We start from the raw sequence: 1,153,433 nt of genomic DNA, 5'->3' as shown, positions 1-1,153,433 counted from the left end.
GGTGTGGCTTTAATTTTTAAGGGAGGAACGAGGGACGTGACCAAAATAAATCAAATTTTCCCCCTCTAGATCTTGGAATTGCCACTGTTTCTGATTCCGGGTAAGTGTAGTAAAATAGCTCTAATTCTGAGACAGACCATTTGTGCTAAGAGAATATACGGTAACATTCAGTAAACACTGTAAACAAAACCTCATGGTTACACATGTGAGCAGTCTATTTTTAGCTATTTTGAGCTGCCGCCTAGGGTGTTTCTAAACTTTGCAAGTCATTTTTCATAATTCTCTAAAACTGCCCAAAAATCCAGAATATATTCTAATCTACTAATTTCAGTTCCCACACCCAAACTAAATATAAAAAATTCAAAAGTTTAAACAGTTGCATAATAAATACTGAAGAGTAAATTGTATAAATCTATGAAAATGTATATACTGAATTGTAGGTTCAGCAGTTTTAAGCGTACCTGTTATTTTGGCCAAATATTAAATAAATGCATATTGTGCTTGGGCACATGCTGCTGTTACGATTCCAGGAGTTTGTTTTTGCTCATGGCTGTTTCTACCCCAAATGTAATAGATTAAATCAAGTCTCAAAAATATACACAGGGGGTATTGCATTAAATTTTATATTCAAACACGAGGACTTTACTCACACAATCCAAAGGATGCACTCCCACTGACCGTACAATTATTCCTATATTTAACAGGAGAATTGATTATCAATCTTTCTTGAGAATGGCTATTCTCCCCTGATGACGCCACGGTATGTGGTGAAACATGTAGGGAGGCTGATTTGGGGACTTTTTTTTTGTTATTTTAATATACACCGCATTCCAAATTATTATGCAAATGTTATTTTTCGCTGATTTTCCTAAATAGTCTATGCAAATGACAGTCAGTATAATCTTCAAGCCATCAACCGTTGGAGTATAATGCTAATTTTATTGAACAAATCTCCTAATGATAACAGATTTTTTTTAGAAGTAAAAAACTCAAAATGCACTGTTTCAAATTATTATGCACATTGGATTTAAGTGTCATAAACATTTAATTATTAGTTTTTCAATTAAACTCATATGTGGTATTGTGTCTTAGGGCTCTTTGGATCATTGTAATCAATCTCAGACACCTGTGATAATTAGTTTGCCAGGTGTGCCCAATCAAAGGAAATCTACTTAAGAAGGACGTTCCACATTATTAAGCAGGCCACAGGTTTTAAGCAATATGGGAAAGAAAAAGGATCTCTCTGCTGCCGAAAAGCGTGAAATAGTGCATTACCTTGGACAAGGTATGAAAACATTGGATATTTCAAGAAAACTTAAGCGTGATCATCGTACTGTGAAAAGATTTGTGGCTGATTCAGAGCACAGACGGGTTCGTTCAGATAAAGGCATAATGAGGAAGGTTTCTGCCAGACAAATTAATAGGATTAGGAGAGCAGCTGCTAAAATGCCATTGCAAAGCAGCAAACAGGTATTTGAAGCCGCTGGTGCCTCTGGAGTCCCGCGAACCCCAAGATGTAGGATCCTCCAGAGGTTTGCAAATGTGCATAAAGCTATTATTCGGCCACCCCTAAACAATGCTCACAAGCAGAAACGGTTGTAGTGGGCTCAGAAATACATGAAGACTAATTTTCAAACCGTGTTGTTTACTGATGAGTGCCGAGCAACCCTGGATGGTCCAGATGGATGGAGTAGTGGATGGTTGGTGAATGGCCACCATGTCCCAACAAGGCTGCGACGTCAGCAAGGAGGTGGCGGAGTCATGTTTTGGGCTAGAATCATGTGGAGAGAGCTGATAGGCCCTTTTAGGGCTCCTGACGGTGTGAAAATGACCTCTGCAAAGTACGTAGAGTTTATGACTGACCACTTTCTTACGTGGTACAAAAAGAAGAACCGTGCCTTCCGTAGCAAAATTATCTTCATGCATGACAATGCACCATCTCATGCTGCAAAGAATACCTCTGTGTCATTGGCTGCTATGGGCATAAAAGGAGAGAAACTCATGGTGTGGCCCCCATGTTCCCCTGACCTCAACCCTATTGAGAACCTTTGGAGCATCCTCAAGCAAAATATCTATGAGGGTGGTAGGCAGTTCACATCAAAACAGAAGCTCTGGGAGGCTATTCTGACATCCTGCAAAGATATTGAAGCAGAAACTGTCCAAATACTCACAAATTCAATGGTTGCAAGAATTGTGAAGGTGATATCAAAGAAGGGGTCTTATGTTAACATGTAACTTGGCCTGTTAAGTTTTTTTTTTATTGAAAGAGCTTTTGATTTCTTTAAATATGACCTCCTGATGCTGCAAATTCAACAAATTACCATTTTAGTTCTCTTTACAACCTTTAACATTTTTTCATCTCTGTTGTGCATAATAATTTGAAACAGTGCATTTTGAGTTTTTTACTTCTAAAAAAAAAATCTGTTATCATTAGGAGATTTGTTCAATAAAATTTGCATTATACTCCAACGGTTGATGGCTTGAAGATTATACTGACTGTAATTTGCATAGACTATTTAGGAAAATCAGCAAAAAATAACATTTGCATAATAATTTGGAATGCAGTGTATTGTCAGGTCATGTATTACTGCATAGTGGCGGTTCAAAACTACCTGACAGGTTCCCATTAAATATACAATGTATTGAAAACAACTCCATCTGCCCTGCAATTTTGTTATTATACATATATCCTATATAATTACAGCATCAAAATCAAGCTCTGACATATATGGCTCCAGAACCAAGCTTAATACATATATACATCCCCAGAACCAAGCTCAATACATAAATACAGCTCCAGAACCAAGCTCAGTACATACAGTGAAGGAAATAAGTATTTGATCCCTTGCTGATTTTGTAAGTTTGCCCACTGTCAAAGACATGAACAGTCTAGAATTTTTAGGCTAGGTTAATTTTACTAGTGAGAGATAGATTATATTAAAAAAAATAAAAGAAAATCACTTAGTCAAAATTATATATATTTATTTGCAATGTGCACAGAGAAATAAGTATTTGATCCCCTACCAACCATTAAGAGTTCAGCCTCCTCCAGACCAGTTACACGCTCCAAATCAACTTGGTGCCTGCATTAAAGACAGCTGTCTTATATGGTCACCTGTATAAAAGACTCCTGTCCACAGACTCCATTAATCAACCTGACTCTAACCTCTACAACATGGGCAAGACCAAAGAGCTTTCTAAGGATGTCAGGGACAAGATCATAGACCTGCACAAGGCTGGAATGGGCTACAAAACCATAAGTAAGATGCTGGGTGACAAGGAGACAACTGTTGGTGCAATAGTAAGAAAATGGAATACATACAAAATGACTGTCAATCGACATCGATCTGGGGCTCCATGCAAAATCTCACCTCGTGGGGTATCCTTGATCCCGAGGAAGGTGAGAGCTCAGCCAAAAACTACACAGGGGGAACTTGTTAATGATCTCAAGGCAGCTGGGACCACAGTCACCAAGAAAACCATTGGTAACACATTACGCCGTAATGGATTAAAATCCTGCAGTGCCCGCAAGGTCTCCCTGCTCAAGAAGGCACATGTACAGGTCCGTCTGAAGTTTGCAAATGAACATCTGGATGATTCTGAGAGTGATTGGGAGAAGGTGCTGTGGTCAGATGAGACTAAAATTGAGCTCTTTGGCATTAACTCTACTCGCCGTGTTTGGAGGAAGAGAAATGCTGCCTATGACCCAAAGAACACCGTCCCCACTGTCAAGCATGGAGGTGGAAACATTATGTTTTGGGGGTGTTTCTCTGCTAAGGGCACAGGACTACTTCACCGCATCAATGGGAGAATGGATGGAGCCATGTACCGTCAAATCCTGAGTGACAACCTCCCCTCCACCAGGACATTAAAAATGGCTCATGGCTGGGACTTCCAGCACGACAATGACCCGAAACATACAGCCAAGGCAACAAAGGAGTGGCTCAAAAAGAAGCACATTAAGGTCATGGAGTGGCCTAGCCAGTCTCCAGACCTTAATCCCATCGAAAACGTATGGAGGGAGCTGAAGATCTGAGTTGCCAAGCGACAGCCTCGAAATCTTAATGATTTACAGATGATTTGCAAAGAGGAGTGGGCCAAAATTCCATCTAACATGTGTGCAAACCTCATCATCAACTACACAAAACGTCTGACTGCTGTGCTTGCCAACAAGGGTTTTGCCACCAAGTATTAAGTCTTGTTTGCCAAAGGGATCAAATACTTATTTCTCTGTGCACAATGCAAATAAATATATATAATTTTGACAATGTGATTTTCTTTTTTTTTTTTTATATAATCTATCTCTCACTGGTAAAATTAACCTAGCCTAAAAATTCTAGACTGTTCATATCTTTGACAGTGGGCAAACTTACAAAATCAGCAAGGGATCAAATACTTATTTCCTTCACTGTATATACAGCACCAGAAGCAAGCTCAGTATAAATGCAACACCAGAACCAAGCTCACTATATATATGCAGTACCAGAACAAACATCAGGGGAATAAAATTAGCCATTTTAGAAATACCGATCCACCACCACCACACAGATCACACTGCATCCCACAGAGAGAGGCAGATCTGTGACAAAGTCCGTAGCAACATGCTGCCAGGGGGCATCGGGCACAGGCAGTGGTTGGAGCAGACCGGCTGGTCTGGAGTTGGCAACTTTGTTAGCTGCGCACACCATACAGGAGGAGACAAAGTCCCTAACATCTTTGGGCAGCGTGGGCCACCAGAACTGATGGGAAATTAGGTCTCGGGTCTTACAGGCACCCACTTGACCTACCAGCTTGGAACTGTGACCCCAGCGAAGGATTCTTCCTCTGTCTGCTAGACGTACAAAAGTTCTTCCCGGAGGAATGTCTCTAACTTGTAGAGGGTTAACAGAATAGATGCAGGAAGGGTCGATAATATTCTGTGGGGACTCCACAGTGTCCTCTGTTTCAAACGACCTAGACAAGGCATCGGCCCTCACATTCTTGTCGGCAGGTCAGTAGTGGAGTTCGAACCGGAACCGAGCAAAGAAGATTGACTACCTGGCTTGACGAGGATTCAGCCGTTGAGCCGTCTGTAAATAGGTCAGGTTCTTGTGGTCCGTGAAGACCAGGATAGGATAAGCTGCGCCTTCCAGTAGGTGTCTCCACTCCTGCAGGGCTAGCTTGATGGCCAGTAACTCCCGATCCCCAATCGAGTAGTTGCGCTCTGCAGGAGAAAACAGCTTAGAATAGTAGCCACATACCACAGTCTTGCCTTTCAAACTTCTTTGGAACAAAAGTGCACCGTCACCAACAGAGGAAGCGTCCACCTCTAATGAAAACTGTAGGGATACATCAGGGTGATGAAGAATAGAGGCTGACGTGAAGGCCTTTTTTAAGGTTTTAAATTCGACTTCTGCTTCTGGAGTCCACACCTTGGCATTCATGCCCTTTTTAGTGAGGGTGGAGATGGGAGCTGCTAATGAAGAGAAGTTGGGAATGAACAGCCGGTAGAAGTTGGCGAATCCCAGGAAGCGTTGTATGGGCCTTAAGCCTTGGGGGGGGGGGCGTGACGATTCAAGAACAGCCTTTACCTTCTCAGGGTCCATTTTGAGCACCTGATCGGAGATGATATAGCCCAGGAAGGGTAGAGACTTCTTTTCAAACATGCACTTCTCCAGTTTGGCATAAATATGATTCTCCCATAATTGAAGCAACACCTGGCGGACATGATCCTGATGAGTCACAAGATCTTGGGAAAAAAATCAAAATGTCATTGAGATACACCACATCACAGACATAGAGGAGATCAGTAGTCGGTAGTCAATGCAGAGTTAGAGGGATCCATCTTTCTTCTTGACAAAGAAAAACCCGGCTCTGGCCGGGGATGAGGATTTTCGTATGAAGCCCCTGTCCAGATTCTCCTTAATGTAGGCTGACATAGACTGGGTCTCAGGCAAGGAGAGAGGGTATACTCTACCGCGAGGAGGAGATGAATCAGGAACCAAGTCGATAGGGCAATCATACGCTTGATGTGGTGGCAATGTCTCTGCTTCCTTCTTGTTGAAGACATCTGAAAACAGAGAGTAACAAGGAGGCAACCCTGCCAGTTACTGATACGGGGGAGACTGAGGCGGGTGGACATGCACCAGACAACGGTCGAGACACTTGGGGCCCCACTGGAGAACCTCTCCAGAGTTCCTATCCAGGACTTGGGTGTGTAGACGGAGCCAAGGCAAACCCAGCAACACTGGGTTGACGGCCTTGGGCAGGACAAACAGGGATATGAGTTCAGAGTGAAGAACTCCCACTTGGAGTCTTAACGGCTAGGTCACAGACAAAACTGGGTCAGGCAAAGGCAGTCCATCTACCGAGGCAACGATCAACGGCTTTTCCTGTAGAACAGTGGGTAACTGAAGAAGATCCACAAGGTCTTGGCAGATGAAATTGGCTGCAGAGCCAGAGTCCAGGTAGGCAGAGACTGGATGGGGCATCTCGCCAGCGACGATGGTCACAGGAATGAACAGTTTAGAGGAGAGTTCTCTATTAAGTTCAGTATCGACCCAGGGTTGTCTCTTCAACCAATCCTAGGCGTTGGGTTTTTTGGCTTCTGGGGACACAGACGCACGGTAGCAAGCGCTAGAGGGTAGAGGCAGCAGGAACGGGTAACACTGGGAGTTGGAAAATACTGGGAGACCATTTGCATTACAAACTTTAGGTATACAACAATGCTCAGGTCAGGATCAAGTGGGCTGAGCCCTTTTTATAGTCCAGCGGATTTCTGGGCTAATTACAGATTAATAACAACTGGACACGTACGGGCCCTTTAAGGCCGTGCACACGCGGGCACACGCGCCCTTCGGGAAACAGTCCAGAACCCGGAAGTGAGTGCCGGCGTCTCCCTGGAGGGAGATGCCGCGAGAACACAGACATCCATAGCTGGGCAGAGGGTAAGTCTGAACGACGGCCCCCGGCCATAGACGTTACAGTGTACATCAGGGCACTATAAGAAGCTTAAAATACTAAAAGAGGTACCTCTATAAGTGTCCCACATATAGCCTCCCCTGTAGATAATGGCACTCCCACCTTTTAAGTGGAAAAAAAATAAACTTTACATACTAACCTTAATCCCATTCCCGCGCTGTTCGGTGGCAAGGCAGACCTGATCTTTTCTGAGCATGTCTCGTAGTGCTGAACAACGCAACCGTTGTAATGACGTTATCGACTTGCCCCACCAATCAGCGCCTTTCAACATCGGAAGCGGCGCGCTGATCACATCGTTGAAAAGCGCTGATTGGCGGGGTAAGTCATTCTGCCCAGCCAACCAGCATCATTGTAAGGTAGTGAATGCCCAGTCATTCAGTGCTTATGCATGTAACTGTAACAGAGTCCTAAAGACTAAGGTACAATTAGTGCAGGAATGGGGGGGGGGGGTGGCGGCGGCAGGTTTCAGTGGTGCCGACGCCCCCTCAGAGAGGCAGCAGGGCACCGCCTGAGGTGAGACACTCATCTCGCCTCATGGACAGTGCGACCCTGCCTCCATGTGTTTGTTGATTTGTAAAGGAATATATCTAAGACTGAGTGTGTGATATCTTGTAAGAGAAATGTCTCCATGTGTTTGCTGATTCTGAGAGGAATGCCTCTAAGGGCTTGTTCACATGTTGCGGAATTGCTGCGTTAATTCACTCCATTACAGGGAGCGTGTACTGTGCGTGTGTGACCCTTGCTAGCACTATACATTGCTGCACTTCCCTTCTCTGACTTCCTACCATCCAATGGCCAATGGAAAGTCAGCCGTCCGAATCCCCACTGCGTAATTAGAACATGTAAATATATAAAAAAATATGCAAAAACGCATCGACATGTCCCGAAAAGCTGAGATATTTGGCCAAAATACTGTATAATGGCACATATGGTCAGAAACAGAAGCAATAGCGTTCTGAGGGAGTAGACTCATGCTGGAGCAGGCAGTGGATAGTGAAGCGGCTATATGTATATTCTTGGAGCATGCTTGATGCCTGCAAGGACCCACCCCTACTTCCTGTAAACCATCTTGGCATCTCTGCTGCTAGAGACAATTATCCTGAAAAAAGGCAGTGGAATGCAAGATAGAAAGAAGGGCGACACCTGGTGAAACGACAGTGACCATTAAAAGTAAACCTGGTAGCTCTCCTAACATGCCTGTTTTAGTAATACTTGGATTTCCCATAAAATAATGATTGTGGAGCATTTTTTCTTAGTACTGCGCAATGTATTATTCTTGTTATTACTTCTACAAATGTATGAATAAATTGACAACTGGGTGTTATTTGTTGGGGGTGTGTCCATACACAGACTGCCACTGTCCAATCAGTGCTCACAGTCTGCATACACAGTCAGGCCCTATGCGGGCACAGCCGGCCACCGACGCCAGGCCAAAGTATGGGAGCACGGACCGTAAAATAGGAAAAGTAGGACATGCTCCATAATTCCCCGGCTTGGTTCTACGGCACGGAAAGCGATACGGAAAGGTGTCCACGGCCAATAGAACTGGGTGGGTCCGTAATTGCGGACCGTATTACTGTCCGCAATTACGTAGATTTTTTTACGGTTGTGTGCATGGCGCCTCAGACTGTGTAGGGACAGGCCACTTTGTCAAGAGGAATGGTAATAGTTATCAATTTTTTCATATATTTCTAGGAGGAATAACAGGAACAGCACAACACAGAGTTGCTGCAGAATACTGATTTTATGGGGAATACAAGTATTTGCTAAAACAGAATTGTCAGGAGAGGTGACAGGTCCTCTTGAAAGATTATTATTCTAGAAATATTAGCTAAATGCACAAAATGTTGCAGAGTTTGTTTTTTTTACAACCTAAAAGAATAATGGGAATATTGCACACACATTAGAGGGACTTAAATGTACTGATTTAATTATATATACAATGTTAAATATTTAAAGCAACCCCATGCAGTCTGTTATTTAATCATTAACTAGAAAACAGTCTCAAAATGCTTGCAGGCAGTCCTGAGTCCTGCTGGGAGCAATCAGAAGGAATACTCGATTCCAAACAAACATGATAGTGCTCCTTATACTGCAACCAGTGGAAATAATGTGCAAAATGTAAATAGAATCCAGCAATCTCACCACCAATCTCCTATGTCGAATTTTACAATATAAAACAAACTCAATAAAGGTTTTTAACCCCTTGACGCACCATGACACACCAGTACTCCATGGTACGGGGTGTGATGTTTGGAGCGCGCTCACGCACTAAGCGTGCTTCATATGCTGCAAAAGTCAACTGTGTTTTACAGCCGACACCCGGGACTAACAGCCGGGAGCAGCGATCGCGCTGTTCCTGGCTGTTTAACCCCTCAAATGCTGCGGTTAATTGCGACTGCAGAATATGAGGAGTTGAAAAGAGGGGGGCAGCCCCCTCCGACAGCTCATTGCCCCCCCGCAATGAGATCGGAGGGTGACAATGGTTGTTATGGCAGCCCAGGGGCCTAGTGAAGGCCCCCAGGGCTGTGTTCACTCAGAGCTTAACAGATGCCTGTAAAAATGACGATATACTGCAATACATTAGTATTACAGTATATTGTACCAGCGATCTAATGATCAGTGGTTCAAGTCCCCTAGGGGGCTAATAAAATGTGTAAAAAGAAGCAAAATAAAGTTTTTAGCAGTGCAAAAAAAATAAAATGAATGAAAAGTTAAAAAAAAAAACTTTTTCCATTTTTCCCTAAAGTAATGTAAAAAATAAAAAAAGTAAACAAAATTGATATTGCTGCGTCCATAATGGTCTGAACTATTACAATATAGCATTATTTAATGTGCACGTTGAACGCCGTAAAAAATAAAAATTGTAAACCGCCAAAATCACAGTTTTTTGGTCACCTTAGCTCCCCAAAAAAATTAAATAAAAAGTGATCAAAAAGTCATATGTACCAACAAATGGTGCCAATAAAAACTACTTTTCTCGCAAAAAATAGGCCCTCACACCACTCAGTGCATAGAAAAATAAAAAGTTATGGCTCTCAGAATGTGGTGAAATAAAACTATTTTTTTTTTAACAAAAAGTTTTTATTTTTTTTAAAGTATTAAAATATAAAAAAATCTATATAGATTTGATATTACCGTAATTGTATTGAGCCACAGAATAAAGTTAAGTTGTTTTTACCACACGGTGAAAGACATAAAAACGGAACCCAAAAAATTATGGAGGAATCACAGTTTTTTCCATGTTCAGCCCGCAAATAATTTTTTTTCAGCTTCCGAGTACATTATATGGTACTTTAATTGCTACCAATAGAAACTACAATTCCGCCCGCAAAATATAATCCATCACACCACTCTATTGACGGAAAAATAAAGACGTTATGGCTCTTGGAAGGCAGGAAGTAAAAAACTAAAATGAAAAATAAAAAAATGGCTCGGACCTTAAAGGGTTAAATAATGACATAAATATTTACAATGTTAACACATAAACGTCATGCCACGTAAATGTGTGTGGCATGGCAGCCGTTAAGTGAAATTATGGAGCGGGCTCACGGGCTGAGCACGCTCCATACTCAGCGGGTGACGGCTGTGTAATACAGCCGACACCTCACTGCAATGGGCGAAATCAAAGATCACTTTGATTCTGCCCGTTTAACCGCTTAGATGCCGTGGTCAATCGCGACCGTAGCATCTAAAGTATGAGGGGGGCAGCCTCCTCCAACGTCTAATCGGCCGCCCCGCGACGCGATCGCAGGGTGCCGATGCTCGTCTTTGCAGCCTAGGGGCCTAAAGAAGTCCTCAGGTCTGCCCTGTTTGTACTCTGGGCATCATAGGACACTGTAAGAAACACGATATACTGCAATATATTAGTACAGCTAGTACAGTTAAAGGGGTTGTCCAGTTTTTATTTATTTTTTTACTTATTTGTAGAAACTATACAGTTTTCTAATATACAAAATTTACAAATTCTGCCCACATACATTGATTATAGTGCATGAGGCCCCTGTCGCAGTGGAATGGTATAGCCCACAGATCAGTCCTGTGTAATGCATCCATAGGCTAACTGAATACAACTGGACATGGCTTTAGTCATGTGACCACACACACACACACACACACAAACTCACACAATCTCCCACACACACTCACACACACACACACACAAACACACACACACACACACACACACATACACACACACACTCACACAAATGGGTTGGGCAACATGGGCTATGTGAATAGGATTAATGGTGGAATAATGATAAAAAATTGATTCACGGCCTGTATTCACTGCTTCTAGATGATTTATAAAATGACTGCCTGTCTCTAGATTACGTCATACCTCGGATTTCGGGTGGTGTCCAACAGTCCCGGGCGGTTGGTGGCATGTCCCGGACTCCCAGTGTCAACTGTATCTGCGTCCTCAGGATGGATGCTGTAAAAACTAAACCCCTCAAAAAAGCTGCAATTGCTGTTTTTTGCCCATTTCACCCCACAAATATTTTTTTTTCCGTTTCCCATTACATTATGTTGTATATTAAGTGGTGCCATGAAAAACTACAACTTGTCCGGCAAAAAAAAGCTCCCATATGGCTATGTTGAATAAAAAATAAAAAAAGTTATGGTTTTTGAATGACGGGGAGGAAAATAAACTAAAATGAAAATACGAAAATTGGTTGTGTCCTTAAGGGGTTAAACTCAAAAATATCCTAGCATTTCTGTTAATAAAACACACATCTGGAGCATTTCACATCACATCAAAGAAAACACAAATTGCGCATGACAATAAGAAATCTTTCCAAATTAAAATAATGTACAACACATAAAACATGTGTGTTGTAAAGGATCTGCCAGACACAACTTCTGTGTCGACGCCCATAGGTTATCAGTCTGCACCTGCTTCTATGTCTGTGAGACTGACTCCATCTTTCACCACCCAGGATGGCAGGCTTAGGAGTGGGAGAGCCTATCACAGCCTGGCCAGACGGAGCTAGCTCCCGCCCTCTGTCTATTTATACCTGCCTTTCCTGTTCCTCCTTTGCTTGTGATTCTTCTCTGTTGGTTTCCTGGCCCTGCTGCAGCTTCTTGAACTACTGATCCTCTGCTTGTGATTGACCTTGGCTTTTCTGACCACTTTTCTGCTCTGCGTTTTTGTACCTCGCTCATCTCCTGGTTTGACTCGGCTCGTTCACCTCGCTTGTTGCTCACGGTGTTCCCGTGGGCAACTTCCCCATTTCCCTGGCTTCTTTTTACCGTTGTCTGTTTGTCTGTCGTGCACCTATTGAGTGTAGGGACCGTCGCCCAGTTGCACCTCATGGCCTAGAGCGGGTCGTTGCAAGTAGGCAGGGACTGAGTGGCGGGTAGATTAGGGCTCACTTGTCTGTTTCCCTACCCCGACGTTACATAATCACAAGCCCATATATCTAGTCTACCCTGGTCCCTGACACTACTATGGACCCCCTTGAGACCCTAGCTCAGCAAATGCAGGGCCTCTCCCTACAGGTCCAGGCCCTGGCTCAGAAGGACAACAAGCCTGATGCTGCCCTGGTAGTGCCCCTCACATCACCTCTTGAACCCCACCTCAAGATGCCTGACCGGTTCTCAGGGGACCGGAAGACTTTTTTCTCCTTTCGGGAGAGTTGTAGGCTCTATTTTCGCTTAAAGCCCCACTCCTCTGGTTCTGAGAGCCAGCGGGTGGGTATAATTATGTCCCGGCTCCAGGACGGGCCCCAAGAATGGGCCTTCTCCTTGGCTCCTGACGCCCCTGAACATTCCTCCGTTGATCTTTTCTTTTCCGCTCATTTCCTGGTTTAACTCGGCTCGTTCACCTCGCTTGTTGCTCACGGTGTTCCCGTGGGCAACTTCCCCATTTCCCTGGCTTCTTTGTACCCTTGTCTGTTTGTCTGTCGTGCACCTATTGAGCATAGGGACCGTCGCCCAGTAGTACCCCGTCGCCTAGGGCGGGTCGTTGCAAGTAGGCAGGGACTGAGTGGCGGGTAGATTAGGGCTCACTTGTCTGTTTCCCTACCCCGACATTACATGTGTGTTCAATGATTTATACAGTTGCCTGCATTAGCTTATTAGTTATGCTTTTGTTTGTAATGCAGTTTTGCAACCCATGCATACGTTTTTTGGGTTCTTTGTTTTATTTTAGACGACCTGGGCCATGCTTGGCATTTGGAGAAGACTCTGATCTTTGTCTTTGGCCTTGAGAGAAGCTGATGGGCTGGTGAAGACAAATGCTCGTCCACCTTTTGGACCAGGAGCTTAATAGGAAACCCCATTTTTAGGAGATGGCATTGTCTCTCATGAGCTTGGTAGCAGTAGACAATTCCTAAAGACAATCCAGAGTTGCAGCCGACAGGTCAGTCTACAGCGATATGCCTTTAAACTAATTAGACAGATCATTAGGACTTTTGTAAGATTTCGGAAACCGGCCCTTTATGTGCTAGAAATGGAACCGTGTTATGACATTCCTGGTTTTGTCAAGAGGCAAATGTTTTGTTTTATGGACCCTGTGGGTAGCCGAGTAAGTATTAGCAAGTGAGTGGTATTCCTGTGTGGCGCTGTAAGTCACATGAACATCCAGACTACATGACTAAGCATCTGCCATTATGTAGATTGAACTTATGTACCTTATAAGGGGAAATATGCATTATGAAGCAAAATGTTGGGGGTGACCTGGTATGAGAGGAGTGCTGGGGTAGATCTCTGCAGGTGGACCCCAACTCAGGTACAAAATGAGTCCCAGGAAGCCAGTTACAGCACAGCTGTCCCCTCCAAGCTAGTCCATTTGCTTTAGTATATATAAAGGGGGTGTAGAGCTATGTAGAGCTATATCCCGGCATGCACTGCTTTTGACAGCCTCTTAGAGAACTTTTTATGGGGTCAAATGTGGATTAGGCCCACAAAATATCAGCTTACCAGCTAAGAAAATGTGTTTTCCTTTTTTTAGGACAGGTACCAGCATGAGGAGGACCCAGGGAGGAATTGGAGGTATTTCACTAGTTTCTTCGTTCGGCCACAGAACCGCTCCAGAGAGGGCTTGAAATCGAGGCTGCGACTCTTGTTGTACCGTTAGGCTGCAATATTAAATATAGACTGATTCCGGTCTAAATTATTTCAAAGTGTTCAGCAAGTACCACTAAGGAATGTAATAATGATGACTGCTGTCCTGGGGCCATAAACCGCGAGGATGGCAGCAGATTATATGGTCGATGGCTCAGCTCTAAGAATCAGAATCTACCTCGGTTGAGTATAGCCACACCCCCTAAACTTTGCTTTACTTTAAACGGAAGATATGTCTCCTATTTATATTGCTTTTACTCATACACATGCATTATGTACACATGATTTACAGCTATACCAATCTAAAAAACAAAATAGTAAAAACAGATTAAGCAGACAGCAAAGAACCTAGTTTTGTTTTTGTAACTAACTATAATAAAAAAACAATGAAAATAATTAAACTTTTATAGTTAAGACTATATTCACATCTGTGTTGGAGGTTCCCTCTCAGATTCTGTCAAATTTCATAAGAGAGATAAAGCTGCATGCAGTGTTTTTTTCACATCAAAAAACGATGGATATCTTTACGGAACCACATATTACAGAGAACATTTTTTGGCACTATTTACAAGGGGCATAGTCTGGCACATTATACTGGAGGCACAGCTTGTTACAATTTCTACACGTGGCACTGTGTGGCGCTATCTAATTGGGGCACTGTGGGGCTCTTTCTGTAGGGGGAACAGCGTGTGTGTGGTACCTAATTTTCAGGAGGCACAATGTTTAGCAGTCTTTTCAGTAGGCACTGTATGTGGTGCTTTTTTTTCATTTCGCAAAGCCTATGACACTATTTTCAGGGACAAAAATCCCTGTACTGAGCTGTACTTGGCTCTTGTGCTGTATTTATGTGCTAAGCTTGGTTCTGGATCTGTATATATTTATTTGCTGAGGTTGCTTCTGGTGCTGGTTATATGTACTGAGCTTTGTTCTGGTGCTGTATTTATGTACTGAGCTTTGTTCTGGTCCTGTATTTCTGTACTGAGCTTGGTTATTGTACTGTATTTATGTACTGAGATTGGTTATATTACTTTATTTATGCACTGAGTTTGGTTTTGGTGCTGTTTATATGTACTGTGCATGGTTCTGGTATTGTAATTCTGTGCTGAGCTTTGTTCTGGTACTGTATTTATGTACTGAGTTTTGCTCTGGTGCTGTATATATGTACTGATATGGGTACTTGCACCATATCTCTGTATTAAGCTTTGTTCTGGTACTGCATTTATGTACTGAAATATTTCTGATGCTGTATTTATGTACTGAACTTTGTTCTGGATATGTATTTATATATTGAGCTTGGTTCTGGCACCGTATTTATGCATTAAACTTAAATCTGATACTGTATTTGTACACTAAAACTTTGTATGCTCTGGTTGTGTCAAATATCCACTGTTCCCCGCCCTTCTTACAGCGCAAACCCTTAAGGGGTTAATAATAGCCTATGCTGCATTATATAGGAAAAAATTCTGGAGTTCTTTTTTTAAATGGGCTGTGCACACTTAGGGTACTGAATGTGCACATATAGGTCTATACATTATGGGTACATTTAATATAGTGAGTGTGGGTATATACAGTATGTATACTCATGTAATAATATACATATGCATAATAGCAATTTAGTTAAACATTCTGGATAAGATGCCACACAAGTTTGGAAAGTATATAGGACATTACTGATACTTACAAAAATATTTATTTAGAGTCAACATGAATATATATATTGTATTTGGAATATAGTAATAGTTTAATTTGATGAGGGACCCAAGTTTTTAGAACACCCAGGGCCTATGGTCTAATTAATCCGCCATTGGTAGGGAAATGTCAAGGAAAGCGACAGTGCAGTGGTAATTTATCGTTTGAAGTACTGAGGGCATTAGTGATAGATAAGACGCTTCGAGTAGTGGTAAATAGGATACGAAACCAGTATTGTATGTAGTGCAAAATATTATGTTAGTTGTATTCTTGTACAGAGAGGGCATTTTTATAGTAGTTATATTCTTGTACATAGGGGGCAGTATTATAGTAGTTATATTCTTCCACATAGGGGGCCAAATACATAGGGGGTTCAATTAGGAACAAACACACTAATAAAACAGGACTGGTTAATTACAGAGAGAAAACAGGGTAAGAGGAGTGCCCTGTTTGCAAACTTAGGCTGGGTTCACACGACCACATTAACGTCCGTAATGGACGGACGTATTTCGGCCAGAAGTCCCGGACCGAACTCAGTGCAGGGAGCCGGGCTCCTAGCATCATAGTTATGTACGATGCTAGGAGTCCCTGCCTCTCCGTGGAACTACTGTCCCGTACTGAAAACATGATTACAGTACGGGACAGTTGTCCTGCAGAGAGGCAGGGACTCCTAGCATCGTACATAACTATGATGCTAGGAGCCCGGCTCCCTGCAGTGTGTTCGGTCCGGGACTTGCGGCCGAAATACGTCCGTCCATTACGGACGTTAATGTGGTCGTGTGAACCCAGCCCTACAATGTATAGCTATACCTCCATGATGCTGACCTTCCCCCCTTCCTGATGGCATGGTGCTGCTCACATTAAGCCCTTCATAGTTTTAAACTCCAGGCCCGTGTGGCCCTTAATCTTACACTGCCCTCACGGTAAGTTGAGATAGCAACCATGCTTCTAATTGTCCTTTGTGTGTCTGAATCCACTCCGTTGTTGTCCACAGAATTTATCACCGGATTAGCTAGGGATAGTCCTGGGGGCCGCTGAGTAACTCGACCCCATCTGAATTTTTAGGAAGGAGGGCTATGGGTGAAATTGTGTGGTCCGGTTAGTTCTTTGTCTGGACATTGCAGGAATCGGATAATTAGAATATGCTAGAATATCTAGGATATTGATGGATATTCATTCACTAGCCAGTTCTCTATGGGTTTACTCTGTAAATATATAAATATAAAGTTGGACATTTTCATTTTATTTTCTATCTTTTTTTATTTTCTATTTTATTTTCAGTAATATTATTTTTAATTACATTTATTTGATTAGTTTAATTATAAAATAAGTTTGACTGCTGAGTGAAGACTTTTTCAAATAGATGATGATTTAAAACAAATTCCTACTAAATAAATGTAATTGATTTTCATTTATAATATGAACCATACATATGGCTTCTAAACTGCCAGTAATCCTCTCATAAATGTATTTCCCCATGACAGGTTTTTAATGTGGATTTACATGCAAATAGTCTTCACTAACTTTTACTTTTTGCAATCTAACAAAAATATTGAACAGAATCTAAAATTACAATATACTATGTAAGTACTAGAATTCCTCCTTGCATACTAATCAAATGTCCTATTAGATAAGTTACTACTTACCTCTTTTCTACCTCAGTATTAGAGTAAACATTTTATAGAACATTTACCTGCACAATGTAAATAATTATCCAACTATAGCATTATCGTTATTAGCTGTTATTTATACAGTACCAGCACATTCTGCTTTGTTTTTCATAGAATACACTCATACCTATGTAGTCATTTTCTTCATAAATCCGTCAAACTAATTCACTATCTCACCTGCAGACTAAGGGCTAATGCACAAGTTATGAGATGTACAATATGGAGCTGTAGCATGGCCTCAGTTCCACCTCCGTGTGCTGCTCTTTGGCTCTGTGCACTTGGCTCTGCCATATGCATATGACCTTGGACACACTTTTAGGTTGCCAAATTACTTGTACATGTAATATAACATATTTGACCTTTCTGGTGTAGCATTTTAAAAGTACATTTACACAGTGCGTTAAATCACGGTTTATTACTGCGATTACCACAAAATGACATGGGTATATATACACAATGCAGTTAAATAGTGTTTTCTTACTGCGATTACGGCAAATTTCGGTGGTTTTGTTGCAATTGCAAAAAATTAGCTGTGATTAACCGCACTGTGTAATTATATACCCTAAGGATGAGAATGAACAGCGATTTTAACAAACAATTTGACAACGGCTCTGAGCATGGTGCTGTCAGTTGCATCGCAGCCTTGTCAATGCCACACCATGGGGAGTAACCATAAATCACCTTTACTCTTCTAACTAAAAAAACTTCTGATGTCAAATCAGCCTATAGTTGGAAGCTTATTAAGTGATCATAGACTGCCACAAAATGCAATTTGTAAGACTGAAAGGTTGCAGCAGACAGGTCAGTCATTTACTACAGTTCAAATTCAGAAATGCTTAAGGCCTAGTTCACATAACGTTTTTACCCGATGTTTAGCATATACAGCAGGAAAGCTTCCGACGTGCATGCTCAATGTGTTCCTAGGGTCCATATGGCATGCCGTATAAGTTTTCTAACATGGGAGCCTATGTGTGACCTATGCATCCATCACACGTATATGTTTAACATATATGTCGAGGAGCTTTCCCAGGGCCAGAGTCCCTGAGAAAAGAGGATTCCAGCCCAGAGGAAACCCCTGATGTCACTGTCCATAAATGGACAATGACTTCAGGCGTTTCTCAGCACTGGAGTCCTAGGGAACAGTGCGTTCCGATGATTCAGATTGCTGCTATATAATGGCCCCAGTGAGGTGGATCACAGCAACCCCTATAACTAAGCCACTGTGAGCCAAGACACAGTTCAGGCTCCGTGTCTCTATGCTTATCATTTTAAAGCTCATGCATGAGAATATTAAAAGAAGGATAATCACGCTGTCCTTTTGAGGCAGAGAAGTACTGGGTTCATCTGCTCATGTAATGCTGTGCTAAGATATCATGGGATTGGTATCATATCACATGGGATTGGTATCATATCACACAGGAAGTAAAAACAAGATGAAATATAAAACACAAGATGGCATCTGGTTAGAAGCTGACAGGAGGCTGGACTGCAGGGAAGTGAATACAATTTAAATAAAAGAAGTCCAAAGCTGAATATCCAATCAGATGGGGGGTGCTAGGATGGAAAATTTAGTTTCAGCTCAAGGTCTTCTTTAATCGGTTAGTGATCGCCCAGTGGTGTTGTTATGGCAGGAAGGAGGTGAAGGGGACAAGTGAGCCCTAATCTACCCACCGCCCTGTCCCTGCCTACTTGCAACGACCCGCCCTAGGCGACGGGGTACAACTTGGCGGCGGTCCCTACGCTGACTAAGTGCAAGGGGATACAAACAGGGAACAAGCAAGGGAAGGGGCAGTAGCCCACGGAACACCGTGAGGAAACGGAGTGGTGAACGAGCCAGTCAGGATCAGGATGTAGTGGAGTATACAAACGCAGAGCACGGAGCAGGAAGCAAGCCAGGGGCAGAGCGAAGCAGGATAAGCGGGAACTGAAGCAAGGCAGAAGCACGGCAGAAGCAGGCTGGAGCAAGGCAGCAGTGGGGCCAGGAATCCAAGAAGAATAACAAGCAATGAGGAAGAGAAAACGGCAGGTATAAATGGACAGGGGGCGGAGCTAACTCCGACTGACCAGGCCGCGATAGGCTCTCCCACTCCTGAGCCTGCCACCCTGATTGGTGGGAGCCGGTGTCAGTCTAAGAGGTCTGGCCTCAGGTGTCGACTGATTAATCCTGGGAGTATCCACAGACGTAGTGCCTGGCAGATCCTTTACAGTAGTTTTTACGACGGTCACTAACAAGTTTTCTTCTAATGCATATGCCTTTCACAATAAAGCAGTGCTGCCTGGAGCGGCAAAAGATCCCTGCCCTCACCTACTGGAGAGTTTGCAGCACACCTGCTCGAGCAGACGGGATCAAAATCTGTATTGATCCTGCCCGTTTAACCCCTCAGATGCAGCGATCAATAGCGACTGCCGTATATCAGTGGTTTTAAAGGGAGGGGGCTCCCTCTCTCACCCCACAAGCACACCCGCGATGCGATGCCGATGGTTTTTATGGCCCCCAGGCCAGAGGCATGGCCTAATAGATGCCTGTCAGTTTTACACTGACAGGCAATAATACTCTGCCATAATACACTGCAATAATACACTGCAGAAGTATTGCAGTGTATTATAAAAGCAATCAAATGATTGCATAGTAAAGTCAATCTGGTGGGACAAAAAAATAAAAAAAATAAACATATTTGGTATTGCCGCGTCCATAACGACCCCAACTATAAAACTTTTACATTATTTAAACCACACTGTGAACGCCTGAAAAAAAACCAAAAAAACAAACACAATGCCTGAATTGCTGTTTTCTGTTCATCCTGCCTTCCAAAAAATTTGTCAAAAGTTATCAAAAAGTTATATGTACCCTAAAATGACACTAATAAAAACGACAAGTTGCCCTGCAAGAAAAAAGCCCTCATGCAGATATGTTAGCAAAAAAACAAAAACATTATGGCACTTAAAATATGGCGACACAAAAACAAATAATTTGGAAAAAAAGTGTTTTTACTGTGTAAGTAGTAATGCATGAAAAAAACTATATAAACTTGGTATCACTGCAATCGTAGAGACCTAAATAAAGTTATTATGTTATTTATACCACGGGTAAATTTCAGACACAAAAAAGAATGGCAAAATTTCTTTGATTTTCTATTCCCCCACAAAAAAAGTTAATAAAAGTTAATCAATAAATTATACGTACCCAAAAATGGTGTTACATAAAATACAACTTGTCCCGCAAGAAAGTCCTTATACGGCTATATCGATGGAAAAAAAATAAATGTATAACTCTTTGAAAGCAATGGAAAAACGTAAAAAATTGCTTGGTCATTAAGGCCTAAAATAAGTTGGTCACTAAGGGGTTAACATGACATAAAATGCTTAGGGAAAAAAGATTATACTACTAAAAGAGCTATAAAAGAGAATGGAATAATAATGATGAGATTGCTATGTGCAATTCTCAACCTACTGCATTTGACAATCTGTTATAAAGACAGCAGATATTGTTGACCTTTAAAATATTGATATATCATTCTAGTTATACTTCCCTTTGAACAAACAAGTTGCATAAATTATTTGTTTTAGCAATATGCAGTCTAAATGTATTTTTAACCAAATGGCATTCTAAAATGTAACCTTGAGACAGTTTTCCCCACTTAATGAATTTCAAGCATATACGTAGGTAAGTTATGTATATACAACAGAAAAAAGATCAGCTGATGCAGCCGGTGCCAGTGCTGTTAATACATCAATTAATATACTGAATTAGCTGAATGTAGATATGGTCCTAAGTTAAATAAAAAATATGTACACAAAGCCCCGAGACCAGATGGGTTACACCCTAGAGTTCTTAAAGAGCTTAGTTCAGTTATTTCTGTCCCCCTCTTAATAATGTTTAGAGATTATCTAGTGACTGGTATAGTGCCAAAGGACCGGTGCAGGGCAAATGTGGTGCCCATTTTCAAAAAGGTATTTCCAGGGTAATTATAGACCCGTAAGGTTAACATCTATCGTGGGGAAAATGTTTAAGGGGCTATTGAGGGACTATACACAGGATTATCTGACAAAAAATAGTATTACAAGTGACTGCCAGCACGGTTTTACTAAGGATAGAAGTTGTCAAACCTACCTGATTTATTTTTATGAAGAGGTGAGTAGAAGCCTAGGCAGAGGGGGCCAATGTGGATGTAGGGTTTTTGGACTTTGCAAAGGCATTTGATAATGTACCTCATAGACGTCTAATGGGTAAATTAAGGACTATAGGTTTAGAAAGTATAGTTTGTAATTGGATTGAGAATTGTCTCAAGGACCGTATCCAGAGAGTTGTGGTCAATGATTCCTACTCTGAAGGGTCACCGGTTATAAGTGGTGTACCCTAGGTTTCCGTGCCGGGGCCACTATTATTCAACTTATTTATTAATGATATAGAGGATGGGATTACTAGCACTATTTCTTTTTTTGCAGATGACACCAAGCTATTGTATTGCTTGATTTGAACACACTAAGTGTTTGGGCGTCCACTTGGCAAATGAAGTTTAATGTAGATAAATGTAAAGTTATGTATCTGGGTAACAACAATCTGCATGCATCATATGTCCTAGGGGGAGCTATACCTGGGGAGTCACTTGTTGAGAAGGATCTGGGTGTACTTGTAAATCATAAACTAAATAATAGCATGCAATGTCAATCAGCTGCTTCAAAGACCAGCAAGATATTGTTGTGTATTAAAATATGTATGGACTCGCAGGACAGGGATATAATATTACCACTTTACAAAGCATTAGTGCGGCCTCATCTAGAATATGCAGTTCAGGTCTGGGCTCCAGTTCATAGAAAGGATGCCCTGGAGTTGGAAATAATACAAAGAAGAGCAACAAAGCTAATAAGGGGCATGGAGAATCTAACATATGAGAAAGATTAAAATAATTAAACCTATTTAGCCTTGAAAAGAGGCGACTAAGGCCCCATGCACACAAACGTGCTTTTGCGGCCGCAATTCCACCGAAAATCCACAGAATTGCGGCCCCATTCATTCCTAAGCAGCCATGCACATGACCGTGGTTTTCATGGTCCGTGCATGGCCCAGGAAGCCGGACCGCAGAAAGAACGGACATGCCATCCAGGCTCATTGAAAATAATGGCCGGGGCCATGTGTATGGCCCTCGATTTGGGGGCGGCTTGCGGCTGACAGTCCGCTGCCGGCCGACCTGAAAATCACGGCCGTGCACATGGCTACGGTCGTGTGCATGAGGCCTAAGGGGAGACATAATTAACTTATATAAATATATGAATGGCACATACAAAAAATATGGTGATATCCTGTTCCATGTAAAACCCCCTCAAAAAACAAGGTGGCACTCCCCCTGTCTGGAGAAAAAAAGGTTCAACCTGTAGTGGCGACAAGTCTTCTTTACTGTGAGAACTGTGAATCTATGGAATAGTCTACCATAGGAACTGGTCACAGCAGGGACAGGAGATGGCTTTAAAAAAGGCTTAGATAATTTCCTAGAACAAAAAAATATTAGCGCCTACGTGTAGAAATGTTTTACTTCCCTTTCCCATCCCTTGGTTGAACTTTATGGACATGCATCTTTTTTCAACTGTACTAACTATGTAACTATGTAACTACGTAATATATGTAAGATTGTATCAAATTTGTTTTACTAGTAATGTGCAAACTTGCACATTGTAGTCTTTAAAAATAGTTTTTTCAAGCATATAATTTAGTATGTGAGTGACATTAAAGAAATACTTTCTAAGGCAGTTCATTAGCATGGCTATAAACCTTTGTAATTATTTTATATTGGAACAAAATGTCATCCTCTTATGTGCTAGTAAGAAGTAATAAGAAACTTGAAACTAAGACATGAAAGAAGGGAGTTATAAAAACACATTTCTACCTCAAATATTAGATGATCAGACTAAACTTTTCAAATAAAATTATTTTACAATCCCTATGTTGTTAGAGCAAACTAATTAAAAGCTTCCTTTGTTTCTCAATTGTTCCCAATATATATTCTTTATTTTGCTAATTTATCTATTATATGCTCATTTACAGTGTTACTAAATTAATGTGTGAAAGATATTGTTTGGTACAATTTACATTTAATTGTGGAGGTCGTGGCTTAATTAGGGATGTGAGAAGACGTGTGCGGCAGAGCTCTGGCAGTAGTATCCTGCTTAATCTGGCTTAAAAACATACTATTGTGGCCTAAAATATAGGGAGATACCTGGTTCTACAATCCACCTCGTCTGGAGCTTACTCTGGAAGCATATTCAATGGTGCCATTAACTGTTGGGATAGTGAAGTGCAGAGGTGAAAGCAGCGGCCTAGTGACACGTGGATCCCAAAATGCCTCCAGCAGCTCCCAGGTAGGTGCTATGCGGAGATCTGTAAATAAGGCAAAAGATGCCGAGATCGGCCTAGAGCGATTTCTATGTACCTCTGCACAGTCTCCTTTGTCTTCTTTCTCTCCACCTAGTGGTGTTTTCCTGTTGGCTGAGCATCTATCGGACCACATGGAGGGATTGAGTAAGGTGAGCCTTGAAGTTGAAATTGAGCATACCAATTCCTCTCCCTCTTGTCTACAACCCACTACAGTGTATATAGGGACTGACCCTCCTCCTGAACCAACTGACATATTCAAAGCAATTTCTCAACCCAACCAGGTGCTTTCTACCTTAACATCTAGTGTTGGCATTCTTAAAGGAAGGGTGTCGCGAAAAAAAAAAAAATGTATATTAATTTGCTTTTATTGTTTTATTAAAATAAATTTTATTTATTTGTGTGTTTGTGTTTTACTTTTTTTTTTTCTAACTTTTTCTTCACTATGGGGGCTGCCATTTTTTTTTTCATCTCTGTATGTGTCGATTAACGACACATACTGAGATGGAATACGGCACATACATCCACATAGAGAATGCGAACGGGAGCCGTTCCATTCACTATGGTGTACGCCGTCTGTGTGGGAACGGCGCATGCGCCGCTCCCACATAGTCCAAGTGGAAGGTCTTCGGCTGAGCGACATCCGGCGCAATTTTCATGTGGACCGGAAGCCGCCGCCGGACAGTAAGATGACTACTTCCGGTCGCGGCTTCCGGACATGTGATTAGCAGCAAGCACTAGGAGCGGACGGAGCGGACGGAGCGAAGGGAGCGGCGGCAGCGGTGGCAGCGGCGGCAGCTGGAGCAGGCAAGTTATGTTTGTGTATGTTCGTGTTTTAGTGTGTGATTACCACTGTATGTAAGCCTACTACACTGTGTTTTCGCTCAAAAAATGGCGGCACACAGTGTAGGAGGTTTGAACATTCAATCCCCTCCTTTCTCCTGGTACTAGCCAGGATAAAGGAGGGGGGATTGATTGAGTACACTAGAGCGAGTGTGTCTTCTCAAATTTTGCAGCATAAAGCAATGTGGTAGCTTTACCACGTGCCAATGCTGCAATTTTGGGAATTGCTCCTTCTAGTGACCAGCACAGGGAAATGTTTTAAATTAGAATCTAATTTATAATATTTCCTGACTTGTGAAAAAATTTAAAAAATTACTACAATGTCTAATCATGTATTTACTAACTGTTTAACAAAAAAATATATATATTTTCTAGCGACACAGTACCTTTAACCCCTTAACGCTCAGTGACGTACTATTCCGTCATGGAAACTGCCCTGTTCGCGCTCCATGACGGAATAGTACGTCACGGGAGTAACGGCCATTTCAGCCATTCTCACGACACATACAGGAGCTGTGACAGCTGCTGTCTCGTACAGCAGATGCCGCAGCTCCTGCAGCAGGGACCGATCTCTGTGTCCCCGCTCATTAACCCCTGAAAAGCCGTGTTCAATAGCGATCACGGCTTTTTAGGGGTTAAGCTGCCATCGCCGGCCTGCTACACGATAGCGGGCGGCGATGGTGACTATGGCAACCGGACAACAAACAATGGCGTCCGGCTATGCCATCGATGGAAGCATAGTGGGTCCTGACAAAGTCAGGACCCACTATGCTTACTGTCAGTGAGTAGCTCACAGCTCTAATATACTGCACTACGCATGTAGTGCAGTGTAGAGATGAGCGAACTTATCAAAAGTTCGGTTCGGCTAGTTCGCCGAATTTCACAAAAAAGTTCGGTTCGGACCGAACTAGTTCTGACCGAACCTGTCACTTACGTGCGCCGAGCATGCTACTGTCCGGGGTGCTGATAGAGTTAATGGGCTGCACTAACTCTTTCAGCAACCTTCACAGTACATGCTCGGCGCGCAGAAAATACTATTTTAAATGTAATAAAAAAATAAAAATTATACGTTCGTACTTACTTTCCTCCTGTCCGGCCTCCAGCGATGACGTTTCATCCCTTTCGCCGCTGCAGCCAATCACAGGCTGTAGTGGCGGTCACGCACGTCAGGATGACGCTTCATCCCACGTGACCGCCTCTGCAGCCAATCACAGGCTGCAGCGGCGACATGGATGAAACGTCATCGCTGGAGGCCGGACAGGAGGAAAGTAAGTATCAACGTATTATTATTATTTTTTGGCATGTATGTATGTATGTATGTATGTATGTATGTATGTATGTATGTTGGCATGTATGTATGTATGTATGTATGTATGTATATCTGTGCATGTATGTTGGCATGTATGTATATATGTGCATGTTTGTATGTATATTTGCATGTATATATTTGCATGTATGTATGTATGTTTGCATGTGTGTATGTTTGCATGTATGTTGTCATGTATGTATGTATGTATGTTGTCATGTATGTATATATGTGCATGTGTGTATGTATATTTGTATGTATGTATGTTTGCATGTATGTGTGTTTGCATGAATGTATGTTTGCATGTATGTATGCATGTTTGTATGTATATTTGCATGTGTGTATATATATATATATATATATGTATGCATGTTGTCATGTATGTATGTATGTTGTCATGTATGTATATATGTGCATGTATGTTGGCATGTATGTATATATGTGCATGTGTGTATGTATGTATATTTGCATGTATGTATGTTGTCATGTATGTATGTATATATGTGCATGTATGTTGGCATGTATGTATACATGTGCATGTTTGTATGTATATTTGCATGTATATATGTTTGCATGTGTGTATGTATGTTTGCATGTATGTATGTTTGCATGTATGTATGTTGTCATGTATGTTTGTATGTATGTTGTCATGTATGTATGTATATATGTGCATGTATGTATGTTTGTATGTTTTTATTTTTGCATGTATGTTTGCATGTATGTTTATATATATGTGCATGTATGTAATTATGTTTGCATGTATTTATGTTTGCATGTATATTTGTGCATGCTTGTATATATGTATGTATGTATCTTTGCATGTTTGTTTGTATGTATGTATGTTTTCATGTGTGTGTATGCATGTATGTATGATAGTTTGCATGTATATATGTGTGTATGTTTGCATGTATGTATATTTGCATGTATATATGTGTATGCTTGTATATATGTATGTATGTTTGTATATATGTATGTATGTATATTTGTATATATGTATGTATGGCCATGTATGATACTGTCTGCTGGCGCCCTGTATCTAAGTCAACTTCGCGGCAGGCTTCTATACATGGTATAACAGTCCGTATCACACATTAAACTGAATCTAAGCCTACGACATGTTTTATTTCATTTTTTTTTTTTTTTACAGGTTTGGTGTTTGGACTACGTCGGTTTCGAGGACTACTTAGATGACGTTTTTTTTTTTCTACAATAAAATGGTTAATAAGGGTTGTGTTGGGGGTGCTTTATTTCAATAAAATATTTTATCTATATCTTTGTCTTTTTCTTTTCAAATTTTATTACTACCACTTTAGTAATGGCCGCTGTCTGAGTGACAACATCCATTACTAATGCGAGGCTTAGTGTTAGCCGGTGCAGAGGCTAACACTAACCACCATTATTACCCCGGTACCCACCACCACCAGGGGTGCCGGGAAGAGCCAGGTACGATCCAGTACCCGACCATCTGTTGTGATGGTCGGGCTCTGGGGCGGCCGCAGGCTGGTATTATGAGGCTGGGAAGGGCCAAAAACAGTGGACCTTCCCACCCTTGTAATGCTAGGCTGCTGCTGCTGTGTTGTATCTGGCTGGTTATAAAAGTGGGGGGGACCCCACGTCATTTTTTTTAATTTATTTATTTACATTTTTTTTTTTAAAAAAGACATGGGGTTCCACCCAATTTATCATAACCAGCCACATACAACACAGTGTTATTAGCCTGGGAATGGACAAAACCAGTGGCCCTTCCCACCCATGTAATGCCAGACTGCTGCGGCCTTGTATATGGCTGGTTATTAAAAATGTGGGGGACCCGTCTATTGCTAAATTTGTTAAATTCAAAAAAAAAAACGACGTGGGGGTCCCCCCCATTTTTATAACCAGCCCGATACAACACAACAGCAGCAGCCTAGCATTACAAGGGTGGGAAGGTCCACTGATTTTGGCCCTTCCCAGCCTCATAATACCAGCCTACGGCCGCCCCAGTACCCGACCATCACAACAGATGGTCGGGTACTGGATCGTACCAAGCTCTTCCCGGCACCCCTGGTGGTGGTGGGTACCGGGGTAATAATGGGTGGTTAGTGCTAGCCTCTGCACCGGCTAACACTAAGTACCGCCTTAATAATGTATGCTGTCAATCAGCCAACTGCCATTATCTAGGCACTAATAAAGTTTGAAAAAAAAACACAAAGACAATTCTTTTTTATTGAAATAAGAATCCCCAACAAAACCCTCGTTAACCATTTTATTAAAATTTGAAAAAACGCAGATCTACGCAGTAGTCCAAACGGTACATCAAAATCTGCAACAACATAAAAAAACTGTTATCAATGTGAACAATAACAATACTTCTCACCTACACACATATATACACGCACACACAAACAAACAACCATACACAGACACACACATATATACACAAACACAACAAGATATACACACACACACACACACACACACACACACACACACACACACACACACACACATATTAATGAACTCACACATATACAAACAAAAACACACATACCCAAACACACATATACACAAACACACCCATATATACACACAAACACACACCCATATACACACATATACACATATACAAAAACACACACAAACATCTACACACAAACATATACACAAATACACCCATATATACACAAACATATACACAAAACACATCCATATATACACACACATATACACAAACACACATATAAAAACAAAAACAGACAAAGTCACATACCCAAACACACATATATACACAAACACACACATACACAAACACGGTTTCTTTTAAATGCTGCTGGGGAACCCGCTCGATCCACTATATAAGGCTGCGCTACAGTGCAGCATTTAAAAGAAACAGGATCCTGACCTGTCCATAGAGTTTAAGGCAGCACAGAGTATTTCAGGAGATGAGCGTGCAGATTCAGTGCTGCTGCGAACTCTGCTCTTACCATTACGTAGCTCTCAGTCTGTTACCTCTCCTCCACTCCTGTCCTCAAGAACACCTTCTCATGATTGGCAAGTCACCACGTAATGGTAAGAGCAGAGTTCACAGCAGCACAGAGTATTTCAGGAGATGAGCGTGCGGATCTTGTGCGTGGTGGTGACTTGCCAATCATGTGAACGTGTTATAGAGGACAGGAGTGGAGGAGATGTAACAGACTGAGCTACGTAATGGTAAGAGCAGAGTTCACAGCAGCACTGAATCTGCACGCTCCTCTCCTGAAATACTCTGTGCTGCTGTGAACTCTGTTCTTACCATTACGTAGCTCAGTCTGTTACATCTCCTCCACTCCTGTCCTCTATAACACGTTCACATGATTGGCAAGTCACCACCACGCACAAGATCCGCACGCTCATCTCCTGAAATACTCTGTGCTGCTGTGAACTCTGCTCTTACCATTACGTGGTGACTTGCCAATCATGAGAAGGTGTTCTTGAGGACAGGAGTGGAGGAGAGGTAACAGACTGAGAGCTACGTAATGGTAAGAGCAGAGTTCACAGCAGCACTGAATCTGCACGCTCATCTCCTGAAATACTCTGTGCTGCCTTAAACTCTGTGGACAGGTCAGGATCCTGTTTCTTTTAAATGCTGCACTGTAGCGTAGCCTTATATAGTGGATCGAGCGGGTTCCCTAGCAGCATTTAAAAGAAACAGGATCCTGACCTGTCCACAGAGTTTAAGGCAGCACAGATTATTTCAGGAGATGAGCACGGGCAGCCGTTCGTTTTTCCGAGCCGTGCTCCCATTATGCACACAACCGTAAAAACACCCGTTATTGCGGGTCGTAATTACGACCCGCAATAACGGGCTCATAGACTTCTGTTACCCACGGGTACCTTTCCGTATTCTCACGGGAAGGTGCCCGTGCCGTTAAAAAAATAGAACATGTTCTATTTTTCTATTTTACGGGCCGTGCTGCTATAATTATAATGACAGCACGGTTCGCAAAAGCGGCCGGCTGCCCGTGGCCGGCCGGCCGTGCTCGTAGTTACGAGCACGGCCCGTAAAATAAAAAAATAGAACATGTTCTATCTTTTTAACGGCACGGGCACCTTCCCGTGAGAAAACGGGAAGGTACCCGTGGCTAACAGAAGTCTATGGGCCCGCTATTTCGGGTCGTAATTACGACCCGTGATAACGGGTGTTTTTATGGTCGTGTGCATGAGGCCCCGTAATGACGGGTGGCTACATGTGTGCACCCGTCATTACGGCAGCGTTGCTAGGCGACGTCAGTAAGGGTATGTGCACACACACTAATTACGTCCGTAACTGACGGACGTATTTCGGCCGCAAGTACCGGACCGAACACCCTGCAGGGAGCCGGGCTCCTAGCATCATAGTTATGTACGATGCTAGGAGTCCCTGCCTCTCCGTGGAACTACTGTCCCGTACTGAAAACATGATTACAGTACGGGACAGTTGTCCTGCAGAGAGGCAGGGACTCCTAGCATCGTACATAACTATGATGCTAGGAGCCCGGCTCCCTGCACTGTGTTCGGTCCGGTACTTGCGGCCGAAATACGTCCGTCATTTACGGACGTAATTAGTGTGTGTGCACATACCCTAAATAGTCACTGTCCAGGGTGTTGAAAGAGTTAACTGATCGGCAGTAACTGTTTCAGTACCCTGGACAGTGACTACCGATCACAGCACCTGTAAAAAAAAAGACGTTCATACTTACCGAGAACTTTCTGCTTCCTCCAGTCCGGTCTCCTGGCCGTTGCCTTGGTGACGCGTCCCTCTCGACATCCGGCATGACATTCCTTGATGACGATGCAGCCCATGTGAGCGCTGCAGCCAATCACAGGCTGCCGCGGCCTCTGCAGCCAATCACAGGCTGCAGAGGCCTCTGCAGCGAATCACAGGCTGCCGCGTCAGAAAAGGTCGGACTGGAGGAAGAAGAGGGACTCGTCACCAAGACAACGACCGGGTACGTATGAAATGCTTTTTATTTTTAATCAGCAGCCTCTTTTCTCTATCAGTGATTGATAGAGATAAGGGGCTGCCGATTTGTATAATGTTTTTGACCGGGTTCGGTCAAAACGGGTTCGGCCGAACCCGGTGAAGTTCGGATTCGCTGCGAACCGAACTTTACCGGAAGTTCGGACCGAAACCGGGTTCGGTTGTCCCGGTTCGCTCATCTCTAGTGCAGTGTATAAGAATAGTGATCAGGGCCTCCTGCCCTCAAGTCCCCTAGTGGGACAAAGTAAAAAAGTAAAAAAAAAGTTAAAAAAAGATGTGTAAAAATAAGAAAATAAAAGATTTAAAAGTAATAAAAGTAAAAATCCCCCCTTTTCCCTTATCAGTCCTTTATTATGAATAAAAATATATAAACAAACAAATAAACTATACATAACTGGTATCGACGCGTCCGTAACGGCCTGAACTACAAAATTATTTTGTTATTTATCCCGCGCGGTGAACGCCGTAAAAGAAAATAATAATAAACCGTACCAGAATCACAATTCCTTGGTCACTTCACCTCGCAAAAAATGGAATAAAAAGAGATCAAAATGTCGCATGTACCTAAAAATGGTATTGATGGAATCTACAGTTCGTTACGCAAAAAATAAGTCCTCGCACGGCTTTCTTGATGGAAAAATATAAAAGTTCTGGCTCTTAGAATAAGGTAACACAAAAAGTAAATGATTTTTTACAAAACATATTTTATTGTGCAAACGCCATAAGACATAAAAGAAAACTATAAACATCTGGTATAGCTTTAATCGTATCACCCCGCAGAATAAAGTGAATATGTCATTTATAGCGCACGGTGAACGCTGTAAAAAAAATAGAATAAAAAAACAATAGTAGAATTGCTGTTTTTTAGTCACCGCGGCACTTAAAAATAGAATAAAAACTGATCAAAAAGTCGCATGCACCCCAAGAAAACTGCAATCAATTCCTCAAGGGGTCTAGTTTCCAAAATGGGGTCACTTTTGGGGGGTTTCCACTGTTTTGGTACCACAAGACCTCTTCAAACCGGACATGGTGCATAATAAAATGAGGGCTCAAAATCCGCTAGGGTCTCCTTTGATTCTGAGGCCGCTGCTTCAGTCCATTACCGCACTAGGGCCACATGTGGGATATTTCTCAAGACTTCAGAATCTGGGCAATAAATATTGAGTTGCGTTTCTCTGATAGAACCTTTTGTGTTATAAAAAAAAATGGTATAAAAAGGATTTTCTGACAAAAAAAAATGTAAATTTCACCTCTACTTTGCTCTAAATTCCCGTGAAACACCTAAAGGGTTCATAAATTTTCTAAATGCTGTTGTGAATACTTTGAGGGGTCTAGTTTCTAAAATGGGGTGTTTCATATGAATTTCTAATATATAGGCCCCTCAAAGCAACTTCAGAACTGAACTGGAACCTAAAAAAATAAATAAATGAGGCAATACTTCGCTTCTTACATTATACTGATAATGAGCCGTGCCCACCCCAAGATGACCCCAGTTTTGACCGTTTGTATAAATGGAGACCCCTTTTAGACCGTTTCAGTGCCCGGTTTTCCCAAGCATACACCCCCGAGAAGTGTATGTCTATTGATGAGTCCTTAGTAGATTTTAAAGGGAGGGTTCAATTCCGCGAGTACCAGCCGGGTAAGAAGGCAAGGTATGGCGTGAAGATGTATAAGCTGTGTGAGAGTGCAAATTTAGGATATATGAAGGGAAGGACACCAGTGCTCAGCCCCCAGAATACCCCCCCCCCTTACTGGGAGTTAATGCAAAAATTGTGTGGTATTTGGTGCACCCACTGCTGGAAGAGGGTTACCACCTCTACCTGGATAATTTTTATACCAGCGTCCCACTCTTCAACTGCCTCGCTTCCAGAAGTCCTGCGGCATGCGGCACTGCTAGAAGAAATCTGAGAGGCCTCCCTAAGACTCTGCTGGGGCAAACACTCAGAAGGGGTGAGAACAGGGCACAATCTAGCAGCAACATATTGTGTGTCACGTACAAGGACAAGAGAGATGTCACACCAGTACCCATGTACCAGTACGAGGTACCAGTACAGAGACCACCAAACCAGACTGCATCCTGGACTACAATAGGTACATGGGAGGGGTGGACTTGTCAGATCAAGCCCTGAAGCCCTACAGCGCCATGCGGTGTGGTATAAGAAGCTCGCCGTGCACATCATACAGATGGCATTGTACAATGCGTACGTGCTACATCCATGTGCAGGCCAGACGGGAACTTTCCTGGAATTTCAAGAGGTGGTTATTAAGAAACAAATTTTTAGGGACCAAGAAGGGGGGGCACCCAGTACTTCTGGAGGCGAGGCCACACGCATCGTACCAGGGCAACACTTTCCAGGAGAAAATCCCCAAACTGGTAAGAAAGGAAAAAGTCAAAAGAGGTACAAAGTCTGCTATAAGAGGGGGATAAGGGAGGACACAATATATCAATGTGACACGTGTCCCGAAAAACTAAGGCTCCGTATGAAAGAGTGCTTCAAAATGTATCATACATCCCTTGATTTTTAATCTACCCTAGTTTTACTTACCCTGATGCACTCCGCACAGCTTATCCACCCTCGTCTTTCCCCTCTGAGCCCTGCTGCGTGCCTAGGCAGCTGATTACAGCCACATGTAGGGTATTGACGTACCCATGAGAACCCACATTACAGTTTATGGGGTGTATGTCTCTGGTCAAAATGCTCACTACACCTCTAGATGAATGCCTCAAGGGTGTAGTTTTTAAAACGGGGTCACTTCTTGGGGGTTTCAACTGTACTGGTACCTCAGGGGCTTCTGCATACATGACTTTGCACCAAAAAATCCCCAGTAGGCCAAATGGTGGTCCTTTCCTTCTGAGCCCTCCCATGGGCCCAAACGGCAGTTTATCACCACAAATGGGGTACTGCCACACTCAGGACAAATTGGGCAACAGAATGGGGTATTTTATTTCTTGTGAAAATTTGAAATTTTCAACCAAAACTACATATTATTTGAAAAAATTATTTTGTTTTAATTCCCAGCCCAATTCAAATAAGTTCTGTTAAAAAACTGTGGGGTCAAAATGGTCACAACACCCATAAATTAATTCCTTGAGGGGTGTAGTTTCCAAAATGGGGTCACTTCTGGTGGGTTTCCATTGCTTTGATACGTCTGGGGCTCTGCAAATGCGACATGGCATCCGAAAGCCAATCCAGCAAGAACTGGACTCCAAAAAACAAATAGCGCTCCTTTCTTTCTGAGCCCTCCCATGGGCCCAAACGGCAGTTTATCACCACAAATGGGGTATGTATTGCGCAACTCAGGACAAATTGGGCAACAAAATGGAGTATTTTATTTCTTGTGAAAATAAGAAATTTTGAGCTAAAACGACATATAATTGGAAAAAAATAATTTTTTTTAAAATTCCCAGCCCAATTCAAATAAGTTCTGTGAAGAAACTATGGGGTCTAAATAGTCACATTACCCATAAATGAATTGTTTGAAGGGTGTAGTTTCCAAAATGGGGTCACTTCTGGTGGGTTTCCATTGCTTTGATACCTCTGGGGCTCTGCAAATGCGACATGGCACCCAAAAACCAATCTAGCAAAATCTGGACTCCAACAAACACATAGCGCTCCTTTCCTTCTGAGCCCTCCCATGGGCCCAAACGGCAGTTTATCACCACAAATGGGGTATTGCCGCACTCAGGACAAATTGGGCAACAAAATTGGGTATTTTGTTCCCTGTGAAAATAGGAAATTTTGATCATAAATTACATCTTATTGGAAAAAATATCATTTTTTTAATTTCACAGCCCAATTAAAATAGGCGCTGTGAAAAAACTGTGGGGTCAAAATGATAACAACAACCATAAATGAATTCCTTGAGGGGTGTAGTTTCCAAAATGGGGTCACTATTGGGGGATTCCTACTGTTTTGGCACCTCAACACCTCTTCAAACCTGGCATGCTGCCTAAAATATATTCTAATAAAAAAAGAGGCCTCAAAATGCACTAGGTGCTTCTTTGCTTCTAGGGCTTGTGTTTTAGTCCACGAGCGTACTAGAGCCACATGTGGGACATTTCTAAAAACTACAGAATCTGGACAATACATATTTAGTAGTGTTTCTCTGGTAAAACCTTCCGTGTTACACAAAAAAAATTGTATAAAATTGAAATTCAGCAAGAAAAATTAAATTTGCAAATTTCACCTCCACTTTGCTTTAATTCATGTGAAATGCCTGAAGGGTTAAAAAACTTTCTAAATGCTGTTTTGAATACTTTGAGGGGTCTAGTTTTTAAAATGGGGTGTTTTATTGGGGTTTCTAATACATAGGCCCCTCAAAGCCACTTCAGAACTGAACAGGTACCTTAAAAAAAAGGCTTTTGAAATTTTCTTAAAAAAAAGAGAAATTGCTGTTTATGTTCTAAGCCTTGTAGCTTCCAAGAAAAATAAAATAATGTTCAAAAAACGATGCCAATCTAAAGTAGACACATGGGAAATGTGAACTAGTAACTATTTTGGGTGGTATAACCGTCTGTTTTACAAGCGGATGCATTTAAATTCTGAAAAATGCTATTTTTTATAAATTTTCCCTAAATTTTGCCATTTTTCACCAATAAACACTGAATATATCATCCAAATTTTACCACTAACATAAAGCCCAATGTGCCACGAGAAAACAATCTCAGAATTGCTTGGATAGGTTTAAGCATTCCGATGTTTTTACCACATAAAGTGAAATATGTCAGATTTGAAAAATGGGCTCTGAGCCTTAAGGCCAAAACAAGGCTGCGTCCTTAAAGGGTTAAAGAGGAAGAATATCTAAAGGAGAAAAAAAAGAGATGCATGGTGCAGATCACCAAAATAAGGTAATCGTATAATTCAAGGTAGTGGCAGATTTTCTCACCTATACTGCTTTTGCAAGCTCAGGCACAACTCTGATGTAGGGAGAGAGGGATGTAAAGATCAGCTGCAGCTTGGTCACAACCGGTAGTAAAGGAAGATACCGCAATAAGATAGCCAAAGTTTTGAGGCCTGATAAAGATGCTGGTAGCCACAATAAAGTGCTTATTATACTACCATTGTCTGGATTCTATTTGATGTCAGCCGCACTACTTTTGGGGTCATCTGTTGAACCTCAGAACTTTGGCTATCTTAAAAAGGAAGAAGCACTAATGCGCCATGTTTTCCAGAAAATGCGAGATCGTACTTGGTGGATAGACTCCCTCCACTAGAACGATTCATTAGAGAATATAATCAAATTATTTCTCCAAATTTGGCTAAAGCAGATGATATTGAAAATAGATTAAGATGCAACAATGTGCGGCATGCAGGTTTTCCAGAGTAAGCTGAGGAGGCAAATGCTGCTGACTTTGCATAGCAATGGCTGCTGTCTATTTTTGGTCAAGATATTTTGACATCTGCATTCTCAATGAAATGTGCTCACAAAGTCTCCATGAGGCCCTTATCCCCTGTACAGCCTTTAAGTCCTATATTAACAAGTCTTCTTAATTTTAGAGATTGCGGCAGTATCCAGTATTACTCCAGGAAAAAGAAGAGATCACTTTCAAAGCAGCAAATATCTTGATGTTCCTGGATTTTTCCACAGCTGTCCTGAAACTGCGTATGTGATTCATTGATGTGTAATGCCACCTAAGACACTTGGATTTGCCATATGCTATGTTCTACCTGGCACGACTCAAGATTACTGCAGGTGACACTGTTAATTTTTTTTATACACCCTCGACTTCGGTGGAGTGGCTAGATAGCAGCGAAATATCCCTACAAAAAACTCCAGATTAAAGTTCTTCTCAAATCTACAGGTTCTGGGCGTTCAGGTTCTGAAGACATCGTTTCCAGAATATGACATAGTCACGTCCTTGTTAACTCCAACTGGGAGAGCATGATCTTAGGCGATTGTAACCTCATGTTCTTTATACACTCCTCAACATTGAAACTGCAATACCAAAAAGGAAACGTTTTGGAATTGTGGAAATCACAGGATCGATAGACATGTTAATGATATGCAAATGATAAAAAAAATGGCAACAAAATATTCCAAACATCTTGATTTATTCAGTATCGAGTATGATCACCACGTTGAGAAATACACACACTTACATGCTTTGGCATGCTATCAATGAGGTTACTAATGGTTGTCTGAGGAATGTTATGCCACACTGAATGCACTTTGGCACGCAAATCATCGAGATTGTTAGTGTACCTGAAATGTAGACTAGAAGGGTCCGGCTACCGTACATTATGCCATTCCACACCATAATCCTGTGAATAGGACCGGTGTCACATTCCCTTGTAAAGGCCTCTTTATGGAATTGACCACGTGGTCTCCAGACCTATCTCAAGCTATCATTGCGTCTGAGACAATGCAGGACTCATTGCTGAAGAGGGTAGACCTCTATTCCAGCCTCCATTGCCATCTTGCAGTGCACCATGATAGCCTTTGAGATTGGTGGCGTGTGGTCAATAGAACACCTGTAGCTGGACGTCTGGCTCATAACCCAATGTCGTGCAAACACCTTCTGATTGTTTGTATTGAAACTGGTTGCCGCCCTAGGCTTTGATTGTGACATCCAATTTCACTTGCAGTACAGAATGGATCTCTGCCTGCCATTCTTCCAATCAGACGATCTGCTGGGCTGATAAACCAAGGTCTCTCAGTTCAAGGATTTTGTCCCTCTCAGTTTGCAACAAGTGGCGATAACTGGCACTTTGATGAAGAGGAGGCATCACACACCCACACCAATTTTTGAGGTTTTATGTGGCTAAAAAACTTTTCTTTCACTTTGCCATTTATTCCCCTCCGACATGCCACAGATTGGATCTAGGTGCTTGAAAATTTGATAATTTGCAGATCTTAGCGACACCTGCTACTTCCTCATAACCTTACGGCTTGCCCTTCTTGGTGTTGCAATTTCAATGTTGAGGAATGTAGAAATAGGTTATCTGATTTCTTTAATAAGTTACCAAAACCTGTTCTCTTGCATTACTTTCATGCCTCTTTCCTCTCCTATAGGTACCCCTACATGTGGGACATTACTTGTTTTTCTTTTTTTCTTTTTATGTGTCTACTGTTTTACAAATTATAGCCTGACAATATTGTTCTTTAACCCCTTCCCGACATTTGTCGTAAGTATACGTCATGGAAAGCCAGTGCTTCCCGCAAAATGTCGTATACTTACGACAAATGTTTGGCACCGGCTCAGAAGGCGAGTCGGTGCCATAATCGCCGGATCTCAGCTGTATCTGACAGCTGACATCCGGCTGTAATGGCGGGGATCGAAATTAGCTTCGATCCCCGCCATTAACCCCTTAAGTGCAGCGCTCAAACGCGATCGCTGCACTTAAGGTGTTTGCAGCTCATCGGAACCCCAGCAATGAAATTGCCGGGGTTCCAGGAGGCTGCAATGGCAACCGGAGGCCTAATACTGGCCTCCCGGTCTGCCTAGCACCGAAGCCGGTCAAGATCCGCCCGGAGCTCCAGGAGCTCCCGGAGCTCCAGGAGCTGATCCGGCGTCATCAGCGGTGGAAGTCAGCTGTATGTTACAGCTGACATCCACCAGTAACGGCAGGAACCGGAGCTAGCTCCGATCCCTGCCATTAACCCCTTCGATGCAGCAATCGAAAGCGATTGCTGCATCGTAGCGGTTACTAGCAGATCGCCAGCCCTGACAGGCAATCAGGACTGGCGACTGCTGCTATGGCAACAGGAGACACAATGGTCTCCTGCTCTGCCATTACGGAAGCCGATTAGGCCCCGCCGGGACGCGAAGCCTAATCGGCTTGCTGTCAGTGAATGACTGACAAATCTAATACATTGCACTACGTAGGTAGTGCAATGTATTAGAAAAAAATATATCTGACCGTTGGACCTTCAAGTCCCCTAGTGGGACTTGAGAAAAAGTCTAACAAAAAGTATAAAAAAGTGTAAAAAAAAAGTGCAAAAAATAAAAGTTTGAAAACAATAAAAGTTTCAAGTAATAAAATAAAACACAATCCCCCTTTTACTCTTATCGAGTCCTTTATTATTGAAAAATAATAATAAACCATACGTATTTGGTATCGCCGCGACCGTAACGACCTAAGGTATCAAAATATTATATTATTTATTGCACGCGGTGAACAGCGTAAAAAAAAAGACGTAAAAAACTTTACCAGAGTTTCTGTTTTTTGGTCACTTTGCCCTACAAATATTAGAATAAAAAGTGATCAAAAAGTCGCACATATCCAAAAATGGTACCTATAAAAATTATAGCTCGTCCCGCAAAAAACAAGCCCTCATACAGCTCCGTCGACAAAAAAATTAAAAAGTTATGGTTCTCACAACTTGGCGACAGAAAAAAGACATTCTTTTTACAAAAGTAATTTTATTGTGCAAAAAGTTGTAAAACATAAAAAGGTGCTATAAATGAGGTATCGCCGGAATCGTACTGACCCGCAGAATAAAGTTAACGTAATTTATAACGCATGGTGAACGCTGTATAAAAAAAACTAAAAAAGCAGTGCCAGAATTGCATTTTTTTGTTTACCTGGCCTCCCAAAAAATAGGATAAAAGGTGATCATAAAGTCGCATGTACCCCAAAATGGTACCAATAATAACTACAGCTCGTCCCACAACAACCCAGCTCTCATACCACTACGTCTATGAAAAATAAAATTAGCTATGGCTCCAATAAGTCAGGAAATAAAAAAATATGCAGTTGTGCAGGTCCGAGGGGAACATTTCTTCTGTCTCAAGAGGCGATTTATCAAGGACCTAAAATTAGGGAACCAGGAAGGGGAGAGCCCAGACATATCCGCTGGAAGCGACGGTGCCCGTATTATACCAGGACAACACTTCCTAGCAAAATTCCCCAAACTGCAAAGTTGCGGAGTGTGGACCAAAATGGGCATAAGAAAGGACGCCATATATCAGTGCGACACCGGCCTGTGCAGAAAGGATTGCTTCACAGCGTAACACACATCTATGGATAATTTTATTGTTTTTTTACCCCATTATTATACCACCTGACTAAGCCCCTTATATACTCCGCCCGGCTTACATGTACCCCCACATTATAAATGGAAACATCAGCAATACTCAAATAAATCTAATACCAAGCAAAATTCGCTCTCCAAAAGCAAATGGTGCTCCCTCCGCTCTGAACCCTATAGTGTGCCCTAACAGCAGTTTCCTTCCACATATATGGCATCGTCATACCCGGGAGAACCCTTTTAACAATTTTTGGGGTGTGTGTCTCCAGTGTCATAAGCTGGGCATGACATATTTGCCACTGAATGGCATATCTAGGGAAAAATATACATTTTTAATTTGCACTATCCGCAGTGCAATCATTTATGGAAAAGACCTATGGGGTGAAAATGCTCACTACACCCCTTAATAAATGCCTTGAGGGGTGCAGTTTCCATAATGGGGTCACTTCTCAGGGGTTTCTTTTTATTATTTCACATCTGAGCCTCTGCATTTGTGAACCAATACTTTGTAAATCGCCAAATTAGGCCTCAATTTGAAATGGTACGCTTTCACTCCTGAGCCTGGTCGAATGTCCAGGCAAAAGATTAGTGCCCCATGTAGGGTGTTTCTAAAACCAGGAAACCCAGCATAATGATTAGAGAGCTGTCTTGTTAAGGTGGCACAAGCTGGGCACCACATATTGGCATATCTACAGAAAAAAAATCCCATTTTCACTCTGCAACATCGAGTGCACACCAATTTCTGCCAATCACCTGCAGGTTTAAAATGCTTACTACACCCCTAGGTATATGCATTGATGGGTGTAGTTTCCAAAATTGGGTCACTTCTGGGGGGTTTCCACTGTTTTGGGCCCACAGGTGCCCAGAAACCAATCCAGCAACATCTGCACTCCAAATGGCGGTCCTTCCCTTCTGAGCCCTGCCGTTTGCCCAAACAGCAGTTTATGACCGCATATGGGGTATTGCCGTACTCGGGAGAAATTGCTTTACAAATGTTGGGTTCTTTTTTTCCTTTATTTGTTGAGAAAATGTAAAAATTTGCGCTAAAGCTACGTCTTATTGAAGAAAAAGGATTGTTTTTATTTTCACTGCCCAATTCTAATAAATTCCATGAAACATCTGTGGGGTCAAAACGCTCACTACACCCCTAGATGAATTCCTCAAGAGGTGTTGTTTCCTAAATGGAGTCACTTTTTGGGTGTTTTCATTGTTTTGTCCCCTCGGGGGCTTTGCAAATGTGACCTGGCCTCCGCAAACCATTCCTGCTAAATGTGATCTCCAAAAGCCAAATAGTGCTCTTTCCCTTCTAAGCCCCGCCGTGTGTTCAAACAGTCGGTTATTACCACATGTGGGGTAGTGTTTTACTCGGGAGAAATTGTTTTACAAATTTTACGGTGCTTTTTCTCCTTCAGTCCTTGTGGAAATGAGAAAAAATTAGCTAAACCTACATTTTCTTTGAAAAAATTTAGATCTTCATTTTCAGGGCCTACTTGTAATGACGGGGGGTAGGGAAACGGACAAGTGAGCCCTAGTCTACCCGCCACTCTGTCCCTGCCTACTTGCAACGACCCGCCCTAGGCGACGGGGTACAACTGGGCGGCGGTCCCTGCGCTCAGTAAGTGCACGACAAACACGACAAACATACAAGGGAATACAAGCAAGGGAAAGGGGCAGTTGCCCACGGCAACACCGTGAGCAACCAGAGTGGTGAACGAGCCGAGTCAAGCCAGGAGTGTGCGAGGTACCAAACGAAGAGCAGAAGAGTAGTCAGTAAGCCAGGGTCTGTATGGAGCAGGATCAAAATAGAAGGAGCTGTAGCTGGGCCAGGAAACCACACGAAAAGAATCACAAGCACCGAGGGACAGAAAGGGCAGGCTTAAATAGACCGAGGGCGGGAGCTAGCTGAGTCTGGCCAGGTTGCGATAGGCTCTCCCACTCCTAAGCCTGCCAGCCTGAGTGGTGGAAGCTGGAGTCAGTCTCAGGGATGTAGATTCAGGTGCTGACTGATTAATTATGGGAGTTAACCCCGAAGCTGTGCCTGGCAGATCATTTACAGTACCCCCCCTTTTATGAGGGGCCACCGGACCCTTTCTAAGTGGACCTGGCTTACTGGGGAAACGCAGGTGGAACCTCCTGACCAATACCCCAGCGTGAACATCCCGGGCGGGTACCCAAGTCCTCTCCTCGGGCCCGTATCCTCTCCAATGGACCAGGTACTGGAGGGAGCCTTGGACCATCTTGCTGTCCACAATCTTGGCCACCTCGAATTCCACCCCCTCAGGGGTGAGGACGGTAACAGGAGGTCTCCTCGAGGGAGCCAAGGACGGGGAGCAGCGTTTAAGGAGGGAGGCATGAAACACTTCGTGTATACGAAAAGACGGGGGTAACTCCAGCCGGAAGGAGACAGGATTGAGGACCTCAATGACCTTATACAGCCCAATAAACCGGGGAGCAAACTTCTTGGACGGAACCTTAAGACGCAAGTTCCTAGACGACAACCACACCAGATCCCCGACCATAAACAGGGGGTTAGCAGAACGATTTCTATCAGCCCGAGTTTTTTGTACGCTCTGGGACGCCTCTAGGTTCTTCTGAACCTGGGCCCAGACTGTGCACAGTTCCTGATGAACGACCTCTACCTCGGGATTGTTGGAACTACCAGGTGAAACGGAGGAGAACCGTGGATTAAACCCAAAATTACAGAAAAAGGGGGAGACCCCTGACGAGTTACTGACCCGGTTATTAAGGGAAAATTTGGCGAGGGGAATGAATGAGACCCAATCATATTGACAGTCAGAGACAAAACACCTTAAATATTGTTCTAGAGATTGATTAGTCCTCTCAGTTTGGCCATTGGTTTCAGGATGGAAGGCAGAGGAGAAGGACAGATCAATCTCCAACTTCATACAGAAGGCTCTCCAAAACAATGAAACAAATTGTACCCCTCTGTCCGAAACAATATTGACAGGGACCCCATGGAGACGCAGGATGTGTTTGACAAACAAGGTAGCCAACATCTTGGCGTTGGGTAGTTTCTTGAGGGGCACAAAGTGGCACATCTTACTGAAGTGGTCTACTACCACCCACACCACCGACTTGCCTTGGGATGGAGGCAAATCGGTGATAAAATCCATGGAGATATGTGTCCAAGGTCTCTGGGGAATGGGCAACGAATGCAGTAAGCCCGCTGGTCAGGACCTGGGAGTCTTGGACCTAGCACAAACCTCACAAGCGGCGACGTAGGCCTTAACGTCTTTAGGCAACCCAGGCCACCAATAGTTTCTAGTAATGAGGTGTTTGGTACCCAGGATGCCTTGATGACCACATAGTGCGGAGTCATGATTTTCCCTAAGTACCCTTAGCCGGAATTGCAGGGGAACAAACAGCTTGTCCTCAGGAAGGTTCCCGGGAGCTGAACCTTGATCAGCAGCAATTTCAGAGACTAAATCAGAATCGATCGAGGAACTGATTATACCTGGAGGCAAAATACAAGCACAATCTTCCTCTGAAGGAGGGCTGGCCATGAAGCTACGCGACAGTGCATCAGCCTTAATATTTTTAGACCCAGCCCTATAGGTAACCAAAAAATTGAATCTGGTAAAAAATAACGCCCATCGAGCTTGTCTCGGGTTTAGCCTCCGGGCAGATTCTAGGAAAACCAGATTTTTGTGGTCGGTAAGGACCGTTACCTGGTGCCTAGCCCCCTCCAGGAAGTGGCGCCACTCTTCAAATGCCCATTTAATGGCTAAGAGTTTGCGGTTGCCAATATCATAGTTACTCTCAGTTGGCGAAAACTTCCTGGAGAAGTAGGCACAGGGGCGGAGATGGGTGAGGGACCTGGTACCCTGGGACAAGACAGCCCCCACTCCCACCTCAGATGCGTCAACTTCCACGATAAATGGCTCCATTTGGTTGGGCTGAACCAGCACCGGGGCCGAGATAAAGCACCTCTTAAGGACCTCAAAAGCCTGGACAGCCTCAGGAGGCCAGTGGATGAGATCAGCTCCTTTGCGAGTGAGGTCCGTAAGAGGCTTAGCGATGACCGAGAAGTTAGCAATAAATCTCCTGTAATAATTAGCGAACCCCAAAAAACACTGTAACTCCTTCAGGGAGGCAGGTTGGACCCATTCCACCACAGCCTGAACATTGGCGGGGTCCATGCGGAATTCATGAGGAGTGAGGATTTGACACAAAAATGGTATTTCCTGTACCCCAAACACACATTTTTCGGTTTTGGCAAACAGTTTGTTTTCCCGAAGGACCTGGAGCACCTTCCTGACATGTTCAATGTGGGAGGACCAGTCCTTGGAAAACACCAGTATGTCATCAAGGTACACTACAAGAAATATCCCCAGGCAATTTCTCAAAATCTCATTTATGAAATTCTGGAAGACCGCAGGGGCATTACACAACCCAAAGAGCATGACGAGGTATTCAAAATGGCCTTCGGGCGTGTTAAACGCAGTCTTCCACTCATCCCCCTCTTTGATGCGGATAAGGTTATACACCCCCCGTAGATCCAACTTAGAGAACCATTGGGCCCCCTGAACCTGATTGAAGAGATCAGGAATCAAAGGAAGGGGATACTGGTTCCTTACCGTGACCTTATTCAGGCTACGGTAGTCAATGCATGGCCTAAGACCACCATCCTTCTTCCCTACGAAGAAGAAGCCAGCACCTACCGGAGAAGTAGAGGGACGAATTTAACCCTTGGCCAGGCATTCCTGGATATACTCTCTCATGGCTTCACCTTCGGGACAAGAAAGATTAAATATCCTACCCTTAGGAAGCTTAGCTCCTGGTACCAATTCGATAGCGCAATCGTATTCTCTATGAGGAGGTAACACTTCGGAGGCCTCCATAGAGAAAACATCAGCGAAGTCCTGAACAAACTCGGGTAGCGTGTTCGCCTCCTCAGGGGGAGAAATAGAATTAACAGAAAAACATGACGTAAAACATTCATTACCTCATTTGGTTAGCTCCCCAGTATTCCAGTCAAACGTGGGATTATGCAACTGCAACCAGGGAAGGCCTAGAACCAAATCGTACGATAATCCCTGCATCAACAGTACAGAGCACTGCTCCAAATGCATGGAGCCAACAAGGAGTTCAAAAAAAGGGGTATGCTGTGTAAAATAACCATTAGCAAGAGGAGTGGAGTCGATACCCACTACCGGGACAGGTTTAGGCAAATCAATCAGAGGCATAGCAAGAGACATAGCAAATTCCACAGACATGATATTAGTAGAGGACCCTGAATCCACGAAGGCGCTGCCGGTAGCAGACCTACCACCAAAAGAGACCTGAAAGGGAAGCAAGATCTTAGTATGTTTCCTATTTACGGGAAATACCTGTGCGCCCAAGTGACCTCCCCGATGATCACTTAGGCGCGGAAGTTCTCTGGCTGCATTCTTACGCTTAGCACAGTTGTTCACTTGATGCTTGTCATCCCCACAGTAGAAGCAGAGACCATTCTTCCTGCGGAATTCTCTACGTTGTTGGGGGGACACGGAGGCCCCGAGTTGCATAGGTATCTCTGAGTCTTTTGGGGAGGAACGAAGCAACGGAACTTCGGGAGGCATCATGGGGGAGTCGGAGGAGAAAACACATAAACGTTCACGTTGTCGTTCCCTGAGACGTCGGTCAAGTCGTACCGCTACAGCCATAACCTGGTCTAGGGAGTCAGAAGAGGGATAGCTAACTAGCAGGTCTTTCAGGGCATTCAACAGACCCAATCTAAACTGGCACCTTAAGGCAGGGTTATTCCACCGAGAAGCTACGCACCACTTCCTAAAGTCAGAACAATACTCCTCAACAGGTCTCTTACCCTGACGTAAGGTCACCAGCTGACTCTCGGCAAAGGCAGTCCTGTCAGTCTCGTCATAAATAAGTCCGAGAGCAGAAAAGAAACAATCAACGGAGGAAAGTTCAGGGGCGTCGGGAGCCAAGGAGAAGGCCCACTCTTGGGGCCCTTCCTGGAGCCGGGACATAATTATACCCACCCGCTGGCTCTCAGAACCTGAGGAATGGGGCTTTAAACGAAAGTAAAGCCTACAACTCTCCCGAAAGGAGAGAAAAGCCCTCCGGTCCCCTGAGAACCGGTCAGGCAACTTGAGGTGGGGTTCAAGAGGTGAGGTGAGGGGAACTACCAAGGTAGCATCAGGCTGGTTGACCCTCTGAGCCAGGGCCTGGACCTGTAGGGAGAGACCCTGCATTTGCTGAGCCAGGGTCTCACGGGGGTCCATAGTGGTGTCAGGGACCAGGGTAGACTAGGTATGGGCTTGTGATTATGTAATGACGGGGGGTAGGGAAACGGACAAGTGAGCCCTAGTCTACCCGCCACTCTGTCCCTGCCTACTTGCATCGACCCGCCCTAGGTGACGGGGTACAACTGGGCGGCGGTCCCTGCGCTCAGTAAGTGCACGACAAACACGACAAACATACAAGGGAATACAAGCAAGGGAAAGGGGCAGTTGCCCACGGCAACACCGTGAGCAACCAGAGTGGTGAACGAGCCGAGTCAAGCCAGGAGTGTGCGAGGTACCAAACGAAGAGCAGAAGAGTAGTCAGTAAGCCAGGGTCTGTATGGAGCAGGATCAAAATAGAAGGAGCTGTAGCTGGGCCAGGAAACCACACAAAAAGAATCACAAGCACCGAGGGACAGGAAGGGCAGGCTTAAATAGACCGAGGGCGGGAGCTAGCTGAGTCTGGCCAGGTTGCGATAGGCTCTCCCACTCCTAAGCCTGCCAGCCTGAGTGGTGGAAGCTGGAGTCAGTCTCAGGGATGTAGATTCAGGTGCTGACTGATTAATTATGGGAGTTAACCCCGAAGCTGTGCCTGGCAGATCCTTTACACTACTTCCAATAATTTATGCAAAAAACCTGTTTGGTCAAAACACTCACTATACCCCTAGATTATTTCCTCAATGGGTGTAGTTTCCAAAATGGGGTCACGTGTGGGAGGTTTCCTCTGTTTTGTCCCGTCAGGGGCTTTGTAAATGTGACATGGCCTCCGAAAACCATTCCTGCTAGATTTGAGCTCCAAAAGCCAAATAGCGCTCTTTCCCTTCTAAGCCCTGCCATGTGTCCAAACAGCCGTGTATGACCACACGTGGGATATTGTTTTTTTGAATAAATTTAAAAATTTAATTTTCACGGCCTACTTCCAATAATTTCTGTAAAAAACCTGTGCGGTCAAAATGCTCACTATACCCCTAGATAATGTCCTTGAGGTGTGTAGTTTCCCAGATGGGGTCACTTTTGGGGGATTTTCACTGTTTTGGCACCGCAAAAATAAGGCCCCACAATCCTCTAGGTGCTCCTTTGCTCCTGAGGCCGGTGCTTCAGTCCAGTAGCACGCTACGGCCACATGTGGGATATTTCCTAAAACTGAAGAAACTGGGCAACAAATATTGGGTTGCATTTCTCTGGTAAAACCTTCTATGTTCTAAAAAAAATTGTATTAAAAATTTATTTCTGCACACATGATTCTTCAGGGGAGAGGGGCCATACGCGTTGGGAAACGCATTGGGAGATTTTAACTATACTAAGAGAGTTCACAGAGAAGATCCTTTATATATACAAGGAGAGCTTTTTCCTGATCCATCGGACAGCAAGCTTTAAAGGTTGTCAGAGAAAACGGATGACATCCATACGGGTAGGGGGGCACTGAGCCCCATACTCTTGTACCTGTTGGTCACTCATTATTACCTGTTGGTTACTACTTGAAAGGATCTCTAGACATGAAAATTGATGAACACTCTTTATTCATTATATACACGCATGAACTGCTGTTAATCACCTCACGATACTGGATACAGGCTTTGAATGAGCATCAAAACTTCAGTACACCTTTTATATATTGTCTGTACAATTGTGTTTTTTCTAAAGTAATTTTTTAAGAGAAACAAGTCAAAGCTATATTTTATATACAAAAAAACTCCATTCTGTACATTGGCTGATGTGGATAGGGATTTCTTGGATGCCCTATTAAACACAGGATGAACACTGGCGTTAGCACTGAAAGATATGTCTAATTGTAAAACCAGCTGAACTATATAAGAATTATAGTGAGATTTTACTACCCAAGATTTTGGACGTATTTAATGCTTCTTTTGATGGAAGAGCTTCTGCTTGGTCTAGTATAATGCTGTAGTTGTTGTTTTATATAAACCAGGCAAAGATATTTTGTTACCAGAATTTTACAGACTGATCTCTCTTTTAAAGATAGATGTTAGACTCATGGCTAAAGTACTGGCTAGTAGACTGGCTAGAGGTATAAAATCAATTATACATGTAGATCAGTTGGGATTTGTCCCTTCTAGCTCAACTTCCCATAACATTAGACATTTATACTTAAATTTACTGACCCCTGCGGAACAGGTGGGTAATAGGGCAATTCTCTCACAGAACGCAGACAAAGCATTTGACAGCATCGAGTGGGGATATTTATAAGGTACTGAGATGTTTTGGAGTGGGGTGATCCTTTCTCTGTTGTGTATAGATACTATATAGTAGCCAATGGGCACAGAATAGGGAGCTTTTCTATATTTAGCTTTGAATTCCTGGTGACAGAAGTCCCACTGATGACACAGACAGGATTCTCAGTAGAAACGTTCATTGGGAAAAAACATTGTACTTATGATAGGGTGACATTAGGATTAGAGATGAGCGAACTTATGAAAAGTTCGGTTTGGCTAGTTCGCCGAATTTCACGAAAAAGTTCGATTCTGACCAAACCTGTAATTTCCGTGCGCAGAGCATGGTACTGTCCAGGGTGCTGATAGAGTTAATGGGCAGCACTAATTATTTCAGCAACCTTGACAGTACCATGCTCGGCGAGCGGAAAATACAATTTTAATGTAATAAAAAAAAATAAAAAATACGTTCATACTTACATTCCTCCTGTCCGGCCTCCAGCGATGACGTTTCATCCATGTCGCCGCTCGCTGCAGCCAATCACAGGCTGTAGTGGCGGTCACGCACGTCACGTGACCGCCTCTGCAGCCAATCACAGGCTGCTGCGGCCTCTACAGCCAATCACAGGCTGCCGCGGCCTCTGCAGCCAATCACAGGCTGCAGCGGCCTCTGCAGCCAATCACACGCTCCTCTCCTGAAATACTCTGTGCTGCCTTAAACTCTGTGGACAGGTTTCTTTTAAATGCTGCTGGGGAACCCGCTCGATCCACTATATAAGGCTGCGCTACAGTGCTTGGGAATAAGTGACTGGGGCAGAAGAGGATGGAGGCGCAGCCTTATATAGTGGATCGAGTGGGTTCCCCAGCAGCATTTAAAAGAAACAGGATCCTGACCTGTCCACAGAGTTTAAGGCAGCACAGAGTATTTCAGGAGATGAGCGTGCGGATCTTGTGCGGGGTGGTGACAGGAATACAGGACATGCTGACAATTTCACATTGCATAATTTTGTTAATAATGTTAATGAATTATTGGTCATAATATATACAGTACATACCCGTTAGTGAGTTCCCATGTAACCTACGTATTGATGTGACTTATTTTCTTGTTGTGGTACAGTTCACTTTTTTTGCTGTATTGCAATCTAGGTAATATTTAGAGTTATTGTGAAAATGATTGCTATTATATACTCTTTAACTAATTTATTAACCCGTTAGTGACCGCCAATACGCCTTTTCACGGCGGCCACTAATGGGCTTTATTCTGATGCATAAGCCTTTTTACGGCGCTGCATCAGAATAAATAAACAGAGCAGGGAGCTGTCAAATGTCCCTGCTCTCAGCTGCCAGATGTAGCTGAGGGCTGGGGGCGTCCCTGCTCGAACAGGTGAGATCGATATAAGTATCGATCTCACCCATTGAACCCTTCAGATGTGGTGCTCAATAGCGTGCACCGCATCGGAGTTGTTTTGGAGAGAGGGAGGGAGCTCCCTCTCTCTCCCACCGACACCCGGCGATAAGATCGCCGAGTATCTGTGTCTCCGATGGCAGCCAAGGGCCTAATAAAGGCTCCAGGTCTGCCTGTAGTGAATGCCTGCTAGGTCGTGCCAGAGGCATGTCCTAGCATATGCCTGTCCGTTTTAAACGGACAGGCAGTAATACACTACAATACAAAAGTATTGCAGTGTATTATAATAGCGATCGGATGATCACATATTAAAGTCCCCTAGTGGGACTAGTAAAAAAGTGAAAAAAAAGTTTAATAAAAAGTAAAAAAAAAAAAAATGAAAAACACACTTTTTCCCCTCACAAACTGCTTTACTATTAAAAAAATAAAATAAAGTAAAAAAGTTACGCATATTTTGTATCACCGCGTCCGTAACGACCCATTACATTATTTAACCTGCACGGTGAATGCCGTAAAAAAAAACAAAAAAAAAACAATGGAAAAATTGCTGTTTTCTGTGAATCCTGACTTATCAAAAAGTCACATCTACTCCAAAATGGTACCAATAAAAACGACAAGTCTTCCCACAAAAAAAAAAATCATACAACTGCATCGGCGGAACAATAAAAAAGTTATGGCTCTTCAAATTATGGAGACACAAAAACAAATAAAAAAATTTTAAAAAGCGTTTTTACTGTGCAAACGTAGTAAAAACATACAAAATCTATACAAATTTGGTATCGTTGTAGTTTTAACAACCCGCTGAATAAAGTTATTGTTTTATTTATACGACACGGTAAACGGCGTAGATTTAGGACGCGAAAAAGAGTGGCGAAATTTCTGTTTTTTTTCTATTCCCCCCCTAAAAAAGTTAATAAAAAAGTTAAATAAATAATATGTACCTCAAAATGGTGCTATTAAAAAATACAACTTGTCCCGCAAAAAACAAGACCTTATACAGCTATGCCGACGCTAAAATAAAAAAAGTTATAGCTCTTGGAATGCGACGATGGAAAAATTTAAAAAATACCTTGGTCATTAAGGTTTAAAATAGGCTGGTCACTAAGGGGTTAAAAGTAATGTTTTATGGTAAACATTCTTTTTAGTGACTATTTCTACATATGTCCTAAATGATCTAATACATTGCAATTTTTCTATTCATGTAAAATTGGATACATATGAAGTTACAGTGTGACCCTATAGAGTGCTATGGACACCGTATTATGGCTCCATACAACAGTTTGTACAGTGCCAGAATACAACCATGTGCGCATGAGCCCTAATTTTGAGAGTGTTGAGCATGTTCAATTTAATTTAAAATGTACCTCTAAAGGTGAAGCAACACTTCAAATATAATCTAAATTTACACTGTAGAGGTAAAGTCATAAAGTGTGTAGTGTAAAGCTTCATGACTATATTTACATCACAGTTCGCAGATCCATAAAATGCTGCTTAAAAACTGTAAACATGTTATGTGATCTATCATTTTATAATTTATAAAAAATAATGTTCAATTAATTTGGATAATATATCTGTGATAGTTATTAATAATAATGCAAATTTTTTTTATAATTTACTAGTTCAGTTTTTACTTTTATGTGTTCTACTCTCTTGAACAGAATAGTGCGGGTTTTTGCAAGAAACCAATTAACACCATCGCTCTGCAGCTCTCCTATTGCAGATTTGCTTGATTCATATTCAGAATACCTTTCGTTTGAAAACATTGACAGGTGATAATGTAGAAACCTAGAAACTCAATCTACCTCTCTGTCCAAACATTGAACCATGTTGATGAAAAAAAAATCACTTGTCAGTTCATTCTAAGAAAATGCTGAATTTCTATGTAAAATGTCTGTGTATCACTTTATTTTCACCAAATCAATGCTAATAGAGTGATCCTCAGTCTTCTATTCAGATAGCTTTTTAGTTTTGCTATTTTTCTTTGATGTATCCTGTGTCAGTTTTGTTTCTTCAACCCAAGGTTTAACAAATGATGGAGCATATATTTTACTGAGGTTATTCATAGTTACATTTTTTAATGTCTTTTACTTTTTTGTTCAAAATATTTTGGCTGATATAATATGAATGATTGTACAAAGGTTACACTAAATTGGCAAGTTGTAAACCCCACAGATAACCTGAAGTCCCCAGATGTTAAACTACTGTAGAAAGGTGTAAACATGTATCCAAGATCATTTTGATGTTCAAAACAAGCTTAACTCTTCTCTCTCTGCATTTCAAGCTGTAATGTATTTTTAGCGTATGAGGGCTGTTATTTGAAGGACGAGTTGTGGTTTTTAATGACACCATTTATTGTACCATGTTATGTACTGAAAAACGGAAAAAAAATATTGAGTAGTGGAATGGAAATAAAAACAGCAATTCATCCATAACATATAGCCAACATATACTGGATATGGAGCAGGCTCAACCTGTGAGCCTGCAACATAATTCCCCCTTCCTGCCTTTGACATACAGTTGCATCAAATGTTGGGAAAGGGTTGAAGGGAACATGTCACTAGGTTTGGAGTCACTAAACCGTTATCATGCCATTATGCAGCTGGAGTTTACTGTTCCAAACTTTTAAAAAAATGTTGACTCCGTTTCAGACTGAAATCCTCGTTCTTTTATTAATATTATAACTTGAAGACTACGAACACCTTTTAGGCCATTTAAGCTCAATTATGATAAAAATCTACTTTGATTTGATCATAATTGAGCTTAAATGATCGTTTAAAAACACGCAAGAGCCACTGAAGATTGAGCTGTCAGACAAGCTCTGACGGATTTGACTGTGAACGGCATTCTTCTGCCTGTTATGTATTAGATGTTTAATAATAAGTATTTTTTATAATTTTAAATAACAATTTAACAATTAATTGCAAAAGTGTTTTTTTATCCCATAAAACAGCCAATGCAGTAGAAAAAAAATTGCGCCTAAAGAGTTCATAGCCTTGAACCGTTAATTGTTACATTAATATTGCCATTGTGAGTATATGTCATCAAAAACATGCTGTCATCTATCTTCTTCCATTTATAATGGAGATTAAATATCTTATTTGTGGTAAATTGTTTGTAAATCGTTCACTGTGTAGATGTAATTTATTGATCTGGTGGGCTGTAGTCCTTCCAGACACTATTTAATATTGTACATGGAAATAACACATGTGATCAACACTATTTTAAAAATATCAAAATAACCTTCACAGGTTTCACCATGACCGTTATCATCGGGGGGAAATGAGGCTAAAAGGAAATTGGCTTTGTCATTTAAGACACCCCAACCAATAAATTCAAAGACTTACTGTTACTGTACTTACCAATGGGATCCATTAAGGGATTAACAGATATGGGGAGTGAACATTCAGAAAGATTGTAATGTAATCCAATCACAGGGAATGTTTCTTCACACATGTAAAAGTACTTAGAATTTTAGGACTACACTTTCTCCATTCCATACATGCTCTTACACTTAGTAAAGAGCATCTGATAGTGTAGAAACTGCATATTGTCAAACACTTAGACTCAAAGAGCCCGCTATGTTTTGTGCTCACATGATGGAGAGTGGGGTATATTGACAGAACTAATATGTTTTGAGATCCTACATCTAAATTCTCAATTCCTTCACGTATCATTTGGGGGCATGGACAGATGGCTGCGTAGATCACACCATTGCTTTTGCAGTTAATGAAATGCTCAATCCTATATTTTGTTTACCATCCACAGAGTTTATAAAGACTTTCTTGGTTGGTAGGTATTTTTTTTTAAATTAGTTTTATTCAACATATTACAAATACAGTACAGAAAGCAATTGGAGAATACATCATGAAAGCAGTAATGACATTCTCAACAGAAGAGCGATATTCAGTAGTGGGTATATACATATATAGCAAATATGAACAATTCATCCAATTGCAAAACTACAGAAATTGAATATATATAGTGAAAGGAGTGAAGCAGTCCATAAAACTGAAAATAAACATTTTAACAGAACATAATGCCTATGTTATATTCTTTGCCATGTATAACAGGTATGTCCAGATAACTACACGTTAGGGAGCAGAGTTATATCGTAGTGAGGAAGTCTTCATCACAGCTATCAAAGGTAGCCAACCACTGACCCCACACTTTGTTAAATTTAGCAGGGCATCCCCGATGATGGTATACCAATTGCTCATAGGAGATGACAGAAGTAACAAGTGTTTTCCATGCCGGCAATGATGGTGGAGTGTCTGCCATCCAGTGCATACGGATGTAGCCATCTTTATCTGGACTGTGATAACTTGCTGCAGCGTGATATCACACAACAACAGCCATTAAAAAGTCACTGAAAAAGTCAAGATAAGGGATCTTGCCACTGTGTATGTAAAGGATCTGCCAGGCACAGCTTCCTTATCAACGCCCATAGGTAATCAGTCTGCACCTGCTTCTAGGTCTGTGAGACTGACTCCATCTTCCACCACTCAGGATGGCAGGCTTAGGAGTGGGAGAGCCTATTGCAGCCTGGCCAGACGGAGCTAGCTCCCGCCCTCTGTCTATTAATACCTGCCTTTCCTGTTCCTCCTTGCTTGTGAATCTTCTCTGTTGGTTTCCTGGCCCTGCTGCAGCTTCTTGTACTATTTGTCCCTGCTTCGTATTGACCCTGGCTTGCTGACTACTCTCCTGCTCTGCGTTTGGTACCTCGTGCTCTCCTGGTTTGACTCGGCTTGTTCACTACTCTCCTGCTCTGCGTTTGGCACCTCGTACTTTCCTGGTTTGACTCGGCTCGTTTACTACTCTTGTTGCTCACGGTGTTGCCGTGGGCAACTGCCCCATTTCCCTTAGGTTCTGTGTTCCCTTGTCTGTTTGTCTGTCGTGCACTTATTGAGTGTAGGGACCGTCGCCCAGTTGTACCCCGTTGCCTAGGGCGGGTCGTTGCAAGTAGGCAGGGACTGAGTGGCGGGTAGATTAGGGCTCACTTGTCTGTTTCCCTACCCCCATCATTACATATTCACAAGCCTATATACATAGTCTACCCTGGTCCCTGACACTACTATGGACCCCCTTGAGACCCTGGCTCAGCAAATGCAGGGTCTCTCCCTACAAGTCCAGGCCCTGGCTCAGAGGGTCAACCAGCCTTATGCTACCATGGTAGTGCCCCTCACCTCACCACTTGAACCCCACCTCAAGTTGCCTGACCGGTTCTCAGGGGACCGGAAGACTTTACTCTCCATTCGGGAGAGTTGTAGGCTCTATTTTCGCTTAAAGCCCCACTCCTCAGGTTCTGAGAGCCAGCGGGTGGGTATAATTATGTCCCGGCTCCTGGAGGGGCCCCAAGAATGGGCCTTCTCCTTTGCTCCTGACGCCCCTGAACTTTCCTCCGTTGATCTTTTCTTTTCTGCTCTCGGACTCATTTATGACGAGACTGACAAGACTGCCTTTGCCGAGAGTCAGCTGGTGACCTTACGTCAGGGTAAGAGACCTGTTGAGGAGTATTGTTCTGACTTTAGGAAGTGGTGCTACTCGGTGGAATGACCCTGCCTTAAGGTGCCAGTTTAGGTTGGGCCTGTCAAACTTCCCCCCACATGAGACCATGTCTATGACCAAGAAAATTCTGGAATTTGTACTCAGCCCAGATTCCCCTCCTGACATACAAATTGAGAGAGCTCATAGGGCTCTACACCCGAAACCCAAGGAAGGGGAACCGCCGAGGGATATTGTCTGCAAGCTGTTGTCCTTTCCTATTAAAGAAGCGGTGCTCCGCAAGACACGTGACATGCCTGACCTTCGATTCGAGGGACATAAATTGTCTTTCTATCAAGATATTTCCCCGACTACCCTATCCAAACGTAGGTCTCTGGGGGTGGTCACGGACCGTCTTCGTTCCCTAAAAATACCATATAAATGGCTCTTCCCGTTTGGACTATCCTATCACTACCAGGGCCGGTTGTTTATTGTTCGTTCGGTGGAGGATCTAGAAAATGCCTGCTCTCAATTGGACCTGGACCATACCACCATCCCCTTCTGGCAGCCTTATACAGATGTTGCCTCTCTCCCATCTTTGCCTAGGCCGGATGTCTGGCAGAATCCCAGACCTCGTCCGTCTAAGAAGAGACCAGCAAATAATCCTCCGTAATAACATGGCGGTCCTGCTTAGGAGTATTTTTTTTTCATGTGCATATTTTTTACATCTGTCTAATGATAAGCTTGAGTACGGTTTAGATGTCTTAACTTTATCTCCTTAGGTGGTTTAATAGCCGCGCTTTAAATCTGTCTAGTTAATGCTTGAATAATTGTTAATTATTTGGGGCCGGGTTGACAGGGGTTCACGGGTGTACACTCTTACTCACTCGTTCACTCGATTAACCCAAGAAAATATGATCGACTGAGGCACATAAGGTTTTAGAGAAATATACAAATTTTATTAAATAAAAACATGAAACAATTAAAAAATGGAATAGGGAATGAGTCACTCAATAAAAAAGACATCAAAGCAATCAAAGACCGGATGTGGATGTTACGTAAATATGTAAACAGTATATATGTTTTAAAGCAGCAAAAGAGAATGTGTTTGTTCTCATACAGAGCTGTGTCCGATAGAGCCGAGGCAAATTGTGACAAAAATGTATCTAATAAGATCCAACAAAGGTATGTAATCCGACACACATGTGTTAAGTATGTGGAGATGTTAAATACAAGCGTGGTAGTTTCTGGATAGGCGTAAAGTAACCGGAAAGGACAAATACGGCTCAATAGCAGCTGGTAAACCAAGAAGGAATATGGAACATACCGGTAGACATAATGGAGGCGTGGAAGAGAAGTCTATACCCGACGCGCGTTTCGGCACCTGCCTTCGTCAGCCACTGTATGACCTACGCCCTGGAGAGACGCCCAGGGAACTTGCGGACAGAAGTAAGCTAATTGACTCTTTCCTAGATTCCCTCTCTCTTCGATCCTTAACTACGACGCAAAAAACCCGATTAGAATCTCCCTTTACACTTCAAGAACTCCAGGAGGCACTCTCCAGCATGCCATCTAGTAAGTCCCCTGGCCCTGATGGTCTCCCGGCCTCATACTATAAACAATTTGGAGGGGTCTTGCTGCCATTCTTTCTCAGGGTATGTAATTCACTCAACGCCTCTCAACATCTCTCTCCCTCAGCACTTGAAGCGCATATTTCGGTGATACCAAAAGAGGGTAAAGACCCCTCATTATGCGGTAGTTATTGCCCTATATCACTCCTAAATGTGGACGTTAAACTATATGCCAAACTCATAGCCAATAGGATGTAATCTTTACTCCCATTCCTAATTGACCCAGAGCAGACAGGGTTTGTTAAGGGACGAGAGGGTAAACATAACACTACGCGAGTTCTCCATCTGATCCAGTACACCAGGGCAAGAAATATCCCTTTGGTCCTGATATCAACGGATGCAGAGAAAGCCTTTGACCGGGTGGTCTGGATATTTATGGTGAAGGCACTCTCCCATTTTGGATTCCACAAACTTTTATCCACAAAATCTTAGCTCTATATACTTCCCCACAGGCTAAAGTTAGAATAAATGGTCACCTCTCCAACCCTATCCAGATCAAGAATGGTACGAGACAGGGGTGTCCTCTCTCTCCCCTCCTTTTCGTCCTCACTATTGAGACTTTGATCCAGAGCCTGCGTCAGGAACCACTTCTGTCGGGGGTCTCGATTGGGGACAGAGTGCACTGCACAGCCGCGTTTGCTGACGATTTGCTGGTTTTTATCACAAATCCCTCCACAGCCCTACCCAGACTTCAGGAGCTGTTTACCCGTTTTGGGGACCTATCCAATTTTAAAACTAATGCTAGCAAATCTGAGGGGTTATGTGTTTCCTGTTCTCCGGCTCTATTAAAGTCTCTAAAGCTTAGCTCCCCCTTCACATTGCGAACGGATAGTATAAAATATCTGGGTATTAATCTAACTCCCTCACCAGACCACTGGTATCACTGCAATTAAACACCTTTACTCTCTGAGATTAAGGCCACTATCCTGTCATGGCGTATCCCGTACATATCCTGGATTGGTAGAACCAACTTGCTAAAAATGTGTAATGATGGGGGAAGGGAAACAGACAAGTGAGCCCTAATCTACCCGCCACTCAGTCCCTGCCTACTTGCAACGACCCGCCCTAGGCGACGGGGTACAACTGGGTGACGGTCCCTACGCTCAATAAGTGCACGACAGACAAACAGAACAGGGTACACAGAAGCAAAGCGAAATGGGGCAGTTGCCCACGGCAACACCGTGAACAACAAGAGCGGTGAACGAGCCGAGTCAAACCAGGAGTGTACGAGGTACAAAACGCAGAGCAGGAGAGTAGTGAACAAGCCGAGTCAAACCAGGAGTGTACGAGGTACCAAACGCAGAGCAGGAGAGTAGTCAGTAAGCCAGGGTCATATGAAGCAGGGTCAAATAGTACAGAAGCTGCAGCAGGGCTAGGAAACCAAACAGAAGAATCACAAGCAAGGAGGAACAGGAAAGGCAGGTCTAAATAGACAGAGGGCGGGAGCTAGCTCCGTCTGGCCAGGCTGTGATAGGCTCTGCCACTGCTAAGCCTGCCATCCTGAGTGGTGGAAGATGGAGTCAGTCTCACAGACATAGAAGCAGGTGCAGACTGATTACCTATGGGCGTATACACAGAAGCTGTGCCTGGCAGATCCTTAACAAAATGATTATTCTCCCTAAACTTCTCTATCTTTTCCAGACTCTCCCGATCCCCCTCCCTAGAGCCTTTTTTGTTTCCATTAGGCGGCTGTTCTCTAAATACATTTGGAATAACACTAAACCTAGAATAGCTTTTCACACTCTTATTCGCCCCAAACGTTTGGGGGGGATAAGACTCCCAGATATTGAATCCTACTACCACGCCGTGCAATTAGCCAGGATAACTGAATGGTTTGACAATACATCTATTAGACTCGGGGTTCCTGTGGAGGAGGCCTCCATAGGTTTGTCCCTCACCTCCCTTGTGTGGTTTGACAAACACAACGCAGCTTTGTTTCTGTCCCGCAACTCCCTTACCTCTGCAGCGTATCAGACATGGATGAAAAGTGAGAAGATGAAATCTCTGCACCAAATACCGTCACCTTTGATGATGGTTCGTGACATTGTGCAATCGCAGACCGAGAGATTTCGGGATTGTTCTTCGTTGCCTGGGAGGGCTTCCAGCAGCACATATGACTCCATATTGATTGACGGGGCGGTTTCTACTCTTAGCGAATTGCGGTCTCTACCGGGTTTCTCGTCTGTTAATTTTCTCACATATATGCACCTCAAAAGGAGTTACCTGAGAGCGCTTAGACAGGGTCCGATTGAACGCCCTCTATCCTGTTTGGAAACAACCCTCCTCCTTCGGCGAACTCCTAAAAAATAGATTACACTATATTATAATAACCTCCTTAAGATGAACTCATCTGTACAACCTTCTTTTCTTAAAGCTTGGGAGTTGGAACTTAATACTACCTTTTCTGATGAGGATACCAGAGCAGTTTTTCGGAACTCCCTCGGGACCTCGAGATGTATTAAACTGCAAGAGTCCTCATACAAACTGACCTCTAGGTGGTACAAGACTCCCGGGGTACTGCATAAAATGTGTAACAAGATTTCCCCAGATTGTTGGAGGTGTCATAAAGCCCCAGGTACATATCTACATTTGTGGTGGGAATGCGAGAAAATCTCTCCCTTCTGGTTAGAGATAGAGAATGTCCTCAACACCATAATTCAGTCCTCTATTGCCATTTCCCCTCGAGTAGTGTTTCTTAATTTGTGGCCAACTTTCCCCAGGGGGGCCCATAGGGAACTATGGCTACATCTCTTCGCAGCGGCCAAAGCCCTAATCCCGTTACACTGGAAGACTGAGACTATGCCACCTATAAACCACTGGCTTAGGAAAGGCGCCCAATTGGCGAGAATGGAGGAGTTATCGCATCTTGAGTTCCACTCTCATATCAAGTTCCAGAGGACATGGGCTCCCTGGTTTGAATTCTGTAGAAATAGCTCCTTTCAACACCTATGGGGTACAGATTAAAAAGATGGTTACTAGGACAGAAAACTAGTTCATACCCTTTCAATTTGGAGCTGAAAGTTGCGGGGCCAGCCATGTACGCTTCCTTTTCCCTTCCTCCTCTCTACCCCCTTTCTATCCTTTCTACCCTCTCCTCCTTGAGGTTAGTGCAAGTAGCGTGAACTTACGCCAGTATGCCCATACCTATTTCTGGTACAGTACGACTGATATGTTTTGTTTCTTTTTGTTATATTGAAAAGTACATCTGAGCCTCATTATTGTGTATTCTAACATTTACTCAAGTTACTTGATGCAATGTGGCGCCTATGCGCAATGTCTTTTGCATTTTTCCTTTCTGTAAAATGTCAATAAAATTTTATTCTGTAAAGTCACCCGTACATAAAATAAAGGAAGTAGGAAATTGGTGAGCGAATGTAATCGCTGCTTGAATATCATATAACTTATCTTGCGGCGGATTATAGAGACATCAAATTACATAAGGTCTAGTGTCAATTTCAGCATAAATGAAGACAAACCTCCCATCTCAGTCTCTGCGGGTTTGAACAGGATTCCAATGCACAGATCGGTGTATGAGAAGGGAGACCCCCCTGGAATATTAAGTATGGTAGGAGTGGCAAGACCATTGTACCCAGGGTTTGCGTAGATAATCCACTCTGTCAGCTGTGGAATGAGTTTAATGTAGGCCGATAACATGAAGACTGAATCGCCTCAAGTGAGAAAAAACTGATGCCTGTTTATGAGGAGTGTCCAAACCACGTACATTCCACGAGACACACTTCAGAGTAGAAGCCATAAATACATGTATGTAAGGTAATTATAAATCTGAGCATGAGCAAAGGTTAAAAAGAAAATGGGTCCATAAAGAAAATGACAGTGCTTATCATAAGAATTTGTATCAGTCATTACATAGGCCAAGATCCAAACATTAAAGAACCATTTAAAAACAGTAACAGTGAATAGTAACCTTGTAACCCTGTAAAAAATATAGTTGCAGGGTGAAATATAGTGTAAAATGGGGAATGTTCAACTAAGATATTGCCAGACATGTGACAAAGCATACACAGTATTACAAACTAATCAGATATTAAGAGGAAACCCGCCCACCCAACATAAGAATGAGTTGTATTCCGGGACCTACATTAATGCTATATGATACATGGGAGTATGATGATATGAGGCAGGCATAAGAGTATAAATGACACGCAATCACATAAGTACACAATAACATGTTATACATATTCTCACCACTAGTACCAAGCAAGTGTCCAGGAGATGCAACCAATAAAGTCGGTGTGACGATATTTCAGCAAGTTGGAAGTGTAAGGAAAATAATATCTTGCGTGCATATCCAGGTTAAGCATTTAGAGCCTTTCAGTTGCCTCTCATGGACTGTGTAAGAAGACCACCTTGCCCTCAGCGACTATACGGAGGTGAGCTGGATATGTCATCAAGTAGGGAATTCCGCTATCTCTAAACCTCCTTTTTACATCTATAAAGGTAGCACGTTGTTTCTGTAAGTTCGCTGAGAAATCAGGAAAAATGGAAATGGTAGAATTATTATATTTCAGTGGCCCTTTTAAGCAGGCAAGATGTAGGACGGAGTCACAGTCTCTATAGTTCAGCAATTTGGCCCGAAAAGGTCGTGGGTTGGCCCCTGGAGGAGGAGGCTTAGCCGGTACTCTATGAGCACGTTCCACTACTAAGCAGGCGGAAAAGGAGGCGTCTCTTATTGTGGTTTTAAGACAGTTTTCTAAGAATTATTCCGGAGTCTGGCCTTCAGCCTCCTCAGGAAGACCAATGATTTGCAGGTTATTGCGGTGCAGTCTATTTTCCAAGTCATCCAGTTTGGATTGAGAAGTTTCCATTTTACGAGAGGTGGAGGATATTGTAACTGTAAGAGGCTTGATCCTATCTTCTGCACGGGTTACCCTATCCTCTATTTCTCCAATGCGACCGCACAAATTCTGCATATCTTGGCGTAGTAAATTGACATCAATTTTTATTTCTTTCATTTTACCTGTCAAGGAAGTAGTACAGGTAGTAATGGCCGATAACTATTTAGTGGAGACCTGGCGTAAAGTAGGTTTAGTGTTTGTATCAGGGTCAACATTTCTGGAATGAGAATTGCCTTCCTTTAATTTTCCCTGGGCAGAACGTGTTGAGCGAGGAGTAGACACATGTCCTTCTTGGTCTGTGTGAACAAACTCCTTTAGCTTATCCGTAGTATGTTGGAGTCAGTATTTGTGCATATCTTTCAAATAAAAGCAAGCAATTCACAGGCAGTTGTAGTGGGTATAGACAAATAATTAGTGCAAAATATAAATGTCCATCCAAATAAAGAGTCTGTGCGACGTAACAAGTATTCAATAAGCAGGAATGTTGTAGTTAGAGTAAAGGTGCATGAAAGAGCAACTCAAGTGAGACAATGGAGGTTTTCCCACCGTGCGGTACCTCCAAGCAACAGGGAGTGCCAAGTGATGATAGCAGGCCACAATGTAAGAGAAGTGTTGTCTCAGGACATTATAAGAGCCAAGGCCAGGCTCTGTAGATCATTTCAGAAGTACAGGTCACTAACATGCAGGAGCTCCAGTGTCTGTTTTCCACACACCTCAGAATTCCCGATGCGGCCTAGGAGTCACAGTTCCACTGCAAGGTGTCACGCAGCTCAGATGAGAGAAAATGTGTCATCCTGCAGGGCAAGATGATCCATATCTCCTGCAAGTAGGTAAATAATGGGAGCCCAGCATCGACAGGTTTATGGGACCTCTGCACGGGCCTGCAGCACGAGGCGAGACTGCGATGCAGTTCAGGAAATGTAGATCAAGCCGCCGGATACCACGTGTTCTGTGCGGCAATCGCAGAGATTGTTGATTACGATCAGGAGGGGGATTTCGGAATGGGTCTGGAGTATCGTCTGGTATACGGTGGTCCGGTGTCAATCTATGGACATCGCAGGTATGCTGTCAGCACAGGATAATATCAGAATGTATAACGGTCCCCTGGAGCGCAGCTTAACCACTTCCCTCTTTGGCCACTTTTGACCTTTCTGACAGAGCCTCATTTTCAAATCTGACATGTTTCACTTTGTGTGGTAATCACTTCGGAATGCTTTTACCTATCCAAGCAACTCTGAGATTGTTTTTTCGTAACACATTGGACTTTAAGTAAGTGGTAAAATTTGGTTGATACATTCAGTATTTAATTGTGAAAAACACCAAAATGTTGCGAAAAATTGCAAAAATTAGCATTTTTCGAAATTGAAATGTATCTGCTTCTAAGACAGATAGTTATACCACACAAAATAGTCACTAAGAAACATCCCCCATATGTCTACTTTAGATTGGCATCATTTTTTGAATATTCTTTTGTTTTTCTAGGACGTTACAAGGCTTAGAACATTATCAGCAATTAGTAAATTTTCAAGAAAATTTCAAAAGGCTATATTTACAAGGGCCAGTTCAGTTGTGAAGTGGCTTTTAGGGCCTTATATATTAGAAACCCCCAATAAGTCCCCCCATTTTAAAAACTGCACACCTCAAAGTATTCAAAACAGCATTAAGAAAGTTTCTTAACTCTTTAGACATTTCACAGGAATTAAGGCAAAGTAGAGGTGAAATTTACAAAGTTCATTTTTTTGCAGAAATTCATTTTAAATTAATTTTTTTTGTAATACAGAAGGTTTTACTAGAGAAACACAACTCAATATTTATTGCCCAGGTTCTGCAGTTTTAGAAAATATCCCACATTTGGCTCTAGTGCGCTACTGAACTGAAGCACAGGCCTCCGAAGCAAAGGAGCACTTACTGGATTTTGGAGCCTCCTTTCTGTTAGAATATATTTTAGGCACCATGCCAGCTTTGAAGAGGTCTTGTGGTACCAAAACAGTGGAAACCCCCCCAAAGTTACCCCATTTGGGAAACTTCACCCCTCGAGGAATTTATTTAGGGGTATAGTAAGCTTTTTGACCCGACAGTTTTTTTGCAGAAATTTTTGGAAGCAGGCCATGAAAATGAAAATCTAAATTTTTTCAAATAAAATGTAGGTTTAGCTAATTTAAGGACTAAAGAAGAAAAAGCACCACAACATTTGTAGAGCAATTTCTCCAGAGTAAAACAATACCCCACATGTGGTCATAAACGGCTGTTTGGATACACGACGGGGCTGAGAAGGGAAAGAGTGCCATATGGCTCTTGGAGCTCAAATTTTGCAGGAATGGTTTGCGGTGGCCATGTCACATTTGCAAAGCTCCTGAGGGGACAATACAGTGGAAACCCCCACAAGTGACCCCGTTTTGGAAACTACACCCCTTGAGGAAATTATCTAGGGGTATAGTGAGCATTTTCACCCTTAAGGTTTTTTGCAGAAATTTTTGGAATTAGGCGATTCACCGTGCGGGATAAATTACATAATAGTTTGGGTCGTTACCAATTATGTATAGTTTTTTTTTATCTTTTATGGTTTTTCCCATAATAAAAGACTTATTATGGGAAAAAGGGCAGTTTAACTTTTTTTTACTTGAAACGTCTGTTTTTATTGTTTTACAACATTTTTATAATTTTTTTTTACTATTTTGACTTGTCCCACTAGGGCACTTGAGGGCCTGATGCCCCGATCGCTACTCTAGTACACTGCACTACATACGTAGTGCAGTCTATTACCGCTGTCAGTTATTCACTGACAGCAAGCCTAGGGGGTTACAAACAAAAGTCTCAGTTAAAAGTGGGTCCAGGCCCCAGAAAGTTTGGGAACCACAGTCTCGCTAAAATACAGGAGGTGTCTTTCTCTAGCAGTGTCTTTAGTATTCCTTAAAAAGGAGGGCAACACATTCATGAATGGTGTCAAGATCTCATCAGTATATTGACTGGCCCCCTTTGTAAATTTATCCCTTCCTGATACTATAGCTCTTCCTGAAATTAGTGCAACTTTTTATGTACCTTGGGTAAGACATAAAATGTGGAGATTGCTGGGTCAAACAACATTTTAAGTTTCTCATCGTTTGTGAGTTTTTTTTTAATTTTGCCTCTAATAATAATTATTTCAGCTCAAATAGATATTCCTCAGTTGGATATCTAGGTAATACTTTGTAGGTGTTTTTGTCACTCAATAGCCTTTTTGCCATATTGATATACAGTAGTCTAACATGTCCATAAGGACGATATTCCCTTCTTTGTCAACAAATCTTCATTCATGCTCAAAGATTCCAATGCTTCTTGTTCTCCTTTTGACAGGTTGGAGTATATTGGGTCTTAAGTAGGAAAAAAGTGTCTTGGTCGCCCAGATCATAATTTCTTCCTCCTCTTTTTGTTTCTGGGTGTCTCCATCCATTATTTTGATACTATGGTATTTGTACAGTGGTAACTTTCAAGCAATTAGATTTATATCATCAATTCATGTAAAATGATTGAATGGTGCAGGGTGTAAAAGATAAAAAAATTTGACAAAGGAATAATTAATATGAACTAAATTGCTCTGATGAAATATTAAAAATGTGCATATTTTTAACATCTGACCAAATATTGCCAATTTCAGTGAAAATTACACTTACCCCTACATCTGGAGTTTGTGCCGTAAAAAAAAGATTTGAAACTCCCATTTAGAGGTGGGGCAATCGAAAATATTGATGTTATTATTTGGGTAGGCATTTAAGTGTGAATATGTGAATTTGCTACAGCCATACAAGTTATAGAAGGAGGTTGCTGCAATTGGGAACTCTGCAGTATTGCAGATGCTTGGGGATTTGCAAGTATAGCCCCATTAATGAGAAGGGAAATGATGAACCAGACTGTGATTATGTATTTTGCCAGTTTTGTTTTGCCCGCATTGTGTATTACCCTCTCTATCCGATTTAAATGTGGGGGTTTTATTTTAGAGCCTCTCTTTGCCTTTTCTTGCAAGCCTAGACGTCGATGCTTTGTACTGTAACATAAGGTTTAAATTAGGTATCACAGCGGTGACACATTTATTGACCAAAAAAGGGACATATTTTCATTTACATAATAAGTTTGCTATCACACATTTAAAATTTGTTTTGATACACAATTAATTTTTGTTTGATGATAAATATTATCATCAAATTATGGGCACATCAATGGAAACCACTTGTGCACCTATTAATGACATTTTTTGTTTGGGTGGTGGGAAGATCAACATGTATTCGCAGAAGATCTTTTGTTTTACACCAGTCCCATTTTTTCGAAGACGATTTATTGATTACATTTGAATTTTTTGGGAAGACGATAGAGACCTATTTTTGAATTTTGTTTCAATTTGAAATAATAATTAATTAGGAATGGGGTTCACTGTTGAAAAAAGAGAGAATAAAATAATTTTCCTTGAGCTATCAATTTCCATCAATGAGAATTGAAAGTTCTAGACAGATTTCTTCCGAAAGGAGACATCAGCCAACAGTTTTCTCCACTTGAAAAGTTCCTGATCTATGCCACTAAATAGTGGTATTCCAGTAGGACAAAACCTTCGGGCAAGACGTTACTGCTTGGAGGGGAAGCATTTTGAGAGAGAATTCAATGTTCTACAGCTACATTTTAAGGCTTGTGGCTATCTGAAAAAGGTCATAAGTAACGTCTGCGGTAAGGCAAAGAAAGTACAGAATCACATTATTGGGACTGTCAAAACCAAGAACAACATCAATTTATAAACACAAGAGCTACAAATTGTACACAACACAAACAGGTCTGCTACTACATGCGACAGATTATCGCTGCATAGTGTCCTATAAGGCACTCTGCGTTTTTTTTTTTAATATCCAGTATTAAATGCTCAGAGAACAAGGTTTCACATGCCAGACCTATAAGGATTGATCCAGTGTCTCCAATTTCCTTCTAAACCTTGGAGCTTAATTTTGATGTACTTAAACATCTACCTACCAGCGGTCCAAGAGTACTCAGTTATTTTTGTAGTTGTTGATCGATTCAAAATGGTTCGGGATAACATCAGTTGTCTCCTAGAGTTCCTCAAACAAGCTCAGGAGCATAACAGGATTCACACAGACCATAGAATACAAGTTTGAGTTGGCAGCAAAGTATGACTATGCACAATCAACATCAATTTCTCTATTCTGCTAACAATTAGCACCAAGTTATATTCGACAATGCATCATCAAACACAATCAAAGACAAACTGGTCACCTTCAAGCTTCAGTTACCTTTGTAATTTTCTATTCACCCTGTATTCCACATTTTACTGGGGAAACTTTTCATCTCAAGTTCTGACCCGGCAAGTTAATTTCCTACTGCTAGACCAAAAGTAATTGATAACTTGGAAAAGTAAGAAGTAGAACAGATGTTAAACTGCAGAAGTTAACAAGACGGCTTACAACATTTAATTGCATGAAAAGGGTATGGACTTGGGAATTTATAATATTCACATCCCTAGATTGATCAAGTAGTTTCATGCTTCTTGTTAAGTTACTGCATATTCAGTTTTCATTGTCCAGAGTCCGACCTTAAAAAGGGGGCAATGTCTGAGATCTCACCTGATTTACTGTAGCGCTCTGTCTGGTCGTTGACTTCTCTGGAGCTGTAGCATCTCATAGCTAATATGACACCACAGTTCCCTGCTCCTTATGATGCACGTCTCGACCGCAAAATTGCAGAGGATGACGTCAGAGGCTGAAGACATGAACGTGGAACTTTTCCTGATGTTCCCCGCTTGATTCTCAACCATGGTGGCGAGTTTTACTGGCGTTTTCCTGTTGACTTCTTGTAATTTATGTTTGACTTGGCTTTGTCTTGACTCCGCTTAATCTGATAATCCATGTATTGATCTCTGGCCTGACACCAACCTTGCTTCTGATACTCGTTTCTGATTACTAAGGTTGGTGCAGGGGTTGGTTGTGGTCTCAGGCAGGATAGTGTACTGTAATTTGACTTTGTTTATTAAATAGGTCCACAATTCTTATAATGGTTGGGGCTCAATTTGTTCTTTTTTTGAAACTATTTTATTAAATTTGTCAAAAAGAACACATCCCACATCTTGGAATAGGATATGCCACAAAGAACCAATATTGTCATGTAGAAAAGAAATCATATAAAGGGAGATGGAGTCTGAAGAGGCTCTTTTTTTAAATATTGAGCTTCAAATTCCCTGGCTCCCTTCAGACATTCACACATACACATACGTAGTATATTATACAATTCTTGTCTTCATGCATCTGTCAAGAGAGGAAGCTCATGGCATAGGTACCCAATAATAAATTAATATGCATTGGGCTCCCCTATTGGTAGCAAAAATAATTTAATCCCCTAATTCGTTTTTTTTTCCCTGAGGTGCTCAGGAACTAAGCTAAGTGTGCCCCTGAACCTCTACCCTGCTGGTATCTCTAACAGTAAGAGAAAGGAGAGGGAGAGCAGAAAGAGCCTACACAACCAGTAGCAGTGTGCTGTGGGATCTTTGTCAGAATCGGCAGCACAACCGGTTATGTACAGGAGTTACTCAGACTCTACAGCAGCAAAAGGATAGGGAATATTAAATAAAGACTATTTAGATAGTTGCTTAAATACGAATTTAGGAAGCAAATTAACAGTAGAAAAAAAAGTGCAAAAATGTTGCTACCAAATAGAATGTTGCCTGGTTTGACAAGCTTCTGTCTAGTCTAATTTTGGAAAAACAACTAGAATTCATATACCTAAAACATTTTTTTTCAGCCAAACTTAAAAAATTAACATTGCTCCAGAATCCATACATGTAGTAAGTGTGTGAACTATTTCTCTCCAAATTGAGTGTTTTTTACTCCAGACCTGTTAATAAATTATGGACTGCCAGGCATGTAGGAAATAAAATAACTGACATAGAACCACCTATTCAGCAATGCTCTGGAGAATATGTCAACATTCACATCAATTCAAGTCCACAATGGGTTATAATCTAATTTCCCAAACACACATACACGTTAGGGACAATTTCATTCAAGTCAGTTAACCTATCAGTACATTTTTTGGAGTGTAGGAAGAAAACAGAGTACACCATGCATACATGAGGATATTATACAAGTTCCATGCGGAATATTGACTTTCATCAAATTTGAACCCAAGATCTCAGTGCTATGTCTATGCACCCAGAAGTGTGTTTCAGACTTCATATCTCAAGGGAGTGAAATCTCCGATTCTCATTTCTCAAATTACAAGCTTCTGTGATTATATTAGAATAGTAACAGGATTAACATCATTATTCTTATGACTATTATTCTTATTATATGTTGCAGAGACAATATATGAGAACCCAACATATAAATGCAGATATCCAATCCCGGCTGTGGTCCTGGTCTACTAGTGGAGTCAATTAAGTTTTGCTCCACTGATGCTTTGTCAAGTAATATGATGCACTTGGCGGTGCCATAATTTCTCATGACCCAAGGGATCATTGTGGTTCTAACCTGCCAAGATATGTTGTCAAATTAATGCAAGTTGATAATTGATTGATAGAAATGACTTAAAATACATCTATTCCAAAGACAGGTTTGAAATAAATGTCATAAAAATGTTCCTTATATACTCAGTAGCAATGTCAGAGTCGTGTGCTGCAATTGTCATTTAATATTGTAAGCTTTGCTTACTTTCAATCATTTTATTGGGGATATAGTGCACCATGTGGCAAGATTACTTTACACAAACACAATACATATTAATAAATCTCTAGATTATGCGGCACGGTTGAGGAAAAAAAAAAAGTGACCTAGATCCTTAATTTTAGAAATAATGTTACTTGCTCAATAAACGTGCCTACAAAGTGAATTATGGTAGGTCTGTTCACGCCAAGTGTTTCTCAGCCATATTATTATTATTTTATTTATTTCAGTTACTTATATAGCGCCAACATATTACGCAGCGCTGTACAGAGGTCCACTTTTTTACTGTCCCCATTGGGGCTCACAATCTAAATTCCCTATGGGTATGTTTTTGGGGTGTGGGAGGAAACCGGAGTACCCGGAGGAAACCCACGCAAACACGGGGAGAACATACAAACTCCATGCAGATGTTGTCCTTGGTTGGATTTGAACCCAGGACCCTTGCGCTGCAAGGCAATAGTGCTAACCACTGGACCAAAATTGCTGCATGCCTCAATGACCCCTGTTTTATGTTTCATGTCAGTTCCAATGCAGTGCATCAGATTTGACAAGGAGAAAACATACTTATGTGAACAAGCCATAAGAGTAATAGAAATCATTTCAGTCTTATCCCAGGTGACAAAGTAGCTTCTATAGAGTCAATGGACAGCAGCCTTTACAATTAAATGGTTGGTAAATAGAATACTATTGATATAACACAGGGCAAACATTGTGCTCATTTATTTTGTAATAGCCTTTACTTCTACGTTGTACAGTTACACAATTGAATTTATTAAAGATCACGGTTTTATTGGACTACAACATTTGGTAGCTGTTGTGCAACAACAAAGCTTTAGAATACTGAACCTAGATATTGTATTTGTAACAATAGTGCAATTGTCTGCTATGAAATATTCCTTCTGTAACATTTTTTTAATTATTCATTACATAGGGAAGGCCAAAATTATCTAACTTTTTTCATAACAAAGAAAATATTTTAATCAGTTTTACCCAACCTGTGGCTCCAGTTATTACATACTCCCAGCATTCCATGGCAAATTAAGTTGTAAAGCTCTAAAAGGCAAATTTTATATATCACAGCTTTGCTAATATATATATATATATATATATATATATATATATATATATATATATATATATATTAGTGTATATATATATATATATATATATATATATATACACACTACCGTTCAAAAGTTTAGGGTCACTTAGAAATTTCCTTATTTTTGAAAGAAAAGCACAGTTTTTTTCAATGAAGATAACATTAAATTAATCAGAAATACACTCTATACATTGTTAATGTGCTAAATGACTATTCTAGCTGCAAACGTCTGGTTTTTAATGCAATATCTACATAGGTGTATAGAGGCCCATTTCCAGCAACCAACACACCAGTGTTCTAATGGTACATTGTGTTTGCTAACTGTGTTAGAAGGCTAATGGATGATTAGAAAACACTTGAAAACCCTTGTGCAATTTTGTTAGCACTGCTGTAAACAGTTTTGCTTTTTAGAGGAGCTATAAAACTGACCTTCCTTTGAGCTAGTTGAGAATCTGGAGCATTACATTTGTGGGTTCGATTAAACTCTCAAAATGGCTAGAAAAAGAGAGCTTTCATGTGAAACTCGACAGTCTATTCTTGTTCTTAGAAATGAAGGCTATTCCATGCGAGAAAGTGCCAAGAAACTGAAGATTTCCTACAACGGTGTGTACTACTCCCTTCAGAGGACAGCACACACAGGCTCTAACCAGAGTAGAAAGAGAAGTGGGAGGCCCCGCTGCACAACTGAGAAACAAGACAAGTACATTAGAGTCTCTAGTTTGAGAAATAGAGGCATCACAGGTCCTCAACTGGCAGCTTCATTAAATAGTACCCGCAAAACGCCAGTGTCAACGTCTACAGTGAAGAGGCGACTCCGGGCAGAATGGCAAAGAAAAAGACATATCTGAGACTGGCTAATAAAAGGAAAAGATTAATATGGGCAAATGCACACAGACATTGGACAGAGGAAGATTGGAAAAAAGTGTTATGGACAGACGAATCGAACTTTGAGTTGTTTGGATCACACAGAAGAACATTTGTGAGACGCAGAACAACTGAAAAGATGCTGGAATAGTGTCTGACGCCATCTGTCAAGCATGGTGGAGGTAATGTGATGGTCTGGGGTTGCTTTGGTGCTGGTAAAGTGGGAGATTTGTACAAGGTAAAAGGGATTTTGAGTAAGGAAGGCTATCACTCCATTTTGCAACGCCATGCCATACCCTGTGGACAGCGCTTGATTGGAGCCAATTTCATCCTACAACAGGACAATGACCCAAAGCACACCTCCAAATTATGCAAGAACTATTTAGGGAAGAAGCAGGCAGCTGGTATTCTATCTGTAATGGAGTGGCGAGCGCAGTCACCAGATCTCAACCCCATAGAGCTGTTGTGGGAGCAGCTTGACCGTATGGTACGCAAGAAGTGCCCATCAAGCCAATCCAACTTGTGGGAGGGCCTTCTGGAAGCATGGGGTGAAATTTCTCCCGATTACCTCAGCAAATTAACAGCTAGAATGGCAAAGGTCTGCAATGCTATAATTGCTGCAAATGGAGCATTCTTTGACGAAAGCAAAGTTTGAAGGAGAAAATTATTATTTCAAATAAAAATCATTATTTCTAACCTTGTCAATGTCTTGACTATATTTTCTAGTCATTTTGCAACTCATTTGATAAATATAAGTGTGAGTTTTCATGGAAAACACAAAATTGTCTGGGTGACCCCAAACTTTTGAACGGTAGTGTATATGTATATATAGCTTTATGTATTTTTCCATATATTTTTATATATAATGTCTGTAAAGGAGGCAATATAACAGATTATTAGTCAGATTAATTGTTTGCAGACACTAAAAGCAATAAATTAATACTCTCCCCCGTTTAGCATGTGCCAGATCATCATGCCCTGTTCATTAATCTGGAATAGACTAAAAACAATGTCCTCTGGTGTTACTCCCTACCACCTTTTAAAGTAGATAACTAGTGAAAGATGTTCATAAGCACAACTTTGAAGCCCAACATCTTTTTTCAAAGTCCAAAAGTGTCATAGGGGAGTGAATCTTTAAGCATTCTGTACTCCATTGATTTTACAAATGTGAATCACTCTGATTAGCTGTCAGTCTTAAACTGGGAGAATCCATTCTACTATATTTATTTGGAAGTCTTAAACAGCAGAAATAATCATTTCACTGTAAGTAGACCGTTATGTATATTGCAAAGCTAAAGACCAGTAATAGTGAGCACAGTGCCCATATGTTTCAAGCTCTGTTTGCCACTTTTTTGTTGCATTTTTTCTGTCACCATGGAGCTCAATGGCGAGGGAAACGGAAGTTGAGGTTTGCCTTTCCGTTGAGGGGTTAACCGACAGAAACCTCCAACGGAACCCCTCAACTGAAGGGCAACGCTGATGTGAACACAGCCTAACACATATGGTAGGCTTAGATACAGGGCCCAAGTGCATGTGTGATACTGTTTGTTGGACCCTGTATCTAAGCCTAAGGTAGGCTTAGATACAGGGTTCAGCAGACAGTAATCTTATACAGTATACGATTACTGTCTGCTGGGGCCCAGTATCTAAGCCTGCCACATGGTAGGCTTAAAAGGGTTTGTCCAGATACTAACTGCTGATGGCCTATCCTCAGGATAGGCCATCAATAGCTGGTGGGTCAGGGTCCGACTCCCGGGACCCCCGCCAATTAGCTGTTTTGAAGGGGGTGCATTGCTTGTACAAGCACTGCTTCCCCTTCATTTTCCTTACTTGCTCACACTGTGAATCGCTGACGTGTCCATGTCGGCGATTCAGTGTGAGAAAGTGACCGGAATGAAGGGGGAAGTAGTGCTCGTACGAGCACTGCACCCCCTCCAAAACAGCTGATTGGCGGGGGTCCCGGGAGTCGGACCCCGACCCATCAGCTATTGATGGCCTATCCTGAAGACCCCGACCTATCAGCTCCAGCAGAGTGGCATTGAACTTACCCTCCCCTTCGGCTGCAACGGAGCTCCTTACTCCATCCAGGGTCTGGATGTTGTGCGAAGCGCATAGCGTTGTGACGTCATGGGCTGCACACAGCGCTGTGTTGTCAGGACCTCCGCTGCGCTCCGGAAAAATGAAGGTAAGTACTGTCAGTTACTATAGTAACGGTGGTCCGTGTAGTTTATTACATAGGCCCCAGTTACTATAGTAACTATTCATTGATGTTGTGCAGGGGGCCGTGGGCCCCCCTGGGTTTGGGGCCCAGTCGCAATTAAACCCCTATAGTTCCACCAGTGGTTTTATGAGCCATGATAGAGTGATGAGGGAGCCGAACTGGAGAAGAGGAGCAAAGAGGTGAGTATAATTTTCTTTTTTATTTATTTATTTAAATCAGGGGTCTCAAATTCGGCCGGGTATATGGGCCGCACATAGAAAAAAACGTTGACGAGCCGCATTACTTTCAAATTTGATACATTACAAATTATTGTTAATCAATATGTTATTTGAACTACTATAACAATACTACATTACTATCATAATACTACTGTGAAGGATGGAGTGGACAGAAGTTAATGTTTATAATAATTTTCTTTCTTTAATAAAATATAGACTATAGAGTTGTGTACATAATTGTGATGAAGCAATAGTAATAGGATTAGATAAGTATACGTGGCAAGATGGCCCCTGAACAGGGACTACGCACTAATAAAATAACAAGTCACTTCCTGGTATGAACAAACTATGAACTATGAAGACATATCTAAAGGACCAGATAAGGGTGAACCTATCCAAGGATGACACAAAGTAACAAGAGGCTTACAGTGATACGTGCTTTTATAAAAGTGTGATAACATGTACCCACCCCCAGGAGAAAGGAGATATAGAACAAATGTGTGTAATAAATAAATCAGTGACGCCTGATGCTGAGTGAGGAGCTTTGTACCAGACTCTGTGTGGTGTGATTCCTTTCGTACGAACTCAGCGTATTATCCCTGCCGGTTGAGACTGATTAGTACCCGAACATTTTGGCGCTCGACGTGGGGCCACACTCGAGGGATAAGCCGTGTCCGTGATCGACGACCCCCAGACGCCTCAACATTGAATCGCCAGCCACGCTCCCAGGAAGTCTGATCAGCTTCAAATAAAACACGGTAAGGTTAAGTTCATGTTTATGAATATTGGCTCTTATCCGTGTGGGAGAGTGAGCAGGTGATAAGATACCGAGGTATTTGGAGTCGATCCCGGCCACACTCTCAGCGACAGAGAGTTAACCCGCTGTGTGGTTCCAAGAATCATAGTATAGATAGTCGCGTCTCGCCGGCATAGGTGATAAGTATAAGTGTGATAATTTAATTGGTCGCAGGGTATAGGTTGATACCATTAAGACGACAGGTGTAATAATTTAATTTAATTGGTCGCAGGGTATAGGTTGATACCATTAAGACGACAGGTGTAATAATTTAATTTAATTGGTCGCAGGGTATAGGTTGATACCATTAAGACGACAGGTGTAATAATTTAATTTAATTGGTCGCAGGGTATAGGTTGATACCATTAAGACGACAGGTGTAATAATTTAATTTAATTGGTCGCAGGGTATAGGTTGATACCATTAAGACGACAGAGACAGACAGTCAGTTATAATTGTGTTAAAAAAAATAAATAAATAAATAAATAAAAATTGTGTTTTGTGTTCAGAAACATCGAGAATAAGGTTTCATTCTCAGGACGGTGTTAAATATAGAACAGTATGGTTAATGTGTTTAAAACAAGGAGACAGGCAAAGGAATGTGGTTCATTAACCGCAAAAGAGATAGTAGAAAAAAGAGAAGGCAAGAAGAATGTAGAAAATAGTAAGAAAGTTATGCACATATGTGGCATATTTATAGATGGAAGATTACAACCAGGAGAATGGGCTGCAGCTCTTAGGGAAAACAAGGGAAGATTAAGTGACGAAGGAAAGTTAGATGAAGCATTAGCTTGGCAAAGAACAGCCATAGCCATAACTAAAGACAAGTTTACTGAGCAAGAAATACGAGACAGAAAGGGTAAAATCATCAAATATGTGTATTACAAAGAACGTGTCCAGCCACCGCCCTATAATGGCGACGGTGGAATTCTAACTTCGTGGGAGTGTCCCAGTTGTGGTTAACAGAACCCGCCCCAAGTTGAATATTGTGTATCATGTCACTTTCCACGCCCCGATCCTCCCATATATGCCACGCCTTCGGCACCACTCCCCGCCCCAGGAGGCCATCTTGGTACACCTAAACCTGTTGTTCCGTTATATCCGGTACTCACACAAGAAGGTGGATTTTATAAGCCCCCTCCGTAGGATGTGGCCACGCCCGGCCCAACCAAATCAGTATGAAATAATCACCTTGTTAATTTTGTCATTTGTAGTGTTTTTTCTATTTACAGAAGTTCCAGTTTTAGTTCACTGATGAAACAACACGTCATCATAATATAGAGATGGTGGCCGTCAGATTGTACGGTTAAACATTAACGTAGATAATTCCTGTACAATGGTGTGATAAATGATTGCAGATACGTATGTTGTTTTGCCGGCATTGAAAGTGTTAAGATTGTGAGAAGCTGCGAGTTTGTGACCTCCCTCCCCCCTAAAGTGTGCTGTGTTTGGGAGGAGGAGGAGGGGGGCTGACTGGGTGCAGTCTGCAGGGCTGATGAGACAGAGGGATCTCAATATGCACTGCTGAGATATATATATATCAGTAATGTCTACAAACCTAAATACATTTCTTCTCTTTTGCGCAAGCGCTGTTGGTTATAAAAGTTACGATATTTATGTGTTATAATGTGATCAGAGATAATATTTTCTGTTTTATTGAATAACTAACTACAATTGTTTTGTTTTTGATTTCACACATGAGTTATGTCATTGTAAAGATCAAATGTTTGTCAGGAAAAAGTCATTTTTGTTTCAGGCTGTTGTACATTACAAGGGGTTAAATTAGTGTTATGTTGAGATGTAGTTGTGAACTCTGCTACATCACTCTCGCAGAGTCCACAAAGGGGGGAAGGGTGAAGGAACTGATCAGGTACAATTTTGGTTTATGTGTAAGAGACCATCCCCCTCCAGCAAAGTTACACAGGAGGCGAGGTGACATCACTCACACGAGTCTTTATGGATTTAGATGAGGGAGAAGGCAAAACAAAACTTGTCTGGACATTGTTAATTTGATGTAAAGTTTTTGGGAATGTTTTATTTTTATTTGTTTTTGTATTAATCAAGTATTTGCAGAACCTGATAAAAGTGAGATTCTCAAAGTATTCTGGATTATCAGCTGAATGAGGAGGAGTTGTGTTTGGTAGCGGCTTGTGACACCAATCCATGGAGTACCTCTACGCAAGCATATACTTTGTACTGTACTGAACAAAATGGACATGACACTGCGGTTCTCACACAAAGTCATGGACCACAGCAGAGCCCGATAGTATATTATTCAGCTAGACTAGACCCTGTGGCCCGAGGTTCCCCATCATGTGTGAGAGCTATCATTGCTGTAAATTCAATGTTAAACAAGGCCTCAGATTTGGTCCTGGCATTTCCACCACATGATATATATATTACTGCTATTCTAACTCAAGTACAACCTAAGCATTTGTCCACTGCAAGACATTTGAGATTAACCTGTGCGCTTCTTCTCCCTGAGCAGGTTACTTTACACCGCTGTACTACATTGAACCCAGCTACCTTACTGCCTTTGGAGCAAGGGGGGAGAAGACGTAGGTAAAGTATGGTCACAATTTTTGTCTGAAACTGATGAACATGATTGTATGGCCCTTATGGCCCAGGAAACAGTGGGCTTCGCACATGTAAAAGATACCCCACTCCAAAACCCAGACCTAAATACTCTTTGTGGATGGTTCAAGGTATTTTGTAGAAGGATCTTTTCTTACAGGATATGCAGTAACCACCGAAGATGTAGTCCTAGAAGCAGCCTCCTTACCAGCGTCCCGCTCAGCACAAGAAGCGGAGCTTAAGGCCCTGGCAGCAGCATGCCAACATGCAGAAGGAAAGACAGCAAATATATACACTGACTCTCGATATGCATTTGGGATTGCACACGATGATGGCCCCATATGGAGGGCAAGACAATTTTTGACCTCTGCAGGTACACCTGTAAAGAATGCAGACTTTGTAAAATATTTGATGGCGACCCTGATGTTACCCACAGAAGTAGCAGTAGTAAAAATTAAAAGCTCACACTAAGGTGAGTTCACCAGAGACAAAAGGGGAAATGCCCCGGCAGACGAAGCGGCAAAGCAAGCAGCACAGAAGCTACCCGTGTTAGCAGCCGTATGTCAGATAAAAGATCCAGAGGAAACAAGACCAGCTGTAAGCCCGGAACTACGGCAAAAAACTTCAAGGACAAGCAACAAAAGAAGAAAAAGACAAGTGGACGGCCCAAGGAGCAACGCTACGAAAAGATGGCCTCTGGCAATGCCAGAATAAACTGTGCCTGCCTAAGACAATGTTCCCAATGATGGCCCAGATAACACATGGAGAGACACACCAATAAAAAACGGCAATGATGGACTTGGTAAACAAGGTGTGGTATGCCCCAGGGTTTAGTGTGATGGCCAGCAGTTTTACACAAGGATGCATGATCTGTGCAACACATAATATTGGAAGAACTGTAAAAGTACCACAGAAGCACACACCCAGACCTATATATCCGTTCCAGAGACTGCAGATAGACTATATTCAACTACCCAAAGTTGGTACCTAGGAGTATGTGCTTGTTTGTATTGATCTCTTTTCAGGATGACCAGAAGCTTTTCCAGTAACCAAAGCTACAGCCGTAGCCACAGCAAAGAAACTGATCAACGAGGTGGTGTGCAGATATGGAGTTCCAGAGGTGATCGAGAGCGACAGAGGAACTCATTTTACGGGTGAAATCATGAACCATGTGTTGTCAGCTCTAGGCATAAGTCAAGCCCTACATACACCATACCATCCACAAAGCAGTGGGAAGGTTGAGAGACTAAATGGGACTCTCAAATTGAAAATCCAAAAAGCAATGGTAGAAAACGGGAAACCATGGACCGAGTGTCTACCATTAGCCTTGTTCTCAGTAAGATACACGCCCACAAAAAGAACAGGTCTCAGCCCATATGAGATCTTATTTGGGTCGGCTCCCAGATTAGGATGTTATTTTCCACAGGTGCTCCAAATGCAGTATGGTAGACTAACAGATTATGTATCAACGCTTGACAAACAATTGACCAAGGTGCATGCACAAGTCTTTGCTTCCATTCCAGGTCCTGATTCAGTTGACGTATAAGCTAGAACCAGCAGATTGGGTCGTTGTTAAAAGACACGTGAGGAAAAGTCTAGACCCAAGATTTGATGGTCCTTTTCAAGTCCTACTCGTTACAAGCACCTCAGTGAAGCTCGAAGGAAAGGCAAGCTGGATTCACGCCAGTCATTGTAAAAAGGTTCTTCAGCCAGAAGAATGAAGATCTTTGCGGTTGTTGCGGCGGTTGTTGCGTGTGCTCTTATACAAAAAGGCAGAACTGCTACTCCTGTACACGTAATCAGTACAGAATCACTGGAACAGTTCAGGACAGGGTGGGCGAATGCCACAGTGGATAGAAAGGAGGGTAACTACACATGTAAGGCCAATGCCCCGTGTTATACTACAAATGTGACTACAACCGAAGGGACTTGGAAAAAAGGACCACATGGAGGGACTGTGTACCTTCACATAGACAAAACAGCCAACATTAGCATACAAGAAGAGACGCCGGGGCTGTGGTTTTGTTGTTATGAACCAGATTTACAGTATCGACAGAAATATACAACCAGTAAAAATAGAAACGAAATGATAAATAAGACTTATGAAAGATGCAACAAGGAGAGGCTCAACTCTACGATTGTAATAAAAGAAACTGATGGGATGATATTATGTATGAATAATAGCCAAATAAGAAATAGGAGATATTTTGTATTCTTGATAACAATTTTAAGAGATATTTAGGAGTATTGAATGGTATACAGTTAGAAACCCAAGAGACCATCTCTCAAAATAGTCACATATTTACAAGGGGAAAAAAGAGATCTGAAAGGAAGTTTTGACCCCCATGTGTATATAGATGCTATAGGAGTCCCAAGGGGGGTCCCAGATGAATTCAAGGCCCGGGATCAGGTAGCAGCTTGATTTGAATCATTAATCCCTATGATCACAGCTAACAAAAATGTAGATTGGATAAATTATATCTATTACAACCAGCAACGGTTTGTTAACTATACTAGGGACGCTTTACAAGGTCTAGCTGACCAGTTAGGACCCACATCTACTATGACTTTCCAGAACCGTATGGCCCTTGATATGATACTAGCAGAAAAAGGAGGCGTTTGTGCCATGATAGGTACTACCTGTCGTACTTTTATTCCAGATAACACAGGACCAAACGGCAAAGTAACCATGGCAATCAAACAGATTGTTTCTTTATCCGAGGAATTAAAACGAAATTGAGGTTTCACAGACCCATGGGATCAGTATTTCTCATGGTTAACCGGATGGCAGAAAATTCTGGCCCAAATTGGGATTGTAATCTTAATCTTTCTAGTGCTTTTCGCAGTTATTGCTTGTTGTGTATTACCATGTATGAAGAAATTAATGACTAAAACTATAACTGAAGTAACTCCCACTTTTATGTTTTCTTCAGAAATTGAAGGACTTTTACCAACTCCATCCATGAAAACAACCACCCTTTATCGAGACTATTGTTCTGAAGATGAATAGATAGTGTAGGGTGTGCACCGACTCTTTAAGTCCAGCTACAAAGGGGGGTCTCCTAATAGGGGAGGCTCGTCTCAAACTGGTGAAAAAATCCTTTTACTCCCCTTTCCCAGAGCACGGACACACTTAGGTTAAGAAATGAAGAAAATAATGATAAAAGGGGGGACTGTGAAGGATGGAGTGGACAGAAGTTAATGTTTATAATAATTTTCTTTCTTTAATAAAATATAGACTATAGAGTTGTGTACATAATTGTGATGAAGCAATAGTAATAGGATTAGATAAGTATACGTGGCAAGATGGCCCCTGAACAGGGACTACGCACTAATAAAATAACAAGTCACTTCCTGGTATGAACAAACTATGAACTATGAAGACATATCTAAAGGACCAGATAAGGGTGAACCTATCCAAGGATGACACAAAGTAACAAGAGGCTTACAGTGATACGTGCTTTTATAAAAGTGTGATAACATGTACCCACCCCCAGGAGAAAGGAGATATAGAACAAATGTGTGTAATAAATAAATCAGTGACGCCTGATGCTGAGTGAGGAGCTTTGTACCAGACTCTGTGTGGTGTGATTCCTTTCGTACGAACTCAGCGTATTATCCCTGCCGGTTGAGACTGATTAGTACCCGAACACTACATTACTATAACAATACTACATTACTATAATAACAATACTACATTACTATAACAATACTACATTACTATAATAATACTGTTAGTTTTAAACTTACCGGAAATTTGTGAGTACTCCATGTGCTTATTTTAACAATCCAGTTTTCCAGTTTAAGCGTTGTCAAATGCAGTCTGGCTGCTCAGTTGGCAGTCACAAGAATGTCAAGATTGGGCAGTCCCTTTTTAGATAGTGCCACAGTGCCCTCTGTAGATAATGCGACACAACCCCCTCATAGGTAGTGCAACAAAGCCCCCCTCGTAGAGAGTGCAACAAAGCCCCCTCATAGGTACCACTACACAGCCCCTCTCCCAGGTAGTGTCACACAGTCCCCCTCCAAGGGAGTGCCACACAGCCCCCCTCCCTGGCAGTGCCACACAGCCCCCTTCACAGGTAGCGCCACACAGCCCCCTCCCTGGTAGTTACACACAGCCCCCCCACTGGTAGTGCCACACAGCACCCCTCTCTGGTAGTGCCCCACAGCCCCACTCCCTGTAGGTAGCACCTTTGGCGCCCTCTCTAGTAGTGGAATCCCCGGCCAAAGCGTTGGCAACACTCTTTCCGGGGATTTCACTTCTAAAGCAGCCATGACGGCTGCGTCAGCACCCGGCAGCCGATTGGCCCACCCAACGGTAGTGGGCCAGCGGCTCTTGCCCGGGTACACTGGGTGCTGACGTCGCGTCTGCGTAATGTGCAGGAGGTGGGTTACACTATCTACAGGGCTGTGTGAGCGGCATTTGCTATGGGGGAGGTGTGCGGCACTCGTTATGCCGACTCTCCCAAGAATGTCTCGGGAGCTTAGGTGCACCACGGGCCGCAGATGACAGGGTCCTCATGTGGCCCGCAGGCCGCGTGTTTGAGACCCCTGATTTAAAAGGTGGGCGGAGGTTAGTGTCATACTTTGCTATGCCCCATAGAGTAAAATGTATGCGAGCTAGAGGCAGAAAAATGTTGCAAAAAAGCCACAAATGTAAGCCACAAAACTCAACTAAAAGACCATCTTTTTCAATTTAAATATATCAAACTGATGCAGAATTAATATATGTGGACTAATATGTTTAGTTCTCAAACATGTGGTCTCTATTTTACAGTAGAATATCTCTTGCATCTTCTGCTAATCTTTTCGTTTCCCTCAAACTGATGACTTTTCTAAATACATGCTGTAGATGTTGGTCGACTGATACTTCACCCGACTCTAGCATAAACCTGCAAGCTTGCACGTTTATTTTTTGGGGAGAGGTAAATATGTTTCTGCCAGACCACTTTGGCAACGGCTTATCTCACGGAGGAACAAATTATTTTTCTTGTTCAAATCCAACATGCCCAATCCTTCTTTGCCCCAAAATCTGCCTAAAAGAGATGTCCAAACACATTGATAAGTTAGCTGAGTCCTTGCGGGTTTCAACAGACTTTTATCTAAAGAGGATGGCCTGCTTAAGGCTGGTCTACTCACTCTGAGACTATTTGCAGTGCAGTTTTTAAATTTTAACTGTTCAGTGACAGTTGAAGACTAGAGAAATGCACTGAGTTGCATTAAACTCTGTACAATCCATTAGACTGAAACGGTGGCGCAAAGACTCGACAGTTAAAATTGGAGTGTCACACTACAAAATGTTTCCATGTAGCTCCATCCTAATATTTTCAGTTCATTCCCTTACAACATGTGAAAAACTGTATGTGATTGCATGAACCAAATATATTTTTTTTCAAAATGGCTGTACATGGCTTATATCTGACTATATGCATAGACAGCATAAGGCTATAATATAAAATATGTGTGTGTTTACTTTTATTCTAATCTGTACTGAGTAGGATTCTTGCTAACAGTAACTTCATTTTAATCTGATTGAATGATACACATTGTGAGTGCAATTTAGCATCCACTACGCCTTGAGTTCCATCCAGCTCCAAATTAGCTTTTAAAAATCAATGTGTGAATACGAGAAGCTCGGAGGAGTAAAAACACACAGACACGTTACTGTATGAAAATCCTTCTGCTTTATTCTTATCAGTACGAATATTTATACTCAGACCATAACAAAATTGCATCAACAAATGAGTCAGAAAGTTTAGATAAAGGTCCAAAACTCAATTGGCTCTTAGGGGGGCCGTTCCCTTATCTTCCCTATTATTGCTGCGTAGTGCTTTGCACACGGCACTATAATTCTCCATTTTAATTATTATTATTGCTGCGTAGTGCTTTGCACTCGGCACTATAATTCTCTATTTTAATTATTATGATTGCTGCGTAGTGCTTTGCACACGGCACTACTGCCTTAAAGTCCCAGAGCATCTACCTTCTAATATAACTAACTTGTACAAGCATATAAGGATATGGGTATATAAGATATACAGTAAGTCTAAAACACTTTGGAAAATATTTTTGCTTTCACATTTCCCCCCTTTTTGTGATTTTATAGGTCTGGTAATCATTACCTGCCTCTAATTTCACAACAACCTGTCACTTCTTTCCAGAGGCCTCGCTGTGAAAGCTCTCCGTATCTTATAAAACGCATAACAGTTAAAACAAGTCATAATGACAAAGACAATCATAATACATATTAGTGGTTGGAATAAGTAGCTTAATACTGAACTGGCAGTCGGTGAAAAACCCGTAAATATGTCATACCAGTGATGAGCCGTGTCATCCTTAAACTGGGATCCTAAATATCGCAGAGTTTTCCCACTTATAACAGCGTTCATTTTGGCTGTTTGTAGTGTAACATTATGTCTCCTAACCATCTCTTTTACCTCTTCTGCGTCTCTTAGAACTTTATTCAACTCATCTAAAGGAAGACTAATATTAGGTGTTGGCAATGGGTCCGGTACCCATACTGTGCTTACAATCTCATCCAAATCCGGGAGAAATACAATAGTCTGGTTTTTCCATTCTATATGGCTAACATTAAATATACATCCGGAAAAGGGTACCTGTAGTGAAAAAGGTTTTAGTGTTTTGGGTTCATCCGTAACCATACATACACTCTGTGGTTTTATCTCTATATACATTGAAAAATGTTCTGCTGGTATTACTGAGAAAGGGCATAAGTTGTTCTCATATTCCATCAGGGAAGGTTCGTAACTCTCTGATTGTTTGTTACATACATATCCTTTTTTGGTCAAAATACACAAACCTATATCAATGGTTTTGTTTCTGTCAGTTATGTGTGGATGTCTAAATTCGGGCCACCAGTATTGGCTATTCTGAGTAAATTCATCTGTCATGACAATAGGTAACACTACATATTTACATACCATCCCAATATTAGTAACCTTATATATCATCAATTTTCCTGAACACCATTCGTCTGTACATTCTACTGAGTCTGGGTCAGACCAGCCCCATGTATCATTAGAATTAGCCTGTACTTGTGCCCTCCCCCAGACATGAGGGTGTGTACTCATCAAATCTTGTTGGAATTTATCTTTTTGTCTCATTTCCCATTAAGTCTTAGTGGTGCATATCGTTCAATCTATAAAAGCAGACATATTTTTGTAAGCTCGATATTGGGTGAGTACAGATTCATTAACCCCTTAGTGACCAGCCCCTTTTAGGCCTTAATGACCAAGCTATTTTATTCGTTTTTCTATAGTCGCATTCAAAGAGCTATAACGTTTTTATTTTTTCGTCTACATAGCTGTATGAGGACTTGTTTTTTGCGGGATTAGTTGTGCTTTTTAATAGCACCATTTTTGGGTGCATATAATTTTTATATTAACTTTTATTAACCTTTTTGGGGGGGATTATAAAAAAAAACTGAAATTCCGCCATTGTTCTATGCGTTTTTAAATTGACGCCGTTCACTATGCAACGTAAATAAAATGTGACCTTTATTCTATGGGTCGGTACGATTACGGCGATACCACATATGTGGAGGTTTTTTTATGTTTTACGACTTTTGCACAATAAAAACACTTTTGAACTAAAATTATTTGTTTTTGCATAGTCGCTTTCCAAGAGCCGTAATTTTTTTATTTTTCCATCAATGTAGTGATTTTTTGGGCTTGTTTTCTGCGGGACAAGACGTAGTCTTGAATGGTACTGTTTTGGGGTACATGGGACTTATTGATTCATTTTTATTATGACTTTTTTGGGGGGCAATGGAAAAAAATTGCAATTTCGCCATGGTTTTTTGCATTTTTTTTTTACGGTGTTCACTTTGCGGTTTAAATTACCTATTAACTTTATTAATGGAGTCATTACGGTCGCGGCGATACCACATATGTGTACTTTTTTTTTTTTTTTTACACTTTTACTAAATAAAACCACTTTTTATGGAAAAAAATGGATTTATTTTTTTACTGTACTTTTTATTAATAATCTTTATTTCACTTTGATGACTGATTTTATTAGTCCCACTAGGGGACTTTACTGTGCGATGTTCCGATCGCTGCTATAATGCTCTGGTATACTTCATATACCAGAGCATTATTGCCTGTCAGTGTAAATCTGACAGGCAATCTGTTAGGACGTGCCTCCGGCGCGTCCTAACAGGCATATGTCCAGGGCAGACCTGGGGGCTTTTATCAGTCCCCCGGCTGCCATGACACCCCATCGGAGACCCGCGATTGCATTCGCGGGCCGCCGATGGGTGACAGAGGGAGCGCACTCCCTCTGTAAACAAAGTTAAATGCCGCGGTCGCTATTGACGGCGGCATTTAACGGGTTAAACGGCCGCGATCGAAGTAAACTTCGATCGTGGGCGTTGGAGCAGGAGCTCAGCTGTCATCAGACAGCAGAGCCCTGGCACCAGCCTGCACGGGAGACCCGTGCAGGACTTAGACTATGCTGACGTGAAAAGGCGTCAGCCTAGCCTAAAGCCCATTAGTGAATCACGTAAAAAGGCGTATTAGTGGTCACTAAGGGGTTAAAAACATTAAGGAAATTTTGCTCCACTTTTAACTATAATTGTTGTGTCTGAAAACTTGTGGGTAACCACTGGGCACCCAAAGCTATAGCCTCTTCTATGTTGCTTCCGACTGAGGCCAATTTTTTGGCCATTACTTCTTTCTAGCTGTACACCGTTTAGGATTCCCATCCCTGTTCCTGCTCCTCCTAAAAGGGTATCATACCATTCCCTTTTTACTCTACATGCCTTATCCTTAGGCAATGTGATGTTCCAATGCACTATCTTTCTTTGCTCCCTATAAGCCATAGGCACACAAGTCTGGGGAATCCTATTTATCGAGGTGTTTACATGTTCCGGACGCCTACCTCCTACTAGAGTTTGTATAATTGTTACGAACCAGGTTCTTCCGGTGATTCGGGTAGAGTTCACACAAATCACCAATTTTACAGTACTATTCATTAGTATAGGGCTATCTATTTTGAACAATGAACAATTAGCCAGCATTCCTGACAGATTACTATGATCTCTCAAATCTTGCAGACGCATTAATCTGCTCATGTCGCAGCAGGACATTTTCACCCGGGCTTCATAAGTCACATTTGTTACAGTATCCTCATCAGGGAATTTCATATATATTACTCCCCGTTGGGATCCACCTCCTGTATACCAGTCTACAAGTTCGTTGGTCTTGGTAAGGTTAAATAATCCATTACAAGTTTGTCTAGAAGGACAATTAAATCCATCTTGAGTCCGAATGTTGTTGGAAACTACCCATCCCCACTGCAATGTACCTTGCATTCTGGTTATCGCATGTGCGGGAGCTCTGGATTCGGACCTGTGAAGAATAAGTCCCACCACCCCCAAAATCAGCAAAATCTTCATCTTGATTCTTTAGATGACCTTTCTCTTTCGTCTTCTGGCGTGTAGAGGACCTTCTTACAATGGCTGGCGTGGATCCAACTGGCTTTTCCTTCAAGTTTCACTGAAGTACTTGTGGTCAGGAGCACCTGAAACGAACCGTCAAATCTGAGATCAAGACTTTTCCGAACGTGTCTCTTGACCACTACCCAATCTCCTGGTACGAGGGAATGTGCACCACCTAGAGAATTTGGGTCTGGAATAGAAGAAAACACTTGACCATGCACTTTAGCCAGTTGTTTATGCAAGGCACATACATAATCTGTGAGTCTACCGTACTGCATCTGGAGCACCTGTGGAAAGTACAATCCTAACCTAGGACCTCCCCCAAATAGGATCTCATAGGGACTCAGACCTGTCTTTTTATTGGGCGTATATCTTACTGAAAATAAAGCCAGGGGAAGGCACTCTGTCCATGGTTTACCTGTTTCCACCATAGCCTTCTGTATTTTCAGTTTTAGAGTCCCATTCATCCTTTCAACCTTGCCGCTACTTTGTGGATGGTATGGAGTGTGGAATGCCTGTTCTATCCCTAAAGTTGACATAATATGCTGCATAATTTCTCCTGTAAAGTGAGTACCTCTATCACTTTCAATAGTCTCTGGTACACCGTACCTGCAAATCACTTCTGCCATCAACTTCTTGGCGGTGGAGGTGGCATTGGCCTTTGACACTGGAAACGCTTCGGGCCATCCTGAAAACATATCAACACATACCAAAACATACTCATAGGTTCCCACCTTTGGCAATTGGATATATTCAATCTGTAGTCTCTGAAAAGGATACAAGGGTCTTGGCATATGTCTCATAGGGACCTTTACCACCTTACCAATATTGTTCTGGGCACAGATCATACACCCCTGCGTATACTGGGCTGCTAATGTCCCAAACCCTGGAGCAGACCAGTACCGACTAACCAGGTTACACATAGCTGTTTTTGACTGGTGGGTAGTCCCATGAGCTACTTGAGCCATCATGGGGTATAGTGTCCTGGTCAGGCATAACCGTCCATCTAAATACCACAAACCATCAGTCCTTGCTTCAGCCCCTTTACCTGTCCATTTGATATTTTCTTCATCTGTGGGTTGTCTCTGCAGTGTCAGCAAAATATCCGAGCTGACTGAAGTGTGTATATCCTCTGGGTTGGTGATCACGAAAGTGTTGGCCAGAATAGGCCTTGTCTTTGCTACCTCTTTAGCGGTTTTGTCTGCTAAGTAATTTCCTTTAGCCTCTTCACTGCTGTTTCTCATATGAGCCCTGATCTTCACCACTGCCACCTCTTTTGGCAACAATAAACTTTCCATCAAATATTTGACTAGGTTTGCATTTTTAATAGGTGTACCCGCTGATGTGAGGAACGCCCTTACTCTCCAAATAGGACCATAGTCATGTGCTATGCCAAAGGCATATCTGGAATCTGTGTATATGTTAGCTGTCTTTCCCTCAGCTTGTCTACATGCTTCGGCTAAAGCTTTCAGCTCCGATTCTTGTGCTGACATGTGCGGTGGGAGTGCTTCTGCTTTACACACTTCATATGGGGTGACCACCGCATACCCTGTATAAAATGTACCATCTATACCATACCTGGAACCATCCACAAAGAGAACTAACTCTGGATTCTGTAATGGTGAATCCTTAATATGTTCAAATCCCATTGTCTCTTGTTGCATGAGCTGCAAGCAGTCATGATCATCCTGTGAAGGAAGAAAATCTGACCAAATACCTGATTCTTCTCCCCCTTGCTCCAAAGGCAGTAAGGTAGCTGGGTTCAGAGTAGTACAACGTTGAATAGTGACATTATCAGGTAACTGTAAGGCACATTGAATTTTCGTATGACGAGCAACAGAGAGATGTTTTGGCTGTACTTGAGATAAAAGAGCAGACATATCATGAGGAGCATAAACAGTAACAGGAAAATCAAGGACAATCTGTTGAGCTTTTGGCTAATACTTCTGTAGCAGCAATTAACACTCTAACACAAGATGGGGACCCTCTAGCAGCTGGGTCCAGCCATACAGAATAGTATGCAACAGGCCTTTGTTTTTGGCCATGGTCCTATGTGAGAACCGCTGTAGCGTGTCCATTTAATTCCGTGGTATACAGTCGGAAAAATTTGTTGTAATCAGGAATACCTAGTGCTGGGGCTGTCTGAATACTCAATCTAAGACTATAACAATTTTACTCTGCTTCTGGTGACACCTGAAAGGGAGTTACAGCAAGACAGTCGTAAAAAGGTTGCATAAGAGCAGAAGCATTGCGAACCCAGGGGCGACAGTTAGAAATAAGTCCTAAAACTGCGCGCATAGCAGACTGAGTTTTTGGCAGAGGGATACTAGTAACAGCTTGCATCCTTTTAGGTGTAAGGTGTCGGATACCAGGAGAAATACAGTGTCCTAAAAATACAACAGTTTGCTGACAAAGTTGAAGCTTCGCTTTGCTGGCTTTGCAGCCTGACTGTGCTAGGAAACAAAGCAAAGAAACACTGGAGCTCTCGCATGGAGGGGCAGCAAAGAAGGAGACCATCCACATATTGTAGCAGAACTACTCCCGGGCCGGGGTCCCAGTCGCTGAAAATCTGAGTTATAGCAGAGGTATACATACTGGGGGAGTTGTGAGCCCCCTGGGGTAACACCTTCCAAGCAAGTTGTGCATGATTGTGCGTAAAGGCAAAAAGATACCAACAGTCAGGATGAAGGGGAACAGAGAAAAAAGCATTAGCCAGATCTACTACCGTAAACCAGCACGACGTAGCAGGGATCTGTGCCAATAAAATATGGGGGTTAGGTACAATATGTGTATTGAATACTGTAGCGTCATTGACAGCTCTGAGGTCATGGACCATGCGGTACTTGTCCGGTTGTCCCGGCTCTGCCTTTTTCTTTACTGGTAAAAGGGGTGTGTTACATGGGGAGACTATGGGAGTTAAGACCCCCGCAGCAAGGTACGCCTTCACCTGCTGTGATATAGCATCTGATTGTGCTTTTGTAAGGGGGTACTGTTTCCTGTAAGGGAGGGGCACCCCCGGTTTAAGATCTACCTTTACGGGAGGAACTTTGAGGATCCCTACATCAGTGGGTCCTGTTGACCATAGCCTATCTGGCACTTGTGCCAGTAGGCTATCTATCTGTTGTTGGCCTAATAAAACAAAGGACGGGGACTTAGTATCCCATGGATTCAAGTTTGTGGCTGTTAATATACATAAGTCCTCCTCATCAATAGTTCCTCTCAACATAATGGTGCCATTCACACAATATTCAATTCTAGCTCTTAGTTTTTCTAAAACATCAGCACCTAGTAAATTTATTGGGGTTGTTTCACAGGTGACAAGTTTTGTGACTATAGATTGGTGTGGACCAAACCGTAGAACAACCGGTTTCATAACTTGATTTGGGTGGGACTTCCCATCTACTCCCACGCAAATCTGGGTGTCATCTGATAACAAATTTGCTGGCAGTTCTCTAGGGTTAACAACAGTCACGGCAGCTCCAGTGTCTATGAAGAAAGGGATCGGGGTACCATCATTGACGGACAAGGAAAGGAAAGGGGCCTAATTTTGCTGCCATGGTGTGGGCGGATTCGCCCATATCTGGACTGCCGACCCTTCATGCTTGGTGGGGCTGGTACTGGGGCTGGTACTGGGCCTGCTGTGTGTCTCCCTGCTGTCTTTGATTTCCTTGGGGAAGGTCCGGCTGTGAAGCCCATCCCTCTTGGATCCCACCTGGTCCTATCTGTGGGTTCTGATTTCTAGATGCTTTGCAGTACCTTCGGGTATGTGCCTGCCCCCCACAATTGTAGCAGGTGAACACTCTCCTAACCCCTGTCTGAACATACTGCGGCTGGATCATTGGTCCCTCTTGGAAAGGATACTGCATATACTGTGCTGGGGGTGGCTGGTAGGGCATCTGTTGTTGGATCGGCAGCCCTGGTTGCCTAAAGGGGCCAGGTTGCATATAAGCTACCCCAGCAGGTTTCTTTCTGGTTTTCTTTAGATCTAACTCTACACCTTGGGCTACCTTCACTAGGTCACTGGTCGCCATGCCTCTTCACTCGTGTCTAGAGGTCTGCACTGCCTCCCGCATGCTTTTCTTAAGCCCCTCTATAAACACAGCTGTCAACATCCTGGTATCTAGGGGTCTTTCCTTGTAACCCATATCCTTCCATTGGGACCTTAGTCTAGCATAGTATTTGTCAATACTCTCATTGTTATCCTGAGTTGTGTCAGTCAAACTCTATCCCTTCTGTCCTTGTTGAGTTACTGCCCACTGTTTTATCTGGGCTACAAACTGTTCTCCTGAAAAGTTAGTACAGTCATTAGGTTCCTCGGTCACATAGTCACGGGGGACCCTTAGATTGTCCTCTATGGCGGAGTATATATCGGGACATTGTATTTTTTACACACCATGTCCAGATCTTTCCACGTAGCGTTATACAATCTCTACATCTTTGCTATTTGTTCTGCCCACTTAACTGGTTTCTCTTCTGGGTCGGGCATTCCCTCAATTATACTCTTTATATCCCCTGGACTCCAAGGTTTATACAAGTGTACATTTCCCTGGTCTACCTGAGTTTTTGAGCTCTGAGCTATTGCCCTCAAGCTTTCTCCTATTCCTTCCACTATCCCTGCCATTTCTTCATCTGTCAACTTTTCCCTTTTGGGCTCTTTTATGGGAGTGGTTAGAGAATCATCCTGATTCATGTGTCCCGACAAGTCGGGCATGCCATTTGCCTCAACCTCTGATTCTTCCCCTCCCATCACTCCCATTACATTAGCACCTTTCCCTTTCAACATGCCTAAAAAGGGATTATTTGCTGAGCCACAAGTATAGGTAATCACAGGATACAAGCCAGGGGCGGGGGCGCCTGCTCGGGGACAGTGAGCCCCACAGTTAGAGCACACCTCTCTCCAGTCAGGATTTTGGACACCGCAGTTAAGACAGGTCCAAAATCCTCCTGGATCTTTCCCTGGGTTGAGTCCCGTGTACCCAGGTGACTCCTTGAGTTTTTCCCCAGCATCCTCTGTCTCTTTCTTATCATGACTTACTTTTCCCTTTTTTCCTGTAACCATCCCTACTCCTGTCTTTGGCATTTCATCATAACATTCATAATATCTCTTCCTACCCACAGTGGTTTCCTTGCATCCTCCTCTCCTCACTTCTTCAGACACATCCCTCCAATCATCCGCTGCCTTTCTCATTTTATTGTCTTTCAACCATCCTTCATTCTTACTGATAGTGGCATCCCATTCATCCACATCAAGCATGCCTCCCCTGGGGAGTCCCAAACCACTCATCAATTCCTTACATCTCTTTACTGCATGTTTGCCCTTTCTTCTTTCCACTATCTCTCGGGCTGGCAATCCTGGCTTCTCTGCTCTAATAAATAGGTTACCCATCTCTAGATTGTACTGGGTATCTTTTCAACCCTAAAAATAACTGGGTATCCTTTCAACCCTAAAAATAACTGGGTATCCTTTCAACCCTAAAAATAACTGGGTATCCTTTCAACCCTAAAAATAACTGGGCATCCTTTCAACCCTAAAAATAACTGGGTATCCTTTCAACCCTAAAAATAACTGGGTATCCTTTCAACCCTAAAAATCAAACAACTAAACTACTACTCTGGCCAGAGATTTACATGTTTTATTGTTGTATGGGTATCCTAACAAAGCAATCCCCCTATAGCGTGCTCAATGCCGCTACCCATTCCTCTTCCACACAAACTGAGATGGAAGTCAGGCACTTAGTTTCTAAGGGAGTACAGGGTTCTGGAACTGCGGCTTCATACTTTACTCCCTAAGGTGGAGCCTTAGTCATCCGAAAATAGAGGGGGCCAGATGGGGAAATGCAGAGCAAAAATGTAAGAATCAAATCTTCTTACCTTATGCTGCAGCTCTTGGTCTACACGTTCCCGTCCGGTCTCCTCTGTCTGGTTCGGGTGGTCTCAGGGTCCTAGTGCCGCAGTCCCTGTTCGGGCGCCAAAAACTGTGAGTGCAATTTAGCATCCACTACGCCTTGAGTTCCATCCAGCTCCAAATTAGCTTTTAAAAATTAATTTGTGAATACGAACATCTCGGAGGAGTAAAAACACACAGACACGTTACTGTATGAAAATCCTTCTGCTTTATTCTTATCAGTACGAATATTTATACTCAGACAATAACAAAATTGCATCAACAAATGAGTCAGAAAATATGACCGAAAAGCACAGCATGGATCTAAAATGGTTCACAATTAAGTAAAAAATGCGGCTGTCAGCAAACATATATTCAAATGAGAACCAGATCCGGGGGTGTATACCCCTAAGGCATCCAAAGCATTAAATATGACCGAAAGGAGAAGAAATGCCAACAAACAAGAACATATAGGAAAATAGAAAAATTACTTTAATGAAAATGACACATGAATACATAATGATAAAAAGAATCCATAAACCAACAGGTTAAAAAAGACTAACACGCCATGCAATATACAAGAAAGATAACGTCTGAAATAGACGAGCAATGGTAACAACCAAAATGGTATAATCTAGTGATCAGGGTACGTAAATACATAAATACAAGTAAATATAACTGACTGAAAATGTGTGTCAGGTGAAGTAGTTAGAGAGTAGGTATATACTCCAAGGTACAGAGCATAATACCAGAAATAAGTACCATTAGTAAATAGATACAAAACATTGTATAGGAATGAAACACATACCCATTGATCAGCCAGATAAATGCACGGCGATATGTCTGCCCCAACGCGCGTTTCGGCGCAACTGCCTTCGTCTGGGGGTGGATGTTTGGGCCCATGGGAGGGCTCAGAGGGAAAGGACCACCATTTGGCCTACTGGGGATTTTCTGGTGCGAAGTCATGTTTGCAGAAGCCCCTGAGGTACCAGTACAGTTGAAACCACCAAGAAGTGACCCCGTTTTAAAAGCTACACCACTTAAGGCATTAATCTACAGGTGTAGTGAGCATTTTGACCGGAGACATACACCCCATAAACTGTAATGTGGGTTCTCCAGGGTACGGCAATACCCTACATGTGACTGTTATCAGCTGCCTGGGCACACAGACGAAGGCAGTTGCGCCGAAACGCGCGTTGGGGCAGACATATCGCCGTGCATTTATCTGGCTGATCAATGGGTATGTGTTTCATTCCTATACAATGTTTTGTATCTATTTACTAATGGTACTTATTTCTGGTATTATGCTCTGTACCTTGGAGTATATACCTACTCTCTAACTACTTCACCTGACACACATTTTCAGTCAGTTATATTTACTTGTATTTATGTATTTACGTACCCTGACCACTAGATTATACCATTTTGGTTGTTACCATTGCTCGTCTATTTCAGACGTTATCTTTCTTGTATATTGCATGGCGTGTTAGTCTTTTTTAACCTGTTGGTTTATGGATTCTTTTTATTATTATGTATTCATGTGTCATTTTCATTAAAGTAATTTTTCTATTTTCCTATATGTTCTTGTTTGTTGGCATTTCTTCTCCTTTCGGTCATATTAAATGAGTCAGAAAGTTTAGATAAAGTTCCAAAACTCAATTGGCTCTTAGGGGGGCCGTTCCCTTATCTTCCCTATTATTGCTGCGTAGTGCTTTGCACACGGCACTATAATTCTCCATTTTAATTATTATTATTGCTGCGTAATGCTTTGCACACGGCACTATAATTCTCCATTTTAATTATTATTATTGCTGCGTAGTGCTTTGCACACGGCACTACGCCTTAAAGTCCCAGAGCATCTACCTTCTAATATAACTAACTTGTACAAGCATATAAGGATATGGGTATATAAGATATACAGTAAGTCTAAAACACTTTGGAAAATATTTTTGCTTTCACACACATCACCAAATTCCTAACAGTACAAACTTCGCATGAGTGTGTGAATGGGCATCTTAGGCCAGGGCTGCATGGTGACTTGACACTGCATTGACATTGCATCAAAAACCTTGAATTGCATCACACTAGGTAAATACCCAATGTTGTGGTTGGGGCCACCAAAAGTTAGGTTCATGGCTACAATGCATGCCGAGTCGTATTGCTCTGCACTTTTTAGCCAAAGGTAACACATAAGAACACAGTAGGAGTAATTTAATACACAACTTAGGTTTTGCATTTGTTCTTGCAAATGGGTTTCTCAATTAAATATTACAACTATTCACTGTGTCACACATAAAAAAAGGAAAAACTTTATAGTTAGTCAATTAAAAACATACAACATTAAAGAATAATGTGATAGTGTTGGATATAATTGTCAGCTAGTATAATCTTACAAAAGAGTTGATCATCTTTTGGAAGAAAAAACTTGGAAGTCTTTGATGTGCTAGGCACTTTCTGTAAAATAATGGCAAAGCATTTTATAAGCTTAAATCTCAAAATAATTGTATTATTGTGACTTTTCTTTGTGACTATTTAATGTCCTGTTCTCGTCAACAGTGTCTAAGAATGATAAATGATAAATATATGATCCACGAGCAGTTGCTGTAATCTGCGACCAAGCAGACAGGATTAACCAGTCACGGCTAGTAGGAGATTTTAAAATAATAAATGCTATAGAAGGAATTATAAAGGTTTACTTTAATCCTACTGTGCAGAGTTTGTCAGTTTACTTTACTATCACTGATTGCTTTGGTAGAATGATCCGAGAATTTGTGGCTATTACCAACAAATTGTAGAGCAATTTGATAATTATTTCTAAATCTATTAATTTGCTCTAAATGTAAGTTTTATGAGCAAGTGATACTAAAACATGTATCCTATGATAGTTGAAAACCAATACCCATATGAGCTTCAGTACATGTCAAAGAATGGCATATATAGTACAAGAATTTTTACCTATACACTATACACAGACCTGTATTTGCTACTAGGCACTGGGGGTGCAGTGTTTAGGGTGTCCGGTAAGGAGGCTGCAGGATCTTTTTTTTCTTAAAAACAAATAACAAGTAACTCACGGGGGGGGGGGGGTGGGTAGACACTATAGTACTTAATAGTATCTGCATCCTTAGGAAGCAGATACAGTTGTGTAAAAGGGCTCATATATATATATATATATATATATATATATATATATATACAGTATAATATATATATATATATATATATATATATATACACACGTGTCTAAAAGGGCTGGTGCAATGGTGGACTTCACCTGCTTGTGTGAACCACTATTACTGCCTCCTCTACATTCAGGGTCACTAGGGTTATGCCTAGTTCCCCTACCTTTTCCTTATACTAACGTTAATCTACTTGCTTTGCTGCTACGTAAGTGTGTACAACTCAGTAATTACAATTGTATAGTAAATAAAGGATACAATTTACTATTTACAGTACACAGTAACTGATCACAGTATAGTATCAGTACACCCCAATACATATAACAAGTTAATATATACTGAGTATACTCACACCATACGTAGTACAATATGAATACGGTATCACAATCCTAATTATACTGCCACCCATTTACCTAAACATACATATGTTACGTTACAATACAATACACATGCACATGCTCACTGTTTCTATCCCACTCCCACCCAGCAACAACTATCCCTGTACACTAAGGGTTAATACCAAGGGTTACCAGGGACAGCAGGAGGATAAAGGGTTAACAAAGGGAATGGGTTGCTGTGTAGCAGGTAAATGGTGGGAAAGGGTTAAACAGGTATCAGGGGATATGCAGGTAAAGCAGGGCTAGCAAGTTACTGCAGGGGTTACTTAGGGATAACTGTGGTTACTGCAGGGGTACTCAGGGCCGCAAGGGGTAGTAGGGGAACTCAGGACTGCAAGGGTTACTTATGGACTCAGGGCCGCAAGGGGTAGTAGGGGAACTCAGGACTACAAGGGTTACTTAGGGAACTCAGGACTACAAGGGTTAACAGGGTATGGGAATGTGCAGGTGAGGACCTGGAAAGAAAGGATTACTTAGGGTGTATAGGGGAGAAGATACTTAGCGGTTCATGTGGTCCAAGTTGGTGAGTTGGTGTGTCTTCAGGTAGGCAGGAAAAGAGAGAGAGAAGTTTGGGACCGTTTGTCCTTTTAACCCCTTAATGACCAGCCTATTTTAGACCTTAATGACCAAGCCATTTTTTAAATTTTTCCATCGTCTCATTCAAAGAGCTGTAGCCTTTTCATTTTTGCGTCGACATAGCTGTATAAGGTCTTGTTTTTTGCGGGACAAGTTGTAATTTTTAATAGCACCATTTTGGGGTACATAGAATTTATTGATTAACTTTTATTAACTTTTTTTTCGAGGGAAATAGAAAAAAAACATCAATTTCGCCACACTTTTTTGCGTCCTAAATTTATGCAGTTTACCGTGTGGTATAAATAACACAATAACTTTATTCAGCGGGTTGTTGCGATTGCAACGAAACCACATTTATATAATTTTTGTATGTTTTCCTACTTTTACACAGTGAAAACCCTTTTTTTCAAAATTATTTGTTTTTGTGTCTCCAATTTTGAAGAGCCGTAACGTTTTTATATTTTTGCCGAAGCAATTGTATGAGGGATTTTTTGTTGCGGGACGACTTATAGTTTTTATCGGTACCATTTTGGAGTAGATGCAACTTGTTGATCACTTTTTATCACATTTTTTTTAAGGCTGGATTCAAAGAAAACAGCATTTTTTGCATGTTTTTTTTATTTAATTTTTGACGACGTTCACCGTGCGGGTTAAATGATATAATAACTTTATAGTTGGGGTTGTTACGGACGTGGCGATACCAAATATGTGCAATTTTTTTACTTTATTTTGTTTGTTAATAATAAAGCAGTTTGTAAGGGGGAAAAGTTTGGTTTTTTAATTTTATTTTTTACTTATTTTTTTTTTCTCTTTTTATGAAACTTTTTTTTTTTACTTTTTTACTAGTCCCACTAGGGGACTTCCCTATGCGATTATCCGATCGCATTCATAATACACTGCAATACTTCTGTATTGCAGTGTATTATGCCTGTCCGTGTAAAACGGACAGGCATCTGCTAGGTCATGCCAGAGGCATGATCTAGCAGGCATTCATGACAGGCAGACCTGGGGGCCTTTATTAGGCCCCCGGCTGCCATCGGAGACACAGGCACTCAGCGATCTTATCGCCGGGTGTCAGTGGGATGAGAGGGAGCTCCCTCCCTCTCTCCAAACCACTCAGATGTGGTGCAGGCTATTGAGCACAGCATCTGAAGGGTTAAACGGGTGAGATCGATACTAATATCAATCTCACCCGGTCGAGCAGGGACTTCCCCAGCTCTCAGCTACCTCTGGCAGCTTAGAGCAGGGAGATTTGACTGCTCCCTGCTCTGTTTACTTATTCCGATGCAGCGACGAAAAAAGTCTATTGCATCGGAATAAGGCCCGTTAGTGACCGACGTAGAAACACTATGGGCCGCTCACTAACGGGTTAAACCCTCCCGTGCACATCTGTGTGACATCACATGCTCATGCACGTGCAAGGGAGGGAGGGCATGGGCTTATGACTACCTCATGGAATACCATTACCTGGTGAGGGCGATGGCTTCTCCCCCCTCCCCCAGAGGGCAGAGATACACACCTAACTAATACCTGACGTAGAAAACACTTCCCTTTACAATCCCCCTGTTGTCGGGAACACGACAATGAGATTTGTGGAAGTGTTTGTTCTGTATTAATTTTGGATATAGGTACTCCGGACATCACTTATCGCCTCAAGGACACCTTCCTGCCAGTCCTCAAACTCAAAAGTCCATATAAACGCAAAGCCCATTGAACTAACCTCAATGTCCATAGACAGAACCTCAAAAAGTCCATAGCAAAGTCTATAACCAAACTCAAAGTCCATAGAACGAAGCTGAAAGTCCATAGAAACTCAAAGTCTATAACCAAACTCAAAGTCCTTGATCTTCTTCTTTCTTGGATCTTGATCTTTCTTATGAATCTTTTCCTCTTTAGCGGCGCCAGCAGGTCTTTTTAGCGGCCAATCCCATTTTAGCATGCTGACCCGTGTAAGGCTACATGTGCCCTCACACGGTCAGCCTTGGAATGGCTTAGCCTGCTTTTCGACAACCTTTGTACGCAATCCGTTATCTATCCAAATCTTTTCAGTATCTTTATTGAACACAAAACAATCTTTGTGGGCTGATATCCATCTCTATCATGGCAGGTTAACATCCCTGAGGAGGAGGTGATATCTAATATCTAATTCCATTTCCCCTCTACCTAACATTCAATCCATCATCTTATGAAACATACCAGTTCTAAGGTTGAGGTGGCAATTACCTACAAGGGTGTGTGTGTGTGTGTGTGTGTGTGTGTGTGTGTGTGTGTGTGTGTGTGTGTACCTTACCTGTTCCTAAGGGTTCCTACACACTACCCAATCATACACACAAAATGTAAAATAATGTAAAATAATCAAACATACAAAAATATTCCCCCCAAACCATAGGTATATGTACATATAGAGATTCATGCACAAACAGCATCTCTCACTACTCCTCCATAAACACGTGAAAGGTACACACGCAAATGGGGTGACTACAGGCTGTAAATATATGCCCGCCTCCACGTAATACTCACTCGCTGTGGGACGGTCACCTCCTCACTGACTATGCCTATGTTGCGGACACATATCTACACCTAGAATGTCTATGTAGCGTCCATGGCCGCGGGCTGTCGGGTTCACTCACCTCCCGACGCCCGCAGCCATGGATCTGTGAGCGCTGGTCCCCGTCTCCCTCCTAGGAGACGCCAGCACTCACTTCCGCTCCGTTCGGCTGTGTCCCGTAGGGTGCGCGAGCTTGCGCCCGGCCTTAAAGGGCCAGAGCGCGCAATAAGGAAATCGTCATCACCATCAACTGCCACGATTTCCTGGTCTATAAGAAGGCCCCTGGCCTTCTAATCCTTACCTGAGCGTTGTTAGTTTTCCCAGTCTGTCTTGCAAATGGTCCCTTAGTGTTTCCCGTTCCTGTTGTTACCCGTGCCTTGTTCCCCGTTCCTGTTTCCGTGCTTTGCCTTAGTATCAAGTCGTGCCACGTCCTGTGTCATCTGCCATGTCCAGAGGAATCTGCCACGTCCTGTGTCATCTGCCACGTCCAGAGGAATCTGCCACGTCCTGTGTCATCTGCCACGTCCAGAGGAATCTGCCACGTCCTGTGTCATCTGCCACGTCCTGTGTCATCTGCCACGTCCGGAGGAATCCGCCACGTCTGGCGCAACTTGCGGCTCCTGTGTCATCCGCCACGTTTGGCGCCATCCGCTGCACCCATCTCATCTGTGCCAGAGCTGCGGCCACCATCTGGACTATTCAGGTACCCTTGTGCGGGACATTGTATTTCTGGGGTTTCCTGCGGTTTGTCCAGCTGCCTTCCCGCTACGGCGGTACGGCCTAGTGGGTCCACTAACCCGCTGCGTGACTGTACGCTCAGGCCATGGACCCCGTTGGCCAACCTGAGACTTTGACGACACAAGCCATGCTGGCTGAGATGGAGGATCTGCAGTCACGACAAGACCAGCTCCTCCTGTTGGTGAACGCCATAGCCCATCGGTTGCTCGCTCCAACCACAGTCGTCACCGCACCCGTTCCTGCGGTTCCGCCTGCTACCCTTCCTGTCTGTACCAGTACCAACCCCCCGTGTTTTTTGCCGCTACCTCCACGCTATGACGGAGATCCGAGGTCCTGCAGGGGATTTTTGAATCAGTGCCTGATCCATTTCAGACTTCATGCCAGGTCCTTCTGTTCGGATGACGTCAGGATCGCGTTCATCATCTCTCTCCTTACTGGCAAAGCCCTGGCATGGGCCAATCCTCTGTGGGAACATCAGGGACCAGAGACCCGGGACTTGCAGTGCTTCTTACGGACCTTCCGCTCGATCTTTGAGGAACCTGGAAGAGTTTCTTTGGCTGCTGCATCTCTGCTAACCCTACACCAGGGAGACCTCTCCGTGGACGAGTATGCCATCCAGTTCCGTATCCTGGCTGCTGAATTGTTCTAGAACAACGAGGCTTTGGTGGCTACATTCTGGCAGGGACTGTCTTCAGGAATCAAGGACGAGCTGGCTGCTCGTGATCTGCCATCCACCCTCGACGATCTCATCCTACTCGCCTCCCGTGTCGACATGAGGATCCAGGAACGTTCCCAAGAGGTTCTCCGGGGGAGAGAACTCCCCAGGCTGGATTCTGCTGTCCCGCAATCCCCCTCAGTCATCCCACCAGTGGATCCGATGCAGGGCAATTATGTCAAATTGTGCACCCAGGAGAAACAACGCAGACGCACTTCTGGACTTTGTCTGTATTGCGGCCATGGAGGCCATATTGTGCGTCTGTGTCCCCAGAAGCCAGAGAGACCCCCTTGCCTAGGATTGGTTGGAGAGACGACCCTAGGTGGAACGGAGCCTAACAGAGCATTCACTTCCAAATTGACTATTCCTGTGACCCTGGTATCCGGCGAGAGGACGCATCAAGTTTCTGCCTACCTTGACTCTGGCTCTGCTGCTAACTTCATCCAGAAAGAGCTGGTGGATCATCTTCAGTTGCCCACAGTTCCCCTGGAGACATCTCTGGCTGTTGCCTCAGTTAATGGACTGCCTCTGCCTGATCCCATTATTTCTAAAACCAAGCCGTTGAAGCTCCAGGTTGGAGTCCTGCATTCTGAATATATTTCTTTCCTTGTTTTGCCCAAGGCCATCAATCCTGTTCTGCTGGGCCTGCCTTGGCTTCAACTACATGCCCCAGTCCTGGACTGGAATTCTGGAGAGGTTCTCCAATGGGGCCCCAAGTGCCATGGTCGTTGTCTGTTGCAAATCCATCCTGTCAAGCCCCCTCTGCCTCAGTCGTTGGCGGGATTGCCTTCCCAATTTGCTCAGTATGCAGATGTTTTCAGCAAAAGGGAGGCTGAGACGCTGCCTCCACATCTGACCTATGACTGCCCCATTGAACTGGTTCCTAATGCCTCTCTCCCCCGTGGACGGGTATATCCTCTCTCCTTGCCTGCGTCTCTATCCATGTCGGCCTATATCAAGGAGAATCTGGAGAGGGGTTTTATATGAAAATCTTCCTCCCCGGCCGGGGCTGGATTCTTCTTCGTTAAAAAGAAGGATGGATCCCTTCGTCCCTGCATTGACTACAGGGGCCTCAACCTGATCACAGTCAAAAACAAATACCCGCTGCCTCTCATCTCTGAGCAGTTTGATCGCATACGAGGGGCCAAATATTTTTCTAAGCTAGACCTGCGTGGGGCTTACAATCTAGTCCGGATTCGCGGAGGTGATGAATGGAAGACGGCATTTAACACCCAGGACGGGCACTACGAATACCTGGTGATGCCCTTCGGACTGTGTAACGCTCCCGCAGTGTTTCTGGAGTTCGTTAACGATATCTTCCGGGATCTACTCTATGTCTGTGTTGTTGTTTATCTCGATGATATTTTGATTTTCTCCCCAGATCGGACGACTCGTCGGAGGCATGTCCGTCAGGTTCTACTACGATTGAGGGAGAATCATTTATACGCCAAGCTGGAGAAGTGCGTCTTTGAGAAGAGTTCTCTGCCCTTCCTGGGCTACATCATCTCGGATCAAGGCCTCAAAATGGATCCTGAGAAAGTGAAGGCTGTCCTGGAGTGGCCACATCCCCAAGGCTTAAGGGCCATACAGCGGTTCCTGGGATTCGCCAATTTCTACCGGCAGTTTATTCCTAACTTCTCTTCTCTGACGGCTCCCATCTCGACCCTTACCAAGAAGGGTGTGGACGCCAAGGTGTGGACTCCAGAGGCAGAGTCCGCATTTATTAGCCTCAAGAAATCCTTCACTTCAGCCTCGATCCTCCATCATCATGACGTATCTCGGCAGTTCTCACTGGAAGTGGACGATTCCTCTGTTGGTGCAGGTGCACTTCTGTTCCAGAGGAGCTCCAAAGGAAAGGCAATAGTATGTGGCTACTACTCAAGACTGTTTTCCTCTGCTGAGCGCAATTACTCCATTGGAGATCGGGAGCTGCTGGCCGTCAAGTTGGCTCTGGAGGAGTGGAGACATCTTCTGGAAGGCGCTGCTCACCCCATCCTGATCTTCACCGACCACAAGAATCTTACTTACCTTCAGTCCGCTCAAAGACTGAATCCTCGTCAAGCCAGGTGGTCGCTGTTCTTCACCCGTTTTCAGTTTCTGCTCCACTACCGTCCCGCGGACAAGTATGTGAGGGCCGATGCCCTGTCCAGATCGTTTGAGATGGAAGACTCGGTGGAGTCCCTTCAGACCATCATAGACCCGTCCTGCATTGTCACTGCTAATCCTCTGCAGGTTAGAGACATCCCTCCTGGGAGGACATTTGTTCGGTTGGCAGACAGAAAAAGAATTCTCCGCTGGGGACACAGTTCTTAACTGGCTGGGCACGCCGGTGTCCGTAAAACCCAAGACCTGATTGCTCGTCACTTCTGGTGGCCCACGCTACCTAAGGATGTTCTGGACTTTGTCTCTGCTTGCACGGTGTGTGCCTCTAAAAAAGTGACTCACAGCAAGCCTGCCGGCCTGCTTCAACCTCTGCCTGTACCCAGTGCCCCCTGGCAGCACATTGCGATGGACTTCGTCACAGACCTTCCCCCCTCAGCAGGATGTAACACTGTCTGGGTGGTGGTGGGCCGGTCCTCTAAGATGGCTCATTTTATCCCGCTGACCGGCCTACCTTCTGCTCCTCGTCTGGCGAGTCTCTTCATTCAGCACATCTTCCGCTTGCATGGCTTACCTCTTCACATCGTGTCTGATCGGGGTGTTCAGTTTACCTCTAAGTTCTGGAGAGCCCTCTGTAAACTCCTGGATGTGAGTTTGGACTTTTCCTCTGCCTATCACCCCCAGTTCAATGGGCAAGTGGAGAGGATCAACCAGATCATGGAAAATTATCTCCACCACTTCATCTCTTCACAGCACGATAACTGGATACAGCTTCTTCTATGGGCCGAGTTTTCTTACAACAACCACACAAGCGAGTCCACCACTTCCACTCCGTTTCACATCATGTACAGTCAACATCCCAGAGTCCCTCTCCCTGTATCAACTTCATCTCAGGTACCCGCTGCTGACTCTGCATATGGGGACTTCCTGCAAATCTGGCAACAGACCCGGTCCTCTATTTTGCTGGCGGTAGATCGCATGAAGCGTAAGGCGGATACTAGGAGAAGAGTGCCGCCTCAGTATCTTCCTGGGACTAAAGTCTGGCTGTCTTCTCGGAACATTCGCTTAAGGGTGCCTTCATACAAGTTCGCTCCCAGGTTCCTTGGTCCTTTCGAGATCCTGCAACAAATCAACCCTGTCTTCTATAAGCTGCGGCTGCCTCCTACCATCAGAATCCCTAACTCATTCCATGTGTCCCTCCTGAAACCAGTGGTCCTGAACCGCTACAGCAAGACTCCTAGTTCCACAGTTGCTTCCTGCGGTCCCTCTGATATATTCGAGGTAAAGGAGATCCTGGACTGCAAAAGGGTAGGAGGAAGGACTTTCTATTTGGTGGACTGGAGAGGGTTTGGTCCTGAGGAGAGGTCCTGGGAGCCAGAAGAGAACCTCAGCGCCCCTGCTCTTATTAAAAAGTTCCTCTCTCACTCTGGCCCCAAGAAGAGGGGGCGTAAGAGGGGGGATACTGTAGCGTCCATGGCCGCGGGCTGTCGGGTTCACTCACCTCCCGACGCCCGCACTCATGGATCTGTGAGCGCTGGTCCCCGTCTCCCTCCTAGGAGACGCCAGCGCTCACTTCCGCTCCGTTCGGATGTGTCCCGTAGGGTGCGCTCGCACGCTCGGCTCGCGCCCGGCCTTAAAGGGCCAGTGCGCGCAATAAGGAAATCGTCATCACCATCAACTGCCACGATTTCCTGGTCTATAAGAAGGCCCCTGGCCTTCTAATCCTTGCCTGAGCGTTGTTAGTTTTCGCAGTCTGTCTTGCAAATGGTCCCTTAGTGTTTCCCGTTCCTGTTGTTACCCGTGCCTTGTTCACCGTTCCTGTTTCCGTGCTTTGCCTTAGTATCAAGTCGTGCCACGTCCTGTGTCATCTGCCACGTCCAGAGGAATCTGCCACGTCCTGTGTCATCTGCCACGTCCAGAGAAATCTGCCATGTCCTGTGTCATCTGCCACATCCAGAGGAATCTGCCACGTCCTGTGTCATCTGCCACGTCCTGTGTCATCTGCCACGTCCAGAGGAATCTGCCACGTCTGGCACAACTTGCGGATCCTGTGTCACCCGCCACGTTTGGCGCCATCCGCTGCACCCATCTCATCTGTGCCAGAGCTGCGGCCACCATCTGGACTATTCAGGTACCCTTGTGCGGGACATTGTATTTCTGGGGTTTCCTGCGGTTTGTCCAGCTGCCTTCCCGCTACGGCGGTACGGCCTAGTGGGTCCACTAACCCGCTTTGTGACAGTCTATATGTACACCTTGAAAGTTTTTTTACGACACATTGATTCATATTACATTACACAAATATATATATATATATATATACATAAACTTGACGATTACGGGTCACAGGACAGTATTGGTGTTATGTCCTTAGTCCAAGTCCATGCTTTTACCCTTGACCCATGTATCTTAAGCTTGAAGAGGGTATTGGGTTGACCTTCATCTCACAGGTCCCCTCGGTATCAAAACACTGGTGTCTAAGCACCCAGTCCTAACTACCTTGGCAGAGGATCGCATCCTCCTCCTTTCAACATCCATCTGTGCAGACAAATATGGATGGCTGCCCTTATAGGTTAGGATATCTGAGGGGAGCTGTAGATGAAGTACCATTTTGTGGTTCTTCACATTTCTCATGTTTGTGGAACTATATCCCCATCTTACCAACCCATTATCTTAAAATCAAGATAACGGGTGTAATGTCAGGGTTCCCTCCCCCTGTCAACCTTTCCTAAAGGACCACTCCAGTTAAACACAAAAGAATCAGCCATACTTTTATTTGCTGTTTTTAATTGCACTCGCTGAAGGCCACCGTTATTATCCCAAATAGAGAGCAATTAAAACATTTTTCGATTATAGATGTAAATGCATTACCATTCCGAAGTTCACAGAACAAGCAAATACATCACTATTCATTGGCTGATTCTCCAGTTGTTTTCCTGGAGTGGCTTTCTTATGTATTATGAATATGGGCAACACCCATATAGTATAACTACATAACTACTGACAACCAGGAATACACCACAATAGAATCTGTGAAGGAACCACAAAAGAAAACACAATGACAACAAAAGAACTGGGAACAAACAACAGACCATAAACACACAGTACAGACATCAAAGAGATAACACCTAACTGTGACCATGTAAATTATGCCCTACTTCAAATTCACAGCTGAATTCCAAACCAGTTGTGGTTCGTTATTCAGATCTTTAAACACATGGTTTAGCAAATATGTGCAGGAGAAGATTCTCATGTAGCCATTTTGTCCTTTCCGAAATCCACCATTTGATGTAAAGTGGCCATTTTCTATTGTTTCATTACTAGACTTTCCAGAGTTGCTTATACCATGGCAGTTTCTAGCAATATGTCCCATCTGACCACATTTAAAACATTTAACAGGACCACATTGCTTAGTACCCAAAGACTTGCAGTACTACGCAATATGGCCTGAGCCGGCACATGCAAAAAATGTAACAGTACATGCTCTGCTGGAATTAGGGCAGTCACCAGTGTATGATCTCTTAAAGTTCTGCATGGCTAGGGACGCACTTCTGATTATCGTACGCTTATATTTGCATAACACTTTCGTAACAATGTTACCTTCAGGTTTCTGGATGGGATCACGATTTGGGACATCTGATCCATAACTCTTTCTACTCTTTCCTTTTTGCCCTGTAGAGGGCAAATTTACAGCAGAATCAGGCCTTGAAAAAGACATGGCCGGTAACATTTTTGAGAAATCTTTTATGATGTTTTGCATACTGGCAACCAATTGTGACCTATCAGCAAGCTCATCATTCAACTTGGCAATGATCGTATCAGTAGACGCCACCTTATCCTTAAACGCATTGATCACAGCATAAGACCCAGCCAGCTGTGCATCAATATCATCACCATGATTTTTCAAATCTATCACCTGCGATTCCAGCATGCAAATTTGCTTATCTCTATCAATTTTACATTGGGCATTCTCTGCCAGTTGTGTCTGCAAAGCACAAAACTGCTTCAAATTGTTGACACAACACTGGCAGTGAAGATTTGGGGAATCACTCTTCATTTCTGCGTTCTCCTCATACACACATATCAGTTTAGCCAGCATGTGAAGCCTTTTGGAGGTTTTGTTAAAAACACTCCTCTTGCTGATGCACATCTTATCATGCGCATAAGCCTCGACCAGCAGAGTGGACCACAGCATTCCTGCTGAATTGTGTATAGTGGGTGATACTGGGTTGAATGAACTATGTTCAGCAAGGTGTTTGAGTGTGAAGAAGTCCATACTCACTCTATTAGAAATCATCCTGTCAGTGTTGTCCTCCTTGTTCCTTGCTGCATGAAAAAGGTCCTTTTACGCCGGAACGCTTTTTCCCGACCAGCTGGATTTTCACACGAAGGACACCGACATCGATACTGCTGAAGACTCTAATGTGTTGCTTGATTGCCCGACGATTTGTCGCCGTAGAGCAGCACGCCGCAAAGCAAAATAAAACGTTAATAAGTAGAAAATTAACTAGGTTCGCTGTTATTAATTGTATCCTGTATTAAGCCTTAAATAAAACTGTGTTACTCGTCTAAACTTGAAGGTCTGGGCGCACAGTATAACACAGCACTTCACCGTGTACGTATGTTATCAGTCCACGCCTCTCCGCCTATCTTAGTTCACGTTGTAACACAATTTTATTGTACAAAACAAAGAAATAAATTGAAAACAGTTTGGGCCTCGGCTCGCCATATGTAAGAGGGTTGGTGTAATGGGGGATTTCACCTACTTGTGTCATCCACCATTACTACCTCCTTTATATTCAGGGTCACTAGGGTTATGCCTAGTTCCCCTACCTTTTCCTTATACTAACGTTAATCTACAGGGTGGGCCATTTATATGGATACACCTAAATAAAATGGGAATGGTTGGTGGTATTAACTTCCTGTTTGTGGCACATTAGTATATGGGAAGGGGGAAACTTTTCAAGCTGGGTGTTGACCATGGCGGCCATTTTGAAGTCAGCCATTTTGTATCCAACTTTCGTTTTTTCAATGGGAAGAGGGTCATGTGACACATCAAAATTATCGAGAATTTCACAAGAAAAACAATGGTGTGCTTGGTTTTAACGTTACTTTATTCTTTCATGAGTTATTTACAAGTTTCTGACCACTTATAAAATGTGTTCAAAGTGCTGCCCATTGTGTTGGATTGTCAATGCAACCCTCTTCTCCCACTCTTCACACACTGATAGCAACACCGCAGAAGAAATGGTAGCACAGGCTTCCAGTATCCGTAGTTTCAGTTGCTGCACATCTCGTATCAAGGGACTGGTAGAAGAAAATAAGATTACATTTGTTAACTTCAGTACCAAAAAATCATAGCACCCCTCGCAAACTTTCAAGGTGAATTCTTTGGATCATAGGTCGAACAAAAAATCAGTCCCGACTCTATATAGAGTTATACCATCAAGTGTTAGATTTCATTTCACACTCGTGTTTGGATTTTGCATTTGCTAAGATCTCAGTATAGAATTAAATATTGCACAGAACCAAAGGACCTTTTGGACCAAGCACAGGTATATGGTGCAGTGAGATTATGGAAAGTAACCAGGTGTACTCATCTGATCTTGGAGTTGCGAGGTACATTTCCTCTGTTACGCACGAACAGTGCTTTTCTTTTTCAACTGATATCAGGACCGTAGATATTCCGGAGGTAGACGATTTAACTCCTCCAATCTCTCTGGACCGGGCCCGGTCTAAGATATCTCACCAAGAGATTTTTGAATAAGAGTGTTCCAACGGAGAAGCCTCCAACTTGAAGGTAAGCAGGGACCTGGATAAGAGTAAACTCGGGTTCTTTCCAAGTATCGTGTCTACCACATCGTGGTTGGAAATTATTGTAGAACCTGGCCAGGTAACTTGAATTGCTTCTTATTGTAAACTATTGGTAAAAGTTTTACGAGGGTTTTTCATGATAAAAATCCCCTTTTTTATACACATATAATTAAATTTATTCAGAGAAAATGAAAACAAATAAAATACAAATAAAAAAATATTTTTCTATACCTAAAGAATGTCTTGAATATTTCCGGACCTTGTCTTTTTCTTTTTTGTTTTGTTATTAATACCAAGTGTTACCAGGGACGGCAGGAGGATAAAGGGTTAACAAGGGGAATGGGTTGCTGTGTAGCAGGTAAATGATGGGAAAGGGTTAAACAGGTACTAGGGGATATGCAGGTAAAGGGCTAGCAAGTTACTGGAGGAGTTACTTAGGGATAACTATGGTTACTGCAGGGGTACTCAGGGCTGCAAGGGGTAGTAGGGGAACTCAGGACTGCAAGGGTTACTTATGGACTCAGGGCCGCAAGGGGTAGTAGGGGAACTCAGGACTGCAAGGGTTATTTAGGGAACTCAGGGCTACAAGGGTTAATAGGGTATGGGAATGTGCAGGTGGGGAGCTGGAGAGAAAGGGTTACTTAGGGTGTATAGGGGAGAAGATACTTAGCGGTTCATGTGGTCCAAGTTGGTGAGTCGGTGTGTCTTCAGGTAGGCAGGAAAATAGAGAGAGAAGTTTGGGACAGTTTGTTCTTTTAAAGCCTCCCATGCACATCTGTGTGACATCACATGCTCATGCACGTGCAAGGAGGGGATGGCATGGGCTTATGACTACCTCATGGAATACCATTACCTGGTGAGGGCGATTGCTTCTCCCCCCTCCCCCAGAGGGCAGAGATACACACCTAACTAATACCTGACATAGAAAACACTGCCCTTAACAAGTTGAAAGCACTGTTAAGGGCCCTCGTTGACCACAATTTAAAAAAAAAAAGTTTGTCCTCGAATCTGAAGTGGTTCAACAACCGAATCTGTAAAAAACACAAACCAACACAAAAAAGAAACATTAGTAACACATAAAAAAAGCAAAGCAATTAATTAGAGCAAAGAAATTATTAAACTTAGGGTATGTTCACACGTAGTCAACAAAAACGTCTGAAAATCCAGACCCTGCTTTTCAGACGTTTTTTTACCAACTCGCATTTTTCGCGGCGTTTTTCGCGCCGTTTTCGCAGCGTTTTTTACGTCCGTTTTTGGAGCTGTTTTCATTGGAGTCTATGAGAAAACAGCTCCAAAAACTTCCAAAGAAGTGTCCTGCACTTCTTTTGACGAGACTGTATTTTTACGTGTCGTCGTTTGACAGCTGTCAAACGACGACGCGTAAATAACAAATCGTCTGCACAGTACGTCGGCAAACCCATTCAAATGAATGGGCAGATGTTTGCCGACGTATTGGAGCCGTATTTTCAGACGTAAAACGAGGCATAATACGCCTCGTATACGTCTGAAATTTGGCCGTGTGAACATACCCTTACCTTTCCTGGGTCCAGAACTGGAGCAGCAATGTCGGCGAGCAGTAAAAGTGCCTAGTGCAGAATTAACTCTAAATACAGCCCTGAATTTACATGTTTCATTCTAAGAATAAAAACATCATGCAGTCCTGTCTGACCATTAGGCAGAAAATAGTTATGAAAAGTTCTTCAGATCCTCTGGTCCATTTAACAGGTTGACTTTATACTGCTAGTAACATGACTCCCTAGAGTAGTTACTGGAGATGCAGAAGTGTGTAAGCATTTGGGTCCTGGTCTGTAAGGACAGCTTTAGTATACTATGCACATTTTGGGAAGAGGGGCGACACTTCATGTTTCTTGTCTGATTTTCTGCTGTTTTTCTTTTTCCTGATTCATTTTTAGACTTAGTGTTATTTAACTTATATAAATCAGTCTACTTGTAAACTTTTAACCTGCAAAATGTTTTACATTTCTGTTTGAAACTGCTTGTTCAGCTTTTTCCATAACTCCAATAAACTTTAATGGAGAGAGTTACATGCATGGCGACCATTTTATTTTGTCTCCTTCTCCATGCAGCCGTCACTGTTCACCTTGCAGAATGAATGGTATGGGACCCATTTTCCTGATATGTGAGGATCCCAGAGATGGAACTCCCACCTATCAGACATTTATGGCATATGGTGTGGATATGCCATACATTTCTAAAGTAGGAAAACTTCTTCAGCTTTAGGCTATGATCACAGAGGGCAGATACGCTGCATAAGAGCACACAGCGTATTCACCATTGGCGCCGTAGGGAACTCCGGTTAAATAAATTGTGGTGCAGCTTTTCAGCTAGAATGTTCCACTAAGGAAAACCACACGTTAAAAAAAAACAAAACCCATACTTACCCTATGATGCCCTGCAGCATGGCCTCGTGGGATGACGTTTTATCTCAAGTGACCCAAGTGACCGCAGCAGCCTATGATTGGCTGCAGCAGTCACATGAGATGAAACGTCATCCCAGGAGGCCGTCCTGGACGAGGAAGCACATAATTTTCTGGATTGTGATTTTTGCGGCAGAATCGTAGCTTTTAAAGAAAGCAAAATCTGCTATTTGTTGTGGGGTTTACCTCCCATTGAATTCAATAGGAAAAACCTGAAACACAAAAGCAGCATTTACGCAAATCCAATTGACATGCTGCGGATTAAAAAAACGCACTGCAGGTAAATTTCTGAGCGTTTTATCTGCTCATCATTTACGCAGCGTGAAATCCTTTGCAGAAAATCTGCAGTATTTACGCTACGTGTGAACTTATCCAAAGACTTAAATTGCGACACCTAACAGTAGTGCATGTCAGAACAGAATGATCAAAATTCTATTTAATGATAGTTATAAATGTACAGTAGAATACAACCAGTGATGAATTCTAATAACAATTCTGAATATGACCATAAAACAGAATCTGGACAATTGTATATCTTTTGGATTGTTAGAAATATTTAACAGGCCTGTGAAATAAACAGTTAGGTGTATATTTGCTCTGCCAGAGGTTTACTTCTTTACATAAACTGAAGTAGAGAGGAGATCTAAGATCAAAAATCATTCCTGCTGTCAATGTGAATTATGTTTTAAATAGTCCATGGTAAAGGAAATACCAGTACTTGTCGAGCAATGCAAGACTAGCAGAGCCCTGTATTGGAGATGAGCAATTTCCCAAAACTTGTTTCGGGTCCGATCCGATTAGAATAAATTTGACGCAAATCGCAAGCGCTCCGGTTGCCCTGAAAACTTGTATATGACTTTTTGATGTCTTCTAGAACTAGCCACTTTACTTTTACTAATTTGTGGGAAACAACATTACTAATACGTTGTTATTAGAAGATCAGCGCAACTGTCTCCCTCTGTTAAACACCTTTTATTAGTACAGCCTTCTTCACGAACTGTATGGTGTTCTTGTTCTGTACATAGCCACTGATGGAGGAGCATGTGACTAGGAATTTCCATCAGTGGTCTCCATTAAATAGCACTGCGCATGGCAAGGGAAACTAGCACTTGTGCAGTGATATGCCACAGTGTAGTACGCAGTTTTACTCAATAGAGGCTGCTTATAGACGTGCCTGGTTTCATACCCCTTGATCAGCGGCCATGTTTAGAATAGGAGCACCGTACAGTCTGTGGAGAAGACTGTACTAACAAGTGGGTGACGCTTCACAGAGGAAGATATCGGTACTGATATTCTAATAACTATATATTAGTGGCACATAATGCTGTTTCCCACACATTAGTGAAAATAAACATAAAGTAGTCAACCCTTTAAAGGCAAAGCCAGCATAATGGCGTTCACCAGTGCCTGCCATTTTGGCACAATTTGTGTGCAGCGAACCTCAAAAGTTTCTGATTTTATTGAATCTGAAACTTTTGGAAAATTTGGACAAAATTTAATTTGTGTAAAATCGATTTGCTTATCTTTATTCTGGATCGGAAAGAAATACTATTATTTATTTTACAACTACACCCAGACCATTATCGATTGGTGACTCTCCTAGTTTTCCAGGAAGACCATTCAGAGTGGGAATGATTGACCACAAGACTCTGCATAGGGTCCATGAGACAATTTTTAAAAAGTACAAGAATACTATTTTGATGACATAACCCTCTGTCCAGGCTTCTACGGACCTCCTACATGTTATCATACATAGATGTTTCTAAGTAGGAGAATACTACATGAACTCCAACTGCATAATCTATAATCCTTGAGTGAACCTAAAGAGCAGGGGCCCGATCCCATCAGGCCTCCCGGAGGCACAGACCTCTGGTGCCCAATGGGAATTCTAGCAATGCTTAAAGGTATCAATTTAAAGGTTAGTATAGGAAAAATTGTATCCGTTTTATGGAAGTCTCAGGGGTTTTTCAGGTCTTGGAGCAGAGGTAACACAGAATGCCACACACTTTCAATGCATTTTGAAAATTTGTTTATTTTAAGAGTTTCAATAGCATTACTATTATTTATAAATAAACCAATATGTAACATGCATAAAGTTGAGTGCTTTAGAAGTAATTTTTGTTTCTTATAATTGTTTTTCATACACAATGTCTTATAATAAGAAGCTATGGAAAATCTTATGATTAATAATGGAACAAACTATTTTATTTTGCTTGTCATTTTAATGAGTAAATTTTACTTTCAGATAAAGTAATTTAAAGAATCAAAGAGTAGGTCCGAATTTTCAGTGTTTAGGAGAAATAATAAATAAGTAATGTATAGAATATTTGTTGAAGTAAATAATAAATAGGGATGGGGATTGTGCAACTAATATTAAATTGCATGCAAACCGCTGTAAGGTTTTAACAGTTTGACACACAAGTTAAGCTAGCCATAAACATAATATCTTCTGCATCCTTCCTATAAACATGCATATAAATATCAGCCAAGCATGCATGTTTTTTCTTTAAAGGAAGGGGTAACAAGTTGGTGTCAGACACTTCTGCCTCCAGCATATTTTTGAGTAATTAGTCATTTTATTTTAATGAAAAAAAAAACAGGTTTATTTCAATCAGAGTTTAATACAACTGTCTGACAATGTAACTGTCAAAAATTTAATATTTATAGCACTTTTGCTGGAATATCTTTTGAAATTTTCACTATTTTATTTGTAAATATCAGGTATTATATGAGATTTTGTGATTTAGAAATTATTCTAGTTTATTTAGATGGCAGACATACTGTACACAGGGGGTGCATCAGATATACCTTTGGTGTTTTACTAGTATGCAATGTATCAGATTAGCCCAGTGCACTCCAAGAAGAATGCCTGCTGTTAATTGTTAGAAATACACATTTTTACCTGAATACCTTTAAGCCTTTCAGATTGTAAAATGTACACGGAACAAATATGATCACATTAAAGTATTATCAGTTTTCTATCCTATAATATTGCACCATATGTTGTCTTAGTTGGCTGAGATTAATCATAAGAATTTGAAATGTGGAATATTACCTTTGAAGTTTTTTCTTTTTGTTTTCTAAAAAAAATTGGAAATAATGCTTCATTGCTTACAAAATTACATATGGCCAATGTAAAGTGGACAAGCATTGACCTTGTGATCAATTTAGGGCCAATTTACTGTCAGTTGCATTGCAATATGTTTAGGAAATACTAAGCATATATAAATTAAGCAGCAATGAGTTTGGCACAGATCATAGTGATATCACAATGGTTTTCCATAGGATTGTAAACTCAATAACTTATAATAGTGCACAAATAAAACAAATAAAAAACTAAAAATGCAGACCTGTCATAACTGTGAAGTAAATGTGGGAGGAATCCTCGAGTTCGCCGATCCTATGTCCGAGGCCGGATAGCACACGGATACTCGTGGCGGCACACGATGAAGGTTAAAGCAGAAAAAGAGAAACTTGATCCAGTGCTGGGTTTAAAAGGAAGGAATATTCCAACTTTATTCCAAATATATTAAAAACTCCATATACAAAGGGGTGAATGCATCAGATAGCGGGCCTACGCGTTTCAGACAAATCGCTTGTCCTTACTCATTGCGTGTTGCCAATGAGTAAGGACGAGTGATTTGTCTGAAATGCATGGGATCAAGTTTCTCTTTTTCTGCTCTGTCATAACTGTAAATGAATAGTAAAAGAATGTAGATGCCGTTCCACTTAAATTGTCATGTCAATACATAAAAGGTTGTCTGATAAAATTGAACTTGTTCCTCAGTGGTTGCTATGGGCAACTACTCCACTTTCTTTTGCACCAGGTTTGATAAATCTCCCCCACAGTGAATATACCCCTTAGCGTGAACTGCTATAAGACATATATAGTAGAACACCTTGGTTTGTAATGAAAACGCATGCTTCCATGTGACATAGATTGTATTCTTCTCAAATTGCTACCCCAAAGTCACAATTTAAATAAAATATACAAGGTAAAATGCAATGCACCAGAATTTATTGCCAGCCAAGTCTGAGATAAAATGATTTAGGCAACAATTTGCTGTTAAGGACGATGGGGGAAACAGTAGTCTGAGACATGGAGATGTAATTTGGTTTCTACTGCTATAAATATTCTTACCATAGAAGAATTTCCTAATTTTTAACCTACCTATTCAAACTCTACATTATATCGATTTTTAATGTTACCTGGAGATTCAGCTTAAATGCCTGATGGCTCCTGCAGGGTAATGGCACCTGAATGAAAATGAGCACAAACTTTCTATTTTATAAAAAGTCAACAAAAATCAAAGTATATTTAACCCCTTCCCGACATTTGACGTACATGTACGTCATGGAAAGCATTGACTTCCCGCAAAATGCCGTACATGTACGTCAAACGTTTGGCACCGGCTCAGAAGCTGAGTCGGTGCCATCATCGTCGGATCTCAGCTGTATCTTACAGCTGACATCCGACTGTAACGGCGGGGACCGAAATTAGCTTCGATCCCCGCCATTAACCCCTTAAGTGCAGCGCTCAAACGCGATCGCTGCACTTAAGGTGTTTGCAGCTCATCGGAGCCCCAGCAATGAAATTGCCGGGGTTCCGGTGGCTGCAATGGCAACCGGAGGCCTAATACTGGCCTCCCGGTCTGCCTAGCACCGAAGCCGGTCAAGATCCGCCCGGCGGCGGAGCCCGATCGGCTTCCGTAGCTGCCGGCAAGATGGCGCCGGGTCAGGAGCTGATCCGGCGTCATCAGCGGTGGATGTCAGCTGTACTGTACAGCTGACATCCACCTGTAACGGCAGGAACCGGAGCTAGCTCCGATCCCTGCCATTAACCCCTTCGATGCAGCAATCGAAAGCGATTGCTGCATCGTAGCGGTTACAAGCAGATCGCCAGCCCTGACAGGCAATCGGGACTGGCGACTGCTGTTATGGCAACAGGAGACACAATGGTCTCCTGCTCTGCCATTACGGAAGCCGATTTAGGCCCCGCCGGGAGGCGAAGCCTAAACGGCTTGCTGTCAGTGAATGACTGACAGATCTAATACATTGCACTACATAGGTAGTGCAATGTATTAGAAAAAAAAAAATCTGACCATTGGACCTTCAAGTCCCCTAGTGGGACTTGAAGAAAAGTGTAAAAAAAGTATAAAAAAGTGTAAAAAAAAGTGCAAAAAATAAAAGTTTGAAAACAATAAAAGTTTCAAGTAATCAAATAACACACAATCCCCCTTTTACTCTTATCAAGTCCTTTATTATTGAAAAATAATAATAAACCATATGTATTTGGTATCGCCACGACCGTAACAACCTGAGGTATCAAAATATTGTATTATTTATTGCACGCGGTGAACAGCGTAAAAAAAACCCGTAAAAAACGTTACCAGAGTTTCTGTTTTTTGGTCACTTTGCCCTACAAATATTACAATAAAAAGTGATCAAAAAGTCGCACGTATCCAAAAATGGTACCTATAAAAACTATAGCTCGTCCCGCAAAAAACAAGCCCTCATACACGTCCGTCGACAAAAAAATTAAAAAGTTATGGTTCTCACAACTTGGCGACAGAAAAAATACATTCTTTTTACAAAAGTAATTTTATTGTGCAAAAAGTTGTAAAACATAAAAAAGTGCTATAAATTAGGTATCGCCGGAATCGTACTGACCCGCAGAATAAAGTTAACATGTAGTTTATAATGCGTGGTGAACGCTGTATAAAAAAAACCAAAAAAAGCTGTGCCAGAATTGCGTTTTTTTGTTTACCTGGCATCCCAAAAAATAGGATAAAAGGTGATCAAAAAGTTGTATGTACCCCAAAATGGTACCAATAATAACTACAGCTCGTCCCGCAACAAACCAGCCCTCATACCGCTACATCTATGAAAAATAAAATCAGTTATGGCTCCAATAAGTCAGGAAATAAAAAAATATGCAGTTGTGCCCGAGGGGAACATTTCTTCTGTTTCAAGAGGCGATTTATCAAGGACCTAAAATTAGGGAACCAGGAAGGGGAGGGCCCAAACATATCCTCTGGAAGCGACGGTGCCCGTATTATACCAGGATAATACTTTCCCAGCAAAATTCCCCAAACTACAAAGGCGCGGAGTGTGGACCAAAAGGGGGATAAGAAATGTCACTATTTATCAGTGCGACACCGGCCTGTGCAGAAAGGATTGCTTCACAGCGTAACACACATCTATGGATTATTTTTATTTTTTTATACCACCTGACTATGCCCCTTATATACTCCGCCCCGCTTACATGTACCCCCACATTATAAAACACCAGCAATTCTCAAACAAATATAGTACCAAGCAAATAGTACCATATTTGCTTGGTTCAGGTGCCCAGAAACCAATCCAGCAACATCTGCACTCCAAATGGCGGTCCTTCCCATCTGAGCCCTGCGGTTTGCCCAAACAGCAGTTTATGACCACATATGGGGTATTGCCGTACTCGGGAGAAATAGCTTTACAAATGTTGGGTTCTTTTTTTCCTTTATTTGTTGAGAAAATGAAAAAATTTGCGCTAAAGCTACGTCTTATTGAAGAAAAAGGACTGTTTTTATTTTCACTGCCTAATTCTAACAAATTCTATGAAACATCTGTGGGGTCAAAATGCTCACTACACCCCTAGATGCATTCCTCAAGAGGTGTAGTTTCCTAAATGGAGTCCCTTTTTGTGCGTTTTCATTGTTTTGTCCCCTCAGGGGCTTTGCAAATGTGACCTGGCCTCCGCAAATCATTCCTGCTAAATGTGATCTCAAAAAGTCAAATAGTGCTCTTTCCCTTCTAAGCCCTGCCGTGTGTCCAAACAGCCGTTTATTACCACATGTGGGGTATTGTTTTACTCGGGAGAAATTGCTTTACAAATTTTGTGGTGCTTTTTCTCCTTCAGTCCTTCTGGAAATGAGAAAAAATTAGCTAAACCTACATTTTCTTTGAAAAAATGTAGATTATTATTTTCAGGGCCTACTTCCAATAATTTCTGCAAAAAAACTGTGGTGTCAAATCGCTCACTATACCCCTAGATAATTTCCTCAATGGGTGTAGTTTCCAAAATGGGGTCACTTGTGGGGGGTTTCCACTGTTTTATCCCCTTAGGGGCTTTGTAAATGTGACATGGCCTCCGCAAACCATTCCTGCTAAATTTGAGTTCCAAAAGCCAAATGGCGCTCTTTCCCTTCTCAGCCTCGCCGTGTGTCCAAACAGCCGTTTATTACCACATGTGGGGTATTGTTTTACTCGGGAGAAATTTCTTTACAAATTTTATGGTGCTTTTTCTCCTTTAGTCCTTGTGGAAATGAAAAAAAATTAGCTAAACCTACATTTTATTTGAAAAAATGTAGATTTTCATTTTCACAGCCTACTTGCAAAAATTTCTGCAAAAAACCTGTGGGGTCAAAATGCTCACTACACCCCTAGATAATTTCCTCAAGGGGTATAGTTTCCAAAATGGGGTCACTTGTTTGGGGTTTCCACTGTTTTGTCACCTCAGGGGCTTTGTAAATGCGACATGGCCTCCGCAAACCATTCCTGCTAAATGTGAACTCCAAAAGCCAAATAGCGCTCTTTCCCTTCTCAGCCACGCCGTGTCTCCAAACAACCGTTTATTACCACATGTGAGGTATTGTTTTACTCGGGAGAAATTGCTTTACAAATTTTGCGGTGCTTTTTCTCCTTTAGTCCTTGTGGAAATGAGAAAAAAAATCGCTGAACCTACATTTTCTTTGAAGAAATGTTGATTTTAATTTTCACGGCCTACTTCCAATAATTTCTGTAAAAAACCTGTGCGGTCAAAATGCTCACTACACCCCTAGATAATTTCCTTGAGGTGTGTAGTTTCCCAGATGGGGTCACTTTTGGGGGATTTTGACTGTTTTGGCACCGCAAGAGCCCTTCAAACCTGACATGGTGCCTAAAATATATTCTAACAAAAATAAGGCCCCAAAATCCACTAGGTGCTCCTTTGCTTCTGAGGCCGGTGCTTCAGTCCAGTAGCACGCTACGGCCACATGTAGGATATTTCCTAAAACTGCAGAAACTGGGCAACAAATATTGAGTTGCATTTTTCTGGTAAAACCTTCTGTGTTATAAAAAAAATTGTATTAAAAATGTATTTCTGCAGAAAAATATGAAATTTGTAAATTTCACCTCTACTTTGCTTTAATTCCTGTGAAATGTGTAAAGGGTTAAGACATTTTCTAAATGCTGTTTTGAATACTTTGAGGGGTGAAGTTTTTAAAATGGGGTGACTTTTTTGGGGTTTCTAATATATAAGGCCCTCAAAACCACTTCACAACTGAACTGGCCCCTGTAAAAATAGCCTTTTGAAATTTTCTTGAAAATGTGAGAAATTGCTGCTAAAGTTCTAAGCCTTGTGAGGTCATAGAAAAATAAAAGGATGTTCAAAAAACGATGCCAATCTAAAGTAGACATATGGGTGATGTTAATTAGCAACAATTTTGTGTGGTATAACTGCCTGTCTTACAAGCAGATACATTTAAATTGAGAAAAATGCAAATTTTTGCAATTTTTCGCTAATTTTTGGTGTTTTTCACAATTAAATACTGAACATATCGAGCAAATTTTGCCAGTAACATAAAGTCCAATGTGTCACGAGAAAACAATCTCAGAATCGCTTGGATAGGTGAAAGCATTCCGGAGTTATTACCACATAAAGTGACACATGTCAGATTTGAAAAATGAGGCTCTGTCAGGAAGGTCAAAAGTGGCTAAAGAGGGAAGGGGTTAAATCTAACATGCTTTTAACGGATTTGGATTATAATATTAAAAAAAAAGATTATAGCAGAAATGAATACTCTGTTCTTTTAAAGACAAGTTATAATGCATGTGTGCTTGGCTTACTGTTGTTTTGGATCCACAATGATCACATGTTGCCATAAAGGAGCATTAGTTATGGAAGCATAATAGCATGTGCCACAGCAAATATTTCAGATTTATGCCTTACCCGTTATTATTATGAATATCTCGCCAATACCAATTATATTTATAACCTCAAGATCAAAGTTGACAGCGCTGGTGAAATAAATGGCGCTCATATTTTTTTCCAAACATTAGGGTTCACAGCAGACTGTACCAAAACGAAAGCCTCATAGTAGATACAGATGTAGCAATACTTAGCTTCACTCCGATAAGTTGCTGCAGCATGATAATGTATCATTTAAGCCATTAAAAGCCATTGAAAAAGACAAGATAACATTTCTTGTGACTGTGTATTTAACGCGTTAAAAGTCAAGTTAAAGATTCTACATGTGTACATACGAGTGCCACCTTAAAACTATTCCACCACTGTTGTGGCCATGAAGAGAAGTAGTTCAAATAACATGGTCCACACAGTAATAACACTAATACAGAATTGCTTATTCCACTTTGCCTGAGTCATAACGGCTTGTACACACATAACGGTATTGCTGCAGAAAATTTCTGCAGCAATTCCGCAGAAACTAGAAGGATTTCCGCTGCGGGAAAACCACATCATTTCCTGTGTTTTTTACTGCAGAAATGGTGCGTATTTTGCTGCATTATTCTCAATGCTGGGAGATGGTGACATCTCCTCAGAAAAAAGCAACAATTCAGTCCACTTTTCCCAGCAGGAATTGTCATGCTACGGTACAAATAATACGCACCGCAGGTCAATTTCTGGTCAGATATTTTACGCAGCGTTTGGATAAGATTTGTTAAATCTCACCCACTTTGCTGCTACTGTATTCTGTTGAGTATTTTACGTCCGCAATTCCGGATGGAAAATATGCAGCAATTCCGCTACATATGGACAAGCCCTATCAGGGTTCTAAAATAGTCCCAATCATAAAGCAATGCTCATAAAAAAGATACAGATACAACAATGCCCGTACGAATATTCCAGCTAGAGAATTGCCATATAAATATGCAAGCCAGAGCAGTGTGAAAATAAATCTGCCCTTTACATTGCCCCTGTAATTCAACACACATGGTTTGGCACATGGTCTTTACCCCTCTAACAGTAACTTAGGTGGAACGGCAGTACTGGAGAGGCAGACAAGATCACAGACATTTGTTTGCCATTGTAGCCATGAGATGCTAAAGTGAGCCCCGCAAGCTGTGTGTGGCTTCTAAGTCACATTATGGTCACCGTAGATATAGTAGATGTCATTTTCCATGCATTCTTCAGTGTATTGCTTTTAATTCTGGAACAAAATTTATATTTTTTATGCTAGAGCAAGGGAACTCACCAAGGAATTGGAAAATCTTGTGGCGCAACTGGTTTCGCATCGACTATCTAGGGTGAAGAGTCTAAAAGATCCTGGAATTCCCCACATATTCCCATCTTCCGGACGTCTCCCGTGGAGTAGAAACTAACAGCAGATGCACTGCTGATGATGTGAGGTGAGGCATAGATGTGATGATAAATACAGATGTATAGGTCAGGATAACTAAGGATTAATACTGGGAGCACAGTCAGAGATGAGCAGCGGTAACAGGGATTATTCGAGACGTAGTCAGGAGGCAAAAAAATAGTTTTCTAGCCAGATTTAAATAATACAAATCAATAGAAATATATAAAGTAGTCAGCAATCACTAACCTGAGGTGTGAAGGGGCAATTCCACCATTAATAACCTTATTGAACTGTGTTGTTTGCCATGGAAACTGGCCATGGCTAAGTAAGGAGAACAAGAAGTACAGGCAGGAAACAAGGGAGTGGCACTTGGTAATGTAATTAATATAATCTATGGTTTTTAGACTCGATTCACTTGTAATATTGTACTAACAAATAAGTTGTCGTTCTTTGGCTTCTTTTTATTTTGTTGCTGATTTTGAAATACATTTAGTAACTAGTATTCCTAGAGGAGCTGTTGTGTTCATGTCTTCATTTACTTTTAGATGATACCTTACTTGATTTGCCGTCACATTCAACCTTCCTGACAAGGATTAATCGGAAAGACTAAGGTGTAAATTTGTTGCTTTCAAAAGTGCCTCCGACAGTGAATAATGTCAACTTAATTGAAAATGATAATTCAGCCCTGATTACAGAGTGACTGACAAAGATCACCTTTTAATTAAAGTTTTACATCTGCTGACAGATTTGAAGGGAATTAGCATTGTAGCAGAATAAGTTGCCTTAAATCTTCACTGCAATTTACAGTGATTACCTTTAGTTTATAGCTTTTTCCTTACTACGTGTTGTATTGAAAATAAACACCATCACACCAGTGTTGAAAACAGTATTTTAACAATTCATGTATTAAGTGAAATGGCTGAGTACAGGTTTTAAGAATCCATTTGTCTGACTGAAAATGGGTCATCTATTATTAGCCTTCTAAATTCAGAATAAAATAAATAAGCATTCATAGTCAAAATCATGCAATACTAAAACTATAAAATTTTACTGATTTCTTTACTGAATTCTTTATTCTCTTAAAACGTATAATAATAAAATGTATTATCCATTTTTCTTATAGACCCAACATAAACAGTAGCTCTGTATTCAGAGGGGCAGATTGATTTATATTGCTCGGTGACATGTTCTGACACTACTTATAGCTTGATTTATGTCTCATGATTAAAGGGGAATTCCTATCTCATGTAATTATGGCATATCCATAGAACATGCCATAAATGATTGATAGAAGTGGGTCCTAACACCGGTGACTTTTTGCTGATTCTCAGCTGCCACATTTTCCTTACAGCTTCATGGAGATGTAGCCATGGTTTGAACTGAATGAAGAGTGTAACGACTGGGAAATGGTGAACAGGGGGTCACCAGACACTTTCTCCAGATAGGCGAGCATCCCAGGATAAGTCATCATTATAAGTGTCCTATCTCCTACATAAGAAGATGGGCGCTGTAATGTAGGTGACAGCAGTGCTTTTTATTTAGAAAAACGATCTATTTTCACCACGTTATTAGCGATTTTGGCTTTATGCTAATTAGTTTCTTAATGGACAACTGGGTGTGTTTTACTATTGACCAAGTGGGCCTTGTACAGAGGAGTGTATGACACGGTCCAATCAGCATCATACTGTAATGGCAGGGGGGTAGGGAAACAGACAGTGAGCCCTAATCTACCCACCACTCAGTCCCTGCCTACTTGCAACGACCCGCCCTAGGCGACGGGGTACAACTGGGCGACGGTCCCTACGCTCAGTAGGTGCACGACAGACAAACAGACAAGGGGACACAAGCAAAGGGAAATGGGGCAGTTGCCCACGGCAACACCGTGAGCAACAAGAGAGGTGAACGAGCCGAGTCAAACCAGGAATGTAAGAGGTACCAAACGCAGAGCAGCAGAGTAGTCAGTAAGCCGGGGTCAGTATGAAGCAAGGTCAAATAGCTAGGAGCTGCAGCAAGGCCAGGAAACCACACGAGAAGAATCACAAGCAAAGGAGGAACAGGAAAGGCAGGTATAAATAGACTGAGGGCGGGAGCTAGCTCCGTCTGGCCAGGCTGCGATAGGCTCTCCCAATCCTAAGCCTGCCATCCTGAGTGGTGGAAGATGGAGTCAGTCTCAGAGACATGGAACCAGGTGCAGACTAATTACCCATGGGCGTATACACAGAAGTTGTGCCTGGCAGATCCTTTACAGTACCCCCCTTTTATGAGGGGCCACCGGACCCTTTCTAAGTGGACCTGGTTTATTGGGGAAACGAAAGTGGAACTTCCTGACCAATACCCCAGCGTGAACATCCCGGGCGGGTACCCAAGTCCTCTCCTCAGGCCCGTATCCTCTCCAATGGACCAGGTACTGGAGGGAGCCTTGGACCATCTTGCTGTCCACAATCTTGGCCACCTCGAATTCCACCCCCTCAGGGGTGAGAACGGGAACAGGAGGTTTCCTCGAGGGAGCCCAGGATGGAGAGCAGCGTTTAAGGAGGGAGGCATGAAACACGTCGTGTATACAAAAAGATGGGGGCAACTCCAGTCGGAAGGAGACAGGATTGAGGACTTCAATGACCTTATACGGCCCTATAAACTGCGGAGCAAACTTCTTGGACGGGACCTTAAGGCGCAAGTTCTTAGACGATAACCACACCAGATCCCCGACCATAAACAAGGGGTTAGCAGAACGTCTTCTATCAGCCTGAGTTTTTTGTATACTCTGGGATGCCTCTAGGTTCTTCTGAACCTGGGCCCAGACTGTGCACAGTTCCCGATGAACGACCTCTACCTCAGGATTGTTGGAACTACCAGGTGAAACGGAGGAGAACCGTGGATTAAACTCAAAATTACAGAAAAAGGGGGAGACCCCTGACGAGTTACTGACCCGGTTATTAAGGGAAAATTCGGCGAGGGGAAGAATGAGACCCAATCATATTGACAGTCAGAGATAAAACACCTTAAATATTGATCTAGAGACTGATTAGTCCTCTCAGTTTGACCATTAGTTTCAGGATGGAAGGCAGAGGAGAAGGACAGATCAATCTCCAAATTTTTACAGAAGGCTCTCCAAAACAATGAAACAAATTGTACCCCTCTGTCCGAAACAATATTGACAGGGACCCCATGGAGACGCAGGATGTGTTTGACAAACAAGGTAGCTAACGTCTTAGCATTGGGTCGTTTCTTGAGGGGCACAAAGTGGCACATCTTACTGAAGCGGTCTACTACCACCCACACCACCGACTTGCCTTGAGATGGAGGCAAATCGGTGATAAAATCCATGGAGATATGGGTCCAAGGTCTCTGGGGAATGGGCAATGAACGTAGTAAGCCCGCTGGTCGGGACCTGGGAGTCTTGGACCTGGCACAAACCTCACAAGCGGCGACGTAGGCCTTAACGTCTTTAGGCAACCCAGGCCACCAATAGTTTCTGGCAATGAGGTGTTTGGTACCCAGGTTGCCGGGATGACCAGATAGTGCGGAGTCATGATTTTCCCTAAATACCCTTAGCCGGAGTTGCAGGGGAACAAACAGCTTGTTCTCAGGAAGTTTCCCGGGAGCTGAACCTTGATCAGCCGCAATTTCAGAGACTAAATCAGAATCAATAGAAGAAACGACTATACCAGGAGGCAAAATACAAGCAGGATCTTCCTCCGAAGGAGGGCTGGCCATGAAGCAACGCGACAGTGCATCGGCCTTAATATTTTTAGACCCAGCCCTATAAGTAACCACAAAGTTGAATCTGGTAAAAAATAGCGCCCATCGAGCTTGTCTCGGGTTTAGCCTCCGGGCAGATTCTAGGAAAACCAGATTCTTGTGGTTGGTAAGGACCGTTACCTGGTGCCTAGCCCCCTCCAGGAAGTGGCGCCACTCTTCAAATGCCCATTTAATGGCTAAGAGTTTGCGGTTGCCAATATCATAGTTAGTCTCAGTGGGCGAAAACTTCCTGGAGAAGTATGCACAGGGACGGAGATGGGTAAGGGACCTGGTACCCTGGGACAAGACAGCCCCCACTCCCACCTCGGATGCGTCAACCTCCACGATAAATGGCTCCATTTGGTTGGGCTGGACCAGCACCGGAGCCGAGATAAAGCACTTCTTAAGGACCTCAAAAGCCTGGACAGCCTCAGGAGGCCAGTGGAGGAGATCAGCACCCTTGCGAGTGAGGTCCGTAAGAGGCTTAGCGATGACCGAGAAGTTAGCAATAAATCTCCTGTAATAATTAGCGAACCCCAAGAAACACTGTAACGCCTTCAGGGAGGCAGGTTGGACCCATTCCGCCACAGCCTGGACCTTGGCGGGGTCCATGCGGAATTCATGAGGAGTGAGGATTTGACCCAAAAATTGTATCTCCTGCACCCCAAACACACATTTTTCGGTCTTCGCAAACAGTTTGTTTTCCCGAAGGACCTGGAGCACCTTCCTGACATGCTCAATGTGGGAGGACCAGTCCTTGGAAAACACAAGTATGTCATCAAGGTACACTACAAGAAATACCCCCAGGTAATCTCTTAAAATCTAATTTATGAAATTCTGGAAGACCGCGGGAGCATTACACAACCCAAGGGGCATGACGAGGTATTCGAAATGACCTTCGGGCGTGTTAAACGCAGTCTTCCACTCATCCCCCTCTTTGATGTGGATAAGGTTATACTATAAGGTTATATTATACTATAAGGTTATATTATAAGGTTATACTATAAGGTAGATCAAACTTAGTGAACCATTGGGCCCCCTGGACTTGATTAAAGAGATCAGGAATCAAAGGAAGGGGATACTGGTTCCTTACAGTGACCTTATTCAAGTTACGGTAGTCAATGCATGGCCTAAGACCACCATCCTTCTTCCCTACGAAGAAGAAGCCAGCAAATACCGGAGAAGTAGAGGGGCGAATGTAACCCTTTGCCAGGCATTCCTGGATATACTCTCTCATGGCTTCACGTTCGGGACAAGAAAGGTTAAATATCCTACCCTTAGGGAGCTTAGCTCCTGGTACCAAATCGATAGCGCAATCGTATTCTCTATGAGGAGGTAACACTTCAGAGGCCTCCTTAGAGAAAACATCGGCGAAGTCCTGAACAAACTCAGGTAGCGTGTTCACCTCCTCAGGGGGAGAAATAGAATTAACAGAAAAACATGACGTCAAGCATTCCATTACCCCATTTGGTAAGCTCCCCAGTATTCCAGTCAAACGTGGGATTATGCAACTGCAACCAGGGAAGGCCTAAAACCAAATCGGACGATAATCCCTGCATCAACAGTACAGAGCACTGCTCCAAATGCATGGAGCCAACAAGGAGTTAAAAAACAGGGGTATGCTGAGTAAAATAACCATTAGCAAGAGGAGTGGAGTCGATACCCACTACCGGGACAGGTTTAGGCAAATCAATCAAAGGCATAGCTAGAGACATAGCAAATTCCACAGACATGATATTAGCAGAAGACCCTGAATCCACGAAGGCACTGCCGGTAGCAGACCTACCACCAAAAGAGACCTGAAAGGGAAGCAAGATTTTATTACGTTTCATATTTACGGGAAATACCTGTGCGCCCAAGTGACCTCCCCGATGATCACTTAGGCGCGGAAGTTTTCCGGCTGCTTATTCTTACGCCTAGAACAGGTGTTCACTTGATGTTTGTCATCCCCACAATAGAAGCAGAGACCATTCTTCCTGCGGAACTCTCTACGTTGTCGGGGGGACACGGAGACCCGAGTTCCATAGGTACCTCCGAGTCTTCCGTGGAAGAGCGAAGCAACGGGACCTCGGGAGGCATCATGGGGGACTCAGAGGGGAAAACCGTTCAAGTTGTCGTTCCCTGAGACGTCGGTCAAGTCGTACCGCTAAAGCCATAACCTGGTCTAAGGAGTCAGAACAGGGATAGCTAACTAGCAGGTCTTTCAGGGTGTTCGACAGACCCAACCTAAACTGGCACCTTAAGGCAGGGTCATTCCACCGAGAATCTACGCACCACTTCCTAAAGTCAGAGCAATACTCCTCCACAGGTCTCTTACCCTGACGCAAGGTCACCAGCTGACTCTCGGCAAAGGCAGTCCTGTCAGTCTCGTCATAAATGAGTCAGAGAGCAGAAAAGAAACGGTCAACGGAGGAAAGTTCAGGGGCGTCAGGAGCCAGGGAGAAGGCCCATTCTTGGGGCCCTTCCTGGAGCCGGGACATAATTATACCCACCCGCTGGCTCTCAGAACCTGAGGAGTGGGGCTTTAAGCGAAAGTAGAGCTTACAACTCTCCCGAAAGGAGAGAAAAGTCCTCCGGTCCCCTGAGAACCGGTCAGGCAACTTGAGGTGGGGTTCAAGAGGTGAGGTGAGGGGTACTACCATGGCAGCGTCAGGCTGGTTGACCCTCTGAGCCAGGGCCTGGACCTGTAGGGAGAGACCCTGCATTTGCTGAGCCAGGGTCTCAAGGGGGTCCATAATAGAGTGAGGGACCAGGGTAGCCTAGGTATATGGGCTTGTGATTATGTAATGGCAGGGGGGTAGGGAAACAGAAAGTGAGCACTAATCTACCCACCACTCAGTCCCTGCCTACTTGCAACGACCCGCCCTAGGCGACGGGGTACAACTGGGCGACGGTCCCTACGCTCAGTAGGTGCACGACAGACAAACAGACAAGGGGACACAAGCAAAGGGAAATGGGGCAGTTGCCCACGGCAACACTGTGAGCAACAAGAGATCTGAACGAGCCGAGTCAAACCAGGAATGTAAGAGGTACCAAACGCAGAGCAGGAGAGTAGTCAGTAAGCCGGGGTCAGTATGAAGCAAGGTCAAATAGCTAGGAGCTGCAGCAAGGCCAGGAAACCACACGAGAAGAATCACAAGCAAAGGAGGAACAGGAAAGGCAGGTATAAATAGACAGAGGGCGGGAGCTAGCTCCGTCTGGCCAGGCTGCGATAGGCTCTCCCACTCCTAAGCCTGCCATCCTGAGTGGTGGAAGATGGAGTCAGTCTCAGAGACATGGAACCAGGTGCAGACTGATTAGCCATGGGCGTATACACAGAAGTTGTGCCTGGCAGATCCTTTTCACATACACTTCTCTCCATTCATTTCCTCAGCACATAGGGATCCTGCTAGATCCTTATGTGCTGTCTTATACAAACACATTAACAATACTGAAGTGTTTAGACAGTGAGTAGACATTCCTTCCAGCCAGGACGGGATGTCTATTCACAATCATGATACTTCAGTAACGTTTCTGTGGTACTTACAGCACAGCAAGCGTAATCTCGCTGTAACCTGTCATTTACAGCGTGATCTCGCAAGATTACGCTTTGCTCTGCTTTAAGTACCACAGAAACGTTAACAAAGTGTTGGGATTGTGAATAGACATCCCGTCCTGGCTGGAAGGAATGTCTATTCACTGTCTAAACACTTCAGTAAAGTTAATGTGTTAGTATAAGACAGCACGTACTGATCTAGCAGGATCCCTCTGCACCGAGGAAATGAATGGAGAGAAGTATACGACACTGATTGGTCCATGTCATACACTGCTCTGTACAACGCCCACTTGGTTAATAGTAAAACACGCCCAGTTGTCCATTAAGAATGTAATTATTATAACGCTAAAATCGCTAATAACGTGGTAAAAATAGATTGTTTTTCTAAATAAAAAGCACTGCTGTCACGTACATTATAGCGCCCATCTCCTTATGTAGGAGATAGGGCACTTATAATGTGGTGACAGAGTCTCTTTAAGATAAGAATACTCCTTCATAATACCAATTTCTAGATTTTTTTTTTAATAATGCCTTCATTGTTTTATTACCTTTTCTTCCTTGGTTTCTTCACCCTTTTAATTTGACTTTTGTTATTCCTGTATTTGTCTACATTCACAAGAACAGCAAAAAAGTTTTTCTGCATTTTCACCCCTTTAACCCTGTGTAACGGCAAGGGTTAAATCTGCTGTGAAAATTAACAGCAGGATCCGTAATTCACATGAATTTATTTTACAATGTTTGAAGGAGGTTTTTCACTGTAATTTGCTGCAGATTTTTTATACAAAATCTGTATGGAAAATTGGCAGCAAATTTGTCCTTTGTAATTATTCTGTTATACATACTTGCCCTTTTTCTATGGTTTTATGTATAGTTTTCATAGATACCGAGTTCCAGAAACAGAGTAGCTCACCGTGCTATTTTGTTTTCGTAACTCCTATTCACTTCTGTGGGAGTTCCGGAAACTGCGTAGCTCAGCGAGCTCGGCTGTTTCCGTAACTCCCGACCACCTAATTAGAAAGTTGTCCGGAGGCAGCGAGAGCCAAGCAAGGTAGAATGAGGATTAGGGGGCACCGTTCTAGAGATAGGTGCAGGACCAGAGGTAGGACCCGCATCTATCAGACAGTTATGGCATATCCAATGAATATGCCATAAATGTCAAAGATGGGAAAACCCCTTTAACTGTACAAACACCTTCATGATATATTTTATTTAGGACATTTATGGCATATCTAATGTTTCAGATGGGAATAACTCTTTAAATTAAATTTAATTAAACTAAAATTAAATACAAGATACATTCTCTTTAACAAAAATTCCAACCCTGAATTCTCTGTTTCCAATTCCCCTTCTAAAATAAACTATTCTAACTGTGAGTTTAGTTCTTTATTTGTAAGAGACAGAATCATCATGAGCTTCAGAGCTAGACCACCAGGGTGTTGTGTTTGTAGATATAATTAGATAACTAATTAATTCATGTTTACAACCTTCCTAACACAATATTTGTTATATATTTTACACAACAATGTGTTGTATCTGCTTTTCCATACAATTCTAGGTAAACCTACTGAGTATCCTAAAGCACGTTTCATGGCTTACTTTTTTATGTACATTTTGATGCACTACATTGACTTCTTCAAAAGGAGAAGTCTAAATCATGTGCATGCAGTAACTTCTTCCCTCAATGATTTTATTACTGAACTACATTGCCCAGCATGCAAGCTGTCAAGTTCACTGGGGAGCCATTGAAGACTATCTCCACATTATTTGTTGTATGTTTTCAGTTCTTACATGCATTATTTATGTGCTTAGTATGTAAGTGTTTATGAGTTGATATTATACACTTAAATTTTGGGGCTGAAACTTTCATAGCGTGCTGGGACTATCTGGAGATTCAGAGATTGCAGACCACTAATGTAAATTTATATTTATAATGCTTTATATTAGGATACACTTTGGAATTGTTGACACTACTGAGACAATGAAAATGTTCTAGATTATACCTCTGTATTAAATAACTATGTAAGAACTTCTCCACATGTAACGGAATTGTTGCTGCAACAATTCCGCAGAAACTAGCAGGATTTCCGCTGCGGAAAAACCGCACCATTTCCTGAGTTTTTGTAAGCAGAAAATGGTGCAGATTTTGCTGCATGTCTTTCAATGCTGGGGGATGGTGACAACTCCTCTGAAAAACGAAGCAATTCAGCCCACTTTCCGAAGAAGGAATTGACATGCTGGGGTTCTAAAAATACACACCACAGGTCAATCTCTGGTTGGAAATTTTACGCAGCTTGTGGATGAGATTTGTTAAATCTCACCCACATTGCTGCTCCTGGATTTTGCTGCGTATATTCCATCCGCAATTCTGAACGGAAAATACGCAGCTATTCCGTTACAAGTGGACAAGCCGTAAGACTACAAACTTTAAAGAGGCTCTTCACCACATTATAAGTGCCCTATCTCCTATATAAGGAGATGGGTGCTGTAATGTAGGTCACAGTAATGCTTTTTATTTTAAAAAATCGATCTATTTTCACAACGTTAGGAGCGATTTTGGTTTATGCTAATGAGCTTTCTTAATGCCCAAGTGGGCGTATTTTTACTTTCGACCAAGTGGGCGTGGTACAGAGGAGTGTATGACGCTGACCAATCGGCATCATGCACTCCTCTCCATTCATTTACACTGCACTAGCGATATAGATATATCACTATGTGCAGCCTCATACACAAGCCCTAACATTACTACAGTGTCCTGATAATGAATACACATGACCATCCAGCCTGGACGTCATGTGTATTCAGAATCCTGACACTTCTGAATCTTTTCTTTAAGATTTCCAGCACGGGAAACAAAATCTCGTTTAGCTCCGTAATCTCGCGAGATTTCGTTTCCGTTGCTGGAATCTCAAAGAAAAGATTCTGAAGTGTCAGGATTCTGAGTACACATGATGTCCAGGCTAGATGGTCATGTGTATTCATTATCAGGACACTGTAGTAATGTTAGGGTTTGTGTATGAGGCTGCACATAGTGATATAACTATATCGCTAGTGCAGTGTAAATGAATGGAGAGGAGTGCATGATGCTGATTGGTCAGCGTCATGCACACCTCTGTACAACGCCCACTTGGTCGAAAGTAAAAATACACCCACTTGGGCATTAAGAAAGCTCATTAGCATAAACCGAAATCGCTCCTAACGTTGGGAAAATAGATCGTTTTTTTAAATAAAAAGCATTACTGTCACCTACATTACAGCGCCCATCTCCTTATGTAGGAGATAGGGCACTTATAATGTGGTGACAGAGCCTCTTTAAACAGCATTCAGGCCTAAGCTTTGCAGAAAAGAACAGTTCTAGTCATAGATTTAGTCAGGGATACAGTTATGGGAGAGAGGATGTGTTTGGGTATATGGAGAGAAATGAGAGAGTGACAGATTAGGTTGTAGGCTCTAAGCTTGGCCTCCTGCAAACTAGGGAGCAAATATGGCTGACAAGTAGTGGCTTCTTTGAGCATAAAAGAGAAAAAATGCTGGAGGTGGATGATATAAGGAGATAGGAACACTGAAAAAATACATTTGTACAAACAATAAGGGAAAAATATAGTTTCCACAGTATACTGTGTTGGATTTTTTTTTTTTTTAAACTGGCGTTTCATAGGCAAGTCTTTATCTAAAAAATGCTAAAGTAAGATGCGCTTCTTAATAAATTCACAGCTGAAGGTGCAGGCACATAGCGGAGAGTTTCTGCACCTTTGTTTCAGCGATGATGGGGGTCTCAGCACCTAGACCCCCACTAATCAAAATGTCTGAAATGTCTCTATGATATATCAAAAGTCTTTTGAAAGTACAGATACTATTTAATTTAATAAAATTCACCTAATTATTAAGATCTGCATGCCTATTAATAAATTAGGCACATCTCTGGCCATCTGCGTGACAGAAAATCAAGTTGTTTAGTAAATTATAGTCAATTTAACAGGCCACGGTGGATCCGTCCCCTTCAGGTAAGCCCCTCACACTTTTTTTTTTTTTAAAGTGGCAAAGATAGTGTCTATACAAAACTGGGCTTATTTTCTTAGGAATTGCAGAGGACTATTGCTTATCATAATGATCTCTCTCTCTCCTCTGCAATTCATATGCATAATAAGTAAGTATATGCATGTGTTTAACATATGTCTTTAAATAAATATATATATATATATATGTACATACATATATATATATATATACATATATATATATATATATATACATATATATATATGTACATATATATATATATATATATATACACACTACCGTTCAAAAGTTTGGGGTCACCCAGACAATTTTGTGTTCTCCATGAAAACTCACACTTATATTTATTAAACGAGTTGCAAAATGACTAGAAAATATAGTCGAGACATTGTCAAGGTTAGAAATAATGATTTTTATTTCAAATAATAATTTTCTCTTTCAAACTTTGCTTTCGTCAAAGAATGCTCCATTTGCAGCAATTACAGCATTGCAGACCTTTGACATTCTAGCTGTTAATTTGCTGAGGTAATCGGGAGAAATTTCACCCCATGCTTCCAGAAGGCCCTCCCACAAGTTGGATTGGCTTGATGGGCACTTATTGCGTACCATACAGTCAAGCTGCTCCCACAACAGCTCTATGGGGTTGAGATCTGGTGACTGCGCTGGCCACTCCAGTACAGATACAATACCAGCTGCCTGCTTCTTCCCTAAATAGTTCTTGCATAATTTGGAGGTGTGCTTTGGGTCATTGTCCTGTTGTAGGATGAAATTGGCTCCAATCAAGCGCTGTCCACAGGGTATGGCATGGCGTTGCAAAATGGAGTGATAGCCTTCCTTATTCAAAATCCCTTTTACCTTGTACAAATCTCCCACTTTACCAGCACCAAAGCAACCCCATGCTATCACATTACCTCCACCATGCTTGACAGACGGCGTCAGGCACTCTTCCAGCATCTTTTCAGTTGTTCTGCGTCTCACAAATGTTCTTCTGTGTGATCCAAACACCTCAAACTTCGATTCGTCTGTTCTTAACACTTTTTTCCAATCTTCCTCTGTCCAATGTCTGTGTGCTTTTGCCCATATTAATCTTTTCCTTTTATTAGCCAGTCTCAGATATGGCTTTTTCTTTGCCACTCTGCCCTGAAGGCCAGCATCCCAGAGTCGTCTCTTCACTGTAGACGTTGACACTGGCGTTTTGCGGGTACTATTTAATGAAGCTGCCAGTTGAGGACCTGTGAGGCGTCTATTTCTCAAACTAGAGACTCTAATGTACTTGTCTTGTTGCTCAGTTGTGAAGCGGGGCCTCCCACTTCTCTTTCTACTCTGGTTAGAGCCTGTTGTGCTGTACTCTGAAGGGAGTAGTACACACCGTTGTAGGAAATCTTCAGTTTCTTGGCAATTTCTCGCATGGAATAGCCTTCATTTCTAAGAACAATAATAGGTTGTCAAGTTTCACATGAAAGCTCTCTTTTTCTAGCCATTTTGAGAGTTTAATCGAACCCACAAATGTAATGCTCCAGATTCTCAACTAGCTCAAAGGAAGGTCAGTTTTATAGCTCCTCCAAACAGCAAAACTGTTTACAGCAGTGCTAACATAATTGCACAAGGGTTTTCTAATCATCCATTAGCCTTCTAACACAGTTAGCAAACACAATGTACCATTAGAACACTGGAGTGATGGTTGCTGAAAATGGGCCTCTATACACCTATGTAGATATTGCATTAAAAATGTTTTACAGCTAGAATAGTCATTTAGCACATTAACAATGTATAGAGTTACATAGTTACATAGTGTCACAATGCGGGGTGTGGACCCACTGGGCCGTACCGCGTAGCGGGGATGGCAGCTGGCCAAACCGGAAAGTACACAGTTCAATAGTTCAGCGAGAGTACCTGAGGCAATCGTAGGCAGTGGCGAGGCGGACACGTCCAGAACCAGGCGGTGGGAAGTCGTAGACTGTAGCACAGCACGGTAGGTAGCGCAGCACGGCAATAGCACTAGGTAGCACGGAAACAGGATACGGGATACGGAATACAGGAGCAAGGTATACTGGGAGGCTGGAAGACACTGGGAGACCATAAGCAAGACGAACAACGGGAAAACTAACAACGCTCTGGCAAAGGGCAAGAGGGCAGAGCCCTTTTTATAGCCCAGGGCATCCTGGGCCAGATTGCAGTTTTTGCAAAACGCGCGCACTGGCCCTTTAAGGCCGTGCACGCGCGGGCGCGCGCACCGGCCGGAGACACTCGAAACCCGGAAGAGAGTGCCGGCGCCTGACTGGGGGACGACGCTGCAGGCAGGTGAGCTGTCCATGGCCACGGCTGTCGGGGTTAACGACCGATCGACGGGCCGTGGCCATAGACGTTACACATAGTTACATAGTTACATAGTTAGTACGGCTGAAAAAAGACACATGTCCATCAAGTTCAACCAAGGGACAGGAAAAGGTAACTAAAAAATTTCTACACATAGGAGCTAATACTTTTTTGATCTAGGAAATTATCTAACCCTTTTTTAAAGCCATCTACTGTCCCTGCTGAGACCAGCTCCTGCGGTAGGCTATTCCATAGATTCACAGTTCTCACAGTAAAGAAGGCTTGTCGCCTCTGCAGCTTGAACCTTTTTTTCTCCAGACGGAGGGAGTGCCCCCTTGTTTTTTGAGGGGGTTTTATATGGAACAGGATTTCACCATATTTTTTGTATGTGCCATTAATATATTTATATAAATTAATCATGTTCCCCCTTAGTCGTCTTTTTTCAAGGCTAAATAGGTTTAATTCTTTTAATCTTTCCTCATAACTTAGATTCTCCATGCCCATTAGCTTTGTTGCTCTTCTTTGTATTGTTTCCAACTCCAGGGCATCCTTTCTATGAACTGGAGCCCAGAACTGAACTGCATATTCTAGATGAGGCCTCACTAATGCTTTGTAAAGTGGTAATATTACATCCCTGTCCCGCGAGTCCATGCCTCTTTTAATACATGACAATATCTTGCTGGCCTTTGAAGCAGCTGATTGACACTGCATGCTGTTATTTAGTTTATGATTAAGGGTATGTTCACACGGCCTATTTACGGACGTAATTTGTGCGTTTTTGCCCCGAATTACGTCCGAAAATAGCGCCTCAATAGCGCTGACAAACATCTGCCCATTGAAAGCAATGGGCAGACGTTTGTCTGTTCACACGAGGCGTAATTTACGCGCCGCTGTCAAATGACGGCGTGTAAATAGACGCCCGCGTCAAAGAAGTGACCTGTCACTTCTTTGGCCGTAATTGGAGCCGTTATTCATTGACTCCAATGAATAGCAGCGGCAATTACGTCCGTAATTGACGCGGCGTTCAAGCGCCTGCACATGCTGTTACGGCTGAAATTACGGGGATGTTTTCAGGCTGAAACATCCCCGTAATTTCAGCCGTTACGGACGCCCTCGTGTGAACATACCCTTACAAGTACACCCAGCTCCTTCTCAACAAGTGACTCCCCCAGTGTAGCTCCCCCTAGGACATATGATGCATGCAGGTTGTTCGTACCCAGATGCATAACTTTAAATTTGTATTTCTGATTAATTTAATGTTATCATCATTGAAAAAAACTGTGCTTTTCTTGCAAAAATAAGGAAATTTCTAAGTGACCCTAAACTTTTGAATGGTAGTGTATATATATATATATATATATATATATATATATATATATATATATATACATACACAGACGAAAAATGCAGCAGCACTTAAACGCATAGAAAAAGTCCAATGCACAGCAAATAATTCTGATCCAGCCAACATTGTGCAGTGTGAGGTTTCAATCCCACACTGGAATTTTTGTTTGTTTGTATAATATACGTATATTGTAAAAATAGAATTAATGCTTGTTTTCTACTTGTACCCTAGATAAAACGGAATGCACAGTAAGTTAACACATATTTGAGTAACCTAGAACCAAAGGAATATTAATAAAAATTACCCATGGCAAATTAAATCTATCAACGTTATTGCCTACATATACACACTACCGTTCAAAAGTTTGGGGTCACCCAGACAATTTTGTGTTCTCCATGAAAACTCACACTTATGTATATATAATCTATTTATCACGAATCAAAACAATACTTTTGAATGTATGCATAAATCATACAATTGCACATAGATGCCCAGATGAAAATAAAAAGATAAATATTGACATAAAACACTTAATAAAACCACATGAATTATGATAATAAATAGTTGCTTTATAAGAATTATATATATAGGGGTTGAATGTATAATTTATGGTGGTCTGATACAGTGTAGATATTTCTGGTGGTCTCGGATTAACTATTATTTAATTTTATTCCTAATGTTTAATGATCAATAAGTTAAAGGGGTATTATGAAAATCACATTAATAGCTTAATGGATTGTATATGTAAAATCATTTTAAGTGCCCAAAATGGCAAGTGATTGTTGATCCACCTTTTGGTGGTTAAGCATGCGCAGTAAGTTCTTGCTTGTCTTCTATGCTATGTGTGGTTTCCAGTCCTCACTGTACAGGGCAAGCATGCAAAGTTAAGACAGATGTGTTTAGATCCTCACTGCCTGCAAGCTGGCGCCCAGGAATTCACTGAGGGCTGCTCAACTGTCTAAAAGATATAGCAGGGCATGCGCAGAGGAATAACCACCTGAACCACCAATCTCGGCAGCACAGATGAGAGTACAGGAGGGTGCCTGCCACCAAACGTAGATGAAGTGTGCTTTTGGGAGCTGTAGGTTCCAATAAGTAATCGGAGGTCACGTAGTATTGTCAACAGGACCACACAATTCTCTATCTAAAGAGCGCTGCACACTCTAGAAAAAAGGCAGCAAAATTAATCAAAATGTCTCCTTTTATCTCTGTTTTACCGGGATGGGAAGGTTGGGGGGGGGGAATGTCTGATTCGATGTATTTTTATGATGTAGGAAAAGAAAACCATTAAAGAAATCATAAATAAAAATATTCATACAAAGTAAGATCAGAGTACTGTAAGATTATTTTTTCCTTGGGAAATGCTATTAACACTGGTTATGATGGCACTAAGCCACTTGTGCAGAAATGACTGATTGTGGGATAAATCATTTAATGGAAATGGGTAGTGAAGATTGTTTCATACCTGGTAGCCAATGGACTACTCAACTCAAAGCACTGTCCTGTTATGATAGGAATATGACAGTGGTCAGCCTCCCATTTCTGTCCTGTGCTGATTATAGTAATGAAGAAGAGTCTACCTCATCAATGAGGTAGTGTTCTGGGGGGTAAAGTGCTCATGACTCCTGTTATTCGCTGATTTCTCCTACATTTTTGGAAGGTTCTTGATATAATATACTACTTTCTGTACCCAACTGCAAGTGTTAGGGATCTGCCAGGTACTACATCTAGGTATACTCCTGGGATTAATCAATCCACACCTGAGGCCAGACCTGTTAGACTGACACCGTCTCCCACCAACCAGGGTGGCAGGCTCAGGAGTGGGAGAGCCTATCGCGGCCTGGTCAGTCGGAGTTAGCTCCGCCCCCTGTCCTTTATTACCTGCCGTGTTCTCTTCCTCAGTTCTTGTAATTCTTCTGGATTCCTGGCCCCACTGCTGCTTGCTCCAGCCTGCTTCTGCCATGCTTCTGCCTTGCTGCAGTTCCGCTTAACCTGCTTCGCTTTGCCCCTGGCTTGCTTCCTTCTCCGTGCTCACGTTGGTATACTCCACTTCATCCTGGTCCTGACTATTCATTCACCTCTCCGTTTCCTCGCGGCGTTCCGTGGGCTACTGCCCCTTCCCTTGCGTGTTCCCTGTTTGTTCTCCCGTGCACTTAGACAGAGTAGGGACCGCCGCCCAGTTGTACCCCGTCGCCTAGGGCGGGTCGTTGCAAGTAGGCAGGGACAGGGCGGTGGGTAGATTAGGGCTCACTTTCCCTTCACCTCCTTCCTGCCATTACATAATTACAAGCCCATACCTAGTCTACCATTCTCCTACGCTGACGCTATCATGGACCCCCTTGAGACCCTGACCCAGCAGATGCAGGGCCTCTCCCTACAGGTCCAGGCCCTGGCCCAGAGGGTCAACCAGGGTGACGCTGCCTTAGTAGTACCCCTCACCTCACCTCTAGAACCCGACCTCAAGTTACCTGACCGGTTCTCAGGGGACCGTAAGACGTTTCTCTCCTTCCGGGAGAGTTGCAGACTGTATTTCCGCCTAAAACCCCACTCCTCAGGTTCCGAGAACCAGCGGGTGGGTATCATCATATCCCGACTCCAGGAAGGGCCCCAAGAGTGGGCCTTCTCCTTGGCTCCTGACGCCCCTGAACTTTCCTCTGTTGATCGTTTTTTCTCTGCCCTCGGACTCATTTACGACGAGACTGACAGGACTGCTTTAGCCGAGAGTCAGCTGGTGACCTTACGTCAGGGTAGGAGACCGGTTGAGGAATACTGTTCTGATTTTAGAAAGTGGTGCGTAGCTTCTCGGTGGAACGATCCGGCCCTAAGGTGCCAGTTTAGGTTAGGATTATCTGACGCCCTGAAGGATCTGCTGGTTAGCTACCCCTCTTCTGACTCCCTTGACCAGGTTATGGCCCTAGCAGTACGACTTGACCGACATCTCAGGGAACGTCAGCTTGAACGTTTCAATGTGCTCCCCTCTGACTTTTCTGCGATCCCCCCCGAGGTCCCGTCCCCTCGCCCCTCCACAGAGGACTCGGAGGTACCTATGCAACTCGGGGCCTCCATGTCCCCTCGACAACGTAGGGAGTTTCGCAGAATGAATGGTCTCTGCTTCTACTGTGGGGACGACAAGCATCTACTGAACACCTGTCCCAGGCGCAAGAATAAAAAGCCGGAAAACTTCCGCGCCTAAGTGATCATCGGGGAGGTCACTTGGGCGCACAGGTATTTCCCGTTAATGTGAAACGCAATAAAATTTTGCTTCCCTTTCAGGTCTCGTTTGCTGGCCGGTCTGCCACGGGCAGTGCTTTCGTGGATTCTGGCTCATCTGCTAATATCATGTCTGTGGAATTTGCTATGTCTCTAAAGATGCCTTTTATTAATTTACCTTATCCTATCCCTGTAGTAGGTATCGACTCAACCCCCCTTGCTAATGGTTATTTTACTCAGCATACTCCTGTTTTTGAACTCCTGGTTGGCTCCATGCATTTGGAGCAGTGCTCTGTACTGGTGATGCAGGGATTATCGTCTGATCTGGTATTAGGTCTTCCCTGGTTGCAGTTGCATAATCCCACGTTTGATTGGAATACTGGGGAGCTTACCAAATGGGGTAATGAATGTCTTATGTCATGTCTTTCTGTTAACTCTATTTCTCCCCGGGAGGAGGTAAACACGCTTCCTGAGTTTGTTCAGGACTTCGCCGATGTGTTTTCTAAGGAGGCCTCCGAGGTGTTGCCCCCCCATAGAGATTACGATTGCGCCATCGATTTGGTGCCTGGTGCCAAGCTTCCTAAGGGTAGGATATTTAATCTTTCATGTCCTGAACGTGAAGCTATGAGGGTGTATATCCAAGAATGCCTGGCCAAGGGTTTCATTCGCCCCTCGACTTCTCCTGTAGGTGCTGGCTTCTTCTTCGTGGGGAAGAAGGATGGTGGTCTTAGGCCGTGCATTGATTATCGTTACCTGAATAAGGTCACCGTAAGGAACCAGTACCCACTTCCTTTGATTCCGGATCTTTTTAATCAGGTTCAGGGAGCACAATGGTTTTCTAAGTTCGATCTACGGGGGGCATATAACCTTATCCGCATCAAAGAGGGGGATGAGTGGAAAACTGCGTTCAACACACCCGAGGGTCATTTCGAATACCTGGTCATGCCCTTTGGGTTGTGTAATGCCCCTGCTGTCTTCCAGAATTTTATTAATGAAATCCTGAGAGATTACCTGGGTAATTTTCTTGTTGTGTACCTTGATGACATATTGGTGTTTTCCAAGGACTGGTCCTCCCACGTGGAGCATGTCAGGAAGGTGCTCCAGGTCCTTCGGGAGAATAATCTGTTTGCTAAGACTGAAAAATGTGTCTTTGGGGTACAGGAGATACCATTTTTAGGGCAAATCCTCACTCCTCATGAATTCTGCATGGACCCTGCCAAGGTTCAGGCTGTGGCGGAATGGGTCCAACCTGCCTCCCTTAAGGCGTTACAGTGTTTTTTAGGGTTCGCCAACTATTACAGGAGATTTATTGCCAACTTCTCGGTCGTCGCTAAGCCTCTTACGGACCTTACTCGCAAGGGTGCTGATGTCCTCCATTGGCCCCCTGAGGCCGTCCAGGCCTTTGAGACCCTCAAGAAGTGCTTTATCTCGGCCCCCGTGCTGATTCAGCCCAACCAAGAGGAGCCATTTATTGTGGAGGTTGACGCATCCGAGGTGGGAGTGGGGGCCGTCTTGTCCCAGGGTACCAGCTCCCTCACCCATCTCCGCCCCTGTGCTTACTTCTCTAGGAAGTTTTCGCCCACGGAGAGTAACTATGATATTGGCAACCGCAAACTTCTAGCCATTAAATGGGCTTTTGAAGAGTGGCGGCACTTCCTGGAGGGGGCCAGACACCAGGTAACGGTCCTTACGGATCACAAGAATCTGGTTTTCCTAGAATCGGCCCGGAGGCTTAATCCTAGACAAGCTCGGTGGGCACTATTCTTTACCAGATTTAATTTCTTGGTTACCTATAGGGCTGGGTCCAAGAATATTAAGGCTGATGCTCTGTCACGTAGTTTCATGGCCAATCCTCCTTCCGAGAAGGATCCTGCTTGTATTTTACCCCCTGGTATAATCGTTTCTGCCACGGATTCTGATTTAGCTTCTGATATTGCGGCTGATCAGGGTTCAGCTCCCGGGAACGTCCCTGGGGACAAACTGTTTGTTCCCCTGCAATACCGGCTAAGGGTACTCAGGGAAAACCATGACTCCGCTCTATCTGGTCATCCTGGCATCTTGGGTACCAAACACCTCATTACCAGAAACTATTGGTGGCCTGGGTTGCCTAAAGACGTTAGGGCTTACGTCGCCGCTTGTGAGGTTTGCGCTAGGTCCAAAACCCCTAGGTCCCGACCTGCGGGCCTACTACGTTCCTTGCCCATTCCCCAGAGACCTTGGACACATATCTCCATGGATTTTATCACCGATTTGCCTCCATCTCAGGGCAAGTCGGTGGTGTGGGTGGTAGTAGACCGCTTCAGCAAGATGTGCCACTTTGTGCCCCTTAAGAAGCTACCTAACGCCAAGACGTTAGCTTCTTTGTTTGTGAAACACATCCTGCGTCTCCATGGGGCCCCAGTCAATATCGTTTCTGACAGAGGGGTACAATTTGTTTCCTTATTTTGGAGAGCTTTTTGTAAAAAGTTGGAGATTGATCTGTCCTTCTCCTCCGCCTTCCATCCCGAAACTAATGGCCAAACGGAAAGGACTAACCAATCCCTGGAACAATATTTAAGGTGTTTCATCTCTGACTGTCAATTTGATTGGGTCTCATTCCTTCCCCTTGCTGAATTTTCCCTGAATAACCGGGTCAGTAACTCGTCAGGGGTCTCCCCTTTTTTCTGTAATTTCGGGTTTAACCCAAGGTTCTCCTCCGTTTCCCCTGGTTGTTCCAATAATCCTGAGGTAGAGGATGTTCATCGGGAACTGTGCACAGTCTGGGCCCAGGTTCAGAAGAACCTAGAGGCGTCCTAGAGCGCACAAAAGATTCAAGCTCATAGTAGACGTTCTGCTAACCCCCGGTTTGTCGTCGGGGATTTGGTCTGGTTGTCATCCAGGAACTTGCACCTTAAGGTCCCGTCCAGGAAGTTTGCTCCCCGATTTATTGGACCTTATAAGATCATTGAAGTCCTCAACCCTGTATCCTTCCGTCTGGAGCTGCCCCCATCCTTTCGCATACATGACGTCTTCCATGCCTCCCTCCTCAAACGCTGCTCCCCGTCCTGGTCCCCCTCGAGGAAACCTCCTGTTCCCGTTCTCACCCCTGAGGGGGTGGAATTCGAGGTGGCCAAGATTATGGACAGTAGGATGGTCATGGGCTCCCTCCAGTACCTGGTCCATTGGAGAGGATACGGGCCGGAGGAGAGGACTTGGGTACCTGCCCGTGATGTTCACGCTGGGGTATTGATCAGGAGGTTCCACCTTCTCTTCCCTACTAAACCGGGTCCTCTTAGTAAGGGTCCGGTGGCCCCTCATAAAAGGGGGAGTACTGTTAGGGATCTGCCAGGTACTACGTCTAGGTATACTCCTGGGATTAATCAATCCACACCTGAGGCCAGACCTGTTAGACTGACACCGTCTCCCACCAACCAGGGTGGCAGGCTCAGGAGTGGGAGAGCCTATCGCGGCCTGGTCAGTCGGAGTTAGCTCCGCCCCCTGTCCTTTATTACCTGCCGTGTTCTCTTCCCCAGTGCTTGTAATTCTTCTGTATTCCTGGCCCCACTGCTGCTTGCTCCAGCCTGCTTCTGCCGTGCTTCTGCCTTGCTGCAGTTCCGCTTAACCTGCTTCGCTTTGCCCCTGGCTTGCTTCCTTCTCCGTGCTCACGTTGGTATACTCCACTTCATCCTGGTCCTGACTATTCATTCACCTCTCCGTTTCCTCGCGGCGTTCCGTGGGCTACTGCCCCTTCCCTTGCGTGTTCCCTGTTTGTTCTCCCGTGCACTTAGACAGCGTAGGGACCGCCGCCCAGTTGTACCCCGTCGCCTAGGGCGGGTCGTTGCAAGTAGGCAGGGACAGGGCGGTGGGTAGATTAGGGCTCACTTTCCCTTCACCTCCTTCCTGCCATTACAGCAAGAGAATAGATCAAGAGGTTACATAGAAATAATACATAGCATACAAATTTATCATAGCAAAAAGAGTCTTCAAGAAAACTCAACAAGTTCCACGCTTGTCATTGAAAACAAGAAGTTGCAAATTTGCAATTCAAATTATTCATGGACATTGAATATTAAACAGAAACTGCTATTTCTTAATCCCAAGAAAATTACTTATTTAGAGGAGACATACTGTATGAGTGAAAATGCATAATGGCTGTTAAATGTACATTAAGGCTGTATTCACATTACTGTCTGTGTTCCGTTGAGGTGTTCCGTCTGAGGTTTCCATGTGGTTAACCCTTCAGCGGAAAGCAAACGGAAACCTCAGCTTCCGTTTCCCTCACCATTGAACTCAATGGTGACGGAAACCTAGCTAATGGTTTCTGTCTGTCCCCGTTGTGGCAGGGTTCTGTCGTTTTGACGGAATCAATAGCACAGTCGACTGCGCTATTGGTTCCGCCTAGAACAATGGAACCCTGTCACAATGGTGACAGATGGAAACCATTAGCTAGGTTTCCATCACCATTGATATCAATGGTGAGGGAAACGGAAGCTTAGGTTACCATTTGCCTTTCCGTTGAGGCGTTAACCCGACAGAAATCTCAGACGGAACCCCTCAACGGAAGGGCAACGGTGATGTGAACAGGCCCTAAAGGGATTTTCCTGTAAGGTTGTTGATGAGAATTTTTTACCCTTGCAGGGCACTTTATGGTTTATTTGGTCAGTAATGGGATTGCTTAGGTATGTTTGTATATGTGCTACAGTATATGTATATTTTATTGGTGTACTGTGCCTATAAGTACTGCATGTGTTATTGTGCTTTTTTTGTTTCCCCCTAGGTGGAGGTGGATTTCTAGAGGAAGAGAGGCCTGTTCAGCCTAATGCACTTATGTGGCCAGTTCAACCTGTATACTAAGTTGTGTTGCTGTTTACAATTGTTTTACTGTAACATTATGTTTGATTTGTACAGGTATAATGATGGTTTGCTTTGCCAAAACGGAAATTGCAAGATTTATGTCGCTCAAGCTACTTCTTTTGTATTGTCATGTCATAATGGCGCCAGGATAATGCAGTGTGGCTTGTTCTATAAAGTGGCGGTGTTACCGCCAGTCAGTGTACAGTTTTTGGATGAAAGATTGGAAAGATCCTGAGATGCATTACTAGAGAGAGAGTTTCTGTGGAGAGCTGCTACAGAGCTGTGTGTCAGAAATGTGTGGAACTGCTGGAGAAACTATGGCACTTTGTTGGGCCTGTATCTGTGTTCCTGGAGCGTACTGCAAGTTACAGGCGGGAGCCTCTCTGTGACTGTGGACAAAAGTCATGTGAGCAGTGTTGGGTACGGACAGGAAACTTCCCATGAGTACAACACGCAAGCAGTAAACCAGTTGCGGCCTTTATTCAGCCTTACATTTCTGGCCAAACCCCTATATCATAGAGGGGCATACGGGGCCCTGTCTATGACAGCAAGTAAAGCTAGCCAGACATCGACTGCCTGCCTGAATCGTGTCTAAGACTGTGCCTCTCATATTATGATGAAGTGAATTTTATATTTTTCCTGCTGAAGTCGGTTGGGCTGTGAAGTTCGGGCATAGTAAAGTTTGAGTTTGCAATCAATCTCCTGCTACATACCATCTTTGCTGTGACACACCTGCAAGGGCCGTACATCACCTAGGCCCCCACCTTTCATTCACATAAGAACTACCCTTGTTTATATGCAATAATAGGGTAATTGGACATCATAGAGAGGTGTCCCCATTCAGCACCCTCTTTATAAGCTATAAGGAGAGTCGCTCTAGAGGAACTGCCCCTCTATGTATTGCATTACACTACCATGCAATACTACTGTTACTCACCTCACCCTTTTCAAGCAGGGGAATCCCCGCTGTGTCATGTTGCTGGGCAACATGACTTACCATTCTTCACTTCAGTGATGCCTCCTGCTGTCAGCTACAGCCCTTCTAATTCTGCCAGAGGCTCTCCACAGCTAAGGCATTGGGTTGTTATGACAACTGCCGCTTCCTGATGACACCGATCCTGGCTACCTATTTAAAGAAGAATTTGGCCTCACCACCTCATCTGCTGATTGAGCTACATCCTTGTGACTCATTGTTCCTGAGCCTGATCTTGACTCTGACCTTGGCTTTATTATTGAATTCTGCTTCTGTCTTGTTCCTTGGGTTTGTCGCTTTGTATCTGTCTTCCTACTTCTGGTACTCCCCCTGGCATATTCTTTAACTATGTCTTCATCTCATCCTTTGGCATGTCCCGTCCTGAACCCTTCCCTGGTGACAACTATTGGCTCTGTTACCGACTATTACCGACCTTCATTGCACGGGCCGCTAATTAGTGACTCTTCTGGGGAAAACAACCTGAGAAATCATTACCTCCTTGCAGGGTTTAGTGTGAAGAATGAGAAAATTCCTTTGACTTTGCACCCCAGTTTAGACAGTGCCAAACTCATTGCATCTTATAGGATCCACATCTTCGGTGAGAAATGTAACAACTAGATTTCCCTTGCAGCAGAAATAAATGGCAAGAAGCTGCTACTCCCAGTGATAACAGCTGATCACTGGAGTTAAAGAAGCTGGGCCTTTTAAAAAACAGTTGTATTGAGAGACAGTCTATGAGACAATCCCCTTAAAATATGAAGTAACTTTCTATTATCCTTCAGGGTGCAGTGTTGTCATAGATATCTTGTGTGGATTTAATTCACTAAATACCATTAAGATATAATTTTAAAGCTACTTAAAGATGAAGTGAATAACATTGATTATTTAATTATAATAGCACAAATTAAAGGGTGGGATGTATACAACAGTAGGTGAACAGTCAGTTGTTGAATTTATTGTGTTAGAAGCCAGAAAAATCTGAGCATAAGGATCTGAGCAACTTTGACAAGGGATAAATTTTGATGGCTAGAATACTGGGTCAGAGCGACTCCACTACAGCAGGTTTTGTAGGTTTTTCTTGGTATGCAGTGGTTAGTACCTGTCAAAAGTGGTCCAAAGAAGGAAAAACAGTGAACCTGCGACAGCGTCATGGGCGCCCCTGGCTATTATATGCACATGGGATCGAAAGCTAGCCGTCTGGTCAGATACCACAGAAGAGCTACTGTAGCCCAAATTGCTGAAAAGTTAATGCTGGCTATGATAGAAAGGTGTCAGAACACACAATGCTTCGTAGCTTGCTGCGTTTGTGGCTGCGGTAGCCACCGACCGGTCAAAGTGCCCATGCTTAGGGAGTCCACCGCCAGAAGTGTCTACCATAGGCATATGCACATCAGAAATGGACCATGTAGATATGGAAGAAGGTGGTCTGGTTTGATGAATCATGTTTTTTTTTTTATATATTGTGGATGTTCGGGTGTGTGTGTGTCACTTGGGAAAGAAATGGCACCAAGATACACTATGGGAAAAAGGCAGGATGGCGGAGGCTGTACACTACAATGGGCAATTTTCTTCTGGGAAACCTTGGTTCCTGGCATTCATGTAGTTGTTACTTTGATGTACCACCTACCTAAAGATTGTGGCAAATTAAGTACACCCCTGCATGGCAATGGTATTTCCTAATAACAGGGGCAGCAGGATAATGCACCCTGTTACACTACAAAAAATACTCGGGAATGGTTTGACAAACAGGACAAAGAGTTTGAAGTGTTGACTTGGCCTCCCCAGATCTTAATCCGATCGAGCACCTGTGGGATGTATCCTAGAAAATATGTTTGATCCATGTAGGTGCCGACTTGCAACTTTTAGGACTTAAAGGATCTGCTGCCAGATAACACAGGACACCTTCAGAGGATTGTGGAATACATAGGGGCGGCAAAAGGGGAACCTACACAATATTAGGCTGCTGGCTTTAATATTATGTCTGAGCGTTGTATCAAACATATGGACATATAACCGCCACTAATCAAGCTGGTTCTACAGATAAACACTAAGTCTGACTGAAATCAGAACAAGAAAGTTATCATTAGACTATCTCAGTAGTGCAGATTCAGACTTTGGGTTTGTAACTTCAAGCAATAAACATCATTTTCACATTTTTATGTACACTAAAGTACAAGTATATATATATATATATATATATATATATATATATATATATATATATATATATATATATATATACATATACATATATAAAAATTAAAAAACTAATGTGTGCTTGCCATTTGTGGACCATTATAATTTAGCCTTAAACCTATGTGCTTGAATAAGTCAAATCCCACTTTGTGTAAAACATAGCACAGCATTGATTACTTAAGACAGAAAATATTTATATATTCCATATGCCAACTTCCATATCAAATCCCCAAATCATGTTGTTAATCCTCATTTATGCATTCGTTAGCCCTTAATAGCACAAGATATGAAACAAACTGCGTTAACTAACTTCTCTGTACTATAAAATTCTCAGCTAGATTTACCGAAATTGTGCTACGACTTGATGTGAAAATTAAATTACAAATCATAAGAAAGATAATATTTTATTATGTAATATGATATTTTATTTAGATATGTTCTAAGAAGTATTAACACACCTACACAATGGTTTAATATGTCTTTTGTTATTTATCACTACATTCTGCAACTCATAATGTATCCATAAAAGATGTGCTGTGCAGTTTAACCATACAATCAGATTTGTTAAATGTTAAAATGTGTGTTGCACAAAAAGCTTTTATTACACAAGCATTTTTGAGTATTTTGAAGTATGATAAGAAAGAATTCCTCAGTTCAGTTCATGCACAATGGAAAAAGTTATTACAATATGATTCATGTGTCAGGTACAAAACTATATGATTTGTTTAGTAAAAAAAATTCCAGAACAACACCATGCTTTACTAAAATATTCCAATGAGGAACATATATAGAATAGATAGATAGATAGATAGATAGATAGATAGATAGATAGATAGATAGATAGATAGATAGATAGATAGATAGATAGATAGATAGATAGATAGATAGATAGATAGATAGATAGATAGATAGATATGAGATGATAGATGGATGGATGGATAGATAGATAAATAGATAGATAGATAGATAGATAGATAGATAGATAGATAGATAGATAGATAGATAGATAGATAGATAGATAGATAGATAGATAGATAGATAAACAGCAACAGTGTTCATTAAGAAAAAAGTCCTACAATTCATAATTTCATCAGCATTGAATAACTGCCCTTTATACCCCAAAATGTTTTGTCAAAATTGTTAAGGTTTCTGGTTTGACAATATACAGTACAGTGGCAATAAACAAAAGATGCCAGGGGACCAGGGAAACTCTGGTGAGGGAGAAGTAGAGGAACTTAAAAGGTGAGTTCAAGGTTTATGTTATTTTTAACCCATATTCAGTTTAAAAAAATAATAATTTGGTAAACCAATATAAATTATACAATTATTGTTCATTTAACAATGGTTAGATAAGGTTTGTTTTACATCTTTTATCTGTTGTTTGAATATCATTGTGAATGTGAACATTCATTTATGTTTATGTCTTGTTTGGATAATATTCATGTTTAACCACTTCATGCCCAGATGCTTTACTCCCTTCCTGACCAGGCTCATTTTCAAGTTTTAGCCATGTACCAATTTAAAAGCAAATTGTTCTTCTATTACTCTTACAACCTACATGTATTTGGTCTTTTTTTTTTCAGAACATGTTGGGCTTTTAAATTGTGTAAAAAAATCTTAGATATATTTCACTTTTTAAAAAATGTAAAAGGAAAAACGGGAAATAAATGTAAAAAAAAATGTGAATATGTGAATTTAGATGTTCTTTTTTAATCTAGTGCATGCTACTGGGTAAACAAACTTGAATACATATTTGACAACTTCTGCCGATTTCAGCATTACCAAATGATTGTTAATGATCTCAAGGCAGCTGGGACCACAGTCAACAAGAAAACCATTGGTAACACATTACGCCGTAATGGATTAAAATCCTGCAGTGCCCGCAAGGTCCCCCTGCTCAAGAAGGCACATGTACAGGCCCGTCTGAAGTTTGCAAATGAACATCTGGATAATTCTGAGAGTGATTGGGAGAAGGTGCTGTGGTCAGATGAGACTAAAATTGAGCTCTTTGGCATTAACTCAACTCGCCGTGTTTGGAGGAAGAGAAATGCTGCCTATGACCCAAAGAACACCATCCCCACTGTGAAGCATGGAGGTGGAAACATTATGTTTTGGGGGTGTTCCTCTGCTAAGGGCACAGGACTACTTCACCTCATCAATGGGAGAATGGATGGAGCCATGTACCATCAAATCCTGAGTGACAACCTCCTTCCCTCAACCAGGACATTAAAAATGGCTCGTGGCTGGGTCTTCCAGCATGACAATGACCCGACACATACAGCCAAGGCAACGAAGGAGTGGCTCAAAAAGAAGCACATTAAGGTCATGGAGTGACCTAGCCAGTCTCCAGACCTTAATCCCATCGAAAACTTATGGAGGGAGCTGAAGATCCGAGTTGCCAAGCGACAGCCTCAAAATCTTAATGATTTACAGATGATCTGCAAAGAGGAGTGGGCCAAAATTCCATCTAACATGTGTGCAAACCTCATCATTCAACTACAAAAAATGTCTGACTGCTGTGCTTCCCAACAAGGGTTTTGCCACCAAGTATTAAGTCTTGTTTGCCAAAGGGATCAAATACTTATTTCTCTGTGCACAATGCAAATAAATATATATAATTTTGACTATGTGATTTTCTTTTTTTTTTTTTATATATATATAATCTATCTCTCACTGGTAAAATTAACCTAGCCTAAAAATTCTAGACTGTTCATGTCTTTGACAGTGGGCAAACTTACAAAATCAGCAAGGGATCAAATACTTATTTAGAATACTGTAAATTGATTTGAAAGGAGGGTCAGCTTTATTCACTGAGCATTGAATACAAAACTATGATGGTAAAACATAACTATTAACTTGGGGGGATTCCATCCTAAAATGATGCAATATAAACATGCACTGTGTGTTTGGGTCATCATCAAGGTTAATAGTTTCAGTGAACTGTTTCCATTGTATTATACTGTATCTACTAATATAATTAGCATCATAATGTTCCTAAGTGAAATAAATGAACAGTTGATAGATTAGATAGATAGATAGATAGATAGATAGATAGATAGATAGATAGATAGATAGATAGATAGATAGATAGATAGATAGATAGATAGATAGATAGATAGATAGATAGATAGATAGATAGATAGATAGATAGATAGATAGATTTCTATCTATTTATTAGAGATTAAAAATAAAGGGTGTGTGTTTTATTACTACTATTACTATTCTCCCTCCCAGGTTGTCACAATCATTGCATGCCTAGAGATAACGCTGATTGGTCTCTGGGCAGAGCTCCGTGATGTCAGCTGTCTAGAGACAGCTGTATCATGAAGCTAAGTGCCGCCATGGAGCGGAAAAAACTAACTCTGTAGGACGTTCTGGAACAGCCCTGCAGAGTTGATTGCGGACCGCCCGGACATTTATAGTCTATGGGCCGTCTGTAAGTGGTTAAAATACTGATGCCAAACAATGTATGATAATCATTATTATCCTTGTTCTAATAATCATTGTCATATCAATGCATCTAAGCTTCAACTAATCTGGTAAATATTTAAAATGATTTTATAAAGACACTGTAATTACAGTAGAATGATCAAACAAGAGATGCAATTTTGTTCTTAATATATTCTTTTTGTGAACTTTATAATAATACGTTTTGTTGAGGATTTGATCGATGTAGCAACTCCTGCTGTTTTATATATTGGAGAACTAGGTGAGACAAAATATCTCTAATGCTTTTTCCAAGAAGTCAATCCTACCAAAGAATTCATGTACTGTATCTACTGTGGGTACTGCTGTTATACTGTATATTAACTAAGACATTTTCATTTTAGAGAAATGCTACTTTAAGTTATTAAAAGGGCAATGAACTTCCAAATTTTAAATGTAAGAAAAAACATTAAAAGAAATAAAAAATTTATATATACACTACCGTTCAAAAGTTTGGGGTCACCCAGACAATTTTGTGTTTTCCATGAAAACTCACACTTATATTTATCAAATGAGTTGCAAAATGACTAGAAAATATAGTCAAGACATTGACAAGGTTAGAAATAATGATTTTTATTTGAAATAATAATTTTCTCCTTCAAACTTTGCTTTCGTCAAAGAATGCTCCATTTGCAGCAATTACAGCATTGCAGACCTTTGGCATTCTAGCTGTTAATTTGCTGAGGTAATCGGGAGAAATTTTACCCCATGCTTCCAGAAGCCCCTCCCACAAGTTGGATTGGCTTGATGGGCACTTCTTGCGTACCATACGGTCAAGCTGCTCCCACAACAGCTCTATGGGGTTGAGATCTGGTGACTGCGCTGGCCACTCCATTACAGATAGAATACCAGCTGCCTGCTTCTTCCCTAAATAGTTCTTGCATAATTTGGAGGTGTGCTTTGGGTCATTGTCCTGTTGTAGGATGAAATTGGCTCCAATCAAGTGCTGTCCACAGGGTATGGCATGGCGTTGCAAAATGGAGTGATAGCCTTCCTTATTCAAAATCCCTTTTACCTTGTACAAATCTCCTACTTTACCAGCACCAAAGCAACCCCAGACCATCACATTACCTCCACCATGCTTGACAGATGGCGTCAGGCACTCTTCCAGCATCTTTTCAGTTGTTCTGCGTCTCACAAATGTTCTTCTGTGTGATCCAAACACCTCAAACTTCGATTTGTCTGTCCATAACACTTATTTTCAATCTTCCTCTGTACAATGTCTGTGTGCTTTTGCCCATATTAATCTTTTCCTTTTATTAATCAGTCTTAGATATGGCTTTTTCTTTGCCACTCTGCCCTGAAGGCCAGCATCCCGAAGTCGCCTCTTCACTGTAGACGTTGACACTGGCGTTTTGCGGGTACTATTTAATGAAGCTGCCAGTTGAGGACCTGTGAGGCGTCTATTTCTCAAGCTAGAGACTCTAATGTACTTGTCTTGTTGCTCAGTTGTGCAGTGGGGCCTCCCACTTCTCTTTCTACTCTGGTTAGAGGCTGTGTGTGCTGTCCTCTGAAGGGAGTAGTACACACCGTTGTAGGAAATCTTCAGTTTCTTGGCAATTTCTCACATGGAATAGCCTTCATTTCTAAGAACAAGAATAGACTGTCGAGTTTCACATAAAAGCTCTCTTTTTCTAGCCATTTGGAGAGTTTAATTGAACCCACAAATGTAATGCGCCAGATTCTCAACTAGCTCAAAGGAAGGTCAGTTTTATAGCTCCTCTAAACAGCAAAACTGTTTACAGCGGTGCTAAAATAATTGCACAAGGGTTTTCAAGTGTTTTCTAATCATCCATTAGCCTTCTAACACAGTTAGCAAACACAATGTGCCATTAGAACACTGGAGTGATGGTTGCTGGAAATGGGCCTCTATACACCTATGTAGATATTGCATTAAAAACCAGATGTTTGCAGCTAGAATAGTCATTTACCACATTAACAATGCATAGAGTGTATTTCTGATTAATTTTATGTCATCTTCATTGAAAAAAACTCTGCTATTCTTTCAAAAATAAGGAAATTTCTAAGTGACCCTAAACTTTTGAACGGTAGTGTATATACATATAAACTTTTTCTAATGGCTTTTCACTGGCTTTTGTCGTGTGATATTACGTTGCAGCAAGTTATTAGAGTCAAGTGAAAAGAATATAAATATATATGTCATTATAACTCAATGTAATGTGTATACCAGTATTGTAAAAAAGCATCCATAGAGTGCACATAATTCTTCCACTGTAGAGCATATGAAAACAATATAATATGTGTAAAGAGTGCGGTAATAATCACAAGAAACACTGTAAATATGGGCAATTAAGATAATTGGAAGCGGGCAGAAGCTAATTCTACTTAAACAGCGATGTACTTACTGTAAATCGTTAGGTCTGTGATGAGATAAGAAAATGCGCCTGACAAACTCGTGTGTGCCTACTGCGCATACTCCAATATGGCGCCCACACCGGATATTAAGTCCGATGGAACGCATCAGGCATCAAATCACCACTGCGCATGCGCAACGACGGAACTTGCGTTCCACCCCTACTACGCACGCGCCAGCCGTGAATTAAACTTATATAGAACGAAGAATTCTAACAACAGCATCATATCCAAAATTGGACATAATCCATATGCTATAATAGACTATGCAGTCCATCCCCCAAAAATTAGATGGGTTTTGGACCATAATGTCCACACATAGGAAAGCGAAATCAAAAGGATACAGAGACAATGCTGTCAGTGTAATGTAATGCCCCCTAGTGATAAGAATATAAATATATATGTCATTATAACTCAATGTAATGTGACTATAGTCACCAATGGGGCAAGTAAAAATATTATACTAGAGGGAACATTAGCATTCCAACAAGGATATCAAATATTCCCAATAAACACCATAGCAGTTCTCTGATCGGGGTTATCCGGGTTATGTTTTGGATTTTAATAGACGGAAGGTTGAACTGCTGGATAGACATGACCTCCTCAGTGGACAGTTAGTTGGGAACAAGAATGTCCGGTTACCATTTATCTCCACTTTCTCCTCATTAAGCCCACAGATTGGTGGGATTCTGAGGAGAGATTGGAAGATGTTGGAGAGAGCCTTTCCGAAGGTTGCTGAATTTCAAGAGAGGCCTATGATGGCGTACAGGAGAGGTAAAACAATGAAAAACAGTGTGGTCAAGGCCGATATTGGGTCGCATCGGAAAAATCAGATGTTTTTGGCCCCTCCGAAACAAGGGTGTTTTCCATGTCTTGAGTGTAACATCTGTGACAATATGATCAAGGGCGGCGTTTTTAACCACCCACAAACTGGCCAGTCAATAAATATCAAAGGCTTTTTTACGTGTCAATCTTCTTATGTCATTTATTTGTTGAGTTGCCCATGTGGTCTTCACTATGTTGGTGAGACCACTACAGATGTACGTCTCAGGATGAGAAATCATAAATCAAACATCAATACTAAGAGGCAAGACCTACCAATGTCGAGACACTTTGTTGAGAAAAAACATAGCTTGTCGCAGTTGAGATTCAGAATCATTGATTCTGTGCCTCAACTGAGACGTGGCGGTGATAGAGGTCTGGCACTCAAAAGAAAAGAGCTTGAGTGGATTTTTAAATTAGAAACCATGTCTCCTAAGGGGCTGAGTATAAAATATCCTTGTGGCCCGCATATTTGAGATACTGGTGGTTCACTTGTTCTCTCCCCCACAGATTTATAGGGATATGATCGGTTGACGTTCTTGAAGGTATATTTTGTGTCTTTGATGTATAGTTTAACTGAGGTCTTATTTTGACCTTCCTTTGAATATACATATTTTATGTTTGTTTTTATATTCACATATATTGTATATTAATATGTTTCTTCATGTTTTTTCTTTCACACTTTTTAGATACACAACTGCATGTTAAGCAATTTTGAGAGATATTGGAAAGCGGCAGAAGCCTTCTCTTTAAAACTATAACGTCACGTTTGGATTATATACCAACAGAGCTCAAATGAGATAGTCAATTGAAAAAAATTTCTATGTAGACTATATAGTTCTAATGCTGTTGATGTTTGTATTTCCTCCTCTGTGTTTTTAATAAAAGTTCATTATTGTCTCTATCTAATTGTGGGCTGAGCATGGATATTTTACGCATGTTACCTGATTTTGGAATATGCGTTTTTCTTTGCTATGGTGTTTATTGGGAATATTTGATATCCTTGTTGGAATGCTAATGTTCCCTCCAGTATAATATTTTTACTTGCCCCATTGGTGACTATAGTCACATTACATTGAGTTATAATGACATATATATATTTATATTCTTATCACTAGGGGGCTTTACATTATACTGACAGCATTGTCTCTGTATCCTTTTGATTTAGCTTTCCTATGTGTGGACATTACGGTCCAAAACCCATCTAATTTTTGGGGGATGGACTGCATAGTCTATTATAGCATATGGATTATGTCCAATTTTAGATATGATGCTGTTGTTAGAATTCTTCTTTCTATATAAGTTTAATTCACGGCTGGCGCGTGCGCAGTAAGGGTGGAACGCAAGTTCCGTCGTTGCGCATGCGCAGTGGTGATTTGCTGCCTGATGCGTTCCATCGGACTTAATATCCGGTGTGGGCGCCATCTTGGAGTATGCGCAGTATGCACACACGAGTTTGTCAGGCGCATTTTCTTATCTCATCACATACCTAACGATTTACAGTAAGTACATCGCTGTTTAAGTAGAATTAGCTTCTGCCCGCTTCCAATTATCTTAATTGCCCTTATTTACAGTGTTTCTTGTGATTATTACCGCACTCTTTACGCATATTATATTGTTTTCATATGCTCTACAGTGGAAGAATAATGTGCACACTATGGATGCTTTTTTACAATACTGGTATACACTTATCTACATGTTTTAATGGAATTATACATATAATTGTTTTATTGTCGATTATTGTATGCTCCTCCTATAAATATTTGACACTTTGTTTAGTTTGCTATGGCTTGAGAAAGGTTCCTGTTGAACCGAAACATTGCTGTATTGAGGTGAATAAATCCACTTTTGCTTTCATCTACTCTGAAGTCCTGGTGCCGTTACTGTGTTCTATGCTTCTCTCTATTGGATTTTGGGGAATTGATTCACCCCCAGGTAACGAGCACATGGCCTGATTTTCTGGAACCATTGGAGTGCTGTGTTCATCTATCTCTGGACTGTATATATATATATATATATATATATATATATATATATATATATACAGTCAGGTCCAGAATTATTTGTACAGTGACAAAAGTTTTGGCATTTTTGCTGCTTAGCAAAACATATTGAATATACAGTTATATAATCAATATGGGCTTAAAGTGCAGACTCTCATCTTTAATTTGAGGTATTCACATCCTAATTTGAGGAAGGGTATAGGAATTACAGCTCTTTAATATGTAGCTGCCTCTTTTTCAAGGGAGAAAAGGTAATTGGACAATTATCTCAAAAGCTATTTAATGGGCTACACTGGCTATTCCCTCGTTAATCCATCATCAATTAAGCAGGTAATAGGTCTGGAGTTGATTCCAGGTGTGGTATTTGCATTTGAAAGCTATTGCTGTGAACCCACAACATGAGGTCAAAGGAGCTATCAATGCAAGTGAAACAGAACATCGTTAGGCTGAAAAAAAATGAAGAAATCCATCAGAGAAATAGCACAAATGTTAGGAGTGGCCAAATCAACAGTTTGGTACATTCTTGAAAAGAATGAAGAGCGCACTGGTGATCTCGTGAACTCCAAAAGGTCTGGACGTCCACGGAAGACAACAGTGGTGGATAATCACAGAAATCCTTTCCATGGTGAAGAAAAACCCCTTCACAAAATCTACCCAAGTGAAGAACACTCTCCTGGAATTAGATGTATCAGTATCTAAGTCTACCATAAAGAGAAGACTTCATGAAAGCAAATACAGAGGGTTCACCACAAGGTGCAAACCAGTAATCAGCCTCAAAAATAGAAAGGCCAGATTAGACTTTGCCAAACAACATGTAAAGAAGCCGCCCAGTTCTGGAACAGCATTCTTTGGAGAGATGAAACTAAGATCAACCTGTACCAGAATGATGGAAGGAAGAAAGTATGGAGAAGGCTTGGAACGGGTCATGATCCAAAAAACACCACATCTTCTGTAAAACATGGTGGAGGTAGTGTGATGGCATGGGCATGCATGGCTGCCAAAGGCACTGGGTCACTAGTGTTTATTGATAATGTGACTGAAGACAGAAGTAGCTGAATCAATTCTGAAGTGTTCAGGGAAATTCAACCAAATGCAGCAACGTTGATTGGACGTCACTTTACAGTACAGATGGACAATGACCCAAACATTACTTTTGAGCCCCTGAAATGACGAGGCTGTGTATAAAAATGGTTGCAATTCCTAAACGTTTCACAGGATATTTTTGTTCAACCCCTTGAATTAAACCTTAAAGTCTATACTTCAATTGCATCTCGGTTGTTTAATTTCATACCCAATGTGGTGGCATGCAGAGCACAAATCATGAAGATTGTGTCACTGTCCAAATAATTCTGGACCTAACGGTAAATATATATATATATATATATATATATATATATATATATATATATATATATATATATATACAGTGAAGGAAATAAGTATTTGATCCCTTGCTGATTTTGTAAGTTTGCCCACTGTCAAAGACATGAACAGTCTAGAATTTTTAGGCTAGGTTAATTTTACCAGTGAGAGATAGATTATATTTAAAAAAAAAAAACTGAAAATCACATTGTCAAAATTATATATATTTATTTGCATTGTGCACAGAGAAATAAGTATTTGATTCCTTTGGCAAACAAGACGTAATACTTGTTGGCAAGCACAGCAGTCAGACGTTTTTTGCAGTTGATGATGAGGTTTGCACACATGTTAGATGGAATTTTGGCCAACTCCTCTATGCAGATCATCTGTAAATCATTAAGATTTTGAGGCTGTCGCTTGGCAACTCGGATCTTCAGCTCCTTCCATAAGTTTTCGACGGGATTAAGGTCTGGAGACTGGCTAGGTCACTCCATGACCTTAATGTGCTTCTTTTTGAGCCACTCCTTTGTTGCCTTGGCTGTATGTGTCGGGTCATTGTCATGCTGGAAGACCCAGCCACGAGCCATTTTTAATGTCCTGGTGGAGGGAAAGAGGTTGTCACTCAGGATTTGACGGTACATGGCTCCATCCATTCCCCCATTGATGCGGTGAAGTAGTCCTGTGCCCAGAGCAGAGAAACACCCCCAAAACATAATGTTTCCACCTCCATGCTTCACAGTGGTGACGGTGTTCTTTGGGTCATAGGCAGCATTTCTCTTCCTCCAAACACGGCGAGTTGAGTTAATGCCAAAGAGCTCAATTTTAGTCTCATCTGACCACGGCACCTTCTCCCAATCACTTTCAGAATCATCCAGATGTTCATTTGCAAACTTCAGACGAGCCTGTACATGTGCCTTCTTGAGCAGGGGGACCTTGCGGGCACTGCAGGATTTTAATCCATTACGGCGTAATGTGTTACCAATGGTTTTCTTGGTGACTGTGGTCCCAACTGCCTTGAGATCATTAACAAGTTCCCCCCGTGTAGTTTTCGGCTGAGCTCTCACCTTCCTCAGGATCAAGGATACCCCACGAGGTGAGATTTTGCATGGAGCCCCAGATCGATGTCGATTGACAGTCATTTTGTATGTCTTCCATTTTCTTACTATTGCACCAACTGTTGTCTCCTTCTCACCCAGCGTCTTACTTATGGTTTTGTAGCCCATTCCAGCCTTGTGCAGGTCTATGATCTTGTCCCTGACATCCTTAGAAAGCTCTTTGGTCTTGCCCATGTTGTAGAGGTTAGAGTCAGACTGATTAATTGAGTCTGTGGACAGGAGTCTTTTATACAGGTGACCATTTAAGACAGCTGTCTTTAATGCAGGCACCAAGTTGATTTGGAATGTGTAACTGGTCTGGAGGAGGCTGAACTCTTAATGGTTGGTAGGGGATCAAATACTTATTTGTCTGTGCACAATGCAAATAAATATATATAATTTTGACAATGTGATTTTCTTTTTTTTTTTTTTTTTAAACCAATGCAAATAAATATATATAATTTTGACTATGTGATTTTATTTATTTTTTATTTTTAATATATATAATCTATCTCTCACTGGTAAAATTAACCTAGCCTAAAAATTCTAGACTGTTCATGACTTTGACAGTGGGCAAACTTACAAAATCAGCAAGGGATCAAATACTTATTTCCTTCACTGTATATATATATATATATATATATATATATATATATATATATATATATATATATGTATATATATAGTCACGCCAGTGGTGTATGTGGAGCCACAAGGCCGCTCACCGTAGTGGAGTAGCAGCTAGCCAAACTACAGTCAATAACTGTCTCTGGATTAAGAGTACCTGGGATGAAGTTCAGGCAGATGCTTGGAGCAGCAGACACATCGCTCAGGTGATGCTTGGCATAGCACATGATACCAGATGTGGAAGATGACACCAGATGTGGTGGATGACACCAGACATGGCAGTTGACACCAGTCGTGGCAGATGATATCAGACATGGCAAATTACATGGAACGTGGCAGATGACAACACGACACCAACACCAGATACAGCTCAGGAATAAGCACAGTTACGGGAAACAGGATAAAGGTAGTAGGATACGGGAAAGTAAAATGAAAATATTTTTCTAGCGTCTCCAGTGATCAGTGCACGGACCTCGCCCTGGCCCAGGCATCTTCCACAGTAGCAAAAAAAAGTATGATCCAGCACTTTGTAAGGAAATTGCAGGACTTTATTTTCTAAACATTAAAAATCCATTTAAAATAATGTCCTGAAATTTATTCACAAAGTGCTGGATCATACCTTTTTTTTTTGCTACAGTAGGATACGGGAACACTGGGAGCAGGATAACAACTGAGGGACGATTTGCAAGACTAACATGGGAATACAACAACAATGCTCAGGCAAGGAGTGGAAGGGCAGAGACCTTTATTTAGTCCAGGAAGTAAGAAGATAGGTTAGGGAACATGTAGTTGTTGCGCACGCTGGCCCTTTAAGGCCGGGGATGAGCACACACTTTGGGGAGCCAAACATCTGCTGGTGTTGATCCACTGTGTTATATCAACTCCAGAGTCAACGCAGCTGTCTACCAGGAAATTTTACAGCACTTCATGCTTCCCTCTGCTGACAAGCTTTATGCTGACTTCATTTTCCAGCAGGACTTGGTACCTGCCTACACTGCCAAAAGTACTAATATCTGGTTTAATAACCACAGTATCACTGTGCTTAATTGCCCAGCAAACTCGCCTGAACTAGACCCCATAGGGAACCTATGGGGTATTGTCAAGAGGAAGAAGATGGACACCAGATCCAACAATGCAGACAAGCTGAATTCCGCTATCAAAGCAACCTGGACTTCCATAACACCTCAGCAGTGCCACAGGCTGATCGACCTCAATGACACGCCGCATTGATCCAGTAATGCAAAAGAAGTGCCACCAAGTATTGAGGGCATATACGGTACATACTTTTCAGTAGGCCAACATTTTGGTATTAAAAATCATTTTTGAAATTGGGCTTATATAATATTCAAATTTTCTGAGGCACCAAATTTTAACAACATTAAAAGAAAAAAAAATTATGGAAATGGATCACTTTATGTGTAATGAATTAATATAATATATGAGTTTCACTTTTTGAATTGAATTACTGAAATAAATTAACTGTTTCATGATATTCTAATTCATTGAGAAGGACTCCTGTATATATATATATATATATATATATATACATACACACACACACACACACAGGGGGTGCATAAGTAAGTATACAGGGGGAGATATTTCAAACGCTTTAATTAAAATTTTGTGAGGCTATTTTGAATAGCGGCCAAAAAGCGGTGACGTGAAAACAAGGCCAAGCCATTCAACTATGTGTGAAAAGGGTGCAGAAATTTGGCAGCAGGTGCTTTGGACTGATGAGTCAATATTTTAAATATTTGGCTGTAATAGAAGTGAGTTTGTTCGCCGAAGTGCTGGAAAGCGGTACAATAATAAGTGTGTGCAGACAACGGTGGAGGTTCCTTGCAAGTTTTGGGCTGCATTTCAGCAAATGGATTTGGAGATTTGGTCACGATTAATGGTGTCCTCAATGCTGAGAAATACAGGCAGATACTTATCCATCATGAAATACCATCAGGGAGAGGCATCCATTTGGCTCCAAATTTATTCAGCAGGACAATTATCCAAAACATGCAGCCAAAGTCATTAAGAACTATCTTCAGTGTAAAGAAGAACAAGGAACCCTGGAAGGGATCATATGGCCTTCACAGAGCCCTGATATCAACATCATCGAGTCTGTCTGGGATTGCATGAAGGGAACAAAGCGTTTCAGGAAGCCTACATCCACAGAAGATCTGTGGTTAGTTCTCCAAGATGTTTGGAACAACTTCCCTGTCGAGTTCCTTCAAAAACTGTGTCCAAGTGTACCTAGAAGAACTGATGTTGTTTTGAAGGCAAAGGGTGGTCACACCAAATATTTATTTGATATTGATTTCTCTTCTGTTTATTCGCTTTACATTTTGTCAATTGATTAAAAAAAATATGAATACTTCTATGTTTGAAAGCATTCTTACTTTGCAGCATTTTTACACAGTAGCCTAAAACTTTTGCACAGGACTGCATATAACTCCCCAAAAGAAAAAGTCCATCAGGGCATAGTCTGGTGATAGTGGTGGCCATTTAACCGTGCTTCATCTTGCTGAAAATAGAAGTCTTTATTTTCATGCTCCAACTGCAATTGTGGTATTACATTTTCTTGGAGTATGGTAAGGTACAAGTCTGAGGTAAGCGTTGTATTTTAGATTATAGGTTCAATTACGCCTTTACATGAAATCCCCACCCAAACTGTAACCCCAGGTTGATTAAACTGTTCTTCAGTTGTTGCAAGGGGGTTTTCTGTTGAGTAATAAACACAGTTGTGCCTATTAACAGCACCCGAAATGTTGAAGTTGACTTCAACCAACCAAGTTATTTTTCTAATAATGCCATCTCCTTGTGTTTTTTCATCCAAAAATTCCCTCACAAAATTGTAATTAGACAGTTTGAAAAGTCTCCCCGGCATACCTACTTTTGCATCCCCCTGTATGTATATATATATATATATATATATATATATATATATATATATATATATATATATATATATATATATATATATATATATATATATATTATACTGTAAATAAATAAATAAACATGAAAAAACATGTAACTAATTAAACGTGTCTAATACATCAATCCTACTTGAATGCATCAAGATCAATAGAAAGAGTAATTTATCTGTGATGATAGCAAAGTAATTTACGGGAGATTGCATTAATAACTAACTATAGACAAAATAATTTTAGACATTAAAGGCCATACAGCCTCTTTATTTAGCAATAATGAAGTGTAATATGAAGGAGTTATGCAAATAGGGTAAGCTCATGAGAAGAAAAAAACTACCAAAAATAAATAAAATTAGACATAATATGTCAAATTATTTGCTCACAAGCATATTACATAAAGATGTATTATTATGCTAAACCTTGTAAAAACCTGAAAAAAATGTGTTTAATGAACTTTTCATCTTTTAGGCCTGGAGAGTTACATATTTGTAAACCCAATAAGGAAAAATTCAACATCCATATAACCTACTGTGAGTGAAGAGTAAGGCTGGGTTCACACTGAGTTTTTTGCAGGCAGAAAATCTACCTCAAAATTCTGTTTGGAATTTTGAGACAGATTTTGTTCTGCCTGCATGCCGATTTTCACTGCGATTTTCAGTGCATTTTTGCCCGTGGCCATTGAGCGCTGCGGGCAAAAATTGCCGCGAAATACGCTTTATCTGCCTCCCATTGATGTCAATGGGAGGTCAGAGACGTAAATGCCCCGGGAAAAAAACGCCTCCGCCTTCCATTGAAATCAATGGGAGGCATTTTCGCCCATTTTTTGGCACGTTTTGCGAAGCGGTTTCTGCGTCAAAAAACTCTGTGTGAACTGACCCTAACATTCCATTTAAATTAATAACTAGTTTCACCTTCTTTAGCAGAAATAACTACAGCCAGGCCCCATAATTTGATATCAGTATTTTAAATAGGCCAAATAAGGCAAGATTAACCATACGTCTTTCAATATTTAATCACATTTGATCCCTTCTTCTGTTTGTGTTCTTAGATTAAAAGGAGGGTCAAACCATGGCACAAGTGAGAGAGAGAAAGATTTCATAAAATTAATATTAGGGAATGTTTGCCACTCCCTTGTACCATAATGCAGTCCTCTTTTTAATGTAAATAGATGAACAGAAGGACGGATCTCCCATGGGTGGTGTAAACATATTGTTTATACCACTGCGGTTCAGTGACTTAATTTTGAGTTAATTCGCTAGTTTATAAACATACAAAAGTAAGTTTCCTACTTATATGTTAAAAAAATATCTTATACAGAAATGTGAGGGTGCACTATTGGACACTATTAGAACACTATATTCTTTCTTTTATAAAAAAATTAATGTCTTATCCAAACCCCATAAACTGAAAAGAAAAATGACAATCTAAAATTAAGAATTTTAAATTCTGACATGCCCGTACCTGCATGTGGACTGTCAGGTGTGCTTCCCTATATCAGCGTAGGATTATTTTCCTGGCCTGTCATTTGAGATAAATACACAGGGCAAGCAGCTTTGACTATGAATGTAAGATAGTCAGAAAGAATGGCAGACATCGAGACATGAGGGAGAAGAAAGAGGAAGAGGTTTTGTACACTTGAAACTAGACTGAGTAACTTCGTGATTAAATGATTTCCCCGTTTCAGTAGGGAAGGCAGCTCTGGCTACGTATCAAGTAAAATACAATGTCAGAATATGAACAACCATGAGTCCATTTACCAAAGGTTCAGAGAGTTGTCTAGAAGCAGCACAAAGGACGTCATATTACTACTTTATAGGTCACTTGCAAAACCTTGAGTAGTCTGTACAGTTCTGGAGACACTATCTCAGAAAATACATCAATAAAAATAAAACCTCACCTTGAGTAGTCTGTGCAGTTCTGGAGACACTATCTCAGGAAACACAGCAATAAAAATAAAAAAATCAGAGAAGGACAACTAAAATGGTTCATAGGCTGCATAATAAAGCATATTAGAAAAGACTGAAAGAATGAAACATGTACAACTCAGAGGAGAGGGGAGAGAGGTTACATAATATAATTTTAAGAATAAGAGGGTTTCTAGAACAAGGGAGAACACATTGAAATTGGAGGAAGGAAGACAGAAATGTAACACAACTAAAAACGTATTTTCAGAAAGGGTTAGGGCGGGTTCACACATAGCGGAATTTCACTTAAATTCCGCTGCGGACACTCCGCAGCGTTAATCCGCAGCGGAGCCGTTTCTCCATTGACTTTCACTTTAATTTAGCAGTGTTCGTTTACACGATGCGTACAATTCCGCTGCGGAGCATAGGCTGCGGAGCGGAATTTGGTGTCCGCAGCATGCTCTGTCTGTTGCGGAGCAGTGGCGGACTGGTTGCGGACTCATGGCGGAATTTCTCCATTGACTTCAATGGAGAGTCAAAATTCCGCAATGAAGTCCGCAGATCTTATGTGTGCTGCGGAGCGTATTGTTTTTACTACCATGACATTTCTTCATTCTGGCTGGACCTATGTATTTCTAGGTCTACAGCCAGACTGAGGAAGTCAATGGGGCTCCCGTAATGACGGGAGCGTTGCTAGGAGACGTCTGTAAATAGTCACTGTCCAGGGTGCTGAAAGAGTTACGCGATCGGCAGTAACTGTTTCTGCACCCGGGACAGTGACTACCGATCTCAATATACATGTATCTGTAAAAAAAAATATAAGTTCATACTTACCGAGAACTCCCTACGTCTGTCTACAGTCCGGCCTCCCAGGATGACGTTTCAGTGTAAGTGACGGCTGCAGCCAATCACAGGCCAAGCACAGGCTGCAGCGGTCACATGGACTGGAGCGTCATCCAGGGAGGTCGGGCCGGATGCCGAAAGAGGGACGCGTCACCAAGACAACGGGCGGTAAGTATGAATTTCTTTGACTTTCACTAGGGAAAGTGCTGTCCCTTCTCTCTATCCTGCACTGAATAGGGAGAAGAGAAGCACTTTTCCTGCAGTCCGCAGCGGCCAGTCCGCATCAATTTTCTGCACATTTTGTGCAGATCCGCTGCAGAATCTGCAACGCAGATTCTGTGCGGCATTGATGCGGACAGTTGCGGAGGAATTCCGCCATGTGTGGTCATGCCCTTATAGATCCAGGGAACAGTCTTCCAGCAGCTGTTGTGGGGACATACCGTTAAAGCATTAAACGATGCTTGGGACAAACAGGAGGATATTCATATATATGTATATATATATATATATATATATATATATATATATATATATATATATATATATATATGAATATATATAATTGTTATACAAAATAATAAACAACCCCCCAAATTTTTTTTTTTTTGCATATGTGTATAATATACACAAAAAAAGGGAGACTGGATGGTCCTGTAGGTTATTTTCTGTCATTAAATTATGTTTCTATGTTTAACAGCAGTGATAGTCCATTAAATATAGTTGTACTGTAATATAAATATAACCTACACTACTTGTATAAAGATGTCAGTGGATTACAGTTTAACTAGTGTATTATGAAGTTCACAATATGGGTTTGTATTGATAACATCTATTTATATAATATACTATAATTGTCAATATTGTCAACAGCTTTCGAAAAGAAGAGCACTTAAGTAACAATCATATGGGATTTCATGTTTTAGATTCCCACATCTCTGGTAATTTGCCCTATTGACATTAAAAACAGTTAATTTAAAGTATTTAACACCTCAGGACTTTGAAATTAACACAACGATTGCTGTAAATTCCTGCAATTCTGAGTAGACAGCTACCACTGAGCCCAATCAGCTTAATGAAAACAATGCCCTCAGGCAATTCATTTAAACTTCTCCAGAGCATGCAGCCGTCAAGGATCGGCCATTACTCATGTCTAATTGGTAAACGCTACAGTTTACAACACTAAAGTAGCATGTTTAGAAATATGCCCCATTTTGTGTAGTAAATGGACTAGAAACAAACATAGAGTAAAGGCCCTCTTGGCACATTAATAAAGCAAACAAACAAGGCTGTTTTTAATAAAAATAAGAAAAAAAATGGAATGGATCATTCAAAAAGGCGAAAACTTGTACTTGGGTTTAACCCCTTAGTGTCTAAGCCTGTTTTGGCCTTGTGGACACAGCCGATTTTTGCAAATCTGACATGTGTCACTTTATGTGACAAAAAAAATGTTGTCGTTAAATTCAATATTTATTTGTCAAAAACACCAACATTTTGAGAAAATTTGCAAAAATCTGCATTTTTCTAAATTGTAATGTATCTGCTTGTAAAACAAATAGTAATACCACACAAAATATTTACTAATTAACATTTCCTATATGTCTACTTTATGTTTGCATTGTTTTTTGAACGTGCTTTTATTTTTCTAGGACGTTACAAGGCTTAGAACTTTAGCTGCAATTTCTCGCATTTTCAAAAAAATTTCAAAAGGCTATTTTTTCAGGGACCAGTTCAGTTCTGAAATGGCTTTGAGGGCCCAATATATTAGAAAGTCCCCAGAAGTCATCACATTTTGAAAACTGCACCCATCAAAGTATTCAAAACAGCATTCAGAAAGTGTTTTAACCCTTTAGGCGTTTCACAGGAATTAAAGCAAAGTAGAGGTGAAATTTACAAATGTCATTTTTTTTCTTCGAAAATTCATTTGTAATAATTTTTTTCTGTACCACTGAAGGTTTTACCCAAGAAATGCAACTCAATATTTATTGCCCAGATTCTGCAGTTTTTAGGCTGGGTTCACACGTGGCGGAATTTCACTTGAATTCCGCTGCGGACACTCCGCAGCGTTAATCCGCAGCGGAGCCGTTTCTGCATTGACTTCCACTTCTATTTAGAAGTGTTCGTTTAGACGATGCGTAAAATTCCGCTGCGGAGCATAGGCTGCGGAGCGGAATTTGGTGTCCGCAGCATGCTCTGTCTGTTGCGGAGCAGTGGCGGACTGGTTGCGGACTCATGGCGGAATTTCTCCATTGACTTCAATGGAGATTCTAAGTTCCGCAATGAAGTCCGCAGCTGTCATGCACATGTTATGTGTGCTGCGGATGCGTCTTGCTTTTTTGCCATGACATTTCTTCATTCTGGCTGGACCTATGTATTTCTAGGTCTACAGCCAGACTGAGGAAGTCAATGGGGCTCCCGGAATTACGGGAGCGTTGCTAGGTGACGTCAGTAAATAGTCACTGTCCAGGGTGCTGAAAGAGTTAAGCGATCGGCAGTGACTGTTTCTGGCCCCTGGACAGTGACTACCGATCCCAATATACAGCTACCTGTAAAAAAATAGAAGTTCATACTTACCGAGAACTCCCTGCTTCTGTCTCCAGTCCGGCTTCCCAGGATGACGTTTCAGTCTAAGTGACGGCTGCAGCCAATCACAGGCTGCAGCGGTCACATGGACTGCCGCGTCATCTAGGGAGGTCGGCCTGGATGCCGAAAGAGGGATGGGTCACCAAGACAACGGCCGGTAAGTATGAAATTCGTTTATTTTCACTAGGGAAAGTGCTGTCCCTTCTGTCTATCCTGCACTGATAGAGAGAAGGGAAGCACTTTTCCCGGAGTCCGCATCAATTTACTGCACATTTTGGGCAGATCCGCAGCCGTAATCCGCAACCCGGATTAGGTGCGGCATTGATGCGGACAGTTGCGGAGGAAATCCGCCACGTGTTGTCATGCCCTTAGAAATAACCCACATGTGGTCCTAGTGCGATAATGAACTGAAACACAGGCCTCCGAAGCAAAGGAGCACCTAGTGGATTTTGGGGCCTCCTTTTTTTAGAATAGATTTTAGGCACCATGTCAGGTTTGAATAGGTCTTGTGGTACCAAAACAGTAAAGACCCCCCAAAAGTGTCCCCATTTTGGAAACTATACCCCTCAAGGAATTTATCTATGGCTATAGTTAGCATTTTGAACCCACAGTTTTTTTGCTAAATTTATTTGAATTAGTATATGAAGATGAAAATCTACTTTTTTTGTGAAAAAACGTAGAAATGTTTTACAAGGAATAAAGTAGAAAAAACACCCCAACATATGTAAAGCAATTTCTTCCGATTATAGCAATACACCATATGTGGTAAGAAACTGCTGTTTGGACCCACAGCAGGCCTCAGAAAAGAAGGAGCACCATTTGGATTTTGGATTTCTGATTTTGCTGGAATAGTTTTCAGTGCCGTGTCGCGTTTGCAATGCACTGGAGGGATGAAAACCGTGGAAACCCCCCAATAGTGACCCCATTTTGGAAACTACACCCCTCAAGGAATTTTTCTAGGGGTAAAGTTAGCATTTTGACCCCACAGTTGTTTGTGCAATAAAGGAGAAAAAGCACCCCAACATTTGTAAAACAAGTTCTCCTGATTCCGTAAATATCCCACATGTGGTAATAAACTGCTGTTTGGACCCACACCGGGGCTTAGAAGGGAGGGAGCGCTATTTGGCTTTTGGAGCACAAATTTAGCTGGAATAGTTTTTGGGTGTCATGTCGAATTTGCAAAGCCACTGAGAGACCGAAACAGTGGAAGCCCCCCAAAAGTAACCCCGTTTGGGAAACTACACCACTTAAGGAATCTATCTAGCGGTATAGTGAGCATTTAGGCACACGTCTTTTGCAGAATTTATTAGAATTAGGCTATGAAAATTAATATCAACATTATTTCCACTAAAATGTTGAATTTTTTCAATTTTACAAAGGATAAAGGAGAAAATGCCGCCCAACATTTGTAAAGCAATTTCTCCCGAGTACGGCAATACGCCACATGTGGTCATAAATGTTTTTTCATTAGAAAGTAATTAACCCTTTCCGAACTGATCCATGTTTTGCTTTTTCTTTTTCGTTTTTCCTCCCCGCTTTCCGAGAGCCACAACTCTTTCATTTTTCCGTCAATAGAGTGGTGTGTGAGGGCTTATTTTTTGCGGGACGAGCTTTAGTTTTTATTGGTACCATTTTTTGGTACATAAGACTTTTTGAGCACTTTTTATTACATTTTTTGGTAGAGCCAAGGTGACCAAAAAACTGAGATTTTGCCGTTTAAAATTCTTTATTTTTCACAGCCTTCACCGTGTGAGTTAAATAATGGTATATTGTAATAGCTTGGACTTTTATGGATGCAGCGATACCAATTTTGTGTATTTTTTTTTATTTTTTTACATTACTTTAGAGAAAAAATGTGAAAAGGGTTTATTTTTGGACTTTAAATATTTATAAATTTTTTTCCACTAATAATAACTATTTACTTTTGTTTTTACATATTTTATTGATCCCCATAGGAGACTTGAACCAGCAATCATTAGATCACTGGTAGAATACACTGCAATACTAATGTATTGCAGTATATTGTGATTTTTACAGGCTCCTGTAACAGCGTGATCGCTGTTTCTGTTCGTTAGTCCCGGGTATCAGCTGTAATACACAGCTGACACCCGCAGAGTATGGCGCGGGCTCAGCGGGTGAGACGCTCCATATATCCCACACCACGACATGCTATTAAGTCATGGTGCGCGAAGGGTTTAATGTGCAGCGGATGGTGCAGAGTGAAAATTTAAATTTTCCACAGATGTGCCATTTTAGTGCACTATATGTTGTGCCCAGTTGTGCCACAAATACCACATAAAATATTAACCGGGTTCTCCCGGGTATGGCGATGCCATATCGGTGGACGTAAACGTCTGTTTGGGCACGCTGTAGGGCTCAGAAGGGAGGGACGCCATTTAGCTTTTGGAGCGCATATTTTGCTCGGTAGTAGCTCTGGCGTTTTGCTTGTTTTTCAGTTTATAATGTGGGGGCACATGTAGGCTGGGCAGAGTACATCAGGGCATAATAAGAGGGTATAATAATGGGGTAAATAAATAATAATCCACAGATATGTGGCTAGTGTCGCACTTATAAATGGCACCCGATCCTATCCGCTTTTGGAACGCTCTGCACATTTTGCATCGCCATAATCTGGGAGCCGGAACTTTTTTTATTTTTTCACCACCGGAGCTGCGTGAGGGCTTATTTGTTGCGGGACAATCTTTAATTTTCATTGGTACCATTTTGGTGTACATGCGATTTTGTTCATCACTTTTTATGCCATTTTTCGGCAAGCCAGGTGACCAAAAACCATAAATTCTGACAATGATTTTCATTTATTTTTGACGGCGTTTACCCTGGGCTATAAATTACCATAATATTTTATTCTGCGGGTCGGTACGATTACGGCGATACCATATGTATATAGTTTTTTTTAATGTTTTGCAGCGTTTGCGCAATAAAATGACTTATTTAGAAAATAAATTATTTTTTGTGTCACCATATTCTGAGAGCCATAACTTTTTATTTTTCAGTCAAAAAAGCTGTGTAAGGGCTTGTTTTTTGCGGGACGGGTTGTAGTTTGTATCGGTACTATTTTGGCGTACATGCGACTTTTTGATCACTTTTTATTGCATATTTTGGGAGGGGTGGTGACCAAAAAATAGTGATTCTGGCATTGTTTTCCGTAAAAAAAAATTGCGGTGTTCACCGTGCGGGAAAAATAATAATATAGTTTTATAGTTGGGGTCGTTACGAATGCAGTGATACCAAATATGTGTACTTTATTTTAAATGTTCATTTTTTTCCTATAATAAAAGACTTATTATAGGAAAAAAAAGCAGTTCTTGTTTATATCACTTTTAACTTTGAGTTTTAAACTTTTTTTAAAGCATTTTTATTCTTTTTTTTACTTTTTTCACTTGTCCCACTAGGGGACACTTAGACTTGCAGCTCTGATTGCTGCTGGAATACATTACACTACACACGTAGTATAATGCATTCCAACTGTCAGTGTGACGTCACACTGACAGGAAGCCTACGACGACCACCCTCCGGCTGGTCCTCATAGGCTTCTGTACATGGCAGCCCGGAAGTCATTGTCCGGCGTCCGATTGCCATGGGTACCATCGCCAGCCCATGTGATTTTACGTGGGGTCTGCCGATCGGCGCTAAACACCTTAATTGTGGCGTTCAAAATCGAACGCCGCAATTAAGGGGTTAACTGCCAAAATCAGCGGCGATGGGCCGCTGATCAGAAACGGGGAATGCAGGGCAGACACCCTACACAGTTAACCGCCACTGCGGTGTAGCGCTGCGCGGCAGTTAACTGTCAAAGCACAGACGTAACTGCACGTCAAGGTGCGCAAACTTACTGCTCACCTCGACGTACAGTTACGTCAAGGTGCGTTAAGGGGTTAAAAGAACAAATATAATTAACATGTTTCCAAAGATGATAGTCTGAATGTATCAAAACTTTCCAAAGGTGATTGACACTGTGCCACATAAAAGATTGGTATGTACATAAAATAAGAATGGGGCATCCACCATGTCTAGAGGAAAGAAGGTTTCACCATCATCATATATGGTTCTTCTTTACTATAAGAGAAGTGTGACTATGGAATCCCAGCCACAGCATGTTGTAATGGTTGATTCGTTGAAGTAGTTAAAGCAGCGTCTGCATGACTCTCGTAAAGATATAATGTCACAAGTTACAGTATATCTACTTGATTAGGGCTTGTTCACATCAGTGTTGAACTTCCGTTTGGATTTCAGTTCATCTGTTCAACATTTCTGTTTGCAATACCATTTTTTCAATGGTATTTTTTTGTTTCAGCTTGTTTCAGTTTGCCTCCGAGTCCGCTAGGTTTCTGTTTTTTTTTTTCAGGAAACAATAGTATAATGTGCTGCTCTATTGTCTCAATGAAAAAAAAAGGAAACGTAGCGGAACCTAGTGGAAATTAGGCAAACTGAATGAAGCTGAGACACAAAAAACAACAGTGAAATCAATGGTGATACAAATGGAAACAATACTTTCTGTTTATCTTTCCGTTCATCTGTTCCTCTGACAGAAACAGATGAATGGAAATCCAAAAGGAAGTTCAATGCTGATGTGAACAAGCACTAACTGAAGATGGGTCACTGATACAGGGATTTATTCTGATTGCCATACTTGAAGTTAGAAATAATTTCCCCCTTATTATGAGGCAGTTGGCAACTGCCTTATAGGGTTTTTTGCCTTTTTCTGGATCATCATGGTAGGATTATAGGTTAAAATTCATGGGCCCGTGTCTTCTATCAACCTTATTAACTACAAACTATGAACCTATGATTATCTAAAGGTTATCAATATCCTTGGGCCACATTACAAGAGGTAGACCTTTTGAATTTTCTTATTTCAGTTGAGGTACAGTAATATGGTACACAAAAGAAATGTGACCAAATTATTTCTTGTGCTGCGATGTGCTTTGCACAGACCACGCAAACATACAAGTGCCAATCATTTGTCAGCAAGCATAACAAGACGTATAAAAAATTGTATGGTATAATGTCATAAAATAAAAATATATATCTTTTGTAAAAGTAATACAGGATACATAGAAGCTGTATCTTTAACTTTTTTTGTACTTTTTAAGTCAAGTTAAAAGGTGTTTAAAATCACATAAAACATTGATTTAATGAAAAAAATATATCTTCAAAAGTGTAAATAGACTTTAATGTTTACAATGTGAGTAGCTAAGTGTGGGTTGGATTCCAGTGTGCTTGACACTTCTTCTCACTGTAATGGTGCACTGGCAGTCTATCTATCTATCTATCTATCTATCTATCTATCTATCTATCTATCTATCTATCTATCTATCTATCTATCTATCTATCTATCATCTATCTATCATTCATTATGTATCAAAATGTTCTTTTGCAATGTTCCCCCTTTATTTCAGACAACCTGTGAGGATTTTCGAAAGTGGTTCAATCTGGTGATGTTCTGTTTGGGTAAAATAGTTTCCATTGAAATTATTGTTTTACCCTGTTGCTTTATGTGTTTCACACCCTTCCTATTCATATACCCCATGCAGCCTTGAAGCACATACAGATGGATTTACTTAAATTTATCTGGGGCTCCAAGGGAAGACAGGTTGGCCATGCAACATTTTATGCTTCTTGCCTTCAGGGCAGTTTAGCAATGCCACATATTACCAGATGTCATTAGGCAGCTTGACTGGCCCAGCTATCACAGATCCATCAGAGGGCTCAGATACCATTATGGGTGGATATTGAGACATTGGCTTGTGCCAACTTCTTGATTGACCTCCAACCTTGGGTACCTGCTAGACAGAAATAGGCGATACTGTGCCCGGCACTCTCCCATTCCCTGTCATTTTAGGACAGACTATGCCCCAAATCTATTATATATTTTCAAAAGTTTGTTTGAAGCCCGATTTTTCATTTGTTTAAAATGGATCATCTCCTCTGTAAGCCATAACAACCAATTAGATCGCTGCTTGGATTTTTAATACCTGCTTTGGAAATTATAAAAGCTTACCTGATTGGCTGCAGGTAGGGATGTAACAACCAAAGTGAGGTCACACTGCTGCTGCTGACATCATAATCTGCCTCCCATTATTCAGAAACCAGACACACATCTAATACACCGCCTGCTGCCACCAGACTCCACATCCAGGAGAGGACGCACAATATTCCTCACAAGACCGTACTCCATCTCCTGCTACAAAGATAAGCCATCTCTGCTGTGTTTTCCTGGGACGTGATCAGAACAACTTCCTACATGTAACATGGGAGACATCACAGTCCTTCTACTATACTGGATAAAGGTTAGTATATATAGGCAGGTTGTGTATTTTGGTATATTTGCCAACAAACCCGTTTTGTGGGAGACAGTCCAGCAAGCCGGGTTAGGAAAGGTGGTGTTTATGCAAATTTGTGTTTTCAGGCAGAAAGGGGGCGAGTCATCAATGCTTTGCTACTATGGATTTGGGTTGATTGGTAATGATAAATAGTACGGGGGAGGGGTATGAGTGAGATTATAACCTATTTGTTCATCCACACACTAATTTGGCTTTTGGAGCACAGATTTTGCTGGATTGGTTTCTTGACACCATGTCACATTTGCAAAGCTCCTAAGGTACCAGTACAGTGGAAACTCCCCAAACGTGACTCCATTCACAAAACTACACCCCTTGAGGAATTCATCTAGGGGTGTAGTGAGCATTTTGACCCCACAGATGTTTCATAGATTTTATTAGAATTGGGCAGTGAAAATAAAAAAAATCCTTTTTCTTCAGTAAGACATAGTTTTAGCTGAAAATGTTTCATTTTCTCAACAAATAAATGAAAAAAACCACCCCAACACTTGTAAAGCAACTTCTCCTGTGTACGGCAATACCACATATGTGGTCATAAACTGCTGTTTGGGCACAGAGTAGGGCTCAGAAGGGAAGGAGCACCATTTGGCTTTTGGAGTACAGATTTTGCTGGATTGATTTCTGGGCGCTATGTCGCATTTGCAAAGTCCCTGTGGGACCAAAACAGTGGATCCCCCCAGAAGTGACCCCATTTTGGAAACTACACCCCTCAAGGTATTCACCTAGAGGTATACTGTGCATATTAACGCCACAGGTGATTGGCAGAAATTGGTGTGCACTCGATGTTGCAGAGTGAAAATGGGATTTTTTCCATAGATATGCCAATATGTGGCGCCCAGCTTGTGCCACTGGAGACACACACCCCAAAAATTGTTAAAAGGTTTCTCCCAGGTATGCCGATGCCATATATGTGGAAGTAAACTGCTGTTTGGGTACACTGTAGGGTTCAGAAGGGAGGTAGCGCCACTTGGCTTTTGGAGCGTGGATTTTGCTTGTAGTAGTTTTGTTTTGAGTCTTACTGGTGTTTCCGTTTATAATGTGGGGGTACATGTAAGCCGGGCGGAGTATATAAGGGGCATAGTCAGGTGGTATAATAATGGGGTAAAACAAAAACAATAAATTAATCCATAGATGTGTGCTACGCTGTGACACAATCCTTTCTGCACAGGCCGGTGTCGCACTAATAAATGGTCTTTACTTATTCCCCTTTTGGTCCACACTCGGGATCTTTGCAGTTTCAGGAATTTTTCTCGGAAGTGTTGTCCTGGTATAATACGGGCACCCTTCCAGCAGATAGGTTTGAGCCCTCCCCTTCCTGGTTCCCTAATTTTAGGGGCCTTGATAATTCACCACTTGAAACAGAAGAAACGTTCCCCTCGGGCCGGCACAACTGCATATTTTTATTTCCTGGTGTAAAGGATCTGCCAGGCACAGCTTCGGGGTTAACTCCCATAATTAATAAGTCAGCACCTGAATCTACATCCCTGAGACTGACTCCAGCTTCCACCACTCAGGCTGGCAGGCTTAGGAGTGGGAGAGCCTATCGCAACCTGGCCAGACTCATCCCGCCCTCGGTCTATTTAAGCCTGCCCTTCCTGTCCCTCGGTGCTTGTGATTCTTTTCGTGTGGTTTCCTGGCCCAGCTACAGCTCCTTCTATTTTGATCCTGCTCCATACAGACCCTGGCTTACTGACTACTCTTCTGCTCTTCATTTGGTACCTCGCACACTCCTGGCTTGACACGGCTCATTCACCACTCTGGTTGCTCACGGTGTTGCCGTGGGCAACTGCCCCTTTCCCTTGCTTGTATTCCCTTGTATGTTTGTCGTGTTTGTCGTGCACTTACTGAGCGCAGGGACCGCTGCCCAGTTGTACCCCGTCGCCTAGGGCGGGTCGTTGCAAGTAGGCAGGGACAGAGTGGCGGGTAGACTAGGGCTCAATTGTCCGTTTCCCTACCCCCCGTCACTACACCTGGCTTATTGGAGCCTTAACTAATTTTATTTTTTCATAGACGTAGTGGTATGATGGCTGTTTTTTTTGTGGGACAAGCTGGAGTTTTTATTGTTACAATTTTGGGGTACATGTGACTTTTTGATCACTTGTTATCCTTTTTTTTTGGGAGGCAACGTGACCAAAAAACAGCAATTCTGGCATATTTTTTTAATTCTGTTTATACATCATTCACCATGCGTTATAAATTACATGTTACCTTTATTCTGCGGGTCAGTCCGATTCTGGCGATACCTAATTTATAGCCCTTTTTATGTTTTACAACTTTTTGCACAATAAAATAACTTTTGTAAAGAGAATGGATTTTTTCTGTCGCAATGTATTGGAACTGTCAGTTGTTCACTGACAGCAAGCCGATCAGGCTCCGCCTCTGGGTGGGGCCTAATCAGCTTACGTAATGGCAGACAGGAGTCAATTGTTAGGGCTCCTGTTGCCATAGTAACAGTCGCCAGCCTAGCCATCGCATGGCAAGGCTGCCGATTTGCTACAAACCTCTAGGATGCAGCGATCACAATGGATCGCTGCATCGAAGGGGTTAATGCCAGGAATCGGAGCTAGCTCCGGTTCCTGGCGATAGATCGGGGTGTCCGCTGTAACATACAGCGGACACCCACTGCTGATGACGCCGGCTCAGCTTCTGAGCCGGAAGCTGAGCCGGCGCCATCTTGACGATGGTACCGGAAGCCTCCTGGGCCCCGCCGACGACAGGACATAGGAGGATTCCCTTACTGGCAGACCGGGAGGTAATCATTAGCCCTCCGATCGCCTTTGCAGCCACCGGCAACCCAGCGATCATGTTGCTGGGGTGCCGGTGGCTATAGACTCCTCACATGCTGCGATCTCTATTAAACGCAGCATGTGAGGGGTTAATATGTGGGATCGGAGGCTAGCTCCGGTCCTGGCCAATACCCCAGGGTGCCAGCTGTAACATACAGCTGTCACCCGGCGGTGATTTCGCTGGCTCAGCTCCTGAGCCAGCTCCATCTGTTTTACGTACAGTTACGTGGAGTTGCGGGAAAAGACCATCTCCCATGACGTAACTGTACGTAACATGGCGGGAAGGGGTTAAGGACTTGGCACAAACTTAACAGGGAAAAATTGATGGTCCCGAATATCTGCGAACTTACGCCTTTCTCATTTCTCATACTAAACAAATTCAGATCCTTGAAACAGACCATTTCTGATAAACCAATATTAGCTACCTTAGCGGTAAAACATTTAACTAAAAACAACAAAATTGTAAACCAACTAACGGATCTGCCCGAGTTCAAAGACTCAAACTTAAGTGATCAAGACTCCAAAACGATCCTGGAAGCAGTCAGATTGTTTTCACCAGAGATTACTGACTCAACAGCATACAATTTATTGTCAAAATTCAGTCCCCATCCAAAACCGATTAAGAGTATGATTTCGAAATTATATAAGTCCTTATTACTAACCTTCGATCCACCTTCCTATATCTCAAAATGGAAGAAAGACTTAGATACTAAATTCTCAGCAGAACAAACCAAAATAATCTTAAACCACTCTCAATCCTTCTCAACCTCAACAAGAATCCAGGAACTTAACTATAAGATCATAGCGAGGTGGTATAAAACTCCGGAGGTTCTGAATAAAATTGATCCGTCTTACTCTCCCACTTGTTGGAGATGTGGAACAGAAAAAGGCACGCTTTTGCATATATGGTATAAATGTCCCCTAATACTCCCATTTTGGCAAAAGGTCCAAGTCATTTTAAGAAAATTTCTAGCCAAAGACATTACCCTTACTCCAGAATTAATCCTACTCAATTTAGACGTGGCATATCAATATATAAATCGCAACTCTACTTTGCCACATCTTATAAGTGCAGCAAAGACCTTAATAGCTAGACACTGGAAAGAGGTTGATTCCCCTACAATCACTGAGTGGTTAAGAGAAATAAATATAATACAATCGAAACGAAAAAACTAAATGGCTTTTAAACCACGAACTAGACAAATTCCAACATATATGGGACAATTGGATACAATTTTATAAATCTGTAGATATGTCCTAATTATTACCTAAGACTACAGCTTGATCCACCATCTACATCTTCATCAGCTCTTGTTCCTGAGGCAAGCCATCTACTCACCAGATCTTCCATATATAGATTCAAGGGATTTAATGCCATATTCTTTAAGATCAACACATTATTGTTTTCTCAAAACACATTATTACACCTGATTATATTGTTTGAGATGCATTATTATAGTAATAGATGTTTCGCATTGTGAAGATGATCTGACACCCCTTCCCTTTCCTTTTTTATGTCTGTATCCTTCCTTTTTCTTTGTTGGAAAACCCTTAAATAAATAAAGAATTTACAAAAAAAAAAAGTCACTTTTACTGAAACTTACTTTTCACTAACCATGGCTCCCAAAAGACAAACTCCTGAACAAATAGAAGGTCGACGCTTGGCTCAAAGAATACGTCGAGCAGCAGAAACGCCAGAAATGACCAATGCTCGGCTTGAAGATCAAAGATTGCGACAAGCGACCAAAATTGCTGAAGAAACACCTCAAGTGACTGATCGTCGGGTTCGAGCACAAGGCACAAGAAATATTGTTTCTCAATGAACATCTTTGGATTGCATGAACAAAGCTGCTATGCAATAGGACCCAAGAATTGAATATGATCTGCACGACTTGGTCAGTATTGGAAACATGGACACGACCTGTGAACATTGTGAAGCCTAGAAGTGGAAGTCAGAGCCACCTGACATGTGCTGCTCTGCTGGCAAGGTTTAACTACCCCCACTTAGTGCACCACCAGTACCACTCAAGTCACTGATGACTGTGAACACTCCCCAAACCAAGTACTTTCTGGGAAATTTGAGGAGCTACAACTCTTGCTTTCAGATGACTTTGTTTGGTGTGAATGAAATTTGAGAGAGAGGCTTCATGCCCGCCTTCAAAATTCAGGGACAAGTTTGCCATCGACTTGGATCGCTCCTGCCATTGCCCAATGAACCACCAAAGTTTCTGCAGATTTATTTAATGGGCGATGAAAAGCTTCAAGTTCAGCAACGACAGAGCAACGTCCCTGGAACTTGGACCAACATTTAGCTGGAACTGCAGCAGATGCTTCACGAACATCACTGTTGTCGATGATATACACAATGTTGAGATATTCAAGAGCTCTTTGGAAATGATGACTTCGGATAACTACAAAGTGGTCATCAAGGCTGACCAAAGGCCAACAAGAGAGCATGAGCAGTGATACAATGAGCCAACTGTCAATGAAGTTGCTGTCGTCATCGTTGGGGAATTAGAAAATCTGGATATTGTGCTGCAGAAGCGTGATAATCAACTGCAGAGAGTTTATGAAACCTATTGATTATATGACGCACTTCAGTACCTACTGATCTTTTGGCAAGGCGAAGACGGATGCGATATTCAAATCTTACAAACAAATCCAAGTACCGGAAATGTTACCGCCGGGAAAAAAGTTTTGTGCATGGCCTTCTACGCCTATCGAATTATGATGCGTAAGCCATTCAAATCACCTCTTGATGTGCCGAAATATTTTCCATCAGTTTTTGGTTGATATGTATGCCAAAATCGAAACGGAGCGACTTTGCTTCATCCGTATCAATCAGAAGGCACTTTGCGCTGAAAGCTATATCCACCTTCGAGATGCTGTCGACAACGCTGGAAACACGAGCAATGTTGGTCAGATAGTTATCTTGCCTTCCAGCTTCACAGGGAGCCCTCGACATATGCATGAATACACTCAAGACTCCATGACATATGTGCGAAAATACATGGCATGACTTGTTTATTACTTTTACGTGCAACCCAACATGGAAAGAAATTTGCTAAGAGCTCTTGCCAGAACAATCGGCGACTGATAGACATGATCTGGTAGCCCGAGTCTTTCGACAAAAGGTTATCAAGTTCAAGAATGTCCTCACGAAGGGCAAGGTAATTGGAGAAACTCAATGTTTCATGTGCACAATCAAATGGCAAAAACGAGGTTTGCCTCACACACATATACTGATCTGGCTGAAGGAGAAGATCTGACCAAATCAGATTGATTCTGTCATTAGTGCAGTGATCCCAAATGCACAAGAAGATCAAAAGCTATTCAACATCATCATGAAGAACATGGTCCAAAGACTGAATCCAACCTCCCCATGCATGAAAGATGGCTTCCGTACAAACAGATTCCCAAGACAGCTGATCCATGAAACTCAGTCTGGAGATGATGGTTATCCACTTTATCGCAGAAGAAAAGTGGAAGAAGGCGGGTTCACTGCATTGATGAAGATGAAGATTGGCAATAGTTACCAGGACATCGAGGTCGGCAACAAATGGATTGTACCCTACTTGCCATTTCTTTCAAAGACCTTTCAATCTTACATCAATGTTGAATATAGCAACTCAGTTAAGGCGATCAAGTACATCTGCAATTATGTCAACAAGGGATCGGATAAAGCAGCATTTGGCTTGGAAAGACCAGGAAGAACAACTGATGAAATCAATCGCCAAGAAAGACAATAAAGAACAATTGATGAAATTGATCGCTTCCAAACTGGACGTTACATCAGTAGCAACAAGGCTGTATGGCAAATTTTGGACTTTCCAATTCACGACTACTATCCGACAGAAGTTCATCTCAATGTCCACTTGGAAAATGGACAGAGAGTCTACTTCACCGAGGAAACTGCTGCACAACTACTTTTGCAGCCCAAAGACACCACACTGACAGCATTCTTCAAGCTTTGCCAACAAGATGACTTTGCAATGACACTCCTATACTGCGATGTTCCAAAGTATTATACGTGGAATAAATCTACAAGAGTTTTCAAGCGAAGAGTCCAAGGAACACCAGTTGAAAGTCATGTTGGAATCAAGTCAAGTCATGCTCTTGGCAGAGTCTACACAGTGCACCAAACAACCACGAGTGCTTCTTCCTCCGGTTGCTTCTTTACACAGTAGCAGGCCCGACATCATTTGTTAGCCTCAAGACTGTTGGCGACCATGTTTGTACAACCTATCGGCAAGCATATCAAGAAAGTGGACTACTTGAGAGTGATTCTCATTGGGACAAGACTTTAGAGGAAGCAGCAACCTGCCAATTACCAGCACGCTTACGACACCTATTTGCTTCCATACTCACGGCGTGTGGACCATCCAAGCCACTTGAACTGTGGGAAAAGTACAAAGAGCACCTCTCGGGGGATGTTTTTCTGCAAGCATGACGACAAAACCCGGGACTCCAATTGGACAGCTGTACTCCGCAAATGTTCAACATGTCATTGATCCTATTTGAAGGAAAGACCCTCATGATGGTTGGAAAGAGACTTGAGCAACTGGGACTTCCCGCGATGGAAAGGAACAATGACGAAAGACTTAGACGGGAATTGCTTCGAGAAACAAGCTATGACATGAGCGCTTTGGAGACTTATCTTGCAACGAATGAACCTCTTTTGGTTGCTGACCAAACGACGGCGTACAATCAGATGTTGGACATGGTTGTGAAAAATACTGGTGGTATTGTCCTCTTTGATGCTCCTGGCGGAACAGGAAATTACGTTTGTCATAAACCTGTTGTTGGCAAAGATTCGAGTACAATCCAGTATTGCTTTGGCTGTTGCTTCCTCAGGCATTGCAGCAACATTGCTTGATGGTGGCAGAACTGCCCATTCAGCGTTCAAATTACCGCTCAACTTGACTCGAGATGTGTCTCCTTTTTGTAACATTAGCAAAGGTACTGGTGGGGGAAATGTCCTGCAAGAATGTTTGATGATCGTCTGGGATGAATGCACGATGGCACACAATTTGGTGCTTGAAGCTCTGGATCGAACTCTGCAGGACTTGCGTGGAAACAATACAGTCATGGGAGGTGTAGTCTTGGTGTTGGCTGGTGATTTCCGTCAGACGTTGCCTATTTTTCCAAAGGGAACACCAGCAAACAAATTGAAAGCTTGCTTGAAGCAGTCGGTGTTGTGGAGGCATGTGAAGGAGATGAGTCTGACTACCAATATGCGAGTTCATCTGCAGGGAGATGCAACAGCTGCTGAGTTTGCCAGCAGATTACTCAATCTGGGGAATGGAGATGTTCAAGTTGACAATGGGAGGTAGCAATTATATTCATACTGAGAGGTATTTAAATAGTGAGCTTTTACTCTATCTATACCATAAGTCAACCTCCCGAGCAATGCCGGGTATAAAGGCTAGTATCCACTAATGTCCCCGAATAAACTGGTTGCCCCTATTTTTCTTAATCTGGACCTCGTATCAAGAATGACCTTCATAGTCAGATTTAAGGTGAGGTCATTGACATTTTTTTTGCTCAATTCACAACTTGCCTGATTCTGAACATTTTCATTATCAACAAAACCAGGAAGTAAAAGTTATTATTCTGCTTCCTGACTTCAAACAAGTGCTGTGGCCCCAAATAATGCATATGTCCTTGGCAGTGTAACATGACTAAACAATCAATCTCAAAATGTATTGACATTTGAAATATATCAGCACATCACATTTATCTAGACAGGAGTTTATACATTATAAGCTCGACAGAGAATCTCCACCTTAGGCCCACTTTAATTAAAAACAATTCCCCTATCTATTGGTTTTATCAATATCACTTAGCTATGTAAACCTTCTGTAGGATGTTCTACAGGGCTGGGCATACTGTATATGTTAGCATATGCAGAATGCTTGTGAAGAACAGAAGAATTAAGCTTGTAAAGAAGTTAACAAGGCTACTATTGGAAATTTGAAAATATTCTATGAGATATTACCTGTTTATGAAGTTCCTTATTTTTCATATTGTTTAACTTATAAATTAGTTATAAATGGTTTATAGAATATAAGTGATGATTAACGATCAGCTAGCAATGGGGAACATGCAACAGCTTTAATTGTCCAGGTCATTTCTTTTTTTTATTATTTTAATTAGCTTCACACGAATAGTATCATAGTTTTCCACTATAAAATGATTAGCACTTGCCGTATTTCTCCTGAATAGAAGAATGACAGAGTGAAAGAATGACTGCAGGATAGCACTGTGTAGTAAAAAATACTGATATTTCAGCTTTAATCTTGGACCCTATGATCTTAGGCCATTTCACAGGATCCGTGACATTCTACAGGTAAGACATGCTGCTTTTATGAGAGACAAGAAATTTCCATTCTCACTGCTTTGATCTAGGTTTGAAAACTAAAGAGCTAATGGGTAAAACATGCAGGGCTTGAATTGCACTCTATAATTTGAATTCCAGGTGATATTACTATTACATATATTAGAAATTATGGAAGGAAATAAATTGTATTATCAGTACAAAAAATACAATAAACATTCCATCAATTATAACTTAATTTATTATTTCTAAGTTAAATAAGTGACATTTTAAAATAAGTTATCTTTTATTCATTATGTTTGACTGGCATAATGCAAAAGCTATGATCATATAAAATGTTAAACTTTTAGGGAAAAAAAGTCATTTTCTCATTCTTAAAACGATCAACTTTTTTGGACTTTGTTCCGTACCACAGCTGCTACTTCTGTGAAAGAAAAAAAACTTTCCCTGTAGGGAAATAAAACACATTCAGTGGGTCAAAACAAGAGCGGAAAGAGGTCAAAGCAGGAACAACTGATATGGAATATACCAATGCATGTCATCGACACGGGATGAGAAAAATATATCTGAAAAGACAAGTTTTCCGTAGGGCTGAAATAAACACAAATGAATAGTAAATTTAAAAATACATTCAGTTCCTCGGATATTCAAAATATTCAAAGAAAAATCTATCTATCTCTCTATCTATCTATCTATCTATCTATCTATCTATCTATCTATCTATCTATCTATCTATCTATCTATCTATCTATCTATCTATCTATCTATCTATCTATCTATCTATCTATCTATCTAATCTTCTATCCATCTAACCACATAAACCATATAAATATTATGTTCCTTATTGGGATATTTTAGTAAAGGAGTGTTTTGAAACATTTTTACTGAATAAGTAATGGAATTTGCACCTGACACCTGAAGCATATTGTGTGATAACTTTTGCCATTCTACATGAACGGAGTTTGATTAATGCATACTCTCTGCTCAATGCTATGCATTTTAAGTGACAGCTCTAGAAACTCCACTTTTTATTGTATGTTCAGTCTGCTAACTCATATAAAATATGGATAACACTTGAAAAATATGCAGGTGCACTGCAAATTTTCAGTTCATGTTGTTGGAAACACTAAACATAACAATAATTTACAGGATTTCGTTTTGAAAACAAAAAGGAAAACATTTTAAAACTCACATGAACACCTAAAAAAAAGGAAAGTGGATTAAAGACCCAAAGCTTATCAAGCCATTTTTTGAACTCATCATAAATGGTCAAAAAACTCTATATTGTATATTTAAGGCAACAAAGGACTAAAAAGAGGGATATTCTTATTAATAAATGTTTGAACATAAAAACCAAGATCATTTATGTGTTTGACAAGCTATCCACTAGTGGTCTGAATACATTAGATATTATTAGTTATTTTAAACTTTGCCCTCTAACCTTTTATCAGAGGAGAGTAGTTTTACTAAGTGTAAAATTTGCATTTGCATCTTTTGCCCTTACAGAAAAAAATGGGACATAGATAACATCAAAACCACAAAAAAGGCCATACTTACTAGGTAGGTGGGTGGGTGAAAGCCCGTTGCCAGCAGGACGCAGACAGATCAAAAAATGCTACAGAAGGAGTGTGCATTAAATAGTGATAGCCACTCCCACTAGTCTTGAGGGGAGTGGCGAACTAAGTGCTCAAAAGTGTGCGATAAATGTGTGTCAGTGTTAGTGTAGTGCTAGGGTGTGAAATGTATGGTAAAAAAGAAATGTGTATGTATGAAAGAGTCAGAACTGTGTGATAATGTAATACAAATAAATAATAAATAAATGTGATGAATAGGGGTCAGTGCTGTGAATAGTACATGGGGTGTCAGTACTATGTGTAATACGTGGAGGGATAATGTGCTGGTCATCAGGCATAGCATATCTTGCCGAATAACAGCCTATTTATAACGCCGCTACTGTTAGCTAAAGCGGGCTGCTCTGCATGCCAAACCAAACGCCAGCACATCATGCCCTCCCAGCATATAAGACCTGGCTGCGTCCTGAAAAAAAGTAGTATACATAGTAAAAAATATATCCATGAAACATGGGGTATTAGTTGTTATTTTGGCCAAAATACGCAAAGCTCGCAACCCAACGTCAAGAGTCCCCAGAGCCTTGCGAGTCCCTAACTAGAACTTTTCGTTCCTAATTTAAAAACACAAGCAGAAAAAAATGGGACATAGATAACATCAAAACCACAAAAAAGGCCATACTTACTAGGTAGGTGGGTGGGTGAAAACCCGTTCCCAGCAGGACGCAGACAGATCCCAAATTTTTTTTTTTGATATGTCTGCGTCCTGCTGGGAACGGGTTTTCACCCACCCACCTACCTAGTAAGTATGGCCTTTTTTGTGGTTTTGATCTTTTTCCCTTAACAAAGTCAAAAAGTAAATCCAGTTGAGCTTGGCAAAGATCTTCTTATGTTTAATGATATGCCAAAGTAATTTTGAATACTGTGTTAATGCAATAAACAGAACGTGTATAACTTACGCAAATGTTGTGCAAGATTGTCTTCCCTAACTTGCACTTATAGTGCTAGCGTGTTCGGTGCACATCGGAAGACTCACGTTGAGTAGAAATACCTTGTCAGTGTAGTCTTTGTGACCCAGAAAAACATCTGTAGTACCTGCAGTTAATAGGAATTGTGAAAGCTTAAAGAGGCTCTGTCACCACATTATAAGTGCCCTATCTCCTACATAATCTGATTGGCGCTGTTATGTAGGTAACAACAGTGGTTTTTATTTTGAAAAACGATCATTTTTGAGCAAGTTATGAGCAATTTTAGATTTATTCTAATTAGTTTCTTAGACAACTGGGCGTTTTCTACCTTTTGACCAAGTGGGCGTTGTAAAGAGAAGTATATGACGCTGACCAATCAGTGACCAATCAGCGTCATACACTTCTCTCCATTCATGTCCATTTGTACTCAGCACAGCGTGATCTCGCAAGATCACGCTGTACTGTCACATACACACACATTAACATTACTGAAGTGTCTTAACAGTGAATATACATTGCTTTCAGCCTGGACGTGATGTCTATTCACTCTGCCAACACTTCGGTAAAGTTTGTGTGGGACTTACTCACACAACACTGTGTGCTATCATTCACAGCTTGTCCTCGCGAGATCATGCTGTGCTGTGATTAAGTCCCACACAAACTTTACTGAAGTCTTAGGAGTGTGAACAGACATCACGTCCTGGCTGGAGGCAATGTCTATTCACTCTCAGACACTTCAGTAAAGTTAATGTGGGTGTATGCGACAGTACAGCGTGATCTCGCGAGATCACTCTGTGCTGCGTACAAATAAACATGAATGGAGAGAAGTGTATGACGCTGATTGATCAGCGTCATACCCTTGTCTTTACAACACCCACTTGGTCAAAAGATAAAAAAACGTCCAGTTGTCTATTATGAAACAAATTAGCATAAATCTAAAATTGCTCATAACTTGCTAAAAAATTATTGTTTTTCAAAATAAAAACTACTGTTGTTACCTACATTGCAGCGCCGATCAGATTATGTAGGAGATAGAGCACTTATAATATGGTAACAGATCCTATTTAAAGTGTCACTGTCAAGGTCACTATTTTAAAGTGTCACTGTCCTTTCAGTTGAATTTTCAGAATAAGCCGTCCTGTGTGTGTAAATGAGTAATAACACTATTTCTAAATATTATATGACTTGTATCTACATTTTTTAGCAGTTTTCCCCTCTATAGGCTACATCTCTAATTGTCAGTTGTCTTTAAACTCAGTTCCCGGAGAGGCAGCAATTAACAGCTATGATGACTCCCATACACAGCACACAGAGAGAAGAGGAGATCCTGCTTTCTTATCTATCACATGCACAGGCAGTAGCAGCACATTATAGAGCCATGAGGAGCAGGGTAGTTGAGATTCCATAACTGGTGTGAGGAATTATAACTCCTACTAGAAGGAAGCATCTGCCTCATGGAAGACTAATTTTACCAGTGTATTGAGAGTGAGTGATCAGTGCATGAGTCTGGGGAGGAAGAAGAGGAGTCTGATAAGTGAAGAAAGAGGCATTTTTCTGTAATAAGGTATATTATGATGTTTCTTATCTAGGCTTGAACTATTGATTTATAAAAACATGATTGAAACAACAGCTACGCCTGTAACGTCCATGGTAGCTGACCACAAACTCTTTCCATCCAGTCGACGACCTTCTCTCAAGAGATGTCTGCACATATGGCCATCCTGCTCCACAGTGACCACCAGGGTGCACTCATGAGCTCAGTCCAGACTTGAGAAGCCAGAGCGCACGCATGTTGGTAGTTGAGCTGATTGCTTCAGAGCACCCTGGGCTATAAGAAGGTCCCAGCCCCATCCTCCGTCGCCTGAGCTTTGTTGTGTATTCCTAGTCTGTCTATGTAATGGCCTCCTAGTGTGTTACCTGTACCTGTTCCTGTACCTGTTCCTGTTCCTAGCATTCCATACCTTCCTGGTCGAGCACTGTGCTGTGCCAAAGTCGTGTCGTGCTGTATCCACGTCTGACCTGCTTCCCCTCGTCTGATGTCTGCCTGCTGCCTAGTCCCAGCCGAGCCTGCCCTGCTGCTATCTGAGCTACCACAGGTATCCTATATGAAAACCAAGAAGGGTGGATCCAGCGTTGCTGTGGATAAAAAGGAACTTGTTCCAAGTTTAATGGTATGGTTTAAAATAGGATCAACCGAGATGATGTCCTGAAGTGCGAGGAGAGGTATGAAGAAATAGGGGAAGCCTACACGTTTCAGACGCTTCCTGCGTCCTTAATCATGGCTAGGAATATCTGACTGACTTGTGTGTCTGGTGTATTTATGTGTGATTTCACATGTGTTAGTATTAATTGCGTTCCAGGTAGCTACGATCTTCTGGAACGCAAACCGACAGAATTAGAAGCCAAAATATCTGACACCAAGTCTAAACTAGATGGTTTTCCCAGCTCACCAGATTTTGCACTTCTTGAGACCCGCACCTCTCAATACATCGATAAATTAGATCGAGCAATAGCTGAAACCAAAAAAACAAAATTTCAACGAGACACAAGAGACTATAATTCCAACGAAGTCTACAACTGGAACAATAGAGACAGAAGCAGAACAAGACCCAAACCTATTCTCAAACAGCGGAGTCAATATAAAAAATATAGAGATACACTTCATAGAGTCAGTTTTAGCTCAACAGAGCCAGACTCAATTGACGGATTCTCAGAAGATGATTCCACCAGGACTCGTGCGAAATCAAACTTCAGGCACGACCACAACCAATATATGTCAAAAAACGAAGAAGGAGGGGCGACAGGAAACACAAACCGACCGGATCAGGTCCAAAGCCGTCACCTCCGATCCCGCAAATTTCAATCTCAGATCTGAACGTCATAAATCTATCATCTTTCACGCTTACATCAGCACAAACTGAAGCACTTTCGCTGGGACTGAACTTTGCTCCAAATAACAACTTCAACCCCTTCAACACCCTCCTTGATATCAACAAATTTATTCGGAATCTAACCATTAGAAGACATTTTCTTACATCCGAACCTGGGACCTCAAAACAAGAGAATACAACCTCACTATCCTCAACAACAAATAGACCAACAGAATTTATTGAAAAATCATGTGAAGAATCTCAACAATCATTAAAGAACTTCTCCTTCCAAGAGTTTTAAACTATCGTCTGTCTAGATAGCTTACGTACAGAGGATCCGGATATGTTTGTCAATAATTCTATTGATTTCCATACAACCAATCCAAAATTTTACCCCAAACAATCAAGGACAGAGTCCATGGACTGTTTTCAGATCACGGTTGAAAAAGAACTCCAAGAATTATCCAATAGACTTAAGTAAACCAAACTTGAATTCAACCTTCCCCTCCGCTTAAAAAATGCTGTCAAATCACTTAGAAACAACAAAGAAATAACTATTAAAATGTCTGATAAGGGAGGAGGAATAACTGTAATGAATAAAATTGATTACAAAAATTCTATCCTGGATCTCCTATCAGACGAAAACACTTATAAACGTCTAGACAATAATCCCACAGTAAGAATTCAAAATACAATGAAACAACTTTTGAACGAAGGTGTGAGAGAAGGCTTCATTAATCAAAAACAAGCAGATTACATCTTTGTTCAACAACCTATCATACCTATTTTCCACGCCCTCCCGAAGACCCATAAAAATACGTTTCCTCCACCCATGCGACCTATTGTTTCGGGCATTGGCTCTCTGTTGGAAAAATTATCGGAGTGGTTGGACACGTTACTTCAACCGTTAGCTCAATGAACACCGGGGTTCATCAAAGATACTAGAGACGTTCTTGTCTTTTTTCAGAACAGAATTTGGAATAAAAAAGATGTATGGCTCACTTGTGAAGTTGTTGCACTATACACAAGTATCCCTCATCAAATTGCCTATGCTGCACTGACACATCATTTGGCCACATACAGTACTTACACTAAAAATTTCCAAACATATATACTAGACATACTCATGTTCTTGATGACACACAATTACTTTCAATTCGACGGAAAATTCTACCTACAGCTAAGGGGGGTGTCAATGGGAGCAAAATTCTCCCCCTCAATAGCCAATCTAGTTATGGCATGGTGGGAGTAACAGTTCATCTTCTCGACTGTCAACCCGTTTGGAGACATTATTGAATGGTATCGTAGATATATCGATGACCTCCTATTCATTTGGAGGGGTGACATCTCAAGTATCCCCAAATTTGTAGAATTTCTGAATTGCAACCTATATAATCTGCATTTCACCTACAATTATGACAAAGCCAATATTACATTCCTGGACCTAGTTTTAAAGGGGAAAGAAGGGTCAACCATAGAAACCAAAACCTACCACTGCCAACACGATATTACACGACAGCAGCAAGCACTCAAAGAAGACCATCATGGCTATCCCCATTGGCGAAATGTATAGAGCAAAAAGAAACTGCAGCTCAAAAGAACAATACATTGTGGAGCAGAAACAGATACATTCAAGACTACAGAATAGGGGATACCCCAACTGGTCACTCAATCGAGCAAATCATATCACTACAAAAATTCCTAGAGTCAACCTACTCAAACAATCCAACAAAAACAAGAAACTAGACTCAAATGTACCGGTTTTGGTTTTACAACAGAGCAACCAGTTTGCAGAAATCAAACAAATTGTAAATAAATATCTACCTATTCTGATGGAAGATGATGGGCTTCGTTCTATTCTACAGGGAGGCTGCAAAGTAGTAGCTCGAAAAGCACCCACATTGGGCAACATTCTTTCCCCATCCCTTTTCATTTCGGAGGAAGCTAAGACCACCTGGCTAGAAAGCAAAGGTTTCTACAGATGTGGACAACATCCGTGCAAAACATGTACCGTTGCTCACCCCACCAAATCCTTCTCTAATTCGAATAACTCTGAAACCTTCAAAATACAAAATTATATTAACTGCAATACTATTTCAGTTGTTTATATAATTGAATGCACTGCATGCAGCTTAAAATATGTTGGATGCACCAGCAGAAAATTCAAAACTCGAATCTTAGAACATTTAAGCTATATAAGAAACCCCAACATTAGCAACACGTCTAACGCGGCCAGACACTTCATATCATGTCATAACAGAGCAATAAAATCATTAATATGTTACACGATAGAAAAAGTACACTTTCCCAAAAGAGGTGGTGATTTACAACATAAAATCCATCAGAGAGAAGCTTTTTGGATCTATAGACTCAACACCCGAGTCCCCAATGGTCTTAACTTAAAAAAGGAACTTATGTTCCACTACTAATCAGTAAACATCTAGCCAATAATGGTCATCTAACCTTTTACCCACCCGACAGGTCACTATATTCGAATATCTTCCATGAAGTATATATATACTCTTTCTACTCATAGATAGTGGACACCTACTCAATCTATTGCATTTTAAGACTGCCTGATATATTCTAATACAGTTTCCAGCTCAAAGGCAACTAATATTCGTGAAATATACCCAATCAAGTCTCCTTTCGGTTCGTATTTGACTCATATCCAGAGCCATAGGTAACACTACACACATGTTGCCTATAGGGTCACTAAGGAATATTGTTAATATACTGATCTCCAAATGTCTTATTTCACTGTTTTATGTAAACACACACACAATAAAATGTTCTTGTTTTTTCCAATTTTAACCATACAACCCTAATATATACCTTTTACAGGTTTAAGCTTTTAGCCCACCTTTTCCCCCCTTTCTATATTCATTACCAATTTTTTGCTTTTCATTTATCTTTTACTTCTATTTGGCCTAACCTATTAAATCTGCTGACGATCAAAACAATATATTCATTGCTCATGTTAGTAAAAAACATAAAATAAATTATAAAAAAATAATAGAAAAATAGAAAATAAAATTATAATTTTATTACTTATTGTTTTTTCTGGTACTGTAACACACATGCACTTGTGCTCCTACATATATATATATAAAATATATGTATACTTTACAGTTATTCTAGTAAAAGACATCCATTTCACATGTTTATTAATACAAACAGAATTTACTCACCAAGTAACTCCGGACAGGACAGGATCCCATTCTCTGGTGCACACAGGCGGCTCTGCTTCCTGTTCTGCGTTCCACAAGATCCAGGTGACTCTGAAATGCAAACAACAACATATACGTAAGACCGGAAGTGACCTCAGCTCCAAACAGACCCAGTACTGGCCGACAGTTTTGTGCAGCCTTCTCCCCCAACATACGTATAAGTCACTCGGGACTCTAACAAGCCACATTGGCAATCCCTTTCATCCTCCAAATAAAAGTATTTTCAACTTATTAACTAGTTTATTCTCTAACATGATACGCCGGGAAGGTCAGAGCCAAGAACTACCTCATTTCCGGTTTGCGTTCCAGAAGATCGTAGCTACCTGGAACGCAATTAATACTAACACATGTGAAATCACACATAAATACACCAGACACACAAGTCAGTCAGATATTCCTAGCCATGATTAAGGACGCAGGAAGCGTCTGAAACGCGTAGGCTTCCCCTATTTCTTCATACCTCTCCTCGCACTTCAGGACATCATCTCGGTTGATCCTATTTTAAACCATACCATTAAACTTGGAACAAGTTCCTTTTTATCCACAGCAACGCTGGATCCACCCTTCTTGGTTCTCTATTGTCTATAGATCGCGTGCCGACGCGAGGATCCGTGCGGTACCAAACGTGCAAATCTACGTTTAAAAGGTGAGCTGGAGATTTCGTCTCCCCCTCTTTATCCTATATGAAATATAGACTTTCACCTGCACCCTGTTGGCCAGCTTCCTTACCGCCAAGGTGGTACGGCCCAGTGGGTCCACAGACCCTTCATGACAACGCCTATTTAACTTCATACAGCTAACTACCACATGAATTGAGAAGAGTTCTACAAACTAAAACACCCCTTGAAATCATGCTTGATTGGTGAAACTTAATTTATTTATTTGAGCTCCAAGATATAATTTGCTCACATATTATTGTGTCTGTTAGTCACACCTCTCAACTACTCCTGGTTATGTACCATATACATTTTATGTTGTTTATAATTTTATTATCTCTCACCCTTCCACCAGAAAAATAAAAGCTGCCAGGTCTCAAAATCATATTCACCTCATAACAAGTTTCCACATATGACCAGAGCCAACAAATACTGTAGATTTTTAATCAGGATCCATGAAAACACACTAAAAATGAAAACATATTGGTATCAGACCCCTCACAGAGTATAAATATTGCACAATATCAAAAAAATTTGTTTGAGATAAGAAGCCACATTAGATAATATGTTCCACAAACGGTGGCCTTGTCCTTATATGAAGGTATTCGATAAGATAAGATAAAGTAGTAGATAAGATCATAAAATCATTAGAAATTTCAAACTCTTTATTAACTCAGTTTTTTCTCTTCGTCTCTTAACTTAAATTATCTGCAGCACACGTCTGCCATATTCTGGTAGATGGGAGCCAATCGTCATTGTAGCATATTGATCTGTGCTTGTTTATATATTTTTACATGGATCAATAATTTATCTGTATGGGGACAAACTAGATTGTTGGTCCCCATACAGTTTGCATCATTGTCGGCAGAGCATCACCTGTTTAAAAAGGGGAATGTGCAACCGACGATGATAATTTTTAGGACCACATGTAAGATGCGATCTGCCATTAAACAAGTGTTGGCTTGATTTATCGCTGGGCCCTTTTACACGGGCCGATGATCGGGAAGAAGCATTCTTTTACCCCGATCATCGGCTCCTGCAAAAGGGCCCTAATGCTTTACAGTTTTAACATACTGTATTTCTTCTTACTTTATATTGGTTATTAATTTATGAAGGGACCTTATACTGCATTGCCTGAACTGTTCTGTTTTTTCTTTAATATATTTCCTTTCCTTTCTTTAGTCCTTCTTGTCCTAGTTTGGATGTACTTTACTGTTATTGCATTACTATCATTACAATGTTTATTTTTTATTTCTTAAAATATATATATATACAGTGAAGGAAATAAGTATTTGATCCCTTGCTGATTTTGTAAGTTTGCCCACTGTCAAAGTCATGAACAGTCTAGAATTTTTAGGCGAGGTTAATTTTACCAGTGAGAGATAGATTATATATAAAAAAAACAGAAAATCACATTGTCAAAATTATATATATTTATTTGCATTGTGCACAGAGAAATAAGTACTTGATCCCCTACCAACCATTAAGAGTTCAGCCTCCTCCAGACCAGTTACACGCTTCAAATCAACTTGGTGCCTGCATTAAAGACAGCTGTCTTAAATGGTCACCTGTATAAAAGACTCCTGTCCACAGACTCAATTAATCAGTCTGACTCTAACCTCTACACCATGGGCAAGACCAAAGAGCTTTCTAAGGATGTCAGGGACAAGATCATAGACCTGCACAAGGCTGGAATGGGCTACAAAACCATAAGTAAGACGCTGGGTTAGAAGGAGACAACTGTTGGTGCAATAGTAAGAAAATGGAAGACATACAAAATGACTGTCAATCGACATCGATCTGGGGCTCCATGCAAAATCTCACCTCGTGGGGTATCCTTGATCCTGAGGAAGGTGAGAGCTCAGCCGAAAACTACACGGGGGGAACTTGTTAATGATCTCAAGGCAGTTGGGACCACAGTCACCAAGAAAACCTGCAGTGCCCGCAAGGTCCCCCTGCTCAAGAAGGCACATGTACAGGCCTGTCTGAAGTTTGCAAATGAACATCTGGATGATTCTGAGAGTGATTGGGAGAAGGTGCTGTGGTCAGATGAGACTAAAATTGAGCTCTTTGGCATTAACTCAACTCGCCGTGTTTGGAGGAAGAGAAATGCTGCCTATGACCCAAAGAACACTGTCCCCACTGTCAAGCATGGAGGTGGAAACATTATGTTTTGGGGGTGTTTCTCTGCTAAGGGCACAGGACTACTTCACAGCATCAAAGGGAGAATGGATGGAGCCATGTACCGTCAAATCCTGAGTGTCAACCTCCTTCCCTCCACCAGGACATTAAAAATGTCTTCCAGCACGACAATGACCCGAAACATACAGCCAAGGCAACAAAGGAGTGGCTCAAAAAGAAGAAAGAAGTGGCTCAAAAAGAAGCACATTAAGGTCATAGAGTGGCCTAGCCAGTCTCCAGACCTTAATCCCATCGAAAACTTATGGAGGGAGCTGAAGATCCGAGTTGCCAAGCGTCAGCCTCGAAATCTTAATGATTTACAGATGATCTGCAAAGAGGAGTGGGCCAAAAGCCCATCTAACATGTGTGCAAACCTCATCATCAACTACAAAAAACGTCTGACTGCTGTGCTTGCCAACAAGGGTTTTGCCACCAAGTATTAAGTCTTGTTTGCCAAAGGGATCAAATACTTATTTCTCTGTGCACAATGCAATTAAATATATATAATTTTGACAATGTGATTTTCTGTGTTTCTTTTTAATATAGTCTATCTCTCACTGGTAAAATTAACCTAGCCTAAAAATTCTAGACTGTTCATGTCTTTGACAGTGGGCAAACTTACAAAATCCGCAAGGGATCAAATACTTATTTCCTTCACTGTATATATATACTGTATATACTAGTCCTTCTCAATGAATTAGAATGGCATCAAAAAGTTGATTTATTTCAGTAATTCAATTCAAAAAGTGAAATTCCTATATTATATAGATTCATTACACACAGAGTGATCTATTTCCATAATTTTTTTCTTTTAAATGTTGATTATTATGGCTAACAGTTAATGTAAACCCAAAATTTAGTCTCTCAGAAAATTAGAATATTGAACAAGCCCAATTTGAAAAATGATTTTTAATACCGGAATGTTGGCCTACTGAAAAGTATGTACAGTATATGCACTCAATACTTGGTTGGGGGTTCTTTTGCATGAATTACTGCATAAATGCGGTGTGGCATGGAGGCGATCAGCCTGTGGCACTGCTGAAGTGTTTTGGAAGCCCAGGTTGCTTTGATAGCGGCCTTCAGCTCATCAGCATTGTTGGGTCTGGTGTCTCTCATCTTCCACTTGACAATACCCCATAGATTCTCCATGGGTTTTAGGTCAGGCGAGTTTGATGGCCAATCAAGCACAGTGATACTGTGGTTATTAAACCAGGTATTGGTACTTTTGGCAGTGTGGGCAGGTGCCAAGTCCTGCTGGAAAATGAAATCAGCATCTCCATAAAACTTGTCAACAGAGGGAAGCATGGAGTGCTCTAAAATTTCCTGGTAGATGGCTGCATTGACTCTGGACTTGATATTACACATTGGACCAACACCAGCAGATGACATAGCTCCCCAAACCATCACTGACTGTGGAAACTTCACACTGGACCGCATGCAACTTTGATTGAGTGCCTTCCACGCTTACTCCAGACTCCAGGACCTTGATTTCCAAATTAAATGCAAAATTTAATTTAATTGAAAACAGGACTTTGGACCACTGAGCAACAGGCCAGTCCTATTTCTCCTTGGCCCAGATAAGATGCTTCTGATGTTGTCTCAAGGAATGTGACAGTTGTAGTCCATGTCCTGGATACTTCTAAGTGTGGTGGCTTTTGAAGCACTGACTCCAGCTGCAGTCCATTCCTTGTGAATTTCCCCCAGATTATTGAATGGCCTCTTCTTTACAATCCTTTCAAGGCTGCAGTTATCCCTGTTGCTTGTGCACCTTTTTCTACCACACTTTTCCCTTTCTCTCAACTTTCCATTAATATGCTTGGATACAGTACTCTGTGGACAGCCAGCATCTTTAGCAATGTCCTTTTGTGGCTAACCCTCCTTGTGGAAGGTGTCAATGACTGTCTTCTAGACAACTGTCAAGTCAGCAGTCATGATTGTGTAGCCTACTGAACCAGACTGTTGGACCATTTAAACTCTTAGGAAACCTTTGCAGGTGTTTTGTTTGATTAGCTGATTAGAGTGTGACACCATGAGTCTACAATCTTCAACCTTTACCCAATACATTTTGAGTTTTCATTAACTGTTAGCCATAATCAACAACATTAAAATACAAAAAATACTGGAAATAGATCACACTGTGTGTAATGAATCTATATAATATGTTTCACTTTTTGAATTGAATTACTGAAATAAATAAATGAAATTTTTGATGATATTCTAATTCATTTAGAACGACTAGTATATATACGGTTAAGCCCAGAATTATTTGGACAGTGTCACAATCTTCATGATTTTGGCACTGCATTCCACCACATTGGATTTGAAATTAAACAACTGAGATGCATTTGAAGTGTAGAATTTCAGGTTTAATTCAAGGGGTTAAACAAAATTATTCTGTGAAACGTTTAGGAATTGCAACCGTTTTTCGACACATCCTCCTCATTTCAGGGGCTCAAAAGTAATTGGACAAATTAACATTACAGTAAATCAAATGTGTTTTTTTAATACTTTGTAGAGAATCCTTTGCAGGCAATGACTGCCTGAAGTCTGGAACCCATGGACATCACCAAACGCTTGGTTTCCTCCTATATGATGGTTTGCCAGGCCTTTACTGCAGCTGTCTTCAGTTGTTGCTTGTTTGTGGGTCTTTCTGCCTTAAGTTTTGTAGAAAGCAAGTGAAATGCAGCTCGATCGGGTTGACAACTGGTGATTGACTTGGCCATTGAAGAATATTCCACTTCTTTGCCTTAAACTCCTGTGTTGCTTTCGCAGTATATTTTGTGTCAGTGTCCATTTATAGCGACGTCCACTCAACCTTGCTGCATTTGGTTGAATCTCAGCAGAAAGTATATCCCTGAACACGTCAGAATTCATCCGGCTGCTTCTGTCTTCAGTCACATCATCAATACACACTAGTGACCCAGTGCCTTTCTCAGCCATGCATGCCCATGCCATCACACTGCCTCCACCATGTTTTACAGAGGATGTGGTGTGCTTTGGATCATGAGCCGTTCCAAGCCTTCTCCATACTTTCTTCCTCCCATCATTCTGGTATAGGTTGATATTAGTTTCATGCTGTTCCAGAACTGGGCGGCTTCTTTACACATTGTTTGGCAAAGTCTAATCTGGTCTTTCTATTTTTGAGGGTGATTAATGGTTTACACCTTGTGGTAAACCCTCTTTATTTGCTGTCGTGAAGTCATCTCTTTATGGTAGACTTAGATACTGATACACCTACTTCCGTAAGAGTGTTTTTCACTTGGGTAGATGTTGTGAAGGGGTTTTTCTTCACCATGGAAAGGATTCTGTGATCATCCACCACTATTCTCTTCTGTGGATGTCCAGGCCTTTTAGAGTTCACGAGATCACCAGTGCACTCTTTTTTTTCAAGAATGTACCAAACTGTTGATTTGGCCACCCCTAACATTTGTGCTCTCTCTCTGATAGATGTCTTTATTTTTTTCAGCCTAATATTGGTCTGTTTCACTTGCATTGAGAGCTCCTTTGACCTCATGATGTGGATTCACAGCAACAGCTTCCAAATGCAAATGCCACACCTGCAATCAACTCCAGACCTTTTACCTGATTAATTGATGATGGAATAACGAGGGAATAGCCTGTGCAGCCCGTTAAATAGCTTTTGAGATAATTGTCCAATTACCTTTGGTTCCTTAAAAAAGAAGCAGCTACATATTAAAGAGCTGTAATTCCTAAACCCTTCTTCAAATTAGGATGTTAATACCCTCAAATTAAAGCTAAGAGTCTGCACTTTATGCCCATATTCATTATATAACTGTATATTCAATATGTTTTGGTAAACAGCTAAAATGCCAAAACTTGTGTCCCTGTCCAAATAACTCTGCACCTAACTATATATATATATATATATATATATATATATATATATATATATATATATATATATATATATATATATATATATATATATATATATATATATATACATACAGATACAGGTTGCTGCTATATTGTATGTAAGACAGAGAAGGAACTTATACTGTTTAGTTAGTGCTTGGACAAAGCAGGATTTTGTTTGTTTTGTTTTACTTTGTGCAACCTGTATATTTCTACACTGTAAATAAAAGCCGGAAATGACCCGAGCTTTAGACACTTGAAAACTGTCTGTCTTTGTAAGGCCTGACTTCGCTCTGGTCAGTGAGCTAAATCCCCACTATATATATATATATTTTTTGTGGGGCAAGCTTTTTCCTGTTCCCAATTTGGGGTACATGCAAATTGATGATCACATTTTTTAAAATTTTTGGTGGACTAAAAATAGGATTTATTTTTTTTTGTGTTCACCGAGAGGGTTAAATAACATTATATTGTAGTAGTTCGGACTTTTATGGACACAGCAATGCCAGTAATGGCAATGCCAGTAATGTTAACTCTTTTTTTTTAACATTGCTTTAGGGATAAAATGGGAAAAGGGGAGTTTTTGAACTTTTAATAATTTTTTTTTTGTTCATTTTTTATTTTAGAATTCCCCCTAGGTTGCTATTAATTGTGGAATCTAAGGGGTTAAACGGGTGGAATGAAGGGAAAGGGAGGAGAAAATTTGGATCTTTCTGAGGGCGCTGCTGCGTGGTGGAATTGATAAGAACAAAGTCCAGGGTATGATATACGAGAAGTTTTATTTCAATGAGTGGCTACGCGTTTCAACGCCGAACAAGCGTCTTCCTCAGGCCATGTGCATACTATGTTAACAGCATTTATATAACATGTGGGTTCAAATTAGCTTGAGTGAAAAAATGAGCACTGCGCAACTCTCAACATCCCCCAACTACACATCTTCCCCCAATAATACATTCCTTTTATAAAGGAATGTAGTTATCAGTCCTACACTGTATCCAAGCACATTCCCCCATTGGCTAATACACTCCAATTGTAACAGATGCAGCAATGGTGTATAATCTTGTATCTTCTTACCTTCGGTGTGCTTCGCTCGTCCTGTGTGTTCCGTGGCTCCGATCCCCTTTGGTTGCCCCGGCAACGGATCAGCGTCATAGCACCCTCTAGTGACACTTAGTAACACAATTGTTCGCCCAGTGTATCTAAGCCTGTGCTAAAATCATCATTTCCATTACCAAATAGCACTAACCCCTTTCCAAACCAGTAATCCGCTATCATTCGATCCCCTCTTAACAAAACTATTCACCAGTGTTTTGGATCGTAAATTTGGATATGTTCATTTTTATTTTTTATTTTTAATATTTCCCTATTGTACTTCCTCTCTCCTTGCTGTCCGCAAGAATGTATTTTATGTATTTTACGTGCTGTGCTCGTTCAGTGTGTTCCGTGGCTCCGATCCCCTTTGGTTGCCCTGGCAACGGATTAGCGTCCTAGCACCCTTCAGTGTTACTTAGCATTCAAGTCCGTGCTAAAACCATCATTTCCATCACCAACCAGCATAAACCCCCCCTTTAAACCATTAATCCCTTAGTATTCGATCCCCCCTTAACAAAACTATATACCAGAGCTTTGGATCGTAAATTTGGATATCTTTATTTTAATTTTAATATCCCCGTACTGTACTTCCTTTCTCCCTGCTGTCCGCAAGAATGTATTTTATGTATTTTATTAACAAAGGAATGTATGTATCTTTGTAATACTGCAATTATGTTTCTATTACCACGCGCGAGGAGTGAAAGAAAAAAAGCCGGGTGTGACGTCACGATCGCACCTTGACCCCGTCAGATTTGGCGGTTTTTTCACTCAAGCTAATTTGAACCCACATGTTATATAAATGCTGTTAACATAGTATGCACATGGCCTGAGGAAGACGCTTGTTCGGCGTTGAAACGCGTAGCCACTCATTGAAATAAAACTTTTCGGATATCATACCCTGGACTTTGTTCTTATCAATTCCACCACGCAGCAGCGCCCTCAGAAAGATCCAAATTTTCTCCTCCCTTTCCCTTCAACAAAGCGGTCCCCTCGGGATACCGACTCGGATCTGGCAGCAGCACTGTGGTTTTACATTCCTTTTAACATCCTACCTAGGTGAGCATGATACATGCCCTCTCGTCTCATCCTTTACCCACTGATTTGCACAAGGTGGCGCCGTGTGTTTTTTCTCTCTCTTCCCAAACGGGTGGAATGAAAGTGATCTTAGATTTTGCCTGTTGCCGTGAGGTGTCGGCTGTATTACATAGCCGACACACGTTGAGTCAGCCAGTAAGCCTGCTCAATTGTCGCCCCTTAACGACTGCCAAGTAAATGTAAGTGGCATGCTGTTAAGTGGTTAAATAGTAAATCTATTCCTATCTTGGTCTTTTGCAAATGTCTTAAATCTAAAAAAGGCTTTTTTTCATTAAATGTGTTATTCATTATCACATAAATGGATTACATAGTAATCAGATTACGTTATTAACCATTACCCGCACCAGAACGCAACTGTACGTCCTTGCGAGAGGTCACTTCCCACACCAGGACGTACAGTTACTGAACCGTTTCCGGTGCACACTGTGCTAATGGATAGTATCCGGGAACCGGGAGATCAGGTGTCCCCGACAGCTGGCACTCCTCTGTCACTGGTCAGTTGTCCAACGCTGGCGATTTCTGAAAATTTGTAGCAAATATGTAGCAGAATGACATTTCTCATGACGCGATCGCGGGGGGTGCCGGTGGTTGGCATGACAACCGGAGGCCTGACAATGGCACCTGGGTCGGCCATATATGGAGGCCTACGAATTCCTGCCTACAGCAGGTCCTGGTGGGCTTGCTGTGAGTATCACACTGACAGCTCTAATACATTAAACTACGTAGGTAGTGTACCATATTATAGCAGAGATCTGTACTACAGGTCTTCAAGTTCCCCAGTGGGACAAACACATTTTTAAAAAAAGTTAATAAAAATGTTGTGGAAAAGTGGAAAAATAAAAGTTAAAAATTAAAAAAACAAAACTGAAAAAAAATTAAAACGTTAAAGTGCACATATTTAGTATTACCACGTTTGTAACAACTATAGAACTATTATGTTATTTTTCCCGCAGAGGAAAAAAACAAGCAATGCGAGAATCACTAATGTTTGGTCACCACCCGTACCAAAACATAAAATAAAAAGTGATCAAAAAGTTGCATGTACCCTTAAATAGTACCAATAAAAGCTACAATCGGTTCTGCAAAAAAAAAAAAAACAAGACATTCCCCAGCTATTTTGACTGAAAAATAAAAATTATGGCTCTCAGAATATGGTGACAAAATATAAATTTTAATTAAAAAAAAGTGATTTTATCGTGCAAACGCTGCAAAACGTAAAAAAAAAAACTATATAAATATGATATCACCATAATCATATCGACCTGCAGAATAAATTAAAATTGTCAGTTTTGGCCCACGGTCAACACTTAAGGAAAAAAAAAGAATTAAAAACATTGTCAGAAATGTTGGTTCTTTGTCTCCTTGCTTGACAAAAAATGGAATAAAAAGTGAACAAAAAATTACCCCCAAAATGGCACCAATGAAAACTACGGAGTGTCCCACAACAAATAAGCCTTCACACAGCACCGGTGGAGAAAAAATTAAAAAGTTCTGCAGAGTGTTACAAAAGCGGATAAGATTGGGCACCATTTATCAGTGCGATACCAGCCACACATCTGCGGATTATTATATATTTACCACATTATTATACCCTCTTATTATGCCCCTATTTATATACTCTGCACAGCTTACATATGCCCCCACATTATAAATTGAAATACTAGTAAAACCCTTAACAGAAATACTACCAAGCTAAATCTGCGCTCCAAAAGCCAAATAGTGCCCGCTCCCTTCTGAACCCTACAGCGTGCCCAAACAGCAGTTTATGTCCACATATATGGAATCGCCATACCCGGGAGAACCTGCTTAACATTTTATGAGGTTTGTTTCTTCAGTGGGACAAACTTGGCACAACATATTGTGCACTAAAATGGCATATCAGTGGAATATTGCAATTTTCACTTTGCACTATCCACTGCGCAACCCCTTTGCCCACCACAACCTAATAATACCTCATACTGTGGAAGGTGATGTATGGAGCAGTCTCAAGTGCTGAATTACAGCTGACACCCGGGACTAATGGATAGGAACAGCGGGAGCGCTGTTACAGAAGCCTGTATAGATAACAATATACTGTATTGTACCAGTGATCTAATGATCGCTGGTTCAAGTCTCCTAGGGGGACTAATAAAATGTGTAAATAAAGTAAAATAAAGTTATTAGTAGTGAAAAAAGATATATATTAAAAGTTTAAAAAAAAACTTTTACCATTTTTCCTCTAAAGCAATGTAAAAAATAAAACAAATAAACAAAATTGGTGTTTCTGCATGAAAGTCCGAACTATTACAATATACCATTATTTAACTCACACCGTGAACGCTGTAAAAATAAAAAATTTGAAAGCGCCAAAATCGCTGTTTTTTGGTCATCTTATCTGTCAAAACAATGTAATAAAAAGTGATCAAAAAGATGTATGTACCAAAAGATACTACCAATAAAAACCACAGTTTGTCCCAGAAAAATAAGCCTTCCCACTGCCCAATCTACCAAAAAATAAAAAAAGTTATGGCTCTCAGAATGTGGTGAAACAAAACTATTTCTTTCAACAGTTTATTTCTTTGTAAAAGCAGTAAAATATAAACAAAAAACATGCAAATTTGGTATCACTGTAATCATATTGAGCGGCATAATAAAGTTAAGTTGTCCTTTTTACCACACGGTGAAACCCGTAATAACAAAAACCAAAAAAAATGGAGAAATCAGTTTTTTCCTATTTCAATCCGCAATTATATTTTTTTCCGTTTCCCAGTACATTATATGGTACTTTAAATGGAGCCAAAAGAAATTACAGCTCTTTCTGCAAAAAAAAAAAAAAGAAAGCCCTCATACCATTCTATTGACGCAAAAATAAAAAAGTTATGGTTCTTGGAAGGTGGATAGTGAAAAACTAAAATGAAAAAGCAGAAAATGGCTCAGTCCTGAAAGGGTTAATTGATTTATAATAATAAAACACCGCTGGGGTCAAAATGCTCACTGCACCCCTTAAAATGCCTTAAGGGGTGCAGCTTCCAAAATAGGGGTCACTACTTGGGGTTCGTTTTACTATTTGACCTCAGAGCCCTGCAATTGTGGGCCATTTCTGTGAAAATCACCAAAATAGGACTTAAATGCGCATGTTTCTCTTCACTTATTTGCCCTGTCAAATGTCCAGGCAAATGATAAATGGCTTGAGGGGTGTAGTTTCCAAAATGGGGTCACTACTTGGGGGCTTTCACTGTACTCTGGTACCTCAGGGGTTTTGCAAATGCAACATGGTGCCCAAAAAACAGTCAAACTTCATGCCAAATAGCGCTCCTGCCGTTCTGAGCCCTGCCATGTGTCCAAACAGCAGTTTATGACCACATGAGGGGGTATTGCCGTGTTCAGTCGAAATTTATTTACAAAGGTTTGGGGGCTTTTTCTCCTTTAGCTCTTGTTAAAATAAAAAAATAAAAAATTTTAGTGGAAAAAATGTTGATATTCATTTTCACGGTTTAATTCTAATCAATTCTGCAAAAAACCTGTGCAATCAAAATGCTCACAATACCCCTTGATACATTCCTTGATATGCGTAGTATTTTGGTGTCTTTTTGGGGGTTTCCATTGTTTTGGTCCCACAAAATAGTTTTCAAACCCAACATGGTGCCTAAAATATATGCTAATAAAAAGAATGCCCCAAAATCCACTAGGTGCTACTTTGCTTATGAGTAGAGATGAGCGAACCGGGACAACCGAACCCGGTTTCGGTCCGAACTTCCGGTAAAGTTCGGTTCGCAGCGAATCCGAACTTCACCGGGTTCGGCCGAACCCGTTTTGACCGAACCCGGTCAAAAACATTATACAAATCGGCAGCCACTTATCTCTATCAATCACTGATAGAGAAAAGAGGCTGCTGATTAAAAATAAAATAAAAAGCATTTCATACGTACCCGGTCGTTGTCTTGTTGACGAGTCCCTCTTCTTCCTCCAGTCCGACCTTTTCTGACGCGGCAGCCTGTGATTGGCTGCAGAGGCCTCTGCAGCCTGTGATTGGCTGCAGAGGCCGCGGCAGCCTGTGATTGGCTGCTGCGCTCACATGGGCTGCATCGTCATCAAGGAATGTCGGGCCGGATGTCGAGAGGGACGCGTCACCAAGGCAACGGCCAGGAGACCGGACTGGAGGAAGCAGAAAGTTCTCGGTAAGTATGAACGTCTTTTTTTTTACAGGTACTGTGATCGGTAGTCACTGTCCAGGGTACTGAAACAGTTACTGCCGATCAGTTAACTCTTTCAACACCCTGGACAGTGACTATTTAGGGTATGTGCACACACACTAATTACGTCCGTAAATGACGGACGTATTTCGGCCGCAAGTACCGGACCGAACACAGTGCAGGGAGCCGGGCTCCTAGCATCATAGTTATGTACGATGCTAGGAGTCCCTGCCTCTCTGCAGGACAACTGTCCCGTACTGTAATCATGTTTTCAGTACGGGACAGTAGTTCCACGGAGAGGCAGGGACTCCTAGCGTCGTACATAAGTATGATGCTAGGAGCCCGGCTCCCTGCACTGTGTTCGGTCCGGTACTTGCGGCCGAAATACGTCCGTCAATTACGGACGTAATTAGTGTGTGTGCACATACCCTTACTGACGTCGCCTAGCAACGCTGCCGTAATGACGGGTGCACACATGTAGCCACCCGTCATTACGGGGCCTCATGCACACGACCATAAAAACACCCGTTATCACGGGTCGTAATTACGACCCGAAATAGCGGGCCCATAGACTTCTGTTAGCCACGGGTACCTTCCCGTTTTCTCACGGGAAGGCGCCCGTGCCGTTAAAAAGATAGAACATGTTCTATTTTTTTATTTTACGGGCCGTGCTCGTAATTACGACTCGTAACTACGGGCAGCCGGCCGCTTTTGCGAACCGTGCTGTCATTATAATTATAGCAGCACGGCCCGTAAAATAGAAAAATAGAACATGTTCTATTTTTTTAACGGCACGGGCACCTTCCCGTGAGAATACGGAAAGGTACCCGTGGGTAACAGAAGTCTATGAGCCCGTTATTGCGGGTCGTAATTACGACCCGCAATAACGGGTGTTTTTACGGTCGTGTGCATGATGGGAGCACGGCTCGGAAAAACGAACGGCTGCCCGTGCTCATCTCCTGAAATAATCTGTGCTGCCTTAAACTCTGTGGACAGGTCAGGATCCTGTTTCTTTTAAATGCTGCTGGGGAACCCGCTCGATCCACTATATAAGGCTACGCTACAGTGCAGCATTTAAAAGAAACAGGATCCTGACCTGTCCACAGAGTTTAAGGCAGCACAGAGTATTTCAGGAGATGAGCGTGCAGATTCAGTGCTGTTGTGAACTCTGCTCTTACCATTACGTAGCTCTCAGTCTGTTATCTCTCCTCCACTCCTGTCCTCCAGAACACCTTCACATGATTGGCAAGTCACCACGTAATGGTAAGAGCAGAGTTCACAGCAGCACAGAGTATTTCAGGAGATGAGCGTGCGGATCTTGTGCGTGGTGGTGACTTGCCAATCATGTGAACGTGTTATAGAGGACAGGAGTGGAGGAGATGTAACAGACTGAGCTACGTAATGGTAAGAACAGAGTTCACAGCAGCACAGAGTATTTCAGGAGAGGAGCGTGCAGATTCAGTGCTGCTGTGAACTCTGCTCTTACCATTACGTAGCTCAGTCTGTTACCTCTCCTCCACTCCTGTCCTCAATAACACCTTCACATGATTGGCAAGTCACCACCCCGCACAAGATCCGCACGCTCATCTCCTGAAATACTCTGTGCTGCTGTGAACTCTGCTCTTACCATTACGTGGTGACTTGCCAATCATGTGAAGGTGTTCTGGAGGACAGGAGTGGAGGAGAGGTAACAGACTGAGAGCTACGTAATGGTAAGAGCAGAGTTCGCAGCAGCACTGAATCTGCACGCTCATCTCCTGAAATACTCTGTGCTGCCTTAAACTCTATGGACAGGTCAGGATCCTGTTTCTTTTAAATGCTGCACTGTAGCGCAGCCTTATATAGTGGATCGAGCGGGTTCCCCAGCAGCATTTAAAAGAAACCGTGTTTGTGTATGTGTGTGTTTGTGTATATATGTGTGTTTGGGTATGTGACTTTGTCTGTTTTTGTTTTTATATGTGTGTGTGTATTTATGGGTGTGTTTGTGTATATGTGTTTTGTGTATATGTTTGTGTATATATGGGTGTATTTGTGTATATGTTTGTGTGTAGATGTTTGTGTGTGTTTTTGTATATGTGTATATGTGTGTATATGAGTGTGTGTTTGTGTGTATATATGGGTGTGTTTGTGTATATGTGTTTGTGTATATGTGTGTTTGGGTATGTGTGTTTTTGTTTGTATATGTGTTTGTGTATATGTGTTCGTGTATGTGTGTATAACTGTGTGTGTGTGTTTGGATATGTGTGTTTTTGTTTGAATATGTGTGAGTTCGTGTATATGTGTGTGTTTGTCTGTTTATGTGTGTGTATATCTTGTTGTGTTTGTGTATATATGTGTGTGTCTGTGTATGGTTGTTTGTTTGTGTGTGCGTGTATATATGTGTGTAGGTGAGTAGAAGTATTGGTATTGTTCACATTGATAACTGTTTTTTTATGTTGTTGCAGATTTTGATGTACCGATTGGACTACATCTTCGATTCGTTGGACTACTGCGTAGATCTACGTTTTTTCAAATTTTAATAAAATGGTTAACGAGGGTTTTGTTGGGGATTTCTTATTTCAATAAAAAAGAATTGTCTTTGTGTTTTTTTTAAAACTTTATTAGTGCCTAGATAATGGCAGTTGGCTGATTGACAGCGTCCATTATTAAGGCGGTACTTAGTGTTAGCCGGTGCAGAGGCTAGCACTAACCACCCATTATTACCCCGGTACCCACCACCACCAGGGGTGCCGGGAAGAGCTTGGTACGATCCAGTACCCGACCATCTGTTGTGATGGTCGGGTACTGGGGCGGCCGTAGGCTGGTATTATGAGGCTGGGAAGGGCCAAAATCAGTGGACCTTCCCACCCTTGTAATGCTAGGCTGCTGCTGCTGTGTTGTATCGGGCTGGTTATAAAAATGGGGGGGACCCCCACGTCGGTTTTTTTTTGGAATTTAACAAATTTAGCAATAGACGGGTCCCCCACATTTTTAATAACCAGCCATATACAAGGCCGCAGCAGTCTGGCATTACATTGGTGGGAAGGGCCACTGGTTTTGTCCATTCCCAGGCTAATAACACTGTGTTGTATGTGGCTGGTTATGATAAATTGGGTGGAACCCCATGTCTTTTTAAAAAAAAAAATGTAAATAAATAAATAATTTAAAAAAATGACGTGGGGTCCCCCCCCACTTTTATAACCAGCCAGATACAACACAGCAGCAGCAGCCTAGCATTACAAGGGTGGGAAGGTCCACTGTTTTTGGCCCTTCCCAGCCTCATAATACCAGCCTGCGGCCGCCCCAGAGCCCGACCATCACAACAGATGGTCGGGTACTGGATCGTACCTGGCTCTTCCCGGCACCCCTGGTGGTTTTGGGTACCGGGGTAATAATGGTGGTTAGTGTTAGCCTCTGCACCGGCTAACACTAAGCCTCGCCTTAGTAATGGATGTTGTCACTCAGACAGCGGCCATTACTAAAGTGGTAATAATAAAATTTGAAAAGAAAAAGACAAAGATATAGATAAAATATTTTATTGAAATAAAGCACCCCCAACACAACCCTCATTAACCATTTTATTGTAGAAAAAAAAAACGTCATCTAACTAGTCCTCGAAACCGACGTAGTCCAAACACCAAACCTGTAAAAATGAAATAAAACATGTCGTAGGCTTAGATTCAGTTTAATGTGTGATACTGACTGTTATACCATGTATAGAAGCCTCCCGTGAAGTTGACTTAGATACAGGGCGCCAGCAGACAGTATCATACATGGCCATACATACATATATACAAATATACATACATACATATATACAAACATACATACATATATACAAGAATGCACATATATACATACATGCAAACATACACACATATATACATGCAAACTATCATACATACATGCATACACACACACATGAAAACATACATACATACAAACAAACATGCAAAGATACATACATACATATATACAAGCATGCACAAATATACATGCAAACATAAATACATGCAAACATAATTACATACATGCACATATATATAAACATACATGCAAACATACATGCAAAAATAAAAACATGCAAACATACATACATGCACATATAGACATACATACATGACAACATACATACAAACATACATGACAACATACATACATGCAAACATACATACATGCAAACATACATACACACATGCAAACATATATACATGCAAATATACATACAAACATGCACATGTATACATACATGCCAACATACATGCAAACATACATGCACATATATACATACATGACAACATACATACATGCAAATATACATACATGCACATATATACATACATGACAACATACATACATACATACATGACAACATACATACATATATATATATATATATACACACATGCAAATATACATACAAACATGCATACATACATTCATGCAAACACACATACATGCAAACATACATACATACAAATATACATACACACATGCACATATATACATACATGACAACATACATACATACATGACAACATACATGCAAAAATACATACATGCAAACATACATACATACATGCAAATATATACATGCAAATATACATACAAACATGCACATATATACATACATGCCAACATACATGCACAGATATACATACATACATACATGACAACATACATACATGCCAACATACATACATACATACATACATGCAAACATACATTCATGCAAACACACATACATGCAAACATACATACATACAAATATACATACACACATGCACATATATACATACATGACAACATACATACATACATGACAACATACATGCAAAAATACATACATGCAAACATACATACATACATGCAAATATATACATGCAAATATACATACAAACATGCACATATATACATACATGCCAACATACATGCCAACATACATGCACAGATATACATACATACATACATGCCAACATACATACATACATACATACATACATACATACATACATGCCAACATACATACATGCCAAAAAATAATAATAATACGTTCATACTTACTTTCCTCCTGTCCGGCCTCCAGCGATGACGTTTCATTCATGTCGCCGCTGCAGCCTGTGATTGGCTGCAGAGGCGGTCACGTGGGATGAAGCGTCATCCTGACGTGCGTGACCGCCACTACAGCCTGTGATTGGCTGCAGCGGCGAAAGGGATGAAACGTCATCGCTGGAGGCCGGACAGGAGGAAAGTAAGTACGAACGTATAATTTTTATTTTTTTATTACATTTAAAATAGTATTTTCCGCGCGCCGAGCATGTACTGTGAAGGTTGCTGAAAGAGTTAGTGCAGCCCATTAACTCTATCAGCACCCTGGACAGTAGCATGCTCGGCGCACGTAAGTGACAGGTTCGGTCAGAACTAGTTCGGTCCGAACCGAACTTTTTTGTGAAATTCGGCGAACTAGCCGAACCGAACTTTTGATAAGTTCGCTCATCTCTACTTATGAGGCTTGTGTTTCAGTCCATTACCACATTAAGGTCACATCTGGGATATTTCTAAACTACAAAATCTGGGCAATAAATATTGAGTTGCGTTTCTCTGATAAAACCTTCTGTGTTACAGATTTTATTTTAGTAATATGGATTTTCACCTCCACTTTGCTTTAGATCCTGTGAAACACCTATTGGGTTAAGAAACTTTCTAAATACTGTTTGGAATACTTTATGGTGTGCAGTTTTTAAAATTGGGTGACTTAAGGGGGGGTTTCTAACATATAAGGCTCTTAAAGTCACTTCAGAACTGAACTGGTCCATAAAAAATAGGTTTTGAAAATAATTTTGAAAATATGAGAAATTTAGACCCGTTATCCACATCACCTGATGCTTGTTTTTAGGAATACTTACTCCTTTCAAACAGTGTCAAAGTAGGAGATGAGATGTTACTATGTTATGTCATACTAGTGATGGTCTTGCCATAAACCTATATTTTACAAGGGCTCTTTACATTTATCTTGGCTTTCCTGTTCTGTCTCTATGTCATTTTATTGGAGTTTCTCCTAATTGATATATTCCTTTAAATGTTTGTCATTTTGCATATTTGAATAAAGTTTTGTATTGATACTTTTTGATAATACTGGCTACAGACTCTGTTCTTCTTTTGTCTATATGTATATTATAGAGTTGCCTCATTAACATATGTGGGAGGATGTTCTTTGGAACACAACCTAGCCCAATAACATTGTTTGCTTTTGGAGACCATTAGTTATATATATATATAGGTAATAAATATACGCTATATATATTGTACGCAGACGTCCGAAAAAGAGTGTTAACCCTTCCTGCGCTGACGTTTTAGGCGCGATTTTTTGTTTTAGCATAAAATAAAAAGTTACAATTCTAAATAATCTAAAAAATGTTAGTAGTAGTTTAGGTAGGTTTACATATATACACACGCATACACCAGGTTTCTGACGACATTTCAGACGTCGTTTTTTTATTTGTCATAAAAAATTTAAAAAAATATAAAGTTATGGCTATACAGAATTACACTGTGGAGGAGGCCTACGCATGCTGTGTTCAGACACAGACACGGAAACCGCCAGTGAGGATGAGGAACACTTCCTTATTTTGTCATCCTCTAGTGATAGTGAGGAACCCCCACAAAGGCGGAGTAGGCAGAGTGACAGTCACTCAAGTAACTCCAATTGGGTGCCCCCAAATATTTTTTCACCCCAAATTCCTGAATTCACTTCTGCCCCAGGAATAAAAATTGATACCACTGGGTACACGGAATTAAAAAAATGTCAAATTTTCTTCACGGAGGAATTGGTGAACCTAATGGTCACCCAAACAAATATTTATGCCGAACAGTATCTGGCCAGTCACCCCGCGTCATATTACGCTAGAGGCCAGAAGTGGCATCCAACATGTGCTGCAGAAATTAAAAAGTTCTGGGGGCTCCTTCTTAATATGGGGCTTATTAAGAAACCCACCATACGGTCCTACTGGTCGACCGACGTTCTGTATGCTACCCCAATGTACAGGGCTGTAATGGTGAGAACTCGGTTTGAGGCAATATTGAGATTCCTCCATTACACTGACAACAGCCAGTGCCCTCCGCCTGGTGACCCCAACCAGGACAGATTATTTAAAATTAGGCCGCTCATTTCACTTCTGAGTGAAAAATTACATGAGTCACTCGTGCTCTTCAAAGGAAGGCTACGATTTAGGCAATACTTGCCAAGTAAAAGGGCAAAATACGGGATCAAAATTTATAAGCTCTGTGAGAGTGAAAGTGGGTACACTCACAGATTTCGAATTTACGAGGGAAAAGACTTCCAAATCTGCCCAACAGAGTGTCCACCTGTCCTCAATACAAGCGGCAAAATTGTGTGGGACCTTTTGTACCTTGCTAGATAAAGGTTATAACCTTTATAAAGATAATTTCTATACTAGCGTCCCACTGTTCCACTGCCTATTTGATAAAAATACAGTCGCCTGTGGCACAATACGGAGGAATCAAAAGGGCCTCCCAAAAAATTTGGTCGACCAGAAACTGAGACCTGGTGATAGCAGGTCATTGTCTAATGGGACTGTGATGGTGACCAAATTTAGGGATAAAAAATATGTTTTTATCATCACGTCCATTTATGGGGACAGCAGCACCCCTGTTTCAGTAAGAGGGCGTAATGCCACCGCCCTCAAGCCTGTGTGTATACAGGAATATAACCAGCACATGGGTGGCGTAGACCTTGCAGATCAAATTCTACAGCCATACAGCGCAATGAGGAAGTCCCGCGTATGGTACAAGAAGACTGCAGTGCACCTCATACAAACAGCGCTGTACAATTCTTTTATTATTTATCGGAAGTCAGGGAATCAAGCACAGTATCTTGAATACCAGGAAAAAGTAATAAAGCAACTACTTTTCAAAGACCGAGCAGAAGCGGCTGCAAGTACATCCCATAGCAGCGAGGCCAGCAGAATTGTATCAGGGCAGCACTTCCCAAGTGAAGTGCCCCCCACTGAGAAAAAGAGAAGACCATACAAAAAATGTTGCGTCTGTTATAAAAACGGAATGCGAAAAGACACGGGCTATCAGTGTGACACTTGTCCTGATAAGCCAGGATTGTGTATAAAGGACTGTTTTCGCGCCTACCATTCCTCCCTAAATTATTAATTTTATGACTTACTCTCTACTTTTTTTTTTACCCATTTTTGGCCTTTCATCCCTATTTCCGGTACATTATTGCCCATTTATGAATTGGAATTTAACCTAAAAAAACAACTAAATACTTCATTATACCCCTAGATGAATACTAGTACATAATTGCGCATTTATGAATTGGAATTAAACCTAAAAAAATAACTAAATACTTCATTATACCCCTAGATGAATACTGAAAAACAAAATACTTCATTATACCCCTAGATGAATACTGAAAAACTAAATACTTCATTATACCCCTAGATGAATACTGAAGGACAGTGTTTTCTGCTCAGTAACTTCAGAAAGTCTGCAAATAAATTGTGCCTGGAATTCATCTAACTAGGCCCAAAAAGCCACAAGTTTTATCCTCTCCCGTAATTCTAGCTAAAAAAAACGACATGGTCAACATAATCACTATACCTCTAAATGAATACTTTCAGGGTGTAGTTTCCAAAATGGTGTAACTTTTTTGGAGTTTCCACTGTACTGGCACCTCAGTGGCACTGTAAACGTGACATGACACCGAAAACCATTCCAGCAAAATCTGTTCTCAAAAAGCCAAATGGCACTACTTCCCTTCTGAGTTTATTACCACATATGAGGTATTCCCGTAATCAGGAGAAGTTTCTTTACAAATTTTGTGGTTCTTTTTCTCCTTTATTCCTAGTAAAAGTTAAAAATGTCTACGTTTTTTCAGAAAAAAAGTCGATTTTCATATTCATGGCCGAATTCCACTAAATTATGCAAATAACCTGTGTGGTCAAAATGCTCACTATACCCCTAGGAAAATTTCTTGAGGGGTGTACTTTCTAAAATGGGGTCGCTTTTGGGGGGTTTCCACTGTTTTGGTACCTCCAGGACGTTGCAAACGCGACATGGCACAGAAAATCATTCCAGCAAAATCTGTGCTCCAAAATCCAAATGGCGCTGTTTCCCTTCTGAGCCCTGCCGTGGGTCCAAACAGCGGTTTATTGCCACATATGCGGTATTCCCGTAATCGGGAGAAGTTGCTTTACAAATTTTGTGGTTCTTTTTCTCCTTTATTCCTAGTAAAAATTTAAAATGTCTACGTTTTTTCAGAAAAAAGGTGGACTTTCAATTTGACAGACTATTTCCAATAATTTTAGCAAAAAACCTGTGGGGTTAAAATGCTAACTATACCTCTCGATAAATTCCCTGAGGGGTGTAGTTTCCAAAATGGGGTAACTTTTGGGGGCTCTTCACTGTTTGGGCACCACAAGACCTCTTCAAACCTGACATGGTGTCTAAAATATAATCTAAAAAAAGGAGGCCCCAAAATCCTCTAGGTTTTGAGTTGCAATTCTTGGCTAAAACCTTCTGTGGTACAAATTTTTTTTATCACAAATTAATTTTGGCAAAAAAAAATGAAATTAGTAAATTTCACATCTATTTTGCTTTAATTCCTGTGAAACGCCTAAAGGGTTAAGAAACTTTTTGAATGCTGTTTTGAATACTTTGAGGGGTGCAGTTTTTAAAATGGGGTGATTTATGGGGTCTATCTAGTACATAAGGCCTTCAAAGCCACTTCAGAACTGAACTGGTCCCTGTAAAAATAGCCTTTTGAAATTTTCTTGAAAATGTGAGAAATTGCTGCTAAAGTTCTAAGCCTTGTAACATCCTATAAAAATAAAAGGACGTTCAAAAAACAAAGCAAACATAAAGTAGACATATGGGGGATGTTAACTAGTAACTATTTTGTGTGGTATTACTATCTGTCTTACAAGCAGATACATTTAAATTAAGAAAAATGCTATTTTTCACAAATTTTCTCTAAATTTTGGTGTTTTTCACAAATAAATACAGAATTTATCAACCATTTTTTTCACTAACATCAAGTACAATATGTCACGAGAAAACAATCTCAGAATCACTTGGATAGGTAAAAGCGTTCTGGAGTTATTACCACATAAAGTAACACATGTCAGATTTGAAAAAATCGGCTTTGTCCTGAAGGCCAAAACAGGCTGTGTCCTTAAGGGGTTAAAGCTTTTGCTAGGTTTAAACCAAATCAGCACATTCCATTCCATGGGACCCTATATAAGGTTGTGACAGACATATGCCCTAGATGTTTGCAACTATATGCATATAGAGTTTTATTCATTTGCCATTGACTCTCATAGGAAAAAAAATGTATACTGCACTTAAGTCGACTATATTTTTCGATACATTAGAGGCAACGGTATACCAATGTATGCCGGCAAAACATATAAAAAAGACACTCTTTTGGCACAGTTTGGCTAATGATATCCTATGGGCACAATACATGTACAGTATATATATTAAGAGGCAAAATGTGATTTCAACCTAGCCTTACATTATGTAAACTGTATGTGTCACCAGTTTGCTTTTTTAAATCACCATTAGAGATGAGCGACTTTTCTGAAATTAATTTGGGGTCTCATTTGCTGCAAATTGCAGGTGCCCCAATTGCCCTGAAAACTTATATCTGACTCTCTTTCCAACCTCCATCAAGCTCTTAAAATGGGTTGAAAACTTTATTTTTACTAATGTGTGGGAAATAGCGTTTTGTGCCTCTAATTAATAGGTATTAGAAGATCAGCCACAATGTCTTCCTCTGTGAAGCGCAGGCTCCTTCTTAGTACAGCCATTCTCTACCGACTTGTATGGCACTTCCATTCTAAACATGGCCGCTGATGGAGGGTCATGTGACCAGGCACGTCCATCAGCTGCCTCCTTTAAATAACACTTTGCACAGCAAGGGAAACTAGTGCATGCATTAAAGTAGTGATGGAACAGTAGTTGTTAGATTGTATGCTTGCTGGAATAGATACGTTTTCAGCATGCATTTATAGATTTGCAGGGTTGGAAAGGGGAAGGTCGTATTTGGAAATGAGAGAATTAATTGAACATGTTTTAGATTCACGTCTGAGTGATTTGCATTTGTGAGTAACGACGGAGAATAGAATTAAAGTTGTAATATTATGTTATGCATTATGTTATAATATGCACCTACTTTTGGTTGATTTTTAGTTGGAGATAATAGATTAGACAGAGCAATGATGTTGAGATCAATGCAGGCTTTCTACTACTGTTTGGTCACAGCATTATTTCACGTGTCTATCAAGAAAGACTGATATTTATTTTGACAAGTCTTATAAGAGCATTAATGCTTTTTCAATGTAAAAACTAACAGGTGTCTCATAGTTTAGCATTCACATAACGTTATGCAACTGGTTCTAAATGAGCATAAGAATATTGTAGGTATATCATGGCTATTGCTAAATACAGAAACACTGCTGGCATCTATCTATCTATCTATCTATCTATCTATCTATCTATCTATCTATCTATCTATCTATCTATCTATCTGCTATCTATCTATCTATCTGCTATCTATCTATCTATCTATCTATCTATCTATCTATCTATCTATCTATCTATCTATCTATCTATCATCTATCTATCTATCTATCTATCTATCTATCTATCTATCTATCTATCATCTATCTATCTATCTATCTATCTATCTATCTATCTATCTATCTATCTATCTATCTATCTATCTATCTATCTATCTATCTATCTATCTGCTATCTATCTATCATCTATCTATCTATCTATCTATCTATCTATCTATCTATCTATCTATCTATCTATCTATCTATCTATCATCTATCTATCTATCTATCTATCTATCTATCTATCTATCTATCTATCTATCTATCTATCTATCTATCTATCTATCTATCTATCTATCTATCTATCTATCTATCTATCTATCATCTATCTATCTATCTTTAAACTAAGCTATAATACAAACCGATTTCTTACAGAATTAAATGCATAATAATATTAAAATGAATGTGCTGGATTTAAAAATCACTGGCAATTCCCCATGAAAAAAAAAAAATATGTGGAACTTTTATTAAGCTTGTTTCATGTGTATTTATTTAACTTACCTTTGTACTCAGAGAAATGATGTATCAGCTTTTCAACTTGACAGCTTATTATAATACCCATTTATCAACAAGCCAAAATGCATATTTATAAGTTTTACAAAAATCCCTGAGTGTACGGAAAAAAAAACACATTGCTTTTCACTAGCATTTCAAAGTTTTTATCTTCATTTTTTTTAAGGAAATGCATAGGAACTGGAAAATATTCTTTTGAACAGTATAAAATATAACTCATTATTGAACTATGTGCAGGACAACATAACAGTGTATCTATATTTGCTAATAGACAACACAATGTAAGCAGGATAAACATCATTTTGCATTTTGTTTCAAAATAATAAAATAGCACTAAACACACAATACTTAACGTATGCAGAATCATGCCCTGTCCCAAAGAGGTCCTATCAAAAGTGTATGCAAAGAGGATGGGTTGGTTTGCGGGACAATTACTACTTATTTATGCCTCTATCCTGTTAAATTGTAAAGGTCTAAACATCTGGGAGAACAGCCAGGACTCCTTCACCTCATTTATAGAGTAAAACTAGTAATGTAATTAAAAACTTCCCGTTACCAGCAGAGGAGGGAATAACTCTCCTGCACAGTGCAGGACAGTTCAATAACCACTGGAAGAAGAAGGATTTAAGTAGTGTAAGTGAAGGGAACAGTCAAATTCTAAGAACTATTGGGCAGATTTATTAAAACTGTAGCAGTAAAACTGTCCTTCTTGCTCATAGCAACTAGTCACAGTACAGCAAGTAAAAATTATAAAGCTGAGCTCTGAATAGTTGCAATTGGCGACTAGGACTATTTTTGTTAGATAGTTTTGGTAAATCCTATGTGTGCACTGTAAACACTACATGGGCACTATATTGCAGTATTTATCGAGTCCATGTATGGCCCTATCTGGGCCCTGTTTTACTAAACGTTTGTACAGTATGGTAATATGTTCGTACTATAATTATTTTTAGCCACATTATTGCACTCTTTTTCTGTATGTGGTTCTATCTGGGTACTCTTTGGCTTTAAGTGGGCATCGTACGACTCTGCTATCTGGACATAGTATAGAACTCTAAGCAATAAAGCATGCACTATGTGTCTTGGCAATTTATGACACTAACTGGCCACAGTATGCATGTATGTGTGCATTCAATGCAATAAAAATGGCTGTTTTATTGTGCTGTCTGGACTACATGGCTCTCTCGGTCAATCTGAGCAATAAATATCCAGGGACTGTATGACACCATGGAAATGTATCCATACATATAAGAATTGGGAATTAGGGCATAGCCAACTTTGTAAGAAACATGGGATGTTTGTTCCTAAAGATTTATTATGAGGACACTACATACATAATAACCATAAATTGTTGTCTGTGTGATACCCTTCCATCCTGAAGAAAATCCTGCACTTGCCCAATGTCAATTTAGGCATACAAGAGCTATTATTTGTTTCTGAACTTAATAACTTAACAATAGTCTTAACAATCTGTTATATTTAGCACTCGTCCAAAACATTCTACTGAATTTAATTTCTGACTTGTATTTTTTTTGTGATAATAGAATAGTATAGAGAGAGTAATCTGTTTGAAGTTTATATATATTTTTTATATTATTATCAAAATCACTGTATTTAATCAATTAAGAATACAGTCCTCATTGTTTAAAGATAAGTCTTATAAACTGTTTGAGCGATGCTGTTTATAAAGAGAAATAGATTCTGTCCACCACAGAGACAAGATGTGCTCGACGTCCTGAAAGAGAGACGACTATGGAGGGACATGATAAACTTATATAAATATATAAATGGCCCATACAAGAAATATAGTGACAACTTTTTCCATGTGAAACCCCCTCAAAGGACAAAGGGGAACTCCCTCCGTCTGGAGAAAAAAAGGTTCAACTTGCAGAGGCGACAAGCCTTCTATACTGTGAGAACTGTGAATCTGTGGAATAGCCTACCGCAGGAGCCGTCACAGCAGGGACACTAGATGGCTTTAAAAAAGGGTTAGATAATTTCCTAGAACAAAAAATATCAGCTCCTATGTGAATGTGTAGAATTTGTTTCATCCCTTCCCTTTTTCCCATTCCTTGGTTGAACTTGATGGACATGTCTTTTTCCAACTGTACTAACTATGCATCTATGTAATACAGTGCAGAACAGCAAAAGGATTATTAAAATAATTATGATTTTCATGTTAAATGGTATGTAAGTTGTAGAGAGAAAGTATACTGTACGTATCATACACCAGAAATAGCTGATCCTGAAGCTTATAGATCCATACAACGTAATGACAACTTACCTGATTTATGTATCTCAATTTTCTTACCTAAACGGAAATAGTTTTTGCATACATGAGATAAAATGTAATGAAATATAGAAGCTTTGATCAGATAAACATAAGTAGCTGTATTCTTTCATTTCAGGAAATTTTTAGCAGATTAGCTAATGGTTCCTTCTGTATTCACATCTTGTTGTAGCAGAGCTACGCTGAATAAAGTCCTAATTGGTTCCTTATCTGTTTCCATTTGCCATGCTATTCATTCAATCTGTTAACAAGTGGTAAAATAAAAAAATGTTGATAGCTAAGCTTTTAAGAATTGCACATATAAATCTATGCATATGTATCAAATGGAACTATTCTTTCTAAGGTATTGTAAAAATCAGTTAACGGACGTTAATACTTTCTTTAATTTTTAAGGAGGTCAATATTTATTTGACATCTTTACAATAGCAGATACTGCTTTAGTCTTTATAAAGGGATTGTCCATTACAAAAAAATGGATGACCTATCCTTATCTGTTTTGAAGGGGCGGTGGTGCTCGTACTAGCGTTGTTTCCCCTTTATTCCTTATCTGCTTGTACTGTGAATAACCAACACATTTGTAGCAGGGGTTTATAGTATTACAGCCTTCTCCCCTTCACCTGAAGGTGAGAAGGCTGTAATACTATAAAACATCACTACAAGTGTGTCAATGATTGACGGTATGGTCAATGACAGTAATGAAGGGGAAGCAGTACTCGTACGAGCGCCGCTGCCCCTATTAACCCCTTAATGACCAGCCTATTTTAAACCTTAATGACTAAGCTATTTTTTACGTTTTTCCATCGTCGCATTCCAAGAGCTATAATTTTATTTTATTTTTGCATCGACATAGGAGTATAAAGTCTTGTTTTTTGCGGGACAAGTTGTATTACTTAATAGCACCATTTTGAGATACGTATAATTTATTGATTAACTTTTTTTTGGGGGAGATTAGAAAAAAACCTGAAATTTTGCAACACTTTTTTGTGTACTAAATCTACGCTATTTACCGTGTGGTATAAATAACACAATAAATTTATTCAGCGGGTTGTTATGATTGCCACGATAGCAAATTTGTATTGATTTTGTATGTTTTACTACTTTTACACACTAAAAACACTTTTTTTTCAAAATTATTTGTTTTTGTGTCTCCATATTTGAAGAGCAATAACTTTTTTTTTTTTTTCCGACGATGCAGTTGTATGAGGGCTTTTTTTTTCAGGAAGACTTGTAGTTTTTATTCGTACCATTTTGGAGTAGATGCGGCTTTTTGATCACTTTTTATCACATTTTTTTTTAAGGCAGGATTCACAGAAACAGCAATTTTTCCATAATTTTTTATATTTTTTACGGCGTTCGGGTGGGTTAAATAATGCGGGTTAAATAATGTAACAGATTTATAGTTGGGTCGTTACTCAAGCGGCGATACCAAATATGTATAACTTTTTTACTTTATTTTGTTTTTTTAATAGTAAAGCATTTTGTAAGTGGAAAAAGTGGGTTTTACATTTATTTTTCACATTTTTTTTTTCTTAACTTTATTAAACTTTTTTTTTTACTAGTCCTACTAGGGGACTTTAATATGCTATCATCCGATCACTTTTATAATACACTGCAATACTTTTATATTGCAGTGTATTACTGCCAGTCCGTTTAAAATGGACAGGCAGCTGCTAGGCCATGCCTCCGGCATGACCTAGCAGGCATTCACTACAGGCACACCTGGGGGCCTTTATTAGGCCCCCAGCTGCCATAAAAGACACAGACACTCAGCAATCTTATCACCGGGTGTCGGTGGGAGAGAGAGGGAGCTCCCTCTCTCCATTACAACTCAGATGCAGCGCTCGCTATTGAGCGCCATATCTGAGGGATTAAACGGGTGAGATCAATACTGATATCGATCTCACCCATTCGAGCAGGGATGCCCTCAGCTACCTCTGGTAGATGAGAGCAGGGAGATTTAACAGCTCCTTGCTCTGTTTATTTATTCTGATGCAGCGCCGTGAAAAGGCGTATGAATCAGAATAAAGCCCGTTAGTGACCGACGTGAAAAGGCGTATTGGCGGTCACTAATGGGTTAAACAGCTGATGGTGTTTAATGGTGTCTGATGGAGTCGGACCCCAACCGATCAAATATTGATTGTCTATCGTGAGGATACACCATAATTTTTTTATGACGGAAAACCCCTTTAAGAAAGTATAGTGTTAAAAATTGTTTATTATAAATAAGCCTTGCTTGATCAATGAACCTCTCTTTCCACAGGTAATATTGTTAAATCATAGGGTTTTTCAGAGTATGAAAGTTTGAGTGTTTAACACAGTAAGAGTGTTTAATTTGCATCTAAAGCCGTACACATTGGGAGGAATTTATTGCTACTTCTACGATAGTTTTCTGGTGTAGAAATATAAAAAATGGTACAAAGTTGCATATTGTGCAAAAAATGTTTACTTTTGTGTTGTTTGCAATGCTAATGGTACCATTCAAAAAAGTGGGCAGAGCTTAGATGAAGGAGCAGCCATCCGCGGCCCGACAAATTTTATATAATTTACACCAGACAACCAGAGATGCACCTAATTTATTAAGAGACGTGCACATCTTAATAAATTAGGTGCATTTTACTCCAACGCTCTATATATTAACGAGTATCTGCACTTTCAAAAAACATTTGCTATTTTATAAAGGCATATCTGAAGTTTTGATCGGTAGGGTAAGTTTTTAAGACTAACTGCACTTTCAAATAAATTTTGATGTCATAGAGACATACACCAGAAATTTTGATCGGTGTGGGTCCCGGTGATGAGACCCCCACTGTTGCGGAAAAGAACGTGCAGAGCCACTCAGCTGAGCACTCTGCACTTTCAGCTGTGATTGGTTGACGCTCCTCGTTAGGATGAAGACAGTCTCATAAATGTTTTATGTGAGCCGTCTTCAGCCCGAAAAGGAGCCCCAATCACAGCCAAAGGTGCAGAGTGCTCAGCTGCGTGGCTCTGCTCGTTCTTGTCAGCGACAGTGGGGGTCTCATCACGCAGACCCCCACCAGTCAAAACTTCTGATATGTCTTTATGACATATCAAAATGTTTTTGAAAGTGCAGTTACTCTTTAAGACTGACATATTAAATGCCAGTCTTGATAAATTCCCACCGATGTCTATGCTTGTTTGCTATGAGCATGCATGCCACTGATAGCATTAGTTTAGCTTTCTGTCAAGGAGGGAAGTAGCTGTCAGAAATGACCCCTACCAATCATGGGGCCATAGACAGGACAGGGACAGAAGCTTCATCTCCCTAAAGTTGGCCATTTAAGTTAGATGCATTTAGATGGATCTGGACAATTTTGAGGGAATCCTCCAACATTCTAATATGCAAAGTACAGTGAAGTTTACCGCTCAGACGGCACTGGTAACAGTCCAATATCATTCTGTATGGGCTCTCTCCCAGAAAAATGCAGTGGACAGTCCGCAATCCAATGAGGGTGTGGATGGTAATTCTTATCCTTGTAGTTCCACCAAGCTCCTTATCGTCTCTCTCCACATTCAAAGAACTCCTGGTAGGAAAAGGATCTTATGTCTCTAATAGATGGAAAAAGGAAGACACATAGTGCAACACCCTCTGCAAAAAGATTGCTCCACGCCAAGTTTAATCCATACTCACAGGGGCGAGAGTGTTTGGCGTGCCGCCTAGAAATTTTAAAGATTTTTACTTACCTTGATGCTTTTATTTCTTGTTACTTCTGTGAGTATGGATTAAACTTGGCGTGGAGAAATCTTTTTGCAGAGGGTGTTGCACTATGTGTCTTCCTTTTTCCATCTATTAGAAACATAAGATCCTTTTCCTACCAGGAGTTCTTTGAATGTGGAGAGAGACGATAAGGAGCTTGGTGGAACTACAAGGATAAGAATTACCATCCACACCCTCATTGGATTGCGGACTGTCCACTGCATTTTTCTGGGAGAGAGCCCATACTGAATGATATTGGACTGTTACCAGTGCCGTCTGAGCGGTAAACTTCACTGTACTTTATATATGTTATTTAGGGTATTTGTTGGATCATACCCAATTTAGTTTTGCTTGCTCCGGTCTGAGAGAGATTTTGTGGGTATTTGAGCCAAGAGAAACCACCATTATATTCTAATATGCAAAGGGCTAACCTTACAATCCACAATATCTGCTGTCAGGAAAGTCAAGTATGATGCATATTGGATATCCCTTTATTATGTCCATTTCATGACTATAGCCAAGCCTACTTGTACGCAAGCAACGCGACCTTTAATGTTTTACATTGCTTTTTTAGCTGCTAAAAAGGTTATTTCATGTTATGTTCCATTGATTTTGCAACCATAATTCTCACACAAGTTGTCTTGTGAATTATAGGACAGGAGATTGTACCATATAAAAGTAAAAATGAAGTTGAAGTCAGAGCTCTCATATGATAACATTTGATCACAAAACCTTCCTCTTGCTTTTTGGGAAGGTTTTTTTTTTTTTTTTTTTTTTTTTACTATTGGTTTTATTTATGCCTTTTCCCATATTGGACAATATTTTACAAAAATTATTATTGTTGTGTAAAATTAAAGGGGTTTTCCTAAAGCCATTAGGCAACAGTCATTTCTACTAGGCAATGTAGTCACATGACAATGTCACGTGTTAAAGAGGCATGAAATCACCATGGATAACATGTCATTGTAGATTATGTTTTTTGTTTGTACAGAGAGTTCTTGGTAAGTTTATATACTACTTCATTGATTCTATGAAATGGTACATAGCCTTCACAGCTGTCTTTCAGATTAACAGTCTAAATAAAGGATCACTTTACTTTAATTGAGTTTTAATACATATATAAACATTCTGTTTCTTTTTTTTATCATTACATAAATCATTTTATAATATAAACAAGATAGCAATGGTGACAAGGAAAATAAAAATGTGATTTAGGATTTATAATTTAGCAAAATTAGAGAAGTAGTTAAGAATTTGAAATTCAAACAGTCAAAACATTACTAATATTTCAAAAAATAAAATATAAACGAAAAAAAAATCATCCTGTCATCCTCTTGTGTAAAGATTTAATAAAAATAAACTAAACAACATACTGTGGCAAATGTTCTCTACATTAATATGCATTAGCATTCTGAGCAGAAAAAAACAGCTGGTGTTTCATCTGCAAGGTATTAACTAAGTCACTCAGAACAATAATATAGGAATCTAGGAGACATGATGATGAATTAATTTAAGTGAAGTTCTAACACTGCATAGTTCATGGTTTACTTGCTAGAGACCCTATATAATAAATATTTTACTGCAAGAAGTTACATTTTTATCTAAGCATTACAATATATATATATATATATATATATATATATATATATATATATATATATATATACATATATATATATATATATACATATTTATAAAAGGTGTGTGGATCCTTGATTCTCCCATATGCAACGCTTAAGACCAGCTTGATCTGGCTTTTCTGAAGCTTGAGAGGAGCGGCATAACTACCACTGAAGCAGCCATAGCGGCTGCTTCGGGGCCCGTGGCGTGAAGGGCCCTGTGCCACCCGGCCCAGCACATAACATTATGCACTGGTTGAAGAGGAGAAACAATGACTGCACATACACAATATTAATCAATAAACATGAACAGGAGGTTCTTAGGTAGTATTTTGATTAGATTGTATAAGCCTACTTGCCACTTAATGGCGACATCTGATAAGTAGGTCCCTACTTTATTGGTTGCAGCACTGCATGGCCCACCAGCACAATACCGCACCCGCAGAGGGAGCAACCCAGAATCACCCCTGCTGCCAGGCCAGTATATTCAACCAGTATATTTATAGATTCTCTCCCTTTATTGCAATTTCTGCTACCAGCACCCCACGCTTTAAACCCAGCTGATTTTAAATAACAATGACCTCATAAGCTTTTATGCTCTTGTGCTCTCAGTTGGCCACTGGGGTATTTGGCATTAGCTACATGGCAGGGTATGTGGCACTATCTACAAGGGTGATATGTGGCATTATCTACAAGGTGGGTATGTGGCACTACCAACAAGGGGTACTATGTTGCGCTATCTACAAGGGGGTCTATGTGGCGCTATATACAAGAGGAAACTATGTGGCCCTGTCTACAAGGGGGGCTATATGGCACTATCTACAAGGGGGCATATGTGGCACTATTTACAAGGGGGGTATGTGGCACTATCTACAAGGAGATAAACCTAAAAATCTAGGGAGAAAATCTTCCCTAATAATACAAAATGTTAATGGAGATGCCCCCTCTAGAATATATATACCAAAAGGGGGGTATCAACAAATTGCCGAAGCAGTATTTTAATCAAAATACAAAAAACTTTATTATAAATAGATGCGGCTGTAATGCCCACAATAAAAAGACAGATACTCAAGACATGGATAAAATATAACCCAAAGAGGTGGGTAGGACATAGTATATAACAATTGTAAATCACTTGATAGAAGTCATAAAAAGTACTGGACTGTATATCCTGTACACACAGACGTGGCTGTTTAAAATAGTTATATTCCCACCAACATACAAGAGCAGAAGGAGTTAATACTCAAAAATACAATATTAAATTACAAGATGTAGTAAAACCAATTACTGACGGTATGTATAGTTGGCGTAAAGTTGTTATGTGTAGCTTCTTCCGGGAGTTCTGAGATTAGGTACAAGGAGGTATGTGGGACTATCTACAAGGGGGTTTGTGTGTGGCACTATCTACAAGGGGGGTTGTGTGTGGCACTATCTACAAGGTGGGTTGTGTGGGGCACTATATACAAGGGGGATTGTGTGTAGCACTATTTACAAAGGGGGCTGAGTAGCACTATCTGCAAGAGAGGGTATCTCGCACTATACAAGGGGTGTATGTGGCACTATCTACAAGGGGGTATGTGGCATTATCTACAAGGGTTTGTCCAGGTGCTTTAAGTTTCGGGTCAGTTTTTTTAATAACAGTTATGACTATGAAATAACATAATTAAGTCATAAAAAATGTTATGATATCAGTTCTTAACTGTTTGTTACAATTTTCGTAACCCTGTAGCTAAAGGTTAATAAGAGTATACTTGGCGGCCTAGCTGTATTTTTACATTGCACACAGAACTGATAAATGTTCATTGTCAGGAGGGTGGGGGATGTGGGGAAGTGTTGGTTTTGGGGGAAGGGAACCCAGTCAAATGTTTGCTGTGGGCCCCAAACTTTCCTAGTTATGTCCTTGCTTGAGAGAGGTCCCATTGAGCTTGGCTGAAAAGTTGCATATGGATAAAGAATACACACACTGTTTTCATCATATCTTGGGGTGCTGCCTAATATTTGGATGTTATTGCTATTGTAGAACATGGATGTCTACAGAAATTACATATGTAAAGTGTGTTCCATCTATAGCAACAGCCAAATGATCAATTTCTAAAGATGCTATGTATTCTCTTGCAAATTATTGAAATAGTGAACAGCCCATGCACTAATAGACATGAGCATGGTGCACCAGAATCTCCCCATACTTCTTTATACTGTGTGGAACATTTTACAGTGGGCTAATATGTGCATGGTTTTAACCGAGGCTCTATACTTCACCAAGAATTTAGCTCAGAAATGTTGATAAATTCCGCCCTAAATTTTCAGTTTTGCTCAGTCATTCTTTAAACTTATCTGGAACTATTCTATACAAGTGTTTAAAGTCCATAATGAAATCAAAGATGTTAAAATATTCTTATAAAATATTCCATAGAAATTTTCAAACACAATTCAGGAGCTTGAGAAAGGTTCTGTGGTGAACGAAACGTCGCTCACTTGATGTGAATAAAGCAACCGTGTTTCATCTTCATTGAAGTCCTGGTGCCGTTCCTTTGTCTTATGATTTCTTGATAGATAGATGGATAGATAGATAGATAGATATAAAAGTATATTCTGAAGATGACCTTTATAGCAGAAAAGATCAATATATATATAGAACTTTCAGACATTATTTTATAAAAGTAGCTACTGTATGCATAATTTATATACCTGATAAGAAAATATCTCACTAACCCAGTTGCCTAATTAAAGTAGTTCTACTCTTGTATCGATATAGCACAGTCTATTTAGCTGTTTGAGTTTGGGTTTATAAACAGACACACAAATCTAACAAGTTGTATGAGGTAAAAAGAAGGGGTCTGCCTTTTTTTCAAGATCAGTGAAACTCTTATCCACATGCTGTCTGTTATTTTAGCTCAGCCTCATTCACTTTAATGACAGAGGGCGGGAGCTAGCTCCGTCTGGCCAGGCTGTGAAAGGCTCTCCCACTCCTAAGCCTGCCATCCTGAGTGGTGGAAGATGGAGTCAGTCTCACAGACATAGAAGCAGGTGCAGACTGATTACCTATGGGCGTATACACAGAAGCTGTGCCTGGCAGATCCTTTACAGTACCCCCCCTTTTATGAGGGGCCACCGGACCCTTTCTAGGTGGACCTGGTTTATTGGGGAAACGAAGGTGGAACTTCCTGACCAATACCCCAGCGTGAACATCCCGGGCGGGTACCCAAGTCCACTCCTCAGGCCCATATCCTCTCCAATGGACCAGGTACTGGAGGGAGCCTTGGACCATCTTGCTGTCCACAATCTTGGCCACCTCGAATTCCACCCCCTAAGGGGTGAGAACGGGGACAGGAGGTTTCCTCGAGGGAGCCAAGGACGGGGAGCAGCGTTTAAGGAGGGAGGCATGAAACACGTCGTGTTTTCGAAAAGATGGGGGCAACTCCAGTCGGAAGGAGACAGGATTGAGGACATCAATGACCTTATACGGCCCTATAAACCGGGGAGCAAACTTCTTGGACGGGACCTTAAGGCGCAAGTTCTTAGACGATAACCACACCAGATCCCCGACCATAAACAAGGAATTCCAGAATGTCTTCTATCTGCCTGAGTTTTTTGTATGCTCTGGGACGCCTCTAGGTTCTTCTGAACCTGGGCCCAGACTGTGCACAGTTCCCGATGAACGACCTCTACCTCGGGATTGTTGGAACTACCAGGTGAAATGGAGGAGAACCGTGGATTAAACCCAAAATTACAGAAAAAGGGGGAGACCCCTGACGAGTTACTGACCCGGTAATTAAGGGAAAATTCGGCAAGGGGAATGAATGAGACCCAATCATATTGACAGTCAGAGATAAAACACCTTAAATATTGTTCTAGAGACTGATTAGTCCTCTCGGTTTGGCCATTAGTTTCAGGATGGAAGGCAGAGGAGAAGGACAGATCAATCTCCAACTTTTTACAGAAGGCTCTCCAAAACAATGAAACAAATTGTACCCCTCTGTCCGAAACAATATTGACAGGGACCCCATGGAGACGCAGGATGTGTTTGACAAACAAGGTAGCTAACGTCTTAGCGTTGGGTAGTTTCTTGAGGGGCACAAAGTGGCACATCTTACTGAAGCGGTCTACTACAACCCACACCACCGACTTGCCTTGAGATGGAGGCAAATCGGTGATAAAATCCATGGAGATATGGGTCCAAGGTCTCTGGGGAATGGGCAAAGAACATAGTAAGCCCGCTGGTCGGGACCTGGGAGTCTTGGACCTAGCACAAACCTCACAAGCGGCGACGTAGGCCTTAACGTCTTTAGGCAACCCAGGCCACCAATAGTTTCTGGCAATGAGGTGCTTGGTACCCAGGATGCCTGGATGACCAGATGATGCGGAGTCATGATTTTCCCTAAGTACCCTTAGCCGGAATTGCAGGGGAACAAACAGCTTGTTCTCAGCAAGGTTCCGGGGAACTGAACCTTGATCAGCCGCAATTTCAGAGACAAAATCAGAATCAATAGAAGAAATGATTATACCTGGAGGCAAAATACAAGCAGGATCTTCCTCCGAAGGAGGGCTGGCCATGAAGCTACGCGACAGTGCATCAGCCTTAATATTTTTAGACCCAGCCCTATAGGTAACCAAAAAGTTGAATCTGGTAAAAAATAACGCCCATCGAGCTTGTCTCGGGTTAAGCCTCCGTGCAGATTCTAGGAAAACCAGATTTTTGTGGTCGGTAAGGACCGTTACCTGGTGCCTAGCCCCCTCCAGGAAGTGGCACCACTCTTCAAATGCCCATTTAATGGCTAAGAGTTCGCGGTTGCCAATATCATAGTTACTCTCAGTGGGCGAAAACTTCCTGGAGAAGTAGGCACAGGGACGGAGATGGGTGAGGGACCTGGTACCCTGGGACAAGACAGCCCCCACTCCCACCTCGGATGCGTCAACCTCCACGATAAATGGATCCATTTGGTTGGGCTGAACCAGCACCGGAGCCGAGATAAAGAATTTCTTAAGGGCCTCAAATAAACAAAGAAGCAAAAAGCACGGCGCCACATGGTGCAGGTCAATAGGATTAAAAAAGAGTAATAAACGTGGTCTATTATGCTCACCACGTTAGTGTTTGATAAAAGCAATAGGTAAATCCACTGGTGCTGCTGCCAGGATCCAAACCGGTAAACCGGGTGGTTACCGCTAGTTAGAACATAGGGAAATAGTGGAAAAAAGGGAGGATTCTATGGGGCGCTGCTGCGTGGCTGTTATGGATAATCAATGATGATAGATAAGGAGATATATAAATAGATATTTATTGAAACATTCGGAGGCCTCCTTAGAGAAAACATCAGCGAAGTCCTGAACAAACTCAGGTAGCGTGTTCACCTCCTCAGGGGGAGAAATAGAATTAACAGAAAAACATGACGTCAAGCATTCATTACCCCATTTGGTAAGCTCCCTAGTATTCCAGTCAAACGTGGGATTATGCAACTGCAACCAGGGAAGGCCTAAAACCAAATCGGACGATAATCCCTGCATCAACAGTACAGAACACTGCTCCAAATGCATGGAGCCAACAAGGAGTTCAAAAATAGGGGTATGCTGTGTAAAATAACCATTAGCAAGAGGAGTGGAGTCGATACCCACTACCGGGACAGGTTTATGCAAATCAATCAAAGGCATAGCTAGAGACATAGCAAATTCCACAGACATGATATTAGCAGAAGACCCTGAATCCACGAAGGCACTGCCGGTAGCAGACCTACCACCAAAAGAGACCTGAAAGGGAAGCAATATTTTATTACGTTTCATATTTAAGGGAAATACCTGTGCACCCAAGTGACCTCCCCGATGATCACTTAGGCGCGGAATTTTATTCTTACGCCTAGGACAGGTGTTCACTTGATGCTTGTCATCCCCACAATAGAAGCAGAGACCATTCTTCCTGCGGAACTCTCTACGTTGTCGGGGGGACACGGAGGCCCCGAGTTGCATAGGTACCTCCGAGTCTTCCGTGGAAGAGCGAAGCAACGGGACCTCGGGAGGCATCATGGGGGAGTCAGAGGGGAAAACACAAAAACTTTCAAGTTGTCGTTCCCTGAGACGTCGGTCAAGTCGTACCGCTAAAGCCATAACCTGGTCTAGGGAGTCAGAAGAGGGAAAGCTAACTAGCAGGTCTTTCAGGGCGTTCAACAGACCCAACCTAAACTGGCACCTTAAGGCAGGGTCATTCCACCGAGAAGCTACGCACCACTTCCTATAGTCAGAACAATACTCCTCAACAGGTCTCTTACCCTGACGTAAGGTCACCAGCTGACTCTCGGCAAAGGCAGTCCTGTCAGTCTCGTCATAAATGAGTCCGAGAGCAGAAAAGAAAAGATCAACGGAGGAAAGTTCAGGGGCGTCAGGAGCCAAGGAGAAGGCCCATTCTTGGGTGCCTTCCTGGAGCCGGGACATAATTATACCCACCCGCTGGCTCTCCGAACCTGAGGAGTGAGGCTTTAAGCGAAAGTAGAGCCTACAACTCTCCCGAAAGGAGAGAAAAGTCCTCCGGCCCCCTGAGAACCGGTCAGGCAACTTGAGGTGGGGTTCAAGAGGTGAAATGAGGGGCACTACCATGGTAGCGTCAGGCTGGTTGACCCTCTGAGCCAGGGCCTGGACCTGTAGGGAGAGACCCTGCATTTGCTGAGCCAGGGTCTCAAGGGGGTCCATAGTAGTGTGAGGGACCAGGGTAGCCTAGGTATATGGGCTTGTGATTATGTAATGATGGGGGTAGGGAAACAGACAAGTGAGCCCTAATCTACCCGCCACTCAGTCCCTGCCTACTTGCAACGACCCGCCCTAGGCGACGGGGTACAACTGGGCGACGGTCCCTACGCTCAGTAAGTGCACGCAGTGAGCTTTCTCCATACGATGCTGGTGTCGGCTGTATGTTACAGCCGACACTTCAGAGTAACTAGCGGCATCGCGCTTGAGCGCGATCCCGCTAGTTTAACTAGTTAAATGCCACGGTCAATACCGACCACAGCATTTAAATCGTGAGAAAGAGGGGGGGCGACCCACTCTACCAGCTCATCGCGCCCCCCCGCAACACAATCGCAGGGGTGCGATGGTTGCTATGGCTGCCTGGGGGCCTAATGAAGACCCCCAGGTCCGCCATCTTTGTACACCTATTAAGTCCTGCCTCTGGCAGGGCTTAATAGATGCCTGTCAAAATCACGATATACTGCAATTTATTAGTATTGCAGTATATCGTGCAAGCAATCTAACGATCGCTGGTTGAAGTCCCCTAGGGGGACTAATAAAAAAAGTTAAAATTAGGTAAATAAAGTTTTTTTTTTGAGTAAAAAAAAAAATTATTATTAAAAGTTAAAAAAAAAACCTTTTCCCATTTTCCCCCTAGAGCATAGTAAAAAATTAAATAAATATTACAATATTACAATAACTATTACAATATATCATTATTTAACCCGCACGGTCAACGCTGTAGAAAAAAAAAATTGTAAGCGCCAGAATGTCTATTTTTTAGTCGCCTAATCGCCCACAAAAAATGAAATAAAAAGTAATTAAACCATTGCATGTACACCAAAATGGTATTATTAAAAACTACAGCTTATCCCGCAAAAAATAAGCCCTCATACCACTTGATCGACGGAAAAATAAAATAGTTATGCCTCTCGGAATTCGGTGACGCAAAATACATTTTCTTTTTTACACTTAGGTTCTTACTTGTAAAAGTAGTAAAATATAGAAAAAAATATACATATTTGGTATCGCCGTAATCGTATTGACCCGCAGAATAAAGTTAACATGTTGTTTTAATTGCACAGTGAATTCCGTAAAAACAGCCTGCAAAAAACCATGGAGGAATCGCTGTTTTTTTTCATTTCCTACCCAACAAATAATTTTTTTACCGTTTCCTAGTACATTATATGGCAAAATAAATGATGATACGAAAAACTACAACTCGTCTCGCAAAAATCAAGCCCCATAGTACTATATCGACGGAAAAATAAAGACGCTATGGCTTCTGGAATGTGGAGAGGAAAAGACGAAAATAAAAATCTGAAAGTTGTTTACATTGGGAAGGGGTTAAATATTTTTTTTGTAACTTGTTAGAAATTTTATTTTAACTGTTTTTTTTTTTCCTTTAGTCCCCCAAGAGGACTTGAACAAGTGATCGCTTGATTCCAGTACAATACCCTTCTTTTTACCAGCTTCTATCAAGCTAGGAGCAGAAATATGTCAGACCTGGGGGCATACATTAGGCCCCCAGACTGCCATAATAACCATAGGCAAACCATAAATGCGTCGCTATTGATTGCGGCATTATCTAAGTTTTAAAAAGCCAGGATCAGAGTTATCTTCAATCCCTGCTATTGCAGTGAGGTGTCAGCTTTAACATACAGCCAACACCGGCTTAGCGTGTTCCTTACTCCCCTATGGCAGCTGTGATGGTGCCAAGGGGCTAAGGTATTCCTCAAACAGATACCACTGCTTATAAAAACTTGCATATGAGTATAGGTGTATGTTCCCACATAAGGTACTCTTAGTAGTATACAAATAATGCATATCCTGTTGCATAACATATTGGCAGATTTTGTAATGCGTATACATTAAATATTTTATCTGGTTAGCACATAAACAGTTTAATGAATATCTGTTTCTGTTCCATGAATAATAATCAATGTTATATTGCAATACACTTACATATATTATACTCTTTCTTTTTAGTAAACTTTTGAGCTGTTTTTAAGGACATTTAGCAAAGAAGAAAATATTCTAAAGGGGTAGTTTGCTGATAAATTTTACTAATCACATTGACTGTTTTACAGAAGTGAATAAGTAGTCACATAACAAACCAATCAGCTGTTATCTTGTAGAATGAGCTGCTAAAGCATGTATTATAAAATAACCCTGATGAATATTCATGAGCAGCCATTTTGATTAAATTACGCAGATAAAATTCAAAGGATCAAAGGAGTTATATAAAGGCAATAAATTTCTCATAGTGCAGAATATATTTATTACATCAATCTAACATGTTTTGTACAAAAAACATGAATAACAGAATTTTGATATTAAAAAATATTTAAGAAACAAACTATTGAAAAAAAATCTTCAAAGAATGACAATGACACCATTAAAAATCTGCAAATACCTTACATTTCTTTTCTATTATAACCTAACTGTAATAAGTGATAAAAAAAAAAAGCATCACAATAATCCAGTGGTGATGCCAATCAACAATTTTTGGGGTGTGTACATTTGTATTTAAATGATTGATATCATGCATGTAATGGAAATCTACATTTTAATAAACAAATCTCCCAAGCTTGCTGACATTCTGTGCATACTATATTTGCATATAGAACACTTCTGTAGAAGAGTGAAGTACAGGAACCATGCATAAAGTTCAAAAAAAGAGCATCTGTCAAAATCTAAATGTCAAAATTCCACAAACATGTTTCGCTTGAAATAATCTTTTTCTGTTCTCGGCTGTTACTAGATGTGTGCATGTGTCCAATTGTGATTTAAAGGGATAGCACAAAACAAATTCTAATTCACTGGCTTTCTCTCAGTTTAACCTTATTTAAACTACATATTTTATATTATGGAACCATATTTTGGCCCATTTAAGACAATGGTGTCTTAAAGAAAGATCAATATTTCAGCCTCATTATTTAGAAAAAAGTGAAATTCAACAACCTGCAGTTTGGTAAACCTATAAAAAATTCACTTAAAGGGGTTGTTTTAAAAAAAAAAAAAAAAGTATAAACACCCCATAAGGGCTTCTAAGTTAATAGAGGGGGATTCCCATTCTGGAACCTCATCTATTAGCCAGACGATGGAATGGCTACAATAAGTTTCTGTCTCTCTCTGGAGGACATGGCACATCTGTACATGGACAACCCAATTAATTTCATGGCAACAGCGTAATGCTCAATTTCTCCTGTGGTGGTGCTGCAGGGGAATTGAACATGTGCTGGTGGGTCACCAAGGGATTTGACATAGGGCTATTGAGGAAGTGGCGTCTAAGGGATGACTAGGTGTTCACGTATGGAGATGTGGTCTTGACCGCTACTATTCCCATCGTTTTTACTCCCAGAGTAGTCTCCCTTGGCAATGGCCGATATGGACATGCGTTGTACAGAAACAGCAGACAGTATGCAGGGTCAGGTATACTGAGGTCAGGACAGGTAACAGACATACACTCACGATTAGCAGAGCCAAAGGTCAGGTCAGGCGGCAGAGGTTCATCACAGTTAGCAGGCAAGTGGTCAGGGCAGGCAGCAGGCTGGGATGATTAGGCTGGGTTCACACACACTATTTACGGACGTAATTCGGGCGTTTTAGCCCCGAATTACGTCCGAAAATGCGGCTCAATAGCGTCTGCAAACATCTGCCCATTCGTTTGAATGTGTCTTACGATGTTCTGTTCCGACGGTCATTTTTTTTACGCCCCGCTGTCAAAAGTACCTGTCACTTCTTCAGACGTAAATTGAGCCATTTTCCATTGACTCCATGGAAAAACAGCTCCATTTACGTCCGTAATGGACGCAGCGAAAAGCGCCTCAACATGCCATTACGGCTGAAATTACGGTGCTGTTTTCTCCTGAAAAGAGCACCGTAATTTCAGCCGTAAAGGACGCAGCCATGTGAACATACCTTTAAAGTACAGGCAGAGGTAGAGAGAAGAATATCCACACAAACTATAAGCAGGGTACTACTAGCAAGCTAGAGAATACAACCTTATTGCTCAGGCATCGAGTGGAGTGGTCGGAGCCCTTATATAGCTTGAGAAAGCTGGGTGGAATTTTTGGTGTGCGCTGGCCCCTTCAGTAGAGAAGGGTCAGCGCGCATCCTAACAGCAGTAGTTAACAAGGCATGTGGTGAGTGTCAGCAGTGTTGGAGGCACTAGCAGCAGAGACCGGAGAAGAGGAGCGGTACTGGCTAGTAGGAAGAAGATGTTGGGAAGAGGTAAGTGTACAGCGCCGCTACACAATGAGACAACATTCATATAAAGATTCACAGTGTGTATCTGACGAGTATTTTGGCACATTTTTCGCGCCAAAATACACGCTAAAAAATATGCTTGCTTTAACCCCTTTCCGCACGACTTTGTAACTGTGCGTCGTCGCAGGAAGTTACTTCCTGCACGAGGACGTATAGTTACTGAGTTACTGAGTCGTTCCCGATGCACACTGTCAGTAACAGTGTGCACCGGGAAGCGGGAAGTCAGCTGTCTTCAACAGCTGACACTTCACTTTTGCCAGCCAGCAGTCCATCACTTCTCATTTTGGCAATTAACCCCTTAAATCCGGCAATGTATTGTGATTGCCGCATTTAAGGTGTTTGTAGCACATCGGCGCCCCCCGGGATCGCATGCCGATGGTTGGCATGGCAACCAGAGGCCAGGGAATGGCCCCCCGGTCTGCCATGTACAAAAGTCTATGGGGACCAGCCTCAGGCTGGTCTTGATAGGCAGGGGCGTAGCTAGGGGGGGCAGGCGGGGCATGTGCGCCGGGGCGCGACCCGGAGGATAGGGAAGGGGGGCGCCGAAGAGCAGCTGATCGCTGCTGACAGGCGCCCCGTATGTCGGACACCTGCAGCAGCTTTAGGAACAGCCAGGACATTACGGCGTTCCTACTGGGGTCTGTGACAGCCAGGGAGTGGACCAGTCCAGTCACCTGACCTCACATCAGTGACATGAGGTCAGATGACTCAGGTCAGGGGACAGGTCTACTCCCGTGCTGCAGCCTCCCTGCATCTGCCTCCACTCTGTGCTCTGTGCTCTGCCGAGAAGCAGAGAGGAAGCTCCGCCCACACACAGCCCGTCCTGACCTGTCAGCAAGAAGACATGGTGAGTGTCTGTGTGTGTGTGTGTGTGTATATGTTACAGTGTGTGTGTGTGTGTGTGTGTGTGTGTGCCTCTGTGTCTCTGCATGTGTTTGTCTCTTACATCTACTACATTATCTGTACTCAGAGAGTTATCACTGTGTTATCTGTGGTGTTACATAGGACCGCAGGTAACACTACTATCTGTATTTAGAGAGTTATCTCTGTGTTATCTGTGGTGTTACATAGGACTGCAGTTAACACTACTATCTGTATTTAGAGAGCTATCTCTGTGTTATCTGTGGTGTTACATAGGACTGCAGGTAACATCTACTACATTATCTGTACTCAGAGAGTTATCACTGTGTTATCTGTGGTATTACATAGGACTGCAGGTAACACTACTATCTGTATTTAGAGAGCTATCTCTGTGTTATCTGTGGTGTTACATAGGACTGCAGGTAACATCTACTACATTATCTGTACTCAGAGAGTTATCACTGTGTTATCTGTGGTGTTACATAGGACTGCAGGTAACATCTACTACATTATCTGTGCTGTGTACATATGTGCCTGTGTGCGTATATATGGGTCTGTTTGTGAATGTGTCTTTGTGCTTCTATATATGTGCCTTTTACGTATTTGTATATGTCCCTGTCTGTGTATTTATCTGCCGGTGTGTGTGTGTGTGTGTGTGTGTGTGTATATATATATATATATTTATATATATATATATATATATATATATATATATATATATATATATATATATATATATATATATATATAATGTGTCTGTATGTCTATATATTTACCTGTATGTGTGTATGTATATTTGCCTGTATGTCTAAACATCTGTCTTTTTGTATGTACAGTATATATTATGTTCCAGCGTGTCCATATATGTGGTTAATTCTTGGTTTGTGTAGGGGGCGGCAATAGAGAGTCCCGCACAGGGCGCCATCCAAGCTAAGGCCGGCCCTGGCTGTCACCGACCATAGTCAGAAGAAACTCCGCCGCTGCCTGCGCCGCATGACCTCCTTGGCTCCTCCGGTAAGTCACACCAGGCAGAGCGGAGAGTGGTAGAGGTAGGCTACCGCTCACTGGTCTGTTCACAGTGTGGCGCTAAGTACAAGGGGGGGAGTGTGGCGCTATTTAAAAGGGGGGGAATGTGGCACTATTTACAAGGGGGGAGTGTGGCGCTATTTACAAAGGGGCAGCGGGCTGTGTGTGGTGCTATCTACAAGGGGGGGAGTGTGCTGCTATCTACAAGAGTGGAAGCGGGCTGTGTGTGGCACTATCTACAAGGGGGGGAGTGTGCTGCTATCTACAAGGGGGGAAGCGGGCTGTGTGTGGCACTATCTACAAGGGGGGGGAGTGAGCTGCTATCTACAAGGGGGGAAGCCGGCTGTGTGTGGCACTATCTACAAGGGGGGCTGTGTGTGGCGCTATCTACAGGGGGCTGTGTGTGGCCTCTTTCATTTATTTTCTTTTAATTTATTTTTATGTTAAATACATCATAGAACTACATCGCTTGTAAAATGTAGAAATGCTTTTATAATCGAGTTACATTAAAAAAATTGTGAAAAAAATTACATCTCATTGATTGGTAGGGAAAGAAAACATGGCGAGGGGGAAGGATATGTCGGGAAATAAGTTGGGGGGGGGAGGCGCCAATCTGAATCTTTGCCCCGGGTGCAGGAGAACCTAGCTATGCCTCTGTGATAGGCTTCCTGTCAGAGTGACTGTCACGTCACAATGACAGTTAGAATACATTACACTGCGTAGGTAGTGCAATGTATTATAGCAGCGATCAGTGCTGCAGGTCTTCAAGTCCCCAAGTGGGACAAAAAAAAAAGTCAAGAAAAGTTAATAAAAATGTTTTTTTTTAAAAAGTGTAAATATAAAAGATATACGTTGAAAAAACAAACTTCTTTTGTTCCTATAATAAGTCCTGTGTTATAGGAAAAATGAAAACGTTAAAAAAAAAAGTACACATATTTCACATCACCGCATTTGTAAAAACCCAAACTATAAAACAATAATGTTATTTTTCCCGCAGGGTAAACACCACAAAAAAAAAAATGAAAAACAATGCCAGAATCATCACCACCCCTCCCAAAATATAGAATAAAAAGTGATCAAAAAGTTGCGTGTACCCGTTCCGCAAAAAACAAGCCCTTACACAGCTTTTTTTTACTGGAAAAATAAAAAAGTTATGGCTCTCAGAATATGGGGGCACAAAAAATTAATTATTGATAATAGTGATTTTATTGTGCAAATGCTGCAAAACATAAAAAAACTATATACATATGGTATCGTCGTAATTGTATTGACCCGTAGAACAAAGTAAAATGTAATTTATAGCGCACGGTGAACGCTGTAAAAGATAAAGAATTTTTAACACCAAAATCGCAGTTTTTTTGGTCACCTTAGCTCTCCAAAACTTTTTAATGAAAAGTGATTCAAAAAGTCGCATGTACTAATAAAAACTGCAGCTTGTGCCGCCTAAAATAAGCCCTTACACAACTCAATCGACCAAAAATGAAAAAGTTGTGGCTCTCAGAATGTGGTGAATTTTTTCTTTGTAAAAGTAGTAAAATATATAAATGTGGTATCACCGTAATCATATTGAGCCGCAGAATAAAGTTAAGTTGTCATTTTTACCACATGGTGAAAGCTTTAAAAATGAAACCCAAAAAACAATGTATGCATCAGTTTTTTTTTTCAATTTTAGCCCAAAATAATTTAATTTTCAGTTTCCCAGTACATTATATGGTATTTTAAATGGTTTTAATAGAAACTACAACTCCTCCCACAAAAAATGAAGCCCTCCCACCACTCTTTTGATGGAAAAATAAAAAAGTTATGGATTTTGGTCTACGCCAAACTTCCAATATGCAATGTAGATGATATTTATGGGTACATTTTATTACAATGCACATTTTAGGAAATCAAAGCCTCACACTTTCTTGAGTGAATAATAACTTCTTAGAGATCAGTTTAATAATAAATATAACCGGCATTACTCAAATTGAACATCATGTTGATTATAACAATAAGTTGAACCTCCAAACACATTCAACCATTCAAGGTCATGGATAATGCTAATTTGGTCTAACTGGTGTAATACTGTTCCCTTTCTCTCTAGGTTTACAAAAATTTTGGGGATTTCCTTCATCCCAACAATTCTTTTTTTTAGGAACAATAAAGAAAAATTTTAAAATAAAATATATATTGAAAAACAAAATAGACAAGAAATAAAAACTAATTTGTTAAATAATTCCAGGTATAACAAACATGCTTTAATAACTGAGGATTGCGTTATGTTGGGTTTTAATACAGAATAATATAATTTTATTAACTGTAAAAAAGGCAACTTCCATTTCTTATGTTTTAATGATCCTAGAAGTTATCAAAATTAAATGGCATTTATGCATTTAATAAACGACATGTTCGGTTACATAAAGTAAATGAACACAATATGTAAAAGTTCAGTTATTATGCAATACTTATATGCAATTTGATCTTTAATATTCTCTTAGCAGTAACCTTGTTTTATTTCAAGATCCTTAAGTTTCCTTGCTAAATTATGTTGCTTTATTACCTTTTTCATAAAAGTTTGCTTAGTTAAAGAAATATATTTTTCATATGTGCTGTATCTGCTTGTAAAGATTTAATTTTGTCTCTAAATGTGTGTAATAGTTTTTTCAGCTATGCTATAGAATTAAACATTCATTTTAGTGCTCTTCCTACTGTAATGTGAGGACTCTAATTACACTTCACTAAAATTTAGTCTGAAAAATATTCACAGTACTTAAGAATTCATAAGAAGTATATATAGTAGTGATTCAGGACAAAGACTTCTTAACCATAAAGAGTATTTTGTCTATAATCAGAGAAGTCTTTCTTAAAATCCTGGTAAAACAATATTCCTGATAATTACCATCTTTCTCTAAAAATATAGAATCACTATTATATTTTAAAGGGATAAAGTTAGATATTATTTAATGTATTGCACATTTATTGCCCATGGATTTAATGGTATTGTTATATTTGGTCGCTAGCAGGAGGCAAGTTATTATATTTGTCTATATATTGCAATATACGTTATATATTATGGAATAGTTTGGTGCAAAGACGTTAAGACCTAGAGTTCGTAACTGCTTAGGTAGATTAGGTGAAATAATATTACCAGATGGATGAGTTTTAAAGAGAGTCTTTCAGCAGATTTGTTCCCCATAAGTTGTTAACAACGCTCAATAGGTCTTGGGAAAAGCAGGTTAAACATCCCCATGTTTACTCTGATAAATGTAATCATACTGCAGAAATTGATGTTTTAATCATGCACGCGCCATATGCAGATGAAGCCTAAAGAGACCAGCAGAGATTAATTTTTCAGTGCTGTGTCCTTGAAGTGTAGCCTCCGATAAGCCGGACACTGCACTGAAGAATGAACCACTGCTGGACTTTTTAGCCTTCATTAGTAAAAAAAAGTAGATGAATTCAGTCAGAATATAAATAGAAGTTTGAGATTCAGCGAATTGCGATATTTTATTGGTGTTTGTCACACAAATCATGTCGAAATGGCAGCCGTTGGCGGGTGCCGGTCGTCATTGTGTGGGCTTCCCAATAATGCCTTGCAGTCATTCTTCCCTAAATGCACTGCCGTTATCCCTTCCTCTACCCATATATGTTGCTGTCACTTGTCTATTGTGACAAATAAGTTAAACAGATGCCTACTAGTGACATCCGTCACCCATAGATTATGATATTCGTTTAACGGATACGTCATGAACTGGGGTCATAAAAGTTCATGACATATCCATTAAACAGAAACTTATTACAGTGTTAGGACATTTGTCAAACCTTGAATTGAGTTGAATTTAACTTAGGTACAGTCCTAGAAGACACCAGACAGCCAGACAAAAGTTTTCAGGCAATTGTAGCACTTTGGATTCGCGCAGAATTTATTTGGACCAAATTGAATCAAATGTCCAATACAACAGATCGGAACTGAAAATAATTTTGATATTTTGCTCATCTCTGTTCATTAGCATACGGAGTGTGCATGAAAAAACCCATAATTTTCTGACATATGCTTACTAGAGATAAGCAAATCGATTCTAAACAAAATAAATTTGGTCAGAATTTCCCAAAAGCTTCAAATTCTGCAAAATCCCAAACTTTTAACCGCTAGCCACCATTTGACAGATTAGAAAAAGGAAGAGGGGAGAAGAGTAGCTAAAAAAAAAAACATACTCACCTAGTCTTCTGTAGCAACGCGTCCGACGGCCTACTCAGAGTACAAAGTTTTGTTTCATTTGACCGCTGCTGTGATGCATTCCTGTGACCTCCTGAGTTTACGTTGTTTTGCCATATGTGACCGCTGCAGCCTATGATTGATGTCATCTCAGGAGGCCGGCAAGGATGAGGCACTAGAGAAGACTAGGGGAGGTGTGTAGTGGTGGAATCGCAATTGCCCCAACGACCTTATTTGACTCTCTGATTTCTTCCGGTTGGATACAGTTCTAGAAGACAACAGAAATTCAGACAGGGCAATCAGGACACTTACGATATGCGGCAAATTTCTTTGCGCATCTTTAGCCACCAACATTGTTTATCTGACTTTTGTCCATCTAAGCCTTGGCCTGGGTACCAAGTTGGTATAAGGTTGGAATGAAACTTACGCCAGCTTGACAGACATCTTCCTTAAATGCCAAGTTGAGACTCTTTCTCCCCAAAGACAATTGTGTGAAAAAATTGCTACCCAATTCCACAACAACTCGAGGTAGAGTCTATCCATTGTCTCTTCCTGAGACTGAAGCAATGTCGTAATATATCAAGGAAAATTTGGAACTCAAAGGGAAAACAAAAAGGTAGCTTACAGCCCTGTATATATTATCAAGGTCTTAATGGGATTACTATAAAGTACAAATAACCTTTGCCACTAATTTCTGAGCTTTTTGACCAGTTACAGGGAGCAAAGATTTTCACTATGCTGGATTTACAAGGCGCTTACAAGTTTTCCTTTACAGCTGTGTGATGGTGTATTCGGATGATATCCTCATATTCTCCCCTATCTGTACACTCATTGTAAACAAGTAAGACTTGTTCTGCAGCGTCTCAGACAAAGCCATCTTTACACAAATTTAGAAAACTGTCTTTTTATTTTTTTTTAAATCTATTTTTATAAAAAAAAAATTGGAATAAAATACAATACATTGAAAGTGTAATTATACTTAAAATGTATATCTATTTATTTGACACATTTAAGTAGCATGTAATATAACAAATAGAAAAACAAAAACTGAATACAAATTTCCATGGTAAATCACATATACTAAATAGTGAATATGAAAACAGTTTGACAAGTCAAAGTGGTATATACAAGCCCTATAGTATGTCAATTGTTAGGGGAAATTGTTGAGTTATTGTATTTACTATCATGCCAGATATTCCAACACTTTAGAAAAATATTTTTGGGATAAAAAGTGCAGACATTCAAACCAACGATTATTGTTTATATTTCTTATTATGTCCCCTATAGCTGGAGAAGATATTTTTTTTCCATGCAGAAGCAATAGATTTCCTAGTATTTATTAGAACACATTGGAGAACCGTTTGGAAGGATGTTGGGAATGTATTTAATCTTATTGGGAGGAGTTCTAAACCAGGATTAAGAGAAATGCTAGAGCCATAAAATTCAGACAATAATTGAAATACTTTAACCCACAATGAGTTATATGTTGAGAATAGTTTGTGAGAATGAGGTAAAAGTACCATTCTCCCATAATTGATGGAATTTTGGCAATTTGTTATCTTTCCAATTAGATCATAAGAGATTGGGAATAGCAATTTCCAATGGGTCTAAGGAGTCACCATAGATATTCAATTGTATTAATTGTTGTTTTTATTGGATATAATAGGCCAAATGGACGTAATAGCTTGAATGGTGGATAGTATTTGATGTTGAGAGGGATTCAAGTGTAAAACAGCTAAGTTAAAATGCTTTATGTGAGTAATTTTTAGTAAGTGCATTTTGATTTGAACCTATATTTTGGATTGGTCATTACTGGGCGTATTTGATCTAGAATAGAAGTCCTATAATATTGCAGACTAGAAGGGCAACTGAGACCACCTACTTTGGGGTGCAGATCTAAAATGTCTGCTTTAAGCCTTGATCTTTTTTTGTTCGATAGAAACTGTAAAATTTATCTCTGGAGCTTCTTTTATGAAATAGGAATGAACACTGGTAAATTACGGAATAAATAAAGAATTTTTGGAAGAATTATCATTTTTACCGCAGCTTTTTTGCCTAACCACGAGATACCTTGAGTTTGAAGGTTAGCTGGGTGTGTTTTAATCATTGCCAGCATAGGAAAGAAGATGAAGTTAAACAGATTTGTAGGGGGGGGGGGAATGTAAGTTTCATCCCTAAATAGGATAGTTCCTCCTAAACCCAATGGAAATTGTAAGAAAAGTGTATTTTTGAAAGATCCAGTTTAGTGTTTCAAGGTTATGTTGTGGACATCAATTTAGGCAGGTCATCAACTGGACCTCGTTGTAGTCTCTATCTGGTTTCAAATGGTGGATGTGAATGCAATAGGTACGATGCATTGGGGAGTTAGCACACTTGACACAATATGTAAATGCAATCTGATTCTCTGATTTATTAGGAAACAATACATAGATTATATTTCATTAAATCGGGTGTTGGCTATGTCTCCCTCTCCAATGTCCTAAAATGGGGTCGTGGCCTTTGGTCCAGCCAATCCCAATGAGCACACCTAAATATTATCACATGATTTTTATAAATGTAGTCATCAAATTCTTAGCCATGTGCTCAGCATTTGTAATGTGTTATTTCTAGAATTTAATAGCTTGCGGTGAGACGTTTTAGGGAGAGAGGAAGTCCTTTTCAGTTCACGGTGAGAGAAAGAGGAACAAAAGTAGAGACGGTTAATTTCAAAACCTAATTTGCAGAATAGATTTTTAGAGGAGAATAATATTGAACCTTGTTCATAAGAATTAGATTATAAAATAAATTATAAAGCACAGGCTTCCATCTCAGACTCTCCTTTTTCTCATTCTTAAAACATATTTACTGATCCCCAAGCTACTATCCTCATGTGCTGAACCGGATGAGCGGGACTTCATTACTGCTTCTGCCCATCCACTTAGGGATCAGTGACAAGCTGCTTTCTCATAGGATATTGTTCATGGAAGGGTCTGAGTTTCGGCCTATGATGTATCACCTTATTTGTTCTCTTGCATAAATATGTTGTTAGCCATATTAACAAACAAAAGCCTATATAGCTAAGTATGCAAAATAAAATAATTTGGAATACAGTTTGAAGTATACCCATCAGCCATCCTGCTATTCCCTTAAACCAATTGGCTGGGTTTATGAAAGAAATGGCATTATCCCACTAGGAGTCTTTGTTAACATCATGTGCTTTTAACCACTTTTCTCTGAAATCCGCTATTTTTGTTGGACTAGCTTTGACACGGAGGTTGCCCACAGGATCAATATAATGACAACAGGCAGGCCCACAATCTGGAACATTCCTCCTTGAGATGCAGTTAAGTAATCAAGTACTATGGTGTATTGGATAGCTACTATACTCAGCTGCTTTTGTATAATATTGGAGGCATTGAGTAAGCTAAGTATCTCAAATATTTGTTGATTCAAATAGTTTGTAGCCTCTACAAGTTTATCCCACATCTGCATTATCATAGGATACACGAATAGTGTACTTATGACTGTGTTAGCACTTCCCATATGTACAATATGGAGTCACCCGTCTGCCCTTCTTTTATGCAATGTGTGTCTGGGCACGGCGTTAACATATACATTCTCATATGGTATAATAAAAGTTGCAGGTGTTAGATAGGCTAATGTACACGTCCCCGTGAAGTTACTTGGGAGCCATTTATTTGCCTGATCTTCACATACAATATACATATCTTTCCGGTACCTTTATGACTGACACTTTAAACCATCTGGTCACCCATTTAGCCATCATATTACCTTCTAATACAGAGGAGAAAGCTGTGATATCAGTGTTATTTCTGACATATAATTGCAAGTAATTGTACAGTGGTATTTACACAGGGGGGGCATCTGACCTAAAGTAGCATCAATTCCTACACACTGAGAATCGATGGAACTGGTTCCGTTGCACTCTGTATAATTCATTAATGAGGAGGGTACTCCTTTAGATTTAATCTGAATGCATCTGCAGGATGAAGAGCTAGGATAACAGGCAAGGTCCACTCGAGCAGAAGCCCAAGGCGTCTGTGCAAATTTGAGGGGTGGGCAGCTCCTGTTAAATAACATCCAAGGCTCTTCCATATATGCAGCTATGGGCAAAGGTACATTTTTCCCTGTTAGAGTTTTAATTACAGTATTATTATACAGTTCTCTTATTTCACCTAAAGTAACAAGGATGGTGAGGTAGGGCATGCTTTTGGCATTGACAGGGCTGTGTGTGCAAATCCAACAGTCAAGTTGATTTGCTTCCTCAGAGCATGAAAGAAAATCTGGTAATGTTTTATGAACTTATTGTCCCAATCGTCCTTGAGTACATCATTCAGGGTGCCCGACAGTGGCAACATCATCAAGGGCAGGAGAAGTAGCAACATCTTTGACTCCAGGTTTACAATGTTTTTGCAGTGGCTGGTGTGGATCCAGGTGTCTTTGCCTTCAAGCTTGATTAAAATTGCAGTGACCAGTTGCACTTGGTACGGTTCGGTATATCTGGGCTCCAATGCCTTCCTTGTGTGTCTTTTCAGGACTACCCAATCACCAGGCAGCAGTTGATGGGTACCTTCTAAGGAGGTAAAAGTTATAGATGGGTTCAGGAAAATCCTTTAGCCAACATTACCAAAAAGTTAAATCGGAAATTGCAGTTTGCCTTTGAAGAGGGCTTAATTACCAATAATGAGTAGAAGTACCTTAGACTAAAAGAACATAATATGCCAACTATATACATCCTCCCTAAAGTTCACAAGGATAGACCGCTACCACCCGGACACCCAATCATCTCGGGGGTATATGGACCCACAGATAGACTTGGTTAATTTGTGGACCACAAACTTAAAACCTTTGTAAAATCGCTACCATCATTTGTTTTAGATACAGGTGTACAGTCTAACTAAGTTGTACAGTCTACGCATTCCCCTTAAACTGTTTATTGGTGGGGTTGGATGTTGAATCCCTCTACACTTCGATTCCTCATTGGGCCGGTTTAAAAGCTGTAGAATACTATCTTGATACGTATCGGCCACAATTCTCTCACAAGAATGAGTTTATTGTGGACATGCTGGAATTTGTATTGACCCACAACTGCTTTTGCTTTGATAATAAATATTATCTGCAGGTGGATGGTACTGCCAAGGGGTCGTCATGTGCTCCCTCCTATGCATGTTTCCACTTTGGATATTGGGAATCGGTGGCTATCTATCCTTGTGAACAATTAAAAGACACGTTTTTTTGTTGGTATAGATATATCGACGATGTCTCTATTCTCTCACCAGAATGAGTTTCTTGTGGACATGCTGGAATTTGTATTGACCCACAACTGCTTTTGCTTTGATAATAAATATTATCTGCAGGTGCAGGGTACTGCCATGGGGTCGTCATGTGCTCCCTCCTATGCATGTCTCCACTTTGGATATTGGGAATCGGTGGCTATCTATCCTTGTGAACAATTTAAAAGACACTTTTTTTGCTGGTATAGATATATCGACGATCTCTTCATGGTTTGGAATGGTACAGGTGAGCAGTTAAAGAATTTTGTGGAAGTGCTTAACTCCAATGACTGTAATATCCATCTGACATATACGGCTAGCAATAAGGAGATTAGCTTTCTTTATGTTATGATCCGGAAAAATAATAATAAATTGGAAACTAGCACTTTCAGAAAAACCACTGCAGGTAATACTCTATTGCTGGCACAAAGCCACCACCCTTATACGGGGCATCCCAGTAGGTCAGTTTCTGTGTCTTCGCAGAAACTGCTCAGATCTTCATCCTTTTAAGAAGGAAGCTTAAGATCTGGCATTATGGTACAACTGCTTGACGACACAGGACGAGAATGCTCGTCCTGAGCGGCAAGTACTTGGCGCATTAGGATGTGCATTCTCAGTCTGCTCTGAGGAAGTCACGTAGTGACAAAACACGTCAGCGTACCGCCTTCGTTCTGACATCACACGTCGGGAATGTGTGCACTTATCTGTTATTCTTGCCTGGCACATGTGCGATGCATGTCGTGTCGCATATATCTAACCGAGACTTGTACGTCTGATGCTGTTGGTTGACACACATGCGGTCTGTGTCGACTGAATTCAACTATCATCCTGGCTCCAACCGTATATTTATTGTAGCCACAAAGGAAGATCATCACTGGGACGGACAATCCTTATTTTCAGCTACTACTGCTACTGGGCTTACTCTAGGCTGCTGGTCATTATATTGATAAAACGACACGCTTACAACCAACAGATTGAAATTGTCAGTGGAATTTACTGACTACACACTGACCTACACCCCAGAAACCACGATATATGGCGATAAGTATATGATTTGGAAATGTGCCATTGATTGATTGCAGCTGGTTCTGTGTTGTTTTGCCTGTCATGCTAATGTAACTGCTATCATATTGCGGACTTAACCCCTTAACGACCACCAATACGCCTTTTCACGGTGGCCACTAAGGGTACTTATGCCAGAGCGATGCCTTTTCACGGCGCTCTGACATAAGCCCGGCACGGGTGTCCTGTCCCGGCTACAGCGGGTGTCGGGTGGTGTGAAGGCAGCCGGACACCTGCTCTAATGGGTGGGATCGATTTCAACATCGATCTCACCCATTTAACACCTTAGATGCGGCGCTCAATAGCGAGCAATAGCTAGTGGTTTTGGAGGGAGAGTGATCCCTCTCTCACCCCATTGGCACCCTGCAATCACAATCGCAGGGTGCCAATGGCTTCTATGGCAGCCGGGGGCCTAACAAAGGCCCCCATGTCTGCCTGTGGTGGATGCCTGCTAAGCCATGCCTGAGGCATGACCAAGTAGGTGCCTGTCAGTTTTACACTGACAGGCAATAATACGCTGCAATACAGAAGAATTGAAGTGTATTACAAAAGTGATCAGAAGATCACATAGTGAAGTCCCCTAGTGGGACTAAAAATAAAGTTATCATAAAGTTTAATAAAGTTAATAATATATAAATAAAAATTCCCCACAAAAAAATGAAAAACCCACTTTTTCCCTTACATAATACATTAATATGAAAAAACAATTATTTATTTTAAAACATTACACATATTTGATATCGCTGCATCCGTAACGACCCCACCTATAAAGTGATTATGCTATTTAACCCACACGGTGAACGCTGTAAAAAATAATGCCAGAATTGCTGTTTTCTGTTCATCCTGCTTTCATAAATATGTGCTAAAAAGTGATCAAAAAGTTGTATGTACTCCAAAATGGCACCAATAAAAACTAGAAGTCATCCCACAAAAAACAAGCCCTTATACAGCTGCATCGGCATAAAAATAAAACAATTATGGCTCTTAAAACATTGCAACACAAAAACAAATAATTAAAAAAAAAAAAGTGTTTTTACTGTGTAAAAGTAGTAAAACACAAAAAAACAAAATAAATTTGGTATCGCCACAATCCTAATGACCCACTGAATTTATTCAGTAATGTCATTATGTTATGTATACCACACAGTAAACGGCGTAAATCTAAGACGCAAAAAAAGAGTGGCAAAATGTATGTTTTTTTTTCCATTACACCCCAAAAAAGTTAATAAAAGTTAATCAATAAATTATATGTAACCCAAAACAGTGCTATTAAAAACTACAACTTGTCCTGCAAATAACAAGACCTTATACCGCTATGTCTACGCAAAAATAAACAAGTTATAGCTCTTGGAATGCGACGATGGAAAAACGCAAAAAATAGCTTGGTCATTAAGGTTTAAAATAGGCTGGTTATTAAGGGGTTAACAAGGCTGATCATCGTTGTCGACAAATGTTGGTACAACCATTACAATTGTGTTCCAATAGGTAACAATATTTACCTTACATCCACAGCCGATACATCTCCTATGCCCACGTGGTATATATTAGTTGGACTGTCCGTCTTTAGTTCATTACCCGTATGATTCTTAGACGACTAACTTATTTACTAGTTACTAGTGTAACACCGTTTGTGCCTAATGTATGTCCTCATAAACTAATAGGGTAATCGTATTATGTGAGCTAATTCTCATTTACCCGGCCAGCTTGTGACCTCTATGTTTGTCATCATTTGTGTTATTGTGTTGTGTTTATTTTTGTTACTTAGATACAGGATTACAATTGGTGCTACTTTTGTTATTTTATCCAATCTCGCCCAAAAATGTTTTGATATTTTTATAGTCTCTCTATTTTACCACTACTTTGGGGCTGATATAATGTACGGAATGCCTGTGTGATGCCTAGGCTAGTAAGTATATGCACTAGTACTTCTCCTGTGAAATGGGTTTCTCTGTCAATCTCAATTACTTCAGGGACCCCATATCAGCATACTACTTAACTGAGTATTTTCTTAGCAGTGTTTTTAGCTGTGGCTTTAGTTACTGGCCATGCCTCAGGCCAGTTTGAAAATCTGTCAGTACCTACAAGGACATATTCATATACACCTACCTTGGGTAGCTGTATGTAGTCCACCTTCAATTGCTGGAAGGGGTAATCAGTGCAAGGCGTGTGCTTAAAGAGACTCTGCCACCACATTAGTGGCCTATCTTGTACATAATGAGATCGGCGCTGTAATGTAGATTACAGCAGTGTTTTTTATTTGGAAAAACTATTTATTTTCACCAAGTTATGACCTATTTTATCTTTATGCTAATGCCTTTCTTAATAGACAACTGGGTGTGTTTTTACTTTTGACCAAGTGGGCGTTGTGGAGAGAAGTGTATGGCACTGACCAATCAGCGTCATACACTTCTACCCATTCATTTACTCTGCACATATTGATCCTGCGTTGTTCACTATGTGCAGCCACATGCACACACATTCAGGGGCGTAACAAGGAAAGACTGGGCCCCATAGCAAACTTTTGACTGGGCCCCCCCCCCATCCCTGGGTGTCACACAACCCTCCCCCCTTGTATATAGTGCCTTTTTTACAGCCCCCCCCTGTAGATAACGCCATACAGTCCCCCCTGTAGATAACGCCATACAGCGCCCCCCCCCCTGTAGATAACGCCATACAGCCTCCCCTGTAGACTGTACGGCGTTATCTACATGGGGGACTGTATGGCGTTATCTACAGAGGGGGACTGTATGGCATTATCTACAGGGGAGACTGTATGGCGTTATCTACAGAGGGGGACTGTATGGCGTTATCTTCAGAGGGGGACTGTATGGTGTTATCTACAGGGGGGACTGTGTGGCGTTATCTACAGGGGGACTGTGTGGCGTTATCTACAGGGGGGACTGTATGGCATTATCTACAGAGGGGGACTGTATGGCGTTATCTACAGGGGGGACTGTATGGCATTATCTACAGGGGGACTGTGTGGCGTTATCTACAGGGGGGACTGTGTGGCGTTATCTACAGGGGGGACTGTGCGGCGTAATCTACAGGGGGGACCGTGTGGCGTTATCTACAGAGGGGGACTGTATGGCGTTATCTACAGGGGAGACTGTATGGCGTTATCTACAGAGGGGGACTGTATGGCGTTATCTTCAGAGGGGGACTGTATGGCGTTATCTAAAGGGGGGACTGTGTGGCGTTATCTACAGGGGGACTGTGTGGCGTTATCTACAGGGGGGACTGTGTGGCGTTATCTACAGGGGGGACTGTATGGCGTTATCTACAGGGGGGACTGTATGGCGTTATCTACAGGGGGACTGTGTGGCGTTATCTACAGGGGGGACTGTGTGGCGTTATCTATAGGGGGGACCGTGTGGCGTTATCTACAGAGGGGGACTGTATGGCGTTATCTACAGGGGAGACTGTATGGCGTTATCTACAGAGGGGGACTGTATGGCGTTATCTTCAGAGGGGGACTGTATGGCGTTATCTAAAGGGGGGACTGTGTGGCGTTATCTACATGGGGGACTGTGTGGCGTTATCTACAGGGGGGACTGTGTGGCGTTATCTACAGGGGGGACTGTGTGGCGTTATCTACAGGGGGGACTGTGTGGCATTATCTACAGGGGGGATTGTGTGGCGTTATCTACAGGGGGACTGTGTGGCGTTATCTACAGGGGGGCTGTGTGGCATTATCTACAAGGGAAACTGTATGGCGTTATCTACAGAGGGGGACTGTATGGCGTTATCTACAGGGGGGACTGTGTGGCGTTATCTACAGGGGGGACTATGTGGCGTTATCTACAGGGGGGACTGTGTAGCGTTATCTACAGGGGGGACTGTGTGGCGTTATCTACAGGGGGGACTGTGTGGCGTTATCTACAGGGGGGACTGTGTGGCGTTATCTACAGGGTGGACTGTGTGGTGTTATCTACAGGGGGGACTGTGTGGCGTTATCTACAGGGGGGGCTGAGTGGCGTTATCTACAGGGGGGACTGTATGGCATTATCTACAGGGGGACTGTATGGCGTTATCTACAGAGGGGGCTGTATAGCGCTAACGACATACAGCCCCCACTGTAGAGAACTCCATACAGCCCCCCTGTAGAGAACGCCATACAGCCCCCCCTGTAAGGAACGCCATACAGCCCCCCCCTGCAGGGAACGCCATACAGCCCCCCCTGTAATGTCGGGGTAGGGAGACAGACAGGTGAGCCCTATTCTACCCGCCACTCAGTTCCTGCCTACTTGCAACGACCCGCCCTGGGCGACGGGGTACAACTGGGCGACGGTCCCTACACTCAATAGGTGCACGACAGACAAACAGACAAGGGTACAAAGAAGCCAGGGAAATGGGGAAGCTGCCCATGGGGACACCGTGAGCAACAAGCGAAGTGAACGAGCCGAGTCAAACCAGGAGATGAGCGAGGTACAAAAACGCAGAGCAGAAGAGTGGTCAGTAAAGCCAAGGTCAATCACAAGCAGAGGATCAGTAGTTCAAGAAGCTGCAGAAGGGCCAGGAAACCAGCAGAGAAGAATCACAAGCAAAGGAGGAACAGGAAAGGCAGATATAAATAGACAGAGGGCGGGAGCTACACAGACATAGAAGCAGGTGCAGACTGATTAACTATGGGCGTCGACACAGAAGTTGTGTCTGGCAGATCCTTTACACCCCCCTGCAGGGAACGCCATACAGCCACCCCCCTGCAGGGAAAGCCATACAGCGCCCCCCTCCCCCTGCAGGGAACGCCATACAGCTCCCCCCCCTGCATGGAACGCCATACAGCGCCCCCCTGCAGGGAATGCCATACAGTGCCCCCCCTGCAGGGAACGCCATACAGCGCCCCCCTGCAGGGAACGCCATACAGCCCCCCCTGCAGGGAACGCCATACAGCCCCCCCTGCAGGGAACGCCATACAGTGCACCCCCCTGTAGGGAATGCCATACAGTTTCCCCCCCCAAAAAAAAATGCGACCTATAGTGTGTCCTACAAATAACATGCATCCCCTATCCACAGGATAGGGGATACATGTGTGATCGCTGGCAGCGATAGGGAGAACGGGGGACTGAAAATCCCCTTAAGTTCTCCATGACTAACCTCTGACTTCCGGCGTCTGTGTCGGCAGCTCAATAAAATGAAAGGAGCGCTGATCACGCATGCACACAAGCGTGACCGGCGCTCCATTCATTTCTACGGAGCTGCCGACACAGACCCCGGAAGTCTGAGGTTTGTGATGGAGAACTTCACGGGACTTACAGTCCCCCGTTCTCCCTATCGCTGCCAGCAATCACACATGTATCCCCTGTCCTGTGGATAGGGGATACATGTCTTTAGTTTAATGGCAGAGCGGGGAGATACCTCCCTGCTCTGCCGTAGTGTTCAGTGGCGTCCCGCTGTAGCAGCCATAGCGGCTGCTAGCGGAGCCTGCGGCCATTGTGGGGGCCCATGCCGGCGGGCGACACGGGCCCCCTCATGCCGCGGGCCCCGTAGCAGTCGCTACGGCGGTAGTTACGCCACTGCACACATTAACGTTACTGAAGTGTCTTGACAGTAAATAGACATCGCGTCCAACCAGGACGGGATGTCTATTCACAATCTCGACACTTCGCTAACGTTTGTGTGTGACTTACAGCACAGCAAGCATAATCTCGCGAGATCTCGCTGTAAATGACAGCAGAGCGAGATCTCGATGTCCTGTGTGAGTAAGTCACGCTATACTAGGTGTGCGGTGGGTTATCCTTTATGTTGATCCTTTACTATCTTAACCATTAATCATATAATGAAGATTACATACAGTAAAATACAGACAACAATAGTTGGTATTTCAATATCTGTTACTGTCATTTCAATTTATATCTGTCTATAGAGTCTGAGTTCTACTGTAGACCTTTTATTCAAACATTCATACAAACACACATAGAGACATTTGTTCGGGATAGAAATATAAGACACTGACTGATCTGAGGCAGAATCAGGAGTGGAGTGACAATTTTTAAGTAACTAACAGTGTCACTCACCACGGTTTTATGTCAGCGGCTCCTACCGAATCCGTCCACTGTGTTCAGTCCGTCACTTGTTGTCTTCCATCCCGGATTTCACCACCAATATTGTTGTGGACATCAATTTAGGCAGGTCATCAAGTGGACCTCGTTGTAGTCTCTATCTGGTTTCAAATGGTGGGAGAGCATGCAATAGGTACGAATCATCAGAGCAGAATTAGCACACATGACACTATATGTAAGTGCAATCTGATTCTCTAGTTTAATAGGAAACAATACATAGATTATATATCATTAAAAGGGGTGTTGGCCATGTCTTCCTTTCCAATCACATAAGAGGGGGCCATGACCTTTGGTCCATTCAATCATAATGAGAACACGTATACTTTATCACATGATTTATTATAAATGTAGTTAGCATTTCTTAGTTAAATGCTCAAAGCTTGTAATGTGTTATTTCTAGAATTTCGCAGCTTGCGGTGAGACATTTCAGGGAAAGAAGTCCTTTTCAATTTGTGGTGAGAGAAAGAGGAATAAAAGTGGAGACGGTTAATTTCAAAACCTAGTTTGCAGAATAGATTTTTAGAGGAGAATAAAATTGAACCTTGTTCATAAGAATTAGATTATAAATAAATTATAAAGCACAGGCTTCCATCTCAGTTACATAGTTACATAATGATCAGGGCCTTCCAATAAATTCTGCCAAGTTATTTACAGCGCTTAACTGGCCTCATCCCCTCAAGGTCTCACATCCATACAGCGTTTTTAGTACTCACCAAATATTATTGGCAATTCATTTCTCATTTTTCTTTACTGGTGACGCCAATTTCTGCTCTTACTAAAAAAAGGTGTTAAAGCTTAGAATGGAACTCCAGTAGCTAACTCAACTCTTCTTTAATTCAAACAGGCCTTTTTCTAATCCTCAGTTCTCCTTAGACTAGACCCCAGCAAACCTTTTCTACTGGAAGTGGTTGCTTCATAGGTGGGAGATGGTGCAGAAAAAAAAGGTAAGACCCTTTCATACGGTATTATGTATTCAAAGTTTTTCCTCCAATGAGAAAAAATATGGCATCAATAAATGTGAACTCCTGGCCATCATGTGGACCCTCAAAGAATGAAGACATCTGTTTGAAGAAGCTTTCCATCCTATTACCATCTATACTCCCCTTAAAAATTAACTTTATCTTCAGTCTGGACATCTTCTGAATCCTCATTAGGCTCGTTGGGCTTTGTTTTCCTCTCGATTCAATTTCTTCCTCCATTACAGGCCCCTCAGACAAAAACGTTAAAGTTGATGCATTATTACGTTCTTTTGACTCTGAAGATCGGGTCTCGGAACCATAATATATTTTCGGTCCCAGATGGATTTTGCCTGTAGCTCCTACTGAAGTTATTAATATTCCTCTCAAATAGTTTTTTCTTTCTAGCCTAAAAGAACAAATTTTCCATTTATGTTCACTGGACACCCTGGAATATGGAAAACTCTAGCTTTAGTCCCTCGTAGTGGTGGCCTTCATTGTCTAGGGAAACTATGGATTACGTTGTAGCTTGTTAGATTTGTGTACAAAGCAAAGCTTCACATTAAAGGCCAACTCTCCTTGGATTAACATCTTTATTGATTTTATTACTGACATCCAAGTTCTGACTGTACTCTAATCTGATTCGTTGTTGACTATTTCTTGAAGATGGTAAATTTTTTACCACTACCTAGCCTCCCTCCTGCTACCCTTTTCATTTTACATATTTTTTGCCTGCATGGACTCCCAAAGCATATTGTGTCTAACAGAGGTGCGCAATTCCCTTCTTGGTTCTAGAGAACACCTTGTAGGTTCCTGAAAGTTTAATTAGACTTCTTCTCAGTCTACTACCCTCAAACCATGGGTCAAGTGAAAAACATCAACCAAGTTCTATGGAGCTTCCTCAGTAACTTTGTATCTCCCCTTAAAAATAACCAAACTAATCTTCTTCCCTGGGCAGAGTTTGTTTATAATAACAATACACGTGAATCCCCTCAGTCTTCTGATTTATTTTTGGTATATGGACAACGTCAATGAGTTCCTCTTCCAGCATTCAACATTTCTCTTTCTGATTTCTTGCACAACTGGCAAACAGCCAAAGAGTTCTTGTTTAACCTCCTTAGTGTCTAACAAAAACCTAAAGTTCGGAGTCTGACACACCAAAATAATTTAAAACAAAGATTTCTTTATTAAATACATCTTAAAAACAACATAAATAAAACAGAGATGATTTCCACAGTGTAGAAAGACAACCAGATAAATTGTATATAGTATATCCAAATATATGGGTAATGGGTGACACTGTTCAAATATAGGATTATATCAACGGTATATTACAATTTATATAATGTACATATACTGATACATATATCAGTAGCACAAACTAGTCAGCAACAAGACAAATTATTTATATATTTATTCACATTTAAAGTATGATTAGAGTAAATATAAGTTAATGAGTGTACACCAGTGTACATACTCCTGATTAAAGCCAATTAGAAAAATCAGTATTAGTACTATACATGAACCAAATACATGGCTCAGTTTGACCTCGTAAAAATCCACAAAGCAGTCAGGGCAGTGGCTGTGTTGTCAGCCATAGGTGCAGACACTCAATGAAAAATAAGTTTAATCTAATGAAAATCATTTGCTGAACAAAGTGCATAGCTGAAAACCAAGTTCATACCCATTAGAACAGGTCACCGTCTCTGGCGTCAACCCCGACGCGCGTTTCGGCCCGCAAACTGAGCCATGTATTTGGTTCATGTATAGTACTAATACTGATTTTTCTAATTGGCTTTAATCAAGGGTATGTACACTGGTGTACACTCATTAACTTATATTTACTCTAATCATACTTTAAATGTGAATAAATATATAAATAATTTGTCTTGTTGCTGACTAGTTTGTGCTACTGATATATGTATCAGTATATGTACATTATATAAATTGTAATATACCGTTGATATAATCCTATATTTGAACAGTGTCACCCATTACCCATATATTTGGATATACTATATACAATTTATCTGGTTGTCTTTCTACACTGTGGAAATCATCTCTGTTTTATTTATGTTTTATGTTTTATTTATGTTGTTTTTAAGATGTATTTAATAAAGAAATCTTTGTTTTAAATTATTTTGGTGTGTCAGACTCCGAACTTTAAGTTTTTGCTATTAATCAGCGGGTTCACCGTTATTACCATGCTTCATTCCCCATAAGCTATTACGCAATAAGTCAGATTGTTGACTGCAATAAATGTATCTAGGGAATATTTTTGTGGTGTTCTTCATGTAGGTATACTCCTTAGTGTCTAAGCCTGTTTTGGCCTTGTGGACACAGCCGATTTTTGCAAATCTGACATGTGTCACTTTATGTGGTAATAACTCCAGAATGCTTTTGCCTATCTAAGCGATTCTGAGATTGTTTTCTCGTGAGATGTTGTACTTTATGATACTGAAAAAATTTTGTCGTTAAATTCAATATTTATTTGTAAAAAAACACCAAAATTTAGAGAAAATTTTCAAAAATCTGCATTTTTCTAAATTGTAATGTATCTGCTTGTAAAACAGATCGTAATACCACACAAAATATTTACTAATTAACATTTCCTATATGTCTACTTTATGTTTGCATAATATTTTTGAACGTGCTTTCATTTTTCTAGGACGTTACAAGGCTTAGAACTTTAGCAGCAATTTCTCGCATTTTCAAGAAAATTTCAAAAGGCTAGTTTTTCAAGGACCAGTTCAGTTCTGAAGTGGCTTTGAGGGTCTTATATATTAGAAACCCCCTATAAAACAGGAAATAAAGCAAAGTAGAGGTGAAATTTACAAATTTCTATTTTTTTTTTTACGAAATACAATTTTTCTGTAACACAGAAGGTTTTACCAGAGAAACACAACTCAATATTTAGTGCGCAATTTTTAGAAATATCCCACATGTGGCCCTAGTGGGGTAATGGACTGAAACACCGGCCTCAGTAGCAAGGGAGCACCTGGTGGATTTTGGGGCCTCTATTTTATTAGAATATATTTTAGGCCCCATGTCAGGTTTGAAGAGGTCTTGTGGTGCCAAAACAGTGAAAACCCCCCAAAACTGACCCCATTTTGGAAACTACACCCCTCAACGAATTTTTCAAGAGGTATAGTTAGCAATTTTAGCCCACAGGTTTTTGGCTAAATTTATTGGAACTGATCTGTGAAAATGAAAATCTACTTTTTTTCTGAAAAAACATACGATGTTTTAGTTTTTACAAGGAATAAAGGAGAAAAAGCACCCCAACATTTGTAAAGCAATGTCTCCCGATTATGGCAATACCCCATATGTGGTAATAAACTGCTGTTTGGACCCACGGCAGGGCTCAGAAGGGTACGAGGGTCATTTGGATTTTGGAGCGCAGATTTTGCTGGAATGGTTTTCGGTGCCATGTCGTGTTTGCAAAGCCCTGGAGGGACCATAACAGTGGAAAATCCCCAAAAGTGACCCCATTTTCTAGGGGTTTAGTTAGCATTTTGTCCGTACATGGTTTAGGCTGAATTTATGGGAATTATGGCGTAAAATTGAAAATCTAAATTTTTTCTAATAAAATGTAGCTTTAGCTCAGATTTTTTCATTTTTACAACAGATAAAGGAGAAAAAACACCCCAATATTTGTAAAGCAAACTCTTCTGGGCACAGCAATACCCCATAAGTGATAATAAACTGCTGTTTGGACACATGACGGAAGTTAGAAAGGACGGAGCGCCATTTGACTTTGAGCTCAAGTTTTGCTGGAATGGTTTGCGGCGCCATGTCACATTTGCAAAGTCACTGAGGGGCCAAAATAGTGCAAACCCGGCAAAAGTGACCCCATTTGGGAAACTATACCTCTTGTGGAATTTATCTAGCGGTATAGTGAGCATTTTGACCCCACAGTTTTTTTGCTAAATTATTGGGATTATGCAGTGAAAATGAAAATCTACATTCTTTCCACTAAAATGTTGAATTGTTTATATTTTCACAAGGAATAAAGGAGAAAAAGCGTCCCAACAATTGTAAAGCAATTTCTCCCGAGTACGGCAATACCCCATATGTGGTCATAAACTGCTGCTTGGATACACCGCAGGGCTCAGAATGGCAGGAGTGCTACTTGGCATGTAGATATTGGTTGATTGTTTTTTGGGCGCCATGTCGCATTTGCAGAGCCCCTGAAGTACCCGTACAGTAGAAACCCCTGAGAAGTGACTCGATTTTGGAAACTTTACCCCTCAGGGTAATCATCTAGGGGTGTACTGAGCATTTTGATACCACAAGTGTTTCCTAGATTGTATTAGAATGAGGCAGTGAAAATGAAAAAAAATGTTTTCCCCAAAAATATGTATTTTTCCACCCAATTTTTTTTCCCACAAGGGGTAATAGGAGAAAAAACAACACATAATTTTTTACCCAATTTCTCCCGAGTACGGAAATATCCCATGTGTGGCCCTAAACTGCTGTTTGGGCACATGGCAGAGCTCAAAATGGAAGGAGTGCCATGTGGCTTTTAGAGCACAGATTTTGCTGGAGTGGTGTATGGGCGCCATGTCGCATTTGCAGAGCTCCCTTAGGTACCAGAGTAGAGCGTAAAACCCTAAGAAGTGACCCCATTTTGTAAACTACACCCTTCAAGGCATTTATCATTTGCCTGGACATATGACAGGGCTCAGGAGTGAAAGGCACATGTGAGACCTATTTTGGTGATTTTCGCAGCATTAGCCTACAATGGCAGAGCTCTGGGGTCAAATAGTAAAACAAACCCCCAAGTAGTGACCCCCATTTTGGAAACTGCACCCCTGAAGGCATTTTGACCACACAGGTTTTTTTTTTCTATTAAAAATGAATGCTCAGTGGATGGTGCAAAGTGAAAATTGCAAATTTCCACAGGAATGTGCCATTTTAGTGCACAATATTTTGTGCCCAGTTCGTGCCACTGAAGACAAATACCTGAAACTGTTAAGCGGGTTCTCCCAGGTATGGCGATGCCATATATGTGGGCGTACACTGCTGCTTGGGCATTCTGCAGGGCTCAGAAGGGAGGGAGCACCATTTGGCTTTTGGAGCGTGGATTTTGCTCGCTAGTTGTTTTGTTTGGGGTTTTGCTGGTATTTCAGTTTATGATGTGGGGGCATATGTAAGATGGACAGAGTACATCAGGGTATAATAAGAGGGTATAATTATGGGGTAAATAAATAATTATCCACAGATGTGTGGCCAGTGTCGCACTGATAAATGGTGCCCAATCTTATCTGCTTTTGGACACTCTGCACATTTTGCATTGCCATATTCTGAGAGCCAAAACGTCTTTATTTTTTCTCCACCGGAGCTGGATGAGGGCTTATTTGTTGCGGTACAATCTGTAGATTTCATTGGTACCATTTTGGGGTACATGCGATTTTTTGATCACTTTGTATTTCATTTTATTGGCAAGCAAGGTGACCAAAAACATGCAATTCTGATATTTTTATTATTTTTTTTTTACGGCGTTCGCCATGCGCTATGAATGAATATTTTACTTTTTTCTGCGGGTCGGTACGATTATGGCGATACCATATGTATATAGTTTTACTTATGTTTTGCAGCGTCTGCACGATAAAATCACTTTTGTTTCAAATAATTTATTTTTGGTGTCACCATATTCTTAGAGCCATAACTTTTTTTATTTTTCCATCAAAAAAGCGGTGGGAGGGCTTGTTTTTTGCGGGACGGGCTGCAGTTTTTAATGGTATAATTTTGGGGTACATGCAACTTTTAGATCCGTTTTTTTATTCTGTTTTGCGAGTGGTAGTGACTAAAAAACAGCGATTCTGGAATAGTTTTTTATTTAATTTTTTTACGGTGTTCACCGTTCGGGTAAAATAGCGTGATATTTTTATAGTTTGGGTCGTTACGGACTCGGGGATACCACATATGTGTACTTTTTATGCTTTTTGGTTTTTCCTATAATAAAAGACTTATTATAGGAAAAAAGGCTGTTATAGTGTTTTTTTAACATGAAACGTATTTTTTTTACAACATTTTTATTAACTTGTTTTAACTTTTTTTGTGTCCCACTAGGGAACTTGAAGGCATGAAGCCCTTATCGCTATTCTAATACACTGCACTACCTACATAGGGCAGTGTATTAGAGCTGTCCGTTATTCACTGACAGCAAGCATATTAGGCTTCGCCTCCCGGCGGGGCCTAATAGGCTTCCGTACTAGGAAGCGATTGTTAGGCTATGGTTGCCATAGCAACCATCGGAACACCCACGGGTGCCGATGGTTGTCATTAGCAACCATAGGGTACGATCTAATCACTTAGATGCAGCCAAAGCTGCATCTAAGGGGTTAATCGGCCAGATCGGAGCCATTTCTCCGGTCCTGGCCGCTAGGTCACGATGTCAGCTGTGACAAACAGCTGACACCCGCGCCTGTGGCAACCATCGTGGTTGCCGACAGGCTACAAGACACTTTGATGCATCGATCGCGTTGATCGATGCATCGAAGGAGTTAATCGGCCGGAACGGAGCCTAGCTCCGGTCCTGGTCGTTACAGTGGGGTGTTGCACAGCCGATACCCGGCGGTGATAGCGCTGGCTCAGCTTCTGAGCCAGCGCCATCACATACACACGTCATGGAGCTGTGATTGGTCAGTCTGCTTTGACTGACCAATCACAGCGATCACCGGCAGGAGACCGCTGTGAATGGTCCCCTGCCGTCTTACTGTGCCGATCAACTGTCATAAACAGTTGACGGCACAGTTCTGTAACCTTGTCCTTTGACAGGGTGACAGTTTTTAGCCAGGACGCACCGGTACGTCCCTGTGCCTTAAAGCACATCAATACAGGACGTACCAGTGCGTCCTGGTGCGGTAAGAGGTTAAAGTTTGCTACTTGATTTTTGTGTCCCTGTGTTGTCTTGAAACAAATCAATCCAGTACTCTACAAACTTTGTCTTTGTATTTATGGATCCCCAATTCCTATTATGTCTCACACCTCAAATCCCTCATTCCTTAATCGATTCCTCCAGAAGACTCCTCGTCCACAAATCTCCTCCTCTGGTCCTGATGCTAATGTAATGATTATTTAAAAGTTGCATTTTGTGTTTACTTATGTTTTCCTTATCATATATTAATATGAGTTGGATGATCTGAAACATTTAAATTTGCCAAATTATTAAAAATTGAATAAATCGGGAGAGAGGGGCAAATACTTTTTCCCAGCACTGTATAATGCTCTACTCAGTGACATACATAGAAGAGAGGATGTACAGCCATAGCTCTTAGGCTAATTTTTCTTGAATCCTAGCAATGCGGTTCCTCTTAACAGGGGAGTCCTGCATAGGTTCTCCCCACCAAATAGCAAACGTATGGAACAACCTGGGCTTGGCTCCCACTCTCAAATGGCCCCATAGTAGCCGCATAGTCTGCCTCTATGGTACTTAAACCCTTGACACTATTTAACCTTATGTTTCTTCTGTGGAGACATAATATTTATGGTGTTATTTTTATTTAATATATCTCCTCACCCACTCCGGGGAGAAGGAATTTGAAAAGAGTTGTAGTCGTGCATGTAAACTGCTACTCCATTCAAAGTCTATAGGACACCTGAGCACATATTTAACCAGTGTTCCATTCCAACTATTCCTCACTGTTTTTGTCTTGGTGCGGAAGAACGTGGCACTTGGGGCCTCTGCTCTAGTTAAAGGTGATATTTCCAGTAGTGGGGCTCCCTCTTATAGCAAAAGTTTAACCCATTAGATACCACGATCTTATAGCAAGCTCGCCGTCTAAGTGGTTTAACCCCCTCCCACTCAGCTCATTACTATTACGTCGCGCTGAGCACATCATTCCCGCTCAGCTCAGTAATATTACTGACCTGAGTTAACACGGCGCCATCTTTCCCCAGAGCGTGTTTAAGCTGTGATACCTGCTGTTTCCGACAGCAGGCTATTACAGCTCAGTGTGCAGGGACCGATCGCGGTGGTCCCCGCCGATTAACCAATTAGAAGCCGCGTTCAATAGCGATCACGGCTTCTTAGGGGTTAAGCCACAATCAACGGCCAGCTACACGATACTATTGCTACTATGGCAACCAGAGTACTAACAATGGGCTCTGGCTACGCCATCGAAGGAAGCCTAGCGGGTCCTGACAATGTCAGGACCCACTATGCTTGCTGTCAGCGAACGGCAGACAGCTCTAATTCACTGCACTACGCATGTAGTGCAGTGTAATAGAATAGCGATCAGGGCCTCCTGCCCTCAAGTTCCCTAGTGGGACAAAGTAAAAAAGCGTAAAGAAAGTAAAAAAATGTTGTGTACAAATAAGAAAATAAAAGTTTTAAAAGTGATAAAAGTAAAAATCCCCCTTTTCCCCTCATCAGTCCTTTATTATTAATAAAAACATATAAATAAACAAATAAACTATACATAATTGGTATCGCCGCGTCCGTTACGGCCTGAACTACAAAATTATGTTGTTATTCATCCCGCTCGGTGAAAGCCATAAAAGAAAATAATAAGAAATCATACCAGAATCACAATTGTTTGGTCACTTCATCTCCCAAAAAATGGAATATAAAAAGAGATCAAAAAGTTGCATGTACCTAAAAATGGTACTGATCGAAAATAAAGTTTGTTAAGCAAAAAACAAGTCCTCGCACGGCGTTCCTGATGGAAAAATAAAAAAAGTTATGGCTCCTAGAATAAGGCAACACAAAAAGAAAATGATTTTTTACAAACTGTATTTTATTGTGCAAATACCATAAGACATAAAAAAACTATAAACATATGGTATCGCCATAATAATTTCACCCCGCAGAATAAAGTGAATATGTCATTTATAGCGCACGGTGAACGCTGTAAAAAAAATGGAATAAAAAACTATAGTAAAATTGCTGTTTTTATGTCACCACGCCTCTTAAAAATAGAATAAAAACTGATCAAAAAGTTGCATGCACCCCCATGAAAGCTACAATGAATTCCTCAAGCTGTCTAGTTTCCAAAATAGGGTCACTTTTGGGGGGATTCCACTGTTTTGGCACCACAAGACCTCTTCAAACCGGACATGATGCCTAATAAATGAAATTAATTAAATTTCACCTCTACTTTGCTCTAAATTCCTGTGAAACACCTAAAGGGTTAATAAACTTTCTAAATGCCGTTATGAATACTTTGAGGGGGTCTAGTTTCTAAAATGGGGTGTTTGATAGGGGTTTCTAATATATAGGCCCCTCAAAGCAACTTCAGAACTGAACTGGAACCTAAAAAATAAATAAAAATCAGGCAATACTTTGCTTCTTACATTATACTGATAATGAGCCGTGCCCACCCCGAGATGACCCCAGTTTTGACCGTTTGTATAAACGGAGACCCCTATTAGACCGTTTCAGTGCCCGGTTTTCCCAAGCATACACCCCCGAGAAGTGTATTTCTATTGATGAGTCCTTGGTACATTTTAAAGGGAGGCTGCAATTCCGCCAGTATCTGCTGAGTAAGGGGGCAAGGTATGGAGTGAAGATGTATAAGCTGTGCGAAAGTGCATCAGGGTATACCTTCAATTTAGGATATATGAAGGGAAGGACACCAGTATTCAGCCCCCAGAATGCCCCCCCCCCCTAACTGGGAGTTAAGGAAAAATGGTGTGGGATTTGGTGCACCCACTGCTGGACCAGGGTTACCACCTCTACCTGGATAATTTTTATACCAGCGTTGCACTCTTCAAGTGCATCACTTCTAGAAGTCCTGCGGCATGCGGCACTGCTAGAAGAAATCTGAGAAGCCTCCCTAAGACACTGCTTGGGCAAAAAAGAAGGGGTGAGAGCAGGGCACAATCCAGCAGCAATATATTGTGTGTCAAGTACAAGGACAAGAGAGATGTCCTTGTATTGGCAACAATACATGGCCACACCAGTACCCATGTACCTGTACGAGATACCAGTATAGAGACCCCCAAACTAGACTGCATCCTGGACTACAACAGGTACATGGGAGGGGTGAGCTTGTCAGATCAAGTCCTGAAGCCCTTCAGCGCCATGTGGTGTGGTATAAGAAGCTGGCCGTGCACATCATACAGATGGCATTGTACAATGTGTACATGCTACATCAATGTGCAGGCCAGACGGGAACTTTCCTGGAATTTTAAGAGGTTATTATCAAGAACCTAATCTTTAGGGACCAAGAAGGGGGGGCACCCAGTACTTCTATAAGCGAGGCCACACGCATCGTACCAGGGCAACACTTTCCAGGAAAAGTTCCCCAAACTGGCAAGAAGGGAAAAAGTCAAAAGAGGTGCAAAGTCTGCTATAAGAGGGGGATAAGGAAGGACACGATATATCAATGTGACACGTGTCCCGAAAAACCAGGGCTCTGTATGAAAGTGTTTTAAAATTTATCATACATCCCTTTATTTTTAATTTACCCCAGTTTTACTTACCCTGATGCACTCCGCACAGCCTATCCCCCTCATCTTTCCCCTCTGGGCCCTGCTGTGTGCCCAGGCAGCTGTTAACAGCCACATGTAGGGTATTGCCGTACCCGGGAGAACCCACATGGGGTGTATGTCTCTGTCTGCGCATTGTGGGCAAAATATATCGGACACTGAATTGGCATATATGTATAGAAAATTGCAAATCTCACTCTGCACCATCTGCTGTGCATTATCTTTTACACAATACCTGTGGGGTCAAAATGCTCACTACACCTCTAGATGAATGCCTTAAGGGGTGTAGATTTTAAAACAGGGTCACTTCTCGGGGGTTTCAACTGTACTGGTACCTCAGGGGCTTCTGCATACATGACTTAGCACTAGAAAATCCCCAGTAGGCCAAATTGTGGTCCTTTCCTTCTGAGCCCTCCCATGGGCCCAAACGGCAGTTTATCACCACAAATGGGGTATTGCCGCACTCAGGACAAATTGGGCAACAAAATGCTGTATTTTATTCCTTGTGAAAATAAGACATTTTGAGCCAAAACTACATCTTATTGGAAAAAATTACATTTTTTTAAATTCACAGCCCAATTCAAATAAATTTTGTGATAAAACTGTGGGGTCTAAATGGTCACAACACCCATAAATGAATTCCTTGAGGGGTGGAGTTTCCAAAATTGGGTAACTTCTGGTGGGTTTCCATTGCTTTGATACCTCTGGGGCTCTGCAAATGCTACATGGCACCCGAAAACCAATCCAGCAAAATCTGGGCTCCAAAGAACACATAAAGCTCCTTTCCTTCTGATCCCTCCCATGGGCCCAAACGGCTGTTTATCACCACAAATGGGGTATTGCCGCACTCAGGACAAATTGGGCAACAAAATGGGGTATTTTATTCCTTGTGAAAATAAGACATTTTGAGCCAAAACGACATCTTATTGGAAAAAATTAAATTTTTTTTAATTCACAGACCAATTAAAATAAATTCTGTGAAAAAATGTGGGGCCTAAATGGCCACAACATCCATAAATAAATTCCTTGAGGGGTGTAGTTTCCAAAATGGGGTCACTTCTGGTGCGTTTCCATTGCTTTGATACTTCTGGGGCTCTGCAAATGCGACATGGCACCCGAAAAACAATCCAGTAAAATCTGGACTCCTAAGAACACATAGCGCTCCTTTCCTTCTGAGCCCTTCCATGGGCCCAAACAGCAGTTTATCACCACTGCCGCACTCAGGACAAATTGGCAACAAAATGGGGCATTTTGTTCCCTGTGAAAATAAGAAATTTTGATAAAAAATGACATCTTATTGGAAGAAATGTCATTTTTTAAATTTCACAGCCCAATTCAAATACGCACTGTGAAAAAACTATGGGGTCAAAATGGTAACAATAACTATAAATGAATTCCTTGAGGGGTGCAGTTTCCAAAATGTTTTGGCACCTCAACACCTCTTCAAACCTGGCTTGCTGCCTAAAATATATTCTAATAAAAGAAGAAGCCCCAAAATGCACTAGTTGCTTCTTTGCTTCTGGGGATTATGTTTTAGTCCACGGGCGCACTAGAGCCACATGTGGGACATTTCTAAAAACTGCAGAATCTGGACAATACATATTTAGTAGTGTTTCTCTGGTAAAACCTTTTGTGTTACAGAAAAAAAATAGAATACAATTGAAATTCAGCAAGAAACATTTAATTTGCAAATTTCACCTCCACTTTGCTTTAATTCCTGTGAAATGCTTAAAGGGTTAAAAAAAACTTTCTAAATGCTGTTTTGAATACTTTGAGGGGTCTAGTTTTTAAAATGTGGTGTTTTATAGGGGTTTCAAATACATAGGCCCCTCAAAGCCCCTTTATAACTGAACAGGTACGTTAAAAAAAAGGCTTTTGAAATTTTCCAAAAAATATGAGAAATTGCAGTTTATGTTCTAAGCCTTGCAACGTCCAAGAAAAATAAAATAATGTTTTAAAAAACAATGCCAATCTAAAGTAGACGTATGGGAAATGTGAACTAGTAACTATTTTGGGTGGTATAACCATCTGTTTTACAAGCAGATGCATTTAAATTCAGAAAATGCAATTTTTTCAAAAAAAATTCTCTAAATTTTGAATTTTTTCACAAATAAAAACTGAATATATCGTCCAAATTTCACCACTAACATAAATCCCAATGTCTCACAAGAAAACAATCTCAGAATCGCTTGGATAGATTTAAGCATTCCGAAGTTATTACCACATAAAGTGAAATGTCAGATTTAAAAAATGGGCTCTGAGCCTTAAGGCCCAAACTAGGCTGCATCCTTAAGGGGTTAAAGAGGGAGGGGACTCGTGGGCTGCTGATGGATTTCCATGGCATTTGGATGGGTCTAATACCTGCGATGGCTGTATGCCTAATAGAATTCCTGTCAGTTTTACACTGACGGGCAATAATAAGTATATTAAGCATACAAAAGCATTATATAAGCAAACTGAAGACTGCATACCGATACACCCCAGAAAAAAAAGAATGAATTATTGTGAAAGTAAAATTATTAACAGAGGTAAACAGTAAAAAGGGATTTTATTTTGTAAAAGTGTTAAAGAAAAAAACCCAAAACATATATATGGTAACCCTGCAATTTTAATGACCCAAGCAATAAAGTTAGCATGTTACCTAAAAGACAAACTGAACAGCATAAAAAAATGCAGATAACTACAGCAAAATTGTTATTTAATTTCAACCAAAAAAAAATAATAATAAAAGTTAAGCAAAAAGTTCTATGTACCTCAGAATGGTACAAATGAAAACAACATATTTTCCCGAAAAAAAAACAAGTCCTTATGTGGCTACATTGACAGTAAAATGAAAATTTTATGGGCCATGGAATGCGGAGATGCAAACACAAAATATTTTTGTAAAATAGTATTATTATTGTGCAGAAGAAGTAAAACATAAAAAAAGATACATCTTTAGCATCACCCATGAAACAAAGGTGACATGCTTTTTACGCTGCACAGTGAACGGCGTAAATGTAAAACGCGAATCACAATACCATAATTGTTGTTTGTTTTCATTGCCCTCCCAAATAAGGTAATAAAAGTCAATAAAACAAACTAAATGTACCCCAAAATGGTGGCATTAAAAAAATACAACTCATCCACAAAAAAAAGTCCACATGAAGCTATGTCGATGGTTTGTTATAGGTCTTTGAAAGCGACAATAAAAAAAATCATTAAGGCCAGTGGCATGACTAACACAGTAGCAGCCGTAGCAGCTGCTACGGGGCCCGCGGCATGGGGGGGCCCGTTTCGCCCTGACATGCACATTACATTATGTGCCAGGCCTGGAGGCACGGGCCCCCTCATGCCTAGCAGTAGCATTACGACACTAACGTTACACTAGGCATCCGGGGGGGGCCGGGGGCCCGGTGATATCCGCTGCACTGCACACTGTGTACTGATAGTCGAATAGGACAGCGATAGGTGGTAGGAGGAGCGCTCATGCAGGGGAGAGGACAAGGGGCGGCGCTAAAGGGAACGAACGACGCGAGACTTCGGGCGGAGGACAGTACAGTTAGGAGCCAGGACTGCCGGAGTACTAGTATCCCATAGGACGGGCGGAGGACAGTCAAAGGACGGGAGGACATGCAGACTGCAGAGGACAGGTACATCAAGTTAAAAAGTTCATGGGAGAAGGGAAAAGTTTTTAGGTAGAAAAATCTGCCTCATAATTCCTTCCGGAATTTTGAGGCATATTTTGAACACTTCCCGCGTTTTTCGTTGCGTTTTTTGTGAAGTTTTTCGGCCATCGAGCCGTGGGCAGAAAAATGCAGCAAAAAATGCATTTTCTGCCTGCCATTGTTGTCAATGGGAAGTCAGAGACAGAAACGCCCAAAGAAAGGGCATTAGGCTATGTTCACACAGAGTATTTTGACTAGTTTTTTGACGTGGAAACCGCGTCGCAAAACTCATCAAAAACGGCCCGAAAATGCCTCCCATTGATTTCAATGGGAGGCGTCGGCGTCTTTTTCACACGAGCAGTAAAAATGCCTCGCGGGAGATAGAAGGGACATGCCCTATCATCGGGCGTTTACGCCTCTGACTTCCCATTGACTTCAATGGGAGGCAGAGAAAGCATATTTTGCCGTGTTTTATGCCCGCGGCGCTCAATGGCCGCGGGCGAAAAATGCTGCGAAAATCGGCGTGCAGGGAGAGGAAAATCTGCCTCAAACTTCCGAACGGAATTTTGAGGCAGATATTCCTCCTGCAGAAAAACTCAGTGTGAACATAGCCATACGCTTCTTTTTCCCGCAGGCGTTTTTTACTGCTCGCAGGAAAAATTTCATGGATTTCAATGGGAGACACTTTCCCCCTAACACCTATACTGAAGCCTGAGGGCGGATTCAGACAAACGTGTTTGACGTCCGTGCCGGCCGCGTGGTTTTCACGCGGCTCGCGCGGACCTAGAGAAGTCTATGGTGCAGGGCAGACAGTCCGTGAGTTTTGCGCAGCGTGAGTCCGCTGCGTAAAACTGGCGACATGTTCTATGTGTCTGCGTTCTCCGCGCCTCACGCACCCAGTGAAGTCAATGGGTGCGTGAAAATCACGCATGCCCCACGGAAGCACTGCCTTGGGGCAAGCGTTATTCGCGCAATAACAGTAAAAGAATGAATGTAAACAGAAAAGCACCACGTGCTTTTCTGTTTACAAACATTCAAACGGAGTGCCATAAAGATGGCGGCTGCGCGAAAAGCACGCAGCCGCGCATCCATATGAACAGGGCACACGGAGCTGTCAAGTGCATTTTGCGCAAGCAAAACGTCGCTATTTTTGGGTGCGCAAAAACTTCACGTTTGTCTGAATCAGCCCTTAAGGTCCTGTTCACACAGAGTTTTTTGCAGGCAGAAAAATCTGCCTCAAAATTCCTTCTGTAATTTTGAGTCAGATTTTCACATGCCTGCACGCCGTTTGCCGTGTTTTTACGGCGTTTTTTGGCTGCTGACATTGAGCGCCGCGGGCAAATTTCTCTGCCTCTTATTGTCAATGGGAGGTCAGAGACGTAAACGCACAAAGATAGGGGTAAGTCGCTTGTTCCCGTGAGCGTTTTTAGCGCTCGCTGGAAAAAACGCATCCGTTTCCGTCTGTTTTTTTACACGTTTTTCCGCGTCAAAAAGCATGCTGAAAAACTCAGTGTGAATTCCCCCTAACACATATACTGATGCCTGCCTGGCCCTGCCCTCTGCCACGTTATATAACTTCAAACTTCACACACATTACATTAAAGAAAGGGGTCCTCTGGGCATTTTATATTGATGGCCCATCCTTAGGATAGACCATCAATATCAGATCAGTGGGGGTCCGTGATTGATGGGACCATAGCGTTCGTCTGACTTTTCCCAGTTAACAAGCACAAAACCGTACACACACGGGGCGACTGTGCCTGGGATTGCATTCAAGTGAACGGGACTGAGCTGCAATCCCAGGCGCCGCTGCTACCGATGTGTACGGTGTTGTGCCTGGTAAACACTGAAGAGGCCAAGGCAACTAGTACTACGGCCCCTCCAAAAAAGCTGATCGGCGGGTGTTCCAGGAGTTGGACCCCCGCCGATCTAATATTGATAACCTATCATAGAGATAGACCATCAATAAGAAATGTCCAGAGGACCCCTTTAACACCCTAATGACATGCCACATACATGTACGTATAGCAGCCATCATGGGGAAGTATGGAACGGGCTGAGCGCCCCCCATACTCAGCAGGTGTCGGCTGTATAATACAGCCCAGTGTCGCAGTGTTACTATAGGGGTCGTAGTAGTCACAATTGCGACCTGGCCCCGAAGGCAGTGGGCCCGTTGCCCAACGCGCCATGACTATTATAAATTACTATAGTAACCGGGCCCTATGTAATAAACTACAAGGACCCCTGTTAGTATAGTAACAATATACTTACCCTCCTCGTTCCCGAGCGCAGCTTTGGTCCTGACGTCTTTTTCACATCTTGACGTCGCGGCGCTGGATGGCGTCAGGACCTTTGGTGCGCCCAGAGCCGAAGAGAAGGGTAAGTGAAACATTACTATCTGCTGGGGCCCTTTATCTAAGCCTACCACATGTGTTACTAATGTTTTATTTTTTGTGTTTGTGATTTTTTTACAGATTCGGTTGTTGGACTACTTCGGATTTGAGGACTACTTCGATAATGACTTTTTTATTCTAAATAAAATGGTTAACGAGGGTTGTGTGTTTTTGTTTTATTTCAATAAAATATTTTTTCTATGTCTTTTTATTTTTTAAACATTTTATTTCTACCTCTTTAGTAATGGCCACTGGCTGAATGACAGTGTTCATTACTAAGGAGGGACTTAGTGTTAGCTGATGCAGAGGCTAACACTAACCCCCATTATTACCCCGGTACCCACCACCACCAGGGGGGCTGGGAAGAGCCAGGTATGATCCAGTACCCGACCATCTGTAGCGATGGTCGGGCACTGGGGCGGCCGCAGGCTGGTATTATTAGGCTGGGAAAGGCCAAATACAGTGGCCCTTCCCACCCTGGTAATGCCAGGCTGCTGCTATGTTGTTTCTGGCTGGTTATGAAAATGGGGGGGGGACCCCACGTCATTATTTTTTTAAATGGTAAAAAATCCCCCGCACCCCCCCCCCCATTTTTCATAACCAGCCAGATAGAACACAGCAGCAGCAGGCTGGCATTACCAGGGTGGGAAGTGGCAATATTGTTGGCCTTTCCCAGCCTAATAATATCAGCCTGCTGCCGGCCCAGTGCCCGACTGGTCGGGTAATGGATCGTACCCGGCTCTTCCCGGCACACCTGGTGGCAGATGGTACCTGAGTAATAATGGTGGTTAGTGTTAGCCTCTGCATGACTAACATTAAGCCCCGCCCTTAGTAATGGACATTGTCAATCAGCCAGCGGGCATCAGAAAGGTGGTAGTAATAAAGTTTAAAAAAATGCAAGGACATAGAAAAAATATTTTATTGAAATAAAAAAAAAAAAAACACACAACCCTTCTTAACCATTTTATTGAGAATAAAAAGAACTCTGTCATTGACGTACTGCGACAATCGAACCTGTAAAAAAAAAAGGCAAAACATTTTTAGTAAAACATAAAAAAGCAAAGCAATTATTATCTTACATTTCCTGGTCCAGCGCTGGAGCCACAGTCAGTGAGCTGAGTCCTATACTGACTGCTGAGCTGTGTATCTAATCCTATCATGGTTTTTTTAAATTAACTATGAAATAACATAATTAAGTGATAAAAAAATGTTTTATAATATCAGTGCTTAACTGTTTGTTACATTATTTGTAACCCAGTAACTAAAAGGTTAATAAGAGTACACTTGGCACACAGAACTGATAAAAGTTAATTGTCGGGAAGGCGGGATTTGTGTCGCCGTTTGTTCGTGGGGGGGCCCAGTCAAAAGTTTGCTATGGGGCCCAGTCTTTCCTAGTTACGCCCCTGATTAAGGCCCAACATCGGCTGGTCACTATATGGTTAAAAGAGGTGTATTATCTAATAACGACCCATGTAGCAGGCACCATGCTTTCACATGACACATGCTGAGCAAATTCTTTTCTATAAATTGCATTTTTCAAAGAAAAGGAACACAATGAAATGCATTGTATTTCACATTTAAGACATTGCCTTAGATATTTCTGACATAAGATTGCATGCCATGCTCTGAGACTTCAGAAAGAGTGCATTAAAGCATATAAGAAGACGTCATATTGTCACTTGTTATACATACTATATATAATGCATCTGTATAGTTATCCCTAACTGTGAAATGTACATTACTTATATGCTCCCTTGGACACATTAGTGTCATCATTCAAAGATAGTGAATTTTCAATTCTAGTTTTAGACTTAAAGGAAAACATTATTACATCACAAGAAATACAAATTTAGCAAAGTACATGTGGAAAAAAATATTCCGGAATATGCAATTTTTTTAAGGCCAGATCATAAATTTTTGGCTATTGCTATAGTTTACAGACACTGGACATTATCTATTAAGTCAACAAGCACTTAAAATTGACATGTAGGACAGGACTGCAACAGTGGGTCAACAGGGTCTGGATACTTGTCAAGTGGATCAAAGGTAAGTAGTTGCTGCTACTAAACCCTTTGGTATTCAGTGCTTGTCCATTGGGCTATTAGGTAGTGAAAGTTATCTTATCTATGAGAACATATGTATAAGCATGTGACTAACACAGTCCATACGACTGAAACATCTAATTTGGCCTACAACAATCTTTCGGACTACCTAATAAACTTGCTTGGCCAGGCCGTGGCCTGACCGGAGATGTAAGCTGTTGCACCTCGTGAGAGTTCCTGCACTACATTCTACATTATCTGGATTATGGGCCTTAATATCCATTGTACAGCCTTGAGGCTTGGTGGCTGTACTGCATAGCCTTACCTGGCACCCTGTGCATGAGAAAAAAATAAAAATTACCCTCCGTGATAAAAATAATCAGCACTCGGAGGAGAAGGGCTCTCAAGATGACAACAATATCCCGCTGATGAAGGCACGCTCTGGCAGGGCTGTTGACTGAAATGCATCTTAGAAGCTGGCACAATATGCTAGTTCCTATCTGGTCGGCTCCCAGTTTGGCCCTAAAACCACTGGATACTGGTTGCTATATGCTGCCAGTGTAGAGGAGGACATGGAATGTGAGAGAGGTAGCTCCTGAGAGAAAGAGTAGTGAACTGGAGAACCAGTTTGTTCCGATGCAGCAGGATACTTGTAAGAATGACCAAAATAATAACCTAAAAAGGAGTCAATATACCTCTAGTTGCTATAAAACATCTAAATTTTATTGTGTACAAATACATAAAAACTATTACATAAAAAAGTTAAAGAGATGATAGCGACCACAGTGTGTGAAGATGGAAACCAGACAGCATAAGTCTGAAATGATAACATGCATTTAATACATATATGTCAAGAAACGAGGATATGGATGTATATATACAGGGTGGGCCATTTATATGGATACACCTAAATAAGATGGGAATGGTTGGTGATATTAACTTCCTGTTTGTGGCACATTAGTATATGGGAGGAGGGAAACTTTTCAAGCTGGGTGTTGACCATGGCGGCCATTTTGAAGTCGGACATTTTGTATCCAACTTTAGTTTTTTCAATGGGAAGAGGGTCATGTGACACATCAAACTTATCGAGAATTTCACAAGAAAAACAATGGTGTGCTTGGTTTTAACATTACTTTATTCTTTCATGAGTTATTTACAAGTTTCTGACCACTTATAAAATGTGTTCAAAGTGCTGCCCATTGTGTTGGATTGTCAATGCAACCCTCTTCTCCCACTCTTCACACACTGATAGCAACACCGCAGCAGAAATGCTAGCACAGTCTTCCAGTATCCGTAGTTTCAGTTGCTGCACATCTCGTATCTTCACAGCATAGACAATTGCCTTCAGATGACCCCAAAGATAAAAGTCTAAGGGGGTCAGATCGGGAGACCTAGGGGGCCATTCAACTGGCCCACGATGACCAATCCACTTTCCAGGAAACTGTTAATCTAGGAATGCTCGGACCTGACACCCATAATGTCACCCATAACTTGTAAATAACTCATGAAAGAATAAAGTAACGTTAAAACCAAGCACACCATTGTTTTTCTTGTGAATTCTCGATAAGTTTGATGTGTCACATGACCTTCTTCCCATTGAAAAAACTAAAGTTGGATAAAAAATGGCCGACTTCAAAATGTCCGCCATGGTCAACACCCAGCTTGAAAAGTTTCCCCCCTCCCATATACTAATGTGCCATAAACAGGAAGTTAATATCACCAACCATTTCCATTTTATTTAGGTGTATCCATATAAATGGCCCACCCTGTACAAAATGTATATAAGAGTTTTACTGTTACGTTTGTTCTCCTTGTAGGTTTGGCGTATTTAATATCAGTTGTTCTTTCAGATTCTGGGAGGTCCGCCGATATGGATATTGCAGCCAGGCAGAGGAACTGACTGACTAAACTCGATTTATTTTTCAGTGATGAGACCGCAGGGGGAGATCTTGTCATTAGGGGGAATGTTACTGCCCTCAGAAATACTCTCAAATCTTCGTTTCATAAGCGTATTAAGACGGGGTGGAATAAAGCCTTCCTGGAGAAGTATTTACATCGAGGCCTTAGACCCAGGGGACTCCGTATCCAGGTTTTCCCTTCCTTTTAGGTGGAGGACGATATCTTCATGACACAATGGGAGGAGACGTGTAATTCGGCATCTAAAACCTTTATGGAGTTACTGATTGGTTTGGATAGGAAATCACTTGAAACCCTTGATGCTGAGATTCAGTTGACCCAAACTCAGCTCAAAGAGAAAGTGAGCAAGATCGAATATTGAAGTTTCTCTCAGTCGCTTGAAATTGAAATGGATAAATGGGTGAAAAATATCCAGGAGATTAAGACGCATACATTTCAGAGAGATCATTGTGATCTAGCCTCTAATTGAATGTATAGATGGCGTAACCCAAGACCGAGTAATGGTGAGATGTCCAGGTCATCATCTGTGTCCTCGGGTGGCTCTTTATCCGACTCCAGTGAGGCGTCTCAGAGGATAAGAACACGGAGTGGCACGGAATCAAGAAGATTCAATGAACATAATTTTAGGGGCCGCCAGAGATGGAGACAAACTGGGTGAAATATGCAATCATTTGGATACGACACTTCAAACAGGCAGAGAATGGTGGATTCTAGCAATGCCCCAATCGATAATTCAAGGATGAAGGTAATTAACCTTTCTAATCATATTTTTACATCTACTGATTTGAGGGTTTTAGCAAGAGGTTTAACTTTTGTACCTACCTTCCACTTTGATGCTTTTACAGCGATAATAGACCTCCATCTATTCGCTCGCACCTTAATGTTCAAGAGGTGGTTCCACAGAAGGGAGGATAACATTTTTGATACACCAGAAGAATTGGAAGCTCTACAAGTGTTGGAACAACTTTTGAATGAACAAGAAAATCCAACTACAGGTAGGATTCCAGTGTGTATATACGGAAGCGTTCAACTAAATTTCCGCAATTTTCATTATGTCCACCTATTGACCTATTTGTCAAATTGGTATCACAAGAATTAGAACATATACCTACTTCAATTCGATATGATAATTTATCTTCTATTCAACGTGACAGTTTAAGGAAATTGAAATTTCTAAAAAAATACTGTATATAAACAGGCAGACAAAGGCGGTAATATAGTGATCTGGCCAAGAGATATGTATGAAAAAGAAGCATACAGGCATGTGAGGAATCCTACCTGTTATAAGAAACTGACCTTCAATCCCCTGTCTTCTTTTAGATTACTACTCCTGACTATCTTAAAGGATGCGTTGGATGGAGGTATCATCTCCTCTGATTTATGTAAATGCCTTACCATACAAGAACCAACAATAGCGACACTATATTTACCGCAAAAAATCCACAAGAATTTGAAGTCACCACCTGGACGTCCTATCATCTCTGGGAGAGGGAATTTATGTGTTAACATCTGTAAGCACATAGATTCAGTTCTGAAGTCTTTAGTGGAAACACTTCCCTCATATTTAACCCCTTAAGGACCCAGCCACTTTTGGACCTTATGACACAGCCTCATTTTTTAAATCTGACATGTGTCACTTTATGTGGTAATAACTCCAGAATTCTTTTACCTATCCGAGCGATTCTGAGATTGTTTTCTCGTGACATATTGTACTTTATGTTAGTGAAAAAATGTGGTCGATAAATTCAATATTTATTTGTGAAAAACACCAAAATTTAGAGAAAATTTGCAAAAATGTGCATTTTTCTAAATTCAAATGTATCTGCTTGTAAGACAGATAGTAATACCACACAAAATAGTCACTAGTTAACATTTCCCATATGTCTACTTTATGTTTGCATCATTTTTTGATCATCCTTTTATTTTTCTAGGACGTTACAAGGCTTATAAGTTTAGCAGCAATTTCTCATATTTTCAAGAAAATTTCAAAAGGCTATTTTGTCAAGGACCAGTTCAGTTCTGAAGTGGCTTTGAGGGCCTTATGTATTAGGAACCCCCACAAATCACCCCATTTTTAAAACTGCAGCCCTTAAAGTATTCAAAACAGCATTTAAAACGTTTCTTAACCCTTTATGCGTGTCACAGGAATTAAAGCAAAGTGGAAGGGAAATTTGCAAATTTCATTTTTTTTGCAGAAATTCCATTTTAATCAATTTTTTCCTGTAATACTGAAGGTTTTTACAAGAGAAACACAACTGAATATTTATTGCCCTGATTCTGAAGTTTTTAGAAATATCCCACATGTGGCCCTAGTGCGCTACGGGCCTGGAACAAAAGCCCCAGAAGCAAAGGAGCAGCTAGAGGATATTTTTTATGTATTTGTACATAATAAAATATATACGTTTTATAGCAACTAGTGGTATATTGACTCCTTTTTAGGTTATTATTATTATCAATGATGAGTCATTATCAATGACCATATATCGGGCCTATATGTGCCTTTCCTCCTTGCTTCCTTCTGATCATCACTGTGATTTATATTAAGAACAAGTGGAAGAGGGGGTTTGTTTGTCCTCCTTGTAGGTTTGCTATAAGAATGACCAAGCCAGATCGAATCTGATGGCCAAAGCAGATGGGCTGAAAAACATGTTGAAAAGGAATAATATATGTATTGTGGGGATTCTGGAGAAAGTGGAGGGTGCTAGCCCATCAGAATACTTTGAGTCTTGGCTTATCAACATATTTGGGAAAGAGATGCTGACACCGCTTTTTGCTGTTTAATGGGCCCATTGGGTCCCTACCAGACTGTTACCACCTGGTGCTCCACCTAGATCAGTGTTGGTCAAATTATTATACTTTAAGGAACAAGACATCATCTTGCAAAAAGCCAGCGATTTGACGGAGATTATTGTGAAAGGTAGCATAGTAGCCATTTATTATGATTTCTCAGCTGAGATTCAAAACAAAAGTAATATTCCAACATGTACAACTGTGCCTGAGGTGCCTGCATATCTCCTATGCCATGTTGCACCCGGTAAGACTGCATGTTGCAGCAATAGGTGAAACACATTTTTTTGAATCCTCCCATGATGCAATGAGGTGGATGGATCATAGTGAGCGAAGGCTGGAGAGGCCGGATGACTGAAAATGGAAAAATTCATCTTTTACCCATATGGAAAATGGCTATTGGAATTTTGTTCCTGGGATGCCCTTGAACCCGATATCCTCTAGCACTACCTTGAAGTGTGCAGGACTTCGGCTGATGTCTACAGTAGAAAAGTTAAGAGGACTGTCCATCACAATGGATGTCCGTTCTCATGTTTTCGCTTTCATGGAGGACTTGTGTCTCGACCTAATCGCTACCGTTCAGGTTTTGACGTTTTGTGGGGTGTTGCTTGTTGTTGTAAGTGTTTATTATGGGACCATGTTATCTGATTGGAACCACCACAGGATCCTTCGTATTTGCACAATATGGGTGGTGTATCTACCTGCTCGTATGACTTATGCAAGACAGCATACAGTGTCTACGTAGATCCAGAGTGGGAGCTAGTTATAATGTGTTTTGTGCAGTCTATTCGGGCGGTGTAAATGTATTGGTGCACAGGGCGATCTTATTTCTCTGTTTAGGTATGTCCATTGATTCGGTAGGGGGATATATTTGCTTACACTGAAAAATTTATAACGTCTGCTTTGTTCTGGTGGCTCTATAAAACTCTCCCCGTTTAACAGTGTAGTATTTCGGAAAGTACTGGAGTTTGGTGCAAGATATTCCATAGATAATGTGCCTACCATGTTTTTAGGGGATTTTAATACAGATGGTCAGTCCACTGAAACCTCTCTGTCACCTGGCTATTTGTTGCAAGAAACCCTGCCAAGAGATATCTGGCGTTCTAAACACAACAGAGATCATCATTACTCTTGCCACTCCAGTACTTTCCAATCTCTGTCTCGCATTTACCTAGCAATATATAATGATTTAATGTATAATTTGGCATTCAAGGCAGAATAGCTTGACTCTTATTGTAAAGGGTTTGCCAGACACAGGTTCTGTGTCGACGCCCGGGGTTAATCAGCCTTCATCAGCTCCAAGGTGACGCGATATGTTACCACTCAGGCTTGCAGGCTGAGGAGAGGGAGAACCTATCACAGCCTGGCCTGACGGTTCTAGCTCCCGCCCTTGGTCTATTTATACCCTCACTTGCAACATGTTCCTTGCCTGTGATTGTCTGGTTTCCCGGCTCTGCTATTCCTGCTATTTACCTGATTGACCGCTGTAACTTATTGACCCTGGCTTGCCTGATTATTCTCGTGCTCTGATTTTGCTACTACGTACTCTCCTGGTTTGATTCGGCTTGTTCACCTCTGCCTGCTGCTCACGGTGTTGCCGTAGGCAACTGCCCCTACTTCCCCCTTTGCTTCTGTGTGCCCTTGTATTGTGTTGTCTGTTGTTCTGCACAAACTCTGGTGGAAGTTATGGAGATATTTGGATTAACTGGCTGCACTCAATATACATCTATTTGGCACATGTTGTGGCTCCCAGAGCTCTACTTTCTGGCAGAGTTTATATGTTGGGAAACTGGAGAACTTAGACATCTGAAGCAAGTGCTTTCGGGCAGAGTTTTTAAGCGGTTTGATCAATTACACACAGAGATTGCCATAGCTCACACTCACAATTGTGCCATGCTGATAATGCAGAAACCAGTAAGTCCACAATAAACATAGTGATATTTCCTTCGGAAAATCTCATTGGGATGGCTCTATCTACAAAGGGTCTTATTTCCTGTCTTTATAAACAATTGCTTTCTTAATTTATGGAAAAATGCCCACTCCAGGGTAGAGTTAAATGGGAAGGGGATATGGGTCCCACAGAATCGGGGTAGTGGGAGGAAATTTTAAAGTTAGAGCCAAAGTTTTCCCTTATTGAACCACACAGATTATCCCAACTGTTTCTCTTACACAGAGTATATAGGACACCACTATTCCTTCACAAAATTGGAGTTAAAGACTCCTCTATGTGCAACCACTGTAAGATACATCAGGGAGACCTGATACATATGTTATGGCACTGTCCAAAGTAAGAGAGGTGCTGGACAGATGTTATTGAGCTTGTTAACACTATCTAGAGAATAAGTATTAATCCGGTAGCACTGGTTTGCATTTTGACTTACCCTGATGACTTGCCCCTTGTGATTGACCAGTGTATATTTGACAAATGAGTCTGTTTGCGGAACTAAGGGTTACTCACAACTAAATTAAACGCCTATTAGTCTCTTAGTACAATTAAACAGCAGATATATTCTCAGAACTGCATGTTTCACAGTGTTAGAACTGTGTTGCAGCAGGGATTGATGTGTGTAAATATACACAAACAATAACTTACTGAGGCTGAAATGCAGGACACACATTCAGAATCAGTGTACCTATCAGTGCTCTCATACAGCCAGACATTCTCACGTCTATAGACTCAGATACTGACTGGTTTTCTGGATTTTCTCTAGAATTCTCTAAATATTCCGATTTAAATACTTTGCTTAGTTCTTAATAAGAATATCAATATATATATTTACATATTGTAACTTGTATCCTTAAATGTTGTGCTCTTTTCTAAGTCATTTAATTGTAAACTTGTCTGAAGAACGGGCCTGTATGCTCTGAAAGCTTGCAAACAAAAAAATTTCTGGTTAGCCAATAAATACTTTTGTCTTTTTTGACACAAAAGTATTTAACATTGCAAAATATTATTACCATAAAGACAAATTGCCTTTTTTACAACTGGAAGCATACGTGATACACTTGACCATCAAGATTCCAATATATTATGTGATTTTAACCTGAATGCTCAATAGAAGTAATTTATGACTATATACTGTTTAGAATTCTAAGCTTAGACTGGGATCAATGTTTTATTCTAACTTGCTAACTTTATTTCTGGTTAGTTACAGTTTTATTAAGAAATCCAGAAAAGAAAAAAAAACTTAGAATTACAGTACATGAACAAAAGTCTTTGCCATTTGCTGTTTAATGCCTCTGAGTATTTCCTATGTCAATTTCTCAAATGTTAATATTCAATCAAGCATAACTCCTTTTTAATTACTATATTTTAATCATATCAGATAACGTAGATTCTAAGGTTTTTTACTTCTTAATCAGGATTTGATTTGGAGTTGAAAAAAATGTAAATAGAAAAAATGACTGTGCCCAACCAACTATTGAGCTATAAGTATTGACCAGCTCATATGCTTAACTGTTAGAGATCATATATTTACTAGTAATTAAATAAACTAAAACCTTTAATTGTAGATCATATTTGGTTAAGTAACGAAAACCTCGGCTTTTTACAGAGGCTGCATGCTTGGTCAAATACAGTTAATGGCCAACCATGTCGCTGCCCGAAAATGTAAATGGAGCTGACCATAGACAAAACTGCGCTGCATATTCATAGCACCACTGCTATTTTGATCTAATGATCCATTATGGTCGCACGTCCACTGATTGGACATTGATGTCATATTTTAGCAATATGTCCTAAATGTTTGTGCTACAACTTCTTCATATTTTAGTAAATACTTAAGAATAAAAACCTTTTAATCAGATAGTCAAGAGAAATGCACATAAATTTAAAAATAAAGAAAAAAATAAAATATATCAATCCAGAACCTTCCAACCGATGCAGCCAACCAGGAAAAATAAAAAACACTGATACATCAGTGATAACTTATTACATGTTTAAAGCTGACTTCTAGTTTCAATACTTTTATCTTGATCAATAAACTCATAAAAGTGTAAAGAAGATGAAACAATAAAACAATTTATCACCAACATAAAACATAAATATGTGTAATTAAAGGTTTAAATAAGGATATATAGGATTGTTCCTATCACTAAGTTAAATCCTGCCTGACAGATGGGTTTATATCCTCTTCTTTCTATCTTTGCAGTGCTAGTGCATGATAAGCTATAAGAACTCTAGGGCATAACTATTCTTTCTGCTACCAATTCTGACTAGTTTTAACAGAGAGAGAACTGTCAGATGATGATATAACAAAACCAAAGGAGTCTTGACTCTCCCTGAGTGGTTTTCTGAGACAATGAATAGAAAAATGATATAGACATTATAAAAAAACACACCTGTACAAGGGTGTACATAGAGACAGACCATGCAGCTGCCATGAGACCCTAGGAGAGAGGAGGTCCTGCCCTGATTGTTTCTATTCCCTTTGCTACTGGTTACAAGAACCTGTGTACGACTCCTCTCTTTAGATGAACTATATCATTAGCAAGCAAGGGGATTAACTGAGAAAAAAATCTTACTTATTAAAATGTAACCTTTCTTCTCACAACAAAGAAAAATAATAATAATGATACCAATAACCCCCCCCCCCCCTACAATGAAAATAAACGTGCAACCAAAAAATATATCAGGTGCTTGAAAAGATAATAGCAAAAAAACTGAAATAGAGGACCTAAACTGGCCCATGTGTCTCTAGTACGCCCTGCACAATACAGAGACATCACCCTGAAAAGGGGCAATCCTTCTCTCCAACATGTTCTTGAGTATCTGTGTGTGCCTACTCTAAGCACTAGGGCTATTTGACTGTAACAATTGCTATTAGAGGTTGTGGTCTTCTGGTTCTGCCAACCTGAGATGGATCACTGTCAGAGATGAGTGATTTTCCTGAAATTAATTTTGTGTCTGATTCTATCAAACCGGGATTCGATTCGGTCCAAATAAATTTGTTGCAAATTGAAGTGCCCCGATTGACCTGAAAAGTCATGTATGACACTCTGAAGTCATCTAGGTCTGTATCCAGTCCCTTTCAAACTATTTAACTCTAAGACCAAGCACTAGTAATGTCAAAGTGATAGCAACATACAGTGGATATAAAATGGCTTTCAGGTCTGGGCTCTGGCTGGGCCATTCCAAAACTTTGATCTTCTTCTGGTGAAGCCATTCTTTTGTTGATTTGGGGGTATGCTTTGGGTCATTGCTGCGCTGAAAGGTGAAATTCCTCTTCATCTTCAGCTTTTTAGGAGAGGCCTGCAGGTTTTTTGCCAATATTTACTGATATTGGGAACTGTTCATAATTCCCTCCACCTTGACTAAAGCCCCAGTTCCAGCTGCAGAAAAACAGCTCCAAAGCTCAATGCTGCCTTCACCATGCTTCACTTTGGGTATGGTGTTTGTTTGGAGATGTGCAGTGTTGGCTTTGCGCCAAACATAGCTTTTGGAACTTTGGCCAAATAGTTCAACCTTTGTCTCATCAGACCATAACATGTTTTCCCACATGCTTTGGCAGACATGATATAGGTCTTTGCAAAACATAGCCGGGCTGGGATGTTTTTCTTTGTTAAAAAAGGCTACCATCTTGACACCCTACCCCTCACCCCAGACATTTGAAGAATACGGGAGATTGTTGTCACATGTACTACACAACCAGTACCTTCCAGTCCAGAAAGTCCTGCAGCTCCTTTAATGTTGCTGTAGGCCTCATGGTAGCCTCCCGGACCAAGTTTAGTCTTGTATTTTCATTAAGTTTTGAAGGACGTCCAGTTCTTGGTAATGTCACTGTTGTGCCAAATGTAATCCATTTTTTAATGACCTTCTTCATTGTGTTCCATGGTATATCTAATGCCTTGGAAATTCTTTGGTACCCTTCTCCTGAATGATGCCTTCAACAATCAAATCCCTTAGATGTGTTGTAAGCTCTTTATGGACCATGGCTTTTGCATTCACATGCAACAAAGAAAATGGCAGGAAGATTCTAATAGAATAGATGAACTCAGGTATGGGGTTACTCAGATTCACGTTAGATAATGGAATCTGTGTACTGACTACTATTTAACATGAGTTTAAATGTGATTGGCTATTTCTGAACACAACCAAATCCCCAATTATAAGAGGGTGTTCACACTTATGCAACCAACTTACTGTAGTTTTGTTATTTTTACTTTCCCCCTCTAAATGATATTGGTTTGTTTTTCAATGGAATTGTACAGATTACGGGTCACATTAAAGGTGGAAAAAGATCTGAAATGATTAATCTTGTACTGATTTTTTTGACATGACAAAAAGCTGGAATTTTAACCCCTTCCCGCCGCAGCCCTTTTTCAGATTTTCATTTTTGTTTTTTCCTCCCCACATTCCAGAAGCCATAACGTCTTTATTTTTCCGTCGATATAGTACTACGAGGGCTTGATTTTTGCGGGACGAGTTGTAGTTTTTCGTAGCACCATTTATTTTGCCGTATAATGTACTAGGAAACGGGAAAAAAAATATTTGTGGGGTAGAAAATGAAAAATACAGCGATTCCTCCATGTTTTTTTGCGCGCTGTTTTTACGGAATTCACTGTGCAATTAAAACAACATGTTAACTTTATTCTGTGGGTCAATACAATTACGGCGATACCAAATATATATAGTTTTTTCTATGTTTTACTACTTTTACATGTAAAAACCTAAGTGTAAAAAAGAAAATTTATTTTGCGTCGCCAAATTCCGAGAGCCACAACTTTTTTATTTTTCCGTCGATTAAGCGGTATGAGGGCTTATTTTTTGCGCCATAAGCTGTAGTTTTTAATAATACCATTTTGGTGTAAATGTGACGCTTTGATCACTTTTTATTTCATTTTATGTGAGAGATGAGGTGACCAAAAAATAGACATTCTGGCGTTTACAATTTTTTTTTTACGGCGTTCACCGTGCGGGTTAAATAACGATACATTATAATAGTTCCGACTTTTATGGACGCGGCAATACCAATTATGTTTATTTATTTTTTACTGTGCTCTAGGGGGGAAATGGGAAAAGGTTTTTTTTTTTAACTTTTAATTAAAAAAAAATTTTTACACCCAAAAAAACTTTATTTTACTTATTTGTACTTTTTTTATTAGTCCCCCTAGGGGAATCAACCAGCGATCGTTAGATTGCTTGCACGATATACTGCAATACTAATGTATTGCAGTATATCGTGATTCTGACAGGCACCTATTAAGCCCTGCCGGAGGCAAGGCTTAATAGGTGTACAAAGATGGCGGACCTGGGGGCGTTCATCAAGCCCCCAGGCAGCCATAGCAACCATCACCCCCCCCCCCCGCAATTGCGTTGCGGGGGGTGCGATGAGCTGTTAGAGGGGGTCGCCCCCCTCTTTCTGACAATTTAAATGCTGCGGTCAGTATTGACCGCGGCATTTAACGAGTTAAACTAGCAGGATCGCGCTCGAGCGCGATGCCGCTAGTTACTCTGAAGTGTCGGTTGTAACATACAGCCGACACTGTCATCGTATGGAGCGAGCTCACTGCGTGAGCCCGCTCCATACTTCCCCTACACGAATTTGGCGTATGGATACGTCAAATGTTGGGAAGGGGTTAATAGGAGTATGTAGACTTTTTAGATCCACCATATATGGCTATAGGTAAATGGATAGTAGCCAGTGGTAAAAATAAAACAGCAAAACCACCAGCAGAAAGCAGCATGCAATAAGCAACAGGATTTATATTTAACTTAAAATCTATTTATTTTTTTAAAAAAAACCTGTTTAAATTCTTGATGCAGAACAATACATCAATACACACATCTCCTGATTGGCTGTGCTAGAGGCTCCCTGCTTGCAAGGCATTAACTTAAGGGGAAGCCAGTCGGGTAGTTGCCTGAGGTCATTTTATTCTTCTTCTCTGTCTTCAATTGTTCTTCTGATCTGTAAATGGCGGCCATCATTTTGAATGATTCTTGAGGTACAAATCACAAAAGTTTTAGATTTTCTAACATCTGAAACTTTTGGCAAAACTATAATGAATTTGATTAGTGTACAATGAATTTGCTCATCTATGGTCACTGTGTATACGTATTTTGAGATCAACAGTCAAGATTCATCATTAGAGATGTATCCTCTCGCGCTTACACTCAGTAGTACGGTTGGTACCCTTATAGTACGGTTGGTAGTTTACTGTTCATGTCAACAATAAACAAAGCACAAGATCTCCTAATAATAAACTTTCTTTACAAACACATCAATGCATTTTGTTTTATTATCCTTCTTAATATTGGCGCTCACATTTTATGTTCCTATGGTAAGTATCTGTAAATTTATTTTATGTGTCCTTTTATAGATCTGTGTCATACTTGTTTTTCTTTCCTGTTGCAATGCAAATTAAAAATTTTCAATAATACAAATAAGCAATAAATACCTTAATAAAAGTATTGTTTCTCAGTAAACATAATAAATAATATTACTCCTTCTACTATTACTATAGTCCTACACTAAGATTAATAATCAAAATATTTTATTATAGTAGTAGTAAAGGAGGTAGAAACAGCAACAGCAGTTTGTTTAGAACAGGTATATTAAGTCAAAGGAAAAATGAAAACATGAACACAATTCCTATCTGTAATGCATGGTCAACACTTGATATATTGTCAGGAGGAAATTTCATGGTTGCTGCTGCTTAATAGAATGAAATATTCTATTCTGTACATGAATTATAAACACATGCTTGACTGCTCAGCACAGTTGTGAAGATGTCCCCAGTTACTCATACATACGGGTGTAATCACTCATAGTTCACTCTGCAGTTTGACACATCAAGTAAAGAGTAAAAATGCTCTATAGTTGCAGATAGATTTCTACTCACATTTCAGACAATTACTACCCTTTAGAATAAAAAGTTATATATATATTATAGATATAATTGAATGTCTTACAAATATAAACAAAATTGCTTTACAATACATGAGTTTTGCCAAAACGACATTAACATGTCAATAATATAGCAGTTTGTACAAAAAAAAAATAATTTTTTTAACGGATTGAATATATTACAATTTATTACATTTTGTTAGTTATTTAACACATTGTTTCAGTAATGAGAAAATAACACAATTTAAGAGTGTACGTCTATCATTGCCCTTGAGACCCCTCAGCAGACAGAGTTTAATTGCAACAACCAGTAGACTGAAATTCATTAAAGGGCATATTAGGGCTTACTTTTTCCAAATAGGGCACATGGATGATATAGAAAGGGGTGTCCTGCTCTATAAGCCAGTGTGGAGACCCTCTAACAATCCACATCTTTCACATATCAGACTGAGCTGTCCTTGTAGTACATGTGAATAGCCTCCATGTTCTACTACATTAGCCCTGCAGGGAAAATGATCAGCAGCTTCTCAAAGCAAAACCAGCTCTTTGCTAAGGGTCTTTCTTTGCCTCTGTTTTCCTCCTGTAAACCTCAAAATCGAATGTGACTTTATTCTAAGGATTGTCAATATGAATACAGAGCAAAATCCAACAGTCACAATGTTCCTAAACATTCTAGTTTTCAGTTAGCTCATAAAGATTTATTCACAGAATTGGCATACATCAGATTAAAGAGATATTTACCATATCAAAGTAAATGTTAGTTGGCCTTCATTATTCTAGTTCCTTTTATCTTGTAGTGATTATTCTAAATGTACTTACATTAGGCATAACTTGAAGCTACATGGTCCCAATGCAAAATCTGTAACAAGGCCCCCCACCTACAATGTGCTATTTATGATTCAGCAAATTACAGTGTAGAAAATGTTTTTTTTGTTGAACGTTGACTATAAACTGTTGACTGTATTGAAAATTGCTAGCAGTGTATAGATTATAGGTATAGGCTAATACATTATACACATATATGACGTCAAATAAAATTACACAAAGCTATTTTCCTCACAGTTTCTCAAAGGAAATCTATCACAAATATTGTTTTTTGCTAATAGTGTGATACTGTGTTAAGTGCCTCTAACTTTGTAATAGAGGTGCTACCTTTCATTGTAATCTCACCCTGTTGAAGTCTGTGTGTGTAATAATTATATTGCCATGTTTTGTCATAGACAACTCCTGTTCATATGCACTATAAGGGCAAATGGACATCATAGAGCGAGGTCTTTCACACAGGAACTGCCTCTATTAGGCTGGATTCACACGAACGTTGCGTTTTTGCGCGCGTGAAAAACACGCCGTTTCGGTTGCGTTGGAGTTGCGTGTGGCATCCGTTTGGGCAGCGTTATAGCGTATTTAACGCGCGTATGGCATGCGTTTTTTACGCGCGTCAAAACAACGGAGGGTAGAGTAGTGGAGAGGGCAGCCTACAAAAAGACACCTTCTCCAACACCTACTTGCTGTGAGCACATGTTCGCATCAAGATTTCACATTACCTCACACTTTGGCCCGTGTTTGTTGTTTTTGGGTGGTTTTACAGGTTAAAAAACTACTATTGCTGCAGATGTCAGTTTAAACTGTGCGCATGTGCTCAGAAAGTGAAAAGCCACTTCCTGGTTTGTAGTTGTTTTGTCTAGTCTGCTCAACTCATTTACATAGACTTAACAAGTGTTGCGTGAAAAACGCTGTGCGGACGGAGGTGCATCCGTGTGCCCTGCGTTGTTTTCACGCACCCATTGACTTCAATGGGTGCGTGATGCGTTGAAAACGCTGAATGAACGGACATGTCGTGCCTTTTTGGCAACGGAGCAACGCTGCGCAAAAAACACGCACATGTCTGCACGGCCCCATAGACTAATATAGGTCCGGGCAACGCGCGTGAAAATCACGCGCGTTGCACGCGCGTATTTTACGTTCGTCTGAATAAAGCCTTAGCCAAAACTGAGAGACGCTCTGTAAGAGCAACTCGCATTCTTCCAGACTTGAGCCGTCCATGTATTACATAGTTGGCTAATAACCTGAATGGCCACCATATAATACTACATTTTCACTGCAGCGACTGATGCGGGGGAAATGCCTGGCTGACCGCAGCTTCCCCGGCAAAACCAGTGGCTTCCCCCGGCTTCCATTTGCAAGGTGTTGTCTCTAATAGACAACCCCTTTAAAGCTATAGGAATTTGGGGCTTATCACTCTCGTGCTGGTTTTGATGGGAATGATTGCAAATATTTTGACGTTTACAGTGCAGTATGTGTATTAAGAAAATAACTTTTCAAGAAAAGTAAATGTCTCTTCTTTTTCAACTCAGCAACTGGAATAAAGTAAATGTTGTAAATGTAACTTTTCAGGATGGGGTCCTCATTTCTCAGGGAACTTTTCTTAGAAAATAATTTTTATTAAAAATTGAATTTAAAAAAATAATTTTTTAACCCCTTCCCGACATGAGCCGTATATATACGGCACAGTCGGGAAGTAGTTCCCGCAAACCACAGTACAGTTACATTTGCAGTTATAATGCAGGCTCGGAAGCTGAGCCTGCACCATCACCTTGGGGTGTCACCGGTATATTACTGCTGACAACCTGCTGTAACGGCCAGGACAGGAGCTAGCGGCCAATTAACCCCTTAGATGCTGCAGTAAATAGCGAGATCGGCATATAAGGGGTTTCTAGCCAGTCGGCCCACCTCGGGATGCGATCGCAGGGGTGCCAATGTTTGGCATGGCACACAGAGGCCTAACAATGGCCTCCTGGTCTGCCAAGTACAGGAGCCTGTTAGGACCCAATTCCAGCAGATCCTAATTGGATAGCTCTGAAACATTGAACTACGTAGGTAGTGTAATGTATTAGTATAGCGATCAGTGTTACAGGCCTTCAAGTCCCATAGTAGGACAGAAAAGAAAAGTTAAAAAAAAGTAAAAAGCAGAGGAAAAAACAGCCCGATGTCCAGGCCAGAGGGAAACATTCCCTCCTGTAGTAAAACATAAAAAAATATATCAATTTGCTTTATCTGTAAACCTACTGACCGACTACATAAAGTTAACAAATCATTTACACTGCTTGGGAAACACTGTAAAGAAAAATAAATAAAAAAATTCAGAATCTCTGTTAATTGATCCCTAGCCTCCCAAAAAATATAAAAAAAGTGATTAAAAAAGTTGCATGCCCCCGAAAATGGTACTAATAAAAACTACAGCTCCTCCCGCAAAAAAAACCCCTCATGCATGGATGGTAAAACAACAAAAAGCTATGGCACTAGTAAGGCGCTGAAAAACATCCTGATGTGTAGGCCAGAGTGGAACATTCACTTTCAAGAAGTGGTTATCAAGGTCCTAGTATTTGGAAACCAGGAAAAGGAAGGCCATAGCACATCTGCTGGAAGCGAGGGTGCCCGTATTATAACAGGGCAACACTTTCCTAGCAAAATTTCCCAAACTACAAAGGAAGAAAAGTCCCAAAAAGGTGCTACAAAAGGGGGATAAGAAAGAATACCGTTTATCAATGTGACGCTGGCCTGTCCATAACGGATTGCTTCACAGTGTACCACACATCTAGGGATAATTTTATTATTTACCACATTAATATACCCTCTTATTATGCCCTGATGTACTCTGCACAGATTACATATGCCCCCACATTACAAACTAAAATACCAGTAAAACTCCAAAAAAAACTACTACCAAGCAAAATCCACGCTTCAAATGGCAATTCTTCCCTTTTAAGCCCTACAGTGTGCTCAAAGAGCAGTTTACATCAACATGTATGGCATTGCCATACCTGGGAGAACTCGCCTAACAATTTATGGGGTAAGATTCTCCAGTGACACAATCTGGGCAAAACATATTGTGCAATGAAATGGTATATCAGTGGAAAAATTCTTACTATACCAGTAGATGATTACTCAAATGGTGTAGTTTCTCAAATGGAGTTACTTTGGGGTGGTTTTTCATTGTACTAGTACTACAGGGATTCTGAAAATGCGACATGGCGCTCAGAAACCAATCCAGCAAAATCTACATGTCAAATGGCGCTCCTTCCCTTCTGAGCCCTGTCGTGTGTCCAAACAGCAGTTTATGACCACATATGGGGTATTTTCGCACTCTGAAGAAATTTCTTTACAAATGTTGGGGTACATTTTCTCCTTTTTTCCATGTGGAGATGAAAAAAATATGAGCAAAATCTTCATCTTATTGTAAAAAATAAAAATTTTCATTTTCATATCCCAATTCTAATTAAATCTATGAAACTACTGTAGGATCAATATGCTCACTGCACCCCTATATTAACTCCTTGTGGAGTTCAGTTTCCAAAATGGTGTCTTTATTAGATTTTTCCTATGTTTTGGCACAACAAGACCTCTTCAAACATGACATGGTGCCTAAAACATTTTCTATTAAAAAGAAGGCTCCAAAATATCACCAGGTACTCCTTCATTTCAGTCAAGTAGCACACGGGCCACATACAAGATATTTCTAAAAACTTCAGAATCAGGCTAATAAATAGAGTTATGTTTCTCTGTTAGCACTTGCTGTGTTACATGAAAAAAAGGATTAAAATGTAGTATCTCCCGAAATTTTTTTTATTTCACCTTCAATGTGCTTTCAACACATTCAGGGGGCCCAATGGTTCTCTAAGTTTGATCTACGGGGGGAGTATAACCTTATCCGCATAAAAGAGGGGGATGAGTGTTTAACACGCCCGAAGGTCATTTTGAATACCTCGTCATGCCCTTTGGGTTGTGTAATGATCCTGCAATGCTCCTGCGGTCTTCCAGAATTTCATAAATGAGATTTTGAGAGATTACCTGGGGATATTTATTGTAGTGTACCTTGATGACATACTGGTGTTTTCCAAGGACTGGCCCTCCCACATTGAGCATGTCAGGAAGGTGCTCCAGGTCCTTCGGGAAAACAAACTGTTTGCAAAAACCGAAAAATGTGTGTTTGGGGTACAGGAGATACCATTTTTGGGTCAAATCCTCACTCCTCATGAATTCCGCATGGACCCCGCCAAGGTTCAGGCTGTGGCAGAATGGGTCCAACCTGCCTCCCTGAAGGCGTTACAGTGTTTTTTGGGGTTCGCTAATTATTACAGGAGATTCATTGCTAACTTATCGGTCATCGCTAAGCCTCTTACGGACCTCACTCGCAAAGGTGCTGATCTCCTCCACTGGTCTCCAGAGGCTGTCCAGGCTTTTGAGGTCCTTAAGAAGTGCTTTATCTCGGCCCCGGTGCTGGTTCAGCCCAACCAAATGGAGCCATTTATCGTGGAAGTTGATGCATCCGAGGTGGGAGTGGGGGCTGTCTTGTCCCAGGGTACCAGGTCCCTCACCCATCTCCGCCCCTGTGCCTACTTCTCCAGGAAGTTTTCGCCCACTGAGAGTAACTATGATATTGGCAACCGCGAACTCTTAGCCATTAAATGGGCATTTGAAGAGTGGCGCCACTTCCTGGAGGGGGCTAGGCACCAGGTAACGGTCCTTACCGACCACAAGAATCTGGTTTTCCTAGAATCTGCCCAGAGGCTAAACCCGAGACAAGCTCGATGGGCGCTATTTTTTTACCAGATTCAACTTTTTGGTTACCTATAGGGCTGGGTCTAAAAATATTAAGGCTGATGCACTGTCGCGTAGCTTCATGGCCAGCCCTCCTTCGGAGGAAGATCCTGCTTGTATTTTGCCTCCCGGTATAATCATTTCTTCTATTGATTCTGATTTAGTCTCTGAAATTGCAGCTGATCAAGGTTCAGCCCCCGGGAACCTTCCTGAGGACAAGCTGTTTGTTCCCCTGCAATACCGGCTAAGGTTACTTAGGGAAAGTCAAGACTCCGCACTATCTGGTCATCCAGGCATCCTGGGTACCAAACACCTCATTGCCAGAAACTATTGGTGGCCTGGCTTGCCTAAAGACGTTAAGGCCTACGTCGCTGCTTCTGAGGTTTGTGCTAGGTCCAAGACTCCCAGGTCCCGACCAGCGGGCTTACTACGTTCGTTGCCCATTCCCCAGAGACCTTGGACACATATCTCCATGGATTTTATCACCGATTTGCCTCCATCCCAAGGCAAGTCGGTGGTGTGGGTGGTAGTAGACCGCTTCAGTAAGATGTGCCACTTTGTGCCCCTCAAGAAACTACCCAACACCAAGACGTTGGCTACCTTGTTTGTCAAACACATCCTGCGTCTCCATGGGGTCCCTGTCCATATTGTTTCGGACAGAGGGGTACAATTTGTTTCTTTGTTTTGGAGAGCCTTCTGTAAGAAGTTGGAGATTGATCTGTCCTTCTCCTCTGCTTTCCATCCTGAAACCAATGGCCAAACTGAGAGGACTAATCAATCTCTAGAAAAATATTTAAGGTGTTTTATCTCTGACTGTCAATATGATTGGGTCTCATTCATTCCCCTCGCTGAATTTTCCCTTAATAACCGGGTCAGTGACTCGTCAGGGGTCTCCCCCTTTTTCTGTAATTTTGGTTTTAATCCACGGTTCTCCTCCGTTTCACCTGGTAGTTCCAACAATCCAGAGGTAGAGGTCGTTCATCGGGAACTGTGCACAGTCTGGGCCCAGGTTCAGAAGAACCTAGAGGCGTCCCAGAGCGTACAAAAAACTCAGGCTGATAGAAAACGTTCTGCTAACCACTTGTTTATGGTGGGGATCTGGTGTGGTTATCATCTAGGAACTTGCGTCTTAAGGTCCCGTCCAAGAAGTTTGCTCCCCGGTTTATTGGGCCGTATAAGGTCATTGAAGTCCTCAATCCTGTCTCCTTCCGGCTGGAGTTACCCCCATCTTTTCGTATACACGACGTGTTTCATGCCTCCCTCCTTAAACGCTGCTCCCAGTCCTTGGCTCCCTCGAGGAAACCTCCTGTTCCCGTTCTCACCCCTGAGGGGGTGGAATTCGAGGTGGCCAAGATTGTGGACAGCAAGATGGTCCAAGGCTCCCTCCAGTACCTGGTCCATTGGAGAGGATACGGGCCTGAGGAGAGGACTTGGGTACCCGCCCGGGATGTTCACGCTGGGGTATTGGTCAGGAAGTTCCACCTTCGTTTCCCCAGTAAACCATGTCCGCTTAGAAAGGGTCCGGTGGCCCCTCATAAAAGGGGGGGTACAGTAAAGGATCTGACAGGCACAGTTTCAGGGTTGACTTCCTTAGGTAATCAGTCTTCACCTGAGTCTGTGGGCAACTGCCCCTTTCCCTTTGCTTTATATTCCCTTGTAAGTTTTGTCTCGTGCACTTACTGAGCGTAGGGACCGCCGCCCAGTTGTACCCCGTCGCCTACCCCTATCATTACAGTCACTTAGAAATGTCCTTATTTTTGAAAGAAAAGCACATTTTTTTTCAATAAAGATAACATTAAATTAATCAGAAATACACTCTATACATTGTTAATGTGCTAAATGACTATCCTAGCTGCAAACGTCTGGTTTTTAATGCAATACCTACATAGGTGTATAGAGGCCCATTTCCAGCAACAATCACTCCAGTGTTCTAATGGTACATTGTGTTTGCTAACTGTGTTAGAAGGCTAATAGAAAACACTTGAAAACCCTTGTGCAATTATGTTATCACCGCTGTAAACAGTTTTGCTGTTTAGAGGAGCTATAAAACTGACCTTCCTTTGAGCTAGTTAAGAATCTGGAGCATTCCATTTGTGGGTTCGATTAAACTCTCGAAATAGGACAATGACCCAAAGCACACCTCCAAATTATGCAAGAACTATTTAGGGAAGAAGCAGGCAGCTGGTATTCTATCTGTAATGGAGTGGCCAGTGCAGTCACCAGATCTCAACCCCATAGAGCTGTTGTGGGAGCAGCTTGACCGTATGGTACGCAAGAAGTGCCCATCATGCCAATCCAACTTGTGGGATAGGCTTCTGGAAGCATGGGGTGAAATTTTTCACGATTACCTCAGCAAATTAACAGCTAGAATGCCAAAGGTCTGCAATGCTGTAATTGCTGCAAATGGAGCATTCTTTGACGAAAGCAAAGTTTGAAGGAGAAAATTATTATTTCAAATAAAAATCATTATTTCTAACCTTGTCAATGTCTTGACTATATTTTCTAGTCATTTTGCAACTCATTTGATGAATATAAGTGTGAGTTTTCATGGAAAACACTAAATTGTCTGGGTGACCCCAAACTTTTGAACGGTTGTGTACTTAATGTATTGACCGAATTTTACCACTAACATAAAGTGCAATGTGTCACAAGGAAACATCTCAGAATCTCTTGGATAGGTAAAAGCACTACAAAGTTATAACCACATAAAGTATGAATAATTTGACTCTGTCAGGAAGGTCAAAACAGCCTAAAACGGGAAGGGGTTAAGCAGCTTATTGTTATTAGTTGTAAATACCAAATATCAATTTAGATAGTTTTGTTTTCACTGAACAACCTAAACATACACTTAATTGTTTTTGCATAGTATTTATTTATCATTCTTTTATGTTTTTTTTAACTAAAAAATTGCTTATTTTCCTGTAATTATTATTATTATTATTATTATTATTATTATTATTTTAAAAAAAATCGATAACTGATGGCCAAGTATACAGCTTTTTTTTTTAGCATTATAGTCTACGGGCGACGGATGGCCTACAGATGGCATCCAAACAGAAGCATCTGTCACAGCTATCCAGTTCAAACATGGATACCTTAAACAAACTTTTTTTCAACATGGGAGTCTATGGGCAAGAGATGGCTGATAGATGGCATTTGGTATTTTTTTTTTACGTTTGTTTAACGTCTTGAACCATATATCTTAGTAAATGGAGACAAGTTAAGGAAGGACACATCTGTGTATAAATATATATATATATATATATATATATATATATATATATATATATATATATAGAAATCCAAAAAAATGAAGTCCAAAAAAATGAAAACCAAAAAAATGAAGACCAAAAAAATTAAGAGGCAGCACTCCAAGGAAATTTGTGAAAAAAAGTGGTGTGTTTATTCACCCCAGGCAGGCAACGTTTCGATCCGTCTCTATGGGATCTTTGTCAAGCAATGACCAACAATCTTAACAGGGTATATATAACCCAGTGTGGTAATACAATCAGTGATTCAACCTGAGTTAACAAGTAGGAACAGGTGATCCATTAGTGGTTACTGTGGTTACTACATAACAACCTAAGTAAGTGTGAGGCATCTGCGCAGAGAGCCCTCTGTTATAACAGTGTGTATAGCGGTACAGTGTATACAGTGTTAAGTAAACATTGGTGAAGTGGCGGATTTACAATAAAATGTACAGTACAGGAAAGACGATACTCACCGTTGGACAACAATCAATGAACAGAAACTCACTACATCAGCGTCCCCGGCTCACGTATGCGCATGCGCGCATGTGATGCATAAGGGGAGGAAACGGGCGATGACAGTACGAACGTACTGACATGCGCACCGCTTATATGATGTTTTCAGTGCGGCAGGTTAAAAGAGGAAACAATAGAAGAAAAAGTACCAAGAACGGCAGATAACAGGACCAGGTAAGTAATCGTAACTAGTGTGTAACCAATTTTCAAGACAATGTTACTAACCACTGCGGTATTACTGCATACTTAGGCAGATTTGCCATTCAGGAGTCTGGGAAAGCTGGATACTTAGGCAGATATGCCATTCAGGGGTCTGGGAAAGCTGGGTGAATGCAATTCAAGAATGCAAAAACACAGAGACATCAAGTGTAATAAGTATGCTTTAATTATTGAGTTACCGTAAACAGAATAATAATGATAATGCAAACTATTTGGTCCTGGTACGGCATATCTGGTGACAAAAAAATGAATACAGTTGCCAGTTTGAAAAAAGGGGGAAACATAATTTGTATGTGTGTCCAACAGGGGTGAGGGTCAAACTCCCTGAAGCAAGAAGGGAAAACGAATCCCTAGAAAATAATAGAGAAATATTATTGAATAACAAAATACAATTTGATAAAAGCAATGTAAAGAATGTCAGTACATGTCTAAACCATTAGCGAGCGAAGGTAAGAGAGCACATAAGTGGGATCCAAAGGAGTCCTCAACCTAAACCAGCAGCGCCCACCTTGAAATCAACATTAAGGCCATAGGGTCTAAGGGTATTCAGCCTGAATATCCATTCGAGTTCCCGTTTATTTTAAAAAAGCCACTCTATCACCACCTCGACGTAGGGGTGGGATGTGGTCGATTATCCTGAATTTTAACTGTTTCTCCGTATGGTTCATTTCAGCGAAGTGCTTAGAAACAGGCAAGTCTAACCTTTTATTTCTAATGGTGAAACGATGGTTGTTGAGTTGCACCTTTAGTTCTAGGGTGGTCTCCCCAATGTACCACACTCCGCAGGGACATTCCAGTAAGTAAATCACAAATGAGGAGTTACAGGTGAGATAATGCTTGATTTGGGTTGTCTTGTCCGTAATGGGATGTGTAAAGGAGCGTCCTTTAATCATATAGTGGCAATTCACACAGGATAAACAGGGATAGCACCCTGTGTTACTTGCTGTCAGAAAACGTTGTCCTGTTTTTTTTACCTTGGGCTCAAAGGATGCCCTAACCAGTCTGTCTTTGAAATTCTTTGAACGTCTGTAAGAGAATAGTGGTGGAATCTCAAATTCAGGTACATATCTAAGGCTGCTGTGAAGAATAGGCCAATGTCTCCTTATGATGTTAGCAATCTTGTTGCTTTGTTCAGTGTAAGTGGATATAAATGGGACTCTAGTCAATCGTTTAGTCACTGCAGTAGTTGTGTTGTGTTGTCAGGAAGGAGTGTGTCTCTAGAGATGGTAGTGGTTCTATCCATGTTGGTTTCTATAATGGATTTCGGGTAACCCCTCTGCCTAAACTTATTGCCCATCTCCCTGAGTCTGAGCGTGGCAGTTGAATCATCAGTGACTATCCTTTTCACTCTGAGTAATTGGCTGTAGGGGAGTGAGCGCACCATGCCTCGTGGGTGACTACTATCGTACCTCAAAAGGTTGTTCACATCTGTGGGTTTAACAAATAAGTCAGTAGATAAATGATTGTCAGATATGGAAACCAAGGTGTCAAGGAAGGAAATTGAAGAGGATGAGTGTACTAGTGTGAATTTTACACTTGGGTCTATGGTGTTAAGGAACATGTGAAAGGTAGATAACTCGTCAATGGAGCCTGTCCAAATCAGGAAAATATCATCAATATAGCGCCACCATTGCAATACTTGAGAGAAGTGTGGAGAGGGGTAAATGAATGATTTTTCTAGCATAGCCATGTAAATGTTAGCGTATGTAGGTGCGATATTAGAGCCCATGGCTGTTCCCTGTTGCTGTATATAGAATACATCTTGAAATGTGAAGTAATTGTATCGCAAAATGATGGCCAGGAGAGAGAGAAAAAAAACTCTACATTTTTCTGAGAAGCTACTATTATGCAGACATTGGTCAATAGCATTGAGGCCCCTCTGGTGTTCAATAGATGTATATAGACTGACTACGTCGAATGAAGCTAAAATGGCTTCTGGGGGGACAGTCACCTGCTTAATTTTGAGTAAGAAGTCACTAGTGTCTCTGATATAGGTCCGTTGCAAAGGTTCTGAGATTCCTATCCAGAAAGATGGCCATATTAGAGAAAATAGACCCTATACCCGACACTATTGGACGTCCTGGTGGATGTACAAGTGTTTTGTGTATTCTGGGTAAAGTATAAAGAGTGGGAGTCACTGGATGGTCTATAGTTAGAAATTTTTTAGTTGGTTCATCAATTATGCCTTCAGAGATAGCATTATCAATAACTGTCTCAAGTTTCTTGGTGATCTTGAATTTAGGATCTTGATCAACCTTCTGGTAGATCATATTATCCTGTAACTGCCTCCTGATTTCCATCACATGATCGTTAGTGTCCTGGACAACTATGGCTCCCCCTTTGTCAGCTGGCTTAATAATAATATCCTTGTTTTGGGTCAGTTCGGATAATGCTGCTAGCTCACTACTAGTCATATTCGGATGTTGTAACCGGAGCCTCTTGCTCTCATCTCTCAAACTCCCTATATCTAGCTTAACTGCTGTGATAAATGTATCTATCGCTGGTGGGCAGGGAAAGGGGACAAAATCACTTTTCAAGAACAGGTCACATTTTTTCAGAGTTATTTCAGTGGGTTTACTCACAATATTACAATCATCTCTATATTGTCCCTCTGCAAAAAAGGTTTTAAGATTAATAGACCGAAAGAATTGATGTAGATCAACCTCAAGGTCAAACCAATTGGCCTTGGTACTTGGGCAAAATGAGAGGCCTTTATTCAAAAGGCTCTCCTGTTCAACTGTCAATGCTTGTGATGCAATATTTACCACTAGACTGGAGGTGGGTTGACATCCTTGGTCCTCAGTGTCGCCTGTCGTGGGGTTGGTGCCCGTTGTGACTTTGGTGGTTTGGATTTCACCGGCATTATGGTGTCTTCTGCCTCCTCTTCTGGTGCGTGGTTTAAACGTGTACCTAGAAAAAGAATTGATAAAGGAAAGTTTTGAGCGGTGGTATACAGAACCAGCAGAAAGGGCACCAAGTTGGTTAGTACTTGGCTTTGTCTTTCGTTTGGTCCCGTCGTCGCGTTGATCCACCCTCCTAGTATCAGCTTGCCAATTGTAGACGTAACCTTTTTCATAGTCTTCAGCATCCCTTTGCCACTTGTGTCTTTTGGTGGTTTCTAGCTCGATTCTGTGTTTACTTAGATGTGGTATCAGGGAGTCGATGTACAAATCAAAATCGTGTGTGGACAGTGCAATCTTTAGTTTAGACTCTGTTTCTAGGATCATAGGGATAAGCATATTCAGTTCTTTTGTAAGAAACTCGATGTTCAGCAGGATAACATCCAGGGCGTACTTATTAGCAATTTGTGCAAAACGGACCTTGAAATCGGTATCATTTGAAAAAAGGTTAGGTCTCAGCTGGGACCTCATACCTCTGGGGATTTTACGGAGTTTGTGGTATTCCCCAAGGGTAGCCAAGTGCAGTTCAAGATGAACCCGTCTTTTAGAATCTTGCTCAAACCTTTTCTTGAGATCAATGGTGGACGGTGTAAGTAGGAAGGTGACATCTCCCTGTAGCCCACACAATATGCGCTCCTCCTCCGCTCTGCTATAGGAAAAGACATCCGTGGGTGAAGCATCTTGATGAATGTCTTGTGGACGAGACATGTTTAACAGGAAAGCAGCGTGCAAGCTTAAAGGCAAAAACTGTAATGAGAAAAAGAGTAAAGCAGCACAGCAACAGCAGTGGGTGCAGGCCTCCTAGGTTGAGGCTAGGAACCCTTGTTAATGAAATCCAAAAAAATGAAGAGGCAGCACTCCAAGGAAATTGGTGAAAAAAAGTGGTGTGTTTATTCACCCCAGGCAGGCAACGTTTCGATCCGTCAACATTGGTGAAGTGGCGGATTTACAATAGTAATGTACAGTACAGGAAAGACGATACTCACCGTTGGACAACAATCAATGAACAGAAACTCACTACATCAGCGTCCCCGGCTCACGTATGCGCATGCGCGCATGTGATGCATAAGGGGAGGAAACGGGCGATGACAGTACGAACGTACTGCGCATGCGCACCGCTTATATGATGTTTTCAGTGCGGCAGGTTAAAAGAGGAAAGAATAGAAGAAAAAGTACCAAGAACGGCAGATAACAGGACCAGGTAAGTAATCGTAACTAGTGCGTAACCAATTTTCAAGACAATGTTACTAACCGCTGCGGTATTACTGCATACTTAGGCAGATTTGCCATTCAGGAGTCTGGGAAAGCTGGATACTTAGGCAGATATGCCATTCAGGGGCCTGGGAAAGCTGGGTGACATTCCCGTTTAAAACTATAACACTTATGTCCTATGAAAATAGCAAAAGGGGGGAACCCTAGGAAGGCCTAATACTTATTAAAAACCAGGACCCAATTGCACAGAACACAACCCGTCGCAGGGTCCCCACGTGATGGGGTCCACTCCTAGGGGTACAAAGGAAAAAGGGATAACTCTTTCGTGTACACACAAGTGAGTATCCCAACTTCCAGTGTCTGTATAGGGTGGTAGTGTAGATATTGTGGAGGCACTTCCAATTCAAGAATGCAAAAACACAGAGACATCAAGTGTATAAAATATAAAAAATATTAAAATATTAAAAAAAGCAGATAGCACTGTAGCCAAAAGACCTCACGGCGGGTGCAGAGCTTCAAAAGGAGTGACCTCCTCTCATATATATATATATATATATATATATATATATATATATATATATATCTATATCTATATATATATATATATATATATATATATATATATATATATATATGTATATATATATATATATATATATATAAATACACCAATCAGCCATTGCATTAAAACCTCTGACAGATAAAGTGAATAACAATGATTATCTCGTGACCATGTCACGTGCAGTGCTTAATACCAACCAAAAATGATCGAAGAAGCACAACTGGTGAACTGGCGATGGGGTTATGAGCCCCAGGGATCATTGATGCAGGTATAAGGAGCCAAGGCGTGTCTTTCTGGTCTGATACCACAGAAGAGCTACTTTAGCACAAATTGATGAAAAATTATGCTAGATATAGTAGAAAGTTGTCAGAACAATAGTGCATTGCAGCATGCTGCGTTTGCGGCTTTGTAGCTGCAGACCGGTCAGAGTTCCTATGCTGACCCCTGTCCACTGCCGAAAGCACTTGCATTGGGCACGTGGGCATCGGAACTGGACTATGACCAATGGAAGAAGGTGGCTTGGTATGATGAATCTCAGTTTATTTGACCTCATGTGGACGGCCGAATGCGTATACATTGCCTACCCGGTAAAGAGAAAGCACCAGAATGCACTATGGAAAGAAGGCAAGCCAGCAGAAGCACTGTGATGCTCTCAGGTACCACAGCATTTCCGCAGAGTTTCTTCAGCAAGATCCGTGTAATACGTCCGTGCAACGCACGTGTTTTTCACATGCGTCGCACGAACCTATGCTAGTCTATGGAGCAGTGCAGACTGTCAGTGATTTTTGCGCAGCGTGACTCCACTGCGTAAAACTCACGACAGGTCCTATATTTCTGCGTTTTTCCCGCATCAGTCAATGGGTGCGTGAAAATCACGCACACCACACGGAAGCACTTCCGTGGGACGCGCGTGATTCGCGCAACAGCAGTCAAAATTATGTTTGCAAACAGAAAAGCACCACATGCTTTTCTGTTTACAAACATCCAAACAGAGTGTCATAATGATCAAAATCACACAGCCGCACATCCTATGTGATGACTCACGGAGCTGTTAAAAGCCTTTTGCGCACGCAAAACGCAGCGTTTTTTGCGTGTGCAAAAACACACACGCTCGTGTAAATCCGCCCTAATACATGCAGATTTTTCTATGGATTTCACCCCTTCAACATTGAAAAATGTTAAATCTGCAGAGAACATCCAGAACAGTCCATGAAATTATTAGCATGATTAGCTTAAATCTCATCCACATGGCTGCAACTGTAATCCGTTGCGGATTTTCGCACTGAATTTCTGTATGGAAAATCCACATTTTCGTCCCATGTAAACAGTGGCGGATTATCATATGGGCGTTTTGGGCGGCCGCCCGGGGCCCGAGGCTCCCAGGGGGCCCATGGCAGCCCGAAACGCACATTATCTCCTAAATCTATTCAGCGCGCTAGCGCTGCTAACGGCCGAAGATGGGGAGGAGCAGGGAATTCGCCGGGATCCAGGGGTAGGACACGCCTCCCTGACAGTGCGGGCCGCCGCCATTGAGTAACAGAACAGCGACGGACGGCTGTTCTGTTACTCCAAAGCAGCAAGAGAAGAGCCGGCGGGCGGTCACCGGCGCTGAGGTTAGTACAGGCTTATCCTCCTGCCCAACTGGTTCCTGACCGCTGGCTGTATTTTTACGGCCAGCGGTCAGGGACGGGTGCTTAAAACCCGAGCCATAGACTTTCTACGGCTCGGGTTTTAACTTGCTGCCCGCGCGATCGGGCAGCTGAATGTCGGGTCTCTGGCTGTCAGTGACTGCCGGGGACCCTGAGGAGAGGATAGAGGCAGCTTTCGCTGCTTCTTTCTTCTCCGATGTCTTCTTACACAGCGTTCAATGAACGCTGTGTACAGGAATAGAGACAGCAGCAGCGGCGCTGTCTCTATTCCTCCCGGCGATCATGTGACAGGTCACATGATCGCCGGGTGCCGTTAGTGGCAGACTGTTGCTGGGTCTAACAAGACCCAGCACAGCCCTATTAGTGACAATCGTCACTGAGAGGGCTGATTTCCCCTGTAACTGGGGCTGCTGTGCAGCTCCAGTTACAGTGGAAAAACATGGTGTAAAACAAAGAAAAAGTAGATATAAAGTTCCCCAAAGGTCTTTTTTGACCTTTGAGGATCAGAACATAGTAATAAAAAATAGTAAAGTGCAAAAAAAAATTTAAATAATAAATACACATAAAATACCCACCCCAAAAAAAACGTTCCCCCCCCGCCAATCATTGTTGTAACGCTAGCGCTGACCCAATTACCCTAATATAGACATGTAATATATGAAAATTTACGGTAGACAATGACGATCACAAATAAAAGGTCTATTTTAGGGTAAAACTGTTATTACCCAAAAAAAATAGCTGAAACGTAGAAAAGCTTATTTTTTTACTATTATTTTCAAACTTTATGAATAAAAATTCTAAAATGGCAAAAAATGTGTGCATAAAAACGATAAAAAACGAAACCTGCATTGTCTACGGAAAAAACGACGCAAAAATCACGTCGGTTTTATTTTTTTTTAATAAAAATGTGTGTTTGGTGCAACTTTGTAATTACGTTTTATTAAAAAATATTTTCACTTTTTGAGATACAGCTGCTTTGTATCCTGTATCCGTCAGGTCAGCAGGACTGACGGGATCAGTGAAACGGGCCCTGCGCTAAATTATAATATTAGATGTGATAGATTTGAGGTGGATCCTGCGTGTCACTGATCCTGTCAGTCCTGCTGACCTGACGGATACAGGATACAAAGCAGCCGTATCTCAAAAAGTAAAAATATTTTTTAATAAAATCAATCAATCACACTGATACACACACATACTATATATATATAATTATAATATAAAGTTTTTAAATGTGTACATAACCTTGTGGCACTATATACAAGGGGGAGCGCTGTGTGGCACTATATACAAGGGGGAGCTCTGTGTGGCACTATATACAAGGGGGAGCGCTGTGTGACACTATATACAAGGGGGAGCGCTGTGAGGCACTATATACAAGGGGGAGCGCTGTGAGGCACTATATACAAGGGTGAGCGCTGTGAGGCACTATATACAAGGGGGAGCGCTGTGAGGCACTATATACAAGGGGGAGCGCTGTGAGGCACTATATACAAGGGGGAGCGCTGTGAGGCACTATATACAAGGGGGAGCGCTGTGAGGCACTATATACAAGGGGGAGCGCTGTGAGGCACTATATACAAGGGGGAGCGCTGTGAGGCACTATATACAAGGGGGAGCGCTGTGTGGCACTATATACAAGGGGGAGCGCTGTGAGGCACTATATACAAGGGGGAGCGCTGTGAGGCAAGGGGGGGGCTGTGTAGTGCTATCCACCGTGGTATGTGTGTGGCGCTCTTTATAGGGGGGGCTTTTTGGTGCTATTTACAAGAGGGGGAGGGCTGTGTGGCGCTCTCTACAGGGGGGCTGTATGGCACTATCTATAGGGGGCTGTGTGTAACGCTCTCTACGAGGGGGATGTGTGATATATAGAGGGGGCTGTGTATGGCGATATCTATGGGGGTGTGTAATATCTACAGGGGCTGTGTGTGGCACTATGTACAGGGGGCTGTGTGTATGTGGTGTTTTACAGTGTGTGGTATTATTATATTCAGGCGCGCAGTGTTTGGTGCTATTATATTTAGGGGCACAGTATGTGGCACCATGATAACTTTATTTTCGTTTATAGGTGTGGAAATGTTGGAAAAGTGAGGAGACGTCTAAGTGGCAAATTCTGCAGAAATGAGTCATGGCCGGGAGAAGTCGTCATGAGCGCTGGACCGGGTGGAGAAGAAAAGAGGAAAAAAACTACTAGAATCTGAGACGTCGTCACCTGTGAGTCACTAGATTTATAGAGAATCTGTCACCTCTCCTGACATGTTTATTATAGGATATCCTTGTATTTCACAAAAAGTCTTTCTGCCGTCCAGGACTGATAGACAATTCCCCTTGTCAGGAGGTTGTGTCCCTGCACAGTGTGATCCTGTCAGTATGTAGGGACACCGCGCTGTGACAAGGGGAATCGTAACACTGTTAATGCTTGCCCAAAAAGGTAGTGTTAAAAATAGTTACGGTGAGGAAGGGGGGCCCAAGTTTGGGTAACAGCCCAGGGCCCATGGTCTACTTAATCCGCCACTGCATGTAAATGCAGATTTACACGATCTGCTGCTTATACATTAGATACTAAAGGACACCTTCAGAGTTCTTGTGGAGTCCTGCCTCAATTGGCCAGAACTGTTTTGACGAAAACAGGTGCAACTAGGCACCTGTTAAACCCTTCCCGATATTTGACGTATCCATATGCCAAAGTCGGGTAGGGGAAGTATGGAGCGGGCTCATGGGGTGAACTCGCAGTATACGATGCGGGTGTCGGCTGTTTGCTCGAGCACGATCCCACTCATTAAATGCTGCGGTCAATAACGACCGCAGCATTTAAATTGTTAGAAAGAGGGGGACAACCCCCTCTAACAGCTCATCTCAGGGGGCGATGGTTGCTATGGCTGCGCGGGGGCCTAATGAAGGCCCCCAGGTCCGCCATCTTTGTGCACCTATTAAGCCCTGGCTCTGGCAGGGCTTAATAGATGCCTGTCAGAATCACGATATACTGCAATACATTAGTATTGCAGTATATCGTGCAAGCGATCTAATGATCGCTGGTTGAAGTCCCCTAGGGGGACTAATTAAAAAAATAAAAAATGAGTTGAATAAAGGTTTATTTTGTGTAAAAAAAAAAAATAAAAAAAAAAAAATATATATATATATATATATTAAAAGTTAAAAAAAAAAACCTTTTCCCATTTCCACCCTAGAGCATAGTAAAAAAATAAATAAATAAACATAATTGGTATCGTCACGTCCGTAAAAGTCTGAACTATTACAATATATCGTAAATTAACCCGCACGGTGAACGGTGTAAAAAAATTAAAATTGTAAACGCCAGAATCTCTATTTTTTTGGTCACCTCATCTCCCACAAAAAATTCAATAAAAAGTGATCAAACCGTCGCATATACACCAAAATGGTATTATTAAAAACTACAGCTTATCTCGCAAAAAATAAGCCCTCATACTACTTAATCGCTGGAAAAATAAAAAAGTTATGACTCTTCAGTATTTAGCGACACAAATTTTTTTTTTCTTTTTTACACTTAGGTTTTTACTTGTAAAAGTAGTAAAATATAGAAAAAACTATACATATTTGGTATCTCCGTAATCGTACTGACCGACAGAATAAAGTTATCATGTTGTTTTAATTGCACAGTGAACTCCGTTTAAACGGCGTGCAAAAAACCATAGAGGAATCGCTGTTTTTTTCATTCTCTACCCCACAAATAATTTTTTCCCGTTTCCTAGTACATTATATGGCAAAATAAATGGTGCTACGAAAAACTACAAATCGTCCCGCAAAAATCAAGCCCTCATAGTACTGTATCTACGGAAAAATATGGCTTTTGGAATGTGGGGAGGAAAAAACTAAAGTGGAAATCTGAAAAAGGGCTGCGGCGGAAAGGGGTTAAAGTCCACCTACGTTTTCAGGGGACTTTTCAGAATAAGCTGTCATTTGTGTTTACATAACACTATTTATGGCCATTAAATGACTTGTATTCTGCATTATTTAGCATTTTGTCTCCTCTGAAGCATTGTTCTCTAATTCTCAGTAGTCTCTGAGCTAGTGGTCAGGGCATAACGGCTACCATGTCTTCTATACACAGCACACCTAGAAGAGGAGAATACTGCTCTCCTATCTCTATCTATCGTGTATATATACTGAATATTTATATAAGCAGCAGCATGGAGGAAACTATAGAGTAGTTCTGAGTAGTGTAGCTGAGAATCCAGCACAGGGATGAGATAGCAAAAGTTTCTAGGGGCAGCAACATGAGAACTGGTTTGCTGTGAGTTCTGAAGAGTAGCATAGGTCCTGGGTGAAGTTGGCAGCTGTACTACAAAGCCAGTGAAGTGCTATGGAGGAGCGAATTAAGCAATTGGTGAAGGCCAAAATGCAACAGCACCAAGCAATGGAACAGCAATTACAAGTTCATAGAGATGCTTTGTGTGCCCAGCAAGATATAACCGCTGCACAACTGCAGGCACAACAACATATTAACGTGCAGCAATAACAAATAAACCAGTTATTGACAGAGCGAATTGCTGCACTTAGAGAGACTCAGACGTTTCATCCAGAAAGAGTGGAGTCATAGTAACATGTCAGAAGTTTTGATGAGTGGGGGTCGGAGCGCTGAGACCCCCATCAGTCCCTAAAATGAAGCGGCAGAAGCGTTCATGTGAGCACTGTGACACTTATTTTCTGATCGGCTCTGCTCGACTTTCCTCGGAAAGCCGAACGAGCAGTTTACTGACTCATAGACTTTCTGTGTAGTCCATACAACGCTCGCTCAGCTTTCTGAGGAGAGCTGAACAAAGCCAATCACCTGAGTGCTTCTACCACTTCGTTTTAGCAATCAGTGGGAGTCTCAGCGCTCAGACCCCCACTGATCAAAACTTCTGACATGTCACTATGACACTATTACACTTCAAATGTGAGAAAAGCTGTGCAACATGCCTTGCAAAAAATGTCACCAGATGATGACATAGAGGCCTAATTCACAGTGTTTAAAAGGCTTACTGAATCAGAGAAGCTCCCGGCTGTTGAATGGTAGGAAGTTCTTGCACCTTACCTGACCACTGAACTTCAAAAAGCCTGTTATGACCTCAGCGGGCTGGATGTCAAGGACTATGCAAAGCTGAAAGCAGAGATTCTTGCTTTTTAGAGGTTACAGCTGCTGTCTGTGCCCGGAGCAACCATAATTGGAGTTACAGCATGGACAAGTCTGCCAGGTCCCAGATATATGACCTTGTCCATCTGTCAAGAAAATGACTGCAGCCAGACTCCTCTACCCCTGCAGAAATTGTGGAGAAAGTGGTTGTGGACCGCTGCATACGGGCCGTTCCAGCTGATTTGCAATGCTGAGCAGGGATGGAGACCCCAAGGACGCAGACCAACTCATCAACCTAATGGAAAGGTTCCTAGAGATTAAGAACTACGTCCGTGAAGTCCCTGTAGCACCAGACCTGTTACATCTTCTGGTAAGAAAATTCCAGTTATTAGGGTAGAGTGGAAAAGTGTTGTTAGAGGAAAAGGGGCTCTAGAGGTTTCTTGTGGGCAAGAGACTGGTGGTTATCTCAAGGGGTCAAATGGCCCTAGAAAGGACTCGCCACCAAAAATAACTAGATCAAGTGCTGCAGGTGTCATGACGTGGGACATATTGCTGCCCATTGCTCTCTTACTCATGGAGTGTGCATGGCTTGTTGTAAGTCGATTTTTGCAGTTCTAGTTTGTGTTGCATCACCAGGAGAGAATTCTTCAAAGATTTTTCTGGCCAGGGGTATATAAGGAAGTGAGGAAATACCGTGAGTCGTGTTCCTCATGTCAGATAAGTTCTCCAACATCACACTTTGGTGGCCATTTTGGTTCCGCTGCCAATTATTGAGGTACCATTTGAGAGGATTGCAATGATTTGGAGGGCCCCATAGTCAAGTCAGCCAGCAGACAGGAATATATTTTAGTAGTTATGAATGACCTACCAGGGCGTGCACACCTTATTAGGCACAATATAGAAACTGAGCCCAGAACCAAAGTAAATCTTAAGCCATACTGAATTCCAAAGGCACGTAGGGAGGCGGTGTCATTTGAGGTTAATTGTACATTTGACCCAGGTGTAATTGAAGACTCTAAAAGCGAGTGGGCAATCCCTATTGTCCTAATTCTAAAGCCCAATGGTATTCAGAGATTTAGTAATAACTTTAGAAAACTGAACACTTATCCCATGCCCAGGGTGGATGAACTAATTGAGAGGTTAAGTAACACAAGATAGATAACAACACTTGATCTTACAAAGGGTTACTGGAAAATTCTATTAACAGATGGCGATAGAAAGATCACCTTTTCAACCCTAGATAAGTTGTTCCAGTAATAACTGATGACGTTTTGGTTTCATTAGGCACCTGCTCCTTTCAGAGGTTGATAGACCTGATCTTGCGGCCACATCGTGAGTATGCAGCTGTCTACTTGGATAATGTGGTCATTTTTCGCTCGGATTAGAAAAGTCACCTCTGTAAAGTTCAGGCGGTACTGGTTTCCATAAGTGATACTGGCCTGAATTTAAACCTTTGAAATGCTCATTAGGGTTAAAGGAAACCTTGGGTACATCATTAGCAGAGGGTTAATCAAGCCACAGATTAACAAGTTGCATCATATATAGAAGTGGCAGAAAAACCCAAGGGTGACTAGGTATTTCCAGTCGCTAATAAATTTTAATTATGTTCCGGAATATAGACCGGTTAAACCACAGGCTAATGCCGACAGTCTCTAGAGTGTGCTGATTGGTGGCTAAAAGTGCCCAGCCCATGGTGTGGAAAAGCAGGGGAGATATGTAAGCCTGCAGCAGGAAAAGTACCGGAGGGGGTATGTATCTCACACTCACTCAGTTTGTTGTGCTGTCTGACAAAATCCAGGAAAGCTGGGCTTGCTAAGGCTTTTGTAAAATGTGGTTATGGGACTGGATTTCTATGGAATGGCAGGTAGAATTGGTAATGGGACCTGTCATTCCCTTTCCTACTCCAGTACGGCACTAACTGTAGCTCAGGTGAAGCTATTGGACTCGTTACTGAGCCATAGTGCAGAGAGGGTCAGAGCCTGAGAATCTGCACAAGGATCACGTGGGCAGCCTGCTCCAAGGGTCACTGCAAGTTTTGTAAGCTTGAGACTGCTATAACATGGAAAAAATTTGCTTTGTAAAAGCAGAGAAAACAGCATGTAAAAAATGTGAACATTTACTGGTAAGAAGGAAAAACAAAAACATGATAAAATAAACAAATAAACATTTTGGTCAATTGCCATAGTTTTAAAATAATTGAGCTATATCAGAACCCTTATGAATTAACTCATATGAAATAAATTAATGTACATAATATTGACTATTTATATGATATTCAAGGTTTACTTAGAGTTAATTTAGCACGGTAAAGCTGCAAACGGGGCTGTGATTGGTGAGTCCTACTCACTCACCACTCACTCCACCCCACACCCCCCCCCCACTGCCGCCGCTGTCCCTTGTCGCTCTGCCTGATGTCACTCACATTTAGGAGCAGAAGGAGGGTGGATGGAGCAAAGTGAATCACGCGGCGGTCTTAGTGAGGTTGGTGCCGGCCCAGGAGTGAACCAGTTCAGTCACCTAACTGATGACTCAGGTGACAGGTGACTCAGGTCAGGTGACTGGACTGTACTACCTTCAACACCGACCTCACTCAGATCGTCATTCACTTGGCTCCATCCGCCCTACTTCTGCTCCTAAATGCATTTGCCGTGGGCCGCAGCCTACTCTTCCCTTGTTTGCACTGCGCATGTTCATTTGGCGCATGCCCAGTGCAACATTCGGGGGAAGGAGAATAAATCCCGGACGGTGTTTTTATTATGACGGACACTACGGACGGCAGAAATGTTTTTTTTTCGGACTGTACATAAATTTACAGACGGTTGGCAACTTTAGATTTCTATGTTCAGACTTACATTTTACGGTTTCAAATTAAATCTACATAGTGTACTAAACAGTAATTTTGATGGCTTGTTTATGTGCATATCATGCCTGCTAGACTAGGTGCATAAAGTGTAAACATTGTAATTATTCTGTCTAAAAATAGATAATTAAAAGCGTTATCATTAAAAGGATTATCCGGTGACGTAAAATGTATGACACATTTTTACAGCTTTGTCTATTCACTTGAATGGGAGGAAGCTGTAATTCCCTGCAAAGCCGCTATGAATTTGACGGTGTTGTGCTGTGTATTGCAGTGGCCCCTTTAAACAGCGGGGCTGCCAAGAGTCGAACACCCACGATTAGATATTGATGGCCTATTCTGAAAATAGTCCATCAATTTTTCATCATCAGACAACCCTTTTAACAATGCAATTCGCTATAATTTATAGACCAGCAAAATATTAGTTAATATTATATACCACACATGTGGTATAGATACTGTATACTTTTACAATTTAAACAAACGTTACTATTTTATCACCATATATCTCTAATTAGTAACTGTAAGTGTAGTTATTAATATACATACTACATGTTAGTATGTACAGTGAAGGAAATAAGTATTTGATCCCTTGCTGATTTTGTAAGTTTGCCCACTGTCAAAGACATGAACAATCTAGAATTTTTAGGCCAGGTTCATTTTACCAGTGAGAGATAGATTATATTAAAAAAAAAAAAGAAAATCACATAGTCAAAATTATATATATTTATTTGCATTGTGCACAGAGAAATAAGTATTTGATCCCTTTGGCAAACAAGACTTAATACTTGGTGGCAAAACCCTTGTTGGCAAGCACAGCAGTCAGACATTTTTTGTAGTTGATGATGAGGTTTGCACACATGTTAGATGGAATTTTGGCCCACACCTCTTTGCAGATCATCTGTAAATCATTAAGATTTCGAGGCTGTCACTTGGCAACTCGGATCTTCAGCTCCCTCCATAAGTTTTTGATGGGATTAAGGTCTGGAGACTGGCTAGGCCACTCCATGACCTTAATGTGCTTCTTTTTGAGCCACTCCTTTGTTGCCTTGGCTGTATGTTTCGTGCTGGAAGACCCAGCCACGAGCCATTTTTAATGTCCTGGTGGAGGGAAAGAGGTTGTCACTCAGGATTTGACGGTACATGGCTCCATCCATTCTCCCATTGATGCGGTGAAGTAGTCCTGTGCCCTTAGCAGAGCAACACCCCCAAAACATAATGTTTCCACTTCCATGCTTGACAGTGGGGACGGTGTTCTTTGGGTCATAGGCAGCATTTCTCTTCCTCCAAACACGGCGAGTTGAGTTAATGCCAAAGAGCTCAATTTTAGTCTCATCTGACCACAACACCTTCTCCCAATCACTCTCAGAATCATCCAGATGTTCATTTGCAAACTTCAGATGGGCCTGTACATGTGCGGACACTGCAGGATTTTAATCCATTACGGCGTAATGTGTTACCAATGGTTTTCTTGGTGACTGTGAACCCAGCTGCCTTTAGATCATTAACAAGTTCCCCCCATGTAGTTTTCGGCTGAGCTCTCACCTTCCACAGGATCAAGGATACCCCACGAGGTGAGATTTTGCATGGAGCCCCAGATCGATGTTGATTGACAGTCATTTTGTATGTCTTCCATTTTCTTACTATTGCACCAACAGTTGTCTCCTTCTCACCCAGCGTCTTACTTATGGTTTTGTAGCCCATTCCAGCCTTGTGCAGGTCTATGATCATGTCCCTGACATCCTTAGAAAGCTCTTTGGTCTTGCCCATGTTGTAGAGGTTAGAGTCAGACTGATTAATTGAGTCTGTGGACAGGAGTCTTTTATACAAGTGACCATTTAAGACAGCTGTCTTTAATGCAGGCACCAAGTTGATTTGGAGCGTGTAACTGGTCTGGAGGAGGCTGAAGTCTTAATGGTTGGTAGGGGATCAAATACTTATTTCTCTGTGCACAATGCAAATAAATATATATAATTTTGACTATGTGATTTTCTTTTTTTTTTTTATATAATCTATCTCTCACTGGTAAAATTAACCAAGCCTAAAAATTATAGACTGTTCATGTCTTTGAAAGTGGGCAAACTTACAAAATCAGCAAGGGATCAAATACTTATTTCCTTCACTGTAAGTGTAAGATATGAATGGGAAAATACATTTTTTTTTCGTTAATTCATTGTTTTGCATTAACATATTACATATTTCATTCACTTTACAAGACTTTGGATGTACTGCATGTGAGTTAAATTGCACCAAGGGGGTTTTATGTTGTAATATAAGAAGAAAGCATGCTTTCATCCTCCTACTGACAATTTAGGCACAATTTATAAAATATTGAATGGATTTTTAACGAGTGGAAAAAAATATAGAAAATATATCTACTAAAACAAACAACTAAAAAATATATTTAAAATAATGGCAAAATATCTAATCCTGCCTTAACTCAATCCTCTGAATAAACTGAAAATATGGAGACATGACATGCTTTTATTTATAAACTCACATCATTCTTGTTTGTTTGAAAAAAATAACACAATTCTCAAAAGTTAATAATAATAAACTAAAAAGTACCAAACAATTTCCTTAGTGATCTAATCCACAAAAAGCACAACAAATTAAAAATATTTTTAATTATAAGCTCCGAAAATATGTTTGAATTTTTAAGGTGTTTTTAGCAAAAAAATTTTTTGCTACCAATTTATTTAATTGAATTCTCCAATTTTTTAAATGAGGGCTCGGAGCTCTATCCTTTTACAGGGTTCTCATTCTCTGTTCCTCTGCTCAGAACTATGGAGATCTCTGTGGTTGTTGGCCACCACTAAGCGTAATGATCCATATTATGAAGACCTTATTGATCTCAATAGATTATTTAAAATTGGAAACTGTGATGAATTGATACAGAAAATATATTGGAAAATGTTATAGCTTTTAATTATACAAAGAATAACTTGTATTTGCTGAATTGAAATACCCCTCTAACATGTTATTTACAATATAAATCATAGTGAGCAGCTTAAAACAAAAAGTATAGAGAGAATTGCTCTTTTTCACTCACCGTCAAAATAAAATTAATAATAGTTGGATGCTTAACTATACATCAAAATGGTGCCAATAAAAAATACAACTCGTCCAGCCAAAAAACAAGACATCATACTGTAAAATCTCTAAAATCAATCGGAAAAAAATCTCTACAAAAATATTCCTGTGTCCTCGATGCCAAAATTGACAGTGTCCTTAATGGGTTGATAGATATATATTTCATATAATATAGATTAGTTCTTTATTTTCTATTTTTCATGCTTGTGGTAAGATTACATACGGAATTATCTGTGCTTTTCTGCTAAGTTTGGAATAGGTGGTTAATGCTAACATGGTTGAAGTTCCATGTGAGACAAATAAATTATTTGACAGTAATTATAGAATGGAAGATTTTGTGGAAGCTGTGAGTTAATGTAGCTACCTGTAAAATAAAGCACTTAGGGAGAAATAATGTAATGACAGATTGTTGGCATGGTAGGTACAGTACAGATGAACTCTACAAATAAGGATAATTTGGGGATTTTAAATACTTTCAGTCACATAATTAGGGAGGTAGACAGAAAGTTGGCCAAGAATTTAGCTTCAGAAGAAAACAATTCTTGTTCTTCCATGCAGGAGTTTAGTTTAGAATTAACTTTATAGTAGACTTAATTGTAAGGAAAAAAGTTACGTGCAATTACTTGTTTACTTGTTGCTATCTTACTTTCTTTATACTTTAGATGCCAGTGTAATATGTGTAATATAAATGGTAGTGGGTGTGTTCCTTTGCAATAATACATTGAGCAAACCATAAAAATTGCGAGGGGGGCAATGATTGTATTTTTTTGTATGTGTCATTGAGAAATAACGACTCACTGAAAAAAAGCCTTGAAGAAGGTCAATGGTCAGGTCTTTTCTCAGTTAAAATAGCTGCACATAATTTGACATTATAATTTTGGAGAGGGTTGTCACATTATGTCATGTTTCTGTGGGGATTTGATCCTGTAACCCTGGCTTCCCAGTGTCTGTTTATTTTGCCACTCAGATGCCTTTCAGGTGTTAAGAAAAACCTTGTCTTTATTATTTGTCTTTTGTGGTTTTGTATGTGTGGCTCGTTTGCCATTATTCCCCTCACTTGTTACTAATTGGCAGTAAATACACATGGCTTTATAAACCAGTTATTGCTAAAGGGAGGCACAATTCTATAGTTAGTCCCTGATTCCTGATCTTGAGTTCCACGTTGTCTGACCAAGTTTCTTTATTCTGTATTTTGTGCACCCATGCTGCTTGATATTACATTTTGTGATTATGTACATCTGGACTGTGACTTACCTCATGTGGATACCTGAATAAAGGACTGTCAATTACGCAAAAAAATCACCTGGGTGCTCCTGTTGGCCCGAATAAAACATCATACATAGGGCAGAGTACTATACACCGGTACAATAAGGCCCCATAGACTTTTATGGGTGCCATATTATGACTCTGTACAACTTGTTGGTTGTATGCAACAATAATATGGCCATAGTCATAAGAAGCTGAGTAGCTGAAATCGTTTAGCAATACCAGAGAAGATTGTGGGCTCAATACAATACTAGAACACCTTCCTTTTGGATATTGATAATAGATTGTGCTTACAAACCTTATTGATGTAATATTGTGATTTGTATCTATGATGTTAGAAGATCACTTTTGGCTGGATTACTCCTTTAAGATATTTGAAGTAAAAAAATACAACTCTACAATCTACATGTTTATTAAAGCCCATTTTCTTTTCTACACTATTCATAATTATAAATGTGCTACTCATAAAATTATTATCTAATTTAATTCTGCTTTGGACAAACATAAACAATGATCAGAAGGCATAGTATGGGTACTGAATCCCTAAGTAAAACAGGGATTTAGTTTAGCCTAAAATTGCCCGTAGTGATCACCATGGCCTCATAACCATGTGTACTATATTTAGTAATATAGTACATATGTACGGCATATGTATGGCACAGAAATCATTTTGGCTGTCTTAATTTCTCTGAAACAGGGTGATGGCACATGTGCATGTGTCCGTACATTATTATGCCTGAGCGCAACGCATGGACTATAACAGAGTGGTTAGCTCGACAGTCCATGTTTAGTGTTGGGAGGAAGTTAGTGTGACCTGAGCAGCAGTCTGTAAATATTGAGAGAGTTGTTGTTGCAAGAGGGTAAGGCATAAAAGCTGCTGTGGAGGTAGACCAACTGCTTGTAGCTGGAACAGAGGAGCCTGAGAGTGACTGGTGAGTGTTGCCTTAGTCAGTATACATTGTTGGGCCTGGGGAGGAAACAGGTTCTGAATAACAAGCAAGGGGGATGTGTGAGGCCCCACTGTACAGATAGCTGGGCTGGGAGGTGAAGGGGACATAATAGTAGACGTGGCCCTAAGACAGTCGGATGAAGGTTTATTGGCAGTGGTCAGCAGTAGTGCAAAACTAAGTTGAGAGTTGGTCCATGTTGAGGCCTGAAGGGCCGGTGTATAAAGTAGCCTGCCACCACCAATGAAAAGCGGCATTAGTCCTGAAGTATACAGATGCAGCCATCATTTTAAGGCCTACTTAGCCCAAGTAGATAACAAGTAGATAACCCTTGTATCAAAAAGGGGTACCCTTAACCTTGTTTCTGCCAGTAATATCAGAATAAACCATCCCTCTTGCCTGCCTGAATCGTAACCAAGTCAGTGACTCTGAACAGTGATAAGATTATATATATTGGAACTAATATTTTTGTGCCTCCACCATCTTACCCCCGCTTGCACATCTTACACCATCATCAGAGGTTGACTTGAAGAAGTCTTCTTTAATTAAGATATTAGTAGTACACTTATCTTTCCTGTTTACTTAACTCTACAGCGTGCACACAAGATATAGTCACTTCACCTTTAGTAGATATATGCACAAATGAAACTGTTGAAGAGGTGTTATATTTATTTCTCCTTGTCCATCCAAGCATTGATTAAATAATAGTTAATACTTTTGCCTGCTGATGCACATCTCCAAGTTGGTTTCAACCCCTTAATCCCTTAATCACTACTCCTAAGAGCGATTTGCTGTCACAATGTTTCAATTATCTTCTTTGTACAATGATACTGATAACTTATGTATACAAAATATAATGCCAGTACTGATACATTTTCTCTTTTATTTGGTTTGAAAAAAACCCAATTAAAACTATCTTTAAAAAAAAAGATCCGTACGTCTTTTTAAATCCCTTCTGTTACTGAGTTTGAGAGAACGTATATAAAAGCAGAACATGGATCTGGACTCTGAGAACGATGCGCCCCATGGGACTCAATGAAAACCTAAATTTTGCTCCGTTTCTCTGACCGTTGACCTCCAGCGGGTCATTTTTAAGTATGTTTTATTTATTTCTGTTACTTTGTATATTAATTTTATTATTTTCTCCCCCTTTCCTTTGATCATAGAACCAATTGATTAGTTTATAGCTAGAGGAAATTGAGACTTGGAAACTACGAAGAATTTGAAGAAATCTTCCCTTTCGTGAAATAATATACACTACTGTTTGATTATTTATTGCATTATTATTCTCTATTATTATTTATATCATTCATTTGTATTTTTACATTTTTATATTTCGTGTATGTATATATATTGTATACAATTGTTTATATTTATATTTTTCTATATATTTTTATATATATTTATATTATTCAGTATCCTTTACACCTGAGTATGTATTTATTTAATGCAATTTGTACATATATATATATTGCACAACATTATATTTATTCGATATATTATCGATTACTGAGTTTTTTTTCTTTCACTTAATATACACACCCATTAATCTCCTTTCTTACACACACGTATTTACATGTATATATATTTATTTTTATATACTCCTTCCTATTTTGCACTTCTTTTATTAATTTTGGATTTTATTATTATTAATGTCTTTGCATGGGACATTATCCATAAACATATATCACCTTCTTATTAAGCATTATTATTACTTTTTAATAAATTTCTATACTAAATGTTCTCACCAGTCACTTTCTGTTTGTTCTAGGTTCTGCCCTGTTCACATTGATGCGTTTTTCACATTAACATAACTATATAGTTATACATATAAATATCTGATTGATTTATTTTCTGTGTTTTATTTGGAAATTGATATTTATTATATAAACTATACCACTCCAAATGGCCACTTTTATAAACGTTTGTATATATGCATATGGATTCTTATTATAGGGCTTAATAAATTCACAGTACTTGTATGTATTACGATGCAAAGCTGTCTCTATGCTTCCTGTTAACCTGTCCAATCGTGTGCCCTCTTTGTATATCCAGTTATTTTCTTTGTACCGGCGCTTGTCCTGTGCGCTTACGTCAGGGGGAGGGGGTTTCGCTTCCTTCCGATTGGTGTGTCTGTATCGGAGTGGGCGCGGCACTCCGGCATCAGACGCCGTTGGTTCGTTACCACTCTGATGACGTGCTGTCGGAGGCATGCAAGCGGCCTCCTCCACACCTGGCGCATGACGCCGATGGCAAGTTGCCATTGAATTATATCACCTTTCTGTAAAAGCACATGATTGGGCAGGGGTTCATACAAAGGGGGGGATCCCAGCTGGAGAGACACCACCCCCGGACGAAGGCATCCCGCCGAAACGCGCGTCGGGTCTGACGGTCTCCCATTGCAGGGATATCATTATCACTATGGGTATGTTATTGTATTCACTTCTCCCATGCTGCTTGTTTTCATAAAATACTTATTTGGAGCATTACTCATTTATATGTCCCTACCCTCAATACAGTTTCATGGGAGATTGATGTTTGGCAACAGACTCACAGTTTACCCTTTATTATATATCAGTATCAATGTACATTGCTATATTATAATATATTACTATTTTCGTATTTTTGCTCTGATTATATAACCATCTAGTCTGGCTGCCTTACCTCAGCTCATCCTACTAGACTCTGTTCCCATTATTTCTGTACTTATATCCTCTGCAATTTTTGAACGTTTTTATTCATGCTCTGCATGACTCATCTTTTAATCATTGTTACATATGTTAATAAAGTTTGTGATTTTTCTGCTTTACTTTTTGTGTTAATTGTACCCCATTCCTTGTAGGTTATATAAAAGCAGAACACGGAAGTGTACAGCCTCCATGTGCTGCCATCCAGAGATATTCTCCCCTAGATGTAATGGAACATGCCCCAAAAGTCCCTGTATGAAATCGGAGGCATACAAAGGTAAAGCCAAGGGTCTCGTGTACCTCTATGGACCCCTACTATTAGTTTGTCCCAAATTAAGCTGACCAAACAAAACCATGATACGGGCATGTGCATCAGTAAATTTAAACATTAATTTGTTACTAGAGATGAGTGAATTTCCCAAAATTAGTTTCAGTTCTGATTCGGTCAAATAGGACGTCCGATTTGGTCCGAATTTTTTTTGGTGTGAACTGAATGTGCCCCAATTGCCCTGAAAAAGAATTTATAACTCCCTGATGTCTGCTAGGAATACATCCAAGTTAAATCCAACCCCTTTCAAACTCTTTGATGCCAATCCAGCATAGTTCACATCAAGATAATTAGCCTACGTTTGACGTACACGTCTGGAAAAGCTCCACTGCAATACTTATATATTGCAGTGAATTGTATTGTTAATGATCTACTATTAGGCTCTACCTTTGGCAAGGCTTATTAGGGGGACTAAGATTGCAGACCTGGGAGCCCTCAGTAGTCTGCCATGACAACAGCTGCCGTGACAATGCATCAAAACTCTGTGATCATGTTGCGAGGGGGCCAATGTGATGACTACCCCCTCTAAGTCTATTGGCTTAGATCAGGGGTCTCAAGCACGCGGCCCGCGGGCCGCATGTGGCCCCTGGGGCTGTCATCTGTGGCCCGCGGGACACAGAGCCGCTAGTATCGGCTCTGCTCCGAGACTCTGGAATTCCCTGACATCGCTGTCCACATATGAACAGCGATGTCTGGGGCTTCCCTAGAGCCGGAGTCCCGGGCAGAGCGCTAGTACAGGCTCTGCTCCAGGACTCTGTGGAATTCCCTGACATATCTGCCCATATATGGACAGTGTGTCAGGGTCTTCCCCAGAGCGCAATCCCGGGCAGAGCACTAGTATCGGCTCTGCTCCGGGACCATGTGGAATTCCCTGACATCGCTGCCCATATATGAACAGTGATGTCTGGGGCTTCCCCAGAGCCGGAGTCCCGGGCAGAGCGCTAGTACAGGCTCTGCTCTGGGACTCTGTGGAATTCCCTGACATCGCTGCCCATATTTGGACAGTGTATCAGGGTCTTGCCCAGAGCGGAGCAGAGTGCTGGTGTCGGCTCTGCTCCTGGACTCTGTGGAATTCCCTGACATCGCTGTCCACATATGAACAGCGATGTCTGGGGCTTCCCCAGAGCCGGAGTCCCGAGCAGAGCGCTGGTGTCGGCTCTGCTCCGGGACTCTGTGGAATACCCTGACATCGCTGTCCACATATGAACAGCGATGTCTGGGGCTTCCCCAGAGCCGGAGTCCCGGGCAGAGCGCTAGTACAGGCTCTGCTCTGGGACTCTGTTGAATTCCCTGACATCGCTGCCTATATGTGGACAGTGTGTCAGGGTCTTCCCCAGAGCGGAGTCCGGGGAAGAGCGCTAGTATAGGCTCTGCTCCGGGACGCTGCGGAATTCCCTGACATATCTGCCCATATATGGACAGTGTGTCAGGGTCTTCCCCAGAGCGCTATTATCGGCTCTGCTCCGGGACTATGTGGAATTTCCTGACATCGCTGCCCATATATGGACAGTGTGCCAGGGTCTTCCCCAGAGCGGAGTCTCGGGCAGAGCGCTATTATCGGATCTGCTCCGGGACTCTGGGGAAGCCTCTAACATTGCTGTCCATACATCGACAATGATGTCAGGGGCTTCCCCAGAGCAGGAGTCCCAGTGATGTCAGGAGCACAGCTGGAGTCCCAGGAAGAGCCTACTAGCGCTCTGCCTGGGACTCCAGCTCTGGGGTTGCCCCTGACATCTCTGTCCATATATGGACAGTGATCTCAGGAGCAGAGCTGGAATCCCAGGCAGAGTGCCAGAAGCGGCTCTGCTCCGGGACTCCAGCTCTGGGCAAGCCCTTGACATCACTGTGGCAGCATCTACAGAGGGCACTGTGGCAGAATGTACAGAAGGCACTGTGGCAGCCTCTACAGAGGGTACTGTGGCAGCCTCTACAGAGGGCACTGTGGCAGCCTCTACAGAGGGCACTGTGGCAGCCTCTACAGAGGGCACTGTGGCATTATCTACAAGTGGGTGTGTGGCGGTATCTGAAGAGGACACTGGCATTATCTAGGGGTGTGTTGCATTATCTACAGAGGGCACTGTGGAATTATCTACAGAGGGCACTGTGGCCTTATCTACAGAGGGCCCTGTGGCCTTATCTACAGAGGGCACTGTGGCCTTATCTACAGAGGGCACTGTGGCCTTATCTACAGAGGGCACTGTGGCCTTATCTACAGAGGGCACTGTGGCCTTATCTACAGAGGGCACTGTGGCCTTATCTAGGGATGTGTTGCATTATCTACAGAGGGCACTGCGGCAGCATCCACAGAGGGCACTGTGGCACTATCTACAGAGGGCACTGTAGCACTATCTAAAAAGGGGCTGCCCAATCTTGACATGTGTGCTAACTGAGCCGCCGGACTGCATTTAGCGACACTTAAACTGGAAATCTGGATTGTTGAAATAAGCACGTGGAGAAATATCTAAAATTTTAAACCTATATCTATTATTATAGTAATGTAGTATTATTATTCTAGTAATGTAGTGTTATAGTAGTTCAAATAACTAATTGATTAGCAATAATTTTGTATTGTATCAAATTTGAAAGTAATGCAGCCCGTCAACTTCCCATTTTTTCTATATGCGGCCCACTTACCCGGCCGAGTTTGAGACCCCTGGCTTAGATGCTGTGGTCGCTAAATATCTGTGATCAGAGTTATCTCTAATTTCTAATTCTGGCCGTTGGAGCAAGGTGTCAGCTATAATATACAGCTGACACTCAAAGCATATGGAGCTGGCTCAGCCCATGAGCCCGCTCAATACTTCCCCCTCAAGCTACAACATACTGGTATGTCATGGTGTGGTAAGGGGTTAAACAAAGTTATGCTAACTGAGACTAAAACTAGAAATTAATTCTTAAATTTGATAAATGATATGTGCATAAGAACACATTTGCATTACGGATATAAAATATATATGAAGAACTTGAGGGAAGAACATTTACAGCTTTCTTATTAAAATAGAAACATGACTCCTCATATATTGAGCAAATAAAATATGATGATAGTGATATAAATCGACCACATTGGGGAGCGTTTCAAAAGTTCTTCACAACTACATTTTATAATTTATACTTTACTGAAGGGAATGTGGAGGTCAAAGCGGCAGTCACTTCCATTCATTGCATGTGTGTAGGAGACACTAGAAGAACTATTACTCTAGAAGGAGTGTACTTCAGTAAAAAATAATATGTTTCCACCTTTACATATGTAAAAGCTAATAGTGTGGTAACTATTTTACATACTCCTAATGCAACTTATATAAGTGAGCCATCTGCTGAGTCTCTTATTATAGATGTAGTATATTAACAGACCAGAGCAGCAGTCATGGGAAAAGGTAAGGACATATGTGGCAATTTTAATATTTTATCTTTAAATTAATGATAAATGCAATGTAATTAAACTAAAAATTATAATTTATTTAACTACTTTAGGACGCAACCTGTTTTGGCTTTGTGGCACAGCCAATTTTTTCAAATCTGAAATATCTTACTTTACGTGGTAATAACTTGGGAATGCTTTTACTTATCCAAGTGATTCTGAGTTTGTTTTCTCGTGACATATTGTACTTTATGTTAGTAAACAAAATTGGTCGATAAATTCAATATTTATTTGTGAAAACACCAAAAATTAGAGGAAATTATAAAAAAATTGTATTTTCTAAATTTTAATGTATTTGCTTGTAAAAAAGATGGTAATATCAAACAAAATAGTTAATAGTTAAATTTTATGTTTGCATTGTTTTTTTGAACGTTATTTTATTTTTCTAGCACGTTGCAAGGCTTAGAACTTTAGCAGCAATTTCTCACATTTTCAAGAAAATTTCAAAAGGCTCTATTTTTAGGGACCAGTTCAGTTCTTAAGTGACTTTGAAGGCATTAAATATTAGAAAGTCCCCATAAATTACCCCATTTTAAAAACTGCACCCCTCAAAGTATTCAAAACAGCATTCAGAAAGTTTCTTAAGCCTTTAGGCGTTTCATAGGAATTAAAGCAAAGTAGAGGTGAAATTTATAAATTTCATATCTTTTTGCTGAAATTTATTTGTACTACATTTTTTTCTGTAACACAGAAGGTTTTACCAGAGAAACGCAACTCAATATTTATTGCCCAGATTCTGCAGTTTTTAGAAATATCCTAGTGTCTTAATGGACTGAAACACCTCAGAAGTAAAGGAGCAACTAGAGGATTTTGGGGCCTTCTTTCTTTTAGAATATATTTTAGACACCATGTCAGGTTTGAAAAGGTCTTGGAGTGCCAAAACAGTGGAAATCCCTAATGAACAGATTTTGCTGGAATAGTTTTCAGTGCCATGTCCTGTTTGCAATGCACTGGAGGGACCAAAACAGTGAAACCCCCTAAAAGTGACCCCATTTTGGAAACTACACCCCTTGAGGAATTTTTCTAGGGGTATAGTGAGCATTTTGACCCCACAGGTTTTTTTTGCAGAATTTAGTGTAATTAGGATGTGAAAATGAAAATCTACATTTTCTCAATAAAATTAGACATGTTAACATTTTAACAAAAAATAAAGGATAAAAAGAACCCCAACATTTGTAAAGCAATTTCTAACGATTACGGCAATACCCCATATGTGGCTATAAACTGCTGTTTGGACCGACGGCAGGGCTTAGAATGGAAGGAGCGCTATGTGGCTTTTGGAGATCAAATTTAGCTAGAATGGTTTCTGGCCTCATATCTCATTTGCAAAGCCCCTGAGGGACCAAAACAGTAGAAACCCCCAAAAATGACCCCATTTGGGAAACTACACCCCTTAAGGAATCTATCTAGTGGTACAGTGAGCATTTAGATCCCACAGGTATTTTGCAGAATTTATTAGAATTAGGCTGTGAAAATTAATATAATTTTTTTTCCCAATAAAATGTTGAATTTTTTCATGTTCACAATGCATAAATGAGAAAAAGCACCCCAACATTTGTAAAGCAATTTCTCCTGAGTAAGGTAAGACTTCACATGTGGTCAATTTTCATTAGAAATTAATTAACCCTTTCTGGACTGATCCGCTTTTTGCTTTTTCATTTTCCTTTTTCACTCCCCTTCTTCCAAGAGCCATAACTTTTTTTTATTTTTCATCAAAAGAGTGATGTAGGGCTTATTTTTTTGCGGTAGGAGTTGTAGTTTTTATTTACACCTTTTAAAATATCATATCATGTATGGGAATCTGAAAAAACAATTCTTTGCGGGATGAAATTAGAAAAAACTGTGATTCCTCCATTATTATTTAGGTTTCATTTGTACGGCTCTCACTGTGCGGTAAAAACCACAACTTTATTCTGCATTTCAATACGATTACGGTGATACAAAATTTATCTAAGTTTTGTTTATATTTGACTACTTTTACAACGACAAATCTATTTATTAAAAAAAAAAATAATTGTTTCACCACATTCCGAGAGCCATCATTTTTTATGTTTTGGTCGATTGAGCGGTGTGAGGGCTTATTTTTTGTGGGATGAGCTGTAGTTTTATTGATACCATTTTGAGGTTCATACAACTGTTTGATCACTTTTTATTGCATTTTTTTTAGAGCTAAGGTGACCAAAAAACAGTCATTTTGGCGGTTTAAATTCTTAATTTTTTTTATGGCGTTCACCGTGCGAGTAAATAATGGTATATTGTAATAGTTTGGACTTTTTCGGATGCAGAAATACCAATTTTGTTTATTTTTTTATTTTTTACATTAATTTAGAAGAAAAATGAAAAAGTTTTTTTTTTTTTACTTTTAATATATATATTTTTTTCACTACTAATAACTTTTTTTTTTCGTTTTTTTTTTTACACATTTCATTAGTCTCCATAGGGGACTTGAACCAGCGATCATTAGATCGCGGGTACAATATACTGCAGTACTAATGTATTGCAGTATATTGTCATTTTCACAGGCTTCTGTAAGAGCGTGATCGCTGTTCCGGTCCGTTAGTCCCGGGTATGAACTGCAATGCAATACTGACACGCACAGCACATAGAGCTGGCTCAGCAGGTGAGCCCGCTCCATACATCACCCGCACCACAACGTGCTATTAGGTCATGGTGCGCGGACAAGTTAATGCGCAGCGGATGGTGCAAAGTGAATATTGCAATTTTCCACTGACATGCCATTTTAGTGCACAATATGTTGTGCCCAGTGTGTGCCACTGTAGACAAATACCTCATAAAATGTTAAGCAGGTTCTCCCGGGTATGGCAATGCCATATAAGTCGACATAAACTGCTGTTTGGGCACACGGTAGGGTTCAGAAAGGAGCTCCATTTGGCATTTGGAGCACAAATTTTGCTTGGTAGTAGTTCTGTTTGGGGTTTTACTGGTATTTCAGTTTAGAATGTGGGGCATATGTAAGCTGTGCAGAGTACATCAGGGTATAATAGGAGGATATAATAATGAAGTAAATAATAATTCACAGACTTAGTACGTTTAAACCCACAGGTAACAAAAATATCTAGGAATAAAAGGAGCCCAATATGGATGAATGGGGCATTACTGAATATAGTAAGACAAAAACAAAAAGCATTCAAAACATTGTTGGCTGAGGGCACAGCAAAAGCATTCCAGACTTACAAAGATCTCAATAGGAAATGTAAAAATGAAATAAAGTTACCAAATTTATCTACAGAAAAACAAATCGCTAACGACATCAAAAAATAAATCCCAAATATATTTTATAAATATATTAATGCCAAAAAGAACACATCTGATAATAATGGCCCTCTTAAAGCTGACCATGGGAATATAATTGTAGAGGACAAAGAGAGGGCTGAGATATTAAACACATACTTTCACTCTGTGTTCACTGATGAGCTGCCAGTGCCGGATATTCAGGGGGAAAGTGATAAAGGTTCCCCACCCAATATTACCTGTTTACCACAGGAGGAAGTACAGCTACGTCTGAGCACATAACATATTGATAAATCCCCAGGCCCAGACGGCATTCATCCACGAGTATTAAGGGAATTAAGCTCAGTATTGGACAGACCATTGTATCTCATCTTCTTAGACTCTCTTGTAACAGGATCAGTGCCACAGGATTGGAGGACGGCTGATGTTGTAACAATATTTAAGAAGGGTAAGAAGGTGGAACCGAGTAACTACCGTCCAGTAATTTTGACATCTGTGGTATGTAAAGTATTTGAGGGTATTCTTAAAGATTAACTACAAAAGAATATAGCAGAGAAAAGTCTAATTACTGTTAATCAGCATGGATTCATGAAAAGCAGATTGCGCCTAACCAACATGCTCGATTTCTATGAGGAGGTAAGTGCAAATCTGGATGTTGGTCAAGCGTCTGATGTGATTTATTTGGATTTTGCAAAAGCATTTGATACTGTTCCACACAACAGTCTTGTTCTGAAGCTACTGACACAGGGACTGGGGGAACATGTATGCAAGTGGGTAAAGTATTGGTTCAGGAACAGAAAACGAAGAGTCGTTATCAATGGAACTTACTCAAAATGGGCTGAAGTCAGCAGCGGCGTACCACAAGGATCGGTGTTAGGCCCAATTCTTTTTAATCTCTTTATTAATGACCTTGTGGATGGGATTGATAGCAAGGTATCAGTTTTTGCTGACGATACAAGACTTTGTAGGATACTTAAAACTCAGATTGACTTTAAAATATTACAGAAAGACCTAGATAAGCTGGCAGCATGGGAAAAAAACATGGCAAATGAAATTGAATGTTGATAAATGTAAAGTAATGCACTTAAGACACAATAATAGCATTAATTCATATACATTAAATGGAATAAAATTGGGGATAACAGAACAAGAGAAGGACCTGGGTATTCTAGTAACAAATAAGCTAAGCAGCAGCACTCAATGTCAGGCAGCAAGTGAAAAAGCAAATAGGATTTTAGGGTGTTCAAATTTAATATTACCACTCTATAAATCCCTTGTAAGGCCACATCTAGAATATAGAATTCAGTTGCGGACTCCGTATTGTAAAAAGGACATAGGAGAACTGGAGAGGTTTCAAAGGCGGGCAACAAGATTATTAAATGGGATGGGAGGTGTCGCTTACAATGAAAGGCTAGACAAATTTGGCTTGTTCAGCTTGGAAAAAATACGTCTTAAAGGGGATCTTATTAATATGTACAATTATATGTGTGGTCAATACAGAGAACTAGCACATGATCTGTTCCTTCGAAGGTCTCTACAAAGGACCAGGGGAAATTCATTGTGTGTGCAAGAAAGACGTTTCAGACATCAATATAGAAAAAGGTTCTTTACAGTTAGAGTGATCAAGTTATGGAATGCCCTTCCCCAAGAGGTAGTGATGGAAGATATTATGTCAGCATTTAAAAAAAGGCTAGATGCTTATTTATTGACGAATGGCATTGAGGGTTATAGTAAATCAAGCAAAGAATGCCGGGTAATTTATTGAGAAAGGTTGAACCTAATGGACCTGTGTCTTTTTTCAACCTATGCAACTGTGTGGCCAGTGTCGCACTGATAAATGGTGCTCGATCTTATCCACCTTTGTAACACTCTGCACATTTTGCATCGCCATATTCTGAGGGCCAGAACTTTTTACTTGCAGGACAATTGGTACCATTTTGGGGTAAAGCGATTTTTTTGATCACATTTTTTATTTCATTTTTTGACCAAAAACTAGCAATTTTGACAATATTCTTTATTTTATTTGTTTACAGTGTTCACCGTGGGCTATAAATGACAATTTTACTTTATTCTGCGGGTCGATACGATTATGGCGATACCAGGCGTATATAGTTTTGTTATGTTTTGCAGCGTTTGCACAATAAAATAACTTTTTTTTTAAATAATAAATTTTTTGTGCCACCATATTCCGAGAGTCATAACTTTTTTGTTTTTCAGTCAAAAAAGCTGTTTAAGAGCTTGATTTTTGCAGAACGGGTTGCAGTTTTTATTGGTACTATTTTGGGGAACATGCGATTTCTTGATCACTTTTCATTCTATATTTTGCGCGAGGGTGTGACCAGAAAATAGAGATTTTGGCATTGGTTTTTTTTTCTTGCAGTGTTCACCGTGCAGGAAAAATAACATTAAAGTTTTATAGTTTTGTTCATTATGAACACAGTGATACCAAATATGTGTACTTTTTTTTTTAATTTTTTCACTTTTTTCCTATGATAAAATACTATAGGAAAAAAAGCAGGTTTTTTTTAACTTAGCAGTTTTATTTTTATGCTCTTAGAAAACATTTTTATTAACTTTTTGTTACTTTTTTTGTCCCACTAGGAGACTTGAAGATCTGCAGCACTGATTCCTGCTATAATACCATACACTACCTACGTAGTGTAATGTATTATAACTGTCATTGTGACGATGACAGTCACTCTGACAGGAAGACTATTAGGACCAGCCAGAGGATGGTCCTCATAGGCTTCCATACATGGAAGACCTGGAGGCCATTGTTTGGCCTCCATTTGCCATGACCACCATTGGCAACCCCACAAACGCATCGTGGGGGCTGCCAATCTGCTACAAACCCCTTGAATGCGGCAATCACAAACAATCACCGGATTTAAGGGGTTAATTGCCCAAATCAGCAGCGATGGACCGCTGGCTGGCAACAGTGGAGTGTCAGCTGTTAGAGTGCACTGGGAGCGCAACCGACAGTGTGCCCCGGAACGACTCAGTAACTTCCTGTCACTCTGACAGGAAACCTATCATAGGCTTCCGTACATGGCAGAACTGGAGGCCATTGTCTTGCCTCTGGTTGCCATGCTAACCATCAGCAACACCACAATTGCATCGGGGGCTGACGATCTGCTACAAACACCTTAAATGCGGCGATCGCAATTGATACTGACAGTGTGCATCAAGAACCACTCAGTGACTGTACGTCCTGCTGCACAAAGAACCTTCCCGACAGGATGTACAGTTGTGTCCTGGTGCACCTAGGGGTTAATAAGTTATTAAACATAAAATTCACAGATATGCTTTTTTGTTCTGTCGCTGTAATATCTGGAATTGTACCCTTTGTTTTAAACAATCTCCAGCAGGTGTTTCTTATAACTGTCTACCAATTGACATTGACTGAAATAACTTTTTCAGTTTTAACACGTTTAACATACCTCCATGAAATTAAGTGTGCAATCTTTGAGGGGTTTCTTGTAAGTGCAACTTATTTCAACTGTCCCCACAGAATCTGAATAGCATTTAGTGTTCAAGTGGAGTCCGTGCCTAAATCCTCATAAAATCAGCTGACATCAGGTTAATGCATTATACCCCAAATCCACAAAGAATAACACTCGTGCAGAGGATTGTAAAATGTGCAGAATGCTAATTCTTTGCATAAATTCCACATGGAATAGCCGTGGATTAGCCCCATTGAATTAAAATAGGGTTAATGCGCATGCGGTTTCGGTGGCATATCCGTGAATCCAGAATGTCAGCCTTGTATTCTGTATTTCCTATTTTCATTTTTTAAATTCATGACGTGTTTGCCTTTGACAAATCCTGAACGTGTGAACGTAGTCTTACTAGTATGTTTAGGATCATTGTAATATTGCTCGGCTGATCTTCAATTTTATGACAGGTTATCTCATACTGTATTATTCTCAAGAACCCTCTAATATAATTAAAAATTCATATTGGATTTTATGATCGGGGGCTGCCCTGGGCTTGCTGCAGCAAAGCAGCCCCAAACTATAAAATTTCTACCATTATACTTTACGGTTGGTGAAATTAGTGTCATTAGTTTTCCTCAAACATGTCCTCTGATACTGTGCCAAATATATCAATAAATGTCATGATAAAACCAGACAAATATATACTCCAAAATTTTCCACAGAAAATCCGCTACATTTGGACGTAGCCTATGAAATGCCATAATAAATTCAGACCATTCTATATATAGCTTACCCTAGTACTATTTCTCCAAATTGAAAATACAAAATGTATATAGACTAAGGCTATGTTTACATATTTACTAGGTTTTCCATTATTCTGTTCCATAATAGTAACAGAATAACGAGAAAAATGGAAGGGACCGATCCATCGCATAGTGGACACCAACGGTGCCTGATGAAGACCATTGACTTTAATAGGTTTCCTTGGGTTTCCATTATGATGTCAGTTATTTTGCTAAACATAATTGTCCTGTAAGCTGTGCTGTTTTGTCTGGCAAAAACGGTGGAATCTTTAATGGAGGCACTTAATGGAGGCACTTAATGGAGCCTCCGACACACATCTGAACAGATCCTTATTCAGCTCCCACTGAGCACAATAATAAATTTGTATACAGTCAGCTACTTGTGAAGGCTGCTATATATATATATCTATCTATCTATCTATCTATATATATATACATATATATATATGTATATATATATATATATATAAAATGAAATTCTGTTGTCTGTGTCGTGATGTCTGTTGTCTGTTGTTTGTTGTCTGTTTTCCGTTGCATGTTCTTTGCTTGTGAAGGTTGCAATATATATATATATATATATATATTTATATTCACGCGATTCCAACGGTGTAGACCGGGTTTCAGCTCTCTAGGTCCTACCGTTCTCGACATATTCACAAAAGAAAACTGGCTTCCACATTAAGGACCTTCCTCCATATCACTATTGGCGTAGCTATAGGGGTCTCAACATTCGCAGTTGTGTCTGGGACCCCAAGCCTGGGGGGCCCTCAGGGCCTCCGCTGCTACACAGCACTGACCGCGCTTCCAACTGTATTTGCGACCTCAGGGCACAAATACAGTTCAGTGCAATGCTGGAGTCTTTCTCCAACATTCACTGTGCCGCAAGCGGCTTGGTGCATGCAGGCGCTATGTAGTGACGTCATCGCGCCTGTCTGCGCAGAGTCACTCACAGCACAGACCAGAGGAGAAGGATTCTCCAGCCGTCATGGGAACGGGGATAGGTAAGTAATCATGTTATTATTTTTCTATCAGGTACGTACATATGGGGGCATTACATGGGGTATTCGAGGGGGCTCATATGTTAGCTTCTGAGGGGGCATTATAATATATGGTTGCATTATACTGTATAGGAAAGCTAAGAGGGACATTATACTGTATGGGACAGCTATGGGGGCAGTATAATGTATGGGGCATTATACTGTATGTGGCAGCTATGGAGGGCATTATACTGTATTGCGGGCATTATACTGTATGGGACAGCTATGTGGGCATTATACTGTATGGGAGACATTATACTGTATGGGGGGATTATACTGTGTGTGGCAGATATGGGGGGCATTATACTGTGTGAGGCATTATACTGTATAGGATAGCTATGGTGGGCATTATACTGTGTGGGGCATTATACTGTATGGGGCGGCTATGGGGGCATTATACTGTATGGGAGGTGTTATGCTGTATGTAGCAGCTATGGGGGCATTATACAGCTATGGGGGGCATTATACTGTATGGGGCAGCTATGGGGCATTATACCTTATGGGGGCATTGTACTGTATGGGGCAGCTATGGGGCATTATACTGTATGGCAGCATTATATTGTATGGAGTTCATTATACTGTATGGGGGTATTATACTGTATGGGGCAGAAATGGGTGGTAATGTACTGTGGGGGCAGCTATGGGGGCATTATACTGTGGGGGCAGCTATAGGGAGCATTATACTGTGTGGGGGCATTATATTGTCTGGGCAGCTCTGGGGGCATTATACTGTGTGGTCAGCTATGGGGAGCATTATACTGTGGAGGCATTCATGGGGTCTGTCGAGCAAGGCGGCTGGGCATACGCATGCACAGGGATCTGGTGATGTTGGGAAGGGGTTGGGGGGCCCAAGCTGAATTCTTGCACCAGGGCCCATGAGCCTTTAGCTACGCCCCTGCATATCACATGACCTGTATTAGCCTCACTCACATACACACAGGTTTAAGACCAGGTTTTCATAACAACCAAGCCATTTGACGTGTTACTCGCCGTAAACAAACTGTACCTATACTGGATTTGAGCATTCTCATAAATTGAAACCCTTTCATACCAGTCATGACTCCAAAAAGGTACCTGCACTTAGACGAAAGAACCCTGGGCACCCTTGGAACAAATCCATTGAACACACAAACAGACAGACCAACACGTTATATCCGGTCAGTGTTGGGTACTTTTTCTATAGTATATATACAAATTAATTTCTGTTGTCTGTTCTTTATGCACGGCCTAACGACTGGACCAATCTGCACCAAATTTAAGCACAAGTAAATCAGGCGCTTTCAAATGTTTAACACCATTTTTCAGCTCTCCAGAACCTACCATTCAATATATTCTTAAAAAATTGCAACACAAAAGCACATATGGCACCACTGGCTTCCACATCATGAATCCTCCTCCATAGATGACCCGTATTAGGCAATAGAAGCTCACAGGTTCTTAATTTTTAGCCTCACTGACATACACACAGTTTTACAACAGGTTCCCATAACAACCCAGCCATTTTTGTTTTACATCGGGTTTCCATAACAATCCAGTCATCTTTCTTTACTTGCCGTGAACAGACTGTACCTATTCATTCTCATAAATTGAACCCCTTTCAGACTAGTCATGCGTCCAAAAAGGAACCCTGCACTTCGACGAAAGACTCCTGCAGCAAAGTGCATGGCTGCTGCCCAAGCTGCTGAAATCTCTCAGCAGACCCAAGCCTGTCTCCAGGCTGACAAAATACATCACAGCAAGCTGCTGAAACTCCCCAGCAGACTCAGGCACGACTGCAGTCTCAAAAAGGTGCATACCGTCGGCAGGTTGTGCGCATGGCCGATGTTCAAATTAACAAAAGATTAGTTGTCCCATATTCGACACTTCCGTGTGTATTTTTCAGTAAACGGTTTACGTTATTGAATATGTTGGCTTCAAATCAGTAGGAATCAAAGTTTTTAACCACACACAAACAACAAACAAATAGACCCGTGCGAAGCCAGGTAACTCTGCTAATATATATGTATGTTTATATACACTACCGTTCAAAAGTTTAGGGTCACTTAGAAATTTCCTTATTTTTGAAAGAAAAGTACAGTTTTTTTCAATGAAGATAACATCAAATTAATCAGAAATACACTCTATACTTTGTTAATGTGCTAAATGACTATTCTAGCTGCAAACGTCTGTTTTTTAATGCAATATCTACATAGGTGTATAGAGGCCCATTTCCAGCAACCATCACTCCAGTGTTCTAATGGTACATTGTGTTTGCTAACTGTGTTAGAAGGCTAATGGATGATTAGAAAACACTTGAAAACCCTTGTGCAATATAACGCCAGTGTCAACGTCTACAGTGAAGAGGCGACTCCGGGATGCTGGCCTTCAGGGCAGAGTGGCAAAGAAAAAGCCATAACTGAGACTGGCTAATAAAAGGAAAAGATTAATATGGGCAAAAGCACACAGACATTGGACAGAGGAAGATTGGAAAAAAGTGTTATGGACAGACGAATCGAAGTTTGAGGTGTTTGGATCACACAGAAAAACATTTATGAGACGCAGAACAACTGAAAAGATGCTGGAAGAGTGCCTGACGCCATCTGTCAAGCATGGTGGAGGTAATGTGATGGTCTGGGGTTGCTTTGGGGCTGGTAAAGTGGGAGATTTGTACAAGGTAAAAGGGATTTTGAATAAGGAAGGCTATCATTCAATTTTACAATGCCATGCCATACCCTGTGGACAGCGCTTGATTGGAGCCAATTTCATCCTACAACAGGACAATGACCCAAAGCACATCTCCAAATTATGCAAGAACTATTTAGGGAAGAAGCAGGCATCTGGTATTCTATATGTAATGGAGTGGCCAGCGCAGTCACCAGATCTCAACCCCATAGAGCTGTTGTGGGAGCAGCTTGACCGTATGGTACGCAAGAAGTGCCCATCAAGCCAATCCAACTTGTGGGAGGGCCTTCTGGAAGCATGGGGTGAAATTTCTCCCGATTACCTCAGCAAATTAACAGCTAGAATGCCAAAGGTCTGCAATGCTGTAATTGCTGCAAATGGAGCATTCTTTGACGAAAGCAAAGTTTGAAGGAGAAAATTATTATTTGAAATAAAAATCATTATTTCTAACCTTGTCAATGTCTTGACTATATTTTCTAGTCATTTTGCAACTCATTTGATAAATATAAGTGTGAGTTTTCATGGAAACCCCAAACTTTTGAACAGTAGTGTATATATTTGTATATATATATATATGTATACATATATATATATATATATATATATATATACACACACATATATATATGTATATATATATTTATATTTGCTAGTGTATATATATATTGATATTAATAGTGGTGAGAGCTACCTTTAGGTCTTCTGAGAAAATCATGGATTCTTGGAGACTTCATTCAGCATCTTGTATTTTGCTCCTGGGTGGACACGCTGAAATTGTTTGGCCTGATCAAATTGGTAATTGTTTGAAATCTTCCCCACTTCTAGATGATCTTCCGGGTAGTGAAATATTGATGTTCTATGGATTGGTGATGTTTTAACATTTCTTTGCAGACTCATAAGCATCAATAATGTTCTTTCTGAAGGCCTTAAGGAGCTCCTTAGATCTAGGCACAGTGATATTTTCCACAGAAGGAAATGGCATATCTGTGAATTTTTTTTCAAAATTGTTGCAAAATTAATTTATTAGTGTGTTTTTGTTCATATTGCTATGTCCACATATGTTAATGAAAAAGTAATAGGGTGTCATAACTTTTCTGACATGACTGCATTGCTTTTGTATAGATTTCCACAGCCAGAAAATATATGTGTAAATCCCAATACACTTCCAACAAAAATAAACATACTCCCTTGTATAATTACTGATTACTGAGTTTAATAAATCATTAGCATTATAATGAATGGGAAAGATCATTTGCTAGGAGAGAACTATGCAGAATCATTGTTTTGTGCTGTTCTAAACCACATACCGTGTGTCATTTTCGAAGTGTTTATTTTGTTTTGGCACTTCGAGCCCTCTTCAAACATGAAATGGTTTCTGGAAAACATCCTAATAAAAAAGAGCCCACAGAATCCACAAGGTGCTCCTTCATTTCTGAGGCCTGTGTTCGAGTGCAGTAGCACACTACGGTCCCATATAGGACATTTCTAAAAACTGCAGAGTCAGGGTAAAAAATATTAAGTTGTTTTTTTTGTAAAGCCTGCTACATTACAGAAAAAATGGATTAAAATTAAATTTCTGCCCAAAAATTGTTACTTTTTAATTTCACCTTCAATTTGCTTTACATCCTTGGTAACGCCTAGCGGTTAATAAACTTCCAAAATACTGTTCTAAATACTTTGAGGAGTGTACTTTTTCAAATTGGGTATCTAACTTAGGTAACTCAAAGGTGCTTTGGAACTGAATTGATGCCTACAAAAATATATTTTGAAAATTTTGTTAAAAATTTTAAAAACTGCTATTAATCCCTTCCCGCTTCTTGATGTACTATTAGGTCATATGTACATCGTTCACGCTCCATGACCTAATAGTATGTCATGGGAGGATCAGCCATTTTGGCCGTCCTCCCGGCATATGCAGGACCTGTGACACCTACTGCCTCGTACAGCAGATGCTGCAGCTCCTTCAGAGAGGACCGATCGCAGTGTCCCCGCTGATTAATCCCTTAGAAGTCGCGTTCAATAGCAAACACGGCTTCTTAGTAGTTAAACCACCATCGATGTCCCGTGAGATGATAGCAAGCGCCGATGGTTGCTATGGCAACCGGAGGCCTAACAATGGCCTCCGGCTATGCCATCTACGAAAGGCTAGTGGATACTAACAAAGACAGCTGACAGCTCTAATACACTGCACTATGAATGTATTAGAATTGTGAACAGGGCCTCCTGCCTTCAAGTCCCCTAGTGGGACTAAATAAAGAAGTACAAAAAAATTGTGTAAAGATAAAAAAATAAAAGTTTTAAAGTAATAAAAGTAAAAATCCCCCATTTTCCCTTATCAGTCCTTTATTATTAAAATAAACTATACATAATAGGTATCGCCGAATCCTTAACAACCTGAATTACAAAAGTATTTCGTTATTTATCCCGCGCGGTGAACGCCAGAAAAGCAAATAATAGTAAACCATACCAGAATCACAATTTTTGGGTCAATTCACCTCCGAAAAAATGGAATAAAAAGAGATAAAAAAAATTGCATGTACCTAAAAATGGTACTGATCGAAATTACAGTTCGTTACGCAAAAAATAAGTCCTCACACCGCTATATTGATGAAAAATAAAAAAGTTATGGCTCTTAGAATATGGTAAAACAAAAAGTAAATTATTTTTTATAAAAAATATTTTATTGTCCAAACGCCGTAGGACATAAAAATTCTATAAATATATGGTATCACCATAATCGTAAAGTAAATAGGTCATTTATAGCGCACGGTGAACGCGGTAAGAAAAGGAATAAAAAACGATAGTAGAATTGCTGTTTTTTAGTCACCACGCCTCTTAAAAAATAGAATAAAAACAGATCAAAAAGTCGCATCAGAACTACAAGGACTTCCTTAAGGGGTATAGTTTTTCAAAATTTATTTTTATGGGGTCACCCGTACTGGTACCTCAGAAGCTCATGCGACATGGCGCCCAGAAACCAATCCAGCAAAATCTACATGGCAAATAGTGCTCCTGCTTAATAAAAAGGAGTTAACTAGAAGGGATTGGGAAAGAGTGGAAAAGTGTTTGGGAGAATTAATGTAACTTGAGGAATAAATTCTTTATTAATAGTAAATGTGATGTTAAAAAATCAACAATAGGCATGAATTAGGCGATTGCATTGACCCCTATTTTTCTACATCTAAGGGTATGTGCACACGATAACGTCAATTACGGCTGAAATTACGTAGCTGTTTTCAGGGGAAAACAGCTCCTGAATAGAGATGAGTGAACCGGGACATCCGAACCCGGTTTCGGTCCGAACATCGCGAATAGTTCGGTTCGCAGCGAATCCGAACTTCACCGGGTTCGGTCGAACACGTTTTGACCGAACCCGGGCGGGCAGAAAAAACATTACAAAAATATTATACTAATCGGCATCCACTTGTCTCTATCAATCACTGATAGAGAAAAGAGGCTGCTGATTAAAAATAAAATAAAAAGCATTTCATACGTACCCGGTCGTTGTCTTGGTGACGAGTCCCTCTTCTTCCTCCAGTCCGACCTTCTTTCCTGACGCGGCAGCCTGTGATTGGCTGCAGAGGCGGTCACGTGGGATGAAGCGTCATCCCTGGAGGCCGGCCTTCTGACATCATCCTGACGTGCGTGACCGCCACTACAGCCTGTGATTGGATGCAGAGGCCGCTGCAGCCTGTGATTGGCTGCAGAGGCCGCTGCAGCCTGTGATTGGCTGCAGAGGCGGTCACGTGGGATGAAGCGTCATCCCTGGAGGCCGGCCTTCTGACGTCATCCTGACGTGCGTGACCGCCACTACAGCCTGTGATTGGCTGCAGCGGCGACATGGATGAAACGTCATCGCTGGAGGCCGGACAGGAGGAATGTAAGTATGAACGTATTTTTTTAATTTTTTTATTACATTAAAATTGTATTTTCCGCGCGCCAAGCATGGTACTGTCAAGGTTTCTGAAAGAGTTAGTGCAGCCCATTAACTCTTTCAGCACCCTGGACAGTACCATGCTCGGTGCACGGAAATTACAGGTTCGGTGAGAACTAGTTCGGTCCGAATCAAACTTTTTCGTGAAATTCGGCGAACTAGCCGAACCAAACTTTTCATAAGTTCGCTCATCTCTACTCCTGAATTTCAGACATAATTGCTCGTACTCGCGTTTTGCGGGGCGTCCATTACGGACGTAATTTGGAGCTGTTCTTCAATGAATATGTTCTTCATATATGGTCCTGATGGAGATAGAGAAAGCCTAAGTGTCAGCAGGTGAAGGAAACCTTACCCATTTCGAAGGTCTTGGAAACCTGCATGCCATGTGCAAAACCCCAAAGTATGTTTCGCGGTATGTGCTTCCTCAGGGGGTGAAACGCGTTGGGGTTTTGCACATGAAACGCAGGATTCCAAGACCTTTGAAATGGGTAAGGTTTCCTTCACCTTCTGACATTTAGGCTTTCCCGATCTCCACCAGGACCATATAGTCTATAAATTAACAGTCACTTGTATACCTGTTCGTGATCAGCTATTTGTATGGTACTATACCACCCATTCTATATGACCTTAATACAAGGACTATAGTATATTCTGCTACTGTTTTAAGTATATGGCTTGTCTGTTTCCCTGTTAGGCCGTGTAACATTTATAGGGTCTTCTATTCTTTACATACCTTTTTTAAATGTTTGTCTTATTTCTGTGCTAATAAAAATTTGTTATATTTTTATACATAAGGCTTTGTACTCCGGTCTTTTTGTATAATAATAAATAAGTAGTTGCCCACTTAATGACAAAGGGAGGGTGTTTCTTTGGGACACTACCTAGCCCGTTATTATATTGTTCTAGGAGTTTATATAATCATAATATTTGTAATTTCATTGATTAGCATATTTCCTCTTTTGGAATTGTATTTGCCGCATTAAAGGCAATGAAGACCTATAGCCTATATTGTCTCTAATGGCGAAACAATGGTTTCTTTGATTGGAAATAATCAATATCCGTTAATCTAGGCATACCAGGAAACCCCCAAATAGTTAACTTCTAATTAAAACCAAATTTAACATCAATCAATGCAAATAATTATTACTGAATATCTAAATGGTAGGAGCATTCTAAAATTACTTTCTTGATTGTGATATAACGATGAGTTGTGCCAGGCCTTCTACATATAATATGTTGAAAGAAACATGCAAACCATTCCTGTCTCTTTTGATTAATTATCTATAGACTGAATACAACAAACCACTCATGAGTTTTATTCACCACAGATTGTATGATGATGGTTTGGCTTTTTGACCTGCAAGGTTATGGTGAGCAGGATTTAAAAAGAACTAAACAGCCATTTCACTCTGTAAATAGAAAACATAGAAATACTTTCTAATGATAGAAATATTACCATAGCTCCTTCCCATCACATATCCAATAATTAAGACATGCAAATTGTTCCTCTGTGACCCTGAAACCAACTGTGCATCCAGACAGCTATTTTGTAGTAGATTCACAACTTTTATGTACAGAACCTTTAATGCCAACTTGAAAAAGCAGAGTAAGGTTTATGTCTATGGATAGAGGTAACTATACATTTCACTTGTTGGGGTCTTCATACTCATGGGGAGTGAATGTCATAGTGAATAAGATAATTCAATTCATCCTCATCCCCTCTGAAATTGACAGACTGGGCTGTTTTGTTTTTTTTGCACTATATCATTTTTGAGTTGGAATGTGTTGTGTCATCTGTCTATATCCCCCCTTCATTCAAATATGACATCTTAAAAAGATTTCAGATGTTTCCTCAACAAGGGTCTATTTTTCTCATAGGGGATTTTGCTATTATTATGGGTTCAGTAATGGATACAGTTGCAACTTTTTCTACACATATGACTATACCATTTAGTAAATATGTTAGATTTGTGGAGAGAGAAACACACTTTATTGAGACAGTATTCATGCTTCTCTAGCTCACACAGGTCTTTATCTAAGATACATCTATTGTTTGGGAAATGTACTTTTACCATATAATGTTAATTATTAATATTTCACTGGGTTTAAAACAAAGATATCCTAGGTAGAAGTGGAATCCAATATGGCTAAATATTAAACCTAGTCACAATAAATACACCGCTGACTTGTCAGTATTTTCTGTACATAACTTAGGCTCCACTTCATGACTAATAGTATGGAATGCCTTTAAGGCAAATTTGGATGGATTATTACACAAAGTAATTAGTAATTATAAAGAACAGGTATAAGGTAGCACTTGTGGGTATATAAGCTGTAGCAGGTGATTTTTAGCAACAAAAATATATAGTTACACCCACAAATGTTAATAACTGAATGCAGAGTCTTATCTCTTCCTTCGAATATTTTTTCGAAAGTTCAACCTGGCAAATGGTTAGCAAAAAAGAGTAGGAACCACCAGTGGTGCTCCTCATGCTTCAAAAATACAGTATCTGCTGAACTGGGAAATACTGTGTTAGAAAAGAGTAAGATTTCATTGCTAAATTCTGAAATTTAAATTGTGGCTAAAAGTTATAGGGAAAGCGATCAAGCAAGATCAAACAGGCTTTATGTCAACTAAAACCACTGCATTAGATATTAGAAAATTGTTCCTCAATTTTCAAATGCAGCCAACTAAAGTAGGGGATAGGGCGCTTTTGTCGTTTGATTTGACAAAAGTGTTTGATACTGTTGAGTTGCCTTTTCTATTTGAAACTTTGAAATCCTTTGGGCTTGGACCTTTTTTGTAAATAAAATTTTGTCTATTATATAAGGACCCTGTCACTTCTGTCGTTGTAAACGACAAAAACTCTGAGACATTTGGGTAAGAAAGAGGTAGCAGGCAGGGTTGCCCCTCGTCCCCGTTCCTCTTCTCTATAGTTGTTGAGCCCCTGGCAGAAAAAAATCAGACAAGACATTGAAATTGAAGGGTTTAAGTTTGGTGTATGATGTTATATGCATACGATGTACTGATTTTCCTGGTAGACATGAAGAAGTCCTTGAAAGGATCTATTGCAGTTCTTAATCAGTTCCAGGATTAATCAGGAATTAAGATTAATATAAATACATCAAATTTTTTATTATCAGATTCTGAGCTTGCCTTGGCTAATTTTCCCCTTTAGCTTGCAACCTTTTTTTTTTTATATTTCAGGATTTCGGCTTCTGAACAGATGATGGACTATGACTAATTTTACCATCTTTCCCCTTTGCAAAAATTCAGGCCAAGATTAGGTGTAGAATCCCATTGAACATTACTGATTGTAAAGTATTGATCAAAATTATGTTATTTGTTATATATCTTCAGTAACTCTCCTGTCACGATCAATAACTGTGTTCTGTTTAATTGATGGAACTTTTAGAGGTATTATCTGGGAAAATAAAAGACCCAGGATCAAACTGAGTAACTCGCAGAGGACGAACTAGGGTGCAGGCTGGTTGGTCCCAATTCTTAAATTCGATTTTATTACCTCTTAGATAAGTGCATTAAAAGGCTGGAATAATGCCAATTTCAACAAGGTGAACCATGCTCTCTGTAAATACAGGATCAATGATAGGAATTTATTTCAGGTCTTAGAGAGACATAGAGGGTATTATCAAATTTTCTATGGCAGTTTTCTGTCGTAGAAAAGTTGAGAAATGGCCCAAAAATCTTTTGGCTTTTTTATGCTGCCCTCACCAATTTTATTAAAACTGGGTGTGGCTTAAAAAAAGGTGTCAGTCCAACTGATTTGTTATAATTTATTCCAGAAGACTGCTCAAAGAATATCATCTTTGAGAAGTGGTACTACATATCCAAGAACAAAATAATAGTATTTACCCCTTCACGACTGCCATACGGCTATATACATTCCAACTGCCGATGCCCTGTGCAGTTAATACGTATATAGACATTTTGCAGAGTGCATCTGGGTTTAATGAGTGCAGAGCTGCTTCAGAATGAGCAGCTCTGCACTAATCTATGTGTCGGCTCTCTCAACTAGTGCCCAAACCTCTTTGGCTTTGTTTCATAAAACAAACGGTTTTTTAATGAAACTAAGTGTCACATAGGGTCTGTGGACCCACTGGGCCGTACCGCCTTGGCGGTAAGGCAGCTGGCCAACAGGGCGCAGGTGAATGTCTATAGTTCATATAGGTACCTGTAGCAGCTCAAACAGCAGCTGGGCAGGTTAGGCTTGGACTAGGCAGCAGGTAGACGTCAGGCGAGGTGAAGCAGGTCAGACGTGGAATACAGCACGACACGACTTTGGCACACCACAGTGATCGACCAGGATGGTATGGAATACAAGGAACAGGAACTGAAACAGGTACAGGAAACAGGAAACAGAAACACACTAGGAGGCCATCACATAGACAAACTAGGAAACATCAACAACGCTCAGGCATAGAAGCAGGGGGCTGGACCCCTCTTATAGTACAGGGTACTCACGGGTTCACAGTTCATCAAAGGTCCGGTGCGTGCACTGCCCCTTTAAGAGCGGGCACGAGCGCGCGCACCCTACGGGATCCGGCTGACGTGAGTGGAATCAAGCGCTGGCGTCTCCTGAGGAGGAGGCTGGGGCCAGCGCTTGCCAACTCGTGGCTGCGGCTGTCAGGTGGGGATTGAAGCTGACAGCCCGCAGCCACAGACATTACAGTAAGCTTATAAGTGCAGCGCTGCTCACAATAAAGCAGCCTGCACTTTTTGCTCTCTCCCTGCTCCCTCCCCGTGTGTCGGAACCTGCCCCCTTCTCCCTCCTTCCACGGCTTCTGCCCAGAGATAACATAGCCAGTGTGATCGTTAACTAGGCAGATAAGGAGCTCATAATCACAATGTCTGTCTCATGGCGATCATAGAAAAGTTTGTTTTAACTCTTAGCCTTTTTCACTCTCCAAGAGAGCGAAGACTAATTGCTACAGAGCAGCAACAGTATAGATAGATAGATAGATAGATAGATAGATAGATAGATAGATAGATAGATAGATAGATAGATAGATAGATAGATAGATATAGATAAATATATAAAAAAATTACAAAAGTGTTTTTTTTTCACATTTTTTTGTGATTTGTTTGCTCATAATAAAAATTAAAAACATGGAATTAATTAAACTAATCTAGAAAATTCAAGCCTCATAAAGCTTGTAAAAAAACAAAGTAGAAATAGTTAGGATATTCAAAGCGGTTGCTAATATATTATCATTTAAAGAAGTGGACATCAGGATTGGAAAATTTGACCTAGACACAGGGGTATCAATGACCCTTGGTCATGAAAGAGTTAAACAGATATGGGACCCTAGGTTGGGCCAATTTGACCCTCCACTAAATATTTTAGGGACATTTTTCTTTCTATTTTTTTTTTTCTTTTTTCCTTCCTGCTAGAAGTAGGGGAAGGGGTAAGGGGGATTTATTTAAACCTGGAGGATTATATTGATGTAAAAAATCTGCTATTATGTGGCAAATTGAATAAAGAGTATAAGAAACATGAAAATTACAAATAAATAAGGAAAACTCTGGGCACAACTAATATTTTCTGTTAGGCCTAGTTTAGGACGTGAGGAGGGGGGCTGGGGTCTTTTGTACCCACCAGAGGGAATGATTATGAGGGTCCACCCATCTTCTTTACAAAATATGTGCACATCCACTTCTTGTTATCATTGTACACATAGGACATATTGTAAATAAGGTCTATTAGGTTATTTGTATTATCCCCCACAAGAAAAAGAACCTAGTTGCAAGTGCTTGACTCCTAATTTTGCTCCAAATAGAGTTGTATTGTGCTAGACCTTTTGGGACCCATTATTGGGTCAGAGTCTGGGCCGATCGGAAAATCCTCTGGTACTCTAGTGGGCCAGTAGCAAGATAAAATCGCTGTGTCAAGCACCACCTTCTCAGAATGCAGTAGACATAATGTATAAACACGTGTATACATATATGCAGCAGTCTAACTTCATTTCTATCTAGACTATACTACATTATACCTATACAGACCCAATGTATAAGCAGTTTAATTGTAGTGTATAGTGCAAGAGATTAATGTTTAATAATAATCTTTAGACTTGAAAAAAAAAGCACACAATTAATTATCATTACCTACAATTCAGTTCTGATCCTAAGTCATTATTTTTGTATTATTGCTTTCGTATTCAACTTTGCTCATAATAATTGATTTATTTTGCAACATTCCAGGCTATAATTTGCAAAACAAATCAATGCTCTCCAGAAATTATAGTCAGTTTTGTCCTTCATGTGTGCCTAAAACATTTTAAGAAAAGCCTTTTTCTTTATTTTATTTTCATGTAATATACTTAATATATGTCACATTCCCTTTCCATGAGAAATAGCCTTATATTATGTGTAGTGACATTTTTAACAGTATAAATAGCAGCTATTAATTGGATTTCCATTGTCATACATTAACCTGCTGCATGGTGTGCCACATTGCCTGTCCCTTCGGAACAGACAAATAAAAATAGCTGCACATTTATCCTGAAAGTCACTGGAATATTGTTCTTGTAATATGTAACAATATACATTTGCATGTTATGAAAATATTTATGTATGGTAATTCTAAAATGATTCATTTTTGAGGATTAAGCAATCTAACTTTGCATACTGTTGTCTTAATGGAGTGCAATGAAGATTGTTACATTTTGTATGTGAATTTTTGAGTATTGTATGTATACTATGAAAAAAAGATCACAACTTGCTAACATAAGAACCACAAGTCAAACACCACTCAAATGCTAAATTCCATTCAGACAAATGGCATAGCCTTATGATGCAAGTTATTGGCATTTTTTGGGGAAATGGAATTTTGAGTTAACGGTGACATCAGAGAAAAGATGAACAAATCGGTTCAAGGTTTGCAATTAATAATGCTAATTTGTCCAAATTTGTTAATGATTTTGATTCATTGAAGGCAATAAATCTAATATAGTGGTACATATAGAGCAGAAATGCTAGTGGAATAAAATCTGGGGTTCTTATCAGATGGAGATCTGCATTTAGGTCAATCAAAAATAACATAGAAAAAAAGTGTTTTTAATGTACTGGTCAAGAGTCTGCAGTTCAATCCTTTACTCATATCTTGGAGCTTGACTATAATAACAAAGAGGATGACCCCAGGTTATTGATATAATTGGATTTGTGAATCATCATACAATGTGTTGTTGCGGATGTTTTGGGGAATTAGATGCTGAATGTGATTTATCTGCCACTGACAGTTATGGTTAATTTTAGTTACTAAGGAGAAAATAAAGCTTTATTTTAGGGAAATCAAGTATGCTTATTTACTTAAAGGGATTGTCCCAAAATTACAGTCAAAGTAATATTTATTGAGCATGGGATGTCGATAAATTGTGTAAAGTATACTCATTAAAAATGATGCATTGTATGCACACATTACATATCTGATAGGATGCCCCCTATGTCTGAGAACAATTCCAATTATGCACAATTTTCCAATGTGGCCAGATCGGGCAGTCAAACATGGACAGAACCTGTAAGGCAGTATTCCTCACGCAAGCATGCTGCTCTCCCCTTTTGTTTTCATAGCGGCTGATTCTGTATCTGTGATGAGGTTGATTATGCGCAATGTGGCAGACCTGATGTTATCTATAGTAAAGACGGCAATATCTGCAGTCACATTCTTTTAGTGGGAAGTCACATAAGGGCAGTCACATTTGAAACTTATGAATGTCAGTGGAGACACCAAAAAAAAATAAAAAATGGGGGGAAAAAATGACAATAGTATGAGTGTTATTGAGCAATAGGTACCATACAGAGAAAAAAAAAAAATATATATATATATACTTAGCCGCTCTCACGAAGCAATTCTGATAGGAGAATTTCTAAAGTTGAATAATGTTCTGTATAATACATGGCGAGTGTGCTAGCAATACTTCAAAGTTAGACATTAATAGTTATTTAGCTTTTACTACTTTATATATGACTAACATTCTAATGTTTTTAGAAGTGAAAAAATGTATTGCTGTCATGTGACTTAATGCTTCAACTATGAAGTATCTTTTAATACTAATATTTTTTTTCTAAATGCGGAACGTCCTATTCCCTATATGTACAATTCTATCTATCATCTATCTATCTATCTATCTATCTATCTATCTATCTATCTATCTATCTATCTATCTATCTATCTATCTATCTATCTATCTATCTATCTATCTATCTATCTATCTGTCTATCTAATCTAACACAATAACTGAATTTGTTCTCTAGAGGAACTTCCAGGGATTTTCAACCGTTGGCCTTTTCCTAATTTACTTCCGAGAGTGTGAGTGTGGCTATGCCTGGTACTGCAGCTCATTCCTTTACAGCTATGGAGTCTGAGCAGAGCTGAGCGTGAGGCATAGCTGCAGTATGAGGCACAATCACACTCATATAGACATTGCTTTTTTTGGGAACTGCTGTAAAGGCACAACACCACGGGATAGGCCATTGATTGAGAAGCCCAAAAAACTCTTTTAACTATTTATTTTGCACCCTGATAACTGAAGCGTAAAGATATGTTTAGGGATAACATCTGTGTCAATCTATGGCAAATTAGTTAAGATTATACAGTGGTGCTTGAAACTTTGCAAACCCTTCAGAATTTTCTATATTTCTGCATAAATTTGACCTAAAACGACATCAGATGTTCAAACAAGTCCTAAACATAGATAAAAAGAACCAAGTCAAACAAATGAGTCAAAAATTTTAGACTTATTTATTGAGGAAAATTATCCAATATCACATATCTGTGTGTGGCAAAAATATGTGAACTTTTGCTTTCAGTATCTGGTGTGACCCCCTTGTGCAGCAATAACCGCATCTAAACATTTCCGGTAATTGTTAATTAGTCCTACACATCGGCTTGGAGGAATTCTAGCCATCTGGACAAAACAGCTTCAACTCTGTTATGTTGGTGGGTTTCCTCCCATGAACTGCTCACTTCAGGTTCTTACACAACATTTCTAATGGATTAAGGTCAGGACGTTGACTTGACCATTCCAAAATTTGAAAGTTATTTTTCTTTAACCATTCTTTGTTAAAATAACTTTTGTGCTTAGGGTCGTTGTCTTGCTGCATGACCAATGTTTTCTTAATATTCATCTCACGGACAGTCCTGACATTTTCCTTTAGAGTTTTCTGGTATAATTCAGAATTCATTGTTCCATCAATGATGGCAAGCCGTCCTGGCCCAGATGCAGCAAAACAGGCCTAAACCATGATATTATCACCACCATATTTCACAGATAGTATGAGGTTTTCATGCTAAAATGCAGTATTTTCCTTTCTCCAAACGTAACGCTTCTTATTTAAACCAAAAGCTCCACTTTGGTCTCATCCGTCCACAAAACATTGTTCCAATAGCCTTCTGGATTGTCCAGGTGATCTTTAGCAAACTGCAGACCGGCAGCAATGTTCTTTTTGGAGAGAAGCATCTTTCTCCTTGCAATCCTGCCATACATACCATTGGTGTTCAGTGTCCTCCTCATGGTGGACTCATGAACTAAATTAGCAATAGCAAAAAGGCTTGTTACCTTGGGTTCCTTTGTGTCATGGCGACTATTATATGCCTTTGCTCTTGGCATGTTCTTTGTTGGTTGACCATTTCTGGTGAGGGTAATAATGGTCTAGAGTTTCCACAATTTTCACAAAATCTGACTGACCCACAGTGGAGTCCAAACTCTTTAGAGATGGTTTTGCACCTTTTCCAGCCTGATGAGCATCAGCAACTCTTTTTCTGATGTCCTCAGAAATCTCGTTTGTTTGTGCCATGATAGACTTCCACAAACATGTGTTGTGAAGATAAGACTTTGATAAATCTCTGTTCTTTTAATAGAACAGGTCGCCCACTCACACCTGATTGTCATATCATTGATTAAGTCTAATTTCACATTCAAATGATCTGCTAATTCCAAAGGTTCACATTCTTTTGCCACTCATAGATATGTGATTTTGGATAATTTTCATCAATATATAAAGGGCAAAGTCTAATATTTTGACTCATTTGCTTGGTTTGGTTCACTTTATCTACTTTTAGTACATGTGTGAAAACCTGATGAAGTTTTAGGTCAAATTTATGCAGAAATATAGAAAATTCTGAAGGGTTTACAAACTTTCAAGCACCACTCTATTATATATATATATATATATATATATATATATATATCTACATATACATGTATATTTATATATATATATATATATATATATATATATATATATATATATATATATATATATATATGTAGATATATATATATATATGGACATGTAGATATATATATTTAGTTAGATAGATATCTATCCACGGCTTCTTTCACACTGGCATAAGGGACTGTTCACATCAGTGTTTGCTTTCCGTTGAGGGGTTCCATCAGAGGTCGGGAGAACCCCTCAATGGAAGGGCAAATGAAAACCTTAGCTTCCATTTGCATTACCATTGATATTGATGGTGATGGAAACATTGCTAATGATTTCCGTTTGTCACCATTCCGTCAGGTTTCCGTTTTTTTTGGACGGAATCAAACGGAAGCTAAGGTTTCCGTTTTCCATTCCGTTGAGGGGTTCTCCCAACGAAAACCTCAGACGGAACCTCACAACGGAAAGCCAAGGCTGATGTGAAAAGGCCCTTACTATCAGTGTAACGACAGGGGTAGGAAAACGGACAAGTGAGCCCTAATCTACCCACCATTCTGTCCCTGCCTACTTGCAACGACCCGCCCTAGGCGACGGGGTACAACTGGGCGGCGGTCCCTACGCTCAGTAAGTGCACGAGACAAACATACAAGGGAATACAAAGCAAAGGGAAAGGGGCAGTTGCCCACGGCAACACCGTGAGCAACCATAGTGGTGAACGAGCCAAGTCAAAACAGGAGTGCACGAGGTACCAAACGCAGAGCAGGAGAGTAGTAGTAAGCCAGGGACAGTATGGAGCAGGATCAAATAGTTAGGAGCTGTAGCTGGGCCAGGAAACCACACGAGAAGAATCACAAGCAAAGGAGGAACAGGAAAGGCAGGAATAAATAGACAGAGGGCGGAAGCTAGCTCCGTCTGGCCAGGCTGCGATAGGCTCTCCCACTCCTAAGCCTGCCATCCTGAGTGGTGGAAGATGGAGTCAGTCTCAGAGACGTCGATTCAGGTTCAGACTGATTAACTATGGTTAACCCCGAAGCTGTGCCTGGCAGATCCTTTACAATCAGTTTACTTCTCTTCCATTAGAGGAAGAGAGGATCGATACATTAAACGGAAAGCAACAATTCCTTTAGAATTACCATTGATTTCAATGGTAATTCTTTTGTTTCAGTTGCTTTCCGTTTGTCTCCGTTCGCTAAGTTTCCGTTTTCTTGAACGGAAACAAAAGTTCTGCAGACTGAACTTTTGTTTCTGTTCAAAAAAACGGAAACCTAGGAAATGGAGACAAACGGAAAGCAACTGATACAAAAGAAATACCATTGAAATCAATGGTAATTCTAACGGAACTGTTCCTTTCCATTTAATGTATCGATCCTCTCTTCCTCTGACGGAAGAGAGGTAAACTGATAATAATGGTAGTGTGAACTTAGCCTATCCATCTACCTATAATCTCCCGACGTGTAAAAGACCAAGCATATTAAATTTGGATAAGTGCTGCTATAAAGTGTCATATTATTGTTTAACCCCTTAAGGACGCAGCCTAGTTTTGGCCTTAAGGCTCAGAGCCCATTTTTCAAATCTGACATATTTCACTTTATGTGGTAATAACGTCGGAATGCTTAAACCTACCCAAGCGATTCTGAGGTTGTTTTCTCGTGACACATTGGGCTTCATGTTCGTGGTAAAATTTGGTCGATATATTCAGTGTTTATTGGTGAAAAATTGCAAAATTTAGAGAAAATTTTGAAAAAATAGCATTTTTCAGAATTTAAATGCATCTGCTTGTAAAACAGACGGTTATACCACCCAAAATAGTTACTAGTTCACATTTCCCATATGTCTACTTTGGATTGGCATCGTTTTTTGAACATTCTTTTATTTTTCTTGGACGTTACAAGGCTTAGAACATAAACAGCAATTTCTCATATTTTTAAGAAAATTTCAAAAGCCATTTTTTTAAGGTACCTCTTGAGTTCTGAAGTGGCTTTGAGGGGCCTATGTATTAGAAACCCTGATAAAACACCCTATTTTACTAGACCCCTCAAAGTATTCAAAACAGCATTTAGAAAGTTTTTTAACCCTTCAGGCATTTCACAGGAATTAAAGCAAAGTGGAGGTGAAATTTGCAAATTTCATTTTTCTTGCTGAATTTCAATTATATTCATTTTTTTTTTCTAAAACACAGAAGGTTTTACCAGAGAAATACTACTAAATATGTATTGTCCAGATTCTGCAGTTTTTAGAAATGTCCCACATGTGGCTCTAGTGCGCTCGTGGACTAAAACACAAGCCCCAGAAGCAAAGAAGCACCTAGTGCATTTTGAGTCCTCTTTTTTATTAGAATATATTTTAGGCAGCGTGCCAGGTTTGAAGAGGTGTTGAGGTGCCAAAACAGTAGGAATCCCCCAATAGTGACCCCATTTTGGAAACTACACCCCTCAAGGAATTCATTTATGGTTGTTGTTACCATTGTGACCGCACAGTTTTTTCACAGCACGTATTTGAATTGGGCTGTGAAATGAAAAACAATTCATTTTTTCCAATAAAAAGTCATTTTTGATCAAAATTTCTTATTTTCACAGGGAACAAAATACCCCATTTTGTTGCCCAATTTGTCCTTAGTGTGGCAATACCCCATTTGTGGTCATAAACTGCCGTTTTGGCTCATGGGAGGGCTCAGAAGGATAGGAGCGCTATGTGTTTGTTGGAGTCCAGATTTTGCTGGATTGGTTTTCGGGTGCCATGTCGCATTTGCAGAGCCCCAGAGGTATCAAAGCAATAGAAACCAACCACAAATGACCCCATTTTGGAAACTACACCCCTCAAGGAATTCATTTATGGGTGTTGTGACCATTTTGACCCCATAGTTTTTTCACAGAACTTATTTAAATTGGGCTGGGAATGAAAACAAAATTATTTTTTTCAAATAATATGTAGTTTTGGCAGAAAATTTCTTATTTTCACAAGAAACAAAATACCCCATTCTGTTGCGCAATTTGTTCTGAGTGCCGCAATACCCCATTTGTGGTGATAAACTGCCGTTTGGGCCCATGGGAGGGCTCAGAAGGAAAGGACCACCATTTGGCCTACTGGGGATTTTCTAGTGCGAAGTCATGTATGCAGAAGCACCTGAGGTACCAGTACAGTTGAAACCCGCAAGAAGTGACCCCGTTTTAAAAACTACACCCTTAAGGCATTCATCTAGAGGTGTAATGAGCATTTTGACCGGAGACCTACACCCTATAAACTGTAATGTGGGTTCTCCCTGGTATGGCAATACCCTCAATGTGGCTGTTAACAGCTGCCTGGGCACACAGCAGGGCTCAGAGGGGAAATACAAGGGGGGATAAGCTGTGCGGAGTGCATCAGGGTAAGTAAAATTGGGGTAAATTATAAACCAAGGGATGTATGATACATTTTAAAACACTCTTTCATACAGAGCTCTGGTTATTCGGGACACGTGTCACATTGATATATTGTGTCATCCCTTATAGCCCTCTTATAGCAGACTTTGCACCTCTTTTGACTTTTTCCCTTCTTGCCAGTTTGGGGAACTTCTCCTGGAAAGTGTTGCCCTGGTACGATGCGTGTGGCCCCGCTTCCAGAAGTACTGGGTGCCCCCCCTTCTTGGTCCCTAAAGATTAGGTTCTTGATAATCACCTCTTGAAATTCCAGGAAAGTTCCCGTCTGGCCTGCACATCGACGTAGCACGTACGCATTGTACAAAGCCATCTGTATGATGAGCCCGGCCAGCTTCTTATACCACACCGCATGGCGCTGTAGGGCTTCAGGACTTGATCTGACAAGTTCATCCCTCCCATGTACCTATTGTAGTCCAGGATGCAGTCTGGTTTGGGGGTGGCCTTTCCTTCATATATCCTAAACCTGTAGGTATACCCTGATGCACTCTCGCACAGCTTAGACATCTTCACGCCATACCTTGCCCTCTTACCCGGCAGGTACTCGCGGAATTGAACCCTCCCTTTAAAATGTACCAGGGACTCATCAATAGAAATACACTTCTCAGGGGTGAATGCTGGGGAAAACCGGGCACTGAAACGGTCTAATAGGGGTCTCCGTTTATACAAACGGTCAAAACTGGAGTCATCTCGGGGTGGGCACGGCTCATTATCAGTATAATGTAAGAAGCGAAGTATTGCCTCATTTATTTATTTTTTTAGGTTCCAGTTCAGTTCTGAAGTTGCTTTGAGGGGCCCATATATTAGAAACCCCTATCAAACACCCCATTTTAGAAACTAGACCCCTCAAAGTATTCACAAAAGCATTTAGAAAGTTTATGAACCCTTTAGGTGTTTCACAGAAATTTAGAGCAAAGTAGAGGTGAAGTTTAAATTTTTTTTTGTCAGAAAATCCTCTTTATACCATTTTTTTTACAAAACAAAATGATTTATCAGAGAAATGCAACTTAATACGTATTGCCCAGATTCTGCAGTTTAGAGAAATATCCCACATGTGGCCCTCGGGCGGTAATCGACTGAAGCACCGGCTTCCGAAGCAAAGGAGCACCTAGTGGATTTTGATGCCTCTTTTTTATTAGGCACCATGTCTTGTGGTGCCAAAACATTGGAAACCCCCCAAAAGTGACCCCAATTTGGAAACTAGACCCCTTGAGGAATGCATTGTAGTTTTCATGGGGTGCATGCGGCTTTTTGATCAGTTTTTATTCTATTTTTAGGTGGCGTGGTGACTAAAAAACAGCAATTCTACTATTGTTTTTTTATTCTATTTTTTTACAGCGTTCACCGTGCGCTATAAATGACATATTCACTTTATTCTGCGGGGCGATACGATTACGGCGATACCAGATGTTTATAGTTTTTTTTTATGTCTTATGGCGTTTGCACAATAAAATACGTTTTGTAAAAAATCATTCACTTTTTGTGTTACCTTATTCTAAGAGCCAGAACTTTTTTATTTTTCAATCAATAAAGCCGTGCGAGGACTTATTTTTTGCGTAACGAACTGTAGTTTCGATCAGTACCATTTTTCGGTACATGCGACTTTTTGATCTCTTTTTATTCTCATTTTTTGGGAGGTGAAGTGACCAAACAATTGTGATTGTGGTACGGTTTATTATTATTTTCTTTTACGGCGTTCACCGTGCGGGATAAATAACGAAATAATTTTGTAGTTCAGGCCGTAACGGACGTGGCGATACCAATTATGTATAGTTTATTTGTTTGTTTATATATTTTTATTAATATTAAATGACTGATAAGGTAAAAAGGGGGATTTTTACTTTTAATACTTTTAAAACTTTTATTTTCTTATTTTTACACATCTTTTTTTAACTTTTTTTTAACTTTATTACTTTGTCCAACTAGGGGACATGAGGGCAGGAGGCCCTGATCGCTATTCTAATACACTGCACTACATGCGTAGTGCAGTGTATTAGAGCTGTCAGCTACTCACTGACAGCAAGCATAGTGGGTCCTGACGTTGTCAGGACCCACTAGGCTTCCGTCTATGGCATAGCCGGACACCATTGTTTGGTGTCCGGTTGCCATAGTCACCATCGCCGGCCGCTATCGTGTAGCAGGCCGGCGATGGCAGCTTAACCCCTAAAAAGCCGCGATCTCTATAGAATGCGGCTTTTAAGGGGTTAATCAGCAGGGACACAGCGATCGTTCCCCGCTGTAGGAGCTGTGACAGCTGCTGTACGAGATAGCAGCTGTCACAGCTCATGTATGTGTCGGGAGGACGGCCGAAACGGCCGTTACTCCCGAGACGTACTATTAGGTCATGGAGCGCGAACGCTATAGTTACCATGACCTAATAGTACGTCCAGGAGCGGGAAGGGGTTAATATATACAAATTTAAATTTGAAACAAAACCGGAACTCACAAAATATAAGGAAATAGTTTACTAATTATTTTGCATATATTTGCGCCACTTGGTTAAAGTGTACATCTTTAAAGAGTTTGAAAAAATGAAAATTATTTAAAGAAACTAGCACTGTAAAAAAAAATTACTATGTTCTATATTTGTCTAATGATATTTTAATGTATTGCAAAATATAAATGCTCTGCGTGTTTAGAATATTCTTTATGGAAGTGGCACCACCAACTTTATTGATCAATTAAAAAATATACACAAGGGAAAATAGTTTTTTCTCTGTATTTTTCAAAATTTTTAACCCAGTTTTAGATATGAAAATGGCACTTGTTTCTACAGTAAAAGTGAACAACTTGTTGAGTTCCAAGTATCAATTTATTTTTTGTTTTCTTGTGGTTATGCTTTGAGCTGTTTTGTAAATAAAACAGTTTTTGAATTAGGAAACTAATTTGTTCTTTCAGATTCCTTTTCTCCATAGAGTTCTGCTAGTTTTTTAAACTCTGGTCCCCAGTCATCAAGATAAGTATAATCCTGGTCAGATGGTGTTCCTAATGAATCTAGAGAGCTTATGGATCCTTCTTCAGACCTTTGACCCTCATAGGCATATGTCTGTAAAGAGTCATATGGGGGAACACTTGGGTCATGGTCTGCCTCAGCCAACTTTTGATTGAGAAATTCCTGAACATTGATTGTTTCATTAGAAGATTGATCTTGATGTCTTGGTGTACGCATCACTTCTGGTCTTACATCCCTTCTGCATTTAAGATCCTCCGCAGCAGATGGGTTTCGAAGAGCTGAAATATCAAAAGCCTCGGTGTCTTCTTCCCCTCCACCTTCATCATCATATGTAACTACATTCTCCCGCACATCTTCTTCTGAAATTATAAGAGGTTCTTTTTTTCCTCGCCTAAGAGTTATAAAAAGAACAACAATAGCTAGAAAAAAAAAGAGAGAAAAAAACATTTAATGACTTATAACTCCAACTAACAGACTGCAAATCTATAATTTATATTTTATAACAATTAGAGATATGGCAGTGCTAAGTTAATGTATTCTACTGTGACAAGGTATTCAGCTGCAGAACTACAAATACTCTAGGTTGTAGAAAAATATACTATATTTAATCAATGATAACATTCTCAAAAAACACTCAACTTATTGATACCTTTATCAATTCCCATGCTTTCTGAAAATCTAGTACAACTGTAACCATTATGTTATGTACATGATAAAATAGACATCAGTGGTCTCCAATCTGTGGCTGTCAGGGCATGATGGGAATTGTAGTTTTGTGAGTTGTAGTTTAGGTTTCAGCCCATTGCCATGGATAGAAATGAAATACACAAAATGGGGATGATGAAAAAATGCAGTGACTTCTCTGATACAAATGAACCGAGGTTTAAGGATGGATATAGCTGAACAATAGGAGTCAGAAATATGTACTGTGGTGACATTTTTGAGAAGAACTGAAATATGTAGTGGATTACATCCAATGGCATAATGTTTACACAGTGATAACACACTTAGTTGTGGACACAGATAAAGCAAAGAACAGACTGGAAATACTGGAAGACATAACAAATTAAACAAATGGCAAGCTAGCATATTTAAGGGTTCTGTTGCATAAACATTGTTTTATGTAGGCCCAAACTAGAATAGTTTTTCGGTTTATACTTTCGCTAATGTGTTTAGAATTATTTACCTTATGGTGTAAATTATATTAAATTAAATTTTAGGAGATGATACATCTAAGGAAGTATTATTGTTTTTTCAACCAAATTTGATTCATTCCTGTTGTTGGTACCTGATTTAATATTTGTAATGTGTAACTTGTCCTTAGTGTTCTAATAGGTCTTAGATGTTGTCAGATATGTCCAAAATAGTGAACGTATTAAGGAATTGCACTTAACCGTGGAATTCATAGTAGGTTTACTTCAGTGCTTGTAAAATATGATCACAGGCTAAAAAGAGCAAATCTAATCCAACCTTATCACCTTGTATATTCTTAATAACTATAATTAGTGTTGATTATTCTTTTGCATATTGTATAAATACTGTATATGATTGGACTACATTTGGAAACGATCATGGAAAACACTGCCACTTTACTTTATATGTCTTGTAGGTTTTAGTCTCTATGTTATTTAAACTGTTTACAATTTGTATGAATATTTAATGTCAAATTGTAGAAATGAAATCTTAGAAGTTTTGTTATACATTGTTGCCCTCTTTTCTGACAAGGTGGTGTGTGAAGAGATGGCAACTTCTGTCAAGCTGAAGCACATCACAGAAACCACACAGTACATGCCTAGAGCGTTGTCTATGTTCATCATTACCTAAAGCAAATGTTTCAAATGAAACTTTGAGTGAGTGGAATTTAAAGTTCTTCAAACATCTTTTCTTTTAGATAAAGTGGTAAACACCACTTTGTGATGACTTATATAACTGTTCTGTCTAATTTTACATTTGTACCAAAGGACAACATTTGTAAGACCTGAATATTCAGGTTTAAAGTGTTTTTTATTTTCCTTAGCATACTGTCAAAAAGATTTACATAATTTACAACATGAAACCATGAATGAATAGTGCAGTCAGGTTATGTTCACACAGCATATGTTCAGGATGAAAAAATATGAGGCTAATTTACAGAGAAAGAGCCTCTGAAACCCAGATGGAGCTGATTTTCAAAGCAATTTGATTTTTGAAAGCATTTTTTAACCCCTTAACGACGAGCGACGGATTTATCCATCACAAGCGAGTACTTGTCCCCGCATAGTGACAGATATATTCGTCACTCAGATCTCGTGGGTACTGCCTCTGTACCCACTAGATCAGCATCAGGAGCACAGCTGTTATACACAGATAGGCTCCTGCCACAACTGCCGGAATCGAAGAGTAGTCCGAGTATAAAAGAGCATTAACCCTTAGATGCCGTGGTTAATAGCGACCGTGGCATCTAAGGTGTTTGACAGAGGGAGCACCTTCTGTTACCCAGTGGCACACCCGCGTCGCAATCGCGGGGTGCCAATAGGTTTCCATGGCAGCCGGGGGGCTAATAAAGGCCCCAGGTCTGCCATCAGTAACTGCCTATTAGGCATGGCCCAAAAGATTGTCTGTCAGTTTCACACTGACAGGCAATAATTCTTTGGTGTACTAAGTATGCCAAAGAACTATATCTGCGATCAGAAGATGGCATTGTAAAGTCTCCTAGTGGGACTGAACAAAAAATGCAAATAAAGTTTATGAAAAAAAAGATTACAGTAAAACTAAAATAAAACCACTTTTTTTCATTAAAAATAAAAAAATACACATATATGGTATTGCCATGATCGTAAGGACTCGAACAATGAAGTTAACACATTAATTAAACCACTGGGTGCAAGGCGTACAAAAAAAATGCAAAAAAAACTTAGTTTTTTTTGGGGGGGGGAGTGGAAAAAAAAGAAATTTGTCAAATAAAAGTTAATCAAGAAGTCCCATGTACATCAAAATAGTATCGATGAAATCTACACCTTGTCCCCCCAAAAAACAAGTCCACATATGTCTACATCAATGTAAAAATAAAAAGTTACGGTTCTTGAAATGCGGTGATGTTAAAACAAATAATTTTTTTAAAAGGCTTTTTAGTGTGCAAACGTAGGAAAACAAATAAACTATACATATTTAATATCACCACAATCGTACAGACCCATAGAATAAAGTTAACATATTACTTACACTGCATAGTGAACGATGTAAATTTAAAACGTGATACACTATGCTGGAAAAGCTGTTTATTTCTATTCCCTTCCAAAAGTGAATAAAAGTTAATCAATATACTATGTTCATCAAAAAATTGTGCAATTCAAAACAATTTAGCTCACAAACAAATAAGCCATTATACGGCTATGCCGACGGAAAAGATAAAAATAAAAATAGTGCTTGGTCATTAACAGCCAAAAAGGCCTGGTCATTAAGGGTTTAAGCTTTTTTTGAGGCATATTTTCAAAGCATTTTTTAAAGTGTCAATGGTAAACCAACTTGTAAAATGCTTCATGATGTTACATGATACTTCTTTTTTAGGCCAGGACCACACACTGAGTTTTGATGCAATTTCTGGTTTTATTTTTTGAGCCAAACACAGGAGTGGACACCAAAGAATGGAGATGCATCAGTCTTTTCTATACACCTTTTTTTCCCTTTAGATCCACTTCTGGCTTTCGTTAAAAAAAACTGCACAAAAAGACTGCATCAAAACTCTGTGTGTGATTTTCCCCTTATGAAGCTATTTTTACGAGGCATTTTTAGCAGTATAAAAATACATTTTATATGAACTACACAGTGGTTTTCCCATTGAAATCAATGGGAAGCTGTTTGCAGGCATATTTGTAGTGTATCTTGGAAAGTAATATGAGCGTTTTACGCTTCAAAATATGTCTTGTAAACAAGGCCTTAGAAAGAAGCTGAAGACCCATGCTGATGCTTATAGGTTTGAAGTTGATTAACCCCTTAAGGACACGGTCAATTTTGGCCTTGAGGATATAACAATTTTTTTATATTTCCCTCTTTTAATCCCGACGCTCATAACTCTTTTATTTTTTGTACGACGTAGTTGTATGAGACTTTGTTTTTTGCGGGACGAGTTGTACTTTATGTAGGTACCATTTTTTGGTACAAATACATTATCATTTAATTTCTATAAATTTTTATGGTGGCGAAAATGCAGAAAAAAAGCAGTTCCGCTGCAGTTTTAATATTTTTTTTGTTACACTATACACAGATCATCGTAAATAATGTTATACATTTTTTGTACAGGTTGTTACGGTCGTGGCGATACCAAATATTTCTGTATTATTTCATGTTTTTGCACATATATTTAAAAAAGTTTATTTATTATAAAAAATTGTGTTTCAGTGTATTTTTTTTACTTTCTATTTATTTATCATAATTTTTTTTTACATTCATGTAACTTTTTTTTTCAATCCCATAAAGGGATTTAACATTTTGATTTTAATTTTTTAACTGCAATGTACTGGCATAGATCTATATGCTATTACATTAGCCTGTGTACTGATTGTACACAGGCAGTTGTTAGGGCATACCTCAGTATGCCCTAACTACACAAAATATGCGGAAACTTTTATTTTATGGTATATAATCCATTTCATTCCTGCATGAACCTCATCCCTGCTGTAGCTGCATTTCAAAAAGCTGAAACTTTTATTTTATGGTACTCTGCTTTCCTGTCTTGCTATATAGTCTAATGTTATCTCTAAGTTTTGTCAAAGTGTTTGATCGTGGTTACGTTTTATGATCATCCAGACCAGCTAGTTTGTTTGTTTATCTCTGCATAGCTTTTCACCTCATGTGTCTAGTTGATTTGATTAATAGCTGAACGGGCTTAATTAGGCCTAGTTCTGAGCATCTACTCCCCTATAAATTTAGATGTAGCATATGGGTAAGGCACTCATGCAGGGGGGCACGAAGGCAGAAGTCATCTCTGTCTAAGTGTCATACTGTCAAAGTGTCCTGGCAGTTATACATGGCAGTTGCACAGGGTCAGTGACAGGTAAGCTGCATTAGCAAAACAAACAAACTATCACACGCTCTAATTATTAGATTTCAAACTCTATCTGTTTACAAACAAACATGTTTGCTATCGCTCTCATCATTATAGCTGCTCTTGGTTTATAATCCTATCGCCCATTTAAGCCTTGCCAAAAAACAGTCCACATCAGTCCCTCTCTCCTTGCCTCGCCCATGTACAGCTCCCATTCACTATTCACTTTCATCAGTCAACTTAACCCATCTCATCCCACTGCCCAACATACAAAACGCTTTTATAAATCACAGAACCATCTGCTGTCTCTCTCCATTCTCCTGCTACTAGCTGCAGGGGACATCTCTCCTAACCCTGGTCCTCCCTTTTCTTCTGCCAAGCTCTACCACTTACCTGTCACACATAGAAACCCTGCAAATCTTCTTGCCATTCCTTGTATGTCTTCTCCTGTCTCTTTGAACTGTGCTTTCTGGAACTCTCGGTCCGTGGGCAACAAACTCACCTTTATTCATGACTTATTCCTTTCTAACTCTCTCAATCTTCTGGCTCTTACAGAAACATGGCTACACCTGTCTGACACTGCTTCCCCTGCTGCTCTATCTTATGGTGGTCTCCAGTTCTCTCATGCCCCCAGACCTGAGAACAGGCAGGGTGGAGGAGTAGGTATACTTCTTTCTCCACACTGCACTTTTCAGGTCATTCCCCCGGTCCCCTCACTCACATTTCCCTCTTTTGAAGTCCACACCCTCAGACTCTTTCACCCTTTTTCCCTCCGAGTGACAGTTGTCTACCGCCCCCCGAGCTCACCCTGCCAATTCCTGGATCATTTTGCTGCCTGGCTTCCACAATTTCTATCCTCTGAAACACCCACTCATCATGGGTGACTTCAACATCCCCATTGATAACCCAATCTCCTCATCTGCCTCCCAGTTTCTATCTCTAACCTCGTCCCTAGGTTTGTCACAACTTACTAACTCTCCTACACATGAAGACGGGCATTCGCTTGACCTGGTCTTCTTCCGGCTCTGCTCAGTTTCTGACTTTATTAACTCTCCTCTCCCGCTTTCTGACCACAATCTTCTCTCCTTTACTATCAAATATTCTCTGCCTCCTCAGGTCATCCCTACGTATCAGATATACAGAAATCTACATGCCATTAACACTGTGAAACTCATAGACAGTCTACAGTCCTCATTGTCCCCTATCTATTCCCTCTCCTGTCCCAATCTGGCTGCCAAATTTTACAATAACACTCTCAAAAATGCATTGGATGAAGCAGCCCCCCTACACTCCGAACCACTTGACAAAGACGACGACAACCCTGGCACACGGCTCAATCCCGCTTTCTTCAGCGGTGCTTGAGATGTGCCGAACGACTGTGGAGAAAATCGCATTTGGATGCAGATTTCCTCCATTACAAATTTATGCTCAAAACTTACAACTCTGCCCATCACCGAGCCAAACAAGTCTATTTCACTTCTCTCATCTCCACACTATCTAATAATCCAAAACGCCTCTTTGATACTTTTCACTCCCTCCTTAGTCCTAAAGTGCAGACGCCGATCACAGATCTCTGTGCTGAAGACCTGGCCAATTATTTTAAAGTTAAAATTGACAACATCCGGCATGATATCTCCCAGTCCCCTAGTAACATCGATCCCCTTCCCTCCCGCACTCCCTCTTCTTCACTCTCAGCATTTGACCCAATAACTGAAGAAGTCTCGAGGCTCCTCTCTTCTTCTCGTCCTACTACCTGCCCTAGTGATCCTGTCCCCTCACACCTCCTCCAGTCCCTCTCTCCAGCTGTCACTAGTCACCTGACTAAAATATTTAACCTCTCTCTTTCCTCTGGTATCTTTCCCTCCGCTTTTAAACATGCCATTATAAACCCATTACTGAAAAAACCAACTCTTCTAATCTGCCCTTCATCTACAAACTCCTGGAACGCTTGGTCTACTCTCGCCTTATCCGCTATCTCTCTGCTAACTCCATTCTTGACCCCTTACAATCTGGTTTCCGCACTCTACACTCCACAGAAACTGCCCTTACTAAAGTCTCAAATGATCTCTTGGCGGCTAAATCGGACGGTAAATCCTCTCTCCTGATTCTTTTAGATCGCTCTGCAGCCTTTGACATTGTAGACCACAAACTCCTACTTAGCATGCTCCACTCTATTGGCCTCAAGGACGCGGCTCTATCTTGGTTTTCCTCCTATCTTTCTGACCGCTCATTCAGTGTGTCATTTGCTGGTTCCACTTCTTCTCCTCTTCCCCTTGCTATCGGGGTTCCTCAGGGATCAGTCCTAGGTCCGCTGCTCTTTTCTCTCTACACAGCTCCTATTGGACAAACCATCAGCAGATTTGGCTTCCAGTACCATCTCTACGCTGATGACACCCAATTATATACCTCTTCCCATGACATCACCCCTGCTCTAATACAAAACACCAGTGATTGTCTGTCCGCTGTCTCTAACATCATGTCCTCTCTCTATCTGAAACTGAATCTTTCTAAAACTGAGCTCCTTGTGTTCCCACCATCTACTAACCTCCCTAAACCTGATGTCTCCATCTCTATGTGTGGCACTACCATCACTCCTAAGCAGCACGCCCACTGTCTCAGGGTTATTTTTGACTAAGATCTTTCCTTTACTCCTCACATACAATCACTTTCACGCTCCTGTCATTTTCACCTCAAAAACATCTCCAGAATCCGCTCTTTTCTTACGGAGGAAACCGCCAAAACTCTCATTGTTGCTCTGATTCACTCTCGTCTTGACTACTGTAACGCATTACTAGTCGGTCTTCCCCTCACTAAACTCTCCCCTCTCCAATCTATCCTCAGTGCAGCAGCCAGGCTCATCTTTATGACCACCTGCTACACCAACGCCTCTAATCTGTGCCAGTCACTGCACTGGTTGCCCATCCCCTTCTGAATAAAATTCAAACTTATTACTCTCACCCACAAAGCTCTCCACAGTGCTGCACCTCCTTACATCTCCACCCTACTCGGGCTCTACGTTCTGCCAACGACCTTAGATTAAAATCCTCCATAATCCGAACCTCCCACTCCCGTCTCCAAGATTTCTTTCGTGCTGCACCCGTCCTCTGGAATGCGCTACCCCAGACAATCCGATTAATTCCCAATATCCACAGTTTTAAACGTGCCCTGAAAACACATCTATTTAGACAGGGCTATAAAATTCCCTAATCTGACTCCTTTCCATGGCCCTCCTTTTAGATTAGTCATCAGAATAAGATTACCTCACACTCCTTCTCTTCATGTCCGTCATACACGGATACTGGCTGGTGACCGGCTCATGCAGCTTTATGTTACCACTGCATGTGTATAAAAATGGCCGGACCGTTGTACAGAACAAACACTGTTACACTTTGTGTGTCCCTTATGTCCTCATAGATTGTAAGCTCTTGCGAGCAGGGTCCTCACTCCCCAGGTTTGAATTGTAAATGAACTTTGTCACTATGTAATGTCTGATATTGTTTGTTTCATGTCTCCTCTAAATTGTAAAGTGCTGCGTAATATGTTGGCGCTATATAAATAAATATTATTATTATTATTTTTATTATGTTCAGACAGCACTGGGGTCCTTCAATGGACCCTGGGCTGTCTGGCCATACGAGTTATGGGCTTTCATCGCGTCACAGTTATTTTCAGTGACGCAATCAAAGTGCAGTACCCTCTCCTTGAACGCCGCGATCAGCTTTCATCGCGGCATTCAAAGGGTTAACGGCGGAGAGAAGATGTTTCTCTTCTCTCCACTTTCAGAGTGGGGCAATGGCTGTGTATTACAGCCGTTGTCCCGCTCTCGATCGTGCGCACAGACGGCTGTCACACAGGACGAGAATGATCGTCCTAATGCGCCAAGTACCCGCTGCTCAGGACGAGCATTCTCGTCCTGTGTCGGCAACCAGTTAACCTCTTAAGTACTAAGCCTATTTTGGTGTTAACACCTGCAACAATCTGTTTGTTTTTGTGTCACCACATTCTGAGAGCCATTACTTTTTTTTTTTTTTTTTTTATCGACAAAGCCGTGTGAGGCCTTTTTTTTGCGGAATAAGTTTTATTTTTCAATAGCACATGTAATTAACTTTTATTAACTCTTTCTGTGGGGAATGGAAAAAAATAGGAATTTTGCCATTGTTTTTTGCTTTTTAAATTAACACTGTTAATCGCTCTTCATAGGTAACCTGTTTTTTTTATTCTATGGGTCCATGCAATTATGTAAAACCAAATTTTTTTAGATTTTTTTTCAATGTTTTACTACTCTTGCACAATAAAAACACTTTTTTTTCAAATATTTTTATTATTATGTAGCTAGGTTTGATTTTTGCAGAACATATGTAGTTTGGTACCATTTTGGTTATAAAATGTAAAAAACTGCTTGTTAACCCCTTCCCTCTTTAGCCACTTTTGACCTTCCTGACAGAGCTTCATTTTTCAAATCTGACATGTTTCACTTTATGTGGAAATAACTTCGGAATGCTTTAACCTATCCAAGCGATTCTTAGACTGTTTTCTCGTGACACAATGTACTTTATGTTACTGTCAAAATTTGCTCAATTTGTTCAGTATTTAAATGTGAAAAACACCAAAATTTTGAGAAAAATTGCAAAAATTAGCATTTTTCTAAATTTAAATGTATCTTCTTGTAAGACAGGCAGTTATACCACTCAAAATAGTCGCTAATTAACATCCCCCACATGTCTACATTAGATTGAAACCGTTTTTTGAACATCCTTTTATTTTTTTAAGACGTTTCAAGGCTTTGAACTTTAGCAGCAATTTCTAACATTTTCAAGAAAATTTCAAAAGGCTATTTTTACAGGGGCCAGTTAAGTTGTGAAGTGGCTTTGAGGGCCTTATATATTAGAAACCTCCAAAAAGTCACCCTATTTTAAAAACTTCACCCCTCAATGTATTCAAAACAGCATTTAGAAAGTTTCTTAACCCTTTAGACGTTTCACAGGAATTAAGCCAAAGTAGAGGTGAAATTTACCAATTTAATTTTTTGTGAAAATTTAGGTTTAGATAATTTATTCTCATTTCCACAAGGACTAAAGGAGAAAAAACACAGCAAATTTGTAAAGCAATTTCTTCCGAGTAAAACAATGCACCATATATGGTAATAAACAGCTGTTTGGACACACGGCAGGGCTTATAAGGGAAAGAGAGCCATTTGGCTTTTGGAGCTCAAATTTAGCAGGAATGGTTTGCGGAGGCCATGTCGCATTTGCAAAGCACCTGAGGGACCAAAACAGTGAAAAATCCCAAAAAGTGACTCCATTTAGGAAACTACACCCCTTGAGGAATTCATCTATGGGTGTAGTGATCATTTTGACCCCACAGGTGTTTCATATAATTTATTAGAATTGGGCAGTGAAAATAAAAAGTATTTTTTCTTCAATAAGACGTAGCTTTAGCTCAAATTTTTTCATTTTCTCAACAAATAAAGGAAAAAAAGAACCCCAACATTTGTAAAGCAACTTCTCTGGCGTATGGCAATACCCCATATGTGGTCATAAACTGCTGTTTGGGCACATGGCAAGGATCAGAAGAGAAGGAGCGGCATTTGGCTTTTGGAGAACAGATTTTGCTGGATTGGTGTCTTGACACCATGTCGCTTTTGCAAAGCCCCTAAGGTGCCAGTACAGTGGAAACTACCCAAAAGGGACTCCATTTGTGATACTATACCCCTTGAGGAATTAATCTTGATGGATTGGTTTCTGGTCGCTATGTAGCATTTGCAACGCCCCTGTGGGAACAAAACAGTGGAAACCCCTCAAAAGTGACCCCATTTTGGAAACTACACCCCTCAAGGTATTCACCTAGGGGTGTAGTGAGCATGTTAACTCCGCAGGTGTTTTGCATAAATTAGTGTGCACTCGATATAGCAGAGTGAAAATGGGATTTTTCAATAGATATGCCAATATGTGGTGCCCAGCTTGCTCCACCATAACAAGACCTCTTTCTTATAATTATGCTGTGTTTCCCGGTTATAGAATCACCCTACATGGGGCCCTTACCTTTTGCCTGGACATTTGACAGGGCTCAGGAGTGAGAAAGTACCATGCGAAATTGAGGCCTAATTTGGCGAATTACACAGAATTGGTTCACAATTTCAGAGGCTCAGATGGGAAATAATAAAATAAACCCCCCAGAAGTGACCCCATTTTAGAAACTACACCCCTCAAGGCATTTATTAAGGGGTGTAGTGAGCATTTTCACCCAACAGGTCTTTTCCATAAATGAATGTGCTGCGGATGGTGCAAAGTAAAAATATTTTTTTCCCCAGATATGCCAATTCAGTATGTCGTGCCCAGTTTATGCCACTGTAGACACACACCCCAAAAATTGTTAAAGGGGTTCTCCCGGGTATGGCGGTGTCATATATGTGGAAGTAAACTGCTGTTTGGGCACACTGCAGGGTTCAGAGGGGAGGGAGCGCCATTTGGCTTTTGAAGCATAGATTTTGCTTGGTAGTAGTTTTGTTTGAGTATTGCTGGTGTTTCCGTTTATAATGTGGGGGCATATGTAAGCTGGGCAGAGTACATCAGGGGCATAGCCAGGTGGTATAATAATGGGGTAAACAATAAAAAAATCCTTAGATGTGTGTTATGCTGTGAAGAATCCTTTCTGCACAGGCCGGTGTCGCACTGATATATGGCGTCCTTTCTTATCCCCTTTTTGGTCCACACTCCGCACATTTGCAGTTTGGGGAATTTTGCTAGGAAGTGTTGTCCTGGTATAATACGGGCGCCCTTGCTTCTAGCAGATATGTTTGGGCCCTCCCCTTACTGGTTCCTTAATTTTAGGGCCCCGATAAATCGCCTCTTGAAACAGACAAAATGTTCCCCTCTGATCTGCACAACTGCATATTTTTTTATTTCCTGACTTATGGAAGCCTTAAAGTGTAGCTAAACGTTCCACAAACTTCTGACATGTCATAGTGACATGTCAGAAGTTTGTATTGGTGGGGGTCCGAGCACTGAGACCCCCACCAATCGCTAGAATGAAGCAGCTGAAGCATTCGTGTGAGCGCTCAGCTGCTTCGTGTCTGTTCGGCTATTTCAGGAAATAAATGTTTCGGTATACGGACTCAATAGAAAGCCTATGAGCCCGTACACCGATACATTTATTTCCAGAAGAAGCTGAACAGAAACTAAGCAGCTGAGCGCTCACACGAACGCTTCAGCTGTTTCGTTCTAGTGATTGGTGGGGGTCTCCGTGCTCGGACCCCCACCAATACAAACTTCTGACATGTCACTATGACATGTCAGAAGTTTGTCAAACATTTAGCTACTCTTTAACTAATTTTATTTTTTCATAGACGTAGTGGTATAAGGGCTGTTTAGGACGTGCTGTATTTATTATTGGTACCATTTTGGGGTACATGCGACTTTTTGATCACTTTTTATCCTATTTTTTGAGAGGCAAGGTGACCAAAAAAACAGCAATTCTTGCATAGTTTTTTTAGGGTTTTCTTATACAGCGTTCACCATGCGTTATAAATTACATGTTAACTTTATTCTGCGGGTCAGTACGATTCCGGCAACACTTAATTTATAGCAGTTTTACAACTTTTTGCACAATAAAATTACTTTTGTAAAAATATTTTTTTTTCTGTCGCCATGTTGTGAGAACCATAACTTTTTAATTTTTTCATCGACGGAGCTGTATGAGTGCTTGATTATTACACCGTTCACCGCGTGGAATAAATAATATAATATTTTTATAGTTCAGGCCGTTACGGTCGCGGCGAAACCAAATATGTATGGTTTATTTATTTTTTTCAATAATAAAGGACTTGATAAGGTTAAAAGGGCGATTGTGTTTTATTTTATCACTTAAAACTTTTATTATACTTTTACAACTTTTTTTTCACTTTTTTTATACTTTACTTTAGTCCCACTAGGGGACTTGAAGGTCCAACTGTCAGATTCTTTTTCTAATACAGTGCACTACCTAAGTAGTGCAATGTATTAGATCTGTCAGTCATTCACTAACGGCAAGCCGATCAGGCTTCGCCTCCGGGAGGGGCCTAATCGGCTTCTGTAATGGCAAATAGGAGGCCATTGTTAGGTATCCTGTTGTCATTATAACAGTCGGCAGTCGTGCGATTGCAGGGCACAGCTGGCGATCCGATAGCAACCACAAAGATGCAGCGATCGCATCCGATCTCTGCATCTGAGGGGTTAATGGCAGGGATCGGAGCTAGCTCCGGTTTCTGCCATTATAGGTGGATGTCAGGTGTAACATACAGCTGATATCCACCGCTGATGACGCCGACTCATCTCCTGAGCTGGCGCCATCTTGCCGGCGGCTACGGAAGCTGTTCAGGCCCCGCCTCCGGACGGGAGCTGGAAGTTTTCTGTGTTAGGCACATCGGGAGGCCAGTATTAAGCCTCCGGTTGCCATTGCAGCCACCGACACCCCGGCGATTTCATTGCTGGGGTGTCGATGAGCTGCAAACACCATAAATGCAGCGATCGCTTTTTATGGCTGCATATAAGTGGTTAATGGCGCGGATCGAAGCTAACTTCGGTCCTCGCCGTTACAGCAGGATGTCAGCTGTATGATGCAGCTGACATCTGGGGATGATGGCACCGACTCAGCTTCTGAGCCGGTACCATGCATTTGTCATAAGTATACAACATTTTGTGGGAAGCACTGGCTTTCTATGATGTATACTTACGACAAATGTCGGGAAGGGGTTAAGTACAATGGTCCAGCCATCTTTTATACATATGGGGTAGTACACATAAAGCTGCATGAGTCAATCACCAGTCAGTATTTGTCTTTGACAGACATGAAGTGCATTAGGGTGCAAGGAGTGAGCGGCATACTGTTGAAAGAGGGGGTCAAGTACTCATGACTAATGTAAAAGGGTGTCCAGGGAATGGAGTTAGATTAGGGAATGTTATAGGCCTGTCTAAATAGATGTGTTTTCAGAGCACGTTTAAAACGGTGCATGTTGGGAATTAATCTGATTGTCTGGAGTAGCGCATTCCAGAGGACTGGTGCAGTACGAGAAAATCTTGGAGACGGTAATGGGAGGTTCGGATTATGATGGATGTTAATCTAAGGCCATTGGCAGAACAAAGAGCTTGAGTAGTTTAGTAGACAGGAATGAGGGAGGAGATGTAAGCAGGTACAGCACTGTGAAGAGCTTTGTGGGTGAGAGTAATAACTTTTAATTTAATTCTAAAGTGAATGGGGAACCAGTGAAGCGACTGGCACAGGTTAGAGGCATTGGTGTAGCGATTGGTCAGAAAGATGAGCCTGGCTGCTGAATTAGGGATAGATAGGAGAGGGGAGAGTTTAGTGAGTGGAAGATCTTTTAGTAATGAGTTACATTAGTCAAGAAGAGAGTGAATCAGAGCAACAATGAGAGTTTTGGCTGTTTCCACAGTAAGAAAAGGGCGGCTTCTGGATATTTTTTTTAGGTGAAATTGACAGGAACACATAGGTGATTGAGTGTGAGAAGTAAAGGAAAGATCTTAGTCAAAAATAACCCCAAGATAGCGGGTGTGCTGCCTGGGAGTTATGGTAGTGACACACACTGACATGGAGACATCAGGTTTAGGTAGGTTAGTAGATGGTGGGAACACAAGGAACTCCGTTTTAGAAAGATTTAGTTTCAGATAAAGAGAGGACATGATGTTAGAGACAGTGGATAGACAATCATTGGTGTTTTGGATTAGAGCAGAGGTGATGTCATGGGAAGAGGCATATAATTCGGTGTCATCAGCGTAGAGATTGTACTGGAAGCCAAATCTCCTGATGGTTTGTTCAATACGGTCTGTGTAGAGAGAAAAGAGTAGCGGACCTAGGACTGATTCCTGAGGAACCCCAGTAGCAAGGGGAAGAGGAGAAGAAGTAGAACCAGCAAATGACCCACTGAACGAGCGTTCAGAGAGATAGGAAGAAAAACAAGAGAGAGCAGTGTCTTTAAGGCCAATAGAGTGGAGCATGCTAAGTAGGAGTTGGTGGTCTACAGTGTCAATGCCTGCAGAGATCCAGAAGAATCAGTAGAGGGTATATGCCGCCGTTAGATTTAGCCACCAAGAGATCGCTTGGGCAGTTTCTGTGGAGTGTAGAGTGCAGAAACCTGATTGTAAGGGGTCAAGAATTGAATTAGCAGAGAGATAGCGGATAAGACGAGAGTAGACCAATCGTTTCAGAAGTTTGGAGATGAAGGGGAGATTAGAGACAGGTCGGTAGTTAGCAGCGCTGTATGGGTCAAGGGTTGTTTTTTTCAGTAATGGGTTTATAACGCCATTTTTGAAAAAGGAGGGAAAGATTTAAGAAGAAGGAGAGAGGTTAAATATTTTAGTCAGGTGACCAGTAACAGCTGGGGAGAGCGAGACTGGACAAGGTTTGAGGGAATAGGATCACTATGGCAGGTAGGAAGGTGAAAAGAAGAGAGAAACTTAGAGACTTCTTCTGTTATTGGGTCAAATGCTGAAAGTGAAGAAGAGAGAGTGCGGGAGGGAAGGGGATTGATGTTACTAGGGGACCGAGAATTAATATCATGCTGGATGTTGTCAATTTTAACTTTAAAATAAGTGGCCAGGTCTTCATCACTGAGATCTGTGATCTGTGTCTGCACTTTAGGACTAAGGAGGGAATGAAAAGTATCAAAGAGGCGTTTTGTATTATTGGATAGTGTGGAGATGAGAGAGGTGAAATAGACTTTGTTGGCTCGGTGAAGGGCAGTGTTGTAAGTTCTCAGCATAAATTTGTAATGGAGGAAGTCTGATGACAAATGCGATTTTCTCCATAGACATTCGGCACATCTCGAGCACCGCTGAAGAAAGCGGGATTGAGGTGTGTGCCAGGGTTGTGGACGTCTTTGCCGGGTGGTTCGGAGTGTAAGTGGGGCTGCTTCATCCAAAGCATTTTTCAGAGTGTTATTGTAATGTTTGGCAGCCAGATTGGGACAGGAAAGGGAAGAGATAGGGGACAATGTGGACTGTAGACTTTCTATGAGTTGCTGAGTGTTAATGGCATATAGATTTCTGTATATCTGATAGGTAGGCATGTTCTTAGGTGGCAGGGAATTTGTAATAGTAAAGGAGAGAAGGTTGTGATCAGAGAGCGGGAGAGGAGAGTTATTAAAGTCAGAAACTGAGCAGAGGTGGAAGAAGACCAGGTCAAGTGAATGCCCGTCTTCATGTGTAGGACTCCTTAAAACTGCGGCAAAACTATATATATATTTTTGGTTTCTTTTATACTTTTACAAAATAAAACTGCTTTTCAGTGTGTATTCACAAGGTGTGGTTTTGCCGCATTGAAAATGGCAGTGAAAAACTACGCTTTTACAGCAATTTGCCGCGGTTCTGCAGTTACAACAATATTCCGCTGTTAATCGCAGTAGAAAAACGCTGCAAAATCACACCGTGTGAATACACCCTAATATCTTTTTCTTTTTTACCGTGCGTTTTTTTTAGAAACTTTATTTTACTTTCTGTAATTTTTCTTTTAGCTTTACTAGGGGACCTCACAAAGTGATACTCTGATGACTTATAAAACTTATATATTTTAAGCGTGTCCTAGAAACATATCATTTTAAGGATAGCCTATCACATTTTATAAAATGACTCCTGGCCATGTCTTATCATTAGTCCTCAATTCTTGACGGCTTCAATCAACAGCAGTGGCGTAACTACAGGGACAGCGGCATGAGGGGGCCCCCCCATGCCCGGAGGCTCCGCTAGCAGCCGCTATGGTTGCTACAGCGGTAGCGACGCCACACTCAATGGCGCAGATGCTATTGAACTCTATGACTATGCCGTAGGCTACTGTACTGACAGTGGCGTAGCAATTGCGACCAGGACCTTAAGCCTGGGGGGCACACAAGGCCCTCTAGCCACACAGCGCTGACAGCGCTGGTCCCGCTTCCTGAATCCTTACTCCTCTTGCTTGATTTTTTATTTAATTAGTTGTTACTCTGTAATGTCTGATTTTATCTGCACATGTACACTCTGAATTGTAAAGAGCTGCAGAATATGTGGCGCTATATAATATATTATTAGGACATGTATAATATGAAGTGGTATTGGCTCTTTAAGGCAAATCTACTAAACAATAAGCTGCTTATCCCTAGTAATTATGCAATGTTGAAATAAAAATATTGCATTAAATCTGTTATGCATTGAAGGAATATTTTTAACGGTAAATATATTATTAATCATTATATTATGTGATTGAATTAGAACAATAAATGTCACCACAGACCAGATGTTGTCAGCATAATTACCAAATGTGCAACCTAAGTTTTGACCATATGGTAATTCCACTATAAAACTAAAAGCCCCTTACTAAATACATTCAATGTCCTTAACTGATTCAATACTCACCAAGTAAAATGACAACACAAAGCAGAATTGCGATTAAGGCTCCAGTGCTAAGTCCAGCGGATGATAGAAAAGCTTCAGCATGGCAAGTTCGTACTCGTCCATCTTTTTCACAGGCACAAACTCTAATGGTGAGGGTGTTGGTGCTACTTAAAGATGGGCTTCCACCATCGGCAATAACAATGGGAAGGTAGTAAATATCTTGAGATGTTCTACTAAACTTTCTCCGCCTTGTTAATATACTGGCTGTATTATCTAATAATGAAATAATAATGTTATTTACACTTGACCGATGGAACCATGTTTTTTTTTTACTATACAAAGCAAAAAGATAAGAGCAGAAGGTACTATTGTAATATATAAAATTCTCAAAAATGCAATAAATAAATGCCTTTTAAAACTTGCCTCCACTTACAACTATAATGTAATAGGGTGTGACTAATATAAGCATCTTTAGAATACACTCCATCAGAGGACTGCACTTGCTGGACACCCCGCTGCATGGATGTAATAATGGCTATGTTTCCTCCTTGAGAATTACAACAAGTTTGGGGTCTGTCTTTTGGGCACATGTACCTACTTGAAAGCCTCTGCTCCTCAGCTTCTAGAAGAAACTGTTGCTTTCCATGGCTATGGAAGTCTAGGAGACAGAGCATGTCTCCTGTAAGTTTGTAGCCATGCAGCGGGCAAGTCTAACACATTACTATAGAAAGGAGTCAGTCTTCTAATTAAATAAATAATAATGAGGCTTATTTTAGTACATAGGTTTCTTAACATATTCAAATTAGTTTAAACTGGACGTACGCTTAAAAAAAGAAGTTACAAATAAAATAAAAGCTACCAACATTACTATCGAGGTATTGTTAGAGCTCTAGTTAAAAAAAAAAAGAATGGTAATCTCTACTTTTACTCGAGTAATATACAAGCATATCATAAGTAATATAAATGATAGTCTAAATTAATTACCTTCATTGTTTCTTAGAGTAAAGTTTGAATTTTGTGCTCGACTCTCTTGCAGAGAAAAATAAAATTTTTGACCATTGGCCGTGTCATCTTTATCTATGGCTGTGATAGTATGAATAACCTAGTAAAAAGAGAAATGTATGTTAATTCATTCATCTATCTACCACAGCAATTAGCAAACAGTAAGGGTATCTGCACACACACTAATTACGTCCGTAATTGACGGACGTATTTCGGCCGCAAGTCCCGGACCGAACACAGTGCAGGGAGCCGGGCTCCTAGTATCATACTTATGTACGATGCTAGGAGTCCCTGCCTCTCCGTGGAACTACTGTCCCGTACTGAAAACATGATTACAGTACGGGACAGTTGTCCTGCAGAGAGGCAGGGACTCCTAGCAGCGTACATAACTATGATGCTAGGAGCCCGGCTCCCTGCACTGTGTTCGGTCCGGGACTTGCGGCCGAAATACGTCCGTCAATTACGGACGTAATTAGTGTGTGTGCACATACCCTAAAAGTTTCTTAAAAAATTAAAGGAATATTTTGACCTAATGCTCAATGCAATTTTAATTATGAGCACCGTAGAGGCATCTGTTGGCACATCATGTTATATATCTCTGAAGTCTTTTCATTTTACATTTTCTAACAGCTTGTACATATCATTGTGAAAGAGAGGCACAGTAATGTAAGCTAGAGTACTGAGAGAAGTATGAATAACAGAAATCACCCACAGAGCTCTGAACTTGTAGCTCAACAAGCATGTATAGCAGAGAAAGCTAGTCTTGAGAATAAAATAAATTATTTGACAACATAGTCCAAGTATACCAAATTTGAAGATATGAGCAGCACTGTGGTTCCACGCCTGGTAAGGCCGGTGCTATGCTTAAAACCTAGGAGTGATCTCTCCTTGTATAATGCATGTAAAAGAAGAGAAAGGGCAAAGCAGCACTCAAAAAAAATTGGGTTTGTTCATCCAACATCCACTACAACCTTTCACCTTCTCAATGAAGGCATTTTCAAGCAATGTGTGTTTCAACATACATGAGTATATTTATGGGGCAAAGCCCAGACAATCAGTTACAAATCAAAACATAATAATAAAACAATATTCAGTTATATAAACATCATAAAATATATAGTGACCAGTGAGACAAATTTCAATGGTGTAAATACGAGTTATAGCATGATGCAAATAAAAAAATAATCGATGCCGCATGAATAAGGCTGGATTCACACGAGTGTGCGCAAAAACCACTTACCAGCTCCATGTGGCAGCAGCATATGATGCGCGGCTGCGTGCTTTTCGCGCAGCCGCCATCATTATGACACTCCATTTGGATGTTTGTAAACAGAAAAGCACGTGGTGCTTTTCTGTTTACATTCATCCTTTTGACAGCTGTTGCGCGAATCACGCGCATCCCACGGAAGTGCTTCCATGCGGCATGCGTGGTTTTCACGCACCCATTGACTTCAATGGGTGCGTGATTCGCGCAATACGCCGAAAGAACGGACATGTCGTGACTTTTTTTCAGCGGACTCACGCTGAGTAAAAATCACGCACATGTCCGCACGGCCCCATAGACTAATATAGGTCCGTGCGACGCGCGTGAAAATCACGTGCGTTGCACGGACGTAATTCCCATTCATCTGAATAAAGCCTAACATATACAATTCAGTGTTTACTATTAATTGAACATACAAAGTGCAATTTATTAAAAACAAAAACAGCTGGCACTCACCGAGCTACAAAGAAGAAACATGATAATAGGACTCATATGTAAACATGTTGCTAACTATCGGCGTTCTGAACATCAAACAGCGCATGCTCACAGGTAACTCATCGATTGGGTCAAAGTGAACATGTGATTAATCGTCACCAAGGCAACATGAAACAACCGAGCCAAAGGATATCTCGCTAGAGTTATCTATGTAAATACCTCCAGCCGCGAATGTGCGTCACCCATTTGTGAACGCACTAGCGCCATCTTCAAAGAGGGAATGGCAGTATGTTGGTAAGTAAATGTAGATTTCATCGATCTATTGCGGAGGCTCCTTGTATATTCGTACTAAACGTATATATTGCCCCCTATATTGCCCCCTATATATACTCATGTATGTTGAAACACACATTGCTTGAAAATGCCTTCGCCCTGTCTTGTCTTTTACGTCCAAGTATAACATATGCAGGCACACAGACACATGTTCAAAAATAATTTCTTCTATGACAATATCCTTTATCCTTATGTTTATGACAATAATATGAATTGCTGTTCAACAATTAATTTTATATTTTTTTAAATTAAAACACATAGTTTGTAACCACTTTTTCTAGGACAGGTTATTTATTATTAAAAGTACATTTCTGTTTTACTGAATGTTTGCAAAATATCATAATGGGATAAAAGCAGCAAATCTAATCCAACTTAGACCAGCTTGTTCCATCTTGATTAAAACAATTCTTGTTAATCATGATTTTGAGTATTTTATAAATCATGAACATGATTAAGTTATAATTAGAAACCGATTTCTGTTTTACTGAATGTGTGATTGATTGATAAAGCCCATGGAAAGGCCATTCAGATCCAGCATTATCATTCACAAAGAGATGATCGGCAGACCCTTTTATTCTGGTATCATCCAACCTTTTTACACTGTACTTATCTGAGGACACCATTCCTGAGGATGCATGAATTGACTTTGATTGGCTCTGGCATGATGACACCTCCTCTATGGAGTATTAATGTTTTCACTGTTCTGTTAAAAAAAAACTTTTAACATGTTCTAATATGCTTCATGTATTTGTATCCTGGTTTTAATTTATCCAACAGGGAAATGCTTAAAGAGTTACTATCATTTTACTTTTTTTCATGAATTAATGCTAAAAGCAAATATAAGAAAGTTTTTAATGTATGTTACTACAGAAAAATGCTTCCTTCTCCACTTATCAGACTCCTCTTCCCCTCTCCCCTGCCTCCTGTACTTACTAACTCTGAATTCACTCATTCAGAATTTACTGGTAAACTCCATCTTCAGTGATGCAGAGATGAAATGGATAATCAGCTCAGTGAGGGATCAGGTCACAGCTGCTGCCCAAAGAAGTCTATGGAGAGAGGGGAGAGGAGGAGGGAGCAGCTGTAGAGTGAGAGAGAGTGAGTGAGAGAGAGAGAGAGAGAGAGAGAGGGACAGACACACAGAGATGCTGCTTCTACTGCCTCACCCCAGGGCTGGATTCACAGCTACACTGCTTAGTAATGCTGTATCATGTCCTCCATGCTGTTGATTCTTCTGAAGTTGTGCTACAGAGAGATAGGAGAACAGCATCTTCTCTTTTCTCTGTGTGCTGTGCATGGGAGACATCATAGCAGCTAGTTTTCTCCCCTCTGGAGTGGAGCACAGGAAAAACTGCCAATTAGAGTTGAACCCTCCAGAAGGGAAAACTGGTGATAAATTATATAATATAAGTCATATAATGGTCAGATATAGAGTTATGGTGTTATGTCCAAATAGTCAGTCCACCCATATCTCCATGATATAATGTGAAAATAAAAAAGAAGTTGTAAATATCCAAGCTTTTTGCATAGTCAGGTTAAAGGCTCATGCACATGGCCGTACTTAGGTGTTTTTTATGAATCCGTAATAGGGTTTCCATAGAGGAGCCTTCTACCATAACTCCTTATGCCTCGGATTTCCTACGGAGGCATACAGAGTTTTTTCTGTCAGATTAGTACAGCAAAAAAACTGTGGAATTGGTATTCTCCTCTAAAATCATCACTTCTAGGGGAGATTATCTGTGCATGCACAGAGTCTGATGAAGTCTGCTGGGCAGTGAGCAGAGGTGGTACGGCTTTCAACTAAAGTAGCTGTACAGGCTCTTTTCATTCCATAGAAACTCTGTGTCATTGCGCATGAGCCCATATTCTCATATATTTGCGAACTGGACTTTTTATAGGCTATGTAAACCTTTGAAAGTGATTTTTTTTTAAATAAAAATGTTAGTCAGTGTGTTTGATGCAACTTTCAAATGAGTTTTTATTAAAAATTATTTTTACTTTTTGAGATACAGCTGTATTCTGTATACGGAGCAGCTGTGTCTTTAGTTAAGACCTTAATCTGTCAGTCCCACATACCTGACGGGTTCATTGTCAACGGGTCCTGCGTGCCTCTGATACGCAGGATTCACCGATAATCGATCACATCTAAGTTATGAACTTAGATGTGATAAAAAGCAGGTGGATCCTGCGTGTCAGAGACACACAGGATCCTCTTTCACTGAACCCGTCAGGTCCACGGTACCGGATTCAGTGTAAGATACAGCTGCAATGTATACAGAATACAGAACAGCTGTATCTAAAAAAGTAAAAATATTTTTTTTAATAAAACAAATTTGAAAGTTGTACCAAACACACTGATAGACATTTTTATTTTTATTAAAAAAACAAACACTTTCAAAGGTTTACATAGCTTTTAAACCATTTGTTACACTTTGAAACCATAAATGTACACCTTGAAGCACTCAATTCTACTGCTCAGTCAGTTTGTACTCTTTAACATGCTGCCATGTCCCAACATGTCAACATGGGATTTGCTGCTGCTAATAATGTAGATGTGGCCTGAGGATAGCACAGTGCTTAGTGTTCTAACTATAAATTGTCACAGCTTTCAGATGTAGCTATAATGGTTGTACAAATGTGCTGAACAGCAGACACAATGTATTTCTGCTTACGAATACATATTCAAATGACAAAGAACATATTGAATCTATTTCTCGTTAGGTTAAACAACTACCGTACAAGTGTCACTTTCATCCAATATTCCCTACGGAATGTCTATTCCTTCTGTTCCATCAGCCGGAACGTACACTTATTTCTAACACCTTGTACATTTTTAAATATAATAATCACCTCATCTGTTCTGAACTATGTTTTCTTACACTGACTGCAGGATAGATTTAACCGAGTCCTAGAAATAATTATAACTCATTATACAGTGAAAAAAACAATAGCTCATCACCGGCAGCTTTTTATTTCGGAATGTGCTTTATTTATTTATCTGTAGTTGGATAGATTATAAATACCAGGGCTAGCCAACAGACTTCCTTTTGGGAGTCCCAATAATCCCCAGTCCCAGCTGCTGTTCAAGATCCTAGGTCATGGGTGTATAGATGCATGCATCACAGCAGACATCGGAGTAGCTATATGGAATATAGATGTAGCAGTTGCACCCAGGCCCTGGTGCATGAGAGGGCCCAAAGACCCTAGTATTATAAACGACACATGATAGGTAGAGAACAGTGCAGATATTTTACATTGTGACCCAGAAGCTTCAAGTTATACCTCTGACAGCAGATATAGGCCCCAGCCCTACCCCTCAAAAAACCAATCCTTGTAAAAAAATCTTATCTCCCCATGGTCCTGCGCTGCGCTCTACTTTGCTAATATTATAGCTCCCAATCAGCAACCTCTTGATTGTATCAATCTCTTCCTATTTCAATCTGTTTAGTCGGACCCCCTGCATGTCGCACTCCCATTATAAATTATAGGAGCACGATCCGCAAAATAAAAAAATAGGACGTCCTATTTTTTGTGGGTAATTTCTACGGCCCGGACACTTACGAGAAGGTGTCCGTGGACCATAGAAATAAATGGATCAGTATTTGAAATGATGAATTATGGATCTTTAATTGCGGATCAAAATTACGGTCGTGTGCATGGAGCCTCAGAGACTAAGCTATTCGGCTCAAGTGATCAATGATTCTCTTTTTTCAGGACAGAAGTATTTTTGACTGTCTCATTGAATTCTGAACACTTGCTTGTCATGGGGTTATAGAATCATGAGCAGCAGGAAAAATCCCTCTGAACCACATGTGGCTTCTAAACCACACTGTTGCCCCCGAACCACATTATGGAGGACACCCCTTTTACTTTAATAATAATTACATTTACAGTTACTGGATTTAGCCAAAAAAAAAACTACAGTGAAGTGTAGTAATGCTTTTTACTTCTTTAATCAGACATAAAATAAATGTAAAAATACTGAATAAAATAAATTAATCAAATATTAACTTTCTGTTTCAGTTTATGGATTTTGCAAACTTGTGCAACCTAGTTTTCTACATGTGCAGTCCATTTCTACTCTATTTCTTTTTGCTATTTACACATTATTATGGGACATAAAATCACTAAACTATGATACAAAAACATGGAATTATATTTCAGCTGCATACATAAATTTTATCTGCAAACATGCATTGAATGTATCTCTGTAGAGCTATATTGTGTTTTTAATGTGCAAACCCCTGGTTTACAAGCACAAATAAATGCTGTGTTGCCGGTGGGGTGTAAGGTAGCTGAAAAGTGTAAAATTTTATATAGTCACTAAATCTCTACTTTTTTACAATTTGTAAGCGTTGATTTTGCAGGTCTCTATCTGCAAACTATTTGCCACCAATGAAACATTAAAATATTAAGACAAATGTAAACTGTGGAATTGTGTTAGGCCCCCTGAGAATTTTTTTTGAGCGTGCTGCTCTTTGCTGATATAGATGTCATGGACCTAACATCACTTATTGTTTTGCAAATATATAATTGCTTATAATAGTTACAACCAAAAAATGTTGTATTGTTCTGTGTCAAGAATTTATATTGCGCTGTTACACTTGAGTCTGTGTTCAAGATACGTTTTTTAATTTTAAAAAGCATAAATAATCCAACAGTGCAGTCTGTCTTCAAACAGGAAGTTTGTTTCCACCGGCTACCATTCGTTTACCCATATGTTGCTGTCACTTTGTTATTACTAATGCGGCCTTGGTGCTAAAGAGCTTGAAAGGGTTGGATACAGTTTTAGCAGACCTCAGAGTATCATACACAACTTTTCAGGGCAATCGGGCCACTTTGATTCACAACAAATTTATTCGGACCTAATCAAATCTGACGGCCGGTTTGACTGTATCAGACCCAAAACTAATTTTGGGAAATTCTCCCTGCTCTATAGATATTCTTTCTTTTTTTTGTTTCTTATTTTATAATATTTATTTTCCATTTTCCAAAACAACCTACAAGATGTGCAATAAAACTCAGCTCGTTAAACACTTAGAGCAACTTTGCGTTCAATCCAGAGGTTCAATTATACATTTCAAAAACATCAAGTAAATATTAATTACAAACATATTCAAGAAAAGTAATAATGAAGAGGGAGGGTAAGGGAAGGGAGGGGAGATAGGTTCATATGTCAAGTATTATTGCAGAGTATCTTCAAAATGTCTGTGTTGATTCTATAGATATTCTTAAGAGGGGTATGTACTCCTTTGCAACCATTTTTTTTTTTTTTGCACCATGTATCCAAAATAAAAAATAAAGCAATTTTGGAAATAATCCTGATTATAAATATTCAAACTTTGTGTCCACAGTTACTATGCAGACCTACAGTGCTGTACAAAATGACTTTCTCCTCAACCAATGTATTTTATGTTGGCTAATTTGTCACATTTAAATGTTTCAGATCATGCAAATAATTTTAACATAAGATAAAGACAACACGAGTAAACACAAAATGCAGATTTTCTATAGTGATTTTATTTATGGAGAGTAAAGATGTATTCATATTATGGAGTCCCGGCCAGATTATTGCAAGTTTACTGGTCAGGGGCTCCTGCCTTGGGGAAGCCCTTGACGTCACTGTCCATATACAGTGACATTAGGGGCTTTGTAATGCTAGAATCCAGGACCAGAGCGTCGGCAATGCCCTGGCCGGGGATGCCGCTCCTAAAGGGAGCCCCCGACGTCACTGTCCACAGGGTGGGGTGTGTGTGGCTATCTACAGGGTGTGGTGTGTCTGGCGCTATCTAAAGGGGGTTGTGTGGCGCTATCGACAGTGGGGTGTGACGCTATCTACATGGGGGTGGCACTATCTACAGAGAATGTGTAGCACTATCTGCAAGGAAACTGTCATCATTTGGGCACTGTGGCACTATGTTGGCCCTATCTACAGTAGGCACTGTGGCACTATCTACAGGGGTTTTGTGGAACTATCTACATGGGCACAGTGGAGCTTTCAGGGGGTTGAGACCAAAAAACCCTGACAAATGAAACCTCATGGCAAACGAATGACAAACGTTCAGACTGCCTGGAAAAAAGTGACATTTTAGAGACACCCTGATGTAAAATGGCCATGAAAAACTGACAGTTGGTCCGCTTTAACAGCCGTTTAGTAATTTGAATATAGCCTTAAAGTTTTTGCATTGGGGCCGAGGAGCTTCTAGTAATGCTTCTGACTACAAGTAAACTCTAGTCTAGTCCTGTAGTCATATTCCCTTTTTTATCAGTCTCCTACTTGTTGTTAACCAGTCAAATGTTTGTTAGCAAGAAGTAGGGGACTGTTTGAAGAGCGTATGAGTGCAAGATCAGACTATACAGGTTTTGTTTGCAGTCTTTAACCTCGGAGACAGATAGGCTTGTATAGGAGCTATAGACAAAAAAGAAATGGTAGCATATATTTTATCATGATTATTTGCAAAGTTGCTTATTTTTTTAATTTGACATGAATTGAAGTAATAAGCAAACAGTAGGAGAGGGAAATTCCTTATAGCAACAAGATATTGCTGACACAGATGGAATGTGTAACCAAGGGAAGACATGCTAAATGAGCAAAGACTTCATTGCAAAGGGGCGCACTATCATATTCATGTTTGTTTTTTAATAGTTATGTGTCATTCTTGTCTTTTGGGGGACATGCGGGCCTACATTACTAAATATAAGACAGTCTTCCTTGTAAAGACACTGCCTCTCCTATTGACTCAGTACCACTACCAATACAAAATAGGAAGTGGCTATCTCTGCATACGAAGGGGGGCGTTGTCATGAAAGATGTGTTGTTTTGACTTCCTGACATGGATTACAGAGATAAACACATATGTATGCTATCAGTTAAAGCCCAGTATACCAAAAGGAAGACAATTACCAAACCCTATATTCCTAGGACAGACTAGAGCAATATGTAACCAGTAAACATGGATGAGGGACGGGGACTCATACTGGTGGAGGTGGTGATATAAAAGAATGAAGGAAATATTCTGTGACACAGAAGTACAGGAGAACTTGTAAGGTGCTATTTTTCCAAATAATACTGCCATAAATTGGACAAATAATGTCACAATACAGATGGCTTAAAAAATAATGCAGCCTACAATACGTATAGTATATAAGATCCCTATACTCACATATAGTACATAATTAAACAGTCACACGGTATATAACTAAATAGTACAAAATGAATACCCCTATACAGTCATATGGTATTGCAGGGGGGCACTCTGATGCCTGTGTCCATACCAAGGCATTGACTAAGGCTAAGTTCACATTTGCATTGTATAATACATTACTCTGATCCGTTTTTGATCAGAATAAGGATGAAATCATATCAGTTAAAAATCTCGTTGAAATCAAAATAACGGATGCATATAATTACAATCCGTTTGTATCTGTTTTACATTGACCCGAATGATAAAAATAACCCATTCGTTAGACATCCGGTTTTTTTGAACGGAGTAAAAGTCCTGTACACTGCACTTTTATAAAAAAAAAAAAAAGGATCATTAACATAATGGACGCAAATGGATGTTAATGGATGCAATTAAAAATCCCATGATTTCAATGGGATTTTTAACTGATCCGTTTTAACCCCAAGGGTATGTTCACACGCTTAACAAAAAACAGCTGTAAAATACGGAGCTGTTTTCAAGGGAAAAGAGCCTCTGATTCTCAGCAATTTTTTATGCATCAAGCATCTTTTGATGCATTTTTTACAGCCGTTTTTGGAGCTGTTTTTCTATTGACACAATGAAAAACGGCTCCAAAAACTGCTCAAGAGGTGACATGCACTTCTTTTTTAGGGTATATTCACACGTAAACTCCCTGAAAAATGGCTGAAAATATGGGGGCTGAATGCCTCATAACATCTGCCTATTGATTTCAATGGGAAAAACGGCGTACCGTTCCCATGGGGCATTATTTACGCGCCTGTTTTTAAAAACGCCTTGTAACAAAACGCCCCATAAAAAATAAGTGCATTTCAGTTATTGAGATGTTTTTGTAGCCAATTTTCATTGGGTCAATAGGAAAAAAGGCTCCAAAAGCGGCCGGAAAAAACGCATCAAAAAACGCTTGATTCTTAAAAAACGACTGAAAATAAGAGGCTGTCTTCCCTTGAAAACAGCTACATATTTTACAGCCGGTTTTTGTTAAGTGTGTAAACATAGCCTTACAGGACGTTTTTTTACGCACCATTTTTTAAAACAGTTGCGTAAAAAAACGCCACGTGGAAATGAAATGCCGTTTTTCCCAATGAAATCAATAGGCAGGTTTGGAGGCGTTCAGTGCTCATATTATCAGCTGTTTTTTTGGGCGTTTACGGCCCGAAAAATGGCTGAAAATAAGCCGTGTGAACATTCCCTCATTCTGATCTAAAAACGGATCAGAGTAACGGATTATACAATGCAAGTGTGAACTTAGCCTAAACGCTATGATTACAGGGTTTACCACTCATGACTGAATACATTTGTAGCTTGAACGATCAATATTCTGACCAAAAGAGCTGATTTTCATGTGTCAGGACTGGTTGTTTTTAGTACTATACACCTAAAAATGGTCGGTAACAATTAATTGAATCATTTAAAAGAGTGTTTTATATTCATCCCTCTATATAATATTTTATAGTTTAAAAGAAATCTAAATACACATTACAATAAAACATTTGTTTTATCCCCAGTCAATAAAAATGTTTTATGTTTCATAGTGAATGTCTATACATTCTGGAATTAAATTGTAGCCTGGACCTACAGTGATAAATAAAGCCAATGGCCTTAACATTTACATGTAATCATAATTCTTGTCATTCGTCACCAAGATGTCATACTATAAGCGTTCCATTAGTTGTGCTAATTGCCTAACATGCTGTATGTTGCTGATTTACATATAAAATGCTGTCAACAGAGATAAAACTGTATGTCTGACAAAAAATTTCAACTATTAGAAAGCAATTTACACAAGGCAAGAGATATGTGTTATGGCTAAATGCAAACATTTAATGCAGTAGGAAATTTCCACCTGTACATAAAATCTGATTGCGTTTGTAGCATTGCATACTATTAGTAATAGAAAGTAACACTTATATGAAAAAAGAAGAGAATTTAGATATTTTATAAGAGGTAGCGATGGAGGCAGCCAAGTTTGTATGAGCTGATATATATTTTTTTATCTCTTTTGAATTTTCCCACCTGCTGGACTATTGCTTTCTTTACACTTGTAATTTTCTACATGCATCTAATTTATTTTCTTTCATTGTAACATTTAACAGTATTTTTGGGGATTTCTGCAACCTAATTTTACCAAGGGTTTTGGTAGAATCAAATATTCTGCATTTTAAATTTTTTTATTTATTTTTTCAGTATCTTCTATTCAATGTTTAACACACATACAATACATGTAACAATGTCAGCACTGCATGTCATAGTCAAAACAACATACCAGCAGCTCAAATTAACATTAGTTATCCATCAGGTATTCATTTATGTTACCGTTGATATTATAGTTTAATAGATTCTTCAAAAAAGCATTGGTTGAAGCTGAAATTTTTCTACTATATATACTTAATGTTTTGTAGCAAATCGGCACCCCTGCGATGCGATCACATGGGTGCCGACGGCTGCTATGGCAACAGGAGGCCTAGCAATGGCATACTTGTCTGGTAATTACGCAAGCCGATTAAGCCCCACCCAGAGGTGGGGCCTAATTGGCTTGCCGTCAGTGAACGACTGACAGTTCTAATACATTGCACTACATAGGTGGTGCAATGTATTAGAACAGACATCATACAGTTGGACCTTAAAGTCCCCTAGTGGGACTAGAAAAAAGTGTAAAAAAAATAAAAGTTTCAAGTAATAAAATAAAACAATCACCCTTTTTCCATTTATCAAGTTCTTTATTATTAAAAATAAATAAACCATACATATTTGGTATCGCCGCATCTGTAATAGCCTGCATTATAAAAATACTATGTTGTTTATCCCGCGCGGTGAACACCATAAAAAAATCAAAACCTAAAAAACAATGCCAGAATTGCTGTTATTTGGTCACCTTGCTTTACAAAAATTGTAACAAAAAGTGATCAAAAAGTCGCATGTATCCAAAAACAGTACTTCTAAAAACTACAACCCATCCCGCAAAAAAACAAGCCATCCTACAGCTCCGTCAACGAAAAAAATAAACGTTCTGGTTCTCACAACATGGCGATAGAAAAAACGTTATTGTGCAAAAAGTTGTAAAACATAAAAAAGTGCTATAAATTTGGTATCGCCGGAATCGTGGTGACCAGCATAATAAAGTTAACATGTCATTTATGATGCGTTGTGAACACTGTATAAAACAAATCCTAAAAAACTATGCCAGAATTGCTGTTTTTTGCTCACCTTGCCTCTCAAAAAATAGGATAAAAAGTGATCAAAAAGTCGCATGTACCCCAACATGGTAGCAATAATAACTACAGCTCGTCCCGCAAAAAAAATCAGCCCTCACACCACTACATCTTTGAGGAAATAAAATAAGTTAAGGCTCCAATAAGTCAGGAAATAAAAAATATGCAGTTGTACAGGCTGAGAGGAACATTTCTTATGTTTCAAGAGATGATTTATCAAGGCTCTAAAATTAGGGAACCAGGAAGGCTAGGGCCTAAACACATCTGCTGAAAGTGAGAGTACCCATTTAATAACAGCACAACACTTCCCCAGCAAAATTCTCCAAACTACAAAGGTGCCGTGATGTACTCTGCCCAGCTTACATATGCTCCACATTATAAACTCATTTACAAGTAAAACGCAAATCAAAACTACTACCAAGCAAAATCCACGCTCCAAAAGTCAAATGGTGCTGTCTCCCATCGGAGCCCTACACTGTGCTCAAACAGCAGTTTACTTCCACATATATGGCATCGCCATACATGGGAGAACCCTTTTTAAAAAAATTGAGGTGTGTGTCTCCAGTGGCACAAGCTGGGCACGACATATTTGCCACTGAAATGGCATATCTAGGGAAAAATTGAAATTTTTACTTTGCTACGGCTGGGCACCACATACTGGCATATCTATGGAAAATTGCCATTTGCACTCTGCAACATCGAGTGCACAGTAATTTCTGGAAAACACCTGCAGGGTTAACATTCTCACTATACCCCTAGGTGAATAACTTGTTGGGTGCAGTTTCCATAATAAGGTCACTTCTCAGGGTTTCCACAGTTTTGGTTCCAGAAGGGCAAATGCGACATATCGCCCAGAAACCAATTCTGAAAAATCTGTACTCCAAAAGCCAAATGACGCTCCTTCCCTTCTAAGCCCTACCATGTGCCAAAACAGCAGTTTATGACCACATATGGGATATCGCTGTACTCAGGAGAAATTGCTTTACAAATGAATGTTGGGGTGTTTTTTCTCCTTTTATTTGTTGAGAAAATAAAATTTTTGGAGCTAAAGCTACGTCTTATTGGGAAAAAAAATGTGTTTTTTTTCACTGCCAAATTCTAATAAAATCTATGGGGTCAAAATGCTCACTACACCCATAGATGTATTCCTGAAGTGGTGTCGTTTCCCAAATTTAGTCACTTTTGGGGAGTTTCCACTGTTTTGGTTCCACAGGGGCTTTGCAAACGCAACATGGTGCCAAGGAATGAATCCAGCAAAATCTGCGCTCCAAAAGCCAAATGGCGCATATGGGGTATTTCCGTACTTTGGAGAAGTTGCTTTAAATGTTGGGCTGCTTTTTCTTCTTTATTTATTAAGAAAATTAAACATTTTGCGCTAAAGCTATGCCTTATTGAAAAAAAAAATGATTTGTTTAATTTTTACCGCCCAATTCTAATAAAAACTATGTTGGTCAAAATGCTCACTACACCCCTAGATGAATTCCTCAAGGGGTGTGGTTTCCTAAATTGAGACACTTTTGGGGAGTTTCCACTGTACTGGTACCTTAGGGACTTTGTAACAGCGACATGGTGCCAAGAAACCAATCCAGCATAATCTGTGCTCCAAAAGCCAAATGGTGCTCCTTCCTTTTTGAGCCTTGCCGCGTTCCCAAACAGCAATTTATGACCACATATGGGGTATTTTCGTACTATGGATAAGTTGCTTCACAAATCTTGGGTTGTTTTTTCTTCTTTATTCCTTGTGGAATTTTTTAGTTTTTTTAGCTAAAACGACATCTTATTGGAAAAAATAAAAATTCTAATAAAATCTATGAAACACCTGTGGGTTTAAAATTCTCACTACACCCCTGGATAAATTTCTTGAGGAGTGTAGTTTCTAAAATGGGGTAAGTTTTGGGGGGATTCTACTGTTTTGGCACCAGAAGACCTCTCCAAACCTGACATGTTGCCTAAAATATAGTCTAATAAAAAGGAGGCCCCAAAATCCACTAGGTGCTCCTTTGCTTCCGAAACCTGTGCTTCAGTACATTAGCACACTAGGGCCACATGTGGGATATTTCTAAAAACTGCAGAATCTGGGCAATAAATATTGAGTTGCGTTTTTCTGGTAAAACCTTCTGTGTTACAGAAAACAAAATGGATTAAAAATAAATTTCTGCAATAGAAATAAAATTTGTAAATTTCACCTCTATATTGCTTTAACCCTAAAGGGTTAAGATAGTTTCTAAATTCTGTTTTGAATATTTTAAGTGGTGCAGTTTTCAAAATGGAGTAATTTATGGGGGTTTGTATTGTATGGGCCCCTCAAGGCCACTTCAGAACTGAACTGGTCCCTGTAAAAATAGCCTTTTGAAATTTTCTTGAAAATGTGAGAAATTTCTATTAAACTTCTAAGCCTTGTAACATTCTAGAAAAATAAAAATATATAAAAGGATGTTAAAAAATTATGCTAATCTAAAGTAGACATATGGGAAATGTTAATTAGCAACTATTTTGTGTGGTATAACCGTCTGTCTTACAAGTGGATAATTAAAATGCATAAAAATGCTCTTTTTTAAAAAAAAAATAATTGCTAAATATTGGTGTTTTCCCCAATTAAATACAGAATTTATCGACCAGATTTTACCAATAGCATAAAGTCCAATGTGTTACAAGAAAACAATCTCAGAGTTACTTGGATAGGTAAAACCATTCCAAAGTTATTACCACATAAAATGACACGTGTCAGATTTGAAAAATAAGGCTCTGTTAGTATGGTCAAAAGTGGCTGCAACGGGAAGGGGTTAAAAAAATGGTAGAAAAAGATTTTCCATAACATGTTTACTTTAAACATGATATTTTTTAGAAATGTCTTATTTATTTTTTGTGCTTATATAGTGCTAACATATTTATTAGTGCTGCACAGAGAGACATTTACATCAATCCTGGTTCCCAGGGGGCTCCGTCTGATTTCCCTAGGACTAATTTTAAAGGACAGGGGAAACAAAAACTTAATACAGATGTTGCTCTTGGTCGGGCTCGAATCCAAAACCCTAGTGGTGTAAGCAACAGTACTAGCCTCTGAACCACCGTGCTCTGAAATTCAGAATGAATTTTAGCAAAAAATTATATTAATATTTTTTTTATCATGTCACCTATTCTCAACTCTATACACTCAAGGTTTCAAATAGCACAAACAATTTCATCCACAATAACTCTAAGGGCAGATACAGACGGACGTTGCATTTTTGCGCGCGCAAACAACGCTGCGTTTTGCGCGCGCAAAAACCATTTGACAGCTGCGTGTGTCATCCGTGTCTGATGCGCGGCTGCGTGACTTTCGCGCAGCCGCCATCATAGAGATGAGGCTAGTCGACGGCCGTCACTGTCCAAGGTGCTGAAAGAGCTAACTCTTTCAGCACCCTCGACAGTGAATGCCGAACACATCCTATCGAAAAACCTGTTGAAAAAAAAGAAAAAGTTTGTACTTACCGAGAACTTCCCGGCCGTTGCCTTGGTGACGTGTCCTTGGTGACGCGCCTCTCGACATCGGGCCCCACCTCCCTGGATGACGCGCCAGTCCATGTGACCGCTGCAGCCTGTGCTTGGCCTGTGATTGGCTGGAGCTGTCACTTGGACTGAATTGTCATCCCGGGAGGTCAGACTGGAGGAAGAAGCCGGGAGTTAGCGGTAAGTCAGAACTTCGTTTTTTTTTCTACCGGGTCATGTATATTGGGATCGGAAGTCACTGTCCATGGTGCTGAAACAGTTTAACTCTTTCAGCACCATGGACAGTGACTATCTCCTGACGTCGCGTACCAATAATTTTTTTGCCGGGTTCGGCCAAAACGAGTTCGGCCGAACCCGGTGAAGTTCGGTTCGCTTGTCCGGCTTCGCTCATCGCAAAGACACTCTGTTTGGATGGTCGGAAACAGAAAAGCACATGGTGCTTTTCTGTTTACATTCATCCTTTTGACAGCTGGTGCGCTGTTTCAGTCGGTTCGCACGGAAGTGCTTCCGTGCAACCTGCGTGGTTTTCACGCACCCATTGACTTCAATGGGTGCGTGATGCGCGAAATACGCAGAGTTATTGAACCTGACGCGCTTTTTGCGCAGCAGACAAACGCTGTGCAAAAAGCACGGACTGTCTATACTGCCCCATAGACTTGTATTGGTCCATGCGTGCCGCGTGAAAACCACGCGGCCCGCACTGACCGAATACACGCTCGTGTGAATCCCCCCTAACTAGAACCATAAATTGAATTTGTATAAGTATTACTTGTGTTTTTGTTTTCCCGATTCTTAGCCACTTATCCAGCGATTTTCTACTAAGTAAGATAACAAGAGTCAAACATATTTCTCACTGGTTTATAAAATTAAATGCAGAGTTGACAGAAACGTAATAGGCAGCTTTTGTGGGATTTTGGTCACAGGGCACATTATTTTGTACTTCTTTCTCTCACAAAAAATTATTTTAGGAGCAATCTCTTAAAAATAGAGCTGGAGATTTCTTTCTGTAAATTGAGTTGATAAAGTGTTTGGCACGCCATACAATTTTAGAGAGAAAATACAGAATATACATGGGTTGTGTACATAAATAGTGTTATAATAAAGGACTTATTAGCAGGTCTATTGGTAACATTGAACATAAATAAATTTACAGCAACATTTTCATATATAAAATGATAAGGAAAGAATATAAAAGATGAAACATCATTGCTTGACCAAAATCTGATAGTCACTAAATTAACCCCTTCCCGCCGCAGCCCTTTTTCAGATTTTCATCTTTGTTTTTTCCTCCCCACCTTCCAAAAGCCATAACGTCTTTATTTTTCCAATGATATAGTACTATGAGGGCTTGATTTTTGCGGGACGAGTTGTAGTTTTTTGAAACACCATTTATTTTGCCATGTAATGTACTAGAAAATGGGGAAAAATTATTTGTGGGGCAGAAAATGAAAAAAACAGCGATTCCTCCATGGTTTTTTGCACACCATTTTTACGGAATTCACTTCACTGTGCAAATAAAACAACATGTTAACTTTATTTTGTGGGTCAATACGATTACGGCGATACCAAATATATATAGTTTTTTGTATATTTTACTACTTTTACAAGTAAAAACCTAAGTGTAAAAAAGAAAATTTATTTTGTGTCGCCAAATTCCAAGAGCCATAACTTTTTTATTTTTCCGTTGATTAAGTGGTATGAGCGCTTATTTTTTGCAGGATAAGCTGTAGTTTTTAATAATACCATTTTGGGGTACATGCAACGGTTTGATCACTTTCTATTTCATTTTTTGTGAGAGATTAGGTGACAAAAAATAGAGATTCTGGAGTTTAAAATATTTTTTTTTATGGCGTTCACCCTGCGGGTTAAATAATGATATATTGTAATAGTTCAGACTTTTACGGACGTGGCGATACCAATTATGTTTATTTATTTATTTTTTTACTATGCTCTAGGGCGAAAATGGGAAAAGGTTTTTTTTTTTAACATTTAATCTTTTATTTATTTTTTTACACAAATTTTTTTTTTATTTAACTCGTTTTTACTTTTTTTTATTAGTCCCCCTCGGGGACTTCAGCCAGCGATCGTTAGATTGCTTGCACGATAGACTGCAATACGTATTAATGTATTGCAGTATATCATGATTCTGAAAATGCATCTATTAAGCCCTGACAGAGGGCTTAATAGGTGCACAAAGATGGCGGACCCGGGGGACCTTCATTAGGCCCCCAGGCAGCCATTTCAGCCATCGCCCCCCCACGATTGTATTGCGGGCGGCGCGATGAGCTGTTAGAGGGGGTCGCCCCCCTCTTTCTAATGATTTAAATGCTGCGGTCGCTATTGACCGCAGCATTTAACGAGTTAAACGAGCGGGATCGCGTATTAATTAGAGGACAGAACCAACTAGGGTTAGATCCCTACTCACCAATGGGCCCCTTAGCAGTTGTTGCAAATCGATTATGTGCTAACAGCTTATCAGACTACTCGCATAACACAGTTCAACAGATGTTTTTTGAGATGAGCGACTTTCCCCAAACTTGTTTTTTGTCCGATTTAGTCGAAACAGCCATTAGATTAGTTTTGGCCCAAATAAATTTGTCGCTAATAGAAAGCTCCCCTGATTGCCCTGAAAAGTTGGGTGTGACACTCTAAGCTCTTATAGGACCGTATCCAACCCCTTTCAAGCACTTTAATGCCAATTTAGTAATATCAAAGTGACAGCAACATATATGGCTATGGGTTAATAGATGGGAGCCGGTTGTAACAAACAGCCTATTTATTAAAAACCCACTACACTATCAGATTTTTTTAATGCTTTTCAACTGGTTGCAGATACAGGACGAGAATGCTCGTCCTGAGCGGCGGGTTGTTGCCGCATTAGGACGAGCATTCTCGTCCTGCAGTTAAACAAACGGTGACAGGACAGCGACTTCAGCTGTCACAGACAGCTGAGCATCACAGCTATCGGCGGCGGGACCAATCGCGGCCCCCCCGGATCACTGTGATTGGTCAGTCACTCCAGACTGACCAATCACAGTAGAAAAGTGAATTGCCTCCCTTCCTCTGTGACGGATCTCCTCATTTCTGTCACAGTTGTGACAGTTCTGAGGAGATCGGACCAGAGAGAATTTAGCGCGTCCCCTCACAAGTGAAATACACTACACTAACCCCATAAAGCTCCCCGATCCACCTCCCCTCCCCTCTCCTTTTGGGGACCTGTCAAAAGTTATTTAGTTTGTTAAAAAAAAAAATCCCCCCAACGAATCGAAAAAATAATAAAAAAAATAAATAAATAAATAAATAAATTATAGGTAGTAGTGTAGAATATATAGGTGATTATTTTATATATATATATATATATATATATATATATATATATACACGTGTATATTATATACATACTTATATACATTATATAGTATATATATATATTATAAATATATGCTATATATATCGCACGCAGACATTCGAAAAGGAGTGTTAACCCGCTGACGTTTTAGGCGCGTTTTTTTGTTTTAGCATAAGATAAAAAGTTAAAATGTAAATAATCTAAAAATTATTAGTAGTAGTTTAGGTAGGTTACATATATACTTATATACACACACACACACACACACACACACACACACACACACACACACACACACACACACACGCATATACCAGGTTTCTGACGACATTTGAGATGCAGTTTTTTTATTTGTCATAAAAGTTTAAAAAAGTTTAAAAAAATAAAACATTGTTAAAGTATAAAATTATGGCTAAATATTAGTACACTGTGGAGGAGGCATACGCCATGCTGTGTTCAGACACAGACACAGAAACCACCAGTAAGGATGAGGAACACTTCCTTCTTATGTCATCCTCTAGTGATAGTGAGGAACCCCCACAAAGGTGGAGTAGGCAGAGTGACAGTCAGTCAAGTGACTCCAATTGGGTGCCCCCAAATATTTTTTCATCCCAAATTCCTGAATTCACTTCTGCCCCAGGAATAAAAATGTATAAGCCATAGATGAGTTATTCGTGCTCTTCAAAGGAAGGCTACGATTTAGGCAATACTTGCCAAGTAAAAGGGCAAAGTACGGAATAAAAATGTATAAGCTCTGTGAGAGTGAAAGTGGGCACACTCACAGATTTAGAATTTATGAGGGAAAAGAATGCCAAATCTGCCCAACAGAGTGTCCCCATGTCCTCAATACAAGCGTCAAAAATGTGTGGGACCTTTCGTACCCCCTGCTATATAAAGGTTATAACCTTTATATAGACAATTTCTATACTAGCGTCCAACTGTTCCACTGCCTATTTGAGAAAAATACAGTTGCCTGTGGCACAATACGTAGGAATCAAAAAGGCCTCCCAAAAAATGTGGTTGACCAAAAACTAAGACCTGGTGATAGCAGGTCATTGTGTAATGGGACTGTGATGGCAACCAAATTTAGGGATGAAAAATATGTTTTTATCATCATGTCCATTCATGGGGACAGCAGCACCCCTGTTCCAGTAAGAGGGCGTAATGCCACAGCCCTCAAGCCTGTGTGTATACAGTAGTATAACCAACACATGGGTGGCGTAGACCTGGCGAATCAAATGCTACAGCCATACAGCGCAATTAGGAAGTCTCGCGTATGGTACAAGGAGACAGCAGTGCACCTCATACAAACAGCGCTGTACAATTCCTTTATTATTTATCGGAAGTCAGGGAATCAAGTACAGTATCTTGAATACCAGGAAAAAGTAATAAAGCAACTACTTTTCAAAGACCGAGCAGAAGAGGCTGCAAGTACATCCCATAGCAGTGAGGCCAGCAGAATTGTATCAGAGCAGCACTTCCCAAGTGAAGTGCCCCAAACTGAGAAAAAGAGAAGACCGTACAGAAAATGTTGCGTCTGTTATAGAAACGGAATGCGAAAAGGCACGGGCTATCAGTGTGACACTTGTCCTGATAAGCCAGGATTGTGTATCAAGGACTGTTTTCGCCCCTACCATTCCTCCCTAAATTATTAATTTTATGACTTATTCTCTACTTTTTTTTTTTACCCGTTTTTGGCCTTTCACCCCTATTTCCAGTACATTATTGCCCATTTATGAATTGGAATTAAACCTAAAAAAAAACAACTAAATTCTTCTTTATACCCCTAGATGAATACTGAAGGACAGTGTTATCTGCTCAGCCACTTCAGAAAGTCTGCAAATAAATTGTGCCTGGAATTCATCTAACTAGGCCCAAAAAGCCACAAGGCGCGCCTTCAGTTTTATTCTCTCCCGTAATTCTAGCTAAAAAAAAGTTACATGGTCAATCACTGTACCCCTAAATGAATACTTTCAGGGTGTAGTTTTCAAAATGGGGTGACTTCTAGGGTTGTTACATTGTTCTGCTAACACAAATCCTCTGTAAGTGTGGAGTGGGGCCTATTAGTCATTCAAGCTATGTCATGAAAGCCAGAGGGTATTACTATTACAGAGTCCCCCTATTGCTGTTAAACAGCAGATTACGGCCTAAGTGGGGGTATTTTTGAACACAAGAAAAACAGCGCAATAAAAATTGGAGTACATTTCCTAAGTTTAATGTGCTGAATACGAAACAAAATGTCCTATAAATGGTTATGCATTAATTCCACAAAATGTGGGATCAAACTACTTAACACACCCCAAAATAAATTCCCTGAGGGGTGTAGTTTCCAAAATGATGTAACTTTTTTGGAGTTTCCACTGTACTGGCACCTCAGTGGCTCTGTAAACGTGACATGACACCCGAAAAACATTCCAGCAAAATATGTTCATAGAGGGTATTTCTGTGTTCAGGAGAAATTGCTTAACAAATTTTGCAGTGCTTTTTCTCCTATTACCCCTTGTGAAAATTAAAAATTTGGGGTAAATGCTGCGTTAATGTAGAAAAAAATGCAATTTTTAATTTTCAATGCCCAGTGTTAATCATTTCTATGTAACACCTGTAGGGTCAATATGATCACTATACCCTTCGATAAATTGCTTGAAGGGTTTAGTTTACAAAATGGAGTCACTTTTTTGGGGTTTCCATTTTACTTGTACTTTAGTTGCTCAATGAATGCACATGGCACCTGAAAACTATTCGAGCAAAATCCGTGCTCCAAAATACAAATGGTACTCCTTCCATTCTGAGCCCTGCAGTGGGTCCAAACAGCAGTTTATTACCACATATGAGGTATTGCCATAATAGTGACAAATTGCTTTACAAAAGTTGGAGTTCTTTTCCTCCTTTATTCCTTGTAAAAATTTACAATTTCTACATTTTTTCAGAAAAAAGTAAATTTTCATATTCATGGCAGAATTCCACTAAATTCTGCAAAAAAATCTGTGGGGTCAAAATGCTCATTATACCCCTAGGAAAATTCCTTGAGGGGTTTAGTTTCCAAAATGGGGTCGCTTTTGGGGAGTTTTCACTGTTTTGGTACCTCCAGGACGTTGCAAACGCGACATGGCACCGAAAATCATTCCAGCAAAATCTGTGCTCCAAAATCCAAATGGCGCTGTTTCCCTTCTGAGCCCTGGCGTGGATCCAAACAGCAGTTTATTACCACATATGAGGTATTCCCGTAATCGGGAGAAGTTGCTTTACAAATTGTGGGGTTCTTTTTCTCCTTTATTCCCAGTAAAAATTAAAAATGTCTAAGTTTTTTTCAGAAAAAAGGTGGATTTTTAATTTTACAGACTATTTCCAATAAATTTAGCAAAAAACCTGTGGGATTAAAATGCTAACTATATCCTTAGATAAATTCCCTGAGGGGTGTAGTTTCCAAAATGGGGTCACTTTTTGGGGCTCTCCACTGTTTTGGCACCACAAGACCTCTTCAAACCTGACATGGTGCCTAAAATATAATCTAAAAAAAGGAGGCCCCAAAATCCTCTAGGTGCTCCTTTGCTTCTGAGGTCCGTGTTTCAGTCCAAGAGGACACTAGGGCCACATGTTAGATATTTATAAAAACTGGAGAATCAGGGTAATAAATATTCAGTTGCAATTCTTGGCTAAAACCTTCTGTGGTACAAAAAAAAATTATTATAAATTAATTTTGGCAAAAAAAAATGAAATGAGTACATTTCACGTCTATTTTGCTTTAATTCCTGTGAAAGGCCTAAAGGGTTAAGAAACTTTTTGAAGGCGGTTTTGAATACTTTGAGGGGTGCATTTTTTTAAAATGGGGTGATTTATGGGGATTTCTAATATATAAGGCCCTCAAACTACTTCAGAACTGTACTGGTCCCTGTAAAAATAGCCTTTTGAAATTTTCTTGAAAATTTGAGAAATTGCTGCTAAATATCTAAGCCTTGTAACGTCCTAGAAAAATAAAAGGACGTTCAAAAAACGATGCAAACATAAAGTAGACATATAGGGGCTGTTAACTTGTAACTATTTTGTGTGGTATTACTATCTGTCTTACAAGCATATACATTTAAATTAAGAAAAATGTTAATTTTCACAAATTTTTTCTAAATGTTGGTGTTTTTCACAAATAAATACTGAATTTATCGACCACATTTTTTCTCTAACATCAAGTACAATATGTCACGAGAAAACAATCTCAGATAAGCTTGGCTAGGTGAAAGCATTCCGAAGTTATTACCACATAAAGTAACACATGTCAGATTTGAAAAAAATCGGCTGTGTCCTGAAGGCCAAAACAGGCGGTTTCCTTAAGGGGTTAAAATGAAAATAATAGTCCAAAAATGATCACTCTTTGGAGACAGATGTCTGCCGGTGTTTATACATACACGGTAGTATCGGAAGAATCAATGACATTTTAAAAATGGTTAAAAAATTATCCGTTTCTGTGGAACAGCAAAAGGTCTGGTGTTGTTTTATAGAAAAAAATAATTATATATATATATATATATATATATAAATATACACACATATGCAAATTTTTTGGTGCCACTATTATTAGCAATTATAAATATGCAAAACATTGATTGACACCACAGCCATGAAGTCTGTATCAGCAGGCAGCGACACAATATCAACACTAGGTTTAAATTTAAACTAAAATCTTTTTATTAGATGAAAACTTCATTCGGACGCAGACATATAACGATGCTGTATAAATGCTTGACACACAACAATATGCCCTATTTTGGTGGCACGCAAAAAAATTAGTGATCTATGATGTCTGTTTTAAGGGCATGTTCACACATTGCAGAGTTTTTCCGCTGCAAATGTTGGTGCAGATTTGGGGCAATTATGTAACGAATCTTCACCAGAATTTGCATATTTGACAGGTAATTCAGACGTTGCAGAAAAGAAAGCGGACTTGCCACAGAGTTCAGTTTTTGCATTGCAAAGGCTAAAATCCACAGTGAAATTACGCTTCTTCTCCGCAACAGACAGTGCATGCTGCAGAGGGAAAATTCTGCACCGCAGCCTATGGTCCGCAGCAGAGTTTTCCGCAATGTCTGAACTAACTTGCCTAAAAATGTATTGAAACGTAAAAAACGGCCGCTGGAGAATTCCACTGTGGACTGTCCGCAGCGGAATTCCACAGCAATTCCGCGACGTGTGAACATGCCCTAAGAAGGCAGTGGCACACTATGAGCACCAGGATTAATATTATTTAGTACGTATGAATGATGGGATGAAGATGGGTGATTCACAAACTAATGTAAAACTTGTATAGCTGCAGCACTCACAGCAATAGCTGCCTGTGCCTGCCTAACACACTGATACTGACTGACTCCTATTACTCTCTAAAATATATATCTAAGTAAAATTAGTGTAAATCTAACTATCTAGTCTCTTCTCCTCACTATGAAACATTGTCACTGATACTAATCTGCTACCTTTATGTATTCTATGTTTGACTATCTTTCACACTCTGTCTGATGTCCTGTCTCTCCTATCTGTATCCCCACAAAGCACCAGCCTTTCCTAGTGGGGCTGTTAATAGTGGCTATGATTCATATGACTCTCATCTACTGATTTACACACTATACCCCTCATGATTGCGTGTGCTAAAGGGAATGCTACCTGCAAGGCATGATGGGAAAGCCCATCGGACCTCTGCCCGAGGTCATGTGATCCTTCCTCTCTGTCGTCTTGTCATCTTCTAATCTGTAAAATGGTGGCCGCTATTTTGAGCGATTCGTGCAGGATGAATCCCAAAAGTTTCAGATTTGCGAAGGAATTTTATTTGTGTGTAATCGATTCGCTCATCTCTATAAATTTTCTTAGAATCCCCACACTGTTTTCTTGGGGATTTTTTTCTTAGAACAAGTTTGCAAGGCTGAAAAAAGACATACATCAATCCAGTTCAGCCTATTACTCTGCAATGTTAATCAAGAGGTAAGCAAAAATCCTCTACAGGCAAAAAGCCAATTTTCCTCATCTTAGGAAAATTTTAAATTCCTTCTCGACTCCAAACCTGGCAAGAAATGACTGGATAAACACTCCATCTACAGTATTCTAGTTACCATTATTTAAAATAGTATTATACTCATGAAAAACATCAAGGCCCCTTTTTGAACTATTAGTGAATTTACCATGACAACTTCCTCTGACAGAGAGTTCTATAGTCTCATTGCTCTTATAGTAAAGAATTAACTTTTGATATATTTATACAGTTATTAGTTCACCCCTCAGCAGTGGCAGATCCTCAAAGGTCCGTTATCGGTGGCCGCCCAGGGCCCGAGGGTCCCGGGGGGGGGGGGCATGGCCGCCTGAAAACCACATCGCAGTTTTGTTACGAATCGCGGCAAAAACTGTGGCAAAACAGAAGGCCCCTGGTCTCAATTGTATCCGCGTCATTTGACATCGGTTCCCTTCCCCGCCATTCAGCATTTTTTTTGTGATGCAGGTTGCGTGATTACGTCATTGTGCCGCTTTCATCGCTCCGCTGGATGTGGCCTGGTCAGAACAGACCAGGCATGCATCATTGGAGAAGAGGACGATGCTGGAACAGGGACAGGTAAGTGTGGTGCTATCTACAGGGGGGTGGCGTTCTACAGGGAGCTGTATGTTGTATCTGCAGGGGGCTGCATGGCGCTATCTACTGGGGGTTAAGTGTGGCACAATCTACAGGGAGTGTGTGGCACTATTTAAAGGGGGGATGTATGGCACTATCTACAGAAGGGCTGTGTGGCACAATCTATAGGGGGCTGTGTGGCACTATCTACAAGGCTGTGTGTGATGCTATCTACAGGGGAGTGTGTGGCACTATCTACAAAGGGGGTGTGTGGCACTATTTGCTGGAGGCCTGTGTGGCAGTATCTAAAGGGGGATGTGTGGCACTATTTACAGGGGGGCTGTATGGCAATATCTACAGGGGGCTGGGTGGCGTTATCTACAGGGGGGTGGCACTATCTACATAGAGGGTGTGTGTCCCTTTCTACAGTGGGCTGTGTGAGGTGCTATCTACAGGGTGTGTGATGCTATTTACAAGGGGGTGTGTAGCACTTTCTACAGGGGGCTGTGTGACGCTATCTATAGGGGGGTGTGTGGTGCTACCATCAGGGGTGTGTGTGATGTTATCTACAGAAGGCTATGTGTGGCACTATCTACAGTGATCACTGTGTATGTGGTGCTTTACTTTACAGTGTTTGACAGAAATACACTCAGGAGCACAGTGTTTGGTACTATTTTATTCAGAGTTAAAATTATATTATATTCAAGGTCACATTGTATGATACTATTATATTTAGGGGCATAGTGTGTGGCACCATGATAATTTTATCTTCGTTTTTAGTTGTGTGGAAATGTTGGAAAAGTGAGGAGCCAAAGATATCGGAGTAGCAAATTCTGCAGAAATGGGGCATGGCCGAGAGAAGTCACCATGAGGTCTGTACTGGATGGACGAAAAAAGAGGAAAAAAAACTACTACAATCTGAGAAGACTTCAAGTGTGAGTCACTGGATTATAGAGAATCTGTCACCTCCGGACATGTTTGTTATAGAAAATCCTTGTATTTCACAAACAGTCTTTGTGCAGTCCAGGTCTGATAGAAAATGGGTGTTACCATTCTCCTTGACAGGAGCATGTGTCCCTGCACAGTGTGATACTGTCAGCGATGGTTGGAGACTATCAGTATGTATTAACAGCCCTTTGACAAGGGTAATCATAACACCCATTTGTTAATGCTTGCACAAAAAAAGTAGTGTTTACAATAGTTACGGTGTGGCAGGGCGGCGGTGGAGAAGGGGGGGGCAAAAGTTTGGGTAACAGCCCAGGGCAATGGTCTACTGGGTTCTGTAGCACTCCTATATCATTTATTACATTGCTTGCCAGCCTTTGAACTTGCTCAAGCTTTACTATGTCTTTTTTGTGCACTGGTGCTCAAAACTGCACACAACGTCCATGTGCGGTCTGACAAGAGATTTATAAAGTGGTAGACCTATGTTCTCATCATTTGCATCTATGCCCCTTTTTATGCAACCAATGATTTTATGTGCCTTGCCAGCAGCTGCCTGACACTGCTTGCTACAGTTCATTTTACTGACAACTAAAATTCCTAAGTTATTTTCCATGTTAGTTTTACCTAGTATTTTCCAAAGAGGCAGCGATTTTTTTTTAGTATTTTCATTGTCGCTTTTTGAGAGCAATCATATTTTTTATATTTGCTTTGACGTAGCCGTATGAGGACTTTTTTTGCGGGCCAAGTTATTATTTTTATAGGGACCATTTTGGGGTACATACAGTGAAGGAAATAAGTATTTGATCCCTTGCTGATTTTGTAAGTTTGCCCACTGTCAAAGACACGAACAGTCTAGAATTTTTAGGCTAGGTTAATTTTACCAGTGAGAGATAGATTATGTAAAAAAAAAAAAAAAAATCACATTGTCAAAATTATATATATATTTATTTGCATTGTGCACAGAGAAATAAGTATTTGATCCCTTTGGCAAACAAGACTTAATACTTGGTGGCAAAACCCTTGTTGGCAAGCACAGCAGTCAGACATTTTTAGTAGTTGATGATGAGGTTTGCACACATGTTAGATGGAATATTGGCCCACTCCTCTTTGCAGATCATCTGTAAATCATTAAGATTTCGAGGCTGTCGCTTGGCAACTCGGATCTTCAGCTCCCTCCATAAGTTTTCGATGGGATTAAGGTCTGGAGACTGGTTAGGCCACTCCATGACCTTAATGTGCTTCTTTTTGAGCCACTCCTTTGTTGCCTTGGCTGTATGTTTTGGGTAATTGTCGTGCTGGAAGACCCAGCCACAAGCCATTTTTAATGTCCTGGTGGAGGGAAGGAGGTTGTCACTCAGGATTTGATGGTACATGGCTCCATCCATTCTCCCATTGATGCGGTGAAGTAGTCCTGTGCCCTTAGCAGAGAAACACCCCCAAAACATAATGTTTCCACCTCCATGCTTGACAGTGGGGACGGTGTTGTTTGGGTCATAGGCAGCATTTCTCTTCCTCCAAAAACGGCGAGTTGAGTTAATGCCAAAGAGCTCAATTTTAGTCTCATCTGACCACAGCACCTTCTCCCAATCACTCTCAGAATCATCCAGATGTTCATTTGCAAACTTTATACGCGCCTGTACATGTGCCTTCTTGAGCAGGGGGAGCTTGCGGGCACTGCAGGATTTTAATCCATTACGGCGTAATGTGTTACCAATGGTTTTCTTGGTGACTGTGGTCCCAACTGCCTTGAGATCATTAACAAGTTCCCCCCGTGTAATTTTCGGCTGAGCTCTCACCTTCCTCAGGATCAAGGATACCCCACGAGGTGAGATTTTGCATGGAGCCCCAGAACGATGTCGATTGACAGTCATTTTGTATGTCTTCCATTTTCTTACTATTGCACCAACAGTTGTCTCCTTCTCACCCAGCATCTTACTTATGGCTTTGTAGCCCATTCCAGCCTTGTGCAGGTCTATGATCTTGTCCCTGACATCCTTAGAAAGCTCTTTGGTCTTGCCCATGTTGTAGAGGTTAGAGTCAGACTGATTAATTGAGTCTGTGGACAGGAGTCTTTTATACAGGTGACCATGTAAGACAGCTGTCTTTAATGCAGGCACCAAGTTGATTTGGAGCGTGTAACTGGTCTGGAGGAGGCTGAACTCTTAATGGTTGGTAGGGGATCAAATACTTATTTCTCTGTGCACAATGCAAATAAATATATATAATTTTGACTATGTGATTTTCTTTTTTTTTTTTAATATAATCTATCTCTCACTGGTAAAATTAACCTAGCCTAAAAATTCTAGACTGTTCATGACTTTGACAGTGGGCAAACTTACAAAATCAGCAAGGGATCAAATACTTATTTCCTCCACTGTATAATTTATTGATTGACCTTAATTCTTATTGAACACAATAATAAAATTCTGCCATTGTTTTTTGTGTTTTTCTTTTGCACCTTTGCGGCACGGTTTAAATAATGTTAACTTTATTCTTTAGGTCGGTACGATTACGACAATATCAAATTCATAACTTTGCTGAATAAAACCATGTTTTATGGAAAGATTTTAAAAAAAATGTTGTCGGCACATTCCGAGAGCCATACCATTTTTATTTTTCTGTTGATTTAGCCATATAGCAGCTTGTTTTTTGTGGGATGGGTTGTTTTTCATTGCACCATTTTGGGGTACATATAATCATTTGTTTGACTTTTATTAATTTATTTTTACAAGGGACGGGAAAAAACATCAATTCCGCCACCGTTTTTTCTTTTCACATCATATGCGATGCGGTTTAAATAATGTGCTATCTTTTCTTTACGGACCGTTATGTCTCCATTATGATTTTGAGAAGACTTTTTTTATTTTATTGAAGTTTAGGAAACTTAATTTCACTTTTTTGTTGTCCCACTAGGACACTAGAAGCTGCAATCCTCTGATTCCTGACATAATGCTTTGGAATACTTGGTATTCCCAAACATTATGGTCTGTAAGTACAAAATGAACAGGCAAAGTATTAGGCCAGAGGCATGATGCGGCTGCCATGGAAACCCATCGGCACCCTGCAATAGTGTTGTAGGGTTCTGATGAGCTGACAGAAATAGCTCTGTCAAACTCCTTAGCTGCTATTGACCACAAGGGTCCTGACTTAAAGGATTAAAGGCCAGGATCGGAAGTGTGTATTTCAGCCAGAACCCGCTACTAATGACATGGGCACAGCTCTTTCCCTGTGTCATCCACTTGACATATCATTAAGTCCTATCACAATAAGGCTGGATTCACACGAGCGTGTGCGTTTTGCACACGCAAAAAACGCGGCGTTTTGCATGCGCAAAAGGCACTTAACAGCTCCGTGTGTCAGCCCCGTATGATGGGCGGCTGCGTGATTTTCGTGCAGCCGCCATCATTATGACACTCCGTTTGGATGTTTGTAAACAGAAAAACACATGGTGCTTTTCTGTTTACATTCATAGTTCGACAGCTGTTGCGCGAATCATGCTCATCCCACGGAAGTGCTTCCGTGTGGCATGCGTGATTTTCACGCACCCATTGACTTCAATGGGTGTGTGATGCACGAAATATGCACAAAGAATGGACATGTCGTGAATTTTTCGCAGCAGACTCACGCTGCGTAAAAATCACGCAACTGTCTGCACGGCCCCATAGACTAATATAGGTCCTTGCGACGCGCGTGAAAATCATGCGCGTTGCACTGACGTATATCCCGTTCATCTGAATAAGCCCTAAGAACACAATGCAATTAGGATGTAATTGTACGTCCATTTGCAAAAAGGAGCTAACAAGGACGTTGGACTATAGAGCCTATCTCAAAAGCTTGTGTTGAAAAATGACTTGCTAGTCCAAAAAAAAAAAGTCTATAATCTTTTTATATAATACTTATTTTCCTTAAGCTATATTCACCCAGTAACAGATGAGTATATGTGATCCAAGCCCCCCGATGCCTTAAAAATTATCTCTTGTCTCCACAGCAACTCCAAACTTCTGTTTCCCAATTGGGTGTCATACCATTATTATTAGAAATATATATATAAGAAAAAACTTGCAGGTGAAGCCACTGATAGCAGGAACAAATCATAATTTGTATGTTTTCATTGTGAAATACCATTTATGAAGTATTTCAGAAAAAAGCTATTGGCACTAATGATTTAACTTTTCTTTTTAGAAAACCGGAAATCCGAAAATGCTGTTTTTTTTTATATGGTTTCCCATATTAATAACCTATTGCTGCTTTACTCCCGGATTTTGTTCTTTTTTCAGAGATGTGCAGTGTTCATCATGACCTAAGTATCATCGCATTACTGTGTGTCACATATCCCATACAAATGGCATATAGAGAAGATTTTGCTTCAAGATTTGCTTCAATTATAAAGTGTGTGTACCCAGCAATATTTTATGTCACAGATGACAATTTCACAGACTCAGCAGAATAGCAACAACTACAGATGTCTACAAATGACTGAAATACAATATGCACCATCCCTATGATATTTATAGTGCTTGTCATTGATTGTGAAAATAAAATTGTCAATGAAAAAAATATTTAAAAAAAATACCTGCCCAGGTCTTCCATTCTCACACACAACTGCATCTTCATTTCCAATATATGGTGGGTTGTCATTAAGATCTAAAACTTTGATACCAACTGAAACATAGCTCACAAGAGCAGGGTTATCTGTAAATAGTAAAAGTATATGTTAATACATATTTCAAAAGATTAAAAATGAGGGGAGGGTAAATGTAACACAAATTATATTTCAAGCCACCAATATATCCTGACTCTTCACCCAAATGAATATTAATGCTTTTAAGAAATGAAAATGCCCTTAACAATATGATGGATAAAATATTTTTATACAGTCATTAAATGTAATGAAAAAATAAAAGTATCAAATACAAAATTGAAAGAAAGAGTAATTCATTCTGCAGAATAGAAATTACATTAGCATCAATCATAGATACGGACTTTGCTTTATATCTTAGATTACTATATAAAAACCCAGATATAAATAACATTTATATAAGAAGAAAGCTTAAAACACATGAAAACCTGCAATACATAAAAACATGCCTTTGGTAATATATATATATTAAAGAAATGGAAATTTAGGAACTGAGAAAATGTACTGTTGTTTTCTGGATTGGATAGTAGTACCAATGTACAAATCATATTTTTTTCCACTTTTCAGTGCAATGTTTCCTTATCTTTGATTCATAAGCCTGCTTTAGCATAATATATAATTTTTTGGGGATCTAACATATTATTTTAAAACTTCTACTATTCCTTTTCTAGATAATATTGTTTACACTGCTTTATGAACTCAAACTCTATTTAAGTTATTTCTCTCTAAATGGTGATAAAAGTGTATGTGTATCTGCCAAAAACATTATTGTGTATTAATGGAACTGCGTCTGCTTAAACAGAAGATAATTGAACAACATTTATAAGAGTACTTATATTGAAAAAAAATATATATAGATATAGGGTAATTTATACACAGAAAAATAAAATCTGTACTTAAAAAGGGTTGTCTCACCAGGACAACCCCTCCATGTATTGCACTGGCCTTTTTGTATTTTTTTGAAGCACCAACTTGTAATAGTACATTCCCCATTTCAGGGGAAAATGTATGTTTTGTGTTGGTGATGACAACTTATTGCTAAGGGTTTCTGAAGCTAGACCCATGGTATTTTATAGGCATGAACCTGTATCTATTACAAAATTCTGGGCATTACACAAATCCCAATTTGGAATCCCCACAATTATACATAGTTACATAGTTACATATGTTGAAATTAGATACACGCCTACCAAGTTCAACCTTTCTCATTCAATTACCTGTCATTCATTGCTAGATTAGTTTTAACTCTCAATGCCATTTGTCAGTCAATCATTTAGCCTTTTTTTTAAATGCTGACATAGTATCTGCCTTTACTATCTCCTTTAACTAGACATCCAGGAACATCAATGGGCAATAAGCAATGTTTTGTTTTCCCCAAAGGGACCCAAAAGTAGGACTTCCCAGGATCACCTATACTCCAAGGAACATGAAAATTAAAATTAAAATATAGACTTTACAACCTCATAACAAAGTTCAATGAGAAGCACTGTGACAGCAATGACACCACTGGAGATCAAGTTATTAAATTTTTTAATAACTTGATCTCCAGTGGTGTCATTGCTGTCACAGTGCTTGTCATTGAACTTTGTTATGAGGTTGTAAAGTCTATATTTAATGAAGAGCGATAGGAAAATAACCACTTAGAAAAGAGGTATATGGAAGTGCACAAGTGTAAATGGAAGTCCTCTACACATCTAGAAGGAATGGACCCAATAAACAATACCTCTGTAATATCAGAGTTTTTCTCCTGGATTCTCACAGAATAAAATTACATAGACGCACACAGACAAATGTAGAGTCAGAAGCTCACGGAGGTACAATATGGGCCCATAGAATTCTCTAGGCTCTATATTTAGGATTCATGTGATGTGGCTTCCAATGTGATCATGTGCATGATGGCTAATAGTTGAATTTGAGAACTATTATTCTTAACTAGTTTCGTGCAGGACCTTTAAATCCAATAATAGTCTTCAACCAAATGTATCCTATTTGACATAATTTATATATTTTTTTAAAGATAAAAGTTCTAGCATCAGATTGAGAGAATTCTTTGTAAATTAGCAATATTAGCAGTTACGCCGTATCCAGGGCTTCTAGTGTTTATACGGCATCTGAAGTAAAGTACAGGGGTTCTGTAAAGGATCTGCCAGGCACAGCTTCTTTGTCAACGCCCATAGGTAATCAGTCTGCACCTGCTTCTATGTCTGTGAGACTGACTCCATCTTCCACCACTCAGGATGGCAGGCTTAGGAGTGGGAGAGCCTATCACAGCCTGGCCAGACGGAGCTAGCTCCCGCCCTCTGTCTATTTATACCTGCCTTTCCTGTTCCTCCTTGCTTGTGATTCTTCTCGTTTGGTTTCCTGGCCCTGCTGCAGCTTCTGAACTCTTTGACCCTGCTTCATATTGACCCTGGCTTACTGACTACTCTCCTGCTCTGCGTTTGGTACCTCGTACACTCCTGGTTTGACTCGGCTTGTTCACTACTCTCCTGCTCTGCGTTTGGTACCTCGTACACTCCTGGTTTGACTCGGCTCGTTCACCACACTTGTTGCTCACGGTGTTGCCGTGGGCAACTGCCCCATTTCCCTTTGTTTCTGTGTACCCTTGTCTGTTTGTCTGTCATGCACTTATTGAGCGTAGGGACCGTCGCCCAGTTGTAACCCGTCGCCTAGGGCGGGTCGTTGCAAGTAGGCAGGGACGGAGTGGCGGGTAGATTAGGGCTCACTTGTCTGTTTCCCTACCCCCATCATTACATAATCACAAGCCTGTATACCTAGTCTACCCTGGTCCCTCACACTACTATGGACCCCCTTGAGACCCTGGCTCAGCAAATGCAGGGTCTCTCCCTACAGGTCCGGGCCCTGGCTCAGAGGGTCAACCAGTACCATGGTAGTGCCCGTCACCTCACCTCTTGAACCCCACCTCAAGTTGCCTGACCGGTTCTCAGGGGACCGGAAGACTTTTCTCTCCTTTAGGGAGAGTTGTAGGCTCTATTTTCGCTTAAAGCCCCACTCCTCAGGTTCTGAGAGCCAGCGGGTGGGTATAATTATGTCCCGGCTCCAGGAAGGGGCCCAAGAATGGGCCTTCTCCTTGGCTCCTGACGCCCCTGAACTTTCCTCCGTTGATCTTTTCTTTTCTGCTCTCGGACTCATTCATGACGAGACTGACAGGACTGCCTTTGCCGAGAGTCAGCTGGTGACCTTACGTCAGGGTAAGAGACCTGTTGAGGAGTATTGTTCTGACTTTAGGAAGTGGTGCGTAGCTTCTCGGTGGAATGACCCTGCCTTAAGGTGCAAGTTTAGGTTGGGTCTGTCGAACACCCTGAAAGACCTGCTTGTTAGCTACCCCTCTTCTGACTCCCTAGACCAGGTTATGGCTTTAGCGGTAGGACTTGACCGACGTTTCAGGGAATGACAACTTGAACGTTTTTGTGTTTTCCCCTCTGACTCCCCCATGATGCCTCCCGAGGTTCCGTTGCTTCGCTCTTCCACGGAAGACTCGGAGGTACCTATGCAACTCGGGGCCTCCGTGTCCCCCCGACAACGTAGAGAGTTCCGCAGGAAGAATTGTCTCTGCTTCTATTGTGGGGATGACAAGCATCAAGTGAACACCTGTCCTAGGCGTAAGAATAAGCAGCCGGAAAACTTCCGCGCCTAAGTGATCATCGGGGAGGTCACTTGGGCGCACAGGTATTTCCCGTAAATATGAAACGTAATAAAATATTGCTTCCCTTTCAGGTCTCTTTTGGTGGTAGGTCTGCTACCGGCAGTGCCTTCGTGGATTCAGGGTCTTCTGCTAATATCATGTCTGGGAATTTGCTATGTCTCTAGCTATGCCTTTGATTGATTTGCCTAAAACTGTCCCGGTAGTGGATATCGACTCCACTCCTCTTGCTAATGGTTATTTTACACAGCATACCCCTGTTTTTGAACTCCTTGTTGGCTCTATGCATTTGGAGCAGTGCTCTGTACTGTTGATGCAGGGATTATCGTCCGATTTGGTTTTAGGCCTTCCCTGGTTGCAGTTGCATAATCCCACGTTTGACTGGAATACTGGGGAGCTTACCAAATGGGGTAATGAATGCTTGACGTCATGTTTTTCTGTTAATTCTATTTCTCCCCCTGAGGAGGGGAACACGCTACCTGAGTTTGTTCAGGACTTTGCTGATGTTTTTTCTAAGGAGGCCTCCGAAGTGTTACCTCCTCATAGAGAATACGATTGCGCTATCGATTTGGTACCAGGAGCTAAGCTCCCTAAGGGTAGGATATTTAATCTCTCTTGTCCCGAACGTGAAGCCATGAGAGAGTATATCCAGGAATGCCTGGCCAAGGGTTACATTCGCCCCTCTACTTCTCCGGTAGGTGCTGGCTTCTTCTTCGTAGGGAAGAAGGATGGTGGTCTTAGGCCATGCATTGACTACTGTAACTTGAATAAGGTCACTGTAAGGAACCAATATCCCCTTCCTTTGATTCCTGATCTCTTTAATCAGGTTCAGGGGGCCCAATGGTTCTCTAAGTTTGATCTACGGGGGGCGTATAACCTTATCCGCATCAAAGAGGGGGATGAGTGGAAGACTGCGTTTAACACGCCCGAAGGTCATTTCAAATACCTCGTCATGCCCTTTGGTTTGTGTAATGCTCCCGCGGTCTTCCAGAATTTCATAAATGAGATTTTAAGAGATTACCTGGGGGTATTTCTTGTAGTGTACCTTGATGACATACTTGTGTTTTCCAAGGACTGGTCCTCCCACATTGAGCATGTCAGGAAGGTGCTCCAGGTCCTTCGGGAAAACAAACTGCTTGCGAAGACCGAAAAATGTGTGTTTGGGGTACAGGAGATACCATTTTTGGGTCAAATCCTCACTCCTCATGAATTCCGCATGGACCCCGCCAAGGTCCAGGCTGTGGCGGAATGGGTCCAACCTGCCTCCCTGAAGGCGTTACGGTGCTTCTTGGTGTTCGTTAATTATTACAGGAGATTTAGTGCTAACTTCTCGGTCATCGCTAATCCTCTTACAGACCTCACTCGCAAAGGTGCTGATCTCCTCCACTGGCCTCCTGAGGCTGTCCAGGCTTTTGAGGTCCTTAAGAAGTGCTTTATCTCGGCCCCGGTGCTGGTTCAGCCCAACCAAATGGAGCTATTTATCGTTGAGGTTGACGCATCCGAGGTGGGAGTGGGGGCTGTCTTGTCCCAGGGTACCAGGTCCCTCACCCATCTCCGTCCCTGTGCCTACTTCTCCAGGAAGTTTTGGCCCACTGAGAGTAACTATGATATTGGCAACCGCAAACTCTTAGCCATTAAATGGGCATTTGAAGAGTGGCGCCACTTCCTGGAGGGGGCTAGGCACCAGGTAACGGTCCTTACCGACCACAAGAATCTGGTTTTCCTAGAATCTGCCCGGAGGCTAAACCCGAGACAAACTCGATGGGCGTTATTTTTTACCAGATTCAACTTTTTGGTTACCTATAGGGCTGGGTCTAAAAATATTAAGGCTGATGCACTGTCGCGTAGCTTCATGGCCAGCCCTCCTTTGGAGGAAGATCCTGCTTGTATTTTGCCTCCAGGTATAATCTTTTCCTCTATTGATTCTGATTTAGTCTCTGAAATTGCAGCTGATCAAGGTTCAGCTCCCGGGAACCTTCCTGAGAACAAGCTGTTTGTTCCCCTGCAATTCCGGCTAAGGGTACTTAGGGAAAATTATGACTCCACACTATCTGGTCATCCAGGCATCCTGGGTACCAAGCACCTCATTGCCAGAAACTATTGGTGGCCTGGGTTGCCTAAAGACGTTAAGGCCTACGTCGCCGCTTGTGAGGTTTGTGCTAGGTCCAAGACTCCCAGGTCCCGACCAGCGGGCTTACTACGTTCTTTGCCCATTCCCCAGAGACCTTGGACCCATATCTCCATGGATTTTATCACTGATTTGCCTCCATCGCAAGGCAAGTCGGTGGTGTGGGTTGTAGTAGACCGCTTCAGTAAGATGTGCCACTTTGTGCCCCTCAAAAAACTACCCAATGCTAAGACGTTAGCTACCTTGTTTGTCAAACACATCCTGCGTCTCCATGGGGTCCCTGTCAATATTGTTTCTGACAGAGGGGTACAATTTGTTTCATTGTTTTGGAGAGCCTTCTGTAAAAAGTTGGAGATTGATCTGTCCTTCTCCTCTGCCTTCCATCCTGAAACTAATGGCCAAACTGAGAGGACTAATCAGTCTCTAGAACAATATTTAAGGTGTTTTATCTCTGACTGTCAATATGATTGGGTCTCATTCATTCCCCTCGCCAAATTTTCCCTTAATAACCGGGTCAGTAACTCGTCAGGGGTCTCCCCCCTTTTCTGTAATTTTGGGTTTAATCCACGGTTCTCCTCCGTTTCACCTGGTAGTTCCAACAATCCCGAGGTAGAGGTCGTTCATCGGGAACTGTGCACAGTCTGGGCCCAGGTTCAGAAGAACCTAGAGGCGTCCCAGAGCATACAAAAAACTCAGGCAGATAGAAGACGTTCTGCTAACCCCTTGTTTGTGGTCGGGGATCTGGTGTGGCTATCGTCAAAGAACTTGCGCCTTAAAGTCCCGTCCAAGAAGTTTGCTCCCCGGTTTATAGGGCCGTACAAGGTCATTGAAGTCCTCAATCCTGTCTCCTTCCGACTGGAGTTGCCCCCATCTTTTCGAGTACACGACGTGTTTCATGCCTCCCTCCTTAAACGCTGCTCCCCGTCCTTGGCTCCCTCGAGGAAACCTCCTGTCCCCGTTCTCACCCCTGAGGGGGTGGAATTCGAGGTGGCCAAGATTGTGGACAGCAAGATGGTCCAAGGCTCCCTCCAGTACCTGGTCCATTGTTGAGGATACGGGCCTGAGGAGAGGACTTGTGTACCCGCCGGGATGTTTACGCTGGGGTATTGGTCAGGAGGTTCCACCTTCGTTTCCCCAATAAACCAGGTCCATCTAGAAAGGGTCCGGTGGCCCCTCTTAAAAGGGGGGTACTGTCAAGGATCTGCCAGGCACAGCTTCTTTGTCAACGCCCATAGGTAATCAGTCTGCACCAGCTTCTATGTCTGTGAGACTGACTCCATCTTCCCCCACTCAGGATGGCAGGCTTAGGAGTGGGAGAGCCTATCACAGCCTGGCCAGACGGAGCTAGCTCCCGCCCTCTGTCTATTTATACCTGCCTTTCCTGTTCCTCCTTGCTTGTGATTCTTCTCGTTTGGTTTTCTGGCCCTGCTGCTGCTTCTGAACTCTTTGACCCTGCTTCATATTGACCCTAGCTTACTGACTACTCTCCTGCTCTACGTTTGGTACCTCGTACACTCCTGGTTTGACTCGGCTTGTTCACTACTCTCCTGCTCTGCGTTTGGTACCTCGTACACTCCTTGTTTGACTCGGCTCGTTCACCACTCTTGTTGCTCACGGTGTTGCCATGGGCAACTGCCCCATTTCCCTTTGTTTCTGTGTACCCTTGTCTGTTTGTCTGTCGTGCACTTATTGAGCATAGTCAAAAGAAGGAATGCCTGCAGGCAAACAGAACCCTTTTCCTGACTACCCAATTTAGGAATAGAAAATAAATTGTTAACACTTTTACATTTTTATTAGGCTACGTATAGCAAGAAACAGACCACATATATGGTTTAAAATTATCACTGCCAAATGCCGATGTGAAGTGGATTCAACAGCTGGCGGAGCCCAGCATGATATGCAACAGCCAAGGGTAAATGCTGACTGACAACAGCAGGACAGTCACGAAGCAATGCTAAATGGTCCCAGGCTATGCCCGGATACTCAAAGCAGTGTGATCGGCTAAGGCAGGAATTAAAAACAACAATTAGAGCCCCCCCGACATGTTTCGCTACCTAGTAGCGTCCTCAGGGGTACACGGGGCTAATGGCGGCGCGACGAAAAACCACTCCTCTTAAGGAGGTGTAAAGTGACGTACATGGGAGGTGGGCGTGAGGCCAAACCGCCAATAGAGCGGAGCAAAACACAGCAAGCGCCAGACAGAAAGATACAGCCAATAAATGGCAACGTATCAAGCAGCCAATAACAGACACCTAGCCGCGCAGGCGCCCAGTAAAGACTGCAGAGACAATGCAGAGTACGGGCGCCTGCGCAGCAGGGCAGATAGGGAACTTAGAATAATGCCGAGTGACAGATCGGCGCAGGCGCCGTAGAAGTCACTTCGGACATAGTGCAGAGGCCAAAGGACCCGACAATGGAATAAGTCAGCGCGGCATCTGAGCCTGCGCAGTGGGGCAATCAGACAGCTTAGGCAAACACTAGGTGGAATCAGGGAGACAGAAAAGGGGACGGTGAAAGCACAGTGAATCTAGACTCAGTGCAGGGAATAGTACACATGTCCCATCATTATAAACCAGTAAGACTGTAGTCAATACTGCAGGAACATCCCAGAGCCAGAAAATGTGCCCAACGCCTCAGGGACATATCAAATTCCACAAGTACCATCAGTGTCCCCCTAAGCTTGGCTCTAAGACCGATATTACCTACCACTGCGGCAAGGACATAAACGCATGTATATATCGCCAGCTGTGGATACAGCCACACACAAAAACCCAAAAATAATAATAATGAAACAAAAAGTATATATTAACAGACATCAAATAATCATGATAGAAGCCGCCATACTAAAAGATGAATATATGGTCAGATGTTAAATTAGTAGATGAAAGAAGTGGAGTATCAATGTAAAACCGCTCCGTTGGGAGAGGACATGACATGGTAAGTGTAAATAGAGACGATCGGACAGGCCAGGGAGCGACATATGAAAAATAAATAAATAAATAAATATTATTTATTTTTCATATGTCGCTCCCTGGCCTGTCCGATCGTCTCTATTTACACTTACCATGTCATGTCCTCTCCCAACGGAGCGGTTTTACATTGATACTCCACTTCTTTCATCTACTAATTTAACATCTGACCATATATTCATCTTTTAGTATGGCGGCTTCTATCATGATTATTTGATGTCTGTTAATATATACTTTTTGTTTCATTATTATTATTTTTGGGTTTTTGTGTGTGGCTGTATCCACAGCTGGCGATATATACATGCGTTTATGTCCTTGCCGCAGTGGTAGGTAATATCGGTCTTAGAGCCAAGCTTAGGGGGACACTGATGGTACTTGTGGAATTTGATATGTCCCTGAGGCGTTGGGCACATTTTCTGGCTCTGGGATGTTCCTGCAGTATTGACTACAGTCTTACTGGTTTATAATGATGGGACATGTGTACTATTCCCTGCACTGAGTCTAGATTCACTGTGCTTTCACCGTCCCCTTTTCTGTCTCCCTGATTCCACCTAGTGTTTGCCTAAGCTGTCTGATTGCCCCACTGCGCAGGCTCAGATGCCGCGCTGACTTATTCCATTGTCGGGTCCTTTGGCCTCTGCACTATGTCCGAAGTGACTTCTACGGCGCCTGCGCCGATCTGTCACTCGGCATTATTCTAAGTTCCCTATCTGCCCTGCTGCGCAGGCGCCCGTACTCTGCATTGTCTCTGCAGTCTTTACTGGGCGCCTGCGCGGCTAGGTGTCTGTTATTGGCTGCTTGATACGTTGCCATTTATTGGCTGTATCTTTCTGTCTGGCGCTTGCTGTGTTTTGCTCCGCTCTATTGGCGGTTTGGCCTCACGCCCACCTCCCATGTACGTCACTTTACACCTCCTTAAGAGGAGTGGTTTTTCGTCGCGCCGCCATTAGCCCCGTGTACCCCTGAGGACGCTACTAGGTAGCGAAACATGTCGGGGGGGCTCTAATTGTTGTTTTTAATTCCTGCCTTAGCCGATCACACTGCTTTGAGTATCCGGGCATAGCCTGGGACCATTTAGCATTGCTTCGTGACTGTCCTGCTGTTGTCAGTCAGCATTTACCCTTGGCTGTTGCATATCATGCTGGGCTCCGCCAGCTGTTGAATCCACTTCACATCGGCATTTGGCAGTGATAATTTTAAACCATATATGTGGTCTGTTTCTTGCTATACGTAGCCTAATAAAAATGTAAAAGTGTTAACAATTTATTTTCTATTCCTAAATTGGGTAGTCAGGAAAAGGGTTCTGTTTGCCTGCAGGCATTCCTTCTTTTGACTATATATATTGCACCTGCTGACTACCCAGGGTCACAATTTGCTTTTTTGTCCTTATTGAGCATAGGGACCGTCGCCCAGTTGTACCCCGTCGCCTAGGGCGGGTCGTTGCAATTAGGCAGGGACTGAGTGGCAGGTAGATTAGGGCTCACTTGTCTGTTTCCCTACCCCCATCATTACAGGTTCACAGTTGTTTGGACTTTCTCCTTTTTGTTCTGAACTGGAAAAGACAGCATACAAAAGCCTTTAAGATTCTATTCAATTAAACCAATTCTACACTAATGTACGCTGATGTAGTCATAACCTGCCTCACAACTTCAAACAAAGAGTACAATATTTTTTAAAAGACAACACTTGACACTAATACATCAATACATCAATACAACCCACACTATTTTGCATTTTTTTAAACTGGAGAACCTTCCAAAATGAAAAAAAAGCCATAATGAAATAACAGTCGTATGTCAAGAGCAGTGATGATCAGTGATATTCGTTAGCAGCACATTCAATGACTGTAGCTGGCAAAAACAACTGCATGTATTCAACACAATTCCATTTGGTAAGAATTTCAAGAGGTAATACAACCAAATTTTCAAGTGGAGTGTCAGTTACTGCAAAAACAGGTCATTTTGAATAAGTAAAGCCCATTGTATAACAGAGCTGAATTTGCTATTTCGGGTTATTATGTTTTTCTAAATTATAATAACTCATATATTTAAGCTAGCTTTATGAAAAACCACAGATAAAATGATGAATTGTGCTAAATGACGGAGTCGGTTTTGCTGTATTGACAAATTCATTTCTGCTGCATGTATTTTATGTTCAAATGGCCAATATTGTATGGGTTACAACAGGTTTGTGTTTCAGACCCCTTGGCATATCTCTTCTTCCTCGAGCCTTAAAGAGCTATTCCACCAGGTACTGTTAATTATACTGTACCACAAATGATTATAGATAATGAATAATCAGAGTGGATGTTACCAAGATATCCATCATTCAAGTCAGCGAGAATGGAGCCAAAATAACACTCAATTAGCAATGTGCATGTAATTCAGAATACAACAGGGAACCCCCACTGTACCAGACTTACAGGGTTTTATCAGACCAACATGTACTCTAAATGTGGAAATGTTACAATACAAATTAATTCTACATTACTTTTCACTGTGTCAGTGCAAACTATGAAGAAGAACTGTAGAGAATAACATATATGCACAATTGTAATTCGTAGTCGGTTGCCTCATTTTTGTTACTAATTTCTGTTGTTTCTATGATGTCACCTAAATGTCACCTGCTTAACCCAGCAACAAGAGCTATTCTGCCTTAGAAACACTAAAACAGACAAATCAGTGGGTCCAGATAGCATACACCCCAGCGTTCTGTAGGAAATTAAGTACCGTGATAGACAGACTCTTATTTCTAATCTTTAAGGATTCTATCATGACCGGGTTTGTTCCACAGGATTGGCGCATAGCAAATGTGGTGCCAATATTCAAAAAGGGATCAAAAAGTGAGCCCGGAAACTATAGGCCTGTAAGTTTAACCTCCATTGTGGGTAAAATATTTGAGATGCTATTCTTGAGTATCTCAATGCAAATAAACTGTTAATGTAGTATTATGGGTTTTTGAGGGATCGGTCCTGTCAAACTAATCTGATCAGCTTCTATGAGGAGGTAAGTTCCAGACTAGACCTGGGTAAGGCTGTGGATGTGGTGTATCTAAACTTTTCAAAGGCATTTGATACTGTGCCTCATAAAAGGTTGGTATATAAAATAAAATAGGACTGATGGAAAATATGGACAGTACAGAAATCTTTCTAATCTTTTTATACCTAGGCCTGTAACAAGGACAGGGGGGCATCCTCTACGTCTAGAGGAAAAAGGGTTTCACCATCATCACAGACGGGGATTCTTTACAATAAAAGTGGTGAGACTATGGAACTCTCTGCTGCAGGATGATGTGATGGTTGATTCTTTGAACAAGTTCAAGAAGGGCCTTTTCAGGAAAAATGTAATATTACAAGTTGAGAGTACTAGATTCTGGAGATGGGACTTTAATTCAGGGATTTATTCTGAATGCCATATTCGGAGTTGGGATTTTTGCCTTTCTCTGGATAAGCACAGTAGTATTATACAGGGTGGGCCATTTATATGGATACACCTAAAGAAAATGGGAATGGTTGGTGATATTAACTTCCTGTTTGTGGCACATTAGTATATGGGAGGGGGGAAACTTTTCAAGCTGGGTGTTGACCATGGCGGCCATTTTGAAGTCCTCCATTTTGTATCCAACTTTAGTTTTTTCAATGGGAAGAGGGTCAAGTGACACATCAAACTTATCGAGAATTTCACAAGAAAAACAATGGTGTGCTTGGTTTTAACGTTACTTTATTCTTTCATGAGTTATTTACAAGTTTCTGACGACTTATAAAATGTGTTCAAAGTGCTGCCCATTGTGTTGGATTGTCAATGCAACCCTCTTCTCCCACTCTTCACACACTGATAGCAACACCACAGAAGAAATGCTAGCACAGGCTTCCAGTATCCGTAGTTTCAGTTGCTGCACATCTCGTATCTTCACAGCATAGACAATTGTCTTCAGATGACCCCAAAGATAAAAGTCTAAGAGGGTCAGATCGGGAGGCATTTCTTCTGCGGTGTTGCTATCAGTGTGTGAAGAGTGGCAGAAGAGGGTTGCATTGACAATCCAACACAATCTAACTCATGAAAGAATAAAGTAACGTTAAAACCAAGCACACCATTGTTTTCCTTGTGAAATTCTCGATAAGTTTGATGTGTCACATGACCCTCTTCCCATTGAAAAAACTTAAGTTGGATACAAAATGGCCAACTTCAAAATGGCCGCCATGGTCAACACCCTGCTTGAAAAGTTTCCCCCCTCCCATATACTAATGTGCCACAAACAGGAAGTTAATATCACCAACCATTCCCATTTTATTTAGGTGTATCCATATAAATGGCCCACCCTGTATGTTGGACTTGATGGACTTATGCATTATTTCAACCCTATCAACTATCTAACTGTATAACTATGTTATACTGACAGGTATTTTGTTTGATAAAATATTTCCAGGTTTTCCCAATGTACTGAATATTTGTCTGCATCTGGGTTCAGACTTACAAGTCTGAGACAAGCCACACCCAATTATATGTGTCATGTGACTGGCTGTAGTGAATCCTGACTTGTTATACATCGTTTACACACACACACACACACACACACACACATACATACATACATACATATATAGGTTTATTGAGCCGTATTTATGTGTTTTATGTGAGAAACCTGTCTGTCTATCTGTACCTGTAGTGTATTTTATGTAACTATATATATAGCATTTATATGGCATATGGCATTTTTAGTGGCATTTTTGGGGGCGTTTTAGGTTAGTGTCACTTTGCACATGTATTTTTCTGGTAGTTTAAGGCCATTTTCAGACGTGGCAGAATTTTTCCGCTGCAAATGTTGGTGCAGATTCAGGGTAATTACGCAACGAATCTGCAGCAACATTTGCATATTTGATAGGTAATTCAGACGTTGCAGAAATCACAGCGGATTTGCCACAGATTTCAGTTTTTGCATTGCAAAGGCTGAAATCCGCAGTGAAATTCCGCTTCTTCTCCGCAATGTAATGAGCATGCTGCGGAGGAAAAAAATCTGCAATGCAGGCTAATTTCCGCACAGTTATTTTCTGCAACGTCTGAACTAAGTTTCCTAAAAATATATAGAAACAAATGTAAAAAACGGCTGCTGCAGAATTCCACTGCGAACTATCCGCAGCGGAATTCAACAGCAATTCCACCACGTCTGAATGTGCCCTTACAGTCCTATAGAGTAGCCTTTGGGAAAAATGCCAGAAAACGCCATACCCAGAGCATGCTGCGTTTGGAAAAAAATGCCACTGATCAGAAAATTGCCTCAAAAATGGCGTAAACCAAAACGTAGTTGTATGCTTTTATGTTTTACTACAGAATTAAATTTAACATCTGGCCGCACTAAAAAGTGCATCAATAACTATGATAAAAATTACATTAAAAACACTACGGAAAAACACACAAAAAAAGCAGCAGAATGCTGTGTGCAAATCCAGCATATCTCTCATTAAATAGTTATGAAAAGATAGTTACTAACAGGTACCGGATTGGGCTATTTTGTGCCTTTAGGACACCGTTTACCCATTTTCAGAACACATTAGATAAACGGCTATAACCTTTATATTTGTTAAGTTAGCGACGTGATTTTTGCAACTTTTTCGGCACCATTGTAGGCTACTTTTCTTATCGTTTTCATATACAATACATCATTTTTGCTTTTACAGCATTTTTAGGCTTATAGTTTATAAAAACATAGTAAAACAAATATGCATTTTTTTTTTACATTTCAGCTAGTTTTTTCTCTTGTAATATTATAGTTTTATCCTAAAATAGACTTTATTCGTCATTGTCTACACTAAATTTTGATATAATTTAGGGGGGTATTTTATGCATGTTTTTTTATTTAATTTATTTTTGCCTTTTATTACTTAATTTTTTTTATTATAGTCTGTCCCTTAAAGGTCAGAAAAGACCTTTGAGGGAAATTATTATTTTTTTGTATTTGTTTTACACTTTACTTTTCCACTGTCACAGGGGAAATCAGCCCTGCTATAGTTACTATTGTCCCTGTTAGCGCTGTGCTGGATATATATAGACCCAGCAGCATCCTACTACTACCGACATTCTGGCGATCATTTGACCAGTCACATAACCACAAAGATCATCTCACTGGGTGCTCTGTATGTGAGTACAGAAAAGACAGAAACAGTGAAAATTTCTACCTGGAAGTACACCTTCATGCAACTTTGCATGTCACTGTAATTCTTACAAAAATTGCATAAACATGTTAGTTTGCAACTAAAATGCTTAATCAGGCAGATCCTTTATGCAAAAATATATACTCTACAAAAACCTGTAAGACGTTAGGATTTTATACATACCACACATGTTAACATTTACTGGTGAAGGTAAAAACAAATGCCAAAGCTGACGATATTTGCATGCAAGTTAAATGAAAGCTTGAATTACACACACATCAGTGGGTGAAAAGTTATTTTCTATTCCATCGGTCAAATGTATTGGACGTAGATGATTGGTTAAAGTGGTTGATAACATAAAAAAAACCAGTTCATTTAACACACCCCTCTGGTCACTGGAATGGGATGAGAGATCAGTGACAGCCTGTGATTGTGCTTCCTACTCTCTATTGCAGCTACCTCTGCCCTTCTGTCCTTCACCCTATCCTAAACAGACAAAAAAGCAATTACAATTTTATCCTGCTCCCTAAAATAATCCAAGGGAAAAATGTGATAAAATATGATACCAAAACCAAATCTCTGTCTGTCCCTGATATTCTATTATTATTACTGCATTTTGCAGGGAAATGGTTAAAATAAATATGACGTCAGCTGGTTTAATGGCATAACTAGAATTGATAGAACCCCATAGCAAAGTCAGTCATGGGCTCGCCACCTTGGTAACAGTAAACTGAACTACAAGTGTTACTATTTTACTTGAGCTGCAATCCCGGCATGGATAACCACAGTGTTTTTTTTCCCACAAAAAGGAACACTGATCTTCTTGCACCTGAGTGGACCCCATCAGTTACTGGGCACCAGAGCAGCTGCTGATGGCTACAGTATGCACGTGGTAGTTATAAATTAAGTTGCTTGCAAAATTGTTGATTTTAATTTTTTTAGATGAGTTTGGAATGCATATGAATGACTCTATTGGACCAACAAATCACCTTTGTTTGTTACATAATATCCAAATATGCATTCCCAATAATCACATAAGTAAAGTATTAGTAGATTTTAAGCAAACTTTTACCTTTTTTTACCTATTGTGTATTATGAAACATTTTATCTGGTTTGAAGCCATTAAATTGGAGTTATTTATAGCAGGAGGAAATCAGCTTACATTGTCTAAAGTGCACTAGAAATATGACAGTATCTGATTGATTGCTATAATCAATACTTTTTGTTTCTCTTTTCTCTGCAACAGGTTGATGATTCCAACTCTTTTTGCCATTTATCTTAGAATCACAGAAGTTTTACTGCAAAAGGTCAAAGCGGTTGCATTATACAATTTTTTGAGTGATTCAGCCTAGAGAAGAAGGACCTCTTAAGCAAATATGGACTATGAATTCGCTTTTTATTTCCTAGAACTGTAAGATATTACATAAACTGTATCTATCTGTCTGACTAACTGTCTGTCTATCACTATGCTTGAGAAAGGTCCCAAGTTTGGACAGAAACGTTGCATCTTTATGTTGATTGAATAAACCACCTCATTTTTTTGCTATATTGGAGTGCTGCAGGATTCATTTTAATATATTCTACAGTCCTTGGATTAGGATTACCTGCTGTGCAGCCACTACAGTAGTGGAATTTGCTATAGAGTGCTGCTGCTTTCTACTCTCTATCTATCTATCTATCTATCTATCTATCTATCTATCTATCTATCTATCTATCTATCTATCTATCTATCTATCTATCTATCTATCTATCTATCTATCATCTGTCTCATATCTATCTATCTATCTATCTATCTATCTATCTATCTATCTATCTATCTATCTATCTATCTATCTATCTATCTATCTATCTATCTATCTATCTAATCTATCTATCTATCTATCTATCTATCTATCTATCTATCTAATCTATCTCATATCTATCTATCTATCTATCTATCTATCTATCTAATATTCAAAAAATAGGCAGCACTCCGCAGTAAATGTGAAAATAGGGTACTTTTATTGCCCCCTGTGCAACGTTTCAGCTCTGTCCTCTAGAGCCTTTCTCAAGCCTCTAGAGGACAGAGCTGAAACGTTGCACAGGGGGCAATAAAAGTACCCTATTTTCACATTTACTGCGGAGTGCTGCCTATTTTTTGAATATTATCAAGTTTGGAGCGTGGTCTGTTCCTGAGGATTTGCACCCACCATACACCGGTGCTGCTAGATATATTTGTTTATCTATCTATCTATCTATCTATCTATCTATCTATCTATCTATCTATCTATCTATCTATCTATCTATCTATCTATCTATCTATCTATCTATCATCTGTCTCATATCTATCTATCTATCTATCTATCTATCTATCTATCTATCTATCTATCTATCTATCTATCTATCTATCTATCTATCTATCTATCTATCTATCTATCATCTGTCTCATATCTATCTATCTATCTATCTATCTATCTATCTATCTATCTATCTATCTATCTATCTATCTATCTATCTATCTATCTATCTATCTCATATCTATCTATCTATCTATCTATCTATCTATCTATCTATCTATCTATCTATCTATCTATCTATCTATCTATCTATCTATCTATCTATCTATCTCTACTCTGTTAAAACATTTTCATTAAAGTTGCTATAAGATGTGGGTACTCCCCTTCCCCCAAATATTATTCAGCCTTTTTAACCTAAAGGAAAATCTGCTGCAGTTCGCAAAGTATCAGCATCTTGGTGAGAGTTATTTACCCAACCCCAAAAAATTATACCAAAGCAAAAAACAGCAATATCTCAGAGTTCAAAACGATGCTACTTCTATTAAATACTGATTTGAAAGGGTGAATAGTTATTGATTAACACCCAGTTTTGTTTTAATGTGACAGCGGTATTTTTCTTTTATTCAAAGTAAAAATCAGCTTAAGCAAATTCCAACATTTTCACAAAATCTACAGTTTTCTATGGAATTCAAGTGCCATTGCAAAATAAAAATTCACTGAACCAATCAATCAATCAATCAATCAATCAATCAATCAATCAATCAATCAATCAATCAATCAATCAATCAATCACACAGTGATAAAATAAGAATACTTTATTGTATATTGTACACTTTAGAAGTAGTACCTATCTCTGATGCTGATACTGTAATATTGTACCAGGGGATTTCCTCTCGATCCAGTCGTTTTGTTGTCCTAATTGCACCATTTTTTGCATCTATTTCAAAAATCTTCTCTTCTTGTGAATTATTATTCAGGAAATATCTGTTAAAGTTAAAAAAAAAAACAAAAAAAAAAACAGTTGATATTTTGTGGAAATACAGATATATACACACAGCGAAATAAGTTACAACCGGTATACAAGAATGTATGCAGAACTTTTAGTTACACAGCACATTAACACATTTTCCTAGAATTTTACTGTTTTTGTATTTTTTTACTACCCTTCCAATGTAATCTACAAAATTGATGTATAGTACATGTTATAGAGGCAAATATTTTCCTTTTTATGACCAGAAAGAAGAAGATAAAAAGGTGAACGTTAAAGCTAAACAGAGAAAAATAAATGTGAGGAAGAGGGGGTGATGATGGAGGAAAAAGAGCAGGCAGGAGGACTAAGTAAAATAATTTTTAATTTAACAAAAGTGTAGAAGTATTTGAGCTGAGTTATTCAAAAGCATAATAGATCATGACACCAATATATCAACTGATTGTGATATCAAGACACAAAAAACAAACTACAGAATATGTTGCTCACTTTAACCTCAAACTAGAGTAGCTGTATGCAATGCACGTGACATCAGGGAAGGATCCAATCACAATCACAATCCACAGCAAACTGAAAAGGTAAAAGCACTCAGTCTTCAATTATTAAAAGCCTAACTGCTGTATACTACTCAAGTGTCCATGCAATGTTTAAATTCACAACTGAGCCTTCCTCAAAAAAAGTCTTGAGAAAAGCTCAGTTGTGAGCCAAAACATTGCATGGACACTTGTTGTGGACTTTTTATATTTAAAGAGGCTCTGTCATCAGATTACAAGTGCCCTATCTCCTACATAATGTGATTGGCGCTGTAATGTAGATAACAGATGTGGTTTTTATTTTGAAAAACGATCAATTTTGAGCAAGTTATGAACAATTTTAGATTTATGATAATTAGTTTCTTAATAGACAACTGGGCGTTTTTTAACTTTTTACCAACTGGGCGTTGTAAAGAGAAGTGTATGAAGCTGACCAATCAGCATCATACACTTCTCCTCGTTCCAGCCCAGCTTGTTTCACTGCGCACACACAGGGTGATCTCGCGAGATCACGCTGTGCTGTCATTCACAGCGAGATCACGCTGTGCTGTGAGTTAAGTCACACAGAAACGTTACCGAAGTGTCGGGAGTGTGAATAGACATCATATCCTGGCTGGAGGCGATGTCTATTCACTCTCAAGATACTTCGGTAAAGTTAATGTGGGAGCAAGCGACAGCACAGCGTGATCTCGCAAGATCACGCTGCGCAGTGAAACAAGCTGGGCTGGAATGAAGAGAAGTGTATGACACTAATTGGTCAGCGTCATACACTTCTTTTACAACCCCCAGTTGGTAAAAAGTTAAATAACGCCCAGTTGTCTATTAAGAAACTAATTAGCATATGTATAAAATTGTTCATAACTTGCTCAAAACTGATCGTTTTTTAAATAAAAACCACTGTTGTTATCTACATTACTGTGCCGGTCAGATTTTGTAGCAGATAGGGCATTTATAATGTGGTGACAGTGCCTCTTTAAAGACTGAATGCTGTTACCTTTTTTCGTGCTGTTGATTGTGATATCAAGAAGACGTAACATTTTCAATAAGTTATTATGATACATATTTAGCCACATTTAATCAAAAGGCAATGTCAGCTCTTATAAAGCTATTCTTCTACTGGCATTTACCTAGCAATCATAGGAACTCTATTTCCTGCCTGGCTCTAATCTGTATTCAAGAAATAAATCATATTAGTCTATCATTATGCATATTTCATAGTCCATGCATATAGTGGGGATTTAAGTTCTATCAGCAATTATTGATATTAAAAAAGGCAAGCAAAAAAATGACACACACCAAATTTGGCCAGACAGTTGGTTGTACAGTATATGTCCGCAATGAAAAAAAAATATCCAAACATGGAGTATACTGTACATTATCCATAGAATTCTACATATACCAAGTGTCTCCTTTTAGTATGTCTGGCAGATTTTCACCTGGATATTATTTTTTGATTGTATTGAAAAAAATTAACTGCAAAACATTTCCAAATAACAGGAAAGCATAAAAAAAAGGATTCAGGTATACTTTTTTCTTCACAATGGAAGTCAATGGCAGATGTTTCCAAATGTATGAGAATATACTTGCATACATTTGCACAGTATACATTTGAATCCATCTGTAAAAAATAAGGACAAAAACTATTCACTTCTCTACAACACAAGTGTAAAGTTGGCACACAGTTTTATCCCCATCTATAAGAATGAACGCATCTAAATGCATGTAATATGTACATCTTATGAAGTGGTTGAGAAACTCGGTACTTATAATTCCCTATTTTTCTATATCTAAAATTAACTTGACAGCTTTCTCACACACAGTATTCATTAGAATATCCCCACCATTCAGATCGTGCTGCATCTCTATTATTCAGATGTAGATAAACTATAAAAACTGTTTTAAATTCTTAATAGAATAAGAGAAACTTTTCCTTAGAGAAAACTGCTTTCAATATTAATTTTGGGCTTATGTATGATTTTGTTACAGAGGACAATGTATTCCAAAGAGTAAATGGCGTAATTAAAATGAAAAAATGCATTGAGGAAATTTATAGAAAACTGCAAGAGAAAAGGAAACAGAGGTTTAAAGAAACTGGAAATACTTAGGGGTAAAAGCACTACCTAGAAACACAAAAGACTGTGCCAGATGCCAAGAACCAACACAGCCAGATACATTTAAACAGATAGACAGCAGTTTACATCTTGACTAATATTTATTTTTTCTAACTGTCATAGGGAATGTTCAACTAGTAAGTGTATTGAGTGACTCTCAGAATTCCCATATTCACTTCACAAATCCTACGAGATATTATGCCATTGCTTGTGGGTAATAGCAACCTGCACTTACACTGGTTCCCCCGGCTTGCAGGTGCTAGCTTGCTTACGCCACAAAATATAAGCCATAAGTGGTGAAGCTTAGCTAAACTAAAAATTTAAGTCAGGCCTCACTGGTGAAACGCCCACCAGTTGGTGAGGCGCAGCTATGGAGGCGATTTTGAAAGAAGGGAATAGATGTTCATGGACCTTCCTATGGTAGCGTCTCTGGTTTAGCAACATAATCTGATAACTTGTTATGCTGGTTTCAGGAGACACATTTTAAGATAAGTTGAGGTAATTTTCTTAAAAATTTGACAAAGTAAAAGTAACTAAGTGTAACAACAGCTCAGCCACAAAGCTGTAGGCCACACAAACTTTACAGAGCACAACCACTGAGTGCTAAAGTACATAGCAAATAAAAATGTACAGAACCCTAACCTCAACCCCATCAAACACCTTTGGGATGAATTGGAATGGATATTGCAAGCCAGACTTTCTCATCCAACATCTATGTCTGGCCTCACAAATGCTCTTTTGGCTGAATAGGCACAAATTCCCACAAAAACACTCCCAAATTTTGTAGAACGTTTTTTTTCAGAAGATTAGAGGCTGTTATGGGCTCAAATAGGTGCCAAATATATAGTAATAAGCTATTGGCATGTCCAACAAGCTCATATACTGTAGATGTGATGGTCAGGTGTTCACATAGTTTTGGCCATTTAGTGAATTTCCAAGCAATGATAAATGGATTGTGTATTGTTTACACTTTTTCAATTTTGTATAGCTACGCTGTAGAAAATGCTTTGGTACCAGATGAAACACCTACCTGTTTTTTTTTTGCCCTTGGACATGTGTATTTTTATGTTTTATTATCTTTACATGTTTATCTATGACATTTAGATTGTGATATTGAATAAGTAAGGCTGATAAAACTAGATTACACAAGGAAATAATTGTATTGAAATTTACCACTTTAGTTTGTTATTAGTAAATTCCATAGTGATTTTTTTTTTAAATGAAACTATGAAGTTATTCCAAAACTACTTTTACAAAGCTTACTAAATCACACTGTAACAAGGTAATTTTTAAATGTTTGCAGTGCTTACACATATGATTTATTGAAAAAGTTTTGACATTGAACTGACTATTGGACTAAATAGCTTCTGGAATCCGCCCTTGAATCATGAAACAGAAATATAAAACCTTGAGAAGAAGCAGAGTAGGAAAATAAATAGTCACAAAAGTAAATGTAAAATGAATGAAGGTAAAACACAATACACATATTTGATAGGATTTACAACTTATTTTCTTTACCTTGAAAATGTCATGGTAAGCAAGATAAGATATGATAAAATAAACACAACATTCTGCATCCCTCAATCTTTGGAAAATATATATTTTATTGATTAAGAGTACAAGTTTGTGTCTTTTATATTTTTTATACATATTTTTATGTTTTTCTGAAATCTAGTACTCTACATGCAGAAGAGTGATTTCCACGAAACCTTCTATATTCAAATAGAAAAAAAAAAGATAAAGTAGACTCTGACCTCCCATGCCCTTCGCCATGTGAGAGACAGTACCTGAATGATTTTTTTATCCTTTCATGCAATTGTCCCAATGAGTACCGTGACGGGGCCTGTAGAGATACACTATATGTACAAAAGTTTTGGCACACACCTCTTTATCATTGAGTTCAAGTGTTTGATTCAGTCCCATTGCCAAAGGTGTATAAAATCAAACACCTATCCATGCAGACTGCCTTTACAAACATTTGTGAAAGAATAGGTCATTTTCTAGAGCTCACTGAATTTGAGAGTGGTACTGTAATAGAATGCCACCATGGCAAAAAGTCAGTTTGTGAAATGTATTTCTTCCTTGATATTTCACAATCAACTGTCAGTGGTATTATTGCAAAGAGGAAGCATTTAGGATCTACAGCAACTTAGCCACAAAGTTACAAACCGGGGTCACGGAGTACTGAGGTGCATAGTGCATAAAAGTCGCTAACACTGTGCTGACTCAATAACTGCAGAGTTCCAAACTTCCACTGGCGTTAACATCCGCACAAAAACTGTGCGCCGCGAGCTTCATGGTTTGGTTTCCATGACCGATCAGCTCAATGCAAGCCTTACATCACCAAGGACAATGCCATGTAAAGCACGCTGCCACTGAACATGTTCTGTGGAGTGACGAATCATGCTTGTCTATCTGGCAGTCTGTTAGATGAGTCTGGGTTTGGCAAATGCCAGGAGAATGTTACTGACTGCTTTGTGCCAACTGTAAAGTTTGGTGAAGGAGGGATAATGCTATGTGGTTGTTTTTATATGGGATGGCTTAGGCAACTTAGTTCCAGTGAAATTTTAATGCTTTAGCATATCAAGACATTTTGGACAATTGTATGCTTTCAACTTTGTGGGAACAGTTTGAGGAAGGCCCTTTTGTTGTTCCAGCATTGCTGTGCTTCAGTGCACAAAGTAAGTTCCATAAAGGCATGATTGGGTGAGCTTGGTGTGACAAACTTGACTGTGCCTGCACATAGCCCTGAACTCAACTCCATCAAACACTTTTGGGATTAACTAGAACAGACATTGCGAGCCAGATCCTCTCATCCAACATCAGTGTCTGACCTCATAAATGCTCTTCTGGATAAATGGTCAAAAATTCCCACAGACACCCTCCAAAATCTTATACAAAGCCTTCCCAGAAGAGTGGAAGCTGTTTTACACATGTAGCCATTTTTATCGTAAATTTCAATGCATTAAATACACAGTGTCAAGAAACTTTTTCCTGACTTTTTCAGTGCTTTTCACAGGCTTTTTTTTTGTGATATCACGCTGCAACAAATTATCAGAGTCAAGTTAAAGATGGCTACATCCGTAGCTGCAAATTGGGGACAAAATCCATATTAATGCCTGAAAATTTAGAATGGTGTAACGTGTAGTTGTTACATGTAGGTGTCACAGTATTTTTGTCCATATATTGTAGGTGTATGTCAAAGGGCCAACAGAGGATAATGTGAACACTCTGTGTGGCTCATGGATTTGCCGTGGGATTAAACTGGGGAGCAGATTCTAAAGGGTTAATAGGTTTTTAACCTTTAACCACTGTATGGAGATGTGGACTTGGGTGCTAGAATTCCCAGGTCACAACTCCCAGAGCAGTTTTCATTAACAACGGCTGATGTGGACAGGTGTGATATAATTTCAGAAGACAAGCTGAAAAGTCCTTACTTTGCGAAGATTTGGGCAGGCAGCAGATGGTAACTCACGGTTATCAGAGCCAGAGGTCAGGGCAGGAAGCAGACAGTCATCACGGTAATCAAGCAAGAAGTCAGGGCAGGCAGCAGACAGAACAAAGCAGGGTTGGCAACAGATAATTCAATTAACTAATAGGATAACAGTAGTAGCAACCTAGACTAAGGAACCTATTTTCTCAGGCAATGAGCAATGAGGGAGGCCACCTTGTTTACCTGGAAAAGCTAGATGGATTTTGACAAGCGACGGCCTTTTAATGGAGGAGGGGTCAGCATGTGCAGGGGAGTCCGTGCACTGGGCAGCCAGGAGAAATGGTGCGGCATTGGCCTGGACTAAAATTATGTTAAAAGCTGGTAGGTGCTCAGTGGGAGCAGGAGGAGACAGCCACAGACATGACCATAATGAGTACCATATCATACATTGAAAACAGTCCTTTAATCTTTCTTTAATTGCATGAGATTGTATATTAATAAAAATATTCTGTGGTGTATTTTTTTTATTGATGTGGTATTTAAACAGTCCAATATGGTACTTTCAATGGAGGTAGATCTTGCAGCTACTCTGAAGCCCATGGATTAGAGGCTAAGTACTGATATGCCCTACCACCCATTCCCCCGTAGTTAATCCTGCTGCCCGCTGGTGTCCTAACACCTGAGTCCTCCTGGACTACTGATGACTGTTAGTCACTCTTTGATTGAGAGGCTCTGAACCTCTGTATATAAACTCTGAGTTTCTCACTCAGAAGTAGCCATCTCTTCACAGACTGCCTGAAAATAAAAAGACTTGTCGGCCAATAAGCTAAGCCAAACAAGTCTTGTGAGTTTTGAACTGCCGCTGCCCACTTTTTGCCTCGGCTCCAGACCTTCAACAAAAGGAATGATAAGTAATCAAGCATCATTTACATGATTTGAAACTGGCTGCTTTCTTCTGAAAACAGTGACACCCCAGTCCACAGGTTGTGTCTAGTATTATAGTTCAGCACCATTGCAGTGAATGGGGCTGAGATGCAATACCACAACTACCTCCGGACAATTGTGACACCGATCTTGAAAGAAAGCAGCCTTGTTTTTCTAACCTTAAACTGCTAAATGATAATAAATGTTAGAAGTGAATGAACAAGAAGGATTTGTTTTATGGCAGGAATAGCTAGAATTGTGTATGTAGTTGTAAAGGATCTGCCAGGCACAGCTTCGGGGTTAACTTCCATAGGTAATCAGTCTTCACCTGAGTCTATCTCTCTGAGACTGACTCCAGCTTCCACCACTCAGGCTGGCAGGCTTAGGAGTGGGAGAGCCTATCGCAGCCTGGCCAGACTCAGCTAGCTCCCGCCCTCTGTCTATTTATACCTGCCTTTCCTGTTCCTCCTTGCTTGTGATTCTTTCCGTGTGGTTTCCTGGCCCAGCTACAGCTCCTAACAATTTGATCCTGCTCCATTCTGACCCTGGCTTTCTGACTACTCTTCTGCTCTGCGTTTGGTACCTCGTGCTCTCCTGGTTTGAGTTGGCTTGTTCACCACTCTGTTGCTCACGGTGTTGCCGTAGGCAACTGCCCCTTTCCCTTTGCTTTATATTCCCTTGTATGTTTGTCTCGTGCACTTACTGAGCGTAGGGACCGCCGCCCAGTTGTACCCCGTCGCCTAGGGCGGGTCGTTGCAAGTAGGCAGGGACAGAGTGGCGGGTAGATTAGGGCTCACTTGTCCGTTTCCCTACCCCTATCATTACATAATCACAAGCCCATATACCTAGTCTACCCTGGTCCCTGACACTACTATGGACCCCCTTGAGACCCTGGCTCAGCAAATGCAGGGTCTCTCCCTACAGGTCCAGGCCCTGGCTCAGAAGGTCAACCAGCCTGATGCTACCTTGGTAGTTCACCTCACCTCAACTCCTGAACCCCACCTCAAGTTGCCCGACCGGTTCTCAGGGGACCGGAGGGCTTTTCTCTCCTTTCGGGAGAGTTGCAGGCTTTACTTTCGCTTAAAGCCCCACTCCTCAGGTTCTGAGAGCCAGCGAGTGGGTATAATTATGTCCCGGCTCCAGGACGGGCCCCAAGAATGGGCCTTTTCCTTGGCTCCTGGCGCCTCTGAACTTTCCTCCGTTGATCTTTTCTTTTCGGCTCTCGGACTCATTTATGACGATTCTGACAAGACTGCCTTTGCCGAGAGTCAGCTGGTGACCTTACGTCAGGGTAAGAGACCTGTTGAGGAGTATTGTTCTGACTTTAGGAAGTGGTGCGTAGCTTCTCGGTGGAATGACCCTGCCTTAAGGTGCCAGTTTAGGTTGGGTCTGTCGAACGCCCTGAAAGACCTGCTAGTTAGCTATCCCTCTTCTGAGTCCCTAGACCAGGTTATGGCTTTAGCGGTACGACTTGACCGACGTCTCAGGGAACGACAACGCGAACGTTTATGTGTTTTCTCCTCCGACTCCCCCATGATGCCTCCCGAGGTTCCGTTGCTTCGTTTTTCCCCGGAAGAGTCAGAGGTACCTATGCAACTCGGGGCCTTCGTGTCCCCCCAACAACGTAGAAATTTCCGCAGGAAGAATGGTCTCTGCTTCTACTGTGGGGATGACAAGCATCAAGTGAACTACTGTCCTAAGCGTAAGAATGCAGCCGGAGAACTTCCGCTCCTAAGTGATCATCGGGGAGATCACTTGGGCGCACAGGTATTTCCCGTAAATATGAAACGTAATAAGATCGTAATAAGATCTTGCTTCCCTTTCAGGTCTCTTTTGGTGGTAGGTCTGCTACCGGCAGCGCCTTCGTGGATTCAGGGTCCTCTGCTAATATCATGTCTGTGGAATTTGCTATGTCTCTTGCTATGCCTTTGATTGATTTGCCTAAACCTGTCCCGGTAGTGGGTATCGACTCCACTCCTCTTGCTAATGGTTATTTTACACAGCATACCCCTGTTTTTGAACTCCTTGTTGGCTCCATGCATTTGGAGCAGTGCTCTGTACTGTTGATGCAGGGATTATCGTCCGATTTGGTTTTAGGCCTTCCCTGGTTGCAGTTGCATAATCCCACGTTTGACTGGAATACTGGGGAGCTTACCAAATGGGGTAATGAATGTTTGACGTCATGTTTTTCTGTTAATTCTATTTCTCCCCCTGAGGAGGTGAACACGCTACCTGAGTTTGTTCGGGACTTCGCTGATGTTTTCTCTAAGGAGGCCTCCGAAGTGTTACCTCCTCATAGAGAATACGATTGCGCTATCGAATTGGTACCAGGAGCTAACCTGAATAAGGTCACTGTAAGGAACCAGTATCCCCTTCCTTTGATTCCTGATCTCTTTAATCAGGTTCAGGGGGCCCAATGGTTCTCTAAGTTTGATCTACGGGGGCGTATAACCTTATCCGCATCAAAGAGGGGGATGAGTGGAAGACTGTGTTTAACACGCCCGAAGGTCATTTCGAATACCTCGTCATGCCCTTTGGGTTGTGTAATGCTCCTGCGGTCTTCCAGAATTTCATAAATGAGATTTTGAGAGATTACCTGGGGATATTTCTTGTAGTGTACCTTGATGACATACTGGTGTTTTCCAAGGACTGGCCCTCCCACATTGAGCATGTCAGAAAGGTGCTCCAGGTCCTTCGGGAAAACAAACTGTTTGCAAAAACCGAAAAATGTGTGTTTGGGGTACAGGAGATACCATTTTTGGGTCAAATCCTCACTCCTCATGAATTCCGCATGGACCCCGCCAAGGTTCAGGCTGTGGCGGAATGGGTCCAACCTGCCTCCCTGAAGGCGTTACAGTCTTTTTTGGGGTTCGCTAATTTTACAGGAGATTCATTGCTAACTTCTCGGTCATCGCTAAGCCTCTTACGGACCTCACTCGCAAAGGTGCTGATCTCCTCCACTGGTCTCCAGAGGCTGTCCAGGCTTTTGAGGTCCTTAAAGGAACAGTGTCATCACAAATTATTTTTTTATATGTTAAAGATGTTAGTGCTTTATTAAAAACGTTTATATTCATTTGTGTGTTTGTGTTTTACTTTTTCTTATTTTTACACTTTTTCTTCCCTATGGGGGCTGCCATTTTTTGTTCCATTTCTGTCTGTGTCGATTAACGACACATACAGACATGGAACACGGCAGCCACAGTCCCATAGGGACTGTGAACGGCTCCCGTCCCATTGACTTCCGTGTACGGCGTCTGTGTGGGAACTGCGCATGCGCCGCTCCCACACAGTCCAATTCGAAATTGGCGCCGTCCGGCGCCATTTTCCTGTGGATCGGAAGTCGCGGCCGGACAGTAATATTACTACTTCCGGTCGCGGCTTCCGGATTTGTGCACTTGGACCAGCGGCAGCAAACGGAGCGGACGGGCCGGAGGGAGCCGCGGCGGCAGGAGCAGGTAAGAGCTTTCAATGTATGTTCGTGTTTGTGTGTTTACTACTGTATGTAAACCTACTACGCTGTGTGTTAGCTCAAAAAATGGCGACACACAGTGTAGGAGGTTACACCGTTCAAACCCCTCGTTTATCCCGGCACTAGCCAGGATAAAGGAGGGGGGAAGCTGAGAGCTCACTAGAGCGAGGGCTTTTAACCCAATGTTGCAATGCTGCAATTTTGGGAACTAGCTCCATCTAGTGACCAAAAATGGGTAGTATTATAAATTAGAAATAATTTATAATATTTCCTGACTCGCGAAAAAAAAAAAAAAATTTGAACAATGTTTAATCACCCACACACTAAATGTTTAATTTTTATAAAAAAAACATGTTTTTCTGGCAACACATTCCCTTTAAGAAGTGCTTTATCTCGGCCCCGGTGCTGGTTCAGCCCAACCAAATGGAGCCATTTATCGTTGAAGTTGACACATCCGATGTGTGAGTGGCGGCTGTCTTGTCCCAGGGTACCAGGTCCCTCACCCATCTCCGCCCCTGTGCCTACTTCTCCAGGAAGTTTTCGCCCACTGAGAGTAACTATGATATTGGCAACCGCGAACTCTTAGCCATTAAATTGGCATTTGAAGAGTGGCGCCACTTCCTGGAGGGGGCTAGGCACCAGGTAACGGTCCTTACCGACCACAAGAATCTGGTTTTCCTAGAATCTGCCCGGAGGCTAAACCCAAGACAAGCTCGATGGGCGCTATTTTTTACCAGATTCAACTTTTTGGTTACCTATAGGGCTGGGTCTAAAAATATTAAGGCTGATGCACTGTCGCGTAGCTTCATGGCCAGCCCTCCTTCGGAGGAAGATCCTGCATGTATTTTTCCTCCCGGTATAATCATTTCTTCTATTGATTCTGATTTAGTCTCTGAAATTGCAGCTGATCAAGGTTCAGCTCCCGGGAACCTTCCTGAGGACAAGCTGTTTGTTCCCCTGCAATACCGGCTAAGGATACTTAGGGAAAATCATGACTCTGCACTATCTGTTCATCCAGGCATCCTGGGTACCAAACACCTCATTGCCAGAAACTATTGGTGGCCTGGGTTGCCTAAAGACGTTAAGGCCTACATCGCCGCTTGTGAGGTTTGTGCTAGGTCCAAGACTCCCAGGTTCCGACCAGCGGGCTTACTACGTTCGTTGCCCATTCCCCAGAGACCTTGGACCCATATCTCCATGGATTTTTTCACCGATTTGCCTCCATCCCAAGGCAAGTCAGTGGTGTGGGTGGTAGTAGACCGCTTCAGTAAGATGTGCCACTTTGTGCCCCTCAAGAAACTACCCAACGCCAAGACTTTAGCTACCTTGTTTGTCAAACACATCCTGCGTCTCCATGGGGTCCCTGTCAATATTGTTTCGGACAGAGGGGTACAATTTGTTTCTTTGTTTTGGAGAGCCTTCTGTAAGAAGTTGGAGATTGATCTGTCCTTCTCCTCTGCTTTCCATCCTGAAACCAATGGCCAAACTGAGAGGACTAATCAATCTCTAGAACAATATTTAAGGTGTTTTATCTCTGACTGTCAATATGATTGGGTCTCATTCATTCCCCTCGCTGAATTTTCCCTTAATAACCGGGTCAGTAACTCGTCAGGGGTCTCCCCCTTTTTCTGTAATTTTGGGTTTAATCCACGGTTCTCCTCCGTTTCACCTGGTAGTTCCAACAATCCCGAGGTAGAGGTAATTCATCGGGAACTGTGCACAGTCTGGGCACAGGTTCAGAAGAACCTAGAGGCGTCCCAGAGCGTAAAAAAAACTCAGGCTGATAGAAAACATTCTGCTAACCCCTTGTTTATGGTCGGGGATCTGGTGTGGTTATCATCTAGGAACTTGCGTCTTAAGGTCCCGTCTAAGAAGTTTGCTCCCCGGTTTATTGGGCCGTATAAGGTCATTGAAGTCCTCAATCCTGTCTCCTTCCGGCTGGAGTTACCCCCATCTTTTCGTATACACGACGTGTTTCATGCCTCCCTCCTTAAACGCTGCTCCCCGTCCTTGGCTCCCTCGAGGAAACCTCCTGTTCCCGTTCTCACCCCTGAGGGGGTGGAATTCGAGGTGGCCAAGATTGTGGACAGCAAGATGGTCCAAGGCTCCCTCCAGTACCTGGTCCATTGGAGAGGTTACGGGCCTGAGGACAAGACTTGGGTACCCGCCCGGGATGTTCACGCTGGGGTATTGGTCAGGAAGTTCCACCTTTGTTTTCCCAGTAAACCAGGTCCACTTAGAAAGGGTCCGGTGGCCCCTCATAAAAGGGGGGGGTACTTTAAAGGATCTTCCAGGCACAGCTTCGAGGTTAACTTCCATAGGTAATCAGTCTTCACCTGAGTCTATCTCTCTGAGACTGACTCCAGCTTCCACCACTCAGGCTGGCAGGCTTAGGAGTGGGAGAGCCTATCGCAGCCTGGCCAGACTCAGCTAGCTCCCGCCCTCTGTCTATTTATACCTGCCTTTCCTGTTCCTCCTTGCTTGTGATTCTTTCCGTGTGGTTTCCTGGCCCAGCTACAGCTCCTAACAATTTGATCCTGCTCCATTCTGACCCTGGCTTTCTGACTACTCTTCTGCTCTGCGTTTGGTACCTCGTGCTCTCCTGGTTTGAGTTGGCTTGTTCACCACTCTGTTGCTCACGGTGTTGCCGTAGGCAACTGCCCCTTTCCCTTTGCTTTATATTCCCTTGTATGTTTGTCTCGTGCACTTACTGAGCGTAGGGACCACCGCCCAGTTGTACCCCGTCGCCTAGGGCGGGTCGTTGCAAGTAGGCAGGGACAGAGTGGCGGGTAGATTAGGGCTCACTTGTCCGTTTCCCTACCCCTATCATTACAGTAGTCTTAATATTTTCTTAAGAACAGTAAACCAAAACACTATCCAGGACAAACCAGCACTCATCTGGGTAAGAAAATTAAATAATGGATATATAAATAATGAATATATCTATAGATGTAATAAAAAATAAGTCAGGAAAAAAAGGGGGGGGGGACCGGAAAGGTAATACAAACAATTCCCACAATTGCATATACAATAATACAAAATAATTTAAAAACTACCTGGCCAGGAGGAATAATGGGTATATATGAATATAAGCATCAATATGCTCAAGGAAATACAAAGGATATATCAAAGATACAGAAAGAATATATCGGCAAGGTGCATGTAGCAAATTACAGTCTAAGAGAAACAGGTAAATTCAGACCGGTCAAGACAGTAAAATAATTAGGCACATCCAGGAATAAGCAATGAGAATATAGATGATCCACAGAGATTTTTCGCATACTCATCTATTACGGGCAGATCAGTCCATGGATGGTCTTTATCTTTATTGAACTTTCAGTGCAACTTGAACAGCCATGTACATCTGACCTTTAGGAACAAACTTTTGGTCATTTCAATTCCTTCAAACAGGCGGGTTCCTGATCATACACCGAGTGGATTTTTCCTTGCTTCCTTATCCGTAACTGGATGGAATAATTCCCAGGTACAGGTGAGGGCTGTTGTAGCGTGCATGCAAAATCCTTGCTTCGGATTTGAAACAGCCAGTTGATATCCTCTAGGTGTTGGGTCTCATACCTCGTAGGTAGTAGGGGTTAGGAATCTCAAGTCCAGAGACCCAGTAAGAAAACACCGGCCAAGGTAGTAGGTAACAAACCAAGCGCGGTTTGAGGCATGGAGTTACAGGTAACCACGCCTGAAGAAAACGGTGTGATGACGTCTCTCACCACCGTGCATACGTCTTACGCGTTTCATCCCAGCTGGGACTTCATCAGAGACAGGAAATCATGTTCACGATAGTACCTGCTTATATAGCACAGGTATTTAAAGATACATGATCAATTTTAATAACTCAATCGTTTACATGCAGAAAAATGTTGGGAATAAACTGCAAATACAGGTTAAACAAATGTACAATACATCTTAAACCATTTTTAAGAAAATAATCATAAAAAGGGAGAAAAATTTCATTAGAGTATTGCCAGAGTTGCCAAAAGCAAATACAACCAAAAATGTGGTCCTCATTAATAACTTTAAATAAGATGCAATGTCATTATCCTGGAGAAAGAGGCATCAATCTCCCAAAAAGTAATAAAAGGGTAACTAAGTAAAGAAACGAAAGAAAAAGAGAATAAATAAATAAAAAGTTAAATAAAAAATAATAATAAGGAATAATAATAAAAAATAAATAAAATAATAAAAAAAGAAAGAAAAGAGAAAGAAGATAAATAAATAAAGAAGAAAAAATAATAAAAAGAAAGAAGAAGGGGGTTCCAAGTATATTGCGAGTGGCAATATTCTGTTCCTTTTATAGTTCACAAAGAGATATATATTGAACAGAGTGTCCATATCCATAGCTCATAGAGAGATATATATTGAACAGAGTGTCCATATTAGTCTGACATCAAATAGAACCAAAGAGTACTGTTTTAAATGAAAGGATATGGCTTTTGTATCTGTTATGGATTCTTCTTTCTCCTCCCCTTCTCCGAGGTTATTATTTCTTCCTTTTTGGATCCCTGCTCAGGATGGTGGGGACTCGGTCAATGGTCATTTTTTGGCCCTTTACCTGCTCCCTGCCCTCCTGCGCAGTCTCCCCTTACGACCATTAATCAGTATACTGTATCCCTTTCTTGGTTCTTTTCTGGAATTTTATGGGTGGGCTCGACATCCACTCGGTGGGCTGCTTTCCAGCAGCTGAGTGGTCTTGCACCCATTCATCTTTCTCCACACTACAGAAATAATTGTATTTATATTTTGTAATAATAAAGATGGAGATATTTTCTTTATCGTTTTAGTTCCTCCATTTATCGAATCAATGACCTTGTTCACACATTGTAAAAGAGGGAATATAAATATTTACCCTTGTGTACATTCAATCGATAAATGTACAGTGAAGGTAATAAGTATTTGATCCCTTGCTGATTTTGTAAGTTTGCCCACTGTCAAAGACATGAACAGTCTAGAATTTTTAGGCTAGGTTAATTTTACCAGTGAGAGATAGATTATATAAAAATAAAAAAAACTGAAAATCACATTGTCAAAATTATATATATTTATTTGCATTGTGCACAGAGAAATAAGTATTTGATCCCCTACCAACCATTAAGAGCTCAGCCTCCTCCAGACCAGTTACACGCTCCAAATCAACTTGGTGCCTGCATTAAAGACAGCTGTCTTACATGGTCACCTGAACAAAAGACTCCTGTCCACAGACTCAATTAATCAGTCTGACTCTAACCTCTACAACATGGGCAAGACCAAAGAGCTTTCTAAGGATGTCAGGGACAAGATCATAGACCTGCACAAGGCTGGAATGGGCTACAAAACCATAAGTAAGATGCTGGGTGAGAAGGAGACAACTGTTGGTGCAATAGTAAGAAAATGGAAGACATACAAAATGACTGTCAATCGACATCGATCTGGGGCTCCATGCAAAATCTCACCTCGTGGGGTATCCTTGACCCTGAAGAAGGTGAGAGCTCAGCCGAAAACTACACGGGGGGTAATTGTTAATGATCTCAAGGCAGCTGGGACCACAGTCACCAAGAAAACCATTGGTAACACATTACGCCGTAATGGATTAAAATCCTGCAGTGCCCGCAAGGTCCCCCTGCTCAAGAAGGCACATGTACAGGCCTGTCTGAAGTTTGCAAATGAACATCTGGATGATTCTGAGAGTGATTGGGAGAAGGTGCTGTGGTCAGATGAGACTAAAATTGAGCTTTTTGGCATTAACTCAACTCGCCGTTTTTGGAGGAAGAGAAATGCTGCCTATGACCCAAACAACACCGTCCCCACTGTCAAGCATGGAGGTGGAAACATTATGTTTTGGGGGTGTTTCTCTGCTAAGGGCACAGGACTACTTCACCGCATCAATGGGACAATGGATGGAGCCATGTACCGTCAAATCCTGAGTGACAATCTCCTTCCCTCCACCAGGACATTAAAAATGGCTCGTGGCTGGGTCTTCCAGCACGACACTTACCCGAAACATACAGCCAAGGCAACAAAGGAGTGGCTCAAAAAGAAGCACATTAAGGTCATGGAGTGACCTAGCCAGTCTCCAGACCTTAATCCCATCGAAAACTTATGGAGGGAGCTGAAGATCCGAGTTGCCAAGCGACAGCCTCGAAATCTTAATGATTTACAGATGATCTGCAAAGAGGAGTGGGCCAAAATTCCATCTAACATGTGTGCAAACCTCATCATCAACTACTAAAAATGTCTGACTGCTGTGCTTGCCAACAAGGGTTTTGCCACCAAGTATTAAGTCTTGTTTGCCAAAGGGATCAAATACTTATTTCTCTGTGCACAATGCAAATAAATATATATAATTTTGACGATGTGATTTTTTTTTTTTTTATATAATCTATCTCTCACTGGTAAAATTAACCTAGCCTAAAAATTCTAGACTGTTCATGTCTTTGACAGTGGGCAAACTTACAAAATCAGCAAGGGATCAAATACTTATTTCCTTCACTGTATATCCAGTGACTCACAGGTGATGTTTTCTCTGATTAGAGTCGTTAATTTTCCTTTTTTTTCTCCATCCGGCCTAGACCACTGTGATGACTCATTCCAGCCACGACCCATCTCTGCAGAATTTGACACACAGACATGTTGGAATCTCGTCTTTCCAGCACCTTCCCACTTATACCCTATCATCTAAACAAACTCATAATCCACAGTGCCCCAGATGGTAATAATGATCCCTTAGTGCTCGACACAATAAAAGTGCCCCATCAGTAACCGTGCCCCCAAACAGTAATAATTCCCCCTTTGTGCCCCCTGTAAATAGTGCCACACACACAGTTCCCTGTAAATAGTATATACATAGTGCCACACAGCCCCCTCCCATTGTAGATAGTGCCACACAGCCCCCCATTGTACATAGCACCCCACAGCGCCCTTGTAGATAGAGCCACGCAGCCCCCCTTGTAAATAGTTCCACACAGCCCCCTGGGACTTAGTGTAACACAGCCATCTCCCCCTGTAGATAGGGCCACACAGCCCCCATATTACATAGCGCCACACAGCCATCTCTTCCTGTAGATAATGCCAAAGAGCCCCTCCTTGTAGATAGCGCTACGCACAGCCCCCCCTTGTACATAGTGCCACACAGCCCCCAGAGTGTAGAGTGGTAGCGGTAGTCTACTGCTATTCCTCTCAGCTCGGCCTGACAACTCACTCACATTTAGAAGCAGGAGGGTGGATCGAGCCAAGTGAATGACGTGGTCACGCGGTGGCGGTCTGAGTGAGGTCAGTGCCGGCCCGGGAGTGGACCGGTCCAGTCACCTGACCTGAGTCAGCTGATGTAATGTCCGTGGCTGCGGGCTGTCAGCTCCAATCCCCTCCTGACAGCCATAGCCACGAGTCGGCAAGCGCTGGCCCCAGCCTCCTCCTCAGGAGACGCCAGTGCTCGCTTCCACTCACCTCAGCTGGATCCCGTAGGGTGCGTGCCCACGCTCATCCCCGCTCTTAAAGGGGCAGCACGCGTACCGGACTTTTGATGAACTTTGACCCGTGAGTACCCTGGACTATAAGAGGGGTCCAGCCCCCTGCTTCTATGTCTGAGTGTTGTTGATGTTTCCTAGTTTGTCTATGTGATGGCCTCCTAGTGTGTTTCCTGTTTACTTTTCCAGTTCCTGCTCCTTGCATTCCATACCATCCTGGTCGAGAACTGTGCTGTGCCAAAGTCGTGTCGTGCTGTATTCCACGTCTGACCTGACGTCTACCTGCTGCCTAGTCCTAGCTGAGCCTGCCCTGCTGCTGTCTGAGCTGCCACAGACACCTATATGAAACTATAGACATTCACCTGCGCCCTGTTGGCCAGCTGCCTTACCGCCAAGGCGGTACGGCAAAGTGGGTTCACAGACCCTTCATGACACCTGATCTCACGTCACTGACTCAGGTCAGGTGACTGGACTGGTCCACTCCCGGCACCGATGTACATTGTGGCGGATATGCAGTGCAACATTTTGGGAGAATGAGAAGAAATCCCGGACACTACGGAGGGCAGGAAAAAAAAAGACAATTTTTTGCGGACTGTCCGTAAATCTATGGACGGTTGGCAACCCTGACCCAAATCCTTCTCAACAAGTGACTCTCCCAGTATAGCTTCCTCTAGGACATATGATGCATGCAAAATGTTGGTACCCAGATGCATAACTTTACATTTATCTACATTAAACCTCATTTGCCAAGTGGATGCCCAAACACTCAGTGTGTCCAAATCATTTTGTAATTTACGAACATTTTCTATAGACTGAACATTACTACATAGCTTGGTGTCATCTGCAAAAATAAAAACTGTGTTATTAATCTCATCCTCTATAATAAATAAGTTGAATAATAGTGGTCCCAGAACTGAACTCTGGGGTACACCACTTATTACCAGTGAACATTTAGAGTAGGAATTATTAACCACAACCAATTACAAACTATACTTTCTAAACCTATAGACCTTAATTTACCCATTAGACGTCTATGAAGGACAGTGTCAAATGCCTTTGCAAAGTCCAAAAACACTATATCCACAGCGGCCGCTCTGTCTAGGCTTCTGCTCACCTCTTCATAAAAACAAATCAGGTTGGTTTGACAACTTCTGTCCTTAGTAAAACCGTGCTGGCTGTCACTTATAATACTATTTTCTGTCACATACTCCTTGTCACGATCTGTGGGTATGTGGACCCACTGGGCCGTACCGCCATAGTGGTATAGCAGCTGGCCAAACATGGTACAAAGTCCATGTCTATTGTTCGAATATAGGTACCTGTGGCAATTCAGACAGTAGCGATGGTTTAGGTTTGGATGGAACTCTGGCAGCAGGCAGACAACAAGTGCAGAGAAACACAGTGGGTGTAGTAGGCGACACAACACGACTCCAACTCAGTATAGCACAGGAACACAGTAGCATGAGAAACAGGATACAGGTAGCAGGAATGGGAACACTGGAACTGGAAAACACTCAAGGAACCATTTGCAAGACAGACACGGGTAGATACAAACATGCTCAGGCAATGCAGGGAGGGGCAGAGCCCTTCCTATAGTCCAGGGTGATCTGGGAGCAATCAGTTCAATCTCACACTTGTGTGTTCTCTGGCTCCTTAAGGCTGGACTGAGCTCGTGAGTGCACCCTAGTGGTCACTGCAGAACAGGACGGCCGCATATGCAGACATCTCTGGAGAGAAGGGCGTCAACAGGATGGGAGGACTTCGTGGACAGTGATCACGGATGTTACACTCCTGTATATAGTCCCTCAATAGCCCCTCAAACATTTTTCCCCATGATGGATGTTAAGCTTACTGGTCTATTTAGCCCTTTTTTTAAATAGGCACCACATTTGCCCTGCGCCATTCCCTTGGCACTATACCAGTCACTAGAGAATCTCTAAATATTATGAAGAGGGGGACAGAAATAACTGAAATAAGTTCTTTAAGAACTCTTGGGTGCAATCCATCTGGTCCCGGGGCCTTGTGCACATTTATTTAATTTAATTTAGATTGGACCATATCTATATTCAGCCAATTCAGTATATCAACTGATATATTAACAGCACTGGCACCAGCTACATCAGCTGCTCTTTGTTCTGTTGTATATACAAAGCTAAAGAACCCATTTAGTAACTTTGCCTTCTCTTGGTCTCCCAAGACCAACTTCCCATTACCACTATTTAGCGGTCCTACATGTTGAGACTTTGGCTTTTTTGCATTTATATACTTGAATAATTGTTTGGGATTTGTTTTGCTATCCTTGGCCACCTGTCTTTCATTTTGTATTTTTGCTGATTTTATTACTTTTTTACAGATTTTTTTAAACTCTTTGTTATGTACAAAGGATAAAGCTTTACCCTCAGATTTGTGTTTTTCAAATGCCCTTTTTTGTCATTTATTTCCCTTTTTACAGAAGGTGTAAGCCATGTGGGATTTAATTTTAGTTGCTTATACTTGTTACCTGTATTTTTTGTTTCCAAAAACATCACATAAAAATGTTTTATTTTTGTTACATTCAATTATATTTTAGGTTTGTATCATTGTGAGGGGGCCCAATGTCAAACTTTAATTGTGTTTGTGTTTCTACATCACCAAGGTGCATCAATACTTTTAAGATAATACTGTCCTGCTGATGATTTACATGTTCGTCATTTTGCCTTAGAAGGTTAACAAATTCTATTCTCAAGCATGCTCTTCAGTTTATTGTCAGTCTTTCCTTATGGAAGTTATTATAGATATTTTACTCTCTAGTACTTAGCTACTGTACTTTCACTCCATAGGCTTTAGATTTGACAATATTGTTGACATTATATAGTTTGAACATGGTCCTGCCAGTATTCCAGCTTCTCAGTGCTCATCCACTATTGCTCGTATGTTTACTGAACTCTGCATACGACTGATCATTGGATACTTTGCATACATCGGACTATGGCTTATCCACACTGCTGCTACTGTAATACGCTGCATATTTTCTGCAGTGAATCTGTTGCGAAAAATCTGCAGTGCTTACGCTGTATGTGTTTGTACCCTCAAAGCAAGGCTTATTTGTAAGTGCCAATGGAACAAAATAGTCTATTAAATGTCATCACAAACAATTTAGCTTGTATTACAATAAATACAATTTTCCATTCAGCAATTAAATCTCGAAATTCTATATTATGATGTCAATATACACATGTTTTTAAAATATTGAAAATAATTCTTGCGGACATAACCGATGAGGTAAAAGAATAATCAAAGATTAGTTCATTGTGAGTGTTAGAACCTTCACTTTAGAAAGGGGAATAGTCGCGATCTCTGAGTACTGATATTTCATCAAGAACAGATGAAGAGACATTTCAACATCTTGCTGTGCTGTTTACCTTCACTCCACATGTCCCGTACGCTTTAAGAAGTCAAGCAACATCTTTTTAACAGCTATTGTCGAAGAAAGTTTCACATCGTTTTGATACATTTGGACCCTTTGAAACTTCATGTCTTAATTGTAATCTAAAACAAAGATTTGGCTTGGCAAGTATGACAGCCAAATGACAAACGCTGGCTGTGTATTTTGAGATTACTAAGGCAGATTTTAGAGTTTAGCAGTTTTTTTTTTTAATGAGAACAGAAGCTAGGCAATATTGGCAAGGGGGTAGAAGCCCCTCAGGCTGCAGAGAGGATGATCAGATGAGCCAACAAATGATACACAATTTGTGCCTTGCATTGAGTTTTTCGTAAAAAAAAGAAATGTAAAAGCTTTGTTTCTATATGAGAATTATGTACAATATTTTCACAGTATAGCTCCCACTCAGACACCAGAGGGCTGCCATGCAAGAACAGTATATGGGTTCCTTCCTCTCTAATCATAGAGCTTCCCCCTTATCATAGGGTATTCCCCTAATGTTGCTCTAACAATACACCAGTAATTGTAAGCTATGAAGTTCATTAGCCCAGTCCCCAATCTATCAGACAGTAGCATTCTACTAGCAGCTTTAAAAATGGCAGAGGGCCCCCTCAACTCCTGGCCCATTGTTCAAATGCATAGATTGCACATGTGGTATGTCACACTGGATGATGAAAAATAAAAGGTAAAAAATATTTCAGACCAAATCCTTTTATCCTGTTTACACACTCTGACACTCTCTGTTTATAGCTTATACTATGTCTAATAATGAATTGTCACTGATATGCACTATTAGTCGCTCTGAAAGTCTCTAACTAATTAGTTAATTTCCCGCAAACACAAATTACAATGACATTTTTACAAATATGAATAGTTATGCAATATAGTTACAAATAAATTCACTGTGACACACACACACACAACTATATATAAAGAGCACACATAGATTTATTTAGAGATGATGATGTTCCCCCTTCCCTGCTGCCTCATGCTCACAGACCTATTGGCACGTTGTGTACTGCTGGATGGTGCCTCCATGGGGCACTGTATTCTGTATGTTTTTTTTTAAAACATAATGTACTGTCATATTTATATAACATTATATTACTGTCTGTGCATGTAAAATACACAGACATCTTTATTAGGTCCAGGGCTGTGAGTATTTCTTAGTCAGCTCTGGGTATCGCTTTGTCTGGGCTTGCACAGGCAGGACAATAAGAGTCTGTGATCAGTGATAAAAAGCCAATATTGGAATTTTCTCTGATCCTGGCCATGTGTGTGTGTGTGTGTGTGTGTGTGTGTGTGTGTGTGTGTGTGTGTGTGTGTGTGTGTGAATGTACAGCATCCCCACAATTATGTACATGTATATTATTCTGTAGGAAGGGGTAAAAGAAAATTGTTGCAAAAACGACACTTAATATTACTGTGTACAAATATATTTTTTATACTCCAAGACTGTTCCAGATTTATATATACAGGAAAGTAGAGAACTGAATAGATTTTCAAACATTCTTCCAGAATATATATCTTACCTTACTAGGCTATTAGAACTGTCAGGATCATGAGCTGTTACCATTCCCACATTGGTTCCTATTTCTGCGTTCTCATAAACATCCATCTCATAAAAAGGCTTTGTAAACACTGGTGCTTCATCTACATCCCCAACAATGACTTTTAACATAGTGGTATCTCTGAAAGGTCCCAAGTGAGAAAATCTTGAATCCAGATGAGTATTTACTCCTTCAATGTTCAGTGAATATAATTTCTTTTTTTCATAATTTAATGGCTGAAAAAAAGAGATTCACAAATGTTACACATAGTAAATAACATATGGAATTTTAATGCAGCCCAGAAATTACTTAGAGAAGATCATAAACATGACAATATACATGTTTTTAGTTTAAACAACCATATAGGGGAACAATATTGAGAATTCTACTTTGACTACATGCACACGACCGTGTTTTTGTGTTTTCAATTCATCCGCAAAATGTGAATGAATTGCGGACCCATTCATTTCTATAGGCCCATGCACACGACCATCATTTCCACGGTCCGTGAATCTATCTATCTATCTATCTATCTATCTATCTATCTATCTATCTATCTATCTATCTATCTATCTATCTATCTATCGAAACAAAAAAATGTTAACCGCAGTCAGTTCATAAAGATGAGGGTGCAAGCCCACCAGGGACACGACCAAAGTCACCCAAAATGTATATTCCAAGAAACAGGCAGCACTCCAGAGATGTAGCAAAAATAGAAAGATGTGCTTTATTCTATCAGTTAAAACAGCAACGTTTCAGCTCTACCATAGAAAGACTCTATAGTAGAGCCAAAACTTTGCTGTTTTGACTGATGAAATAAAGCACATTTTTTATTTTTGCTACATCTCTGGAGTGCTGCCTGTTTCTTGGAATAAATATCTATCTATCTATCTATCTATCTATCTATCTATCTATCTATCTATCTATCTATCTATCTATCTGTCTATCTATCTATTATCTATCTATCTATCTATCTATCTATCTATCTATCTATCTATCTATCTATCTATCTATCTATCTATCTTTCTATCTATCACAATATAAAAATGTGAATGAATTGCGGACCCATTTATTTCTATAGGCCCATGCACACGACCATAATTTCCATGGTCCGTGAATCTATCTATCTATCTATCTATCTATCTATCTATCTATCTATCTATCTATCTATCTAGCTAAAGATTCCACCGCCCCAGCAGCACTAGCTTGAATAACAGGTGGGTGCACGCCTTAGGAACCCGATCCTTGGTTCCAAAGTTTCCAATATATCCAAAAATAGACAGCACTAGAATGCACATTCTCCTATATACAAGACACCTCTGACTTCTTGAATAAATTAAAACTAGTTGAGATACAACAAGGCCAGAACATTATATTAGCATCCTTCGATATCACAAGTTTATATACATCCATAGAACATCACAGAGGCCTACAACTCACTGCTAAATATCTTTCAGAATCAAAATTTTCAATAGAAGCGAAACAATTTTTCTTAGATCTGTTAGAAATCATATTGACAGATAATAACTTTCTTTTCAGAGATGACTACTTCATACAAATTCAGGGAACAGCCATGGGGTCGAATGTGGCCCCAACATATGCTAATATGTATATGCGACATCTGGAGGAGACATTCGTCTATATGTTCCACCACTTCAGTCAGGTACTGAGGTGGTGGAGATACATAGACGACGTCTTCCTCATTTGGTTGGGCAGCGGCAGAGAACTGCAGCTGTTCCTTTCATTTCTCAATGCAATTGATCCTACTGTAAAGTTCACTCTCATAAGCTCTGATTTATCCATACAGTTCCTGGATGTGCAGGTCAATTACCACAATGGAGTCTTGACCACAGAACTGTATGTTAAACCAACTGAAAAGAGTACTTTACTGACATACAATAGTAATCATCCAAGGTCGATGGTCAAAAGCCTCGAGTAAGCCAATACATACGGGCAAAGAGAATTATTAGCACAGAAGATAAAATAGAAGAGACACTTTTGCTCATGGAAAATAAGTTCAGGCACAGAGGCTATCCAGTTTCTTCTCTTAAACAACATAGAGAAACGGTAAATAAGATCAGTAGAGATACATTGTTGACTGCTAAAAATCTTAAAACCTGCCCGCATACCATCAGTCACTACATATGCAGAACATAGCCAGTCTATAAATAAGATCATTCTTAAACACTGACTAATGTTACAAAACTGTCTACCACACATTTCCGAGATCTACAGAGCTCCTCTGTTCTCATACCAAAGATCACCAAACTTACGAGATAGATTGGTAAACTCAGACATGGGCACGAGTAGAAAAGATAAACAGACTTATTTCACAAAGAAAAATACTGGTTGCTACCCCTGCTTGAATTGCATCAATTGCTCTTTGATGCAGAAAGGATCAAAATTTACACACCCAATTACCAAACGCGCTTATGAGATATGATTCTATCTGAACTGTATCTCAGATCACGTTGTATATGTCTTGGAATGTTCATGTCACCTCTTATATGTAGGAGAGACCTCACTTGAATTCACAATAAGATTGAATCAGCACAGATATAGCATCTGCAAGAAACGTCTGGACCTTCCAGTGACCAAACACTACACGGAGGCAGGACACTCAGAGCAGAGAAGGAACTATCATTTTATCTGGTAGATCATGTCCCCATGCCACGCAGAGGGGGCAATAAAATCGAATTGTTAAAATACAGGGAACTGCAGTGGATCCAGAGGCTACATACGTTAAAACCACATGGATTAAATGTTGATTTTATCACACATGGAATCTATTAGGACCTAACCTGCCCTCAGGTCAGGGTAGGCTGATATACGTTCTCCGTGTATTCAATTTAGTGTACAATTATAATTGTCATAACATCAATATTATCTCTTTCAGATAACTTCATCATTAGCCTAACAAGTTCTACCCATGTACACTTTGGACCTGTTGTTTTGGTGTGTTATATATATCTAAACTGCCAACATCTCCATCGATATTTAAATATATACATACTTATTATGTCTATGTACCTTATCCTAATGGGATGATATTACAAAAAAATATATATTTTTGCTCATCACAAAAATATCATGAGATACATAAATTAAGCCTCTATTCACACTGATGCGGTTCTTGTGCGTTTTTTTACCTCCATTTTTTTCACTTCATTTTTTTATTAATTTTTATTTCATATCCCATACATATATGACACATATGGTGCAATACTTCCATACAATTGACTATACCATCATACTGAGATAGATGCACTATAGTATGACAATATGTGATCTATGTTTAGATTATATTATAAAAAGACTACATAATCTCAAAATCTCAGAATTGATCTAAAAACTCGTTCTAGAATGTATATAACAACTGATAATAGTGGTTTGCATAATCATTCTCCCGATTAAACCACGATATGATGCTTAAATGGACATACATAAATGCGAAAAATGCTTTAATCAAGCGATAATCGCATTACCTTTACCAAGATGACCGACAGTGTCTACAGACGGCGAGTGCGCATGCGCGGACATATGAGACGTCACAGACATGCTCAGTTGAATCTTCAGGACACCGGAAGTCTACACACATGAGGAAACGGATCCAGAGTGTAACATGGTAAAGTTTTTAATTATTGACACATGTAAATGTTTAACAATGTATACACCAATCAAGCACTTTATGCACTTTAGCTATGTATGAAGAAATGTTTTTAATCACGAAAGTGTAAACCAATCACTGTTGAAATGATACATATTTTGTAACAAAATGTCAATGTAACAAATCTATTACTATTTGGATGTTTGTATTAATCACATGTTAATGGGACAATGTGTCTGGTCCCCATATAAACCATTGCTGTGTGCACTATCAGTATGCTTGAAAAAGGCTCATTATATAGGGCCGAAACATCGCACAAGGGTGAATAGAAAACCCATTTTTCACGTTTGAATTGGAGTGCTGTCTATTTCTGTATCTATCTATCTATCTATCTATCTATCTATCTATCTATCTATCTATCTATCTATCTATCTATCTACTATATATTATCTATCTAGTAAAAAAAAGTATGCTTAGTTGTGTGTTCACAAGCCTTAGGACCTCAGACTCCAGTCCCACAACATATAGCATGCTTGAGAAAGGCCCATGTGGGCTGAAATGTTGCACTGGCGTATGAGTGAATAAACCTTTTTCACTGAATTGGAACCTGTGTTGTGCTGCCTATTCGTTTGGAAATATCTATCTATCTATCTATCTATCTATCTATCTATCTATCTATCTATCTATCTATCTATCTATCTATCTATCTATCTATCTATCTATCTATCTATCTATCTATCATCTATCTCAGAGGTGGACACAGACATCAGAGAGCCCCTGTGCTAGAACAGTATGGGCCCCTTGATCTGTAATACTTTATCATAGAGCATTCACCTTGTTTCTCTAACAATACACCAGTGATTATGAGCTATAGACAGTAGGAAGCTGCTTGCTTACCCATTGGGCCTCTGTGCAGCTGCATAGGTTGAACCAATGGTATGCCCGCTACTGATCTTACTATCTATTTATCCATCTCATATCTATTTATCTAATCAAGAAACAAAAAAATGGAAGAAAAATATAAAACAAAAATTGGAAGGAACAAGAAAAAAATCTATCTATCTATCTGTCTATTTTGGAAGAAATCCCACAGCACTCCAATAAAGCAATAAGATGTGGTTTATTCAGTCAACACAATGATGCTATCATTGTGTTGACTGAATAAACCACATCTTATTGCTTTATTGGAGTGCTGTGGGATTTCGTCCAAAATATTCTAGAATCTTCGGATCGGGATTACCTGCTTGCACCCGCTACCATTTTGGATTTTGACTTTGAGTGCTGCTAGTTTCTGCTTGTCTGTCTGTCTATCTATCTATCTATCTATCTATCTATCTATCTATCTATCTATCTATCTATCTGTCTGTCTGTCTGTCTGTCTGTCAGCCTATCTGTCTGTCTGTCTGTCTGTCTGTTTGTCTGTCTATCTATCTATCTATTTATCTCATCAAGGTATCAACAAAAAATAGAAGACAAATATAAATATAAAATAAATCTTAGATTTCATGTTAAACTATATATGATCAGTAATAGTTTGCTAGAAGTCTAAAGATTTGGCATTACAAACAAAAATTCATGTGGCTAAAATAACCTAGTAATTCTGTTCAAATGAGAAAAAAAAGCAGTCCAGGCTTTATTCAGATAATCCAGATAGAACAATAGATTATGGTGAGTACATAGATGTAATAAAATTTCTATACAGGTACAGAGAAAACAAATGTTTCCCAAGCGTGTACTTCTTAGTCCTATTGAAATTTCCCAAGCGTTTTCAGGCTCGTAACAGCAACATGTTTCATTGTGTTGTACTACAAAGAAGCAGGATGAACAAACAACAGTGGCAGATTTAATAGGTTAAACCAGGGTTATTTGGTGCTGTACTGTTCCATAAAATGTCTATTCAGCAATAGTAAAATAAATATGCATTTATTGACTGATGATTTGTCCCCAACCTTGGGAATTTCATTATGTTCCTATTTTACTTATATGCTCCTATTTGCTGGAGCCACAAAATTGTTGTCTATGACAATATCACATACAGTATGACCTTCATGTTTTGCCTAGCGTAGCATTATCCTTTATGTTGCATGTTCACAAATGACTATAGATGGCATTGCAGTAGTTCATCATTGATCCTACTGTTTACATGTGATAGGGAAATGAGATTGAGAGTGATACCGGTGACAGGAAGCAATAATAATAATAACCTTTAATTATAAAACACCAATGTATTTCTCAACTCTGTACAACAAGAGGAATCAGTAATGCAAGCAATCTCAAATATTGGAAAGCAAACATTATCTGACACGAAACTAAAGAGAAAGGGGATCTGCTGAGCAGAGCAGGTTTTATTTGGCTAACCAGCCATGTAGACAATTCTGTTAACCAGTCACTTGGCAATATCTGTATTAACACACAAATTAAAAGCATTATGATGCAATGTGTGTACATTTGTAGTGTCAAATTATAACCAAAAGACAGTTGCCCAAAGAGGTGTGAGTAACTACAGGGCCGGCTTCAGGTTTATGTGGGCCCTTGGGCGACACAGACTTAGTGTGCCCCTTTGCGGGGGAACTCACGGCGGCAGTAAAATGACAAAAATCGTCACTTTGTGCCCCCATATAGACGTTAGGCCCTTTTTATGCCCCATATAGAAGTTAGGCCCCCAGTTTGTACCCCCATAAATGTAGTGCCCTCTGCAGATAGTGCCACACAGCCCCCTCCCAGGTAGTGCCACAAAGCCCCCTCCTCCCAGGTAGTGCCACATAGCTCCAAACGTCACTGTCTATATAAGGACAGTGTTGTCAGGGGCAACCCCAGATCCATAGTCCCGGGCAGAGAACTACTAGCACTCAGCCTGGGAGTGGCGTAGCTAAAGGCTCATGGGCCCTGGTGCAGGAATTCAGCTTAGGCCCTCCATAGCTGACCACCACAGTATAATGCCTCCCATAGCTGCCCCCCACACAGTATAATGCCCCTCATAGCTGACCACCACAGTATAATGGTCCCCATAGCTGCCCCCACACAGTATAATTCTCCCCATAGCTGCCCCCACACAGTATAATGTTCCCCATAGCTGCCCCCCACACAGTATAATGCCCCTATAGCTGCACCATACAGTGTAATGCCCCCCATTGCTGCACCACACAGTATAATGCCCCCCATTACTGCATCAAACAGTATAATGCCCCCCATAGCTGCCCCATACAGTATAATGCCGCCCATAGCTGCACCATACAGTATAATGCCCCCCATAGCTGCACCATACAGTATAATGCCCCCATAGCTGCACCATACAGTATAATGCCCCCCATAGCTACCCCATGCAGTATAATGCCCCCCATAGCTGCCCAATACAGTATAATGCCCCCATACAGTATAATGCCCCCTCAGCAGCTACAATAGGACCCCCCTCCAATACCTACACCGCGTTCCAAATTATTATGCAAATGTTATTTTTCGCTGATTTTCCTAAATAGTCGATGCAAATGACAGTCAATATAATCTTCAAGCCATCAACCGTTGGAGTATAATGCAAATTGTATTGAACAAATCTCCTAATGATAACAGATTTTTTTTGTAGAAGTAAAAAACTCAAAATGCACTGTTTCAAATTATTATGCACAACAGAGATCAAAACATTTTAAAGGTTGTAAAAAGGAACTAAAATGGTAATTTGTTGAATTTGCAGCATCAGGAGGTCATATTTACATAAATCAAAGGCTCTTTCAATCAAAAAAAACTTAACAGGCCAAGTTACATGTTAACATAGGACCCCTTCTTTGATATCACCTTCACAATTCTTACATCCATTGAATTTGTGAGTATTTGGACAGTTTCTGCTTGAATATCTTTGCAGGATGTCAGAATAGTCTCCCAGAGCTTCTGTTTTGATGTGAACTGCCTCCCACCCTCATAGATATTTTTCTTGAGGATGCTCCAAAGGTTCTCAATAGGGTTGAGGTCAGGGGAACATGGGGGCCACACCATGAGTTTCTCTCCTTTTATGCCCATAGCAGCCAATGACACAGAGGTATTCTTTGCAGCATGAGATGGTGCATTGTCATGCATGAAGATAATTTTGCTACGGAAGGCACGGTTCTTCTTTTTGTACCACGGAAGAAAGTGGTCAGTCATAAACTACGTACTTTGCAGAGGTCATTTTCCCACCGTCAGGGACACTAAAGGGGCCTACCAGCTCTCTCCCCATGATTCCAGCCCAAAACATGACTCTGCCACCTCCTTGCTGACGGCGCAGCCTTGTTGGGACATGGTGGCCATTTACCAACCATCCACTACTCTATCCATCTGGACCATCCAGGGTTGCACGGCACTCATCAGTAAACAACACAGTTTGAAAATTAGTCTTCATGTATTTCTGAGTCCACTGTAACCATTTCTGCTTGTGAGCATTGTTTAGGAGTGGCCGAATAATAGCTTTATGCACACTTGCAAACCTCTGGAAGATCCTACACCTTGAGGTTCGCGGGACTCCAGAGGCACCAGCGGCTTCAAATACCTGTTTGCTGCTTTGCAATGGCATTTTAGCAGCTGCTCTCCTAATCCTATTAATTTGTCTGGCAGAAACCTTCCTCATTATGTCTTTATCTGAACGAACCCGTCTGTGCTCTGAATCAGTCACAAATCTTTTCACAGTACGATGATCACGCTTAAGTTTTCTTGAAATATCCAATGTTTTCATACCTTGTCCAAGGTATTGCACTATTTCACGCTTTTCGGCAGCAGAGGGATCCTTTTTCTTTCTCATATTGCTTGAAACGTGTGGCCTGCTTAATAATGTGGAACGTCCTTCTTAAGTAGTTTTCCTTTGATTGGGCACACCTGGCAAACTAATTATCACAGGTGTCTGAGATTGATTACAATGATCCAAAAAGCCCTAAGACACAATACCATCCATGAGTTTAATTGAAAAACTAATAATTAAATGTTTATGACACTTAAATCCAATGTGCATAATAATTTGGAACACGGTGTAGTATAATGTCCCCATGTATAACTAATAGAAAAATAATAACATAATTACTTACCTACCCAGGTTCCCACGACATGTGGAGGATCCTTCTCCTTTGCACTGTGCGGTGAGTGACTCGTCGCAGGCAGGCGCGATGTAGTGATGTCACTACATCGCGCCTGCCTGTGCCGAGCTGCTTACGGCACAGTGAATGCTGGAGGCAAGACCAGCACGGTGAGGCTGGGAAACTGCTCTGGTCCTGGCATCGCTGTCCATATTCACTGTCCATATAAGGACAGCGATGTCAGAGGTTTTCCCAGAGACGGAGTCCCGGAGCAGAGCCGCTAGCGCTCTGCCTGGGACTCCTCTCCTTCTTACATCACTGTCCATATATGGACAGTGATGCCTTAAAGATGGCAGCGTCAGCACCCGGCGGCCAAGTGGGCCCCCCCAAGTGGAGTGGGCCCCGGCACCTGCCCAGGTTTGCCGGGTGCTGATGCCGGCCCTGGGTAACTATGTCAGTCTGTAAGTGTAATGAGGCTAACAAGTTTTGCTCATAACTGCAATATAATTATGACGCATGATAAGAATCACATCAGAAACAATTTTTCGAGGAAGTGATACATTTTTTTTTTAGGGGTTATTGTAAATTTGTTTTAGAGAATGGGGAAGCACAAGAGCAGACTGGAGTGTGAGGTTGTGATAAGGGAGTATGATAGCCCACAAACAGAAAGGAGGGAAAGTTGGTAAATGTAGAGGTAAATGTAGGGTGCAGCATGGGGGAGAAGTTAATAATGATTAATAATGAAGCTGCCATTTATGTTCTCAAATGATCAGTTATTCTGCATAATGACTGACATAGAAAATAATATAACCATAGAACAGAAAAGACAACCTGGCTGCTGCATCCAACATAGGTTTAAACGGAATCTAGATTTTTAAAGGGCTTGTCCGGTTTCAGCAATTTAATGTTGTTTTTGTGTCATTAAAACTTATGCAATATACTATCTCTGTTTTAATTCCTCATGGTTTTTAAGATCTTTGCTTGTTGTTATTTAGTAGGAACATTTATTGTTTATTTCCAGTGGATAAAATTCGGTACATGGTCATGTGCTGGAAACACTGGTGCATGGCTTGTTACAGTTACAGTATGTGTATTAAAGTTGTGTCTTATATCGATCCTTGCACCTGTGTGTCCATCACATGACCACGACAGGACAGAATTTTATCCACTTGAATTATACAATGAGTTCCTACTGAACAAACAGAGATCTTGAAAATCGTGAGGAATTACTACAGAAAGTATTTTGGAAAATTCTACAAAAAATAACATTCATTTACTAAAACCAGAAAACACCTTTAACATAATATCATCAGTAATGATTTACAATAGTTGAGGCAAGAAAGAGTTCCTTGAGTATTCTACAAGTGAGTCAATGAATGTGGGCGACTATCTTTAGCTGACTGTGACATCATTCTGCCTGACATAAAGAGGTTCGAGTCGAATACTATTTCAAGTTAACAAACGGTTTATATACGAATGATGACACTTTCCAAAATAGTATAATCACCATGTTTAGCCAAGCTAATTTAGGTGGATAAAACAGTAGGTGCTTGGTTTTGGGAAGATTGAATATAAGGTACTGTTAAGGATCTGCCAGGCACAGCTTCTGTATCTACGCCCATAGGTAATCAGTCTGCACCTGCTTCTATATCTGTGAGACTGACTCCATCTTCCACCACTCAGGATGGCAGGCTTAGGAGTGGGAGAGCCTATCACAGCTTGGCCAGACGGAGCTAGCTCCCGCCCTCTGTCTATTTATACCTGCCTTTCCTGTTCCTCCTTGCTTGTGATTCTTCTCGTTTGGTTTCCTGGCCCTGCTGCAGCTTCTTGAACTATTTGACCCTGCTTCATATTGACCCTGGCTTACTGACTACTCTCCTGCTCTGCGTTTGGTACCTCGTACACTCCTGGTTTGACTCGATTTGTTCACTACTCTCCTGCTGTAAAGGATCTGCCAGGCACAGCTTCGGGGTTAACTCCCTTAATTAATCAGTCAGCACCTGAATCTACATCCCTGAGACTGACTCCAGCTTCCACCACTCAGGCTGGCAGGCTTAGGAGTGGGAGAGCCTATCGCAGCCTGGCCAGACTCAGCTAGCTCCCGCCCTCGGTCTATTTATACCTGCATTTCCTGTTCCTCCTTGCTTGTTATTCTTTTTCGTGTGGTTTCCTGGCCCAGCTACAGCTCCTTCTATTTTGTTCCTGCTCCATACAGACCCTGGCTTACTGACTACTCTTCTGCTCTTCGTTTGGTACCTCGCACACTCCTGGCTTGACTCGGCTCGTTCACCACTCTGGTTGCTCACGGTGTTGCCGTGGGCAACTGCCCCTTTCCCTTGCTTGTATTCCCTTGTATGTTTGTCGTGTTTGTCGTGCACTTACTGAGTGCAGGGACCACCGCCCAGTTGTACCCCGTCGCCTAGGGCGGGTCGTTGCAAGTAGGCAGGGACAGAGTGGCGGGTAGATTAGGGCTCACTTGTCCGTTTCCCTACCCCCCGGTCATTACACCTGCTCTGCGTTTGGTACCTCGTACACTCTTGGTTTTACTCGGCTCGTTCACCACTCTTGTTGCTCACGGTGTTGCCATGGGCAACAGCCCCTTTTCCCTTGCTTCTGTGTACCCTATTCTGTTTGTCTGTCGTGAACTTATTGAGCGTAGGGACCGTCCCCCAGTTGTACCCCGTCGCCTAGGGCGGGTCGTTGCAAGTAGGCAGGGACTGAGTGGCGGGTAGATTAGGGCTCACTTGTCTGTTCCCTTACCCCCATCATTACATAATCACAAGCCCATATACCTAGTCTACCCTGGTCCCTCACACTACTATGGACCCCCTTGAGACCCTGGCTCAGCAAATGCAGGGTCTCTCCTTACAGGTCAAGGCCCTGGCTCAGAGGGTCAACCAGCCTGATGCTACCATGGTAGTGCCCCTCACCTCACCTCTTGAACCCCACCTCAAGTTGCCTGACCGGTTCTCAGGGGACCGGAAGACTTTTCTCTCCTTTCGGAAGAGTTGCAGGCTCTATTTTCGCTTAAAGCCCCACTCCTCAGGTTCTGAGAGCCAGCGGGTGGGTATAATTATGTCCCGACTCCAGGAAGGGCCCCAAGAATGGGCCTTCTCATTGGCTCCTGACGCCCCTGAACTTTCCTCCGTTGATCTTTTATTTTCTGCTCTCGGACTCATTTATGACGAGACTGACAGAACTGCCTTTGCCGAGAGTCAGTTGGTGACCTTACGTCAGGGTAAGAGACCTGTTGAGGAGTATTGCTCTGACTTTAGGAAGTGGTGCGTAGCTTCTCGGTGGAATGACCCTGCCTTAAGGTGCCAGTTTAGGTTGGGTCTGTCGGACGCCCTGAAAGACCTGCTAGTTAGCTATCCCTCTTCTGACTCCCTAGACCAGGTTATGGCTTTAGCGGTATGACTTGACCGACGTCTCAGGGAACGACGACTTGAACGTGTTTGTGTTTTCTCCTCTGACTCCCCCATGATGCCTCCCGAGGTTCCGTTGCTTCGTTCTTCCATGGAAGACTCGGAGGTACCTATGCAACTCGGGGCCTCCGTGTCCCCCCAGCAACGTAGAGAGTTCCGCAGGAAGAATGGTCTCTGCTTCTACTGTGGGGATGACAAGCATCAAGTGAACAACTGTCCTAGGCGTAAGAATAAGCAGCCGGAAGAACTTCCGAGCCTAAGTGACCATCGGGGAGCTCACTTGGGCGCACAGGTATATGAAACGTAATAAAATCTTGCTTCCCTTTCAGGTCTCTTTTGGTGGTAGGTCTGCTACCGGCAGTGCCTTCGTGGATTCAGGGTCATCTGCTAATATCATGTCTGTGGAATTTGCTATGTCTCTAGCTATGCCTTTGATTGATTTGCCTAAACCTGTCCCAGTAGTGGGTATCGACTCAACTCCTCTTGCTAATGGTTATTTTACACAGCATACCCCTGTTTTTGAACTCCTTGTGGGCTCCATGCATTTGGAGCAGTGCTCTGTACTGGTGATGGAGGGATTATCGTCCGATTTGGTTTTAGGCCTTCCCTGGTTGCAGTTGAATAATCCCACTTTTAACTGGAATACTGGGGATCTTACCAAATGGGGTAATGAATGCATGACGTCATGTTTTCCTGTTAATTCTATTTCCCTGAGGAGGTGAACACTCTACCTGAGTTTGTTCAGGACTTCGCTGATGTTTTCTCTAAAGAGGCCTCCGAAGTGTTACCACCTCATAGAGAATATGATTGCGCAATTGAATTGGTACCAGGAGCTAAGCTCCCTAAGGGTAGGATATTTAATCTCTCTTGTCCTGAACGTGAAGCCATGAGAGAGTATATCCAGGAATGCCTGGCCAAGGGTTACATTCGCCCCTCTACTTCTCCGGTAGGTGCTGGCTTCTTCTTCGTAGGGAAGAAGGATGGTGGTCTTAGGCCATGCATTGACTACCGTAACTTGAATAAGGTCACTGTAAGGAACAGGTATCCCCTTCCTTTGATTCCTGATCTCTTTAATCAGGTTCAGGGGGCCCAATGGTTCTCTAAGTTTGATCTACGGGGGGCGTATAACCTTATCCGCATCAAAGAGGGGGATGAGTGGAAGACTGCGTTTAACACGCCCGAAGGTCATTTCGAATACCTCGTCATGCCCTTTGGGTTGTGTAATGCTCCCGCGGTCTTTCAGAATTTCATAAATGACATTTTAAGAGATTACCTGGGGGTATTTCTTGTAGTGTACCTTGATGACATACTTGTGTTTTACAAGGACTGGTCCTCCCACATTGAGCATGTCAGGAAGGTGCTCCAGGTCCTTCGGGAAAACAAACTGTTTGCGAAGACCGAAAAATGTGTGTTTGGGGTGCAGGAGATACCATCTTTGGGTCAAATCCTCACTCCTCATGAATTCCGCATGGTCCCCGCCAAGGTCCAGGCTGTGGCGGAATGGGTCCAAACTGTCTCCCTGAAGGCGTTACAGTGTTTCTTGGGGTTCGCTAATTATTACAGGAGATTTAGTGCTAACTTCTCGGTCATCGCTAAGCCTCTTACGGACCTCACTCGCAAGGGTGCTGATCTCCTCCGCTGGCCTCCTGAGGCTGTCCAGGCATTTGAGGTCCTTAAGAAGTGCTTTATCTCGGCCCCGATGTTGTTTCAGCCCAACCAAATTGAGCCATTTATCGTGAAGGTTGACGCGTCCGAGGTGGGAGTGGGGGCTGTCTTGTCCCAGGGTACCAGGTCCCTCACCCATCTCCGTCCCTGTGCCTACTTCTCCAGGAAGTTTTCGCCCACTGAGAGTAACTATGATATTGGCAACCGCAAACTCTTAGCCATTAAATGGGCATTTGAAGAGTGGCGCCACTTCCTGGAGGGGGCTAGGCACCAGGTAACGGTCCTTACCGACCACAAGAATCTGGTTTTCCTATAATCTGCTCGGAGGCTAAACCCGAGACAAGCTCGATGGGCGTTATTTTTTACCAGATTCAACTTTTTGGTTACCTATAGGGCTGGGTCTAAAAATATTAAGGCTGATGCACTGTCGCGTAGCTTCATGGCCAGCCCTCCTTCGGAGGAAGATCCTGCTTGTATTTTGCCTCCAGGTATAATCATTTCCTCTATTGATTCTGATTTAGTTTCTGAAATTGCTGCTGATCAAGGTCATCCAGGCATCCTGGGTACCAAGCACCTCATTGCCAGAAACTATTGGTGGCCTGGGTTGCCGAAAGACGTTAAGGCCTACGTCACCGCTTGTGAGGTTTGTGCTAGGTCCAAGACTCCCAGGTCCCGACCAGCGGGCTTACTACGTTCTTTGCCCATTCTCTAGAGACCTTGGACCCATATCTCCATGGATTTTATCACCGATTTGCCTCCATCTCAAGGCAAGTCGGTGGTGTGGGTTGTAGTAGACCGCTTCAGTAAGATGTGCCACTTTGTGCCCCTCAAAAAACTACCCAATGCTAAGACGTTAGCTACCTTGTTTGTCAAACAGATCCTGCGTCTCCATGGGGTCCCTGTCAATATTGTTTCTGACTGAGGGGTACAATTTGTTTCTTTGTTTTGGAGAGCCTTCTGTAAAAAGTTGGAGATTGATCTGTCCTTCTCCTCTGCCTTCCACCCTGAAACTAATGGCCAAACTGAGAGGACTAATCAGTTTCTAGAACAATATTTAAGGTGTTTTATCTCTGACTGTGAATATGATTGGGTCTCATTCATTCCCCTCGCCGAATTTTCCCTTAATAACCGGGTCAGTAACTCGTCAGGGGTCTCCCCCTTTTTCTGTAATTTTGGGTTTAATCCACGGTTCTCCTCCGTTTCACCTGGTAGTTCCAACAATCCCGAGGTAGAGGTCGTTCATCGGGAACTGTGCACAGTCTGGGCCCAGGTTCAGAAGAACCTAGAGGAGTCCCAGAGCATACAAAAAACTCCGGCAGATAGAAGACGTTCTGCTAACCCCTTGTTTATGGTCGGGGATCTGGTGTGGCTATCGTCAAAGAACTTGCGCCTTAAAGTCCCGTCCAAGAAGTTTGCTCCCCGGTTTATAGGGCCGTACAAGGTCACTGAAGTCCTCAATCCTGTCTCCTTCCGACTGGAGTTGCCCCCATCTTTTCGAGTACACGACGTGTTTCATGCCTCCCTCCTTAAACGCTGCTCCCCGTCCTTGGCTCCCTCGAGGAAACCTCCGGTCCCTGTTCTCACCCCTGAGGGGGTAGAATTCGAGGTGGCAAAGATTGTGGACAGCAGGATGTTGCAAGGCTCCCTCCAGTACCTGGTCAATTGGAGGGGTTACGGGCCTGAAGAGAGGACTTGGGTACCTGCCCGGGATGTTCACGCTGGGGTATTGCTCAGGAGGTTCCACCTTCGTTTCCCCAATAAACCAGGTCCACCTAGAAAGGGTCCGGTGGCCCCTCATAAAAGGAAAAGGGGGGGTACTGTTAAGGATCTGCCAGGCACAGTTTCTGTATCTACGCCCATAGGTAATCAGTCTGCACCTGCTTCTATGTCTGTGAGATTGACTCCATCTTCCACCACTCAGGATGGCAGGCTTAGGAGTGGGAGAGCCTATCACAGCCTGGCAAGACGGAGCTAGCTCCCGCCCTCTGTCTATTTATACCTGCCTTTCCGGTTCCTCCTTGCTTGTGATTCTTCTCGTTTGGTTTCCTGGCCCCGCTGCAGCTTCTTGAACTATTTGACCCTGCTTCATATTGACCCTGGCTTACTGACTACTCTCCTGCTTTGCGTTTGGTACCTCGTACACTCCTGGTTTGACTCGGCTTGTTCACTACTCTCCTGCTCTGCGTTTGGTACCTCGTACACTCCTGGTTTTACTCGGCTCGTTCACCACTCTTGTTGCTCACGGTGTTGCCGTGGGCACCAGCCCCTTTTCCCTTGCTTCTGTGTACCCTTGTCTGTTTGTCTGTCGTGCACTTATTGAGCGTAGGGACCGTCGCCCAGTTGTACCCCGTCGCCTAGGGTGGGTCGTTGCAAGTAGGCAGGGACTGAGTGGAGGGTAGATTAGGGCTCACTTGTATGTTCCCTTACCCCCATCATTACAGGTACATTCACAATACAGTAAAGGACGTGACAGGAAGGAGAACCAACTCACTGGTGTATGTTGGCTGGAGAAAATCAGACATTCCCGTTGGGTGTTATAATCATAGAGATGAATCCAAAAACCAAACCTGCTTATAGTTTTTCCAAATGGGGACCATGTCAAGAGAGAACAGGTGACGGCTCAGCACTGACCCATAAAGAAATGGAAAAGAATTCCAGGGCACTTTTGCCCTCTAAGCTGTGCACTCTGGAAATGATAGTTATAAATTCCACACCCAGCAGACAGGTAACGCTGTCAGTGGGCTCATCGACCACAGTAGTATAAGGGAACAGTGTGTCCAAAGTGTACAAAAAAGTCACTGTTTCACTATGCTAAATTCAGTATGACACATACAAAGCATCTTGTATAAAAACTGTTCTAACAGAAACTGTCACATTTCAGCCCTCATTTAAGAGTAGGCTTGGAGGCCATTTAGAAGTAGGGAGGGGGTTATTAAATCTAGTAGATTAATCAATAGGAAGCTATGCGACAGTGATATTGGTTCATTTTATAATTTACAAGTTTAGGGTCACTTAGAAATGTCCTTATTTTTGAAAAAAAAGCACAGTTTTTTTCAATGAAGATAACATTAAATTAATCAGAAATACACTCTATACATTGTTAATGTGCTAAATTACTATTCTAGCTGCAAACGTCTGGTTTTTAATGCAATATCTACATAGGTGTATAGAGGCCCATTTCCAGCAACCATTACTCCAGTGTTCTAATGGTACATTGTGTTTGCAAACTGTGTTAGAAGGCTAATGGAAGATTAGAAAACACTTGAAAACCCTTGTGCAATTACGTTAGCACCGCTGTAAACAGTTTTGCTGTTTAGAGGAGCTATCAAACTGACCTTCCTTTGAGCTAGTTGAGAATCTGGAGCATTACATTTGTGGGTTCGATTAAACTCTCACAATGGCTAGAAAAAGAGAGCTTTCATTTGAAACTCGACAGTCTATTCTTGTTCTTAGAAATGAAGGCTATTCCATGCGAGAAATTGCAAAGAAACTGAAGATTTCCTACAACGGTGTGTACTACTTGTAATGTCGGGGTAGGGAAACAGACAAGTGAGCCCTAATCTACCCGCCACTCAGTCCCTGCCTACTTGCAACGACCCGCCCTAGGCGATGGGGTACTACTGGGCGACGGTCCCTACACTCAATAGGTGCACGACAGACAAACAGACAAGGTTACAAAGAAGCCAGGGAAATGGGGAAGTTGCCCACGGGAACACCGTGAGCAACAAGCGAGGTGAACAAGCCGAGTCAAACCAGGAGAAGAGCGAGGTACAAAAACGCAGAGCAGAAGAGTGGTCAGAAAAGCCAAGGTCAATCACAAGCAGAGGATCATTAGTTCAAGAAGCTGCAGCAGGGCCAGGAAACAAACAGAGAAGAATCACAAGCAAAGGAGGAACAGGAAAAGCAGGTATAAATAGACAGAGGGCGGGAGCTAGCTCCGTCTGGCCAGGCTGTGATAGGCTCTGCCACTCCTAAGCCTGCGATCCTGGGTGGTGGAAGATGGAGTCAGTTTCACACACATAGAAGCAGGTGCAGACTGATTACCTATGGGCGTCGACACAGAAGTTGTGTCTGGCAGATCCTTTACAGTACCCCCCCTTTTATGAGGGGCCACCGGACCCTTTCTAGGTGGACCTGGTTTATTGGGGAAACGAAGGTGGAACCTCCTGAGCAATACCCCAGCGTGAACATCCCGGGCAGGTACCCAAGTCCTCTCTTCAGGCCCGTATCCCCTGCAATGGACCAGGTACTGGAGGGAGCCTTGGACCATCCTACTGTCCACAATCTTGGCCACCTTGAATTCTACCCCCTCAGGGATGAGAACAGGGACCGGAGGTTTCCTCGAGGGAGCCAAGGACGGGGAGCAGCGTTTAAGGAGGGAGGCATGAAACACATCGTGTACTCGAAAAGACGGGGGCAACTCCAGTCGGAAGGAGACAGGGTTAAGGACTTCAATGATCTTGTATGGCCATATAAACCGGGGAGCAAACTTCTTGGACGGGACTTTAAGGCGCAAATTCTTTGACGATAGCCACACCAGATCCCCGACCACAAACAAGGGGTTAGCAGAACGTCTTCTATCTGCCTGAGTTTTTTGTATGCTCTGGGACTCCTCTAGGTTCTTCTGAACCTGGGCCCAGACTGTGCACAGTTCCCGATGAACGACATCTACCTCAGGATTGTTGGAACTACCAGGTGAAACGGAGGAGAACCGTGGATTAAACCCAATATTACAGAAAAAGGGGGAGACCCCTGACGAGTTACTGACCCGTTTATTAAGGGAAAATTCGGCGAGGGGAATGAATGAGACCCAATCATATTGACAGTCAGAGATAAAACACCTTAAATATTGTTCTAGAGACTAATTAGTCCTCTCAGTTTGGCCATTAGTTTCAGGATGGAAGGCACAGGAGAAGGACAGATAATCTCCAACTTTTTACAGAAGGCTCTCCAAAACAATGAAACAAATTGTACCCCTCTGTCAGAAACAATATTGACAGGGACCCCATGGAGACGCAGGATGTGTTTGACAAACAAGGTAGCTAACGTCTTAGCATTGGGAAGTTTCTTGAGGGGCACAAAGTGGCACATTTTACTGAAGCGGTCTACTACAACCCACACCACCGACTTGCCTTGAGATGGAGGCAAATCGGTGATGAAATCCATGGAGATATGGGTCCAAGGTCTCTGGGGAACGGGCAAAGAACATAGTAAGCCCGCTGGTCGGGACCTGGGAGTCTTGGACCTAGCACAAACTTCACAAGCGGCGACGTAGGCCTTAACGTCTTTGAGCAACCCAGGCCACCAATAGTTTCTGGCAATGAGGTGCTTGGTACCCAGGATGCCTGCATGGCCAGATAGTGCAGAGTAATGATTTTCCCTAAGTACCCTTAGCCGGAATTGCAGGGGAACAAACAGCTTGTTCTCAGGAAGGTTCCCGGGAGGTGAACCTTGATCAGCCATAATTTCAGAGACTAAATCAGAATCTATAGAGGAAATGATTATACCTGGAGGCAAAACACAAGCAGGATCTTCCTTCGAAGGAGGGCTGGCCATGAAGCTACGCGAAAGTGCATCAGCCTTAGTATTTTTAGACCCAGCCCTATAGGTGACCAAAAAGTTGAATCTGGTAAAAAATAACGCCCATCGAGCTTGTCTCGGGTTTAGCCTCCGGGCAGATTCTAGGAAAACCAGATTCTTGTGGTCAGTAAGGACCGTAACCTGGTGCCTAGCCCCCTCCAGGAAGTGGCGCCGCTCTTCAAATGCCCATTTAATGGCTAAAAGTTTGCGGTTGCCAATATCATAGTTACTCTCAGTGGGCGAAAACTTCCTGGAGAAGTAGGCACAGGGGCTGGGATGGGTGAGGGACCTGGTACCCTGGGACAAGACAGCCCCCACTCCCACCTCGGATGCGTCAACCTCCACGATAAATGGCTCCATTTGGTTGGGCTGAACCAGCACTGGGGCCGAGATAAAGCACTTCTTAAAGGGATCCTGTCATCAACATCTTACCTGTTAAACTAGCCTGACCCCTCAATGGCCGCAGCTGTCCAGAGTTCATTCCTGTTCTCTTCTTTCCTGAAGTCCTACTCTGTCAGTAAATATAGTCGTTTAAACTTTTCCCGCCTTTTATGGTAATTATTTTTCCCTCTGGGATGCAGCTTCTTAACCACGCCCACTGCCACCACCTGTCCGGCCCTGACTGGCTAAGGAGCTGTCAATCAAAAAGAAGGAGGTGGAGTCCACTCTGAGATGCTGGAGGAATGAAAACCTGACTCTTTTCAGATGAAGATTTGACTCTTTTCTGCTCATTTGCATACGGTGTGGGAGCACTGAAAAACGGAATACTAAAGTTACAGAGCTTACTTAGAACATATTTATAGCTTAGATGACAATGATTTTTCACCCACTTTCACCAGGTATTGCTGGCTTTATAGCTAAAATGCTGGTGACAGGTTCCCTTTAAGGACCTCAAAAGCCTGGACTGCCTCAGGAGGCCAGTGGAGGAGATCAGCACCTTTGCGAGTGAGATCCGTAAGAGGCTTAGCGATGACCGAGAAGTTAGCAATAAATCTCCTGTAATAATTAGCGAACCCCAGGAAGCACTGTAACGCCTTCAGGGAGGCAGGTTGGACCCATTCCGCCACAGCCTGGTCCTTGGCGGGGTCCATGCGGAATTCATGAGGAGTGAGGATTTGACCCAAAAACGGTATCTCCTGCACCCCAAACACACATTTTTTGGTCTTAGCAAACAGTTTGTTTTCCCGAAGGGCCTGGAGCACCTTCCTGACATGCTCAATGTGGGAGGACCAGTCCTTGGAAAACACAAGTATGTCATCAAGGTACACTACAAGAAAAACCCCCAGGTAGTCTCTTAAAACCTCATTTATGAAATTCTGGAAGACCGCGGGAGCATTACACAACTCAAAGGGCATGACGAGGTATTCGAAATGACCTTCGGGCATGTTAAACGCAGTCTTCCACTCATCCCCCTCTTTGATGCGGATAAGGTTATAAGCCCACCCGTAGATAAAACTTAGAGAACCATTGGGCCCCCTGAACCTGATTGAAGAGATCAGGAATCAAAGGAAGGGGATACTGGTTCCTTACAGTGACCTTATTCAAGTTTCGGTAGTCAATGCATGGCCTAAGACCACCATCCTTCTTCCCTACGAAGAAGAAGCCAGCACCTACCGGAGTAGTAGGGGCGAATGTAACCCTTGGCCAGGCATTCCTGGATATACTCTCTCATGGCTTCACGTTCAGGACAAGAGAGATTAAATATCCTACCCTTAGGGAGCTTAGCTCCTGGTACCAATTCAATTGCGCAATCATATTCTCTATGAGGTGGTAACACTTCGGAGGCATCTTTAGAGAAAACATCAGCGAAGTCCTGAACAAACTCAGGTAGAGTGTTCACCTTCTCAGGGAAATAGAATTAACAGGAAAACATGACGTCATGCATTCATTACCCCATTTGGTAAGATCCCCAGTATTCCAGTTAAAAGTGGGATTATGCAACTGCAACCAGGGAAGGCCTAAAACCAAATCGGACGATAATCCCTGCATCACCAGTACAGAGCACTGCTCCAAATGCATGGAGCCCACAAGGAGTTCAAAAACAGGGGTATGCTGTGTAAAATAACCATTAGCAAGAGGAGTGGAGTCGATACCCACTACCGGGACAGGTTTAGGCAAATCAATTAATGGCATAGCTAGAGACATAGCAAATTCCACAGACATAATATTAGCAGAAGACCCTGAATCCACGAAGGCACTGCCGGTAACAGACCTACCACCAAAAGAGACCTGAAAGGGAAGCAAGATTTTATTACGTTTCATATTTACGGGAAATACCTGTGCGCCCAAGTGACCTCCCCGATGGTTACTTAGGCGCGGAAGTTCTTCCGGCTGCTTATTCTTACGCCTAAGACAGTTGTTCACTTGATGCTTGTCATCCCCACAGTAGATGCAGAGACCATTCTTCCTGCGGAACTCTCTACGAGTTGCATAGGTACCTCCGAGTCTTCCGTGGAAGAACGAAGCAACGGAACCTCGGGAGGCATCATGGGGGAGTCAGAGGAGAAAACACAAACACGTTCAAGTAGTCGTTCCCTGAGACGTCGGTCAAGTCGTACCGCTAAAGCCATAACCTTATCTAGGGAGTCAGAAGAGGGATAGCTAACTAGCAGGTCTTTCAGGGCGTTCGACAGACCCAATCTAAACTGGCAATTTAAGGCAGGGTCATTCCACCGAGAAGCTACGCACCACTTCCTAAAGTCAGAACAATACCCCTCAACAGGTCTCATACCATGACGTAAGGTCACCAGCTGACTCTCGGCAAAGGCAGTCTTGTCAGTCTCGTCATAAATGAGCCCGAGAGCAGAAAAGAAAAGATCAACGGAGGAAAGTTCAGGGGCGTCAGGAGCCAAGGAGAAGGCCCATTCTTGGGGCCCGTCCTGGAGCCGGGACATAATTATACCCACCCGCTAGCTCTCAGAACCAGAGGAGTGGGGCTTTAAGCGAAAATAGAGCCTACAACTCTCCCGAAAGGAGAAAAAAGTCTTCCGGTCCCCTGAGAACCGGTCAGGCAACTTGAGGTGGGGTTCAAGAGGTGAGGTGAGGGGCACCACCAGGGTAGCATCAGGCTGGTTGTCCCTCTGAGCCAGGGCCTGGACCTGTAGGGAGAAGCCCTGCATCTGCTGAGCCAGGGTCTCAAGGGGGTCCATAGTAGTGTCAGGGACCAGGGTAGACTAGGTATATGGGCTTGTGATTATGTAATTTTGGGGTAGGGAAACAGACAAGTGAGCCCTAATCTACCCGCCACTCAGTCCCTGCCTACTTGCCTAGGCGACGGGGTACAACTGGGCAACAGTCCCTACACTCAATAGGTGCACGACAGACAACAGACAAGGGTACAAAGAAGCCAGGGAAAAGGGGAAGTTGCCCACGGGAACACCGTGAGAAACAAGCGAGGTGAACGAGCCGAGTCAAACCAGGAGATGAGCGAGGTACAAAAACGCAGAGCAGAAGAGTGGTCAGAAAAGCCAAGGTTAATCACAAGCAGAGGATCAGTAGTTCAAGAAGCTGCAGCAGGGCCAGGAAACAAACAGAGAAGAATCACAAGCAAAGGAGGAACAGGAAAGGCAGGTATAAATAGACAGAGGGCGGGAGCTAGCTCCGTCTGGCCAGGCTGTGATAGGCTCTCCCACTCCTAAGCCTGCCATCCTGGGTGGTGGAAGATGGAGTCAGTCTCACAGACATAGAAGCAGGTGCAGACTGATTACCTATGGGCGTCGACACAGAAGTTGTGTCTGGCAGATCCTTTACACTACTCCCTTCAGAGGACAGCACACACAGGCTCTCACCAGAGTAGAAAGAGAAGTGGGAGGCCCCGCTGCACAACTGAGCAACAAGACAACTACATTAGAATCTCTAGTTTGAGAAATAGACGCCTCACAGGTCCTCAACTGGCAGCTTCATTAAATAGTACCCGCAAGATGCCAGTATCAACGTCTACAGTGAAGAGGCGACTCCGGGATGCTGGCCTTCAGGGCAGAGTGGCAAAGAAAAAGCCATATCTGAGACTGGCTAATAAAAGGAAAAGATTAATATGGGCAAAAGCACACAGACATTGGACAGAGGAAGAGTGGAAAAAAGTGTTATGGACAGATGAATCGAAAATTGAGGTGTTTGGATCCCACAGAAAAACATTTGTGAGATGCAGAACAACTGAAAAGATGCTGGAAGAGTGCCTGACACCATCTGTCAAGCATGGTGGAGTTAATGTGATGGTCTGGGGTTGCTTTGGTGCTGGTAAAGTGGGAGATTTGTACAAGGTAAAAGGGATTTTGAATAAGGAAGGCTATCACTCCATTTTGGAACACCATGCCATTCCCTGTGGACAGCGCTTGATTGGAGCCAATTTCATCCAACAACAGGACAATGACTCAAAGCACGCCTTCAAATTATGCAAGAAATATTTAGGAAAGAAGCAGGCAGCTGTTATTCTATCTGTAATGGGGTGGCCAGCGCAGTCACCAGATCTCAACCCCATAGAGCTGTTGTGGGAGCAGCTTGACTGTATGGTACGCAAGAAGTTCCCATCAAGCCAATCCAACTTGTGGGAGGGCCTTCTGGAAGCATGGGGTGAAATTTCTCCCGATTACCTCAGCAAATTAACAGCTAGAATGCCAAAGGTCTGCAATGCTGTAATTGCTGCAAATGGAGCATTCTTTGACGAAAGCAGAGTTTGAAGGAGAAAATTATTATTTGAAATAAAAATCATTATTTCTAACCTTGTCAATGTCTTGACTATATTTTCTAGTCATTTTGCAACTCATTTGATAAATATAAGTGTGAGTTTTCATGGAAAACACAAAATTGTTTGGGTGACCCCAAACTTTTGAACGGTAGTGTATGTTGTACTGTTGAATAAAAATACTTAATTCTGGATATTGTAGACCTAGCAAACATGCCAAATTACAGGACAATAAAAATACACCATGTAAAACCCGTCACTCCTGCCGGTTTTTACTTGAATTATTTTAACGGCGCGGAATACTAACTGTGCACCCAAATAATTGAGTGTCGTGTTTCCTATAAGAAAATCCACCTACAGCTTTTGAATTTGATGAAATATGCATGAGAGAAAAACATGAAATCATCATTTACCAGCTACCTACTGCATGTTCTGCAAGAAAACTGCTGATAGAGACAGGTGACAACAAAGTCACATGTTGGGTAACAAGAGATCTAGATAATGTTTTATCTGACAGTGACGATGACATCCAATAGAATAGCAAAAAAATAAAAAATTTAGATCACACAGGGAATACATGTGCAGAGGTGCAACACTGGTGATGAATATGAGAGGAATTATATCAGTGTGAAGAATATCCTATTTTTAGTCTCGAATTCTCCAGTACATTTTCACATTCTTGGACTGAAAATACATGAATTATACTGTATCTATAATATGCAATACATTATAAATTTACCAGTGTGCACAATTTTCCCATGTTAACAAAAATACATTAAAATTGCAGGTTTAAGTAATTCCTCTCGGATTAATGGTGAGGACATATCGTGCAGCCATCCATAAATGAATACACCCTATGTGGCCGCAGAATTTTGCAGGTAAACGTCCGTTTTCCCCACGACAACAGCTGGGCATTAACAGGCAATTTGATAGCTGCGCCGAACATGGTGCTGGCGAGGCTGGTGGCCGCATCACGGCCAGGTCTTTGCCCCTCCGTGTGGCCTTAAAGGGAATGTGTTGCCAGCAAAACATGTTTTGTTTTTTTTTAGTTAAACAATTAGTGTGTAGGTGATTAAACATTGTTTTAATTTTTTTTATTTTTTTCACGAGTCAGGAAATATTATAAATTGGATTCAATTTATAATATTTCCCAGCACTGGTCACTAGATGGAGCACTTCCCAAAATTGCAGCATTGCATGTGGTAAAGCAACCACATTGCTTTATGCTGCAAAATTGGGAAAAAATCCCTCGCTCTAGTGAGCTCTCAGAATCCCCCCCTCCTTTATCCTGGCTAGTGCCGGGAGAAACGAGGGGTTTGAACGGTCTAACCTCCTACACTGTGTGTCGCCATTTTTTGAGCTAACACACAGTGTAGAAGGTTTACATACACTAGTAAAACACACTGAAACACGAACATACATAGAAATCACTTACCTGCTCCAATCGCCGCCGCTCCCTCCGGTCCGTCCGCTCCGTCTGCTGCCACTGCTCCATGTGCACAAGTCCGGAAGCCGCAACCGGAAGTAGTAATCTTACTGCCCGGCCGCGACTTCCGGTCCACAGGAAAATGGCGCCGGACGGCGCGCATTTCAAATCGGACTGTGTGGGAGCGGCGCATGCGCCGTTCCCACACACACGGCGTACACCAAAGTGGATGGAACGGGCCCCGTTCGCAGTCCCTATGGGACTGGAGCTGCCGTATTCCATGTCTGTATGTGTCGTTAATCGACACATACAGAAATGGAAAAAAAAATGGCAGCCCCCATAGGGAAGAAAAAGTGTAAAAATAGAAAAAAGTAACACACAAACACACAAATAAATATAAAAGTTTTTAATAAAACCCTAACATAAAACTGATATAAAAAAAAAAAATTGGTGACACTGTTCCTTTAACCTTAAAGTGTTTAACTAAGGAATCCAAAAATGCGATTTTTATCGTCATCCTCTATCTGAAAAAGTCCTCCAAAAGTATTCATCTCAACTCATTTACATAATGATGTATTTCATAGAGATGTTTAGCAAATGTTGTTTTCCCAAATTTACGTTTAGATGCCGTCCCTGTACTTTTCTGTGGTTCAGTACTGGCTGGGCTTTGTAGTGCCTCTTTATTACATTGTTCTTTAAAGGTACACAAGCACGATTTGTGTTAATTTTAACATTTATTAATTTGTTTAGAAGTCTGACCTATGTATGCTATCCGACATGACACTTCAACAAGTAAATACAATTTTTGCTGTCACAGAAAATGATTTTATAACAATTGTGTTGGAGAACAGGGAAATGGTGCTTTGTACTATAGAAATGAGGCAACATAACCTTATGAGGTGACAAAGGAAAATGCTCCAGGCAACTTATGTTCCTTTTTTAAGTGTTACACATAATGTAATAATGTCTATGCATAATATAAAGTGTTCTTTGTATTTATTTTCTTGAACATTGATTGTTTCAATTTTGCTAGAATTTCCTGCTTCATATAATATTGATATCGGTTTTTCTACAGTATGTGAAATGCGCAAGACATACTTTGCGACTTGTAATAAGTTAAGATAGGGTTACCAAGTCACTTAATTGTTTCTATAATATCATGCCAAAATACTGTATGTCAATTCTATCCTGTAGATTGAAGCATGGCAAATTAGGATTGTAAATTCCAAGAAAATCTGGTGAACCGTGACTGAAGGAATTACATCAAGAAACCTTTCGATCATGGATAATTTGCATATAGCTCTATCTGGGAGGTCAATTTCTGATGCTGCTTTAAGGAGTGGATTACTTAGAATAAATCTATTCGCAGTGGTGCTGGGTTCTGTTGGGATTATTTTGTTTTTAATGGCATGAATAACATAGTGTGCAGAGCTATTCTTGCCATAAAAAAAAAAGAAAGGAAAACATAACGGAAACCATATGCTTGAAAACGGATCCACCATAGATATTCCATTTTGACTGGAAACCACAACACAAATGTGAACAGAACCTAGGTCTCCACATTAGAATTTCTCAAGTTTGCAATGTGTCATTTATTTATTTAGCTAACTTACTAGCTGGAAACCCTTTATATGCCAATAAAACAAAATAGACATTATGCCAAATGCCACAACACAAATTGCTTTGTTTTAGAATTTAAACACAATAGAACTGTTTCAGAATTTGGGGCCGAAATTTCCAGCTTACAAAATTTCACAAAATTGAAACCTTTTTGGTTTGTTCATGACCTCGCATCTCCTTTAGGTGGTGCATGACATAAACTAAATATATAAGGCAATGCAACATTGTACAGACATTTTCAGAGTGGACATCAGTAAGCCAGTTACTTATAACAAATCAGTGTACATGTATTGAAGTCGGGACCTGCTATACAAACCTTCCTCCAATTCAAGTTGCAACAAATTTGTGTTGTGAAATATTCTCATGATAACTCAATCAAAACAAATGTTTCATATAAATTCACTATTAGTACATGACTCCAACTATCTTAGAAAACAGTTTTTTTAGTCAAGTTGTTCAAAAGAAAATACCGAACAATCAAAATTTTCCTTTTGTTTCTCAGAATATGCAGGCTATTGATTTTAACTGTTTTCATTTGATACATGAATAGCCATGATTGAAGGTAATTATACACACACACACACACACACACACACACACATATATATATATATAAAACATATTTTTCTCAGTCTATATGACTGACCATGTTCACTTGTCATATCTGTTTTCTTTTTTGGAGTGAAGAGACAAATGTTGGAAATTTTGGCGCAAATTTTGCAACATTTTTTAGACTATTTTAGATGTGACCCAAATTAGGTGTAAACTGTATAGTTAAAGGAGGGCCACTGTAATTCAGAAAAATCGACTTGGCCATAGTGCCAAGTATCTGTTATTTGATTTGGACCATGGAACCAAGTGGAAATACACTAATATGTAGTAATCCTTACATCCCAATGTCATTAGTGAACAATCTAATCTGTAGATACCAACTGCTAGGGAATTACATGCAAGGGGCCAAGAGCCATTAGTAGCTACTGAGCCACTCTTCTAAAGCATGTTTAGCGTGTTCTAATTGGTAAATTGTATTGTTAAAGGAACGCTTCAGGCAAAATTATTACACTGTGTTATGCCAAGTGCAGTACTTGGGTGGGTGTTACATGAAGCGGGTTAAATAGAATAGCAAAGTGCATCCCTGTATCATGCACTGCCCCTTCAGGCCCTGCACTAGACATAACACTATATATGTTTTGCCCTGAGTGTTCCTTTAGGTGGTCTTCTGAAAGTGAACTCTTTCTTCCAAAATCTAAACAGAATATCAGGAAAGAAATGTAAATAGAATAATAAAAGGTTGCTGTGTAACACCGGCTGTAAAAGCTGGACTATCAAAAATACATTTGGATTTTCATGTTGGAGGAAACCGTTTGCACGGAATGAGCAGCAAGACAACTAAATTCATTTTAGAAATGTGAACTTTTTCCAGGAGAAGCTTTTGTTGAACAGAAATGAAAATATTTTGGCAACAGAGTAAAGAGAACTTAGTCCATAGATAACTGCATACCCAAAAGAAAAATTAGGGCAAAAGAACAGGATGATGCCTAGAAGCTTTTGTGTAAAAGCCAAGGAGGCAGCAGTAAGAACCCAGATACATTAATAATGTCAGGATATCATTCCTTGCCAGCATTTAGGAGATCAACAAATAAAAAAACACAGTAATTTTTTTTATTTTCACCATGAACACATTGTCATGTGCAGTCAACATGCTCGATAAGGGTAATGTACCAAACAACAAGAGTTACATACACTATATCTATGTACACAATTACGGTATTTGTCATATTTATACATATAGGTATACACATTTTTAGTGACAAAATGTATTGTTTATTTCTGGAACTGATTAGAGATGAGAGAACCGATTATACAAATTCAGTCACAATTTCCCAGAAGTTTCGAATTCCATGAAATTTAGAATTTTTTGGGACCCACAGTGCACAAATTGTGGCCAAATGGCGGCTGTTGGACGCTTTTTATACAATGCTATAAGGGGCAAATATGGCACTTAATAATTTACTGTACTGTGTTTAGAAGTTCTGTCCCGGATTTACAAAGAATTTTGCTGCAGATTTCCCGTGGACATTACGTTACAAAGGGTACGTTGCAAAATCTGCGGCGAAAGTCTGCAGCAATACCATTAAATAATCCGCACTGAAAATCTGCCTAAAAATTGCCATGAGAAAATTAAAAATCTGCTTTACTTGAAATCCTTCAAATCAACTAAGGAGATCTTTAAGGCTATGTTCCGACGTGGTGGAATTTTTCAGCTGAAAATGTTTTCTGCACATTCTTTGCGAATTTGCAGCAACATTCACATATTTGACAGGTAATTCAAACATTGTGGATATCACAGCAGACTTGCCTCAGATTTCTGTCTTTGCAATGCAAAGGCTGAAATCTGCAGTGAGATTCCGCTGCTCCTCCGCAACATAATTTGCATGCTGTGTACGAAAAATTCTGCACCGCAGCCTAAAGTTCGCAAAGTTATGTTCCGCAAAGTCTGAAGTAAGTTTCCAAAAAATTTATAGAAACAAATGTAAAAAACGGCTGCTGCAGAATTCCACTGCGGACTGTCCTCAGTGGAATTCAACAGCAAATCCGCCACGTCTGAATGTGCCCTAACACATCAATAATGTTAGACAGGCTATTATTTAAAATGTGGCACTACTTTTCAGCACATTTGGAAGCCAAAATATCATATTGCCAAGTTCTCAATACAGAGCTATGGATTTGCAGATAATATTTGTATGTATATCTTCCCCTACAGTATGTCACTTTGTCCCATACCCTTACTAATATAGCTATAAAACAGTCTTCTATGGATAGATAATATACCTCTAAATTATACAGTCATAGAGTTACCAAATAATAGAACAGAAGCCATGACTAAGGACGCTGCATGCGTCAGAAACGCGTAGGCACCGCTCACACTGCCATAAATCCAATTACTCACTTGAGAATATCTACCTGCGCTGCTATTTGTTTTTATTTTTCTATTACTCAATAAAACTTGGAAATAGTTTCCTATTTTAAACAAACTTCAAGGACACAGCGCTGGATCCATTTCTTTGTCTTTACCAAATAATACACAAGGAACAAATATCACCTTTCTGTTACTGAACAAAACAGTATATACCACGACCATTATTACCACTATACAAGGGACAAAAAATACCAGCACACCATATTATCACCACAAAGTGACTGAATAATACCTCTATTCTATACTGTTACTGAATAATACAGACACACCATAATCACATAGTGACTGAATAATATCACCATACTGTTACTGAATAATACCACCCCACCATGACCACATATTACCACCACAAAGTGTCTTAATAATACCACCAAACTGTTACTGAATAATACAGCCACCCTAAGACCACATATTACCACCGTACAGTGACTGAACAATACCAGCATACTGATACTGAATAATACCTCCACACTGTCACCACATATTACCACCACATAGTGACTGAATAATGCAACCATACTGTTACTTTAGATAGTACCAGTCACAATACCCCCTGTAGATATTGCCCAGTGTAGATAGTGCCCCCTGTAGATAATGTCAGTCGCAGTGCCCCTTGTAGATAGTGCCTGTCACAATGCCCCCTGTAGATATTGCCCATTGTAGATAGTGCCCCATGTAGATATTGCCCCCAACGCTGCCCACAGAAGAAAAAAAACAAAAACATTCTCACCTGTCCCCGTTCCCGCGCTGTCCTCCAGAGACAATACATGTCATCCGGGGTTAACAGCGACCACGTCATTGTTAAAGTGCCGAATGGTGAGGTGGGAACTGATAGTTCCCGTCTCACCAGCACAATATTAATCAATTGTATTTGTGCCCTAAGGACAATTGGGTGAGAGGTCCCGCTTGACCCCGATTATCTGAACCAGCTGTAATTTTAACAACCGGTTCGGGAGATCCGGGGCGACCTGGCCCCCTTCCAGCCTCGGGCCCCGGGCACTTGCCCAGATTGCCTTTATTGTAATCCACGCCTGACCACAGATAATGAGGTAAATTTATTTATACTGGGTTGTGAGTCTCACCTTAAATGTAGTGTGCACTACCTGCTGATGAATATTGTGGGGGCTTTAAAAAATTCCTGGTCAGAAAGCCTAATAGATGAGTCGTATGGAGGGCAGCTCTGATGTCCCATCTACTACTTGGACACATTCGGGCATTACATTACATACATAGACAGTGTGGTCACCAATCCAGGATGTCATTGACAGCTGGTGAGAAGACAGACACACAGAAGGGAGGATTTGAGTGAGAAAAAAAAAAGCATGTAAAAATAAATCATATTATAATTTAATACTAAAATGTTGTTTTTCTAGTGGAGTTAGGAGCTCTGTTCCCCCGATCATTGACCTATGTAATAGGCCCTTTAGAGTGTATCTAGGCTTTACTTACTATTACAGTTATGACAAGACACATAACTGCAAAAGAGGCTACATAGTCAATAATTTACTTTATCAAAAATGAAGACAAATATAGGTTTTAGCTCACAGTGCAGATTGTAATAGTTCTGTGCTGTTACAAGTATTAGTGCTAATTAGCATTTAGGAATATGGGCATATGGTATGTTTCATTTACTGTGCAATTATTCAAGTACAGTATGGCATAGCTTGAGGAAATTTATAATTAAATTAGATTTTCTAGTTTTATAGATTAACTTCATTAGTTGCAGCTCTAAGGTGTGATAAAAGAAAATTCAAGTACCTGTGTCAGATAAAGGCTTTTTTTAAATATATTTAAGCATCAAATGTGTTAGAGAGAGAAAATATAAAATAAATACACAACCATATAGAAACCTAAATATAAGCAATACATATAAAAGTAGTGTGTAGTTCGTTTCTTAGAAATATTCTACATACTCTTCCACTAACTTTCTGGATTAAAGTGGTTTTCTGGGAATTAAAAATCTGAGAATTTGAGGTCAAAATTGTAAACTAACAAAGTTTGCAATATGTTCATCTTGCCAATTCTGTTCTTATCCTCTGCTGCTGGCCTTGTGAGTCCTCCACTGCTCCTGTTCTTCCTCCATTAGTGCTGGAATGATGTCCATAGTGAAGACACGTTAGGTTACCATGACAGTCAAGTGCTTTTCCATCCATAGTGATATCACGTTAAAGTCAGTGATCGGCTGACACTCTCACCTGATGTGTCATCACTGTAGATGTCATGACAGCAAGAAAGGTGTGATAACAGGAGTGGCTGGAGATGCATAATACCAGTGAATGGATACTAAAGTACATCTTTAATATCAGTAAGTACTTCCAATTATTTCCTTTTCTGTACTACAAAATTACAGTCTATTGTTTTCTTTTCTTCAAAATCATCTGTTGGCTTAATTGAAACTTTGGGTTTTAAAAGAATTGAAGTTAAAAATGTTTGTCCAATTTGGTCAGTTGACTCAAATATGTGTAGCCCCCTCTTTAAATCCCATTGTGAGATTTCAATTTTGTAAAGATCAATAATAAGGACTACTCATCTAAGGATAAGCAATAAGGCTCCATAAACCTCTATTGTTTCCACTTTGCTATTCCTGTCTGTTTATGCTAACTATACCTTTACCAAGTGAGGTCAAAGTAGTGCATGATCTATAGCTGATATGTAACCACAGTTGCAGCTATTTACCTAAAGTGAGTACACAATAAGCAACTGATCCTGAGCGTCTATGCAGGAAGAATCTACACCTTAAATGCATAAATGCATGAAAGCAAAATATACAAATGACATTTTTGCTAAATAAATCCATGGGGGGTTTTGGACAACAATTTAAATTTGATAAAGTTAAATAAAAGCAGGCATGAAATTTAGATAAATAATACACAATCAAAAAAGTCCATGAGAATGGGAAATTATATTGTGCCATTCCCTTAAAAAACACCAAAAACTGTTTCATGTGAACCTTGCCATAGACCTACAGTATGTTAATTTCCCGAGGGTCCTACAGCACATACTATAGAGTAATTAATTCGTGTGGAATGATGAAAACCATGTCGCTGCAAAACTTGAAGAATTTAGATTTTATCTGGAGAACAACTTTAGAATCATTTGCAAATGTAATTTATTTTCTGCTTTGTTTCATTAAAAGATGAGAGTTCTTCTAAAAATCTTGAACTTCAAAGTGTTGGATCTGGCCAGACAAAACGTGTTCAAGGCTTACCAAATGTTAGCAAAATGTAAGCAAAGTAACATGATGTTCAGTATTGGAGATCCCATAATATTTTTGAAATGTAATTTATAAATAGTAGCAAAGGTTTTTCTTTTAGAAAGATGCAAACAAATTGTGGCTCTGTTCACACTTATGCTAGAATTTCTGTTATTCTGTTCCATCATAGGAACAGAATGACGTAAATAATTGAAGCGCTGGTTCCGTCAATTGATGGACACCAACAAAACCAGACGGAACCGATTGACTTTAATGGTATCCATTGACTTTAATGATTTTCATCAGGTGATATCCAGGGGAAGAAAAGCCATGGTGGCTGCTTAGTCTATAATGTCCAAGAATTCTACTTTAATTCCCCATTATGCCCTGCGGTTGTACTAAGACCCTATGGTTACCTAAGCGGGTGTCCAGATATTGTGAGCATAATGGGATGTTGAAATTGGCTTCATTTCAGCCATTTGAACGTTGCATGGATATTTTGTCTCATTGACTTATTTAATAATAGATGTCACATGACTGGACGTGAATTTACATAAGAGGTAGTTTGTTGGCGCTCTATCACCAAATCAAATTAGCCTTTACTTTGTTTTTTAAAGAACTAATTTGAGTCAAATGAAGTAGTGGGAGCACAATGTAATCTGTAATTGTTATTAACTTAGTGGAACAGATATTTTACTCTTTAGTTTCCGCAATTTAATTCATGAAAAAAGAAAAAAAAGAAGAAATGACATAAATCTGATAATTTTTCACAAATTTTTTAATTTTCTTATTTTTAAATGCTATGTCTATAGTTTATGATTATTCGCCCAACACACAATACAGGGTTAACTTTACATCACAGCACTAGAGGTGACTAAAGAAACTGAAGTTCATTGTATAGGACTCTATAGTTCTGCGTAGTAGGAGATTTTTCCTTGGTATGTAAATTATCTTGTGACTGAAGATATAATTTTACATATCTCTAAATGTATTGGAATCGATAGTGTATTTTGACTCTATGATATACACGGAAAAGGAGTGTTTACCAATACATTAAGGGATTCAGTAGGTCATTGAATAAATTAATAGTTATGCACAATATACATTAACCCCTTCAGGAATGAGCCTGTTTTGGCCTTGTGGACACAGCCAATGTTTTCAAATCTGACATGTGTCACTTTATGTGGTAATAACTTGGGAATTCTTATACCTATCCAAGCGATTCTGAGATTATTTTCTCGTGACACATTGTACTGTATGTTAGTGGAAAAAATTTGATCAATAAGTTCAGTATTTGTTTGTGAAAAACACCAAAAATTTAGAGAAAATTTGCAAAAATTAGCATTTTTCTAAATTTAAATGTATCTGCTTGTAAAACAGATAGCAATACCACACAAAATAGTTATTAATTAACATTTCCCATATGTCTACTTTATATTTGCATCGTTTTTGAACATCCTTTTTTTTTCTAGGACGCTGCAAGGCTTAGAACTTTAGCAGCAATTTCTCACATTTTCAAGAAAATTTCCAAAACCTATTTTTATAGGTACAAGTTCAGTTCTTAAGTGGCTTTGAGGGCCTTATATATTATAAACTCCCATAAGTCACCCAATTTTAAAAACTGCACCCCTCAAAGTTTTCAAAACAGCATTTAGAAAGTTTCTTAACCCTTTAGGTGTTTCACAGGAATTAAAGCAAAGTAGAGGGGAAATTTACTAATTTCTTTTTTTTTGTCAGAAAATCCATTTTAATCCATTTTTTTCTGTAACAAAGAATGATTTACCAGAGAAACACAACTCAATATTTATTGCCCAGATTGTGCAGTTTTTAGAAATATCCCAAATATCCCTAGTTTGCTAATGTATTGAAGCACAGGCCTCAGAAGCAAAGCAGCACCTTGAGAATTTTGGAGCCTCCTTTTTATTAGAATATATTTTAGGCACCATGTCAGGTTTGAAGTTGAAATAGTTGAAACAGTCCCAAAAAGACACCATTTGGCAAACTACACCCCTCAGTGATTTTATCAGGTTTTTTGCTGAATTTAGCGAAATTAGGCCGTGAAAACTTTTATTGTTTTTTATTCTTTTTTTTTTACGGCGTTCACCGTGCGCTATAAATAAAATATTCACTTTATTCTGCGGGTCGATGCGATTACGGCGATAACATATATAGGTTTTTTATATTTTACGGTGTTTGCACGATAAAATAGCGGATTAAAAAAATTATTTTGTTTTTGTGTCGCCATAAGTTGAGCCACAACTGTTTTATTTTTACATAAAGAAAGCTGTGTGTGGGCTTGTTTTTTGCGAAAAAGTTTTGTTTTTATTGGTACCATTTTTGAGTACATGCGACTTTTTGATCCCTATTTCTTAAATTTTTTTGGGAGCTGAAGTGACAAAAAATAGCGATTCTGGTATAGTTTTTTAAATTATTTTTATATGGCGGTCACTGTGCGGAATAAATTACACTATATTTTATAGTTCAGGCCATTACGGACGCGGCGATACCAGTTATGCATAGATCCAATTGTTGGATCGTTGGTATAATACCCTGCAATACTTATGTATTGCAGTGTATTATACCTGTCAGTTTCACACTGACAGGAGGCATATAAGGTCCTGCCTATGAATACAAAGATAGATTATATTGCATTGTTTCCAGAGGAGAATAACTCTGTAAATATTTTCTGTTGGATTCGAATGGGAAAAAACGTTATATGCCTCCATATGAAATTGCAGGCATACAGACGTAAAGGAGAGTGCTCATGCACTTCTATGGCAGCTCTATTATAGCACTGTTCAAAACGGAGCTATAATACGGCTGTGTGCATAAGCCTAAATATTCAGTTAATAATATTTAATCTATTGTATTCTTCTGTTTTTAGGAATTTTTTCAGGGATCTAGAATAATTGATTAAATTGTTTATTTCAGTATGAAAGCCCTTTGATCTTAATTATACTCTCCAATACTATTGATCTTAATTATACTCTCCAATACTTTTATTATCCTATTAAATATTGTCATTAGCCTATACTTCAGATTGTGGTACCCCTGCTTCATTATGCGCAGCAGTGTTTCATTGGCATTGACCTTGACGGCATTGACTTAAATTCTAACAAATGTATCTACTTCATCAAAATGTAGTGGACTGGCAGCCAAGGCCTGGAGATGTGCCATCTTGTTTTGGATAGCGTTCAGTTAGATGTTCCCTTAGCTAGATCATAAGGGAAGCCACGCATATACAGTCATGACTGAAGGTACGAAATTAAGTTCAGTAATTCTGGCAAACAAAAAAAGACACTAGAAATGTATAATAATTGGAACTGTAACAAATGAAAGTACACATAAATAAAGTATAGATATTGGCATTTTTGGCATGTATATAATACCACTGTTCAGTTACTGCAGAATTTTAATAGTTTGGATGATTTTATATTAAGAATATGGAATTACGATGGTATTTAAAAAGAAGAAAAAAAGGAGATAAAGTGAGATAGAGATAGTTAAATTAATGCTAGATTTAAAAAAAACAAAAAAAAAAAACAGTGGCAATAAGCCCAATGCTCTAATAGGTTATCTAAACAGGGGTTGTCTTCATGAGTAAATCCCTTTGATTCATATAAACTGACTTGAGAAGTTTATTCTGGACAAAGTAGACTTCCTTTTTTGCTCTTTGGTAATATTAATTTATTAATAGAACCTGATTTAAATAAAAGATAGGCTGGAATTAGCTTGTCAAAGGTTGAAGTAGCCCTATGGCTAAACTGATATCTGAATTTGAATGGTTCAATATATGGAGAATCCTTTAAAAAACAGATTTACCCATACCTGATTTCATAATAATATCAACTCTCCTCCTGTGAAATTAGCGCAAGATGCTGAGATAAAAGTGTGGCATCATTCAGTCGGGTTGAGTGCCATCTATTTCCCCCCATTGGCAATAAAATAAAATTAAAAAACATATTCACATTACCACTCCTATTCTCCTCTCTGGGTCCCCTCAGCATTCCGGTGTGGCTCATTCAAAGTCCTGACGCCAAGCAGAGTCAGGACCCTTATATGCGACGCAGCACTTTAAAATCATTAGTGCTGTGTCTCCTGCAGCGTACTGATGCTGCCCGGCATCAGAACGTTGTTTGAGCGGGAACTGGAGAGGATAAGAATAGCGGTATGGTGAGCATAATTTACTATTTTTTTTTATCAGAGGGCAAGGTACAAGGACCAGCACGGTCCTCTACCTTGCTATGCCCCATACAGTAAAATATACGCCAGCTAGGAGCAGGTGTAAATTTCCACTGTAATTTAAGCCGGGTTTCTAGCGTGAATTATAATAAATTTAGTAGGGCCGCTGTAACCTGACCCTTTTTGGAAGCCACACCTAGGATAGATGCCAAAGGTCTAAATTTTCACTACAAATTGCGACTTCTAGGCCCTTTGCGGCTGTTCTTTGCCAGAAAACTAATATAGCAAGGTTGATAAATGCCTCCTATAGTACAATGGTTATCTTTTAAAGTTGAATATAATAGAGTAGGAACTTAGATTTCTCACTGCAAGAGCCACAAGACTCTATTTTCTTTTAGTATATTCAAGCAGGGTAAAAGATCTGGTCAGTTGGTATCCAAATTAATTAATAGTTAATTAAGAAATAAATATAAAAATAAATAAAATTATAAGCTGTATCAGTGTTCTAGATAGTATAGCCCATAGGGGTGACCTATTAACCTTTCTACACCAGTAGTATGGCAAAGAAAATGTCCAAAAGGCCCAAAGCTCTCAAATATGGGGGTAAATTGCAACAAAAATTTTCGTTACTGATAATCAGTTTCATTGATCTCAATGGGGTTATTTCTGCAGTAGATACACGGATTTCTGCAAATTCCATTCAAATAATTGGAACTGATTTTGAGTCGCAGAAATTTAACAACAAAATTGCCACGTGTGACTGCACCCAACAAGAGGTTTCCCTGTTTAGGCAGAACTTACAAGGCGTTATCAGTAGAGGCAGCTTTAGTTCAGACTCCTATATATGTAATATATTATAGTCCTTTTAGATTACCACAGTTTCAAACCGGAGACCATCCTTATCCTGACCAACCATATAAAAAGTGGTCGATCAGCGTTAACATGAGTAACATACACGCTTTTGATTTTTTTATGCTATTTATATACTTGTTTGTGAGGTTGTACAGTACGTCTTTTGAGTTTGATTAACTACTGTAACACATTATTACAAACACATTGTGTCACAAGAGTTTTCTCTAGATCTCATTTAATAAAAATGGAATAAGGCTGGATTCACACACAGCGTTTTGCTGCGTTTTTGTACGTTTTTAATGGCGTTTTTAATGGCATTATTTGTGGTGTATTTTCATGCAGTTTTAAGTGTAGTCAGTGGCGTAACTACCGCTATAGCAGCCGTAGCGGCTGCTACGGGGCCCGCAGCATGAGGGGGCTATGGCTATGGCTGTGGCTATGGCTGCTACAGCGCGATGCCACTGAAGGGGTTGTTCCTACAAAAGACATGCATCCCCTATCCACGGGATAGGGGATGCATGTGTGATCGCTGGGACGCCCAGCGATAAGGAGAACGAGGGACCGAAAGTCCCCATAAAAATGAATTGTGCACTGGTCGCGCTTGTGCGCATGCGTGACCAGCGCACCAGCTGACTTTGATCAGTGAAACGCGCGTCGGGATCATACCGACCCTGGCAATAGGGAAAGATTTTCGACTATAGAGGGCAAGATTAGCAAATGAAAAATTTGAAAATCTAATCTTACCGCAATCAGTTCGTCCACTGCAAATTCGGAACGAACGGAGGTAGTGGCAATAGCACTACAGGGTGTTGAGCTGTCAGTTCGCTCCGCACGAAAGGGGAATGAACGAACGTGGTGGTAATACCATCACAGGCTCCTGAGCTGCCGTGGCTCTGACAGCTTACATCCTACAGCACTACAGGTTGTTGAACTGCGAGCTCGCTCCGTACAAAAGGGGAACGAATGAACGTGGTGGTAATATCATCATAGGCCACCGAGCTGCCGTGGCTCTGATAGCTTACATTCTGAGTATTTGCTGACGTAAAAAACCAGCAAATCTCATAATTGAATTTATCTAGTAATACTTACAAATCAAACAGAGCCTGTCTACCTATGTGCACGGCCGCCTGAATGTAATACAGTATATACTAGGAATTGGCAGTTCATAACGATAGTGCTCATATTGCTGAATACGGTGTATATCCAACTGGGATTAAAGCAATAGCGTTGTACATAAAACGTATTGCACAACAGTATAACCAACTAACCAATTGGAATAACACCATAAACGCAATCAAGCAATACGCAGTTGCTCACATAATCTGAATATAACCTCTTGCGGGGTGCGTATGCAAGGAATTTTACATATACTAATCATCCTTGCAGCACTACCTCTTCTATTTCTCACCAAAGTGATTAAACCAAAAACAAAATTTCCACCTTGGTGAATTAGATAAAAGTCGTAATGACACATTGTAACAATCAATACTTTACAACGTGGCAATAATAATAGGGGACATTGCACAACACAATCTTTCTGCTCTTGTTCCAGTCGGTATCAATAGACCTTAATTGAAGGCGACTTTAACCCTCCACGCTCCTTTTCCTCCTTTCCCCTTTTCCTATCACTTCTACAATTCAATAGGTGGTGTACACCTGAGCATGGAGGGATAATCTATTTTAAATTAATATCAAAAGTGGAGATCTCCTCTACTAATCTCTCATTTTTATTGAACTGAGCAGACCCCGGAAGTCCGAAGTTAGTCATGGAGAACTTGGGGGGACTTTCGGTCCCCCGTTCTCCTTATCGCTGCCAGCGATCACACATGTATCCCCTATCCTGTGGATAGGGGATACATCTCTTTTGTAGGACAAACTATAGGCTGTTTTTTTTTTGAGGGGGGGGCTAAATGGCGTTATCTACAGGGGGGTTCTGTATGGTGTTAGCTACAGGGGGGTCTGTATGGCGTTATCTGCAGGGGGTTCTGTATGGCCTTATCTACAGGGGGTCTGTATAACGTTATCTACAGGGGGGTCTGTATGACATTATCTACAGTGGGGTCTGTATGACGTTATCTACAGGGGCAGTCTGTATGGCGTTATCTACAGGGGGGTCTGTTTATGGCGATATCTACAGGGGAGTCTGTATGACGTTATCTACAGGGGGGTCTGTATGGCGTTATCTACAGGGGGACTCTGTATGGCGTTATCTACAGGGGGGTCTGTATGGCGTTATCTACAGGGGGGTTTGTATGGCATTATCTACTTGGCGGGTTTGTATGGCGCTATCTACAGGGTGGGTATGTATGGCGTTATCTACAGGGGGCTGCATGGCGTTATCTACAGGGGGGACTCTGTATGGCATTATCTACAGGGGGGGTCTCTGTATGGTGTTATCTACAGGGGGGATCTGTATGGCGTTATCTACAGGGGGGTCTGTATGACGTTATCTACAGGGGGGCTGTATGGCATTATCTACAGGGGGCTGTATGGCGTTATCTACAGGGAGGATTGGGGCTGTAAGACTGGCGTTATCTACAGGGGGGCTGTATAGCGTTATCTACAGGGGGGTCTGTATGGCGTTATCTACAGGGGGGCTGTAAGACGTTATCTACAGGGGGCTGTGTATGGTGCTATCTATAGGGGGCACTGTGTGGTGGAATCTATAGGGAGGCACTATCTACAAGGGGGGGTTGTGTGATACCCAGCGGAGGGGGGCCCCAGTCAAAAGTTTGCTATGGGGCACAGTCTTTCCTAGTTACGCCCCTGAGTGTAGTCATATGTTACATTAAAGTTTATAGTAATATATAAAATGCTCTAATCACAACTGCACTACTCACAACTTTTTGTGACATTTTGAGGCAATTTTGTGGCCAGTGGTGTTTTTTTTCAAGTATGCTGTGGGTATGGCAATTTTCTGAGGCGTTTTCCCTATTGAGGGCTTCTCTATAGGCCCTCAAAAATGCCAGAAAGAAAGCATGTACAAAATAACACCAAATGAAAAACGCCTTAAAAAACACGTTGTTAAAATGGCAGAAGAATTCTAGGTGTGAAGGAGGTCTAATGGTGCAGTCACACGTGGTGTATTTGCCTTGTATTTGTAAGTTGCCTTATTTTCAGTAGCAATACTTTTTGCCAAAAATTAAATACTTTTAATCCCTCTATTGCTAAGTAATGCATACGGGTGAAGAGTTGCAAATGGAAAAGTTTGAAAGGAATATACCCCTCTTAGGCATTCCTGATAGGTGCATGCAGGGCCAGCCTTAGGATAGATGGCGCCCCGTGCAAAATGATCTTTCAGCGCCCCACCCCATCATTAAAAAAAATGCCCCGTAAAAAAGTATAATGCCCCTTTAGTGCCCCCATACAGTATAATAATAATAATAATATTTAATAATATAATAAATTACAACCCCTTCAAGGACACAGTATTTTTATCTCTAATTGTGCCCACAATATTATGCCCCCTGTAATACCCCTACACAGTGTAAATTCCACTTAGTGGCCCCACACAGTATAGTGCCCCCTATAGATTTTGCCATGCAGCCTCCCTGTATACAGTGCCATAATCCCCCAACTCCTCCTTGTAGATCGTGCCAAACAGGCCCCACCTCCCTCTTGTAGACAGTGCACCCAAATAAAACCAAACATTTTAAAATTGAGCTGCTCCACAATGGGATCCTTGCGTAGGCCGGAGTGATCTTGTAGCCTAGTACAGAGTCTCCCAACCTTTTCAAACTCGAGGCAGCACTGGAAAAATATAATTTCCTCAGGGTACCCGTACCAAAAATTGTTTAGAGAAAGACAGAAAACTACTAAAAACAAGCACTACACTCGTAGGGTATGTTTTTGTAAGGCAAATCAAAATCTGCCTTAAAATTCCTTCAGTAATTGACAGAGCTGTTTGACCTTTCTTTTTTGCGTTTTTTTTTAAGCCGTTAAATCTAATGCAAAAGGTGTAGGCAGAAAAGCTCCAAACGAGAGCAGTAGGTATTTTCTGGCTCCCATTAATTTTAATTGGAGATCAGAGGTGGAAACCACTTGAAGACCATCAGCCCCCCACTCACAGTAAAATGACCATCAGACCCCACTCACAGTAAAATGACCATCAGCCCCCACTCTCAGTAATATGACCATCAGTCCCCCACTCACAGTAAAATGACCATCAGCCCCTAACTCACAGTAAAATGAACATCAGTCCCCCACTCACAGTAAAATAGCGGATGGTTGGTGAATGGCCACCATGTCCCAACAAGGCTGCGACGTCAGCAAGGAGGTGGCAGAGTCATGTTTTGGGCTGGAATCATGGGGAGAGAGCTGGTAGGCCCCTTTAGGGTCCCGGACAGTGTGCAAATGACCTCTGTAAAGTACGTAGAGTTTATGACTGACCACTTTCTTCCGTGGTACAAAAAGAAGAACCGTGCCTTCCGTAGCAAAATTATCTTCATGCATGACAATGCACCATCTCATGCTGCAAAGAATACCTCTGTGTCATTGGCTGCTATGGGCATAAAAGGAGAGAAACTCATGGTGTGGCCCCCATGTTCCCCTGACCTCAACCCTATTGAGAACCTTTGGAGCATCCTCAAGCAAAATATCTATGAGGGTGGGAGGCAGTTCACATCAAAACAGAAGCTCTGGGAGGCTATTATGACATCCTGCAAGATATTCAAGCAGAAACTGTCCAAATACTCACAAATTCAATGGATGCAAGAATTGTGAAGGTGATATCAAAGAAGGGGTCCTATGTTAACATGTAACTTGGCCTGCTAAGTTTTTTTTTTGTTTGAAAGAGCTTTTGATTTCTGTAAATATGACCTCCTGATGCTGCAAAGTCAACAAATTACCATTGTAGTTCTCTTTACAACCTTTAAAATGTTTTGATCTCTGTTGTGCATAATAATTTGAAACAGTGCATTCTGAGGTTTTTTTTACTTCTAAAAAAAAATCTGTTATCATTAGGAGATTTGTGCAATAAAATTCGTAGTATACTCCAATGGTTGATGGCTTGAAGATTATACTGACTGTCATTTGCATCGACTATTTATGAAAATCAGCGAAAAATAACATTTGCATAATAATTTGGAACACGGTGTGTATATATATATATATATATATATATATATATATATATATATATATATATATATATATATATATATTTCCTCCACTAGCACAGAGAAAACTGAGAATAAGATATAAGGCTTGGAGAGGGTAGAACTGCTAAAAAAAAAAAATACCATCTGGAAGTCATATAATGGCCAGAATTAGTGTTATTCTTTATGTACACACATATGTCAGCTTATACTGAAAATATCTAGAAAATGCAAGTTTGAAAGCAGCACCAACCAGCTCCTATATTGTAGAATAAAGCTGCAAAACTATCGAAAATGGGTCAGTCCTCACCCATAGAGCTATATTCCGAAAAATGCAAAGGTTGACGTCAGAAATTCTTCAATGCTATTTTGTTAAATACCCTACACGGTACAATGCATACCAGATTTTTGTTTTGCTTATTTGACGCCATACTGCAGACTTTCAAATTTGCAGCAGGGTTATTTTGCAGTACTGCCACAGATTTTCGCTGTGTATTTAACCCTTTGCCATGTAAATACATGCAACACATGTAGATCTAGGCTGCAGATATACCGCAGATTTGCGACAATAGCCATAGCCTTTATGGACCTTGCTTTGTGCACTGGGTACAGTCATGCTGGAACAGAAAAGGTCCTTTTCCAAACTGTTTCCACAATATTGCAAGCATGCAATTCTTCAAAATGTCTTTGCATGTTGTATAATTAACATTACCCATCACTGGAAATAAGTAGCCTAGCCCAAACCCTGAAAAACAGCCCCAGACCATTAACCCTCCTCCACCAAATTGCATTCTGGTAGGTAGCGTTCTCCTGGCATCCACCAAATACAGATTTCTTCGTCAGGCTGTCAATAAAAAAACATGCTTTATCACTCCAAAGAACATGTTTTCACTGCTCCAGAGTCCAGTGGTGGCGTGCTTTACACTAGCCAATGCATAGCATTACAGATGGTGATCTTATGCTTGTGTGTAGCTGTTTGATCATGGAAATCCAGTTTATGAAGCTCCCGACACACAGTTATTGTGCTAATGTCACTTCCAGAACCAGTTTGGACCTTTGAAGTGAGTGATGCAATAGAGGATATACAACTTCTATGTGTTACGTGCTTCAGCACTTGGCAGAGCTACTCTGTGAGATTCTGTAGTCTACCGCTTTGTGGCTGAGGTGTTGTTACTTCTAGATGCTTTTATCTAAAAATAATAGCACTTAAAGTTCACCGGGGCAGATCTAGCAGATCATACATTTCACTAACCTGACTTCGCATCCTATGACAGTGTCACGTTTAAAGTGTTTGCCTGACAAATATAAAATCGATTTTCTCTTTTTCTTTTTGGAAATGTACAAACTTTCTAATATACTTTCTTTTCCAAACCTACACGGCTATCAGGTTTTCAGTCCCCGTCACGAGGACCCGGCAGTTTGGAGCGGTCGTTCCTGGCTTAATTCATCAGTTAAGCCAGCTCCCTTCTTCGTCTTAGCTGACACATTGAGCCAGGAAGCCAGCCTCCCTATCCACGTCATCAACACACAGAGAGGTCAGGGGAACTCCTTTACCCCAGAACCTGTGTCGGTTTGTCACCACAAGAAAGATCACGCGACGGGGACTGAAAACCTGTGATCGGTGCAGGTTTGAAAAAGAAAGTATATTACAAAGTTTATTAATTTCAGAAAAAAACGTAAAATATACACTACCGTTCAAAAGTTTGGGGTCAGCCAGACAATTTTGTGTTTTCCATGAAAACTCACACTTATATTTATCAAATGAGTTGCAAAATGACTAGAAAATATAGTCAAGACATTGACAAGGTTTGAAATAATGATTTTTATTTGAAATAATAATTTTCTCCTTCAAACTTTGCTTTCGTCAAAGAATGCTCCATTTGCAGCAATTACAGTATTGCAGACCTTTGGCATTCTAGCTGTTAATTTGCTGAGGTAATCGGGAGAAATTTCACCCCATGCTTCCAGAAGCCCCTCCCACAAGTTGGATTGGCTTGATGGGCACTTCTTGCGTACCATACCGTCAAGCTGCTCCCACAACAGCTCTATGGGGTTGAGATCTGGTGACTGTGCTGGCCACTCCATTACAGATAGAATACCAGCTGCCTGCTTCTTCCCTAAATAGTTCTTGCATAATTTGGAGGTGTGCTTTGGGTCATTGTCCTGTTGTAGGATGAAATTGGCTCCAATCAAGCGCTGTCCACAGGGTATGGCATGGCGTTGCAAAATGGAGTGATAGCCTTCCTTATTCAAAATCCCTTTTACCTTGTACAAATCTCCCACTTTACCAGCACCAAAGCAACCCTAGACCATCACATTACCTCCACCATGCTTGACAGATGGCGTCAGGCAATCTTCCAGCATCTTTTCAGTTGTTCGGCGTCTCACAAATGTTCTTCTGTGTGATCCAAACACCTCAAACTTCGATTCGTCTGTCCATAACACTTTTTTCCAATCTTCCTCTGTCCAATGTCTGTGTGCTTTTGCCCATATTAATCTTTTCCTTTTATTAGCCAGTCTCAGATATGGCTTTTTCTTTGCCACTCTGCCCTGAAGGTCAGCATCCCGGAGTCGCCTCTTCACTGTAGACGTTGATACTGGCATTTTGCGGGTTCTATTTAATGAAGCTGCCAGTTGAGGACCTGTGAGGCGTCTATTTCTCAAACTAGAGACTCTAATGTACTTGTCTTGTTGCCCAGTTGTGCAGTGGGGCCTCCCACTTCAATTTCTACTCTGGTTAGAGCCTGTTTGTGCTGTCCTCTGAAGGGAGTAGTACACACCGTTGTAGGAAATCTTCAGTTTCTTGGCAATTTCTCATATGGAATAGCCTTCATTTCTAAGAACAAGAATAGACTGACGAGTTTCGCATGAAAGCTCTCTTTTTCTAGCCATTTTGAGAGTTTAATCAAACCCACAAATGTAATGCTCCAGATTCTCAACTAGCTCAAAGGAAGGTCAGTTTTATAGCTCCTCTAAACAGCAAAACTGTTTACAGCGGTGCTAATATAATTGCACAAGGGTTTTCAAGTGTTTTCTAATCATCCATTAGCCTTCTAACACAGTTAGCAAACACAATGTACCATTAGAACACTGGAGTGATGGTTGATGGAAATGGGCCTCTATACACCTATGTAGATATTGCATTAAAAATCAGACGTTTGCAGCTAGAATAGTCATTTAGCACAGTAACAATGTATAGAGTGTATTTTTTATTAATTTAATGTTATCTTCATTGAAAAAAACTGTGCTTTTCTTTCAAAAATAAGTATATTTCTAAGTGACCCTAAACTTTTGAACGGTAGTGTATATATTTTTTTATATATATATATATATATATATATATATATATATATTCGACGGATAACCCCTTTAAAGCCGTTCAGCTCTTTAGTACCACCCAACTACTAGCAAAAATTGTCTGTGGAAATTGCATGACTGTGTGCTTGATTTTATGTACCTGTCTGCAAAGGGTTTGGCTGAAAGACCTAAACTAATAAAATAAATGAAAAGGGGTGTCCACATACTTTGGCCATAGTATATATTTAAAGATTTCAGTCAGTGACATAGCTGTAAGTGAAGAGATTACAATGTCAGACGAGCTTTGGTACACAAGAGGACAGTACTACATGGCATGTGAAATCTAGGGGAAGTAAAGAGATACAGGTATAAATTCTGCTTTAGGCTCTAGAAAATGCACTAAAAATTATTTATTTAAAGTAGTGATCTCAAAGGGAAATTGATCAGCAGAAATGTTTTTTTTTTCTAAATTGGGTTTCATTATAAGCATTTTTTGTGGTGTTTTTTTTATTTATTTTTTGATGCTGTATGTATCCCTGTCACTCACTAGTCTCTGAGGAATGGGCTGTGTTCCATCACTGGAATATTTTTCTATCAATTAATTTCCATTCATTGCAGCTACCATAAAGTATGTACACCCTGGTGTACTGTTTATACAGACAATACAGGAAGGAAGTCTGTGCCTCCAATAGGGCCACCCCCAGGCATACATTTTTCCAGACTTCATGTGAGCAATCTCATTGGAGCAAATTAGACTTTTTCTGTCTGTTTACAGAACTGTAAGTCAAAAAGAGATATTGAATGAGATGTTTAAAAACTATTTCAAAGGTAAACTGCACTCCATGCCAGCCAATCACATGCCTTCAATTTACCACTAGCTTTTGAAAAATGAAAGCTGAAACTAGTTGCTTTGGGGGTTGTGCGCCCGCTTTCCTTTGAAATATCTCCTTCTGTATGTTTATTAGGTTGAAGTGGTTGTCATTTAATTAATATTAATTGCATAATTAAGAGTGCTACAGTTTTCCAATATTCTTTCTGTATTCATTTCTCACTGTTTTCAAGATCTCTGCTTGTTCTTATTTAGTAGGAACATTTATTGTTTACTACCAGTGGACACAATTCTGTCCATGACCATGTGATGTACACCCAGATGCTAGGCTCATTCAAAGGCACAGTTCGGATACACATTCCTTTAGTTCTTATAATCCTATTGATATGTTTCATCAGTACTTCTGTTAGAAGAGGAATGAGATAGCTAGAACATAGTGTTGGCTCATGGTTCTCTTTCGTAAATATTTATGTATTTTCAGGGCTCCGGAAGGCAGGAATCAGCAGGAGTTTTTGTCTCTCACTGCCAATGTTTTTTTTCAAAGCTTTTGAGCTTGTAGCGATGAATTTGTTTTTCTTTTGTTTATTTATCTATCAAATATTCATCGTTTTTGTGGATATTATGTAGTGTGTTCATTTCAAAATATTCACATGTCTAATTATCTGTATAAGGTATTCATTTGTATGTACTATGATATTAGAACATGTGGTACAAACCCATAACAATTACATCTGTAGGCTCTGAATGGCTGTTTTGTGGAAAGCTTTAACTAAACATTATTCCCAATTTATTGTCTCAATGGCAAATGATGCACTTTTCCCATGCTAACTAACTACATGATTCAGTGGTGTTAAAAAATAAATTTTTGTTCAATAAACACTAAATTAACAAAAAAATAGTTTAAAGATCTGATAGAGGTTCAATAGCTAATATACTCAGTAAGGGAATCACAGTCTGAGTCTACAAGCATTGTATTTTGTATTGATGTACTGTATAATATACACTCAGCGTGGCTGCAGTCTGCAATGTTAGTGAATTAGATTTGCTAATAGAATGGAAAATCATTATTATATTAAAGCGTCCGCAGGGGTATCGGGGCTAATGGCGTTGGAAGTACAACACTGTACTTTCATAACCTATGTATGATGTAACTGAAGCTTTTCCTATGGACTGGACCAAGCAGATGGTGGTAACAGATATATACTCACTATGTTATAAGCAGACAACATTCTTCGCAAACATTGGTCTAATCTATATGCTGATCCCGAATTATAGGATGTTATATCATCAAAAGATGTATAGATGCTCGTGACGAGAACATCGTTTTGCCTCTATACAAATCACTAGTCAGCCCACATATGGAATATTGTGTACCATTTTGGGCACCTGTGTTTAAGAAGTACACGGCTGAACTAAAATGGGTACAAAGAAGGGCGACCAAGGTAATTAAGGGACTGGGCGGATTGCAGTACCAAGAAAGGTTATCAAACTTGGGGCTATTCAGTTTAGAAAAAAGACGGCTATGGGGCGATCTAACTACAATGTACAAATATATAAGTGGACAGTACAGAGATCTTTCTAATGATCTTTTTACACTTTGGCCTGTAACCATGACAAGGGGGCATCCTCTACATCTAGAGGAAAGAAGGTTTCACCACCATCACAGATGGGGATTCTTTACTGTCAGAGCAGTGAGACTATGGAACTCTCTGCCACAGGATGTTGTGATGGTTGATTCTTTGAACAAGTTTAAGAAGGGCCATGATGCCTTTCTTAAAAAATATAATATTACAGATCATGAGTACTATATTCTGGAGATGGGATGTTGATTTATTCTGATTTCCATATTTGGAGTAAGGGAGGAAGTTTTACCCTAATGAGGCAATTGGCATTAACCTCATGGGGGTTTTGATTTCCTCTAGATGAACACGTGGGATTATACATGTAGGTTGGACTTGATGGTCCTTTATCTTTTTTCAACCTTATCAAATATGTAATTATGTAACTATCCCCTGTGAGCATTACGTATCGAAGAGCAAAAACATCAAAGAATTTCTCGTTCATATTCACATCTCCAAGCAAATAACATCTAGTGGCACTTGGTTATCCAACTATCCAAGAGTTGAGAAGACGTATCTACAAGCATTTTAGCTTGATTACATTTATTCCAAAAATTTTTTTACTCATAAAGATAACTGACCAACTTCACAATGTGCAGGATATAATAAACGTACACTCATCAGTATAGAAAAGCAAAGGACAATCAAATTGTGCAAGCACAAAATGTACTTCAGCAACATTGTAAGAAAAGATAACTTAAGGGAGGTACAAATGGGAAAGGAACAGTTGACTGTATCGATAACTGAAATATATGCAATTCATTAATATGCACTAAAATAACATAACATGTGGAGTGGAACACCCGAGTCATCTATAAGCATTCAATCAAATACACCCAGAATTGTATTTAAGTGTACTGATAATATAATTGTACTGATAAAATTACACTACTTGAAGGTTGGAGAAATATGCTCCCCGACCTACGATACTACCCCGTCTTGTCATTCGACATTATAGCGAGAACAGGCACTACACAGCTTGGTAAATTTGGCATGAGATCTCGTTTTTAAGCTAGCAAAATTCCTCCAGTCTGAACAGCTGTTCCACTTTATTGTACCACATATCTAAGGACAGAGGTTCAGATTGTATCCGTTTAAGGTGGAATAGTGCAATTAATTTAAAAGAGGAGACACCACTATTCAGACATATCAGATTTCTACACATTGGTGACATTAATACACTTTTTGGGTGCTAAAACTGGGTCCTAGACATATTTATCTCAATTGTTGATTATTAAAGGAGGAAGCTTGTTGGATTCCTCGCCTCAGTAGTCTTAGTCCAAATGGACCTAATGAAGGTTTCACTATTATGTCCTTTTTGTAATATATATTGTTGAAATTATCCTGCCATTCACTATAATGTATGCAAGTTTATTATAATAATTTATTGGATATTGTAGCTTTATTTGTTAAATTTGATAGCCATTTATAAGTGGCTTTGACTATTTTAATAAGCCAGCCAGATTTTATTCTGGCTTTCAAACTAATTTCTCTGTTCTGTTCTATTATATTCTGTTAAATGTAACAGTTTAGCATAATTATCATACTATTACAATTACACTGACAATTCCATCTATCAGTCTATTTATCTAAATTCACTGGCATTTGATATACTAATGCCTAGACTTGGTCGTGGATATTGGTTATATAACTATCCTAAAATCACAGACCATATCCCTCTATTATCGGATATTGCTTCAATGACAGATTTTGTGCTTAGGGATGCCCTTTGAGGTCATCTCTAAGCTTATATCTGTGCATTTACGCTGCTGCGTCTAATATGCAGGCTTGTACTTCTAAGAATATATGCCTGCCCTGCTGTGCCAGAACGGCCTGTAAATACTATTGCCATGAGCATGCACCTTGATATCTTTTTGACACTTTTACTCGGCTTACTATGCTTGAGAGCAGGTAGGCGTTCCTTGTCGTCAGTGGCTGACTGGAGGTATACTCTTTTGGACCGGAAAGCTGTCCATCACACAGTATAGTGCCCCCCTGTAGATTTTGTCATACAGCCTCCCTGAAGACAGTGCCATAATCCCCCACCTCCTCCTTGTAGATCGTGCCATACAGCACCCCCCCACTTTCCCCTTGTAGACAGTGCCATACAGTACCCCACCACCCCCACGTAGACAGTGCCCCCAAACAAAAACAAAAATTCTACTCACCTAGGCCCTGTTCCCACGATGAACTGAGCTACTCCACGACGGGATCCTTGCGTAGGCCGGTGTGATGCTATAGCCTAGTAAAGAGTTTCCCAACCTTTTCGGACTCGAGGCAGCACTGGAAAAATAACATTTCCTTAGGGTACCCCTACCAAAAAATGTTTAGAGAAAGACAGAAAATGGCTAAAAACAAGCACTACACTACACTCGTACTGTATGTTCACAAACGTTTTTTGTATTGCAAAAAAAATCTGCCTCAAAATTCCTTCAGGAATTGACAGCGTTGTTTGACTTTTTTTTGCGTTTTTTCTTAAGCCGTTGACGCTAATGAAAAAGGTGCAGGAAAAAAAGCTCCAAGCGAGCGCCACAGGTATTTTCTGCCTCCTATTAATTTCAATTAGAGGTCAGAGGCGGAAACCACTTGAAGACCATCAGCCCCCCACTCACAGTAAAATGACCATCAGCCCACCAATCCCAAATCCCCTCTGTAGATAGTGCCACACAGACCCTTATAGGTAGGGCCACACAGCCCCTTCTAGGTAGCACCACACAGCCCCTTGTAGGTAGCGCCACACAGCCCCTTGTAGGTAACGCCACACAGCCCCCTTGTAGGTAGCGCCACACAGCCCCCTAGCAGGTAGCGCCACACAGCCACCTTGTAGGTAGCGCCTGATAGACCCCTTGTAAGTAGCGCCAGACAGATCCCTTGTAGGTAGCGCCAGACAGCCCCCTTGTAGGTAGCGCCAGACAGCCCCCTTGTAGACAGCGCTACACAGCCCCTTTGTAAATTAGCACCACACAGCCTACTTGTAGATGGCGCCACACAGCCCCCTTGTAGAGAGCGCCACACAGCCCCCAGTAGAGAGCACCACACAGCTCCCTGTAGAGAGCGCCACACAGCCACCTGTAGAGAGCACCACACAGCTCCCTGGTAGGGAGTGCCACACAGTCCCCTTGTAGGGAGTGCCACACAGCCCCCTGGTAGGTAGTGTCTCACAGCCAACAGCCCCCTTGTAGGTAGTGCCACACAGCCCACAGCCCCTTTGTAGATAGCATCCCCCTTCTTCCTGTAGATAGCGCCACTGTAGCTCCCTGAAGGAGCGGCATCCCCGCGTGGCCTGGGGTTCCGCTCCTGGAGCGCTCTGCTTGATTTCTCTGTCCATATATGGATAGTGACATCAGGGGAAACTCCTGAAGCGGAATCCCCATCCACAGCGTTGCCGACGCTGTGACCGGGGATTCCACTCCAGGAGAAGCTCCTATTGTCTGTGTCCATTTATGGACAGTGATGTCATTGGCTTCTCCTGCAGTGGAATCCCCGGTCACAGTATCTGCAATGCTTTGGACGGAGATTCAGCTTCAGAAGTTTCCCCTGATGTCACTGTCCATATGTGGACAGAGACATCAAGCGGAGCACTCCAGGAGCGGAATTCCTGGCCACACGGAGGTTCCGCTCCTTCAGGGAGCAACAGTGGTGCTAGTAGATAGCAGAGCAGGGAGACACCTCCCTGCTCTGCTATAGTGCCCTTGCTGATTGAATAAGCGCCCGGCCGTAAAGGCGACTGCTGGGTCAACGGCCCGGGCGCTTCTGAAACAAGCAAGGGAGGGGAGCCAGCGCAGCGTCCCCTTCCACATGCTGGAGTGATGCGCCCTGTGCGAAGGCACAGGTCGCACACCCCTAAGGCTGGCCCTGTATATATATATATATTCTCTAAGCTTTAACTAGAAACACTGCAATATACAGGTAGCTAAAAAGCAGCTTAACAAAAATGGCAATACTGCATATAAGTTTTTTTAACACAAAAAAATGGAATTCCGATTCCAGAAATTTAGTAAGAGGCAAAATAACATCACTAACAATATTCAACTTTTCCATATTTCACCGACCCTGAAAGTAAAATAATAACATACTAATTATTCTTCATAATTTTACTTAAAATATTTACTTTCTGTAACAATAGGTACTACATCCCAAACCAGAGTTGCCTGACATCAATATTTTAAGTAGCCACCATGATATAAAAAAGCCACATAAACACACTATAACGTTACTGCAGTGTACTGACTATGAATATACATTACCTCCAGCGAGGACGTGATGTCTATTCAGAATCCTGTCACTTCTGTAGCGTCTCTGTGATATTTACAGCAAGGCAAGCGTAATCTCGCTTGAAATGACAGGTTACATCGTAATCTCGTGAGATTACGCTTGCCTTGCTGTAAATATCACAGAGACGCTACAGAAGTGTCAGGATTCTGAATACACATCACGTCTTGGCTTGAGGTAATGTATATTTATTGTCAGGGCACTGCAGTAACGTTATAGTGTGTTTATGTGACTGCACATAGCGATATAGCTATATCGCTATGTGCTGTGTAAATGAATGGGGAGAAGTGTATGACGCTGATTGGTCAGCGTCATACACTCCGCTGTACAATGCCCACTTGGCCATATAGTAAATAACGCCCAGTTGTCCATTGAGAAACTCATTAGCATAAAGCTAATATAGGTTATAACTCCGTAAAAAATTATTGTTTTTCTATATGAATAACACTGCTGTAATCTACATTACAGCGCCGATCACATCATGTACAATATAGCCCACTTATAATGTGGTGACAGAGCCTCTTTATTGTCAAAAAGGCTTATGTTTCTAAGCTAAGGGCATCACTCCAGTCTATAGATTTGGACTCTAGAATAAGGGTACTGGGGGAGAATGTGCAGTGTTTAAAGGGATCATAAAATTACATAGTAGCCAGTTTATTCCAGTGGGGAGCAAGTACAAAAGCAAAGGTAAAAATATAATAAAGGCAAAAAATAAAACTTTTAAAAACTTTAAGGGCATGCCCAGACGTGGCGGATTTCTTCCGCAACTGTCCGCATCAATGCGTTGCAGATTCTGTTGCGGATCTGCCCAAAATGGGCATTAAATTGATGCGGACTAGCCGCTGCGTATTGAGGTGAAAGTACTTCCCTTCTCTCCATCAGTGCAGGATAGAGAGAAGGGACAGCACTTTCCCTAGTGAAAGTAAAAGAATTTCATACTTACCGGCCGTTGTCTTGGTGACGCGTCCCTCTTTCGGCATCCAGCCCGACCTCCCTGGATGACGCGGCAGTCCATGTGACCGCTGCAGCCTGTGATTGGCTGCAGCCGTCACTTAGACTGAAACGTCATCCTGGGAAACCGGACTGGAGGAAGAAGCAAGGAGTTCTCGGTAAGTATGAACTACTATTTTTTTTACAGGTTGATGTATATTGTGATTGATAGTCACTGTCCAGGGTGCAGAAACAGTTACTGCCGATCGCTTAACTCTTTCAGCACCCTGGACAGTGACTATTTACTGACGTCGCCTAGCAAAGCTCCCGTGATTACGGGTGCACACACGTAGTCACCCGTAATTATGGGTGCAAACACGTAGTCACCCGTAATTACGGGAGCCCCATTGACTTCCTCAGTCTGGCTGTGGACCTAGAAATACACATAGGTCCAGCCAAAATGAAGAAATGTCATGTTAAAAAAACAATACGCTCCGCAGCACACATAACATCTACATTACATCTGCGGACTTCATTGCGGAATTTTGAATCTCCATTGAAGTCAATGGAGAAATTCCGCAATGAGTCCGCAACCAGTCCGCCACACGTCCGCAGCAACCAATGTATGCTGCGGACACCAAATTCCGCACCGCAGCCTATGCTCCGCAGCGGAATTGTCCGCAACGTGCAAACGAACCCAACCACAAAGCTGTGGAAGGCAATGGAGAAACGGGTCCGCTGCGGATTTCCGCTGCGGAGTGTCCGCAGCGGAATTCCAGAGCAAATCCGCTACGTCTGGCCATGCCCTAATAGGGAAGGAACAGAATCTGCATTTATGATCTACAAGGTTTGCAATAAAAGCCGCAATAATACAATTAGACAAGCTAGAGTAGTAAATGAGAAGCAAATTGTAGAGAAGAGTAAACCAAATTCCAACAATATTAATAGTAAAAAAGCGCTTACTAAAAAAGTTGGTCTCATAACTGATATAGAAGGTAATTTGGCCGCAGGTGATATTGAGGACGCAAAGCTGTTAAATATGTTTTGCTGATTGACTGTTACTGCTTACAGCATAACTCATGACTTGTCTTTGCTAAATGAGATAATTTTGAAAAAAGTTTTGAAAAAAAAAATGTGTATACAGCTGTTGGACCTGATGGATTACATCCTTGTGTTCTTTGAGAACTTAGCTTAGTAATTTAAAAAAGTGTAATTATCGTTAATACACAAAATTATAGCTTGCAATGCCTGTCGGCTGCATCAAAAGCTAGCAAGATATTTTCCTGTATTAGGAAAGGTATGGCTTCTAAAGAAAACAATATTATTTTACCCCTTTATAAAGGACTGGTTGTATCTTGTATATGCAGTCCTGTTTTGGGCACCTGTCCATAAAAAAGACTTTAGGGAGCTGAAGAAATTTCAAAAAAGGTAAACCAAATTAATATGAGGAATGCGAGATCTCAATTATGAAGAAAGGTTATAAAAACTAAATTTATTTATGCTAGAGACAAGAATGGTTGATATGATATCTTTATAGAAATATTTAAATGACCCAGAGAAAACACAATGTGATAAGTTATTATTTTTGCAGACACCACAGAGAAAATTGGGTCACGGCTTGCGCTTAAGGGAAGAGCCATTTCATCTCAAAATTTAAAAATAATTACTTTAATTTCAGAACTGTAAACTTATGGTACCTGCTCCCACATAATTTGCTAATGGCTGAAAGTGTGGATCGTCCTTGAAAAACACAATATAAAGGGATACTTGTATTAATGTAGAATATTGATCCAGGTATTGTTCCAATTGCCAGTAAAGGGAAGGAAGATTTTTATTTCCACTTTATGGCAAATTGGTATATGCCATTCAAGGCTGTTTTTTGCCTTCCTCTGGGTCAACGGGTGGTTTTCCTACAGATAAAATCCATTAAGCAAACTATAACATTAGAAACAATTCTATTGCATAAGCGGAAAAAAACGTGTTGTCTTATCAGGTACAGTATTTTACTTCATACAGATACAACTTATATTTTTGTTCCAAATTTTCAAGACATCTTTAATCATTCATTTGATACGGGCTTGCTCAATAAATTTACCATTTCTACAAGTCAGGAAATTATGGATTTAGACAGCACTGATTTTAAGTGAACTATATCTATGAACCTATTATCAAAGCAAACAATTTACCTTTTTAAGCATAAGGATTCCCTCCCTTGTTTCTTTATCAGTGGATATAGAGAACACACCATCTCCATTGACGATGGAGTACCTGGTGTCAGCATTAAGTCCAACATCTGCATCATTGGCCTTGATTTTTCCAACAGCCGAGCCAACTCGATCTGATTCTGGAACATATAGTTGGTAATGTTCTGTGGAAACATTTGTGAAGAAACAGTGATCTTTATACATACATAAGACAGTCGGCAGAATGATCTTAAAATAAAATGTGTGAAAACGAACAGTTATTTGTAAATGTTTGTTTCAAACGAGTAACTATGCCTAAATAAATTTTAAAGAATTGTGATATATACAGTTTTGGTTTTTTTAATAACAGACTCTTGTCTAATATTGCAGCTAAGCCATATACAAGTACATGGGACTAAACTGCAATCTCAAATTCAATCCCTGAACAAGAGTGGTTCTTGATAAAAAGAAAAAAAAAGAAGAAATTTTTGTATACAATTATGATGAAAGCTTCTTGTAGTTTTTTTTCTTTGGTTGAAAATATTCTTGTTCACATACAGACAGGGCTGTTGTTTCATTCATAAAAGAGTTGAAGCTGTTTTGTACGGAGGAAAGTGCTAACATTTTTCCAAGCCGATGTGCAAAACTAATCAACAATTACCGGAAACGCTTAGATGCAGTTAATGCTGCACAAGGGGGTCACACCAGATACTGAAAGCAAAGGTTCACATATTTATGACACTCACAGATATGTGATATTGGATCATTTTCCTCAATAAATAAATGACCAAGTCTAATATTCTTCACTCATTTGCTTGATTTGGTTATCTTTATCTACATTTAAAACCTGTGTGAAAATCTGATGAAGTTTTAGGTCAAATTTATGCAGAGATATAGAAAATTCTGAAGGGTTCACAAACTTTCAAGCGCCACTGTACGGCTTCTTTTACATGCCAGTATTTAGGTCATTATTTTGCTTCAGTATTTGAAAGCCAAAATCGAGAGCTGATCCATAACACGGAAAACGGAGCAAATATGTCCATTATACTTTTCATCTTGTATAGGTTTTACTCCTAGTTTTGGCTTATAAATACTGATGCAAAATACTGACCAAAATACTGCCATGTGAAAGTGCCCTACCTCTCATAGTGGAGTTTGCTACAATTATTTAAGCAATCCTATCCAGTTTATGCAATCCTCCTGTATTGATCAGCCTACTGCATTACTGTTTCAATGTAGGTGAAATGTATCAACCAGGCACCTAGGCTGTTTATCTCACAGAGGATTGTCGAAAATGGATACCATTGCAGCAAAATCTCAGCTGTAAGAAATTTTAGGTCTGTACCAGCCCTTTGGAAGCAAAGAGGAAAGTTCCTATTCACCGAATATCAAGAGATATTAAAAATGATGAGAAATTGAAACACAGGAACGTTTTCTAACACTGTGCAACAGGGGAGAATACCTGTGGGTTTGATGATAGGTACCACATTTGGTGAACTTCATGTGTCCGGATAGAATAAGTAAATTATTTTGTACTCTAAACAAAAATATGACAGATGAGAGAACCCTTGCATTGTACTCTAATATAACTATGTGCAAGTTAATAGTCTTTTTACCATATTTTTTTTGTAACATTCATGATCTGCATAGAAATAGACAATTTATATTTTTAATGGTTCTTAAAATTCATACCAGGGACCAATCATTACATCTTTATGATATACACGATACAAAGTTACATATATTTAACTTTGTTCTTATGATTGAAAATTATGAGTTCAGTATGACCTATGATTAATGAGTGATTAAGCCAGGGAACTAGTTTGACTGACTGAAAATATGTGAAGGTCTTATTCCCCTCTGATGCTAAATTGGTCGATTATTTTGTTCTGCTTTTCCATAGCTATATTATACTGTAGATTTACAATTAATAAACAGTTGACCTTAATACATTTCCTTAATTTATACCCTAGTAATCAGGTATTCATCTAGGTAAAAATGTGTACTATCTTAGAGTACTGGAACCAATAAATTAAAGAGGATTTACACCCAAAATGTAAAGATTACCATAGGCCAGAAAACCAGAAGACCAATCGCCAAAGTTTGCTAATTATGTTTATTATATTTACAGAGATTTAGATTTTTCCCCATTCAGCTATGGCAGCCATTTGGGAAAAGTGAGAATAGGAAGTACCGCCATATTTGTTTGAATTACCTTTTTAAATCTGAAGATTTGATGCAGTTTTGAAACCATATTCATGCAAAATCTGTGTCTGTATGACTAAAATTATTTGTTCTTTTACATGTATAGCAGGATAAACAAGTGAATGTCTTTCAACATATATATGAAACAAATGTATGCTTACCAGTGACTGATGCTCAGCTGGTCACATTACATGAAAGTGGATCAACTGATCAGATCACATGATAGTGGATCAGCTGATCGCATCACACGATAATTCATCAGTTGGTCATATCCCATGATAGTGGATCAGCTGATCACTAGACATTTTAGTCACATGATTCTTAAACTAGGGTTTTTACGGAACCAGCCCTCGTACAGGTGCAAGCTATTATTTAGGATGCAAGTCTGAAACGCGTAAGCTAATTTCCTGACATATCATGACTAAATTCCGTGGACTTTTAATGTTGGATTAATAAAAGTAAACTTTTTATAGACATTGATCATCTGAATTTCAGCACTGGAATCTCCTACTTGTTTTGTATAAAAAAATTATTAAAAAGCTATACCAACGTATACCAGCCCGACGGAAGACAAAAGGACACTCTTTTTGCCTCCATCGGTCTAAAGCAGCCCCATGAACACGTTCAGCGTGTACGCCGGGAGCTTTCCTGGCATACCCGCTAAATTTAAATCACATAATGTGAGTAGGGTCTTATGTGTACATGCCTGTATGTAGTGTAGGTGTGACTGTGTGTGTAAGTCTATGCATTTGGTTAGCATGCATATGTGTTAAAATGGTAATTTTGCACACCTCATCAATCTAGGCCAGTACCCATCTACAAGACTTCCCGGAAATGTGTAATGTGGAGAGTGTATTATAGAGATGTGCTTAGTTTTTCCTCTTTTACACCAGCCTCTAAAGGGAACAACTCCAAAGATCAAAAAAATGCCTTTATACTTTTAAATTAATACATTTTCAAGAATTTTTTTTTCCCTAGTCATACCTAATCATTTTCTATATGATTATGAAGAATGCAGCAAAATAAATAGTTTCTCTGGTAAGTATAAACAACTTTATCGTAATAATGAAGCAAAACCAAATGATTTTCTGCCTTAGTACAATAGCATTGGTTGTAATGAATCATTTATCATTTACTTGTGGAAAGCTGATAGTTGAATACAAGTTGTACTTTATTTGCTACATTTCCATTCTTTACAAAGGAAAAATAAAACTTTCATTAGGAAATACTTTTATTTTGATGTATTGCTTGAAAGCTTCCTTTCTTTACAGTTAAACCAAGAACAAAGTACCACATTTGAATTGATACCAACTGTGACTAGCCATGAATCGCAATCACACTATTAAAGCTAAGCCTTAAAGTCTTTGTGAGGTATGCTCCGGAATTACTCCTCAAGATGAGATGAAATCATTTTCCACTACTGAGCCTGCATATATTATATTGAAATCTGCTGCACTGAATCCTGACTAAAAACTACAGCTCGATTATCTGAAAATATAGTATCACAGGCATCAGCTGCTGAATGATAAAGAAAAATGAGTTCAACTGCAAGTGATAAAATGTAGCTTCAAATAAAAACGCAGAGTGAAAAAGACTGTTTGGGAACTTACATTAGGGACAAAATGGTTCCTAGTTGCTATTTTTGCAGATATTTCTCTGTATTACATCACATTGAAAATTCAAAACACAGCAATTAATTTAGGCCTGTCTTTATCATAAATAAATAAATACATATATATATATATATATATATATATATATATATATATGTGTGTACTCTAATAAACTAGAAAATATGCAACACCTGATTGATTTTCTACATTTATTGAATCCATTTATGGCAGTTATGCTCCTTTCCTTTTCAATTCAGCAACATAATCCAAAACACTAGTCTAATGTAATCATCTGAAGACAAATCATTTGTTATCTGGGTCTTGCTGGCTAAGGTCTTATGCACATTAAGGATCTGTATACAGGGAGCCTGTAGACCAGAGCACAGAGTCCCTACAGTTCCATACTATGAAGTCGCAGGTACTCTCTGTGCTTCTGTATGGTACTGTATTACAGAGATATTATCCCCTAGAAGCATTGCTTCTTTGGGAGAATACAGATGTAGCCATCTTTATCTTGACTTTTAACGCATTAATTACACGGTGTCAAGAAACTTTAAATTGACTTTTTCAATGACTTTTCCCTGGCTTTTGTTTTGTGATATCACGCTGCAGCAAGTTATCAGAGTCAAGATAAACTTGGCTACATCTGTACCTCTATAATAAAGTTTTCAATGTAGCATGCCATAATATTTGAAATTGTATCACATTGGAGGCATACATAGCTATAACATAGTCCATAGGTTTTTGATGGCTCTCTGAACTTGTGCAGTCATAAGGGCATGCTCACACGTGGCGGAATTGCTGTGGAATTCCGCTGCGGACAGTCCGCACTGGAAATCTGCAGCAGACAGTCTGTCCATTGGTTTCCACACCTTTTTAGTTATCTTCGTGCAGATGTTGTGGATAACTCCGCTGCGGAGCATAGGCTGCTGTGCGGAATTTGGTGTCCACAGCATACACTGGCTGTTGCGTAATTTCTCCATTGACTTCAATGGAGTTGAAAAATTACGCAATGAAATCCGCAGATGTTATGTGTGTTGCGTTGCGGATTGCTTTCCATACCAGGATATTTCATCATTCTGGCTGGACCTATGTGTTTCGAGGTCTATAGCCAGACTGAGATGGAATGTTCTAAAAGACAGCAGGAAGTACTCTTCATTTTAATCCGCAAAGACTAATCCGCAGCATTTTACTTCAGATTTTAGGCAAAGGCACAACGCAATCTGCAACGCAGATTATGTGCGGCATTGATGCAGACAGTGTCTGCAGAATTCTGCCACGTCTGAACATGCCCTAATACGGACATGTGCATGAGGTCTTACAGTACTGTACCTACAGGCTGCTGTGTTCTTCATTTCAACTCTGCAGTCATTCACACAACTCCCAATTAGAACAAGGGTTTAGCTGGAGATATTACATTACTTAAATGTTTTCTGTAATACTACATATTGTACTCAATTTAAAATGTATGTATTTAACTGCCACATAGTTGTCCTTCAACATCTGTGGATCCACTTGACTACATTGCTGCTAAAATATTCTCGGAACAGGCCATTTAGCAGATAACCCATGTGGTCCCAATTGGCTAATGGCAATAAAAATGTTGTATGTAGATGTCACTCATAGTTAAACCTTGATTGCATGCATGTACCTTAAAGCAAAAACAATTAAATATAATAATAATAATAAAAAAATCTTGGTACACATTTAGTTTATTAATTGTATATTTCTATTAGCTTATTATTCTTTTTTCCAATCATAAACAAAAAATTGATTCAAATTGTCATTCAATATATATATATATATATATATATATATATATATATATATATATATATATGTTTAGCTTTCACAGATTGCAGTTTTGTATCACTTTTTTTTTTTTGCAAGTAATGAGACAAGAATAACAATGTGTCAGAAATGTTGTTTCCACTGGGTTAAGTGTCACCACACTGTGATAAAACACATGTGAGTGTACGGTACTTCCATTGTTAAAACAGCACAAATGTAATCTCAAGAGCTTGATATACAGTAGATTCAAACGGCAAGTAAAGTCTATGTTAGACTTGTTTTATGAAGTACTGTAACTACAGTTATTCAGCAATGCAAGATAATATCCATAAATACAAAATAATGTGTTAATGGAAATCTGACCTATTAAAATATGACATATCAACATGGTCAATGAGTAAGCTGGTAGAATGCACAGGCTGGTTATAGCCAAAATGTTGGATCAATTAAGGTTACATACCATATTCTCCTCAGTGCTAATGAGAATAATATATTTGACATACACAAATCATTTTTTTTTGTTTGTTTTTTTGCCACATAATCAATTTTCTCTGAACATTTTATAGAGTCAGGGATTTTTTATTCCAATTTGGCTTATCAGTATTTAGCCCCTCTAGACAATATAAATGTCATTGAGCCTGCATATGAATAATGACTATACCAAATAAGGGTTTCTACCTCATAAACATGAGTAACATTTGACATCATATAATTTTGGTAACATCAAAAACCTTAAAATTCATATAACACAATGTTTATCTCGTACTTTCATCACTATTTATGGAAAGAGATTGGACTATTACAAAAATGTAATCAAAAAATATATACATTCAGTTATTAGACATGGTAGACATCAGTTCACAAAGTTAGAGATTCTCCACCATCAATGAAGTATAAGATTATTAACAATTCCTTCCTAAACCCTATTGGAGTTTCACTGTCCAAAATATATCTCAGATATGGGATTGGGCGAAAAAGAGCTATCCATCAAACTAACTATCCATTCATCTTTTTATCCCCCACTCCTTACATGAAAACTGATAAACTGTATAATGCCTAGTGTAGGGCCTAGAAGGCTGGTTTATGATACAAGGATTCTTTTTTTTTTTTGGTGTTCTTTGAATCTCTGTGCCATGCAATGATGCCTCTAGCCCAGCTCTAAACATAACACAGGGTAACTGTTTTGACTGAAGTGTTTCTTTCTAGTACACCTGGCATGAGACAAGTTTATTTTTTATTCTATACCATGGATATAGTAGCATTAACAAAGCATGCACTACGAGGACTCATTATACATGTCACTAAACTGGAGACTGAGAAGACACTCAAAGAAAGGACTTCCCTCATGTGGCATCAGCTTTCTGTCCACTGGTAGGCAATATTAGTATTCACTAGGTTTACCCTTTAGGGCCATCTTATTGGTTTAAGAATAGTTTACTTTATAATTATACACCTTGACATCTAGATAAATTTAGATAAAAATGTTAGCTGTTTTTTTTTTAAGTCCTGAGAGAACACAACACATAAAGTTATGCCTTGACATTATGTAAATAGTATGATTTTTAAGAAAAAGAAAGAAAAAGGACCTTCATACTTTGAGGAAATCTTGGTGGATTATCATTGACATCAATAAGTGTAACATTGATAGTAGTTGACCCAGAGAGTCCTCCAACTTGACCCGCCATATCCTTTGCTTGAATAACAACAGAATAATGTTCTCGGGCTTCCCTGTCCATGTTTGGTAGTGCTGTCCTAATAACTCCTACAAAACAAAAGAGTTAAATACATTAACATTTCAATACATTCATAGAATTAAAGCACACGCACACACACATACTCACACACATATATATATATATATATATATATATTTATTAGTTAAGATGTGATTGAAGTGTAGACTTCCAGCTTTCATTCTAAGGGTTTAACAAAAATATTGCATTAACCGTTTAGAAATTGAAGCCATTTTTTACATAGTCCCTCCATTTTACAGGCTGAAAAGTAATTGGACAGGCGACTGATAAGCAGTTTTCATCATCAGGTGAGGCCTGATTATTGGTTACTTCTATAACATATTAAGGTCTGGTGTTGGTGTTGAACTTTATGGAAAAAAATCATAAATTTGCATAATTCTTAAAAAAATGAAAATTGCTAAATTGGCGAACACAGCAACGCTAAAAGGTCTGGAAGACCACAGAAGACAACAAGAAGACCACAGAAGACAACTAACACTGATAATCACAGAATTTAGTGTGCAAACTAGTTTGTTCTAGACCAGTTTAAATACTGCATATTTTAATGTTCTTCATCATTGCAGCTTCTGTCTTTATTATTATCATTATTATTTGAGGTCCGATTAGTTTTGACTTATGGTCCCCATATTAACCACAATGTCCTGTCATTTGTTTCATTTTTTCGTTTCTTCAAGTTTATAATTTCTGTTATTGTTAGCGTTATCCACCCATCTTTTTGATTATTGTCCTCATTCTATTTTCTCTTCAACATGTTCATGCTTAATTTCTCCTAGGGAAGAATATCTCTGCACACATGCAGTCTGACTGAACCTGTTCTAAAGGAGCTGTAGACGATCCGTGCACTGCCGTACAGTCTCCGTGCTCTGGGCTCTGCCGTGCATGAGAACTTAGACTAGGTTAACACAGGTGTTTTGTTTTTTTTGCTATTAAGACGTAATGCCTATAAAAAAAACTATGGCAGTTTCTAAAGTTTTATATTTGATTATATGATGTTTTTATTGACGTTTTTAAATAATACCATGTTGATGTTTTTAAAAATATCATAAGAAAATGTCATACCCAATCACAAAAAAGCAAAAGATTTTGCTATGTGCATATAGATATTTAGATGTTTGACTGCATAATTTTTGGGTTTGAAAAACACCCAAAATGACACTGCAAAAAGAGCTGTAAAAAACGCACCTAAATAAATGCACCTAATCAAGCCTAAAAATGAGTGATTATATAATATGGGAAGATAAAAATTCTGACAACACAAATCTGCTCAATTACATCACAAGATCAGAAGCAGAGGAATGTATATCAGTATGGTTTTGTTATATATTCTGTCTTAGGGCATGACCACACATGGCGGAATTCCTCCGCAACTGTCCGCATCAATGCCGCACCTAATCCGGGTTGCGGATTACGGCTGCGGATCTGCACAAAATGTGCAGTACATTGATGCGGACTGGCCGCTGCGGACTGCAGGAAAAGTGCTTCTCTTCTCCCTATCAGTGCAGGATAGAGAGAAGGGACAGCACTTTCCCTAGTGATAGTAAAAGAAATTCATACTTACCGCCCGTTGTCTTTATGACGCGTCCCTCCTTCGGCATCCAGCCCGACCTCCCTGGATGACGCGGCAGTCCATGTGACCGCTGCAGCCTGTGCTTGGCCTGTGATTGGCTGCAGCCGTCACTTACACTGAAACGTCATCCTGGGAGGCTGGACTGGAGACAGACGCAGGGAGTTCTCGGTAAGTACGAACTTCATTTTTTTTTACAGATACATGTATATTGTGATCGGTAGTCACTGTCCCGGGTGCAGAAACAGTTACTGCCGATCGCTTAACTCTTTCAGCACCCTGGACAGTGACTATTTACTGACGTCTCCTAGCAACGCTCCCGTCATTACGGGAGCCCCATTGACTTCCTCAGTCTGGCTGTAGACCTAGAAATACATAGGTCCAGCCAGAATGAAGAAATGTCAAGTTAAAAAAGCAAGACGCATCCGCAGCACACATGACATGTGCATGACAGCTGCGGACTTCATTGCGGAACTTAGAATCTCCATTGAAGTCAATGGAGAAATTCCGCCATGAGTCCGCCACTGCTCCGCAACAGACAGAGCATGCTGCGGACACCAAATTCCGCTCCGCAGCCTATGCTCCGCAGCGGAATTGTACGCATCGTGTAAACGAACACTGCTAAATTAAAGTGAAAGTCAATGGAGAAACGGCTCCGCTGCGGAATAACGCTGCGGAGTGTCCGCAGCGGAATTTAAGTGAAATTCCGCCATGTGTGAACCCGCCCTTAATGTTTACTCATTATGTTAATGAGACACTCACTATATATGGTTCACACATTGCTTGTATCACTATGCTTGATAAAGGTCCTATAGCAGGACGGAAACGTTGCAGCTTGTGCTGGCTTAATAAACCACCATTTTTTTCACTAACACGGAGTGCTGTGGGATTTTCTTCAAAACATATATATACATCAACATTGAAATTGCAACACCAAGAAGGGCAAGCCGTAATGTTATGCAAATCGAGGAAGTAGCAGATATTGCAAAGCTCTGCAAATGATCACATTTTCAAGCACATAGCTCCAATCTGTGGCATGTGGGAAGGACAAAAAAGCCAGATTGAAAGCAAAGTTTTTAGCCACATGAAACCTCAAAAATCAGATCAAGTGGTGTGGGATGATTGTGCGATGCCTACTGTTCATTGACGTGCCAGTTATCGCTACTTGTCTCAAACTGAGAGGGACAGAATACTTGAACTGAGAGACCTTGGTTTATCACTCCGACAGATCGCTACACGCCCTAGACTGAGATGTCAGCACTGTTCAACGTTGTGTGTCCTGGAGGTTGGGAGAACAACGAACGGGAATGATAGCAAGGATGGATCGTCTGATTGGAAAAATAGTGCGTAGTAATCCATTCTGTACTGCAAGTGAAATTGGACGTCACAACCCAAGCCTAGGGCGTCAACCAGTGTCGACACAAACCATCAGAAGGCGTTTGCACGACATTGGGCTCTGAGCCAGACGACCAGCTACAGGTGTTCTATTGACCACACACCACGTGCGGACACTCGACCAGTGTCCCAAATAACCAGCACACTCCAAAATACGAGACAGCACTCCAGTTGTAGTGAAAAATAGGATCACTTTAATCACCCCTTGTGACATTTCAGCCCTACTCCATGGGGCCTTTCTCAAGCAATGAGAAATTGCTTGAGAAAGGCCCCATGGAGTAGGGCTGAAACGTCACAAAGGGTGATTAAAGTGATCCTATTTTTCACTACAACTGGAGTGCTGTCTCGTATTTTGGAGTGTGATATATATATATATATATATATATATATATATATATATATATATATAAACAAAATAGGCTAAGAAAGCCACACTACAGAAAACAAAAAATTCATTCACCAAGCAACACCACAACGTTTCACCCTGTCTATGAGGGCTTTTTCACAGAAAGGGTGAAAAGTTGTGGTGTTGCTCGGTGAATACATTTCTCATTTTGTGGAGTGCTGCTTCCTTGCCCTATTTTGTTTATGACTGTGAGGAATAAGGGTCATTCCTCTGAAGCTTGCACCAACCGTGAGGTATTTCCTGCTGCTGTGCTGCACCATCTTTTTTTATATATATCTCTACTGCTGTAGAAAAACAATTTCCATTTAAATTAAACTTGTAGATGTATTTATGCCTCTTTTTTCAGATGTAGATTCTAGTTTTGTAAAATATAAAATAGTGCTTTTAATACAGCTTAATATCAAGTTGTTTAGTAGAGAAAAAAATCTAAAAATATATTACACTCAAAAGAACGTAAAACAGCTATTTACCACAAAACATGTTCCATTCAAGAGTTTGGTAAATTCTGAATACAAAAAGGGATTACTTTTTCAGTATTAAATAGGCTATTTCTAAGAAGGTTTTCTGCCTTACTAATTATTTCTTAGCAATTAGGAACTGCAGAGACAAATCCTTAAGCTCTTGGCCCCAATGCAAAATCTGTGAGCAAGTCCCCACCTACTATGTGCCATTCATAATATTGCTGTTTCCTTACGTGGCAAGGAGGTATTTGGTCCTCCCCAGGAACCAGATGAATACCTTCCACTTTTGTCATAACATGGGATCAACGGAACCCTATGGATATGTATGTTGTATGCATCTGAGAGATTTCCCTGCGCATAAGTCGACTGTACACTGCAAACACAATGTGAATAGAGCCTTAGGCTGAAACCACACATACATTTTATGGGGCAGTTTTATTGCAATAAAGTTTCCGTTTCTTTTGCGTAAACAATAGCATAGTCACCTACGCTATTGTTTCCGCTAAAAAAAGGAAACCTTTACGGAACGGAAACAAACGGAAACCAACTGCAACGGAAGCATTACCATTGAAATCAATAGTAATGCATATGGAAGCTATGGTTTCCGTTTGGCTTTTCAATCATCGGTTCCTCCGTTGGAAGGGTCGAACAAAACCGATGAACGGAAGCCCGACACTGATGTGAACAGGCCCCTTCACACTTTACACTTTTTTCTGCGTTTTAAAATGCATGTAAAAAATGCCATGTATTTCAAGCGTTTTTTTAAGGCAGTTTTTACATGCATTTTTATTGTGTCATTTTAGACATATATTTTTCATGGCATTTTTGACATTCTATGAAGAAAAACGCCAGATAAACACCATATCTAGAACATGCTGAATTTGATAAAAATGCAACTGACTGAAAAATGCTACCAAATTGCCCAAAAACAAAAATGTTTTGTATGTAGAATTTGTCATATTTCATTATTGACTTTAAAATAACATCTAGCTGCAGTGGTTTTCTCCCCAAAAAAATTAATGGAATGGAAAACAATATATTTTGATTATTCAGACACGGCGATACCACTAATGCTTATTTATTTATTTTTCTACATTATTTTATTTAAAAAATGGGAATAGGTATTTATTTGTTTTATTTTTCACACTATTTTTTGTACAGTGTTAAAAATTTTATTAAAGTTGGAGGATAAAAGGAGAACAAGAAGAAACATGGCAGACCGGGTTCCCCTTCTCACCCATAAAGACAAAGTTACATCATGATGGGTTAGGGGTTAAAAAAATGCATGTACAAAAACACGTTGTTTAAAAAAAAAATATTTAAAATGCAATACAAAAGCTTAAAACTATAGATAACATCAGGCATTTTGTAGGTGTTTTTTTTTATGCGATTATAGATGGGAAAAAAAAGCTGTCGGAACCCTGCCTTATATTTTATCCATTCACATTGATCAAACAAACAGCTGAGGTGCTTTTAAGACACTTTTGTGTATTGAATTTAAAGTGGTGTGACTGAAATGTGGCTTGGTTGTCTTATTTGTGCAACCCATTAATAATTTTCTAGTGATAGAATTTTGAGCAAAACCTTCTACCTGCACATTAGGAACCAAAACGTTCTCCAAACTCACAGACCCACAGACAGGAACTGATAAATTTATTGATAAAACAGAGCTGTCCTTTTCGGCCCTGGCTAGACAATAGTCCGGTGGGGCAAATACATAAATAAAAATGAACTATTCCAAATTTGAAGATTTTAGGGAATAGACAAAACTTATGAGGTAAGTTCCTTTAAAAAAATATATACTAATACAGAAAAAAAATAGGCTAGTAGAGAAAATTGAGAACAAGCAAAGGATGAAAAAAGAGGATGAAGAAAAATGCCCAATTTGTGTTTCCAAACGACATTCAATAAAAATACAAACTAAGTCAAAGACATTTTTAGAAAGCATTGGAATATCCTGAAAGCATTGGAATATCTTGGAGAAGATCATTCCAGCGGAGAATGTTTTTTTTGTTTAGAAAACTGCAAATATTAAACATTTGGTAGTCCACAGTTTTTTACCACTTAAAAGGGGAATACATAAATCATACAACTAAAAATCAGTTTATAAGATATGGCTTCTGCAAGGGATGCCGTAATATCGGGAGGGAGAAGATTGCTTATTTTAAGTCTAATTTTCTGGGGAGGAAATTTAGGATTAATAGGGACATAACGTGAGCATGAGGGTGTCATCTTCGGACTGGAGTGCCCATGTGGTTTCCAGTACGTGGGTATAAAATAAAAAACAAGAGCGGGAGAACATTTGTATAATATACTTACTGGTTTCAAATCCCATAGTGTCTCTGCACAAATCATGGTTGTTCCCACAAGAGACTTATATTTTGGGGTATTGAATTAATGAGGTACTCATGGAGCAGGACTAATAAGGAAAAGGAAATACGCAAAAAGGAAATAAAATGGATTTACAATATGAGCACAATTACCCCAAGAAGATTAAATATAGATTTTGAAATTAATGAGGACCTGTCATGGGTCCTGCATCACTGTCACACTGTCCAATCAGAGCGGGTCTTGTGCATCAATGTGAGGTTGTCTGCTCTGATTGGACAGTGTCACAGTGATGCCTACTGAGAAGAGTTGAGGTCTCCTCCTCTCTGTACCTTTACTCAAATTAGAATATTAGGTGCAATGTGGAGCAAGGGCCGTAGAAGGACAATGGGAAGGCCCAAAAAAAATAAAAATTACAGCGCTGGAATCGAGATGACACCAGGAATAAGGGGAAGTATGTGGTTTAAAGAAAAAACAAACAAACATGACAGGTCCTTTATAAGCCATTTTTATTAGTATAGGTCACGTATATTCACTTTTATGATATTAAGCAGTATAGGGAATTAAATATGCACTTTACTGTATTAACTTTCACTAGACATAGGTTAAAAGACTAAAACAGTCATATAATGCACTTTTATAAGGATACTTACAAGAGACCTAATAGACACATAATTTGTTTGACTGTTATAGTTATATAATACTCGGAGTATGCACTTTTATATGCACTTTGTCATCTGAAATGGTTTTTTTCAGGAAGGGTATACAAATAGGTGTACACACATTTAAGTTTTTAAAGAATAAGTGGTAGATATTATGGGTAATAGCCAATTCTCCCTCATGTTTGAAATATAAAGTTATGAACACAAACTAAAATAGACGTACAAGTATTCCTCTAGTGTATGTTATAAGGCTATGAATACAAACGGAAGCAGGAACTGTCAAAAGTTCTTGTTCTACCAGGTTTTTCGCAAATGGGAATGGGAGGGATGAACTGTAGTTGCTATCAGCCCAAATAAATAAATTAACCCATAGTAAAAGCAGATATGCAGATATAAGTCCTGTGAATAGAATTCATGTGTTGGTATTTTTATCAATGAAAAAAAGTTCGGAGCCGGGTCTGTTTGGACTGCGGGAAACAGAGATAGAAGGTGTTTAAATAGCTGATTTCCATAGGGATTGTTACTTAGATATGAAATTGTTTTTATTAGGTGAAAAAACGCAAAATGGAGTACATGTTTGTTCACATAAATGCATATTGACATTGTTATATATATATTATATATATATATATATATATATATAAATATATTCATATATATATGTATATATATATACTGTATGTATATATATATTTGTATGCATAAATATAGAAGTTGTTTTATATGTGAGGAATATATCATGATTGCGTTTTATTATATGTAAAATTGAAGTTTGTATATAGCTTTTGGATATGAATTAACCTCTGTGGCGTCATGGTGCATTCCCCCGGAAGAAGCACGTATAGACAAAACTCGGGTCGTGCGGTTTGTAAATTGTTTCCACATGATTTAAAAAATTCCTACATGCTGTTTTTAAACTTTTACATTTTGAGTATAAATAAATCCCACTAAGGATTCTTGCATGCTGCCTGGATATGGTTGCACTATGTCCGTTTCTTTCTTTCTTTTGCTAATACAGTGATTCAAAGGATATAGGATTTCAGTGGGGAGGAATCCTATTTCAGACTGCAGAGACTGTCATCTAAAGCTGGAGCAAGAGGAGGCAATCAGTTATAACCTTTCTCTTCCCCTAGAACTGGTATAGCGCAACTGTTACATTTTTATTATCTGTGACTCTTGAGAAATCTGATCTTTTCTTGTGACAATAGCTGTTTCTGGTCGTGTTTGTGTATCAGTGGGCAGATAACCTATTTCATATTGTCTTGCACCTGTTTTGTAATAGGAAAAGTAAAAAAAATGAAACATTTTAATAAATTATTGGATTTTAGTCTACTAGTAAATCATTGTACCTTTCAATTCTCTTAAATAATTTTAAGCAATTTATAACATGGGTCACTCGTGAATAATTGTGATGATACTCTCCCAATGTAGAATGACAAAGGATGACCCCAGACAACTTTTATGCAGAAGTCCAGTTCATTGAGGTTTTCCAGCTATGTCCTTATACTCTGATTGCCTAAGATACATGGTGGTCAGAAAATCACCCATTTCTAAGAAGTTTGCAGAGAAAAAGTGGATGATCTACCTCCATAGGAGCCGCAGGAGGGTGGACTTAGCATGCTGTCTGCCATTCATAAGCTTTCCTGCTTTGAATAACCTTAACTACAGCCCATTATTATGCTCAAAATATTTTGGTAGAGAAAATGTTCTCCAAATCTTATCAATACCCCAAGTGTCTGTAATAAGGGCAAGGAGATATTCCCTGACCCAGGCTTAAGGTACCTCTCCAGCTTTTAGGAAGGGAGAACTCGTTTTTTGAGTCAGGGGTCAAGCCCCTATGATGGTGTTAGTACGAGTCATCAGACCCGTGGTAAAATGTAGACCCATGCAAACGTATTACATTAGTGTAAAACTGGCCTATGACTCAAGGCTCCAGGGGATGCTGTGTTTAGACATAGAGTAGATCAGAGCTCTATGCTTTCTTATTCCAACTTTCCGAAAAGGAACCTGGAGCCTGGGTTACGGAAAAATACATCACTTAGATTTGAGCTGCTGCTCTGAGAAGTTACAGTCTGTCAGACAGGAGTAGACACGTGGTAGTAATCCCAATACAAGGGCTTATGATGTCTCTGTGCTCTGTTGCAGGGTCTGATGGTAAGATTTTGCCGTAGTTTACGTGATTTTTGTGTAACTTAGTGCTTAGATGAGCAGGTGTTTATTTTTGTTTTACTGCAAGAAAGCTATACCCTGTACTGCTGAATAGTCATACTGCAAAATAAAGACATGGCAACCTGTGTTAAATATCTCATCTCCTTGCACACAAAAAAACGCTGTGCTCAGGCCATTTGTTGCTAATCCCTCCCAGTACATATACCTTTGAAGTTCTTATTTGGCAGCGTTATTACTATTTGGCCTTAGAGAGTATTTTCATTTGATTATCTCCTGCATACACATATGGCTTTTCTAAAAACCAACTAAAGCAAACCCTTTATTTAAGGCTATAAGTTGCAGGAAATGTATTTTCATGCTCTTCAAAGATGTTATGTTAATCCAACATTTGTTGTATGTGACACAAAGCAAGTATGTTTGTCTTCATTCAGCAATTTATTCTGCAAAGGAAAGCACTAGTCCTTAATCCTACCATGACTTGCGATCCCATGATCACAAGGAAAGCCTACAAACTATTGAAGAATTATAACAATGTTAAAATATTAATAAAAATCGAAAAAAATAAATTAAATAAAAATACTAGATAAATGTGATGGAAAAATTATTAAAGTGTGGGGTATGTTGCTTTCCCTTATGAATAGAGCACCAAAGAATTCTGTATTGCTATACACAAAATGCATTAACCCACATCAGTTCTAATTCTCAGTGAGGGATTTAATATCATTTTCAGGAATTCCACACACATCTGCTAAGTTGAAAGCTAGCCAACTAAACTATCAATATATTTTTGGAGTTTGGGAGGAATCTAGAGTGCCCAGATTAAACTTATGCAAGCAGAAGAATATACTAAGTACAGTACATAATATTTGAACTCAGAGGTTAATAGATAAACTGGGCAAAGAGTGCATTTTACTGGAAAATGGTTGAATGGCGCTAAAAAAAATGACATTTTGGAGTTTTAATTTGGGAACGTGGCTGCAGATGTGATACCAACAGCTCATGACAACTGTGCTCACTAGATGAACAGCTGTTGTGAAGGAGCAACTCCTATGGCCTCTTTTACACTGCAGTATTTAACATCAGTGTGTGTTAGGCCGGATTTACACGAGCATATTCGGTCCGTAAAGGACGGAACGTATTTCGGCCGCAAGTCCCGGACCGAACACACTGCGGGGAGCCGGGCTCCTAGCATCATAGTTATGTACGACGCTAAGAGTCCCTGCCTCGCTGCGGGACAACTGTCCCATACTGTAATTATGTTTTTAGTATGGGACAGTAGTTCCTCGGAGAGGCAGGGACTCCTAGCGTCGTACATAACTATGATGCTGAGACTTAGAAACTCCCAGATCATAAAGAAAGTGAAACTGTTAATGCAAGTAAATTAGAAAGTTAATTTATGTTTAATAATATGACCACTTACGGCCAGTGCTAAACAAAAAATACTTATTACCCCTTTAGATAATTATAGAGTCTAAATATAATAGTCAAAGTATTCCTGAAATGAATTGTTCTGCTTTTATTGAAGAAAATAAACTATAAATGTTTTGTTTATTCAACAATTTAACATTATTTTGTTATTGCTTTCCTATTTTTTTTTTTTTTAATTCTACAATAATGAAGTATTGAACACATTTTTAAATATTCTGGTCTTTCTCTTGTAAGTTAGGTGCCTCAAATTCATTTATGCATATTCTTGTTTCACTATTAACCCCTTCCCATTGCAGCCACTTTTGGACTAAATGACAGAGCCCGATTTTTAAAATCTGACATGTGTCGCTTAAAGTGGTAATAGCTTTGGAATGCTTATACCTATCCAAGTGATTCTAAGATTATTTTCTCATGACAAATTGTACTTTATGTCAAGAGTAAAATTTGGTCAGTAAATTCATTGCTTATTTATGAAAAACACCAAAAATTTAGAGAAAATTTGCAAAAATGCAAATTTTTCTGAATCTAAATGTATCTGCTTGTAAGACAGATAGGTATACCACACAAAATAGTTACAAAATAGTTACTAATTAGCATTTGCTATATATCTACTTAATGTTGGCATCATTTTTTTAATGTCCTTTTATTTTTCTAGGATGTTACAAGGCTTAAAAGTTTAGCTGCAATTTCTCACATTTTCAAGAAAATTTCAAAAGGCTATTTTTATAGGGTCCACTTCAGTTCTGAAGTAACTTTAAAGGGCCTATATTTTAGGATACCCCCATAAATCTCCCCATTTTAATATCTGCACCCCTCAAAATATTCAAAACGCCATTTAGAAAGTTTCTTAACCCTTTAGGGGTTTCACAGGAATTGAAGCAAAGTGGCGGTGAAATTTACAAATTTCAGTTTTATTTTGCAGAAATTTTAATGCATTTTTCTCTGTACACATCAAGTGTTAACAGAAAAATACAACTCAACATTTATTGCCCAGATTCTGCAGCTTTTAGAAATATCCAACATGTGGCCCTAGTGTGCTAATGGACTGAAACACAGGCCTCAGTAGTGAAGGAGCACTTGGTGGATTTTGGGGCCTTCCTTTTATTAGATTATCTTAAAGGCATCATATCAAGTTAGAACAGGTCCACATTTTGGAAACTACACTCACAAGGAAGTAATTTAGGGGTGTAATGAGCATTTTGACCCCACAGGTGTTCCATAAATTTTTTTAGAATTGGGCAGTGAAAATTAAATTATTCTTTTTTTCCATTATGAAGTAGCTTTAGCTCAAATTTTTTCTCAATAAATAAAGGAGAAAAACCACCCCAAAATTTGTAAAGCAACTTCTTTTGGGTAGGAAAAAACCCATATGTGGTCATAAACTGCTGTCTGGGCACATGGTAGGGCTCAGAAGGGAAGGAGCACCATTTGACTTTTGGAGTACAGATTTTGCTGGATTGATTCCTGGGTGCCATGTTTTATTTACAGAGCCCCTGAGGTGCCAGTACAGTGAAAAACTCTGAACGTTGACTCCATTTGGTAAACTACACCCCTTTAGTAAATTAGGGGTATAGTGAGCATTTTGAACCCACAAGTTTTTGCTGAAGTTATTAGAAATGGGACGTTTTGATTGCTTGTTATATGCTTATGAAAAATCCTTGACCAAGGTTAAGGCCCAATACTATTCGCAAAATAATAAAGCAGGCAAGTTGTTGGCTAGACATTTAAAAAAGAAGGAGTGCAAAACTAGGATTCCGTATCTTTTTCGTCAATTTTCCCAGTCAAAAATATATGACCCCCAGGATATAGCTAAGGAATTTATGGAATTCTATTCCGACCTATATAATTTAGATCAGAATGGTTCTTTAAGAGACCCTGCGCCTTCTAGTGCCCACTTTCTGAGTAACCTAAGCCTCCCTACTCTCTCCCAACAACAATGGGAGACCCTGAGTTCTCCCATTACAAAGCTAGAAATAGAGGATGTAATTAAGGCCCTACCTATGCAGAAAGCTCCTGGTCCAGATGGACTAACAAATATCTATTATAGAACCTTCCTGGATATTTTGCTCCCACATTTGCATTCTACTTTAGTACATGCTTTTAATGAAGGGTCATTTCCAAGGGAAATGCTTTCAGCAATGATTGTTATGCTCCCGAAACGTGGGAAATCTACTGATGCCCCGCAAAATTTTAGACCGATCTCGTTGTTAAATACGGATGTAAAAATTTATGCAAAAATTTTAGCTAATCGTATGGCACCTTTATTACCCTCATTGATAGGAGGAGATCAGGTGGGCTTTGTGAAGGGCTGACAAATCACGGAATACACCAGGAGGGTTCTTAACATTATGGACTTTGTACAGACAGGGGTGCCCCTTGTCCCCTTTTATATTTGTATTGTCTATAGAACCATTGGCCCAAGCGCTTGGGCCAATGGTTCTATAGACAATACAAATATAAAAGGGGACAAGGGGCACCCCTGTCTGGTTCCATTCATTATATTAAAACTCTCAGATAGTGCTCCATTCACAAAAACCTTTGCAGAGGGTGTAGAGTATAGTGCCCTTATAGCTCTTAATATTCCATCCTGTATTCCTATTTTTTCCAACACCGAGAAGACAAACGACCATCGCACCCGGTCAAATGCCTTCTCCGCGTCATGAGTCACCATTACCGACGCCCTACCTGAACTTTGTACAAAGTCCATAATGTTAAGAACCCTCCTGGTGTATTCCGTGATTTGTCAGCCCTTCACAAAGCCCACCTGATCTCCTCCTATCAATGAGGGTAATAAAGGTGCCATACGATTAGCTAAAATTTTTGCATAAATTAGCAATTAGAGGGGTCTGGATAGGTGATAGACAGCATTGTAATTCGCTATTTGCTGATGATATCTTGCTGACACTGGTGCAGCCGGAGACATCCTTGGAGGTAGCAATGGCGGTAATTAAGGAATTTGGATCTCTCTCCCTATACAAAATTAATGAGCATAAATCCCAAATCTTGCCTTTTAATATCTATGCGGAAGCACTGGCTTCGCTAAAATGTAAATTCCTGATGGATTGGCAGTCACAACATGTGAGGTATCTTGGTATAGAGGTCACTACCTCGGTACAGGATTTATATAAATATAATTACATCCCTTTGTTGAAAACTATAGAACAAGATATGCAATTGTATAATAAATCTGAAATCTCATGGGTGGGTCGTATAGCAGCCTTCAAAAATTTTCATTCTGCCCAAAATTTTGTATATCTTCAGAACCGTCCCTATTCGTCTACCAGCTTCCTTTTTTAATAAAATACATAAAATGTTAAACAACTTCATTAGGAAACCGGGCAAACCTATAATTGCCTCTTCAATCCTTAACAGAGATAAAAAGTTTGGCGGTTTAAGTTTGCCTAACATTTCAGACTATTATTACGCAACTCAAGTATCGTTATTAAGGAATTGGTGGATTGGGGATGTGTCTCAACATTGGATACACATAGATACCTTTTTAGCTCCGGGTCAAAATCTGAGGGCTTTATTGATAGCGGCTTTGACTACAATAGCTTTACCAGCCCGTCTTCCCTATTTTTTGTCTACTTCTCTGTTTTACTGGAAAAAATGTCACTCTGGAAGCGAATCTTCCCAAATTTCTTTGCAGCATGTAATGCCTATTGAGATATTTCACATTGCTCTTCTAGACATGAAACTGGACTCTTGGAAAGAGAGAGGTATAGTATACTTAACGGATCTATTGGATGGCGGGAAGTTAGTCCCGTATTCGGAACTGACACATAAATATGGTATTTCACATAGAGATTTTTATAAGTACTTACGAATTAGACATTTCTTACCTACTATGGATTTGAGCGTACTTTTAGCCAATGCGGACGTATTCCAAATATGGTTAGCTCCATCAGATACCCCGGTCCGCCTTAAACCCCTTTATTCTGTAATTGGCTCTAAATCCTCGTTTGTTAAAACCTCCCCCCTCCTTGCTTGGGAGAGGGACCTAGGCCAGACCTTCGCTGCATCCCAATGGACATACTCCTTGAAATTCCTTGTTTCTACTTTTAAATGTGTAACTCATTATGAAGCCGCTATCAAAACAGCCCTCAGATGGTATTATACACCCGATAAATTGAGCCGTATGTACCCGGGTTCTTCTGATCTTTGCTGGAGGGGTTGTGGGCACAGAGGTACTCTCATACATATAATATGGTCTTGCCCTTGTCTTGCTCCTCTATGGTCATCGATCTTTCAACTGCTTTCCGGGTTGTGCAATAGGGTCATTCCGCTATCACCATCTTTAGCACTTCTTTTTCTCGGAATAAATGAGGTACCTATAGAAAATAGGGTACTTGTGGCACATATCCTTTTGGCTACTAAATTAGGGATAACTAGGTATTGGAAGAGTGTGAACCTTCCCTCTGTTGGGGAAATATATGATATGCTAAATACTACATGTGCTTACGAAAAAATGATGGCATATAAAGATCACAAATACCCGCAGTATGTGGAGACCTGGAAGAATTGGCATCTTTTTCCTCAAAATTATATATCCCCATAATACATGTTTGAAACCGATATATTTAAACCTGAAACTCTCTATTTTTGGTGTTTTGTACATATTCTTTTGCCCTATTTTCAGGGCCTTTTTGTGTGTGTTGACCACATGCAACATGTTTTAATGTATTTTCTCTCTCTGCATGGTTAGTACTTTGTATAAATGTGTGGATGCTTAGAATGATTCTGAGTTGCCAATTTACGACACTATGCTAGTTCTATGTACTAAGTATATTATGTGCTATAATGCGTTTTTGTACAACCATGTGTTTGTGGTTATTGTGTATTATATTTGTAATCTTGAAAAAATTTTCAATAAAAATATTGATGGTAAGAAATGGGACGTGAAAATAAAAAAAATACTATTGTTTCCAATAACATGTAGTTCTAGCTCAAAATTTGTAATTTTCACAAGAACTATAGAAGAAAAGCACCTCAACGTTTGTAAAGCATTTTCTCCAGAGTACAGCAATAACCTACATGCGATCGCAAACCACTGTTTGGATACATGGCAGGGCACAGAAGGGAAGGAGCGCCATTTGGCTTTTTGAGCGCATATTTTGCTAAATTGGTTTCTGTGCACCATGTCCCATTTGCAGAGCTTCCTGAGGTACCAGTACAATATAAATTCTCCAGATGTGACCCCATTTTCGAGACTTTACCTCTCAAGGAATTAAATTAGGGGTGTTCTGAGCATTTTGATCCCACAGGTGTTTTATAGATTTGAAGAAATTAGGCTGTGAAATTTTTTTCTAAAAAGATGTCGTTTTAGCTCAACATTTTTCATTTTTACAAGGACTACAGGAGAAAAGGCACCCCAAAATCTGTTACACAATTTCTCCCTATAAGGCAATACCCCATGTGTGGTAGGAATCTGCTAATTTGACACACAGCAAGGCTCTAAATGGAAGGAGGGCAATTTGGTTTTTGGAGTGGAGATTTTACAAGATTCATTTTCCGACACCATGTTGCATTGAGCTAAGGTACCAGTGCAGTGGACACCCCCCCAAAAAGATCCCATTTTGGAAACTACATCCCTCAAAGAATTTATTTAGAGGTAATGTGGGCATTTTGACCCTGCAAGTGTTTTGCAGAAATTAGTGCACAGTGGATGTTGCAGATTGAAAATTGATATTTTACCACAGATATGCCATTTCAGTGACCAATATGTTGTACCTAGCTTGTACCACTGGAGACACACAGACCTCATAAATTGTTAAGTGGGTACCCCATAGTACAGTAATACCCCATATGTGGTCATTAACTGCTGTTTGGGCACACTGCCAGGCTCAGAAGGACCACCATTTGGCTTATGGAGCACAGGTTTTGCTTGGTAGTAGTTTTGTTTGGGGTTTTACTGGTATTTCATCTTATAATGTGGGGGCGTATGTAATCTGTGCGGAGTACATCAGGGTATATGTAATCTGTGCGGAGTACATGAGATTATATGTAATCTGTGCGGAGTAAATCAAGGTGTATGTAAACTGGGAGGAGTACATCAGGGTATATGTAAGCTGGGCGGAGTGCTTTAGGGCATAATAGGATGATGAAATAATGGGGTGAATGAATAATAAAATTAATAATGCATGGATTATCCATTTATCCATTTATGCAAGGACCAGATTTTTTTGGGGCAGGTGTCACACTGATAAATGGTGTCCATTCTTATACCCTTTTTGGAACACTCGCAGCACTTTTTTGGGGTCCTTACTTTGTTTGCAGTTTGGGAAACTTCGCCCGGAAAGTATTGCCCTGCTACAATAAGGCAGCCTTGCTTCCAGCGGAGATAATGACGGTTTGGGGCAGACGTGCTTTGGCCCTCCCCGGTTCCCAAATTTTAGGGCCTTCATAATTACCTCTTAAAAATGAAGGAATGTTCCCAACTGACCTGCATATCAAGATAGCAAGTAAGCGTTATACAATGTCATCTGTACGATGTGCACGGCCAACTTTATGTAACATTGGACGCAGCTATGTGGTAAATCCGGGCTATTGTACAAAATATCTGCGCTCCAGTATTGCCTAATCTTTGACTTCTTCACTAGCCCTAGAAGAAGCACAAGGCCCTAAAGTTTCCTCATCTCAGCTGCATCTACGGGGTCCACCAGTGGGGTTTAGTAAATGACGTGAGTTTTTTATTGAAAAACTGCTTGACCTAAAAAATTGGTCTGGGCTGTCATTTAGCATCATTGCATTCTGAGAGTTATAACATTTTATATTTCCATTGACGGAGCAGTGTGAGGGCTTAGTTTTTGAAGGACAGGCTGTAATTTTAATTGGTTCCATTTTGGGGTACATGCAATTGTTTTTAGCATTATATATTAAATTTTTTGGGAGACAAGGAAACCGAAAAATAGCAATTCTAGCACTGTTTTGTTTTTTCTTTATTACAGCATTCACCGTGCAGTATAAACAACATATACTTCATTCTTTGGGTCCATATGATTGCAGCGATACCAAATTGATATTGTTTTTTTACGTTTTACTAATTTCCCACAATAAAAATTCTCATTTTTTTAAAAGAAATCATGTTTTAGTGTCGCTATTTTCTGAGACCCATAACTTTTTTATTTTTCAGTTGATATAGCTGGGGGTGGACTTGTTTTTTGCATGACACACTGCAGTTTTAATTTGTACCCTTTTGGGGTACTTGCGACTTTTTGATCACTTTTTATTCCATTATGATTGAGACAAGGTGACAAAAATAAAAATTCTGTCATTTTTTTTTATTACATTTTTTTACGGTGTTCACCGTGCAGTAAAAATAACATGATATTTTTATAGTTCAGGCCATTTTGAATGCGGCAATACCTGTTATGTACCATACACAAGAGAAAAAGCAGAGCTTATTGCCACATTTCTAAAAATATTTTATCGAACACATATAACAAACAATGTATTAAAAACATACATAAGGACAAGACTCCAGTAAGATAGATGGAGCAAATGGTCAAAAATACCGAGTTATACATATATAAATGCTGTGGGCTAAAATTTGTCATTTAATGGTTTTGTATTTAGATGAAGGATGGGTTCCCTTTCCTAGTACCTAATCCCCATACATATTGGATTCTATGGTACAGAGAAGAGGGAGGTGAAGTTAGAATAAAGTAACACACACCCCCTGAGGAAGCACTGGAAGCGAAACATATGATTGCAGCGATACCAAATTGATATTGTTTTTTTTACGTTTTACTAATTTCCCACAATAAAAATTCTCATTTTTTTAAAAAAAATCATGTTTTAGTGTCGCTATTTTCTGAGACCCATAACTTTTTTATTTTTCAGTTGATATAGCTGGGGGTGGACTTGTTTTTTGCATGACACACTGCAGTTTTAATTTGTACCCTTTTGGGGTACTTGCGACTTTTTGATCACCTTTTATTCCATTATGATTGAGACAAGGTGACAAAAATAAAAATTCTGTCATTTTTTTTTATTACATTTTTTTACGGTGTTCACCGTGCAGTAAAAATAACATGATATTTTTATAGTTCAGGCCATTTTGAATGCGGCAATACCTGTTATGTACCATACACAAGAGAAAAAGCAGAGCTTATTGCCACATTTCTAAAAATATTTTATCGAACACATATAACAAACAATGTATTAAAAACATACATAAGGACAAGACTCCAGTAAGATAGATGGAGCAAATGGTCAAAAATACCGAGTTATACATATATAAATGCTGTGGGCTAAAATTTGTCATTTAATGGTTTTGTATTTAGATGAAGGATGGGTTCCCTATTCCTAGTACCTAATCCCCATACATATTGGATTCTATGGTACAGAGAAGAGGGAGGTGAAGTTAGAATAAAGTAACACATACCCCCTGAGGAAGCACTGGAAGCGAAACACGCATTGGGGTCTATGTGGAGGAGCAAGTACTGAGTTACTCTTTTGCTGTTGCTATGGGTAAGGCTAGGGTTATTATGGATTGATGCACTGACACTTTATTCTAACTTCCCCTCCCTCTTCTCTGTACCATAGAATCCAATATGTATGGGGATTATGTACTAGGAATAGGGAACCCATCCTTCATCTAAATACAAAACCATTAAATTACTCATTTTAGCCCACAGCATTTATATATGTATAACTCAGGATTTTTGACCATTTGCTCCATCTATCTTACTGGAGTCTTGTCCATATGTATGTTAATAATACATTGTTTGTTATATGTGTTCAATAGAATATTTTCATTTTTAGAAATTTGGCTATAAACTCTGCTTTTTCTCTTGTGTATGGTTCATGATATGGAGCTGCCTTTGTGGTAAATGATGGGGGGATGTTTTTGTTGCAAACAGTGCCCAGCCCACACTATAACTGCTTTTGGAGTTTATATAGTGATTACAATACCTGTTATGTATAGTTTTTTTTAAATGTTTTCATTTTTTTCTAATTATAAAGGACTTGAACAAGGAAACAAGCTGATTATTGTTTTTATTACATAAAACTTTAATTTATTTATTTTTCTTAAAGGAGTTTTCCGGGGACAAAATATTTTTTAACTAATACTCTATGTAAATATTGAATAAAGTTCCTAATATACAGTCTGTATTAACCCGTTAGTGACCGCCAATACGCCTTTTCACGGTGGCCACGAATGGGCTTTATTCTGATGCATATGCCTTTTCACCGCATTGCATCAGAATAAATAAACAGAGCAGGGAGCTTTTAAATCTCCCTGCTCTCAGCTACCAGAGGTAGCTGAGGGCTGGGGGCATCCCTGCTCAAATGGGTGAGATCGATATAAGTATCGATCTCACCCGTTTAACCCCTCAGATGCAGAACTCAATAGCAAGCGCTGCATCTGAGTTGTTTTGGAAAGAGTGAGGGAGCTCCCTCTCATCCCACCGGCACCCGGCGATAAGTTCGCCGAGTGTCTGTGTCTCGGATGGCAGCAGGGGGCCTAATAAAGTTAATTTAAAAAAATGTGACCCCACTTTTTCCCCTTACAAAATGCTTTAATATTAAAAAAACTAAATAAAGTGTTAAGGATCTGCCAGGCACAGCTTCTGTATCCACGCCCATAGGTAATCAGTCTGCACCTGCTTCTATGTCTGTGAGACTGACTCCATCTTCCACCACTCAGGATGGCAGGCTTAGGAGTGGGAGAGCCTATCACAGCCTGGCCAGACGGAGCTAGCTCCCACCCTCTGTCTATTTATACCTGCCTTTCCTGTTCCTCCTTGCTTGGGATTCTTCCTTGTTGGTTTCCTGGCCCTGCTGCAGCTTCTGAACTACTTGTCCCTGCTTCGTATTGATCCTGGCTTACTGACTACTCTTCTGCTCTGCGTTTGGTACCTCGTACACTCCTGGTTTGACTCGGCTTGTTCACTACTCTCGTGCTCTGCGTTTGGCACCACGTACTCTCCTGGTTTGACTCGGCTCGTTTACTACTCTTGTTGCTCACGGTGTTGCCGTGGGCAACTGCCCCGTTTCCCTTTGTTCTGTGTTTCCTTGTCTGTTGTCTGTCGTGCACTTATTAAGTGTATGGACTGTCGCCCAGTAGTACCCCGTCACCTAGGGCGGGTCGTTGCAAGTAGGCAGGGACTGAGTGACGGGTAGATTAGGGCTCACTTGTCTGTTTCCCTATCCCTGTCATTACATAAAGTAAAAAAGTTACACACATTTGGTATCGCCGCATCCGAAACGACCCTGACTATAAAGCTATTACATTATTTAACCCGCACGGTGAACACCATAAAAATAAAATAAAAATCAATGGTTTTCTGTGAATCCTGCCTTAAAAAAATGTGTTAAAAATTGATCAAAAAGTCGCATCTGCTCCAAAATGGTACCAATAAAAACTAGAAGTCATCCCGAAAAAAAAAAAGCTCATACAGCTGCATCAGCGGAACAATAAAAAAGTTATGGCTCTTCAAATATGGAGACACAAAAACAAATAATTTTGTAAAAGTAGTAAAACATACAAAATCTATACAAACTTGGTATCATTGCAATCATAGCAACCCGCTGAATAAAGTTATTGTGTTATTTATACCACACGGAAAACAGCGTAGATTTAGGATGCAAAAAAGGGTGGCAAAATTTCAGTTTTTTTATATTCCCCCCCAAAAAAAGTTAATAAAAGTTCATCAATAAATTATATGTACCCCTATACGGCTTATATCGATGCAAAAATAAAAAAGTTATAGCTCTTGGAATGCGACAATGGAAAAACTTACAAAATAGCTTGGTCATTAAGTTTTAAAATAGGTTGGTCATTAAGGGGTTAAATCTGAACACTTTCCTTCCTATTCACCCTACCTCTGCCCAGCCATAAGTTCTGCTTTTCATCTGTCTTTTTTTCTCTTGACACAGGCTCGTGTACGAGCATTAGAATACACACAGTCCTGTGTCGATGCCTCACTGAACTACACAGGGCTGTTCTTTCCTAATTATTCCGCCCCCGCTATGCGTCTATTGGCCCTCCCCACTAGTTCTCCCTTCCCCTTTAGTTTATCCTGCCCACCCGCTTTATCTGAGGTGCAGTCACAGAATTACGTGACCGCACCTATCTAATGTGATCCCTGTTACCATTTACTGACTAGTATGAGTTACTGTCCACTTTCCTTGCTTTCCTTTACTGACTGTTAACATTGAGGAATAGCATGCACTGATGAATATGAAGCAGAAAGAAAGAATGAATGGAGCGAACATTAAAGAGGCTGTGGACCAATTGGATACCTCAAGCCCGTGACTTCTGACATGACCTGGGCTTGAGGAATCCTATTGGTACACAGCCTCCTCAATGTCCGCTTCGTTCATTCTTTGCTTCTACTTCAATAGCAGCGCGATTTTCTTTGCGTGCATGCTATTCCTCAATTTTCGGGGCGGGCAGGAATAGCATGCACACAAAGAAAATCGTGCTGCTATTGAAGTAGAAGCAAAGAATAAACTGAGCGGACATACAGATGTAGCCGTCTTTACCTTGAATTTTAACGCATTAAATACACAGTGGCAAGAGCCTTTATCTTGAGTTTTTCAATTACTTTTCAATGGCTTTTGTTGTGTGATATCACGCTGCAGCAAGTTATCAGAGTCAAGTTAAAAATGGCTATATCCGTAGAGGAGGCTATGAACCTACAGGATGCCTCAAACCCAGGTATACGTCAGAAGTCACGGGTCTATGGTCCACAGCCTCCTCAATGTCCGCGCCACCCATTATTTGCTTCTACTTCAATTGCGGCATGATTTCCTTTGCGTGTATGCTATTCCTCAATTTTCAGGACAGGCAGCGCACGAGTACTGAGGAATAGCATGCACGCAAAGAACATCGTGCTGCTATTGAAGTAGAAGCACAGAATGAATGGAGCGGACACCCTGTGATCGATGTGGTACTGAGGGAGCCCCCTATTGACTGCAGCATTTAAGGGGTTAAATTGCAGCGATCAGAGGTAACTATGATAGCCACCGTTGCAGCGGGCTGTCAGCTGTATATTACAGCCAACACCTTCTGAAGATGAAGCAAGCAAACCTCCTGTGTCCGCTTCATCGACAGGACGTGATTGTACACCCATTTGCGGTAAGTAAGCCTTAAAATGCACGCCCATTTGCAGGAAGGGGTTAAACATAGAATTGTTTAAAGTACATTATGCCTGTACACACTTCGATTATCCCATACAAAAGTTGATAGTTTACAAAGAAAACTAAGGGAAGATAACACAAGAGGACACATTTTATGTTGAAATGTTATGAATAATAATAACAACAACAATAATAGCAATAATAATAATAATAATAATAATAATAATAACAAAAACAATTGTTTTACTCGTAGAATTTTTTCAATGTTATGAAAAATAATAATAACAATAACAAAAACAAATGTCTACGTTGTAGTGGAAATCTTTGCACTCATTCTAAACTTTGCATTTTCTACAATGCAAAATAATTAAAAAGACTATATACAATATTACATTGTAAAAAAGGATATTGTCAGAAGCACAGAAAAAGGTAACTTCTTGAAAAAGGAAATTGTCTCAGCTTGAACAATGTCATCCATTTATTTGTTACCAATTCAGTTTTATTGCAGGTTGATATACAGCCTGGATGGCTAAGGATTTAGTATAAAATTTATAGTCAAAACATCATCAGAAACCAATACATACATTCTTCTCTAAAACTAGATAGGTTTGACAAGTTTCAAAATATATGATTTCTATCAGTGCTATCTAAGAAGAAAAATGTCTAGGGCATAAACATATCTGAATTGAAATAATTGAAAAAGAAAGGTATTCTTTTTACGGTGACTGGAAAAGTGTTAATATGATTTTTCATTTCAAATAAATAAATAATATATGTGGTCAACATCAGATAACAAAGTGTAATTGAGAATATATTTAGTATAAAGCATACCTCTCATGTATATATATATATATATATACATATGGCAGGTGAAATGACTAACATTGATAATCTCTTTATAATGGCACCTGTCAAGGGGTGGGATTAGGCAGCAAGTCAACAGTCAGTTCTTGATGTTGATGTGTTGGAAGTCAGAAAAATGGGCAAGCATAAGTATCTGAGCAACTTTGACATGGGCCAAATTGTTATGGTTAGACAACTAGTTAACAGCAAATTCAAAACGGATCTTCCCACTCTGCAGTGGTTAGTACCTACCAAAAGTGGTCCAAGGATGGACAAACAGCGAGAGGCGCCCAAGACTCATTGGTGCGTGTGGGGAGTGAAGCCTAGCCCATCTGGTCCGATCCCACAGAAGAACTACTATACACAAATTACTCAAAAAGTTAAAGCTAGCTGTGTTAGAAACATATGGGAACACAGTGAATCACAGCTTGCTGCATTTGGGGCTGGGTAACCATAGACTGGTTAGAGTGCTTATGCTGACCCCCGACCACTGCCCAAAGCTCATAAAAGGGGCACATGAGTATCAATGCATCACTGCAGATATTGTGGCGGTCTCTATCAGCAGAATAATGCGCCTTGCCACATTGCAAAAATTGTTCAGGAATGGTTTGAGGAGCATGAAAAACAGTTGAAGGTGTTTACTTTGCATCAAAATTCCTCAGATCTCAAGCATTTGTAAGATGTACATGATCTGTGAGATGTACATGTACGGCGGATGTCGGGAAGGAGATAATATTGCGGCTGAACTGTATATATATATATATATATATATATATATATATATATATATATGTATATATATATACACATACTTACAGATGTAGCCGTCTTTACCTTGACTTTTAACGCATGCAGCAAGTTATCAGAGTCTAGTTAAAGATGGCTACATGCATACCAGAACACACTATATGGACAAAAGTATTGGAACATCTACACATTACACCCACAGAAGCTTTTATGATATCCCATTCTAAATCCTTTGGTATTAATATGGAGTTGGTCCCCCCCTTTGCATCTAAAACAGCTCCCACTGTTCTGGGAAGGATTTCTACAAGATTTTGTGGGAATCGTTGCCTATTCATCCAGAAGAGCATTTGTGAGGTCAGAAAATGAAGTTGGACGAGAGGGCCTGGCTCGCAATCTCCATTCTAGTTTATCCAAAAGGTGTCTGATGGAGTGGAGGCCAGGGATCTGTGTGGGCCAGTCAAGTTCTTCCACACCAAACTCACCCAACCATGCCTTTATTGATCTTGTTTTGTTTGCATACTGGAACAGAAAAGGGCCTTTTCCAAAGTATTGCCAAAAAGTTGGAAGAATACAAGTGTACAAAAAGTCTTGGTATGCTAAAGCATTAAGATTTTAACTTCAAAGGTACTAAGGGGCCTAGGCCAAACCCGGATCACCGGATAAGCATCCCCGTAGCATCATCCCTCCTCCACCAAACTTTACAGCTGGCACTATGCAGTTGGGCAGGTAGCATTCTCCTGGCATTTGCCAAACCCAGATTCATCTATCAGACTGCCAGATAGAGAAGTGTGATTCATCATTTCACAGAACATGTTTCCACTAATCCAGAACATAGTGGTGGCATTCTTTACACTACTCCATCTGATGCTTATCATTGTGCTTGGTCGATGTAAGACTTGCATGCATCTGCTCGGCCTCGGAAACCCATGCTATTCAGCTTCCGGCGCGTTTTTGTGCTCATGTTAACGCCAGTGGAGGTTTGGAACTCTACAGTTATTCAGTCAGCAGAGTGTTGAAAACGCTTATGTTATATGCGCCTCAGCACTCAGCGACTTCGCTCTGTAACTCAGAGTTGAACGTGGAATATCTAGGAGGGAAAACTTTTCATAAACTGACTTGTTTCAAAGTTGGCATCCTATTACAGTACCACGCTCAAATTCAGTGAACTCTTTAGAATGACCCATTCTTTAACAAATGTTTGAAATGACAGACTGCATGGCTAGGCTAATGATCTTATACACCTGTGGCAATGGGACTGAATGAAATACCTGAATTCAATGATTAAGTGTCCCAATACTTTTGTCCTTATATTATATATATATATTTTCAGAAAAAAGTAGTAGTGCATGTGAATATATGTGAATATATGAAACTTTGCTATATGACTCATTAGGGGAAATATCCTCCTCACCATTCAATAGCTACAGTCCCCCTTTTCCCATCTGCAGGCTCTCCGTATATATTTAGAAACCTACTCACTTAGGCCCCATGCACACGACCGTAAAAAAAACTCCGTAATTGCGGGTCGCAACATGGCCTGCAATTATGGACCCACCTGGTTGTATTGGCCGCGGACACCCTTTCGTAGTGCTACGGAAGGTGTACATGCCGTAGAACCGTGCCGGGAAATATGGAGCATGTCCTACTTTTTGGATTTTACGGACCGTGCTTCCATACTTTGTATGGGAGCAAGGCACAAAAATGTGGCGCGTGGCCCGGGGCGTCGGCGGCTGGCCATGCCCGCAATTGTGGGCGGTGATTACGGGTACGGCTGTGTGCATGAAGCCTTACCAAAACAGAATCTTGTGTAAAAACTGTAAAAAGAAAAAAAGCAGGAGGGGGATGAAGCTGCAGTTTTATTTTATTTGGTGTTTAATTGAAACAGCATTAAGGAGGATACATTTGATTGGCTTAGAGCACGCAGTACAGCTCTTAAACACTTAAAGGATTATGCCCATCTCAAATATTTATGGTTACATCCACAGGATATTTTATAAATGTCTAATAGATGCGGTCCCATCTCTGAACATAATGGATAGAGCGGCACGCATGCGTGGCCACCTTTCCACTTACTCCCTACATGAGAACAGCGGCCTGTGGCCACTGCTCCGGTCAGTACTGGGGTCAGATGACCTTCGGTCTCGAAATAAGTGCCGGTCCCAGAGCTGTGAATCCTGTGGATATGCCATAAATGTCTCATATAGGAATAACCTTTTAACGACCACCCAGTTTATTCTGCTGCGATGTAAATACATGGTGCTGCAGAATAGCAGAGATGGCAGAAATGTTTGGGGTTGTTTCACACTAAGAGCCCCAACGCGCATTTCGCCGTCAGCTTTTTCAAGGGGTTGAAAAAGCTGATGGCGAAACGCGTGTCGGGGCTCTTAGTGCGGTGGCTGGTTGTTGGGGTAACAGCATGCAGCATACAAGTTGGTACTTGGTCTAGGGCCTTGATTTTGGTTATTACCTTCTTTTCATTAAATTGTACTCTTGTTTTATAATTGACTATATGTACATCAATTTCTCTCTCCGTGTAGTATACTTCCCTGTACCACGTCCTATTGTGTTCTTATGGGAATTGTTTGATACTGCGGTGGTCACCACCACACTATTGTATTTTTAATTGCTTGTTTATTTTAGGTCTTGATGGCCAACTTGTTTTTATGATATTTCTTGTAAAGTATTTTAATTTTGTATGGTACATACTATGTGCTTTGTATTATATATCTTTTGGATATTGATGTGTCTACACATATACTTATAGGTATTTTTTTAAATAAATATGCATGACTGCTAAATCTACTTACAATACTGAGGTTCTTAGTGCACATTTTGATCAAATTGTGTGATCCCTCCTGCCACGACAAGGCATCTTCTATAGGTAGGTTCCTACATCACCAACTCCACATGTATACATTTGGATGGATTTTTTGTATATATGTGGTGTTGGTGACTGCCTCCATTTTTGATCCTGCACTCCTCCCATTCTGCCCTGGGTGATTTAAATTAGTTTAATGCTGGTTATTACCGTTGCCAGGTATATGTAGACTTAGCTCCAGTTCTGGGGGTACGTACAGCCTAGTGACCCACCTACAGGGGACGCCTTGTCGTGGCAGATGGGCTCACACAATTTGATCAAAATGTGCGCTAAGAACCTCACTATTGACTTGATATAACACAGTGGACCACTGTGCAGCCTAGAACCCAGGTTGTTTTAACAGAGTTCAGTGTTCGATAAGAGGTGCAATGCAGGCAATACCAGAGCAGAAAACAAGACAACCCAAGGGTAAACAAAATCCAAATCACAAAGCTAGTGGATATCAGGGATTGTAGAGGTCAAAAACAGCCAGGAGCAGAAAGCTCAAATCAGTAAACAAAGGGTAATCCAGAGACAAGCCTACGTCCAGTTCCAAAGAGTGCAAATAGTCAAAAAGGTACAGGGTATAGTCACTAGCTTGATCAAAACACATGGAAACCAGGAAAATCACAAGCAAAGAAAACAGAACCAACCCTGAATTAAATATTCCACCGTTCAATCTGATAGGAAGAAAGACAGAGAAGGGGGAATAGGTTCAACAACTAAAACCAGAACAGCCCAAAAGCTGGACTAGTAGTCATGGTAATCTTAAAGGGACGGACGTTTAACACCGCAGAGTTCAGGTGTTAGCTGGATTTGGGCCTTGGCCTCACAAGGCGTTCGACTCTGTGTAACGGCCCCACCTCTTTTCAGCTCTCCGCAGATTTGGCAAGCAATTTATTAATTGGATTACTATTTTGTACAAGTATCCTCGGGCTTCGGTGGTGGTTAATGGGCTTCTATCCCCTTCCTTTTGCCTCCATGGAGGAACAAGGCAGGGGTGCCCATATTCACCTCTTCTATTCACTGTGGCTATTGAACCCCTTGCTATTTGTATCAGTCAAGATACGGTGCTTCAGGGTATTCGTATAGGACCACACGAGGCTCGTATTGGATGGGATTCTAATTTTCAGGGTCTGCAGGTAGTACACGGTTTTAAATATTTGGGCATCTTGATCTTCCGCGATAGTACACATTCGTATGTTACAAAGATTTATCCCTTATTAACATATCTGAAGCATAAGATTCTCTATGGGGTTTAGGTTAGGCGAGTTTGCTGGCCAATCAAGCACAGTGATACTATGGTTATTAAACCAGGTATTGGTACTTTTGGCAGTGTGGGCAGGTGCCAAGTCCTGCTGGAAAATTAAATCAGCATCTCCATAAAGCTTGTCAGCAGAGGGAAGCGTGAAGTGCTCGAAAATTTCCTGGTAGACGGCTGCGTTGACTCTGGACTTGATATAACACAGTGGACCAACACCAGCAGATGACATGGTACCCCAAACCATCACTGACTGTAAAAACTTCACACTGTACTGCAAGCAACTTGGATTGAGTGCCTCTATAGTGTCCTATCTTTCCACGGATCACTGATGGGACCCATCCAGCAAACACGGTCGTGTGCATGAGGCATACATGTACCTATTAGGTTCAGACAGATCATGTTAAAGGGGTGATTCCACTATTAAATATTACATTTGTCTGTTAGATCACGCATACCATAACAATTTTGTAATTAAAATAATTTAAAATATACTCCTGTGCCTAGATATTGCTGTTATAAACTTGTTATGGCGGCCCCTGGTACTCTTTTGGCTCCTTCTCTTAATGTTCACCTAATGTGTTCAGAGCTGGTGAGAAGTAGCTTTTAGTATGCCCATTCTTATTGACTGGCCTGCAAAATTGCCGGAATCACTTTGCTGCCCATGTATAAGAGTTGGGTGGGACTAAGCTACTGTGAATGTGTCCACCAGAACTGGACACCTTATGTGGACTTTCTGACAGGAACTCAAAAGAACACCAGAGGGCAGCAAAAACAGTATGTAACAGAAGTATCTAGACACATTAGATTTTTTTTTAAAGATTCCAATTGAAAAATTGCTACGTTTTGCGTGATCTAACAGACAAAAATAATCTATACTCGTGGTACAACCCCTTTAACCTTTTCCTTGTCAGTGAGGATTGCATTATTCATCTGACATCTCTGTCACCCCATCGGTAGCCCCGCAACGATATTGTGATGGCAGTCGGGGGCCTAAAATAAGCCCCCATGTCTGCCCTTAGCAACTGCCTATTAGGCCATTCCAGAGGCATGGCCTAATAGATTGCCTAATAGTTTTACACTGACAGGCAATAATGCTTTGGTATACTAAGTATACCAAAGCATTATATCTGCGATCAGAAGATTGCAAAGTGAAGTCCCCTAGTGAGACAAAAAAAAAGTAATATAGTTAAATAAAGTTTATGAAAAAAGTTTACAATAAAAATAACATAAAACCACAAATTTCCCAAAAAAGTGTTTTTATTTAGTAAACATGTAAAAAAAAAAAAAACAACAACACCGGGTGACCGGCATCGGGTGAACGGCATCCAAAAAAAATGCAGAAAACATCAGGCAAAATTCCTTTTTTTTTGTCCCATTCCCCCCATAAAAAATAAAATAAACGTTAATAAATAAGTCCCATGTACCCCAAAATACTACCAATAAAGCCTTGTCCCGCAAAAAACAAGCCCACATATGGCTACATTGACGGAAAAATAAAAAAAGTTATGGCTCTTGGAATGCGGCGATGCAAAAACAAGTAATTTTTTTTTAGAAGGGTTCTTATTTTGCAAACATAGGAAAACATAAAACCTTTAAATATTTAGTATCCCCATAATAATGCCTACCCATAGAATAAAGGTAACATGTTATTTATTTTGCATAGTGAACGGCGTAAATTTATAACGCAAAAATCAATGATGGAAAAGATGTTTATTTTCAATTCTTTCCTAAAATAAAGTTAATAAAAGTTAAATAATATATTCTATGCACCCAAACGTGGTGCAATTGAAAAAATACAACTCGTCCCGCAAAAAACAAGCCCTTATACTGCTATGTCGACGGAATAAAAAAAAGTTACGACTCCTAGAATGCGACAGTGAAAAAACAAAAAATAATCCTTGGTCATTAACGCGCAAATGACCAAGTCATTAAAGCGTTAAACATATTGTTGTTTTTGTCATTGTTTTCTTGTTGTTCTTTTTACATTTTTTGTGTCGTTATGTGAAAAAAAAAAAAGAATAATTGCTGGACTTTGTTTTTCACTCGGGCCAATGAGCCTTCTTAATATATTGACACTTCTTGTCGTATAGAGCTCACTTTTCAGCTGTGATCTCATTATCACCTGCAGGATTACAGTGGAAGGTAACATCTAACGACCCATTTGTACGAGCCAATAATTGGGAAATAGCGTTTCTGAGAACATTTGTTCAGCTGATTATTGGCCCATGTAAACAGAGCAGCGATTAGCTGACAAACGAGCAAACACTCGGCTGATGACATTTTTTATGCAGGCTATAAAATTATCATTGTCGGCATCACATCTCCAGGAGATGAGCTGCCGACAATGATGCAAACTGATTCGCCCCCATACGGTATACCAACGGCCATGTAAAAGGTCTTGTTACTAAGCGCAGAACGACTTGCTATGGATTTCTTCCTGTGTAAACCTACCGTAAACTGGAGACAGAGAAAATAAGATCCATCAGTGACATTAGGTGTGCACAACTACTCTTCCCTAAAGAGCCATAGAGCCTTCTCACAACACTCCCATAAATGACAATAACACATTTTAACTGTTTACAGCTCCATTTAGCAGCTCAGGCAAATGGGTGCCCTCTTAATCATGTCAAGAGACTAGAATATAAAAAAACATATACAGTCAGAACATAAAAACAGCTTATAAAAAATAAGGTTTTAGTAGATGTTTTTACATTCCCTTTACATCACAACAATAGGAGCTTGCCCGATGAGCAAACATAGAGAGAGTAAAGGCTCCTGCAGACGATCGTGCCCGTTATCATGGTCTGTGATTATGGGCACGGCCGGCTGCTGACGGCGGTGGACAGTCGGCCGCTTTTGTGGGTCGTGCTCTCATATGAAGTATGGGAGCACGGTACGTAAAAAGCAAAAAACAGGACGTGTCCTATTTTTTGCGGAGCCTTTCTATGGCACGGACACCTTCCAGAGAAGATCTGCGTGGGCAATAGAAAAGAATGGGTCCGTAATTACATATGAATTATACGGTCATGTGCATTGGGCCTAACTGAGGGTTTATGCAGTTCAAGCTTAAAGTATTCTTTACAGAACAGACTTTGCAAATACTGTATATCATAGTATGAGATCTCATCTTTTATAAGCAGTCCTATTAGAATTAATGCATTACACTGACAATATTTCCGGGATTTAAGTATATACTATAACGTATTTTTTAGTGAATTGCTCTACAAATCTACATCTATTTCAATAAAACATGAGCGGGGTTCAAAATGAAGCGAAGTACAGATGCACAGTTTTTTTAATTTAAAGCCCTTGAAGCAAACGCGTAGTTTTGCTTCTCCCGGCAATTCCTGAGAGTGTTGTTCTTTGGTATTACAGTAGTCGACAATCATATTTGCTCTTGTTTTAGTTTACTATACTATCACTTAATCAGTTATGCAGCTGTCACCAGTAAATGTCGAAATCAGTTTACAAATATGTCCTTTATTTATCATGTAGACAGCCGTCTAAGAACAAATACAAACCTACTCTTAGATGGCATTTTATTTATTTATTATACATATGGCTTGTTGGCCACTTGAGTTGCATTGGGCATTGCTATATTTGCTTACATTAGTTTTTTAAAAAAAATATGTAGCACACCTTTAGGCCCCATGCACACGACCGTAAAAAACCTCAGTTTTTGCGGACCGCAATTGCGGTCCGCAAAAACGAAACCATTCACTTTCATTGAACGCGGACACCTTTCCGTAGCACTACGGAAGGGTGTCCGTGCCGTGGAAATATTCCGGGAATTATGGAACATGTCCGTTCTTTTGCATTTTGCGGGCCGTGCTCCCATACTTTGTATGGGAGCACGGCCCGAATATGCGGCTGTCAGACCGGCGGCCGGCCGTGCCCGCAATCGCGGGCCGTGATTGCGAGCACGGTCGTGTGCATGGGGCCTAAGGGAATGGTGTATTATGGAGATTTTATACCCATAGAAGCCAGAGTAGTCATAAGAAATATGTCAGGCATTATCCCATCTGTAGGTGTTCCGCCTAGGGATTTGCAGTAAAGTACTGGCAAAGCTCATAGAGAATAGGAAGCTGGCCTACATTCAGCTATTGTGAAATATTGTCTTCCCTTTGTATATAATCCTCAGTTTGACTGGATGTAATAGTAACTATATGATGTTGGACTCCTTCTTTTGACTTCTACATATTTTTGTGTATTTTTCTGCATATCCACCGAGTAGTCTGGGAAGATCATTATTCCGGAATTATTACGCATTAAAGGAGATAATTGCCTGGTGTTGTCTCTAAACTAAAATAGGAGCTTCTCGCTGGGTCTGTTTCTTTTTGCTGACACTCAGTGGGATATGTTAAGAAGAAACATATCTGACAAATTACTTTTTTCCACCTTATTTAACAGCCATTCTTGCATAATTTTTACACAGTCAATCCCTCGTCCCATCTGGGAAGCAAAAACATCTAAGATTAAATCTTCTTGAATGGTCTTCCAGGTTTGTAATTTTCTTTCTGTACATCTGTTTTATGACCAGCTTTGTCATTTTTTTCAATATGTGTCCGCAGATGTTAGTCTTTGGCCCAATTCACATTGCAATTTTTCCCTACATTTAGCATGTACACCTAAAAAGCTCCCGTCATACACTCTAAACATGTCCAAAATGCCTACGAATGCCTAACAATGCCTGTCGATCGATTATAAACATCCTGGCTGTCCGCACCCATCACTGCGAGTATGTTTTAAAAAGTTATATATATATAACTTTTTTTAATATATAATATCAAAGCCCTATATCTTCTGGGAAAAACAAGGACAAATACATGTAGGTTGGAATAGGAATCGAACAACAATTCCCTATTAAATTGACACATGGCTAAAACTTAAAATATGCCTAGCCAGGAATGGCTTAATGGATACGTCATGAAAAGAGTCTTGAAAGTTCATGACGTATCAGTTTAACATATACTATTATAGTCTATGTGTTACGGATGCCATTGTTAGGTATCTGCCACAGCCTACGTTAAGCATATACATCAGGACCTTTACCGGACGAACACATCAAACGTAGGCAGGAAAATGTTAGGCGAATGGGGCCTTTGTTCCACCTATACTTCTCACTTCCTCATCTTGCCCATGCATTCCATTAATCTAATGCAAAAAAAATTCTGGACTTCTGTCAGTAATCCCGGACAATTTTCAGCTATAGTGTAAAAATAAAAAATGGGAAAACAAACTAGCTTTACTTACTTCAAACCAAAAATATCTTAAATAGACAAAATATCTAAATTATATGTGGCAGTCGGGCTAGCCAAGGAGACAGTAGGTGGAGCTTCAGGCCTTGTCAATCACCCGCATCTCACAGTGGCCATTTTTACCGCTCCTGACACGCGTACCAGTGAAAAATAAGCTGAAGATGTATATGTAAAGGATCTGCCAGGCACAGCTTCTGTGTCTACGCCCATAGGTAATCAGTCTGCACCTGCTTCTATGTCTGTGAGGCTGACTCCATCTTCCACCACTCAGGATGGCAGGCTTAGGAGTGGGAGAGCCTATCACAGCCTGGCCAGACTGAGCTAGCTCCCGCCCTCTGTCTATTTATACCTGCCTTTCCTGTTCCTCCTTGCTTGTGATTCTTCTCGTTTGGTTTCCTGGCCCTGCTGCAGCTTCTTGTACTATTTGTCCCTTCTTCATACTGACCCTGGCTTACTGACTACTCTCCTGCTCTGCGTTTGATACCTCGTACACTCCTGGTTTGACTCGACTTGTTCACTACTCTCCTGCTCTGCGTTTGGTACCTCGTACACTCCTGGTTTGACTCGACTCGTTCACCACTCTTGTTGCTCACGGTGTTTCCATGGGCAACAGCCCCATTTCCCTTAGCTTCTGTGTACCCTTGTCTGTTTGTCCTTCGTGCACTTATTGAGCGTAGGGACTGTCGCCCAGTTGTACCCCGTCGCTTAAGGCGGGTTGTTGCAAGCAGGCAGGGACTGAGTGGCGGGTAGATTAGGGCTCACTTGTTTGTTTCCCTACCCCCATCATTACATAATCACAAGCCCATCTACCCTGGTCCCTTACACTACTATGGACCCCCTTGAGACCCTGGCTCAGCAAATGCAGGGTCTCTCCCTACAGGTCCAGGCCCTGGCTCAGAGGGTCAACCAGCCTGATGCTACTATGGTAGTGCCCCTCACCTCACCTCTTGAACCCCACCTCAAGTTGCCTGACCGGTTCTCAGGGGACCGGAAGACTTTTCTCTCCTTTCGGGAAAGTTGTAGGCTCTATTTTCGCTTAAAGCCCAACTCCTCAGGTTCTAAGAGCCAGCGGGTGGGTATAATTATGTCCCGGCTCCAGGACGGGCCCCAAGAATGGGCCTTCTCCTTGGCTCCTGACGCCCCTGAACTTTCCTCTGTTGATCTTTTCTTTTCTGCTCTCGGACTCATTTATGACGAGACTGACAAAACTGCCTTTGCCGAGAGTCAGCTGGTGACCTTACGTCAGGGTAAGAGACCTGTTGAGGAGTATTGTTCTGACTTTAGGAAGTGGTGCGTAGCTTCTCGGTGGAATGACCCTGCCTTAAGGTGCCAGTTTAGGTTGGGACTGTCGAACGCCCTGAAAGACCTGCTAGTTAGCTATCCCTCTTCTGACTCCCTAGATCAGGTTATGGCTTTAGCGGTACGACTTGACCGACGTCTCAGGGAATGACAACTTGAACGTTTTTGTGTTTTCTCCTCTGACTCCCCCATGATGCCTCCCGAGATTCCGTTGCTTCGTTCTTCCACGGAAGACTCGGAGGTACCTATGCAACTCGGGGCCTCCGTGTCCCCTCAACAACGTAGAGAGTTCCGCAGGAAGAATGGTTTCTGCTTCTATTGTGGGGATGACAAGCATCAAGTGAACAACTGTCCTAGGCATAAGAATAAGCAGCCGGAAAACTTCCGCGCCTAAGTGATCATCGGGGAGGTCACTTGGGCGCACAGGTATTTCCCGTAAATATGAAACGTAATAAAATCTTGCTTCCCTTTCAGGTCTCTTTTGGGGGTAGGTCTGCTACCGGCAGTGCCTTCGTGGATTCAGGGTCTTCTGCTAATATCATGTCTGTGGAATTTGCTATGTCTCTAGCCATGCCTTTGATTGATTTGCCTAAACCCGGTAGTGGGTATCGACTCCACTCCTCTTGCTAATGGTTATTTTACACAGCATACCCCTGTTTTTGAACTCCTTGTTGGCTCCATGCATTTGGAGCAGTGTTCTGTACTGTTGATGCAGGGATTATCGTCCGATTTGGTTTTAGGCCTTCCCTGGTTGCAGTTGCATAATCCCACGTTTGACTGGAATACTGGGTATCTTACCAAATGGGGTAATGAATGCTTGACGTCATGTTTTTCTGTTAATTCTATTTCTCCCCCTGAGAAGGTGAACACGCTACCTGAGTTTGTTCAGGACTTCGCTGATGTTTTCTCTAAGGAGGCCTCCGAAGTGTTACCTCCTCATAGAGAATACGATTGCGCTATCGATTTGGTACCAGGGGCTAAGCTCCCTAAGGGTAGGATATTTAATCAATCTTGTCCCGAGCGTGAAGCCATGAGAGAGTATTATCAGGAATGCCTGGCCAAGGGTTACATTCGCCCCTCTACTTCTCCGGTAGGTGCTGGCTTCTTCTTCGTAGGGAAGAAGGATGGTGGTCTTAGGCCATGCATTGACTACCGTAACTTGAATAAGGTCACTGTAAGGAACCAGTATCCCCTTCCTTTGATTCCTGATCTCTCTAATCAGGTTCAGGGGGCCCAATGGTTCTCTAAGTTTGATCTACGGGGGGCGTATAACCTTATCCGCATCAAAGAGGGGGATGAGTGGAAGACTGTGTTTAACACACCCGAAGGTCATTTCGAATACCTCGTCATGCCCTTTGGGTTGTGTAATGCTCCCGCGGTCTTCCAGAATTTCATAAATTAGATTTTAAGAGATTACCTGGGGGTATTTCTGGTAGTGTACCTTGATGACATACTTGTGTTTTCCAAGGACTGGTCTTCCCACATTGAGCACATCAGGAAGGTGCTCCCGGTCCTTCGGGAAAACAAACTGTTTGCGAAGACCCAAAAATTTGTGTTTGGGGTGCAGGAGATACAATTTTTGGGTCAAATCCTCACTCCTCATGAATTCCGCATGGACCCCACCAAGGTCCAGGCTGTGGCGGAATGGGTCCAACCTTCCTCCCTGAAGGCGTTACAGTGCTTCCTGGGGTTCGCTAATTATTACAGGAGATTTATCGCTAACTTCTCGGTCATCGCTAAGCCTCTTACGGATCTCACTCGCAAAGGTGCTGATCTCCTCCACTGGCCTCCTGAGGCTGTCCAGGCTTTTGAGATCCTTAAAAAGTGCTTTATCTCGGCCCCGGTGCTGGTTGAGCCCAACCAAATGGAGCCATTTATCATGGAGGTTGACGCGTCCGAGGTGGGAGTGGGGGCTGTCTTGTCCCAGGGTACCAGGTCCCTCACCCATCTCCGTCCCCGTGCCTACTTCTCTAGGAAGTTTTCGCCCACTGAGAGTAACTATGATATTGGCAACCGCGAACTCTTAGCCATTAAATGGGCATTTGAAGAGTGGCGCCACTTCCTGCAGGGGGCTAGGTACCAGGTAACGGTCCTTACCGACCACAAGAATCTGGTTTTCCTAGCATCTGCCCGGAGGCTAAACCCGAGACAAGCTCGATGGGCGTTATTTTTTACCAGATTCAATTTTTTGGTTACCTATAGGGCTGGGTCTAAAAATATTAAGGCTGATGCACTATCGCTTAGCTTCATGGCCAGCCCTCCTTCAGAGGAAGATCCTGCTTGTATTTTGCCTCCAGGTATAATAATTTCCTCTATTGATTCTGATTTAGTCTCCGAAATTGCGGCTGATCAAGGTTCAGCTCCCAGGAACCTTCCTGAGAACAAGCTGTTTGTTCCCCTGCAATTCCGGCTAAGGGTACTTAGGGAAAATCATGACTCCGCACTATCTGGTCATCCAGGCATCCTGGGTACCAAGCACCTCATTGCCAGAAACTATTGGTGACCTGGGTTGCCTAAAGACGTTAAGGCCTACGTCGCCGCTTGTGAAGTTTGTGCTAGGTCCAAGACTCCCAGGTCCCGACCAGCGGGCTTACTACATTCTTTGCCCATTCCCCAGAGACCTTGGACCCATATCTCCATGTATTTTATCACCGATTTGCCTCCATCTCAAGGCAAGTCGGTGGTGTGGGTTGTAGTAGACCGCTTCAGTAAGATGTGCCACTTTGTGCCCCTCAAGAAACTACCCAATGCTAAGACGTTAGCTACCTTGTTTGTCAAACACATCCTGCGTCTCCATGGGGTCCCTGTCAATATTGTTTCTGACAGAGAGGTACAATTGGTTTCATTGTTTTGGAGAGACTTCTGTAAAAAGTTGGAGATTGATCTGTCCTTCTCCTCTGCCTTCCATCCTGAAACTAATGGCCAAACTGAGAGGACTAATCAGTCTCTAGAACAATATTTAAGGTGCTTTATCTCTGACTGTCAGTATGATTGGGTCTCATTCATTCCCCTCGCTGAATTTTCCCTTAATAACCGGGTCAGTAACTCGTCAGGGGTCTCCCCCTTTTTCTGTAATTTTGGGTTTAATCCACGGTTCTTTTCCGTTTCACCTGGTAGTTCCAACAATCCCGAGGTAGAGGTCGTTCATCGGGAACTGTGCACAGTCTGGGCCCAGGTTCAGAAGAACCTAGAGGCGTCCCAGAGCATACAAAAAACTCAGGCAGATAGAAGACGTTCTGTTAACCCCTTGTTTATGGTCGGGGATCTGGTGTGGCTATCGTCTAAGAACTTGCGCCTTAAAGTCCCGTCCAAGAAGTTTGCTCCCCGGTTTATAGGGCCATACAAGGTCATTGAATTCCTCAATCCTGTCTCCTTCCGACTGGAGTTGCCCCCATCTTTTCGAGTACACGACGTGTTTCATGCCTCCCTCCTTAAACGCTGCTCCCCGTCCTTGGATCCCTCGAGGAAACCTCCTGTCCCCGTTCTCACCCCTGAGGGGGTAGAATTCGAGGTGGCCAAGATTGTGGACAGCAGGATGGTCCAAGGCTCCCTCCAGTACCTGGTCCATTGGAGAGGATACGGGCCTGAGGAGAGGACTTGGGTACCTGCCCGGGATGTTCACGCTGGGGTATTGGTCAGGAGGTTCCACCTTCGTATCCCCAATAAACCAGGTCCACCTAGAAAGGGTCCGATGGCCCCTCATAAAAGGGGGGTACTGTAAAGGATCTGCCAGGCACAGGTTCTGTGTCTACGCCTATAGGTAATCAGTCTGCACCTGCTTCTATGTCTGTGAGACTGACTCCATCTTCCACCGCTCATGATGGCAGGCTTAGGAGTGGGAGAAATATAAAACCAAGTACAACCAAAGAATTTGCAAAAAATATATAATCCTTTATTACAATAAATACAAGAACATGTTGGCCATCAAGACCTAAAAACCACAAACAATTAAAATATGCACAGTGGACAACATGAGATTTATTGACAAATGGCATATATACAATAAATCAGAAAATGCCAAACAAGAGTCATACTGACAGGCATGCCATAAATGTGTATAATCAAATAAATATATAGCAGAAGCCTGGAGCTGTATCTCCAGAAAGATATGCAAAGACTGAACAGTATAATATAGACCCTGGTCAAAAATGACATGCAAAAAGAACTAAGTAGCCAACACTGAGTAGTCAGTGTGAGTATGTAGGTATAGAAACCAGGAAATCACCTAAAGTCATAATAAGTCCCAGAAGCCATACCAACCAATATATTGCATGCCAGATCAATGAAAATGAATGTCCACAGCAGGAGCCCCGACGCGTGTTTCGCGGTAGCTTTTTCAAGGGGTACTAGCTAGTGAGGTGACCTCCGTTGTATCTATGCTGAGTTGCAAGGAAGGTGTGTTGAAAAATAGCGAATGGTAGCACAGATCACCAACACAAAACACCTGAAGCATATCAGGTGTCATGCATTGGTGAATCAAAAAAAGAGGCCGGCACATAGCTCCCACAAGCTCCCAATCAGTGGGCAGCGAACCGGCACCACTTATGATGACAAGTACGTACGAGGAGTGAGATGCGATCCTTTAACTATAAAAATTCTTTGGTCCTATAACATCATATATCTTTTAACTTTTTAATCTGCATACATTTTGCTAGGTAGTTTGATCACGTTGTCTAGGGAACATCTGGTCGGTGTTTGGCTCAAACACTTGTTGTTTGGCTGCATTTATATCTGGTGGTATTTTATAATATCATTACTACTATTATTTTTTGTCTTCCTATAGGGGCTACATGTATGTTCGTTTTGAGGTGTAATTGCTGGGCAGAATTGAACACAGAGGATCACATACTATACTCCAAAATTAAGCTTTTGGTTGACCTCTTTCATCATTATGTTTTGAATTTGTTCAAACTCTTTTGGTCCGGTAGCTTTTTCATGGGGTTCTCACCTGTATATATGTCTCCGGCACATACTGAACATCTAAGTATATATATATTTATTATATATATAGATATTGTGTACATCTATATATATATATATATATTTTCAAATTTATTAGCACATTCGGCACATTAGATTTATTTATTTTCATATTGATTTTTATTATACACATTTTTATATTCTTATATTTCTATATCTATTTCCTCACATTTAAGCCTACACATTATATTTATTATTTTTACACATATATTCTTTTTACACTATTTGCCGCTCACACATTAAACATCAAAACACAATATGGATTCATATATTTTTGTCACTATATTTTGGATACATATTGTATATCTATTCAATTGCTGTATGTATTATAATCCACTATAACAAATAACAAAATGTACATTTTTAAATGTGTAATTTGTCACGTTTTTTATTTTATTTTATTCATTTATTTATTTATATTATTTATTTATTCATTCACTTCACTTTGCACTTTTTTTTTATTTATTTTTTGCACACACATTTTTTCACTTGGTGTTATTTATTATTTTATTTTATTTATTTATTTATTATCTTTTATAATATTAAAGATTACTTATTGTTTATATTATGTGCTATTTGTATAATGTATGTACAATGTTTAACATGTGGTCCTCTTAATATTCTAGATGTATGAACTGTTATTGTGTGTATTATTGTCCATTTATAACTGTGGATCCTATAGTCTCACTATATTCTCATGCTAAATCTGGTCTTGCTCTTTAAATTGGACCTCTAACTGCTATTGTTTACGTTTATAATGGTTACCATGGTACAACACGTCATACATATCTGTTCTGACATCTGCTCTCGGCGTTTGGTGCGTACGCGCAAGCGCACTCCTCATTTCTGTTTGTGCCCATATCTAAGATGGCCACTATTGAATGATTCATCATCTATACGCGATGACTTTCTATCTTGGATTGCGCCTCTGATTGACGCGTACGCGCATGCGCGCATCTCACTCCTCGTACGTACTTGTCATCATAAGTGGTGCCGGTTCGCTGCCCACTGATTGGGAGCTTGTGGGAGCTATGTGCCGGCCTCTTTTTTTGATTCACCAATGCATGACACCTGATATGCTTCAGGTGTTTTGTGTTGGTGATCTGTGCTACCATTCGCTATTTTTCAACACACCTTCCTTGCAACTCAGTATAGATACAACGGAGGTCACCTCACTAGCTAGTACCCCTTGAAAAAGCTACCGCGAAACGCGCGTCGGGGCTCCTGCTGTGGACATTCATTTTCATTGATCTGGCATGCAATATATTGGTTGGTATGGCTTCTGGGACTTATTATGACTTTAGGTGATTTCCTGGTTTCTATACCTACATACTCACACTGACTACTCAGTGTTGGCTACTTAGTTCTTTTTGCATGTCATTTTTGACCAGGGTCTATATTATACTGTTCAGTCTTTGCATATCTTTCTGGAGATACAGCTCCAGGCTTCTGCTATATATTTATTTGATTATACACATTTATGGCATGACTGTCAGTATGACTCTTGTTTGGCATTTTCTGATTTATTGTATATATGCCATTTGTCAATAAATCTCATGTTGTCCACTGTGCATATTTTAATTGTTTGTGGTTTTTAGGTCTTGATGGCCAACATGTTCTTGTATTTATTGTAATAAAGGATTATATATTTTTTGCAAATTCTTTGGTTGTACTTGGTTTTATATTTTTCCCTTAGGGGTGCTAATATCTGTCCTCACATACAGTTATAGGTATTTATTATTTGTTCTTCTTTGATATGTGTGGACGTTTACCATAACGTTTATTGTTAGGTCTGGTTCTATATAGGTATTTATTAGGAGTGGGAGAGCCTATCACAGCCTGGCCAGACTGAGCTAGCTCCCGCCCTCTGTCTATTTATACCTGCCTTTCCTGTTCCTCCTTGCTTGTGATTCTTCTCGTTTGGTTTCCTGGCCCTGCTGCAGCTTCTTGTACTATTTGTCCCTGCTTCATACTGACCCTGGCTTACTGACTACTCTCCTGCTCTGCGTTTGATACCTCGTACACTCCTGATTTGACTCGGCTTGTTCACTACTCTCCTGCTCTGCGTTTGGCACATCGTACACTCCTGGTTTGACTCGGCTCGTTCACCACTCTTGTTGCCCACGGTGTTTCCGTGGGCAACAGCCCCATTTCCCTTAGCTTCTGTGTACCCTTGTCTGTTTGTCCTTCGTGCACTTATTGAGCGTAGGGACGGTCGCCCAGTTGTACCCCGTCGCTTAGGGCGGGTCGTTGCAAGTAGGCAGGGACTGAGTGGTGGGTAGATTAGGGCTCACTTGTCTGTTTCCCTACCCCCATCATTACAGTATATAGTAGAGGTTAGTTGAAGTGTATTACAATAACACAAAATAGATCAGGAGAAAGTTGTCTGTTGCAAACAAAACTTGAAGTATCTTTACTGGGCACAATTTACCCTCACCCTAAAACGGGTCTTTGGTTTATGCTCTGAAATTCTCGGAAGCGTGTCTCATAAGGAATGAGCTCTGGGGCCGCTGTCCAATACTGCTTAGCAGCTCTATATACTGACACATTTCTCAGCAAACACACTGCACCCCATATGTGGACCAATAAATATAACTTTTGCCACACCTGTCTGCTTTGCATATGCATAAGGGGAGGACATTTCCAACTACATGTCAGAACAAGAAAGTCAACACCATAAGCACCACATGACTTTAGAACATGGCTGCGCAAAGCAAACAACATGACTTTAGAAAACAGGAAAAACACCTGCAACGTGTTAAAGGGACATTGTTAATAAATATATAGTGCTTTCTTTTAGACACCATATATTTATTGTCTTTTTTTTGCTGTGGAGAGGCATATGTGCCTAAGTATATGCTGTAGCTATTTCAGGCTGGGAGAATCTGACTGTAGTTATCTCTAGAAAAATGCCAATATCCATTTGAAAATGTGATAACAGAAAGTGCAGTCATATTGGTTGTCACTTCTAAAAATACATTTCTAGGGAAAATAAAAAAATATATCGTTTTTCCAGTTACTTTGGAGCTGATGCACATGTGACAACCAATATTGCTGTATTTTTTGTTGCCACTTTTGAACAAAATTACTTCTACTGCAGAATGACAAAATGCTAATTTATAGTATATCAAACATATTTACCAAACTTTATCTGCTATTCTAATTGCTGATTTATTGATATATGGGCATTTTATGTCCTCTTTAAAGGTAACTACAGTCACGTAAGGAACAATAGATTGTATTCTAGAAAATAAATAGAATATATACTATAGGTCTATTGTCCATTTAATGCCAGTAGCCTGACATATTATGATGTGTTTGGTCAGGTATAAATACAGCTAGCTAGCTTGGCCTTTCTTCATAATAGGGATCCTTGAATTATTTAGTTCTCTTTCTCTGCATTCTGACCAGAAATTCTCTTAACTAGTCTGTATATTCAAACTGAGACACCATGTAACCTTTATTCATTTTAAGACATTCCCCTTTGCTTACATGATTTTCCTCACTATTTTTATTTTTAAATGTTTTTACTTTAAAGAGGCTCTGTCACCAGATTTTGCAACCCCTATCTGCTATTGCAGCAGATAGGCGCTGCAATGTAGATTACAGTAACGTTTTTATTTTTAAAAAACGAGCATTTTTGGCCAAGTTATGACCATTTTTGTAGTTATGCAAATGAGGCTTGCAAAAGTCCAAGTGGGTGTGTTTTAAAAGTAAAAGTCCAAGTGGGCGTGTATTATGTGCGTACATCGGGGCGTTTTTAATACTTTTACTAGCTGGGCGCTCTGAAGAGAAGTATCATCCACTTCTCTTCACAACGCCCAGCTTCTGACAGTGCAGATCTGTGACGTCACTCACAGGTCCTGCATCGTGTCGGCCACATCGGCACCAGAGGCTACAGTTGATTCTGCAGCAGCATCGGCGTTGGCTGGTAAGTCGATCTTACCTGCAAACGCTGATGCTGCTGCAGAATCAACTGTAGCCTCTGGTACCGATGTGGCCGACACGATGCAGGACCTGTGAGTGACGTCACAGATCTGCACTGTCAGAAGCTGGGCGTTGTGAAGAGAAGTGGATGATACTTCTCTTCAGAGCGCCCAGCTAGTAAAAGTATTAAAAACGCCCCGATGTACGCACATAATACACGCCCACTTGGACTTTTACTTTTAAAACACACCCACTTGGACTTTTGCAAGCCTCATTTGCATAACTACAAAAATGGTCATAACTTGGCCAAAAATGCTCGTTTAAAAAAAATAAAAACGTTACTGTAATCTACATTGCAGCGCCTATCTGCTGCAATAGCAGATAGGGGTTGCAAAATCTGGTGACAGAGCCTCTTTAAAGTCTAAAGACTACGGATTTGATAAATGATACAAAAAGACATTAATTATGAAACTCCTTTCACTCTTTAAAACCTACAGGTTAACAGGTCTAATGTCAATTTGTCCAAGTATTGTATTTTTTGAATGCTGAAATTAAATGTAACTGAACACACTGATAGCTATATCCACTGGAATGTATACTTCTATGGCTAAATTACTACAAATTTAAATATAGAATAAATACAATAATTATTTGAATATGTTGCTTTAATTTCCTTGCAAATAAATTAGCTGATGTTAAGTTTTGACCTTAATATAATTGACAAACAAATTAAGCATTAAACATTGATCTCAGTGGAGAACGCTAAGCTACCATAATTAGAGTAGAACCGTTGACATCCCATCCCTGAACACCCTCATTTAGCAAGATACTGAGCTCAGCATTCTATGGTCTGAATAGAACATGTACTATGCACACCTCTTTTAAGGTTTTTTATTCTTAACCACTGCATAACAGGAGGATTTTGACCCTAAATTGAAAACTTTAAATTTTAAAATTTTAAACTAAAACTTCTCCCCACTGGTATTATTATTATTATTATTATTATTATTATTATTATTATTTTGTGAGCACAGCAGATAAGGTTCTATTGAGGTAACAAAAAAATATTAACTTGCAGCTCAACCTTTGATTATAATATAGTTATCAAATAGAAAAACTATCATCTTTGATTATATATATATAAATAAGATTGTGCTTGCCCCGTTCCAGCGACAGATGGAGCGCTACACTGCCTCTCAGGCCAGGACACATGCGCAGACCAGCGTGATGATGTGACATCATTACCCCGGCCTGCATGACTCCTAGCGCCTTATAGGTTGCAGGCCTAACGTGACCTGCAGCCAGGGCCGGCCTTAGGTTGGATGACACCCTGTGCGAGACTCCCTATTGATGCCCTCTACACAAACCAAAAATTAACCACATATATAGACACACAAATACTGGAACATATATACTGTACATACATAAAGACAGATATTTAGACATACAGGCAAATATACATACACACATTCAGGTAAATATATAGACGTACAGACACATATATACACACACACACACACACACACACACACACACACACACACATACACACCGGCAGATAAATACACAGACAGGAACATATACAAATACATAAAAGACACATTCAAAAACATATATACCCAGTACAAATAATGTAGTAGATTTCAAATGCAGTCCTATGTCACACCACAGATAGCACACAGTGATAAATCTCTGAGTACAGATAATGTAGTAGATGTTACCTGCAGTCCAATGTAACCCCACAGGTAACACACAGTGATAACTCTCTGAGTACAGATAATGTAGTAGATGTTACCTGCAGTCCTATGTAACACCACAGATAACACACACAGTAATAATGGAGTACAGATAATGCAGTAGACATTACCTGCAGTCCTATGTAACACCACAGATAACACAGTGATAACTCATTGAGTACAGATAATGTAGTTGTGTTACCTGCAGTCCTATGTAACACCACAGATAACACAGTGATAACCCTGATGACAGATAATGTAGTAGCGTTACCTGCAGTCCAAGTAACACCACAGATAACACAAAGTGATAACTCTCTGCGCACAGATAATGTCATAGATGATAACTATACCCACAGACACATAAACACACACAAAGAGGCATATATATAAGGGCAACAGAGTATATAATGGGCAGCAGGGTATATAGGGGAAGCAGGGTATGTAAGGGGCAGCAGAGTATATAGGTGGCAGCAACGTATATAAGGGCCTGCAGGGTATATAGTGGCAGCAGGTTAAATAAGGGGCAGCAGGATATATGGGGCAGCAGGATATATATGGGCAGCAGGATATATAGGGGTAACAGGGCATATAGTAGGCAGCAGGGTATATAGGGGCAGCATGGTATATAGGTGGCAGCAGGTGCTATAGGGGCAGCAGGATATACAGGGGCAACAGGGTATATAGGTGGTAGCAGAATATATAGGGGCAACAGGGTATATAGGGGCAGCAGTGTGTATACGGGCAGCAGGGTATATAGGGGCAGCAGGGTATATAGGGGCAGCATGATATATAGGGGCTGCAGGGTATATAGGGGCAGCAGGGTATATAGGAGGCAGCACAGATATCTTCATTCTATCTGTTCTACTTAAATATTGAACACACTTTTACAAAGAGACAAACACATGCAGAGACAGAGAGACACACACTTTAACATATACACATAAAAAACACAGAGACACAAACTGTATATACAGAGACACATACTGTATACACACAGAGACACACTGTATACACACAGAGACACACACTGTATACATACAGAGACACACATATATACACACAGACTACTCACCATCTCTCCTTGCTGACAGGATCACAGGCTTCTTGCAGGACGGGCTGTGGGCAGTGCTTCTTCCTCTGTTTCTCGGCTCTGTGTGTGTAACTAACTAAGAGCAGAGCACAGAGTGGAGGCAAAGCCCAGTGGCGCCCTTTACATGCTGGGAGGGTGCAGCGCCCTGTGCTCGCACACCCCTAAGGCCGGCCCTGCCTGCAGCCTATAGTATTAATTTGTATGTGCGTCCTGAGGATGTATATACAAGTGAATGTGGCTATTGCTAACACCAGAGCCCCCTTCGGTGCTAGTGACGCCACTGCATCTGCCCGCCGCTCGTGACAGTGCGAGGGCTTTAAAGTTTAGTGAGCTGGCGGATCGTGGACGGTGCGCAGCCACTCACCTTATAGGGAACACTGGTTACAAGGCATAGAACATAAGCAGCTATTTCTCATATTTTGAAGAAAATGTCTCCTTCTATATTAGAAACCCCCATAAAAGACCCCATTTTAAAAACTAGACCCCTCAAAGTATTCAAAACATCATTTAGAACGTTTCTTAACCCTTTATGCGTTTTACAGGAATTCAAAGCAAAGTAGAGGTGAAATGTACAAATTTCTCTTTTTTGTCAGAAAATTCTTTTCATTCCATTTTTTTCTGTAAAACAGAAGGTTTTACTAGAGAAGCTTAGTTCAATATTTATTGCCCAGATTGTCAGGTTTTAGAAATATCCCACATGTGGCTCTAGTCTTTGTAATGGACTGAAGCACCAGCTTCAGAAGCAAAGGAGCACCTAGTGGCTTTTGAGGCCTCCTTTTTATTAGGCACCATGTCAGGTTTGAAAAAAGTCTTGTGGTGTCAAAACAGTGGAAACCCCCCCAATAGTGTCCCTATTTGGCAAACTACACCCCTCAAGGAACTTATTGAGGTGTATAGTGAGCATTTAGATCCCACAGGTTTTTTGCTGCATTTTGTGGAATTAGGCTGTATAATTGAAAATCACGTTTTTTCGATAAAAGGAACAAATTTTTAATTTTTACAAGGAATAAAGGAGAACAAGCACCCCAAAATTTGTAAAGCAATTTCTCCCGATTATGGCAATACCCCATATCTTGTGATTAACTGCTGGTTGGACAAACGACAGAGCTCAGAAAGGCAGGAGTACTATTTGGCATGTAGATTTTGCTGGATTTGTTTCTGGGCGCCACGTCGCATTTGCAGAGCTTCTGAGGTACCAGAACAGAGGAAACCCCCTTAAAAGTGACTGCATATTGGAAACTAGACCCCTTGAGGAATTAATTGTAGTTTTCACGGGGTGCATGCAACTTTTTGATCAGTTTTTATTCTATTTTTTAACCCCTTAGTGACCAGCCCATTTTAGGCCCTAATGACCAAGCTATTTTATTTGTTTTTCTATAGTCGCATTCAAAGAGCTATAACGTTTTTATTTTTTTGTCTACATAGCTGTATGAGGACTTGTTTTTTGCGGGATTAGTTGTACTTTTTAATAGCACCATTTTTGGGTACATATAATTTTTATATTAACTTTTATTAACCTTTTTGGGGGGGATTATAAAAAAAAACTGAAATTCCGCCATTGTTCTATGCATTTTTAAATTGACGCCGTTCACTATGCGACGTAATTAACATGTTACCTTTATTCTATGGGTCGGTACGATTACGGCGATACCACATATGTAGAGTTTTTTTTATGTTTTACGACTTTTGCACAATAAAAACACTTTTGAACTAAAATTATTTCCAAGAGCCGTAATTTTTTTATTTTTCCATCAATGTAGTGATTTTTTGGGCTTGTTTTCTGTGGGACAAGACGTAGTTTTGAATGTTACTGTTTTGGGGTACATTGGACTTATTGATTCATTTTTATTATGACTTTTTTGGTGGGCAATGGAAAAAAATTGCAATTTTGCCATGTTTTTTTGCGTTTTTTTTTTACGGTGTTCACTTTGCGGTTTAAATTACATATTAACTTTATTAATGGAGTCATTACGGTCGCGGCGATACCATATATGTGCACTTTTTTTTTTTTTTACACTTTTACTAAATAAAACCACATTTTATGGAAAAAAATGGTTTTATTTATTTTTTTACTGTACTTTTTATTAATAATCTTTATTTCACTTTGATGACTTATTTTATTAGTCCCACTAGGGGACTTTACTGTGCGATGTTCCGATCGCTGCTATAATGCTTTGGTATACTTCGTATACCAGAGCATTATTGCCTGTCAGTGTAAATCTGACAGCCAATCTGTTAGGACGTGCCTCCGGCGCGTCCTAACAGGAATATGTCCAGGGCAGACCTGGGGGCTTTTATCAAGCCCCCGGCTGCCATGACAGCCCATCGAAGACCTGCGATTGCATTTGCGGGCCGCCGATGGGTGACAGAGGGAGCGCACTCCCTCTGTAAACAAAGTTAAATGCCGCGGTCGCTATTGACGGCGGCATTTAACGGGTTAAACGGCCGCGATCGAAGTAAACTTCGATCGCGGGCGTTGGAGCAGGAGCTCAGCTGTCATCAGACAGCAGAGCCCCGGCTCCTGCCTGCACGGGAGACCCGTGCAGGACTTAGACTAGGCTGACGTGAAAAGGCGTCAGCCTAGCCTAAAGCCCATTAGTGACCGACGTAAAAAGGCGTATTAGTGGTCACTAAGGGGTTAAGAGACGTGGTAACTAAAAAACAGCAATTCTACTATTGTTTTCTATTCCTTTTTTTTTTTTTTTTTACAGCATTTACCGTGGGCTATAAATGACATATTCACTTTATTCTCCGGGGTGATATGATTATGGCGATACCATATGTTTATAGATTTTTTATGTCTTATGGCATTTGCGCAATAAAATGTTTTTATAAAAATCATTTACTTTTTGTGTTGCCTTATTCTAAGAGCCATGACTTTTTTATTGTTCCATCAAGAAAGCTGTGTGATGGCTTTTTTTTTTGCGTAACGAACTGTAATTTCGATCAGAACCAAGAGTCATTTTCAGAAGCATTGGGTAAGGGATTTAAATCTTTTTCAGATACAGAAAGATAAAGGATTTACCATTTAGTCCATGGCTCCTCCATTTCTAGTTGCCTCCATTAGGCATGCTATAAAATACTCTCAAAATAGTACTGAGTATTTTCTAAATTGTATGCTATGATGTCCGCAATTCACTCCCTGTGCTGGCGCTGCCACAATGCTAATCGTACGATTCTACATATTTTCTGTAATTGCCCGATTTTAGCTTCTTTTTGGAGAGGCGTGTAGAATAGCTTTCCCATTCACAGGCTTCTCACTGCCTTTCACTTCCACTTTTTTCGGTTGCATCACAGTGACAATCCTGTGAGGTTCTATAGACTCTTTATTCTGAGACACAATGTAAATACAGCAAGAGCCTTCATTCCAGCCTTTGTGGAAACATTTGAATCCACCCACTCTGAAACTTTGGCTCAAATATTTGGAGGATCTTCGGAAAATGGAGAATCTTACTTTTCAAATCCATAATTGACATAATATATTTATCAAGACTTGGCACTACTGGATGGTCTATCAAGACTCTTCTGAACATGGATCAATGATTACCTCTCTCTTGAGGTCTTGTTCTGTTGCCTGAGAAAGGGAGGAGGTAAGTGTTCGGAATGGATTACCTTCCTGTCTATTCCACCAATCCTCTGTAAGGGTTGTGTTTTTTTTTCTTTTAATTTCTCCTCTCCTATTTCCTTTTTTTTCTTCTCCTCCACATACCTTGGATTTTTGACAGATTCTCAGCTTTATATAAATTTAGAGTTCCTTCGAACACCAATTCGGTTTATAAGAACTAAGTAAAAATGTAAGCTGTTAGAGATGTGTCTGCATCTAAACTAAAATACAGACTGTAACTCAGTATCAATATAATATAAGTAATGCAACTTATTTATGAAGTAATTACATTTTTAATGTAGATCATTTATAATTTATTAACTCTAAAATATATTTTTTTTAAAGTTGGCATACTCTTTAAAAACTCTTAAATAGGGGAAACAGACTGAAAACTGAAAGTTATAGTAAAGTTACATTATGTTTTCTTATGTTCCAAAGAGTTTAGTCTCAAGTATCGAGATCTAATAAACATGATTTCATTTGCATTGTGAAAATCCTGTGCATCATATAGTTCTATATTTTCACTCAAGGAATCCGTTATAACTCTGAGGATCAATTCATTCAATTTTAGAAGATGAAATCCCACTGAGCTATGCAAAGCATTTTTGGAAAGACTTCATTGCAGTTTCTTGAAAAAAAGTCTTTACACTGTGGTATGTCAAGCAGAATAAATTAATAATATAAAATCAATGGTCAGAGATGATATCTTTGAAATATTTTAATAAGAAGCATTTAATCTTTTATATCCAAAATGGTTATGGGTGATATCACCTACAAGCATTGTAAAAAGTGGTTCTAGTGTACCTATTTTTTCTTAATAAATTAATAGTCTTTCAAGAAATTTAGTGCCCACTGTAGATAGTGCCATACAGCCCTCCTTCCAGGTAGTGCCGCACAGCCCCCCTCCCAGGTAGTGCCACACAGCCCCCCTCCCAGGTAGTACCACACAGCCCCCCTCCTAGGTAGTGCCACAGAGACCCCCTCCCTGGTATTGCCACAAAGTCCCCCTCCCTGGTAGTGCCACACAGCCCCCCTCCCTGTAGGTAGGACCTTTGGGTCAAGGAGAGAATTGCCGACACTCTCGCCGGGGATTCCGCTTCAGGAGGACCCCATGACGTCACTGCGCATATATGGACAGTGATGTCAGGGGCAACCCCAGAGCCATAGTCCCGGGCAGAGCGCTACTAGCACTCTGCCTGGAACTCCTGCTCTGCTGCTGACATCACTGTCCATATATGGATAGTAATGTCCGGACAAGAGCTGAAGTCCAGGGTAGAGTGCTAGTAAAGGCTCTGCTCCGGTACTCCAGCTCTGTGGAAGCCCCTTACATCACAGTCCATATATGGATAGTGAAGTCAGGGGCAATCCCAGAGACAAAGTCCCGGGCAGAGCGCTTCTAGCGCTCTGCCTGGGACTCCTTATCTACCCTTGCATCACTATCCAATGTACGGACAGTGATTTCAGGGACAACCCCAGACCTGAAATCCCGGGCAGAACACTATTAGCACTCTGCCTGAGAGTCTGTAGCCTAGTAAATGGCAGAGTAGGGATCTACCCCCCTGCTCTGCCATAGCGTTCAATAGTATCTGCATCCTAAGGATGCAGATACTATTGATTGTGACATCGCTACCGCTGTAATAGCAATAGCAGTTGCTAGTGTGCCCACTGGGCATGGGTGTCCCATGACGGTGGTCGGCATGGGCCCCCTCATGCCGCGGGCCCCGTAGCAGCCGCTCTGGCTGCTACAGCGGTAGCGATGCCGCTTCCTAAACAGGGGCTCCCTCTAGAAGTAGAATCCCATCGGATTCCACTCCTGGGGGAGCCATGATGACAGCATCACCACCCGGCGGACGAGTGGGCCCCCCGAAGGGTAGTGGGCCCCAGCACTTGCCCGGGTTTGCCGGGTGCTGATGCCAGCCCTGATATACAGAGGCATATTTTTTATATAGAAAAATAAAATTAGAACATTAAAAATATTTGTAATGGCAGGAAGGAGGTGAAGGGAACAAGTGAGCCCTAATCTACCCACCGCCCTGTCCCTGCCTACTTGCAACGACCCGCCCTAGGCGACGGGGTACAACTTGGCGGCGGTCCCTACACTGTCTAAGTGCAAGGGAGTACAAACAGGGAACACGCAAGGGAAGGGGCGGTAGCCCACGGAACACCGCGAGGAAACGGAGCGGTGAATGAGTCAGTCAGGATCAGGATGTAGTGGAGTATACCAACGAGAGCACGGAGCAGGAAGCAAGCCAGGGGCAAAGCGAAGCAGGATAAGCGGAACTGAAGCAAGGCAGAAGCACGGCAGAAGCAGGCTGGAGCAAGGCAGCAGTGGGGCCAGGAATCCAAGAAGAATAACAAGCACTGAGGAAGAGAACACGGCAGGTATAAATGGACAGGGGGCGGAGCTAACTCCGACTGACCAGGCCGCGATAGGCTCTCCCACTCCTGAGCCTGCCACCCTGGTTGGTGGGAGCCGGTGTCAGTCTAAGAGGTCTGGCCTCAGGTGTCGACTGATTAATCCCGGGAGTATACACAGACGTAGTACCTGGCAGATCCTTTACAATATTATTATAATATAAAGATAAAATATGTATCTTACCATATGCTTATGCTTAGGGTTTTCTTCTCCTTACTAGTGTTTTTTTTCCTAAATTATAGGTAATTATATGCCAATACATTATCCTGTGTACTAATAGTAAACAGGCAGTTGTTAGAACATACTAAAGTATAGTATGCCCTAAGAACAGAAAACATGGTCAAAGGGCCCTGGGGTCCTTCAATGGGCCCAGGGCTATTTGTAAAAAAATAGTATGGGTATTAATTCCAGTACAGAGAATGTCTCATCTTCATTAAATGCCTTACTCAAAGAATAATTTTCATCTCTTCTGACAAGTCTGTTTTAGTAAACACTTGCATTGCCCATGAAATAACAGCGATGAAGCATCTTTTCTTATAATCCAAATCAAGGGTAGGAGCAGCACTGTGATTCCTTGCCTGTTAAGGCTGGTGCTCAGCTTTCAAACAGGGAGTGACCTCTCCCTGCACAAACGTGTATCCAAAAAAGAGAGATAGAAGCAGCACTCAAAAAAACTCTGGTTTATTCATCCAGCATGTTGGATGAATAAACCAGAATTTTTTTGAGTGCTGCTTCTATCTCTCTTTTTTCTTATAATCCTGTGTTGTTATTTTTATAAGAAAAAATAGTGTTTATCAAAACCGACATGGCAGATGACTGGTCCTCTTTAATTACCATCTACTTTTGATAAATGTAATATTAATCCTTTAATTACATTAAGCCTCACTTTCCAACATTTTCCAAAAATTCAATCTCACTGGAGTCTTAAAAAGTAAAAAAAAACAAAAACCTATGTGGAAAGTGTTTAGAAATATTAGTCAGGTTAGGTATACTAAAACACAACTCCAACTTCAAAGGAATCCCAAGATGTAACATCAGGATTTGCCCAATATTTTTTTTTTCTTTTTAGAGATCTATGGACTTGGGAAAGACTTGAAACAGTGGAGATGAAAAGGACTTTGTTTGTTGAGATGGTAGGACCAGTGGCTAGATAACTAAATTATATGGAACTCTAGTTTGACGGAAGCAAGCACAAGGTGGAGGAAAGCAGATTACGATGTTGGATGCTAACATTACCAATAAGCAAATAGGTATTTTTGTGTGTAAATGCTGTATTACTGCTTTCCTCTGAAAGACGCTGCCTTCAAAACAGAAATAAATCTGTAGAATTTGAAAAGAACAATGTTTATTAATATGTGTCCAAGTACACTATTGCTGGGTTGATAATCCCCAGAGATGACCAATCAATGACCTGTTCTTCTTCCACATCCAATTGAAAATTGTGGTCCCTTATCAAAGATGAAAGAAAAGCAATAGACATATTTTAACAGCATTGAAATGCTGTAGTAGCTGTTTCTGCTCAAATTGCTTATAAACTAATTAAGAAGCATATAGACTTTTTTTTTTTTACTAATTTTATATAAATAATTGCTTATATTTATCTAAGTTCCTTTTTGATTGTTAAGTTTTAAGCTCTAAGCAGATAAAGCATGTGGTGAGTCCCAATAATGAAGGATGCTGGCCTTTAACTTTAAGAAAACAGCAACAGTAAAGAAGTGAAAAAAGCAAACTATACATTTTTGTTTGAGAATCGAAATACTGTAGACTTCAAAGAGCCAGGAACAAATCATTTATAGTGTGCTACATTTCAATTTGTTTAGGCAAGCTCTACTTTCAGTTGATTTGATGAAATAAGATATGAGTAGAGTAAACTGAAATAGTGCTATTATTAGTATTCACTGCAATATAAATTTAAATGAACTATAAGTAAGTTGTGCTGTCTTTTGTGTGAACGATACTTGAATATATAGTCTGTTTAATGGATGTGTTACTTACTTTTAGTTTAATGACCTACTTAAGATAAAGCTGTAGTTTTGAGCAGCTTTTGCCCACAATTCAGAACATAAAACATATTTGTTTTCGGCCAAAAGCCTCTTATAGTTTAATAAGCTTGACAAAGCTACTGTCAACAGCAACTGAAATCTCAGGGAAAATACTCAATAATGTAGGGTATGAGCATGCACAAATGTAATATTCACTCTTGATTGGCCGTGTAAAAAGGTCTAACTGTAAGAACTGTTCACAATGCCCCAGAGGAAGCCGGAAGGGCGAAACCCAGGGTCGGGCGAGAGTGTTTGGCGTGCCGCCTAGAAATTTTAACGATTTTTACTTACCTTGATGGTTTTATTTCTTGTTACTTCTGTGAGTATGGATTAAACTTGGCGTGGAGCAATCTTTTTTCAGAGGGTGTTGCACTATGTGTCTTCCTTTTTCCATCTATTAGAGACATAAGATCCTTTTCCTACCAGAAGTTCTTTGAATGTGGAGAGAGACGATAAGGAGCTTGGTGGAACTACAAGGATAAGAATTACCATCCACACCCTCATTGGATTGCGGACTGTCCACTGCATTTTTCTGGGAGAGAGTCCATACTGAATGATATTGGACTGTTACCAGTGCCGTCTGAGCGGTAAACTTCACTGTACTTTATATATGTTATTTACGGTATTTGTTGGATCATACCCAATTTAGTTTTGCCTGCTCCGGTCTGAGAGAGATTTTGTGCGTATTTGAGCCAAGAGAAACCACCATTATATTTGTTCACAATGCAGTTGTATCAAGCCTCATGAAAGTTTAGCTTTACTTTCCGGCATTTATGACAAATAATGTATGATAACTTTTATGTATACACTGTGGTCAAATGGACAAGTGTTAACCCCTTCCCAACATTTGATGTATCCATGCGCCAAAGTCGGGTAGGGGAAGTATGGAGCGGGCTCACAGAGAGAACCCGCTCCATACGATGCGGGTGTCGGCTGTTTGTTACAGCCAACACTTCAGAGTGACGAGCGCGATCCTGCTTGCTTAACTCGTTAAATGCTGCGGTCAATAGCGACCGCAGCATTTAAATTGATAGAAAGAGGGGGCGACCCCCTCTAACAGCTCATCGTGCTCCCCCGCAACTCAATTCGCGGCAGGCGATGGTTGCTATGGCTGCCTGGGAGCCTAATGAAGGCCCCCAGGTCCACCATCTTTGTGCACCTATTAAGCCCTGCCTCTGGGCTTAATAGATAACTGTCAGAATCACGATATACTGCAATACATTAGATCTAACAATCGCTGGTTGAAGTCCCCTAGGGGAACCAAAACAAAAAAGTAAAAATTTGTTAAATAAGGTTTTTTTTGTGTAAAAAAAATAAATAAATATTAAAAGTTCAAAAAAACTCCCTTTTCCAATTTCCCCCCTAGAGCATAGTAAAAAAAAAAATAAAATAATAATTGTTATCGCCGCGTCCATAAAAGTCTGAACTATTACAATATATCATTATTTAACCCACAAGGTGAACGCCGTAAAAAATAATTGTAAACGCGAGAATCTCTATTTTTTGGTCACCTAATCTCCCACAAAAAATGAAATAAAAAGTGATCAAACCGTCGCATGTACACCAAAATGGTATTATTAAAAACGACAGCTTATCTCACAAAAAATAAGCCCTCATACCACTTAATCGACGGAAAGATAAAAAAGTTATGGCTCTCGGAATTTGGTGACACAAAATAAATTTTCTTTTTTACACATAGGTTTTTACTTGTAAAAGTAGTAAAATAGAGAAAAAAAAGTATATATATTTGGTATCGCCGTAATTGTATTGACCCACAGAATAAAATTGACATGTTTTAATTGCACAGTGAATTCCGTAAAAACGGCGCGCAAAAAACCATGGAGGAATCGCTGTTTTTTTCATTTTCTACCCCACAAATAATTTGTTTCCCGTTTCCCAGTACATTATATGGAACAATTAATGGTACTACGAAAAACTACAACTCGTCCCGCAAAAATCAAGCCCTCATAGTACTATATCGACGGAAAAATAAAGACGTTATGGCTTTTGGAAGGTGGGGAGGAAAAAACGAAAATGAAAATCTGAAAAAGGGCTGCGGCGGGAAGGGGTTAAAGGTGTTGATCAAATATCAACTCCTGTTCTGAAGAGCTTGGCTTGAGTACATTTTACTATTTACAACTATCCTCAGCAATTATAATTGTTTATAAGGGTTTGAGCTGCAAGATCCATTAAGGATCGGCTGAATACCAGCGTGTCTGAATTCAGAAAAGGGGTTGTCCTAAAAAGGGTTATTGGCATTGTTGTATAATAAGGAGGCCCAAATGGATAAAAGGATTGCAGAAGATATATAATACAAATTTAATTCCCTACCAGTCTAAGCTGAACCTGCGAAAATCTGACACCATCTTGCCAATGGGACAATTTCCTATTATGAAGACATACAGGATGATGGAAGCTAAAATAGGGATCAGTATTTGAGTATTTAGCCCACTATTGTCTTATATGAGGAAATACAGCTCTTTAATATGAAATTCTCTGTTGAACGAAAAGTCAGCAAAGTGAATATTTAATGTTTCAATAATCCCTAAAGAGTAAATTGTAATTTACTTGTATTACATCAATCATATCATAGGAGTTTATAATACAGATATTTGCTATTATACAGTTCTTATTCGACATGGACAGGGTGTATAAAATAATATAACTATTCATATTATTGTTCTCTTTTTACTATAAATCTACATTACAGTCTACAACTTTTGTGATATTCTAAAATTGGCACAATGAACTACAATAGATCAAACAATCACATTTTGAGTCTTGTATAGTATAGAAGTTTATAATGTACTGCTGATAAGAGAAGTCACAAATGTTTTTGTTATAGTAATACAGACTACTCTCAGTTTATTGAGTATATTTCCTAGATTTCTGGCCATAAAATACACATTTGTCTCTGCCAGTAGTCAGTCATATGATAAGCTGACATTTTGTTCAGGACTAAAACAGATTTACAAAACAGGAAAATGGCAAAGGCTGTCAATGAGATGGATAGTATGCCATGCAAGGAATGGCAAGAAATATTTAGAAAAAAATAATACAGTCGTGATAAAGTGTTCTATACCTGGGAAAAAAAGAATCATATTTTAATGTATCCCCATCTGAAAAAATACAGCACAGCAGAAGAAGAAACAAGGCCATCTTAAATATTTTAATGGAGGTAATTAGTGCAGAATAGTAATGTCTTAATACAGAATTCAATGTTAATAGAAATGAAACAAACCTTGTATAAGGGATGAGTGTAAAATTTCCTCTCAAGGTTTTATGCTAAACAATTGCAGAATTACATAGATTTTAGAGTTTACTAGGTTTTAATAATAGTTGATAAATATCTAGGCATACATAGCAAAATAAAAAGTTAATGAGATCAGATAAGAAAGAATTGAGACAGCAAGATGTTAGGGAAATATTTAGTGCAGGTTGTTTCCAACATATGAAATTGTCAAATCTTGTGACTCTATCAGATTATATAATGGAACAGTGTAGATGAATATAACATGATATTTCTGTGAAAGTAAATGACTTTTATACACAGCACATAGAGAAGAGGAGAACCTTGCTCTTCTATCTTTATCACATATATGGAAGCTGCAGTAGCATAGAAGAGATAATACAGTAGTAATGAACAGTGTAGCTGAGTATCCATCTCTCTCTCTCTCTCTCTCTTTCTCTCTCTCGTTCTCTCTTCTATGGGCAGTGTCTGTGTCTCTTCCTGCTCCCTCCTCCTTCTCCCCCTTCCCTCTTCATAGACTTCTATAAACAGGTGTTTGTGTCTCCTTTCTCTCCTTCCTTCTCCTGCACCCCTCTCCACATCCCCCCCCCTTTCCTGTAGTCCATCTCCTCTGCTGTCTAACTAGAGACAGATTATGCGTCTCAACAGGGGATGGATAGCAGATTTCTGGAAAAGAGACACCTGGTGGAAGTAACTTAGTGCAGAATTTGCATGGATAAAATAACTACATTTTAACAGTAAGTAATTTACAAAGTTGATCTATCTGTTATAATATTAGATTAGCATTAGTTATTTGAAAAGTTATCGTCCATTTCAAGGATTTTTCCAGATTCTAGAGATTAAGTTATACAATATTTACAACAGTTTATTAAACTTGGTGCATCAATTCACAGTTTTAAAGATCTTTGTTTGGTGTCATTAGGAGCTGTAGTATTCATAATTCTAGATACTTAAAACCTGCCCTGGTCATGTGATGATCATGGCTGCATGGCTTGTTAGAGTACAGTTATTAGAGCTCTCGTAACAAGTCCTGCACCCCTATGAGTGAGACCACACAAAGCAGTTATATAGCCAAGAAAAGCCATGGTTTTGCAAAACTGAAAATCACAGCAAATTGCTGCAAAATATCTGCAACGTGTGTCGTGAACCTAAGGGTATCACACATACGACACAGATTTCCAACCTCTGAATGTAAACAATAAAGACTTTCACTAACTCGCCGGGGGGAGTATGGAGCAGGTTCACGGGCTGAGCCCTCTTCATAAGAGCCCTCTTTTAATTATAGAGCTACTTGAATTCATTATATGCCATCATTTCATTATATTTAAAGATAAATATTATTTGCAGAAGTGTGGTACGGCCATGCGAGCTACATGTGCTCCATCATATGCAAACTTATTTATGGGTTTTTGGGAGAGGAGTGTAATACAGAGTGAAAATAACCCATATGTGACATTTGTGTTGTCATGGCGACAATTTATTGATATTGTTCTATTTATCTGGCAGGGCACGGAAGATAATCTTGGAAGTTTTTTTGACTACTTGAATACTAATGAAGTCACATTAAATTAGTGAGTAAATACTGTAGGACCAAAATAGAATTCTTGGACATTCAGATTCTGATTGAAACTGATGGTAAAATTAAGACTGATATTTTTAGGAAGGCGACCTCGGTTAATTCATATCTGATGGCAGATTACTCCCATCCTAAACATGTTATAATACAATCCCGAGAGGACAATTCCTCCGAGCAAGGCGAATTTGTTCTTCTGATGAGTGTTTTGAAAGCCGATCTAAGGATCTTATGTCGAGGTTTCAGACCAGGGGTTATGAGGAAACGCATGTGACAGGAATTCATCAATGCCAGATCGAAGAAACAATGTGATCTTTTAAAACTCAATGTGAAGAAGGGGTTGGATGAGGTGGTAAGATTCATCTCAGGTTACAATAAACAGTGTAATGTAATGAGAGGTATTTTTCAAAAACATTGGGCTCTACTGAAAACTGATAAATTTCTAGCTAAAATCTTAACCCATCAGCCAGCTATGACACCTAGAGTAATAGAGTAATAATCTGAGGGACATGTTGGTCCACAGCCACTATATTCCACCTCCCAACAATCCTCATATTTTTGTATCAAAAGGACCTGCATGTGCAGTCATGGAAAGAACGCATTGTTTTATGGGCCTGTGTAATACAAGGAGGTATAATATTGTCCACTATATCAATTGTAATGTCAGGAATGTGGTCTATCACGCGAGTTGCCCATGTAATAAAATCTATATTGATATGACCACTAGGGAGTTAAAAACTCATGTGATTGAACACATCCGTGACGTTAAGGGGATATTACACAAAGATTATGTGGATGAATTTGGGGATAAAAGTAAACCCCTGGCAAGACACTTTACAGATTTCCATAACAGTAATTGGAGACTTTTGAAGGTAAAAGGCATCGATAGGTTATATTAGGGTAACAGAGGTGGAGAGGTATTTAGACAATTATTACGTAGAGAATTTAAGTGGATTGGGACACTAGACTCTATGTCACTGAACGAATCTCTTGGCTTTGCATCTTATTTGTAAATATATTTACGTGTGTTCTATTTTTTTATTTAAAATTTTTTATATTAACTGTGTATGGAATTTAATGTATATCCATGATCCACTCTAGTTTCGAGATACCGAATTAATTTATGTGACTGATGGAGGATCCATTCAGCGATAAGAACTTTTGAGATGATCTTGTGAAGATGTATATATGAAAAATATTGGTGGGCTTTTGGGTGTATTATCACATTTACTGGTTCACCCTTCTATATATTTGTCTCCTGACACTTTAAATGTAATGTTTTGTTCTATTATTATAATAGAATATATTATTATTATTATATATATATTATTATTTTATTATAATATATTTTTATTTCTATATATACTTGATGTTGTGTATATTTTGTGTGTGCCTGCCCTTCGCTTCACAGACCGGTTTGGATTATATGTCCATGCTGCTCTGGGGATTGTTGGATGGGCATATATCATTGTGATTTATTTATCTATTTGTATCACCATTATGGGGAATGTGGTTAGCCCACACTCTCCATATCTTCTAGTTTTCTTTTTGTTGTGGAACATTCATTCTGTTCCTATGTAGAAGTCGTATATGTATTATATATATATTTTTTGTGTATTTTTATTTGGGGTATAGATCACGTCGTACCACATTATTACTCATTTATTAATTGTGATTTTTATTTTGTATCATATTTCTTATGTCTTCACATTTTCTTACTTTTCAGTCTGTATAATTATTTATATATATAATTGTATGATATTCTTGGTCGGGGTGTGCTTGGCGGATTTCCACCGCCGGCGTTGCACGTGGGTGGTGGTCTTCGCCGATCACACTCTGACCTCACGCATACTTAAATGTGTGTGTATTTACATCTATGCATTGGTAACATGTGACGAAGTTGTGTAATGTACTGTGTGTAGTACCGTGGGGTCCGGGTGGGGAATTTTCATCGCCAATGTAGGGCATTGGTGGTGATCTTCCCCACCCGGTCTTCCCCATGGGTGCATACATAATTGCGTTATGGTGTGTGTACACTATTGTATGCTTGGACCATTTGATACTTATATTATTCGTGTGATATATACTCTGTGTGTTATTGATACCTACACGATCATTCTGTGTGTGGCATTTAGGATTGGAATGCAAGTATGTTGTGTAGAAATTTCTCTCATAAACTCCATTGTGACTTGGACTGATGGCTGTTGGTAAATCTTGAGATCACGGTAAATTCTTTTTAAACCAGTTTTCCGAATATTTTGAATATTAGATTCGGTGGTTACATTGACACTAGTTTTAACACATAGGGTGATGTGCGCATGCGCTTTATTGACCGTTTAACATGCTGTGCCGGAAGTTGTCAGAGAATGGGCAGAAGTGCAGATGATGGAGAGAGTCTCGCACTGCACTGACGCCCTGACGCGAAAGACACACGTGGGCCCGTCCCATGAACCGCTATGCTCCATTGGTCACCAATATACAGGATTACTATTTAAACCTAATTCCAGTACACTATATCACCTCCTGGCGAAGGGTGCGAAACGCACGTCGAGGTGTTTCTCTCTGAGATCATTGACAGCCATCATGCCAGCCACAGGCAATGGAGACTATCCCATGTCCATTATTTAATATGTGCAAAGATCCACTTATGTATCACTGCATTGACTGTGGATTGTGTTAGGGGAAATTGGACAGAGGCATATTATATGTTCTCTCTGTTTCACCTGTTGTATTCCATACATTATTATACCTATATGGCTATGGTGGCATTTTTTTGATGGTCCCAGAGTTACTATTTTAAGTATGTTTTAAAATTTGTATGTATATTTGTTTGGGTTCTGGGGGGTATCCATATTTATGGAGTAATAAAATGTTTATTTTTGGACAAACACATGTCTAAGATTTACTTGTCGTACGGTACGTGCAATTGAGACAAATATAGGTTTTCTGTATTTGGATTACGTATTGTGCTTATATTTATGCCCAAAAGGCATTATAGGTGTTAATTTGAGCCCTCTTCATAAGACTAGCATGTCGGCTCTATGTTACAGCAGACACTTCATTGTAACGAGCGGAATTTGGAGGCAGGGCTTAATAATAGCCTGTCAGAATCACGGTTTACTGCGTTACATTAGTATGGCATTATATCATGCAAGCGATTCAATGATCGCTGGTTCAAGTCCAATAGGAATAATAATAAAAAAAAGTTCAATACATTTAAATAAAGTTTTTTTAATGTACTGTATAAAAAAAATTTAATATTAAAAGTTACAAAAAAAAACGTTTTTTCCCATTTTTCTCCAAAAGCAATGTAAAAATAAATAACATAATTGGTATTATCCATAAAAGTCAGAACTATTACAATATAACATTATTTAACAAGCACGATAAACGGCGTAAAAATAGTAAACGGCAGAATCAATATTTTTTGTTCACCTCATCTCCCCCAAAAAATGGAATAATAAGTGATCCAAAACACTCATGTACACCAAAATGGTACCTATTGATTGCCTCACAAAAAATAAGCCTTCATACCGCTCAATCGACAAAAAAAAAAAGTTTATGGCTCGCAAAATATAGCGACACCAAACTAACTTTTGCTATTAACAATTAGTTATTTTCTCTTAAAAGTAGTAAACTTAAAGAAACTATATAAATCTGGTATTGCCGTAATCGTAATGACCCACAAAATAAAGTTGACATGTTGTTTTTACCTCTTAGTAAATGCCGTAAAAACAAAACCCAAAAAACAATGGAGGAATCACTGTTTTTTTTCCCATTCAACCTCACAAATAAATATTTGACAGTTTCCTATTATATTATATGGTACAATAAATGGTGCCATGAAAAACTAAAACTCGTTCTGCAAAAAACAAGCTATATCAACAGAAAAATTAAAAAGTTATGGCTTTTGAAACGTGGGTAGGGAAAAGCGAGAATGATAATAAAAAAAACGGCTGCAGAGGGAAGGGGTTAAATTACAACAGATATCTAAAACTATGTAGAACACAAAATATATTTAAAATATACACTATTTTGGAGTTATGACATCATGAGATGTAATTACATATTACCAGGAAATATCAACATATCGATAACTTTTGGTGACCAAAATAGGAGGAATTATTTAGAAATTAATATATATGTCTAGGTTTTTTTTTTACCATATGATGATTAGTGTGGTAACAGTGTTTAGCAATAGAACATCTCAAAATCACAGTAGATGTGTTTATTCCAGCCACCTGGTTTTGCATTTCTATTTACATTTTTTCTTAGTTTATTGCAGATAAATTTGGATTTATGAGTGACTAGAACTAGAGATCACAATCCATAGAATCTATCTGATTGCTATCTTTAGGGTTTAGTATATGCTTGTACAGGTTGGCCTAATGAGCAAGCTACTTCAATATCCTCCTTAGAAAATAAAAATAAAAAATACTTATGTTAAAATGTAATTATATTGAAATTCTTTGCATATGTATCTGTTATAGGCTCATCATACCATTCCATTACTAAGCTCAGAGTAGAAATATTGAATTTAATTTAACTCAATAACCTACTAAGATAACCTTATAACATCCCAAGCCTCATTATATCAGCATAATTACTCCTTAAATAACCGTACTTGCTAAAAATATTTAACAGATTTTGTAACACATAGAATCTATGCACATGTATTAATCAGAATCGACTCCATGAAAAAGTGAATTTTTGTAGATTTTAGAGGTATTATAATTGTGAAAATATGAATTCTTGTCTTATAGATATTATTTAACTGTACAAAACTGCAAAGAAGAGCACTAAAAATTCTGTGTTGCCCTAACTTGTTAAAACTGCAAAGGCTTCCACTGTGTCAATACAGTAATATAAATGTGACAGGATTGATTTCACAAAGTACTTGAATTTTAATTTGCATGATACTTATTTTAAAAAAATGGATAGTAATTATTTTAAGCGATAAGGATTTTAGATTTATTTGTGTTTTCCAAACAGGGGCACAAAATAAGAATACAAGAGTTTAATAGTTTTACAACTCACTTCAGGTATTGGTACCATTTAGTCTACAAAGCTTAGGGTATGTGCACACGTAGTGACCAAAAACGTCTGAAAATACAGAGCTGTTTTCAAGGGAAAACATCCCCTGATTTTCAGACGTTTTTTGAGCAACTCGCGTTTTTCGCGGCGTTTTTCGCGCCGTTTTCGCAGCGTTTTTTACGTCCGTTTTTGGAGCTGTTTTCATTGGAGTCTATGAGAAAACAGTTCCAAAAACGTCCAAAGAAGTGTCCTGCACTTCTTTTGACGAGGCTGTATTTTTACGCGTCGTCGTTTGACACCTGTCAAACGACGACGCGTAAATGACAGGTCGTCTGCACAGTACGTCGGCAAACCCATTCAAATGAATGGGCAGATGTTTGCCAACGTATTGTAGCCCTATTTTCAGACGTAAAACGAGGCATAATACGCCTCGTTTACGTCTGAAAATAGGTCGTGTGAACTCAGCCTCACAATGCAAAAAAAAATAATTGGATAAATATTGTAGTATGTTTAGGTATCGAAGATAATGGTCCATTAAGTAGTACAGTTACCAAATAAAGAGGTAAAGAGGTATGCATAAGAGATCTTAAAGAAACAAAGACCTCCGACCAAAATTTGCAGATGCGTGGGCATTTCCAACAAATATGGAGTAGGGTACCCATTCCACCACATTGCCAAAAACAACCTGGGTCAGAAGATGGATATATTTTGGATAATCGGTACGGGACCATGTACCATCTAAGCATTACCTTATATCCTGCTTCTATAAAAGATTATTTATTATTATTAGTATATATTGATATATTGATATTTTGGAGCTTTGGTATGTAATCTCCTTCCATTGCTTCAGGACAATCTCCCTCTTAATCCCCGACTCCCATGCCAGCCAAATTATCAATAGCTGGGTCCTAGCACACGCAATGGACCTGGTCAAAAATACTGTTATGGATCATGGTTAATGACCAACTGACCAATATGGTGGCAGACACACAGGATAAATTTGATAAACTGTGGGGACCCTGAAATAACTGTTTTGCTATATATTACTATGGAGGCGGGTGCAAAAAGACAAAAATGATAGATGAGAATTATTATTTTTTTTACTTCCCTCCCCCCTTTTTGTTATATCCTCCTTACCCCTTCCCTTTTCCATTCCCATCTTCCTGTCTATCCTATATCTTACCTCTTGTTTCAATGTTTTGTTATGTCCACATACGTAGAATTGTGTAAATCCTCAGGATCCATTCCGAAGAGAGAAACCTTTTGGTTTTAGTTTACTACTTGGCATCTGATGTCTCTACTATATAGATTATGTAAATCTGTATGACATACTAGCAATTAATGTATTCTAAAACGAGACGTCAATTGTATGTATACTTATTTCTATTGTTTTTGTTAACATGGGAATTTCTTTCATTGTTACTTTTTGAAAATCAATAAAAACTTTGTGAATACTAAAAATAATTGTTTTTACTTAAGAAAAAAAACCTTTGGAATAAAAAAGGAAAAAAATTCTATGAATTTATATAACCTGACAGTGTTCTCTAATCTTCCTATAAATTCCAAATCTATTTGACAGATACTTCCTGTCAGCCCTATGAGCTAACTTGAAGCTTACTTCTCTGCCACCCAGTTATACATCGAGTCCTCCCCTTCAATAAAACACTTCTCTGCACATTCTAGACATTGTAAATAAAAATGTTTGATTGAATCTATGCCTGAAGAATTTGAAACGTGATCTGACATCAGTGACCAAATGTTTATTTGTTCAGTAGGAATATATCATAGTTTTTGTTTGTTTTTTAAGTTTAGACAATTGGCAAAACTCCAATTGGCTAAACATACAGTTTTGCATACAATGTATTATGCACTCTCCAGATTGCTTTTCAAATGCTTGTGAATTGTCTTGGAAGCCGTGAAGCTGAAGCAACATTTGGGGCAAGATCATATCCTTCTTTAGGCTTATCTTTTGTAAGGAGGCAGTGCTGTCTCTAATTTTCATAATACATTGCAAAAAAATGGCAGATAGATGTTGGAGACGTGAATCTGTTTTTTAAAAAGTGCTGTCAACCACCCCTTTATGTATGTATTTCGGCATGGCTTTGAGAGTCTTTTATATATAGCCTGGCAAGTAGCTACCTCTTAAATTTTGGGCTGATAGTGAATATGTCTAATGGAGGAGAATAATGGGCACAATGGGGCAGAGTAAAGAAGAGAAATACTTGGAAAGAGTTACTTGAAGGACATGCAAACCTTTTGGTTTCCCATGATATTAGGAGTATGGTCAAGGAGGGATGATTAAAACCAAGCTTGATGTCTGATGTAGCCATTATTCTTAACCACTATACTGAAAGAGTAGTTGCTCTGTTTTATTTGTCCACATTAAATTTGCTCTAGCTCAGCACTTGTGTTTCGAACACTCATCACATCATGCCACACACACTTCTTGGTATACCGTGTAGAACATATAGATCATACAATAATTACACCTCTCACTACTCTCTGCTGTCAGCCAGTATTCATTAGGATTGATGTTATTTTTGTTCTGTTAGATTCCAGTCCTCTAGGACCAATAGAAACTAACAGCAAGGAAACGAAAGCATTTCTATAATACTTAAAATGATTATACAGTATGTAATATATGTATACTACAGAATATTTTACTTGCTTTACATTCAGACCAAATTGTTTATAAGACTTTATGCTTTTCCGTCAGTTATATACAGAAATGCCTTAAAATGATGTTCATAGTACAATCTATGCAAATCTTTAGAAGGATATATCATTTAAAATATGCACATAGGACCTCGTTGCACGGACAACACACTTCTGTTTTACTGTACAACATAACATTGGGCAAATTTTACCACAATGTGCACAAAAATTAAGGACAGAGAAAGCAATAAATGATTGTTGAATGTTGTGTCTACCCCACACCAAACATCTTTGAATGTGCTGAAAATTCTTACATTTCCCTGCCTTTAAAGGGTACATATCTTAAGAAAAATACATGATTTAATTCACATATAAACATATTTTTTAATGTCTTAAAGATGTGGCCCAGTTTGGGCATTAAAAATGCAGCCTTTATTTTTTTTAATCTCTGCGTAATTTTTTTATGTTCCATCAGCATAGTCATATGAGAGTTTATTTGTAGTTGGATGAGTTGTATTTTTGAATGGCTCCCTTTTTGGGGTACATATAATGTATTTAACGACTTTTATTAATTTTTTTTGTCGTCCTAATTGAAAAAAAATGGCAATTTATCCAATGTTTTTTGAGTTGTATTTTTATGGCGTTCACCCTGCGGTATTAATGACATGATAATTTTGTTCTACTGGTCCTTAAAATTACGGCAATACCAAATTAATTGTTTTATGTTTACTACTTTCCAAAAAAAAAAATTGTCTCATGTTCTGAGAGTCAGAACTTTTTTTCACTGTTCACAGAATTTTATGAAGGTTTCTTTTTTTTTGCGGGACGAGTTGTTGTTCCAATTGGTACCATTTTGAGGTGCATAGGAATTTTTTTGATTATTTGCCTTTTCTTTGGAGGCGAGATGACTGGCACATGTTACACCAATATTTTATAACCTTTATTAGCCACACCTCCTTTTCTAGACACTTTTAAAACTGTTGAGTAAGATGTAAAAAGTGTCTTTAGTGACATCCTGCTGGGCGTATGAATTCATTCCTAACTCTACCAAGCAGGACGTCAATCGAGGCAGAATGTGTGTATTAACAGCCAGGACACCATAAATCTTCATCCCCAGCACAGCCTTTTTTATGCATGCTCCTGAAACTGACAATTTTGATAGTGACATGCATAGATAGGTATTTACAAGGCTTAATCTCATAAAATCTAGTGACAGGTTTTCTTGGATTACATGAGACTAGAGATGAGCGAACCGGAACAACCGAACCCAGTTTCGGTCCGAACATCGGGAAAAGTTCGGTTTGCAGCGAATCCGAACTTCACCGGGATCGACCGAACACGTTTTGACCGAACCTGGTCAAAAATATTATACAAATCGGCAGCCACTTGTCTCTATCAATCACTGATAGAGAAAAGAGGCTGCTGATTAAAAATAAAATAAAAAGCATTTCATACGTACCCGGTCGTTGTCTTGGTGACGAGTCCCTCTTCTTCCTCCAGTCCGACCTTCTTTCCTGACGCGGCAGCCTGTGATTGGCTGCAGAGGCCGCTGCAGCCTGTGATTGGCTGCAGAGGCCGCGGCAGCCTGTGATTGGCTGCAGCGGTCACATGGGCTGTAACGTCATCCAGGAATGTCGGGCCGGATGTCGAGAGGGACGCGTCACCAAGGCAACGGCCCGGAGACCAGATTGGAGGAAGCAGAAAGTTCTCGGTAAGTATGAACTTCTTTTTTTTTACCGGTTACTCTATATTCTGATCGGAATTCACTGTCCAGGGTGCTGAAACAGTAACTGCCGATCAGTTAACACTTTCAGCACCCTGGACAGTGACTATTTACTGACGTCGCCTAGCAACGCTGCCGTAATGACGGGTGCACACATGTAGCCACCCGTCATTACGGGGCCTCATGCACACGACCGTAAAAACACCCGTTATTATGGGTCAAAATTACGACCCGAAATAGCGGGCCCATAGACTTCTGTTAGCCACGGGTACCTTCCCGTTTTCTCACGGGAAGGTGCCCGTGCCGTTAAAAAGATAGAACATGTTCTATTTTTTTATTTTACGGGCCGTGTTTCTATACTTTATAATGGGAGCACGGCACGGAAAAACGACTGGCTGCCTGTGGCCGGCCGTGCCCGGCCGTGCTCATCTCCTGAAATACTCTGTGCTGCCTTAAACTCTGTGGACAGGTCAGGATCCTGTTTCTTTTAAATGCTGGTGGGGAACCCGCTCGATCCACTACAGAGTTCACAGCAGCACTGAATCTGCACGCTCCTCTCCTGAAATATTCTGTGCTGCTGTGAACTCTGCTCTTACCATTACGTAGCTCTCAGTCTGTTACCTCTCCTCCACTCCTGTCCTCAATAACACCTTCACATGATTGGCAAGTCACCACCCCGCACAAGATCCGCACGCTCTTCTCCTGAAATACTCTGTGCTGCCTTAAACCCTGTGGACAGATCAGGATCTGGTTTCTTTTAAATGCTGCTGGAGAACCTGCTCGATCCACTATATAAGGCTGCGAATCCATCCTCTTCTGCCCCAGTCACTTATTCCCAAGCACTGTAGCGCAGCCTTATATAGTGGATCGAGCGGGTTCCCCAGCAGCATTTAAAAGAAACAGGATCCTGACTTGTCCACAGAGTTTAAAGCAGCACAGAGTATTTCAGGAGAGGAGCGTGTGTTTGGCTGCAGAGGCCGCTGCAGCCCGTGATTGGCTGCAGAGGCCGCGGCAGCCTGTGATTGGCTGCAGAGGCGGTCACGTGACATGCGTGACCGCCACTACAGCTTGTGATTGGCTGCAGCGAGTGGCGACATGGATGAAACGTCATCGCTGGAGGCCGGACAGGAGGAATGTAAGTATGAACGTATTTTTATTTTTATTACATTAAAATTTTATTTTCCGCGCGCCGAGCATGGTACTGTCAAGGTTGCTGAAAGAGTTAGTGCAGCCCATTATCTCTTTCAGCACCCTGGACAGTACCATGCTCGGCGCACATAAATTACAGGTTCGGTCAGAACTAGTTCGGTCCGAATCTAACTTTTTCATGAAATTCGGCGAACTAGCCGAACCAAACTTTTCATAAGTTCGCTCATCTCTACATGAGACATTCTCTTTAATGTAAAGATTTCTGGTGATTGGGTTCCATGTAATCGCAGAGTTCCACGCAGAGGTGTAACTTAAAGCTCCTTGGCTGCAATGCAACATATATAACATGACCCCCCACTTACCATGTGTCATTGATAATCCTGGTGTTTACTTTTTTTTGCAGAGAGGCTTTTGGCCCTCTCAGGCACAAGGGTGCAAAAGCTAAACCCCTGGTTCCACAGAACCCTGGTTGGGAACCACCGATTTAGAGTATATACAGATCTAACAATTCCAAACAATAATAACATGAAATAACATACATAATATTACATTTGGTTCACATCAAACGGTGGAGGAAAAAAAAAACACTGTATTCTGTATAGACACAATATTTACTTATTGTACATATAGTTAGTGACCACTGTACATTTTTATGTTCTATGTTTTTTGTTCATATTAAACAGTAGAAAACAATGAAAATCCTCTTGTCTTTTTTCTCAATTTCTTTTATTGAGGACAATGTTGGAAGAGTTAGTAATAAGGTTGTTACAATAGTGTATAAACAGCAGTTATTGAAAAAAAAATTCCTGTGCTTGAAAATAACTGAAATAACAGCAACTGGGTTAAAGCGATAAACAAATTCTGAAGTATTCCTTCGATATAAAAAGGTGTATCATTTAAATAGGCAGCACTGCTGCTATTATACAGAAAGAAGTAATACCTACACTTTGCATGCCTACCTGTTTTTGGATCGACAGAAAAATATGGTTGTCCTTGAAGTATGCTGTAAACAACTCTGGCACTGTTTCCATATGTAGGGTCATCACCATCTGTAGCTGTCACCTGAATAACAGAGGTGCCTGCATGTCAAAGAAGACATATGTTACATATATAGTATATCTAGTACTGTCATTTAATTTCCCACAATATATAAAATGTAATTCTATTTTTTTTCCTTTTATTTGAAAGTAAACATATTCATATGAATCCATGACTCACATGACATTTTTTTTAACAGAAATAAGAAACAAACATAGCAATTGTAACTAGCATGCAGTAAAAGTATTTTCACTGATGAATCACACAATTTGAGAGGGTTCTCAGGCAAACCCACTGATATCCTTTACATAATTTTGCTGAATTCAAACAGGAAATTATAAGAGGAGTAAGGGAATTAATTCTGTCATCTAGATATTCTTTTCATGAGGTCAGGTCTGCTTATGCTACAGGAAAGACTTTATATATGTATAATGTTCAAATATTAAATCTCCATCTCTTAACATATTACAGTCTTATAATTTCCTCCCAAAGTCCTGCATGAAGGACAGAAGAAACTTAGCTCCACTATGTTCATAGGTTCTGATGGTAATCCAGATTGGTCATATGGGATATTGTAGTCTTCCCTGTCTCTCATATCTTTAGCCTGAAAACATGCAACAAGAGTTGCAGATAAAAAGGGTTCCAGAAATGCTGTTAATAGCTGTTTTAAAGTTATTTGAAGTGTTTCTATCATAAAATAACTTTTTTCATCTATTTTTCCTTCCATATGTCCCCCTTGGTGCTGCTGCTAATCTGTGCTGCTACAGGTAGGCTCTGAGAAAAAACAGTCTTCTTCCCCTCTGGCAGCAAATTGTTTGGAATTTGTGTTCTCTTTTATTTGAATGTGTTTTTTTGTGGAACTAAAAGACTATGCTATTCAGAACCTTAACAAAGATGGTGCCTCTATAGAAACCTATGAAAGCATTACATGAAAAGTTTGTGTACTTTTAAAAAAATATATATAAATCTGATAAATCATGAATAATGATATGTGATGCTCTAATGACAAATAAAAGGGTTGTTTGGTGTAGAAACTCAATTTTCAAATACCCTACAAGGTCATTTGGAGATAGAGAAGAGGGCAGCTACAAAGCCTCTATTTTTCTGGAGGACCCAGCACATCCATGCATTACACAGACAGTTCATTCATTTCTGTGAGCACCATGTAACGCTTAATTTTCCCTAAGATTGCATTGCAGGCTAAATAAAGGTTTGTTGCCATGTTTCCCTGCAGATTACAGATGATCCCTTTGGATCTCAGCAGAGGCAAAGCTATGATCAACTTATTTTTTAGGGAAACTTATAATAAAAAGTTATTATCTAAAGGAGGCAACCCCTTAAATTGTTTTGCATTCCCCAAAATACGTTTACATAATCTTCTACAATGATTTTTGCAACAACATACAAAAAATGGTTGATCTACATATAAATACAGTATATGTAGTATCAGACATAGTATCTGAAAGTAATAGGACTAGAAAGTGCCCATATGCCTTTATTAGACTTCTAAAGTGACCCTGCTCGTGAAATTCCTCAACATGTCATAATAAACAGTTAATATGAGTTAGGTTGACCATAGGCATTCAGATCAAAGACAAGGTCACAGAACAGCAGTCAAAGTTTAAGAATGGATACAGAAACATACTTACCTCAACCCAGGGGCGTAACTAGGAAAGACTGGGCCCCATAGCAAACTTTTGACTGGGCACCGCACCCTCACCCACAACCAACACCCCACAGCCACCCGACAATGAACATTTATCAGTTCTGTGTGCAATGTAAAAATAAAGCTAGGCCGCCAAGTTTAGTCTAATTAACCTTTAGTTACAGGGTTACAAAAATTGTAACAAACAGTTAAGCACTGATATTATAACATTTGTTATTACTTAATTATGTTATTTCATAGACATAATAGTTATTAAAAAAACTGACCCCAAACTTAAAACACCGGGACACACCCTTGTAGATAGTGCCACACTCTCTCCTGTAGATAGTGCCACACAGCCTTCTGTAGATTGTGCCAAACTATCTGTCCATTTTAGAATTCTGCACAGCACCAGACAGGGTAGCCCACTTTTTCCACTGTTATCCATAACAGTAATGTGAGTGGTATTGTTTTTTCAAAGTGGAAGCGTTTAAGAACCGCAGCAACTCAGCCACTGAGTGGCAAACCAAATAAAGTTACAGAGCGGGTTCGCCGAGTGCTGAGGTGATAGCGCATAAAAGTCGCCAAAGTTCTGCTTACTCAATAACTGGCCTCCTCTGGCATTAACATCCGCACAAAAATAGTGCGCCTGAAGCTTCATGGCATGACTGAGCATGCAAGCCTTGCATGACCAAGCACAATGACAAGTGTGGGATGGAGAGGTGTAAAGCATGCCGCCACTTTGCAATAATACCACTCACAGTTGATCAAAGAATATCTAAATTTTTTGGGGGAAGGGCCTTTTCTGTGCCCTGTGCATAAAGGCATTGTTAAGTGAGTTTGGTGTGGAAGAACCTTACTGGCTCACACAGAGCACTGACCTTAGCCCCATCGAACACCTGTGGGATGAACTAAAATGGAAATTGCGAGCCGTGTCTGACCTCACAAATGCTCTTCTGGATGAATTTCCAAAGACACACTCCAAAATTTTGTTAAAAGTCTTCCTAGAAGAGTGGAAGCTGTTAAAGATGCAAAAGGGGGGGGGGGGAGACCAACTCCATATTAATGCCTATGGATTTATAATGGGATGTCATAAAAGCTCCTGTAAATGTAATGTGTAGATGTCCCAATTCTTTTGTCCATATAGTGTATGTTGAATAAAGTGATTTCCAACAACCTTATTCCACTAAGAAGACATATCAGCTACAAGCTTCATAGTAACTTTTGGGTTTAACCTTTGAGATAATATGCTTCAAGTTTAAAGGGGTTGTCCAGTTGTTAAAATAAATATTATGTTATCGTAAGTCACTTGCCGCTTCAGCAGCAATGCTAATGTTATCCTTCACCAGTCCCGATTTAAATTTCAGCAGCAATGACGTTCCGCACCAGTACATGACTACTGCAGCCAATCACTGGCTACAGCGGTCACATGCCGCACTTACTACTGCGGTTAGTGATTGGCTGCAGTGGCCAGCTGCCAGTGTGGCATGTCATCGCTGCAGCGATGTAAAGAGAGACCAACAGGGGACCACAGCCATATAGCTAAATGATCAACAGGAGATTTAACAGGTGAGTATTGTCTGTTGTTATTTTAAGCATATTTAGTAGCCACATGTTTTTTTAACTGCTGGACAACCCATTTAACAATTTCAGCACCAAAGCCTTTAGATGCATCAATGTCCAAAGTAAAATTTCGCTCTTTAGAATGACACATTCTAAGACAGAATTTTATTATTATTTTTTTATGTTTTTTATACTTTGGGAGTTTATTGTGACATATCCATACGCCAAAGTCGGGTAGGGGAAGTATGGAACGGGCTCACGGAGTGAACCCGCTCCATACGATGCGGGTGTCGGCTGAATGTTACAGCCGACATTTCAGAGTAACGAGCGGTATCGCGCTCGAGCGCGATCCAGCTCGTTTAACTTGTTAAATGCCACGGTCAATACCGACCGCAGCATTTAAATCGTTAGAAAGAGGGGGCGACCCCCTCTAACAGCTCATCGTGCCCCCCGCCACACAATCCCGGGTGGGCCATGGTTGCTATTGCTGCCTGGGGGCCTGATGAAGGCTCCCAGGTCCACCATCTTTCTGCTCCTATCAAGCCCTGCCTCCGGCAGGGCTTAATAGAAGCCTTTCAGAATCACAATATAATGCAATACATCAGTATTGCAGTATATTGTGCAAGCGATCTAACGATCGCTGGTTGAAGTCCCGTAGGGGGACTAATAAAAAAATTAAAATATAGTAGTTAAAAAAAAAAACCTTTTTCCATTTTCCCCCTAGAGGCGTAGTCAATTTTTTTTTAAATAAACATAATTGGTATCACCGCGTCTGTAAAAGTCTGAACTATTACAATATATCATTATTTAACCCGCACGGTGAATGCCGTAAAAAAAAATGACTAAATGCCAGAATCTCTATTTTTTCGTCACCTAATCTCCCACAAAAAAAAATGAAATAAAAAGTGATCAAAACATCGCATGTGCCACAAAATGGTATCATTAAAAACTAAAGCTTATCCCGCAAAAACTATACCACTTAATCAACGGAAAAATAAAAAAGTTATGGCACTCAGAATTTGGCGACACAAAATACATTTTATTTTTTACACTTAGGTTTTTACCTGTAAGTAGTAAAATATAGAAAAAAATATATATATATTTGGTATTGCTGTAATTGTATTGAACCACAGAATAAAGGTAACATGTTGTTTTAATTGCACAGTGAATCCGTAAAAACGACGCTAAAAAAAAATGGAGGAATCTACCCCACAAATAACTTTTTTCCTGTTTCCTAGTACATTATATGGCACAATAAATGGTGCTACAAAAACTACAACTCGTCCCACAAAAATCAAGCCCTCATAGGACTATATATCGACGGAAAAATAAAGATGTTATGGCTTTTGGAAGGTGGGGAGGAAAAAACGAAAATGAAAATCTGAAAAAGGGCTGCGGCAGAAAGGGGTTAATGTGGTACCAATTTTGGACCAGTATCTTTTTAGTTTCTTAGGCCTCATTCACACGGCAGGGTTTCCCGGCCGGGTGCCGGCCGTTCATAAATCGGCCGGCACCCGGCTGCATTAGGAATAATAGACCCCTAATGGGGCTATTCACACGACCGATTTTTTGACGGCCGTCAAAAAATAGGACATGCTCTATCTTCGCCCGGGTACCCGGCCGCCCGGCTCCCATAGAAGTCTATGGGGCCGGGTATTACACGGCCATCACCGGGATGTGTCCCGAGTGATGGCCGGGTTTTCTGGCGCTTGCGCTCTATCTCCTCCTCCTCACAGCGCATAGTGCCTGTGAGGAGGAGGAGTTGATGCCATTCTGATGAATGGCATTGCTGTACACTGTGTGGCAGGGCCGGGGTGTACAGCAGGTGGAAGGGAGCGCTGCGCTGGCTCCCTTCCCCTGCTTGAAAAGCACCCAGGCCCGGCGACACCTTCGATGGCGCCGCTAGCAGCTGCAGCTGCTGCTGCTGCGGCTGCTACTACTGTAGCGACGCCACTATAGCAGAGCAGGGAGGTATCTCCCCGCTCTGCTATAGTGCTAGCCGCACTTTAGCTCCTTGAAGGACAGAGCGCTTGATGTCTCTGTCCATATCTGGGCAGTGACATCAGGGGAAACTCCTGAAGCAGAATCCCCGAACACATGGGGATTCCCCTTCAGGAGTTGCCGCTGATGTCACTGTCCGTACCTGCCCGGCCCGGCACGGATGCAAAACTTAATGCAAACCGGCCGGGCAAAATGGCAGATTTTACCGGCCGACACTCGGGCTCGGGAACGACCCGGTCGTGTGAATCCCGCCTTACATTTTATATAAGGGAAAATGGGAGAATAGGGAAATAAATAGAAAATTTCCTTTTTTATGTTATGCAATTTAATGTAATTAGTTTAACCAGACACATTTATGCTAGAAAAAAGTCCCTGCACAATCCCGTGTATAATAATACCAAATATGTTTACTTTTCCAAACCTACATCATTGCTATAATGCCTGAGAACACTGGTCTCCATTTTTTTAGTGCCTGACTTTAGGTATGCGCAGATAGGCCGAAACTAGGGAGACAAAAATTACTTATACGTAATAATTTCTGTGGATCTGATATAGCAACTATTGTGTGATATTCATGTGACAGAGGATTGTCCCTTATGGTGAAGGTGGGTTCGGTAACAAGATAGATTTTTTTTACAAGCTTTTTATTTGTTTGTATTTTATTTTTTTGCTTTTATTTATTTATTTGTTTATTTTATTTTATCTTTTTCCTTTTTTTTTTTTTTATTTAGTTCATCCCACAGGGCATAGGTAGGCTGGAGAAAAACTAGTATAACATGATGTGCTGTCCCAGCATTCCTCTGTAAGTGAAACACTGATAACACCGATAGCACCAAAACACTGATAACACTTATAATAGTGATATAATGTCTGCTGGCATTTACATCATTTTAAGCAGTGATCAGCATACAGGGGAATGCTGGTAGGACAAAAATCATATCCTCCCACCATGATCTTCTCTCCATGTGACAGAGTGCACGGTGGCTAGAATATTTGTGCACTTTTCTAAACTTATATCAGAAATTATGTCTTCAGAAAAATCTTCCTACTCTGTTCCAACCAACAGTTTCAAACCATCATCTTTACACTAGGAGTCTGAAAATCGACATTTTATGGATTACAACAGATGATAAACTCACTTTATTTTTATTTGACTAATTTCTGTATAATTAGCAATGTTTTTCATGCTTTGTTGATACACTCTAAAGTACATTCAGACGTTTTATGTTTCAGATTTTCTCAGCCAATTAAATAGACACTAACTAGGAAAATAAAAATATAAATGTACATCAATATAATTTGCATATGAAAGATAAAATTAAAAAAAACTAATTTTTTTTTACATCTCCAACTTCAATTCTATTTAGTTTTCCAAGATACAAAACATTTATTGAAATCAATACAATTTGCATGGAAAGTCATGAAAGCCTAAAATTGTCACTTCATCAATTGAACTGTATAAAATGTGTTCTCCTCTATTTGTTGATCATAGACTTGGCAATAACATGAATGCTTGCTTGTAGCATTTATAGCCAGTAGAATCTTATCATGTGTTAAAAAGGCAAATACTCAGAGGAGAAATTCAGTATTCTAAAGCACTGATGAGACATCATCTAGAATATTCAATATAATGGTGGCACTAACTCAAAAGAAAGGAGTTATAAAACTGTTATTCGTGCAGAGACAAAAATCTAAATTATTAAGGGTATGTAATATCTCAGATGTGCAGTAAAACTAGAGAAGTAGCTAAAACTTTTAGTAACTTGCATATATTTCAGGCTGTAGTAAAAACCCTAATACCTTACATAGAAGAAAACAAATATATATATCAGTGATAAGGTCAATGTTTGACATTCTTCTTAGCCAAATTTAGAGTTTCTTTAGACATTATGATGACTGGCAACGCAACCAGACTCCATTACCAGACTGAATGGACCAGCAAGGACAAGTAGATGACCACTTCTGATTGGCCTTATCATTAAACATAAGAATATGGAAGGTTGGTATTTACTAGTAGACAAAAAATCTTACCATTGCACTGTGGAATGGCAAAGTTGGCAATGGCAGTTTACTAAATCTGTTTATTTGTGGCTGCCTTGTTTTATGTTATGTATCACCCCTGCCCATAAAATCAATTACAAAGGAAAGCCTTGTTCAATATCAGTTGAATTGTATTGAACAGATAGGACCCTTAGAGCCGAGTTAGGGCTATTACATGGCCCAAGGAGGGCCGTATAAACGAGTGCAATCAACGAGACAGTTCTCTGAACGCTCGTTTGCCTGATAATTGGCCAGTGTAAAAGGGCCTTAACTGTTGATGGCACTGATTAGATACAACTGAGATACTGGATATTTAGATACATAAACAAAACAATGTATATATGAAAGCTACAATATGTGTAAATAAATCCCATTACCATTGTTCCTGAATCAGTATATAGACTGTATGTTTATATAATTAAAGTATCTTTGAATGCTAACCAATTGAGGACCCCCCACTGTATATCTACGGCGTGGGTCTCAGCTTGCTATAGGGCAGCTGAATGTGGGGTGCCCGGCAGTCAGAGACTGCCAGGGACCCTGTAGAGAAGACAAAAGTGGCTTTTACTGTGTTTGTCTTCTCTGTTCTCACGTAGATAGCATTTAATGAGCACTGTGTCTATATATGTACAGAGACAACAGCAGCTATTGATCCTGGTGATCATGTGACTGGTCACATGATCGCCAGGATGCCAGTAGTAAGAGGCTGCTGCTGGGTCTAACGGTTATAGTGACAGTAGTCACTATAACAGGGTTGATTTTCCCTGTAACTGGGGCTTCTGTCCAGCTCTGGTTACAGTGTTTAAGTATAGTATAAAAAAAAAAATTATGAAATAATAGAGTCCTCAAAGATCTTTTCTGACCTTTAAGGGACAGGCTACAATAATAAAAAAGTAATAAAGAAGTAAGAGTAGAAGAAAAACTTAAAATAAATTACATAAAAATGACATAAAATGCCTCACAAAAAAAAAAGCTCCTTTCGCCAATCATTGTCACATCACTAGCCCTGACACAATTACCCTAAAATAGACATGTAATATTATGGTCAACAGTGACGATCACAAATAAAAAGACAATTTTAGGCTAACACTATATAATTACCAGAAAAAATTAGCAATTTTTTTTTTTTTACATTTCTTCAAACCATAGGCCTTAAAATACTAAAAAATAAAAAATTATGTGTAGAAAAATTATTTTAATCACAAAAAAACAGCCAAAACCACATTGCTAGCCCAACAAATAAAAAGGGTATATAGATGTTCAATTCTTAGGGTATGTTCACACGCAGTGACCAAAAACGTCTGAAAATACGGAGCTGTTTTCAGGCGAAAACAGCTCCCGATTTTCAGACGTTTTTGTAGCAACTCGCGTTTTTCACTGTGTTTTTAACGGTCATTTTTGGAGCTGAGTCAATGAAAAACGGCTCCAAAAACGTCCCATGAAGTGACATGCACTTCTTTTTCGCGGGCGTATTTTTACGTGCCGTTTTTGGAAAACGAGGCGTCAAAAAATGCCCGTAGGAACAGAACGCCGTATTTCGCATTGGGCAGATGTTTGTAGGCGTTCTACTTCCATTTTTTTCAGGTGTTTTGCGAGGTGTATACGCCCTGAAATACGCCTGAAAGCACTGTGTGTGAACATACCCTTAGGGTATGTTCACACGCCCTATTTACGGACGTAATTCAGGCGATTTTCACCTGGAATTACGGCCGAAAAATGGCTCCAAACTGTCGGCAAACACAAGCCCATTGCTTGCAATGGGTCTTACGATGTTCTGTGCAGACGAGCTGTCATTTTACGCGTCGCTGTCAAAATACGGCGCGTAAAATGACAGCTCGTCAAAAGAAGTGCAGGACACTTCTTGGGACGTTTTTGGATCAGTTTTCTCATAGACTCTTGAAAACAGCTCCAAAAACGGCCGTAAAAAACGCTGCGAAAACGCAGCGAAAAACGCAAGTTGCTCAAAAAACGTTTTAAAATTAGGAGCTGTTTTCCCTTGAAAACAGCTCCGTATTTTCAGACGTTTTTGACTCTGCGTGTGAACATACCCTTACTGTGGAAACAGCCAAAACTCTCATTGTCGCTGTGATTCACTCTCTTTTTGACTACTCTAAGGGTATGTTCACACACTTAACAAAAAACGTATGAAAATACGGAGCTGTTTTCAGAGAAAACAGCCTCTGATTTTCAGGTGTTTTTGAAGCTGAAAATGAAGCTTCTTTTAATTTGGAGCTTCTTTTGAGGCGTTTTTTTGAGGCATTTTTCATAGTGTTCAATGGAAAATCAGCTCCAAAGAAGACCTCAAGAAGTAACATGCTACCTCTTTGTACGCTCCGTTTTTTAAAACAGAGGTGTAAAAAGACGCCCCATATGAACTAAATGCTGTTTTTCCCATTGATTTCAATGGGCAGATGTTTGTAGGCGTTCAGCTTCCGTTTTTTTTGTCGTTTGTTCGAGGCCTAAATGCCCCGGAGTACGCCTGAAAACACTGCGTGTGAACATACCCTTACTAATTGGTCTTCCCCTCACTAAACTCTCCCCTCTCCAATCTATTCTTAATGAGGCAGCCAGGCTCAACTTTCTGACTAACCGCTACACCAAAGCCTCTACCCTGTGGCAGTCACTGCACTGGCTGCCCATTCACTTTAGAATAAAATGTAAACCCATTGCTTACCCACAAAACTCTCCACAGTGCTGCACCTCCATACGTCTTCTTCATCTCTGTCTACCACCATACCCGTGCGCTATGTTATGCCAGCAACCGTAGATTAACATCCACCATAATCCGAACCTCCCACTTCAATCTCTAAGATTTTTGTCGTGCTGCACCAGTCCCCTGGAATGCGCTACCCCAGACAATCATATTATTTCCCAACATCCAAAGTTTTAAAAGTGCCCTGAAAACAAATCTTTTTAGACAGGCCTATCTATTCGTTAATCCGACTCCTTTCCTGGGCCCCACTATTACATTAGTGATGAGAACCTGACCACTTCATTCAGCCGTATCCCCCACACTCCTTGCACCCTAATGAACTTCATGTCTGTTATACACAGATACTGACTGGTGACTGGCTCATGCATATTTATGTGCACTACCCCATGTGTATAAAAAAAATGGCTAGACCAATCATTTTTTAAATTTTGGGTCACCCCTTTCCTCATAGATTGTAAGCTCTTGCGAGCAGGGTCCTCACTCCTCCTGTTTGAATTGTAAATTAGTTTTGTTAGTATGAAATATCTGATATTATATGGCAGTTACCGCTGATCGCTGCCGTTTAACTCCTTCAATGCGCTGGTCAATGGCATCCGCCACATTGAAGTGTTTGACAGAGGGAGGGTGCTCCCTCTGTACACCACCTACCGCTCTACTGAAAACATGATTACAGTACGGGACAGTTGTCCGGCAGCGAGGCAGGGACTCCTAGCGCCGTACATAACTATGATACTAGGAGCCCGGCTCCCTGCACTGTGTTCGGTCCGGTACTTGCGGCCGAAATACGTCCGTCAATTACGGACGTAATGACCTCGTGTGAACATACACAAAGTGTAAAAAACAAAAAGTAAGAAAAAGTTCAAAAAAATACAGAAACTGACGACACTAAAACATGATTTTTTTAGGAAAGAGTATTTTTATTGTGGGAACGTAGTGAAACATAAAAAAACCAATATCAATTTGGTGTTGCTGTAATCGTATCGACCCACAGAATGAAGTTAACATGTTTTTTATATTGCACGGTGAACACTGTAAAAAAGAAGAAAGTGCTAGAATTGCTGTTTTTTGGTTTATTGGTCTGCCCAAAAATGGAATAGATAGTGCTAAAAAAATTTTTACCCGAAAATATAACAAATAAAAATTACAGCTCGTTCCACAACAAACGCGCCCTCACACAGATCCGTCAACGGAAAAAACGCAATGATGCAAAATGATGCTAGTCTAATTATTTAGGTGCAGTAGTTTTTCACTAAAAACCCCACTTCATCATTTGCTGGACTCCACAGGTGGACCCTGTAGATGCAGCAGAGATGAGGAAACTTTAGGGCCTTGTGCTGCTTACAGGGCTAGTGAAGAAGTCAAAGATTAGGCAATACTGGAGCGCAGATATTTTGTACAATACCCAAAAAACCCGGCCAGTGAATAAAGGATTGGTTCAAAGCGTACCACACCAATCAGGGGCATAACTAGGAAAGACTGGGCCCCATAGCAAACTTTTGACTGGGGCCCCCCCTCGTAGATAGTGCCTCCCTATAGATTCCACCACACAGCACTCCCCTATAGATAGCACCATACACAGCCCCCTGTAGATAACACCTTACAGCCCCCTGTAGATAACGTTTTACGGCCCCAAATCCCCCCTGTAGATAACTCCATACAGCCCCCTGTGGATAACGACATGCAGCTCCCCTGTTGATAAAGTCTTAAAGACCCAAATTCCCCTGTAGATAACGCCAGCAAGCCCCCCTGTAGATAACGCCATACAGCCCCCCTGTGGATAATGCCATGCAGCTCCCCTGTTGATAAAGTCTTAAAGACCCAAATCCCCCTGTAGATAACACCATACAGCCCCCTGTAGATAACGCCATACAGCCCCCCTGTAGATAATGCCATACAGAACCCCCCTGTAGATAATGCCATACAGACCCCCCCTGTAGAAACTGCCATATAACCCCCACCCCCAAAAAAACGGCCTATAGTTTGTCCTACAAAAGACATGCATCCCCTATCCACAGGATAGGGGATACATGTGTGATCGCTAGCAGCGATAAGGAGAATGGGGAACCGAAAGTCCCCCCAAGTTCTCCATGACAAACCTCGGACTTCCGGCATCCGCGCAGTTCAATAAAAAGGAAAGGAGCGCTGGTCACGCATGCGCACAAGCGCGACCGGTGCGCAAGTCATTTCTATGGAGCTGCAGACAGACCCCGGAAGTCCGAGGTTTGTCATGGAGAACTTGGAGGGACTTTCGGTCCTCCCGTTCTCCTTATCGATGGGCGTCCCAGCGATCACACATGTATCCCCTATCCTGTGGATAGGGGATGTATGTCTTTTGTAGGAACAACCCCTTCAGTGGCGTCGTTCTGTAGCAGCCATAGCGGCTGCTAGCGGAGCCTCCTGCCATGGGAGGGGGGGCCGTGCCGGCGGGTGGCACGGGACCCCTCATGCTGCGGGCCCTGGCTGCTGTAGCAGTAGTTACGCCACTGACACCAATCCATGGATTATTAATTTTATTATTTATTCACCCCATTATTACATCATCCTATTATGCCCAGATATACTCCGCTCTGCTTACATATATACTGATATACTCCTCACATATTACATATACCCTGATGTACTCCGCCCAGCTTACATATACCCTGATGCACTCCACTCAGTTTACATATATCATGATGTACTCCGCCCAGTTTACATATACCCTGATGTACTCCGCCCAGTTTACATATACTCTGATGGACTTCACCCAGTTTACATATACCCTGATGTACTCCGTCCAACTTACATATACCCTGATGTACTCTACACAGCTTACATATACCCTGATGTACTCCTCACAACTTACATATACCCTGATGTACTTTGCACTTACATATGCCCCCACATTATGAGCTGAAATACCAGTAAGACCTCAAACAAAACTACTACCAAGCACATCTACTCTCCAAAAGCTAAACAGCGGTCCTTCTGAGCCTGACAGGGTGCCCAAACAGCAGTTAATAACCACATATGTGGTATTACTGAACTCTGGGGAACCCGCCTAACAATTTATGGGGTGTGTATGTCACTGAAATGGCATATCAATGGAAAAATTAAAATTTTTAATCTGCAACATCCACTGTGCACTAATTTCTGCAAAACCTTTGGGGTCAAAATGCTCACAATACCTCTAGATAAATTTCTTCATGGATGTTTTTCCAAAACGGGGTAATTTTTCTTGGCTTTCCAATGTACTGGTACCTCAACTCAATGCAACATGGTGTCAGAAAACAAATTAGGTCAAATGTCCACTCCAAAAACCAAATTGTGCTCCTTCCTTTTAGTGCCTTGCTGTGTGTCCACTTAGCAGGTTATGACTACATGTGGGGTATTGCCGTACCCGCGAGAAATTGCTTTACAAATGTTGGGCAGCTTTTTCTTCTTTATCTTTTGAGAAAATGAAAACAATTATTTTTTTTTACTTAAGAACAGATTTACATTTTAAGGCTTAATTCCAATAAATTCTGCAAAAGACCTGTGGAGTCTAAATGCTCACTATACCACTAGATAGACTCCTTAAAGTGTGCAGTTTCCCAAATGGGGACAGTTTTGGGGGGCTCCTACTGTTTTGGCCCCACAGACACTTTTGAAATGTGACATGGCACCCGAAAACCATTCCAGCTAAATTTGAGCTCCAAATTGTGCTATTTCCCTTTTGAGCCCTGTAGTGTGTCCAAACAGCCGTTTATGACCACTTATAGGGTATTACTGTAATCTGGAGAAATTGCTTTTCAAGTGTCGAGGTGATTTTTATCCTTTATTCCTTGTAAAAATTGAAAATGTCCACGTTTTATCGGAAAAAATGTAGCGTTTCAATGTCATGGCCTAAGTACACTAAATTTGCCAAAAAACCTGAGGGGGTCAAAATGCTCCCTATACCCCTAGATAAATTCCTTCATGGGTTTAGTTTCTAAAATGGGGCCCTTTTTGGAGTTTTCTACTGATTTGGTCCCGCAGGGGCTTTGCAAATGTGACATTGTGCCGCAAACCATTCCAGCACAATTTGAGTTCCAAAAGCCAAATAGTGCTCCATCCTTTCTAAGCCCTGCCGTGGGTCCAAATAGCAGTTTATTGCCACATATGGGGAATTGCTGTGCTCAGAAGAGGATGCTTTTGGAGTGCTTTTTCTCCTTTACTTACTGTGAAAATGGAAAAATCTGAGGTAAAACTACATTTTATTAGAAAAAAACCTTAGATTTTCATTTTCACAGCCTAAATCCACTAAAGTCATCGAAAAACCTGTGGGGTTAAAATGCTTACTATACCCCTCAATAAATTCCTTGAGGGGTTTAGTTTACCAAATGGGGACACTTTTGGGGGTTTTCCACTGTTTTGGTTCCACAGGGGCTTTGCAAATGCGACATGGCACCCAAAAACCATTGCAGCAAAACTTGAGCTCCAAAAGCCAAATGGAGCTCCTTCCCTTCTGAGCTCCGCCGTGTGTCCAAGCTGCAGTTTATTACCAGATATTGGGTATTGCCGTAATCAGGAGAAATTTCTTTTCAGAGGTTGGGGTGTTTTTTGTCCTTTATGCCTTGTAAAAATTGAAAATGTCAATGTTTTATCGGAAAAAATTTAGATTTTCATGGCTTCATTCCACCAAATTTAGCAAAAAAAATGTCTAAATGCTCACTATACCCCTTGATAAATTCCTTGATGGGTTTTGTTTGCCAAATGGTGGCTTTTTGGGAGTATTTCCACTGTTTTGGCACCACATGACCTCTCCAAACCTGACATGGTGCCTAAAATATATTCTAATAAAACGAAGGCCCCAAAATCCTCTAGGTGCTCCTTTGCTTCTGAGGCCTGTGCTTCAGTCCATAAGCACACTAGGGCCACATGTGGGATATTTTTAAAAACTGCAGAATTTGGGCAATAAATATTAAGGAATCTCCTGGTCAGAAGTGCCCTCTCATCACCATCAGACACTGGCACTTTTCCTTGCAACAGTAGAAAATGTAAGACCTGTACCAACATCTTCTCATTAAACACCATCCACATACCAAATATGCAACAGGACTATAAAATCACTGGCACGTTCTCCTGTACATCCTCCAATGTAGTGTACATGATCCTGTGTACAAGGTGCATCAATAAAGGAATCTACATTGGAAAAACAAAACAAAAACTACAAACCAGGATGAATCTCCACAGACATACAATAAAACAGGAGGTGGATACATCCATGGGAAAAAACTTCTATGGACCAGACCAAAGTTTGGCAGATTTAAAGTTCCTAATACTGAGGGGTCATTTTAAAAACTATAGAGAAAGAAAAATTCGGGAATTCAAGCTGATGATAAAATTTCAGTCATTGACACAATGCCTCAATCTAACACCTGGATTTAAGAGCCACTACATGGACTCACATCACATCCCCCATCAGACTGACTACAAATCCCTTATTTCCTAAGTCATCACCCCTATAACCTCAGTTTTATGGGCCCGGCTTATCTTAACCCATTCCCGACATTTGACGTATCCATACGCCAAAGTCGGGTAGGGGAAGTATGGAACGGGCTCACGGAGTGAACCCGCTCCATACGATGCCAGTATCGGCTGTTTGTTACAGCCGACACTTCAGAGCAACTAGCGGCATCGAGCGCGATCCCGCTAGTTTAACTCATCAAATGCTGCGGTCAATAGCGACCGCAGCATTTAAATCAATAGAAAGAGGGGGCGACCCCCTCCAACAGGTCCGCCATCTTTGTGCACTCCGGCAGGGCTTAATAGATGCCTGTCAGAATCACGATATACTGCAATACATTAATATTGCAGTATATCGTGCAAGCAATCTAACGATCGCTGGTTGACTTATAAAAAAAACGAAAAATGAGTTAAATAAAGTTTTATTTTATGTAAAACAAAATACAAAATGTAAAAGTAAAAAAAAAAACCTTTTCCCATTTTCCCCCTAGAGCATAGTAAAAAAAATAAAAAGAATGATAATTGGTATCGCTGCGTCCATAGAAGTCTGAAATATTACAATGTATCATTATTTAATCCGCACGGTGAACGCCGTAAAAAAATAAATTGTAAACGCCAGAATCTCTATATTTTGGTCACCTAATCTCCCACAAAAAATAAAATAGAAAGGGATCAAAACGTTGCATGTACACCAAAATGGTATTACTAAAAACTACAGCTTATCCTGAAAAAAATAAGCCCTCATTCCACTTAATCGACGGAAAAATAAAAAAGTTATGGCTCTCGGAATTTGGCGACACAAAATAATTTTTCTTTTTTACACTTAGGTTTTTACTTGTAAAAGTAGTAAAATATAAAAAAAAACTATATATATTTGGTATCGCCGTAATCGTATTGACCCACAGAATAAAGTTAGCATGTTGTTTTAATTGCACAGAGAATTTTGTAAAAACGGCACGCAAAAACACATGGAGGAATCGCTGTTTTTTTAATTTTCTACCCCACAAATCATTTTTTTCCCGTTTCCTAGTACATTATATGGCAAAATAAATGGTGCTACGAAAAACTACAACTTGTCCCACAAAAATCAAGCCCTCATAGTACTATATCGACGGAAAAATAAAGAGGTTATGGCTTTTGGAAGGTGGGGAGGAAAAAACGAAAATGAAAATTTGAAAAAGGGCTGCGGCGGGAAGGGGTTAATGATGTATCACCTCATGTAATAATTGTCTTTGTGTAACATCCCAAATGTTGTGCTTTTTTCTAAGTCATTCATTTGTAAACCTGCCTGATGAAGGGGGCCTGTGTGCTCTGAAAGCTTGCACATAGAACTTTTATGGTTAGCCAATAAAACTATCATACCTACAATACCACAGGATATGCCATAAGTGTCTGTCATGAAGCAACCCCTTTAAACCTGTCAACACTTTCAGCCATCATTTATTTTGTGGTTTTGATGTCGTTTTTTTTCTTAATTAATAATTTAAAGATGCACTTATCATAAATGTATAATTTTCCTGATGTAATAGAATCAAACCATAGAAAAAATTATTAGGTATTTAGATTAGGGGTTGATTCTAAATATAAAAGGGGTTGTCTTAGGGCCCTTTTATAGGGGCAGATTCCTACCAGGTAACAAGTGCAAATTGACGAGAATGAGATTTTATTTGGTGCTCGTGCATGTGATCATTCTTCCCCTTACAGTTTGCATATTGTATTCAGCACATTCTCTGTTTATATGGGGAGATGTGCTTCCAAAAAACAAGCAAGCTATAAGCGCTTGTTTGCCCAATAATCGGCCGTGTAAAATTGCCTTTACCACTACAATCCCTTTTTCAAATGAAGCCGGCCCAGTAATCATCTGATCACTGTGGGTCTAGCTTCTGAAATCCATCTGCAGATATTGCTGGGCGATGTTGTGGCTGTTCACACATTTTCCCTTCATCTGCAGGGGAAGTGCAGTATTACATGGCAACCATTCAAGTGACTAGGTGCCCATTTAACACGTGGCTAGCCAAGTCCAAGTCAAGAATTGCTTTTTGTTAGCGACTCTCCGCTCCTGGTAATAGAGAAGGGCATAAGCAGGAAACCCCTGTCTGTGAAATCTAATTGAAACCTAAAAGGAGAAAAAAAAGTACAAAGCGCCACATGGTGCAAGATAAACCTGGTTGGTAGGATGAATAAAATGCAGGGAGAAGCAGTTGAGCTCACCTATAGGGATTGTACAATTCAGGTACAACACTGATGCAAGCATATAGAAATACAATCAGCTGCAGCTCTCAAATCCAGAACCCGGTAGCATAAGCACGGTACCGCAACAGGAGGATATTTTAAAAGTAAAATATTTGAATATAATGGAAAGCGCTACTGATAAGAAATAATAAATAAAATAGCAGTAAAGTAATTTCTTATTAATTTTAATGCATGGCTACGCGTTTCGACATCTGTCTTCATCAGGGCTTATATATACCCATCTAAAACAGGATTACACAATTCTAAAGCAACCAGAAAGACACGCCAAAACTGTTTTTTTTTTTTTTTTTTAAAGTGCAACTGTCAAATGCCGTCATCAGGGAACAGATGTTGATTCAAAATACATCAATAAAACATTAACAAAGTAACTTGTACTGTGTTAATTTGGGAGTTACATTTAAAATAAATAAAATAGACACTAAAATGCGGAGGTACAAAATATCCCGTTAAGGACCGAGGAGCAAGAGACACATGGATCAGGGAAAAAAACACTGCAATAAACAATCAAGGAGAAGTATACACAATAGAGGCCAGTAAACTTAATGTATTTACGTGTCACTTAGGGTTATCTAGGAAACGATGCGGACACTTTTATAATTTTACTTTTAAAATTATGAAATCTGTATGACCTATTAAGGATCTTCATGGCACAAGCACTTTTAAGCCTTTTTGACACATTTATAAATTGCATCTGTCTTTAAAATATCTATAAATAGATAAACCAGTAGGTGGTAAATTACCATTTTCACAGCTACTTCTTAAGATCTCTCAAGACAAGTGTTCCCTCATTCTGCAGTGTCTTTTTCAATAATCCCACACAAAAATCTAAATTCAACATGCAAATGCTGGTAAAGAGAAAGTTCAGAGGTGACTGACTATCTATCTATCTATCTATCTATCTATCTATCTATCTATCTATCTATCTATCTATCTATCTATCTATCTATCTATCTATCTATCTATCTATCTATCTCATATCTATCTATCTATCTATCTATCTATCTATCTATCTATCTATCTATCTATCTATCTATCTATCTATCTATCTATCTATCTATCTATCTATCTATCTATCTATCTATCTATCTATCTATTTTTCAAAAAACAGGCAGCACTCAAAAAGTTGTAGCAAAATTAGAAAAGGTGCTTTATTCCTTTTCTAATTTTGCTACAACTTTTTGAGTGCTGCCTGTTTTTTAAAAAATATATACCTTGGGAGACTATGGCCGTATCCCTGGCGGGCTTGCACCCTCATTTTTATGAGACCTATCAACTGTTCACTTATTTTACTTAGGAACATTATGATGCTGGTTATATTAGTAGATACAGTATAATACAATGGAAACATAGTTCACTGAAGCTATTAACCTTGATGATGACCCAAACACACAGTACATGTTTATATTGCATCATTTTAGGATGGAATCCCCCCAAGTTAATAGTTATGTTTTACCATTATAGTTTTGTATTCAATTCTCAGTGAATAAAGCTGACCCTCCTTTCAGATCAATTTACAGTATTCTACTCTCTATGGGTATGTGCACACGATAGCAGGCATTTACGTCTGAAAAGACAGACTGTTTTCAGGAGAAAATAGCTGAATCGTTTCAGACGTAATTGCTCCTCCTCGCATTTTGCGAGGCTTCTCTGACAGCCGTAAATTTTGAGCTGTGCTTAATTGAGTTCAATGAAGAACGGCTCAAATTACGTCTGAAAGAAGTGCCCTGCCGAGGCTGTAATTTTACGAGTCGTCGTTTGACAGCTGTCAAGCGACGACGCGTAAATGACAGGTTGTCTGCACAGTATGTCGGCAAACCCATTCAAATGAATGGGCAGATGTTTGCCGACGTATTGTAGCCTTATTTTCAGACGTAAAACGAGGCATAATACGCCTCGTTTACGCCTGAAAATAGGTCGTGTGAACCCAGCCTAACTCTTCAAGCCTAATTTATACATAAAATAACATTATTTGCTGTATTTTACTATTACATTTATTCCTAACTTTCATTTATAAACAGATATTATACGTAGATGTTTATGTTGAAATCAGATCAGGTTAGCTGCTGATGATCTTACCGTGTCTTCATTTTTATTCAAGCTGCACTGACTTGAATACCCAGAGCAGCGTGATTCATTAACACTTCATGTTCTGATAACATGTGAACATCTGATAATCGCATTGGGTATTCATGTGTTACCAGCTTAACTGCCTCAAGCCATTTACAGTCATACACCAATAGGCTAGGCCTACACTGAGACTTTTTGTGGAAATATCTTTTTCCACAGAGTAATCAAAACATGACTGAGATATTTTCAAGCAATTTCTAAGCAATTTTCACAATACTCTATGGAAGAAAAAAAGTAACTTTTTTAAAAATCTTCTTAGAAATCCCATTGAGCAGCCATTTAAAAGAAACTAACTGCTTGTTAGGCCCCATTCACACGAATGTAAAAACGCCCGTAATTACGGGCCCATAGACTTCTATTGGCCACGGGTACCTTCCCGTTTGCTTACGGGAAGGCGCCCATGCCGTTAAAAATTATAGAACATGTCCTATTTTTTTATTTTACGGGCCGTGCTACTATACTTTATAATGGGAGGACAGCCCGTAAAAACGTCCGGCTGCCCGTGCCCGGCTAGATTGGCCATGCCCGTAATTACGGGCATGGTAGTGTGCATGAGGCCTTAGTCGCTTGTCTCTAGTAAATTTTTAAAGACATATTTAAGGGACTTAAGGGACTCAATACATTCCTATGGACAGTGGGTTATAAAAGTTTTTGGGAATAGAGTATTATGTCTTAATGTAGTTGAAATGGGTTATAATGGGTTTTCCCATTATAGTAAGTGATATTGCTAAAATAGTATATTCTTGTAAGACAAATACAACTTGTAGCCCCACAACTATGTATACACCACCATTTTTCTATACATTCCCATAGTATGGAGAAAAAGAGAGGAACGTGAGAAGAGTGGTGTGGTGTGGTCAGGACATAAAACTTAAAGGGGTTTTCCCATCAGGGACATTTATGACATATCCACAGGATATGTCATAAATGTCAGATAGATGCGGGTCTCACCTCTGGGACCTGCACCTATCTCTAGAACGGGGCCCTCTAAACCCTGTTCTACCTTTTCCTGCTCCCGCTGCCTCCCGGCCACTTCCTGACTATATGGTCGGGAGTATGAAAACTACGCTGAGCTACGCTGTTTCTGTAACTCCCATAGTAGTGAATAGCAGTTACGGAAGCAGCATAGCATGTGAGCTATGCTGTTTTCTTAACTACCATTCAGTTCTATGGTAACGAGTTACACTGCTTTCTTTTTCATGGTCGGACATCACACGATTCAGCCGCATATTCCGGTAGATATGTCATAAATGTCTCTGATGGGAAAATCCCTTTTCCTATCATTAAGAAAATAAAATACAATGTTTGATATATTAATTCATTTTAGTCAGAATTGATAACAATGACCTCGACACCCTTTTTATTGTTTAAAAAGTCCTCTTGTAAATACTCACAATAAACAGAAAACTCATAGACCACATGTACTCATTTATTGGGACGCCTGCCTATAATTCATAAACAAGTTCGAATAATACAATTGTGGCCGTACTATCTTATTGCAGATAGAGCATTTAAACTGTGTTGTTAGTCGCAGTGCAAAGCAACACTGCCCCTTATGTACCTTACAGATAGTAAAAAGACAATTTAGCATCAAAGGAATTCATTTGTAATCATTTGTGGCCTCCATATCAGTAGGTTGCAAATGCACCTTTATTAAATATGGTAAACTATAGCATGTTCCAAATAGATATGAAATTGAGTGGTAATACGCTACGTATCTCTCGGATATAATAGCGAGCCTCCTTCTGTGTAGTATTATAATTCTCCTAAATTTGATTGACCATTGTCTCCAATCCTTACAAGAAGTGGAGTAAGCAGGTGTTTGGAACAATATCGAGCAATGGTATCCCCAATAGAAAGAGTAACTGTGTTCCTACCGGTAAACACCGCCTGTGACAAGTTTGTGACATCTCTCCTCCATCTCCTTCATTATTACCGCAGAAGAGGAAGGGAGAAAAGACAGTTAACACCACTGCAAGTCTCCCTATTGCAAGAAACTAGGGAGAGGTGTATTGCTGCCTCATGATGATGAACAAGGAATTGGTCTGGTTTGCTAACCAAGTAATAGAGTTAGAATTGAAACATGTGAAGCATGCTTTGCTATGTGAACAACGAAATGTATGAATTTGTCATGGAGTACCAAGTACTTAATGTCTATAGTGGATATAAACATCACAGAGTTAAAAGGGGTTCTTCGGGACGGCCTATTTTTAGGATAATGACGACCCCTGCCTATCAGCAAAAAAAAGGGGCAGTGGTGCTTGCAAGAGTGAAGCGTCCCCTTTATTGTTTACACATTGACATGGACTCATCTGTTTGGGCAACTGTGCCTGGTTCTGCAGCTTGTCATCTTCATTGAATGGTACTGAATTAGAATGAGCTCTGTGAGGCCTCTGCTAGTTGGACTATCACCCATTAAACATTGATAACCTATTTGAAGAATAGGCTATCAATGTTTAAGTGCTGGAGAACCCTTTAAGGTATACACAGTTCTAGTATTTAAAAACACGTTTTTGTATATATATTTAAAAAAATCTGACTAATTTGCATTTGAGTATGTAAGACTAAGGTTCAAAAAAGCATAATATTTATTCAATCTTAAGTAACTATTTATGTCCCTATTCTTCACATATTCCATTTTCTCTTCATCATTGTGCGTGCTGATCCCTGGCAGCATACAACTCTCTTGAAGTTGTTCCCAGCTGCTCCTTCACCTACAACTCATCAGAAACTGCAGAACATGCTCGAAAGAATAGCCTCTCACACAACACTCAATGAAAATGACAAGGCAGAAAAGAATACCAGCAGCAAATAGACATCTGCAAGTAGACACAATGAAAGACATGAGAGCCGAGTGACAAATGTCTTATGTAATGTCGTTTTCGTGTGTTAGATTTTTTTTTTATTCATTGTTACTTAGGACACTCTCTTTTGATTTACAATAAAATGACTGGCAGCACTGAATGTTTGCTCATATGGTTATTTTAGTTCGTAACAGTATTCTATACATAAATATGTAAAAAAAAGAAAAACATTTGTTACAACAAATGGAAACATTGTTTTCATTAAAGTTTATTTTTTCTGAATTTAAAATTACATTAACACGCATATCCCCTCAGTATACATTTAGACTGATGCTACATGATAATTTGGTGGTTTGAGAGGGCTGAAACGGCGCATCGTATACATGTATTGGTGGAACAAAAAAACACGAAGTCAAACTTCTGGGAGTTCTGCGACTTTATAGAGAATATAAAATATATGTGTTTGATCGGACCGGTCTCTTCATCGGGTTAAAAAAAATTCAAAATATAGCGGACACTGCTTTACAAATATATTTGATAAATATGGAAGCTCCTTTTAAAAGGGACGAAAGTTATGGAAATGGATCCTGCTGCTATATTTACAAGTAGGAACTGCAGCAGAATAACAAAATGCCAATGTATATATGTATATATATATATACATATATATATATATATATATGTGTGTGTGTGTATGTCATAATTAACTTTAATCATTGCTCTTATTTTTTATTTACTACTTGGTCACTTATAAATTGGTGATAAAATCACATATATAAAATGTTCCCTAAAAAGCCATCCTACGTTGTATATAACCAAGTACATTTCCAAGTGACTCATGCCCAGGATTCACACTTAATGGAGCTGGAATGTAATACAGTTTATTGTTCTAGTTCCACAACAAATTCTACGGTCAATGCTGGCTCAAGCAGCTGTCAGCAAAGGAAAACAATTATGCAGGTACTGGAACTAATCCTGTGAAGTAGATTACCAGGGATGGTTACTAAGCAACCAGCAAAAGTGTTATAAAAAAGTACATGTTCCTTATACACAGGGGACTGCAAAATGAAGGTCTGTCAGGATTTACCGTATACTATAATGGAGCCCCTGGTTGAGAGCCATGGTGGTATCCACAATTGTTTAGGATTGATATAGAACTTGTTTTTTCAAGTTTTACACTGATGTTGTAACTGATGTACAGATGCAGCAATCCTTATCTTGACTCTGAAACTTACTGCAGCAGGATAACTTTCACTTAAACCATTGAAAACCATCTAAAAAGTCAAGTTAAAGTTTCTTTCCCTGCAAAGTATGAAGATCTGATTTTTTTACAGGTTACTGGTACTAGGAAAAAAGCAGTCTAAAGAAAGCTGCTGGGAGACCAAGTTTAGTGTTATCGTATGCCAAGTGGCAAGAGGCCTTGGGCGACCTGTCGGAGCCAAAGTGGATTGATGCTCTTAATATGGTGGCGGAGACGACTAGGAATATGTCATATAGAATGTCTCAGTTATTTGTGATACATATGGCGTACTGGAATCCTAAAAAGATGTTTGGGTTTGGGATTAGAATAGACTCTTGCTGCCAGAGATGTAGGGACCCCGATGCTGATTTGGTTCATATGATATGGAGATGCCCAAGGCTACATCGGTACTGGCAATTTATAGTGGGGAGGTTGAACAAGTTGTTTCATATTGAGATTCCTTTTGAAGGAGTTAATATAGTATTGGGTAGTAAAATGGGTATAAGGGGGGGTAGATTAAATAGACAGATGGGTTTAAAGGGGTTACAAATTGCAAGGAGATTAATTGTCCAAGAGTGGAAGATTGAGGAGCCTCCTAGTGTTAATTGCTGGGTGACTAGGATGAACTGGATGAAAAATATGATATGGACCAAAGAGGTAAGGAGTCTCGACTCAGATTTGGCTGGATTGGGAGGATAATATAGGAACTGGGGCAGGGTGAAATTGTCCCTGTAAGAAGGCGTCTCTACAAGGCAAACACTCCCCTTTGGTGATGTTTTCTTTTTTTTGTGTTTTTATTTTTTATTTTTGTCCATCCCAGGTTAGAGAGGGGGGTGGTTTTGGAGTTATTTGTTTGTTGTACTTTTATTTGTGTATTGTTATGTCTTATAATAAAAAACTATTTTAAAAATAGTTTCTTGCCACTGTGTATTTAATGAGTTTAAATTCAAGTCAAAGATCGCTACATCTGTACATATCTACCACTAATAATAAATAGGTCAAATGAGTCTTGACACCTGACATTACATTAAGGGCTCATTTACACGAGCGTGATATACGTCCGTGCAACGCGCGTGATTTTCACGCGTGTCGTACGGACCTATGTTAGTCTATGGTGCCGTGCAGACAGTCCGTGATTTTTGCGCAACGTGAGTCCGTTGCGTAAAACTCACGACATGTCCTATATTTCTGCGTTGTTCGTGCATCACACACCCATTGAAGTCAATGGGTGCGTGAAAATCACGCGCACCACACGGAAGCACTTCCGTGGGACGAGCGTGATTGGCGCAACAGCTGTCAAACTATGAATGTAAACAGAAAAGCACCACGTGCTTTTATGTTTACAAACATCCAAACGGAGTGTCATAAAGATGGCGGCTGCACGAAAATCACGCAGCCGCGCATCATAGGGGGCTGACCCACGGAGCTGTTAAGTGCCTTTTGTGCACGCAAAATGCCACGTTTTTTGCGTGCGCAAAACGCATACACTCGTGTAAATGAGCCCTTACAGCAAGTTTAGGCCCTTTGGTCTGCTAATAATACACTGCACCTAGAGATGAGCGAACTTATGAAAAGTTTGGTTCGGCAGGTTCGCCGAATTTCGTGAAAAAGTTTGATTCGGACCGAACTAGTTCTGACCGAACCTGTAATACAAGAAAGCCCCTAAAAATCCTGTATAACACTGTTTAAAAGCCCTAGAAGCCCTGTATAACACTCTTAGGTCACCCATGAGTGTATCCAAGTACTTTTGAGCTGTCTTTAAGGCAAAGTTAGTGTCAAAGTTACGCCAACATGTATGGCTATAGGAAAACGGATGGGACACGGTGATAACTAACAGAAACCACTGCACTTGTGCATGTTGTATGCTTAATGCATTGTTAAAAAAGGTACAAAAATTAACAATTTTTGGCGGCAGATGTCTGCCAGGGTTCATACATATAAGGTGGTAAAAGAAGAAGCAATGGCTTTTGACAAGCCCTCAAAAAATTTACCCTTTATGGTGGCAGATGCCTGCCGGGGTTCATCCATACATGGATGTAAAAGCAACAAGCAATGGCTTTTCACAAGCCCTCCAAAAATTTACCCTTTTTATTGGCAGATGCCTGCCGGGGTTCATCCATACATGGATGTAAAAGCAACAAGCAATGGCTTTTGACAAGCCCTCAAAAAATTGACCCTTTTTATTGGCAAGGGTGGTAGTAGTAGTAGCAGCACATTAAAAGATACTGGACAGTCACAGGACAAAGCCCTGTGGTGGGGCAAGCCTCAGGCCTGCTTGTAGCAGACGGGCGGCAGTGGAGGTGTATTGGTGGTAGTAGAGGTAGCCAACACAGAGAGCAAGGGTAGTAGTAGTAGCAGCACATTAAAAAAAGAGACTGGACGACAGTCACAGGACAAAGCCCTGTGGTGGGGCAGGCCTCATGCCTGCTTGTAGCAGACGGGCGGCAGTGGAGGTGTATTGGTGGTAGTAGAGGTAGCCAACAAACAGCAAGGGTGGTAGTAGTAGTAGTAGTAGCAGCACATTAAAAGGGACTGGACAGTCACAGGACAAAGCCCTGTGGTGGGGCAGGCCTGCTTGTAGCAGACGGCAGTGGAGGTGTATTGGTGGTAGTAGAGGTAGCCAACACAGACAGCAAGGGTGGTAGTAGTAGTAGCAGCACATTAAAAGAGACTGGACAGTCACAGGACAAAGCCCTGTGGTGGGGCAAGCCTCAGGCCTGCTTGTAGCAGACGGGCGGCAGTGGAGGTGTATTGGTGGTAGTAGAGGTAGCCAACACAGACAGCAAGGGTGGTAGTAGTAGTAGCAGCACATTAAAAAAAGAGACTGGACGACAGTCACAGGACAAAGCCCTGTGGTGGGGCAGGCCTCAGGCCTGCTTGTAGCAGACGGGCGGCAGTGGAGGTGTATTGGTGGTAGTAGAGGTAGCCAACACAGACAGCAAGGGTGGTAGACTGGTAGTAGCAGCACATTAAAAAAAGAGACTGGACGACAGTCACAGGACAAAGCCCTGTGGTGGGGCAGGCCTCAGGCCTGCTTGTAGCAGACGGGCGGCAGTGGAGGTGTATTGGTGGTAGTAGAGGTAGCCAACACAGACAGCAAGGGTGGTAGACTGGTAGTAGCAGCACATTAAAAAAAGAGACTGGACGATAGTCACAGGACAAAGCCCTGTGGTGGGGCAGGCCTCAGGCCTGCTTGTAGCAGACGGGCGGCAGTGGAGGTGTATTGGTGGTAGTAGAGGTAGCCAACACAGACAGCAAGGGTGGTAGTAGTAGTAGCAGCACATTAAAAAAAGAGACTGGACGACAGTCACAGGACAAAGCCCTGTGGTGGGGCAGGCCCCATGCCTGCTTGTAGCAGACGGGCGGCAGTGGAGGTGTATTGGTGGTAGTAGAGGTAGCCAACAAACAGCAAGGGTGGTAGTAGTAGTAGTAGTAGCAGCACATTAAAAGGGACTGGACAGTCACAGGACAAAGCCCTGTGGTGGGGCAGGCCTGCTTGTAGCAGACGGCACTGGGGCTGGATTGGTGGTAGAAGTAGTAGCAGCACCAACAGCGGCACATTAAAAAAAGAGTGGACAGGACAGAATCCTGTAGTAGCAGGCGGCAGTAGCAGGCGGCAGCGGCAGCAGCAGCAGCAGCAATGTCAGATCTAATCAGTGGCATCAGGCACAGGGGTTTTAAAATCCTCACCGATCCACGCTTGATTCATTTTCAGAAACGTGAGATTTTCCAAGCTGTTGGCGGACAATCTTGTTCACTTAGGGGTGACGAATACCCCTGCCGCGCTGAATACCCTCTCTGACGCTACACTGGAGGGTGGACAAGACAGTACACCCATGGCAAACTGGGCCAGTTCTTGCCAATGATCCAATCTGCTGACCCAGAAGTCCATGGGGTCTGGGATCAGCATTTCTGACGGAGAAAGGGCACAGTCCAGGTACGAGTGTACCTGGTTTTTTAGGTGCTGCACCTGGTGATGGTGAACATCCCTTTGGTGACTACGATGTGTATCAGTTCGGGGTATTGGATGTAAAAATGTTGTCATGATATTTTCCAAACTGAATTGGCTGCTGCCGCCTATTGCAGAGGTAGCTCTGCCAGAGGCAGTGGAACGATGAGACAGTGGGGAGCGGAGAGTGGCCCCCCGGTCAGACATGCTTGCAGCAGGTGTTTGCCTTTTGAAAGCCGTGACAAGCTGGCTGCATAGCTTCTCTCGATAATAAGCCAATTTTGCCTCCCTCTCGGAAGGAGCAAAAAACTCCCCCATTCTGGCTTTATACCGAGGGTCTAAAAGTGTGGCTATCCAGTACTCATCTCTTTGCTTCATGCTAACAATACGACAGTCAGCGCGCAAGTAACGAAGCATACAGCTCGCCATCCTGGCCAGCGTTTCAGAGGGCCCGGTTGGTTCCATCTCCGCCCCATACTGCCATGGTTGTCCATTATAAAGGTCGTCGTCAGACTCGTCATCACCACCATCACTGTCATGTTGTGCGGCTGCCTCATCCCCTATCCCTTCCTGTGATTCCATCTCCAAATCCAGCTCCTCTTCAGGTCATCCTCATCCTCATCCTCCTCCTCCTCCTCAATATCCATAGCCAGATGTGATCCTTCCTCCATCCTTTGCTGAATCATCGCTGTGAGCGTTTGCTCCATAATGAATATCAGCGGCATAACATCGTTCATTCCGCTAGCGTCACGGCTCACAAATCGTGTGGCCTCTTCAAAGGGCCTCAAAACGCGACATGCGTCTCTAACCAGCTGCGAGTGCCTGAGCTCGAAATTACACTGGCTCCAAACGCTGCCCGTCTGCTGCATCAGGAAATCATTCACGGCTTTCCGCTGTTCGTACAGACGGTCCAACATGTGCAGGGTGGAATTCCAGCGTGTTGGAACGTCGCAAATCAGGCTGTGTTCTGGGAGATTGTTTTGACGCTGCAAGTCCAGGAGGGCGTGCTTAAATGCATACGAATGTCTAAAGCGAACGCAAACCCTCCTGGACATGGCCAGCACACCCTTCAAACCAACATATGACTTTAAGAAGCGTGTTATGACCAGATTAATCACATGTGCCATGCAAGGAGCGTGTGTCAGGTGACCTAGACGCAGTGCAGCTACAACGTTCTTGCCGTTATCAGAGACAACATTGCCCAGTGTGAGTTTCAGAGGAGACAGCCAGCGTGCGATTTCCTCCTTGATGCACAGCAGCAGCTCCTGCCCTGTGTGGCTTTTCTCGCCCAGGCTCAGCAGGTGTAAGACAGCATTGTGGCGCTTCACCTTGCACCTATGAAAAGAGGAGGGAGGAGGAGTGGAAAATACGCTGTGTCCTGTCGGGGACGGGAAGACCTCCAAAGAGGAAGGCAAGGAGGAGGAGGAGGAGTAGGAGGAGGAGGATGGTAGGCGCCTGGTGTCCGGAGTTGAACCAGAAAGATACAAGCGTGGAGGTGGTAATGCCTGGCATTGCTGCAGTGGTGCATCGGACTGCAAAATATTGACCCAGTGGGCCGTGAAAGACATGTACTGTCCCTGCCCATAGTTGCTGCTCCACGTGTCAACGGTGGCATGTACCCTGCTGCACACGGATAATTGCAAGGACTGGCACACCTTTTCCTCCACATGCTTGTGCAAGGCAGGGACAGCTGTTTTGGAGAAGTAATGTCGGCTAGGTATTCGCCACCTAGGCTGAGCGCACGCCATCAATTGCTTGAAGCCGGCGGAGTCGACCAGGTGGTACGGCAGCGACTGCACCACCAACAACTTAGCCAGGTGTGAATTAAGCCGCACGACAAGTGAATGACTGGGTATATATTGTTGCTCATTGGACAACGATTCCGTAATGGATAACTGACGGGACGTAGGAGGAGCACTAGATGACAGTGATGATGATGATGACAACGACATGGTGGATAAGGCATGGCTACTACTTAGATGACAGGGACTCGGAGAAGCAGCAGCAGCGGCAGAGGGGTCTTTATTAGATGTACATGATGATGGTGGGGCATGTCGACTGTCCCACATAGCCTTGTGATGCCGCTCCATGTGTTTACGTAGAGCGGTAGTTCCTACATTGCTGCCCTGCCCACGCCTTACTTTCTGCTTGCAGATACGGCACTGTGCCATGTTTTCGTCCTCCGGGAAGGTACAGAAAAATTGCCACACGGCAGAGTGCCGTAAAGAGGTAGTACCATGTCGTCCACCACCACCACCACCACCCGAGCTTGCCCCTTGTCTGGCAGGCTTTTTTCGGGAGCCTACACCAGCATCAGTGTCGCCGTCACCGGCTCCTGAGCTGACCCTACCGCTGCAACGTTTTGCAGATTGACTTCTGTCCCTACCTCGGCTTGGCTGTTTATCACGGCCAGTGCCGCCACTACTACCCTCCTCCTCTGACGCCATCATCACCTCGTCACCTGGTTCCCACGTCCTGTCTAAAACAACATCATCATCATAGCCTTCCTCATCATCCCCGCCACTTCTGTCACTGTGTTGTGAATGTGATGTGACATCATGGCGGGCTCCATGCACTCCCTCATTACTGCATCTGCCACCACGGCTACCACCACCAACACCCCCACTACCGCAGCTATGCGTCTCGGACACCGCTTCCACCTCCACCACCGCCGCAACACACTCCGTTGGCTGACTAGCGGAAAACAAATCATCATCAGCACTATGTTGTTCAGTATCTTCCTTCGCACCCGAGGAGATGTCTCTTAGGACTCTCAGGAAAGATGGCTTCCCGCTACTAGGAAGGGGGAGCGAAGACATAGATGATGGAATGGAAACACTAGAAATACCTATATTACTACTGTCACTGTGCCAAGGAACTGTAGAGGATCTGGAATCCAACAAAACCTGGCTTGAAGCCAGATCGTCAGAGTCTTCCTGCTGAGATGACTGCGAGCCAGCCAACCAGTCCACAATGGCCGTACTGTCTAAAGTAACCCGCCCACCGGAGGAGATGGACAAGTCTGGCTTGCTGATACTGCTACTACTACCAGCAGGCACATGGCTGCTGCTACTAGTGGAACTGGGCACATGTCTTGTGCCACAAATGCTGGTACTGGGTCTGGCACCAACAGATCCAACATTTGGACTGGAAGAGGAGACGGCATGGGTGTTTTTTCCTCTACCCCGTCCTTTCACAACCTTTTTTTTACCAGACATTTCACTGCTGGAGTGTAGCAAGTTGAATCAAAACCTGGGGGATGAGCCCCTTCTAAAAGCGTGTTCACACTGACACTGGCTTGGCAAATCGCAATGAATGAGAATTTCTATCAGCCACGCAGCAGTGCACTCAGGGAATGCTGGGCCTTGTAGTACTACTACTACCACTACTACAAAGGCTGCCTGTATTGCAAGTTGGATTGTTATTTGTTTGTTATGTTAACGGCCGGGGATGAGCCCCTTCTAAAAGCGTATTCACATACTGACACTGGCTTGGCAAATGGCAATGAATGAGAATTTCTATCAGCCACGCTGCAGTGCGCTCAGGGAATGCTGGGCCTTGTAGTACTACGTCTACTACAAAGGCTGCCTGTATTGCAAGTTGGATTGTTATTTGTTTGTTATGTTAACGGCCGGGGATGAGCCACTTCTAAAAGCGTATTCACACACTGACACTGGCTTGGCAAATGGCAATGAATGAGAATTTCTATCAGACACGCTGCAGTGCACTCAGGGAATACGGGGCGTTGTAGTACTACGTCTACTAAAAAGGCTGCCTGTATTGCAAGTTGGATTGTTATTTGTTTGTTATGTTAACGGCCGGGGATGAGCCCCTTCTAAAAGCGTATTCACACTGACATTGGCTTGGCAAATGGCAATGAATGAGAATTTCTATCAGCCACGCTGCAGTGCACTCAGGGAATGCTGGGCGTTGTAATACTATGTCTACTACAAAGGCTGCCTGTATTGCAAGTTGGATTGTTATTTGTTTGTTATGTTAACGGCCGGGGATGAGCCCCTTCTAAAAGCGTATTCACACTGACACTGACTTGGCAAATGGCAATGAATGAGAATTTCTATCAGCCACGCTGTAGTGCACTCAGGGAATGCTGGGCGTTGTAGTACTACTTCTACTACAAAGGCTGCCTGTATTGCAAGTTCGATTGTTATTTGTTTGTTATGTTAACGGCCAGGGATGAGCCCCTTCTAAAAGCGTATTCACACTGACACTGGCTTGCCAAATGGCAATGAATGAGAATTTCTATCAGCCACGCTGCAGTGCACTCAGGGAATGCTGGGCCTTGTAGTACTACTACTACTACTACTACTACAAAGGCAGCCTGTATTGCAAGTTGGATTGTTATTTGTTTGTTATGTTAACGGCCGGGGATGAGCCCCTTCTAAAAGCGTATTCACACACTGACACTGGCTTGGTAAATGGCAATGAATGAGAATTTCAATCAGCCTCGCTGCAGTGCACTCAGGGAATGCTGGGCCTTGTAGTACTACTACTACCACTACTACAAAGGCTGCCTGTATTGCAAGTTGGATGCAATGGGGATGAGCCCCTTATAAAAGTGTATTCACACACTGGCTGAGTAGTGAGTAGTGGATGAGCCCCTTCGATTGCTGGATTCCTGCCTTTTAGATTCCTAAAGCTTTCCCTTACTGCACAGAGATGCTATCCCTACAGCTCCTGTCTGTAAAATGGCCGCTCAGCTCCGTGCATAGACTTTTATTGCAGGCTTGAGCCCGCCCCTATGCTGCCTCCCGATTGGCTGGGAGAGCCGTTTGCAAGGCATTATGGGGTAGCCTGATGTCAGGTGATCTTGTGAAATCCTCCATTTTAGATGTAATGTGGCAGGCGCCAAAATGTAGCCGGGTTCGGTCAAAATGGGTTCAGACGAACCCGGTGAAGTTCGGATTCGCTGCGAACCGAACTTTTCCGGAAGTTCGGACCGAAACCGGGTTCGGTTGTCCCGGTTCGCTCATCTCTAACTGCACCTAATAAGACACTAAATGATTATTGGTAATCTGTTCACTAAAATGTTTATGAATACTTAATAGAGAATGGTCTTCATGTTTTCTGTTATTTCACCCAAAGTATTAGTGGTCTTGACGAAAACCCAAGGTTTAGGTCTCATTATATGAGAGATTCATAGGAATCCACAATTTAAACAGTCAAGGGCTAGCTCTATATTGTGTAGCAGTACGATGAACGACATCATGCCTATCTCTATCATGTGACTTGCATGCAACTTTTCTTTATTTCATATCATATCTTTTTTTTAAAAATATCTAATAAAACTGCATGTAAGTACAATCTTCATATTACTCCAGGGCCGAAGTTGCACTTTTTTATACGGTAGAAAAAAATCTGTCTAGCTGTATCTACATCATAATTAATGTCAAAATCAATGAATTTTAGACCCAGTCTAAGGGCCAAGTTCACACAAGCATAGGCCTTCATATGCAGGATAGGGACCTGAAATACATCCATAAGTATTGTATCATATAGCATCTGTATTACATCCATATATGTACTAATTAATGTTTAGCATTTTCTTATGCTAAACACAGTTCTGTATTTGTGTAAAATTTGTGATTTTGGAGCAGTGTCTAGAAAACAGGGAATACAAACACGTTTTGGAAAGGCTCCATAGGACATAGTGTTCCCTCTAGGCTGTGTGCGCTGGAAACGACAGAGTTAAAACAACATTCTAATGAGGATAATAGATCAACCTTTCTGCAGGGAATGGAATCCTTAACTCTATAATTTCCAGCTCGCACAGTTAAGAGGGAACAATCATTATAGCCTAAATTTTCTAAAATATTCTCCCTAGTATCCTGCATTGCCCCAACACTGTGATTGTCTGCCTGACCATGAAGACACCTTGCCTGAACTTCGACTAAGTTTGGCTGAGAAATAGGATGGAAGCTTGTGTCGCTTCCTACTTGGGCCTCCCTCTGTGCTGCTGTCATGCTGAGCACTCTCACTATGCCCGAAATTTCTGGTCCAACTCTTTCCACAGACTGCCAGGGAAGATATAAGACACAGCAAGGCATCTACAAGTAAGACCTGCAGATGGGATCTCTATAGCACGGCACATAATTTCAGAGTCACATAGCAGTGGAACCTGGGTGAGTGCCTGTGGATGGGGGTTCTCTCACTCTTCTTCTCCAGGCCCTCACAGTTCTCTGACCATACACACTTTGATCTCTCAGTCCCTGCATTAGAATTGCTTTATCCTGGACCTGTGCCACCATGGAAGGATCTCACATCCTATTGTGCCCTCCATCTCCTCTGGGCACCGTAACTAACAGCAACCCTAACTGTCTGCCTGCAATTTGATTTGGAACTTTGGAGACAAGCCTTTTTTAGTACTGAACTGCTTGTGTGCACATGTTTTATTAAAAGGTGAGCCTCACCGTAGCCCTAGACTATCTGTTTTCTGGTGTATTCCTCTTGCAAATTTAGCTTATGGCCTCTGCTATGCAACCTGCGGCTATACACTACTAATGACTTGCACAATGGCTCAGCGAGAATCTAAGGATCAGAGACTCCAGGATGCCAGGGACAAGTTGGACAAATGCTATTGCCCTAGGGTTAAGTCCTGCTGGTCCAAAGGATCATGCTGCTATATAGGCTGACGAGCCAACAACACATCCTGATATCTCTAAAGGGATTAAGTGAATTTAAGCACTCTATGGTTTATCCATAAAAATGTCCAATTGCTCACAACAACGCTGCCCACTTCTTCCAAACACAGAACAAAGATTTTCGCAGGATTAAAATTGTGACCTTGATGGTCCTACTCAGCCCAGGAGAAGACGCCCCGGGTAATGCTGATCATGTCATCTTGACGTCCGGATATGCTTAGCTCTTTACAACAAATATTCTATCCATTTACAGCTCTGCTAGTATACTCTCATGCTATGATCCTATACTAGAAGAGAAGTCTTCCTTTCTTTGTTTCATTTCACATTGCCCACCCCCACTACTTCTTTTAGGTACCAGGCCTTGATACATACGCTATGTGCCGATTTGTTATACATGTTAATAAACTTCTATATCTACCTGCCATTAAGGGCATCAATGACGTGTTAACATTGGTCCTACAATCACTTAACTGACACTACCCAGATATTATATGTCTCCAGGAGACAAACCTGACAGGTGCTAAGACGTATGCCCTTCATAGGCCATGGGTAGGTTGGAATTATTACTCACCATTCACTAAGACTTCCCATGGGGGTGTCTGTACTCAAAGACATTTTATTCCCATATCCTGGAACTTATAAGGCAAATATGTTATTCTGTACTATCAAATCCTGTGATGTCCTCTCAATATTGTTGCCATATATGTTCCACCTTCTGCAAGTTTAACCCTCAACCACAACCTGACTTGCTATATTGTTTCCCTCACTAAAAATTCAGTGTTGCGGCTGGGAGATTTCAATATGTTGAACACAAGAGATACATGGATACATTTCATGCTCTTGGTCGTTTCTATTCAAATAATGCACTTATCACCTTAGCAACCCTTTTCAAAAACACACAAATAATAGAAGTCTGGTGTCATTTTCAACCCTCTGAAATTGCATTCACCTGCCAGCCAAACATTGTGCTATAGTTCTGTCAAAAAGTGCCAAACACCTCATATAGTTACATACATACCTCAACATAAAACTTACAACACCAAAAACTGCAAGCCGTAAGGTTATGCCATTCGAGGAAGCAGTAGGTGTAGCTAAGATCTGCAAATGATCACATTTTCAAGCACCTAGCTCCAATCTGCGGCATATAGTAGAGGCATAAAAGCCAGATTGAAAGCAAAGCTTTTTAACCATGAAACCTCAAAAATTGGATCAAGTGGTGTGGAATGATTGTGTGATGCCCCCTGTTTGACGACAAGGCCAGTTATCGCCACTTGTCGCAAACTGAGAGGGATACAATCCTTAAACTGAGAGACCTTGGATTATTACTCCTGCAGATTGCTACGCGCCTAGGCCGAGATGTCAGCACTGGTCAATGCTGCGTGTCCCGAAGGTTGAGAAAACAACAACAAACGGGATTGACAGTGAGAGGTGCGCGGTGGAGAACCTCTGCACAGACAGATCATCTGATTGAAAGAATGGCAGGTAGTGATCCATTTTGTACTGCAAGTGAAATTGGACGTCACAACCCAAACCTAGGGCCGCAATCAGTGTCGACACAAACCATCAGAAGGCTTTTGCACGACATTGGGCTACGAGCCAGACGTCCTGCTACAGGTGTTCCATCTTCCACCCGCCACCGCCTTCAAAGGCTATCAAGATACTCAGCAAGACGGCAATGGAGGCCAGCGGGTCAAAAACTGCATATCCCAACATACATCCTCAGTCAGAATTGGATACACAGAACTACCGATCCCAGACAACTTTATGACTGCAGGCCACCATGTGAACCCACTCAAAATTTCAAGTAATTGACTAGATCCTTCCCCCAACATAGGGGTGGTAATAGAGAAACAATCTCGAAGGAGAAAGAGATGCCCTCCACCCTGATGGATTAAACAGATATTATGTTTATACATAGATGTATATGTCCTACATAAAAATTGAATTAATGTAACAGTGCCTAATATTTTTTATTTCTCTGATTTCAGTACAGTTTAGTAATAGATTGGAGACCATCTGTAAAACACCTGTACCTTCTGGACAAAGTATTCTTTTTAGGTTTCTTCCTTTCATAATTTATCCTTCTGTCCATTAATTCATAACTAATGTTTTGCAATATTGATGTGCATATAATTCTACAGATGTAGCCATCTTTATCTTGACTTTTAGCGCATTACAAAACAGTGTAAAAAAAACTTTAACTTGACTTTTTCAATGGCTTTTTGTTGTGTGATATCACCCTGCAGCATGTTATGAGAGTCAAGATAAACTTGGCTACATCTGTATGTTTTATGACCCTGTGTCAAGTTGGTCTCTATACTTTATATTTCAACAAAAATCATACTTCACCACCCTCTACAAGTTAGCCATAAAATAATGCTGTCTCCATTCCATACTTTTGTGTAACCTTGAGTTATTAAAGGGGTTATCCACTTTCTGTAAAACTGATGACCTATCCACCGGATAAGTCATCAGTATATGATCGGTGCGTGTCCGACATCTGGACCACGCACCGATCCGCAACTCTGGCTGCCTCCGTGCACGGGATGTTTGGAATGGGATGCAGTAGTTGGAGCCGGAAGCAGATGGCTCCGACCACTGCATAGCGGCCGTTCGGCAGAACTGCGGCTCTGCTCCTATCACTTGAATAGGAGCAGAGCTGCGATACTGCAGCTCGGCTGCTATTCTTTGACCGGAGCCATCTGCTTTCAGCAACATCGTCCAACGCTCGAAGGAGTGGGGGATCGGTGCGGGGTCCGGGTATCGCACACGCACCGACCATATACTAATGACCTATCCAGTGGAGAGGTCATCAGTTGTCAAAGTGGAAAACCTCTTTAACTTGTAGCAGATATCTGCTTCACTATTAGGACAGGAAAATGCACAAATAGTAGACATCAGCTGCACTCGTTTTTTGTCCTTGGTAGAGCAGTATGATCCTCATTAGTTTACTACCATACTATTCTTACTTATGATGTTCTACATTATGTGTCACTTAGACTGACCATTATAGCATACACTGAGAGGTAAATAATATTTACTGTGACTGCTTTGGTGAATATGTGTAACTTGCATCTTTGATATTAGTACAGTGACAAACAGCCCTTTTTTTTTTTTTTTTTTTGCAGACATTGACCGTTTTCCTTCCTACTGACATAACCTATAGTACATTGTACTACCAATATGCATCACCTCAAATATCAATGTTATTAATTTATCTTGTATTTTCTATACTCACATGTAAAATACCACCTATTATCATTGTATGCTAAAACAATAGTATTTATTTTTTATCTGTAGCTTGATAAAGGACTATAATTGGTCTGAAGTGTTGCTTTGCTACAGTATAAGCAAAATGCTTTTGATTTTTGTGAAACCTAAATAAAAATAAAACCTAAATTGCATCAATTAGTGTGGAGTGCTGTTCTAATTTTGGATAAGTATAAATAATGTGACCACTTGAAGTTACAGGCTGAAGTGAGAGTCTGATGACAACACTTTCTGTTCTGATTTCTGTCAGATTCAGTGTTGTCAATGAGACTTTGTGTAGATTTAAATCGCTAATAGAAAATTTATAGGAACTGTCTTCCAGCACCACCCAGTAGCACCCCTAATGTTTCTAGCTTGCTGTCCTTTAGCACCACGGATATGATGCCGTAATTAGGCCTCATGCACACTTCCTTCACCGTTTTATCAGCCGTTTTTGATGGATCTGTGTGCCCGTTTTGTTATCCGTGTGGTTTCCGTGTACACTCTGTGTTTCCCTTTCCGAGCGCCGAGCATGGTACTGTCCAGGGTGCTGAAAGAGCATGGTTGTTCAGCACTAATCACTGTACAGGTTGCTGATGGAGTTAATGGTCTGCACTGATCGGCGGTAACTCTTTCAGTACCCTGGACAGTGACTACCACTGAAAAATGACCATGCTCGGCGTTCGCAAAATACAATTCTAATGAAGTAAAAAATCAGTTCATACTTACCCAGAACTCCCTGCTTTTTCCTCCTGTCCGGCCTCCTGGGATGACGTTTCATTCCATGTCACCGCTGCAGCCAATCACAGGCTGTAGTGGCGGTCACATGGGATAAAAGTCATAACAGAAGGCCGGACTGGACGTCAGAAGGCCGGCCTCCTGGGATCACGCTTCATCCCATGTGACCGCCTCTGCAGCCAATCACAGGCTGCAGCGGCCACATGAACTGCCGCGTTATACAGGAAGGTCGGATGGAGGAAGAAGAGGGACTCGTCACCAAGACAATGACTGGGGTACATATGAACTGCTTTTTATTTTATTTTTATCAGCAGCCTCTTCTCTCTATTAGTGCTGGATAGGGAGAAGTGGCTGCCGATTAGTGTAATATCTCTAATGTACTTCTGCCCGACCGCCTGGCCGTTGCTAGGCAACGGCTCGGTCACACATGGATGCCTTCCGTGTGCCTTCATTTTTTTTGATGGCCCCATTGACTTGCATGGGCCTCACGGTCACGGAATCTTGGACCAAAGTAGGACATGCTCTACTTTTGTCGGAACGGAGCAACGGGACCGTCAAAAAAACTAAAGTTTGCATGGCCCCATTGAAAAGAATGGGTCAGGGTGCTAGCCATCAGAAAAATGGCTAGCACCCTGAAGGAAAAGACTGAAGTGGGCATGAAGCCTAAATATAAATCTATTTCAGTTTCCATAATCATGAAAGTAATACATTTTAATAAAACCTCTCTAATCTCCAACACAAAACACTAGAATTGCATACACTTTAATGAATTCCATTGAAGTGGCAAGCATAAAAAACCATTGCCTTTGAACCCTCTCCTCGGATTAATGTATTAATCACCCATGCTGATTTTCTCTTCTATGTAACGTTGTGATTTACACACACCTGATTCAGTCCAGAATCAAGTAAGAAATCCAGCTAAAAAATGTTTCCAAATTATAATCACAGAAGACCAGAATTATGTACACCATAGTACATTTATTATAAGTGGTGAGCTTTAAATAGTAAAGTTTTTTTTTAATTCTTTCTGAATTAAATGTAATGTCGATGTTGTTTTAAATCTATATGGCATTGAAATGGTTAATTTTTCAGCCCAACCCACAGGATGTCACTTGACTTAAGATGTATGGTTATAAAAATGTGAACTCAGAACTGGGTAACTAAGCTATGATTAAGAACCCTAGAGGTTTGAAACGCGTAAGCGTGGTCCCGGAATTATCATTTTAATTGTCCTGTTTTTTATTATGACAAAATAAATATTTTTTTTACAAGAGTGCTGGATATACCGCTACTCCATTTTCATTGACTTAAATCACTAATACATTGATCTCCTCACATACAATAAAGTCATGGGAGAAAAAGAAAGTTTTTCAATTCCATGTTTTATTTATCATTTAATAATGACTAAGTGTTCATCAACATCTTATATATACAAACAACGAAGATAACACAATACAGTATCACAACAGTTTTAAATATGTAGTTATTTATTTTTCTCAAAAAAATAAACACTTTCAAATCCCGATGGGAAAAAAAAATAAGAACACCCTTCCTACTTCTACAATCATTAAGAGAGTAATTTGCAGTCAGGTGTTAATAGCTAAATGCACAGTATTAGTTAATAATTAAGATGTGTGGCTATTGTACCACTATAAAAGCAGAACTTTTGGCAGTTTGACATTTTGGAGCACCCCAGATTGTGTTTTTATCATGCCAAGATGAAAGAACATCAGCCATGACCTCAAATAAGCAATTGTTGCTGCTCATCTATCTGGAACGAGTTAAAAGGAAGTCCTTAAACACATTTTAAATACACCATTCTACAGGGAGAATAATTGTTTACAAATGGAGAGGAGTGGGCATCCAAGCATATTAAATCTAAGGTCAGGCTTTTTAATGCTCAAAGATGTAAAGAAAAATTCAAGAGCTACTATACATCTTGTCACCTACAGTACTGTAAGCACATTTAATGTTTATGTCCATGACAGCACAATTGGAAAAAGACTGAACAAAGTATGGCTTTCATGGAAGGGTGGCTAGGTAAAAGCCCTTCTCTCTAAAAAGAACATGGCAGCACAACTTTGGTTTGCAAAATTTAATCTGCACAAACCACAAAAGTTCTGTAACAATTTTTTTTTGGACTGATGAGACCAAGGTGGAGATGTTTGGTCATCATGCAATGCACCATATTTGGTGGAAACCAAACAACAAACAATTGTAGCCGTCTTTATCTTGACTTTTAACGCATTAAATACACTGTGTCAAGAAACTTTAACTTGACTTATTTAATGGCTTTTAAATGTACTGAAACAGCATGAACTAAAGCAACTTTCTAAAGAAGAATGGGCCAAAATGTCTCCAAATCGATATGAGAGATGGATAAACTTATGCAAAAAACATTTACTCTAAGTTATTGTCACTAAGGGTGGTTCTACACGTTAATGAAAAATACAGTGTATTTATTTTTTCCCACCTGGTTTCTGAATGTTGGCTTACTTTATTTGTTTGTTTAGAGAAGCTTGTGAAGACCATACAATTTTTATGTAGGTCCAGATGAGATTAAGAAAAAACATGGTGGCGTGTTCTAACAAACAGAAGGAGTGGCTTAAAATGTGATGCTATGTGCTAAAATTGAACCAATATTTTCCTGCAAAAAACTGGCGAACTAGGCCAACCAAGAGGTGGTATAAGGAAGAGAAAAGTGTCTAACTAGATGAGCCAGATATATAATACTGCGTGCTCAACTGTGACCAATTTGGTGCATCTTCTGACTGTCTGGTCTAAGTTTACACGGTCTAAAGCACAATATCAGCGTAGAAGTTACATATTAAACAATGGGTTTTCACATTTGTAAGTGTAAGAAATTCCTTTTTTTAACCATTTCTGGTAGGTCTTCTACAAAGTTCACTTAATATATTTTGACAATAACAGCAGCATTAATATGCACAACTAAAAGGGTTGTATGAGATTTAAAAACATGGCTACTTTTGTACAGAAATGGCACCAATCTTATACATGTGTGTGGCCCTGTGAAGAAACTTTTTAACTGAATAGAAGAGTTTCGAAGTAAAATGATGTGAGCTTGTTCTTTAAAATGTGATGGTGGGAAGTTGTAGCTTACAATGTACAAGTCATGTTTGAAACCACCAGATTTTTTACATTTGTGGATGTTCCCTGCTCAGCTAACAAAAGAAATATGTCAGTTTAGTTTTACCCTCAAAATGTATACATTGTAGCTTTGCTGACAACACATTTTAAAACATCAATTTATTGAAAACTCATTTTAAAATGCTGACAGTTCAGATGAATATTCAAAGACACAGTTCAATAATGAGCCATTTTTCATGGACATGAGTATACAACATCCAATATATTGAGATTCATTTCACCTTATCACTATTTCCACTTTATTATCTCTGTTATGATTCCCATTTGGAAATCTCATTTTATCTTCTAATAAACTACAAGTACCAGTACCGCGATCCATATGTATCCGTGATTAGTGAAAATGTTCATCACTACATATGCTACAAGCTGGTTTATACTTATGTCTGTGTTTGTTATGAAAGCCTCTATCTCAGGAGTTTCATTGTATCATTGGATGTAAACTGAGGGATGGAAGCTTTGGGCAAAATAATCCTTATGATGGACACAGTTAGGGCATGTTCAGACGTGGCGGAATTGCTGTTGAATTCCGCTGTGGACAGTCCGCAGTGGAAATATGCAGCAGCCGTTTTTTCCATTGGTTTCTATATCTTTTTAGGTAACTTTGTTCAGACGTTTCGGAGAATAAGAGTGCGGATTTTGGGCTGCGGTGCAGAATATTCACAACACAGCATGCATGGTCTGTTGCGGAGAAGCAGCTGATTTCCATTGCAGATTTCAGCCTTTGCAATGCAAAAACTGAAATTTGTGGCAAGTCCGCTGTACTATCTGCAACGTCTGAATTACCTGTCAAATATGCAAATGTTGGTGTTGGTGCAGATTCATTGCGTAATTGCCGCTAATTTGCAGCAACATTTGCAGCGGAAAAATTCTGCCACGTCTGAACATGCCCTAAAAAGTGGCAGCTTGGGGGAAGGGGGTTTCCTAGTACCTATACTATCTGGCAAAAAGTATGTGGACACCTGACCATCACATCTGAATGAGCTTGTTGGACGTCCAATTTCAAATCCATGTGTGTTAATATGGTTATGAGTTAGGCTCCCTATTGTGGTTATTGTAGCCACTACTCTTCTGGGAAAGCTTTCCCCACAATGTTGAACTGTGTCTGTGGGAATGTTTGCCTATTCAGCTAAAAGGAAATCTGTGAGTTCAGTGAAAAGAACTTGCTTGCAACTGACATTCCAATTCATCTGAAACGTGTTTAATGTGGTTAAAGTGCCTTTCAAGAGAATTTACCCTCTTTGGTGTTTTTCCTATTTTGTTGCATTATAGCTTTGAATTTTTAGGTACAAACTTTTGGGCACAAAATTTTGGGAACAAACCCCCAAAAATAGATTTTTGGGGGTTTGTACCATTTGATGAACACAACATGCCTAACACATTGAAGTTGCAAAATATATTTTACTATGACACAAACAATAATTTAGTCAAACAGAAAACTTTAATGTGCATAAATATTCACCCCCTGAAGTCAATACATTGTCAAGCCCCCTTTTTCTGAAGTTACAGTTGCAAGTCTCTTCCGCTATGTCTCTATTAGCTTAGCATATCTAGACCCTGGGAATTTTGCCCATACTCGCAGGCAAAACTGCTGAAACTCCTTCAAGTTAGATGTGTTGCATTGGTGTACCACAGTCTTCAAGTCATGCCATAGATTGTCAAGTAGATTGAAGTCTGTGCTTTGATTCGCTATTCCAAGACATTTAAATATTTCCCCTTAAACCGCTCCAGTGTAGCTTTAGCAGTATGTTTAAGGTCATTGTCTCTCTGGAAGGTGAACCTTTGTCCCAGTTTAATATCTATGGCAGAGATAAACAGCTTTTCCTCAGGTATTATCCTGTATTTACTGCCATTCATTTTGCCTTCACTCCTGACCAGCTTTGCAGGCACTGACGATAAAAATAATCCCCACAGCGGGTCTGCCACATGCTGTTTAGTAAACTTAAAACGTGTTTTCTTATGTTTTTCTTTCAACAATATTTTTTTCTGCCCACTCTTCCATTAAGCTCCACTTTGTGGAGTGTATGGCTTATAGTGGTCTGAGATACTTCCATCTTCTCTGTGGATCTTTGGAGTTTCTTCAGTGTTATTGTTGGTGTAATCTCAGATGAATGCTCTTCTTGCCCGGTCTGTGAGTTTTTGTAGACGGTTTTCTCTTGTCAGGTTTGTAGTTGTGCCATATTCTTTCCATTTTGTTATAATGGATTTAATGGTGCTCTCTGACCTGTTTGGAGAGCTCCTTGGTATTCACGTCTCTTGCTTAGTGATGTTGTAGACTCAGGGGCCTTTCAGAACAGATTTATTTATACTGACATCATGTGACAGATCATGTGAAATTTTGATTGACGGAAGCAATACCACAGTCAACTATGCTATTCATTCCGTCAAAACGACGGAACCCTTACACAACTGAGACAAATGAAAACCATTTGCACCAGATCCATCACTAGTGAAATTAATGGTGATGCAAACGGAAACCTATGGTTCCCATTTGTTTCAGTCAGGGTTCTATTCTGACGGAAAGCTCAGATGAAACATGGGAACGGAACTCTGATGCAGATGTGGACGAAGCCTAACAGGTGCAGTCGCGTTTTCCAGGCATCTGCCAAACCAATCACGCCAGAAAACACGTTCCCAGTGCTCCAGAGTCCAGCGTTGGTTTATATTACACCAGTCTATCCAATGCTTGGCATTGTGCATGTTGTTCTTAGGCTTGTGTGCAGCTGCTAAACTATAGAAACCCTGTTAAATAAAACTTCCGACACTTCGTTTTTGTGTGGATGTCACTTCCAGAGGCAGTTTTGAACTCTGTAGTGAGTGATGCAACAGAGGATTCAGCGTTCTCACTCTGACAGTTTGCATGCTCGACCAATTTTTGTTGACGAGTTGTTGTTATTCTTAAACGCCTCCACTTCATAATATATATGTATGTCTATGCATGACTCTGTGCTCGATTTTATGTACCTGTTTGCAATGGATCTGGCTGAAACACCTGAATTCAATCATTAGGCGTGGTATTCACGTACTTTTGGCCACATACTGTAGTGACAAGTTAGCCACAGGGTCTTTGAGTTAAACAATAAAATGCTTTCTGTCTACATTAATTTGGCATATGCATGGGCATAATGTACATAAATTAGTACACGTGCCCAACTGTGGTTCTCACTTTTTTGTTTTCGTTATTGTTGCTTGTGCCATATTTCTATAATGAAAGATTAAATTAAAAAAAAGATCACAGCCTATTTTACACGTCTTACCAAGCCTCATAAAGCAAAGAGAAGGGTCTGAATATTTCCTGTATACTTTTTTTTTGGAGGTTTAATTCTACCACCAGCAGAACATAAAGAAATATCAAGTCTATTTCATATTATTTCTACTGTCAAATAAATATGCAAATTTTATTCATCAAAGTGCTGAATTTATACTGTCTGGCATGGCTTTGGCTCTCATCATTGGTAATGGCCGCATACTATGCATTTCAAACACAGTATTCTACAATTTTGAGAACAAATGGCATCGAATGAACATAATCTATCTAGAATATAAAGTGGATGAAAAACAAACCTGAAATAATAATTTGACTATTATTCTATTTTGAGTGCATGTGTTATTAAAACAAGGAACTCTGTTATATTGTGTAATATTTTAAAAGTGCTTTTTCTTCTTGATACCAAGTAACTAGGAAAAACGTAAAATTAGAACTATATGTACATGTTTACTATAAGAAAATGAAGTGCGTTCAAACGTGTCACCATCAAACGAAGAAGATACTTTAAAGAAAATATCTACGATGAATCCGTACAATGAATTATCTAAAATTAGCTGCTAAAACCATTGCTGTAATGACAGAAGGATAATGTGGGTTCTACTGAGAGTATCGCCACATTCACACATACTTAAGTCAGTATTTTATATGAGTATTTCTAGGCCAAAACCAGGAGTGGATCCAAAACACGAAAGAGGTACAAATCATTCCATTATAATTTTTCTGTGTTTAGACTCCATTCCTGGTTTTGGAATAAGCCCTTGGCTTCACAGCCATTTCTAAATTTTTCATTTTTATTTTTTCCGCCCTGCAATTCAAAAGTCATAACTTTTTTATTTTTTGGTCGACGTATGAGGGCTTATTTTCTTTCAGGATGAGTTTTAGTTTTTAATGACGTCATTTGAAGTATCAAAAATTGTAGTGGAAAACTGAAAAAAAATTATATTTGTAGGGTGAATTGGAAAAAAAATGCTACTCCTCCATTGTTTTTTTGGTTTCGTTGTTATGGCATTCACCGTGCAGTAAAAATGACAGGTTTACTTTATTCTGTGGCTCAGTATATCTATGGCAACAAAGAGAAAACAATTTGTAAAAAAAAAATACTTTTGTGTTGTCATATTCTGAGAGCCATAACTTTTTTATTTTTCCGTCAATTGAGCTTGTTTTTTTGCGGGGCAACCTGTAGTTTTTACTAGTACAATTTTGAATGTGTATATGACCTTTTGATCACTTTCTATTTTATTTTAGTTATGATAACCAAAAACAGTAATTTCAGCATTGTTGTTATATTTTTCCATTACTTTAGGGGAAAATGCGAAAAGTTTAAAAAAAACAAAACAAAACATTTAATATATATTTTTTATAGTATTAAAAATGTTATTTGGCTGTTTTTTACAGTCCACCTAGGGGACGTTAACAAGCAATTGTTTGAACAACACACTGCAATACCTATGTATGCCTTCATTAAGCCCCCAGACTGCCATGACAATGACAATGATCAGAACCCTGCAATCGTGCCGCAGGATTGGGGGGGGGGGATTGCCTGAAGGAGGGGGCCATCCCCCTCTATCTAACTCTAACGTTTTAGATGCCGCAATAGCTATTGATTAACTCTTAGAGTATGGAGCGGACACAGCCCATGAGCCCACTCCGTACTCTCCATTGGTGGCTGTGACATACAGTTACATCACGTCGCCAAGGGGTTAGAAATACTGATGCAAAATATGCAAGTGCGAATGAGGCTTACATCAGTAAAATTATCTTATCCAATCTTGCCAATATGGATGTGTCTTTTGTGTCTCAACTTTCCAACTTAAGAACAGAATCTGGCCATGTACATTATATGGCTGACGGAACCAAATCTAATAAAAATGTAATTTGTATGAGGTGCAGTTATAAGGTGAGGACCAATTAGTTTTTCATGTTGGATTTTCCATCTTTCCATTCCTCCACAACATAAGCATCCATTACTTCTATAAGGATTCATTTGCATGTGCTGTCAAGCTTTAAATATCCATCCCCCAAAAATCCATATTGAATTATCAAACATATCAGTCAATGTTTTAGACTATATATATATATTAAGGAATATATATATATATATATATATATATATATATATATATATATATATATATATATATATATATATATATTAAGGAACTTGTTGCTTACCAATATCAGACATTTCTGGAACTGTGACAACATAAGGTCCATCAGGAAATTCAGGTGCGTTGTCATTGATATCTTGAACTTTAATAATAAATTCTGATTCTGGTTCAAGAGGTCTGCTGGTTCTCCTATCAATAGCTTGCGCATGTAGAACATAATGTGACTTTAGTTCACGGTCTAAACTTTTTGTTGCATGAATGTCCCCTGTTGTGTCATCAATGACAAATATTGTCCCAGACCCTTCACCAGTTAATATATATTTCACAGATCCATCACCTTTGTCCGAATTTGAGTGCAACTGTAAGAGAAATAGATACAATTACTTAACAGTGTAAAGGCAGGGTATATAAACAATATATGTATACATATATATATTCCATAAATAATTTCTTTTAAAAATTTATTGAAAACACAGTGCACAGTGCACATTTTCCTATACAAATGACTTATCATTGCAGCACTCATACCTACAAACATATATACTAAGGTTTTTCTGGAGGCAAGTTGAGCTTTTATAGTGGCATTCTGAGGTATGTTTATATTTGATTCCTTTTTCTATTACTAGGAACATTGTAATCTTTTGTGAAATGAAAAATACTGACATACATTTTATAAGGCCTCATTCACACGGCAGGGTTTCCCGGCCGGGTGCCGGCCGTTCATAAATCGGCCGGCACCCGGCTGCATTAGGAATAATAGACCCCTAATGGGGCTATTCAAACGACCGATTTTTTGACGGCCGGGAAAACCGCCCGTCAAAAAATAGGACATGCTCTATTTTCGCCCGGGTACCCGGCCGCCCGTCTCCCATAGAAGTCTATGGGGCCGGGTAATACCCGGCCATCACCGGGATGTGTCCCGAGTGACGGCCGGGTTTTCCGGCTCTTGCGCTCTATCTCCTCCTCCTCACAGCGCAGAGTGCATGTGAGGAGGAGGAGTTGATGCCATTCTGACGAATGGCATCGCTGTACACGGTGTGGCAGGGCCGGGGTGTACAGCAGGTGGAAGGGAGCGCTGCGCTGGCTCCCTTCTCCTGCTTGTTTTAAAAGCGCCCTGGCCCGGCGACACCTTTGATGGCGCCGCTAGCAGCTGCATATCTGGGCAGTGACATCAGGGGAAACTCCTGAAGCGGAATCCCCGAACACATGGGCATTCCCCTTCAGGAGTTGCCGCTCATGTCACTGTCCGGATCTGCCCGGCCCGGCACGGATGCATAACTTTATGCAAACCGGCCGGGCAGAATGGCCGATTTTACCGGCCGGCACTCGGGCTCGAACGTGACCCGGTCGTGTGAATCCCGCCTAATGGTTTTCTTTTTACACAGTTAGCAGAACACCATACATAACTTGTTGGTAGAGATTGAAGAGACTGGGTGAATATATGAATATATTTAGAATTATCCATTGCATGGGTGGCTGCGCGGCGTAACTGTAATATCTAAATATCAGAAACTACTTAACATTATTAAATAAGTGATAGCACACTGAACTGAGTGTGCCTCAGACAGGACAGCATAAAAAGTGACAGATCTGCTTTAAGGGGAACCTGTCACCAGAACTTCACCTATTGAACTCTCCTCACCCCTTGCTGGCCGCTGCTGTCAATAGTTCATTGCCATTATCCCCTCTCCTAAACTCCTCCTCCGACCGCAATTAACGGTCTGCAATCATTTTGCACCTTTTATGGTAATAATCCAGTAGTCTCGTTCGTTCCTCTTCTTATGCCAGCCCACCGCAGAAAACTGGCCCACCCTGAATGCTGTCAATCAAAAGTAAGCTGTCACTCAAAAGTAAGGAGGCGGGGTTAACTCGGAAAAGCTTGAGGAATGAAGATATGACTCTTTTCAAATGAAGATATGACTCTTTTATGCTCATTAGCATACGGCACAGGAACACTAAAAAACTGAATAGTAAATGTACAGCGCCTTAGAAGATAATTATAGTTTACATAAAAATCATTTTTCACCCACTTCTACCAGGTATTGCTGTTTTAATAGGTGAAATGCTGGTGACAGGTTCCCTTTAAGAATGTGTGCTTTTATAGTCTTGTTTTTTAAACTTTTTTTTTTCTATGGGATTGTTTTCATTTATACTTTTGTTTTTTACTTTATGGCAAAAGTGCAGTCGACCTCGCGAGAGGAATGGAGAATAGGGATTTCCCATTCTAGTAGTCAGGGAGGATCCCAGTGGTTAGACGCCCACCAATCTAATATTTATCACCTAGGTAATTATTAATGGCCGGACTACTTCTTCAAGACATACGTACATATGCTTGAAAAGCATTCTATATTATCAGGTGATAAGGAATCCCTAGGTTTTTCTATAACTCTAGTAATATATGGCTTTGCCTTGAAAACTACAGATTGATTGATTGATGCTTTCTCCAATGCCTACCCCTGGACCAGAAGTTAGACAATTACTGACAGGTGAAATTCTGGTCATGGTCATACCTGCATAATCTTAGTACTGACAGATACATAGGACTTATGTATATGTAAAAATTCAGAGATGAACTCTGTTCTACATACGTATATACACACCCTTTTGTGTCAAGAAGGTAAAGTAATAAGGACTATTTGAATACATTGTAACCAGCTGTTTTTGAATTCAAAGCACAGAAGTAGCATTTCCAACAATGATATTCCCACAGACAGACAAAGTCAGTAAGTGAATTTTATATGATTCTGTATCCATAATTTTACTAGACATTCAATAGCAGAATATAACATTCCTATGAATAATTATCCAATGAAAATTATAGCTGCATTGCTAATTGGCTTCTTTTTTTATAATTCAGTACTAACTGTAAGCTGCTTCATCCATATTTTATTATCCTATTTTATTCTCTAGTAAGCAATGCTGATTTATTTTCAGATCAGCATAGGTCAAGTTTACATGCATTAAGTACATGCATTAGGAGTAGTCTGCTTCTCCAATATCCTTGTAGACCCAGCTGGAATATTTTGAACTCTAGCAGCATTCTTTACTGAGAGGTTTTCTGAATATGCACAATAGTCTATCTGAATAATTCAGAAGCTGTTGGTCAAAGTTGTCTTATGAGCTGGTATCTTGGTGTTTATTTCCCCATTTCAATAATAAGGTTTTCTGAAGATGTATCCTAGTGAATAACAATTCTGCAATACTATTCAAAAACTGAAATATTTTATAATTCTAATCATGCTGACTATTTTTGTAAAACATGATTGAAGCTGTGCAGCATTTTTCAGTTGCACAACACATTATGATCAAACTTTTACTGTATATACATAATAAATATCTAAAAAAAAACAAAAAACAACAACACATACTGGGTGTTCTGTAATACAGATGGTACAATGACAGTATAACCGGGCATTACCAAGTCATATTTTAATCATACATTAGATTTACACTATTCTATTAGATCACATTTCTGTCCTATCTGAAACAGTGATTGCAGAAGACCCCTGTGCAAAGAATGTGCCTGAGCCCCATAACCTAACCATAAAACTATACAAATTTATATTGCACATTTTATTACTAGTTTAGAACACAAGTAACAAGCATAAATAATGCAAATAATTTCCATATTTAACAACTTAGTATAACACAAAGCACTCATGTAACTAAATTATAATGACTTTATCTTGCTCATTGCACCGTCACTTATCAAGCAGGACTAACTTGTGATACGTCACCCATAGGAATTCAATAGTGCTGAACCGAGGAAGTGATGACAGAAAAGTTACGTTTTTTTTATATATATAAATACTTGCAATGCTAATAACCAATACACTAGTATAAGAAAAACGTAATTTATATAGCAAAATACTATAACCAAAGTAGTAAACCAATAATAAAATAAGTGTATTTGTGGTGGTGAAGTGGGGGTGGCACGCCATACAGTGCTTGAGGAGGTCACCACAGTGTGGTGATCACACAGTGAGTGAAAACTTTAAAGGGGTTTGCGCATCTTGGACATTTATGGCATATCCACAGGATATGCGATAAATGTCCGATACATGTGGGTCCCACCTCTGGGACCCGCACCTATCTCTAAAACAGGGCCCTCTAAACCCTGTTCTGCCTTTCTCAGTTCCCGCTGCTTTCCAGACACTTCCTGATTAGATGGTCAGTAATAACGAAAAAAGCAAAGCTCGCTGAGCTACGCTGTTTCCGTAACTCCCATAGTAGTGAATGGCAGTAATGGAAGCAGCATAGCTGCCGTGCTACGCTGCTTCCACAACTGCCATTCACTTCTATGGGAGTTACAGAAACAGCGTAACTCAGCAAGCTTTGCTGTTTTCGTAACTCCCGACCATCTAATCAGGAAGTGGTCGGGATGCAGCAGGGCCCCGTTCTAGAGATAGGCGCAGGTCCCAGAGGTGGGACCTGCAACTATCGGACATTTATGGCATATCCTGTGGATATGCCATAAATGTTAAAGAAGGGCAAAAACCTTTAACTGTCCACTGAGCTGAACTCTAAACATGTTCTACAGAGAGGGCAGCAAACACTACCTCCTAGTTCTTTTATTTTCAGGCAGTCCCCTTTACGACGCACAGCGCACGCACCACACAGTAAAAGCCTGGCAGGCTCAGGGGCGGAGCAAGAAGAACCCTAAGACTTATTGGCTGAGAGGCTCAGCCAGCCAATCGTAGTGTTAATTTCAGCAGCTCCGCTATCCCGGATCAATAACTGGTTCTAAGATAGCAATGCTGCTTTGCAGGTGCGACACGCTCTATCTGGTATGTCTATCTGAGCGACACCATCAGATGTTGCACTGTATCTGACAGTGACGCTGGGACGGAGGCCACCAGACAGAGCAGGTCTCGCCTCCACGCCTCATACGTTTTCTACGTAATAGATCGGCGCGGCCATGCGGCAGACGTAGGGGGAGCCCTCCCACCCTGTGTACTTTCGGCAACTCACAGATCGGGCCACTTTCCTTCACATATGTTATTGATGGCATCAATAACATATGTGAAGAAAGGGGGCCCGATCTGTGAGTTGCCAGAAGTGCACAGGGAGGGAAAGGCCCACCCTCCATCTGCCGCATGGCCGTGCCGTTCTATGTGCCAATCTATGCACACAGCGTTTAGGGCAGCTGAGCGGGCTCCCACCCCCCTCAGGGCAACTGTGCAGCCGTACCGGCTACATCGGCGATATGTCCGCCACTGAGGGATTGGTTACACATGCATCCTTGAACCAGGAAGACTTCAAAGATTTCTGAACTTATCAGAATGAATCTGTCTTATAAATAAAAACTGAGTTTGCCATTATAATTATCATTAGGAAATTCCTCATAATTTGTTCAATCAGTTGCCTAGCAACAGACACTGCACTTAATAGGTGACTACACTGATTCTCCTCCCTCCTGTGGACACTAGCTCAATTACCTCAGAAGTGTTAATGGTGGATTTTTTTAGATGTGCCAACAGTATTTCAATTTTCAGGATTTCCCTGAAAAGGTATCAGTACCCACATGAGCACAGAGTGAGCTGAGGTAAGTGGTTAAAATAGGGACAGCAGGAGGGTTCTTACAAGACTGTCTGGCAACACTTTGCTTTTCAAAACCAGACTTCAAACAGGATACTGTCTAATGACAAGTATAAATTCCATTGTACCAGAATCAAGAGAGCCTGATCTCATCTCAGACAATTACTGAATTCTAATAATCTAAAAGACACCAGAAGTATAAAAGACAGACTAAATTGTCACGTAGTTTCATTGATGGTGGCTCCGTGTGACACATATTTCTAAAGAGAATTGGTATTTTTTTTATGTTTGGTCATTACTGCAACAATTATAGTAATAGCAATATATTTGTTACAGAAAAATGCATCAGCACACTTAATATGTCATAAATCACGGTACACAGGACAGATTGAGAGTCCCTAAATCCCACTAGCATACAGACTGTGGAACAGCTTATAAAGAAAAACTATTACTGACTAGAGAAGCTGGCCTGTGTAGATAAAATCACTAAAATCCCAAATACTAATTATCCCACATATTCAATAGTTGAAAAAAAAAGGTTCCTGTAGAGTAGTAATACTACTACACAGTAGTGATGTACAGTACTTCACAGGATAGGTCATCCATATATGATTGGTGGGGGTCTGACACCTGGACCCCACACCGATCAGCTGTTCTGGTTGCCTCTGGCACTTAAAGTTTTGCAGTGGTCGGAAGCAGATGGCTCTGACCACTGTATAGCGGCCGTGCTGCAACACGGCAGCGCTTCTCTTATTTAAGTGAATAGGAGCAGAGCTGCAGTACAGCCACTATGCAGTGTACAGAGCCATCTGCTTCTTGCACCGACCCCACCAATCATACACTTATGACTTTTCCTGTGGATAGTTCATCTGTATGAAAAAACCACCCCATGCCCAGACAACCCCTTTAATACTTGTATTTTTGAAAGCATTCTTACTTTTCAGACTTTTTTTGCCACAACTGCCTAAAACTTTTGCACAGTACTGTATGTGTGTTTATTAACCCCTTTTGGAGCGGAAAAATTTTGGCCTTGATTTCTTTCCTCTTTGAATTCCAGCGCTCATAAATTTGTTATAGTTGTATGAGACTTTGTTATTTGCAGGAGGAGTTGTAGTTTATGCAGATGGTATTTTTTGGCACATTTACATTATTGCTTAATTTATACAAATTGTTACATTGTTCTGCGGTACATTTATATTATTATAACAGGAAATATGGGTTCCTTTAATGGACCCTGTGCTATCTGCCCATGGAAGGTATGTCCCTTAATTGCATCATAGGGATTCCCTGTGATGCAAACAAAGGGAGGGGGGCTTCTAATTTTCCCTTTTAATGCCGCAATCAGTTTTAAATGCAGCAATCAAGAGGTTAATGGCAGAGATCAAAGGTTTCTCTGATCTCCACCATTATAGCCCTTGTCCCGCTGTGCCTATGCAATCAGCATGACACACTACATATGTTAGTTACAATGCACAGGGGAGTAACTAGGAAAGACTGCAACCAACAGCCCCACAACCCCCCCCCCCCTCGACAATGAACATTTATCAGTTCTGTGTGCAATGTTAAAGTAAAGCTAGGACGCCAAGTGTACTCTTATTAACCTTTAGTTACAGGGTTACAAAAATTGTAACAAACAGTTAAGAACTGATATTATAACATTTGTTATAACTTATTTATGTTATTTTATAGTCATAATAGTTATTTAAAAAAAACTGACCCGAAACTTAAAGCACCCGGACAAAACCCTGTAGATAGTGTCACACAGTCCCCTGTAGATAGTGCCACATACCCCCTGTTGTAGATATAGCTACATACTCCGTCTTGAAAATAGTGCCACATCTCCCCTGCTCTTGTAGATAGTGCCAGATACCCCCTTGTAGATAGTGCCACATATCCCCCTTGTAGATAATGCCACATATCCCGCTTGAAGATAGTGCCACATATCCCCTTGTTGATAGTGCCACATATCACCCTTGTAGATATTGCCACATATCCCCCTTGTAGATAGTGCCACATATCCCCCTTGCAGCTAGTGCTACATACCCCTTTGTAGATAGTGCCACATACCCCCCCTTGTAGATAGTGCCACATACCCCCCTTGTAGATAGTGCTACACACAAAACCCCTTGTAGATAGTGCCACATAGCCCTGGCAGCCCCACCTTGTAGATAGTGCCCCCATACAAATGAAAAAACCTTATACTGAACAAGCCCCTTTCCCGCAACAAATGGAGCTGCTCCACAGCCTCCACAGCAGCCTATGAGACGGGACCCTTGCGTAGGCCGGCGTGATCCAGTGATCTCATCGCGCCAGCCAGTGCCTTATAGGCTGCAGCCTATAAGCCTGTATTCTAGTAAACGGCAGTACAGGGAGCTATCTCCCTGCTCCGCAATAGTATTCAATTGTATTTGCGTCCTAAGGATGCAGATACAATTGAATGTGGCAGTCGCCCAGGACCATGACCGGTGCTAGCGATGCAGTCAGGCATGTAATGTTCTTCTAGTATTCGCCAAGCCCAGACTCATCAATCAGAATGCCAGATAGAGGAGGGTTGTTTATCACTCGACAGAACATGTCCCGCTGCTCCAGAGTCCAGTTGTGGCCTGCTTTACACCACTCCATCCGACACTTATCATTGTGCTTGGTGATGTAAGACTGCATGCAGCTGCTTAGCAATGCAAACCAATGCCATGAAACTCCAGGCACACTCTTTTTGTGCTGATGTTAATACCAGAGAAAGTTTGAAACACTGCAGTTATTGAGTCAACAGAACATTGGCAAATTCTATGCACTTTGCGCCTCAGCACTGGGCAACCCCACACTGTAACTTTTTGTGATCTGCCACTTTGTGCCAAAGTTGCTGTGGTTCCTCAAAGCTTCCACTTTGCAATAATACCACTCACAGTTGATCATGGAATATCTAGGAGGGAAGAAATTTCCAAAACTGACTTGTTGTAACGGTAGCATCCTATTAGGCTGAGTTCACACGGGGCAGATACACTGCTTAACAGTACGCAGCATATCCACTCTGTGAGCCGCAGGGAATTCGCACCAAAAAAGTGCAACAAACTGTGATGCCGTTTTTTCGCCCGGAATGTCCGCTGCGAAAAACTGCAGCACTCAGCCGGCCGGCCTCCTGGGATGACATCTCATCCCAGGAGACCGCTACAGTCTGTGATTGGCTGCAGCGTCACAGGAGGCCAGCCCTCTGACGTCATCCAGGCCGGCCTCCTGGGATGACGTTTCATCCATGTGACCTCCCCTACAGCCTATGAAATACAGACTCCTAGGTAAGCTTAATTTATTTTTTATTTTCTGAGTTGAAATCGTGAGGCTTGCAGATGGCTAGCATGGCGACCGGAGGCCAAGTAATGGCCTCCGTGTCTGCCATGTACGGAAGCCTATCAGGACCAGCCTCCTGATAGACTTCCTGTCAGAGTGACAGGACGTCACTGCCGTTCGCGATGCACACTGTTAGCGACAGTGTCTGTGACAGTGTGCATCGGGAACCAGGACATCAGCTGTACCTGACAGCTAACACTCCACTGTTGCCGATCAGGGGCTCATTGCCGCTGATTTTGTCAATTAACCAGTTAAATATGGAGCTTGATTGCGATCTAAACATGTAGGGGGTTTGTAGCACATCAGCAGCCCCCATGCAATTGTGGGTGTGCTGATGCTTGAGATGGCACCCAGGGCCAGACAACGGCCTCCGGGTCTGCCATGTATGGAAGCCTATGAGGATCAGCCTCTGGCTGGTCCTTGTAGACTAACTGTCAGTGTGACTGTGATGTCACCCTGACAGTTGGAATACATTACACTACCTAGGTAGTGTAATGTATTCTAGCAGCGATCAGAGCTGCAGGTAAAAAAAGAAAGTGTAAAAAGTCTAGAAAAAAGTAAAAAAAAGTTAATAAAAATGTTTTACAAAAGTGTAAAAATAAAAGTTTTAAGTCACTTATTATAGGAAAAAAATTAAAACGTTAAAAAACAGTACACATATTTGGTATCACTGCATTCATAACGACCCAATCTATAAAACTATAATGTTATTTTTACCGCACGGTGAACACCGCAAAACAAACAAACTGAAAACAATGCCCGAATCACTATTTTTTGGTCACTATCCCTCCCAAAATATAAAATAAAAAGTGATAAAAAAGTTGCATGTACCCCAAAATAGTACCAATAAAAACTACAACCCGTCCCGGCAAAAAACAAGCCCTTACACCGCTTTTTTGACTGAAAAATAAAAAAGTTACGGCTCTCAGAATATGGTGACAGTGATTTTATTGTGCAAACGCTGCAAAACATAAAAAAAAGATATACATATGGTATCGCCGTAATCGTACCAATCCGCAGAATAAAGTAAAAGTGTAATTTATAGCGCATTATGAACGCCGTAAGAAATAAAGAATTTAAAACGTCAAAATCACAGTTTTTTGGTCACCAAAGCTCTAAATAAAACGTAATAAAAAGTGATCAAAAAGTTGTATGTACCAAAAAATGGTACCAATAAAAACTACAGCTCATCCTGCCAAAAATAAGACCTCACACCGCTCCATCGACCAAAAAATAAAAAAGTTATGGCTCTCAGAATGTGTTCATACAAAACAATTTTTTTTTAACAAATAGTTTTTTCTTTGTAAAAGTAGTAAAATATAAATATATATATATATATATATATATATATATATATATACATTTGGTATCACCGTAATCGTATTGACCCACAGTATAAAGTTAAGTTGTCGATTTTACCGCATGGTGAAAGTGGTAAAAACGAAACCCAAAAAGCAATGGAGGAATCACTGTTTTTTCCAATTTCACCCCGCAAAGAATTTTATTTTCGGTTTCCAATTACATTATAGTAACTACAACTCTTCCCGCAAAAAAATAAGCCCTCACACCGCTCTATTCATGGAAAAATTAAAAAGTTATGGCGTTTGGAAGGCGGGGAGTGAAAAACGAAAATGGAAAAGCCAAAAAGGATCAGTCCTGCAAAGGTTAATTAATCTCTATTAAAAAAATTAATTATTACCACATGTGGGGTATTGTCATACTCGGGAGAGATTGCGTTACAAATTTAGGGTGACTTTTTCTCCTTTATCACTTGTGAAAATGAAAAAATTCAACATTTTAGTCGACAAAAATGTTTATATTCATTTTCACGGCCTAATTCTACTAAATTCTGCAAAAAAACCTGTGTGGTATAAAAGCTTACTATACCCCTAGAAAAATTCCTTGAAGAGTTTTGTTTCCAAAATGGGGTTACTTTTGGTGTGTTTCCACTGTTTTGTTCCCTCCAGGGCGTTGCAATCGCGACATGGCACTAACAACCAATCCAGCAAAATCTGCGCTCCAAAATCCAAATGGCGCTCCCTCCCTTCTGAGCCCTGCTGTGTGTCCAAACATCAGTTTATTACCACATATAGGGTATTTCCGTAATCGGGAGAAGATGCTTAACAAATGTTGGGGTGCATTTTCTTCTTTATTCCTTGTAAATATTACAAATTTCTATGTTTTTTCAGAAAAAAAATTGATTTTCATTTTCAAAGACTAACTCCAATAAATATAGCAAAATACCTGTGCGGTCAAAGTGCTAACTATACCCTTAGATAAATTTCTTGAGGTGTCTAGTTTTCAAAATGGGGTCACTTTTGGGGAGTTTCCACTGTTTTGGCCCCACAAGACCTCTTGTGGTGGCAAAAATATAATATAAACATAAGCAGGCCCAAAAATCCTGTAGGTGCTCTTTTGCTTCTGAGGCCGGTGTTTCAGTCCATTATGACACTAGGGCCACACGTGGGATATTTCTAAAAACTGCAGAATATGGGCAATAAATATTGGGTTGCAGTTCTCTGGTAAAACCTTCTGTGTTACAGATTTTTTTTTATCACAAATGAATTTCGGCCAAAAAAAAATAAATTTGTACATTTCCCCTCTACTTTGCTTTATTTCCTGTGAAATGCCTAAAGGGTTAAGAAACTTTCTGAATGCTGTTTTGACTACTTTGAGGGGTGCAGTTTTTAAAATGGGGTGATTTATTGGAGGATTCTAATATATAAGGCCCTCAAAACCACTTCAGAACTAAACTGGTACCTGTCAAAATAGCCTTTTGACATTTTCTTGAAAATGTGAGAAATTGCTGCTAAAGTTCTAAGCCTTGTAACGTCCTAGAAAAATAAAAGGATGTTCAAAGAACGATGCAAATATAAAGTACACATATGGGAAATAGTAACTATCTGTTTTACAAGCAGATACATTTAAATTTAGAAAAACGCACATTTTTGCACTTTTTCTCTAAATTTTGCTGTTTTTCACAAATAAATATTACATTTATCAACCAAATTTTTCCACTATCATAAAGTACAATATGTCACGAGAAAACAGTCTCAGAATCGCTTGGATAGTTAAAAGCATTCCCAAGTTATTACCACATAAAGTGACACATGTCCGATTTGAAAAAATCGGCTGTGCCACAAGGCCAAAACAGACTGCGTCCTGAAGGGGTTAAGAGGTGTGTCCCAATAATTTTGTCCATATAGTGGTATATAAAGTACTGCGTTTAAGCCTCCATATTTTTGAAGAATGGATTTGTAGTCTAAAAACATACTGTATACTGAAACTCGTGAACTCTCTGAAACTCAGTCCTTATCACATTTCCTATGATGTATATTGTTTAACCATCCTGCAATGGATACCCATTTGCCAGAACCTTGTATTGGATATATATATATATATATATATATATATATATACAGCGGCATAACTAGGAAACCCTGGGCCCCATAGCAAACTTTTGATTGTGCCCCCTCTCCCCTGGGTGCCACACACAGACCCCTGTAGATAGTGCCCCCCGTCGGTTATGCCATACAGCCCCCCCTGTAGACAGTGTAACACCCCCTTGTAGATAGTTCTCCCCTTGTAGACAGTGCCATGCAGCCCCTTTGTAGATAGTGCCCCCCACCACCCCCTTGAGGATAGCACCATACAGCCCCTTTAGATAGCGCCCCCCACCTCCGCTTTGTAGATAGTGCCATACTGCCTCCCCTGTAGATAACGTCATACAGCCCCCTGCAGATAGTGTCATACAGCCCCCTGTAGATAGTGCCATACAGCCCCCCTGTAGATAGTGCCATAGAGCCACCCCTGTAGATAGTGCCATAAAGCCCCCTGTAGATAGCACCATACAGCCCCCGCCTGTAGATAGGGCCATACAGCCCCCGTAAATAGCGACATACAGCCCCCCTGTAGATAGCGCTATACAGCCTCCTGTAGATAGCTTCATACAGCTCCCCCTGTAGATACAGCCATACAGCCCCCACTGTAGATAGGGCCATACATACCCCCTGTAGATAGCACCATACAGCCCCCTGTATATACTGCAATACAACCCCCCCACTGTAGATAGTGCCATACAGCCCCCCTGTAGATAGTGCCATACAGCCCTTCCCTGTAGATACTGTCATACAGCCCCCTGTAGATAGTGCCATACAGCCGCCCTGCAGATACTGCCATATAACCCTCCACTGTAGATAGTGCCATACAGCCCCTCCTGTAGATACTGCCATACAGCCCCCTGTAGATAGTACCATACAACCCCCCCCCCGTAGATAGCGCCATACAGCCCCCCTTGCAGATACTGCCATATAACCCTCCACTGTAAATAGTGCCATACAGCCACCCCTGTAGATACTGCCATACAGCCCACCTAGAGATAGTGCCAAACAGTCCCCCCCTACATAGTGCAATGTATTAGATATGTCAGTTATTCACTGACAGCAAGCCGATTAGGCTTCGCCTCCTGGCGGGGCCTAATCGGCTTCCGTAATGGTAATGGCAGAGCAGGAGGCCATTGTGTCTCCTGTTGCCATAGCAGCAATCGCCAATCCCGATTGCCTGTCAGGGCTGGCGATCTGCTAGTAACCGCTACGATGCAGCAATCGCTTTTGATTGCTGCATCGAAAGGTTTAATGCCAGGGATCGGAGCTAGCTCCTGTTCCTGCCATTACAGGTGGATGTCAGCTGTAACATACAGCTGACTTCCATGGCTGATGACGCCGGATCAGCTCCTGAGCCGGCGCCATCTTGCCGGCGGCTACAGAAGCCGATCAGGCTCTGCCGCCGGGCGGATCTTGACCGGCTTCCGTGCTAGGCAGACCGGGAGGCCAGTATTAGGCCTCCAGTTGCCATTGCAGCCACTGGAACCCCGGCAATTTCATTGCTGGGGTTCCGATGAGCTGCAAACAGCTTAAATGTAGCGATCACGTTTGAACGCTGCATTGAAGGGGTTAATGGCGGGGATCAAAGCTAATTTCGGTCCCCGCCATTGCAGCCGGATGTCAGCTATAAGATACAGCTGAGATCCGGCGATGATCCAGCTTCTGAGCCGGTGCCAAACATTTGTCGTAAGTATACGACATTTCGCAGGAAGCACTTTCTTTCCATGACGTATACTTACGACAAATGTCGGGAAGGGGTTAAAATATACTATTCAAATTTACTTTGTAACCCATTGAGGACTAGGCCTATTTTGGCCTTAATGACCAAGCATTATTTTTTGTTTTTTTCCTCCCTGCCTTCCAAGAGTCATAACTATTTTTTTTTTTATGTCGACATAGCCATATGAGGGCTTGTTTTTGCAGGACGAGTTGTATTTTTCAATTGCACAATTTTTGGGTGTTTATATTATATTGATGAACTTTTTTTGTGGGAAGGAACTGTAAGACGTTAGCTATTCCAGCATTGTTTTTCACGTTTCAAATTTACGCTGTTGATTATGCTGTGTAAAAACCATGTTAACTTTATTCTATGGGTCAGTATGATTACAGCGATACCACATATGTATAGGTCTTTTATGTTTTATGACTTTTGCACAATTACAAAACTTTTAAACAAAAATTGTTTTTTTTTTGCAACACCACATTCCAAGAGCCAAATCTTTTCTTTTTATGTGTTTCCATATGTGGGCTTGTTTTTGTGTTTTTTTTACGGCTTTCACCCGTTGCTTTAATTAATATGTTAAATGAATTGTTCAGGTCGTTACGATTGTGGCGATACCAGATATGTGTTTTTCGTTTTGTTTTTTTACATTTCTAGTATATAAAACTAATTTTAATGGAAAAAAAAGTGGTTTTATTCAAATTTTTACTGTAATTGTTTTCTTTATTTTTTAATAGACTTTATTTAACCGTTTTCATTTTTTCCCCCCACTTTGGGACGTCACAAAGCGGTCTTTTTATCGCAGATATAATTCTTTGGTATACTTAGCATACCAAAGCATTATTGCCTGTCAGTGTAGAACTGACAGGCAATCTATTAGGCCATGCCTCTGGCTCGGACTAATAGACATATAGCAAGGGCAGTCCTGGGGGCCTTTGTTAGGCCCCCAGCATGATCACAATACATACTGTTACATCCTACTGTGGTTAGGTGACTGCAATTAGGATGTAATAGTACTTCCTTTTTTGGGAATGGATAATAGTGATTTATACATATAAGCGGGGGTGAGATCGCAAAGAAAACACAAAATGGAAGTGCACTTCACTTTATTGGAGACACAGTAGAGTACTCTGGAACAAAGTGATCTGCCTTGGATCGGTAGCGCAAGAGAGTCAAATAAGGTTGAGCAGCCATATACTGTACCTACCTGCACCTCTGTGAGTCACAGCGGTGGCCAACTGCTACCTGACAGACTCCCCAAAAGTAAGGGCTATGCCCTCTGCTTTTGGTTATGCCACACTACGCTTGCATGGGTTCTTGTGGACATATTTTCTGGCTTCACAAATCCTGTACTTTCAGGACTAATAAATCTAATAAACCTATGTGCTAATAAATCTTTGTTACTGATATTGGGTGACAAATGGTCTAGTGTGTTTGAACTACTGGAAGTTGGGGTTCTGACATCTTCAGAATTGGGACTAGGGCCTATTTATAAAAACCAACAAAGGGTCTGGAATGTGGTTTAACCCATGTAGAAGATAAAGAAAACTTTATGGGAGTTACCCCATTATGTGGTAACAAGAAAATTAGTGAATTTGACGGCCTCCCAGACTCTTTATTTTGGCAAAAGTACCATATTACAAAAGCTTCACATCTATTTGAAAGTGCACAATTAAAAATTTTCACAGAATTGTAGAGGCTATAGAATGTTCCAGATCGGGCCCTTTAGGTATTTTCACATAAAACACGCTTTTTTGGCCATTAACTATAAATAAAGTTTAGCTCTTACACCTTTTTTGTCTTAAATGTTTAAAAATTAAGAAAGGACTTTTGTCCTTACTATATACATTTTTTTCTCTCTTTGATAAAGGAAATAATATTAAGAAATCAAAAGGAAAATGGAATAGGGATCTCGGATTAAGGTTGACTGGGAGTTGGTTTATAAACACATTGGGAAAGTATCACTGAATCACTCACACTAGTTTGTTTGATTTATGCTGAATCACAGACTTTACTATACCTCGAAGCTTCGAACAGTGATGGGGCTAAGATACAATGATAATTGTCAAAGATTAGCAAATCAAGCAGACCTTATTCACCTGTTATGGCAACGCCCCAAACTTCATAGGTACTGGAGTGGGGTTACAGAAATTAAGTCTAAGATGATCCAAAAGGAAGTATCATTAGATCCGTTTTTTCTTATTTTTGGAATAGCTGATTCAATGAAAGATTGTGGCTGTAGTGAACTAATCAGGAAGATTTTGTTCCTTGTGAGGCTGGCTATTATTGAAAAATGACTCTCAAAGAACTCTCCACGAGAAGTAGAATGGCACCATAGGGTGAATATGCTCATGTTTTTGAAAGATCTAATTATCTGACACTAAAGAAGGAAGAATTGCTATACTATCCCCTGAACAGAAAAAGGTCTTAGGGCTGGTTTAAGGAATAGATTTTGTTACATGGGTGAACTTTTTTTTTTTTTCCTTTTGCTCTTTCTTTTTATTTTTGTTTATTGGGGTGGTTGTTCCTCCTTCATAAAGGTCTTTGTTTTGGTTAATGTCGTCAATGGGGGTCAGAAGTTGACAGAGCAGCGTGGGTCATGAAACTCATGTCAGGCGACCGGTAATAAATATAAGCCAAGTAATATATTTATGGGCTGCGGCTACCTCCCATTGATGTTAATGGGATGTCAGAGATGGAACTATGTAAAAAGCATGTTGCTTCTTTTACCCGCAAGTTTTTTTTTTTCCGCTTACGGGAAAAAACCACCTCTGTTTTCCATTGAAATCAATGGGAGGCAATTTTGGACGTTTCTTGGTTCAGTTTCCTACACGGGTTCCATGTCAAAAACAGCGCCAAAAAACCCTGTGTGATCTAGGCCTTAGGGTGGATTCCCACATAGAGTTTTTAGTAAAAACGCCATGTTTCTAGTGGTGCTTTTCCTGGTGTTTTTTTGCCGTATTTTTAGATTGAAGTCAAAAAGCAAATTCTAAAACGGTATACAAACATGGCGGTTTTTTAGGTGGTGGTTTTTTTTAAGTTGTGTTTTTTGGGTTAACCCTTTCATGCCGACAATCTGTACATAGACATCCTTTTCGCACATACCCCGTGCTGCCAGGACATGTATGTACAGATGTCTGTTCCAGCCGGCATAGCGCTGTGAAAAGCGATCGGATCCCGTCTGGGTCAGAATCTATGGCTCTCCAGCAACCTATTCTCGGACAGCCGAACCGAATGGTTCAGCTGCATAGAATATGATCACCGGTATTAACCCCTTCCCGCTCCTGGACGTACTATTAGGTCATGGTAACTGTATCGTTCGCGCTCCATGACCTAATAGTACGTCACGGGAGTAACGGCCGTTTTGGCCATCTTCCCGAAACATACAGGAGCTGTGACAGCTGCTGTCTCATACAGCAGCTGCCACAGCTCCTACAGCGGGGACCGGTCACTGTGTCCCTGCTGATTAACCCCTTAAAAGCCGTGTTCAATAGAGATCGCAGCTTTTTAGGGGTTAAGCTACCTTCGTCGGCCTGCTACACGATAGCGGCCGGCGATGGTGACTATGGCAACCGGACACCAAACAATGGTGCCCGGCTATGCCATCGACGGAAGCCTAGTGGGCCCTGACAAAGTCAGGACCCACTATGCTTGCTGTCAGTGAGTAGCTGACAGCTCTAATACACTGCACTACGCATGTAGTGCAGTGTATTAGAATAGTGATCAGGGCCTCCTGCCCTCAAGTCCCCTAGTGGGACAAAAGTAATAAAGTAAAAAAAAGTAAAAAAAAGATGTATAAAAATAAGAAACTAAAAGTTTTAAAAGTAATAAAAGTAAAAATCCCCCTTTTTCCCTTATCAGTCCTTTATTATTAATAAAAATAGATAAATAAACAAACTATACATAATTGGTATTGCCACGTCCGTAATGGCCTGAACTACAAAATTATTTAGTTATTTATCCCGCGCGGTGAACGCTGTAAAATAAAATAATAATAAACCGTACCACAATCACAATTGTTTGGTCACTTCACCTCCCAAAAAATAGAATAAAAAGAGATCAAAAAGTCGCATGTACCTAAAAATTATCCTGATCAAAACTACAGTTCGTTACGCAAAAAATAAGTCCTCGCACGGCTTTATTGATGGAAAAATAAAAAAGTTCTGGCTCTTAGAATATGGTAACACAAAAAGTGAATGATTTTTTACAAAACGTATTTTATGGTGCAAACGCCATAAGACATAATAAAACTATAAACATATGGTATCGCCGTAATCATGTCGCCCCGCAGAATAAAGTAAATATGTCATTTATAGCGCACGGTGAACGTTGTAAAAAAAATAGAATAAAAAACAATAGTAGAATTGCTGTTTTTTAGTCACCACGCCACCTAAAAATAGAATAAAAACTGATCAAAAAGCTGCATACACCCCAAGAAAACTACAATGAATTCCTCAAGGGGTCTAGTTTCCAAAATGGGTTCACTTTTGGGGGGTTTCCACTGTTTTGGCACCACAAGACCTCTTCAAACCGGACATGGTGCCTAATAAAAAAAAGAGGCCTCAAAATGCACTAGGTGCTCCTTTGCTTCAGAGGCCGGTGCTTCAGTCCCTTACCGAACTAGGGCCACATGTGGGATATTTCTCAAAACTGCAGAATCTGGGCAATACGTATTAAGTTGCGTTTCTCTGGTAAAACCTTTTGTGTTATAGAAAAAAATGGTATAAAAAGGATTTTCTGACAAAAATAAATATGTAAATTTCACCTCTACTTTGCTCTAGATTCCTGTAAAACACCTAAAGAGTTCATAAACTTTCCAAATGCTGTTGTGAATACTTTGAGGGGTCTAGTTTCTAAAATTGGGTGTTTCATAGGGGTGTCTAATATATAGGCCCCTCAAAGCAACTTCAGAATTGAACTGGAACCTAAAAAAAATAAAAATGATGCAAAACAAAGCTTCTCCTAATGAGCATTGCCTACTCCAAGACGACCCCAGTTTTGACCGTTTGTATAAACAGAGACCCCTATTAGACCATTTTAGTGCCCGGTTTTCCCAAGCATACACCCTCGAGAATTGTATTTCTATTGATCAGTCCTTGGTACATTTTAAAGGGAGGCTTCAATTCCGCCAGTACCTGCCGGGTAGGAAGGCAAGGTATGGCGTGAAGATGTATAAGCTGTGCGAGACTGCATCAGGGTATACCTGCAAATTTAGGATATATGAAGGGAAGGACACCAGTGCTCAGCCCCCAGAATGCCCCCCCTTACTGGGAGTTAATGCAAAAATTGTGTGGGATTTGGTGCACCCACTGCTGGACCAGGGTTACCACCTCTACCTGGATAATTTTTATACCAGTGTCCCACTCTTCAACTGCCTCGCTTCCAGAAGTCCTGCGGCATGCGGCACTGCTAGAAGAAATCTGAGAGGCCTAAGACTCTGCTTCAGCAAACACTCAGAAGGGGTGAGAGCAGGGCACAATCTAGCAGCAACATATTGTGTGTCAAGTACAAGGACAAGAGAGATGACCTTGTATTGACAACAATACATGCCCACACTAGTACCCATGTACCTGTACGAGGTACCATTACAGACACCCCCAAACCAGACTGCATCCTGGACTACAATAGGTACATGGGAGTGGTGGGCTTGTCAGATCAAGTCCTCAATCCTTACAGTGCCATGCGGTGTGGTATAAGAAGCTGGCCGTGCACATCATACAGATGGCATTGTACAACGCGTACGTGCTACGTCAATGTGCAGGCCAGACGGGAACTTTCCTGGAATTTCAAGAGGTGGTTATCAAGAAACTAATTTTTAGGGACCAAGAAGGGGGGGCACCCAGTACTTCTGGAAGCGAGGCCACACGCATCGTACCAGGGCAACACTTTCCAGGAGAAGTTCCCCAAACTGGCAAGAAAGGAAAAAGTCAAAAGATGTACAAAGTCTGCTATAAGAGGGGGATAAGGAGGGACACAATATACCAATGTGAAAAGTGTCCTGAAAAACTAAGGTTCCGTATGAAAGAGTGCTTCAAAATGTATCATACATCCCTTGATTTTTAATCTACCCCAGTTTTACTTACCCTGATGCACTCCGCACATCTTATCCCCCTCATCTTTCCCTTCTGAGCCCTGCCGTGTGCCCAGGCAGCTGATAACAGACACATTGAGGGTATTGCCATACCCGTGAGAACCCACATTACAGTTTATGGGGTGTATGTCTCCGGTAAAAATGCTCACTAAAACGGGGTCACTTCTCGGGGGTTTCAACTGTACGGGTACCTCAGGGGCTTCTGCATACATGACTTCGCACCAGAAAATTCCCAGTAGGCCAAATGGTGGTCCTTTCCTTCTGAGCCCTCCCATGGGCCCAAACGTCAGTTTATCACCACAAATTGGCATTGCCGCACTCAGGACAAATTGGGCAACAAAATGGAGTCTTTTATTTCTTGTAAAAATAAGAAATTTTGAGCTAAAACTACATATTATTGGAAAAAATTATTTTTTTTTAAAATTCCCAGCCCAATTCAAATAAGATCTGTGAAGAAACTATGTGGTCTAAATTGTCACATTACCCATCAATTAATTCCTTGAGGGGTGTAGTTTCCAAAATGGGGTCACTTATGGTGGGTTTCCATTGCTTTGATACCTCTGGGGCTCCGCAAATGCGACATGGCACCCGAAAACCAATCCAGCAAAATCTGCACTCCAAAGAACACACAGCGCTCCTTCCCTTCTGAGGCCACCCATGGGCCCAAATGGCAGTTTATCGCCACAAATGGGGTATTGCTGCACTCAGGACAAATTGGGCAACAAAATGGGGTATTTTGTTTCCTGTGAAAATAAGAAATATTTATCAAAAATGACATCTTATTGGAAAAAATATCATTTTTTTAATTTCACAGCCCAATTCAAATACGTGCTGTGTAAAAACTGTGGGGCCAAAATGGTAACAACAACCATAAATTAATTCCTTGAGGGTCACCTTTGTGGGATTTCTACTGTTTTGGCACCTCAACACCTCTTCAAACCTGGCATGCTGCCTAAAATATATTCTAATAAAAAAGAGGCCTCAAAATGTACTAGGTCCTTCTTTGCTTCTGGGGCTTGTGTTATAGTCCACGAGCACACTAGAGACACTTGTGGGAAATTTCTAAAAACTGTAGAATCTGGACAATACATATTTAGTAGTGTTTCTCTGGTAAAACCTTCTGTGTTACAGAAAAAAAAATTACATTTGCAAATTTCACCTCTACTTTGCTTTAATTTCTGTGAAATGCCTGAAGGATTAAATAAACTTTCTAAATGCTGTTTTGAATACTTTGAGGGGTCTAGTTTTCAAAATGGGGTGTTTTATGGGGGTTTCTAATATATAGGACCCTCAAAGCCACTTCGGAACTAAACAGGTACCTTAAAAAAAAGGCTTTTGAAGTTTTCTTAAAAATATGAGAAATTGCTGTTTATGTTCCAAGCCTTGTAACGTCCAAGAAAAATAAAAGAATGTTCAAAAAATGATGCCAATCTAAAGTAGACATATGGGAAATGTGATCTAGTAACTATTTTGGGTGGTATAACCATCTGTTTTACAAGCAGATGCTTTTAAATTCTGAAAAATGCTATTTTTTTATAAATGTTCTCTAACATTTGCAATTTTTCACCAATAAACACTAAATATATCGTCCAAATTTTACCACTAACATAAAGCCCAATGTGTCACGAGAAAACAATCTTAGAATCACTTGGATAGGTTTAAGCATTCCGACGTTATTACCACATAAAGTGAAATATGTCAGATTTGAAAAATGGGCTCTGAGCCTTAAGGCCAAAACAAGGCTGCGTACTTAAGGGGTTAAACGCTTCCTGACCACCCCAACAGTAAATTCACGTCGGCGCATGCTGGGAACTCTGCAGCGCCAACGTGAATTCACAGTGGGTGTTAAAAGCAGGATCCGGGTGTCTCAGAGTAGTGCTGACACCCGGATCGCATAGTTTACCCATGCCTCTCGTCCCGTAGAAATGACCGGGACCTGATTGGTTCAGGTCCCGAACATGTGATCGCAGGAAAGTTTGTTGTAGCAACAAATTGGAAAGTTTGTTGCTACAACAAACTTTCCCGAGGACCGATTGCGGGTGCTGCCGTCGGTTGCATGGCAAAACTGGAGGCCATACAACAGCCTCCGGTCTGCCATTCACGGAAGCCTATGAGGACCAGCTGGTCCTCATAGGCTTCCTGTCAGTGTGACTGTCAACGTCACACTGACAGTTTATAACACGTTACACTACCTAGGTAGTGTAATGTATTATAGCAGCCATCAATGCTGCAGGTCTTCAAGTAGAACAAGTAAAAATAAAGTAATCAATTTTTTTTTTTAAAAAGTGTAAAAATAAGTTATAAGCTACAAAAACATTAAAATGCTTTTTTTCCTATAATAAGCCTTTTAAAACGTTAAAAAAGTACACATATTTGGTATCACCGCGTTCGTAACGACCCCAAGTATAAAACTATAATATTATATTTCCCACACGGTGAACACCGCAAAAAAATAATTAAAAAACAATACTAGCATCACTCTTTTTTTGGTCATCACCCCTCCCAAAATATAGAATAAAAAGTGATCAAAAATGTGCATGTACCCCAAAATAATACCAATAAAATCTACAACCCGTCCCGCAAAAAATAAGTCCTTACACAGCTTTTTTGACTGAAAAATAAAAAAAATTATGGCTCTTAGAATATGGTGACACAGAAAATAAATAATTTTATAGAAAAGTGATTTTATTGTGCAAACGCCACAAAACATAAAAAAACTATATACATATGGTTTCGCCGTAATAGTACCGACCAGCAGAATAAAGTAAAATGTAATTTATAGCGCACAGTGATTACTGTAAAAAAAAGGACAAAAAAGATTGTCAAAATGTATGTTTTTTTTTGTCACTTTGCTTGCCAAAAAATCGAATAAAAAGTGATAAAAAAATCACATGTACCCTAAAATGGTACCAATGAAAACTACAGATTGTAACGTAACAAATAAGACCTCACACAGCTCCGGTGGAGAAAAAAATTAAAAAAAGTTCTGCCGCTCAGAATATAGCGACAGAAATTGTGCAGTGTCCAAAAGCAGATAAGATTGGGCACCATTTATCAGTGCGACACCGGCCACACATCTATGAAGTATTATTTATTTACCGCATGATTGTGTCCTCTTATTATGCCCTGATGTACTCCGCACAGATTACATACGCCCCCACATTATAAACTAAAATACCAGCAAAACCCCAAACAGAACTATTACCAAGCAAAATCTGCGCTCCAAAAGCCAAATGGCGCTCATTCCCTTCTGAGCTCTGCCGTGGGTCCAAACAGCAGTTTATTACCACATATGGGATATTTCCGTAATGGTGAGAAATAGCTTTACAAGTTTTGGGGTGCTTTTTATTATTTATTCCTTTTTAAAATGACATTTTTTAATATTTTTTTTAGATTTTAATTTTCATAGACATATTCCAATAAATAAAGCAAAAGACCTGTCGGGTCAAGATACTAACTATACCCCTTGATAAATTCCTTGAGGTGTGTAGTTTCCAAAACCACTTTTGGGGAGATTCCACTGTTTTTGCACCACAAGACCTCTTCAAACCTGACATGGTGTCTAAAATATATTCTACAAAAAAGGGGACCCAAAAATCCTCTAGGTGCTCCTTTGCTTGTGAGGCCTGCGTTTCAGTCCATTATCATACTAGAGCCACATGTGGGATATTTCTAAAAACGGCAGAATCTGGGCAATAAATATTGAGTTGCGTTTCTCTGGTAAAACCTTCTGTGTTACAGGAAAAAATTTATTGCAAATTAATTTCGGCAAAAAAAATTACATTTGTAAATTTCACCTCTAATTTGCTTTAATTCCTGTGAAGCACCTAAAGGGTTAATAAACTTTCTGAATGCTGTTTTGAATACTTTGAGGGGTGCAGTTTTTAAAATGTGGTAATGTATGGGGTCTATCTAGTACATAAGGCCCTCAAAGCCACTTCAAAACTGAACTGGTCCTTGACAAAATAGCCTTTTGAAATTTTCTTGAAGATGTGAGAAATTGCTGCTAAAGTTCTAAGCCTTGTAACGTCCTAGAAAAATAAAATAATTTTCAAAAAACAATGCAAATATAAAGTAGACATATGGGGGATGTTAATTAGAAACAATTTTGTGTGGTATTACTATCTGTTTTACAAGTAGATTACATTTAAAATGAGAAAAATTATAATTTTTGCAAATTTTCTTTAAATTTTGGTTTTTCACAAATAAGCTATGAATTTATTGACCAAATTTTTCCACTAACATAAAGTACAATATGTCACGAGAAAACATTCTCTGAATCGCTTGGATAGGCAAAAGCATTCCAGCGTTATTACCACATAAAATGACACATGTCAGATTTGAATAAATGGGGCTGGTCATTGAGGTATCGATGACCCTTGGTCCTGAAAGGGTTAATAGTGTTTTTACAAATTTGCAGGAGGCCTGGCTTTGGCATTATTTTGCATCATTTAGTGGCGTTTTTATCCCATAAACTTTCATAGGTTTTTATTTACTCTTTAAAAAAATGTCAATGTGTGCTGCATTTTTTTATGGAATTTTTGGTGGTGTCTTTGCATCACATAATCTTTGACTCACATGAATTTCAAAGTGAAAAACACCAACTAAAAAAAATGCAGGGAGTGAAACAGATTAGCAAAAAACCCCACCAAAAATGCCATAAAAAAACCGCATGTACCGTATTATTAAAAAATGTTTTTTTAGATGGCTTTTTTTGGCAAAAAATAAAAATCTGCACAAAAAGTGTGTTTAAGGGGGGCCTTAATGTAACATACTCACCACATGAAAAATTATATAGTATATATTATTAGGATTGTTGGCTGGGCTGGGATTCACCAGTGCAATTAACTGAAACTTTGTTCAGGTGCACATGGAAATCCCCAAAGTAGTGCAATTCCCATAATAAAACAAAGGTAATCATGTTCATTAATGAAACCATTAGTCAGGTGTCACACGGATAGTTGTTCTTGCTGATTGATGATCCATCTAGTCACGAATGAAAGAGAAAGAATTGCTATAATACTTGTTTTCCTGCAGCTGCTACAGTATATTATAAATGTTGTTGTTGTTACTGATATTTATGTATAGTAACCGTTGACCAACTAAAAAAAATTAATATTGTGAATTCAAATTGAAATTAATCTGTGCCTAAATATTTTTGTAAGATAAAGAGAAAAAAAAAGAGAAGCGCTTCATGTGTGGGGGACCTGTGGTTATTTGGTGGGGGTGTTGTTGTAGTTATGATCACCTTTTTTAGTTGTGGAGTAAGGCACAACTACTCAACGCATGATACCACACAACCAAAAGCCATTGAAAAGCCATTGACAAAGTCAAGTTAAAGTTTCTTGTTCTCACTGTGTATTTAACGCGTTAAGAATCAAGATAAAGATTTCTACATCTGTATAATAAAAAAATGTAAACACAGAAGATATAAAGGTAGTTCTATATTGTAACAAACTACACAGGACAACTGGGCTTAGAGTACTTTTAGTAATGGCGCTCAAACTAATGATGAGGGCTATGGTATGATAAGGTATAGCGAAGAAAGAAATGCAGAGTTATGTTAATTTGCATGATTGAGGTCAAATATGAAAAGTAATCATAACGGAGTGCTACTATAAGTCCAGGCTTCTATTCATAGAAAATACTTACCTTCCCTATATTTTGCAGAGATATCATTTATTTACAACCTATTGTTGAGTACGTGCTATGCGTTTTACTTTTAAGATGTGCCCTTTCAATATATATTCTTCTTAGAGTATATTACTTCCAATACTTGTTTACACATTCATCTTTTTGTGACAGGGCTTCCCAAATAACATATAAATAAAAGGGCAGGCTGTCAGCACTGTGATTGTGTCTCTATAAAAAATGAAATGGTTCATTGTACCTGCTGTGGAAAAAGTTTGTAATATACAAATTTATTAGCTTTGCATTTGCTTTTAAAAAAAAAAAAAAAATGAGATATACAGTATATAAGTTTGGGGTCCCATTGTGATCCAATGAGGACGCTGTGTTTACAGCGAAACATGTCGGGGGCGGCTAATACATTTTTAAACTGCTATAATACACTAGTGTCTGTACTACTATATATAGTGACTCCTACGTGCGTTCAGCAGTCTGCAGCAGCTGACGCAGGCATTCATATTCTAGCATCTGTCCTACCCCATCCTGTCACAGGCAGGCAGAATCTACACAGAGTACCTGCTAGTTGTTTATAGCTTTATTTTAACCCATTGTGCATTGTTGTCCATTCTTGGACTTTTTACAATTATACAATTAAAAGTTATATTTTATTTATATTCCATTGGTAGCTGGGAAACTGGGTTTCATTGTGCCGCAGGCACATTAGTTCTTCGATTTAATCACAGACCTGCCAGCTACTAGGGTCTCCTTAGTATTTTAGTGTTCCATGAAAACTCACACTTATATTTATCAAATGAGTTGTAAAATGACTAGAAAATATAGTCAAGACATTGACAAGGTTAGAAATAATGATTTTTATTTGAAATAATAATTTTCTCCTTCAAACTTTGCTTTCGTCAAAGAATGCTCCATTTGCAGCAATTACAGCATTGCAGACCTTTGGCATTCTAGCTGTTAATTTGCTGAGGTAATCGGGAGAAATTTCAACCCATGCTTCCAGAAGCCCCTCCCACAAGTTGGATTGGCTTGATGGGCACTTCTTGCGTACCATACGGTCAAGCTGCTCCCACAACAGCTCTATGGGGTTGAGATCTGGTGACTGCGCTGGCCACTCCATTACAGATAGAATACCAGCTGCCGGCTTCTTCCCTAAATAGTTCTTGCATAATTTGGAGGTGTGCTTTGGGTCATTGTCCTGTTGTAGGATGAAATTGGCTCCAATCAAGCTCTTCCCTATGGGGTTTAGGTCAGGCAAGTTTGCTGGCCAATCAAGCGCAGAGATACTGTGGTTATTAATCCAGGTATTGGTACTTTTGGCAGTGTGGGCAGGAGCCAAATCATGCAGGAAAATGAAATCAGCATCTCCATAAAGCTTGTCCGCAGAGGGAAGCGTTGACTCTGGACTTGATAGAACACAGTGCACCAACACCAGCAGATGACATGGCTCCCCAAACCATCACTGACTGTGGAAACTTCACACTGGACCGCAAGCGACTTGGATTGATGCCTCTCCACTCTTCCTCCAGACTCTGGGACCTTTATTTCCAAATGAAATGAAAAATTAACTTTCATCTGAAAACAGAACTTTGGACCACTGAGCAGCAGTGTTGGTCCACTGTATTATATCAAGTCCAGAATCAGCGCAGCCGTCTACCAGGAAATTTTCGAGCACTTCATGCTTCCCTCTGCTGACAAGCTTTATGGAGATGCTGATTTAATTTTCCAGCAGGACTTGGCACCTGCCCACACTGCCAAAAGTACCAATACCTGGTTTAATAACCGCAGTATCACTGCGCTTGATTGGCCAGCAAACTCACCTGACCTAGAACCCATAGAGAATATATAGGGTATTGTCAAGAGGAAGATGAGAGACACCAGACTGAACAATGCAGATGAGCTGAAGGCCACTATCAAAGCAACCTGGGCTTCCACAACACCTCAGCAGTGCCACAGGCTGATCGCCTCCATGCCACGCCGCATTGATTAAGTAATTCATGCAAAAGGGGCCCCGACCAAGTATTGAGTGCAGATACTGGACAGACTTTTCAGTAGGCCTACATTTCGGTATTAAAAATCATTTTTGAAATTTGGCTTATATAATATTCACATTTTCTGAGACACTAAATTTGGGGTTTTCATTAGCTGTTACCATAATCATCAACATTAAAAGAAAAAAATACTGGAAATAGATCACTCTGTGTGTAATGAATGTATAGAATATATGAGTTAGACTTTTGAATTAAATTACTGAAATAAATTTACTTTTTGATGATATTCTAATTCATTGAGAAGGACTAGTGTGTATATATATATATATATATATATATATATATATATATATATATATTTATATATATATATATATATATATATATATATATATTGTATACAGTTTTAAATCAAGTTCCTTAAAAATGGTGGGTGGACAATAAAAATAATAAACAACAACAATTATATAATTACCTATGTGTCCAGTATAAAGACAATGTTCTTAATGTTCCTAACAAGATTTGTGTACTAAATAAAAGAATTGCCAAAAACAAAAATGGAATTATTTTTGTTTGGCAGCGTCCTTTCCCATCTGCACTGTTTTACAGGATTCAAAATCTCAAATATTTGTCACTTTTCCTGGTAGTATGCTACTGTATATTTAACAGGGAAGATACTGTATGTGAACTACAGATGATCAAATGAGAATTTGTATTCTTCACAGCTTTTCTGTCAGCAGAATACAGATTGTCCGACAATAGCCTTGTCTCATTGATTATACAAAGAAGAAGGTTGTAGTAAGCAACAACCTGTCTTTTGCTCATTGATTTTAAAAGAAAATAGTGGGAATATGAATTCTCTGTAGCCCTGTAAGCTTATTTTCTGATTGATTTCATTTGTAAAGGAAGCAATTACCAAAAGCTAGGATATATTACTTAACAAGTAGTTACACAGTTCTGAAACACCCATGAATTGAGTGGGGTTTGTTAAATAAACCAATCAAGGGGCATATATAGGTTTTCCTTTACCTGTGACAAAGATTTATTTGCTGCACCCCACTTGCTTTAACTGATTTTAAACCACCTTTTTTGATCCTCAGATAGATATTTAACAGTAATGTAGGCCGGTTATGCGACAGCCCTTGTGGGGGTCTGGATTTATTTTTTCTCTTGTGAGGTGAATCTGTCCACAATCACCCAGGTGGGTTTAGTTTCTTATTTTACTTCTTCTGAATTGAACAGCTAAGAGTGTGAAAGGTTGAAATTGATAGACTGACTAACTAAGGAAAGATAATATTGGGGATTTAAGAAAGTGGAGCACTTGACTATTGTCAGTGGGGTGAGGGATATTAACCAAAGGCAGGTAAAGGTTGAGAGTAATAAAATGACCTGTTTCTGTAAGAAAGGACATAGAGTATGGGCAATGTATCGGACAACTGTCTGCTACTTGGATTAATATAAAAACTGCCACAGCTCCACCGGTTGATAAATCCTAGAGACTTTTAAACCAACAGAAACTTTCATTGCATTTCAATTATGGCATATCCAGTTACAATAAGTTAAAGGGTGAGAAAAATGTTCATCCCTCTGACCTGCATAGTTTTTTTGTATTGTGGTAGTGATTCACAAAATGTTTCACAATTGACTGATCTCACACAGGAAGCGTGAATTTGATATTAAACTGGCCCGACATGTCTCCAGTGAGCTCCATTACAAGAGCGTCTTTATCTGATAGAATTCTTCATTCCAGTCTGTGATTCCCACCTGCTACACCTGAATTAGTTCTCCGACCCACTTTAGGAGCATTTTATATTCTTTGGTGCGCACTTAAGGCACCATCAACAACTGCCGCATTGCGGCCTATGATGCGGCCGAGACCACAGATCAAATTAGCTGCACTCCGGGTACAAAAAAAGATTCCTGCGGCTGGGGATTCGCCTGGATGCAATCTGCAACCACTGCAGTCTATCTGCTCCGTACCTGTTCCCCAGAGAGAGTCATAGCCAAAGCAGCCAATCTTGGGGGCAGAGCCGGGACTTTAAGTGCACCTATGTAGAAAACACACTGTACCCATCCAAATCCAGTTTTATACAAGAACTGGCATACAGCATTTGGTGGCATAGCCTTATTTTTAAAGGGACTTCTCTCTCAACCTGCTCTTTCTGTATGTGAGTTCTGCATGTCAGACATTTATATTCTTCCCTCAATGTGTACCTAACTAGTGTGGTGTACACCAGACCCCACATCTACCTGCTCACTGTGCAATTAGTACTGTTTACTCTTTGTATGGTAGTTGTTCTGTTTTTAAAATACATTAACTTGTTTTGTATGACCAATGTCTCAATTCCAGGTCACGCCAGGTTTGAACTTACTTGCTAAGCACTCACAAATTCCTAATTTACTCAAAAAAAGAGGTGCAGCTATAATCCTTTTGGAGGGGACTAATTTCCTAAAAGGTAAACTCCCTAACTAAAAACATTCCCCTATACGAATTGGTACCACTCATGCGATCACTTGGGAAAGACAAAATCGGGTTAGTGTTGCTTTCACTGGAACCACATCTTTTGAGTTATTTCCTCATTAAATAGCAATTTGGGAACATTCCTATTTCTCAAGGGGAACATTGCCAATACTATGGCCACCATAGGCTACTTATATGCCCCCAACGCAGGCCAAGTCTTTTGGCTATTGAAATTTCTAGACCTGTTCCATAATTTCTCTGAGGGGCTAACTGTTCTTGGGGTAAATTTTAACAATGGAACCCCTACTTGATTCCTCCCCAGGCACACTGATTTTTCCCAAAGTGGCTGGGGGAATGGGAGCCCCAGACAAACAGACCTACTACCAGGAAATACAAATCTCCCATTTGATGGACTGGTTTTATACTGGGCATCTTCCACTAAGCTCTATGTGCCTGTGAAAGAAGTAACCGTCCCATTGTTCCCGCTGTTGTGGCTGGAACTACGCCGCTCCAAACCATTTCTTAAAGAAAAATATGCAAACCAGTGCATGTGTCTCATGTTGGCATTAAGTGCGTGCTAAACTGCATCTATCACTTTTTCTACCACCCTAGTCATGTCTGTCAATGACTTTATAATATCTCCTGCCAAACAGCTTTCCGATTTGCCCCTGCTTCCAACAGAAGCTAAAAAGCTCCCTTATGATGAAATTCTCAAAGAGGGAGCTCTTAATTTTCTGGCTTATTTTCAATTAAAACAATACTATTTAAAACCCCCTAAGCTTGAAACCCTTCTTTTGCTGAAGTCTTCACCTAAGAAAGTTATTGATCGAGCTGAAATATCACATCCCTAAATCTCTGTCTTTAAGGAGGATTTGAATAAGTTCTATAATAATTTTTTGTGTACGCTAACAAGAGTCAACATGCAAGTTAGTCTGTAGATGGCATAAAAAGCCCTCAGTTCTCTACAAAATATACCCGGATAGTTCTCCTATATGCCATCACTGTCTCCAAGCCCCTGGAACTTATTTGCATATATGGTGAGAATGTGAAAAGATTGTAGCATTCTGGACACAAGAATTTCTTGTATGCCCCATATGTCAGCAATATATAACACTTACTTCTAATATAATGTTTTTTAAACCTTTGGCCTTTATTTCCTAGAGTTTTCCCTAAAATCTTGTGGCTACAGCTTCTAAACATGGCAAAATCCCTCATCCCACTTTACTGGGCCTCTACAACCTCGAATTAGCCATTTTCTGTCAAAAATATCCCAGCTAGCTAGATAGAGGAGCTGCTAAATCTAGAATTGCATACGTATCACAAATTTATGCTTTTATGGCAGCCATGGTTTGACTTCTGTAAGGATACAACATATAAGCATCTTTGGACCAGAAATACCTCTGTTTAATTGTTCTTTTTGCTTTTTAAGCTTATCTTTATTACTTGGTTCATGACCTGTACTAGTTCTATATTATTTGTGCAACTTGCTATGGTCTCCACATATTTCTTGAAATGTGTTTATTGAGATTACTGTTTAATCTATTCTTTTGTTCTCATTCTGCTGAGTATAAGCTTTGTGTTTGCTTTATGTGTGTATATGTTAAAGAATACTCTTAAGTTTTGAGATGTATTTCTGAAACTTAAAAAAAAAGATATTTCAAAACAAAGAATGATATCACATAAGAAGAAGAAAAATATTTTTTTTTATTTGAAAAGCAAACAATTTCCCAAAACAGAAACCAGCATTTTGCTGTGTCACATTTATACAAAGTAATTATTGTTACATAAATTCATTTGTTACTAATCATATTAATAATTACCATGTAATGGCCTGGATGTGCTGTGGAGATGTTTTTTAATTACATTGTAAAAAGGACATTAAATGTAAAATCGTAAAATGAATTTAAAGGGATTGTCTTCTTTGAACAATCCGGTAGTAAGTATTACATTCTTTTGCAGCGCTACCACTGGAGAAATGAAACATTACTCTCAATTAAATCTATGTGCTGTCCGTGTAATACATGGTTGTGTTGGGTCTTCCAGACTGAGAGATTCCATGTGCAGCTGTTCTCCATTCTGGCTAATAGATGAGCTTCCTGAATGTGTGTCCCAAGGCTATTTACTCAGAATTCCCTAATAGGGTATTTGAAACCACAAAACTCCTTTGACCATACATTTATAACATTCACGTACTGCCATCAAAAAAATCGATTTTTCTTGTGAGCCTAATTTCATTTTCTGACAAAATATTAGCAAAGATACTTCCATAGCAGGCTTGTGTTCATTGATATGAAATGATTTAGCAAGCTTTTATTTTCTTTTGTTTATTTTGTCAGTAAGGATATAAAACATCAATTTTACTCATGAATCTTTTCATGGAAATTATACTTCCATCATACACCGTACCACACTCTCTGTTTCAAAACAAAATAAACCAAACAACCTAATCTAGAAAATATCTACGCTACTAAATAAGCAGGAAACCAATAAAGTCATGGGGGCTTTCAAGAATTTTTTTTATTCTTTTTTGCTATGATGTGTATTAAGAAAGAAGACCCCTAAGTAACCTTATACCAAAAATGTACCTGTGCTGGGGAATGCTATATAGACATTCAAATAGGTTTAAAAGAAAATGGTAATATTAATACCATTGCCAACACTTATAACAAAAGTTTCCCTGCTTTTTTCCTCTACTTTTAACCTAAAATTTAAGACATAAAATTAGTTGTTTTTCTTGAATTAAAAACATATTTCTATAATAAAGATGACATATGCAATAAAACAGAAGGTAATATGTTTATGTTTTTATATTATAAGGAAATTACTTAGAGGAGCTAGTCAAGGTAGTGGAAAAAAAAAAGTCTGACAGTCGCTAATAGTTTTTTAAGAGCAATTGCACTAGCTCCTTTTCTCAATGTATGAGCAAGTTGCTGAGTTGATTTCTTTTAAAGTGCAAAGTAGAATCCGAGTGCTAGTGACCTCTCAGCACCACCCCATACAATGTATTCGGAAAGTCTTCAGACCCTTTCAATTTTTTCAGACTTTGTTATGTTGAGGCCTTGTTCTAAAATAAATACAAATTCTAGTTTTTTCACATCATTCTGCACTCAAACCCCCATGATAACAAATTTAAAACAGAATGTTAGTAATCTTTGCTAATTTATTGAAAAGTAAAAACTAAAATATTGCATTGACATAAGTATTCAGACCCTCTAGTCAGTACTTAGTTGAAGCACCTTTGGCAGCGATAACAGCCTCCAGTCTTCTTGGGTATGATGCCACAAGATTTGCACACCTGGATTTGGGGATTTTCTGCCATTCTTTTCTGCAGATCCTCTCAAGCTCTGTCATGTTGGGTAGGGACCGTTGGTTGACAGCCATTTCCAGGTCTGTCCAGAGAGGTTAGATTGGTTTCAATTCAGGGCTCTGGCTTTTCCACTCAAGGATATTCACAGAGTTGTGCCTAAGCCACTCCTGTGTTGTCTTTGCTGTGTGCTTAGTGAGAGACAAGACATGGACCGCACAATCCATAATATATACGTTGATCTGAGCCGCTAGGCAGAATTTATAAACATGAACATGAGGTTATTTGTTAACATTTTGATCAAACTGTATAAGCCCACTTGCCACTTCACCGCAACCTCTTTAAATTGGGTCCTTACTCTATAGGTTGCAGCACCGCATGGCAGCCACAACCACCGCAGCACCACTCCTGCAGAGGGAGCAACCCAGGGGCCCAAAAGCACCCATGCTATCAGACCGTGCCAAGCCTCCTTGGCTCTGGGCCACGTCCCCCTACAAGTGCAGCACTACGGAAACAGATGCCACCCCACAGAACCACAGCATGTGAATGTAATGGATTTGCCTGACACAGCTTCTTTGTCGACGCCCGTGGTTAATCAGCCTGCATCTGTGCCTAGACCTGTTAGAGTGAGAACAGATGCCAAAGGCAAGGAAACCCTATTTCCCAACTACCATTAAATTGATTGATAATCTTTATTGTGCTATTAAAGCAAATAGACATACAGACAAAACCAACATATAAAGTTAAAATTTTCAATGCATGGATAGGGATAATAGCCGTGCGTGGCTATGCTGATAAGCATCTGTATCTGCCGTCTGTATAGTCCGTGGTAGCAGTGTAACGTCTGAATGAACAATAGCTATAACAGTGAACACATGTATCTATCGTCTGTATTCACATCCAGACAGACTCAGCGGTCACTAAGACCAATAACGGATTGCTAGGCAGTTAGATTTCTAAATTTTGAATTGTTAGTTAGTATTGCCCTAATTCCAGCATGTTTTAAAATTGAACAGAGAGCCCCCCCGACATGTTTCGCTACAGATGTAGCGTCCTCAGGGGTTCATGGGGCTACTGGCGGCGCGCCGAAAAACTCTCAGTGTTATGGGAATCCCCAGTGACGTGTACGAGGGGTGTGTAAGTAAATTGGACCAATGGCAATGAAGATGGGTGGAAACTATCCGCCCACCACTTGAGTGGCAGCTATAGCTGCAAATGAGCAGCTCAGGAGTCCGAACGTCCAGATAAGAACGTCCACGCATGCGCACTAGGACTTTAGTGACTCTTATATTAATAAACCACCCATAGGAGTGAAGATGTGTGAGTAATGGTTTCTGTTCACATCCTATTAACAATGTGAAGTTGCTTACATTATTGTGTTCAGAACCACTGTATGAGTAGAGAGATATGAATGAACCGATCTATGTGCCGATCCGTGCTGTTATCAATGTCTAAAATTAGACTATTACGGAACGGATAAAAAATGCCAATGCATCCTCACATCCCGCAGGTTATTCAGGACGGGGATATGGGAACTATACAAAAAGTACAGTAGAATATATATGCCAATTATAATAAACGACAGTATAAGCATGATTATAATATCTACGTGTGAATGATTTCAAACAGGTACATAATAAAAGGAAAAGGTTCATATACAGTATACTCCATTGTACTCAGAAGCTCAAATAGATACTTCTCGAAACTTGTGTGGATGGTTCTTTATCCATTGGATTTTAAATTTGAGGATACCCAAGATAAAATAATGAGAATAGGAGTCCGCCAGAACTCAATAGTTGAATGTTGTCTGTAATTCTGTACAGTGTCTCATACTACAAGTGGACAGAATCATATTATATACAAGTGCCGCTGCACTGGCAGCACTGAAATTAATGTATTGATATAACAATCTCAGAGAAAAGCCGCAAATGTGAAGCCTTCGTTAAGACCCAAGGGGGTAAGAGAATGCAAAGGATGAATCCATCGTGCTTCTTCTTGCAATAACATGCGGTCTAGATTACCAGCTCTTGGTCCCAATTTCATCTGGGCAACCCCCCAGAATTGAAGCAGCTTAGTATCGCCACCATGTAGCTGGTGCATGTGTCTGGATAGTGTAGTATCTTCTTTATGGTTGATAGTACTGAGATGTCTAGAGATTCTCCTTCTCAGTTCCTGTAAGGTTTTACCCACGTATAACTTTGGACAGGGGCATTTCGCAATATATATCACCCCGCTACTCTGGCAGTTAATGAACTGCTTGATCGTATACACTTTCCCATCAGAGGGATTAGTAAAGGCTTTTGTCATAGGCATAAGAGGACAGAAGGAGCAACGACCACATGGATGGGAGCCCTTAACTGGAGATTTTAGCCAGGTTTGTTGGGACTTGCGTCTGGTAGAATAGTGACTATGCACCAGAAATTCTCGTAGGTTTTTACCCCTACGATACGTAATACTTGGAGTTGCAGAGATGACCTTTTTAAGATCAGGGTCACTGGTGAGTATTGGCCAATGTTTTTGAAGGATGTCCACAACTTGAGAGGAGCAAACATCATATGTTCCAATGCAGCGTATGGCACTGGATGACTCAGTTGTAGCAGGGTTAGTCCCATTATTCTGGATCAAATTCTGTCTATCGGTAGCCCTAGCCCTAGCATAGGCCCTGTGTAGCCATTTTTTTGGATAACCCCGAGCCACAAATTTGTTGTATAGGGTGTCACACTCAATCTGAAAGGATTGTTCGTCAGAACAGTTTCTTTTGGCTCTCAGATATTGCCCTATTGGTATTCCTCTTTTCAGAGGTAATGGATGATGGCTCTGCCAGTGTAAAAGGCTATTAGTGGCAGTGGCTTTTCGAAATATGTCGGTATGGACACTGCCGCCAGGGTCCAAGGAGATCGTAAGGTCAAGAAAATCAATCTCGCTCTTATGTACTTCATGAGTAAATCTCATGCCAATGTCATTGTTGTTAAGTGTCAGAACGAAATCATTAAATAAATCAGTGTCACCATCCCAGAAAATGAGAATATCGTCAATAAATCTCCCCCAGAACAAAATATGTGATGTGAAATTAAGTAAAGTATCTGTGAAAACAATGGTATCTTCCCACCACCCTAGAAATAAATTTGCATAAGTGGGTGCACATACAGTCCCCATCGCCGTGCCTTTGATTTGTTTATAATATTTCCTATCGAAAGTAAAGAAATTATGTGTAAGGAGGAATTGTAATAGTGATAAAACAAAATCATTATGTAAATGAAATTGAATACCCTTTGTGCTTAAAAAGTGTTTGACTGCATTTAAACCTAATTGGTGCTGAATGTTGGTGTACAGTGATTCAACGTCAATGGTGGCAAGTATAGTGGTTTGTGTGACATGGATCTCCTGGATCCTGGCAACAGTGTCCTTGGTGTCCTTTAAAAAAGAGGGTAGAGAGGAGACAAACGGAGACAGAATTTCATCCACATAGAGGCTTATCCCCTGTGTGAGATTATCATTTCCCGACACGATTGGTCTCCCGGGAGGTGGACGTACAGCCTTGTGGATTTTGGGCAGGGCATAAAAGGTAGCTATAGTAGGGCTAGGGCTATACAGACGTTTGAACTCATCTGTTGTTATTAGATTCTTATCTTTTGCCTCCGAAAGGAGGAGATGTAGCTCGGCCAAAAAACGATCAGTGGGATTGCCTGTCATTGTGACATAGGTAGTAGTGTCATCTAATAATTTATGGACCATTTGTGCATAGTCCAAACGGTTCATCAAAACCACATTTCCACCCTTATCGGAGGGTTTTAGAACTATCTCCTCGTTATTACATAGGTCATCCAGTGCCAATTTCTCGCTAGTACTTAGGTTTCCAAAGACCCTAGATCTCTTGTTTTTTAATTTCCCCAGGTCAGTACATACCAATTTGACAAAAATGTCGATGTGACTGTACTGGGAAAATGGCGGAGTAAGTTTGGATTTTGGTCTTAAAGAGGAGAAGGGGCCGGTAGCGGTCACAGCTCCAAACTCATTTTCCTCTAACAGAGTTTCAAGATCTCTCAAAGTCTTCAGTTCCTCATGACTATATGATGTTCCATCTCGAGTAAGGTTTTTGAAATATTTGTGTAGTGCTAGTTTTCTAGCAAAAAGATTAATATCTTTTGACCAGACAAAGTCATCAAAAGCAGGTGCAGGTGTATACGACAAACCCCTACATAGTAAGGTTTCTTGGTGGGGATCTAAGTGTAAAGAAGATAGATTGAATATCTGCATGTTGTCACTCCTAGAGTCACATAGGCCAGTTAATGTTGTTATTTCGGACCCCACCGCGGGTTGGGTAGTCCTAAAAAAGGAAAGGAGGCGATGGGAGTCATAGGTGTAATTGTACTGCTTGGTGGCTTGAGATTGTTTCCACTGGTTGCTTGTTCCACATCTAGAGTATGTGGTATCTGAAGTGTATTTTGAGAACGTAATAAACGTGAGGTACCAGAGGTGGAGGACGCAGCTTGAAAGCTGGTAGATGTACATCCCCCGTTTTGATTACGATAGGAGTCTCTTGTGGGGGACCTGGATATAGAGGAGGTTCTCTTGGATAAGTTATATTTGTTGTTTTTATTGTTAGTCTTGATTTTGCGTTTAGTACCCAATCTCGAGTTTTCCCTGTGTAAACTAGAGTCATCAGTACCCGACGTATCAGATTCTGAAAAATCCGTGTAGACTGTAGTTTGTTTAAATGTGGGCTGTAAACGTGTTTTGTACGTATATGCTTGTCCTGTATCGAAGTCCCTGCAGTCGCGGATGTATTTGCGGTGCTTGCGTTCTTTTATTTCCCCTTGCACTTTCTCAATGTTTTTTTGTAACTTAATTTCAGATACACTAAACTCTGGAGATGATTTAAATATCTGTATATCCTCAATTTCTTTTTCAAGTTGAACGGCAGTTATATTGTGATCGCGTTTCTCAAATTCTAAGAGGTAACTAAGCATGCGAAGCGAGCTATCCGTTAGTAAATCTTCCCAGCCTTTAATAAAGGTACTGTCATTACGATATAAATTTGGTGTAATATTAATTCGTAATCCTCTGTATACTATTTTCTGCTGTATATACGTTTCTAGACTTGCTATCTCCCAGCTGGATCGAATGAATTTCTGATACGTTTTTTGTAAATCTTTGAACGCTGTGTTCATATCAAATTGATGTAAAGGAATCTTTTCTTTGGTAAATACATATGCAGCTTCAGCAAGGAAGCTCTCTGGATTGGGCTTTTTAGATAAAAAGCCAGCCATAACCTGGATGTATCGAATAGGTGCTCAAATGTCCAACAGTGTGAACAGGGCCCAGAAGAAGGAAGGGTAATTAACCCTAAATGTTACAAAATAAAGAGGGTTGGGCCCTTGGTAGTTGGCAGGTCTAATATACAGATTGAGAACAGATGCCAAAGGCAAGGAAACCCTATTTCCCAACTACCATTAAATTGATTGATAATCTTTATTGTGCTATTAAAGCAAATAGACATACAGACAAAACCAACATATAAAGTTACAATTTTCAATGCATGGATAGGGATAATAGCCGTGCGTGGCTATGCTGATAAGCATCTGTATCTGCCGTCTGTATAGTCCGTGGTAGCAGTGTAACGTCTGAATGAACAATAGCTATAACAGTGAACACATGTATCTATCGTCTGTATTCACATCCAGACAGACTCAGCGGTCACTAAGACCAATAACGGATTGCTAGGCAGTTAGATTTCTAAATTTTGAATTGTTAGTTAGTATTGCCCTAATTCCAGCATGTTTTAAAATTGAACAGAGAGCCCCCCCGACATGTTTCGCTACAGATGTAGCGTCCTCAGGGGTTCATGGGGCTACTGGCGGCGCGCCGAAAAACTCTCAGTGTTATGGGAATCCCCAGTGACGTGTACGAGGGGTGTGTAAGTAAATTGGACCAATGGCAATGAAGATGGGTGGAAACTATCCGCCCACCACTTGAGTGGCAGCTATAGCTGCAAATGAGCAGCTCAGGAGTCCGAACGTCCAGATAAGAACGTCCACGCATGCGCACCAAATTTATATCGTAATGACAGTACCTTTATTAAAGGCTGGGAAGATTTACTAACGGATAGCTCGCTTCGCATGCTTAGTTACCTCTTAGAATTTGAGAAACGCGATCACAATATAACTGCCGTTCAACTTGAAAAAGAAATTGAGGATATACAGATATTTAAATCATCTCCAGAGTTTAGTGTATCTGAAATTAAGTTACAAAAAAACATTGAGAAAGTGCAAGGGGAAATAAAAGAACGCAAGCACCGCAAATACATCCGCGACTGCAGGGACTTCGATACAGGACAAGCATATACGTACAAAACACGTTTACAGCCCACATTTAAACAAACTACAGTCTACACGGATTTTTCAGAATCTGATACGTCGGGTACTGATGACTCTAGTTTACACAGGGAAAACTCGAGATTGGGTACTAAACGCAAAATCAAGACTAACAATAAAAACAACAAATATAACTTATCCAAGAGAACCTCCTCTATATCCAGGTCCCCCACAAGAGACTCCTATCGTAATCAAAACGGGGGATGTACATCTACCAGCTTTCAAGCTGCGTCCTCCACCTCTGGTACCTCACGTTTATTACGTTCTCAAAATACACTTCAGATACCACATACTCTAGATGTGGAACAAGCAACCAGTGGAAACAATCTCAAGCCACCAAGCAGTACAATTACACCTATGACTCCCATCGCCTCCTTTCCTTTTTTAGGACTACCCAACCCGCGGTGGGGTCCGAAATAACAACATTAACTGGCCTATGTGACTCTAGGAGTGACAACATGCAGATATTCAATCTATCTTCTTTACACTTAGATCCCCACCAAGAAACCTTACTATGTAGGGGTTTGTCGTATACACCTGCACCTGCTTTTGATGACTTTGTCTGGTCAAAAGATATTAATCTTTTTGCTAGAAAACTAGCACTACACAAATATTTCAAAAACCTTACTCGAGATGGAACATCATATAGTCATGAGGAACTGAAGACTTTGAGAGATCTTGAAACTCTGTTAGAGGAAAATGAGTTTGGAGCTGTGACCGCTACCGGCCCCTTCTCCTCTTTAAGACCAAAATCCAAACTTACTCCGCCATTTTCCCAGTACAGTCACATCGACATTTTTGTCAAATTGGTATGTACTGACCTGGGGAAATTAAAAAACAAGAGATCTAGGGTCTTTGGAAACCTAAGTACTAGCGAGAAATTGGCACTGGATGACCTATGTAATAACGAGGAGATAGTTCTAAAACCCTCCGATAAGGGTGGAAATGTGGTTTTGATGAACCGTTTGGACTATGCACAAATGGTCCATAAATTATTAGATGACACTACTACCTATGTCACAATGACAGGCAATCCCACTGATCGTTTTTTGGCCGAGCTACATCTCCTCCTTTCGGAGGCAAAAGATAAGAATCTAATAACAACAGATGAGTTCAAACGTCTGTATAGCCCTAGCCCTACTATAGCTACCTTTTATGCCCTGCCCAAAATCCACAAGGCTGTACGTCCACCTCCCGGGAGACCAATCGTGTCGGGAAATGATAATCTCACACAGGGGATAAGCCTCTATGTGGATGAAATTCTGTCTCCGTTTGTCTCCTCTCTACCCTCTTTTTTAAAGGACACCAAGGACACTGTTGCCAGGATCCAGGAGATCCATGTCACACAAACCACTATACTTGCCACCATTGACGTTGAATCACTGTACACCAACATTCAGCACCAATTAGGTTTAAATGCAGTCAAACACTTTTTAAGCACAAAGGGTATTCAATTTCATTTACATAATGATTTTGTTTTATCACTATTACAATTCCTCCTTACACATAATTTCTTTACTTTCGATAGGAAATATTATAAACAAATCAAAGGCACGGCGATGGGGACTGTATGTGCACCCACTTATGCAAATTTATTTCTAGGGTGGTGGGAAGATACCATTGTTTTCACAGATACTTTACTTAATTTCACATCACATATTTTGTTCTGGGGGAGATTTATTGACGATATTCTCATTTTCTGGGATGGTGACACTGATTTATTTAATGATTTCGTTCTGACACTTAACAACAATGACATTGGCATGAGATTTACTCATGAAGTACATAAGAGCGAGATTGATTTTCTTGACCTTACGATCTCCTTGGACCCTGGCGGCAGTGTCCATACCGACATATTTCGAAAAGCCACTGCCACTAATAGCCTTTTACACTGGCAGAGCCATCATCCATTACCTCTGAAAAGAGGAATACCAATAGGGCAATATCTGAGAGCCAAAAGAAACTGTTCTGACGAACAATCCTTTCAGATTGAGTGTGACACCCTATACAACAAATTTGTGGCTCAGGGTTATCCAAAAAAATGGCTACACAGGGCCTATGCTAGGGCTAGGGCTACCGATAGACAGAATTTGATCCAGAATAATGGGACTAACCCTGCTACAACTGAGTCATCCAGTGCCATACGCTGCATTGGAACATATGATGTTTGCTCCTCTCAAGTTGTGGACATCCTTCAAAAACATTGGCCAATACTCACCAGTGACCCTGATCTTAAAAAGGTCATCTCTGCAACTCCAAGTATTACGTATCGTAGGGGTAAAAACCTACGAGAATTTCTGGTGCATAGTCACTATTCTACCAGACGCAAGTCCCAACAAACCTGGCTAAAATCTCCAGTTAAGGGCTCCCATCCATGTGGTCGTTGCTCCTTCTGTCCTCTTATGCCTATGACAAAAGCCTTTACTAATCCCTCTGATGGGAAAGTGTATACGATCAAGCAGTTCATTAACTGCCAGAGTAGCGGGGTGATATATATTGCGAAATGCCCCTGTCCAAAGTTATACGTGGGTAAAACCTTACAGGAACTGAGAAGGAGAATCTCTAGACATCTCAGTACTATCAACCATAAAGAAGATACTACACTATCCAGACACATGCACCAGCTACATGGTGGCGATACTAAGCTGCTTCAATTCTGGGGGGTTGCCCAGATGAAATTGGGACCAAGAGCTGGTAATCTAGACCGCATGTTATTGCAAGAAGAAGCACGATGGATTCATCGTTTGCATTCTCTTACCCCCTTGGGTCTTAACGAAGGCTTCACATTTGCGGCTTTTCTCTGAGATTGTTATATCAATACATTAATTTCAGTGCTGCCAGTGCAGCGGCACTTGTATATAATATGATTCTGTCCACTTGTAGTATGAGACACTGTACAGAATTACAGACAACATTCAACTATTGAGTTCTGGCGGACTCCTATTCTCATTATTTTATCTTGGGTATCCTCAAATTTAAAATCCAATGGATAAAGAACCATCCACACAAGTTTCGAGAAGTATCTATTTGAGCTTCTGAGTACAATGGAGTATACTGTATATGAACCTTTTCCTTTTATTATGTACCTGTTTGAAATCATTCACACGTAGATATTATAATCATGCTTATACTGTCGTTTATTATAATTGGCATATATATTCTACTGTACTTTTTGTATAGTTCCCATATCCCCGTCCTGAATAACCTGCGGGATGTGAGGATGCATTGGCATTTTTTATCCGTTCCGTAATAGTCTAATTTTAGACATTGATAACAGCACGGATCGGCACATAGATCGGTTCATTCATATCTCTCTACTCATACAGTGGTTCTGAACACAATAATGTAAGCAACTTCACATTGTTAATAGGATGTGAACAGAAACCATTACTCACACATCTTCACTCCTATGGGTGGTTTATTAATATAAGAGTCACTAAAGTCCTAGTGCGCATGCGTGGACGTTCTTATCTGGACGTTCGGACTCCTGAGCTGCTCATTTGCAGCTATAGCTGCCACTCAAGTGGTGGGCGGATAGTTTCCACCCATCTTCATTGCCATTGGTCCAATTTACTTACACACCCCTCGTACACGTCACTGGGGATTCCCATAACACTGAGAGTTTTTCGGCGCGCCGCCAGTAGCCCCATGAACCCCTGAGGACGCTACATCTGTAGCGAAACATGTCGGGGGGGCTCTCTGTTCAATTTTAAAACATGCTGGAATTAGGGCAATACTAACTAACAATTCAAAATTTAGAAATCTAACTGCCTAGCAATCCGTTATTGGTCTTAGTGACCGCTGAGTCTGTCTGGATGTGAATACAGACGATAGATACATGTGTTCACTGTTATAGCTATTGTTCATTCAGACGTTACACTGCTACCACGGACTATACAGACGGCAGATACAGATGCTTATCAGCATAGCCACGCACGGCTATTATCCCTATCCATGCATTGAAAATTTTAACTTTATATGTTGGTTTTGTCTGTATGTCTATTTGCTTTAATAGCACAATAAAGATTATCAATCAATTTAATGGTAGTTGGGAAATAGGGTTTCCTTGCCTTTGGCATCTGTTCTCAATCTGTATATTAGACCTGCCAACTACCAAGGGCCCAACCCTCTTTATTTTAGACCTGTTAGAGTGACTCGATCTGCTACCACTCAGGCTGGGAGGCTGAGGAGTGGGAGAACCTATCACAGCCTAGCCAGACAGAGCTAGCTCCTGCCCTCTGTCTATTTATACCCTCATTTCATGCTCCTACTTTGCCTGTGATTCTTCTGTTTCCTGGCTCTGCTGTTCCTGCTTGTACTATTGTCCTCTGCTTCAAATTGCCCCTCGCTTTACTGACTACTCTCCTGCTCTGCGTTTGGTACCTCGTACAATCCTGGTTTGACTCGGCTCGTTCACTACTCTTGTTGCTCACGGTGTTGCCGTGGGCAACTGCCCCATTTCCCTTAGCTTCTGTGTACCCTTGTCTGTTGGTCTGTCGTGCACTTATTGAGCGTAGGGACCGTCGCCCAGTTGTACGCTGTCGCCTAGGACGGGCCGTGCAAGTAGGCAGGGACTGAGTGGCGGGTAGATTAGGGCTCACCTGTCTGTCTCCCTACCCTGTCATTACATAATCACAGGTCCAAATACCTTTTCACCCTGATCCCTGACACACTATGGACCCCATTGAGGCCCTGGCTCAGAAAATGCAGGGTCTTTCCCTACAGGTCCAAGACCTGGCTCAGAGGTGCAACCAGCGTGATGCTACCCTGGTAGGGCCCCCCACCTCACCTCTAGAACCCAACCTCAAGTTGTCTGACTGGTTTTCAGGGGACCGGAAGACTTTTTTCTCCTTCTGGGAGAGTTGTAGGCTCTATTTCCGTTTAAGGCCCCACTCCTCAGGTTCTGAGAACCAGTAAGTGGGTATAATTATGTCCCGGCTCCAGGACGGGCCCCAAGAATGGGCCTTCTCCTTGGCTCCTGACGCCCCTGAACTTTCCTCTGTTGATCTTTTTTTTTCCGCTCTCGGGCTCATCTATGACGAGGCTGACATGACTGTCTTTGCCGGGAGTCAGCTGGTGACCTTACGTCAGGGTAAGAGACCCGTTGAGGAGTACTGTTCTGACTTTAGGAAGTGGTGTGTAGCTTCTCGGTGGAATGACCCTGCCTTGAGGTGCCAGTTTAGATTGGGTCTGTCGAACGCCCTGAAAGACCTGTTAGTTAGTTATCCCTCTTCGGACTCTCTAGATCAGGTTATGGCTTTAGCGGTACGTCTTGACCGACGTCTCAGGGAACGAAGACTCAAACGTTTTTGTGCCTTTTCCTCTGACGCCCCTATGATGGCTCCAGAGGTTCCGTTGCTTCGTTCTTCCACGGAAAACTTGGATGAACCTATGCAACTTGGGGCCTCCGTGTCTCCCCAACAACGTAGAGAGTTCCGCAGGAAGAATGGTCTCTGCTTCTACTGTGGGGATGACAAGCATCAAGTGAATGACTGTCCTAGGCGTAAGAATAAGCAGCCGGAAAACTTCCGCGCCTAAGTGACCATCGGGGAGGTCGCTTGGGCGCACAGGTATTTCCCGTAAATATGAAGCCTAATAAAATCTTGCTTCCCTTTCAGGTCTCTTTTGGTGGTAGGTCTGCCTACGGCAGTGCCTTCATGGACTCAGGGTCTTCTGCTAATATTATGTCTGTGGAATTTGCTATGTCTCTAGCTATGCCTTTAATTGATTTGCCTAAACCTGTCCCGGTAGTGGGTATCGACTCCACTCCACTTGCTAATGGTTATTTTACACAGCATACCCCTGTATTTGAACTCATGGTTGGCTCCATGCATTTGGAGCAGTGTTCTGTGTTGGTGATGGAGGGATTATCGTCCGATTTGGTTTTAGTCCTTCCTTGGTTGCAGATTCATAATCCCACGTTTAACTGGAATACTGGGGATCTTACTAAATGGGGTAATGAATGCATGACTTCCTGTTTTTCTATTAATTTGGTTTCTCTCGCTGAGGAGGTGAACACTCTACCTGAGTTTATTCAGGACTTCGCTGATGTTTTTTCTAAAAAAGCCTCCGAAGAGTTACCTCCTCATAGAGAGTATGATTGCGCAATCGATTTGGTACCAGGAGCTAAGCTCCCTAAAGGTAGGATATTTAATCTCTCTTGTCCTGAACGTGAAGCTATGAGAGAATATATCCAGGAAAGCCTGGCCAAGGGTTACATCCGCCCCTCTACTTCTCCGGTAGGTGCTGGCTTCTTCTTCGTAGGGAAGAAGGATGGTGGTCTTAGGCCATGCATCGATTACCGGAACTTGAATAAGGTCACTGTAAGGAACCAATACCCTTCCTTTGATTCCTGATCTCTTCAATCAGGTTCAGGGGGCCCAATGGTTCTCTAAGTTTGATCTTCGGGGGGCTTATAACCTTATCCGAATCAGGGAAGGGGATGAGTGGAAGACTGCGTTTAACACGCCCGAAGGTCATTTCGAATACCTCGTCATGCCCTTTGGGTTGTGTAATGCTCCCGCAGTCTTCCAGAATTTCATAAATGAGGTTTTAAGAGACTACCTGGGGGTATTTCTTGTATTGTACCTTGATGATATACTTGTGTTTTCCAAGGACTGATCCTCCCACATTGAGCATGTCAGGAAGATGCTCCAGGCCGTTCGGGAAAACAAACTCTTTGCTAAAACTGAAAAATGTGTGTTTGGGGTGCAGGAGATACCATTTCTGGGTCAAATCCTCACTCCTAACGAATTCCGCAAGGACCCTGCCAAGGTTCAGGCTGTAGTGGAATGGGTCCAACCTGCCTCCCTGAAGGCTTTACAGTGCTTCCTGGGGTTCGCTAATTATTACTTCTCGGTCATCGCTAAGCCTCTTACGGACTTTACTCACAAGGGTGCTGATCTCCTCCACTGGCCTCCGGAGGCGGTTCAGGCTTTTGAGGTCCTTAAGAGGTGCTTTGTTTCTGCCCCAGTGCTGATTCAGCCTAACCAAATGGAGCCATTCATGGATTTTATCACCGATCTGCCTCCATCCCAAGGCAAGTCGGTGGTGTGGGTTGTAGTAGACCGCTTCAGCAAGATGTCCCACTTTGCACCCCTCAAGAAACTACCCAATGCCAAGACGTTAGCTACCTTGTTTGTCAAACACATCCTGCGTCTCCATGGGGTTCCTGTCAATATTGTTTCTGACAGAAGGGTACAATTTGTTTCATTGTTTTGGAGAGCTTTCTGTAAGAAGTTGAAGATTGATCTGTCCTTCTCCTCGGCCTTCCATCCTGAAACTAATGGCCAAACTGAGAGGACTAATCAGTCTCTAGAACAATGTTTAAGGTGTTTTATCTCTGACTGTCAAGATGATTGGGTCTCCTTCATTCCCCTCGCCGAATTTTCCCTTAATAACCTGGTCAGTAACTCGTCGGGGGTCTCCCCCTTTTTCTTTAATTTTGGGTTTATTCCACGGTTCTCCTTCGTTTCACCTGGTGGTTCCAACAATCCCGAGGTAGATGTAGTTTATCGGGAACTGTGCACAGTCTGGGCCCAGGTTCAGAAGAACCTTGAGGCGTCCTTGAGCATCCAAAAGACTCAGGCAGATAAGAGACATTCCACTAACCCATTGTTTGTGGTCGTGGATCTGGTGTGGCTGTCCTCAAAAAATTTGCGCTTTAAAGTCCTGTCCAAAAAATTATTAAATGAAAACAAAAAAAAAAGAAAAAGTTTCACATATTTGGTATCTCCACGTCCGTAACGACCCCAATTATAAAGTTATTATGTTAATTAACCCGCACGGTGAATGCCGTAAAAAAATAAAATTAAAAACTATGCAAAAATTGCTCTTTTCTGTGAATCCTGCCTTAAAAATAATGTGATAAAAAGTGATCAAAAAGTCACATCTACTCCAACATGGTACCAATAAAAACTAAAAGTCATCCCGCAAAAAAAATCCCTCATACAACTGCATTGGCGGAAAAAAAAAAGTTATGGCTCTACAAATATGGAGACACAAAAACAAATACATTTTGAAAAAAAAGTGTTTTTACTGTAAAAGTAGTAAAACATACAAAATCTATATAAATTTGGTATCATTGCAATCGTAATAACCGGCTGAATAAAGTTATTGTGTTCATTATACCACACGGTAAAGGGCGTAAATGTAGAACGCAAAAAAATTGTGGCAAAATTGCTGTTTTGTTCTATCCCTCCCCAAAAAAAGTTAGTAAAAGTTAATCATTAAATTCTATGTACCCCAAAATGGTGCTATTAAAAATACAACTTGTCCCACAAAAAACAAGATCTTATACATCTATGTCGACGCAAAAATAAAAAAGTTATAGCTCTTTGAATGCGACAATGGAAAAACGTAAAAAATTGCTTGGTCATTAAGGCCTAAAATAGACTGGTCACTAAGGGGTTAAAGTGCAGGCGTCAGCAATCTTCAGCACTCCAGCTGTTATAAAACTATGATTCCCAGCATGCCCTAACAGCGGTTGGCTTGAATAATGAAGCATTTGACTGTCAGTGCATGCTGGGAGTTGTAGTTTCTCAACAGCTGGAATGCCAAAGGTTGCTGACCCCTGTTATAAGGTATTGAGTGCAGAATGAGAGGCAAAAACGTGATTTTTTTAATTTTAGCACAAGGCCTCATCATAACAAAAGGTGAAAAAAGTGAAAGGGTCTGAAGACTTTCTGAATGCACTGTATATCCCAGCCTCCACATGACCTTCTAGCTTTCTCTTCCCAGCTACACCCCTGAGCAAGTCATAAGGAGTAAAGAAATGCCCATTTTATATATTGTCAAATTCAAAACATACTTTATTACCAATCCAAGCATATTGAGGCAGATTCCCTAATGCTGTCTAAGATATAAACAGTATAAACATAGGCCAAGCAGTCAGATTTATCACAGTGACTCACACAGTATGATAAATTTGGCGCATCTTGTTAGATATGTAAGACATATCCCTTTTCCCTTATTTAGTCCACATCTTGGTTGGCTTCCTTTGCAACAGATTATTTGTGCCATTTTTGATAAGACACACCCTTTTCTGGACACTTTTAAAATTGTCTTGTTAAGCGCAAATATCTTTTATTTTTATTGGTCTAAAACTGGATGTGACACTATGTGTCAGAAAAAGCCAAAATGTTTAGGTGCAATCACATTATTAAATCTGCCCCATTGTTTTAAGCAACATGGGTATAAAGATAAGTATATTCGGTTACTGGTTTTCTAATACTAAAATATATTAATTTCAGAGAAAAAATATAAACCATGTGTTTCCCATAAGGTTTAGGTTTAACATATGTTTTACTGCACTCTCAGCTTCTACTTTGCAAACTGGAAACACTTGTTTCCAATCATCATTATGATAGCTAGTCCATTACTGAAATCAATTTCTGAGTAATTAAAATCTACATGATTGAAATGTAATCTTGAGTATTATGTTTTTCCTCTATAACAAAGGCTAAGATTTCTCTGGTTCATTAATATTTTGTGGTGTGCAGCTTATTCCTGCAATTAATAAATTTATATATTTATCTCTTATGTAAGATTTAGGCACATACATAATTAACTATGTTAAATATGAGCAATTAGAAAACATCTAACAACCCTAGTTTGAAAAGATTATTTCTTTTTTTTATTAAGAAAAAATATTTACCTAAAAAGTAAGAGGGATCTCCTTAATACAGCATAGTATTACGGTTATTCAAGATTCTAAAGGCAAAGACAGATATAACCTTGCAAACAGTATTTGTGTCAGGCTGGTGTCATTCACTATTAACTTCTACCACGAGAAAAATCTCTTGAAGGATATGCCGAATGTATATCTCCGTTATGTAACTATATGCCATACAGTTGCATATGTCACCCATTGACTCCCATTAAAAAAAGTATACCCTGTGATATACATTTTAACTACGGAATCCCTTTGTATATAAAAACTTTTTAATGAAAAAAAAGAAAAGGTATTTTTACGAATACCCCTGTCTCTTTGCATATGATAGGCCCATTATAGGCTATCAATAAGTATGGCATTTACTCCAGGAGATGTCCCGTTGTATACAGCGGACAAATACCACAAACATAATGCGAACATAATCTAAGGAGATTTTATTAGAATTCTAGACAACTACATATAGGCGGTAAAAAGATTATATTAAAAATAAATACAATTTGCATTTATATTTGTGAGGGGACGTGTGGGCATAGCCAAATACTGAGCTCTGTTGTGTCTTAAAACAATCTGCAATGTTCATGTACTGACATCCCCGAATTGTTCAGTGATCGGCTGGAGCGATCACGTGCTGACACGTCACAGCTTAAGCCAATGTACAGATGTCTTTGTCTTGACTCTGATAACTTGCTGCAGCGTGATATCACACAACAAAAGCCATTGAAAAGTCATTGAAAATGTCAAGATAAGAGATCTAGTTATTTTTTATTTAATGCGTTAAAAGTCAAGGTAAAGACGGCTACATCTGTAAACACAGACGGTGACGAGGTGAACGATGTATTGTCGGCACTGGAACGGAGTAAGAGTGAGTATGGTGCCGCCAGCTTAAAGTTTATTTTTTTATAAATCCCTGTAAACTCCTTCAACAACTGCCAAACTTACCATCAACAAACAAGTCAAGGTTGAATACATACACTACTTCGGTTGTCAAATGTCTTAGTAACAAGCAGGTCACTATTTGATGACACTCCTTAGACGGCACTATAGATTCACGTACCCTGATCTAACTATTTGAGAACTCCTTCACTTAGTGTCTCTGCAGGTTGTCAGAACCATGTGAGACGAGTAATAAAATATATCAGGGGTGTCCCCTGTGAAGTTTAGTTTTCCTAACGATGACAGAACCACTTTCTCAACACCCTGAAATTCTGGGCAACTAGGCTTCTATGTTGATGACATCGTTCTTGCCTTCCCATGCATTGACATCTCATTAGATGAACTTTAAAATACTTTAGAGTATAACAGATAGCTATCATAAGCCTTAGAATAGATGAGCAGACACAATTCTATTAACACAAGCTATTCCCCTACTAATTAGGAGACATATTGAAGAAATAACTTGCCATTAACCTCACTTATTCTAGCAATTTATGTTATCAAGAGAATTATAAACCTTTTTAGCTGTAGCCTTTCAATAATGAAAAACCCTGCTCCACAACTTTTTAAGGAATGGTTTCAACATTTTAATATTACATTATACCTCTTTTACACCTATTAGAAATCCTAACTATTTTATATCCTGGCAATCAGCTGTTATTTCCGGGAAGAAACTCTGGCATTAAGAAATGTGATATTACATGCCAGCCATTCATAAGAATAGATGACCATGTAATACAGGCACCCAGCACCGCTATGAACTTTATATGCCCAAACAGACAACCCACTTAAGTGATGTTGAAAAGTCATATTGCAAGAGATGTCCAGTATATGGGTGGGAACATATGTATTGTTTAGACATTGAACATAGAGCAAAAGGGTCCCCATAAAAAACTAAAAATAGGGCTTCCTGCTGGGGATGTTCCATGTCATAGCACCCCACCATCCAATGACAAAAGGGCCCAGAGTTTTTTTTCCTCATCAACCCCTTCCCATTCCTCATAAAAGATGAGGGAAACATTATCTTTAGATTTTTTTTCCTTCACTCGCCTGGTAATACAGTTGTGGACAGGGAGCAACTTGTTTCACTTTACCTATAGGAAAGGGAATAATCCTAGACTAGGCGAAGTCCCTTGTTCTCATGGTGCCCACAGCAATAACAGAAGCTTTCTCTGTCACACGTACACCATTGATAACAGAACATTGAAATGCATTGGGTATATGACTGAAAACTCTCACTTCTCATTGGGATATTGTTTCCGACTTAAAATTTCTAGTTTGATTTGTCTGCTATGAGTAAGAAATATGTATGGTATATACAGAAAGGGAATAATCCATATCAGCTTTATTCTTATTGATTGATTGATTGATTGATTGATTGATTCTATTGATATAACATAATTCTATAAAAAAGCATTGACAATTTCAAATGGATGCAACCAGTCTACATTAAGACAAAATGCAACAACTGATTTTCTGTGTTAATGATTGCAGAAGTGTCTCATAATGAAGACTTCATAAGAAAAGTTAGTGTTCAAAATTGCATGCTAAGATTTTCTGAAGAGGCATTAAGAAAATCTGAAGAATTCTCCTGAGGGGACCTCACTCAGCAATTCTCTCGTTGTTTCATATACTGACAGAGTCTTTATTTGCATTGTACTGTTTGCCTCAATAGCTTGCCAAGTCTGAATAAATAAACACAATAAAAATTTTAACATGAATGAGTGCTAGACATAAGAACTGTATAGTAATGAGATAAACTACAGGGAAAACAGGGGAATTCAATACATAGATTTGTTTGCATTTTATATAGTTTTACATTATTAGAACTAAAGAGGTGTGATCTCTACTTGATCATAATCCAACAATTTACATGGAAAAGCAGTATGAGCTCCTAAGGCCCTATTCACATCACGTTTGGACCTACGTTTAACTTATACAGCTTGGCCTCCATCAGGCTGATGAAGCCCTATGGATATTGCAAATACACGTTTTTGGCTTATGTTTAGTGTATACACCGGGAAAAGCGACTTATGCATTAAACGTAGGCTGCAACGAATGCCTAACAATGGAATATTATGCCATAAAAGCCTATGGGTGATGGATGCCACTGTTTTGGCATTTGACACAGGCATCACTCACCCATAGACTATCAAGGCAACCGTTAAATGGATATGTCATGAAAACGATTGAAAATCTCATGACATATATAAATAACGGATGCCTGCGACATATGCAACAGAGTGGCATACGTCACTCATAGGTTCCCATGTTAAACAAATGAAGTTTTTTTTTTGGTATATAGTTGGATGAGATAGCGTAGTTTCAACATACAAGCTAAACGTACATCACAAACGGGATGTGAACATAGCCTAAAAAAAAATTAAACAAACAATGGAACCCAAAAGACCACCTCTTTGAGAGAACCACTCCTGAACTAGACCAGGTGTTTCTGAGGTGATTTTCTATTCCCTTATATTCTATGTATATTGACTCTTCTTTGGGAGGACCGCCTGTCTAGAAGGCTGTGTTTCACTGGACTTTTAGGTGGTCATCTCAAAGAGGCTTCACTGTACTTTATAAAGCCATCTTATTTTATGTGCTTAGCTTCTCATACATCACATATTTACTTCCCTAGAGCTCATCTTTACTCTTCCCAATGCCCATCTGTCTCACGTTTACTTCTCTTGAGCTCATCTTAAGTATTCCCATCTCTCATATATCACATTTTTTCTTCTTCATCTTTAATCTTCAACCATAGTTCATTCTCATACTTCAGACAATATTATATTTACTTCAGTCAATTTTTATTGCATTTCCTAGTCGGATTTCTTCATATATTGAATATTTAAATGATCACAAATTGAATGACAAATCTCCAATTTACTTTCTTAACCCCTTCCCGCTCCTTGACGTACTATTACGTCATGGCAGCTGTATCGTTCACGCTCCATGACGTAATAGTACGTCACGGGAGTAACGGCCGTTTCGGCCGTCCTCCCGACACATACAGGAGCTGTGACGCTGCTGTCTTGTTCAGCAGCTGTCACAGCTCCTACAGCGGGGACCGATCGCTGTGTCCCCGCCGATTAACCCCTTAAAAGCCGCGTTCTATAGAGATCGAGGCTTTTTAGGGGTTAAGCTGCCATCGCCGGCCTGCTACGCGATAGCGGCCGGCGATGGTGACTATGGCAACCGGACACCAAACAATGGCGTCCGGCTATGCCATAGATGGAAGCCTAGTGGGTCCTGACAACGTCAGGACCCACTATGCTTGCTGTCAGTGAGTAGCTGACAGTTCTAATACACTGCACTACGCATGTAGTGCAGTGTATTAGAATAGCGATCAGGGCCTCCTGCCCTCAAGTCCCCTAGTGGGACAAAGTAATAAAGTTAAAAAAAAGTTAAAAAAAGATGTGTAAAAATAAGAAAATAAAAGATTTAAAAGTAATAAAAGTAAAAATCCCCCTTTTTCCCTTATCAGTCCTTTATTATTAATAAAAATATATAAACAAACAAATAAACTATACATAATTGGTATCGCCGCGTCCGTAACGGCCTGAACTACAAAACTATTTCGTTATTTATCCCGCACGATGAACGCTGTAAAATAAAATAATAATAAACCGTACCACAATCACAATTCTTTGGTCACTTCACCTCCCAAAAAATGGAATAAAAAGAGATCAAAAAGTCGCATGTACCTAAAAATTGTACTGATCGAAACTACAGTTCGTTACGCAAAAAATAAGTCCTCGCACAGCTTTATTGATTGAAAAATAAAAAAGTTCTGGCTCTTAGAATAAGGTAACACAAAAAGTTAATAATTGTTTACAAAACGTATTTTATTGTGCAAACGCCATAAGACATAAAAAAAAACTATAAACATCTGGTATCGCCGTAATCGTATCGCCCCGCAGAATAAAGTGAATATGTCATTTATAGCGCACGGTGCACGCAGTAAAAAAAAAAACAATAAAAAAACAATAGTAGAATTGCTGTTTTTTAGTCACCACGCCACCTAAAAATAGAATAAAAACTGATCAAAAAGCCGCATGCAACCCAAGAAAACTACAATGGATTCCTCAAGGGGTCTAGTTTCCAAATTGGGGTCACTTTTGGGCGGTTCCCAATGTTTTGGCACCACAAGACCTCTTCAAACCGGACATGGTGCCTAATAAAAAAGAGGCCTCAAAATCCACTAGGTGCTCCTTTGCTTCGGAGGCCGGTGCTTCAGTCCATTACCGAACTAGCGCCACATGTGGGATATTTCCTAAAACTGCAGAATCTGGGCAATACGTATTAATTTGCGTTTCACTGATAAATCCTTTTGTGTTATAAAAAAAATGGTATAAAGAGGATTTTCTGACAAAAAAAAAAATGTAAATTTCACCTCTACTTTGCTCTAAATTTTTGTGAAACACCTAAAGGGTTCATAAACTTTCTAAATGCTGTTGTGAATACTTTGAGGGGTCTAGTTTCTAAAATGGGTTATTTCATAGGGGTTTCTAATATATGGGCCCCTCAAAGCAACTTCAGAACTGAACTGGAACCTAAAATAAATAAATAAATGAGGCAATACTTCGTTTCTTACATTATACTGATAATGAGCCGTGCCCACCCTGAGATGACCCCAGTTTTGACCGTTTGTTTAAACGGAGACCCCTATTAGACCGTTCCAGTGCCCGGTTTTCCCCAGCATACACCCCGGGAAGTGTATTTCTATTGATGAGTCCCTGGTACATTTTAAAGGGAGGGTTCAATTCCGCCAGTACCTGCCGGGTAAGAGGGCAAGGTATGGCGTGAAGATGTATAAGCTGTGCGAGTGCATCAGGGTATACCTACAGGTTTAGGATATATGAAGGAAAGGCCACCCCCAAACCAGACTGCATCCTGGACTACAATAGGTACATGGGAGGGATGGACTTGTAAGATCAAGCCCTGAAGCCCTACAGCGCTATGCGGTGTGGTATAAGAAGCTGGCCGTGCACATCATACAGATGGCTTTGTACAATGCGTACGTGCTACGTCGATGTGCAGGCCAGACGGGAACTTTACTGGAATTTCAAGAGGTGATTATCAAGAACCTAATCTTTAGTGACCAAGAAGGGGGGGCACCCAGTACTTCTGGAAGCGGGGCCACACGCATCGTACCAGGGCGGCAACACTTTCCAGGGGAAGTTCCCCAAACTGGCAAGAAGGGAAAAAGTCAAAAGAGGTGCAAAGTCTGCTATAAGAGGGCGATAAGGGATGACACAATATATCTATGTGACACGTGTCCCGAATAACTAGAGCTCTGTATGAAAGAGTGTTTTAAAATTTATCATACATCCCTTGGTTTATAATTTACCCCAATTTTACTTACCCTGATGCACTCCGCACAGCTTATCCCCCCTCGTCTTTCCCCTCTGAGCCCTGCTGTGTGCCCAGGCAGCTGATAACAGCCACATGTAGGGTATTGCCATACCCGGGAGAACCCACATTACAGTTTATGGGGTGTAGGTCTCCGGTCAAAATGCTCACTACACCTCTAGATGAATGCCTTAAGGGTGTAGTTTTTAAAATGGGGTCACTTCTTGCGGGTTTCAACTGTACTGGTACCTCAGGGGCTTCTGCATACATGACTTCGCACTAGAAAATCCCCAGTAGGCCAAATGGTGGTCCTTTCCTTCTGAGCCCTCCCATGGGCCCAAACGGCAGTTTATCACAACAAATGGGGTATTGCGGCCCTCAGAACAAATTGCGCAACAGAATGGGGTATTTTGTTTCTTGTGAAAATAAGAAATTTTCAGCCAAAACTACATATTATTTGAAAAAAATTATTTTGTTTTCATTCCCAGCTCAATTCAAATTAGTTCTGTGAAAAAACTATGGGGTCAAAATAGTCACAACACCCATAAATGAATTCCTTGAGGGGTTTAGTTTCCAAAATGGGGTCATTTGTGATTGGTTTCTATTGATTTGATACCTCTGGGGCTCTGCAAATGCGACATGGCACCCGAAAACCAATCCAGCAAAATCTGGACTCCAAAGAACACACAGCGCTCCTTTCCTTCTGAGCCCTCCCATGGGCCCAAACGGCAGTTTATCACCACAAATGGCATATTGCCGCACTCAGGACAAATTGGGCAACAAAATGGAGTATTTTATTTCTTGTGAAAATAAGAATTTTTGAGCTAAAATGACATATTATTGGAAAAAATATATATTTTTTTAATTCCCAGCCCAATTCAAATAAGTTCTGTGAAGAAACTATGGGGTCTAAATGGTCACATTACCCATAAATGAATTCCTTGAGGGGTGTAGTTTCCAAAATGGGGTCACTTCTGGTGGGTTTCCATTGCTTTGATACCTCTGGGGCTCTGCAAATGCGACATGGCAGCCGAAAACCAATCCAGCAAAATCTGGACTCCAAAGAACACACAGCGCTCCTTCCCTTCTGAGGCCTCCCATGGGCCCAAACGGCAGTTTATTGCCACAAATGGGGTATTGCTGCACTCAGGAGAAATTGGGCAACAAAATTGAGCATTTTGTTCCCTGTGAAAATAAGAAATTTTGCTAAAAAATTACATCTTATTGGAAAAAATGTCATTTTTTTAATGTCACAGCCCAATTGAAATAGGTGCTGTGAAAAAACTGTGTGCTCAAAATGCTAACAACAACCATAAATGAATTCCTTGAGGGGTGTAGTTTCCAAAATGGGGTCACTTTTGGTGGGTTTCCATTGCTTTGATACCCCTGAGGCTCTGCAAATGCGACATGGCACCCGAAAACCAATCCAGCAAAATCTGGACTCCAACAAACATATAGCGCTCCTTTCCTTCTGAGCCCTCCCATGGGCCCAAACGGCAGTTTATCACCACAAATGGGGTATTGCCACACTAAGGACAAATTGGGCAACCAAATGGGGTATTTTGTTCCCTGTGAAAATAAGAAATTTTGATCACAAATGACATTTTATTGGAAAAAATGACATTTTTTTCATTTCACAGCCCAATTCAAATAGGTGCTGTGAAAAAACTGTGCGGTCAAAATGGTAACAACAACCATAAATGAATTCCTTGAGGGGTGTAGTTTCTAAAATGGGGTCACTATTGGGGGATTCCTACTGTTTTGGCACCTCAACACCTCTTCAAACCTGGCATGCTGCCTAAAATATATTCTAATAAAAAAGAGGACTCAAAATGCACTAGGTGCTTCTTTGCTTCTAGGGCTTGTGTTTTAGTCCACGAGCGCAGTAGAGCCACATGTGGGACATTTCTAAAAACTGCAGAATCTGCACAATACATATTTAGTAGTGTTTCTCTGGTAAAACCTTCTGTGTTACCGAAAAAAAATGAATAAAATTGAAATTCCGCAAGAAAAATGAAATTTGCAAAGTTCACCTCCACTTTGCTTTAATTCCTGTGAAATGCCTGAAGGGTTAAAAAACTTTCTAAATGCTGTTTTGAATACTTTGAGGGGTCTAGTTTTTAAAATGGGGTGTTTTATCAGGGTTTCTAATACATAGGCCCCTCAAAGCCACTTCAGAACTGAACAGGTACCTTAAATAAAAGGCATTTGACATTTTCTTAAAAATATGAGAAATTGCTGTTTATGTTCTAAGCCTTGTAACGTCCAAGAAAAATAAAAGAATGTTCAAAAAACGATGCCAATCTAAAGTAGACATATGGGAAATGTGAACTAGTGACTATTATGGGTGGTATAACCGTCTGTTTTACAAGCAGATGCATTTAAATTCTGAAAAATGCAATTTTTTCAAAATGTTCTCTAAATTTTGCAATTTTTCACCAATAAACACTGAATATATCGACCAAATTTTACCACGAACATGAAGCCCAATGTGTCACGAGAAAACAATCTCAGAATCGCTTGGGTAGGTTTAAGCATTCCCACGTTATTACCACATAAAGTGAAATATGTCAGATTTGAAAAATGGGCTCTGAGCCTTAAGGCCAAAACTAGGCTGCGTCCTTAAGGGGTTAATACTAAGTTAATGCTTAAAATCTTTTATTGAATATATTGCATACGCATTCAAAACTAGTAATAGGTCAGAATAAAAAGCACCACTACAGAGTAAGTAAAATGACAAATGATTTTTCAGACCGTCTTTATTCCTCTGTTTCAATATTTTTTATTGAATTTTGGATATATTTCTACATCTGCCTTTAGTGTTCTATTCTGTAGATTTCTTTGTCGTATAAGCTGAGATGAATATTAAACTTTATCTAATGGAAATATTATAAGAAGTGTAATGTTGCTAAAAAAGTTTGTCATCGAAATGACGGAAAATGTACTAGATGTGAGCCAGCTGTACAGAACCAGCACAGAGATGTATGCAAATTAGTGTACGGTGGAGCATGCTCACTACGCAAATGTCTTACAATAAATTAAAAGCCACCTACAAAGTACTGAAGGTCTGTCCTGAGGAGAATATACAAAAAATGGCATTCAGCTACTTTATGTATGGGACATGTTCCTGTATACCATGTATCTACACAAAAAAATAAAGTCAAATGGAAGTTCATATTTTAGGTTCTGAGAATAGAGTAATGGTTCCGATAATATGGGAAAATGCTTACTCAAACATGATTTTGCTTTAGCACCAAAAATGACTAAACTTCTATATCCACTATGTCAATGTTTTCCCAATCCAAATATTTGGTTGTACTTTCAAATTTTTTACCACGATTTTTCTTTTTCTATCATCATTTTTTTATAGTTTGGGTGGGCAATGACGTTAGTCCTGTCTCATAACCAAGGACCAGAGCGGTAAAAATGGCAGTAAATTATGTTTCAAATATTTCCTGCACAAAATAATACAAAAATCTAAATAATGTTAAAGGGGTTATCCGGGAAGTACATTTGTTTTAGTAGGGCCTGCAAATTAAACAAATAAACCAAAAAAGAAATATTTACCTAGGCTTGCCCCCCGCGATCCAGCACTGAGACTTTGGCAACACTCCCGGTGGATGTTTACATGCACGTAGCATGTGACCGCTGCAGCCAATCAGAGGGCTCAGCTGGGCTCAGTGGCCATATGTTAGATTTCTGGCATTATGCCAGAAATAAGATCCGTCACCACAGAGCCCCGCTAAGCACTCTGAATGGATACATTTCTCCTATGGTGACACTGTTGGAGAACTGAACACTTAGCTTACAGTTTTTTTTTATGTGGAATTAACCCTCATAACACAAAATAATGTTCCAAGAGGACAATCTCATTGAGGTATATAAATACATAAGCACTTTCTCTCGGTAAACAGTTACCAATCTTTGCCACTTGTGATTGACCAGGCTGATAATTTATTTACTCATGTGAGAAATTTGAGTCTGTGAAGGTACCCAAATATTCACAGCGCTACCAGTTCTTTACATGTGAAATAATAATAATAACATAAATTTGAGAATCCATTTACTAAATTCTTTATAAAATCCCACACATTTTTAAAAAAAATTCTAGTGAACTAAAACAAGGTTATTCATTAATATGTAATTTGAAATATGTTTTTCTTATTTTCAAGTTACTTTATCTTTAAGATGATGAATGAATTCATGAAATATCGTTAAAATATATCTACAATTGTAAGTGACTAGCACAACTATTAGTGTTCATTTTTAGCATAAAACATTACCTATGATGTTTCTTGTATTTCTCTAATCCTTGGAACGCCTGCACACAGGGGCATAACTAGGAAAGACTGGGTCCCATAGCAAAATTTTGACTGTGGCCCCCCTCGCTGGGTATCACACAACCCCCCTTGTAGATAGTGCCTCCCTATAGATTCCACCACACAGCACCCCCTATAGATAGCATTATACACAGCCCCCTGCAGATAGCGCCATACACAGCCCCTGTAGATAACGCCTTACAGCCCCCCTGTAGATAACGCCATACAGCCCCCTGTACATAATGCCATACAGCCCCCCTGTAGATAACGCCATACAGCCCTCCTGTAGATAACGTCTTACATCCCCAAATCCCCCCTGTAGATAACGCCATACAGCCCCCCTGTAGATAACGCCATACAGCCCCCCTGTAGATAACGCCATACAGTCCCCATGTAGATAACGCCATATAGCCCCCTATAGATAACGTCTTTTACAGCCCCAAATCCCCCCTGTAGATAACGCCATACAGCCCCCTGTTGATAACGCCATACATCCCCCCTGTAGATAACGCCATACAGACACCCCTTGTAGATAACGCCAGAGTCCCCCCTGAAGATAACGCCATACAGACCCCTCTGTAGATAACACCATACAGACCCCCCTGTAGATAACGCCATACAGCCCCCCCTGTAGATAACGTCATACAGCCCCCTGTAGATAACGTCTTACAGCCCCAAATCCACCCTGTAGATAATGCCATACAGCCCCCTGTATATAACGCCATACAGCCCCCCTGTAGATAACGCCATACAGACACCCCCTGTAGATAACGCCATACAGACCCCCTGTAGATAACGCCATACAGAGTCCCCCCTGTAGATAACGCCATACAGAGTCCCCCTGTAGATAACACCATACAGAGTCCCCCTGTAGATAATGCGATACAGAGTCCCCCTGTAGATAACGCCATACAGACCCCTCTGTAGATAACGCCATACAGACCCCCCTGTAGATAACGCCATACAGAACCCCCTGTAGCTAACGCCATACAAACCTCCCCCCTGTAAATAACGCCATACAGCCCCCTGTAGATAACGCCATACAGACCCCCCTGTAGATAACGCCATACAGACCCCCCTGTAGATAACGCCATACAGACCCCCCTGTAGATAACACTATACAGACCCCCCCGTAGATAACGCCATATAGCCCCCCAAAAAAAAGAATGGCCTATAGTTTGTCCTACAAAAGAGATGTATCCCCTATCCACAGGATAAGGGATACATGTGTGATCGCTCGTAGCGATAAGGAGAACGGGGGACCGAAAGTCCCCCCAAGTTCTCCATGACAAACCTCGGACTTCCAGCGTCTGCGCAGTTCAATAAAAATGAAAGGAGCGCTGGTCACGCATGCGCACAAGCGCGACCGGTGCGCAAGTCATTTCTTTGGAGCTGCAGACAGACCCCGGAAGTCCGAGGTTTCTCATGGGGAACTTCGAGGGACTTTCAATCCCCCGTTCTCCTTATCGCTGGGTGTCCCAGCGATCACACATGTATCCCCTATCCTGTGGATAGGGAATGCATGTCTTTTGTAGGAAAAGCCCCTTCAGTGGCGTCGCGCTGTAGCAGCCATAGCGGCTGCTAGCGGAGCCTCCTGCCATGGGAGGGGGGGCCGTGCCGGCGGGTGTCACGGGCCCCCTCATGCTGCGGGCCCCGGCTGCTATAGCAGTAGTTACGCCACTGACACCAACCCATGGATTATTAATTTTATTATTCATTCACCCCATTATTACATCATCCTATTATGCCCAGATATACTCCGCTCTGCTTACATATATACTGATATACTCCTCACATATTACATATACCCTGATGTACTCTGCCCAGCTTACATATACCCTGATGCACTCCACCCAGCTTACATATATCATGATGTACTCCGCCCAGCTTACATATACCCTGATGTAATCCACCCAGTTTAAATATACCCTGTTGTACTCCGCCCAGTTTACATATACACTGATGTACTCCGTCCAGTTTACATATACCCTGATGCACTCTGCATAGCTTACATATACCCTGATATACTCCGCACAGCTTACATATACCCTGATGTACTCCGCACAGCTTACATATACCCTGATGCACTACACCCAATTTACATATACCCTGATGTACTCCTCCCAGCTTACATATATTCTGATGCTCTCCGCCCAATTTATATATACCCTGATGTACTCTGCTCAGTTTACATATACCCTGATGAACTCTGCCCAGATTACATATACCCTGATATACTCCTCACAGCATACATACAGTGAAGGAAATAAGTATTTGATCCCTTACTGATTTTGTAAGTTTGCCCACTGTCAAAGACATGAACAGTCTAGAATTTTTAGGTTACGTTAATTTTACCAGTGAGAGATAGATTATATAAAAAAAATGTTGGATGCATGTCTTTTGTAGGAACAACCCCTTCAGTGGCGTCACGCTGTAGCAGCCATAGCAGCTGCTAGCGGAGCCACCGGCCATGGGGGGGGGGGCGTGCCGGCGGGTGGCATGGGCCCCCTCATGCTGCGGGCCCCGTAGTTACGCCACTGCCTGCACAAATAAATACTTGTCAACAGGAGTGAACAGCAGACATGCAAATTAAGCATGTCGACTCATTACTTACTCTGTCTGGAAAACTTTTTTTTTAATGGTGATAGCAATACACAAAACAGAACCTTTATTTCTAGAGCGGTGGGCTACAAACAGATTTTCTTCAGATAATGTCAAGTAAATCAGGGATAAATTTATTAGGACTGGCATTTCATACGCCAGTCCTACTAAGGAACAAATTATAGTAAGATGCGATAAAGTTATCAAGAGATGCACGCCTCTTAGTAACTGTGTCGCATCGTCGGCTGTACACCGTGTTCCAGATGATTATGCACATTGGATTTAAGTGTCATAAACATTTAATTATTAGTTTTTCAATTAAACTCATGGATGGTATTGTGTCTTAGGGCTCTTTGGATCATTGCAATCAATCTCAGACACCTGTGATAATTAGTTTGCCAGGTGTGTCCAATCAAAGGAAATCTACTTAAGAAGGATGTTCCACATTATTAAGCAGGCCACAGGTTTCAAGCAATATGGGAAAGAAAAAGGATCTCTCTGCTGCCGAAAAGCGTGAAATAGTGCAATACCTTGGACAAGGTATGAAAACATTGGATATTTCAAGAAAACTTAAGCGTGATCATCGTACTGTGAAAAGATTTGTGGCTGATTCAGAGCACAGACGGGTTAGTTCAGCTAAAGGCATAATGCGGAAGGTTTCTGCCAGACAAATGAATAGGATTAGGAAAGCAAAAATGGCTAAAATGCCATTGCAAAGAAGCAAACAGGTATTTGAAGCCGCTGGTGCCTCTGGAGTCCCTCGAACCTCAAGGTGTAGGATCCTCCAGAGGTTTGCAAGTGTGCATAAAGCTATTATTCGGCCACCCCTCAACAATGCTCACAAGCAGAAATGGTTGCAGTGGGCTCAGAAATACATGAAGACTAATTTTCAAACCGTGTTGTTTACTGATGAGTGCCGTGCAACCCTGGATGGTCCAGATGGATGGAGTAGTGGATGGTTAGTGAATGGCCACCATGTCCCAAAAAGGCTGCGACGTCAGCAAGGAGGTGGCGGAGTCATGTTTTGGGCTGGAATCATGGGGAGGGAGCTGATAGGCCTTTTTAGGGTCCCGGACAGTGTGAAAAGGACCTCTGCAAAGTACGTAGAGTTTGTGACTGACCACTTTCTTCCGTGGTACAAAAAGAAGAACCGTGCCTTCCGTAGCAAAATTATCTTCATGTATGACAATGCATCATCTCATGCTGCAAAGAATACCTCTGTGTCATTGGCTGCTATGGGCATAAAAGGAGAGAAACTCATGGTGTGGCCCCCATGTTCCCCTGACCTCAACCCTATTGAGAACCTTTGGAGCATCCTCAAGCAAAATATCTATGAGGATGGGAGGCAGTTCACATCAAAACAGAAGCTCCGGGAGGCTATTCTGACATCCTGCAAAGATATTCAAGCAGAAACTGTCCAAATACTCACAAATTCAATGGATGCAAGAATTGTGAAGGTGATATCAAAGAAGGGGTCCTATGTTAACATGTAGCTTGGCCTGTTAAGTTTTTTTTGATTGAAAGACCTTTTGATTTCTGTAAATATGACCTCCTGATGCTGCAAATTCAACAAATTACCATTTTAGTTCTCTTTACAACCTTTAAAATGTTTTGATCTCTGTTGTGCATAATAATTTGAAACAGTGCATTCTGAGTTTTTTACTTCTAAAAAAAAATCTGATATCATTAGGAGATTTATTCAATAAAATTTGCATTATACTCCAACGGTTGATGGCTTGAAGATTATACTGACTGTCATTTGCATCGACTATTTAGGAAAATCAGCGAAAAATAACATTTGCATAATAATTTGGAACGCGGTGTATACGCATGACTGAATGAAATCGATCTACTTTCCTAAGCATTGATAATGAGTAATTTTGACTACGGAGGAGCGTATCACTTGTACTAAGTGTAATAGTACATAGGCCTATGAGATGTTCAAAACTTCCTATTTATGCAGGGAAGCATTGCTATAAACTCCAAACCATCTCACAAGTTGGGGCATTTCAAATGTCCGTCATCCGCGTGTACTTAGTCTCAGCTAAATGCTCAGCATTGTCTTAATGAGTTAAGGGCAACCGCTTGGTGTGGTGCTGACTGCTCAGGATGCAAATAAATCAGAAGTACCTGTAGATGCAAGAGAAGAGTAGCATGTCTTTGGCACACTTCTTACTCATCTCGTAGACCCTCAAGCAAATTTAGTCCAGGGCATACAATTACACTCAGGATACCACTGCTGCCATGGAATCTAGTGCCAGATTATTCGATAATTTCCCACCATGAGATTATTTTTTGCATGCTCAATTAGTAATATTTCCATCCCACTGGATGGTATGTATTGCATATGAAAAAAAGTGTTTAAAAGTCTTTAAAGGCAGTTGTTTTAGATTCAGATAAGAACTGTACAGTACTGCAGTAGTACATGATCTTTTAAGCTGCAGTCAGAATTGACTGCAGATATTTAATATTGATTGCAATGTTTCCATTATAAACATTTGTTGAAAGTGAATGTCCATTTAATGAAACCCTAAAGTGTTAGACAGGAATCAATTGTTTATTTTCTTTTTATCTAGTCGAACTATTGTTTCACATCCTTAAAAGCTGAATGCCCTGCAACAAAAATAACTTTTTTCTTATATGTTAACAGAAGTAATAAAAAAAAAAAAAAAAAACCTAGCTGATTTATTCAGTAAACATTGGATTTTATAACCAATATATGTAACACATTTATTAGCAAACCTAATAGGAAAATTTTATTTAAAAAAAAAGTTATTTAAAGGTGTTGTGAAGCATTTTTACTAGTTTTAACCTATCCACTGAATAAGTGATAACTGCTAGATCGGTGGGGTGACGGAAACTGCTGAGCACAATTGATGGAAATTGCTGAGCACAGTGATCTGCAATTTCTGTCAGTGCCCATAGACTTTGAATGGTGCAGCAGGACGCATGCTCGGCCACTGGTCCATTCAACTCCTCCACGCAAGCAGTCTCGCTGCTCTTGTGGATGTAAGACATGGACCCCCATTCTGGTAATTGGTGGGGGTCCCTTTGATTGGACCCTCACTGGTCTAACAGTTATCACCACTACCTTGGATAGGTTGAACTTGTTACAACCGGAATATCGCTTTAAGTGCATAGTGATATTGAATAATCAATGTGAAAATATAAGGTTCTTCTTTGTTTTTATTAGCTTGGAATCTCAGAATTTTTGTCCAATTTGAGGCTTGAGTAGTTGTTGGACTCCTACGACTCAACTTCATTTTCAAGTGGTGAACATTACATATATCCTAATATAGACTCTGTCATTTGAACCCTCCAGTATTGTTTTTGGAGATGATGTTAGACCAGGAAATCGATGGCTCACCACAGCACATGACTTTGAGGGCCCACCCTGCAGCTCTACGGAACAAGTGCGTTATCACTTTTGATTGTATCACAATTCACACACAGATCAAATTAGTGGAAAGGAGTTATTATAGTTCATAGCAGTAAGTTTACTGCCAAGTCAAATTCAGATTCTCTTGTCTTTTCTAAATCTCATGGATCCTGTTGAGGAAGGACACAATTAAAACTGGGGTCTTCATCAGGATCCTTTAGATAGCAAGTCTGACCCTGGCTGGAGGCCATATCTGCAGAGGAATGTTTGTTTAGTTACAATCATCTATATGGGCTTATGTATTTATGCAGATCCATAGATGTACAGTATATGAATACAAACATCTAGCTGAATTTATTATATAACCATTCCTGTTGTATCCATAACCTGCGCTATGACAGACTTCCATATATGACGGTCTTAGACTGTGGTGGCCATCTTGGAGAATGGAAAATAGGGGACCGAAAGGCAGGAAGAGAGGCCGGATAATGTTTTTGGACTGGAGGGTTGCTTTAAGGACAAAGCAATTTTTTTTGTTTTTTTTCATCGTCGTATTCCAAGAGTCATAATGTTTTTTCTTTTCTTTCGATGTAGCAGTATGAGGGATTTTTTGTATGTGGGACGAGATGCATTTTTCAATGGCACCATTTTGTGATACATATACAAATTTTGATTATCTTTTATAAAAACGTTTTTGGGAGAAAATGCAGACAAGAAACCTGCACAGTGTTTTGCAATGTTTATTTCAGCTGTTTACCAAGGAGTAAAAATAACATGTTAACTTTCTTCTTTGGGTCGGTATCAATGCGGCAATACTCTATGTTTCTATCTACAGATGTAGCCGTCTTTACCTTGAATTTTAACGCATTAAATAAACAATGGCTAGATCTTTTATCTTGCCTTTTTCAATGACCTTTCAATGGCTTTCTTTGTGTGATATCACGCTGCAGCAAGTTATCAGAATCAAGTTAAAGATGGCTACATCCGTATCTATCTATCTATCTATCTATCTATCTATCTATCTATCTATCTATCTATCTATCTATCTATCTATCTATCTATCTATCTATCTATCTATCTATCTATCTATCTATCTATCTCATATCTATCAGTCTGGCTGTAAATCTTTTCCTCTATCTACAGTATCTCATTTAATCTTCAAAACTACACGCCTAAAGCATTTGTACAGAAGCTTTCTAAAATAGTTGTTTGGGGAAGAATATCTATTTTCGCACAGAATAATATGTAGCACACATGCAGATATTGTGTTTTTTTAAAGAATGTTGAAGTCTCATAAATGTTATAAATAAAAGATATAAAAACAATGTTTCATCCTACTACTGATTATCCTGAGCAGTTTTTGGGCAAGGACAAAAAGGACTTTCCTCTTTTGTCCGAGCTGTTAGAATGCAGGGAGAGCTGCTTCAGGACTGAGCCTGTTTTGTCCTTGAGGACGAAGCCGATTTTTCAAATCTGACATGTGTCTCTTTATGTGGTAATAACTCTGGAATGCTTTTACCTATCCAAGCGATTCCAAGATTGTTTTCTCGTGACATATTGTACTTTATGTTAGTTAAAAAATTTGGTTGATAAATTCAATATTTATTTGTAAAAAACACCAAGATTTGGAGAAAATTTGCAAAAATTAGAATTTTTCTAAATGTTAATGTATCTGCTTCTAAAACAGATAGTAATACCACACAAAATAGTTACTAGTTAACATTTCCCATATGTCTACTTTAGTTTGGCAACGTTTTTTGAACATTATTTTATTTTTCTAGGACGTTACAAGACTTAGAACTTTAGCAGCGATTTCTCATATTTTTAAGAAAATTTCAAAAGGCGATTTTTACAAGGACCAGTTCAGTTCTGAAGTGGCTTTAAGGGCCTTATATTTTAGAAAGTCCCCATAAATCACCCCATTTTGAAAACTGCACACCTCAAAGTATTCAAAACAGCATTCAGAAAGTGTTTTAACCCTTTAGGCGTTTCACAGGAATTAAAGCAAATTAGAGGTGAAAGTTACAAATTTCATTTTTTTATTACAAAATTCATTTGTAATACATTTTTTTCTATACCAAAGAAGGTTTTACCTGAGAAATGTAACGGATTATTTATTGCCCAGATTCTGCAGTTTTTAGAAATATCCCACATGTGGCCCTAGTGCGCTAATTTACTGAAACACCGGCCTCAGAAGCAAAGGAGCACCTGGTGGATTTTGGGGCCTCCTTTTTTTTAGCATATATTTTAGGTACCATGTCAGGTTTGAAGAGGTCTTGTGGGGCCAAAACAATAAAGACCCCAAAAGTAACCTCATTTTGGAAACTACACCCCTCAGGGAATTTATCTAGGGGTATAGTTAGCATTTTGAAACCACAATTTTTTTGCTAAATTTATTTGAATTAGTATGTGAAGATGAAAATCTACTTTTTTTCTGAAAAAACATAGCAATTTTTAATTTTTTCAAGAAATAAAAGAGAAAAAACACCCCAACATATGTAAAGCAATTTCTCCCGATTATAGCAATACCCCATATGTGGTAATAAACTGCTGTTTGGACCCACAGCAGGACTCAGAAGGGAAGGAGCACCATTTGGATTTTGAAATTCTGATTTTGCTGGAATAGTTTTCAGTGCCGTGTCGCGTTTGAAATGCACTGGAGGGAACAAAATAGTGGAAACCCCCGGAAAGTGACCCCATTTTGGAAACTACACTCATCAAGGAATTTTTCTAGGGGTAAAGTTAGCATTTTGACCCCACAGTTGTTTTGCTGAATTCATTGGAATTATTCTGTAAAGGTAAAAATCTACTTTTTTTCTGAAAAAAGGTAGCCATTTTTAATTTTTACAAGGAATAAAGGAGAAAAAGCACCCCAACATTTGTAAAACAAGTTCTCAAGATTACGGAAATATGCCATATGTGGTAATAAACTGCTGTTTGGACCCACAGCAAGGTTCAGAAGGGAAGGAGCGCTATTTGGCTTTTGGAGCTCAAATTTAGCTGAAATGGTTTTTGGGTGCCATGTCCCATTTGCAAAGCCCCTGAGAGGCCAAAACAGTGGAAACCCCCCAAAAGTGGAAATTACACCACTTAAAGAATCTATCTAGGGATATAGTGGGAATTTAGACCCCACAAGTCTTTTGCAGGATTTATTAGAATTAGGCCGTGAAAATGAATATCAACATTTCTTCCACTAAAATGTTGCATTTTTTCAATTTCACAAAGGATAAAGGGGAAAAAAGCACCCCAACATTTGTAAAGCAATTTCTCCCGAGTACGGCAATACCCCACGTGTGGTCATAAATGGTTTTTCATTAGAAAGTAATTAACCCTTTCTGGATCCATTTTTTTCTTTTCCGTTTTAGTTTTTTCCTCCCCGCTTTCCAACAGCCATAACTTTTTGAATTTTTCAGTCAATAGAGCGGTATGAGGGCTTATTTATTGAGGGACGAGCGGTCGTTTTTATTGGTACCATTTTTTTGGTACATACAACTTTTTGAGCACTTTTTATTACATTTTTAGGTAGAACGAAGGTGACCAAAAAACAGCGATTTTGCTGTTTTAAATTCTTTATTTTTCACGTGAGACGCTCCATACATCACCCCCCACACTAAGACATGCTATGTCGTGGTGCGCGAAGGGGTTAATGTGCAGCGGATGGTGCAGAGTGAAAATTAAAATTTTCCACTCATATGCCATTTTAGTACACAATATGTTATGCCCAGTTTGTGCCACTGAAGACAAATTCCTCATAAAATATTAACCGTGTTCTCCTGGGTATGGCAATGCCATATCTGTGGACGTAAACTGGTGTTTAGGCACGCTGCAGGGCTCAGAAGGGAGGGAGCGCCATTTGGCTTTTGGGGCGCAGATGTAGCTTGGTAGTTGTTCTGTTTGGGGTTTTACTGGTGTTTCAGTTTATAATGTGGGGGCATATGTTATCTGTGCGGAGTATATCAGGGTATAATAAAAGGGTATAATAATGCAGTAAATAAATAATAATCCGCAGATATGTGGCCTTTGTCTCACTGATAAATGGCGCCTGATCTTATCTGCTTTTGGAACACTCTGCACATTTTGCATCGCCATATTCTGAGAGCCAGAACTTTTTTTATTTTTCTCCACCGGAGCTGTGTGAGGGTTTATTCGTTGCGGGACAATCTGTAGTTTTCTTTGGTACCATTTTGGGGTACCAGAAATTTTTTGGATCACGTTTTATTCCATTTTTTGGCAAGCAAGGTGACAAAAAACCATCAATTCTGACAATGTTTTTTATTCTTTTTTTTATGGCCTTCACCCTAGGCTATAAATGACCATTTTACTTTATTCTGCGGGTCGGTACGATTACAGCGATACCATATGTATATAATTTTTTTATGTTTTGCAGTGTTTGTGCAATAAAATCACTTATTTATAAAATAAATTATTTTCTGTGTCACCATATTCTGAGAGCGATAACTTTTATATTTTTTAGTCAAAAAAGCGGTGTAAGGGCTTGTTTTTTGCGGGACGGGTTGTAGTTTGTATTGGTACCATTTTGGCATACATGCGACTTTTTGATCACTTTTTATTGTATATTTTGGGAGGGTTGGTAACCAAAAAATTGTGATTCGGGCACTGTTTTTCGTTTATTTTTTTTGCGGTGTTCACCGTGCGGGAAAAATAATACTACAGTTTTATAGATGGGGTCGTTATGAACGCGGTGATACCAAATATGTGTACTTTTTTTAACGTGTTAATTTTTTTCCTATAATAAAAGACTTATTATGGGAAAAAAAGCATTCTTTGTTTATGTCACTTCTAACTTTTATTTTTACACTTTTTAAAAACATTTTTATTATCTTTTTTTTACTTTTTTTTACTTGTCCCAGTAGGGGACACTTAGGCTATGTTCACACGGAGTATTTTGGGGGAGGAATATCTGCCTCAAAATTCCGTTTGGAACTTTGAGGCAGATATTCCTCTCCCTGCACGCCGATTTTCGCGGCGATTATCGCGCCGTTTTTCGCCCGCGGCCATTGAGCGCCGCGGGCATAAAACAGCGAGAAATACCCTTTCTCCTGCCTCCCATTGAAGTCAATGGGAGGTCAGAGGTGGAAGCGCCCAAAGATAGAGCATGTCGCTTCTTTTTCCCGCGAGGCAGTTTTACTGCTCGCGGGAAAAAGACGCCGACGCCTCCCATTGAAATCAATGGGAGGCGTTCTCGGGCCGTTTTTGCCGAGTTTTGCGACGCGGTTTCCGCGTCAAAAAACTCGGCAAAATACCCCGTGTGAACATAGCCTTAGACTTACAGCTCTGATCGCTGCTGGAACACATTACACTACACACGTAATGTAAGTGTTCTAACTGTCATTGTGACGTAACTGTAATACTGACAGGAAGCATCGGAGGACCGGCCGGAGGCTGCTCCTCCGAGGCATCCGTACATGGCAACCCGGAGGTCATTGTCTGGCCTCTGGTTGCCATGATAAGGATCGCCAGCCCCCGCAAATGCATGTGGGGAGCTGCCGATCCGCTGTAAACCTCTTCAATGTGGTAATCGCAATCGATCACCGCATCAAAGGGGTTAGTTGCCGATTTCAGCAGTGACAGGCCGCTGATCGGCAATGGGGAGAGCAGGGCTAACACCCTGCACAGTTAACCGCCGCGCGGCGGTTAACTGTAAAAGCGCGGACGTTACTGCACGTCCAGGTGCGCAAAGTTACTGCTCGCCTGGACGTGCATTTACGCCAAGGTGCGGGAAGGGGTTAAATGTGAAATTAAATTAAAAAAAACCTCCAACTTGTACTGTAAAAAACTAAGTTTTACACAGCTATATTGATAAAAAAAAAAGATGCCCGTCGGAATGTAGAGGGGTGAACAATTTTACTGGTCTTTAAGGTCAAAATCAGCTATATCATTAAGATTCTAATATGTATCTACCATAAGTGACTTAAACTATGCGCTAACTATGTTTACATGGGAAACAAATTCAATATCTACAGTAAAAAAGTGACATTTTCAAGACGGTTTTTCCAATTTTAAAGAGACTGTCAGGGGGGGTTAATTTATTCTAGCCCTGTGCACATTCTTTAATGGCATTGCTTCAAAAGTGTATTGTATTTAATAAATATAAAGATCAACTAAGTAAACTGCCTGCTGTTTCTAGAAATTATTATCCTGTCATAATATTAACTGGAATCGCTTTAATTGAAATTGCACATTCAAATTGTAAATTACATTTTCTACTTTAATTAAAGGTAAATTAAGCATCTTCCAGTTATTGCTCTCAGCTGCCTATAGAACCCATATAATTCATATTAAAATATTACATGACCATAAATAGTGCACACAATGGATAGAATATTTACAACAAGAATAATCTTCCTACTGACAGGCTATTTGACACTAAAAATAATTCAAATATCCAGTTCAGGATCGCTTAAGGTCTTTACAAATGACGTTTTGGATCAGGCTTCAGGGGAGACCAGTAAGATTATTCTTGGGAATCTTAATATTGGAACTGACTAGTTAGGTATATCTGGGTGAGGGAGTAAAGCTCATAAATTGTGGGCAAAAGCTGATTTTTTAGTTTTCCTTTCTAGATTTTAATTTCAATGTTTTCACCTTTAACACTATATTATTTTAAGTTTAAACATTCTATGATCTACAGTTTTATCATTTATCTTTATAATGGTTGGAGCTCCGTTTTCTGTTACCAAGCTCCAAATGATAATGAGGAATTTTAAAAATAATTCATAAAACGTTACAGTCGCTACTAGGGGGAGCTTTGGGGTTTACTGAATTCTATTTATACTAAAAGCATAAATAGATGCAATGAGCTTCTAAGCTCCCCCTAGTGTTGACTCCAGGCAACCAGATTTTTATAGTTTAACTTAGTGTCTACATATGAGAATTTGGAGCTTTGTAACAGAGAGAAAATCTCTGACTGTTATAAAGATATATTAAGGCGTTAATAAGCACAGAATGTTAAACTGTTAAACCTATTTAGATGTAAAGTAAAATGCTGTTCAAGAAGGGGCATTTATTTTAAAGAACACATACTTTTGAAGCTCTTTTTATCAAGCTTCTACTTTGAGAACCAGAGATCTAGAGTCAACTTTGATTTTATCAGTATTAGGCTTAGATGAGGTGTCAGAGACACACAGGAGCTGTTGACAGCCAAGCCGTCAGGCAAGCTCACTGACAGATTTGGCTGACAACGACGTTCTGCAGTTTCTATGTATAGTGGAAACATAGAAGCTGCAGAACTGAAACAGAGCAAGATTTTTAATAAAAGTTTATTACAAGCACAAGCAAAAATGCATACACTTCAGTAAACAAAATAATAATAATAAAGGCATTAAAGGTGTCTATAGCCATCAACCTCAAAAAACATAATTTTTAGGTGTAGTAGCCACAGTAAAAGCCCACAGCTTGGTAAAACAGGGCAATATATTTAGCTTTCATGACATCTGAAATTCAACTGCTTAGGGCAAGGTCCCACAGAGCGGCATTGACCCTGCCGTAGTTAAGCGCAAATATCAAATTGCTTGTGTACCTGAGAAATCATATGGCCATTAATGAATAGATCCACATGGCCGCAGGATTTGCATGTAACCAGCAGTTTTACCTGCAATTTTTGCCAGGTCAATGCTGCTCCATGGGGTTTTACCCTTATAGTAAAATTAATATTTGAATTAGTCACTTTGCCTCATTCTCTTTGGTCTACTATGAGTAGCTGATGACATCATTCTTTGCACTTTGTAAGTTTAGTTAAACATAAAAATAGCAAGAATCCAACTATTAACATTAGAGTTAGTTGCTGAGGCTTTGTGCTTTGAAATGAGTTTCCATTCTTCTGAATAAATCTGAACTCCAGTTACAATTTAATTTTATTGGCTTCGATTTATGACTACTCAAACCATTTCTGTTTACTAAAAGTTGGATTTCAATGGGCACATTTGTGCCCATAACAAGTGTCAATCGCTGATAATTACAGGTTGATGGATGCTCATTCTAGGGCCCTATACACAAGAAAATGTAAACTGAACGGGGACGAACAATCGTTAATACGATCGTCTGTATTCATACAGTTTACATAATTTTTTGCAGCACATCCCCTGTTTACGTGGGGAGATGTTCTGACGACAATGATGATTTTCAGGGCAGCATAAAAGATTAAATCAGCTGATGAACGAGCGTTTGGCTCCTTGAAATTAATTTTATTTTACTGTTACTTTTCAAAAATAAAAATAAAACATTACTTTATATAAATTTTAATTTACAAAGTTTATTTATATTATTAAGGAATGCTTTATTGGCAACTGACGGCATCAACTGGTTTGTAAAAACTGCAATTACAATGAAAGTGAAGCCATATATGAAAGTCAGGTTTTATAGTCAAGTAGTAAATAAATATAAATTCTGCAACACAGACAGATCACATGATACATGACAAGCCAAATACCAAACTTAAGTACAAGAGTCAGGTGTCATTTGACTTGTAAAATCTGAGATGACAACAATAAAAAATACATTAGGTGCCAGCATGTGGTGTATTTGGAATCCTAGGTATTGGATCTAAATATGCAGCTTGCAACACTGAGGAGCATTGCAATCCTGGGGAGGAGTATAGAGCTCACTGAGTAAGCACTGGCTGGGGCCAGCGAGATGGAGGTGGATGGGGACAAGCTCAGGATCCTCTAGATTAGTATCTGGGTAACAGTTAGAGGAAAGGGTAGGGGAAAAAGTGCCAGGAAGGCTAGTCCTGAACTGGCACAATCTAGTAAATATGCCTGTTTGACTGATATTAGGGATGCAAGTCCAGGGCCAGCATCACTACAGCAGGGTGTTGCTCCTAGCAACCAGGACAATGACTGCTGTAGGAAGGATGGGAGTAGGAGTGCAGCAAAGGTCAGACAGATGCTGGTGGTAGGGGATTCTATCATTAGGTGGACATATAGGGTCATCTGTCGCCGAGACCGTGAATGCCGAACAGTGTGTTGTCTGCTCGGGGAAGACTCGGCGGTCATGGTACACATCGGTACCAATGACAAAGTTAGTGGGAGGTGGAAGGTCCATAAAAATGATTTTAGGAAACTAAGAGAGAAGCTAAAGTCAAGGACCTCCAGGGTAGTGTTTTCAGAAATACTACCAGTGCCACGAGCATCAATAGAAAGACAGCGAGAGATTAAGGAGTTAAATAAGTCGCTTTTAAATTGGTGCAGGAAAGAAGGGTTTGGGTTCATGGATAACTGAGCTGACTTCTCTGTCGGCTACAAGCTCCATGGTAGGGACTGGCTGCATCCAAATGATGAGGCTGCAGCTGTGCTGGGGGAAAGAATGGTTAGATGGCTGGAGGAGCTTTTAAACTAGGATCTTGGGAGGGAAGGTGGGAACACTCAAGCAGGGTTAGAAAGAGTAGATAGGGAGTGGAATACAGCAAGGGTTAATGGGGCTGAGGTTAACAAGTGGAGTAGGGAGGTGAATAGGAATAAATATAGACTTAAGAATAATAAATATGTTGGTAAGATCAAATGTATGCTGACAAATGCAAAAAGTCTTGCAAGTAAAATGGACGTGACTGACATGGATTATGATGTAGTGGGCATAACAGAAACCTGGCTGGATGAGAGCCATGACGGGGTAACAAACGTGGAGGGCTACACTGTATACAGAAGGATAGAAAATATAAAAAGTGGAGGGGTTTGTCTGTTTGTAAAATCTAGCCTAAGACCAGTGCTAAATGAAGACATTGAATAGGCTGACACAGTTGAAGTCATTATGGGTAAATATTCATGGAGTGGGTAATAACTGTAAACTGCTAATTGGAGTTTGTTATAAGCCACCAAACATAGCCGAACAGACTGAGAATGAAATGCTGCAACAAATACAAAAGGGGTCCTTATTATGGGGGATCTTAACGATCCTGACATTAATTGGGACATAGATGCCGCTGGATGTGCTAAAAGCTTTATATTTTTATATACACAATGCAACACAATTAACCCCTTCACGACCAGCCCACGTAGAGCGCTGTGCACTCTGTTCTGGCACCACGTGAATTAACGGGCTGCAGGAGAAAAGCCCAGCACGGCAGCCCGTTAATTCACGTGGTGCCAGAACAGAGTGCACAGCGCTCTCCCTGTGCTCTGAATCTCTCAGCACACGCTGCTACTAGCAGCCTAAGTGCTGAGAGAAGACATCAGGACCGGATTGGTGTCGGTCCTGATGAGGTGATCACCATGATAAAGCTATCATAGTGTTCACAGCAAAGTTTGTTGCAGCAGCAAAGTTTGTTGCAGCAACAAACTTTCGTGCTGTTTGTTACACTGTTTCTCCTCCCTCCCTGTCAGATCGTTCTGAGACAGTGGGGGAGAAGAAGCTGTGCCGAGCAGCTGCTGTGTGTCTCCTATAAAGACACACCGACTGTGAAAAACACACACAAATAACACCTCCACATAGTTTAGTGTAGGCAGCTAGCTATAGTTTAGGTAGATAGTACTCAGACTAGGACAATTAATTAGTTAATTAATAATCAATTAGGGCTTATAATGTGTGTGTGTATATATATATATATATATATATATATATATATACACACACACACACACACACACACACACACACATTATATTAATATATATCTATATAATTTTATATATATATAGAGAGAGAGAGAGAGAGAGAGAGACAGATATATATCCATCTCTCTCTCTATATATTTACATCTATAAAATTATATAGATATATATTTATATACTGTGTGTGTATATATATATATATATATATATATATATATACACACACACACACACACACACATACACGTCTATATTATATATATATATATACACAGACACACACGTAATATATATTATATATAGACATATATTTGAAATTTGTTAATACTAAAAACTAATAATTAGGGATGTTATATATCTATATCATCATATAGATATATACGTATATATATACGTATATACACATATACTTATATAAATCTCTTCATATATTTTACACGTCTGTAAATTCTAAATACATTGATTCATTGTTAGGCTGTGTTCACACGGAATTTTTTGCAGGAGGAAAATTCCCCCTGCAAAAACTGCTCCGGACGTTTTTTGCACAGTGGTTTGCCAAAAACTCGTCAAAACACTCGTCGAGGTGTTTTTTTTACCCTTCTGACTGATTGAAATGGGGTTGAAATGGGGTTTTGGAGGCGGAAACCGCTTCAAGATAGGTCATGTCGCTTCTTTTTACCGCAATGCGTTTTTTTTGCTCACGGTAAAAAAGCTCATCCAACTCCCATTGAAATCAATGGGAGACATTTTCGGGCGTTTTTTGCGGAGCGGTTTCCGCGCCGAAAAACTTGTAAAAAAAACTCTGTGTGAACAGGGCCTTAGGGTTGTTCATAAATTTATTGATCAATGGATTAGTGGACTTTTTCTTTGTTACTTTTATTAAAACTGTTACAAAAATAAGTTTAAAAAAAAAATACGTAAAAAATGGCACGCAAGTTATATACCACTTAAGAGGCATTTGCTCTCTTGGATTCTGATAGTGAATGGGGTCACTTTTGGGGGGTTTCTGCTGTTTTTTTCCCTCGAGGGCGTTGCAAATGGGACATGGCACCGAAAACCATTGTAGCAAAATTTGAGCTCCAAAACCCAAATGGCGCTCCTTCCCTTCTGAGGGCTGTAATGTGTTCAAATATAAGTTTATGACCACATATGGGGTATTGCCGTAATCAGGATAAATTTCTTTACAAATGTTGGGGTGCTTTTTCTCCTTTATTCCTTGCAAAAATTAAAAAATGTCTATGTTTCTTCAGAAGAAATGTAGATTTTCATTTTCACAGACTAACGCCAATAAATTCAGCAAAAAACCTGTGGGGTTAAAATGCTCACTGTACAACTAGATAAATTCCTTGAGGGGTCTAGTTTAAAAAATGGGGTAACTTTTTGGGGGTTTCCACTGTTTAGGCACCACAAGACCTCTTCAAACCAGACATGAAGCCTAAAATATATTGTAATAAAAAGGAGGCCTCAAAATCCACTAGGTGCTCCTTTGCTTCTGAGGCCGGTGTTTCAGTCCAGTAGGACACTAGGGCCACATGTGGGATATTTCTAAAAACTGCAGAATCTGGGCAATAAGTATTGAGTTGCGTTTCTCTGGTAAAACCTTCTGTGTTACAGAATTTTTTCTATTACAAATGAATTTCTGCAAAAAAAATTACATTTGTAAATTTCACCTCTACTTTGCTTTAGTTCCTGTGAAATGTCTAATGGGTTAAGAAACTTCCTGAATGCTGTTTTGAATACTTTGAGGGGTGAAGTTTTTAAAATGGGGTGAATTATGGGGAGTTTCTAATATATAAGGCCCTCAAAGCCACTTCAGAACTGAACTGGTCCCTGAAAAAATAGGTTTTGGAAATTTCTTGAAAATATGAGAAATTGCTGCTAAAGTTCTAAGCCTTGTAACGTCCTAGAAAAATAAAAGGATGTTCAAAAAACGATGCCAACATAAAGTAGACATATGGGAAATGTTAACTAGTAACTATTGTGAGTGGTATTACTATCTGTTTTGCAAGCAGATACATTCAAATTTAGAAAAATTCAATTTTTTGCAAATTTTCTTTAAATTTTGGTGTTTTTCACAAATAAATATTGAATTTATTGACCAAATTTTTTTTACAGACGTAAAGTGCAATATGTCATGAGAAAACAATCTCAGAATCGCTTGGATAGGTAAAAGCAATCCGGAGTTATTACCACATAAAGTGACACGTCAGATTTGAAAAAATCGCCTGCGTCCACAAGGCCAAAACAGGCTGTGTCCTGAAGGGGTTAAACCAACCAGAGGGGATAATGTGCTAGATCTGGTCTTATCTAATATACCAGTCACAATATCAAATGTGGAGGTCTGGGAGCACTTGGGCAATAGTGACCAAATATAGTGAGTTTTAATATAATATTCAATAAAACTGTACGAAGGGGAGCAACAAAAACCTGGAATTTTAGGAAAGCAAAATTCAATCAACTGAGGTAAGCACTTAGTAGTGTTGACTGGGATCATGCAATGGTAAATAGGGATACTGAAGCTAAATGGGAGTTTTTAAAGATATTTTACATGAATCGTGTAGTAAGTTTATACCCCCGGTAACAAAATGTCTAGAAATAAAAGGAGACCAATATGCATGCATAGGGAATTACTGAATATAATAAAACAAAAACAAAAAGCATTCAAAACATTTGAGGCTGAGGGTTTAGCAAAAGCATTCCAGATTTACAAAGTTCTCAATACAAAATGTAAAAATGAAATCAAGTTAGCAAAGTTATCTACAGAAAAACAAATCGCTAACAACATCAAAATGAATCCCAAAAATTGTAATAAATATATTAATGCCAAAAAGAAAAAATCTGATAATATTGACACTCTTAAAGAGGACCATGGGAATATACTTGTGGAGGACAAAGGGAGGGCTGAGATATCAAAACACATACTTTCCCTCTGTGTTCATTTATGAGCTGCCAGTGCCAGATATTCAGGGGGACAGTGATAAAGGTTCCCCACCCAATATTACCTGTTTAACACAGGAGGAAGTACAGCTACATCTGAGCAAAATAAATATTGATAAAGTGCCTGGCCCAGACTGCATTCATCCACGAGTATTAAGGGAATTAAGCTCAGTAATGGACAGACCATTGTATCTCATCTTCTTAGACTTCCTTGTAACAGGATCAGTGCCACAGGATTGGAGGACGGCTGATGTTGTACCAATATTTAAGAAGGGTAAGAAGTAACTACCGTCCAGTAAGCTTGACATCTGTGGTATGTAAAGTATTTGAGGGTATTCTAAGAGATGAACTCCAACAGTATTTAGCGGAGAATAGTCTAATAACCAGCATGGATTCATGAAAAACAGGTTGTGCCTGACTAACATGCTCATATTCTATGAGGAGGTAAGTGCTGATGTGATATATTTGGATTTTGCAAAAGCATTTGAAACTGTTCCACACAACAGTCTTGTTGCGAAGCTACAGACGCAGGGACTGGGGGACCATGTATGCACATGGGTAAAGAATTGGTTAAGGGACAGAAAACAAAGGGCAGATACAGCAGATGAAATTTAATGTTGATAAATGTAAAGTAATGTCCCTAGGACACAATAATAGTATTAATTCATATACATTAAATGGAATAAAGCTGGGGATAACGGAAAAAGAGAAGGACTTGGGTATTCTGGTTACAAATACTCAATGTCAAGCAGCAGCTGCGAAAACAAATAGGATTTTAGGGTGTATAAAACAAGAGATAAAATCCTGTGATTCAAATATAACATTACCCCTCTATAAATCCCTTGTAAGGCCACATCCTGAATATGGAATTCAGTTTTTCGGCTCCACTTTGCAAAAAGGATATGGGAGAATTGGAGAGGGTTTAAAGGTGGCCGACTAGATTATTATATCGGATCGGAGGTGTCGCTTACAATGAAAGACTAGAGAAATTGGGATTGTTCAACAGGGAAAAAAGTTGCCTTAGAAATGATCTTGTTTACATGTATAAATATATGTGTGGTCAATACAAAGAACTAGCACATAATCTGTTCTTTCTAAAGACTCTACAAAGGACATGGGGACATTCATTGCGTGTGGAAGAAAGACATTTCAATATAGGAAAGTGTTCTTTACAGTTAGAGTAGTCAAGCTATAATGGCAGATATTATGTTAGCATTTAAGTAATGGCAGATACTATGTTAGCATTTAAAAAAAAGGCTAGATGATTATTTACTGACAACTGGCATTAAGGTTTACAATTTATCAAGCAATGAATGATGTGACATTTTTTGAGAAAGGTTGAACTTGATGGACCTGTGTCTTTTTTCAACCTATGTCACTATGTGACTATGTAACAATCTGGCTAAAAGTATTTGGAAACCTGACCTGACAATGGCACCTAAATAAACTAGGTGGACATCCATTCTTCTGCTAAGCCTTTCCATGAGATTTTGGCGTTTTTTCTGAGGGAGTTTATGCCCATTTTGCCAAAAGAATAATCCTAAAGAGGGACAAAAAGGTGTGTCTCACAATTAGCATTACAATTCATTCTAAAGATTTTTTATGGGGTTTCGGTCAGGGCTCTGTTCCTCCACACAAAACTTGTCAACCATGTCTTTATGTACCTCGCTTTGTGTCCAGGGGCACAGTCATGGTGGAACAAGAAAGGAGCTTCTCCAAACTGTTACCACGATGTTGGAAGGATACAAATATATTTTGTATGAAATATCTTTGTAGGCTGAAGCATTAACATTACCCTTCACTGAAAATAAGGGGCCTAGCCAAAACCCTGAAAAACTGCTCCAGACTATTATGCCTCCACCAGAAAATTTTAAAGTAGACATTATAAGTTCCGGTTGGCAATGTTCTCTTGGCATCTGCCAAACCAAGATCCATCAGACTGCCAAATAGTGAAATGTGATTCATCACTCTAGAGAACATATTTCCACTGCTTTAGATTCAAGTGGCGGCATTTTTTTGTACCACTCCAGCTGGTGCTTGGCATTTCGCATAGTGATCTTAGGATTGTACGCTGGTGTTTGAGCATGGCAACCCATTATATGGAGCTACCGATGCATACTTCTTATAATAACGTCACTTATAGAGACATTTTAGAACTCTGTAATGAGTGATGCAACAGAGCTTAGTCAATTTTTACTTGCTACACGCTTCAGCACTCGGGAACCCCACTATGTGAATTTGTGTGGGGTAATGCTTAGTGGTTGAACTCTTGTTACTCCTACACACATCCACTTCACAATATTAGCACTTACAGTGATCGGGGAAGATCTAGCAAATCAGATATTTCATAAACTGACTTGTGACAGAGGAGACAGGCTATAAAAGTGCCACATTTAAAGTCACTGAGCTCTTCAGTCGACCCATACTACTACAAATATTTGTCTATGGGGATTGCATGGCTGTGTGCTTGATTTTATGCACCTGTTTGCAATGACTGTGACTGAAACACCTGTATTCAATAATTAGAAGCAGTATCCGCATACATTTGGCCATATTGTGTAGTACAGTCAGGTATAATAATAAGTCTTAGCATTAAAACAAATCTAATACAAGAATTTCCTGATTAAGCAGAAAATAAGTAAGTTATGTTTGTAATTCAGAGGTTGGTGCAACTAGGAAGAAGCTTATTATCACTTCTGTGATAAAGTGCCTCGCAGGCTGCACCTTATCCACATCTGGGGGGTGCTTCACTAGTGACACCTGCCTCACAGTTTGAGAAGCACTGATATATACCAATGTCTTTAATGCAAGCAGAGGTACGACAAATGCAAATAGGTGTTCTTTCAAAATTATAAGAAACTATGAATGATGTAATAGAATGTAAATATTTTTTTTTTAAAAATGTATAAAGTATATTATCAACTGCAATATCAGTAAATCATTTTGTACAGTAGCAGCACCTCAATTTAAAATTAGGAAACCATAGAAACCACAGTTAAAACAGACTACTCAATACAAGAGGAAACAATTATATATTTTTCTTTGATATGTGAATTGCGTTATGTGAGTCAGTCCTCAGTACATTTAGAGAAAAAATGTCATTTCTGAATGCAGAATATATAAGACACACAGAACTGTGAGGCAATGTTATTGCAAACAGGATTATATGCAAATGCTAAAAGGATTGTCTTTTTTTAAAAATGTTAAGATTTGAAGCAGAATAAAAAATGGTATTAATTTCTTTAACATGAGCAATGACAAACAAAATGTAATCTTGTAATATTTCAACAACATACAGTTTAAATTATAATATGCAATCCCTCGTGAAAAAAGGGTCAGGTTTACCATACTTCTGAAATACACAACTTGGAAAGCAGACTCCTCTTTTTCATACTGTAATTATAGATTATAATTGACGTTTTCACATTTTTTAATACAAAATCAAAAGTTTAATCCCTCTGTCATACCCCTTTGAAAATCCTAAAAGATTCAAGAGACTACAGGTAGATGATATACAGCAGATGATAAACAGTTGCGTAAAAAAACGGCCCGTCGGAACAGAATGCCGTATTTCCCATTGAAATCAATGGGCAGATGTTTGGAGGCGTTCTGCTTCCCATTTCCCGGCCAATTTTTGTCCGTTTACGGCCCGAAAAACGGCCCGAAAATAAGCCGTGTGAACATACCCTTATAAATCACTGAACCATTTGCAGACTCTCTTCATTCTCCTGCTATTCAAAGCAGTGGACATCTCTCCTAACCTTGATCCTCCCTTTTCTTCTGCTAAGCTCAACCCCTTACCTGCCACACATAAAACCCTTCAAATCTTCTTAACATTCCTTGTTTGTCTCCTGTCTCTTTTAACTGTGCACTCTGGAATTCTTGGTCTGTGTGCAACAAACTCACCTTAAAGAGACTCTGTCACCACATTATAAGTGCCCTATCTCCTACACAAGGAGATGGACGCTGTAATGTAGGTGACAGTAATGCTTTTTATTTAAAAAAACGATCTATTTTCACAACGTTAGGAGCGATTTTGGTTTAAGCTAATGAGTCTTCTTAATGCCCAAGTGGGCGTATTTTTACTTTCGACCAAGTGGGCATTGTACAGAGGAGTGCATGACGCTGACCAATCAGCATCATGCACTCCTCTCCATTCATTTACACTGCACTAGCGATATAGTTATATCACTATGTGCAGCCTCATACACAAGCCCTAACATTACTACAGTGTCCTGATAATGAATACACATGAAATCCAGCCTGGACGTCATGTGTACTCAGAATCCTGACACTTCTGACTCTTTTCTTTGAGATTTCCAGCACGGGAAACAAAATCTCGTTTAGCTCCGTAATCTCGCGAGATTTCGTTTCCGTTGCTGGAATCTCACAGAAAAGATTCAGAAGTGTCAGGATTCTGAGTACACATGATGTCCAGGCTGGATGGTCATGTGTATTCATTATCAGGACACTGTAGTAATGTTAGGGTTTGTGTATGTAGCTGCACATAGTGATATAACTATATCGCTAGTGCAGTGTAAATGAATGGAGAGGAGTGCATGATACTGATAGGTTAGGGTCATACACTCCTCTGTACAACGCCCACTTGGTCGAAAGTAAAAATACGCCCACTTGGGCATTAAGAAAGCTCATTAGCATAAACCAAAATCGCTCCTAACGTTGTGAAAATAGATTGTTTTTTAAAATAAAAAGCATTACTGTCACCTACATTACAGCACCCATCTCCTTATATAGGACACTTATAATGTGGTGACAGAGCCTCTTTAAGGCCTCGTTTACACGAGCGTGATATACGTCCGTGCAAGGCGCGTGCTTTTCACGTGTGTCGTATGGACCTATGTAAGTCTATGGGGGCATGCAGACAGTCCGTGAGTTTTGCTCAGCGTGAGTCAGCTGAAAAAAACTCACGACATGTCCTATATTTGTGCGCTGTTCGCGCATCACGCACCCATTAAAAGTCAATGGGTGCGTGAAAATCACGTAGGTCACACGGAAGCACTTCCGTGCGAACAGCGTGATTCGCGCAACAGCTGTCAAACTCTGAATGTAAACAGAAAAGCACCAGATGCTTTTCTGTTTACAAACATCCAAACGGAGTGTCATAATGATGGCGGCTGCGCGAAAATCTCGCAGCCGCGCATCATACGCTGATGACACACTGAGCTGTTAAGTGCCTTTTGCGCACGCAAAACGCCGCGTTTTTTGCGTGCGCAAAACGCACACGCTTGTGTAAACCAGGCCTAAGACTGAGTTCACACTGGGTGGATACCTTGCATAAAAGCTAGCAGCAAATCCACCCTGTGTGCCGCAGGGAATTACGGGAGAAAGACCGCACCAAACTGTGGTGCAGTTTTTCGACTGGAATGGCCGATGCGAAAAACTGCAGCACTTAGCTAGCCTGCTAACTGGCTGGCCTCCTGGGATGACGTTTCAGTCCTGGAGACCGCTGCAGCCTGTGATTGGCTGCAGCTGCAGTCACATGGGAAAAAGCATCATCCCAGGAGGCCGGCCATCTAATGACATCGAGGGTGGCCTCCTGGAATGATGTTTCATCCCATGTGAGAGCCGCTACAGCCTGATTGGTTGCAGCGGTCTCATGGGATGAAACGTCATCCCAGGAGGTTGACATGGAGGAAGAAACACAGACAACTGGGTAAGTATAAGATTATTATTTCGTTTTTTGCAGCAGAATCGCTTCGGAACTGCCGCTAAAAAAACCGCAACAACTACTATTTGTTGTGGGTTTTACCTCCCCATTGAATTCAATGGGAAAAACCTGCAACAAGTAAGCATTGTTTATGCAAACACATGCTGCAGAATAAAATTCCGCACCGCAGGTCAATTTCTGAGCGATTTTTCCGTGCAGTATTTACACAGCGTGTGGGTGAGATTTGTTTTATCTCATCCATTTTGCTGCTACTGTATGTATGTTCACACGTTGCGTAATTTTCTGCAACAGAATTAGTTGCGGAAAATACGCAGTAATTACGCATCGTGTGAATTGACCGTTATTCATAACTTATCCCTTTCTAACTCCCTAAGGGCATGCCAACACGTGGCAGATTTCCTCCGCAACTGTCCGCATCTGTCCGCATCAATGCCGCACAGAATCTGCGTTGCAGATTCTGCAGCGGATCTGCCCAAAATGTGCAGTAAATTGATGCGGACTAGCTGCTGCGGACTGCGGTAAAAGTGCTTCCCTTCTCTCTATCAGTGCAGGATAGAGAGAAGGGACAGCCCTTTCCCTAGTGAAAGTAAACGAATTTCATACTTACCGGCCATTGTCTTGGTGACGCTTCCCTCTTTCGTCATCCAGCCCGACCTCCCTGGATGACGCGGCAGTCCATGTGACCGCTGCAGCCTGTGATTGGCTGCAGCCGTCACTTAGACTGAAACGTCATCCTGGGAAGCCGGACTGGATACAGAAGCAGGGAGTTCTCGGTAAGTATGAACTTCTATTTTTTTGACAGGTTGCTGTATATTGGGATCGGTAGTCACTGTTCAGGGTGCAGAAACAGTTACTGTCGATCGCTTAACTCTTTCAGCACCCTGGACAGTGACTATTTACTGACGTCTCCTAGCAACGCTCCCGTAATTACGGGAGCCCCATTGACTTCCTCAGTCTGGCTGTAGACCTAGAAATACATAGGTCCAGCCAGAATGAAGAAATGTCATGTCAAAAAAGCAAGACGCATCCGCAGCACACATAACATGTGCATGACAGCTGCGGACTTCATTGCGGAATTTAGAATCTCCATTGAAGTCAATGGAGAAATTCCGCCATGAGTCCGCAACCAGTCCGCCACAACTCCGTAACATCCATTGCATGCTGCGGACACCAAATTCCGCACCGCAGCCTATGCTCCGCAGTGGAATTTTCAGCCTCGTCTAAACGAACCCTACTAAATAGAAGTGGAAGTCAATGGAGAAATTCAAGAGCAATTCCGCCACGTGTGGCTTTGCCCTAAACCGCCTGGCTATTACAGAAACATGGCTACACCTGTCTGACATTGCTTCCCCTGCTGCTCTATCTTATGGTGGTCTCCACTTCTCTCATGCCCCCAGATCAGAGAAGAGGCAGGGTGGAGGAGTAGGCATACTTTTTTCCCCACACTGTACTTTCCAAGTTATTCCCCCTTGTCCCCTCACTCACATTTCCCTCTTTTTAAGTCCACACTCTCAAACTCTTTTGCCCATTCTTCCTTCGAGTGGCAGTTGTCTACCGCCCACCGGGCTCACCGCCTCAATTCCTATATCATTTTGCTGCCTGGCTTCCACAATTCCTATCATCTGAAACACCAACTCTCATCATGTTTGACTTTAACATTCCCATTGATAACCCAATCTCCTTATCTGCCTCCCAGTTTCTATATTTAACCTCCTCCCAGGTTCTGTCACAACTTACTAACTCTCCAACACATGAAGACAGGCATTCATTTGACCTGGTCTTCTCCAGTCTATGCTCATTTTCTGACTTTGATAATTCTACCATAACTCCCAGGCAGCATGGTCACTGTCTTGGGTTTATTTATGACTCAGATCTTTCCTTTACTTCGCACATCCAATCACTTACATGTTCCTGTCAATTTCACCTCAAAAACATCTCCAGAGTATGCCCTTTTCTATTGACTACTGTAACTCATTACTAATCGGTCTTCCACTCACTAAACTCTCCCCTCTCCAATCTATCCTGAATGCCGCAGCCAGGCTCATCTTTTTGACCTACCACTATACCAAAGCCTATACCCTCTGCCAGTCACTGCACTGGTTGCCCATTCACTTCAGAATTAAATTCAAACTTTCTACTCTCACCTACAAAACTCTCCACAGTGCTGCACCTCCTTACATCTCCTCACTCATTTCTGTCTACCACTCTACTCACACGCTCTACGTTCTGCCAATGACCTTAGATTAAAATCCTCCATAATCCGAACCCCCCACTACCGTCTCCAATATTTTTCTCATGCTGCACCAGTCCTCTGGAATGTGCTACCCCAGACAATAAGATTAATTCCCAACATCCACAGTTTTAAACTTGCCCTGAAAACACATATTTTTAGACAGGCCTATATCATTCCTTAATCTGACTCCTTTCCCTGGCCCCTCTTTTACATTAGTCATGAGAACTTGATCCCTTCATTGAGCCACACTCCCTGCACCCTTATGCACTTTTTGTCCATCATACACAGATACTGGCTGGTGACCAGCTCATGCAGCTTTATGTATACTACCCCATGTGTATAAAAGCCTGGAGCATTGCACTGAACAAGCACTTTTTAGATTTACATGTCTCCCTTATATCCTCATAGATTGTAAGCTCTTGCGAGCAGGGTCCTCACTCCTCTTGTTTGAATTGTAAATTAGTTTTGTCAATATGTAATGTCTGATATTGTCTGTACATGTTCCCTCTGAATTGTAAAGTGCTGCGGAATATGCTGGCGCTATATTAAAAAAAAATATTATTATTAATATGTTGATTAATATTATTATCTCCTTTCTTTTGTGTTCACTCCTCTGTTTGGCTAAAAAAAAACTGAGCAAACAACTGCACCACACATTGAATCACAGCTGTGTAAGTGATCCTGGCCTTCCTCTACTCATTTGCCACAGTTTTTTTTTATTTTTTTTCAATTGTCTTACCTTTAATGTCTAAAACCAAACTTTTCACTTCTTCCTCACACAGTTTTTTTTTTCTCATAGTAGCAACTTTATGTTATCTAAAATGCCTAGTGTCAGACCAGATATAATTGTATAAATCATTGGAGGAAAATAAACACACTTCCTGATGGATGGAACTGGCTAAAAGTTTTGCGATACCACTTAATGTTATACAGCTGGAGCATATGGCTGCTCTACTGTATTTATTGTAGCCTGCAGCTTGTAGACATCTGTCAGGTGTATACTGTTTGTTAAATCAGATACAGCTCCATAACTTACTTTACAACAAAACAAAGTGTAACAATAACAAGCAAGTATGACAAAATTTGATGTAAATTACTGTAAAAACAAAATGCATAAAATAGTAATAATAACAAAAACAACAACATTTGTATCTAGGGGATAAGGCTCACCATTGCTACATTACCAACTCTTTATGTCAGGTAATTAATACAATACAAAAAAAAACTCTGTGGTTTAACTAAATTAACTTTTTTACCTAAATAATTAAAAAGTGGGATGTTTATGTTTCATTCCAGATTTGTATTTGTTCGCAGCTTCACACATTTTTGCTGAGGTATGCTAACAATCTACTATCTTTAGCATGTATACATTGGATTTTCCACAGATTTAACCAACAATTTTTACAAATATACATTACAGTGTTGGCATATTTACTTCTGGGCATGATCTTCTGTTGCATCATGAAGCTATTCATTGACTACAGCTGTATCAGAACTTGTATTCACATTAATTGTTTGAAACATACATCTTAATCAACTATTAATTAACCTAAAACTAAGAATCATGTGCCAATTTCACAGTAGCATGATCTTTATAATTCAAAAATAAATGATGTCATTCCAATATTGTCATAAATTTGCATTATCTTATTACAAAAATACACAGAACCTCCGCCTCACAAGACATTAAAAAACAATTGTCCCATAAAATTAGCTTTGGGTAGGAGGCGTTAAAAAAACCAACTAAGTATAAAGTCATATATACAGTAAATATGACACAACTAATTTCCCATACAGCCTTAAATGGAACCCATCACTATGACAGACCAGTGTGATGCTTTAACAGAGTATATTAGTGAGTATAATTTCATCCATTAAATAGTCCTCATATGTGCCAAACAGAGGGGTTGAAATTAAAGTACTTCTTGGTTACTTTGGAGTCACATGATGAATGACTTTATCCTTCACAGCCAGTCAGAAGCTGTCCAAAGGATCATGTGACATACCAGGGGCATACGCAAGGGAGTCCACATGCTTAAAACCACGTCTTCTGGATACAGTTAAATACCATGGTGGAGCGGGGGAATGAGAGGCTGTTCCCTTCAGGCCAGGACAATGTAGTGATGATATCGCGCCGAGCTGTGCCATGCCGCTGACAGACCAGGCCAAAGGCCAGAAGGGGCACAGGGTTAGGAGAGTATTACTTAAAAAAAATTTGGGGGGCTTTTAAACTGTGTGGGGCACTAAGGGGCACTAATATGATCTACGGGCTGTAAGGGGATACTATTATTGTGAGGAGGACCCTAAGGGGGCACTTTCACTTTGTGGGGTCACAAAGGGGGCACTATTATTATCTGGGGGACTATTACTTTGTTGGGGCCCTATTACTGTGTGCAGACATGAAGGGGAGCATTGTTACTGTGTGGAAGCACTAAGGTAGAACTATTACTGTGTTGGGACCCTAAGGGGGCACTATTACTGTGTTGATGCAACTGTGTTGAAGCCAGCCACTCTCTTCACTGTAGGAATAAGGTTACGTAACTATATATATATATATTTTTTTCAATTACATTTTAATTACTGTGGGAAGCACAAAACTGAGCACTCATTCTGTATGTGGGGGAACAATAGAGGAAATTATTTAAACGTTGGTTACAAAGGGGTAATGTTACTGTGGTAGCCCTAAAAGGGGGCACTACTATTGTGTGGGGCCTAAAGGTGGCACTATTACTGTGTAGAGCCTAAAGGGGGCACTATCACTGTGTGGAGCACAAACAGGGGTACATTTATTGTGTGGGGGGCTATTACCATCTGGACCACTATTAATATTTGGGTCACTATTTATCTGGCACTATTTTTTTCATCTATATTATCAAGTTATGGCTGGAAAAAATCCTCATGGCGGTCTTGGACGGATAGAGAAGAAAAAGGAATGCTCCATTTAGAGAAGACGCCACCTGTGAGTCCAAACCTTTTCCATTTATGTGTCTAACCTTTAAATTTATATAATTGTTCTTATCAGGTTCAATTGAATGTGTAGTTAAGACAATTGACAAGGCTCAAGTGGGGGTGGGGGCACCTATGAAACCTTTGCACTGGGCCCACCAATGTGTTAAAAACTTAAAATAAACTTAAAATACATGTGAAATAAATATTTGTGCTTCAGTGTGTACAGTACTTCAACTTAATTGTCTGCACATACAACATTTTCCTTTTATTTTGCTCCTTCAATTGGCCAGCTGAATGTGTTTATTAATCTTACTTACAGTCAAGCACAACCATCTTATTAAATTCGTTAGTCACACTCAGCTGCTTATATATATCTTCTTACACTGTAGATTCTATCATTTCCTATGAATTGCAATTTGTCATATCTGAAGCTTCATAAATTGCATTTTTCCTCCGTAATTTAAAGTCAGAAATATAAAACAACAGTAACCAAGACAGATAGAAATCTAATACCCGCTTTAAGGGAAAATAGCAATAGTACATGTTCAACCCTTCCTTGCAAGGGGTCAAGCAATACTGACTACTGTTATTGAACAGAGCAAAAATGAATAAGGAAGGATTACAATCTGATATAAAGTGTCATAGGAATAAAAGGTAGCATATATTATAAATAACTGTAAGGTCTAAAAGGTTATAGAGTGTCACCAACACATCTCCAAGAATAGTAAATGATACTGGATAATTTTCTAGCTTGTGTAAAGAAATGTTTTTTTTTCCTACATGGTATACATCAAATATCCATGCACATAAACATTGCAGGCCTTTCAAAGGGTATGTTCACACAGGCCGGATATGCTGCATAAAATACACAGTTTTTCCACCCTGGATGTCGCAGGGAATTCCGGACAAAAAAAAAGCAACACATTGTGGTGCAGTTCTTCAGCCGGAATGTCCTAAAAAAAAAGCTTATACTTACCCGTAGCCATGGCGACTCGTCCCTCTAACATCCTGCAGCCCAGCCCCCTGGGATGACGTTTCATCCCATGTGATCACTGCATCCTGTGATTGGCTGCAGCAGCCACATGGGATTATGCATCATCCCTGAAGGCCGGACTGGACGCAGGAGCAGAGAGATCTGGGTAAGTATTCGATTTTTTTTTTCCTATTTGCCTATTTTCCTATTTTTCCTATTTGCGATCTTTGCAGTGGAATCACAACATTTGCTATTTGTTGCGGGTTTTACCTCCCCATTGAATTCAATCAGGAAACCCACAACAGAAAAGCAATGATTCCATAACATAAATTGACATGCTGCGGATTAAAAAAACACCCTTCAGGTCAATTTATGAATGTTTTTTTCGGCTGGTTTTTTACGCAGTGTGTGGATGAGATTTGTTCAAATCTCATCCACTTTGCTGCTACTGTATTATGCTGCGGATTTTCTACAATGAAATCTGTTGCGGAAAATCTGCAGTATTTACAATACGTCTGAACTTACCCTAATACACCCAGTAGAACATGCTGGGCATGATGCAAACAAACACAGTGGAAGAAAGATGATGTGCAGTACAGAATTTTTGTGCACAACAGTTTCAAGATACTTTTTTTTTTTTTAAATAACAGCTCCCAGTAGAACACACTGGACACGGCACCCACCGATATATTGAAAGAAAGCTGTTGCTCACCAAATTATTTTGTACTTACAATGACAATGTACCAGACAAGTTACATAAATACCCCGCTAGTACATATAGATGGCTGTGAGTCTGGGATTGCAGGTTCTTGTTCTATTCCTCCATCAGACTCACAGGGTCACATCTAGGGTAACCTGTTGGTCTCAACACAGCTACATTTACATTAAAGTGTCAGTTTAGTTATATTCTCCCGCCTGTACTAACATTGGCACTAACACGGCAACAGTACCGCCTAGCGTGCAGGATCGTCTCTCCATGCCCGATGTTAGTTTGGCCAGGGGAGTATACCTATACTGACCTGTGTTGCGGCCAAAGTGACCGTGTAGCGCTAGCCTTATATGGATGCTATGATCGAAATTCTGAATACAACCATGTGATTTTTTTATTAGCCTGCAGTTTATTTTCTCTTGTAAAATCATTTTGAAAGATCTGTTAATGTCTATGGCAATTTGACCCAAACTTTATCAATTCCAACAGGATTCATCACCTATTTATTATCATTTAGGCCAGAATCACACACACACACATTTTTTATGCAGTTTTTGTGGCAGATTTTTGGCTCAGTTCTTTGATCCAAATACAGAAGTGGACACAAGAAAGGAGATGCATCAGTCTTTTCTTCATACCTTTCCTGCCTTTTTGATCCACTTCTGGCTTTGGTTTAAAAGAGTAAGCCAAAAACTGCCACGAAAATGGCCTCAAAACTGTATGTGTTATCCTGGCCCTATATGAATGAGACATAGATTGACAACTGATAAAAATGTATGTCAATTTGTCATAAGTTCTTCAATAAGTTGCAGAGAAACAATACATACCACAAAAATTACCCATTCAAAACGTCTAAGATCAGCTGTCTAAAACTCTATACCAGGTCAGCACATGTGCGCACGATGCTGGGCTTTTTAGGACTGCAGTCAATGCAGTCCAGTGTCAGAGCCTGCAAAGCCAGAAGCCTACTGTGTGTAGCCTGATCCTCTGTATACTGTACTTTTGGACTTTCTTTGTGCATAGGTGAGAAAACAAGTGTTTGGTTAGAGCCCAGAAGGGCATTTGTTGTCATGTGTTTTATGCTCAAAGTACCTGCAGTGTTTATTTTGACTGAAAAAAAGGCAAGTTGGACTGCATAATTGGACTTTCTCCAGAAGTGTGATAGCAAACCCTGCCTCCACGTGTACAGATCCCGACTATATATATATATATATATATATATATATATATATGTATGTGTGTACACGTGTGTATATGTGTGAAGACGAAGACAGTTTCAGCCAACAGCTTGAGTAAAATAAAATATTGCTAACTGCTATATAATATTTTATACATTATTTCTAAGGTGTATCTAATAGTTCCCTTATCCTTTAAAGTCTTGCCATGTTCCTTTGTAATCACCACAGAATCCACCAATTTCACAGGTATGTGTAATGCTCTTTATATCAGGAATATTTCAAGGGAAGATGATGCAGAGATGGATTCTATAAACCCAAAGCACATGAGAGATTAGGAGACAAAGACTTAAATACAGAGGTTTGACAAATGATGGACATATCTTCAAGACTGATGAAGTGTAGTAGAATAGAAAAATAACCTGTATATCCATTGAAAAGTAAAGCCGGGTTTTTAGACTTTTTACATCTAACTACCACAGTCACACACTTAAAAAGGATCTGTCAATTTTCTGTTCTTCCTTTAGCGCAAGAAGATTGAATTTTTTTAAATGTTGCAACTTATATTACTTTAATGATAAACATTTGTATTTTTGCATGGAAGAATAGGTCTCTCAATCTCAAGAAACCTGGCCACCCTGCCCATCTCCCAACACTAAACGTTACCACCAGGTTGAAAAATTAAATCTTGGGTATCTCGTCGTGTTATTTCTTGCCTATACTGAATGGGACATGCGAGGTTGTGTCGGATCTTTCCAGTGTTAAGGGGGGCGAGCATTACAAGAAGCCCCAAATATACCACTATAGATATCATTCAAAGATGCGTACTTTAACCTATAAAGACATGGCCAATCATCATTTTTCATTTTAGTTTTTTGCTTCCCACCTTCCAAAAGCCATAACTTTTGCATTATTTTGTCGACATTTATGGGGGATTGTTTTTTTGCGGGACAAGTTGTAGCTTTTCATGGTACCATATATTGTACTGCAAAATGTCCTGGGAAACTGCAAAAAAAATATTTGTGGGGTGAAATGGGCAAAAAGCAGCGAATATGGCATTTTTGTGGGGTTTTGTTGTTCATAAAGCGGTAAAAATTACATGTTCACCTTATTCTATGGGTTAACTTTTTTTTTTAATGTTTTAACACTTATTTAAAAAAAAAAAAAAATGTTTTATGTTGCCACATTTTGGGAGCCATAAGTTTTGTATTTTTCTGTCAATTGAGCAATGTGAGGGCTTATTTTTTACGAGGTGAGCTGTAGTTTTTAGCGACACCATTTTGTACAATTTTTTATTACATTTTTTTTGAGAGATAAGGTGACCAAATATATTTATGTATATATATTTATTTATTTATTTTTTGTACAGCGTTCACCGAACGGTTTAAATAATGATATATTGTAATAGTTCAGACTTTTACAGATGCGGCGATACCAGTTATGTTAACTTTTTTTTTTAACATGCCTTTAGGGAAAAAATGGGAAAAGGTTTTTTTTACTACTTTTTTTTTATTAACAGTTTTTATTTCATTTTTTATTAGTCCCCCTAGGGGACTTGAACCAGCGATTGTTAGATTGCTTGCGTGATATACTGCAATACTAATGTATTACAATATATCGCTATACTGACAGTCTCCTTTGGTCTACAAGGACAGTCTCCAGGGCTTCAAAGGAGTACAAAGATGGCAGATCTGGGGGCCTTTATTAGACCCCCAGGCTGCCATGACGACCATCGGCACCCCACAATCGCATAAAATTCTGATAGTTAAATAAAAATAGGTTTATTTGTTTATTTTTGGTTTGTTTTTATATTTTTATTAAATTCATTCATTTTCAGATATGGAATAGCAGGGGATAATTTGGAATATCCAATCAATTTCATCTACTTTGACAATATTTAAAAGTTCTCTGATCTACTTAAATTGGTTCTCTACTGTACAAAAATCTATTTTTAATAAAATCTGTATATAATAGCTCAGGCTAAGATGGTAAACAATATGGCTTCATTTCTGCCATGTTGCTAATGACCTTTACTTTTGTCAGCCCAGTGCCAGTAAAGTTCATGTCTGACATTCTGCTTGCTAGTAATATACTCATTAACAACTATAGTCTTTGCAATGAGGTTGTCAGTCAACATGTTCCAGACCACACACACACACACACACACACACACACACACACACACACACACACACACACACACACACACACACACACACATATATATATATATATATATATATATATATATATTTATATATACATATATACATATCTGTGTGTGTATATATATATATATATATATATATATATATTTATATATATATATATATATATATATCCCAGAAGAAAGTCTAGCAGCACTCCGATAATCAAGGTGAAAAAAAGTGACGTTTATTGTGCCAACATGGCAAGTGCAATGTTTCCATCCCACCTTGGGACCTTTTTCAAGCAATAAATAAATTAATTTGGATAGATATATATTTACATAGGTCAAAATAATAGTGATGATGATAATAATAATAATAATAATAATAATAATAATAATAATAATAATAAGAACCATAATAATACATATGAAGTATATATAAAGAATGGTTTACCTTGCCCACATACTGAGGATCTGGTCCCATGTGTTCTTCTAAAACAAAGAACTGATTCCATACCCATCCACGTTTTGGCCGGTGGTGAACTTCTGTTTCTCCTTCTATGTGTTTGGTTTGATTTCTGGTCACTTTTATAGAGTTGCGATGAGTTGCTCCATAGCATCTCTGCACAAAACAGAGACATACGAGAACTGGACAGATACCAGATGTGCTTGTAAATCTCATGGTAGAAAGTATTCCCTTCTTAGCAGAGTTGTAAATTTTTAATCCAAACGTCTTGGATGTGCTTGGTTTAAAGCTACACTTTGTCTGGTAAAACAGTCCAACATGGTCTTCTGTGAGCATCCATTGTTTTTATAGATTTTCAGATAATAATAGTATTGTATTTACATCCTGAAAAAAATCTGTCTGAGCAAAGTCTCTGTGGAATTCCTTAAGATGTTGTCCAGAAGAGAAGCATTTTACATCTAATGGAGGATAGAAAGGAAGAAAATATCAGGAAGGTAATTCAACTGTTTTACTATATTAGTAACTATTGATTATAGAGAAATGTATAATATGAAACTTTAATTAAATGGAATCAATGAAGACACCAATTCTTAATGAACCTAATATACGACCTTGTTTTATCTGCAGGCTATTTAACAATCATTGACCATGTCCTCAAATATTTATTATTCTATGTTCACTGCCTGCATACTTACCCTTATATGACTACTCAAGGCCTAAACTATAATTCTCATTGTATTGTCTTCCATCAAACTGTATAACATTCTTTTATATCAATAAAATGTTTTCTACAAATACAGAATGGTAATTTTTTTAGTTACTCCTTACAGTAAACTTGTAAAGGGAATGTGGAAGAAATTTGCAAGGAGGGTGGTCATAACAGGAAAAAAAATACTGGTAATACTCAACTCTGACAATAAGAAAGTGAGAATTTAAACTGTTAGTAAATATAAAACAGAAGCCAGACAATAATAAATCTAGTAATAGTATTGATTCACCTATGCACAGTGAACACGCAACCTGCAATGGTAATTCAGGAAAGGAAAAAAAAATAGTTGTTGATACTATTTTTAATGATCTTTTCCTAAAATAAATATTAAGATACCCAGATTTGGAGTAAACACTAAGATTCATGATATTTTATGAATGTGCCTGAATGTGGGCAGTCAATGTGGGCATATCAATGGGGGTCTGTTCTAACATCCGCGGTCGCAGGCCGCAAACTCCTATCTTCCTGCAGACGTCATCCTCCCCAGAGATGCCAGCACATGTGTCATTATCCCCAGAGATGCCAGCACACTGTTCTGCAGTGACCACTAGGGTGCATGCCCTAGCTCATTCCCAGCCTCAATGAGCCAGAGCACACACATGATTTCGATTTGAGCTGATTGCTCCCAGATCACCCTGGACTATAAGAAGGGCCCTGCCCCTTTCTGCATTGCCTGAGCGTTGTTTGTACCTACCCATGTCTGTCTTGGCAAATGGTCCCTTGAGTGTTTTCCAGTTCCAGTGTTCCCGTTCTTGCTACCTGTACCCTGTATCCCGTGCTATCTTGTTCCAGTGCCATATAGAGTTGGAGTCGTGTTGTGCTGTATACTACGCCTGTCTTGTTACACCACGCCCTGGTGCCTGCTTGCTGCTATCCGAGCCTATCCTGCTACTGTCTGAAGTTACCACAAGTACACCTATATGCACTATAGACTTTGACTTGTATCCTGTTGGCCAGCTGCCATACCGTCAAGGTGGTACGGCCCAGTGGGTCCACAATACCCACAGATCGTGACATCTGTGAATGAAAACATTCTATACTTGTTTTCTTAACCCCTTAATGACCGGGCATGTTTATACCTTAATGACCAAGCCAGATTTGTCAAATCTGGTATGTCTGACTTTATCAGAGAATAACTCTGTGAAAGTTTTGAATATCCAAGTAATTCTGACACTGTTTTTTCGTCACATGTTGTACTTTATTTTAGTGGTAAAAGTAGACTGATACGATTTGCGGAAATTAATTAAAAAATAGAAAAATGGAAGAAATTTTGTAAAAATTACCATTTTCCCCTATTTTTAACTGCAATATGTCACATATGTACACACATACTGTACAATTTTTTTTAATTAAATATATATTTCTATCTCTTTACTCCATTTTGGCAGCACTTTTGAAAAAATAAAATAAATTTTCAGCAATTTAGAGGACTTACAAATTGAATAATAATTTAATAAATTTTGAAGTACATTTTGTTTTCCTGCACCAAGCCAGGTTTTCAGAGGCTCATAGGTGTCAGAATGGTGGAAACCCCCACAAATGACCCCATTTAGAAAACTAGACCCCATAAGGTATTTATTTAGGGGTATAGTAATTACTTTGACCCCACAGTTCTTTGCTAAATTTAATGCATATCGGGTGAAAAAAATAATAATTTCACTTTTTTCATAAAAGTATTTGTTTGAAGACCGATTTCTTTGTAAAGCGACCATGAAAATGAAGAAACACACCCCAAAATCTATCACCCTCTTTCTCCTGTTTTCAAAACTACCCACATTTGCACGGCAGGGCCCCAAAGGAAGGGAACACCCGGAGGCTTTCAGGACTCATATTTTGCTTGAAAATGTTTTAGGCCCCAATGTACATTTGGAGAAGCTTTGAGCTGCCAGAATGATAGAAACTCCCCATAAACGACCCCATTTCGAAAACTAGACCCCTTAAGGTATTTATCTAGGGGTATAGTTAGCATTTTGACCACACAGGTTTTTCGCTAAATATATTGAAATTAGTCTGTAAGAATTAAAATGTACTTTTTTTCTGAAACAACATAGAAATTTTTATTATTTACAAGGAATAACGAAGAAAATGCACCCCAACATTTGTAAAGCAATGTCTCCCGATTACGACAATACTCCATATGTGGTAATAAACTGCTGTTTGGACCCACAGCAGGGCTCAGAAGGGAAGGAGCGCCATTTGGATTTATGATTTTGCTGGAATGGTTTTCGGTGCCATGTCGAATTTGCAATGCACTGGAGGGACCAAAACAGTGGAAACCCACCAAAAGTGACCCCATTTTGGAAAAACCTTCAAGGAATTTTTCTAGGGGTATAGTGAGCATTTACACCCCACGGGTCTTTTGCAGAGTTTATTAGAATTAGGGCGCGAAAATTAATATCAACATTTTTTCCACTAAAATGTTGCATTTTCTCATTTTCACAAGGGATAAAGGAGGAAAAAAACAACCATTTTTTTATAAAGCAATTTCTCCCGAGTACGGAAATACCCCACATGTTGTCATACGTTTTTTCATTAGAAATGAATTAACCCTTTCAGGACTGATCCATTTTTTGCTTTCATATTTTAGATTTTCACTCCCCGCTTTCCAAGAGCCATAACTTTTTTATTTTTCCATCAATAGAGTGGTGTGAAGGCTTATTTGTTGCGGGACAATCTGTAGTTTTCATTGGTACCATTTTGGGGTACATGCAATTTTTTTTGATCACTTTTTATTCAATTTTTTTGCAATCCTGAGTAAAAAACAGGTTTTCTTTTTGCGGCGCTCACCGTACGCTATAAATGACATTTTTACTTTATTCTGCGGGTTGGTACGATTACGGCGATACCATATGTATATAGGTTTGGTCCTTTTTTTTAGCGTTTGAGCAATAAAATGACTTATTTATAAAAAAAAAAAATTCTGTGTCACCATATTCTGAGAGCCATAATTTTTTAATTTTTTAGTCAAAAAAGCTGTGTAAGGGCTTGTTTTTTGCGGGACGGATAGAAGTTTTTATTGGTACTATTTTCGGGTACATGCAACTTTTTGATCATTTTTTATTCTTTATTTAGGGAGCGGTGGTGACCCAAAAAATTGCGATTCTGTCGTAGTTTTTTATTGATTTTTTTTGGGGTGTTCATCGTGCGGGAAAAATAACATTATAGTTTTATAGTTGGGTTCGTTACGAACGCGGTGATACCAGATATGTGTACTTTTTTAACGTGTTCATTTTTTTTCTATAATAAAAGTCTTATTATAGGAAAAAAAGCATTTAGTGTTTATAGAACTTATAACTTTTATTTTTACACTTTTTTTAAAACATTTTTATTACTTTTTTTTACTTTTTTCACTTGTCCCACTAGGGGACACTTAGTCTTGCAGCTTTGATCGCTGCTAGAGTACATTACACTACACACGTAGTGTAATGTACTCTAACTGTCATTGTGACGTGACTGTCACACTGACAGGAAGCAGAGGAGGAACGGCCGGAGGCTGTTCCTCCGAGGCTTCCGTGCATGGCAACCCGGAGGTCATTATCTGACCTCCGATTGCCGTGACAAGCATCGGTAGCCCCCACGATCACTTCGTGGGGGCTGCTGATGTGCTTCAAACCACTTAAATGCGGCGACGGCAATCCGTCGCCGCACTTAAGGGGTTAACTGCCGAAATCAGCGGCGATGGTCCGCTGTCCGGCAAGACTGATGTCTCAGCTGTCGGGGACAACTGTCAGCGCGGGTCTGTCACTCTGTGTTTACACAGAGTGACAGTTTGAAATGCGGACGAAAATGAACGTCATGGTGCGGGAACTAGCAGCCGACCATGACGTTCATTTTCATCCTTGGTCGTTAAGGGGTTAACATAGATAAAGAATTGGGACTTTGGTAATTAAAGAAATAATAAACAAGAGGAATGATATAACACTGAATGGTATTGTATGGATAGAAATTATAATGCATTTAGTAGAAGTTTAATTAAAGAAGAAAACCAACAATTATGTTTTCCTATATAGTGCGGCATAGGTTGTTATTAAAGAATACTGTAGAAACTGTTGTGTATACCTGTTTTAGTTGATGTGCTATTTATGTGTTGTCTGCCATCTTGGTTCTTTCTTCCCCTCTGATATGGTACCCCTAATGCAGCCTACGTTTCCCATGATGCTTATGGCTTTGCAGAGGCAAAGGGGGCGGAGTCACATCACACTGCACGTGCTCTGAGTCCTAAGTGCAGCAAGTGAAAGATCAGTGACATAGATCTTCTGTCCTCACCTAGAAGTCTCAGTGTATCCCAATGTAGCTTCAGCCTGACTCCTCTGCCTCCTGCTAGTGAGAGGCCTCCTGCAAAGGAGAGCAGTGAGAAGCAGAATCTCATAGAAATACATAGGAGATTATGCACACAGCACTCACAGACTGTATAGACAGTTAGTGTGAGTCAGGGGAGATTTATAACTCTGCAGCTGATCATTGTATGGACTCCCGTATTATATCACTACACTCCTTGTCCCTTAGATAGGGCAGAAATGATCTAATCAGCAGCACTATATGCATGGGGGGGTGGACACACAGAGAGGAACAAAGAGAGTGGAGCAGGGTGGGTAGGGGTCTCAGTGCTGCCAGGATGGATTTGATATGTGATGATGTAATCCTGTAGTTCACAGGAAGTCAGACACACAGGAGAAACTGACCTCCTGTTTACAAATGGGAGCATGGTCTGTTTTAGTGGTCAGACTGAGATCTCATGACACAGCTGCCATAAGGAAAGGGTCCAAAATGTGTAGATGTAACTGAGCTGGGAAGAAACATATGGCACTGCTAGAATATTGATGGTGAGTTAGCATTATATGTGCAAAAAATAATGTGCTGGAGTGCTTCTTTAAGAAGAGGAAGAGTATTTTTTAAAATAAATGTCATAACAAATTAAACATATGATCCAAGATTCATGGAGGACATGCATCTGTATATTTTTATGCTACAACTAGTAGCAATGATGCATGATGCAATTTCTTATAATTTTCGATGAAAAACCATAAACATAACATTTAGAACAGGTAAGAGATCGAGTTTTAGGAGAACATTACAATTTGTGCTACGGTATTGTGAATATTTTCATACATTGCCATTTTAAGTCTGCATGTCTTTTAGAAAAAAAACTTTAAGGTCATTCTTTAAAACTCATTTTGCATTGTTGGTGATTTTATTGCATGACTGTCACATCTGACAGTTGCTTGTAATATGGCCTGGAGAGAAAATAGATCAGAATGTTCTACTCCCACAGGTGCTCGATCAGATTGAGATTTGGAAAATTGGAGTCCAAGTCAACACCTTCAACTCTTTGCCATGTTCTTGAAACCATTCCTGAACAATTTTTTGCAGTGTGTAAGGGTGCACTATCCTGCTGAAAGAGGCCACTGCCATTGGAGAATACTGTTGCCATGAAGGGGTGTACTTAGTCTGCAACAAAGTTTAGATAGGTATCACATGTCAAAGTAACATCCACATGAATGCCAGGTCCCAAGGTTTCACAGCAGAACCTTGCTCAGAACATTTCACTGCCTCCACCATCTTCCTCTCATAGTGCGTCCTGGTGCCATCTCTTCCCAAGGCAAGTGAAGCACACGCACATGGCCATGATGTAAATGAAAATGTGATTCCATTTTGCCATGGTCCAGTTGTTATGCTCACACGCTTACTGTAGGCGCTTTTAGTGGTGGACATGGTCAAGCATGACCACTTTGACCAGTCTGCAGCTTTGCAGCCTCAAACACAGCGATGCACTGTGTTCTGACATCTTTATATTATAGCCAGCATTGACTTTTTCGAAAAATTAGGATACAGTAGCTCTTCTATGGAATCGGATCAGAAGGGCTAGCCAATGACACTGTTACCGGTTCAGCGGTTGTCCTTTCTTGGACCACTTATGGTAGGTACTAACCACTGCATACCAGGAACACCCCAGAAGACCTGCTGTTTTGGAGATGTCTGACCCTGTCGTCTAGCCATCACAATTTGGACCTTGTGAAAGTCACTCATATACTCACACTTGCCCATTTTATCTATATCAAATATATAAACTTCAAGAATTGACTGTTCACTTGATGCCTTATAAATATCATCCCTTGACAGGCACCATTGTGATAGCAGAATGAAGAGTACAATATATAAAAAGTTGTGTGAGGAATTTAACAGTGAGTTTTAGAAAGCAATGTAATAATGAATTGTAGTATTAGTAATTTTCAAATGTATTTCCCCACTTGACACAGTGGATTGTGATGAGACCAGAAACTGTATCACTTCTTGCCTTCTGGAGGACAACTTGCTCCTATAAGGGTCCCTGATCTCTATGGTATTATGTAATCAGGGGTTCTTTAAGACAAACATAAACAAAACTGAAGTAAACTGTTAACTAAAAATTGTAGCCATATTCTTCTAGAGATGCACAGATGATGATATTGAACTAGTGCATTCAAAATAACTGCCAAATAAATGATTGGGGCAAATTTATAATGCGATTTGCGCCTGTTTTGTGACATAAAAAAGTCGCAAATTATAGTGCATGCTATATTTGTGCTAAAACTCGAGACTTTTCTCACCAATCACCAGTTTTCAAAAATGGCAAGAGAAGTAAGCAGAATAGGGATGGGGGTAACAAGTTTTTGATGGATTTTTTTATACTAAGACAGAAAATGGTGCAAATTTTAGTGCAAATGTACAATTGCTCATGCCTGGCATAGATTTCATTTTCTATCTTTAAAACTGTCCAAGATGCACCAAATTTATTAAGAGGTGTGCAACTTTTAATACATTCGGAGCATTTTACTCCAACACACTATAGTGTAAGACTGCCTTGTGAAACGCCAGTCTTGATTATTTCACCCATCAAGAGGAATTTATTTTTAAAGTCCAATATTCAGCGGAACAAAAATAGACTTAAAAAAAATACATGAAAAGTTTTATTTTTCTATCACAGTTGTCTTAATTCTAGGCTGTTCTGAGAGCTGGTCAGAATATCCAAAAATAACATGCATGAGGTCCACACACTGATGGGACCGTTACAGTTCAAGTTTAGTACAGGTACTGTGTTATATTTTCAAAGTACAACATTTTACAATAATTTTGCCAAGATACATTAGAAATATAGTTTCCCTTTACGAGATTAGAGGTGTATCTGATTATGAAAGTAATTGAATAATATGATTAAATATTAATATTTCAAATTAATTTTAATTATGACAGTATAAGGAGCAAAGTGTTAGGCCCCATGCACACGACTGTAAAATCACCAGTAATTATGGACCTATTCCTTTCTATGGCCGATGGACACCTTTCCATATACTTATGGGAAGGTGTCCGTGCCGTAGAAACTTTCCCCAAAAAATAGGACATGTCCTATTTTTTTTATTTTACGTATTGCCTTTGATCCCATACTTTATAATGGGAGCACGGCCCGTAAATGCGGACGACTGTCCACTGCCAGCCGCGCCTGTAATTACGGGTCGTAATTACGGGGCACGGTCGTGTGCATGGTGCCTTATTATACTGTTAGATATTAACCCCTTCCCGCTTTTGGGCGTGACTGTACATCCAAATACAAAGTGTGATCCCGCACTCGGGCGTACAGTCACTCCCAGTAGATAAAGCGTGCACAGGAGCTGTGCGCGCTTTATCTTCAGTGGCTGTCAGCTGTTATACATAGCTGACATCCCGCTGCAATGGCTGCGATGGCTGTTACCGCCGATCGCAGCCATTTAACCCCTTAAATGCGGCTGTCAATGACGTCCGCCGCATTGAAGTGGTTGACAGAGGGAGGGAGCTCCCTCTGTACCCCCCCACGATTGAAAACCTATAAACTGTAGGGTCAATTAACACATTGTAATTTTAGAGAAACATATATACATTTTATTGAATATAACAACATTTAAAAGATGAATCATGCTGAGCATGAATAAAAACGTCTGTCAATTACAGAGGACATACAAATGACAAAACATAGCAATACATAGCAATACAGTGGGTATATTCAATGTACTTTAAGCCCAATCGGCCTAAACAGAAAAAATAGTTACAGCTTCTATGTGAATTGTAGTGTGCAGAAATGCATCATATATATAGAAGCAACAGTGAAGACTCAGCTGAAATTGACTGCAAGTAGCTAGGATACGGCATCAACACACCAGCCCAATGCTGGAGATCAACATGTGGTAGCTTGCTAGTAAGTGCAAGTGCGGTCAATGATAATGCAGGCAGTTTAGGTAAAGTGGTACACAGAAAATGAAACATGTAACATACCCATAGTAGCCCTCTGAGAGGAGAGAACATCAGTCCCGACGCGCGTTTCGCCGAAATGCCTTCGTCTGGGGGTCGCGTGTGGTGATGGTTGCTATGGATGGTGATGGTTGCTATGGCAACCAGGAAGCCGTTGCTAGGCTTCCTAGTTGCCCAGGTACGGAAGCCTATTAGGTCCTGCCCGAGGCAGGCCCTAATAGGCTAACTGTCAGATGATGAATGACAGTTACAATACACTGCACTACATAAGTAGTGCAGTGTTTTGTACTGGGGATCAGAAGACCAGATCTTCAAGTCCCCAGGTCAGTGTAAAAGAAAAAGTGAAAGAAAAATAAATAAATAAAAGTTTTAACTAATAAAAAAATAATCGCCCTGTTTCCCTGATCAACTCCTTTATTATTAGAAAAAAAAAATGAAAACATGAAAAAAAAACTATACATAATAGGTACCGCCGCGTTCGGAACGGCCTGATCTATAAAAATATCACATTATTTATACCGCACGGTGAATACCATAAAAAATAAAAAAAAGTGATGAAAAAGTTGCAAGTGACGCAAAATGGTACCAATAGAAACTACAGTTCGGCACGCATAAAACAAGCCGTCCCACAGCGATATCAACGAAAAAATAAAAAAACTTATGGCTGTCAGAAAATGGCGACACTAAAACATTATTTTTTTTTCGAAAAGAGTATTTTTATTGTGGGAACGTAGTGAAACGTATCGCCCCGCAGAATAAAGTTAACTTGTTGTTTATACTGCACGGTGAACACTTTAAAAAAAATAAAAAAAAACTTGCTAAAATGGCTGTTTTTTGGTTTCCTCATCTACCAAAAAATGGAATAAATAGTGATAAAAAAAAAATCGCATGTACCCCAAAATGGAACCAATAAAAATTACAGCTCGTTCCACAAAAAACGCGCCATCACACAGCTCCGTCACCGGAAAAATAACACGTTATGACTCTCAAAACGCAATGATGCAAAATGATGCTAAATGACGGCCCAGACAAATTTTTAGGTCCAGTAGTATTTCACTAAATACCCTACATCATCATTTGCTGGACCCCACAGGTGGACCCTGTAGTTGCAGCGGAGATGAGGAAACTTTAGGGCCTTGTGCGGCTTATAGGGCTAGTGAAGAAGTCAAATGTAAAGCAATACTGGAGCGCAGATATTTTGTATAATCCCGGCCTGTGCATAAAGGATTGGTTCAAAGCGTACCACACCAATCCATGGATTATTCATTCACCCCATTATTACATAATCCTATTATGACCTGTTGCACTCCGCCCAGTTTACATATGCCCTGATGTACTCCGCCCAGTTTACATATACCCTGGTGTACTCCGCCCAGCTTACATATTCCCTGATGTACTCCGCCCCGCTTACATATGCCCCCACATTATAAGCTGAAATACCACTAAAACACCAAGCAAAATCTGCACTTCAAAAGCCAAATGGTGGTCCAACTGAGCCTGGCAGTGTACCCAAACGGCAATTTATGACCACATATGGGGTATTACTGTATTCTGGAGAACCCACTTAACAATTTATGGGATGTGTGCCTACGGTGGTACACGCTGGGCACAACACATTGGGCACTGAAATGGCATATCTGTGGAAAACGGCAATTTTCAATCTGCAACATCTATTGCTTACTCATTTTTGCAAAACACTTGTGCGGTCAAAATGCTCACTACACCTCTAGATAAATTCTTTGAGGGATCTAGTTTCCAAAATGGGGTAATTTTTCTGCAGTACCACTGTACTGGTACTATAGCTCAATGCAACATAGTGTCAAAAAACGAATCTTGTAAAATCTCCACTCCAAATATTAAATGGCGCTCCTTCCCTTTAGAGCCTTGCTGTGTGCCCAAATAGCAGTTTATGACCATGTGTGGGGTATTTTCCTACTCTCGAGAGAATGCTTTAAAAAATTGTTGGTGCTTTTTCTCTTTTATTTGTTGAGAAAATGAAACATTTTAAACTAATGCGAAGTTTTATTGGAAAATAATGTAATTTTTCATTTTCACTGCCCATTTGTAATAAAATTTATGAGACACCTGTGGGGTCAAAATTCTCACTACCCCCTAAATGAATTCCTCAATGGGTGTAGTTTGCCAAATGGAGTCACTTTTGGGGAATTTCCACTGTACTGGTACCTAAAGGGGCTTTGCAAAAGCGACATGGTGCAGAAAAACCAATCCAGCAAAATCTGCTCGCCAAATGGCGCTCCTTCCCTTCTGAGCCCTGATGTGTATTCATACAGTGGTTTATTACCACATATGGGGTATTTCCGTACTCTGGAGAAGTTGCTTTGCAAATCTTATGGTGCTTTTTCTCCTTTATTTGATGAGAAAATTAAACATTTTGACCTAAAGCTACATCTTAGTGGAAAAAAATTAATTTTTCCTTTTTACTGCACAATTCTAATGAAATCTATGAAACACCTGGGGGGTCAAAATGCTCACTACACCCCTAGTTGAATTCCTCTAGGGGTGTAGTTTCCCAAATGGAGTCACTTATGGGGGGTTACCACTGTACTGTTACCTTAGGAGCTTTACAAATGCGACATGGTGCCGAGAAATTAATCCAGCAAAATCTGTACTCCAAAAGCTAAATGGCATGCCTTCCCTTCTGAGCCCTGATGTGTACTCATACAGTGGTTTATTACCACATATGGGGTATTTCCGTACTCTGGAGAAGTTGCTTTGCAAATGTTACAGTGCTTTTTCTCCTTTATTTGATGAGAAAATGAAACATTTTGACCTAAAGCTATATCTTAGTGGAAAAAAATGTAATTTTTCATTTTCACTACCCAATTCTAATGAAATCTATGAAATACCTGTGTGGTCAAAATAATAACTACACCCCTAGATGAATTCCTCTAGGGGTGTAGTTTCCCAAATGGAGTCACTTTTGGGGGGTTTCCTTTGTTTTTGCAGCACAAGACCTCTTCTAACCTGACATGGTGCCTGAAATATAATTTAAGAAAAGGAAGGCCGAAAAATGCACTAGGTGCTCCTTTGCTTCTGGGGCTTTTGTTTCAGGCCAGTAGCACACTAGGGCCACATGTGGGATTTTTCTAAAAACTGCAGAATCAGGGCAATAAATATTCAGTTGTGTTTCTCTTGTAAAAACCTTCAGTATTACAGGAAAATTTATAAAATTCAAATTTCTGCAAAAAAAATGAACTTTGCAAATTTCCCTTCCACTTTGCTTTAATTCCTGTGACACCTATAAAGGGTTAAGAAACTTTCTAAATGCTGTTTTGAATACTTTAAGGGGTGCGGTTTTTAAAATGGGGTGATTTGTGGGGGTTCCTAATATATAAGGCCCTCAAAGCCACTTCAGATCTAAACTGGTATCTGTAAAAATAGCCTTTTTAAATTTTCTTGAAAATATGAGAAATTGCTGCTAAACTTATAAGCCTTGTAATATCCTAGAAAAATAAAAGGATGTTCAAAAAATGATGCAAACATAAAGTAGACATATGGGAAATGTTAACTAGTCACTATTTTGTGTGGTATAACTGTCTGTCTTACAAGCAGATACATTTGAATTTAGAAAAATGCAAATTTTTGCAAATTTTCTCTACATTTTGGTGTTTTTCACAAATAAATACTGAATTTATCGACCAAATTTTTTCACTACATAAAGTACAATATGTCCCGAGAAAACAATCTCAGAATCGCTCAGATAGGTAAAAGAATTCTGGAGTTATTACAACATAAATTGACACATGTCAGATTTAAAAAATGAGGCTGTCATATGGTCCAAAAGTGGCTGCGTCCTTAAGAGGTTAATGAATCTTTATTAGCTAACTGGATAGGTTTGGATTACATGCTTATAAAACTCGTAGGTTTTTGCATCAGGACAATATGGTCATCACATACAAGATCAGAGTGTGTAACCCATCTTAAATTGACAGATAATGGACTAGAGCCTGTGTGCTTTTTACTTACTTCTCTGTACTATTCTAGCAGTCAATGTGTCTCATCCTCTCAGTCCTGTATTTCCTTAGACAGCGTTAGTGCCCTATGTCTGTGATCATTATCCCCCAGATATTCGTATCTTTGTCATTGTCTGCTCTATTTAAAGCCACTCCAATTATCTCTCAGTGCTGGTTCCTTTGTCAGCTGTCCAGTGCTGCAGTACTGATGTCCTGTGTCCTTCATTATACTGATTGTGAGTTTCCTCAAACCAAATGTGAGTTATGTATACCCTGAATTTTATGAACTCGCAACTTCCTGCATTTTCTGAACATGCTTTGATTTTGGTAGTTGTTCCTCTTTTGCTGACTTCTGGCCTATGGCTTAGGCCCCATGCACACGACCGTAAAAAAACTCAGTTTTTGCGGACCGAAAAAATGGACCCATTCACTTTCATTGAACGCTACGGGTGGGTGTCCGTGCCGTAGAAATGTTGAAAATTATGGAACATGTCCGTTCTTTTGCATTTTGCGGGCCATGCTCCCATACTTTGTATGGGAGCACGGCCCGAAAATGCGGGTGGCAGTCGGCGGCGGGCCGTGATCTTGGGCACGGTCGTGTGCATGGGGCCTAAGTCTATACTATGGTGAAGGGAGTTTTGAGTAAACCAAAGGTCCCCCTTAAACTCTGCACCTCAGGTGAGCTTGCAGTAACACAATAGCAACATCTTACTTAAGTACTCCTCCTGCCACATCTTGCCAGTCCACTGGAATTCCTCCCAGCATGGGCATCTCTCTGTAGTGCACATCATTTTTGTTATTGGGTGTCTTTTATGTACATAATGTTGTCATTGTATATAGGAGGCTCAGAAGACAAACTTTAGCATACTACAAAGTATTTTATTGAATTATAAAAAATTGTGGTTTTGTTAATGGAGTTAGTAATTTACCTTTTAATGACCAGCCTATTTTGGCAATTAGGTTGTTCTTTTCTTGTTGCATTCAAAGAGCCATAACTTTTATTTTTTTGTCGACATAGCATATGAGGGCAGTTTTTTTTGAAGGAGGAGTTCAATTTTTCAATGGCACCATTTTAGGATAGACATAATTAATTAACTTTTTTTAAGGGGCAATAATAAAAAAGCTTCTTCGCCATTGTTTTTTTGTGTTTTAAAATTACACCATTCACCATGCTATGATGTGTTATCTTTATTCTATGGGTTGATATGATTACAGCGATACGATTATGATGGATTGATAAGATTACAGAGATTTTTTATGTTTACTACTTTTTCAAAATAAAAACACTTTTAAACAAAAATAATACATTTTTGCATCTAAGAGCCAAAGTTTTTTTATTTTTCCGTAGATGTAGCCATATGTGAGCTTGTTTTTTGCGGTACAATATGTAGTTTACATTGGTAGCATTTTGGGATACATGGGACTTATTGAATAACTTTTATTTTTTATTTCTTTTTCATATTTATTTTTTCACAATATGATTTAAATAACATAAATTTCTTTGTCTTTATCCCCTTAAAAACTGAGCTTGTTGTGGCCTTAACTCCCACTCTGCTCAGTACTATTACGTCGGGCTAAGCACATCGTTAGCTTCCCCTAGTAACATTGATCCCCTTCCCTCCCGCACTCCCTCTCCTTCACTTTCTGCATTTAACTCAATAACAGAAGTAGAAGTCACTATGCTCCTCTCTTCTTCTCGTCCCACTACCTGTCCTAGTGATCCTATCCCCTCACACCTTGTCCAGTCCCTCTCCCCGGCTGTCACTAGTCACCTGACTAAAATATTTAACTCTTTCTTTCTCTCTTTCTTCTGGTATCTTTGCCTCCTCTTTTAAACATGCCATTATAAACCCATTACTGAAAAAAACAACCCTTGACCCATCCAGCCCTACTAACTACCGACCAGTTTCTAATCTGCCCTTCAACTCCAAACTCCTGGAACGCTTGGTCTACTCTCGCCTTATCCGCTATCTCTCTGCTAACTCCATTCTAGATGCCTTACAATATGGTTTCCGCACCCTACACTCCACAGAGACTGCCCTTACTAAAGTCTCAAATGATCTCTTGGTGGCTAAATGGGACGGTAAATACTCTCTCCTGATTCTTCTGTATCTCTCTGCAGCCTTTTACCCTGTAGACCACAAACTTCTACTTAACATGCTCCACTCTATTGGTCTTAAAGACATGGCTCTCTCTTGGTTTTCCTCCTATCTCTCTGACCGCTCGTTCAGTGTGTCATTTTCATAAGCAGATTTGGCTTCCAGTACCATTTCTATGCTGATGACACGCAAATATATGCCTCTTCCCATGACATCACCCCTGCTCTAATAAAAAACACCAGTGATTGTCTGTCCACTGTCTCTAACATCATGTCCTCTCTATCTGAATCTGAATCTTTCTAAAACTGAGCTCCTTGTGTTCCCACCGTCTACTAACCTATCTAAACCTGATGTCTCCACCTCAGTGTATGACACTACCATAACTCCAAAGCAGCACGCCCGCTGTCTCAGGGTTATTTTTGACTCTGATCTTACCTTTACTCCTCACATTCAATCTCTTACACAGCTCATGTCATTTTCACCTCAAAAACATCTCCAGAATCCACCCTTTTCTTACTGAGGAAACAGCCAAAACTCTCATTGTCGTTCTCATTCACTCTCGTCTTGACTACTGTAACTCATTATTAGTCGGTCTTACCATCACTAAATTCTCCCATCTCCAATCTATCCTCAATGCAGTGGCCAGGCTCATCTTTCTGACCAACCGCTACATCAACGCCTCTACCCTCTGCCAATCACTACACTGGTTGCCCATCCCCTTCAGAATTAAATTCAAACCTATTACTCTCACCCATAAAGCTCTCCACAGTGCTGCACCTCCTTACATCTCCTCCCTCATCTCTGTCTACCACCCTACTCGGGCTCTACATTCTGCTAACAACCTTAGATTAAAATCCTCCATAATCCGAACCTCCCACTCCCGTCTCCAAGATTTTTCTCATGCTGCAGCAGTCCTCTGGAATGCGCTACCACAGACAATCAGATTAATTCCCAATATCCAAAGTTTTAACCCCTTCCCGACATTTGACATATCCATACGTTATAGACGTGTAGGGGAAGTATGGAATGGGCTCACGGAGTGAATCCGCTCCATACGATGCGGGTGTCGGCTATATGTTACAGCCGAGACTTCACAGTAACAAGCGGGATCACGCTCGAGCACGATCCTGCTTGTTTAACCCATTAAATGCTGCGGTCAATAGCGACCGCGGCATTTAAATAGTTCGAGTGGGGCGACCCCCTCTAACAGCTCATTGCGCCCCCCCCACAATACAATCGCGGGGTGGCGAAGGTTGCTAAGGTAGCCTGGGAGCCTAATGAAGGCCCCCAGGTCTGCCATCTTAATAGAAGCTTGTCAGAAAGACGATATACTGCAATAAATTAGTATTGCACTATATTGTGCAAGCGATCCAACAATCACTGGTTGAAGTCCCCTTGAAGGACTAATAAAAAAAGTAAAAATGAATCAAATAAATTAAAAGTTAAAAAAAAACCTTTTCCCATTTTCCCCCTAGAGCATTGTAAAAAAATAAATAAAATAAACATAATTGTTATCGCCGCATCCGTAAAAGTCTGAACTATTACAATATATCATTATTTAACCCACACCGTGTACGCCGTAAAAGAAAGAATGTAAACGCCGGAATATATTTTGGTCACCGCATCTCCCACAAAAAATGGCGGGAGATGCTTATCCCGAAAGACATAAGCCCACATACCAATTAATCGACAGAAAAATAAAAATGTTATGGCTCTCAGATTTTGGCGACACAAAATAAATTAAATTTTTTACACTTAGGCCTCATGCACACGACCGTAGCCATGTGCATGGCCGTGATTTATGGGTCGGCCGGCTACGGAGTGACATTCGCGAGCCGTCTGCAAATCGCGGGCTGTGCACATGGCTACGACCATTATTTTCAATAAGCCCGTTCTTTCTGCGGTCCAGGCTCTGGGGCCATGTGCAGACCGTGAAAACCAAGGTCGTGTGCATGGCCCCATAGGAATGAATGGGGCCGCAATTCTCCCCTGGATCTTCGGGGGAATTGCGGCCGCAAAAGCACGTTCGTGTGCATGGTACCTTAGTTTTTACCTTGAAAAAGTAGTAAAATATAGACAAAACTATATATATTTGGTATCGCCGTAATCGTATTAACCCGCAGAATTAAGTTAACGTGTTGCTTTAATTGCTCAGTGAATTCTGTAAAAACAAAGCGCAAAAAACAATGGCGGAATCGCTGTTTTTTTCATTTTCTACCCCTCAAATAATTTTTTTCCCATTTCCTAGTACCTTTATATGGCACAAAAAATGGTGCTATGAAAAACTACAACTCGTCCCACAAAACTCAAGCCCTCATAAGACTATATCGACGGAAAAATAAAAAAGTTATGACTTTTGGAAGGTGGGGAGGAAAAAATGAAATTGAAAATCTGAAAGTTGTTTACGAAGGGAAGGAGTTAAACGTGCCCTGAAAACACATCTTTTTAGACAGAACTATAAGGCTAGATTCACACGAGTTGCCGGACAACTGTCCCGTACTGTAATCATGTTTTCAGTATGGGACAGTTGTCCTGCAGCGAGGCAGGGACTCCTAGCGTCGTACATAACTATGATGCTAGGAGCCCGGCTCCCTGCAGTGTGTTCGGTCCGGGACTTGTGGCCGAAATACGTCCGTCAATTACGGACGTAATGACCTCGTGTGAATCCAGCCTTACATTCCCTAATCTGACTCCTTTCCTTGGCCCCATTAGTCATCAGAATGAGATTCCCTCACACTCCTTGCACCCTAATGCAGTTCATGTCCGTCATACACGGATACTGACTGGTGACCAGCTCATGTAGCTTTATGTGTACTACCCCAAGTATATAAAAGATGGCCGGACCCGTGTACTGAACAAACACTTTTACACTTTGTGTCTCCCTTATTTCCTTATAGATTGTAAGCTCTTGCGAGCAGGGTCCTCAATCCTCCTGTCTGAATTGTAAATTAGCTTTGTCCCTATGTAATGTCTGATATTGTCTGTTTATCTTCCCTCTAAATTGCTGCGTAATATGTAGGTGCTATATAAATAAAGATTATTTTTATTATTATTACTATTATTATTATAAGCTCAGTAAAAGTACTGACCTGATTTAGCACACTGCCATTTTTAGCCGGCGTGTGTTTGAGCTGTGATACCTGCTGTTTCCGACAGTAGGCTATCACAGCTCAGCGATCGCAGTGGTCCCCGCCAATTAAGCCTTTAGAAGCCGCATTAGCGATCGTGGCTTCTAAGGGGTTACAACCCCATCGGCGGTCCCGTGTCAGAATCGCGGGCTGACGATCATTGCTATGGCAACCGAAAGTCTAACAATTGCCCACTATGCTTGCTGTCAGTAAGTAACTGACAGCTCTAATACACTGCACTACGCATGTAGTTCAGTGTATTAGAATTGCAATCAGGGCCTCCTGCCCTCAAGTTCCCTAGTGGGACAAAATCAAAAAGTTTAAAAAAGTTGTGTAAAAATTAAATTTTTTTTTTTTAAAGTAATAAAAGTAAAAGCCCCCGTTTTCCGTTATCAGTCCTTTTATTATTAAAAATAAATAAATAAACTATACATAAATGGTATTGCCGCGTCCGTAACAACCTGACCAACAAAAGCGCTTAATTATTTATCCTGCACGGTGAACGCCCTTAACCCCTTTAGGACGCAGCCTGTTTTGGCCTTGTGGCACAGACGATTTTTTCAAATCTGACATGTGTCACTTTATGTGGTAATAACTCCGTAATGCTTTTACCTATACAAGCGATTCTGAGAATGTTTTCTCGTGACATATTGTACTTTATGATAGTGGAAAAATTTGGTCAATGAATTCAATATGTATTCGTGAAAAACACCAAAATTTAGAGAAAATTTGAAAAAATGTGCATTTTTCTACATTTAAATGTATCTGCTTGTAAAACAGATAGTAATACCACACAAAATAGTCACTAGTTACCATTTTCCATATGTGTACTTTATATTTGCATCGTTTTTTGAACATCCTTTTAGTTTTCTATGACGTTACAAGGCTTAGAACTTTAGCAGTAATTTCTCACATTTTCAAGAAAAATTCAAAAGGCTATTTTTACAGGGACCAGTTTAGTTCTGAAGTGGTTTTGCGGGCCTTATATATTAAAATTCCCCAATAAATCACCATATTTTAAAAACTGCACCCCTCAAAGTATTCAAAACAGCATTCAGAAAGTTTCTTAACCCTTTAGGCGTTTCACAGGAAATAAAATAAATTTCTCTTTTTTTTGCCGAAATTTATTTGTAATAAAAAAAATTGTGTAACACAGAAGGTTTTACCAGAGAAATACAACTCAATATTTATTGCCCATGTCATGCAGTTTTTAGGAATATCCCACATGTGGCCCTAGTGCCCTAATGGACCGAAACACCAGCCTCAGAAGCAAAGGAGCACCTAGTAGATTTTGGGGCCTGCTTATTTTTAGATTATATTTTAGGCACCATGTCGAGTTTGAAGAGGTATTGTGGTGCCAAAACAGTGGAAACTCACAAAAAGTTACCCCATTTTGGAAACTAGACCCATCAAGGAATTTATCTAGGGGTATAGTTAGCACTTTACCCCACTAGTTTTTTGCTATATTTATTGGAGTTAGTCTGTGAAAATGAAAATCTACTTTTTTTCTGAAAAAACATATACATTTTTAATATTTACAAGGAATACAGAAGAAAATGCACGCCAACATTTGTAAAGCATCTTCTCCCGATTACAGAAATACCCCATATGTGGTAATAAACTGCTGTTTGGACCCACGGCAGCGCTCAGAAGGGAGGGAGCGCCATTTGGATTTTGGAGCGCAGATTTTGCTGGTTTGGTTTTTAGTGCCATGTCGCGATTGCAACGCTCTGGAGGGAACATAACAGTGGAAACACCCCAAAAGTAACCCAATTTGTGAAACTACACCCCTCAAGGAATTTTTCTAGGTGTTTAGTAAGCATTTATACCACACAGTTTTTTTTGCAGAATTTAGTAGAATTAGGACGTGAAAATGAATATAAACATTTTTGTCCACTAAAATGTTGATTTTTTTTTCATTTTCACAAGGGATAAAGGAGAAAAAGTCGCCCTAAATTTGTAACACAATCTTTCCCGAGTATGACAATACCCCACATGTGGTAATAATTTATTTTTTAAATAGAAATTAATTAACCTATGCAGGACTGATCCTTTTTTGCTTTTCCATTTTAGTTTTTCACTCCCCGCTTTCCAAACGCCATAACTTTTTTATTTTTCCATGAATTGAGCGGTGTGAGGGCTTATTTTTGGCTGGACAAGCTGCAATTTTTATTGGTACCATTTTTTGGTACATGCAACTTTTTGATAACTTTTTTATTACATTTGATTTAGAGCTTTGGTGACCAAAAACAGTGATTTTGGCGTTTTAAATTCTTTATTTCTTACGGCGTTCATAATGCGCTATAAATGACAATTTTACTTTATTCTGCGAGTCAGTACGATTACGGCGATACCATATGTATATAGTTTTTTTATGTTTTGCAGCGTTTGCACAATAAAATCACTTATTTATTAAATAATTTATTTTCTGTGTCACCATATTCTGAGAGCCGTAACTTTTTTATTTTTCAGTCAAAAAAGCAGTGTAAAGGCTGAAGTTTTTATTGGTACTATTTTAGGGTACATGCGACTTTTTGATCACTTTTTATTCTATATTTTGGAAGGGGTGGTGACCAAAAAATAGTGATTCTGGCATTGTTTTTAGTTTGTTTTTTTTTGCGGCGTTCACCGTGCGGTAAAAATAACATTGTAGTTTTATAGATTGGGTCGTTACGAATGCGGTGATACCAAATATGTGTACTGTTTTTTAGCGGTTTCATTTTTTCCCTATAATAAGAGACTTATTATAGAAAAACAAAATCTTTTATTTTTACACTTTTGTAAAACATTTTTATTAACTTTTTTTTTACTTTTTTCTTTACTTTTTACACTTTATTTTTTTACCTGCAGCTTTGATCGCTGCTAAAATACATTACACTACCTAGGTAGTGTAACGTATTCCAACTGTCAGTGTGACTGGCTGGTCCTCATAGGCTTCCGTACATGGCAGACCCGGCAGGCCATTGTCTGGCCCCTGGGTGCCATCACAAGCATCAGCAGCCCCCACAATTGCATGGGGGCTGCTGATGTGCTACAAACCCCCTACATGCGGAGATCGCAATCGAGCCCCGCATGTAAAGGGTTAATTGCCAAAATCAGCGGCAATGAGCCGATGATCGACAACAGTGGAGTGTCAGCTGTCAGGGACAGCTGACCTCCCAGTTCCCGATGCACACTGTCACAGACACTGTCATCGACAGTGTGCATCGCGAACGGCATTGACGTCCTGTCACTCTGACAGGAAGTCTATCAGGAGGCTGGTCCTGATAGGCTTCCATACATGGCAGACACGGAGGCCATTACTTGGCCTCCGATCGCCATGCTAGCCATCTGCGATTTCATTGTGAGGTCTGCCGATGTGCTAGAAACCCCTGAATGTGGTGATTGCAATTAAGGGGTTAATTCCCAAAATCAGCGGAAATAAGCCGCTGATCGGCATACAGTGGAGTGTCAGGGACAGCTGGCCTCCCGGTGCAGACTGTCGCCGACAGTGTGCACCGGGAACCACGCAGTAGCTGTACGTCCGTGTGCGCTAAGACACTGGCCAAATGGACGTACAGTTGTGTCGTGGTGCGCTTACGGGGTTAAAGAAAATAATAATAAACCATACCAGAGTCACAATTTTTTGGTCACTTCACCTCCCATAAAATGGAATAAAAAGAGATAAAAAAAAGACGCATGTACCCAAAAATTTACTCAAAATTACAGTTTGTCTCACAAAAAACAAGCCCTCACACAGCTTTCTTGATAGAAAAATAAACAAGTTATGGCTCTTAGAATATGGCAACACTGTAATTAAAGGAATAAAAAACAAGAGTAGAATTGCTGTTTTTTAGTCACCACACCTCTTAAAAAATAGAATAAAAACTGATCAAAAAGTTGCATGCACCCCATGAAAACTATAATGAATTCCTCAAGGGGTCTAGTTTCCAAAATGGAGTCACTTTTAAGGGGTTTCCCCTGTACTGAAACCTCATAAGCTCGGCAAATGCGGCATGACACAGAAACCAATACAGCAAAATCTACATGCCAAATAGTAATCCTGCCTTTCTGAGCCCTGCCGTTTGTCCAACCAGCTGTTTATGACCATATATGAGGTATTGCCCTAATCTTGAGAATTTGTTTTTTCAAATGTTGGGATGCTTTTTCGCCTTTATTCCTTGTAAAAATGAAAAATTTGCAAGTTTTATCAGAAAAATATGATTTTCAATTTCACAGCCTAATTCCACAAAATGCAGAAAAAAAAAAAACCTGTGGGGTCTAAATGCTCACTGTACCCCTCGATACATTCCTTCAGGGGTGTGGTTTGCCAAATAGGGTCACTTTTGGGGGGTTTCTACTATTTTAATGTGTCACGAGAAAACAATCTCAGAATTGCTTGGATTAATAAAGGCATTCCAAAGTTATTAGAACATAAAGTGACACGTGTCAGATTTGAAAAATAGGCTCTGAACCTTAAGGCACAAATTAGGCTGCGGCATTAAGGGGTTAAGGACGAAGCCGATTTTTTTCAAATCTGACATGTGTTACTTTATGTGGTAATAACTTGGGAATGCTTTTACCTATCCAAGTGATTCTGAGATTGTTTTCTCGTGACAAATTGTACTTTATATTGGTGGAAAAATTTGGTCGATAAAATCAGTATTTATTCATAAAAAACACCAACATTTTGAGAAAATGTGCAAAAATTATGATTTTTCTAAATTTAAATGTATTTTCTTGTAAACCAGATAGTAATATCACACAAAATAGTTACTATTTTACATATCCCATATGTCTACTTTATGTTTTCATCATTTTATGAACGTCCTTTTCTTTTTCTAGGACGTTAGAACTTTAGCAGCAATTTCTCACATATTCCTGAAAATTTCAAAAGGATATCTTTTCAGGGACCAGTTCAGTTGTGAAGTGGCTTTGAGGGTCCCATACTATACAAACTCCCATAAATCACTCCATTTTAAAAACTGCACCCATCAAAGTATTTAAAACAGCATTAGGAAAGTTACTTAACCCTTTAGGTGTTTCACAAGAATTAAAGCAACGCATATGTGAAATTTACAAATGTAATTTTTTTTGCAGAAATTCATATTTAATCCTTTTTTTTCTGTAACACAGAGGGTTTGACCGGAGAAACGTAACTCAATATTTATTGCCCAGATTCTGCAGTTTTTATTAATATCTCATATGTGGCCCTATTGTGCTAATGTACTGAAGCACATTCCTCAGAAGCAAAGGAGCATCTAGAGGATTTTGGGGCCACCTTTTTATCAGAATATATTTTAGGCACCATGTCAGGTTTGAAGAGGTCTTGTGGGCCCAAAACAGTGGAACCTCTCCAAAAAACACACCATTTGGCAAACTAAATCCCTCAAGGAATTTATCAAGGGGTATAGTGGGCATTTTGACCCCACAGTTGTTTTTTCTGAATTTAGTGGAATAAGGCAGTGAAAATGAAAATCAATTTTTTTTACAATAAAACATATAAATTGTAAATTTTTATAAGGCATAAAGGACAAAAAAAACAACAACATTTGAAAAGCAATTTCTCTCAATTACGGAAATACCCTATATGTGGTAATAAAGAGCTGTTTGGACACAAGGCAGGGCTCAGAAAGGAAGGAGCACCACTTGGCTTTAGGAGCTCGCTGCAATGGTTTCGGGTGCCATGTCCCATTTCAAAGCCCCTGTGGGGCCAAAACAGTAGAAAACCCCCCAAAGGTGAACCCATTTGTGAAACTACCCCCCCCCCCCCAAGGAATTTATAGAGGGGTACAGTGTGCCTTTTGACTCCACTGATTTTTTTGATGACTTTAGTGGAATTAGGCAGTGAAAATGAAAATCAAAGTTTTTTTTCTAATAAAATGTAGTTTTAGCTGAGATTTTTCCATTTTCATAATAAATAAAGGAAAAAAGCAGACCAAAATTTGTAAAGCAACCCCTTCTAAGCAAGGCAATACTCCATATGTGGGAATAAACTGCTGTTTGGACACACAGCAGGGCTTAGAAGGGAAGGAGCACAATTTGGAGCTCACATTTTGCTGGAATGGTTTGTGGCGCCATGTCACATTTGCAAAGCCCCTGTGGGACCAAACCTGTGGAAACCCCCCAAAAGTGACCCCATTTAGGACACTACACCCCTGAAGGAATTTATATAGGGGTATTGCGAGCATTTTTACCCTACAGGTTTTTGGCTGAATTTAGTGGCATTGGGCTATGAAATTGAAAATCTAATTTTTTTCAGATAAAACGTGGACATTTTCAATTTTTACAAGGAATAAAGGAGAAAAAGTACCCCAATGTTTGAAAAGGAATTTCTCCCGTTTATGGCAATACCCCATAAGTGGTTATAAACTGCTGTTTGGACACACAGTAGGGCTCAAAAGGGAAGGAGCACCATTTGGAACTCAAATTTAGCTGGAATGGTTTTCGGTGGCATGTCACATTCACAAAGCTCCTGCGGGGCCAAAATAGTAGGAGGCCCCAAAAAGTGACCCCATTTGGGAAACTAAACACATTAAGATATCTATTTAGGGGTATTGTGCGCATTTAGACCCCTCTGGTCTTTTGAAGAATCTATTGGAATTAGGCCGTAAAAATGAATATCAACATTTTTTCCACTAAAAAGTTGAATTTTTTCACTTTCACAAGGGATAAAGGAGAAAAAGCCACCCAAAATTCTTAAACCAATTTCTCCCGAGTACGGCAATACCCCACATGCATGTGGTCATAAACTGCTGTTTAGACACATGGCAGGGCTTAGAAGGGAAGGAGTATCATTTGGCTTTTTGAGCACATATTTAGCTGAATTGGTTTCTGGGGGCCATGTCACATTTCCAGGGCATCCTGAGGTACAAGTGCAATAGAAATTCCTTAGATTTGACCCTATTTCCGAGACATTACCGCGGATGTGACCCAACAGTTGTGTTGTAGATTTTATTAGAATTGAGTTATGAAAATTTGAATCTAGATTTTTTTTCTAATAATATGTAGTTTTAGCTCAACATTTTTAATTTTTACAAGGACTACAGGAGAAAATGCACCCCAATATTTGGTAATCAACTTCTCACAAGTGAGCAATACCCCAAATGTGGTTGTAAACTGCTATTTGGACACACAGCAAGGCTCTAAAGGGAAGCAGCACAATTTAGTTTTTGGAGTGGAGATTTTTCAAAATTAGTTTTCTGACACCATGTTGCATTGAGCTAATGTACCAGTACAGTGGAAACCCCTGAAAATTGACCCCATTTTGGAAACTACATCCCTGAAGAAATTAATCTAGAGGTATTGTTAGTATTTTGACCCCGCAAGTGTTTTGCAGAAATTAGTGCACAATGGATGTTGCAGATTGAAAATTGCAGTTTTTCCACAGATATGCATGCCTTTTCAGTAACCAATATGTTGTGCCCAGCTTGTGCCACTGGGGACACACATCCCACCATTTGGCTTTTGGAGCGTAGATTTTGCTTAGTAGTAGTTTTGTTTTGGGTTTTACTGGTATTTCATCTTATAATGTGGGGGCATATGTAAGCTGTGCGGAGTACATCAGGGTATATGTAAGCTGTGCGGAGTACATCAGGGTATATGTAAGCTGTGCGGAATTCATCAGGGTAGATGTAAGCTGTGCGGCGTATATCAGGGTATACGTAAGCTGTGCGGAGTACATCGGGGTATATGTAAGCTGTGCGGAGTACATCCGGGTATATGTAAGCTTCGCAGTGTACATTAGGGTATATGTAAGCTGTGCGGAATACATCAGGGTATATGTAAGCTGCGCAAAGTACATCAGGGTATATGTAAGCTGGGCGGAGTGCATCAGGGCATAATAGGATGATGTAATAATGGGGTGAATGTATAATAAAATTAATAATCCATGGATTGGTGTGGTACGCTTTGAATCAATCCTTTATGCACAGGCCGGGTTTTTTGGGTATTGTACAAAATATCTACGCTCCATTATTGCATAATCTTTGACTTCTTCACTAGCCCCATAAGCAGAACCAGGCCGTAATGTTTCCTCATCTCTGCTGCATCTCCAGGATCCAACTGGGGGGTTTAGCAAATGATGATGTGGGTTTTTTAGTGAAAAACTACTGGACCGAAAAAATTTGTCTGGGCTATCATTTAGCATCCACGCATTCTAAGCGTCATAATGTGTTATTTTTCTGTTGACGGAGCTGTGTGAGGTCTTGGTTTTTGTGGAACAAGCTGTCATTTTTATTGGTTCCATTTTAGCGTACATGCGATTTTTATTTTATCACTATTTATTCCATTTTTTGGAAGATGATGAAACCAAAAAACAACAATTCTAGCACTGTTTTTTTTTTCTTTTTTTGAAGTGTTTACCATGCAGTAAAAACAACATGTTAACTTCATTCTGTGGGTCGATACGATTACAGCAACACCAAATTGGTATAGGTTTTTTTACGTTTTACTACTTGTACACTATAAAAATACTCTTTTCTAAAAAAAATCATGTTTTAGTGTCGCCATTTTCTGACAGCCATAACTTTTTTATTTTTCAGTTGATATTGCTGTGTGAGGGCTTGATTTTTGCATGACGAACTGTCGTTTTTGTGGGTACCATTTTGGGGTACTTGCGACTTTTTGATCACTGTTTATTACATTTTGTCTGAGACAAGGTGACCAAAAAAGAAATTCTGTCTTTATTTTTATTTTTTACGTTGTTCACCGTATCAGGGCAATTATAAACAGGGCGATTATTGTTTTTATTACTTAAAACTTTTATTTATTTATGTTTCTTAAACATGTTTTTTCCTTTTTTTTTTACACTTACTAGGGGACTTGAAGATCTGATCCTCTGATCACACCTGTATAATACACTGCAATACTTATGTAGTGCAGTGTATTGTAACTGTCATTTTCCAACTGACAGTTAAGCCTATTAGGTCCTGCCTTTGGCAGGACCTAATAGGCTTCCGTACCTGGCCGAGCAGGAAGCCGTTGCTAGCTTTCCTGGTTGCCACAGCAACCACAGGCACCCACGATTACTCGTGCGGGGGGGGGGGCAGTGAGGTACAGAGAGAACACCCCCTTCTGTCAACCACTTCAATGCAGTGAACACCATTGACCTGAAAAGTTTTTCCCATTTTTACTGTGCACCTTTTTTAAACTTTATTTCTGTTAGGGATCTGCCAGGTACTTCATCTAGGTATACTCCTGGGATTAATCAATCCACACCTGAGGCCAGACCTGTTCGACTGACACCATCTCCCACCAACCAGGGTGGCAGGCTCAGGAGTGGGAGAGCCTATCGCGGCCTGGTCTGTCGGAGTTAGCTCCGCCCCCTGTCCTTTATTACCTGCCCTGTTCTCTCCCTCAGTGCTTGTAACTCTTTTGGATTCCTGGCCCCACTACTGCTTGCTCCAGCCTGCTTCTGCCGTGCTTCTGCCTTGCTGCAGTTCTGCTTGACCTGCTTTGCTTTGCCCCTGGCTTGCTTCTGTCTCCTTGCCCGCTTGGGTGTACTCACTTCGTCCTGGTCCTGACTGTCCGTTCGCCGCTCCGTTTCCTCGTGGCGTTCCGTGGCTACTGCCCCTTCCCTTGCATGTTCCCTGTTTGTTTTCCTGTGCACTTAGACAGCGTAGGGACCGCCGCCCAGTTGTACCTCGTCGCCTAGGGCGAGTCGTTGCAAGTAGGCAGGGACAGGGCGGTGGGTAGATTAGGGCTCACTTTCCCTTCACCTCCTTCCGGCCATTACATAATTACAAGCCCTTACCTAGTCTACCATTTCTCCTACGCTGACGCTATCATGGACCCCCTTGAGACCCTGGCCCAGCAGATGCAGGGCCTCTCCCTACAGGTCCAGGCCCTGGCCCAAAGGGTCAATCAGGGTGACGCTGCTTTAGTAGTACCCCTCACCTCACCTCTAGAACCCGACCTCAAGTTACCTGACCGGTTCTCAGGGGACCGTAAGACGTTTCTCTCCTTCCGGGAGAGTTGCAGACTGTATTTCCGCCTAAAGCCCCACTCCTCAGGTTCTGAGAACCAGCGGGTGGGTATCATCATATCCCGACACCAGGAAGGGCCCCAAGAGTGGGCCTTCTCCTTGGCTCCTGACGCCCCTGAACTTTCCTCTGTTGATCGTTTTTTCTCTGCCCTCGGACTCATTTACGACGAGACTGACAGGACTGCCTTAGCCGAGAGTCAGCTGGTGACCTTACGTCAGGGTAGGAGACCGGTTGAGGAATACTGTTCTGATTTTAGGAAGTGGTGCGTAGCTTCTCAGTGGAACGATCCGGCCCTAAGGTGCCAGTTTAGGTTAGGATTATCTGACGCCCTGAAGGATCTGCTGGTTAGCTACCCCTCGTCTGACTCCCTTGACCAGGTTATGGCCCTAGCAGTACGACTTGACCGACGTCTCAGGGAACGTCAGCTAGAACGCTTCAGTGTGCTCCCCTCTGACTTTTCTGCGATCCCCCCCGAGGTCCCGTCTCCTCGCCCCTCCACGGAGGACTCGGAGGTACCTATGCAACTCGGGGCCTCCATGTCCCCTCGACAACGTAGGGAGTTTCGCAGAATGAATGGTCTCTGCTTCTACTGTGGGGACGACAAGCATCTACTGAACACCTGTCCCAGGCGCAAGAATAAGAAGCCGGAAAACTTCCGCGCCTAAGTGATCATCGGGGAGGTCACTTGGGCGCACAGGTATTTCCCGTTAATGTGAAACGCAATAAAATTTTGCTTCCCTTTCAGGTCTCGTTTGCTGGCCGGGCTGCCACGGGCAGTGCTTTTGTGGATTCAGGGTCATCTGCTAATATCATGTCTGCGGAATTTGCTATGTCTCTAAAGATGCCTTGTATTGATTTACCTTATCCTATCCCTGTAGTAGGAATCGACTCAACTCCCCTTGCTAATGGTTATTTTACTCAGCATACTCCTGTTTTTGAACTCCTTGTTGGCTCCATGCATTTGGAGCAGTGCTCTGTACTGGTGATGCAGGGATTATCGTCTGATCTGGTTTTAGGCCTTCCCTGGTTGCAGTTGCATAATCCCACGTTTGATTGGAATACTGGGGATCTCACCAAATGGGGTAATGAATGTCTTATGTCATGTCTTTCTGTTAACTCTATTTCTCCCCGGGAGGAGGTAAACACGCTTCCTGAGTTTGTTCAGGACTTCGCCGATGTGTTTTCTAAGGAGGCCTCCGAGGTGTTGCCCCCCCATAGAGATTACGATTGCGCTATCGATTTGGTGCCTGGTGCCAAGCTTCCTAAGGGGAGGATATTTAATCTTTCATGTCCTGAACGTAAAGCTATGAGGGAATATATCCAAGAATGCCTGGCCAAGGGTTTCATTCGCCCCTCGACTTCTCCTGTAGGTGCTGGCTTCTTCTTCGTGGGGAAGAAGGATGGTGGTCTTAGGCCGTGCATTGATTATCGTAACCTGAATAAGGTCACCGTAAGGAACCAGTACCCACTTCCTTTGATTCCGGATCTTTTTAATCAGGTTCAGGGAGCCCAATGGTTTTCTAAGTTCGATCTACGGGGGGCATATAACCTTATCCGCATCAAAGAGGGGGATGAGTGGAAAACTGCGTTCAACACACCCGAGGGTCATTTCGAATACCTGGTCATGCCCTTTGGGTTGTGTAATGCCCCCGCTGTCTTCCAGAATTTTATTAATGAAATCCTGAGAGAGTACCTGGGTAATTTTCTTGTTGTGTACCTTGATGACATACTGGTGTTTTCCAAGGACTGGTCCTCCCACGTGGAGCATGTCAGGAAGGTGCTCCAGGTCCTTCGGGAGAATAATCTGTTTGCTAAGACTGAAAAATGTGTCTTTGGGGTACAGGAGATACCATTTTTAGGGCAAATCCTCACTCCTCATGAATTCCGCATGGACCCTGCCAAGGTTCAGGCTGTGGCGGAATGGGTCCAACCTGCCTCCCTTAAGGCGTTACAGTGTTTTTTAGGGTTCGCCAACTATTACAGGAGATTTATTGCCAACTTCTCGGTCGTCGCTAAGCCTCTTACGGACCTTACCCGCAAGGGTGCTGATGTCCTCCATTGGCCCCCTGAGGCCGTCCAGGCCTTTGAGACCCTCAAGAAGTGCTTTATCTCGGCCCCCGTGCTGATTCAGCCCAACCAAGAGGAGCCATTTATTGTGGAGGTTGACGCTTCCGAGGTGGGAGTGGGGGCCGTCTTGTCCCAGGGTACCAGCTCCCTCACCCATCTCCGCCCCTGTGCTTACTTCTCTAGGAAGTTTTCGCCCACGGAGAGTAACTATGATATTGGCAACCGCGAACTTCTAGCCATTAAATGGGCTTTTGAGGAGTGGCGGCACTTCCTGGAGGGGGCCAGACACCAGGTAACGGTCCTTACGGATCACAAGAATCTGGTTTTCCTAGAATCGGCCCGGAGGCTTAATCCTAGACAAGCTCGGTGGGCACTATTCTTTACCAGATTTAATTTCTTGGTTACCTATAGGGCTGGGTCCAAGAATATTAAGGCTGATGCTCTGTCACGTAGTTTCATGGCCAATCCTCCTTCTGAGAAGGATCCTGCTTGTATTTTACCCCCTGGTATAATCGTCTCTGCCACGGATTCTGATTTAGCTTCTGATATCGCGGCTGATCAGGGTGCAGCTCCCGGGAACGTCCCTGGGGACAAACTGTTTGTTCCCCTGCAATACCGGCTGAGGGTACTCAGGGAAAACCATGACTCCGCTCTATCTTGTCATCCTGGCATCTTGGGCACCAAACACCTCATTACCAGAAACTATTGGTGGCCTGGGTTGCCTAAAGACGTTAGGGCTTACGTCGCCGCTTGTGAGGTTTGCGCTAGGTCCAAAACCCCTAGGTCCCGACCTGCGGGCCTACTACGTTCCTTGCCCATTCCCCAGAGACCTTGGACACATATCTCCATGGATTTTATCACCGATTTGCCTCCATCTCAGGGCAAGTCGGTGGTGTGGGTGGTAGTCGACCGCTTCAGCAAGATGTGCCACTTTGTGCCCCTTAAGAAGCTACCTAACGCCAAGACGTTAGCTTCTTTGTTTGTGAAACACATCCTGCGTCTCCATGGGGCCCCAGTCAATATCGTTTCTGACAGAGGGGTACAATTTGTTTCCTTATTTTGGAGAGCTTTTTGTAAAAAGTTGGAGATTGATCTGTCCTTCTCCTCCGCCTTCCATCCCGAAACTAATGGCCAAACGGAAAGGACCAACCAATCCCTGGAACAATATTTAAGGTGTTTCATCTCTGACTGTCAATTCGATTGGGTCTCATTCCTTCCCCTTGCTGAATTTTCCTTGAATAACCGGGTCAGTAACTCGTCAGGGGTCTCCCCGTTTTTCTGTAATTTCGGGTTTAACCCAAGATTCTCCTCCGTCTCCCCTGGTTGTTCCAATAATCCTGAGGTTGAGGATGTTCATCGGGAACTGTGCACCGTCTGGGCCCAGGTTCAGAAGAACCTAGAGGTGTCCCAGAGCGCACAAAAGATTCAGGCGGATAGTAGACGTTCTGCTAACCCCCGGTTTGTCGTCGGGGATTTGGTCTGGTTGTCGTCCAGGAACTTGCGCCTTAAGGTCCTGTCCAGGAAGTTTGCTCCCCGATTTATTGGACCTTATAAGATCATTGAAGTCCTCAACCCTGTATCCTTCCGTCTGGAGCTCCCCCCATCATTTCGCATACATGACGTCTTCCATGCCTCCCTCTTTAAACGATGCTCCCCGTCCTGGTCCCCCTCGAGGATACCTCCTGTTCCCGTTCTCACCCCTGAGGGGGTGGAATTCGAGGTGGCCAAGATTATGGACAGTAGGATGGTCCAGGGCTCCCTCCAGTACCTGGTCCATTGGAGAGGATACGGGCCGGAGGAGAGGACTTGGGTACCTGCCCGTGATGTTCACGCTGGGGTATTGATCAGGAGGTTCCACCTTCTCTTCCCCACTAAACCGGGTCCCCTTAGTAAGGGCCCGGTGGCCCCTCATAAAAGGGGGAGTACTGTTAGGGATCTGCCAGGTACTTCATCTAGGTATACTCCTGGGATTAATCAATCCACACCTGAGGCCAGACCTGTTCGACTGACACCATCTCCCACCAACCAGGGTGGCAGGCTCAGGAGTGGGAGAGCCTATCGCGGCCTCGTCTGTCGGAGTTAGCTCCGCCCCCTGTCCTTTATTACCTGCCCTGTTCTCTCCCTCAGTGCTTGTAACTCTTTTGGATTCCTGGCCCCACTACTGCTTGCTCCAGCCTGCTTCTGCCGTGCTTCTGCCTTGCTGCAGTTCTGCTTGACCTGCTTTGCTTTGCCCCTGGCTTGCTTCTGTCTCCTTGCCCGCTTGGGTGTACTCACTTCGTCCTGGTCCTGACTGTCCGTTCGCCGCTCCGTTTCCTCGTGGCGTTCCGTGGCTACTGCCCCTTCCCTTGCATGTTCCCTGTTTGTTTTCCTGTGCACTTAGACAGCGTAGGGACCGCCGCCCAGTTGTACCTCGTCGCCTAGGGCGAGTCGTTGCAAGTAGGCAGGGACAGGGCGGTGGGTAGATTAGGGCTCACTTTCCCTTCACCTCCTTCCGGCCATTACAATTTCACATTCTTTAATATAGTCCCACGAGGGGGCATATCTATTTAATTTATTTTATAATGCTTTGTATACTAAGTATACCAAAGCAATTACAGCTTGTCAGTGTAAAATGGCAACCATCTTTGGCCTGTGATTGCTTTTGTGGGCCACTGATGGGTGACAGAAGCAGTCTCCTCCCTCTATAAACCACTTCGGGCTTAGTCAGCCTGGATTGGAGTTAAATTTGATCCCGGACATTAGGGCAGAGGCTTGGCTGGCATTAGGCACCCGAACAACCATTCTTCAAAAACAGGATTATTTTGATGCATTGTTAAAAAAAGGCATTTGAATTGGAATAAGGCCCCTAAGTGACTGACATAAAAAAGCATATTGGCAATCACTAAGGGATTAAGACACAGAGGAATCCTATACAAATACAGAACCACAAAGCAGTACAGCTAAGTTGAAAATTATGTATTTATTGTAAGGATAATAAATCACTATTGCAGCAAGATAGCCTTATCTATAGTACTGAAGATAAAATGTGGCAATATTATATCTCTTGCTAAAGCGCTTGCGATTAGTCTTATTATTCTTACTATTTGTATTATTATTATTATTATTATTAGAAGAAGGACATTTTATGATTTTTAGATTGCTGACATGAGATCACTGGGAGGTATAAGAAGGTGAACATAACAACTTTCAGTAACTACCAAGACTTGATCTCATAAACGTTGACCGTGGGATGATTGTGTGTGTGTGAGCTCAAGAAATAAACACTTCACTTATGAATTGTTCAAGAGCAGTTTCAGAGAGTGGACAATAAGACATAAAAGAAAGGCAGAATACAATACTTGTGGTAAATCACATATAATCTGAATCCAGCGACAGGCCAGACTCTGAACATACACTACAATATGGTAGATTACAATGTATGGGTATGGGCAAATGGTGACACAATTAATTCTAAAAAGGTGCTCATAATAAATTGGACATTGGGTTTACACGGTTAAATTTATGTTTAATTGCTTATTCCTAATTACATTTATTCCAGTGTAGCAAAATCAGCAAACTAATATTAATTTCATTTGTGAAACATAATTTACATTAGAAATTATTCTAGATTAAATTAGAATATCACATGGAATATTTAATTAAAATCATAAGATTAGTCATAAATACTCAAATGTGATCCATGAGACAAAGTAAAAACTCATTACATAGTCCAAGCTATTTTTTTATAAAGTAAAATAGAGAACCAAGCAAGAATAATCTGTAAGACCAATCATTTTAAATATAGAAATTGCAAAATTAAGTTATTTTGTGCTTGTGTTTCTTTAATTTCTATAAATGTATAAATTTCTCCTTTCCTTATCTTCAGAGATTGTTTTAACATTGCTTTTCCTTTCTCATAAAGGATGTATTCTAGAGCATATACGTGTAATACAACTGCTGAAGCATTGGCAATTTTCACTTTCTCCTGACTGGATAGAAGGTGCAAAATGTGAAAGTATATGTGTTGTAGAAAATGTACTTGTTAAATTTTGTGAAGCAGCTTAATATTTTTTTATAGTAATTACGGATATGACAATAAATCTTTGTTTCTATATGTCTGTCTTATCTTGTTAGCGAAAAAAAAGAAAGAAGGTTTATTACTTAAAACATGTATTTCTAGAGGTGATAGGGACCCAGTTGTTATCAAGTTGTAAAAAATATGTCCAAAATAAAGCTGTGTGTCTGTGTGCATGTAATTTATTCATTTATAATGAAACAAAAGCAAGAACTGTCATCTGTAGATTACAAAGGTCAACAGGCAGTTCTATGTTAGAAAATCTAAGGATGAAAACTTTGTAGATGACACCAAGCTTTTAAGTGTAATACAGTGAGTGTAAGGGCATCCACTTGGTATATAGGATTCAAAATGGATAAATGTAAAGTTATAAATCTGGGTATTACTAATTTACTTCTCTGAGGAGTAAATAACATGTCCTCGAAGTAAGGCCTTATTCACATGAACGTGTGCGTTTTGCGCGCGCAAAAACGCAGCATTTTGCGGGCGTTGCAGTTCCGTGTGTCATCAGTGAATGGTGCTTGGCTGCATGATTTTCACGCATATGCCATCCTTATGACACACGGTTTTGATGTTTAGAAAAAGAAATGAAGGAAGTGCTTTTACTTTTTCCTTCATTTCTTTATCTACTGTTGCGCGGCTCACGTGCGACACATGGAAGTGCTTCCGTGTGCTGCGCGTGATTTTCACGCACCCATTGACTTCAATGGGTGCGTGATGTGCAAAAAACGCCCAAGTATGGGACATGTCTTGAGTTTTACGCAGCGGACACACGCTGCGTGAAAATCACGGAATATCTGAACGGCCCCATTGACTAACATAGATCCGTGCGACACGTGTGATTTTCACGCGTGTATCACGGACGTTAAACACGTTCGTGTGAATAAGGCCTAAGTGCAGAATTTCCCCTCCGCAGCATGCTCATTACATTGCGGAGAAGAAGCGGAATTTCACTGCTGACTTCAGCCTTTGCAATGCAAAAACTGAAATCTGTGGCAAGTCCGCTGTGTTTTTTCTGCAACGTCTGAATTACCTGTCAAATATGCAAATGTTGGTGCAGATTCGTTGTGTAATTGCCCCGAATCTGCACCAACATTTGCAGCGGAAAAATTTTGCCACGTCTGAACATGGCCTAAGGGCCACTAGTAGACAAAAATAGAACTGTACTTGTAGATTATATAACACACTTCAGCATGCAATGTCAATCAGCTGCTTCTAAGGCCAGCAGAATCCTGTAGTGCATTAAAAGAGGCATAGGCCATGTTCACATGGCTTATTTTAAGGCATATTTCGGAGCGTAAAACAGTTGTATTATGCTCCAAAATACACTTGAAATATGCCTGCGAACAGCTTACTTTTTAATGGTAAATATCCTGTGTAGTTCATAAGACGTGTATTTTTACTCTGCTAAATTAAAAAACGCTTTGTAAAAATATGCCTCGTAAAAAGAATCTAACCATATTATGCTAATTCCCGTTGATGTATGTGTACTACAGTTCTAACAATTAGATACTCTGCTCGGTAGCAAGCTGTTTTCTTTTTGGTTGGTCCTGTTGTTTATGCAATTCTTTTAGACTCCTGTTGAAAAGTTAATAAATGAAGTACAAATTAGAAAATAAATCAAACAAACACATCTGACTGTGTGGCATAAATTAATCTTGGTGCCCACTGAGTGAATATACCACTTTGTAAATTGATTTTTGTTGTTCCAATCTCAAACCATTAAATATTATTATACATGTTTTGAATTTTTCAGTAAGTAGGATATTGGGGCTTTGCATGCAGAGCTTCTAATTAATGATCGACTGTCCTAGAACATGATAGAAAAGTACAACATTAGAACATTCAGTTCAGAAAAATACTTTTAAAAAAGTATGTTATTTAAATGATTGGACTACTGACTTGAATAATATGCTTGGATTGTAAATCAAAAGATAAGAAAAAATTATAAATGAGTTGATTTTAAATGCACATTAATTATAATAGAAGAAAAACATAAATTACATAGCAGATCAGTTAAAGAACATTTCTGCTGAAACATTAAAATGTCACCTGTGTGAATGAATTCTTCTATTCTGCTAGTAAACAAATATTGAACTTGTTATTGCAGCAATGTGTTCTGTGTAGCTTCTCCTCATACTGTAGGGGCAGAAATCTGCATTTTGGTAGATTTAGGGAATTGTATTTGGTCACCTGGTCACCAAACATAAGTAAGCACATATAATTCCCAGTTTATGTTAATTCCAAATCACATCCCGTTTTGTCCAGTTTTTTAAAACAAACATTTAAAATCAGGAAACAACAAGATACCTATCCTGTTGCCAATTACTTCCTGATAGATCCTGTTTTCTTTTACAATGGAAGTCAATAGCAGAAGAACTAGTTGTAGCTAGGAATTTCTTCACCCTATTTTATTCACTGCCCTTGTCCTGCATTTAAATACCCTGATCAAGGCAATGTGATTTATTAGCACCAAAGACACATGCCACATCAGACCTAGCCAACTGGATGTACAAAACGTGAGTAAACTGGGCCTTCTTCACATAACCACATGCCTGTACCCTGCTAAACCTACCAGGATTTGCATAAAAGTGGAGAGAATGCCTACACTGCTTTAGGGAATACCACAAAATAAATCATATTGGGAGCTAATAATGAAAACTGTTTCTTAAGGGCTCATTCATACGTGGCAGAATTGCTGTTGAATTCTGCTGCGGACAGTCCGCAATGGAATTCTGCAGCAGCCGTTTTTTTCATTTCTTTCTATAAATTTTTAGGAAAGTTAGTTCAGACATTGCAGAAAATAACCATGTGGAAATCAGACTGTGGTGCAGAATTTTCCCTCCGCAGCATGCTCATTACATGACGGAGAAGAAGCAGAATTTCACTGCGGATTTCAGCTTTTGCAATGCAAAAACTGAAATCTGTGGCAAGTCCGCTGTGATATTTGCAACATCTGAATTACCTGTCAAATATGCAAATGTTGGTGCAGATTCGTTGCGTAATTGCCCCGAATCTGCACCAACATTTGCAGCGGAAATATTCCACCACGTCTGAACATGCCCTTAGGGTTTTCTTTCATATGAATTAAAGATCACATCATGGGTAAAACAGCTCATAAATACAGAACTTCATTAGTACATCCTGGGACATAGCAAGAGGTTAGAGCAAATAACACATGACAATAATAAAGACACATGGACATATCAAATGAGCAACTCATCTCCAAATAAAGACAAATGTGTTCTATATATTTGATCATATACAATTTTATATTTCACTAAGCATCTCTTATTTGTTTAATATCTTATTTGTATTGCTATTGTACATATCTGATCATTAGAACTGCAGCAAAACTTCCTGCACCAAGACTATTAAGACCATTATTTCTAGTCAACCATTTTATTTCATTTCAAAACTTCAGAGAATTATCGTAAAACTGCTCAACCGATATTAACATAATCAGTTCACAAAAACCACGCATAACATAAAGCATACAAAAGTAACATTTTCGCAAGTTGGTTGGCTTCTGTTTTCCACTTCAAGTAAACAAAATAAATGAATATTTTTTTTCTAATAAGATCTGTCTATATACCTTTACCTATTTAGAGCAAGAATGAAAAATGAAGCAGAATAACTAAGCAGATAATCCATAATTTCCTATAACAACAATAATATATAAAAACAAGTAATAATAAGGAAAAAAGAAAAACAGTTGGATACTAAATAGTGTAACAGTTTTTGTTCAATGATTCTTGTTTCTTTTATCTATTCTAGCAATAAATGCTCCTTACAAAAACATGAAATTATTACTAGAGATTTATATATTCAGTCCCTTTTGTAATGGAGTGGAAAATTGGAAAGATGTACGTAGCATGTAGAGCTGGGGCAAGCAGAATATTTGCCTAATTGAACAAGAAATCTATTTAGGAACAGCTCTACTTCCCTTTTTACTTATTTAAAAATTAGGCTCAGGTCTCTTTCACACAGCAGTGTTCTGGTCAGTATTTTGCATCTGTAGTTGTAAGCCAAAAGCAGGCTTGTAAAATTAACAAAAAAAGTCTGGATTCATATACAGTGTTTTTCTCAGTTTTTTATGTGTTTATTGTAGGGTTTTTAATAGTGTTTTTTTGTTGTTTTTTACTGTGGTTAGATGTTACATTAAAGTAAAAATATTTAAAAAAATCATGTACAATATGACACTAAATGAAAAACGCCACCAAAAACCCCATTAAAAATTTGACATGTGTCACTTTATGTGGTAATAACTTTGGAATTGTTTTACTTATCCAAGCGATTCTGAGAGCATTTTCTTGTGAAACATTGTACTTTATGTAAGTGGTAAAATTTGGTCGATACATTCAGCATTTATTTGTGAAAAACACAGATGAGAATGTATCTGCTTGTAAGACAGATAGTAATATCAAACAACAAGTAACTAGTTAACATTTACCATATGTATACTGTTGCCATTGTTTTTAGAACATTCTTTAATTTTTTTAGGATGTCACAAGGCTTATAACTTTAGACAAAATGTGTCAAATTTTAAAGAGTTCCAAAACCAATTTTTTTTAGAGACCAGTACAGCTCTGAAATGGCTTTGAGGGCTCTATATATTAGAAACCCACTATAAATAACCCCATTATTAAAAAAAATGCACCCCTAAAAGTATTCAAAACAGCATTTAGATAGTTAATTAATCCTTTAGGTGTTTCACAGGATTTAAAGCAAAGTGGAGGTAACATTTACAAATGTAATTTATTTTTTTTTGCAGAAATTAAATTTTGATCCATTTTTTTTTTGTAACACAGAAACCAGAGAAACACAACTCAATATGTATTGCCCATATTCTGCATTTTTAAGAAATATCCCTCATCTGGCCCATGTCGGCTACTGGACTGGAACACAAGCCTCAGAAGCAAAGGAGCACCTAGCGGCCTCCATTTTATAAAAAATATATTTTAGTCACCATCAGGTTTGAAGAGGTGGTCTTGTGGTTTAAAAACATAGGAAAATACACCATTTTGGAAATTACACCCCAGAACAAATTTATTTAGGGGTATAGTGAACAATTTGACCCCATGTTTTTTTTGTTGCTAAATTTATAGGAGTTAGGCAGTGAAAAATCAAAATATATATATTTTTTTCTCATAAAATTACGTTTTAGCTATGATCATTTCATTTTTAAAAGGAAGGAGAAAAGCAACCCCAACATTTGTAGAAATGTCTTATAAATATGGAAATACCTTATATGTGGTCATAAACTGCTCAGAAAGGAAGGAGCGCTATTTGGCTTTAGGAGCTCAAATTTTGCTGTAATGGTTTTTGGGTTCCATGTCGCATTTGCAAAGCCCCTGAGGTACCAAAACAGTAAAAACCCCCAAAAGTGACTCCATATTGCAATCTCGAGGAATTTACCTAGGGGTATAGTGAGCATTTTGACTCCATAGGTTTTTTTGCTGAATTCATTTGAATTAGGCCATAAAAATGAAAACGAAAAAATCCCAATAAAGCACACAATAAAATATTTTTTAAAAAAATAAAAAATAATCATTTATACTTTGTATCGCCATATTCTAAGAGCCATAACTTTCTTTTGCACTGACAAGGCTGTGTAAGGGCCATTTTGGGGTACATGTGACTTTTTGATCACTTTTTATTAATTTTTTTGGGAGGTGAGGCGACAGCATTTCTGTATTTGTTTTTTATTTATTTTTTTATAATAATTGTTAGGCCTTCAGTTGCCATAGCACCATCGTGACCCCCGCAATTGCGTCAGGGAGGTGCTGATTGGCTACAAACCACCTAGATGCCGTGGTCGCTAATGACTGGGGCATCCAAGGGGCTAATTGGCAGGGATCGGACCTCACTCCAGTCCCTGCTGTAACAGCAGAGTGTCATCTGTAATACACATTTGAAACCCGCTGGTGATGGCACGGGCTCAGCTGTATCACTGTCACGTACGTTACTTTACAATGCGCTAACCCCTTAACAGCAGTAACATAACTGTACATGAGATGTCGCCAGGAGTTTAAGAAATAAAGTTGTGTTTCATTGAAATAATAGAAAATCTAGAGCAGCTTATATAGCAGCATAATGCCAGGTTCACAGAACAATGCAGTTTTTTTTTTTTTTTTTATGTGTAAACCTGGTTTTAGGGCTCAATCCCACAGGTTTGCAACTCACAAACACAAAAAGTGCATTGCAAAAACTAACCCCAAAAAATCAGTATTTTTTTTTTGACAGAAGACCAGTTCCAGTGACATTTTTTTTTATAAATCTGTCCTAATGAGAATTTTTTAGTATGCCTCTATTTTTCAGCTTTTTGATGTTAAAGGGGCTTTCTGACTATACAATGATATATATTTTTTAAATATCTCTTGGTTTTTATTGGTAGTGAATGTCCCCTAAATGTATCTTGCATTACTTTACTGTGTAGTCCCGGTACTGTGGCCACGCTGCCATTTCTTTACAAGCATATCTTCCAGGCCACGGGCGTATGCGTAATAGGGCATTGAGCTGATGCTTGGGGGAAGTGACGAGTGACACAGGCTCCATGAGGACTAAAGTTTAAGCATGCATGTTGAGAACATGATGAGGCTTCTCTTTAGGACTCAAATACGCCTAAGAAAAGCATGTACAAAATGACACCAAATGAAAAATGGCATTAAAATGCTGTTACATTTTACAAAAATGCTGGCGCTTTTAACATGAATTTTTTCTTTGCGGTTTAAAAAGCCAGATAATATTTATGTATGAAGGAGGCCTAAGTTCTTTTCTCTGATGGAATATTGTTTTTCACATTCAAAATATTTTATTGAATTTTACAATAAGTAAACAAATGGGCAAGAAGCTAGAACAGTTGCTTCCTCACAGTGGAAACAACAAAACAAAAAAGAGGGCAACATTAATTAAACATAGACTATGGATAAAACAGCGCATGCGCAAATCTATCTGTGCAAAAACTGTAACATAAAAGTAATATAACAAATTGACCCAAAAGTGCACCAAAGAAGTAGGAGAATTAAAGGAAAAAGTCAGGGAAAAGAGAAATAAGATAAGATAGAAAAAAAAAAGAGAGAAAAGAAGAAAAGCAAAAAAAAAAAAAGGTGGTGGTGGGGGGATGGCATCTATAAGAAATCCGCAGAATTATCTAAAGGAGAGACTAGTAAGCAAAAGTTGGGATGAGCATGGGAGAACCACAGGCCCCTGATCTTGAGAAATTTTGAGTGGGTATCGGTAAGAATGCTGGTGAGTTGTTCATTAGTCATAGAAGCATCTGATCTGGAAAGAATTTCCGATCACGAAAAATATGAATTCTTATAGGCATGGGTTATTGTTTGCTTAGTAATCGATATTGTGCTTGGATGAGGTTGGAAGATTTGTGATGAAGAAACGGTTCCCAAGGGTCACTGTGGACAGGAGTGTAAGGACCGTAAGAGATAGGACATAAACATAGGGCCAAAATCACAGTACGTTGGGGCAGGTCCACCACACTTGTAACATATCACGATGGAGGCACAACCGCTAAAGCAGTTGGCAGGATAGCTCAGTACCATATGAGCTATCCATGCAGAGACCAAGTACCAGTGTAAAGACAGGGTAGGGAGACAGACAGGTGAGCCCTAATCTACCCACCACTCAGTCCCTGCCTACTTGCAACGAACCGTCCTAAGCGACGGGGTACAACTTGGCGACGGTCCCTATGCTCAGTAAGTGCAAGACAGACAAACAGACAAGGGTACACAGAAGCTAGGGAAACGGGGCAGCTGCCCACGGAGACACCGTGAGCAACAAGAGTAGTGAACGAGCCGAGTCAAACCAGGAGAGAACGAGGTACAAAATGCTGCGCAGGAGAGTGGTCAGAAAGCCAAGGTCAATAACAAGCAGATGATGAGTAGTACAAGCAGCAGCAGCAAGCCAGGAAACAAGCATCGAAGAATCACAGGCAAAGGAGGAACAGGAAAGGCAGGTATAAATAGACAGTGGGCGGGAGCTAGCTCCATCTGGCCAGGCTGTGATAGGCTCTCCCACTCCTAAGCCTGCCATCCTGAGTGGTGGAAGATGGAGTCAGTCTCACAGACATAGGAGCAGGTGCAGACTGATTGCCCCCGGGTGTCGACACAGAAGCTGTGTCTGGCAAATCCTTTACAACCAGCACATGAGAACCTTAAATGCAGAAATTGTATTAATAGAGCAGAAGGAGACTGCGCCCCACAAAATCTGACCCTCATTTAGTAATATAAGTGGGAGTAGTACAATAGGTAATGCTGTTCAATGTGGCATAGACAAGTGAGATGAGACCACAAGAATGTGGAGACATTTTACATATGCGTTCAAAAGACGTGAGGAATCAAAATTTGCGAAGGAGGATAGTAAGCCATTGTTTAAGTTGCATTTATCGGAAAGTTTCCAATGAAGGGATGGAGTAGGTTGTTTTTAACCGGGCAGAAAGAAGGGCAGAGTAAGAAAGATGGTGATGAACCTTTCCAAATGTATTCACACCCCACCAAGAGAAAGAGAGATAGTCATCTAAACCCATGGGTAAAGCTCTATTTAGCCGGAGGGATTAGAGGGGTAAATGGGAAAGAAATTTGACAAAGGACTTGACTGCATACCATATCCATAGTGAGTGCAGTGAGTGATGGTAGAGTTTACCCATAAAACTGAGTTAATAGGTAACGGGTAACATTAGGAATTTTTCGAAGACACCCAAAGAGGCATGTCTGTTGTGCAATGCAGAAGGGAGAGATTTGATAAAGTAGCAGCCTAATAGTATCACGAGAGATTAATGGACTCCAAGACCACCATCACGTTTGTGGGCCACCAAGGTGCGTTGTCAGATACGAGGCCTGCCTATCTTTTAGATAAAGGAAATAAGACAGAAGTCGTAGAAAGTAGGTGGAAACAGCGACTGGATAAAATTAAAACCTGTTTTCTATGCCAGGGTTTGTGTGGAGTAGAGATGTGCCTTCTTTTCTAATTTTCTCCTTTTTGTGTGACTTTTTTGCTTAAATAAGTGACATTTCATTCGTCTGTATAAATCCTGGCCAAGCAGTAAGCCACGCCCAATTTTACAAACCGCATGGCCCCAAAGTGCACATTTATGTGCAGAATTTGAAACTAAAGGATATTTTATCAGCATCAGTACATTCTATTTTCCAGTGCCATCTGAGGATGTAAATTATTCTGCTTTCTGCCTCTGGCTACTTAAACCATCAGGAAACCAAGGGATTAATTTATTTCCCTGTGTTACTCATATTTTCTCTGCTGATATTCTGCTAAGTATAGAAACAAGAGCAGATCACTAGAGACCATATGCACCTTGTAAGGTCCTAAAAGCTTCCATTCTCTCACTTTAGGAGTTAGATCAGAGTATTAGCAATCATACTGTGCTACTTCTTCTTTTGTCTGACCACAAAATAACGTCAAACAAATTAATGTCTGTGGTGTAATTTTAGAATTCTGCTTGCATTTGACATTTAGCTGAATTCATGTACAAGTCATCTTGCTAACCTTTAGATAAAATTTTCATTACTAAGGAGATATTTTCTGAGCCCACTGTGATCACAAAATGTTATTTATTTCCCATAAATGTTATAACAATTTAATAGAATTGAGTATCATGTCCAATAACTTCGGACTGAGGGTATGTTCACACGGCCTATTTTCGGCAATTTTTCAGGCCGTAAACGCCCGAAAAACGTCCGAAAATTCGGAAGCAGAACGCCTCCAAACATCTGCCCATTGATTTCAATGGGGAAACGGCGTTCTGTTCCGACAAAGCGTTTTTCGCGGCGTTTTTTTTACACGTAAAAGAACGGCCACGAAAAAGAAGTGCAGGACACTTCTTGGGACGTTTTTGGAGCCGTTTTCTATAGACTCTATTTAAAAAAGCTCCGTAAAGAAACGCCACGAAAATCACGAGTGGCACAAAAAACGTCTGCAAATCAGGAGCTGTTTTTTCTTGAAAACAGCTCCGTATTTTGAGAAGTTTTTGACTGTGTGAACCGTGTGAACCTACCCTAAGATTGCAAAATATATTCCAAATTCTCCTGTTGTTTGGTCCATATTTAATTTTAAGGACCCATGCACACACCTGTAGATGTCGTCCATAATTACATACCATAATTACGGATCCATTCATTTCTTTGGCAAACGGACACCTTCCCGTATAATTATGGGTAGGTGTCCGTGTCGTAGAAAGGCTCTGCAAAAGTTAGGACATGTCCTATTTTTTGCTTTTTACTTACCGTGCACCTATACTTCATATGGGAGCACAGCCCGAAAATGCGGGTATCTGTCTGCGGCCATCAGCGGCCAGCCGTGCCCGTAATCATGAACTGTAATTACCGGCACAATCGTGTGCAGGGGGCCTAACAGAATATTGTTAAACATTCCTTAATACTCTAGCTTTAAATCCCTAGTTTTAACTATATTTACTATTAGGCCACGCTCATTCGTGGCACAGTTTTTCCGCTGCAAATTTTGGTGCAGATTTGGGGCAATTACGCAACGAATCTGCACAAACATTTGCATATTTGACAGGTAATTCAGACGTTGCAGAAAACACAGCGGACTTGCCACAGATTTTAGTTTTTGCCTTGCAAAGGCTAAAATATGCAGTGAAATTCCGCTTTTTCTCCGCAACAGACAGTGCATGCTGCGGAGGGAAAATTCCGCACCGCAGCCTATGGTCCGCAGCGGAGTTTTCTCGCAACGACTGAACTAACTTTCCTAAAAATGTATTGAGACAAATGTAAAAAACGGCCGCTGGAGAATTCCACAGCGGACTGTCCGCAGCGGAATTCCACAGCAATTCCGCCACGTCTGAATGTGCCCTTATACTATATATACTTTTAAATAGTACATTGGTAGCAAATTGTTTCAATAACTTTGCGCCTGTTATTTGAATCAAATGAATTGCAAACCATAGTGCACGCCATATTTGCACAGAAATGTGTCATTTTTCTTGACACTCGCCAGTTTGGAGAAACATGGAGACAAGTTTTTAGGGTTTACCAGTAAGCTTGGCCTCCAATTTTTCGACAGTTTTTTTTTATACTAAAGTAATAAAATTTGCATATTTTGGCGCAAATCTACTCCTGCTCACAGCAGATGTAAGACTTAATTTCCTGATTTTAGGACAGTCCAAAATGCGGAAACTTTATTAAGAGGTTTGCAGCTTTTATTAAATTTGGAGCAATTCACTCCAATGTACTTTTTTTAGACTGGTGTATGAGACCACTTTTTTTTCTGCTACTGTTCTGTCTTGACATTTTAGGCAAGTCAAATGTAAAGGATCTGCCATGCACAGCTTCGGGGTTAACGCCCATAGGTAATCAGTCGGCACCTGAGTCTATGTCTCTGAGACTGACTCCAGCTTCCACCACTCAGGCTGGCAGGCTTAGGAGTGGGAGAGCCTATCGCAGCCTGGCCAGACTCAGCTAGCTCCCGCCCTCGGTCTATTTATACCTGCCTTTCCTGTTCCTTCTTTGCTTGTGATTCTTCTCGTGTGGTTTCCTGGCCCAGCTACAGCTTCTGACTATTTGATCCTGCTCCATACTGACCCTGGCTTACTGACTACTCTCCTGCTCTGCGTTTGGTACCTCGTGCACTCCTGGTTTGACTCGGCTCGTTCACCTCTCTTGTTGCTCACGGTGTTGCCGTGGGCAACTGCCCCATTTCCCTTAGCTTTGTGTACCCTTGTCTGTTTGTCTCGTGCACTTACTGAGCGTAGGGACTGCCGCCCAGTTGTACCCCGTCGCCTAGGGCGGGTCATTGCAAGTAGGCAGGGACAGAGTGGCGGGTAGATTAGGGCTCACTTGTCCGTTTCCCTACCCCTATCATTAAATAATCACAAGCCATTACCTAGTCTACCCTGGTCCCTGTCTCTACTATGGACCCCCTTGAGACCCTGGCCCAGCAAATGCTGGGTCTCTCCCTACAGGTCCAGGCCCTGGCTCAGAGGGTCAACCAGCCTGACGCTACCATGGTAGCGCCCCTCACCTCACCTCTTGAACCCCACCTTAAGTTGCCTGACCGGTTCTCAGGGGACCGGAGGACTTTTCTTTCCTTTCGGGAGAGTTGTAGGCTCTACTTTCGCTTAAAGCCTCTCTCCTTCTGAGAGCCAGCGGGTGGGTATAATTATGTCCTGGCTCCAGGAAGGGCCCCAAGAGTGGGCCTTCTCCTTGGCTCCTGACGCCCCTGAACTTTCTTCCGTTGATCGTTTCTTTTCTGCTCTCGGACTCATTTATGACGAGACTGACAGGACTGCCTTTGCCGAGAGTCAGCTGGTGACCTTACGTCAGGGTAAGAGACCTGTTGAGGAGTATTGTTCTGACTTTAGGAAGTGGTGCGTAGCTTCTCGGTGGAATGACCCTGCCTTAAGGTGCCAGTTTAGGTTGGGTCTGTCGAACGCCCTGAAAGACCTGCTAGTTAGCTATCCCTCTTCTGACTCCCTAGATCAGGTTATGGCTTTAGCGGTACGACTTGACCGACGTCTCAGGGAACGACAACTTGAAAGTTTTTGTGTTTTCCCCTCTGACTCCCCCATGATGCCTCCCGAGGTCCCGTTGCTTCGCTCTTCCACGGAAGACTCGGAGGTACCTATGCAACTCGGGGCCTCCGTGTCCCCCCGACAACGTAGAGAGTTCTGCAGGAAGAATGGTCTCTGCTTCTATTGTGGGGATGACAAGCATCAAGTGAACACCTGTCCTAGGCGTAAGATTAAGCAGCCGGAAAACTTCCGCGCCTAAGTGATCATCGGGGAGGTCACTTGGGCGCACAGGTATTTCCCGTAAATATGAAACGTAATAAAATCTTGCTTCCCTTTCAGGTCTCTTTTGGTGGTAGGTCTGCTACCGGCAGTGCCTTCGTGGATTCAGGGTCTTCTGCTAATATCATGTCTGTGGAATTTGCTATGTCTCTAGCTATGCCTTTGATTGATTTTCCTAAACCTGTCCCGGTAGTGGGTATCGACTCCACTCCTCTTGCTAATGGTTATCTTACACAGCATACCCCTGTTTTTGAACTCCTTGTTGGCTCCATGCATTTGGAGCAGTGCTCTGTACTGTTGATGCAGGGATTATCGTCCGATTTGGTTTTAGGCCTTCCCTGGTTGCAGTTGCATAATCCCACGTTTGACTGGAATACTGGGGAGCTTACCAAATGGGGTAATGAATGCTTGACGTCATGTTTTGCTGTTAATTCCATTTCTCCCCCTGAGGAGGTGAACACGCTACCTGAGTTTGTGCAGGACTTCGCTGATGTTTTCTCTAAGGAGGCCTCCGAAGTGTTACCTCCTCATAGAGAATACGATTGCGCCATCGAATTGGTACCAGTAGCTAAGCTCCCTAAGGGTAGGATATTTAACCTTTCTTGTCCCGAACGTGAAGCCATGAGAGAGTATATCCAGGAATGCCTGGCCAAGGGTTACATTCACCCCTCTACTTCTCCGGTAGGTGCTGGCTTCTTCTTCGTAGGGAAGAAGGATGGTGGTCTTAGGCCATGCATTGACTACCGTAACTTGAATAAGGTCACTGTAAGGAACCAGTATCCCCTTCCTTTGATTCCTGATCTCTTTAATCAGGTTCAGGGGACCCAATGGTTCTCTAAGTTTGATCTACGGGGGTCGTATAACCTTATCCGCATCAAAGAGGGGGATGAGTGGAAGACTGCGTTTAACACGCCCGAAGGTCATTTTGAATACCTCGTCATGCCCTTTGGGTTGTGTAATGCTCCTGCGGTCTTCCAGAATTTCATAAATGAAATTTTAAGGGATTACCTGGGGGTATTTCTTGTAGTGTACCTTGATGACATACTGGTGTTTTCCAAGGACTTGTCCTCCCACATTGAGCATGTCAGGAAGGTGCTCCAGGTCCTTAGGGAAAACAAACTGTTTGCAAAAACCGAAAAATGTGTGTTTGGGGTACAGGAGATACCATTTTTGGGTCAAATCCTCACTCCTCATGAATTCCGCATGGACCCCGCCAAGGTCCAGGCTGTGGCGGAATGGGTCCAACCTGCCTCCCTGAAGGCGTCACAGTGTTTCTTGGGGTTCGCTAATTATTACAGGAGATTTATTGCTAACTTCTCGGTCATCGCTAAGCCTCTTATGGACCTCACTCGCAAATGTGCTGATCTCCTCCACTGGCCTCCTGTGGCTGTCCAGGCTTTTGAGGTCCTTAAGAAGTGCTTTATCTCGGCCCCAGTAACCAAATGGAGCCATTTATCGTGGAAGTTGACGCATCCGAGGTGGGAGTGGGGGCTGTCTTGTCCCAAGGTCCCTCACCCATCTCCGTCCCTGTGCCTACTTCTCCAGGAAGTTTTCGCCCACTGAGAGTAACTATGATATTGGTAACAGCGAACTCTTAGCCATTAAATGGGCATTTGAAGAGTGGCGCCACTTCCTGGAGGGGGCTAGGCACCAGGTAACGGTCCTTACCGACCACAAGAATCTGGTTTTCCTAGAATCTGCCCAGAGGCTAAACCCGAGACGAGCTCGATGGGCGTTATTTTTTACCAGATTCAACTTTTTGGTTACCTATAGGGCTGGGTCTAAAAATATTAAGGCCGTGTAATGACGGGGGGTAGGGAAACGGACAAGTGAGCCCTAGTCTACCCGCCACTCTGTCCCTGCCTACTTGCAACGACCCGCCCTAGGCGACGGGGTACAACTGGGCGGCGGTCCCTGCGCTCAGTAAGTGCACGACAAACACGACAAACATACAAGGGAAAACAAGCAAGGGAAAGGGGCAGTTGCCCACGGCAACACCGTGAGCAACCAGAGTGGTGAACGAGCCGAGTCAAGCCAGGAGTGTGCGAGCTACCAAACGAAGAGCAGAAGAGTAGTCAGTAAGCCAGGGTCTGTATGGAGCAGGATCAAAATAGAAGGAGCTGTAGCTGGGCCAGGAAACCACACGAAAAGAATCACAAGCACCGAGGGACAGGAAGGGCAGGCTTAAATAGACCGAGGGCGGGAGCTAGCTGAGTCTGGCCAGGTTGCGATAAGCTCTCCCACTCCTAAGCCTGCCAGCCTGAGTGGTGGAAGCTGGAGTCAGTCTCAGGGATGTAGATTCAGGTGCTGACTGATTAATTATGGGAGTTAACCCCGAAGTTGTGCCTGGCAGATCCTTTACAGGCCGATGCACTGTCGCGTAGCTTCATGGCCAGCCCCCCTTCGGAGGAAGATCCTGCTTGTATTCTGCCTCCTGGTATAATCATTTCTTCTATTGATTCTGATTTAGTCTCAGAAATTGCGGCTGATCAAGGTTCAGCTCCCGGGAACCTTCCTGAGGACAAGCTGTTTGTTCCCCTGCAATTCCAGCTAAGGGTACTTAGGGAAAATCATGACTCCGCACTATCTGGTCATCCAGCCATCCTGGGTACCAAACACCTCATTGCCAGAAACTATTGGTGGCCTGGGTTGCCTAAAGACGTTAAGGCCTACGTCGCCGCTTGTGAGGTTTGTGCTAGGTCCAAGACTCCCAGGTCCCGACCAGCGGGCTTACTAAGATCTTTGCCCATTCCCCAGAGACCTTGGACCCATATCTCCATGGATTTTATCACCGATTTGCCTCCATCTCAAGGCAAGTCGGTGGTGTGGGTTGTAGTAGACCGCTTCAGTAAGATGTGCCACTTTGTGCCCCTCAAGAAACTACCCAATGCCAAGACGTTAGCTACCTTGTTTGTCAAACACATCCTGCGTCTCCATGGGGTCCCTGTCAATATTGTTTCGGACAGAGGGGTACAATTTGTTTCATTGTTTTGGAGAGCCTTTTGTAAAAAGTTGGAGATTGATCTGTCCTTCTCCTCTGCCTTCCATCCTGAAACTAATGGCCAAACCGAAAGGACTAATCAATCTCTAGAACAATGTTTAAGGTGTTTTATCTCTGACTGTGAATATGATTGTGTCTCATTCATTCCCCTCGCCGAATTTTCCCTTAATAACCGGGTCAGTAACTCGTCAGGGGTCTCCCCCTTTTTCTGTAATTTTGGGTTTAATCCACGGTTCTCCTCCGTTTCACCTGGTAGTTCCAACAATCCCGAGGTAGAGGTCGTTCATCGGGAACTGTGCACAGTCTGGGCCCAGGTTCAGAAGAACCTAGAGGCGTCCCAGAGCGTACAAAAGACTCAGGCTGATAGAAGACGTTCTGCTAACCCCTTGTTTATTGTCGGGGATCTGGTGTGGTTATCGTCTAGGAACTTGCGCCTTAAGGTCCCGTCCAAGAAATTTGCTCCCCGGTTTATTGGGCCGTATAAGGTCATTGAAGTCTTCAATCCTGTCTCCTTCCGACTGGATTTGCCCCCATCTTTTCGAATACACAACGTGTTTCATGCCTCCCTCCTTAAACGCTGCTCCCCGTCCGTGGCTCCCTCGAGGAGACCTCCTGTTCCCGTTCTCACCCCTGAGGGGGTGGAATTCGAGGTGGCCAAGATTGTGGACAGCAAGATGGTCCAAGGCTCCCTCCAGTACCTGGTCCATTGGAGAGGATACGGGCCTGAGGAGAGGACTTGGGTACCCGCCCGGGATGTTCACGCTGGGGTATTGATTAAGAGCACAGCCAGTGCTTGAAACGCGTAGGCTTCATCTCTTGCCATTTCGACCACCTTGTTATCCTCCTGGTGTCTTCCGTTACTTCGTTTGATTATCTGTGTGATTACTTTTCAATAAAGTGGGAACGGAGTTTCCCCCACCTATACCACACATCGCTGGATCCTTCTCTTTTTTGCTACAATAATCTAAGAATTATAGAAATGACTGTCCATATGTTAGGTCGGACATAATATATCTGCAAAGTAATATTATCATTGAGCTCAGTGCATAACGTTATGCAGTAATCTCTTAAGATTCCTCTAGCAGTAGCTGTAGGCATCCAGCATGTTATGTTTAAATGTATGTCTGGGCAGGGGATTTGGAGCTCTGTATCAGAAAATAGAGGTCTGACTATTATAAAGATATATTAAAAAGTTAATAAGCACAGAATTTTCAACCTTTTTATATAAAAAAATACACAAAATGGTATTCAGAGGTGGAAATTTACTTTAGAGTTAAGTTACAGTTTGGACCCAAGTAACATATTTTATTGTTGAATTGCATTAATAAGCAGCAATATTAGGGAGCGCCTCGCTTTCGACCGTGCCAGTCCCATTCGCCAAGGGGACAATGGCGCCTTCCTGCACACCTGTGCTTGCGGCCAAACAGGCTATAAAACTTTGGACACATATGCATCCCTGAAGTAGCCATCCACGCAAAACTCGAGTTGGGGAGCACGTTGTTCCTACTTACGAGGCTAAATACTTGTAAAATTATCACTGTCACTATCTGTTAGCGGTCAATGGCATTCTTTGCCCTAAATCTCAAGTACTTAGAAACACTTCTTTCTCTAGTGTTTTTGTGGTCGTACAAATAGTGTACTTACTGGTACTGTATACCTCATATGCCTGATACATTCGCTAGTGTCCCCTCCATGATATAACCATGATATATTTGTATTTAACATACGACAGATGGATATGGGATGGACATGCTGATTTATAACTATTAATTTTTCTGTAACAATGCAATCTTTTACTGGAGTCCTCCTTTGCAGTCTATGCATTTATAGTATATTTTGTTAGTATTTATATGTGGTAGAATAAAATTTGGTATTTTTTGGATACATGATAGTTTTGGACTCTTCTTTTTCTTGTGTTTTGCAATATTGCTATTATAAATGTATTACTGGAGCAACTGTACAGCAAGTTGGGGTGCCTGAATATAAATATGGAATAGAGCAATATAAACAGCATGGACATATTCTTTTTGGCTTCGTATTTAAAATATCCACAGTTATAAAAGGAGAGTAGATTTGTTGTAGAAAATGGTGCAAGATCCCAATTAGAAATCACACGCTTGACACATATTTTCTATGGCAAAGCCTCCACCCCAAAAAAAAAATAATAATAAAAAAAATGCACAACCTCTAAAGAGCAATCCTGACCTTTGTTTTGTTTTTTTAAGCAAAATATGTCTGTATGGCTAAATCATTTCATGAGCACCACCATCCTACATCATACATGTCCCTACATCTTCCTCTATTTCTTATTTTTATATTAGTATGTATATCACCAACATATTTAATACAGTCTACAAAACCTTTTTTCAAAGGCTATCTGCAAAAACAGACAGCATAAGAAATATATTACTTTTCGTTATCAGCCACCAATGTAGTGCTTTGAAAATGAAATGAAATGTGATAAATACTGATAGTAAAATAGAAACTAACTATGCACATTTAGACAGACTGACTAAGTAAACTGGTTACATTCTTACCATTTTAAGTAACCCATATCTGAACTAAATGTCATGACATTAGGCAAAATAAAGATATGTAAAACCTTAAATACAAAACTATTGTAAATACAGAACAATTAATTTTTAAAAACAAAAATTCCAAAAAGCAAAGTGAAAGGAGCCTTACAGTTAATTTATCCAGACTAAGTTCACATGAAGGAGAACCCATACACTTTCTTAATTAAAAGGCAATTTCTTTCAATGAGTTCGGGATATCCGATCTTTCATATGTCTTTTTAACCTAAAGGAGAACTGGATCATGAAACAAGGGGAAGGGTAAACATTCAATGTAACATGAAATGCAAGGGAATGTTTCCTCTATCCTTGCACCAGAATACAAAACTTATTTTTATTCCACTTATTTTTTCTACAGTGCATTCAAAAAGTCTTCAGACCATTTCACTTCTTTCACATTTTGTTACGTATGTTGAGGCCTTGTGCTAAAATAAAAATAAATTCAAGTTGTTCCCCATCATTCTGCACTCAATACCCCATAATGACAAAGTGAAAACAGAATTTTAGAAATTTTTGCTAATTTATTTAAAATGAAAAACTTACATTTTGCTCGGACATAAGTTCAGACCCTTTGCTATGACATTGAAATGTAGCTTGGGGGGCCTCCCTTTTCTCTAGATCATCTTTAAAATGTTTCTACACCTTGATTGGAATCCACCTGCGGTAAATTCCTTTGATTAGACATGATTTGGAAAGACACACCCCTGTCTGTATAAGTTCTCACAGCTGACAATGCATATCAGAGCAAAACCAAGCCATAAGGAGGAAAGAACTGCATGTAGAGCTCAGATACTGGGTTGTGTGGAGGCACAGATCTGGAGAATGGTAGAAAAAAATATTCTGCTGCACTAAAAGTTCCCAAGAGCATAATGGTCTCCATAATTCTTAAATGGAAAAAGTTTGGAACAACCAGGACTCTTCCTAGAGCTGGCTGTCCTACCAAACTAATTAATTGGGGGAGAAGGGCCTTGGAAAGAGAAGTGATAAAGAACCCAAAGGTCACTCTGACTGAGCTCCAAAGATCCTGTGTGCAGATGGGAGGAACTTACAGAAGGTCAACCATCAATGCAGCACTCCACCAATCTGGGCTTTATGGCAGAAAGAAGCCTCTCCTCAGTAAAAAAACACATAAAAGCACACCTGGAGTTTGAAAAAAAAAAAAAAAAAACATCTAAAGGACTCTCAGACTGTGAGAAACAAGATTCTGTGTTCTGATGAAACCAAGATTGAAATTGTTGGCCTCAATTCTAAGCACCATGTCTGGCGGAAATCAGGCACTGCTCATCACCTGCCCAATAACATCCCTACAGTGAACCATAGGTATGGCAACATCATGATGTGGGGGTGTTTTTCAGCGGTAGGAACAGGGAGACTGGTCACCTTCTAACAAAACAATGAAAGCACACATCCAAGACAAAACAGGAGTGGCTTAGGGACAAATCTGTGAATGTCCTTGAGTGCCTCAGTCAGAGCCCTGACTTGAACCCAATCAAACATCTCTGGAGAGACCTGAAAATGGCTGCCAACTGACAGTCACCATCTAACCTGACAGAGCTTGAGAAGATCTGCAAAGAGGAATGGCAGAAAAACCTTGTGGCATCATACCCAAGAAGACTGGAGGCTGTTATCACTGCCAAAGGTGCTTCAACTAAGTACTGAGTAAAGGGTCTGAATACTTATGTCAATGCAATATTTTAGCTTTTTCTTTTCAATAAATGAACAAATATTACTAACATTCTGTTTTAACTTTGTTATTATTGGATATTGAGTGCAGAATGATGGGGGACAAACTTATTTTTTATTTTTATTTTAGCACAAGTCCTCAACATAAAAAATGTAATGCATTGTATGTTATTTTGAAACGTATTCCTGCGGCAACGAACAGCCACTGGCCCCACGTGGCGGTTTTCTTCCGCAACTGTCCGCATCAATGCCGCACAGAATCGGCATTGCAGATTCTGTGGCGGATCTGCCCAAAATGTGCAGTAAATTGATGCGGACTAGCCGCTGCGTATTGCGGTGAAAGTACTTCCCTTCTCTCTATCAGTGCAGGATAGAGAGAAGGGACAGCACTTTCCCTAGTGAAAGTAAAAGAATTTCATACTTACCGGCCGTTGTCTTGGTGACGCGTCCCTCTTTCGGCATCCAGCCCGACCTCCCTGGATGACGCGGCAGTCCATGTGACCGCTGCAGCCTGTGATTGGCCTGTGATTGGCTGCAGCAGTCACTTAGACTGAAACGTCATCCTGGGAAGCCGGACTGAAGAAAGAAGCAGGGAGTTCTCGGTAAGTATGAACTTCTATTTTTTTTACAGGTTGCTGTATATTGTGATCGGAAGTCACTGTCCAGGGTGCTGAAATATTTACTGCCGATCGCTTAACTCTTTCAGCACCCTGGACAGTGACTATTTACTGACGTCGCCTAGCAATGCTCCCGTAATTACGGGTGCACACACATAGTCACCCGTAATTACGGGTGCACACTCATAGTCACCCGTAATTACGGGAGCCCCATTGACTTCCTCAGTCTGGCTGTAGACCTAGAAATACATAGGTCCAGCCAGAATGAAGAAATGTCATGTTAAAAAAGCAATACGCAACCGCAGCACACATAACATGTACATGACATCTGCGGACTTCATTGCGGAATTTAGAATCTCCATTGAAGTCAATGGAGAAATTTTAATTCACAAAAATATGGGTGTGGTAGGTATACGTTCACTTGTATTGACTTATATTTAGAACTGCCTGTGTAAACGTTTTAAAACAAATTTTATTAAACATAATTAATTATTAAAAAATGTAGGACAAAAGTTGCCAAAGAAATCAGCTACAGGCGTTGGCAAGCAAATCCGGATTGCACACAATAGCTTGCGGGGTGTGAACATGTAGTCAGCACTAAAATAGAAGTGCCTAGCATGTAATAAACACCCCACACATTCACATCTGCTAGGTGTGCTGGCAAAATATTTGAATGGGTTTGCCTGCCACAGATATAAAAAGACCACTTCCCAAGGCGTTTCTGCACCAAGTAGGGGAGCGTCCTCAGGGGTATATCTTGTCTTATTAATCTTTATTGGTAAAGAGCCGGTCAGCATGTATTATGCTGCTTAAATTTCAGTTACGGCACGTATGAGACAGTTTAAACAGCATAATACATGCATCACTATGGCAACGCCCGGGGGGGTAAGTATTAACCTTTTTAGAATTTTTAAACCCCCACAAATTGTTTGCGGTGGAATCACAGCTTTTCCGCTGCAAAAATCACAACATTTGCTAATTGTTGAGGGTTATCCCTCCCCATTGGATTCAATGGGGAAAACCAGTAACAATGCAGCAGCGACTCTGCAGCATAAATTGACGTTCTGTGGATTGAAAAACGGCTATGGACGGTTTCTCTGCAGATTTTTTTCTGCAACGTGTGGATGAGATTTGAACAAAACTCATCCACTCTGCTGCTGCTGTAAATGCTGCAGATTTTTCACAATGAAATCGGTTGTGGAAAATCCACAGTGTTTACGCTGTGTGTAGAGGTACCCTTAGATAGAAAAAAAACTACAATTTAAACGGTGTAATTTAGGCTATAAAATATACAATTGCTTTTTTTTCTTCCTGAGATTCATACACATGGCCGTATTATAACCAATATCCTGCAATGGGCCAATATTGTACATTTGCCTCTGATTTTATACAAAAGCAAACAGAGGTTTCTTCTACCAGATATAGTAAATATTTGTGAGAAAAAAATTGTAGCACGCTCTACCTCATGCCATAATTAGGAGATATTCTCCTCTATAATCATTGCTTCTGGAGATGAACATGTTGAAGGCACCATATGGAGACAAGTGGAGTGTCTATGGGTCCATAATATTGAAGTGTCTATGGGTCCATAGGCGCTCCTAATGCCTCAGTACAGGGGTTGTGCACATTAGACCCTAGATGAGCCCTAAGCGGTCCACATTTGTCATACAGTTACTTTTTATTAAAACACTATAGTCACATGTTTAACCCTTGTGTGTGAAGGTTGTGGAGCATTATAAATTAAAATATCATATTTAAAAATTAACCCCTTAATGACCAGCCTATTTTGGACCTTAATGACCAAGCTATTTTTTACGTTTTTCAATCGTCGCATTCCAAGAGCTATAACCTTCTTATTTTTGCATCGACATAGCTGTATAAGGTCTTGTTTTTTGCGGGACAAGTTGTATTTTTTAATAGCACCATTTTTAGGTACATATTATTTATTGATTAACTTTTATTAACTTTTTTTTGGGGGGGAATAGAAAAAAATCTGAAATTTCGCCACTCTTTTTTGCGTCCTAAATCTACGCCGTTTACCGTGTGGTATAAATAACACAATAAATTTATTCAGCGGGTTGTTACGATTGCAACGATACCAAATTTGTATAGTTTTTGTATGTTTTACTACTTTTACACAGTAAAACGCTTTTTTTTCAAAATGATTTGTTTTTGTGTCTCCATATTTGAAGAGCCGTAACGTTTTTATTTTTTCGCCGATGCGGTTGTATGAGGGCTTTTTTTTTGCGGGGCGACTTGAAGTTTTTATTGGTACCATTTTGGAGTAGATGCGACTTTTTGATCACTTTTTATTACATTTTTTTAAAGTCAGTATTCACAGAAAACAGCAATTTTTCCATAGTTTTTTATTATTTTTTTTACGGCGTTCACCGTGCGGGTTAAATAATGTAATAGATTTATAGTCGGGGTCGTTACGGACGCGGCGATACCAAATATGTGTAACTTTTTAACTTTATTTTGTTTTTTTTAATAGCAAAGCAGTTTGTAAGGGGAAAAGCTGGGTTTTTCTTTTTTTTTCAAATTTTTTTTTTAATTAACTTTATTAAACTTTTTTTTCACTTTTTTACTAGTCCCACTAGGGGACTATAATATGCGATTCTCCGATCGCTATTGTAATACACTGCAATACTTCTGTATTGCAGTGTATTACTGCCTGTCCGTTTAACACGGACAGGCATCTGCTAGGTCATGCCTGCGGCATGATCTAGCAGGCAGTCGCTCCAGGCAGACCTGGGGGCCTTTATTAGACCCCCGGCTGCCATTAGAGACACAGACACTCGGCGATCGTATCGCCGGGTGTCGGTGGGAGAGAGAGGGAGCTCCCTCCCTCTCTCCAAAACCACTCAGATGCGGTGCTCGCTATTGAGCACCGCATCTGAGGGGTTAAACGTGTGAGATCGATACTAATATCGATCTCACACGGCAGAGCAGGGACGCTCCCAGCCCTCAGCTGCCTCTAGCAGCTGAGAGCAGGGAGATCTGACAGTTCCCTGCTCTGTTTACTTATTCCGATGCCGCGACGTAAAAAGTCTATGGCATCGGAATAAGGCCCGTTAGTGACCGACGTAGAAACACGATGGGCCGGTCACTAACGGGTTAATATAATCTAAGTAATGCTAGTATATCTGCCATATAGTTGATTTCTCATGTATTTCAGTAAATGCACTATATTTGTTTTCAAACAATAAAATGATTATGAAAATATTTTTTTTTACCCAAGGTAACAAGCTGACTACAGACTTTAAATTTACTATATACACATTTCCCCAAAAAATATCCACATGAATACTTTTGTGTATTTTACTTTCTCAAAATGAAAATAAGTAACTGAAAAGAATCACCTGAACTCCAGTTTCTGAGACAACACTTTTCCCAGCAGGAAACACACTGCTGGAATCCCTTGTATTATTTATCAAAGGGAATTTTAAGAACATAGAGTCAGAGTAAGTTGGAATAGCTGAAGTAAATCAATGGTTTTACAATGCTAAATATATTGCTTTAACATTTAACAATTGTTTGCCATTTAAATGGCTTGATATATTAAAATTATTAGTAAAATAATAATATTATTAACAACCTTCCTTTATACAGCACCAACATGTTCCGCAGCATTCTACAGTCATAAATGATAAAGCTAAGCAAAATGTTGAAAAATATAGAAATATATGACAATGAAACAAGGGCAAAAATTGCCCATAAACACTTGTAATGAGAATAGAATAAGAAAATAAGCACTAATTCGGACAAAAGTGCCAAAATGTAGAAAACTGTATTAAATATTTTTCAATGTCAATTGACAGAAAACAAAGGCATAACAATTTCCAAATGTGTACAAAATACTTTTTCACCCATTTAGAAGGTTAGAGTCCTGGAAGTGTCCTGGTTAGAATTCCGTCTTAGTCTTCCCAGTTAGATCCAGGGCTTTCGCCGATAGCAGAGACAACACGTGTGGAGGGTCGGCATCTGACAACACCTGTGCGATGTTTCAGGGGGCCGTCCCCTTTCTCAAGCAAGACCACACCCATAGGTTAGTCCACTAAAGGTCAGAAACCTCAGACTTGAGTGAGAATAGAATTGGCATATATAAATCGCATTTTCACATTTGTGGACCGTTTTAAAGTCTATTTGCAAATATAATCTACATGAAAATTTAACTGGTTGCCGACAGACATACTCCAAAGGGTTTAACCATGCGACTATAATATGCTTTGAATATCCGGTTACTGAACAATGCTTAGAGTAAAGATAATAACTATCAGTGCAAATCACCAGAAGAAAAAGCTCTGTGCAGAACCTGCAAGAAAAACGTATAGATGTCAGCTCTGAATTCGACAGAATTGTGAATGCAGCTCTAAATTATAATAAATATATAGTATATAGTCACAATATCCCCGGAACCTGCCACAGTGTTCAGCCATAATACCTCCAGTGCCAACCACATAGCCCTTAATAACAACTAGAATGTAATAGCAACAGTGTTTTTCAGTAGCAGCCTCAGCAGCATTGCCCTCACTAACAACAACAGTGCACACCACAAACAGCAACAATTCCCTCATTAACAGTCAAACTCACTCCACTAGCTGCCAAAGTCCCATTAATAATCTGCAGTGCCTGCTGTAACAGTCATAGCACAACAAGAACAACCAAAATACCTTTCTCTGTACAAATATAAATGTTAAACTGTGACGAGTTCAGTTGCATTTATTAACCAGTTCAGGACCGGGCTATTTTGAGCCTTCAGGACCAGACACCTTTAAGCCATTTTTAGCACGTGTTAGTTAAACGGCTATAACTTTTTCATTTGTTGGGCTAGCAACGTTATTTTTGCGATGATTTTTCTATAGACAATGCAGGTTTCTATTTTTATAATTTTTAAACACATCCTTTTTGCTATTTTAGAATTTTTATTCTTAAAGTTTGAAAATAATAGTAAAAAAAATAAGCTTTTTTACCTTTCAGCTATTTTTTTGGTAATAACATAGTTTTACCCTAAAATAGACCTTTTTATTTGTGATAGTCATTGTCTACCGTAAATTTTAATATATTACATGTCTATATTAGGGTAATTGGGTCCGGGCTAGCGTTACGACAATGATTGGTGGGGGGGGGGCGTGTTTTTTGGGGTGGGTATTTTATGTGTATATATTATCATTTTTTTTTGCACTTTACTTTACTTTTATTTTTTTATTACTATGGTCTGTCCCTCAAAGGTGAAAAAAGACCTTTGAGGAACTTTATATATATATTTTTTTCTTTCTTTTACACCATGTTTTTCCACTGTAAGTGGGGCTGCACAGCAGCCTCAGTTACAGTGGAAATCAGCCCTCTCATAGTGACTATTGTCACTAATAGGGCTGTGCTGGGTCTGGTAATACTAAAGGCACCCGGCAATCATGTGACCAGTCACAGGAACACCGGGACCAATAGGGACAGCGGCACAGCCGCTGCCTCTATTCCTATACACAGCACGCATTGAGCGCCGTGTAAAAGAGATCAGAGAAGAAAGAAGCAGCGAAAGCTGCTTCTGTCTTCTCCTCAGGGTCCCCGGCAGTCACTAACAGCCGGAGACCCGACATTCAGCTGCCCGATCACTCGGGCAGCAAGTTAAAACCCGCGCCTTAAAAAGTCTATGGCTCGGGTTTTAAGGACCCTGACCGCTGGCCGTAAAAATACAGCTTATAACCAGTTAAGAGTAATGCTATGACCAGTGGCGTTGTTTCTGTTCAATTTTATGATGCTCATTAGTCTTGGGAGCCACATACAGGCACCCATCGAACAAAAAGGGGAGAGGGGGGGAAGGAAAGAAAAAAAAAAAGAAACAAAATTATTGTTTTTAAATTGATTTCTAATACAGTATTTTTATCACTAGTGTCAAGGGTATCAATCCACAACTTTCATTTTACAAGAAACTTAGGAAGACCTCTATATATAGTAACATATTAGGCAGCAAGTGAACAGTTAGTTCTTGAAGTTGATGTGCTGGAAACAGAAAAATCGTCAAGCTTAACCCCTTAATGACCAGCCTATTTTAGACCTTAATGACCAAGCCATTTTTTTAAGTTTTTCCATCGTCTCTTTCAAAGAGCTATAACTTTTTTTATTTTTGCGTCGATATAGCTGTATAAGGTCTTATTTTTGCACGACAAGTTATAATTTTTAAAAGCACTATTTTGGGGTACATATAATTTATTGATTAACTTTTATTAACTTTTTTTTTTTGGGGGGGATAGAAAAAACCTGCAATTTCTCCACACTTCTTTGCATCCTAAATTTACACCGTTTACCGTGTGGTATAAATAACACAATAACTTGATTCAGTGGGTTGTTGCGATTGCAACAATACCAAATTTGTATAGTTTTTGTATGTTTTACTACTTTTACAAAGTGAAAACACTTCTTTTTCAAAATTATTTGTTTTTGTGTCTCCATATTTGAAGAGCCATAACTTTTTTATTTTTTCGCTGATGCAATTTTATGAGGGCTTTTTTTTACAGGACGACTTGTAGTTTTTAATGGTACCATTTTGAAGTAGATGTGACTTTTTGATCACTTTTTATCAAATTTTGTTTAAGGCTGGATTCAAAGAAAACAGCAATTCTTGCATGGTTTTTAATTTAATTTTTTACGACGTTCACCGTGTGGGTTAAATGATGTAATAAGTTTATAGTTGGGGTCGTTACGGACGTGGTGACACCAAATATGTGTAACTTTTTTATGTTATTTTGTTTGTTAATAATAAAGAATTTTGTTATGGGGAAAAGTGTGTCATTTTTTTTTCACCTTTTTTTTTTTTTCACTTTTTATTAAACTTTTTATAAAACTTTTTTACTAGTCCAACTAGGGGACATCACTATGCGATTATCCAATCAAATTTATAATATACTGCAATACTTCTGTATAAAACGGACAGGCATCTACTAGGTCATGCTAGAGGCATGACCTAGCAGGCATTTACTACAGGCAGACCTGGGGGCCCCCGGCTGCTGTCGGAGACACAGACACTCGGCGATCTTATCCCCGGGTGTCAGTGGGATGAGAGGTAGCTCCCTCCCTCTCTCCATCTCTCCAAAACCACTCAGATGCGTCACTCGCTGTTGAGCACTGCATCTGAGGAGTTAAATGGGTAAGATCGATATTAATATTGATCTCACCCGTTCGAGCAGGGATTCCCCCAGCCCTCAGCTACCTCTGGCAACTGAGAGCAGGGAGATTTAATGGCCGTAAAAGGGATATTGCATTGGAATAAATCCCGTTAGTGGCCACCGAAAAAACACTATGGGGCGGTTACTAATGGGTTAAGGAACTAAGCAACTTCAACGCGCGCAAAATTCTGATGGCTGACTACTGGGTCACAGCATCTCCAAAATAATTTTCTGGGGTATTCCCAGTACGCAGTACCTACCAAAAGTGATCTAAAAAAGGGAAACCAGTGAACCGGCAACAGAGTCATGAACATCTAAGGATCATTGATGTGCATAAGGAGCAAAGGCTAGCTTGCCTGGTGCGATCAAACACAAGGGCTACTGTAGCATAAATTCCTAAAAAATGTAATGCTGTCTATGATATAAAAGTGTGAGAAGAGACAGTGTATTGCAGCTTGTTGTGCTTGGGGCTGTGTAGCACGCCGAACGGTAAAAGTGCCCATGCTGACCCCTATCCAACGCCGAAAGCAATACAATGGGTATATGAGCATCAAAACTGGACAATGAAGCTATGGACCTAGTTTGATTAATCAAGTTTTCTTTTACATCATGTGGATTGCCAGGTGCGTGTGCATCACTTGCATGGGGAAGAGATGGCACAGGATGCACTATGGGAAGAAGGCAAGTCAGGGGAGAGAATGTGATGCTCTGGGCAATGTGGATGTTACTTTGACATGTACCACCTATTAAAACATTGCTGCAGTCAAAGCACATCCCTCTTTTAGCAGAATAATGCGCCCTGATACACTGCCAAGGAGTTCAAAATATTGACTTTGCCTTCCCTAAATCTCAGTCTGGTTGAGCATCTGTAGAACGTGCTGGAGAAACAAGTCCAATCCATGGAGGTCCCACCTCGCAATTTACAGGAGTTAATGGGTCACTCCAGTCAAAAACTAAAAATTCAGCATTTGTTCAGGGTCATGGAGCTCTACAAGCCCCCAAAGTTTATCTGAATGGTGCTGTTACAAAGATCCCCTACTGTTCCTTACTAGGCCGCAGCTGAAGCCTGTGTTAGATATACCAATAGAGCAGTGCTGCCATGAGCCGCTTGGGATTCAGGATATGACATATAGCTAAACAGAATCACATAGTATTACAATAATGACTACTCCCCTGCATGATACTAATAGGACAAATATACTGAACTAACATGTCTATATGTCAATACATTAGACCTGTGCATAACAACATGCATAGGCCTCTATCGTTGCATACCTAATGAACACCCTAAAAGGGAGTGTTGGACTTCAAACAACCTGGCCTGTCTGCATAATGCAGTAGGCCCCGATGATAAAGTCGAGGCTTCTTTGATCAGAAAATTACATTGGCAAAGAAACAGGAACATCTTTATTCAGCTAACGGTGAGTTCTCCTTCTTTTTTAAAACTCAGCAGCACCTTGTGGAAAGAAAAATAGTAATCTTTATGATAAATGCCATAAAATTACCATAGTAAGCATTTAGATTAAAATGAAATTACACTTCACTTTCTGCCTTGCATTGGCACAGTTTTATCCGAAGAAGTTTCATAACACTATTTATCATTTGGCAATGTTTCTGAGAGTAGCCATGAAGCACAAGTATATATATATATATATATATATATATATATATATATATATATATATATATATATATATATATATATATATATATAATACAGCCATACAGGAAAGGGCTCATCAGAGCAGATCATTAAGAGGAAACGGAATTACCAATATTATAATTTCATGAGCATCAATTTTCAGGACCAAGTAGCAGCGGCTGCAGTAACCATTGAATTGATTGATAGAAGAAAATAAACTATAAATGTTCCACATACTAATTGAGGAAGTTGAGCCAACTGCTGGATCTGAATTTTTCATTAAATACCATTACAATAGTTTTTCTTTTTTATGTACAGGGTAGAGGGAACTATTATGCATGACCAAATAGTTTTGTTGGAAAAATATGTAAATTTTTTTACAGCTAATGTAAAGATAAATGATTAAATATTAATTTCTTTGCATGCAATAATTTCAATAAGAATTGTTTTTTTAAACAGCATTTTGCTTAAAGTGGAAAAAATCTATCTATCTATCTATCTATCTATCTATCTATCTATCTATCTATCTATCTATCTATCTATCTGTCTGTCTGTCTGTCTGTCTGTCTGTCTGTCTATCTATCTATCTATCTATCTATCTATCTATCTATCTATCTATCTATCTATCTATCTATCTATCTATCTATCTATCTATCTATCTATCTATCTATCTATCTATCCGTCAAATCTAGAACCAAGTACCACTAGAATGACCTGAACTTGATGACTCTCAAAATATATAACATCAACATTATATATATCTACTATAAGGCAACCAAGTAGTCCATGCATTTTGTTTTATGGCTCAAACCTGAACATTTTTAATTTTTGTTCAAGAACAGTTTTTGTTTATAAAATAGTTATTTATTTTTACTTGTGATATGTAATTGTTCTGTCCCAACGAAGTGATTAGAGTGATTATGTAATTTGTATCAAAGCATAATTTTTAATAAAAATGTACAACACATCACTATAAAGCAAATATATAAAAGTCTTTAAGACTGGTACTGAACATAATAGCTTGTTTAAACACTTCAGCTATTATATATTAATATAATATATTATTTTGAAAAAAATAAAACTTTCAGTTCTGAAAATCCAAAAATTCCCTAAAACCTTTTATAGATGGCCATGACCTTTTGAAAACAAACTTTAGTAAACAATAATAATACACAAAAACACCTTATTCATGAGGGAATGTGGGTATGAATGGCTGCCTGGCGCACTCCCCGACTCGCGTTTCATCTGAAAGGCTGAGTACGCTAAAACATAAAAAACTAGCTTTTATACCTGGCGTTGCTCGGGAGGTTGACTTACGGTATAGAGTAAAAGCTCACTATTTAAATACCCAATTATGTGTTGTAAGGCCCCATGCAAACGACCGTAGAATTCGTCCGTAATTACAGACCCATTCACTTCTATTGCCCATGGGCACCTTCCTGTATATTTATAGGAAGGTGTCCATGTCCTCGAAAGGCTCCGCAAAAGATAGGACATGTCCTGTTTTTGCTTTTTACGGACTATGCTTCCATACTTTATATGGGAGCACGACCCGCATAATAATTAGAGAGTATTAAAAGTTAACTTACCTGCTTCTTCCTCCAGTCCGGCCTCCCGGGATAACGTTTCATCCCATGTGACCGCTGCCGCCAATCACAGGCCAATCACAGGCTGCAGCGGTCACATGGACTGCCGCGCCATCCAGGGAGGTCAGACTGGATGTCAAGAGGGACAAGACAACGGTACGTATGAACTTCTTTTACTTTCAATCACTGCGGAAACTCTGCCCGAAAACGAGTCCGTAAGTACGGGTGGAATACGGGTGACACCGGACCCAATGTTATTGGAAGCACCATTAAATATTCTTAACACTATGATCACATGATCAAATTTTTTTTATTCCCTTTAGGAAATAAAAGTCCTAAGTCAGTGCTCTTAGACTAAACTATGAAGTGGTGGATGAGGGGCGGGGACTTCTGATTCATGCCCATTTGGCATCAATGTTTTATATTCCAGTTATATTGTGTTTTATATTCCTTATATTATATGTTTTATATTCGTTATATTATATGTTTTATATTCCAGTTATGTATCGTTATACACCAGTTGCAGGTATATTATGTATATATTATATACCAGTTATTCTATATTTCACTTATGTTATATACGTCATCACCTTATACTGTATATATTTTTTTCATTCTTAATAAAATGAGTTTTTGCAGTCCTGTCACTGTATTTCTGGTCTCTATGGGTGGTGAGGCCCCATGCTGAGAGTTGTAGTTTCACACAATACAGACAATGTGTCTATTTAATAGATGAGCAGCTCTGCACCTGAGGAGGTACTACAACCCTCAGCATGCCCTCAGTGAGAAGATACATAGAGAACTACTGCACTCGGTGTAACCACTACTCCCCCTTTAATCCTTTCCATCGGGATTCACCATCCAGACCGCGTCCTGCAGTGATATGACATTCACCAGCAGTGGAGGTAGACGCGGAGCCTCCGCTGTGCCTCAAACCACACATAGTGTGACCCCAGAACTGAAGCGGCGGCTGCTCACCCGACTCACCCGCTTCCTGTGAGGATGCGACAGCGCGGGAAACTGGGGACGTCACGTGACACATTTGGCGCGCACGAGAAGCGGCTGCAGGACGGAGCTGAGGCGGCTGCGCAAAATGGTGGAGGGCAGAGCCTGGGAACAAAGGTGTCAGGTACAAATTCAATGCGTTTTTTTATCGTAGCTAAAAATAATGAGAGTCTTATTTCTGACGGGATTATTCAGACGTAGCGGTCGTGGCGTTTTGCCGCGATTTTGCGACATATGAATGGGACAGCTACAGTTCTGTACATCTGAATAAGAGGTTCTGCGGCAGCTGTGTTTTATATAAGAACACGTCATACAGATGTCACTGACATCGCTGTGTGATCTGCATGCGGTATTACTGCGGTGCTTGATTATAAATGACCAGCGATAGGGATTAGTCCTTACTGCAGGTTACAGAAGTCATCGAATGATGTACGTTGCAGCCAATTACGGGCTACAACGTCATCAATAGGGGGCGGAGCCTGTCAGTGCAATCCGTTACCTGGGGAACGCGTGTCCAATCAAAAATAGCTATTCCCTGATTTTAAACCAATGAAAAAATATGGCTTTAAACAAACTTTTGAATATATATATATATATATATATATATATATATATATATATATATATATATGTATATAGTGACTAATTAGCTAACTTTTCTAAACTTTCATAGGGGGAAATGGAAAAAAGAAACAGTAATTCCGCTAGTTTATTTTATTTACATCATTAATATGCTTAGATAATGTGCTTACAGCATGATTACAGCAATAGCAAATATGTATCGTTTTTTTTCTTTTTTACTAGACTGGAAAAAATGGAAAAAAAATATTTTAAGTCTCTGGATTCCAAGAGAATATTTTTCTGTCGATATAGTAATTTCAGGGCTTGCTTTTCGATGGACAAGTTGTATTATTGGAACTATTTTGGGGTACATAAAATGTATTAATAAATTTTTATTGTTTTTTTGGGAGCGGGGGAGATAGAAAAAAAAAATTCTGTCTACTTTTTGCGGTTTCTTTTTTTAGGCTGTTCACGTGCGGTCTAAATTACGTTAACTTTATTATATGGATTGCTTACAGAAATACTAGATATGTACAGTATCGATTCTTAACACTTCTGCACATTAAAATTACTTTCTATGCCAAGGCAGCTGTATGTCAGCTGTATATTACAGTTGCATCCTCCGCTGACTGTGTGGGCACAGCTCCTGTGCCATTTCTATCCACTGGACGTACTATTAACCTTCTATTGCAGTAGCAACACCACAATTAGTACTTATACGTACATACATATGCGGGGAATGTGTTAAGGAGGTTCCATGTAATCTTATGGGTATGTTCACACTAGCTATTTTCAGCCATTTTTTGGGCATAAATGGCTGAAAAATCGGAAGCAGAACACCTACAAACATCTGCCTATTGATTTCAATGGGAAATACGGTGTTCTGTTCTGACAACGTTTTTTTACGCATCATTTTCAAATATCGGTGAGTAAAAAGACGCCCCGTAAAAAGAAGTGCATGTCACTTCTTGAGTCGTTTTTGGAGCCGTTTTTTCATTGACTCAATAGAAGAACAGCTCCAAAAACGGACGTAAAAAATTCTGTGAAAAACGCTAGTTTGATTTAAAAAAGCTCCGTATTTTCAGCTGTATTTTGTTAATGGTGTGAACATACCCTATAAATACTATTTGGTGAAATTAGCACAGAAAGGGCTTCTGATTTGTAAAATATGTCCTGAAGGGCTCCTTCGGACAAACGTATTTCTAAACGTCCATAATATGGATCCGGATTAAATCAGTATTTCATCAGTATTGCATATGCGTATTACTAATAGATAGTCTTCTAGGGAGATAATTGAAAGATATTAGACTGCCCCTTTAAAAAACAGATGCAATACTGATGACATATGGATTACGCAACGAATCTGCACCAACATTTTCATATTTGACAGGTAATTCAGACGTTGCAGATATGACAGCGGACTTGTCACAGATTTCAGTTTTTGCATTGCAAAGGCTGAAATCCGCAGTGAAATTCTGCTTCTTCTCTGCAATGTAATGAGCATGATGTGGAGGGGAAATTATGAACCGCAGCTTAATTTCCGCAGTTATTTTCCGCAACGTCTGAACTAAGTTTCCTAAAAATGTATAGAAACAAATGTAAAAAATGTCTGCTGCAGAATTCAACAGCAATTCCGCCACGGCTGAATGTGCCCTTAATGACCTTCAATGTCCTTTTAGGTTTTTTTTGGTTTTTTTGTGAGGCATAGATATTTTTATTATACTATTCTAAGTTGATGAATCTCTGGACCCAAAAATGTATATCATGGGAGCCAAGTAGGGACTAAAATCAAATCCAAATTGTTACTGCTATAAGTAGAGGTTTGATGAGTGAAACAATTGTGCTGCTACCGGTGTGGATGTCTCCAAATGAACCATCTGTTATAACTCAGAGAAACAAACTTTCTCAGGCAGTATTGTTTGAAAGAACAACCTATAATAATAGAAATTATGATATTCCAACAAATCTGAAATAAATGGATAGAAAGATCTGACTTTAATTTTGCACGTTTTTGCGTCTGGTTTAGGCCTAGTTCAAATGGCGTTTGGGTCTACGTTTAGTGTCACACAAGTGGAACACCCCTGTAAAACAACTAAACTGCAAACATACACAATGCTAAATTAGGAGAGAAACTCCTGATCTGAAAAAATGTACATCATAAAATACTGTGTAAATATGAAATCGAACATAAACACAATATCACAATCACTGCCATTAGTGTTCGTATATATGCTTCACCAGAATTAAGAAGTGTTTAACTGAAATGCTTGCTAATAGATTGTAGAAAGAGCTCACAGGCATGTTTTAGATTACAGATATACAGTGGATCGCTTTTTAGCACATCAGGAATTTCAGACATGCATATTAATTTCCTCAGGGATTTGCAGCAACTAAATGGATAGAATAATGACTTGAATTAGAACATCAGGTATATTAATGATGACTGGAACTGTATTATAGAGAACCAGCCACCTGTTTTTTGTGTGCTAGTTTTTTTGGGGGTTTTATGGAAAGATCACTACATAATGTTATATTGACAGGTGTTTTAAGTAATAAAATCGGTTTTCTTTGTGTACTGAATATCTGCAAACACCTGCGTTCAGACTTAGACGTCAAAGATACTATAAACACACCGAATGATATGGCTGCACCCAATGGTTGTGAGACCGTAATTAGAAGGGTACATGTATTGCTCCATATCAGGTTTTTCAATGGGAAACCTGTATATTTGTGCCTGCAGTACAGAACACACGACAGACAAAATACTTGCATACTTGGCAACAATCCCGCACACCAGGCTGCAAGGTGCAGGGTTAATGCAAATATTGAACTAAAAGTTGCATTTATGGCAGTTTTCGGGGTGGCACCCATATGTCTCCACACTGTTACTGAGCATGTGCAGAGTTCAAACAAGATGGCCTCTGCTTTTAAAGGACAGTTATATATCCCTTACTATATCAGTTATATCGGTAATCCCTTCACCCTCACCCTGGTGCCTACAAGAACATTAAAGGGGATTTGTCACTGGTTTAGTAATGCTGTATCTCCTATCTAATCTAATAGGCGCTGTCACACTGATAATGCTAGTGAAAATTGTGTCCCAAAAAGTATATTATTTTAAAAGTTATGAGCTTTTTTCTAAATATGTAAATGAGCCATTATTAGACAACTGGGAGGTAACAGCAGGTGGGGTGGAGGTGGAGCTGCCTCACAGCCTCTGACGCTGTCCTATCAGCATGAAGCTGCTTCGAACAGTGTGAGAGACTGAGACTGGAGGGAAGGGGGATTACTTCAAACAGCGATATCACCGACTTTGGACCACTTAGAACAGCTGTTCTGGTGTCATATGAAAGATGAGATTCTAATGACACCAGGATCGCAGTTCTAGCTCTGAAGCCACCGGAGATATCACCAGTTGAAAAAACAGTCGGAAATAGAAGCTGTATACTAAATGATCAGGCTGTGTTGCTGGGCAGGGAAGGGAGAGAAGCTGTATGACTATTGGACAGCGTCATACAGAAAACATTACACCGCCCAGAGTGAAAAGAATGTAGCATGATCAAGAAATCTATGTTTTGATCTACTTAGCACCCGAATTACCAGTGCCGCTGAGACGGCACTTTCATGTTCAGTGCTCCAGGCTCTCTTTACTAAACACTACCAGCCCCCTCCCTCTGCTCTGAGTGACAGCACTAGCATCCAATCAGGAGACCACTAACACTGTCACTTGGAGCAGAGAGCAGCACTTGCGATCGCGGGGCCGGGGACATCAAAATTTAAATTGTTCAGTGATACATGTTGCAAGATCAAAATCACATGCATTATAATGTGTCAGCCATTTTTTAGGGCTCAAAACTTCTGACAAGTTCCCTTTAATACTTAAGAAGACATGTTTCAATCACTAAATAGAATCATAGATACAGATGCTGGTGCCTATTCCTCTTTTAAAAAGTGATTCTACTCTCCACAGATTCAGAATGGCATAAAAGAAGTCACAAACATTATTTTTTTATTTTATCAGACTAAATAACTAAAACCATCATTTTCATATCATCATACTGATTAGACTCACCCATTTGGACTATCAATGTAGTTCTCATCAAGACCAACAGCAGCAATTGTTCAAATAAGCTGGATTTACACATCGCATATTTGTTGCAGATTTTCATGCACATTTTTTGCCAAATCAAGAAGTGGATCCAGAAGGAAGGAGAAGTATAAGTTCTTCCTTTATATTTACCATTCCTTTTGAAAACCACTTCTGGATTTGGCTAAAAAAATCGACAAGAAAATCTGCAACAACATCTGGATCAAATCGCGATGTGTGAATTCAGTCATATTGTTCACTACAAAAGCACCTACACAGATCTCTATCATCTTCCTAATCTCTCTGGTTATATAAAGATCAATTATCTTTCAATAAGCATGTATGTTTATTAATTATACATTTAAAAATCATATCAATAATACATTAATACATTAGCTCAACAAACAAACAAAGAAACAAAGACAACAGAATGGGAACATTTTATAATGGGAATTGAACTCAGGCTATGTAAATAATATATAAATACCATTATGATAGCATTGACTTAACTTCTCTACCACATTACATTTTCTACTGTCAGGGATATTCCTGGATAATATATCTGTAAATATTTCCCTGTAGTATATTAAGATAAGGTTCCTGAAACTTTCTGAATTCTACAGAAAAGGTAACATTTTATTTGAAGAAAATAACTTACTTTTACTCGGCTCCTAGCCTATTCAATGAAAAAAAAAAAAAAGATTTGCACTTGGTTATCACAATAAATGTTCCTAAATTCATTATATTTCCAAGTATTATAAATATGTGAGATTCCAATAATTGACTTTTTTATATAAATGCTAAATATTTGCAATCAATTCACATCCTTCATAGTTTTCTTTTATGTTTTTTTTCTTGACTATGTTATTTGGGACTAGAAGGTTTGTTAGATTTTTCTACACCATTGAGGCCAGTTTTGTGGGTTACTTCCCGCACCAGTTACTGCGCGGTTCCCGGTGTAGACTGTCCTAACGGACAGTGTCCGGGAACCGGGAGGTCAGCTGTCCCCGACAGCTGACACTCCACTCTTGCCGGCCAGCAGTCCATTGCTGCTAATTAACAAAATTAACCTCTTAAATGCAGCAATCGATTGCGATCGCAGAATTTAAGGGCTTTGTAGCACGTCAACAACCCCCACAATGCGATAGCGGGGGCTGCCGATGGTTGGCATGGCAACTGGAGGCCAAATAATGGCCTCCGGGTCTGCCATGTATGGAAACCTTTAAGGACCAGCCTCCATGGATCGCTGGTTCAAGTCACCTCGGGGACTAATAAAATGTGTAAAAAAAAAAAGTTAAATTAAGTCATTAGTAGTAAAAAAATATATAAAAAGTTAAAAAAAAGAACCCTTTTCCCATAAACGTCCAAACTGTTACAACATACCATTATTTAGCTCGCACAGTAAACACCGTAAAAATAAAGAATTTAGAATGCTTAAGTTACTGTTTTTTGATCATCTTAGCTCTCAAAAAATGTAATAAAAAGTAATCAAAAAGTTGTATGTACCGAAAAATGGTGCCAATAAAAACTACAGCTCATCCCGCAAAACATAAGCCCTCACACTGCTTAATCGACCAAAAAATAAAAAAGTTATGGTTCTCAGATTGTGGTGAAACAAAACAATTGTTTATAACAAATAGTTTTTTCTTTGTCAAAGTAGTAAAATGTTAAAAAAACAATCTAAATTTGGTATGATCTTAATTGTATTGAGCCGCATAATAAAGTTAATTTGTCGTTTATACCGCACGGTGAAAGACATAAAAACTAAACCCAAAAAACAATGGAGGAATCACAGTTTTTTCCAATTTCAGCACACAATGATTTTTTTTTCAGTTTTCCAGTACATTATGTGGTACTTTAAATGGTGTCAATAGAAAATACAACTCCTCCCGCAAAAAATAAGCACTCACACTGGTCTATTGACGGAAAAATGTAAAAGTTATGGCTCTTTGAAGGCGTTAAGTGAAAAACTAAAATTAAAAACCATAAAATGGATCAGTCCTTAAAGGCTTAATTAATTTCTAATGAAAAAACCATTTATGACTACACGTGGGGTATTCTCATAAGCGGGAGAAATTACTTTACAAATGTTGGCTTTCCAAAGTTATTACCACATAAAGTAACACACAACAGATTTGAAAAAATCGGCTGTGTCCTGAAGGCCAAAACAGGCTCAGTCCTGAAGGGGTTAATTAGCTATTAATACATAAATTTATCTGTTGGAAATGCATCTTTAAAAGTAAAGAGGGAAAGAGGGGGAGACTAGTGAAGAGCTCAGCTGAATTGTAAGGTCCGGATCACACCTGCGTTAGGGACCTCTGTCACAGAGCTGGCCAAAAATACCGTAAATAATAGTGCAGCATGCTGCGCTATTGTTTCGGGTAAAACCATGGACCCCCTGACGGAAACCTGATGGAACCCATTAAGTCAATAGGTTTCGTTGTAGAACAATGGAAAGACCGACACAGATGTGAACGAGTCCTTAAGAATACAGTATGTTATCCTTACTTTAGGAACAAGGTTTCATCTGGTTTGAAATTTAATATTAATGTATCATTATTAGTGTCTTTCAACACAAGACTGTTAAATAGTAAATAATTATTATTCAATGTAGTGTGTTATTAATACTACAAATTACCATCATATGTTTGTGTTTCAGGGTACACAAAGATATACTTGCAATACTTTTATCTCTAAAATGACACCTGGTCTTGTATTATGAACTTATCGGGCTTTCCCAGTTAGGGAATCTCCTGATTTTCACTCTTCTTTTTGTTTATTTCAGCTGAAAATAGTCTTAACATTGCTGTATAAGAGCACGTTCAGACTTGGCAGAATTTTTCCGCTGCAAATGTTGGTGCAGATTTGCGGCAATTACGCAGCGAATCTGCAGCAACATTTGCATATCTAACAGGTAATTCTGACGTTGTGGATATCACAGCGGACTTGCCGCAGATTTCAGTTTTTGCATTGCAAGGGCTGAAATCCGCAGTGAAATTCCGCTGCTTCTCCGCAAAAAAATGTGCATGCTGCGGAGGGGAAATTCTGCACCACAGTCTAAATTCGCCACAGTTATTTTCTGCAATGTCTGAACTAAGTTTCCCAAAAATTTAGGGCAGGTCCAGATGTGGTGGAATTGCTGTTGAATTCCGCTGCGGACAGTCCGCAGTGGAATTCTCCAGCGGCCGTTTTTTACATTTGTTTCAATACATTTTTAGGAAAGTTAGTTCAGACGTTGTGAAAAACTCCGCTGCGAACCATAGGCTGCGGTGCGGAATTTCCCCTCCGCAGCATGCACTGTCTGTTGCGGAGAAGAAGCGGAATTTCACTGCGGATTTCAGCCTTTGCAATGCAAAAACTGAAATCTGTGGCAAGTCCGCTATGTTTTCTGAAACGTCTGAATTACCTGTCAAATATGCAAATGTTGGTGCAGATTCGTTGCGTAATTGCCCCAAATCTGCACCAACATTTGCAGCGGAAAAATTCTGCCACGTCTGAACCTGCCCTTATAGAAACCAAATTAAAAAACGGCTGCTGCAGACTTCCACTACGGACTGTCCATGCAACAGCAATTCCACCACGTCTGAATGTGCCTGTAATTAGCTTTGATTTATACATTTTCTTATTATTTTTTTTCATAGTAACTATTTTGAGATAAGTTGGAGTGATTTTTTATAACAGACAATAAAGCAGCCCAATTTTCAGAAATGCAGGACCCAGTTTGGGTAATTTGAAAGTGCAGTATAAGGGCATGTTCACACGTGGCGGAATTTCACTTAAATTCCGCTGCGGACACTCCGCAGCGTTAATCCGCAGCAGTGCCGTTTGTCCATTGACTTACACTTTAATTTAGCAGTGTTCGTTTAGACGAGGCGTAAAATTCCGCTGCGGAGCATAGGCTGCGGAGCGGAATTTGGTGTCCGCAGCATGCTCTGTCTGTTGCGGAGCAGTGGCGGACTCATGGCGGAATTTCTCCATTGACTTCAATGGAGAGTCAAAATTCCGCAATGAAGTCCGCAGATCTTATGTGTGCTGCGGAGCGTATTGGTTTTACTACCATGACATTTCTTCATTCTGGCTGGACCTATGTATTTCTAGGTCTACAGCCAGACTGAGGAAGTCAATGGGGCTCCCGTAATGACGGGAGCGTTGCTAGGAGACGTCTGTAAATAGTCACTGTCCAGGGTGCTGAAAGAGTTAAGCGATCGGCAGTAACTGTTTCTGCACCCGGGACAGTGACTACCGATCTCAATATACATGTATCTGTAAAAAAAACATATAAGTTCATACTTACCGAGAACTCCCTGCGTCTGTCTCCAGTCCGGCCTCCCAGGATGACGTTTCAGTGTAAGTGACGGCTGCAGCCAATCACAGGCCAAGCACAGGCTGCAGCGGTCACATGGACTGCCGCGTCATCCAGGGAGGTCGGGCTGGATGCCGAAAGAGGGACGCGTCACCAAGACAACGGCCGGTAAGTATGAAAATCGTTTAATTTCACTAGGGAAAGTGCTGTCCCTTCTCTCTATCCTGCACTGATAGGGAGAAGGGAAGCACTTTTCCCGCAGTCCGCAGCAGCTAGTCCGCATCAATGTACTGCACATTTTGTGCAGATCCGCAGCAGAATCTGCAACGCAGATTCTGTGTGGCATTGATGCGGACAGTTGCGGAGGAATTCCGCCACGTCTGGCCGTGCCCTAACAGTCCTGAAGAGTATTTTAGTTCTTTTTAGTTGGTCTTGTGGAAAAATGAAGCAATTCTAATCAGAAATTTACATTAGGGATTTGCTTTTTTGCAACACTTTAAAGGAGCTGTTGCAGTGAGACAGATACACAAACATTCACCAAATTGTCAACATATACTGTGTTGATTTCTTTCAGACATAAATATATCCAGAACATGTCACATCATATCATTCATATATTTTATTTCAATTGTTCAAATCAACATATTGTGCTTCATACTTTAGGAGATGAAGTGATGAATCACAATAGAATAAATAAGCATCAGTTTTTTAGACCTTATGTACAAGCAGGGATAAAACCTAGTCTAAACTGTTGAGGAAATGCTCTAAAAAGTTCTCACAAAATGTGGTAAATATTTTGAAAGTCTTTAGAGAAGTTTTAGAATGAAATAATGCATATACGCAAAAACATAAATTGATACACAGAAATGTACACATAAGCAAGAACACTTCTCCTATCTTTTAAGAGCAACATCTTACTGGAGCTAGACGGTTGAAGGCAAATGTGAGGCAGGTTTTAGAAACCCATGTTAACATTTTACATATATATATATATATATATATATATATATATATATATATATATATATATATATATATATATATATATACTGTTTAGCCACTAAAATAGCTCTGACCCATTGAGACATGGACTCCACAAGTCCTCTAAAGGTGTACTGTGGTATCTGGCTCTAATATACTGTATATGGCAGCAGATCCTTTAACTCCTTAAAGTTGTAGGGTGGAGCCTCCATTGATCAGACTTTTTTCCAGCACATCTCATAGATGCTCAATCGGGGAATTTGGAGACCAAGTCAATACCTTGAACTCTTATGTTCCTCAAACCATTTCGGTACAACTTTTACAGTGTGGCATGGCGTATTATCCAGCTCAAAAAGGCCACTGCCATTATGGAATAACATTGCCATTAACCCCTTTAGGACACAGCCTGTTTTGGCCTTCAGGACACAGCCTATTTTTTCAAATCTGACATGTGTCACTTTATGTGGTAATAACTCCGGAATGCTTTTACCTATCCAAGCGATTCTGAGATTGTTTTCTCGTGACATATTGTACTTTATGTTAGTGAAAAAATTTGGTCGATAAATTCAATATTTATTTGTGAAAAACTTCAAATTTTAGCAAAAATGTGCAAAAATTAGCATTTTTCTAAATTTAAATGTATTTGCTTGTGAAACACATAGTAATACCACACAAAATAGTTACTAGTTACCATTTCCTATATGTCTACTTTATGTTTGCATCATTTTTTTTCACGTACTTTTATTTTTCTAGGACGTTACGAGGCTTAGAAATTTAGCAGCAATTTCTCATATTTTCAATAAAATTTCAAAAGGCTATTTTTTCAGGGACCAGTTCAGTTCTGAAGTGGCTTTGAGGGCCTTATATATTAGAAAGTCCCCATAAATCACCCCATTTTGAAAACTGTACCCCTCAAGGTATTCAAAACCACATTCAGAAAATATTTTAACCCTTTAGGCGTTTCACAGGAATTAAGGCAAAGTAGAGGTGAAATTTGCAAATTTCATTTTTTTTGCCGAAATTCATTTGTAATAAAAAAAAATCTGTAACACAGAAGGTTTTACCAGGGAAACGCAACTCAATATTTATTGCCCAGATTCTGCAGATTTTAGAAATATCCAACATGTGGCCCTAGTGTCCTAATGGACTGAAGCACAGGCCTCAGAAGCAAAGGAGCAGCTAGTGGATTTCGGGGCCTCCTTTTTTTAGGAATATATTTTAGGCACCATGTCAGGTTTGAGGAGGTCTTGTGGTACCTAAACAGCCGAAACCCCCCCCCAAAGTGACCCCATTTTGGAAACTACACCCCTCAAGGCATTTTTCTAGGGGTATAGTTAGCATTTTGACCCCACAGTTTTTTTGCAGAATTTAGTGGAATTAGTCTGTGAAGATGAAAATCACCTATTTTTCTGTGGAAACATAGAATTTTTTCATTTTTACAAGGAATAAAGGAGAAAAAGCCGCCCAACATTTGTAAAGCAATTTCTCCCGATTACGGCAATACCCCATATGTGGTCGTAAACTGATGTTTGGACCCACAGCAGGGCTCAGAAGGGAGGGAGCGCCTTTTGGATTTTGGAAGCAGATTTTGCTGGATTGGTTTTCAGTGCCATGTCGGGTTTGCAACGCCCCGGAGGGACCAAAACAGTGGAAACCCCCCAAAAGTCACCCTATTTTGGAATCTACACCCCTCAAGGATTTTTTCTAGGGGTATAGTGAGCATTTTGGCCCCTCAGGATGTTTTTTAGAGCTAGGGTGACCAAAAAACAGCGATTTTGGCGCTTTAAATTCTTTATTTATTACAGCGTTCACCGTGCTCAATAAATTACGTTTTAATTTATTCTGCCGGTCGGTACGATTACGCCGATACCATATGTGTATAGTTTTTTTTAAGTTTTGCAGCGTTTGCACAATAAAATGAAGTTTCTATAAAATAATTTATTTTCTGGGACACGCTATTCTGAGCCGTAACTTTTTTATTTTTTCGTCAAAAAAGCTGTGGGAGGTCTTGTTTTTTGCGGGACGGGTTGTAGTTTTTATTGGTACCATTTTGGGGTAAATGCAACTTTTTGATCACTTTTTATTCTATATCTTGGGAGGGGTGGTGACCAAAAAATAGCGATGCTGACAGTTTTCAGTTTATTTTGTTTGTGGCGTTAACCGTGCGGAAAAATTAACATTATAGTTTCATAGATTGGGTCGTTACGAACGCGGCGATACCAAATATGTGTACTTTTTTTTAACGTTTTCATTTTTTCCCTATAATAAATGATTTATTATAGGAAAACAAAACCTTTTATTTTTACACTTTTATAAAACATTTTTATTAACTTTTTTTTACTTTTTACACTTTATATTTTTGTTTATTAACTTTTTTTTTTACTTTTTACACTTTCTTTTTTTGACCTGCAGCTCTGATCGCTGCTAGAATACATTACACTACCTAGGTAGTGTAACGTATTCCAACTGTCAGTGTGACGTCACAGTCACTTTGACAGTTGGTCTACGAGGATCAGCAGAGGCTGATCCTCATAGGCTGACATACATGGCAGACCTGGGGGCCGTTGTCTGGCCCCCAGGTGCCATCACAAGCATCAGAAGCCCCCACGATTGCATGGGGGCTGCTGATGCGCTACAAACCCGCTACATGCGGAGATTGCAATCGAGCCCCGCATGTAACGGGTTAATTGCCGAAATCAGCGGCGATGAGCCGCTGATCGGCAACGCTGGAGAGTGTCCGCTGTCGGGGACAGCTGATCTCCAAGTTCCCGATGCATACTGTCGCCGACAGTGTGCATCGGGAACGACACAGTGACTTCCTGTCACTCTGACAGGAAGCCTATCAGGACCAGCCGAAGGTTGGTCCTGATGGGCTTCTGTCAATGGCAGACCCGGAAGCCATTGTTTGGCTTCCGTTTGCCATACTAACTATCGGCAGACCCCGCGATTTCGGACGGGGGTCTGCCGATATGTTAGAAACCCCTAAAATTCGGCGATTGCACCCGATCGCCGAATTTAAGGGGTTAATGCGCCGAAATCAGCGGCAAAGGACCGCTGGCCGGCAAGAGGGGAGTGTCAGCTGTCGGCGACTGCTGACCTCCTGGTTCCCGGTGCACACTGTCGCCGACAGTGTGCACCGGGATTAACTCAGTAACTGTACGTCCTCGTGCGGGAAGTAACTTCCCGCAACGACGTACAGTTACGTCCTGGTGCGGATAGGGGTTAAAGTGTGTACTTGTTCTGCAGCAATATTTAGGTAGATGGAATGTGTCAAAGTAACATTTACATGAATACCAGGACCCAAGGTTTCCCAGCAGAACATTGCCCAAAACATCACACTGCTTCTGAATGCTTGCCATCATCCATGAGTGCATCCTAGTGCCATGTGTTCCCAAGGAAAGCGACGCACGTGGCTGTCCACATGATGTCAAATATAACATGATTCATCAGGCCAGGTCACCTTCTTCCATTGCTTCTTCGTCCAGTTCTGATGCTTATGTGTCTATTAAAGTCGCTTTTAGCAGTGGACATGGGTCAGCATGGGCACTCTGACTAATCTGCAGCTACGTAGCCCCAAACGCAGCAAGCTACGATGCAATAAATGCTTTGACACCTTTCTAGCATAGCCTACATTAACTTTTCTAGGAATTTGTGCTTCAGTAGTCCTTCTGCAGGATCAGACCAGAAGAACCAACCTTCATTCCCCACGCACATTAATTAGCCTTGGGTGTCCATAACCCTATCACCAGCTCACCGATTATTTGTCTTTGGACCACCAATGGGGAACATCCCACAATAAATACTGTTTTAGAGATGCTCTGGAGCAGTAGTCAAGCCATCAACATTTGGCCCTTGTCAAAGCTGCTCAGATCCTTACACTTGCCCATTATTCCTGCTTCCAACAATGCAACTTCCAAAACTAAATGGTCACTTGCTGCCTAATATATCCCACCCCTTGACCATTGTTTACCATTACCATTTAAAATTAATGTTATTCACTTTAGGGTGTATTCACTAAGTGTGGTTTTGCTGCATTTTTAGTACATTCTGGAAAAATGCATACATGAATACACCCTAACCTGTCAGAGGTTTTAATATTAAGGCTAAATGGTGTGTGTGCGTATGTGTGTGTAGGTATGTATATAATGGTGCCTTTTAACACAATTCAAGTTAAGCAAAACAATTTTTTTGAGGAAAAGGATCATGTATTGTACGGTATGCTTAAATGACGTCCTAAATAAGCACAACACAAACAAGTTCTGCTTCATTATCATATTAAATCACCTGAATACCATATTTTTTTGGAAGCAATTACGTGTTTAACTTGCCAGGTCAAAAGATAAATTGCAAAAGTCATTGCAAAGCTGTTGATATGTGACATAATAAAAAATGACAGCTTGTTATCTGAAGTAGGTCAGCATTATAAGTAGGTATTGTGTGTCCCTAAGATGTGTTGATGTATTTATTTACCAGTAAATACACATTTTTATTTTTTGTAGAAGTACAGTTGCAACATAAAAAATAAGACAAATAGAAAAAGGGTATTTGTGTGTAATTCTTTTTTTAAGTACATTTAGATTTCCTTCTTGCTCCTGAACATTTAATTCAGAAATTGTAATTCATTCAGTGGCTTTCTAAAGGTGACTTTAACAGGTCTCTTATGCCAATGAACCCAAAGCTTCCTGTGAGTTGATATGAGATTTGGCTAAGGCAAGACAAGTGTGTGAAGTCTAAGGGATAATTTGTTCTCCACCTATAAACTCATTACGGAGGTTTATATATTTGGAAAAGGCAATACCCAGGTTGCAGTTACTTGGATAAACTCCAATAGCAAAAGCTGATGGAGAACAAGAAGTGCAGTACAGAATTGGCAGAAAGAATTGTAGTCAGACAAGGAAAATACCTGAGCAGGTGGCCGCTGGTTAGCCTTGGGTGTCTTAGATCTAGGTGGGTAAATGTTAAAATCTAGTTAAGATATGCCAGATCAGTAATGGGTAGGCATAACACGAAGCCAGAGCATACTGTTGCATCAAACAGGAACATAGAGAACAATTAGGGGAATTTTCAACCTTTCCACACTAAGTTTCTGGCATAGAAAAGTCGCAAAAGGGCCCACAATTCTTTTGGCCTCCCTTGCCACTTTTTTAAAAAGGGGGCATGAGTTTACCAAATAGGTGAGGTCATCGTGGCGCAACCTATTTTATTATAATTTACTGCAGAAAACTGGCGTAATTATAGTGAAAATCTGCAACTCCTAGCTGGCATAGATTTCACTCAATGGACATAGTAAGGTAGAGGCCTATACTGAGCCACGTACCTTGAAACCCCAGATCGGACTACCCATCTATTGTAAAATGAAATAGAATAAAAAAATTAATGATCACCTCACTCTTCTCCCCTCCGGATCTCCTCCGTGTTCCCTCAGCATGCTGCAGCTCAAACCAGGTCAGTGTGACACAGCACTAATGACGTTGATTGCTGTGTCGCATATAAGGTCCTGACATTGCTTGGCGCCAGGACCTTACATGAGCAGCAGCTTGCTGAGGGAGCCTGATGGGACCTAAAGAAGAAAAGAGGAGTGGTGAGGTATGTTTACTTTTTTATGTTATGTCAGATGACGCACCGTCGGCCAAAAGATGTGACACAATGATTTAAAGGCACTTGAGTCTTAATATGTGTGTTGCATCTTACTCCATTCTTTTTATATTAACCCCTTCCCAATATTTGCTGTATTATGTACGGCAGAGGTCAAGTGGGGGAGTATAGAGCGGGCTCACGGATTGAGCCTTCTCGAGCACAATAGTGACCGTGATATCCAAGCCGTTAGAAAAAGAGGTGGTGGCCCCCTCTGACGTTGCATATTAAGACGCCAGAATCGCTGTTTTTTGGTCACATCATCTCCCACAAAAAGTTTAACAAAAAACAAAAAAAGAACAACAAAATTGAATAAAAAGTGATCAGAAAGTCTCATAAACCCCAAAATTATACAAATAGAAACTACAACTTGCCTGACAAAAAAAATATGCTCTCGTACCGCTAAATCGACAGAAAAATAAAAAAGTTATGGCTTTCAGAATATGGCGACACAAATTTTATTTTTATTTTTCACAATCAGTTTTTTCCTTGTAAAAATAGTCAAACATAAAAAAACTATATTAATCTGGTATTGCCATATGTCATAGGTAGCGCCATTGACCCGCAAAATATATATTTTTTTCCCATTCCATCACACAAATAATTTGTTTCCAGTTTCCAAGTCTGGTAAATGGTACAATAAATGGTTCCGTGAAAATCTACAACTCATCTTGCACTAAACAATCCCTCCTACGGCTATATAGACGGAAAAATAAAAAAGTTATTGCTTTTGGAAGGTGGGGGGCAAAATACTAAAATGAAAATCCAAAAATGGCTGCGGAGGGAAGGGGTTAAGACTGGCGTATGAAACACAAGTATTAATAAATTCCCCCCTTAATGCTCAAGCAGTTGCATGGTGTCCGAAGCTGGACTATATAGGGGAACTGCAGCAGAAAGCAATACCAGGAAGAACTAAACAGAACATGCTCCAGTAAACACAGGAAAATATGGTAATGACTACACTGCAGAGGTAGGTTGCAATAGTTGCTGCGAGTGATATTCCTTGGCCCCACTATTACATTAGTCATCAGAACCTGATCGCTTCATTTAGCAGTAACCCCCACACTCCTTGTACCCTAATGTTACTTCATGTCTGTCATACACTGATACTGGCTGGTGACCGGCTCATGCAGCTTTATGTGCACTACCTCATATGTATAAAAGATGGCTGGACTTAACAAGCACTTTTTACATTTTGTGCCACCCCTATTTTCTCATAGATTGTAAGCTCTTGCGAGCAGGGCCCTCATCCCTCTTGTTTGAATTGTTAATTTGTTTTGTCACCATGTAATGTTTGATATTGTCTGTACATGTTCCCTCTGAATTTTAAAGTGTTGTTGAATATGTTGGCGCTATATAATTATTATTAATATGTGTGGGGTGGCTGGATGTTACATCAGGACTCATAGATAAAACTGAATCCACCCACGTCCACACAGAGTGATTGACAGTTTTTCCTACGTACAAAAACGCTTACATGAAAAGCTGTGAATCACTTTATATGGGAATACGAAATGCTGATAAAGTAGAACAAAGGGGCACACCCTAGTGTGATATGTGGAGTTATATTATACTAGGATATCAATATGCACTAACCTGGTTGAGATGGGATATCGATAGGCACAACTCTACTCTGAGTTTTGGTCAGTGCAAGAATATTGAGCCGCATGCGGCATCATATAGGAGGTTTCTCTCGTTCCTTTATTGTAGAAGGGAGATCCAGAAAATATTTGTACAAAGCTATATCCCCGAGCTCAATATGTCCCTCTCTATTATACGCTGACTTCATATAACTAAGCATAGGTGACCTGACAGATCATTATATGTTTCCAATATCTATAAAATGACAGTACAGTATATTGACTTGACAAGATATCATTACTGAAAGATAAACTAAACAGCAGAGGCGTAAGCTCAAAGTTATACCCAACATTTAGCGGGTATTTCATGCAAGAACCACTTTCCCCTTGATGGTTGGGATCCATTGGGGAATTCTGAACCTGTTTACACTATCCTGGATTTCTGACTCCCAATGTTCTATACTTTAGCTGTATTGGGTGTCCTGTTCTTAGCTGGGACCTTTTTTTATTCTGGTTATTATTTGTTTCACATGGTTAGACTATGCCTTTAATGTAATTGAATTCACATTACTACGAAATAAATGCATGCTTCACACATAACAGAATAATTTCCTTCTTAATATGATTTATTTGATAGACATATTTGATTTTATTTAAAAATGGATTAACCCTGCACTGTGACATGACACTTAGATAAGTCAGAATGCTTTTGATCTTTCAAACATATAGAGATAGATTTTTTTTTTTATGAATGATCAAAGACTCTGCGGTTGAGAAGGTTCTATTTTTGTCAAGCTAAATTTTTTGTCAGTTTTCAACATGATAGTAGGAAGTCTGTAAGAATTATTTTTGCCTTCTGAGATAATTACATAGATATATTTATAGATTGACATAAAAGGAAAATACGAACACACACACACACACACACACACACACACATATTATATTTAATTATGCTGTTTTTAATATCTTCCTATAGATTTTATAGATTTGTTTTTATTAAATTGGTCCTTTATACAGTCATAACATAAGACATTTATTGTAAGGTATGCCTTGTATAATAATGTCAATTTTGATCAACCTTAATAGCATAGTCTCATATATTTAATTTGTGTTTAATTAACTGCCTTTAGAGGGGATATCCGGGTTGTGTTTTTTTGTTTTTTTTTTAATGGCTCGAAATGAAATAAAACAGCAAAAAGCAATACTTACCTATCCTTTTCCCGGCGATCCAGCTATGACACTTTGGCGACATTCCCCGTGGTTGACTCCATGCACTAAGCATATAACCGCTGCAGCCAATCAGAGGGCTCAGAGGTAATGTGTTTTATTTATGGCATTATGTCAGAAAGACGATTCATCACCACTGACCCCTACCCTGCCCTCTGATTACATGCTACGTGCATTTAAACAACCACTGGGAGTGCTGCCGGAGCGTCAGCGCTGAATCGCAGGGGGAAAGGATAATTAAGTACTGCTTTTTGCTTATTTATAAAATACACAACCTAGATAACCTTAAGAATGTAGAAGAGAAATACTGTGTTTCTTATTATTATTTATTATTATTATTATTATTATTATTATTATTATTATTATTATTATTATTATATCTTTTTAAACATCAGAGCTATTAATTTCTTATTTTTAAAGATTGGTGGCCCACAGAGTACAGATTTGATCATTTTAAAATATTAATTTATATTATATCCACAAGTAATGTCCTATTGAAACAAGATATATCTTAGGCTATCATATCTGTGTCAGGGCTCTGTTCAGGCGTTGCATCTGTGCTTTCCGTCAGTGGAACCAATAAACGAACCCTGATTGAAACAAACGGAAACCATAGGATTCCGTTTGCATCACAATTGATTTCAATGGTGATGGATCTGCTTCAAACGGTTTATGTTTGTTACCGTTGTGTAAGGTTTCCGTCGTTTTGACGGAATGTTTCAGTCAGGGTTCCAATCATGGGTTCCCCCGATGGAAAGCTCAGATGGAATGCATGAACGGAGACCAGACGCAGATATGGTTGAAGCCTTAAATGAGTACAAATGCACAGACAACAACAATAAAGGACACTGCCTGTTTTCAAATCTGACGTGTCAATTTATGTGGTAATAACTTCAGAATTCTTATATGTATCCAAGCGATTCTGAGATTGTTTTCTCATGACATATTGTACTTTATTTTAGTGGTAAAATATGGTCAATATATTTTGTGCTTATTTGTCAAAAACACCAACACCAAAATTCTGAGAAAATTTGCAAAAATTAGCATTTTTCTAGATTTAAATGTATTTGCTTGTAAGACAGATAGTAATACCACACAAAATAGTAACTAGTTAACAGTTCCCATATGTCTACTTTATGTTGGCATCATTTTTTAAAAGTCCTTTTATTTTCTAAGACGTTACAAGGCTTCTAACTTTAGCAGCAATCTCTCACATTTTCAAGAAAATTTCCAAAGGCTATTTTTTCACCCAGACCAGTCCAGTGCTGAAGTGGCTTGGAGGGCCTTATATATTAGAACGTCCCCATAAATCACCCCATTTTAAAAACTAGACTCCTCAAAGTATTCAAAACAGCATTCAGAAAGTTTCTTAACCCTCTAGGCGTTTCACAGGAATTAAAGCAATGTAGAGGTGAAATTTAAAATTTTAATTTTTTTGCCAAAATTCATTGGTAATATTGTTTTTTTCTTTAAGACAGAAAGTTTTACCAGAGAAACACAGCTCAATATTTATTGCCCAGATTCTGCAGTTTTTAGAAATATCCCACATTTGGCCCTAGTGTCCTAATGGACTGTAACACAGGCCTCAGAAGCAAAGAAGCACCTAGTAGATATTTGGGCCTCCTTTTGTTTTTAGAATATATTTTAGGCACCATGTCAGGTTTGAAGAGGTATTGCGATGCCAATACAGCGGAAACCCCCTAAAAGTGACCCCATTTTGGAAACTCCACCCCTCACGAAATGTATCTAGTGATATAGTTAGAATTTTGACACCACTATTTTTTTGCTAAGTTTATTGGAATTAGTCTGTAAAATGAAAAATCTACTTTTTTCTGAAAAAAAATTAAGATTTTTCATTTTTACAAGGAATAAATGTGTAAAGCATCTTCTCCCAATTACGGTAACGCCCCATATGTGGTAATAAACTGCTGTTTGGACCCACAACAGGGCTCACAAGGGAAGGAGCACCATTTGGATTTTGGAGAGCAGATTTCTCTCTATGCCCCGGAGGGACCAAAACAGTTCAAACCCCCCAAAAGTAAACCCATTTTGGAGACTACACCCCTCAAGAAATATTTCTAGGGGTATAGTTAGCATTTTGACCCCACACTTTTTTTGCAGAATTTATTGGAATTATGTTGTGAAATTGAAAATCTAAATATTTTCTAATAAAATGTAGATTTAGCTCATATTTTTTCATTTTCACAATAGATAAAGGAGAAAAAGCACCCCAACATTTGTAAAGCAAACACTTCTGAGCACACCAATACCCTATATGTGGTAATAAACTGTTGTTTGGACACATGGCAGGGCTTAGAAAGGAAGGAGCGTCATTTGACTTTTGCTGCTCAAGTTTTGCAGGAATGGTTTGCGGCGCCATGTCAAATTTGCAAACCCCTAAAGGTGCCAAAACAGTGCAAGCCCCGCAAAAAAGACCCCATTTGGGAAAGTACACCCCTCTTGGAATTTATCTAGCGGTATAAGGAGCACTTTGATCCCACTGTTTATTTGCTGAATTTATTGGAATTAGGCAGTCAAAATTAAAATCTACATTCTTTTCACTAAAATTTTGAATTTTTTTCATTTTCACAAGGAATAAAGGAGAAAAATCACCCCAATAATTGTAAAGCATTTTTTTCAGAGTACGGCAATACCCCATATGCGGTTACAAACTGCTGTTTGGACACACGGCAGGGCTCAGAATGGCAAGAGTGCTACTTGGCATGCAGATTTTGTTTGATTATTTTTTTGGCGCCATGTCGCATTTGCAGAGCCCCTGAGATACCAGTACAGTAGAAACCCCTGAGAAGTGACTCCAGTTTGGGAACTACACCCCTCGGGGCATTCATTTAGGGGGGTAGTGAGCATTTTGATACCACTGGTTTTTCATAGACTGTATTAGAATTAGCCAGTGAAAATATTATTTGTTTTCCCGAAAATATGTAGGTTTGCTACTAATTTATTCTTTTCACAAGGGGTAAGAGGAGAAAAAACAACACATAATTTGCAAACTAATTTCTCCCGAGTTTGTCAATACCCCATGTGTGGCCCTAAACTGCTGTTTGAGCACATTGCAGAGCTCAAAATGGAAGGAGCGTCATTTGGCTTTTAGATCGCAGAGTTTGCTAGTCTGGTGTATGGGCGCCGTGTTGCATTTACAGATCTCAATTAGGTACTAGAGTAGAGTGTAAAACCCTGAGAAGTGACCCCATTTTGTAAACTACATCCCTCCAGGCATTTATCATTTGCCTTGACATATGACAGGGCTTAGGAGTGGAATAGCAAATGCGCATGTGAGGCCTATTTTGGTGATTTTCGCAGCATTGGCCTACTATGGCAGGGCTCTGGGGTCAAACAGTAAAACAAACCCCCAAGTAGTGACCCGCATTTGGAAACTGCATCTCTCAAGGCATTTTTGAAGGGTTGTAGTGAGCATTTTGACCTCACAGTTTTTTTTAAATGAGAAATGAACGCTCAGTGGATGATGCAAAGTGAAAATTGCAATTTTCCACAGATATATGCCAATTTAGTGCACGATATGTTGTGCCCAGTTCGTGCCACTGAGGACAAATACCTCAAACTGTTAAGCGGGTTCTCCCGGTTAAGGCAATGCCATATATGTGAACGTTAACTGCTGTTTGGGCACACTGTACGGTTCAGAATGGATGGAGCACCATTTGGCTTTTGGAGCGCAGATTTTGCTTCCATTTGGCTTTTGGAGCGCAAATTTTGCTTTGTTCCAGTTGTTCTGCTTGGGGTTTTGCTGGTATTTTTGAGTTTATGATGTTGGGGCATATGTAAGCTGTGCGGAGAACATCAGGGCATAATAAGAGGGCATAATAATGCGGTAAATAAATAATAATCCACAGATGTGTGGCCAGTGTCGCACTGATAATTAAAAAAATTGGCTTATCGCCTTTTGGAACGCTCTGCACATTTTGCATCGCCATATTTTGTGATCCAGTACTTTGTTATTTTTTCTCCACCGGCACTGTGTGTGGGGGCTTATTTGTTGCGGGACAGTCTGTAGTTTTCATTGGTACCATTTTGGGATACATGCGGTTTTTGATCACTTTTTATTTAATTTTTTGGCAAGCAAAGTGACAAAGTGACCAAAAACCATCAATTTCTTTTACGGCGTTCACCATGCTCTATAAGGACACGTTCAGATGTGGTGGAATTTTTCTTCTGTAAATGTTGGTGCAGATTTGGGGCAATTACGCAACGAATCTGCACCAACATTTGCATATTTGACAGGTAATTAAGATGTTGCAGAAAACACAGTGGACTTGCCACAGATTTCAGTTTTTGCATTGCAAAGGCTGAAATACGCAGTAAAATTCCACTTCTTCTCTGCAACAGACAGTGCATGCTGCGGACTGAAAATTCCACACCACAGCCTATGTTCCGCAGCAGAGTTTTCCCGCAACGTCTGCACAAAGATAACTAAAAAGGTGTGGAAACCAATGGACAAAGTGTCTGCAAAGGATTTCCACTGCGGACTGCCGCAGCCGAATTCCACAGAAATTCCGCCACATCTGAATGTGCCCTAAATTACAATTTTACTTTATTCTGCGGGTCGGTACGATTATGGCGATATCATATGTATATAGGTTTTTTTTTTATGCTTTGCAGCTGTCTGCACAATAAAATCACTTTTATTTCAAATAATTTATTTTTTGTGTTGCCATAACTTTTAGATTTTTATGTCAAAAAAGCTGTGAGGGGGCTTGATTTTTGAGGGACGGCTATAGTTTTTAATGGTTTAATTTTGGGGTACATGTAACTTTTAGATCAATTTTTTAATTTTGTTTTGTGAGCGGTAGTGACTAAAAAAACTGCGATTCTGGAATTGTTTTTTATTCTATTTCTTTTATGGTGTTCATCGTGCCTGTATAATAGCATGATATTTTTATAGTTCGGGTTGTTACGGACGCGGTGATACCACATATGTGTACTTTTATTTTAATTTTTTCTGTTTTTTCCTATAATAAACGACTTATTATGGGAAAAAAAGGCGGCTATTGTGTTTTTAACGTGAACATTTTTATTAACTTTTTTTTTTGTCCCACTAGGGAACTTGAAGGCATAAAGCCCTGATCGCTATTCTAATACACTGCACTACCTACATAGTGCAGTGTATTAGAGATGTCTGCTATTCACTGACATCAAGCCTATTAGGATTGACCTATAAATGTGGCAGCAATAAAACCTATGCCTAGAAATGCTAAACTAATAAGTACAACCTCTATTGTGTTCAAAATTTTTGAATGACCTTTTATGAAGAGGTGAGTTCCATAGTGGGCCTTCGTATTATTACACTGGTTTATATAATATATTCAGATACTGTATATATGTTATATAACATAATATATACTGTACAACATAACAGGTTGGAACATAAATGAGAATATTGGCACTGAGAAGAAATGTGTGTAAATGTTTTAACCTAGATCGGGATCGGGCTTAGTCTGTAAATTCAGGTGTGAAAATGGAGAACCTGGGTGAAAATAGCACAAACAGTTGATACATAAAAGTATTGTTTTCTTTTCTATTCCCAACAGAAATGAAAACATTGGGCCAGATCAACTATTCAAAATGTGCCATAATTCTGGAGTACATGCTGTGTGCCCCATTTATTAACAGTTTTAGCCGCTTTTTGCATTGTGTTTAACAAGGCATGGATTATCGTGAAAGAGGGCATGGTATATTGAAAAAGGGCATGGCTTAAAATCAACCGCCAGTGGGCAAAATTGCACCAACATTTTGCCACAATAAGTTGTCATAAACTTAGCCAACTAAGAAGTGGTGTTAAGAAAAGAAAAGTGTCTAAGATGTCTAGCTAGCTGTGCCAAATTTATCATACAGAATGTCCCCCTTCGATAAATTTAGCGCATCTTCTGAGTGCCTTGTCTAAGTTTACGCTGTCTAAAACTTAGCCAGTATTAGTAAATCTGCCCGCTATATTTCTACATAGCAACTAATCAGATGTCTACTTATATTTTTAAACTTCTAAGAAAGACTGGTAAAATCCTATTGTTAGCCAAGGGCTATCATAAGATTCCTTGTCACTACTTTTTATTAAATTATGTTATCTTTAATATTTACAAGAAGTAGCAAAGATATTTTCTTAATCTTTTTAACCTGTTATTTTCATCTTACAAGATGTTAAACTAATAATTCAAGTTACACAAGATCAAAAACATTGCAACAGATGATCCACTAAGGAAATCGTGCCCACAGGAAAACCGCATAATATTTAGCATTGTCTGCCAGTAAATAAATACAAATATGCAACAACATAACATTTAGAGAAAATGTTATCAAAAACAAAGATAAAGATGAACAGAAAGGCTTTGAACTAACATCAAAGATAACATTTTAACAAATGTTACTATGGTGTTCTATATTGCAATTGTAAAAGAAAAAAAAAAGAAAAAGAAAAAAAAAAGAAAAAGAAAAAAAAAAAAGATAAAATTAGTACATTTTTATTGTGTATCAGTACTGTTCCTCAGGATACTTCAATTAGTGGCTGCACATAAATTAGTTTCAAACCTCTCTGATTCTGATTCAAGGAATGGCTTATTTTTTCAATAGCACTATTATTTTATTTCATGTAATTTTTATTTATTAAATGATACTTGATAAACCGATGTGGTGGATTGTTTACCACAAATTTGCAGCGGATTTGCAACAAATTCTGTTAATTGCATTGCAGAGGGTGAAATCCCTGGTGAAAATCCCCAACATTTCCGTGCAAGAATGAGAAAATCTGCAGCATTCTCTGATTTCTGTGCTGATTCTTTTTAATGCTATGAGTGAATGGGGTTGTGAAAACTGCATTTACGTGAATTGCATTTTAAATTGAGGCAATCTTGTAGTGCAGAATCCAAAATAAATTTATGTGCCAATTTCTGAGAATGGCCCTTTGAATTTAAATATTTGTATTTGTGGAACAATATATACCACAATGACTAGCAATTGTCTTATCCATAAAATGGCATAACTGTAGTTTTAAATCCTCTGCAGCAAAATGTATACCAATACTCCGTTGTGCAGAAAACTAGATGATCTAGCCTTAAAAAAGTCCAGTTGAATATAGACCTGCCAATGATCCAGAATATCTACCGTCTAAAAAGTCAAAGCGCAAACACAGGGATTGTTTAATGGAGGATTTCTGAGTAACAGATCTGCATTTTCCTAAGGGCATGACCACACATGGCGGAATTCCTCCGCAACTGTCCGCATCAATGCCGCACCTAATCCGGGTTGCGGATTACGGCTGCGGATCTGCACAAAATGTGCAGAAAATTGATGCGGACTGGCCGCTGCGGACTGCAGGAAAAGTGCTTCCCTTCTCCCTATCAGTGCAGGATAGAGAGAAGGGACAGCACTTTCCCTAGTGAAAGTAAACGATTTTCATACTTACCGCCCGTTGTCTTGATGACGCGTCCCTCCTTCGGCATCCAGCCCGACCTCCCTGGATGACGCGCCAGTCCATGTGACCGCTGCAGCCTGTGCTTGGCCTGTGATTGGCTGCAGCCGTCACTTCCACTGAAACGTCATCCTGGGAGGCCGGACTGGAGACAGAAACAGGGAGTTCTCGGTAAGTATGAACTTATATGTTTTTTTACAGATACATGTATATTGGGATCGGTAGTCACTGTCCCGGGTGCAGAAACAGTTACTGCCGATCGCTTAACTCTTTCAGCACCCTGGACAGTGACTATTTACTGACGTCTCCTAGCAACGCTCCCGTCATTACGGGAGCCCCATTGACTTCCTCAGTCTGGCTGTAGACCTAGAAATACATAGGTCCAGCCAGAATGAAGAAATGTCATGTTAAAAAACCAATACGCTCCGCACCACACATAACATGTGCATGACAGCTGCGGACTTCATTGCGGAACTTAGAATCTCCATTGAAGTCAATGGAGAAATTCCGCCATGAGTCCGCAACCAGTCCGCCACTGCTCCGCAACAGACAGAGCATGCTGCGGACACCACATTCCGCTCCGCAGCCTATGCTCCGCAGCGGAATTGTACGCATCGTGTAAACGAACACTGCGAAATTAAAGTGAAAGTCAATGGAGAAACGGCTCCGCTGCGGATTAACGCTGCGGAGTGTCCGCAGCGGAATTTAAGTGAAAATCCGCCATGTGTGAACCCGCCCTAAGAGGTGGGGGTCTCAGAGGTGAGCAGTTTATACACTACCAATAGAAATAGTGACTGCAAGAATTCAAACTAGAAAATTATGGGCCCTATAGCAAACTTTTGAAATGGTTCCCCTATTAAATTTTTGCTAAGTGCCTTCCCTCCTTAGTGTAGTTCCCTAAGTCAAAGATACCTACTTAAAGGGTAATTTGATTTAATGATAGATTAAAAAAAACACTGCGGCCAAACATCATTTTTAAAAATTTTGTGCCGTTTTCTCCCATAGACCTCCATAGGTTTTTTGACTTTTCAAAATAAAATTAAGTGTCAATGTGTGCATTTGTTTATGGTGTTTTTAGTGGCGTTCTTTGGAATATATCATGTGTTGCAAAAAGTAGTCTTTGCATCACATGATCTTTGCATCACATGATTAGCAGTGTGAGAAACCTTGCCTAAAAAAAACACAGGTAGTAAAAAACACAATTAGAAAAAAAGACAAAGCCAGAAAAACAATGCATGTACCATTTTCCTCTTTTATCTTTTTCTATGCCTTTTTTTTGGCCTAAGAAAATACTGCACAAAAAGTGTGTGAAGGAAGCGAAAAGGGTTTTCCAGGATCAGAAAAAAGGGTCTGTCTTTCCAAAAAGAGTGAATGCCTGTCCATGGGCTGTGTCTGGTATTGCAGCTCAGATGCATTTTTTGGATTATCTTCAATACCAGACATAGCCCCTGGACATGTATGGTGCCATTTCAGGAAAAAAAACATATTGTTTTCTTTTTTAACCCTGACACTTTCTTGCTGCCAGTATGCATGGCACGTCTGTATCACATTTTATCTTATCTACTCTATTGCATGATGGCCACTTCTCATATGTGTAAGTGCCAGATAACTATAATAAACACCTGCATACACCATGGCAGTTTAAACGCCTATGTGGTAATTCCCTAACATTCGACACCTACATAATCCATAGCTTATGCTCATCTTCTACTGATACACTAAACAAAAAGAATGACATTACAATGCATTGAATGTTTTTCCTAAATCATATTTCTAGAAGGTGGGGTATGTATTTAAAAATTTAGCTTCTAATCTTTATTCTGCTAAAATAGCAAGGCAAATAATACAGAAATAGAAAAATATTTTTTTTATATAAGGTCATTAGTGCCAACACTTTTCATTAGTGGACTGGGTAAGATAACGTCATCCGTCAGAATTGAGGTATGGTATGATCATTCATTGGTTTGATATGTCCTATCAGGGGTATGTACAGCGAAAGAGCGACCCTTGATGCCAAACAGGAACATATAACTCATCTTAAAATTATCCTAATCATCGAATACTCTGTCTCCTACGCATTTCACCGGGATCAGCCGGTTCGTCCGGAAGACTATAAGAGCGGCATTATTTTGGGATGCAATATAAATGGCAGTGTATGTTCTCTCTACATTAATGTGGGTACCTTCAGGGGATTCCGTTTTTTTCTCATACTCCAAAAAAATACTTTGATGTTAATTTGTTTCTTTTCAAATTGACCTAAGTATAATTGCGAATGTAAATCTGAGGCATATTTGAATATGAGCTCCCCATTTGAATACGTGTATGGAATATTTTATGTTCTTAGATGCAAAATAAATAATAAAACTAAAACTTTTATTCAAGTTTTAAGGTACTTTGCCTAATTAATTTAGTGTGTTTACTAGATATATAGTAACAGTTTTTACCCATATTTTGATTGAAAATGGCTATATGATCTTAGGTATTGATCACACTCTAAATTGATTGCTACGCAACTGTGACAATTTTCCTATGACCTATTATTCATTGCAAACATTTTTATGTTCAAATGCACAATAATATATTGTGTACATGTAATAAAGTGCTTTACTCTTTAGACAGATGTATACTCACTCTAAAACATGCTATTAAATAGTTTCTCTTTGAAAATTGCTTGTACTTACAAGTAGTGGAGAGTTATGTACTAGCCATAAATGAAAAAGTGTAAAATGTAGCTGATCAGAAGGAATTAATGTTAAAAGTCCAAGCTCACACAACCCTTGGGAGTTTGTTCAATAACAACATTTCTGAAATGTCCTGGGCAGTAGCGCTGAATTTTTTTACAGTTATTTGCACCTCTGAGGCCAAGTTGTTAAAACTCAGCTCTATGTGGAAATTAAAGAAAGAGAGAGAAATGTTTGTTGTACACGCTAAGACTGATCTCTGCAAAGAAAAATCCATAGGGTTGTGAAAGATAAATATTTTACTATAAGATTCAATTAGCAGCATTTTATGCACACCAAATATGTTGTTATTATTATTACATCAATTTATCAAGTTTTCTAAAGAGAGATTTGTATTTATATTCTGCCTGTTTTGTAAGACTGTAGACCCATGCCCATGTTATATTTTCATGTGGGAACAAAATCTATGAGGGATTATACAATGATACCGATGGTACACACATTCAGGGCCGGCCTTAGGTTGGATGGCGCCCTGTGCGGCATTCTCTATTGCTGCCCCCACAAAACAACAAAAATTAGCCATATATATATATATATATATATATATATATATATATAGACACTCACATACTGGAACATATATACTATACATACATAGATGCACATATTTAGGCATACAGGCAAATATACATACATTATATATATATATATATATATATATATATATACACACACACACATAAGGGTCTTATACAAATACATATAGGTAAATATATGGACATGCAGGCCCAAATATATCCATGCAGGCACATATATACACAGAACAGATACAGTCCTATGTAACACCACAGATAACACAGTGATAACTCTATGAGTACAGATAATGTAGTAGTTTTACCTGCAGTACTATCTAACACCACAGATAACACGGTGATAACTCTCTAATTACAGATAATGTAGTAGATGTTACCTACAGTCCTATGTAACACCACAGATAACACAGTGATAACTCTCTGAGTACAGATAACGTAGTAGATATTGCCTGCAGTCCTATGTAACACCACAGATAACACAGTGATAACTCTCTGAGTACAGATAATGTAGTAGATGTTACCTGCAGTCCTATGTAACACCATAGATACACAGTGATAGCTGTCGGAGTACAGATAATGTAGTAGATGTTACCTGCAGTCTTATGTAACATCACAGATAATACACAGTGATAACTCTCTGATTACAGGAAATGTATTAGTGTTACCTGCAGTCCTACATAACACCACAGATAACACACAGTGGCACATGCAATATTGTTGGAATGCACATCCGCCATACATATAGTACATGGATAGTGTTAAGAGGTTAAAAGGTATAGTCCGGGTTGAACCTTTTTTTTTTTTGCAGCAGGAGAGGAGGGCTTCAACTAAAAAAGCAGCCCATACTTACCAGGGCCGGCGTCAGCACCCAGCGAACCCAGGCGAGTGTCGGGGCCCACTACCCTTGGGGGGCCCACTCAGCCGCCAGGTGCTGATGCTGCTGTTGTCACGGCATCACTGTCCATATATGGACAGTGATGTCAGGAGCAGAGAAGGAGAACCAGGGCAGAGTGCTAGAAGTGCTCTGCCCGGGACTATGGCTCTGGGGCTGCCTCAGAAACACTGTCCATATATGGACAGTGATGTGAGGGGCTGCTCCTGAAGCGGAATCCCCACCCAGAGTGTCGGCAATGCCCTGGCTGGGGATTCCACTCCTAGAGGGAATCCCAAATGTGCAACTACCAGGGAGGGGGGCTGTGTGACACTACCAGAGAGGGGGGCTGTGACACTACCAGGGAGGGGGGCTGTGTGACACTACCAGGGAGGAGGGGGCTGTGTGGCACTACCTGGGAGGTGGGGGCTGTGTGGCACTACCTTGGAGGGGGGCGCTGTGTGGCACTACCAGGAAGGGGGGCTGTGTGACACTACCAGGGAGGAGGGGGCTGTGTGGCTCTACCTGGGAGGGGGCTGTGTGGCACTACCTGGGAGGGGGGCTGTGTGGCACTACTGGGAGGGGGCTGTGTGGCACTATCTACGGAGGGTGCTAAACTTATGGGGGTAAAAACTGGGGGCCTAACATCTATATGGGGGCACAAAGTCAAATTTTCTGCCATGTTACTGCCGCCGTGAGTTCCCCCACAAAGGGGCCTACTAAGTTTTGTGTCGCCCAAGGGCCCACATAAACCTGGAGAAGGCCCCGATACTTACCGCTCTCCTCACAGACGTTTCTGCGCTGGGGGCTTCTGTCATCTCTGTTCTGTGTGTACACAGAGTCACTGCAGCGGTGACATCACGTCGACAGTACACCACCACCGCAGCTAATTACTGGTCTCCGCTGAACGCCGCTGAGGCTAATAATAGGCTGCAGCGATGGTGTACGGTCAACATTATGTCACCGCTGCAGTCGCTCTGTGTACACACAGAACAGAGATGACAGAAGCCCCCAGAGCAGGAAGGTCTGGGAGGAGAGCGGTAAGTATAAGTTATTTTTTTTTATTTCAACTCCTCTTGCTGCTTCAACAAAATTCCAAACAACCACTTTAAAGGCTATGCCCACCTTTGAAATCGTTTTTTTTTTTTTTTAACCATCAGTGTGTTTTCTGCAACTTTCTAAATAAATACTTTTTATTAAAAACAATTTTTACTTTTTGAGATACAGCTGCTTTGTATTCTGTATACAGAGCAGCCGTATCTAGCACTGAGACCTGAATCTGTCAGGCCAGTGGGACTGACGGGTTCAGTGTCAGCAGGTCCTGTGTCTCTGACACGCAGGATCCACCTGTTATCGATCACATCTAAGTTATGAACAGTCGACACGCAGGACCCGCTGGGACGGAACCCGTCAGTCCCACTAACCTGACAGACTCAGGTCTCAGCGCTAGATACGGCTGCTCTGTGTATAGAATACAAAACAGCTGTATCTCAAAAAGTACAAATTGTTTAATAAGGCTCCGTTCACATGTGCGTCAGGGCTCCGTTCAGGCGTTCCATCTGAGCTTTCCATCAGAACGGAACCCTGACTGAATCAATACTGTAGTCGACTGCACTTTTGATTCCGTCAAAACTACGGAACCCTTGCACAACGGAGACGAACGCAAATCATTTGCACCGAACCGTCACCATTGAAATCATTGGTGATTCAAACAGAAACCTATGGTTTCCGTTTGTTTCAGTCAGTGCCCCGTTCTGACAGAAAGCTCAGATGGAACGCCTGAACGGAGCCCTGACGCAGATGGGAACGAAGCCTTAAATGTAATTACAAAGTTGCACCAAACACACTGATTTTTATAGAAAAAAAAATATAAAAATTCAAAGGTGTACATAGCTTTTCACGTAATCTGAACAGGGTTTAAAATGGCAACAAATGGTAAATGTGCACTATGAAGGCACTGAATTCTATGCCCATTTGACATTTATTAACACTTTAGTGCCTTTCAGTGCCACCATGGTGCCCATTTGCCACCTATTGCCCCTATTGTGTCCTTCTGTTTGGTGGCCCCTTGATGCCCATTTGCCATTTACTGCCCCTGTAGCCTTTAGCATCTTTTGTCACAGAAGAACAATAACGGGGCAACAAAATGGCAAATCGGCATCAAGGGGGCACTTAATAGAAGGACACTAAAGGGACAATAAGTGGCAAATTGGCAACAAGGTGGCACTGAATCCCCTGTCCATTTGCCATTATTGCCCTTTTTAGAACCCCATCTGTTCCCACATTCAAACAAAGTCTAGTCAGTGACTTAGCTGCTGGGCTTCCGGCAAACGCTTCGTGCTGGAGCTGGAGCCGCCCTGGAGAAAACGTTCACTTGGTGTCTCCACCAGCCCTGGAAGCGCGCAGGAAGCGCGGTGTCTCCTTCCTGTCTTGTATCCTGAATTATGTCATCACGTCTGTCTCGTCATTCAGGACGCAGTACAGGGTGAGCGGACGAGCGGTGTCCGGGACGCGGGACAGCTAGTATGGGGTCGGTGCAGTAAGTGAGTGGCACCTGGCCCGCTAGCATCCCGAGCAGTGGCCCTGGTGCGGGGCATGGACTCCCGGTGGCGCCCCCCTTACAGTGCGGCGGGTGGCGCCCTGTGCGACCACACTAGTCGCACGTACCTAAGGCCGGTCATGCACACATTTAAAACATTTCTAAGTCCTTAGAGAACACATTTACAATTATGGTCACCCGTGAACACCATTGTACAGTGTACATATATGTTTAATCCACATGCACATTTGAGTAGCCTCGTAAACACATTGGAATAATAATAATAATAATACAAGTCTATTAACTCCTTAACGCCGAAGGACGGATATATCCGTCCTCAGCAGCTGCTAGTTCGCGCAGGAGGACGGATATATCCGTCCTGTGATGGCGCGGGTACTGAGACTGTACCCACGCGATCAGCGGCAGGAGCACGGCTGTTATACACAGCCTGGCTCCTGCCGCAACTGACGGAATCGAAGCGCGCTCCGATTCTGGCAGTTTAACCCATTAAATGCCGCTGTCAATAGTGACAGTGGCATTTAATGTGTTTGACAGAGGGAGGGAGCTCCCTCTGTCACCCCATCGGCGCCCCCGCAAACAAATCGCGGGTCGCCGTCGGGTTTCCATGACAGCCGGGGGTCTAACAAAGACCCCCAGGTCTGCCTTCAGCATCTGCCTTTTAGGCGATGTCGGAGGCATGACCTAATAGGTTGCCTGTCAGTTTTACACTGACAGGCAATAATGCTTCGGTATACTAAGTATACCAAAGCATTATATATGCGATCAGGAGATCGCATGGTGAAGTGTCCTGATGGGACTTTAAAAAAAAATGACAATCAATTAAATAAAGTTTGTGAAGAAAAATAAAATAAAAATTACCCTCAAAGTCAAATAAAACTACTTTTTTGGCCCAAAAAGTGGTTTTATTTAGTAAAACTGTCAAAACAAATCACACATACACATATATGGTATCCCAGCGATCGTAACAACTTGACCAATAAAATGAACGCATTAATTAAACCGCCGGATGAAGAAAACTGCGTCCAAAGAAAACGCAAAAAACAACGGCAAAATTCTCTCTTTTCTCCCATTCCCCCCATAAAAAATAAAATAAAAGTTAATCTATAAGTCCTATGTACCCCAAAATAGTACTAATGAAAACTACACATTGTCCCGCAAAAATCAAGCCCACATATGGCCACATCGACGGAAAAATAAAAACGTTACGTCTCTTGGAATGCGGCGATGCAAAAACAAGTAATTTTTTTCTAAAAGGCTTTTTATTGTGCAAACGTAGGAAAAACATATAAAACCTCTACATATTTGGTATCCCCGTAATCGTGCTGACCCATAGAAGAAAGTTAACATGTTATTTACGCTGCATAGTAAACGGCGTAAATTTATAACGTGAAAATTAATGCTGGAATAGTTGCTTATTTTCAATTCTCTCCTAAAATAAAGTTAATAAAAGTTAATCAATATATTATAAGCATCTAAAAATGGTGCAAATACAAAATACAACTCGTCCCGCAAAAAACAAGCCCTCATACGGCTATGTCGACGTAATAAAAAAAAAGTTACGACTCTTGGAATGCGACCGTGAAAAAACAAGAAATAATCCTTGGTCATTAACGTGCAAAATGGCCTGGTCATTAAGGGGTTAATATTAGATTATGCAATAGAATAAATATTAAACAGCTTGTAACATCTAACAGGCAGCATGTATACATATAGTATGTATATTAATGTATAGGGGAACAATGCTCTGAACAAATAAACCAAAGTAGAAAAGCCTTCTCAAGTATGTTAGGCACACCTTAACCCCTTAAGTACACAGCCAATTTGGCCTTGAGGTCAGAAATGTTTTTTTTTAGATTTCCCTCCTTGCATCCCGACGCTCATAACGTTTTTATTTTTTGTACGACGTAGTTGTATGAGACTTTTTGTTTTTTGCAGGACGAGTTGTACTTTATGTAGGTACCAATTTTTGGTACAAATCCATTATCGTTTAATTTATATACATTTTTATTTTGGCAAAAATGCAGAAAAAAAAGCATTTCCGCTGCAGCTTTATTATTTTATTTTTTTACACCATACAACGATCATAATAAATAATGTTATAGATTTATTGTTCAGTTTGTTACTGTCGGGAAATACTAAATATGTGTTTATTATTTCATCTTTTGGGACTTATATTTTAAAACGTTTATTTATTGTAATAAATGTGTATTTCTGTGTATTTTTTTATTTAACATGAATTGTTTTTTAAATTAATTCAACTTTTTTTTTTAATCCCATTGAGGGATTTTTCATTTAGATTTTTTAACTGTAATATACTGGCATATATTTAAATGCCAGTACATTAGCCTGTGTACTGATTGTACACAGGCTGTTGTTGGGGCATATGTCACTATGCCCTAACAACAGGAAATATGGTCAGACAGCCCTGTGGTCCTTCAATGGACCCTGGGCTGTCTGGCCATACAAGTTATGGGCTTTGATTGCGTCACAGGTATTTTCTGTGACGTGATCAAAGGGAAGACATCCCTCCCCTTATTTAATTTGAATGCCGCGATCAGCTTTGATCGCGGCATTCAAGGGGTTAACGGTGGAGAGAAGAGGTTTCTCTTCTCTCTGCCGTTAGAGCGGTGCTGCGGCTGTGTACTACAGCCATTACCCTGCTCCTGATTGCGCGCGGACACGGCTGTCACACAGGACAAGAATGCTCGTCCTAATGCGCGAAGTACCCGCTGCTTAGGACGAGCATTCTCGTCCTGTGTCGGCAAGTAGTTAGGTTATATTTTATTCTGTAGCTACTGTTACACTTTTCTTTTTTTCCTTCCTACATTCCTTTGTTCCTTTCTTCTTCCTTATTTTCCTTTCCCCTTTTTCTTTCCTCATCTTCCTTGTTCAATAATCTAAGTTTAAAATAAGCCAAAATAGATAGAAGGCTCTTATTTCTAAAAACATTAGGTTCTAATTATCACTATAAACATTACCTTCCAGTTCTCTGTATTTTCTCTTGGTACTGTACTTGGGCAGTCAAATAAAATGTACCACAAAAGCTTATCCTTTAAAGTGTACCTAACCTTTCAGTTAATTTTTCAGAGTAAGCTGTCATCTGAGTGTATATGAGGAATAATAATATTTATGGCCATTATATGACTTGTATTCTGATTGATGTTTTTTTTGTTGGCAGTTTTCCCCTTTGCAGTCTCTATCTCTAATTTTCAGTTTTCTCTGAGCTTATGTGCTGATCCTTACTGCTATCATGTCTCCTATACAAAGCACACATAGAAAAGAGAAGATCCTGCTATGCAATCTCTTTGTAGCACACCCTCAGAAACAGCAGAAAAAATAGGACATTATACAGCAGTAATGAGCAGTGTAGCTGTGAATCAAGGACTAGGGGGAGATAGAACACTTACTAGAAGCTGCAGCAGTGTCTCAATGCCTCACTCAGCTTCTGCTCACTCACACCCGCCCCCTCTCTAGAGACTTCTATGGGCAGCTGTAAACTGATCTTTCAGTGAGCTAAAAATTTGTATTATCTATCAAGACAGATTTTAGCAGTGAATTGAGAGGTAATTATCAGTGCAGGAGGCAGGGGGAGGTGGGAAGTGACTGATAAGATGAGAATGAGGTATTTTCTCTAATAAGATATATTACAATGTTTCTTATATTACTTTGAACTATTGATTTAAGCAAAATTTGTTGACAAGTCGAAGACCATTTCATTCTACCTTGAAAAGCAATTACAAATTATTAGGGCATGGATTTGATGTGGTTTAGGGACCTGTCACATGGGTGTAAAGCCTTCATGTAACATACTTATTAACAGCTAAGGATATGCCTAAAGTTACTTAAGAAGTTTAAGTGATTTATTATTGCTTAACATATTCATTCATCCATTTATTTAGTTGTATAGCTAGTATAACAAAAATCTGCTGTGCAGTCTTGGTCTTATTTAGGGAATGTATAAATGTTTTTGGAGTAAGAAAACATATTGCAAAGTCAACTAGCTTATAATATTTTATATAACTTAAGTACAATTTCATTATGCAAGTGTGTGTTTTCTAACCAGATTCTTTTAAAATGTCTGTCCACACAGATGTCTAGGACATGTTTTATGACTAAATAGGTATTTTGACAAAAAAAAAACCTCAATAGAAGCATCTGGCCTACTTCTGGATCGTGACATCACACCTAAACTCAAATCCAAGTAAAGGAAGGTCTAGTGTTTGTGTGTTTGTTTGTTTGTTTACCTTCCTGTCTCTTTATCCCCTTCAGGACCAAGCTCATTTTGGCCTTCAGGACCAGACCCATTTTTTTCAAATCTGACATATTTCACTTTATGTGGTAATAACTCCGGAACGCTTTTACCTATCAAAGTGATTCTGAGATTGTTTTCTCGTGACACATTGGACTTTATGATAGTGGAAAAATGTGGTCGATAAATTCAATATTTACCAGTGAAAAACACCAAAATTTGGTGAAAAATTGCAAAAATTTGCATTTTTCTAAATGTAAATGTATCTGCTTGTAAGACAGGCAGTTATACCACACAAAATTGTTGCTAATTAACATCCCCCATATGTCTACTTTAGATTGGCATCGTTTTTTGAACATCCTTTTATTTTTCTAGGACGTTACAAGGCTTAGAACTTTAGCAGCAATTTCTCACATTTTCAAGAAAATTTCAAAAGGCTATTTTTACAGGGGCCAGTTCAGTTGTGAAGTGGCTTTTAGGGCCTTATATATTAGAAACCGCCAAAAAGTCACCCCATTTTAAAATCTTCACCCCTCAAAGTATTCAAAACAGCATTTAGAAAGTTTCTTAACCCTTTAAACGTTTCACAGGAATTAAAGCAACGTAGAGGTGAAATTTTCAAATTTCATTTTTTTTTTGCAGAAATTCATTTTTATTCTATTTTTTTTGTAACACAGAAGTTTTTACCAGAGAAATGCAACTCAATATTTATTGCCCAGATTCTGCAGTTTTTAAAAATATCCCACATGTGGCCCTAGTGTGGTAATGGACTGAAGCACCGGCCTCAGAAGCAAAGGAGCACCCAGTGGATTTTGGGCCTCCTTTTTATTAGAAAATATTTTAGGCTCCATGTCAGGTTTCAAGGGCTCTTTCGGTGCCAAAACAGTGGAAATCCACCAAAAGTGACCCCATTTTGGAAACTACACCCCTTGAGGAAATTATCTAGGGGTATAGTGAGCATTTTGACCCCGCAGGTTTTTTGCAGAAATTATTGGAAGTAGGCCGTGAAAATAAAAATCGTCATTCTTTCAAAGATTATGTAGGTTTAGCTAATTTTTTCTAATTTCCACGAGGACTAAAGGAGAAAAAGCACCACAACATTTGTAAAGCAATTTCTCCCGAGTAAAACAATACCCCACATGTGGTTATAAACGGATGTTTGGACACACGGCGGAGCTTAGAAGGGAAAGAGCGCCATTTGGCTTTTGGAGCTCAAATTTAGCAGGAATGGTTTGTGGAGGCCATGTCGCATTTGCAAAGCCCCTGAGGTACCAAAACAGTGAAAACGCCAAAAAAGTGACTCCATTGAGAAAACTACACCCCTTGAGGAATCCATCTAGGGGTGTAGTGAGCATTTTGCCCCCACAGGTGTTTCATAGATTTTATTAGAATTGGGCAGTGAAAATAAAAAAAATCCTTTTTCTTCAATAAGACGTAGCTTTAGCTCCAAATTTTTAATTTTCTCAACAAATAAAGGAAAAAAAGAACCCCAATGCTTGTAAAGCAACTTCTCTGGAGTACGGCAATACCCCACACGTGGTCGTAAAATGCTGTTTGGGCACACGGCAGGGCTCAGAAGGGAAGGAGCGCCATTTGCTTTTGGTGTACAGATTTTGCTGCATTTGGTTTCTGGTCGCTATGTTGCATTTGCAAAGTCCCTGTGGGACCAAAACAGTGGATCCCCCCCAGAAGTGATGCCATTTTGGAAACAACACCCTCAAGGTATTCACCTAGGGGTGTAGTGAGCATGTTAACCCCACAGGTGTTTTGCAGAAATTCGTGTGCACACGATGTGGGAGAATGAAAATGGGAATTTTTCCTTAGATACGCCAATATGTGGTGCCCGGCTTGTGCCACCATAACAAGACAGCTCTCAATTATTATGCGGTGTTTCCCTGTTTTAGAATCACCCTACATGTGGCCCTAATCTTTTGCCTGGACATTCGACAGGGCTCAGGAGTGAAAGAGTACCATGTAAAATTGAGGCCTAATTTGGCGACTTATAAAGTATTGGTTCACAATTGCAGAGGCTTTGATGTGAAATAATAAAAGAAACCCCTGAGAAGTGACCCCATTTTGGAAACTGCACCCCTCAAGGCATTTATTAAGAGGTGTAGTGAGCATTTTCACCCCACGTGTCTTTTCCATAAATGATTGCGCTGCGGAAGGTACAAATTAAATAGTTTCCCTAGATATGCCAATTCAGTGTCAAATGTCATGCCCAGCTTGTGCCACTTTTTTTTTTATATACACCGTTCACCGTACGTTATAAACTACATGTTACCTTTATTCTGCGGGTCAGTACGATTCCGGCGATACCAAATTTATAGAACTTTTTTATAACTTTTTGCACAATAAAATTACTTTTGGAAAGAGAATGTATTTTTTCTGTCGCCAAGTTGTGAGAGCCATAACTTTTACATTTTTTCGTCGATGAAGCTGTGTGAGGGCTTGTTTTTTTTGCGAGACGAGGTATAGATTTTATCGGTACCATTTTTGGATACATGCGACTTTTTGATCACTTTTTATTTCAATTTTTGGAAGACAGTGACCAAAAAAACAGTAATTATGGCAGTGTTTTTGAGTTTTTTTTTTACGGCGTTCACTGTGCGGAATAAATAACATAATATTTTTATAGTTCAGGTCGTTACGATCGCTGCGATACCAAATATGTATGGCTTTATAATTTTTTTTCAATAATAAATGACTTATAAGGGAAAAAGGGCGATTGTGTTTTGTGTTATTATTTGAAACTTTTATTGTATGTTTTCCAACTTTTATTTTTACTTTTTTTACACTTTTTTTTACACTTTTCTTTAGTCCCACTAGGGGACTTGAATGTCCAACTATTTGTTTGATGTTCTAATACATTGCACTACCTATGTAGTGCAATGTATTGGAACTGTCAGTTGTTCACTGACAGCAAGCCGATTAGGCTCCGCCTCTGGGCGGGGCCTAATCAGCTTACGTAATGGCAGACAGGAGTCCATTGTTAGGGCTCCTGTTGCCATGGTAGCAGTCGCCAGCCTTGCCATCGCATGGCAAGGCTGCCGATTTTCTACAAACCTCTAGGATGCAGCGATCACAATGGATCGCTGCATCGAAGGGGTTAATGCCAGGAATCGGAGCTAGCTCCGGTTCCTGGCGATAGATCGGGGTGTCCGCTGTTACATACAGCGGACACCCACTGCTGATGACGCCGGCTCAGCTTCTGAGCCGGAAGCTGAGCCGGCGCCATCTTGCCGATGTTACCGGAAGCCTCCTGGGCCCCGCCGACGACGGGGCATAGGAGGATTCCGTTACAGGCTGATCGGGAGGTAAGCATTAGCCCTCCGATCGCCTTTGCAGCCACCGGCAACCCAGCGATCACGTTGCTGGGGTGCCGGTGGCTATAAACTCCTCACATGCTGCGATCTCTATTGAACGCAGCATGTGAGGGGTTAATCGGTCGGATCGGAGGCTAGCTCCGGTCCTGGCCGATACCTTAGGGTGCCAGCTGTAACATACAGCTGTCACCCGGTGGTGATGTCGCTGGCTCAGCTCCTGAGCCAGCTTTATCTCCATGACGTATATTTACGTGAAAAGGCGGTAAGCCACCGATTTTAATGACGTATATATACGTGATCCGGCGGGAAGGGGTTATAGGAGAGACGGATGTTATTATCCTCCTTGTTTACTAACATTGAAATATCAGTGAAGGCAAACCATATGCAGCTTCATATCACGTGGGAAAAGTGGAATGTATGGCTCTGTAGTAAGGCCATCTCCAAAAGCCTCCAAGCAGCGGCAGGACCTACCTTTATGGTACATGTGCTTTAGTACTAACACACATCTTAATTTAACCCCTTAGTGACCAGCCCATTTTAGGCCCTAATGACCAAGCTATTTTATTTGTTTTTCTATAGTCGCATTCAAAGAGCTATAACGTTTTTATTTTTTCGTCTACATAGCTGTATGAGGACTTATTTTTTGCAGGATTAGTTGTACTTTTTAATAGCACCATTTTAGGGTACATATAATTTTTAGATGAACTTTTATTAACCTTTTTGGGGGGGATTATAAAAAAAAACCTGAAATTCCGCCATTGTTCTATGCGTTTTTAAATTCACGCCGTTCACTATGCGACGTAAATAACATGTTAGCTTTATTCTATGGGTCGGTACGATTACAGCGATACCACATATGTAGAGGTTTTTTATATTTTACGACTTTTGCACAATATAAACACTTTTGAACTAAAATTATTTGTTTTTGCATCGTCGCTTTGCAAGAGCCGTAATTTTTTTATTTTTCCATCAATGTAGTGATTTCTTGGTCTTGTTTTCTGCGGGACAAGACGTAGTTTTGAATGGTACTGTTTTGGGGTGCATGGGACTTATTGATTCATTTTTATTATGACTTTTTTGGGGGGCAATGGAAAAAAATTGCAATTTCGCCATTGTTTTTTGCGTTTTTTTTTACGGTGTTCACTTTGCGGTTTAAATTACATATTAACTTTATTAAGGGAGTCATTACGGTCGCGGCGATACCACATATGTGTACATTTTTATTTTTTTTTACACTTTTACTAAATAAAACCACTTTTTATAGAAAAAAATGTTTTTTTTTTTTTTTTACTGTACTTTTTATTAATAATCTTTATTTCACTTTGATGACTTATTTTATTAGTCCCACTAGGGGACTTTACTGTGCGATCTTCCGATCGCTGCTATAATGCTCTGGTATACTTCGTATACCAGAGCATTATTGCCTGTCAGTGTAAATCTGACAGGCAATCTGTTAGGACGTGCCTCCGGCGCGTCCTAACAGGCATATGTCCAGGGCAGACTTGGGGGCTTTTATCAAGCCCCCGGCTGCCATGACAGCCCATCGGAGACCCGCGATTGCATTCGCGGGCCGCCGATGGGTGACAGAGGGAGCGCACTCCCTCTGTAAACAAAGTTAAATGCCGCGGTCGCTATTGACGGCGGCATTTAACGGGTTAAACGGACGCTATCGAAATAAACTTCGATTGCGGGCGTTGGAGCAGGAGCTCAGCTGTCATAAGACAGCAGAGCCCCGGCTCCTGGCTGCACGGGAGACCCGTGCAGGACTTAGGCTAGGCGAACGTAAAAAGGCGTCAGCCTAGCCTAAGGCCCCTTAGTGACCGACGTAAAAAGGCGTATTGGTGGTTACTAAGGGGTAATAGGAAAGGGGAAAGGAGGAAAAGGAGCGTGGAGGGTTAATGGTCGCCTTCAATTGTATTGATACCGACTGCAATAGGGACAGAAAGATTATATGACGCGCGTTTCACTGACCGAAGTCAGCTTCTTCCGGGGGCGGGAGCATTTTGTTTCTGAGGCTATTTAAAGCCCAGAGTTTGATTGACATTCAGTATAGCCAATCAGTTACATGGTGATTCGTTAAACTGTTACTGATCTAAAGGGAACTGTAATTTTGTTCCCGTCCGTGATTACAAAACAAAATAAAATCATCTCGTGCAGGATTCTCCCCAGCAGTGTTAAATAGGTTAAAAAAAACCTTTAACATTTGTTTATATGTCCAAAACATTAGGACATATTATATCCAATGATATCACTTCGCATGCTCTATGTTATTCAATAAATTTAAAAGTAATATGCTACTGGACTGTCGTTAACTTTAATTATTCTATTCTTGGACCTACAAAAATCTTTATTATTTATTTTTTGTTTTTTATTTTATTATGTATTATTTATTTATATAGTGTTATATTAATTTTATTTAATTTTTTACTTGATTTTTTGAAAGATTTTTTAAGGTTTTATGTAATATTTATATGTTTTTATTGTTTTTGGTAATTGCTGACCCTTATAGGAAAAGTCCTAATTTACATTCTTTTCTAAGTAAAACCCTATGTACATACTGCAGGACTTAGGCTAGGCGAACGTAAAAAGGCGTCAGCCTAGCCTAAGGCCCCTTAGTGACCGACGTAAAAAGGCGTATTGGTGGTTACTAAGGGGTTAAGGTTTATAAATGGTAACTAGAGTAATACACAACTCATCACTTTTGTTAAAGTAGCTGCTAACATTATAGCTTATGATAATTCTCTCTTAAGTGCCCGATTATATTCAGCTATTGTATGTAAAAGCAGTCTAGACTCTAACCTGCCAATTATAGATTTAAGCTAAGTGTAATCGATATGAATATAAGGAGATTGCAATTACAGAATATTATTACAGAACAATGTTGTTTTTATTACTGCTTGTTGGCAAGAGAGTTATCTGTGGGGCTACATTGTTTGAGGCTGGAAAATAGTACTAACCTGACGTGGTATTTAATATTGCATTCTTTTTATATTGATTTAAAAAGAATGAGTTTAATGACTATATATAATAATAATACTACATTTAATTTATGGATAGTAAATATGTACAAATTATTATCCACTAATATAACTACTGACTCCGTCACTATTCCTGAAAGACAAAGAAGAAAATAAACATATTTTTTTAGACATGTTATTTTCCATTAAGTTGGAGCAGTATGGACGCTAGTAAAGTTCATCTTAGAGGTTGCCCTTTAATTTGCTTTGAACAGACATTTCTCAAAGCTCTATCTTCAGACAGAAAAGCTCTTTAGGGATTTCAGCCTCAACATTTTTCCAGGTAAATAACTAGTTTCAGTTAAAGATGCTACCTTGGGTATAGATAAACCACCTAATCAATAAGAGAGAAAAAAAAGGAAGGAGCAGTTTAACCTTTCCATGAAATGATGGACAATGAGAGAAAAATTCTGTTTTTCTGAACATGAAATGTATCTATTTTTTTCTTTTTTAATGTAATAACTTTATAGTTGTATGAGGTTAAAGTTTCATTTATGATTGCACAGTAGAATTTATTAAGCATAGTTTTAATCCAGTACTATATTGATTATGTACAGTATATTTTTACTTACATATTGACATGGAAAAATAAGAGGACACTAAGAGGTATTTTGCCTTCTGTATTTGTGCAGCATTCTATACTCAATATTACTGAAAAAGGCCATACTACCAGTTCCCAGCAGGAAACTGACAATCCACCACTTTATATGGAGGAGGCAAAATACAGATGCAAAATCGGATGAGCCACTCACACATCTACCATCCATGAGGGGGTGGCTGCTTAATATTCTAAATGCAGACAGATCAGGCTTCATTTAGGTATCAGTCACACGGTTACGTGACCACTGCAGACAATCACTGGCCTCAGCCGTCTCATGTCATACATGCTAGCATCGCTGGCAAGGCCAGTGATTGACTGCAACGGTCTCATGCATGTAAGGCTGTCATCGCTGCAGGGCATTAAACAAAGACTGTCAGGGACCACCGGTTCGGCAGCACTAGAATGGCAGGGGACTGAATAGGTGAGTGTTGTGGGGATCTTTATTTGTTTTTTTTAGCCATTTCTCTGCTCTTAGCAAAACATTTTGAAATCCAGGACAACCCCTTTAACAAGTTAGCTTTCATAAATTTCCAGGATGAAGTCAAAGTGTTCCAGCTGTGAAATAATGCAGACTGGGTTGTTCCTGAGAAACTGCTTTCCTCTAGGATATTCTGATTTATCACCTAATAGACAGCAGTCCCTAGTGTACATGTGTGAATTTCAAGTAGTCATGATAAGGCAGCAATGACAGTCATTATGCTGATAAAACATAACGGTACTTAGTTTCTCTAATACAAAGCTCAGTGTAAAAATCAGAAACCATCCTTTCATTTAATAAATATTAAAAAGGATCTGTCAGTAGTTTAGTAATGCCCTATGTCCTAACTAATCTAATAGGCGCTGTCACACTGATAATGCTAGTGAAAATGGTGTCCCAAAACGTTTATTATTTTAGAAGTTATGAGCTTTTTTCTAAATATGCAAATGAGCCTATACTTGACAAGTGGGTGTCAACACCAGCGATTCCGCTGAGGTGGAGAAGCCTCAAAGCCTCTGGCGCTGTCCTATCAGCATGAAGCTTCTTCACACAGTGTGAGAGACTGAGGCTGGAGGGAAGGGGGGTCACTTAAAACAGCCATATCAGCCAAAATTGGTATCGCTGCATCCGTAAATGTCTGAACTATTACAATGTAACATTATTTAACTCGCACGGTGAACGCTGTAAAAAAAAGTTAATACTTAAGAATCACTGTTTTTTGGTCACATTATCTGTCAAACTTTTTTATAAAAAGTAATCAAAAAGTTTTATGTATTTCATTATAGGGTACTTTAAATGGTGCTAATAGAAACTACAACTGCAAAAAAACAAATAAACCCTCACACCACTCTATTGAAAGAAAAATAAAAAACTTATTGCTGTTGGTAGGCGTTGAGTGAAAAACGAAAATGAAAAAGCAACATATGGTTCAGTCCCAGAGGGATCAAGCACATACAGTGCTTATTCACCCCCTGGTTTTTGGCATTACAACCTGGAATTAAAATGGATTTTTGCGGGGTTTGTACTATTTGGTTTACACAACATGCTGTAATGCCCATGGCTGTGGGCCATCAGGTTCACACACCTGACGGCCGCAGCCATGGAACAGTGAGCGCTGTTCCGCATCTCCTCCTCAAGAGACGCCAGCGCTCACTTCCGCTTCACTCTGCTGTGTCCAGTAGGGTGCGCGCGCACACGCTCGTGCCCGCTCTTAAATGGCCAGCGCGCACACCTGAATTAAAGAACCAAATAAGCCCATGAGCACCCTGGACTATAAGAAGGGCCCTGCCCCTTCCTGCATTGCCTGAGTGTTGTTGTCGTTTACCTATGTTCGTCTCCGCAAATGGTTTCTTAAGTGTCTCCCCGTTCCTGCTACCTGTACCCTGTGTCCTGTGCTATCCTGAATCAAGTGTCTTTTGGAGTTGGAGATGTATTGTGCTTTGTGCTATGCCTTCATGGCTACACCACGCTTGATGTCCGCCTGCTGCCAAGGTCCCATCCGAGGCTGTCTTCGCTACTGCCAGAGGTTACCACAGGTACACCTATCTGAACTATTAACTTTAACTTGTACCCTGTTGGCCAGCTGCTATACCGTCAAGGCGGTACGCACAGTGGGTCCAAGCACCCAACGTAACACATGCCTACCACTTTAAAGGAGCAACATATTGTTTTTTACTGTGACACGAACAATAATTAAGACAGAAAACTTGAATGCGCATAAATATTCACCCTCTGAAAGTCAATACTTTCTGGCGTCACTTTTTGCCGCAATTATAGACAGAAGACTCTTGGGGTATGTCTCTATCAGCTTATCACATGTATACACTGGGAATTTTGCACATTCTTCAAAGCAAAACTGCTCCAACTCCTGCAAGTTAGATGGGTTGCATTGGTGTACAGCAGTCGTCAAGTCATGCCACAGATTCTCTATTGGTTTGAGGTCTGGGCTTTGACTAGGCAATTCCAAGGCATTTAAATGTTTCCTCTAAGGCCTCCTTCACACACAGAATTTTCCTGGCAATTTAAACTGCATCAAAAAAATGCATCCAAAAATGCCAGCATTAGTAAAAATGCGTTTTTAAGGCATTTTTAGTAGCATTTTTGGTGGCGTTTTTAATATGGTGTCATTTTGCACATGCGTTTTTCTGGTGTTTATAAAGTCTTAGGCCTAGTTCACACAGAGTTTTTTGAAGACACAAAAAATTCCTTCAGGAATCTTGAGGCAGATTTTGACTTGCTTTGTTTTTTTGGCGTCGATTTCATGGTGTTTTTTGACCACGGCCACTGAAGCTAATACAGGGACCGTGTGCAAATAACTCCATGAAAAACGCTCGGAAAACGAGCGCCGCAGGTTTTTTCTGCCACCCATTGATTTTAATGGGAGGTCAAAGAACATGACGCTATTTTCCCACGAACGGGGGGAAAAAAAAACCCTCTGCCTCCCATTGAAATCAATGAGGGGTGATTTTGGACGTTTTTTGGTGCGGGTTCTGGTTTTCACGTCAAAATCAGCACCAAAAACTCTGTGTGTACTGGGCCTCATAGAGAATTCTATTGAAAAAAACTCCTGAAAAAAAGCCATACCCAGAGCATACTGCCCTCTGAAAAAAAAACCACCACTGACCACAAAATTGCCTCAAAAAGTGTGTGAATCCAGTCTTAAATCACACCAGTGTAAATTTATCAGCATATTTAGGGTCATTGTCCTGCTAGGAGATGAACCTTCACCCTAGTCTCAAATTTATTGCAGACTGAAACAGGTCTTTCTTAATAATTGCCCTGTATTTCCTTCAATCCCGACAAGTTTTCCAGTCCTTGATGATGAAAATCATCCCCACAGCACAATGCTGCCACCACCATGTTTCACTGGGAACGGTGTTCTTGGGGTGATGAAAAGTGTTATGTTTACGCCACACATTGCGTTTCCCATGATGGCCAAATAGTTACATTTTAGACTCTTCTGAGCAGAGAACCTTCTTCCCTGTGTTTGGGGAATTTGCCACATGCTGTTTGGCGAACTCAGAATGTATTTTCTTATGTTTCTTTTTAAGTGAATGGTTTTGCCTGGTCGCTCTCTCATAAAGCCTCACTTTGTGGCGTGTATGGCTTATAGCGGTGATATGGATAGGTAATTCCATCTCTGCTGTGGATCTTTAGAGCTCAGTCAGTGTTATTGTTGGTTTCTATGTTGATTAATGCCCTACTTGCCCGGTCTGCAAGTTTTGGTGGACGGTCTTCTCTTGTCAGGTTTGTAGTTGTGCGATATTTTTTCCATTTTGCCATAATGGATTTAATAATGCCCTGTGTCATGTTCAAAGTTTGGAATATTTTTTCATAACTCAACCCTGATCTATATTTTACCACAACTTTGTCTTTGACCTATTTCGAGATCTCCTTGTTCTTCATGTCGCTTGCTTAGTGATGTTGTAGACTTCAGAACAGGTGTATTTATACTAACATCATGTGACATTTTGATTGTACACAGGGACCTTATTCAACTAATTACGTAACACTCTGAAGTCAATTGGTTTGACTAGACCTTATTTAGGCGTTTCATAGAAAAATAGATAAATACATATGCACTCACAACTTTAAAAAAATATATACATTTTTTTTAGACAATATTTTTTATTCCACTGTAAAAATTTGGACTATTTTGGCCTCTCCATTGCATAAAATTAAAAGGAAAAAAAAAAACATTGCATTGCGCTTGCACAAAGTAGCTAATAATTGGCCAAAATAGGCATTTCGTTTCAGCCGATCATTTGCGTATTATTCTAAAACGATGGTCAGTCCAAATGGTCAAAATATGCCATTTATCTTATCTGTTTGGCCAGCTTTAGATGGTCTACCATGTCTAAATATATGTTTTCTTCATTATTATTTTTTCTGAAGACAAACTTTTTTCTGCCACTGTGCTTAGCACTTTTCAACTCAGCAAAATTACAGCAAGGCTCCTTTCACACTGTGTTTGATAATCCCTGTTTGACATATGCCAGGAAAAACTCCTGGCCTATAGGTTAAATGGAGGCTAATAGTGGCATTCATCACCCATAGACTATAATAGTATCCTTTTAACGGATACATCATGAACTATAATGACTCTTTTCATGATGTATCTATTAAACTGATATTATTATAGCCTATGGGTAACACATGCCGCTGTAAGGCATCCGTTTAACACATCCGTCACCCATAGACTATATGTCACTATAATGGGAGCCTTTAGGCAGTTTTAACGTATTCGTTGGGAGCTTTACGATGCTTATGTCAAACATGTAGCTAAAACGCAATGTAAAAGGGGCCTTAACTTGCATGCACAGTTATACAAACAGAGGCACAAAATATCATAAACTAACACATAAACAATGCTTATAGACACCATTAAGGCTCTGTTCAGATCTACGCTCACTTTCAGTTTTTTCTGTTCTACCACCAGAACAGAAAAACTAGAAAAGTGGAAGCGCCAGATACGGTGCCTGAACACATTGAATTTAATGGTTTCTGACCGGGTTAAGTCATGGTTTCCGTCATTTTGCCAGACAAAATATCGCTGAATGATGAACTATTCTGTCCAGCAAATATGACGGAATCAGGGGCTCCCAGTGGATGCAAATGTAAACAGAGCCAAAGTCAACACTTTATAACAATTTTACGCTAGCTGATGTTGTCGGACAGATGGTCATGCACATAGGACATGCAATGCATATGCTATCTTAACACATTTTAGTGCACTAACATTATTATGATGATTCCATAACTATATTAATTCATAGTTTTATTTAAAACAAAAAATAATTACAATTTGAGAGATTTATTCATGCACATAAAATTGTATAATTAAGTTCATCCTTAACATTTGGGAATATTCATAGTTACTTGGACCATATTGAAGCCTATTTTTCTAGGCATTTAGCTATTGCTGCCTATTTCTATTTCATGTTACTCATTTCCTCTAACTCTAATGAATCCCTTGACACAGGACCTTGAAAATGTAGAAATAATTGAAGTCAAATCCTTTATGCTCATCTTAGCTTATAAATGGTGACACATATACACTGCATGATGTTGCATAATATGACCACAGCAATTTTAAAACAAATAATAAAAGCAATACAAACATAACGTTATAACACTTTATAACAGCATTAGAGGTCTTATTCATAGAGATTAAAGAGGCTCTGCCACCAGATTATAAGTGCCCTGTCTCCTACATAGTCTGATCGGCGCTGTAATGTAGATAACAACAGTGGTTTTTATTTTGAAAAAACTATAATTTTTGACAAAGTTATGAATAATTTTAGATTTATGCTAATTAGTTTCTTAATAGACAACTGGGCATGTTTTTACTTTTTACCAACTGGGCGTTGTACAGAGGAGTGTATGACGCTGACCAATCAGTGACCAATCAGCATCATACACTTCTCATTGTTCCAGCCCAGCTTCTTTCACTGCACAATCACACTGTAACAATGGGCTGGGACAATGAGAAGTGTATGATGCTGATTGGTCAGCGTCATACACTCCTCTGTACAACACCCAGTTGGTAAAAAGTAAAAACACGCCCAGTTGTCTATTAAGAAAACTAATTAGCATAAATCTAAAATTGTTCATAACTTTGTCAAAAATTATAGTTTTTCAAAATAAAAACCACTGTTGTTATCTACATTACAGCGCCGATCAGAATATGTAGGAGATAGGGCACTTATAATGTGGTGACAGAGCCTCTTTAAACCCTGTAAAAATCATTTCATTATATAGAGAAAGCTAAATAGTAGCAACTTATGCAATCAACATCCATGACAAAGAAAAAAAAGGCAATATATGAAAAGGCAGGTGGGGTGGGAAATGGAAATATTTTGAGATTCCGATATCTATTAACCCCTTCCCACTTTGGCCACTTTGACCTTCCTGACAGAGCCTCATTTTTCAAATTTGACATGTTTCACTTTATGTGGTAATAACTTCGGAATGCTTTTACCTATCCAAGCAATTCTGAGATAGTTTTTTCGTGACACATTGGACTTTATGTTACTGGCAACATTTGCTCGATATGTTCAGTATTTCATTGTGAAAAACACCAAAATTTAGCAAAAAATTTCAAAAATTTGCATTTTTCTAATTTTAAATGTGTCTGCTTGTAAGACAGGCAGTTATACCACACAAAATTATTACTAATTAACATCCCCCATATGTCTACTTTAGATTTTTCAGAATTTTTTGAACATCATTTTATTTTTCTAGGACGTTACGAGGCTTAGAACTTAAGCAGCAATTTCTCACATTTTCAAGAAAATTTCAAAAGGCTATTTTTACAGGGGCCAGTTCAGTTGTGAAGTGATTTGGGGGTCTTATATATTAGAAACTCCCAAAAAGTCACCCCATTTTAAAAACTTCACCCCTCAAAGTATTCAAAACAGCATTTAGAAAGTTTCTTAACCCTTTAGACATTTCACAGGAACTAAAACAAAGTAGAGGTGAAATTTACAAATTTAATATTTTATTGCAGAAATTCAATTTTGAATCCATTTTTTTGTAACACAGAAAGTTTTACCAGAGAAATGCAACTCCATCTTTATTGCCCAGGTTCTGCAGTTTTAGGAAATATCCCACATGTGGCCCTAGCAAGCTACTGGACTGAAGCACCTGCCTCAGAAGCAAAGGAGCACCTAGTGGATTTTGGGGCCTTATTTTTATTGGAATATATTTTAGGCACCATGTCAGGTTTGAAGGGCTCTTGCGGTGCCAAAACAGTGGAAATCCCCCAAAATTGACCCCATTTGGGAAACTGCACACCTCAAGGAATATATCTAGTGGTATAATGAGCATTTTGACCCCACAGGTTTTTTACAGAAATTATTGGAAGTAGGCCGTTAAAATTAAAATCTACATTTTTTCAGACAAAATGTAGACTTAGTGATTTTTTTTTATCATTTCCACAAGGACTAAAGGAGAAAAAGCACCAAAATTTGTAAAGCAATTTCTCTTAAGTAAAACAATACCCCACATGTGGTAATAAATGGCTGTTTGGACACACGGCAGGGCTGAGAAGGGAAAGAGCACCATTTGGCTTTTGGAGCTCTAATTTAGCAGAAATGGTTTGCGGAGGTCATCCCACATTTGCAAAGCCCCTGAGGGGACAAAACAGTGGAAACCCCCCAATAGTGACGCCATTTTAGAAACGAAACCCATTGAGGAAATTATCTAGGGGTATAGTGAGCATTTTGACCCCACAGGTTTTTTGCAGAAATTATTGGAATCAATATATAGACTCCAAACAAAGTTGTAACAAGGGCTAGGAGCTGTTTGAACCAAAACTGTCCCCCCCATATCATCTAGGCGGCTCCATGATAATCCATGTACCATAAAGCAACAAATAAGAGCCTTTTAACACCAGTATATATATAAAAGTTTAAATCTTTATTACACAAACACAATAAATAATTAAAATGACATAAAGAGACCACTCTAGTATAAGCGGAGACCACACCAAATATTGTTACTACCTATCATCTAGGGGTAGCTATATGAATAGTTAGATACACATCTACTTCAATTACATCATAACAGTAGTACACCATTTCTCAGGAATAAGATAAATAAGAGAAGAGAGTAATGTCTCCATAGATAGGAGGTCATAAGCAGGAAAAGGTGCAATACATATCATAAGAAGTAGTGATTAGTGATTAGTCGAAAACATGACTACTAAGTCACAAAGCTTACCCATAGGTAGAGTCAGGTGAGTATGGAAGGGTGGTGTCCGCTCCGCTGCATAGACCCTGACGCGCATTTCGCCACGTTGTGCTTCCTCAGGGGGATGTATACTAATGTGTACCCTGTCCCTACCTTTATATAATGCCCCGACCATGAGATTGTGATGCTGTTCAGCGGCGCATCACCGCTGAGACCGCCAGAAGCGAGGCAATCCCCACATCCGGCTTGCGGCACGGCAGCACATGTCCGGATTCCCGACGCGTAACGGAAGTTCCGGACATGCGCAGTGCGCCGAGGTAATTGAAGTAGATGTGTATCTAACTATTCATATAGCTACCCCTAGATGATAGGTAGTAACAATATTTGGTGCGGTCTCCGCTTATATTAGAGTCGTCTCTTTATGTCATTTTAATTATTTATTGTGTTTGTGTAATAAAGATTTAAACTTTTATATATATACTGGTGTTAAAAGGCTCTTATTTGTTTCTTTATAGTACACAGAAATTATTGGAAGTAGGCCCTGAAAATGAAAATCTGCATTTTTTTCAAACAAAATGTAAGCTTAGCAAATTTTTTCTCATTTCCACAAGGACTAAAGGAAAAAAAACACTTTCTCCCGAGTAAAACAATACCCCACATGTGGTCATAAATGACTGTTTGGAAACACGGCAGGGCTTAGAAGGGAAAGAGCGTGATTTGGCTTTTGGAGATCACATTTAGCAGGAGTGGTTTGCGGAGGCCATGTCACATTTGCAAAGCACCTGAGGGAACAAAACAATGAAAACGCCCAAAAACTAAACCCCTTGAGGAATTCATCTAGGGGTTTAGTGAGCATTTTGATCCCACAGGTGTTTCATATAATTCATTAGAATTGGGCAGTGAAAATAAAAATAATCCTTTTTCTTCAATAAGATGTAGCTTTAGCTCAAAATTTGTAATGTTCTCACCAAATAAAGGAAAAAAAGAACACAACACTTGTAAAGCAACTTCTCCAGAGTACAGTAATACCCCATATGTTGTCATAAACTGCTGTTTGAGCACACGGCAGGGCTCAGAAGGAAAGGAGTGGCATTTGGCTTTTGGAGGGCAGATTTTGCTGGATTGGTTTCTGGGCACCTGCAGGACCAAAATTGTGGAAACCCCCCAGAAGTGACCACATTTTGAAAACTACACCCCTCAATGCATTCACCTAGGGGTGTAGTGAGCATGTTAACCCCGCAGGTGTTTTATAGAAATGAGTGTGCTCTCGACGTTGCAGAGAGAAAATGGGATTTTTTTCATAGATATACCAATATGTGGTGCCCAGCTTGTGCCACCGTAACAAGACAGCTCTCTAATTATTATGCTGTGTTTCCCAGTTTTAGAAACACCCTACATGTGACCCTAATCTTTTGCCCGGACATTTGACAGGGCTCATGAGTGAAAGAGTACCATGGAAAATTGAGTACTAATTTGGCGATTTACAAAGTATTGGTTCTCAATTGCAGAGGCTCAGATGTGAAATAATAAAAAGAAAGTGACCTCATTTTGGAAACTACACCCCTTAAGGCATTTATTAAGGATGGTGCGTGTTGGGGTGTGGGTGTTCTTGCCGTCATAAACAGTCCTCACTCAGGATTTGGCAAACAATGCTCGTATTTATTTGGAGCAAATACAAAATAAAACAACAACAAAATGCAGGTACATTAGGGGTTGAATTGCAGCTGCCTTCTTATTGAGCAACACCCCAGTCCTCAGCTCATATGCTTTAAACTGAACCCGTCCCACCCTCCTCTGGGTGCACTTAAATACACAATGTTCTATTTCCCAGAATTCTACAGTCTTAAAGGGACACACACATATGTGTTTAAATTTCAAAGACATACATATTATACATAAACCACATATTATACATATTCCATATTTCATGTCTCCTTTTAAAAAGAAAAGGAACTTACAATCTCTATACACATAACCAAATCATACAAAAGAAAAATACATATACTTTGTGTGGCTGCAGCTCTGCCTCACCTGGCATTAATCAAGTGCCTCCTATATAAACCCACCACACCTTCCATTCAGGTTTGGTCACATGCAGGTAAGGTGTAGGTAATGCTGTGTGTTATTGGGGAATGCTGAATCGGTTTGTCTGTGGAAATAGTAGTGGACAGAGACAAAGGTTTGCTGGCCAGAAGGTGAAAGATACACGTACACAGACAAGCTAATTCACTATTCACCCCTCAACAGTGCTGATGGTGCAAATTAAAAGTTTATATATTTCCCTAGATGTGCAATTTCAGTGGCAAATATGTTGTGCCACTGGAGACACACACCCCAAAAATTGTTAAAAGTGTTCTCCCGGGTATGACGATGCCATATATGTGGAAGGAAACTTCTGTTTGGGCACGCTGTAGGGTTCAGAGGGGAGTGAGCGCCATTTGGCTTTAGGAGGGCGGATTTTGCTTGGTAGTAGTTTTGTTTGAGTATTGCTGGTGTTTCCGTTTATCTGGTGGCATATGTAAGCTGGGCAGAGTATATCAGGGGCATAGGCAGGTGGTATAATAATGGGGTAAAAAAACAATAAAATCTATAGATGTGTGTTATGCTGCGGAGCAATCCTTTCTGCACAGGCTGGTGTCCTTTCTTATCCCCTTTTTGGTCCACACTCCGCACCTTTGCAGTATGGGGAATTTTGCTGGGTATAATACAGGCACTGTCACTTCCAGCGGATATGTTTGGGCCCTACCCTTCCTGGTTCCCTAATTTTAGGGCCTTGAGAAATCGCCTCTTGAAACAGAAGAAATGCTCCCCTCGGACCTGCACAACTGATTATTTTTTATTTCCTGGCTTATTGGAGCCGTAACTAATTTTATTTTTTCATAAATGTAGTGGTATGAGAGCTGTTTTTTGTGGGATGAGCTAAAGTTATTATTGGTACCATTTTGGGGTACATCCGAATTTTTGATTACTTTTTATCCTATTTTTTGGGAAGCCAGGTAACCAAAAAAAACACAATTCTGGCATAGTTTTTTTTAGATTTTTTTTATACAGAGTTCACCATGCGTTATAAACCGCATGTTAACTTTATTCTGCGGGCCAGTACGATTCCGGCGATACCTAATTTCTAGCACTTTTTTGTATTACAACGTTTTGCACAATAAAAATACTTTTGCAAAAAGAATGTATTTTTTCGATCGTCAAGTTGTGAGAACCATAACTTTTTTGTCGACGGAGCTGTATGAGGTCTTTTTTTTTGCGAGATGAGCTATAGTTTTATAGGTACCATTTTTGGATACGTGCGACTTTTTGATCACTTTTTATTCCAATATTTGTAGGGCAAAGTGACCAAAAAACTGAAATTCTGGTATAGTTTTTTTAAGTTGTTTTTTTACGCTGTTCACCATGTTCAGTAAATAATATAATATTTTTATAGCTCAGGTCGTTACGGTTGCGGTGATACCAAATACGTATGGTTTATTATTTTTCTCCAATAATAGACTTGATAAGGGAACAGGGCGATTGTTTTTTATTTTATTAATTTAAACTTTTATTATGTTTTCACACTTTTACTTTTTTTTACTTTTTTTTACTTTTTTTACTTTTTTTTACTTTTTTATACTTTTTTATACTTTTTTGACACTTTTATTCAAGTCCCACTAGGGGACTTGAAGGTCCAACTGTCTGATTTTTTTTTTCTAATACATTGCACTACCTACGTAGTGCAATTTATTAGATTTGTCAGTTATTCATTGACAGCAAGTCGATAAGGCTTCGCCTCCCGGCGGGGCCTAATCGGCTTCCATAGTGGCAGAGCAGGAGGCCATTGTGTCTCCTGTTGCCATAGCAGCAGTCGGCAGCCCTGATTGCATGTCAGGGCTGGCAATCTGCTAGCAAGGGCTAAGATACAGCGATCACTTTTGATTGCTGCATCAAAGGGGTTAATGGCAGGGATCGGAGCTAGCTCTGGTTCCTGCCATTACAGGTGGATGCCAGCTGTAACATACAGCTGACATCCACCGCTGATGACGCCGGCTCAGCTCCTGAGCCAGCGCCATTTCCCGGTGGCTACGGAACCCATTCAGGCTCCGCCGCAGGGCGGGTCCCGAACAGCATCCATGCTAGGCAGACCGGGAGGCCAGTATAAGGCTTCTGGTTGCCATTGCAGCCATCGGAACCCTGGCATTTCATTGCCGGGGTTCCGATGAGCTGCTAACACCTTAAATGCAGCGATCACGTTTGAGCACTGCATTTAAGGGGTTAATGGCAGGGATCGACGCTAATTTTGGTCCCCGCCATTACAGCCGGATGTCAGCTGTAAGATACCACTGACATCCGGCTATGATAGCACTGGCTCAGCTTCTGAGCCTGTGCCATGCATTGGGCATATGGATACGGCAAAATGTGGGAAGCACTGGCTTTACATGGCGTACCCATACGTCAAATGTCAGGAAAGGTTAAATTCAAATGTAGTAACTTGATAAATGGGGTTCCCTATGTGAGTGGAGCAGTACTGCGCATGCACGGCCACTACATTACATTCACTTTCTGTGGGGATGCTGAAGATAGCCAAGCTTTGTTTCCGCAGTACCGCTCTTTTCACATTGGGCACTCGGGGACCCCCGTTCTCTGTATCAGTGGGTGTCCAAGCGGTCGGACCCCCACCAATCAGACATTAATCACTTAATCCTGTGGATGGGTGATAAATGATAATTATGGTAATACCATATATATACCTCAAGCCATGAATAAGAACGCAGGCAGTGTTCGAAATGCGTAGGCTATCTACCTTCACTCTATTTTTTCAGCATTGCAGGACATCATCATTATTATGCTACCAATCCTATTTTTAACGAAGATAATTAAAACTTAGAAAAAGATTCTTTTTAAGCACCATAGCGCTGGATCCATCCCCCGTCTCTTCCAAAAACAATCAGCCAGTCGTGTGTCGTCACGAGGACCCGTGCGCAAGGACTACAAAACACAAGTCCAGGCAAAAGGTGAGCTGGAGGCATCTTTCAAGTTTCTGTTTGTTTCTATGGTAATACCCCTTTATCACCAGAATTCATGTTTCGATTTTCATTTTTCCCTCTCCGCCTTCCAAGAGCCATAACTTTTTTATTCTTCAATAATTTTTTGCGGGACAAGTTGAACTTTTAATGGCATCATTAAATGCACCAAATAATGTACTGTTGACAAATTATTCAGTGGGGTGGAAAGGAAAAAAAAAACAGCAATTCCTCCATTTGTTATTTGGATTTAAACCCTTTGCCCACCTGGGCATAACTGCACATCCTAGTGTGGAGGGTAAAGTATGGAGCGGGCTCACGGGCTGAGCCCGCTCCATATGCTATCGGAGTTAGCTCTGTATTACAGCTGACACCCTGCACAAACGGCCAAGAACATTGATCACTCTCTTCCTGGCTGTTTAAACATCTAAGCCATTAGAAAGAGGGGGGAGGCCTCCTCCAATAGCCCATCACCTCCCCACAATGCGATCACTGGTGCTGATGGTTGTCATGACAGCCCGGGGCCTTGGCCCTGGCTTCTTTCTACCACTGTTAAACCCTGCCTCTGCTAAAGGTGGCCACATCAACCATACACAACACCAAATAATGCAGAAAAAAAACAACTACTGTGCTACTACAGTAGCTAAACTAGGATAGCAAAAACCCTTTCATGTGAAAATGATATATCTACCATAATAGAGCTCCACAAGCTATTTTAATGAATTTCAGAAAGTATATCTTGCCTTACTGTTAATCTTTAGGTCAATAATATTCCAAGTTTACAAAATGGTGCTTAAAGTCTATGTACACCTTTGAAAGTGTTTCTTATAACTATATATATATATATATATATATATAATTAGTGTGCTTTGTGCAACTTCCTAAATACTTTTAACAAAATATATATTTATATGTATCTAGCGCTGAAACCTGTATCCATCAGGTCAGCGGCAATGACAGTGTCAGCGGGTCCTTCGTAGTCGAGCTGTTACCGATCACATCTAACTTAGATGTGATCGATAACAGGTGCATCCTGCATGTCAGAGACACACTGCACCTGGTGACCCTGAAGCCGTCAGTGCCGCTGACCTAACGGATTCAGGACTCAGCGCAAGATACAGCTGCTCTGTATGCAGGATACAAAGCAGCTGTATCTCAAAAAGTAAAAAATATAATAAAAAGTATTTAGAAAGTTGCGCAAAACACACTGAGACATTTTTATTAAAAATATTTCAAAGGTGTACATAGCCTTTACATTTTGTTATGTTGAGGCCTTGTGCTAAAATAAAAAAAATCAAGTTTTTCCCCATCATTCTGCACTCAATACCCCATAATGACAAAATGAAAACACAATGTTAGTAATCTTTGCTAATTTATCGAAAGGGAAAAACTAAAATATTGCATTGACATAAGTATTCAGACCCTTTATTCAGTACTTAGTTGAAGCACCTTTGGAAGCAATAACAGCCTCCAGTCTTCTTGGATATGATGCCACAAGGTTTGCACACCAGGATTTGGGGATTTTCTGCCATTCTGCTCTCAGATCCTCTCAAGCTCTGTCAGGTTGGTTTGGGACCATCGGTGGACAGCCATTTTCAGGTCTCTTCAGAGATGTTAGATTGGGTTCAAGTCAGGGCTCTGGCTGGGCTACTCAAGTACATTCACAGAGTTGTTCCTAAGCCACTCTATTGTCTTGGCTGTGTGCTTAGGGTCATTGTCTTGTTGGAAGGTGGACCTTCGGCCCAGTCTGATGGCAAGAGCACTCTGGATCAGGTTTTCATTAAGAATATCTCTGTACTTTGTTCCATTCATCTTTCCGTCAACCCTGACTAGTCTCCCTGTCGCTGAAAAACACCCCAATGCTTCACTGTAGGGATGGTATTGGGAAGGTGATGAACAGTGCCTGATTTCCTCCAGACATTAAGCTTAAAATTGAGGCCAAAAAGCTTAATCTTGGTTTCATTAGACCACAGAATCTTGTTTCTAACATTTAGTAATTTAGGTGCTTTTTTGCAAACTCCAGGCGGGCTTTCATGTGTCTTTTACTAAGGAGAGGCTCTTTCTGGCCACTCTTTTATAAAGCCCAGATTGGTGGAGTGCTGCACCTTCTGGAAGTTTCTCCCATCTGAACACAGGATCTTTAAATCTCAGCCTCAGTGACCATTGGGTTCCTGGTCACCTCTCTTACCAAGGCCCTTCTCCCCCAATTACTTAGTTTGGTATGGCGGCCAGTTCTAGGAAGAGTCCTGCTTAGTCCAAGCTTCCATTTATGAATTATGTAGGTCACTGTGCTCTTGGGAACTTTGAGTGCAGCAGCATTTTTTTTGTACCCTTTTCCAGATCTGTGCCTCCCCACAATCCTGTCTCTGAGCTCTACAGGCAGTTCTTTCCTCCTCATTACTTGGTTTTTGCTCTGATATGCATTGTCAGCTGTGAGACATTTTATAGACAGGGGTGTGTCTATTTAAATCATGTCCAATCAAATGAATTTACCACAGGTTGACTCCTATTAAGGTGTAGAAACATTTTGAAAATGATCTAGAGAAATGGAAGGCCCCCAGAGATCAATTTCAAGTGTCATAGCAAAGGATATGAATACTAATGACTATGCAAAAATATTTTTTTTTTATTTTTAATAAATTTGAGAAAATTTCTAAAATTCTGTTTTTATTTTGTTTACTTTACTTAACTTGTATTGTTCCTAATTTAGAGGCTGTATGAGAGTCCAGAGCTACATTTACATTTATTTGGCTTCAGAGCTGAAATAACACAACATTCCCTGATGATCAAATGTCTGCACAAAGTTTGCTCTTATGATTTGTATTCTGGCAGACAAAAAGGCTTTATACCAGTCACTGCATGTAATCTCATAATGGAACAACTAAATGTTTCTTCTGTATTGTAGAAGCTCAGCTAGGGTCTTAAATGGGTTGTCCGGTTTTAGCAAATTAATACAATTTTTGTATAAATAAAAGTAAAATAATTTCCCAATATACACATTTTCCATTATTAATTCCTTACAGTTTTCAAGATCTCTGCTTGGTATTTAGTAGGAACATTCAGGGTATGTTCACACACTAGACTAAAAAATCTGAAAATACAGAGCTGTTTTCAAGGGAAAATAGCTCCTGATTTTCAGACGTCTTTTAAGCCACTCGCGATTTTTGCTGCGTTTTCACGTCCGTTTTTGGAGCTTCTTTCAATGGAGTCAATGAAAAATGCCTTCAAAAACGTCCCAAGAAGTGTCCTGCACTTCTTTTGACGAGCCGACATTTTATGCACCGTATTTTGACAGCGACGCTTAAAATAAAGGCTCGTGGGAACAGAACATCGTAATTCCCATTGCAAGCAATGGGCAGATGTTTGTAGGCATATTAGGGGTGTTTTTCAGGCGTAATTTGAGGCATAAAATGCCTGAATTACGTCTGAAACCACTGCGTGTGAACATACCCTCATTGTTTACTTCTAGTGGATAAAATTCTGTCCATGGTCATATGATCCCATCCTTAGCACTAAACCTCCTGTTGAGAGCTTTGGCTGGGATTATCGCCACCATCCATTCTTTACACAGCAAATCCAGGGGAAGAAGAAGACCTTAAAATGCAGTGCAGGAGTAAGTCATTGTGCTATTTACAGTTGTCTGTCATAACACAACAGTTTAAGGCATTTTAATAAGTTGTAATATAAATTATTAATTTCTTGTATGGATACAATTTACTCAGAGAATATAACTATTTGCCACCAATCTTTATGAAAATGTAACATTTTTACAATAATTTGCAAAGCTAATGTGACTCATCTGGAGATCTTTTGACTTATCTTGACATACCAGCCACAATTAAACATCTTTCACTCATCCTTCCTCTGTTTTATTTACCTCTTTAAACTCTTTCCTGCAAAACTTCTCTGGTGTCTCTCCCTTCTCATTATTAGCACCTAACATGGTGCATGCTGTTACCAATCCTTAATACAGCATCCTGAACCTTAATCTTGTCTGTATCCCATACACTCATTTGGATGACGGCTTTCTCCCTTGACTTTTCCATAAACAATCATGCTTTTGTTTGTTCAATAGCAGACAGGTAGACAAGCTGCTGTATATCATTCCTGATCCTTGTCTCCCCAACATCTGCACTCCAACATCTGCATGGGACAGTTGGGATATCCCCATACAGAGTAGATTGTTGACAGATTCTGGCAAAAATCAGCAGGATCCGTTAACATTAATCTAATGTGTATGGGCAGCATGATTAACTGTACTCAACTGTACTTACCACTGTTTTGAACCACAGCAGAACAGAAGTCGCTAAGCTACAGTATATTTTCATACTTGCTCTTACATAAAATGTATACAGATCTTTCTAAGAAATGTATTGCGAGAGCAGTTTTTTTTTTTCCATATTGAAAGATTGAACACATCACAGAGAATAAATTCAATAAATGTAAATTAAAAAAGAATAGTAATGCTGTATTTTGTATTTTGTGTAAGGCTACATTCAAACAAGCATGGCAGATTTACGCGCGTAAACAACGCGCATTAAATCTGCCCGTGTCCGTTGCGTTATGCATCAGTGTGCTTCGCATGTGGCATGTTTTTAACGCACTTGCAAACACTTCTTTTTTTTTTTTCAATGTAATTGATGCGTAAAACATGGACAGCACATGGATGTGCATCCTTGTTCTGTCCGTGGTTTTCGTGCACCCATTGACTTCAATGGGTGGCTAGGTGCGTGAAAATGCACCAATGCAGGACATGCAGTGAGTTTCACGCAACCGACACTCGCTGCGTGAAAACTCACGTTTGTGTGAATAGCCCCATTGAAATCAATGGGACAGAGTGTGCTGTGCGTTGTTTCAACACACCACACTCGTCTGAATGAGCCCTAACAGCTTTTATTTATGCAACATCAGACACAATGGGAAAACATTTAGCATAGACATTAGAAAAGTGCAAATTACTTACTAATAACCTTACTTTTTAGATTTCCAATAATAATACTAATAATAATAATAATAATAATATGAACGATAATAATAATACAATGCATATTTTCAGGGGTAGGTAACAATGACTGGAAATAACAAGGAAGAACATTTAGATTGTGAGCCCCAATGGGGACAGTAAAAAAAGAGGACCTCTGTACAGCGCTGCGTAATATGTTAGCGCTATATACAGTGAAGGAAATAAGTATTTGATCCCTTGCTGATTTTGTAAGTTTGCCCACTGTCAAAGACATGAACAGTCTAGAATTTTTAGGCTAGGTTAATTTTACCAGTGAGAGATAGATTATATATATATATATATATATATATATATATATATATATATTTAAAAAAAATGAAAATCACATTGTCAAAATTATATATATTTGTTTGCATTGTGCACAGAGAAATAAGTATTTGATCCCCTACCAACCATTAAGAGTTCAGCCTCCTCCAGACCAGTTACACGCTCCAAATCAACTTGGTGCCTGCATTAAAGACAGCTGTCTTAAATGGTCACCTGTATAAAAGACTCCTGTCCAGAGACTCAATTAATCAGTCTGACTCTAACCTCTACAACATGGGCAAGACCAAAGAGCATTCTAAGGATGTCAGGGACAAGATCATAGACCTGCACAAGGCTGGAATGGGCTACAAAACCATAAGTAAGACGCTGGGTGAGAAGGAGACAACTGTTGGTGCAATAGTAAGAAAATGGAAGACATACAAAATGACCGTCAATCGACATCGATCTGGGGCTCCATGCAAAATCTCACCTCGTGGGGTATCTTTGATCCTGAGGAAGGTGAGCGCTCAGCCGAAAACTACACTGGGGGAACTTGTTAATGATCTCAAGGCAGCTGGGACCACAGTCAGCAAGAAAACCATTGGTAACACATTACGCCGTAATGGATTCAAATCCTGCAGTGCCCGCAAGGTCCCCCTGCTCAAGAAGGCACATGTACAGGCCCCTCTGAAGTTTGCAAATGAACATCTGGATGATTCTGAGAGTGATTGGGAGAAGGTGCTGTGGTCAGATGAGACTAAAATTGAGCTCTTTGGCATTAACTCTACTCGCTGTGTTTGGAGGAAGATAAATGCTGCCTATGATCCAAAGAACACCGTCCCCACTGTCAAGCATGGAGGTGGAAACATTATGTTTTGGGGGTGCTTCTATGCTAAGGGCACAGGACTACTTCACCGCATCAATGGGAGACTGGATGGAGCCATGTACCGTCAAATCCTGAGTGACAACCTCCTTCCCTCCACCAGGACATTAAAAATGGCTCGTGGCTGGGTCTTCCAGCACGACAATGACCCGAAACATACAGCCAAGGCAACAAAGGAATGGCTCAAAAAGAAGCACATTAAGGTCATGGAGTGGCCTAGCCAGTCTCCAGACCTTAATCCCATCGAAAACTTATGGAGGGAGCTGAAGCTCCGAGTTGCCAAGCGACAGCCTCGAAATCTTAATGATTTACAGCTGATCTGCAAAGAGGAGTGGGCCAAAATTCCATCTAACATGTGTGCAAACCTCATCATCAACTACAAAAAATGTCTGACTGCTGTGCTTGCCAACAAGGGTTTTGCCACCAAGTATTAAGTCTTGTTTGCCAAAGGGATCAAATACTTATTTCTCTGTGCACAATGCAAATAAATATATATAATTTTGACAATGTGATTTTCTTTTTTTTTTTTATATAATCTATCTCTCACTGGTAAAATTAACCTAGCCTAAAAATTTTAGACTGTTCATGTCTTTGACAGTGGGCAAACTTACAAAATCAGCAAGGGATCAAATACTTATTTCCTTCACTGTAAGTAACTGAAATAAATAAATAAATAAAATGCGCTGGTCATGTGAAATTAAATATAAAATAATTGTGCTTATTATTTATGTGTTTTCAGACTGAATAAATATGACTCTGATCAATAATGAAATGTTGAATTACTTTCTCATTTATATAATAAAGAAAACAATAGGACATCTGGAATAGTCAAACTTTGAAAAGTCATATGACTTGCATTTAGAAACAACCTATAATGAATGTTTAAAAAAAATCAAGAAAAAAAAAATCTCAAGTTATCTTGGCTGATTTGAAAACAATAGTTCTAGAATAAAATTCAGTCCTTACAACATTAATCTGAAGTCTCAATTGCCTTATCAGTTGGATTACAGACATAATTGCTGTTTGTTGCGAGAACAGTTCTTATTTATAAAACTCAATGGACCAGAATGTGTTTACAAGGATGTCAAGGTTCAAAGGTATATGCAGACTAAAAGTGCTTAGGCAAAATAGTAAGTAGTTATAAAGAAAATAATGATGTTAAAGAGCAATTCATGCATATAGTACAAAATTTCCTTGCATAGTGTGCATATAGTAGTAATACGAGAAGAGCTTTGTTTCCGTTGTTGCTTTGAAGGGCTAGTCAAGTTTCTTAAATGCCACCTAGATAGGTTGTTCCTTTTTTATGTCAACAAACTGATATCCATGTAGAGCTTCATGCTTCAGAAAGTCTAGCCCTACACGCCACATCTATACCCTACACGCCACATCTCTGGGGGGGGGGATGCTGTCCTTATATTGTGCAGCACAGAGTACAATGATAGCCCTTGGAATACTTTGATGTAATTCATTTGAGTAGGGCGCTTAGCTTTAAAACCACTAGAAACACTGATCTCTTCCAACTCATGGTATAAATTGTACCTTGTGAAATTACGTAAGTACTCTTAATAGCAGCCTGAACAGGTTTGTGTTGAAAGCTTTAGAAACTGCCAAAAGTTCTTTATATTTTAGCACTTATCAGTAGAAAGGGAGACTGAAGCACGGAAAAGTAGACATAGTTTACTACAACAGAAATATTTGGATACATTGAAAACTTCAATCAGAAATCAATAGTAGATTACATAATATTAATGGGGATTCTCCCTGCACTTCCCAAATCACTCTAGCTCTACACAAATCAACGTTCTTATGAATTTCCCAAAGGCTTTGAATATTTGCGAATCCAAAACTTTTGGGATTTGTCCCGCACTAATCCATCAAAATGGCGGCCAACATTTTTCAGATCAGAAGAAGACAAAAAGAAAGAGAAGGATTACATGATCTCAGGCAGTGGCCCAGCGGACTACCCCATAATACTTTGTAGACAGCCCTGCCTCTAGCACAACCAGTAATAAGGGATATAGGTCTGAGTCACTAATGTGGATGACACTCAGATGAGTCACAGTCACCATAAACAGCTCAGCCTGGAAATGCTGTTGCATTGTTGAGATGCAGATACAGTCAGAGAAAGAGGACGTCAGTCAGAGAGTAAGATCTTGTAAAACACAGAATACAGATAGTGGATTAGTGTCAGTGTGTTTCATAGTGAGTAGAAGAGATAGATATTTAGAATTACAATAATTTGATTTCAGATAGAGATAGGAGTCAGTCAGTGTGTTAGTTAGATAGGCACATGCAGCCATTGCTGTGAGTGAGTGCTGTTGCAGATATACAAAGCTTACATTCATTTGTGAATCACCAATCTTCATCCCATCATTCACAAATCTTACTAAATAATATTAATCCTGCTGATGATAGCGTCACTCATTGTTTTGCATACATCATCTTACTGACAGGCTTCTTGTAAAGGATCTGCCAGACACAGCTTCTGTGTCGACGCCCATGGGTAATCAGTCTGCACCTGCTCCTAAGTCTGAGAGAGTGACACGATCTTCTACCAGTCAGGCTGGGAGGCTGAGGAGTGGGAGAGCCTATCACAGCCTGGCCAGACGGAGCTAGCTCCCGCCCTCTGTCTATTTATACCTGCATTTCCTGCTCCTCCTTTGCCTGTGATTCTTTTCTGTTTCCTGGCTCTGCTGCTCCTGCTATGATTATTGACCTTGCTTCATTTTTGACCCTGGCTTTACTGACTACGCTCCTGGTCTGCGATTTGTACCTCGTGCACTCCTGGTTTGACTCGACTCGTTCACTACTCTTGTTGCTCACTGTGTTGCCGTGGGCAACTGCCCCATTTCCCTTAGCTTCTGTGTACCCTTGTCTGTTTGTCTGTCGTGCACTTATTGAGCGTAGGGACCGTCGCCCAGTTGTACGCCGTCGCCTAGGACGGGACGTTGCAAGTAGGCAGGGACTGAGTGGCGGGTAGATTAGGGCTCATCTGTCTGTATCCCTACCCCGTCATTACACTTCTATTAAGCCCTGCCAGTGGCAGGGCTTAGTAGGAGCACAAAGATGGCGGACCTGTGGGGGGCACGATGCGTTGTGGGGGGCACGATGAGCTGTTAGACGGGGTCGCCCCCCTCTTTCTCACCATTTAAATGTGGCAGTCGTTAAACTAGTGGGATCTCGCTCGATCGCAATCCCGCTCATTACTGTGAAGTGTCGGCTGTAACATACAGCCGACACCCACATCGTATGGAGTGGGTTCACTCCGTGAGCCTGTTCCATACTTTCCCTACCCGGCTATGACATATGTATAAGTCAAATGCCGGGAAGGGGTTAAATCCTGGTGTTGATGGTGTGGTGCTGCCTACTGCTAGAGATGTCACAAACGTGACGTCACTCATTGTTTTGCATATATCTAATAGTGGCACCAAAAATTGGTGTATTAATCTGCGTCAAACATTTATACAGAATCGTTATATTTTAGTGACAATATTTTTTCAAATAAATGGTCCTTAATTTAAATTTAAACCTTGGTGCTGGTACTGTGCCGATACAGACGTCACTCATTATTTTGGATATATCTAACTGCTTAGAATAGTACCACCAAAAAGTGGCGTCCATTTCTGTAGCGTTTCTGTGATTTACAGCACAGCACAGCGAGAACTCGCTGTGAATGACAGCTTACAGCGTAATCTCGCTAGACTACGCCTGCTATGCTGTAACTCACAGAGACGCTACAGAAGTGGTCAGGAGAATGAATACACATCACGTCCTGGCTGGAGGTAATGTATATTCATTGTTATGACACATGAGTAGCGTTATAGTGTGTTTATGTGACTGCACATAGCGATATAGCTATATAGCTATCTGCAGTGTAAATGAATGGAGAGAAGTGTATGACGCTGATTGGTCAGCGTCATACACTCCTCTGTACAACGCCCACTTGGTCATATAGTAAAACACGCCCAGTTGTCCATTGAGAAACTCATTATCATAAAACTAATATAGATCATAACTCCATCAAAAATGATAGTTTTTATAAATAAAAAACACTGCTGTAATCTACATTACAGCGCCGATCACATCATGTACAATATAGGCCACTTATAATGTGGTGACAGAGCCTCTTTAAGTAAAAAAAGGTTTTAATCACAGAACATTAGACAGCAACGTTTCACTCTCAATGAGATCTTTTTCATGTTTTTTTTTACTTGAGTGCTGTTTCCCTTCTATCCTTTTCTACATTACATGGGGAGAAGGTCACCCTCTTGAAGCCCTGCACCAACCAGGAGGTTTTTTTTGGGCTACAGTGCTGCTCCATGTTGCTATATATATATATATATATTATATATATATATATATATATATATATATATATATATATATATATATATATATATATATATATATATATATATATATATATATATATAATTTTGTGTGCTGTAAACATTTGCAGTCATAGTTGTTTATGTGATTCTTATAAGTGGGGATAGTGACTGCCTCCATTTTTTTGATCTTGCGCTCCCTTTTTGCCCTGGGTGATTCAAATTGGTTTAATGCTGGTTCCTACCATCCCCAGATATATGTAGGCTTAGTCCCAGTTCTTGGTGTATGTGCAGCTTAGGTTCCCACCTCATAGAGGTCGCCTTGTCGTGGCAGGTGGGCTCACACAATTTGATCAAAATGTGCACTAAGAACCTCCCTATTGTAAGTAGGTTTAGCATTAATGCATATTTATTTATATTTAGTGGCTTAGTTGACATTGGCATTTGCAGTGTGCTGCCATTTTTTTGTGTGCTGTGTAAATATAAATATATATATATTCTTCAAAATAACATCAAACCTGTTGCTACTCCCCAATAGGGGATAATTTTTGGAGACCATGTAAAGCAAGCCAGGCTATACAGACTAAACAATTGTGGGTTGGCAGAGAAACCCCTGACACGTGTTTCACACGTCGCTTCTTCCGTTGTCTGTACATGGTTTTGACTACCTCATGTGTTTATATTGTTGATGCTTTGGTTTCACATATATAACTCACAGTGGGGTAGCACTACTAGCACCTGTGCAGGACTCCCCTCTTTAGAGAAATTGCATTGTTAGTAAACAAAGAGGCTGGGGAAATTGCCTAAGGGTCATGAAAGTGTAACCAAACACCAAGCCCTTCTGTTTTGGGTGGCAAAACCTGGCACCATAATAACTGGGGTAAAATTGACATTGGTATGGGATCCTCTTACATGTACGCCATTGACCCTGTTTCTCATTTTTCACAGGTTCTACGTATGACTGGTTGTTGATCCACACACCTGGATCCTGATGTTTGTTTCTCTCTTCTTTCAAAGACCCATGACAGGGGTCAGAACAAAGGTAACCACAGCAAACACCACATATTATCTACATAGCCAAGTGATCAAATGACTTAATACAAACACAGCTTTTTTTTCACTATAGTGCTTACAAATATCAGCATATTGTTGCACAAACATCTTGGAGCACAAACAACTTGTGGACCACCATCCTTGTCTTATCATGTTATTTTTTTATGTGACTTGACAATCAAATTTTAAAACATCCAATTTACTTAAACGAAAAGCATGTTTGGTATCTTGTAGATATGCCATAAATGTCTCAAGTGGGTAACCCTTTTAGAAGAATAAGCATCAGTTCACTATATGCAATAGCTATCTGGTATTCAATCACTTTCTATCATTTCATCTACTAGAGGCATTAATATTACAAAGTGCTACTTTTTTTCCCAACTACAGGACTGAGCCATAACTTTTTTTCCCAACTGCATTGCTGTATAATGGCTTGTTTTTTGTGGGATGAGTTGGATTTCGCATGATTTCGGGGGGAAATAAAATTAGTTGATTAACTTTTAATCATTTTACAGGGGAACCTGCAATTCGCCCATGGGTTAAAGCTTTTTATAACAGTGATAACTCCCTCTACTCTATAGGTCATTACAATTATGGCAAAACCAAATATGTATAGTATTTTTATGTTTTAGTAATGTTTTACAATTAAAGAGTGTACTATGGTAAAATAATAATTGTTGTGTCAGCGCATAAAGACCATAACTTATTTTTTCATGTATGTAGTTGTATGATGGTTTGTGTTATGTCTTTAATTTGTAGTTTTATGTCTTTAATTTGTAGTTTTTACTGTTACCATTTTTGGATACATATAATTTAATAATTAACCTTTAATAATTTTATAAAATTTATAATTTTTTTATTTCAGAAAATTCTGCCACTGAAAATCCATTCCACACATCTAAATGGGGTTGTTTCTGCCGTGTGTGTATAGATTGATTGACTGGACCATTCATATATATGGAACAGTGGCAACAAATCTGCCATGTGAACATAAGCTTGTATTTCATAAAGTACCCTTGTAGCGTTACTGAATCATATACTGTAGTGCAAACTCTTTATATAACCTGCATCGTGCTACCACCCTGATTCCATCACCATTTTTCTTTTGATTCTGTGCCCATCTGTTTCTGAGATATGTCCCCCCATTAGCAACCAATATGCTAATTCCCTGTAGTTAGCCAACAGGGTGTGAACTACACCGATTCCTATGAGGTCGAGGCAGCTTTACAGCCTCTGACACTGTCCAATCAGTGTGAGGCAGCTTCAGACCACCAGGCACAGAGTGCTCTCGCCAAAACAATGTTAGTGGAACGTTTCAGAGGCTATGGAGCTGGCTCCACCTTGGAAAAATCAGTGTAGTTCACACCCTCTTGGCAAACTACAGGAAATTAGCATATAGGGCACCAGCATAATGGGGGGGCATATCTCAGGAACGGGGGGGGGGAGTGGAGCAAGATTAAAAGACACAGAGACACAGCGGGATTCAAGTCAGATAAACAGTTTGCATTATATGACCTCATAACAAGTCCTCTTTAGGTCATGCTCGGAGTGGCATGGCCTTTTTTTGACCACTTTGTTCCTTCTTTCGTGTTACTTATACCTGTATTCTATTTGGTCATCTGGTAGAGGAAATTAAATGGAAAGCGTATAATGGTAACTGATTTATAACAGTGTCTTTTAATGAACTAACCCTTTATTCAATTACAATCTGTACAATGCAAAGCTGATCAAATCTGCTGCAGAAAATACATATTTCATGATCAATATACTTTTATAGCTTTAATTAAATGGAAAGATACATTTTAAGTTTTATACTGAACAGCAATTTATACTCATTTATATACCTATTTTAGTTTAGCTGGAAAAGCAACATGCACTATAATATCATAAAAAATTATCAATTTACTATATTCCAGACATTATGTTTCTAGAATGTACAATAGACAGAGATGCAATTTAGGCAAAGTAGCAATCATCTTAATCTAAATTTGCATACAGTGAATTGAGGGCAGATTGTTATTAGGTTTTAGTGTTTGGAACTATCGCGCTAAATAAACAATATTTGGATGTTTAGTTTATGGAATGAATTTAGCGGCTGACATATTGATGGACTATTACATTTACACCCGTTTATTCCCATACTAGTAGAATATAATGTTATATTTGTAGTATAATAGTTAACAGGGTTATATGAAATGTGCTTTTTTAAATATTGAAACATATTTATGAAGTAAAACTGTACTATATAAATGATTGTATAATAGCTAATACGAAGATAAGGTAGAAAGACATGCCCTCTCCAAACCTTATGATATGTCCTTCAAACCTATTTGAGTCGCTGCTTAGCAAAGTAAAGGGGCAAAGAAAAATATTAGGGAATCTAAAGGGTTCCACTATATTATAATACAGAACAGTTTTACTGGAATTTTGATTTAGCTGTCACTGAAAAATGTCTTTAAAGTGGATCTGTCAGATAAATACACTGCCGTGTCTGAGGGCAGCATAAAGAAGTAACAGACATGCTGATTTAAGCGTAAAATCACTTATTAGGTAATGTTAAGTACTTTAGGAGCGCCGCAAGTATGAGTCCAAGTGTATTCATATATTCGTGCTCCCCCTGCCTCCAGCCCGCCCTCCAGCCTCTGATTGACACTTCTTCCCCTATGCACAGTAAAAGGCAGAAAGCTGTCAATCATTTGCGGCTAGGCAGAGGGGAGCAACAACTCATAAATACTCCGGACTCCTTTCTCCCAGTGCTCACATCACACTGCAACATTCAAAATGTAAGTTATTTTCAGACATTAAATTATCAGATATGAGTGACAGACCGCTGAAATCAACGTCTGTCACTTCTTTATCATGACAGCATGAAGTCATTGACCGGTTCCCTTTAAGCATGTCACAGAGGTATACAGACATTCATTCTACATCTGTTTTATCTTACCCTAGTCACTATCAAGAACATCTTGAAAAGAGATCCTGATATATGTCCTAGGTTATGGTGTTGTCCAAAACATTATAGATATTGAAATTACATCGTTAGATCCTTATCAGAAACTAATAATGTTGTCATGATTATGTCAATTTTGATATTAAATCTTGTATTTTGGAGTGCTTACTTCATATTAATATTGCCTTTAAGAGAGCAGCTATTACAGCAAGAGAGCAGCAATTACTGTTAACTGGAAAATGGTGAATCTTCTATTTGCAGTTTGGGAATCCCTCTTATCTAAAAAAAATATTATATGAAAAAAAAATACATTTAAGCAAAAGGGAAAGGTTTTATTTCAATATATTATACTGACACTACAGATTTGTATATTATACTGATGTAATATACATTATATTAAATATGCAATGTATATAATATACATTATAAACATACATTTTATACATATAATACACAATATACATTATATTATCTTAGTATACCACATTGATGTAATATACATTTAGTATTTTTAAGTAATTGATATTTATCAAAATTTCATTTTGCTCTTTAATAACCTTGAAGACATCTTAGCGAATACAATTTCCATATTTGCAGATACTGTAATGCTGAGTTTTGGCTAATAAAAACTTGTGCAAGAAATGCAGCAAAACTGTTGCGTGAGCATTCCATAAAGATTATATAGTTTTCGTGAAATAAGGCCCCATGCACACGAATGTGTTTTTGCGGCTGCAATTCGCACGCAAATCTGCGGATAAATTGCGGACCCATTCATTTCTATGGGCTCATGCACACGGTGTGCAAAAAGATAGGACAAGTCATTATATGGTCCAGGTTTGCTACCCATTGATATGTGTGCACTGTCCGTGAATTGGTACGGCCTGCGGATGACACTCCGCGCCCGTCCGTGCCGCAATTACGGGCCGTGCACACGGCTATGATCGTGTGCATGAGCCCTAAAAGTAGGGTCTGCTTTTTTCCAGATATAGTTTTTGAGTGGGCTGAGCTGCAATACCAGATATATCCCATAAACATGAATGGTACTGTTTCTGAAATAAAGCAGAACCTTTTTTTCTAATGTCATACAACCCTTTTAACCCCAATGAGACACAAAAGGCAAAAAGTCCAGAGCTTACAAGGCACCCAACTTGCCATTAGCTGTTCTGTATTCTTGGTCCTCTGTGCAGAACAGAATAATGACCTTAGAATATCCTACAAAATTTATGGCGTTCTTGTCAGTGGTGCTGGAGTAGGATCCCAATCCATACATGCAATCCAAAAAAGAATTTCGCACTCCAACCATGTTCCAATGCTGAGTTATTTCACATGCAATCCACAAATATAGTAAGTGGCGTTTCAGTTAAATTTCCCTGGACGTTTTTCAAACACGGATTGTTGCTTGTGTAGGTCGAAAGAATTAGAAAAAAAGGTAATGAGCACAGGCAAGATTGCAACCCCAGGCACTAAGAACATGTGCATGTACCTTCGTATATATGTTACATGTAAAGAGACTGGGACAGATTTATTCAATGTATTTACCTTAGTATTTTTGCTATAAATACAGTGAACAATATAGCGTTAGGGCCAAAGCCATATTTATTAAGTCTCTGCACACACACATGTTCGATCGAAAGTCGACAGAGCTTAAGAGCCGGGCCAAGCACAACTCATTTACTAACAATTTCTGCCACTTTTCCCACTTAGAAAGGGGATGGAAAGTAACACTAGGTACGACTTGGCGTTGTTTTTAGCCTATGCCAGATGTATCAATTGTGTTGTGTGCTGCATGTTGGAGAGATACAGGCGCATCACTCACAAAGTTTACCAGTTTTACTGTATGTAAATGTCGTCATATTCTGTTTTTGCTCAACTTTTTTTTAGATATCACAAAAGGTGAAACAAACATGTTCTCAAACAGCAAAACTAGATAGGATGATCACATTGACATTGTTTCAGCAAAACATTGGTCACATTGTAAATAGTAAAACTCTTTGTAGGCCTTACTATTATTGTTTATTATTATTATTAATATTACATATATAATATAGAAATAGACATCATTTTGATAAGATTTTGCTCTTTAATGACCTTGAAGATAGCTTAGCACATACAATTTCCATATTTGCAGACACTGTAATGCTGAAGCATAAAGGACAGAAAAAAATGCTTTTATACTATAAGGTGAAGGGTTGACAGAGAATATACAAATGAAATGCTATGTTTAGAAATGTGAAGTTATGCACTTAGAAAGTTACAGATTTGAAACTACAAAAATATGATGTCTGTGGAGAAAATGAGCTGACATGGAAGCCATGGACATGACCTTCTGGACTTTCCTTATTAGTATTTTCCTAGTGTAAAACTGTTCATGAAATAAATGATAGCCTTCATAAAATGCCATAAAAAGGACATAAGGTATAATACGAAATGCAGTATGTGTAGTGCTGTACGTTATTACTCATTGCACTTGATTGTGATTTCATTAGATCAGTTTTCATTAATGTACTTAATTAAAAGTTAATGAATTCTTCTTATCCCCCTTGTGAAGGGTCATATTTGCACATTGACTTTTGAAGTAATGTTTGTACTTTTTCATGTAACATAGAAACATTGACGTGGCATTTGCTTTTTTTTTTAACAATGTTTTTTATAAAGCAGATGCAGCAGCATGTATAAACAACTCAAAATCTAGTCAATTTTATTTAACCTCAACTTCAGTACGATATGACTAAATAATATAACCGGGCAGTGTTGCACTGGGGTTCCCTGGGCCCACCAGTGGGCATGATAATAAGGACACACCCTAAATCTATACAGAACGTGTTACTTTTTAATTACATCCTAAACTTTGTTATCATTGCACAGACAGGACATATCATCGGTAAGATCTAATAGGACATTTGTGAGTTGACTGGACCCTAGTATCAAGTGATTGGCTGTAAAGTAAGCTATATATATATATATATATATATATATATATATATATATATATATATTCTCCACTGGGAGGGGGTAGTATGTGGGGAAGGGGTTTTAGATACACATTGTAATAAAATATATTTTGAACAAGGTTTGCATGTACTGTAAAATCAAAATTTAAGTTTAATAATAACAAAAAAACTAAGCTACAAATAGGGTTAGCCTCTGCTTGATATTTGGGGCCCATTATTTTGTCATAGCCTGGGAACACTGGAGGATTCTTTGATCCTCTGCTATTGGTGGCCAATGTGACCCTGTCACTAGGATGTAGATCGTTATCATTTTTAGTCATCATTTACAACAATTAGCATGAACCTTTTAAAAAAAAAGTTATAAAAAATGGCACAAATTGGGGCATGTAGAAACAGGGGTGTGACTAGGAGTACTTGTAAAATGCATCAGATTTGTTACATAGTTATATAGTTCGGTCGAAAAAAGACATATGTCCATCAAGTTGTTAATTGAATGCTAATTTTTCTGCGTAAAATATTGATAAGTATGCCCGCCATGAGGTGGCATAAGGAAGAGAAAAGTGTACAACATGTCTAGCATGATGCCCCAAATTTATCACGCAGCATGCATCACTGTGATTATTCTGGCACCGTTTCTGCCTGTCTAGTCCTGTTTTATACTGTCTATATAAATAAATAATCCCATAATATATTTGACCCAATCCATGGACTCTACTTTGTTGGCACAATGTGATGTAATTACTAGACTAACACCATCACCATGTCATTGCCTGCACCAGGAGTTTGCATATCTGCATGCATGGAGGAGTTTGCAATGTCTGCATGCATTTTTTTAACTTTACAAATAAAAGGACATTTATATTAGCAGAACACATCACACTATACAAGTTGCAAATTCCAATTTCATGCCACTGAAATTATATTTTTGTTCCCAAAAGTGCTGTTCAGAGAAGCTTAAGTCCAACAATAAAGCTAAAATTGATTTACACAATAGGATGCAGTTCTCAGAATAAGTAATGAAACTAATCATTTGAGACACTGAGATGGGTCAGAAATTTTGGAAAAACCTGACAAGTCCAGAATAGGACAGTAAATTGAAATTAGTCAATATGATTCATTCACCTGTTCTAGAAGAAATATCAATATGTTTGGTTCTTTGGTTTTATTTTAGGTGTATCCTATAAACTGGTCTACCTATCACTAATGTATGTTAAATAAAGAATCGCACTGCCTTTGACTGTACATTTCCTGGGTAATATTGAGAGAATAGGGTAACACAGTGCCCCAATACAATGTCAGCCACAGTGCCCCAATACAATTCTAGCCACAGTGCCCCAATACAATGCTAGCCACAGTGCCCTTAATACAATGCCAGCAACAGTGCCTCATAATAATAACAGACACACAAATATAAGATATTGGCAGCTAATATCAGAGACATCAGAGGTGTGGAGTGGCAGGGGTTAATGGTGTTGAATCTGCTCGTCTTGCGGCTCTGTACATAGGAGGGGGCGTGGCTAGAAGGTCCTTGTAGATCAGGACCTGCACAGATTTATTGTACTGTGTGTACTAATGCCTGGGTTATTTGCTCACTCTGAACAATCAGATTTGACAGAATTCTGTGTGTAACATGTGACTGTTAGGGTATGTTCACACGAGGTCATTACGTCCGTAATTGATGCACGTATTTCGGCCGCAAGTACCGGACCAAACACAGTGCAGGGAGCCGGGCTCCTAGCATATACTTATGTACGACGCTAGGAGTCCCTGCCTCGCTGCCGGACAACTGTCCCGTACTGTAATCATGTTTTCAGTACGGGACAGTTGTCCGGCAGCGAGGCAGGGACTCCTAGCATCGTACATAAGTATGATGCTAGGAGCCCGGCTCCCTGCACTGTGTTCGGTCCGGTACTTGCGGCCGAAATACGTCCGTCAATTACGGACGTAATGACCTCGTGTGAACATACCCTCAATGAGCAAATAACCCAGAGATTTTTTTTACACACAGCACAGGACATGCTTCTTCCATTGCACTGCACTGCACTGCAAGGACCTATGAAGCTCGGAGCTCAGCATACACTGGCATCTGTTTGCCTTCAGGAGATAAGACGCAGCAGGAGATTACAGCTCAGATTCTAAGATAAAAACTGTGTCTTATAGTCCAAAATATACGGTAATATTTTTTCGCTTTGATTCTTTATGGATTATTTTCATGCTTATTTCATGTTTTAACTCTGCTATTTGTATTATACCTTTCTTAATACATATACAGTATATAATTGTCAAATTATGAAATTCAGATGTTATAACTTGCATTACACTAGCTATGCATCATCACAATGGGTACTATATTTGCTTTATATTTTATGAACTTCGATTCTGTATATGACTTTCCCCATATTAAAATTTATTTTGGTCCCTGGTGTACACTGCCAGTCACAAATAAAAGTCCTTGAGAGATTGAATGAAGAGGAAGTATGTTGTGTACTAATCAGAGGGTGGGCTAAGGTATGACAATTGCCGAAATAATGGTGAAATCATTATAAGATGGATATTCATAAAGACTGCAGGTAGTAATATGAATAATTATTTGTTCCTGCTGTTTACCCTGAACTCTTAATGTTACATAACTTAAGCAAATGCAATTTACTCACTCATAAAGCAAATGCAATTTACTCACACATAATCTATTAATGCTATATTTAGTATATAGAGTATGCTATTGTATATGTATATTGTTAAATTTCAAGTCATACTCCTGCTTCTGTCTCTGCTATTTCTACTACTAATCGTTCTATTGCTAGTGATCGATAAATTGGGTGGGCAAAATTGCACAAATCCTGTATTAGTGAACATTTTGAAGAATAATGGCTGAGTATTCATAATGATTCCAAATATTACATATAATGTTGTGTATGTATGCATATATTTCTGGTTTTGGTAATGTACTCTAAGGACTCTTTTGAAAATCATACAAAAATGCAGCGAAAACGACAATAGTCACACATGCAGTGGTATTTTTCTGGTGCTATTTTTATTCCAATTCATGCCAGCAAGGAGACAACATCCTCAAAAATGACAGACCCCGGCATGCTGTAGTTGGAAAAAAAATGCCACTGGAACAACATATTATCTTCTAGGCTTACAGATTCAGAAAACATAACCTTGCTTGTATCCTATAAACAACTACATTTTAGTTATCAATCATATCATATTATACATACACACACACACACATCTATCTATCTATCTATCTATCTATCTATCTATCTATCTATCTATCTATCTATCTATCTATCTATCGATCGATCGATCTACACATATATATATACATATATATATTTAGATATATATATATATATATATATATATATATATATATATATATATCGATAGATAGATAGATATTACTATTATTATAGTAAATTATATTTTTATATAACATAAAATATCCCTTGTGAGGTCAATGGGCATAATTCACAGTCAGGCACACAACAGATAAAGAACAGCTGATCCCTGTGATAATGTTATTTTAATGCACACTATTGATCTGATCCTGCTACACATCTCTTTCATCCCATGTGATATATGTAGCGTACATTTATCAGATAACTGTTCACATGTTCTGTGGTTATTAGTAACCAGTTCTTGTGGAAAATAAGACAAATCCTATTCTTTCATAGACATACCCGGATTTCTAAATAACTAGAGACAAATTATTTTACAATCAGTTAATTTATTGCTGTAGTGTTCCATAGTCTGTGTACACCATTGAAAACAATCTTTTATAATACAAATGTGTATCAGTGTAATGGGTGCAAAAAATATTATTTTCTTTTTGAGATACAGCTGCTTTGTATCCTGTATACAGAACAGCTGTAACGTGCTCTTAAACCTGTATCCATGAGGTCAGCGGCACTGACAGGTTCAGTGACAGCGGGTCCTGCGTGTCTCTAACAAGATCGACCTGTTATCCATCACATTTAAATCACTGCTGACCTGACAAATTCAAGTCTCAGTGAAGATACAGATACATTGTATACAGGATACAAAGCAGCTGTAACTGAAAAATGTAAAATAATTTTTAATAGTAAGCATTTAGAAAGTTGCACCAGTCACACTGAAACACATTTTTATTTTTAAAATAATTGGTGTACATAGCCTTTTATGGTGCCAAAATGTACAAAAAAAAAATCCCTTTGACCTCCTGCATATTCCAAGTGCTTAGATGCATATCCTGTACAGCCCATAGAAGGTCACCAAAAGTAGAATGCTTATAAACGAAAAGCTTATACCGATGTGCCCACCCTTAACTTTTCTTGAATTGCATTTAGTTACGCACTTTGTCATGACATCAATTCAATACAATCCTGCTAGATCCAGTAAAAAAAAAAAGTCTATGCTAACATGTAAGTACTTTTTTAGCATGAGAGTGTATAGGCAACGGATGGCCACCGGATAGCATTGGTCAGAGGCATTTGTCACAGCTGTCCAGTAAAAAAACTCATATGTTAAACGTATATGCTTTTGTAACATGAGACAACGACGAGTGGCTGACGGATGGTTGACGGATGGTTGACGGATGGCCGACAGATAGCTGACGGATGGCCGACAGATGGCTGACGGATGGTTGACGAATGGCATCCGTCTGAGGTATCTGTCAAAAGGTATACTTTTTTTTACATGTATGTTTAACATCTTGTGCCACACATGTCTAAACCCGACATATACCGAGATAAGTCAAGGGAGGATACATCTGTATCGCTTCAAGTATTATTCACACTTAGAATAAGAAATATGACAATCCAAACTATGATTGCAGATGTTGGAGAAAAGAAGGGCCAGTCATGTTGGATTTCAAGAGCTGTCTGTTAGTGGCTAACTCCCTTTTTTTCCTCATTCCTCACTGATATGCAAGTGTGGGTAATCCAAAAATACATGGTTATGGGGGAATTGGGAGAAATATAGTCACGGTTAGCTGGCAATTATCTGCAATATATGTAAAGGAGAAGCTTCAAAGGGTGAAGAGGGAGCAGTGCCACTCAGCAATGTTTCCTGAGGGGGCCAATAGGGCCCTCTGCCACATAAGAAGAGAACAGTATTATAAATAGCAGTTAGCAAATAGTTGGTGACCTTGTTATAGATTTTGAATTTGGGCCAATAGAAGCCTCAAGTTACACATCTGAGTGTATGGCCAGCTTTAGCCTCTCCCTAGTCTAAAATGATTACTAACACATAATAGCAAATTGCATCGAAAAGAGATCAGAATGTTGGTACAGTGAACTTGCTCTTGTTGATCCATGAAGACACAATAATAAAAAATGTGTTAAATTTTTTGATTTTTTTTAAGGTTAGTTTTATGTGTTCGTATCACTCACATTTCAAATATTTCTACAAAAAAACACTTATTGATTATAGAAAAAAAAATGGTTTCCTTTTTAACCTAAGACCAATGTTCTCATTTTCAGTTGGAACTCAAGAAAATGAAATATATTCAACTATAGATGAAGTTATGGTTGCAATTAGAGATGAGCTGTTTATGTGTAGACCTATTTCCTATCAAGGAACCATGCTTTCACCATTTAAAGGGGTTGCCTCATAAAGATAACCGTTATTTATTTTATTCATTTATATAGCACTGTACAGAGAATGTCAACACTCATATCGAACCCTGTCACCATTGGGGCTAACAATCTAAATTTAAAATTAACCTATCAGTGTGTTTTTGGAGTGTGGGAGGAAACGGGACTACCCAGAGGAAACCTACGCAAACACAGGGAAAACATACAAACTCCTTACAGATGTTGTCTTTGGTTAGATTTAACCCAGGACCTCACACTGCAAGGCGACACTGAGCCACCATGCTGCTCTCCTTGTCCATAAACCTTAATAGTAAGTCATATGGACATCATAAAAGTTATAGACGTCATTTCCCACTCGGGACCCCACTTAATGTACCAGAATGGAGGGCCATTCTGTATGATTAATTTATAAAGCTAACAGCTGATCACCGGGGTTTAGAGAAGTCAGCTTCATTTTAAAACACAGTTGCCTTCGCGAGATAGCCCCTATAAGACAATTTAAGCAAAATTAGGAATCCGTCCCTTAGCCACCATTGTTTTAAATTTGGCAAATACAGCTTTTTAAAACGGAAGTTTGGAGATTAGTCAATGAGTGACGAATTTGGAGTTTGCCTCTTCTTTATTTTAGCCTTTTAAGAAGATATGGCGACATTCTGTTACCAGACTATTTTACAGTAAACCTCTTAGTCTTGTCTGCTTGTGATCAGTAAGCTGGAGGGTCAATTGATTGTCTAAACTGTTGGATATGTAAGAATTTCCACCCGCTTACTGGGTCATATTTTGAATACCGTGATTTTATGATATTCTGGGGTAAGACTTTCCTGTGAGTACATAGCAGGCCAAGTAAAGCAATTCAGTGCTACCAAATAACTATACAATTATTCTTGTATACTTTACTGTCATATACTTTTAATTATTAGCTCTAATAATATTTTTTTTATATATTTTACAATGATATAAAATACATCTGATATAATCTTCAAACAAATCCGCTGTAGGCCTCATGCCCACTTCAGTTATTTTCTTTAGGGTGCTATCCATTTTTTTAACTGATAGCACCCTGGCACATTCATTTCTATGGGGCCATGCACACTTCATTTGTTTTGACGGTTCCATTCGTCCGTTCCGTCAAAAGTAGTGCATGTCCTACTTTTGTCCGTTGTTCAGTGACCGTGCGGCCCATTGAAGTCTTTGGGTCTGTCCAAAAAAACGGACGGCACACGGAAAGCATCCGTGTGCCATCCGTTTTTCAAGAATCCATTGCTAAGCAATGGCAGGGCGTGCCAAAGTTCCCTCCATTCAACACACTAGATGGATTTTAACGGACCGTTTAAAACGGAAGGCAAATGGAAGCACGGCATCCGTTGACAACGGAAACCACATGGATGTCACAACGGATCCATTTTAAACGGACGTGAAAATGGTGAGGGATGTGTGCATGAGGCCTTAGGCTACACATTTTTCAAAAAGTTTTATTGACCTAAATGTCATCATTCTGGAGTTCTCCCGCTGCACTTTACTAAGTCATAGCTGAAGCCTATAATGTCCATGACATCACGACAACCAAGCAGTAATGTTAAGATCTATAATCTACAGAAGTTAAATATTTGCTTAATAAATGTGTGTATATATAAATATATATATACATGACAATAAATATTTATACAAAATATCAGGTACACAGTGCAAAACAGCACAATTAGTTCTTCGCTACACTGTGGAAATAATACCTACATTTCTAGTCCACTGATCAATAAATACAATAAATAAGACTTACAAATATATTTTATTACTTTATTTGTCCATTTCGATAGCACCATCGTCTGTGGCACTGTAAATTGTGAACATATATTAGTGGTGTATAAATTACAAATATAAATAATAAGCAAAGCAGTGCACAACATGATACATTTTCATCATTTCTATCATAAGTTTACTAAACTGCACATAATGCTCTCAGCTGGAAAGTGAGCTGTAACTACCACATATGGACCACTGCTAGTCAATGAAATACATTTGTCACAGGCCACTAAAATCAATAAACACTAATATTACTTGCTACCTTCCTGAATGATCTCATTCAGTAAACTGGTTCTAGGGATGTGTTTGGTAATAATGAGATTACTTCCTAATATAACCTCACTGACAACCGACTGTAGGCAATCCAAAAAAACAATTATTATGCTTTTTATTTATTTTAACATATATATTATGTTTTGTTTCTGAGACAAAAAATATTTAGCTTTCCACATAATTTTCTTTTCTTTCTATTGCTTTCAAAGAAGAATTGTGTCTTCTATTAGTCTATTCTAAAAGAAGTAGAATACTGGCATACTGTATAGTATTCTGACCTTCTCAATGATAGTAGCTTGACACATGTCATTAGAGACAGATATTTTATCCAGTCACTTTAATTGGTCCTTATCATTTCATAAATTTGACTGGCATTTCAAAATGTATTAGAAATTCAAACTTGCAGAGTTATGTTTAATATCTAAAAGATAGACCTCCAGGTTTAAGATATCTAAAAAAAATTGAGGTATATGCAACTTTTCAAAGTCAATCTGAGACATTTTCCACAATCCCTTCTGACATATCAACCGTCAACAGCTAGAAAACTCATTCAAGTTTCTGTCTCCTGAGCTTTGGAGTTAGGCCCTCTTCACATGACGTTTTGAGACAATGTTTAGCATATTCGTTTAAACATGGACAAAAGTATGCCAATCTAATGCTTCCGTCCACATTTTTTTAACATTTATGTTAAACATGAAAACATATTTTTTATTTTCTTCTACAAAAAAGAAGTAAAAAATGTATATGTTTACAGTAATCAAACGTAAAGCATTGTTTTCATACGTCACCCATTGGCTATATTGTTAAAAAAAAAATATTCGATAAATATAAGTTTTGTTTGGAAGACAAAAAAGTATATGCCGACGTAAAGGCCGACAAACATACTGTTGTCAAAAATATACTCTTTTGGACTATGTTTGGCCCATTACAGTCAATGCATACGCAGAGGAATATGTTTGAATACCTTTTTTTTTATATATTCCAGCGCATACATTGGGTTGAGAGTAAAAACTTGATGTGAACAGGTCCTAAAAACATGTTGATTTCAAATCAACCTCCATTTACATTCCTCAGGACGGGAGTGTGGACTCACACTGTAACTAATGGGCTGAACTAAACAAGAGAATGGAATCTAAGGGATTTAGCATTCTAAAACACCCCTCACTCTGTGCATTAAATCCCAAGTTTATGTCCCCAAAGTGGTCTCTAATGGCAACCACTAATTGCTTGCAGATGGTATTTCGGAATTGATGAACTGAAGCACATTCGTACAAATCCGAGGTCAGGACTGGCAGAGTTCACGCAACACAATAAGATGCAAACAGGTCAGGGCAGGCAGAAGTCCAAAGGCAGAGTCAGCAAATTGTATGGGTCAAGTCTAAAATAGCAAACAGACATCTTGACAAATGGACTGGATCCAAAGAACCTTGCTGCTCAGCAGAGTGTGGCAGTTCGGAGCGGGTTTATATAATTAGAGGTGATCAGCCACAGGTTAAGCATTGATCAGCTGTCATAGGCCTGTCCCTTTAAAGGATTTATCTCATTATGTTGCCAGGGAATTTAGTATTATACGGTGTCCATTGAGATGAATGGCTCGAATCAACCAGAATGGGAGCTGCTCTTACAGAGTGGCTCTCTGTTCTGTCTAATAGAGGGGGGGTCCCATTCGGGGAACCCTGCTCTATGATGTCCATATTCCCTTAGGGTATTTGGACAGGGTTAGTCTTCATGAGACAACCCCTTTAAAATGTAGCAAGGCTCGTGTACGCACCACTATGGAGAGGGCGACAGTGAGACATAATGAAGTACTCACAGTAGACTTGTCTAATAGACATTATAGCAAAAATCTGTAAATAGTAGTTTGATTGTCTTTTGCTTAGAATGCTACGCGGTTAGAGAAGAACTTACAGAAGATAACACCCACTATAGTGGATTTTATTTGATGTAAATTAATACCTGGCTATATTTGAACATAAATACAAGAACAGTTTTCATAAGGTAAAACAGAATTACTTGATGTTTTCCATTGCCGCTCAAACAGTGAAATTGTAATGTACCTACTACAGCACGGTCCAGTGCCGGTTTCCCAAGCTGGCCACCGCCAAAAAGGGTCTATCGGCGGGGCTGGCAGAGATGTCAGGTGGTGCATGCGCAGAGAGCATGTCCGCCTAACCAATCAGAGTGCTGGCCACTCTCTTTTAATCTCATGCACACTTGCCTCAGTGCCAGTTATAACTGTTTCTTCCCTAACCTGGTTTTGCTTTATCCTGATCTTGAACTCTTGTTGTGACCTGGTTCTGTCCCTGAATACCTCTCTTGAAAAATCCCCTGTACCGCAAACACAACTCAGTTACATCACTGTTATAAAACTCTGGATTGCCTGACAACCCCACTGACTACTGATCCTGTGCCCCACAGTCAGCAGTCCTACATTCACATTAACAAACCTTGAACTGCTTGACTCTGCTACGTGATTTTCCTGGTGTTATAGACTTTATTGTTGTTACCCATAGCAACCATATATCCAATCTCCCTATTGTTTTGTTTCCATTCTGCTGATGTTATCCAGAGAATCAAACACTGCCAAGTTAGAGGCACCTGGTTTTGGGGCCTGGTAAATATCTCGACCCCAACCGAGCTGGTAAAAAGGGGAGTGCAAACGGGAAATTGTGCTTCCCGGTTGTTTTTTTTATTGTAAAGACTAGATCATGACAGAAATGCTAATTACTGTACAGAATCCATAAACATTACTAATTCATTCCATTTTTAATTTAATTAATCTCTAATTAATTATTAATTCTTGTTAAATGACATAGCATCCACATATAAATAAGAATCTTAACACTATAGACAGGCGTGATATTAATGACTTCTTAATACTGAAAAACAGAGTCATATTCTAATCTGGGAGATGATTGAGAGACATTTTGGGTTTTCCATGATCAGAAAAAAGTAAATTTTTTCCAATAACAGCGCCACTTTTGTTCATGGACTATGTCTGGTATTGCAACTTAATTCCAGTGAATAGACCTAAGATTTGTTTTCTTCTCGGATTCCAAAAATCTCTTACCATTGTGCGGGTGGTATTCTTCAGGTCATAAGTATATCAGTATTTTGGACTACTTATGGAGAAGTGTTAAATAAATGATTATTTAACATCCTAAAACAGATTTATTTATTTTTTACTCCTAAACGAATGTTTTGACTCCTAAGACATTTTTTTTTACTCCTATGATTTGTTCTGTCCTCTAATGCCTGTCTCTATTGTGCAGGTAGTTCTATTCCATACATTTCTCCTTCCATGCTTCACTTTAAATGTATACTAGAGGCAATGTAGATACACAGCGTTATGGCTAGTACAGGGCCTAAGGGGGCAGTGAATAACACAGGGATTCAAAGAACACAATGATAAACTTAAAGGGCCAAGCTGGAGGAGATGCCCCAAGTGAAGATATAAACTTAGACCTGCACTGGCTGGACTGTCTACACCTCCTGCTTATCAGCCAGGATGGTACGAGGTAGAAAGTTGTGTCTATGTGAAAATCAACCATAGCACTTTAAGTAATTGGGCCTGAGAGCCACTTGATTGAGGAGCACTTCAGAAGCTACTTATTTGGCCTTACATTTTGAGCAAAGTACATATTGTAATTTCCAGCATTTCCCCAGAAAAACGACAAAAATTACCTCTTGGCAAACTGCTGTTTCTTGGAATTGACAGGAAAAATACATATACAAGTGCATGAAATAAAAATGTTTTATCTGTCATATCTTTCTTCTAGCACCTACAACTGTATTGGTAGCTAGGCTATAAAAGAAGATGTTAAAATCAGTTCAGAAATACACACAACCAACGTATTTTTAATATATATATATATATTGTACTTTTTAATTACTATATTAGTAGTGACCATATTTTATGTATATGTCTATATGTAACTTTAATAAAAGATATATCTAGATATATATATATATATATATATATATATATATATATATATAAAACACCTATTAATGCACGCATAATGACCTTCATTGAAAGGGTATAGTCCTTATAATCCATTTGTATGTCTAAGGTTTAATTTGCTTGATTCATTTTCAATTTTGATTTTGAATTCCGGAATAAAGAGGAAAATAAGTGGACCTGGAAAGCTACAGCTACGGTAAAACCAAGTGTTGATATATTTATCTGCCATGCAGAAACATGGATCTCTTGCTATTCTATCCTCAGTGTGTGTTTGTGTCTGCCAGCCCATCTATTAATGATAATGTTACAGGTTCATAGTATATGCTGATATTGGGGATCACTTTCCAATTGTGATATGCCTTTTTGCAGGCAGTTTTTCAGTATGGAAATTGTATTGAAATATTTTTTAACAGATAAATAGCTGCCAAATATAAAAACATCTACCTAGTATATTTTTATTAAGCATTAGTAATGAGTTGTTAAAGTATTTAATGAGTGGTAGGCTATAGTCTGGTTTGACATTGTACCATTCTGTTTGATGTAATAATACCATACCTTACAGCCTACCTTCATCTCTAATTCCTCTGATGCTTTTATAGGACTGACATGTGGAATTTAAGTTTCTAAATATAAATAATATGAATAAAATGTGGTTATCCATACATTCTAATAAATACTGTAAATAGACCATTATAATAGTTATATTATTGATGCTAAAATTAATAATATACAACAAAACATTCACATTATTATAGAGCTAGTCAATATATATATATATATATATATATATATATATATATATATATATATATATATATATATGTCTATCTATCTATCTATCTATCTATCTATCTATCTATCTATCTATCTATAAAATGCAAGGTGTGTATATATATATATATATATATATATATATATAGATATATATGCATGATCACTATCTGCTAAGCATTCAGCATGACGAATTTCAGCATTCTGCAACTAAGATTATTTGCAATACTGTCTCCTCTCCTAACAGTCTAGGGTTGTTTCTCTGAACCAAAAACATTGCAAGGCGAACCATATGGCTCCATCTCCACACACAGCAGATCTATGTCAGAGAGTTGCTACAAACAATCTAATGCATGTACAAACAGAATAGTCTATGATGCTGCCCCTGCACTCCACATCTTTATCAAGTCTTGACAAGGCAATGCACGATTGGTGAAGTTTACCCATTGTATAGACATCCTCTGACAGCACTTTATTACATATTAGCACAACATCAGCTTCTGTAATTCTATTCAATAGAGAATAACTGGCTTTCTTCTCTCTGGAAACAAGCAAGCTGAAATGACAACCTAAATGTAAGCCTTGTATAGCATTAGCTGCTCCACCTTCCTGTGTCAGCTGGATGGCATTTCTAATGAAGTCTGGCAGTTTTGGATCTCAGATCAGCATAACATATACTTTATGTTTTTATGCTAAGACAAGTTTACATGCATAAAATATACTACAATCATCATCATCATCATGACATAAGAAAATCCTCTCTACAGACTTGGGATGACTCTATAAAGAAATGCATTTGGCTCCAGGGTGAGATGAGTGCTAGACTAAGCCAGTGCTGCAGTCATGTAATCTGCCCTAAATAAAGAAGTGGGGTTTTGTCACCTTACCTTGGTTGACTTGCCCTTACTGCTGTCAACGAACTTATTATTTTGAGGAAGAAAATAGTGAGTTTCTTCCAGCTGTCCTCATGTCCTCAGAGAGGAAAGCGTCTCCAGCACTGTGCAACTCCAGAAGCCTGAGCTCGTCTGCTGAGCTGCTGCAGCTCACTGGGGCTGCTCCCATTGGTTACTGATCACTGCCTGCCTCCTTCTTCTCCTCCTCCCTTCTGCTTTCTTAGCAGTCTTTCTTCTTCTTTGCTTCTATTCCCTTTTATGCTTCTTCTTCTTCTGCTTCTACTTCTTTTCCTAAGACCTTCTACTTCTTCTTTCTGCAGGAACCTGGTGTAGATTTGGGAGGTGCAGCAGCCTCCAGTGATCCTCCTGGAGATGAGCAGGTGCAGGAGAAGTCGAGCTGTGTGTGTCGCTGTCCAGCATTTCAGGAGGACGGGAGGCTCTTCCAGGTCCTGTGCATGAGGAATGACTACAGAGCTCACTGATAATTGTGAGTGGGCTGGAGAGGGGGGAATGCTTTACTGGCAGCCGAGGAGGAGGCACATGTGTGACCAGATGCTAATATCTTCCTATATTCTTCCTGTTTATCACGGACTGCTAAACATCCAGCTGCTGGATCATCCATCAGTTTTTCACAGTCCCATATACTGCATGCAAGATTGGGGCTGATAAATGTCCTTTTTACCCTTCGACCCTGAATTGATGGACTGCTTGCAGCAAGTGTCTTACCTTGTAAATCGGTTTCCAATAAAAACCATTATTAAAACACAAGATGTGCTAACATAATGGCAGAGCTAATGAAGTGTCATGCTGCAGACACAGCCATATTTACCATTTACACCACATGCACATATACATGTCCTGCTGGTAATAGGAACATTGCTATATATATAAATATATATATATATATATATATATATTTATATATATATATATATATATATATATATATATACATGTTGTACTTTCTAATTAATATATTCGTAGTGAGCATATTTTAGCTGAAAGCTGGACACTATTCTTCTGAGCTGTGAACCTTAAACTGCACTGGACATTGCTGTTCTCATCTTCACTTAAAGCATACATAGACAATATCCATCTTAAGAGAGATAAAAAGGGACAAGAGGAAATGAAAGCGAACGATATCTGATAAGAGCACCAAGGACACAAATAACACCAAAATATGGCAAAGTGATATGGAGGAAGAAAACAAATACTTAATTCAATATACAAGATAAGAAAAAACTGCAATGTATACAATTTTATAAGACTAGAACATGTCATTTTCACTAAAATGTTACTGTATTTCCTACGTACTGTATGATACTCAGTATACCCTCTCTCTCTCTCTCTCTGTCTCTCTCTCTCTCTCTCTGAAAACTAATAATAATAATCATTTTCCATAGATTTACTAAAAGCTGATTTTGATTCTAGATCATGTTGTATTATATTTTCCATCTTATTTGATTACACAATATGGCATGTCACGTATTGTGTTATTTCTCTTGTGTTAATAATCACATTACTACCATTTGATCATGAAACAAGCTCAGCTGGATGACTTGCATTTATTCAGACAATACAAAGAAAATAACATAAGGCATCTGAGATTTAACTGCATAAATCAAGAACATTAAACTGTGGAAAATCATTGAAAATTTTTAACAAACAAATAGAAAGAACAGGCTATTATAATTTTGTTCAAAACTGAGAGTGTTCTGGACCCCTAAGCAATAATGGTCATGGGTCCCTTTACTATCAATCCTTTCCATGAAGCATGTAAGCCTGCTTCTTACATTTTTGCATTTAACACTTCCACTTTAGTGGCTGTGGTTATTGGTTGTTATACGAACTGTATACATATGACATAAAGAGGTAGCACAAGCTACTAACGCCTCCATCAAATGACACACCACAAATTGACAAGTAAATTCTTGTTGTCCAGTACAAAAGGTGAGACAGGTTAGATACCTACTCAGTCAAGGGAGGGAGTAAAGAGAATATGTTATCTTATTGGGTGTATATTGGGGAGAGGAAGGTAGGTAACATTTCCTGGGGTACAGTGAAGAGGGAGAGACACCCAGCATTATGTGGTGTCCAATGGAATGGTGAAGCAGTATAAATTGTCCGGTGTTCATTGAGTTCAGAGGGTAAGATATATTGTCAGATGTTCATGGGGGAGTTGGTTAGGTTACAATTATTGGTATCCAGTAGAAGTTATAAGTAGGTTATTGGTGTGCAGGAAGGTGAGATTTAGGTTTTTGTGCTTAATGAGCTTGACAAATAGGTAACCTGTAGTCTAGCAGTGTAAATTACTTTCTCTCCAGAAGAGAGCGAGAATAAAGACTAAAGAGGTAGGTGGCTGAGAGTTACCTGGTGTATGGGACATAGGAAGATTATGCGGCATCTAGTGGGGTGGACAGATGAATGACCTGTCAGGGCGGGCCTTATGTTAGAGGGCGCTCTGTGCAGGATTATTTTGGCGCCCACCTCCACATCCCATGCAAGACCAACATAGGAAAAACAATGAATCCTAAGCAGCAAAGTATTTATCTATCAAACCCAGGGGTGAACCTAGCCCGTCTGCCGCCTGAGGCGAACTATAAAAAGGCGCCCTCCCCCCCACAAATCTATCAGAGTTTTCTCATTCCTAACTTTACACATCAAACACGGAATATATAAATTTTTTAAATAGGAAAACATTTGATGTGTATTTGTTAGGCCCTGTTCACACAGAGTATTTTGACGAGTTTTTGGGCGCGGAAACCGCTCCGCAAAACTCGTAAAAAAAACGGCCGAAAATGCCTCCCGAGAAAGAAGGGACATGCCCTATCTTTGCACGTTTACGCCTCTGACCTCCTATTGACATCAATGGGAGGCAGAGAGAGGGTATTTTGCGGAGTTTTTTGCCCGTAGCACTCAATGGCCGTGAGCGAAAAACGCGGTGAAAATCGCGGCAAACGACGTGCAGGAAGGACAAAATTTCCTCAAAAACACAAAAAACTCAGTGTGAACATAGCCTTAAAGTGCTGTTTGAAGTATGGAAAATATTTAAAGAATTATTCTTACTGCCAATCAGTGCAGTACAAATAGTACAGTCTGCCCTGCCCCATATCTCTCCGCGGCAGCCAGTCTCATTTGCGGCGAAACTCTCTGCAATTACATTCAGGCCAGTCCAGGACGGATCGCGCTTAGCGCTGTTTTGAAGCGGCACGTCCTGGGCTGGTTTCTTTGCTCTACCTGCTGTATTGTTGTGGTCTGCCTGTGCTGGCTCGATGCCAGTGGTGGATTAATATGATCTTTGGCCCTGTGCGGTCCACAAGTTATGGACCCACATCCCATACGTAAGTATCACCTACATGTCAAAGTACATCACATGCCACGCTGCAGACTGTCTCTTAGCCTGATCATCCGCTGCCACTCACACTTCCCCACAGCCCCCACCACTGTAATGTACATAGATTGTAAGACCAACATTACCAATAATACCGCCATACTGTTACTGAATAATACCCCATACTGTTACTGAATAATACCCCCATACTGTTACTGAATAATACTCCCATAATGTTACTGAATAATACCCTCATACTGTTACTGAATAATACCCCCATACTGTTACTGAATAATACCTCCATACTGTTACTGAATAATACCGCCACACCATAACCACATAGTGACTAAATAATACCCCCCATACTGTTACTGAATAAAACCTCCATACTGTTACTGAATAATACCCTCATACTGTTACTGAATAATACCCCCATACTGTTACTGAATAATACCTCCATACTGTTACTGAATAATACCGCCACACCATAACCACATAGTGACTAAATAATACCCCCCATACTGTTACTGAATAATACCTCCATACTGTTACTGAATAATACCTCCATACTGTTACTGAATAATACCTCCATACTGTTACTGAATAATACTTCCATAATGTTACTGAATAATACCCTCATACTGTTACTGAATAATACCTCCATACTGTTACTGAATAATACCTCCATACTGTTACTGAATAATACATTTATACTGTTACTGAATAATACCTCCATACTGTTACTGAATAATGCCTCCATACTGTTACTGAATAATACCCCCATACTGTTACTGAATAATACATTTATACTGTTACTGAATAATACCTCCATACTGTTACTGAATAATACCTCCATACTGTTACTGAATAATACCTCCATACTGTTACTGAATAATACATTTATACTGTTACTGAATAATACTTCCATAATGTTACTGAATAATACCCCCATACTGTTACTGAATAATACCTCCATACTGTTACTGAATAATACATTTATACTGTTACTGAATAATACTCCCATACTGTTACTGAATAATACCTCCATACTGTTACTGAATAATACATTTATACTGTTACTGAATAATATTCCCATACTGTTACTGAATAATACCTCCATACTGTTACTGAATAATACCCCCATACTATTACTGAATAATACCTCCATACTGTTACTGAATAATACATTTATACTGTTACTGAATAATACTTCCATAATGTTACTGAATAATACCCTCATACTGTTACTGAATAATACCCCCATACTATTACTGAATAATACCTCCATACTGTTACTGAATAATACCTCCATACTGTTACTGAATAATACCTCCATACTGTTACTGAATAATACCTCCATACTGTTACTGAATAATACCTCCATACTGTTACTGAATAATACCCCCATACTGTTACTGAATAATACCCCCATACTGTTACTGAATAATACATTTATACTGTTACTGAATAATACATTTATACTGTTACTGAATAATACATTTATACTGTTACTGAATAATACCTCCATACTGTTACTGAATAATACCCCCATACTGTTACTGAATAATACCCCATACTGTTACTGAATAATACCCTCATACTGTTACTGAATAATACCCGCATACTGTTACTGAATAATACCTCCATACTGTTACTGAATAATACCCCATACTGTTACTGAATAATACCTCCATACTGTTACTGAATAATACATTTATACTGTTACTGAATAATACCTCCATACTGTTACTGAATAATACCTCCATACTGTTACTGAATAATACCCCCATACTGTTACTGAATAATACCTCCATACTGTTACTGAATAATACATTTATACTGTTACTGAATAATACCTCCATACTGTTACTGAATAATACCCCCATACTGTTACTGAATAATACCCCCATACTGATACTGAATAATACCTCCATACTGTTACTGAATAATACCCCCATACTGTTACTGAATAATACCTCCATACTGTTACTGAATAATACCTCCATACTGTTACTGAATAATACATTTATACTGTTACTGAATAATACATTTATACTGTTACTGAATAATATCTCCATACTGTTACTGAATAATACCCCCATACTGTTACTGAATAATACCTCCATACTGGTACTGAATAATACCTCCATACTGTTACTGAATAATACCTCCATACGGTTACTGAATAAAACTGCCAAACCATGATCACATATTACTACAACATTGTGTCAGAAAAAACCCACCATACTGTTAGTGAATAAATCACACTATATATAGACCAATATTACTACCATATAGTGACCTTATAGAGGTAGATGCCAGTTATACACAAGATATCTGCAAACCATATAAGTGATTACAGTATAGTTATATCGAGTGACTATTGTGGCAAATTTAAGTTTTTTACATTTTTATACTGCTTTTTTTTGGTAGGTTCCGCTGGAGCGTTTGGACTACGTCGTAGATACATTGGACTACTCCGATGATCTACTTTAAAAAAAAAAAAAAAATGGTGAAAGAGGGTTGCATGGGGGAGTTTAGATTTCAATAAAAGTTTTTCTTGTGTTTTTTTTTAATACTTTATTATGGCCTTAGTAATGGCTGCTGTCTGATTGAGAGCATCCATTACTAAGAAGGGGCTTAGTGATAGCCAGTAAAAAGGCTATCACTAACCCCTATAATTACCCCGGTTCTCACTGCCGCGAGGGGAGTACGATCCAGTGCCCGACCATCTGAAGCGACGGTAAGGCAGCAGGGCGGTCACAGGCTGGTTTTACCAGGCTGGGAAGGGATAAAAAACGTGGCCCTTCCCACCCTGGGGATGCTAGGCTGCAGCTGCTTTATTGTATCTGGCTGGTTGTGAAAAATAGCGGGAACCCCACGTCTTTTTAAAAAAAGAAATAGAAAAAAAATTACGTGAGATCCCCTCCATTTTTCATAACCAGCCAGATACAATAAAGCAGCAGCAGCCTAGCATTACCAGGGTGGGAAGGGCCATAGTTTTAGGCCATTCCGAGCCTGATATTATCTGCCTGCGGCCACCCCAGTACCCGCCCTTCTCTTCGGACAGTCGGGTGCTGGATCGTACCCAGCTCTTCCCAGTACTCCTGGTGGCGGTGGGTACCGGGGTAATAATATGGTTTAGTGATAGCCTTATTACTGGCTAACACTAAGCCCCTTCTTAGTAATGGACGCTCTCAGACAGCTGCCATTACTAAGGCGGTAATGAAGTATTAAAAAACAGAGACATAAAGACATTTATTTTATTGAAATGACAACTCTTCCACACAATCCACTTTAACCATTTTATTTAAAAAAAAAAAGAAATAAAGCTTAAATCAGCGAAGTAGTCCAACGAATCTACCATGTAGTCCAAATGGTCCAGCGGAACCTGCAAAACAAAAATTAGCAGTATGAAAAATAAAAATAAAGCTGGCTGCCCCCACAGACGTACACACATATGAATAAATAGCTACCTTCGGAAACATATTAAAATAATTAGAAAAATTAGGCCAATAAAAAAATAAAAAATTATAACACCTTTATTTTAAAGAGAACCTTTCACCTCCCCATACATGTACAGCTGAGTGCAGCAGGTAATGGGGAGGGCCGCACAAACTCTGGGGCACTTTACATTTTTTTCGTTATTTAGATATCAGTGCTGTAATATTTGGCGCCCGATATTTAAATAACCCCCTGAACTGTCAATGGGGAGGTAATTGGCAAGGGGGCGTGTAACATCGCTGTGACACTGTCCAATCAGCTACGGTCAGCATTACAGCAAGAGCTGGAGAGAGAGCGCGTGCCCGCAGCTCCGCCACCACTAAGGAACACAAGAGGAGAAGAAGAGTGTGAATTCTTCTTCTTCTGTTCCATGGCATCAGAGCTGTGCGTGCACACACGCTCTCACTCTTTAGCTCTCGGCAGACAAGGACGACAAGACTAATCTCTCACCTGAGATCACAGTCTTGTACTTGCGTGCCGAGAGCTGAAGAGTGAGAGCGTGCGTGCGCATATTATCTCCTCTCTCCAGCTCTTGCTGTTGACATTGTCCGCAGCGGATTGGGCAGTGTCACAGCGATGTTACACGTCCCCTTGCCAATTACCGCCCCATTGGCAGTTCATGGGGTTATTTAAATATCGGGCGCCAAATATTACAGCACCGATATCTAAGTATGGAAAGAGGGTAGAAAAAAAATGTAAAGTGCCCCAGAGTTTGTGCAGCCCTGACCATTACATGCTGCACCCAAATGCAAATCTGTGGGCAGGTGAAAGATTCTCTTTAAAGTGTAACAACTTTTTAAAAAAAATGTTGACATGTCAGAAGTTTTGATCAGTGGGGGCCGAGCACTGAGACACCTCCACTAGTCGCTAAAACGAAGCAGCAGAAGTGCTCGGGTGAGCGTGTGCCGCTTCAATTCTGTTTGGCTTTTCTTGGAGCAGTGTACAGGCTCAATAGAAAGTTTAGGAGTCCGTACACCGCTCACTCGGCTGAAAGTCGATCATAAATGAAGCGGCACAGTGCTCACCCGAGCACTTCTGCTGCTTCGTTTTAGCGATCGGTGGGGGCCTCAGTGCTCGGTCCCCCACCGATGAAAACTTCGGACATGTCACTATGATATATAAAGATATCTATTACTGCGATTGGTGCAAGTTTTAATTACTTTTTATTGAAAATGATTTGCACTTTTTGAGATACAGCTGCTTTGTATCCTGTATACAGAGCAGCTGTATATAGCGCTGAGACCTGAATCCATTAGGTCGCCTATTACCGATCACATCTAAGTTATGAACTTAGATGTGATCGGTTACAGCTCGATCCTGCAGGACTCGCTGACACTGAATCAGTCAGTCCCGCTGACCTGACGGATACAGGATACAGCACTATATACATTATATAATATATTTATTTTAATTAGCGGGGGCAGGTTTATGGGGAAGGATTAGGGCCTGTTCACATCAGCGTTGGCTTTCTGTTCCGGGGTTCCGTGGGAGGTTTCCGTCGGGTGAACCCCCTGCAACGGAAAGTCAAACTGAAACCACAGCTTCCGTTTCAGTCACCATTGAAATCAATGGTGACGGAAACATTGCTAATGGTTTCCGTTCATCACCATTCCGGCAGGTTTCAGTTTTTGTGACGGAATCAAGAGCGCAGTCGACTGCGCTAATGGTGACTGAAACGGAAGCTGTGGTTTCAGTTTGACTTTCCGTTGCGGGGTTACCTCAGACGGAACCCCAGAACGGAAAGCCAACGCTGATGTGAACAGGCCCTAAGGCTTCTTTCACACTAGCATTAATATACGTTTACCTCTCTTCCGTCAGAGGAAGAGAGGATCAATACGTTAAACGGAAAGCAACGGCTCCATTAGAATTACCATTGCTTTCAATGGTAATTATTTTGTATCAGTTGCTTTCCGTTTGTCTCCGTTCGCTAAGTTTCCGTTTTTTTTAAAGGAAACAAAAGTGAAGTCTGCAGAACTTTTATTTCCGTTCAAAAGAACGGAAACCTAGCGAACGGAGACAAACGGAAAGCAACTGATACAAAAGAATTACCATTGAAAGAAATGGTAATTCTAATGGAGCCGTTGCTTTCCGTTTAACGTATTGATCCTCTCTTCCTCTGACGGAAGAGAGGTAAACGTATATTAATGCTAGTGTGAACAAAGCCCAATACAAGTAAGATATTAATAAATAAATAAATAAAAAAAAAAAAACAGGGATTTGAACCAGCAACCTCCAAGTGTAAGGCAGACAAGCTAACCACTACACTATAGAAAGCTTCAGTCAATGCCTGTGAAACTGTAGTACTTGAGGGTTTATTGAATGACAGGCACTATTAGTCTCTCCTGTCTCTCTGCTGCGTGTGGGTGGTGACTGGTCAGAGACTCACAGTCAGACTGGCTGCCGCAGCTGCTGCATGCAGTGTTCACTGTGAGACTCACCAGTCAGCCCTATTTGTAGCTTTCCCACGCTAATTAAGCACAGGAAAGCTACAAAGCCAGGAGTATACTGCAGGGGGGGGTTCGTTTTACTGACAGCAGAGGGCTCTATAGGGGGGAATCATCCCCCCACCATAGAGCCCTGACTAGTTACTATACTGGAAGGTTAGGGGGGTCTGAGCATCTGACTGCTCTAAAGTGGGGGCAGAATCCCCCCTATAGAGCTCTCTGCAGTAAGTCAGACGCTCAGACCCTCCCCCACCCACACTAATCGTTCCATTATAGTGATGTGAGGGCTCTATGGGGTGGATTATTCCAGCCCCATAGAGCCCTCTGCTGTTGGTAAAATGCCCCCCTGCAGTATACTCACGTCCCGGTCCCAGCAAGGCAGGCACTTACCTCGTGGTGCTGGTGCTGGTGCTGCTCGTCGCTCCTCCTGCAGACTTGCTCCTCTCTGGCTGTATGTATTGTGTACAGCGTCAGAGAGGAGGAGGAGTATTACAGACGTTCGGCGCGTCTGCATGGCCCCTGCCCCCGGTCCAGTCCCGGGCTGAAAATGCCGCCCCCGCCCCCCCTTTGGGTAGGTGGTGCCGCCTGAGGCCGTCGGCTCACCTGGCCTCATGGCAGGTTCGGCACTGATCAAACCACACCATTTGGTTGACATTGTCACAGAGATATTGTACACTATTTTAGCAGCATGGCGTTGTAGAACTGATTCATTTTAAGAATCAGCTAAACATTATGTCCCCCACAGGGAATATTAAAGGAAAATATCAGCACAGATAGTATCTGATATTTATGATGATATACTGAAATGTAAGAGCAGTATGCTGGGATATCCCAACCTATTAAAATACAGGACACTAATGGTTACAATATAGCTTAATGTATAGTTCACCACAGCAACACCAAAAGCGTAACTATTCATCAACCATACTCTATAATAAATAGGACACATTGACCAGTTTTCACCCCCTCCCTCAGCATGATCTCTCGCAGCACACGCTCTCCCCATTCCTTTAGGTATAACTCCCAAATACACATGTATAATTTCTCCCCCTCAGTTATCATTTTCCCCCACCACTCAATCTATAATATCTCACTTTCACGTAAGGTTGGGCATTACAGCCTAAAAATGTAATCTTGATTACTTTCAAATTATGGACGATTCTTGATTTAATTTTTTTTTTGCTAAAGTAACACAATTAGATATAATAGTCAGTCCGGGGAGGGATGATGCGCCCTGTGCAGTCGTATAGGCCGCACACACCTAAGGCCAACCCTTGACCTGGTTTTCAATGGGGCAATTTTGTAAATTTTCCCATTGGACAGGGTACACAGGTTACTAGAATATCACTGAAAACTTAATAGAGTAGGTTTGCAACAAATTTCAAACTATCACTACCCAAACTTATTAAACATAACTTTTAATATATCATTTGACTATGCAACAAAACAAACTCCTTGATCAGTGGTACAAAGCGATTTTGGGGTAGATAGCAATTTTATAAACACATTAATGCAATGAGGGAAAATTTAAGTCATATATACAGGGTACTAACCATACATCAGTATTTGCCTTAATATAAATCCACAAAAAAAAGAAAGGCCCACAGGACAGTAGAGTAATTGCCCCTGTAGGGCTATGTTTTACGGGTTTTTGCCCAGCAGTGAGAGTACAGTATGTAGATAACCAGTTGTCCAGTGACTGACGTAGGTATTTGACCTTTGATGTCATGTAGCCAGGTTACAGCGTAGAGAAAAATATTAGTATCTGGTAATGAGTGAATAAGTAGTTACCTAATAGTCAATGCAATGGGTAAGGTAGAGTAGGTAAATAAAGGGAGAAAAGCTAGGCAACCTGGTGACCAATGGGTAGGGTTGATAGACATCTAGTACCCAATGGGAATGGTTGGTACCTAGTGTCCAATAGGGAGAAACCAAGAAGTAGCAAGTACCTGATGCCCTCTCAGTGAAAAGTGGTTATGCGGTAACAAAGTTTAAAGCTAAGAGAATAGGGAATAAGAGGCCTTACTGGTAACTGGAGGACAACAAGTAGGTAACCAGTGTCAAGTAAACAGGATTTGTAGGTTATGTGTAGATGAATAGGGACAGTATGTAAGTAACCTAGTGATCAGCATGGGGGTAGATATGGTTTGGTTATCTGCAGGTTTGATAGTTATATGTCTAGTGGAGTGAATAGACACAGTAGTTAGGTATATGACAACAAATGGAAATTATTGGTAGGTATGTGGTTTTATGTCCAGTTGAGAAGCTATGGGCCTAGTCAAGTGTAAAGGGTAAGTAGATAAATTATGTTCAGTAGGGAGAGTAGGAAGAAACATGGGGTAGATTTACTAAGACTGACATTTCATACGCTAGTATTAGTATGAGTAAGATGCGGCACACACCTCCTAATAAAGTTGAAAGGGAAATCTACACTAGCTGCGAGATGCCCCTCTAATTTACTCCAGTTCCTGGCATAATGTAGATTGAATGTGTTGGGCCGCTGTGGCCCCGACCCTTCCACTAAGCCCCACTCACTTTTTCGTGAAAGTGTCATGAACAGCAACAATGCAGCAAAAGTCAAAGTTTTCGCGCCAATAGCAACTTTTGCTGTATTTATGAATTTTGAAAACTCGCATAAAAATGTTGATAAATTCACCCAGATTTTAGCTAGGTTCCTGGTGTTCAGTGGAGGGCATGAAAATATAAATTTTCCTTTTTTTCCAATAGGATCCTTAGGTTGGGGCAACTAATAAACTGATGACAACATTGTATCCCAACATTGTGATGTTATTTAACGTGCAATGAGAAGAGAACAAACAAGAGAGCCTCTAGGTTGCTCTTTAGTTGCTAACAGTGGAATATAAATCATTCTATTTAATGATTCGTTATTGGGACAGAAATAATAGTTTAAAGGGTCACTCCAGTCAAAAACTAAAAATTCAGCTTTTGGTTAGACTTATGGAACGCTACAAGCATCCAAAGTTTCAATAATGCCTAATGCACATGACCGTTGTGTGCCGGCCGGGTCCCATCCGTGATCCGTGGAAAGATAGGACATGTCCTATCTTTCCTGAATCGGAGAGTCGGGCCAGTTTTCACGGACCTGATTCAGTGAATAGGTTCGTGAAAACTATCCCCGACTAGGCCGCAACTGAAGCCTGTGCTGCCATAACATTAGAGTAGTGCTGTCCCGTAACATTTCAGAGTCAGTATAGGAAATATACCCAATCAGAATCAGGTGATTTTACAATGATGACCCCTGTAGGACACCATAAACAGGGGCATTGCTAGGGTCTTAAAAGATCAGAGGCACAAGCCCCAATACATATATCCCCCCCCCTAAATAAATATATATATATATATATATTTTACATATATATCGGAGATAGCATATCTATAAGACTGAGGCTCCTATAGCTACACCACTGGATAGAATCGGATGCATTGTCTCAGCAGAGCAGACAGTATCATAGATGATATGCTTAGATACAGGGCCCCAGCAAACATTATCACACATGATAGACGTGAATCTCGTCTGTGTGCTGTGCATTTAAATAACGCACATCACATGGACCCGTTGATTTCAATGGGGTTATTCACACATGCGTGAGTTTTCACAAAGTGAGAGTACGTCGCGTGAAACTCACTGCATGTCCTATATTAGTGCGTTTTCTCGCACCTAGGCGTGCATTGAAGTCAATGGGTGCGTAAAAACCACGGACAGCACATGGATGACAACCCTCAGGGGCAAATTTGGCATTTCTGGGGCCCCAGGCAAAGTTATGTCTCGCGACTCTAATCAAAGACACCTGTAGAGCATTCCCCACACAAAGCCCCCTGTATATAGTGTCACAAACCCTCATGTATGGTTCCACACACAGACCCCCTGCCATGCATGCCCCTTGTAGGAGGGCATGTAGTTTTTTCCAATAATTTATTTAAAAAAATAAAATAAAATTACGTGGGGTCAACCCTAATTTTCATATCCAGCCAGACACAACACAGCAGCAGCAGCTTAGCATTACCCGGGTGGGAAGGGCCACTGTTTTTGGCCTTTCCCACCTAATAATACCAGCCTGCGGCCACCCCTGTGCCCGACCATCGCTACAGATGGTCAGGTACTGGATCGTACCCGGCCCTTCCCAGTACCCCTGGTGGTGGTGGGTACCGGGGTAATAATGAGGGTTAGTGTTAGCCTCTGCACCGGCTAATACTAAGCCCCATCTTAGTAATGGACGCTGTCAATCAGCCAGCGGCCGTTACTAAAGCGGTAGTAATAAAGTTTAAAAGAAAGTCATAGATAGTTAACCCCTTCAGGACTGAGCCTGTTTTGGCCTTCAGGACGAAGCCGATTTTTCAAATCTGACATGTGTCACTTTATGTGGTAATAACTCCGGAATGCTTTTACCTATCCAAGCGATTCTGAGATTCTTTTCTCGTGACATATTGTTCTTTATGTTAGTAAAAAAATGTGGTTGATAAATTCAATATTTAGTTGTAAAAAACACCAAGATTTGGAGAAAATTTGCAAAAATTTGCATTTTTCTAAATTTAAATGTATCTGCTTGTAAAACAGATAGTAATACCACACAAAATAGTTACTAGTTAACATTTCCCATATGTCTACTTTAGTTTGGCATCGTTTTTTGAACATTCTTTTATTTTTCTAGGACGTTACAAGACTTAGAACTTTAGCAGCGATTTCTCATATTTTCAAGAAAATTTCAAAAGGCGATTTTTACAAGGACCAGTTCAGTTCTAAAGTGGCTTTGAGGGCCTTATATATTAGAAAGTCCCCATAAATCACCCCATTTTAAAAACTGCACCCCTCAAAGTATTCAAAACAGCATTCAGAAATTGTTTTAACCCTTTAGGCGTTTCACAGGAATTAAAGCAAAGCAGAGGTGAAAGTTACAAATTTTTTTTTTTTTTCTATACCACAGAAAGTTTTACCCGAGAAATGTAACTTATTATTTATTGCCCAGATTCTGCAGTTTTTAGAAATATCCCACATGTGGCCCTAGTGCGCTAATTTACTGAAACACAGGCCTCAGAATCATAGCAAATATTTTAGGTACCATGTCAGGTTTGAAGAGGTCTTGTGGGGCCAAAACAATAAAGACCCCCAAAAGTGACCTCATTTTGGAAACTACACCCCCAGGGAATTTATCTAGGGGTATAGTTAGCATTTTTGCTAAATTTAATTTAATTAGTATGTGAAGATGACAATCTACAATCTACTTTTTTTCTGAAAAAACATAGAAATGTTTACATTTTTCAAGGAATAAAAGAAAAAAAACACCCCAACATATGTAAAGCAATTTCACCCGATTATAGCAATACCCCATATGTGGTAATAAACTGCAGAAGGGAAGGAGCACCATTTGGATTTTGAAATTCTGATTTTGCTGGAATAGTTTTCAGTGCCGTGTCGCGTTTGAAATGCACTGGAGGGAACAAAATAGTGGAAATCCCCGGAAAGTGACCCCATTTTGGAAACTACACGCATCAAGGAATTTTTCTAGGGGTAAAGTTAGCATTTTGACCCCACAGTTGTTTTGCTGAATTCATTGGAATTATTCTGTAAAGGTCAAATCTACTTTTTTTTCTGAAAAAGGTAGCCATTTTTAATTTTTACAAGGAATAAAGGAGAAAAAGCACCCCAACATTTGTAAAACAAGTTCTCACGATTACGGAAATATGCCATATGCGGTAATAAACTGCTGTTTGGACCCACAGCAAGGCTCAGAAGGGAAGGAGCGCTATTTGGCTTTTGGAGCTCAAATTTAGCTGAAATGGTTTTTGGGTGCCATGTCGCATTTGCAAAGCCCCTGAGAGGCCAAAACAGTGGATATCCCCCAAAAGTGGAAATTACACCACTTAAAGAATCTATCTAGGGATATAGTGGGCATTTAGACCCCACAAGTCTTTTGCAGGATTTATTAGAATTAGGCCGTGAAAATGAATATCAACATTTCTTCCACTAAAATGTTGCATTTTTTTAAATTTCGCAAAGCATAAAGGGGGAAAAAGCTGCCCAACATTTGTAAAGCAATTTCTCCCGAGTACGGCAATACCCCACGTGTGGTCATAAATGTTTTTTCATTAGAAAGTAATTAACCCTTTCTGGACTAATCCATTTTTTTCTTTTCCCTTTTAGTTTTTTCCTCCCCGCGTTCCAAGAGCCATAACTTTTTTATTTTTCAGTCAATAGAGCGGTATGAGGGCTTATTTATTGAGGGACGAGCGGTCGTTTTTATTGGTACCATTTTTTGCTATATACAACTTTTTGAGCACTTTTTATTACATTTTTAGGTAGAGCCAAGGTGACCAAAAAACAGCGATTTTGCCGTTTTAAATTCTTTATTTTTCACGTGAGATGTTCCATACATCATCCCCCGCACTAAGACATGCTATGTCGTGGTGCGTGAAGGGGTTAATGTGCAGCGGATGGTGCAGAGTGAAAATTAAAATTTTCCACTGATATGCCATTTTAGTGCACTACATGTTATGCCCAGTTTGTGCCACTGAAGACAAATACCTCATAAAATATTAACCGGGTTCTCCCGGGTATGGCGATGCCATATCTGTGGACGTAAACTGGTGTTTATGCACGCTGCAGGGCTCAGAAGTGAGGGACCACCATTTGGCTTTTGGGGCGCAGATGTAGCTTGGTAGTTGTTCTGTTTGGGGTTTTACTGGTGTTTCAGTTTATAATGTGGGGGCATATGTTATCTGTGCGGAGTACATCAGGGTATAATAAAAGGGTATAATAATGCAGTAAATAAATGATAATCCGCAGATATGTGGCCGGTGTTGCACTGATAAATGGTGCCCGATCTTATCTGCTTTTGGAACACTCTACACATTTTGCATCGCCATATTCTGAGAGCCAGAACTTTTTTTATTTTTTCTCCACCGGAGTTGTGTGAGGGTTTATTCGTTTCGGGACAATCTGTAGTTTTCATTGGTACCATTTTGGGGTACCAGAAACATTTTTGATAACATTTTATTCCATTTTTTGGCAAGCAAGGTGACCAAAAACCATCAATTCTGACAATGTTTTTTATTCTTTTTTTTTTATGGCCTTCACCCTAGGCTATAAATGACCATTTTACTTTATTCTGCGGGTCGATACGATTACGGTGATACCATATGTATATAATTTTTTTATGTTTTGCAGCGTTTGTACAATAAAATCACTTATTTATAAAATAAATAATATTTGTGTCACCATATTCTGAGAGCCATAACTTTTTTATTTTTCAGTCAAAAAAGCGGTGTAAGGGCTTGTTTTTTGCAGGACGGGTTGTAGTTTGTATTGGTACCATTTTGGCGTAAATGCGACTTTTTGATCACTTTTTATTGTATATTTTGGGAGTGTTGGTAACCCAAAAAATTGTGATTCGGGCACTGTTTTTAGTTTATTTTTTTTGCGGTGTTCACCGTGCGGTAAAAATAATACTACTGTTTTATAGATGGGGTCGTTACGAATGCGGTAATATCAAATATGTGTACTTTTTTTAACGTGTTATTTTTTTTCCTATAATAAAAGACTTATTATAGGAAAAAAAACATTCTTTGTTTATGTCACTTCTAACTTTTATTTTTACACTTTTTAAAAACATTTTTATTATCTTTTTTTTACTTTATTTACTGGTCCCACTAGGGGACACTTAGACTTGCAGCTCTGATCGCTGCTAGACTACATTACACTACACACGTAGTGTAATGTGTTCTAATTATCATTGTGACGTAACTGTCACACTGACAGGAAGCATCGGAGGACCGGCCGGAGGCTGCTCCTCCGAGGCTTCCATACATGGCAGCCCGGAGGCCATTTTCTGGCCTCTGGTTGCCGTGATAAGGATCGCCAGCCCCCGCAAATGCATGTGGGGGGCTGCCGATCCGCTGTAAACCTCTTCAATGTGGTGATCGCAATCGACCACCGCATCGAAGGGGTTAAATGCCGATTTCAGCGGCGACAGGCTGCTGATCGGCAATGGGGAGAGCAGGGCAGACGCCTTGCACAGTTAACCGCCGCTGCGGTGTAGCGCCGTGCGGCGTTAAACTGTTAAAGCGCAGACGTAACTGCATGCCCAGGTGCGCAAAGTTACCTCTCACCTGGACATGCATATACGCCAAGGTGCGGGAAGGGGTTAAAGAAAGTAATAGATAAAATATTTTATTGAAATAAAACAAACCCACACAACCCTCATTAACCATCATAAAAAAAAGCTATCATCGAAGTAGTCCTCAAATCCGACGTAATCCAACGACCGAACCTGTAAGAAAACACAAACACAATAAAAAAACATTAGTAACACATGTGGTAGGTGTGACACGGTCTGTTAGACCCTGCATATAAGCCTACCACAAGGTGGGCTTACATACAGGACCCCAGCAGACAGTAATCTTATAATGTATAAGATTACTGTCTGCTGGGACCCAGTATCTAAGCCTAACATGTGGTAGGCTTAGATACAGGGTCCATGTGTGATACAGTCTGTTAGACCCTGTATCTAAGCCTACCACAAGGTAGGCTTAGATACAGGACCCCAGCTGACCGTAACGTTACTTACCCTCCTCTTCGGCTCCGGGTGCAGCGGATGTCCCAACAGCATCTAGTGTCGTGACATCATCCACGGCGCACAACTTCGTGATGTAATGACGTGAGAAGGCGTCAGGACTTCCGCTACACTTGTATGTTTCGTCACTATAGCAACAGGGGCTGTCTATTTTATTACATAGGCAACAGTTACTATAGTAACTTTTATAGATGCAGTGCGGGCGGCCACGGCACAGTCACAATTGTGACCACTGCGACCATGTCGCAATTGCAACCGCTGCGACCCGAACGTAGTCGCCAGGGATAATCAGGACCGGGTCAAATATCCGGGGCTTGGGCCTGAAGGCCAAGTACTAGCGACAGGCCTGTGTATAAACAAAAATAGAATTCTGTCAGTCAGGCTCCATGATGCATCGTTTCTAACTGGCAATTTCATTTTCTCATCGTGGGAGGGGCTTAGTTGTGTGCTTCCGCCCACTAATATCTACAGTGAAGAAAATAAGTATTTGATCCCTTGCTGATTTTGTAAGTTTGCCCACTGTCAAGGACATGAACAATCTAGAATTTTTAGGCTAGGTTAATTTTACCAGTGAGAGATAGATTATATATAAAAAAAAAAAAAAAAAACAGAAAATCACATTGTCAAAATTATATATATTTATTTGCATTGTGCACAGAGAAATAAGTATTTGATCCCCTACCAACCATTAAGAGTTCAGTCTCCTCCAGACCAGTTACACGCTCCAAATCAACTTGGTGCCTGCATTAAAGACAGCTGTCTTAAATGGTCACCTGTATAAAAAACTCCTGTCCACAGACTCAATTAATCAGTCTGACTCTAACCTCTACAACATGGGCAAGACCAAAGAGCTTTCTAAGGATGTCAGGGACAAGATCATAGACCTACACAAGGCTGGAATGGGCTACAAAACCATAAGTAAGACGCTGGGTGAGAAGGAGACAACTGTTGGTGCAATAGTAAGAAAATGGAAGACATACAAAATGACTGTCAATTGACATCGATCTGGGGCTCCATGCAAAATCTCACCACGTGGGGTATCCTTGATCCTGAAGAAGGTGAGAGCTCAGCCGAAAACTACACGGGGGGAACTTGTTAATGATCTCAAGGCAGCTGGGACCACAGTCACCAAGAAAACCATTAGTAACACATTAAGCCATAATGGATTAAAATCCTGCAGTGCCCGTAAGGTCCCCCTGCTCAAGAAGGCACATGTACAGGCCCGTCTGAAGTTTGCAAATGAACATCTGGATGATTCTGAGAGTGATTGGGAGAATGTGCTGTGGTCAGATGAGACTAAAATTGAGCTCTTTGGCATTAACTCAACTCGCCGTGTTTGGAGGAAGAGAAATGCTGCCTATGACCCAAAGAACACCGTCCCCACTGTCAAGCATGGAGGTGGAAACATTATGTTTTGGGGGTGCTTCTCTGCTAAGGGCACAGGACTACTTCACCGCATCAATGGGAGACTGGATGGAGCCATGTACCGTCAAATCCTGAGTGACAACCTCCTTCCCTCCACCAGGACATTAAAAATGGCTCGTGGCTGGGTCTTCCAGCACGACAATGACCCGAAACATACAGCCAAGGCAACAAAGGAATGGCTCAAAAAGAAGCACATTAAGGTCATGGAGTGGCCTAGCCAGTCTCCAGACCTTAATCCCATCGAAAACTTATGGCGGGAGCTGAAGATCCGAGTTGCCAAGTGACAGCCTCGAAATCTTAATGATTTACAGATGATCTGCAAAGAGGAGTGGGCCAAAATTCCATCTAACATGTGTGCAAACCTCAACATCAACTACAAAAAATATCTGACTGCTGTGCTTGCCAGCAAGGGTTTTGCCACCAAGTATTAAGTCTTGTTTGCCAAAGGAATCAAATACTTATTTCTCTGTGCACAATGCAAATAAGTAAATATATATATTTTTGACAATGTGATTTTCTGTTTTTTTTTTAAATATAATCTATCTCTCACTGGTAAAATTAACCTCGCCTAAAAATTCTAGACTGTTCATGTCTTTGACAGTGGGCAAACTTACAAAATCAGCAAGGGATCAAATACTTATTTCCTTCACTGTATGTAAGTAGAAGTAATTAACACGGCCAGCCTTAGGATAGATGGTGCCCCGTGCAAAATTATCTTTCACGACCCACCCCATCATAAAAAAAAATTCCCATAAAAAAAGTATAATTCCCCCCACAGTATAATGCCCCTTTAGTGCCCCCATACAATATAATAATAATATTTAATAATATCTTATAACCCCCTCAAGGACACAGTGTTTTGCCCTCTAATTGTGCCCACAAGGATTATGCCCCCTTAGTGCCGCTCACAGTATATTGCCCCCTGTAATATCCCTACACAGTATAATGTCCGCTTAGTGGCCTCCACACAGTATAATGCCCCCTTTCCTGGCTGCCACACACAGCCCGCTTTGTAGATAGAGCCCCCCTGTAGATTATGCCATACAGCCTCCCTGTAGACAGTGCCATAATACCCCACCTCCTCCTTGTAGATCGTGCCATACAGCCCCCACCTCCCCCTTGTGGACAGTGACCCCAAACAAAAAACTAATTGTGCTCACCTAGGCCTCGTTCCCATGACAAACTAAGCTGCTCTACGACGGGATCCTTGCGCAGGCTGGCGTCATCCTGTAGCCTAGCACAGAGTTTCCCGACCTTTTTGGACTCGAGGCACCACTGGAAAAATACAATTTCCTCAGGGCACCCCAACCAAAATTTTTTGGGAGAAAGACAGAAAACAGCTAAAAACAAACACTACACTCTTAGGGTATGTTCGCACAGCGTTTTTTGTAAGGCAAAAAAAATCTGCCTCAAAATTCCTTCAGGACCCTGTAGGTAGTGCCACACATTCCCCTTATAGGTAGTGCCACATAGCCCACAGCCCCCTTGTAGATAGCATCCCCCCTTCATGTAGATAGCCCCACTGTAGCTCCCTGAAGGAGCGGAATCCCCCTGTGGCCTGAAGTGCTCCGCTTGATGTCTCTGTCCATATATGGACAGTGACATCAGGGGCAACTCCTGAAGTGGAATCTCCATCCACAGCGATGCCGACGCTGTGGCCAGGGATTCCACTCCAGGAGAAGCCCTTGTCGTCTGTGTCCATTTATGGAAAGTGACGTCACTGGCTTCTCCTGGAGTGGAATCCCTAGTCACAGAGTCAGGGATCCCACTCTAGGAAAGCCTCTGACGTCTCTGTCCATTTATGGACAGTGACGTCGAGGGCCTCTCTTGGAGTGGAGTCCCCGGTCCACGGTCACAGAGTCGGCAATGCTGTGGACGGAGATTTCGCTTCAGGAGATGCCCCTGATGTCACTGTCCATATATGGATGAAGACATCAACCGCTCCTTCCAGGAGCGGAATCCCTGGCTACACGGGGTTCTGCTCCTTCAGGGAGCTACAGTGGCGCTAGTAGATAGCAAGGCAGTGAGGAATCTCATGCCCGGTGTCGTCTGTAGCAGCTGCTATGGCTGCTACAGCGGTAGCGACGCATATGAGTGAAGAAGCTTCGGGGTGGATAGGTGGCTGCTGAGTCGCCGGCCCGGGTGCTTCTGAAACCAGCAGGGGAAGGGAGTCAGCGCAGCGCCCCCTTCCACCTGCTGGAGTGATGCACCCTGTGCAATGGCACAAGTCGCACACCCCTAAGACCGGCTCTGGTAATTAACATGAAGCTGACTCAATGTAGAAAATATGTTGTAACAGCAAATAACCTGAAGCTTAAAGAGGCTCGGTCACCAGATTTTCAAACCCCTATCTCGTATTGCAGCTGATCGGCACTGCAATGTAGATTACAGTAACGTGTTTTTTTTTTTTTTCAAAAACAAGCATTTTTGGCCAAGTTATGAGCATTTTTATATTTATGCAAATTAGCCTTTCTTAAGTACAACTGGGCGTGTTTAAAGTTAAGTACAAGTGGGCGTGTATTGTGTGTGTACATCTGGGCGTTTTTACTTGTTTTACTAGCTGGGCGTTGTGAATAGAAGTGTATGATGCTGACGAATCAGCATCATCCACTTCTCTTCGTTAACACCCAGCTTCTGGCAGTGCACAGACACACAGCGTGTTCTCGAGAGATCACGCTGTGACGTCACTTCCTGCCCCAGGTCCTGCATCGTGTCGGACGAGTGAGGACACATCGGCACCAGGCGACAGAGGCTACAGTTGATTCTGCAGCAGCATCGGCGTTTGCAGGTAAGTAGATGTAGCCTCTGTCGCCTGGTGCCGATGTGTACTCGCTCGTCCGACACGATGCAGGACCTGGGGCAGGAAGTGACGTCACAGCGTGATCTCTCGAGAACACGCTGTGTGTCTGTGCACTGCCAGAAGCTGGGTGTTAACGAAGAGAAGTGGATGATGCTGATTCGTCAGCATCATACACTTCTATTCACAACGCCCAGCTAGTAAAACAAGTAAAAACGCCCAGATGTACACACACAATACACGCCCACTTGTACTTATCTTTAAACACGCCCAGTTGTACTTAAGAAAGGCTCATTTGCATAAATATAAAAATGCTCATAACTTGGCCAAAAATGCTCGTTTTTGAAAAAAACAAAACGTTACTGTAATCTACATTGCAGCGCCGATCTGCTGCAATACAAGATAGGGGTTTGAAAATCTGGTGACAGAGCCTCTTTAAAGACTATACAATGTAAATGATAACACATAAAAATACAATGTGCTATCTGATTTTTTCGTTTTTGACGGGAGTGTTCTTTTAAGGGCTGACTAAGATTGAATGTAATGCACTGTCCAAAAAGCATGCGATGGAATACCTATTTTCGTGGGCCCTGGGACACTGCCTGACTTCCTGCCTGCTTGAATGATCAATTCGACCCTACGTTAAAGAAGCCTTCTAGTGACTAATAAGAAAACATCAGGATGTATGCACAAGGCATGTAATACGCGCATCTGTTAAAAATCTTGCATCAAATCTCCGTTTTCTTACCTACATCTGAGTAAAACTGCTCAATAAGTTGTTATTCATACCTTTCTGCAGATACTGTAATAGAAGATGCTTCACTACAGACTATCCAGGACCTTCCATACAGTGATGTCACAGTTTAGCAGTTCATTGTTTCTGTGAGAAATCGGAGGAAGGGGTTAGGCAAGGTTTAGTCCAGGGGACCCAGCAGACCCTCTATCAAGAATGTCAATATGACAAATACTTTTCAGAATAAGGAAGTAGGAGAAGTCTATATAGCAAATGACTGAGCTTTGAACAGAAATGTGTTAAATTGATAGACCACTGTGGAATGTTATAATAAAGGAAAATAAAATCTAATAATGTTTCAGCCTTTTTAATTCAAAGTTGTGCCATTCACTTCCAAACTCAGCGTGAAACATATATAAATCTGTCACAGTCACTTTTTTCTGCATGGATATGGGTTTGGAATGAATTCAACACATGGGCCATCTTTATTAAGCATCTGGCCTACATTTTTTGGATATTTTTTTTCTCATCGCTGAGGGTTTTCTGCAGTGCGGTTTATTTTTAGTATGTTCCAAATTTATTACATTTCTGCAACATTTTTATGCCAGGTCAGACCATTCGTACATTGTAAAAGCAAAAGCTTATCTATTTTGTGACATTTGTTCAAAATGTATGTCACATTGTAAAGGTTTACTGAGCATATTCAGTTTGTACTTAATTGTCATTTTTGTGCATTTCACTCACATCATTATTGACATTAGTAATGTGACACAGAAAAGGACACTCCTTAAACGTTACTATGATTTATAAGGGGCATACATTTAAGGCTACAGATGTAGCAATCCTTATTTGATAACTTACTTCAGTGTGATAGCTGATCACTTAAAGGCTATGTACCACTTTGAACTGATTTTTTTCATTATAAACTCAATGTGTTTGGTGTTTTTTTATTTTTATAATTGCCTTTTATTTATTTATTTCTTTGCATCATATGATACAATGTCTATGTAAGTAGTATCCTTCTCTCTCAGCTGAACTGACGGCTCGGCTGAGAGCGGGTCCTGCATGTGTCTGACACACAGGATCCACCTAATATCAATATGAACTTAGGAGTGATCGATAAAATAAGTTATAAAAATTCATTACATTTTTAAAAAAAACACCAAATACATTGATTTAATAAAAAATATCCATTTAAAGGTGTACGTAGCCTTTAAGATATTGTAAAGCCATAAAAAAAAGTCAAGTTAAAGTGTCTTGCTACTGTGCATTTAATGCTCTTCCCTCCGCAGCCATTTTGTTTAATTTTCACTTTTTTCTCCTCACCTTCCAAAAGCAATAACTTTTACATTTTTTGGATGATACAGACGTTTGAGGTCTTGTTTTTTTGCGGAACGAGTTGTCATTTATATGCCACCATTTATCGTACCATATAATGTACTGAGAAAATGTTTTTTTTTTTTGAAGGGTGGAATGGGAAAAAAAACTGTGATTCCTCGATTGTTTTTCAGGTTTTGCCTTTATGGCGTTCACCTTGCGGTAAAAATGACATGTTAATTTTATTCTAAGGGTCAATAATTTACAGTATGATTGATACAAAATGTCGTTCAAAATTGTAAAGTTCTAAATTCACCGCCTGAAAGAACGATTAAAATAAAATTTTTATTATTGTTTCATTAAAATATGGCTCTACCAGCCACTAGGTCCAAAAAACAGGCAAAAGCAAGTGGTAAGCGAAAGGAGAGGTGTCCAGAGGTGATAGGTATATTGCACCAAAAGACCACCTTTCCCTATTTGTTTTATAATTACTCGCTACACCCTTGCCACAGAAGTCAATTGATCCTACGCGTTTCCGTATCACCCACAGCGTGATACTTCATCAGGGATTAATTGAAAATGTTAATTTTATATAAGCACTGGATAGCACTGTTTATGTGCTTATTGTAGCCTCCTGGCACGTGTACGACACATATGTAAACTGGCAGATTAACCCCTCAGATGCTGCGCTCAATAGAGGTTTTCACCCGACCGGCAACCCAGTGATGCAATCGCTGGGTTGCTGTGGCAATCGGACGCCAGAAAATGGCGTCCGAGTCTGCCTTGTACGGGAGCCGATGAGGACCCGCCTGCGGCGTGTCCTCATAGGCTTGCTGTCAGTGAATAACTGACAGCGCTAATACACTGCACACTTTGTTTTTAGGTCACATCTCCTTCCAAAAAATGCTATAAAAAGTGATCAAAAAGTCACATTTACTCCAAAATAGTACTAATAAAAACGGCAACCCGTCCCGCAAAAAATAATCACTGACACCGCTTTGTGCACGCAAAAATAAAAAAGTTATGGGTCTTAGAATATGGCGACACAGAAAAAAAATGATTTTATAAAAAAAGTGATTTTATTGTGCAAAAGCCGCAATACATAAAAAAAACTATAAAAATTTGGTATCGCCGTATTCGTATCGACCTGCAGAATAAAGCTAACCTGTAATTTAGGGCGCACTGTGGATGCCGAAAAAAAAAACCAATAAAAAACTATTCCAGAATTGCTTGTTTTTGGTAATTTCCTTTACCAAAAAATGAAATAAAAAGTGATCAAAAAGTCGTATGTGTTCTAAAATGGTACCAATAAAATCTACAGCCTGTCTCGCAAAAAACAAGCCCGCACACCGCACAATCAACTGAAAAACAAAAAAGTTATGGCACTAGTAATGCGGTGATGAAAAACATCTCAATGCGCAGGCCAGAGGGGAACATTCCTTCAGTTTCAGGGCCATAGTATTTAGGAACTAGGAAAGGGAAGGGACATCGCACATCCGCTGGAAGGGAGGGCGCCCGTATTATACCAGCGCAACACTTTCCCAGCAATATTTCCCAAACTACGAAGGAGAAAAAGTCCCCAAAAGGTGCAGAGCGTTACAAAAGCGGGATAAGAAAGAAAACCGTTTATCAGTGTGACACCGGCCTGCGCATAACGGATCGCTTCACATTGAAATTTTCTTGAAAATGTGAGAAATTGCTGCTAAAGTTCTAAGCCTTGTAACGTCCTAGAAAAATAAAATGATGTTCAAAAAACTATTCCAATCTAAAGTAGACATATGGGGGATGTTGGTTACCAACATTTTTGTGTGGTATAACTGCCTGTCTTACAAGCAGATACATTTAAATTGAGAAAAAATTTAATTTTTAAAATTTTTCGCTCAATTTTGGTGTTTTTCACAATTAAATACTGAATGTATCGGGAAAATTTTGCCAGTAACATAAAGTCCAATGTGTCACGAGAAAACAATCTCAGAATCGCTTGGATAGGTAAAAGCATTCCGGAGTTATTACCACATAAAGGGCGGGTTCACACATAGCGGAATTTCACTTAAATTCCGCTGCGGACACTCCGCAGCGTTAATCCGCAGCGGAGCCGTTTCTCCATTGACTTTCACTTTAATTTAGCAGTGTTCGTTTACACGATGCGTACAATTCCGCTGCGGAGCATAGGCTGCGGAGCGGAATTTGGTGTCCGCAGCATGCTCTGTCTGTTGCGGAGCAGTGGCGGACTCATGGCGGAATTTCTCCATTGACTTCAATGGAGATTCAAAGTTCCGCAATGAAGTCCGCAGCTGTCATGCACATGTCATGTGTGCTGCGGATGCGTCTTGCTTTTTTAACTTGACATTTCTTCATTCTGGCTGGACCTATGTATTTCTAGGTCTACAGCCAGACTGAGGAAGTCAATGGGGCTCCCGTAATGACGGGAGCGTTGCTAGGAGACGTCTGTAAATAGTCACTGTCCAGGGTGCTGAAAGAGTTACGCGATCGGCAGTAACTGTTTCTGCACCCGGGACAGTGACTACCGATCTCAATATACATGTATCTGTAAAAAAACATATAAGTTCATACTTACCGAGAACTCCCTGCGTCTGTCTCCAGTCCGGCCTCCCAGGATGACGTTTCAGTGTAAGTGACGGCTGCAGCCAATCACAGGCCAAGCACAGGCTGCAGCGGTCACATGGACTGGAGCGTCATCCAGGGAGGTCGGGCCGGATGCCGAAAGAGGGACGCGTCACCAAGACAACGGGCGGTAAGTATGAATTTCTTTGACTTTCACTAGGGAAAGTGCTGTCCCTTCTCTCTATCCTGCACTGAATAGGGAGAAGAGAAGCACTTTTCCTGCAGTCCGCAGCGGCCAGTCCGCATCAATTTTCTGCACATTTTGTGCAGATCCGCTGCGGAATCTGCAACGCAGATTCTGTGCGGCATTGATGCGGACAGTTGCGGAGGAATTCCGCCATGTGTGGTCATGCCCAAAGTGAAACATGTCAGATTTGAAAAATGAGGCTTTGTCAGGAAGGTCAAAAGTGGCCAAAGAGGGAAGGGGTTAAACCCTGCAGGGACTATTAAGTCAGGGCTTAGTAGGAGCACAAAGATGGTGAACCTGGAGGCCTTCATTAGGCCCCCAGGCAGCCATAGCAACCATCGACCCTCCCCCGCGATTGCGTTGCGGGGGGTGCGATGAGCTGTTAGAGGGGGTCGCCCCCCTCTTTCTGACGATTTAAATGCTGTGGTCGCTATTGACCGCAGCATTTAATGAGCTAAACTAGTGGGATCGCGCTCGAGTGCGATGCCGCTCGTTACTCTGAAGTGTAGGCCGAGCCCAGGGGCATAGCTAAAGGCTCATGGGCCCCAATGCAAAGGTTCTTCTTGGGCCCCCCGCAAACTTCTCAGGGCCGATGGCCCGCAGCTTTCAGCTGCATCGCTGGGTCTCCTAAGTGATCCAACAATGCAGCACTAGCAGCCAGGGGCGTCACTAAGGACTTAAAACATCAGTGGGAATAGCCCCAATACATATGTGCTCCCTCCCAAAAAAAAAGTGTGCGTGTATGAATATGTGCATATATATATATATATATATATATATATATATATATATATATATGAGACAACATATCTATAGCACTACGACCCTAAAGCTATGGATAAGATTAGATACAGTGGCTTAGCAGACAGTAGCACAAATTATAGGATTAGATACAGTGGCTCAACAAACAGTATCACACATGATAGGATTAGACACAGTGGCTCAGCAGACAGCATCACACATGATAGATTAGATAGAGTAGCTCAACAGACAGTATCACACATTATAGGATTAGATATAGGGCCCAGCAGACAGTATCACACATGATAGGATTAGATACAGTGGCTCAGCAGACAGTATCACACATGATAGGATTAGACACAGTGGCTCAGCAGACAGTATCACACATGACAGGATTAGATATAGGGCCCAGCAGACAGTATCACACATGATAGGATTAGATACAGTGGCTCAGCAGACAGTATCACACATGATTTGATTAGATATAGGGCCCAGGTCGCTGACATTGCATCTCCTGCGCTCGACCCAGGAAAGGTAAGAATAATAATTATTTTCCTTTTTGACGTGATACTAATTAATTTTGCGTGTTTGTTTTTTTACAAGTTCGGTTGTTGGACTACTTCAGATTCGAGGACTACTTCGATAACTGCGGTTTTTTTATTCTCAATAAAATGGATAGCGAGGGTTGTGTGGAATTTTTATTTTAATAAAATATTTTATCTATGTCTTTGTATTTGTTTAAACTTTATAACTACCGCCCTAGTAATTGTCGCTGGCTGATTCACAACACCCATTACTAAGGGGGGGACTTAATGTTAGACATGAAGAGGTTAAAACTAATCCCCATTATTACCCTGGTATCCAGCGCCACCAGGAAGAGCCGGGTATGATCTAGTACCCGACTATCTGTAGTGACAGAGGGGCACTGGGGCGGCCACAGTCCGGTATTATTAGGCTGGGAAAGGCTAAAAACTGTGACCCTTCCCACCCTGGTAATGCTAGGCTGTTGCTGCTATGTTGTATCTGGCTGGTTATAAAAATGGGGGAACCCCACATCGTGCTGTCCAATTATTTATAATTTTTTTTTACGTGGGGTCCCCCCCCATTTTTCATAACCAGCCAGATACAACACATCAGCAGCAGGCTAGCATTACCAGGGTGGGAAGGACCACTGTTTTTGGCCTTTCCCAGCCTAATATTACCAGCCTGCGGTCACCCCAGTGCCCGACCAGCAATACAGATGGTCGGGCACTGGATCGTACCCGGCTCTTCCTGGCACCCCTGGTGGCGGTGGGTACCGGGGTAATAATGGGGGTTAGTGTTAGCCTTTTCACCGGCTAACACTAAGCCCTGCCTTAGTAATGGACGCTGTCAATCTGTCAGCGGCCATTAGTAAGTTGGCAGCGGTAAAGTTAAAAAAAAATACAAAGACATAGAAAAAATAGATTTATTGAAATTAAACACCCCCACTCAACCCTCAACCATTTTATTGAGAATAAAAAAACCGTCATCGAAGTAGTCCTCGAATCCGACGTAGTCCAACAACCGAACCTGTAAAAAAACACATCACCGCTGCCCTTCCATTGATGGGTTCCGTCGGGTTAACCCCTCAACAGAAAAGCAAACTGAAACCTCCGCTTGTTAGCGTATATGGTCTTATCTTCCACTTTTCCTTCTTTCTATTTATCACTCATTTTATGGGCGACTTTGGTCCTCCCCGTATCTAAGGACACAGATCTATTATTTTTTATGCCCTTAGTCCTAATCCATTATTGTGTCACTATTACAACGATTTTTATCATTCATACGTGACTAACTGTTATCACATCTTTTAGTGTTAATACTTAGTACTTCACTATACCCCGCTCCTCTGTTTTTATAATTCTTTGATACTATCATCTTGCTGCCCTTGGCAGTATATCCCTATTTTAACATACATATGGATGGTTTTCGATTTACACTTATGCATGGATTACTTACTTTCCTCTTTGCTAGTTAATTTCCCTTTTTTTCGTCCAATGATGCGCGCACTTTCCCTGTGTATCTCCGTTGTGTGGCCTGACTTCGCTCCCGCCCCTTAGGCGCATTGCGCATGCTCGGGATCCCTGCACGTGTCGGGAATTCCTGGCTTGCGCTATGGTGCGTGGGGCTGGAAGTGGGGCATGCCTCACTTCCGGTTTTCGGCAGGGGACGCGCGCCGCGACTCCTTGGAATGAAAACACATGGGTGAGTGTATTTGTGGCTCACCGTATATAAAGCTGTCCCTCTACAGACACGTTAATACCCCTTGAAGAAGCATACCGCGAAACGCGCGTTGGGGTTTATCTGCACGCCTGACTGACTCTCCTGGTGCACGTATCATGGGTAAGACTATCTCTGAACAGAGAGGTGGGGGCTGATTGATCAGTTTTGTGGACCCAATGTTACCAGTGACTTATTATTTCTATCCCTAACTTTGTCTATTTGCATTTATTTGCTGTACTATATTGGGGCTTTACCTCTCATTCATATCACCTGGTATTTTGCCCACACCCCACACATTGTATCTGGAGTGTTTGTTATTTTCACACTGGACCAGTATTTGGAGTCATGTTTTGGTAGTGCTTTACTGGAACTACAGAGTCTTTTTGTCCTTTTGTAACTTTTAACATGTTATTGTAATGAAAGGGGTAGGGAAACGGACAAGTGAGCCCTAATCTACGCGCCACTCTGTCCCTGCCTACTTGCAACGACTCGCCCTAGGCGATGGGGTACAACTGGGCGGCGGTCCCTACGCTCAGTAAGTGCACGAGACAAACAGACAAGGGTACACAAAGCTAAGGGAAATGGGGCAGTTGCCCACGGCAACACCGTGAGCAACAAGAGAGGTGAACGAGCCGAGTCAAACCAGGAGTGTACGAGGTACCAAACGCAGAGCAGGAGAGTAGTCAGAAAGCCAGGGTCAGTATGGAGCAGGATAAAATAGTCAGAAGCTGTAGCAAGGCCAGGAAACCACACGAGAAGAATCACAAGCAAAGGAGGAACAGGAAAGGCAGGTATAAATAGACCGAGGGCGGGAGCTAGCTGAGTCTGGCCAGGCTGCGATAGGCTCTCCCACTCCTAAGCCTGCCAGCCTGAGTGGTGGAAGCTGGAGTCAGTCTCAGAGACATAGACTCAGGTGCCGACTGATTACCTATGGGAGTTAACCCCGAAGCTGTGCCTGGCAGATCCTTTACAGTACCCACCCCTTTTATGAGGGGCCACCGGACCCTTTCTAAGTGGACCTGGTTTATTGGGGAAACAAGGGTGGAACTTCCTGACCAATACCCCAGCGTGAACATCCCGGGCGGGTACCCAAGTTCTCTCCTCAGGCCCGTATCCTCTCCAATGGACCAGGTACTGGAGGGAGCCTTGGACCATCTTGCTGTCCACAATCTTGGCCACCTCGAATTCCACCCCCTCAGGGGTGAGAACGGGAACAGGAGGTCTCCTCGAGGGAGCCAAGGACGGTGAGCAGCGTTTAAGGAGGGAGGCATGAAACACGTCGTGTATTCGAAAAGATGGGAGCAACTCCAGTCGGAAGGAGACAGGATTGAGGACTTCAATGACCTTATACGGCCCAATAAACCGGGGAGCAAATTTCTTGGACGGGACCTTAAGGCGCAAGTTCCTAGACGATAACCACACCAGATCCCCGACCATAAACAAGGGGTTAGCAGAACGTCTTCTATCAGCCTGAGTTTTTTGTACGCTCTGGGAAGCCTCTAGGTTCTTCTGAACCTGGGCCCAGACTGTGCACAGTTCCCGATGAATGACCTTTACCTCGGGATTGTTGGAACTACCAGGTGAAACGGAGGAGAACCATGGATTAAACCCAAAATTACAGAAAAAGGGGGAGAACCCTGACAAGTTACTGACCCGGTTATTAAGGGAAAATTTGGCGAGGGGAATAAATGAGACCCAATCAAATTGACAGTCAGAGATAAAACACCTTAAATATTGTTCTAGAGATTGATTAGTCCTCTCGGTTTGGCCATTAGTTTCAGGATGGAAGGCAGAGGAGAAGGACAGATCTATCTCCAACTTTTTACAGAAGGCTCTCCAAAACAATGAAACAAATTGTACCCCTCTGTCCGAAACAATATTGACAGGGACCCCATGGAGACGCAGGATGTGTTTGACACACAAGGTAGCTAAAGTCTTGGCATTGGGTAGTTTCTTGAGGGGCACAAAGTGGCACATCTTACTGAAGTCTACTACAACCCACACCACCGACTTGCCTTGAGATGGAGGCAAATCGGTGATAAAATCCATGGAGATATGGTTCCAAGGTCTATGGGGAATGGGCAAAGAACGTAGTAAGCCCGCTGGTCGGGACCTGGGAGTCTTGGACCTAGCACAAACCTCACAAGCGGCGACGTAGGCCTTAACGTCTTTAGGCAACCCAGGCCACCAATAGTTTCTGCCAATGAGGTTTGGGGACCCAGGACGCCTGGATGACCAGATAGTGCAGAGTCATGATTTTCCCTAAGTACCCTTAGCCGGAATTGCAGGGGAACGAACAGCTTGTCCTCAGGAAGGTTCCCGGGAGCTGAACCTTGATCAGCCGCAATTTCTGAGACTAAATCAGAATCAATAGAAGAAATGATTATACCTGGAGGCAGAATACAAGCAGGATCTTTCTCCGAAGGGGGGCTGGCCATGAAGCTACGCGACAGTGCATCGGCCTTAATATTTTTAGACCCAGCCCTATAGCTAACCAAAAAGTTGAATCTGGTAAAAAATAGCGCCCATCGAGCTTGTCTCGGATTTAGCCTCCGGGCAGATTCTAGGAAAACCAGATTCTTGTGGTCGGTAAGGACCGTTACCTGGTGCCTAGCCACCTCCAGGAAGTGGCGCCACTCTTCAAATGCCCATTTAATGGCTAAGAGTTTGCGGTTGCCAATATCATAGTTACTCTCAGTGGGCGAAAACTTCCTGGAGAAGTAGGCACAGGGACGGAGACGGGTGAGGGACCTGGTACCCTGGGACAAGACAGCCCCCACTCCCACCTCGGATGCGTCAACTTCCACGATAAATGGCTCCATTTGGTTGGGCTGAACCAGCACCGGGGCCGAGATAAAGCACTTCTTAAGGACCTCAAAAGCCTGGACAGCCTCAGGAGGCCAGTGGAGGAGATCAGCACCTTTGCGAGTGAGGTCCGTAAGAGGCTTAGCGATGACTGAGAAGTTAGCAATAAATCTCCTGTAATAATTAGCGAACCCCAAGAAACACTGTAACACCTTCAGGGAGGCAGGTTGGACCCATTCCGCCACAGCCTGGACCTTGGCGGGGTCCATGCGGAATTCATGAGGAGTGAGGATTTGACCCAAAAATGGTATCTCCTGTACCCAAAACACACATTTTTCGGTTTTCGCAAACAGTTTGTTTTCCCGAAGGACCTGGAGCACCTTCCTGACATGCTCAATGTGGGAGGACAAGTCCTTGGAAAACACCAGTATGTCATCAAGGTACACTACAAGAAATACCCCCAGGTAATCCCTTAAAATTTAATTTATGAAATTCTGGAAGACCGCAGGAGCATTACACAACCCAAAGGGCATGACGAGGTATTCGAAATGACCTTCGGGCGTGTTAAACGCAGTCTTCCACTCATCCCCCTCTTTGATGCGGATAAGGTTATAAGCCCCTCGTAGATCAAACTTAGAGAACCATTGGGCCCCCTGAACCTGATTAAAGAGATCAGGAATCAAAGGAAGGGGATACTGGTTCCATACAGTGACCTTATTCAAGTTACGGTAGTCAATGCATGGCCTAAGACCACCATCCTTCTTCCCTACGAAGAAGAAGCCAGCACCTACCGGAGAAGTAGAGGGGCGAATGTAACCCTTGGCCAGGCATTCCTGGATATAGTTACATAGTTACATAGTTACATAGTTAGTACGGCTGAAAAAAGACACATGTCCATCAAGTTCAACCAAGGGAAGGGAAAAGGGAAGGAAAAATTTCTACACATAGGAGCTAATATTTTTTTGTTCTAGGAAATTATCTAACCCTTTTTTAAAGCCATCTACTGTCCCTGCTGTGACCAGCTCCTGCGGTAGGCTATTCCATAGATTCACAGTTCTTACTGTAAAGAAGGCTTGTCGCCCCTGAAGCTTGAACCTTTTTTTCTCCAGACGGAGATTTCACCATATTTTTTGTATGTGCCATTAATATATTTATATAAGTTAATCATGTCCCCCCTTAGTCGTCTTTTTTCAAGGCTAAATAGGTTTAATTCTTTCAATCTTTCCTCATAACTTAAATTCTCCATGCCCCTAATTAGCTTCGTTGCTCTTCTTTGTATTTTTTCCAACTCCAGGGCATCCTTTCTATGAACTGGAGCCCAGAACTGAACTGCATATTCTAGATGAGGCCTCACTAATGCTTTGTAAAGTGGTAATATTACATCCCTGTCCCGCGAGTCCATGCCTCTTTTAATACACGACAATATCCTGCTGGCCTTTGAAGCAGCTGATTGACACTGCATGCTGTTATTGAGTTTATGATTTACAAGTACACCCAGATCCTTCTCAACAAGTGAATCCGCCAGTGTAGCTCCCCCTAGGACATATGATGCATGCAGGTTGTTGGTACCCAGATGCATAACTTTACATTTATCTACATTAAACTTCATCTGCCAAGTGGACGCCCAAACACTTAGTTTGTTTAAATCTGCCTGCAATTCATGAACATCTTCCATAGACTGAACTATATTACATAGCTTGGTGTCATCTGCAAAAATAGAAATAGTGCTATTAATCCCATCCTCTATATCATTAATAAATAAGTTGAATAATAGTGGTCCCAGCACTGAACCCTGGGGTACACCACTTATAACTGGGGACCATTCAGAGTAGGAATCATTGACCACAACTCTCTGGATATGGTCCTTGAGCCAATTCTCAATCCAATTACAAACTATATTTTCTAAACCTATAGTCCTTAATTTACCCATTAGGCGTCTATGGGGGACAGTGTCAAATGCCTTTGCAAAGTCCAAAAACACTAAATCCACAGCGGCCCCTCTGTCTAGACTTCTGCTCACCTCTTCATAAAAACAGATTAGGTTAGTTTGACAACTTCTGTCCTTAGTAAAACCGTGCTGGCTGTCACTTATAATGCTATTTATTGTCACATAATCCTGTATATAGTCCCTCAATAGCCCCTCAAACATTTTCCCCACGATGGATGTTAAGCTTACTGGTCTATAATTATCCGGGGAAGACCTAGAGCCCTTTTTGAAAATAGGCACCACATTTGCCCTGCGCCAGTCCCTTGGCACTATACCAGTCACTAGAGATTCTCTGAATATTATGAAAAGGGGGACAGAAATAACTGAACTAAGCTCTTTAAGAATTCTAGGGTGTAACCCATCTGGTCCCGGGGCCTTGTGCACATTTATTTTATTTAATTTAGCTTGGACCATCTCTACATTCATCCAACTCAGTATATCAACTGATATATTAACAGCACTGGCATCGGCTACATCAGCTGCTCTTTCTTCTGTTGTATATACAGAGCTAAAGAACCCATTTAGTAACTCTGCCTTCTCTTGATCCCCTGTGATCAACTCCCCATTACCATTATCTAGGGGTCCTACATGTTCAGACCTTGGCTTTTTAGCATTTATATACTTGAATAATTTTTTGGGATTTATTTTACTATCCTTGGCCACCTGCCTTTCATTTTGTATTTTTGCTAATTTTATTACATTTTTACAGATTTTATTAAGCTCTTTATATTTTACAAAGGCTACAGCTGTACCCTCGGATTTGTATTTTTTAAATGCCCTTTTTTTGTCATGTATTGCCCCTTTCACAGAAGGTGTAAGCCATGTGGGGTTTAATTTGAGTCGTTTATACTTGTTACCTATAGGAATAAATTTTGCACTATAATAACTCAAAGTAGATTTGAAAATCTCCCATTTATCATTTGTTCCATTATTTGACATTAGTTCTTCCCAGTCCATATCCTGAATTGCAGCCCTCATCCTGGGGAAATTGGCTTTCTTAAAATTAAATGCTTTTGCCCTCCCAGCCTGCGTTTGTTTTTTACAGTATAGGTAAAATGTAACTATATTATGATCACTGTTACCGAGGTTTTCACGAACATTGACATTCCCAACAAGATCTGCATTATTAGAAATGACCAGATCCAACAGAGCTTCAACTCTAGTCGGGTCTTCCACAAACTGGCCCATAAAATTTTCCTGCAACAGGTTGAGGAAATGTCTCCCCTTTGCAGTTGAAGCTGAACCATGACACCAATTAATATCCCGGAAATTAAAATCTCCCATTATCACTACAGTACCCGCCTGTGCAGCCCGCTCCATCTGTTTATATAGCTGAACATCCATCTCCTCAGTTATATTGGGGGGTCTATAGATTACACCAAAAGTAATTTTTTCAGTGTTTACCTCCCTTTCTAGTTCCACCCACAAGGTTTCAACGTCCTCACAGTATTCACCCACTATTGTCTCTTTCACACTCGCCTTCATATCATTTCTCACATACAGACATACACCACCACCTTTCCTATTTGTCCTGTCTTTCAGAAAAAGTGTAAAACCCTGTAGATTTACAGCCCAGTCATGTGAAGAGTCCAGCCATGTTTCAGCAACACCAACTATATCTATATTTTCTTCCAGTATCAAGGCCTCCAGCTCCTCTATTTTGCTTGCTAGACTTCTGGCATTTGTGAACATACACTTTAACTTGCCTGTCAGTTTTTCACTTTTATTATCAGAAATGTGATTTGACATTAATCGGGCCTTTTTATTTACACTGATGTTTTGTAACGAAAGGATCTCATCTTGTTGTCTAGTCCTCTCCCCACATTCTGTTTCTCCCCCCACCAATATAGTCTGACCCCTCTCTAACCTGGCTACCCCTTTTTTTTCTACATTGACCTCCCTCCTCAGCCCTAGTTTAAATACTCCGCCACCCCAGCTAGAATTCTCTCCCCCAGCACAGCGGACCCCCTTCCATTTAGGTGCAAATCATCTGCAGAATACAGTTTGTACCCCAATGAAAAGTCAGCCCAGTGCTCTAGGAACCCAAATCCTTCTCCTCTACACCAAGACTTAAGCCATGCATTTAACTCCCTGAGCTCCCGCTGTCTTTCCTGTGATGCGCATGGCACAGGCAGTATTCCTGAGAATACTACTTTGGAGGTCCTTCCCTTCAGCTTGTAGCCTAGTTCTTTAAAATTATTCTTAAGGCTCCTCCACCTACCATTTATTCTGTCGTTGGTACCGACATGGACCACGACAGCTGGATCATCAGCAGCCCCTCCCAGCAATTTGTCCACCCGTTCCACCACATGCCGAACCCTGGCACCAGGGAGACAGCAAACCATTCGGTTGAGGTGGTCTTGGCGACAAATTATTCTATCCGTCTTCCTGATTATAGAATCCCCTACGACTATCAATTGTCTTGGCTTACCTGCATTACCATCCCGCCGACTACTAGCTGGGCTGTTCTCCCGGCTGTTAGGGAGATCAGTATCCACTAGGGCTGCCATTTCTGAGACTGACACCCTCGCATCATCACCCAACTTGGCAATTTTGCCTGGAATGTCAGAAACCAGATCGGCCTTCCTTTTCTTTGACCCCTTTCTACTGCCCCTAACTACATTAACCCAGCTACTTACCTGATCCTGCTCACCCATGTCTTCACCCTCCAGTTGTAACCCACTAACTGCATGCTCCGTGAGCAGCAAGCTCAGCTCAAGATTGTCTATACTCCTCAGTGTTGCATTCTGCTCCTCCAGATCTCTAATACGAGCTTCCAGGTGAACAACATGCTCACATCTGCCACAGAGATATTCACCTTGGAACTCCGGCTCCAGTTGTGCATACATATGGCAAACTGTGCACTGAAGAAAACCTCCAATCTTGCTATCCATTATCCAAGTTACAAAAAAAACAGGGAACAGGTGTTAATCAAAAAGAAAAAGAAGTAGAAGAGCACTTACTTGGGCTTTAACTCCTCTTTTCAACTCCGGTTTTTGGAACTCCACTTGATCTACAAACCACTTGTTGTTTCAAGCCACAGAGCAGGCTCTACAGAGTACTGAGGCCTGATTTATAGCACCTGGTACCAGCTAACCCCTCCCCCTTACTCAGCTACTCAGGAAGGAAACTGCAAGGGAAAAATGGTTTTAAATAATGTCACTTTTGCAAACTTTGTAGCAAGCAAGCAATCAATACATATATCACATACAATGGCCCCCCACTTTGTTACACACAACACAGTAAATCAATCCGGTTTTTGGAACTCCACTTGATCTACAAACCACTTGTTTTTTCAAGCCACAGAGCATATACTCTCTCATGGCTTCACGTTCGGGACAAGAAAGATTAAATATCCTACCCTTAGGGAGCTTAGCTCCTGGTACCAATTCGATAGCGCAGTCGTACTCTCTATGAGGAGGTAACACTTCGGAGGCCTCCTTAGAGAAAACATCAGCGAAGTCCTGCACAAACTCAGGTAGCGTGTTCAACTCCTCAGGGGGAGAAATGGAATTAACAGCAAAACATGACGTCAAGCATTCATTACCCCATTTGGTAAGCTCCCCAGTATTCCAGTCAAACGTGGGATTATGCAACTGCAACCAGGGAAGGCCTAAAACCAAATCGGACGATAATCCCTGCATCAACAGTACAGAGCACTGCTCCAAATGCATGTAGCCAACAAGGAGTTAAAAAACAGGGGTATGCTGTGTAAAATAACCATTAGCAAGAGGAGTGGAGTCGATACCCACTACCGGGACAGGTTTAGGCAAATCAATCAAAGGCATAGCTAGAGACATAGCAAATTCCACAGACATGATATTAGCAGAAGAACCTGAATCCACGAAGGCACTGCCGGTAGCAGACCTACCACCAAAAGAGACCTGAAAAGGAAGCAAGATCTTATTACGTTTCATATTTACGGGAAATACCTGTGCGCCCAAGTAACCTCCCCGATGATCACTTAGGCGCGGAAGTTTTCCGGCTGCTTATTCTTACGCCTAGGACAGGTGTTCACTTGATGCTTGTCATCCCCACAATAGAAGCAGAGACCATTCTTCCTGCGGAACTCTCTACGTTGTCGGGGGGACACGGAGGCCCCGAGTTGCATAGGTACCTCCGAGTCTTCCGTGGAAGAGCAAAGCAACGGGACCTCGGGAGGCATCATGGGGGAGTCAGAGGGGAAAACACAAAAACGTTCAAGTTGTCGTTCCCTGAGACGTCGGTCAAGTCGTACCGCTAAAGCCATAACCTGGTCTAAGGAGTCAGAAGAGGGATAGCTAACTAGCAGGTCTTTCAGGGCGTTCGACAGACCCAACCTAAACTGGCACCTTAAGGCAGGGTCATTCCACCGAGAAGCTACGCACCACTTCCTAAAGTCAGAGCAATACTCCTCAACAGGTCTCTTACCCTGACGTAAGGTCACCAGCTGACTCTCGGCAAAGGCAGTCCTGTCAGTCTCGTCATAAATGAGTCAGAGAGCAGAAAAGAAACGATCAATGGAGGAAAGTTCAGGGGCGTCAGGAGCCAAGGAGAAGGCCCACTCTTGGGGACCTTCCAGGAGCTGGGACATAATTATACCCACCCGCTGGCTCTCAGAACCTGAGGAGTGAGGCTTTAAGCGAAAGTAAAGCCTACAACTCTCCCGAAAGGAGGGAAAAGTCCTCCGGTCCCCTGAGAACCGGTCAGGCAACTTGAGGTGGGGTTCAAGAGGTGAGGTGAGGGGCACTACCATGGTAGCATCAGGCTGGTTGACCCTCTGAGCCAGGGCCTGGACCTGTAGGGAGAGACCCTGCATTTGCTGGGCCAGGGTCTCAAGGGGGTCCATAGTAGAGACAGGGACCAGGGTAGACTAGGTAATGGGCTTGTGATTATGTAATGAAAGGGGTAGGGAAACGGACAAGTGAGCCCTAATCTACCCGCCACTCTGTCCCTGCCTACTTGCAACGACCTGCCCTAGGCGACGGGGTACAACTGGGCGGCGGTCCCTACGCTCAGTAAGTGCACGAGACAAACAGACAAGGGTACACAAAGCTTAGGGAAATGGGGCAGTTGCCCACGGCAACACCGTGAGCAACAAGAGAGGTGAACGAGCCGAGTCAAAGCAGGAGTGTACGAGGTACCAAACGCAGAGCAGGAGAGTAGTCAGTAAGCCAGGGTCAGTATGGAGCAGGATCAAATAGTCAGAAGCTGTAGCAAGGCCAGGAAACCACACGAGAAGAATCACAAGCAAAGGAGGAACAGGAAAGGCAGGTATAAATAGACCGAGGGCGGGAGCTAGCTGAGTCTGGCCAGGCTGCGATAGGCTCTCCCACTCCTAAGCCTGCCAGCCTGAGTGGTGGAAGCTGGAGTCAGTCTCAGAGACATAGACTCAGGTGCCGACTGATTACCTATGGGAGTTAACCCCGAAGCTGTGCCTGGCAGATCCTTTACAGTTATATGTATTGATGTGTTGATTAAAGATATGCTATTTTATTACTTGGCTGTTTTGCTCCTTGTTCTCCTTCCGTTCACATATGAAACCTCTGCTTCAGTTTCCCTTACCATTGATGTCAATGGTGACGGAAACGTTGCTAAAGATTTCCGTTTGTCACCGTTGTGGCAGGATTCCGTTGTTTTGCATTGTCCACTGCGCTATTGATTCCGCCAAAACAACGGAACCCGTTCACAACGGTGACGAACGGAAACCATTAGCAAAGTTTCCATCACCATTGAGATCAATGGTAATGTAAACGGAAGTTCAGGTTTCCATTTGCCTTTACGTTGAGGGGTTAACCAGACAGAACCCCTCATCGGAAGGGCAGCGGTGATGTGAACCGGGCTTTAGATACAGGGCCCTCAGATACAGGGCCAATGTGCATGTGTGATACTGTTTGTTGGACCCTGTATCTAAGCCTAATGTAGGCTTAGATACAGGGTCCAGCAGACAGTATTCTTATGCAGTATAAGCTGGGGCCCTGTATCTAAGCCTAACACACGGTAGGCTTTAAAGGTTGTCCAGGCCCTAAACATTGATGGCCTATCTTCAGTATAGGCCATCAATAGCTAATGGGTCGGGGTCCAACTTCCGGGAGCCCCCCCAATCAGCGGTCTTGTAGGGGGTGAAGATCTCGTACGAGTGCTGCTTCCCCTTCATTTCCCTCACTTGCTCACACTGTGAATCGCTGACACGCCTGTGTCGGCGATTCAGTGTGAGAAAGTGACCGGAATGAAGGGGAAGTAGCGCTCGTACGAGCGGCTGCTACGCCTTCAAAACAGCTGATTGGCGGGGGTCCCGTGTGTCTGACCCCAACCCATCAGCAAGACAGTAAAATTAAACTTACCTCCTCTTCGTCCGCTGGTCCTCACTCCATGAAGTGTCGGGATGCTGTGCGCAGTGCATAGCATTGTGACGTTATGCGCTGCGCATAGCGCTGTGACGTCAGAACCTCTGATGCGCTCCAGGAAGAGGAGGGTAAGTACTGTCAGTTACTATAGTAACAGGGGCCCATGTAGTTTATTACATAGGCCCCAGTTACTATAGTAACATTTCATTGATGTGGTGCTGGGGGCTGCAGGCCCCCCTGGCTTCTGGGCCTGGTCGCAATTGCGACCGCTGCGACCCCTATAGCTACGCCACTGGCTGAGCCCCTTCCATATTTCCCTTACCCGACTTTTGCCTATGGATACGTCAAATGTCGGGAAGGGGTTAAAACCCGCGCCATAGGGTTTTAGATGCTGTTTTAGATGCTGTCCAAGTGATTGGGCAGCTGAATGTTTGGTCTCTGGCAGTCTGGGACCCCGAGGAGAAGATAGAAGCAGCTTTTGCTCCTTCTTTCTTCTCTGATATCTTTTACACAGCGCTCAATGAGCGCTGTGTATATGCTGCCTCTATTGGTCCCGATGATCATGTGACTCGTCATGTGACTGGATGCTGTTAGTGGCAGAATGCTGCTGCGTCTTACTAGACCCAGCACAGCCCTATTAGTGACAACAGTCACTATAAGGGGGCTTATTTCCCCTGTAACTGGGGCTGTTGTGCAGCCCCAGTTACAGTGGAAAAACATGGTGTATAAGAAGAACGTAAAAAAAAAATAGTCCCCCAAAGGTCTTTTCTGACCTTTGAGGGACAGACCAAAATAATAAAAAAATTTAATTAAAATAAAGTGCAAACAAATTATTAATAAATGCACATAAAATACTCACCCCCAAAAACATTTCCCCCCCCGCCAATCATTGTTGTAACGCTAGCCCTGGCCCAATTACCCTAATATAGACACGTAATATATAAAAATTTATGGTAGAAAGAGACGATCACAAATAAAAAGTCTATTTTATGGTAAAACTATGTTATTACCAGAAAAAAAATAGCTACAATGTAAAAAAGCTTATTTTTTTTACTATTATTTTCAAACTTTAAGAATAAAAATTCTTAAATAGCAAAAAGGGTGTGTATAAAAATTATACACAAAGAGACTTGCATTGTCTACGGAAAAAACATCGCAAAAATCACGTCGCTAGCCCAACAAATAAAAAAGTTAAATGGCTATAACTAACGCGTGATAAAAATGGCTCAATGGTGTCTGGTCCTGAAGGCTCAAAATAGCCCGGTCCTGGACTGGTTAAATGAATGCCTATGATGTTTGCCATACAGTAGAAAAAGAAAAATGGATATCAGCATTACTGCAAAGGCTTTTACATTTATTCTTCCAGCAAAATACACCTATTGACGTTTCAGCTTTACAAAAGCCTTTCTCACACAGTGAAATAACTTAACAACCCTTGCATTATATACTCCAAAGGCATGTTCATAAACAAAAATAGAATTCTGTGATAGCGGTGTACAAAATACAACATACAGTTATGTGTAGTGATATCCAAAATTATATATTTGCCTTCCAAATGATGAACCCCAGCTGCTGGGGGACTGTGGACCAGGATCGACCCTTCAATCACCGGTCTCTAAGGGTATGTGCACACGATATCGACAATTACGGCTGAAATTACGGAGCTGTTTTCAGGAGAAAACAGCTCCTGCATTTCAGACGTAATTGCTCGTACTCGCGTTTTGCGAGGCGTCAATTACGGCCGTAATTTGGAGCTGTTCTTCATTGAAGTCAATGAAAAACGGCTCAAATTACTTCCCATGAAGTGTCCTGCACTTCTTTGACGAGGCTGTTATTTTACGCGCCGTCTTTTGACAGCGACGCGTAAAATTACAGGTCGTCGGCACAGTACGTCGGCAAACCCATTGAAATCAATGGGCAGATGTTTGCCGACGTATTTGAGCCGTGTTTTCAGGCGTAATTCGAGGCGTAAAACGCCTCGTTTATGCCTGAAAATAGGTCGTGTGAACCCAGCCTTACATTTGCTCAACTGACAAAGACTTCCCACTCTCATTACCATCACAATAGCACATGTCCCGGCGTTTTCTATCATCTACTGTGCATGTCCACATTACTACATCGCATCCGTGGAACTTCCCTTCTACTAAGACGTAAGTAATACTAATCATCCTGAGCATGGCTACCTGGACAGCTCATAGAATACACATAGACAGTCTAGTATCATCTGGTCATGTCGCCTGCCTATTCTCATTAGTCCTTTGACAGCAGGCGTTATACCCCTTCTCAAAGCATGTAGTGTAACCACGGAAACGCCACTTGTGTAGAATGACGGTAAAATAACGACATAACTTTCTCCTCTTTTGGGGGTCAAACCATCGTAGACTTTATCCAATCTCTCTATTTGTCCCCAGCAGTCAATCCATCTATGGAGATATAACGTTCATACGTGTCAATTGTGAATCAAAACATATTCATTGGTCAAGTTAGTGTAAACCAACATCTATAAACTATTTTACCCAAAAAAACATTTATAGCTAAATAACATCTTTCCATTACTGCTTTGCTAAGGCGAAATTCACACGAACGTGTGCGTTTTGCGTGCGCAAAAAACACAGCGTTTTTTGCTCGTTGCCGTTCTGTGTGTCATAAGTGTTTGGTACGTGGCTGCATGATTTTCGCGCATATGCCATCCTTATGACACTTGGTTTTGTGATTTAGAAAAAGAAATGAAGGAGATGGTTTTTTTTTTCCCTTCATCTCTTGATCTACTGTTGCGCAAATCACGCGCAGCACACGGAAGTGCGTCCGTGTCCTGCGCGTGATTTTCATGCACCCATTAACTTCAATGGGTGCGTGATGCGCAAAAAACGCTCAAGTATAGGACATGTCGTGAGTTTCACACATCGGAGACACGCAGCGGTCCCCGTTGCCTTCCATAGGTCCGTACGACGCGCGTGTCACGGACGTGAAATACGCTCGTGTGAATAAGGCCTAACGCAGAGGATTAACAAATACAGATTGCATTCTTACGAATAATTTTACGAGCCGTCTTTTGACAGTGACGCGTAAAATGACAGGTCGTCGGCACAGTACATCGTAAAGCCCATTGAAAGTAATGGGCAGATGTTTGCCGACGTATTGGAGGCGTTTTTTCAGACGTAATTCGAGGCGTAAAACGCCTCCATTACGTCTGAAAATAGGTCGTGTGAACCCAGCCTAACAATGTTTATGTTCTCTGACAAGATGTCAGCTGCCGTGCAGTTTTCCTACATCACAGCACAGTTATTGGAACGTGCTTTTATACTATTGAATTATGTGGGTAGCCTCCTTCTGTCTACTGCTTTGATTCTACAATTATTTTATCACATGTATCTTTTTACATTTTGGGTTGACATGTATAACAGCCTGCAAATAGCTGTAACAGCTTTTTTTTTTCCTGATGGTTTATCTTCTGGCATCCCATTAGGGAATTCTAGAAATGTGCTATTTTCTTTCCTTTAACATGTTTTCATTCACACTTACATTGTTCAGCCAAAACATTAGAATCTCTGACAGGTGAAGTGAATAACAATGATCTTGTTACAATAGCACCTGTCAATGGGTGCGATATATTAGGCAGCAAGTGAACCGTCAGTGCATTAGTCTTTAACAGTTCTCTCATAATCAGTTTTTTACAGGAACCATCATAATAATTGTTTTGGCTTTAAAATTTTATTTTGAAAATAAATAATGAATTACATATGTAATACTCGCATCTCTATTACATACATGATATTTATCTTACATATAAAATCCAATGAGTAAAAACACAAGCGAAGGATCCATACAGACAGCATACAGCTTGATCATCATTTAGGGTATGCGCACACACACTAATTACGTCCGTAATTGACGGACGTATTTCGGCCGCAAGTACTGGACCGAACACAGTGCAGGGAGCCGGGCTCCTAGCATCATAGTTATGTACGATGCTAGGAGTCCCTGCCTCGCTGCAGGACAACTGTCCCGTACTGTAATCATGTTTTCAGTACGGGAGAGTTGTCCTGCAGCGAGGCAGGGACTCCTAGCATCGTACATAAGTATGATGCTAGGAGCCCGGCTCCCTGCACTGTGTTCGGTCCGGTACTTGCGGCCGAAATACGTCCGTCAATTACGGACGTAATTAGTGTGTGTGCACATACCCTTATTTGTATTTTAAATAGTCTGCTTCATATGCTTAGAAACATAAGTACACAGGAAAACAGAGAACTAAAACCAGGTTACATAGTTACATAGATTGAAAAAAGACACAGGTCCATCAAGTTCAACCTTTCTTAATCAATTACATGTCATTCATTCCATGATTAACCCCTGTGCGACCACCCATGTACATATACGTCATGGGTGTAGGTGGTTTGTATGGAGCAGGCTGACTCGCTGAGCCTGCTCCATACGCTGTGGGTGTCGGCTATATATTACAGCAAACATCCTGCTGGTACTGCTGTTTAACCCCTTAGAGCTTGCGTTCAATAGCGACTGCGGCATCTAAGGTGTTAAAAAAAGGGCATCCCCCTCTGACAGCCCATCGCCCCCCCACGACGTGATTACGGGGTGCCAATGTTCGTGGCTTCATAGGAGGAAGTAAAAATCGAGATATACTGCAATACATAAGTACTGCAGTATATTGTACAAGTGATCCAATGATTCAAGCCCCCTAAGGGGACTAAAAAAAAAACAGTTAAATAAAGTTATTATTTTATATAAAATAAAAATATTAAAAGTAAAAAATAAAAAAAATCCTGTTTCCCCCCAAAAAACTATACATATAAAAATTAACATAACTTATATTGCCGCGTCTGGAAAAGTCTAAACTACTACTATTTAACATTATTTAATCCGAACCGTGAAAGCAGTAAAAAAAAACAAACATAAAAAAATGCAGTTGTTGCTTTTGGTCACCTCGTCTTCCACACAAAATAGAATAAAAAGTGATTAAAAAGTCATATGTACCCCAAACTTGTATCAATGAAAATTTCAACTCGTTTTCTAAAAAATAAGCCCACACACAGCTGAATCGATGGAAAAATAATACAATTATGTCTCTCAGAATATGGCGGCACAAAAAATAATTAACAAAAAGTTTGTAAAAGTGGGAAAATATAAATATAACTCTAAAAATAGTAAGGTCGTAATCATATTGACCCACAGAAAAAAGTTAACATGTCATTTTTACCACAAAGTGAACGCCGTAAAAACAAAACCAACAAAGCAATAGAGGAATTGCTGTTTTTTTTATTCTTCTTTACAAAAAAATTTTCACAATTTCCCAGTACATTATATGGTACATTAAATGGTGCCAATAAAAACTGCTTCTCGTCCTGCAAAGAAAATTCCTCATACAGCTATGTTAACCCCTTAACGCACCATGACGTAACTGTACGTCATGGTGAGCAGTAAGTTCGCGCACCTTGACGTACAGTTACGGCAGTGCTTTGACAGTTAACCGCCGCGCGGCGCTACACCGCAGCGGCGGTTAACTGTGCAGGGTGTCAGCCCTGCTCTCCCCGTTGCCGATCAGCGGCCTGTCGCCGCTGATATCGGCAGTTAACCCCTTAATTGCGGCGCTCGATTTTGAACGCCACAATTAAGGTCTTTAGCGCCGATCGGCAGCCCCCATGTGAAATCACGGTGGCTGGCGATGGTACCCATGGCAACCGGACGCCAGACAATGGCTTCCGGGTTGCCATGTACAGAAGCCTATGAGGACCACCCCGAGGGTGGTCGTCGTAGGCTTCCTGTCAGTGTGACTGTCTCGTCACAATGACAGTTGAAATGCATTACACTACGTGTGTAGTGTAATGTATTCCAGCAGCCATCAGAGCTGCAAGTCTAAGTGTCCCCTAGTGGGACAAGTGAAAAAAGTAAAAAAAAGAATAAAAATGTTTTAAAAAAAGTGTAAAAATAAAAGTTATAAGTGACATAAACAAGAACTGCTTTTTTTCCTATAATAAGTCTTTCATTATAGGAAAAAAAATGAACACGTAAAAAAAAAGTACACATATTTGGTATCACCGCGTTCGTAACGACCCCAACTATAAAACTATAATATTATTTTTCCCGCACAGTGAACGCCGCAAAAAAAATAAACGAAAAACAATGCCAGAATCACTATTTTTTGGTCACCACCCCTCACAAAATATGTAATAAAAAGTGATCAAAAAGTCGCATGTACGCCAAAATAGTGCCGATACAAACTACAAACCGTCCCGCAAAAAACAAGCCCTTACACAGCTTTTTTGACTGAAAAATAAAAAAGTTACGGCTCTCAGAATATGGTGACACAGAAAATACATTATTTTCTAAATAAGTTATTTTATTGCTCAAACGCTGCAAAACATAAAAAAACATATATACAAATGGTATCGCCGTAATCGTACCGACCCGCAGAATAAAGTATAATAGTCATTTATAGCCCAGGGTAAACACCGTCAAAAATAAATAAAAATCATTGTCAGAATTGATGGTTTTTGATCACCTGGCTTGCCGAAAAATTGAATAAAAAGTGATCAACAAAATCGCATGTACCCCAAAATGGTATCAATGAAAAATACAGATTGTCCTGCAACAAATAAGCCCTCACACGGCTCCGGTGGTGAAAAAATAAAAAAAGTTCCGGCTCCCAGATTATGGCGATGCAAAATGTGCAGAGTGTTCCAAAAGTGGATAAGATCGGGCACCATTTATCAGTGCGACACCGGCCACATATCTGTGGATTATTATTTATTTACCCCATTATTATACCCTCTTATTATGCCCCTGATGTACTCTGCCCAGCCTACATGTTCCACAACAATATAAACTGAAATACCAGCAAAACGCCAGAGCTACTACCAAGCAAAATATGCGCTCCAAAAGCCAAATGGCGTCCCTCCCTTCTGAGCCCTACAGCGTGCCCAAACAGCCGTTTATGTCCACCGATATGGCATCGTACCAAAAAATGGTACCAATAAAAACGACAGCTCGTCCCGCAAAAAATAAGCCCCCACACCGCTCTATTGACAGAAAAATAAAAAAGTAGTGGCTCTTGGAAAGCGGGGAGGAAAAACGAAAAAGCAAAACATGAATCAGTTCGTAAAGGGTTAATTACTTTCTAATGAAAAAACATTTATGACCACATGTGGGGTATTGCCGTACTCGGGAGAAATTGCTTTACAAACGTTGGGGTGCATTTTCTCGTTTATCCTTTGTGAAATTGAAAAAATTCAACATTTTAGTGGAAATAATGTTGATATTAATTTTCACGGCCTAATTCTAATAAATTCTGCAAAAGACGTGTGGGGCCTAAATGCTCACTATACCCCTAGATAGATTCCTTAAGTGGTGTAGTTTCCCAAATGGGGTTACTTTTGGGGGGCTTCCACTGTTTCTGTCTCTCAGGGGCTTTGCAAATTCGACATGACACCCAAAAACATTCCAGCAAAATTTGAGCTCCAAAAGCCAAATAGCGCTCCTTCCCTTCTAAGCCCCGGTGTGGGTCCAAACAGTAGTTTATTACCACATATGGGGTATTTACGTAATCAGGAGAAATTGTTTTACAAATGTTGGGGCGCTTTTTCTCCTTTATTCCTTGTAAAAATTAAAAATGGCTACCTTTTTTCAGAAAAAAAAGTAGATTTTCATCTTCACATACTAATTCAAACAAATTTAGCAAAAAAACTGTGGGTTCAAAATGCTAACTATACCCATAGATAAATTCCTTGAGGGGTATAGTTTCCAAAATGGGGTCACTATTGGGGGGTTTCCACGGTTTTCTTCCCTCCAGTGCATTGCAAACGCGACACGGCACTGAAAACTATTCCAGCAAAATCAGAAATCCAAAATCCAAATGGTGCTCCTTCTCTTCTGAGGCCTGCTGTGGGTCCAAACAGCAATTTATTACCACATATGGGGTATTGCTATAATCGGAAGACATTGCTTTACATATGTTGGGGTGTTTTTTCTACTTTATTCCTTGTAAAAATTTAACATTTCCTAATTTTTTCACAAAAAAAGTAGATTTTCACCTTCACATACTAATTCAAATAAATTTAGCAAAAAAACTGTGGGTTCAAAATGCTAACTATACCCATAGATAAATTCCTTGAGGGGTATAGTTTCCAAAATGGGGTCACTTTTGGGGTGTTTCCACTGTTTTGGCAGCACAAGGCCTCCTCACACCTGACATGGTACCTAAAATATATTCTAATAAAATAGAGGCCCAAAATCCACTAGGTGCTCCTTTGCTTCTGAGGCCTGTGTTTCAGTCCATGACCACACTAGGGCCACATGTGGGGTATTTCTAAAAACTGCAGAATCTGGGCAATAAATATTGAGTTGCATTTCTTGGGTAAAACCTTCTGTGGTACAGAAAAAATGTATTACAAATGAATTTTTGAAGAAAAAAAAATGACATTTGTAAATTTCACCTCTACATTGCTTTAATTCCTGTGAAACGCCTAAAGGGCTAAAATACTTTGTGAATGCTGTTTTGAATACTTTGATGGGTGCAGTTTTCAAAATGGGGTGATTTATGGGGACTTTCTAATATATAAGGCCCTCAAAGCCATTTCAGAACTGAACTGGTCCCTGAAAAAATAGCCTTTTGAAATTTTCTTGAAAATATGAGAAATTGCTGCTAAAGTTCTAAGCCTTGTAATGTCCTAGAAAAATAAAAGAATGTTCAAAAAACGACGCAAACATAAAGTAGACATATGGGAAATATAAACTAGTATGTATTTTGTGTGGTATTACTATCTGTTTTACAAGTAAATACATTAAAATTTAGAAAAATGCTAATTTTTGCTAATTTTCTCTAAATTTTGGCGTTTCTTACAAATAAATATTGAATTTAATGACAAAATTTTTTCAGTATCATAAAGTACAACATGTCACGAGAAAACAATCCCAGAATCGCTTGGATAGGTAAAAGCATTCTGGAGTTATTACCACATAAAGTGACACATGTCAGATTTGCAAAAATGGGGCTGGTCCTGAAGGTCAAAACAGGCTTAGACACTAAGGGGTTAATGGAAAAATAAAAAAGTTATGGCTCTTGGAAGGCGAAAAGGAAAGAACGAAAATTAAAATGTGAAAAATGGCCTGGTCAATAAAGGGTTGATTATAAACCTCAATGCCATTTGTCAGTAAATAATCATCTAGCCTTTTTATCTGCCATTACTACCTCTTGGGGTAGGGCATTGCATAGTTTGACTACTCTTAGGGCAGATTCACACGAACGTTGCGTTTTTGCGCGCGCAAACAACGCAGCGTTTTGCGAGCGCAAAAACCATTTGACAGCTGCGTGTGTCATGCGTGTCTGATGCGCGGCTGCGTGATTTTCGCGCAGCCGGCATCATAGAGATGAGGCTTGTCAACGCCCGTCACTGTCCAAGGTGCTGAAAGAGCTAAATCTTTCAGCACCCTCGACAGTGAATGCCGAACAGCGAAAAACCTGTAAAAAAAAAAGATAAAGTTCCTACTTACCGAGAACTTCCCGGCCGTTGCCTTGGTGACGCGTCCTTGGTGACGCGTCCTTGGTGACGCGCCTCTCTTGACATCGGGCCCCACCTCCCTGGATGACGCAGCAGTCCAAGTGACCGCTGCAGCCTGTGATTGGCTGCAGCCTGTGCTTGGCCTGTGATTGGCTGGAGCTGTCACTTGAACTGAAGTGTCATCCCGGGAGGTCGGACTGCAGGAAGGAGACAGGAGTAATCGGTAAGTTAGAACTTCGGTTTTTTTTTACAGGTTAATGTATTTTGGGATCGCAAGTCACTGTCCATGGTGCTGAAACAGTTTAACTCTTTCAGCACCATGGACAGTGACTATCTCCTGACGTCGCGTACCGATAATTTTTTTGCCGGGATCGGCCAAAACGAGTTTGGCCGAACCCGGTGAAGTTCGGTACGCTTGTCCGGCTTCGCTCATCGCAAAGACACTCCGTTTGGATGTTCGGAAACAGAAAAGCACGTGGTGCTTTTCGGTTTTCATTCATCCTTTTCACTGCTGTTGCGCGAATCACGCTCGTCCCACGGAAGTGCTTCCGTGTGGTGCGCGTAATTTTCACGCACCCATTGACTTCAATGGGTGCGTGATACGCGAAATACGCAGAGTTATTGAACCTGTTGCGCTTTTTGCGCAGCAGACAAACGCTGCGCAAAAAGCACGGACTGTCTGTACTGCCTCATAGACTTGTATTGGTCCATGCGTGCCGCGTGAAAACCACGCGGCCCGCACGGACCGAATACACGCTCGTGTGAATCCCCCCTTACTGTAAAGAACCGTTTCCTGTATTGATGTCTAAAACGTCTTTCTTCCACACGTAATACATGTCCTTTGTAAATTCCTTGGAAAGAACCCCTAAGGTGTCTTTTTTTCCAAGCTGAACAAGCCCAGGTTTAAGTAACATATTTGGTTTTTTTTTATCGTTGAAATCAATAGGTGATGGACTCTAAAGTTTATGGAAAGTTCAAACTAAGGCCTCATGCACACGAACAAATTTTTTTTCCTTCCGTAAATACTGATGTAAATACGGGTCCTTTGTCACACGTATTCGACCCGTATTGCACCAGTATTTGCGGACCCGTGCCCGTAAATATGGGTCCGGTGTCACCAGTATTCCACCCGTATTTACGGGCACGTTTTCGCTGCAAAATTGCACTGCACTAATCGGCAGCCCCTTCTCTCTATCAGTGCAGGATAGAGAGAAGGGATAGCCCTTTCCGCAGTAAAAGTAATTCATACTTACCCGGCTGTTGTCTTGGTGACGCGTCCCTCTTTCGACATCCAGCCCGACCTCCCTGGATGACGCGGCAGTCCATGTGATCGCTGCAGCCTGTGATTGGCTGCAGCGGTCACATGGGCTGTAACGTCATCCCAGGAGGCCGGACTGGAGGAAGAAGCACGGAGTTCTGGGTAAGTAGGAACGTCTTTTTTTTTTTACAGGTTGATCTATATTGTGATCGGTAGCCACTGTCCAGGGTGCTGAAAGAGTTACTGCCGATCGTTTAACTCTTTCAGCACCCTGGACAGTGACTATCCACTGACGTCACCTAGCAACGCTCCCGTAATTACGGGTGCACACACGTAGTCACTAGTAATTATGGGAGCCCCATAGACTTCTATGGCCCTGACGGTGCCGTAATTACGGCCTATAATAGGACATGTTCTATATTTTTCAACGGCCCGGGCACCTTCCCGTAAGCATACGGGGAGGTACCCATGGCCAATAGAAGTCTACGGGCCTATAATTATGGTACGTAATTACGGCCCGTGATTATGGGCGTTTTTACGTTCGTGTGCATGGGGCCTAAAGGGTTGTTTCAAAGCAGCTTTCTCTCTCATTTATTAATGCTTCCCGACATTTGACGTATCCATACGCCAAAGTCAGGCAGGGGAAGTATGGAACGGGCTCACGGAGTGAGCCCGCTCCATACGATGCCGGTGTCGGCTGTGTGTTACAGCCGACACTTCAGAGTAACGAGTGGCATCGCGCTTGAGTGCAATCCCGCTCGTTTAACTCGTTAAATGCTGCGGTTAATAGCAACTGCAGCGTTTAAATCGTTAGTAAGAGGGGGTGACCCCCTCCAACAGCTCATCACACCCCCCACGCAATGCAATCGTGAGGGGGTGATGGTTGCTATGGCTGCCTGGGGCCCCCTGGTCTGCCATCTTTGTGCACCTATTAAGCTCTGCATAGTACTACATTAGTATTGCAGTATATCGTGAAAGCAATCTAACGATTGCTGGTTGAAGTCCCCTAGGGGGACTAATAAAAAAATGTAAAAAGGAGTTAAATAAAGTTGTTTTTTTAATGTAAAAAAAAAATTGAAATTAAAAGTAAAAAAAAAAAAAAAAAACTTTTCTCATTTTCCCCCTAGAGCATAGTAAAAAAAAGAAATACATAAACATAATTGATATCCCGCATCCGTAAAAGTCTGAACTATTACAATATATCATTATTTAACCCGCACGGTGAACGCGGTAAAAAAAAAAGTGGTAAACGCCAGAATCTCTATTTTTTGGTCACCTAATCTCCCACAAAAAATGAAATAAAAAATGATCAAAACGTTGCATGTACACCAAAATGGTATTATTAAAAACTACAGCTTATCCCGCAAAAAATAACCCTCATACCAATTAATTGACAGAAAAATAAAAAAGTTATGGCTCTCGGAATTTGGCGACACAAAATACTTTTTTTTTTTTTTACATGTAAAAGAAGTAAAATATAAAAAAACTATATATATTTGGTATCACCATAATTGTATTGACCCACAGAATAAAGTTAACATGTTGTTTTAATTGCACAGTGAATTCCGTAAAAACGGCGCACAAATAACCATGGAGGAATCACAGTTTTTTTCATTTTCTACCCCACAAATAATTTTTTTCCCGTTTCCTAGTATATTATATGGCAAAATAAATGGGCCTACGAAAAACTACAACTCGTCCTGCAAAAATCATGCCCCTATAGGACTATATAGACGGAAAAAATAAAGAAGCTATGGCTTTTGAACCATTACGTAGCTCAGTCTGTTACCTCTCCTCCACTCCTGTCCTCAATAACACCTTCACATGGTTGGCAAGTCACCACCCCGCACAAGATCCGCACGCTCATCTCCTGAAATACTCTGTGCTGCTGTGAACTCTGCTCTTACCATTACGTGGTGACTTGCCAATCATGTGAAGGTGTTATTGAGGACAGGAGTGGAGGATAGGTAACAGACTGAGAGATACGTAATAGTAAGAGCAGAGTTCACAGCAGCACTGAATCTGCACGCTCATCTTCTGAAATACTCTGTGCTGCCTTAAACTCTGTGGACAGGTCAGGATCCTGTTTCTTTTAAATGCTGCACTGTAGCGCAGCCTTATATAGTGGATCGAGCGGGTTCCCCAGCAGCATTTAAAAGAAACAGGATCCTGACCTGTCCACAGAGTTTAAGGCAGCACAGAGTATTTCAGGAGATGAGCACGGCCAGCCACGGGCAGCCGGTCGTTTTTCCAAGCCGTGCTCCCATTATAAAGTATAGGAGCACGGCCCGTAAAATAAAAAAATAGAACATGTTCTATCTTTTTAACGGCACGGGCACCTTCCCGTGAGAAAACGGGAAGGTACCCGTGGCTAACAGAAGTCTATGGGCCCGTTATTTCGGGTCGTAATTACGACCCGTAATAACGGGTGTTTTTACGGTCGTGTGCATGAGGCCCCGTAATGACGGGTGACTACGTGTGTGCACCCGTCATTACGGCAGCGTTGCTAGGCGACGTCCGTAAATAGTCACTGTCCAGGGTGCTGAAAGAGTTGACTCATCGGCAGTAACTGTTTCAGCACCCTGGACAGTGAATTCCGATCAGAATATAGAGTAACCTGTCAAAAAAAAAAGACGTTCATACTTACCGAGAACTTTCTGCTTCCTCCAGTCCGGTCTCCTGGCCGTTGCCTTGGTGACGCGTCCCTCTGGACATCAAGCCCAACATTCCTGGATGACGTTACAGCCCATGTGACAGCTGCAGCCAATCACAGGCTGCAGAGGCCTCTGCAGCCAATCACAGGCTGCCGCGTCAGAAAAGAAGGTCGGACTGGAGGAAGAAGAGGGACTCGTCACCAAGACAACGACCGGGTGCGTATGAAATGCTTTTTATTTTATTTTTAATCAGCAGCCTCTTTTCTCTATCAGTGGTTGATAGAGACAAGTGGCTGCCGATTTGTATAATATTTTTGACCGGGTTCGGTCAAAACGGGTTCGGCCGAACCCGGTGAAGTTCGGATTCGCTGCGAACCAAACTTTTCCTGATGTTCGGACCGAAACTGGGTTCGGTTGTCCCGGTTCGCTCATCTCTATTTGCATTGTTTTTTTCACATGCTTTTATTTTTCTAGGACGTTACAAGGCTTAGAACGTTAGCTGCAATTTCTCGCATTTTCAAGAAAATTTCAAAAGGCTATTTTTTCAGGGACCAGTTCAGTTCTGAAGTGGCTTTGAGGGCCTTATATATTAGGAACCCCCTATAAAACACCCCATTTTAAAAACTGCACACCTCAAAGTATTCAAAACAGTATTCAGAAATTATTTTAACCCTTTAGGCATTTCACAGGAAATAAAGCAAAGTAGAGGGGAAATTTACACATTTCAATTTTTATAATTACGAAATTCATTTGTAATACAGTTTTTTCTGTAACACAGAAGGTTTTACCAGAGAAACGCAACTCAATATTTATTGCCCAGATTCTGCAATTTTTAGAACTATCCCACATGTGGCCCTAGTGTGGTAATGGACTGAAACACAGGCCTCAGAAGCAAAGGAGCATCTAGTGGATTTTGGGGCCTCTATTTTACTAGAATATATTTTAGGCACCATGTCAGGTTTGAAGAGGTCTTGTGGTGCCAAAACAGTGGAAACCCCCCAAAAGTGACCCCATTTTGGAAACTACACACCTCAAGGAATTTTTCAAGAGGTATAGTTAGCATTTTTAGCCCACAGGTTTTTTGCTAAATTTATTGGAACTGGTCTGTGAAAATGAAAATCTACTTTTTTTCTCAAAAAACATACGATGTTTTAGTTTTTACAAGGAATAAAGGAGAAAAAGCACCCCAACATTTGTAAAGCAATGTCTCCCGATTACGGAAATACCCCATATGTGGTAATAAACTGCTGGTTGGACCCACGGCAGGGCTCAGAAGGGAACGAGGGCTATTTGTATTTTGAAGCACAGATTTTGCTGGAATGGTTTTCGGTGCCATGTCGTGTTTGCAAAGCCCTGGAGGGACCATAACAGTGGAAACTCCTCAAAATTGACCCCAATTTGGAAACTACACCCCTCAAGAAATTTTTCTAGGCGTATAGTTAGCATTTTGACCCTACACGTTTTTTGCTGAATTTATGGGAATTATGCCGTGACATTGAAAATCTAAATTTTTTTCTAATAAAATGTAGTTTTAGCTCAGATTTTTTCATTTTTACAACAGATAAAGGAGAAAAAACACCCCAATATTTGTAAAGCAAACTCTTCTGAGCACATCAATACCCCATATGTGGTAATTAACTGCTGTTTGCACCCACGGCAGGGCTCAGAAGGGAATGAGGGCTATTTGGATTTTGGAGCACAGATTTTGCTGGAGTGTTTTTCGGTGCCATGTCGTGTTTGCAAAGCCCTGGAGGGACCATAACAGTGGAAACTCCCCAAAAGTTACCCCATTTTAGAAACTACACCCCTCAAGAAATTTTTCTTGTGGTATAGTTAGCATTTTGACCCTACACGGTTTTTGCTGAATTTATGGAAATTATGCCGTGAAATTGAAAATCTAAATTTTTTCTAATAAAATGTAGTTTTAGCTCAGATTTTTTCATTTTTACAACAGATAAAGGAGAAAAAACACCCCAATATTTGTAAAGCAAACTCTTATGAACACAGCAATACCCCATATGTGGTAATAAACTGCTGTTTGGACACATGGCGGAAGTTAGAAAGGACGGAGCGCCATTTGACTTTTGGAGCTCTAGTTTTGCTGGAATGGTTTGCGGCCCCATGTCACATTTGCAAAGCCACTGAGGGGCCAAAATAGTGCAAACCCGGCAAAAGTGACCCCATTTGGGAAACTATACCCCGCGTGGATTTTATCTAGCGGTATAGTGAGCATTTTAACCCCACAGTTTTTTTGCTGAATTATTGGAATTATGCAGTGAAAATGAAAATCTACATTCTTTCCACTAAAATGTTGAATTGTTTTAATTTTCACAAGGAATAAAGGAGAAAAAGCGCCCCAACAATTGTAAAGCAATTTCTCCCGAGTCTGGCAATACCCCATATGTGGTCATAAACTGCTGCTTGGATACACCGCAGGGCTCAGAAAGGCAGGACTGCTACTTGGCATGTAGATTTTGGTTGATTGTTTTTTGGGCGCCATGTTGCATTTGCAGAGCCCCTGAAGTACCCGTACAGTAGAAACCCCTGAGAAGTGACTCCATTTTGGAAACTTTACCCCTCAGGGTAATCATCTAGGGGTGTACTGAGCATTTTGATCCCACAGGTGTTTCATAGATTGTATTAGAATGAGGCAGTGAAAATGAAAAAAAAAATTTTTCCACAAAAATATGTCGTTTTGCACCCATTTTTTTTCTCACAAGGGGTAATAGGAGAAAAAACAACACATAATTTGTTACCCAATTTCTCCCGAGTACAGCAATATCCCATGTGTGGCCCTAAACTGCTGTTTGGGCACATGGCAGAGCTCAAAATGGAAGGAGTGCCATGTGGCTTTTAGAGCACAGATTTTGCTGGACTAGTGTAGGGGCGCCATGTCGCATTTGCAGAGCGCTCTTAGGTACCAGAGTACAGTGTAAAACCATGAGAAGTGAATCCATTTTGTAAACTACACCCCTCAAGGCATTTATCATTTGCCTGGACATATCACAGGGCTTAGGAGTGAAAGGCGCATGTGAGGCCTATTTTGGTGATTTTCGCATCATTAGCCCACAATGGCAGAGCTCTGGGGTCAAATAGTAAAACAAACCCCCAAGTAGTGACCCCCATTTTGGAAACTGCACCCCTGAAGGCATTTTGACCTCATAGGTTTTTTTTTCTGTTAGAAATGAATGCTCAGTGGATGGTGCAAAGTGAAAATTGCACATTTCCACAGGTATGTGCCATTTTAGTGCAGAATATTTTGTGCCCAGTTCGTGCCACTGAAGACAAATACCTCAAACAGTTAAGCGGGTTCTCCCAGGTATGGCGATGCCATATATGTGGATGTACACTGCTGCTTGGGCACGCTGCAGGGCTCAGAAGGGAGGGAGCGCCATTTGGCTTTTGGAGCGTGGATTTTGCTCGCCAGTTGTTCTGTTTGGGGTATTACTGGTATTTCAGTTTATGATGTGGGGGTACGTGTAATCTTCTTTTTTTTTTCTCCACCGGAGCTGTGTGAGGGCTTATTTGTTGCGGGACCATCTGTAGATTTCATTGGTACCATTTTGGGGTCATGTGATTTTTTCATCACTTTGTATTTCATATTTTATTATTTTTTTTATTATTTTTTTTACGCCGTTCGCCATACGCTATTATTGACAATTAGAATTTTTTCTGCGGGTCGGTACGATTACGGCGATACCATATGTATATAGTTTTTCTTATGTTTTGCAGCGTCTGCACGATAAAATCACTTTTGTTTCAAATAATTTATTTTTGGTGTCACCATATTCTGAGAGCCATAACTTTTTTCTTTTTTCCGCCAAAAAAGCGGTGGGAGGGGTTGTTTTTTGCGGCACTGGCTGCAGTTTTTAGTGGTATAATTTTGGGTGCATGCAACTTAGATCCTTTTTTTATTCTGTTTTGCGAGGTGTAGTGACTAACAAACAGCGATTCTGGAATAGCTTTTTATTTAATTATTTTACGGTGTTCACCGTAGCGGTAAAATAGCATGATATTTTTATAGTTTGGGTCGTTACGGACGCGGGGATACCACATATGTGTACTTTTTTTTAAAATACTTTTTTATAGGAAAAAAAAGGCTGTTATAGTGTTTTTTTAACATGAAACTTATTTTTTTTTACTTTTTTTACAACATTTTTATTAACTTGTATTAACTTTTTTTTTGTCCCACTAGGGAACTTGAAGGCATGAAGCCCTGATCGCTATTCTAATACACTGCACTACCTACATAGTGCAGTGTATTAGAGCTGTCAGCTATTCACTGACAGCAAGACTATTAGGCTTCGCCTCCAGGCGGGGCCTAATAGGCTTCTGTAGTAGGAAGAGATTGTTAGGCTACGGTTGCCATAGCAACCATCGGAACACCCGCGGGTGCCGATGGTTGTCATTAGCAACCATAGGGTACGATCTAATCACTTAGATGCAGCGATAGTCGGTTAATCGGCCGGATCGGAGCCTAGCTCCGGTCCTGGCCGTTAGGGCACGATGTCAGCTGTGACAAACAGCTGACACCCGTGCCCGTGGCAACCATCGTGGTTGCCAACAGGCTACAAGACACTTTGATGCATCGATCGCGTTGATCGATGCATCGAAGGGGTTAATCGGCCGTATCGGAGCCTAGCTCCGGTCCTGACCGTTACAGCGGGGTGTTGCACAGCCGATACCCGGAGGTGATAGTGCTGGCTAAAGCTGAGCCAGCGGCATCACATACACTACGTCATGGAGCTGTGATTGGTCAGTCTGCTTTGACTGACCAATCACAGCGATCGCCGGCAGGAAACTGCTGTGAATGGTCCCCTGCCGTCTTACTGTGCCGATCAACTGTCATAAACAGTTGATGGCACAGTTCTGTCACCTTGTCCTTTGACAGGGTGACCGTTTTTAGCCAGGATGCACCGGTACGCTCTGGTGCCTTAAAGCACTTCAATGCAGGACGTACCGGTGCGTCCTGGTGCAGTAAGGGGTTAAATCTATCACCTGTTGAACACAATGATAAAACATATTGTGACATAACTAATGACGTTTTCAAACTTTTGTACTTTGGCATCAGTTTAGGTTTCATAGAAATTAATAATCATGTCGGGACTTCTGTTCTCGTGTTTAGAAAGTCCACTCTCCAATATACCTTTATTAATTAAATGAAGAATCTTATCTTGATACAAGGGAGAGGTGACACAATCCCTAAAAAATATATAAGGGAGCTTTTCCCATCTCCCTGGTGGCAAGATCTAATTCTACTTTGATAAAAAAAAATACTATATAAATGGAAAAGTATATGTCCTAAATAAAATGTAAAAGGGGCCTAAATTAATAAGGGCCAATAATAAATCTGTTTTTTAATATGTGTTTTTGTCGTAACACATCCCCAAAAAAATAACTATATCTATTTAAAATCACTGAAAAAGGGCATGTTTACAGATACAAGGGAAGGTGCAAAGACCAGCTCCCAACAGGATGCAGACAAACCACAATGCTACATATAAATAGATTGCTCAGGTGCAAAATACTGATAAACAGCCACTCTAAGGCCCTGTTCACACAGAGTTTTTTGGTGCTGATTTTGACGGGAAGCCAAAATCGCTACCCATTAACCCCTTCACGCTCAGGTCAGTACTATTACGTCGCGCTAAGTACATCGTTCGCGCTCAGGTCAGTAATAGTACTGACCTGAGTAAACACGGCGCCATTTAATCCCGGCGCGTGTTTGAGCTGTGATACCTGCTGTTTCCGACAGCAGGCTATCACAGCTTAGTGTGCAGGGACCGATCGCGGTGGTCCCCGCCGATTAACCCCTTAGAAGCCGCGTTCAATAGCGATCGCGGCTTCTTAGGGGTTAAGCTGCCATCGCCGGCCTGCTACACGATAGCGGGCCGTGATGGCTACTATGGCAACCAGAATCCTAACAATGGACTCTGGCTACGCCATCGACGGAAGCCTAGTGGGTCCCGACAAAATCAGGACCCACTATGCTTGCTGTCAGCGAACAGCTGACAGCTCTAATACACTGCACTACGCATGTAGTGCAGTGTATTAGAATAGCGATCAGAGCCTCCTGCCCTCATGTCCCCTAGTGGGACAAAGTAAAAAAAGTGTAAAAAAGTTAAAAAAAGTTGTGTAAAAATAAGAAAATAAAAGATTTAAAAGTAATAAAAGTAAAAGTCCCCCTTTTTCCCTTATCAGTTCTTTATTATTAATAAAAATATATAAATAAACAAATAAACTATACATAAGTGGTATCACCGCGTCCGTAACGTCCTGAACTACAAAACGATGTCATTATTTATCCCGCGCGGTGAATGCCGTAAGAGAAATAATAAACTGTACCACAATCACAATTGTTTGGTCACTTCACCTCCCAAAAAATGGAATAAAAAGAGATCAAAAAGTCGCATGTACCTAAAAATGGTACTGATGGAAACTACAGTTTGTTACGCAAAAAATTAGTCCTCGCACGGCTTTCCTGATGGAAAAATAAAACTGTTATGACTCTTAGAATAAGGTAACACAAAATGGAATTATATTTTACAAAATGTATTTTATTTTGCAAACGCCATAAAACATAAAAAAAACGATAAACATCTGGTATCGCCGTAATCGTATTGCCCCGCAGAATAAAGTGAATATGTCATTTATAGCGCACGGTGAACGCTGTAAAAAAAATTGAATAACAAACAATAGTAAAATTGCTGTTTTTTTAGTCACCACGCCACCTAAAATTAGAATAAAAACTGATCAAAAAGTCGCATGCACCCCAAGAAAACTACAATGGATTCCTCAAGGTCTCTAGTTTCCAAAAAGGGGTCACTTTTGGGGGGTTTCCACTGTTTTAGCACCACAAGACCTCTTCAAACCGGACATGGTGCCTAATAAATTAAATTAAATTAATTAAATGTCACCTCTACTTTGCTCTAAATTCCTGTGAAACACCTAAATGGTTAATAAACTTTTAAAATGCTGTTGTGAATACTTTGAGGGGTCTAGTTTCTGAAATGGGGTGTTTGATAAGGGTGTCTAATATATGGGCCCCTCAAAGCAACTTCAGAACTGAGCTGGAAACTAAAAAATAAAATAAAAATGAGGCAATACTTCGCTTCTTACATTATACTGATAATGAGCCGTGCCCACCCCGAGATGACCCCAGTTTTGACCGTTTGTATAAACGGAGACCCCTATTAGACCATTTCAGTGCCCGGTTTTCCCAGCATTCACCCCCGAGAAGTGTATTTCTATAGATGAATCCCTGGTACATTTGAAAGGGAGGCTTCAATTGCGAGTACCTGCCGGGTAAGAGGGCAAGGTATGGCGTGAAGATGTATAAGCTGTGCGAGAGTGCATCCGGGTATACCTACACATTTAGGATATATGAAGGGAAGGACACCAGTTCTCAGCCCCCAGAATGCCCCCCCTTACTGGGAGTTAATACAAAAATTGTGTGGGATTTGGTGCACCCACTGCTGGACCAGGGTTACCACCTCTACCTGGATAATCTTTATACCAGCGTCCCACTCTTCAACTGCCTCGCTCCCAGAAGTCCTGCGGCATGCGGCACTGCTAGAAGAAACCTGAGAGGCCTCCCTACGACTCTGCTTGGGCAAACACTCAGAAGGGGTGAGAGCAGGGCACAATCTAGCAGCAACATATTGTGTGTCAAGTACAAGACCAGGGAGATGCCACACCAGTACCCATGTACCTGTACGAGGTACCAGTACAGGGACCCCCAAACTAGACTGCATCCTGGACTACAATAGGTACATGGGAGGGGTGGACTTGTCAGATCAAGTCCTGAAGCCTTACAGTACTTCTGGAAGCGAGGCCACAGGCATCGTACCAGGGCAACACGTTTTAGGAGAAGTTCCCCAAACTGGCAAGAAGGGAAAAAGTCAAAAGAGGTGCAGAGTCTGCTATAAGAGGGGGATAAGGAAGGACACAATATATCAATGTGACGCGTGTCCCGAAAAACCAGAGCTCTGTATGAAAGAGTGTTTTAAAATTTATCATCCATCCCTTTATTTTTAATTTACCCCAGTTTTACTCGCTCTGATCCACTCCGCACAGCTTACCCCTCCTCATCTTTCCCCTCTGAGCCCTGCTGTGTGCCCAGACAGCTGATAACAGCCACATGTAGGGTATTGCCGTACCCGGGAGAGCCAACATTACAGTTTATGGGGTGTATATCTCCGGTGGCGCATGCTGGGCACAATATATCGGACACTGAATTGGCATATATGTATAGAAAATTGCAAATTTCACTCTGCACCAACTGCTGCACATTATCTTTTACACAATACCTGTGGGGTCAAAATGCTCACTACACCTCTAGATGAATGCCTTAAGTGGTGTAGTTTTTAAAACAGGGTCACTTCTTGGGGGTTTCAACTGTACTGGTACCTTAGGGGCTTCTGCGTACAAGACTTAGCACCAGAAAAGCTCCAGTAGGCCAAATGGTGGTCCTTTCCTTCTGAGCCCTGCCGTGTGCCCAGGCAGCTAATAACAGCCACATGTAGGGTATTGCCGTACCCGGGAGAGCCCACATTACAGTTTATGGGGTGTATGTCTCCGGTGGCACATGCTGGGCACAATATATCGGACACTGACATGGCATATATATAGAAAATTGCAAATCTCACTCTGCACCATCTGCTGCGCATTATCTTTTACACAATACCTGTGGGGTCAAAATGCTCACTACACCTCTAGATGAATTCCTTAAGGGGTGTCGTTTTTAAAACGGGGTCACTTCTCGGGGGTCTCAACTGTACTGATACCTCAGGGGCTTCTGCACACACGACTTAGCACCAAAAAATTCCCAGTAGGCCACATGGTGGTCCTTTCCTTCTGAGCCCTCCCATGGGCCCAAACAGCAGTTTATCACCACAAATAGGGTATTGCCACACTCAGGACAAATTGGGCAACAAAATGCGGTATTTTATTCCTTGTGAAAATAAGAAATTTTGAGCCAAAACTACCTCTTATTGGAAAAAATATATTTTTTTTCAATTCACAGCCCAATTCAAATAAATTCTGTGAAAAAACTATGGGGTCTAAATGGTCACAACACCCATAAATAAATTCTTTGAGGGGTGTAGTTTCCAAAATGGGGTGACTTCTGGTGGGTTTCCATTGCTTTGATACCTTTGGCGCTCTGCAAATGCGACATGGCACCCGAAAACCAATCCAGCAAAATCTGGGCTCCAAAGAACACATAGCGCTCCTTTCCTTCTAAGGCCTCCCATGGGCCCAAACGGCAGTTTATCACCACAAATGGGGTATTGCCGCACTCAGGACAAATTGGGCAACAAATTGGGGTATTTTATTCCTTGTGAAAATAAGAAATTTTGAGCCAAAACTACCTCTTATTAGAAAAAATTACATTTTTTTGAATTCACAGCCCAATTCAAATAAATTCTGTGAAAAAACTGTGGAGTCTAAATGGTCACCACACCCATAAATGAATTCCTTGAGGGGTGTAGTTTCCAAAATGGGGTCACTTCTGGTGGGTTTCCATTGCTTTGATACCTTTGGGGCTCTGCAAATGCGACATGGCACCCGAAAACCAATCCAGCAAAATCTGTGCTCCAAAGAACACATAGCGCTCCTTTCCTTCTAATACCTCCCATGGGCCCAAACGGCAGTTTATGGCCACAAATAGGGTATTGCCGCACTCAGGACAAATTTGGCAACAAAATGGGGTATTTTATTCGTTGTGAAAATAAGACATTTTGAGCCAAAACTACATCTTATTGGAAAAAAGTTTGTTTTTTTAAATTCACAGCCCAATTCAAATAAGTTCTGTGAAAAAACTGTGGGGTCTAAATGGTCACAACACCCATAAATAAATTCCTTGAGGGGTTTTGTTTCCAAAATGGGGTCACTTTTGGTGGGTTTTTATTGCTTTGATACCTCTGAGGCTCTGCAAATGCGACATGGCACCCAAAAACCAATCCAGCAAAATCTGGACTCCTAAGAACACATAGCGCTCCTTTCGTTCTGAGGCCTCCCATGGGCCCAAACAGCAATTTATCACCACAAATGGGGTATTGCCGCACTCAGGACAAATTGGGCAACAAAATGGGGCATTTTGTTCCCTCTGAAAATAAGAAATTCTGATCAAAAATGACATCTTATTGGAAAAATTGTCATTCTTTTAATTTCACAGCCCAATTCAAATACGCGCTGTGAAAAAACTACGGGGTCAAAATGGTAACAATAACCATAAATTAATTCCTTGAGGGGTGCAGTTTCCAAAATGGGGTCAGTTTTGGGGGATTCCTACTGTTTTGGCACCTCAACACCTCTCCAAACCTGGCATGCTGCCTAAAATATATGCTAATAAAAAAGCACCACCAAAATGCACTAGGTGCTTCTTTGCTTCTGGGGCTTGTGTTTTAGTCCACGAGCGCACTAGAGCCACATGTGGGACATTTATAAAAACTGAAGAATCTGGACAATACATATTTAGTAGTGTTTCTCTGGTAAAACCTTCTTTGTTACAGAAAAAAATATATATATAATTGAAATTCAGAAAGAAAAACGAAATTTGCAAATTTCACCTCCACTTTGCTTTAATTCCTGTGAAATGCCTGAAGGGTTAAAAAAAACTTTCTAAATGCTGTTTTGAATACTTTGAGGGGTCTAGTTTTTAGAATGGGGTGCTTTATGGGGGTTTCTAATACATAGGCCCCTCAAAGCCACTTCAGAACTGAACAGGTACCTTAAAAAAAAGGCTTTTGAAATGTTCTTAAAAATATGAGAAATTGCTGTTTATGTTCTAAGCCTTGTAACGTCCAAGAAAAATAAAATAATGTTCAAAAAACGATGCCAATCTAAAGTAGACATACGGGAAATGTGAACTAGTGACTATTGTGGTTGGTATAACCGTCTGTTTTTCAAGCAGATGCATTTAATTTCTGAAAAATGCTATTTTTTCTAAATTTTCTCAAAATTTTGCAATTTTTCTCAAATAAAGACTGAATATATAGACCAAATTTTACCACGAACATGAAGCCCAAAGTGTCACGAGAAAACAATCTCGGAATCGCTTGGATAGGTTTAAGCATTCCGACGTTATTACCACATAAAGTGAAATATGTCAGATTTGAAAAATGGGCTCTGAGCCTTAAGGCCCAAACTAGGCTGCGTCCTTAAGGGGTTAATTTCAAAGGAAGGCAGAGGCGGTTTTTTTCTGGGCGGCTTTCAGCCACTTGTTTAGTAATTTGGTCTCCCGCAGATGTCCATATATTAAATAATACCCATTCTGGAGTAAGGGAAACAGTAACCTAAAAGTGACCCGTAAATGAACTCGTCCCTCTGTCTGTAAGTCTCAAGTCTTTTTGAAAAACTACACTTAACACATGCATAAGAGGAACCTGGAGACAACTTAGATTGGATATATGGACTAATGTATGCTCTGTGGAAAATCATCAAGTCCATATTTTTATAGCTATTAACTGGGATGGCTTTTTGCAGTTTAAGGGTATGTTCACACGGCCTATTTTCGGCCATTATTCGGGCCGCAAACGGCCGAAAAATCGGAAGCAGAGCGCCTCTAAACATCTGCCCATTGATTGCAATGGAAAAACGGCGTTCTGTTCCGACTGGCCGTTTTCTTACGCGGCCGTTTTAAAAAACGGCCGCGTAAAAAAATGTCTGTGAAAAAGTGCAGGTCACTTCTTGGGCCGTTTTTGGAGCCGTTTTTCATAGACTATTGAAAACAGCTCCAAAAACGTCTGTGAAAATCGCCACAAAAAACGCTGAAAACACGCAGCTTAAGGCCTCATTTACACGAGCGTGGGCGTTTTGCGCGCGCAAAAAATGCCGCATTTTGCGCGCGTTGGCATTGCGTTTTGACTGCGTATTCGCAGCGTTGTTGCGTTTTAAACACGCGCACGACTAGCGTTTGCAACGCGCGTCAAAAACGCAGTGGAGAATCATGGCAAGCCTGCCTACAAATCTGCCAGCTAGCCAAACCCCTGCATGCTTGTAGAAGCAGGTTTATCACCTTAATCTCCGCCTCTGCCGAGCTCGTCCATGTGTGGAATGTGCCTTTGGCATTATGTCCAGCAGGTGGCGTGTCTTTCTGACGCCAATGCAATTGTCCATGCAGAATGTGACACGCGTTATAGAAATGTGTGTCGGTCTGCATAACTTCTGCTGCATTCATGATGCTACCTTTGATGTACAATATATCCTTACACATGCAGGCAGCAGCCTCACTGTCCCGGTTACTCCTCTTGGCCGATCTCTCTCATCCTGCCCTCGCGTGTGGGATACTTTGGCGGCATATTTTGAGTGTCGATCTTGACCCGCACCGTGGGTGCGTGATGAACTTTGAAGGGTTCTCTGTTGTTTATCTGCTTCCCTCCACACGTCACATGTGGCGTGTGTTTTTTTTGTTTTTCGTGGTTGATGTTGGGTTAGGGACTTGCAAAACAAGAGGAGTCTTGACGCGGGTTGCGAGCTTACATCTTTCGGGGTTTGAGCAGGGCTTTAGAAAGTTGGTAACCCTCTTTCTGGAGATAGAATCTTGTGTGGGATAAAGTTTTGAAAGTCCAATTGCTAGTGGACATAGTTTGCCTCACAGCACCTAAACGTCCGCACCTCTTGCAAACCATATCACACCCCGAGTGTTTAACTCAAACCTCATATCACGTGTGTATGCATTGGACCCAAAGCCCAGAATTGTGCGAGAGTATAGGCAAAGGAAATGTGGCCCAAACATTGTGTTGTGTGGTATCAATGAATAACAACACGAAATCCAACCATTAAACATGCAATTTTTTACTACTGTGTTTTGCAAAAACACCCAGATTTAGCTTCCAAACAAAAACACCAACATGGTGTATAATAATAAACATCAAACTCAAAAAAGAACGGCGACTCGGCATCCCTGCACCACAACCAACTGTGGCGTCCAAAAATCAGGCCACCAACACACTCAAAGGTGTTGGTACTGGTGGCCCGGGGACGAATACGCATGCATTTCAGCACCACTATGCTGGACCTGGAGCTGTGTAGGTTGTTCCTCGCCAGCATAGTGGTGCTGATGTTGGCCCTGGTATGTTGGGCCACGGAAGTGGGGAGCCATAGGGCGCATATACGGATGCGGCCGTTGCATCTGGGGGGCTGGGTGGAATAGGCCAGGCAACTGGGGCGTGGTGGCCGGCATGGCTGAACTGCGCCACTGTTCAATGGCCGTGAAGCACACATTCGGATTGTGGGGCGGTCTGGAAGCGTCGATCAATGTTACGATCGACACTTGCAGACGTCCCATACGGTCCATGGGGACCAGCCGGAGGAGGGGAACGATGCTTCGGCCAAAGGCGTCGTTCCCGTCCTCATCAGCGGCTCGCCTTAGATACTCCAGGACACGGGTATCTACCTGGCCAGCTACGGAGGCCTGTTGAGCACGGGCACGGCGAGTGCGGGCACGCACGGGGCGCTCCTCTGCCGGCGAGGCGACGGACCGTGCAGACTGCCCAGGGGCGGGCTCCAGGGGTGTCGGCTCTGGGCTGGGGGGCAGGACATGGGATGCAGGAGGTTCTGGCAGAGACTCGCCAACGTCTGTCTCCTCGGCGGTGTCCTCCAAATTGTCGGTGGTTCTAGAAGGAGAAAATAACGTTAGAACAGAATATTGAACAATGCCCACAACAACACGATGGCAAACAGGACATGGGTGAACACACATTAGACGCATGCAAAGGCAGAAACTCTTACGTGCGCATCTCCATGATGTCCTTCAAGAACATCAGTTGCTTGGTGTACATATAGGGTCGCTTGCGAGATGCGCCATCCCCGCTGCGTCCCCTTTCACCCATTTCACGCCGGAATTGGTCACGGCAGCTCCGCCACCGTGTTTTGATATCTTGCACTGTTGGATTAAAAAACACATATCACGCCATCAGAACTATCACCTCTCACTTCTAAATGATGGGCCCTGCACTGCCAATGACGTGGTACACGGTGATGCGCCTGCTCCACCAAAGTTCCTCGTGCTAATGCGCAAAAGACACATACAGGGCCCCAGGTCTTCAATAGGGATGACATGCATTGCCAGAAAATGCCTGGTACTCACCCAACCGACTGCGGTCACGGGTTCGGCCACTCTCCCACTCCTGCTCGAAAAGGTCCTTGGCGACAACCTCCCAGGCGTCCTCCTTGACCGTCCGGTTGTGGTACGCCTCCAAGCGCGTGTTCCAGATCGCAGGATGTTCCTGGACAAGGACAATGAGGCGCTCCACGTCCATGCCATGCGGCATGGCAGCAGATGATTCACAGAGGAAGATACCTTCAACAGTCTCCAGTCACTTACTAGCCTTGCCCACTCGCAGTGGAAACGCAGGCACTTCCTGGTTTTTGTTTGCTTTGTCCAGCTTTATAGACTGTTTTTCATGGACATAACAACTCATGCGTGATTTTCGCGCATGCAACGCAGGAGCGTCCGTGTGTCATGCGTTGTTTTCACGCACCCATTGACTTCAATGGGTGCGTGATGCGCGAAAAACGCAAGATTTTAGAACATGTCGTGAGTTTTACGCGACACACTCGCACTGCGCAAAATTCACGCATCGTCTGCACTGCCCCATAGAGTAATACAGGTGCGTACGACACGCGTGAAAAGCACGCGCGTCGCACGCGCGTATATTACGCTCGTGTAAGTGAGGCCTTAAACACCGCAAAAAATGTGAGTGGCTTAAAAAATGTCTGAAAATCAGGAGCTGTATTCCCTTGAAAACAGCTCAGAATTTTCAAACGTTTTTGAGTTTGCGTGTGAACATACCCTAAGAGTGGCATCCAGAACTTCCTCTACTCCGAGATCAGGGACCAGTTAGAGGGACCTGTCGTGAGCTTTTACCATTCAACAGAAGGTCTAACAAACATATAGAGCTAATAGAAATGATCCACCAAATCTATCAGTAGACTACAACCCTGGGCAAACAGTTCCTTAAAGATCGCTGGTTGTTGTCCCTCCAGAAAGCGTGGGTTATCCCAGAATGACAGAAAGAGGGAACATTTACTGTTTACCTTACATAATTGCCTTACCTGTCTCCATGCCTGGATGGTGGACCAAAGTACTGGGATGTCTCACACTTCTGTGGGAAGTTCTAAATCAGACAAATGTAGCAATGTTTCCAAAGAAATGTGAGGAAAATATTGAACCTCCAAATGTGTGATAGAAAAATGTGGTGTCCTACGGAGCCAGTTACAATATAACGGACATTAGCTGCCAAACTATATAACTGGTGATTAGGTAAATTAAATCTACCCAATGACTTATTTTGTTGCAATTTAAAGAGACAAATACGGCTACGCCATTTACCTCCCCAGGTGAAGGTCTTAAAGGCCTTAGATAAACATCAGATTTTATAACGGTAATAAGTAATAACAGGAGTGTTTGAATAGGATAAAGTAGTTACAAAAGGGAGGCTATAATTGGTGTGAAGTTCAACGAATATAAAGAAGCTGGATCAGCTTATCATTTAATCCCTAAGTATGTAATAAAACCAAAACTACATTGAAACAAAAGGAATGAACACAAGGAAGTTTAGCGGACCTAAAGATAGGCAAAGCCTCCAATTTATTACAATTAACCATAAATTTTGAGATGTTGCCAGAGCTATTAACGGGGCGGTCAGCATGACGGAATAGTACGTTGCTGAGCGTTAAGGGCTTAATGTGTTAAAAGTCAAGGTAAAGATGCCTACATGTGTACCTCTCTGTGTTCTCGCTGATTTCCGACCAAGAAGAAGAAAACAGCATAGCTCGCTAAGATGTGCTTTGTCCGTATCTCCCATAGAAGTGAATGGCAGTTATGGAAGCAGCGTAGCATGCGAGTTACGCTGTTTCCGTAACTACTGTTCAGTTCTATGGGACTTATGAAACAGTGCAGCACCACACAGAGGTAAAACGGTGTTTAGGGGCCCCGTTCTAAAGATAGATATGGGACCCACAGATGGGACCCGCATCTTTTGGACATTTCTGACATATCCTGTGGATATATCATAATTGTCCTTGATGGAAAAAAAATACCTTTAAGTCATTTGGGTAAGTAGGGCACCCGGTCGGAGCAAGGAGAGAATGACACGGCGGCAGCGGTGGTCAGAGTGAGATCGGGGAGTGCTGCGACAGGAGTGGACCAGTCCAGTTACCTGACCTCACGCCACTGACGTGAGGTCAGATGACTGGACTGTGCCAGCCCGGGAGTGGACATGGTGTCACCTGACCGGACTGGTCCACTTGGGCCGGCACAGTCCAGTCACCTGACCTCACATCACTGACTCAGGTAAGGTCACTGGACTAATCCACTTTTGGGCCGGTACGCAACGACCTCACTCAAACCGCCGCTGCCGCCACCATACTTGGCTCCGTCCGCCGTTCTCCTGCTCCTAAATGTGAGTAGGGCGGACATAGACAAGCAGCCAATGTCGCGGTGACAGCGCGGTCTGAGTGAGGCTGGGCTGGACCAAATGATCCTGCGGGCCTTATATAGCCCACAGGCTGGACATTCCCCACCCCTGATTTAGACCAGCGACATTCCATAAACACCATTTCAAGGTCCTTAGGACCGAAGATGGCAAATCAGTATCAGTACTCATTTAACCTATGCCTAAAGGAGGGAGCACATGACTAGGCAAATGAGTATGTACAAGAGACAGAATACCATCCCAGCGAGCAGGTCTACCTCCCCACAATGTAGAATGCACCCCTGAAGAAGCTGCACACGGCAATTCACCCCCCCCCCCCGGTAAAAATGGAGAGCATAATCTAGCCAATAAACTAAACCAAATCAGCAACATGCAGCTCATTATAACAAAAAATAAAATGTGATGCAACCAACATTGGCCACCTGAGGGCCGTCAGCAGTCAATCATGAGAAATAGTAATTCCGTCCATACTAAGGAGAAGATGGAGGTGGTGGGGCTTGAATAGGTGAGTGTAGAAGATCCAACGCCCACTGTGGATCTTCAAACAACTGTTGTAAGAGAAGCAAAGGGAAGACCGAATATGATACCTTTCTCTAGTAAGATCTTACATACAGGGTTGAATGCCTGACGCTGGGCCGCAACAGAAGCTAAAAGTCCTGAAACAATAGCAAATGGTTATCTTCATAGGACAATGAAGAGGATTTCCTGAAGGCATCCATGATCTTTATCTTGTCCTGGTAATTGAATACTTTGAAAATCAAAGGCCGAGGACTAGTCGATTTAGCTTCCCAATCCGGCCCAATCCTGTGTGCCCTCTACAACGGCATAGATACAGCACGGAGTGTTTGAGGATGCCATTCAGAGGGGAGGAGTAGCAACTCCTAAGGATGTACAAATTCAGGGACTCCAATAAGTCACAGATTATTATGAGAACTCCTATAATCTAGGTCATCCAATTTATCTTGAAGGGAGGTTACTAGTTGTTTTTTCTCTTCAAATTGATCAGCGAGTGTATGAACAGAGTCCCACAAATAAGACCCGATCTGCTTCACTCCAATGAGCCTAGCACCATGCGCTGTGACTTGCGAAACAATCTGATGCAGGGAGGACTGGAACATAACGAGATTGTTGTCAATGGCCGGCATAAGGATTGCTGAAAGTCCCCCTGGCAGTCGTCTGTAATTGAGATGAAGCGCCCTGTGCATCCTCTTTAGGGGAAGAGTTCATATCAGCATCGCGAGTTTGTGGTCTACCAGTTTTACTGGAAGCAATTTGACGTTCTTGCCCATAAATTTGTCAATCATGAAGGAAGGCATGATCCACAACAACAATTTTAGTATAAGAAGAAGCCTTTAGCAAATGTGGACAGTATCACAAAAATAGTACATTACATCAGAGAAAACTAAGAGACATTTATCATTCCCAGTAAAAAGTAAGAATTTTGCACAAAAATAAGTCTATATTATGAAATATCCAGACAGTTAATACTTGCTGTATTCTGATTAATAGCACCACCAGTCAGGAAAAATTGTAGCACAGACTGTACACTGAAGCAACTGTAACTCAGCATTCTTTTACTGAATGAAGAATAGAAGTAACTTAAAAAATAACTCTCTTTACATTGAACAAAGACGTATAATGATGCAATAAAACTGTATCCGTCTCCCTTTAGCCGTAATGATCCCTCAGTCTAGAAGAAATATTAGAAGCCAGTATATAGCTCCCCAAACTGAGATGTTTTCCTAAACCAGACAAAATTCTGACAATATGTATTAGAGTTGTTGAGATGAGTAATAAGAGTTGATGAGAGAAAGAGGGGTCTGTGATGGCAGTTAGGTTATATGTTCTGCATGTAAAACAAAAAGCTGGTAGAAGATCTCAAAGGGCTATTCCTGAAACTGTATGAGTAGTGGTTAGCTGTGCTCCTCAGTACTTCCTGCCCCAAGTTAACCAGCTGTGCTGCAAAGCTGTCCTTCCACCACACCTGGGGACCTTTGGAGAGGCAAGATGGCCACTGGGACCACAAGGTGCTCCTATTCTCCCACCTCATGGGAGCGTCTGCCACCAGAGAAGGTGGAATAACGGTGCCGGGCCTCCTGGGTATTCGTCCTCATATCAGCCCCAAATCTGTCTGCCATGCTGCTACTAAGCCTCCCATTGTCCACACTAGAGGACTTTGAGAAGACAACATGGCCATTGGGATTAACTATGCGCTCCTATTGTCCTGCAACGGAAGAGTGTTTGCCACCGGGGAAGGTAGAGAGCCAGTCTCAGACATTTGTTTTACCCCTTATCCTGCAAGCAGATGAGTCTTGCCACCATTAAACTGCACATTCGGTGGTGCCGCACACCACCAAATCCGTGGTCCCTTGCAAGAGCTCTGCTAAGATGCGGCCAGCTCAGAGCACTGCCTCCCGGAAGTCCCCCAAATTATTTTTGATTGACTGTAGTAAACCCCTTATTTTAGGGTCTACTCTTGTAGTCCAAAAGAGGCAGTCAGTGGGCTCTTCATAAATTTCCCTTTTAACTATCTTAGGCTATGTTCACACGGAGTATTTTGTAGGCAGAATTTCTGCCTCAAAATTACATTTGGAAGTTTGAGGCAGATTTTCCTCTCCCTGCACGCCGATTTTCGAAGCGTTTTTCGCTGCGTTTTTCGCATAAAACGCCGCAAAATACGCTTTCTCTGCCTCCCATTGAAGTCAATGGGAGGTCAGAGGCGGAAATGCCCGAAGATAGGGCATGTCGCTTCTTTCTCCCGCGAGCCGGTTTTACTGCTCGCGGGAGAAAACCGCCCCCGCCTCCCATTGAATTCGACGGGAGGCATTTTCGGGCCGTTTTTGATGAGTTTTTTGGCGCGGTTTCCACGTCAAATAACTCGTCAAAATACTCAGTGTGAACATAGCCTTATGTTTCCCTACCACCAATTGTTTTTAAGTACTAACTATTACAGAATAACATTCCGATATGTGTTTCCCTGGAAAAAAACACATTTTTACTGGGGCCAGTCAGTAAGGATAAGGCCACATGGTGCCTCGTTGACGCAGTTTTGTTGAGTTTGAAAATTGCATGCGGTCAACTGCATGCGTTTTTTGTCTCTGCAATGCTGCAGTTCTGTTGTGTTTTTTAAAGGAAATAGTTTATGGACATAGTTTTCACCCATGTTGAAGTTTGTTAGGTGCTTCCTATATATAAACACCAAAAAATTATCCCTAAATGCTGCAATAAGACCAAATCAATCGTATTGTAGAAAATTACAAAAATACTTTATTAAAGACAAACAGCACAGTTGGTCAAGACTCTTTAAAATTAACACCCATAAAAACAATGTACAATCAGTACAGAAGATATACAGTGTTGAATATAAGGCAGGGCAAACAATGGTGATACTATGCATACCATATCAATATATATACAAAATATGTACCATGAGTATTACTATACTTATGCCAACATTACATAACCTTTACCTTCAATAGGACCACAATGACATGTATGACAATGATCAAAAGAAAACCATAAAAACCTCATGACACGCATACCCAGACCCACCATGAGCCATTCCACTGCCACAACACTGTCAGAACACCCCAACGCGCATTTCGCACCTGGCTTTATCTACAGAGGGGTCGTCTATTTGTGGGGATGTGGGCCACTATATGGGGGGGTCTATATGTGGGGCACTATCTACAGGGGGGTCTATATGTGGGGATGTGGGTCACTATATACAGGGGATGTCTATATGTGGGGATGTGGGGTACTATCTAGAGGGGGTCTATATGTGGGGATGTGGGCCACTATATACAGGGGGTCTATATGTGGGGATATGGAGCACTATCTACAGGGGGGTCTATATGTGGGGATGTGGGCCACTATACACAGGGGGGGTCTATATCTGGGCCACTATATACAGGGGTGGTCTATATGTGGGCCACTATTTACAGGGGGGTCTATATGTGGGGATTTGGGCCACTATCTACAGGGCGGTCTATATGTGGGGATGTGGGCTACTATATACAGGGGGGGTCTATATGTGGGCCACTATATACAGGGGTAGTCTATATGTGGGCCACTATATACAGGGGGGTCTATATGTGGAGATGTGGGGCACTATCTACAGGGGGGGTCTATATGTGGGGCACTATATACAGGGGGAGCTATATGTGAGACACTACAGGGGTGGGCTATATGTAAAGCACTATCTATAGGGGAGCTATTTTTAGGGCATTTTGAATAGGGGTCTGCTATATGTGGGACACTGAATACAGGGGTGGGTTACCTGTGGGGCACTAGCTACAGGGGACTATATGTAGGGCACTGTCTACAGTGGTGGGCTATATGTGGGACACTATATACAGGGGGAGCTATATGTAGGGAAGCACGGTGTCTCAGAGGTTAGCACTATTGCCTTGTAGCTCTGGAGTCCATATGTGGGCACTATCTACAGAGGGTTGTATGTGGGACACTATCTACAGGGGCTTCTATGTAGGGCACTATCTACAGGGGCTCTATGGGGGTCACTATCTACAGGGGGCTATGGGGGCACTATCTACAAGGGGCACGGTGTGGGTGTGGGACACAGTGTATGGTACTATTATAATCAGGGACACAGTGTATGGTGCTATTATAATCAGGGACACAGTGTATGGTGCTATTATAATTAGAGGTGCAGTGTATGGCGCTTTATTATATTTAGAGGTGTTGAGAATTTTTACTTTGTTTATAGGTGCAGAAATGTTTTAAAAGTGAGAAGCTGAAGACATCTGAGTGGACAACTGCAGAAATGGGTCATAGCCGGTAGAAATCCATGATAGATGTCTGGACCAGAGGGAGATGAAAATAACTAGAATCTGAGATGTCACAGGTGAGTCACTTAATGTAAATGTTTATTCTGCCTCTAATCAGCACTGTAGTCACTGTATGATCTGCAGCAAGATGATAGTTGGTATGATTTTTTTTTTGTGAAACGGCATCTCCCAGCATATCCTTACCATTGTTTGAGTCCATGCTGGGAGCTGTAGTTTTACGTCGTACAAACCTATACGGCAGGGGTTGCACTAAATTGAGCTGTATTTGTGCTGGTGTTGTATATATGTACTGATCTTGGTTCTGATGCTGTATGCAAGTACTGAGCTTGGTTCTGGTGTTGTGTGTATATATATATAATGAGCTTGGTTCTGGTGTTGTATATATATATAATGAGCTTGGTTTTGGTGTTGTATTTATGTACTGAACTTGGTTCTGGTGTTGTGTAAAGGTACTGAACTCTGTTCTGGTGCTGTATATACATGTATGAGATTGGTTTTGGAGCTGTATATATGTAATGAGCTTGGTTCTGGGGATGTATACATGTACTGAGCTTGGTTCTGGGGATGTATACATGTACTGAGCTTGGTTCTGGGGATGTATTTATGTACTGAGCTTGATTCTGGTATTGTATATATGTACTGAGCTTGGTTCTAGTGCTGTATTTATGTACTGAGGTTGATTCTGGTGCTGTATATATGTATGGGCTTGGTTCTAGTGCTGTATTTATGTACTGAGCTTGGGTCTAGTGTTGTATATATGTACTGACTTAGTTCTGGTGCTGTATATATGCCAGAGCTTGGTTCTAGTGCTGTATTTATGTACGGAGCTTGGTTGTGGTACTGTATATATGTAAGAGCTTGGTTCTCGATCTGTAATTATATAGGATATATTTATAATAACAAAATTGCAGGGCAGATTGAATTGTTCTCAATTCATTGTATATTTCATGGGAACCTGTCTGGTAGGTTTAACCCCTTGAACAGCCACCATTGCGGTAATACATGACCTGACAATATTTCCAAACATTCCCCTGTATGTTTTTTTCAGATGCATCAAAATCTATAAAATCCACTTTTAAACCGGCGCACACTATATGCTAATTACTCATTAAAGGGTCATGGGGCGGTGCCGCAATCCTGTAGAGTCACATAGTCCTGCCTCCAAACCCACCTTTCCATGTTTGAGTGACATCTCCCTGGCTGATACAACTTTCTCCGATGCGCCATTGCCTTGTGGCACTATACACAAAGGGGGCTGTGTGGCACTGTACACAAAGGGGGGCTGTGTGGCACTATACACAAGGGGGAGCTGTGTGCCACTATACACATGGGGGGACTGTATGGCACTATTTACAAAGGGGAGGGCTGTGGCACAATCTACAGGGGGCTGAGTGTGGCGCAATCTACAGGGGTCTGTGTGTGGCACTATCTACTATGGGGAGGGGCTGTGTGGCACTATATACAAGGGAGGGGGGCTGTGTGGCACTATACACAGTGGGAGCTGTATAGCGCTATATACAGTGGGGGCTTTATGGCGATAACTGCAGGGGGCTGTATGGCACTATCTACAAGGGGGAGGTGGGGGCACTATCTACAAATGGGGTGTGACACTGTCTATAGGCGGGGCTATATAGCACTGTCTACAGGGGGGCTGTATGGCACATTCTACAGGGGGCACTATTTATAAGGTGGGTTGCTTGTGGCACCCGGGGGGGGGGGGCCCTGGTCAAGAGTTTGCTATGTGGCCCAGTTTTTCCTAGTTACGCCCCTGGGTCAGTGCACTACAGTGATTTTGCTGACAGGAAGCTGAGTCCAGCGTACCTATCGAAACGCTAGACTAATTCTCCTGTCCTATGAATGAAAGTGTTCCTGTTGGCAACAGCTGAGCAGCATACTAACATAACCGCCGGACTGATGGCACAATAGCCTGTGACGTATTCTATTATTATTAACTAGGACTTTATACTATTTAGAGGTGCCAGCTAATGTTCCATGTAACATAGCAATCCCATAGGTAGTAATTGCACAGCCCGCTGCTCGTATGCCTTCTATCCAACCTCACAAGTCCATCTAGCCAGCAGGCAGTAAGTGAAGTTAGGACATAGAAGAGGTCAATTGCTGTCCACAGACAAATAAAACAAAGTGATACCTCCAAAATAAGACCATCTAATTTTTTGGGAAACTTGAGTGCTGCAGTTTTTATTATTTATTTTGCATGGAAGTTGTCCCTTTGGACCTGGGACATTTTTGCTGCATGCACCATCCCTCGCTTTCTCCTCTGTGGTATTCATCTGGCTGTGCTGCTAATTTCCTGAAAACATCCGAAACAAGATCAAACCTGGAGAAGAAATAACAGTGTACAGCAAGTATTAGGGGTTTTCCCATCAGAGACATTTACGACATATCTACAGGATATGTCATAAATGTCAGATAGATGCGGGTCTCACCTCTGGGACCTGCACCTATCTCTAGAACGAGGCCCCTAAACCCTGTTCTGCTGCTGTGTGTTGCGGCAGAAGCAGGGGAATTCCAACCATGAATTAGGAAGCAGCGTAGCTCGCTGAGCTACACTGTTTCCATAAGTCCCATAAAACTGAATGGTAGATACGGGAACAGCGTAGCTCGCATGCTACACTGCTTCCGTAACTGCCATTCACTACTTTAGAACTTAAGGAAACCATATAACCAGGAAGTGGCCGGGAGGCAGCAAGAGCAGAAAAAGCTAGTACGTGGTTTAGGGGGCCCCGTTCTAGAGAAAGATGGAACCCGCATCTATCTGACATTTATGACATATCCTGTAGATATGTCGTATGTAGCCTCCATGGATCTGTGAGCGCTGGTCCCCATCTCCTTCCTAGGAGATGCCAGTGCTCACTTCCGCTCCAGTCCGCTGTGTCCCGTAGGGTGCACTCGCACGCTAGTGCCCACCCTTAAAGGGCCAGCGTGCGCACATGAAGGAAATCATCATCATCAACTCACATGATTTCCTGGTTTCTAAGAAGGCCCCAGCCCTTGCCTGAGCATTGTTAGTATAGCCCAAGTCTGTCTTGCAAATGGTCCCTTAGTGTTTCCCGTTCCAGTTGTTACCCGTGCCCTGTTACCTGTTACTGTATTCCGTGCTGTGTTCTTGTTCCTGTGCCTACTAGTTGGAGTCTTGTCTACTGCACCTGCTGTTGTTTTCCACGTCCTGTGTCATCCGCCACGTCCTGTGTCATCTGCCACGTCTGGCGCAACCTGCTGCACCTGCTGTCATCCGCCACATCTGGCGTTACCTGCTGCACCCACCTCCATCTGTGCCAGAGCTGCGGCCACTGTCTGGACTATCCAGGTACCCTTGTGTGGGACTTTGTATTGCTGGGGTTCCCTGTTGTTTGGCCAGCTGCCTGCCTGCTACGGCAGTGCGGCCTAGTGGGTCCACATACCTACAAACCGTGACATCATAAATGTCCCACAAGGGAAAACCCATTAGTGGAAGGAGAATCATAAAAACTATCGCTGTCCTTAACTGCTTTCAAACTGGAGACTAAAGGGCAGCACATAATTTGGATTTATGTGAGACATTTATCACTTTCATGTGCAACAATCATTTTGTTGTAATAAAGTTTGAATATACTCAACTTTGTGTATATGGTCTAATATACTAGCACTTATAGTACATAAAGGATGACATAACCACTGATAATATTTGAAGTATTCTTTTTATATGATAATCCCATACATGCACACATGATAAGTGAAATATCAGATTATTCTTTGATTCAAGCATACATTAAAATTCAGGGAAGAATGGCTTTCTTCTTAGGACTACGAGAGTAGACCCTAAAATCAAGGGTTGCTAAGGGTCACTTGAATATATTTTTGGTTTTTAATACACGTTTCACATAAATACTACTATTAACCCTTCAAGACTGAGCCTGTTTTGGCCTTGAGGACGAGGCCGATTTTTTTTAAAATATGACATGTGTTACTTTATGTGGTAATAACTTGGGAATGCTTTTACCTATCCAAGCGATTCTGAGATTGTTTTCTCGTGACATATTGTACTTTAAGTTAGTGAAAAAATTTGGTCAATAAATGCAATATTTATTTGTGAAAAACAACAAAATTTAGCGAAAAATGTAAAAAATTAGCAATTTTCTAAATTTTAATGTATCTGTTTGTAAGACAGATAAAAACACCACACAAAATAGTTACTAGTTTACATTTCCCATATGTCTACTTTATGTTTGCATCCTTTTTTGATTACAAGACTTAGAACTTTAGCAGCAATTTCTCATATTTTCGAGAAAATTTCAAAAGGCTATTTTCTCAGGGACCAGTTCAGTTCTGAAGTGGCTTTGAGGGCTTTATATATTAGAAAGTCCCCATTAATCACCCCATTTTGAAAACTGCACCCCTCAAAGTTTTCTTAACAGCATTCAGAAAGTGTTTTAACCCTTTAGGCGTTTCACAGAAATTAAAGCAAAGTAGAGGGGAAATGTACAAATGTAATTTTTTTTTTGCCAAAATTCATATGTAATGGATTTTTTTCTGTAATTGCCCAGATTCTGCAGTTTTTAGGAATATCCCACATGTGGCCCTAGTATGCTACTGGATTGAAGCATAGGCATCAGAAGCAAAGGAGCACCTAGTGGATTTTGGGGCCTCCTTTTTTTATAATATGTTTTAGGCACCATGTCAGGTTTGAAGAGTTCTTGTGGTGCCAAAACAGTAAAAAAACAAAAAAACAAAAGTGACCCATTTTGGAAACTACAACCCTCAAGGAATCTGTCTAGGGGTATAGTTAGCATTATATCTGTTTATAGTTAGCATTTTAACCCCACAGTTTTTTGCAAAATGTATTTGAATTGGTGTGTGAAGATGAAAATCTACTTTTTTTTTCTGAAAATCGTAGACATTTTTAATTTTTACAAGGAATAAAGGAGAAAAAGCAACAATTGTAAAGCAATTTCTCCCGATTACAGCAGTACCCCATATGCGGTAATACACTACTGTTTGGACCCACAGGAGGGCTCAGAAGAGAGAGAGCATAATTTGGATTTTGGAAAGCGGATTTTGCTGGAATAGTTTGCAGTGCCATTTTGCGTTTGCAATGCACTGGAGGGACCAAAACAGCGGAAACCCCCAAAAGTGACCCTATTTTGGAAACTACACCCCTCAAGGACTTTAAAGAATGTTGTTGAAATCTGGCGTGAAAAATAATTTCTTCACAAATGCTTCATTTATAGGACAGATTGTTCAGAGCATGCAAGAAAAGCACCTTAACATTTATTGGCCTTTTTGTAACGAGTTTAGAGATACGCCCAAAGGGGTCCAAATATGTTGTGTGGACACATGGCAGTGCCTGGAAGTGAAAGAGCAGGCTTAGATTTTCAGGGCCCAAGTTTTGCATGATTGGTTCAACAGCCCCATTTGAACTTTGAAGAGACTCCGAGCCCCCAGAATTATGAAAAACCCCAGAAATGACCCCATTTTGAAAACTACACCCCTCAAAAAATGTATCTAAGGTGCGAGCACTTTTTTGACCGCACAGTTTTTTTTGCAGAATCTTGTGGAAATCTGTCATCAAAAAGAACATTTTACATTTTCTCACAAATGCTTCATTTATAGGACAGATTTTTCAGACACAGAGCATGCAAGTGAAGAAAAGCACCTCAACATGTATTGGCCTATTTATACCGAGTTCAGAGATACCCCCAAAGGGGTCAAAATATGTTGTGCAGACACATGGCAGTGCTTGGAAGTGAAGGAGCAGCCTTAGATTTTCAGGACACAAGTTTTGCATGATTGTTTTAACAGGCCCATTTCATCTTTGAAGAGACTATGAGCCCCCAGAACGATGTAAAACCACCAGAAATTACCCCATTTTGAATACTACACCCCTCAAGGAATTTACCTAGGGGTGTGATCACTTTTTTGACCGCACAGTTTTTTGGCAGAATCTTGTGGAAATCTGGCGCAAACAAAATAAATTTCAATTTTTCCACAAATGCTTCATTTATAGGAATGATTTTTCAGACAAAGAGCATGCAAGTGAAGAAAAGCACCTCAACATTTATCAGGCTATTTCTTCTGAGTTTAGAAATATCCCTAAAATGGCCCTAATTTGCTGTTACTCGACATATGGCAGGGCCAGAAAATATTGGAACACCGCAAAGATTTTGAGGCCTTATTTTACTTGGATGATTTTTGGGCACATGTCATGTTTGCATAGGCCTAAAAATTGTGCAGATATTACATGATATTACAAATCCTAGGTATTCATCTTGGGTTATAATGAGTATTTTTAGTTTTGTTATGGGGGGGATGTTCAATTTGTAAATGGTGATATGGTTATGGTGAGGGGCGGTAATTGTAAATCAAAGGGACAATAATTATAATTGAATGGGGCAGATAAAGATTTAATTTAGAACTCCAGAGAGGTGTGATATATATGTAAGCACTCCTTTATACGCAGTCGAGAATGGGTGCAACAGGTGTTGCACTGGTATGTCGTGTCTCTTCTTATGCCTCTTTTGGCTCAGACACGACACCTTTTCTGGGGGCGCCTTTTTTTCCTGTGGGTGGCACTTCACCAGGAAAGTGCTTCCCAGGAACTATCCTGGAGACATCACTACTTGCAGAGATAGAGCTTCCTCCTACCTCTGCCACATTCCCAAAGAGAAGGGATGTGATCACCTTCTCCTGGTACTCCAAGTATGTCCCGTCCTGATAAGTGCTCCTGTATATTACAAAAGAGTTGTACAGTGCCATTTGGATAAAGTACACCGCCGTTTTTTTGTACCAAATTTTTTATTTCCACATGCCATTGTACGGCTTGATCATCTGGTCAGAGATGTCCACTCCCCCCATGTATTTGTTATAGGCCTGGATACAGACAGGCCGTGATGTGGTGGTGGGTGTTGCACCATGCACAGGGACAAGGGAGCAGGTGGCGTCATGAATGGATGTTAGCATCAACAGATCCTTCTTTTCCCTCAATTTCAAAAAAAGGACCCCTTCACTATGGCTCTCCCTGCACTCCCCATGCTGCAGAAGTTGGCTGAGAAGGGTTTTTGGGAGCTGTCGTTAGTTTTTGCAGACTGTCCCACACGCCAACGTTTTTTGCTCCGCATTTGAACAGGGGCACACTCGTGTACCAGTTGTCTATATACAAGTGGTACCCCCAATTAAACTGTGGGTGCAGGAGGTCCCAGACAATCTTACCAGTTGTGGTCAGGATGGGTGGACAGTTTGGGGGCTCAATGTAACTGTTCCTTCCCTCGTAAATATTAAAATTGTGCGTGTAGCGCGACTCGGACTCGCACAACTTATACATTTTGATGCCATACCTGGCACGCTTGTTAGGCAAATACTACCTGAACTTCACCCATCTCTTGAAATGCACCAGGGACTCGTCAATGGCAAATTTCTCTTACAGGGGTATAGGAAGACTAAATTTTTGGGGCCAAATGTGAAATAAGGTGTCTGATTTTGTATAGGCGGTCAAAATTGGGGTATTTCCTTGGGGGGGGGCACTTTAAAATATCATTGTAGTGAATGAACTTTTGTATTGCCTCAAAACGAGCCCTGAGCATTGTGGTGCGGTATAAGGGGCAGTGGTACAAAATATCTGTGGCCCAATAGGCCCCCACTGATGGCTTCCTTGTTAGGCCCATATTCAGATACAATACCCAGTACTGCATCATTTCTGTTGTGCTGGTGGGATACCACTTGTATGCCCTGGCATGAAAACCACTGGGGTTTCCATCAATAAATTGTTGAGCACAGAGATTTGCTCAACAATTTTTTTCTACAATGCTGTCCGAAAAAAAGAGCTTGAAAAACTCAATTTCGGACAGTCCTGCTGTCTGGACATGGACCCCTGCAGCAGCAGTAAAGTCTGGTACTTGGGCGGTGTAGGAAGTTGGGGGCAACCAATTGGGTTCAGGTGCAGGCGTAACCTGAACACTAACCCTCCTGCAACTGTGAGGAGGTTTCTCGGTTTCGCTTGAGGAGGAGGACAGAACAAAAGTGGACCCAGCATCACTCGCAGTATTGGTGTCCGATGCGAGCATCTCATACGCCTCCTCTGTGGTAAATGTTTTGCGGGTAATTTTTATTATTTATACTAACTGTATATGTACACTTGTATACTATAGTGCTGTATACGAAAAATGTATAATAGAACTTTTTTTGTCTTTTTTTTTACATAAAACACTAAATACTTAGGGTATGTTCACACAATGTGTTTTCAGACGTAATATGGGCCGTTTACGCCTTGAATTACGCCTGAAAAAATGGCACCATTTTGCCTCCAAACATCTGCCAGGTGTTCTATTCCCACGAGGCGTAATTTTACGTGTCGTTTTCAAAATACGGCGCGTAAAAAGACGCGGCATCAAAAGAAGTGCAGGTCATTTCTTGGGCCGTTTTTGGAGCCATTTTTCATTGACTCCATTGAAAAACAGCTCCAAAAACAGCCGTAAAATACGCCGCGAAAAACGTGAGTTGCTAAAAAACTTCTGAAAATCAGGAGCTGTTTTTGCTTGAAAACAGTTCTGTATTTTCAGAAGTTTTTGAGTTTGCGTGTGAACATACCCTTACACTAACGTACACTAATATATTTTTGGTGTTTTTTGTTTTATGACACTAAAACTAACATTGACTAAACTACATTGACAAAAAGACGATGATTAACTGACGCTGGCTGATTGACAAACAGACGGTCCGACACTGACTAACAGACAGTATGACGTTGACTAACAGACGGTCCGACGCTGACTAACAGACGGTCCGACGCTGACTAACAGACGGTCCGACGCTGACTAACAGACGGTCCTACGCTGACTAACAGACGGTCCGACGCTGACTAACAGACGGTCCGACGCTGACTAACAGACGGTCCTACGCTGACTAACAGACAGTCTGACACTGGCTAACAGATGGTCTGATGCTGACTAGCACTGACTAAATTGACGCTAACTAACACTGACTAAATTGACGCTGACTAACACTGACTAAATTGATGCTAAAACTGAATAAATTGACGCTGACTAACACTGACTTAATTGATGCTGACTAACACTGAATAAATTGACGCTAACACTGACTAAATTGACGCTGACTAATACTGACTAAATTGACGCTGACTGACGCTGACTAACACTGACTAAATTGATGCTGACTAAGGGTCTGAAAATACGGAGCTGTTTTCAAGGGATTTTCAAGTGATTTTCGTGGCGTTTTTCTCTGTTTTTTTACGGCCATTTTTGGAGCTGTTTTCTATAGAGTCTATGTAAAACGGCTCCAAAATCGTCCCAAGAAGTTACCTGCAGTTCTTTTTCGCGGCCATTTTTTTACGCGGACATTTTTCAAAACGGCCGGGTAAAAAAACGGCCCGTCGGAATAGAACGCCATTTTTCCCATTGAAATCAATGGGCAGATGTTTGGAGGCTTTCTGCTTACGATTTTTCGGCCGATTTTCAGGCGTTTACGGCCCGAAAAATGTCCGAAAATAGGCCGTGTGAACATACCCTCACACTGACTAATACTGACTAAACTTTTTTTTTAGAGTTTTATGTTTTTTATTTTTTTTAAAAAGAACAAAAAAAAAGCTCCCTTATGGACTGGGAGACGAAGGCTGCGGGTGATCACAGTTAATGACCGTGAACCCCTTGTTAATGGGGTTTTAAACTGTTTTTATAAACTTTTTCTTCACTCGACATCCACAGGCTCTGATCTCCTCTACTTCCTGACTCCAACAGAGGAAATCAGAGCCTGTGACGTTTCTTCTCTTCAGTTCTAAGCTCCGATTGGTAAGTGTGTACAGACTAACCAATCTGAGCGATCTCCAACAAGGGACCGCTTCCATTGGTCCCTTGTAGTCTGCCCAGACACCAGGGCAGACAGATTGTAAAGCTTACCGCCGCTGCGGTGTTGCGCCGCGCAGCAATTAACTTATGAAGTGCAGGCGTAACTGCACGTCAAGGTTCGCGAACTGACTGCACACCTTGACGTGCATTAACGGCAGGGTGCGGGAAGGGGTTAAAGGATCAAAGGGTTGTCCAAGATTAGAAAAGCAAGGCTAGTTTCTTCCCATAAGGCTTTATTCAGACGAATGTGAAAAAGGTCCGTGCAACACGCGTGATTTGCACGCGCGTTGCACGGACCTATATGTGTCTATGGGGCCATGCAGACATGTCCGTGGTTTTTCCTCAGCGTGAGTCCGCTAAAAAAAGTCACTACATGTCCGTTCTTTGAGCGTTTTGCACGCATCACGCACCCATTGAAGTCAATGGGTGCGTGAAAACCACGCATGCCGCACGGAAGCACTTCCGTGCGAACTGCGTGATTCGCGCAACAGCTGTCAAAAGGATGAATGTAAACAGAAAAGCACCATGTGCTTTTCTATTTACAAACATCCAAACGGAGTGTCTTTGAGAAGAGTGAACCCTGACAACCGAACCGAACTTCACCGGGTTCGGCCGAACTCGTTTTGGCCGAACCCGGCAAAAAAATTTCCGGTACGCGACGTCCGGATATAGTCACTGTCCAGGGTGCAGAAAGAGTTAAACTGTTTCAGCACCCTGGACAGTGACTTCCGATCCCAATATACATGAACGAGTAAAAAAAAAAAAGTTCTGACTTACCGATAACTCCCGGCTTCTTCCTCCAGTCTGACCTCCCGGGATGACAATTCAGTCCAAGTGACAGCTGCAGCCAATCACAAGCCAAGCACAGGCTGCAGCGGTCACATGGACTGCGGCGTCATCCAGGGAGGTGGGGCCAGATGTCAAGAGAGGCGCATCACCAAGGACGCGTCACCAAGGCAACGGCCGGGAAGTTCTCGGTAAGTACGAACCTCTTTTTTTTTTTTAACAGGTTGCTAGATATGGTGATCGGAATTCACTGTCTAGGGTGCTGAAAGAGTTACTGCCAATCAGTTAACTCTTTCAGCACCCTGGACAGTGACTGACGTCGGCTAGAATCATCTCTATGATGGCGGCTGCGCGAAAATCACGCAGCCGCGCATCATACACGGATGACACACGGAGCTGGCAAGTGATTTTTGCACGCGCAAAACGCCGCGTTCGTGTGAATCCAGCCTAAGGGTAAGTTCCCACATAGCGTAAATACTGCAGATTTCCGGCAACGGATTTAGTTGCGGAAAATCTGCAGCATAGTACAGTAGCAAAAAAGTGGATGAAATTTGAACAAATCTCATCCACACGCTGCGTAAACAATGAGTGGAAAAAACACTCAGAAATTGACCTACGGTGCGTTTTTATTTTTTTTTATCTGCAGCATGTCAATTTGTATTTGAGTAATTGCTGCTTTCATGTTGCCGGTTTTCCCCATTGAGTTCAATGGGGAGGTAAAACCCACGACAAATAGCAGATGTTTCAGGGTTTTTTTGTGGCAGAAAAGCAGTGATTCCGCCGCAAAAAACACAACTCCAAAAAAAATATAAATCTTATACTTGGGATGACATCACATCACACTTGACCTCTGCAACCAATCACAGGCTGCAGCGGTCACATGAGTTTAAATTTCATCCCTGTAAGCCGTTCTGCAGGACGTCAGAGGGTAAGTATGTTTTAATTTTTTTTAATGTGCAGTTTTCCTCATCGGACATTCCGGCCAAAAAACTGCACCACAACTTGGTGCAGTTTTTCGGATGGAATTCCCTGCAGCTGCCAGGGTGTATACGCTGTATACTTTTACACAGCATATGGACCCTGCGTGAACATAGGCTAACAGTACCACATCTGTCCATAGGTTGTGTGTGGTATTGCAGCTTTGGCCCCTCACTTCAATGGAGCTGAGCTGCAATAGCAGGCACAACAAATAGACAGGAGTGGCGCTGTTTCTGAAAAAAAACAAACAGCCATGTTTTCTAATCCTGAACAGCACTTTAATTTTTAACTAGACCACACACCCTTTTACTCTGGTTTATTAACATTTTAGTAGTAGGTGGTGTACACCAGATGGGGTTGCTGCATTATTTGCTCATGAATGTATACTTTCTTTCGTCTGATTTTAACTCATTCCCTCAACAGCCATTTTTCGTTTATTCTCTTTTGCTTTTTACTCCCCACCTTACAAAAACCATAACTTTTTCCGTTGACATACGAGATGAGGGTTTGTTTTTGCAGGACAAGTTGCAGTTTTTCACGGGACATTTTATTTTCCCATACAATGTACTGGGAAACTGAAAAAAAATAATTTTTGGTTGGAATGGCACAAAAACAGTGATTCATCAATTGTCTTTTGAGTATTTTTTACGGTATTCACCGTGCGGTAAAAATGACATGTTATATTTATTCTGCGGGTCAATACGATTATGGCGATACCAAAATGATATTGTTTTTTATGTTTTACTTCTTTTACAAGGAAAAGACGAATTGTTGAAAATAAAATGTACCATATTTTTTCGGACTATAAGACGCAGTTTTTAGCAAGAATAAATCCTGCTAAAAAGTCCCTGCGTCTTATAGTCCGCAGTCAAGTGACCCGGCATCACCGGGCCCCCTGACTGCTTCATTACTTAACCCCTTCCCGACCCATGACGTGCCGGCACATCATGGAGCGGGGGGGGATGTATGGAGCAGGCTCACGCACTGAGCCCACTCCATACACTGCAGGTGTCAGCTGTGTTTTGCAGCTGACATGCTGCTCTTACGGCCAGGAACAGCAATTTCGCTGTTCCTGGCCATTTAAAAGTGTTGTCCCATAAAACACATGTATCCTCTATCCGTGGATAGGGATACATGTGTAATCGCTGGGGGTCCGACAGCTGTGTCCAGCAGCTCCATAGATGAATGGGATTCTTCTGGGAGCTGCGGAACAAATAAGCCGGACACAGAACCTGGAAGTCCAGGCTTCTCATATAGCACTTTGGGTGACTTTCGGTCTCCTGTTCTCCCTATCGTTGGGGGGTCCCAGTGGTCGGACCCCCAGCAATCCCACATGTAGCCCCTATCCTGTGGATAGGGGCTACATGTATTTTATGGCAAATCCCTTTAACTAGTTAAATGCTACGGTCAATATCGACCGCGGAATTTACAGGGGTTTTTCTATGAAGGATATTTATGACATATCCACAGGATATCAAGAGAAAAATAATTTTTGAAGCAGCACTAATCCCGAATCTGGTGCGGTGCACGCTGTCAAGCCAGGCAAACCCACTCCGGCATGATGTAAATTTCAAAATAAGTAGTAGGACAACAGCACACGTCTTCAAATCTTCAGAGTGGTTTTTATTGTCAAGACATCTACAATCGACAGGCAACTTTTCGACCCATAGTGAGTGAGGGGTCTTTATCAAGCTTGATAAAGACCCCTCACTCACTATGGGTCGAAACGTTTCCTGTTGATTGTGGATGTCTTGACAATAAAAACCACTTTGAAGATTTGAAGACGTGTGCTGTTGTCCTACTACTTCTTTTGAAATATCCACAGGATATGTCATAAATGTCAGATAGATGCATGTCCCACCTCTGGGAGCCGCACCTATCTCTAGAACGAGGCCCCCAAAACCCCGCTGTAGCTTTTTGTGCTCTCTTGGCCACTGTGGAGTTACTGAAACAGCGTAATTTGCGGAGTTACGCTGTTCCCGTAACTCCTATAGAACTGAATAGTGCTACGCTGCTTCCATAACTGCCATTCACTACTGTGGGAGTTAGGGAAACAGCGTAGCTCAGCAAGTTACACTGTTTCAGTAAATCCACATGCAATCAAGTGGCTGCTGGTTCAAGTCTCCTAGGGGAACTAATAAATTGTGTAAAAAAACAAAACATTAGATACATTTTCAAGAGTATAAAAAATAAAGAAATATTAAAACAAAAAAAAAATCTTTTCACTGAGCACCGAGTCCGTAAAAGTCTGATCTATTGCAAAACACCATTATTTAACTCACACGGTGAGTTAAAAAATGTAAAACATCAAAATAGTTTTTTGGTAACCTTAGCGCTTAAAAAATGAAATAAAAAAAGTGAGGTCAGAAGACTGGACTGTGCTGGCCCGGGAGTGGACCAGTACAGTCACCTGACCTCACGTCACTGACTCAGGTTAGGTGACCGGACTAGTCCACTCTTGGGCCGGCACAGTCCAGTCATCTGACCTCACGTCACTGACTCAGGTCAGGTGACTGGACTGATTCACTCTTGGGCCAGCATACCCCGACCTCACTCAAACCGCCGCTGCTGCCGCCATACTTAGCTCCGTCCGCCCTTCTTCTGCTCCTAAATGTGAGTAGGGTGGACAGAGACAAGTAGCCAATGATGCAACAGCAGCACGCTCTGAGTGAGACTGGGCCAGACACTCCCCACCCCTGCTGTAGGAAGTGCCACGCAAACCCCTGTAGATTGTCCGCCAAACAAGTAAAAAACGTATACTCACCTAGCCCCGTTCCCGTGATGAATGGAGCTGCACAGTCTCCTCAGTCATATTAGTCATGCAGCCTATGAGACGCCGAGACAAGACCCTTTGTAAGCCGGAGTGATGCAGTGACGTCATCACGCTGGCCTGCGCAAGAATCCTGTAACTTAATCTTATAGGCTGCAGGCAAATTGTGGCTTGTAGCCCAGTGAATTCCTCCAAGAAATTTAATTCTATCTGTTTCCTTAGGACGCAGATACAATTGAATGTGGCAGCCGCCCAGGGATCAGCCCAGCCACGCCACTGCTGTCCGCGGTCATAATTTGGACATATCTCCGCCAGTTGAGGACCCCTGCTATATTAGATAGCAACTTCTTTTATTAAGAAAATGTGAGCTGTAAGGTTGGTAATGCTTTTTCCATTCTGGTAGAAATCAGGAAGAATAAGAAATGTTTTATGATTGGGAAAATACTAATGGAAAAACTTTAAAAACAAAAAGTTTTGGAGGAAGTTACCCATTCCATGTATTTTAGTTGTTTAATAATATTTATTAGCAGAGAAATGTAAGTATTTATTTTTTTTTGTTTCCAGCACTACGCTATTTTTTAAGGAGCTAATAGTTTGTAGCTAAATGGATGTTTAAGAGGTGCTTGGTAATCATTCAATTTTACTCTTGTCTGAATATCTATTGAATTGACATGTCTGGTCTTTCAGGTTTGAAAACACAAAAGGATTAAGAAAAAAGAAGGTAAGGAAAAGAAAAATATTTTAAAATTTAGTATTTTGCCGTTTTAATGGGCTTATTTCAATGAATTAAAAAAATAAACAATGGACTAAACCTGTCAACATAATTGCTATATAATTGCAATGTCATTACTTGGTACTGCATTGTTCACTGCTATAGCTGTATAATATTAAGATTAAGAAAAGAATATAATAAAAGTAGGAATAACATTTCTATAAATTACATTATGAAATTTTCTAAACCTATCGAAAATCATTGAAAACATTTTCAGATACAACACAATAAGAATAGAACAAAAATAAGAAAGATAGAGGAAACATGTTAGAAATTAGTGGAAAACAGGCAAAACAGGAATACAAAGATGAAAGGCAGATGAGAGAAAGATGAAAAGAAGGTACGGAGTAGGAGAAGGGACTGGGGAACTTAACATACTGGAGCCTATTTAATAATAGTGAAGATAGTAGAAGTACGAGGCACTCACCCTCTGTGGCAATAAAAAAGATTTATTGAAAAAATGATCTCGATCTGTTAGATGTGGAAAAGCCTACGATCGTTTCACGCTACAAGCGCTTTATCAAGGCCATATTTAATAGTAGGACATAGGGTTATGAAGTAATAAAAACAGAGATGATCAGCACACAATTAGAGACCAACACTCTCAAATCCCAAATGTACTGCATGTCACCATCAGGTATCCCTCATTTCCAGTATGAAGCTAGAACATCTAGAAAGATTAAGTGGAGGAATTATGGCACATAAACAGTTTATTTTCTAGTACTGGCATTGTGAGTAAAGATTTGTGCACCATGGACAGAATAGTTTACCTCTCTTTAGAAGCAAGGTACAAGCCCAGCTCCCTTTTCCATTTATTATATGGTGATAATGCAAGCTTTTCTAGTGGATCTAACCAGCAGATGTTAACATAGGGAATGTGCCCAGTGTCATGTTTACTTGGATATAAAAATCTATATGTGTTGATTGATTGGAAGAAATGTAAAGTAAATGTCTATTTCCTGGGTCTTATTTAGAGATATCTAAAAGAAATTCAAGGATGAGGTTAAAAAATGCCATAATATTAATTATGCTTATCTTGTGTAACCCTTTGGAGGAGGTATGCTATCCTTGATTATAAAATATTCTCCATGAAAAACATAATACAGGACTTGAGTTTCAATCAATGTTACATTGCATTGTATACTCAGGAGACCGTTCAGTATTCATGTTTTTCTTTACGAAAATATAGGAATCAATGGGTTTAATGAATTTACCTGTCCCTAAATTAATCTAAAGCGTCGAGCTTCAGTCGGGGCTTTGACCAATTACATTCACTGTTGTAAATGTAAGGTTACAAAACAACATAATCAGTTGTCAGCAAAAAGAAGATATAACCTATAACCCGATCTGTTTCCCCTTAATACAGGATCCTCTTACCTCCCTTTCTCTATAGGACACAGTATGTTCTAGTTATACCCACATAGCACACTGAATACTTTCTCATCTCTTATCTCTCTATCAGTATGCAGAACAGGGGGAAGGATAGAAGATCCACCTCCTGTTCTGCTAGTGACTCCTCCTGAACTGGAATCCCCGGCCAGAGCATTGCCGATGCTCTGGCCGGGTATTCCGCTACTAGAGGAAGACCCTGACATCCCTGTCCATATAAGGACACTGATGTCAGGGACTCCTCCTGGAGCAGAATCCCCAGCCAGAGCGTTGCTGACGTTATGTGTTATGTTGAGTCGGTTTTGAATAACGAGGCCATCCTTTTGCACCATCCTTTTTTAATCAAAAAAATTTGAAGTGTAACTAAATAAATCAGTGTTATGCGACTAAATTAACGTCTCTATGACTTTGTGTGAATGGCCCCACAGATGTGGACTTCACAGAGAACATGATGTTACTCCTTGCTGTTGAAGCAAGATAGACGTAATCTCATAAAACAAGTGTCTACTTTGCGGCAAATATGGTCCAAATTGACGTTCAGCCCTGCAATCCTCCGCTGTTGGACCCCTCGGCGGACGTCACGTTGGCGGGTCTACACAGTGGACAGTGTGGTAAGGGGGGCTGTGGGCCCCCTGGCTTAGGGGCCGGGTTGCAACTGCGACTGCTGCGACCCCTATAGCTCCGCCACTTATGATACAGATGTAGCTGTCTTAATCTTGACTTTTAACACATTAAATACACATTGGCAAGATCCTTTATCTTGACCATTTCAATGACTTTTCAAAGGCTTTTGTTGTGTGATATCACGCTGCAGCAAGTGATCAGATCCAAAATAAAGATGGTTACATCGTATACCCAGCTGCTTACAAAATGACCTGCAGAAAAGTGGTAAACTAAAGTTATTTTTAGACCACAATTTCAATAGCTTTGTTGAAAGTTTATTTAAATAATACACATGTATTGTTTATTAGAGATTTATACATATTTCCATATCCATATGTTCTACATAATTATTACTTGCCACCAGCACTACACACATTTGGCCCAGCTGATTTTAATTTAGGAATTTATGCTCTTGCTTGTGTTCTCAGCTTGTTCACTGGGAGCACATGGTAAGGTGAGCTTTTTCCATCTGCTCATATGTTGGGGTACTGTAGGGTGGTATAAATACAGCTAATCAATATCAACATATGAATAACCATTCTATTGTACACTTTGTTATATGTTCTTTGTTTTAAAAAAAATAATTTTGTGATTGAATATTTTATGGTAATTGTTTGTATACCTTTGTCTCCTCTGATTGGCAGTTTTAACTGTCACTCAGGGGGCATTCTGGCGTTTTTTTTATGTATATAAACCACACTGTCTGTAGCTTTTAATGTATTAGGTCTAATGAAGGCGCCGGACCAGCGTTGAAACGCTTTACCTTAATAAATACTCCTTAAATACTCAACTCAATTTCTTTCCACCTCCGGATAAAGTAGCGCTTCTTGACTTCCTCTAATATATATATTTCATATATATATTAAAATTTTTCGTACTGATACAATAAATTGAAAGACAGAACTGCTATCTATGCCGAACAAGTAGGTACAATCTCACAAAAAAAGATTCTGAAGTGTCAGAATTCTGAGTACACATGACGTCCAGGCTGGATTTCATGTGTATTCATTATCAGGACACTAGTAATGTTAGGGCTTTTGTATGAGGCTGCATATAGTGATATAACTATATCGCTAGTGCAGTGTAAATGAATGGAGAGGAGTGCATGATGCTGATTTGTCAGCGTCATACACTCCTCTGTATAACGCCCACTTGGTCGAAAGTAAAAGTACGCCCACTTGGGCATTAAGAAAGCTCATTAGCATAAACCAAAATCGCTCCTAACTTTGTGAAAAAAGATCGTTTTAAAAAAAAATAAAAAGCATTACTGTGACCTACATTACAGCGCCCATCTCCTTATGTAGGAGATAGGGCACTTATAATGTGGTGACAGAGTCTCTTTAACAGGTGCCACAAGTACGTGGCATGTCGTTAAGGTGTTGAAAGAAGTGGTATTGCTAAGCAGTTGCCCGTATATATGACAAATAACTGTTTACTCTATATTTTTGACAGCTAGAGGTGTTACATGGTTATTACGGTTGAAAAAGACATACTGATGTAGCAAACTTTAACTTGACACTTTACATACTGTACAATGATGCAGGAGCCTTTAACTTGCCGCTTAACACATCACATGCCATCAAAAATGTCACGTTAAAGTTTGCTGCATCATGGTATGTAATGCGTTAAATGTCAAGTTAACGTTTTCGACAGATGTAGAGATGTTTAACATGACACTTAAACTGTTAAATACAATGTTGCAAGAAATTTAAACTTGAATTTGTCAATGGCTTTTGTTGTGTGATATAATTCTGCAGCAAGTTATCAGAATCAAGTTATACTTTACTACATCTGTACCTCTACATGTCTGCATGTCTGTCACGTTCAAACAGGGACTGGAAAGTATGTGGAAGAAAGGAAAGGGGAGTTTTAAATCTAACAACTTTGTTTCCCCATACTGATCCAGAGGAAAAGAAAAACATAAAGTATTAGCTAATCTGCCCTAAAATAAAAAGTGTCCTTACTGATTTAAAGTATTGATCCCACTGGATAAACATTTTAACAAGGGTTCAATATATTTACATAAGTATTGATGCTATGTTTCAAGAAATCATCCACTGTTTCTGTTAAAATTAGCTACTGAGGCAGTCTATTCCACAGATTTACAGCTCTTAGCAAAGAAGGTTCATTGTCTCTGGAGATTTACCTTTTTTTTTCCTTTTTTATTTTTTATTTTTTTTAGGGGATTTTGCATGAAACAGATTTTCACCATATTTTTTGTATGGGCCATTTATGTATTTGTACAGCTCTATCATGTCCCCCTAAGTCATCACTTCTCAAGACTAAATACATGTAATTATTATAATCTTTGTTCACATCTAAGATCCAGTTGGAAAATCGAGAGGTGGTCGCGAGGCCATTCACTTCTCCATTCTCCATTCACTTCTATGGGAATTACGGCAACAGCCAAGCAAGTCGAACAGAAAACTAGAAATTAGAGCTGCGAACTTAGTGGAATTTATTTAAAGTCCAGTAGCTGTCAAAAAATTTAAAATATTAAAAAAAACACATTAAAATATTTCAAATATTTCTTGTGGATTGAAAATGATTATCAAGAGGGTATACTAAAATGTATTGGTGTGGAAGCAAAATTTTGTGCGTATACTTTTTTTGGCCATTCTCCAAATGTTTGGGGAAGCTTTTACATGGTCATCATATGACATAAGAGTAAATAGCACTGTCAGGTGCCATACAAATCTGTAATGGTAATGAATGCATATTAGTGATAAATGGGGATGAATGGTCAACATAATGTAGCTTTTCTTGCATGTAGGTTCAGCCTTTTCCAGCATCTGTCACAAACAATCCCAAGGAATATATTTAAATAACATATTTATTGTTTTTTTCTTCTTTCCTTCCCACCCTACAGGAAGAGTAATTAGAAGAAAATATTTTTAGGTTAACAATCAAGTAAAATGGCTCAAAAATATTTACAGTTACAGAGGCCATTTTTCCTTGTTATGAATTAGTGCAATATCAGTTTCTAAAGACTGTGAGGAGAGGTCTTTTATTGTTAATGTATTCTTGAAACCTTCAGGAGTCTGTGTAATAAGATATCTTGAGATGTCATTCAATAGTATGATGCAGTCCATCTGGGCCTACACCCTTTTCTTTTAGTCATTTTTTTAGGGTGACTGAAGTTCATGGAGCTTGGATGTTTTAGTAGTTGTGCTTAAGATATATTGTAGCAGAAATTTCTGAATCTTTAAACGTGCCTAGCTTTCGTATGTTTGTACATGAGGAATAACACTATTCCTTGTAATATTTCCACTCTGCAAGTGCTATTTCAAATTCTCAGTTTTCCCTCAGCTAGTGGGAGGAGATTAACTGCTATCATGTCTTCTATACACTGCACACAGCGAAGTTGAGAAGCCTGCTTACCTATGTCTACATATCACATTTATAGTAGCTATAGCTGCATGGAGGACATTACTTAGCAGTAATGAGCAGTGTAGCTGTGAATCTAGCACTAAGGTAAGATATAAAACTTACTAGAAGCTGCTGCTGAATCTGTGTCTCTTTCTGCCTCTCTCTCACTTGGCTCCTGCCCCCTTACCCTCGCCATAGACTTCTATGGGCAGCTGTAACCTTAGTAAGATGATAGCCTCTTGAGGAGACAGAACATATGTCAATCCATAGTGAGTGAATAGTTAGTGGGGCCTAATAAGTGGATAAAGAAGCATTTTTCTCTAATAAGATATATTAAAACACTTCTTATATTCACTTGTACTATTTATTTATTCAAAGTTTATTGAAAAGTTAGTGATTATTTAAGAATCTTTGAGATTTTAAGAATTGTATTCCATTTCGTCTTAGCTGACAAAGATTAAAACTTTAGAAGTTCTTCTGAGATTTTTTATGTGTCATTAATTGTATTGCTATTATGAAGTGCCCAAGAATAAATATACAGCAGGGGCCACAAACACGTGGCTCGCGGGCTGCATGCAACCTCTGAGGCTATCATCTGCAGCCCGTGGGGCATCGAAGCTCCCTCGGGAGAGGAGAGAGCAGACTGAAGTAGGACGTCATTCATGACGTCATTAAGAAGCACAGTCCCTTTCCTGCTCTGCTGGATCATTGGTGGTAGGTGAGTAATGGCCACACAGTCCCTGTAGATAGTGCAACACCCCCTGTAGATAGCGCCCCACACACCTCACCCTGTTGATAGCACTACACCCCCCCCCCCCTCCCTGTAGATAGCTCCATTGGGGCTCCCTCCAGAAGGGGAATCCCCGGCCCGAGCATCGGCAACGCTCTGGTCAGGGAATCTGGTCCAGGAGGATCCCCTGATGTCACTGTCCATATATGGACAGTGACTTCAGGGCTCTTCCAGCAGAGGAATCCCAGACTAGAATGCTCTGGCCTGGGAATCCGGTCCAGGAGGATCCCCTGACATTACTGTTCATATATGGACAGTGACTTCAGGCGCTCCTTCAACAGTGGAATCCCCAACCAGAGCGTTGGCCACAGTGATTTCACTCCTAGTGGGAGCCCCAATGGAGCTATCTATAGGGAGGGTGTAGCACTATTTATAGGGGCTGTGTGTGTGTGGCACTATCTATAGGGGGTGTGTGTGGGGCATATCCATAGGGGGTGTGTGGGGCATATCCATAGGGGGTGTGTGTGGTACTATCTATAGGGGTGTGTGCCACTATCTACAAAGGGGTGTGTGGCATTATCTACATGTGGGTGTGTGGCATTATCTACAGTGGTGACTGTTGCACTATCTGCAGAGGGCACTGTGGCATTATCTACAGGGAGCACTGTGGCATTATCTATGGGGTGTGGCACTATCTACAGAGGGCACTCTGGCATTATCTACGGGGTGAGTGGTAATATCTACAGAGGGCACTGTGGCACTATCTACAAAGGGCACTGTGGCACTATCTACAGAGGGCACTGTGACATTTCCTACAGAGGGCACTGTGGCATTATCTACAGGGAGTGTGGCACTATCTACAGAGGGTACTGTGGCATTATTTACAGAGGGCACTGTGGCACCATCTAAAAAGGGTATGCCCAATCTTGACATTCTTGTGTCTGCCAAACGCTGCCAACTGAGCAGCTGCATTTAGCGACACTTAAACTGGAAAACTGGATTGTTAAAATAAGCACGTGGAGTAAACTCGCAAGTTTAGGGTAAGATTAGACCTAGTGGTATTATTATAGTAATGTAGTATTGTTTTAGTAATGTAGTATTGTTATAGTAGTTCAAATAAGTAATTGATTAACAATAATTTTGCATTGTATCAAATTTGAAAGCTATGCGGCCCGTCAACTTCAAATTTTTTCTGTGTGCGTCCCATTTACCTGGCCAAGTTTGAGACCCCTGGCATACAGTATGTTCACTCAAGTTGGTCTTCTAATGATTTTAGTTTTGCAAGAATTATGTTTTTGACTTTTTTTTGTTAAAATCTTTAAATTGTTAGTATAGAATTTTATGACCAATTTTATTGAGCTGGGTGTGAATTCAGTTTTGAGATCACCTAAAAAGTGGTTTTAATGTTTGTTATGTGAGAAAGAACAATGTGAAAAGTCTTTAAATAATTGTTTAATTAATAGAATATTATCATATAATTTTTGTTTTAGCCCTATATGACATATGTCATGGATGTTCTATCTAAAATACGATCCAGTGCTATGTTTACGGTTATCTTCTACAATTAGTATACATGTAATTTATAATTCTAGGTCTGTGAGTTCCATTTTGCTTGTCTTTTATTGAGTGAATATAAATGTGCAGAAAAAAACGGGGAATTTCCTCCAGCTCACCTTGTCACAGGTATGGTAGTCAGCGCACGGATCCTTGTGTCGGCACACGCAAGGGAAACGGCAGAAAAAGGAAGTTGGAACCAGTGCTGGTTCCAACTTCCTTTTTCTGCTGAATATAAATGTGCTAATGTTATGTCTGAGCCTTAGTTTACCTTCCAGAAATATGCATCTTTCTTACTTCTGTCATGCTATCTTGAGATGCAAGGGTCATGTTTTGGCATGTAACTATAGCTCATTTTTAGATACTTGTGTTTTCTGATAGGAATCAGAAGACCTGGCTTAATTTAATAGCTTTGTTTTAAGCGTGTTTTATATTATAGAATGTGGTTGTATGTACAAACAGCATTTACTTGATGCAATTAAACAGGTTGTCCGGGTTTCATACTTATGACCTATCCACAGGATGGGTCATCAATATATGATCGGTGGCGGTCAAACACCCGGACCCTGCACCGATCAGCTGTTCCAGCTGCCTCCGGGCACCAGTGTCCCTGCTGGAAATAGATGTCTCCAGTCACAGTACAGCGGCCGGTGAAAGTACAGCGGCCAGAGACATTAAATGAATAGAAGTAGAGTTGCAGTACTGCAGCATGGACACTATACAGTGTGCAGAGCAATCTGCTTCCCTCACAGAATAGCATTCAGTGATATATGCAGCTGGAACAGCTGATCGGTGTGGGATCTGGTTGTCGGACCCACATCGATTATATACTGATGACCTGTCCTGTGGAGAGGTCATCAGTATGAAAGACCCCCTCGTGCCCGGACAACCCCTTTAAAGTATAGTACTATAAGTATAGTACACACATATGAGTGTGTTTAAATATTTTTGACATTCAGGACAGAGCTTCATTTTTCAAATCTGACATGTTTCAATTTTTATGGTAATAACTTCAGAATGCTTTTACCTATCCAAGCGATTCTGATTCAGTTTTCTCGTGAAACATAGTACTTTATGTTACTGGCAAAATTTGCTCGATACATTTAGTATTTAATTGTGAGAAACAGCAACATTTTGAGAAAACTTGCAAAAATGTGCATTTTCTAAAATTAAATGTATCTGCTTGTAAGACAGGCAGTTATACCACACAAAATAATTAACATCCCCCATATGTCTACTTTAGATTGACATCGTTTTTTGAAAACCTTTTATGTTTCTAGGACGTTACAAGGCTTAGAACTTTAGCAGCAATTTTTCACATTTTTAAGAAATTTTCAAAAGGCTATTTTTACAGGGGCCAGTTTAGTTGTGAAAAGGCTTTGAGAGCCTTATGTATCAAAAACCCCCAATCAGCCACCCCATTTTAAAAACTTCACCCCTCAAAGTATTCAAAACAGCATTTAGAAAGTTTCTTAACCCTTTTGACGTTTCACAGGAATTAAAGCAATGTAGAGGTGAAATTTACACATTTCATTTTTATTTTTTCTTGCAGAAAGTCATATTAATTAATCTTTTTCGTAACACAGCAATTTTTACCAAAGAAATGCAACTCAATATTTATTGCCCAGGTTCTGCAGTTTTAGGAAATATCCCACATGTGGCCCTAGTGTGGTAATGTTCTGAAGCACAGGTCTCAGAATCAAAGGATCACCTAGTGGATTTTGGGCCTCCTTTTTATTAGAATATATTTTAGGCACTATGTCAGGTTAGAAGGGCTCTTGCTGTGCCAAACAGTGGAAATTCTCCAAAAGTAACCCCATTTGGGAAACTACACACCTCAAGGAAATAATCTAGGGGTATAGTGAGCATTTTGACCCCACAGGTTTATTGTAGAAATTATTGGAAGTAGGCCGTGAAAATTAAAATCTATATTTATTCAAAGAAAATGTAGGTTTAGCTAATTTTTTCTCATTTCCACAAGGACCAAAGGAGAAAAAGCACCAAAACATTTGTAAAGCAATTTCTTCCGAGTATGGCAATACCCCAGTTTTCAAAATGGGGTGATTTATGGGGGCTTTCTAACATAGAAGGCCCTCAAAGCCACTTCAGAACTGAACTGGTCCCTGAAAAAATGGCCTATTGAAATTTTCTTGAAAATATGAGAAATTCCTGTTAAAGTTCTAAGCCTTGTAACATCCTAGAAAAATAAAAGGACGTGAGAGAAAAACAATGCAAATATATAGTAGACATATTGGGAATGTTAACTAGTAACTATTTTGTGTGGTATTACTATCTGTTTTACAAGCAAATACATTTACATTTATAAAAATGCAAATTTTTGCTAAAATTTGAAGTTTTTCACAAATAAATATTGAATTTATCGACCAAATTTTTTCACTATCATAAAGTACAATATGTCATGAGAAAACAATCTCAGAATCGCTTGGATAGGCAAAAGCATTCTGGAGTAATTAACACATAAAGTGACACATGTCAGATTTGAAAAAATCATCTCTGTCCACAAGGCCAAAACAGGCTGCGTCCTAAAGTGTACATGGCCTTTACATTTTTGCATTGTTTACGCCGCCTGTACCACTTTTCAAAAAGTGGTTGGGCTTTGCTTTGTTGTCGACAAATTCACTATAATTATGCCAGAAACTGGGGTCAATTATACTGAAAATTTACTCCAGCTCCTAGGCAAGCACCTCTTAAATAAATAAATTAGGCACATTTTACTTTAGTGCTCTATGTATAAAGACTGGCACATGAGACGCCAGTCTTAATAATTTATCCCCATTGAGTGATGAGGTCTTAAGAGCACCGCACAGAGTACCCTATAGGACGAAGTCTGTATAATGTACTGAATGTGCGGCATGTAATCCATGTCTGTATGTAATACAGCTTCTTTTGTCTTAATTGGTAAGGGCCCTAATTTTAAGTAATAAGCGCAACTTTGACTTTGTCAAAAAATTATTCCCTTTTATTACAAATGCTTATTGTAACATGATGTAGACTTACTTAGGCTTCGTTCACATCTGCGTTGGAACTCCGTTCATTGGTTCTGTCAGACCCATGAATGGAATCCAAACTGAAACAAACGGAAACCATCGATTTCCGTTTGCATCACCATTGATTTCAATGGTGACAGATGCGGTGCAAATGGTTGTGAAAGGGTTCCGTTGTTTTGACGGAATTAAGGCTGGGTTCACACAACCTATTTTCAGGCGTAAACGAGGCGTATTATGCCTCGTTTTACGCCTGAAAATAGGGCTACAATACGTTGGCAAACATCTGCCCATTCATTTGAATGGGTTTGCCGACGTACTGTGCAGACAACCTGTCATTTACGCGTCGTCGTTTGACAGCTGTCAAACGACGACGCGTAAAAATACAGCCTCGTCTGAAGAAGTGCAGGACACTTCTTTCAGACGTAATTTGAGCCATTCTTCATTGAACTCAATGAAGAGCAGCTCAAAATTTACGGCTGTCAGAGAAGCCTCGCAAAATGCGAGTAGGAGCATTTATGTCTGAAAAGAGGCAGCTGTTTTTTCCTGAAAACAGTCTGTCTTTTCAGACGTAAATGCCTGCTATCGTGTGCACATACCCTAACATTCAAGTTCGAATCTAGCATTTATATCACATTGGCAGAGGCTTTTGCTATGCAGTCAGCATGAAAAATTACAATCATATAATCTAATTCTCTAACCCATGTTTGAAGTTCTCAAACCTTGAGGTGACTCATAGCGATATTCCGGAATCACCTCCTGGAAATTATAGAGCGTCACACTTTATAGGTAACAGCTACGTGTCACCACTTCCCGACTGCCATACGGCTATATACGTTCTTACTGTCGATGCCCCGTGCAGTTAGCACGTGTATATACGTCGGCAGCCTGGAAGGGGTTTAATGGGTGCAATGCTGCATCAGCGTGAGCAGCACTGCACTCTCATGTGTGCCGGGGCTTTGAGAGCCCCGGAATACACCCCCCACTGTAGATAGTGCCACCCACAACCCCATAAAACCCTCTGTAAATAACGCCACCTATGCTCCCTCCAGCATCGGAATCACCGGCCAGCGCTCTGGCCAAGGATTCCGCTCCTAGAGTGAGCCCCCACCATCTTTCCATCCCCGCTGTAGATAGTGCCACCCACCCTGCAGATAGCAATCCCCACCCCGCTGTAGATAGCATTGCACCCCCCACTATAAATAGCGCCACCTGTACTGAGTCTAGGAGCAGAATCCCTGGAGTCAGATCATACTGGCCGGGGATTCCGCTTCTAGAAGGAGCCACTAACGTCACTGTCCAAATGGATAGTGGCCCCAGGGGCTCTGTCTAGAAGTGGAATCCCCGGCCAGTGCGATCTGATACCGGGGATTCCGCTCCTAGAGTCAGTTCAGGTGGCGCTATCTACAGTGAGGGGTGCGATGCTATCTACAGCGGTTGGTTGCGATCTAGCATCGCACCCCCCACTGTAAATAGCGCCACCTGAACTGACTCTAGGAGCGGAATCCCCTGTGTCAGATCGCACTGGCTGGGGATTACGCTTCTAGACAGAGCCCGTGACGTCACTGTCCATTTGCACAGTGACGTTAGTGGCTCTCTCTAGGAGCGGAATCCCCGACCGACACTCTGGCCGGGGATTCCGCTACTGGAGATGCCCCTGGTGTCACTATCCATATATGGACAATGACGTCAGCGGCTCTCTCTAGAAGCGGAATCCCCGGTGTCAGATTGCTCTGTGTCGGGATTTCCGCTACTGGAGAAGCCCCTGGGGTCACTATCCATATATGGACAGTGAGGTCAGGGGCTACTCCTGGAGCGGAATCCCCGCTCTGGCAGGGGATTCCGCTCTTAGAGCTAACCCCTGACGTCACTGTCCATATATGGACAGACACATCAGGGGCTTCCTATAGGAGCGGAATCTTCGGCCAGAGGGATTCCGCTCCTACAGGGAACTACAGTGGTGCTATTTACAGGAAGGGGATGCCATTACCTGGGGGGGGTGGCACTATCTGCAGCGGGGATATTGCTAAATAAAGGGGGGATGTTGCTTTCTGCAGAGGGTGACTCTATTTACAGGGGGTGTGGTGCTATCTACAGGGGGTGCTATATAAAGGGTGTGTGGCACTATCTACATGGGTACTGTGGCATTATATTGGCACTCTACAGGGGACACTGTGGCACTTTCTACATGGGCACTGTGTGTGGCACTAAGTGGGCATTATCTACAGGGAGAACTGTGGCACTATGTGGGCACTGTGGCACTATTTACAGTGGGCACTATCTATGTGGGCACTGGCACTATTGTTTTGGGCAATGTGGCACTATCTACAGTGGTATTGTGTCACTATCTACATGGGAACTGTAGTGTTTTCAGGGGGTTGGGACAAAAAACCCTAACAAATAAAATTCATCCACTTTTTTTAACGTCCATGAAAAACAGATGGCAAATGGCAATTAAAATCGGTCAGACGGCCGTAAAATTGTTTTAAACACATACACACATACACTACAGTTCAAAAGTTTGGGGTCACCCAGACAATTTTGTGTTTTCCATGAAAACTCACACTTAGATTTATCAAATGAGTTGCAAAATGACTAGAAAATAAAGTCAAGACATTGACAAGGTTAGAGATAATGATTTTTATTTCAAATAATAATTTTCTCCTTCAAACTTTGCTTTCGTCAAAGAATGCTCCATTTGCAGCAATTACAGCTTTGCAGACCTTTGGCATTCTAGCTGTTAATTTGCTGAGTTTATCGGGACAAAATTTCACCCCATGCTTCCAGAAGCCCCTCCCACAAGTTGGATTGGCTTGATGGGCACTTCTTCCGTACCATACGGTCAATCTGCTCCCACAACAGCTATATGGGGTTGAGATCTGGTGACTGCGCTGGCCACTTCATTACAGATAGAATACCAGCTGCCTGCTTCTTCCCTAAATAGTTCTTGCATAATTTGGAGGTGTGCTTTGGGTCATTGTCCTGTTGTAGGATGAAATTGGCTCCTATCAAGCGCTGTCCACAGGGTATGGCATGGCGTTGCAAAATGGAGTGATAGCCTTCCATATTCAAAATCCCTTTTACCTTGTACAAATCTCCCACTTTACCAGCACCAAAGCAACCCCAGACCATCATATTACCTCCACCATGCTTGACAGATGGCGTCAGGCACTCTTCCAGCATCTTTTCAGTTGTTCTGCGTCTCATAAATGTTCTTCTGTGTGATCCAAACACCTCAAACTTCGATTCGTCTGTCCATAACACTTTTTCCAAATCTTCCTCTGTCCAATGTCTGTGTGATTTTGCCCATATTAATCTTTTCCTTTTATTAGCCAGTCTCAGATATGGCTTTTTCTTTGCCACTCTGCCTTGAAGGCCAGCATTCCGGAGTCGCCTCTTTACTGTAGACGTTGACACTGGCGTTTTGCGGGTACTATTTAATGAAGCTGCCAGTTGAGGACCTGTGAGGCGTCTATTTCTCAAACTAGAGACTCTAATGTACTTGTCTTGTTGCTCAGTTGTGCAGCGGGGCCTCCCACTTCTATTTCTACTCTGGTTAGAGCCTGTTTGTGCTGTCCTCTGAAGGGAGTAGTACACACCGTTGTAGGAAATCTTCAGTTTCTTGGCAATTTCTCGCATGGAATAGCCTTCATTTCTAAGAACAAGAATATAATGTCGAGTTTCACATGAAAGCACTCTTTTTCTAGCCATTTTGAGAGTTTAGTCGAACCCACAAATGTAATGCTCCAGATTCTCAACTAGCTCAAAGGAAGGTCAGTTTTATAGCTCCTCTAAACAGTAAAACTGTTTACAGCGGTGCTAACATAATTGCACAAGGGTTTTCAAGTGTTTTCTAATCATCCATTAGCCTTCTAACACAGTTAGGGCCCATTCACATGAACGTGAATTGCGTCCGTGCAGGCCGCGTGGTTTTCACGCGGCACGCATGGACCAATAGAAGTATATGGGGCAGTACAGACAGTGCGTGCTTATTGTGCAGCGTTTATCCGCTGCGTAAAAAGCGCGACATGTTCAATATCTCTGCGTTTATCGCGCCTCACGCACCCATTGAAGTCAACGGGTGCGTGAAAACCACGCATGCCGTACAGAAGCAGTTCCGTGCGTACTGGCTGTTTCGCGCAACAGCTGTCAAAAGGATGAATGTAAACAGAAAAGCACCACATGCTTTTCTGTTTACAAACATCCAAATGGCGTGTCATAATGATGGCGACTGCGCGAAAACCATGCAGCCGCGCATCATATGCTGCTGCCACACGGAGCTGTCAAGTGGCTTTTGCGCAGGCAAAACGCTGCGTGTTTTGCGTGCGCAAAAACGTCACGTTCGTCTGAATCAGCCCTTAGCAAACACAATGTACCATTAGAACACTGGAGTGATGGTTGCCTCTATACACCTATGTAGATATTGCATTAAAAACCAGACGTTTGCAGCTAGAATAGTCATTTAGCACATTAACAATGTATAGAGTGTATTTCTGATTAATTTAATGTTATCTTCATTGAAAAAAACTGTGCTTTTCTTGCAAAAATAAGGAAATTTCTAAGTTACCCTAAACTTTTGAACGGTAGTGTACATATATACATACATTATATATATATATATATATATATATATATATATATATATAGGGAGAGACATAGAACACAGCAACGGCACCAGGACTTCAGAGTAGATGAAAGCAAAAAGTGGATTTATTCACCTCAATAAAGCAACGTTTCAGTTCAACAGGAACCAAAACGTTGCTTTATTGAGGTGAATAAATCCACTTTTTGCTTTCATCTACTCTGAAGTCCTGGTGCCGTTGCTGTGTTCTATGTCTCTCCCTATTCTTTTGGGGAATTGATTCACCCCCAGGTAACGAGCACATGGCCTGATTTTTTGGAAACCATTGGAGTGCTGTGTTCATCTACCATTGGACTGTATATATATATATATATATATATATATATATATATATATATATATATATACAAAAAAGTGTTTTTTCTTACAGATTTTGGTGATTTGTCTGCTCATAATAAGAATTAAAGACATTGAATTAATTAAACTAACCTAGAAAATGAAAGCCTTATAAGTCTTGTAACAAACAATGTAAGCATATTTGTGATATTCAAAGCGGTTCCAAAGATATTATCGTTTAACCCCTTCCCTCTTTAGCCACTTTTGACCTTCCTGACCGAGCCTCATATTTCAAATCTGACATGTGTCAATTTATGTGGTAATAACTCCGGAATGCTTTCACCTATCCAAGCGATTCTGAGATTGTTTTCTCGTGACACATTGGACTTTAAGTTACTGGCAAAATTTGCTCGATATGTTCAGTATTTAATTGTGAAAAACACCAAAATTTAGCGAAAAATTGCAAAAATTAGCATTTTTCTCAATTTATATGTATCTGCTTGTAAGACAGATAGTAATACCACACAAAATTGTTTCTAATTAACATCCCCCATATGTCTACTTTAGATTGGCATCGTTTTTTGAACATCCTTTTATTTTTCTATGACGTTACAAGGCTTAGAACTTTAGCAGCAATTTCTCACATTTTCATGAAAATTTCAAAAGGCCATTTTTACAGGGGCCAGTTCAGTTGTGAAGTGGCTTTGAGGGCCTTATATATTAGAAACCCCCAAAAAGTCACCCCATTTTAAAAACTTCACCCCTCAAAGTATTCAAAACAGCATTTAGAAAATGTCTTAACCCTTTACACATGTCACAGGAATTAAAGCAAAGTAGAGGTGAAATTTACAAATTTCATATTTTTTTGCAGAAATAAATTTTTAGTACAATTTTTTTTATAACACAGAAGGTTTTACCAGAGAAATGCAACTCAATATTTGTTGCCCAGTTTCTGCAGTTTTAGGAAATATCCCACATGTGGCCGTAGCGTGCTACTGGACTGAAGCACCGGCCTCAGAAGCAAAGGAATACCTAGTGGATTTTGGGGCCTTATTTTTGTTAGAATAAATTTTAGGCACCATGTCAGGTTTGAAGGGCTCTTGCGGTGCTAAAACAGTCAAAATCCGCCAAAAGTGACCCCATCTGGGAAACTACACACCTCAAGGAAATTATCTAGGGGTACAGTGAGCATTTTGACCGCACAGGTTTTTTACAGAAATTATTGGAAGTAGGCCGTGAAAATTAAAATCAACATTTCTTCAAAGAAAATGTAGGTTTAGCGATTTTTTTTCTCATTTCCACAAGGACTAAAGGAGAAAAAGCACCGTAAAATTTGTAAAGCAATTTCTCCCGAGTAAAACAATACCCCACATGTGGTAATAAACGGTTGTTTGGAGACACGGCAAGGCTGAGAAGGGAAAGAGCGCTATTTGGCTTTTGGAGCTCAAGTTTAGCAGGAATGGTTTGCGGAGGCCATGTCACATTTACAAAGCCCCTGAGGGGACAAAACAGTGGAAACCCCCCACAAGTGACCCCATTTTGGAAACTACATCCATTGAGGAAATTATCTAGGGGTATAGTGAGCGTTTTGACCCAACAGGTTTTTTGCATAAATTATTGGAAGTAGGCCCTGAAAATGACAATCTAAATTTTTTCAAAGAAAATGTAGGTTTAGCTAATTTTTTCTCATTTCCACAAGGACTGAAGGAGAAAAAGCACCATAAAATTTGTAAACCAATCTCTCCCGAGTAAAACAATACCCGACATGTGGTAATAAACGGTTGTTTGGAGACACGACAGGGCTGAGAAGGGAAAGAGCGCTATTTGGCTTTTGGAGTCCACATTTAGCAGGAATGGTTTGCGGAGGCCATGTCACATTTACGAAGTCCCTGAGGAGACAAAACAGTGGAAACCCCCCACAAGTGACCCCATTTTGGAGACTACACCCATTGAGGAAATTATCTAGGGGTATAGTGAGCGATTTGACCCCACAGGTTTTTTGCAGAAATTATTGGAAGTAGGCCCTGAAAATAAAAATCAACATTTTTTCAAAGTAAAAATGTAGGTTTAGCTTATTTTTACTAATTTCCAGAAGGACTGAAGGAGAAAAAGCACCACAAAATTTGTAAAGCAATTTCTCCCGAGTAAAACAATGCCCCACATGTGGTAATAAACGGCTGTTTGGAGACACGGCTTGGCTTAGAAGGGAAAGAGCGCTATTTGGCTTTTGGAGATCACATTGAGCAGGAATGGTTTGCGGCGGCCATGTCACATTTGCAAAGCCTCTGAGGGGAAAAAACTATGAAAACGCCCAAAAAGTGACACCATTTAGGAAACTAAACCTCTTGAGGAATTCATCTAGGGGCGTAGTGAGCATTTTGACCCCACAGATGTTTCATAGAATTTATTAGAATTGGGCAGTGAAAATAAAAACAATCCTTTTTCTTCAATAAGACGTAGATTTAGCGCAAATTTTTTCATTTTCGCAACAAATAAAGGAAAAAAAAGAACCCAACATTTGTAAAGCAATTTCTCCCGAGTACGGCAATACCCCATATGTGGTCATAAACTGCTGTTTGGGCAAACGGCAGGGCTCAGAAGGGAAGGACCGCCATTTGGAGTGCAGATGTTGCTGGATTGGTTTCTGGGCGCCTGTGGGCCCAAAACAGTGGAAACCCTCCAGAAGTGACCCAATTTTGGAAACTACACCCCTCAATGCATTTACCTAGGGGTGTAGTGAGCATGTTAACCCTGCAGATGTTTTGTAGAAATTAGTGTGAACTCGATGTTGCAGAGTGAAAATTGGATTTTTTCCACAGATATGTGGACAATATGTGGTGCCCGGCTTGTGCCACCATAACAAGACAGCTCTCTAATTATTATGCTGGGTTTCCTGGTTTTAGAAACACCCTACATGTGGCCCTAATCTCTTGCCTGGACAGTCGACCAGGCTCAGGAGTGAAAGCGTACCATGTAAAATTTAGGCCTAATTTGGCGATTTACAAAGTATTGGTTCACAACTGCAGAGGCTCAGATGTGAAATAATAAAAATAAACCCCTGGGAAGTGACCCCATTATGGAAACTGCACCCCTCAAGGCATTTATTAAGGGGTGTAGTGAGCATTTTCACCCCACAGGTCTTTTCCATAAATGAATGCGCTGTGGATGGTGCAAATTAAAAATTTATATTTTTCCCTAGATATGCCATTCAGTGGCAAATATGTCGTGCCCAGCGTATGCCACTGGAGACACACACCCCAAAAATTGCTAAAAGGGTTCTCCCGGGTATGATTGCTAAAAGGGTTCTCCCGGGTATGACGGTGCCATATATGTGGAAGGAAACTGCTGTTTGGGCACGCTGTAGGGTTCAGATGGGAGGAAACACCATTTGGCTTTTGGAGCGTGAATTTTGCTTGGTAGTAGTTTTGTTTGGAGTCTTACTGGTGTTTCCGTTTATAATGTAGGGCATATGTAAGCCGGGCGGAGTATATAAGGGGCATAGTCAGGTGGTATAATAATGGGGTAAAAAAACAATAAAATAATCCATAGATGTGTGTTACGCTGTGACACAATCATTTCTGCACAGGCCGGTGTCGCACTGATATATGGCGTCCTTTCTTATGCCCCTTTTGGTCCATACTCCGCGCCTTTGTAGTTTGGGGAATTTTGCTAGGAAGTGTTGTCCTGGTATAATACGGGCACCGTCGCTTCCAGCGGATATGTTTGGGCCCTCCCCTTCCTGGTTCCCTAATTTTAGGTCCTTGATAAATCGCCTCTTCAAACAGAAGAAATGTTCCCCTCGGGCACAACTGCATATTTTTTATTTCCTGACTTATTGGAGCCATAACTGATTTTATTGTTCATAGACGTAGTGGTATGAGGGCTGGTATGTTGTGGGACGAGCTGTAGTTATTATTGGTACCATTTTGGGGTACATGCAACTTTTTGATCACCTTTTATCCTATTTTTTGGGATGCCAGGTAAACAAAAAAACGCAATTCTGGCACAGATTTTTTCGTTTTTTTTTTTTATACAGCGTTCACCATGCGTTATAAATTACATGTTAACTTTATTCTGCGGGTCAGTACGATTCCGGCGATACCTAATTTATAGCACTTTTTTATGTTTTACAACTTTTTGCACAATAAAATTACTTTTGTAAAAAGAATGTATTTTTTCTGTCGCCAAGTTGTGAGAACCATAACTTTTTAATTTTTTTGTCGACGGAGGTGTATGAGGGCTTGTTTTTTGCGGGACGAGCTATAGTTTTTATAGGTACCATTTTTGGATACGTGCGACTTTTTGATCACTTTTTATTCTAACATTTGTAGGGCAAAGTGACTAAAAAACAGAAACTCTGGTAACGTTTTTTACGTTTTTTTTTACGCTGTTCACCGCGTGCAATAAATAATATAATATTTTGATACCTCAGGTCGCTACGGTCGCGGCGATACCAAATACATATGGTTTATTATTATTTTTCAATAATAAAGGACTTGATAAGAGTAAAAGGGGGATTGTGTTTTATTTGATTACTTGAAACTTTTAGGGTATGTGCACACACACTAATTACGTCCGTATTTGACGGACGTATTTCGGCCGCAAGTACCGGACCGAACACACTGCAGGGAGCCGGGCTCCTAGCATCATACTTATGTACGATGCTAGGATTCCCTGCCTCGCTGCAGGACAACTGTCCCGTACTGTAATCATGTTTTCAGTACGGGACAGTCGTCCTGCAGAGAGGCAGGGACTCCTAGCATCGTACATAAGTATGATGCTAGGAGCCCGGCTCCCTGCACTGTGTTCGGTCCGGGTCTTCCGGCCGAAATACGTCCGTCAATTACGGACGTAATTAGTGTCTGTGCACATACCCTTATTGTTTTCAAACTTTTATTATTTGCACTTTTTTTTACACTTTTTTATACTTTTTTTACACTTTTTCGCAAGTCCCACTAGGGGACTTGAAGGTCCAATGGTCAGATTTTTTTTTTTTCTAATACATTGCACTACCTATGTAGTGCAATGTATTAGATCTGTCAGTCATTCACTGACAGCAAGCCGATTAGGCTTCGCCTCCCGGCGGGGCCTAAATCGGCTTCCGTAATGGCAGAGCAGGAGACCATTGTGTCTCCTGTTGCCATAACAGCAGTCACCAGTCCTGATTGCCTGTCAGGGCTGGCGATCTGCTAGTAACCGCTACGATGCAGCAATCGCTTTCGATTGCTGCATCGAAGGGGTTAATGGCAGGGATCGGAGCTAGCTCCGGTTCCTGCCGTTACAGGTGGATGTCAGCTGTACAGTACAGCTGACTTCCACCGCTGATGACGCCGGATCAGCTCCTGACCCGGCACCATCTTGCCGGCAGCTACGGAAGCTGATCAGGCTCCGCCGCCCGGCGGATCTTGACCGGCTTCGGTGCTAGGCAGACCGGGAGGCCAGTATTAGGCCTCCGGTTGCCATTGCAGCCACCGGAACCCCGGCAATTTCATTACTGGGGTTCCGATGAGCTACAAACACCTTAAGTGCAGCGATCGCGTTTGAGCGCTGCACTTAAGGGGTTAATGGCAGGGATCGAAGCTAATTTCGGTCCCCGCCGTTACAGCCGGATGTCAGCTGTAAGATACAGCTGAGATCCGGTGATGATGGCACCGGCTCAGCTTCTGAGCCGGTCCCAAACATTCGGCGTACATGTACGGCAAGATGCGGGAAGTCAATGCTTTCCATGACGTACATGTCGGTCATGAAAGGGTTAATAAAAGCATAGCACACTATTATTTGGGATTTACACAGCAGAAACTAATTTTTTTTATACCCACAGAGTCAGAGTAGACACATTAACCCCTTAAAGGGCAATTTTCGGTTTTCCCTTTTAGTTTTTTCCTCCTTGACTTCCAAAAGCCATTTTTTTTTCAGCGTTCATCGTGCGGTTAAGAACTACTTATGTAGCCATCTTTAACTAGACTCTGATAACTTGCTGCAGCGTGATATAACACAACAAAGTCATTGAAAAAGTCAAGATAAGAGATCTAGCCATTGTTTATTGAATGTGTTAAAAGTCAAGGTAAAGACAGCTACATCTGTACATGTTAACTTTATTCTACGGGTTGATAAGATTATGGCTAGAGATGAGCGAACTTATGAAAAGTTCGGTTCGGCAAGTTCGCCGAATTTCGTGCAAAAGTTCGATTCGGACCGAACTAGTTCTGACCGAACCTGTAATACAAGAAAGCCCCTAAAAATCGTGTATAACACTGTTTTAAAGCCCTAGAAGCCCTGTATAACACTCTTAGGTCACCCATGAGTGTATCCAAGTACTTTTGAGCTGTCTTTAATGCAAAGTTGGTGTCAAAGTTACGCCAACATGTATGGCTCTAGGAAAACGGATGGGACACGGAGATAACTAACAGAAACCACTGCACTTGTGCATGTTGTATGCTTAATGCATTGTTAAAAAGGTACAAAAATTAACCATTTTAGGCGGCTGATGCCTGCCAGGGTTCATACATATAAGGTGGTAAAAGAAGAAGCAATGGCTTTTGACAAGCCCTCCAAAAATTGACCCTTTTTATTGGCAGATGCCTGCCGGGGTTCTTCCATACATGGATGTAAAAGCAACAAGCAATGGCTTTTCACAAGCTCTCCAAAAATTGACCCTTTTTATTGGCAGATGCCTGCCGGGGTTCTTCCATACATGGATGTAAAAGCATTAAAGCAACAAGCAATGGCTTTTCACAAGCCCTCCAAAAATTGACCCTTTTTATTGGCAGATGCCTGCCGGGGTTCTTCCATACATGGATGTAAAAGCAACAAGCAATGGCTTTTGACAAGCCCTCCAAAAATTGACCCTTTTTATTGGCAGATGCCTGCCGGGGTTCTTCCATACATGGATGTAAAAGCAACAAGCAATGGCTTTTGACAAGCCCTCCAAAAATTGACCCTTTTTATTGGCAGATGCCTGCCGGGGTTCTTCCATACATGGATGTAAAAGCAACAAGCAATGGCTTTTCACAAGCTCTCCAAAAATTGACCCTTTTTATTGGCAGATGCCTGCCGGGGTTCTTCCATACATGGATGTAAAAGCATTAAAGCAACAAGCAATGGCTTTTGACAAGCCCTACAAAAATTGACCCTTTTTATTGGCAGATGCCTGCCGGGGTTCTTCCATACATGGATGTAAAAGCAACAAGCAATGGCTTTTGACAAGCCCTCCAAAAATTGACCCTTTTTATTGGCAGATGCCTGCCGGGGTTCTTCCATACATGGATGTAAAAGCAACAAGCAATGGCTTTTCACAAGCTCTCCAAAAATTGACCCTTTTTATTGGCAGATGCCTGCCGGGGTTCTTCCATACATGGATGTAAAAGCATTAAAGCAACAAGCAATGGCTTTTGACAAGCCCTCCAAAAATTGACCCTTTTTATTGGCAGATGCCTGCCGGGGTTCTTCCATACATGGATGTAAAAGCAACAAGCAATGGCTTTTGACAAGCCCTCCAAAAATTGACCCTTTTTATTGGCAGATGCCTGCCGGGGTTCTTCCATACATGGATGTAAAAGCAACAAGCAATGGCTTTTCACAAGCTCTCCAAAAATTGACCCTTTTTATTGGCAGATGCCTGCCGGGGTTCTTCCATACATGGATGTAAAAGCATTAAAGCAACAAGCAATGGCTTTTCACAAGCCCTCCAAAAATTGACCCTTTTTATTGGCAGATGCCTGCCGGGGTTCTTCCATACATGGATGTAAAAGCAACAAGCAATGGCTTTTGACAAGCCCTCCAAAAATTGACCCTTTTTATTGGCAGATGCCTGCCGGGGTTCTTCCATACATGGATGTAAAAGCAACAAGCAATGGCTTTTCACAAGCTCTCCAAAAATTGACCCTTTTTATTGGCAGATGCCTGCCGGGGTTCTTCCATACATGGATGTAAAAGCATTAAAGCAACAAGCAATGGCTTTTCACAAGCCCTCCAAAAATTGACCCTTTTTATTGGCAGATGCCTGCCGGGGTTCTTCCATACATAGATGTAAAAGCAACAAGCAATGGCTTTTCACAAGCCCTCCAAAAATTGACCCTTTTTATTGGCAGATGCCTGCCGGGGTTCTTCCATACATGGATGTAAAAGCAACAAGCAATGGCTTTTCACAAGCTCTCCAAAAATTGACCCTTTTTATTGGCAGATGCCTGCCGGGGTTCTTCCATACATGGATGTAAAAGCATTAAAGCAACAAGCAATGGCTTTTCACACGCCCTCCAAAAATTGACCCTTTTTATTGGCAGATGCCTGCCGGGGTTCTTCCATACATGGATGTAAAAGCAACAAGCAATGGCTTTTCACAAGCCCTCCAAAAATTGACCCTTTTTATTGGCAGATGCCTGCCGGGGTTCTTCCATACATGGATGTAAAAGCAACAAGCAATGGCTTTTCACAAGCTCTCCAAAAATTGACCCTTTTTATTGGCAGATGCCTGCCGGGGTTCTTCCATACATGGATGTAAAAGCATTAAAGCAACAAGCAATGGCTTTTGACAAGCCCTCCAAAAATTGACCCTTTTTATTGGCAGATGCCTGCCGGGGTTCTTCCATACATGGATGTAAAAGCAACAAGCAATGGCTTTTCACAAGCTCTCCAAAAATTGACCCTTTTTATTGGCAGATGCCTGCCGGGGTTCTTCCATACATGGATGTAAAAGCATTAAAGCAACAAGCAATGGCTTTTCACAAGCCCTCCAAAAATTGACCCTTTTTATTGGCAAGGGTGAGTAGTAGCAGCACATTAAAAGACACTGGACGACAGTCACAGGACAAAGCCCTGTGGTGGGGCAGGCCTGCTTGTAGCAGACGGGCGGCAGTGGAGGTGTATTGGTGGTAGTAGAGGTACTAGCCAACACAGACAGCAAGGGTGCAAGCAGTAGTAGCAGTAGTAGCAGCACATTAAAAAAAGAGACTGGACAGTCACAGGAGGACATAGCCCTGTGGTGGGGCAGACCTCAGGCCTGCTTGTAGCAGACGGCAGTGGAGGTGTATTGGTGGTAGTAGAGGTAGACTAGCCAACACAGACAGCAAGGGTGGTAGACTGGTAGTAGCAGCAGCACATTAAAAAAAGAGACTGGACGACAGTCACAGGACATAGCCCTGTGGTGGGGTAGGCCTGCTTGTAGCAGACGGGCGGCAGTGTAGGTGTTTTGGTGGTAGTACAGGTAGACTAGCCAACACAGACAGCAAGGGTGCAAGCAGTAGTAGCAGTAGTAGCAGCACATTAAAAAAAAGAGACTGGACAGTCACAGGAGGACAAAGCCCTGTGGTGGGGCAGGCCTCAGGCCTGCTTGTAGCAGACGGGCGGCAGTGGAGGTGTATTGGTGGTAGTAGTCGAGGTAGCCAACACAGACAGCAAGGGTGCAAGCAGACAGTAGTAGCAGTAGTAGCAGCACATTAAAAAAAGAGACTGGAGAGTCACAGGACAAAGCCCTCTGGTGGGGCAGGCCTGCTTGTAGCAGACGGCACTGGGGTGGATTGGTGGTAGAAGTAGTAGCAGCTGCAGCACCAACAGCGGTACATTAAAAAAAGAGTGGACAGGACAGAATCCCATAGTAGCAGGCAGCAGTAGCAGGCGGCAGCGGCAGCAGCAGCAGCAATGTCAGATCTAATCAGTGGCATCAGGCACAGGGGTTTTAAAATCCTCACCGATCCACGCTTGATTCATTTTCAGAAACGTGAGATTTTCCAAGCTGTTGGCGGACAATCTTGTTCGCTTAGGGGTGACGAAGCCCCCTGCTGCGCTGAATACCCTCTCTGACGCTACACTGGAGGGTGGACAAGACAGTACACCCATGGCAAACTGGGCCAGTTCTTGCCAATGATCCAATCTGCTGACCCAGAAGTCCATGGGGTCTGGGATCAGCATTTCTGACGGAGAAAGGGCACAGTCCAAGTACGAGTGAACCTGGTTGTTTAGGTGCTGCACCTGGAGATGGTGAACATCCCTTTGGTGACTAGTGCTACGATGTGTGTCAGGTCGGGGTATTGGATGTAAAAATGTTGTCATCATATTTTCCAAACTGAATTGGCTGCTGCTGCTGCTGCTGCCGCTGCTGCCACGGCTGCCGCCTATTGCAGAGGTAGCTCTGCCAGAGGCGGTGGAACGATGAGACAGTGGGGAGCGGAGAGTGGCCCCCCGGTCAGACATGCTTGCAGCGGGTGTCTGCCGTTTGAAAGCCATGACAAGCTGGCTGCATAGCTTCTCTCTATAATAAGCCAATTTTGCCTCCCTCTCGGAAGGCGCAAAAAACTCCCCCATTCTGGCTTTATACCGAGGGTCTAAAAGTGTGGCTATCCAGTAGTCATCTCTTTGCTTCATGCTAACAATACGACAGTCAGCGCGCAAGTAACGAAGCATACAGTTTGCCATCCTGGCCAGCGTTTCAGAGGGCCCGGTTGGTTCCATCTCCGCCCCATACTGCCATGGTTGTCCATCATCAAGGTCGTCGTCAGACTCGTCATCGCCACCATCACTGTCATGTTGTGCGGCTGCCTCGTCCCCTATCCCTTCCTGTGATTCCATCTCCAAATCCAGCTCCTCTTCAGGTCCTGTTTCCTCATCCTCATCCTCCTCCTCCTCCTCAACATCCATAGCCAGATGTGATCCTTCCTCCATCCTTTGCTGAATCATCGCTGTGAGCGTTTGCTCCATAATGAATATCAGCGGCATAACATCGTTCATTCCGGTAGCGTCACGGCTCACAAATCGTGTGGCCTCTTCAAAGGGCCTCAAAACGCGACATGCGTCTCTAACCAGCTGCCAGTGCCTGAGCTCGAAATTACACTGGCTCCAAACGCTGCCCGTCTGCTGCATCAGGAAATCATTCACGGCTTTCCGCTGTTCGTACAGACGGTCCAACATGTGCAGGGTGGAATTCCATCGTGTTGGAACGTCGCAAATCAGGCTGTGTTCTGGGAGATTGTTTTGACGCTGCAAGTCCAGGAGGGCGTGCTTAAATGCATACGAACGTCTAAAGTGAACGCAAACCCTCCTGGACATGGCCAGCACACCCTTCAAACCAACATATGACTTTAAGAAGCGTGTTATGACCAGATTGATCACATGTGCCATGCAAGGAGCGTGTGTCAGGTGACCTAGACGCAGTGCAGCCACAACGTTCTTGCCGTTATCAGAGACAACATTGCCCAGTGTGAGTTTCAGAGGAGACAGCCAGCGTGCGATTTCCTTCTTGATGCACAGCAGCAGCTCCTGCCCTGTGTGGCTTTTCTCGCCCATGCTCAGCAGGTGTAAGACAGCGTTGTGGCGCTTCACCTTGCACCTATGAAAAGAGGAGGGAGGAGGAGTGGAAGATACGCTGTGTCCTGTCGGGGACGGGAAGACCTCCAAGGAGGAAGGCAAGGAGGAGGAGTAGGAGGAGAAGGATGGTAGGCGCCTGGTGTCCGGAGTTGAACTAGAAACATACAAGCGTGGAGGTGGTAATGCCTGGCATTGCTGCGGTGGTGCATCGGACTGCAAAATATTGACCCAGTGGGCCGTGAAAGACATGTACTGTCCCTGCCCATAGTTGCTGCTCCACGTGTCGACGGTGGCATGTACCCTGCTGCACACGGATAATTGCAAGGACTTGGACACCTTTTCCTCCACATGCTTGTGCAAGGCAGGGACAGCTGTTTTGGAGAAGTAATGTCGGCTAGGTATTCGCCACCTAGGCTGAGCGCACGCCATCAACTGCTTGAAGCCGGCGGAGTCGACCAGGTGGTACGGCAGTGACTGCACCACCAACAACTTAGCCAGGTGTGAATTAAGCCGCACAACAAGTGGATGACTGGGTATATATTGTTGCTTATTGGACAACGATTCCGTAATGGATAACTGACGGGACATAGGAGGAGCACTAGATGACAGTGATGATGATGATGACAACGACATGGTGGATAAGGCCTGGCTACTACTTAGATGACAGGGACTCGGAGCAGCAGCAGCAGCGGAAGAGGGGTCTTCATTAGATGTACATGATGGTGGGGCATGTTGATTGTCCCACATGGCCTTGTGATGCCGTTCCATGTGTTTACGTAGAGCAGTAGTTCCTACATTGCTGCCCTGCCCACGCCTTACTTTCTGCTTGCAGATACGGCACTGTGCCATGTTTTCCTCCTCAGAAAAATTGCCACACGGCAGAGTACCGTAAAGAGGTAGTACCACGTCCACCACCACCACCACCACCACCACAACCACCCGAGCTTGCCCCTTGTCTGGCAGGCTTTTTTCGGGAGCCTACACCAGCATCTGTGTCGCCGTCACCGGCTCCTGAGCTGACCCTACCGCTGCAACGTTTTGCAGATTGACTTCTGCCCCTACCTCGGCTTGGCTGTTTATCACGTCCAGTGCCGCCACTACTACCCTCCTCCTCTGACGCCGTCATCACCTCGTCACCTGGTTCCCACGTCCTGTCTAAAACAACATCATCATCATAGCCTTCCTCATCATCCCCGCCACTTCTGTCACTGTGTTGTGAATGTGATGTGACATCATGGCGGGCTCCATGCCCCCCCTCATTACTGCGTCTGCCACCACGGCTACCACCACCAACACCCCCACTACCGCAGCTATGCGTCTCGGTCACCGCTTCCACCTCCACCACCGCCGCAACACACTCCGTTGGCTGACTCGCGGAAAACAAATCATCATCATCACTATGTTGTTCAGTATCTTCCTTCGCACCCGAGGAGATGTCTCTTAGGACTCTCAGGAAAGATGGCTTCCCGCTAGGAAGGGGGAGCGAAGACATAGATGATGGAATGGAAACGCTAGAAATACCTATATTACTACTGTCACCGTGCCAAGGAACTGTAGAGGATCTGGAATCCAACGAAACCTGGCTTGAAGCCAGATCGTCAGAGTCTTCCTGCTGAGATGACCGCGAGCTAGCCAACCAGTCCACAATGGCCGTATTGTCTAAAGTAACCCGCCCACCGGAGGAGATGGACAAGTCTGGCTTGCTGATACTACTACGAGCAGGCACATGGCAGCTGCTACTAGTGGAACTGGGCACATGTCTTGTGCCACAAATGCTGCTACTGGGTCTGGCACCAACAGATCCAACATTTGGACTGGAAGAGGAGATGGCATGGGTGTTTCTTCCTCTACCCCGTCCTTTCACAACCTTTTTTTTCCCAGACATTTCAGAGCCCCTTTTAAAAGCGTATTCACACACGGACACTGGCTTGGCAAATGGCAATGAATGAGAATTTCAATCAGCCTCGCTGCAGTGCACTCAGGGAATGCTGGGCCTTGTAGTACTACTAGGCTGCCTGTATGGCAAGTTGGATTGTTATCCTGTTAATAACGGCCAGGGATGAGCCCCTTTTAAAAGCGTATTCACACACGGACACTGGCTTGGCAAATGGCAATGAATGAGAATTTCAATCAGCCTCGCTGCAGTGCACTCAGGGAATGCTGGGCCTTGTAGTACTTCTAGGCTGCCTGTATGGCAAGTTGGATTGTTATTCCTGTTAATAACGGCCAGGGATGAGCCCCTTTTAAAAGCGTATTCACACACGGACACTGGCTTGGCAAATGGCAATGAATGAGAATTTCAATCGGCCTCGCTGCAGTGCACTCAGGGAATGCTGGGCCTTGTAGTACTTCTAGGCTGCCTGTATGGCAAGTTGGATTGTTATTCCTGTTAATAACGGCCAGGGATGAGCCCCTTTTAAAAGCGTATTCACACACGGACACTGGCTTGGCAAATGGCAATGAATGAGAATTTCAATCAGCCTCGCTGCAGTGCACTCAGGGAATGCTGGGCGTTGTAGTACTACTACTACCACTACTACAAAGGCTGCCTGTATTGCAAGTTGGATGCAATGGGGATGAGCCCCTTCTAAAAGCGTATTCACACACGGACACTGGCTTGGCAAATGGCAATGAATGAGAATTTCAATCAGCCTCGCGGCAGTGCATTCAGGGAATGCTGGGCCTTGTAGTACTACTAGGCTGCCTGTATGGCAAGTTGGATTGTTATTCCTGTTAATAACGGCCAGGGATGAGCCCCTTTTAAAAGCGTATTCACACACGGACACTGGCTTGGCAAATGGCAATGAATGAGAATTTCAATCAGCCTCGCTGCAGTGCACTCAGGGAATGCTGGGCCTTGTAGTACTACTAGGCTGCCTGTATGGCAAGTTGGATTGTTATCCTGTTAATAACGGCCAGGGATGAGCCCCTTTTAAAAGCGTATTCACACACGGACACTGGCTTGGCAAATGGCAATGAATGAGAATTTCAATCAGCCTCGCTGCAGTGCACTCAGGGAATGCTGGGCCTTGTAGTACTTCTAGGCTGCCTGTATGGCAAGTTGGATTGTTATTCCTGTTAATAACGGCCAGGGATGAGCCCCTTTTAAAAGCGTATTCACACACGGACACTGGCTTAGCAAATGGCAATGAATGAGAATTTCAATCAGCCTCGCGGCAGTGCACTCAGGGAATGCTGGGCCTTGTAGTACTACTAGGCTGCCTGTATGGCAAGTTGGATTGTTATTCCTGTTAATAACGGCCAGGGATGAGCCCCTTTTAAAAGCGTATTCACACACGGACACTGGCTTGGCAAATGGCAATGAATGAGAATTTCAATCAGCCTCGCTGCAGTGCACTCAGGGAATGCTGGGCCTTGTAGTACTACTAGGCTGCCTGTATGGCAAGTTGGATTGTTATCCTGTTAATAACGGCCAGGGATGAGCCCCTTTTAAAAGCGTATTCACACACGGACACTGGCTTGGCAAATGGCAATGAATGAGAATTTCAATCAGCCTCGCTGCAGTGCACTCAGGGAATGCTGGGCCTTGTAGTACTTCTAGGCTGCCTGTATGGCAAGTTGGATTGTTATTCCTGTTAATAACGGCCAGGGATGAGCCCCTTTTAAAAGCGTATTCACACACGGACACTGGCTTGGCAAATGGCAATGAATGAGAATTTCAATCAGCCTCGCTGCAGTGCACTCAGGGAATGCTGGGCCTTGTAGTACTACTACTACCACTACTACAAAGGCTGCCTGTATTGCAAGTTGGATGCAACGGGGATGAGCCCCTTATAAAAGCGTATTCACACACTGGCTGAGTAGTGAGTAGTGGATGAGCCCCTTCGATTTCTGAATTCCTGCCTTTTAGATTCCTAAAGCTTTCCCTTACTGCACAGAGATGCTATCCCTACAGCTCCTGTCTGTAAAATGGCCGCTGAGCTCCGTGCATAGACTTTTATTGCAGGCTTGAGCCCGCCCCTATGCTGCCTCCCGATTGGCTGGGAGAGCCGTTTGCAAGGCATTATGGGGTAGCCTGATGTCAGGTGATCTTCTGTAATCCTCCATTTTAGATGTAACATGTGGCAGGCGCCAAAATGTAGCCGGGTTCGGTCAAAACGGGTTCGGCCGAACTCGGTAAAGTTCGGATTCGCTGCGAACCGAACTTTTCCTGAAGTTCGGACCGAAACCGGGTTCGGTTGTCCCGGTTCGCTCATCTCTAATTATGGCGATATCAAATTTATATATTTTTCTTGTGTTATATGACTTTTACAAAGAAAATACTATTTATTAAAAAAATGGCTTTGTGTCGCCACATTCTGAAAGCCATAACTTTTATTTTTCCGTCGATTAAGCGGTTGGTGGCTTATTTTCTGCGGGGCCAGTTGTAGTTTTTAATTGGTATAATTTTGGGGTACATGTGACTTTTTTATCACTTTTTATTCATTTTTTTGGGGAGCTAAGGTGACCAAACAACAGCAATTCTGGTGTTTTTCTTACAGCGTTTACTGTACGGGCCAAATAACGTTATATATTGTAACTAGCTTTTATACCCGGCGTTGCTCTGGAGGTTGACTTGCGGTATAGATAGAGTAAAAGCTCACTATTTAAATACCCAATTATGTGTTGTAAGGCCCCATGCAAACGACCATAGAATTTGTCCGTAATAACGGGCCCATTCACTTCTATTGCCCATGGGCACCTTCCTGTATATTTACAGGAGTGTGTCCGTGCCGTAGAAAGGCTCCGCAAAAGATAGGACATGTCCTGTTTTTGTTTTTTACGGACCGTACTCCCATACTTTATATGGGAGCACGACCCGCATAATAATTAGAGAGTATGAAAAGTTAACTTACCCGCTTCCTCCAGTCCGGCCTCACGGGATGACGTTTCATCCCATGTGAGTGCTGCAGCCAATCACAGGCCAATCACAGGCCAATCACAGGCCAATCACAGGCTGCAGCGGTCACATGGACTGCCGCTTCATCCAGGGAGGTCAGGCTGGATGTCAAGAGGGACGCGTCACCAAGTCAACGGTACGTATGAACTTCTTTTATTTTCAATCGCTGTGGAAACTCTGCCCAAAAGGGCTGCCCCTTCTCTCTTTCCAGCACTGATAGAGAGAAGGGGCTGCCGATTAGTGCAGAGAAAATGGGTCCGTAAGTACGGGTGGAATACCTGTGACACCGGACCCAATGTTATTGGAAGCACCATTAAATATCCTTAACACTATGATCACATGATTAAAACAAATGTATTCCCTTTAGGAAATAAAAGTCCTAAGCCAGTTCTCCTAGACTAAACTACGAAGTGGTGGATGAGGGGCGGGGACTTCTGATTCATGCCCATTTGGGATCATTTTTCCTCGCTCCTCATCTTTACCATTAGTTCCTCCATCGCTCATTGCTTCTCCATGCATTTTAGTCCCTCAATTGCTCATTGCTTCTCCATGCATTTTAGTCCCTCAACTATACGAGACAGGACAACTGTCCTGCCTCTGTGTAAACCTGCTGTGGCCAACATCGCAGTGCTGCTGTGTTAGGCAATTCAGCAAAGAATGATGTATGTTGCAGCCAATTATGGGCTGCCACGTCATCAATAGGGTCGGCGCTTGTCAGTGCAATCCCCTGATTTTAATCCAATGAAAAATCAGGCTTCAAACAAACTTTCGAAAATATATATAAGATAGTTTGGACTTTGATGAATGCGTTGTTACCAGTAATGGTAATTTTAATTTTTTGAACATTATTTACGAGAAAAAAGGGGACTTGAACAAGCGATCATTGGATCGCTTGCACTTAATACTGCAATACTAGTGTATTGCTGTATATCATAATTTTGACAGGCTTTTACAAAGATTCATTAGGCCACCAAGCTGCCATGACAACCATCAGCACCCCACATTCACGTCACGGGGGATCCAGCGGTTTTCAGAGTGGGCCAGTCCCCTTTTCCTAACGCCTTAGATGCAGCGGTCGCTATTGAGCGTGGCATCAAAGGGGTTAAACTGGCGGAATTAAAGTGTTCTTTGATTCCACCCGTTGCATTGAGGTGTTGTCTGTGTAATACTGCTGAGTATGGAGGGCGCTCAGCCCCTGAGTGCGCTTTATACTTTACTTTAATGCTTGTTACGTACATGTACATGACAATGTGTTAAGGGCTTAATGAAAATGTATCCATATTGCTTACTTATTTGAGCCCAAACCTTGGTTTTACCTTCACAGATTCTTCCAACTTCTTATTGTCTTTGATTAAGGGATTACATACCATTGAAGCAGAACATGTGGCTGTTATTCAAACCTTGGAGAGAGGGAGCCTAACCCTGATTGATCTCTACCCCTTCTGCTATTAAGTGGAAAGAACCATTGCAGGGCATCTCTCTCCAAATGAACTACATTTTTTGCAAACAAGGAGCTGAAAAATTAGCCTAGCTTTCTGGAACTTATCTTAAGGATGACAAAAGCTGCAGGCCCTTCTGTCTTTGTGGCAATCATGGTCAGCTATTATAGTACCATTTTTCAATTACTTTTTCATTAAATTAAATTTTACAAGCTAACGGACGTTGTTTTTGTTTTTTGCTTTTAATAAAGCTTAAAAAATACAATGGTTAAAATGAGTCATGTTATAACTACTGTACAAACAATTAAACTTGCAATAATTGAACCTTTTCATGATTTGTTATTTGCATTGGGTCACCATACACAGAATAAATGAGGTCTTTCAGTGATGGAACAGTACAACATAAATTATCAGGCAAAATAACTTTCCCTTCTTCTTGCAGATACGTGCGTCACCAATTTTTATTAATAAATCTGAAAACTCTTGTGTATTTGGGTTGCCTCCTGTTCGCACCTGCATATTTATTGTTAAATGCATTGGTATAACGTTGTGCCACAGACTTGAGCTCTTTAGGCAGACTCTAATTTCATCTGCCCTCGTTTCTCGTGGTATGACTGGCAAAGTCTGCCTAAAATCGCCACAGAAAAGAATTGTCATACCACCCATGGGCCAGTAATTTTGTCTGATATCTAGCAAGGTTCTATCTACTGCTTCTACCGCTTTATGGTTTGCCATAGTACACTCGTCCCATATTACTAAGCAGCAATCGCGTGGAACCCTTGCTTTGTTGCTGTTTCTAGAAACATTACACACTGGGCTTTCCGTAAGATTCAACTCAATCAGGATCTTGAACAGTGTATGGGCGGTTTTGCCTCTGGGCAACAATGTGGCTGCTATGCCCGATGAAGCGACAGCAAGTGCATTTTTGCTTTCATTGCGTATTTGGGCCAAGATGACTTTGGTGAGAAATGTTTTTCCCATTCCACCAGATTGAATCTAAAAACAGGATTTCTCCCAAAGTACCCTCTACGCTATGAGACACGCAATCGAATATCATACACTGTTCCGCTGTCAGACTCGAGAAATCGTTTTGCAATGTTTCGGCCAGTTCCGCTGGATTATAGTTTATTTCTGCCACATACTCCCTGTCTAAAGCTGCTGCAGGCATACCATATTGAGAGACAGGATTACCTTCTATAGATGTAACTATGTCTTGGATAACCAGCAAACATCAATTCATATTACTTTCATGCAACGTGTCATTCCTGAAAAAGTCTTCAACTAATTTTCCCTGATTTTTGCCACTATTGTGCAGCATCTGAAAGTCCACAAAAAAAACCAGCAAAATGGCAAACAAATGGGGCAAGCGATGTGGACTATCACGATGTGGACTATCGCTGATGCATGCTTCGGCCAAAGCTCCATCCCAATGCTGATCATCATCTAGCAAGGGACGCACTCGGCAAGCAGCCTGGTAAGTAGGATATTCAATATCGCCAACATTTTGCAATTCAGCAAAAGAAGTAGGTCCTCGAACTGTATGTAGAAGTAAGCGTAAGTAATAGCATTCTGAGTTGTTTGGATGCACCGCATAGACTCTTCCAATGATGTGTTATTTTAAAATGTCGGGCTCGCCATTCACAGCTGTTCCACGTCTTCTACGGTTAAAAACACCTTGCTGCTTATTATAACTATAATATGACGGAACTTCGTTATATAACAGTGTTTTTGCAAAATCATCTGTTTAACAAAGTTGAAAGTATGCCAGCAAAGTGGTTTGTCTCGGGTTTTCGAACTGCTCTGCCACATTTTCAGGGTTGAAGTGCACCCATTGCCCGCCTTCAAGGTGAACATCAAGATGCATCACTGGCGGATGTCTCTCATGAATGTGGAAGCTCAAAATGCGCCACACCGCCTCAGAAGAGCTTATAAATTGGCCAGATTGGAACCTCGTGACTTTGTTGTATTCATTATTATTTCTCAACGCAAACGTGGCCTGGTCACTACCCTTGTTGACATATTTAAATATATATTTGATGGCTTTGACGCCTTTAGATATTTCGACGTTGATGTGGGCTTTAAATGTTCTTGTTAACACCGGTGAATAGGGTACAACCCATCGAAAACAGTTTCTTGACCATGTAACCTGACTGTAGCTGTGAAACTGCCTTGTAGGGGTGATCTTCGACAACACAACGGATACCCATTTTCCCCAACATCTTTTTCTCTAATAGCGTTCTCTAGGGTATCTTTTAACGCCTTCCCGCTATTGGGCGTGACTGTACATCCAGATTCAATGTGAGTTCTCGCACAGGGGAGTACAGTCACGCCCTGTAGATAAAGCCGGCACAGGAGCTGTGCGCGCTTCATCTTCAGCGGCTGTCAGCTGTCATACACAGCTGACATCCCACTGCAACAAAGGCAATGGCAGTTACCGCCGATCGCCGCCGTTTAACCCCTTCAATGCGGCTGTCAATGGCGTCCGCTGCATTGAAGTGGTTGACAGAGGGAGGGGGCTCGCTCTGTACCCTCCGATCCCACCCGCGATAGATCGTGGGTGGCGATGGTTGCTATAGCCGTTGCTGTACTCCAAAAAGAGTCCTGCCGCTTGCCCAAACAGCAATTTATGCATGTTGGGTATTTTGCTTTACAAATGTTGGAGTGCTTTTCCTCATTTATTTGTTGAAAAAAATTAAAAATTCGGAGGTAAAGCTACATCTTATTGGAAAATAATGTAATTTTTAATTTTCACTGCCCAATTCTAATGAAATCTATGAAATACCTGTGTGGTCAAAATGTTCACTACACCCCTAGATTAATTCCTCTAGGGGTGTAGTTTCCCAATGGAGTCAGTTTTGAGGGGTTTCCTTTGTTTTTGTACCACAACACCTCTTCTAACCTGACATGGTGCCTGAAATATAATTTAAGAAAAGGAAGGTCGAAAAATCCACTATGCGCTCCTTTGGTTCTGGGGCTTTTGTTTCAGGCCCGTAGCACACTAAGGCCACATGTGGTATATTTAAAAAAACTGCAGAATCAGGGCAATAAATATTCAGTTGTGTTTCTCTGGTAAAAACCTTCAGTATTACAGGAAAAATTGATTAAAATGGAATTTCTGCAAAAAAAATGAAATTTGCAAATTTCCCTTCCACTTTGCTTTAATTCCTGTGAAACACATAAAGGGTTAAGAAACTTTCTAAATGCTGTTTTGAATACTTTAAGGGATGCAGTTTTTAAAATGGGGTGATATGTGGGGGTCCCTAATATATAAGGCCCTCAAAGCTACTTCAGATCTGAACTGGTCCCTAAAAAAAATAGGCTTTTGACATTTTCTAGAAAATGTGAGAAATTGCTGCTAAACTTATAAGCCTTGTAACGTCCTAGAAAAATAAAATGATGTTCAAAAAATTATGCAAACATAAAGTAGACATATGGGAAATGTTAACTAGTCACTATTTTATGTGGTATAACTATCTGTTTTACAAGCAGATACATTGCGTTCCTCGTTACTCTCCAGAGACCGAGAGGCCGCAATGCGAGCACGCTGTGTACTTAGCCAAGACTCACGCTGGGTAGAAGTTTCTGATGCGTGAGTTCTGGCCTGACGTTCTTGAGCTGCAATAAATGTCGCCTCATGATCTTCAGATTCTTGAGAGCGAATGTCTCATTCTTTTTGCATTTCTGGTATATTGAGAAATATTGAATCTTTTTCTGGAAGGCATTTACTCCCTTGAGACCGAGAGGCCTCTGTCCGAGCCCTTTGAGACAACCAATCAGATTACAGTTTTTTGAGGCAGCTAGGTGCATGAAAGCAGTGAGCGGATTGGTTGCTTTATCTCTCTTCTATGTGTAATATCCATTAAAGACAAATGTTGGAACTGTTGCCAGAGCAACCAATCAGATTACAGTTTGTTCTTGTGAGGCAGCTATGAGATTGAAAGCAGCAACCTGATTGGTTATGTTATCTCCCTTCTATGTGTAAGAACCAAAATAAACAAATGTTGGAACTTTTGTCCATAGCAACAAATCAGATTGTAGTTTACATACTTGTGAGGCAGTAGGTGAATAATAGCAGTGATCTGATTGGTTGCTATATCTTCTTACTATGTGTAAAAATCAATGTAGACAAATGTTTCAGCTGTTGTCCATAACAACCAATCAGATTACACTTCTTTTTTCTGAGGCAGCTTGGACAATGAAAGCAGAAACCTGATTTGTAGTTATATGTTCCTCCGATGCATAAAAAAAATAATATAGACGAAAGTTGGAGTTGTTGTCCTTAGCAACCAATCAGATCACAGCTGTAATTTGTCTGAGGCAGCTGATTGATTGCAACCTCTCCCTTATTTAACAATAAGTATAGATGAAATTTGGAGCAGTTGCACATAGCAACCTACTGGTGTCTATTTTTCCAAGACAATTCAAAATGAAAGTAAAAATGTGATTGGTTGCCATGGTTTCCATGGTTTCCATGGTTTCCATGTGTTTGTTGTTGTTATACTAATGCAATGTTAATTATTTTTTTTTAAACGTTAAATTAGCATATCTTCTGATTGATTGAACCCATCCGAATTGAGTCAGTAGTTTTTACGTAATGCGTGCACAAACAAACAGACAAACAGACAAAAATTCCAAAAATGATCCTAATGCATTCTATCGCTTATCCTTCATCCCCCCCAATTATTATTTTTCGCAAATATTTTCAATGAATAGGCACGGAAAGTTTACGGTTTTATTATATGTAGAGATTACTCTTTGTTTATTTTTTATCCCATAGGGGGATTTTTTTTATTTGAGCTTTAATGTACTGGCATATATCTTTATGTCAGTACATTAGCTTGTATACTGACAGTACTGATACCTAAGTATACGCTAACAACACTAAATTTGCTCAGACACACCAGGGGTCCTTCAATGAACCGGAACAGGGAATCCCTGTGATGCATTCAAAGAGGGGGGCACTATCTTTTTCCCTTTGAATGTTGCGATCAACATTGATTGTGGCATTTAACTTGACGTTCCACTGATCACCTCCGTTAGAGTAGGGTTGCCTTTTCCCACACCTGATCGCAAAGGGCACCCTTGCACACTCATGACGGGCATACTCGTCAAGTGTCGGCAACCAGTTAATTGAATTTTGTATTACTTGACCATATTAATCACCATGGATTATTTTTCCATGAGTTACTTTTTTCATTATCTTAGCTTCATTATGAGTATACTTTGTTTCTACGACCTGCAACATACAATATACATTTCTACAGTGATACTTTACAGCCAACATCTGGAAAGCGAATATAATGTTCCCTGTTCTGAAAGCCTATATACAAAGCTCATACATATTTGACATGACCCTCCTGGGCCTGACCTCTACCCTTAATTCTATTGTGATTTATAGGGTTTGTAAAATCAAATTCAAGATCTATTTGCTTTGCAAGCTTTAGACCATTCTCGGGTTCCCTTAAGTCTAATGTTTTGTATACTGCTTTGTATACTATTGAGAGCTACTTATTTCAAAAGATTTATATGTTGCATGATACACTATTCCCTGATATACTTGTCACATAAGAATGAAATAGATTATTAGAGGAATAACCACATAACTTATAGCTTACAATATATTTCAATGTGACCCTTATAAGAGAGATCACTGAATATCAGATAAATATATACTGTGCCTCGATGTAACATACACAGTCATAGCAATTACAGTAAAGTCAGAATTTAGCTGAATTTTTTCTCATTGTTATTATGTGAATTAATAATAAAATATATTGTCCCCTAGTTCATATACAAACTTCAAATATTATAGACAATGCACCTGTGTAAGTAGCATTCATTTTACTTTGTCTTATAAAACAATCTGTAATGCCTGCGGCCTCTGACCGCTGGCGTCCGCCTCTTACCAGCTGCCGCAGGACTGTGCATGCTCTGTTCTCTGCCTTCTCTCCCGGACTGTGCCCATAGGGTGCGCGCGCTTGTGCCAGTTCTTAATGGGCCAGCGTGCGCACTACTAAAAATGTCCCCAGCCTATCCTTGCACACCCTGGCTCTTATAAGTGACCCTGCCCCTTTCCCTATCCTGCAAAGTTCTGTATCCTGTTTCCTGAGTCCATTATCTGTTGGTATCCTGAACTCTGTTACCTGTCAGTATTCTGTGCCCTCTGGGTGCTTTCAGCAATCTGGCATCAGCGTGCTTCCAGCAATTTGGCATCAACGTGCTTCCAGCAATCCGGCACCAGCATGCTTCCAGCAATCCGGCACCAGTGTGCTTCCAGCAGGAGTAGCCTGGTAGGTCCACAAAAATGCTGGTCGTTACAGTTTTCTCAGGCCATGGACCCCGCTGGGAAACCCAAGACGGCTATTTAAGTCATGCAAGACGATATTCGAGAGCTTCGATTACACCAGGATCAGCTATTGCAGACGATTAACACCATAGCCAGTCGCCTGGACATCGCTCCTGTTCCTACTCCGGCAGCTTCACAAGTTGTAGTTTCATTTACTCCTCAGCTAGCAGTAGCTCCAGTCAGCTCTGGAACCCGAATTCAGTTGCCACTTCTATCCCACTATGATGGGGATTCCAAAACCTGTCGAGGCTTTCTCAATCAGTGCAAGATTCACTTCAAATTGCATGCCCACATGTTCACTACAGACCAGACGAAGGTAGCATTTATTCTCTCCATGTTGTCTGGCAAGGCGTTGTTATGGGCAAATCCCCTCTGGGAACGTTAAGGATCGGAGTTCACTAATTTGTAGCTCTTCCTGGACACCTTTGATACCGTCTTTGAAGAACCGGGCCATACATCCTCAGCCGCTGCTTCCATTATTTCTATATGTCAAGCAAGTTCGACTGTTGGAGAATATACAATATTCAATGTTGTTCTCTCGCAGAAGAGCTTTCCTGCCATGATAAGGCTGTTATGGTGACCTTCAGGAAAGGATTAGCCAGTAGGCTTAATGATGAATTGGCAATTCGTACTCTGGATGCTCTGATTCTGTTAGCCACCCGCATAGTTCTGAGGTTCCAGGAACGTTCCCAAGAAGCCCTCCAAGAGGGAAAGTTCTCTAGACTGGCACCTAACTTTCAAAGACCCCTGCTTCCTCCTTCCAAGACTGCCTCTGAAGAGCCTATGCAGGTTGACTGGATCAGAATATCAGACCAGGAGCGGCAGCACAGACATGCTGCTAACTTGTGTATGTATTGTGGGAGAAAGGGTAATTTTGGGCGTCAATGTCCTCAGATGCCAGGAAACTCCAGCAGCTAGGGTTGATAGGAAGATACTACCCTAGGTGAACCAATGCCTTCTGTAAAATTCTTCACTAAACTCTCGATCACAGTCTCTATCTTTGCCTGCAAAGCATCAAATTCCGTCTCAGCCTGTCTGGATTCCGGAGCGGCCGGGAACTTAATATACCAGGCCTTAGTAGATCATCTCCGCTTGCCCATGATTCCGCTAGAGAAACCTCTAGCGGTGGCTTGCGTGAATGGTCATCCATTGTCAGATCCAATCTTAAAAAATCTCTGAACCATTGAAGGTACACGGGGATGTTCTACGTTCAGAACAACTAGCTTTCTACGTTCTACCCGAAGCTATTAATCCAATCTTTTTGGGACTACATTGGCTTCACAAGCACACTCCCATCCTTGACTGGAATTCTCGAGAAATTCTTCAGTTGGGACCTTGTAGTCAAGACAGTTGTCTGCCTCTGACCTCCAGTGTCTCAGTCGCTCCCTGGTCTACCTCCGCAATATGCTTGCTATACTGACTCGTTCAGAAAGAAGGAGGCCAAATGCTTGCCTCCGCATTGTCCAAACAACTGTCCTATCGAGTTGCTTCCTGGGACTTCACCTTCTCGTGGACAGGTGAATCCTCTCTCTCTGCCTGAGACCCAAGCGATGTCGACATATGTCAAGGAAAACCTCGAGAGGGGGTATATTAAGAAGTCAACATCTCAATCCGAAGCCAGATGTTTCTTTGTAGGAAAAAAAGATGGATCCCTCCAGCCCTTCATAGACTATCGTGGTCTGAATAAGATCACAGTCAAAAACAAATACCCCTTGCCGCTAATCTCTGAGCTCTTTGACCGTATTCCTGGAGCCAAGATTTTCACTGAGCTGGATCATCGTGGTGCTTATAACTTGATCCGTAACCGCATTCAACACCCGAGACGGTCACTACGAATATTTTGTGATGCCCTTCGGATTATGTAATGCTCCAGCTGTATTCCAGGAATTAGTGAACATTATATTCTTGGATGTCTTGTATGTCTGCATGGTGGTTTGTCTGGACGACATCTTGATCGGCTCAGCTGATCTGATGACACACCGTAAGAATGTTCGTCAAGTCCTGCCGCGGTTAAGGGGGGACAACCTCTACGCCAAATTGGAAAAATGCAACTTTGAAAAACAATCCTTGTCCTTCCTGGGCTATATTGTCCCCGATCATGGACTCCAGGTCGATCCAGAAAAAGTAAAGTCCATTCTAGATTGGCCTCGTCCTCAAGGTCTTTGTGCTATGCAGAGGTTTCTGGGTTTCATGATCTTCTACAGACAAGTTATCCCTCTTTCTTCGCTTACCGCTCCCATCTCAGCGATCACCAAAAAGAGAGCAAATGCAAAGAATGGGCCCACAAAAGCTGAATCTGCATTCTCATAGCTTAAAATGTCTATCACTTCTGCCTCCACCAGATGTCTCCCGTCAGTTCTCGGAAGTTGACGACTCTTTCGTTTGTGCTGGAGCACTCATCTTCCAAAAAACCTCAGAGGCTTTTTTCTCTAAACCCTTCTCGGTAGCGGAAAGGAACTATTCCATTGGAGAGTGTGAGCACCTAGTCATCAAGTTGGCCCTAGAAGAGTGGATAAATCTATGTGAAGGTTCTGCACATCCAGTTGTCATTTACACTTACCACAAGAACCTTACCTACTTGTAGTCAGCACGTTTAAATGCACGTCAAGCCAGGTAGTCGCTTTTCATTGCCAGGTTTAAGTTTCAACTTAATTTCCGTCCATCGGACCAAAACGTCAAAGCAGACGCTCTATCCTGCTTGTTTATGACAACCAACCATGCAGAGGATCTACAGCACATCATTCACCCCCACGCGAGATAGCTGTTACTCTTCTGCAGATTAAAGATATTCCTCCAGGGAAAACCTATGTCCCTTCTGCAGACAAGAACATTTTCTCCTGGGGTCACAACTTCAAGTTGGACGGCCATTCTGACATTTGAAATACCCTGGATTTCATCACTTTCCACTATTGGTTGCCCACGCTACCCCCGGATGTCCAAGACTTTGTCTCCAAATGTACCAAGTGTGCCCAAAGCAAAATTGCTCATTCTAAGCCTGTGAGCCTACTCCAACCTCTGCCAGTTCCTGATATTCTCTGGCAGCATATTGCCATGGATTTTATTACAGATCTTCCCCCCTCTGTTGGCTGCACCACTGTCTGGGTCATTGTAGAACATTTCTCCAAGATGGCACATTTTATTCCTCTGTCTGGTCTTCCCTCTGCTCCTCACCTGGCAAGTTTTTTCATTCAGCATGTCTTTCGTCTGCACATATTGTCTCTCCACATTGTCTCTGATCGAAGCATCCAGTTCACATCCAAATTCTGGAGTGCTCTGTGTAAACTTCTGGATGTAAAACTGGACTTCTCTTCTGCGTACCATCCACGATCCAATGGCCAAGTTGAACAAAATAATCAAGTGCTCAAAAACAATCTCCGCCATTTCATATCAGCTCAACATGACAACTGAGCTGAATTCTCATATAATAATCATACAAGTAAATCCACTGCTACTTCTCCATTTTTAATAATTTACAGCCAACATCCTTGTGTGCCTCTCCCTGTGCCAGCTACCTCCAAAGTTCCCGCAGCCAATGTTTTCTACAGAAGCTTTCCCCAGATCTGACAACAAATCAAGCTAAAGTCTGGTTGTCCTCTAAGAATATTAGCTTAAAGGTTCCTTCTTACAAATTTGCTCCTACATTTCTCGGTCTCTTTCCCCAGTGTCTGAGCAAAGTTGGAAAAACCTAGTGTTATTCTGTGAAGGTTCTGTATCCTGAATCCATTACCTGTTGTTATCCTGAGTCTGTTACCCTTTGGTATCACGTACCTTGAGTCTGTTACCTGTCGGTATCCCATGCCCTCTGGATGCTTCCAATAATCCGGCACCAGCGTGCTTCCAGCAATCCAGCTCCTGTTTGCTACCACCAAGGTATTATCTGCCTGTCTCTGCCTAGCTTCTGTTTGGCCAGCAGCTACTTCGCCTGGACCACCTCAAGAGGTAGCGACCTGGCAGTCTCCCCACAGTGAAGACCAGATCCCTGTAGAGGGTTAAAGGGTAAAGACCAGGGAGGCTGCTTGTTGTGATTTTATTACACATTTTTATCTTTTTAATTATTTTAGAAATCATATGGAAAGATAAAAACAAATGGGCCACAATATTTGTGATTTTTTTATTTTTATCTTGCCTCTGGAGATGTTCAGCGGTTGGGAAATATTCCCGTTATAAATTTATCTCTAATATGATATCACTGTAATTTGCCTTTAGTGCTGAATATATTAAAAATGCTGTAAAATTTATGTTGGTCATAGAGCAATTTATTTTATTTTATTCTATTGTAAAATTTGAGAATTGAGAATTTATGCAGCGACCTCCGATATATCCAAAGGCTCCATTATATATAGAGTTTCATAGATTGGTAGGTACACAGAGTCGATGGGAGATTACTGTCCTTTCCCCATTCCTTCATTATAGATGGAGGTGCGTGGAGTGGACATGCATTCCTCTTTCATTAGAAGCAGTGATGGTAAAGATAGTCGAAGGGTAATTGCCACTTATATAGCGGTGTGAACCATTGTTACCAAAACCCGCTGATATATGTTAAAACTATAGAGAAGAGGCAGTAATAAAGGGGAACTGCTGCTTATATAGTGACAGGAGCCGATGTCGCTGGTACTCCGCTCAATACAAATAAATATGAATGTTCTTTTACCCCAATATCCGCTATATGATGAAGATAATGTTCACGACTTACATATGTTTCACACTAACAATTTAGTTTGAGCATTCGATTTGAATAACTCTGAGCCAATTTAACACCTTATAAGAATTCTATAACTGGATGGAAACTTGGTTAGGGATGCTTGTTCTAAAAGACATGCGTACAGTTTGATTACTTTTTTTTCTGTGCTGATCCCCCAAAACGCCAAAAAGTGACGTCTATATCGATCACCTTAGAAAATAAAATGCTTCTTCCCATGCAGGTGGTAGATATTTTGAGCTAACAGTGAGTTGCATAGGATGCATTCACTGTCGTTGCCTAATGAGGTTGAAATTTTGCATATGACCTGGTGAATAAACAACTTTTTTTATAGATATTTTGGAGTGCTGCAGGTTTCTCTCTACTTTCTGCTGTTGTTAAAGTCCATTTACTGGTATGCAGCTATGTAAAGATTGTGCTTCTGATCTTTACTTTAACCCCTTCCCGACCACCCCACATAGATTAACGGGCTGCAGCACTGGTCCTTGTGCCTGCATCCCGTTAATCTACGTGTGCTCTTAACAGAGCACACATGCACTCCCCGCAACCTGGCATCTCCCAGTACGGGCTGCTACTAGCAGCCTTAGTACCGGGGGAAAACTTCCTGTCGGATCACAGCCGTGATCCTCGCTGATTAACCCCCTAAATAGCGACTGCCGCATTTAAGTTGTTATAACAACATCGGCACGACGCGGCATGATTGCGGGGGCCGATTGTTGCTATGGCTATAGCTATGGTCTGCCATCTATGGAAGCGATTAGGTCAAAATAATAATATTAAAAATTGCCCTTTTTCCCTTATAAAGTCCTTTATTATTATAAAAAATAAAAAATAAACTATATATAATTGGTATCAGTGTTTTCAGTCACTTCAGCTCCCAAAAAATTAAATAAATAGGGATCAAAAAGTCGCATGTACCCAAAAATGGTACCACAAAAAACAAGACCTCACACAGCTTTCTTGATGGAAAAATCCAAAAGTTGTGGCTCTTAGAATATGGCGACACAAAAACGATTATTTTTTTTTAAAACCGTGATTTTATCGTGCAAACACCTTAAAACATAAACCTATATACATATGGTATTGCCGTAATCGCATCGACCCACAAAATAAATTAAATATGTCATTTATAATGCACGGTGAACGCCATAACACAAAATAGTAAAAAACAATAGAAGTTTTCACGGCCTAATTACACTAAATTCAGCAAAAAACCCTATGGGATCAAAATGCTCACTATACCGCTAGATAAATTCTTTTTAGGGCTGCAGTTTCCCAAATGGGGTCACTTCTAGGGGGTGTCCATTGTTTTGGTCCCTCAAGGGGTTTGCAAATGCAACATGACACACGAAAGCCAATCCAGCAAACTTGAGCTCCAAAAGCCAAATAGCGCTCCTTCGCTTCTGAGCCCTGCCGTGTGTCCAAACAGCCATTTATTACCACATGTGGGGTATTGCTGTAATCAGGAGAAATTGCTTTACAAATCTTGTGTTTTTTTTTCCTCTTTATTCTTTGTAAAAGTTTAGAATTTCTATGTTTTATTGGAAACAATTCAGATTTTCATTTTTACAGACTAATTCCACTAAATTCAGCAACAAACCTGTGGGGTTAAAATGCTCCCTATACCCCTTGATGAGTTCCTTGAGGGGTGTAGTTTGCCAAGTGGGGTCTTTTTGGGGGTGTTTCCACTATTTTGGCCTCACAAGACCTCTTCAAACCTGACATGGTGCCTAAAATATATTCTAATAAAAAGGAGGCTCCAAAATTCTCTAGGTGCTGCTTTGCTTCTGAGGATGGATGCTTGAGTTCATTAGCACACTAGGGCTACATCTGGGATATTTCTGAAAACTGCAGTATCTGGGCAATAAATATTGAGTTGCGTTTCTCTGGTAAAAGCTTTTGTGTTACAGAAAAAAATTGATTAAAATGGATTTTCTGACAAAAAAACAAGAAATTTGTAAATTTCCCCTCTACTCTGCTTTAATTCCTGTGAAACACCTTAAGGGTTAAGAAACTTTCTAAATGCTGTATTGAATACTTTGAGGGGTGCAGTTTTTAAAATTGGGTGACCTATGGCGGTTTCTAATATATAAGGCCCTCAAAGCCTCTTCAGAACTGAACTAGTACCTATAAAAATAGGTTTGGGAAATTTTCTTGAAAATGTGAGAAATTGCTGCTAAAGTTCTAAGCCTTGTAAAAAAAAATGTTCAAAAAATGATGCAAACATAAAGTAGACATATGGGAAATGTTACATAGTTACATAGTTACATAGTTAGTACGGCTGAAAAAAGACACGTCCATCAAGTTCAACCAAGGGAAGGGAAAAGGGAAGGAAAAATTTCTACACATAGTAGCTAATATTTTTTTGTTCTAGGAAATTATCTAACCCTTTTTTAAAGCCATCTACTGTCCCTGCTGTGACCAGCTCCTGCGGTAGGCTATTCCATAGATTCACAGTTCTCACTGTAAAGAAGCCTTGTCGCCTCTGCAGCTTGAACCTTTTTTTCTCCAGACGGAGGGAGTGCCCCCTTGTTTTTTGAGGGGGTTTTACAAGGAACAGGATTTCACCATATTTTTTGTATGTGCCATTAATATATTTATATAAGTTAATCATGTCCCCACTTAGTCGTCGTTTTTCAAGGCTAAATAGGTTTAATTCTTTCAATCTTTCCTCATAACTTAAATTCTCCATGCCCCTAATTAGCTTCGTTGCTCTTCTTTGTATTTTTTCCAACTCCAGGGCATCCTTTCTATGAACTGGAGCCCAGAACTGAACTGCATATTCTAGATGAGGCCTCCCTGTCCCGCGAGTCCATGCCTCTTTTAATACACGACAATATCCTGCTGGCCTTTGAAGCAGCTGATTGACACTGCATGCTGTTATTGAGTTTATGATTTACAAGTACACTCAGATCCTTCTCAACAAGTGAATCCGCCAGTGTAGCTCCCCCTAGGACATATGATGCATGCAGGTTGTTGGTACCCAGATGCATAACTTTACATTTATCTACATTAAACTTCATCTGCCAAGTGGACGCCCAAACACTTAGTTTGTTTAAATCTGCCTGTAATTCATGAACATCTTCCATAGTCTGAACTATATTACATAGCTTGGTGTCATCTGCAAAAATAGAAATAGTGCTATTAATCCCATCCTCTATATCATTAATAAATAAGTTGAATAATAGGGGTCCCAGCACTGAACCCTGGGGTACACCATTTATAACTGGGGACCATTCAGAGTAGGAATCATTGACCACAACTCTCTGGATACGGTCCTTGAGCCAATTCTCAATCCAATTACAAACTATATTTTCTAAACCTATAGTCCTTAATTTACCCATTAGGCGTCTATGGGGGACAGTGTCAAATGCCTTTGCAAAGTCCAAAAACACTAAATCCACAGCGGCCCCTCTGTCTAGACTTCTGCTCACCTCTTCATAAAAACAGATTAGGTTAGTTTGACAACTTCTGTCCTTAGTAAAACCGTGCTGGCTGTCACTTATAATGCTAATTCTTGTCACATAATCCTGTATATAGTCCCTCAATAGCCCCTCAAACATTTTCCCCACGATGGATGTTAAGCTTACTGGTCTATAATTACCTGGGGAAGACCTAGAGCCCTTTTTGAAAATAGGCACCACATTTGCGCTGCGCCAGTCCCTTGGCACTATACCAGTCACTAGAGATTCTCTGAATATTATGAAAAGGGGGACAGAAATAACTGAACTAAGCTCTTTAAGAATTCTAGGGTGTAACCCATCTGGTCCCGGGGCCTTGTGCACATTTATTTTATTTAATTTAGCTTGGACCATCTCTACATTCATCCAATTCAGTATATCAACTGATATATTAACAGCACTGGCACTGGCTACATCAGCTGCTCTTTCTTCAGTTGTATATACAGAGCTAAAGAACCCATTTAGTAACTCTGCCTTCTCTTGATCCCCTGTGATCAACTCCCCATTACCATTATCTAGGGGTCCTACATGTTCAGACCTTGGCTTTTTAGCATTTATATACTTGAAGAATTTTTTAGGATTTGTTTTACTATCCTTGGCCACCTGCCTTTCATTTTGTATTTTTGCTAATTTTATTACATTTTTACAGATTTTATTAAGCTCTTTATATTTTACAAAGGCTACAGCTGTACCCTCAGATTTGTATTTTTTAAATGCCCTTTTTTTGTCATGTATTGCCCCTTTCACAGAAGGTGTAAGCCATGTGGGGTTTAATTTGAGTCGTTTATACTTGTTACCTATAGGAATACATTTTGCACTATAATAACTCAAAGTAGATTTGAAAATCTCCCATTTATCATTTGTTCCATTATTTGACATTAGTTCTTCCCATATCCTGAATTGCAGTCCTCATCCTGGGGAAATTGGCTTTCTTAAAATTAAATGTTTTTGCCCTCCCAGCCTGCGTTTGTTTTTTACAGTATAGGTAAAATGTAACTATATTATGATCACTGTTACCGAGGTTTTCACGAACATTGACATTCCCAACAAGATCTGCATTATTAGAAATGACCAGATCCAACAGAGCTTCACCTCTAGTCGGGTCTTCCACAAACTGGCCCATAAAATTTTCCTGCAACAGGTTGAGGAAATGTCTCCCCTTTGCAGTTGAAGCCGAACCATGACACCAATTAATATCTCGGAAATTAAAATCTCCCATTATCACTACAGTACCCGCCTGTGCAGCCTGCTCCATCTGTTTATATAGCTGAACATCCATCTCCTCAGTTATATTGGGGGGTCTATAGATTACACCAAAAGTAATTTTTTCAGTGTTTACCTCCCTTTCTAGTTCCACCCACAAGGTTTCAACCTCCTCACAGTATTCACCCACTATTGTCTCTTTCACACTCGCCTTCATATCATTTCTCACATACAGACATACACCACCACCTTTCCTATTTGTCCTGTCTTTCCGAAAAAGTGTAAAACCCTGTAGATTTACAGCCCAGTCATGTGAAGAGTCCAGCCATGTTTCAGCAACACCAACTATATCTATATTTTCTTCCAGTATCAAGGCCTCCAGCTCCCCCATTTTGCTTGCTAGACTTCTGGCATTTGTGAACATACACTTTAACTTGCCTGTCAGTTTTTCACTTTTATTATCAGAAATGTGATTTGACATTAATCGGGCCTTTTTATTTACACTGATGTTTTGTAACGAAAGGATCTCCTTATCTTGTTGTCTAGTCCTCTCCCCACATTCTGTTTCTCCCCCCACCAATATAGTCTTCATCATGACAATTAGTAACTATCATGTTAATTAGTAACTATTTTGTGTGGTATTGCTATTTGTTTTACAAGCAGATACATTTAAATTGCGAAAAATGATCATTTTTGATTATTTTTTTTCTCAATGTTGGTGTTTTTCACAAACATATACTGAATTTATTAATCAAATTTTTCCACTAACATAAAGTACAATATGTCATGAGAAAACAATCTCAGAATTGCTTGGATAGGTAAAAGCATTCCCAAGTTATTACCACATAAAGTGACACGTCAGATTTGAAAAAATTGGCTGCGTCCACAAGGCCAAAACAGGCTCAGTCCTGAAGGGATTAAGGAAGGACACGTTTATCACGAAAAAAATACGTATCCCGATTTGTCTTTGAACATTATGTTACTCTTGTCATGATGAAGAATGCCAGGCGAAAACCGGAAACCCTCTAGTTTTTTTTTAATACATAACAGCAATTTGCCTGCAATCATTTATGGTCTCTTTGCTAAAGGTTCAGGCCTAGAAAGAGCTAAAAAGAGAAGATACCACTCCGACTAACAGCTGCAGTTAGATAAACTGGAAAATTACAGTGGCCTAATTCTGTGTAAGGGTTGCCTAAATATGACATCCTCTTTAAGTACTCTCTGGAATACATTTTTGTTCATTCCTTGATGTAAAAATTAAGGTAAAAAAGATTATATGTTTCTACTTTTTAATTTGTCCCTCTTTACTGTATTGCAGCCTATATGCATCAAATACTATTTGATATATCATCATTGACAACTATATAATGACCCTATTTATACTTTTTACACATGTTGTTTCCTGAGGTTCCCCATGCAATTATTATGCATGCAATTTATGCCCTTCATTTATTTTCTTGGTTCAGCTATATTATATTATTGTGCTGACCGGGTTTTTTGTCCTGATATCTGTTATTAGACATTAATTTTTTATGCATACTATTTGCGTTAACTAATGTATGGGTTTTGAATTGGTTGCATATGTACTAAATTAATACTTGTATTTATTTATGACTTTATTTAGTCTGAAAGAGGGCATTAAGTCTGGGATGATTCATATAATTCTAAGACACTACCTCTTTTGCACCAGTGATTCCTTGAATCTTTATAAATGTGTAATACTTTCTGAAAAAGTGGAGCACATTATTGGATTTTCACTGGTGTATGATCTTTAAAAAATGTAATTGATGGTATGTTATGTCAGTGCTTTTATCTATCTATCTATCTATCTATCTATCTATCTATCTATCTATCTATCTATCTATCTATCTATCTATCTATCTCAGGGTGGAATTGCTGCATGTGAGGAAGGGGCTCATTTTTTGTAACTTCCTCACTTTGCTGGGCGGTCCTAGTCCATTTATATAGTCCAGTCCAATACACTTGGTCAGTTAGAGTATATTCACACACGTCAAATTTATTGCATTTTCATTTATTATGCGACTGTTCCATTTATCTAAATAGAGCTTGTAAAAATCAATCTGCTTGCTACTAAAACTACCCCATTCAGATGTATGGAGCTGATTTTCAGTGGCAGCACTGCTGTGGATGAGAGTTGTCTGTCACGGCTAGAGGCGATGTAGGGACCGTCTTCTTGGAGTACCGCTGAGTCGCCGTGGTGGAGGACCTGCGATCGGAAGAGTCAACACAGCGTGATCTCGCGATTGCAGCTGAGAAGAGGAGACTGTATGATGCTGATTGGACAGCGTCATACAGTTTTCTTCAACAGCCCAGAGTGAAAATAAAATGCAACCTCCTATTTGGCTAAATAAGAGCCAAATAAGCATATGTATAAAAACGAACATAACTTTTAAAATAATAAACTTTTTTTTAAAACAAATCACAACTGTAGTTATCAGCATCAAAGCGCCTATTGGATTAGTTAGGAGATAGGGCATTCATGAACTGGTGCCAGAACATCTTTAAGAAGTGATGCATCACATATGACGCCCTTACGCTGCTCGGAATCAGGACCTTGTACGGTATGAGCCGCGCTGGAAGGATGAAGAGATCTATAGGAGAGAAGAAGAGGATCAGTGAGGTAAGTACCGTATGCATTTTTTATTTAATAGGCAGCAAGTGGGGAATGTATGGTGCATGACCGCTGTCATTGTTCCACAATTGTGGTGAAGAAATTAGAAGGTCCAAAATGAGAATTCGTAGAGGTGGAGCAGCACTTCATAACTGCAACTATCTAACGGAATCTGGCTAAGAAAAATTGAGCTGACAAACTATCAAAAGCAAGCATCACACATCCCCTAAATAACTGGGACATGAAGATTAATCCCCCCTTTTTCCTGAACTCTGTGATCTCACTATCCTGGAAGTTCAGAAAATTATATGTATTCCCTAAAGGAGAAATATACAGAAAATAAGTTATTGAGAATACCCGTTTCATTTCATCCCAAACTTTCTGGAACATAATATATAAAGAATAATTTTGGTCCTCCCAGAATGCTAGATTCCAAAACCTGATTTTGTCGTTGAAACTGTAAAGTAATATCATATAAGTAGCGAGATCACCCCAATAAAATAAAATGGCAAAGCTATGAAGCCAGGAAGTAATACTCCAAGTCATGAATCGAGAATCCACCCTCATTTATAGGTGCAGTAAAATAAAATAGTTTCATTTTCTGTCCTTTTTCCTCTTCAAATCAACTCCGACAAGGTGATATTCGCCAATCTGAATATTTTTCTATTCAGCCAAAGGGGTGAGTTACTGATTACGAATAACAATTGAGGGAAGACAAAAGTTTTAGGGCCTGTTTACATCAGCGTGGCTTTCCTTCGAGGGGTTCGGGCCTGAACCATTCAGATCGCAGTGATGTTACCAGTACCAGAGGCTGTAAGTAGCATCCAGATCCGGCTGTTCGGGCTGCTGTGGGGCACACAATCGGCAACATACGTGTAAGAATGAATTTAAATATAAGTCGGGTGTGCACAAAGCCCAGCAAATGTGAAAGTATATTTACAGTGGGTAAAAAAGTAGAAATGTGTGCAACACAGCAGAACTAAACCTCCAGGGTCAAAATGGGTGCCAGCTTCCAGGAATCCGACTGATGGATGCCCACAATGTAGATGCAAAAAGGAAAAGGAAGCAGCACTCCAGCAAAGATTTCAAGAATCCAGATTTATTCTCCTATATGTGAAACAGAGATGGTGCAACGTTTCAGCTTCTCAATGCAGCCTTTGTCTGCTTGATACTGAAGTGGTTACTAACATCACAGTTAAAATCTGATATGCTCCCCTTTTTATTCCAGAATTGCTTTAAAGTAGAGACGAGAGAATTATACAGGAACTATATACGACCAAGGTGCAATATCAATCAAGGGAGTTGGAGAAGTATCTTAACGAAAGATCCTTACCTCCTCTTTTCATTGTTCGAAAAAACCTACTTGGTGCACCAACCACTCTGCGGAATTACAGGGCGTGCCACAAGAATGGGCTCTACAGAAATCCCCCGGTCCTGACCGGCTCCCGTTTGAACTTTATTCTAAATCTCAGACACCTCTGTTTTCCAAATTTAAGAAAGTCTTGTAATCCTCATATAAAAAGGGTACCCTTCCATCCTCTATGTTGGAAGGATATCAGATTTTAACTGTGATGTTAGTAACCACTTCAGTATCACCCACTATAAATATACAGTCACATTTGCTGGGCTTTGTGCACACCCGACTTATATTTAAATTCATTCTTACAGGTATGTTGCCAATTGTGTCCCCCACAGCAGCCCCAAAACCCGGATCTGGATAATACTTACAGCCTCGGGTACTGGTAACATCACTGGGATCTAAATGGTTCAGGTCCCAATCACATGATCATCACGACAACCAATCATGGCACTCACAGGAAAAATGTATTGCAGTAACAAATTCTCTCGGGGTCTGTACTATGTAAAGTCCTCTCTCTTTCCATCTCCTGTCAAAGTAAGATCTGAGGAAAGAGAGGTATTACATAGAACAGACAAATATTTGGCTGCAAGTAATTATCTATTAAAGAAAAACAATAGCCTTAAAGACCAGTAATTATCACAATCAATTAAGCAATATACGGCATACAGTACAATTGACAGTAAATAGCAGGCAGTGGTAACTTTCATTCATAACAATGTTTCCATGCTGTTAACACACAAAGTAATGGAATTAGGACTGTTGCTGAAAATAATTATGGCATTTTAGTTCTTGAAAATGAGAGCTGGATTTGCAAATGATTAAATTTATAATCTTTTCAATAAAATCACTTTATAGGATATACTGTTTTAGCTGAATTCTTCACTGCCAGATTAGGGTATTACAGGTTTAGATTTGCCTTTGGGATCAGTCATACAGTACATGTAGCTCAAATTATTTAAATGACTGAAATTATCATTTAACAGATGATAAATTCCTCCTCAGGTTCAGTAATAATATGTGCACAAGACAATAATCGCCACTTTCATGATAAAGTATAAATCAAAATATGTACATAGATTATATGGGTCTCACATATTTTGTTTCTGAGTGTTAACAGATAGGATTCAATAGCCAAGATAAAATTCAGAAAAGCATAAACGTTTGCATGAGTAGATTACCAGGGAATTGTGTTTGTCTAAATAACTATGCATCTACGCTATTAAAATATATTCCTGGCACAGCTGCGTATTTTCCCAGTGCACATACACTTAGGATTTCCGTTATTTCCTTTTCTTTGTTTTTAGCATCTCTCCTTGGTTATGAGCAAATCTCCAGGCTGTTGTCTCAACATTTAACAACTACTTAAGATAAGTTTACTTTAGCATGGAAGAATTCTATGCAGGAATCAAAGAGGTTATTATGTTCTTGTTAGATGCTTTCAGCTGAGCTACAGTTATTTCCATAATTGTTCTTCTTACCATCATTGAAAGAATGGATCAGTTGCAATCACCAAATAATGACTGAGTATAAAGTGTTTCTGTATATTGATAATATACTAAGTGTTGGACCAAACAGGGGAAACTTTGTCCGAAAATGAATACGTATCTTTTCAGTCATTTGACAAGCAAAAGACATCTTATCAATTCTTAATAATTTATCAACATAGAAACAAATTTGGACAAAAGGTCAATATACTGAATTCTTACTATTCACCCTGCACTCATGAATCGAATTTACAGAACTTGTCAATTAATTCACAAAACAAGTAAAAAAAGAAAATAAATATTAACAGAAAAAAAGATTAATAAAGATTTTGAGAATTTTTACACCATGGAATAAAAGCCACCTGCAAGCAGTGGTGTGAAAAGACAGTCTGTAGTTTCCCTTTAATTGGAATGGATATATATATATATATATATATATATATATATATATATACACTACCGTTCAAAAGTTTAGGGTCACTTAGAAATTTCCTTATTCTTGCAAGAAAAGCACAGTTTTTTTCAATGAAGATAACATTAAATTAATCAGAAATACACTCTATACATTGTTAATGTGCTAAATGACTATTCTAGCTGCAAACGTCTGGTTTTTAATGCAATATCTACATAGGTGTATAGAGGCCCATTTCCAGCAACCATCACTCCAGTGTTCTAATGGTACATTGTGTTTGCTAACTGTGTTAGAAGGCTAATGGATGATTAGAAAACACTTGAAAACCCTTGTGCAATTATGTTAGCACCGCTGTAAACAGTTTTGCTGTTTAGAGGAGCTATAAAATGGACCTTCCTTTGAGCTAGTTGAGAATCTGGAGCATTACATTTGTGGGTTCGATTAAACTCTCAAAATGGCTAGAAAAAGAGAGCTTTCATGTGATACTCGACAGTCTATTCTTGTTCTTAGAAATGAAGGCTATTCCATGCGAGAAATTGCCAAGAAACTGAAGATTTCTTACAACGGTGTGTACTACTCCCTTCAGAGGACAGCACAAACAGGCTCTAACCAGAGTAGAAAGAGAAGTGGGAGGCCCCGCTGCATAGCTGAGCAACAAGACACGTACATTAGAGTCTCTAGTTTGAGAAATAGACGCCTCACAGGTCCTCAACTGGCATCTTCATTAAATAGTACCCGCAAAATGCCAGTGTCAACCTCTACAGTGAAGAGGCGACTCTGGGATGCTGGCCTTCAGGGCAGTGTGGCAAAGAAAAAGCCATATCTGAGACTGGCTAATAAAAGGAAAAAGATTAATATTTGCAAAAGCACACAGACATTGGACAGAGGAAGATTAGAAAAAAGTGTTATGGACAGACAAATTGAAGTTTGAGGTGTTTGGATCACACAGAACAACATTTGTGAGACGCACAACGACTGAAAAGATGCTGGAAGAGTGCCTGATGCCATCTGTCAAGCATGGTGGAGGTAATGTGATGGTCTGGGGTTGCTTTGGTGCTGGTAAAGTGGGAGATTTGTACAAGGTAAAAGGGATTTTGAATAAGGAAGGCTATCACTCCATTTTGCAACGCCATGCCATACCCTGTGGACAGCGCTTGATTGGAGCCAATTTCATCCTACAACAGGACAATGACCCAAAGCACACCTCCAAATGATGCAAGAACTATTTAGGGAAGAAGCAGGCAGCTGGTATTCTATCTGTAATGGAGTGACCAGCGCAGTCACCAGATCTCAACCCCATAGAGCTGTTGTGGGAGCAGCTTGACCGTATGGTACGCAAGAAGTGCCCATCAAGCCAATCCAACTTGTGGGAGGGGCTTCTGGAAGCATGGAGCGAAATTTCTCCCGATTACCTCAGCAAATTAACAGCTAGAATGCCAAAGGTCTGCAATGCTGTAATTGCTGAAAATGGAGCATTCCAAGACGAAAGCAAAGTTTGAAGGAGATAATTATTATTTGAAATAAAAATCATTATTTCTAACCTTGTCAATGACTATATTTTCTAGTAATTTTGCAACTCATTTGATAAATATAAGTGTGAGTTTTCATGGAAAACACAAAATTGTCTGGGTGACCCCAAACTTTTGAACGGTAGTATATATATATATATATATATATATATATATATATATATATATATATATATATATGAAACAATACTTTAAAGCAAGTAGATAAGCAAGAAATAGAAAAAGAGTTCACCTAGTAAAAAATTTAGATCATTAAAAAGGTTTGAAAGCTACAAAGGAGGAGTAAACAAAAAATCCTCTTCATGTCTGCAAATTTTGAAGGGACCTATTGAAAATCTAATGTTTATGCCAGGTTCCCACATAGCGCAAACGCTGCGGAATTTCCGCAACGTATTCTGTGCGGAAATTCCGCAGCATTTATAGTAGCAGCAAAATTGATAAGATTTAGAAAATCTCATGCCGACGCTGCGTAAAAAAATGCAGCATTAACGTTAATAAATTGACCTGCGGTGCGTAATTTACATTTTTAGCATGTCAATCTATGCTGCGTTTTCGTTGATTTTCTGTTGTGGGTTTTCCCCATTGAATTGGGGGTGCAAAACCCGCAACAGAAGGCCAGTGTTGTGAATTTTTCGGTGGAATCGCTGCAATTCCACGACAAAAATCGCAACTCAGGAAAAAAAACAACAACAATTATATATGCCCAGAGCTCTCTCCTTCTTCCTACAGTCCGGCCACCTAGGATGACATTGCATCCCATGAGACAACTGCAGTATCACATGGCCTGCAACATCATCCCAGGAGGCCTGACCACGCGCAGAAGAAAGGGAGAGGGTAAGTATGAACAGCTTTTTTTCCCGACAGCGCTGTTTTCCACAGCAGAAATTCTGTTAGAAAAACCGCACCACAATGCGGTGCGGTTCTTCAGACGGAAGGTGCTGCATGTTCCAGGTCGGATACGCTGTGCAGTTATTACGCAGCGTATCTGACCCGTGGGAACCCGGCCTTATAGGGCCTATGAGACCGCACATAAACATATACCTTCCGGACATCAAGTGGCGACACCATCTTTGAGTATAAATATTGCCAGAGCATTTCTTACGTCATCGAGCACTGTTTAAAATTGTTATAGCTATTTATCTACTCAGATGTTGATTCCGATGTTATTGCAGATAGAAAAATCTTCTTACTTCCAGAAAACAGTGCTGATTGGTAGAACTTTTGCATTTTTACTGTTCAGTAACATTCTGTACAAAATCATTTCCCATAAACAATTAGGCCAGTGTACCGTAAAATTGTTTTTAAGAACCAAATTATTAACAAATGGATTACTATATGTTTGTGTTAATTGTCTATGCTGGTTTCTTTTCTGGTAATATGGTGGATCATGAATGAATATTGGATTTTAACATGTGACATGCTTTGTTTACACTGCTATTAAATTCTTTGTTTCTCCTAGAGATAAGTGGCACTTATAGTGGCAGACAATTATCCTCCGTACATTATAGTTTTTACATGCAGATAAGCCACATGTGCATGTTAATTGGAGACTCAGAGATAATTATTCGTCTCACAGCTATAAACAAATACAAAAATAAGCTGCATGAAAATGGCGATAAAATCCTTTTATATGACTTCAACAACTTTATACTGATCAGTGCTTTTTAAAATTGACATATATTAATGGCAACAAACTGAGAATTATAAAGGGAGACTGGGGGCTATTTTGCTGTTGAGATTGTATTTACCTTTCACCAAAGTATACTCCAACATCAGAATGATAATCTAGCTCTGTATCTCTCCATATCGATAATCAAGCTATTGTATGCCTTACTAGAACAACCCATTGTGGAATAACAGAAATGAAGCAAGAAATTGGTGGTCATTGAAAACAGGCACCTGTCTACGGAAATAATTAGATTTTGATTAGTATGTCTTCCACATTTGTTAAGAATTGCTTTAGTAAATAGGTTCCAAGGGTAATAGCGTAATAATAAAGCAGTTTGTAGTGGGCACTGTGGCACTATGTGTGCACTGTGGCACTATGTTGACACTTTTTACAGTGGGAACTGTAACACTATCTACAGGGGCATTACATCCCTATCTACATAGGCACTCTAGTGTTTTCCGCGGGTTTGGACAATAAAACCCTGACAAATTAAATCCATTAGGTTTTTATCGGCCATGAAAAATGGATGGCAAACAGATGACAAATGGCTATTAAAAATGGACAGACGGACTGGAAAAGGATGAAAATTTTGATAGACACTGATGCAAAACAGCCATGAAAAACTGACATTTGATCAGTTTTTAATGTCCATTCTTTTTTCACTGTCATTTGATTGTAGCCTTAAACAGATGGCATTGTCAAGTTTTGATGATGGGACATTTTGGAATTCTCATATGAGAGGTCCTTTCTTACCTTTTTTATAACTACAGAACAGCAGTCCACAGTGGAGTGATGAGATAAATTATAGGACTGCAGTGGTTTATTTTTTAAAGGTGGCTACATATAACTCTAGAACGGAGGAGCTTGGTGGATCTTCAATATGTATTGATGCCACAAATAAATTGAATACCTAGACATATCTGTTATGAAAATATCTGGATGTTTTGCTTGAGGAAAAAGTAAGGTGAGATTTTTGTGGAGTCCATATCGCCAGAATTTTGGTTGTGAAGTCTTACTGAAGAGCTGTGGAGGGCTTACAAAAGTTGAGTCTACAAGGAGCAGGGAGTGCTGCAGCTAAACAGATGAGCACAGGCCATATATTCTCCCTGGGCTCTGATCTCAAAGTCTTGGTTGAGAGAGCACCACAGAAAGAGAATGGTAGTCAGCACTGGTTATTAGAATACCACAGGTTGCTGAAGGTGGACTTGGCCAGGAGCCTAAGGATTCCCAGTTACCAGGGGCACTGAGACATACAAAATGGTCCTCAACTGGCCTGATAAGGTGAAGAATAGCCAGGAGTCTTTCACGCTGAAGCCTGGATTCTAATATAGCCTGAATGCCCACTGATATATGCTTAATTGTCAGAGTCAGTATTGCAGGCAAGGCTCAAATCTGAAATTGATATACTTATAAAAAATTCCTCACCATTATTAAGATTTGTTTTTGCTGTCAATGAGTCAAAACAATCTTACTTACTTTCAAAGTCTGAAAATAGTACTGGTCGAGTACTAGTAAAGTCTATACTAGTCCTACTTTTGAAGATCTACGATATGGTACAATGTCCAGACAATCCTTTTTTATCTAAACTTAGCTATTTGGAAAGTATATGTTCAATGTAGAACAAAACAAAATAGGCCAGATCAGAGTGTTAGGCCAGACCAGAGAAAGGGATTCAAGTGGTAGGAAATGTATAGACAAACAAGATGATAGTGATGTCACTGGTGAACACCTTCAAAACCAGATTACATTGGCTCAGAACCATCTGGAGCGTAAACACCCAGTGCTACAGTGGAAACTGGAATAACCGTCACTAGACAAGCTTAGAAGTAATGATGTTTGTCAGTAAGGTAGTAAGTATACTTCCTTCCTCATCTATAGGAGTTGTTAACAGATGTCTTTGACTATAGTTATTGATAACACAACACCAAAGTTTAGAAAGGGAAAGTAATATACCAGACCTGTCAACACAGCTGTACTAGTGCATATTTTTATTCAAAATGGTTCTAATTTCATGTTGTCATATGCAAACAGATTCAATAACACCCTGCATCTGTTAAAACTAATTTACAAAAATAATTTTTCCTATTTTTGGAAAAGATACTAATCAAAAGTTAATTATCACTGCTGACAGATGCCTCTATCCATGACTAGCAATTTACTATATTTTAGATACAGAATTTTATGTCTTTTAGAAATAGACACTATTTTGCTCTACTATTTATTTAATCGCATGTTTTCATCTTGTGCAGTATTTTAGTGAGCCTATTTTCTCCATTGATATGTTAAACTGGGTTTTACTTTGCATTAATATTTGTAACAGAGCCATAAAAACAGAAAAAGTAAATGAGCCATAGCCTAAAAAAATGCAAGTAAAGAATTTTTTTTTTTCTTTTCTCTTACACTTTCAATGACTCGAAGATTTGTTGTCAATGATTCATTAATATTTCGATTTTGTTGGTTTAATGAAATAAATATGCCAATTTAATCATCTAATTATCCTGATCTTAGCAATACATAAAGATAAGGTCTAATGCATACATAGCCTTCAAGGAGAAGGACAGGACAAGGAGACCACACGACTCCCTAGTACGAAGCCACACAACCTCCATGTGCTGCCATACAGGCTCTGTTGGATGCTCTATGTATAAAGATTACAGATTGCATCCAATGGAACATGGCACAATTTTTTTCTGTCAGTTTCCTACAGAAGCATATACAGTACAGTACAGTAGGGACCCCATCCACCCCTATGAGAGCACTATTATGACTCGGTAAAAAATGTGCAGTGGACACAGTCTGTGAATATTTTGAATATTTTGGCACAGAACTAAAAAAGCTGATACTATTACTACAAGCTTTATCTTCAACCTATTTTTTTTAATTTAAGATACAGATGTGTCCTTCCTTACATTTCCTCTTGGCATATCTTGAAATGTGTGGTACAAGATGACCAGCTATAAAAAAAAAAAAAAAAAAAGGTAGTTTTACTTTGTGTCTACACGTAGGTGGTTGTAATGTGAATTGCAGCCTGTTAAGGGTTTTGCTAGAATATGGCGATAATTAATTGCCTTTGTATCATGAGAAATTAGAGTCCTTAACTAAATTCACAAAAAGGTAAGGGTGTGGACAAATCTTTATAAAAACTACAGTGGCAGTGTTTTTTTTTTCCAATTCAAATTCTCGAAATAGTATAATAATAGTGTTTACTTCAAGGAAGGACTTTTGATTGACATATTTTGTAACGTTTTTTTATTATAATTCCTCTGTGGAAGCGCTGTACAAACCGCGCTGTACAAACCGCAACACAATTTGTGATGTATGCTCCCCATTGAAGTTTATGGGTCATAAACGCTCTCTCTGTGCAGTTTACACAGTATAAATTGACATGCTGTGGATTTGAAAGTCGCACAGCAAAACACTTTCCGCATTCATTTTTTAGGCTGAGATTTACAAATTCTCATCTACTTTGCTCCTACTGTAAATGCTGCGGAATTTCCGCACAGAATTCTGTTGTGAAAATTCTGTAGTGTTTAAGCTGTGTGAGAATCCAGCTTAGTACAGGGAAGGTTTCAACTATTATCTATTTCAGAATAATTAAATTCTGACCAATCTATCTATTGAACGAATCATGTGACTATTCTTTAACAAATTTCTGATGACAGGTCATTGTTGTTTTTCTGGATTTGATTATTTAATTTTCTCTGTTGCATTATAAACAGAAACAGGTATAAACAAAAATTAATCTGAATATATTATTTCTATTTTAACTCCCCTCACTATAGGATCTATGGTTTACACAATAGAAAAAAGTAGCCCAAAAGGGCTGTATGAAAATTGGGGGAAAAAAATGTTTATTTGGGGTCTTCTCAGTATTCAGTGGATAGTACTTATCAAAGCTAGTGGTTAAAGGAAGGACTGCTGGTAAACCGGCAACAGGGTTATGGGCACCCTATTCTCACTGATATGCTTTGGGAGCAAAGACTAGCCCATGTTGTCTGATCCCACAGAAAAGCTTCTACAGCACAAATTGCTAAAAAGGTTGATGCTGGCTATCTAAGAAAGGTGTCAGAACATACGGTGCATGGCAGTTTGCTGCATTTGGGGCTTCATAGCTATAGACCATCGGATGCTCATGTTGACCAGTGCCAAAAGTGTCTACAATGGACATGTGAGTATCAGGACTGGACCATGGAAGAAGGTGGCCTGGTTTAATGAATCACGTTTTCTTTTACATCGTGTGGACAATCAGGTCGTGTGCGTTGCTTACCTGAGGAAGAGATTACATCAGGATGCACTATGGGAAGAAGGCAAGCCGGCAGAAGCAATGCTCTGGGCAGTGCTCTGATGAGAAACCTTGGGTTCTGGCATTTGTGGATGTTATTTTGACAGATGCCACCCACCTAAACATTGTTGCAGACCAAGTACACAACTTCATGGCAACAGTATTCTCTAATGGCAGTGTTGTTTTACAGTGGGATAATGTGCCCTGCCGCACTACAAAAACTGTTCAGGAAGGGTTTGAACATGACAAAGTGTTCAAGGTGTTGACTTTGTTTTCAAATTCCTTAATCTTATTAAGCATCTGTGGGATGTAATGGGAATACAAATCCTATCTGGGCAGCCCCCACCTCGCAACTTACAAAACTGTAATGACGGGGTAGGGAGACAGACAGGTGAGCCCTAATCTACCCGCCACTCAGGCCCTGCCTACTTGCACGGCCCATCCTAGGCGACGGCGTACAACTGGGCGACCGTCCCTACGCTCAATAAGTGCACGACAGACCAACAGACAAGGGTACACAGAAGCTAAGGGAAATGAGGCAGTTGCCCACGGCAACACCGTGAGCAACAAGAGTAGTGAACGAGCCAAGTCAAACCAGGAGTGTACGAGGTACCAAACGCAGAGCAGGAGAGTAGTCAGTAAAGCCAGGGTCAATTTGAAGCAGAGGACAATAGTACAAGCAGGAGCAGCAGAGCCAGGAAACAGAAGAATCACAGGCAAAGGAGGAGCAGGAAATTATGGTATAAATAGACAGAGGGCTAGCTCCATCTTGCCAGGCTGTGATAGGTTCTCCCACTCCTCAGCCTCCCTGCCTGAGTGGTAGCAGATCGAGTCACTCTTACAGATCTAGGCACAGATGCAGGCTGATTAACCACGGGCGTCAACAAAGAAGCTGTGTCAGGCAAATCCATTACAAGAACACAAAAGATCGGCTGCTAACGTCTTGTGCCAGATACCACAGGTCACCTTCTGAGGTTTTGTAGAGTCCATGCCTTGGTGAGTCAGAGCTGTTGTGACGGCTACCACCTACCACAATATTAGGTAGGTGGTTTTAATATTATGGCATGGGTAATAAGGTTTAATGTATATTGAGTAAATAAATCATCTTACAGGCCACCTGGCTAAAGAATGGCTACTTACAAAATGTACGTGTTATGTATATGACACTTTTGACTGGGAATGCTGAAGTTACCTACACGAAATGTGTGGCAAATCACATAAATTCCTAGTGAATACTCAACGTGATTTTGCTACACCGTAATGTATGATCAATTGCACCCCAAACAACATGCTAAAGAAGGAATAGCTGGAGCATCAGTTAATGCATCCTCCATGTATGGCCGCCTTTAATAGCTCTGATCAATTACAATTTAATTAATTCAAAAGAATACAGATTTGTGGGCAGGAAGCAAATTAATTTATTGCATCCACCTCTTCCAATTCAGGCCTCATGCACACTTCCATCACCGTTTTATCGGCCGTTTCTGACAGATCCGCGTGTCCGTTTTTTTCCGTGTGCACTCCGTTTCCGTTCCGTGTTTCCGTTTTACACGGATGTTGTGCTTCTGTTTGGCTTCCGTTTTTCCGTTTAAAAAACGGAAGATAACCTTCATTTGAACTTGTCACATGTCCCAGTTAACACCCATAGAAAGGTTACAAGAAGTTTTTGGTGCTTTTTTCTCTAGCTTTCAGAGCATAGAGAACTGTTTGAGATTACTCTGCTTGGCTTGCTTTGTTTTTTGGGGAGTTTTGAAGTGAAATGTGTGCATTTACTTACATATTTTATGACACTGGGCACTAATTCCCTGCTGCCATCTGTGCGTCAAAAGCTCCTTGGCAAGTTCCTCCCACGCGACGTCCTTTTTATAGAGGTCATGGTAGCATTCTGCCCGCGTATCCCACAGTTCTGGGTGATCATGCACCAATGCTATGAGTCTCTCCACATCCATCTTCAGGAATGAATGTGTACTGTAGTCTGTGAGTTGTGAACTTTGTCTCACCCAGCCGTTGCTATGGCAACGGATCCGTCAAAAACGGACAGCACACGGAAGCTTTCCGTGTGCCATCCATTTTTTTGACTGACCCATTGACTTCTATTGACCACACGGTCACTGAATCACTGACCAAAGTAGGACATGCTCTACTTTTGACGGAACGGAACAACGGATCCATTTAAATAACTGAAGTGTGCATGGGCCCATTGAAATGAATGGGTCCAGGGTGCTCTCAGTGACAAAAACGGATAGCACCCTGAAGGAAAAGACTGAAGTGGGCATGAAGCCCCAAAGGGGTTGTCTAATGAATAAAATCATTTTTAATTTGAAGACGGGTCAGCATTTAGTTGATCACTGCGAGTATGGTTTCATAAACCTTTGCCAATGTGCTGTTATTACCACCTCTGGGCAGCCATACAAATGTAGTATTACATGCCAGGGCATTTAAATAAATGACTGACAATGTAGTGCTGTATATGAACGAACTGGGAACGAGCAAGAGCCGCTAATTCATATTTTCAGTGTCATATTTCTTAGGGAAATGGATACAACTCAACAAATTGGGGCTATGTTAAATCTCCCAACAAGAGAAATAATGTAAAATAGGTCATTTCACAATTATTTTTTATTTGAGCACAAAAAAACTTAAAATGTGCATATGTCACTGAAGACTTATGCAAACATTTGTAATTTTGATTACTTTGTATACATATATTATCTCAAAATAATTTATTCTGTATGTCATAATACACATCAATGGAGAATCTCTATTGATTTGTCTCCAAATAATTTCAGTTTAAATAGTGAGTTTTGATGTCAGCACAAAACCAATATACAGTTATGCAATAGAAAGAAGCAGCAAAGACAGCAGCAAGAAAATAAATAAAGGGGGCAGTGACCACAGTGGTAAATAATTAAGTTTAATATTCACCACTTATCATTGTTTATTCAATCATTTTAATTTTAAAATTAAGAGGGTACTTTACGAGATTTTTCTTTTTTTTTAATCGATTATGTTATAATGTATTCTAAGAAATAGAGAACCACTTACTTTATAGGTAATAATTGTGTTATACAGCATTTGTTTTTTTCTGCATATTCAAATGTTCTTAAAAAATACAGTGAGTGGTACATTATTCCACAGACATTCCAAATACAATTGAAAAAAAACAAAACAAAAAAAAACTGCTTTAAATCCAGGATAAATAAAAAAAACTTACCATACTCCCAATCTTTGAAATATAATACTCATCAATACAATATTTCATTTCAGGAGACAGGTTTGATTAATGCCTATTTTATTAAAAAAATGTATTTACCTTTATTTTATCTACTTAAAATAACATTCTGATTTTCCTTTCGGCTTCCTATATTTTATTCAGAGTCAAATAGAATACTTCATAAATCTTACCTCCTGTCTTCGTTTTAATTAGTTCTGCTTTATCAGAGAAGATTTGGACACTCCCTCGCTATTTCAATTCTTTAGTAACTGCAGTCAATAAATACTGTGACATTTACAATCATGCTCTGAGGTTAAACTGAAGAAGTTTTCTTTTTCTCTGCAGTACAATATATACATTGAATTGTGAAAAGTATGTGGACAACTGGCCATCACACTTACTGTATATGAGTTTTTTGGGGACATCCAATTCCAATGCCATGTATGCTCATATGGAGTTGGGGTCCCCTTTTGTGGCTATAACAACCCCATGTCTTCCGGCAGGCCTTTCCACAAGATTTTGGAGGGTGTCCATGGGAATTTGTGCCCATTTAGCCAAAAGAACATTTGTGAGATCAGGCGTTTGTGTTGGACAAGAAGGTATGGCCCGCAATTGGTGTTTTAATTAATTCCAAAGTTATTAGATGGGGTTGAAATCAGGATCTGTGCATGTCACTCGAGTTCCTTCACACCAAACTTGAACCGAAACGATGTTTTATGGACCTTGCTTTGTGCAAAGGGCACAATCATGCTAGAACAGAAAAGGGCCTTTCCCAAAATGTTGCCGCAAAGTTAGAAGTATACAATTGTCTAAAATGTCTTTATAAGCTGCAGCTTTAAAATTAACCTTCACTGGAAATAAAGGGCCAAGCCCAAATCGTGAAAAACAGTCCCAGACCAATATCCCTGCTCCACCAAATTTTACAATTGGCACTATGCATTCCAATAGGTAGTGTTCTTCTGGCATCTGCCAAACCCAGGTACGTCCATAAAACTGCCAGATAGTGAGTGTAATTATGAACTCCAGAGAAAATGTTTCCACTGCTCCAGTCTAGTGGAGGCGTGCTTAACACCACTCCAGCCGACGCTTGGCATTACGCATTGTGATCTTAGGCTTGTGTGCAGCTGCTCGACCATGGAAACCCATTTCATTAAGCTCCCAACGTACAGTTCTTTGGTTGATGGCCCTTGCAGAGGCAGTTTAGAACTCTGTAGTGAGTGATACAACAGAGGATAGTCGATTTTTATGAGCTACGTACTTCAGCATCTGACGGACTCACTCTGTGAGTTTGTGTGGTTTATGGCTTTGTTGCTGCGATGTTGTTAATCCTAGATACTTCATATCAACAGATATAAAGTATCGAGGCACTCACCGGTTTTGCAACAAATAGTTGAGGGCCTTTAAGGGCCTTGAAAAAGCGTGTACGCACGCGAAACGGCCTTAGGCTAATTCCACATCCTGACCAAGATCCTGAATTAAACAATTTGTTGCAAAATCGGTGAGTGCCTCGATACTTTCTATCTGTTGATATCAAGTTGTTTTGTGCTGTACTTATCGATGAGCACCTTCGGTGCAATTTGACTGTTGTGATCCATTAGAAAAGGCCATTGAAATACTCCATTCGAACATTTATTGGTTCAACAGTGCCAGCCCCTTCCTTCTTTCTATTCACTCCTATATACTTCCACTTCACAATAACGGCACTTACAATTGACGGGGGAAAATTTGGCAGATCAGAATTTTCACAAACTTACTTGTTGCAAATTTGGCATCCTATGATAGTACCATATTTAAAGTCTCCGGGATCTGCAGTACCTCCCTTACTACTAGCAATGTTTCTCTATGGAGATTAGAGGTAGGATTGGATTTTTACTCATAAATCAGATTGCGAATGGAAATGGAGTCTATGCAGTAGCTTCTTGCAGTACTCCTCAGTCCACGGGCTGCAGTACTTTCCAGTCATCACTGACACAGTGTTGCTGGTGTTTTGTTGTCTATGGCCTGAAAATAATAACTTTATGGCACTATTGATAAAGCAAAACACATTATTAGGCCAGATTCACATACATCAGTATTTGATTCCATTTTTTCAACCAATCACACAAAAAAGGAAATGCCTCAGTCTTTTCTTTATACCTTTCCTTCCCTTTGGATCCACTTCTGGCTTTAGCTAAAAAAACTGAGCCAAAAACTGCATCAAAACTGTGTGTGTGATGCATCTGTTAGATCATTTTATTGGCACTGTACAATATACATTATATATATTGTTTATATGTTACAGATGTAGTGATCTTTAACTTGACTTTTAACTCATTATATACATAGTGGCAAGACACTTTAACTTCACTCTTTCCATGGTTTTTAATGGCTTAAGTGATACGTTATCACGCTGCAGCAAGTTATCAGGGTCAAGATGAGGATTGCTACATCTGTATATGGTCTGTATATACTATATACGCACTGTATTGCATTATCTAGCCACTCTATGCAGTATATGAGTATGAGTATGCCACTATACAGGCAGAGAATGCATTATTTGTCTAAACAATGTGTGTACTATTTTCCAGGCAATGTAGGCATTAATTATTTGGGATTTGTATTATGCTGGCTATTTATGGTGATATTATTTTGGCAATGTATTGTTGTATTATTTGGGTCAGTATGGAGATATTATTTTGAAAGTGTATTTTGGTATCTTGTGGGATGTAGATAAGTTATGTCCTATTTTGCTATTTCTTAAGTAGAGCAGTAAATAGTAAGTAGACAAGTTGTGGACTTAGACTATAGAGATTGTCCAGGTCCATAGCACTTCTATTGGAATATGATGTTATATAGAGGCAAAAAAACACCTTTAACTTGTTTTATGTTGTTGTTTTTTCTGACATTTAACTTCTTAAGTACTGGCCTATTTTTTTTATTTTTCTGTCGATGTAGCCATATAACCATATGATGGCTTATTTTTTGCAGTTTTTATTGGCACCATTTTGGGGTACATATAATTTATTGATTGACTTTTATTAATTTTTGTTAGTGGAATGGAAAAATAAAACCGTAATTCCATTAACATTTTTTTTCCAATATTTTTTTGTTATGCTATTTACTGGGCAGTATGAATAGCATGTTAATTTTATTCTACGGGTTGGTTGGAATACCTCAATACGTTATTTGTATAATTTTTTTATGTTTTAGTACTTTTGCACAATAAAAGGGAGTTTTATGAAAAAAAACATAATTTTTGTGTCACTGTATACCAAGAGTCTTAACTTTTTATATTTCCATCTTTATAGTTTTATGAGGGCTGAGTTTTTGCAGGACGAGTTGTAGTTTTTATTAGCAACATTTTGGGGTACATATAATTTATTAATCAACTTTTTTACATTTTTTGGGGAATGGATAATAATTTCAATTTCATCACAGTTTTTGTGGTTCGCTGTGAATACTGTGATACCAATTATTTTTTTTATTCTATGGGTTGTTATGATTGTGCCAGTGCCCTACATGTAATTTTTTTGATTGCTTACTATTTGTACACAATTAAATATTTTTGATGAAAAAAGGGGTTGGGTAGGATTTTTTTTTTTATTAAACTTTATAACACTTTAGATCTTTTTTTTTGTCCCACTATGGAAATTGAAGCAGAGATAATGTTTTGGAATACATACATGTCTGTCAGTGTATCATGCCTCTGGCATGACCCCATAGTTCCAGACCAGATAGAGGGAACCCTTGCCCCTCTGTCAAGCTTTTTAGAAGCCATCTAGTGTCATCTAGTGGTTTAATCACGGGATCAGAAGTTTCTCTTGTCCTGGCCGTTACAGCAGAAGCCTTTCTGTCAATCACCATCGGGCTACTGCTGTTGGAGGCTATAGGTAAGGCACTCCCTGACAAACATGTATGTCATGAAGGCTTGAGGGGTTAACTTGTAGTGTGAATTCAGAATCTAGAATCAAACCATGAGATCCAGCACTTAAATCTAGCAAATAGATTTAAAGGGGTCATCCAAGATTAGAACGATATGGCTGCTTTGTTTCAGAAACTATTCCATACCTATCAATGGATTGTGTCTGGTTTTGCAGCTCAGCTTCATTGAAGTTAATGGGGATGAACTGCAATACCACACAACCTGTGGACAAGTGCAGCACTGGTTTTGGAAGAAAGCAGCAATGTTTTCCTTATCATGGACAACAACTTTTAGGTTTTCTATTTTGTAACTCATTTCTTTACAAATTTAATGTTGCAGAAATTACTCAAAAAAATACATCATATTTCTCTTTGACCAGATTTATGTATGCACTTTTAGATAGATTAACCACCTAACAATTTATCCTGAGCTGTGTAGGTTCAGCCTGTGTGAAGAGCAGAGGGGGCCAGCATGCAGAAAAAGGAAGGGGATCTATGATCCTTTTCCAGTCGCTGTATGGCTTCAAGTGACCACAGGAAAGTGGTAGAATCACTCCCCCTTATCAGTCAGAGAGCAAACTTGCACTCTGTCACTTATTAGACATATTTTTTACTCATCTAATCACTCCTCTGCCCATAATTCGGTTGTTTTTTGACTCCATGACTCATCAATTTAACTCCTCAGAGGTCACGCTCAATGGTGACCATAGCACCTAAGTGTTTTTACCAAAAAATAAATAAATGTTGGCAGGTTTCCGTTTTTCTGACGGAATCAATAGCGCAGTCGACTCCGCTATTGATTCCGTCGTTAAAACGGAAACCTGACGGAATGGTGACGAACGGAAACCATTAGCAATGTTTCCGTCACCATTGATATCAATGGTGATGGAAACGGAAGCTGTGGTTTCAGTTTGACTTTCCTTTGCGGGGTTCACCCGACGGAACCCCAGAACGGAAAGCCAACGCTGATGTGAACAGGCCCTAAGAAATAATTAGAAAAAAATTTACACAATTGCAGTTTTTTTTTATTTTCCCCAACAAAAAAAAAAGATATTCAATACATTATATGTACCCCGAAATGGTTCTTATAAAAACTATAATATGTCCCACAAAATACAAGGTACCATACAGCTACATTAAAGAAAACATAATAAAGTTATGACAGGTGGAACACAGAGTTGTAACATTTTACTGGTCCCTAAGGATACAATTAGTTATGTCTAGTTACTAAGAGGTTTAAAGGCACTTAAATGGACATTAACTTTTAAACAAGTTATGCTAGATTATGCTAATCTAGTGGTATATCTGATATAGGTCAACTTTGTAATTTAATTGCTGTTAACATTTTGTTTTTTCATTTATGCAAATTCTGTATAAAGTTAGTGCCACTAGGTGTCTCCCTTCCAGTACTCTGTTGTCGATCCTCTGTTGTCAAGCAAAGTCTGTCCATGGTTACAGATGGACTGCACAAGGTAGGAGGAGGAGCAGAGATAGAGAGAGAGTGAGTCAGCAACAGACGCACTGCATGCAAGTCTATAGAGAGGGGAGGGGTGAGCAGGAGGAGGAAGCAGAGAGAGAGAGAGTCAGTCAGTAACAGACAAGCTGCCTAAACAAGTATTTGGAGAAAGGAAGGGTGAGCATGGCGAGAAAGCAAGAGTAGAGTGAGAAAGATGTGTTGCAAATGCTGGTAAGATTTCTATGTCACCTCAGTGCTGAATTCTCAACTACACTGGTCTGTACTGCTGAATGATCTCCTCCATGCTGCAACATAGATGCAAGTCTATGGAAAAGAGAGAGGTGAGCAGGAAGAGAAGGCAGAGAGAGAGAGAGAGAGAGAAAAAGAGAGAGAAAAAGAGAGAGAGAGAAAGAGAGAGAGAGAAAGAGAGAGAGAGAGAGTCAGTAACAGATACACCACCTAAACAATTCTATGGAGAGAGAAGGGGTGATTTATATGATAAATAGGGATAGGAGAGCAGGATTCTCCTCTTCTATGTGTGCATTGTATAGAAGACATGGTAGCTGTAAAGCTTTGCTCACTACCGCAGAGAAAACTGAAAATTAGAGATGGAGCCTGCCGAGGGTAAAATTGCTAAAAAAAATAATAATGCAGAATTTAAGTGATATAATGTTCAGGAATAGTTTTATCCTTCATGTACACACATATGACAGCTTATCCTAAAAAGTCACCTGAAAAATTAGGAATGCATTAAGTGTTTGCCGACACAGAATGAGAAAAGTCGTCCTGAGAGGCGGGTGCTTGCCGCATTAGGACGACCTGTGTGACAGCCAGTGTTGCGGCGCGATCAGGAGTGGGGCAACGTCTGTAATAGACAGCTGCAGTCCCGCTCTAACGGCAGAGAGAAGAGAAACCTTTTCTCTCCACCGTTAACCCCTTGAATGTCACGATAAAAGCTGGCTGCGGCATTTGAAGGGAAAATAAGAAGGGGGTACTCCCCTTTTATCGCTTCACAGGAAATCCCTGTGACGCGTTTAAGGCCCATACCTTTTGTGGCCTGACAGCCCAGGGTCCATTAAAGGACCCCAGAGCTGTTTGACCATAATTCCTGTTCGAGCATACTAAGGTATGCCCTAACAACTGACTGTGTACAATCAGTACAATCAGTACACAGGCTAATATACTGGCATATAGATAGCCTAATATAAGTCCCAAAACATGAAATAATATAGACACATATGCTATCGCCTTGACCATAACAACCTGTAAAACAAATGTATAACATTATTTATGATAATTGGTGTATGGTATGAAAAAAAAAAAAAGAAAACTGCAGCATTTTTGACAAAACAAAAATGTATATAAATTAAATGATAATGTAAATGTACCTAAAAATGTCCCCTACATAAAGTACAACTTGTCCCGCAAAAAAACAAAGTCTCATAAAGCTACGTCGAACAAACAATATAAAAGTTATGAGCGCCAGAGTATAAAGAGGGAAATATAAAAAAATTGTCCTGTCTTCAAGGCCAAAATTGGCTGTGTTCTTAAGGGGTTAAGGCATCTGAAGTATGCACCAGTTATATGTACTTGAGATATAAATTAAAAATCTGTAATAATAAATTTTTGAGAGGGTTTTACCAATTTTAATGTGACTGTTAGGCCCCATGCAGACCGTAAAAAACCTCAGTTTTTGAGGACCGCAATTGCGGTCCGCAAAAACGGAGCCATTCATTTTCATTGAACACTGACACCTTTCCGTAGCACTACGGAAGGGTGTCCGTGCCGTGGAAATGTTCCGGGAATTATAGAACATGTCCGTTCTTTTGCATTTTGCGGGCCGTGCTCCCATACTTTGTATGGGAGCACGGCCCGAAAAAGCGGCTGTCAGTCGGCGGCCGGCCGTGCCCGCAAACGCGGGCCGTGATTGCGGGCACGGTCGTGTGCATGGGGCCTTAGGGTGTTAAACGGCAGTTGAAAAATTATGAACAATTACTTCACTGTGCGTGTATTTACTGTCTCTAGATGATTTATAAAATGTCTACCTGTCTAAGTGATATTGTCATGTTGCTAATAAAGTTAACTATTAAAAAAACAAACACAACATAAACACAAAGGAGAAAGGGTGAAGAATGTAACAGCATCTCCTACACAGACACTGACAGACATTATAGTGAGATGTTGCTGTAGGTAGAAATACTTTATACACCTCAGTAAAATACTATTAACCTGTTGAATGACTGGACAGTGTTACCTGAATGCCAGTGGTCACATGATGTGTTGGTGGTGGGTCACATAACTGATGCCATCTTAAATTTATTCAGTTATCCTATTGATGCAATACTATGGACTACTCTCTGGGCTAAAGTATACTTTTTTTTATTTATTTTTTTTACAGAGGGAAAGATAATTGATCAGAAATATAAAATTTGCATATTAGAAAACTGTTTAATTTCCCATCCTCTAAAAAAAATAATACAAACAAAGAAAAATGGGATAAACCCTTTAAATTCTACTTTTTTATACCCCTATGTTAGGAATAAATCTTCTGTCCAACTTTGGCGGTCAAGTAACATTGATTATGACACTGAAATACCTTTAATGCTCTGATCCAAGTATAATATGTTGCCTTTGAAGGTTGTTTGTGTATATATGGGCAAAATTTATATAAAATATTTTTTTTAGTTAATGTAATAATATTTAATATAATCATATAAAATGTGTTTAACCCCTTAATGACCGGGCCATTTTGCACGTTAATGACCAAGGATTATTTTTTGTTTTTTCACGGTCGCATTCCAAGAGTCGTAACTTTTTTTTTATCCCGTCGATATAGCCGTATAAGGGCTTGCTTTTTGCGGGGCGAGTTGTATTTTGTAATTGTACCATTTTTAGATGCTTATAACATATTGATTAACTTTTATTAACTTTATTTTAGGAGAGAATTGAAAATAAGCAGCTATTCCAGCATTAATTTTCACGTTATAAATTTACACCGTTTACTATGCAGCGTAAATAACATGTTAACTATATTCTATGGGTCAGCACGATTACGAGGATACCAAATATGTAGAGGTTTTATATGTTTTTCCTATGTTTGCACAATAAAAACCCTTTTAGAAAAAAATTACTTGTTTATGCATCGCCGCATTCCAAGAGCCGTAACGTTTTTATTTTTCCGTCGATGTGCATAGGACTTATAGATTAACTTTTATTTTATTTTTTATGGGGGGAATGGGAGAAAAGAGAGAATTTTGCCGTTGTTTTTTGCATTTTCTTTGGACGCCGTTCATCCGGCAGTTTAATTAATGTGTTCATTTTATTGGTCAAGTTGTTACGATCGCGGGGATACCATATATGTGTATGTGTGATTTGTTTTGACAGTTTTACTAAATAAAACCACTTTTTGGGCCAAAAAAGTAGTTTTATTTGACTTTGACTGTAATTTTTTTATTTTTTTTTTCACAAACTTTATTTAACTGATTGTCATTTTTTTTTAAAGTCCCATCAGGACACTTCACTATGCGATCAACAGATCGCATATATAATGCTTTGGTATACTTAGTATACCGAAGCATTATTGCCTGTCAGTGTAAAACTGACAGGCAATCTGTTAGGTCATGCCTCCGGCATCGCCTAACAGGCAGATGCTGAAGACAGACCTGGGGGTCTTTGTTAGACCCCCGGCTGTCATGGAAACCCGACGGCGACCCGCGATTTGTTTGCGGGGGCGCCGATCGGGTGACAGAGGGAGCTCCCTCCCTCTGTCAAACACATTAAATGCCGCTGTCACTATTGAGAGCGGCATTTAATGGGTTAAACTGCTGGAATCGGCGCGCGCTTCGATTCCGGCAGTTGCAGCAGGAGACAGGCTGTGTATAACAGCCGGGCTCCTGCCGCTGATCGCATGGGTACGCTGTCAGTACCCGCGCGATCACAGGACGGATATATCCGTCCTCCTTCGCGAACTAGCAGCTGCTGAGGACGGATATATCCGTCCTTCGGCGTTAAGAGTTAAATTCAATAATAAACAATATGTCAGCATATAAATTAAAATGTTTTGCTATTCCAATAAGTCGAAAACATGAAAAGAAGTGACATTTATGCATACCTTGCAAGAAAAGTCTTTCTTTATTAGCTATTATAATTGTATATTGGTGGCCTAAGGGCATGACCAGACGTGGTGGAATTGCTCTGGAATTCCACTGCGGACAGTCCGCAGCGGAAATCCGCAGCGTACACGTTTCTCCATTGCCTTCCACAGCTTTTTAGTAGGGTTTCTTTACACGTTGCGGACAATTCCACTTCGGAGCATAGGCTGCGGTGCGGAATTTGGTGTCCGCAGCATGCAATGGTTGTTGCGGACGTGTCGCGGACTTGTTGCGGACTCATTGCGGAATTTCTCCATTGACTTCAATGGAGTCAAAATTCTGCAATGAAGTCCGCAGATGTTATGTGTGCTGCGGAGCGTATTGGTTTTACTAACATGACATTTCTTCATTCTGGCTGGACCTATGTATTTCTAGGTCTACAGCCAGACTGAGGAAGGCGACGTCAGTAAATAGTCACTGTCCAGGGTGCTGAAAGAGTTAAGCGATCGGCAGTAACTGTTTCAGCACGCTGGACAGTGACTTCCGATCACAATATACTTCATCCTGTAAAAAAAATAAAAAGTTCATACTTACCGAGAACTCCCTGCTTCTTGTTCCAGTCCGGCCTCCCGGGATGACGTTTCAGTCTAAGTGACGGCTGCAGCCAATCACAGGCTACAGCGGTCACATGGACTGCCGCATCATCCAGGGAGGTCGGGCTGGATGGCGGAAGAGGGACACGTCACCAAGACAACGGCCGGGTAGGTATGAATTTCTTTTTACTTTTACTAGGGAAAGGGCTGTCCCTTCTCTCTATCCTGCACTGATAGAGAGAAGGGAAGCCCTCTTCCCCTCAATACGCAATGGCTAGTCCGCATCAATTTAAAGAGGCTCTGTCACCACATTATAAGTGCTCTATCTCCTACATAATCTGATCGGCGCTGGAATGTAGATAACAGCAGTGGTTTTTATTTTGAAAAACAATCATTTTTGAGCAAGTTATGAGCAATTTTAGATTTAGTTTCTTAATGCCCAACTGGGCGTGTTTTTACTTTTGACCAAGTGGGTGTTGTAAAGAAGTGTATTAGGCTGACCAATCAGTGACATACACTTCTCATTGTTCCAGCCCAGCTTCTTTCACTGCACAATTTCACTGTGCTGTGGATCATGCTGGGCTGGAACAATGAGAAGTGCAGGACGCTGATTGGTCACTGATTGGTCAGCCTCATACACTTCTTTACAACACCCACTTGGTCAAAAGTAAAAACACGCCCAGTTGGGCATTAAGAAACTAAATCTAAAATTGCTCATAACTTGCTCAAAAATGATTGTTTTTCAAAATAAAAACCACTGCTGTTATCTACATTCCAGCGCCGATCAGATTATGTAGGAGATAGGGCATTTATAATCTGGTGACAGAGCCTCTTTAATGCCCAATTTAGGCAAAGCCGCAACAGCATTGATGCGGACAGTGGCGGAAGAACTCCGCCACGTCTGGGCATGCCCTAATACTTGCTATCACATATAATGAAAAAAAATATTTTGATTACAATTTTAAAACATTTTTTTTTTTGCTATATAAACACAAATAGTTTTATATATATATAGGTATCACTCAGGTCTACAGAATACAGTTTTATATACAGACTTATAGAAAGAAATACATGTGGTCGAGGAACAGAGAGGAGAACACGTAATTCAGCCAACATCTTTTCAGATGAATAGAATGTCACTCAACTGAGGAGCCCATTGGGTTTGTGGCAGGAAAATACAGTGAGCATGATTATTATAGTAAATGTATTATTGCAAATATTTAGACTAGTTACAATACAAGGACATATCAGGAGCAAAACGGAACAGAAGGACTTTGGGCAAAAGGAAGATCTTTTCCTCTAAAAGAGGTAAATAAGATTGAGCTGAAGAATGGAATGGAGTCACTACTGTCAGGCTGTGTTTCCGTTTTATTGCAGTCAGCACTGTTACAAGAACAAACAAATCCATTACCTGGTTTAAAGTGATTGATAAGTTATATAAGTCATACATATAACAACATAAAGCCATTCAGATACACATGAGTTATGTATAATTATACTGTAGTTCTATTGTACACACACTTGTGGTAGAAATTCAAGTATAAATATAACAATTCATAGAAATAATAACATGAGGAGAATATATAACTTGCATAAGCACTTTCACTGCTGCAAAGTTCTCATAATATGTGGAAAACAAATCTACTTTTCTCTTCACTTTGCCCTTTTAATACCCTTCTTTGATTATTTTATTACTCATTTGTTGAACTAATTAGGAAGAAATCCGTATTAATATTGACCTCTCATTAACAGCTATAGCCAATAACCTTTCTCTTTCGAATTTTTTTCTCACCAGAACTCATTAATTTTGTTCATTGTTACAAGCAAAACTTCTGCTTAATTATTTAGTCATAAAACACACCTACTTTTTCATAGATATTAAACCTAGGGCCTGCATGAAGAAATAATAAAATATAAAAATAATGTGGATAGCCTAGTAAAAATAATGTCATTGTCAGGGATCTCACCCTGTTCGCTGCTCTCTGGAGCTGTGGCGTCCCATTGCAAAAGCAACACCACAGGTTTTACCTCTGCAATGTGCTCTGCTCGGCCACATGATCGGGGCCCCACTGCAGGGAATGACATTAGGGGTTGGAGACCTTAACGGGGTTTTCTGCCAAAAGTGGGCAAGGGTGCAGGAATGGCATCAAATTATAAAAGAAGCATAACTTACCTGTTAGATCACCCGTCGCTCCTGGGCAGCCAATCCAGTGCTCCCCACCAATCTCTGCTTACTGAGCAGTGATGATATCAAGTTGACAAATGTGACTGCTGCAGCCAATCACTGGCCTCAGCATCCACCGTGGAATTATTCCTGCCGTTGGCAGGAAGATTTTTCTTTCCCATGACTACAATGGGAAGTTCGGGCAGAATCCACCCGAAGATCAGGCAGGACGCTTCTTTTTCCCCGTTAGCTGAAAAAAATTAGCTTGCAGGAAAAAGAAGCATCCGACTCCCATTGAAATGATTGGGAGACCGAATTTTGCGCGAAATTCTGCGGTGTGAGCAGGGCCTCATTTTGGTGAGCTAGTATTTTGGTGGCGGAGAAACGTATTTTTTTTATTATCTATCTATCTATCTATCTATCTATCTATCTATCTATCTATCTATCCATCTATCCATCTATCGATCTCCTATCTATCTGTCTATCTATCTATCTATCGATCGATCTCCTATCTATCTATCTATCTATATATCTATCTATCATCTATCCCATTTTTTTCTTCCGTCAAGAGGATCCCTAACTGTGAGTGTGTACAATTTGCTTACATCAAAGAAACTTCATAGCAAAATGCCATGAGAAACAAATTTAAAAGAAATAGAACCTTAATTCCAATTTTTATGTTTCAGCAAGGTAAAGTCTCTTTTCAACCACCATTTCTACTGGCTCAGATTTTGCATTTTGAGTCTTTTTATACATGTTTTGACAAAAACAAAAGTAAATGAAAATTAATCCTTTTAATTTCTACAGGCTGCTATCTGATGCAAGAAAACATAAATTTACTCCAGTTTGTATTGATTCAGTGAATGTCTGTATTTTATAGGATTAAAAAAAAATGTGTGTCTTAGAAATGGAACCAGACCTAAATGAACTGAGTGAAAGACTGATGAAAACAGTTTTCATTTGCGTAAGGATATGTTCACTCAACATATTTTCAGCCAATTTTTGGCTGTAAACGGACCGGAAAACAGCTAAAAATGCAGGGACTGAACGCCTCCAAACATCTGCCGATTGATTTTAATGGGAAAAACTGCGTTCCATTCCCACGGGCGTTTTTTATGCATGATAGGAGAATATATGTCATAAAATCAGAATAAAAGCTACACGTTTCGACCCTGAACCAGGGTCTTCCTCAGGGAAGAAAAAAATAGTTATTTTTTGTTTTTAATCAAATTCCTGTATGACTTAAAAATAAATAGCATTTTAAAAGTGAAATCATGCTATTACACATTTGTAAGTAAAATGTAAACTGATTTTATACAGGGGTATTCAAATTTAAGTATAAAAAGACAATTACTAAAGCCATTAGTAGAGAAGGAATATTTGCTGCAAATACTGCATTAAAATCCTGACGCATGCTTATACAACAAGTGGTTCATTTTTTTTATGTTTATTGTTACAATTATAAAGAGATTTCTGATAGTATTCTGGTACTCTAAAATACAAAGTGTACATGACAAGTATCTTAACATGTTTATACAGACTTTTTGCTTTCTAATTATTTGTTTTGTGCTTTGCATTCTACTGAAAATGTGATGTGCATTTCTAATTTTCTTAATGTAAGGCAGGTTTCACATGGCCATAAAATGGCGGCAACACTCGGACCACCAGCAGTTCTAGTGAACTAGCCTTAGATCTCCATAGCACCCTGCAATAGTTTTGCCCAGATGTTGTGGCCATAAAATGCAGCCTTATTATGGCTGTGTGAAACCAGTCTATTACAAATAAAACTTTGTACAAACAAATGATAAAGTTGTGAAATTCTGCCACTAATCAATTGTTGAATTATAATGAAATTATTTAGTCTCATGACAGTGATGATATCTATCAATAAAAATGTCAACATAGCAGCCTAGTTTTGTTTTTACATTTTGTAAAACACGGATTTACAGCTATCTAAAAAGAAAACGTTGTTTTGGGCTGTCAAAACTTATCAGTGGAGCCAAGTGCATATGCTAATTGTGGTTTTAAAACTAAATATAATAACATGGTTTCATTGTCTGCCTGCTGATTTTAGAAATATCCAGAAATAGACCTGCATAAGAGAGAAAAAAGTTGAGACACTGTAAAACAAGCTAAACAAACAGAATGAGCCTCTAAGTAACTACTCTAACACAAACAATGGATTAATGCAGAATTGTACCATGGTTACGTAGTAAAATTTTTTAATATTTTAGGATATATACTGGGTTCTCTGAAGAGCCAATCAAGTGTGTGCTTGAAATTATGTAATTCCTGTTACAACTTGAGGAAGACAGTGCAGCATCGTCCTGGCATCATTTATGGCATAGAGTGAGTCATCAGTAGAACTGTTATGTTAGTTCTCACCTGTCGATATCTGAAACCACAATCAGCTTAGTGCTGGCTAAACTGGGGTACAGAGCCTAATGGAACCCTGGTTTTCATCCTTTAAGCTCCATACAGAGATGTGGACTTTGCTGTAGGGAATCCCCAGGTCGGAGGTCCCAGAGTAGTCGCCAACTGGCAGTAAAAGAGCAAGTAGTACTTAAATGTAAATGGAAGGTAGAAAGTAGTCATTGCCAGGTATAAGTTCAGAGAGCAACAAAAGCAGAGAATGAGACATAGGCAGAGTCAAGAATGTTCCAAGGGTCAAATTACCAGGAGGAGAACTATATGTACCAAAACGGAAGGCAGGTGTTGATGCAATCCTGGCCAAAATATATTAGACTGAAGGTTTAGGTGGGTGTGTCAACAGACACCCGTCAGTACACTTATCCAGATCCAAATCCATATGTTATATCAATATATCGGAGAGAAGTAAGAAACACAGAGACAATGCTTTGTATACCCACCATCCTTCTCTGCTTTATTGACAGAAATGCAATAATATCTCTCAAAAGGGGAGTAGGCTTGAGCTTAGACAATTAATTACAATGTGACGTTGACTCTGTCTCAGCCAATCATGTACAATGGGGAGTTGTTTGTGCTGAGCCGATCACAAGCAAAAAAGGCTCCTTACATGTAAAATTAGAATTTCCCATAACATACAACATCACTACGACTGATGGGTCATAATGACCCCACAGCTGCCATATCACCAGTCTATTCCTTATAACAAAAATGGTAAACAAACTGTGTTCCCAGAGGGTATAGGGTGGCAGACTTGCTTCTCATAATAATGAACTGGTGAATATTTAGCTATATTTTCCATAACAAGTAATCATGACATTAGTTAAGAAACAAAAACATATCATTGTTCAGACAATCCCAGCATTAATTTACTTCTTTTAGAGAAACAGATGATTCTTCAAAACACAAAATGGATTATTTAACCCCTTAATGACCAGCCTATTTTAGACCTTAATGACAAAGTTATTTTTTATATCTGGAGTACATATATTTTATTGATCAACTTTTATAAACTTTTTTTTGGTGGTAATAGAAAAAAAAACGGCAATTTCACAAAACACTTTTTTGCATCCTAAATTTATGCTGTTTACCGTGTGGTATAAATAACATAAAAACTTTATTCAGCGGGTCAATACAATTGCGGTGATACCAAATTTATATGGTTTTCTTATGTTTTACTACTTTTACATAGTAAAAACACTTTTTTTTTTCAAAATTATTTGTTTTTGTTTCGCCATAATTTAGAAGCCATAACTTATTGATACAATTTTGGAGTACATGCGACTTTTTGATCACTATTTATCACATTTTTTTTGAAGGCAGGATGAACAGGAAACTAATTCTGGCATTGTTTTTTTTATTTTATTTTTTACGGCGTTCACCGTGCGGGTTAAATAACGTAATAAGTTTATAGGTGGGTCGTTATGGATGCGGCGATACCAAATATGTGTAATTCTTTTACATTTTTTAATAAAGCATTTTGTAGGGGGAAAGAGTGGGTTTTTAATTATTTTTTAACTTGGGATTTTTCTTTATTAATTTATAAAATTACTTCTGTATTGCAGTGTATTACTGCCTGTCAGTAAAAAACTGACAGACATCTGTTAGGCCATGCCTCTGGCAAGTAGAGGCAGAGCTGGGGGTCTTTGTTAGGCCCCCAGCTGCCATAGAAGCCACCAGCACCCTGCGATCACAATTCGGGGTGCTGGTGGGGTAAAAGAGAGGGAGCTGCCTTTCTCTAAAAACCACTCAGATGCTGTGCCCACTATTGAGCGCCGCATCTGAGAGGTTAAACGAGCGGGATCAATACTGATATTGATCCCGGCTGCTCGAGCAGGTCTAGTCCCAGCCCCCAGCTACCTCCAGAGGTTTACCTGCTCCCGGCGGTGTTTATTTATTCTGATGCAGTGCTGTAAAAAGCCTACTGCATCGGAATAAAGCCTGTTAGTGGCCGCCGTAAAAACACCTATGGACGGTTATTAACAGGTTAAGATATAAAATGGATACTGATAGCAACAAGTTTGAAGGAGAATCCAGAAGACGTGGTCAGACAAGCCGGGATAGAAAATACAGTTGATAACAGCAATACACAGGCACAGAACCAGGTTGGAAAAAACTATTAACTACTGTACTACTGAAGCCAGAACTCAGAGCATTTAAATAAAGCACCTAGCAAACTGATTGGCCTGAGACTGAGTTTCTTTGTGGCCAACCAGCCAGGCCTCCTGATTGGCTTAACAGACGTAACTTTACTATAAATCGGCTGTCTCAGATTCAAATTTTTAACAGACACCAGATACAGTATGTTAATTTTTTATGATTAGTGAGTACCATAAGACAATATTGAGCCCACTTTAAGAAATGTCATGATTCGTCAAAAGTCCACTTAAAGAGGCTCTGTCACCAAATTATAAGTGCCCTATCTCCTACATAAGGAGATGGGCGCTATAATGTAGGTGATATTCACAGCAGAGCAAGCGTAATCTCGCGAGATCACGCTGTAAATGACAGGTTACAGCGAGATTACGCTTGCTCTGCTGTAAGTACGACAGAAACGTAACCGAAGTGTCGGGATTGTGAAACGACATCCCGTCCTGGCTGGAAGGAATGTCTATTCACTGTCTAAACACTTCAGTAACGTTAATGCGTCAGTATAAGACAGCACATACTGATCTAGCAGGATCCCTATGCGCTGAGGAAATGAATGGAGAGAAGTGTATGACGCTGATTGGTCAGCGTCATACACTCCTCTATACAATGCCCACTTGGTCTAAAGTAAAAACACGCCTAGTTGGGCATTAACCCCTTAATGACCAGGCCATTTTGCGCGTTAATGACCAAGGATTATTTTTTGTTTTATCACTGTCGCATTCCAAGAGTCGTAACTTTTTTTTATTCCTTCGACATAGCCGTATAAGGGCTTGTTTTTTGCGGGACGAGTTGTATTTTGTAATTGTATTTTGTAATTTTAGATGCTTATAATATATCGATTACCTTTTAATAACTTTATAACTTTATTTTAGGAGAGAATTGAAAATAAGCAGCTATTCCAGCATTGATTTTCACGTTATAAATTTACGCTGTTTACTATGCAGTGTAAATAACATGTTAACTTATTTGTATGGGTCGGCACGATTAAGGGAATATCAAATATGTAAAGGTTTTATATGTTTTCCTACGTTTGCACAATAAAAACCCTTTTAGAAAAAAATTACTTGTTTTTGCATCGCCGCATTCCAAGAGTCGTAATTTTTTTATTTTTCCGTCAATGTGGCCGTATGTGGGCTTGATTTTTGCGGGACAATGTGTAGTTTTCATTAGTACTATTTTGGGGTACATAGGACTTATAGAATAACTTTTATTTAATTTTTTATGGGGGGAATGGGAGAAAAGAGAGATTTTTGCCGTAGTTTTTTGCATTTTTTTTGGACGCCGTTCATCCGGCGGTTTAATTAATGTGTTCATTTTATTGTTCAGGTTTTTACGATCGCGGGGATACCATATATGTGTATGTGTTATTTGATTTTGACTGTAAATTTTTTTTTTTAACAAACTTTATTTAACTGCTTTACATTTTTTTTGTAGTCCCACCAGGGGACTTCACTATGCGATCTGCTGATCGCATATATAATGCTTTGGTATACTTAGTATACCAAAGCATTATTGCCTGTCATTTGCTGAAGACAGACCTGGGGGTCTTTGTTAGGCCCCCGGCTGCCATGGAAACCCAACGGCGCCCTGTGATTTCTTTGCGGGGGCGCCGATGGGGTGACAGAGGGAGATCCCTCCCTCTGTCAAACACATTAGATGTCGCTGTCGCTATTGACAGCGGCATTTAATGGGTTAAACTGCTGGAATCGGAGCGCGCTTCGATTCCGACAGTTGCAGCAGGAGCTAGGCTGTGTATAACAGCCGTGCTCCTGCCGCTGATCGCGTGTGTACACTGTCAGTACCCACACGATCAGAGGATGGATATATCTGTCCTCCTGAGCAAACTAGCAGCTGCAAAGGACGGATATATTCGTCCTTCGGCGTTAACAGGTTAAGAAAGTAGTTAGCATAAAGCTAAAATCGCTAATAACGTGGTAAAAATAGATCGTTTTTCTAAATAAAAAAGCACTACTGTCACCTATATTATAGCGCCCATCTCCTTATGTAGGAGATAGAGAACTTATAATGTGGTGATTGATAGAGCCTCTTTAATAGCCAATAACTACTGGTTACATAGTTACATAGGTTGAAAAAAGACACAGGTCCATCAAGCTCAGTTCCATCAACTATGATATTGGTTCCCAATATCATAGTTCCTCTCAAGAGCGAAAAACGTATGGGAAAAATAAGTACATGGACGTAAGTTAGTCAAGTTGGATGGCCCATGGGACAAGACTTCCCTCACACCTACGTCAAAGGCACCAAGTTCCACAATAAAGGGCTGTTGTGGGTTGAAATGAATCAACACTGATGTAGTTACAAATATTACCAGAAAAAGATTGAAAGTGTTCATGGCTTCTGGTCTCCAATTGGAAACATTAGCCCCTTTATAAAAAAAAAACCTGGGTTTGGCCAACTTAGAAAATTCCTTAATAAACTTTGTGTAGTAATTTGCAAATCCAAGAAAATTTTGGAGAGCCTTCAATGTCATTTAGGTTGTGGTCATTTTTTGATGGCCCGTACCTTAGCTGGATGTATTTGAAAACCACTAAAATAAAGAATACACCCCAGCAATTTCACGTTTTGAACTTCAAACACACATTTTTAAATTTTAGCAAACAAATGTCTCTCACTGAACTTTAGTCACAGTATGAACATGAAATACCTAACTAGATTGGTCAGGAGAGAGAGAATTAAGATTTCATCCTAACAGGCAACTACAATATGTCCTACAAAAATTCTGAAAATATTGTTCACAAATTTCAGGAAAACTGTATTTCTTGACCTAAATGGCATCACTAAATATGTTCTTCCGGGGTATTGAAGGCAGTTTTCCATTCATCCTCATGTTTGATCTGGATTCAATTATAAGCTCCTCCAAGATCAAGTTTAGCAAAAAAAAAAGAATGCCCACTAAGAACATTTATCACCTATCCACAGGTGAGAAATCTGTGATCGCTGGGGGGGGCCCCACTAATGGGAACCCCACGGATCACTAGAATAGGTGTCCTGACTCCCCCGTTCCTCCCCACTTCACGATCATTGTGAGAAGCATTTTGAATCAGATTTTTCCATCAGTCACATAAGCATGGAATGGTGCGGCAGGGCACATGCGCGACCACCGCACCATTAACATTCCTTCTTTACAGTGATCATGCAGTGAGGTGAATGGGGGGTCAGGACCCCTATTCTAGTGATAAGTGGTGGTCACAGTGGTGGGGCCCCTAGCAATCATACATTTATCACCTATTCTTTGGATAACCGAGAAATGTTCTTAGTGGGAAAACCCCTTTAAGCTCCCAAAAATATCAACTAGGTCTCACACTTCCCGTTTTTCTTTTCAACAAATAAAAATCCTACCCCTACTGAAGAGAAAGTCCCCGATACCCCTGAAGACGCTACATCGTAGCGAAACATGTCGGGGGGGCTTCTACCTTTATTTTAATAATTGTCCTATTGACATCTTTGAATCTAACTAATAACCAACTGTATATAGCGCTCTGTAGCTGTGGTACTTAACCCTTTCTAGACAGAGCTCTCAAGTCTGGCACTGTGCTAATTGCTGTCAGAAATGGACATTAACTTTAAAATTTCATGTAGTCTGTCCTTGTTGCAAATCGAATAAAGACTTTTTTATTTTTACTCTTTAAATAATAGTTGGAAAACAGGGCTCATTTCTGTCTGCAGGCAGCCTTTTTTTGAATTTTACTGAAGAGAAAGATGGCATAATAAAACCCCTACATAGACTACCAGTGATATGCTCCATTAGAGATTTACATTCAGGAATAGAAAGATTATATTAGCCTTAGGTAAATGAGAATTAAATATTAGATCAATTCAGCAGTCCTAATCCCTATGAGGGGGTAAATGATCACATATGGTTTCAGAAAATATATAAAAAATATATTTTAAATGCTCTGGCAAGACAGTTTATCGACCGAGTAATACAAGAAAAAACACACTAAAATTCCACTTTATAATATCCCTCAGTCGTCAATCAATAATGGGATTATGTTTGCGCATCCAGAGCATTCCCATAACCACAGCCGCAGGCAAAGACTCTAAAATACAAAATGACAAAGTCTTATAATGCATAAAACTTGACAACTCCAAAATTTACAGGAGTTACAAACCAAATTCTCTCTTTGGACAAAGAGAAGAGAGAACATCACAGGCAAAACAATATCCAAACTCAGAAACAGGAACAGGATGTGTCAAGTACTACTACAGGTGGCAAAATCAGCAGACAAACTGAAGGTCAGGCAGTCCAGGAAAATGCACATAAGAGGAAATAAAGGGACAATCATTAGAGTAGTCAGAGGAAGCCAGATCAAAACACAAGTATATCAGTATGCTCACAAACTAGGACAAAAGTTAATAACTGAAGGACAGAAGACCCAGCAGGAGTTAAATAAGGCACTGAGATAACTGATTGGCCTGATGGCCGAGTCTCTGGACCAGCTGGCCAGCTAATTGGCCAAACCATTTACTGATCATATTGGCTGAGTGGCCATTCGCTTGGTGCTGTCTCTAGTATCAGAACGGTGGCGCCTAGCACAGTTCACAGACACAGGATCGGGTACAGGTGAGAACCTGACATAGGGGCAGAAAAAAGAGCATCCACAGATGACAGTTTTTGGGGGTCAGGTGCCAACAAAAAGGCTCACAATTGAGGTACCCTCTGCAAAGAGGTGATCCCATTCTGACGCACTTTTTTTTTTAAACCTAAGGTAATGAGGGCAGAATCTAAAACAAAGTTTATCCACTTCCTGACCAGAGGATTTACCCCCCCACCCTTCCAGACCAGGCCCATTTTCAAGTTTTACCCATGTGCCGATTTAAAAGCAAATTGCTCTTCTATTACTCTTCCAACCTACATGTGTTTGGTCTTGTTTTGCTCCGAACATGTTAAACTTCCATATTGTGTAAAACAATAATAGATATATTTTACTTTTTAAAAAATGTAAAAGGAAAAAAGGGAAATTAATATAAAAAAATGTGAATATGTGAATTTAAGTGTTTTTTTTTAACATCTGGTGTTAGATAGATAACATAGAATAACAGATAATAGATAATATAGATAATATAGAAAGAAATATTTTTATTGGAGAAAAAAAGTGTGTGTTTTATTTACTACTTGTTCTTCATCCCTGACAGCCTGCCAGGAGAGGGAGAAGATACAGGGTGTGGGCGGTGCCACAAGGGCAGTGGGGGGATGCTGCGAGGGGAGGCATAGTGTGCCACGAGGATGGGGAAGCGACGCCGACGGGGAAAGTATTGTGATCATTGTGACAAGCTGTCACAATGATCACATGCCTAGAGACCACGCTGATTGGTCTCTGGGCAGAGCTCCGTGATATCAGCTCTATAGACAGCTGTATCACGGAGCTAAATTACGCTAGAGAGCGGAAAAAAGTATAAGGACTAGTTCACACTGAGTTTTTTTTTGTGCTGCTTTTGATGCAGAAACCGCATTGGAAACAGCACCAAAAACCGTCTGAAATTGCCTCCCATTGATTTCAATAAGAGGTGGAGGCGTTTTTTCCCGCGAGCGGAAAAAAAGCTTGCGGCATGCTCTTTCTTCTCGCGTTTTGGTTTCTGACCTCCCATTGACATCAATGCGAGGCAGAGAAAGAGGTTTTCACAGCATTTTATACCTGTGGCGTTTAATGGCCGCAGCTGAAAAAATCATGTGAAAAATGCGGCAAAGAAGGTGCGGGCAGGTCAAAATGTGAATTCTGAAGGAATTTTGTGGCAGATTTTTCTGCCTGCAAAAACTGTGTGAACATAACCTAAATCTGCAGGACGTTCTGGAACATCCCTGCAGAGTTAATTGTGGACCGCCAGACGTTTATCATCTATGGGCGGTCTGCAAGTGGTTATAAAAAGGATATGAACTTTTTTTGGAAACAGAAAAGCAATCACAAAGATTTAACTCAGAAATAGGTATTGATGCAGCAGCAGTCTCCTGATGCACCAGATGTTCGGCTAATTCATGGACCAGTTGAGTTAAGCCTTGCATTTTATCCACAATTATTTGGCTAAACTGGTATTGCTCTTTTTATTTAAGAGAAGCCTTGAGAATAGTGGAGTTAATCACTGATCTGTGTCTCCGATACTAACATATAGCTCAGCCAAACACATTATCTTCCTTGCCACATACATTGAGAAATAAAAATACAAAGAACTAGATAACAACACAAATCTCCAAGCTATACAACGTCGAGAAAATCTAATTGCTGTGCTGAGCGCCAAAATAGTAAGGGCATGTTCACACTCCCTATTTTCGGCCGTTTTTCGGGCCGTAAACTCTTGAAAAATGGCCAAAAATTCGGAAGCTGAACGCCTCCAAACATCGTGCAGGACACATCTTGGGGCGTTTTTGGAGCCGTTTTCCATAGACTCTATTGAAAAAAGGTCCAAAAACGGCCGTAAAAAATGCTGCGAAAAACGCCGCGAAAATCGCGAGTGGCTTAACAAACATCTGAAAATCAGGAGCTGTTTTCCCTTGAAAACAGCTCCATATTTTGAGACGTTTTTGCTCACTGCATGTGAACATACCCTAATAAACATACAAAAACACAGAAAGTATTATGGGAAATAAAGTCAAGCACTCAAGCTGGAAAAAATCATATAGAATTATTTATATTGCTCTATTAACCTCAGTCAATTAATATCAAAAAGAGAAGTGCATACATTATTTCCACATACCCACCCCAGAAACTGGCAAATAAGTCAAATATCTGTGCAATAGAAACCTATGGATGCCTTACAGCATGTATGTATATAAGATGCTGTGAACTAGCATACATTTTTCTTCTACAGCGCTATCACCTGTCTCCTGATTCCAGGATGTATTTAATGTATTATACCTTTTGGTGCTCGCTGTAAATCAGATAGAGGTATAAGAGGATTTGATACTGTGACAGAGGAGGGCGCAAGCTTGGCCAAAATGTTGACCGACCACACAAATTGTAATCAACAGTGCATAGCAATAACTACAGTATTTGGAAGGAATAGGGAAGAAAATGGAAATTGTAGCACAACTGCTACAGAGCTGGTTGCTGGATTAAAATTGGCAATGAAAAAGGGTATGTGGCAGTGAACCCACCATTTAAGAATAAGAGGTGGACAAATAGGTAAATGATTACCCTTATTCAAAAACTCAACTAAGAAATTATAAATAAAAAAAAAGTATAAAAGTAAAATGGGGGGATTATTTTGGCTGGCCCGAGAAAAATGACAAATCCAGGATCTGCCTTTTGCATCAACAGACTAAAGCAGTTAATATAGATGAAAGAAATGAAAATGCGGCACTCACCCGTTTGCAAATCTTCTTAACTTTATTGTGTCACCTTGGCGAGGGTAAAAGCATTACAGGGAGGACAGCTAGTTGTAGGTTACAGCCTGTTTCGCGCTGGAGGTCGCGCTTCTTCTTCAGAAGAAGCGCGATCTCCAGCGCGAAACAGGCTGTAACCTACAACTAGCTGTCCTCCCTGTAATGCTTTTACCCTCGCCAAGGTGACACAATAAAGTTAAGAAGATTTGCAAACGGGTGAGTGTCGCATTTTCATTTCTTTCATCTATATTATACTACAAGACCGTCTGTTTTTATGCTGAGCACCGCCCAAATTTTGCCTAAATGAGAAAAACCCTGATTCCACTTGCATCTATCTGCCTGTTCCATGCTGTGAGGATTGAGAGTGGTGCCGACTTCCTTCTACTGTGCTTAGACTAAAGCAGTTACCTGAACCAACCAAGTTTGCCAATGCTAGCCTGTCCCCCCACAATTAACTTTTTGTAGAGTCTTCAGCAAGGTTGGTGGGGTCATGAGTCATGATGTGAGACCTAGCTACCCCCAACTACCACCTTATCAAAAACCACTAAAATTGCAACCTTTCAGCTCACATAGATGCTATGTCATCAGTAGTCTAACATACTGTCACCCTGAGGAATTGACAGTAGTCCATAACAATAAAGGAGATAAGTGAACTGTGTGATAGTGGCATTGTGGTTGTCACACTTGTTTGAGCTGTTCTCTGCCTGGCACATTTGTATTAGCAATTCTATTGTTGGCATATTTGCTATATGTCTGGTGTAATGCGCCTTTAAGCGCTGTTGTCAACTGGTATACGTTGTTTTTGTTGTTACAGTGTATTCTTATTACCTGAACTACAGGTAAACCTTGTACATTAAAGAAAACGTCCATTATCTGACAACTTGGGAGAATAATAGGTGCAATATTCTGCAGTGGAGAAGATGTCGCAAACAAATTGCATTGCTTATGTTTTGTGTTTGATGACTGTTTTAACCACGTAAAGCAGGTGCTTGGCTTGTTTACCTTTTCAATTTAGGCCCTTAAAGAGGCTCTGTCACCAGATTATAAGTGCCCTATCTTCTACATAATCTGATCGGCGCTGTAATGTAGATAACAACAGTGGTTTTTATTTTGAAAAACGATCATTTTTGAGCAAGTTATGAGCAATTTTAGATTTATGCTAATTAGTTTCTTAATAGACAACTGGGCGTGTTTTTTCTTTTTACCAACTGGGCGTTGTACAGAGCAGTGTATGATGCTGACCAATCAGTGACCAATCAGCGTCATACACTTCCCATTGTTCCAGCCCATTGAAACAGTGTGATTGTGCAGTGAAAGAAGCTGGGCTGGCACAATGAGAAGTATATGGCGCTGATTGGTCACTGATTGGTCAGCGTCATACACTCCTCTGTACAACGCCCAGTTGGTAAAAAGTAAAAACATGCCCAGTTGTCTATTAAGTAACTAATTAGCATAAATCTAAAATTGTTCATATCTTGCTCAAAAATGATAGTTTTTCCAAATAAAATCCACTGTTGTTATCTACATTACAGTGCTGATCACATTAAGTAGGAGATAGGGCACTTATAATCTGGTGACAGAGCCTCTTTAAATCCACACCTGGGGCGGCGCTTTATAAAACAGAGATGAGCATGCTATTCGGTGGAATATTGGCGTTACCTGAGCTACTGCATTCTATAGGGAAGAGAAATGCTGCTGTGACAGGGGAAGAAGATAAAAGCTGCTGTGGAGATGGAAGGCGGATTTATACCACTATCTTTTGAAGCGCTGGAGCTGTGGAGCTGGAGTTTGACTGGTGGGCACCGACCTAGTCAGTAGGACATCGTTTGGCCTTGGGTGGCAACAGGTCCTGACGAGCAAGCAGGGGTGGTGTGTGAGGCCCCACTATACTGATAACTGGGATGGGCGGTCAAGTAAGGGAACGTAGGAGAAGCGTGGCCGAAGATAATCATAAAAGGGGTACCAGTATTGGCCTGCATAGAATTTTACAAGGGGGAAAGTCAATTCATGTGAAGGCTTATAAGGCCAGATTTACAAAGCAGCCTAGCACAAGAGGAATTAAGTCCAAAGCACGCAGTAGCAGCCACCAACGTCAGGCCTACTAAGCCCTATCACATAGCCCTTGTATATGAGTGAGGGGTGCCCTTGGCTTTATATGTGCCTGTCACCATAACAAGCTAGCCATCTTGCCTGCCTGAATTGTATCTAAGAATCTGCCTCTCTGTAAAGAGAATAATGCACATATTTTTCACAAACAATTTTTGCACCTCCCAGATTGGGAAGAAATGTACATACTACTTGTGTCCATGTATGTGTACCATAAGCATAGTTAAATGAATGTTATATACACAATATATATATATATATATATATATATATATATATATATATATATATATAATTTATTTAAATGCAAAATAAAAGTTAGAGTTGTTATCTTTCCTGCGACAAGGTTGCAGGGTCCTCACCATCGTACCCCACTGTTACAGTACCAAGACAAAAGTAGTTGCTCAGTGTGGGAAACTGTGTCAAAGAGTAAGAAAGAGACTACTTTTCATTTTCTCGGGTTGTAGTAAGGTTCTCTGAACTTTAACCCCTCAACACAGAATTATGTATATGTATGTCATTAGAAGGAATGCCCCAAGCTGCCTAATGTGAGCATCTGCAGGAAGATGTCTGTAATTGACAATAAAGCTGGCCATACACATTAGATGTATGTCGGCCAAACCCACCAATTTCGGCGCTACCGAATAGAGCGTGTATGTGAATGGGGGTGCCGGATGGAATAGCTGTTGGCCAAATGAGCGGTCGACCAACAGTTAGCTAAAATGTATGGCCAGTCTTATACTTCTACACTAACACCTCTTGCACACGAGCCATGAAAAACGGTCCCTGTGTCAGCCGGATTTCCCGGCCCGACCGCGGTACAGGTGGACGGGACTCCTGCCATCATAGACATTTATGATGCTAGGTGTCTCTGCCCCCCCACGGAACTGCTTTTCCGTACTGTATAATTTTGTTTAGTACAAAACATCAGTTCCGTGAGGAGACAGAGACTCCTAGCATCATAAATGTCTATGATGCCAGGAGTCCCGTTGACCTGTACCGCGGTCGGGCCTGGAAATTTGTCTGACACATGAACCGCTTTTCAAGGCCAAAACTCGGTCGTGGGCAAGAGGTGTAATGGCCAGGATCAGAGTAACAAAAATGGTCACTACAAAACAGGAAGTAATACCCTAATGTGAGTGCTCAGTGATAGATAGGCAGATAGATAGATAGATAGATAGATAGATAGATAGATAGATAGATAGATAGATAGATAGATAGATAGATAGATAGATAGATAGATAGATAGATAGATAGATAGATAGACAGACAGACAGACAGATAGATAGATACATAGATCGATAGAGAGTCCACATTCAAAAGTATTGATTACTAGCTAATATAAATATTATTGGTAGTAATAATGTAATATCTAAACTAATATAAACTAAAATCAATTATTTATAACCTTGGTTATAAACAGAAGTAACAATAAAGCTGTAAACATTAGAACACAGTTGTAATGCTCAACGTATTGTATTAATCCTCTATATTAGTGTACCAGAATTTTTCAACATGAGAAATACTTCTTAGAATTTAACACAGAAAAAGTACTTTTGTAAGCAAGACTTTGTAGCTATTAGTTTTTTAAAGAAGCAATGCATTTTTAACATGGCAAGTCTCTGTAATTTTTCATATTATCTTTACATTTTCGACGCTGAAAGATTGTACAAGGCCATGTTAAATCAGGGTGCAGTTTTAGTTAATCTAACCTTGAGTAATGGAATTAGAATTTACAGTATTCATTGATCGTTTTTGCTACCACAAACATTTATCAATTGCGAATACACATGCACGTATTTTCATTTTCTCACTGTGAACAACAAAGTTCTTAATCATGAATAGTACCTGCTTAGAGTTGTACTGTTATTCACTGTGGCACATGACTTTAAAACATCCATCCTAGTAATTGAAAATAGATAAAGTACGTAATTCCCATCTTTGTCTTGTTTAACTGGCCTCCTACTGTTATACAGAGGTGCAAACAGTTCCAATTAGACATTAGCCAAGATATATGAGACCTGTTTAATTAGCTAAACAAAAGGAAACTGAAAGACCCACTTGTCAGTAAAAATGCATTTTTACCTCTAAATATATGATAAAGACTCTACAGGGAGTCTAAATTAAACACCCACTTAGTGTCCTTTGCTTCCAGTATTCATGACACTTTAGAAAGTGTGATACTATTCTGTTTTAAGCATCTAACAATGTTATCGTAACCTTAGATGGCACAATAAATGGCACAATATATACATCAAATTGAGAAGTCATCATACCATTTATTTATCTCTATTTTTGTATAGTTTTTTCTTTCATTATTCTTTTTTTTAGTTTATCACGAGCCACATTGAAGGCCGCTAGCTCATTTTAATTAGATAAAAGATGTTGAGAAACTAAATGCTAATTATTTTCTTTCTTCAAATCTAAGTAAAGAGGCAATTCATTAATGAAAACATTTACATAGTGTTTTACTAAACAAGCATTAAGTTCTTGAAATATATTTCATCCCCAGATGAAAAGTTAAATGCTAATGAGGGATTTACAAATCTTACAGTATAGTACAGCATCACTGAACATCTAATATTTTTATGTCTGGCATTTTAAATCACACACATATCACACTAGATGAGGATATGCTTAAAGAGGCTCTGTCACCACATTGTAAGTGCCCTGTCTCCTACATAATCTGATCGGCGCTGTAATGTAGATAACAACAGTGTTTTTTTGAGCAAGTTATAAACAATTTTAGATTTATGCTAATTAGTTTTTTAATAGACAACTAGGCGTGTTTTTACTTTTTACCAAGTGGGCGTTGTGAAGAGAAGTGTATGACGCTGACCAATCAGTGACCAATCAGCATCATACACTTCTCATTGTTCCAGCCCAGCTTCTTTCATTGCACACACAGTGTGATTCTATTCTGTACAACCAGTTGTTAAAAAGTAAAAACACGCCCAGTTGTCTATTAAGAAATTAATTAGCATAAATCTTAAATTGCTCATAACAAAAATGATCGTTTTTCAAAATAAAAAACACTGTTGTTATCTACATTACAGCGCCGATCAGATTATGTAGGAGTTAGGGCACTTATAATCTGGTGACAGAGCCTCTTTAAGTCATACAGTCTAGATTAAAGATATACCACTGAAAAACTTAAAGGGAATGTGTCGCTAGAACATTTTTTTTTTTTTTTTTAGTTAAACAGTTAGTGTATAAGTGATTAAACATTGTCCTAATTTTTTTAATTTTTTCACGAGTCAGGAAATATTATAAATTAGATTCTAATTTATAACATTTCCCAGTGCTGGTCACTAGATGGAGCAATTCCCAAAATTGCAGCATTGCATGTGGTAAAGCAACCACATTGCTTTATGCTGCAAAATTTGAGAAAAAGCACTCGCTCTAGTGAGCTCACAGAATCCCCCCTCCTTTATCCTGGCTAGTGCCAGGAGAAAGGAGGGGATTGAACGGTCAAACCTCCTACACTGTGTGTCGCCATTTTTTGAGCTAACACACAGTGTAGTAGGTTAACATACAGTAGTAAACACACAGTAAAACACGTACATACACAGACCTAACTTACCTGCTCCTGCAGCCGCCGCTCCCTCCGGTCCGTCCGCTCCATCTGCTACCTCCGCTCCAAGTGCACAAGTCCGGAAGCCGCGACCGGAAGTAGTAATCTTACTGTCCAGCCGCGGCTTCCGGTCCACAAGAAAATGGCGCCAGACATCGCTCGGCCGAAGACCTTCAATTTGGACTGTGTGGGAGCGGCGCATGCGCCGTTCCCACACAGACGGTGTACAGCATAGTGGATGGAACGGGCCCCGTTCGCATTCACTATGGGACTGTATGTGCCATATTCCATGTCTGTATGTGTCGTTAATACAGAGATGGAAAAAAAAATGGCAGCCCCCATGGACAATAAAAAGTGAAAAAATAAAAAAAAGTAAAAGACAAATATTTTTTTTTTTAATAAAACACTAAAAGCAAATTGATATAAAAACATTTTTTTTTGCGACACTCGTCCTTTAAAGCCTAAGTTTATCCTTAGTGAACTTACACCACACCTGTATATTATATAGTGTAACTGCATATATGGTAATTTCCTAACATACTTTCATTATTAGGGCTTATTCAGACGAACGTAAAATACGCGCGTGCAACGCGCGTGATTTTCACGTGCGTTGCCCGTAGCTATATTAGTCAATGGGGCCGTGCAGACATGGCAGCGTTTTTTGCACAGCGTTGCTCCGTTGCAAAAAACTCACGACATGTCCGTTGATTCAGCGTTTTCAACGCATCACGCACCCATTGAAGTCAATGGGTGCGTGAAAACCACGCATGTCGCACGGAAGCACTTCCGTGCGAACTGCGTGTTTGCGCAACAGCTGTCAAAAGGATGAATGTAAACCGAAAAGCACCACGTGCTTTTCTGTTTCCGAACATCCAAACGGAGTGTCTTTGCGATTAGCGAAGCCGGACAAGCGAACCGAACTTCACCGGGTTCGGCCGAACTCGATTTGGCCGAACCCGGCAAAAAAATTATCGGTACGCGACGTCAGGAGATAGTCACTGTCCATGGTGCAGAAAGAGTTAAACTGTTTCAGCACCATGGACAGTGACTACCGATCCCAATAAACATGAACCTGTAAAAAAAAAACGAAGTTCTGACTTACCGATAACTCCCGGCGTCTTCCTCCAGTCTGACCTCCCGGGATGACAATTCAGGCCAAGTGACAGCTCCAGCCAATCACAGGCCAAGCACAGCCTGCAGCGGTCACATGGACTGCCGCGTCATCCAGGGAGGTGGGGCCCGATGTCGAGAGGCGCGTCACCAAGGACGCGTCACCAAGGCAACGGCCGGGAAGTTCTCGGTAAGTACGAACTTTTTCTTTTTTTCACGGCATTCACTATCGAGGGTGCTGAAAGAGTTAGCTCTTTCAGCACCTTGGACAGTGACGGGCGTCGACTAGACTCATCTCTATGATGGCGGCTGCGCGAAAATCACGCAGCCGCGCATCAGACACGGATGACACACGCAGCTGTCAAATGGTGTTTGCGCGCGCAAAACGCCGCGTTGTTTGCGCGCGCAAAAACACAACGCTCGTGTGAATCCAGCCTTAGAATGGTCCTCTTTAAGTGTAGAAGTGATTCTAATCACAACAGCCATTTCCATTTACAATATCCGTATTCTAACTAAAAAGCAAACACGGGCTTCCGTAAAACAACCTGTAGCATTCAAACATCAATAACCAACAATTAAGTAAACCTCCAAAAGTCCTGTGCATAAAGTCGTAATCTCTCCAAATCAAATCACATAATATTAATGCGCGACACACACAAGTATTTCAATGATTCGCTTCTTTATATATAATAAGTGCAAGTATCACGATACATATGCAATGATACTCAAATCAGAATATATCACTTTTTTGTTTAATGAATATGGTATTTTACTAGTAGTACATATGGATGTTTACCAATACCACTTATTGCTTTTAGCAAAGTTCAGCGTGGAGACGTTTACTTACATGGAATGAGCATCAGCAAACCTGTACAACATTTCAAGGATCTCCCATGCTTGAGGAATGGGAAGGTCCCCATTTTAAATGCAATGTACAGTTCTGTGCATGGTAAAAAGTTTTGCGATGCAGTTTTTGGCTGCATGGATTTTACAGATTAAAACCTGTTTTTTAAATTTTTCCCCTGCATAAGCTGAGTGGCCAACAATTGCATTGTAAAACAATTCACAGTTAAAGAAATGCAGTACACTGCCGCAACGTGTGAACCCAGTCAAACAATTATATTTGTCTTTCAGCTGTTACATAGTAATTTAGATTGGAAAAAGAAACATGTCCATCAAGTTCAATATTTCACAGACCTAGCTATTTGAGTAAGGCCTCATTTACACGAGCGTGTGCGTTTTGCGCACGCAAAAAAACGCTGCGTTTTGCGTGCGCAAAAGGCAATTGACAGCTCCGTGTGTCATCCGTGTATGATGCGCGGCTGCGTGATTTTCGCGCAGCCGCCATCATAGAGATGAGGTAGTCGACGCCCGTCACTGTCCAAGGTGCTGAAAGAGCTAACTGATCGGCAGTAACTCTTTCAGCACCCTCGACAGTGAATGCCGATCACAATCTACACCAACCTGTGAATAAAAAAAGACGTTCACACTTACCATGAACTGCCTGCTTCCTCCAGTCCGGTCTCCCGGCCGTTGCCTTGGTGACGCGTCCCTCTCTTGTCATCCGGCCCCACCTCCCAGGATGACGCGGCAGGCCATGAGACCGCTGCAGCCTGTGATTGGCTGCAGCCTGTGCTTGGCCTGTGATTGGCTGCAGCTGTCACTTGGCCTGAATTGTCATCCCGGGAGGTCGGACTGGAGTAAGAAGCCGGGAGTTATCGGTAAGTCAGAACTTCTTTTTTTTTTTACACGTATATGTATATTGTGATCGAAAGTCACTGTCCATGGTGCTGAAACAGTTTAAGTCTTTCAGCACCGTGGGCAGTGACTGTCTCCTGACGTCGCGTACCCGAACATTTTTTGCCGGGTTCGGTTAAAACGAGTTCGGCCGAACCCGGTGAAGTTCGGTGCGCTCATCTCTAATTTGACACTCCGTTTGGATGTTTGTAACCAGAAAAGCACGTGGTGCTTTTCTGTTTACATTCATCCTTTTGACAGCTCTTGCGTGATTTTCGCGCATGCAACGCAGGACCGTCAGTGTGGCATGCGTTGTTTTCACGCACCCATTGAAGTCAATGGGTGCGTGTTGCCTGAAAAACGCAAGAATATAGAACATGTCGTGAGTTTTACGCAACGCACTCACGCTGCGCAAAATTCACGCATCGTCTAAACAGCCCCATAGACTATTATAGGTGCGTACGACACGCGTGAAAAGCACGCGCGTCGCACGCGCGTATAATACGCTCGTGTAAATGAGGCCTAATAATAAGTAAATCAGGAAACAGAGTAGTTTCCTCTATAAGCTTTTCTTCTATTGAACTGTGCAATCAGTAATAAAATGAAATACAAGGAAAAATGGTGAAGCTCAGTGTTAAAAAACAAACAAACACAAGCTTCTACAATCTCCAACTTGATCTCCATTGAAGAGGTTTTCCGGGCAAGGGGTGGTTTTTCATACTGATTAACTATCCATAGGATCATCAGTATATGATCAGTAGGGTTGCGACACACAGACCCCGTAGTACTGTAATCAATCTCGTTTTTTTGGGTGGGGGGAATAGTTATGCATTACAGGTGTCCATTTTTTGTGCTTAATTTGCAGTGTGTCAAAAACCCAAACTGAACAAAATGGTAAATATACACCTGTTTACCTATTCCAATGTGTTGCACGTAACTTGAGATAGGGGGCCTAAATGGTTGAATATTATCATATAAATATTTATAATGAATGAAATATATTCTTGAAATATGTGTTTTTGTAGAGCTCTGTTCACATGGAGCTTTCTGCATGCAGGAAATTCTGCCTGAAAAAAAATCAATCAACTCGGGATTTTTTTTTCGGGTATAGTTATGCACCACAGGTGTCATTTGACGCATTTTTCAGCGTGTTAAAAACGTGGCAGAAAAACAACTCAGTGTGAACAGTGCCTAATTTGGTCAATATGAAATAGATATTATTATTACCGATATAGTTTTACTGGAATTTTTGGACCAGAGACTGGAATGGTCGGCACATACAAATGCATGGTATCTACAGAAATTTTGTTTGATAACATTAATAAAATAATGAATAAAGTCTAATGTTGAACATCAGATATTAGATGTTAAATTTTGAGTTACTAACAATAGTTTATTTTATCAGTAAAAGAGAAGCAAGCGATCTAGATCTCAATTCAGTAATGTCAAAAAAACATAATTTGTGATGTGAAGAGAAAAAGAGAATCTATGTCAATATCAGTAATGATACATTAGCTCTTTTCTCAAATTCAAGCCCTTTGGAATCCTTGTATTTAAATGGTATGTCCAAAAGGCCTCCCTATCAAAAAGTGTTTTTAATTGCCCCCTCTCACTGTGGTTTTGATTTTTTCTATTGCATATGAGCAGCAAAAATGAAATGTTTTGCTGCATTGGAAATACTAGATAGGGTGGATTTCTGATGTATCCCAAATGCTCCAGAATTCGAGTTTTGAACTTACGGGTAGTACAACCTATATACGTGAGTTTACATTCTTTGCATTCAATGACATATATGACCAGTTCACTATTACAATTAATGTACTCTTTTATGGGAAAAAGTCTCTCTCCACTGGAATTATGAAAATTTTTACTGGGGCGAACATAAGTGCATACTTTGCAGAGATGTGAGCCGCACCTGAAAAAACCATGCTGTTGTAGCCAAGTAGGTTTGCTTCTTTCTGATGCATATAAAGATGGAGATAAAGTATTTCCCAGTAGACACAATCCTACATCCCTGTTCAAGTATGCCATCAAATTCTATATCATCTCTCAGAATGGGGAGATATTTGTGAACAATATTTTTAATTTTAATGAACTGGTTGTTATACTGTAAAACGAGTGGGAATATGTTTTTTAGTTGTCACGTTATGCTTTTTTGTGTCAAATAGTAATTGATGTTGTGTTTTAGTGCTCACAACAGATTTGGCTCTATCCGGGTCCATTTCTTGTAACCCCTTTTATCCAATCTTTGGAAAATTTGTTGTTGTTGATGGGAAAAATGTTCCGCATTAGTACAATTTATTTTCGCTCGTATTAATTCCCCTACTGGTATTGACATGATTGTGTGTTTTGGATGGCTACTGGAAGCATGTAATATTGTGTTGCCTGTAATTTTTTTACGATATCTACTGCTATTGATTAATTCGCTCGCTTTAGATTCCAGTTTTAAATCCAAAAATGAAATGGATTCTGTATTAAAAGAATGTGTACATTTTAAATTACAGTCGTTAGTGTTGATGTATTCCATGAACATTGTTATGGCAGACACATCTCCCTCACAGATGAATAAGTGATCATCGATATATCTGCCATACCAATGCACATAAAATGGATTATCTGGGCGAAAAATCATAAATTCCTCCCACCAAGCCATGACTAAATTGGCCACAGACTGAGAGAACTTTGCTCCCATAGAAACACCTGTGAGTTGTAAGTAGTACCTGCTATTAAATTAAAAATAATTATGGGTCATTAGAAATGGAAAAACATCAATAATGTAACCACATAGATCATGACTGTAATTACTATATTTCAATAAATGGAGATTTATGGCTGTAAGGGCTATTTCATGTGGTATGCTTGTATATAAGGAGACCACATCACAACTCAGCCATGTGAAATTCTTCTGCCACATTTTATTATGAAATATATGCAATATGTCTCGAGTGTCTTGTATATATCCAGGAATTCATTGGACCAGGGGTTGTAGGAGTGAATCCAACCACTCTCACAATCTCTCTTTTAGAGACCCTATACCCGAAACTATGGGACACATGGGAGGTGGATTAATGCCTTTATGAAGCTTGGGGAGGGCATGGAGAATCGGAATCACCAGATTATCAGTTTTTAGGTAATCATGTTGTCTTTGGGTAATAACACCCTCTATTAAACCTTCATTTAATATTTTAGTTAGGGCTATTTGAAAAATTGCAGTAGGATTGATATCCAACTTTCTGTAAGTTAACACATCTGACAGCATTTCAGAGATCTGGGAGCAATAAGTAATTTTATCCATAACGGCAATAGAGCCTCCCTTATCTGCCATTTTTATGACAATATAGGGATTATTGTGTAAAGAAGCAACTGCAGATCTCTGACATGCCGTGAGATTGTGTCTGGGTCTATTTTTTCTAGTCACTTCATATTTTTTTATTCATTCTAAATATTTACCTGATATTATACATCCATTTAGGCCCCCTATATAAAGTTATGTGTAACACATTGGAATAGGTATAATATGTGCTATACTTTTTTTTAGTTGGGGCAACAAATGGTTAATTGGCTGGAATTCCCTTGAGCTTTCTCCGCCCTATGTAACCAGGGATTGGGCAAAAGATGGTAATGGGAGTTCCCATACCTGCGGTTGCACATACAAATGCAAGGTGAAACAGTAAGGTTGTCTGACATGACATGATTAAGAACGAGTGAATCAGTTGAAACGCATAGGCTCTGTGCGTCTACCCGTCTGTGCTTGTGTAAGTTTTAACAGTTTTTTCAATAAAGTGGAAGATTTTTCCTTTTAAACTCAGCGCTGGATTGAAATTATTCTCCCTTTGCATCAGGATTTAACCGAGTGCCGCCTCGAGGATCCGTGCACAATCTGGGATCAAAATGTCAAGACTGGTGAGCTGGAGAAAAACTTTCTATTTTCCTTGTACTAGGACTGTTTTTGGCCAGCTGTTACTCCACTACGGCGGTGCGGCCTAGTGTATCCACACACCCACAGATCGTGACAGTACGCTTAGGCCATGGACCCTGCTGGTCAACCCAAGACCTTGACAACTTCGCAAATCATGCAGGCGGATATGCTAGTCTGCCAATTATGACAGGATCAACTCCTCCAGGCGGTGAACGCCAGTACACATCACATCATTTATCGGGAGAGAAGATTCCCTAAGCTGGCTCCTACCTTTAGCAATCTCTGTTGCCCTCACAAGTTGTTCCACCAGAGCAGCCTATGCAGGTGGACCGGCTCAAACTGTCTAACCAGGAGAAACACACATTTCGGGACTTTGTCTGTATTGCGGCCTCAGAGGCCATGTTATGCGTTTGTGCCCTCAGAAGCCTAAAAAACTCCAATGCCTAGGATTGGTTGGAGAGACAACCCTAGGTACAACAGCGCTAAATAGAAAGTTCTCCTCGAACCTATCCATTCCCGTGGCCATAGTGTCTGGAGAAAAGATGCACCGGGTCTCTGCCTATCTGGACTCAGGTTCCGCAGCAAACTTCATCCAAAAAGACCTAGTGGATCTTCTACAATTGCCCACAGTCCCTCTGGAGACGTATTTGGCTGTTGCCTCGGTGAATAGACTGCCTCTGCCCAACCCGATCGTATCTGAAACTAAGCCGCTGAAGCTCCAAGTTGGAGCCCATCATTCTGAACTAGTCTTGTTTCTTGTTTTGCCTAGAGCCGTCAATCCTGTCCTACTGGGCCTGCCTTGGCTCCGACTACATGCCCCAGTCAGGACTGGAATTCAGGAGAGGTTCTCCAATGGGGCTCCAAATGTCGCAGCCGCTGTCTGTTACAGATCCATCCTGTCCAGCCTCCTCTGCCTCAGTCATTGGCAGGATTACCCCCTCATTTCTCTCAGTTTGCAGATGTCTTCAGCAAGAAGGAAGCTGAGACAATTCCCCCACACCAGACTTATGACTGCCCCATTGAACTGGTTCCAAATACGTCCCCTCCCTGTGGTCGTGTATACCCTCTCTCCTTGCCGGAGACTCAGTCTGTGTCGGCCTATATCAAGGAGAATCTGGAGAGGGGTTTGATACAAAAATTCTCCTCCCCAGCCAGGCCCGGGTTCTTCTTTGTCAAGAAAAAAGATGGATCTCTTCACCCTTGCCTTGACTACCGGGGTCGCAATCAAATCACGGTCAATAACAAATATCCGTTGCCACTAATTTCCGAACTATTTGACCGCATACGAGGAGTCAAGATTTTTTCTAAATTAGACTTGCGTGGGGCTTACAATTTGATTAGAATCCGTCACGGGGACGAGTGGAAAACGGCGTTTAACACTCGAGACGGGCACTATGAATACCTGGTAATGCCCTTTGGTCTGTGTAATGCTCCCGCTGTCTTCCACAAATTCGTCAATGATATCTTCCGAGATCTTCTCTATGTCTGTGTTGTGGTCTATCTTGATGATATTCTGATTTTCTCTACAGATCTGACGACTCATCGGAGGCATGTTCGTCAATTTCTGATGCCTTTAAGGGAGAGTCATCTGTATGCAAAGCTGGATAAGTGCATTTTTGAGAAGAATTCTCTACCCTTCCTGGGCTATATCATCTCGGATCAAGGACTCAAGATGGATCCTGAGAATGTAAAGTCCATCCTGGAATGGCCACATCCTCAAGGCCTGAGGTCCAAACAGCTCTTTTTGGGATTCGCCAACTTCTACCGGCAGTTTATCCCAAACTTCTCTTCACTGACAACTCCCATCTCTACCCTCTGCAAAAAAGGTATGAACGCCAAGGTGTGGACTCCAGAGGTAGAAACTGCATTCAATAGCCTTAAGAGTGCCTTCACGTCAGCCTCAACCCTCCATCCTGACGTGTCTCAACAGTTTTCGTTGGAGGTGGACGCCTCCTCTGTTGATGCAGGTGCACTTCTGTTCTAGAGAGGTTCCAAAGGGAAGGCAGTGGTATGTGGCTATTTCTCTCTTTCAGAGCGCATTAACACTATTGGAGATCGGGAGTTACTGGCCATCAAATTGGCTCTGGAGGAGTGGAGACATCTACTAGAGGGTGCGGCTCACCCCATCCTGATATAAACCGACCACAAGAACCTCACCTATCTCCAGTCGGCCCAACAGCTGAACCCCCGTCAATCCAGGTGGTCACTGTTTTTCACCCGGTTCCAATTTGTGCTCCATTACCGTACTGCTGACAAAAATATGGGGGCTGATGCCCTGTCCAGGTCCATTTGAGACAGAGGACACCGTGGAGTCCCCGCAAAATATAATTGACCCGTCCTGTATTGTTTCTGTTGATCCTCTGCAAGTTAGAGAAATCCCTCTGGGGAGGACTTTTGTGCGGTTGGCAGACAGGAGGAGAATCTTTCGCTGGGGGGCACAGCTCCAAACTGGCTGGGCACGCTGGTGCTCGTAAAACCAGAGATCTGATTGCCCATCACTTCTGGTGGCCCATGCTGCCCAAAGATATTGTGGACTTTGTCTCGTCTTGCACTTTGTGTGCTTCCAACAAAATTGCTCACTCTAAGCCTGCTGGCCTGCTCCAACCTCTGCCTGTGCCCAATGCTCCCTGGCAGCATTAAGCAATGGACTTTGTCACAGACCTTCCTTCCTCTGCAGGATGCAATACGGTTTGGATGGTGGTGGACCGGTTCTCGAAGATGGATAATTTTATCCCGCTGACCAGTCTCCTTTCTGCTATTCCTCTTTGACTGGCTAAGCTCTTCATCCAACACATCTTCCATTTGCATGGCTTGCCTCCTCATATCGTGTCTGATCGGGTGGTTCAGTTCACCTCGAAGTTCTGGAAAGCCCTCTGTAAACTCCTAGACGTGAGGTTGGACTTTTCTTCAGTCTACCATCCCCAGTCCAATGGCCAAGTCGAGAGGATTAACCTAATCATGGAGAATTATCTTCGCCACTTCATCTCCACGCAGCATGATGACTGGGTACAGCTTCTTCCATGGGCCGAGTTCTTACAACAACCACACAAGTGAGTCCACTACTTCCACACCATTCTACATTGTGTACGGCCAATGTTCACGAATCCCTCTTCCTGTTCCAGCTACATCCCAGGTAACCGCAGCTGACTCTGCATTTGGAGACTTTATACAGGTCTGGCAGCAAACCCGGTCCTCTATTCTGCAGGCCGTCGATCGCATAAAGCGAAAGGCAGATACTAGGAGAAGAGAGCCGCCTCAGTATCTGCCTCAGTATCTACCAAAGTCTGGCTGTCCACAAGGAATATTCACCTAAAGGTGCCTTCCTACAAATTTGCTCCCAGGTTTCTCAGATCCTTTGAGATACTACAACAAATAAACCCGGTCTCCTATAACCTTCAGCTGCCTCCTACCCTCAGAATCCCCAACTCCTTTCATGTGTCCCTCCTGAAGCCTGTGGTCCTGAACCACTATAGTAAGACTCCTAGTCCTGCAGTGGCTCCCAGCGGTTCATCTGACGTGTTTGAGGTGAAGGAGATCCTGGACTGCAAGAGGGTAGGAGGAAGAACTTTCTATTTGGTGAACTGGAGAGGGTTTGGTCCTGAGGAGAGTTCCTGGGAGTCAGAAGAGAATCTTAATGCCCCTACCCTCATTAGAAAGTTTCTCTCTCGCTCTGGTCCTAAGAAGAGGGGGCGTAAGAGGGGGGAAACTAATGGCCATGGCTGCGGTCCGTCGTTCCTACTCACCCCTCGACGGCCGCGGCCATGACTCTGTGACTGCTGGCCGGCATCTCCGTCCTAGGACACTCCAGCACTCACTTCCGCATTGCTTCACTGGGTCCCGTAGGGTGCGCGCGTGCGCCCGCGCCCAGCCTTAAAGGGGCAGTGCGCACACATGATCACCCTGAACTATAAAAGGGGCTCTGCCCTTTCACTCATTGCCTAAGCGTTGTTGTGTTTACCCATGTTAGTCTTAGCAAATGGTCCCTGAGTGTTATCCTATTGCTGTTGTTCGAGTGCCCTGCTATCTGTATCCTGTATCCCGTACTATATTTGTTCCTGTGCCTTAGAGTGTTGGAGTAGTGTTGTGCCACCTGTCACGCCTGCTGATATACACCACATCTGGTATCTGCAAGTTCATCTGTGCCGAGCCTCCATTACTGTCTGGACTATTAAAGGTACTCTTGTACTAGGACTGTTGTTTGGCTAGCTGCTACTCCGCTACAATGGTGCGGCCTAGTGGAACCACACACCCACGGATCGTGACACTAACACAGTGTCTGACTCCTTTCACACAATTTGCATATGACTATGAAGGCAATTCTTTTTTATAACAGGTGATTTTTATTCTAAAAGAGAGAAAGCTAAAAAGGATATTTCATAACCTACCTGAGGGTGTTGTGGGTTTAGTGATGAAAATGCAGGTTTCCGGTTCCCTTAATAAATGTGTTGTTTCAGTGAGCATATTTATACAAACTATCTGAAAGAAAAACAGTTTGTTGATCATAACAACCAATCACATCATCTCTCTTTCTCGTTTTGTAGTTTTCAGTTAAATTTCAAGTGATTTGTTAGCCTCTTGTTTTGATAACAATTAAAAAAAAAACTACAACAAGTAATTCAATATATTAGAATAATGTAAATATTTAGCAAACATATAATAAATTATATTTGTCATCAGACTGTTGGCAAACACATCTGAGAAGATTCACAAAACCCATCTAGAAAAATATATGCTATGCTATTGTCTCTGGTAAAATCACGGATACCCCGTCGGAAAGCCGACGGAACATATTAAAGTCAATGGGTTCCGTCGGCTGCCGTTGGTGTCCAATGTGTAATGGAACCATTGCTTACACTATTCCCTTGTTCTGCTCCAGAGCAGAAGAGCAGAACAACGGAATGTCACAACACAGATGTGATCGAAACCTAATAGACATAAGATTCAATTTGTATCCCAAGTAGATGAAGAGTCAATTGAGAACTCAGAAATATTAATGAATAATGCACAGAATAAATATTTTATAAAGATAAATGTATCATCTGACATATTCAAACTATATATAGTGTAGGACTAAAAGAGTATATAACTTTATTATTTATTCAAGCAGCAATGACTGTTGTGTAATGGTCTTTAAAGCAAGCCTAGAAAAAAGTAGACATAATATGAAATTAACGTGAGACTGCAAAATTTGTCTGAGATTAATGTGTAGATAAGTCTTTTATTTGTTTCGCTGCCACTTTAAATATTAAAACTTACTTATAAGATTAAAGTTTGCATACATTTTATCAAAAGTAGAAAGCCCCAAGCTAAAGCATAACTGAAATGAATCAGAGAATTCAAACTACTATAAAATACAAAAAAAAATTAACCCAGCTATTCAATATAGAGAAAGGTTGACAAGATGTTCATAATCGAAAAAAGATAATGATACAAAGACACATTGTAGTCCTTATTACAGTTATTTTTTTCTGTATTATTGTTAATAGCTCTGTTTCTCTAAATAAAAATGGCTCGCATATCTCTATACTTCTCATTGAAAGTGAATACCTAATCATCTATGAGCATTTTAAATCACTCTGGTGATGCATTAATCATTTTCTTTATTCAATTTCCATTTTAGCACAATTACTATTTATTAATTTTGAACTCATATTGTAACTATGAAATATTTTAATAAAACTTGGTACTGTCTAAGCAACAGACACAACTCTTTTTCCAAATCTTAAAGGATAATTATGGTTTATAAACTCTCAAACGATTATTCACAATGGTAAGCCACTAAGATGAGAGATTTTACTTGGAACTTAGTACTGAGACAATATTTCTTGCATATTTGTAGCTGAAGAGGTTAGAGGTACTACATATACAAAAAAAATGACCAAAATTATCTGGAAACCTAGTCATCACACCTATATGAGCTTGTTAAACATGTAATTCCAAAACCATGGGTATCAATACAGAGTTGCTATAAACACCTCCCAGTCTTCTGGGAAGACTTTCAAAAAGATTTTGGAGTGTGTCTGTGCCAATTCAGCAGGAAGAACATTTGTGAGGTCGGGTTCTGATGTTGGATGAGAAGACTTGGCTTTCAATAAGCGTTCCAATTCAGCCTAAGTGTGTTTGATGAGGTTGAGGTCTTTGTATGCTGTAGCATTAACATTACCCTTCACTGGAAAATAAGGGACTAGCCCAAACCCTGAAAAACAGCCTTAAACCCTTATCCTTTCTCCACAAATTTTATAGTAGGCACTGTTCATTTCAATAGGCAGTGTTCTGGAATTCACCAAAACCAGATTCGTTCTTCATACTGCCAGATAGAGAAATGTGATTCATCCATACAGAGAACACATTTCAACTGCTCCAGAGTCCAGTGGTGGCGTGCTTTACAGAACTCCATCATATGCTTGGCATTGAACATGATGATTTTAGGCTTGTATGGAGCTCCTTGACCATTGAAACCCATTTCACAAAGTTTGTGACGCACAGTTCTTGTGCTTATTTCACTTCCAGAGGCAGTTTGGAACTCTGTAGTGGGTAATACAACATATGATAGGTGCTTTTTTTAGTGTCCCGCGCTTTAGTGTTTGGTGGCCCCACTCTGTGAAATTTCTGGTCTACCTCTTCGTTGCTGTCGGTACACCTAGGCACCTCCACTTCACAATAATAGTACTTACAGTTGACCGGGGCAAATCTAGCACATCAGAATTTTCACAAACTGACTTGTGGTAAAGGTGGCATCCTGACAGTTCCATGTATAAAGTCATTGAGCTCTGTACTACGACCCACACTACAACCAATGTTTGTGTTTGTAAAATGCATCACTGTGAGCTTGATTTTATGCACCTGTTTTCAATGAGTATGGCTGAAACACCTGAACTCAATAATTAGGAGGTTTGCATTTCTACTAAGTGTGAAGATGTTTAAAAAATTTTTTAGACCTAAACCTAACAGTTAAGAGTCCAAAGTGTAAAAAAAATTATAATGTGGACTGAATATACAGTAGAACAATACTGTTGATTTACTTTTACAGTAGTACCCGCACAAATAATGAGAGACATTTAGTAACTACTGTATTATTAGTAATTCTAATGCTAAGAAATTGCACAAGAATTTAGCACCGAAGCTGTGAATCTCTCATTGACATGTACCTTTTTCCACATTGGGTTTGCTCAAAACCAATTTCTTATGTTCCTCCAGAAAAAGAGGCACCAATTTTGCAGATGCAACTGTGATCTACCCTCTAAGTTCACCATCTCAAGCCCCCTATCAACCTACTGACACTTGCCTGCCCATGCTTTCCGGTCTTCATGGCCTTATGGTAATAAAATAAACCTTTGAAGAGAACCCACTCAAAACTGAGTTATTTTATTATTATATTATTCTGATGGTTGCTCACTTTATCATATATTTATTATTTGTTGCATTATTCTGCATGTATTATCGTCCTAGGTAACCAGTAGCAGTGATCCCCCTTTAGGTGCAGCCTAGTTTGTAGATGAAAATGTACCCATTGATTTTGCAAAATCCTCCAGTTAATCAAGACTGTGTTCTCATTTTGCTTTACATCAGGATTATCTTCAGTATCCCAGGCAATATTTAGAATTGTATATTTTGGCAAAACTGCAGCTGCGTCTACCCTGTTTTGCCAAAGTGTATGACCAGCTCTATACCTATACATGTTTACTGTAACCTTATATGCTTTCACCTTTGTCTATGTGCATGATATTTTCCAGTACTCTTTAGGCTCTATTCAGAATAACCTTTTTAGGATTTAGTCAGGGCTTAAAATATTTTTGATGGCAAGAATATTGCTGTCAGAAACTCTGATGGACACCATTAAAACTCCAAAGGGTCTAGCAGGAATTGTCAGAATCCACATGGAAATAATCCCTGTAGCTGTTTTGGCTTCGTTATTAATGTAAGCCATGGCTCTAATGTGAACAGAGCCTTACTCAGCTGCTTGTTGTCCTGTGATCCAATGGTGAATCAACTTAAAGAAGAATTTAAAAAATAAATGAATTAATAAATTAGGACAAAAAAGGATTGCTTTTGTACGAAAGCAAGAGGCCCTGCAATTAAAGTAATATTGACTTGAAACTTTTCTCTTATTTAAGACATAGCTTTATTTCTCAGGAATAACCAAAGGATTCAGCTCTTTCTCCTAACAGAACAGTTAGGCTAGAGCTGCACAGTGACTTTGGTTGTGCTACATCAAGTCACATGCATACATGTCGCGGGGGAAAAAAATGTGTGTAACTTCTGTCACGCTGTAGGGTGCAATTTGGTTGAGAGTGTGATTCAGGATTTGTAACCTCCAAAAGACACCCAATGAGTTGTTGTAAAATGTTCTTTTGTTTAAATCATGTTGTTATGTTAAACAGAATTTTGTTAAATTAAGTGGTGTTTTTTTAATTTTCCAATTTTCGATGTCACCGTCCATATTAAAAAAAATAAAAATAAAAATACTGAAATATTGCTGTTTGCACACTGGCCACTGACCACTGGCAAATGACATTCCTTATTTTGTAGAGGTCTCTTTTCAGCAGTCATCCCAAAGGCAAGATCACACCATTAAAAATAGATGCTGGAATCAGCTCACCACCTCTATGGCCACAAAGTTTTCTGTAGTAGTTTTCTGTCTGGGGTGTCCTATATACAAGTGGCTGCGGTAAAGCAAATCTCTGGACTGCTGTTTACAGAGCAGAGCAGTACATCAGACAAGATGGATTTCTCCATAATTATGTAAAAAAAATAGAATCAAAAATTATATAATGATAAAATAAAAAAAGATTATATTATATTGTTTTAATTAGTAAAAATAAAGGTGATGCATTTGTTTAAAGAGGGAACTTGACAATCTTTGTATAGTTAAAATAATATATATATTTTTTTATTTATTTGTCATTATGCAGTTAGTGAGGATGCAAAATTCAGCGTACTACATCAGTATGTGAATTTTTTTTTTTCATTTTCTGTTTTTTTATTTTCATTTTCATGACATTTGTCAAGATCATAAAATAAATCAGAATGCATGTAGCTTGTAAATATTACACTATGAAACCACTGTAAAATATATCTGCAGTTACCAAATTTGCTGTAGCTTCAACAGCAATAAAGTCAGTGAAACTATTACTGCTATTGCCTCTCTTCAGAGAAGGCAGTACTATCAGCAGATCGAGATAACTCACCATTCTCTAGCTTCTACATCTAGCTACAGTATTGCAGTGGTTTAGCAATCACAATAAATTGCTTTTTCTCCGTGTACAATAGCAGCAGATAATGTTATATTAGTAGGTAAAATGTTTCTGGTCTGCCATTTACTGTGCATTTAGAGAGGGCAATTGTTCCACACAAGTGTTGTTAAGGGATAAAAAAAAATGTAATATGACTAAGGGTCAAATGAAGTGCTGAACTATTATACAAAAATACAAAAGATAATAATAAAAAAAAAATGCTGCCAATTGTGTAAATTCTTAATATTATAAAAGTACATTTAGATTATAATATAATAAAAGCAAAACATGATGCAAATGTTACATTTTCTTCACTTTATTAATGACAAATTATGCAGAAACTGCACAAATACATAATCTTATTTTTCATATGAGTTAATGATAAAGTTACACAAAAAAGTATACAGATGAACAAATAGATACAGCAGCACCAGTTTTGTGTGGGTGCAAGCCAACAGGAGCAGACCAAGATCCCAATTCTATACGATACAAAAATCAGGCAGCATTCCGTTTTTCAAGGTGAAACAAGAGGGTACTTTATTGTCCCATAGACAGCAATGTTTCAGCTCCTTCCACTGGAGCCTTTCTCAAGCAACAAACAAGTGAATAATGCAGTGTATAAATCCTAGTATCAATCAGCAATCCAATTAAATATCAATAAATTAAACACAAGTATAAATACATCAATAAAAAGATAGTATTGTAAATAACACACATCAATGCAAAAAGTGTGAACAGATCATATATAGTTTAAGATGGATGCTTTACAATATTTAGTATAAAAGCAATAGTTTCCTTAATGCATCCAATAATTCAAGGTGAAAACACCTGTGAAGTGCATATGTGCGTGGTAATAAATAATTAAAAACAAAGATCACCTCCGGGAGACTCCTCATCACGGCGCCACCATTAGCCAAACAGAAGTGCGCAACTGCGCATGTGCGAGAAGTTACAGACAGTCTCGGGCACCAGGGATATACAGAGGACGTCCGCGCATGCGCCCAATACGTAGGACGCGGACGCGCACAATTTTACTACAAAAAAGTAGTTAAAATCACTTTAGTTATTTAATATTTCAATATTCATTAAATGCTTCACTCTAACAAACTATACATCTCATTCTAGACAGATTCAAGAGAAATATAATTAAGTGGGACATTTTCTTCCAATTGTAGGTGAGAAATATAGATGCCATACGGGGTTGCCGTCAGGGCAGTACGGCTGGTACTATTGTGATGGGGCCCAGCCACAAACATCAAAAATGGGGCCTAACATTGCTACTGTACATATAAAGTTATCCCCAGCCGTAGTTCACTTGAAGAAATGAATGGGTCCATTATATTGTAGGGCCTACTAATTTCTCCAAAATAACTACCGCTGGGGCCCTGCTTTCCAAAATCCTGACCTTGGCCAGTATCAGGACATTTTATGTGGTGGCACAGAAATCAAGAAGTGCCCGGAAATGAAGGGGCAAGAAAACCTGATCTAGTAGGGGTTAGGTTTGCGGTCTAAAACTTTTTTGGGGGGGATCTGCCTGGGGGGGTCTGAATTAATTTAGCGATCTAGTCTGGGGTCTGATTGGGGGTGTGAATAAAGGTTGGGATCTGGTCGGGGCTGGGAAATTTTTAAGGGGTCTGGTTTGGGGTCTGAATTATATTAAGGGTATGGTCTGTGGTCCAAATTAATTTAAAGAGCTTATCTCACCATCTTAACAACTTACCTGTGGATAGGTGATAAGTTGTTTTGGGACAGCTACATCATGACATAGTTTTGTTCCATAGAATATAGCAAATCAACACACAATATGGGTATGTAAATGGCAAACAGACAAAATAGTCACTACAAATTGCACAAAAATAAGTTAATTTAGAAATGAGCACACTACATAGACATGTTTGAAAACATTTAAAACAGCACATCATGCTGGACAAAAATACAGAGGGGGATTGCCACCCTAATAAGCGGCCAAATAGATGATACCGTGAGCATGGTAGCGTCATGGATACCAAATAGCCAAAAAGAATGGGATGAAGGGGTCTGATTGCCCCACGCGTATCGCCACTATGTGGCTTCCTCGGGGGTGATTAATTGTAATGTAGTGCATCTTATTTTTTTATAAGAACAGCATATTAATAACGATTACATTTAGGTGTGTGCACAAACAAGCACACTTACCTCCCTCTCTCCCGACGAGCACCACGTTAGCTCCGCTATCAGCACCAACACAAGCGCAATGCGCATGCGCCGTAGCCGACGACGTAACCACCCCTGTCGGCTACCAGCGCACGTGCAGCACGCAGGGATGTAGACACCCAGGATGGCACCTAACCGTACGCAGTGTGCATGCGCCAGGGCCTCATACGTCATAGTATGACGAGGCTCCTCGCGCATGTGCAATGCGACAGGAATAAAGGACGCTGGCAACAGGCATCCCACAGTATGCGTGTGATATGACAGGATATGTCAGCAGACAAATGTCTATACAGGCCATCGATCATCCCCATATACCTACAAACAATTCAAATATTCATTTAGAAGTGAAATAATTATTATAATACATAAAAATAAAAAAAAAGTAAGTTCAATATGTATATTAACCCCTTAAGGATGCAGCCTAGTTTTGGTCTTAAGGCTCAGAGCCCATTTTTCAAATCTGACATATTTCACTTTATGTGGTAATAACGTCGGAATGCTTAAACCTACCCAAGCGATTCTGAGAATGTTTTCTCGTGACACATTGGGCTTCATGATCGTGGTAAAATTTGGTCGATAAATTCAGTGTTTATTGGTGAAAATTTGCAACATTTTGAGAAAATTTTGAAAAAAATAGCATTTTTCAGAATTTAAATGCATCTGCTTGTAGAACAGACGGTTATACCACCCAAATAGTTACTAGTTCACATTTTCCATATCTCTACTTTAGATTGGCATCGTTTTTTGAACATTCTTTTATTTTTCTTGGACGTTACAAGGCTTAGAACATAAACAGCAATTTCTCATATTTCAAAAGCCTTTTTTTTAAGGTACCTCTTGAGTTCTGAAGTGGCTTTGAGGGGCCTATGTATTAGAAACCCTGATAAAACACCCCATTTTATAAACTAGACCCCTCAAAGTATTCAAAGCAGCATTTAGAAAGTTTTTTAACAGGAATAAAAGCAATGTGGAGGTGAAATTTGCAAATTAAATTTTTCTTGCTGAATTTCAACTTTATTCATTTTTTTTGTGTAACACAGACGGTTTTACCAGAGAAACACTACTTAATATGTATTGTCCAGATCTGCAGTTTTTAGAAATGTCCCACATGTGGCTCTACAGCACTCGTGGACTAAAACACAAGCCCTAGAAGCAAAGAAGCACCTAGTGCATTTTGAGGCCTCTTTTTTTATTAGAATATATTTTAGGCAGTATGCCAGGTTTGAAGAGGTGTTGAGGTGCCAAAACAGTAGGAATCCCCCAATAGTGACCCCATTTTGGAAACTACACCCCTCAAGGAATTGATTTATGGTTGTTGTTACCATTTTGACCGCACAGTTTTTTCACAGCACGTATTTGAATTGGGCTGTGAAATGAAAAAAATGTCATTTGTTCCAATAAAATGTAATTTGTGATCAAAATTTCTTATTTTCACAGGGAACAAAATACCCCATTTTGTTGCCCAATTTGTCCTTAGTGTGGCAATACCCCATTTGTGGTGATAAACTGCCGTTTGGGCCCATGGGAGGGCTCAGAAGTAAAGGAGCGCTATGTGTTTGTTGGAGTCCAGATTTTGCTGGATTGGTTTTCGGGTGCCATGTCGCATTTGCAGAGCCTTAGAGGTATCAAAGCAATGGAAACCCACCAGAAGTAACCCCATTTTGGAAACTACACCCCTCAAGGAATTAATTTATTGTTGTTGTTACAATTTTGACCGCACAGTTTTTTCACAGCACCTATTTGAATTGGGCTGTGACATTAAAAAAATGTCATTTTTTCCAATAAGATGTGATTTTATATCAAAATTTCTTATTTTCACAGGGAACAAAATACTCAATTTTGTTGCCCAATTTCTCCTGAGTGCAGCAATACCCCAATTGTGGCGATAAACTGCCGTTTGGGCCCATGGGAGGCCTCAGAATGGAAGGAGCGCTGTGTGTTCTTTGGAGTACAGATGTTGCTGGTTTGGTTTTCGGGTGCCATGTCACATTTGCAGAGCCCCAGAGGTATCAAAGCAATGGAAACCCACCAGAAGTGACCGTATTTTGGAAACTACACCCCTCAAGGAATTCATTTATGGGTAATTTGACCATTTAGACCCCATAGTTTCTTCACAGAACTTATTTTAAGTGGGCTGGTAATTAAAAAAAAAATATATTTTTTCCAATAATATGTCATTTTAGCTCAAAAATTCTTATTTTCACAAGAAATAAAATACTCCATTTTGTTGCCCAATTTGTCCTGAGTGCGACAATACCCCATTTGTGGTGATAAACTGCCGTTTGGGCCCATGGGAGGGCTCAGAAGGAAAGGAGCGCTATTTGTTCTTTGGAGTCCAGATTTTGCTGGATTGGTTTTCGGGTGCCATGTCGCATTTGCAGAGCCCCAGAGGTATTAAAGCAATGGAAACCAACTACAAATGACCCCATTTTGGAAACTACACCCATCAAGGAATTCATTTATGGGTGTTGTGACCATTTTGACCCCATAGTTTTTTCACAGAACTTATTTGAATTGGGCTGGGAATGAAAACAAAATTATTTTTTTCAAATAATATGCAGTTTTGGCTGAAAATTTCTTATTTTCACAAGAAACAAAATACCCCATTCTGTTGCGCAATTTGCTCTGAGTGCCGCAATACCCCATTTGTGGTGATAAACTGCCGTTTGGGCCCATGGGAGGGCTCAGAAGGAAAGCACCACCATTTGGCCTACTGGGGATTTTCTAGTGCGAAGTCATGTATGCAGAAGCACCTGAGGTACCAGTACAGTTGAAACCCGCAAGAAGTGACCCCGTTTTAAAAACTACACCCTTAAGGCATTCATCTAGAGTTGTAGTGAGCATTTTAACCGGAGACCTACACCCCATAAACTGTAATGTGGGTTCTCCCGGGTATGGCAATACCCTACATGTGGCTGTTATCAGCTGCCTGGGCACACAGCAGGGCTCAGAGGGGAAAGACGAGGAGGGATAAAAGCTGTGCGGAGTGCATCAGGGTAAGTAAAATTGGGGTAAATTATAAACCAAGGGATGTATGATAAATGTTAAAACACTCTTTCATACAGAGCTCTGGTTATTCGGAACACGTGTCACATTGATATATTGTGTCATCCCTTATCCCCCTCTTTGCACCTCTTTTGACTTTTTCCCTTCTTACCAGTTTGGGGGAACTTCTCCTGGAAAGTGTTGCCGCCCTGGTACGATGCGTGTGGCCCCGCTTCCAGAAGTTCCCGTCTGGCCTGCACATCAACATAGCACGTACACATTGTACAATGCCATCTGTATGATGTGCACGGCCAGCTTCTTATACCACACCGCATGGCGCTGTAGGGCTTCAGGGCTTGATCTGACAAGTCCACCCCTCCCATGTACCTATTGTAGTCCAGGATGCAGTCTGGTTTGGGGGTGGCCTTTCCTTCATATATCCTAAACCTGTAGGTATACTCTGATGCACTCTCGCACAGCTTATACATCTTCACGCCATACCTTGCCCTCTTACCCGGCAGGTACTCGCGGAATTGAACCCTCCCTTTAAAATGTACCAGGGACTCATCAATAGAAATACTCTTCTCGGGGGTGTATGATTAAGAAAACCTGGCACTGAAACGGTCTAATAGGGGTCTCCGTTTATACAAACGGTCAAAACTGAGGTCATCTCGGGGGGTGGGCACGGCTCATTATCAGTATAATGTAAAAAGCGAAGTATTGCCTCATTTATTTATTTTTTTAGGTTCCAGTTCAGTTCTGAAGTTGCTTTGAGGGGCCCATATATTAGAAACCCATATCAAACACCCCATTTTAGAAACTAGACCCCTCAAAGTATTCACAACAGCATTTAGAAAGTTTATGAACCCTTTAGGTGTTTCACAGAAATTTAGAGCAAAGTAGAGGTGAAATGTACTTTTTTTTTTATCAGAAAATCCTCTTTATACCATCTTTTTTATAACACAAAAGGATTTATCAGAGAAACGCAACTTAATACGTATTGCCCAGATTCTGCAGTTTAGAGAAATATCCCACATGTGGCCCTTGGGCGGTAATGGACTGAAGCACCGGCTTCCGAAGCAAAGGAGCACCTAGTGGATTTTGAGGCCTCTTTTTTATTAGGCACCATGTCCGATTTGAAGAGGTCTTGTGGTGCCAAAACATTGGAAACCCCCCAAAAGTGACCCCAATTTGGAAACTAGACCCCTTGAGGAATCCATTGTAGTTTTCTTGGGGTGCATGCGGCTTTTCGATCAGTTTTTATTCTATTTTTAGGTGGTGCGGTGACTAAAAAACAGCAATTCTACTATTGTTTTTCTATTCAATTTTTTTTACAGCGTTCACCGTGCGCTATAAATGACATATTTACTTTATTCTGCGGGGCGATACGATTACGGCGTTACCAGATGTTTATAGTTTTTTTTATGTCTTATGGCGTTTGCACAATAAATTAAGTTTTGTGAAAAAATCATTCACTTTTTGTGTTACCTTATTCTAAGCGCCAGAACTTTTTTCTTTTTCAATCAATAAAGCCGTGCGAGGACTTATTTTTTGCGTAACGAACTGTAGTTTCCATCAGTACCATTTTTAGGTACATGCGACTTTTTGATCTCTTTTTATTACATTTTTTGGGAGGTGAAGTGACCAAACAATTGTGATTGTGGTACGGTTTATTATTATTTTCTTTTACGGCGTTCACCGTGCGGCATAAATAACGAAATCATTTTGTAGTTCAGGCCGTTACGGACGCGGCAATACCAATTATGTATAGTTTATTTGTTTGTTTATATATTTTTATTAATAATAAATGACTGATACGGTAAAAAGGGGGATTTTTACTTTTAATACTTTTAAAACTTTTATTTTCTTATTTTTACACATCTTTTTTTAACTTTTTTTTAACTTTATTACTTTGTCCCACTAGGGGACTTGAGGGCAGGAGGCCCTGATCGCTATTCTAATACACTGCACTACATGCGTAGTGCAGTGTATTAGAACTGTCAGCTACTCACTGACAGCAAACATAGTGGGTCCTGACATTGTCAGGACCCACTAGGCTTCTGTCTATGGCATAGCCGGACGCCATTGTTTGGTGTCCGGTTGCCATAGTCACCATTGCCGGCCGCTATCGTGTAGAGGGCCGACGATGGTAGCTTAACCCCTAAAAAGCTGCGATCTCTATTGAACGCGGCTTTTAAGGGGTTAATCAGCGGGGACACCGCGATCGGTCCCCGCTGTAGGAGCTATGACAGCTGCTGTACGAGACAGCAGCTGTCACAGCTCCTGTATGTGTCGGGAGAACGTCCGAAACGGCTGTTACTCCCGAGACGTACTATTAGGTCATGGAGCGCGAACGATACAGCTACCATGACCTAATAGTACGTCCAGGAGCGGGAAGGGGTTAAACATTTAAAGTGAAAACGTGCTATTATAAAGAAAATACGTTAAAGAGTCGTTTAACTCGTTATGACTTAAAAATCTATATATTAGACCACTAAAAAGAAAAATTATTATTGAGAAAGTTAAAGATATAGCCTGAGCCTACTGTCACGGCGCGGGGTGTGGACCCACTGGGCTATAGTTCATAAAGGGTACCTGAGGCAATTTGGATTCAGGCTAAATGGCGATGGATTCAGGCTAAAATGAAATGAAGCTCCGACAGTAGACAGACACCCGGCGGAGTGCGACACAATAGATGCAGCGGAGGGCACAACACGACTCGAACTCTTGATGGCACAGAGACATGGTAGCACAGGATACAGGGTACAGGCAGCAGGAACGGGTAACACTGGGAACTAGAAAACACTAAGAGACCATTTGCAAGAACAAACTTAAGGTAACACATCAACGCTCAGGCAAGGATCGAGGGGGCAGAGCCCCTTTTATAGTCCCGAATCATTCTGGGCTAATTGCAGTATTCTCCAACTGTGCGCGTAATGGCCCTTTAAGGCCGTGCACGCGACGGTCGCACGCGCCCTGCTGGAGACAGTGTCCAGACGAGGAAGTGATTGCCGGCATCTCCCAGGAGGGATAGGCCGCCGAGAATTTGCTCATCCATGGCCGCGGCCGTCAGAGGGTAAGTCAGGACGGCAGTCCGCGGCCGTAGACGTTACATTAGTGGACCAGGTTTATTAAAAAAAATAGCTCATGCTGAAAACAACTAAATATTTTATGGTTTATTATTATTATTAATAATAATCACTAGGACATTTATAAACTAGTGCAGGAAATTCTCCCTGTGATGTATGTATACATAAACGTCAAGGTGTGCCAAGGGAAAACTTGTATACGCCTTTCTTCTAGCTGATCTGTGTATTATGTCTCAGTGAAAAATATTAATTCTGGTGCTGTTGCAAAATATGCAACATAGATAGTAAAAGCAGTAAAATTCATTTACAATTGGGGTTGCTCAGTGGTCAGCATTACTGCCTCACAACACTAGGGTCCTAGACAGGAATCCGACTAAATAAACTACTGCATGGAGTTTGTATGTTCTCCCTGTGCTTGCATGGGTTTCCACCATCTACTCTGCTACCAATGCTCTGAAAAACATACCTATACCTGTAAGTTATTTGGATTTTTATTAAATTAGCCCTGGTATGTTTGTTTCAGAATGTGAGTTCCATCGGGGATAGTGAGTGATAAAAATCTGTGCAACACCTCAGACTATGCTGGCACGAGTAAATAAATAATTTGTATACTGCACTGTATACCATACAATTTGTAATCATACTATTGATGTCAGTATGCAGGCCTATCAAAATAAACCTATATGATGTACCAGATAGAAAAGTACAAGGGAAAAAAAATGTCCCTAGGAACATCACTGTTTAGACAAAAAGAAATACTACTCTAGTTAAAGAACTTACTATCACATTACATCAAGACCTTAAAACTGCAGCCATCATCAGCTTGCTTTGCTTAAAAAATTATTAAACAATGAACGAAGTAAAAGAAGGCAACATAATTCCGATGTATGGGAATGACGACTTAAATTAGAACACTTACCTAATGGAATACAATATCTCTATTATCTATCTATCTATCTATCTATCTATCTATCTATCTATCTATCTATCTATCTATCTATCTATCTATCTATCTATCTATCTATCTATCTATCTATCTATCTATCTATCTATCTATCCATCTATATATACTGTGTGTATATATATATATATATATATATATATACATATATATACACTACCGTGGGAGCAGCTTGACCGTATGGTACGCAAGAAGTGCCCATCAAGCCAATACAACTTGTGGGAGGGCCTTCTGGAAGAATATATATATATGTTTATACGTGTTTTAATCTTTGCACTAATAATGGTTTTCAAGCAGCAACAATAATCTGTACATTTGTATGCAAAGTAAGCAGTAATGGTTAATCATATCCAGCCAGTTGTCTATAATGAAGGCATTGATTTTAATGTGTATCATGCATGGAATAATATATACAGTACTTTGTAGGCTGGCTACAAGGCTACAAAAGTAATTAAAGTAAAAACAAAAGCAAAGGCTTTTTTTCAGCCAATACATCATAATAATTATTGTTAAATAGGTATTTTGCTTCATATATCTTTATGATATTTGTTTTTACTGTTTAGTAATTTATGATTATGATTGTTTGCAAGAAACAATACTTTTATAATTGAATCAAAAATTAAGTATCTACTCTATTTAAAGACATAGCCGTTTCCAGCATGCCCTGCATAGAGATGAGCAAATCATTGAAAATTTCCCTTGTCACCAAATCTATCTATCTATCTATCTATCTATCTATCTATCTATCTATCTATCTATCTATCTATCTATCTATCTATCTATCTATCTATCTATCTATCTATCTATCTGTCAAATTAATCTATTTATCAGATATAAGCGAATTTCCCTAAATGTGATTTTCTTCTAATTTTATCGAATCAGATTCAATTTGGTCTGAATAAATTGGCCTGAAAATTTGTGTATGACACTCTGAGGTCTTCTAGGGCTGTATCGAACCCCTTTAAGCTCTTTAACACTAAGACAGCATTAGTCATGTCAATGTGACAGAAAAATATTTGTAAATGGATGGTAGCCGGTGGTTACAAACAGCCTGTAAAAAAACACATTGACTGTCAGATTTTTTATACTTTTTAAAATTTAAATACAGTCCAAAAATTATATTTTTTTGGTTGCAGGTCCTGCCGCTGTTTATAAACACATGGTGGTATCGGAAGAAGCAATGGCTTTTATCAAGTGGTCCGTGACATTTGTTTTAGGAGGCAGCAGCATGATATCAGCACCAGGATCAATATTATTGTAGAAGATTTGTGAAAGATATGATGAAGATTGGTGATTCACAAATTTATGTAAGAATTGTAAAGCTGCAGCAGCACTCACTCACAGCAATGGTTGCTTGTGCCTGCCTAAGGGCTCATGCACATGACCGTTTCTATTTTTTAGACCAGGAAACACAGATCCTGGTGGCTTCCGTGTGCTGTCCATTTTCTTTGCGGACCCATACTCTAGAATTTGTGTGACGGACAGCAAATAGGAACAAGAATAGGATTTGTTGTATTGTTTTGCGGAACGGACACATCGATCCGCAAAAAAAAAATGAATGTGTGCATGGCCCCATAGAAATTAATGGTTCAGTATGATAAAAAAAAGAATGGATAGAACACTGAAGAAAACAACGATTGTGTGCATGAGCCCTGACTAGCACACTGACTGACTCTGTCTATTCTCTTCTCCTAACTATGAAAAACACTCACTGATACTAATCCACTATATAAATTTTTTCTGTGTTTTACTATTTCTTACCCTCTGAAGAGGGACGGCGCTGAATCGCAGATGGGTAAGTATGTGTTATTCTAAAAGTCAGCATGAAGAGTGTGGTGTGGGATTAGGGATTGTGAAGATCAGATATACAGAACTATGGTCCGAATACCTTACCTTGTTTTATTTTAGTTTTCTTTTGAAAAATGAATGTTTGATTTTGATTGGTTACTATGAATCCCAGAGTTTTTATGATAACAGGGAGGATCTTTCATACTATAGAAAGCCTTTATTTTGTGACATAGAAAAGATCTTCTAACAAGAGAGCTTTGTTTTCACCCTCTGATAACTTCAGTCAGGAAGTCATTGTTAAGCCACACTTAAAGATATGTGGTATGTGATATGTGATATGTATTTGTACTACTTAATATTTTTCTCTATAAATGCTCCTTCATTTGTTCATTTGTTGAATCGTTCATTGATTCATAACTACATTATTGAGACAATATAAAAAAAAATGCTTAAAAAATTATTTCATTTTTAACATGGGCTAAAGAAATATTGCACGATCATCGATCTTTTAATCACAAATGTATTTGGCATGTATATACTGTATTAGGCAGTATTGCATAATGATAATTGTTCTATAACATTCTGTCCAGCGTTGCCGTCCTCATTATGCTTTGTACAGTGTGGCACCTTTTGGAAAAATGTGTTTATTTTACTCATAGAAATGTAAGAAAGCAGGAGGTCTATTATATTTCATAACAGCCTAATACATCTAACCTTATAGCTATAGACTTGACTCACTTTCAAAAGGAAAAAAAAAAGATGAGTCTCTCGCAATTAATCAGGCACAGAGCTGGTTGCTTAGCACCATTGTAAGTCCCGCTGGCCAAACTTGCCTTTCACTAGCTGACTTCACAGAAAAGCAGATAAAATAGCCCTTAACGTGGCTTTGTGGAAAACACTGTAGTTATTAATTAAAATAGCAATTTTATATTCTCAGCAGTACATTCAGGTTATTTTATTAGCAGCATCAAATCCTTAATCTGTTCTTATTTCATTCTAAATCTACATTTCTGTAACAAATTATTAATTCCTTGCCACACTTGGCGACAAGGAAATCCTTTTTTAAGTGAACCAGTTTTAAAGAATTTATAATGTATGATTTAACACTGCATGCATTTTTTTTTTACATTTACCTGGAAGTTTTTCAAGAAGGGAATTTCATTGCTTCACAGTATGGTACGGTATAGAATCTGTCACCACCATTTTGCTGCCCAGAGATGCTGATTTCAGCGTTACGAGTGTTATGTCTCCATGTGCTAAAGTTTATGTAAAACTTACAGTTAAATCACTGCAGCGAGTCCTCAGTATTCATGATTCCTCCCGCAGCTAATTGACAGTTTCCACCCTATTACTGTGGAGAAAACAATCAGCGGCTGGATGGGGGAGGGTTAGCTTTCTCACAGCGATACAAGCGCTGCAGCGGTTAAACTGTAAATTTTACAAAGACAATAGCACACGGACACATAGCACCTTTTAACGCTGAAATCAACGTCTCTGTGAGAACACATTACATTCTAAAGTACTGGTGGTGGCTCTGCATACGGGAGCTATGGAGACGAGAAGAACGCTCTCTCTACTGCAGCACAGTTCTGATCCGCCGGAAGCACAGACTATAAACATCCCGTGCTGTAGTTAGAAGCAGAATCGCTAACACAAGGTATTTAGAAAAATGATTATTGTGCTCACTCCTACACTATAATCACTTTTCTATATAATGTTTGTTATACTGGAGGGATGCTTTAACCCATTCCCGTCATAAACAACTTTCAGATATAAATTTTAGTTTTTTCCTCCCCACCTTCCAAAAGCCATAACTTTTGTATTTTCCATCTATATAGTTCTATGAGGGCTTGATTTTTGCAAGACGAGTTGCAGTTTTTCTTAGCACCATTTATTGTGCCATATAATGTACTAGGAAACGGCCAAAAAATTATTTGTGGGGTAGAAAATGAACAAAACAGTGATTCCTCCATTGTTTTTTGCGCTTCGTTTTTACGGAATTCACTGTGCAATTAAAACAACATGGTAACTTTATTCTGCGGGTCAATACGATAACGAAAATACCAAACATATATAGCTTTTTCTATATTTTACTACTTTTACAAGTAAAAAACTAAGTGTAAAAAATTGAATTTATTTTGTTTCGCCAAATTATGAGAGCCATAAGTTTTGTATTTTTACGTCGATTAAGTGGCATAAGGGCTTATTTTTTGCGGGATAAGCTGTAGTTTTTAATGATACCATTGGGGTTCATGCGACGTTTTGATCACTTTTTATTCCATTTTTTGTGAGAGATGAGGTGACCAAAAAATAGCGATTCTGGCATTTAAAATTGTATTTCTTTTTTACGGCGTTCACCGTGTGGGTTAAATAATGATATTTTGTAATAGTTCAGACTTTTATGGATGCGGCAATACCAATTATGTTTATTTTTACTATTCTCTAAGGGAAAAATGGTAAAAGGTTTTTTTTTAACTTGAATTTTTTTTTTTTTACATAAAAAACCCCTTTATTTTACTAATTTTTACTTTTTTTATTAGTCCTCCTAGGGGACTTTAATCCGCGATTATTGGATCGCTTGAAAGATATACTGCAATACCAATGTATTGCAGTATATCGTCTTTCTGACAGGCTTCTATTAAGCCCTGCCAGACGCAGGGCTTAGTAGGAGCACAAAGATGACGGACCTGGGGGCCTTCATTAGGCCCCAGGCAGCCATAGCAAACATCGCCACCCCACGAGTGCATTGCGGGGGGCGCCATGAGCTGCTAGAGGGGGTCACCCCCTCTTTCTAACGATTTAAATGACACGGTCGCTATTACTTGCGGCATTTAATGAATTAAATGAGTGGGATCGCGCTCGAGCAACATACAGCCGACACCCGCATCTTATGGAGCGGGTTCACTCCGTGAGCCCGTTCCATACTTCCCCTACCTGGCTATGACATATGGATACGTCAAATGTCGGGAAGGGGTTTAGGAGGCCTTTAAAGTGGCTCTGTCACCAGATTATAAGTGCCCTATCTCCTACGCAATTGGATCAGCGCTGTAATGTAGATAACAACAGTGGTTTTTATTTTGAAAAACTAGAATTTTTGAGCAAGTTATGAGCAATTTTAGATTTATGCTAATGACTTTCTCAATAGACAACTGGGCGTCTTTTTACTTTTTACCAACTGGGCGTTGTACAGAGGAGTGTATGACGCTCACCAATCAGTGTCAGACACATTGTTCCAGCCCAGCTTCTTTCACTGCACAATCACACTGTCCTGTGGATCATGCTGGGCTGGAAGAATGAGAAGTGTATGACGCTGATTGGTCACTGATTGGTCAGCGTCATACACTCCTCTGTACAACAACCAGTTGGGTGGGGTTTGCAGGACTTGAGGTTTGAGATTCACATCAAATCAAACAATTGAGAAGATAATTTTTACAAATGTACTTGTCCTTAATTATGGGCTCTGCCCTGCCCAATCCTCTTACGATAATAATATAGAAGCTTACGCTATATTTTGACAGTTAACTAGCCTATCATGGTATCTCACATCACCTACTTCTTGAAAAAAGTCACGTAAGTTTAGATGTGTAATGGATTAAGAAGGTTAGGAGTTAAATGGGCAAGAGTGGTACTGGAGAGTTAAATGGCTGGGTTGTTATGGAAATCTGGTCTAAAACTGTGTGTATGTGAGTGAGGCTAAGAATGAAGGACCTGCGATCTTCTATTGGCTAATACAGGTCATCTGATGTGATATGAAGGTCCTTGATGTGGAAGCCAGTGGTGTCATATTTGCTTTTGTTGAAATCGGTAGGTTCTAGAGAGCTGAAACCCGGTCTAAACCTGGCATGATTTACTTATGTGCCAAATGTGGTGCAGATTGGTCCAGTCGTTTGGCCGTGCATAAAGAAAATGCAACAGACAACAGACAACAAACAACAGAAATTTGTTTTATATATACAGTGAAGGAAATAAGTATTTGATCCCTTGCTGATTTTGTAAGTTTGCCCACTGTCAAAGTCATGACATAACTGGTCTGGAGGAGGCTGAACTCTTAATGGTTGGTAGGGGATCAAATACTTATTTCTCTGTACACAATGCAAATAAATATATATAATTTTGACAATGTGATTTTCTGTTTTTTTTTTTTTATATAATCTACCTCTCACTGGTAAAATTAACCTAGCCTAAAAATTCTAGACTGTTCATGTCTTTGACAGTGGGCAAACTTACAAAATCAGCAAGGGATCAAATACTTATTTCCTTCACTGTATGTATATATATATATATATATATATATATATATATATATATATATATATATATATATGGATATATAGAGATGAATAATGCATTCCCTAAGTTTGGGAAAAGTTACATATTAATCAGACAGAATCATTTGAAAACATTTTGTCCTAATTCTTAGAACTAGATTCTAAGACTAGAATTTTCAAAACAGCTGATCCCTAAAAAACAGCTGATCGGCGGGGGTCCTGGGAGTCGGACCCTGAGCGATCATCTATTGATGGCCTATCCTGAGGAAAGGCCATCAATTTTTAGTGACTGGGAAACCACTTTAATATCTTCATTTTGACCAAGTTTATTTTATCAAGAGAAAGGGATACACTGACAGTATTTTCCCCTCATTGCTTCTGTTGGTATGATTTCATACCTTACTGATTGTAAAGTATAAAACAGAGGTAACTAGAATTCATAGAGCCCTATAGCAAAGTCAGTGATGTGTATCTACCACCTAGTTAGCGGTAGACTTAATTGCCATTATACAAATAGAAGCAATACTATATTTATGCGAGCAGTAATTAGGGAATGGGTAGTTTGTCCCTTCCTTGCAGATAAAACAGCTTTCACCCTTTTTGGAAGGCTTTCTACAAGATTTTGGAGTATGTCTGTGGGAATTTTTGCCCATTCATCCAATAGAGCATTTGTGCGTTCAGACACCGATGTTGGACAGGAGCTTGGCTCGCAATCTCCATTATAGTTCATGTCAAACGTGTTCAGTGGGGTTGAGGTCATGCCTTTGTGTGGGCTAGTTAAGTTCTTACACACCAAACTCACCCCACCATGCCTTTATGGATCTTCCTTTGCGCACTGGGGCAGTCATGCTGGAACAGAAAAAGGTCTTCCCCAAACGGTACCCAATAAATTGGAAGCATACAATTGTCCAAAATGTCTTGGTATGCTTAAGCATTAAGATTTCTCTTCACTGGAACTAAGGGGTCTAAGCTATCCCCTAAAAAACAACCCCGAAGCATTATCCCTCTTCCACCAAACTTTACATTTGACACAATGCAGTCAGGCAGGTAACGTACTCCTGGCATTTGCCAAACCAAAACTTGACCATCACTCTGCCAGAAAGAAAAGAGTGATTAGTCACTCCACAAAATACATTTATATTGCTCCAGAGTCCAGTGGAGGCGTTCTTTACCCCACTATATCCCACGCTTGGCATTGTGCTTGGTGAAGTAAGGCTTTCATGCAGCTGCTTCCAGATTGTATACAACTGTGGAAATGGGACTAAATGAAACACCTAAATTCAATGATTAAGAGGTGTGTCACAATACTTTTTTCCATATAGTGTATGTCATATATCAAATCATCTGCACAAAGGAAAATCGACATAGTTTGATTAGGTAGTAGAAAGCTACCAGCTTGTTTTTCTCTACAAAAAAGAACAATGTCTTTCACCTGAGTGGGCCTTTATGGCTATAGTTATACACATGGTTTCAAGGCTTAAACCCCTTAAGGACCAGTCCAGTCTTCAAGTTTTGATTTCCCTTAATGCGAGGTGTTAGCTGTAATGTACAGCTGACACCCACAGAGTATGGAGCAAGATCAGCCCATGAGCCCACTTCTTATTTCCCCTCCCCACTATGATGCACATGTATGTCAGGTTTCAGGAAGCAGTTAAAGTATAGAAATTCTATAAACACTGCTGCACTGATTCTGTAGTATTATTATTATTATTATTATTATTATTATTATTATTATATACATTGCTACCTTACATAATTACATTGTTGATAGGGTTGAAAAAAGACATTGGTCCATCAAGTCCAACCTATAAAACCTACCGTCTTAATCCAGAAGAAGTTAAAACCCCTATGAGGTGGATGTCCATTGACTCCTTTGGGGAAACATTTCTCTCTGACTCCAAATATGGCAATCCGAATAAATCTCCGGATCAACATCCCATCTCCAGAATCTACTACTTTGATACTCTTTAGTATACAATATCTTAGCAGCAGGAAGTTTATCTAATATACTTTGCTACATTGATTCATTATAAACACTACTGCAATGATAATAGACAGCATATAAGCAGCATTGTATGCATACTGCATAGTAGTTTTAATTTCTTATAAACATTGCCAACATTGATATTCTCTACTCTCTGCAGAAAACAGTAAGTCAGACCTACTTAACCTTTAACTTGGCACAAGCTGAATTTGATGTGTGCTGCAATCGTGCCGAATATGCAATTTTCCGAATGCAAATGTTACAAGTATTACTACAGTAGTTCTATTATAATGTTTCATACAAAATGTTTTACTGTTAATATTAAATTAGAGCTGCTAGGTAAACATTCTCCATAACATCTACAAAAGACAAATCACATAAACTATACCCCAATTTCTTGCAATAATACAAACATGTCTACTAGGATGCTTTGTTAAATTTCATGTTCATAGTCTTAAAGGGAACGTCTCACCAGCATTTCACCTATTAAATACCTATTAAATACCTACTGGTAGTGGGTGAAAAATCATTTCTATATAACCTATAATTGTCTTCTTAGTTGGCTCTGTAGCTTTAGTATTCAGTTTTTTAGTGTTCCCACACCGTATGCTAATGAACAAAAAAAGAGTCAGATCTTCGTTTGAAAAGAGTCCAATCTTCATTTGAAAAGAGTCAAATCTTCATTTGAAAAGAGTCATATCTTCATTCCTTACCGAGTTTACCCCACCTTCCTATTTTTTTTCTTTTTTAAAGGTAACTTTATTAAGACCTCATATCCAACCACGGTACAAAATGGGGAAGTACAAAACAATATTACATACAGCAAATAGCACAGCAGTACCGAGTGTACAAGGACAATTTTAAGCAAAAACATACAGATATATTACGTTGCATATCAATAAGTATATAATAAAAAACAAAAACAAAAAGTGAACAAACAGCCTTCCCTTATCAGAAAAAAATGTAAGAATTTTTCTTTGTAAGGACCAGTCGATAACAGCAGTTAGCAGAGGAACGGGGGACCACATAGAGACGTCAGTTAATTCCAGACCCAAGCAATCTGAGCAATAGCAAACTATGGGCAAGTATGAGGGTTGGCTATCCAAGAGCTCCACACTTTCAGAACTGTAACTGGGCACCCACGTACTTCATAAGTAAGCATACTGGATTTTTTAAGTACAGTTTAGAGCTGGACAGAGGGAATTTTTATTTCATTAGATGTAGCGGGCCCACTGTGGGATCACCTAGTGGGCTATTTTGATGCTGAGTACAATAAAAAATATACATTTGTGTTTGATGTATTAATATTAATTATAAGAATAATCAGCATCTAAAATATAAATGAATATAAATTGCGTAAGTTTTGTGATAATAACTTTAACCGTTACACTTATCATAAAGCATGTGAATTTCGGGATTGAAACTATAGGGTACATGAAATTCCGTCCCTCTGTATACACATTAAAAGACCACTTAGACTAAATATCCCTCTGTCACCCACATGTCGATTTCCTTTATTGAACTGAACCACTTGAATACATCATGCTGTTTGGAAAACTATACATGTTCTCTCCATCAAATAGAATTGCAAAGATTAAAATGTCCATTACAGGCATACATGTGGCTGGTGGTCAAATATGTTCTTTTGAAATGTAATTTAAAGGTAGATTTAAGGCATCTGACACATGTATTTGTTGTATCTGCAGGGGGATTTTCTATATGACTATAGCCATTGTAACATTAACAGTGTTGGATGCAATTTCAATGACCTTCTCTGTATGAAAGAAAATCAAAGTACTTCCTTTATTCTCACATGCTATATGCTGTAGAAATGGATTGGTAAAATAACTATTATATACTGTATTTATTATTTTTTTCAGCAGACCTGCTATGAACTAATGCGCAGAGAGCTGAGGGAAGAATGTCGAAGTACTTGTAATTGCCATTTCTTTGACCTATTAATGCTCATAAATCCTGCTGCTTTACTTCTTATTAATCCTCCATTGGGGGTGGTGGCATATGGGGCTTGGATCTGCTGCTCCACTGATTAGCAGATAGCAGATGGATAGCACTCGACGCCCCCTCTCCCTGAAGAGACTGGAGAATTTATAAGAATTCACACAGAGAGCAGACAGAAGCTCTTAACCCAGCAGTGAGAGCAGCCAATAAGAAGACTATTCGGAAGGCTCCTCAACGGTCCTTCGGAGGTTGCTCTTATTTTCAGAGGCTTCAAGTAACACTTGTTGAGATCAGAGTATTGCAGGGTGTTGAGAAGCAGCGGCTGGCCAAGAGTCATGTCCTTTTGCGAGAACAGGGCTGTTAAGGAGAAACCCCAAAAAAGTATAGAAGTGTTCCTATACATCCCACAGATAGTATACTATGTGATGCACAGGCTATACCCTACCATATAGTACTCCCTACCATACTTGTTAATAATGCATCATAGTTGTAATGGTGGGGGGGGTAGGGAAACGGACAAGTGAGCCCTAATCTACCCGCCACTCTGTCCCTGCCTACTTGCAACGACCCGCCCTAGGCGACGGGGTACAACTGGGCGGCGGTCCCTGCGCTCAGTAAGTGCATGACAAACACGACAAACAAACAAGGGAATACAAGCAAGGGAAATGGGCAGTTGCTCGCGGAAACACCGTGAGCAACAGAGTAGTGAACGAGCCGAGTCAAGCCAGGAGAGTGCGAGGTACAAAGCGAAAAGCAGAAGAGTAGTCGGTAAGCCGGGGTCTGTATGGAGCAGGATCAAAAAGTAGCAGGAGCTGTACCTGGGCCAGGAAACCTCAAGGAAAGAATTCACAAGCACAGATGGACAGGAAGAGCAGGCTTAAATAGACCGAGGGCGGGAGCTAGCTGAGTCTGGCCAGGTTGCGATAGGCTCTCCCACTCCTAAGCCTGCCAGCCTGAGTGGAGGAAGCTGGTGTCTGTCTCAGGGATGTACACTCAGGTGTTGACTGATTAATTCTGGGAGTTAACCCCGAAGCAGTGCCTGGCAGATCCTTTACAGTACCCCCCCTTTTATGAGGGGCCACCGGACCCTTTCTAAGTGGACCTGGCTTACTGGGGAAACGCAGGTGGAACCTCCTGACCAATACCCCAGCGTGAACATCCCGGGCGGGTACCCAAGTCCTCTCCTCTGGCCCGTATCCTCTCCAATGGACCAGGTACTGGAGGGAGCCTTGGACTATCTTGCTGTCCACGATCCTGGCCACCTCAAATTCCACCCCCTCAGGGGTGAGGACGGGAACAGGAGGTTTCCTCGAGGGGGCCAAGGACGGGGAGCAGCGTTTCAGGAGGGAGGCATGAAACACGTTGTGTATACGAAAAGACGGGGGTAACTCCAGCCGGAAAGAGACAGGACTGAGGACCTCAATGACCTTATACGGCCCAATAAACCGGGGAGCAAACTTTTTGGACGGAACCTTGAGACGCAAGTTCCTGGATGACAACCACACCAGATCCCCGACCACAAACAGGGGGTTAGCAGAACGTCTTCTATCGGCCTGAGCCTTCTGTATGCTCTGGGACGCCTCTAGGTTCTTCTGAACCTGGGCCCAGACTGTGCACAGATCCCGATGAACGACCTCCACCTCGGGATTGTTGGAACAACCAGGTGAAACGGAGGAGAACCGTGGATTAAACCCAAAATTACAGAAAAAGGGAGAGACCCCTGACGAGTTACTGACCCGGTTATTAAGGGAAAATTCGGCGAGGGGAATGAAAGAAACCCAATCAAATTGACAGTCAGAGACAAAACATCTTAAGTATTGTTCTAGAGACTGATTAGTCCTCTCCGTTTGGCCATTGGTTTCAGGATGGAAAGCAGAGGAGAAGGACAGATCAATCCCCAACTTATTACAGAAGGCTCTCCAAAACAATGAAACAAATTGTACCCCTCTGTCAGAAACAATATTGACGGGGACCCCATGGAGACGCAGGATGTGTTTGATAAACAAGGTAGCCAACGTCTTGGCGTTGGGTAGTTTCTTGAGGGGCACAAAGTGGCACATTTTACTGAAGCGGTCTACCACCACCCACACCACCGACTTGCCTTGGGATGGAGGCAAATCGGTGATAAAATCCATGGAGATATGTGTCCAAGGTCTCTGGGGAATGGGCAACGAACGCAGTAAGCCCGCTGGTCGGGACCTGGGAGTCTTGGACCTGGCACAAACCTCACAGGCGGCGACGTAGGCCTTAACGTCTTTAGGCAAACCAGGCCACCAATAATTTCTGGTAATGAGGTGTTTGGTACCCAGGATGCCTGGATGGCCAGATAGTGCGGAGTCGTGATTTTCCCTAAGTACCCTTAGCCGGAATTGCAGGGGAACAAACAGCTTGTTCTCAGGAAGGTTCCCAGGAGCTGAACCTTGATCAGCAGCAATTTCAGAGACTAAATCGGACTCGATAGAGGAAATGACTATACCTGGAGGCAAAATACAAACAGGATCTTCCTCCGAAGGAGGGCTGGCCATGAAGCTACGCGACAGTGCATCCGCCTTAATATTTTTAGACCCGGCCCTATAGGTAACCAAAAAATTGAATCTGGTAAAAAACAACGCCCATCGAGCTTGTCTCGGGTTTAGCCTCCGGGCAGATTCTAGGAAAACCAGATTCTTGTGGTCGGTAAGGACCGTTACCTGGTGCCTAGCCCCCTCCAGGAAGTGGCGCCACTCTTCAAATGCCCATTTAATGGCTAAAAGTTCGCGGTTGCCAATATCATAGTTACACTCCGTGGGCGAAAACTTCCTAGAAAAGTAAGCACAGGGGCGGAGATGGGTGAGGGAGCTGGTACCCTGGGACAAGACGGCCCCCACTCCCACCTCGGACGCGTCAACCTCCACAATAAATGGCTCCCTTTGGTTGGGCTGAACCAGCACGGGGGCCGAGATAAAGCACTTCTTGAGGGTCTCAAAAGCCTGGACGGCCTCAGGGGGCCAATGGAGGACATCAGCACCCTTGCAAGTGAGGTCCGTAAGAGGCTTAGCGACGACCGAGAAGTTAGCAATAAATCTCCTGTAATAGTTAGCGAACCCCAAAAAACACTGTAGCGCTTTCAGGGAGGCAGGTTGGACCCATTCAGCCACAGCCTGAACCTTGGCAGGGTCCATGCGGAATTCATGAGGAGTGAGGATTTGACCTAAAAATGGTATCTCCTGTACCCCAAATACACATTTTTCGATTTTGGCAAACAGTTTGTTTTCTCGAAGGACCTGGAGCACTTTCCTGACATGCTCTATGTGGGAGGACCAGTCCCTGGAAAACACCAATATGTCATCAAGGTACACTACCAGAAATATCCCCAGGTAATTTCTCAAAATCTCATTTATGAAGTTCTGGAAGACCGCAGGGGCATTGCACAACCCAAAGGGCATGACGAGGTATTCGAAATGGCCTTCGGGCGTGTTAAACGCAGTCTTCCACTCATCCCCCTCTTTGATGCGAATAAGGTTATACGCCCCCCGTAGATCCAATTTAGAGAACCATTGGGCCCCCTGAACCTGATTAAAGAGATCAGGAATCAAAGGAAGGGGATACTGGTTCCTTACCGTGACCTTATTCAGGCCACGGTAGTCAATGCATGGCCTAAGACCCCCATCCTTCTTCCCTACGAAGAAGAAGCCAGCACCTACCGGAGAAGAAGAGGGACGAATGTAACCCTTGGCCAGGGATTCCTGGATATACTCCCTCATGGCTTCACGTTCGGGACAAGAAAGGTTAAATATCCTACCCTTAGGAAGCTTAGCTCCTGGTACCAATTCGATAGCGCAATCGTATTCTCTATGAGGCGGTAATACTTCGGAGGCCTCTTTAGAGAAAACATCAGCGAAGTCCTGAACAAACTCGGGTAGCGTATTCACCTCCTTAGGGGGAGAAATAGAATTAACAGAAAAACATGACGTACAACATTCATTACCCCATTTGGTTAGCTCCCCAGTATTCCAGTCAAACGTAGGATTATGCAACTGCAACCAGGGAAGACCTAGAACCAAATCGTACGATAATCCCTGCATCAATAGTACAGAGCATTGCTCCAAATGCATGGAGCCAACAAGGAGTTCAAAAACAGGGGTATGCTGTGTAAAATAACCATTAGCAAGAGGAGTGGAGTCGATACCCACTATAGGAACAGGTTTAGGCAAATCAATCAGAGGCATAGCGAGAGACATAGCAAATTCCACAGACATGATATTAGTAGAGGACCCTGAATCCACGAAGGCACTGCCGGTAGCAGACCTACCACCAAAAGAGACCTGAAAGGGAAGCAATATCTTAGTACGTTTCATATTTACGGGAAATACCTGTGCGCCCAAGTGACCTCCCCGATGATCACTTAGACGCGGGAGCTCTCTGGCAGCATTCTTACGCTTGGGACAGTTGTTTACTTGATGCTTGACATCCCCACAGTAGAAGCAGAGACCATTCTTCCTGCGGAATTCTCTACGTTGTTGAGGGGACACGGAGGCCCCGAGTTGCATAGGTATTTCTGAGTCTTTAGGGGAGAAACGAAGCAACGGGACTTCGGGAGGCATCATGGGGGAGTCGGAGGAAAAAACACATAAACGTTCACGTTGTCGTTCCCTGAGACGTCGGTCAAGTCGTACCACTAAAGCCATAACCTGGTCTAAGGAGTCAGAAGAGGGATAACTAACTAGCAGGTCTTTCAGGGCATTCGACAGACCCAACCTAAACTGGCACCTTAAGGCAGGGTCATTCCACCGAGAAGCTACGCACCACTTCCTAAAGTCAGAGCAATACTCCTCAACAGGTCTCTTACCCTGACGTAAGGTCACCAGCTGACTCTCGGCAAAGGCAGTTCTGTCAGTCTCGTCATAAATAAGTCCGAGGGCAGAAAAGAAACAATCAACGGAGGAAAGTTCAGGGGCGCCAGGAGCCAAGGAGAAGGCCCACTCTTGGGGCCCTTCCTGGAGCCGGGACATAATTATACCCACCCGCTGGCTCTCAGAACCTGAGGAGTGAGGCTTTAAGCGAAAGTAAAGCCTACAACTCTCCCGAAAGGAGAGAAAAGCCCTCCGGTCACCTGAGAACCGGTCGGGCAACTTGAGGTGGGGTTCAAGGGGTGCGGTGAGGGGAACTACCAAGGTAGCATCAGGCTGGTTGACCCTCTGAGCCAGGGCCTGGACCTGTAGGGAGAGACCCTGCATTTGCTGAGCCAGGGTTTCACGGGGTTCCATAATGGTGTCAGGGACCAGGGTAGACTAGGTATAGGCTTGTGAATTTGTAATGGTGGGGGGGGTAGGGAAACGGACAAGTGAGCCCTAATCTACCCGCCACTCTGTCCCTGCCTACTTGCAACGACCCGCCCTAGGCGACGGGGTACAACTGGGCGGCGGTCCCTGCGCTCAGTAAGTGCATGACAAACACGACAAACAAACAAGGGAATACAAGCAAGGGAAATGGGCAGTTGCTCGCGGAAACACCGTGAGCAACAGAGTAGTGAACGAGCCGAGTCAAGCCAGGAGAGTGCGAGGTACAAAGCGAAAAGCAGAAGAGTAGTCGGTAAGCCGGGGTCTGTATGGAGCAGGATCAAAAAGTAGCAGGAGCTGTACCTGGGCCAGGAAACCTCAAGGAAAGAATTCACAAGCACAGATGGACAGGAAGAGCAGGCTTAAATAGACCGAGGGCGGGAGCTAGCTGAGTCTGGCCAGGTTGCGATAGGCTCTCCCACTCCTAAGCCTGCCAGCCTGAGTGGAGGAAGCTGGTGTCTGTCTCAGGGATGTACACTCAGGTGTTGACTGATTAATTCTGGGAGTTAACCCCGAAGCAGTGCCTGGCAGATCCTTTACAATAGTCATAATACAATGTGTCACTTTATGAGATAGTCCATGAACTACTAGCAATGAGAATATTTTCTCTGAAGAAACTACATGGAAGCAGCAGAACAAGTATGACACATGTTTTCCATAAATTTAATCTGGCTGCCACTTGTCCCAATCTGATCTGGAATATTTATCACTATATGAGCATTGGCCATTAAATGGTCATACATAACGAGATATCTTCCACAATGCTCTCATATTGTCAGCCACCATGCCCTCAAGTGTCAAGCAGTATCCCCCAATGTCAGTCAGAATGCCCCCTATTATTACCACCCAATGTCCACCAAATGTCAGCTTGCCGTGCTATGCTGTTTCTGTAATGTTTATTCACTTCTACGGGAGTTACGGAAACCGCGTAGCCCAGCAAACTTGGCTGTTTACGGACAGTGGTCTGGGAGCAGCGGCAACCGGACAAGGTAGGACTGGGGTCAGGGGGGCTCAATTGCAAAGAAAGATGCGGGTTCCAAAAGTGGGGCCCGCATCTATTTGACATTTATGGCATATCCTGTGGATATGCCTCAAATGTCCAAAATGGGAAAACCTGTTTAAGATTAATATCAGATGTATTATTGAATTCAATCAAAGTTTTATAAATCTGTCTACAGTAAGCTTCCTCTAGTGGTGGCTTTATGCAGCCAGGATTTTCTAATTTAACACTAATATATGTTATGCAATTTATTTGGCGTAGAATTATATGCCTATTTAAATGACATTTAAGAGAATTGTGTGCATCAAACTTTCTAGTAATAGTTTGCTAGAGGCTCTTTCATGATTGAGCATAACAACTTTTAATACTGTAGTAGACCTGGCTTGCACAGAGCTCAGACCTTCATCCCGTGGAACACCTTTGGGTTGAAGTTAATGTCAATTGTAATCCCTGTGTTGAAACATTCATAAAGTTACTCTACAAACCTGTCTTTGAAAACAATCTCAGTTTGAAAACTGAATTTACATAGCGAGAATTACAATGTTTATCCACTCTCTTTTTTAGCTTGTAAATAAGCCATATTCATAACCTCTTAACGACCCAGTCATTTTTCATTTTTACGTTTTAGTTTTTCACTTCTCACCTTCAAAGAGTCATAACGTTTTGATTTTTCCATCAACAGAGTGGTGTGAGGGCTTATTTTTTTGGCGGGAGGAGCTTTAGTTTCTGTTGGCACCATTTAAAGTACCATACAATGTACTGGGAAACTGAAAAAAAAATATTTGTGGGATGGAATTGGAAAATTTTTTAATTCCTCCATTGCTTTTTGGGTTTTGTTTTTACGGCTTTCACCGTGCGGTAAAAGCGACAACTTAACTTTATTCTGCGTCTCAATATGATTATGGTGATACCAAATGTATTAGGTTTTTAATATTTTACTACTTTTACACAAAAAAATCTATTTGTTAAAAAAAAAATTGTTCTAGTTCAGCACATTCTGAGAGCCATAACTTTTTTATTTTTCTGTCGATTGAGCGGTGTGGGGCTTATTTTTGGTGGGACGAGTTGCAGTTTTTATTGGTACCATTTTTTGGAACACAATTTTTTTTATCACCTTCTATTAAAAAAATTTTTTAGCGCTAAGGTGACCAAAGAACAACGATTTGGGTGTTTTATTTATTTATTTTTTTACGCCTTTCACCGTGCGAGTTAAATAATGGTATATTTATAATAGTATAATAGTTTGGACTTTTACGTATGCGGCGATACCAATTTTGTTTTGTTTTTTTTGTTTTTTATCTTGTGCTTGGGGAAAATGGGAAAAGGGTTTTTTTTTTAACTTTTAATATTTTTGTATTTTTTTTCTCACTTCTGAAAAATGTATTTAACTTTTTATTACACATTGTATTAGTCCCCTCTAATCTACTTGAACCAGTATATTGTCATTTTTACAGGCTTCTGCTAAGCCATGATGGAGGCATGGCTTTGCAAAGGAAGACAGAAGGCCAACCTGGGGGCCTTTATTATGCACCCTGGCTGCCATGACAACCATCGGCGACCCCCTGAAGGTGCTGGGGGGGGCATCGGGCTGTCGGAGGGGGCCGCCCCCTCTTCTAGAAGTTTAAATGTCGCAGTTGCAGTCACTATTGAACGCTGCATTTAACTAGTTAAATGGCCGGGAAAAGCGCAATCGCTTTTCCTGGCCGTTAGAGCAGTGTGTTAGCTGTAATACACAGCTGACATCTGCGGTGTATGGAGCTGGCTCAGGACATGATCCTGCTTTAAACATCACCACCCCCTCTACTCCATGACGGGTATTTTTGTCATAGGTCGGTAAGGGTTTAAATAAGTAATAACAAATTAAAGATATTAAGACAATCCCTTAAAGCGGTGGAGTCTGTAAGTTTTTTTTTGTAATAGTATATAATATATGCATGACCATATTATATCATTTTAGTGTAATTTCAAAGGTTTATGACCGTCAATTCTGATTTCAAGAAATTAAGATATCACTGAGCATTGTCAAGTGAAGACAATGGCTAAACCTCACTGGGATACAAAGCAAAGAAAATAAATCTAATTTTGTCTGAATTTTTTTACTACTGTGAATCTTTTACATACTATACAGTAGAATCACCGCTATCACCACTAGTATCATCAGCAGCTCAATATACCAAGTTCTTCATATAAGCACTAGGGACTTCATTATCGAAGCCAATAAAGACATGCTTGATTTCAGCAACCAAAATAAAAACATCTTTCATCTGTTGCAATATGTAAAAAACATACAATTTGATCAAAATGTTAACTAAGAACCTCATGTTCGTACATTTTTTTACATTTTGCTGAGCAGCAATAGATCAAGTATAGCCAGTGGATGTGTGGTCCAGGTTTTCTTCTCTCCCTTGTGGATATACATAATCTATCTCTTTTTTCTGGTACCAGCACTTCACCCATTTAACCCAGGAGTTTTTAAATAGCAGGGTTTCTACATATTTGTTCTCAATTTAGCCACTGGGACTACAAGGAAAGGTGAGCTTTTTCCATCTGTTCACTTTTTTGGTGGTGTTGTGTGGTGATCCTTGTTGCTGTGGTGCTGTTTATGTGGGGGGACGTGGAGAAGAGCCAAGGTGGCTTAGACTGGCAGCATGGGTACTGTTGGTCTCCTGGGTTGCTCCCTCTACAGGTGCTGTGTTTCAGTGGCACTGGTTGCCATGCGATACTGCCCTTGATAGAGTAGGGACCCTCTTAAAAGAGGTTGCCATGAAGTGGCAAGTGGGCTTATAAAATTTGAACAAAATGTTTACTAAGAACCTCATGTTCATATATTTTAAATTATGCTGAGCCGCAATATATCAAGTATAGCAAGTGAATGTGCGATCCAGGTTTTCTTCCCTCCTTTGTGTAAAAAACAATATTTTATTTAATTAATTAATGAAATATACATACACAAAAAACATTGTTTGCATGACAGAATTACATTGAAATCAATTGCGTTTCTGTAGAAGAAGTTTTATTGCTGAAGACCAATTGCCAGAGTCAGTGGGTCACCCACAAATGTAGTCTTATGATATATCTAAATATTTATGTTTTTTTACTTTATATCAACAGCAGGGTTAACTTATTCCATGAAAATGCCAAACATGTATATGAAGTGTATTGTTTTTGACGGCAGCTAAAGATGAAATGGTATTAAATACTCGCCTAGAAAATAAATGATGACATAGTAACAAACAGTCACTGCAATTAAACAAACAACATGAGATTATAGTACAAAGGCATAACATTTTAGTATTACAGAATATGTTTTTTTAATAAGCAGAATTAGAGTAATAAGGCTCTGTTCACATCACGTTTTTGCATCCTGTTCCCATGGATGCCAGATTTTCCAACAGGTCAGAATTTTTGTGTCCTGGTGCATTCTGTTTTAAAGTTAAACTTGACAAAAAAAAAAAACCCATACAAATAGCACATTTTACTGGAGGCAAAAATATTATGTGAACATAGCCTTACAGAAATAGACATGAAATAGGAGAGACATAAACATACATGCACTGGTTCCTGAATTATATATCTGGTTCTACATATCTGGACTCCCGGCTCTAAGCATGATGATCACTCAGGCGCCCGGTAAGAAAGTGATCAGTGTCTTTAGGTTTTGTTGGTTACTGGCAAAATTTGTGTCCTATATATTGGCCAGTACTCCCTCACCACTACCAGAGAAAGCACATAGCGAAACGTGCATTGGAGGGCGAGATCAAGGACGGACAGGTGGAGCATCTAGGTGGCTAACACGGGTCAGTGTTTGTTTTGACTGCTACTTTCTGTAACTGCAATACTTTGCTGCAAAGATATTCTTTGTGGAGGGCATTTTATTTTGGCCATATGTGAATGTAATATGGATACCTAGTATGGATGCCCTACATGGTCACCCGGTAGATCGTAGCTATCATTTTGACTTGTCTGCTCCTTCACTATAAGTTCCTAGCTTTCACTAAAAATAAATCCACCACATTCCCCTCCTTAATGTTAAGTCCACCTATTCAGCTTTTTGTTAAATTAGCGCCTGAAGAACTTAACAAACTCTTCACACACAGACGATATGACAACCTTATACATGAGCAGAGACTTGTGTTTAGACAACTTATAATTTTGAAACATGTTGAATTTAACCCTTTCAGGACCGAGCTCATTTTGGCCTTCAGGACCAGACTAATTTTTTCAAATCTGACATGTGTCAATTTATGTGGTAATAACTCTGGAATACTTTTGCCTATCCAAGCGATTCTGAGACTGTCTTCTCGTGACATATTGTACTTTATGTTAGTGGAAAAATTTGTTCAATAAATTCATTGCGTATTTGTGAAAAACACCAACATTTAGAGAAAATTTGCACAAATTATGGTTTTTCTAACTTTAAATGTATCTGCTTGTAAAACAGATAGTAATACCACACAAAATAGTTACTATTTCACATATCCCATATGTCTACTTTATATTTGCATCATTTTTGAAAACATTTTTTTATTTTTCTAGGACTTTACAAGGCTTAGAACTTTAGCAGCAGTTTCTCACATTTTCAAGAAAATTTCAAAAGGCTATTTTTACAGGGACCAGTTCAGTTCTGAAGCAGCTTTGAGGGCCTTATATACTAGATAGACCCCATAAATCACCCCATATTAAAAACTGCACCCCTCAAAGTATTCAAAACAGCATTCAGAAAGTTTCTTAACCCTTTAGGCGCTTCACAGAAAATAAAGCAAAGTAGAGGTGAAATTGACAAATTTATTTATTTTTGCTGAAATTCATTTGTAATAAATTTTTTTTCTGTAACACAGAAGGTTTTACCAGACAAATGCAACTCAATATTTATTGCCCAGATTCTGCAGTTTTTAGAAATATCCCACATGTGGCTCTAGTGTAATAATGGACTGAAACACCGGGCTCAGAAGCAAAGGAGCACCTAGTGGATTTTGGAGCCTCCTTTTTTTAGAATATATTTTAGGCACCATGTCAGGTTTGAAGAGGTCCTGTAGTGCCAAAACGGTGGAAATCCCCCAAAAGTGACATGGTTTTGGAAACTACACACCTCAAGGAATTTATCTAGGGGTACAGTTAGCATCTTGACCTCACAGGTATTTTGCTATATTTATTGGAGTTTGTCTGTGAAAGTGAAAATCGACTTTTTTTCTGAAAAAAAAAAAATAATATTTGCAAGGAATAAAGAATAAAAAGCACCCCAAAACTTGTAAAGCTACTTCTCCCGATTGCGGCAAAACCCCATATGTGGTACTAAACAGCTGTTTGGACCCACGGCAGAGCTCAGAAGGGAAGGAGCGCCATTTGGTTTTTGAAGCGCAAATTTTGCTGGATTGGTTTTCAGTGCCATGTTGCGTTTGCAATGCCCTGGAGGGAGCAAAACAGTGGAAACCCCCCAAAAGTGACCCCATTTTGAAGACTACACCCATATATGAATTGTTTTAGGGGTATAGTTAGCATTTTGACCCCAAAGTTTTTTTTGCTGAATTTAGTGTGGAATTAGGCCGTGAAAATGAAAATCTACTTTTTTCAGAAAAAACATAGAAATGTTGAATTTTTACAATGAATAAAGGAGAAAAATCACTCCAAAATTTATAAAGCAATTTGTCCTGATTTCAGCAGTATGCCATATGTGGTAATAAACTGCTGTTTGGACCCACGGCAGGACTCAGAAGGGAGGGAACAATATTTAGCTTTTGGAGCTCAAATTTAGCTGAAATGGTTTTCGGGTGTCATGTCGCATTTGCAAAGCCCCTGAGGTACCAAAACAGAGGAAACCTCCAAAAGTCCCTTTAGGGGACTGAAACGAGCGATCATTAGGTCACTGGTACAATACACTGCAATACTAATGTATTGCAGTATAATATAATTTTTACAGGCTCCTGTAACAGCGCGATCGCTGTTCCTGCCTGTTTGTCCTGGTTGTCAGCTGTAATACACCGATGACACCTGCAGAATATGGAGCGGGCGCAGCGCATGAGCCCACTCCATATATAACGCCCCGCACCACGACATGCTATTAAGTCGTGCTGCGCGAAGGCGTTAATGCGCAGCGGATGGTGCAAAGTGAAAATTAAAATTGTCCACTGATATGCCATTTTAATGCACAATATGTTGTGCCCAGTTTGTGCCACTGAAGACAAATACCTCATACAATGTTGCGCGGGTTCTCCCGGATATAAAATATCATATATGTGGACGTAAGCTGATGTTTGGGCACGCTGTGGGGCTCAGAAGGGAGGGAGCGCCATTTGGCTTTTGGAGCGCAGATTTTGCTTGGTAACTGTTCTGTTTGGGGTTTTGCTGGTATTTCAGTTTATAATGTGGGGTATGTGTAAACTGGGCAGAGTAAATCAGGACATAATAAGAGGATATAATAATGCGGTAAATAAATAATAATTCATAGATATGTGGCCGGTATCGCACTGATAAATGGTGTCCGATCTTATCCGCTTTTGGACACTGCACAATTTCTGTCGCTATATTCTGAGAGACAGAACTTTTTTAGATTTTTTCTTCACCGGAGTTGTGTGAGGGCTTATTTGTTGCGGAACAATCTGTAGTTTTCATTGGTACCATTTTAGGGTACATGTGATTTTTTTTTATCACCTTTTATTAGATTTTTTGGGCAAGCAAAGTGACAAAAAAACATAAATTCTAACTATGTTTTTGGCTTTTTTTTTACAGTGTTCACCATGCGCTATAAATGACATTTTACTTTATTCTGCAGGTTGATACGATTATGGCGATACCATATGTATATATTTTTTTATGTTTTGTGGCGTTTGCGCATTAAAATCACTTTTCGATAAAAATTATTTATTTTTTGTTTCACCATGTTCTGAGAGCCATAACTTTTTTATTTTTCAGTCAAAAAAGCTGTGTAATGGCTTGTTTTTTTGCGGGACGGGTTGTAGTTTTTATTGGTACTATTTTGGGGTACATGCGACTTTTTAAACACTTTTTATTCTATATTTTGGGAGGGTTGATGACCAAAAAATAAGTGATTCTGACATTGTTTTTTTTTTTTTTTTGCGGTGTTCACCATGCGGGAAAAATAATATTATAGTTTTATAGTTTGGGTCGTTATGAACGTGGTGATACCAAATATGTGTACTTTTTAATACATTTTCATTTTTTTCCTATAATAAAAGACTTATTATAGGAAAAAAAGCATTTTTTGTTTTTGTAACTTATAACTTGTTTTTACACTTTTATAAAACATTTTTATAACTTATTTTTTTTTTTTACTCTTTACTTGTTTTACTTGAAGACCTGCAGCACTGATGGCTGCTATAATACATTACACTACCTAGGTAGTGTAACGTATTATAAACTGTCTGTGTGACGCTGAGAGTCACACTGACAGGAAGCTTATGAGGACCGGCCTCCGGCTGGTTCTCATAGGCTGCCGTGCATGGCAGACCCGGGGGCTGTTGTATGGCCTCCAGTTTTGCCTTATAACTGACTGCAGCACCCGCAACCGCTCCCCGGGAAAGTTTGTTGTAGTAACAAACTTTCCAGTTTGTTATAGTAACTAAATTTCCAGTTCGTTGCTACCACAAACTTTCCCTGCGATCACATGACCGGGACCTGAACCAATTAGGTCCTGATCATGTCTCCACCAAAGGCAGGGGATAACAGCGCAATCCGGGTGTCAGCCCTACTCTGAGACACTAGGATCTCTCTTTTAACACCCACCGTGAATTCACATTGGCGCTGCACAGAGCCCAGCAAGTGCCGACGTGAATTTGCTGTGGGCGGTCGGGAACCGGTTAAGCCAGCGGATAGAGGAACGTTGGGATGTGATCCAACTGCAAAGATGAGAAAGAAGCCTTTAGACTGCTTAACGTTATTAACTGCTATAAGAAGCTATCAAGAAATCCTACCAAGACTTTTCAAACGAAATTGTTTGAAATCTTGAATATGTCATGGGGCCCGTGGAGAGTAGGATAGTAAAGACTAAGGCCCCATGCACACGACAGCAAAAAACCTCCGTTTTTGCGGACCGCAATTGCGGTCCGCAAAAACGGAGCCATTCACTTTCATTGAACACTGACACCTTTCCGTAGCACTACGGAAGGGTGTCAGTGCCGTGGAAATGTTCCGGGAATTATGGAACATGTCTGTTCTTTCGCATTTTGCGGGCCGTGCTCCCATACTTTGTATGGGAGCACGGCCCGAAAATGCGGCTGTCAGTCAGCGGCCGGCCGTGCCCGCAATCGCGGGCCGTGATTGCAGGTACGGTCGTGTGCATGGGGCCTGACACGGGGCCAGCTGTGGATGGTGTGAACCCACTTTGTCACAAAGGGATTTGGGATTTGAGAAATGGATAAACCAGGGAGCCGAGCCTAAGGGAACCCCAGGTATTCACCCTTAAAGCCCTATAATGGAATCTAAACTTCTCTGCTGGGAAACCTCAGGTCGCTACTCGCAGAGTAGTCTACCTTAACTACCAACGTGAACAGACGTAGTGCTAAAATCGGAAGAGATTATGCAGGGTCAGGTATAGCAAAGATCAGGGCAGGCAGCAATTGGGCACTCACTCACGGTTTATCGAGCAAAAGGTCAGGACAGTTGGCAGAGTTTACTTATTGGTCACTAACAAGTAGTCAGGTCAGGCGGCAGGCAAAGATAGTTAAAGGTACAGCCAGAGTTACACACAGAAATTCCAAACAAATCTTCAGCATGCATTGACTAGCAAGCTAGGAGGAACCAAATTCCTCAGGCAATTAATTAAATCAGGGAGGATTCCTTTATACCCTGGGAAAGCTGTATGGATAATTAGGCATGCACTGGCCCTTCAGGAATAGAAAGGTCAATGCGCATGCACACTAGGGACTGAATAAAGAGAGCGATGCAGAGAGCGACCAGCCCAGAGGGATGAAGGGATGGTGTGACGGCCAGGAGCCAGAGGATGCCATGGAGAAGAAAAGTATATGTTGGCCACGGGAAGCTGCAGCCTTTACAGGATAGAGAATTAGAACAAGAATTGATCTCCAAAACCTCCTTGCAGGGCTTGCTTGTCGTACATCCGGTCACACCTACACTATACCTCTTACCCTAAATCTATAAGAATATTATGAGTCCTGGATGCCTAAAATCAATGCTCAATATGGGGCGATTCCAACTGGCCAGTGCATTGGCACCAGAAAAATATCATCAAATGGAGGAATTTGAGAAAAGAGCAGAGATTCATGAAACATGGGTATAAATAAACAGATATTAGGAGGGGCTATGAGGCAGCTAGGGCAGAAAAAAAAAGGGATCAAATGTTGATTAAAAAAATGCAAACAGGGTGATGATCATGTTTGAATGACCACCAATTACCATACAAAATGGGATGAGATGATGCATATTTACAGACAGTTCTGACTCATATTAAAACAGGATTCAGAATTACATAGGTTCCTTCCAAACCAACCCAAAGCGACGGGAAATTCTGTATGCTATGATACATGCTCTTGCAGACTGACATATTGTATGTCGGTCTCACTTCCAGGGAATTACGGAATTACGGATCCTGATTCTTGAACGTGTTAGGGACAACAAGGGAGCAATGAAATTTAGATCCACTGATACTAAAATTTAAGGAAGTTAAAACCTATACCAAGGTACTTTTGCGAATACCATCCTGGTAAGTGGATGGACCTGCAAGTAAGGGGGATTGATCGTGTATGATTAGGTTTAATAGGAATCAATATTATGCATAAATTGGCACAAGTTAAATATAGATTGGATTACCCTGCTTAAAACCATGTCACCGTTTGGACTTAATGAGAAATGGGGATTTACCTGTTTTCTTTGGAACTTATTTTGATTTTCTGAATCTACCTTTCGGTCTGGTTCCATACATCAGTATTGTTTCTAAAAGTTCAATATTAAAGTATCTTTTTTAGTTTGGATAAGTGTGAGGAGTGCTGGGTAGCTGGACATTGTATAGGTACGTACGGGGGTATGTTAGATCCTGAATTTGTGAAGATGATTAGTATGTCATCTTTTTTGTTTTTGTAAGTTAAATTACACTGTTTAGATATACATACTTCAGGCGAACCTGAATACCATTAATCTTAAAGAAGGGGACCTGCCTCTCTGGTTTATGTAGTATATTTCTCTTCTCAAGTTCGGATAAAAACATTTTTACTGTGGGCAGTTAAATTATTTGATATGACATATAATGGCACTACATAGTTGTTATTATAATACAATATATTTTTATTAATTTTCTAATAATACATATATATAAATAATTGATCTTTAGTGGTGGCATTAATGTCGCTATATTAATACTTTTTGGATTTGGTGAGTTGTTTTTTCTTCCTTTATTGCGAGTACAACATTTAGCTAGATATAATAACAGAGATTGATATACATTATGTATACATTTTATAGCATTCATTATATGATGAAATGTAGATACACACTCATATTGGATATCAATTTATACACTTTTTTATCTTTGTATGCACGTACACTTTATTTACATTATTTTATACATATATATTTTTTAGTATTTTAAAATTTTATACATATTTATTACTACATGTTAATATTGATTTGCATAATTTATTTTTCATAGTGATATTGGAACTTTTTTCATGCACATATCACTGTATTCAGTTTTATGAATTGTTTTCAGATAATATATTTATAGTTTTGCATAATTTTAATGTTCATTTCACGTATATTTTTGTGCTTGTTTTTTTTTTAAATTCCATTGCCCCTTAAACTCTGATATAGTGTTTGCGTATCTTTTTGTCACACTATTGTGGCTTATAGTAAAGTATTACCTCTGTCTACTTCACAGATCTGTTGAATCATTCCATTAGAAATTAGACCCCGTTCTAGAAATATGTGCGGGTTGCAGAGGTGGGACCTGAAACTATCTGACATTTATGACATATCCCGTGGATATGTCATAAATGTCTCTGATGGGAAAACCCCTTTAACTTGCGGTACACTGTTATTTCTTCTCCTGGTCTGATCTTGTTTCGGATGTATCGCTTTATTTAATTTGTCTATGGGGAGTGTATCCATCCTCATGGGTAAATTCTTTCTACGTATACCATTTTGTGTTCCAGCCCCCCTGATGACTCAAATAGTTTGGGGAATTGCATTGGGACATACTAATATAATAGTTAAAACCTTATGGGTTATCTTGATTTGTAATATCATTGTTTCTTTAATACATAGTACTATTTGCAAAGTCCATCCTCAATCAACACAATATCAGACTCATGATTGCTTTAGAGAATTGGCTGGTGTAGTCAGACAAATACATTGAAGGGTGCATCAGGGTGTTATAGAAGGTCCAAAGTGGAGCCGCCCTTTTTGGGGGGATTATTCTGTTGTTCTTAGGGCATTTGTAGAGGGATGTACCAGGGTCTCTACTAGTGTATTGGTAGAATGTAGAGTACAATCAGTATCTTCCCTGGTTTACATATACCCTGTTCCCTCTTGCCCTATCATTGTACTGGTGCTTCATGTTGTTGCATGCTTGCTATATGGCATAATACCTATTAGTACTTTTCACAACTGTTTGAAAACTTAAATGTAAATGTTTTTGTGCCTATATTATTTTCAGAGTACTTATTAAAGGTTATACTTTACTAATTTTCCAGTGGTTTATGACTAAAAATGAAATAAGTTAGACAAGCTGCTTTCTCAGTGATATATCATTTGGCCTGTTCTGCTCCTCCACTCTCTTATTTCTAAATGTCTTACAAGTGAATATGTTATTTTAATGTCAGTTGTTTGAAAATTAAATAGGTTTTTTTACTACAATATTTGCATTTGTCCTTATGAGTTTATAGGATGTATAAATTAAAACACAGTATTTGATTGGATTTCAGCTGCAGGCACTGTTGTAGTTCATTCATCCTGTGCTTCGTGCATCCTTGTAAGATGTACACCAGTATAATGTATGTGTTGAGAAATGAGAAAACACCCATTGTATAAAGTTATATGGAAAGTATTCATGCAAACCTTTTTTAACAATTATATATGATGTTATTTATTATATCTCGTTATATAATACATATTTATATATTTTTTACTGTTTTGGAAAGTTTTCAAAAGGCATAATAATAATTCAAAGTACAACATACTGTGTTACAACCATAACTTGAGTGAGGAATTAAAACACATCACAATTACCTTTAACCCTTTCACGACCAAGGACGAAAATGCACGTCCTGGTCGGCTGCTAGTTCCCGCACCAGGACGTGCATTTTCGTCCGCATTTCAAACTGTCACTCTGTGTAAACACAGAGTGACAGACGCGCGCTGACAGCTGTCCTAGACAGCTGAGACATCAGTCTCGCCGGTCAGCGGACCATCGCCGCTGCTTTCGGCAGTTAACCCCTTAAGTGCGGCGACGGATTGCCGTCGCCGCATTTAAGTGGTTTGAAGCACATCGGCAGCCCCCACGAAGTGATCGTGGGGGCTATCGATGCTTGTCACGGCAATCGGAGGTCAGATAATGACCTCCGGGTTGCCATGTACGGAAGCCTCGGAGGAACAGCCTCCGGCCGTTCCTCCTCTGCTTCCTGTCAGTGTGACAGTCACGTCACAATGACAGTTGGAGTACATTACACTACGTGTGTAGTGTAATGTACTCCAGCAGCGATCAGAGCTGCAAGTCTAAGTGTCCCCTAGTGGGACAAGTAAAAAAAGTAAAAAAAAGTAATAAAAATGTTTTAAAAAAAGTGTAAAAATAAAAGTTATAAGTTCTATAAACACAAATTGCTTTTTTTCCTATAATAAGACTTTTATTATAGAAAAAAAATGAACACGTTAAAAAAGTACACATATTTAGTATCACCGCGTTCGTAACCACCCCAACTATAAAACTGTAATGTTATTTTCCCCGCACGATGAACACCCCAAAAAAAATCAATAAAAAACGACGACAGAATCACAATTTTTTTGGTCACCACCGCTCCCTAAATAAAGAATAAAAAGTGATCAAAAAGTCGCATGTTCCCAAAAATAGTACCAATAAAAACTACAACCCGTCCCGCAAAAAACAAGCCCTTACACAGCTTTTTTGACTAAAAAATAAAAAAAATATGGCTCTCAGAATATGGTGACACAGAATTTTTTTTTATTTTTTATAAATAAGTCATTTTATTGTGCAAACGCTAAAAAAAAGGACCAAACCTACATACATCTGGTATCGCCGTAATCGTACCAACCCGCAGAATAAAGTAAAAATGTCATTTATAGCGTATGGTGAGCGCCGCAAAAAGAAAACCTAAAAAACGGTGTCAGAATTCCTGTTTTTTGCTCAGGATTGCAAAAAAATTGAATAGAAAGTGATAAAAAAAAAATCGCATGTACCCCAAAATGGTACCAATGAAAACTACAGATTGTCCCGCAACAAATAAGCCCTCACGCAGCTCCGGTGGTGAAAAAATAAAAAAGTTCTGGCTTTCAGAATATGGCGATGCAAAATGTTCCAAAAGCGGATAAGATCGGGCGCCATTTATCAGTGTGACACCAGTCACATATCTATGAATTATTATTTATTTACCCCATTATTATACCCTCTTATTATACCCTGATGTACCCCGCACAGATTACATATGCCCCCCACATTATAAACTGAAATACCAGCGAAACCCAAAACAGAAAAACTACCAAGCAAAATCTGCGCTCCAAATGCAAAATGGCGCTCCCTCCCTTCTGAGGTCCGCAGCGTGCCCAAGCAGCAGTTTGTGCCCACACATATGGCGTCGCCATACCCGAGAGAACCCGCTTAACATTTTATGAGGTATTTGTCTTCTGTGGCACACACTGGGCACAACATATTATGCACTAAAATGGCATATCGGTGGAAAATTGCAATTTTCACTTTGAACCATCCGCTGTGCACTAACCCCTTTGCGCACTATGACTTAATTGCCCGTCATGGTGCGGCGGTTGATGTATGGAGCCGACTCACGTTCTGAGCCCGCTCCATACGCTGCGGGTGTCGGCTGTGTATTACAGCAGGCCCCCTCGGTACTAACGGACAGGTACAGCGATCGCGCTGTTACAGAAGCCTGTAAGAACAATATACTGAAATACATTGTACCAGTGATCCAATGATCCAGTGATCCAATGATCCCTAAGGGGATTAATAAAATGTGTAGAAGAATTATAGTTATTAGTAGTGAGAATTTTTTTTTTTTAAGTTAAAAAAACAAAACACCTTTTCGCATTTTTCTTCTAAAGTAATGTAAAAAAATGAACAAAATTGGTATCGCTACGTCCGTAAAAGTCCGAACTATTACAATATACCATTATTTAATTTGCACAGTGCACACCGTAAAAAAAAATGTAATAATTGAAACCGCCAAAATCACAGTTTTTTTTTTTTTGTCACCTTCGCTCTAAAAAAAAAATGTAATACAACTTTTGAATCACTTTTTATGTTCCAAAAAATGGTACCAATAAGAACTGCAGCTCCTCCCGCAAGAAATAAGCCCTCACACCGCTCTATTGATGGAAAAATAAAAAAGTTATGGCTCTTGGAAAGCGGGGAGGGAAAATCTAAAATAAGAAAGCAAAAACTGGATCAGTCCTGAAAGGGTTAATTCATTTCTAATGAAAAAACGTATGACCACATGTGGGGTATTTCCGTACTCGGGAGAAATTGCTTTATAAAAAATGGTTGTTTTTTTCCTTCTTTATCCCTTGTGAAAATGAGAAAATTCAACATTTTAGTGGAAAAAATTTTGATATTAATTTTCGCGCCCTAATTCTAATAAACTCTGCAAAAGACCCGTGGGGTGTAAATGCTCACTATACCCCTAGAAAAATTCCTTGAAGGTTTTTCCAAAATGGGGTCACTTTTGGGGGGTTTCCACTGTTTTGGTCCCTCCAGTGCATTGCAAATGCGACATGGCACCGAAAACCATTCCAGCAAAATCATAAATCCAAATGGCGCTCCTTCCCTTCTGAGCCCTGCTGTGGGTCCAAACAGCAGTTTATTACCACATATAGGGTATTGTCGTAATCGGGAGACATTGCTTTACAAATGTTGGGGTGCATTTTCTTCGTTATTCCTTGTAAATAATAAAAATTTCTATGTTGTTTCAGAAAAAAAGTACATTTTAATTTTTACAGACTAATTCCAATATATTTAGCAAAAAACCTGTGTGGTCAAAATGCTAACTGTACCCCTAGATAAATACCTTAAGGGGTCTAGTTTTCTAAATGGGGTCGTTTATGGTGAGTTTCTATCATTCTGGCAGCTCAAAGCTTCTCCAAATGTATAGTGGGGCCTAAAACATTTTCAAGCAAAATATGAGTCCTGAAAGCCTCCGGGTGCTCCCTTCCTTTGGGGCCCTGCCGTGTGTCCAAACAACGCATTAGGGCCACAATGTGGGTATTTTTGAAAACAGGAGAAAGAGTGTGATAGATTTTGGGGTGTGTTTCTTCATTCTCATGTTCGCTTTACAAAGAAATCGGTCTTCAAACTGATACTTTTATGAAAAAAGTGAAATCATTTTTTTTTCACCTGTTATGCATTAAATTTAGCAAAAAACTGTGGGGTCAAAATACTTACTATACCCCTAAATAAATACCTTATGGGTCTAGTTTTCTAAATGGGGTCGTTTATCGGGAGTTTCTATCGTTCTGGCAGCTCAAAGCCTCTCCAAATGTACAGTGGGGCCTAAAACATTTTCAAGCAAAATATGAGTCCTGAAAGCCTCCGGGTGCTCCCTCCCTTTCGGGCCCTGTCGTGTGTCCAAGCAATGCATTAGGGTCAAAATGGGGGCATTTTTGAAAACAGGAGAAACAGGGTGATATATTTTGGGGTGTGTTTCTTCATTCTCATGGTCGCTTTACACAGAAATCGGTCTTCAAAGTGATACTTTTATGAAAAAAGTGTTTTTTTGTTTTTTTTTCACCTGCTATGCATTAAATTTAGCAAAAAACTGTGGCGTCAAAGTACGCACTACACCCCTAGATAAATACCTTAAGGGGTCTAGTTTTCTAAATAGGGTAGTTTATGGGGAGATTCTATCGCTCTGGTAGCTCAAAACCTCTCCAAATGTACAGTGGGGCCTAAAACATTTTCAAGCAAAATATGAGTCCTGAAAGCCTCCGGTTTCTCCCTCCCTTTCGGGCCCCGCTGTGTGTCCAAGCAATGCATTAGGGTCACAATGGGGGCATTTTTGAAAACAGGAGAAACAGGGTGATATATTTTGGGGTGTGTTTCTTCATTCTCATGGTCACTTTACACAGAAATCGGTCTTCAAAGTGATACTTTTATGAAAAAAGTGAAATTTTTTTTTTTTTTACGCCTGCTTTGCATGAATTCTTACAAAAAACTGTGGGGTCAAAATACTTACAACACCCCTTAATAAATACCTTAAGGGGTGTAGTTTTAAAAATGGGGTCACTTGTGGGGGTTTCCACCATTCTGACACCTATGAGCCTCTGAAAACCTGGCTTGGTGCAGGAAAACAAAATGTACTTCAAAATGTATAAAATGATTACTAAATTTGTAAGTCTTCCAAATTGCTCAAAAAAAAATAATTTTTTTCAAAAGTGCTGCCAAAATAGAGTAAAGAGATGGAAATATATATTTAATTAAAAAAATTGTACAGTATGTGTGTACATATGTGACATATTGCAGTTAAAAATAGGGAAAAATGATAATTTTTACAAAATTTCTTCAATTTCTCTATTTTTTAATTAATTTCCGCAAATTGTATCAGTCTACTTTTACCACTAAAATAAAGTACAACATGTGACGAAAAAACAATGTCAGAATTACTTGGATATTCATAACTTTCACAGAGTTATTCTCTGATAAAGTCAGACATACCAGATTTGACAAATCTGGCTTGGTCATTAAGGTACAAACATGCCCGGTCATTAAGGAGTTAAATTATAAGACCTATGAACAGAGAAGAGTCATGTGCATAGAGCCTGTATGGCAACACATAGATTTACTATGATTCCGTATACTGAGCCATAGACACTCCTTGTACTACTATATGGTTCCGCCGTTCGGTCCCATATCCTCATAATGCTTCTAAGAAGGGCTTAACTATAGGGGGGTGCAGAGATTTCCCCGGTGCTTGACCGGTCCAAAAAGACCCTTTTTTTCCCATATGAGGAGACCAATAGTATAAATAAAGTGTGATAGGATTCCAAATCTTAGGGCATGGCCCCACATGGCGTATTTCTTCTGCAACTGTCCGCATCAATGGCGCACAGAATCTGCGTTGCAGATTCTGTTGCGGATCTGCCCAAAATGTGCAGTAAATTGATGCGAACTGGCCGTTGCGCATTGAGGTGAAAGTACTTCCCTTCTCTCTATCAGTGCAGGATAGAGAGAAGGGACAGCACTTTCCCTAGTGAAAGTAAAAGAAATTCATACTTACCGGCCATTGTCTTGGTGACGCGTCCCTCTTTCGGCATCCAGCCCGACCTCCCTGGATGACGCGGCAGTCCATGTGACCACTGCAGCCTTTGATTGGCTGCAGCCGTCACTTGGACTGAAACGTCATCCTGGGAGGCCGGACTGGAGGAAGAAGCAGGGAGTGTTCGGTAAGTATGAACTTCTATTTTTTTTACAGGTTGCTGTATATTGTGATCGGTAGTCACTGTCCAGGGTGCTGAAACAGTTACTGCCGATCGCTTAACTCTTGCAGCACCATGGACAGTGACTATTTACTGATGTCGCCTAGCAACGCTCCCGTAATTAAGGGTGCACACACGGAGTCACCCGTAATTATGGGTGCACACACGTAGTCACCCATAATTATGGGAGCCCCATTGACTTCCTCAGTCTGGCTGTAGACCTAGAAATACATAGGTCCAGCCAGAATGAAGAAATGTCATGTTAAAAAACCAATACGCTCCGCAGCACACATAACCCTGTACATGACATCTGCGGACTTCATTGCGGAATTTATAATCTCCATTGAAGTCAATGGAGAACTTCCGCAATGAGTCCGCAACCAGTCCGCCACAGGTCCGCAACATCCATTGTATGCTGCGGACACCAAATTCCGCACCGCAGCCTATGCTCCGCAGCGGAATTTTCCGCATCATCTAAACGAACCCTACTAAAAAGAAGTGGAAGGCAATGGAGAAACGGGTCCGCTGTGGATTAACGCTGCGGAGTGTCCGCAGCGGAATTCCAGAGCAATTCCGCCACGTGGGGCTTTACCCTTAGATTGGGAACCAGCAGCTTTAATCTACATTCTGCTTCTTGGAGAGAATACCTCTTTAACACAGCATGCGATGGATCATGCCACAATTCTTCTCACAGTTAAGGTGCAAGAGGTGATAAAAACTATACCTGTTTGAAAACATTTTAGAAGATTAACACTATAATTAGATAATTAGTTTAGTTATTAGATACAATTGTCAATAGTAAAACTAGAATATTTTAGGATGTTAAATTCAAAAACATATCTAGAAGTATTAAAAAAGTGATATTGAGGTGTTAAGAAGAAGAAAAAATCTCTTTAATAAGACAATAATTATGATATAATTAGCATTCCGAATCACCCAAAAATTTTGTAAAGGAAAATCTAGTATATCATCTTCACATAGGATTGTACTGACAATGCCAAAAATATTCCCTATAGCAAAAAGTTTGGCTTGTAAAAAACAACAACAAATAATAAAAGTTAAATGCTTTGACTAGTGGAACTTCCATAAACCACTCTTCTGTAATATAAATTATTATTATTGAAGTAGTATACATAAAGGGTTTGAAGAGGCTGCATTGATTTTCCAAGACTATTTCACAACATTGGAAGATCAATGAAAAAATATTGAGCAAATGCTGAGGTGGTAATTTATGTTGGTAGCAATAAAAAATAAAAGTTTAACATGGGTTTATGGTGCGTCTAATGGCGTTCTCAGCATGCCTTAACTGATTTTATTGATAAACTTTAAGCCATATTCCCAATATGTTACTTAAAAAATAAGATTTAATTATATAAACAACCAAAAACATATCTGTGCATTTGATCAGGCTTGAACTACTGTAGGTGGTTGATATTAAACTAAGTAATATTGATGAGTGCTGTGTGCAATGTTTCATGAACTTTCTAAAACAAGGGTTAGCAACCTTCAACACTCCAGCTGTTGTAAAACTACAATTCCCTGCATGCCCTGACAGCCTTTGGATGGAATAATAAAGCCTTTGGCTGTTAAGGCATGCTGGGAGTTGTAGTTTCACAACAGCTGGAGTGCCAAAGGTTGCTGATCCCTGGTCTAAAAGATGTTAATTGTTTTAAAATTATAGATTGTAAATTAAATTTAACAGGTATCCTTCTCTCCTAACATATCAAGTCTATACTGTATTTATGTTTGTCCTGATACAACGTGAATTGCATGTTCCACTCTATGTGTATGTGTATGCACATATATTACATGAAAATGCTTAAATATGTATAATGCAAGGCACTGTGAAAATTATTATTATTATTATTATTATTATTATTATTATTATTATTATTAATAATAATAATAATTTGTTTAAGTCAATTTATTTTTTATATTATGTTAACATTGCAAGAATGGGCGGGGTCCTCATTCCTTTTGTTAATTTGTCCTAATATTTGTCAGTTTGGTTTTCTTCTTAAACATATTATTAGTTCCAAATATAACAGAGCTGAATTTACCATAAGCTCTGTCTTTTTGTGCATCATGATAACTCTGTGAATTTAGATAACTCAGTAGAGAAGGTCAACTCTACTATTTTATATTACTATGATGACAAATGTAATATGACAAAAATAGAGAAAACCAATGATAATTTAAATAATGGCCTTTTAAGTCTAGATCACTCCAAGCAAGGGTATATACTCCTTGTACATTTTTATAGCGCCAATGCATGTAAGAAGAAACAAAAAACTAAACCAAAAAAAATTACTTCATGTTTATAGGTATTTGCATCTGACCCTTATGCCTTTCTTACCTACCAGATAGATGTTAACAAAAAGTAGGGGACAGATATGAGTGCAAGATCACAGGGTTTAGAATCACATAGGTCAGCACAGGCACTGTATATACATAACAATAGGCTATTTTTAACCAACACCATTTGAAAAGTTGCTATTTGTACTTTTGCAAAAATAATTGGTAGCAAATGCGTACCCTTTAAGAACAATTCTAAACATTTCTGTCATTTTAATTGCCCAAAGAATTTATGGGCCTCCCAACATGACAAAATGTTTGGTCACTTATAGAAATCTGTGCAAAGCAGAAAATAAAGAGATCGAGAAAGTGAGAAGATTTTGAATAGTTGTGTGTATAATTGTTCAGAAAATTTCTTGGGCACCTCACCTGATCTACATTATATGAAAATGGTTGGAAGGGGGGGAGGGTGCTGCTGGGAAGACTTGACTACTGTGTCCAATAGAAGCAGAATTCACTCTGAAATCCTCTAGCTTCTTTTAACCCCTTAAGGACGCAGCCTAGTTTTGGCCTTAAAGCTCAGAGCCCATTTTTCAAATCTGACATACTTCACTTTATGTGGTAATAACGTCGGAATGCTTAAACCTATCCAAGCGATTCTGAGATTGTTTTCTCGTGACACATTGGGCTTCATGTTCGTGGTAAAATTTGGTCGATATATTCAGTGTTTATTGGTGAAAAATTGCACAATTGAGAGAACATTTTTAAATTTAAATGCATCTGCTTGTAAAACAGACGGATATACCACCCAAAATAGATACTAGTTCACATTTCCCATATGTCTACTTTAGATTGGCATAGTTTTTGAACGTTGTTTTATTTTTCTTGGACGTTACAAGGCTTAGAACATAAACAGCAATTTCTCATATTTTTAAGAAAATTTCAAAAGCCTTTTCTTTAAGGTACCTCTTCAGTTCTGAAGTGGCTTTGAGGGGCCTATGTATTAGAAACCCTGATAAAACACCCCATTTTAAAAACTAGACCCCTCAAAGTATTCAAAACAGCATTTAGAAAGTTTTTTAACCCTTCAGGCATTTCACAGGAATTAAAGCAAAGTGGAGGTGAAATTTGCAAATTTCATTTTTCTTGCTGAATTTCAATTTTATTCAATTTTTTTTCTGTAACACAGAAGGTTTTACCAGAGAAACACTACTAAATATGTATTGTCCAGATCCTGCAGTTTTTATAAATGTCCCACATGTGGCTCTAGTGCGCTCGTGGACTAAAACACAAGCCCTAGAAGCAAAGAAGCACCTAGTGCATTTTGAGTAGAGATGAGCGAACTTATCAAAAGTTCGGTTCGGCTAGTTCGCCGAATTTCACAAAAAAGTTCGGTTCGGACCGAACTAGTTCGGACCGAACCTGTCACTTCCGTGCGCCGAGCATGCTACTGTCTGGGGTGCTGATAGAGTTAATGGGCTGCACTAACTCTTTCAGCAACCTTGACAGTACATGCTCGGCGCGCGGAAAATACAATTTAAATGTAATAAAAAAATAAAAATTACTTACTTTCCTCCTGTCCGGCCTCCAGCGATGACGTTTCATCCCTTTCGCCGCTGCAGCCAATCACAGGCTGTAGTGGCGGTCACGCACGTCAGGATGACGCTTCAGCCCACGTGACCGCCTCTGCAGCCAATCACAGGCTGCAGCGGCGACATCGATGAAACGTCATCGCTGGAGGCCGGACTGGAGGAAAGTAAGTATGAACGTATTATTTTTTTTTTTTGGCATGTATGTATGTTGGCATGTATGTATGTATGTTGGCATGTATGTATTTTGTCATGTATGTATGTATGTATATATGTGCATGTATGTTTGCATGTATGTATATATGTGCATGCTTGTATGTATATTTGCATGTATATATTTGCATGTATGTATGTATGTATGTTTGCATGTGTGTATGTGTGTATGTTTGCATGTATGTATTTTTGCATGTATGTTGTCATGTATGTATGTATGTTGTCATGTATGTATGTATGTTGTCATGTATGTATGTATGTTTGCATGAATGTATGTATGTATGTTTGCATGTATGTGTGTTTGCAAGAATGTATGTTTGCATGTATGTATGCATGCTTGTATGTATATTTGCATGTGTGTATATATGTATGTTTGCATTTATGTATGTATGTTGGCATGTATGTATGTTGTCATGTATGTATGTATGTATGTATGTTGTCATGTATGTATATATGTGCATGTATGTTGGCATGTATGTATATATGTGCATGTGTGTATGTATATTTGCATGTATATATTTGCATGTATGTATGTATGTATGTTGTCATGTATGTATGTATATATGTGCATGTATGTTTGCATGTATGTTGGCATGTATGTATACATGTGCATGTTTGTATGTATATTTGCATGTATATATGTTTGCATGTGTGTATGTTTGCATGTGTGTATGTTTGCATGTATGTTTGCATGTATGTATGTTGTCATGTATGTTTGTATGTATGTTGTCATGTATGTATGTATGTATGTATATATGTGCATGTATGTATGTTTGCATGTTTTTATTTTTGCATGTATGTTTGCATGTATGTTTATATATATGTGCATGTATGCAATTATGTTTGCATGTATTTATGTTTGCATGTATATTTGTGCATGCTTGTATATATGTATGTATGTATCTTTGCATGTTTGTTTGTATGTATGTATGTTTTCATGTGTGTGTGTATGATAGTTTGCATGTATATATGTGTGTATGTTTGCATGTATGTATATTTGCATGTATATATGTGCATGCTTGTATGTATATTTGTATATATGTATGTATGTATGTTTTCATGTATGTTTGTTTGTATATATGTCTGTATGGCCATGTATGATACTGTCTGCTGGCGCCCTGTATCTAAGTCAACTTCACGGCAGGCTTCTATACATGGTATAACAGTCAGTATCACACATTAAACTGAATCTAAGCCTACGACATGTTTTATTTCATTTTTTTTTTTTTTTTTTACAGGTTTGGTGTTTGGACTACGTCGGTTTTGAGGACTACTTAGATGACGTTTTTTTTTCTACAATAAAATGGTTAATGAGGGTTGTGTTGGGGGTGCTTTATTTCAATAAAATATTTTATCTATATCTTTGTCTTTTCAAATTTTATTACTACCACTTTAGTAATGGCCGCTGTCTGAGTGACAACATCCATTACTAAGGCGAGGCTTAGTGTTAGCCAATGCAGAGGCTAACACTAACCACCATTATTACCCCGGTACCCACCACCACCAGGGGTGCCGGGAAGAGCCAGGTACGATCCAGTACCCGACCATCTGTTGTGATGGACGGGCTCTGGGGCGGCCGCAGGCTGGTATTATGAGGCTGGGAAGGGCCAAAAACAGTGGACCTTCCCACCCTTGTAATGCTAGGCTGCTGCTGCTGTGTTGTATCTGGCTGGTTATAAAAGTGGGGGGGACCCCACGTCATTTTTTTAAATTATTTATTTATTTTAATATTTTTTTTAAAAAGACATGGGGTTCCACCCAATTTATCATAACCAGCCACATACAACACAGTGTTATTAGCCTGGGAATGGACAAAACCAGTGGCCCTTCCCACCCATGTAATGCCAGACTGCTGCGGCCTTGTATATGGCTGGTTATTAAAAATGTGGGGGACCCGTCTATTGCTAAATTTGTTAAATTAAAAAAAAAAAACGACGTGGGGGTCCCCCCCCATTTTTATAACCAGCCCGATACAACACAGCAGCAGCAGCCTAGCATTACAAGGGTGGGAAGGTCCACTGATTTTGGCCCTTCCCAGCCTCATAATACCAGCCTACGGCCGCCCCAGTACCCGACCATCACAACAGATGGTCGGGTACTGGATCGTACCAAGCTCTTCCCGGCACCCCTGGTGGTGGTGGGTACCGGGGTAATAATGGGTGGTTAGTGCTAGCCTCTGCACCGGCTAACACTAAGTACCGCCTTAATAATGGATGCTGTCAATCAGCCAACTGCCATTATCTAGGCACTAATAAAATTAAAAAAAAAACACAAAGACAATTATTTTTTATTGAAATAAGAAATCCCCAACAAAACCCTCGTTAACCATTTTATTAAAATTTGAAAAAACGTAGATCTACGCAGTAGTCCAACGAATCGAAGATGTAGTCCAATCGGTACATCAAAATCTGCAACAACATAAAAAAACAGTTATCAATGTGAACAATACCAATACTTCTACTCACCTACACACATATATACACGCTCACACAAACAAACAACCATACACAAACACACATATATACACAAACACAACAAGATATACACACACACACATAAACAGACAAACACACACACATATACACGAACTCAAACATATACAAACAAAAACACATATCCAAACACACACACACACAGTTATACACACACATACACAAACACATATACAAACAAAAACACACATACCCAAACACACACATATACACAAACACATATACACAAACACACCCATATATACACATATACACAAACACACACATATACAAAAACACACACAAACATCTACACACAAACATACACAAATACACCCATATATACACAAACATATACACAAACACACCCATATATACACAAACACGCATATACACAAACACACATATAAAAACAAAAACAGACAAAGACACATACCCAAACACACATATATACACAAACACACACATACACAAACACGGTTTCTTTTAAATGCTGCTGGGGAACCCGCTCGATCCACTATATAAGGCTGCGCTACAGTGCAGCATTTAAAAGAAACAGGATCCTGGCTTGTCCATAGAGTTTAAGGCAGCACAGAGTATTTCAGGAGATGAGCGTGCAGATTCAGTGCTGCTGAGAAATCTGCTCTTACCATTACGTAGCTCTCAGTCAGTTACCTCACCTCCACTACTGTCCTCTAGAACACCTTCACATGATTGGCATATCACCACGTAATGGTAAGAGCAGAGTTCACAGCAGCACAGAGTATTTCAGGAGATGAGCGTGCGGATCTTGTGCGGGGTGGTGACTTGCCAATCATGTGAAGGTGTTATTGAGGACAGGAGTGGAGGAGAGGTAACAGACTGAGCTACGTAATGGTAAGAGCAGAGTTCACAGCAGCACAGAATCTGCACGCTCCTCTCCTGAAATATTCTGTGCTGCTGTGAACTCTGCTCTTACCATTACATAGCTCTCAGTCTGTTACCTCTCCTCCACTCCTGTCCTCTATAACACGTTCACATGATTGGCAAGTCACCACCACGCACAAGATCCGCACGCTCATCTCCTGAAATACTCTGTGCTGCTGTGAACTCTGCTCTTACCATTACGTGGTGACTTGCCAATCATGTGAAGGTGTTCTTGAGGACAGGAGTGGAGGAGAGGTAACAGACTGAGAGCTACGTAATGGTAAGAGCAGAGTTCACAGCAGCACTGAATCTGCACGCTCATCTCCTGAAATACTCTGTGCTGCCTTAAACTCTGTGGACAGGTCAGGATCCTGTTTCTTTTAAATGCTGCACTGTAGCGTAGCCTTATATAGTGGATTGAGCGGGTTCCCTAGCAGCATTTAAAAGACACAGGATCCTGACCTGTCCACAGAGTTTAAGGCAGCACAGAGTATTTCAGGAGATGAGCACGAGCAGCCGTTCGTTTTTCCGAGCCGTGCTCCCATTATGCACATGACCGTAAAAAAACACCCGTTATTGAAGGTCGTAATTACGACCCGCAATAACGGGCTCATAGACTTCTGTTACCCACGGGTACCTTTCCGTTTTCTCACAGGAAGGTGCCCGTGCCGTTAAAAAAAATAGAACATGTTCTATTTTTCTATTTTACGGGCCGTGCTGCTATAATTATAATGACAGCACGGTTCGCAAAAGCGGCCGGCTGCCCGTGGCCGGCCGTGCTCGTAATTACGAGTCGTAATTATGAGCACGGCCCGTAAAATAAAAAAATAGAACATGTTCTATCTTTTTAACGGCACGGGCACCTTCCCGTGAGAAAACGGGAAGGTACCCGTGGCTAACAGAAGTCTATGGGCCCGCTATTTCGGGTCGTAATTACGACCCGTGGTAACGGGTGTTTTTACGGTCGTGTGCATGAGGCCCCGTAATGACGGGTGGCTACATGTGTGCACCCGTCATTACGGCAGCGTTGCTAGGCGACGTCAGTAAGGGTATGTGCACACACACTAATTACGTCCGTAATTGACGGACGTATTTCGGCCGCAAGTACTGGACCGAACACATTGCAGGGAGCCGGGCTCCTAGCATCATACTTATGTACGATGCTAGGAGTCCCTGCCTCTCCGTGGAACTACTGTCCCGTCCTGAACACATGATTACAGTACGGGACAGTTGTCCTGCAGAGAGGCAGGGACTCCTAGCATCGTACATAACTATGATGCTAGGAGCCCGGCTCCCTGCACTGTGTTCGGTCCGGTACTTGCGGCCGAAATACGTCCGTCAATTACGGACGTAAATAGTGTGTGTGCACATACCCTAAATAGTCACTGTCCAGGGTGCTGAAAGAGTTAACTGATCGGCAGTAACTGTTTCAGTACCCTGGACAGTGACTACCGATCACAGTACCTGTAAAAAAAAAGACGTTCATACTTACCGGGAACTCCCTGCTTCCTCCAGTCCGGTCTCCTGGCCGTTGCCTTGGTGACGCGTCCCTCTCGACATCCGGCCCGACATTCCTTGATGACGATGCAGCCCATGTGAGCGCTGCAGCCAATCACAGGCTGCCACGGCCTCTGCAGCCAATCACAGGCTGCAGAGGCCTCTGCAGCCAATCACAGGCTGCCGCGTCAGAAAAGGTCGGACTGGAGGAAGAAGAGGGACTCGTCACCAAGACAACGACCGGGTACGTATGAAATGCTTTTTATTTTATTTTTAATCAGCAGCGTCTTTTCTCTATCAGTGATTGATAGAGATAAGTGGCTGCCGATTTGTATAATGTTTTTGACCGGGTTCGGTCAAAACGGGTTCGGCCGAACCCGGTGAAGTTCGGATTCGCTGCGAACCAAACTTTTCCGGAAGTTCGGACCGAAACCGGGTTCGGTTGTCCCGATTCGCTCATCTCTAATTTTGAGGCCTCTTTTTTTATTAGAATATATTTTAGGCAGCATGCCAGGTTTGAAGAGGTGTTGAGGTGCCAAAACAGTAGGAATCCCCCAATAGTGACCCCATTTTGGAAACTACACCCATCAAGGAATTCATTTATGGTTGTTGTTACCATTTTGACCGCACAGTTTTTCACAGCACCTATTTGAATTGGGCTGTGAAATTAAAAAAGTCATTTTTTCCAATAAAATGTAATTTGTGATCAAAATTTCTTATTTTCACAGGGAACAAAATACCTCATTTTGCTGCCCAATTTGTCCTTAGTGCGGCAATACCCCATTTGTGGTGATAAACTGCCGTTTGGGCCCATGGCAGGGCTTAGAAGGAAAGGAGCGCTATGTGTTTGTTGGAGTCCAGATTAGCTGGATTGGTTTTCGGGTGCCATGTCGCATTTGCAGAGCCCCAGAGGTATCAAAGCAATGGAAACCCACCATAAGTGACCCTATTTTGGAAACTACACCCCTCAAGGAATTCATTTATGGGTAATGTGACCATTTAGACCCCATAGTTTTTTCACAGAACTTATTTGAATTGGGCTGGTAATTAAAATAAATATATTTTTTCCAATAATATGTCGTTTTAGCTCAAAAATTCTTATTTTCACAAAAAATAAAATACTCCATTTTGTTGCTCAATTTGTCCTGAGTGCGGCAATACCCCAGTTGTGGTGATAAACTGCCGTTTGGGCCCATGGGAGGGCTCAGAAGGAAAGGAGCGCTATTTGTTCTTTGGAGTCCAGATTTTGCTGGATTGGTTTTCGGGTGCCATGTCATATTTGCAGAGCCCCAGAGGTATCAAAGCAATGGAAACCAACCAGAAATGACCCCATTTTGGAAACTGCACCCCTCAAGGAATTCATTTATGGGTGTTGTGACCATTTTGACCCCATAGTTTTTTCACAGAACTTATTTGAATTGGGCTGGTAATTAAAACAAAATATTTTTTTTCCAATAATATGTCGTTTTGGCTGAAAATTTCTTATTTTCAAAAGAAACAAAATACCCCATTCTGTTGCGAAATTTGTTCTGAGTGCCGCAATACCCCATTTGTGGTGATAAACTGCGGTTTTGGCCCATGGGAGGGCTCAGAAGGAAAGGACCACCATTTGGCCTACTGGGGATTTTCTGGTGCGAAGTCATGTATGCAGAAGCCCCTGAGGTACCAGTACAGTTGAAACCCCCGAGAAGTGACCCCGTTTTAAAAACTACACCCTTAAGGCATTCATCTAGAGGTGCAAAACAGCCAAATAGTAAAATTACATATCTTTATTTTACACATCAATACACATAACATGTTAAAAGTTAAAAAAGGACAAGAGGATTCTGTAGTTCCAGTAAAGCACTAACAAGAAAGGCTCCCAATACTGGTCCAGGGCAGAATTACAAGCACTCCAGATACAGAGTGTGGGGTATGGGCAGAGTACCAAGTGCTATAAATGAATGGTTATACCCTAATATAATACAACCTGTATATACAGTAAACAGGATTTAGGGATTGAAATAAATCACTGGTAATAATAGGTCCACAAACTGATCAGTTAGCCCCCACCTCTCTATTCAGAGATAGTCTTACCCATGATACGTGAACCGGGAGAGTCAGTCAGGCGTGCAGATAAACCCCTGACTGACTGTCTGACTGACTCTCCCGGTTCACGTATCATGGGTAAGACTATCTCTGAATAGAGAGGTGGGGGCTGACTGATCAGTTTGTGGACTTATTATTACCAGTGATTTATTGCAATCCCTAAATCCTGTTTACTGTATATACAGGTTGTATTATATTAGGGTATAACCATTCATTTATAGCACTTGGTACTCTGCCCATACCCCACACTCTGTATCTGGAGTGCTTGTAATTCCACCCTGGACCAGTATTGGGAGCCTTTCTTGTTAGTGCTTTACTGGAACTACAGAGTCCTCTTGTCCTTTTGTAACTTTTAACATGTTATGTGCATTGATGTGTAAAATAAAGATATGTAATTTTACTATTTGGCTGTTTTGCTCCTTGTTCTCTTTCTGTTCATATATGAATCTATAGGAGTTGCCTTTCTCTTTCATTTAGGGAGGTTGCTTTACTTGCATAGCACCTTTCCCTTTACTACTATTGCTATATGAGCTTTTTTGTGTGTATATTCATCTAGAGGTGTAGTGAGCATTTTGACCGGAGACATACACCCCATAAACTGTAATGTGGGTTCTGCTGGGTACGGCAATACCCTACATGTGGCTGTTATCAGCTGCCTGGGCACATAGCAGGGCTCAGAAGGAAAAGACAAGGGGGGATAAGCTGTGCGGAGTACATCAGGATAAGTAAAATTGGGGTAAATTATAAACCAAGGGATGTATGATAAATTTTAAAACACACTTTCATACAGAGCTCTGGTTTTTCGGGACACGTGTCACATTGATATATTGTGTCCTCCCTTATCCCCCTCTTATAGCAGACTTTGCACCTCTTTTGACTTTTTCCCTTCTTGCCAGTTTGAGGAAATTCTGCTGGAAAGTGTTGCCCTGGTACGATGCGTGTGGCCTCACTTCCAGAAGTACTGGGTGCCCCCCCTTCTTGGTCCCTAAAGATAAGGTTCTTGATAATCACCTCTTGAAATTCCAGGAAAGTTCCCCTCTGGCCTGCACATCGACGTAGCACGTACACATTGTACAAAGCCATCTGTATGAGGTGCACGGCCAGCTTTTTATACCACACCGCATGGCGCTGTAGGGCTTCAGGACTTGATCTGACAAGTCCACCCCTCCCATGTACCTATTGTAGTCCAGGATGCAGTCTGGTTTGGGGGTCTCTGTACGGGTACCTCGTACTGGTACATGGGTACTGGTGTGGCCATGTATTGTTGTCAATACAAGGACATCTCTCTTGTCCTTGAACTTGACACACAATATGTTGCTGCTAGATTGTGCCCTGCTCTCACCCCACCTGAGTGTTTGCCCAAGCAGAGTCTTAGGGAGGCCTCTCAGATTTCTTCTAGCAGTGCCGCATGCCGCAGTACTTCTGGAAGCGAGGCAGTTGAAGAGTGGGACGCTGGTATAAAAATTATCCAGGTAGAGGTGGTAACCCTGGTCCAGCAGTGGGTGCACCAAATCCCACACAATTTTTGCATTAACTCCCAGTAAGGGGGGGGGGGGGGCATTCTGGGGGCTGAATACTGGTGTCGTGTTTTTCATATATCCTAAATCTGTAGGTATACCCTGATGCACTCTCGCACAGCTTATACATCTTCTCACAGGAAGGTGCCCGTGCCGTTAAAAAAAATAGAACATGTTCTATTTTTCTATTTTACGGGCCGTGCTGCTATAATTATAATGACAGCACGGTTCGCAAAAGCGGCCGGCTGCCCGTGGCCGGCCGTGCTCGTAATTACGAGTCGTAATTACGAGCAAGGCCCGTAAAATAAAAAAATAGAACATGTTCTATCTTTTTAACGGCACGGGCACCTTCCCGTGAGAAAACGGGAAGGTACCCGTGGCTAACAGAAGTCTATGGGCCCGCTATTTCGGGTCGTAATTACGACCCGTGGTAACGGGTGTTTTTACGGTCGTGTGCATGAGGCCCCGTAATGACGGGTGGCTACATGTGTGCACCCGTCATTACGGCAGCGTTGCTAGGCGACGTCAGTAAGGGTATGTGCACACACACTAATTACGTCCGTAATTGACGGACGTATTTCGGCCGCAAGTACTGGACCGAACACATTGCAGGGAGCCGGGCTCCTAGCATCATACTTATGTACGATGCTAGGAGTCCCTGCCTCTCCGTGGAACTACTGTCCCGTCCTGAACACATGATTACAGTACGGGACAGTTGTCCTGCAGAGAGGCAGGGACTCCTAACATCGTACATAACTATGATGCTAGGAGCCCGGCTCCCTGCACTGTGTTCGGTCCGGTACTTGCGGCCGAAATACGTCCGTCAATTACGGACGTAAATAGTGTGTGTGCACATACCCTAAATAGTCACTGTCCAGGGTGCTGAAAGAGTTAACTGATCGGCAGTAACTGTTTCAGTACCCTGGACAGTGACTACCGATCACAGTACCTGTAAAAAAAAAGACGTTCATACTTACCGGGAACTCCCTGCTTCCTCCAGTCCGGTCTCCTGGCCGTTGCCTTGGTGACGCGTCCCTCTCGACATCCGGCCCGACATTCCTTGATGACGATGCAGCCCATGTGAGCGCTGCAGCCAATCACAGGCTGCCGCGGCCTCTGCAGCCAAGCACAGGCTGCCGCGTCAGAAAAGGTCGGACTGGAGGAAGAAGAGGGACTCGTCACCAAGACAACGACCGGGTACGTATGAAATGCTTTTTATTTTATTTTTAATCAGCAGCCTCTTTTCTCTATCAGTGATTGATAGAGATAAGTGGCTGCCGATTTGTATAATGTTTTTGACCGGGTTCGGTCAAAACGGGTTCGGCCGAACCCGGTGAAGTTCGGATTCGCTGCGAACCGAACTTTTCCGGAAGTTCGGACCGAAACCGGGTTCGGTTGTCCCGGTTCGCTCATCTCTAATTTTGAGGCCTCTTTTTTTATTAGAATATATTTTAGGCAGCATGCCAGGTTTGAAGAGGTGTTGAGGTGCCAAAACAGTAGGAATCCCCCAATAGTGACCCCATTTTGGAAACTACACCCATCAAGGAATTCATTTATGGTTGTTGTTACCATTTTGACCGCACAGTTTTTCACAGCACCTATTTGAATTGGGCTGTGAAATTAAAAAAGTCATTTTTTCCAATAAAATGTAATTTGTGATCAAAATTTCTTATTTTCACAGGGAACAAAATACCTAATTTTGTTGCCCAATTTGTCCTTAGTGCGGCAATACCCCATTTGTGGTGATAAACTGGCGTTTGGGCCCATGGCAGGGCTCAGAAGGAAAGGAGCGCTATGTGCTTGTTGGAGTCCAGATTAGCTGGATTGGTTTTCGGGTGCCATGTCGCATTTGCAGAGCCCCAGAGGTATCAAAGCAATGGAAACCCACCATAAGTGACCCTATTTTGGAAACTACACCCCTCAAGGAATTCATTTATGGGTAATGTGACCATTTAGACCCCATAGTTTTTTCACAGAACTTATTTGAATTGGGCTGGTAATTAAAATAAATATATTTTTTCCAATAATATGTCGTTTTAGCTCAAAAATTCTTATTTTCACAAAAAATAAAATACTCCATTTTGTTGCTCAATTTGTCCTGAGTGCGGCAATACCCCAGTTGTGGTGATAAACTGCCGTTTGGGCCCATGGGAGGGCTCAGAAGGAAAGGAGCGCTATTTGTTCTTTGGAGTCCAGATTTTGCTGGATTGGTTTTCGGGTGCCATGTCATATTTGCAGAGCCCCAGAGGTATCAAAGCAATGGAAACAAACCAGAAATGACCCCATTTTGGAAACTGCACCCCTCAAGGAATTCATTTATGGGTGTTGTGACCATTTTGACCCCATAGTTTTTTCACAGAACTTATTTGAATTGAGCTGGTAATTAAAACAAAATAATTTTTTTCCAATAATATGTCGTTTTGGCTGAAAATTTCTTATTTTCAAAAGAAACAAAATACCCCATTCTGTTGCGAAATTTGTTCTGAGTGCCGCAATACCCCATTTGTGGTGATAAACTGCGGTTTTGGCCCATGGGAGGGCTCAGAAGGAAAGGACCACCATTTGGCCTACTGGGGATTTTCTGGTGCGAAGTCATGTATGCAGAAGCCCCTGAGGTACCAGTACAGTTGAAACCCCCGAGAAGTGACCCCGTTTTAAAAACTACACCCTTAAGGCATTCATCTAGAGGTGCAAAACAGCCAAATAGTAAAATTACATATCTTTATTTTACACATCAATACACATAACATGTTAAAAGTTAAAAAAGGACAAGAGGATTCTGTAGTTCCAGTAAAGCACTAACAAGAAAGGCTCCCAATACTGGTCCAGGGCAGAATTACAAGCACTCCAGATACAGAGTGTGGGGTATGGGCAGAGTACCAAGTGCTATAAATGAATGGTTATACCCTAATATAATACAACCTGTATATACAGTAAACAGGATTTAGGGATTGAAATAAATCACTGGTAATAATAGGTCCACAAACTGATCAGTTAGCCCCCACCTCTCTATTCAGAGATAGTCTTACCCATGATACGTGAACCGGGAGAGTCAGTCAGGCGTGCAGATAAACCCCTGACTGACTGACTGACTGACTCTCCCGGTTCACGTATCATGGGTAAGACTATCTCTGAATAGAGAGGTGGGGGCTGACTGATCAGTTTGTGGACCTATTATTACCAGTGATTTATTGCAATCCCTAAATCCTGTTTACTGTATATACAGGTTGTATTATATTAGGGTATAACCATTCATTTATAGCACTTGGTACTCTGCCCATACCCCACACTCTGTATCTGGAGTGCTTGTAATTCCACCCTGGACCAGTATTGGGAGCCTTTCTTGTTAGTGCTTTACTGGAACTACAGAGTCCTCTTGTCCTTTTGTAACTTTTAACATGTTATGTGCATTGATGTGTAAAATAAAGATATGTAATTTTACTATTTGGCTGTTTTGCTCCTTGTTCTCTTTCTGTTCATATATGAATCTATAGGAGTTGCCTTTCTCTTTCATTTATGGAGGTTGCTTTACTTGCATAGCACCTTTCCCTTTACTACTATTGCTATATGAGCTTTTTTGTGTGTATATTCATCTAGAGGTGTAGTGAGCATTTTGACCGGAGACATACACCCCATAAACTGTAATGTGGGTTCTGCTGGGTACGGCAATACCCTACATGTGGCTGTTATCAGCTGCCTGGGCACATAGCAGGGCTCAGAAGGAAAAGACAAGGGGGGATAAGCTGTGCGGAGTACATCAGGATAAGTAAAATTGGGGTAAATTATAAACCAAGGGATGTATGATAAATTTTAAAACACACTTTCATACAGAGCTCTGGTTTTTCGGGACACGTGTCACATTGATATATTGTGTCCTCCCTTATCCCCCTCTTATAGCAGACTTTGCACCTCTTTTGACTTTTTCCCTTCTTGCCAGTTTGAGGAAATTCTGCTGGAAAGTGTTGCCCTGGTACGATGCGTGTGGCCTCACTTCCAGAAGTACTGGGTGCCCCCCCTTCTTGGTCCCTAAAGATAAGGTTCTTGATAATCACCTCTTGAAATTCCAGGAAAGTTCCCCTCTGGCCTGCACATCGACGTAGCACGTACACATTGTACAAAGCCATCTGTATGAGGTGCACGGCCAGCTTTTTATACCACACCGCATGGCGCTGTAGGGCTTCAGGACTTGATCTGACAAGTCCACCCCTCCCATGTACCTATTGTAGTCCAGGATGCAGTCTGGTTTGGGGGTCTCTGTACGGGTACCTCGTACTGGTACATGGGTACTGGTGTGTCCATGTATTGTTGTCAATACAAGGACATCTCTCTTGTCCTTGAACTTGACACACAATATGTTGCTGCTAGATTGTGCCCTGCTCTCACCCCTCCTGAGTGTTTGCCCAAGCAGAGTCTTAGGGAGGCCTCTCAGGTTTCTTCTAGCAGTGCCGCATGCCGCAGTACTTCTGGAAGCGAGGCAGTTGAAGAGTGGGACGCTGGTATAAAAATTATCCAGGTAGAGGTGGTAACCCTGGTCCAGCAGTGGGTGCACCAAATCCCACACAATTTTTGCATTAACTCCCAGTAAGGGGGGGGGGGGCATTCTGGGGGCTGAATACTGGTGTCGTTTTTTTCATATATCCTAAATCTGTAGGTATACCCTGATGCACTCTCGCACAGCTTATACATCTTCACGCCATACCTTGCCCTCTTACCTGGCAGGTACTCGTGGAATTGAACCCTCCCTTTAAAATATACCAAGGACTCATCAATAGAAATACACTTCTCGGGGGGTGTATGCTTGGGAAAACCGGGCACTGAAACGGTCTAATAGGGGTCTCCGTTTATACAAATGGTCAAAACTGGGGTCATCTCGGGGTGGGCACGGCTCATTATCAGTATAATGTAAGAAGCGAAGTATTGCCTAATTTATTAATTTTTTTAGGTTCCAGTTCAGTTCTGAAGTTGCTTTGAGGGGCCCATATATTAGAAACCCCTATCAAACACGCCATTTTAGAAACTAGACCCCTCAAAGTATTCACAACAGCATTTAGAAAGTTTATGAACCCTTTAGGTGTTTCACAGAAATTTAGAGCAAAGTAGAGGTGAAATTTACATATTTTTTTTTGTCAGAAAATCCTCTTTATACCATTTTTTTTATAACACAAAAGGTTTTACCTGAGAAACACAACTTAATACTTATTGCCCAGATTCTCCAGTTTTGAGAAATATCCCACATGTGGCCCTAGTGCGGTAATGGACTCAGAAGCAAAGGCGCACCTAGTGGATTTTGTGGTCTCTTTTTTATTAGGCATCATGTCCGGTTTGAAGAGGTCTTGTGGTGCCAAAACAGTGGAAACCCCCCAAAAGTGACCCGATTTTGGAAACTAGACCCCTTGAGGAATTCATTGTAGTTTTCTTGGGGTGCATGCAGCTTTTTGATCAGTTTTTATTCTATTTTTAGGTGGCGTGGTGACTAAAAAACAGCAATTCTACTATTCTTTTTTTATTCTTTTTTTTTTACAGCGTGCACCGTGCGCTATAAATGACATATTCACTTTATTCTGCGGGGCGATACGATTATGGCGATACCATATGTTTATAGTTTTTTTTATGTCTTATGGCGTTTGCACAATAAAATAAGTTTTGTAAAAAATCATTCACTTTTTGTGTTACCTTATTCTAAGAGCCAGAACTTTTTTATTTTTCCATCAAGAAAGCTGTGCGAGGACTTATTTTTTGCGTAACAAACTGTCTCGATCAGTACCATTTTTAGGTAAATGCGACTTTTTTATCTCTTTTTATTCCATTTGTTGGGAGGTGAAGTGACCAAACAATTGTGATTGTGGTACGGTTTATTATTATTTTCTTTTACGGCGTTCACCGTGCAGGATAAATAACAAAATAATTTTGAGTGGATGATACTTCTCATCAGAATGCCCAGCTAGTAAAAGTATTAAAAACGCCCCGATGTACGCACATAATACACGCCCACTTGGACTTTTACTTTTAAACACACCCACTTGGACTTTTGCAAGCCTCATTTGCATAACTACAAAAATGGTCATAACTTGGCCAAAAATGCTCGTTTTTTTAAAATAAAAACGTTACTGTAATCTACATTGCAGCGCCGATCTGCTGCAATAGCAGATAGGGGTTGCAAAATCTGGTGACAGAGCCTCTTTAAGGCTGCTCTGTCTGTATGCATATATGACAGCATTTTTATCAATGTTAATATATATTTCTGTTATTTATTTATTTTGATGGTGTGCATAAGTGACAGAAAACCTTAAGGACCTTTTACACAGGCCAATGATTGGGCAATCGAGCGTTCATATGAGCGTTCGACGTTCAGTCAATAAATGGGAAAAAGCTAATTCATCATCTGATCGCATCTTTTATGTGGCCAAAAGGATGTTTGCTAGTCGGCGGCACATCTACCTGTGTAAACAGAGAGATGTGCTGCCAATATGATACAATTGCATACATGGGGATGAAGAATCGTAGTAACAATATTTTGTCCCCATATATTACCTTCTTGTGAAAGGCGCTAACAATGGCAAATCAACGAGGTGTCTCGTTGATCGGCGTTTGTTTCCCGGGTCCATATCGGGCCATGAAAAAGGACCTTTAGCGATGGTGCTTAAGCTTACATTAGATAAAAAGCTGATCGGGTAGTATTGCCCTTTAATGAAGTAAAATAAATGGCATTGTTCACTAATTGGGTAGTGTTTTCTTTCAATTGGGAATGGCGATGTTTCCACAGCATTTATCTAAAGCTTGGGCAACATTTCTGTAACCTTTCTAACTCTGCAAATTCTTTTGTTATAATCATGAATCTTAATGAAATGTTCTAGTCTGCTGCTCTGTAGCACGACTTTGCATTTATTCATGCAGTACTCCGATTATCCATGGTTAAAAGACTGTAAATGAGCTTTCATATACCTGTCTGACTACTTTATGTTCAGACAAAATGGAATAATACGCACCCAAAAGTAATAGTCATGTTTTTGCAAAACTGGAGTCATGGAATAGTCTAGAACAAAGTATGTAAAAATCATTACCCAGCATCTTTCTCTATCCTAAGGCTTCTTGCATTGTTTTAAAATAAATATTGGAAAAAGAACCGTCTGTGCTAAATACGTACTGTCTGTGCTAAAATGTCTATGATAAATAATTTTAAAAAATCCTAAAAGATTGTCTTTGTATAAGTGGTGGAACTCCAGAATAAAACAGTAACAATATTTGTATACTATATATTCAGGACCAAGATATATTTTTTAATAAGTTGTAACTAAATTTACACACATAAAAAATGTTAATTTGCCAAAGTATAAAAATATAAAGCAAATGTCGTTTTGAAAATTCCATGGCAATTATAAAAAGGTAAACCCACCAGGGCTGGTGTGCTATAAGCATATTAAGGTTATCCTTTTGTATGCAGCACTCTATGCTAACCGTAGGTGGTATAATGCTTTGTCTGCTTGGTCTACATATTGAGCATTGCATTACTCCAATTGTAATGTTAAGGGAACACCCAGGGTTTTAAGCTGCACAGTTCTCTCAGAGTTATTCTTGAAATCCTTTTTTCATGCAGCTCCTCTTCAAGCCCGGTACTAGGCATAACACAGTGTATTTTAGTGTATTTCTCTAAATAGAGCCAAAGCTATGCTTGCCTTCACCTGATCCAAAGGATCAGTTTGCTCCTATCCTCGTCAAGGCAAAGTGGCTTGTTGGGACTACCCTGGCACCCAGCAGATAATGCATCTGATTCTTGTATGATAATCCTCATCAATTATTATATGTAGGTTGTGTACATGCTATTGAATCTGTATATTATTAGTTCATAATTTAGAATAACCAATACTTTAATTTTGACAGAATACAATTTTGCTAAGGCTCTGTTCACATTTCTCTGTAGCCCTACATTTAGTACATACACCAAGAATATTTCTCGATGTATGCACCAAACATAAAGCCCCAACATATACAACTGTTAGGTGCCTCACACACGAGAGTGTTTGGTCCATGATATACGGTCCGTGGGTCGGCCGCATTTCCCAGACCGAACACACTGCAGGGAGCCAGGCTCCTAGCATCATAGTTATCTATGACGCTAGGTGTCACTGCCTCTCTGCGGAACTACTGTCCCGTACTGAAAACATGATTACAATACAGGACAGTTGTCCCGCAGCGAGGCAGTGACACCTAGCATCATAGATAACTATGATGCTAGGAGCCCAGCTCCCTGCAGTGTATTCGGTCCGGGAAATGTGGCCAACGCACCGACCATATATCACGAACCAAACACGCTCGTGTGTGAGGCTCCTTAGATAGTTACATAGTTGATAAGGTCAAAAAAAGACACAGGCCTTTCAAGTCCAATCTATCATTATAGTGTGTTATTTAAGAGGAAGGCAAAATACTTGTCCATCAGATCGCCAGATAGAGGAGGATTATTTGTCACTCCACAGAACACGCTTCCACTGCTCCTGAGTCCCGTGGCAGCGTGCTTTATACACTACAGTCCCACTACACCCGGCACTCGGCATTGTGATTGGTGATGTAAGGCTTGCATGCATCTGCTCAGCCATGGAAATCCATGCCATGAAGATCCAAGGACATATTTTTGTGCTGATGTTAATGTCAGAGGAGGTTTGGAGCTCTTCAGTTATTGTGTCAGCAGAGCACTATGCACTATGTGCCTTAGCACTCGTAGACCCCGCTTTGTTACTTCACTTAGTCTGCTGGGGTTCTAAAATACTTACACTTTGCAATTATTCCAGTCACACTTGATTGTTGAATATCTAGGAGTGAAGAAATTTCAAGAAATGACTTGCAATGGTAGCATCCTATTACAGTACAATGCTGGAATACAGTGAGCTCCTTAGGACAACTGATTATTTGGTGCTTTATTTTATACACCTGTGGCAATGGGACTGAGTGAAGCACTTGAATTCAATGAGTAAGAGATGTGTCCCAATACTCTTTTCCATATAGTGTATTTGTACATTGTAGTTAGATCGGCCCTAAGTTGTTTTTTTTTTTAAATTGAATAACCTCAAGTTTGATAACCTTTCTTGGTACTGCAATCCACCCATTCCCTCAATTACCTTGGTCGCCCTCCTTTGCCACCCGCTCTAGTTTAGCTATGTCCTTCTTATACACTGGTGCCCAAAATTGTACACAATATTCCATGTGTGTTCTGATTAGTGATTTGTATTGAAACAAAACTATATGTTTGTCATGTGCATCCGATGCCTATTTTAATGCATCTCATGATTTTATTTGCCTTGTAAGCAGCTGCCTGGCACTGGCTGCCAAAGTTAGGTCTACTGTCCACCAATATCCCCACATAGTTTTCAGTGGCAGTATTACCCAACATTTATTCACATTAAAATGTATTAGCTATTTCTCTGCCCGCACCTCCAGATTCCCTAAATCTATCTGCAATTTTATATTATCCTGCTCTGTGCTGATTATTTTACAGATCTTAGTATCATTCACAAATATTGAAATTATACTCTTTAGGGCTATTAATAAACATATTAAAGAGCTTAACCGGTATTTTAAAATGAATCGCCAGTCCTTAGGATAGGCCATCAATATTAGATTGGTGGGGCTCTGACTCTCCTCAAACCCACTGATCAGCTGTTTGAAGAGGTTGTGACTTGAATTGGATAACAATGCAATGCCTTGCATAGCTGCTACCGATCTAATAATGATGGCCTCACCTAAAGATAGGCAATCAATTTCAAAATCCTGATAACCCATTTAAAATGAAGACGGCCCAATATGGAATATTACCAATATTACCTGTGGAACCTCACTGGTAGAGATGAGAGAACTTATGAAAAGTTCGGTTCGGCTGGTTCACCGAATTTCATGAAAAAGTTCGATTCGGACCGAACTAGTTCTGACCGAACCTGTAATTCAAGAAAGCCCCTAAAAATCGTGTATAACACTGTTTAAAAGCCCTAGAAGCCCTGTATAACACACTTAGGTCACCCATAAGTGTATCCAAGTACTTTTGAGCTGTCTTTTAGGCAAAGTTAGTGTCAAAGTTACGCCAACATGTATGGCTATAGGAAAACGGATGGGACACGGTGATAACTAACAGAAACCACTGCACTTGTGCATGTTGTTTGCTTAATGTATTGTTAAAAAAGGTACAAAAATTAACAATTTTTGGCGGCAGATGCCTGCCAGGGTTCATACATATAAGGTGGTAAAAGAAGAAGCAATGGCTTTTGACAAGTCCTCAAAAAATGTACCCTTTATGGTGGCAGATGCCTGCCGGGGTTCATCCATACATGGATGTAAAAGCAACAAGCAATGGCTTTTGACAAGCCCTCCAAAAATGTACCCTTTTTATTGGCAGATGCCTGCCGGGGTTCATCCATACATGGATGTAAAAGCAACAAGCAATGGCTTTTCACAAGCCCTCCAAAAATTTACCCTTTTTATTGGCAGATGCCTGCCGGGGTTCATCCATACATGGATGTAAAAGCAACAAGCAATGGCTTTTCACAAGCCCTCCAAAAATTTACCCTTTTTATTGGCAGATGTCTGCCGGGGTTCATCCATACATGGATGTAAAAGCAACAAGCAATGGCTTTTCACAAGCCCTCCAAAAATTTACCCTTTTTATTGGCAGATGCCTGCCGGGGTTCATCCATACATGGATGTAAAAGCAACAAGCAATGGCTTTTGACAAGCCCTCCAAAAATTTACCCTTTTTATTGGCAGATGCCTGCCGGGGTTCATCCATACATGGATGTAAAAGCAACAACAAGCAATGGCTTTTGACAAGCCCTCCAAAAATTTACCCTTTTTATTGGCAGATGCCTGCCGGGGTTCATCCATACATGGATGTAAAAGCAACAAGCAATGGCTTTTCACAAGCCCTCCAAAAATGTACCCTTTTTATTGGCAGATGCCTGCCGGGGTTCATCCATACATGGATGTAAAAGCAACAACAAGCAATGGCTTTTGACAAGCCCTCCAAAAATGTACCCTTTATGGTGGCAGATACCTGCCGGGGTTCATACATATATGGTGGTAAAAGAAGAAGTCATTACTTAGCCATTGCTTTTTCAAAGCCCTCAAAAAATTAACCCTTTTTGGGAGTAGACACAGGTTTTGCATCTGGAAAGTGAAGAAGCTATAAAAGAACAAAAATTATTCCTTTTTTAGGATCATCTGGCAGTATCAGACGGCAGCAGGGATGGTGGATTGGTGGTAGAAGTTGTAGTAGCAGATCCAACAGCAGCAAATGAAAACAGACTGGACAGGACAGAATCCCGGTGGTTGTGTAGGCCAGCTTATAGCAGAGAGCAGTGTAGGTGGATTGGTGGTGGTTGACTGGTAGTAGTGGTGGTGGTGGACTACTGACAGCACGGGTGGTGGTGGTAGTAGTAGCTGCATCAACAGCACAGCAGCACATTAAAAAAGAGTGGACAGGACAAAGCCCTGTGGTTGTTTTTCTGAGACTTGTCAGAGGTACTGCGGATGGTGCTGTGTATGAGGATCGGCGTCGGTTACTAGGCAGACACAGACAACATGGAAGATCAAGCCAAGGTTTCCTTTGGAACCAAACATGTGGAAAATAAACTTTGGCAGAATTTTACAATCCCCAAGATAAAAAGAGGACATTAAAAAAAGACTGTGGTGGGGCAGGCCTGCTTGTAGCAGACGGCAGTGGAGGTGTATTGGTGATAGTAGAGGTAGCCAACGGACAGCAAGGGTGGTAGTATTAGTAGCAGCACATTAAAACAGACTGGAGAGTCACAGGACAAAGCCCTGTGGTGGGGCAGGCTTCAGGCCTGCTTGTAGCAGACGGCAGTGGAGGTGTATTGGTGGCAGTAGAGGTAGCCAACGGACAGCAAGGGTGGTGGTAGTAGTAGTAGCAGCACATTAAAACAGACTGGACAGTCACAGGACAAAGCCCTGTGGTGGGGTTGGCCTCAGGCCTGCTTGTAGCAGACGGCAGTGAAGGTGTATTGGTGGTAGTAGAGGTAGCCAACGGACAGCAAGGGTGGTGGTAGTACTAGTAGCAGCAACACAATAAAACAGACTGGACAGTCACGGGACAAAGCCCTGTGGTGGGGCTGGCCTCAGGCCTGCTTGTAGCAGACGGCAGTGGAGGTGTATTGGTGGTAGTAGAGGTAGCCAACGGACAGCACGGGTAGTGGTAGTAGTAGTAGCAGCACATTAAAACAGACTGGACAGTCACAGACAAAGCCCTGTGGTGGGGCAGGTCTGCTTGTAGCAGACGGCACTGGGGGTGGATTGGTGGTAGAAGTAGTAGCAGCACCAACAGCGGCACATTAAAAAAAGAGTGGACAGGACAGAATCCCGTAGTAGCAGGCGGCAGTAGCAGGCGGCAGTGGCAGCAGCAGCAATGTCAGATCTAATCAGTGGCATCAGGCACAGGGGTTTTAAAATCCTCACCGATCCACGCTTGATTCATTTTCAGAAACGTGAGATTTTCCAAGCTGTTGGCGGACAATCTTGTTCGCTTAGGGGTGACGAAGCCCCCTGCCGCGCTGAATACTCTCTCTGCCGCTACACTGGAGGGTGGACAAGACAGTACACCGATGGTAACCTGGGCCAGTTCTTGCCAATGATCCAATTTGCTGACCCAGAAGTCCATGGGGTCTGGGATCAGGATTTCTGACGGAGAAAGGGCACAGTCCAGGTACGAGTGAACCTGGTTGTTTAAGTGCTGGTGATGGTGAACATCCCTTTTGTGACTACGATGTGTGTCAGGTCGGGATATTGGATGTAAAAATGTTGTCATCATATTTTCCAAACTGAATTGGCTGCTGCTGCTGCCGCTGCTGCCGCCTATTGAAGAGGTAGCTCTGCCAGAGGTGGTGGAACGATGAGACAGTGGGGAGCGGAGAGTGGCCCCCCGGTGAGACATGCTTGCAGCAGGTGTTTGCCGTTTGAAAGCCGTGACAAGCTGGCTGCATAGCTTCTCTCGATAATAAGCCAATTTTGCCTCCCTCTCGGAAGGCGCAAAAAAACCCCCATTCTGGCTTTAAACCGAGGGTCTAATAGTGTGGCTATCCAATACTCATCTCTTTGCTTCATGCTAACAATACGACAGTCAGCGCGCAAGTAACGAAGCATACAGCTCGCCATCCTGGCCAGCATTTCAGAGGGCCCGGTTGGTTCCATCTCCGCCCCATACTGCCATGGTTGTCCATCATCAAGGTCGTCGTCAGACTCGTCATCATAATCACTGTCATGTTGTGCGACTGCCTCGTCCCCTATCCCTTCCTGTGATTCCATCTCCAAATCCAGCTCCTCTTCAGGTCCTGTTTCCTCATCCTCCTCCTCCTCCTCCTCCTCCTTCTCAACATCCATAGCCAGATGTGATCCTTCCTCCATCCTTTGCTGAATCATCGCTGTGAGCTCCAGAATGAATATCAGCGGCATAACATCGTTCATTCCGCTAGCGTCACGGCTCACAAATCGTGTGGCCACTTCAAAGGGCCTCAAAATGCGACATGCGTCTCTAACCAGCTGCCAGTGCCTGAGCTCGAAATTACACTGGCTCCAAGAGCTGCACGTCTGCTGCATCAGGAAATCATTCATGGCTTTCCGCTGTTCGTACAGACGGTCCAACATGTGCAGGGTGGAATTCCAGCGTGTTGGAACGTCGCAAATCAGGCTGTGTTCTGGGAGATTGTTTTGACGCTGCAAGTCCAGGAGGGTGTGCTTAAATGCATACGAACGTCTAAAGCGAACGCAAACCCTCCTGGACATGGCCAGCACACCCTTCAAACCAACATAAGATTTTAAGAAGCGTGTTATGACCAGATTGATCACATGTGCCATTCAAGGAGCGTGTGTCAGGTGACCTAGACGCAGTGCAGCCACAACGTTCTTCCCGTTATCAGAGACAACATTGCCCAGTGTGAGTTTCAGAGGAGACAGCCAGCGTGCAATTTCCTCCTTGATGCACAGCAGCAGCTCCTGCCCTGTGTGGCTTTTCTCGCCCAGGCTCAGCAGGTGTAAGACAGAGTTGTGGCGCTTCACCTTGCACCTATGAAAAGAGGAGGGAGGAGGTGTGGAAGATACGCTGTGTCCTGTCAGGGACGGGAAGACCTCCATTGAGGAGGGCAAGGAGGAGGAGTAGGAGGAGGAGGATGGTAGGCGCCTGGTGTCCGGAGTTGAACCAGAAAGATACAAGCGTGGAGGTGGTAATGCCTGGCATTGCTGCGGTGGTGCATCGGACTGCAAAATATTGACCCAGTGGGCCGTGAAAGACATGTACTGTCCCTGCCCATAGTTGCTGCTCCACGTGTCGACGGTGGCATGTACCCTGCTGCACACGGATAATTGCAAGGACTGGCCTACCTTTTCCTCCACGTGCTTGTGCAAGGCAGGGACAGCTGTTTTGGAGAAGTAATGGCGGCTAGGTATTCGCCACCTAGGCTGAGCTCACGCCATCAATTGCTTGAAGCCGGCGGAGTCGACCAGGTGGTACGGCAGCGACTGCACCACCAACAACTTAGCCAGGTGTGAATTAAGCCGCACGATAAGTGGATGACTGGGTATATATTGTTGCTTATTGGACAGCGATTCCGTAATGGATAACTGACGGGACGTAGGAGGGGCACTAGATGACAGTGATGATGATGACAACGAGATGGTGGATAAGGCCTGGCTACTACTTAGATGACAGGGACTCGGAAGAGCAACAGCAGCAGCGGCAGAGGGGTCTTCATTAGATGTACATGATGGTGGGGAATGTCGATTGTCCCACATGGCCTTGTGATGCCACTCCATGTATTTACGTAGAGCGGTAGTTCCTACATTGCTGCCCTGCCCACGCCTTACTTTCTGCTTGCAGATACGGCACTGTGCCATGTTTTCGTCCTCCGGGAAGGTACAGAAAAATTGCCACACGGCAGAGTACCGTAAAGAGGTAGTACCACGTCCACCACCAAGTCCACCACCACCACCACCCGAGCTTGCCCCTTGTCTGGCAGGCTTTTTTCTAGTAGAACTGGGCACATGTCTTGTGCCAAATAGGCTGGTACTGGGTCTGGCACCAACAGATCCAACATTTGGACTGGAAGAGGACATGGCATGGGTGTTTTTTCCTCTACCCCGTCCTTTCACAACCTTTTTTTTACAAGACATTTCACTGCTGGAGTGCAGCAAGTTGAATCAAAACCCCTTCCCCTACTAGAGGAATGAGGCCCTTATAAAATATTATTTGGACTGGCTGAAAATGAGTGACTGTGAATAGGTGGCAGTCAGTGTATGCTGTGACTTGTATAATAGCACCAAAGGCACCGGCTATACTTAATTAGCACGTTGAATTAAACCCTTAGGGTATGTTCACACGTAGTCAACCAAAACGTCTGAAAATCCAGAGCTGTTTTCAAGGGAAAACAGACCCTGCTTTTCAGACGTTTTTTACCAACTCGCATTTTTACCAACTCATTTTTTTACCAACTCGTTTTTGGAGCTGTTTTCATTGGAGTCTATGAGAAAACAGCTCCAAAAACGTCTGAAAGAAGTGTCCTGCACTTCTTTTGACGAGGCTGTATTTTTACGAGTCGTCGTTTGACAGCTGTCAAACGACGAAGCGTAAATAACAGGTCGTCTGCACAGTACGTCGGCAAACCCATTCAAATGAATGGGCAGATGTTTGCCGACGTATTGTAGCCATATTTTCAGACGTAAAACGAGGCATAATACGCCTCGTATACGTCTGAAATTTGGCCGTGTGAACATACCCTTAGACAGAAATGAGGCCCTTTTAAATTGTTATTCGGACTGGCGGAAAATCAGTAACTCATAAGGTGCCAGTCAGTCAGGGAATGCTGGGCGTTGTAGTACTACAAAGGCTGCCTGTATTGCAAGTTGGATGTTAACCCATGCAACGGGGATGAGCCCCTTATAAAAGCTTATTCACACACTAGCTTGGCAAATGGCAATGAATGAGAATTTCTATCAGCCACGGTGCACTCAGGGAATGCTGGGCGTTGTAGTACTACAGCTGCCTGCCTGGATTGCAAGTTGGATGTTAACCCATGCAACGGGGATGAGCCCCTTATAAAAGCTTATTCACACACTGGCTTGGCAAATGGCAATGAATGAGAATTTCTATCAGCCACTGTGCACTCAGGGAAAGCTGGGCGTTGTAGTACTACAGCTGCCTGCCTGGATTGCAAGTTGGATGTTAACCCATGCAATGGGGATGAGCCCCTTATAAAAGCTTATTCACACACTGGCTTGGCAAATGGAGAATTTGTATTGCAATTTGGATGTTGAGAGTAGACTCCCGCTGTAGTGGATGAGCCCCTTCGATTGCTGGATTCTTGGCTTTTAGATTCCTAAAGCTTTCCCTTACTGCACAGAGATGCTATCCCTACAGCTCCTGTCTCTAAAATGGCCGCTGAGCTCCGTGCATAGACTATTATTGCAGGCTTGAGCCCGCCCCTATGCTGCCTCCCGATTGGCTGGGAGAGCCGTTTGCAAGGCATTATGGGGTAGCCTGATGTCAGGTGATATTTTGAAATCCTCCATTTTAGATCTAACATGTGGCAGGCGCCAAAATGTAGCTGGGTTCGGTCAAAACGTGTTCGGCCGAACCCGGTGAAGTTCGGATTCGCTGCGAACCGAACTTTTCATGATGTTCGGACCGAAACCGGGTTCGGTTGTCCCGGTTCGCTCATCTCTACTCACTGGTAATTGTAACCTAATTTGAAGATTTATTGCTTTTATACCAATCACACATTTTCCCCCTGTCTCGTCTGTTCCATTTTCCCCCTGTCTCGTCTGTTCCATTTTCCCCCTGTCTCATCTGTTCAATTTTATGTACCAACCTTTTATGCGGCACACTATCAAACGCTTTTAAAAAGTCTAAATACATAACATCCACAGCCTTACCCAGGTTAAGCCTAGTGCTTAACTCCTCATAAAATCTGATCCGATTAGTTTGACATTTGCATATGTCATCTATGGGCCATGATTTAAAAAATATATATACCGGGTTGTATATGTTTTTTTTTCTTTTGTGCTGGCCACCTGTTGTTGAATGCTCAGCAAGTTACACTTTCCTAAAAAAAACGAACAAACAATGTATACCTTTGCTCAGCAGATGTCAAAAGGTGGGCACATTAGTGGGCACAGTGCAAAGATTTCATAAGTAGGCCTCCCACCCTATCCTGTTCCTTTTCAAACCCTCAAACATTTCAAATGGCAATGGCTTGGCCAAATACCATTATCTCTTGCCTCACATGCATTTTTGTAGATAGAACTAGTACAGCACTGTATATACAGTATATTAGTAGTATACATACACTGCTCGACTGATTCTCTATCAAATATTATACATGGTATCAGTTTGTAAATTTTCTTAGCATATAGAATCAGTGCAGCAGTGTTTATATAGTAGTAAATAAACACATACTTACATACATACATACAAATGCAGCAGTCTTTAACCTGACTCATAACGCATTAAAAATTGTGGTATGACGCTTGAACGTGACTTTTTCAGTGATTTTCAATGGCTAAAGTGATAAGTTATCCCACTGCAGCAAGTTATCAGAGTCAAGATAAAAGTTGCTACATCTGTATACACTAGTATATATACACATAGATAGAAAATAAAGCAACACAACATCAACATAATAATATCAAGTTCAATAAAATGTCTGATATCACGCATCCCTAACATAAGCATGCGCAGTCACAACACATGGCTGCTTATATACACATCTCATGTTCGCTGATCAGTCATAACAATAAAATCACTGACAGATTAAGTAAATAATATTAATCATCTCATTACAATAGCATTTCGCAAGAGGTGGGATATATAAGTAGCAGTTGAACAGTCGTTTCTTGAAGTTGATATGTTAGAAGCAGGAAAAATGGGCAAGAGTGAGGTTCTGAGCAACTTTGACAAGGGTCAAATTGTGATGGCTAGACAACTAGTTCAGCGCATCGCTAAAATGGCTTGTCTTTTATAGTGTTGCGGGTATGCAGTACAGTAGTTAGTACCCATCAATAGTGTTCTAAGGAAGGACAACCGATGAACCAGTAACAGGGTCATGAGTGAGGATCGGTCACTAGTTTATTAATTCCCTATCTCCTAACTAGTCTAATAGGCGCTATAATGCTGATAAGTACAGTGTGATTTTTTTTTTAAACGTTTATTATTTGCAAAGTTATGAGCATGTTTCTAAATATGCTAATGTGGCTCTAGTTGCCAACTAGGAGGTTACTCTTTCTTTTCACTCTGGGCGGTGTAATGCTTTCTGTATGACACTGTCCAATCAGCACACAGCTTCTCCCCTTTCCCTGCCCAGCAACACAGTGTGATCATATAGTTTACACCTTCCATTCCCGACTGTAATTTCAACTGGTGATATCTCCGGTTGTTTCACAGATAGAACTGCGATCCTGGTGTCATATGAAAGATTAGAAACTCGTCTTTCATATGACACCTTGGTTCTAGATGGTCCACAGCCCGAGTTACGGCTGTTTTAAGTAATCCCCCTTCCCTTCAGCCTCAGTCTCTCCTACTGTGTGAAGCAGCTTCATGCTGATAGGACAGCGTCAGAGGTTGTGAGGTAGCTCCACCTCAGGAGAATCGCAGCTG

General features: G+C 40.7%; 1 protein-coding gene and 1 long non-coding RNA gene across 2 annotated transcripts; one reads left to right on the top strand and one right to left on the bottom strand.

Moving 5' to 3' along the window:
- Window positions 1-73,891: 73,891 nt before the first annotated feature.
- LOC142651724 (uncharacterized) lies at window positions 73,892-80,682 on the top strand. Its single transcript, XR_012847702.1, has 2 exons — window positions 73,892-74,494; window positions 80,040-80,682. It is a non-coding gene; the product is annotated as an uncharacterized LOC142651724 (long non-coding RNA).
- Window positions 80,683-354,040: 273,358 nt separating this feature from the next.
- CDH18 (cadherin 18) lies at window positions 354,041-877,285 on the bottom strand. Its single transcript, XM_075826752.1, has 12 exons — window positions 876,810-877,285; window positions 722,839-723,308; window positions 626,966-627,260; window positions 579,835-579,954; window positions 508,766-508,933; window positions 501,566-501,747; window positions 445,075-445,328; window positions 422,057-422,193; window positions 403,959-404,077; window positions 372,559-372,676; window positions 371,596-371,847; window positions 354,041-354,614 (listed from the first exon to the last, which is right to left on the bottom strand). Exons 2-12 carry the CDS (start codon window positions 723,184-723,186, stop codon window positions 354,124-354,126), a joined length of 2,484 nt encoding a protein of 827 aa, XP_075682867.1. The 5' UTR covers window positions 723,187-723,308; window positions 876,810-877,285; the 3' UTR covers window positions 354,041-354,123.
- Between the last annotated feature and the right edge of the window lie 276,148 nt (window positions 877,286-1,153,433).

Source organism: Rhinoderma darwinii, chromosome 5 (assembly GCF_050947455.1).
Source record: "Rhinoderma darwinii isolate aRhiDar2 chromosome 5, aRhiDar2.hap1, whole genome shotgun sequence".
Classification (NCBI taxonomy): Eukaryota; Metazoa; Chordata; class Amphibia; order Anura; family Rhinodermatidae; genus Rhinoderma; species Rhinoderma darwinii.
The sequence above is the reverse complement of the archived record's forward strand: the minus strand, read 5'-3'. Positions and strand labels throughout refer to the sequence as shown.

Excerpts from the sequence above, each read along its gene's own strand:
- CDH18 (XM_075826752.1), bottom strand. The coding sequence starts at position 723,186 with ATGCTCACAGAAGACCATGTTGGACTGTTTTACCAGACAAAGTGTAGC. Across the intron at positions 445,329-501,565 it reads GAATCCTTATGCTTAAAAAG|CCATTAAATTATGAAAAAAA; the intron begins GTAAATTGTTTG and ends TCTTTTTTTCAG. Across the intron at positions 372,677-403,958 it reads AGAATGGAAGACCTGGGCAG|GTTATTCATACTATCACAGC; the intron begins GTATTTTTTTTA and ends TCTTTTTACTAG.